This window comes from Balaenoptera ricei, chromosome 10, assembly GCF_028023285.1.
Source record: "Balaenoptera ricei isolate mBalRic1 chromosome 10, mBalRic1.hap2, whole genome shotgun sequence".
Classification (NCBI taxonomy): Eukaryota; Metazoa; Chordata; class Mammalia; order Artiodactyla; family Balaenopteridae; genus Balaenoptera; species Balaenoptera ricei.
The window spans coordinates 22,094,938-23,233,781 of record NC_082648.1 but is presented as its reverse complement, the minus strand read 5'-3'; the positions used below and the strand labels follow the sequence as shown (position 1 = coordinate 23,233,781).

General features: G+C 38.6%; 9 protein-coding genes, 1 non-coding gene and 1 pseudogene across 24 annotated transcripts; 5 read left to right on the top strand and 6 right to left on the bottom strand.

Moving 5' to 3' along the window:
* Positions 1 to 23,368: 23,368 nt before the first annotated feature.
* On the bottom strand, positions 23,369 to 49,685 carry SMCO2 (single-pass membrane protein with coiled-coil domains 2). The gene is given in 9 exon segments (XM_059934953.1): positions 23,369 to 23,535; positions 23,538 to 23,566; positions 28,167 to 28,342; positions 29,371 to 29,423; positions 34,996 to 35,090; positions 40,152 to 40,301; positions 40,964 to 41,100; positions 47,598 to 47,712; positions 49,558 to 49,685. Coding segments are annotated over 9 exon segments (1,050 nt in total).
* LOC132373907 (U6 spliceosomal RNA) lies at positions 44,952 to 45,055 on the top strand. Its single transcript, XR_009505563.1, has one exon. It is a non-coding gene; the product is annotated as a U6 spliceosomal RNA (small nuclear RNA).
* Positions 49,686 to 61,755: 12,070 nt separating the features above from the next.
* Positions 61,756 to 191,402, bottom strand: BMAL2 (basic helix-loop-helix ARNT like 2). 4 transcript variants are annotated; one of them, XM_059935515.1, is made up of 16 exons: positions 191,266 to 191,402; positions 150,171 to 150,321; positions 136,873 to 137,030; positions 131,854 to 131,933; positions 130,696 to 130,788; positions 127,576 to 127,693; positions 126,601 to 126,744; positions 107,789 to 108,029; positions 107,203 to 107,309; positions 106,896 to 107,046; positions 105,408 to 105,466; positions 104,087 to 104,195; positions 101,207 to 101,285; positions 99,649 to 99,757; positions 76,714 to 76,778; positions 61,756 to 62,253 (listed from the first exon to the last, which is right to left on the bottom strand). In XM_059935515.1, the coding sequence occupies exons 1-15, from the start codon at positions 191,294 to 191,296 to the stop codon at positions 76,726 to 76,728; spliced, it is 1,683 nt and encodes a 560-aa protein (XP_059791498.1). In that variant the 5' UTR covers positions 191,297 to 191,402; the 3' UTR covers positions 61,756 to 62,253; positions 76,714 to 76,725. The 4 variants fall into 4 exon arrangements, with proteins under 4 accessions (XP_059791498.1, XP_059791496.1, XP_059791499.1 ...); XM_059935513.1 differs by lacking the exons at positions 61,756 to 62,253; positions 76,714 to 76,778 and adding an exon at positions 97,192 to 97,659; XM_059935517.1 differs by lacking the exons at positions 61,756 to 62,253; positions 76,714 to 76,778 and adding an exon at positions 99,519 to 99,577.
* An 8,773-nt stretch (positions 191,403 to 200,175) lies between these two features.
* Positions 200,176 to 277,439, bottom strand: STK38L (serine/threonine kinase 38 like). Of its 2 annotated transcripts, XM_059935512.1 has the most exons (15): positions 277,363 to 277,439; positions 247,901 to 247,983; positions 224,149 to 224,293; positions 220,403 to 220,454; positions 215,250 to 215,372; positions 214,906 to 214,989; positions 208,806 to 208,929; positions 207,114 to 207,268; positions 206,638 to 206,740; positions 206,395 to 206,456; positions 204,377 to 204,494; positions 203,821 to 203,944; positions 202,741 to 202,836; positions 200,679 to 200,770; positions 200,176 to 200,572 (listed from the first exon to the last, which is right to left on the bottom strand). In XM_059935512.1, exons 3-15 carry the CDS (start codon positions 224,280 to 224,282, stop codon positions 200,445 to 200,447), a joined length of 1,395 nt encoding a protein of 464 aa, XP_059791495.1. In that variant the 5' UTR covers positions 224,283 to 224,293; positions 247,901 to 247,983; positions 277,363 to 277,439; the 3' UTR covers positions 200,176 to 200,444. The 2 variants fall into 2 exon arrangements, with proteins under 2 accessions (XP_059791495.1, XP_059791494.1); XM_059935511.1 differs by lacking the exon at positions 247,901 to 247,983 and having other exon boundaries at positions 277,363 to 277,432.
* A 36,838-nt stretch (positions 277,440 to 314,277) lies between these two features.
* LOC132372783 (glutamyl-tRNA(Gln) amidotransferase subunit C, mitochondrial-like) lies at positions 314,278 to 335,681 on the top strand. Its single transcript, XM_059934918.1, has 4 exons — positions 314,278 to 314,366; positions 329,626 to 329,698; positions 335,211 to 335,313; positions 335,377 to 335,681. Exons 1-4 carry the CDS (start codon positions 314,278 to 314,280, stop codon positions 335,679 to 335,681), a joined length of 570 nt encoding a protein of 189 aa, XP_059790901.1.
* A 57,163-nt stretch (positions 335,682 to 392,844) lies between these two features.
* Positions 392,845 to 400,843, bottom strand: MED21 (mediator complex subunit 21). 5 transcript variants are annotated; one of them, XR_009505335.1, is made up of 6 exons: positions 400,768 to 400,843; positions 396,637 to 396,751; positions 395,996 to 396,096; positions 395,180 to 395,436; positions 393,322 to 393,365; positions 392,845 to 393,231 (listed from the first exon to the last, which is right to left on the bottom strand). XR_009505335.1 is itself a non-coding variant. In XM_059935510.1 (4 exons), exons 1-4 carry the CDS (start codon positions 400,807 to 400,809, stop codon positions 395,260 to 395,262), a joined length of 435 nt encoding a protein of 144 aa, XP_059791493.1. In that variant the 5' UTR covers positions 400,810 to 400,843; the 3' UTR covers positions 394,945 to 395,259. The 5 variants fall into 5 exon arrangements, 1 of the variants encoding a protein (XP_059791493.1); XR_009505334.1 differs by having other exon boundaries at positions 392,845 to 393,210; XR_009505333.1 differs by having other exon boundaries at positions 392,845 to 393,163.
* A 6,225-nt stretch (positions 400,844 to 407,068) lies between these two features.
* On the top strand, positions 407,069 to 443,959 carry TM7SF3 (transmembrane 7 superfamily member 3). Its single transcript, XM_059935509.1, has 12 exons — positions 407,069 to 407,313; positions 417,283 to 417,437; positions 421,278 to 421,428; positions 424,249 to 424,369; positions 425,131 to 425,302; positions 430,019 to 430,196; positions 434,372 to 434,458; positions 435,775 to 435,855; positions 436,494 to 436,646; positions 439,767 to 439,864; positions 440,425 to 440,587; positions 441,843 to 443,959. The coding sequence occupies exons 1-12, from the start codon at positions 407,223 to 407,225 to the stop codon at positions 442,103 to 442,105; spliced, it is 1,713 nt and encodes a 570-aa protein (XP_059791492.1). The 5' UTR covers positions 407,069 to 407,222; the 3' UTR covers positions 442,106 to 443,959.
* A 7,232-nt stretch (positions 443,960 to 451,191) lies between these two features.
* FGFR1OP2 (FGFR1 oncogene partner 2) lies at positions 451,192 to 484,444 on the bottom strand. 2 transcript variants are annotated; one of them, XM_059935507.1, is made up of 7 exons: positions 484,179 to 484,444; positions 470,266 to 470,402; positions 467,974 to 468,091; positions 459,976 to 460,118; positions 457,500 to 457,613; positions 454,917 to 455,030; positions 451,192 to 453,226 (listed from the first exon to the last, which is right to left on the bottom strand). In XM_059935507.1, the coding sequence occupies exons 2-7, from the start codon at positions 470,398 to 470,400 to the stop codon at positions 453,089 to 453,091; spliced, it is 762 nt and encodes a 253-aa protein (XP_059791490.1). In that variant the 5' UTR covers positions 470,401 to 470,402; positions 484,179 to 484,444; the 3' UTR covers positions 451,192 to 453,088. The 2 variants fall into 2 exon arrangements, with proteins under 2 accessions (XP_059791490.1, XP_059791491.1); XM_059935508.1 differs by lacking the exon at positions 457,500 to 457,613 and having other exon boundaries at positions 484,179 to 484,443.
* A 155-nt stretch (positions 484,445 to 484,599) lies between these two features.
* Positions 484,600 to 518,299, top strand: INTS13 (integrator complex subunit 13). Of its 3 annotated transcripts, none has more exons than XM_059934536.1 (17): positions 484,600 to 485,097; positions 486,077 to 486,312; positions 488,719 to 488,793; positions 495,163 to 495,365; positions 495,756 to 495,836; positions 497,289 to 497,379; positions 498,760 to 498,888; positions 500,401 to 500,485; positions 504,079 to 504,168; positions 504,376 to 504,465; positions 505,589 to 505,767; positions 506,882 to 507,052; positions 507,313 to 507,467; positions 507,773 to 508,003; positions 511,336 to 511,475; positions 516,986 to 517,121; positions 517,948 to 518,299. In XM_059934536.1, exons 2-17 carry the CDS (start codon positions 486,088 to 486,090, stop codon positions 517,985 to 517,987), a joined length of 2,121 nt encoding a protein of 706 aa, XP_059790519.1. In that variant the 5' UTR covers positions 484,600 to 485,097; positions 486,077 to 486,087; the 3' UTR covers positions 517,988 to 518,299. The 3 variants fall into 3 exon arrangements, with proteins under 3 accessions (XP_059790519.1, XP_059790518.1, XP_059790520.1); XM_059934535.1 differs by having other exon boundaries at positions 504,358 to 504,465; XM_059934537.1 differs by lacking the exon at positions 516,986 to 517,121 and having other exon boundaries at positions 504,358 to 504,465.
* A 46,497-nt stretch (positions 518,300 to 564,796) lies between these two features.
* On the bottom strand, positions 564,797 to 565,993 carry LOC132372462 (heterogeneous nuclear ribonucleoprotein A1-like; annotated as a pseudogene).
* Positions 565,994 to 613,332: 47,339 nt separating this feature from the next.
* Positions 613,333 to 1,137,405, top strand: ITPR2 (inositol 1,4,5-trisphosphate receptor type 2). Of its 4 annotated transcripts, XM_059935504.1 has the most exons (57): positions 613,333 to 613,877; positions 653,400 to 653,470; positions 714,514 to 714,629; positions 715,418 to 715,504; positions 717,476 to 717,634; positions 723,660 to 723,758; positions 724,030 to 724,113; positions 724,409 to 724,555; positions 728,781 to 728,876; positions 741,760 to 741,804; positions 753,626 to 753,777; positions 758,752 to 758,851; positions 759,387 to 759,547; positions 773,766 to 773,907; positions 775,992 to 776,153; positions 780,288 to 780,460; positions 781,369 to 781,488; positions 781,605 to 781,790; positions 782,935 to 783,186; positions 789,294 to 789,438; positions 791,009 to 791,159; positions 818,166 to 818,359; positions 821,848 to 821,977; positions 827,074 to 827,131; positions 828,568 to 828,733; positions 830,161 to 830,334; positions 863,289 to 863,378; positions 863,499 to 863,624; positions 868,468 to 868,590; positions 869,238 to 869,438; positions 871,772 to 872,023; positions 874,678 to 874,803; positions 894,093 to 894,221; positions 895,450 to 895,570; positions 909,553 to 909,743; positions 915,094 to 915,236; positions 920,023 to 920,131; positions 971,331 to 971,439; positions 972,193 to 972,380; positions 976,887 to 977,070; positions 977,774 to 978,030; positions 987,156 to 987,356; positions 989,280 to 989,390; positions 993,393 to 993,488; positions 994,965 to 995,087; positions 1,027,455 to 1,027,562; positions 1,031,845 to 1,032,037; positions 1,034,826 to 1,034,951; positions 1,042,088 to 1,042,263; positions 1,054,474 to 1,054,638; positions 1,057,843 to 1,058,038; positions 1,062,294 to 1,062,386; positions 1,072,209 to 1,072,339; positions 1,073,439 to 1,073,604; positions 1,084,482 to 1,084,642; positions 1,136,355 to 1,136,516; positions 1,137,247 to 1,137,405. In XM_059935504.1, the coding sequence occupies exons 1-57, from the start codon at positions 613,786 to 613,788 to the stop codon at positions 1,137,331 to 1,137,333; spliced, it is 8,106 nt and encodes a 2,701-aa protein (XP_059791487.1). In that variant the 5' UTR covers positions 613,333 to 613,785; the 3' UTR covers positions 1,137,334 to 1,137,405. The 4 variants fall into 4 exon arrangements, 3 of the variants coding, with proteins under 3 accessions (XP_059791487.1, XP_059791488.1, XP_059791489.1); XR_009505331.1 differs by lacking the exons at positions 1,084,482 to 1,084,642; positions 1,136,355 to 1,136,516; positions 1,137,247 to 1,137,405 and adding an exon at positions 1,070,721 to 1,070,926 and having other exon boundaries at positions 1,073,439 to 1,073,528; XM_059935505.1 differs by lacking the exons at positions 1,072,209 to 1,072,339; positions 1,073,439 to 1,073,604; positions 1,084,482 to 1,084,642; positions 1,136,355 to 1,136,516; positions 1,137,247 to 1,137,405 and adding exons at positions 1,070,721 to 1,070,926; positions 1,071,015 to 1,071,209.
* The last annotated feature ends 1,439 nt before the right edge of the window (positions 1,137,406 to 1,138,844 follow it).

Here is a 1,138,844-nt window from a genome sequence, read left to right as displayed (position 1 = left end):
AACTTCTCTTGGCGCATTTACCACCTCCCGGGTCAGAAACGAAACTAACCCACCCAAGACCCCTTTTGAAGGAAAAACAATCGCCTCTGTGTCACGGGCAAGTCCGAGTCCGGCGGCGCGTGGAGCAGAAAATGGCTAGCTTGAAGTCAGGCAAATAAAAGAAACCGCCAGCTCGCTCTGCTACCCTTTTATCTTGGGACTGCTGGGCGTTCCCTTAGAAGGGAAATTTAGAACTTCAAAAGCACCTCGGGAAGATATGGAGGAGAATCCTCTGGATCGTTAACCAGGGGAGTTATCGACCGTGTGGTTGCTTTTGCTTTTAGCGACGAAAATCACAGCACGCGAGCTTCCAGGCAAATAAAATTGAACCTCCGAAGTAAGAAAAATAACTGTTTACCTTTCTAAAGACCCTAAGTCTGCTGTTTTCATGCACAACTGAAAAGGGGGGAAAAAAATCTCACAACTGAGTTCAACAAGCCACATGAGAATAATTACTGTTGAATGAAACCAATTGCAGTGGCTGAGCTATCGATTAAGAATTAACTAACGTTTAACCCTGGCGTGTATCAGGCAGTGTAATACCCCTGGCTAACAGAACAGAAAGATTCTCCAGAAATGGGTCTTTCAATTTGCCTAATAACTACTCCAAGGCAGAGCTGAATGGTGAAACGTGGCCCTCTTTATATGAGATATAGATATATTATCCGTCATCTTCTGGATTTACAATGAACTAATCATTGACTTTCTGTTGGTTTTTATTGTTTGTTTTTTGATGGATGACAACATGTCATACACTTCACCATTCTGCCAAAGACTGTAGAAGGGATGTACAGAGTCCACCACTGTGTCTCATTTAATCCCCATAACCATCCTGTAAGGTGAGCGTCATTAGCCCCATTTTAACATAAAGGAATCAAAGGCTCCGCCAGGTTACATAAGTAAATTGCTCCAGAACGCCCAGAACTGCAGTTGAAACCAAAGTTCATTTGATTCCGAAGCTATTTCTTCTCTTTAGAGTAGGGATTGCCCGCAGTCTACACACACTCAAACACTGAAATGCTAAAAATAATCCACAGACCCAGGCCAGTGCTCTCACAGACCAACTTCTATACTATTACCATCGTGCTGTTTGTCAAACCTACACTATTCCAAGCTCCTAACATATTTCTGAATCCATTTTTCCCCCGCACTAAGTCTTTCTGTGCACCACTTCCAAATGAATTTGCTAAAACAGTTTGGTTTTGCTATCAACATCTTCCTCTAAATCAGGCCCCCCTTTCCCTGCAATTCTTAGCTGGCCATTTAAAACTCTCCCTGATCTGGCCTCTATGTACCTTTCCCACCTTATCTCCCACTTCACTCCTGGGAAACATTCCACTACAAACTGGTCTACTTTCATCTCACCTTCTGGCCTACCTGGAATCCCCACTCTCTTCTGTGTGTGAGAGCTCTGTGGGGTTTTTTGTTTTGTTTTGTTTTTGAGAACTTTTAAGATCTACTCTCTTAGCAACTTTCAAAGACGTAATACAGTATTATTAACTATAGTCACCATGTTGTACATTACATCCCTGTGACTTACTTATTTTATAACTGGAAGTTTGTTCCTTTTGACCCCCTTCTTCTGTGTGTTAAGTCCCGCCCTTCTCTCAAAGCCTAACGTCCTTGTCCTTGCTGTGCCCTACAGAGGACAGAAAAAGTGGTCCATTGTCCAGTTCGGAAATTTACTTGCTGTGTAACTTTGACCAAGTCATTAAAACATCCATCAGAAACCTAATCACCTCCTTCATAAAATGGGGCTGATAAGACTCAGATCAAAGGTTATTGTAAGCCTTATTGATATTGTACAGATGTGTAAACATATGGTTATATATGTCTAGTTATAGATATTTCCTATCTTCTCAAACTCTGAAGAGGATGCTGCATGCCTAATACCTCTTTGTATTCCTTACACTCAATTCAAGGAAAACACTCAATAAAAATATAGGACGGAAAATAGATCAGCAGATCATCTCTAACCACCCTCCATTCCTTAAATGCACCCAAACCCCAAACGATCTCATAGCCAGAAACCATAACTGCTTAGCTATCTCCTCTCTCTCTCTCTCTCCCTCTCTCTCTCTCAATGCTTTGCCCACAGTCCTTCTGTCTTCCTGCCCTCCCACCATTCATGCAACAACCCTTAACCCCCTCAGGTATTTTCTGCACCAACCACTTAACCTGCCTCTTAGCCACTCATCCCTCCTTCTCTGTCAGTCAGGGACCCACTTGTCTGTCGTGCCTGTTGCCTGCCTTGCTCTCCCAAATGCCTTCCAACAGTGGCCGGGTGGCTACCGTCATTCTTCCAGCCCCAGTCATAGGAAGCCTGCCAGGGTTCACATTCTACAACCAGCAGCAGGAGATGGGGGAGGGAATGTCCCACCCCCAAAAGGATGGCAGGATAGAATAACAGGAAGTTGCCTCCCATCCCCTCTGCAGCTGGAGTGATGACAGCTGCCATCCAAGTCCAGAAAACAAAAGACTCAAGAGGAAAACTGAAAACAGGCCAAAGCTGGGGCAGTAGTGTTCAGACCAGGGGTTCCAGAGTAGGTGAGGAAGGAACCAATGGGTCAGATTTCAGCCTCCTTCTCCCCTCTCTTCTTTCCCTTCCCCTTAATCAGAGTTACAGCTCTTATATGTTCTACGTTTAGGCTTCACCGTAATGCTTCATTTTACAAACAGACCTAACACTTCAATGAGTAGATTGAAACCGGTGGCCTCTGGGTATCTTGGGGAAGCCCCAAAGAATCAGGACATTGCAGGAAGCAAATTAGGATGCCTAAGGAGCAGGTACCCAGAGTCCACCCACTAACCTGGATCTTAGCTGATTTAATGGAAAAGTCCATTTACAACTCCTGTGGTTTCAACACTGAGTAACTCTGAAGGTCTAGATACCTATTTTCTGCCTAGTTATTCCTATGATCAGCCTGACCTGTAGTACCTATGAGTTTTGCCAGATAATATCACTATGGGGTAGAGGTAGGGAAGAGGACAGCGTGAAAGCAGGAAAAAACCTGCAGAGAATAACAACAGTAGAACTTGAAATGGACCCTAAAGGTCATCTGATGTAACGACCTACAGTGGTCCTGACAAGTACCCGTCTAGCCCCTGCCTGAATTTATCTGGCAACAAGGGGCACACGAGCTGGGAGAACATCCCACCACTGAAATTCTTTCTCCTGGGAACCCATATCCTGCTTTTCTGACTAGTCCCCCAAAGACCTCTGTCTCGTGTCTCATTTAATCCCCACAACCATCCTGTAAGGTAAGTGTCATTAGCCCCATTTTAACATAAGGAATTAAAGGCTCAGCATGGTTACGTAAGTAAATTGCTACAGAACACCCAGAACTGGGATGGAAACCAAGGTCTCTTTGACTGCAAGCCATCTTTTCTTTATCTATCCAAAGCACTGACTGTTCACAATCTACTCTCTTTCAGCTCCGTGCTCTGGAGTAACAGAGAGCTGGCTTTTTTTTGTTCCTCCCACCCCGAAGCCTGTGCAGGCGCAAGGATACATCCTTTACTTTGTTTGGTTAGATGCAGATACCAGGAGAGGCTCACCCCTCTCATCAAGGTTATATCCTTTGCTGACTGGTCTTTATAGACCTCCAGCTGCAGCTCTCCAAAGCACAGTCATAATCACTCTTGACTACGTTCAAAACACTTGACCGTCTCCCCTTTACCGAGGAACAAAGCCCAAACTCCCCTCTGGCGTCCAAAGATCCTTATATCCCAGCCCTCAACCTACCTTTCTGAACTTCACGTCCACTCTGCTTCATACTTGCACACTCCACAAATGAATGACTTTGCACCCATATTCTCTAATAATGTTTCCTCAGTTAAGGAAGATTTTTGCCCACTTCTACTAAAATCTACCTCCCAGGGTTGTTTCGATGATCTGATGTCATATGCAAGGTAACAGAGCACATTGCCTGACACATAATGAGTCATCAGTAAACATATTTTCCTTTTTCTTATGACAGAAAACAATTGTACTATTATTTTTAATATATGGCTTATGGCTCTCACTGACTGTAAGTTCCTTATGGTCCTTGAGGACAGGATGCCAATTTGTTTCATCTTTACATTCTTTATGGAATTTAGAACCATGCATTGCCCTATGGACATTCGATAAAAATTCACTGAATGAATGAATGAATGAATGCTGCCTTTTGCTTAAGACTTCTAACCTGCTGTAGGCTGTGCCTTTAGAAATTCAGGAAGAACTCCACCAGCATGATCTTAAAGGATCTGGGTGCCTCAGATTGTTCTTATCCCAGTCACATCAACAAACACAGGGCAGGTTGAACACATGGTATAAATCCTGAACCCAAATTCAAATGAAACAAGCTTAGCTTTAGAATTCCTTCTAGAGGAAATTGCTGCTTATTCTGTCTGATTCTAAGCATGGCATGGGTGATAACCCAGATACCATTTTAATATCCTTCAGCTGAATACTGAGCCACTACTCAGCTATCACCACTGACATCATTTATGAACCCAGCACTCCTCCCCATTCCCTGCCTGCGCATGGAAACAGGTTAGAAATAGGCCCAATATCTCGTTCCAAGCAGAGTCTTATTTTAATCACTCTTTCCTTGCAACCCAGGTTGTGCTGGTTATTCTCTGGTTACCTGCCAGAGAAATCCAAACAACTAGTTACATTCGACATCCCCATTTTATTATTCTATTTATAAAAGGAAATTTTACAGCTAAAAATAGAAACTATCTCTTTTCATGGTGTTTGATTAATGTTCAATTAATGACTCAAACAAATTAAATTCCTTTAAACAATTCATTCCCTTTACAAATGCAGTTAATTCAATTTCTTAAAAGTGTGTCTGATTCCTATTCTCTGAGAGAGGTCAAGAGGATAGAGAGCCCTTTCAACACATAGCAGCAGTTCTTATTTTCCATTCCATGCAGATGGTCTGCATAGCATTCTTCCCAAGCAGGCGGAGCATTTCTGCAGGCTGTCAGGCCTCTCCTGAGGTGACAGGTCACTGCCATTTCTTCCTACCAACACGCACTGTGCACAGACCTCTTTAGAGGTCGTGCGAACATGCTCAATCAACAGCAGAGCATTACTCATAACCAGTAATTCCCACCTTGATTTTCACCTGCCACAATATTAAGTAAGGCTCACTTTTCAAATAATATATCATGGCTCACTACCATCAAAATGTATCCAGGTTGACATGGTGGTGCACCCCATTCTCTGGACCCGTGCCACCTACAACTCCCAGGCCTTCAACTGATCCATTAATTCCTACTCACTCACCTTTTCACCTGGACAATCATTAATTTACTGTTGCTTTATTCAGTCTCTCCTAATCCTTAACTAGAATTCTTCTACTTAACTAGAATTTACATTTTAAAATGGCACGTCAGACTTCACTCCAGAAACCTCTGTCTATAAGGACTAAGAGGGATAACTTTTAGCTGAAACAGATGTAAGACGAAGATGGGACAACTGGTTTAAATAAATGTTTTCATTAAAGGAACTTTCTTGCAAGTTGAAACAAGTTACTGATAAACTAATCTTCAGGCTAGAGCATCTTATCACCCAAATTCTATAAAAAATGTGTTTCTCTGCTGCTTTCCCTTGTTCTTCCAGATTCTATCTCCAGATGAGCCTTTCCACTGATGAATGCTGATTGTGTAAGATCTGAATTGCCAGATAATTGGTACTGTGGTTTGTTAAACTAGCCAAGGTTTTCTTTTTTTTTAAATTTATTTTAATTTATTTATTTATGGCTGTGTTGGGTCTTCGTTTCTGTGCGAGGGCTTTCTCTAGTTGCGGCAAGCGGGGGCCACTCTTCATCGCGGTGCGCGGGCCTCTCACTATTGTGGCCTCTCTTGTTGTGGAGCACAGGCTCCAGACGTGCAGGCTCAGTAGTTGTGGCTCACGGGCCTAGTTGCTCCGCGGCATGTGGGATCCTCCCAGACCAGGGCTCGAACCTGTGTCCCCTGCTTTAGCAGGCAGATTCTCAACCACTGCGCCACCAGGGAAGGCCCCTAGCCAAGGTATTAAGGAAGCAAAGAGAAAGTGTCACAACTATCACTTTTGTATGTCTGTCTTTTAAATGCTTTAAATCTCTTCCCTCTTGTTTTACCTTAGATAATTCCCATTTGACCCTACATTGTTTGAATTCTGAATTAGATATAATGTAATAGCCATAGAAAAACTACCTTTTACATTGCAAGATGCCATTTCTGAAAAAGATCATCACCCATTCTTGAATAAAAGGAAGTATAAGAAATAGCACCTCTTCCTTGGTAAAATTAAATAAAGCACTTCATGTATTCTGAGTTATAAGACCTAGGATCACTTTACATTTTTGAGTTTTCATCTATAAATGGGATGGCAATAATGCTAAAGAAAGAGTGCATTGGCGTGGAGCCATGAACCCTGGATGTTGCTACCCTCCTTCCGGCAGAGTCTAATATGGTTCCCTACACACAGGATGCTCAGTTAATATCCTGAGACCCCTGCCACCTTGAACAGTACAGATCGGACCATGGATGCCCTCCTGAATCTAAACAGTCCAGTATAAACTTGGCAGCTGCCTGGGGCAAACAAGCATAAGGACACTTCAGCAGAGCTCCATACTGAATTTTCCCTAAGTGGCCCTATCAAAACCTCTCTCAAGACATTGAATGTGAGACACATAGAAAACAGACGATAGAGCAGAGCAGAAAAACGAAAAGGGGCATACAGAATGAAGGCAAGAAACACGGGTTTCTTGAAGCATGAGTAAGTAGAAGCATGAGGTATAGAAAATGTGATCAGAAGAAAGTCAGTCAAGTAAAACATAAAGCAGAAAGGGATGGATGCTGAGAGTCACATGTAAAAAAGCTGGTGAGAGAGTCACACATAGAAAAGGTAGTAATCAGAACTATGAAGCAGTAGACACCATGAGGGTAGTGGACAGTAGCTGCAGAAGTAATTAAAAATATAACAACAGTAATAAAAATGATAGTGATAATAGGACATACCAACTTCTGCATGCCTCGTTCTATTTTAAATGCTTTACATATATTAACTTCAACCCTGTGAGGCCTGTTTCCATTTCACAGATGTGGAAACTAAGCCACAGAGAGTTTAAGTAACTTACCCAAGGTCACATGGTAGAAAGTAGCATGACTCAACCCACTTTGGCCTCAGAGTCTGTGCTGAGAGAAAAGCTGAGTTACAAGAATGATAGACACGTAGAGTTCCGGTTAAATCCTCAACCACGTGCAGACTTGGTGGTCCAGTGATTCCCTGCATTTCCTTCATTCCCCGGGTACTCACCCTAAATCTCCATCACCTGAAGTAACCTGAACACTCTTTTAACTCCTTACCACTTGAAAGAGCCTAACTAATACCGTGATTTCAAGTGAGGTAATAAATGAGAGAGCATTTTACCTGCCCTGAAATAAATGGGACAAAGTGAAGTGTTTTTATTCTGAAAGAGGTAAAAGTTCTGAAGACGTGGTCTGCTGGTCAAGGTTGTCTCTAAATCAAGTTCCTTTCATACATCACTTTGGGCCAGCCTCTGTTTGTCTTGGTGGTATATTTTGCCACACACTGTGGGAATTTCAGAACGTATTTGTTTTCAACGTGTAATTATCATTACATATCCATTAAATATAATTATATTAATTACATGACCCTGTTCTACCTCATTCCTTCTCTAAGCAACTAGAATGAAGAGCCTATGATTATGGGGACAATGAATAAAAGCCAAAGGGAAAGGAGCTTGAATATTGTTTTATGTTTCTACCACCTCTCACAGCAGCAGCCAGATCTTTTAGGGTCTTAAAGGAGTTTAGATTTATTCTAATTATAATGAGAATAAAGTCAGGACATATCTTACTACCATATTCTTGTTTCACTAAAAACAAAACCTTCTCTCAGTCAACCCCAATTTGCTTTTATTGAATACATTTGTGAGAGTGACCACTGGTCCAAGGACAGGTGCTGCTTTCTTGTAGGATTCATTTACAAGAGTCTAAACTTTGCTATCAAAAGGGCAATCAGGGAGGGAGGGAGATGCAAGAGGGAAGAGATATGGGAACATATGTATATGTATAACTGATTCACTTTGTTGTAAAGCAGAAACTAACACACCATTGTAAAGCAATTATACTCCAATAAAGATGTTAAAAAAAAAAGAGGAAAAAAAAAGGGCAATCAGTGGGTATTAATGAATCAGTGATTCCAGCATAATGTTAAGAAGAAAAGTGTTGGAGCCTAGATTCAACCCTGCCTTAGGAAAGGTTGTATTACCAAAAATTAAAATCTGTTGAAATATTTCAGAAGATTAAGAACTTTATGTCTTGTACCAAAGATTATTTCCATATGATATTATTGTTTGAAAAATTATTAGTGTTGGGCATTTTACTTTAATCCATTCAAACCACTGGCTTTCAGAAGGTAATAAATATGTCAAAGAAAATATTTCCCCCTTCCCAGATGCCACTCAAAATCCCCTGACTTTCTTTACCTCCTAATGAGGATTAAATTTATAAGGGTCACCATTATTTGTCTTGTCCTATTTTAGACATCAGGGTTGTGTTCAGTTGCCTTCTAAAGCTTTATTTATTTATAGAATAAAAGAGTCACATGTGTGGAAATAATAACACTTTTGTCAGAAAGTCAGGCAGCAACACGGAAGCTCCGGGGGTCCATATGCCACTCTCGGGGGAGCATACTTCCTCAGGTGCAGGGAAGAGAGAGGGAGGGGGAGAAAGAAATTTCATGCCCTGCATCAGAGACCCTAAGCCCATAAGTAAGCAAATTATTAAATAAGCCGCACTGTTCACCCCAGCAGCGTTTCTCAGCTCTGAGATGTCCCTGTCCCCTCCCCGCCCCACTGTCCCTCCCCAACACACACACACACACTCTCCTCTCCCCCTAACTAATGACTCATTGGCCATAAATAGAAAACAAACCATTCTTGTGATCCTGGGACTCAACCCAGGCAAGACATTTAATGTGAAACTTTGAACACCTTTCTTGGTCACCCCTTCATGTTCTCTGAGAGCTTAGTCCTAGAATCTGATTTAATCTTCTCAGCAAACCTAGAAGTAAGTGCAATTATGATCACTGCTTTCCAGACAGGGCAACTGAAGTCTAGAATCAGAACCGGCTTCGTGGGTGGGAAATTATGTTCCATGGCACTTAGAGGGATGCTGCACTTGGTTTAATGCTCCATTGTTGCCGTCTTGAAATACTTAATAATTTTTTAACGACGGGCCCTACATTTTCATTTTGCACTGGGCGCCACAAATTACGTAGTTTATCCGGCCTAGAAAGGTTATGTAACTTTCCTAAGGCCCCTGTATTAGTTTGCTAGGGCTGCCATAACAAAGTTTCTGGGTGCCTTGGGCAGCAGAAATTTATTTTCTCACAATTTTGGAGGCTAGAAGTCTGAGATCAAGGTATTGGCAGGATTGGTTTCTTCTGAAGCCTCTCTTTTTGCCTTGTAGATGGCTGTCTTCTGTGTCTTCACATAGTCTTTGGGATTAGGGCCCACCCTAACGATCTCATTTTAACTTAATTACCTCTTTAAAGATCCTATCTCCAAATTCCCTCACATTCTGAGGTATGGTTAGGACTTTGGCACATGAACTGGGGAGGGAGCACGCAATTCAGCCCATAACAGTCCCATAACAATGAGTAAGTAGAAGAACCACTAAGATTTGTTTCATTCACTCTGCTCTATTTGTCTTCACAAATACCTGTATAAATATTTATACTTGTATAAATCTGTTAAGAGTGGCTTTTCTCACCACCAATAGGAAAAGCGGAGGCACAGAAAGATCAGTGCTTGCTATGGTGAAACAACATGGCAGTACAGGAACTATATTAGTATAATGATAGCACTGGGTGCAAACCTCAGCCCTCCTGGCACTGAATCTACTGCTGGGCCCGTACTGCCTTTTACAACCTGCACACACAGACACCACTGCCAGAAAAGACTGTCCCTCTCTACAATTATAGGTTCTTGGACAGTCTGCCTTTGGTAGATTTCAAAATAGCCCAGTTGACTTCGATTCTAGCCAGGGGAAAAAAAATCATTACTCTTCGGCTCACAAGTTATACAAAGGCACCTCTGTGGAGTGCATCCAGCATGCCGGGGTGTAGCCTCTTTATCTCATTCTTTTGCTGGCTCCAAGCTGTAAGCAACGAGCAGTGAGAGGTGAGTTTGTTGAGATAACCAGGGAGTAAGGTAACCCATTTAAATGATAAAACAGGTTAGCCATTTCCAGTTTGGACATGGATAGTGTTTTAACGTGAACAGATCTGGAGTCTGGACGGGAGACCTGGGAGAATTATAATACAGAGTGGCAAGGAGGGGAGACAGCAGATTTCTTCTTTCGAAGAAAAGGGTTCTTTGGTGACGGATGGGCAGGGAAAGCCTTTGTTGTGCTTTGCTTCGCAGGTACAATGGGGGGTGGGGGCGCGGGGGCGGGTGGTGGTGGCAGATCAGAGACAGAGTATACTCTGGCCTTAGATACTAACATTGGACAAGTTACTTTACCTCTTCAGACTTCAGTTTCTTCCCTGCAACGTGATGCTTTAAAGTTCCATTCTATGCCTCAAATTCAGTAACTCTTGTTGGGGGTGTAATGACTGTTCTTTGTACAAATGAGAGCGTGACATATAATTTTTTATTAAATTCAGTTTCCAGTTATTAAAATATGAAAAAATTCATGCATCAGTGGGGAAATCAGACAACATCTTAACCAACTGATGAACTTTATATGCCTCCAGATATGATGCTCTGAGAAGGACGCAACACCACTTAGGTAACATTCTGGCCTGAAATGCATAATCTGAATCTAACCATGAGGAAACATCAAACAAACACAAACTGAGGACATGATGTAAAATAATTGGCCTTCTCTTAAAAAATGTCAGTGGCATGAAAACAAAGAAAATTGAGAAAGCTGTCCAGATGAACAAATAAGACAAGTAATATCTGATCCTGGACTAGATCCTTCCTGGAAAAGAATTTGTATAAAGGACAGTTGACAAGATAAGAATATGGGTAGTAGATTAAAGTAATGTGTCAATGTTAAGTTTCCTAAATTTTTTAACCATACTGTTATAAAAAAACAGTTCTGAAAGAGAACATTTTTGTTCTTAGGGTATATACTTTCAAATATTATAGAGTAAAAAAAATGATACATGCAGACTATCAAATGGTTCAGAAAATATGTAGAGAAAAAGAAATTAAGAAAGCAAATGGTGGCAAAATGTTAAATATTGGTGATTCTGGGTAAAGGATATATGGGCATTACGCATTCTAGCAAATTTTCTATAAGTTTGAAATTATTTTAAAATGAAACCTTTTTAAAAAAGGTAATACATTCTCATTGCATAAAATTTTCTGAAGAAGAAAAATCACTTACAATCCCTCTACCCAGAGGTAACTGTTAACCTTTTGTGTATACTGGATTTCTATTGAAGAAATTCACTGGTGACAGCTGGGCAGGGTAAGTGTTTGTAGTGCTCACAAGAACAAGGGAGGGGGGAGGGTGGCAGATCAGGACAAGTAATTGGTTTGCTGGGGCCTGTGATCTGGTCCGGCCAAGAGTTTCCCAAGACGAAGTCCGCTGGGAGTTTCTCAGCAAGATTTTTTCCTCTGTTGTTTTCTTCTGTTGCACATTGTGTCATGGGAAGATGTTTGAAGTAGCCATCTTGGGATCGTAAGGCGAAAGCCAAGAAAATATAAGGTAAGGTGACTCAAAACACATCAATGAGCTTAACTAACCACCCTAGCTGCAGATATTTCATCACATGAGGTAATAAATGTCCTTATTCTTTAAGCCAATATTATTTAGGTATACTATTGAAGACAAAAACCTCCCAACTGTTAAACCTCTACTATTAAATAAGACTATGCAACCATTTGCTTTGCTCCTTTTTCAATCACCTGTAGCAAAAGCTCTTCCAAATGAAAAGAAGTCATGGGACCAAATCTGAATTTTGGGTGTGTGGCAAGTTCACCAGCCAGAAGCTAAAGGGAACACAGGCAGATTGAGACAGGCAGTGTGGGCTTCATGCCCAGAAAGAAAGAAAAAGGGAGGTCCAGCCCTACTCTCTGGTGCAGAGTGGCCCTGAGTATTAGAAAAAATTACTGGACTTTAGACTTGCTTTGGCTTCCTGAAGGGATTCAATGTGGGGAGTAGACAGTGGAGGAAGCAGAAAAGTTTGTAGTCCCTGGAGTAGCTCAGTAACTGTGCCTCACAGACAGGCTGGGTGAAGAGTGGGCCATTGGCCATTCCAAGACTATGTCAGTGACCTTTGCATCAGCGTGGCTCCTGGAAGTAGTGATCAGTGGTGGAGATGATGCCAGAGAGCGGCAACATGGCAGGTGGTATGTGAAAGCTTCAGCACTGGTGGAAGCTGTACTTGACACAACAAATGTTAATTCCTTGATTCATTACTAAACATTTATTGAGCACTTGCTGTCTTGTAAGTAATCTACTAGATGCTAAATGCACAGGGCTTAACATGGCATTGTTCCTGCTCTTACAGAGCTTACAATTCAGTTTTGAGGGGCTGTGTGTCACATGAAAAGGATGCAGGTATTGTAGCCAGACAGGTCTAGATTCAAATCCTGACTCTACCATTTACAATGGGACCGTAAACAAGCTACTTATCCTCTCTGTGCCTCAATTACTCCCTGTATAAAAATGAGGGTAACAACAATACCTGACTTGTGAAGTAATTGTGAGGATTAAATAATAAAATGTATATGAAGTGCTTAATATAGTACACGGAGCATAGGAACCATTCAGTAAACAACATAACTGCTATTATTACTGCTATTTTTATATTATTATATGTGTTGTTATATTATTAGTTATAATAATTGTTACTGTTGTTATTCTTCTTATTATTATTAATATTTGTGCTCTTGTACTAAAGAGGATGGAATTTTGCTGAAGTTAATCTGCCCTAAAACGGAATGCAGCCTTTTCTGCCAAATCTCTGAAGGAGATTTGGGTTGGGTTCATGCTCTCATAAAGCTGTAGTCAAAGGGCACTCACTACTCTCTTTTCCTCAACACCTTTCACAGAAGCACATGAAAGCTTGAGTATCAGAGGCCATGAAGGTATCAGGAGCCACATGACTATTGTCCCCTCCAATCAGCCATAATCTCTCCTGGAGAGATTACCTCAATCTGAGAGGTAAGAATGCACCTTTCCAAATGTGAAGAAAACATCACTCACTTTTGGAAGGGATTTGTATCATTAAAAGTCCCCAAAAGCCAAAGGACTTTCAGAAAAGACTTTTCTCTTTCCCCCTAGTGCCTCACAGACCATATCTCAAGGAAGAAATTATGAAAATGAGAAAAAAATCATTTCTGTATCCACACATAAGAACAGAACTGTGCAGTTCGGTCAGAATATCACATTTGTTATTGTTTTGAAAAGACCTGGATCTCATCAAGTACAATCAGTAGGACATTTAGCCTTGGATGGGACTGCTTATTAGTCAAATGCTCTTCATTCATAAACTCACATGTCACAGTAGACACTACTTCTTGTTCTTATTCTGGAAAGCAAAACAACTGCACGAACAACACAGGCATTTGGTAAAGCAGTAGTTCAATCACTAAAAGAACTCCCCTAACTCATGCACACCTAGCTTCATCCTCTACCTAGGCCCAACTTCCACTCAAGTACACTTAATTATGTACTTGATAACAGACCCATTAAAACTTTGATTTGCTGCCATTTAACTTCAAGATAGCAGCTACCCACAAATTAAACTTAAGATTTCTCTGGATTCACTTACTAAAGAGAACAAAAATCACTCAACTTATTTTCTAAATCATATACATAACACGGTTAAAAAAAATCAAATTGAACTTTGAAAAGTAATGATCTCATCCACCCCTGCCCCCGCCTCCTCAGTTCCCCTCCTCAGATCTGAATCTAAGAGGCTTGAACAATAAGAATATACATAGGACTGTAGACTGGGTTACTTCAGATGTTACTGAGCAACCAGACTGTTTCTCTCTCTCTCTCTCTCTCTCTCTGTGGTATCTACTGGCCTTGACCTAATGGTTGCAAGCCCAAACTCGATTGTACATTTCCCTTGTGGTTGTAAGATGACCTAAAGAATTTCAAGCATCAGACCCGCACACAGTAAAGAAAAAAAAGAAAAGAAAAGAAAAAAAAGATCTTTTCTTCCTACTGTCTCTTTTTAAGATGAAACTTTTGCCCAGAAACATTCCTTCCCCTCCCCCACCCCCCAGTCGATAAACCTTTAAATCTCATTGGTCAAAATTGAATCACATGTTTACATCTAAACCAATCACTGGCGAGCCCATCAGGGGCCACTATGATTGCCTTAGGCCAATTAGGATGTGATCCAGAGTCACACAGGGCAAGAGTGGATACCTGAACAGTAAGAAGAGGACGTGGGGAATGGTGACTGGATAGGCTCTGCTAGATTATTCTGCACCTTGCCCTATTAAGCAACATCACTTGCAGATTCGTCAATATTAATAAAATCAGTCAGTTACAAATTAAGAGAAATAAAGAAAAAAAACCATCCTCCTAAGCAGTCAAATTGAAACAAAAACCATGTGTCACTTGGTTAGTAACTATTCTGTGACATTGAATATTGAGTCTCCTAAAAACCATGTAGAAGAAGAAATTCAAAAGCTGAAATTAAAAAAATAAACCTAAATATTAAAACTTAAATGGTTTCACACTTCATGAAGTTATGCCAAAATTGAAGCTAATCATCTAGGTAACTAACAGGCCTCCCTCACACACACCATCCCCTATTGCAAACTAATTGTCCTGTGGACAATTTCTACCTTTCCCCAGTTCTGCTTGGCCATAAACCTAGGGACCCTTAATTTGAAGATACTGTCTCATTCAGTCTCAAACCAAGGTGAGCAGTATAACCTTAGGCTAAATTTCACCAGCAAATGAATTTCATTTTGCTTCCTTGGGACCTAGTAAATACTGGACATCTTACTACATTTGTTCAGTCTGCTCTCTCCTCTCTAGCCTAGCATAGTTACAGGGTCTATATGAATGACTTTAGTCAGCATAACTGGGAAACCCACTTGCCATACATGGAACATGTTTTCCTCTTTTCCTTTTAATCCTTTATTTGGTACAAGCCTCCCAGAGATCCAGCCCTTTTCCTCCCTCATGATTTCCTACCCCTTTTAAACTTTGACTCTCTCACCCACGATATAGCTTATTCCTCTTCAGCCTTTCAACATTCAGAGCAAAGTAATCATTCTCAGGAAATTTTTCTTAGTGCTAGTATCCCCACGTTCAAATGGACGTATTTTCTGATATTACACATATAGATAATGTGGTGTCTATGAAGTTCCAGTTTAGCCTCTGCTCTTGTGGAAGTTACATTTCAATGAGAAGAGACAGATAAACAATAAACCTAATAAATGGATAAATTCTATATTATGTTAGAAGTCATGGCAAAAGATAGAACAGAGAAGAGCAACTAGGAGGGATGGAGTGGGGATGGGAGGACTGCAATTTTAAACAAGACTGTCATAGGTCTCATAGGTCATAGGTCTCACTAAGAGGATGACATTTAAAAAAATTGAGGTATAATTCATATAGCATAAAATTCACCATTTTAAAGTGTACAATTCAGTGGTTTTTGGTGTATTCACAAGGTTATGCAACCATCACCACTATCAAATTCCAAAATATTTCTTCACTGTAGAAAAGTCGTGTACTCATTAGTAGTCATTCCCCACCCCCAGCCATTCATCTACCTTGTCTCTATGGATTTGCCTATTCTGGACATTTCATATAAATGGAATCGTACAGTAGGTGACATTTTGCTTCTGGCTTCTCCCACTTAGCATAATTTTTTAAGGGTCATCCATGTGGTAACATGTATCAGTTCTTCCTTTGTTTTTGTGGTTGAATAATACTCCATTGTATGGATATACCACATTTTGTTTACCTGTTCATCAGTTGATGGATATTTGAGTTGTTTCCACTTTTTAGCTGTTCTCAGATGCTGCTATGAACATTCATATACAGGTTTTTGTGTGGACGTATGTTTTCAATTCTTTTGGATATAACCTAGAAGTGAAATTACTAGGTCATATGGTTAACTCTATGTTAACTTTTGGGGGAACCATTTTCCTAAGTGGCTGTATCATTTTACATTACCATCAGTGATACGTCAGGGTTCCAATTTCTCCACATCCTCACCAAAAACTTATTATGTGTCTTTTTGATTATAGCCAAGAAGATGACATTTGAGCTAAGATTTGAAGGCACTGTAGGAGTTAGCCATTCGGATATTCAGGGGAAGAGACTGCCGGGCAGAGAGGCCAGCCAGGGCAAAACCCTGGAGGTGAGTGTGCCTGATGTGCTCCAGGAATAGCGAGATGGACAGTGAAACTGGAGTGGTGTGATCAAGTGGGCAAGGAGAACAGGGTGAGGTGAGGGAGCTAATGGAAGGCCAAACACAGGTCATTGAAGGCCATCATAAGGACTTGGGCTTTTACTCTGAAAGAAATGGGAAGCCATTGAAGGGTTTTGGAGCAGAGGGGTGATGTGATTTGACCTACATTATAACCATATCACTCTGACTGCTGAATTACATGTGGGCAAGGGTAGAATCTGGGAGACTCAAGGAGACAATTGGTGGATGTTTGCAATAATGGTGGCTTGCAGGGTAGTTGGTATCAGGGAGGTGGTGAGAAGTGGTTGAATTCTGTATATGTTTTAAGGTAGAGTCAACAAGATTTTCTGCCAGAGTGTGAGCAAAACATGAAAAAGAAAGGAGTGAAAATTTGTGTTTTTTTCATTTTTACTTCAGGATATAGTATATCAGGAAGTATATTCAAATTCATTTCTTCCCTATTAGATCAGACTCCAAATTCTTAATTAGGTAATCTCACGTGTTTAAAAATATTGTCTATGATAATAATAATTAATAATAATAATAATTACACCCTACAACCTAATAAACATCAGGGGCTTCCCTGGTGGCTCAATGGCTAAGAATCTGCCTGCCAACGCAGGGGACACAGGTTCGAGCCCTGATCCGGGAAGATCCCACATGCCACGGAACAACTAAGCCCATGTGCCACAACTGCTGAGCCTGCGTTCTAGAGTCCACAAGCCACAACTACTGAGCCCACGTGCCACAACTACTGAAGCCCGTGCGCCTAGAGCCCATGCTCCGCAACAAGAGAAGCCACCGCCATGAGAAGCCCGCGCACTGCAACAGAGTAGCCCCCGCTCGCTGCAACTAGAGAAAGCCTGCGTGCGGCAACAAAGACCCAACGCAGACAAAAAAAAAAAAAAATCAGTCCTTTAATCCAACTATCTCATGGGGCAGATATTATTTTCCTCAACTTACACATGTGTAAACAAAGATGTGGTTAATAACTGACACCTTCCCTAATTTTTGGCCCCCTTTTTAACTTAGGACCAACCTGAGAAAGTCAAACATGCACCCCTAACCATTATAGGACGCCCCGCTTCTGGTCAGCCCTCCTGCATCTTCCTCAGGCCAACAGCCTTCAGTTAGGGCGGGGGTCCCCAACCCCCGGGCCACGGACCGGTACCAGTCCATGGCCTGTTAGGAACCGGGCCGCACAGCAAGAGGTGAGTGGCGGCCGAGCTAGCGAAGCTTCATCTGTATTCACAGCTGCTCCTCATCGCTCCGCCTCCTGTCAGGTCAGCTGCGGCATTAGATTCTCAAGGGGGAAGAACCCTGCTGTGAACTGCGCATGCGAGGGATCTAGGTTGCGTGCTCCTTGTGAGAATCTAAAGCCTGATGATCTGAGGGGGAGCTGAGGCGGTGATGCTAGCGCTGGGGAGCGGCTGCAAATACAGATTATCATTAGCAGAGAGGTCTGACCGCACAGAGACCATAATAAATCAATTGTACGCAAACTCGTATCAAAACCCTATCAGTGAGTGGCAAGTGAAAACAAGCTCAGGGCTCCCACTGATTCTGCATTACGGTGAGTTGTATAATTATTTCATTATATATTACAATGTAATAATAATAGAAATAAAGTGCATGATAAATGTAACGTGCTTGAGTCATCCCGAAACCATCCCCCACCTGCCGGTCCATGGAAAAATTGTCTTCCATGAAACCGGTCCCTGGTGCCAAAAAGGTTGGGGACCGCTGAGTTACGGCACACCTGAAGCCTTCCTCTTTTTCCAATATAAAGCTTTCCCACTCCTCTGCCTTCCTGAGTCTCTGTTGAAACACACGTGCTGGTGGTTGACTCCCTTGCTTTCTTTAGGAAGCTCTGAGTAAATAGCCTTTGTTTGCCCTCATTTGGTTAGTCTTCATTTCCACAGGTATCTTCAGTCAAGTTTCCCTGAAGTGGACCTTGAAATGAAGACCTGAGTTTAGGTTTATTGGAGAATACTCTCAAGATCATCACATTTCAAGGGGATGGTGGGAACAGGACTGGAGAGAGGGAGAAATCGAACTGATGTACGGTTACACTAGAGACCTTAACCGATCCTATGGGGAGCTCTGATGGCCCTTCGGAAATGTACCCTGGCCTGGATCAGTCACTGGATGCAAGAAAGGAGAGGAACCTTAGGTGAAGCAGGTCTCTTTGACCAAAGGTAATTGCAAGGGAAGATCCTAGCTGTGAGCTCTCAGCAGCCAGCGCTCTGGGCAGCTGGGGAACAGTGCTTGGATCCCGTTTTGGGTGCGGCTGTGAGGGTGTGGGAAAGGTGGAGATTGGCATACAGTTGACAGCAGGTCATGACTGTAACTCAACCTTGAATCCAAGTTTAAAGCTTTTTTCACTACAGCATAGCTGTCTTCACTCAAAAAAACATGACAAGTGGAGATTCTGTGACCACTCATTTTCTTTCCTCCTAGCCCCAAATCAAGACCGTGTTGTAAAGTGATTCCAACATTTTTTTGTAAGTGATCTTGAGCATAGCAGTTGGCTCAGTTGAATATAGCATTTTAAAGATCTGAAATAAAACACCAATCAAAGCAGTGAACTGAATTACCACACGTAGACATTTATATCATCTTAATATCATGGTACTTTACAAAGTGTTTCCCTCTCTCAGTAGAGAACATTGTGACATCCTGCTTTCCAGCTTGAGATGCTGACAAATTGAAAATAAATTGATGTGAAATAGCACCATTTCCACTTTAAGGATATTCATCCCCTGGGGAAAATGATTCCCTCTTAGTGAAAATCCTAATAAAGTGTACCTTGGAAGTTAGTAAAATATTAATTTATTCTTCAAAATAATCTAGTTCCCCTACCTTACTTCATCACTTGTGTCATATGATTCTTGCAAGACTTTTAGCTTTATTTGAGCTACTTAAACTCAATGCTTCTATTTTTGGTTTTACAAATAAATCAGCTGATACTGTATCCAGCAATGATAATTTACCTAAAGGTTATAAAAAACATACGCCAAGTTCTGTCTACAAATTGGCCTGAATAGTCTTTTTATCTGTAAACAAGTCTGTGACTTTTTTTAATCTGTCAGCATATTCTCTCACTATCACAAGACCTTTTAAATACATTACGCATTGTTCCCAGAGCTTTTGGCTTTTTTCCTTTCCAGTGTGTCCTGGAAATTCCCTCCCCCATCCCCCGATTCCCCCTGCCTGCCCCCAAAAGTTACTAGCCTCTTGTTTAACCTTGTATGGGATCTCAGCCAAACTGTAATTCCAGGTAACTTTTGTCCATGGCATACCATGGTAGTTCTTAAACTTTGAGCCCCACGAAATGCTAGGGGAAATGATTAAAATAGAAAATATTAGAGATTCACCCTAGGTCTAAAGATTCAGAATTTCTGAAGGTGATGCTCAGACAAATGTAGAATTAAAAGTCTCTTTGTGGAATCCTGGTAAATATCACAGCTTTAGAGTCACGCACAAGCAAATTTCACATTTCTGGCTACCGATGTAGCTTGCTGGCTGTAGACTATCAGGATAAAAGTGGCATTTGGAGTCTATTCTTTTCTAAGCTTGGTGAATAATAGCAGTTTATGGTAGTGGAAACAATAGGCTGGCTTTTCCCAGCAATAATCCATTTGTATGATAAGACCTATCAGAATGGAAAACATTATAAATGCAGAGAACAGGGGCTGATCTGAGAAAATTTTCTGTAGAAGAATTGGAAGGGCCTGGTGATTCCTGGAATGTTAAAACAAAAACATAGTAAAGGACCTGACGGTTACGTTACTTCAAGGGTGTGAGAGGATGTGGGGACACTGGGAAAATGGCTATGATGAAAATTTTTGAACAAATATTGAATGTAACACTAAATGAGGTGCTAGGGAGGCCACAAAGATAAGAGCACCTAATTTAATTTACTTCAACAGGTATTTACTGAGTAACTACTGTATGCACAGCATTGTCATAAGGTGTACCATGGCATGGTTCCCAAATTTGGCATCTGTATTAGATTCAGCTGGAGAGATTTTTAAAAATAAAGTTCCGGGCCCCGTATTAGCGCTGCTGAATCTAAATATCTGGGGGCAGGGTTGGAAATCTCTATTGTACAAAGCTCTCCAAGTGATTCTGATGCATCCAGTCGATGGACCAGAATGACCGTGAAATGAACAAGGTCGAGTGTTTGTTTTAAAGGAATGTACAAACTATACTGTTGGTGGGAATGTAAATTGGTGCTGCCACTGTGGAAAACAGTGTGGCGGTTTCTCAAAAAACTAAAAACAGAACTACCGTATGACCCAGAAATTCCACTCCTGGGTATATACGCCCCAAAAAACACTAATTCAAAGAGATACATGCACCCCAATGTTCATAGCAGCATTATTTACAATTGCCAAGATACAGAAGCAACCTAAGTGTCCATCAATAGATGAATGGATAAAGAAGATGCAGTATATGTATACAATGGAATGCTACTCAGCCATAAAAAATGAAATTTTGCCATTTGCAGCAACATGGATGGATTTGGAGGGCATTATGCTAAGTGAATAAGTCAGACAGAGAAAGACAAATCAGTATTTGTATGATATTGCTTATATGTAGAATATTAAAAATACAACAGGGGGCTTCCCTGGTGGCACAGTGGTTGAGAATCTGCCTGCCAATGCAGGGGACACGGGTTCGAGCCCTGGTCTGGGAAGATCCCACATGCCGCGGAGCAACTAGGCCCGTGAGCCCCAACTACTGAGCCTGCGCGTCTGGAGCCTGTGCTCCCAACAAGAGAGGCTGCAATAGTGAGAGGCCTGCGCACTGCGATGAAGAGTGGCCCCCGCTTGCCGCAACTAGAGAAAAACCTCGCACAGAAACGAAGACCCAACACAGCCAAAAAAAAAAGTAAAAAAAAATACAACAAACTTGTAAATATAGCAAAAAAGAAGCAGACTCAGATATAGAAAACAAAGTAGTGGTTACGAGTGTGTGGGGGAGGGCACTATGGGGGTGGGAAAGTGGGAGGCACAAACTACTGGGTGTAAGATAGGCTCAGGGATGTATTATACAACACAGGGAATATAGCCAATGTTTTGTAGTAACTGTAAATGGAAAGTAACCTTTAAAAATTGTATAAATTTTTTTTTTGGCCACGCCACGCAGGTTGTGGGATCTTTGTTCCTCGACCAGGGATCAAACCCCTGCTCCCTGCAGTGGAAGAGCGGAGCCCTAATCACTGGACTGCCAGGGAATTCCCAAATATTTTTTTAATTAAAGAAAAAAAGGAACATACAAACTGGTTTGTTGAGCAATTTGCTCAACCAAGTTTCTTGATTCTGCCTCTGTCCATGGCTCAAATTTTACTCATGCTGTTATTTTCTCTGAAATGCCTTTTCCTCAATCTCTTCCATGAAAATAGTATCTATCCTTCCAGACCTATTCAATGTGAGGAGAACTGAACTGCATTCCACACCTCCATTTGTCAGCATCCTTCCAACCCCACATCCATCACGCAAGCAAATATCATAAAATCCACCCTTACAATATCTACCTCTCCCATCATCTCCTTTTTATCCCCATTCCCACCTCTTTAGCTCACCTGAACCAATGAATGGCCGTTTAACTGATCTCTCACAAACTATCTGCCCACCTACTCCAGTTCATTCTTCATGGTTCTACTAATCTTGCACAGTTCAATTATAACTATTTTTTCATATTGCAAATAATGTTCACTATTTCCCCATTACCTACAAAGCTAGGGATAAAAATGCTCCAGTCTGGCTTTCAAAACTACTGTATCAATTAGACTTCCTTTTTAAATATGCAACAGAACCAACTCTGGCTACCTTAAGCAGAAAAAGACATGGGCTAGTTCACAAAATTGAAGTTCCCATCATTTTCCTTTTTTGTATGATTGTTCTCAAAATTTTTATTCTTAGAGAATGTCTGATTCAGCATATCCCCAACTCTTGCTAATAGGAAGACAGGGAACATTTCTTCTTCTTGTTAATAGGAAGACAGGAACAGAGAACAATAGGAAGACTGAAAAGCCACCTGTAACTATGCCCACTGAGAAAAGAAAGTTCTTTCAAAGCAAAATCAGGGTGCTGTTACCAAAAGGAGAAATGAATGGTAGGGAGCAAGACCAAAGAATGTCCACTACATTCAAAATATGGACCCAATTTGGGCTTCCTTGGTGGCGCAGTGGTTGGGAATCCGCCTGCCAATGCAGGGGACACGGGTTCGAGCCCTGGTCCGGGAAGATTCCACATGCTGCAGAGCAACTGGGCCCGTGTGCCACAACTGCTGAGCCTGCGCTCTAGAGCCCGCGAGCCACAACTGCTGAGCCCACGTGCCACAACTACTGAAGCCCGCGTGCCTAGAGCCCGTGCTCCACAACAAGAGAAGCCACCGCAAGAGAAGCCCGTGCACCGCAACGGAGAGTAGCCCCCGCTCGCCGCAACTAGAGAAAGCCTGCGCCCAGCAACGAAGACCCAACGCAGCCAAAAAATAAATAAATAAACTTATAAAAAAAAAAAAATATGGACCCAATTTGACTGAAGTAAAAATGGGGAGGAATTCTGTGCTTTCTTTTCTGAGACATCAGAGGTCAAAATGGGGGAAATAACCACCCATGAAAGCTAATGCCTGATAGTCGCAGTGTCCTTGGGGGTGGGGGAGAAGAGAGGCTAGTGGTTTGAAGGAGATGTTTTTAAAAATGCATGCAAAGATTCAAGATGTCATTGTGAGTCATGAGGATAAAGATAAATTGTTTTCATTTTTTCTGTTATCAACCAATTTCCACATAACTACAATGTCCTTTGCAAAACACCCTATGGTGTTTTTTAAAAATTAAGTTTACCACTGTAATATAAGAACAGCCAGAATTTTATTAGGAAGAAAGTCAGTAGGGTAACAGTATCTTTAGGAGGGTAACAAGTCTTCCACTTCCAAATTCAAGAAAGGGGCAATAATCTCCCGCAGTTCCCACATTCTGCGGCACCCAAGCATTGCAGGGAGCACCTTTCCAAAGATAAACGTAGCATCAAAACATAGTATGTAACATGAAAGTCCAGTGAAGGTGAGGACATAAACATGATGAAAATCCTCAGTGCACATTTCCTAGAAGGAAAGAAAAACATCTGTGTTAAGAACATTCTGAAGGATATAGAGAACAAACTAGTGGTTACCAGTGGGGAGAGGGAAAGGGGAAAGGGCAAGATAGGGATAGAGATTAAGAGACACAAACTATTATGTATAAAATGAATAAGCAACAAGGATATATTGTATAGTACAGGGAAATATAGCCATTATTTTGTAATAAATTTTAATGCAGTATAATCTATAAAAGTATTGAATCACTATATTGTACACCTGAAACTAATATAATATTATATATCAGCTATACATCAATTGATAGATAAGTAAACAAACAAATAAATAAAAGAACGTTCCAAAGAAAACCACACTGATGTGACTCTTGGTTCCTCCACCCATGTAGCTCTATAAATTCAAGTAAGTAACTGATTTCTCTTAAACTCTGTTGACATCTGCAAAAGAAGGAACTTGGAGTAGATGGACCTAAGTCCATCCTAGGGCTAGCACTGGAATTCTAAGATTCTAAAGCCATGCAACAATGAATCCCTGGGTTACTGTGGGGCTCTTTCCTTTGAAATGCTCTTCTCACACTCTAGTAGTTATTGCCATCTCTACCTCACTTGTGAGGTATAGGATGCCTTTTGGGGGGGAAATAAAGGCACAGGCAGTTAGATTTTCCTCAGGGTACAAAATACCATGTGACAAGTGGAATTCAGCTCTCTCTATCAGGGTACAAAATACCATGTGACAAGTGGAATTCAGCTCTCTCTATCAACAGTTTTATCCCAGCACCAGACATGCCCTTTTTGTATTTTATTTATTTGCTTTGAAGTCCTTGCATTATTATTTTCTAATTATAAATGCAATACATGATTGGGGTAGAAGATCTGGAAAATCCAGAACACAAAGAACAAAAGAAATGTCACAGATAATCCAGTTGCTTGGATATAATTACCTTCTATAATAGATTTCAGAAGAGCAAGTCTAGAGCACAGTTAAAGCTAGCTATGGATCTATTTTGTGACCCAACTCAGTGGATTCCATGAACCTGAGCCAAGTTTCTTGGCATTATTGCCACTGGCTATCTCTTGGCAGTTACACAAATCATTGCTTCTACTTCACACATTTATTAAAGAGCCAATGTTCTTAAAATACTCTATTATGAAGAGGCTTTGATGGCTGCTAAGGTGAAGCAGAGATGTCCTGTCCTCAGGGAGCACTAAATCCAGATTTGTTCTTTCTTATGAAAAGAAAAATGACTCACTACCAAAACATATCTAGTAAATAAATACTATATTCCTAAATTCCAAAATTAATCATCTTCAGAAATACTAAGCTGGAACATTCTCAAAGAAACACATTTTAACATTAATTTTTTAAAAAAATTTTTTGTTTGGCTGTACCAGGTCTTAGTTGTGGCATGTGGGATCTAGTTCCCTGACCAGGGATCAAACCCAGGCCCCCTGCATTGGGAGTACAGAGTCTTAGCCACTGGACCACCAGGGAAGTCCTAACATTAATTTTTTAAAGAGAAAAATAGCTTTTTTCTAAATTACATATAACTTGGAAAACAGAGAAATGAAAAAACTATAATCCCATCACTTTAATATAATCAGCTAAGTTTTCTTTTTTCTTTCTTACCTTTCCTCCTTTCATTTATTCATTCTTTCTATTTTATTTTAATTTTTTGTTTTTTCTTTTATTTTGTTTTCCTTTGGTTTGTTTTTCTTTTGGTTTAGAATGTATCCTTCTAGTTTTCCCTTTCCTTCAATGAACACTCCAGGTATGGATGGATTCAGATCTATTTCTTGATACTACTGAATCACTTGATTTTTATTTACAAGTCTATATAACTTAAAGTTAAAATTTTGTTTTCTATTATTCAGCAAATAAAAGAACATGTATAATATTTATTTTAAAAGGCTCAGACATTTTTCTTTGGAAAACATCATAGCTACTAAATCAAAATAAGTTTTTTCATGATATCACCTGTATAAAAACCAAAGGTTAGTGTCATTAATAGTATTATTCATTTTGAATTTATCTTCTGTAAAGAATAAAAACATTCTTTTGACTTTTGAATACTATTTATTTATTTATTTTTCAAAACTTGCCATGCATAACAACATTGTAAATCAACTATACTTCAATTAAAAAAAAAAAAAACTTGCCATGCATAAAACCTTTAATCTTTTTTCCAAATGTTCACATTATTTGTGGTCAATACATAGGGGAAGACTATAAGGGAGCTGAGGGATTGGGGATAATACCAGAAAGAGGCCACTCTCTGAAGCTAAAAACAGCAAAATTGATACAGAATGATTGACTTAGTCTGTAAGATAAACCTCCTCAAAAAAGATAATGTATAAATATGCTTAAATGGAACCAGTGTGTTACCAGTTCTCTGACAAGAGACTGGACAAGGTCTCAGGCAATCTTAACTAGGATGTAATGATGTGATGAAAGATGGCCAACTCAACTGGATTAACTGCCCATATAACACAATTAAGTGATCATCAAAACGCATTCACTTATTTACTTATTTGTCTGTTTGTTTTTGAGATATAATTCACATGCCATAATATTTACCCTTTAAAGTGTACAATTCAGTGGCTTTTAGTTTAGTCACAAGGTTGTACAACCATCACCACTATCTAATTCCAGGAAATTTTCATCAAAATTCCCCAAAAGAACAGTTACTCCCAATTTCCCACAATCCGTAGGCCTGGCAACCACTAATCTATTTTCTATCTACCTGGATTTTCCTATTTTGAATACTTCATATGAATAGAATCATATAACATGTGGCTTTTTGGGTGTGACTTATTTCACTTAGTGTAATGTTTTCAAGGGTCATTCATGTTGCAGCATGTATAGGTAACTTTATTCTTTTTTGTGGCTGAATAATACTCCATTGTGTGGATATACCACATTTTGTTCACCTATTTAATCAGTTTAACCTATTACAATCCCACTAGTAATGTCTGAGGATTCTGATTTCTCCACATCCTCTCCAATGCTTGTCATTGTCTGTCTTTTTAATTACAGTTATCTTAGTGGTGTAAAGTGGTATCTTACGATTTCTGATTTCTTTTTTTTTTTTTTTTTTGGCCATGCCGTGCTGCTTGCAGGATCTTAGTTCCTTGACCAGGGATCTAACCCAGGCCCTGGCAGTGAAAGCACCAAGTCCTAACCACTGGACCACCAGGGAATTCCCAATAGCTCATGATTTTGATTTGCATTTCCCCAATGACCAATAATGTTTTCATTGTGCTCTTTCACTGAAAATCTTTTCATGTGCTTTTTGGTCATTTGTGTATCTTCTGTAAAGAAATGTCTACTCAAGTTTTTTGCTCATATTAAAAATTAGGCTGTTTGTCCTTTTGTTGTTGAGTTCTAGGAGTTCTTTATAGAGTCTGGATACTAAATCCTTAATTTCCAGAATTCTGAAAAAGTTGATTCTGACAATTTTTTCCAGCTCTCTCATTGATTTTATGGAGGAGGAAATTTTCTGGGGTCTTTACTCCACCACTGACATTACTCTTCACTTATTAATTTAATTAATAAATTAATTAATTTAATATTTGTTGAGCATGATGAACATATTTTATATTTCATATCCCCAGTGATCCAGATCTTGCCTTCAAGTAGCCCATGGAGTACTAAGAGAAGACTACAATGGAAATAATTTAATTGCAATAATATGCCGTGGGTACTTTGTCAGGATTATGTGTCAGGTACAGTGTGTACACTCAAAAGAGAGAGCCGAAGACTCTGCTTGGGTTGGTGGTTGGGGATTAAATAATCAAAAAAGCTTTTTTAAGAGATAAAATGGTTTTTATACCATTTTCATTACATTTTTATAAAATTGATTTAACTCAGTATCTGTGCACGTATATGTTTGCGTGTGAAAACATAGCCAGATTCTACTTAACTTTCACATCTTCTCTAATGAGAGAATAAAGCAAAATAAAAAGCTAAAAAAAAAAAGCTTTCTTAGAGGAGAGTACTACTCAGGGCATATATGATAGTGTGACATCTCCAGAAAGAGATCCAAAGAGTCCGAATTTGACAGTCTGTACGTCTTCAATATCATACAAGGAAGAGGCATCCTGTCTAGTAAACAAAGGTTTTTCAAATCAGCTTAGCAGGTACGTTCTTTCAGTGGAGGTGGCTGCATCATAACTTGCAGACACCATCCTTTAAGATTTATGTACATATAGTTATCTAAAACAATAAGAAAGAAATATCTATTATCTATATATCTAATGCAATAGGTATATGTCTTGGGAATTCCCCGGAAGTCCAGTGGTTAGGACTTGGTGCTTTCACTGCCAGGTCCCGGGTTCGATCCCTGGTTGGGGAACTAAGATCCCACAAGCCATGCAATGCGGTCAATAAATAAATAAATAAATAAGTAAAAGAAAATACTGATTGAGAATTTAAAAAATAAGAAGAAAAATACTATGGCTTAATAAACAAATAGACTTTTAAAGAACAATAATAAATATTTATTTAAAAAAAAGATAAATTCTTAGTCAACCCTTGAGGAAATTCAATCTTGCTATAGTCCATTCATTTTGGGGACTCTGTCAGCCCCCAGAGGTCCCTATCTCTAACTTACCACATTGTAATGCAGGGAGGAGAGTTCTGCCCTAAGGGGGGTGGTGAAGCCTGAGGAAGCAGGGGCTCCCTTTCTTCCATTCCCATTTCTTCAGGACTCTGAGAGTCTGTTTTCCCTTCTTGCATTTGGTACATCCCCAACTTTGTATTCAGCAGAGTTATGTCCTTGCAAAAGTTCTGGGAAAAAAAGAGCAATTATTAAAGAAAAATGATTCTAGATGTCTGCCCTTCTCATTGGAGATGATGCAGAGTGCCTTTCCTCTGGAACACTTCAGGGACCCACATTGCAGTCACATATGAATCATGTGAGGAGGTCACTGGCAGGTGCGTACTCACCTAAGAAACTTACACATTCACAGAGTGAGGTAGCACCATGGTAAAAATTAAATGAAACCCACCTGCTAATTCTTAACTACTGGATTATTCAGATAGAAAGATAATTATCCTTTTATTGAATTCATCTATTCAATTTGTTCATCTATGCAAAACATATTTATTGACTGATTCCTACCAGGCACTATTTTAGGATACAGCAGGTAACAAAATAGACAAAGAATGGGCATTCTATTGCGCATGCGTTTTTTAACAAAATTACATGTGCGTTTACAGGGGTTGGGTGACAAGCAATAAACAACTAAACACATATATACATTAGATATTATAGACTACATGCTAAAGAGAAAGTAAATAATGTGATGACACAGTAGCTGAGGTTTGGTGGTGGGAACATCTAGTCTATCTAGATAGGTGGGATGATTAGGCACCTCTCAACAAGTGACAGGTTGATTCCTTCATTCACTGTTTCATTCAGCCATTCACATTTACCTCCATATATAAAATCTTGTGGGAGGAGTTCCGAGATGGAGTCATTTTTCTGGCTAGGGGAGATTAGGGGAGGTCTGGGAGATGAGAGGACATTTGAGCTGAGCCTTGAAGAGTGGATAATATGTAGACATGGAGGATAAGCTCCAGGTGGAGGAACTGTAGAAGCAGCCCAGGGGTATGAGAGCCTGGAAGTACACCACACCTGTGAGATCTTCTGTCCGCCCAAAGCAGAACGTCAGGAGGGGAGAAGAGGTGAAAAGGCTACAAAGAGACCTGTATGTGGCACACTCTCAACTTCTAGGGTAAGAATTACCTCTCTATGTAGATTTAAATCATTTTATTTTATCATTATTTGAACTTGTGTAACTGTGAAATCTTACCTCTATTCTTGCAACGAGTTTTTCCTTTAATTCATGAGCTTCATTACAAGTATCTTCCTGAAAAGACACCCACAATTTTGGATAAAATGGAAGTTATATTTTTTGGTTTATACAATAAAACCTTACTCATTCTGATACCTCTTAGTTGTAAACAGGCTTCATGGAAACTTACTTTTATTCAGTAAAATCCTTCCTCTTAGAACAAATTCATGGTGCAATCATGATAAATTTCAGGAGGTATCACCAAAAGATTAATAAATTATTTTCAATACTTTAAAATATAAATTTACACAATAGCAGCTTATTATAAATCATCTTTTTCTCTATCCATTACTCTCTCCTTGCTCCTTAAACTTCTACCAGGACACTAGTTGGAGAAACATAGTATGTTTCTGAGAAAAAAAGAAAACTATATTTCTTCTAAATATTTTTAATTTATAATATATAAATGTAAGTCTTCATTATGTTAGTTTGAATACCTGGGCCTTATGGTTTAGCAAAAGATCTGTCCGCAAAAAGTGTCCGGTTCCTCCTTTCTTCCCATGTTTCCTTTAAGTTGTCAGTTAGAGAGAACAGGTGGTTTAGGTTGGTTTCTATCAGTAAGATCAAGACATGGGCTGAAAGCAAACCACCCTCTTCTAAGATGTGAATGCCAACTGTACATATGTCCAGAGTAAATAATGCTTTGAAAGGTTTTTAATTAATCATTCCATAATTGACTTGCAGGATATGTTGAAAAGCAAAGCCAGAGCAGAAAAAAAGAGTGTTCTGGGATTCAGGAAAGATGGGTTCTGGAGGTGCCACTTCTAGAAATTGATTCTTAAATAAGTACTTGCAAAAGCAAGAAAAGATATGGATTTCTGAGGCATAGTTTGTGATGGTAAACATTGATTATAAAGCCCCAAATAGCTAACAAAATAAATTTAATAAACCCCCAAATCAAATCCTACATCACATAAACAGTGAAAAAGTAAAATGACACCTAGTGGCCTAGCAAGTTGTTGAAGAAAAAAATGCTAAGTGAAAAAAAGCAAGTTGCAAAACAATGTATATAATATAATCCCATTAAAATAATAATAATATGATAATATATGTATAGAAAAATTTAGAAGAATATAAATATACTAAAATGTTCACTTTATTTTTGAGGGAGTGGGATTATTTTTCTTTTTTATATGAACTAGTTCTATAATGTTTTAATTATTAAAATAAGCATGCATTACTTTTGCTAGAAGAAAAGCTATTTTTTAATGGGGGAGCAAGGATAAGACTGGTTCTTTTCATGTGGAAATATGAACAAGTCACTTCATGTTTTTGAGTTACGCTTTTCTCTTCTGAAAATAAGGGCGTAGACTAAATAATAGTAAGTTCCCGTCTAGGTCTAAAATTCTGAGTCTCTTCCATTGAATTTTGGATTCCATTCACTAAAATTTGAGATTTCTTTGAAGAACTGTTTTTCTTCCTTAGTTATAAAGACATTTTATCATTACCTGGACAAATTTGTTTTCCGTTTCTCCTAATTGCTTTTTAATTTCCATGATCTTCTCCTTTAAAACTAAAGGATATAGAACAAAAGTTGTAATGAATGATGTGTGGAATTGAAACAGAACAAATGACGATTTTTAGAAGAATGCTCATTCATGATCAAATAGTTTGAGATTTAACAGAAGCTACTTTTTTTGCATACTGTTCTGGGTGCTGATCTCCAAAATCAACATTAAATCAAATCAACAAGACATCATTGGCCACGTCCTATGTAAGTGGCCACTGAGCTAGGCATTGTGCTTGTTGTGAATGTTTACCCTCAAACTGCTTATAGAGGATGTATAATCGACACCCTTTTTTTTTTTTTAACAAGTTCATTCATCACCAGCCCCAGAGTTGTGTGATTTAATTATTTAGAAAGGAGCTGTGAGATACTAATCACGTTTTACATGGTGCCCTAGCTTATTTACATAGTAAATATCTTGACACAATACTTATCAAAGATAATTGTACCAAAGATAACTGAGATAGGAGTCAGTCTCAGGATGAAAATTATATTCAAATGGAGATTTCAGAAAGCTTCTTGGACTTGGTGGCTCAATATCAGGCAACAACCAAAGGCCACTTCAAGGTCCTTTCCTCAGCTTGAAAATCTCTTAAATTTGTTTCTGGGGTGTGTGTGTGTTTGTGCGCGTTTAAATACTTTCACCAATCTTCCCCTCCTCTCTCTTTCATGCCTTTCTGAGTCATTCCATTTACTCATGAAAAATAAATGAGCCGGGCTTCCCTGGTGGCGCGGTGGTTGAGAATCTGCCTGCCAATGCAGGGAACACGGGTTCGAGCCCTGGTCTGGGAGGATCCCACATGCCGCGGAGCAGCTGGGCCCGTGAGCCACAATTACTAAGCCTGCGCGTCTGGAGCCTGTGCTCCGCAACAAGAGAGGCCGCGATAGTGAGAGGCCTGCGCACCGCGATGAAGAGTGGCCCCCGCTTGCCGCAATTAGAGGAAGCCCTCGCACAGAAACGAAGACCCAACACAGCCAAAAAATAAATAAATAAATAAATAAATAATTTTTAAAAAAAAAGACTTTAAAAAATAAATAAATAAATAAAATAAATGAGCCAATACATGTGATATTACTTTATTATTATTATTAACTTACTTCTCCTTTAATTTTCCCACTCTGTTTGCCGTTCCTATATTTATTTCTAACAATCTTCACTTTTCCCTCCACCAGAGTAAACCTAGAGCCATTTCTACTGACTTTGCTTCTGTAACAATTATATTTAAAATTTCTTACTTATTATATTACTGTATTTGTTTTTACACAGCCTTTCCCATCAGCCTTTAGTCTTAAACCGAACTTGTGTCAGTTTTTTAAAGTCGGGACTTCCCTGGTGGTCCAGTGTTTAAGAATCCGCCTTCCAATGCAGGGCATGCGGGTTTGATCCCTGGTCAGGGAACTAAGATCCTATATGCCGCAGAGCAACTAAGCCTGCATGCCACAACTAGAGAGCCTGCGTGCAGCAACTAAGACCCGACGCAGCCAAAAATAAATAAATAAATAAATATTTTTTAAAAAATGAAAACAGTTAAAAAAAATTTTTTTAAGTCACAGTTATTGAGGTATAATTTACATAGAGTAAAACTCACTTTTTAAAAGTGCACAGTGCTATGAATTTTGACATATGCATACTGTCACTGGCATGTAATCACCACTACAACAAGATGTGGAATATTTCCATCACACTCCAAATTTCCTTGTGTCCCTCTGTCAATCTCCTCCTCCCTTTCCCCACTGGACTCCAGTGACCACTAATCTATTTTTCATTCTTATGGTTTTGCCTCTTTCAGAATGGTACAGAAGTGGAATCATGAGTCTAATCTTCCAAGTCTGGCTTCTTTCACTTAGCATAATGCATTTGAGATTCATTTATGTTGTTGGATGATTAAGAAATCCGTTCCTTTTTATCGCTGAGTAGCATTCCATCTTGTAGCATATACCACAGTTTATCCACTTACCAGTTGATGAATATTTGGGCTGGTTCTAGTTTTCAAGTCCGTGCCCGTTTTTTTAGAGTGTATACAAAGCTGTATATTTCCAGGACAGAGAATCTCCATACGTATTTGTGATGCCTTCCCTTTTCATATATATATATATTTTAATGCTATTCTTGTCTGCTTACATTCTTTTTATGTATGTATGTATGTATGTATGTATGGCTGTGTTGGGTCTTCGTTTCTGTGCGAGGGCCTTCTCTAGTTGTGGCAAGCGGAGGCCACTCTTCATCGCGGTGCGCGGGCCTCTCACTATCACGGCCTCTCGTTGCCGAGCACAGGCTCCAAACGCGCAGGCTCAGCAATTGTGGCTCACGGGCCAAGTTGCTCCGCGGTATGTGGGATCTTCCCAGACCAGGGCTCGAACCCGCGTCCCCTGCGCTGGCAGGCAGACTCTCAACCACTGCGCCACCAGGGAAGCCCTCATATTTTTTTGCATTTGCAAAATATGTCTGTTTTTATTTATTTATTTATATTTTTTAATTTAATTTTTTATTTTATACTGGAGTATAATTGGTTTACAATGTTGTGTTAGTTTCAGGTGTACAGCAAAGTGATTCAGTTATACATATACATATATCCATTCTTTTTCAGGTTCTTTTCCCTTTTCATATTATCCAAGCCTTGTTGGTTTGTTTTTTAACCTCACCTTCATTTGCCTTACTCTCTTCATTCTTTTTTAAATTATTTATTTATTTATTTATTTATTTATTTATTTATTTATGGCTGTGTTGGGTCTTCATTTCTGTGCGAGGGCTTCCTCTAGTTGCGGCGAGTGGGGACCACTCTTCATCGTGGTGCGCGGGCCTCTCACTGTCATGGCCTCTCTTGTTGCGGAGCACAGGCTCCAGACGCGCAGGCTCAGTAGTTGTGGCTCACGGGCTTAGTTGCTCCACGGCATGTGGGATCTTCCCAGACCAGGGCTCGAACCCGCGTCCCCTGCACTGGCAGGCAGATTCTCAACCACTGCGCCACCAGGGAAGCCCTCTTCATTCTTTTGATATCCATCCCTCCCTATCCCTTCCTCCTGCTGAAATCTACATTCCTGTAATACTGCTGACTTTTGGAGGACATTTTTTAAAGCAGAATATTTCTTGGCCCTTGTCCTCTTCCCTTTCTTCATAGTTTGCAATTTCCAAAGCCCTAGATAGTGGGAAAACTCTTGACTTTTCAACTAGCACAAAATGAGGTTGCTATGTCAAAATGTTGCACTAAATCTCAGTTAAAAGTAGTTTTTTTTCCTCAGTGAAAAATCTGTGCTTATCTGTAGATGGCTTTTCATATGGGAGGGGTCTAAATAAATATTACCTTCCAACAATAAAAGAGGCATTTTTCTCCTTTACTTCTTTCGAAATCCACTTAATTTAAATTTGGCTTGAACTAAAGCAGAGGCTGGCAATTTCAATAAAAAGAGGTAGTCAGACACAGACTTTTTCCATTTTTATAGGCTTTTCTTCAAATGCCTGAAGTTTATTAGAGAAGAAAAACTACGAGCCAGGGCTCTGAAGTCCAATTCTTATCCAAAGTTGATCACTACTTTTCTAACATTCTATGACTCTTTTAAAAAGGGAAAATTAAACCTTTCTCAGAAAAGAGTCTCTAAGAAATGCAAGGACACAAAACAATAGGAAAACTTTGGAGACTGTGAAAACTAACACAAGAACTCTTCATGAAGGCATCAAAGACAAACACAAATATATCTCTTACATTCTAAGGATGCAGTTCTTCACAAATATGTATTTCCTGCATGTTTTCTCTGTACTGTTATGTCCTGGGATACAAATATTAAGAGAAGTTTTCCCTTAAGGAACTCAGCATTATCTTAAATGGCATCGAGATATAAACCTGCCAAATTTGACTGAGTTTCTAGGTAGAACAGAAAAATCTAGACTTTTAGTGTTGTTAGAGAATAGAAGTGGTGGTTCCCAGATGAAATGTGCTCAGAACTGACCACCAGAGAGCTCTCCTCCTTGTGACAGAAGATGGGTTTTAATTCTTGTTATGACCTGTTAAACAATAAATGGGGTGGGAAGAGGTGGTAGAGTCCCCACAACCTCCCAAATTTTCTTCCAGGCCTCCAGCTTACCTCGATGTTTGCCCCCTGATCAGAGTCAAGGTCCTGGTGTGACTTCAGCTTTTCAATTTGGTCCTCCAGGGACATCAGCTCACTTAATAAGCTGCAAACAGACCAAGAGATGGACTAAGTCCTGTGGCTTAAGAAAAATCCCCAATGGATCATCTTTTTTGATCTTGAAAGATCATTTTTGACCTTTCAAAAATGAAATCCTACACCTATATAAGAGGACTCTTGGGTAGTAATTGTGTTGGAATGGGAAGTCATAAATGCAATTCAAGAAAGTAAAAAACATTCTAAGTAACCTAGATAATAGTAAAGAAGTGTAGTCCTAGCTGGATATAGGAGCAGAAATGTAAAATGACTAAAATGGAAGCTTAGTTAAATTTCTAGGAAAAAAAAACCCACAGAAAATCTTTGGGACCTAGGACTAGGCAGAGTTCTTAGTCTTGACACCAAGGGTGCTACCCATAAGAGGGAACATTGATAAACTGGACCTCATCAAAATTTAAAACTTTTGCTTGGCCAAAGACTCTCTTTAATGGATTTACGTGTCACATATCCAGCAAAGGTCTTATATCTAGAATATATGAAGAGCTCTCAAAACTCAACATTAAAAAAAAACCTTGCAATTAGAAAATGAACAAAAGACATCACAGACTTTTCACCAAGAAGATATGTAGATGGCAAATAAACACATGAAATGATGTTCAACACTATTAGTTATTAGAGAAATACAAATTTAAACTACAAGATGTCACTGTAAACTTACCAGAATGGCTAAGGTGAAAAATAGTGATAACACTAAATGTTAGTAAGGATGTGGAGAAATTGGATCACTCATACATTGGTGGGAACATAAAATGGTATAGCCACTCTGAAAAATAATTTGGCAGTTTCTGTCAAAACTAAAAACAAACTTACCATATGACCCAGCAATTTCACTCTTGGGCAATTATCCCAGAGAAATTAAGACCTGTTTTCACACAGGAAGCTGTACACGAATGTTCAAAATAGCTACATTCATAATAGCCAAAAACTAGACAGAATATATATATGAACCATGCCATGGAATACTACTCAGTGATGGAAAGGAAGGGACTGTTGATACATGTGACAATCTGGATGAACCTCAAGGAAATTATGCTGACTGTAAAAAACAGTCTCAAAAAGCTACATAACTGCATGATTGGATTTATGTAACATTCATGAAATAACATAATTATAAACACATGGAACAGATTTGTCTTGCCAGGGGTTAGGGATGGGTGGGAGAGAATGAGTGTGACTATAAAGGGGTAACACAAAGGAGTCTTGTGCAATGACACAGGTTAGAATCTTGATTGTGCCTCCTTGTGACAGAAGAGGCTACACTTGTGATAAAATTGCATAGAACTATGCACACACACACACACAAATGAGTGCACTTGTAACTAGTGAAGTCTGAATAAGCTCGGTCGATAATACCAATATCAATTTCTTGGTTTTGATGGCATATTAGAGTTAGGCAAGATGTTACCATTTGGAAGGCTGAGAAAAGGGTGCATGGGACTATCCTGTATATTTCTTTGAAAACTCCTGTGAATCTATAATTATTTCAAAATAAAAATTATAACAAGAGAATATTATTAATATTTTTAGGCCAATACATTTGACAATTTAGATGAAATGTGCAAATTCCTTGAAAGATACAATCTACCACTAAAATATACTCAAGAGCTAGATAGCCTGAGTAGCACTATAACCCTATATATCAGTAAAGAAATTAAATTTGTAGTTAAAAATCTTACCACAATAAGATCTCCAGGCAATATGGCTTCACTGGTGAATCCAACCAAACATTTAAGAAAGAAATTATGCCAGTTTTACACAAACTCATCCAGAAAATAGAAAGTGTGTGAAAACATCCCAATTTTTTCTATGAGGCAAGCATTACTCTGATACTAACACTAGGACATTACAAGAAAGAAAGACACAGGTCAATATCTCTCATTAACATACATGTAAAAGTTCCATTTTGGTAAGCTGAATCCAACAACATATAAAAAGGATAATATATTATGACCAAGGAGGATTTATTCTGGGAATTCAAGGCTGGTTCAGCATTCAAAAATCAATCACTATAATTCACCATATAAAGAGACTTATAAACAAACAAAAAACATGATCATTCATAGATGCGGCAAAAGCTATTGAAAAAATTCAGTATCATTTCTGATTTTAAAAACAACTCAGTAAACTAAGAATAGAAGAAACTTTCTCAATCTGAGAAAGGGCATCTTTAAAAACAGACAAAAACCCAGATAATATCACACTTAATACTTTTCCTGTAAGATTGAGAACAAAGTAAGTAGGTCTGCTATCTGCTGTCACCCCTCCTATTCAACATCGTATTAGAAGTTCTAGCCAATATAATAAGGCAAAAAAAAGAAGTAAAAAGAATACAGATTGGAAAGGAAGATAGAAAGCTCTCTCTATTTGCAGATGACATAATTATCTATGTGGAAAATCCCAAATAACCTATAAAAACTACTGGAACTAATAAATGAGTTTAGCAAGGTCACAACACAAAGTCAGTATACAAAAGTCAACTGTATTTCTATATATTAGCTATTAACAATAAGAAATTGAAAAATTTTAAGTACCATTTATAATAAAACCAAAAACATGAAATACTTAGGTGTAAATCTAACAAAATGTGAAATATCTGTACACCGAACACTATACAACTCTGATGGAAGGAATCAAAGAAGACCTAAATAGACAGAAATACTGTGTTCATGAATCAGAAGAGTTGATATTGCTAAACTGTTAATTCTTCCCAAATTTATCTATAGATTAATGGTAGTTCCAACCAAAATCACAGCAAAATTGACAGGCTGATTGTAAAATCTACATGGAAAAGCAGAAAAAAAAGTTAGAATAGCCAAAACAATTTTGAAAAATTAGAACAAAAATCAAGGACCTACTATATAGCACAGGGAACTCTGCTCAATATTCTGTAATAACTTAAATGGGAAAAGAATTTGAAAAAGAATAGATACATGTGTATGTATAACTGAATCACTTTGCTGTACACCTAAAACTGACACAACATTATTAATCAACTATACTCGAATATAAAATAAATTTTTTTTAATTTTTAAAAAAAGAAAAGAAAAAGAAAAAAATTATCAGATAATAAAAATTAGTATTTGACTTAGAAAAAAAACAGAACAAAATTGGATAACGCTCACTACCTAATTTCAAGGCTTAATATAAAGCTACAGTAATCAAGGTAGTGTGGTATTACTGAAAGTATAAACAGATAGATTATTGGAACAGAATATAGAATACAGAAATAGATTCACACATATATGACCCACTGGTTTTCAACAATGATGTAAGGTTATTCCATAGGAAAAGTAAAACTCTTTTCAATAAATGTTGCTGTAACAACTGGATATGCATATGCCAAAAAAAAAAAAAAAAAGAAAAAAGAAAGGGATCTTGGGATATACACATGCAAAAAAAAAAAAAAAAAAAGGAACTTTGATCTCTACCTGGTATGGACTGCATGTTTGTGCCTCCTCAAAATTTATATTTTGAAACCCCAGTGGCCCAATGGGATGGTATTGGGAGGTGGAATCTTAAGGAGGGAGGTAGGTTTAGATTTAGCCATGAGGGTGGAGCCCCCATAATGGGATTAATATCCTTATAAGAAGAGGAAGACCAGAACTCTCTCTCCCCACTGCAGGAGAAAACAGCAAGATAGTAGACATCATGCAAAATATCATAGTCATTTTCAAACAGTTTGTCAGTTTTTTACAAGTATAAACATACACCTATTGGGACTTCCCTGGTGATCCAGTGGGTAAGACTCTGCACTCCCAATGCAGGGGGCCTGGGTTTGATCCCTAGTTGGGGAACTAGATCCCACATGCATGCCGCAACTAAGAGTTCACATGCCGCAGCTTAGAAGGCTGCACACCGCAACCAAAATATCCCGAGTGTGCAACTGAGAGCCGGCGCAGCCAAAACAAACAAACAAAAACAAAAAACAACAAAAAAAGTACACTTGTTATAGGACCCAGCATTCCAACTTCTGATTATTTACCCAAGGAAAATAAAAATGTATGTTCACACAAAAAACTACATGTGAATGTTTACAGTGTCTCTATTCATGCTTGCTAAAAAAATCTAAATGTGCCTCAATTAGTGAATGGATAAACTGTGGTATATTTATATAATGGAATAAAAGATATAATTTTACTGTATGTGACTTTTACACTAGTTTCAAAAATGGAAAGAAATTTTAATGTGCAGAATTTGAATTAATAAAAACACAGAATCTTTTAAAATCCAAATATTATTCATGCTCTGGAAGAAAACAAAAGGCCATTTTGAATAGGATAGTCAGGATAAGGCTGATGTAAAGAGATGTTTAGCTGTAAGGTATGGTGATGTTTAACTGAATGTAAAGAAGATATTTAACTGAAAGGTAAAGAAACATCTAGAAGAGTAGCCCTGCATTAGGAAAGAGTTTCGAATGTGGCAGGAAGGTTCAGAAGGCCAGAGGAATTTATTTCTAAAAATAGCTTCCATTTATTAATTGTTTATTATGTACCAGACTCTCTATTAAATGCTTTACATACGGTATTTTATTTAATACCCACAGTAAACCAATGAGGTGGCTGTCATTACTCCCTTTTTATAGAATAGGAAAGTCAAGGCTTAAAAAAGGTTGATTACCCTATCCAAGAAATGTCAATGTCAGGATTCAAACCTGGGTCCCTCTGAGTCCAAAGCCCACTCTCTTTATACCAGTGGCGGGACAAATAACTTCGTTTCTGTTTCATCTTGAAACTTTCCACTTAAATTCAGATATGCATTAACAAATAAACTTTAATAGTTTTTTCATGCCATACTGGTTGGATCCCTTTGGACAATACTGGATAAAACTCAAGGATCATTGGGAACTTCAACACGTCCTTTTGATAACTATTAATGTGGCTTCAAGGAGAGAGCCTCTGAGGGAAGTCCTTCCCTTGGGAGAAGAGAGAGCAAAGATGCAGATAACTTATTATCCTAAAGACTTTACCACTTTAAACCCAGAATTTCTTAAGTTTCTGAAGCTATGAAACTTTTCATTATTTTCTGACCAACCCTGACACCCTACAATTACCTCTTCACTGTGTTTTCTGTTAGGTTTATTTTTTGTATAATACTTTTAATTTTTTCCATCCAGCCTATGTGATCAGCTCCAAGTTCTTTCACTTGTGGACCCATCTGTGTATTCCAGTGGTTTAGCTGGAAGAACATGTTCTCCTGACTCCTACAGAAATAGTATTACAATCAGTTTTAAGGTAGAAAATGGGAAAGCCTGAAACCCTCTTTCTCTGGATGGCAAATTGGTCTGCTTATTCATTTTCTGTCACCAAAATGGGCCAGGTAGGTACTTAGGCTTCAAGAAAGGAGTTTGGACATTTATTTAATATCCATTTTAACAGATCTTCATAAGGCTGGAGAAAATAAAGCATGTTTTACATTCAGTAAAAAATATAGATATATTTTTAATTTCCCTGCATGGAATGAATGTTAAATATTTCAGGATGGTGGTTGCATCTTGGTGAAGGAGAAGAAGTTATACAATAGGGAAAGGGTCCATAAGGATTTAACGGTACATTTTTAATAGTAATTATAATAATTTTCATCTCTAGAAAATTATCTGAGAGTGATGAGACATGTGTTAATCCCAGGCTCCGAAGAAAAGTGTGTAATGAGAACTCCACGGCTTTTCCTACATCCCTAGAAATGTCCTTCTTCTGCATTCTTGCTGGAACATGTAGGTAGTTACTTGTGCACATGAGTGCTTTATGGTTCAAGACATGTATGGATTTTAAATCTTCTAGGCTGTCCCTAAGTTCTCTGCTAAATTTCATTTTCCCCTCCACAAAACGTTATTAAATGTTCCCTCTTGCACGCTCCAGGGCTTACCGTTCAGGGATGTTCTCCTTTGAAAACTGCAAAGTTGCGGACGCCTGGGGATCTTCTTGTTGAACGTGATCTCTTCCTTGCTCATCCTGTTCACTCTGCAGGTCCTGGTCATGCCCAGCCTCCAGCTCCAACATATCCTGATAAAGATCATGAAGAAAGCAAAGCAGAACAAAAGGGTTATCACAAGAGGTGGTGGCCCCTCTGTGGTACCCATGCCCCCTTCTCTGGGGGCAAGCACATAGCCCCTCTCTGAGGCTGGAGTCTTCTGATGCATCTGTGAGATAGGCTGACATGCCCTCCTGCTCTGTGACAGAGGAAGGCTGGGGCAGGGACGTGGAGAGTAGAGAGAACAGATCAGTTTCTTATTGAAATATCTGTGTAAATCACTGACCAAGTCAACAGGAATAACATTCACATAGATCTACAAATAGCCTTCATGTACATCATTTCTTTTAATTCTCATGATAGCCCTGAGGTGGATAAAGGTAGGTACTGAAATCCCCTAGGCCATTCCTATTTAGTGATTTGGTCAAGGTCATATGGTGTAGTGAGTTAAGTGATGACCCCAAAAAGATATGTCCATGTCCTCATACGAGGGGCCTGACAATGTGACATTATTTGGAAAAAAAAAGAAAAAGGGAGCGGTTTTTGCTGAGGTAATTAAGTCAATAATCTTGAGATGAGATTATCTTGGATTACCTGGGTGGGTCCTAAATCCAATGACAAGTGTCCTAATGAGAAACAGAAGAGGAAAAGACACAGAGAAACTCGTGAAGACGGAGGCAGACTGGAGTTTATGCAGCTACAAACTAAGGAATGTCTGGAGCCAGCAAAACCTGGAAGAGGCAAGGAAAGATTCTCCCCAAGAGCCTTCAGAGGGAGTGTGGGCTCGCTGACCCCTTGATTTTGGAATTCTGGCCTCCAGAACTAAGAGAGAATACATTTGTGTGTGTGTGTGGTTTTAAACCACCAAGTCTAATTTGCTATAGCTGCCACAGGAAACCAGTCGACATGGCTGGTAAGTATATGGACCAGAACTTGAACTAGGTTTTCTGATTCCAAAACCATGGAATTGTATTTAGGACTTGGGTTCAGATTAAAGAATACCTAGTCCCTACCACTGGCACTCTCACAACCCAGTGTCACCTCACCAGTGATGTAGGTTTATTATCACATTTACAGATGAAGAAACCAAGGCTAGATTTTCCAAGTATTATGTGACTCCACTGTCTCTTATCTACCTCTTCATAAATAAAAAGCATCCACAATTTCAATTTCTTTCCACCAAGTCTTTGACCAGGATATTCCAAAGCAGCAGAAACACTGTGATATAGAGAAAGATACCACATTGGGAACCAGAGGACCAGAGGTCTAAGTCTTGTTCTACTGCTGTGGATGTTGAACAAGTCACTTAACCACTGTAAAGCTCAGCTTCCTGACCTGTAGTAAGAAAATGGGGCCAGATCATCTCTAGAGATCTATGTCCAATAATCGATGGTGATATTTCTTATCTTTATCAGTCATTTCACGGTAATGGTTAATATACTGCAAAAGAGTCAAAAGGGAGAAGTAGAAACAAAAAGAGTTTTTAAAATCTGCAGGACTGAACACATAAAGAAATGTGTGTGTTTTTTAAATAACAGACTAAACATGTATTTGCACGAAATACACAGTCTAAGGGCATTATTTTCCATTTACAGGCAGCTCTTTGAAGAGCTCACATGTCTCCTTTTGGATGTTTCCTAGGCACCACAAACTCAGAAAGTAAAAAAATGGAACTCATCATATTTCCCCTCTACCTTGTTCGGGTTCCCCACCCTTGCAAATGGTCTCCCTATCCATCCAGATGCCTCTGCCAGAAACCTGAAAGAAGTTCTTGAATTGCCACGGGAGACATTCTTTTCCCTCTTCATTACCTATGTTACATCCACTTTGTGCATACCCACTAATACCTGTCATTTAAATCGGTGTACTTTTTTCCCATCCCCCCAGCATCACTGCTCATGGCAGCCCAGACAGGGCCCTACTTTGAGTCCTCATCAGTTCTTGACTCCTGTTGATGTCCTGGCTTCCCGTCTGCATCCTGCTCTATCCCTACCTCAGTGTCCTGCCTGCCTGCTTGCCTGTCATGCCTTTTCCTGCACCCTTCTTCTCTCACAACACAGTTTCTCTTTGGCTTCATTATCTTTGCATGTGTTGCTCCTTCTTTCTGAAACGCTTTTCTTCCCTCCAACTCATCCTTCAAACCTCAGTTGTCATATCGCCAGTCTTCTCCCTGTACAGCCCTCCCTCCCTTGTACCTCATGGCTCATCTGCTACTTCTAGGATGGATCTTACACAGCCACGTTCCTGTCTGAGTCCCTCCTAGCGTGTGAGCTCACTGAGAGGAAAGGATTTTATATATATATGTACCTTAGCACATAGGGGATCCTCAGTAAGTGCTTTTAGAATAAATAGGCTTCAGAAACAGTCAAATACATTCTGCTTGTGAGAGATGCAAACAAAAGCAGGAAATAGGAAAGTCTGTTCACTGACCTGGCATCCGAAATCGATACTGTATGTAGCAGTGCCAGGGATTAGCAATGTGAAACCAGAGCAAAATATTCATTTCTAAGTATTTTAGGGGGTTTTGATGGTTAGACATGGCAGCTTTGGCAGTCTGGCTAAAGAGCCTATTTTGTTAATTAAACCAACAATTTTTTCTTTACTCCTCTTAATTCTTTGTCCATTTTCTGAACCTGTCCTTTAAATCTTTCTCTTATAAAAGACGAAGATAAGATTATGCAAAGTAGAGACCTCCTGGTTTGTTTTCAGAGAATAAGAGAATAAGGTTTCTTCCTCAGGAAGTCATATATTTGTCCTTTTGTTAGCAGATAGCCACATTTTTTAATAATTATTTGTTAATTATGTGATTGCCTATGATTTATTTTTATGTAATTATAGAATTTTCCATATAAACAGACATAAAGAAATACAATCATAAATTTAAAAAAATATTTTGTTAAACCGTTATGCCCTGATTTGAAGTTTGTAAGAAATAGTCTATAACAATGCCTTATACTCTGAGAGTGTGTACTATCTGATAAACTCTTACAGAGTGAATAATTTTATTATCTAATTAGACTTATTCTGTCCTAGGCCAACAAGTGATGATATCACCATTCACTGACTAAGAGGATTCAGCAGGGTTCACTGAACCACAAGTACAGGGAAGTTGTCCTGGAAAAGTAGTTCTAATGGTAGCAGCTCTTACCTGGAGTCCAGGGACAAGGCCCCTGCAAAGAATCAGATGATGCTATTTATAGAGTTATACCTTCAATTCATGTGTTCCCTAAGATCATCCCTACGATCACCTCAATTTCCCTATTTTCTGTTCCCATCCTAAGACTACTCTTCTAATTCAGTTCCTATTATTCTTTTTTTTTATAACAAGTATCTGTCTGTCTGTTTCTTTCCACTTTTTGTCTGTCTTATTATTATCTATACTCCACACGTCTAATTCCGTTCCTTCACACCTTCTATCCCCTTCTATTTCTTTTGTTTCTTTTTTTCCTTACTGCAGAGTCCTTGAAGGTTAAGTCCAGTTTGGGATATTCTTTGAGGACCTTTCCTTCTATGGATTGTAGAGTTAGCCATCCTCAAATCCAAAATGTATTCAAAAGAGAAGTAGACAAAGAGATGAATCCTGAACTTCCATAGGGGGCTGGATAAGCCTAGGAGTAGGAAATACCCACTCTATCATTTCTGTATGTTTTTCTGACTGGTTGAAACCACCTTCTTCTATAGCCAATAGCCTGGGGAATCTATAGAGAGATCTGCTCATCAATAATAAAAGGGGTCTTGGCCATGCATTTGTTTTCAACTAAAGGAAAGCATAAACCCTCTCCAGGACAATCTGAGGCATTTTGTCCAAATTTCTCCATTCCATGTCAGCTGGGTGACTGAATTTCCGACTGAGAGAGGTTCAGACTGAATTAAGAGTAAATGGGTGCTCACTTCAGCAGCACATATACTAAAATTGGAACAATATAGGGATTAGCATGGCCCCTGCACAAGGGTGACATTCAAATTCGTGAAATGTTCCATATTTTTTGTGAAAGTAAAAAAAATCCCATTTTAAACTGCATCAAAAAGAATAAAACACCTAGGAATAAACTTAACTAAGAAAGTGAAAGACCTATGCTCTGAAAACTATAAAAAAATTAATGAAAGAAATTGAAGATGATAGAAGGAAATGGAAAGATATCACATGCTCTTGGATTGAAAGAATTAATATTATTAAAATGGCCATACTACTCAAAGCAATCTACAGATCTAATGCAATCTCTATTATTTAAAATATCCAGGACATTTTCCACATAACTAAAACAAATAATCCTCAAATTTATATGGAACCACAAAAGCACCTGAATTGCCAGAGCAATCCTGAGAAAAAAAGAACAAAGCTGGAGGTATCACCCTCCCAGATTTCAGACCTTACTACAAAGCTACAGTAATCAAAACAGCATGGTACTGGCACAAAAACAGACACACAGATCAATGGAACAGAATAGAGAGCCCAGAAATAAACCCACACATCTATGGTCAATTAATCCATGACAAAGGAGGCAAGAATATACAATGGAGAAAGAACAGTCTCTTCAGTAAGTGGTGCTGGGAAAATTGGACAGCTACATGTAAAGCAATGAGATTAGAACATTCCCTCACACCATATACAAAAATAAATTCAAAATAGTTTAAAGACCTAAATGTAAGAATGGAAACCATAAAATTTCTAGAAGAGAACATAGGCAGAACACTCTTTGACATAAATTGTAACAATATTTTTTTTGGATCTGTCTCCTAAGGCAGAAGAAATAAAGGCAAAAATAAACAAATGGGACCTAATTAAACTTAAAAGTTTTTGCACAGCAAAGGAAATCATCAACAAAACGAAAAGACAACCTACTGAATGGAAGAAAACATTTGCAAATGATGTGATCGATAAAGGATTAATATCCAAAATATATAAGCAACTCAATATCGAAACAAACAACCCAATCCAAAAACAGGCATAAGACCTGAATAGACATTTTTCCAAAGAAGACATACAGATGGCCAACAGGAACATGAAAAGATACTCAACGTTGCTAAATTATTAGAGAAATGCAAATCAAAACAATGAGATATCACCTCACAACTGTCAGAATGGCTATTATCAAAAAGTCTACAGGGCTTCCCTGGTGGCGCAGCGGTTGAGAATCTGCCTGCCAATGCAGGGGACACGGGTTCGAGCCCTGGTCTGGGAAGATCCCACATGCCGCGGAGCAACTGGGCCCGTGAGCGACAATTACTGAGCCTGCGCGTCTGGAGACTGTGCTCCGCAACAAGAGAGGCCGCGATAGTGAGAGGCCCGCGCACCGCAATGAAGAGTGGCCCCCGCTTGCCACAACTGGAGAAAGCCCTCGCACAGAAACGAAGACCCAACACAGCCATAAATAAATTTAAAAAAAAAAAAAAAGTCTACAAATAACAAATGTTGGTGAGGATATGGAGAAAAGGGAACCCTTGTACATAGTTGGTGAGAATGTAAATTAGTGCAGCCACTATGAAGAACAGCATGGAGGTTCCTCAAAAAACTAAAAATAGAACTACCATACAATCCAGCAATTCCACTCCTGGGTATATATCCAGAAAAAATGAAAACACTAATTCAAAAACATACATGCACCTCAATATTCATAGCAACACTATTTATAATAGTTAAGATATGGAAGCAACCTAAATGTCCATCAGCATGAATGGATAAAGAAGATGTTGTGTGTGTATATATATATATATGTATATATATATACACACACACACACACACACACACACACACAATGGAGTACTACTCAGCCATAAAAAGAATGAAATTCTGCCATCTAAAGCAACATGAATGGGTCTACAGAATATTATGTTTAGTGAAATAAGTCAGAGAGAGAAAGGCAAATACTGTATGATATCACATGTGGAATTTAATAAACAATACAAACAAATGTGTATAGCAAAACAAAAACAGACTCACAGATGTAGAAAACAAACTAGTGATTAACTAAAGGGGGGAGCTACAAAATAAGGGATTAAGAGATACAAACTACTATGTATAAAATAGATAAGCAACAAGGATATATTGTATAGCACAGGGAATTATAGCCAATATCCTATAATAACTTTTAATGCAGTATAATCTGTAAAAATACTAAATCACTATACTGTACATCTGAAACTAATATAATATTCTGAATCAGCCATACTTCAATTAAAAATGAGTAAATGGATCTCTCTAATGCATCTATTGGAAGACAATCTGCAATCCAGGGGGCAATTCTACATACAGTAATTTGCTCTGAGGTAAAAAAATGTCACAGTTATTTCACAAATCCCAAGGACAAAAATAAGGTAATGTGCAATTCTTTGTATGGGAATACTAGTAAGTCCCTTGTGTAATAACAGCAGCCTTCAGAGGAGAGAATGCCTCCATCTTGATTTTTAAGCCCTGAACATCTCACACCTATTATGAGGAAACCTTGAGATAATATCCTTGCTGCTTTGAGATATGAAATATGAAGTTCCTCTCTTCACCCACTGTGACATTTAAGTCTGTCCCTTACCCATTTTTTAGTCTCCAAATCATGAAGGAAGTCAGTTTGAGAGTTTTCAGAGAAAATGTCCTCATCATCTGATCTGTCCAAGATGTGGTCCATTTTGGTAAATTCCCTTAGTAAACTGTAAGTCACACAACTGAAAAAGATACTGTTATTATGTCTTCGGTCTATAGTTTAGGCCTGCCCTAAACTTCTCTAGAGGGAGAACACTGGATCTTTCCGGCCCCAAAGAGCACCTGCTATTCTTGTACTGATTTCATTCTGTGTGAATAATGTCTAGTGTAGTGCATTACATGAGATAGGAATAGAGAGGCTGGATAAATATTTGTTGACTGAATCAATAAATGATTCAAAGTGAGATTCTGAATTCTGAAGCCATTGCAGCTCTTTGTGTGTATATGCAAATGTGTGTGTAAAATAAACAAATAATAAATAAATATCCTTCTTTAAAAAGTAGAGTTAAAAATGTATCATATGGTTCAAAGGAAAGGAGTAAGTCTGTGCTACCATCATGATTTCTAGACCCAAGACGTCCTCCTCCCAACATTTACTAGTTTCTTCTTTATTCTTCCACAGAGATTCTATGCCTAAATAAGCAGCTATGTTTATGTAAATATATACATGTCTTTTTTAATACAAATGAGAGGATATTATCTTGGAGTCCATTTCATATTAGTACCTATAGAGCTGCCTCTTTTTAAAAATTGTTATATGATATTCCATCATGAGGCTATATCATAATTTGCTAATCAGTTCTTTATTAATGTTTATGGACACTGTTTCTAATCAATTGCTACTGCAAACAATGCTGCAGTGAATATCCCTACATACCTATGTGTATACGTACAAGAGTATCCATTGGATAACCCTAAAAATAGAATTGCTGGGTCAATAGATACATATATTTTAAATTTTTGATAGATTTTACCAAATTATGCTTTGAAGAGGTTAAATCCATTTACACTTTCAGCAAAAATGATGAGAGTGCCTGTTTTCCCACTCCTTTTCTAAAACCATGTGTTAGAAAAGTTTTTGATCTTCGCCAATCTGGTATGTTTAAACTGGTATCTCACTGTAGTTTTAATCTCTTTTTATGAGTAAGGTTGAGCATCTTTGCCTGTACATATAAAACTCATTTGTACTTCCTTTGCTATGATAATCCCGTGTCCATCCCCTACTGGACTATTGTTATTTTGCTGGGCTGCATATATGTGTATAGATGTGCACACACACACTCACACACTCAAGTATACTTTTGAATGAATTGCAATATACTTGTGATGGAGGCCTAAGGCAGTGGTTTCCTATCTGTGGGTCTTGAACCCTGAGTTGGGGGGCATTCTATACCTACCCTGATAGAAAGTGGTCCTGGAATGTATATACATTTCTATAGATTCAATAAATACTGCTGAATGTTTCCAAATGTATATGCTACTGTTATTAATAAATTATAAATGGATTTTAAAACATCCTTGATATCATAGTAGCATTTTTGACATGTGAGGGGTTCTGGAAAATCTTTTCCTTTAGAAAAGTTCTGCCAATTTAAAAAGGTTATTAACCATTGGTTTATATTAGTATACATTTTTATCATGTATAAATATTTAACAAATATTTATATGAATGTGTGCTTCCTCTACTCTAGAAACCATATTAAATGGTTTATATCTTTAGCAGGTTAAGATGATGAAGGCACCAAACGATCAACGTTTTTTCACAAATTGAGACTAGAATCTTGACCATTTCTATTCAACTGATGTCTGCCTAGTTTATGACCACAGGTCCCTTTACTATCTCACAGGACCTACCACAGTAGATATTCGTGAGATCAAAATTAGAAGAATTATAGAGAAGAATGTCAGCCCCAACCCTGAACTTGGAAATCTCGTCATTCGGTCCTACCAGGCTGAGGAAGTCTCCAGACAGGACCCCAGAAACTGCCCCTGGGAGCTCAGCCCTGACTTACTTCTGCATTGCGCCTTCAGCCACATGGATGTTTTGGAGAAAGCCATTGTTTTTCTCTGTCAACTCTTGCTCCTTCCCAACTGGCTTCATCTGCAGAAGCATCTTGACACTTAGCTTCGTGAGAGCCATTTCTTCAGCACTGCAGGGGCAATGGTATATTTCTTTCTATTTGTAAATTGATGTTTGTTTTACTCTTTTCCTATCGTTGACAATTATTTCTAATTTTTCACTGCTGTAAACAATATAGTAATGAATATATTTGTTTAGGAATTTTCAGTGCATTTCAGTGCATTCAGTGTATTACTCACTTAGAATACTTCCCTAGAAGTGTAACTCCTGGTAATATGATATACTGATTTTTAAGGATTTAGAAAAATATTCCCAAATTACTTTCCTAAAGTTTCAACCAATATATATTACTGGCAGCTGTGTGTGAGAAGAGGAACCCTCATTTCAGCCTGATAGGCAAGTGTTAGCTGGAGAGCAGAGAATTGAATTGTTAAGAGTATTTAAGTACTGTAGTGAGAAAAATAATAGTAAAAGGAAATAGGAAAGAAGGTAGAAAAGGGTGAGACAGGTTCTAGGAAGCTCATATGAAAAGTCATAATAAAGGGTCCATGCGAAACATAAATTGTAGTAACTAGCAGAGATCAGAGGGTGGTACCCAGCCATAAACAGAAAAAAACCTTTTCCTTTGTGCACTCAACTGAGTAACTATAGTAAATTGTCACTGGAGGGTGGTCTGGTCCCCAGGACCCTGTGGGACAGAATCCCTGAGGGACAGAGGGGATGGTAGACTGACAGGAATGGAAGTGATTACCAGGGATGGTCCTAGAAGAGTGATTATGGCTGCAATTAGAAACAGAGGGAAGGAGAGGTACTGGGAACCACAGATATACTGGAATAGTCTGGGCAACCAAGGGTCTGGCCTATCACTCTGTAGCAAAATTGAGCTTTATCTCTGACCTCTGTGGGGATCCACAGTGGATGCTGTTCAAAGGGGACCCCTGTAAAGTTGAAGCAGCAGGAAAACGCCAGAACCTTGAGTGCAACAAAGAAGAATAAACCTTTGATCTCTTTCAGGAGGGACACTGTGACCTGCCTGATCTCATCACAGCTCCCAACCAGACAGTCTGTCTGTATCCTGAAGGTGGCAAGCATTACTAACACAATTCCAAGCTCTGAAGGACAATGACCACTGAGATCTACCTAGTTTCTTTCCTGTCCGAAAATTAGAATCCTGTACAAATAATAAGGTTTCCTTATTTTGGTCACTCTTTGACATCCTAATGGCTTCCACTGGGTGATTTAAAAGGAAAATCTGTTCTTCTCAATTCAGGTAGCTACACAAATTCTGCCTCCATACATTTCCTCATATTTCAAATAACAGAGTCCTAATGATGGCTTAAGTTTGTGTGGCTCCTAATAAATTACATAGTGTTTCTCATGTATGTCCTTATTCAGTTCCCACGACAACACAGTGGGGAAGGTATTAGCCCCATTTTCTGCGCACGTTGACCAAGGCTCTGGGAATTCGCATGATGTACTTAGAGTCATAGAGCAAAGCCAGGACCCAGAACTTCCATATCCTCACAGCTACTCATAAGGGATTTCTCCCCCATCCTAAAGATGATCTAGATGAAGGCTCTCCAATAAAACTTTCTGTGATGATAGAGATGTTTTCTACACTGTTCATTTCAGTAGCACCAGCCACCTGTGTCTACTGAGCACTTGAGATGTGGCTAATGCAACCGAGGAATTGAATTTTTAATTTAATTGAAATACATTTAAATTTAAATAACCATCTGTGGCAAGTTGTTACCATATTCGACAACTCAGAATTTTCTAGACCAGGGATCGGCAAACTATAATCCACAGGCCAAATTCATCCTGCCATCTGTTTCCGTAAACCACAATTTATTGGAACACAGCCATACCCATTCCTATGTATTGTCTGTTACTGCTTTGGTGCTGCAATGACAGAATGGAATGGTTGCAAGACAGACCTAAATTTGGCATGCAGAGCTTAAAATATTTACTATCTTGCCCTTTACAGAAAAAAAAATAAAAGTTGCCAACCCCTGTTCTAGATCATCACTTTTTTCTATGATGCTTTTTCTATGGGTGTTTGCTACAATGAGTCAACTGAATACATTGAATAAGAGCTTGGATTTTGGAGAGTCAGGCTGAGTTCATATCACAGCATCAACATTCAGCAGCTGGGCCTAATCTTAAGGTTCTAGGTCTTTCATTCCTCATCTGTAGAATGGGGTTTAACACAGTGCAAAAGCTGGGCAATGGTATCTATCTATTTATAACAGTAGAAATGGGAACTATTGTAAGGTTTCTTTGGCTTCAAATATTACAAATAATAATAATATGCTTACACACGTGCAGCACCTTCAGTTTATAAAGCACTTTCACTAAGTTGTTTCTTTGATCCTCACATCCACCCCGTATAGTCAGTCAACCAAGGCAGATCTTATTACCTCGATTTTTTTAGATGCAGAAACTGACACTCAGAGATGATCCATGATCTGCCCGAAGTTTTATTGCTAGAAAATGGTAGAAACAGGATTTCAACCCGCAAACCTCTGGTTACAAGTTTTGCACTCATCCTACTATTAAACATAAATTTGATGCCCAATATGTTTTAATGGATTGGTTAGCAGCCTTCTTGCCTCAAAATAAGCCATCCTTTGAAGCTAACTTTTGACTAGTTATGTAGTATGGTTGCTTGCTATTCAAAGTACGGTCTGTAGATCATCAGTATAAACTGGGAGCTTTTGCTAAACATACAGAATCTCAGGTTCCACCCTAGACTCACTGAATCCGCCTCTGCATTTTCGCAAGATCCCAGGTGATTCCTAGTCATATTAAAGTTTGGAAGTGCCTGCACTCTAGGCCTCGTCAGCTAGAATCTGTCTTCCCCTTCCTACATCCCATCTCTTCATTCCTATATGTTTACACTATAGGCCTCTAGGACTGTTTGGTACAACTGAATGGATCCCTCCTCCTTCCACCCGCACCTCATCAAAACCTTTAAAATTACAAATTTGGAGAAGCATTAGTCAAAAGGAACAGATCAACTGTTTTAAAAAACAACCGATGAAATCTCTAACTTACATTTTGTGAGCCTTTCCTCTAGGCCAGACCACCCAGATAACCTTCTTCAGTACCTGTTAGCTGGACAATTCAGATATCAGAAATTTTAAAGCATGGTTCCAAGAATCAGGGATTTGGTGTCACCCTGGCCCTGGCAAGCTTATAATGAGCAGGTATGGCTGTGAAATTGTTTATACCTGGTGATATCCTTGCTCTTCCCAATTTGGTGATCACAAATACCTCTAAGTTCAGTGGGGTAGACTAGAAACAGTCAAGTTTCCCTGGAAAATTCTGGTGATGCCAGGTCCTCCTTTCCCCAGCGCCAAAGGCAGAGAGGAGGCCATTGACGAGGGTGCACACTTAGGCAGGTGAGTTTGCAGTTGGACTTGCCCCCTCTGACATTCTACTTGGAATGTGGCACACGTGACCCTTCAACCCCCTCTCACAAGGTTCCAGGTACGCAGTGCTCTCCTGCTTTTCTTTTACCTGCATCTCCAGCCTGTCTCCCAGCTTCCTTGCTTCTCTTGCCAACTTTCTGGAAACAAAATCCTTCCCCCACCCCCAACCCTCTGTCCATCATCTACTGGCTTCTGACAGGAGGCTCTGGGAGGCTCTTCCAACCTTGGCTTCTCCCATGCCTGCCCTTTCATCCCCTTGCCTGAACAAAGCATCTGAGACCTACGAGGGAGGACAGGACTTCACCTACTCCTTCCCCCCTCAGCAGGAATGAGGAAGCAGTTGATCATCTTGCAAACCAGGGCTGCTCCTACTTTACGGCTCCGTCACCTATTCGCCTTCGCCTACCACCTCCACAGCCCACTTTCACTTCTTCCAGGACTTCAGTGCTAAGTTCACATTTCCCTCCGTACCTCATCTTCTCCCCTCATTCTCCAGGAACTTAGCACCTATGCGAGGGGGCCTAACATTCTGACTTTACAGATTCTCAGTCCCTCAACTCTTAAGGCTTTCCCCTTCACCTACCAAAATTATTCAGCAGCACGGAGATGAAATACAGAACGTTTTTTCATACGTATAAACATGAGAATTAGATCAGTGTTGGAAACCTGGTTTTGCCATTTATCAGTCATTTGATTTGCAGCAAAATTTAAGTTTTTGTCTGAAAAATGGGTTTGATAATACCTGCCTAATTGGTTTGTCGAGAAGATGAAGGTAATCGTGTGAGGAAGGAGTTTAGGGCCGAGCTGGACGATTGCTAGTGCTCCCGCTAGAATGTGGGCTCCATGAAGACAGGGGTGTTTGTGTGTTGTGTGGACTGCTGTACCCCCAGCACTAGAAGAGTGGCTGGCACAAAATAGGTGCTCAGCAAAATTTTGTCAAAGGAATGGGATGAATGCACATACGGTGGCCATGATTTTTATGGCAACAAATTAGGTCTTGTCATCACCCTGAGCGTTTCCTCAGATAGAAGCTCAATCTGAGATGTCACACCTCCCTCCTGGGCTTCCCTATGCTCTCTTCCTAGCTGGGAACCCAGACTCCCTCGCGTTGCCCGCCCCCCGCCTCGCGTTGCCCCCCACCATCGCGTTCCCCCCCACCCCAGTGCCTGCCGGGCTAAGCTTCAGCCTTGGGTACCTGTCCCATATCAGGACTAGGCTCCTAGCTTTTGTTGTCCCAGGTGACCTCATGTTTCTTTAGGAAAGATCACAAGATTCTTATGAGTGGTTCCACCACAATTTAATAATGACAACAACAATATCTAACACTTATGAATGTTTACTAATGTACCAGGCACTCTTCTAAGTGTTACATATATGACCTGATTTAATTCTTACCACCTTCCAAACGGGGGGGTGGGGGCGGGGGGCGTTCTGGGATTCAAACCCAAACCTGCTCAATCTGGCTCCAGGGACCATGTCCTTAAGTGCCCCTGTACACGACTATTCTTCTCAGTGTTACTCAGCAAAACTTTATGCATCTCTTGTTGCTTCCCAAACACATGGGCCCCAGCAGCTGTTTCCTGTCTCGCTCCGTTCCTTTCCCACTGCCAGGCTCGCTCCCAAATGCTGCCAGCTCCCCCCGCCAGCAGTGACCCGGCTTCCGCATTACTGCGCTGATGGAGGCCACCTGATGTGAATCTTCTCTCCACCACCAGACAGCTCCTCGGTGTAGCGCTTCCCCATTCAGAACACACCATGTTTCCCTCATCCTCTCCCACGGCCCTTCTAAGCTCCGAGAAAGTTCTTTTCACTCTCCTTCCTCAGGCTCCCTTGAAGACCCTTGTTTGTCTGAGGGGGGAGGGCGGGATTCTATTCCATTAGGATCAATTCCCTTGCAATTTCAAAAACTCTTTTCGAGCTCCACTTCAGGCATCCCACGAAGGAGCTCACAATTTCTTTGAGGAAACAGACATCTTCTTACATCTTCTCACATCTTCAAGTTCTGCCTCTATCCTATCACTTTGCCTCCGTGTGCAAACCAGGTCCTATTTCCCCTCTTGTAGGAAAATATCCTTCATCCTGTATATTTGAGCTACCATCTTTTAGGTCTCTTTCCTTTTAACAAAAATTTCTCAACATTTCAGAGACTGTATGTTGCTCATTACGTATTCTTATGCTAAATGCTTTCAGTATGGCTTCTTGTTTGCAAGGTTTTTGTTAGTTTGTCTGTTTGTTCCTTACTTTTCTATTTTTAGAGGCTTTAATAACCTAATTTTTTTGGTGGGGTGAAAATAGTACACTTTGTTTCTCACACTCGTTTGACTCCACCAGAGCTGCTTCTGAGCTCAAAGCACTGTGTCACATGGACCACACTTTGGGAAACCCTTTTTAAAGACCATAGCTACTGTAAGTAAAGTTCCAGGCACACAGGAAGCTCTCCTAAACAGCAGCAACCACAGTCATAGGGCATCCCCACTGTTGAATCTTGGAATTCTTGACCTTGGCAGATTTCTCGAACGACTTCTTCTCGTCCACTGTCATAATCTCTAGGTGCTCAGAAATGGGCTTTCTCCCAGGCCTCAGCGAGGTCTAACCCCAGCATCTGTCCCACCCAGCGAGTTTTGGTCCCAGCTTGTCCTCCCTGCCTGTCACCAGGCCACCCCCAGCCCAGCGAGTCCTGAGAGGTGGCCTTAGTATCAAGAAGGATGTTGGATTCCTGTGAAAACCCTAAGCCCTGGATATGTTGGCAAAAGGCCTCACTGAGGGCCCAGAGATTTCAGGACTGAAAGCCAGAGAGGAGTGAATATGTGTTTATGCATGTTCCCAAAGGAATAGGAACTTTTAATGAGCACCTTTCCTTGGAGGGTTCTGCAATATTTTCATTTACTAACATTGTTGTGAAGCCAGTAGTTAGTTCATCGAATCTGCTTTGAATGTGCCTCTTTTAAAACTTTGCCAGGACAGAGAGATCCCTGCAAGCTACTTCATGTCTCTGAGCTTCCCTTTTTTCATCAACAAAATGGAGGAACATCGACCTTGAAGGTTTATTGTGAGTAGGAAGTGAAATGCTATGTAGAAGGCACCTGGTACAGTCCCTGGAGCACAGTGGGCACTAAAAAAGAGAAGTGACGGCCTGAAGGAATAGAATACATAAAACCTCATGTGAAGGTCTTGATCACACAAGGAGAACATTACTCATTCTGCATCTGGGAAGCCCCTGGCTTCCAGCCCGTTAATAAAATGATAAAGTCACTGTTTTTTGTTTTTTTTAAAAATTTATTTATTTATTTATTTATTTTTGGCTGTGTTGGGTCTTCGTTTCTGTGCGAAGACTTTCTCCAGTTGCGGCAAGCAGGGGCCACTCTTCATGGCGGTGCGCGGGCCTCTCACTATCGCGGCCTCTCTTGTTGCGGAGCACAGGCTCCAGACGTGCAGGCTCAGTAGTTGTGGCCCACGGGCCCAGTTGCTCCGTGGCATGTGGGATCTTCCCAGACCAGGGCTCGAACCCGTGTCCCCCGCACCGGCAGGCAGACTCTCAACCGCTGCGCCACCAGGGAAGCCCAAAGTCACTGTTTTTAAGGATATTGAGTTGAAAGAGAGAAAGGGCATAAGAAGGAGAGGGAGGAAAACTGTATTTTGCCCTATGATGTTAAGGAAAGATCTTGGAAGCCCAAACTCTCCATTAGACCCTAAACAAGAGTGATGTCAGAGTTGGAACTATATAGAAATTGCTAGGGAGCTCATAGAGAGAGAAAGATTAGGGAAAGTGGTGCCTGCACCTCCACAGATATTTAGGAATCAATATCTGCGTGACGTTCCCTTACGTGGTGGTAACAGCATCTTCACCCCTCTTATCGAATATTCATCAGCTGCTTATTGAATCTAGGACAATGTGCTAAAGAAGGCAGGGGATAAAAGGATGTGCAAGACAGTCTACCTCAGTTTAGAAGAAGGTAAATAACAACAACAGTCAGTATATGTTGAATGGCAAATGTTGAGTGGCAAATATAGGATTGCTACAGGATCGTGGAGATAAGGGATTATTGGATGGATGCCTACATGGGGGTAGGACAGCTGTTCTAATATTTTTAAAGAATTTCACACAGTGAGTATGACTTGAATATTATTCAGATAAATGAAGAATAGGGAAGAAAATCTTCCAGGGAATGGGAACTGTCTTAAATGCCAACATAAAAGTTCGAACTTAAATAGGACTTGATGTGGAGATAGTTTTTCTGACACATTTCATTGTATTTTATTCAATTATAATTTAATTGGTGTTTTAACCTATTAAACAGAAAAGAAGGCAATGGCAAAAGGCATTTATGTCAATATGTATTTATAGCCATATCTATATTTTTACTTTACGTAGATAATTTGCAGGATGTTCACCCAAAGGTTAAAAGAGGCTATTTTGGAGTGGTGGACATTTTGGTGATTTTTCTGTACGGTACAGATTGCAGAAAAGAGAAAAGAAAGGAAGAAAGGCAGGAAGGCAGACGAGGCCACTGGCAATGGGGAATTAGTATTCCCATGAAAGGGCATGACATGAAACAGTCATGCTGTAGGAACACAACCGTTTCAGGCAAGGTTTTAGAAAGGAATGTTTGGCTTCTAAGCAAGCTGGTAGAAGAGGAAACTGGTTTGGGGGCACTGGGGTGGGTTTTCCAAGACAAGCCTTGTGAAACTCATTTCACTTCCTTTTGCAGGACAGAGATGCAATTAGTCTCTCCTGCACACGAAAATCTTCTCTCAAACATTTTTAACAATGCAATTGATGTAAAATGAGAAAAAGGGGATCATTGTGGAATCCCATATCAGTAAACCATGAAAAGAAAATTTAATTTTTCTGCTAATGCAAAAAAGAAAAAAAAAAGAAGGTAGAACACAGGTTTTCTCATATTCTTCCTCTGCCTGAAACATCAGCCACCCTACCTCCTCCAAGGTGAGATAACAAGAAAATATTACATTTCTGATGTCATATGCAGGTTTTGGCTTAACCTGTCCTCTGAGGGAATTTCTACAGAAATCAGGAAGACATTTGAAAAGAAATGCTATGCAATGAAAATGCTGCAGACATACTTGGCATTGACACACTTTTGACTGCAAAGACTTGAGCCCATGTATTGCCAGAAATCATCAGTCATTTAAAGCTGTGATTTCAGGACCTGGGTGCTGACGGCTGCTCAGAACTCTGGCTGAGGAGGCTGATTTCCAAGGCTCCATCCCCCTCAACCCCCAATCCCCCAAACCCCCTACCATTGGTTGGCCAGTGGGTGGTGCTGATACTTTGAAAGCACGAAGAAGACTCTTGGAACTCAGAGAGTGTCTAATCTACTGTCATGACCGCCTACATAATTTATGGGGCCCAGTGAAAGTGAAAACATGGGGCCCCTTATTAAAAATTATTAAGACTGTCAAGACAGCAGCAGAAGAACACTAAATCAAGGGTGGGGCTCAGGTAACTGCGCAGATCTCAAACCTTTGAAGCTGGTTTGTAATTAAGCCCGTGCTGATTTTAGGTTTCACATATGTTGGAATTTTACTTAAAAGTTAAGAGGGGAAAGGTTTCTTCTGCTAGAAAAAACAACAGTGACAACAAAAGACAGAAAGAAAACAACTGACTTCAATCCTTTTATTTCATACTTTAAAGAATATTGTCAAAAATCACAAAATGAAAACAGTTTAATGTTATAAGAATTAAAACACTATAAAAATATGCAGACTAAAAATTTTGCCGTATAATCCCATTTCTCTCCTCAGAGGTACGTATCAATATTTTGATCTGTATTCTCCCAGATACTTATCTATTCATATCTACATTACATATTCAAATACTTTTTAATATAACATTACTGTGCTGATACTGCATATTCTGTCCTATAACTTGCTTTTTTTCCTCAATATCTTAGAACTTTCCACGTCAGTCTTATACATCTTCCTCATTCTTTTTAATTGTTGTATAATATTTCATACTATGGATTACTATAAAGTATGTAAACCATCCATTTCCCCCTATTCCTGAATATTATTTTATTTTCAATTTGGGGATGGTTGTTTTTATAATAAACAACTCTACAATGAATGTCTGTGTCCATGCCTCTTTTTGTACATACAAGAGTATTTTTCTTGGATACATAACCTATAAGTGGATTTGCTGGGTTGAGAGGAATTGAGATGCAAAAAAACCTACCCCATGGCACACAGGTTTTTTTTTTTTAATAAATTTATTTATTTTATTATTATTTTTTTAAATTTTTGGCTGCATTGGGTCTTCGTTGCTGCACGTGGGCTTTCTCTAGTTGCGGCAAGTAGGGGGTGCTACTCTTCGTTGCAGTGCGTGGGCTTCTCATTGCGGCAGCTTCTCTTGTTGCAGAGCACGGGCTCTAGGCACGCGAGCTCAGTAGTTGTGGTGCACGGGCTTAGTTGCTCTGCGGCATGTGGGATCTTCCCAGACCAGGGATCAAACCCGTGTCCCCTGCATTGGCAAGTGGATTCTTAACCACTGCGCCACCAGGGAAGCCCCGGCACATAGGTTTTAATGGTAAAGTTGGTGAGATAATAAGCTTGGCAAAAGTATAAACTGTGTTAACTTTGGAAAAACAGTGTGGAACTATATACTAAAAGCTGTAGGGCTGTATCATATCTTTTGACTCAACAAAGGTGCATCTGGGAATAATCAGAGATCTGTGCAAAGATATCTCTATAAAGATGTTCATAGCTGTACTAGTTGTAATATTGATAAATATTCTGATATTCAGAAAATTTACACCAATATAACCATATGGGTAGTTAAAATATTGAAAATCTTTTGTGTGATTGATAAAGAGATGCTGCTTGCAGCCCTTCGCTCAAGTCCCCGTATACTGCCTGCCTCCTAGATCCTCCCCCAGATCCCTGCCATTCAAACACTAAACTAAGGTTCATGCCTGGCAGTCTAAAGCCTCCAGAACCCAGCTCTGGTCTGACTGGCTGGTCATTCTGATTGGTTGGCCCATGCCTGGGGCTGTTAAATGCTTTCTACGTATTTTGCATATAATCCCTGGAAATAATGGGGAAGTTCAACAATAGGAATTGGTTAAGAGAATTATAATACTGGAAGACCATGCAGCTATTAAAAACGGTGGTTTGAGGGATGCTGAAAATGGGGAAACTATGCATGTGCGGGGGCAAAGGGTATATGGGAAATCTCTTCACCTTCCACTCGATTTTTCTCTGAACCTAAAAACTGCTCTAAAAACTAAAGTCTATTTTAAAAATTTATAATCTGAAGATAAATGATGTCATTGCAAAATATTTAGAATATACTACCAAGTGGGGAAAAAGGCAGAATACAAAACAGTATACCCAATATAATCCCACTGGAAACATGTTTATTCGTACTGATTCACAGAGAAAGGCTAAAAGGAAACCAAAATGTCAACAATGATTATATGCGGAAGACGGGGTTATACTTGATTTTTGTGATTTGCTTTGCTGCTTATCTGCATTTTTCAACACTTTTTGCAATGAGCCTGACAACTTTCAGAATTAGAAAAAAAAGTATCATTTTAAAAGCAAACTGAAACTAAAGTTTCTTAACTAGGAAAAGGCAATCTTTCTTCTTGATTCACACATTTGCCATACTTGCTCGAATACAGCTCCCTGGGGAGTGAGCCAAAGAGTAAGCCAAGAAGGCTGACAGGAGTTCAGTGAAAACATCTGGGAGGAGTGAGGCTGGTGGAGGAGGGGCCGGAAGGCTGAGAAAGCAGCCAGTATCCAGGCTCCTTTCACTCTTCCCACCTCCTTTTGTTCAGACAGTTCGTTTTGATGAGACCACAGGCATTTTTGAAATTCTGCGAGGTGGGGAGCTGCCGTGGGCAGCCTTGCTGTACTTTCATGTCTGAGCATTTGTGACTGTTTTTCAGGGAATACATACAAGCAAATGTTCCATTCTCTAGCTGGGCTTTAATCCAAGGAATAGATTTACAGAACTGTGCACACAGCCACTGAAATAACACTCCTATTCCCCAGCATGGGATGGGGCAGCAGCTTTTATCTCAGTAGGCTCTAGTTAGAATCATCTTTTCATAATGATAAACCTTTAAACAATAGATGGCAGACCCAAACCACCCTAAAGAATCTGGACCACGTTTGAAAGGCTGTCATGGTACATGCTTTCCCAGCCAGCCAGCCACTGGAGGAGGTACTCCAAGGCCAGCGATCTCCTATGGTATGAGGGATGCTCAACTCCAAAATCCCACCTGCTTAGAAACTTGGGGCCAATCGACAGGTACATCTCTCCTTGGACACTGAGATGAAAGTTTGAAATACAGAGACCCCAGGAAGAGTGGTCTGGGGGCTCTCATGCTCTGAGATTGCTGGCATCAAACAGAACTCCAGGACCATAGACTTCACAGAACATATTTTACAACCATGGGCCTAGGAAGAAAGTTTCAGTTCCCAGAGTAGGTGGTCCCTTACATGATATGATATCAGAAATGTGCCTTCTTTATCCTCATTTCCTGTAGAATCCACCCTCCCACTCTGCAGTCCTTTTATTAAAGTTTCATTAAATATAATGAAGGAACACATTTTACAACATCATAAACATCTCTGGAACAGGCATCATATCAACTATGACCTGTTAAATTCTATTGAATTTATTGCAACCAATTCCTGAGAGCTCACATATGTTCCCTGCAGAGAGTGTTAGATATTAGCCAACTTTAACAGTGGGGAGGGAAGGGATTCGATTAAGGACTTTGCGTCAGGAAAGCAGGCCCAGGAGGGTTCTAGAAGAGAAGGCCAAGAATGAATGAAGGTACTTGAGGGAGAGGTGACTGAGGAACCAAGAATATATACAGTCAGTCCTCGTTATTCACAGATTCCATATTTGCAAACTGACCTACTCACAAAAATTTATTTATAAACTTCAAAATCAAAACTCTTGGCACTTTTGCAGTCATCTGTGGACTCGCGCAGAGCAGAGGAAATTTTGAGTCTCCTGACCACACGTTCCCAGCTGAGGCTGGGCAAGGTGATGCACTGCCTTCCTGATTCAGCTCTGATACCGTAAACGAGCATCCTTTGGGGAACCATGGTTTTCACATTTTGGTGGTTTTTTGGGTTGATTTCACTGTTTAAAACAGCCCCCAAGCAGAATGCTACAGTGCTGTCTGGTGTTCCTTTGTACAAGAAGGCTGTGATGTGCCCTACAGAAAAAAAAAAGTGCATTAGGTAAGCTTCACCCAGGCATGTGTTGCAGTGCTGTTGGCCGGTAGTTCAATATTAAGGAGTCTTGATATACATTAAATATGGTGTCTTTAAACAGAAACACACATAAAAGGTGGTTATGTATTGATCGGTTGATGACAAACTTGTGACCAGAGGCTCACAGAAGTCTAGCCCTGCATTTGCCCTCAGAGCAGCTGTTCACTATTTGCTAATTCACAGTGTTCGCGGCGACTTCATAGAACATAACTACCATAAATAACGAGAACTGACTGGAATCTGAAATTTTGGAAGGAAAAGAAATGGCAGATGGTAAATAACTATCTGTAGTGATAAAATAAATGACATGTGTTTGTATCTTCCTATTATTTTCATGAGAAAAGAGGAATGAGAGCCTCAGCTCGGCAGTTTCTAAAGTTTATCAAAGTCTAGAATTGCTTGGACTATATCAATGTCTCATAAAGAGGTCCCTGTGGAGTTACTGTTAAAGCACTTTGTGCTCTTGGAACATGTGGGTCTGAACAAGTTTTAGCTGTAACAAACTAAGCTTAGATAGCTTGTGTTGCAAGTTATCAGTTTTGCGATTGTGGCTTCCGTTTCATTTTTTAGTACCCTAAACTAAGGTAGTGGTATGAGTAATTGAAATTGAAATAGGGCTGCCAGATAAAATATAGGATGCTCAGTTAAATTTGAATTTCAGATAAACAGCAAATAATTTTTTACTATAAGTATGTCCCAAACAGTGCACGGGTTATACTAAAAAATTATTCATTGTTTGTCTGAAATTAAAATTTAACTGATGTCCTATATTTTTGTTTGCTAAAGTGGAACTCTAACCTATAAGGAATTAATGCAGATAGATGAATATTTATCAAATGAATGATGTGGTTGATCAGGTGTATCAAGTGAGAGGCGTGATGAGTGGATGATGCCTTACAGGTGTCTGGCTTGAAAACTGGGTAAATCTTTGTGGCTACAGAAAAACAAGGGGCAGTGGAGGAAAAGCTGATTGAGGAGGAAGGGCAAAGGGATGAATTACATTTTGGACATGTTGAGATTTAAGGTCTTTCTGGAACAAATAGGTAGATGTAACCAGTAGGCAGTTGGAGACACAGTTCTGGAGCTCAGGAGAAAGATTAGGATAGAATCATAGATTTGAGAATCAGAAGCAGTTGGGTGGTAGGCAATCTCTAGCTGTGGATGAGATCACAGAATACAGGCCACATAGAAAGAAAAAGCCTAGGGCTAAGCCTGAAGGAATTCCAACGTTTGAATGGCCAGAGAGCTGAGAAGGAAACCAGGAGTGAGATATCAGAGAAGCTGAGGAAAGCAGATTCAAGGAGGGGAGGAAGGGGTCTGCAGTAATGAATATTACAAAGAAAGAAATGCTAGAGACAACAAGGAGGTTGCTGGTGACCTTGATGAGAAATTCAGTGAGGCGTGTGAGAGAAGAAGTGCCTTGGAGGGGAGAAACTGAAAGCAGGCAGCATGGACTCTGGGCAAGCTGTGAAGAGGAGCCGGGGAATACACGGAACTGAGGACGATTGCTTTGTTAACAAGCGTCAATAGCGTAGGTTTAAATGTCGAAGGCGAAGAGATAGAAAAGAGGGAGATGTTGAAAACAAAAGAGGAGACGGACTGAGGTGACTCAGGTATTGGGAGACCAGATGCAGAGTCCAGGAGAAGGGATCTTTGGACAAGCAGAGGAGCCCTCTTCTGTTCAGATGGGGAAGAGGAGGGAGGGATGGCCCTGTGCCCGGTGAACAGGTGGGCTGGGGGAAGGATGTGGAGCGTGGCAGGAGCCCTGAGCACAGACTCTCTGCCGAAGGAACTGTTCCCCTTGTGACCTGTTCATCCAGTTGTACTCGTTGCCTTGGATAATGTAAAGTGTTGTTTTTATGAAAGGTAAGCTTTGGGGAAAAAATCTTAAAACGGTGAGTTGCCCTTTTTTGTTTTCCTTTTTTTGTTTTTGTTAAAGTAGGTGTGGGTAAGGCAACTTTAAATGTTTGGAGTTAAAAAAAAAAAAAAAACCCAAACAAAAAATCTAGTAGGATTTTCCACTCACATTGCTTCACCTAAAGAAATTCAAATTGGGCAACACAAATGATAAATCATTGGCATGGTTTCTGTAGAACTCCAGGTAATGGACCCCCCCAAAAATGCCTTGGTCCTAACTCAGAATTATTAACAAATGGAGGCACACTTTTTAGGTTAAAACAAAATGTTTGTTATACATGTAGTATTTTTTTTTCTTTTTTCTTTATTTTTGGCTGTGTTGGGTCTTCGTTTCTATGAGAGGGCTTTCTCTAGTTGTGGCAAGTAGGGGCCACTCTTCATCGCGGGGCACGGGCCTCTCACTATCGCGGCCTCTCTTGTTGCAGAGCACAGGCTCCAGATGCGCAGGCTCAGTAGTTGTGGCTCACGGGCCCAGCCGCTCTGCGGCATGTGGGATCTTCCCAGACCAGGGCTCGAACCCGTGACCTCTGCATCGGAAGGCAGACTCTTAACCACTGCGCCACCAGGGAAGCCCACGTGTAGCATTTTTAAAGTGACTTTCTATTTCTTCTTAGTGTGTTTACAATAATTCTTTCTAGTTTTATTGATGTATGATTGGCAAAAATTGTATATATTTAAGGTGTACAATGTGATGTTTTGATTTATGTATGCATTGTGAAATGATTACCATAAACAAGCTAATTAACATCCATCATCACATAGCTACCATTTTTTTTGTGCGTTTTGAGAACACTTGAAATCTACTCTCTTAGCAGATCTCAAGTATACAGTATGTTATTAACTATAGTCACCATGATGTACATTAGGTCTCTAGAATTTATTCATCTTCTAACTGAAGTTTGTACCCTTTGACCAACATCTCCCCTTTTCTCCCACTTCTCTGCCCCTGGTCGTAACTATTCCACTCTCTGTTACTCTGATTTCCACTTTGTAGATTCTCTGTATAAGTGAGATCATGCAGCATTTGCCTTTTTCTGTCTGACTTATTTTACTTAGCAGAATATCCTCCAAGTTCATCCGTTGTCACAGGAGTTTCTTCTTTTTTATGGCCCAGTATTACGTATCTCACATTTTCTCCATTTGTTCATTTTGTTGGACACTTAGATTTTTAATTTTTTTTTTTTTTTTTTTTTGGCCACACCGCACGGCATGCAGGATCTTATTTCCCCAACCAGGGATCCAACCCACGCCCCTTGCAGTGGAAGCAGGGAGTCTTACCCACTGGACCGCCCAGTAAGTCCCGATGGACACTTAGATTGTTTCCATATCTTGGCTACTGTGAATAACACTGCAGTAAATGTGAGGGTGCAGATATCATTTTGAGATACTAATTTCATTTCCTTTGGATATATATACTTGGAAGTAGGATTGCTAGATCACGTGGTAGTTCTATTTTTAATTTTTAAAGGAACCTCCATACTGTTTTTCATAATGGCTATACCAATTCACGTTCCCACCAGCAGTGTACAACAGCTCCCTTTTCTTTAAATTCTCACCAACATTTGTTGTCTCTTGTCTTTTTGATGATAGCCGTTCTGACAGATACGAACGGATATGTCATCGTGGTTTTGATTTGCATGTCCCTGATGATTAGTCGTGTTGAGCACCTTTTCATGTATTTGTTGCCCATCTGTATGTCTTCTTTGCAAAAATGTCTATTCAGGTCCTTTGTCCATTTTTAAAATTGGGTTGCTTTCTTTGCTAATAAGTTTTATGAGTTCCTTGTATATTTTAGATATTAACCCCTTACCAGATATATGATTTGCAAACATTTTCCTTCATTCTATAGGTTGTCTTTTCATTGTGTTGATGGTTTCCTTTGCTGTACAGAAGTGTTTTTAGTTTGATGTAGTCCCATTTGTTTATTTTGCTTTAGTTGCCTTTATTTTTGGTGTCAAATCCAAAAAAGCATTGCAAAGACTGATGTCAAGGAGCATACCCTCTGTTTTCTTCTAAGAGTTTTATGGTTTCAGGTCTTACATTCAAGTCTTTAATCCAGTTTCAGTTGACTATTGTGTGTGGTATAAGGTAGGGGTTCAGTTTCTTGCTTTTGCATGTGGCTGTTCAGTTTTCCCAACACGATTTACTGAAGAGACGCTCCTTTTCCCTTGTATATTCTTCTTTGGAATATAATATATATTACAAATACATGATATTTGTAATATAATTTGAAAAAGAAGCCTACAGCTTTTTTTTTTCTCTCTCAAGATTACTTTGCTGCTCAGGTTCTTTTGTGGCTCCATACATCTTTTCTATGTCTGTGAAAAGTGCCACTAGAATCTTGATACAGAATACATTAAAACTGAAGATTGTTTTGGGTAGTATGGCCATTTAAACAATATTACTTCTTCTAATCCATGAGCACAGGATATCTTTCCATTTATTTGTGTCTTCTTCAATTTCTTTCATTGATGTCTTATAGTTTTCAGTGTACAGGTTTTTTGTTACATTGATTAAATTTATTCCTAATTATTTTACTGGGTTTTTTTCTATTACAAATGAGACTACTTTCTTTTTTTTTTTTGATGGTTTGTTAGTGTATAGAAATGCCACTGATTTTTTTAATGTTTATTTTGTATCCTGAAAATTACTGAATTCATTTGTTTTAATAGTTTTTTGGTGGATTCTTTAGCACTTTCTATATATAAGATCATGTCATCTGCAAAGAGACAATTTTACTTCTGCCTTTCACGTTTGAATGTCTTTTATTTCCTTTTCTTGTCTACTTGCTGTGGCTAGGACTTCCAGTACTATGTTGAATAAAAGTGGCACAAATGGGCATCCTTATCTTCTTCCTGATCTTAGAGGATATGCTTTCTGCTCATCACTTAATATGATGTTAGTGGTGTGCTGGTCATATGTACCCTTTATTATGTTGATGTACAATCCCTCTATACCACCTTTGTTGACAGCTTTTTATTATGAAAGGATACTGAATTTTGTCAAAGGTTTTTCTGCATTTATTGAGATGATCATATGATTTTTATCTCCCACTTTGTTCACATTAGTGTAGTGTATCACATTGATTTTGTGTGTGTGTGTATGTTGAACCATCCTTGAATTTCTGGATTAAATTCCACTTAATTGTGGTGTATGATCCTTCTAATGTGCTGTTGAATACAGTCTGATAATATTTTGTTGAGGATTTTTGTATCTATGTTCATCAGAGATATTAGCCTGTAATTTTCTTTTCTTGTGTCCTCATCTAGCTTGGTATCAGGGTAATATTGGCCTCTTAAATGACTTTGGAAGCATTCCCTCTTCAATTTTTTTTTGAAGAGTTTGAGAAGGATTAGTATGTATTCTTTAAATGTTTGGTAGAATTCAACAGTTAAGCCATCTACTTCTGGACTTTGAATCAGTAATCAAAACCTCCCAATCTCCTTACTAGTAATTGGTCTGATCAGATTTTTTATTTTTTCATGATTCAGTCTTGGTAGGTTATATGTTCTTAGAAATTTATCCATTTCTTCTAGGTTGTCCACTTTGTTGGCATACAACTGTTCATAGTAGCCTTATGATCCTTTGTATTTCTATGGTACCAGTTGTAATGTTCCCTTTTTTGTTTACAATTTTGCATCATCTTTCTTGTTAAGTCTAGCTAAAGGTTTGTCTATTGTTTATTTTTTTAAAAAAAGCTTAGTTTTGGGATTGACATGTACATACTGCTATGTTTAAAATAGATAACCAACAAGGACCTACTGAATAGCACGGGGAACCCTGCTCAGTGCTCTGTAATAACATAAATGGGAAAATAATTTGGAAAAGACTAGATACATGTATATGTATAACTGAATCACTTTGCTGTACACCTGAAACTAACATAACACTGTTAATCAACTATACTCCAATACAAAATAAAAAATTTTTGAAATTTTTTAAAAGCTTAGTTTCATTGATCTTTTCTATTAGCTTTTTAGTCTTTATTTCATTTATTTTTGCTCTGATCTTTATTTCCTCTTTTCTGCTAACTTTGGGCTTAGTTTGTTGTTCTTCTTCTAGTTCCTTGAGGTGTTAAGTTAGGTCGTTTTGAGATTTTTTTTTTTAATGTGGACATTTATCACTATAAAGTTCCCTCTGAGAAATTCTTTTGCTGCACCCCATACATTTTAGTACACTGTTTCTATTTTCATTTGTCTCAGGGTGTTATTTGATTTCTCTTTCAATTTCTTCTTTGACCCATTGGTTGTTCAGGAGCATGTTGTTTAATCTCTATGTTTGTGAATTTTCCAATTTTCTTCTTGTGATTGATTTCTAGTTTTATACATTTATAGTCAGAAAAAATGCTTAATATAGTCAGAAAACATGCTTAATATGATTTCAATATTTTTAAAGTTAAGACTTCTTTTGTGGACTAATATATGATCTATCCTGGAGAACATTTCCTGTGTACTTGAGAGGAATGTGTATTCTGCTGCTGTTGGATAGAATATTCTGCAAATATCTCTTAGCTTCATCTGATCTAGTGTGTAGTATATATTCAATATTTCCTTATTTTCTGTCTAGATGATCTGTCTGGATTCTTGAAAGTGGTGTATTAAAGTCCTCTACTATTGTTGTATTGCTGCCTATTTCTCCCTTCAGATCTGTTAATATTTACTTTATATATTTAGGTTCTCCTATATTGGGTATAGAAATATTTACTAATATATCCTCTTGATGAATTGACCCCTTTATCATTATATGACCATCTTTGTCTCTTATAACAGACTTTGGCTTAAAGTCTACTTAGTCTGGTATAAGTTTAGCCACCCCTGCTTTCTTTTAGTTTCTATTTGCATGGAATATATTTTTCTGTCCCTTCACTTTTAGTGTATGTGTATCCTTAAAGGCAAAGTGAGTCTCTTGTAGCAACATATAGTTGAGTCCTTTTTAATCCATTCAGCCACTCTGTCTTTTAGAATTTAGACCATTTACATTTAAACAAATTATTGATAGATATGAACTTACTATTGCTCTTTTGTTCATTGATTTCTGGTTGTTTTTAGTTCGTTGTTCCTTTCTTCCTCTCTTGTTCTCTTCCTTTGTGATTTGATGATTTTCTGTAGTGGTGTGCTTCGATTCCTTTCTCTTCATCTCTTGTGCATCTATTATACTCTTATGCTCTGTGGTTACCATGAGACTTACATAAACATTTATAAGTTTGTTTTAAGCTGAAAGCAATTTAGCTTTGAACACATACAAAAGCTCTACATTTTTACACTGCCCCCCACATATTTTGTTTTTGATATCATAATTTACATCGTTTTACCTTGTGTATCCATTAATAAATTGTAGTTATTTTTAATACTTTTATCTTTTAGTCTTCGAGTATGGGTGAGGCACATTACAACACTAGTGTGTTTTGAATTTAACTATATGTTTACTTTTACCAGTGAGTTTTATACTTTCATACATTTTCCTGTTACTAATTAGTGTCTTTTTGTTTCATCATGAACTCCCATAAACAACTATCTTGTAAGGCCAGTGATGATGAACTTCCTCAGCTTTTCTTTGTCTGGAACACTCTTCATATTTCCTTCAATTCTGAAAGACAACTTTGCTCAGAAGAGTATTCTTGGTTGGCACTTTCTTCTATCAGCACTTTGAGTATTTCATCCCACTCCCTCCTGGCCTGCAACATTTCTGCTGAAATAACTGCTGATACTCTTATGGTTTGCTGGCACATGTGGAAGGACTACAGCTCTTGGCTCTGGGGTGGTTGTGGTGTCAGTGTCCAGGTCATAGGAATCCCTGCTGCAACATTGGTAATGTTGTGTGAGGCGCAGGTGTTTGTGGAGCAGCTATGGAGTTGGGGTTTGGAGCATGGTCTGAGCAGAGTGGCCACAGCTCTGGGGTATAGGGTATGCACAGTATTAGGAGAGGGTGGCCCTGCTCCCAGGACTGGGTAACAGCAGATCCTTCTTTAAGGGTGACAGTAGCAATGTCCCCCTCTATGGGGATCTGTGGTGGCAATGGCTGTTGGTTTCCTTGATGGCTATTGGTTACCTTGAAGCTGCCAGTGTCTTCTACATAGCAGGCTGCTGTGGTCCAATGCTGATGAACACTGTGGAGTCCTTTGCTGTGGAAGCTATGGGGAGTCCACAGCTGCTAGATGCTGCAGGAGTTGAGGTCCTTGGTGGCAAAGGCTCTCAGGATCCTCTGTAGAGCAGGCTGCTTTGGACTGGTGGCAACTACCATGTGGCTGATACTGTTAAACCCCAGCCTTTGTCTTTGTTCTTAGCCATCTCCAGGTGTCTCAGCTATGCCGATCTTCTTAGCGTCCTTTCTGTGTGGTTAGTTCTAGTTTTTGCTCCCCTGTGTTGCTGCAGGTTCTTAATTGGATTCTTAAGCCCTCACTGGACTATTATCATTCATGGATAGGTGTCCCATTGTTTTATTTTCCCTCCATGGGAGGATGAAATCTAGTGTCTCCTACTCTGCCATCCTGCTGATATCACTCTGCATAATTCTCTATTTTAATCAACCTTTTCAGTTAATCAAATAATGAGAAGTCCTGACCACATCAAATACGAAGGTTTCTGCATTGTTTTTATGGTGAACATGGTGAAGTGATATGCAAAGTTATCTTTCATAAATACAGACAAAGCAGTAACATAAAAGGTTTGAAGAAAGTGGGGAAGGTCTGAAATAGCTGTTAATGGAAATGGGCAAGACAACTGGCTTTAGAAATATATGTGTAGCCTTACTGTCATGCCCTGCAGTGCCTGAAAGGGCATGTGGATACAGTCCATTACCAGGAGAGCACAATATTACAACCTTACCCTTAGCTAGCTCACTAGGACCATATGTGGGGGTCAATAGATGGAGTAAAACTTTACTTTATGGCCCATCTGGTCACAAATTTATACAGAATCAGCCTGAAGTAGGCATCCAGTAGCACATTCTCTCCCTGGCTTTTTTTTTCTACCCCCACCTCATTTTTTTTCCTACTCCTCTCCTATTAGATCCCTCCTGAATGTGCCCTTCAGGGTCAGGGCTGGGAAATGACTGTTCCTGGCTCATTGTGGTGGGTAAGTGTGGGTCCATTCAGTGGGTCACTCCTACGGTCCCACTCTACCACCTCCAACATTTTCCATTCTTCAATCTGCAGTATTAATAAGACAAAACCAAACCAAACCCAAACAACTTTTTGTTGTTGTTAATATTGAACACCGTTCCAATGTGTGTATGAGCTCCCCACTCAAGGTGAGGATGGAAGAGATGGAGGTGGGTGAAGAGAAATAAGAACTTCAGGCTGCCTCACTGAGGCTCATGAGTGGGAGACCACGAATTTATGAAGACCTACGATTTTCTCAAGTGATATTATTCAGTAGTCCTAGTGTAGGTGTGGGGTCGTCAGAGAGCTGAACTGATCCAGAACTGGGATATTCTGGAGTTCCGTAAGGCTGAAGGACAATGGGGCGAGGGCGTTGAACATTGATTAAGAGTAAGCCAAACGATAGCCTTTGAGGACCAGTCCAGTTGTGGAAGGAAGTAAAGATTCTATGTGTTTTGGGGAAGAAGGGAGGATGCGTGAGGGGAGGGGATAAATAAGGAAAAATGAGAGTGATCAAAGGAGTGGTGGTTTTAATGAAGATTAAAAAAAAGGAAGGGTGATTTTTTTCCTACCCACTTTAACAAAAAGGGGAAACGATCTCTCTAGAGCAGTGGTTCTCAACTTGGGAGAGAGGGGAGAGATTTCGCACCCCTTCCTCCAGAAGACAATGGCAATGTCTGGAGATGTTTTCGGTTGTCACCATGGTGGTTGCTACTGGCATCTAGTGGGTATTGGCCAGAGGTGCTGCTGAGCATCCTACAGTGTACAAAATAGCCATCCACAGCAAAGAATCACCCAGCCTAAAATGTCAATAGTGACAAGGTACAGAAACTCTGCCCTAGAGAGAGTGTCATTATAATCTGAAAATTATGAAGTGTCTCCCCAAATGGATATATTACCCAGGATTTTTTTCAAATGCCTGGTTAGGGAACCCAATTTTTCAGCAAAATTCACACTGCTATGAAGGTGAATGTGAAGGTCTACAGAGGGCAGGTAGATTTCAGGAACCCCTCAGAAGGTGGTGGCTGTGACTAAAGCCTTCAAGCCACCCACCATGGCCCAGTACCAGATGCCACCTCTATATAGCAGACAGCCTCCTACAGAGGCTCAGCCACTGGATCTGCCCTGTGGGGTGGGATGTCCCTTCAATCCCAAGAGCAAAGATACTCTCTTATTTGGCTTGGGGGCAGCCTTCACTATTTAAAATGTCCTCTTTCTGTTTATATGAGTTTGGATTGTTTTCATAGGTGGGGAAGAGCTGCACTATTTTCTTCTTAAGCTGCCACAGATATTAGTCAATTTCATAGCTATACTATACTCTTATCCTGTAATTTTTTCCCTTTTATTTGTTAGTTGTAGAGCAATCATCTAAACTTAGTGACAACAGAATGGATATTTTCTAGCTGGCCTGTTTTCCTGAAAATGCTAGCAAATCTTTTTATGTTCTAAAAATACAGAGACAATTTTTGTACTCTATTTTGCTACAGAGGGAGGGTCATTTCTGATTGCTCATTAGATGTTATATTTGGAAAACAGCCTCTGTATTCTGCTCCTCAAGTGTGGGGAAATTCCATTATTATCAAGATCACACAGAATGAGAAACTTCAAAGAGTCTAGGTAAGATAGATCAAACTAATAGCAGATGTGAACTAGAGTAATTCTCAAACCTTAGCATATATCAGAATCACCAGGAAAACTTGGTAGAACACAGATTACTGGGCCTCAATTCCGGAGTTTCTCAATCAGTAGGCCTGGGGTGGGGCACAAGAATTTGCATTCTGACAAGCTCCCAGGTGATACTGATGTTACTTATCCCAGGACCAGATATTTAGAACCATTGTGGAGTTGTACATTTTTTTTGGTGAATTCTATTTCCATGTTAATTTATGTTTAAGAAATCAGGTCTTGGGGCTTCCCTGGTGGTGCAGTGGTTGAGAGTCTGCCTGCAAATGCAGGGGACACGAGTTCGAGCCCTGGTCTGGGAAGATCCCACATGCCGCAGAGCAACTAGGGCCGTGAGCCACAACTACTGAGCCTGCGCGTCTGGAGCCTGTGCTCCGCAACAAGAGAGGCTGCGATAGTGAGAGGCCCGCGTACCGCGATGAAGAGTGGCCCCCGCTTGCCACAACTAGAGAAAGCCCTCGCACAGAAACGAAGACCCAACACAGCCATAAATAAATAAATAAATTAAAAAAAAAAAAAGACACCAAAGATAATATTTAAAAAAAAAAAAAAAAGAAATCAGGTCTTTATAAGGTTTTGCACCATACAGTATGTTCTTCTGTTATAGAAAGGCTAGATTTAGTTTTTTAACAGGTATTCCTGTGAACACACATATCTGAGAGTGAAAAACATTAAGCCTTAAGATGTTTTGCAAACTTGCGTATTCACAGCAACTGTTGCTATGATTTTTAAAGACTTGATTTATTTTCTATAATCTCTTGAAAAGGACCAATTTAATAAATGCTCACCAAAATTGTACCTATGTAAACACAAAAATCTAGAGTTAAGTGAGAGCCAGACTCTCGGTAGTGGGCCTGAGTGGCCATGTTTCTCATTTGTATAAAATACCAGGTAGATAGCATATTAATAATTACATCATCCCTTTTGTTTAGTTATTCAATTTTTTTAATCATTTTGGTTTATAATAGTCCCTAAAAGTAGGACAGTGTTTTAGAACTTTCTTTCTCTTCCCACTTTTGAAATTTTCATTCCTAGTTTGAAGATATGATATTCTTTAAAAAAAAAAATCTTGCTTTTTAGTCATTAAAAATTAAATAGAATTAGTTCAAGATTGCAGAGTAGGAAGACCCAGAGCTCACCTCCCCCAACAAACACTTCAAAAATACATCTACATGTGGAGCAGTTGTCACTGAAAACAAATGAGAAATTGGCAGAAAGACTTTTCTACAACCAAGGCTATAAGAAAGATCCATGCAGAGTTGGATAGGAAGAGAAGAGAAGTGATCATGTTGGGGACCTGTGCCCCTAGGAGGGGACACAGAAGAGAAGGATTACAAAGTCAGAGGTCCTCCCTGGGGAGTGAGCAGTTCAAACCACTTACTGGGCACTCAGCCCTGGGATCCAACACTGAGAGGATGAATCCTCTTAGCTGGTTTGAAAACCAGTAGAACTAACAGTGGGGCTGTAAGAAACCTAGACTCCATTCGTGAAGAGCACACACATACTTGTTTACTTCCAAAACAAGGCAGAGGAAGCAGACTGGAAGTGACCACCCCAGCCCAAGCTGAGCACGCATTCTGGCCCCCTCTCGCTCTACAGCATATCTCAGCACTAGGGTGAAGGCAGTCAGGGCTTAGCAGAATGAAGCTGCCTCAGACCCAGCATCTGAAATGGGGTGAGGGCAACTATTCCTGGCGCATGTGGAGGCAACAGATTAGGAGCAATCTGGAACTCTGATTGGTGTGCCAGAACCACCCCAGTGTGGGCCCACACTGGGTGCCCTCTCCAGCCCCTCTTGCTCCAGCACTGCTCCCCTCTGGGGCAAAGGTGCCAAGGCTGGGAGGGGGAAGAACACACACGCTTAGAGGGAACAAAACCAGCCTGGACTCGACCTTCAGGACCTCTTCTCCAGCAACTTAGGACACACCCAACCCTTAATAAGGTGGCATTGGTCACTAAGCAGAGGAGAAGCCGTGGCTCACACCTGGCTCTGGCTCTGGCTCTGGCTCTGGCTCTAGCCCCTTTGTCTCCAGCCCCACCTCCTACCAAGGTAATAGCTACCAGCAAACCCTGGGGGAAGATGTGACTCATGCTCACTTCAGATACAGCTCTTCACCATAGTCACTGGGCACACACAGACTGTATAGAGACACTCCCACACAAAGACACCCCTTCCAGACCAGGATAGGTAACTGTTTCACCTAACTTCATAGAGTAAGAGAAAGTTAAGCAAAGTAAGGAGACAGAGGAATTGGTTTAAGATGACAGAACAAGGGAAAAAACCTGAAAAAACAATTAACTGAACAGAGATAAATAATTTATCAAAGAGTTCAAAGCATTAGTACTAAGAATGCTAAATGAACTAGGGAAAAGAGATGACCAAAGTGAGAATTTTAACAAGGAACTAGAAAATATAAAAAAGAACCATTCAGACATGAAGAATAAAATAACTGAAATGTAAAACCCATTAGAAGGAAATAAAAGGAAACTAGGTGATACAGAAGAACACATAAGTGATCTGGAAGATAGAATAATGGAAATTGCCCAATCAGAACAGCTAAAAGAAAAACAAATTTTAAAAAATGAGAACAGTTTAAGGGACCTTTGTGACAACATCAAGCATACCAACATCCACATTATAAGGGTCCCAGGGGGAGAAGAGTGAGAGAAATGGGGTCAAAGAAAAGGGGTCAAAATGTATTTGATAAAATTATGGCTGAAAACTTCCTGAATCTGAGGAGGGAAACAGATATACAGGTACAGGAAACACAGAGAGTCCCAAACAATATGAAACCAAGCAGACCCACACTAAGACATATCATAACTAAAGTGGCAAAAGTTAAAGGGATAATTCTAAAGGCAGCAAGAGAAAAACAAAGAGTCACATGCAAGGGAACCCCCATAAGATAGCAGCTGATTTTTATGCAGAAACTTTGCAGGACAGAAGGGAGTGGCATGATATATGAAAGTTCTGAAAGGGAGAAACCTACAACATAGGATATGCTACCAATCAAAATTGTCACTCAGAATTGAAGAAGAGATAAAGAACTCAGACAAGCAAAAACTGAAAGAGTTTTATCAACTTACCCTAAAAGAAGTGTTAAAGGGACTTCTCTAAGTGGAAAAGAAGTAAGACTCTATAGGAAAGGGAAAATTGCAGTAGTAAAGGCACGTATATAGTAAATTCTGTGGATCTACCACTTAAAAAAGCTAGTAAAAATATTAAAAGACAAAAAAATTAAGACAAAATTGTAAAATCAACTATAACTACAATAAACAGTGAACGAATAACCATGAAGATGTAAAATATGACATCTAAAACACAAAACGGGGGGGAGGGGAGTAAAAAAATTTAGATCTTTTGAATGTATTTGAACTTAAGTGATTACCAGTTTAAAACAAGTAGATATAGCTATAGGTCAACATCTATGAACCCCATGGTAACCACAAATCAAAAACCACAAAAACTAGAAAGAAAGGAACACAAGCATACCACTAAAGAAAATCATTAAACCACAAAGGGAGAAACAAAAAGAAAAAGAACAGAAAACTACAAAACAACCAGGAAACAAGTAACAAACGGCAATAAGAACATACCTATCAATAATTACTTTAATTGTCAGTGGACTAGATGCTCCAATCAAAAGATATAAAGTGGCTGATTGGATTAAAAAAAAGCAAAACCCATCTATATGCTACTTACAAGAGAACCACTTCAGGACTGAAGACACACATGGACTGAAAGTGAGGGGATGGAAAAAATATTTCCTGCAAGTGGAAACAAGAAAACAGGGTTAGCAATACTCATACCAGACAAAATAGACAGTAAAACAAAGTCTATATAACAAAAGACAAAGAAGGGCATTATATAATGATAAAGGGAACAATACAAGAAAAGTATACTATACTTGTTAACATATATGCACCTTATACAGGAGCACCTAAATACATAAAGCAAATATTAACAGACATAAAGAGTGAAATTGATAATAATACAATAATAGTAGAGGACTTTAACACCCCACTTACATCAATGAACAGATGATCCAGACAGAAAATCAATAAGGAAACAGTGGTCTTAAATGGCACAGTAGACCAGTTGGACTTAAGAGATATCTATCAGACATTTCATCCAAAAAGAGCAGATTACACATTATTGTCAAGTGCACATGGAATGTTCTCCAGTATAGATCACATGCTAGGCCACAAAACAAGACTCAACAAATTTAAGAGGATAGAAACTATATCAAGCATTTTTTCTAACCACAATAGTATAAAACCAAAAATAAATTACAGGTAGAAAAATAGGAAAAACACAAACACGTGGAGACTAAACAACATGCTAATAAAAACCCAATGGGTCAGTGAAGAAATCCAAGAAGAAATCAGAAAATACCTCAAGACAAATGACAATAAAAATGCAAGTTTCCAAAATCTATGGGACACAGCAAAAGCAGTTCTGAAAGGGAAGTTTATAGTAATAAAGGCCTACCTCAAGAAACAAGAAAAATCTCAAATAAACAACCTAACCTACCACCTTAAAGGAATTAGAAAGAGAAGAACAAACAAAGCTCCCCCAAAAGAAATAAAGATCAGAGAGGAAATAAAGACCAAAAGAAAAAAGAAAAAAATCAATGAAACCAAAAACTGGTTTTTTGAAAAGATAAAAAAATTGATAAGTCTTTAGCCAGACTCATCAAGAAAAAACAAGAGGACCCAAATAAACCCAAATAAAGATAAAAAATAAAAGAGGAGAAATTACAACTGACATCACAGAGATACCAAAAAACTATAAGAGAATACTACAAATAGTTCTGGCCAACAAATAGGAGAATCAAGAAGAAAAGGATAAATTTCTAGAAGCATACAATCTTCCAAGACTGAATCAGGAGGAACAGACTAATCACTAGTAGTGAAATTGAATTAGTAATCAAAAAAACTCTCAGCGAACAAAAGTCCAGGACCAGACAGCTTCACAGGGGAATTCTACCAAACAGATAAAGAAAAGCTAATACCTATACTTCTCAAACTCTTTCAAAAAATTGAAGAGGAGGGAACACTTCCAAATTCATTCTAAAAGACCACCATGACCCTGATAACAAAACCAGAAAAAGACATTATAAAAAAAGAAAAGTACAGGCCTATATCTCTGGTGAATATAGATGTAAAAATCCTCAACAAAATATTAGCAAACTGAATTCAACAATATATAAAAAGGATCATACACCATGATCAAGTGGGCTTATTTGAGGGATGCAAGGATGGTTCAATATCCGCAAATCAATCAATATGATATACTACGTTAACAAAAGGAGGGATAAAAATCACATGATCATCTCAATAGACCCAGAAAAAGCATTTTACAAAATTCAACATTCATTCATGATAAAAACTCTCATCAAAGTTGGTATAGAAGAAACATATCTCAACATAGTAAAGGCCGTTTATGACAAACCCACAGGTAACATCATACTCAATGGTGAAAAGCTCAAAGCTTTTCCTCTAAAATCAGTAACAAGACAAGGATGCCCACTCTCACCACTTCTATTCAACTTAGTATTGGAAGTCCTAGCCACAGCAATCAGACAAGAAAAAAAAAAAAAAGGCATCCAAATTGGAAGGGAAGAAGTAAAACTTTCAATATTTTCAGATGACATGATGTTCCATAAAGAAAACCCTAAATTCTCCACCAAAATATTATTAGAATTAATAAATGAATTCAGTAAACTTGTAGGATACAGGATTAATTTACAGAAATCTGTTGCATTTCTATACACTAATAATGAACTATCAGAAAGAGAGAGCAAGAACACAATCCCATTTAAAATTGCATCAAAAAGAATAAAATACTTAGGAATAAACTTAACCAAGGAGGTGAAAGACCTATACTCTAAAAACTATAAAACATTGATGAAGGAAATTGAAGAAGATGCAATGAAATGGAAAGATATCCTATTTTCATGGATTGGAAGAATTAATATTGTTAAATGTCTGTATACCCAAAGCAATCTACAGATTTAATACAATCCCTATCAAAATACCCATGACATTTTTCACAGTACTAGAACAAATAATCCTAATAAAATCACAGAAGACCCTGAATAGCCAAAGCAATCTTGAGAAAAAAGAACAAAGTTGGAGGTATCATCCTCCCAGACTTCATATTATACTACAAAGCTGCAGTAATCAAAACAGCATGGTACTGGCACAAAACAGACACATAGATCAATGGAACAGAATAGAGAGCTCAGAAATAAACCCATGCACCTATGGTCAATTAATCTATGACAAAGGAGGCAAGAATATACAATGGAGGAAAGACAGAATCTTCAATAAATGATATTAGGAAAACAGGACAACTACATGCAAAAGAATGAAATTAGAATATTTTCTCACACCATATAAAAAATAAATTCAAAATGGATTAAAGACCTAAATCTAAAACCTGATACCATGAAAGTTTTAGAAGAAAATATAGGCAGAACACTCTTTGACATAAATTGTAGCAATATTTTTTTGGATCTGTCTCCTAAGACAAATGAAACAAAAGCAAAAATAAACAAATGAGCCCTAATTAAACTTAAAAGCTTTAACCCAGCAAAGGAAACCATCAAGAAAATGAAAGGACAACCTACTGAATGGGAGAAAATATTTTCTAACAGTATGACCAATAAGGGGTTAATATCCAAAATATATAAGCAGCTCATACAACTCAATACCAAAAAAATACAAACAACCCAATTGAAAAATGGGCAGAAGACCTGAATAGACATTTTTCCAAAGAAAACATACAGATTGCTGATAGGAATGTGAAAAGATGTTCAACTTCACTAATCATAAGGGAAATGTAAATCAAAACCACAATGAGATGTCGTTTCACATTTGTCAGAATGCCTATTATCAAAAAGAACACAAATAGCAAATGTTGGTGAGGAGGTGGCAAAAAGGGAACCCTAGTACACTATTGGTAGGAGTGTAAATTGGTGCAACCACTATGGAAAACAGTATGGTGGTTCCTCAAAGAACTAAAAATAGAACTACCATATGACCCAGCAATTCCACTCCTGGGTATGTATCCAAAGGAATTGAAAACAGTATTTCAAAAAGATACATGCACTCCAATGTTCATTGAAGTATTATTTACAATAGCCAAGGTATGGAAGCAACCTAAGTGTCCATCAACAGACGAATGCATAAAGATGATGTGATATATATATATATATATATATACACACACACACACAATGGAATACTACTCAGCCATAAAAAAGAATGAAACTTTGCCATTTGCAACAACATGGATGGACCTGGAGGCTATTATGCTTAGTGAAATAAGACAGAGAAAGACAAATATTGTATGTTATCTCTTAAATGTGGAATCTAAAAAATAAAGCAAATGAATAACAAAATAGAAACAGACTCATGGAGACAGAGAGCAAACTTGTGGTTACCAGTGGAGAGAAGGAAGTGGGGAGGGGCAATACAGGGGTAGGGGGTTAAGAGGTACAAAGTACCATGTATAAAAAAAACAAGTTACGAGGATATATTGTACAACACAGGGAATATAGCCAATTTTTAATAACTTTAAATGGAGTATAATCTATAAAATATTGTATCACTATGTTGTACACCTGAAACATATAATATTCTAAATCAACTATACTTCAATTAAAACAACTTAAACAGTTTGTGCAGACCAGATTCCACAAGATGTAAAATAAAGTTGACTAACATTTTTCAGAGTATTGATAGCAATATAAAATGATCTTTCAATGGGAAATATCAGAGAACTATTTCAATATCTCAAATATTACCTATTTTTTTTTCAAATATTACCTATTTCATAAAAATCTAATTTCATAGTATTTTAATAAGGAACAATGTGACAAAAAGGGTTCTATGGTAATACCAAATTAGGAAACAATGGATTAATCAGTTCAGTAATTTCTTTCTGGGGGAACTTCTTAGTGCGTTTAATATGCTTGTAATCATTATGAAGCTGCAATCATGACTCTTTTTCACTGTGGCATGTTTGAGGAATTCTCCTTCACCTAATGTTGTTTTGGAAGTGCTTGAGGACAGGATGATAAATAGATTTTATCTATATGTTGCCTCAGTTGATTATGAGTGGTTGCCTGGAGCAGTGTGTTGAGAAGGATTCTGAAGCCCAGTTGGAGCCAACAAGAAAAATTATGTTATTTCTTTAGCCATGTCTGCCATGCATGTGAAGAGGATGGTGGCATAAAAACCATGTCCTGCTATACCTCCTCTAGATATCTTAGAAGAATAGTTCTTCTTTGTCCCATTTCTTCTTATATAACTGTGTAAATTAGATTCTCATATTTACTATACTGAACTAAGTAATGATTTGTAAGTATAATTTCCTTCTACCTATTTGAAATTTCCTAAGGTTTTCAAAATTCATTTCACTATGGTCTTTAAAAGTTTGTAATGTATTTCTTTCCCAAATAGATAGGTTATATACTTCAGCAACTGAGATGGAAATATACACCAAAAGTATAGGCAACAAAAGCCAAAATAGACAAATGGAACTGCATCAAACTTAAAACCTTCTGTGCATCGAAGGAAACAACAGTGAAATGGCAACATACAGAATGAGAGAAATAATTACAAATCATGTATCTGATAAGGGGTTAATATCCAAAATATAAAGAATTTCTACAACTCTCAATAGGAAAAATATCCTGATTGAAAAATGGGCAATGGACTTGACATTTCTTCAAAGCAGATATGCAAATAGCCAACAAGCATATGAAAAGATGCACAACATCACAAATAATTAAAGAAATGCAAATCAAAACCACAATGTTAAATCAACTATACTCTAATAAAAAACCACAATGAGATATCACCTCACACCCATTAGGATGACCACTATAAAAAAACAAAACAAAATAACGAGCGTTATTTGGATGTGGAGAAATCAGAACTCTTGTGTATTGTTGGTAGGGATGTAAAATGGTGCAGCCACTATGGAAAACAGCATAGCAGTTCTTCAAAAAATTAAACAGAACTACCGTATATGACCCAGCAATCCCACTTCTGGGTATGTATTCAAAATAATTAAAAGCAGGATCTTGCAGAGATATCTGTACACCCATGTTCATAAAAGCATTATTCACAATAGCCAAAAGGTAGAAGCAAATGTCTATTGATGGATGAACGAATAAAGATGTGGTATATACATATAATGGAATATTATTCAGCCTTAAAAGGAAGAAATTCTGGCATATGCTACAACATAGATGAACCTTGGAGACATTATGCTGAGTGAAATAAGCCAGTCACAAAAAGACAAATACTGTATGACTCCACTTATATGAGATCTGGAGCAGTTGAACTTATAGAAACCGAGAGTAGAATTGTGGTTATCAGGGGCTGGGAGGAGGGGGAAGTAGGGAGTTGTTCAATGGGTATAGAGTCTCAGTTTTGCAAGATGAAAAAGTTCTAGAGATCTGTTGGACAACAACGTGAATATAGTTAATCCTACAGAACTGTACACTTAAAAATGGTTAAGATAATAAATTGTGTGTTTTACAATTTTAAAAATATTAAAAAAAAAAGAAAAGAAAAGAAAAATAGTGGTGCATTGCGTTAAGGACAGGGTTAGGGGAAGGTAGAAAGACCCTGAGAGTCCCACAGCAAATCAAGAGGTTTACCAAAATGCAGGTTAAGAGCACCAGTCTGGGCCGCTCAGGTCTGGATCCAACTCCACAGCTTACGAGCTGGGAAACATTGTTGAGTTATTTAACTCTGAGCCTCAGTTTCCTCATGTGTAAAATGGGGCAATACTAGCATTTATCTTCAGGGTTCTTAGGTGGCTTAAATGAATACATGTAAAAGATTTAGGAACTGTGCCTGCCATTTTAAGAATTTAATAAAAGTTAGATTTTTTTCTTATTCCCTCAGAATGTCAGCAACTTAAGGGAATGCAGCCTGTAGCATTAGACAGATGGTTGTTCCAAGAATAAATGTCTTCTATATATAACAAAAGCATAGAAGAATGCTAAACATATCAACACCATTCCTCAAAGACGCAGTTGTAACATAAGTGTCATTAACTGACTTAAGTGATCTATTTGTAGTCTGATAAATTTAAAAGTTTATTAAAGAAGAAATGTTGAGATCAGAAAAGGCTACTATTCTCACTACTTTATGAATTTATAAATTCATAGAAATACATATTTTTATTTTTAAAACTTTTCAGTGAAAAGGAATGAAAAAGTGTGGCGCAGGAGAAACTTCCTTCCACTCTCTTAGGTTTTGCTACTGGCCTAAGAAGTAAACTGACAAAGACAGGTTAAGAGAAGAAAAGCATTCAGATTTCTTTAATTTGTTGTGTGTGCATGAGATCTCTTCAGAAGGAAAATGAAGACCTGAAGAAGCTGTTTGGCCCAAAAGCTTATATCCATTTTTACATGAGGAAGGATAAATTGTGGGGATGTGATAAGACAAAGGAGCTTGGGCTAGGGGCAGTAAATTGTGGCACGGTGACTAGGAACTAAATGGGGGAAACTAATGGAAGATTGGTGTTATTTTACGAGGTGTGTTTGTACAGGTCCATTTCAACATCGATTTCCAGTCTCTGGTGATAAGAATATTCTTCTCTTCCTGGTACAGGGAAGGCACCTTTCTTTGGGGAAATTTCATGTCCTGCTTTTACGTAGAAACGGGGAGTCACAGAGCCCTTCCTGTACCTGCTGTTCTCAAGTGCCTTCAGTTTAAAATAATCTGCCAAAGCAGCATGTTTTGGAAAGTCATGTTCTGAACCCTTCAGAAGAAAAGGTGATATACAACTATTACATTTAATTAATTTAAGTGGTTTGGTACTGGTGAAAGAATAGACAGATTAACTCAGTAACATGGAAGTCTCTCCCCTCCCTACCTACCACCACCTGCATCTCCACCACCACCTCTTTTCCAAATAGGTTCCAGAATAGTATATAACAACTTAATTGATGGTAAAGGTAATATTTCAAAATGGTGGGAAAAGGAAGGACTAGTCACTGAATGGTTGTGGGGAAAGTGGTTAATATTTTGGCAAGAATAAGTAGACTTCTGTATGGTTATCAATTAAAATAAACTTCAGCTAGATCGAAGCCTTTAGGGTGACACTATAAAAGCACATGACACCTAGGAGGAAATAGAGGTGTGTGTTTATTCGATCTTGGGGTGGAAAAGTTTTTCTTTCTGAGCATAAAAGCAAACAAGATAAAAAAAAAAAGGAAATATTGACATATTTAACCAGGTAAAAATTAACTCTGGAAGGAACACTGTATACAAACTTTATGGGAATTGGGCAGTGTTGATCTGTAATTACACTTCAATAAAGTCATTCTAAACAAAATAGTAAACATTTGTGTAGAAGGATGTTAACTGACATATTATCCATAATAGTAAAACTTTCCAAACATCCTAAATGTTCCATAGGAGGGGAATATTTTAAATAAATTGTTGGCTCCCTGTTCTATACCCATTCTGGATAAATCAAGAAGTGGCAATAGAACCACATTTAGAAATATAACTACAAATACCATAATCAGTGAAAAAAAAGTTTCAGTGGTTGATCTGGAGAATGAGAATTAACAATAAGTTGCTCCTTCGTTTTATTTGGTAATTTTATGCCTTTCAATACTGACTTTTAACTGATATACATCTGTTACTTTCCTACAAAAAATATAAGAATAATACAATTTTATAAATAACAGGATTCTAACTTCAAAAAAATCATCAGAATATAAAGGCCTAGGAAAAAGAAATACTCAAGTATCAGTTGTGGTTTTTCACTAAGTAGTAAAATTATAGTTGATTTTTATTTTCTTAGCACTGTTCTATATTTCTTTTTTTTCATTTTCACCATTGCACATTTTTAATTGAAGTATAGTTGATTTACAGTGTTGTGTTAGTTTCTGCTGTACAGCAAAATGATTCAGTTATACATATATATATATACATTCTTTTTTATATTCTTTTCCATTATGGTTTATCACAGGATATTGAATATAGTTCCCTGAGCTATACAGTTGGACCTTGTTGTTTATCCATCCTATATATAATAGTTTGCGTCTGCTAACCCCAAACTCCCAGTCCATCCCTCCTCCACCCACCCTCCCCCTTGGCAACCACAAGTCTGTTCTCTATGTTTGTGAGCCTGTTTCTGTTTTGTACATAGGTTCATTTGTGTCATATTTTAGATTGCACATATAAGTGATATCATATGGTATTTGTCTTTTTCTGACTTACTTCACTTAGTATGGTAATCTCTAGGTCCATCCATGTTGCTACAAATGGCATTATTTCATTCTTTTCATGGCTGAGTAATATTCCATTGTGTATATGTACCACATCTTCTTTATCCATTCATCTGTTGATGGACATTTTTGTTGTTTCCATGTCTTGGCTATTGTGAATAGTGCTGCTATGAACATAAGGATGCATGTAACTTTTTGAATTATAGTTTTGTCTGGATATATGCCCAAGAGTGGGATTGCTGGATCATATGGCAACTCTATTTTTAGTTTTTTTGAGATACCTCCATACTGTTTTCCACAGTGGCTGCATCAACTTCCCAATTCCCACCAACAGTGTAGGAGGGTTCCCCTAACAACCAGCAATTGTTATTTGTAGACTTTTTAATGATGGCCATTCTGACCATGTGAGGTGGTACCTCATTGTAGTTTTGATTTGCACTTCTCTAATAATTAGTGATGTTGAGCATGTTTTCATGTGCCTGTGGTCCATCTGTATGTATTCTTTGGAGAAATGTCTATTTAGGTCTTCTGCCCATTTTCCATTGGGTTGTTTTTTTTGTTGCTGAGTTATATGAGCTGTTTGTATATTTTGGAAATTAAGCCCTTGTCAGTCATATCATTTGCAAATATTTTCTCGCAGTCCATAGGTTGTCTTTTCATTTTGTTTATTGTTTCCTTTGCTGTGCAAGAGCTTGTAAGTTTGATTACGGTCCCATTTGTTTATTTTTGCTTTTATTTCTATTGCCTTGGGAGACTGACCTAAGAAAACATTGCTACAATTTATGTCAGAGAATGTTTTGCCTATGTTCTCTTCTAGGAGTTTTATGTTGTCATGTCTTATATTTAAGTCTTTAAGTCATTTTGAGCTTATTTTTGTGTATGGTGTGAGGGTGTATTCTAACTTCATTGATTTACATGCAGCTGTACAACTTTCCCCACACCACTTGCTGAAAAGACCTTTTCTCCATTGTATATTCTTGCCTCCTTTGTCAAAGATTAATTGGCCATAGGTGTGTGGGTTTATTTCTTTGCTCTCTATTCTGTTCCATTGATCCATATGTCTGTTTTTGTGCCAATACCACACTGTTTTGATTACTGTAGCTTTGTATTATTATCTGAAGTCTGGTAGGGTTATGCCTCCTGCTTTGTTCTTTTTCCTTAGGATTGCTTTGGTAATTCTGGGTCTTTTATGGTTCCATATAAATTTTAGGATTATTTCTTCTAGTTCTGTGAAAAATGTCATGGGTAATTTGATAGAGATTACATTAAATTTGTAGATTGCTTTGGGTAGTATGGCCATTTTAACAATGTTAATTCTTCCAATCCAAGAGCATGGGATATCTTTCCATTTCTTTGAATTATCTTTAATTTCCTTTATTAATGTTTTATAGGTCTCAACATATAAGTCTTTTACCTCCTTGGTCAGGTTTATTCCTAAGTATTTTATTCTTCTGGATGTGATTTTAAAAGGAATTATTTTTTTTACATTCCCTTTCTGATATTTCATTGTTAGTGTGAAGAAATGTAACCAATTTCTGTATGTTAATTTTGTACCCATTACTTTGCTGAATTTGTTTATTGGTTCTAGAATTTTTTGTGGGAAGATTTTAGGGTTTTCTATATATAGTCATATAATGTCATCTGCATATAATGACAATTTTACCTCTTCCCTTCCAACCTGGATAATTTTATTTCTTTTTCTTGTCTGATTGCTGTGGCTAGGACTTCCAATACTATGTTGAAGAGAAGTGGTGAGAGTGGGCATCTTTGTCTTGTTCCAGATTTTAGCAGGAAGGCTTTCAGCTTTTCATCATTGAGTACTATATTGGCTGTTAGTTTGTCATAAATAGTTTTTATTATGTTGATATATGTTCCCTCTATACCCACTTTGGGTAAGAGGTTTTTATCATGAATGGATGTTGAATTTTATCAAATGCTTTTTCTGCATCTCTTGAGATGATTATGTGGTTTTTGTCTTTTCTTTTGTTGATGTGGTGTATCACATTGATTGATTTGCATATGTTGAACCATCCTTGTGATCCTGGGATGAATCCAACTTGGTCGTGATGTATGATCTCTTTTATGTGTTGTTGGATTTGGTTTGCTAATATTTTGTTGAGAATTTTTGCATGTGTATTCATCAGATGTTGGCCTGTAATTTTCTTTTTTGATAGTGTGTTTTTGTCTTGTTTTGGTATCAGGGTGATGGTGACTTCATAGAATGTCTTTGGGAGTGTTCCCTCTTCTTCACTCTTTTGGAAGAGTTTGAGACAGATAGGTATAAATTCTTCTTTGTATGTTTGGTAGAATTCACCTGTGAAGCTATCTGGTCCTGGACTTTTGTTTGTAGGGAGTTTTTTTTAAATTATAGATTCTATTTCACGTCTAGTGATCAGTCTGTTCAAATTATCAGTTTCTTCTTGCTTCAGTTTTGGTGGGCTGTGTGTTTCCAGGAACTTGTCCATTTCTTCTAGGTTGTCAAATTTGTTAACATATAATTCTTCTTTTTTTTTTTTTTTTGTATTTCTGTGGTATCAGTTGTTATTTCTCCTTTTTCATTTCTTATCTTGTTTATTAGGGTTTTCTCTCTTTTCTTCTTGGTGAGCCTGGGGAGAGGTTTGTCAATTTTGTTTACCCTTTCAAAGAACCAACTCTTGGTTTTATTGATTTTTTTCTATTTTTAAAAATCTCTATTCTATTTATTTCCTCTCTGATCTTTATTATTTCCTTCCTTCTGCTGATTTTAGGTTTCATTTGTTGTTCTTTTCTAATTCTTTCAGGTAGTAGGTCAGGTTATTTATTTGTGATTTTGTTTTTTGAGGAAGGCCTGTATCGCTATGAACTTCCCTTTCAGAACTGCTTTTGCTGCATCCCATAGATTTTGTATGGTTGTGTTTTCATTGTCGTTTGTTTTAAGGTGTTTTTTAATTTCCTCTTTGATTTCATTGTTGACCCACTGGTTTTTTAGTAACATGTTGTTTAGTCTCCATGTAATCATTTTTTTCTCATTTCTTTTTCTGTGGTTGATTTCTAGTTTTATGCAATTGTGGTCTGAAAAGATACTTGAAATAATGTCTATACTCTTAAATTTGTTGAGGCTTGTTTTGTGCCCTGGTATGTGGTCAGTCCTAGAGAATGTTCTATGTGCACTCGAACAGAATGTGTATTCTGTGGTTTTTTGTATGTAATGTCCTGAAAATATCAATTAAGTCTAACTGTTCTATTGTATCATTTAGAATCTCTGTTGCCTTATTGATTTTCTGTCTAAAAGATCATTGGTGTGAGTGAGGTGTTAATGTTCCCTACTATTATCATCACATTCCCGTCAAGTTCTCCCTTTATGTCTGTTAGTATTTGATTTATGTATTTGGGTGCTCCTCTATTGGGTGCTTATATGTTGATGAGTGTAATATCCTCTTCTTATATTTATCCTTCTATCATTATATAGTGTCCTTATTTATCTTTCTTTATGGCCTTTGTTTTCATGTCTATTTTGTCTGATATGAGTATCGCAACCCCTGCTTTCTTGTCATTTCTGTTTATGTGAAATAGCTTTTTCCATCCCCTCACTTTCTATCTATGTGTGTCCTTTGCCCTAAAGTGGGACTATTGTAGGCAGCATATTGTAGGCTCTTGTTTTTTTATCCAATCTGCCACTTTGTCTTCGGATTGGAGCATTTATTCCATTGACATTTAAGGTAATTATTGATAGATATGTATTCACTGACATTTTAAACCTTGTTTTCCAGTTGATTCTGTATTTCTTCTTTATTCCTTTCTTTTCCTTTTTGTTTTTCCTTTTGTGGTTTGATGAGTTCCTTTTATATTATGCTCGTGTTCTCTTCTTTTTGGCTATTGTGTATCTATTGTATGTTTTTGATTTGTGGTTATCCTGTTTTTCAAGTATGTTAACCCCTTCCTATATCTACTTGCTTTAGACTGATATTCATACAGGCTCAAACACATTCTAGAAGAAAAAAACCCTACATTTTCTTACTCTCCTCCTCCATATTTTATTATTTTGATGTCCTCTTTTACATCTTCATGTTTATCCTTTTGCTGTTCATTGTGGTTATTATTACCTCACAAAATTTTTTTTGATGTTTTAAATCTGTATACTGGCTTATTTAAGTGATTTACTTTCCAATTGTGATTTTCTCTTTCCTATAACTTCTTGCTTCTTTTCTGTTTAGAGAAGACCTTTCAATATTTCTTTTAGGATAGGTTTAGTATTGCTGTATCCTTTTAGTTTTTGCTTATCTGAGAAATTCTTTATCTCTACTTCTATTCTAAATGATAATCTTGCTGGGTAGAGTATACTAGGTTGCAAATTTTTCCCTTTCAGGACTTTGAATATATCTTGCCACCCCCTTCTGGCCTGCAACGTTTCTGTAGAGAAATCAGCTGATAGCCTTATGGGGGTTCCCTTGTAATTCTTTGTTTTTCTCTTGCTGCCTCTAGAATCCTATCTTTAACTTTTGCCGTTTTTATTATAATATGTCTTGGTGTAAGTCTGTTTGGGTTCATCTTGTTTGGGATCTTCTGTGCTTCCTGTACCTGGATATCTGTTTTCTTTTTTAGGTTTGGGAAGTTTTCAGCCATAATTTCTTCAAATACATTTTTGGTCCCCTTTTCTCTTTCCTCTCCTTCTGGAATTCCTATTATGCATAGATTGGCACACTTTATATTATCCCATAGGTCTCTTACATTGCTTTCATTTTTCTTTTCATTTGGCTTTCTGTCTGCTGTTCTGGTTGGGTGATTTCTATTATTCTATCTTCCAGATCACTTATTTGTTCTGCATTGTTCAATCTGCTATTCATTGCCTTTAGCTCAGCTTTTATCATAGCAAATTAGTTTTCTAATTTTTCTTGGCTCCTCTTATAGTTTCTAGTTCCTTTTTATAGTAATCTGCATTTCTATCAGTAGCCTTTCTTAGTTCCTTCAGTATTTTCATTCTCTCATTTTTGAACTTGGTAACTATCTGTCAGACTGAAGAGGTCTGTTTCATTGTTTGTTCTTTCAGGGGAGTTCTTTTGATCTTTTAACTGGGAGTGGTTCCTTTGCTTCCTCATTTTACTTATATTTCTCTTACTCTGTGAGTTTAGGAGAAACGATTATCTACTGTGGTCTTGGAGGGCTATTTTTATGTGGTAGTGTCCCTGTGTAGCCTGCATGGGTTTAACATTTTCAGTGAGAGGGTTGTTTTTAGTATGAATGCCTGCCACCTCTTTCCTCAGTGTGTCCTAGCCATTATCCCCTTGATAGGGGGTGTGACTGGTGTTGTGGTGACCAGAGCCTGCCCTGGATGTTGAGCGGGTCCTCCTCTTTGCTCTGTGGTTGTCACAGCACTGTCAGGGGCAGGATCTGCTCCCTAGTGGTTGGAGTAGAAGCTGCCAGATCCGTTTTTGAGCTGCGTTTCTGAGCTGCGGAGTGAGGTAGGTGGGATCGTATTCCTCCGTCAGAGCTGTCCACCAGTGAGTGCGCTCTGTTGTGTCACTTTTCACCTGTTGCGTGGGCTCACAAAGTACACTGTTGTTGGCATCGCCCTTGGCCCTGCCTCAACCGTGGGAATGCTGGCAATCGACCCTAGTGCCCCTCAGGCATTTTTTTCACAAGGCCACCAGCACAGATCCATTATGTCAGGTCCCGGACTGCAGTAATCGTGTATCTGGACCCGCCGTGGGAGCTAATGAGGCAGCTCAGACCCTCGCCTCACCCAGCCCCCACCTGTATGTGCCCACAAAGCTCATGGTTGATAAGGCCAGACCCATCCCAGTCACAGGAGCCCCTGTTGTCTGCTCAGATGTCCTGCAGGTACTGAGTTTACAAAGCTGGTGGCAGAGGTTTAAATTCATGGTTCACACCGCCATGGGGAGATATTTCAGCCCTGCTTCTTAACTCACACGGCCCCTGGGGCTCAGCTATGATTTCATTCCTGCCTCTGCATGTGGGCAACCTGCTGGTACCTGCTCCTGGAGCCCACTGAGGCAGTGGCTGGGGGGCAGAGAAAGAGGCTGCTAAGGCGGGCGGGGGCGGGCCCACCCCTCCCTTTGTGCGCCACTTAGCCTGGGCTTCTTCCGTGTACACCCCTGTTTGCAGCCGCACCACGCTCCAGCCCCACTCAGGCTGTCTCCATGCAGCCAACCCCAGTCTTCTCCCTGGGTCTGTCCCCTAAACCCCGAGTTTCAGCACCCAGCCCCAGCCTGTACCAGCAGACGTGCGTCTTGGGCTGTGGCACGCAGAGCTGTGGCACGGACTATCTGTGCAGGTCTCTGCTCTGCCTGCCACAAACCGGTTGTTGCGCTCTCCATGGAGCCTCTAAAGCTCCCTTTCTGTCCTGGCTGATGTCCCTGGGACTTCCCAGGGTGTGGGAACCTTTCCTCCCTCCCAGGGGCACAGGTCCTCTTCTGCTTCCCTTTTTTTTTTTTCCCTTTCATCCTACCCAGTTATGTGCAGATCTTTCTTGTCCTTTCAGGTGTCTGAGATCTTTTGCTAGCGTTCAGTAAGTATTCTGGAGAATTGTTCCATATGTAGTTGTATTTCTGATATATTTGTGGGAGGAGGTGAGTTCCACGTTGTTCTACTCCCCATCTTGATTGGATCCCACTTTTCTGTATTTCTGAATTTTCGATAATGAATATAAAGTTCCTTTATAATCAGAAAACTAAAAACAAAATATGCTGCTACCATTATTACAAAGAAATAGAATAGTATCCTTTCTATTGTAAATATTACGAATTTGATTATCTTACATATAATCTGATATGTATCCATCCCCCCCCCCAAAATATTTCAGGCCCTATGTCTTTCTTGATCTTTGTTAAATGAAATAGAATACTATGGATTCCCACAAATAACTGAACAATCAGGTAATTGTTTGCTATTGGTCTAGATGTTGGTTCTGATAGATGGGAAGCCTTTTGGGTTACTGCACACTCAACCAAGTATTAAATGAGATTTCCAAGAGTTCACTTAAGTTACAAGTTTACATTATCTAGGCTTCTAATTTTAGTGTTTTTTAACAAATATTTTATTGCAAAAATTATTTTGATGTCTTTACCCCCAAGGTAACATGCAACAGATTTCTTCCTGGATAGGAGTAAATGTGGGAAATACTGCCTAACAGTCAGCCTAGTGCTAGGACTGCCTAAGAAAGTGTAAATTCAATGCCGGAAACACATAGGGAGACAAGGATTTAACAACCCTTTATTGTCTCTCTCAACACACACCTTAGGCAATGGACAGAGCCCTCCAAAGTGACTAGTGGCTGGGTATCAAACAAAAGAGGTAGCCAAGGCTTAAAAACATGTGATGTAACTTGCTATTCCTTACCATGACCCGCCCTCCAAAAAAAAAAAACCAAAAAACAACTACCAAAAACAAACTATGAAAGACTTGAGGCTCACATAACCTAAACACACAATTCTAGGAAATCATCAGCTCTCAAGAATTACAAGCTTTCCATTGTCTCTTCTGCCTACATCCCCATTCCTTCCTCTGGCCCTAGGCTGTCTGGCAGTTGGCTATTTTTGACCTGATTTCCCTTTCAAGGATGCCTTTAAACCCAGATTTAGTCATGGAACCAAAGCCTGGCCATCTGTATATTTCAGCCTGTTGACCACAGAAAAAAGTCCATGTGAACCAAGTTGAACCAGAGGCTTAATCAATGGACATTTTTGTGTGAATTACTAGGAAACAGAGAAGCTCTGTTTCCATTGTAATTGTCAGGTATAAGGATAATTTGTGCTTGGAGCTTCTGAGCATCAGTATGGAGAAGAAGGTCCACTGGAGGATAACACCCGCTTACAGGAAAGCAAAGCTGAGAGTTGGAAAGAGGGAGAGGCAGGGAAGGAGGAGGAGTCAAGTCAGGGAGACAGACAGTGCTAATGACATCGGATGTGACATGAGCAGCAGGAAACCTTTAATGGATTAAGCCACTGACGCTTCAGAGTTGTGACAGCAGTTAGCACACCCTGATGAACACACCCCAAAATGTATAAAGTAATATATACCTCCCTTCCCAGTGGTCTTAGAACACTGGATCTTCTACCCATTCTGTGTTTCCACTTTAGATGATAGTTAAGGACACACTTTTTGGAGGAAGTTTAAAATGTTAAATAAAAACTCCAAACTAGTAATTATTATAAAATATAGTTTAATTTCACTCTTCATTATTTACCACAAAATTTTAAAAATACCAACATACAGACAAGAGCAAGTGAAACGGAAAAGAGCTTAAAAATTGTATAAAAGACAAACCTAAACTCAAGACTATGAGCAGTGACACACACACTAAACACTCCCAAATGAGTTCAGAAAGCATATTCTAGGTTGGATGGGTTTCCTTTCTAAAGTCAGCTTTTACTGGAGCCACACCTGGAGAGGTCTCTAAACCAAAATTCTTATTTTATGTGGAAGGGATCTTCCCAGACTTCTCTTAAAAAGCATTTCTTACAAAACAGGGTCAGACTTATTCTAGGCACAAAAGTCATAAATGCCTGTCCTAGGGCCCATGGAACTTGGAAAAATTAATCTAATGAAAGCAAAGCCCCATAGGAATGGGAAAGTGACACCTAGTGGCCACGCAGCAGGTTTTCTTTATGGCTTCTGATCATTGTAGACGTCAGGGCTGCTGTGCCCACAATACTATGCTTGGCAAATCTGAATCTCTAATTCCAGAGCCCAACAATGACCTACTTGAGTGGTGGATTCCTCTTTACAGCAGGATCTGAAACTGGACCCACTAAACATGGTCTGATACCTAGAGAGTTGCTATTTTATATACCTGTGTCCTAGACTCTATGGAGATTTGTCAAAGATTATGACGACCAATGAATATAGCCTTTTCCCATTATGACACTGTAATTAGATACTTTCCTTTAATTCCATTTATTTACCAAAAGTCTATTCTGTATCTTCTTGTTTGTCTTTGTGCTTATCAATGGATTTCCAAATTTAGTGACTACCATAGGGTGTCAACATATACCTCAAGTTTTGTTTGATTTCAGGCTAATAAAATGTCTAGCATTTTCAAGTTTACTCATTTCAAAAAAGTTTTAAATTTGATACATCGATAGAGGTTCACAGTTATTTGCACTGAATCGAGGATCAATAAATGTCCTTTAAACCATAGCATTTAGAGGTAAATATCATACTTATAACCTTTGGTCTGCTTAAATAATATCCACTTAATAAAATGTTCTAGAGCAGGGCCATAGAATGGAAATATAATGTGTGCCACATGTGTAATTTTAAACGTTCTAGTAGCCACATTAGGACGGTAAGAAAATAAAATTAACTTTAATGTTTAATTTGGTATATCCAAAATATTATTTGAACTGTAATCAATATAAAACTGTTAATGTGATATTTTATATTCCCTTTTTTCATACTAAGCCTTTGAAATCTGGTATGCACTTTACATTCATAGCACATCTCAATATGTATTAGCCATGTTTCAAGTACTCAGTAGCCACATGTGGCCGTGGCTATCATACTAGACAGCATATGTCTAGCATCAGGCTAATGCTCGAGTCCTGTGGGTCAGAATCACAGAATTAGAACTGGAAGTAAATGGAGAGATCAAACCTCTTTTTACAAATAAGGAAACTGAGGTACAGAGAGTTTAAATGACTTGCTTGAGGTCACACAGATAAACTGTTGAGCGGGCTCTCCTGATTCCAGCATGCCTCCCACTCCACTACATCATTGTAGGTAATTCTTAGAATTAAAAAAAAATAGAGTATTCTTTTTAGGATGTTTTCATTAAACTTGTAGATATTTTTCACCAAAACATAAGAAATTAATTGGTAGGAGAAAAAAGTAATATAGTATAAAGCATAAAAATATGTCACTCCCAGTAGCAATCAAATATAAATAGAATGCATTTTGAAGAAAGCACTGAACTTTGAGCTACAGTACCATACAATGCATGGACTGGATCCTGGGTCCAGGGCAAAAGATAAATATCAGAGTGGGCTACTAAAGGATCAAAGCCTTCAATTGGCCTTTCCATCCATAAGTCTATGGGATAACCTCTCCTCTTGCAAAGAGAGAGAATTGTTACTGTGCAAGCAGCAATGGCCAGCCTCTAGAAAGTCTGCCTCTCAGATCCCTGCATCACGAAGTTCTGCCCCACCTGCCTTGGAGGTCGTGCAGCCACAGTGACCTATCCTGCTACCACTAGCTTAGGCTGACTCTGCAGGTCTAGCCCGACCTGCAATGGTCCAGATCCCTAAAGTGTCACATTTATAGGCAGGCCTCTCTGACTTAGAGAACAGATGTGATCCTTCACGCTTCTTCAGACTTAACTGTCATGCTTAGGCCACTACAAACCAATATATCCCCCATCTTGTGAGGGTTTTTTTGGCTTATTCTAAACCTAGATGTCTCCCAAGTCCTCAAATGCCAGAACCAGGAATGGTGCTGACCCTCTGGCATTGCTGGAACATTGCATCGGCTCAAGACAATAGGCCAATACATCCTTGCCCACACAGCCACTGCAAATGTCAAACGTGAAGGAACATTTGATTTTGGTTGTTGCCTGTTGCTATGTTTGCCATTAACGTGTCTGAAAGTTCTAATCTAATACTTACAGCTTACGGAAATATGCGAGGTCAAAAGAATGCTTTGTTTTTGTGGGGCTCTGAGGGAAATCTGCTGGAGATGTACAGCACCACATAGAAAAGGAAAACTGGATTTGGTCCCTACATCTGAGCCTCAAGAGTCTCCCCATTAGTTTCCCAGACTATCATTACTTTCCCTTGTGGGAGACAAAAGAGAATATATGGGAACACACGGAGTAAACTAGAAAGAGCTATTAAAACCATAGGTATTATGGAAGTATGATCTTCAAAAAGATAGCTATACATACAGTATTGTATTTTTGGGTTTTTTTTTTTTTTTTGGCCGCGCTGCACTGCTTGCGGGATCTTAGCTCCCCGACCAGGGATCAAACCCATGTCCCCTGCAGTGGAAGTGTGGAGTCCTAACCACTGGACTGCCAGGGAAGTCCCTACATACAGTATTTTAAATATCCTTAATTCTTGCCCTCAATTTGAGCTACCTCTGAATTAATTACTGGTTTAAAAAATGCTCTCGATTTTTAATTATAGCTAGAAAATTGGTTTTTAAATTCTTTCTCGTTGCCTCATGGTTTGAAAAACACACTTATAATTATCTTTGGTTACAGGCAATAGTAACTGTAATTGCCTAATAATTTAAAAAGCCAACAACTGTTCCTAGGTCAGTTAACTAATCATTTAACCAGTGAGACTACTGCTTTCTCAAATGTGCATAAAGAAACTGGTTTATACACATTAAACATTAAAAGACATATGAACTTTTGTGACATTACACAAGGTGTTGGCTCTGCCTGGGCCTGTTTCTTCCTCTAAGACTAATGCTAAGGGTTGCTAAAAACCTTTTCAGCATCAAAACCCTGTTCTATCATCTGTAATAAGAATCTTGAGTGGTTATATTAAGACTAATCTTATAGGCAAAGGTTAACCACCACCAAGTTGTAGGGCCCAAGATCTTTCCTTTTCTGTAAGGAAAGCTGAAACTCTCTCAGCTTTTTTTTTTTTTCTTTTCTGAGTTTTAAATAAGAAATCATCGCACTTAAAATCCATCTCAAAGTGCTCAGCTGAGCATAACTATCGTGGCTCTGTGCTTGCCCAAGTCTACAAAGACTGAATACAGTATTCATTGTGATTACCACTACAAATTGCACTGTCCCTTTAAATGTTCAAGTACTCATCATTTTCTTAAAGTGGATAAGCCCTATCCTCAATTAAGGAAATACACAAGGAATGGAAATGTTCCAGATTACACAAATCTTCTATTATAAATCAGTTATAAATCAAGCTCAGATACAAGGAAGATGTCAACACATTGAGTTCCCCAAACTCAAAACAACTGCATCAAAAAATAAAAACAAAACCAAAACAAGATACATGTGGTATCCTTGGTTAGAAAGACTTTAGCAAAAATATAGCAACTAGTGGGTTTTAAGCTATGTCAATGACTAAAGCGGTCTATAGAAAATTTTGAGAATTTGAAGGGAAACATCACATTTCCCTATACCCCTGTGAAAGTCAGGAGCAAATCTATAAAAACTGGTCAACCACGAATAGGAATAAAAGATAAAAACAGTATCAGTACAGTACAGAAGAATATATAGTCTTTTGTAAGCGGAATGCTTCAAAACGTTTCTCATGTTGAGTTAAAAATCAAATGCTAGAGTGTCCAGTGGATGTCACTGAAGTCCCCAGGGTCTCCCAGTCCCCCCTCTGCTTCTAAGTAATTCATGAAGGCAGCCATGGCTGTGTCGTCATTGTCACAGAGGGCATCAAAATCCAGCTGGGCACCTTCTCCTATTGAATTAAAATACAGGCTTATGTAAGTACATTTGGAGGTTAAAAAATGAGTTATCATCAAAAATGGCAAAGGAAGGCTAGGATACCATACAATGTATTACTGAAGGCAAAGTATACGTCTTAAATTGCAGAAGCCTGATACATTTTAAATGGGTCGCCTATTTTTATAACAATCCGCTGTCAGATAAATTGAGCTTCACTCATTTGATGCACATCAGTGAGTTAGTCTACGAGCTTTCTAATAGAAAATAAAAGCTAAGAGGTACAGACTCCCAGACGGTTGGAAGCTAGGGGTTGGGGTTTATTCATGTGTGTATATAGAGCCTTGAAGAAGAAATTTAACTTTAATCTGCCTTGTGAAAATACTCTGCTTGTTTAACCCCCAAATGAGAAGGCTGAGACAAAAGCATCTTCCCCATTTGAAAGACTCTTATAAAAGTGGGGGGGTCCCCAGATTTTTGACTGAGAAAGGAAATAAGGAGGAACCATGGAAATGAGATTTAAATCAGAGATAAGGAAGAGGTTCTAGAAATTCAGGGTTAAAACACAGCTGCAGATTAATCGAAGTTTTCTAGGTATCTTTCAAAGTACAATAGAACTTGAGATGATTAACATGTGGCTCTGTGTGAAGCTGATGTCCAGGTTCCTTCAAGTCCTTTGATTCTCTTTAACATACATTTTCAGGAGATCAGAGTCAGTTATGGGGGGGTATAAAATTGTGTCATTTCAGTTTTCTTCATTTGGACTTTGCATAAACATAGTTAAAATGAATAATTACATCTTAAACATTTTATGATTGGTATCTTTAAAAATTCTTTTTCTTGAGAATGGACATTTTCCCCTAAATACAAGAGCTTTTGTTTTATTGAAATTGTGTGTTTTAATAATACCCATAACTGATTCAGTGGATAATCAAATTTTCAATGACAGGTCCATTAAGTAGCATACACTTAAAAACTAACAGCATGATTACTGTATTTATGATTTTGAATGAAAAACTCTTAGTTATTTTTATTGAAGTATAAAAAATATGTTACAGTGTGTTAGTTTCTGGTATACAGCAAAGTGATTCAGTTTTATACATATATATTTTATATGTATAAAACTGAATCATTATATATAAAATATATATGTATTCTTTTTCAGATTCTTTTCCATTATAGTTTATTACAATATATTGAATATAGTTCCCTGTGCTATACAGTAGGACCTTGTTGTTCATCTATTATATATATAGTAGTTTGTATCTGCTAATCCCAAACGCCTAATTTATCCCTCCCCGCCTTTTCCCCTTTGGTAACCATACGTTTGTTTTCCATGTCTGTGAGTCTATCTATCTCTGTTTTGTAAATAAGTTCATTTGTATCATTTTTTTAGATTCCACATATAAGTCATATGATATTTGCCTTTCTCTGTCTGACTTACTTTAGTCAGTATGATAATCTCTAGGTCCATCCATGTTGCTGCAAATGGCATTATTTCATTCTTTTTTATGGCTGAGTAATATTCCATTGTGTACATAAACCACATCTTCTTTATCCATTCATCTGTCAGTGGGCATTTAGGTTGCTTCCATGTCTTGGCTGTTGTAAATAGAGCTGCTATGCACATTGGGGTGCAAGTATCTTTCTGAATTAGTCTTCTCCAAATATATGTCCAGGAGTGGGATTGCTGGATCATATGGTAGCTCTATTTTTAGTGTGTTAAGGAACCTCCGTACTGTTTGCCATAGTGGCTGCACCAACTTACATTCCCACCAACAGTGTAGGAGGGTTCCCTTTTCTCCCCACCCTCTCCTGCGTTTATTATTTGTAGACTTTTTGATGATGACCATTCTGACCGGGGTGAGGTGATACCTCATTGTAGTTTTGGGAAAAATCTTAAAGTTGTTTGCATCTCTAGCAATTTCCTAAGCCTGAAAATAGAGTGATTAAGAAAGAGTTTTTGGAAAACCAAAATGGCAGGCAGTTGCCAAAGAAAACTTACCAAGGAGTGGTTCGTGACTCTGGGGAGTAGCAGCGCTTTGGTTTTGCTTTGTAGCCTGTGGCTCCCCTATTTCAGAAGGACTTAGTGTAGTCAGTTCCTTATCTGACATCTGTAAAGAGAGAATAATAAATAGAAAGTTTCCTATTTGAATGAAATAAAGACCTCTTAGCAGTTTTCAGATGCGGGCATTCTGGCCATGCCACCACTGCCATCAACAACGTGGCAGCTCACACTTCGTATTCTGTGCTAAGTACTCCACAAGCATCATCACGTTTCAGGTTACACATGTCACGAGGTCAGGCATCTGAGGCCTAAAGAGTCTAATATCTTGCCCAAAGTGTGGGAGCCATGATTCTAACCCAAGTCTACCTGACTTCAAAGCCCCCGCATTATTCATAACCGTAACTGAATTACATACATAAGGAAAAGTTTTCGATTAAAAATGAAAAGCTATTTCAGTTTTTTAAAAATGATGATAAAACAGTATCTCATATGAAACTACAACGGGAAATACTGCTTTGGAGTAGGGAATGGATTAAACCAGAGACTTTTACCAAAATGTTATCATACTGTTAAGTAGTCACAGGCCAAACAATCTAATGTTCATGTAGCTCATCAAAAGAAGAAATCATTTACCTATATTGTCTTACTTAGTTGATGAACTTTGCCATAGAATGCCTACATAACGTACACTACTTGGAGATTCTTGTGTGTTACAAGGACTTAAATCCCTGTTTCTGGCATATTGTCTGGCACAAAATGGGTACCCAATAAACATTTGCTAAATGTATGAGTAAAACTGGCAAATACTAGATCAAAAGCCTATATTAATATAAAAAGATATTTTCAAGTTCCCTTTTGTCCCTGGTCAGATTTAATTTCTCTTTTCTCCTATATTCTTATACCACTTAGTTTATATACCTACTTTAGAGCCTTTTGTTGTCTGGGATACATCAGAATTGTATATGGGTCTTCCACATTTTCAGCACTATGTTCAGTCATTTTTGTATATGCAGCAATGCACTTCAAATAGCTAGTATTTGTTCAATTGAATTAAATAGTAGGTAGTACTTAATTTGTAGCTTATATTATTTAAACATCTTTCCAGACCCTAAGGAGTATATTTAATCTGCGGAATCGAATCTATTAAAATAACAATAATAGCTACAATTTATTGAGCACACGTTGTGTCCCAGGCACTGTGAAGTTTTTGTTTCTTTGTGTATTAAATCATTTAATTCACACACCACTCCAAGAGACTGGTGCTATTATTAATCCCTTTTTTACAAATGAGGAAGTTGAGGTGCAGAGTTTAAATAACATGCAGGAGGTTACCCAGTAGTAAGTGTCTGAATCACAACTTGGACCCAGATAGTATGGTCCCAAGCGACTTCAATCTTAATAACCACTATTCTACATTGCCTCTTAAAAACTCTGAGCTAAGTAGAAAGGGTTCATTCTTTACAGGATGGCCTCTTTTCTCAAAAGAAATAATCAACAAGGAGCAATGTTATTGTTCATTTATTTCACGAATATTATCACTTACAATGGTACTTACATTCCTGCAGTTTATAGTGTGAGTATCTTTCAATAAATCTGTTGGACTTGAATCATCAAGGGATGAAGAAGACTGTAACCTTCAAAAAGTGACACATAAAACATTTTATGTGTCTGTTTATATATATTTTAGAAAATTTTCTCCTCTGAATACATAATCTATTGATAAAAATACAGGGAGGAACATAAGACTGACTATCACGACAGTTTTCATAATCAGACTGACTTGTTCAGTGCCAGACTTATTTTTGACTATGGAGTGCTGAAAACACTATAGTAAATAGAAACAAACTCTGAGGTGAAAGCTCTTAAGTAAATCATGTTACCTGTCTTAATACAGCACGTGGCAAAGTAATGGAATAACAACATGGTTCAAAATAGGCATTCAGTTCCTTATCAGGATACTGAAAAGCAGAACTAAGAATAAAGAAAGATTTCCTAATATCCTGCAACCTTTTTTTTAAAGTGGAAAATGCATCATATTTTTAATATAATAGGTCATCCCCAGGTCCAAAATCAATGAAACACATGAAGACAAAAACATAATCATATGCTTTGATCATAAACCTCTTCAAGACTTAATACGTAAAACTGACAGTGTCATATAATACATTATTACTAAATGCTCAATTATGTGAAACATAATGGCATAAACATAACTTTATGTCCTTTTTTATTCCCAAGAAGGCAACTGACAAGAAAGTATAGAGGGAGAAATTAAAACAGAAGAATGAAATGAATTAGGTAGGAAACACAGATGAAAAGATCAGTGACATGTCTTAGAGATTTTTCACAATGTAATGTATATAGCTTGGCTGGCTTCCCATCTGTGGTTCATGGTTTAAAATCACCATCTGCTCAATTAGCCTTTGTTTAAAGATGAAAACTATCTGCCTCCACATGCACATCACTACCAGATTAATCTTCTGAAATACGGCTTTCTTCGTATTAGTCACTGGGCAGAAACTTGCTATTTAAGTCCCTCCACTACTTGACTTCACCTTAGTTAAAAGTCCCTTTAACCAAGTTAAAACTCAGTTGCTCAGCAACCTGACTCTTCTCTCAGTGAACCTCCTTGATGTTTGCTGAAACCACCATGCTTTCTCCCGCTCACCTCCATACATTGGCTGAGGTGCCTCCATATATAAATGCTCTCCCCACTGCGTCCTGCAGCTGCACCCAGCTAGCAACTTTGGCTCAATTTCCACTTTCCTTACGAAGCCCTTCCAGCATATACAGTCAAATGATTTTCAACAAGGGTGCCAACACCATTCAGTTGGCGAAGGGACAGTCTTTTCAGTAAATGCTGTGAGAAAACTGAATATCCACATGCAAAGGAAGTTGGATTCTAACCCTACTCAGGGTAGTGTTTTGGTCGAACTTTGTCCTACTTAGTACAAGTATTTACAATTCACTCCAGAAATACAGTTTAAGCTTTTATTATGGAAAACTTAGATATAAAAATAGACAATATAATGAAATCTCATATACCCACCAAACAGCTTCAATAATTATTCTTTCCTAATCTTGTTAAATGTACTTAACCTGAACTCATACTTCCCCTCTCCTCCCAGACATTTCACCATTTAATCTGTAAATACTTCTCACTGCAGAAATACTGATTTAATTGATTATGGGGTGCTGTCCATGATATAACTGTTCTCTGTGGGTATTACACATATCTCTTAAAAAAAATTGAATTCCAAAACATTGCCTTTCTAAAATCCAGAAAAATTCTGAGTTCAAAACCTATCTGGTCTAAAGGGTTTTAGATGAGCAATTATGGGCCTGTATATACACATATTCACATACATCCACACATATCTTTCTTTTTTCTTATACAAGTGAGTTATTATACATGCTATTCTTTTGTTCTATTCCTGTGCTTTTTTCTATTAACAGATAAAGCTCTTGCCATATTAGCATAAACAGAGCTACCTAATATTTAACTGTTGCAGAGTATGCCATTGTATGGATATACCATAATAAGTTATGGTTATGGTAAAGATTTAAATATTTAAATCACTACTTAAACAGTGCAGCAAGAAACAGTCTTGTTCATGGGTCTCTGTGCAGTTGTGTAAGAATATTTGTTCCTGGGGTAGAGTTGCTGAGTCTAAGATCATATACACTTATATTTTTGATGGGTGTAGTCAAATTGTGCTTCAAAGAGCTTGCACTAGTTTATATTCCCATGGACAGTTTAAGAGGGATTGTTTCCTCAGACTCTCGCTAGTACTACCAAACTTTCAAATCTCTGACAATCTCCTAAATGAAAAAAGGTATGTCATTATTGTTTAATTTTGTATATATATAATTTTAACTGTGAGTGGGGTTGAGCAATTTTTAAAGTTTCTTGGCCATTTGCACTTTTATTTTCTATTTATGTCCACTCTCTAAATTTTTTGTTATTGAGTTATTTAAATAACTCCTTTAATAACTTTATTCTTTATTCTACACAAAAAGTTTAATATATATAAAATTATACAAAGTTTAATATAAAATTCAATAACTTTATACTTTATACTACAAATCTCTTCATGTATTAAGATAATCAGTACATTTTATCATATGAAGTACATTTTCTGTGTATAATTTGTCTTTTAACCTTGCTAATTATAATGGTTATAGTTATGTTTAAGTTTTGAGTTTTTATACAGTTAAATTTATCCATTTTTTTCTTAATAAATTCTGGATTTTGTGTGATGTTTAGAAAAGACTTTCCAAACTATGTTGCTACTGTAAAGGTGATATTCTCTTCCATTATATTATTGACCTGGTTATTGTTTGCATATAGGAAACCTATTGATTTTTTAATATTGGTTTTGTAAATATGATGATAATTTTACTTGTGAAAGTATTTGCAGCAATAAAACATTACCTTTGTAAGTCCAGAAGTTCACTTGCAATATCTGTTCCGATACTACCAGCACCAAGTACCGTTCCCGTAGACATTCCAGGCACACTAATGCAAGACTGTCTAGAGGATCCTAAATAATAACAGAAGGAAAGATTCAATAGAGGGCTTTAAAAAATATATAACTTTGGTCAATATCTTTCTTTCAATTCAAATATATTTCCTATTTCCCTCTTTAAAAGTAATAAACCAGCTGCATCCTAAAATGTTAGAAATATTCATGCTTACATTACAAACATAACTCATGATGGTTTAAGATGCTTATGCAGAGTGATGTGAGTCAAATATGTGGAAAGTCATTGAGGGTTCAATCATGACCTGTAACCTTTGAGTACATACAGTTCCTTCCCACTTTAACCTCCACACTAAAGCCACAGCAATACCACTTTTTTTCTTTTATTGAAGTATAGTTGATTTATGATATTGTTAGTTTCATGTGTACAGCAAAATGATTCAGTTATATATATGTATGTATAGATATTCTTTTTCAGATTCTCTTCCATTATAGGTTATTACAAGATATTGAATATAGTTCCCTGTGCTATATGGGAAATCCTTGTTGTTTATTTTATACATAGTAGTGTATATCTGTTAATCCCATATTCCTAATTTATCCCTCTCTCCCCTGTTTCCCCTTTGGTAACCATAAGTTTGTTTTCTACGTCTGTGAGTCTGTTTCTGTTTTGTAAATAAGTTCATTTGTATTACTTTTTCAGATTCCACATGTAAGCGATATCACACAATATTTGCCTTTCTCTGAAGTGACTTACTTCACTTAGTATAATCATCTCTATGTCTATCCATGTTTCTGCAAATTGCAATATTTCTTCTTTTTTATGGCTGAATACTACTTTATTTTAAATATTTCCTAATATTTTAATTTTTCTTTACACAAATAATATATTAAAATATTCCTGTGGTAAAGAACTAAGATAACTCCCCCTTAGTGCTTTTCATTAATTTGACCAACAGATATTTGAGTGCCTTAATGTATAAGGAACTATGCCAGCTGCTGGGGATGATAATGAGTAAAACACCATTCCTACTCTTGAAGAACTCACAGGCTAGCGGTGAGCCAGTTGAGTGAACGAATAATTGCAATACAATGTAAGATTATAACAGAAGTGTGACCAAAGTACTGTGGGAATTCTGAGGAGGATAACTCAACCCACTGAAATCTTTCTGATTTCATCCTGAAATTTTTCCCTCTCCAAGACAGAAAAAGGTGGTAACTTAATAATAACAGTCTTAGTAATAAGTCTCCATCACCTAAAACTAAGCTTACCTTCTGATGATTGAGAGCTGCAAGGAAGCAATGATGTTTCTCCAGTATCACTATGTCCCCTAGAATTAAGAAACACCATAGGTGATTTTTTTTTTAAGGTGAAGGAAAATGTTAAAGCAACTACATTAAGCTCTGTGTATTTGAATTATCAGTTCTTGACCTATTTGTGTTTTATATACATATTGTTAATGTCACCACCAGAGACGGAGGTATTGATGTGCTAAGTACCAGGGCTTTTGCCAGATGTCACATTACCCTGTAATGTACATGTTTCCAAAGATACAAACTCTCAGCTCATATTCTAATGATAAGGAGACAAGAATTATTGGGATGAATAATAGAATTATTGGGATGGGTAATTAGTACCTGCTGGAGGTACTAAGAATTGGGGGGCTCTTTTTTTAAACTAAATATTGTACATAAGGAAATAGAATTGGTTTGGTAAAACCTTATAGCAATTTTAAAGAGAAACATAGAAAAATAATACTTAGAACAAGGCCATGCTAGCATATTGAGCAAATCAGGAAAAGCTGGCTCTTCCTTCAGGCTGACACAGCCATAGACCAGGGCTTGGAAGGCAGTGAACGGGCTGGATTTCTGCTTATCCCTCAGCCAAGTACTCCTACACAAGCATATGCGCTCCCAAGGCTCAGAAGATGGACATGCAAAAATGATGTGGAGGGCAAAACAGTTTCTTACCATTTTAAACAGTTTAAAGCCACATCCACATAGTTTTTTGGAAGGACAAAGCAAGGCCATGAAGGGTACGAAACAATTGCCTGAATAAATGCATTTACTGTCACATTTTATACTAAGCCAAAAGGAATTTTTTATAAAAGAGCAAACTTTTAGCTTAATTCTGATAACTAATGCCAATGAACAGTGAATGAATTACTCAAAATATATACTCAAGTTCCAAAGCCAGAGGATCACAAAGGGTTTTTTTTAAAATTGAAGTATAGTTGATTTACAATGGTTCAGGGGTACAGCAAAGTGATTAATATACATATACATATATATATATACACACATATTCTTTTTCAGTTTCTTTTCCACTATAGGTTATTACAAGATATTGAATATAGTTCTCTGTGCTATATAGTAGGTCCTTGTTGCTTATCTATTTTATATATAATACTGCATATCTGTTAAGCCCCAATTCTCGATTTATACCCCCCTTCCTCTTTGGCAACCATAAGTTTGTTTTCTATGTGAGCCTATTTCTGTTGTGTAAATAAATTCACTTGTATCATTCTTTAGATTCTACATATAAGTGATATCATATGATATTTGTCTTTCTCTGTCTGACTTACTCCACTTAGTAGGATAATCTCTAGGTCCATCTATGTTGCTGCAAATGGCATTATACTCAAGTTATAAAGCCAGAGGATCAAACAGTTTTAATGATTTAGCAAGATGAAAAGAGGGAAGCAAAGATACTCATTTGAAATCAATATAAAGGTCTTAACAACATAAAAAATTACTTACAAAACTAAAGTGTTGACAGACACAATATATTCCAGTTCTTTGGTCCAAGGATTTGTGAAACTAAACCACTGGCTTTTTAAAGTTACGAAAGAGCCATCTTTTGCTCTGAATTTGTATGAATCTGTAAATATTTTCTCTTTACTCTGCAGAACTTAACAAGAAAAGATAATAATCAGCATAACAGTCTACCACTATATAAATCAATCCCTTAAGGATTAATTCAAGGTTCAGATTTCACAGGAATGAAAAATTAAGAGTTGAAGTTGTAATTAAAAAGTACCAAAAGACGATCCCACTCAATGCATACCTGCTTTGTGCTTGTCAGTCAAATTACTATGGTCATCTTGATGAAAATATTCATAACAAGAAGTTCCCAAAAGTTCCTGAGGCAGATATCCTAAAATTGCTGTTGCCCTGGTTTTAAAATTAAAAATAAAGTTCAGAATTGGTGAATGTATCCCCTTGAGAATACTGTTGGTCCATACATGGTCAGGATAGTAGAGAAGTAGACTGGGGGGATGAGTAACCCATTTGCTTCACTGGGCTCCTTTGGCTGCCCTAGACCCAGATTAGAGCTGCAAAGCAGAATGGACACCCAGGCACCAGGCTACTCCAGAGGCCACCTACCCAATCCAGGGTATGCTATTCCTACCATTCACCAATAAAATTGTGGCCATAGACCATGCCCAGTTTCTGCACCATTGGCTAAGAAATATTTCAAGTTTACAATTTGGCTTGAACAAATTTACTGATATATCCATATCCTTATTTCATTTAAACTTTATTTCCTGTTCTAAAGCCTTAAAAAAATTCCAGCCATGCTACTAAGCCACATCTTTAGTAGCCTTAAATATCTCATTGAACTCTAATCATTATGGCACATAAATGTTTACCTTTGATCAACAAAGACGAATTGTCCATTCACTGCAAAACGGGTAATAAATTCAGTTGGTTTCACTTTAATCTCTCCACTGTTCTGTGGGACAATATATGGATGTAATCTTCCAATGGCAACAAGGCAGGTAAAATTACTACTGTCTTTCTTATTGTCCGTTTCTTCTTCCATTCCAACTATATTTGGAGGCCAGCTTCTCAAGTAACCAGTGCAGTGGATAGTACAGAATTTTCTATGATCTAATTCACAGGTTTAAAAAAAAAAAAGCATTTGTCAACTATATCACAATAAAACTAAAAAAACAAGATAAAAATTTAAAAAGCTTTTGAACCATTATGAATTCTTAAATTTGTTACACTGACATTTATAATAGTTATAATTGTGCTATGAAATAGTCTTTAAATATGCTAAATATGAAAAGGGAATAGGATTGCATTAAAAAGAAATCATCAGTCATGTTTACTTAACAACTTCATTCCTAATGGGTTATTTTTCTCAAGAACTAAACTATACGTACTACATCAAAATGATTGCTTTAATTTTGGTTTAAATAGGTCTATAGTTATTTTGTTATTTCCAAGTTAATTTTTTAAATTACAGTCTTTATGTGTTAGAAAAAGTTAAACTTCATGCTCCCTTGCTCTCAGCTACAGAAGTATTGTTTTCAGCTTATTTAAATTTTGGTATATTATAATTTATATTCATAAATTTAAAGGATACATGGATATATTCATAAATTTCTTATGTAAGCACTTATAATGGCTAATAGATACATATGATTATAATAGATTATAGAGACATTTCAGAGAACATTTAGAGAAATTTATAATAAAATGTATAAAACTAAAATTTGACTCAAATTTTACTTTTCAAAAAAATCTTAAGCAATTAACTCATAAGAAAAAGCTCATCAAACAGATCCAACCAGAAAAATAAAAAATTGAAAATAATCCATATATTCAAATAACAGGAAATGCTTAAGAAAACAATGACAGTATAAAAGATAGGCAGTATACAGATTATGGCAATCTACAAAAAAGTAACTTAAAGGTTAAAAAGGGGGTGGGAAAGATGATAAAAATTACTTCAAACAGTTGTTTGTGATAAGATTTAGAAAAGACCAGAACAGTCATTGTTTTAAGTCGGCACCTTCTGCTAAGACTGTTATTACAAATCTTTAAAAAAAAAAAATTTTTTTTTAATGGATGATATGGGCTGTCTTATAAGATAGCAACTAATAGTAATAGCAAAGGTGTAAAGAACACTTTATGTGCCATGCTCTGTTTTAAGTTCTCTAAATGAATAATTCATTTATTCTTCTTAGTAGTCCTATGAGAGGTTCTAATATCATCCCCATTATCTCAGGAAACTGAGAGTTACTGCCAGGGTCACAGCAGGGAAGGGTGGAGCTGAGGGTTTACATCCAGACAGGCTGGCTCCAGAACTCCCTCTGTGAACTGCTACTGTGGTGCTATTTGATGGTAGTGAGTGCCTGTCATAGAACGTGTTCAAACAGGAGTTGCCTGAGTGATGGAGGGGGAGGACTACAAAAAGGTGTTCCAGTCAGAGGGAACAGCCAGTGCAAACACAGTCAAGAGCGAGCAGTCAGAAGCGGCTGAAGCATAGTACGTGATGGGGAAGTGGCAGAATAAAGCAGGGAACATAGTTTAGCTCTTGTAAGCCCCGCATAGAACCTTGCATTCAACACCCAACAGACATCATCCCCTCCACGGCCCACAGACGGCTTAAATTACATGTTGTTATCTCTTCCAACCCCAAACCAAACCTTTATCACTTATTCCATATCCTGCTTAATGACACCACAATCAACCCAGGTAGTTAAATGAGAAACCTGGGCTCTTGCTTTCACCTCACCCAACATCCAAGATATCTTAAAGGAATTAAAAATTGGGATAAGTGTAATACAAGGTTTTCATTCATATTAACAAAATTAGATGGCAGTCAAAAATAAAAAGGCGTACATCTGTGACAACATGGGTGGACCCTGAGTATATTATGCTGAGTGACATACATCAGATGGAGAAAGACAAATACTGTGTGATTTCACTTATATTTAGAATATAAAAAACAAACAAACAAAAAACAAAATAAATGAACAAACCAAACCAAACAAAAACAAACACACAGATACAGAGAACAGAGTGGTTGTCACCAGAGGGGTACGGGAGAAGGAGAGTGGGGGTAGAGAGGAGGGCAAAATGAGTAAAGGGGAATCAACCATATGGTGGTGGATGGAAACTAAACTTTTGGTGGTGAGCATACTACAGGGTATACAGAAGTAGAAATATAATGTTGTACACATGAAAGTTATATAATGTTATAAACAAAAGTTACTTCAATAAAAAAATAAATTAACTTTAAAAAAGGCTTATAAACTGAGTTTGGCATTTCTGATGATGCTTGCAAATTTACAAATGATACTGACTAAAAATATTCTACTCAACGGAAAATATAGACTGAAAAATGTTTTACATTTATATATGTAATCTCATCACACAGAACTTAGCCTCTTTAATTCTTCTCTAACAACAGGGTTACTAACAATTTCCAACTCAATCTGTCCCTCAATTCTCACCTTGAACATTTACTCAGTTGGCAAATTTCTAGCTGGGATTGTGTAATTCCATCCACTGATGGAATTTGACCCATTTAATCAATTACTTAAAGTTTAAAAAAATCCTATTAAAAAATCCTCCTGGGGATTGCTTCAAGATGGCGGAGTAGAAGGACGTGCTCTCACTCCCTCTTGTGAGAACACCAGAATCACAACTAACTGCTGAACGATCATCGACAGGAAGACACTGGAACTGAACAAAAAAGATACCCCACATCCAAAGACAAAGGAGAAGCCACAGTGAGATGGTAGGAGGGGAGCAATCACAATAAAATCAAATCCCATAACTGCTGGGTGGGTGACTCACAAGCAGGAGAACACTTATACCACAGAAGTCCACCCACTGGAGTGAAGGTTCTGAGCCCCACATCAGGCTCCCCAACCTGGGGGTCCGGCAACAGGAGGAGGAATTCCTAGAGAATCAGACTTTGAAGGCTAGCGGGATTTGATGGCAGGACTTCGACAGGACTGGGGGAAACAGAGACTCCACTCTTGGAGGGCACACACAAAGTAGTGTGCGTGTCGGGACCCAGGGGAAGGAGCAGTGACCCGAGAGGAGGCTGAACCAGACCTACCTGCTAGTGTTGGAGGGTCTCCTGCAGAGGCAGGGGGTGGCTCTGTCTCAACGTGAGGACAAGGAGACTGGCGGCAGAAGTTCTGGGAAGTACTCCTTGGCATGAGCCCTCCTAGAGTCTGCCATTAGTCCCACCAAAGAGCCCGGGTAGGCTCCAGTATTCGGTTGCCTCAGGCCAGCCAAACAACCAGCAGGGAGGGAACCCAGCCCCACCCATCAGCAGTCAAGCGGATTAAAGTTTAACTGAGATCTGCCCACCAGAGCAACAGTCAGCTCTACCAACCACCAGTCCCTCCCATCAGGAAACTTGCACAAGCCTCTTAGATAGCCTCATCCACCAGAGGGCAGACGGCAGAAGCAAGAAGAACTACAGTCCTGCAGCCTGTGGAACAAAAACCATATTCACAGAAAGACAGACAAGATGAAAAGGCAGAGGGCTATGTACCACATGAAGGAACAAGATAAAACACCAGAAAAACAACTAAATGAAGTGGAGATAGGCAACCTTCCAGAAAAACAATTCAGAATAATGATAGTGAACATGATCCAGGACCTCGGAAAAAGAATGGAGGCAAAGATCAAGAAGATGCAAGAAATGTCTAGGGGCTTCCCTGGTGGTGCAGTGGTTAAGAATCCACCTGCCAAGGCAGGGGACACAGGTTCGAGCGCTGGTCTGGGAAGATCCCACATGCCGCGGAGCACCTAAGCCTGTGTGCCACAACTACTGAGCCTGCACCCTAGAGCCTGAAGCCACAACTACTGAGCCCACGTGCTGCAACTACTGAAGCCCGCGTGCCTAGAGCCCGTGCTCCACAACAAGAGAAGCCACCGCAATGAGAAGCCTGCACGCCGCAATTAAGAATAGCCCAGCTCGATGCAACTAGAGAAAGCCCATGCACAGCAATGAAGACCCAACGCAGCCAAAAATAAATATATAAAATAAATTTGTAATAATAATTAAAAAAAAAAGAAATGTTTAACAAAGACCTAGAAGAATTAAAGAACAAACAAGAGATGAACAATAAAATAACTGAAATGAAAAATACACTAGAAGGAGTCAATAGCAGAATAACTGAGGCAGAAGAATGGATAAGTGACCTGGAAGACAGAATGGTGGAATTCACTGCTGCCGAACAGAATAAAGAAAAAAGAATGAAAAGAAATGAAGACAGCCTAAGAGACCTCTGGGACAATATTAAACGCAACAACATTCGCATTATAGGGGTCCAAGAAGGAGAAGAGAGAGAGAAAGGACCCGAGGAAATATTTGAAGAGATTATAGTAGAGAACTTCCCTAACATGGGAAAGGAAATAGCCACCCAAGTCCAGGAAGCGCAGCGAGTCCCATACAGGATAAATGCAAGGAGAAACACGCCGAGACACAGAGTAATCAAATTGGCAAAAATTAAAGAAAAAGAAAAATTATTGAAAGCAGCAAGGGAAAAATGACAAATAACATACAAGGGAACTCCCATAAGGTTAACAGCTGATTTCTCAGCAGAAACTCTACAAGTCAGAAGGGAGTGGCATGATATACTTAAAGTGATGAAAGAAAGAACCTGCAACCAAGATGACTCTACCCAGCAAGGATCTCATTCAGATTCAATGGAGAAATCAAAAGCTTTACAGACAAGCAAAAACTAAGAGAATTCAGCACCACCAAACCAGCTCTAAAACAAATGCTAAAGGAACTTCCCTAAGTGGGAAACACAAGAGAAGAAAAGGACCTACAAAAACAAACCCAAAACAATTAAGAAAACGGTCATAGGAACATACATATTGATAATTACCTTAAACGTGAATGGATTAAATGCTCCAACCAAAAGACACAGGCTTGCTGAATGGATACAAAAACAAGACCCACATATATGCTGTCTACAAGAGACCCACTTAGACCTAGGGACACATTCAGACTGAAAGTGAGGGCATGGAAAAAGATATTCCATGAAAATGGAAATCAAAAGAGAGCTGGAGTAGCAATACTCATATCAGATAAAATAGACTTTAAAATAAAGAATGCTACAAGAGACAAGGAAGGACACTACATAATGATCAAGGGATCAATCCAAGAAGAAGATATAACAATTATAAGTATATATGCACCCAACATAGGAGCACCTCAATACATAAGGCAACTGCTAACAGCTATAAAAGAGGAAATCGACAGTAATACAATAATAGTGGGGGACTTTAACACCTCACTTACACCAATGGACAGATCATCCAAAATGAAAATAAATAAGGAAACAGAAGCTTTAAATGACACAATAGACCAGATAGATTTAATTGGTATTTATAGGACATTCCATCCAAAAACAGCAGATTACACTTTCTTCTCAAGTGCTGATGGAACATTCTCCAGGATATATCACATCTTGGGTCACTAATCAAGCCTCAGTAAATTTAAGAAAATTGAAATCATATCAAGCATCTTTTCTGACCACAATGTTATGAGATTAGAAATCAATTACAGGGAAAAAAACGTTAAAAACACAAACACATGGAGGCTAAACAATACGTTACTAAATAACCAAGAGATCACTGAAGAAATCAAAGAGGAAATCAAAAAATACCTAGAGACAAATGACAATGAAAACACAATGATCCAAAACCTATGGGATGCATCAAAAACAGTTCTAAGAGGGAAGTTTATAGCTATACAAGCCTACCTCAAGAAACCAGAAAAATCTGAAGTAAACAATCTAATCTTACACCTAAAGGAACTAGGGAAAGAAGAACAAACGAAACCCAAAGTTAGCAGAAGGAAAGAAATCATAAAGATCAGAGCAGAAATAAATGAAATAGAAGCAAAGATCAATAAAACTAAAAGCTGGTTCTTTGAGAAGATAAACAAAATTGATAAACCATTAGTCAGACTCGTCAAGAAAAAGAGGGAGAGGACTCAAATCAATAAAATTAGAAATGAAAAAGGAGAAGTTACAATAGACACCACAGAAATACAAAGCATCCTAAGAGACTACTACAAGCAACTCTAGGTCAACAAAATGGACAACCTGGAAGAAATGGACAAATTCTTAGAAAGGTATAACCTATCAAGACTGAACCAGGAAGAAAAGGCAAATATGAACAGACCAATCACAAGTAATGAAATTGAAAACGTGATTAAAAATCATCCAACAAACAAAAGTCCAGGACCAGATGGCTTCACAGGTGAATTCTATCAAACATTTAGAGAAGAGCTAACACACATCCTTCTCAAACTCTTCCAAAAAATTGCAGAGGAAGGAACATTCCCAAACTCATTCTATGAGGCCACCATCACCCTGATACCAAAACCAGACAAAGATACTACAAAAAAAGAAAATTACAGACCAATATCAGTGATGAATATAGATGCAAAAATCCTCAACAAAATACTAGGAAACAGAATCCAACAACACATTAAAAGGATCATACACCATGATCAAGTGGGATTTATCCCAGGGATGCAAGGATCCTTCAATATATGCAAATCAATCAATGTGATACACCATATTAACAAATTGAAGAATAAAAACCATATGATCATCTCAATAGATGCAGAAAAAGCTTTTGACAAAATTCAACACCCATTTATGATAAAAACCCTCCTGAAAGTGGGCATAGAGGGAACCTACCTCAACATAATAAAGGCCATACACGACAAACCCACAGCAAACATCATTCTCAATGGTGAAAAACTGAAAGCATTTCCTCTAAGATCAGGAACAAGTCAAGGATGTCCACTCTCACCACTATTATTCAAAATAGTTTTGGAAGTCCTAGCCACGGCAATCAGAGAAGAAAAAGAAATAAAAGGAATACAAATTGGAAAAGAAGAAGTAACACTGTCACTGTTTGCAGGTGACATGATACTATACACAGAGAATCCTAAAAATGCCACCAGAAAACTACTCTAGCTAATCAATGAATTTGGTAAAGTTGCAGGATACAAAATTAATGCACAGAAATCTCTTGCATTCCTATACACTAATGATGAAAAATCTGAAAGAGAAATTAAGGAAACACTCCCATTTACCATTGCAACAAAAAGAATAAAATACCTAGGAATAAACCTACCTAGGGGACAAAAGACCTGTATGCAGAAAGCCATAAGACACTGATGAAAGAAATTAAAGATGATACCAACAGATGGAGAGATATAACATGTTCTTGGATTGGAAGAATCAATATTGTGAAAATGACTATACTACCCAAAGCAATCTACAGATTCAATGCAATCCTTATCAAATTACCAATGGCATTTTTTACAGAACTAGAACAAATCATCTTAAAATTTGTATGGAGACACAAAAGACCCCGAATAGCCAAAGCAGTCTTGAGGGGAAAAAAAGGAGCTGGAGGAATCAGACTCCCTGACTTCAGACTATACTACAAAGCTACAGTAATCAAGACAATATGGTACTGGCACAAAAACAGAAACATAGATCAATAGAACAAGATAGAAAGCCCAGAGATAAACCCACGCACCTATGGTCAACTAATCTATGACGAAGGAGGCAAAGATATACAATGGAGAAAAGACAGTCTCTTCAATAAGTGGTGCTGGGAAAACTGTACAGCTACATGTAAAAGAATGAAATTAGAACACTCCCTAACACCATACAGAAAAGTAAACTCAAAATGGTTTAAAGACCTAAATGTAAGACTGGACACTATATAACTCTTTGAGGAAAACGTAGGAAGAACACTCTTTGACATAAATCACAGCAAGATCTTTTTTGATCCACCTCCTAGAGTAATGGAAATACAAACAAAAATAAACAAATGGGACCTAACGAAACTTCAAAGCTTTTGCACAGCAAAGGAAACCATAAACAAGATGAAAAGACAACCCTCAGAATGGGAGAAAATATTTGCCAACGAATCAATGGACAAAGGATTAATCTCCAAAATATATAAACAGCGCATGCAGCTCAATATTAAAAAGACAAACAACCCAATGCAAAAATGGGCAGAAGAGCTAAATAGACATTTCTCCAAAGAAGACATACAGATGGACCACAGGCACATGAAAAGCTGCTGAACATCACTAATTATTAGAGAAATGCAAATCAAAACTACAGTGAGGTATCACCTCACACCAGTTAGAATGGGCAGCATCAGAAAATATACAACCAACAAATGCTGGAGAGGGTGTGGAGAAAAGGGAACCCTCTTGCACTGTTGGTGGGAATGTAAACTGATACAGCCACTATGGAGAACAGTATGGAGGTTCTTTAAAAAAGTAAAGATAGAATTACCATATGACCCAGCAATTCCACTACTGGGCATATACCCAGAGAAAATCATAATTCAAAAAGACACATGCACCCCAATGTTCATTGCTGCACTATTTACAATAGCCAGGTCATGGAAGCAACCTAAATGCCCATTGACAGACAAATGGATAAAGAAGTTGTGGTACATATATACAATGGAATATTACTCAGCCATAAAAAGGAATGAAATTGGGTCATTTGTTGAGGCATGGATGGATCTAGAGACTGTCATACAGAGTGAAGTAAGTCAGAAAGAGAAATCAAACATCATATATTAACGCATATATGTGGAACCTAGAAAAATGGTACAGATGAACTGGTTTGCAGGGCAGAAATAGAGACACAGATGTAGAGAACAAACGTATGGACACCAAGGGGGGAAAGCGGCAGGGGGGTGGGGGTGGTGGTGTGAAGAATTGGGAGATTGGGATTGACATATATACACTGATGTGGATAAAATTGATGACTAATAAGAACCTGCTGTATAAAAAAATAAATAAAATAAAAATCAAAAATTCAAAAAAAGAAAATCCTCTCATCCCAAGAATTCTTTAGACGTTTACCTAAATACTGGGGTCATGGGCCTCAGTCCTCACAAACTAATTATTTACAATCAGCTCCACAGGGTAGATTCATGTGCAATTGACTCCATGATTTTAAAAAGAGAAAAACAAACAAAAACAACCCAAACACTGCCTTAATCCACAGGGTATCTTCAAAATCCTTTATGAGGGCTTCCCTGGTGGCGCAGTGGTTGAGAATCTGCCTGCTAATGCAGGGAACACGGGTTCGAGCCCTGGTCTGGGAAGATCCCACATGCCACGGAGCAGCTGGGCCCGTGAGCCACAACTACTGAGCTTGCACGTCTGGAGCCTGTGCCCTGCAACGGGAGGGGCCGCGATAGTGAAAGGCCCGCGCACTGCGATGAAGAGCGGTCCCCGCACCGTGATGAAGAGTGGCCCCCGCTTGCCACAACTAGAGAAAGCCCTCGCACGAACCGAACACCCAACACAGCCAAAAATAAATAAATAAATAAATAAATAAAGTAGCTATAAAATTAAAAAAAAAACCATCAGTAGATTCAAGTGACTATGAAATTCTATATATAGATTTTTAAAAAAAAAGGCATAATTTAAAAAAAAAAAAAATCCTTTATGAAACTTTTCTTCCGCAAGTTGCCGGCTGGGTCTCTCAACTTGGTATCTTGCTGGCTTAGTTTGAATTCTCACAGATGCTGATCCTGAGACAAGGATTTGAGTATAAGAAGTGTATTTGAGAGGTGCTCCCAGGGAACTCTGGCAGGCAAGTGAGACAGGGAAGACAGAGACGCTAATAATAGATACATTTTTCAACAAGCCCCCACTTTGGGAAACTAAAGCTTAACCTATTGGGGCATTCTGGGAAAAAAATGTAGAACAAGAACCGCAGTTATGCAGCTTGAACGGCCTCAAGGAGAAGAGAGCAAGAATATTTATCCATCAGCTCCCCTCAGTCAGTGGAGGAGGGACCCTCTGGGGAGCACTGACTCCCCAGCACTGGAGGTCCGCCCCTTGCTGGCACGGGCAGAACTGTCTCTAAGGACCAGAGAAAGAGGTCAAGCAGAGAGTCACGAGTATTGGACTCTGGAAGCCAAGGGGCATGACAGGATGCCACATCTTGTTGCACAAGAAGCCCATGGATTACTGATTATCTTACCAAGATAAATTTAAGAAATACCTGAGACACTTGGTAACAATCATCCATCCTTATCAGCGTTTGATTTCACAAGTGGAGATACATGAACAATCTTAACCCCATTTTAAAAGCTGTTTCAAAATTTGAATCCATGGCATTTATGTTGGAATCATGGTAGAAATCATGTTTTTAATGCCAATCATGTTTTTAAAAAACTTTTTATTGTGGAAAATCTCAAATATTCACAAAATCACAGAGAATAATATAATGAAGCCCCACTTGAGCAACTCATAGCCGATCTTGAGAAATGGCCTTTCCATAAATCTTAATTTTTATTTTTTTTGGTTGTGCTGGGTCTTAGCTGTGGCTGGCAGGCTCCTTAGTTGCGGCATGTGGGCTCCTTAGTTGTGGAAGGAGGGCTCCTTAGTTGCGGCTCGCCGGCTCTTTAGTTGCAGCATGTGAACTCTTAGTTGCGGCATGTGTGTGGGATCTAGTTCCTTGACCACAGATCGAACCTAGGCCCCCTGCATTGGGAGTGCAGAGCCTTAACCACTGCGTCACCAGGGAAGCCCCTTAAATTTATTTTCAATTAGCATTAAAAGGGCTGCTTTCTAGTCTCTCTTCTTTTAAATTTAAATATAACGAAGGCAAAAGTAGGAAACAAAAAATAAGTGATTGCCAGGGCTAGTTTGGGGGAGAGATGAATAGACAGAGCACAGAGGATTTTTAGGGCAGTGAAAATACTCTGTATGATATTATAACGATGGATGTATGTAATTATACATTTGTCCAAACCCACAGAATGTACACCACCAAGAGTGAACCCTAAGGTAAACTAATGGACTTTGGGTGATTGTGATGTGTCAATGTAGGTTTCATCCTTGTTTTAAAAAATATATATGGCATTCTGGGTGGGAGATATTGATAATAGGGGAAGCTATACATATGTGAGGGCAAGGGGTACATGGGAAATCTCTGTACCTCTCTCTCGATTCTGTTGTAAACCTAAAACTGCTCTAAAAAATCGTCTTAAGCAATAATTTAAAATTTTAAATGGAATTGGCATGTCCTGGTAAAAGGGAAGAAAAACACCTTTACTAACTACAGGCTTTCTTCATTAATAGGGAGTGGTCTTAAAACATAGTGAATTCCACTGGCTAATTAGTATTGGAAAAAACAATGTAGTAGCAACTCTATGCAAAAGATAATCATTTCACTTGACAGACACTGCCTTTGGTTAAAGTAAAATACAAAACTGTCTCATGAGTGGGAAGCCATCCATGTGGCCAATCAGGGTTACATTCTGCAGTTACCTCATCGGGGCCCAGGCATCTGTCTATACGTCTGTCTACGTACACTGCTCCCCAACTTCCAACTCTTCCACTGTGGGGACTGGCCCCGCTGACGGTTAACACAAGCCCTCATCACCTCTTAGGCCAAATCGACCTCATGCCTTTGGCACAGAGCTTTGGAGTATTAAGTGAATACCTGGTCAAGTACTTGAGCAGATTAAAAAGTCCTCTTTGAAAACATACTTGGCTCTAACTGCAGGCATCTGTGTGGCCCAGCTTGGCATGGGGATGAGCATCTGTGTGTGGGCGGGGGTACATTCCCACAACAGGAGCCTACCCCCTTGCTGTGTGTCTGCTGCAGAAATCATCTAGAATGGATCTCTCCCATTAATAACCTTTGGCATCTAGGAAGCTACTCTAATAGGCGGCATGGCATAGTGGAAAGAAGACAGATTTTAAAGCCAGATTCCTGATTCTGCCACTTTCTATGTGACTTCAGACAAGTTACAAAACCTTTTTCGGCTTCTGGTTTTTCTCATTTGCAAGACTGGGATGGTTTGCACAGGACTGTTATGAAAATTAAATTAGGTACTTATGCAAAGTGCTTGGCATACAGATTTTAAATACATACGGATTCTCTTTCTTGCTCTTTTATTTTCCCTCTCTTCTTTCTGAGCCACAAATAACAGCTTACACATAGTGAGCGCTTACTAGGAGCCAAGCACTGCCTTAGCTACATGTAATCCTAACCACACTCCCGTGAGGTGCTATTAGTCGAGCCATTGTATCAGTCTGCTCGGGCTGCTTACAAAATACCACAGACTGGTGGCTTAAACAATAGGAATTTATTTTCTCAAAGTTCTGGGGGCTAGAGGTCCATGATCAAGGTGTTGGAAGGCTTGGTTTCCCCTGAGGCCTCTCTCACTGCATCCTCAGGTGGCCTCCTCTGCGTGTATGCACCCCTGGTATCTTCTCCTGACAGATACCAGTCACACCGGATTAGGGCCCCACTCTTATGACCTCCCTTAGCCTTTATTACCTCTTTAAAGGCCCTGTCTCCAAATACAGTCACATTGGGAATAAGGCCTTCTACATGTGGATTTAGGGGAAACACAATTCAGTCCACTCACCCATTTTCCATATATTGAGAGGAACTTGCCTAACGTCGCACAGTTGTTAAGCAGCAGACCTGACATTAGAACTTTATTGAATTCAGAGCCCAGGCCCTGTCCACTCTGTCCTAAAGCCTGTCCACCAGCATGGCTATTGTGAAGCAGGGCCTAGTATAAGAACCTGGGACAATGGAGGGACTTACAGATATTTCAGTTTCTTTAATGCATCACAGAATTCAACTATAAATTAGCTCCAATTGACCATTTACCAGATATCCTTGAAATATCTGTATTTTCCCAGCAGGATTATCAATATGTATTTCAAAGGAAAGAAACTTTCCCTGCCTCTCTTATACATCTCTAAAACTTATAATTTAAAAAACAATCCTTTTAGAAACCACATGGAAGGACTAAAGTTTGATTATTACATTCTTCAAGAATGCTGCTTGGATTCTTTTTTTTTTTAACCTATGACTATACACATGTGTTTTTGCTTAAGATTCAGTATTTACAAGACTGCTTTGGAATGCTATCACAGTACCATGTAGTTTCACAGAAGATATCTCACTTTCCTTTTGGTATCTTTACAAAGGGTTAAAAGGCCAGACACAGAAAGCATTATACCTCTAAGATTATTATTAGTGACTGACTGTATATATTCAGTCATGTGCTGTCCTAGAATTTGACAAAAAACGAAATGAAAACTCTAAGGTAAAAGAAAGAATGAGCCCAGACAAGGTAGAGTCCTACCACCGATTTGTGACCCGTAGTTCCGTATTTCAAGACAAACTGTAAAATGCCAACTTAATAAACATACATTTATTTTCAGCAAGGCCAAGATTCCTTTGGTTTCCACTGCAGAGCCTTTTCAGATTTACTTATTGGAATTCTGGTAGAGAAAAATGATCCAAGCTGTTTCCCATCCTAGTCAGCTGGGGCCCGCATAACAAAGCACTACAGGCTGAGTGGCTTAAATGACAGAAGTTTATTTCCTCACAGTTCTGGAGGCTGGAGCTCCGAGATCAGGAGGGCAGCATAGCTGAGTTCTGGTGGGGACTCTCATCCTAGCTCGCAGACAGCTCCCATCTTGCTGTGTGCTCACAGACAGCAAACTCTCTGGGGTCTCCTCTTAGAAGGAAGGCCTCACCCTCATGACCTCACCTAAACGTAATTATCTCCCAAAGGTCCCATCTCCAAATCCTACCACACTGGACTTCAACATATGGATTTTAGGGGACATAATTCAGTCCATGGTATTTGCTCAAAATGTCTTGGGGGAAAAAAATCTCAAAATGTGTTTAAATTGCTTCTTTGGTGAAAGAAAAACACTATAATGTAGACTAATTCACTGGATTCTTAATTGTTCTTGTAGGCTGAAGAGCAATGATGTGGGCAGTGAATCAGGAACACAGGGCGAGAGGATGGTCACTTGTGCCTTCAGTAAATGTTTCAGTGCCTACTGTGTGCCAGGCATCATGGAAAGAGACATGAAGCTCTCAGTTCAGTGTGGGAGGCAAACAAAAAAATAATAATGATTTCGATACAGTGTGGAAAGGGCCGTGATATAAGAGATGCTCAGGACTATTAATGGATCAGCAAAAGCAGGTACTGGGGACTCAAGCCAACCAGCAAGGGGAGGGTGTCAGGGAAGATTTCCTGGAAGGAGGTGTTGCCTGTGCTTTAATGGTCCAGGATGTGCCAATGGGCTTGCATTCTCCATTCCTTCCAGCAGGATGCCCTGGTGCTGCTGTTGGCACCCTGTTTTGGAGATCTGAGTCTGGGAAGCCTCCAGGGCCACAGGCTTGACAGGCACCAATCTTTTCTTCCATACTGGGCACTTGTCAATTCAGGATTAAACCTTCATTATGGTGGAGAAGCACATCACCAAGCTGTCCTCTTAAATCTTTCATATCTCCACTGATCATCCTGTAGCCTTCCTTATTTGGGGACAGATCTTTTGAAATGTTTCTGTGAGGTTCTCCTAGCTGGTCTACATGTCTTGACCTTCCTGTGGTCTTAATATGAAGTCCTAAGGGGGGCAGACCCAGGGTGTCTGATTTAGTACTTCGTAAGTTACTGCGGTGATGGCAATGGTCACTTGGCTCCCACTGGACCTCATATAACATGAAAACAATCTTTCTCACTACCAGGTGAGGGGTCTACTAAAAGTACAGAGATGTTCCTAGGGGTATCCTGTGACTCATCTACTACTTCTCTAATCTCTAAAGCAATGGCCTTCAAACATTATTTTGCATGCTATAAAAAAACTGTAAGCACCCTTCATGTGCATATATTATATACATCTACTTTTGTACTAATATATTATGTGTATTATCAACACAAAACTAAAATTTTAAATACAAGAGAAAAAGAGGAAAAACAAGGTTTTAAGAACAAATTTTATTAGTGGTAAAACTTTTCTGTTCTTTAAAAATTATAATACATATTATTTAATGCATCAGTATAATTAATTATGCCTTATTATTGTTTAAAACCATGTTTTAACACATTGTGAAACAGTGATTTGAGATCTGGTTCTAAATCTAATGTCTTATTCTATTTTATCTTTTTTTTTTTTTTTTAAAGAGAGCAGCCTGTGCCAATGCCCAGACGACAAAGGGAAAACATGTTTTTTATTTTGTTTGCTTCTTTGACCATGAAGCTTTAAACTTATTTATTTATTTATTTTTGGCTGTGTTGGGTCTTCGTTTCTGTGCGAGGGCTTTCTCTAGTTGTGGTGAGCGGGGGCCACTCTTCATCGCGGTGCACGGGCCTCTCACTGTCGCGGCCTCTCTTGTTGCGGAGCACAGGCCCCAGACGTGCAGGCTCAGTAGTTGTGGCTCACGGGCCCAGCCGCTCCGCGGCATGTGGGATCCTCCCAGACCAGGGCTCGAACCCGTATCCCCTGCACTGGCAGGCAGATTCTCAACCACTGCGCCACCAGGGTAGCCCTAGTTTCTTTATCTTTATAGCACTAATCGCTCAGCTAGGTTTTTGTTTTGTTCACTGCTCTGGCCCTAGAGTATAGAACAGGGTTTGGCCCATAGTGTGTACTTAATAAACATTTATTGAAAAAAATTATTTTTGACCATGATACCGTATAATGGTGTGTTGTTGTACATCCCTTCCCTACTCCAATGACCCCATGTTGGTAGCTTGAAATTAGCCATACTGTGATGATTTACACCACAGAAATTGGCAAAGCTACAAATTGGGGCTTGATTTACTGGTTTTTTTCCTGCCTATGAGAGCAATGGACAAAATGTTAATAATGAAGATTTAACTTAAAGGTGCATTGTGTCTATAGTTGTTATATAGTGAATAGCACCAAAAAATTGAGTAAATAATCTTCCAGTATTAAAAAACTACTATTTCAGCAAAGTCACTCATATCATTAAAAAAATGAGTGAAGTTCTGAAAATATGTCTTCATGGTTTCACTTTTATCTTTTTTAATTGAAGTATAGCCAAATTTCACCAACTAATATTACTATTTAGAATTACTTCCTTTTAGAATTTTTTCTATAGTTATTATAGTAATTGAAATCATAGTGTATACTCTGCATTATTTGCGTATCATTGTGATAACTTTACAGTGTTATTACAAATTCCTTATAAATGATTCTAATGGTTGCATAATATACCATCATGTAGCTGTCAAAGCTACTTAACCACTCTTATGTTGTTGGAATCTATGTTTGTTTTTATTTTTTCACCATCATATATATGTATTGTGCTTTTATCTATGTGTATAAATCTTTATCTACTGGTTATTTCTTTTCATCTTCTAGTTATTTCTTTTTTTTTAATTGGAGTATAGTTGATTTACAATGTTGTGTTAGTTTCAGGTGTACAGCAAAGTGATATATATATATAGATATAGATATAGATATAGATATATTCTTTTTCAGATTCTTTTCCCTTATAGGTCATTACAAAATACTGAGTATAGTTCCCAGCTCTATACAGTAGGTCCTTGCTGTTTATCTGTTTTATATATCGTAGTGTGTATCTGTTAATCCCAAACTCCTAATTTATCCCCGCCCCACTTCCCCTTTGGTAACCATAAGTTTGTTTTCTATGCCTGTGGGTCTCTGTTTTGGACATAGATTCTTTTGTTATCATTTCTTTTCAGATTCCACATATAAGTGATATCATATGATATTGGTCTTTGTCTGGCTTACTTCACTTAGTATGATAATCTCTAGGTCCATCCATGTTACTACAAATGGCATTATTTCATTCCTTTTTATGGCTGAGTAATATTCCATTGTATATATGTACCACATCTTCTTTATCCATTCATCCGTCCATAGACATTTAGGTTGCTTCCATGTCTTGGCTATTGTAAACAGCGCTGTTATGAACACAGGGGTGCATGTATCTTTTTGAAATATCATTTTCTCCAGATATATGCCCAGGAGTGGGATCCCTGGATCATATGGTAACTCTATTTTTAGTTTTTTAAACTAAACTTTTATCTTACTTATTAATGTAAAGGAAAATATGAACCAACATCCATATCAGAACTCTACTCAGAGAGCTGGTTGTTAAACACTGCCCAGCACACCACTGTCCCAGCCCCTGTGGGTCCCCAGATCTGGCCCCAGCTTCCTCTCTTCCTAATGCCATCTTCCACATCTAGGATGCAGTCACACTGGTCTTTGTTGAGCCCCCAGATACCAGGTTCTTCCTACCTCCAGGTCTCTATACTTATCTTTCTGTCGGGAATTTCTTCCCATAGATTTTTGCACAGCTGACGCCTTCTCATCTTTCTGGTCTCAGCTCAAATGTCCCCTAAGAGAGGCCTTCTCTGAGTACTGTCAAGTAACTCCTTCTTCCTAGTCCCTATCCTCATTATCTCATTTTATTGACTTCATTGCACTTTCCTAAAATATTAATTTATATTTTTTTTTAAAAATTAATCCCTTAAATTCAACATCATTGATGGTTCCAACGTGTACTTTTTTTTTTTTTAATGTATTGTTTATTTATTTATTTATGGCTGTGTTGGGTCTTCGTTTCTGTGCGAGGGCTTTCTCTAGTTGTGGCAAGCGGGGGCCACTCTTCATCACGGTGCGCGGGCTTTCACCGTCGCGGCCTCTCTTGTTGCGGAGCACAGGCTCCAGACGCGCAGGCTCAGCAGTTGTGGCTCACGGGCCCAGCCGCTCCGCGGCACATGGGATCCTCCCAGACCAGGGCTCGAACCCGTGTCCCCTGCATTGGCAGGCAGACTCTCAACCACTGCGCCACCAGGGAAGCCCAATTTATATGTTAATTGACTGCTTCCTGTCCCAGTAATAGGAAGTTCACTAGAGCCATGATTTGTCTGCCTGTTTCCAGTGTGTATTTTGCATTTGATACAGTGCCCGGCACACAGTAGGCACTCAATGAATAACTGACTGACCAAAATCTATTTAATTAGACTATTATGTCAGGCAACGATCTCAGGCTTATTTCTATCACTGTTCCGTAAGCATAGCCAATATGTAGTAATCTTCTTGGAAACAAGATTGTGATAGAAGCTGTGGGAAAATGCAGGTGGGGGAGGACTCTACACCCATAGAACTTCAGCACCAGTCTCCGGCACTGCTGCCCAGGGCACCCCCTCTTCCTCTACTCTTTCTTGCCCTTTCCTCCTCTTGTGTTCCCAAAGAATCTCATACTTGACACAAGAGTTTAAAGCAGTGGTTCTCAAAAAGAATAGAGAGGTTGCAACCTATGCGGTTGCAAGGTTTAGAAACAAAGAGTAAGACGCTAGGCCAGGGGGCAGAGGGTGAGATCAGGTTTTACAGAAGTAAAATGGTTATCCTGGATACTAGCCATGCACCACAGCAAAGAGATGACTGAAGTATTAGTACCAAATAAGTCCATGTGGAAACTCTTTTCTTCACAGAAGGAGAGAGAAATTAATCTGGTAGTCTTTAAAACACATACAAAACTTGATAATGTTAGCCTCTACTCAATTTATAACTTGCATCAAACATCACAGAGATTTCAGCCATGTTAAGGTAGTTGTGTTGGCTGCCAAGGTTTTCTCTCATATGGACTGCTGGGTAGGTTAGGTGATTCACTTATGGTTGGATCTACTTAACACGGTCTTGGTTCACCAGAACCAGAACTATTTAGATAAATAAATGCTTTTGGCCTCAATTATTTGCCTTGACCATTCAGCTTATTTTTTTTTCTTGTATAGAAAATATTTAGGACGTTTAATTTTATATCCATGCCTCAAATCACTTGACATTTCAAAAGGACAATACCTTTCTTCTTTGAGTTGAGTAAGCATTCGTGCTCTTCTTTAACAGAGATTTTACAACTCTTGATTCGACAGAAAAAGGATCGTCTTGAGCCAGAATACACACAACTCCTTCTGGTGTGGAAATTACTGTGAGCTTGCAAACCAGCTTTCATAATGCAAAGAGGTAAGAGAATAGGTAGAAAATAATATTTTCAAATAATTTTGAAATCTATATCCTAACATTTTCTGGTCATCTATTACTTGAGAAATGGTTATTGACATCATTATACAGTAAACCCCAAAGTGAAACATACCAAAAAAATGTATTTGTCAAGCAATCACATTTTGATAACTTATAATCACTTGAAATTTATCTTTATATTTTTCCCCAGGGGGGCAGATAGTAAAGATAATTTAAATGAAATACAAATTAAATGAAAAAAACCTTAACTAAAACAGTAATCAGTAGCATAAAGCATTATTATTTTTATATTATAAATAATTATTAGGCAATAAGCATTTTCAGAGAAGAGAAGTATTTCTGGAGAAGATAAAGAATATGTATACTTCTCAAGCACAATTATACAAGGTCTTTCACATTGAGTAGACCTAACTAACACTTTTAAGAAAGAGAATAATTGTCCCTCAGCATACAACTAAATAATAAAAAAACTCCAGCAATTTTTTTATCCCAAATGATACTTTCCTATAAAGATTTTATTAGCATATGAAAAATAGAGAATATGAAGTAATCACATTTTCCCCAAAGCATCTTAAGATGAATGTATTTGTTTCTATATACATGTACAAATACATGAATTCTCTATGTAGTTATATTGTTTTTTTAAACTGAGGTTGATGATTATAAAGTTTACTAAATAATTCTCCTCTTGATAAAACCATAATTAGCTAATGTTTTCAAAACACTGTACAGCTGTACTCTGAAGTAATAATTACATTTACATAAAATGGTAAGAATGCTGAAATGAGTACTTACTTTCGGCATCTATTAGCTTCTCTCTTGGTGAAATGTCAGAGGAGGAAAGTTGTTCCTTTACTTCGGCAACATCTTTTGGATGTAAGAAGTCAAATAAGCTTTGTCCAGTCAAACTAGCCTATTTATAAGGTAGATGATCATTGAAAATCAGAATCATGTCATTTCTACCTTTCCTCATACAGACATAGGATACTCTTTCTTTGGTTTAAAGTGGCTTTTTCTTAAGCTCAGGTACATTTACTGTACTGGGTGACCTTAGCTTGGTCAGTGTTAAAAACAGTGATACGTGTAGACAGAAAAAAATACATGCACACAGACCCATAACTGGATACACACAAACCACATACACACACCTAATAACTAACATTCTATTTATTCTTGTTACTCTTGGTAACATCCCCAATTCACATGTTACTTCAAGGCCTATTATTATTTACTTTAAACTTTAACCATTAGTAAAAGAGATTATATTACAGTATAATATAGAAGTCAGAGAATACCTGTGATTTTTATGGTGTAACTCAAATTTACCATACTGTTTACAAATAATTACCATACTGTTGATAACGCAAATCCAACCTGGAATACGTCTCATTTGGCATTCCACTTCTCCCCACATGCACAGCATTCCTCAGCCCATGACTTCGCTTGCATGGTCTCATCACCTGGAATTCATTACCTCTTCTCTATGAACTCAGCTCCCTGGCTGATCCAGCCAACTGCCTTTTACTCCCTGAATTCCAAGATTCCTTCTCCCAACCTGAAATGTCTTCCTCCCTTTCTCTGCTCATCTTAAAGCCTAGGAGACATTCTACCTCACATGTGAAGCCCACAGTGATCACCCCTCTTCTGAACTTCTTTATTACCCAAGCAGACATTCCTATAGAAGGTAAAAAAATGGACCAGCTCGTCCAAGTGGCCTGGAGTGCTTGGCGGTTAGATATCGCTATCAAAAACAAAACTAAACAAAAGAAAAAAAACACTAGCAATCTGATTTATATATCAGTCTATTGTGTGATTGGCTAAGATAAGTCTATACCCAGAACTGCTTCAGAGCAGATCAGTTTTTTTTTTTAATTGAAGTACAGTTGATTTACAATGTTGTGCCAATCTCTGCTGTTATAGACAAATCAGATTTCTGAAGCTGAAAAGCTGAAGACCAGACCCTGTACCATGGGGATCCCAAAGTCCTCCTGAGCAGTCAGTGAGTCTCTTGAATGGTCTCTGAAATGCAAAGTCAGTGTCCAGTGGGACTGGCCTCCATGTTACTAATTTGGAACTTAAGAGCTACCTTGAATTGTCAAGTATCTTGGTGTGTATGTATGTGTGTGATGTTCTCTATTTCCAATTAGAAGATAGAAAAATCAAGTCTTGCCCTGCTTTTGTGTCCCCACCTATAACCAGCTGCATGATTCATTTGGTTTTCACTCCCTTTGTATGTAGGTTCATAATATCTTTTTCTGTTATTTAACTCATTATCTATGAATGCCTTCTATGTCTCCAAATTTTCAAGTTTGGGGGGAATATAGGCTGAGATTAATGGGAGTTATTTAAGATTAAAGCTGGGGGCTATCTTATTTCTATATTATTTATTATATCTTTATATATATTATTATTATTATTATTTTACAATGGTGTGTTAGTTTCTGCTTTATAACAAAGTGAATCAGCTATACATATACATATATCCCCATATCTCTTCCCTCTTGTGTCTCCCTCCCTATCCCACCCCTCTAGGTGGTCACAAAGCACCGAGCTGATCTCCCTGTGCTATGCGGCTGCTTCCCACTAGCTATCGGATTTACATTTGGTAGTCTATATATATCCATGCCACTCTCCCACTTTGTCCCAGCTTATCCTTCCCCCTCCCAGTGTCCTCAAGTCCATTCTGTAGTAGGTCTGCATCTTTATTCCCGTCCTGCCCCTAGGTTCTTCATGACCATTTTTTTTTTTTAAAGATTCCATATATATGTGTTAGCATACAGTATTTGTTTTCCTCTTTCTGACTTACTTCACTCTGTATGACAGACTCTAGGTCCATCCACCTCACTACAAATAACTCAATTTCGTTTCTTTTTATGGCCGAGTAATATTCCATTGTATATATGTGCCACATCTTCTTTATCCATTCATCTGTTGATGGACACTTAGGTTACTTCCATGTCCTGGCTACTGTAAATAGAGCTATATATATTATTTTTATTATGTATTATATTATTCTCTTTCTATTTTAAAGGAGACCACAGGGGCTAGTTTATTCACTCTGTTGGTTTCAGTGCTATAGTTTTTGAGTAACTAGTTTAAATTAAATGGTGTTCAGTAACAAGGAAGCAAATCAATCACACCACTAGTTAAATGAAAGATGTATTTCAGAGTTTGTTAACAGAGCCTAGATCAAAAACTGTTTTGCAGTGTGTATAACTTAATAAATAATAATGCTGTCTCTTGGAGGAAACAGAGAAGGGTGACTAATATTTTTCAGACACTCAAATATATCGTATTTAGTGCTTACATCCTGACAGACAGGTATAATCATAATTTCCACTTTTTACATAGGAGGAAGCTGAGGTTCAGGAAAATGAAATAACTTGCTGAAGGAAGTGAACACTCCTGTCAATAACAAAAATTCATACTTTTCCCACACATCTTCCCATCTCTCTTAGTTCTAACTTAGCAGAAGCCAATCCCACAGCCCAATGGGAAGAAAGAGTTCAGAAAAAGAGCTTCAAGATATGTTTTTTTTACAAAATAAACGTAGTGGGACTTCCCTGGTGGTCCAGTGGTAAAGAATCGCCTTCCAATGCAGGGGACACGGGTTCGATCCCTGGCTGGGGAACTAAGATTCCACATGCCATGGGGCAACTAAGCCCGCATGCCGCAACTACTGAGTTCGTGCGCCTCAACTAGAGAGTCTGCGTGCCTCAAACTAGAGCCCATGCACCGCAACTAGAGAGAAGCCCGTATGCCGCAACAAAGAGCCCACGCGCCACAACAAAGAGCCCACACCACAACGAAAGATCCTGCTGCCTCAACTAAGACCCGACGCAGCCACCCCCCAAAAAAAAGTTAAAAAAAAAAAATTAATAAACGTAGTAAGAAAATATCCTCAGTTTTGGATACCTGATCATAATTAAGTATTTTGGAGACTGATTTAGAAATGAAGAGAATTTTTCCTCTTTCACATCCAACCACAAATAGGAAGCCTTCTGCAGTCTAGGATTTAAAAATACAAAGTGAATATTTTAAAAGATATCTTCTGTCTCTCTCATACACATACATTCAGATTTTAAGGAAATTATTGTAGCAATAAAACTAGTAGAGTGGTTGTAAGAGCTAGTAAAATTAATTTTAAGAAATTTTCTCAGTACATAAAAAGACTGATAAAATCAAATTGAACCCCAGTCTAAAGTAATGTTTTTGACTTGGAAAGTCCAGGCATGGAATATCTAGTTGAGATATTTCAAAATATAAAAATTACCTATGTCGAATTCTATACTCATACAGAAACTCTGTAAAGATATCAAAACATCAATAACGGTTGCCTGTGGATGCACTGAGACGGAAGGACTGTGCAGGTTGGGATGAAGGAAGCATCAGGAATACTATATTTGAATTCAGCTGTTCAAATAAAAAAGGGGCTCTTTAAAAAAATTAAAAGAAAAACGGACAAATGTATATCAAAAATCTTTCTATTTAATCATACTAAGGCATAAAGCCTAGTAGTAATAGCACAAGATCAAGACATGTATTACCTCCTGGGAGCAGGATAAGCCAATGACATGGTCATATTTTCCACGTCAAATAAACCTGTAGACCAGTGAATTTGAAACCCAGGCATGCACATGAAATGATGAGGACAGAAACGGCAAAGCATCGACTAATAACTCATTCAGTAAGCAGTGGCTGGCTCATCTGCAGAGAACAGGATCCTGAAGGAATTGAGTACAAGGTAGATGGCCTTGAAGGAGGTGCCAATAGTGGGGAATAGAGCCTACAGTGTGGGAAGTGAGTGCATTAGGCAGTGTAAGGAGCTTAGCATTAAAGACAAGCTATGCTGTCTCCTTTGGAAAGTGCCTATCCTCTGCCTCTACATTCATTAGCCCAAGCTAATAAGACATATTTACTTGCATAACTTAAATTTTTATCTTAAAGGAAATTCGGTATAATACAGAGTCCTGTATGTTTAGAACAGGAGTTTTTAGAACTAAAAATCTTCCTCCCATTCAAACAAAAATGAAAGGACAAATACAACTTAGACAAACATATCCCTTAACTTACCTTAAGAATTAAGTGTCTGAGCTCATTATCCTGAATGAATGAAGGTCTGTAATTATTTCCTGCATAAGAACTTGTCATACCTGAAAATAAAGAAGTCAAATAGTTATTAAAAATAGAGATGGAGGGACTTCCCTGGTGGTGCAGTGGTTAAGAATCCACCTGCCAATGCAGGGGACATGGGTTCGAGCCCTGGTCCAGGAAAATCCCACATGCCGCAGAGCAACTAAGCCCGTGCACCACAACTACTGAGCCTGCGCTCTAGAGCCCGCGAGCCACAACTACTGAAGCCCGCGCGCCTAGAGCCCGTGCTCCGCAACAAGAGAAGCCACCACAATGAGCAGCTCGCGCACCACAACAAAGAGTAGCCCCCGCTCACCGCAACTAGAGAAAGCCCGCACGCAGCAACGAAGACCCAACGGAGCCAAAAATATAAATAAATAAATAAATAAATAAATAAATAAATAAATAAATAAATAAATAAAATAGAGTATTTCTTTAAAAAAAATAGAGATGGAAATGTAGTAAATGCTCAGTGAACATTAGCAATGCTGCTGTTGCTATTGGTGACAACGATGATGATGGTATTTTCTCTTTTAGCACACTCTAGGACCTCTTCTGTAATCATTCTCTTTCTTCGTTATTACTAGATTGAAATGTCTTGCTTTCAGGCTGTAAATTCTTAGAACTACTTATTCCATTATACTCAAATGTGCAGACAGTAAGAGCTGTATACTGAAAAGTAATAAAGTGCAATATATTCTCCATAACATTATAATAACATGCAACAATATTCATGACTCTGGTTATTTTTATAATTTCTTAGCTTATTAAAACTGATCATATGAATTACCCTGAATAGAGAGATTCTGGAATTCTAAGCAAATTTTACGGATTCATAAGATTTCCCATATGACCCTTTAAAGATCATATGGAGATTTCTGATAATACAAAAAATGTATAAAATATAAATGAAATAATTCACTTTAAGCCCTTAGCACAGAGATTACTGTATTAAAAGGAAAGTCTCTAAAGAAACCAGAAGAGCTGGGAAAATGATAAGTAATGATCATGTCAAAGCTAGGTAAAATTTGACCTGAGAGAAGTAAGGGAAGAACTAAAAGTACGTTTGTCTGGAGGGCATCCACCAACCTTGACAGGGAAAGCCCTTCATGGCCACAAGGGGGCGCAGGGGACAGTTCATCAAGCCAAGGTGTGCTGTCCCCAGATAACCTCCAAGCAAGGGTGATTCAAAAGTAAATCACATTTCCCTCTCTTACACTTCCCAACCTCCCTAACCCTAAACCCCTCCTTCTAGGCACTGCAAGGAAAGATGCTTTTGCAAAAGAAAGGTAGGGTAACACCCTGAGACATGTTAACCATTAATTGGTCCTTGGATGAATTTATAGCTGAAACTCACCAACTACCTAAGTGGTGGGGAAAAAACAAAACCAGAAAATCACACACACTCATGGAGTGATTTGGTAAAGTCTTCTCAGACTGGCAGCACCCCTAAAAGGCCTGGCATAAGCAAACGAAATCTCTTTTGGAATCTACCTTCTAGGTAGCCCTCAAAGAATTCCCCCAAATGACTTCTTGTTATTATTATTAGTAGCCTGGTAGGAGGGAGCTGAGAAAGGGCTGAAAGACACAGACTCTGCATGCCAGGCCAGGCACAGGAATAAATCAATGTGAGCCAGGCGGTGACACTTCCAGGCTGGCCTGAAGCAAGGTTGGCGGAATCGTGCTGAGGAAACCCAGTCAGTGTCAGCCAGCCAGAATGGGCGAGCCCTGACTAAATAGGAGAGTGAGGGCGTGAGGACGTGCCAGCGAGAAAAAAGAGGGCAGTCAGCAAAGAGCTGAAGCTAGGGTGAGGTGAGCTAACAAAATGCAAGCCGTGCGATTCCGTACGCCTGCCAAAGGGCAGTGACAAAGTTGATTCTCAGATTCTGGTGGCAAAAATAAATGAGGAAACATGATCACTGACTTCTGTTATAAAGTTTATCACCGTCATTAAGAAATGACAGTATGACAATGATCATTATAATGATAAGGATAATATGATCAATATGACAATAACAATTCTTCCTCCTGCCCTCTGACCACCACCTCCAGCATCAAGAAACCCTGTGCTCTTTCTCTGATATCCGTCTTAGGACAAACATCATATGATAGCACTTGTATGTGGAATCTAAAAAAATGATACAAATAACAGAAACAGTATTTACAAAACAGAAACAGACTCACAGACATAGACTCAAACTTGTGGTTACCAAAGGGGAAAGGTGTTGGAGGAGGGATAAATTAGGAGTTTGGGATTAATGGATACAAAATAAACAACAAGGACCTACTGTATATGTATAGCTCAATATATACTTTGCTGTACACCTGAAACTAACACAACATTGTAAATCAACTAAACTGCAGTAAAAGAAAGCACAATAATGAAAAAAAGAGACACACTGTGCTCACCCTTTACACTCGTCCTTTACTCTTAACAACCCTGTGAGGCAATGCATTAGCCCTGTTTCACAGCTGTGGGAGTTGAGGATTAGAATGTGAAATAACTTAAGTCCCATGGCAATTAAGGCAGGGAGCCAGGATTCGAACCCAGGTTTGCCTCCAGGACCCACGCGTGCATTATTGGCTCCCAGGTATTCAGACCCACGCGGGTTCTCGGGAAGTGCCTGCTGCTGCAGAAGAAGGCTTACTCCAAATGTGGTCTGCAAACCACTGTCGTCATCACACCGTGGTGAGATGAGCTCAGAAATTAAGAATACACATTTAGACACTTTTATGGAAACGTAACGCTGTTGTGGCATCCCAGCCCATGAGCGTTTTTCCACTAATTAATTGTACCGTATTTTACAATGGATGGGGGTGGGGAACACTTGCTCTTCCCCCAGATAGTCTGCAAAGCACTGTTGCAGAGTGTAGAGAAAGAAATCATTTCACCATCCTCTGTCTTCAAAGTAATTACGTGTGGACCATCCACGTGCAGCCTTCTCATGATCTGGCATCTGGGCATTTGTGGATCAAGTTGGGGCACACTCTGGCTAGGGCACTGGAATGCAGCCCCAGCTGCTTTAAGTCACTTCATCCGTGGGTAGCACTGACTAAGGATCTGGTCAGGATGTGTGATGCGTACATGACCACCTCGCTTCAGCTTAGAAGGGCCAATGGTGAAATCTACGCTCTGTTCCAAAGAATCCCTTCTGGATTTAGGCGGCGTCTCCTCCCTACTGAGCTGCCCTTGCCCCTCGTCCCACGCACACTTCCACGTAACATTTATCACAGTGGGTGTTAATGATCTCCTCCGGGGTCTGTCTCCCTCGTCCACCATGAACCCCTCCAGCACAGAGATCTTGCCTCCTTCATTTTCCTAACCCCAGCACAGGACAGGAACTGAGCTGATGCTCATTTCATGTCTGCTGAATTAGTTGACTGATTCATGGCTTTTCCCTTAGGTCCTCCTCTGCCAGGATGTTGTGAATGTGAAAACTGTTGGGTAATTTTAGGGTTGCAAGCAAATGACCTCGGTTGAGCCTGCTAAAAGATTTAAGGGAAGTGTTGCATACAACTTATGCAAGACCCAGTTGTGGGTAAAAGAGAATCTTCTTTCACAACAGACTCTTATGAACCAAAGACCTCCTATCACACTCCCAAAAGGAAGCCTGCCAGGCAGTGCCCCAACAGCTGGGCTGCTCTCTGCATGGCACTGAAGGGATCAAGGGCTGAACTTGCTCTTCCCCACCGCCTGCACTCCAGATCTGCACGCGCTCAACTGATCAGAGTGTGTAAGTCATTTTTCTACCATCTGTGGAGATCTAAGGGGGGTGATTTAAAGTACAACTTGCACAACTTACTACTGAATAGCTGTCTCTAGTTTTACTTCCTAATTTGCCGATGCCCCCTCCTCCTCCAATCCGAACAGCTTTGCCAGGATTTTTTGGCTCGTTATGAAGTAAGATCCTCTTTGTCTGGGCTCCAGTTTGCACCTGGAGTCCAGGGGACACTGGTCTCCTCTAAGCCACTTTAACTTGACTTGGCAAAGTCTCTATGTTCAGACCACAGAACTTCCTTTTCCCTGAAACAGATTCCTTTTCCTGGCATGCGGTGTAGGACAGAGATCTAAAGAAGACCCTTGGTCTTCCTTTGCTTATTCCTTTCTTATACTTTTATTTTTTTCTCATATTTTTTGAGCCAGGTTTCACTCTAATCTTTTAGATCTTTACAAATCTGAACTTTCAGAGTCTTCTCAGTGGTCTGCAGCGAACTCCTCTGCCGGGTCTTCCGACCATCTCAATGTGAATTTATGTCATTAACATTCCTGTACCTAAAACTCAATTCTATTTCCATCATTCTGCCCCCCAAGTCAGACCAGGGTTATTCCCAAACCACATGTGATTTCGACTACACATATACACAGAATACTTATTGCACTTTGATTTACAATTCAAGCTCAAATAGGGGAACTTCAAAAGTCAGAAACGATCACACATGCCCCAAGATGCATCAGCTAAGGACCTCCTTCACCCAATGTCTCGTAAATGTGAGAATATCTTAGAATAGTAAGGTGTGATGCATTTTCAGGTACTACTTACAAGTCTGAATAAAGTTTTAAGAGAAATTGCTGAATTTAAGGAGGTTTTCTTTTCTAATAGTGGAAATCTGTCAATAACTTAAAATTATAATAATTAACATTTAAAAACTTCTAAAATATTGAGAGGTATTATCATCTTCATATTATGTATGAGAAAACTAGTAGAAATATAAAGGCTTTTCAAGTTCACATAGTAAACTTAAGATGAAGCTTTTAGTGAAACCAAGTTTTCTGACATCCCAATTAGTATTTTCTCCATGTACAGAATACAGACAAGCATCAAAATGAATACCTATAAAGTTGAAAGACACATCTGTATAAAATCTCAGTAGCCAATAACAACAAAACAAACCCATCAGGGACTTCAGTTACAGGGAAGACTTCACAAACCCAAGTGTGGAGGCCATTTTCAAACTCACCTTTTAAAGATCTCAAGTGTTCGACAGCCATTCTTAAAACTGTCAGTTTGTCCAGTTTCCGTGCCATGGGATTGCACTGAGGGATCATCGCGGACAGTTTTTCAATCAGGTTGTTCATTTTATCTCTCCTCCGCTTTTCGGTTTGGCTATGAGCTTCTCTAAGAAGGAGAAAGAGCCTCCGTTATATTTAACATTTAACAGACCCCCAGTGACCCCAGAGGCGCTAGTGGGAGCACAGGTGAGGCCAGTAAGCCCCCGCTGTTCCTCCTCCTGTCTTTGGCCCTGCAGGTGGCATTCAGGGAAGAGGCAGGAGTGGCTGGGAGCAGGAGTGGCACTCATTCTCACTGCTTTTACCTCCCCCCCCACCAATACCCTTGCTCCTTCCTTCCTGACCTTATTCCCTGAAACCTTCAAGAACTCAGACCTCTGTGTGAGAGCTGCGGCAGGTGGTTTTTTAGCTTCCCCCCAGTCGTAGAGGAAGAATGGGTGGCCTTCTATTCAAAGCTAACCCCTTTCTGGTCTTTGCTTGAACAGTTATCAGCATTTTAAGCTCATTCTCTTTCAACAGCTCCTTCTATGCGTCGATAAATGGGCTCAAGTCTCTTCCCTTTGAGGAAGATACCCCTTTCCAGAATTCTAGGGATTTTTTTTCCTTGCTACTGTCTTCCCTCCTTGGCCAGCCTCCTGAGAGTACGGTCTCCACTTAACCTTTCATCTCCCAGGTGCCTCTCCTATTAAAACCAACCTCCCAGGACTTCCCTGGTGGTGCAGTGGTTAAGAATCCGCCTGCCAATGCAGGGGACACGGGTTCGATCCTTGGTCCAGGAAGATCCCACATGCCATGGAGCAACTAAGCCCGTGAGCCACAACGACTGAGGCTGCGCTCTAGAGCTCACGAGCCACAACTACTGAGCCTGTGTGCTGCAACTACTGAAGCCCATGTACCTAGAGCCCATGCTCCGCAACAAGAGAAGCCACTGCAGCGGGAAGCCCACTCACTGCAACGAAGAGTAGCCCCTGCTCGCCGCAACTAGAGAAAGCCCGTGTGCAGCAACGAAGACCCAGTGCAGCCAAAAAAAAAAATTAAAATAAAATAAAATAAAATAAAATCATCCTCCCAGCCCCCATTCCACTAAAACTACTCTAGCAGAGGTCATCCTCATCTTATGCAACCCCAGGGGATCCCTGCCTTGAATGTGACACTGTTGTCGTTGCTCATTCTTCGCTGGCTTCTGCGACCTCTCCTGCTCCTCCATCCTCTCCGCTCAGCTCTGCCCCCTTAAGCCTCCCTACTCAGCTCTTCCTCTGTCCTTCAGTACTGGTCCCCCAGAGACCCCTCACTTGACACCACTCTTTCCTCACCTATAGCTTCACCCTAAGAGATCGCATGCCTTCATAAGGCTTTACAACTGCTCATAAGCTACTTACCATTCAATCCCTATCTCATTCATGCTTTATCCAATTCCCAACCTTCAGAACTAGAATTATGCACCTCAGTGATTCATAAGCACCCTAAACTCAAGAAATCCCAAAATGAACGCATTCTCTGCAGCTGACCCCATTTTAATCCTTCCTCTGCCAGCCCTGATTGCTCTTCCTTCTATAGGGTTTATCTTGATTGGTGATGCCACTAGACTCGCTCTAGACCCTTCCTTCCTTCTTCACCCTGAAGAGCCAAATAATCAGACTCCTATAAATTCTAGTTCTTAAAATATTTCTTAAATATTTGAGATGGCTTGAGCCATGTGGTCAAACTGAAGTTGCAGAGTCACTTTCCCTGGAGTACACGCCCTGAGGAGCCTAAACACGGGAGGGCACTTGGGGCACCAGGACGCGCAGTTAACTTTGAATTTCAGATAAACAGTGAATACTTTTTTTAGTATAAGTATATCCTTGTGCAATATTTGGGACATACTTGTACTAAAAAGTCTACATTACGTATCTGAAATTCACAGTTGGCCAGGTGTCCTGTATTTTATCTGGCAGCCTAGTCTGGGGGGGCCTCATTCACACTCCCCAGCAGCCAGTTCAGCAGATGAGGGGCAATCTTGGCCTCCGGATGACACCACAACGGTGTGATGTCACTTAATCCCCTCTCATCTCTGTGCCCCTTTTCTAACTCAGAGGTTACGTGACTTGTCTATCAGCATGAGGCTGAAACTTGAACCACACACGGCCCCGGTCTCCCAAGCCTCCTGCTATTATCACAGTGCTCAGCAAGGTGGTCACCACAGCCCAAGAGAGAACTGGTTCTTTCCAGGGTAAAATGGTCATTCAGCTGCATTGACATAAGACAATTATTGGCAACATGTGAAATGTTCAACAAGTAACGCAACCTAAGCACTCTCTCTTAAGATTTGTTAAGAATCTTGTGGTTATAGACGATCTTATTTGCAAAGCAGAAATAAAGACACAGACATAGAGAACAAATGTATGGATACCAGGGGGAAGCGGGGGTATGAATTGTGAGATTGGGACTGACATATATACAGTACTATGTATAAAATAGATAACTAATGAGAACCTACTGTATAGCACAGAGAACTCTACTTGGTGCTCTGTGGTGACCTAAATGGGAAGGAAATCCAAAAGAGAGGGCATATATGTATACATATGGCTGATTCACTTTGCTGTGCAGCAGAAACTGACACAGCAGTGTAAAGCAACTATACTCCAATAAAAAAATTAAAAAATAAATAAAATAAAATAAACATATCTAGGTTCTGAGTGGGGAAAAAAAAGAATCTTGTGGTTACAAGTGACAGAAACCTTCACTTAAACTGACTTAAAAAGTATAAAGAGACTAAAAAGACTTAGACTAAAAAGAAATTGATGGCTTATGTCACTGAAAAGCCCAGGTTACCACAATGATGGAAGCCAACTGAAAGACACCCCCCCCCACCGCAGTGCTCAAAGCTGGAATAGTCTGAGCAACAAAATAAATAAAGTAGCATTGGATTATATCCCAAAGTATAGCATGAATATGCAGTAGTCCATACTTATGTAAATAAATGATTGAATACATAAATGGGGGAGAAATCTCCCATACAGAAGAATTCCAAATAATTTATGTAGATACTCCATCCTCAAAAAGAAGCAACATAAATCCCCACTCCTTAAGCACGGGCTGCACATACTGTCTTCCTTCGATAAAATAATTTGACAGTGTCCAGCCATTGTAAAGTGAGGCATCCTTAAGATTTTTTGAAAGAGTATTTAAAGAATAAATATAATCATTCCTTAAATAAATAAATAGCTTGACAGTGGAGAAAGCTGACAGACCCCACCTCAGCCAGGTGATCCAGGTCAACATCAGCAGTGATGTCATGTTGACCATAGGCACCCTCGACATGATGTGACGAGAATGACACTTTGCTTCTGTGGTCTTCCTCCAAGCACATACAACCCCAGCCTAATCATGAGAAAAACATCAGGCAAATCCCAATCAAGGGGCATTTTACCAAATATCTGACCAGTATTCATCAAAAGTGTCAAAGTCACCAAAAACAAGGAAAGTCTGAGAAACTGTCACAGCCAAGAGGAGTCTACATGGAATGCGGTATCCAGGATACGCCCCTGAAACAGAAAAGGGCATTAGGGGAAGACCAAGAAGACGTAAATAAAAGACGGACTTTATGGGCTTCCCTGGTGGCACCGTGGTTGAGAGTCTGCCTGCCAATGCAGGGGACACGGGTTCGAGCCCTGGTCTGGGAAGATCCCACATGCCCCGGAGCAACTAGGCCCGTGAGCCACAACTACTGAGCCTGCGCGTCTGGAGCCTGTGCTCCGCAACAAGAGAGGCCGCGATAGTGAGAGGCCCGCGCACCGCGATGAAGAGTGGCGCCTGCTCGCCGCAACTAGAGAAAGCCCTCGCACAGAAATGAAGACCCAACACAGCCAAAAATAAATAAATAAAATTATTTTAAAAAAAGACGAACTTTATTCAATAATAATGTACCAATATCAGTTCATTAATTGAGATAAATGTGCCACACAAATGTAAGATGTTAATAATAGGAGAAACTGGGTATGGCATCTATGGGAGTTCTCTGTACTGTTTTCACAATGTTTCTGTAAATCTAAAACTATTTTAAAATAGAAAAAAGGTTATATTAAAACAAAAAAAAAAAAAAAAGAAGAAGAATTTGGGGAAGGCAATCTAATGGGAAAGAGGAAAAATAGGAGACTCGTCCCGATCTGTTTTTAGAGACTTTAAACTAGATGGAAGAGTGGGGCTAAGGGGGCAAACACTGACAGAGCACCACCCGCCCAACCACTCACGCTTGGCCAGTGACACTCCTGGAACAAAATAAGTACTTTGGGGCGAACTGGATGGAATTCAAGTTACCTGTGTATTTACATAAAATGCAGTTATCTGCTCGTACTTTGGTCTATTCATGAGAAGTTTTTATTTATTTTTATTTTTGGCCACACCACACGGCTTGCAGGATCTCAGTTCCCCGATCAGACTGAACCCAGGCCACAGCAGTGAAAGCGCCGAGTCCTAACCACTGGACCAGGGAATTCCCCCATGAGAACTTCTTAGATTAAAGATTTATGATTTTAAAAATGTTATGATTATCCACTTGCTAGAATGTTCACCTCTTCTTTCTAACAATATTACCCATTAGCATGGACAGTAGCAGTGGACAGAGGTGCCTGATTCCAGGAATGTACAGCAGAAGAGAAAGTGACTTCTCTTAGAGCCAGGGTTTTGAGGGAGATGAGAACAGGTAGGAACAAGGTCACTTGGGAATAACGAATGATGATGCTGGGAGCTAGGAAAGACAGAGGAAGGTGAAAATAGCCAGTTTTTGAATAAGGTACTTTACTTGAAGGAGGTGCACCTGAAAAGATTTCTTGAAGAATTTTATTAAAGAAGGGCATATTTACCCAGATGCAAGTTCTCTGCTTAATAATTTATCAGGGCTCTGGCTCTTAATTCTGTGAACTGTTACTGTCACTTTGAACCGTGTCAGTGTTCTGCAGAGTCATATTAAAAAAAAAAACAAACCAGAATAAATGGAGAAAAAGCAAAACTGAGATCTGGCCATGTTGCCAGATGTAGGAAAAAAAAACTTGTTGACATTGAAAGAATATGATGAAACAACTGACAGACTTTATGGTGATGGATTCCTAATAATCAGACACTCCTTGTAAGTAATTCTGATTTGCTTATTGGATGAATTAGGTTTTCTCTAGTGCTTCAAGAAGATAATAGTTGTTTTCAATAAATAGCTATTCTGAGAAAAATTTAAATACACATAAGCCAAAATGTTATTCAAGTAGATAGAGAAAAAAGGTATAAGGTATCTGATGATGGTATCAGATGGTTTTGTTTTGTTTTGTTTTGTTTTTAGAACTGTATTTATTTCCAGTCACTCCTACTTCTTCACCCTGAGTGGCTGCATTACTTCAAGGAAGGGGCCTCTGGCTCCACGGAGAAGGAAATGAGTTCCCATTTCAGACTTGCTATGCTGAAAGGTGGTCCAGCAGGGCTGAGGGAGCTTGGGAAAGCTCTGGACTCAGGGCAGGAAGGCATACAGCGGGGACCCTGCCCTGTGGGATCCGCCTGGCTTCTCTGACAGAGAAGCAGAACTGCTGGCATCACCCACCTGACTCTCTGCATGCATTCCAGAGCTGGAAATGAGCTCATCAGAGCGAAAGGAGCTTATTAAGATGAGCGCCACAGTTTGGGCCTGAGGTATCTGCATCTTCTCAGAGCAGAACATATGAGAAAAAGCTAATATTCATGAATCCATTCTATCTTGACATCACCATTTGCTTTGGCTAACGGTCTGCATGTGCGACCTTTCCCACCCACTGTGTACTCTCTCAACAGTTCAGTATACCTGAAGGACTTCATTTTTACTTGTTGTTCACCATCTTCCATTCTACAAAAAAGCAGGATAAAATATCAAACTACATGAAACAGATTTTCGGTAATTCTTGAGAAATAAATGTGGGATTAAGTCCAATCATCCTAATTCCTATTAAGTCTTTAGTTATACATGCTACCCTGAGCTCCTAATTGAAACAATTATTACTGTCTGCATGGGCTGCTCTCCTACTAAAGCTGACAGGTGCCTCATCCCCATCAGGTAACAAAACTATGTGAACTGACAATGAATAATAATTACTGCTCTGTTTAGAAATAATCCCATGCCAATCTTGAAAAGGAATATAATGTTCATAGAAATAACATTAAATAAAATAGCTATTTTTAAAACAATTGATGGATTAGCCAAAAATTTTATAATAGCTCTATTAAAATAGCCTGAAAATACATTAAGAATCTCAGATCTTTAATCAAAAGGAATTCATTTGACCTGAAAATTCATCTAGATGGTAAGAAATATTTTTAAAAACTGAAAACCGATCACTTGCCAATAATATTAATTTTCACATTAGTATATGCCTTAGCAGAATATACTAAATGTATATATATGTGTGTGTATAAATATTTATATATACATATACATACATACATGTGCTATATGGGTGTGTGTTTATTCATTCAGAAATGTAGTCGCCAGACCACTACCAAAGTGAAATATACTGATGGTGATAGAATACTTTCCACATTAAAAAACTATACAGAATGAATAGGTTTTTTTAAATATGTATTTTTAAAAATATATTCCCAAATGTATCATTTTTTGAAAGGGCATTTAAAAAATTCAGGGCAAAGCACCCATAATCTTATCTGGAAATAATCACAGTCAATATTTCAATGGGTCTCCCTCCAATCTCTTTCCTAGACATGTATATAGATACATACAAAAAATAGCTTTGACTATTTTACTTAGCTATGGGGTTGGTGGTGGGGCATGGGAGGATATTTATGTAGATGTGTATTATATATATGTATATATATATATAAAATAAACAAAATTCAGATCATAGTGTAAAATTTTTCATGTCTTATTCACTTAACGCTATAACATAAATATAGCTTCAAATATTCTTGGAGAATATGATTTGCAATGATTAAATAGTGGCCCATTGGTTAGCTACACTATAATTTATTTACTAATTTTCTATTATTAGATATCTCAATATTCTAATTTTTCAATATTATAAATAGTATGACTAATACTATTGTGGTGCATGCATCTTTGATTATTCTCCTAGGATAAACCCTTAGATATACAATTTATGGATAACTATTTTAAGGCTTCTGACTCATCTTGCCAAATTTCCCTTTTAGAAGACTCAACAATGATCATTTTCCAGGCTTTGAAAAAAGTCTGACCTACCTTTGATCTATTTTATTCATGTGATGTATTTTACTTGAGGTTTCAAGAATATTTTTCTGCTTAAAAAAGATAAATACATGCTGTTTATAGAAAAGTTAATAAAATTTATGAACAGATGCACATAAATATCCCAAATAAAAAAGGACCACTAAGATAACACCTTAATCAAAGGATGCTTTTCCTTATCCCTGTCTAAATAAATAGCTTTGATGATAGTTTATCAAAAATATTTTCACATGTGTTATTTCATTCTCACAGCATTTAAGAATCATGTAGTTATTACTACCCCCGATTTTACAGATGAAGGAATTGAGGCCCAGTAAGGTTAATGACTGCTCAAGGTCACAGACCTAACAGGAGGCCAGTGAAACTTATTCTGTGCTGGCTGGTGTAGCTTCCTCTATGCCTTGATCATTGCCAGCCTGCTCTGTGGTATAAAATTAAACAGCTTCTTTGAAGCAAAAGAGAGGGTTAGATTAAGTCAGCTTCTTTTTTTTTTTCTCTTTTCTGTCTGACTTCATATTTATGGACTAAAACAGAAAATAATTATACAGATGAATGATTTCCTTCCTGATGGTCTGGAATTATATATACATATACATTACTTCAATCTCAAAAGGTAAAGTTTGGCTGTTTTAAATCATGCTTTTGCTTTGATTATACGTGTTTTAGCAAATTAACTCACTGACTGAACTTGCCTCCTTGGTGAAATCCAAACCTATTGTACTTAGGAAATCCAAATACACTTTTATTTAATGGTCCCTTGCAGAATAGAATAAAGGCACGACGTTGTTAGTCAAATAATTCATTTCTTTGTTTGCAGCATGCACCTAGATAATTAGTAAATTTGCTCTCTGTATTTTTCTCCATGCTGGCATTTGGTCTATAGGCATAATATTTTATTTATGAATTTTAATAAGCTCTCTGATATTAATAACATTCACATTACTTAGATGCATTTTCTTAGTGTAGCATCTTATATTACAGTAACATAATTTTTCCAAAACACAGTGCAAGCTTTCCTTGAAAACTACTTTCACTGCATTTTGAATCCCTAAATCAACCAAACACAAACAAAATTGGAAGCAAATATGGTCAAAACAGCCTCCAGATTTGCTGCTTTCTATGCCTTTCTCTTTTTAAAGTTTTCTTCCTTCGGTTACTTAGATGTCGCTCCCACTTCAGAGCCTCGTCTCCTCACCTTCTGGGTGGGCGTCCCCTCCTCCCTGAGCCCCCCGTCTTCCCACTCCATACATGCATACATGCCAGTCCACTTGCTCTCTGAAATCTTAGAGGTTCTATCTTCTAAATGTGCCATAACGTGTCCCTCCCTTTCCATGCCCTTCCTGCCTAGGGCCACTCTCTTGGACCAATGCTCAGAAAAACCTATTCCCTAGCAACCATCTCTCAGCTGTTTTCTCTGCCTGCTGGATTTTCCTCCTTCAGCCCATCCTCCATGCTGTTTCCAGAGTGATCCTTTGAAAATATAAATCTGTACCACTTCACACTTACTAGGGTAACTTTTTTTTTAATGGAAAATAACAAGTGCCAGCAATAAAATGGAGAAATTGAATCCCTCACACATTTCTGGTGGGAATGTAAAATGGTGCAGGCACCGTGGAAACCAGTTTGGTGGTTCCTCACAAACTAAACATAGAATTACCATCTGAGGGGCTTCCCTGGTGGCGCAGTGGTTAAGAACTCGCCTGCCAATGCAGGGGGCATGAGTTCGAGCCCTGGTCCGGGAAGATCCCACATGCTGCGGAGCACCTAAGCCCGTGCTCTACAACTACTGAGCCTGCGCTCTAGAGCCTGCAAGCCACAACTACTGAGCCCCTGAGCCACAACTACTGAGCCCGTGTGCCACAACTACTGAAACCCGTGCTCCTAGAGCCCATGCTCCGCAACAAGAGAAGCCACTGCAGTGAGAAGCCTGCGCACCGCAACGAAGAGTAGCCCCCGCTCGCCGCAACTAGAGAAAGCCCGCACACAAGCAACAAAGACCCAATGCAACCAAAAATAAATAAGTAATTAATTAATTTTAAAAACTGATGAATCTCCAAAAAAAAAAAAAAGAATTACCATCTGACCCAGGAATTTTACTCATAGGTGTATACCCAAAAGAATCGAAAGCAGGGACTCAGATACTTGTATACCAATGTTCATAGCAGCATTATTCACAATAGCCAAAGGGTGGGCACAACCCAAATAGCCACCAAAAAATGAATGGTTAAGCAAAATGTGGTATATACATACAATGGAATATTATTTAGCTGTAAAAAAGAATGAAATCCTAATACATGCTACAACGTAGGTGAAATTTGAAAACATTACACTAAGTGAAATAAGCCAGAGACAAAAGGACAAATATTGTATGATTCCAATTATGTGAAACGTCTAGAACAGGCAAATTCTTAGAGCTAGAAAGTAGTCTAGAGGTTACCAGAGGCTGGGGGAGAGTGGGGTATGGAGAACTACTATTTAGTGGGTATCGTGTTTCTGACTGGGGTGATGAAAAAGTTTCAGAAACAGTGGTGATGGTTGTACACACCATGAATGCAATTAACGCCACTGAACTGTACACTTAAAAGTGGTTGAAACAGCAAATTTTATGTTGCATATATTTTACTACAATAAAAAGTTTTTTTAAAAAGTGCAAAGGCAAGCAAAGTATTTAAAATGTAATCTGATCAAGCTCTTCTCATGCTTAAAATCCTTCCATTTTCCTTATTGCATTCAAGACACTTTTCAGATTCTTTAGCAAAGACACTTTTCAGATGCTTTAGTTCAGCAGATGTTCATGACCTAGTCCACGTTTATCCCCCAAGCCTCACAGCTCACCCGCCTCACCTCCTGGGGTGCCCTCTGCTCTACTGTGACAACCACTTGTCTCCTGATCAGCAGTGCGCTGCCTCATACTCTGTGCTTCTGCACAGCTGTTTCTTCTGCCTAAAGGACCTTCTCTACTCCTGCTCTGAATGGCTCATTTCCATTCTTCATTCAAAACTTAGCTTAAGTCAACATCTCCAGGAAGCTGTCCTTCACTCTGATCCCAATATTATTTAAATACCCAACTTTCCTTGTTGCCATAATACCTAGGGTCCCCCTTACGGAAGCTATCATGATGTGCAATAACTATTTGTACCTTTCCCATTTGTACAAGTTTCTTGTATCTTATCTGTATGTCTCCCTCCTGGTCTACTGGGTATCATATAGCAGGTACTCAGTAAATGTTAACGACTACATTCCAGGGAATCTTCATCAATGACCCTTTTAAGGAACCAGCTCTCCACGCAAACCCAACAGTGCTGCAGAAAGGGTGAACCTTCTCATATATCCTTCTTTGTTTAAATATATCCAACACGTGGAGGCTCCACCAATGAAATCAACTTCATGCCCCGAGTCTCTGGGAAGGATGCAATACAGTCAGTACTTTGTAAAATCCATAAAGTACTTTGACATCCCTCATTTCATTAGAGAGAATGGAAAATGGTGGGATGAAAGAAGGATTGGGGCAGAATGGAGAAGCTCTGGGATAGATAATGAGCAAATCAGTGGGGTGTACGCTCTCTTTCTGCTGCTACTATATGCCATCTTCAAGTAGGAATTATGTCAAATGATAGTCCAGGACTTACCTGCTGCCACTGGATGCTGATATTTCTACCCTTGTTGAAAGGAGATAGGCAAAGGGATTCTGAGAAAGTTTTTCCACCACTTTTTCTTTCATGATTCCTGACCTGGGAGGAAGGAGGCCTTGGGTCACCCCTACCAGACATGCTGGAAAATGGACAGTATGGTTGTTCTCATGTGCTAGAAGCACCCTCCCCTCCAGTTGCGGAGAAACAGAAACCAGGGTGTAATGAGGAAACTACCACACTGACAATCAAGCATTCCAGCTAGCTGGATAATGTTGGGCAAAGCACTTGATATTTCTGAGTTCCAGCTGCTTCATTTTCTAAAATGCGGGTAATTGACTAAATAATCTCTAGCGTTGCCTTCTGCCAAAAAAATCATTATCTGTCATTACTTTGCATGTTTCTAGTATTTCCCGTGTCACTGCCCTCATTTTCCCATTCACTCTCAAAACCACTATAAGGTCTCAACCATGCCCCTACGTGGCTTAAAATCATGTGACTCTAGTTCTCACTTGAAAGCCACATTCTTATTTAGATATTAAGAAAGAACAACGGTGCTTATGATTCTAAAGAAAATAAAAAAGGACTAACAGTCACTTCTAGCTCGAGGTGAATGGGGACTAACCAACTGATAACTTAGGATGTAGCACAGCAAACAGTTCTAGATAGACTGTCACTTGATCAACTGTAGTTATTTACAATCATCCACATTATTGGAAGAGACTAAGAGAATACAGACAACCAAAAACAGTAGATAATCTTCAAGTCATTTATATGTGGCTTGGGAAGTGTGTTGGTACTTACATTTGAATAACACTGAATCTGCAGTCTTGGAAACTGAAGCTAAAGTATATAAAGTGTCCTAGGAAGAACTGAGTTATAAAGAGCTATGATGGGGGCTTCCCTGGTGGCGCAGTGGTTGAGAATCTGCCTGCCAATGCAGGGGACACGGGTTCGAGCCCTGGTCTGGGAGGATCCCACATGCCGTGGAGCAACTAAGCCCACGAGCCACAACTACTGAACCTGTGCGTCTGGAGCCTGTGCTCCGCAACGAGAGGCCGCGACAGTGAAAGGCCCGCGCACCGCCATGAAGAGTAGCCCCTGCTCGCCGCAACTAGAGAAAGCCCTCGCACAGAAACGAAGACCCAACACAGCCAAAAATAAATAAATAAATAAATTTATAAAGAGCTATGATGTTTCATTACGTCCTCATCCTGTCCCCCACTCAGGATTTTTCCCTTCATTCATGATTTACATAAAGTAGCAGCCTAAAATGAGTTGCTCTAGATTGCTATATTTACTGTGCCCTATTACTTCCACCAGATCAACCCCAGCCTTGGGGAGGTCTTTAAAGAATATTTGGGACTGCAAGCTGCATTAGGCAATAAAAATGAACCAGGAGATAGTAAGTATTCTCAACATTGATTGTATAATCTACTTGGCTTACTAAACAGGGAAAACAAGAGTTTTATTTGATTAAAGTCGCCACAGATAACCAAGGGTTGGTTGTTACACGAATGATGAGTAAGGAAAGAAGCAAGTGGTGATTATTATTGTAAGCCAAACATGCAAGAAGATGTTCTCCTCAAAGTCAAGTATTTCAATTAGGAAGGCAAATATCTTCCTGTGACCATAAATGTTAAGCAAATTAACCTCCAGTTGACCTTCCTGGATACCTAATAACCTTCAGAGTTGGATCAGTCAATGACAGAGGTGGCAGCTGGGTGGATAAATAATTGACCCTATCCAAATTTTTAATTACCATGTAATTAAAAATAATGATTTAAAAAGTAGTCTTTTTCTAAAGAAGATGTGGTATATATATACAACAGAATATTACTCAGCTGTAAAAAACAATGAAATGATGCCTTGTGCAGCTACATGGATGGACCTACAGATTATAATACTAAGTGAAGTAAGTCAGGAAGAGAAAGATACCATATGATATCACTTACATGTGGAATCTAAAATATGACACAAATGAACTTATCTACGAAACAGAAATAGACTGACAGCCATTGAGAACAGACTTGTGGTTGCCAAGGAGGGGGAGGGGGAGGGTTGGATTGGGAGTTCGGGACTAGCAGATGCAAACTATTACATATAGAATGGATAAACAACAAGGTCCTATGGTAGAGCACAGGGAACTATATTCAATACCCTGTAATAAACCATAATAGAAAAGAATATGAAAAAGAATATGTATGTATATATATAACTGAATCACTTTGCTGTGCACCAGAAACTAACAACATTGTAAATCAACTAAACTTCAATTAAAAAACTAAATAAATAAAAAGAAACTAAAGGTTTTAATTTGTTTTTAAAAGAAAAATAAAGTAATATTTTTCTTTTTTCCCTGGAGTCGAAGATTTCTTGGCGTTAGAGGAACAAATTCACTTACTGGGATGGGTCTGAATCACTCCCTTTTCGTTTTCTTGGAAACTCTGTCACATGTGGGCTGAAGGATCCAATAGTTGCTGGTTTTGTCCATGGGCTCAGATGACTGGAAACCATGGAAGCAATGCACTGGTTCCCTTCGCTCAACACTTTACCTATGAGACATAAAGCACAATAAGGCATCTGTTTGAAACACTGATTTTACTTTATACATATCCATATCCCACATTTTAAATGGCTTTTTACTTTGATATTTTAAAATGTCAACTAAACAGCAACATAACATACAATGAAAGACTAATCATGTACACCCAAATATTAGTTAGAAATGTATTGTTAGTCTATATTTTTAAGTTTATTTTCCCTAATTGGAAAAAAATATATGGATATTGTAGGAAATATGGAAAACACAAAAAAGTAGAAAGGAAGGGGGAAAACCAAATCTCAACAACTAATATTACTACTTAGAATTACTTCCTTGTAGAATTTTTCTACAGTTGTTATTATAGTAATTGAAGTCATAGTGTATACTCTGCATTATTTGCATATCATTGTGATAATAACTTTACAGTGTTATTACAAATTCTTTATAAATGATTCTAATGGCTGCATAATATACCATCGTGTAGCTGTGTCATAGCTACTTAACCACTCTTCTATTGTTGGAATGTATATTTGGTTTTTTTTCACTATCATAAATATGTATGGTGCTTTTATCTATGTGTATAAAACTTTTTATCTACCGGTTATTTCTTTTCATCTCCTAGTTATTTTTTTTTTGGGGGGGGATAGCATCCCAGAAATGAGTTAACAAGATTAAGGGACATGAATATTTTTAACCCTGAATTGCTAAATATGAGAGTAAAATTCTTTTGGTCTAAACTGTAGTTTACTAAATGTTTTATAAAATGTAAAACTCAGAATCACTGAACTAAAAATAACTTATAGTCTAAATATAGGCCTCTCTGAATATATTTCTCATATTAAAATTGACCTAACAAGTTTAAACTCATTTGCACCTTATAGACTGAAATATATAAGCAATATTTACAAGGAGAATGCAATACATCTTAGAGTAAGAGCGGGAGCTTTTTAACACATCTCTAGCAGTAACTGATAGAGTGAGCATTCAAAAATAATGACATAAGAAATCTGATCCACACAACAGACAAGCTTGATATGATAAGACATATATAGACCACTATACCTAGCAGCTTCAAAATCCAGTGTTGTTTGTTTTGAGGTACCAGTGGGGCATTTATACTGGACCAAAAAGATTGATATTATACATGAAACATTTTCTGACTACAATGTAATTATGCTAGACACCATAAAAAGACTGAAATTTAATGAGCTAATAATTTATTTTATGAAATTAGGAAAAGATGACTAAAATAAATCTAAAGAATTAGGAGAAAGGAAATCATTAAAATAATACCAGAAATAATGAAATAGAATACAAATTAGTACAGATCAAAAAAGCTAAACATAAGTTCTTCCAAAACATTGGAAACTCTAATAACCTTATGGCAAGATTTTTCCAAAAAAAGGAAAGAGGAAATAAATGAATAAAGATAGGAATGAAGATGGGATCATAATTTTAGATGCTCTAGAGATATAAAAGATAAATTCTCATGAATTTAGAAAAACATTATTCTAAAAATTTGAAAATATAGATGAAATGGAAAAATTCGTAGGGAATTTTTTTTTATTGAGGTATAGTCGATTCACAATATCGTGTTAGTTTCAGATGTACAGCAAAGCGATTCGATTGTACATATATATATGTACTTTTTCAGGTTCTTCTCCATTAGAGGTTATTACAAGATATTGAATATAGTTCCCTCTGCTATACAGTAAATCCTTGTTGTTTATCTATTTTATATATAGAAGTGAGTATCTGTTAATCCCATACTCCTAATTTATCCCTCCTCTCACTTTGTCTTTGGTAACTATAAGTTTGTTTTCTGTCTGTGAGTCTGTTTTGTAAATAAATTTATTTGTATTACTTTTAAGATTCTACATATAAATGATATCATGTATTTGTCCCTAGAGAATTTTAACTGACAGAAAATAAAGCAAAGAGAAATAAAAACCTGCATATTCCTATATTCTTTCTTACACATACTATCCCAATATATAGTAAATTCAACTTTTTATGAGGCTTACAGAAATTTGATATTAAAATTCAACAATGCCAATACAAGAAAGGATAACTATAGGCCCATCTCATTCATGAACAAAGATACAAAAATCTTAACAAAATATTAGCAAACAAAATTCAGAAATGTATAAAGAGAATAACCCATCATGACCAAGATAGCTTTATCCCAGGAACACGACTGGTTTAATATTAGTAAATTAATGAATATAATTTACCACAATAGCAGCTTAGTGGAAAAATATGATTATCCTAATAGATTCAGGAATATTAACGAAGAAACACTGAAAGAATTCTTTTTACAATCAGAAACAAGAAGATCTTTTATCGGTACCCCTTTCAACACTGTATTAGAAGACCTGCTAGTAGAATAGGCAAGAAAACAATACATGAAGTATAAGAATTGGAAAGGAAGAAAAAAAAATTGTCATCATTGGGAAATGACATGATTGAGAATACAAAAAAACACAAAATAATCAACGTATAAATTATTAAAACTAGGGAGTGTATCAAGGTTGGCTGTTTGTAAAGTCAATATAAAAATCAACTGCTTTTCTAATCACCAGTAACAAACTATAAGAAAATATTTTATTTATTTTTTAACATCTTTATTGCAGTATAATTGCTTTACAATGGTGTGTTAGTTTCTGCTTTATAACAAAGTGAATCAGTTATACATACACATATGTTCCCATAGCTCTTCCCTCTTGCATCTCCCTCCCTCCCACCCTCCCTATCCCACCCCTCTAGGTGGTCACAAAGCACCGAGCTGATCTCCCTGTGCTATGCGGTTGCTTCCCAGTAGCTATGTATTTTACGTTTGGTAGTGTATATATGTCCATGCCACTCTCTCACTTTGTCACAGCTTACCCTTCCCCCTCCCCATATCCTCAAGTCCATTCTCTAGTAGGTCTGTGTCTTTATTCCCGTCTTACCACTAGGTTCTTCATGACCTTTTTTTTTTCCCCTTAGATTCCATATATATGTGGTAGCATACTGTATTTGTTTTTCTTTTTCTGACTTACTTCACTCTGTATGACAGACTCTAACTCCATCCACCTCACTACAAATAACTCAATTTCGTTTCTTTTTATGGCTGAGTAATATTCCATTGTATATATGTGCCACATCTTCTTTATCCATTCATCTGATGATGGACACTTAGGTTGCTTCCATGTCCTGGCTATTGTAAATAGAGCTGCAATGAACATTTTGGTACATGACTCTTTTTGAATTATGGTTTTCTCAGGGTATATGCCCAGTAGTGGGATTGCTGGGTCGTATGGTAGTTCTATTTTTAGTTTTTTAAGGAACCTCCATACCGTTCTCCATAGTGGCTGTATCAATTTACATTCCCACCAACAGTGCAAGAGGGTTCCCTTTTCTCCACACCCTCTCCAGCATTTATTGCTTCTAGATTTTTTGATGATGGCCATTCTGACTGGTGTGAGATGATATCTCATTGTAGTTTTGATTTGCATTTCTCTAATGATTAATGATGTTGAGCATCCTTTCATGTGTTTGTTGGCAATCTGTATATCTTCTTTGGAGAAATGTCTATTTAGGTCTTCCGCCCATTTTTGGATTGGGTTGTTTGTTTTTTTGTTATTGAGCTGCATGAGCTGCTTGTAAATTTTGGAGATTAATCCTTTGTCAGTTGCTTCATTTGCAAATATTTTCTCCCATTCTGAGAGTTGTCTTTTGGTCTTGTTTATGGTTTCCTTTGCTGTGCAAAAGCTTTGAAGTTTCATTAGGTCCCATTTGTTTATTTTTGTTTTTATTTCCATTTCTCTAGGAGGTGGGTCAAAAAGGATCTTGCTGTGATTTATGTCAGAGTGTTCTGCCTATGTTTTCCTCTAAGAGTTCGACAGTGTCTGGCCTTACATTTAGGTCTTTAATCCATTTTGAGTTTATTTTTGTGTATGGTGTTAGGGAGTGTTCTAATTTCATACTTTTACATGTACCTGTCCAGTTTTCCCAGTACCACTTATTGAAGAGGCTGTCTTTTCTCCACTGTATATGCTTCCCTCCTTTATCAAAGATAAGGTATAGATCAATGGAACAGGATAGAAAGCCCAGAGAAAATGATATTTTAAAAAACATAATTTATAATAACTTCAAAAAATATAGAGTACCTAAAGAATAAATGTATTTAGAATAAATGTATAACCTAATTAAAGTATACAAGGTCTTTCTGGAGAAAATTATAAAAATTTATTTAAAATATTGAAAAAGATTCAAATAAATGGAAACATGCACCATGCTTATGGACTGGAGGTCTCAATATCAAAGATGTCAATTCTCCTAAAATAGATGTGTAATTCCTCTCAAAATATTCTCTTTTTTTTGGTGGGACTTCACAAGCTGAATATAAAATGCATATGAAAGTGCCATGAGTTATGAACAGCCAAGGGAAATGTGGGAGAACTGGACCTCTCATATATCAAGACATTATAAAGCAATGGCAATTAAGACAGTGTGGTATTGGTGCAGAGATAGACCAAAGGAAAAGAACGGAGAGCCCAGACATGTAAATATGGATATCTGCTAAATGTCAGAGATGGAATTTTCAGATCAATGTGAGGAGACCAGCTTTTTAATAAACAGTCCTGGGCCAACTGATTTTCTCTATGGAAAAGAATAAAACCAGATCCCCTACTACCATATGCCAAATATAAAAACCAAACCAAATATAAACATTCAATTCAACTGGATTGAAGACCTAAATGTAAAAGGCCAAAATTAACAGAGAATACTCTGAAGGAGAAAGAATATCTTTGTTATTGGCGTAGAAAGAATTCCCAAAACAAAAACTAAAAACAATAAAGGAAAAGACTGATCAATTCAATCTTCTGAAAATTAAGTTAACGTTGATCAAAAGACACTGTAAAGAGAATAAAACCGCAAGTCACAGACTGGGAGAAGATGTTTGTTACACACATAAACAATAAAGTGTTACCATGTAGACTGTATAAAGAATGCCTTTGCATCATTAAGAAAACGACCAACACAAAAACCCAGCAGAAAACTGGATAAAAGACTTTAATGGGCAATTCATACAAGAAATTCCAATTGTCAAAACAAAAATGAAAAGATACTCAATCTCATTAGTAATCAGGAAAATCCAAAGTAAACTATAGTGATAGACTATATACCTATCTAATGGCTACAAATGAAAAGTTTTATGATACCAAGTGTAAGTGAAAAAACAGAGCAATGGAAAGAGAAACAGAACACTCATGCTCTGTTGGTGGGAAAGTACATTGCTACAACACTTTGGAAACCTTTTTTGCATTACTTAATAAAGTAGAACACATGCAAATAATATGGTTTAGCATTTCACTTCTAAGTATATGGAGAAACTCTTAATATATCTTAAGAGATATATACAAGAAATACATTCACAGCATTGCTTGCCGTTGAACAACAAAAAATAATGAGAACTGGAAACTATAATTTCCATCAACAGATGGATAAATTGTTTATTCATTGAATGGAATATCAAGAATAGTAAAAATGAATAAAGTACTGATATACTCAGCATGGATGAATCTCAAAATAATAATGCCAGGTAAAAAAAAAAGTCACAGCCAAAACAGTAGCATGTTTTTTTTTTGTTTGTTTTTTTAACTATATTTTATTTATTTATTTTTTTAACATCTTTATTGGAGTATAATTGCTTTACAATGGTGTGTTAGTTTCTGCTTTATAACAAGTAGCATGTTTTTTAAAAAAAGCAGGTAAAACTAACTAATATGTTTTTACTGATATCTACATAGGTTACCTCACTATATAGAAAAGAAAGGGAACAGCTAACACAAAAGTTAGAATTCTCTTTGGGAGAAGAAAGGGGGGTGCAATCAGTGAGGGATATACAGGTATTTCCTTTTTTTTTTTTTTTTTGCCTTTATTATGTTGAGGTAGGTTCCCTCTATGCCCACTTTCTGGAGAGTTTTTATCATAAATGGGTGTTGAATTTTGTCAAAAGCTTTCTCTGCATCTATTGAGATGATCATATGGTTTTTATTCTTCAACTTGTTAATATGGTGTATCACATTGATTGATTTGCGTATATTGAAGAATCGTTGCATCCCTTGGATAAATCCCACTTGATCATGGTGTATGATCCTTTTAATGTGTTGTTGGATTCTGTTTGCTAGTATTTTGTTGAGGATTTTTGCATGTATATTCATCAATGATATTGGTCTGTAATTTTCTTTTTTTTTGTAGTGTCTTTGTCTGGTTTTGGTATCAGGGTGATGGTGGCCCCATAGAATGAGCTCGGGAGTGTTCCTTCCTCTGCAATTTTTTGGAAGAGTTTGAGAAGGATGGGTGTTAGCTCTTCTCTAAATGTTTGATAGAATTCACCTGTGAAGCCATCTGGTCCTGGACTTTTGTTTGTTGGAAGATTTTTCATCACAGTTTCAATTTCATTACTTGTGATTGGTCTGTTCATATTTTCTATTTCTTCCTGGTTCAGCCTTGGAAGGTTATACCTTTCTAAGAATTTATCCATTTCTTCCAGGTTGTCCATTTTATTGGCATAGAGTTGCTTGTAGTAGTCTCTTAGGATGCTTTGTATTTCTGCGGTGTCTGTTGTAACTTCTCCTCTTACATCTCTAATTTTATTGATTTGAGTCCCCTCCCTGTTTTTCTTGACGAGTCTGGCTAATGGTTTATCAATTTTGTTTATCTTCTCAAAGAACCAGCTTTTAGTTTTATTGATCTTTGCTTCTGTTTCATTTATTTCTGCTCTGATCTTTATGATTTCTTTCCTTCTGCTAACTTTGGGTTTCGTTTGTTCTTCTTTCTCTAGTTCCTTTAGGTGTAAGACTAGATTGTTTATTTCAGATTTTTCTTGTTTCTTGAGGTAGGCTTGTATAGCTATAAACTTCCCTCTTAGAACTGTTTTTGATGCATCCGATAGGTTTTGGATCATTGTGTTTTCATTGTCATTTGTCTCTAGGTATTTTTTGATTTCCTCTTTGATTTCTTCAGTGATCTCTTGGTTATTTAGTGACGTATTGTTTAGCCTCCATGTGTTTGGGTTTTTTACGTTATTTTCCCTGTAATTCATTTCCAATCTCATAGCGTTGTGGTCAGAGAAGATGCTTGATATGATTTCAATTTTCTTAAATTTACTGAGGCTTGATTTGTGACCCAAGATGTGATCTATCCTGGAGAATGTTCTGTGCACACTTGAGAAGGAAGTGTAATCTGCTGTTTTTGGATGGAATGTCCTATAAATATCAATTAAATCTATCTGGTCTATTGTGTCATTTAAAGCTTCTGTTTCCTTATTTATTTTCATTTTGGATGATCTGTCCATTGGTGTAAGTGAGGTGTTAAAGTCCCCCACTATTATTGTGTTATTGTCGATTTCCTCTTTTATAGCTGTTAGCAGTTGCCTTATGTATTGAGGTGCTCCTATGTTGGGTGCATATATATTTATAATTGGTATATCTTCTTCTTGGATTAACCTCTTGATCATTATGTAGTGTCCTTCCTTGTCTCTTGTAACATTCTTTATTTTAAAGTCTATTTTATCTGATATGAGTATTGCTACTCCAGCTTTCTTTTGATTTCCATTTGCATGGAATATCTTTTTCCATCCCCTCACTTTCAGTCTGTATGTGTCCCTAGATCTGAAGTGGGTCTCTTGTAGACAGCATATATATGGGTCTTGTTTTTGTATCCATTCAGCAAGCCTTTGTCTTTTGATTGGAGCATTTAATCCATTCACATTTAAGGTAATTATTGATATGTATGTTCCTATGACCATTTTCTTAATTGCTTTGGGTTTGTTTTTGTAGGTCCTTTTCTTCTCTTGTGTTTCCCACTTAGAGAAGTTCCTTTAGCATTTGTTGTAGAGCTGGTTTGGTGGTGCTGAATTCTCTTAGCTTTTGCTTGTCTGTAAAGCTTTTGATTTCTCTATCGAATCTGAATGAGATTCTTGCAGGTAGAGTAATCCTGGTTGTAGGTTCTTCCCTTTCATCACTTTAAGTATATCATGCCACTCCCTTCTGGCCTGTAGAGTTTCTGTTGAGAAATCAGCTGTTAACCTTATGGGAGTTCCCTTGTATGTTATTTGTCGTTTTTCCCTTGCTGCTTTCAATAATTTTTCTTTGTCTTTAATTTTTGCCAATTTGATTACTATGTGTCTCGGCATGTTTCTCCTTGGGTTTATCCTGTATGGCACTCGCTGCACTTCCTGGACTTGGGTGGCTATTTCCTTTTCCATGTTAGGGAAGTTTTTGACTATAATCTCTTCAAATACTTTCTCGGGTCCTTTCTCTCTCTCGTCTCCTTCTGGGACCCCTATAATGCGAATGTTGTTGTGTTTAATGTTGTCCCAGAGGTCTCAGGCTGTCTTCATTTCTTTTCATTCTTTTTTCTTTATTCTGTTCTGCAGCAGTGAATTCCACCATTCTGTCTTCCAGGTCACTTGTCTGTTCTTCTGCCTCAGTTATTCTGCTATTGATTCCTTCCAGTGTAATTTTCATTTTAATTATTGTATTGTTCATCTCTGTTTGTTTGTACTTTAATTCTTCTAGGTCTTTGTTAAACATTTCTTGCATCTTCTCGATCTTTGCCTCCATTCTTTTTCCGAGGTCCTGGATCATCTTCGCTATCATTATTCTGAATTCTTTTTCTGGAAGGTTGCCTATCTCCACTTCATTTAGTTGTTTTTCTGGGGTTTTATCTTGTTCCTTCATCTGGTACATAGCCCTCTGCCTTTTCATCTTGTCTATCTTTCTGTGAATGTGGTTTTTGTTCCACAGGCTGCAGGATTGTAGTCCCTCTTGCTTCTGCTGTCTGCCCTCCAAACAGGTACTTCTAAGGAATTCATGTTCCACTTCTTAACCTAGGTGTGGGTTGACAGAGAATTGTTTTGTTTTCATCCTTTAAACGACATACGTAATTTTTACAGTCCTCTGTAGGTATAATGGATCTCACCATAAAGAAGTGAGTAGAATAATTTTACCACTGATCGTTGGGAATGAAGTTTCTAATTTACTATATCCCAAGACTTTTAGGACTGGACTCTCTTCATGGGACCAATTTGGGACCATCAGATACCACATGAGATTAATTACGGTTTCAGCCCCTAGACTTCGGTCTAATGGATTTTGAATGGCAGAACACCATCTGTCTCCAGAGAAAAATGTGGGGAAATTCATTAGATTAAATAGCAAATCAATAGGAAAAATTCACTATGTAATATTAGATCCCTCCCATTTCCCTCCCACCCCCCAACACAGACTCAAGCAGGCACACTCTTTCCCTCACATAAGTTCAAAACAGAAATAAAATGAAGATCCCTTTTTGCTTCTCATTCTAGAAGGCACAACCTCCACATTTCAATCCTACTTTCTTATTAACCTTGAAAATAAGAAATGGACTATCTTTAGGCAGGCAGAATAATATACTTCTTTGCACGAAATCAAAATCTGAGTCACCTAAGGGGCTTATTTTTATATTCCTTAATGGGTGGGGGAGTATTGCCCCATAATTAGCTATGTTCCATCATGAGGCTATGTTAGTAGAAGTGTATTCAAAACAGGGCTTTCTGTAAACAAAAGGAAAAGATGGGTTAATGGGATTACGTAGTTCTGGAAGAAAGGATCTGTTCCTTGGAAACAATTCATGTAGTAGATTTTTACTTGTTAGGTGACTCACAATTTAAAGAGTAAAGCTTTCTTTTTAACCTTCCAGTTTACTTTACTTTCAGCCTCCACATATACCTATGTAGAAGATGAGATCATGTGTTGAGAACTGAAATTTAACTCTGCTTTTATATAACTCATTTTGGAGGTATGATTTAACACTTTGGTATTGTCTTTCCTCGCCAAATTGGGTCACTTCTCAATGGCGAAAGTAATTTGTGTTATTTAACACTCGGTAAAATAACACAGAATTTAGATTGAAAAAAGATATTGTGATTATCTTTTACAAAGGAAGTTTGTGGTTTTATTTAAAATGAGATCCACAGTAAATCTCGCTCCACTCTACGTGCATCTCCCTGGTGATGGTAATCAATCTAACAATATTTTAAAGTATTTAGTATCAACTCCTCAAGCATGGAAATAAATTGTGGGAAATGAGCTGCTGCTTAGGAGCCATAAGCAGGGGAGACCAAGTAGCCACGTGGCTTAGGCCCATAGTTACAAAACGGTTCAACTTTAAAATTTGACATTATGCTTGAGAGAATATATTTACACACATACATATACATGTGCACACACATTTGATTCACAGAGGTGCAACGGCAGGATGGAAAAAATATACTTCTTTAAAAACAAAAAATTTTGTCCCATTACCTAATTTCCTTGCCAGTGTGCTGCATGTTAAAATTTATATAAAATTTAAATTATTCCATGAATAATTTTTGTTGTTAAAAACCATTTGTTCAATGTAAACATTTAAATTACTTCCTTAAAAATGGAAGTGGCCTTTGCTTCTTAACTTCTGAGAGTCTATGCCCATAAAATCTTTTTAATCTGGTCTACACACTGTAAGCTGAGGCACCTGGTGGTCTAGTGGCTAGGATTTGATGCTTTCACACTATAAACTAGTGTTTTTTTTTTCCTTTGGACAAGTCATTTAACATATCTGAGCCTGTTTCTTTAACACAGAAGTAATTACCTGTAAACCTCATGGTTTCTTTTGGGAATCAAATAATGTATTTGAAATCTGTTTGAAAGCCAAAAGTTTAATGATGCTAAGTAACTAGTCCAGCGAAATTTGAGTCCAGTGTTTTTGTTTTGTTTTACTTTTTGTTTTCCAAAGGCAAATTTTTTAAAATTGAAGTATAGCTGATAGAGGGACTTCCCTGGTGGTGCAGTGGTTAAGAATCCGCCTGCCAATGCAGAGGACACAGGTTCAATCCCTGGTCCGGGAAGATCCCACGTGCCGCGGAACAACTGAGCCCGGGCGCCACAACTACTGAGCCTGCACTCTAGAGCCCATGCGCCACAACTACTGAAGCCCGCAGGCCCTAGAGCCCAAGCGCTGCAACTACTGAGCCTGCATGCTGCAACTACTGAAGCCCACGCACCTAAAGCCTGTGCTCCGCAACAAGAGAAGCCACCACAATGAGAAGCCTGCACACTACAACGAAGAGTAGCCCCTGCTCACTGCAACTAGAGAAAAGCCCGTGTGCAGGAATGAAGACCCAACGCAGCCAAAAATAAATTTTTTTAAAAAAGTATAGTTGATGTACAGTATTACATAAGTTACAGGTGTACAATATAGTGATTCACAATTTTTAAAGGTTATATTCCATTTCTAGTTATTATAAAATATTGGCTATATTCCCTGTGTTGTACAATATACCATTGTAGCTTATTTTATACATAATACTTTGTATCTCTAAATCCTCTACTCCTATAGTGCCCCTCCCCCCGCTCCCCTCTCCGTACTGGTAACCACTAGTTTGTTCTCTGTATCTGTGAGTCTGCATTTTTTTTTTTTTGGGTTATATTCACTAGTTTGTTCTATTTTTTTGGTTCCACATAAGTGATATCATATGATATTTGTCTTTCTCTGTCTGACTTATTTCACTTAGCATAATACCCTCCAAGTCCATCCATGTTGCTGCAAATGGCAAAATTCCATTCTTTTTTATGGCTGAGTAGTAGTCCATTGTGTGTGTGTGTGTGTGTGTGTGTGTGTGTATCATATCTCCTTTATCCATTCATCTCTTGATGGAGTTTTAGGTTGCTTCCGTATCTTGATAATTGTAAAGAATGCTTCTATGAACATTGGGGTGCATGTATCTTTTTGAATTAGTGTTTTTTGTTTTTTTCCAGATAAATACCCAGGAGTGGGGAATTCCCTGGCAGTCCAGTGGTTAGGAATCCATGCTCTTCACTGCCAAGGGCCCAGGTTCAATCCCTGGTTGGGGAACTAAAATCCCATAAACTGCGTGGCACGGCCAAAAAAACAAAAAAAACAAAAAAAAAAAACCCAGGAGTGGAATTGCTGGTTCATATGATAGTTCGATTTTTAGCTTTTTGCAAAACCTCCATACTATATTCCACAGTGGCTGCACCAATTTACATTCCCACCAATAGTGTACAAGGGTTCCCTTTTCTCCACATCCTTGGCAACACTTGTTACTTGTGGTAGTTTTAATGATAGCCATTCTGACAGGTGTAAGGTGATATCTCATTGTGGTTTTGATTTGCATTTCTCAGATGATTAGCAATGTTGAGCATCTTTTCATGTGCCTGTTGGCCATCTGCATGCCCTCTTTGGAAAAAAAGTCTATTCAGTTCTTCTGCCCATTTTTAAATCAGGTTGTCTGTTTTTTTAATGTTGAGTTGTATGAGCTATTTATATATGTTGAATATTAACCCCTTATCAGTCATATCATTTGCAAATATCTTCTCCCATTCAGTAGGTTGTCTTTTTGCTTTGTTGATGGTTTCCTTTGCTGGGCTAAAGCTTTAAGTTTAACTAGGTCTCACTTGTTTATTTTTGCTTTTATTTTCTTTGCTTTCGGAGCCAGATCCAAAAAAACTGCTACAGTTTATGTCAAAGAGTATTCTGCCTATATTCTCGTATAGGAATTTTATGATTTCCAGTCTTACACTTAGGTCTTTAATCCATTTTGAGTTTATTTCTGTATATGGTGTTAGAGAATGTTCTAATTTCATTCTTTTACAAGTAGCTGTCCAGTTTTCCCAGTACCACTTATTGAAGAGACTGTCTTTTCTCCATTGTATATTCTTGCCTCCTTTGTCATAGATTTACAGTAAGTGTGTGGGTTTATTTCTGGGCTCTCTTTTCTGTTCCAATGATCTATGTGTCTGTTTTTGTACCAGTGCCATACTATTTTGAATAGTGTAGCTTTGTAGTATAGTCTGAAGACAGGGAGTGTGATTTCTCCACCTCTGTTCTCTTTTCTAAAGACTGTTTTGGCTATTTGAAGTCTTTTGTGTCTCCATACAAACTTTAAAATTATTTGTTCTAGTTCTGTGAAAAATGCCATTGATATTTTGATAGGGATTACACTGAATCTGCAGCCTGCCTTGGGTAGTATGGTCATTTTAATAATATTAATTATTCCAATCCAAGAACATGGTATAGCTTTCTGTTTGTGTCACCTTCAATTTCTTTCATCAGTGTCTTATAGTTTTCTGAGTACAGATCTTTTACCTCTTAGGTAGGTTTATTCCTAGGTATTTTATTCTTTTTGATGCAATGATAAATGGGATTGTTTCCTTAATTTCTCCAATAGTTTATTGTTAGTGTATAGAAATGCAACATTTCTGTACATTAATTTTGTATCCTGCAACTTTACCAAATTCATTGATGAGCTCTAGTAGTTTTCTGATGGCATCTTTAGGATTTTCTATGTGCAGTAGGATGTCATCTGCAAAGAGTGACAGTTTTACTTCTTCTTTTCCAATCTGGATGACTTTTCTTTCTTTTTCTTCTCTGATTTTGTAGCTAGGACTTCCAGTACAATATTGAATAAAAGTGGTGAGAGTGGGCATCCTTGTCTTGTTCCTGATCTTACAGGAACTGCTTTCAGCTTTTCACCACTGAGGATGATGTTAGCTATGGGTTTGTCATATATGGCCTTTATTATGTTGAGGTATGTTTTCTCTATGCCCACTTTCCTGAGAGGTTTTTTTTTTATCATAAATGGATGTTGAATTTTGTCAAAAGCTTTTTCTATATCTATTGAGATGTTCATACAGTTTTTAATTCTTCAATTTGTTAATGTGGTATATCACATTGATTGATTTGTGAATATTAAAAAATTCTTGCATCCCTGGGATAAATCCCACTTGATCATTGTGTATGATTCTTTTAATCTATTGTTGGATTCGGTTTGCTAGTATTTTGTTGAGGATTTTTGTATCTATGTTCATCAGTTGATATGGGCCTGCAATTTTCTTTTTTTGTGATATCTTTGTCCGCTTTTGGTATCAGGGTGATGCTGGCCTCACAGAATAAGTTCAAGAGTGTTCCTTCCTCTACAACTTTTTGGAATAGTTTGAGAAGGACAGATGTTAACTCTTCTCTGAATGTTTGGTAGAATCCACCTGTGAAGCAACCTGGTCCTGGACTTTTGTTTGTTGGGAGTTTTAAAATTACTGATTCAATTTCTGTACTGGTAATTGGTCTGTTCTTATTTTCTATTTCCTTTTGGTTCAGTCTTGGGAGATTTGTATCTTTCTAAGAATTTGTCCATTTCTTCTAGGTTGTCCATTTTATTGACATATAGTTGTTCTTAGCAGTCTCTTATGATCCTTGGTATTTCTGTGGTGTCGGTTGTAACTTCTCCTTTTTCATTTCTGATTTTGTTGATTTGGGCCCTCCCTCTTTTTTTCTAGATGAATCTGGTTAAAGGTTTATCAATTTTGTTATCTTTTCAAAGAAACAGCTTTTAGTTCCATTGATCTTTTCTGTATTTGTCCCTATTTCATGTATTTCTGCTCTGATCTTTATGATTTCTTTCCTTCTATTAATTTTGGGGTTTGTTTGTTCTTCTTTCTCTAGTTGCTTTAGGTGTAAGGTTAGGTTGTTTATTTAACATTTTTCTCCTTTCCTGAGGTAGGCTTGTATCACTATAAACTTCCCTCTTAGAACTACTTTTGCTGCATCCCCTAGGTTTTAGATTGTCATGTGTTTGTTTTCATTTGTCTCCTCTTTGATTTCTTCAGTGATCCCTTGGTTGTTTAGTAGCATATTGTTTAGCTTCCAAATGTTTGTGTTTTTGTAATTTTTTTCTTGTAGTTGATTTCTAGTCTCATAGCATTGTGGTCAGAAAAGATGCTTGATGTGATTTCAATTTTCTTAAATTTACTGAGGCTTGTTTTGTGGCCTAGCATGTGATCTATCCTGGTGAATGTTCCATGTGCACTTGAAAAGAATGTGTATTCTGCTGCTTTCAGATGCAATGCTCTCCCTATATATAACAATTAAGTCCATCTGGTCTGATGTGTCGTTTAAGGCCAGGGTTTCCTTATTGATTTTCCATCTGGATGATCTGTCCATTGATGTAAGTGGTGTGTTAAAGCCCCCTACTATTATTGTGTTACTGCCAATTTCTCCTTTTAGGTCCATTAATATTTGCCTTATATATTTAGGTGCTCCTATGTTAGGCGCATATATATTTACAATTGTTATATCTTATTCTTGATTGATCACTTGATAATCATGTAGTGCCCTTCTTTGTCTCTTTTAGCAGTCTTTGTTTTAAAGTTTATTTTGTCTGATATAAGTATTGCTACTCCACCTTTCTTTTGATTTCCATTTGCACAGAATACCTTTCTCCATTCCCTCACCTTCAGTCTGTGTGTGTCTTTAGAATCAAATTGAGTCTCTTGTAGGCAGCATATATACAGGTCTTTTTTGGTATTCATTTAGCCACTCTATGTCTTTTGATTGGAGCATATAATCCATTTACATTTAAGATAATTATTGATATGTATCTTCTTACTGTTATTTGGTTAATTGTTTTGGGGTTGTTTTGTAGGTCTTTTTTTCCCTTCTTTTGTTCTCTTCTCTTGTGATGATGACTATCTTTAGTATTATGTTTGGATTCATTTTTCTTTTTTTGTGTGTATATCTATTATAGATTTTTGATTTGTGGTTACCATGTGGTTTTTATATAGCTATTGATCTATCTATCTATCTATCCATCTATCTACCTATGGTTGTTTTAAGTTGCTGGTCTCTTAATTAAAATGCATTTTAACAACCCTGCATTTGTACTCTCCTCCCCTCATAATTAATGTTTTTGATATCACATTTTACATCTAATTGCTTTGTGTATCCCTTAACTGCTTATTGTGGATATAGATGATTTTACTACTTTTGTCTTTTAACCTTCCTACTAGCTTTGTGTGTGGATGATTTCTTACCTTTACTGTGTGTTTGCTGTTACTGGTGAGCTTTTTCATTTCGTAATTTTCATGTTTCTAGTTGTGGCCTTTTCTTTTTCACTTAGAGAAGTTCCTTCAACATTTTTTGTAAAGCTGGCTTGGTGGTGCTGAACTCTCTTAGCTTTTGTCTGTAAATCTTTCGATCTCTCCATCCAATCTGAATGAGAGACTTGCTGGGTAGAATATTCTTGGTTTTAGGTTTTTCCCTTTCATCACTGTAGATATATCATGCCACTCCTTTATGGTCTGCAGAGTTTCTATTGAAAAGTCAGCTGAAAGCCGTATGGGAGTTCCCTTGTATGCTGTTGCTCTTCCCTTGCTGTTTGTAATATTCTCTCTTTATCTTTAATTTTTCTCATTTTAATTACAATATGTCTTGGTTTGTTCCTCTTTGGGTTAATCCTGTATGGGACTCTCTGTACTTCCTGGACTTGGGTGACTGTTCCCTTTCCCAGGTTAGGGAAGTTTTCAGCTATTATTTCTTCAAATATGTTCTCAGCCACTTTCTCTCTCTTCTCCTAATGGGACCCTTATAATGTGAATATTAGTGTGCTTGATGTTGTCCCAGAGGCCTCTTAAACTGTCATTTCTTTTCATTCAAAAAGAGTCCATTGCTGATGAACCACTGCAGATGCTTAAGGTGTCAGTCAAGAAAAGGAACTGAGTTAAATGTCTTTGAATCTTTTTTTAATTAAAAAAAGTTAAACTTTTAATTTTGAAATAATTTCAGACATGTAAAAATAATACAAAGAATTCCCATAGACCCTTCAATCAGATTCCCCAAATGGTAATGTCTTACTTAACTCCAGTCTAATTATCAAGACCAGGATATTAACACTGATGTAGTATTATTATGTAATTTATACACCTTATTCAAATTTTGCCAATTTTCCCCCTAATGTCCAGAATCCAATCCAGGATCACATGATACATTTAAGTGTCTATTATTTGTCCGCAGTTTTCTTTAAACATCCGGTTTTATTTCATCTTTCTCGAGATTTTTAAAGGGTACTGGGCAGGTATTGTATAGACTGTCTTCCAGTTTAACTTTTTCTGTTTTTCCCTCATGACTTAATTCAGGTTATGCACTTTTTTCAAGAATACCACAGAATTGGTTTCTGTGTCCTTCTCAGTACTAAATGTTTTCACTTTAAATTTAATTGCTTCTGGTGCTTTTTGTTGCCTCATTAAGATCCTATTCTTCAGGATGCCAAAAGGTGTTCAGCTCATAGAATCCACAGAAAAAGAGGCAGGGGAAAGATTTATGAGATCCTCTATTTAGGCTGTAAGTTCCATCACTGTAAAGCTTTCAGAACCACGTCATTTTTTAGCTCCAAAACTTAGCAGAGGGCCTGACATATGGTGTTTAGGGTTTGCTGAAGGAATGAATCACATTTCATTTCATTACCCCCAGACATTCAAAAGAGAATATGAAAGAGGTGTAAAATCAGGATTTCCAGATTCATGTATTTGGGCTGCTGGGATGATGAAATTACCAGAATAAGGAATATGCAAATCCCCACTGTACCTACTTCACAAACAAGGAGGCCTACTCCCTACCATTACCTCATTTTTACCATTTTTCTTCCACAAAAGGAAAAACATACCTGATTGTCCACTGGAAAAAAACAAAGGCACTGTGTGGCATGAGATTTGGCAATCGGAAGTAGCTTTCTGGAATAACAAGCAGTAGTTGTTTCACAGGTTTGTGCTAATGCATTACAATGGAAACCAAATACTGTTTCTTACCACTGACAAATTACTGTAAGATGCTTAGTCAATAATAAAAATGCAGTACTAGTTGGCACTATTCAAGAAAAATACCAACTCGCTATATATATACAAATTATGAAAAAGCTTTTTGCTCAGCAGAGATTTAAAACACAGTATTATGCCACAATATTTATTAAGAGTTTAACCCAGGTGGACAATATGTCTAAAAGGGTTAAGATTTAGTACCTGCCCTTAAGAAGCTTACGATCCTGTATATGTTTGTGCATATGCAGGTGCACAGACATAGAAATCAAATGCTGAATGCAATTAGACCTAGATGGAGGCACAGGTTTATGAGTTTATGCTGCCAGAACACAGAGGAAAGGGCACTTAATTCTGTTTTGGGAAAGGAGTAACATTTGAAAGCATTTTTTGGATGGGTATTTCAGACTAAGAGAACACCATGAACAGGAGGTGAAACAAATGCATTTAGTATAATCCTATGCTATCATTAAAAATGACGTTTAGGTAATGAATCCAGAAAACATATCAAAGTCAGGTGTTAGAAAATGCATCTGCTGGTATGACTCTGATCAGTAAAATTGGACTTTTTCAAAACAAATTTTACCTTCTCACACGTGAAACTAAATGCACACTAAATTGACAGAACACCTATCAGACCAGAAACCAGATACCTAATCATCATGCACCATCCAGAAATGCAGCTTCCCTAGAAAATTCAAAATAGGGATGAGGTTTAGATTCACTGATATTTTGGACTTCCCTGGTGGCGCAGTGGTTAAGAATCCGCCTGCCAATGCAGGAGACACGGGTTCGATCCCTGGTCCAAGATCCCACATTCCGCGGAGCAACGAAGCCCGTGCACCACAACTACTGAGCCTGTGCTCTAGAGCCCACGAGCCACAACTACTGATCCTGCGTGCCACAGCTACTGAAGCCGACACGCCTAGAACCCGAGCTCTGCAACAAGAGAAGCCACCGCAATGAGAAACCGCACACCACAACGAAGAGTAGCCCCTGCTCGCCGCAACTAGAGAAAGCCCGTGCACAGCAACGAAGACCCATTGCAGCCAAAAATAAATAAAATAAATTTATTTCAAAAATGTATATAAAAAAAGGATTCATTGATATTTCATGCAAGTCCATCGAGATTTATTTATCCATGAATCCTTACTACACTTGGAAAAGGCAGGCAAGTGCGTCCCCCATGACCGCCTTTCCTGAGTTTCAATCCAAACAGCCAAACACACCCTGAAGAAAAGCAGATATTTAGCCAGACTGGTCTTAACTGAAGCCAGCAGAATATCTTGCTCAAAATGGGGGTTCACAGTGGGTGTTGAGATATAAGAGCCTAATTAGGTAATTTTCCAAATTTCCATCCATTCTCTTCAACAGGACTTGTCAACAGAATCTTCACACTTCAAACACCCCTACTCTTTTTGAAGGGTACTCAATTTCAGACTCCAGTGCATGCCTTCCTATTCTGGAAGAATTGCACCTGTGATAACCTGGTTCTTCCACCATCTCAGCCTCAGTCACCGTGGAAGAGGAGAAGAATCTGAACTTTGATTCAAAAGCAGGATTTCTACGTGGGTCTACCTACAGGGAGAAAATGAAGGAAACCACGTGGACACACAGACAAAGTCTTATGATGGAGACACTTTGCATTCACTAATAAATTAGCATCCTGTTTTTACATGTCAAAAAAATGACATTTAACATCTCTCCCTATGATAGTAGCCTGCGTCACTGGTACCTCCCTCTTCTGTTTGTTGAAAAGTGCAACACCTTTGGCGAGTGGCTGTGGCTTGGAGGAAGAAGTTTCAGGGGCTGATAGAAGTTATATTCTAGGAAGTGCTTATTTTCTTGTAGCACCATCCAGTTGCTGCATTTGAAGAACGCTCTACTTGGTATTTGCCCTGTTATTTAATCTAAAGTCAGAGGGTCTGGAATTTTATTTTATTTTAATTTTGGTCTTATTTATATATGTTTAATTCACATGCACTATTTTCCCTTTTTTTTGAAATATAAAAACTTCTAATGACGTATAGTTGATTTACAATGCTGTGGCAATCTCTGCTGTACAGCAAAGTGACTCAGTTGTACACATAGAGACATTCTTTTTTAATATTCTTGTCCATTATGGTTTATCACAGGTATTGTATATAGTTCCCTGTGCTACACATTAGGACCTTGTTTTTTATCCATTCTAAATGTAATAGTTTGCATCCACCAACCCCAAACTCCCAGTCCATCCCTCTCCATCCCCTCCTCTTCCCTGGCAACCACAAGTCTGTTCTCTATGTATATGAGTCTGTTTCTGTTTTGTAGATGTGTTCATTTGTGCCATATTTTAGATTCCACATATAAGTGATATCATATATTTGCCTTTCTCTTTCTGACTTACTTAATTTTGTATGATAATCTCTAGTTGCACCCATGTTGCTGCAAATGGCATTATTTTGTTCTTTTTTATGGCTGAGTAGTATTCCATTGCATATATGTACCACATCTCCTTTATCCATTCACCTGTCAATGGACATTTAGGTTGCCTTCATGTTTTGGCTATCGTGAACAGTGCTGCTACGAACAGAGGGGTGCATGTATCTTTTTGAATTATAGTTTTGTCTGGGTATATTCCCAGGAGTGGGATTGCTGTATCATATGGTAATTCTGTTTTTAGTTTTCTGAGGAACCTCCATACTGTTCTCCATAATGGTTGCACCAACTTACATTCCCACCGACAGTGTAGGAGGGTTCCGTTTTCTCCACACAGAGGGTCTGGAATTTTAACCTGACCTGTGGACCAGAGAGGTTGAAAGTGCTTTACTCTTGGTTGATACCCACGCTGCCCTTCTACCTGGGAGTCTGTCTGGCCCCTTTCCATAACATTTTTTTTCCAATCCTTACAGCTCTTCAGTGGAAACTTGTTACATGTATCATCATTTGTGAAGTTGGAGAGTCACAGCTTCAGCTATTTGACAGGCTTCCCAAAGTGAAGGCTTTGATCGCCATCACTCAGAGAATCTCAGCAGCAAGCTGCTCTCCCGTCTCTCCTTTCCTGCTGCACCACCTCACACAGGGCCCTGAGGAGCCTGCCCCTTCTCAGGTGATGGGCACTCCCTACTTGGTTTGTTAATAGGCAATGTGAGGCAGAAATAAGAGGACATAATTTTAATTATTTCTTAGCACCCATTTGGATGCTGTTATGAGTGAATGTGTCCCACAAAATTCATATAAAATCTAATCCCCAATGTGATTATGTTTGGAGGTGGGGCCTTTGGGAGGTAATTAGATCCTGAGAGTGGAGTCCTCAAGCATGGGATTAGTGCCCTTATTAGAAGAGGCCAGAGAGCTGGCTGTCTTTCTGCCACACGAGACTACACCAAGAAGCTGGCCAGCTGTACCATCAGAGCACTCTCTCCAGAACCCAACCACACTGAAACCCTGATCTCAGACTTCCAGCCTGCAGAACCATGAGAAATACATTTCTGTTGTTGACAAAAAATAAAATAATGTTTATGGGTTTTATAAATATGGAAAATGTTTATGTAACGTTTTGTTTAAAAAGCAGAATGAAAGACACAGAGACTACATAATATCAAGAAACTAAGATAATGTATTTTCAGGGGGAAAAAAAATCTAGAAAGAAACACAGTGAAATGTTTCCAAGTGTTTTGTCTGAGTGGCCAATTAAAGTTTTTTTGCCTTTTTACTTTTCTGTACTGTTCTAAAATTTTACAAGTGTCATGTCTTACTTTTGTAAGACATACCTACAGTTCAGAAAGAAAAAAGAATATATATGAACTATTAGGGAATAGCAAGTAGATCCGTATGGCTGCATACAGTGTGAAACATTAGGAAATCAAGCTGGAAACATAGACTGAGCTAGTTGGTGGAGGGCCCTGGATGTCCTACTGAGGAGTCTGAGCTTGATTTCCAGGTAGTAGGGAGCTGTGAAGTTACCTAGCACTGCATTTCAGCCCCCTTTGTTTCTTGGCCAATCAGCACTAAGGCAGAGGGCACACTTGTTCTCTCTTCTAGGAACTAGTCTTCCCATCATAAGTTACTTTTATCCTAATGCATTCCACCTTTGTCCAACCTGAATGGCTCACTTCTTACCTGGGTTCCTATTTATTTCTGTAATGAAGATTGTACTCAGAAGCTGTTCACTGAACCCTTTCCGGCATGGCTGGGAAAATAAGACTTTGCTGCCAAGCATGAGCAGGGAAAGCCAAAGACCCTTCCACATGGGGATCAGGGTCCCACCTAAGGATCAACCACCACATATCTCAGATACAGTATCAAAGCATCACAGAAGGATCCACCTCTCCTGAGTAGGCTGGAACGAGGAAATTTTATACTCTTGGCCTTGACTTCAAACGTAGCAAAATGTCTAAAAGCTGGAGAACCAAAGCAGAGAAAATAGGTGGCTTTACTTGCCCAAGGCCAGTCACTAGCCAGGGAAGTATGCAGAAAGTCAAAAGAACAAATGAATAAGTGATGCCTACAACATCCTACAATTGACTGTTGAACAATACACGTTTGAACTGCACAGGTCCACTTATACAAGGATTTCTTTCACTAAATACGTACTAGGGTACTACACAGTCGGCAGTTGGTTGAATCTGTGGATGTGGAACCATGGATACAGAGAGCTGACTGTAAAGCTATACAAGGATTTTTTACTGCGTGGAGGGTAGGGCACCACAATCCCCGCTGTTGTTCAAGGGACAACTGTAGTAAAATAGTGCATCACAGAGTACAGGCTGGTAGGAAAGCAGGAGACACCAAAAAGGAGCTGAAAGAACAGGCAGGTGGCTGGAATGTTTGTATAAGTGGGAGAGTCATAAAAATACAAGACCATGGTCAGCAGGGAGAAGTTCAGACTTGGGGATTCAGAGGTCATCTGCAGCTGATTCAAGGGCCAAGTAAGAGGTGCCCAAGGGGACACTGCAGCGCAGTGACGATGGGGTATGCTGGGGAAGAGAAGAAAGACCGAAGTCATCCAGGATGACATCAGGGGATGGGCAGGAGAGGAAAATGTCTAAGAACACAAGGGGCAGCATCCTGGAGGTGGGTAGAAGATTAAAATAAGGATAGAAGAGGGGTGAATAAACAGAAAACCTAAATGAAGGTACAGGCACACCTCGTTTTACTGCACTTTGCAGATACTGTGTTTTTTACAAATTGAAGGTTTGTGACAACCCTGCATAGTGCAAGTCTACTGACACCATTTTCCCAACAGCTCACTTCATGTCCCTGCATCACATTGTGGTAATTCTCGCCATATTTCAAACTTTTTCATTATTATTGTACTTGTTACAGTGCTCTGTGACCAGTGATCTTTGATGTTGCTACTGCAAAAAGATTATGACTCACTGAAGGCTCAGATGATGGTTAGCATCTTTTTAGCAATAAAGTATTTCAAAATTGAGGTGTGTACATTTTTTAGACATACTGCTATTGCACAGATTATAGTATAGTATAGACATAACTTTTATATGCACTGGGAAACCAAAAAATTCCCGTGACGCACTTTAATGCAATATTAGCTTTATGGCAGTGGTCTGGAACCAAACCAGCAGTATCTCCAAGGCATGCCTGTCATTAAGTGACAGAGGGCAATAACGTCTGCAAAAGGCAGTGAAGCTCAAGTAAATGCCAACCTCACTTCCTAGTTCTGAAATACAGGAGAGAGTGATAAGCTTCCACAACCCCACTATGGTCATTCCTTCAAATTTAGGTTGACCACATATCACCTGAGAATTACTGAAGTGAGAAAAGAGAAACTTCTTTCCCCCTATCAAACTGACTTATCCTAATAAATTATTGTACCCACAAAGGAGTCTTGAAGAAGGGGAAGAATTGAGAAGAGAGACACTCTCACAGTTTCATATACTTCTGGTGGGAATGACAAGTGGCATAACATTTCTAAAATGCAATTTGGAAAACTGTATCAAGGGACACAAAGATACTTACATCCTTTGACCCGGAAATTCTATTTCTTTGAGTTTATCCTAAAAATATTAAAGATGTACATAAAGGCCTTTTGTACACAGAAATGAATTAAAATGTTTCAACAGTGTAAACCTGAAAACAACCTAAAGGTATCAACAAACAAGGGAACAACTAAAAAACTAGGCTGCAACCATGTGATGGACCACTCTGCAGCTTTTAAATACAATGTTTTCCAATTATTAATGAAACAGTAAATGCTATATGAAACATTAAATTTTGTATGTTTTTTGTTTCTTTATTGTTTAAAAATACAGTATATTAATAGAAGATTTAAGGTACACTAAGGCCAACAGATCAGGAGACAACTGCCAACAAAAAGGCAGACTGCTACTCACACTTCCCAGGAGGAGGGGGCATGCCAGGGCCACATGGGAAAGCACCAGGGCCAGTCGGGAGGCAGAGGGAGAGGGGCATCTGTGGGTAAGAGTCTCTACTGTGGTTTCTGTGGGAAGGAATGGGCAAGACAGGCTGAGCAGGTTTAGTTTTGGCTAGTTTGAATGATTTCAGCAGCCTGCGGGGCGTCGGGGCTGTCCCTAGTTGTCTGGTACCTGGCCCAGGGGCAATTAGGACAGGTAGACAGTAGCCCAGAGTGTGAGATCCCAATAAAGGAGGTGGCTGGGGTGTGGGCTCTGGATTGGTTGGTGTGGTATTTGACAAGCGCACTCCCAGGGCAAGTTGTTTACTATCAGTGGGCTGATCCTGGGAGGGGCAGTCCCTCCCGAATGAGCAAGGTCCCACATGTCAAAGCATCAGAATACAGAAAATAAAGAACATGGTGAATGCATTTATTTTCCTTAATTTAAAATTATTTGAAAGTAAAAATTTTCAAATTTTCTACAATTAACACGTACTATTTTTTTAATTTAGAAAAAATAAATATTCCCCCAAAAGTTTTGTGTTATGTACAGCCTTGGGCATTTCTTTGAAAGGATAAATTTATACCACTATCTTAAGAGTCATGTATGCGGCCCTTCTTATATTGTTTTTTAAACCCAAAGAGCAAATACAGACTGCTGACACCATGAACTTGTTGTTGCTGAAGATATGAGAACATACTGAGCCACTTTCATGGCACATCTTAATGTTTTCCTAAAGAGAAGCGACAGGGAGTTTCTAATCAAATGCACAAGAGTCCAGACTGACCCTTGTCCTAAACTGTGCGTGAAAGAGAGGTCTGTTGGCGAAGTATTTAAGGAAGAGTCAAGAAGAAATTTTCCACAAGCGTTACCTGCCTATAGAGGATTCCCTCTGTTGAGGAGGCAGGGAGAGCAGGTTAAGTGTTCTGATTTCTGAAAGTGGCAGCCACGCTGGATAACCGATTGAAAGCACCCGTCAGGTTCCATGTTTAATGCTTTGGAAAGAACTGTGACACCACAGAGTCCACAAAGGGCTGTTGTCTGTGGCAGGGAATAGCCACAGTCTGCCAAAAGCACTGCCTCTTCATGGGGAGTGACTAAGTAACCTGACAACCTGTACTGATTTCTGAGGACTCTCCTAAGGGAAGAACCTCCTGACTGTATGGACTTCCTGGAGCCTAGCTCAAGTTCAGCCCCCACTGCAGTAACACTGGTTCCCACACGTGAGCAGCCCACCACCTCACCGACCGTGGGACTGAACGGCCATGGGGCGAACCAGACTCAGCCAAGAGTACTTCTGTCCAAGCTTCCCCACCTCACTGTGTGGCTCTAGGTGAGTGGTTTACCCTCTCTGTGGAGTCCTCATCTGTAAAGTAGAGGTTATGATACAGACTAGAGTTCCCTGGCAGAGCTTTGATAAGAAAAAAAACGAGATAAATGTTGAAGCCTCTTGGAATCTATGAAGTTTTGATGGACAGATAGTAGGTAGGACATTAATTACTTATCTGAATTGGATATAATGGGCTTATGGCCACGCAAAAGATCTAAACGGATACCGATGTGCACCTCTCTCTACCCTCACACAAACGGTCAGATTGAATGTAACTGCTAAAGATGACTGAGGTCCGAGTAAAATTAAGGGGCAGCTACAGAGCTAGATTAAACCAGAAGTATAGTATCAGATAATTCAGATCTCCGCATGAAAATCCTCATATAATTAGTAAACAAGAAATTTCTCCCGCCGCTTCTGAAGAAGGTAATGTGAGACATTCATCAATAACCAAACACATAACTCAAAACTGTGATCATTGCTGTGAAAAAAGCAGTACGCTACTCAATATGCAGACCACCAGCAGTATGATCATTGCACAAGAGCTTTGACTATTGCATTTCACTGCCCAAAATTCAACTGTGGCTCCCCACTGAATTTTTTTTTCATTGAAGTATAGTTGACTTACCATGTTATGTTAGTTTCAGGTGTACAGCTCCCCGCTGAATTTAAGATGACATGAAATACAAAGTCTTTCAGCCTCCCTACAAGCCTCACCGCATGCCGCTCTCTTACTCGTGACCCAGGCAACAGGCACAAAGCACTAAGTGACAGTCCCCAGTCATGTCACGTTCCTCCCTGGCTCTGCTTCTCTAGGCATGCTTATGCCTGGAATGCCCTGTTCCCAAATCAGGTTAACATAAACTTACTTGTCAAGACATGTTATCTCCTACAAGAAGCCCTCTCTGACCACTGCCCCCCAAACCTGCCACCTAACAGGGGCCCCTTCTATGTAATCCAGTAGCACCTTGTAATTGATACCATCATTGAGCTGATCCCACTTCACTGTAATTATCTTGTCACTAGTCAGTCTCTCTCGCCAGACACAGCTCCTTGAGGGCACGGACCATGTTTGTATTCCCAGCTTAAAACAATCCCTGACACACCACCCACACTCAATAATTGAGGAAATGATGGATTATTCAATAACTAGTATTAGGTTAATTCCTTACCTATTTGGAAAATATTAGATCTCTATTTCCTGCTATTTACCAAAATAAATTTGTGCTGGATGAATGAGTTAAATGTAGGAAAATAAAATCATAAAAGTATAAAGAAAAAAATATGTGACTATTTACATAACCTTAAAGTGAGGACTTTCAAAGTATGAGGCCAAAGGTAAAAACCTCAAAAGAAATGATTACATTTAAAGTTAAAATTTCTACATATCAAAAACCACCGGGGCTTCCCTGGTGGCGTAGTGGTTGGGAGTCTGCCTGCTAATGCGGGGGACACGGGTTCGGGCCCTGGTCTGGGAGGATCCCGCATGCCGCAGAGCGGCTGGGCCTGTGGGCCACAGCTGCTGAGCCTGCGCGTCTGGAGCCTGTGCTCCGCAACAAGAGAGGCCGCGATGGTGAGAGGCCCGCGCACCGCGATGAGGAGTGGCCCCCGCTTGCCATGGCTGGAGGAAGCCCTCGCGCGGAGGCGAGGACCCAACACAGCCAAAAAAATAAATAAATAATAATTAAAGGTGCTAATAATTAAAAAAAAAAAAACCCACCATAAAATTAAGACATGAAAAAAACCAGGAAAAGGTTTCCCCAAGTCCTTCCCTCCACCCCAATCCCAGGCAAACAGTGACATGCTTTTAGTTTTTTAACCATTTGTTTGCATTTTCTAGATTTTATATAAATAGAATCATATGACATACCCTTTTGAGTCTGGCCTCTTTCCCTCATAATGATTTTGAGATTCATCCACATTGCTGTGCGGTTTTATTGCCAATTTGTTTCCCCTTGGGTGGGTATCATATTTTGTGTATCCACGGAATTCATTTGTTGATGACCATTTGGCTTATTTCCAAATTTTGGCTATTGTAAATAAGGCTGCTTCAAATATTCATGTACCAGTCTCTGCTTAGACAAATGTTTTCATTTATCTTGGGTAAATACTTAGACATAGAACATGGGTTGCAAGGTAGGTACATGTTTACATTTTGGGGAAACTGCCAAACTGTGTCCCTAAGCGGTTATGCCATTTCACATTTCCACTAGCAGTGTCTGAGAGCTCCAGCTGCTCCATTCTCACCAACAATTGGCACTGTCAGCCTTTTTCACTTTATCCATTCTAATGAATGGGTTGTGCGATGGATTACATAGTAATCCATGTAATTTTAAGACGTTTTTATTATTTGAAAAGTTAACTTCTTGGAAAGCCAAAAAGTCTCTCTGGAATTTCTATCCAACATCCTTATGTCTGATAAGTCTAATAAGTTTCAATTTAGTTGCAAGTACTTGCATACTTACTATTGTGCAAGGCACTGCATTAGAAGCTAGAGAGGATGCAGGGATAAGTATGACATGGCATTCACCCTCAAAGAGTTCAGTCAGATAAGTATAGAAATAACCCAACTACAAGGTGGAATGGAAGGTATCTTTGGAGAACTCTGGGTCACAGCACTCCATGAAGGCTTCAGGAAGGAGGTGGCATCTCAGATAGTTTGTGTATAGTATAGAACCCCTCAAACTTTGGTGGACAACCATAATATCCCACACTATTGTCTTAAATTCTTCTCTCCCCTAAGCCAAACCATGTGATTCTTTCAAACATTACCCATAGGTTGCCTTGCCACTAGCCTGGTTGCTCTCTTCTGAACATACTTTGGCTAAAAATACTTTGATGTGTGGTGTGATCGGAACTCAACATCCAAGAATTGTCACCTCCACAGAGAGGAGAGTAGAACTTTGAATGATAATGTTCTGATTATACTTTCATTATGTATAAGACTGCATTAGCTTTTATTTTATACATTGGGCCTTTACTTTAAACTGTCGATTTGGGCTTCCCTGGTGGCGCAGTGGTTGAGAATCTGCCTGCCAATGCAGGGGACACGGGTTCGAGCCCTGGTCTGGGAAGATCCCACATGCCGCGGAGCAACTGGGCCCGTGAGCCACAACTACTGAGCCTGCGCGTCTGGAGCCCGTGCTCCGCAACAAGAGAGGCCGCGATAGTGAGAGGCCCATGCACCGCGATGAAGAGTGGCCCCCGCTCACCGCCACTAGAGAAAGCCCTCGCACAGAAACGAAGACCCAACACAGCCAAAAATAAATAAATAAAATTTAAACTGTTGATTCATTCATGTAATTTTAGAACTGTAACTGACATTAGAGATGGTCTAGTATAGCTCCTTCTTCTTCCAAGAAAGAAACAGGGTTCCATAGTTGATTAAGTTCCTTGCCCTTTATCATATAGCCAGACATTGATGGAGGAGGGATTGCTATGTAAGTCTCCTGATTCCCAGGTAGGGATTTTCTGGAGTAAACTCAAATCTGTCTTTTCTACGGGCTGCTGTTAAGTCACATCTTTACCATTTCATACATCTGCGTTTTGTTTTACACTGAGGTGCTGGCCCTTTTTTTGTTGTTAAGTTTAATCTTCTTTGGTATCACCCTATCAACATCTTTTTGGATTCAGAATCTGTCTACCAGATTGACTAAGCCTCCTTAAAATATGCCATCTGCAAAAGTGACCAGCATGACATTTACATTTTCAAACCAAATGTCTGGCTGGCGTGTTGAACAACAAAAAAAAAGCCAAAGAGGGAAGAGCAGGGAATTATTCACTGTGACCAAATACAGCAAAGACAAAGTGAGAGCTCAAGTCAGAGTCACAGAGGTAAGCAAAAGGTTGACACTAGGGAAGAGATATGAATGGTCAGAGTGGACTCAGCCAATCACTCAGCAGATAGGAGAAAGGGTCCACTTTGGGGTGGGGAAAGCAGTCTGGGCGTACGACAGTGAACAACGCAAGGGTGTCAGAGAGCCTCAGGGATTAAGTTGTGTTCGCTGCATGGACTATGTTGGGCCTCCTGGCTTAAAATGGGCCAGAGGGGAATCCGGTTTCCTATATGACACATCCCTGCTACTAGTAAGGAGGGGCCAGGGATCTCCCAGGCTTGCTCTGTGCAAAGGCATTTATATTCCAGAGCACGTGTGAGGTAACATGTGGATTTGCTTACATCGTTCCCATCTGACTAGGTACTAAAAATGGCTTTAAAATAAGCAGGTGCCCTGGATCTCCTGCATGGCATATGCTAAGGCTCTCCATATCTGGGCATGAGGGCGCAGTGTTCAGGGTGGAACACAAACCAATTGCATGGGTGTGAATGGGAGGAGCAGGATACAGGAGGATAGGAAATTTATGGCTTCTAAACCTTAGAATGAGCTAAAAAAACAGTCCCCCAGTTTGCAGCACAACAGGTACAACACAACAGGTAGAAAGGCCATGGGAGGAAAAGAGCTAGCCAAGTCCCCTATTGGCCTAGTCGCCTGGTGAGTGGAACCTGTCAGCTGTGGTCCTTGGACATCCTGCATATCGTGCCATCAGTACATATTCATCAAGCTCCTATGAAGCAGACACCGTGCTGTAGGGGCTGAGAATACGATGGCGACCAGAGACCGCTCCTTCATGGAACTGGAAATCTGATCGATCCTCCTGTAATACCTGGGATTCTACCAGGTATTAACCAAAGGCTTGAGTGCTGCTGGTGGTGCGGTGAAATGGAAAAAAAAGACAAATTATTGGGAAAAGGCATCATTTACGCATTTCAATGAATAAAATCTGGAACGTGATCTTAAATGTTAAGGTTCACAGCCCACTCACTTGCTGTACGACATTCAATGCCAAAGATATTATTCCTATAGACTTTTAACAGTTCCTAAGTTTGTTCATTTGTTAACGAGTTGTTTCTCATCTGATAGAGTGGGGAAGTGGAAGATTCTCTTGGCTAATTCTTTATTTACTATTTGATTCAATTATTTACTATTTGATTCAACTACTGTTTGATTGACCTATATTCAAAAGTACTGCCTTTTAAGTATCTGTTTTGATCTGGAAAAAAACAAACAACTTTTGCTCAAAAAGATAAAAATTACTATAAAATATAAAACCCTAAAAATATACACCTGATTTTCTTAATTTGCAATAAAAGGTTAAGAGGAGGGAAAGGGAACAAAAGACATTATCCTGTCCAATTCACTCACCTTACAGTTGAGGAAACTGAGGCTCAGAGTGTGAAACAAGATGCCCAGCTGTGTTACACTACAGTTTCAATAAAAGAAACAGAACTTAAATACAGTAGCCTCTTTTGGAGAAACAGTTCTCATGCATGTCCCACTCTCAATCACTACAGAAATTCAAAAACATAAACAAAAACAAAAGCACTCAATGCCACTGGGGAAGGCAGTCCTCCCTCCCACGACCTTTTAGCAAGCAAGTGGTGGGTAGCGCTTTCGGGGGAGGGAGTTACACTACTGCAGTAATATACTGAGGAAAGCTATAAACACAGTGGGTCTGGTTTGCAGTAAGATTTTTTTTTCAAAGATGGAGAGTAGTGAGCTACTTTAATTCTCCAATATAGTCTTGAGAAAAAAACGGATGAGAAGAGATTTTCGGCAGGAACATCAGTTAGGCAGCACTCACTGCAGTAAACCAGACTGGTCAGGAGAGCGATAGAAAAGGGGATTAAGTCACTACGCTGGGCGAGATCACAGCTGCTGCTGCTGTCAGCAACCCCACTTCCACCACCACCACCAATTAAATAATCTTGCGCTGAATCTTTACATGCCAGGACCGTGACCTTTACATACCTTATTTCGTACAATCCTCACAACAGCCCTATGGCGATGGTTTAGCGTACGAGGAAACAGGCTCAGAGGAATGAAGTAACTTGCTGAGACAGTCTTTTTGCCGTGTCAGCTTGGCTGGCTACAGTCCTCAATTCACTCAGATACGAATCTAAGTGTTGCTGTTGAAGGTATTTTGTAGATGTGATTAAACTCCATAATCAGTTGACATTAATAGGGGTGACTGTCCTAGATTAGGGTCAGGGTTAGAGTAGGGCTAGGGTTATCTAGGGTTATCCTAGATGATATGGGTGGGCCTGATTTAATCAGTTGAAAGGCCTTAGAAACAGAGCTGAGGCTTCCCTGAAGAAGAAACTCTGCCTATGGACAGCTGCTTCAGTCTGTGCTTGAGAGCTCCAGCCTGCCTTTTCTGATGGCCCACCCTACGAATTCCAGGCTTGCCTGGCTTGCTCCCACATTTGCATAAGCCAATTCCTTGTAATAAATGTCTTAATATACATATCTCCTACCGGTTCAGCTCCTCTGGTTGAACCCTGACTGGTACACATGCCAAAGATCACACAATTATTAGGTGAAAGAGCTCACATTCTTCCAAAGCCAAAAGTAGGCCAGTATTCCACACTCTCTCCCAACAGAAGTTCAGTTTTAGACATCAGAACATCACAGAAATGGCACCTCATCCAGAGGTCTAGCAGGCTTTGAAGAAAAGGATAAAAGTTCTGGAGGCCAGTCTGCCTGGGTTCAAATCCTGGTTCTGCTGCTTACTATGCAAACTTTACCTTGGGCAATGTACTTAAAATCTCTGTGTCTCAATTTCTTCATCAGAACATGGAACAATAATAGTACCAACTTTACAGATTTGCTGAAGATTCGTGCATCATACCATGTCAAGCATTTAGACCACTAGCACATAGTAAATCCTCAATAAAGGTTAAGAATTATTCACTCTTTAGAAGAGCCAAAAAGTGAGAATGATCCATGCTAAGCTTTTGAAATGGGGCAAAGGGGGAAGAGAAACACCCATGATGACTACAGGGAAATCGGAGTCATGGGAAACCACGCCGTTATGATGCAGAATATAATCAGAGTGATATAAGCACCTAAGAATGCTTCCCTGATGACGACTGTTGCAGAAAAGGCCAATCTTTCAGAGGCATTATAACCTAATCCAGGGATGGCAAAAGCAAGAAAAAGCAGTTCATTCAGAATTTGTTCCACACTGAAACAGAAAATTCCCCTAACCTGGTCCAGGCCTGATTGATCCTCATGCATAAGAATGCAGGGTTCAGCGTTTTCAATATCAGCAGGTTTCTCCAAAAGTCACAGAAACATATTTAGATTTTGATGGGCTACCCCACATCATTGTTACACAGGAAAATACAATGCTTGCAGGTTATGAGTACACAGAAAACATGATGTAGGCTATTATCATGATTAATATTAGTCAGGTATGATTTGATATGCAAAATTTGATACAGAACCTACAAAAGATATCATGGTTCCTCACATCTAAAGTATCAACAAAGTAAGACACCTTCAGTTAACTTTGGGGGAAAAAAATTTGTCAGTGTTCACAAAAATATCTGTGTATCTCTTCACCCAATGGTGATTATTCTAGAAAGAAGAAGACCCTTTAAAAGGGGGTGGGGGGGAGAAGCACAGCCACTGCAACAGGAAAATGCTAAAGTCCTAGAACTGAAACACAATATGAGTTTTAAAAGTAATAAAACCCAACATGACATTTATGACTTTAATATTATCTACGGATAACATACCATAGTTATAATGATGATCAGAATCTAAAGCTGCCTTCGGGCTCTTCCTAAACAAATAGCTAAAAAAAAATTATTTTAAAACCTCTTGATAAAGAATTCATCCTAGATGTCTTCTAAAATTTGAGGTGTGAATTCGAATGTCCTTCTAAGATCAGGCTGCTTGATTTGCGACCACATGTCCCAGAGGTGGCAATGGTTACTGCTGCTGAAAGGAACTGACAAGTCAAAGGCTCTAGTTGAACTCAAGTTGAATAGTAAAGAAAAGAGAATTGTCCTAAAGAAACCACTAGCCCCAGGATGCCTGGAAAATTGAGTCTGGTCTCTCTTTTCTAGGTCAGTGTTGCTGCCTGGATAACTCATTCCAGAAGAGATGGCCTCCCTACAATGCAATATGGTTTGTCTCCCTGGTAGTGTAAGCACTGCCTACCTTTGGGTACCACGTAACTCAGAGAGGAAATCCAATACTCCAACCAGGAAGGTGGGAAGAAAGACAAATGCAGAGCCGGAGATTGCGTTCAACTTTTTCAGTAAAAACTATTCTCTAGATTTTGACAAAACAATTACTAATCTTCACTATCTTCTATGCCTTTAAACATATATTGATCTCTGCCGTGAAAAGCGTTCAATTTCAGTTCTGCCCATGGTATGCTGATCTCTCTTTTACAATCTGTATTTCTATAAAATACATATGGCTTTGGTACCGTCTAGGCTCAACAACAATCTCTTCTCCCTATATTCTCCTCTCCTAAGAAAAAAAGATGCAGAGGTATTTTGATATACATACAAGCTTCTGCTTTCAAGTAACTTCTAAGCCAGAAATCTTCTGCACAGTGTCTGAATCAAAATAAGATCATCTTCTGATGTTATCACACACAGGTGTTTCCAGGAGTGCTCTTTTCACATTAGGAACATGTTCTGACCTGCAAGGCAATGGATTCCTTTTGGTTTATAAACCTTCACTGTTTGTTTTGGAAGTTGCCGCAGACCGGCTGCAGAAAGCTAGAAGTTCCTGGCGGTGAGGGGTAAGGAACTGAAAAGCACCAGTATGGGGTCAGAAGGGCCAAGACAACTGATGGTTGCAAGGCAAGTTTATTCAAAGAGCATGAATGTACATATAGGTTTAGTACGGAATGAATATTAGACAATAAATCAGTAAACCCTGTATTTCCACATAATTCTGTCGCCACTATCTATGCGCCACTATCTATGCGTCAGCATGCCTTATGGGCCATTCTTTGGAGATACAGACTTCCCCCTCAGGGCAGCACGTCCTTCTTCTGGGGAACAACCAGGGGCTCTTAGATCCAGAGCAGGCACCTGGAACGAAACTGGCCGCAAGCCATTTTCCTTTTTTACGCTCAATACCGCAGCGTCAGGAGTGCATACCAAGAAAGAGACAAGCAGTTCTCCGGAAAGCAGAAAGCTGAATAAGCTTACAGCTTGGGGGCCACCACAGGAAGTCAAGGTTGAGAGCCTGGTGCAGCCCTGTCCCGTACAGCTGCATGGGAAGGGTCTGAGAGCAGCCCAGGAGCACATGTCCATAGGAGGGGCACATCAGTGACGGGGACAGTGGAACAACATAGGTCATTACATTGAACAGATGATGCTTCTCAACTGGCTGCAATGGGAATAAATGAAATAGCACTAGTGATGCTTTTCAGAAGAAAGAATGTGAAGTGGATTTAAAGATATAAGCAGCTACTTTTTTTCAGGGAAAAGAGGATGAGAGAAAGTAGTGTCCCAGGTGCACTTGGAGTGAAGGCTAAGACCGTACAACTAATCATCTGCCAAGAACCAGGACCTCTGATTTTTTTCTTTCTGATCAGAAATATGCCACAAGTAGCCTTTCAGGGTGATACAAAAGCTCTCTTGCTGGCCAGGGACCAAAAAGAAGATGCATGGATCTTTCCTTTTGGAGAGAAGGCAAAGCATCAGCCTGTAACTCGGGCTTTCTGTGTTAACTGCCCTGCCGCATCATAGGCGTGGGAGGGGAAGCCCTCGGTGGCACTAACAAGACAATGACAGGTGAGTTCTTCCTTTTCCACTTTTCCTGGCCAGACCCAAAGGATCTTAGCATCAGTTTTTCCAAGCACATCACTGACAATTTTCCGTATCCACGCCTAGTCTCTGTCCTGGATGACCCTCTTCTGGGCTGCCTCCACAAGAGTTATCTAGTCATCAATACTAAACTTGACCCCTTCTCTGAGTCCCTCCCCCACAAGCGAGATATAATTTTTCCCAACTTTGGGTGAGGAGGCTCACTCCTAGCAGTTAAACTATAGATTTTGCTAGGGTCGATCTTATACGACACATCAGGCTTTTCACCTCACCTAATACACCTTATAAGCTCTTTAACCCTTTTGCTTGCTTTATCCATTTCTTTACCTCTGTTTGCCTAGAACAGTAGTAAGTATGTACTGAATGGATACTTTATGAAAGAACCAGCCCTGCCTTTACCTCAAACCAACATTCACTTAAAATCGATAAAACTTGATTAGGTACTTAATAGGTACAAGGAGTCGAAGGTTGTAAAGATGATCAAGAACCAACCCTGCTCTCCTAGGAATGTGCCACCCAAGGATGGAGCTAAGATGCGTACATAAGCCGTGGCAAGCAGGCACAAATGTTCTCATAGGCACACCAAAATCTACAGTGTGGAAATAGAAGGGGAGAATCATTTCCATCTAGGGATGGGGGAAGTTCTGGGAAGGGTTCATGAGGAGAAGAAGAAAAATCATTTGTTGAACAACAGATTTCACTAAATAGTTTGGAATCATCTCATTTAATTCACCGTAACTCTCCAAGTTAGGTAATTTTTTAACCCCCATTTTATAGATGAGGAAATTGGGGCTCAGAGAAGTTAAATAATTTGGCCGAGGTCACATAGCTAGTATATAACCTCGCACTCACATTCCCAATGGCCTGGCTCCAAAGCTTGTGCTGATTTTCCTACATCAGATCTTCAGCTCCACAGGCAGATGAAACATAGTGATTCCCGAGCTCGGCCTTCAAGACTCCTACAGGCCCATCTGGAGGTGATTCCCGAGCTCGGCCTTCAAGATTCCTACAGGCCCATCTGGAGGGAGGGCAAGACAGTCCAGGAGCAGCGAACAGCCTAAGCAGAGGCCTGGACGTGGGACCGTTTCAACCATATGGGGAAAAGCACATAACTAAGTCTAGTATGTGTAAGGGAGACACAGTGGAGATGTTTTGGAAGAGAAAGTCGATGGATGCTTCTCTACTTTCCCTGTAATAGGCTCAGAATGCACAGTAAAGTATACTTCTTACCTAAGTAAAAATATTAATAAAATATTGTAAGTAAAACATTTGGAATGTATTGGAAATTGCTGTTTTATGGCAATCATCTTGACCCTCAATTGTAAGTATCCTATCATGCAAACCATGTTGAGAGGAAGAATGAGTCTCTCTCTATGTCCTTTTCCTTCAGTCTTCTTTGGTTTTCTCTCTCTGTAAAGATACTATCTAGAGATTTAAATCATAAGATTAGAGACTAGAGAAACGAAATACCAGTAATTTACTTAGATAAATGACAAATTTCTTATCATGCCAACCAACATTTAAGTATTTTCAAATGAGAATTTTAACATTATATAACTGGACTGATTTAAATATTTTAATTAGTTTTAAAATATTTTAAGGTTAAAAATTGGAGGCTGGGTAAACGAGATATTATAGCCTAAAGGGATATAACACTACGTGTCAGAGACCAGTAAATGTGACTTCACCCGAGTAAGAGAAGAAAACGGGGGGGCGGGGGGTAGCATGCACAGCCAAGTGCTTCATAAATTAGCAGTAACTATCCAGAAACACTACACACTACTGCAGAGAACATCTTTCACCTGGGGTCCCAGCTCCACCAAGAGCTTAAATTGTAGGTTCTTCTAAGTTCTCAGAGCCTCCTGCCACCCGGAAGGAGGGAGGCATTGGGTGAAGCAGGGGGTACAGAAGGGCTGAGATTTGGGGGGAGCCACTCCATATAGCAGACTTGCAAAAACCAGAGCAAGAAATCACCGTCTCAAAGCAAAGGCAGATGGCTCGGGTACACCTGTCTCCTGCGGGGCACCTGGCTCCCTGAGCCCCTGGTGATGCGGATGCTGACCCAGATCCCAGGCACCTGGTGATGCGGATGCTGACCCAGATCCCAGGCACCTGGTGATGCGGATGCTGACCCAGATCCCAGGCACCTGGTGATGCGGATGCTGACCCAGATCCCAGGCACCTGGTGATGCGGATGCTGACCCAGATCCCAGGCACCTGCGTTACTCAGCTGTCGTGGTGGAAAACTGGAGGTCTTCAGCTCAATGGGGCAACTGAAATCAGGGCTATAGAATGAACTGTTATTACCTTGTTTATGATGTCCTGAACATTATGTAAAGGGAGAGGTTTCGAAAGGATGCTCTAATCAACGTTCACTGCACAGAAAAAGATCATGCTTTTTAGAACCAGGAAGTCTTTCCACAAGGAAAAAAGTACACCGAAATCACTGTATTTACGAATATTTTGGCTTTCCCATATATTTTTTTATTTATTTTTTATTTTTTTTTAAATTAATTAATTAATTTACTTATTTCTGGCTGTGTTGGGTCTTCGTTTCTGTGCGTGGGCTTTCTCTAGTTGCGGCAAGCGGGGGCCACTCTTCATCGCGGTGCGCGGGCCTCTCACTATCGCGGCCTCTCTTGTTGTGGGGCACAGGCTCCAGACACGCAGGCTCAGTAGTTGTGGCTCACGGGCCTAGTTGCTTCGCAGCATGTGGGATCTTCCCAGACCAGGGCTCGAACCCGTGTCCCCTGCATTGGCAGGCAGATTCCCAACCACTGTGCCACCAGGGAAGCCCCTCCCATATATTTTAAACATTAAATTTCTTTTTTTTCCCTGGAGTCAAACTTTGATGGGTGGCAGTCCCTACCCTCCCTTCCTTCTCTCCCCCATCTCTCCTCACCTCCATCCCTCCTCAGCCCTCCCCCCCGCCCAGTGCTCCGTTTCTTTACTTCACCCTCCCCTCCTCCGCCTCCTTCTCCCTCATCTCTTCCCCCTCTGTCCTCTCCTTTACACCCTTTCTCCCCAGCTACTTCCCTCTCTCTCTCCTCCCCAACTCTCTCTCCTCCTCTCTCTTTACTCCACCCCTCCTCTCCTCACTCCTCCTCCTCCTCCTCTCTTTTCCTCTCTCTTTCCTTACCCTAAAACATGTGAAAAGTAATTTCAGTCCATCCTGGTTTATCTTGAGTAATGCACATCAGGCTGAAACTCTGCCTAAGGATCTAGGCCAGGAAAAGTAGTTTATGCAAAGTTGATTAGGACATGACTTTTGATGTCACGAATGACAAAAATGAACTTAAGCCACTATAACTGCAGAAGTGCACAAAAATGAACTTAAGCCACTATAACTACACCTCAAAAGAGCTGGGTCTGATAACATCACAGGTGAGAACACGGGACAGTACAAGATGGGGGTGGAGGGAAGGGAAGGTGAGAAAGCCGCCCCTCAGATGCCTAGACCGAAGAGCAAGTCCGGCAGTCAGTCGTGAGAAATGTGCTGCTCCCCCAAGATTGCCCGCTTCCTAACTCCAAGGATTCTGGAATCAGTTACCAGGAGGACGCCCAGGCACTTGACAGCTTGCTTAATCTTGGTGTTTACCATAAGCCTGTCAAAAACAAGTGAGCAGGCAATTACGTACCAGCTGATTTTTGGTGGCCATCTTCAAAACCAGGCCCCCAGTTTTTTTAGCAGTGGAACCAAACCATGGGGAGGTTTCTCCATACACCAGTCTTAGATTTTTTTTTTTTTTTTTTTGGTCCCGCTGCACAGCATGCAGGATCTTAGTTCCCTAACCAGGGATTGAACCCGTGGCCCCTGCAGGGGAAGGGCAGAGCCCTAACCACCAGACCTCCAGGGAATTCCCAGATTTTTATTTTACCGTGAGGGCCTTCGTGTCAAATTGCCTAGGAAAAAGGAATCTGCAGGGATTTTGTGCCAGGGAAAAAAAAACCATGGCCCTGGATTCTGACATTGAGAATTCTGTTTTGTTTTAGTTTTTTCCTCCAGGAATGGGAGAACTTGTAACAATATTTTTTTCTCCCTTTTTAGATAAAGAGGGAGTCTGGGAGTGAGCACACTGCTCATTAACCATCCAGCCACATAAGGGGAGCAGCCCAGGCAGGAGGCACAGATTTTAACTTCAGGCTTGTCAATTTCTGGCTACAGCCTCAGTTTTCTCACCTCATCTGTGAAAGGGAGATAATATCTCCTACATCACAGGGCTGCTGTGAGGCCAGGGAAGGTCTCCCTCATGAAATGCCTGGTACATAATAGGACCTCAATAAATGCTGGCTCTCCCGGCCCCCATGGAAACTTTGCTCCTCTTACCTAAGAAAGATTAGTGTTGATCACTCCCAAGTTAACATCTGGTATTCACCTAAATATCAGTAAACTTTGTCCAAATACTTGTCATAAGACTTACCTGGTGAAAGCCCTGTTTTGAATTGGTAGGTATATTTTCACATCTCTTTTTTTCAGAAAAGCCCAAATATTCTTTCAATTTGGCCAATTTTAGCTTGTGTGCAACAACACTTTCTTAATAGACTAAACGAGATTCATTACTTTCACAAAGCAAATTGAAGCTGTAAATTAATAACTATATTAAGCTAATATTTACGGCATACTTACTATTTCCCAAGAACTGAGCTAAGCACTTTACAGGTATTTAAATATATTCATATCTCATTTAATCGTCACAATCCTATAAGACAGATACTATAATTATCCCCATTTTACAGATGAAGAAACTAAGGCTAAATAGCAATAACTTAACCCAGGTGACAGAGTAAAGGGCAGAGTTCAGTCACAGCCAGAGCAGAGAGGATGTCTGAGCTTAAAACGATGCATACTGCCTTCTCTTTTCAAACCAGTGCTTACTCACATCTTCATATCGTCCAGAAAGACTTAAATATTCACATGACAGAATTTTAGAAATCTCCCCATGATCCAAATCCCCACAACTGTATTAGATTTGTCTAAAGCACCTCTTCTCATGATGCTGTATTTCAGAGAAGAATCTAAACTCATCACAATATTCCAAAAGGAAAGCGGAGATTTAATAAACTGCTTCCCTGAACTTCTCTCTGCCAGTCTTCCTTTAGTTATTTCTATGTTTTTTTTCCCTGCCTCCTGTTCGTCTTAAGTAACAAATATTTTATGATCAGCCCATAATTACGAGTAGTCATACGCAAGAGACCGCCAGTGAATACCAGAGAGAGAAAAAAGACGTAGCAACGCTTCCAGCTCAAGTCACAAAAACTCCAAAGAAATATAAAACGAAACACACCAATTCCACTGATGGCTTTCCTAAAGCTGTAGTGGCACAAGAGCCGCCTCTCGCTGACAGAGAGCTGTTGCGGTGCAATCTGTGGTTTTCGAGAGTAAGAAGTGCGGAGAGCCCTGCCTCCCCGCGCTCGCCTGCCGCTGGGCAGTTTTTGAAGAAGGGAACAGAAGTGAGTATTTCCAGTTCAGAGGGGATGGGCTCGCAGAGCCCGAGCTCCTTTAATGGCTGCTGGCAACTGGTTTATACACTGGAAATCTAAGAAGTCCGCACACCAGTCCCTGCAGACGGCGAAGTGAACGCCCAGTGGTGGGCGGGGGCAGGCTGCTCGCCATCACAGGGTGGATGGTCCCCTCGCCAGCTCACCTTCGCCGATACGTCCGGCCCGGGGCCAAGAAACTGGGCTGCTGGCAGTCCGAAAGCCGGCGGCGATCGCGGGCGTCACTCCCCGCCTCCCGCTCTCGGGGAGGATGCGCGGGGCGCCGCCCCGCACCTGTACCTCAAGGGACGACCTTGGCCCCGGAGCAGGTGATGCCGGGCCGGAGGACAGCCCCCCCCCAGCAAAGTGCGCCCACCTGGCGTCGCCGTGCCGGGCGCTCGCCCCCCAGCCCGGCCCGGGCGCCCCTAGCGCATCGGGCGCCGCTCCCGCAGCTGGAGCCACGCGCCCGCAGCCTCACCTCTCGCCGCCTCCTCCTCTTCCGTCGCCATCGCAGGAGCCACCCGGCCGGCTCCGCAGCCCCGGGGCCGGCAGCATGGAGAGCCCCGGGCTCGCCCTGCGCCGGCCCAGGCGGCGGTCCCGGGGTGAGCGCGCGGGCACACGCGGGGCTCTGCCCGGTGCGGCGACGGCCGCCACTGCAGCCCCTGGGCGCGCGGCCAGCGGAGGCCGCGGAACGTGCAGCGGGAATTCGCCCGCCCGCGAGGTCTGGCCGCCGCCGGACCGGGGGCGGGAGAAAGGGACGGCGCGCAGGGCGGAGCCACGGCGGCCCCGCCCCGCCCCGCCGACCCCTGCGGCCGGAGGCAAAGTGCGTAGAGGCCCGCGACAAAGCCCCTTGAGGCTTTCTGGAAACCTGCCTGTTTAAAACAGGTTTCCCCGATCACTTTCAGATCAGTTGTCTGCCTGTTCCGGAGGTTGGAGTTGTTTCGCTTGGGGGGAAAAGGTAAAGGATGGATGCAGATCATTGCATGGCGGGGGTTACGGGGCCGGGGGCGTAGGGGTGCGTGGGAGGGGGTTCCGGTGGGAGCTGAAAGGGGGACTTCTCCGGCCCCTTCTCTTTTCTGTCGTGGAAGGGCTTAGCTGGCAGAGACTAGGGTACGATGAGAGAGGGGTCACCGAGGAAGCCCTTTGGGATCCTGCAACGGTTGTTGGGTGAATCCAGAAGCAAGATCCTTTGCGGATCACTTGACAGCCCCTCATCATATGCCGAATACTCTGGTTCGCTCCCCGCCCAAGGGACCCTAGGGTTACTTGGTCACAGTTTGTCTAGTAGAGGTAGTGGAGAAAAGGAACGGCAGAGAAAACACCAAAGCTTTGCATCAACCAGGCTAAATCTATTAATCTTCCTACCAGGACTCTTCATTACAGCGTAGAAACTAGCTGCTTTTTGTGTCCTGAGGGCTACTTAGGACCGAACCTGGCGGGGGCGTTGGACGCGTGTTCCCGACGGAAATAGGCAAGACCCGGAGAAACTGTTGCGCTTAAGGTGGGCACGGGGACTTTATCCTGCTGGAGGTGAAAGGAGAAGCTGCTCTCAGTAACACACACAGAGACACATCCCTAATCAAAACCATTCTTGAAACATCCCAGCCCTAGCCTTGATTTGGAACTCTATCCGAAATCCACCGACACCAACGTATGTTGTAAGCTCAGAAAGAAAAATTCCACACAGAGCCTGGCAGATACTCTTGAAATCTGGCCTAGGTTTCCCCGAACGTGTTCAAACCCTGGCTTTCCAGACAAGTGTACACTGTTTTGAGGTGGTTTACCAAGATTGGGAGGCTAAGGGGACATTCTTAGATCCACACATGTTCAATGCCACCTTAATGGTGAAGTGGAATTGCTAGGATCCTGGTTAAAATGTACAGTACAGACTATGTATACACTTGCTTACAAAGCATTTTTCCCTTTATCATCTCATGTGAGCCTCACAACAACCTTTGTGAGGTGGTTGAACACCAATAATTCTTGTCTTCTCAGTAGGCAAACAGAGGTTCAGAAATGAGTATTTTGGCCAGGATCACTCAGTAGATGGTAGAAGCCAGATGGTAAAAGTCAGATCTCCTTAGGAGTTCATAGTGGCATTATAAGCTTGCCAGTGAATCAGTGCAGTCCTCATTTCTTATAAATGATGATTCACTTCCACCAAAAGCCTGAGAGCAAGAGAAAAGAATCCAGAACCTAAACATGATAGCAGGAAGTATAACACACAAGGGGAACAGACCCACCGGATTCCTTGGGCCAAATCATTCTCATAGTTTAACGTGTGTTCCCCCAACTGTTCAAGTTTAAATTCTACTTTCTAGTTTTTCCTTATGCTCTGGAGCTCTACATTCTAAGGCATGATTTTTTTTTTTTTTTCAGGAGTGGTTATATTATACCTCCTAGGATAAGGCAGAAATAGTCACACAATATCTTGACAGATGGATAGGAAATTCATCTCTCATTTCCAACTATTGGTCTTCTTATATTTTCTCCTCGGGCAAAATGTAAGAAAAGTGATTTGGAACATAACTTGTAGAGTGCATGGTATAGTTTCTTCTGGTCAATGTGGTTTCCTTGCCAAAAGCCCAGGAATAGGTTTGCTCTTTAGGAATTATTGCTAATCCTAGGAGGAACTTAAGTTTGTTCAGTAATTTACTTAACTGCCAAGCAGTCAGGCAAGAACAGGACTGGCATTAGGAACCACTGTCTCACACACTGTGAATTCCTATTCTGGTCAGCCTCCTGCTGGGATTGTAACAATGTAATTTAGTTTGGGGGACCCTTTAAGTTCACTTAGATATTTCAGTTGGTCCAGGACAAAAAACAAATCCACCTGCTTCAGAGTGTAGTTAAATTGAAGACACCATTTCCAGTGATACATAAAAGTAAATAACTACCCATTAATGAGCTCCCAAGTGACTGAGGAAATAAATTAATAATATTTAAAACTACCCTTTCTTCCCCATCACTCCCCCACCCCCAGAATTCTATGGAGGGTGAATACTGGGGAAGATTCTTGGATTTGCTGAGCAGGTTGATGAGAGGGAGTGCAGTTAGGAGAAACAGGGGTGCCAAATGTGCTTAGAGGGATAGATGGGCCTCTAATGGGCTTCTGGAGTGGGAAAGATTGGCTTGGGCTTGGCCTGTGGAGGGGAGAAGCAGAGAAGGTAATTGCAGGAGGGTATGCTCATGAGAGAGAGGAAAAGAGGTGGTGGCAGCTGCCACAGGGAGGGAAATCTGAGAAAGATTTTTTTTTAAAGGGTATTTAGGGAGCTTCACTGTGTAATGCAAACTTTCTTACATTATTTCCCTGGAAAACAACAACTTTAGCAAGAGATAACATTCCTTTTCAATGCTTTTGGAGTTAATTTATGTTTTTATTATAAGTGAAAACATTTTGAGATTGGCCTTAAGAGGGAAAGAAGGGCCGCCCACAAAATGCAGTTATTTATTAATTCATTTGTTCACAAATGCTTATAGAGCACCTACACTGTGCCAGGCATGACTGTAAGGGCTGACTGCTGTACGTCACCTACTGGGCATCTGTTACTTCATATAGATGTTCTCATAACCATCGATGAGGCAGGTATTATTTCATTTTAGAAAAGTCCAACCAGTGCCCTTTTTCCTTTAGCTCAGTAGTTCCCCAAGTTGGATTGAGACAGTGCAGAAGTTCAGACCCACCCCAGAAACTCTGATTCAGTAGGTCTGGGGTGAGACACACTAAATCCTTATTTCGAATACGCACCCTAGTTGATTTTGAAATAGTTGCTCTGAGCACTTTACTTCAGGAAATATTGCTTCAACTTGTCAAAAATGAATTTTCTTAAGGCTAGGTTGTCGCAAGGGATAAGCTGTGTGTGTGTATTTCTACAAAAGCCAGAGGACAGAAGTAGTAATAAACTAAACTTTCTAGAAAAATACAGGGAGAACAAAACTTAGGACAAGAGGGAATAGTTGTGCGGACATCTCTTTATATGTGGATTTTTCCCTTAGAGATTATGTATTTGTGTATGTATGTGTCAAAAGCTGAACTAATTTTTACTTCTGCAGGTTTTGGACACTCTTACAGTAAGTATGGTGCCCCAGGTCCACCTCAGTCCTCCCCATATTGTACAGAACTGTCTTACCCAAGAGGACAGGAAAGGCAAAGGACAATTTCCCTTTCCTGTTACGGATTTCTCCCTTTGACAGACTTAAAAGTCAGCCTGCGTTTAAGGGTTTGATAAGGAATGTAAGTTCAGAGATAACTTTGTAATGGTTAGCACAGTCTCCTGAGAAATGTCTTGATTTCTATTCATCAAAGCCCATCTTCTCAAGTTAGACAAAGCAGTTGAACCAACAGTGATAAGGCCCACCCTTGGCTGGATCTTGAAGGGAAGTAAGTTGGTGAGGATCCCTAATACTGATACAACAGCTTTGAGGGAGATGGACCAATGAAGAGATGAATAGCAGCTGGCAGGGATGGCAATAGCACTAAAAAGACCAAGCCCTGATCACTGGGCCAAACATCCATTGTTTGAATGATGTCCAGAGACCCACCCGTACTCCTGGTTCTCTGAAGGACAAGAAACCTGGGGTCCCAGTAGCTGAGCCATGGTCTAGCACAGTGGTATTCAGTATTCCTATTTTAGATGGGTCAAGAAAGACGTTAATGGACCAGCCTTCGGTTTATACGTAGGCAGTGGCAGAACCAGCAACAAAATCCAGATGCAGTGACTTCAGGTAAGAACCATTGCTATAAACCTGTGTGGCACCCTTTTGAGTATCTTGGAGGTGAACTCCAGTTTGGGTCTGGTATCCCGTAGCCCTGTGCTTTAGGGGAGCCTCACTCTGGCACCAGGGATGTGAATCCTGATTAGTTTTAAGTCAGTCACCAGGCCAGGTACTGTTGTAGGAGTGGATGGATGACATAATTATGGCCAACAAAATGTGTGTGTGTGTGTGTGTGGGGGTACTTTGCTTAGAATGCTTCTGGAAAAGATTTTCCTTGCTCTTAAAAAGAGGATGAACAATCAGTAGTTTCTCTTTTTCAAGACTTGTTGTGTGAGGATTTGATGCTTAGGCTCCCTGTGGCCATCTAGCCCCTCTAAGAAGACAAGACCAAGGACATCCAACACAATGAGGACGACGAAGTAGAAAAATGAAAAGAACTTATATTCTTGGTGATGTTTTTGAGATGCTAAATTTACTCTGGAAGGTCCCTATATTGTGTCTTAGTTTTACACGATCCTCATTTTCCTTACTGTTGAAACCATTTTTACTTTCATCTTCTGACACTTGCAGTCAAAAGCACCCAAAGTGACAACTCTGTCACTTGCTTCCCATGTGTTTTTCTGAGGTCTAGAAGCATACGAGGTAATTTGCAGTGAAGCGTGCTCTGTGATTTGGGAGCAGACTGGCCTTGATCCAAGAGCAATTTATTACCTGTTTGGGTAAGTCACGCTCAGCTTCATGTTCATCATCTGTAAAATGATAGTAATTATTTTATTTCACAGATTAATAGTAAAAACCAAAATAAATAAGGTGAGAGCATTTTGTACACCAATGTAAGTTCTTTTAATCACAAGATGCTTTTGAAAGAAGGTAAATGTAGAGAGGAGTCCAGGTTTGCTCCAGCGTCCAAATTTTGCTACTCAGTGTTTTCACCGTTTTGTCTTAGCAACAGCATTACCGAAAAGAGTGTCAGTCAGGGAACAGCTGGGAGCACAACTAGGATGAACAGGATTCTGATTGGCTCCCTCTGGGCTCAGCAGAAAGAGTATCATGATCGATGAGCAGTGTCTCCCACGGGACAGATGTGGTGGTACCTGGGTACCTGGGGCACTTATATCACTCGTTTCCATACTATTTTGAGGCATTTTCAATTTAATTTTGAGGCATTTTAGATTTCACTTCTGCCTGCCAATTGGTTTTGGCCTAGTGGGTGGGGTAGCTGTAATATAAACCTGTACAACTATCTTAACTGTTTAAACACAATTGAAACTTAAAATATTTATTTTGTTCTTGATGTAATCTTTAAGTATAAAAGTTAGATACATTTACAAAATAGTCTTTCTTGAGTTTCGGATAACACCTATCTCAAAACTTGAAAATATAACCAAAAAAACCTCACCAGCAGAAATATTATAAACATAGTTTTTATTCTTTTCTTACCTTCAAGGAAAAAGGCCTCATGCCACCAAAACATTTCTTTGAAACTCAGTAACTGAAGACAGAACTCGATAGCCTGGTGATTATTTTTCCAGACAACTGAATAATTTATATTGCTTTAAAAAAAAATAACTAAGATCTATTTTTATTATTTCAGAACTTTTTAAAGCAGCAATATCTCCCTCATTTTTTTTCATAAAAATCTAAAATATCTCTAGTAGTCCTAAGTGTCTTGTACTTATATTTGTTCCAAGTGTTTGTTTCATTAAAAGTTTCCAGAAATAAGTGCACTTCTATAGAGAAAATAAAATTTAAATAAAGACAAGAGGAAATAATCATGGTTGTAGCAAAACGGTTATTTTGAATGTTCTCAGTCTTAGCAATTCAAAGAGAGAGTGTGTTTGGTAGGCAGGGACCTCTCTACTGATTAAAATCTCAATTCGTTTATTTGTAGATCATTGATAGATGGATAGCTGTTTCTCCTACCAGTAGATACGGATGGGTTGACAGTCTAAAGGTTTTCTACAATAAAGCACCAAAAATAAATGTACTTAAAAATATTTTGAGATTTACAGATTTACACAAAGATAACAGGTGTTTAAAAAAACAGAAAAAGTATGTTATTATAGAAATAAATGAAATCCTATCTTGAGCCTTAGCAACCAAAGAAAGTTTTGAATATTCTACACTTATTTTCCATTCAACTAATAGCTTATTAAATCATATATATATATTCCATTCAGAAGAGGCTGACTTATAAGAAATTCCCTATTCTCAGATTGCACTATGCTTCAATAAATTTAAAGATTTAAAGCTATGTTAATAAGAAAAGCATAAAAGAAAAATAACATAACTTGCTTTAATACAAAGGTTTTTTTAATAAAAAAGTCAAAGTCTACATTAAATCAGGAAATCAATAAATCTGAATTATACAAGCTTTCTATGTACTTAGAAAAACCAAGAACACACAGTTTATAACAAAACTCTTTAATTCAAAATAGAGTCTAATTTAAAGAAAATGTCATTATGCTCAGTTGATTAGATAGGGTTTTATCATTTAAATTAAATGGTTCACCTGAAATATGGGAAGTATATAATAGAGAAAATTCAATCTCAAGGGTACTTCGCAAATCATCTAGCTAATTTGCATCATGAATCAAATTCTTAGCTTCCAAAGGGCAGACACAGTCTTTAATTGCTTTTAGATAGGCACTTAAGAAATGCTTTTGATGAGGAGGAAACCCCAAAGATTATGAATCACTCTATTAACTCCAGGGAAAAATGAGACTCTAAACAAAGTAAATTTTCCCTAACTGCCCTTCCACTGCCAAGAAACCATAACTATTCCCAAGTTCTTCCTATTAATAAGAATGAAGGAGATGGAAACTAAAATGCTCTATTCTTATTCAATTAAAAGGTAAACTCAGCTCCTTTATATCAATCTCTCTCTCTAACTTGAATTAATGAATTTTTTTATACTAGAAGAGTTACCATATTAGAGCCAGAGAATGTTGCAATTTCCTCATATCTTACCCATTCACTATCACACTAGCAAAACATCCTTTTTTAAAATGGGGGGGGGGGTGTTGAGAAAAATCTCATAAAACTAAACATAAGTTAAAGATTTTTTTAAAATTAGAGGCAGTTATAATTAGAAAAACCAGAGTTAGTCAAATTGAGATAACCCCAGGATTTTAATAGTTCTCTCTCCTAGATGAGAGATGATCCAAATAAGAAAAATGGAGATGAACTATTAGATGAACACATAATAAGTATCAAACAAATACTAGGGAAGAGTGGGGTGAAGGAAAGGGAAGGAAGGGAAGGAATGGGGAGGAAGGGAAGGGGAGAACAGGGCAGGAAAAAAACCTAGAATGACCTTTAATGGAGCTCCCCAGCAAGCAGCAATATTTATAAAATCTTCTGTAGATTTGCATAATGATCCTATGCAATTCTTCCCCACTAAGAAGAACATCCGTACAAATAAATTATCATTTTAGATTCTGATCACAGATCATTTGTAATAGTGATAACTGTTGTATCTAAAAAAATTCCACCAGTTAACAGTTAAGACAAACATTAGGCCATTCTTTGATAAAGTATTACTTCTCCACTACTACTGATGAAACCAAAACCTCAGAGAGTCATTTTAAAATTAAAATGTTGAGCTAGAAAAGACTATTCCATTCTTAGGGAAATACCCAGAGAATTTGCTGCTGACATCATCACCCCTATTCTCTAATCACAACCCCCCGGCCTTCATTTACTTCCTTAATTCCATTTACATTAGCCACAGTGATGTAGCTAAACATGAACAATATTGCCCTTGAATGAGCTGGCCTCTATCAAAGATCTGAAGACAGCATTCCCACAGGACAGTAAAATCCTCCTCAGTTGTGAACATCCACTCTGTTCAGGATCTTTGGTACATTTGGAGTATAAGAAGATAATGGCACAATAATACAAGTACTATCAAAGGAAAAATTTTCATCAAAAGAAATAAACGTTAACCAGCCATGATATGTAACAACTTTCTAGAAAACCAAAGTAAATAGCTCTTTGTTCTCTACAAGTCCATTTACATGATCAGAAGTCTGACGTTTAAAAAAATAGTTTAATAAAAATACACTAGTTCTCTACAAGCAGCCCTCATGGTCATTTCTTAAATTCAACTCACCATAATCAAATTAAAATAATGCCATGTCCTCTTGTTAAAAAAGAAGTCCTCTTGTCACAAGAAAAGCAACTTTACATTTTATATAATACAGTACATCTCCCTATGAGTATACAGACTACGTATATAAAGGTCATCAGTATTTCTGAATGCAAAGTAAATATATTAGTGGAGTGCTTGAGTGAAGGTGTTAAAAATTCCTCCTTATTATAAACTTGTCACTCCCTACTGTGGAGTTTGTGCAATAACGTGATGATAAATTCTATTTTTTAAATAACCAGTGTATTTCCTTTTTAAAATGCCTTAAAACCATTACAGAAATTGTCTTCATATATATTCTATACATGTCCAAACCAATGGGGCAAGTGTTCTAATGGCTTTTATTGATTATCTAGACCCATAAGGTTTGCAGTAAAACAGCAATACTGCAGTGTTACCTACAGGTTAGCCTATGTTGCTATAAATGACATATGTTGCTCCTGAATTGATTAGAGGTGTTACAGTACAAAGCCACAGCACACACAGGCAGAATGGACCTTAATACGCATGTAGGCAGTGCAGTTAGAAAGGGATGTACATTTCTTTTATTCCAGTACCTTCATATAATAAAGTTAACAAAAATAATAAAATATTAAAAAAAAAAAAAGCCAGCTGGCACTGCCAACCAATTCCTGTAGTAGTCTTAGAAATCCTAATCCTGTAGAATTTCCTCTTGTAGTCAGAAGCACCACCATCTTCGGGAGTATTTCAGTGTACTGTTGTCTACGCCAAGCAAGCCTGGTGATGCAGCTACCTGAGTTCTCTTGGTTGTGAGCGAATGGGATCTTCATTCATAATTTCCCAGCTTTCATGTAGGTGGGGATAGAGCCACGCTGAGTCAACCCTTCAAACCGCTTATAGGTATAATTGAGGAAAACCCAGTCTTTGGATTTGTAGTCCGGTTCTGTGGTGTTTGGCACTAGAAAGACAGAAGAATTAACGAAGAGCAAAGGAATTTCATTAATGAAAATGTCATCATCTTCAGAGACTTTTAATAGTGTTAATTGTGTTGTAGATTGTCCTACCTGGTTGTAAAATATCAGATTCAGGAAAGTCATCAAAATTTGATGTATCATCAATGCTTTTGATTTCTATAGGGATTGCTGCTGGCCTTTCCCTATAAAAAGGTATTGAGTAACCATGGTAAGTTTTCTTGAATTCAGTTTTCCAAAACATAATCCTGCCTGCAAATTCTGCATGCTGTTCTACAGATATTAGAAGGGCCAAGGAAATTTATTATGGATTTGAAAATACCTGTAGTTAAGTGGATTTCATAGATGAGTATAATTTTTTTATTAAAATATTATCATTTACTTGGAATTTTTATTTCTTTGTACCAAGACTTTCTCATGCTGTCTTTTTAAAGAGGAAAAATAAGAGTTAATGAAAGGGCAAGCAGAAAAGATTTTATTTAAAGAACTTTATCATTATATAAAGTACCCTAGATATTGTGGGGACTGGATCCTACCTAATTAATTCAGGAATAGAATTCTTCTAGTAGAGGATCCGTAAATCAAGTCATTTAGGAAAATAAGGGGCTCGAAGAGTGAAGGGACTACACATTTGTGATGAAATCTGAATCCAAAAACTTCTCAGTCATATAAATGTTAAGGGAATCAGGGACATTAGGTTAAAAAAATACTAAGTCATGAAAATGCCTTCTTATCATGCTAAAAATAGTTAAAAGAATTTATCAATTTTTATTGCTTCTATTTTTTTAACAAGTACTTATTGGATCTATTAGGTGATAAGTTTACAAAATTATGCAAGAGCATGTATATATTTTCCCCAGAATTATTCTAACCTATTTATACTTAATGTACTAACTTAATAAATGTACATTAGTTGAGTGTAAAGAAGCATAGACCCTGGTGCCCTGAGATCTAATCCCTTGTCATTACTTAGCAGGATGACCGTAGGTACTGCGACTGTTCCCTAACATAAAACCAGGAGACTGGACTGGTAGTCTCTAAGCATCCTTCCAACTGTAACCGGCAGAAGCACAGTTCTGCTCAATGAGATGATGTATAGACAGCATAGTACAGTGTAGCAGGTCAGAGTCAGGACTCTAGAATCAAACTGCCTGGGTCTAGTTCTAGTTAGATCATTCACTAGCTGAGGCACTGCAGGCAGATTACTTCTCTGTGACAGGTTTATTATGAGGATAAGATAAGAAATGCACATAAAGCACTTAGAACAGTGCTGGACATACAATAAATGATCCCCCCAAATTGGCTATAATCAGGTAGAGTGCCTAGCATATCGTAGAAGCTCCAGTGAAGATCTCCAGTGAAGGGACACATAGGCTGTCTTGAAAGTGAAAAGGGTCTGGCTAGGCAGGGCAAGGGCAGGGGCAGGGAGGTGAAGGGCATTTTCGCCAGAATGACGACCAAATGACAAAACCCTGGGGTGGGAGAAGTGGGAAAGACCATAGCAAGATGCAGCTTGTACAGATGAGGCAATAGCCACATCCTACGATCCTGAAAAGCAGTTAAGGATCCTTAGTTTTATTCTAAGTGCAAAGAGAAGGAAGAAAACAGCACGATCAGACTTGTTTCTAAACTGTTGCTGTCTGAGGAATAGACCAGAGCCACTGAAGGTGGTTTGGCCACAGACTGAATAAAGGCCAATGCTCACAACGAACAGCTGTAAGCAAATTCTTAAAAGTTACTTGCATTATTTAACTTTCCCCACAATGTTTAAAAGAGGGACTGTATATTCTTACAAATTAATGAAGGAGACACAGTATGGTATATTAATTAGAGGACAAAAATGAGGCGTTATAGAGTCAAATGTAATTATATCTTTGTTGTGCAAACAGTCTTCGTCATGTAACTCTGAATATCAAAATCTAAACAGGGGCACAATATGTGCTTTTTCCTTGAAGTGGACATTAGATAAAATGAGTCATTTAGCTGTAGCCACTATAGTCTCACTCATTTATATAATCCAGAGAAGACTGATTTATCACATTATCACAATGCTACTTCTTGTATTTAATCTAGCAGAATCAAAGAAAAATTAATCACCAAATCTAGTAAAAAAGTTTTTACTCAGGCCTCTCCTACTCAAAGCCTATAAACATACCTGATGTGCCCCCAATCTACACCTTCAAAAAAAGGATGACTTTTTATTTCTTCTACTCCACTATTCCCAATTCTATTTTCAGAATCAATACAAAACCTGGGAAATGGAAACAGAGAAATTATCAAATGCAGATTACAACTAAAGTAGTCTATTTGCATGATTTCAAACATTTCATCTTTTTTTCCTGTTTACTGAAGTTAACTCTATTGTGGGAGATGTGGGAAAAAAATAGAAAACATCTATAACTGCACTACTCAGACATAACTACTATAAACACTGAAGCCATTTCCTTCTAGTCTTTTAATATAATTTTTACAATATTGTGTTGATAAGTAGTTACCATTTTAGGACTATTTTTTTCACTTAGAACATTTCTCAAAGTCATTAAATATTTTTCTGTAACTTCATTTTCTGAAATTTACACATGGAAACACTACAATTTATTTAGCCAGTTCACTATTGTTGAACATTTAGAAGGTTTTCAATTTTTCATTACTAAAAACAATATCAAGATAACATACTGTACCTAAAGCTTTACACACATCTGATTATCTGCATATGCGAAATTCCTAGAAGTAGAATTGCTGGGTCAAAGGTCATAGACAGTTGAAGATTTTGTATAATATGCTGCCAACTGGCTGTTCCCATGGGTTGCCCAATTTATATTCCTTCCAGCCATTTACAACAGAGCCTAAACACTTCATCTTAGTTGAGAAACAGAATGGAATCTTGTGCTTAGAAAAGGTTTCATATAGAGACTTTTGTGATATGAACTGCTACTAAGAATTTATTTTCCCTTTCTCTTGAGGAGATAGGGATAAGGTCATTGTATTTTAACAGGAGTGACCTCTGAAATAATACAAGGCCTCTTCCCTCTTCTTAACTCTGACTTTTTTTCCTGCATAATTCCTTTTAAGAGTCTGCATTTTTAAAAAACACCTTTTCTTTACTGATGCCTTTGACTGTATAGATCAGTGATAGTCTTTTTCCTCCCACAAAGCTGAAATAGGCAATTTAGTCTTTTAGGTCCCTGTGAAGTTTTAAGATACCACAAACTCTTCTAGGGATTTAACTACTAACCTAAGAATTAAGTCCTTGGCTTTTTCAGATATAGGCACCTCTGGAGGAAATACCAGAGTTTCTTTCCAGTTCATCACTTTCCTATATGTTTCTTGAGGTGTTTCAGAGCAGAAAGGTGGATATCCTACGTATCAGAGAAAACAAGTTTCATGAGCTTTTATGATCAAATATGCTACACCTATTATATGTGTGTCACAAGAAACAAAATAGCCCTGGGTGCTCCGCTTAACAATAAAAAATACCACCATTCAGCCATTTATAATAAAATTGCTAATAAAGTCAATAAAATAAAGAATTTAAAGCATTGCCCCTCTTCTACCTAAAAGGCCATGCAGACACAATTTTGATACATGGGAGTTCCAGTTAAATGCCCCCTTCCTGACAGAGGATCCCTGGAGAGCTCACTGATATTTATCAATGTGTATTTAACATTGGCGGATGTCAGAAATCAGTTTAAAGAGTTCAGCTATTTCAGCCCATAATATCTACAATATGTTCATCAGTGGCACTCAAGGAAATTTATATGGTATGTACATAAATGAATGATAAAACATACCTATTAGCATTTCATACATAATTACTCCCAAAGACCACCAGTCACACAATTTGTTGTACCCAGTCTGCATGAACACTTCTGGAGCAATGTAATCTGGTGTCCCCACTGTGGAATATGCCTGCAAAGGAACAGCTTGTCAAATCAATGTTCTCAGTGTTTTTTTTTTTAAAGATCCAAGTATGGCTCACTACTGGAAAAACCAATATATACAGAAGTTAGTTTTTCATTTAATACTTGTTTTGCATGTTTATCATGTATAAGGCTTGGTGATAGGCACTGAGTCAGATAATATGTTATTTAAGACATGATTTCTGTCCCCCAAAGAGCTCAACAACGTTATTTATGTATTTAGCCCTAAATCCATTCCAAAAAGAATAAAAAGCTTGTGCCCAGTAGGCCTGGCTTCCCCACTCACTAGTAATGGGCTCTCAGGCAAGTTATTCAACCTTTCTGAGCCTCAGCTTCTGCTTACATAAAATTGGAGTAATAATACCTGCCCTAACAGAGTGGATACGAGGATGAAACAAGCAAAGGAATGTGTTTGTAAACTACAGCCTACTATATAAACGTCAGGTATTTTCATTATAAACTCATTTCCAGGGCACTTCTTATCCATTAGAAAGCAATGCAGTTTTTCATTCTTAATTCATATAAAATCTTACAAAAACTTTCTTTAAGGCAATGATTTTCAACTACAGGTAGTACTCTAAGGGCCACCTGAAAATGTGGAAAATGTGTGACAGCAGATTTTGACATTTCAATGACCTGGGGGAAGACATGATTAGCATATAGTGGGCAGGGGATACAGGTTCTAAAGGAATTTCCTGCCCCAAATAGCAAGAGTCCCCTCTGTTTCTTCACTGGGAAACACTGATGTAAGTCATGATGATGGTCACGAGAATAATAAAACCTGCACATTAGTAATCAGTGTGAATATTCTGTAATCAGGGGGTACAGAATTCCCACCATAGCTTTAGGCAGTATTCATTTTTTCCCTTTAAAAGTAGGAAATACTACAATTCTTTTCTCAATTGTAAAATCTGATCTAGAAGTGACACATTTAAAAGTAGAAGGAAGATTCTGTCATTAATGCATAGCTCAAAACATTTAAAAAAACTTGTAAAAACACCGAAATGTTTTACAAGCACAAAAAGTTTACTTGGGCTAATGAGAGAATGAGCTCAATAATGCAAAGGTCATTTTATTTGCTTTGAGAGGGTATCAGACTCTTGCCTTTCAGTCTATTTACCTTCCTGAGGGACTGCTGAATGAGTTTCTCTTCATTACTTGGTTGAATTTAACAAATATTTACAGAGTGTCCATATGTACCAGGCGTTGTACAAGAAGTTAGGAAATTAAAGTCAAAAGGCACATTCCTAACCTTGACAATGTTCATGGACCTAGTTAAGAGGATAAAGGGAAAGAGGAAAAGGGGCAAATGATTCTAATATTTGCTGAGTAATGGAGGAGAAATAGTGTGGGGTTCAAAACAGACAGTGTTGTTCCACGTTAAAGCAGTCATTAAGTTTATTTGCAGTAAAGTCTGCTTTCCAATTTTATTTTATCTATTTTATTGTAACACTGTTAACATGCCAAACTTTCTGTTTACTTTGTCTACGAAGTTCTTAGAAGCACACAATAACCTTACTTATGCTGACTGACATTTGTTGCATCAGGACAGGTAGGGAAAATGGAAACATGAAAATCACACGGCATTTACTACAATTTACACTCATCTCGGTGAGTTTTATAGAAAATGCCAGTACTCGTAAACAGACAGATTAACTAATTATAGATATGCTTGATAAAATATTCTGAAGTGAAATCATAAAGTAAAAATCAGCATTTTCCTTTACAGGCAGGGAAATGTTACAGAGAAACTAAGAAAACTCTATGATCCCGGAACAAGCTCTATCATTGCTATGAAGTAAGAACTAATCATTGTGAAGCTCCAAATTACCAAGCAAATACCAAATGAGATTTTAGGACCAGGGCACAAAATTCTTTCTTCAACTCACCAGTTGTCTCCTGTTCTTCTTCCATGTTTCTGCTTTCCTCTTTGAGTTCATGTTCTGGAATGCTAATTTCAACAAGACAGAATTGTAATTACGAGGGAAAAACTCTTACCAGAAAACAAATTCACACATATCCATTGAAAATACATTGGTTTAAGAGGTGAGGAGAAGGAGAGAAGCTTCAGTTCTCAACAGTCCTGGATTAGACCAGCTGTACTACTTTAACCCCCAAAAAATCAAACTTACAGAAGTCACTTGGTGGGTTGTGTGTAAGATTTCTGTAGAATTCAGTCCTATGAGCCTTCTTTAATCCCGTGCACAAACCAAAATCAGATAATTTTACATGACCCTAAGGAAAAAAAGAAGAAAGACAAAACCTAGCAAAATCAATAGATTTTATTAACTTAGAGACAAAAGCCTCATTAAAAACTCTTCTAAATGCAATCATAAAAATTCTTAGCTTAGAATTCATACAGGTGAAATGTAAAATTATCAATATTTGATGATGATTATTTTAAGGAGTAGAAAATGGAAGATGATAAAAAGACAGCCAGTTTTCCCTTGATGTCATTTCACTTCACAGCTCTCTCCTACCGTATCAGTCTATGAAATAATGTAGGTTAGCAATAATATAAATTGCAGTTGCCCACTTCCAATCACAAAATCACTTCTATTACTTCATAAAATAATCAGCAACCTAATAATTCACTTTATTCACATGCCTTGGCATCCAATAAAAGGTTGTCTGGTTTAATATCCCGATGGATGAAACCCAACTGGTGGATCGCATCTATTGCCAGAACAGTCTCTGAAATGTAGAACTGTGTTTCCTCTTCTGTCAAAGTATCTTTCTTCATTAGCAATGTCATCATGTCACCTAATTAAATGAGAATAAGTACCATGTGTTAGAAATGCCTCAAAAAGGGGAATGCCTTATAAAAGATTTCTTTGTAATATACAACATATGCCTGATTTTTGCATTTTATGATCTACCCAGTGTACCTCCAACCATCTCTAGGGCCCAATAAAAAAAGTGTCACTGCACAAGGAAAAGTTTCATGACATTTAATGGTTTTAAGGTAGAAAGTATGTGAAATCAAATCAGAGCAGAGGTGATAAAGAAGTAATATCTACCACTCAACATCCAGAATAAGTGCCTGAGGAAAATATGTCAAAATGTGAGAATGAATCAGTGTAAGCACACCTGGAAATGGGATATATTCCTTCAAATTCAGGTTTCAAAAACACTCAGTACTCTCTGGGCCAACAAAAATAGGTCATCATCCCACCAAAAGGGTCACTTCTAGACATTCTTTTGTTTTCAAGAAATTTTGCTCTTTTACAAGGGGCGAAGAATAAACACTGGTGAATTTACAACTCAGAATTGACAATTGTTGATATTTTTTCATGATGCTTCAAGTCTTAAAAAAAAAAAAAAAAAAAAAAACCATGCAGATTCTTTGTCCTCCATTCCCATTCTATTCCCCTTTCCCTTTTTGCTGAGTAGCCATTATCACGGATTTGGTTTGGTGTGCATTCTTCCAGCTTATTTTTGAAGTATGTTTTCAAATACATATATATTAATCTATGAATTTACCATCTTTTGTATGTTTTTAACAATTACATAAGTAATATCAACTGTACATAATTCCACCGCTTGCTTTATTATTCTACTTTGTTTCTGAGATCCTACTGTTGAAATAGATAGAGCTCCTGACTTTTCACTACTGTAAAACATTTCATCACACAATTATGCCACATTTTATTTATCCATTCTTCTACTGATGGACATTCATCTTGTGTCTAGTTTTTCACTATTATGACACTGCTGCAATGAGCATCCTTTTACAGGCCTCTGGTGCACGTGCATTTTCAACTTTACTGGTATCTCTGAACTGCTCTCTGTAAGGGTTAGAGATTCCTTCGCACAGATGAGAGGCCCGTTTCCCCCAGCCCCATCAGACTTTCAATGTTTTTACTAATCAGATGAGTGTGAAATGGAATCTCATTCTTGTTTTAATTTGCATTTCCCTGAATATGGGTGAAGTTGAACATTTTCCTATATATTTGTAGACTAACCAGAGTTTTCTTCTGTACACTGCCTACCATTTGCCCACTGGGTTGTTTGTCTTCTTCTTTAGTGACTTGTTCTTAACTCCAGACTTGTAAAGATCTAAATAATTATATACAGTAAACACAGAATGATATAATATTTAAAATGTGCCAACTTTATCATTTCTTCAAAATAATCTGATTTGTGGTCCAAATTAGCATTATTATGGGAGGAACTATTAGAAAATCATGACTGTAAAACCTCAGAGCTAGGGATATAAAAGTAAACCTAATCAATAAAATTATAATTACATATAACAATGTGCTTGTGTCAGTCTGTCATTGCTATTGTTTGCTTTTACCTCCAGGGAGAAATTCCATGATTAGATAAAGGTTCCTCTTATCTTGAAAACTGTAAAACATCTTCACCACCCAGGCACCATCTGCTTCTACTAAAATATCTCTTTCTGCTCGGATATGGGCCACCTGGAAGAATGTATTTTGAAAAAATAATTGTAACACATTACACATTTTCCAAGCTTACTTCTTAACAATTATCATATTCTCATTAAATTTGGAGAAGCTCAGGAAATAGTTTATTTTAGCTGACATCTTTAGGCCTGAAAAGGTGGGATCACAAGGGGAAGCTGAGGCCTTTGAAGTAGAAAAATGATTAGTCTAAAATTTTTCTAACCAGAATCTCCACCTAGGCAAGGATCTTGGCTTTGTCATATAAATTTAGGGTCTGACTTTTAAAAGGTAAAAGTAGTAAGCAATGCCCTATAGATTGGTATGACAAAGTCTGGGTCCTTAGCAAACTATTTTTAACTCTTACTAGTCCAAAAAAGGGACTGACTTGGTCTTTAACCATTAGGTTGTTTTTTTAAGAAGGAGAAACATTTATAATAATTTTATATCATTTTGTTATAATGAACTTTTATAATATTTATAAACATCTACAGCAAATTATTATATAACTTTTTGGAATTTTGCTACTTACTTTTGTCAGACACATAATTACTAGAGCTACTATTACATGAACAGACTGAAAAATTTTATAAACTGAGTGATTTGTGGGGTTGGTATAATCAACTTTCAGATGCTTTTACACTGATATAGTTACACATTCTTTCTTCAAAGTTTAATTAACGACAGGATTTGATTTTATGCGTTTGCTATTTTCATTGTGCATCATTATGAACTCTGACCTAAAGCACACAAGAACACAGATTTTGTAAACCTTTTCATGACAACAAAATATGATCTGCTTAAATTATCTGGGATTATTGTATTATGATCTGATACAGTAAATGCTCTGAGATCAAAATCAAAGCACAAGAATAAACGTTAAAAACTTGATTTCTGGCATCAAAAACCTTAAAATCTCTCTGGACCTGTTTCATAAAGTGAAAAATGATACCAAAATTCTTACCTATTGCCTTTTACAAAGCATTTTAAGATGGTAAAGGAAAAACTTTTGGTGTTGCCTCTGTGGTTGTCAGGATAAACTTGGCTTGATTATTTTTAAGTATCTTAAAGCCAGACTACAGGATATGTTTTCAAAAATGAGCCTATGTTTCTAAAGTATAGGAAGTATCATGCACAGTAATCCAGTACCACAATAGTGGGGAGAAAAGCTGCTACTTAATTTTGCAGAGTGGTTAGCATTCAAGTAAATGTGATAAAAACTTAAAATAATGACATATTAGAATTGAGTGGGGAAAAGGTTTTCTAAAATGAAATTCAATGGTGACAAAAGCAGATTAATTTATATAGGGGAAAAAACAACCCCAAAGTGCAAAACAGACTTGATGTTGGACTCCAGCGAGATTCTCCTGCAAAATATTCTAGACCAGGGCTGTCCAATGGAAATAAATGTAAGCCACGTACATCATTTTAAGTTTTCTAGTAGCCACACAAAAAGTAAAAAGAAATGGGTGAAATTATTTTTAACAATATAGTTTCTGTAACACCCATATATCCAAAATGTTGTAATTTCAGTATATAATCAATATAAAAATTATTGAGATATTTTACACTTTTTTTTTTTTTTGCACCAAATCTTCAAAATTTGCTGAGCATTTTCCATTCACAGCACATCTCAATTCAGACTAGCTACACTGAAGTGCCCAGTAGCCACACGTGGCCAGTAACTATAAAGACTACAGCTGGAACTAACTGCTGCCTTTTGTTCTTCCTCTAAAACCCGACCCAGGACTAATCCCATATGGCTTAGTTAGAAGATTCCTGTTTATCTCCTCATCTCTGAGGATCAACATCTTGACACAGACATTTATTCCCATCATTGTCTGCAATTCTCTAACACAGCTCAGTATCTCGACCTTCCTTGTCTTCCGAACCGCTTCCCCCTGGAATCAGCCTGTGTTCAACAGAACCCCTGTCACCTCATCTCTGGATGGTTCCTGTCACCTTCTCATCCTAATTGAAATCAGGCTGTCCACGGAGCGTCCCGTCTTCCTGCAGAGTGAGTTGTCAGGAATGACCTGCTTTCTCCCTCGTGTTTCTTGGCTTCCTGCTCGTCCTAAGCTGCTTCTGAACCACTGTGACACTTTCCTCATCCCCAGCTCCTCTGCGGGCGTGCTGTCAGGTGCCGTCAGCTGTCGTCCTTCCTCCTGGTCAACCCCCTCAGTCATTCATGACTTCAGCTCATGGCTCACCAGCTTCCTTTCCATCCTTTCTGGTCATGGGTGCGTTTCAAGATCCATAAGGACGAACCACCGAATACCCCCTGCACAGCTCCTGCATTCTTCCTCACCTCCAGTGATCTTTTCCTCCACTGAACCTCAGCCACGCGTGCTAATCTTCTTGTCCTTTTCATAACCAGTAACTGCCCTCCCTCTAAAACCTCCATTTTAAGGAACTCTGTTTCTGATCCCCACCTTTTATCCTCCCAGGTGTCTTATTCTTGTACTTCAATCTCCATTCCATGGACCCTACACCACTTTTTCTCTGTTACTCTCTTCAGAACCTCATTTCTTTCTCTACCCGGCCTTGGTTCCATCTTTATAATCACTCTTTTGCAAACAGCTTCAACTCCCTTGTCCCCCTCTCCCTCTGTTGTATTTCCCTGGCAAAATACCAACCCTAGTTAGACCCAAATTTCTGCCTATTCTGTACCTGCCCCAGAGCAACTAAGTATTACCAGAGAAAAATCACCCAATGATACCAAGTGGTTTCACTTTACATTCATGATTGAAAAATCTCAAGGGACATTCAACTGCAAGTCTGCTTTCCCACACTTCAAATCAATAGTTGTGACTGTTTCACAACTTCTCTCTGCTTACACCTCCAACAAGCTACCTACCCCTCCTTTCCTCCTGCTGATGACCTCCTCTATTTGCACTCAGGAGGAACCTGGCACTTTACACGCCAGATCAACCACCCTGCAACCACCCTGCGTTTGTTCCTACTTTCTCTGCTTTTCCTCCCTGTCCTAATGAATAGGTCCCAGCTCCTATCAAAGATCAACTCCTCTGTCATCCTGTGTACTCCTGTAATTATCTGCCTTCTCTCTCCTGCATCTTCAGCTTTTCTCTCTCTAACGGATTCTTCCAATCAGCAGTGCCTTAACAACAACAACAACAAAAAAAACCAACATTCTTTACCAAACTGTTCTTTGTTCTGCTTTACGTGCAAGACTTAATCTATACTCACGTTCTCCACTTCTTGCTTCCCGTTTTCGTTCCCACTATTCCACTCAGGCACTCCACTCCACTGGAGCTGTCCTTCCCAAGGTGTTCAGCATCTCCAGCCGTGACACCCAGTGGCCTGTCTTCCTCTTGCCCCCTCTCTTCGCAGCATTCAACATACTTGACCATTCACCTTCTCCCTTGAACGCGTTCTTCTGCTGGCTCCCATAACACCGTGTTCTCCTAGCCGTCTCCCTTAACTGAGCAGATGTTCCCTCTTGGTCTCCTTTCCTGGTTTCTCCTCTGCCTAGTGTTCCCTAAGGGCTTGGATCCAGGCCCTCTTCGCCACATATTTGTTCCCTAGGCAATTTCATCTGTCCCATTACTTTAAATACTATCAATCTATTGATTACTTCTAAATTATATTTTTTAAAAAATAAATAAATAAATTTATTTATTTATTTATTTATTTTTGGCTGCGTTGGGTCTTCGTTGCTGCACACGGGCTTTCTCTGGTTGTGGCGAGCAGGGGCTACTCTTCGTTGCGGTGCGCAGGCTTCTCATTGCACTGGCTTCTCTTGTTGCGGAGCACGGACTCTAGGCGAACGGGCTTCAGTAGTTGTGGCTCGTGGGCTCTAGAGCGCAGGCTCAGTAGTTGTGGCGCTCGGGCTTAGTTGCTCCGCGGCATGTGGGATCTTCCCGGACCAGGGCTCGAACCCATGTCCCCTGCATTGGCAGGCAGATTCTTAACCACTGCACCACCAGGGAAGTCCCTAAATTATATTTCTAGTCAAACTTCTCCCCATATTCTAGCCAACTGTCAACGTAATTATCTCTACTTGGATATCCAACAGGGAGCTCAAGCTTAATATGCCACAAAGAGAACACTTGATTCCCAGTGTCACCAAACCTGTTCCTTCCTCAGTCTTTTCTACATTAGAAACTAACACCATCATGCATCCCATTCCCAAGTAAAACTCTAGGTATTATCCTTGATTCTTCCCTCCCTTTTCACTACCCTCACCTCTCCTCTCACCCCCCCAACATAGAGTATGTCACAGAAAATACTGCTGGCTCTTCCATGGAAACATATACTTAATCTGTTTGACTTTTTTCCTCTTTGCTGTTGTATAAGCCACAATCACATCCTGGCTGGAATCGCTACACAGTCTCTCAAGTGTTCTCCCTGCTTCAACACTTGTTTGTCCTTCCAGCAAGCAAAGGGATTGATTCATCCTTGTAAAACATCCATCAGACATGACGCTTCTCTGTTTAAGCAAAACATGTCTTCCCACTGCATTCAGAGTAAGACCCCCACGCCATTTCTTGGCCTGCAAAACTCTGTGTGACCTTGCCCCTGCCTCCCTCTCCCCCTTCATCTCCAACCACTCTTCCCCTCGCTGAATTCAGCCACAGTGGCTTCTTGCCGTCTCTGAGCAGGCCACGATTATTCTTGCCTCAGGGCCTCTGCATTTGCTCCCTGGATCTTTGTTCTACCAGATCGTTAAATCTCATACTTTCTAATTATTCAGTCTCTCATCAATATTCCCTTCTCAGAGAACCTTCCCTCATCTCATTCTCCCTCCTAAAGCCAGGTCATCTGCATCACTTTATCCTTTTGTGAAATCTGTCTTCATAGTACTCATCAGAAATGACTATTTCAAATAGCTGTCTGCCCATGTTCCCCAAGACTGTCAGCAAACAAGAATCAGGTTTCTCCTGTTAATCACTGTACTCCCAGAACGTAGAATAGTATTTGACACATCATAGGCACGTAATAAATACTTGTTGAATAAATGGAATAGAAATAAAGTGAAACAGTGCAGTGAAAATTAAAGTGGGCCATATTTAAATAAAAATCAACATCATACTGCTATAATAACAAAGTAAGCTTTAGGTGGGACTAAAGACTGAAATCAAGCATTAGGTACAGAGAGGTGCCATCTCCCTCTTACCCTTGTTGAGTCCTTCACTAGCATATATATTCACTTAGGGTTCTACCCAGACTGGAGATACAGGTGAATGCATAAAATAATACTATTGATGTTTTCAGATTTATGGCCGCCCCATAAACTGCATCAAGTCACAGGAAACATGGAGAGAGCCCAGGAGTACAAAATTGGAGTGGTTACAGATTTTGGAAATATGTAAAATCAGCAAATTCTGAAGAGACTGGTTTGCTTATTTGATAGGTGACAGGGACTGAGAGAGCTGAGAACTGTCCTTTATTTTCACTGAATTCAGAGAAGAAGGTATTCTGTTACGGAGTGAATGTTTTTGTCCCTCCTGGAAATTCCTACGGTGATGTGCTAACTCCCAGTGTGACTGGGTTTGGAGACGGGCCTCTAAGAAGGGAATGAAGGTTAGTGAGGTCGTAAGGCGGAGGGCTAGTGTCCTTGTATGAAGAGACCCCAGAGAGTCACACTCTCCCCTCTCTGTGCACACACCAAGGAGAGGCTATGTGGGGACTTGGTGAGAAGGCGGCCATCTGCAAGCCAGGAATAGCGCTCTCACCAGCAACCAAACCCTGCTTGCTCTTGGACTTCCAGCCTCCAGAACTGTGAGAAAAGAAACTTCTGTTGTTTAAGCCATCCGGTCTGTGGTATTTTGTTAGACATGTAAATCAGATTATGAATTTGGAAGAAATCTGAACTATAAGAATTGAGAAACAACAAAGCAGGCTACCAGAAGTCTACAGATTATATAAGATGTAAGATGTGTAGGTTTCTTTTTAAAAGTCCCAGTTTTAGCACTTGCTCTAACACCTAGTCAGTGGACACCCCTTTGGCTACGGGTGTTAAAGAGCTCATACCTGCTCTTTTTCAAGCATATCAGATTTTCTCAATATCTTCATTGCATAGATATGGCCTGTATCTTTCTTCTGGACCAGCCGCACCTAGAATGTAAAAATTCATATCACAAATGTCAAACAATCACTACTATTTGTTTAGGAGTGAAAGGTAGGCTCCTTTAAAGAAAGCAGTGTTGTAGTTTGCTGTTGCTGGTATTTTAGAAATTCTATTAAAATTAAGCTATTTTAATACACATTTTAATATATTACACTACTTTAATATATATTAAGCTATTTTAATACATATTCTGAAGTATCTTAAGATACATGTGTTCAACAGCAGTGCCTTTAAAAAAGAAGCACACCTCTCCAAATGCTCCTCTTCCTATAACTTTCAGAGACTCAAAGTCATCCAAGCCAAGTCTGGTCCGCTTGAGCCGTAAGAACTCTGTTTCCTTGCGAGCATGTTGTGATCGGCGTAACTTTTTCTATTAAAAAAGGACAGTTTAAAAGGATGATTTTAAAATCAGATTATTTCAAAGGAAGCCTATAGTATTAAAAGATGAGATATATTATAATGAGGGTAAGGTATCTAAATATTATATACTGGTGCTATAACTTATTTACCAAAGTTGAATATTTATTAAGCATGGAAAAAATAAAATAATCCAAAAAAACCATTTTTAAATTTTTAACAGTTAATAAATCTTTATTCTTGAGGCAGACTCCATTAAATATTTCATCTTAACTAGTTCACATATTCTTTCATTTTTATGCTAAATTAATTCAAAAACAAAAATTAAACTTTAGGAAATGCTAATAATATTCTGATATTGATTTTTTACTGTCAAGAAATCTACTTTGCTTCAATTCCCTGATTTCCAAGGTTGCTCTGTCACAACTACTGAGACTTGTGACACCGAAGTAACACAACAGCAATATTTCCATACAGATTTATTTATGGTAGAATTTATTCTTGGGCAGATTTTTAATAAAGTGCTTGAGACTTGTCACACAACTTCTTGAAAATATGAAATTGCAACAAAAAAAATTATACAAAGCATCCTTTAAAATATCCAAGTCAAGAATTTCATAATTCATTCTCCAAAGATTACAAAAAATACTATTAATAAGAAACATTATGAAATACCTGAAGGTTACACTTGGAATGGGCGTTTATTTAAACAAAATTGAAGTTCTAAACCTCATTTTTCCCCTCACCAAACAAAATTCTCTTTTTTTGACATAGAATTATGTCAAATTACCTCTCCTAGAAGAGGTCACTTAGAATAGGTAATGAACAAAATCAGGGAAAAAATTAAACCCCGGTTCATCTTCAACTGAACCCTATCAAGCTTTCAGTGGTTCAGGTCTGAGGAGAAAATAAGTCAAAATGACTGAAACTGTTCAGAAACATTGCTCCTAAATGAAGTGCAAGATATAACCACTGAGTAGTCCCTTCCTACCCCTGTGTACATGTTTCCAAAAGGGTAAGGTGAACTATTAATTAGAAATATGCAAGTATGGGCTTCCCTGGTGGCGCAGTGGTTAAGAATCCGCCTGCCAATGCAGGGGACACAGGTTCAAGCCCTGGTCCGGGAAGATCCCACATGCCGCGGAGCAGCTAAGCCCGTGCGCCACAACTACTGAGCCTAAGCTCTAGAGCCCGCGAGCCACAACTACTGAGCCCACATGCCACAACTACTGAAGCCCGCGCGCCCAGAGCCTGTGCTCCGCAACAAGAGAAGCCACTGCAATGAGAAGCCTGCGCACCGCAACGAGAAGCCTGCGCACCGCAACGAAGAGTAGCCCCCGCTCACCGCAACTAGAGAAAGCCCGCGTGCAGCAACGAAGACCCAACGCAGCCAAAAATAAATAAATTAATTTATTAAAAAAAAAAAGAAAGAAATATGCAAGTATGTATCATTAATTCAATGGAATTCTGATACTTCTAACAAAGTGAATCTAAGAGGATAAAATTAGGAAATATGTCTTCAATCTAAGCATCTTTAAACAGCTAAGTGAAGTCACATCAATGGTGGAAACAGTGAAGACCTTCTTTGTTTAAAAATGCCTTTTGAATAATAATGTTGAAAAATGAATTATTAGTAAAACAAAAAAGGAGAGCTCAAAAGTAGCTTTTCAACTATGTATCTAATAAAAAAAGGCCACGTGGTGGCACTATACCACCATCTTTCAAAACAGCAAAGACCTTTTTAAAATTACATAAATGAACAAATATAAGAATTTTGAAAGGCATTCTGGATTTATGACTTTATGGATTATAAAACAGTGTGCAGTTGGATGTAGTTCAGAAACTTGTCTAATCTGAATGGAAAAGATGACCTCATCACACAGTTTCATAAATTATGCTCAAAATCGACAGACAAGAGAGACAGCCAAAGAAAATAATGCTTATTAGTATTTGATAGGTTGTGTAGTGCAGTAAGTAAATGATGTTTGTGTAGTTTTGGGGACAGCTATTAAATGGCAAAAAGGGAGATCACAGTGTATGGAACATATAATCCTACAAAAAAGGGAAATCACCTACAACATTGTTATAGTACTTAAAAAAAAAAAATCTATCCATGATATTAGAGTCAGTGTTGTAGTCCAGAGAGAGCTGAAACAAGTTCACATTAAACTACAAAAAAAAAAAAAAAAATCGATGGAAAAGCATTGCTACATCTGCTCACAACCTGTGTAGATTAAGTCACCTTGAAAAACAAATAACATTTTTGTGGTAATCACATTCTTTCCTCTCCAAAGACAACAATAAAAATCTGTGGACAGGCTTAACATCTCATGGCTCTCTTGCAGCTTAAACTTGCCCAGTTTGGTTTTCCATTAGAGTAAATAATATTCCATGTTCAATGGGATTTTAAGTGAGATGAAACTAGAAATACGCCATTTTCTTTTTTTTCTCCATTCCTTTTCAAATTGGCGTTCTTCAAACTCTCAATCTGTAGGGTGCTCAGTTTTTGCAGAAGACAGTGTACACAGAAGTTTTAAGATAAGAAAGGGGTCAGCTAACAACTTCATCTCAGTATAAATGCTTTTTAAGGCCACGTTATATATGGTTGAGTTTTCACAAACAACTTTCACAAATTATTTCACAAATAACTTTCTATTACAGAATGAATTAAGGATGAATTTATTTTTATAAAACAATTTTACTTTGAAAAGACCCACCCCACATAAAGATAGTTCCAAAATACTGTACATTAGATTGAGAGACCATGTCTATTTTATAGAATGTGACAGCCTGGGACCTAGTATGGGGCCTAACAAGAAGCATTTGTGGAATTCAAATACCTTTACCCCAAATTTTAGATGTTTCATAAATGGTTATAATGGGCCAATGAGCATTTTTAGGGGTAAAATCACCTCATATTTTCTGCAAGTTATTTAAGGAGAAACAAAGAAAACAGCTCTAGATGTACTTAGTACTTCCTGATGTGAACCAGAGATTACAAGCCAGAAGCTATAAGCTGTACTCAACTCACAGATGCATTTGATTTGGGCCCCCAAGTTGTTTTTAAATCACTCTAATGATTTGCCAATATTTTAAAAAGCGAGTGTTTTCATAAGAGTCCAGGTTTCCGGCTTCTTTTGAAAAATAGGAACTGGGCCTCACTGGGCCAACGGTGCAGCCCCCTTGGGTGGGCAGCAAGCAGCTCTGGAACCGGTCAGTCCCTATCAAGGCGCCAGTCACCGGGTGACAGGTATAATCGGGCTGGTGCTCTTGTTTTCTTTCAGTGAAGTGAAAAGTGGTATGTCTTTATCAAAAGATAAACTGTGAGGAGCGAATCTTTTAGAACAAGGCAAAAAAAGAATCTATTTCTTTGTGGAAATGAAAAAAAAATAAGAGTTGAATATGCAAAGTTTGTTAGATCAAAAGAATATAACCTAAGACGCCACTATGAAACAAGCGTGGCCAGCTTTTCTCATTTATGTTACCTGCTTGGCCCTTGGACATCTGCTTTCATACAGTTCATTATTAAAGTTCAATAGTCTTCATATATTCATTATTTTGGACATACCTCTTAACGATCATGTAAATTCTACCTATTTCTTTAAGATTCAAATCAATTGTTACTTCTTCCATGAAACCTTTTCTGATCCCCTGAATGAGGGGAAAAAAAATCTCCGTATTTTCTAAGTTTGCCACATTCTATCACGTGTACATATTTTTACACACACACGCAATCTTTCCTTCCAATCTGTAAACTCTTTAGGGAGAGATCCACTGTCCATTTGTTCATTTATTCACCAAATATTTATTCTCGCCCTCTGACAGCCCTGGAGATGTAAGGAGTTTCTACTCTGGGAAGATGGTATTTTAAGGCTGCCACAGGGACAGGAACAGAGTTCTGTCCCAGTGGACATGATGCCTAAAGTGAGATGGAAAGAGTCTTGAAGAATAATGCGACTCAGGCAGGAGGAAGGAAGAGTTCCAAGCAGCAAAAGAAAGCACGGGAAAAGGTCCACAGGCAAGAGCGTGGAAATGAAAGTAATTTGACATTGTTGGTCAGCCTGGCGGTAGGGTGACAAGAGATGAGGCTAGAGAGAGGGAAGCAGAGGCCAAATCATAACGGGCCTTGTACACCCATGTTAAAGAGTTAGCCTTATCCCAAGAGTACTTGGGAGCCAGTGAAGGGTATTAAGCAAAAGAGTGACATGGTCAACTCTGGTTTTTGACAGATAACCCTGGTTGAAGTGTGTAGAAAAACTGGGAGTGGGAATGGGGCTGAGAATGGAGGAAGAGAGACCAGTTGGGGGCAGTAATTCTTCAGGTGAAATACACGGTAGTTTAAACCACTGGGTTCATGGCACCAGACTAGTGAACTGGTGGTTTTAAGAAATATTTAGGAAAAATTTAAGGAAATTTGGCAACTGATCAATTATTCTTGAAGCCCTCTTTTCTTATTCCGCACACTAGATACTATTCACTGAATATATATATGTTCTTGGAATTAAAAAAAAAAAAAAAAAGCTGCCCCCTTTCAAAAATTTCCATCACAGCAACAAAGAAGCCCACGTTCAAATATGAAACCCACATTATCTAAGTTATAAAATCATCTGATATCATTACAAGAAAAAGTCACTGGGGTTGCTTTCGTACAGTAGTTTTTCCCCCTTTTATTGAGATATAATTGACATGTAACATTGTGTAAGTTTAAGGTATACAATGTGATGATTTTGTTTTTTTCTTTTTTGGCCATGCCACTCGGCTTGCGGGATCTTAGTTCCCCTGACCAGGGATTGAACCTGGACCCCCTGCAGTGGAAGCGTGGTGTCCTAACCACTGGACCACCAGGGAAGTCCCTACAATGTGATGATTTGATACAGGTATATACTGTACATTGTGAAATGATGACCACAATAAAGTTAGTTAACACATCCATTACCTCACATAACTTTTTTTTTTTTGTAGTGAGAGCATTTAAGATTTAGCAACTTTCAATTATATAAGAGTATTGTTAACTAGAGTCATAGTAATTACAGCTTACGTTACCTCTTCATCTGCTAATCCTTCTTCTTCCATAGCCACTTCTAATTTCTTCTGCCTTTTCAAAAAAAATTATTTAAATTTTAATATGTACCTAAGTATTCCCATTTAAGAAATGTACATTTTTTTTTCAAGTTTACACTCAGTTTGACATGCTAAAAAAATCTTTCAAGTTGAATCAAAATAATCACTAAGAATAGTGACTAATATATATAAATATATATGCACATATAAATATTTCTTTCTCAAAATATAAACACAGTCCAGAATTAGCTGCCACATACTAGCCAAATGAATAATTTACTTCTAAAGCTGCCTAAATGAATCGTTAGCAAAGGTGACTCACGTTCTAATACAGAAAACTGTTATCTAATGTTCAAACCTCCAAAATCATTAACATTTATCAGAGTTTATACTAGATGTATAAAAAGGTAACTACAGTGACTAAAAGTAAAATTTTTTAAGGTGGATATCCCTGTGCTTGAACCTTGTTTTTAACGCTTATTAGCTAAAGGAGCTTGTCTAAGTGCTTCACTTAAACACTAAACTTGATTTTCCTAATTAATCACAGAAAGATGTTCAGTGCAATTAAGTATATTTTATACTAATTCTTGGAAAATTGGAAAGTCATATACGTACATTAAAAAATAACCCATTAACTACCAGAACATTTGCTTTTCTAGGTATAGCCAAGTTCAGTTCTTCAATATTTTAAAATGCACCCTTAAAGTTACTTAAGCTACAGGTGAGGAGGGTGATGGATGAAATAACTAGTAACCAGAGAGACGGCTGTGGTACACATTTTGCAACTCATTTCCAAGTGACTATTAGTATTTTATTTCTATGGTATTGCTCTTTTTCCTAAAGATAAACCTGGGAGAGCTCTTCCTAATTAGTTTTGGAGCATCCCAGATAAAGACTAACTTTCAAGGATTTATCCAAATGGGTATAAGGGCTGAGGATTGAAACCATCATACAAATCTTTTGGCATTTGTTGTTTATGACAATATGTCCAAAGATAAGCTCTTTCCTAAACCACTGTTAAGATCCTTTTTATTTCTTATGGAAAATTCATAACAAAAATACCTAAAGCCTGTTCGTAAATCAGCACCTAAAAGTATACCCTCCACTGACTTTCTCAATTCTAGTAATAAGCACCTACCCTGATGCTAATCACACTGATTTTTATCTTTTTTTACACATTATTCACCCAAGCCCAACCCTTCCAATGGACTAAAGTTCCTAATGCTGGATTCTGTGCCTGCCATCAGGCACCTCCAGGCGCCACAGAGCTGCTTGTTGAATGATTTGAGTTTTCTTCTCCGCAGGAAGACTCCAAAGCGTAAGAGGACCATTAACCCAAGAGGACTATCAATACACGAACAACTTTATTCTTCTGGCAAATCCCTACTGTCCCCTTTCCTCAATCCTTGCTAAAGCTAATATTTCAGTAAAGTATCCCTCCTTCTGGGGAGAGATGCAATAACTTTTATCCACTTCCATACCTAAATGAGAAGACCCATGGACTTCTCTTGTACCTTTCTAAAAAATAGCTTTCCTTCTAAAATGATCTTATGCTTTGTTCTGATTGGTACTTTATTTGTCTTATGCATTTATCCAGTTAATTAAGCCTTAAAAATTCATCACATGTTTCTTAAAGTATAAGCTTTTAGAAAATAGCTGACTATTTAATTTGACTTCCATGGCACCACCATGCTTTTTTTTTTTTTTTTTTTTTAATAACAGTAGATACTTTTATTCCTATTTTCCTTTGTTTGGGAACAGAGGGCAAAACTGAATTATTTTAAGGTTTCAGCAATAAAAGACAATGAACCTTTAAAATTTTGATGAATAACTTGAGTGACTGTCGAAAAAATATAGGTCGTTCCTTCCTTGGTTCTCTTTTACTTTATTCAGTCTCCCTTGATGATCTGCTCACTTCCAGAGACTTTCATTACATTTACAATTAGCATAATTTTTTACATGTTTGGATTTATTTCTAATTTATGGTGTGGTTTCTACTTGTGCCTGCCTTTTGGTATTTCAGTTTTTCTTTTTCCCTTGGCTTCTTCTGAACTTATTTTCCCCCCATCCATTTTCTTTCCTTCTGTTAGTTTGAAAGTTACAAACTCTATTTTTATTCTTTTAGTGGCTACCCTAGAAATTACATGTACACTTAATTTGTCAAAGCCTGAAATTAACCAATCTTTACCCCTTTCTGTGTTGTATCCCTATCCTTAGAGACGCATTGATCTCTAAGGACAATTTAATTCCACTTACTTCCCTCTTGACTGACAGTCTACTGCAGGAAAATATATTTTTTAAAATACATATGACATTATCATTATTGTTGATTTTCCTTATACAGTCAATTTTGGCTGAGATTTATCCACAAATTTACACTTAGATCTTCTGAATGCGATCACTTTCCTTCTGCCTAAGTTGAATCTTTTGGAATTTCTGCTGATGGCAAACTCTTAGTTCTCTTTCCTCTCTTCCTTTAGGAAATTTGATCAAAGATCCATTTGCTCTCCTCACTGTTCTCCATGTTTCTTAGCTCTCTTTCATATTTCCTTACTCTAAGTTGACTTCTGAATAGTTACTTAAGTTTCATTTTCTAGTTCTAATTCTCTCCCCAGCCACGTCTAATCTGTAGTTGGACCTGCCCAAAATTATGTTCAAAACCAGATTCTTCCCCTCGAGTTCTGTTTCGCTAAGTTGTACCACTTTCTGGTTGCCCAGGTGTGAAATTTCAGAGCCAGCATGGACTAATTTCTCTCACATTCCATACTTGGGTGGTTGCCGTGTTTTTTCTGTCTTTCTCACTCAGTTCTTCCCTATTGTTGTTGTCTTAATCCTAAAGCAAGCCTCCCTTCCACTGGCCCGGACTACAGCACTAGCCTCTCCTGCTTCTAATCCCTCCTCCCACAATCCACTCTGTACATCACAACTAAAGTAATCTTCCAGAGAAACACCTGTGATCATTTAAATCTTCTGTTCAAAAGTTTTCAAGGCTCTTTACTACCATGAAAATAGCTCCATACAAAGCATCCAAGGCTCTCAGGAAACGGTACAAATCCAGCTTGAGTTAAACTGGACAGTGCCTGACCTGGCAGAAAAGGTGCTTTCTTCTGTCTCTGATATCCTTCCTCCTGCTCTCTAACCTCTTTCTTCTCCCTTTTATGTATATATAAATAGTATAAATACTCTTCCTTAGGAGCTCTGTTTAAATGCCACCACCATTTATGAAGCCTTCCCAGTTGCTTAGTCAAAAACAATCTCCCCCTTCTTTGCCCTTCTCAAAGGGCGTACTTTTCACCCTTTCATGTAATATTCATGTGCATTATCTCCCTTACTATAAGTTTCGTGAAGGCAAAATAACGTCACTCATTCTTTTTATAATTCTCCCATTTCCACTGATATACACACAACACTACAAATGTTTCTGGATTAAAGGCAGTCGTTAAGTAGCCCTCTAAAAGAAAGTATAAAAAAAAAAGAAAGTATAAAGATATACCATAATGTCATGGTTAGAAACGTTTTGTTTAAAACATCAATTGACATGTGATATAAGTATATGGGTGCCCAGGACAAGACACTATTCTGTGAAAATGAAACAAGGAACCAGGTATACTGTCAGCATACAGGGACCCACCAGATTTATATTATTCATGGACAACATGCTTACACCCCACTTGCAGTGTAACAGCTTATTTAACTACACAGAAAATTCTGACCAGCCTTTACTATACCTGGTTTCTCTCTCTTCATGCTGTAAAATTAGGTTGCTGTAGAAATTCTCCAGCGTGAGCTTGGCCACAGTCACTCTTTCCCGGGTATGGTTGCTCATAGGAAAGGTGGCTGTAGTCCCTGCCGTCATTGCCATAGTAACAGAAACTAGAACAACACAGAGGCACAAATTACTCAACAGAAAGAAAACTTTCTATCCCTTTTAACAAACTCTAGAAATGGTTTAATTTCTACTAGGCAACAACATTGTACCCTAACAGGTAAGACATTCAAATGAAACTCAAATGCCTGTAGGAACCAGGCAGGAAACAAAAATGTATGAATCAAGCCAGGTGACAACATGGAAGTTTTATGGCCCTTCCTGGACAATGTTCGTCTACTTAAAGCCAACTTTTAAAAACCACTGAGCCAGCCAAACAAAGTGCTGGTTTAAAGAAGATAATGTGGGGACTTCCCAGGTGGTCCAGTGGTTAAGACTCCGCACTTCCACTGTGGGGAGCACGGGTTCGATCCCTGGTCGGGGAACTAAGATCCCACGTGCCACGCGGTGTGGACAAAAAGAGAAAGAAAGCAGATAATGTGGGCAATTAGACAAGATAAGGAATGTAAGACTGAACTCTGGTGGCTGCTAGAGGTGGGCACTGACCCTAAGAGACTTGCCTACCATAGTCCACATCTAGACCAAAAAAAAACAAAACAAACCCCACAAAAAACAAACAAACAAAAAACCTAGAATGGTTCCATACATTAAAGAGGTTTTTGCTTATCTGGATGGGAATCATAACAGACTATCCTAGAGGAGATCCAGATTGCCAGGGTGACCATCCAATGTTGCATTCTTAGCTGAAAAATATTCTTCCAAATCTGCCACCTGCTCCCCAACACCTACCTCTCCTTAACTACATAAAGACACAGAGCCCTGGATATCGACCTGAACTGGGCTATACTCCAGGGATAATGGAATGAACCAAAGACCTTTCTCGTTCTTCATGTGAAACAAGTCAAATACAGGTTGAAAGTAAACAATTTAACGATGGCAAACTCCCAGTTCCACTGTTGTCTTAGTGGGTTTATACCTCAATCTACTGCTTGAGCCTCATTATGTCTAAAATTGCATCTATTATTTTAACATCATAAACTTGTTCCTCTGCTGACTACTATAAATCTTTTTATAACAAGAAGCTGATCACATTACTTGTTTAAATTGTTCATGGCATGTACGGCAAGTCAAATTAGCTTAGCAAGATAAACAAAGACAACTCACAAACGTGGAATGCTTCTATCTAACAGAAACTTGATGAGAGTTTATTCATTAATTTCCCCCTTTTCTTGCCTGAGGATTAAAGGCAGTGGCACTCCTAGGCATGACTGCATTTCTTCCTCACAGCAGCCTGGTAAAGAAAGGAAGTGAAGCCTGGACAAGTCACACAGCTGGTGAGCTGCAGAGTCCAACCCCACCCAAGTGCTATCTCCAAGTCGCCTTTCTGGCCTTATCTGCTGCCCTTCCTCACCACTCTTCTCCCAGCGTACTTGGCCCTTTCATGCCTCCAAGCCCTCACATGACCTATTCCTGAACCAGTTATGTCCTACACGCTATTTGCACACATCCTGCTGACCCTTTACAGCCCAGTTTGTCTGAAGCCTTCCTGCGGTGACTTCTCTAAGGTTCCCTGCCAGAAGAGACATCGATGGACCAGAAGGGGCCAAATGGCATTCTTTCAAGTGTGCTCTCTGCCATTTGTAACAAACACTCCCAGGACTGGTGCCGATCACTTCACCTGCCTATCCCACTAAACTAGGAACACCTCTGGGCAAGAACTTTTTCTGAATCATTTTTGGGCGTTCACCTTGATAGCACTGTATTGGACACACAGTAGGCATTAATGAGTGAAGGAGTCCACCTATCAAATGGGGGGGGGGGTGGGAGGAGAGTTGAAAAAATTAGCAAAAATTGCCTATAAAGGTTGGCAACTGTGGAAAAAGAAACTTACTGAACCTTGGAGTCAGATATTTAGAGATCTAATCCAGGTCCTGCTACTAACTGATCACATGGTCTTATTGAAATCACCAGAACGCTCTGAACTCAGGTCACTTTCCGTCCCAGACAGGAATTACGGGACTTGCTCTGCCTCATTCACAGGCCTAGTCTAAGGCCATCTGAGATAATATAACACAGGAATCATACAAATGTAAGACATTATTTTAGGCATCTAGTTTAATTTTTTAATGTGCTTTAATAATAGTGAGCATTATTTTTTAAACAATAATAAAAATAAGCTCAAGAATTATCCTGGCCAAGTGATTTTCAAGCACTAAGCTTGGAATGCTACCTAAGGCAGTGCTGCCATACCATCTTCGGAAATCTCAACCGCGTTCATGTTTTATGTTTCAGGATCAGATGCAGAAAAGTCAAAGAAAGGAAAAGAGGGAATGGGATTGTATATAGCAAACATCCCAAATCATGTCTGCTAATTGGGATTTGGGGATTTGGTGAGGAGGGGGGAGCTGGGAGGATGGACGTGAAGTGGAGGAATTCAAATAAATTTAGGAAATCCAGATTATACAAAGTTTCTTACTGCAAGACTTCCTGGCATCGTTAATATGTTAATATGTATCCTGAATCCTCAAAAGAGGGTTAGGTATACATTTGCAGTAGTATTCTAGGGAGCCTCTTTAGGCATATAAAATTTAAATTTATAGATAGTTATCTTTAAACACTGGTAAAAAAGTGCCTGCTACTCTTTTTCAATATCTGGGGGAGGGAGACTTAGAAACTCCAACAAAGAGTAATTAATACCTAGAAATTTTAGAGTGCTTTCTGATTAGTCCAGAATATCTGTAGCTGATAGAGAATTTTCAGATTGGTTTGCCAATTTGCAGGAGGAAAAAAGGTCAAGACCCAACTATAGTTGTCTATAGTTTCCTTTCAAAGAGTGAATGGTGAAAAGACTAACAAACAAAACCATGCCCCTTGAAAAAAAGCACAAAGAAATAACACATCAGTAATATTTGTAGAAGTTGGAAAGAAAGATGTATGATGAACTCAGGGTGTGGCCTTGGAAGGCAGCTGACATGCTGCTCTGCTCTGTCTGGCAAGAAGCAAGGTCTGGCCTTCAGCTGCCACGGTCCCAGGGCAAGGGAATTCTGGAAGCTCCTTTATCCTCGCAAAGTTCACAAGAGACTGATACACAAGACATAATGGCAATTTGCTGATTCACACAGTAAGAAACTGAGGAACACGAAACAGATACTTGTGTCTCTGGGCAAATGTGCTCCGTCCTTGTAGACAAGCTGGATGTTCAGACTGAAGAAGACTGCTTGGTAAGCGTGGCATCAACACAGAGAACTGTTATGCAATTTAACTGTTTAATGGCATAAGGATAAGGTGGAATCTTAAAAAAAAATAAGGTCGATGGCTATCCTGCCCAGGACACCTCTGCCCACTTCGAAGTGGCTAGAGGAGATGGCCAGTATTAAGCCCTGCTACTGACCGGGCTTTCCCAGATGATGCAAAATTGGCGGGGCTAGCAGTGGGCAGAAATATTACTGAGAAAAACTTTGGGGGAAATTTTCGTGAAACATAAAAAAGTTAGGGAATTGAAAACAATTCCAAACTACAGAAATTGTGTGCGTTAACAGTACAGAAATAAATATGAAATTGTTTTAGATAAAGATTTATGAACCTGAGGTCTTTATAAAAGAGAGGTAAAGAGAAGATCAGGTTTCTCCCAAATAAAGATGTAATGAGTTTATAACTCCAAGATTCAGAAGTGGATATCGAGTAATGAAAAACAACTTCCAAACACTATATAATTTAACCATCATCACTATGGTCTTTCCATTCTAGTTATACATACATGCAAGTGTGCAGGCCTTGTTTAAAAACCAAATCAGAGCAAAACCTATGTCTATTCATCTTTGTAACAAAAGTATTACAGCACCTGGCCAAGTGCTGAGCACACAGTCGGCATTCTGTAAATGACGGTGAGTAACTGAACTCAAATTTAATGGATTTTAAATTATATATGTCCCATATATAATAATTTCCTTTGGATTAAAAACTTCAGAATCACTTACTTATGTTAACCTTCAGAGAGACAAATCCTACTTGAGAGATACAACTACAGAAAAAGCCAAAAATCCCACCCTTAGTCTTGACTGAATAACATCTTTTAGAGATTAGCTTAAAAAAACAAGAAAAAATTATTACTCTCTAACCAGACACAAATAGGCTTTATAAAATTCAAATTAAACATAACTAAGAACAGAAGTGACCAATTTATTAAAAAGAATGATCTGGATGACTGGCACTTATTATACTGCAGATTTATTCCTCTAATGGATTTCACACTGTTCTTTGTCTTTTACTAAAGCCCTTTCTTTAGCCAGAAAAAGAACAGGATACAATTTGCAAGTCTAGAATTCCTGGACTGATAAAAACAACACTAGGTGCACTTGGATTTCCTGTTCACGTGTTTTCTCCAGACTCCCCTATTCATTAATGGAGACTCTACCAATCGTTGAGTCCAGCATTCTTTCGTTTATCAAGCCTGGGGAAAGGAGATAACAAATCTGGCACTCAGGCCATCTATAAATACATGTAGTGTCTCCAAGCATTTGCCATCACACTTCTAAAATAGGAAAACAGAGCTGCTTTACCTGACTGGTAAAACACTATTTAACCGATGATTTCACCTTAGTTTCCTCATACTATACTTCAGAGGACAGAGTATCATTAATGCCTTAGAGTATAAAAATTTTCCTAGATTCATCATTAGTTGCCACCATAGTGTCCTAGGCTGCAACAGGTCCTCAGGTTGGACACTGTGTCCACTGGGTCCCTAATGATAACAGAGCAGCCACAGCTTCTTTCCTCTATGAGGTACAATCCGAAGAGCAAGAAATTCACAGTCAGGTGGGAGTTCAAGTCCCAGCACTAACTTTTGCTAGTCGTATTATTTCCAACCAACGTTTACTGCAGATATACACTACCTTCCAGCACTGCACAAAGTACTAAGACTGATAAAATACAGTCCCTGCCCTTAGGGAGTTCACAATCCTACGGGGACACAAGGGAAACTCAAGGAAAAGTGTAGTCAGAGGTTTAAGAAAGGAGGAGATGCCTGAATTGAATCTTGTTGGGGGGTTGGGAAGGATAAGAGTTCACAAGTCAGATGGCCAGGGCAGAAGAGGAAGAGGTGAAAGGGCATGAAATCAACTGGCACACTTGAGTGTAGAGAAGGGCTTGAGTACATGTGGTGAAACAGCCGAAGATGAAGGTGGAAAGTCAGTTAGGAATCATGATAAAATACCTTTCATGCCATGGTAAAAAATTACCCTGAGTATAAATGGGAGTCATTTAAGGCTTTTAATTAAGTGAAGAACTAACAGCCAATAAAGAACATTTATTGAGTGCGTACCCCAGTACCAAGAACTTTTCTAAAAATGTTACATGTTTTAATACTTTTAATCCGCCTAACCACCCCTAAAATTCTGATTGGCCCTTCAGATAGATTATGCTAGCACAGGGAAGATGGCAAGAAGGCTGGGAGTAGACTAGACTGGAGGAGTGTAAATTAGGTTAGGGGACTCAGTAATAAACACTCAGGGGTTACAAACTGGTGGCCTGCAGCCGTATTTTGTGGGACTTGCACTATGATTCAGAAATTAGAAGACTTCACGTAAAAATCCAGATTTCTTGTTCCTCTCCAAAAATCAAGTCTGTCAAATTTGAGCCCATATTCCTGCCTGCAAATAGGCAGCAAGGACAGAAGAAGCAGGCCCCTTGCAAGCCCGCATCCCGCCAGAGTCCGCCAACTTTCTTCCCTCAGGCCCAGCCTCCTTCACTCCTTGCATTACCTGCCTGCTTCTGTAAGCATTTGAGATTCCAATCCTGGTTTAGTGCAGAATAATAAGGGCCCAATTTCACATAGTAGCAGAAGAGATTAAAAGAAGGGCTCAGATACTCAACTGAAAACATTGAAATCTATAATTCAATTTCAGATTTGGATGACTGGGTAAATGTTGGTATCATTAGCAAGAATAGGAAGTATAAGAAGAGCTAACGGTGGGGAAAGAAAATAAGTTCAAGGCTGATCCTGAGTTATTTCACCAGACACAGGATCCACGTCTCTAAAATGGACAGAAACCATGCCAGCCTCACAGAGTTGATGTGATGTTCCAATGACGGCAGAGCACAGTGATGAAGGCCCAGATTGCTAGGTCTGAATTTTGGCTCAGACACTCACTGGCTGTGTGAGTTTAGGCAAATTACTTAAACTTTCTGTGCTTCAGTTTCCTGTTGACTAAAATAAATATAATGATGGCCAACTTGTGTACATGCTTATTATGTTAATGCAAGACTTACAAGAATTATGGAAGTTAATATTTAGAAAGGACTTAGAACGGTGCCTGGCACAGAGAAATGTCATGTGTTTGATAAATCAATATATAAATGAGAAAATATTTTAAACACATCTGGCTCATAGTAAACGCACAAAAATGATGAATTTTCTTCCCTTCCTTACCCAGTCCTCCTGCTCATTCTTCCTTCCTTGAGCTGCTATCCTAGTAAGTTAGTTTGTAAATTTATTCTCTAGTGGATATTCTCTATCTCTTCTAGTCTTAAAACCTACTTGGTTTGAAAATTTAGAGTGCTTTTAGTGGAGAAAGAAATGTATCAAAAAGTACTTATTCAGTTTTCTAAATAGAAAGACTTAAAGTACAAGAAAAACAAAAAACAACAACAAAAGCTTTTGGTAGAAGTCTTACTAGAAGTTAGTAGTGATTTGGGGCTATGACTAGGACAGGAGAAGGTGTTCCAGAGAAAAACTAATCACTCCTCTTACAAGATGGGGTAATTCTCCTGAGACAACAGACATCCACTCTACTTATAATCTATTTACTGTGTTTAGTGCCAAGAGCTTTTGTTTTTGTTTTTCATTAGTTAATGTGACTCTCTCCATTTGGTGTGTGTCCTGTTCACTAGTCCAGAGGAGCGAATTCATACAGACAGTTGTCCTTGCTTCCTATGTGTCATAAGCCTGGTGGTGATGGCACAGTGGTGGTGAAATCAACATTATCATTTTTATTTTCAAACCTGTTTTACAAAGAGGCATTTTTCCCTGCTGACCAAAATATAGTTCAAAGGTTGACCTCCCAAAAGCTTATTTAGCTATGTAATACTGTTAATAGCAGACTATTTAAGTATGTTGATCCGAATAATTACTAAAAATCCCTCTGCACATTGTTTTTTTAACTTGAGAAGGGAAAGTGTTTATGAAGTAAATGTAAACAATTAAGCTAAATTAAACTGAATTAAATTTGCCAAACAAAGTAGTAGTAATTTTATCTAAAAACTGGCCTGTTTACAGATCTTAATGTTTAGGTAAGGTAGTACCCCATTTTTCTCAAAAATATTCAGAAAGAAGCCATCTATTCTTAAATATATTTACAAAATTAAATTTTCTATCGCTATAGCTGTCTAGTAATGCATTAGATCTTGCCTGCAGAAGATGCTCAGCTCAATCTACCAAGTCATAGTGAACTTAAAAAAATAAACTGGGACTTCCCTGGTGGCGCAGTGGTTGAGAATCCGCCTGCCAATGCAGGGGACATGGGTTCGAGCCCTGGTCCAGGAAGATCCACATGCCACGGAGCAACTAAGCCCGTGTGCCACAACTACTGAGCCTGCGCTCTAGAGCCCAGGAGCCACAACTACTGAAGCCCACGCGCCTAGAGCCCGTGCTCCGCAACAAGAGAAGCCACCGCAATGAGAAGCCCGCGCACTGCAACGAAGAGTAGCCCCCGCTCACCGCAACTAGAGAAAGCCCGCACGCAGCAACGAAGACCCAACACAGCCAAAAATAAATAAATTTATTTAAAAAAAATTTTTTAAATAAATAAATAAAAACTAAACTACCTCAGCTGAAACGCCGAACAACTTAGATACTGATAATTTAGCACCAGAATGGTAAAACAAACAAACAAAACTTTTAGATAGTAGAGGCATCCCTAAAAGAATTTTAGATCAAGTTCTATTAATTGGTACCCTCATAAACACACACAGGAACATACTCGCCTTTATTAGACTAAAAGAGGAAAAAAAAAATCACAATTTGCAAGGCAAGAAGTGGGGGGCATGGGGGGAAGGGGGGAGGGGGAGAGTAAGGGAGGACCAGAGTGAGGACTTCAAAGCTATTTGTAATGGAGAATTATGCAGAAGCCAAACAACAAAAATAGCATGGGAAAAAAACAAGGATTAATAGATTATAACTATAAAAATATATCCTTATTTATTAATATTTTATTTACATATAGAATTCATATATGTAGAAATTATAGAATTTACAAACATGAAGTTAGTAGCCTAGAGAAGTTCTTGGAGAGCAAGAGAGCGTGAGAGGGAGTGAGGGGTTACGAGTGATCTGGAGCCTTCTGGGCTCCCAGACTTAAGCTGTGGCTCTGAATTGGGAGGTGGAGGAGTAAGATGAACAAAGACATTGAATGCGCCAAGAGAACTACCCCTCCCTGTGCCTTGTCACATGGTCATGCTCCCATCTACTTCCAATACCCAACAACATGAGTTTTCTGTTTTTCGCCTCTGTTATAAAGAATATGGGTCACTGAAAGTAAGACAATGACTTTCTAAATAAAGTGTTCAATTTGAAGGTTAAAATTTATGCTTTAAAAGGTTAATTTTAAAGATAGACATTTAGAAATGGAAAAATAATCCTGTTCACAAAAGTAGCAAGGAGGAGGAGACAGAGAACAACATTCATAAAATCCCTGGAATAACCTTGATCCAAAACAAAACAAAAAAACAAAAAATACTGTTGGCCTTTTAATGAAGAAATCTCATCATAGATCGTGGAAGGAAGGGAAGAATTGTTTAATTAATGTGTTGGGACAACTGGTTATCTATTTGGAAAAAAAAGCAAGTCAGATGTTCATGTCACTCCAAAGATCAAAATAAATTTCAAGTGGTTCAAAAGGGTGAACATAAAAACTAAAGGAAAAAACAGAAAGGAAGGAAAAAGAAAGGGAAGGGAAAGAAAAGGATGGAAAAGAACGGCAAATAAAAGTAAAAGGAAAAATTAAACTTCAAGAAAATAAGATGAATAACTGATCTTTAAAGGAAAAGGACTGTCTTAAAAGGAAATCATCACAATGAAAATAGTGCTAGGAATCATTACAGAAAAATTTGGAATATACATATATGTATGCCAAACAAGATTAAAGGATAGTATTTTAAGTGAAATTGCAAAGTAACAGTATATATTAAACGCTTATGTTAAAAATACCTTATACTCATGTTAAAATAACAAATTATATTTCTTAAAACATATATAAAGTTTGTAACAGCTTTTATAACATTAAAGTTGTAAAGAGACAATAAAAACCTTACTAGTAAGTGGCTAATACTGATTGACAAATATATATAAGTAAAAGTAGCTAATAAACATATGAAAAATATTCAATTTTACCAATAAATCACAGACATGGAAACTTTAAAATAATGCAATATATTCCCTACCTGAAAGTAGCCACAATTTTGGGGAAAACCTTCTTGGTGGGGTCCAGTCTATCATCAGACATCTTTCTACACATCATCTGTGTTCATGTGTATGTTTTTCCAGCTTTATTGAGATATAATTTATATATAAGATTGTGTAACTTTGAGATGTACAATGTAATGATTTCATATATGTATATATTCAGAAGCAATTATCATAATAAGGTTAGTTAACACATCCATCACCTCATATAGTTACAATTTTTTTGTGTGTCTAGTGAGAACTTTTAAAATCCACTCTCCTAGCAACTTTCAAATATACAATACTTACAAATACTTTCAACTTTCAAGTAACAGTATAATATTGTTAACTATAGCCACCATGTTGTACATTATATCCCCAGAACTTATTCATCTTAAAACTGGAAGTTTGTAAGTGAAGTCAGACAGAGAAAGACAAATATCATATGATATCGCTTATATGCAGAATCTTAATGTGGAATCTTAAAAAAAAAATGAAACAAATTAACTTACAAAACAGAAGACTCACAGACTTAGAGGAGTACTTATGGTTACCGGGGGGGAAGGGATAGATTGGGAGTTTGGGATTGACATGTACACACTGCTATAATTAAAATAAAATGCCTTTCCATGAAAAGAAAACAAAACAAAACTGGAAATTTGTACACTTTGACCACCTTCACCTACTCCCCCTCTCCACCCCATCCTCACCTCTGGCACACTGCAACCACCAAGCTGCTCTCTGTTTCTATGAGTTTCAGTTTTTTTATATTCCACATCTAAGTGAGATCATACAGTATTTGTCTTTCTCTGTTTGACTTATTTCACTTAGCATAATGCCCCCAAGGTCCATGCGTGTTGTCACAAATGGCAAGATTTCCTTTTTCATGGTTGAATAATATTTCAGTGAGGTGTGTGTGTGTGTGTGTGTGTGTGTGTGTGTGTGTACCATTTTCTTTATCCATTCATCCATTAATGGGCAGTTAGATTGTTTCCATGTCTTGGCTATTATAACATGAGGGTGCAGCAGTGTCTCTGAAAGTAACTTTATTTCCTTTGGATAGGTACCAGAAGCAGAATTGCCAGACCATATGGTAGTTGTATTTTTAATTTTTTGAGGAACCTCCATACTGTTTTCCATAGTGGCTATACCAATTTACATTCCCACCAGTAGTGTACAAGGGTTCCCATTTGTCCACATCCTCAATAACACTTATCTCTTGTCTTTTTGATAATACCCTTTATAACCAGTATAGAGTGATATCTCGTTTTGATTTGCATTTCTCTGATGATTTGTGATGTTGAGCACCTTTTCATGTAACTGTTGGCCATCTGAATATCTTCTTTGGAAAAATGTTTTTCCAGATCCTTTGCCCATTTTTTTATTGGATTGTTAATTTGCTACTGAGTTGTATAAGTCCCTTGTGTATACTGGATATTAATTTGGGAGATTTTTGATTACTGATTCAATCTCCTTGCTCATTACTGGTTTGTTCAGATTTTCTGTTTCTTCAGGATTCATTCTTGGTAGGTTGTATGTTTCTAGGAATTGATTTCTTCTAGGTTGCCTAATTTGTTGGCATATAATTGTTCATAGTAGTCTCTTATGATCCTTTGTACTTCTGTGGTATCAGGGTAATAGCTCCTCTTTCATTTATAATTTTTTTATTTGGGTCCTCTTTTTTTCTTGGTTAGTCTAGCTAAAGGTTTCTCAATTTTGTTTTTTCAAAGAATCAACTCTTAGTTTTGTTCATCTTTTCTATTGTTTTCCTATTCTCTATTTCACTCATTTCTGCTTTGATCTTTATTATTTGCTTCCTTCTACTAACTTTGGGCTTAGCTTGTTCTTTTTCTAGTTCCTTGAGGTGTAAAGTTACGTTGCTTATTTGAGAGCTTTCCTTTTTCTTAATGTATGCTTTACATTTATCACTATAAACTTCCCTCTTAGAAGCTTTTGCTACATCCTGTAAGTTTTGGTTTGCTGTGTTTTCATTTTCAATTGTTTCACATTTTTCAAATTTCTCTTTTGATTTCTTCTTTGATCCATTAGTTGTTCACGACTGTGTTATTTAATTTCATGTATTTGTAAATTTTCCAGCTTTCCTCCTGTTTTTATTTCTAGTTTCATACTGTTGTGGTCAGAAAAGATACTTGATGTAATCCTTATCTTCTTGAATTTGTTGAGACTTGTCTTGTAGCCTAACACATGATCTCTCCTAGAAAATGTTCCATGTTCACTTAAGAAAAATATACGCATTCTGCTGCAATAGGATGGAATGTTCCGATTTTGCCTGTTAGATCTATTTGGTCTAATTCAAATCTGCTGTTTCCTTATTGATTCTCTATCTGAATAATCTATCCATTATTGAGGGGGGTATTAAAGTCCTCAGTTATTATTGTATGGCTGTTTATTTCCCCTTTTCATTGTTAGTACTTGCTTTATATATTTTGGTGCTCTGATGTTGGATGCACAATTATTTACAATTGTTCTATCTTCTTGATGAATTGACCCCTTTATCATTATATAATGACCTTCTTGACTCTCTTGACTATTTCAAGCTTAAAGTCTATTTTGTCTGATATAACTATAGCTCCCCCCAGCTTTCTTTTCGTTACCATTTGCTTGAAATAACTTTTTCCATCCCTTCACTCTCAGTCTATGTGTGTTCTTAAAGTGAGTGTCTTGTAGGCAGCACATTATTGGATCTTTTTTTATCCATTCAGCCTTTCTATGCCTTCTGATTAAGAATTTAATCCAATTATGCTTAAAGTAATTATTGATAGGTTAAGACTTACTATTGCTTTTTTATTGTTTTCTGACCGTTTTGTAGATCCTTTGTTCTTTGCTTCCTCTCTTGCTACATTGTTTTGTGAATGATGACTTTTTGTGGCAGTATGCTTCAACTCCTTTACTCTAGTCTTTTGTGAACCTACCACAGTAAGTTTTTCCTTTGTGGTTACCATACATTAAGGCTTACATAAAACATCCTATTTTAAGCTGATAACAACTTAACTTCAACAGCATATAGAAACTTTATACATTTAATCCTCTGCCCCTCACATTTTAGGTTATTGCTATTACAATTTACATCTTTTCAATATTGTGTATCCAATAACAAATTATTGTAGTTATGGCTATATTTAATACGTTTGTTTTTTAACTTTTAAACTAAGTTTTTAACTTTTAAAGTAGGGCCACAATTTCAAAGAATCAGATTTTGACCATATATTTACCATTACCAGTAAGTTTTACGCATTCAGATGTTTATTAGCATCCTTTAATTTCTGCTTGAAAAACACCCTTTAGCATTTCTTGTAAGTTAGGTCTAGGGGTGATGAAATCCCTCAGCTTTTGTTTGTTCAGGAAATCTTTTTCTTTCCTTCATTTGTGAAAAACAGCTTTAGTGGGTATAGTATTCTTGGTTGACAGCTTTTTTCTTTCAATATTTTGAAAATCATCCTCCCACTCTCTCCTGAACTGCAAAGTTTCTATTAAGAAATCGACTTACAGTCGTATGAGGGCTCCCTTGTGTGCAGGCTTACACAGATGCTAGCTGAGGCCACTGCCCATATTCTGCGGTACGTGGCGGTGCTGCTGGCTGGGCTCTCTGGTTGGGAGAGACTGCTGGCTGGACTCTACATCCAAGCAGAGCTGCTGGGAGGGCCCCTCACCGGGAGGGGCTGCTGGCTGTGCCCGGGTCAGATGGGGCCCCCAGCTGGATTCCGCAACCACCTCTGGCAGGGTGAGGCGGCAGGCTGTGCTCCCTGGCAACATGGTGCCGCAGGGTGGACTCCACGAATGGGAAGGGCTGCGGCCTGGGCCCTGCGGTTGCTCCTGGTTGGGTGGGGTCTCAGGTTGTGCCTCCTCACCAGATGGTGCTCCTGGCTGGACTCCACGTTAAGGGGGGGGCCCAGGCTGGGCTTCGCAATTGGGCAGGTTATTGGCTGTGCCCTACTGTTGGACAAGGTCACCGGCCAGGTTCACTGGTTGGGAGAGGCTGTATCCTGCAGCTGGATGAGCTACAGACTGTGCTTTTCAGATGGCCAGGGTCACTATCCAGGCTCCCTCAACGGGTGGGGCTGCAGGCTACGCTCTGCAACTGGGCAGGGTCAGTGGCTGGGCTCCCTGCCTGGGCAAGGCCACAGGTTGTGTCAACAGCTGGGCAGGGCCCTAGGCTGGGCTCTGCTGCTGACCAGAGCAGGAGGGTGGCTCCACAGCTGTCAGCATGGTTTTCCGGTCAGACAGGACTAGAGGCTGCGCTCAGCAGTTAGGCAGGACTGTGAACGCGCTTCTCCGCCCGCGTAGGCCTGTAGAATAGGCTCCACGCCCAGTCTGCTCATTGGCTGGAGACCTAAATCCGGCCGAGTTGCTAATGGAGCTCCCTGGCCACACAGGGCCACCAGCCTGCCTCTGCAGACGGACAGAGCCACTGACTGGGATCTCTGCTCAGGCACCACTCTAAGCAGGAATGTGGTCCACCAAGATCCGAGCACTGGTTGCTGTGAACCCCACCCACCTTCTCTGTCTCTAGTGTCTCCCAGTGGTTGAGTCCTACAGATTTCCCCAGTGATTCCCGTGAGGTGAAACCCAAGCGGGCTTCCCAGGAAGTGTCCCGCATCACTGGGGGAGACGGATGTCCAACTTGGGCTCTTTTTCCCACTGGAAAAACCACAGACTCAGGGGGACCCTCTTGGTGTGGCACTGTGCTGGCCCGGGGGAGCAGCAATGTGTTCAGAGGGTGGTTGCTCCTTTCCCCCTTTTAACGTGGTCCTTCTCAGTCTCTGCAGTCCCGAGCGGTGCGTCAACCTCACCCCTGGCTTCTGGGGTTTTTCCAACGGTGTCTGGTCCATAGATAATCAATAATTGGTCCTCTTGTGAGGGGGACTGAAGTTGGCAATGACTTACGTCACCACCTTGATGATAACATTCCCTGTGCTTACGTCAACTGGTAGGGATTAATCCTTTCTTGCAGGGAATATGGCAATTTATACCAAGAACCTTAAAGTTGTTTTTTTATCTTTTGACATAAATAATTTCACCTTCAGGAATCTATGCTAAGAAAAGAATCAAAATTGCAGCAAAGATTCGAAGTTTTTTTTTGTTTTTTAAATCAAAGCATTATTTAAAACAGCAAATAAAACAAATGTTTAAAAGTGAAATGACTGATGGAATGGTGATAGCATGAAATATCATAGAAATAATACTGAAGAAAATTTTCCCCCCAAAATTTAACAACATGAAAAATAATGTTAAGTAAACAGGATACAATGTTTTATCTTCAGGTAAAATATGAAGTCAACTATATGGGGGGAAAGGGGGGTAAATTAGGGTGAAATATGATGTGAAATTATGGATGATTTAAATTTTGTCCTTTATCTTTTTTGAATTTTCTAATTTTTCCATAATGGAAAAACAACCATTTTTATAAGAAAAAAAATATTTAAGAGTGTGTGACGGTGCAGGTAGGAACAGTAAAAGGGAATCAACTTGCACTTTTCAGCCCACAGAGGTGGTTTTCCAGGTACCACTGTACTTGAATTTTTTCTCTATGAACCAAATTCTTAGTTTTGGTTTAGTGGAGGATTGTGAAGAATAGCAAAAAGAGTCTGAGGTCACAGAATAAAACTAAAGGCAAACCAGAAGACATGGGAATTCTGCAAAGTTTTTCAGTCATATCTTACACTTCTTTTTAGGGAAACATTTTTTTAGTGGCTTATACCTGTGCGTATTTACAAGGGCTCAAACTGTCACTCTCTTCTCAGATAGCTTTTCTACTGGTGACTCAAAAGGCCCATACCAAAATCAAATAGCAAGGCAGCACAAATCTCAGCTAAATTAACTTCAAGTCTTACTTAAGGTAAGGGAACTACTTCTCCAAAATCATAAGAGACAAAATGAATGCTCTAGCTTTAAAGAAGATCCCCACTCCCCTTTACTCCTTCTTTGCCTGTTTTAAAGGAGATAATAATGCCTGATTCAAAGCACCAGTACAACCAAAATTGCCTATTTTGTGCTAAAAGGTGAAGGTTTGGTGTGACAGAGAACAACCAATGAATGGGCAAGGCAGGAAGATGGTGAGTTGTGAGAGGTGGTGTGACTTGCTGGTAAAGGAACGGGGAGGAGCTTTGGGAAGTAGCCTGAACACACAAATCCTTCAGCAGCCCAGTTATAAAAAGTTTGGTCATCTCTGCACTATTGCCTTTCACTTTCCTAAAAGTAAGCTTCTAAGAGGAGAGACAGAGAGAGACAGAGAGAGACAGAGAGGGAGAAACAGACCAACATTCACACACACAATAAAACTTGAAAACAAACCTGAGTTTAAGTGAGGCTGTAAAATATAAATTTCATAAAATGACTTTAATTAAAAATATAAACTCCTATTTTAATTTCCCCATTCATTCAAAGTATTCAAAGCTTCTACATCACTAAATAGCATCAGGAGAGACTTATGTAGATTCCTCCATTATATCAATTTCTTTTATATTTCTTAATTTTAAAATTACTGGGTTGCTTTTTGTTTGTTGTTTCTTTTTAAGTGAAAACCACTCACTGAAAGAGATCAGACTAATTTAACAACATAAGAGCCAGAAGCAGAAGTCCTTTCTGAGGGCAAAGATTGGATTGGAGTAAAATTAAAACATGATATCACCACGCTTACAATTTTAAGATATAAGTAGCTATTAGTTACTTTTAGTTATTTTGAGTGATTTAAACTCTCCCAAGAGACTTTGGACCATTACAACTGACCAACGAAAACTGCTCCCAGCTAAAAGCAGACATACCATATGACTCATCAGACTCAGATATTGTGTTTAACACACAGATTACTTGACTTCTGCAATCGTGAGAAAATCCAGGAGGTATCCACCTCAGTAAGACACCAGAGAACAGGAAACTTTAAGGCAGAAAAAAATATTTTTAGTGCTAATGACCTTTATAATTAATACTCGAACAGCTTATTATCTAAGTATCAAACAGGGCCATACCACTTTATTGAACACAATTCTGGTGTATTTGGAAAACAAATATAGGAGAAAAAATGCCTAAAATGGAATAAAAAGTAACTAATACAGTTTTTTGTCATCAGGGATAGCCTGCAATTCAAATAAACGTTCTGGCAAACCCTTCCATAAATCACCTTATGAGCTCAATTCTGTTCAGCATTTTTCTAGACTCCACTAAAGGTCTCGGGTCACAAATTTAGTTCGCCACCCGGCAAGACTGTTAGAATCACAGAACTCGAAAACAGAAACTCTATGATCTAGTCCATCTCCCTCATTTTACAGACGTGAGGCCCACAGTCACTTGGCTATCTGGGGCAAAAGCCTGGGCTAGAACAGGCCACTCAACCTTTAGGGGGAGCCCCCAGTCCAGCTGGAGAGTCCACAGTGCAGTGGCAGCTCTAGGACACTGTGTGGCCCCTGCAGAGAAGCTGCCCTTCAGAACAGTGACAGCTAGGTCAGTCCTGGACCACAGTGGCGCCTACCAGCTCTGTCATTGATGTCCATGTCTGACACTGACACTGCTTCCTATCTTAGGATTACGGGTCTGTGGATCAAATAACTGGTTTCTGCCTGCTTTTCAGATGACCGAAGAATGACATTTTTACCCCAAACTTCCTGGAAACCAAAGTATTGTGACTAAAGTCTTCTTAAAGGCTATTAGTACCGTGATTACAGAAGTTAGTCACCATTAAGCAATCTAGATTTAGCTTGGGACTCTACCTCTATCTATAATTATTTCCTTATAAAATTATGCCCCAAAGTGAGGTTCTCAAAATCATATATACTGTAACAGGGTCCTGTGTACTCCTTGTCTAAGACACATGGGCATGAGGGCAAACCTAAATGTACAAATATTCAGGTCTCTGGAATTTGCCATAGGTATTCTATAACAGATAAAATAAGGTTTCTAAAATATAAAAATACATTTTTTTCCAAACTGGAAATATCTTCTTTTCTATTTATGAAAGTAAAATATCTGTCATGTAAAAATGTGAAAATATCCAGAAGTATATAAACTGCCAAGTGAAAGTGACTTCACCATCCTACCACCCATAATATCCAGTTTTAACTGTTGGGTGACAGACTGGAGTTAGACTGCCTGGATGAAATTCTGGCTCTGCCACTTATGAACTGTAAGACCTCTCAGGGCGTCAGTGTCCTTATCTACAAAACAGAGATAATGACAGCATGTGAGAATTATCAACTAGTGTTGATTAAGTACTTTACAAAGTGTAGGTATTGTTCTAAGCACTTAAAACATATTAACCAATTTTAATAAGGTAGTTGATTGATCCACTACTTTAAATGGTTAAAGCACTTAGAATAGTGCCTGAGATTTAGTCGAGGGCTCATTAAGTGCTAACTGTTGTTATATCCTTCCAAAACTTTAATGCCCATATAAACACACACATATATAGTTTTAACATAAATGGGTTTATATAAACTGTTCTGTATCTTGCTTTTTCCCTTACCATCTTGCAGACATCCTGCAATGTTAATACCAACAGATCCACTTTATCCTCTGTAAGCAACACACAGTAATAATATTTTCTAACATATAATGAATTGTTTTGTGCTAGACCCTGTACTTTGTGTATCATCTCACTTAATCCTCACAAGACCCCTAAAATGCGCGTGCCATTATTATCCCTATTAGAGAAGAGGGAGGTGAGATTTAGCTGGATTAAGTAATTTGCCCAAGATCATACAGCTAAACATGGTGGAACCAAGATTTGAACCTGGGTTCCTCTGCAACTGAGGTACCGTGCACACTGCATTTTCTACAGTGCTGTACTTTGTAACTAATGTCCCCTAACAGATGTTTGGATGGTTTCCATTGTGCGGGGGTGGGGGTGGTGGTGGTGAGATTTTTAGCAATGTTGCCGTGAACATATTAGATCACAGGTTGTGCATTCTTTCTCCTATTTCCTTACTATATTCTTCCAGATGTGCAATTGCTGAGTCAAAAAAGATTCACATTTAAAATTCTGATACCCACTGCAAGACTGCTTTCCAGAGATACAGAACCAATTGATCCATCACCGTTACATGAGAGAGCCAACACCGGTCACTGCCCATCTTTTTAACCTCTGCCAGCCCGATAGGTTAAACAGGACCTCTTAGTTTTGTTTATGCATTTCTTTTACTGTAATGAGTTAAGCATATTTTCATATATTTTAAATAATTATTTCTTCCTTTATAAGCTGCCTGATTTAAGTTCTTTGCCCAGCTTAAGTCATACCATAACGTCAATATTTGAATAATTTCAATTTATACAACTTAAGAGAAAAATCAGAGCATGCTTTAGTTCATGCAGGAACTATAGTTATTACATTAGCAGCAGGGCACTTTCCTGTAAATCAATAGGATCAAATCAAAACTACTGTCACAAAATGCAAAGGTTGAGAATATATGTAGACTATGACTTTCCAAACTAAGTACAATTTTCTGTGATACAGATGTGACATTAAGCCCCTGTTGCTTAGACCCTATTCATTTGGACTAGCATATATAAATTTTTTTAATAATGCCAATTTATTCTTTAGCAGGAAACTTCCCAGCTTAGACCACAAATCTCTGGAAAGCAACTGATCAATGTCCTTATCGTTATCATGATCATCACTGCCATCGCCACAGCCACCGAGATGGGCCAGAGAGTACTGGGTGCCTCATCTCACCTAATCTGCCCAATGGCCATGTGAGGTACTATTTCCGCATTTTCCAAATGAGAAACTGAGGCTCAGAGAGGTTAAGCCACTTGCCAGAGGCCTCTTAACTAGAAAGTAGCAGAGCTGGGATTTCAACCCTGTATGACTCCAGACCCTGTTCTATTGTTCCAGTAAGGTGCCTACCCTTTATGACCAGACTCAAGCAGTTAAAGCTAAAGCCAAAAATAAATCCATAACTTCCAAAAAGCAACTCCAGAGAATGACTGGTCTTTTCTTACATGATCACCTTACTTATTCTTGACAAATCTTAAGTTGCTGTATAATTCCTAGTTTTAAAGAAGCTTAAAAGGATGGACTTGCCCATCCTACCAGAAAAAAGGCTGTGCTAACCTTCTTCCCACTCAACCTGCCTTCTCACCCAAACAGCTCTATAAGCTGTTTAACAGAGATTTATAATCTTTGTCGTCCTCATTTACTTGTCTAAATAGGGGAAAAGTATCAGAATGCTTTGCTGTATGAAAGGGAGGATTAACCAACATTGAGAGGCAGCCAGAATCTTGGCAAAGATACCATCATTCGGGTTGAAGTCCAGGTTTAAGCTGTATCTAGATGGGTTTGCAGGAGCCCTGAAATAACCTCAGGGGACAGAAAGGTCTTCTGTGGTGACAAAGGAGTCCTTCTTATCTGCTTGGCAGCCTTACAGTCAGAGAGCTCTTACATCTAACCTAAATCTCTCCCACTGAAATTCAAACCTATTTCTTTTTCTCATATTCTCCATAAAAAGAAAGAACTTCACTGCAGCAATTAACTTGCTCACATTCTCACAGCAAATTTTAAAAAAAGGTAGCTGGAATCGGCACTGATTTTCTTTGATTCTCTTCATTGCATAATCAAAAGTTCTTAACTTTCAGTCCTTTTTGCTAAGGGAAGAATTGCTTGTCTCTCTCAAGAAAACTGTGAAATTGGTTTGAAAATAAGGTTGCTTTATTTATAAATCTTTATGACTAGTACCTAACCGAGAATTTCAAAAACAAAAGCCCTTCACAGCGCTTTTACAATCTTTACTAACAAAAATCAAACCACAGGTAACTTTTATCAAAGGCTTCTGTGTCAAGTACAGTGCTAAACGTTTAACATGTATGATGTTCTTTCATCTTCACAATAATTCCATGAAGTAGAAGTTTCCCACGTTTAAAAATAAGGAAACTGAGGCTTAGTTAAGTCGCCATCCCAAAGACATACAACTAGTGAATGGAACCGGGTCTGCCTCATACCAGAGGCTAAGCTTATAACCCATTCGGCTGCATCGTCTCTCATCTGACCTTTATTTTTAAATGGGTAAAAGCCTCTGTTTATAGAGCACTTTGTTCCTAAAAGCACCAAGTTCTTTATAAGTACTTTTATTTTCCTCATCTCTTTCCAATACAAAATTTGTGCAATATAACAACCCCAAGGTTTGACAAAACTAAAGAGAGTCATACTTAAGAATGCAGCAAATATCTTAAAAAACTAAGAAAAAAAATACGTGTGCCAAGCTTTAGGAGCCTGAGTTTCAGCAAGCATAGAACTTTTGCACCAGATAACCATCCGGTAACAGTCCACTTTGAAATTCTACTCTGTTCCATCCATCTACTTATTTATTCATTCTCATACTTAAACTATGCTATTTCCAGAGCTGTAAAATACATTTTGACAGCTGGTTGGGTAAGCCTCTCCCCTTTTTGCTTTGTTTTCCCCCACCCCCAGATTTTTACACACTCTTTCATCTGAATGTTAGACTCTGCTTGTAAAGTTCAATTAAAAATATTGATCGGGTATCAGTTTTTTAAAAGAGGGAAAAAAGCATGGTTCAAGCAAATCCAGCCTCAGCCCTAGGATTAAAATTACCAATTTGACTTTGGTTCCTTTGCCAAGGTATTTCTGCCACCTGGGAGACAAATATCCAAACTGAAGGTTAAGGTTTTAAAATCCCTTTTAAAAAGCTGCATCCAAATTTACAGTGTCTGTTACTGATTAGAGAAAAAAATTAAATATTCAATAAACCTATCAGGTGGTGTTTGCAAGGCAGGCCTTCAGGATGCCTAAAGATAGAGAAATAGAAGCAAGCAGCTGATCAAGTAATTGGCATCAAAAGCACCCATTATACAACAGACACTTTGCTAGCAGGAAGAGACCCAAATAGTAAGAGAGATGACACGAGCACTTAAAATCCCGTAATCTGTCGAAAGAAGCAAGACTAACCCACAAAAACAATCAATGCATATGACAAATATGCCTGTGTGGGCCCTTCTGATATAAGCATGGCTTCAGAACAGGGAAAGATCAGTGTGGGCTGCAGTGCCCAATAAAGACTAGTAATTTGGGTACGCTCAGCTCTGGCTTACCCGAATGCGGTAACCAAAATTTAATGACAGCTATTTAGAAGCCCATGTGAAGAAAAACAGTGATGAGCTCAACTTGGTTTATAAATCATGACTGAGCCAAACTTCCAGCACCCTGATAAAAGGGCAGAGAGCCTATAAGCAAGCATCTCTCATTGTTCTTGCAGCAGCTACTCCAGATGACATGCAGAAACTGTGGCCGGAAAGGGATTAACACAATGGGAAATCCCCAAATACTTCGTGGCCTGAGGGCTATTCAATACCAGAACCTGATCCTACTCCCCTATACTCAACCTAAAAAGTCCCCGTTCCAGAGGACTTGCATCCACAAAAACTCCACCCAGTTTCCTGACATCATGGAAATTCACTAGTTCATTCAGAAGACCTAGTATGTGGGCTCATCTATTCGTGGAAAGAGGTAGCTCTTTCCAAAAGTACTGAGTCAGAAATTTTTACCAGCACTAGATTTGTTCAAAAAAAAAAAAAGGGAAAAAGAATTTTTTGAGTTGAATAAACAGGATGAGCACTATATCTCCTTCCAAGGAGCAAAAAAATAGTGCTAAACATAGCTGGGAAAACTGGTTGGGAGGAATTGGGGTGGAACTTCTCAAAACCTGAAATCATATGCAAACTCTACAGTTATTAATTTTAAAACATTAATAGATAATGCAAAGCAAGACGTCTCAGTGACTTCTTTACCAACCTGACATGTCAGTAAGCATTACTTAGGGAGGGTATTTGCTTTGAAAATGAGTAGAAAACTTACCTGTGAGTTAGTTTTAAGACAGTTTCACTAAAATGAGGAAGCTAAGACTATTTAATCTTCTGAGGTTCCTTCCCAATCCCATGACACTGTTTATACTTTTTAAAGGTAATTATTAGTACTTTAAGCAGAGAACCTATCAGGCTGTGAAGAGCTTTCACACACAAGCCTCAGAACTCAATTTATAATGAGGTACACTGTAAATCATAAAACATCACCTCATATCCTATAGCTTTTATTAAGTGAAACTGGGTTAATTTGGTGGGTTGTACATTTTTAGAACTGAAATGAACACTCTATATAGTTCCATACATACTTCAGGAGTTGTGAAAATCAAGTGGGAGAGGTAAAATTGTAAAACTGCTTTCTAAAGGGCAAAACACTACTCAACGTACGGTTATACACGCACTAGACAATAAAACTTCTACATCCAGGATAATGGTTATTTTCAGGGAGAGAAGGAAGGGAAGGACTGCAAAGGCATCTCAAACTCTATCTGTAATGTTTTGCTACTTCAGTAAAATCCGAGACAAACAGAGCAAAAAGTTAAGATTTGTGCAGCTGGTACACGAATGTTCCTTACATTTTTCTCTATAACTTTATAATAATTCATAATAAAAAGTCAACTCTAAGTTTCTAATGTAATTTGAGAAAATAAAAATGACAAACATTCCAAGGACTTTTAAAAGGTTTCTTGCGGATAAACCTTTTTAAAGCTATTTAACCTTATACTGTATATAAATAGAGTAGCTTGTTTCCTACTAACAACTATCTATTTTCCTTATTAATATCGTCACCATTTCTTTTCTTCCTTACACCTCCACCTAACAGAGTCTACATAAAAAAAGCACAACTCTCTCTAGGGCATGTGGACAAAGGAAGCTCAGGGAGATGGGCTCAGTGGAGGTGATAGTCCTGGAACAGCTGGGGAGGGGAGAGCACAGGGACAAAGACCACCACCCAGTGGGAGAGGCCGCACATTTCTGGAGCCGTGTCTTCAGTGAGGCTGCATTATTTTGTCTGAAGTATCATGACTTCCCAGAACACCAGAGAGATCTATATTTAAAAGATTAAAAACGTATCCCATACATACTAAAATATTCCCAGATGAAATAATGTAACATCATCAAGAATCTGCTGCAAAATAATATGGAAGGAATGGGTGTGGGTAGAGATGAAATAAGACTTATCATGATTTGGTAACTGTGGAAGCTGGTGATGGTACATGGGAATATATTACACTCTCCTGTGTACTTCAGTGTATATTAAAATCTTCCCGCAATAAAGTTTTCAAAAAATATCCCCAAACTAAAATGAACTGTTTAACTATTATCACATTAAAAGCCTTGCCCCATTCCCATTTATTAGACCTATTCACGACAAGGATATCAGCAGTCAGACCAGAGTTAATTCTGACGCTATCACTCCTCAGCTGTGTGCTCTGGCCTTAGATACTCAGTCTCTTTGGTTTTGAGTTGATCCATCTGAAAAAATGAAAAGGGCTGGATGAGATGATGTCTTAAGTTCCCTTTTAGCTATAACACAATTACTGGATTTATAAAACTGACTTAGTTACTGCATAATACAGTTAAGAACTGCACGTTATTAATAATATACTATGGTCACATAGGAGCATCTTTAATCCCTCACTTATTTATTTATTTGACAAACACTTAGGGAAGGTGCACTATGTGCCTGGCAGTATCACATGTGGGTAGAATACAAAGTTAAATGATGCAGAATCTCTGCCTTCAAGAGCCAGCCTAATGGTGGAAGACAGATGTATAAACAATACGATATAAGTATATGATAATAGCGGTGATGGAGGTGAAAATACTAGAAGGCCTTCCTAGCGTGAGAAAGCAAGGAACTGTAAATAATTTCATATGCAGAGGGAAAGAGAAAGTAAGTGGCAGAAGATGAGACTGGACAAGAAAGCAGGGACCAGATTGAGAAGAGCCCTGTACGTTATGCCAAAGAATTTGGACAGTATGTTGAAAAGCGATAAAGAAGGTATTTTAAAGATTTCTAAGCCAGAAATGATGTGGTCCAATTTACATTTTAGATGAATTGCTGGAACAGGAGTATAGATTTGGTGGTGATTGGTGGTGTTTGAGGAACAGAGGAGAGTAAAAAGGAAGGAAGTTAAACCTAGTATTTAAGAGATAACTAAAATGGTCCAGCAGGATATGATGAGGCCTTGAATTGAGGTAGTATTACTGGAGATTACTGAGATACTGTTCTAGCAGCATCTTGAGGCTTGGAGTAGGGAATAGAAAACATACTAAATTATATAAGGAGTTGTTAATGCACAGTAAAGGTAATCAGTTCCTTCTCCAAAGTAAAGGTAAGCAAAGATCTTAGAAATGCACATTTTAGGTACTCTGCTATATTTCTACCCCCGTCTTTCAAGATACCATAGTAACTACAGCATGAGAAAACAGTATCTCTTCACCATCGGTGGGGGACCAGCTTCAAGCACAGTGCCACACATAGTAGGCGCATAATAAATATGGGTTAGGTGTTGAATGTGATGAGTTTTAATAAGCTAATGAAACAGTGCCACGTGGTACAGGTGGTTAACTCCCTGCTCACCGGCCATATTAGCAATGATTTGATCAAGAGCACAAGTAAGGAAAGATAAAAATTCTTTTTCAGGTGATTTTTACGCCCCTCTGAAACCCTTCCCATAACCCCTCATCCCCTTCAGATTTTTAGACCATATCAGCAATAATCCTCACACAATGGAGTGGACAGCTACGTTCTTGTTATTTGAGTTAGACTACACCCCACATGTAGACTATTATAGAAGACATTTTTTTCCTTATAAACTACATTGTACCTTTTACCTGAGCCCCCAAAGGGGCACTTCTGAGAGAAGAATCAGAAGTGCCTAGTCAGTCCTAGGTGTTGCAAACCACATGGACTTCTGTTTCAACTTTTATAAAACAAAAGCAATATTTTTTCCCTCAAAAGCCATTATCTTTATTTGAATAAAGATAAAAAGTAAAGCACAGGAAGATAGGTCATCTAGACAATGTCTTGCTGTTAATGGCTATTAGTCTGAAATTAGAAAATTCTGCCCATCTGTTAAGTATTACTTTCTTATACTTTAAGATTTTATCAGCAGTACGCCTGTGGTACCAAACAATGAAACTTAGAAATCTGATCACTCTATTCCAAACTCATAACTTTATAAAATGTTAATATCACCCCAAATGTTATTGACAACAATAACAATATATAATTAATAATAATTAACTGAACATTAATTATGTGCCAGGTAATAAAGCTTAACACTTTATATACACTGTCTCATTCGATTTTGATCCTCACATTAACCCTAAGAAGTAGTATATACAGTTACTGCCATTTTGCCGTAGGAAAAAATGGGGCCCGGAGATGTGTATTATATCTGATTTTAAAGAACCAAAATAAGCCTGTCAGACTCAGTAGCCCAGAACTCTTCACCACTCTGCAGTACTGTCTCTGCCAAACCATGTCAGGTAGGGGGGCAGGTAATATCCCTATTTAAGGATAAAAAACCTGAGGCTCAGGAAGTTGGCAAGACTTGTCGAAGGTCACACATTTAGAAATAGAGCCAGCATTAGGCTCCTGGTTCAGGGCCTCTACCACTCTACCTCTAATACTGGATCTGTTCCATGAAAAAATCATAACCACCCCAGAGGAATCAGCAAAGTACAAAATCCCCACCCTGTTTAAAAAAAAGAAAATCAAACACAAATGGCTTTGTCAACATAGCATAAAGGTCATGAGGTTCTTAAAAAAAAAAACAGAAAGTAAGATTTCTTTTTGATGCATCAAGGTCACTTTTAAGTCAGATCATAAAAGGAGCTAATTTAGAAAATAATGCTTTTCAGATTTCTAACTGTGCATTTATTTTTGCTTTCCCAATATTTATTTATGTGTTTCTTTTACAGTCCACATTCAATTGTCAAAGTTTTCAGTACTTATCAAGGACTTGGGAAAAGGTTAAAGAGCAATTTTCTGTCCCCAACCCACAGAGAAAACAACGCATACAATTAATGCTCATAGAGCCTACGAGCAGGTGCAATATTTCTCCAATGCACTGGGCGTGGCGTGGGGCAGGGGGAGCACAAGGACAGGGGGGTGAGAGAGGGCAGAGAGAAACACTGAAAACAAACCACACTTGGTGAGGTTCATTTCTTTTAAGTGACTTACATCTCATAAGGCATTTGGTTGTTGACAAGATGATCCCGCCCTTGAATACAAGGAAGTTGCACCCAGTCTCACAAAGCACAGATTCAATCACCCCAAACAGAAGTCTGGACTTCCCTCCAAGACAAATATGGAATTCAATCTGTGTGATGCTTTGAACACAGCTAATTAATTTGCAATCCTTCATTATGACCATACAAGGGAGGGAAAAGAGCTACCTTCCTAGTCCTTCCTTGAGGGGGAAGCAATAGAGGAAAAAGCATAATATTTAAATCCCACAGCAAAGTTTTAAAAGTTTTCCATTAAGATACACACCCTAGCTGAGTCATCAGCATAATACCCTACAGTGGCTCACCTCAGTACTAACTACCTTTCCTATACATGGTCCTTCCAACTCTGCTAATTGACTCAAAACAGAATGGGTAAGAAGCTATAACTTGTTTCATTCTTTTCACTTAGTCATTTAACCCTATAATTTTTAGAGTAAATGCACTGACCTTAATCCACTTAAGTACTTAATCTATAGCTAAATGAATAAAGAAACCATAACTCAGTGAAAATTATATCTGAAAATAGCCAATAGCCAAAGCAGTAATAGCAACACAAAAAAATTGCCTCATGAACCAATGAGAATGTTTTAAATCCAAAACAAAGACTATGAGGGGGGGGGGGAATTCTCTTAACCTAAGGTTAATGAGCGGACCCTTTTCAAATATGTTTACTCCCAAATAGTTGTATAAGATTCCCCTACTAAATCTTTTAGGAGGGTTCCAACCAAGCTCTAAAATCAGTGGGAGACCTCTGTGGTATTTCTAAAGCCATTTTCCCACTTTTCCCTTTCCATATAGTTGAAAATGGCATATGGGGGATTAAATTAAAGGTTATGGATTTCCTGACATCTTTCACAGGCCATCGTCCACTCACATAGATCCAAAGTGTTCATAATGGAAGCCTGACACATCAGGCAACTCCAGCTCCAAGCTTTGCTCCTACCTTAAAAGTACTCGGTCCCATCTACCACGCTGAAAATGTGTTTCCCACTCTTTCACCATCACGTTAAAAAAACAATACAGAGTTTTAGGTAAATTCTTCTTTTAAAACTAAATGAAGTGATACTTCTTCAGATACCAAGTTGATAACTATCTTAGGAATCTACTTCTAAGACTGCAACTAGACTCCCTGGATTTGAATCCCTGATTCCACTCTTGCTAGCTTTGTGATTTTAGAGAAGTTAATTCACCTGTCTGAGCCTTGGTTTTCTCACTGATCAAAGAAATTCTTGCCAGTTACTACATGTAATGCCTTTAGGACAGTACCTAGCACATGGTAAGTAGTCTGTCTGAAGAAACTATCATTACCATTATCATTGCTATCTATCATCACTGTTGTTAACTTGACAATCTGTTAACATGTCCCTTTTACCATCCTTCCAGTATATGGAAGAATCTATCAAGAGATAATTAGACCTCTGAACTACTACTAAGCTAAAGAAAATAATACATTAACAGCTTGGTCAGCAAGTTACATATTCCAAAGAACTTAAGTCTGTGATTTAACACCATAAGGACTCAACGACTCAACTATAATAATAGTTTAGGATTCATTTGAATCTCTTATGGGCAACTGTTACAGACTTCAGGCAGGCCCTAAGTTATGAGTATTCAACTTCTGAAATCATGAAGCCAGAAATGTTTTGTCTTCAGAACAATCACAATACATTTGGAGAGATGGATGTACCTATAAGTAGGCTACAATATAGAGAATTAAACTACAGTAATTTGGACAGGAAATTAAATAGGTTAAATTTTCCTGGAGTTAGGAAAAAAACAGCAGCAGCAACAAAAAAATGGTACTGCAGATTGAAAAGTTATAGGTTATGAACTATAACATTTGCACCATGAGTTTGCCATGGTGATAAATATGTAATTCAAGATTTTATATAAAACTTAATTTATACATATGAAAATACTATGGTAGAAAAAACACATTAGCATCACAGAATGAAAAATAAGCCACAAACTAGCATAAGATATTTGCAACACATAAAAGCAAAGAACTAAATACAATGGTAATACAGTATTAATAGCTATTCTTATATAGCTCTTACTATGTATCAAGTACTGTTCTAAACAATATACGTGTATCTCAAATACATGAAGAATTCCTATGAATCAATAAGAAAAACACAAACAACAAAATTTTTAAATGAGCAAAAATCCCAAATAGGAATTTCACAGAAGAGAAAACACAAATGGCCCATACACATAATGAAAGATGCTCAACTACAATTCTAATCAGGGAAATGAAAATTAAAGCCCTGATGAGGTATCAGTTCATACCCTAGATTTGCAAACACTGAAAAGGCTGTCAGCATCTAGTCCTATTGAGGAAGTAGAACAATGAGAACTCTTATCCACTGCTGGTAAAGGTCTAAATTGGTATAACCGCTATGAAGAAGAGTTGGATGTTACTCAGTAAAAATGAACAGCCAATGACCAAGCAATCCCATTCCTAGGTATATACAGTAAAGATACTCCTGCACATGGGCAGTACCTAACAACATTCACTGGACATTGTTACCACAGACAAAAAAAAGTACGAAACAAATGACCATCAACAGAAGTGGAATAAAAAAAAACAGTCTGGTATATTCATCTAACTGAAAACTACACAGCAGTGAAAATGAACCAAGGACCACTACATGGATAAATCTCAGACACATGTAGTTCAAAAAAAGGAAGTGAGTAATAGAAGAATATGCACTGTATGTCTCCATTTATATAAAGTTCAAAAAGAAGCAAACCTAAAAAATAATATTGACTCACTGGGATGTATTCCTAGGTGATGAAACTATAAGTAAAAGCAAGGAAGTGCTTACCATAAAATTAAAGACAGCAGTTACTACTAGGAGGAGGAAGGGCATATGGGGAGCTTCTGGGATACTGGTAAAGTTCTATTTCTTAAGCTCCCTGGAAGATACTTTGTTGTCTGTTTCATTATTTTTTCTTACTCTGTACAGATACATTTTATATTCTAATATGTGACACACTTCAAAAATCTTAAAAAACATTTAACATGTATTCATTCCTTTGTAGGCAAGTCTACATAATGAATCCATCATTGAAACAATGTATACACTGCAGAGTAGAAAAGTAACTATTTTAAAATAAAGAAAACCTTAAAATCTGCAACAGAAACAAAATCCTGAAACTTTAAAATTGAACCAAACTAATTCACAAGCAGAAAAACAACACAGTAATGACCCAAAGCATCATTTGTCCAAGCGTGTTCTACAAAACATTTTTTTCTTAGATGTCTGAGGGAAAATGGGTACCAGGAGTGAAATAAATTTGAGGACTAATGGGTTAAACAAGTAAATCTCCTAAGGAGGAAACAGAATTTCCCAAACTCCTTAACTCTGGAATCTTTTAACATGGTGAATTACATAGTGATTCTTTTAGGATTCATGTTTCCTATAACACAAATTGGGGAACATTTTATGACACAGAGGCCATACTAGAAAGAGAGCAGGAGATACTCGGGTAAAAGGTACTCAGATATCTAAGTCTTCACTAGCTGATCAGTCCAAGCCAAACCCTGGCAGTTGGGATCAAAACCCATAACCAAATACAATACTTTAGTAACTAAGGGAACAGTCATTAGAGGTGTTGCATGAACATGGACACAGCTTTATGTGACTCCCTTGGGGGCAAAAGATGATATAAGCATAAGGTGCAACAGAAAAGATCTGGATGGTATATAAAGAAACATTACTACAGCTTTTAGGGTCATGGTAGACTAACAGACAGAGGGTCTTATTTGGCTTAGGCAGAGTTCAATAGAAGCCTCCAGCACAAAAATCTGTTTCAAATCATATCTCTCAGTTAAAAGGTTTTTCCACTAGGCTTCTCCTAATACAATTAGAAATTCTCTAGTTTTCTACTAAAGTTTTCCCTAGGTACAACGAATCTGTGAACTGGATCTGCCAATTCTTCCTAATGTGCTTTTATTACCATAGGAAAATAAGATGATAATGCTTTTCAAAAGAAAATATAAACTCTGCACATTTATTTTTAAAACTTCTTTTTGATTAGACCACTAACATATACTTTTGCAAACACTTATTTCCCCTAGAAACTAACTTCTGTATTTTTAAGGAAAAAGTTGTCAGACACAATGTCTTTGTATCTCAAATATGTTAAAATATTATTTGAAGAGAATCAAGCATCTGTCTTTTCAGGGTAGCACAGGGATTCAAACTGGAAAATGCGGTCCTGCCACAGGTTTCTGTAAAGATGGCAGACAGGCTTCTTCAGAGGGCTCTTGACAGATGGCATCGTTACCTGACGATTTACTGCAACCCAGGCCCAATCTACAGACTCACGAATTCAGAAATTTGTTTTTACCAGCATCAACAAGGTATCTCCTTCTCTTAGGAGCAAACAAAAATTAATCAAGCTTCAACAGGATTCAGAATACAAACCAATTAACACAGAATGACAAATATGACTGTGACAGAAGTAAGAATGCCTCTTTGTGGCCATACATGGCCAATTATTTCATTACAGCCAGATTGATACTGCCAGCCAAATCACAATCAGAGGGTTCCTAATTACGCATGGAATCAGAATTAAGGAAATAAGAGGAATTGAGTATTTAATAGTCTTCTGTCATCCTGGGAATAATTGTTGTTGTTTTTTTTATTGTTGAGGTTGTTCTGTTTTGTTTTTAATTAAGCAATTTCTATGTCCAGGCATTCTTCCAGGTCCTAGGGATACAGAGGTCTCTGCTTTCAGAGAGCTCACATTTAAGTAACAGCTGAAGAGTATATACTTCACCGAAGTTTACTGTAATATTATTAATAAGAGCAAAAAAAAAATGGAAGCAATCTAAATGTTCAACAAATAAAGTTGTAATTAAATAATGATAAATCTAAATGATGAAAAAATGCAATTTTTAAAGAATAGTACTTTTAAGCAGTAATTCATGACATGGAAAAATGATCATGGTGCAACATTACATGAAAAAAGCAAGCTATGAAAGTATATGTACAGGAAACCTGCACAAGCCTCTTAGATAGCCTCATCCACCAGAGGACAGACAGCAGAAGCAAGAAGAACTACAATCCTGCAGCCTGTGGAACAAAAACCACATTCACAGAAAGACAGACAAGATGAAAAGGCAGAGGGCTATGTACCAGATGAAGGAACAAGACAAAACCCCAGAAAAACAATTAAATGAAGTAGAGATAGGCAACCTTCCAGAAAAAGAATTCAGAATAGTGATAGTGAAGATGATCCAGGACCTCGGAAAAACAATGGAGGCAAAGATCGAGAAGATGCAAGAAATGTTTAACAAAGACCTATAAGAATTAAACAACAAACAAACAGAGAAAAACAATACAATAACTGAAATGAAAAATACATTAGAAGGAATCAATAGCAGAATAACTGAGGCAGAAGAACGGATAAGTGACCTGGAAGACAGAATGGTGGAATTCACTGCCACAGAACACAATAAAGAAAAAAGAATGAAAAGAAATGAAGACAGCCTGAGAGACCTCTTGGACAACATTAAAGGCAACAACATTCGCATTATAGGGGTCACAGAAGGAGAAGAGATAGAGAAAGGACCTGAGAAAATATTTGAAGAGATTAGAGTCGAAAACTTCCCTAACATGGGAAAGGAAATAGCCACCCAATTCCAGGAAGTGCAGAGAATCCCAGGAAAGATAAATCCAAGGAGAAACACACAGAGACACACAATAATCAAATTGGAAAAATTAAAGACAAAGAAAAATTATTGAAAGCAACAAGGGAAAACAACAAATAACATACAAGGGAACTCCCATAAGGTTAACAGCTGATTTCTCAGCAGAAACTCTACAGGCCAGAAGGAAGTGGCATGATATACTTAAAGTGATGAAAGGGAAGAACCTACAACCAAGATTACTCTACCCGGCAAGGATCTCATTCAGAATCCATGGAGAAACCAAAAGCTTTACAGACAAGCAAAAGCTAAGAGAATTCAGCACCACCAAACCAGCTCTACAACAAATGCTAAAGGAACTTCTCTAAGTGGGAAACACAAGAGAAGAAAAGGACCTACAAAAACAAACCCAAAACAATTAAGAAAACAGTCATAGTAACATACATATCGATAATTACCTTAAACGTGAATGGATTAAATGCTCCAACCAAAAGACACAGGCTTGCTGAATGGATACAAAAACAAGACCCATATATATGCTGCCTACAAGAGACCCACTTCAGACCTATGGACACATACAGACTGAAAGTGAGGGGATGGAAAAAGATATTCCATGCAAATGGAAATCAAAAGAAAGCTGGAGTAGCTATACTCATATCAGATAAAATAGACTTTAAAATAAAGAATGTTACAAGAGACAAGGAAGGACACTACATAATGATCAAGAGGTTAATCCAAGAAGAAGATATACCAATTATAAATATATATGCACCCAACATAGGAGCACCTCAATACATAAGGCAACTGCTAACAGCTATAAAAGAGGAAATCAACAGTAACACAATAATAGTGGGGGACTTTAACACCTCACTTACACCAATGGACAGATCATCCAAAATGAAAATAAATAAGGAAACAGAAGCTTTAAATGACACAATAGACCAGATAGATTTAATTGATATTTATAGGACATGCCATCCAAAAACAGCATATTACACTTTCTTCTCAAGTGGGCACGGAACACTCTCCAGGACAGATTGCATCTTGGGTCACAAATCAGGTCTCAGTAAATTTAAGAAAACTGAAATCATATCAAGCATCTTTTCTGACCACAACGCTATGAGATTAGAAATGAATTACAGGGGAAACAACGTAAAAAACACAAACACATGGAGGTTAAACACTACGTTACTAAATAACCAAGAGATCACTGAAGAAATCAAAGAGGAAATCAAAAAATACCTAGAGACAAATGACAATGAAAACACGACAATCCAAAACCTATGGGATGCATCAAAAGCAGTTCTAAGAGGGAAGTTTATAGCTATACAAGCCTACCTCAAGAAACAAGAAAAATCTCAAATAAATAATCTAACCTTACACCTAAAGGAACTAGAGAAAGAAGAACAAACAAAACCCAAAGTTAGCAGAAGGAAAGAAATCATAAAGATCAGAGCAGAAATAAATGAAATAGAAACAAAGAAAACAATAGCAAAGATCAATAAAACTAAAAGCTGGTTCTTTGAGAAGATAAACAAAATTGATAAACCATTAGCCAGACTCGTCTGGAAAAAGAGGGAGAGGACTCAAATCAATAAAATTAGAAATGAAAAAGGAGAAGTTACAACAGACACCGCAGAAATACAAAGCATCCTAAGAGACTACTACAGGCAACTCTATGCCAATAAAATGGACAACCTGGAAGAAATGGATAAATTCTTAGAAAGGTATAACCTTCCAAGACTGAACCAGGAAGAAATAGAAAATATGAACAGACCAATCACAAGTAAAGAAATTGAAACTGTGATTAAAAATCTTCCAACAAACAAAAGTCCAGGACCAGATGGCTTCACAGGTGAATTCTATCAAACATTTAGAGAAGAGCTAACACCCATCCTTCTCAAACTCTTCCAAAAAATTGCAGAGGAAGGAACACTCCCAAACTCATTCTATGAGGCCACCACCACCCTGATACCAAAACCAGACAAAGATCCTACAAAAAAAGAAAATTAAAGACCAATATCACTGATGAATACAGCTGCAAAAATCCTCAACAAAATACTAGCAAACAGAATCCAACAACACGTTAAAATGATCATACACCATGATCAAGTGGGATTTATCCCAGGGATGCAAGGATTCTTCAATATACGCAAATCAATCAATGTGATACACCATATTAACAAATTGAAGAATAAAAACCATATGATCATCTCAATATGAGATGCAGAAAAAGCTTTTGACAAACTGCAACACCCATTTATGATAAAAATTCTCCAGAAAGTGGGCATAGAGGGAACCTACTGCAACATAATAAAGGCCATATACGACAAACCCACAGCAAACATCATTCTCAATGGTGAAAAACTGAAAGCATTTCCTCTAAGATCAGGAACAAGACAAGGATGTCCACTCTCACCACTATTATTCAACATAGTTTTGAAAGTCGTAGCCTCGGCAATCACAGAAGAAAAAGAAATAAAAGGAATACAAATTGGAAAAGAAGTAAAACTGTCACTGTTTGCAGATGACATGATACTATACATAGAGAATCCTAAAGATGCCACCAGAAAACTACTAGAGCTAATCAAGGAATTTGATAAAGTTGCAGAATACAAAATTAATGCACAGAAATCTCTTGCATTCCTATACACTAATGATGAAATATCTGAAAGAGAAATTAAGAAAACACTCCCATTTACCATTGCAACAAAAAGAATAAAATATCTAGGAATAAACCTACCTAGGGAGACAAAAGACCTGTATTCAGAAAACTATAAGACACTGATGAAAGAAATTAAAGAAGATACCAACCGATGGAGAGATATACCATGTTCTTGGATTGGAAGAATCAATATTGTGAAAATGACTACAATCTACAGATTCAATGCAATCCCTATCAAATTACCAATGGCATTTTTTACGGAACTAGAACAAAAAATCTTAAAATTTGTATGGAGACACAAAAGACCCCAAATAGCCAAAGCAGTCTTGAGGGAAAAAAACGGAGCTAGAGGAATCAGACTCCCTGACTTCAGACTATACTACAAAGCTACAGTAATCGAGACAATATGGTACTGGCACAAAAACAGAAACATAGATCAATGAAACAAGGTAGAAAGCCCACAGATAAACCCACGCACCTATGGTCAACTAATCTATGACAAAGGAGGCAAGGATATACAATGGAGAAAAGACAGTCTCTTCAATAAGTGGTGCTGGGAAAACTGGACAGCTCCGTGTAAAAGAATGGAATTAGAACACTCCATAACACCATACACAAAAATAAACTCAAAATGGATTAGAGAGCTAAATGTAAGACCGGACACTATAAAACTCTTAGAGGAAAACGTAGGAAGAACACTCTTCGACATAAATCACAGCAAGATCTTTTTTGATCCACCTCCTAGAGTAATGGAAATAAAAACAAAAATAAACAAATGGGACCTAATGAAACTTCAAAGCTTTTGCACAGCAAAGGAAACCATAAACAAGACGAGAAGACAACCCTCAGAATGGGAGAAAATATTTGCAAACGAATCAGTGGACAAAGGATTAATCTCCAAAATATATAAACAGCTCATGCAGCTCAATATTAAAAAAACAAACAACCCAGTCCAAAAGTGGGCAGAAGACCTAAATAGATATTTCTCCAAAGAAGACATACAGATGACCAAGAAGCACATGAAAAGCTGCTCAACATCACTAATTATTAGAGAAATGCAAATCAGAACTACAATGAGGTTATCACCTCACACCAGTCAGAATGGGCTTCATCAGAAAATCTACGAAAAACAAATGCTGGAGAGGGTGTGGAGAAAAGGGAACCCTCTTGCACTGTTGGTGGGAATGTAAACTGATACAGCCACTATGGAGAACAGTATGGAGGTTCCTTAAAAAACTAAAAATAGAATTACCATATGATCCAGCAATCCCACTACTGGGCATATACCCAGAGAAAACCACAGTTCAAAAAGACACATGCACCCCAATGTTCACTGCAGCACTATTTACAATAGCCAGGTCATGGAAGCAACCTAAATGCCCATCGACAGACGAATGGATAAAGAAGATGTGGTACATATATACAATGGGATATTACTCAGCCATAAAAAGGAACGAAACTGGGTCATTTGTTGAGACGTGGATGGATCTAGAGACTGTCATACAGAGTGAAGTAAGTCAGAAAGAGAAAAACAAATATCGTATATTGACGCATATATGGGGAACCTAGAAAAATGGTACAGATGAACCAGTTTTCAGGGCAGAAATTGAGACACGGATGTAGAGAACAAACGTATGGACACCAAGGGGGGAAAGCCGTGGGGGGGGAGGGTGGTGGTGGCGTGATGAATTGGGAGATTGGGGTTGACAGGTATACACTGATGTGTATAAAACTGATGACTAATAAGAACCTGCTGTATAAAAAAAAAAAAAAAACCTGAGCCTAGGGGGTTAGGGGAGGGATGGAGTGGGAGGTTGGGGTTAGCAGATGTAGCTTTTATATATGGAATGGATAAACCACAAGGTCCTACTGTATAGCACAGGGAACTATATTCAGTATCCTATGATAAGCCATAATGGTAAAGAATATTAAAAAAAGAATGTATAAAAAAATTTTAAAAAGAAAGTATATGTAGTGTATGATCATATGTACATATATGTATCACATGTATACATACATAGATGTATATATTTCCTATTCCTTTATATGCATAAGAAAAAGACCAGAAAGAAAGTCACCAAAGTACTGTTAATAATTATCTTTTTTTCCTTGATACCTTTTCAAATTTTCTAATTTCCTGAAATATCACTACATGCCTTTTATCACCAAGGGAAAAAAAATTACTTTTAAAGTAATTTCAATCAATACAAATACTAGAATCTCTTCAGATTTATCTGTAAGAAGCTATCCATGAATGCCAGTCCTTGACTTTGTCTTTGAACTCTCAGGGAGAGGAGTCACCCTTCCCTATGCCTTTAAGCCATACTCTACAAGGATGAGCAATACACCTGAGTAACACACCCTCTTATCTCTTCATCCTACTGGCAGTCTCATATTTCTTGCTGTCATTTCAACTTAAGCACCTTACAGATAACTCATATTTAATTATGTCTGAAAGTAAATACATAACTCTTCCCCCACAGCCCATCTTCTAACAACCCCATTTCTAGCCATGGCACTAACCTTTCTCCCAATCAGATAGCTTAGAAAGCAGCCTTAGTTCATCTCTCCCTTTCCCATTTCAGGTTCATTAATAAAACCTGTCGAAATCTCGCTCCCGTCCCACCTTACTCGTCATTCTTACTTCCATCACCATGCAGTCCAGGCCCTGACTGCACTCACTGTCAGTAACATGACTGTACCAGTATTCAAGTGGGTCTTCCTGATGCCATTCTCTCCCTTTGCTAAATCACAGCTCCTTATACAGAATTTGGATGATGTCATTCCTAGGCTCAAAAACTCTTAAAGCCACCCCCTTTTTTCCATTCCAATCTAAACTTCTTTGCCTGGCTTTTATTAAACCCCCTAATTTGGCTCCACCCTTACTACTTAACTTTATTTCTCATTATTTGCCAGTCTCATCCCTCATCAACCAACAGGCATGCCATAATCAATCTTACCACCAAGCCCTGGAATATTTAAACATAAAAATGGCCCTTCCTTTCCCCTCTACTTATATTTAAACAACCTAATGAATATTCCCTCTTCTACAAAGCTTTTCTTGATTTCTCCAACCTCATTTATGTTTCACTTTTCAGAACTTGTCTAGTATGTGGTATGTGTGTGTGTGTGTGTGTGTGTGTGTGTATAAGTTCTTCACCTATTCATCCACTGATGGACACTTAGGTCATATCCGTATCTTGGCTAGTGTATATAATGCTGCTTGAACATGGAGGTGCATATATCTTTTCCAGTTAGTTTTTGTTTCCTTTGAATATATTCCCAGAAGTTACTATATAATTTTGACTCACTGATCAAGTGGACTTTAAACTTAAAACGGAAGCAGCGGTAGAAAAAGTCCAGATATTACCGTAACTATGAAAGAAGATGGTCATGCTCTTAAAAAAAAAAAAATGACAATAATGAGTAGGGTCTAACAAATTATTTACTGCAGAAAAAGAAATGGGAAGGGTGTGAGCAACAATGTGGTCTTAGGTCCCTGCAAACCCATGTCCAGAAAACGGTATTAAATAGAGAAAGAAAACTGACATTTTAATTAATTTATTTATTTATTTATTTTTGGCTGTGTTGGGTCTTCGTTTCTGTGCGAGGGCTTTCTCCAGTTGCGGCGAGCGGGGACCACTCTTCATCGCGGTGCGCGGGCCTCTCACTGTCGTGGCCTCTCCCGTTGCGGAGCACAGGCTCCAGACGCGCAGGCTCAGTAGTTGTGGCTCACGGGCTTAGTTGCTCCGTGGCATGTGGGATCTTCCCAGACCAGGGCTCGAACCCGTGTCCCCTGCATTGGCAGGCAGAGTCTCAACCACTGCGCCACCAGGGAAGCCCCTGACATTTTAAAAACAAGTTAATATAATACCACTAAGCATCGCTGAGATTTGATGGTATGGGACTCTGAACTGGAATAGAGCGACGGTGGAAAAGCAGAAGCATAAAGAACTGCTGGTTTGCTCTTGCACTGTTGGTGGGAATGTAAACTGATACAGCCACTATGGAGAACAGTATGGAGGTTCCTTAAAAAACTAAAAATAGAACTACCATACGACCCAGCAATCCCACTACTGGGCATATACCCTGAGAAAACCATAATTCAAAAAGAGTCATGTACCACAATGTTCATTGCAGCTCTATTTACAATAGCCAGGACATGGAAGTAACCTAAGTGTCCATCGACAGATGAATGGATAAAGAAGATGTGGCACATATATACAATGGAATATTACTCAGCCATAAAAAGAAATGAAATTGAGTTATTTGTAGTGAGGTGGATGGACCTAGAGTCTGTCATACCGAGTGAAGTAAGTCAGAAAGAGAAAAACAAATACCATATGCTAACACATATATATGAAATCTTTAAAAAAAAAAATGGTTATGAAGAACCTAGGGGCAGGACGGGAATAAAGATGCAGACCTACTACAGAATGGACGTGAGGACACGGGGAGAGGGGCAGGACGGGAATAAAGATGCAGACCTACTACAGAATGGACGTGAGGACACGGGGAGGGGGAAGGGTAAGCTGGGACAAAGAGAGAGAGTGGCATGGACATATACACGGTACCAAATGTAAAATAGATAGCTAGTGGGAAGCAGCCACATAGCACAGGGAGATCAGCTCGGTGCTTTGTGACCACCTAGAGGGGTGGGATAGGGAGGGTGGGAGGGAGGGAGACGCAAGAAGGAAGAGATATGGGGATATATGTATATGTATAGCTGATTCACTTTGTTATAAAGCAGAAACTAACACACCATTGTAAAGCAATTATACTCCAATAAAGATGTTAAAAGAAAAAAAAAGAACTGCTGGTTTGGAATATGTTAGAGACTGAAGCTGACATAGAGATAAACTGAGCTGTAATGGGGACTTCAACGTTTGGGATATCTGCTAGAATTCTCCCACAGCTAAAAATCAAGGCATCTGATAAATGCCTCGCTTAGCCTTCCATCTCTCACATAGGGAAAGAAACAGGGTGGATATGAATGCAACCACTGGGAAGGAATTAGCCGATTAAATGGCAATGATTAATTGGGAAACCTCAGAGTAATTCTGAAGTTGGTTGCAATGGCTGGGGATGGGAATGCGGGACATAACCAGGGAACAAAAATTACAAAAAGTTCAGAGAAAAGTAAATCCTGCTTGAGACTATAAAAGGTAAGATGTGTCATATGTTTCAGCAAGTTCTCAAGAACAGAATTCTAGTTAAACTAGCCTTGATCAATTTTTTTAACATATTTATTGGAGTATAATTGCTTTACAATGTTGTGTTAGTTTCTGCTGTATAACAAAGTGAATCAGCTATATGTATACATATATCCCCATATCCCCTCCCTCTGGAGCCTCCCTCCCACTCGCCCTATCCCACTCCTCTAGGTGGTCACACAGCACAGACAAAGGTGTGTGATCACTAAAAATCAGCACGGATTCAGGAGGAACAAGTCTTGCCCAGTAACTTTATTTCTTTTCTTGGCAAATCTACAAGGCAAACAATTTATGTGACTCTCTGAAAGGTACTTAACAAGCTCCACTCTCCAATTCTTTTTAAGGGGGTAAGGGAGAAAGATGAAGAAAAATGGGCTGAGTAATAGATGTGTTGATAACTGATTAAGCAACAAAACCCAGAATGCTCATAAGAAGGTTCTGCAAGACTCACTGGGCTTAGACAGTTATATTACCAGTGAACCAGATAAAGCATTTGACGACATCCTTATCAAAACATGAGGATGAATAGATCCTAAAGAATAATCAAAAGTGGGACAGCAGAGTCAGAATCCAAACTAATTTTTACAGAAGGTTAACTTTAACAAATGAAATTTAATAGAGAGAAGGTAAAAATTATATTTGGATTCAAAAGCAATCAAATGCTAAGTATAAATTGTGATAAACTGTTATATACATAAAGAACAACTAAAGTTTTTGTTGAATAAAGCTTGCCACAAATTAAAAGTGTGGAATGGCTGCCCCCAAAAGTTACATGATCTTAATCTTAGGCTGAGTTGATAAACCTAGGTTAGGAAGAAGCAAGGTGAATGCCATACTCTTTGCTGTATTGTTGGGCTCATACCTGGAGAAGCTTTCAATAGTCGGCAATGCCCTATAGACAGTATGAAGGGACAAAGTAAAATGTTCTCATAATTTGAAAATTAAGTCACCCTCTGGGACTAATAACAGCATGAAACAAATGAATTAGATAGTAATTCCAAGAAAATGTGTAATTGAAAATATTTGAGAACATCCCAATGCAATCAAAAGTGAGCAGGGTGTACTTTCTGGGAGGCAGGATTAGAATGTGAATTAAGAAAGCTGAAACCTTGTCAATTGCTTTTCTTCTGGCTAAAGGAAAGACTGTGTTAATAGAAGAGTTACATTAATTAAGAGTTACATTAAGAGTTACATTAATCTAGCGGGGGGGGGGGGGGGGAGCAGGAGTTTAACAAGCAAGGTTTTGCCTGCATTCCCCTAACACTGTCTGAGGTGGAGATGGCTGACCATATCCGGAGCAGTGCTGGGCAGGTGCATCCTTATAAAAAAGAGGCTCCACCAGCTATTCTGGCTTAGTGACACTCCTCATGAGGATGACCCATTTTGATTAGAATGACCACTTCCTATGTAGATTGTTCTACTGAGGTGACAGTGCGCTTACCAAATGATGCAAGTTTCCGTTCTACTCACAGTGATATTAACAAATTCATTAGTTGACATTTTTGTTTCTATGTCAGTCTCCTGGTCACTTGCTAAATGTAAGTAAATTCCACAATCCTGAGTATTTCTGGACACACACACGCACACGCACACACAAATTCACATCTATGTACCTGGAAAAGTGAGATCTATATCTTAAATATGACAATATATATCCAGATACTACACACCTGTGAAGTTCTGCTTCTCTTTATGACAACTGTAATTTATCTAAAACTGAACCATACATTTTAAGAGAGAAAGCTAATGAAATATAACACATATGGAGGAGAGTGGCCAGGAAGGTAAAAAGTCTGGAATCCATGATATTTGAACAAATTAAATGAGCATGCTTAGCCTGAAACACAGAAGACATAAGACAGCTGTCCTCAAACATCACTCTTACAGTGATACAAAATTATCTATAATTCTGTGATGACAACCAGTTGAAAGCTGCATAAGGAAGAACTTTCCAATTTACACTGTTCCGTGCCTGGCACACAGAAAAAGCTCAGTAAGTTTTGGCACACGGTAAATGTTCACAATGTTAGCTATGATTGGGTTTTAAGATATAAAAAGTGTCATGAGAGAGATATGCCCAAGATGCTGTGGGAAAGCAAAGGAGGAGCACCTAACCCTGAACAAGAGGTGAGAGGTCAAGGCAGGCATGCCTGAAAGTGGAGATGCCTAAGCAGAGTACTAAAGAAAGCACAGGAGTTACGCAGAAGAGTATGGGAGAGGGCATTCCAGAAAGTAGCATGTAAGACCCAAGGTCAGAGAAAGCTAGAGGTTCAGTACAGCTGCAGAGGTGAGTAGAGGGAGTAATGAAAGATAAGGCTAGAAGAGCAAAAGGGCACCACTTCTTAAAGGGACTCGGGCTCGCATGCCAAGTTAAGGAATCTGGAGGAGGTGATGGGGAATCATTGGAAATTTTAACTGTAGGAGTTATATAAGCAGATTTACATTTTAGGAGATCCCATTTGGCAGCCACATAGAAAACGGAAGACAGCAAGACGGGTAGCAGAGAGATGGCTATGTTAGTAATCTGGAGTCCATGTGAAGATACTGACACTGAAAAAGGGCCGAGATGGATAGAATTCAAGAGGTAGTAAGGAGGACTTAATAAATAACTGGATGTGAGGGATAAACAAGAAGAGGAGTCAAGGATGATTTCCAGGTTTATGGCTGGAGCAACCAAAGAGAGAATAACATCATGCATTGGAGGAGGTAAGAAGCATGAGAAAGATTCTGGGAAAGGAGAAGATAACATTGACTCTTGCGGAAAACACCCAGGTGGTGGGATCTAGGAAAGAGATGGACCATGGAGTCTCAAGCTCAGAAAAGGGTCTGATTTGGAAGTCATCATCACAGAGTTGTCACTGAGGAAGATATCGGAGCATATGAGATCATCCAGACCCCAGAGTGTGTGGAGTGAGAAGAGGATTGGAGACAGAAGGCTGGAGAACACCAACCACTGAAGAGAATGAAAGTCAGCGATCTTGTGATCTGTTAAGTTTCTTATCTTTAGGTGAGGAACTGAAATCTTTAGGCAAAGACTAAACACCCACTTACCAGGGATTAGAGGGAATTCACAGTAGAGAATTGGACTATTTGACCTCTACAGCATCTTTCAACTCTGAAAATGAGTCAAAGACTTTAATTCAATCCAGTATTTCTTACAATCTGAGAAAACTTTTTATCACTGTTACAGAAAAACTAAAATCATACCTATTTTTATTCTTTGGCTTTGTTTGTCCAATGATGAAAAAACATTTTGAAGAACAAGTTTCTTATTTGATAGTGTTTTCATAAAGGGAAGGAGGACCTGGTTGACCTAGAAAGGAGAACACAGGCTCTAGAGCTAATTTCTTATCCTACTTTCCCCTCTATGCGTCCAGTTATATGGCTGGTATCAGGATGCAGTTTTACCCAAACACATGTGCCTACTTATTCTTCCTTTCCCTTTCTGCCACCTTGTACCTGACTGGGACTATACATAATCTATGGTTTTAAGTCTTAACATTTCAGACAGGTAGCTATAACTTTCACTAATATTTAAAGTGTGTTGGTTTCTGTTTCCATTTCTGCTCAATTCTAAAAACAGAGAGACACAGGTACATAAACAAGTTTTTAAACTTAAATCCAGAAATGTTTGATGAAAACAAACTGTCATTTTTGGCACAATACACCCAGGGTATTTTTAGACAGGACTACTTGCGGCTCAACTTAACCTTAAAATATGGCACTGGCCCCACCAAGTGGCACCTGGAACAGGTGTTAGAGGTGCTTGACCTCTTTCAACCATGTGCACCTTTTCTCCTGCCCCCGGCCGATGCCTCTCCCGCCCCTTGGCAAGCCTTCGTTTTCTTCCCCTGTCCTGCTTTTCGCTTTCCTCCTGGTAGTGGCCATAGATTTTATTACCACTAATGGCACTAAAGCTAACACAGCTGTCAACACCGCCGGCCCCCGCCAGAAACGCAACTGATATACACCTAACTGGGGTCTACAATGAACTTTTCGGTTGTCCTCAGAAAACAATTTAACTATATTCTGTGTCAGTGGTCCAACTCACAGGACAGAAAAAACAAATGGCTGCAGAAAGTAAACCTTTGTGAAAAGAAACCTTGAGTGCTTTTTAGCTCTGGCAGTCTAACGTCGAGGCTCAGAATCATGACTTGCAGATGCAGGTTTCTAAATGACCAAAAAAGGTGGAAGCAGGGCAAACTAGAGACAATGGCTGATACCATTTGAAGTTTAGAGTCATACTAAGTAATTACAGTATAATAAGCACTAGCATAGAGAAGATGAAAAAAAAAAAAAAAGGGCTATATCCAGAATAAAAGGACTTTAGCACTAGATATTACAATTCTGGGAAACTTTTAGGGTGCCATAAAACTTGACAGGAAAGGTAAATAATTATGTTCCTACCACAATCCCCTCCCTCAAGTCAAGTGCTCCCGAAGCCATGCTCTGATGCTGCATTCTCCTTATACGTCAACCCTACTTGCTCCGGGCACTCATCAAAGAAAAAGGTTTTAGTGGATTTCTTCTCCTCTATCTCTCTGGCTAATGGTGTCATTACCTTTTCTATTTAATTTCACAAAATGGATGCAAGAGACATTTATCCCTGGCAGCAGACTTGCAGGCTGAGTGCGAAACACAGCAGAGGTGCTTCCACGAGGCTGTAAGAAGCAACAGAAACACTTCCTTACAAAAGCTCAGAGTGCTAAAGCTGAATAAGATAAATATGGAAAAACACGGCAAAAATAAAGTTATTTTATTAGGACAAGTTCATTTATCTTATCCAGCCTCTTGCCCCAACACTAAAATAATCCCTCAACAGCCTCTTACATTCTATGCTATACTGTTTTCCTGCTGCTTTTTGGCCTGAAAAACTCCTACTCACCCTTCAAGTCTAAGCTCAAACACTACCACCTCCCTGGAAACCTTCTTTGATTCTCCCAAATAGGTGCTCCCTTTCCTTAGGTGCTCCCCTGAGTGCTCCTTCATTACAGCAGCTACATGACATTGCAATTATTTCTAAACCTCTAAGCAGCCCTGCAGGTGCCTGCCTGCTTTCTGAGTGCGCACCATGTCTTTTCATCACTGCATTTCCTGGTACTCGACACGTACCTCATAGGTAATTCAGAGTCAAAGAACTCCCTAGGTCTCAACATGAAGGGGCATCACTCATCCATCCAAGTCTCTCCTTTCCAATCCCACATGGTTTAGAACTTCATTATCTATCTCCTAGATTATTTAAATTAGTCTCTTCAATGGTCTTCCCATTTCCGGTCCCTCTTCCCTTGAATCCATTCTGTATACTCTTGCCTCTGTAACATTACTAAAGTATTGATAATACTTTAATTAAATATACCAGGTTGAGCAGTTGATGCTGCAGAGAATGAAAAGCTGAAAAACACCTGTTCCCTAAACTGAATGGGCTCAAGTCCAATAGGGCAGAGAAGTAAATAATTAACATATCATTTATCAGGTGTTATAGAGATGTTATCAACTCATGCTAATCCCTCTGCCTAGCATGTCCTTCACTCATAAATGGTCAATTCCTATTTCGCTTTATATAAGAAGCCTTCCTAATCTCTCCAGCCAGAAGCAATCTCTCCTTCCTCTGCTCCCACAGTGCCCTGTTACTTGCTTATCACTTTCTGCTTGAATTACAGTTATTTGTACCCATACATTTTGTCTCTTACTGGATTGAACCTTTCTAAATAGAAGGGCAATACATTTTACTTGTCTCTATTTTGCCATGGTACCTAACACAGTGCCCAGAAAATAGCTGATAAATGTTGAACTGTGATGATTAACCTCACTAAATTATTATGAGTCTGTGATTCCTTTAGGATTTGCCAGTATTAAGACTATCAGTGGGTCAAATACATACAATTCAAAACTGAAATTTTTCCACTCTAGCCACAAAAATAGAAAGTCTATTCTGTTTGGCGAGGTAATAGTGGACATATGGAGAATATTCTCAACCAGATTTGAAAGATGTGTCCAAATGAAATGGATCTCTATTGTAAAAAGACAACAAAAGGCAACTCCCTAGTCTTAAAAACCAGACAACTAGCCCCTGCTGACAAACAGAAAAATTAAGAAGGACAAACATGGTGTAGTATTTCCATAATGGGGGCAAGTCAATGGACAAACGCTCAGCTAAGTAAAACTGTCCACAGCTCAATAAAAACTAAATTTAATAAAACAAGATACTGGCACAAGATAATATTTCAAAAATGGTTCATTAAATAAGCTCTCTGATCTCTCAAATAACACAACTTTCCAGAGGTGAATACTTGCAGCTTATCCATTCTTTAAAATTTATAACCAATTTCCTACAACAGTGCTACTGTAAGATACCTCATCAAGCCCTTGTAAGGATCCCCAATTCTTCAATTTTACTTTTTTTTTTAAGCTAACATTTTATTGTATTGTATTGTATTGTATTTTTTGGCTGCCTTGGGTTTCGTTGCTGCACATGGGCTTTCTCTAGTTGTGGTGAGCGGGGTCTACTCTTCATTGCGGTGCGCGGGCCTCATTGCGGTGGCTTCTCTTTGCAGTGGCTTCTCTTTTCAGTGGCTTCTCTTGTTGCGGAGCACAGGCTCTAGGCACACGGGCCTCAGTAGCTGCAGCCTGCGGGCTCCAGTAGCTGTGGCTTGCGGGCTCTAGAGCGCAGGCTCAGTAGTTGTGGCGCACGGGCTTAGTTGCTCCGCAGCATGTGGGATCTTCCCGGACCAGGGCTTGAACCCCTGTGCCCTGCATTGGCAGGCGGATTCTTAACCACTGCGCTACCAGGGAAGTCCTAATTTCACTTCTGAAAAAATATCTGTCCTCCCTCCACCCCTTTCCTTCATCATAATTATTCTAGCTAAATCCAACAGTTGTGTGCAGGATGAGGTAGACAGCAATTTAACTATCATTCACCTGAATCACAAGAATTGAGAACTTAAAACATTTTATGATTTAAAATGCAGAACTAAAGCTCCAACTTCTCAATTTTGACCAAAAAAAGAAGTTCAAAGCTCAAAACTATAAGACCTTTTAAGAAAACGCTGAGCTACAATGATATATATCTGCTCCCATTTGGCTTGAATGAAGTCAGAACACTTGATCATATCATTTATTTCAACATTAAAACTGCTTAGGGCAAGAACTGTCTCACCAACTAACTTTATAGAAGCCTTAGCAAACTACCTGTAGCAGCTTTTAATCTAAAGACCCGAATTTAAGTTTGTTTTGAGGATTAAGCGAGAAAATGTGTAAAAATGCTTTATAAAACTCTAAAGAACAATACAAATGTAAGGTGTTACTAGTATTATACTTACAATAAGCTCTCTCCAAGAACAAATCCCCCTCTATAGGAAATCAGAATAGAGCTGAAATATTTCTGCATACTTTTCGCAAGAGAATTTATGCTCTACATCAAAAATGTAAATAACTCCTAAAAAAGGAGGGAGGACAGGGAAGAAAGAAAATTCAGGTGGGACTAGAAGGAGGTAAATTAAATAGCAAAGGAGAAGTTTTTGTAATAAAAAAAAGCAATATAAGAGAAAGCAAACCTGGATCTTAAGAATCAGTTTCTAACTCTACCACTTAACTATCTACTCATCTACTCATGAGGCCCTGGTCCCTTCATCCCACTAGGCTCCAGTTTCCTTGTTTGTAAATAGAGATAATAACTCAGAGGGTTGCTGTGGGGATTAAATGGGATAATATTTTTTTTGATAATATTTATATAGAGTATTTAGCACTATATCTGGTGCATAGTAAGTGTTAAGTAAATGATTACTGTTGTTGATAAAATTATTACTAGACCTGCACCCTAACTGGTGACATTCAGAAAGAAAAAGGAGCCAAGAACATGTCAGTGGGGAAGATGATATACAGAGAGCTAAGTCTACATACCACTGTTAGGAGACAGTGTTTGAGAAATACAGATTACACAGAGCATTTTTCAAATTAAATGCACAAATTACTTCCTGTGCCTCCAGGACGGCAGAAGAATCTAGAGAAGCGTAGCCAAAATCTCCGAGTCATAAAAGCTGAAGAGCGATGACTGTACAGAAGAACAAGACCAAGAAAAAACAAAGGTGCTTATTGATGTGTACAGAGGCGTCTCCGATTCCGAACTTTAGATTTTCTAAATATTCATAGACAGAATGAAAGCGAAGCTCCGTAGCAAAGACACAGCAACTCTGCTTGCCCAAAATAGATGGTATTAACATCGTGCAGAGTCATTTAAGTTTCTGCCACCTTGTTCTTCATTCTGGGGAAGTGGTTGTATCTGTGGCTGATTTTGAGGTGTTAACCATTATTAACTCCATCATATTCGGTAATTGCAAAAGCAGTAAAAGTGCCCCAAAATTAGGAAGAAGAGGAATAGAATCCCCTCCTGAGGCAGATGTAGAGATAGCAAATAACTGTAAAAGGTGAAAGAGCAATGGATGCTGCCTTTGCACATGGGCTCAGTGACTTACACACCCGTGGAATCAATAAGAATCAGCAAAAGACAAGGAAAACAGGAAACCTTCCATATGCGTGCCCAGAGAATCAGCACCAGTTTGGGTTGTCAGCTGGTCTGATGTTAATTCAGGGGAAGACAAGGAGCTTGTTTAAGAATTTAAAAGTTGAGCACAGTACAAGTACTACTATCATAAGCCACAGACAAATTGCCAAAGTTCGAGGCCTTTCTGAATTTACACAACATCAACCTGAATGGTCGGCTCACTATCTGACCTGTAACTGCTAAGGTCTTAGGGAGGCTACCTGTCTCAGTGGACTTTCAATGGAGACAAAATTAGCTTATGGGAAAAGATACCCCCAAAATTTCTATCAGCAAGGAGGTGAGAGTATGTCTGGTTTCTCTTTGAGTTTGCCCAACTCACACTCCTTTTTACTGAGAATAACCTTTCAAAACAAAACCCGTACTTAAAGGAACATGGAACTTTTTACAACAAAGCATAGTGGACTTAAAAGCATCTCCCTGAAATTATGGGCTGAAGATCCTGAAAATTTTATCAATCAGGGGGTGGTAAATGGAAATAATATGCCAGCACTGCTAATTCAAGCTGTGTGGAAAAAATTTCTTAAATTTGTTTTGCCATTTTTGTCTTATTGTAATAATATAAATACATGGGCTTTAAATCCTGGCTATTGTTCTGCCACTTTTCCCGTTAGGTTTTACGGTCATCAGGGTGTTCTACAATCTACCACACTCACACAAGGAGAGAACACTTATATTCATTCACAGAGACTGTGCCTCTGGAGCTCTACTTAAAACTATGAGTATGGTCGATCAGTGCACTGACAAAGGTCTCCATCTTGCTAGACAGGTAAGGACAGGTAAGGTACCCCTACCACTGCCTAGACATACTTTTTTTCCCTAACCTTTAAATCCAATTGAGTTTATTGTGATTTCAATACCTAGATAACCAATAACAAATGCGAACCATTCCTAAAACTTCATAATTAAAATCAGTTGGACCATTCATTCAACAAAGAAGCATTTACTGTGTAGGCCTATACTGGGCCCAGTGCAATTCTATAACACCTTTTATTTCACAATCCCAGAGAGCTTTCAAAGTTGCCCTAACATAAAGTATCAGTGATTGAACTTCTCTCATTTTAAGCATGTACAACACTCTATTCAAAACACTGCTTCAGGCATTATAAATTTAGCTGTTTGTGGAAATAAAAACTGAAAGGGCTGAGAATGACAGTCAATCATTAACTAAATTCCAAATTCACAATTCAATCCAAAAAATACCCAGTGCCAAGCAGTTTAAAAAAATTACAAGCCAAATATACAATGATTCAAACATTCCACTAGGCAAAGGAGCTAATATAGTTATAACTTCTCACTTCTAAATCCTTATGGGTATTGCTTCTAGGTAATAAGTCAAATTTATCAAAAGTCCCACTCAATGATTACATTTAATCTGCACCAAGAGCAACTTCCAAAAAGAGATTAAATATCTAACATGCCAAAAATAAGTCATTTACCTGGGTTTTTGCTATCTTGGAGCTCTTTCTAGAAAATAGATCCCTAAATTTAGGTGCCAGAGGAATGTATTTTTCCAAATCAAGTCTTTGAAACTACAGACCTGAGAAAGGCTATCAAAAGCGGGAGATAAAATAAGGAGAGTGGTTAAGCACAGGGATGCAAGTATAAGCCAGAATGCCTGGGTTGGAATCCTTGTTTTACCATTTTCTAGGTACCTCAGTTACCCTGTCTGCAAAATGGGAATAAAAACACCTACTCCATACAGTTGCTGTAAGGATTAAACCCAGGTAGATCAGTACTGTAAGGGTTTAGCAGCAAGCAGCATTATATAAAGTGTTTGCTTATGATGACTATCATATGACTAGCTCATCCAAATCATCTACACAAATGCCTTTCCCTGCTGAAAGCCTTCCTTAATTGGTCTAGTAGAATTTAACCCCTCCCTCCTTGGCTTCTCCACAAAATGCACTGTGTACTGTAGTTATATGGGTATATTTCCCTCCCATGAGGTTGGAGACAGAGACCACAGTTCATCTGAGTGTACAGGACAGCAAATACTGTTCATTGTTGCCCTTCAGTTTCCTCTCTCTAAAGGTTCTGAACAACAATACCCTGTCAATTAGCAAACCTTTACCTGGAGAAAGGAGCTTTATGTAATCAGCACACTTAAGTACTGGGCATACCTTGCTAAATGTTCTCTTAAGACTTAAACAAACATTTGAGGGGTTGGAGTGGGGGGAAAGAAGGATTCACTTAATATTTTTTTAACTAATGACCAAGGTTATCTTTTTAAATTAATTTTTAAAAATTTCTTATGCTTTAAAAGCTTATTCTCATTTTTTCATTCAAAAAGTCTATGGTGCTTTTAATATAAAAATACAGTAGCATAATTTCTGCATATGTCAAGTCTACTTAATCATAACTTGACCATCTGCTGATTTTAACACTACTTTGAGATGCCAATCTTTCTGGCTTTGATTTGTGCCCTTTGATTTGTGCCCTCTTTTCTCTCTCAAAAAAGTGCCACACACATGGAAAAAAGCTTCCAACTTATCCCAGATCACTGGGAAAACACTTTCTAAAGTGTTATCCTACTTCACTAACATAATGATGTTGCCCTTACTTTGAGAGGACAGAACTTTTCTGAAAACAAATGGCTGAATTGAGTCCATTGCTCTGTTACCGCTTTCTACAAAGTACAATTCTTCCTCTGTTTTTATAGAGTCTTACCTGTTGAAATTAATTTTTTTCTGGCATAAAAACTGCTGAGGACACCTTCCTAGTTGCACAAGTATTCCTGGCCTCTACTCTTTGATTTATTTTAAAACAAACTCAAAAACAAAAGGCTAAAGAAGAATTGCACTCACTTAATGTGGTTTTTCTAAGTCTAATTTTTTCATTCCCCAGTGGCACAGCCTTTCAAAGGATTACACAAACTACACCCAATTTGTTTCTCATTCTAAACATAACCCAACCAATGGGGAATGTTATCAGCCATCTTAACAAGGAGAACACCACAAAGCTAAAACCAAACCAAAGATCAAACCAAAAAAAAAAATCTTTATCCATTGTACCTCCTTTGAGATCAGGACTTCTTTACATAAAGGTACTTTGACATACCTATGCAATGAACAAATGTCATCATAATTTAACATCCTATTTTGGACTAATTTCTCTCCCCTCAAATAGTCACAAGAATGGCCAATTCACATACAATACCTCTCAGCTACTGGCTACAGAGTATAATAAACTTAATTGTTTTATATATCCTGAGGCATACAAAGAAAGGCCAAACAAACACAAAGAGGTTTCCAGTATCTTATATACATTTATGATTGAGACAAAGAACTTTCAAAAACCTGCCCTCAGTAAGCAAAGCTGGGCTTAAACCACAATAAACCCTGCCTTTAAGTAGGGAGACCTGACAAGTTTAAGCCCCCAACCCACTCACATCCCCCAAAAGACTAAGTCTCACTCCCTTCTTACAGCTAGGAGGCATAATTAAAACACTTAAAGTTGTTTCCTCAGAATTTAGTAGTAATAAAGCTAATACTCAGGCCACCTTCTCCGAGCAATCGGCCTCTATCAAAACTTATCACAAGTTGCATGAAATAGACAGGAGCGTTGGTTTTGCATTTTATCAAGTGAAGAACAACAGCATCACACTTTTTGGAGAAGCCACTACTCCCAGCACCACCAGCTCTCCCCGCCCCCCTCCCCATTTTTTTTTTTTTTTTTTTTATGTCTTTCCTCCAAATTTACAATCTGAAAAGCGGTCCCACGAAACAAAAGTAGTATCAGTAAACGGGAGTCCACTGGTTTTGAAAATAAAGTTTGTTCTTTTGCTATCAACCTGACAACTTTTTAAAGGTGAAATGTCTCCTCCTCAATCGGGCACAACCTTCCCTATTCCCATACCAAACAACCACTCATTTGCCCCCGATAGTAAATGTGGAAAAATGGGAGTGGGAGAAAATGATGTTGAAAAGAAGGGTCTAGGGTTCCAGTGGTAGGGACGGATTTTGAGACCGGTTTTGAACACTCCGTGCCTTCTGGGAGCTGGGCAGCTTTACTGTGTCTATCTGAGAAATGTTTAGCAATCTGACGCATCAGTTTTTAGGAATGGTACACAAACAGCCCCCACAATCTAAGAGCCATGTCCAGAATACTTCCCCTCGGTGGCATCGGCTGAGGGCAAGGGACGGGAGAGCGGGGGATACAGGAGAGGATCCGCGACATTTGTTATTGTTTATGAAGCCCAGGCAGGGACCGGGAGCGTGGTGCTCGGGGGCCGAGGAGTGGAAGGCGAAAGGAGCCGGGAAGGACAAAGATGCCTCCCGGGGCTGCAGGCCACCTCTCCGGGCACCCGGTGCCAGTACCACCCCGGGAAACAAGAGGGCCAAGGCCGTCGCCGGAGCTTCACCGGAGACATTTCCAGTCCCGAAATTAGCCCGGCTTTCCCTGGACACCCAAAGACACCTAAGATCGTCTCCCGCTCCCGCTCGCAGAGTTGGGGCCGGCGCGGCGAGCCGAGCGCACCAGCCCCCTCCGCCGCGGAGCGCCGCATCCGCGCACTCACCTGCCTCCGGTCGCTCCCGCGGCCGGCTCAGCCTCCGCACGGGCCGCAACCGACCCGGCGCCAGTCCGCTCCCTTCTGCCCGCTCCGCCCTCGCCCCGCCCCCGGGAGGTGGGACCCGCCGCCGCGCCGGAATCTCGGGGCGGCCTCCCTGAACTCTCGCGAGGCCTCCCTGCTCCGCTTCTAGGTGGCTGGGCTGGTCTGACTCGGCCCTGACGTCATACGCACCACAGCCGGAAGTAGCCTTCTGTCGTCAACGCAGCCAGCCCACCTACCGCCCCACCCACCTGCACCTAGTGAATTCGTGACTGACCCTGGAGGGGTTGTTTGAAGAGTCACCGTTTCCCTCCCTCATCAGCCTCACCTCACTTCCCTCTTCTCTGCTCAAAGCTAGTTCATGCCACTCTTGAGAGTGGCCCAGTGTGCTGCCACATTAGTCACATGTCCTAAATGTCGCCAGAGTTTTTCTTGATGCTTCACAATGCAATGTGAATGTTAGAGGAGGAAAGGGGCTTAGAGATCATTTCAATTATTTTTTTGGAACATAACTGTAGAGCAGAGTAGGAAAATGTGATCAACAAAAATGGATTGACTGACCTAGTTGCCTAGGTAGTAGCTGTGGAGTCTAGAAGCCACCCAGCTTCCTTGATCCTTTTCTTTTCATCATGACTCAACTGTAGAGACTTGAGAGGGATTCACATTTGGAAAAGCTACCAAAAAAACTCTGCGGCATTCATGAAAAACTTGCTTGGGTTATCTTGGAAAATCTAAAATAACTGACAATACTGGGCTGCTTATTTAGGATCAGAGAACTATGAGGAAAATCACCTGCCTGTAGCATGACTCAGAAAGGATGGCTTTGGGAAAATGATGCGTTTGAGTTTTTATTGGGCAAGCCAAACAAAAGAATCGTTCCCAATTATTGTTGACAAATTATCTTCTATCTGAATAGTGGAGATTTTATAAAATACCATTTACTTTTAGTCTGTTAAGACAGTATACAAAGCTAGTACTGTGCTTGCAGAAAATATAATTCAGAGATGCCAATCATTATCTTTAAGTTTCACTAGGAGCAGGTGACACGTACGAAAGACTTAGGGAAGAATCTTAACATCACTTCTATTTTTTTTCTACACTCTGTGCTTTTTCATGCATAGCTTGATAGCAGAAAAAGCACTATGTAGTCTGGTAATTAGTGTATTCTTGGGGAAATCAGTTCATTCTATATCATATGGTCGTTTTGAGGCTCAAATGACAATTGCCATATGCGAGCATAAGAGGTTTAATTGTGATCAAACATGCTTGACAGAGGCCTGTACACCTCTCTCCCTCCACCACGCACATACTACTTCAAGTGGGTAGGATTAAGAACAATTTATGGAGTATTCTCTAGCAAATTTATGTTTTCAAATGTGCCGTGCTATTTTCATGGAGTTAGAGTAATAGGGACTTGTCTAGGTTGTCAGACTAGGATAACATGAGGCAGGCTAAAGCTTCGACTTTTAGTTTCTTAATTCAGGCCATTCCAAATAAATTCCCCCTGGTTGTTGAAGGTACCTGACCTGAATCAAATTAGAGCCAACTGCTCTTTTGGAAATCTATGGACCCCTTTTCAGAACAGTGTTTTTAAATGCCTAAAATAAACTACCTAGGGCTATAAAGGAACTTGATTATACTAATATACAATTTTTAAAATAGTAAAAAATGAGGTTTTGATATAATTCTGTAGTAGGCAGCTTCTAAGATGATTCCCAATAATCCTCACCTTCTGGTATTTCTGTCTTGCACAATCCCCTCCTCTTGAGTGTGGGCTGAACCTAGTGACTTGGTTTGGGTTTTTTTGTTTGTTTGTTTTTAAGTTTTTTTGATGTGGACCATTTTTAAAGTCTTTATTGAATTTGTTACAATATTGCTTCTGTTTTATGTTTTGGTTTTATGGCTGCGAGGCATGTGGGATCTTAGCTCCCCGACCAGGGATCAAACCTGCATCCCCTGCATTGGAAGGCGAAGTGTTCACCACTGGACCGCCAGGGAAGTCCCTGTGACTTGGTTTTGAAAAAGAGGATCTGGCAAAAATGATGGGGTGTTACTTCCACGATTAGATTACAAAAGACTCTGGCTTCCATCTTGTTCATCTTCTCTTGCTCCACTTCTTACTCACTCTGATGAAAGCCAGCTGTCAGGCTGTGCCCTGTCTTATGGAGAGGCCCATGTGGTACAGAACAGAGCAAGGTCTCCAGTCAACCGCCACTGAGGAATTGAGGCACCCAGTCCAACAACCCATGAGGAACTGAATCCTGGCCACAGCCACAAGTGAGCCTGGAAGCAGACTCTGTCCCAGTGGAACCTCGAGATGACTGCAGCCCCAGCTGACACCTTGACTGAGCCTGGTGAAGGACCCTGAGCCAACAGACCCAGCTAAGCCTTGCCAGATTCCTGGCCCCCAGACACTGTGAAATAATACGTATTTATTTTTTAAGCCACGAATTTGGGGGGACAGTTAATTTATTACACAGCCATAGATAACTAATAGTTATATATTTGCTTCTTTATTAATGCATTAAATTACAAGATCAATACCTACAGTAATTTTGCAGTAATGATGCACATAAACAATATTTTGAGATATCTGCACCAATTTTAATGTGGTAGAAAATATGTGTGAGTTCTATTGGGGGCAAAGTCACAGGTTGCTAATATTAACTGTGGTTTGCTGACTACCTTCATAATGGAAGAAATGCTAATTTTCAATTAGGTAGGGCTTAGTGAAAAATACATTTATGCATATATATTATTATTTATGCCTAAGTTATATATATATATCTGTATAATGTGTATATTTATTTTTTCCTCAAAGTTCACAGACCCAGATTAAGAACGCTTAGTCTAAATAATAGATATTTTGGTAGGGCTTTCCCAAACTCTTATTATCAACTCTCTTATTATCAATTAGAATTAAATAAACCCAGGTAACCATGGCCATTGCAAACTGTATTAACCTACAGTTGAATATGAATTTTTATCCCCTTTCCCTTGTTCCCTCTTCTCCAAATCTATGCTAAGTGTAGGTAGACAAGCTAAAATTGTAGGCCAGAGAGAGAGAAAAATCATGATGAAAATCTTTTCAGCACCCAGAATTCATCTGATTTTTGTTTTCAGTGTGTGCAATTTAGTATTACTTTTACTCCCCTAGGCCTACCACATAGTAAATAACCAAAGAATGCCAAATGATGGTAGTAAATGATAACAGAAGGAAACTATCAATAAAACTCTTCCATATAGAAAACACAGAAACATAGAAAAGTTGCTTTCCTATATATGCAGCTTTGCAACTGTGGGATATGGTCAAAGCAGCATTTAGAGAACAACTTACTACTTTAAATGCATTTAACAGAAAACACAAAAATGTAAAAACAAATGACTCAAGCTCTCAATTCAGGAAACCTGAAAAAGAAAACAAAATAAATCCAAAGAAAATAGAAGGATGTAAAGATTAGAGCAGAATCCCTTCCAGATGTCCTGGCCCTTATGTGTACCAAGTATTATAGATCAAATACATAATCACTCCCGTATATAACTCTATTTTTCAAATGGACATAAATTCTGTTATGATTAACAAGTTCAAATACAGTTCTGAAATATAAAGGCAGACATTAATGTAACAGGGAATTAAAAACAAGTCTGAAATTGACAAATAAGATGATTCTTTGAAAAGTCAAGGAAATAGGAAAAACTTTGGCAAGACTAATTGGGGGTGAGCGATGGTGGGGGGAAGGGGGCAGGGGGAGACACAACTAGCAAGAATGATAATAGAGATGTAACTGCAGATATGGAGTTTTTCTAAGCATTACAAAATTATGATTAAAAAAGAGAGAGGCTATCAAGACAAGCTGGCTGAACACTCGCCTCTGTGTGAGTAGGAGCAATGTTCATTCCTGATTAGCTCCATGGATAGACCAAGAAGAGTAGCTAATATTTACTGAGTTCTCTCTGTGTGCCAAGCATTGTGCTCTTTGCATGTACTGTCTCATTTAATCTTTACAATAAGCCAGTGAGTTAGGTATTATGGTCTCCAGTTTATAGATGATGAAACTGAGGCTCAAAGAGCTGTAGTGACTTACCTAAGATCACCCAATGGCAAGTGGCAAAGCCGGAGACCCAGATTCCTATCTACATAAAAGAAGTACTACTGAGCAAAAGTAAAAAACGGAATTTGGAGACAGGGAAACTAGTTTGAAGTACTTACCTGTTTACAATATGCTCGATGAATGTTAGCCTCGAGTACTATTATTATGATAATCCCCATCTTTTAAATGGGATTAAGAAGACTACAACTGCAAACATGCAGAGATATGGATAGAAAGTCACATTCAAAGATGTTTATCTCAGCATTATTTGTCCATAACTGTAAAAAGTTGGAACTAATATAAATATCTAAAGATAGGGATTGGTATAATAAATTACGGTGGACCCATAGAGTGTAATAGCGTATGTGTGTTAAAAATCATATGTAGATAAATGGTTAATGACATAGAAAGATGTTCAGAATATACTGTTAGGTTTGGGAGTTCTTCTAAAGCACGTTACCAACAGTGTAATAGCTTTGGTATAAAAATTATTTGAAAAATAATATATCTATGTATTCATAATATACACATTCCATATCTATATTTAAAGACTAAAAAGAAAAACAGTAAAATAAAAACGTTCAATGTTGTGATTATGGAAGAAAAGTTAATGATCTATAATGTTATGCCAATTAATTTTTTTTTGAGGAGAGAGAGAATAGGTGCTTTTCAGTTCTCTTGGAAGACTGTCCGATGGAAAACCATTAATTTTTTTATTGTGGACAAATAAAAAGTTGATGGGATAAAAAGAAAGTTGAATGGACCTTTCCAGTTTGACATAAAGAGTGCTTGACCCCTGGCTCCTTTTCTCACAGCCAAGACTTTCAAAGGGGCTCTTGCCCGGATAGGCTAAATGCAATTGAGTTTGTTTGTTTGAAAATAAAGGCTCTTTTCTACAAGCTTCAAGGGACTTTCATTGGACCATTTAATCAAACACATGACAGTCCATTCAGAACTCTCACCAGACTGCCTTCTGCAGAACTTTATAAACCTGGTAACAATGACTTCTAATTGATTCATGTTTTAATTTTTAACTGGCTTGACTAAAGTGCAAACTATTTATCACCTAGGGTGTAAAGCATTCCAGGTTTAGGCTATTTATCCTCCAAACTTAAAAGCACCTATATAAACCAGAAACCTGAAGAAAAGCATTAAGGAAAGGTGAAAATATATTATGTATAACTATCTCTTTGCATTATATTTATTGCTCTGCAAAGTGTAACAAAGAACCACACGGGATTTGTAATCCAAAGACCTGGTTCTTTTACTACTGTATGACCTTGCACAGATCAAAAAAGTTCTGTGAAGTCTTATTTCCTCATTTGTAAGATGGGAGAATACCAACATGATAGTTGCTGCAAAGATGAAATATTTTTTGATGAAAGCACTTTGTGAACCATACACCACTGCCATAATGGAAAGAACACTGAAGATAGAAAGATCTCAGTTTGAAAAATAGCTACCTCTTAGGATTAAATGAAATTAAATGAGATAATATAAATAAACACCTAGTATAGGACTCAGGATATATTCACACTCAATTCAAGGTAGCTATTATTATTATTATCATCACTAATACTAATAATTAGTGATATAACAAAAACGCATGTTTCAGAATGAAACCCTTTTACTTCTGTCAGCTGCAAATTAAATGGATTCTCTGCATCTGCAGAAGATTTTTGGTGCTGTTTATGTCCATGAAGAGAGAGAAAGTCCCTGTCAGACCTTTCTTGCTTTGATTCTTGTCTACTCTATTAATTTTTACAGATTCCTGATACTAACAGAGATACAGTGGATTTTCTATCTGTGAAATAGGAAATACAGTGCATAAGTAAGATGAGGATAAGTGATGCTGTGGTAACAATCACAGAATTTTAGTGGCCTAAAATGTTGAGGATTTATTTATTGCTAGTGTTTTATGTCCTTTGCAGGTCAGCAATAATGCTTGCTCATCAGGGTCACTCAGGGTTCCAGACCAATGGAGCAGCTATCATCTTGCACATTGCTGATCTTCATGCCAGAAGGCAAAGACAAGATTGGAGGGTCTCAAGTAGAGACTTTTGCTCACAACCCATTGATTGGCCAGAAGTAGTTGGATGGCCCCATACAAATAAAAGAAAACCAGGAGGTACAATCTTTTAATATTCCAGGAAGGAGCAAAAACCAGGAATATTTGGCAATAGTACTAATGACCATCACAGATTGTATATGTGAAAAGCACTGTCCAAATGCTAGATGTTACATTATTCCCTTTCTCCACCTCTTAAAGAAAAACTGATAGTTAAGCTCTTTACAAAAGAAAAATGCAAGACACTATATAATATTTTGTGATAATATATGCTATATTTGAATGGTTTAAAATTTTAGAATATCAAATTAAAACAGAAAAAAATAAATTTCTGCTTAGTGTCTTTAGTCTCCTAAAAGTGATGTTCATTGACATTAGAAATTCACTAACATTGCATAATATTAAGTTTTAAAAAAACTTTCTTTTTAAAACTAAAAGATGGGGTTTTTTTTCCTTAAATCTCACTGACTTTCTCATTCCTAATTTTAGGATTGAGTCCTAAAAATTTTATTTTCTCAAGTAAGAAAAAAATACCCCGCCCCAAAGACTGTTTTTCATCACAATAGTAGAATTCAACTTATAAAAAAACCCATTCATGTTTAATGTAGGCAGCCGAAGAAAGCTAAAGTAATTTGAATACATTCTAGGAAATTATTATAGTCATTTTGTTGTAGAGTGTCTATTCATATTCTGTGATTCTAGTACTTAAAATTATTATACCTTTAAAAAGCAACCACTCCCCAGTTTTTTATTCATTTATTTTAAATATTATTATTTATTTATTTTAATTATCATTAAAATATTTATTATAAATAAATAAATAAACTATTTGGTTTTTGGATCTGCCTCAGAGTTCCTATACTTTATTTGGTTCTTCTTCTATAACTTATTAGCCCATTTATATAGAATATATTTTTTTAAGTTGATCTCTTTATAAGTGATTATGACTCTGCTTCAAAATCTATTTAAGTTGTTACAATGAACTCTTTAGAGATGATGTCAGGTCTCAGAAAATCTATAAACTAAGAGGGTTTAGAGGGGGTTTCTTTTTTACAACTCCTATCTGCTGGGGTGGGGACTCTTCCCTTTTCTTACGGCCACGTTATTCAGTGACTCTAAGTGCAGGTACTACTCCTCAACTACTACATTCTACTTTCAATCTACTTTCTTTATTTTTATTTTCTAGATGTTGAAATTCCTGGGAATGGAGGAGCAGGCGAGATGGAGAATGTCTATAACTCATACCCCCGTAGTTGCCCAAGTGCTAGTAGATGTTTCTATAGTTCTATAGTCTGAGCCTGGAGGGACCCTCGGACGTAGGGGCAACAATCAGATCTATTTTCCACGGTTTGAAGTAAACGGCCTGTGCTCAGAGATGGAGGACAGGACTGATCAAACAGTCAAGCAGGACAGAGGGTCCCAACTGTGTCACACTGTGCAATGGAGGGAGGACCACATCTGAGGACCACATCTGAGGTCCACATTTGGACTAAGGGCTGAGTCCTTAGCCTTGTAGTCTTGGGCACTTAACTAACTCTCTAAACCTCAATTTACTCATCCATAATATGGAAAACGTAGGATGTTCTCATTACCAGAGGATTATTGTTACCAGCAAAAAAAAAAAAAAAAAGTAAATATCAGAGGGAGGGCCAGTATTTTTTTTTTTTTTTTTTTTTTTTTTTGGTTGCACTGGGTCTTCATTGCTGCGTGCAGGCTTTCTCTAGTTGCGTCGAGTGGGGAGCTACTCTTCGTTGCAGTGCGTGGGCTTCTCATTGCGGTGGCTTTTCTTGTTGTGGACCATGGGCTCTAGGTACACGGGCTTCTGTAGTTGTGGCACGCGGACTCAGCAGAAGTGGTTGGCGGGCTCTAGAGCGCAGGCTCAGTAGTTGTGACACTCAGGCTTAGTTGCTCCATGGCATGTGGGATCTTCCCGGACCAGGGATCGAACTGGTGTCCCCTGCATTGGCAGGCGGATTCTCAACCACTGTGCCACCAGGGAAGTCCGAGGGCCAATATTTTATAGTAACTATGGAAGAAAATTTATGTTATATGTATTCTACCAAAATAAAAATAATTGGAAAGAAATTTCAGGTTGCAGTTGTAGCCATGCAGTACTTAGACTGAACAAAGGCTGAATCACGTTAGGGATTTTTTTTAACATATTTTTTCTGACATTGGATGATATTATTGATTGACATCCCTCAGTTTGCATCTGACATAACATCACAATCACATAGAGGACTGCTCTTAAAAAAAATGTTTTCTGAGATCTTTTGATGTTCACATTTTTCTATTTTAAACCATTGTTTGTAACAGTTTCCAATTTGTGAAAACAGTTAAAACAATTGAACTTCCTTCTCAGTTATCTCTTCCTACTAGAGAGTGTCGACTTTAGGGTGAATTCCTAGAAGTGGTCAAAGAGAATGCACATTTTATTTTTCCCACACCGATTGCCAAACTACCATCCAGAGGGTGCACTAATTTCCACTGTTACCGGCAAGCAATACAAGAAGCTTTCCGTTTCCCCACGTGCTGTTCACAGTAGGCTTTGTCCAGACTTTTAATCTTAACAGAGAAAGAGAGACTTGCAGTCATAGAAAACAAACTTATGGTTACCAAAGGGGATAGCGGGGGGGAGGGGAGAGGTAAATTAGGAGCTTAGGATTAGCACATACACACTACTATACATAAAATAGATAAACAACAAGGACCTACTGTATAGCACAGGGAACTATATTCAATATCTTGTAATAACCTATTAAGGAAAATAATCTGAAAAAGAATATATACATATATATGAATATATACATATATGTTATATATATATATATATCTCTGAATCACTTCACTGTACACCTGAAACTAACACAACATGTAAATTAACTATACTTCAATTTTTTTAAATGGTTAAAAAGAAAAGAGAGAGACTAAGACCTTGGCATGATATTAGAGATAAACCCTAGTATTAAGCAGAAGGGAAATTTGTATGGAGACTCATTTTGTAATCGGTCAGTTGGTTAGTAATTATTTTCATGTTTTGATGATTCCCTCAAACAATTTTATAACAGTGGAGACTCAGAGAATGAACAAGGAGGACCCCCTCCCTCCATCTAATAGAGCTGTGAAAACTAAATTAGATAAGGTACATAAACTGACCACCACCTCATAGGAACTCCATCAGAGTACCTCTTCTTCCTTTCAGCTCTGGAGCTAAGGTTGGGAACAAGACAGTGTAAGGAAGTAAGTGACAAAACCTGTGGCTTGTTTAAACAAAGAGGATTCAAGTACAGTCTGGGGTAGTGTTGGTTGTTGCTGTGTTGATAATTTCTCTTTGCCGGATAATTTTACAAATCTGGAGACAGGGATCGTAGGGGAGAAGTTACTGGACCTGCCTCTCATTCTGCTACGCTTTCCAACCCGTCTGTGAGTCAGGTTGTTTTCAGAGGGTTGGCCTCATGCCTTTTATGCTGATTTGGTTTCCTGGAGGAAGTAACCCAAATAGGGCTTTCAAAAAATTGATCTCTTTTCTGATTAGGCCACACGGGGCCTTGTGGACAAGGTAAAGGAGATTTATCTTCACTTAATAGCAACTGGATCAATTTACATTGATTACAATTTACATTAAATTGATACAGCCACTATGGAGAACAGTATGGAGGTTCCTTAAAAAACTAAAAATAGATTTACCAAAAAAAAAAAATAGCAACTGGAAGCTATTAAAGGGTTTTAGGCAGAGGGGTGATGTGTCAAATAGGCATTTGAAAAGTACTCTGATGCTCCTATAGAGAACTGGTCTCATAAGTATCAATATTAAATTGTATATTGTAAACAGTTTGGGGCAAGAATGCCATGGTAAGCAGAAATAAATGTCTGGTCTACTTGTAGGTGTGTCCCACCAGGGCTGAAGAGTACAAATATGATCAGATATGATAAATCAGATAAATGAACATCAGATAAATCATCTTAGTCATCATGTAAATTTCTGACTTGGCTTCTCATTTAGATTTTCTTATAAATTAAGGGTGTGCCAATTAGCCAATAGAAATTTTTGGTTTGCTAGGCAATTACATTTCTCATTATAAATTGCTACATGTTCTTTTCTGAGTTGATTACCATTACTCTGTATGAGTTTCTCTGAGTTTTATCACCTCTGACAAAGTTAAATTTCTGGCCATGCAAAGCTAAGGATCAAGCTCTATCCTGAGCAACAGAGACAGTCTCTTGTTGACTTCTTAGCATGCATGTTCTCTGACTACAACAGTCTATGGTAGACTATCACTGGAGTAAAATTCTTGTAAGAGGATTAATATGCAGACTATTTTAATGGTTTTAATATGTTTAAAATGAGCCTGTTTTAATGTTTGAAATGATTATGAAAAGACTCACTCACGTATGTAAAATGGCCCAGTCGTAGGTCAGGTTTCCTGGGGAAAAGACCCTAAAACTCTCAGATTAACATGCAAGAGATTTACTGGGGAGTGATCTCTGGAACAAGTCAGGTGAGTGAGAGAAGACAGCAGGATGAGGCAGAGGAAGAAGTTGAACTCAGATGCAGGTGAAAAGGAGGCCTCAGCCTATCCTGCAGGGAGCTCTGGAGTGGTGATGACTTTTCCGAGTTGTCCCAGTTGAGACAAGTAGCCAGGCCTTTGTACCCCAACTGCAACCAGCTGCTGAATGTGGGAGAGGCAGCCTCTTGGCTGAGGGAATAACTGAAGAGGCACATGTCTCTAGGATGTCAGAAGCCAGGGTTCCCAGCAGCTGTGGGTTTGATGGTACCCCCACAGCACCCACTACCAGCCCCCTGAAGTCCTGGCCTTCATCCTTGGTCCTAGGCCTGTTTATTGCATGTACCAGTAAAATACTGCTCTTTAAAAATGTTCTACTTTCCCTCCTGATATGATTTACTGAGGTCACATCACTTCTGTCTTACCCTGCTTACCCTCAGATTAATTATGAAGAACATCAGACAAACAAAAAGTCAGATATTATACAAAATAAATGGCCTATGCTCTTCAAAATATAAATGTCATTAAAAAAAGGCAGACTGAGAAATTGTTCCAGATTTTTAAAAACTAAAGAAATAAGACAGCTAAATGCAACATTTAATCCCCAATTAGATCCTTGACCAGAATTGCATTATTTGCTATAAAGGACATTATTGGGACAGCTGAAGAAAATATGATTAGGATCAGTAAATTAGATAAAGTCAATGTAAATTTCTGATTTTGATAATCATTCTGTGGTTTTATAAGAGAATATCTTGCTCCTAAGAAATACACACAGGAATATTTAAGCATAAAATGGTAAAATGTTCCATTTGAACAGTACCATTTATTTTTATCTCAAATAGTCCCAGTTTTGCCCTGGGAAAAACTACTGTATCTGTCAATGGAGAACATGACATTTTCAGTAACTAGGATTAATTACATCTCACAGAAATACATTTACCTAGAATGCATATAAGAAGAATAGATCCTATTTTCTAAAAGGTCCCTTTCTTATATTTTTTTTACAAAAGCCAAGTGGCTTTATTTATTTTAGATTTGTTCAACTACCTCCTTCCTGCCTATGTTCCTTAGGTCCAAAGGCCCTGTATCATTTACCTTCCTGTTTTTTTTTTTTTAATTTATTTATTTATTTTTGGCTGTGTTGGGTCTTAGTTTCTGTGCGAGGGCTTTCTCTACTTGCGGTGAGCGGGGGCCACTCTTCACGGCAGTGCGCGGTCCTCTCATTGTCGCGGCCTCTCTTTGTTGTGGAGCACAGGCTCCAGACGCTCAGGCTCAGTAGTTGTGGCTCACGGGCCTAGTTGCTCCGTGGCACGTGGGATCTTCCCAGACCAGGGCTCGAATCCGTGTCCCCTGCATTAGCAGGCAGATTCTCAACCACTGTGCCACCAGGGAAGCCCTACCTTCCTTCTTTGATATTTTTCAAAAGAACAATTTGTTGTGAACTAGTTCCATATTATGTAAATATTGTTAGTGAACCTCCATGGGAATTATAGTATCTAAATAATGGTAAAAGAATCCCTCTAAGCTCAATCAGTAAGGTGCTTTGAATCCTGCTGAGTCCCTCTGAATAAAATAAGAATAATATTGTTACAAAGCTTTACAGTTACTTAGTGCTTTCATCAAAGGATCCCAAAGCAATTTACAGGTATTACTTAAGCAATCAAACACTCCTGTGAGCACACCGCTTATTATTCTCCTCACTTCAAAGCTGATTCAACTAAAGAAAAATTAAAAGGCGATAGATAGGTGCATATATACATACATATACATATAAATGTATATATATATTTAAGTGCCTATATGGGATATAAAATTAATGGAAAACAATGTTTATCACATAGACCTAATGCCCTTTATTTACTTATTTTTGTACCTCTAATGTATATCCATATAAATATGATAACCAACTCATCCCAGTTTGCCAGGGACTTTCTTGGTTCCAGCACTGAAAATCTTGTGTCCAAGGAACTCCCTCGATATTAGGCAAAGCAGAACCATTGGTCACTCTAAGTAGAACTTTTGCTTTTTTTCAAGGTAAATGAATGAAAATTGACTATAAAAGTCAGAGACCCCACTAGTTAATAAATTATGGACTGGCCTTGTGGTCCCATAAATTTAAACTCTCATTTTGTTCTATTAAAGAAGTGAGACCTGGGTCAACTTACATGGGCTTTTGCATTCTCCACCAAATATTTTATATTGACATTTTTTTGAGGAACTATATAAATAGTGGTATAAAACAGAATTGCATATTGCTTCTGGCCTCTTGTGAGCCCAATCTTAAAATTCATAGCACTGAGAAACAGAAGTTATTAAAGTTTTAAGGGGCTTGAAGCTTCGTAATAGGAAGGTTGACTAGGAAAAACATAAAATCAAAAAACGCATCAACAGAATTCTCAGAGATGTTGTGAGGAATAACAGACTTTGGCAAAATAGAACCAAGAAGTATGTTAATGAATGGCTTCCTACAGTAACATTGGATCTTGACCCTAGCTGGCATCACCATCATCATCATCAATACCACCATCATCATCACTGTCATCATCACCATCATCATCATCATCATCAATACCATCATCATCATCACTGTCATCATCACCATCATCATCACCGTGATCATCATCAACATCATCCCACTATAAATTGGTACTGTGTAGACTTTCAAATTGTTCATATTTTATATATAAGGAAAGATGAGGTTAAAAGGTGACTAAAATGAATAAAACAGCTATTGTGTATAGCCGTGTGTATGGCTACTGTGTATAGCAATTAAATTACCTGTGATTAATTCGTGTAACTATCCCTTAAAAATGAAAAATAAATGGAACAAAAAGAAAGCATACTAAGAAGAAACCATTCCCTCATTTACACTGTTTGTATCCGGTGCACATTTTACCGTAGCATTTGCAACGTTCCAAGCATCTACAGTGATTATTGATATATAATGAATATTCAATAAATATTTCTTGAAGAAAAGACTTGGAGAAAGAAAAGCATTCAGGCAAGGGTAAAATAGTCTACTGAAAATTAGTTCTTCTAAACACACAGGTGCTAACTAGACAATGGGTAAGACATTGTTCTTAATTGGGAGGAGGGGTATGAGGACAAAGACATGCAGGATTAGCCTTCTGTCATTAAGAAGATTGACCTTATATTAGGGAGCTATGATTAAAAGTTTAAAAATGCCCTGTGTTCAGTACAATAGTACAAAGCTCCACATAAGTAAAAGTCAAATGAATGATAAGGACAGTAAACTCGAAGGAGACTGAAAGATCACTGTGACCTAGACTAGAGTAGGTGAGGTCTTAGCTTAGATTCACCTTCTCCAGGAACCCTGGCCTGATGACCTAAGATTGGGTTATATGTTCCTCTTATGGTATCACTCTCATAGTATGGAGGTTTTGAAATTGCCTTTTCTTCTCTTTTTCTGCCACTAGGCAACAATGTCCTTAAAGGTAGAAACTCTATTTCATTCACCATCACATCTCCACTAGCTGCCATGATGTTTGGTAAATAAAAGGCCAAAAAGAAATGGTTTTTGAAAGGCTGACTGAGTACATCAGTGAATAAAAAAATCTTCTGGCTGAATCTTAAAGGATTTGGAGAAAGTAAAGGATTTGACATTCAGAGACAGGGAAAACAATGTGGACAAAGGTGCGGAAGCAGGAACAATGTGTTTACAGAATAGGGACTGGACTAGAATTTCCAGGAAGGAGAATTTAGAATATAAAGCTAGAAAAGTAAGTTTCAAGGGGCTTGAACATCAGAGTAAGGATTTTTAACTTGGTGTTCTAGGCAAAAGGAAGGCAATAAAGGTTTGAATTGGGAGATGATAAAAATCAAAGAAATTCTTCTGGGAGATTAGTCTAGTGGCAAGGAATGGATGCATTAGTTGAATGAGGGAAGGGAAGACACAGAGATTAGTTAAAAGGCCAGGGCACTGGTCCAAGTCAAAAAGGCAAGAACATGAGGGTGGCCTTGAAAAAAGAAAAGCAAGGACAGACAAGAGAGATATTTTACTTGTTTGTGATCCTACCATAAAACAGATATATTCAGGAGAGATTTTGAAGAAAAGATCTTTAGAGTAGATTGGCTATGGGCAAGGTCAGGGAAAGAAGTAAAGAATTATGTTCTTGGGCCTGGATGAATTAGTGAATGACAGTTTTAGCTATGTATATTAAAAAAACAAACAAACAGAACAGGGGGATGAATTTGGTTTTGGAATGTTGCTGTGGTAGCTGGTCTGAAGATGCTTCCAAACAATTGCACCATTCCCTATATACTCAAGCTGCTTCTCCCATCAAGAGGTAGAGCTTCTGACCTCTCCCCATGAATCTGGCTGGGCCTAGACTGCTTTCATCAATAGAATGCAGAAGAAGTGATGTTCAGGGACTTCTGAACTCAGGCATTAGGAAGGCTCAGCAGCTTCTGCTTCCTCCCTCTTGGAGCTCTGAGCCCTCAGGTAAGAGGTCTAGGATACCCTGCTGAAGAGAGTAGGCCATGGGGATCAGATGACACATGGAAAATCATCAAGCCACCAGACATCCAGCGCCAGCTGCAGCCCTAGATGCAATCCGACTGCAACTGCATAAGAGAATTCAAGTGAAAAACATGCAAATACCCAGCTAAGCCATCCAGGTCAAACTATTTTTTGTTTTTGTTAAATCTGGCAATCTTACCATTAGCCACAGAATGGAGGATTCTTTCCTAAAAGAAAACCACGTGCAGCCAGTGTGGGCATTATGCTTCCCCAGTGTCTCCCTTTGCATTCAGGAATTTGAGGGATCCGTGTAAAGTCTGGCTCCTGAGGTGAAGTCAGCCCGCCAGCAAATCCCACCCAGATGCACAGTTCAACTTTCTGTTGTCTCATTCTTACATCTGAAGAGATAACTAAGCATTTGATGAAAGCCTACAACATTAAAGGGAAAGATCAAGACAAGTAAATAGAAAGAGTGGCCCTGGACAAAACAGCTAATGCAGGGAGTAGGATAGAACTTTAAAAAAATGCAGATAAAATCCTCAGAGAAATAGAAGTGACGTATTCCTAAAATATGAAGAAGATGCCATAGAAAAGGAAAAGTAAGAGAACAAACCTCATTCTTGGGATTTGAAAATACAACTGCCAAAAACATTTAAAAACTTGGAAGATAAGGAGATTTGGAAAATACATTTAGAATATAGAATAAAAAAGACATTAAGGTAAAAAATACGAGAGAAAGTTAAGAAATGAGAGATCATTCCAGAAAGTCTCAACTGACTACAAAGCGTTTAAGAAGGAAAGAACAACATAATAGAAAAGCTAAATGGAGAAACAAAATGTCTTCACATTGCAAAAGCCCAGTGATTGCAGAGCAGGATGAGTAGGAAAAAAACAAAAAGAAAAAGTAAAAACCCAGATACATCACTGGGAATGTATAAAGATAAAATCTTAAAAGCTTCTAGAAAGAAATTTCACATACACACACATACACACACACGCACACACACCTGTCATCAAAGGCATGCCTCAGACTTCTCAACAGAGGTAGTGCTGTCAAAATTCTAAGAGAAAATGAGTTTCCACCTAGAATTCTATGTCCAGCCTAACTATCAGTTAGGTTGAAGACCAAATACAGACCTTACAAATATGTAAGAGTTTGGAAATTTTACTCCCAATGCATCCTTTCTTAGAAAGTATTTGAATACTGCCTCCAGCAAAATGGAAACAGAGATCCAGAGGACCAATCAAGGAAAGTAATGAAGGCAAGTACCAGCATGGCATCTATTTAGCAGGTTTAAGAGAGAAACTCCTTCATTTACCCAGCCAATACTGACTATGCACCTACTATCTCCTAGGCACTCTTCTAGGTGCTGGGAATTCATCAGTGATCAACAAAGTCATCATAATGCTTCCATTCGGACATGGGAGACAAAAGAGGTAAACAAATATGTATATAAGCTAATTGTAGGAAGTGATCAATGCTATGACGAAAAAGAAAGCAGGGAAAGAAGAGGTGTTGCTCATTCAGGCAAGGTGGACAAGGAAAGCCCCTCTGAGGGGTGGCACTTAAGGGGAGGCTTGAAAGAAATGAAGAACTGGGTCATGGGAAAAGCTGGGGGAAAATTACTTCAGGAAGAAGAAACAGGAAGTGCAAGGCCCCAGAGGTAGAAATGAGCTTTGTGTGTTTGAAGAGTGGTAAGAAGGTAACTGTAGTCAGAATGGTGGGAGTGACACAAGGTGTGGTAGATGATGTGAGAGAGATAAGCAGGGGCCAGATCACAAGGGCCTTCTCTGCCCTGTTAACTGTGCCCATAAGTCATTGAAGGGTTTAGAGCAAGAGAATGAACTGAGCAGGACAACGGAGGAATATAGGAAAAGGAGGATTTCATGGGCTTGATGGTGTGATTGAAATAATGGAAAATATTAAGGATCAAGCCAAAGAATGAGAGAAAAAAAATGGACGGTAATTTGAAACTATAGGGGGAAATGGTGGTAGAAGAAAATAAAGGTAATCATAGCACATTATGTGCCTTTCCACTGAAAGATATTTAACTCAACACAGAAATAGAAATAATTTTCATTGACTTTCAGATTTTAGTATGGATTGGGGGAAGCGTGAAACAGAGGAAGCAGAATAGCACAGTAGTTATAAGCATGGCTTCTAGAAGCAGACTGCCTGAATTTGAATCCCAGCTTTGGCATTTATCAACTGTGTGACCTTTGGGAAATTATATTACCTCTGTTCTTCAGTTTCCTTACCTAGAAAATGGGGATAATAAAAGTACCTACCTCATATGGCTGTAAGGAGTAAATGAGTTGACATTTGTAATGTAGATAGAACAGTATCTGCACATAGTTGACATTAAATTAGTGTTTCCTTAAATTATAAACAGAGTATGATTAGAGGGCAATAGAAAAGTGCTCCACCCCAATTTCTCCCTCCTACAGGTATGAAATTCCATTATCAGAAATTTTGTCCAAGGCTTTACAATCTTTTAGAGTCCCCGGTTCAGTAAAATTTCTCTTGAGAGGAATGACATCATAAATTCTCATTTGCTGCAAACGTGTTTGAATCAATCGAATCCTTTCCAACCTTGGCTGCTGTCTGAGCACAGAGGCAGAATGGTGGGCTGCTAAGATGGCCAGAGGGCTCCACCTGCCAGGAGAGTAAACAGCTTCTGAAAGGGAGGTGAGGGGATAGTTTAAAAGGCAACTAACATGGAGAACTCCAAGACAAACATGTGGCCAAGAGCCAGACCTCAACCAACAGAGTCCTGGCTCCTGTTTCCCCATGGCCAGTCCTGGCTGTGTCACATTGACATGTTAGAACCAAGATAGACCTGGGCATGAGTTCCAGGTTTGGCAAGAGTTCCAGGTTTGGCACAGGTACAGGTTATTTATCAACAGACTGAAAAACCACATTATTTCTGGGTCTGCCACGGAGTCAAACCCAGGGACCACTTTCTTCACACTTAATTTTGTCCAAGGCTCACTGGCCCCTATAGTGGACTTGATCCCAGATGGTAGTCCCTGAACCAGCTCAGCCTCAAGGGCTTGGGAGAGGCTGTTTGTTCAGGCAGGAAACGGTTCCCAGAAACTCAACCTGCCTTTGGGAGTGGTTACCTCGGGAGACCTTTCAATCCCCGTGGACTGGGGCCTCTGGCTGGCCAAATTTCCCTACTATTTCCACAAAAACAGTGTCTGCATTTGAGTGGAAAGAACATGTGGACAAGTTAGGACTTGCCCCTTTTCAAGATGAGAATTTCTGATCCATAGACAATTTACTTTGGGAGTTGATGAATTCTGAAATGTGGCCATTTACAGGAAACTTTTTCAGGCTTTTAGGTTTCACTTGGAGAGAAATATGATACAGGAGAAAACCGTGCTGGCTTAAACCGTCACCATCTGTATTTGTATTTAAAGTACAGAAATCATAAAATTTTAAAGCTGGAAGAGACTTGACATCATCTAGTCCCCCTCTTTTCTTTTTATATATGAGGAAGCTAAGATATGAAGTAACTGAGAGTGACTGAGATTAAACTCAGGTGTGTTGACTTCCAGGCTAGGAATTCAACCCATCAGACACCATCCGTAACCTGGAGGGGATTGGAAATATACTCTATGAGGCTTGGTGAAAACACTATATTTTCTTTGTCTGATACCATTATCTACAAACATGCAAAAATAATTTCAAATGCTGTAAAATTTTTAATACTTAAATGGTTTAAAATTTTTAAAGACTATAAAAATTTTAAACCATCAACATCTCACAGACACCTGTAACCTGTGGCATGTCCACTGAGAAACTCTACAGATCAGCTCAACTTAGGAGTCGGTAAAGCCCTCTGGAGTGCAAGTAATTAGTGGGGAAAAAAAAAAAAAGTATTAGATATCTCCCTTGCAGCCCCACTCCTACCCAAATGGCCAAGCTTAGATGTCTGGGTGTTTGTGAGGGCAAAAGAAACTCGGAAGCTGGGGGCTAGCAATGGCCAGGCCAGGCCAGTCTAGACCAGCATGTCTGCTGTACTGTGGGCCCAAGGGTTCTGGATCCAGAGCACCAGGGAGCTAGAGACAGAAGCAAGGATGGGAGGGAACAGGAAAGTTTGGGGACAAACAGGTAGGAATCAGACACATAGGATTGTGCTCAGCTAAGGATGAGCCCATCATTCTGAGACTTAGCACAGTCTATCTATGGCCTAGGCTGTAAAGTGTATCCACCCTGAAATATAGAAATACTAATATTCGATCAGACTGATAAAATGGGCACATGGAGGAAAGACAAAGTGACTGAATCCTTAAAAGGGTGAAGGTAGGGATGGAGTGGGGAATAGAGGATGTCAGGGAAGAAAGCAAACTTTCCTCAGCAGTGTCAGAGAAAACTAGCCTCTGCTACTCAACACTTTTATCCCTCTCTCACTGACTCATCACTTATACTCTTTCAAAAATGAACTTTATTTTTTAGAGCAGTTTTAGGGTCACAGCAAAACTGAGTGGCGGTACAAAGAGTTCCCCTCACAAACACAACCCCCATCACTTTCAACATCCAGCACCAGAGTGGTACATTTGTTACTACTGATGAACTTAATTGACACATCATTATTACCCAGGTCTCTAGTTTACACTAGAGTTCACTCTTGGTGTTGCATATTCTTTGGGTTTTAAAACAATAAATGATGAACGTAATCCACCATTACAGTACCATACAAAATAGTTTCACTGCCCTAAAATTCGTCTATGCTCTGCCTATTCATCTATCCCTACCCTGTAACCCCTGGAAACCACTGATCTTTTTATATGTCCAGAATGTCATATTGTAGGAATCATAGTTTGTAGCCTTTTCAGATTGGCTTCTTAGTAATATGCATTTGAGGTTTCCCCACATCTTTTTTGGCTTAATAGATCATTTCTTTTTAGCAACAAATAACATTCATTGTCTGGATGTACCACAGTTTATTTATCCATTCACTTACTGAAGAACATCTTGGTTGCTTCCTTTCTTTTTATTTATTTATTTATTTATTTATTTTGGCTGCCTTGGGTCTTTGTGTGCACGGGCTATTCTTCGTTGCGGTTCGTGGGCTTCTCATTGTGGTGGTTTCTCTTGTTGCAGAGCACGGGCTCTAGGCGCGCGGGCTTCAGTAGTTGTGGCACTCGGGCTCAGTAGTTGTGGCTCGTGGGCTCTAGAGCGCAGGCTCAGTAGTTGTGGTGCACAGGCTTAGTTGCTCCACGGCATGTGGGATCTTCCCGGACCAGGGCTCGAACCCGTGTCCCCTGCACTGGAAGGTGGATTCTTAACCACTGCACCACCAGCGAAGTCCCTTCCTTTCTTAATGACATATGATGTTGAGCATTCTTTCATATGCTTATTTGCCATCTGTATATCTTCTTTGGTAAAGTGTCTGTTCAAGTCTTTCACTGATTTTTTAATTCAGATTGTTTATTTTTTACTGTAGAGTTTTTCTTATTGTTGAGTTCTTTGTATATTTTGTACAAGTCCTTTCTCAGATATGTCTTTTGCAAATATTTTCTCCCATCTTATGTCTTCTCATTATCTTTAAAAAAAATTTTTTTAACACCATGCATTTCCTTTTTTAAAAATTTTATTTTATTTAATTTATTTTTGGCTGCGTTGGGTCTTCACTGCAGTGCACGGGCTTCTCATTGTGGTGGCTTCTCTTGTTGCAGAGCGCAGGCTCTAGGTGCGTGGGCTTCAGTAGTTGTGGTGCGCAGGCTCAGTAGTTGTGGTGCACGGACTTAGTTGCTCCACGGCATGTGGGATCTTCCCAGACCAGGGCTCGAACCCATGTCCCCTGCATTGGCAGGGGGATTCTTAACCACTGTGCCACCAGGGAAGCCCTGTCTTCTCATTATCTTGACAGTGTCTTTCACAGAGCAGAGGTTTTTAATTTTAATGAAGTCTAGCTTATCAATTATGTCTTTCATGGATAATGCCTTTGGTATTGTATTTAAAAAGTCATTTCCACACCCAAGGTCATCTCAGTTTCCTCCTATGTTATCTTCTAGGAGTTTTATAGTTTTGCATTTTACAATTATCTATGAACCACTTTGAGTTAATTTTTGTGAAGGATGTAAGGTCTGTGTCTAGATTCATTGTTTGCACCTGAATGTCCAGTTGTTCCAGTACTATCTCTTGAAAAAGCTATCTTTCCTCTGTCATATTGCCTTTGCTTCTTTGTCAAAGTAACTTGCTGGGATTTTTATTGAGATTGCTTTGAATCTATAGATCAAGTTGGGAAGAACTGACATCTTGACCAGGTTTGGTCTTCCTATCCATGAACATAGAATACCTCCCCGTTTATTTATTTCTTCTTTGATTTATTTCATCAGAGTTTTGTAGTTTTCCTCAAATAGATATTGTATATATGTTGTTAGATTTATACCCAAGTATTTCTTTAGTATTTCTTTTGGGGAGTACTAATGGAAATAGTATTGTGTATTTTATTTCAATTTTTACTTGTTCATTCCTGGGATAGGAAATTGACTGACTTTTGTATATTAACCTTATATCCAACAACCTTGCTATAATAGCTTACTAGTTCCAGAAGATTTTTTTCTCTGTTATTTCAGACTTTCTACATAGACCACTTATGCTCTTTCAAGTTTTGTTACGCCTGTGTTTTGTTTCAGTTACTTCCAGTGGAGCAGAAGAGTTGGGGGAAAGGGTTTGTGGGCAGACACAGTTTTCCCTGATTCCCCAGACTGGACTGAGCAGAGCTGCAATTCAGATGAAGCTTGTGTTTAGGTCAAGTCACTCGGAAGGATAGTGAAGGGATGAGATAGTGGGTGAATAAGATACTTACTTCACCAAGTTTTCAGATATTTTGTCTGATTTTTGGCTATTGTTTCCCCTAAGTGCTTTCTTTGCTCAAACAGCCATGGATGGCTGGAGATACCGTCTTGTTCTCAGGACCTTGTACAATGCTTCTAAAGTTTCTAATGTGGAACTGTCTGGTCCTCAGGTTTGCTCTTTTGCAACCCTGGCTACCCAGCTAGTTTCCAGAGAGACAGCTCCTTAGTGGAGCAACCTCAGAACTTAAAATATATATATATACCTTTGCTGTTTTATCTTACTCCTCTCTCCCAACCTCCTGGAAGTCCTGGGCCAAGTCAAGTGGCTCCTACAAGCAAATATTTACAAACGTTTGTTCAACATTGATTTGGTCAGGATATGGATAAACTTTTTTTAATCAGTAAAAAAAATGTATTCAGAAACATATTTACTACTAATTCACTTCCACTAGCTGAAGAACAGGAAATGTTCTAAAAAATTTTTTAACAGTCACTTCCCATTTTTCTGAAGCTCTCTTCTCTCTTGAGTTTTGTTTGTTTGTAATTTTATGAACCAGAAAACATTTTGAGAGGCATATGAAAGGGTTAGTAAAACAAACTACTCACTCTCAAGAAATAGCCCTAGGTCGTACATTAACTGATTCAGGAATTTCAGCTGACCACTAGTGCACACATGCATCTCAAAAATATCCAAATTAGATGGACTGCTACTAATAAAGAGTGCTGTTTTCATCTCCTTTTGAGGGGAGTGTCTACCTCAGTGAGACTGGAACCAATTTTCATTTTCTTAGCTATATAAGGAGTTGATAGATGAACCAGTGTTAAAGGACACTGCTTTCCACTTCATTCCAGTGAAATGTTGGAGTTGATTTGTTTTTGCCAATGTTATTTTAACATCCTTTTAAAATCACCCCTCCCACCCACCTCCTTCCACAGCTGCCCACTGGCCTGCCTCTTTAATCTGGCTCTGAAACTCTGTGACCTAGTCCAGTCACACAGTTGCTCCTTAAAATACTCTTCCTTGACTTGCTGACTTGAAGTTGAGCTCCTGAATAATTTAACTCCTTTCTTGGAATGGCCACCTTTTAAGACCTCTCTTCACTTTCACTTCTGAGGGTGGAAAGAAAGTCAAAGTATTAGAGACTCACTATGTACTTGGCTAAGGAGTACTTGGACCTGACAGTAAGAATTTTTACTCAGTCTGATGTATGGGCATCATATAACGCTAGCTTGATCTGTATTCACCACAGTCCCCACCTTTACTCATACAAGTGTGATGGTTTGACTGGGATGCTCTCCTTTAGTCAGGAGGGGGTGGGGGTATGAAAAGAAGAGACAAGACTGTTTCATACTATAATTCTACCCTGACCCACTGTAGCAATATCAACTATAATTCAATTCAAAATTCCACATATTCCACAAGTATATTTGGCAATACCGTTCTGGGAGGTATTTTGGAAACATGCACCGAAACCTTAGACTATCTATATTAGGCAAAAGTCTTGGTTGCCTAAAGACAGAAAGTCAGCTCAAACTATTTTAAGAAAAAAGGGGAAGTTATTAGGTCAAGTAATTGGAAAAGTCTCGGGCAGCATCTTGCTTCTGGCATGGCCGGAACCAGGAACTCAAATGATATCATCAGGAATCTCCCTTCTCTCTCTACCTCTCAGCTCTGCTTTCTTCTGTGCTGGCATCATTGTGGCAAAGTTGACTTTTGTCAGTTCCAATCTTAAACAGTCCTTGGTGCCCATAATTTCAGAAGAAAAGAGATGTTTTTATCCAAGTATCATTAGCAGACTTAGAAAAATTCCCCCTTATTGACCCTGATTAGATCTTTTATACCACTCCTGGAACAGTCACTGTGTCTGGAGTGGTCAGAAACAGGACACTCTGATTAATCCCAGCCACGTGACAGAAAGTTCCACCAGGTCGGGGAGAAGCAGTTCCTGAAAGGCAGTTCATAAGTAGAGTGTGAGATCAGTTCTATCATCTGAAAAAGGGAAAGAATTCTGGACAGGCAGAAATAAGGGACATCTATACCCAAAGTTCTTATTCTTCTATGTATTTACCCTTAGGAAATAATCAGGGGTGTGAGAGAGTTACAAGGTTATTCATGACAGAATTATTTATAATAATGCAAAACCGGAAAGAATGGAAATATTCAATAATAAGGGATTAGTTGAATAAATTATGGTACATGTATCCAAAGGAACACTATGCAGCCTTTGAAAAGTGTGTTGTTGAAGAAAATGACATGACAAAGTGTTCATGGTGTGTTGTTAAGCATAACAACAGTGCACAGTGTCCCAATTTATACACATTCTTACACATGTACACATTTTATCTATAAAAACATATTGTGTAAATGTTTTGAAAGATTGAAAGAATAGATGATGTTGATTACTTCTAGCTGGTGATATTAGGAGTAATTTTAATCATTCCCATACTTTTCTCTATTTTCTACAGTCAGTATGTATTTTTTAAATTAAAAGCATTATTGAAAAACTTTTAATTCCTCACTACCAATTTAAAACTGATCCTGCTATTTCTCTCTGGGAAAGAAGGAGATGAAATGGAGATCCTAATTACTGGTAAATAGCAAACTCTATGGAAAGGAAACTAATTAGGAGAATAAATTCTTCACCAGTTCTCTAAGATTAGCTAAGACGCAAATGTATTCTCCATTATGTCACATTTCCATATTTTGAGGCTTTATTTGTATGCACACCACTAAGTCTTTCAGAATTAATCAACCAGCCAGCTCCATACTCAAAGCACAGGCCCAGATATCTACACAGAGAGAGACTCAGGTTTCCTTTCTAAACTTTACATTTACTCCTGAATGTATCTGAAGAAAGTGAAATGTATTTCCTACTGCTAGAGACCAGGACTTTTTCTTGATCGTATTAGAAATATTCAGATTAGAGGAAACTACTTCAGTAAAATAAACATCCTAAATGAACAAACCTTAGCTCCGGAGGCTCACTTACTCACTTGTTTCAGTTTCTCCTGGAGAATTCCCTTTATGAATGAGACTTGGCATCATCCGAAGAGCCTCTACGTTATCCAACCCCTGGAGAGAGGATCGAATAATTGGTCTCCCCCCAGTTTACTAACGAAATATCAGTGAGCCAAATCTTTATAAGCCTAAAGGGAAAATTGTAATTATGCCAGTGACTTTTAGAAAAGCACAAAATTAGGAGGAAGGGCAAAAAGCAACACTCATGTTCACTGATTTCTACCATTACCCGTGTCCATCATTTCACCTGGAAGTTAACCCCATTTCCTTTTGAATTACCAAACCAGAGGCAGCTTGGTGCCATTGGAAGATGGCCTACAGGGTGTTCCCTATTAAGATGACATTTCTGTTTCTTGGTACCTTCCACCATGGGATACACTTACTTGTAGAAGTTTGTTCAACGTAGAGTCCGCTTTATCTGGCAAAGTTGTTCTTGTCAGTCGAGAAGGAAACTTAACAAAGTATATCTGATACAACAATGGCCTATACAATATCCTTTCTTCTTTCTTATTAGCAGAACTCCAAATTTCTTTGGGAGGGCAACATGTCCAGCTGAAAACCTCCATTTTCCAGAGTGGCATACGTGGGGATGTACCATTCAAATCCCCTTGCTTCTGGAAAGGATTTGCTACCCATGTCAAAGAGTGTGGTTAGCTGACTGTCTCCAGTCATTAGCTCCTGTCAACTTTCAAGCTGAGATCCTGCTCTCCTCAAGGCAGCCCCCAGCCAATGACTAAGCAAGATGGTAATACAAAGACCTAGCCATTTCCACCCAACACAGGATTCCCCTAGTGGGCAATCCTTACTCTCACTGGGCTGGCAGAGACTGTCAGGGTTGCATCGGTGAATGCTGGCTCCCCCTGCCCAATTTGGCTTCTTGCTTCTTTCACAGCGTCACTCCCCATTAAACCTTTCCCTCTCCTCACTATCTCAGCATCTATTGATATTTCCTGAAGAACATAACTGGTGACAGCCAGCTTCCTTTGTGGCTTTGGGCAGACACATGACACAGTTCTGACCAGTGAGATGTAAGTGGAAGTGGCTAGGTGGGAGTCTAGAAAAGTACTGTCATCAGAAGCAGTTTCAACTGACACACACCTTTTGCTCTTTGCTTTTTCTCTTCTTTTTGCCTGGGTTACAGATGCGTTTTAAAGGGTGGAGCAGCTATCTTGTGACAATGAGGTAACAAGCCCAAGGTCCAAAACTACATACTAAGGATGGCAGAGTAGAAACCTGGAAAGAGCCTGGGTTTTAGAAGGCATTGTGAAGGGATCATACCAGCCTTGGACTGTGTATCTCTAGGTTTCTTATTTTGTGTAACAAATAACCCCCTTACTTGTTTAAGACTTGATATGCAGGCTTTACAGTGGAATGCAAATCTAGCTAATTCATAGGACATAGGAAATGGTCTTGATATTAAGCATGTCGTTAAGCAACACCACTAGGTTACAGAGCATGTACGGAGCGTGGTCCTCATTATCTGTGTGTGTGTGTACATACATGCAAATGTGCAGATATCTTTTATATACACATTTTACACATATTACACACATTTTATCTACATAAATCTAAAATATGTGCCTAAGAAGAGGAGGGGCATGGTGATACCCACCTATCCAGCCAAATGAGCTAAATCAGCCTCCTTCAGTGAGGGGATCAGGAGTGACATGGGTTTACCCTCACCTTCTCCTGTAATAGTTTAAGTCATGAGGAAGAAAACAATCAGCATATGAAATATTTTGTGTGCAAGACAGAAAGCAAATGTTTATCAATTGTGTAATACCCGTATTGATTTACCCAGGAAACTGCCAAGCCAAATACTGCACATAATTTAAGCCAAGCAACTCTTTTCCTAGTGGAGTAGGAGAATTCCAAAGTCCTACCTTGTCATCATCTGGCAGTTCCCAATGACAAGGCAAGATACGCAACCTTTAAATTTCTGAATAAGGAAGACCAGGCAGCCACCTGTGCTTTGGTAGTAGAAAACCTGAATTGCAGACCTTGTGTACTGAATAACTTCATTGGCAAAGGTGGTAATATGGCTTGTCTTAACCTTTTTCACAGGGTGTTGTGAAAATCACATGAGATAATGACTGTAATATGATACAAAACATAAATTAATAGTAATAATAATAACAACAACTAACGCTGTCTGTATGTCAGGCACTGTTTACAAACTTTATACATTTTAACTCATTCAATCCTTGTACCAACTCAATGGTATTATGCGATGTGACTATGGGACCCAGAAACCTGGGACCCAGAACACGCTGAGGGCCATTCACACATTTTGTGGGTGTGGCCACATTTATGTATTTATTATGAAGGAAACATGCCTCACTGGTATTTTCACATTTCAGGAAATGTGTTTAATTATGATCGAATTGAACACTGAGACACTTGTAGGTCTTTGTGCTTCTAATTATTTCTAAGAATAGAGGACACACAGGTAAGGAAAACTGTCGAAGAGGGAGGGACCTCCTTTCACCTCATGCGTTTGCCTTATCCCAGAGGAGAAGGAAACTCACTACACTTCTGTCCTCTCTCGCTTCACTCCTTTCTTTGTTTCTTCTCATGGGAGTGACTGAGATGATTGGTCAGAGTTGGGAACATTCGTTGGGCTAGTTTCACTGGTGGGGGACCTGTTTTCAAGGCTAAAGGTCAGTGCTCATGACTGTCCTGTCCTTTCATTTGCTTCTGAGCCCAGATCTGACTTGACTTCCTGTCGGAGTGGCAAGCACACGTGGGCAGGGCCTGGAGCCTACCTCTTAAAAAGGAACTTGTGGTCCTTGCTGTTTGTCTGCCATTTGGGCAAGTGACCCAGGGGCTGTTCTGAAGGCCCTGCCTGTGTTTCCCAGCCACGTGCCTGAATACTCAGGTAGCAAGTCTGCTAATCAGTGTGCAAAGGAGGAAACCCCAGTACAGCTTCAGCCAGACTCAAAATTCAGTCTCTGACACTGCAGTTTATCACAGCCTTGCATCTGGGGGCATGTGTGGCTACTGCCTGGATTAAGAGAGTGGTCTATCCTTTTCATTTGCCTAGTGATCTTTTCACTTGTGTTCCTAGAAGAGAAGAGGGTTAGTGGCACCCTAATCCCCTAAAAGAAATCCAAACCCAAAAGAATATATATATATACATATATGTATCTGAATCACTTTGCTGTATACCAGAAACTAATGCAACATTGTAAATCAACTATATTTCAATAAAAAAAGAAATAAAGAAATCCAAACTACAACTTAAGAAACTTCATCTCTTCTGCTAGATGGAACCAGATACCCTTCTTCTATGTCTCCAGGTTGTAGCCTAAGATTGGACCTATGATAGTGGCTTTAAAAATGCTTCCTGGATGAATTAATAAATTATGTCTTTTTTAAAGTAGAGTTTGAAAAAAAAATTGAATAGAACAGGTTTCCAGAAAGATGAGAAAGTAAACTTAGCTTCGACAGAGCAAAGAAGGATATAGTCTTTCACAGAACCAAGGCAAAGTACTCAGAACTGAAGAAATACTGGACTTTGGAGCTAATAGAAGTATCTAAACTGAAGGGCTAGAGTCTGAACACAAGGGCAAACATCCTCAGGCAGTTGCAGAAATTAAAATTAGCTATCGACGGGTGGGCTGCTCTACTGCAGAGCCCTCCACAGGTAGGTCTTGAAATATTTACTATCTGACTCCCCACAGTTAAAACATCTTTAGATGTTCAATCAAGGTATCTGTCAATATCATGTATTTTACATGTCAAAGGGGAGCAAACCAGTATAGGATAGTTGAAACTTCTCAAAACGTAAATAAAAGATGTAGAAGAAACAGTATGGGCAGTCCTCTAAAAAAAATCTGTTTAATGAATTAATTAAATCTTATCAAAACAACACAGGTGCAGTTAAAACAAATAGTGAAAAAAAGACTTACAATGAAAACAGCAGTTCCTGCTTCACCATTCACTAATCCCCAGTACCTGTCATAACAGGCCACTCTTCACTTTTTATCTATTTCTTTTGGTGTGTTTCTAAATAATATGCTTATATTATAATATTATTATTATATTTCTTGACTAATTTCAGAAATCTACTAACTTCTTTTGATGGAGGATAAAACTTTAACTCTACTTTCCCTACTCTCATTCACTCTATAGAGTTAGGTCACAATTTCAGGATAACTCAATAGTATTATTATAACTATGTAATTGTTGACTATTGAAATAAGCAATGTACTTTTGGGGGGGTTCTATCTTTTTATTTTTCCTACATTTAACCACTGCCTCATTTGTTCATATGCTTAATTTCCAATATTTATAATCCTTAATTTTTTCTATCAATTTGTTGTACTTGTAGCAATGATAATTTTCCAAATGCCAGACACATCAGTTCATTCAATCAAATCCATTTTCCCTAAAGCCCTCCCCTAATCTCAGCTCCAATTCTGACTGGTTTTTGGACACAGGATGACATCCATGAACTTTATTTTGTTATTTTCTTATGTTAGATCTCTATTTCCTGGATCTCATTTCTCAATTGTATTAAGTTGATGGCTTTATACTTTTTACAAGTTATCAGCACTAATTTTTCTGCTTTCTACTCATTTTTATCCAATGTTAAGGACAAGATGCCATTAAACTATCCTAAAAATTACACGCACTACTGTTTAACAGAAATAGCAATGCCATCAAACTCAGTACCACCAAGAAAATCTTTCATTCCTCAGACATATTTAGTGCACAACTGTTACAGAGGAATGTACAAGAAGTACGGCCTGGGTTGTATTAAGGTTTCTATGGGCTCAAGAGAAGCTTCTCATTTGGTATCTCTTCAAACCAATCTCTTAAAAATATTTCCTTAAATTCTGTGTGTGTGTGATTAAAAGGATAAGCTGATTTTCGGCAAATTGAAATTGTATGCTTTTCCTTCATGTCTCTAACCCTTATGCCAACAGTATACTCATCCTTTTCTTTGTTTCCCCTAAACAAGACTCCATTTAACAATAATGTTGGTGACTCAATTTTTTCTGAAAATTCCACTGCGGAATAGTGCACAACTTTTCACAAAAAGAAAAAAAAAAAGGAAGGAAAGAAGGAAGAAAGGGAGGGAGGGAGGGAGAGAGTCCACTAGCTATATCTCTTCTTCCAAATCTCTGTATTTGGCTTGAAACCACTTTCTCCCTCTAGCATTAAGCTGGAGCTATCCCTGGGGTCTTGGATCTTCCCCCACCCCCAAACTCTCTCTTTCGCCAAACACTTAAGCTCTGCCCCAGCCTCTTGTTCCAAACTTGCACAACAACCATTTGTTACTACTACTCCCGCCTTCTAGTATGTCAAAAGCTCTTAGATTGATCCTCTAGTTAATGCGGATACATTTTCATTAGGAGTCAGTGAAGGATTATTAATAATAAATTTTCCTCTTACATGTTCAAAATCAAACTAATGGATTATTTTATGCATTAAAATAAGAGTTGGACTGGGGCTTCCCTAGTGGTCCAGTGGCTAAGACTCTACACTCCCAATGCAGGGGACCCAGGTTCAATCCCTGGTCAGGGAACTAGATCCCACATGCCGCAACTAAGAGTTCCCATGTCACAAATAAAGATCCCGCATGCCGCAGCTAAAAGGATTCCTCATGCCGCAATGAAGATCCCACATGCCACAACTAAGACCCAGCGCAGCCAAATAAATAAATTTTAAAAAAAAAGAAAAAAGAGTTGGACTAACTTCAATTTCTCCACTTATATAGGGAGATGCATGTAAAAATCTAGGTTTACCAGCACCAAATTTCCAGCTGGGGTAGGGGGTGATTCATGTTTTGTTCCATTTACAGATTCTTACCTGGGTAGCTGGCTGACTAACACTGAGAGTGGGTTAGTTGAAAGTGGAATAACTGAAATCAAGGACAACCATGGAGTTTTCCAGAGAAAGGCAAGTCAAAAAGAGCACTGGGGGTGGGATTTGGGGGTATAAGGCAGCATAGTATCCAGTGTTTGGTTCTCTGAACTGTGATGGAACACTGTTGGACTTTCAGTTATAAATGAATTCTTACAATTAAAGTGCTTTCTTCATAGTAGTGTTATGACAACTATGTAATCTAAGACACAAAAGACATTTAGAACACTGCCTGTCATATCATAAGCCCTCATTAGCTAATAGAAACATTGGCTGCAACTTTGTTCACTGACCTGTGCAGCTGAGACCAATTTACCTGTTTTTCTGCCCCCAGAAGCCAGACCTGGTCTCTGGTAGGGACGATAGAAGTCAGCATGCCACTCAAGGTAGGCTTGAGTCAAAATTGATCTGACTTCATGATCACGTCCCTCTAGGAGGAAGACTTTGCCTTCCACCTCATTTTCCACAAGAGTTAAATTTCCTTGCTCTGAATTCCAGCCATTTTGACCAGGTCTTTGGTGCCTGTTTCTAGACCTCTCTGATGCCAGTCACTTGTCCATATGGGTCTTTGTTAATTATCTGCAACTCTGTCCTCTGCTCATCCCTTCTTCTACACTGCTTGGGTAGAGATGGTTGCTTTGACAATGGTTCTGACCTTTTGCTAATAGAACATGACCATAAAATGTTTGGGTTAGTATTAGGTTCATTTATGTAAAATAGAAAACTAAAATAATTAGCTTACACAAGTAAGAAATGGTTTTTTTCCCATGTAAAATAAATCCAGGCTGTAGACTTGCTCTGTGACGTCGTCAGTGTTCACCAATCTCCATTCCCATTCTTTAATCCTGTCCATAGTGGTGGATTCCACACTCAAGCTTGCCTCCTGATTACCAGATGGTAGCTGTAAAAAAAAAAAAAAAAAAAAATTAACATTCCAGGCAGAAAGAAAGAGGGAGAGAAATGGAGAAGTGTGTGCCTGTAGGTAAGTCAGTCCACTTTTAAGAACTTCTGTAGATGCTTCACCCAAGGGCTTCTGACATCTCATTGACCACCCCTATCTACAAGGGAGGTTGGTAAGTATGCTTCTCAAGATTGCCATATAAAATACTGCATGGGACATTCTTATACTGAGAAATTATTCATTGTTTATCTGAAATACAAAATTAACTGAGAGCCCTATGTTTTTAATTTGTTAGGCTGGCAAACTTAATGGTTTTATTCGACAGGACACATTGTCATGCCCAACAACATGGGCATCTAATCGGAAGCAGAGCAGTCTATTAGCAGTCGCTGCCATGTTGAGCCTTCTCTTTTCTTCTGTTGCTTAATCCTCCAGTTTTTAACCCATGTTTCCTCTCCCTGTTCCCTAGAGTAATTAGCCAGTTTTAGTTTCCCTAGGGTTCCTCATCTACTACAATTCTAATATTAAAATGATTTTATTTTTAGCAGTACAATAAATTCCATTGTGTATTTGAAGTTTCCCTTGAGAGGTGAATAGAAAGAGAGGCATTTAGCTCAAACTGGATGTTAAAGATAACTGAATGCTAATATAATTTGTCACATTAATTGTATAGCCTAAATCTTCGGGTCCACCTCCCTATGTAAAATGTCTTCTACCTCACTGCTTTTATAGTACTTAACTCTGGGTTTTAATAATTAATTTTAAGGTAACAAGTATAGGAACAAAAATGGTGATGTAATTACATTAAAAGGAAAGCAGAGGGGAAATAGAGAAAGGTATGGGGAAGTGAGCTGTTTCATCATCCATTGTAATAGGATGACAACATACCATGTTTAACATTGATAAATTATAAATAGTTAAATATATGTGTATATTATTTTAAAAGGTTCCTTTTGGGTTTTGGTGGAGTGGGGCAGGGAGCTATTGCCTTTCAATATAAACCATTATTATTTGATTTTTTTTAATCCTGTGATTGAATTATTTCACTGAAAACTGAAATGTGAAGAGGAGATTGCTCACTGATTGCACATGGGATTTTATCTTCTTGGAATAAACAGATGGCTTAGCAAGAGAGCCGTAACAATTCATCAGCAATAGTGACCAACAGAGTGGGCCCTAGTAATCAATGAACTAGGCAAAGGTTATGTTTGGTGCCCACCAACTGCCACCTTTTTCTTTTTACAGACTTCCTTCCTTTCTGTCCACCTGAAAGCTAATATTTTCATTCTTTAGAAACGTCTCACCTGCAAGGATCAGAAATCCATCTACTCCACTATAAACTACCAAGAAGCTTAAAGAGTTACCTTCTTCGTGGCTATTTTGATTAAAAAGATAGGAAGCTTTTAAGGTCAAGGAACAAAACTGGATAGAACTCTGGGTCTCAGTTGTTAGAGAAAAACTCTCTGGAGCAACAGGTTTCCCTAGAACTCCTGAAATCAGGTGAAGGAAGCGATTAGATAAGGTTTGCTTTTTGGTGAGGCTGTCACACTAGAAATCATTTATTTGCTTTAGAATTTTGAGTGATATGATTATTCTAAGGAATTAAATCATTTCTCCAACTTTGCAGTTAAAAAACTAAAAACTAAAACAGTCTCAAGCAGAGTAAATAAGCCTCTAATTCAGAGCCATATTTTAAATCAAGCCGTTGTAACACAAATATAATTTTAATAAGGGCTGCTTTGAAATAGATCACTTTATAATAACTACAAGGTATATTATTGCCACTACTTCCAATAGAGTTGCTCCAACTTAAACATGCTACTACAGTATACGCAGGATGTAATGTGATTTTTTTTTAATGTATTTTATTGAAGTATGGTTGATTTACTATGTTGTGTTAATTTCTACTGTACATCAAAGTGAATCAGTTATACATATATAGACATTCTTTTCCATGATGGTTTAAGGATGTAATGTGATTTTTAAACCTTTTTATGTTGGTCGAATAGAAGTAATATTTTATTCCTTTTTAGTTTTACAGATTTAAAAATTGAAGTAATTTGACAGTGTTTTTGCTCATTCCAAAATAATACACATTCACTGTAAAAATTAAAACAATACAAAAGTATACATGATATGCTGTGGCAGATTGTATTTTCCAAAGGAGGTTGCACCAATACATAGTGCCTCCCACACACTCTTCTCATAATGAGATGCTGATGCTTTTCTATCAAGAGGTGGAGTCTAGAACTCAGAGAAGCAGAGAACAGGTTGGAGGGTTTTGCTGGGGGCTGGCGGTGGGGGAAACGGGTGAAGGTGGTCAAAAGGCACAAACTTCCGGTTGTTAAGATGAATAAGTTCTTGGGATGTAATGTACAACATGTTGACTAGAGTTAATAATACTGTGTTGTATATTTGAAAGTTGCTAAGAGAGGTTTTAAAAGCTCTTGCCACACACACATAATTGTAACTATGTGAGGTGATGGATGTGTTAGTCTTATGTGTTAGTTAATCATTTTGCAATCTATACACATACAAAATTACTACATCATATACCTTAAACTAATATGATGCTGTATGTCAATTATATCTCATTAAAGCTGGGGAAAAAGAAGAGGTGGGGGTCTAGGTTCCTCACCTTGGACCTGGGCAGACCTTTGTAACTGCCTTTGACTAGGAGAATGTGGCAGAAGCAACTTCCAAGGCTAGGATCATAAAAGGCAGTATGGTTTCTGTCTGCTTCTTGCTCTCTTCTGACATGTATCTTTGGAGCCCTGAAAAGCCATGTAAGAATTCCACCTACCTTAAAGCTGCCACTCTGGAGAAACTACATGGAAAAACCACAAAGGGAAAGAGAGAGACTGCTAGAAGTCCCAGCTGTGCAAACCTTCCCAGCCCAGGCACCAGAAGAATGAATGAACAAGCCTTCAAAATGACCCCAAGCCCAGCTGCGGTCTGACTATAATCTGATTATAATAGAACCACCCAGCTGAGCAGCTTCCAAATTCCAGATCCACATAAACCAGGAGAGTTAATAAATAAATATTGTTGCTTTAGGCCAGGGGTCCCCAACACCCAGGCCAAGGACCGGTAGCGGTCCGTGGCCTGTTAGGAACTGGGCCGCACAGCAGGAGGTGAGCGGCGGGTGAGCAAGCGAAGCTTCATCTGTATTTACAGCCGCTCCCCATCGCTCACATTACCGCCTGAGCTCCACCTCCTGTCAGATCAGTGGCGGCATTAGATTCTCATAGGAGCGCAAACCCTACTGTGAACCGTGCATGCATGCAAGGGATCTAGGTTGTGCGCTCCTTATGAGAATATAACGCCTGACGCTCTGAGGGGGAGCTGAGGCGGTGATGCTAGCGCTGGGGAGCGGCTGCAAATAAGATTATCGTTAGCAGAGAGGTTTCACCCCACAGGGACCATAATAAATCAACTGCTTGCAGACTCATATCAAAACCCTATCAGAGGCTTCCCTGGTGGTACAGTGGTTAAGAACCCACCTGCCAATGCAGGGGACACGGGTTTGAGCCCTGGTCCGGGATGATCCCACATGCCGTGGAGCAACTAAGCCCGTGCGCCACAACTACTGAGCCCATGTGTCACAACTACTGAAGCCCACGCACCTAGAGCCCGTGCTCCGCAACAAGAGAAGCCACCGCAATGAGAAGCCCACGCACCGCAACAAAGAGTAGCCCCCATTCGCAACTAGAGAAAGCCTGCACACAGCAACGAAGACGCAAAACAGCCAAATAATAATAATAATAATAAAATAAAATAAAATAAAATATTTTTAAAAGTGTTCTTAGAAAAAAAACCCTATCAGTGAGTGGCAACTAAAAACAAGCTCAGGGCTCCCACTGATTCTGCATTATGGTGAGTTGTATAATTATTTCATTATATATTACAACATAATAATAATAGAAATAAAGTGCACAATAAATATAATGCACTTGAATCATCCTGAAACCATCCCCCCACCCCACATCCCCTCCGGGTCAGTGGAAAAATTTTCTTCCATGAAACCAGTCCTTGGTGCCAAAAAGGTTGGGGACCGCTGCCCTGGACCATCCTATGGACTATGGCCTCGCTCAGTGATGACTGGGTTTTTCACATTGTCCCCCTTTGCTTTAGCATTTTTGAGATTTCAAGGTACTCACCTAAGCAAGGATACTTATGAGATGTAGGTAACATTGGGAGAATATCAATGCAGAGTCTTTTCATGCTGGTTATGCTAGGCTACAAAAGGCATTTAGGCCCACCTGGAATAAAAGTGCTAAGAGGGGAAGATTAATCTTGTTATTAGAATTGATCTTCCTAGACTATATTTCAAGATGATCTCAACCGATAATCCCAGGGACCTTCTGCAGGCTCTCAGGAGGTAAATGCTCTGATGGTCCTGGTTGAGGTGCTCGTGATTCACACAGAGGTCCTGAGACCACACAGCGGTGCTACCAGTGCTCCTGGAGGCCCTGCTGCAGCATCTCGCCCCTCTCCCAACATACACAACTCAGGGTACCACCCTCTTGGTCTGGATCAGGGATGGAAATATGTGGCATGCGTGCCATTATTCTCCCCATCCTTCCTCCCAGCCCATGGCAGACATTGCTAATCCATCATGGTGGCCTTTTCTGAAAAGTCTGAATGTGGTCTCTAAACGCTCCAAAACACAGTACTCCAAATATCCGCCATCTGTCAAATATCTAGCAGAGCAGGTAGATGATGGGTATTTGGAGTTGGCAAGAGCACGACAGTGGATAGGATCCAAGTGAACAGAGATGGGTATTTTCCTCTTCGTCTAGGAACATCTCTCAGGTATCCATACCTGTCACCATCCTTCCACGAGATCTGGTGACAAAGGTCTTAAAGCAGAGGCTGACAACCCTATAGTTTCTCGCCAGGTAGTTCTTCGATGGGGAGCGGATCTCAGGTAGGTAAACTGGATTTATTGCTGATTAATCATGTTACTTCTTCTCATCAAGGCCAAATGCATCCCCACAATCCTTCTGAAAACAGCTCCAGAGGGCCTCTACCAATAACTGTAGTTAAAACCTGCTTGCATCCCATCAATGGAGGCTGTTTAACTGGGCAAATGGGAATCTTGACTGAGGACTGGCAACAAGGGAATCGAAGGATGGCTCGGACGCTGCCCTTGTCTCAGCACGGCCCATTTCAAGCTGAGGCTTGTGACAGTGCACTAGCTCAGGTGGGCTCAGGCACAGGGTAAGGGAAGTCCCTGCAACAGAAGGCCCACAAGAAAACAGAATAAGCCACAACGGATGAAGACTGGCTTCTTTGGCCTGGACAGAGGCCAGGGAAAGACTTGGCTAAAGAAAAGAGCAGTTAGGTGGTCCGAAGTTCAATATTCAGTGGGCAAACCCAGCTTGGATATGAGGACCTCAATGAGCAGAGGTTGGGCTAGTATAACTGGGAAGTCAGATGGGACACTGGTCAATTATCTGGATATCTGCCCTGATACAGCAGACTTAACAGCTGTGAGCAGAGTTTGGGGAGCGAGATCCAGCTCCTGGAAGGAAAGGCTGGGAGGTACTTGTCTGTGTACCAAGGTCCTAGTCCTAAAGAGGCACTTGGGTACCAGTCAGGGAGACTCAGGAGGAGGAACTAGACGAAACTGAAAGTCTATTAAAGAAAAAGAAATCACAAGGCATGGAAAATGCTGTGGTGAAGGAATCTCAGAGGGCACGACTGCAGGAGACCAGGGCTGATACCACCAGACGCTGGGTCCCAGGAGCATGACTTTATTCCAAGCCACCTTGGTGAGGCCACAGTTGCTAAGCTATGTCCTGAGGGAGACTAATCCTAGAGTAGGCACCCAGCTGTGCAGCTCTGAGAAAGGCAAAGACAGAAAACAAGGTGAGGCCCACAACTACGTATCAGACTTTACTTCTCAGTGTCCCCTGTTCCCTCCCAGGGCTCTCTGTACCTGTTCATTTTCTCACATGGCTCCTCCTGCCTACAATCCCTTTCCCTCTTTCCAGGTGAGCTGATCCTATACCTTCCAGTCTTTCTAAGCCAGAAATATTTGGTCCTCACTTAGGACACCTCATTTCACATCGTGTTCTGTTTATCTGCTTACAGATTCCCTCCACCGCACTGAACTTGAGACTGTACATTTTGCATTTTCATATTTCTCCACAATGCACAACACAGTGTTAGTAGATTCTTTTTATTAAATGCTCATAACCTTTCCTCTTTCTTTTAGTTCAAATGTCAGCAAACTACAGCCTGTGAGCTAAATTCAGCCCTCTACCTGTTTTTGTAAATAAAGTTTTATTGAGACACAGTCATGTTCATCATTTATGTACTGTCTGTGGCTGCTTTCACTCTAAAACAACAGTGTTAGGTAGTTGTGACAGAAACATAAAGCCTGCAAAGCCAAAAATATTTATTATCTGGCCCTTTACTAAAAAGTCTTGCTAATCCTTGGCCATTTTTAGTAAGAAAAGAGATGTGCCCTTTGGACTTAATCCATTAAATCGCTCACTGCTTTCCCTCTCACCTTATAAAACCTGCAAGCATCAGAATTGTGAGGAGGAATATTCATCATAATATAGAATCTCAGTTCGGGAAGTGTCAGGTGTCAGCTAAGGGCCCTGTAGGAAATTCATCAACAGCCAAAATGTCTAGAAAGTGTCTAATTATCACTGAAAAATAATGACCTGACATTTTAGATTCGTAGATAATTTTCCCTGAACTTGGATAATAGGAACCTGCCATTTGTGTCCACCCCAGCTGGAGTTAGTCTCTCCTCCCCCAAAGCCTCCAGAATACTTCATTCTCTCTGTTACAACATCTATTTCAATTGCCCTTGCATTAATTTCTTTTCATGAGTGTACTTCCAGACTCGGGTTATCAACACCCTGGGGTAAGGAACATTTTGTCCAACCCTGCAGCCTCCATGGAGTTTTCCCAAATCAGGTATTGATAAATGGCAATTGAATGAATGTCACTAAGACAAACATGAAAAATAGGTTTACAATACATTGATCTTATGAAACCAGGGGCAAACCCTCAGCAGAGATTCTTCATACTATGCTTCACGCATACACGTTTTCAATCCTGTTTTTTCTGCTTATATCTCTGTTTCATTTGTTCATATATGTGTACAAAAAGGAAGTCATCTCAAGAATGCTTACTATACAATAGTGCTCTGTTGTTTAAAAAAAACACAAGACAAAACAATTCTCTTGAAAAAGTAAATGGCTTGTCTGGGGTCAAGCAATTTTCTCAGGAAATTAATATTATTGTAAACTGAAACACCCTTCTGGACTTCATTTCCTTAACTCTTTACTGTTAAACTTCAGCAGATAATGAATCCCATTTAGCAATCCAAGTGACTGGTGATCCAATAGGCCTCTGGTTTTCATCTGTGTGAAGTAATATTTATAGTTCAGACCCAGTGGAAACTAATTTGAAAAACAAAGCATCTCTAGGTACTTTATCTGCCTTTGTGTACATAAAGGTATTGGTTGCAAGACGATAGAAACACAGCTTGAATTTGCCTAGGAGAAGGGGATGGGCAGCAGGGGTTGCTGGTTCACAGAATCCAAGGAGGTAAATAACCAAATGATGGGGAAAATTGGGATGCAGCAGAGCTTCTGGAACAATGGGAACCAGGGACTGGAAAGCTACCAGAACTCTCTCCTTCTCCATTTGGAATCTCTGCTTCTCTCCACATGCTACCCTCCATCTCGATAGATCAATCTACTCTACCAGGAGGAAACCTAACCTTACACATCTCCTTTTTTCCCTCTCTTTCAAATCTTACAGATCTATTCCTAAAGAGGGACAGTGTCTCAATTTTAATTAGAAAAATCCCAGGGAAATCCTTTGGGCCCAGGTTGGATCAAACCTAACAGGAGATGTGTCACATAAGAAAATGATACTCTTGACCTAGCCATGAGGGTAAAGAGGGAGAGAGGATGGAGGAGAGACAGATCCTAGGAGAAGGGGGCTGGAAGGTTATTGGGTTAACAACTCCATCAATGTTCTTTGCTTTTTTTTGAGGGCATGGGCTGTCCTATTTACAACCAAATCCCTAAGATTCTGGAAAGACAAAAAAGGGCTAGTGAAGATACTTACCCTGGATACTCGACCTCAGAGAAGAGACTTTCATCATAGTAGCCTCTGCTAAAGGCAGGGAGAGGTGAAATGTTTAACTATAGTCAGTGACAGTAGGCTTCCCATCAAAGGGCTTTGAGAGAAACTGACAAGAAGCACCTAACACGTGTAGCACCTGAAATGGGGCATACTGGGAGGGGTCTGGTCTGTTTTCCTAATATGAAAGACTCTAACTATGGACTGCCTTAAGGTTTCTCCAATCACTGCCCAGGACTGCGGCCAGCCCATGCAGTGTCTTTGTCTAAATCAGAAAGGCACACCTTCGTCGAGGCAGACCCAGCGCCCACCCACTTCCCTAGCACCGTGCCAGGACTCCTGTGTTGAGTGTTGAATTTCAGCTTCCACGTACCCCTCTGCCAGGCACCCTGGGGCAGGGTCCCACCTGCACAAGCATCTCTGGCAGCCCTGGCCCACCCAGAAGGAGGTGCGGTAGGCAGGCTATCCCTTCTCCAAAAGCGAGACTTCCAGCATCAGTAAAAGTGAAGGCTCAGTGGCGGCTTGGGCTTGGTGATGGGAGACAGTAGCAGGAATGGCAACAATGGCTGAATTCAAAGGGCTCTAGGGATGGACGGCCCACTTCCGGCAGCGGAGCCATAGGGACATGGCTGGGAGTGGAGCGGCGGGCAGCAAACGCCGTGGGCTGAGCCACAGCAGAAGCAGAACTAGCTTCCGAGGCTCCTGGAGCGATTCAAGGAGCAGCAATGATGAGGGTCTGTGCACGCTTGTCTCTCCCACTTACAGAGAGCGTTGTTCTTTACATCAAGAATTAATTCATCAAGAATTTACATAGCAGAATGCCTTGACAGAGATGAAACTTCTTTATCTCCTTCAAATACCATATGATATCACTTATATGTGGAATCTAAAATGTGACACAAATGCACTTATCTACAAAACAGAAACAGACTCACAGACATAGAGAACAGACCTGTGGTTGCCAAGGGGGAGGGGGGAGGGGAGGGAGGGACTGGGAGTTTGGGGTTAGCAGATGCAAACTATTATATACAGAATGGATAGAAAACAAGGTCCTACTGTACAGAACAGGGACCTATATTCAATATCCTATGATAAACCATAATGGAAAAGAATATGAAAAAGAAAGTTATTCATGAATAACTGAATCACTTTGCTATACAGCAGAAATGAACACCACATTGTAAATCAACTATACTTCAATAAAGTAAATGTTAAAAAACATTTTTTGGCTCCTTTATTTTTACCTTTGAAACATTAAAAATAACTCCCCTTTGAAGGGGGTGCTTGTGTAAGGATTTAAGGAAGCTGTACTTAGAGGAGGTAATATGAGTGTTTAGGAATGCCATTTTTAATTGGGTTGGCCCAAAAGTTCGTTCGGCTTTTCCTGTACCAGCTTAAAGAACCCGAACGAACTTTTTGGCCAACCCAATATAATGTTGTATTCAAAGTTGTAGGGCAGCCCCTCTTCAAAGAGAAGTCACACTCCCATTGTCCCCAAAGAGGGAACAGTCAGTCCATTTAAGGTGGGTGTGCAAAAGAAAGGCACTGGCACCCTGAAGCAGAAAGAGAGGGAGGGACAATGATCAAGGTCAGGGTCTGGGTGCGGGGGACACCAGAATCTGGGTGTGCCTTCTGATACCAGCTGGAGATCGGCATTCACCCTGGAGGTCCTGAGCACCATGAACCTGGGCAATCACGGTGCAGTTCTGCTGCAAATGGGCATCGGGCCAGTGCCTGAAGCAATGGCCAGAATAGAGGAGCCATCATCCCAGCACTGCAGCCCAGAGAATAAGTGCCCAGGCAGTCTGCCACTGTGCTGTTAGAGCCCCATTTATTTTTGTCTTTCAAAGGAGCCGCCCATCAATTTTCCAGTCACTGCATGAGTCAGAGTCTTGTTCCCCAAGAGTTGCTGTAACGCCGCCTCCATTCCACCCTCTTCCCCCACTTCCTGGACTCCATCTGAGACGCCCGTCACCAAGGCTGTGTATGAATTACGGGCTGGGCTGGGTCTCATACTCTGACGCTAGCACAGAGCCACAGGAGGCAGGGAGATGGGAAAGAACTGGGCCCTAGTTATGTGAGTATGTGACAAAAAGTGATATTCAAACCATTGAAGAAAATAATGGATCATTTTATTTTTTGGCCACGCTGCGAGGCATGTGGGATCCTAGTTCCCTGACCAGGGATGGAACCTGCGTCCCCTGCACTGGAAGCGCAGAGTCTTAACCACTGGACTGCCAGGGAAGTCCCAAGAACGGATCATTTTAAAATGTTGGGTAAACTGACTTGTAATTAGGGGAAAAAATATTAGCTCATTACTTCACTGCATCTAAATAAATACAGACAGGCCAAAGATTTAATGTAAACATTTTAAACATAAAAGTAATTTTAAAATAGGAAAAACAATAAGTAAATAATGTTGAGTACAAACAATTGCAAACTTCTGTGTGGCAAAAATTTTTAAATCACATATAAGTTTGAAACATAAGTGACAAACAGGAAAGTAATAAGGGTAATGCGAGGCAAAGGCTTTCTATTCATAATATTAAAAGAGCTCATACAAAGCACAAAAAATTAAAACTTCAATAGAAAAAAATGGGCAAAAGTCACAAAGAGGTAATTAAAATGCAAATGGCCAATAAATATATGAAAAAATGTTCAACCTCACTAATATTCAAAAGGCAAGTTGAAACAATAACAAGAGAATTTTCACTGTCAGATTGACAAATTTTTAATTGCTGAAACTCACAAATTGACGAGGTTGGAAGAAATGTGTACTTCGCGCTTTTTTTTGTGGGCATGTGAAATAGTACAACTTTCCCAGAGGGCAATCTGACAAGAAGTATCAAAGCATAAGATGTATATACTCTTTGGTGCAACAATTCTTCGTGTGGGACTTTAATCCAAAGAGATTATTACACACATTTGAAAAGATGTATTCAGACTTTACCATTTTGAAAAATGAGAAACAACCTTAATGTTCCTCCGTAGGGGCTATTTAAGTAGTTGTGGTACATGCATCCCTGGACTACTCTACAGCTCTTAAAAAGAATGATGTAAATCTGGGACTTCCCTGGTGATGCAGTGGTTAAGAATCTGCCTGCCAATGCAGGGGACACTGGTTCAAGCCCTGGCCCGGGAAGATCCCACATGCCGTGCAGCAACTAAGCCCGTGCGCCACAGCTACTGAGCCTGCGCTCTAAAGCCCGTGAGCCACAACTACTGAAGCCCACACGCCTAGAGCCCGTGCTCTGCAACAAGAGAAACAACCGCAATGAGAAGCCCACGCACTGCAACGAAGAGTAGCCCCCGTTTGCCGCAACTAGAGAAAGCCCACACGCAGCAACAAAGACCCAACACAGCCAAAAATAAATTTATAAAAAATATAAAGAATGATGTAAATCTATATTGACACAGAAAGATGACTTCAATTATTGATTCTTTGAGGATCATGCCATTCAGTCATATCAACCACTATCCTTCCTCATCAGCAGTTTCTAATAAATCTCCCCTTATTAATCATAGACTTTGGCACTTAGTTCAGTCTTCCAATTGACTATCATCCAAGGTGACTTAAATATCTGTATGGACAACCCATACCCTTTCCAATCTCAGGAATTCTTGAATTCCTCATTTACAATACAATACAGTTGATGTTACTCTGTTGTCACCTACTTTCTTGGCCATGGTCTGCACAAATTGCCCCATCTCTAAAATTACTAAATCAGGCGTCCGTCTCTCTGACCACATCCTCTTTTCCTCTCAACTAGCCTGCTCGATTCTCATGGTACATTTGTTTTTCTTTTGCTTCAGATCTTCTATCCACCCCTCTAGTCATTGTAGACTTAATGATTGACCATTTCAAACATTCTCTTGCCCGTATTTTAAACTCCTTTACCTCATTATTCTCCCCATACCTGCTGCAAAATCTCCTGCCCTTTGTGGTTTGGATTATCTGTTCTTGTTGTTTTTTTCATGCCCTGGCTACCAAGCAACCCTAGAGTATCACACCCTGGAAGGCAGGTATCACTACTCATTGATTCACTAATTTCAGCTGGGCCCTTGTCATGAGTTCAGTTCCCACAAAGGCAGAGCCTGAATCAAAGATTTGGATGCAAATGGTTTATTTGGAGATAATCCCAAGTAGAGGAATGAAGTGGGGAGCGAGAAGAGAAGAGAAAGAGGGAGAGAGGGATAGAAATAGAGAGAGAGAGAAGTGGGGCTGGGGGAGAGGGACCAACACAGGGCATGTTAATGAGCAGATTACCACCATGGGCAACTGAAGCTCAGTTCCACCGGGACCTCCAAGAGACTGTGTAGAGCCACTCCTTCCTCTCTGCCACTGGTTGAGGACTGCTCTCAGAGGCATTAAGTCCCTCTCATTCCAGGCGGCCTCGTGAACAGGTCACACAAGCTCCTAGCCAGAGAACACCCTCGGGCAGAGTTGTAGGTGTTTGTGGTAGAAAGTTATCAGCACGTGTGCACCAGAACTGTGAGTGTCAGGGGATGTTGGTGGGTCACCAACCGCATATGCTGCAGCCTCAATGTGGCCCTGCCCCTCTCACTGCCCAGCTGTGTGTGTTTGTGGACCCACCACTGCAATCAAGACACAGAACTATTCCATCACCACAAAGAGCTCCTTATTTGCAACTCTTTTTACATGTTTCTTTCTTTTTTTAAAATTCTCATCAGATCCTTGAGCGAAGGGACATCTATGTTATTTGGTTTTGTGTTTTCAGAGTCTCATGTGGGGCCTTGCTCTTAGAAGGCACTGCTAAATGTTTGTGAAAGCAAGGATGGAAGAATGAAGAGGGATTCTATCTATGGAGGCCAGGGACAGTTGCCTGGGATCCAGAACAGGTTATGACAATGCTTAGCTCCAAACCAGTGGCCAGGGACCTGAGGATAGAGGCCTCCTCCTTGGATTTATCTCCTGTTTGAAGAATATGTTGGCAGATACAAGAAGAGTAAGAACGGTGAGGCTCTCCCCACATTAATTCCAATAATCACAGCTCTGCCTGTAGTAGAGAAGGACTTTCTCAATCCAGTACCTTTTGTGGGAATCTCTCACATCACACCACGTGGCCACTTACCCACTCCACCCATCTGATGCCTGCCCTGCTCTGCCTCACATCACTGGCACATCCTCTGCTTGCTGGAAGAATCAGGAAGACCATCCTGACCTCATCTGGTTTGCTACCTGGCCAGCATGTGGGGCAACACTTGTCTCAAGGCTCAAGGAAAGTGTTCAGTCCTACGGCATGATTTTAAAATTTTTTCTTAGTAGTAATTGCTCTTGATAGATAAGTAATATTTTTGTTTGCTCAGTAATTATTATAGTCAATAGGAAAACTCTGAAGCTGGGAAGAGAGAAAAGCATAGAAGAAAACAGCTAAAGAAACTGCCTAGACAATTACACATACATTCACAGCTATACACACCCTATATAGAACGTGTGTGTGTGTGTGTGTGTATCATCAAGTTACTATTCCTATTAGAAGGAGAAATAAGGGAATATTTATCAAACATGATCCATGTTATTATAATAGATTTTAATCAGAGCAAAAGTCAATTTGTGTTCCCTTAAATAGCATGGTTAAAGCCTCCAAAATGAGAAATATTAGCTTGGAATCTCTTTGTCAGCAATGAGCAATTTGTGTTGTCTAGTCTGCAAGTCTCAAAGGGCAATTATTTGATTTCCAAGTCTTAACCTCGTTTATCAGTGGTAGTTTATAAACTTGGTGTAACGATTTGTGAGCTGATGTCATGCTTACAGCAGGGTGTTTTGGAAATGGTCCAAATGGGAATTCATTTTCTTTTTCCTTCTTTCTTTTTTTTTTTTTTTGGCCACGCTGCATGGCATGCAGCATCTTAGCTCCCCAGCCTGGGATCAAACCCATGCCCCCTGAAGTGGAAGTGCAAAGTCTTAGCCACTGGACCACCAGGGAAGTCCCGGGAATTCATTTTCGATGGAGGAAGGGAGAGGCATGGAATTAAGGCAATACTTGGCTCCATCATCTGGGAAAATTGGGGGGGTTTGGAAGTACAGTGTGTCTTGTCATTAAGTGGAAGACCCACTGATCTCATGTCAGAGTGTGTTTGATTTTAAAGATCGATGTTCGCAGAGAGCACATACGGGATGGACATGGTTAGAAGGACAGGAATCTTGTTTAATTCACTGGCGTTTCCTCAGTGCTCAGAATAGTTCTTGGTGGATGGTGGACTCTCAGAAAATTTTTGTTGAATGAATAGTCAATACTTACACCGCATACAAGGGAGAAAGGACAAATCAATAGGTGTTCAACTATCAAGCAACCCAGGGCACTCTGGGTAATAATGTCACAGCTCAGACTTAGCCACAGAGCCTGTTGGGTCACAGCAAAATGAAAGAGGATTGAGAGAGAAACAAGGAGTCAGAAGAATAAGGACAGAGGGGACAACCAAACCAGCTCGAGAAACCATCTGTGGTTCAGGGCCAGCTTGGGTTGGGTTTGGGCAAGTTGGTCCAGTCTGGAGGGGAGGGAATGACAGCGTGAGTCCCAGTGACAGGCTAGAATCAAAGTCAGGTGGATGGAGAACACTCCAGTCCTAGCAGAACCTAGTCAGTGGCTGAAGATATGAGAGAAAGGATTTCGTCTTATAGGAGAGGGATCTGGAAAGAGCTAAGAAGGGTGAAAGGATCCAAACACCAGCAAAGTACTAGACTGCAGGACAGTGGAATGGAGATCCACCCAAACTTACTGGGCTGACCTGGCAGATGACTGGGGAAGGCTGATATCTGGTGGGTCCACATGGATGTCCAAGGCGCCTGGTTTTCTAGGTCATTTTCTAATCCTGAAGTTTCACCAACTGATGGGCAAGGGCTCATATTGTAGGCAGGGCTGAACCTACAGGTAAAGGGAAGCAGATCAGCCCCTCACTGTGTGCTTCCATGGTATCCTCAATATGCTTTGGGGTAACGCTCATCACACTTGCAATTCCTTCAATGACTTGTGTTTCTTCCTGGTGCAAGGGGCTGTTTTACTTTTATTATCACTGTATGCACAGCACCAATACTTGGCACATAGTAGGCACAAAATATGAGTAAAAGAAAGAGCCAGGGCCTCTCTACAGAAGAGGCTTGGGAAAGCAGAGACAGACTCTGAGACTTGGCAGACTTACATCCCGGCAGTATTTCTCACCCCCTCCACCTCTGACGTCCTTGCAATGGTCAGACTGGCATCGAGAAGAAGGAAGGAGACTAGTCATGGCCAGCCTTGCAGAGTAAAGCTCAACAAGGCAGCCCAGAATGTATATATATCTATGTTTTGGGTTAGCCAAAAAGTTCGTTCGGGTTTTTCCGGAAGATGTAAGATGTTACAGAAAAACCCAAACGAACTTTTTGGCCAACCCAACATAACTGAGTCATATTGCTGTACTGTAGAGACTGGCACAGCACTGTAAATCAACTATACTTCAATAAACAAATAAAACAAAACAAAACAAAACAAACAAACGAGGCACCCTGGCCACACTGCCCCTTTTTTCCTGAGCAGCCCCAGATTTTCTGTTGCAGTTATATACTTTGCTCTTTAAAGAATGTATTTTCATGCCAGTATTTTCTTCTACTTTACAGCAGAGAGCTAGTAAGACAGTACGAGTTTCAAGGAGAGGAAAGGTGAGGAGCAGAGAGAGGAAAGAGAGAAAGAAAAGGGAGAAATTGCTAAGGAGAAGCAAATTGGAAATCTCTGAGCTATTTTCCATATTTCAAGAAACAAATAAAATCACAAAATCTCCAACTTAAAGACTGCTGAGACTAAAATATCAAATTGCTTAGCGTTTGATTTAAATTATATCAACTAAGTTAATCTCTCTGGGTATATCATGCCAATTAGAAGTATCATTTGAGAATTCTATATGAAAGTGATTTGTAATAATGGAAAACAGAAACATTGTTACTTAATAAATACAATTTTGTAGACAAAGTTTTTTCAACTATAGGATGAACGGAGGAAGATGTAATTAAATACATGGGGTCCTAGAATACTCTTATATGGTTTTGGGAAACAAGACATTCATCGATGTGCCTGACTGAAAGATATTGCTCAAGAGCCACATATTGAATTAATAAACAAACAGATATCTAGGTTGTAGGCTTAAAAAAAAAAAAGAAGAAGAAAAGAAAAGGAAGAAATTAGGATACCCTAGTACCACTTGCGCCAGGACAGGATAGGGATTGCTGATGGCCCACCTCCCAGTTACTGCCCCCATCCTACCTACTCCTGACTTCCACTCTCCCAAAACACTGCAGCTGCAGCAAACTGCAACCTCGGGAGAGCCATCCCAGAGACAGCGGGAGCCCTGCCCACCGCATCCCAGCACAGCACCCACCTTTGTTCTGAGGCCTGACTTCCGTACCATATACACTGCAGTTCTGCTCTCCTGTGGTTACTTGACCTTTCAGGGCTTTTTTTCTTTGTAGCATAAGCATCTCAATCAGTGAGACAGAGCTGGAAGGTCATACACTCTACAATGCCTCTGAAACCAAAGCTAATAAATAGCTGAAAAATGGGTGAATGCTGGGAAAGAAAGACTCTGTGTGTGTCTATGTGAGATTTTAAACTAACGGGAAAATCATTGTAAATAGAATTCCAACAGGACAAAATCCTATCCAACAGGAAATTGTAAATAGTCCTAAGAAATAGCAAAGAACATAAACTGTTTGCAGAAAAGACTGAGGGATGACATCATCACCTCTAAAAGGACTCGGTGTCCAAAAAAAAAATAAACTGACCCATGAAGCAAAGAGATAACAGGACCATATCTGGAATGTGGGATTCTTTGAGCCATATTTTCATAGCAAGTTAAAAAAAAAAAAAAGGATTTCAAGCATGATTCTAAGAGGGAGGAGGGAAAAAACAAACAAACCAAGTGAACATGAAGCTTCTATTCTAGTGGAGTGACAAGTAATAAACCAATAAACAACACAGTATATAATACAGTGGCATGTAATAATAAGCACTCTAAAAAAATGAAGTGATGGAATGCTTTTTTACATAGGATAGTAAGGAAAGGCCTTTATGAGGAGATGGTATTTGACAAAGATCTGAATGGAGTGAGGACACAAATAGTGTGGCTATCTAAGGAGAAGAGTATTCTAGGCAAAGGAAATAGCATATGCAAATGTCCTGAGTCAGGCACATGCTTGGGGAGCTCCCAAGAGAGCAGGAAGGCAAGTGTGACTCAAGAGGTATAAGGAAAAATGTAGGAAATGAGATCAGAGAAGTAGGCAGGGGCTGGACCATACAGAGTCTTGTAGGTGTGATGAAGACTTTGGATTTTGTTTAAGATTAGCCGTAAGCCCCTGGAGAGGGTTGAACAGTGACGTGACATTATCTGACTTATGTGCAGAAGGATTGCGAGGGTGAGAATGAGAGCACAGAGAGTTGTTGGGTGACAATCATCCAGATAAGAGATGATGGTGCCTTAGCCTGGGTAGTAAGAAGACACTGTATTTGAAGGGAGACATTATAATAGCCTTGTTGTCAGGTTGGTCACAAGGTGTGAGAGAAAAAGGAAGCATGGAAGTATTTGTTCTGAGCAACTTGGGAGAATGGTGTCACCATTCACTGAGGTGAGCATCATTCAGGAAAGAGCCATTGGGGGAGGGGAGGTGTTGAAAAGTTTGGTCTTGACTGGTTAAGAAGATGTGAGATATATATATGTAATGGAATATTACTCAGTCATAAAAAAGAATGAAATAATGCTATGTGCAACAACATGGATGGACCTAGAGATTGTCATACTAAGTGAAGTAAGTCAGACAGAGAAAGACAAATATCACATGATATCACTTATATGTGGAATCTAAAAAATAATACAAATGAATCTATACACAAAACAGAAACAGACTCACAGACATAGATAACAAACAAAGGTGGGGGGAGGGATAAATTAGGGGTATGGGATTAACAGATACAATTACTATACATAAAATAGATAAGCAACAAGGATTTACTGTATAGCACAAGGAGCTACATTCAACATCTTACAATGGAAAATAATCTGAAAAAAACATATATAACTGAATCACTTTGCCATACACCTGAAACTAACACAATATTGTAAATCAACTATACTTCAATAAAAAATTTTGGTCTTGGACATGTCAATTTTGAAACACAAATTCAGCAGGCAGTAGCAATGAGATTTTATAGTGGAACATTAATAAAAGTAGTGACTACAGCAAGTATTTCCGCGACAGGTTCGAGGGCCTGTGTGGGGACAGCAGGAGGATAAAATAGGAGCCACCTCGCAGGCAAGGAGAACCGAAGGTGAAATGGTGGCCAGCAGTTCAGAGGACCTCGTGCACTGGTGTCGGGCACGGCGTTAGCCAGGCGACAGTGGCGGCATTTGGGCAGGTAAGTGAAGGGGATTTCTCAATTGGGTACAAATAACTCCAGTGTCACATTTGTTTTCACCCTGTCTATAGATTCTGAGACCGAGGGTGTGAGGCAAAAATAAATCACTTAATATTATTAATATTATTAATAATCTTATTTTTATCTGTAAAGTAAGGAAGATAGACTAATAATACTAGTAAGAAAGAATAATTATTGAATATTTTTCTACATGCCGGACCCTGTACTAATTATTTTACAAGGACTGTCTCCTTTAAATTTCACAATAACCCAGAAGACAGATGTCATTTTACAGACAAGGAAACTGAGATTTAAAGAAGTCAAGGAACTCTCCCAGGGTCACATAGCTTGTAAGCAGTTAACGGACAGAGACCAGGATTGAAATCCAGATAGTCTGACTCTAGAGCCTGCTGAACAGTTTGACATTCAGCTCTCATGCCCTCTTAACATAGGATAAAAATGCCACCTCACATAGGTGTTACATATGACAAAGCACCCCTGAGAAGCACCGGCATGTTTAATTCAGGGTGCCTAAGGTAGTAGTAGCTGGCCAGCCTCAACTGGTGTGGTGGGCTGAATGGTGCCCTTCTGTCCCCACTGCCTCCTCCCCATGACCATTAGGATGTCCATGTCCTAATCTCTGGAACCTATGGCTGCTACATTATATGGCTAAAGGAATTTTGCAGATGTGATTAGATTGGGGATCTTGAGATGGGGAGATTGTCCTGGATTATCCAAGTGGGCCTGAAGGCAATGTGAAGATGGAAGTAGAGGAAGATTGAGATTTAAAGATGCTATGCTGGGACTTCCCTGGCGAACCAATGGTTAAGACTTTGCCTTCCAATGCAGTGGGTGCATGTTCGATCCCTGCTTGGGGAGCTAAGATCCCACATGCCTTGTGGCCAAAAAACCAAAACATAAAACAGAAGCAATATTGTAATAAATTCAATAAAGACTTTAAAAATGATCTACATCAAAAAAAACTCTTTTTTTAAAAAATAAAGATGCTATGCTGCTGGCTTTGAAGATGAAGGAAAGGTCCATGAGCCAAGAAATGCAAAAAGGGACTTCCCTGATGGTCCAGTGGTAAAGAATCCACCTTCCGAATGCAGGGGACGCACGTTTGATCCCTGGTCGAGAAACTAAGATCCCACATGCCGCGGGGCAACTAAGCCTGTGTGCCACAACTACTGAGCTCGTGCGCTTCAACGAGGGAGCCCGCGTGCCGCAAACTACAGGGCCCACGCGCCCTGGAGCCCACGCACCACAATTAGAGAAGAGAAAACCCCGTGCACCACAACTAGAGAGAAGCCCAAGTGCCGCAACAAAGAGACCACGCCACAAGGAAAGATCTCACATGCTTCAACAAAGATCCCATGTGCTGCAACTAAGACGCAATGCAGGGGCTTCCCTGGTGGCACAGTGGTTAAGAACCTGCCTGCCAATGCAGGGGACACGGGTTCGAGCCCTGGTCTGGGAAGATCCCACATGCCACGGAGCAACTAAGCCCGTGTGCCACAACTACTTAGTCCACGTGCTACAACTACTGAAGCCCATGCACCCTAGAGCCCGTGCTCCGCAACAAGAGAAGCCACCGCAGTGAGAAGCCCGAGCACAGCAATGAAGAGAAGATCCCACTCGCTGCAACTAGAGAAAGCCCGCGCACAGCAACGAAGACCCAATGCAGCCAAAAATAAAAATAAATAAAAATTAAATAAATTTTTAAAAAGCAATCAATTAAAAAAAAAGACCCAAATGCAGCCAAAAAAAAAAAAGGAATACAGCTCTAGGAGCTGGAAAAGGCAAGGAAACAGATTCTCCCCAAGAGCCTCCAGAAATGAACAGCCCTGCTGACACCTTGGCTTAGCTCACTGAAACCAATTTTGGACCTCTGGCCTCCAGAACTATGAGAGAATAAATCTGCGCTGTTTTTAAGCTGTCAAGTTGGTGGTAATTTGTTACAGCAGCCAGAGGAAACTGGTACAACAGGGCAGTGTGGCAGGCATGGCAGCTACTGGCGAGGGTGATGTAGAATTGGTGAGGTGGTGAAAGTCCCTGGATGTCTTCAAGGGTAGGACGGTCTGTGAGAAAATGCTAAGAAGTAGCCTCAAGCTTGGGATGGATGTAATTTCTAACCAGCTCATAGAAGGCTGTGCTTCCAGAAAGGTCAGGAACTGGTTTCCCGCCATGAAAAGGTATGTTGAATCAAAGCAAGTTGTGCGCTGCCCAGACTTTCTTTAAGGTTAAGGACTGACACACCTGCACCAGGTGAGATTGGATCCCAGGCTTTGTGGGTGAGGAATGGCACCTTGGCTTAGCACCCAGGACCGTGCCTTGTACATAAAGGGGCTCCAGTAAAATTGTCCTTTGTTTTCTCCTGGACAGTGTGGCTCAAAAACAAGAAACACATAGACATACAGATACGTTCTCTTTCTAGATTTCTAAATAAAGCCCTGGGGAAAAAATGACACATAGGGAGTGGTTCTGATTCTAAGGAAATTCATGCCATTTTTCATGCATAGCCAGACTCATGAGCATTCTGCCCATAGAAGGAAAAAAATGTCAGCATTAGCAAGAACAAGTTACCACTGTACCTGATTTATCGCTGGCTCTGGGGTAACTGCAAACATATTCCATAATAATTCCATTTTAATCAACCATTGTGTGACTAATTTAAACACCAATACACTACCTTTATTTTTTGGAATTAAATTAAATTAATTAATTAAGTTATTTATTATTTTTGGCTACGTTGGGTCTTCGCTGCTGCGTGCGGGCTTTCTCTAGTTGCGGCGAGCAGGGGCTACTCTTCGTTGCAGTGCGTGGGCTTCTCATTGCGGTGGCTTCCCTTGTTGCGGAGCACGGGCTCTAGGCACGTGGGCTCTAGAGTGCAGGCTCAGTAATTGTGGCACGCGGGCTTAGTTACTCCGCGGCATGTGGGATCTTCCCAGACCGGGGATCAAATCCATGTACCCTGCATTGGCAGGCGGATTCTTAACCACTGCACCACCAGGGAAGTCCCTACACTACCATTTTTAACAGGACTATCTAAATTTCCTAAAGTTGTTCCCTGTAAAGTCTGCTTGCCAAACACTGGGAGTATTGCTGATTTGCTCCCAAGGAAAGCATCATTCACAGAATGGCATTGTATCATTTCAGAACTCCAAGGTTTTTAGAAAGCGTCAAGTACACTTGGTTTGAGTGACATTGAACTTAATGGGTTTTGGTACACAGTTATTAGAATTCACAGATTCAACCCCAGATACCTCATTTTTATTATTAATTTTTTCCTGATTATTAAAAACAGTGCATGTCGTTGTAGAAAATTTAGGAATGCAGAAAAGTGTACAATAGGAAAATACAAATCAGCCATAACAGAACCACCTGGATACAGAACTATTAGCATCTTACTGAATTTTTTAATATATTTTATTTCAAGACAATTTTTAAATGTTTATATACTAATGTGTGTGTGTTTTCTTTTTACAACATTCCGGACATACTGAAAAACTACAACCTGAATTTTTATTGTATCACAAACATTCTCCCAGGTCATTAAATATTCTTGAAGAAAATCTGAGTTTACTGGTTGTATCACATGGATTTACCATACTTATTAATGATTTTACATTATTGGATTTTAGATTGTTTTTCCAAGATTCAATTATGAGTCTTATACTTAAATATTTGTGACAACTTCTAATCATTTCACTAGCTAAATTCTTAGAATTACTGGGTTAGAGGATAGTAATTTTTAAAGGTCCTGATACAGAAAGGTAATAACAGTTTATATTTCCACCAAACTTATACCCATTCTGAGTATTATCTTATTTACATTAAAAACTAAGACTCAAGAACAAACAGAAAGACTCCAACAGTCATAAACATGCACATGTCAGATCGTAAGTAAATCTACCTTTCCTGAACAGACAACTGAAATTTCCGCCTGAACAGACAACTGGAATTTCTAGCAGAATTTCACATTTACAGGCAGTTTTTAAAAAGCAATGTTTTCCTTCTTACTTCTTTTCTGGTGTGTGTGTGTGTGTGTGTGTGTGTGTGTGTTTCCAATGAGTGTCTATAACTTTTATAATCAGGAAAACAAGTCCTAAGTTAAAAACCTGAGGATACTCAATAGTTGTACAAAGACTTGCTGAATTAGTACACCTATTTATATACATCTTTCAGTAATAGAACACAATCAGAATATTTGCTTTCCTTACATGTCAAATGGGATCCAGTGAAAGAAAGACTATTTTGTGTTTGTTATTTTTGTTTGTTTAGTTTACCAAAAAGATTTTTAACAGAAAGAAAACAATGCAACTGGAACAGTTAAAAGAGGCACTGCCTTAGATAGTGTTGTTTGAGTTTCTTTGCTCAGAATGGAAGGGAAAATGATCTTTTTCTATTAAAAATCCTAAAAGATTCCTTTGCCCCTCCACCTGCCCTTACCTCTTCTACCATCTCTTTTCTCCTCTACCCATCAGACTTTTGAAAGTTATCTACATTTACCGGAAGGCTTCGCTTCCTCTGTCCCAATGGTTGGCTCTGTCCCAACCATTCCGCTAAAACATGATTTTCAAGAGTAATCAGTGACGTTCTATTGAGAAATCCATTGATTACATTTTGTCCTTATTTTAGTGGATCTTTCTGCTGAATGTATTGCTGGAGACTACTTCTTCCTTAAAATTCTCAACCCTTGGCTTTGGTGACACCATATTTTCCTGAGGCTTCTTAAGCCCTTCTAATACTTTTTTCTTGGCCACCTTCCTAAGCTCCTCTTCCACTGCCCACTCCATAGGTCTTGATATTCTCTCATTTTCCCACTAGCTCTCTTCTCTTTTTGCTCTACGTGTCCTCCCTGGCAGACCTCACACACTCTTATAGTTGTAACAGATACCTGAATGCCAAGTCTCCCAAACCGATACCTCCCTAAAGCCTCAGACACACAAATCTGTCTGTTCAACTTATCCATTGAAATCTACCACCACAGACACTGCCAGTGAATTGCCTGAAATTGGTCTTTGACTGTGACTTTTCCTCCTTTGTTAATCGTATTGCTTTCTTTCACTTAACTTCATATTTCGATTTTCCCTTGCTCAATTTTTGATAATATGCCTGGGTGATTAGTTAGGATGATTTCTCAACATTATAAAATGCTGTGGAAAAATACACATATTTGGTGTATGTGGTTTCCCAGTTTTCAGCGATACAATAATCATTTTTCATTAGGAAGATATACTTTTTCAAAGACTTGTCCAAAACCGTATCAGGTTGCCTTTTGGTGCAATAAGCAGGAATTTATTAAAGTGAAATATAAAGGCATGCTTGTGCTCATGTGCCTCTGACCAACATATCTTATTCAGGTTGGGTGGAGATTGGCTGTGTTTTCTAACTCAAGGAATGGACTTCTTATGAAAGGTCATCTGTCTAATGCATCCAGCCTTGTCAACTAAAAGTGCTAGCCATCTTATTTCTGTCTGTTTGAAGCACTCCAGCATACATAGCTCTAAGAGCTGATAAGATATTCCATGCTGTAAGACTCCAGTAGGATAAAAACTTCCCTCTATTCAGAACTGCTTTAAAAATTCTGACCTGTGAGAAAAAGAAGAAAAAATCCTGGACAACAGTAAATTCAACATCATGTAAGGTCTGAATGTTAATAATTCACTTTAATTATTTGCATATATTTAACACATCATTTGATGACTTTCACATGCCTGCTACAGAACGCAGCATCCTTTTGCCTTATAGCCAAGATACATTTGGATGTCTGTAGGCCTACTCTTCACTTCTAGGAGGAAGAAGATTCTTTAGAATCCGCTCTATTCATGTGTGTGTAATAAACCATCTTTCCTAGTCTTCCTTTTATAGCCTATTAACATAAATGACCCCCACCCTTTATTACTATCCCCCTTCTAGGAGACATGTAGAGTTTCTCTCTTGAGTGAAGATCTCTACTCTAAGTTGGGAATTGACATTATTATGCATTTGGCAATGTTATTCATTCAGTCAGTCAATAAATTTTTTTGAACACTTGCTATGTTTCAGGCATTGTTCTGAGAACTTCAGATTTGGCCTTGAAACAAAGAGACAAGGTCTGGGGGCTTCCCTGGTGGCACAGTGGTTGAGAATCTGCCTGCCAATGCAGGGGACACGGGTTCGAGTCCTGGTCTGGGAGGATCCCACATGCCGCGGAGCAACTGGGCCCGTGAGCCACAACTACTGAGCCTGCGCGTCTGGAGCCTGTGCTCCGCAACAAGAGAGGCCGCGACAGTGAGAGGCCCACGCACCGCGATGAAGAGTGGCCCCCACTTGCCGCAACTAGAGAAAGGCCTTGCACAGAAACGAAGACCCAACACAGCCAAAAATAAATGAATGAATAAATAAATAATAAAAATAAAGGAATTCCTTTAAAAAAAAAAAAAAAAAGAGACAAGGTCTGTTCTCATAGACCTTAAATTTCTGGTGGGGGGGGGTATGATTTCAGTCAATTAAAAAATTGAGTGAACAAGATAATTTCAGGTATTGCTATGAAGAATATATAGCCCAGTAATGTGCTAGAGAGTGCGGTGGCAGGGGGGGCTACTTCAGATTTGATGCCAAGGGAAGGCTCTCTGAGCAGGGGGCCTACAAAGGTAAGCCACCCCTCCCACTCCCAGCCTAGTCTGACAAGGAGGGATTGAGAAAAACTAGCTGAACTTCCCTATGAAATACACTAAAAGCTTTCTCAGTGATAGTGGGGATGGGAAGTAATCTTAGGGAGATTCTTTGATGTGAACTGATATTTTTTCTTCTTTTCCCACTTCTCCTGACTGGAGCCAGGACAGATGTCAGAGTCCTGGATTTCAGGAAGCAGGCACAGTGTATCTGTTTCCTAAGGCTGCCATCATAAATTACGACAAGCTGGAACAACGGAAATTTATTCTCTCACAGTTCTGAAGGCTAGAAGTCCAAAATCACGTTGTTAGCAGGGCCATGTTCCCTCCAAAGACTGTAGGGAAGGATTCTTCTTTGCTTCTTCATAGCTTTTGGTGGTTGCCAGCAATCCTTGGTGTTCCCCTTGGCTTGCGACAGCATGACTTTAATCTCTGCCTCAGTTTTCACATAGCCTTCTCCCCTGTATCTCCTCTGTGTCTGTTTTTATTAAAAACTAAATATTTTTAATAAAAATTCCCCCTTTTTATAGATACCAGTCATTGGATTTAGGAGGACCTACCCTAACCCAATAGGACCTCATCTTAAATTGATCACATCTGCAAAACCCTACTCCAAATAATGTCATATTCAAAGGTTCTGGGTAGACATGAATTGCGGAGGAGGGGAAAGTATTCAACCCACAGCAGAGAGTCAGCTGGAACTGTCATCAGTGGGAGGAAACATACCCCAGTAACTTGATGTCATCCAGGGACTAAAGAAGAAGGAAAACTGCGGGGACCGCCTGAGAGGCATGGTCTGTGGAGTCTTGGAACAATGTTATTTGGTATATAATTTTAACTTTGCTTCCAGTGTCATCAATCCCTTCTGTCATCCTCAAGAATTGAGTTAGGTATGGCTGGGCCTTTGGGCCTCGGTGGGAGGGCGCCGGGGCTTCACCTCCAAGGCGGGTCCCCGGGTAGAGGCCGGAGCATCTAGGCGGGTGCTGAAGGGCGGCAGGAGGTAGAGCGGGCACCACACATGACCCACACCCTCCGCCTTATCCCCCCCCAGGGAAGTGGGCCAGATCCTGGAGCCGCTAGCGCTTGCGGACTTCGGCAGCGGAGAGGCCGTGGCACGGCCGGAGAAAGCCATCGCGTTCGCCTACAGGCTCTGCGCCGTGGCCACGGACCGGGTGGGGCCCATGCACTCAGTCCTGGAAGATGGATGTCTGTGCTTAAGATCCGACAATGTGGTAGAAGGCAACTGTGCCGAAGAACTGCTACAAAACTCCAGTCGAGATGTGGAGGAGTATTTTGTGGCCCCCCCAGGTCGTATCTCTTGGCCAAAGCTAGATGAAAAAGAGCCCCTCTCACACTGCTGAGTACCTATTCTGCGAAGGGGTGCCCTATGAACACGTGCAAGTGCAACGACTATTTTGTTATTATGAACACGAATGTTCATTCCCGCCAGTCACCTGAAAAAAGTGATGGTTAGGGGTCTTTTAGTAACTAACTCTTCTGAAGACAGAATTGGGAAAGATCTAGCCAAAACAAAGCAAAGAGTCCCTGATGCCAATGGAAGTAGAAGGTATTGCCAGTTTCCAAGAAAATGGATCAAGTGTTTACTCACAGGCTGTTCAGTATGGAAGGCTTTATCCCCTCCCCCAAAAGACCGTCTACCAAACGGCACTTAAGTGAATTTTTCTACTTCTGTAACTGTTAGACATTGCATCTGATCACTATGTGACAGCCTGAGTTGTCCCTTTCAGTTGCTGTTTCCATCGACTTGAGCAGCCTTTTATCTTTACCGAACACACTAAATTTGTTCCTGGGTACCCACTGTATTCCAAGCAGAGGGCTGACTTTCTGCTGAAGTTAAAGGAGTGAGGAGGCAGCTTTGGGAGGTGATGTATATGCTTACGGCCTTCATGGTTGTGATTTCATGTGTGCGTACTTAACCCCAAACTCACTGACTTGTATACATTAAATAAGTACAGCTATTTACAGGTCAACTATATTTCAATAAAACGGTTTAAAAAAAAAAAAGAATTGAGTTAAATTTGTTAAACCGCCAAAGCCTCTTAGGAGTTGCTTCAGGAGATGGCTCAGAGTAGTTGAGTCCATGATTAAGCAAAGTGGGTGAGGAGATCACAGCAGCCCAGAGAGGCAATTGCCACACAGAGGGTTGATCAGCAGTCTCGACCTGAGATGACAGCAAAAACCAGGACTACCTGAGTGTCCTCAGAGATGTTTGGGGACAAAATCTTTAATGATGCAGGCTTCATTCACCCACCCAACAACATTCCTCAAATATCTGCCATATGCCAAGTACCTTGTTGGTGTTGGGAAAAATGCTCAGCAACAAGAAGCTGGTCCCTGCTCTTGACAATTTCACTGTCATCAAGGAGGGTGAGAATTTGAAAGATGGTGTTATTTGGATACAAAGGAAAATGTGACCCCAGGAAGCTGAATTGAGGACATGACTTACACTGATTATAAAGTGAGGGATAGCACAACAAATGTTTGTTGATTGCCTCCCACGTGCCAGGCACTGTGCTGGGTACCAGCATCCAGAAGCAGCATCCTCCCTGCTCCTCCTCCTTTAGCTTTTCCTTCACTGCTCCATGGAATCTTCAGACACAACAAATCTATAAGACATTGATGTCCCTATGACCTTCCCAAAATAATTCCTTTTTGTGTGCTTCATTTGGAAATAGCCCTGTAACAGTATCAAATACCAAACACTTGATCACTCAGCATTCCAGCCTGAAAGACCCAAATCAATGTCCCTCTCCTTAATTTCTATTTAAACCCCATGGCACAGTGGGGTTTAAAGACACATGGCACAATGTCCAGAGCAAAGTAGACATTCATTCACATTTACAACTACTCTGCACCAGGCACTGATCAAATGTTAGTTCCCTTTTCCTTCCTAAATAAATATCACAGGTTTGCTTGTTGGTCACAGCAATGAGTTTAGTATAAAACAAATAAAATTCTGATGAGTGATCTCACTATAATTTAGCCAAAGAAAGAATCGCTGTAGTTCAGAATTTCAGAAAAGTTATACCTTCTCAAGATCTTAAAAGAACCCATCTCTAGCTTTTCTTTAATGTTGAATTTCCCTCCAGGCATAGTTCCTGTTACGTAATCCTCTTGTCTTCTCTCCCTTCTTGCCTTCTCCTCTGATCCCCCATCCAAGATAGAGAGTCACTCACTATTAATTTTGGTCAACTACAGGCAACTTGTAATACTTTTGTCTAAATAAAAGTTAGATGGGCAGTTTACATCTATCTTATAAGAGCTTCTAGAAATCAATGTCTAAGCCATCATTTGTGAACATACCTGATCTGACGTGGCTCACTTTTCTTTTACAATTATGGACACCATGACATTTTGGAGTGTGATGGAAGACCAGGGTTTCGGGGTCAGGTCTAGTTTTGAGTCCTTATTCTTCCATTTGCTGCCTGAGTGAACATAGGCAAGTTTCCTTAATTTTTTTCAGCTGGAAATCATAGCTATATTTTTGGACTCTAGTGAGAACTAGAAACAATCTATGAAAACTGTCTGGCAAATAATAGTCACTGAATTCGTGGAAGCTATTCCTATTATTCTAGTCATGTCCAGTAATCTACATAATCTCTTGGATCTATTTATGGTGGCTTCTGACATTTCTACTTTTGCTTTTTTTACATTGGTTATGAATGTACTTGTAAAAAATAAACCTGGTGTCTTCCAAATGCAAGGGGGGAAAACCCAATGAAGATTACATTACATAAAATTGAGTGTCCTGGAATTCAAGCTGTGAGATACTAAACAGATTACCTACCATGGACTGGTGGTGAGGTCATAGCTGAAAATAATTTGGCAGAGTTAAACGAGACTAGCACAGACTTCTGAATTGGCACATAGCACAAAAGGTAGCTCTCCTATGCCCAAATAGAGAGGTTGACTCATGCCGTCTGGGTGAAACATCTGAGGAACAAAGTGATATCATCCAAGGAGGGAGGCTGACTTCATTCTGCAAATGTTTCTCGTCTGTCTGGTTTTGGGCTTGGGACTTCTGGGGCTCCTATGTCTCATGATTTCCATCGGTTGCTCTTAAACTCACCCCTCCTTGAGGGAGGCAACATCAGCTCCTGCCTATCTTTAAATTTCCTGTATGTTATAAATATTTTTCCATGTTTGGCACAGTATCTGGTTTCCACTCTGCTCATTCTGTTGAAACTGGTCTCAAAAGGGTTGCTAAAAATAGTCTAGTTGCCCCATCCAATGGATTCTTTTAAGTTTCCTTCCCACTGGAACTGTGCGCTGTGGTTGACATGTAGATCAACTCTTCTTCACTTCCTTATACTTGCCTCATGATTCTCTTGATTCTGAAGATCACTTCTTCCAAGGCTTCTTCACTTGTTTCTCTTCTACAGCTCACCCTTAGATGTTCTCCAGAGCTATCATTCCAGCCTCTTCTCTGACCACAGGCCCCCTTGGCAAGCTCATCTCCCCTCTTCCCTGATCTCAATCACTGCTTCTGCAACAACCTTCTCCAGACCAAACCTGGACAGGTCACTGCCGCAACTGAGAACCTTCCATTTTCGCTGTTGCTTTCGGGATAGAGTCCACACACTCTAGGAAGACTGTTGCCTTCTTTATTACCTGGATTAGCAAAGCTTCTGACCTTCATCTCCCACCACGGAGCTTCTCTGCCTCGGGTCATGCTGCTTCTCTGTTTCTCCACCCGCTGCCTCCAAAAATCTTATAGATCCTCTAAGATCCCATTCAAGTGCCACTTCTACAAAGTCTTCCTTTGCAGCTTCCTCCCTGCCACCCCAGTGGAATTAGTGGCTTCCTTACCACATAACAGTTTTTGCATACTACTAGTGGAGCTCTTACCACATTTTGTTACTACCTGTTCCACACTCATTTGTCTGTTCCTGTAGACGGTGATTCCTTGAGAGCAGCGACATTACCTTCTTTGTTTTATTATTGTTCACACCACCCAGCACAGTGCCTTGCAGATAATTACATTCTCAAGAAATACTTCTCCTTTTGAACTGAATATATTTTTCAAAAATCAGTCTTATAATCAGGTCCGTTGCTTTGCTACTTGCAACAGATGAGAGAGAGAAACACAAACTGCCACGCACTCAATGTATGTTAGGCCATATTGGACTTTCTTGGCAAAACTCTTTTCCACACTCTCCGTATATATATAACTGTGGCCAAAAGAAAGGTGTGTTCCATGCTTTTTTATGCACAACCAACTCCCAGTTCAGCTAAATTCCAATGCAGAATCATCAGGAAGAACGAACATGTCTAATCTACTCTGTGTGAATAAAGGGCATCCTCCATTAAGTTGAGTAAGCCCTTCTAGAACACCAGGGTATCATTTGGTAAATTTCTTCTCCTAGGAGATTAAATAGGGCCTGGATATATGTTACAATAAATGCACATAAGCTCTAATTTTGTTCAGCAAAATAAATGGTTACTTAAGATTAAGACTGGATCAACTCAAATGTATCATGTAGCCAATCCAGACAGAAATAAAGCTCATGATAATGGTTGTGAAGAGCACAGTTTTTCTACTTTCACCTGCTCCATTCAGTCAAGATCTACTTCAACAATGATCTCTGTATAGGAATATCTAATTTAAGTTCTTTAGCTCAGGATTTCATAAAGGCAACAGAAAAAATCTGTGAATGACTGAATTTCTACTGCTTAATAAGGGTGCATACAATGTATATGTTTCTATAAAATAATGGATAACATGTATTAAGCAATAGCATGCATATGTAAAGCCCTGGCTGTATATCTTATATGGATTATCTCATTTCCTCACAGTAACCATATGAGGGGAACTGTTATTATCTCCATTTTAAAGATGAGGAAACTGAAGGTCAAAAGGTCAAGTAACTTCCAAGTGTTACAGAGCTACTGCACAGTCAGCTGGGAGTCAAAGACTGAATCTGACTCCAGCGAATTTAGGGGATAGAAAGAGATTTTTAATGTCATTTACTAGCACCTGTTTATGAAGGGAAGGATGATGCCCCATAAGCCATGTGAACACGGAAACATGGTCAGTCAGGTCTCAATCTTTATGCACTTTCTTCCAGCCCAGGCTTCATCAGTTACAGGTTCAGAGGACTTTATTTCTTTTTGAAGTGGAAAAGGGAGTAGGAAAGGGAGAGAAGCCGAGGAAGTTAAAGTATATGAATGCACATTTTCCTGCTCAAACCTAGCTTATAACTATGTGTGGATAAGTGGAGGCTGTGCTCAAAATCCCTTAGGACCTTGACAGTGGGTCTGACTGCACCTTAGCAGAAACAATTCCGCCTTTGCCTGGCTCTCTCCTCCACTGCCCCAGGGGAGCTCTGCAGCTTGGAGCCCAGGGGACTGTGGTACAGGATGGTCAAGCACTGCCATGCAATCATTTCATTTATATGGACATTTCTTTTGTAAAGTGACATTTCTCTCTCACTTTTTCCTGTGTCTACTAGAAAAATACTCCCATATCCCTTTTGAAGTGGAAGAGCCAAAATATTGAATTGTATCTCTAAGAATAAATGTTACCAGCTCTCGGGCTTCCCTGGTGGTGCAGTGGTTGAGAATCTGCCTGCCAATGCAGGAGACATGGGTTCGAGCCCTGGTCTGGGAAGATCCTACATGCCGCGGAGCGACTAGGCCCGTGAGCCACAGTTGCTGAGCCTGCACGTCTGGAGCCTGTGCTCCGCAACAAGAGAGGCCGCGATAGTGAGAGGCCCGCGCACCGCAATGAAGTGTGGCCCCCGCTCGCCGCAACTAGAGAAAGCCCTCGCACAGAAACGAAGACCAACACAGCCATAAATAAATAAATAAATAACATTAAAAAAAAAAATGTTACCAGCTCTCAAACAAATCCTTCAAGGCTATCATTTAAAATAGAATTGCAATTATTATTAAATGCAATAATTAATGCATGGTATTAGCTAAAAAATGCATTTTAAAAAATCTTAGATGGATTATTAATGATCAATAATAATAATGGTACAGAAAAGTACAAAGCATTTGACAGCACACTGTATTGCTGAGGGTGTGGGAAAACAGACATTCTTGTATATTACTGGTAGGCGTAGCAATTGATGATGATTTTCATAGACAGCAATTTTGAAATAATTATTGAAATTACAAAGGCATTTACAGATGATTCATAGGTGATTCACTGTAGCTTTGTTTTGTAACAGTGAAAGACTGCAGCCTAAATATCCAGCAACAAGGTATATACAATGTAAACCTAAAAAGACCGAGGAAGCTCTGTCAGTGATATGGAATGATAGTTGGGGTGTGTGTGTGTGTGTGTATATACCATGGTGTGCTGGTAAATGTTCAACTACCAGCTCCCCAAGTGTAGTTCCATGAATGATGGTTGACAAGTAAAGTGAAAGGGAAACAATGAAGGTGTATTCTGGAGCTTCACTGGTTCCTCAGTGCTGTGAGTGACTTCTTTGCCAGACTGGATAATAATTTCAAATATTGGAAGAATATTTCTTTAATTTTTTATTATATTCCCAATGACAAACATTTAGGCTTAATTTGTATTATTAACATATTTACCATCATTTTCTTAAGTCTAGACAATCAGTGAAACAAAAAATTAAGTCCTGATTGTATCATATTCTGATTTCTGTGGTGGAAATACTCCCACTATGGCCAATTTCAAGCTACAAATGCGACATCACTGAATACAGAGTTGCGAAGAGATGCACGTACCTACATGAACATCATTATACAGCATTTACACCTTTCAGATACAGTAGATGCAAATAATCTCACAACACACATGTAATAGAGAAATGTAGAAAATAATTAGGAAGTGATGAATTTTTAGTATTTATTATCTGTTATAATTTATTTAATTGTAAGTTTCTTTTATTTATTTTAAAATAGTGGCTGTGTTTGATAACCAGCACACAAAACTCCTGAAAATTTAACAATCAGCTCTGATGAGTTGGTATGAGCTGGCACCAGCATACCACCAGGTATACAATTAGATAGTTCCCACGGGGAAAGAGAAAACACACTTAGATGAAAATCTGAAGAAAATTTGGGACTTTCCTGGTGGTCCAGTAGTAAAGAACCCGTCTTCCAATGCAGGGGACACAGTTTCGATCCCTGGTCGGGGAACTAAGATCCCACATGCCGCAGGGCAACTAAGCCCGCGCACCGCAACTACTGAGCTCACACGCCTCAACGAGACATCCCATGTGCCACAAGCTACAGAGCCCATGCACTCTGGAGCATGCATGCCACAGAAGCCCGAGCACTGGAACGAAAGATCCTGCATGCCTCAATGACCTGACACAGCCCAAAAAAAAATAGAGAAGAAAATCTGAAGAAAATTTATTGAAGGGTGTGATCAAGGTTAAGGAAACACAAAGAGAGGCTGACAAATCTGTGAATATCCAAAAAAAGAATTTTACACTTTAAGTGAGTGAATTGTATCGTATGTGAATTACACCTCAACAAAGCTGTTTTTAAAAAAGAGAGCGATGCTGAGGCCCCCAGGGACCAGCAGTGGCAGGAAGCCACCATCATCCCTAAGTCTCATGGGGCAAGAAGATGGAAGGGTGTTATCAGAGCCTATGTGAGATAAAGACCCAGAGGAGGCGCTCCCTGCAAGAGCTGCAACTGTAGAGGGATTCAACCACTGCCCCAACAGTAGCTCAGAAGCAGAAAATGTCAGTGGTGGTGGTCGTGGGGAATAACCCAACCTTTTTCCTCTCCTGCCCTTCAATCTACTGATGCCTCACATTGACCAACCTCAGCTCTAAGTCAGAGGATAAGGCAACCTGGGTGCTATTTGCCTACAAGTCAACTCCCTGACCACAGAGCAGATCCATAAAAGGTAGATAATGAATCTGAGGGCAAACAGAGAATACACACACACACACATAAGTATTTGCTAATAAGGTATATATATAGGCTATTTCTGGAAGAAACACAAGAAAATTGTTAACACTGGTTGGCTCCCAGGGAAAGAGAAAGATCGAAGGATATAGACTTTTTCACTCTATAACATTTTATAGCTTTTGAATTTTAAACCATGTGAATGTATCACCTATTTCTAAAAATAAATAACATTTACATTTAAAAAATGAAAATAAATTTAAAAACAAGGAAGTCTGTGGTAGTCATTAAGTTGTTCATGAATAGCCTGATACTTTTCTCCTGAGTGCAGAGTAGAACTGTAATTCTCTATGCCTGTTGAAGTTAGGTGTGACTACATGACTTATTTGAAGAATAAAATATGAGCAGAACTAATGTGCATCACATCAGGCAGAAGATTTAAGAGCCAGGGTGTGTATTGCCACTTTCTCTTTTTCCCACCTTATAGATCATGGAAGCATCATGGAACCCCTGTGAGCCAGAGTCCATGACATACAAGGAGTAGACACCCTCCCTCCTACCACACTACACTAACGTTGGACTTGTAGCATGAGTGAGAAGTAATCTGTGTTGTTTTAAATTACTGAGATTATGGGATTGCTTGTTACCACAGCATAAACTGCCCTATCCTTGCTGATAAAAAATGGAACCAGATGACTCCTGGCATTATTTTCACGTAAAAAATATTTTAAAGAATATTTAAATTTAGCCTCTTGTATTAAAAACAATACACATATTTGCACCCATGGAAATACCATTGATTTTTGTTTTCGGGGGGGCCATGCGGCTCGTGGGATCTTAGTTCCCCAAACAGGGATTGAACCCAGGCCCTCAGCAATGAGAGCGCGGAGTCCTAACCACTGTTCTGCCAGGGAATTCCCAAAATATCATTGATGTTAATGACAGTATGAATGTTGAACTATGAATATTAATTTTAAGCTTAAATTTGGCAATTTATAACAAAACCTCAAAAATGCATACCTTTTGAACAAACAATTCTACTCCTAGGAATTAATACCAATGAAATAATCAATAATAATGGCTAAATTTTATTGAACAATTATTATGCACCAGGCACTCTTCTAAGTGCTTTGCACAAATTAATTTAGAATGCTTATAGCAATCTTATTATGTATGACATTATTATTATTACCTACTATTATTATTACACTTTTACACAAGGAGACTGAGGCTTAGAGAAGTTGAGCAACTTGTTAAAAATTATATAATGGAGGACCTTCAAGATGGCGGAGGAGTAAGACGTAGAGATCACCTTCCTCCCCACAAATACATCAGAAATACATCTACGTGTGGAACAACTCCTACAGAACACCTACTGAATGCAGGCAGAAGACCTCAGACCTCCCAAAAGGCAAGAAATTCCCCACGTACCTGGGTAGGGCAAAAGAAAAAAGAAAAAACAGAGACAAAGAATAGGGACAGGATCTGCACCAGTGGGAGGGAGCTGTGAAAGAGGAAAGGTTTCCACACACTAGGAAGCCCCTTCGTGGGCGGAGACCACGGGTGGTGGAGGGGGGAAGCTTCAGAGCCACGGAGGAGAGCACAGCCACAGGGGTGCGGAGGGCAAAGCGGAGAGATTCCCGCACAGAGGCTCGGCGCCGAGCAGCACTCACCAGCCCAAGAGGCTTGTCTGCTCACCCGCCAGGGCGGGCGGGGGCTGGGAGCTGAGGCTCGGGCTTCGGTCGGATCGCAGGGAGAGGACTGGGGTTGGCAGCGTGAACACAGCCTGAAGGGGCTAGTGCGCCACAGCTAGCCGGGAGGGAGTCCGGGAAAAGGTCTGGACCTGCAGAAGAGGCAAGAGACCATTGCTTTGGGGTGCGCGAGGAGAGGGGATTCAGAGCGCTGCCTAAACGAGCTCCAGAGACGGGCGCGAGCCACGGTTATCAGCGCGGACCCCAGAGACGGGCATGAGACGCTAAGGCTGCTGATGCCGCCACCAAGAAGCCTGTGTGCAAGCACAGGTCACTCTCCACACCGCCCCTCCCGGGAGTCTGTGATGCCCTCCACTGCCAGGGTCCCGTGACCCAGGGACAACTTCCCCGGGAGAACACATGGCGCCTCAGGCTGTTGCAACGTCACGCCAGCCTCTGCCGCGACAGGCTCGCCCTGCATTCCGTACCCCTCCCTTCCCCCAGCCTGAGTGAGCCAGAGCCCCCGAAGCAGCTGCTACTTTAACACAGTCCTGTCTGGGCAGGAACAGACACCTTCAGGCGACCTACAGACAGAGGCGGGTCCAAATCCAAAGCTGAACCCCAGGAGCTGTGCGAACAAAGAAGAGAAAGGGAAATCTCTCGCAGCAGCCTCAGGAGCAGTGGATTAAATCTACACAATCAACTTGATGTACCCTGCAACTCTGGAATACCTGAATAGACAAGGAATTATCCCAAAATCAAGGAGGTGGACTTTGACAGCAACTGTAGACTTGGGGTTTGCTGTATGCGACAGACTAGCTTCTGATTTTTATGTTTATCTTAGTATAGTTTTTAGCTCTTGTTATCATGGGTGGATTTGTTTATTGGTTTGGTTGCTCTCTTTTTTAAAATATTTTTTTAATAATATTTTTAAATTTTTTTATTTTAATAACTTTATTTTACTTTATTTATTGTTTTTTCTTTCTTTTTTTTTCTCCCTTTTCTTCTGAGCTGTGTGGCTGACAGGGTCTTGGTGCTCCAGCCAGGTGTGAGGCCGGAGCCTCTGAGGTGGGAGAGCCAAGTTCAGGACATTGGACCCCATGTAATATCAATTGGCGAGAGCTCTCCCAGAGATCTCCATCTCAACGCTAAGACCCAGACCCACTCACGACCGGATAGCTCCAGTGATAGACACCCCATGCCAAACAACTAGCAAGACAGGAACACAAACCCACCCGCTAGCAGAGAGGCTGCCTAAAATCACAATAAATTCACGGACACCCCAAAGCACACCACAGGGCACAGTCCTGCCCACCAGAAAGACAAGATCCAGCCTCATCCACCAGAACAGAGGCACAAGTCCCCTCCACCAGGAAGCCTACACAATGCACTTAACCAACCTCACCCACTGGGGGCAGACACCAAAACTATGGGAACTACAAGCCTGCAGCCTGTGAAAAGGAGACCCCAAACACAGTAAGTTAAGCAAAATGAGAAGACAGAGAAATATGCAGCAGATGAAGGAGCAAAGTAAAAACCAACCAGACCACACAAATGAAGAGGAAATAGGCAGTCTACCTGAAAAGAATTCAGAGTAATGATAGTAAAGATGATCCAAAACCTTGGAAATAGAATGGAGAAAATACAAGAAATGTTTAGCAAGGACCTAGAAGAACTAAAGAGCAAACAAACAATGATGAACAACACAATAAATGAAATTTAAAATTCTCTAGAAGGAATCAATAGCAGAATACCTGAGGCAGAAGAACGGATAAATGACCTGGAAGACAGAATGGTGGAATTCACTGCTGCAGAATAGAATAAAGAAAAAAGAATGAAAAGAATTGAGGACAGTCTCAGAGACATCTGGACAACATTAAATGCACAAACATTCCAATTATAGGGGTTCCGGAAGAAGAGGAGAAAAAGAAAGTGTCTGAGAAAATATTTGAAGAGATTATAGTTCAAAACTTCCCTAATATGGGAAAGGAAATAGTCAGTCAAGTCCAGGAAGCACAGAGAGCCCCATACAGGATAAATCCAAGGGGAAACATGCCAAGACACATATAAATCAAGCTATCAAAAATTAAATACAAAGAAAAAATATTAAAAGCAGCAAGGGAAAAACAACAAATAACATACAAGGGAATCCCTTGTATAAGGTTAACAGCTGATCTTTCAGCAGAAACTCTGCAAGCCAGAAGGGAGTGGCAGGACATATTTAAAGTGATGAAAGAGAAAAACCTACAACCAAGATTACTCTACCCAGTAAGGATCTCATTCAGATTCGATGGAGAAATTAAAACCTTCACAGACAAGCAAAAGCTAAGAGAATTCAGCACCACCAAACCAGCTTTACAACAAATGCTAAAGGAACTTCTCTAGGCAGGAAACACAAGAGAAGGAAAAGACCTCCAATAACAAACCCAAAACAATTAAGAAAATGGTAATAGGAACATACATATCAGTAATTACCTTAAGTGTAAATGGATTAAATGCTGCAACCAAAGACATACACTGGCAGAATGGATAAAAAAACAAGACTGGTATATATGCTGTCTACAAGAGACCCACTTCAGACCTGGGGACACATACAGACTGAAAGTGAGGGGATGGAAAAAGATATTCCATGCAAATGGAAATCAAAAGAAAGCTGGAGTAGCAATTCTCATATGAGACAAAACAGACTTTAAAATAAAGACTATTACAAGAGACAAAGAAGGACACTACACAATGATCAAGTGATCAATCCAAGAAGAAGATATAACAACTGCAAATATTTATGCGCCCAACATAGGAGCACCTCAATATATAAGGCAAATGCTAACAGCCATAAAAGGGGAAATCGAAAGTAACACAATCATAGTAGGGGACTTTAACACCCCACTTTCACCAATGGACAGATCATCCAAAATGAAAATAAATAAAGAAACACAAGCTTTAAATGACACATTAAACAAGATGGTCTTAATTAATATTTATAGGACGCTCCATCCAAAAACAACAGAATACACTTTCTTCTCAAGTGCTCATGGAACATTCTCCAGGATAGATCATATCTTGGGTCACAAATCAAGCCTTGATAAATTTAAGAAAATTGAAATCGTACCAGATATCTTTTCCAACCATGATGCTATGAGACTAGATATCAATTACAGGAAAAAAACTGTAAAAAATACAAACACATGGAGGCTAAACAATACACTACTAAATAACCAAGAGATCACTGAAGAAATCAAAAAGGAAATCAAAAAATACCTAGAGACAAATGACAATGAAAACACAATGACCCAAAACCTATGGGATGCAGCAAAAGCGTTCTAAGATGGAAGTTTATAGCAATATAATCCTACCTCAAGAAACAAGAAAAATCTCAAACAATCTAACCTTACACCTAAAGCAATTAGAGAAAGAAGAACAAAAAAACCCCCAAGTTAGCAGAAGGAAAGAAATCATAAAGATCAGATCAGAAATAAATGAAAAAGAAATGAAGGAAACAATAGCAAAAATCAATAAAACTAAAAGCTGGTTCTTTGAGAAGATAAAAAAAATTGATAAACCATTAGCCAGACTCATCATGAAAAAAAGGGAGAAGACTCAAATCAATAGAATTAGAAATGAAAAAGGATAAGTAACAAATGACACTGCAGAAATACAAAGGATCATGAGAGATTACCACAAGCAACTCTATGCCAATAAAATGGACAACCTGGAAGAAATGGACAAATTCTTGGAAAGCACAACCTTCTGAGACTAAACGAGGAAGAAACAGAAAATATGAACAGACAAATCACAAGCACTGAAATTGAAACTGTGATTAAAAATCTTACAACACACAGAAGTCCAGGACCAGATGGCTTCACAGGAGAATTCTATCAATTCTATCCAATATTTAGAGAAGAACAAACACCTATCCTTCTCAAACTCTTCCAAAATATAGCAGAGGGAAGAACACTCCCCAACTCATTCTACAAGGCCACCATCAGCCTGATACCAAACCCAGACAAATATGTCACAAAAAAAGAAAACTACAGGCCAATATCACTGATGAACATGATTTAAAAATCCTCAACAAAATACTAGCAAACAGAATCCAACAGCACATTAAAAGGATCATACACCATGATCAAGTGGGGTTTATCCCAGGAATGCAAGGATTCTTCAAAATACGCAAATCAATCAATGTGATAAACCATATTAACAAATTGAAGGAGAAAAACCATATGATCATCTCAATAGACATAGAAAAAGCTTTTGACAAAATTCAACACCGATTTATGATAAAAATCCTCCAGAAAGTAGGCATAGAGGGAACTTACCTCAACATAATAAAGGCCACATATGACAAACCCACAGCCAACATCGTTCTCAATGGTGAAAAACTGAAACCATTTCCAGTAAGATCAGGAATAAGACAAGGTTGCCCACTCTCACCACTATTATTCAACATAGTTTTGAAAATTTCAGTGACAGCAATCAGTGAAGAAAAAAGAAATAAAAGGAATCCAAATCAGAAAAGAAGAAGTAAAACTGTCACTGTTTGCAGATGACATGATACTATACGTAGAGAATCCGAAAGATGCTACCAGAAAACTACTAGAGCTAATCAATGAATTTGGTACAGTAGCAGGATACAAAATTAATGCACAGAAATCTTTGGCATTCCTATACACTAATGATGCAAAATCTGGAAGAGAAATTAAGGAAACACTCCCATTTACCATTGCAACAAAAAGAATAAAATACCTAGGAATAAACCTACTTAAGGAGACAAAAGACCTGTATGCAGAAAACTAAAGGACACTGATGAAAGAAATTAAAGATGCTACAAACAGATGGAGAGATATACCATGTTCTTGGATTGGAAGAATCAATACTGTGAAAATGACTATACTACCCAAAGCAATCTACAGATTCAGTGTTATCCCTATCAAACTACCAATGACATTTTTCACAGAACTAGAACAAAAATTTTCAGAATGTGTATGGAAACACAAAAGACCCCGAATAGCCAAAGCAATCTTGAGAAAGAAAAACGGAGCTGGAGGAATCAGCCTCCCTGACTTCAGACTATACTACAAAGCTATAGTAATCAAGACAGTATGGTACTGGCACAAAAGCAGAAATATAGATCAATGGAACAGGATAAACCCATGCACATATGGTCACCTTATCTTTGATAAAGGAGGCAAGAGTATACAATGGAGAAAAGGCATTCTCTTCAATAAGTGGTGCTGGGGCAACTGGACAGCTACATGTAAAAGAATGAAATTAGAACACTCCCTAACACTGTATACAGAAATAAACTCAAAATGGATTAAAGACCTAAGTGTAAGGCCAGACACTATAAAACTCTTAGAGGAAAACATAGGCAGAACACTCTATGACATAAATCGCAGCAAGATCTTTTTAGACCCACCTCCTAGAGAAATGGAAATAAAAACAAAAATAAACAAATGGGACCTAATGAACCTTACAAGCTTTTGCACAGCAAAGGAAACCATAAAGAAAATGAAAAGACAACCCTCAGAATGGGAGAAAACATCTGCAAACGAATCAACTGACAAAGGATTAATCTCCAAAATGTACAAGCAGCTCATGCAGCTCAATATCAAAAAAACGAACAACCAAAACCAAAACTGGGCAGAAGACCTAAACAGACATTTCCCCAAAGAAGACATACAGATGCCCAACAAACACATGAAAGGATGCTCACCATCACTAATCATTAGAGAAATGCAAATTAAAACTACAAGGAGGTATCACCTCACACCAGTCAGAATGGTCATCATCAAAAAATCTACAAACAATAAATGCTGGAGAGGGTGTGGAGAAAAGGGAACCCTCTTGCACTATTTGTGGGAAGGTAAATTGATACAGCCACTATGGAGAACAGTATGGATGTTCCTCCAGCAATCCCACTACTGGGCATATACCCTGAGAAAACCATAATTTAAAAAGACACATGCACCCCAATGTTCATTGCAGCACTATTTACAATAGCCAGGTCATGGAAGCAACCTAAATGTCCATCAACAGACGAATGGATAAAGAAGATGTGGTATATATTTACAATGGAATATTACTCAGCCATAAAAAGGAATGAAATTCGGTCATTTGTTGATACATGGATGGATGTAGAGACTGTCATACAGAGTGAAGTAAGTCAGAAAGAGAAAAACAAATACCGTATTTTAACACATATATATGGAATCTAAAAACAAAAAAAAAGGTTCTGATGAACCTAGGGGCAGGACAGGAATAAAGACTCAGATGTAGAGAATGGACTTGAGGACACAGGGATGGGGAAGGGTAAGCTGGGACGAAGTGAGAGAGTGGCATTGACATATATACACTACCAAATGTAAAATAGATAGCTAGTGGGAAGCAGCCACATAGCACAGGGAGATCAGCTCTGGGCTTTGTGACCACCTAGAGGGGTGGGATAGGGATGGTGGGAGGGAGATGCAAGAGGGAAGGGATATGGGGATATGTGTATACATATAGCTAATTCACTTTTTTATACAGCAGAAACTAACACAACATTGTAAAGCAATGTTATTATACTTTATTATACTCCAATAAAGATGTTAAAAAAAAAAAAAACCTTCCCTGAAAGCCATCAGGGAGTTTGGGTCTTTAGAACATGAGCTTCCCATTCTCCTTGCTTGGCCCTGCAATAAACACTGTACTTTCCTTCACCACAATCTGTTGCAGTAGATTGGCTTTGCTGCTCTTCAGGTGAGCAGACCCAAGTTTGGTTTGGTAACAGTCTGAGGATCTAATGTATAACATAGTGACTAAAGTTGATAACACTGTATTATATAATTGAGATTTGCTAAGAGAGTAGAACTTAACTGTTCTCACCAAAAAAAAAAAAAGTAAATTTAAAAAAATTTCCACATCCTGCAATATGGATGAATTTTACATTGAACAAAAGAAGTCAGCACAACAGAATTCATATTGGATTATTCTATTTATATGAAATTCCCAAACAGGCAGGAGAATACTACAATGTGTGAAAATTCATGCATGGGTGGCAAACTCTAAAGAAAAGCATGGATGTAGTGACAATAAAAGTCATGATAGTTTTTAACTTTGGAACAGAGAGGAGTAGTAAGGAAGAGGGAGCACAGGGGGAGATTACAGAGTTTGGCAATTTTGTATTTCTTGATTTAAGTGGTGGTACTTAATGTTGGTTTGAGATTAAATCCCCCTCTACTTCAAGGTTTGTTCATTTTTATTTATCTATGTTACGTTTTACAAGAAAAATTTAATTTTTTTAATTGAAGCATAGTTGACTTACAATATAATACTAGTTTCAGGTGTATTACATAGTGATTCAATATTTTTCTAGATTACACATCACACGAAATTATTATATTATTGACTATATCCCCTGTGTTGTACATTATATCTCTGTGATTTATTTTCTAGTACAAGTAGTTTGCACAAAAAAAGTTTAGAGAAAGCTATATGTCTAGGAAAATAAATGAAAGTTTCTCCTTACCTAAAGAAGTGAAAGTTCCTCTTTACATAACAGCCTTGCCAGGTCCAACTCCCGGGAACATCTGTTGGGTACCTCTTTCCTTATGCATATACCGTATGCATATCTCTGTGTATATCACACCTTTTTAATTTTTAAAATAAATTTTACTATTCATATTTTTTTAAAAAATATATAACTAATAGAGTACCCAGGATTTAAATCAATCAGCTTGAGTCCTGAGCTTGTACAAAATTTCAACCACTATGATATACTGCTACTTCTTTTTTTTTTTCCTCTATTTCTTCTTTGACCTATAGACCTCTTAATTTCCAAAGGTATGGTCTCTTTCTAGTGATCTTGCTTTTCCAAACATTACTGAGGAATAATTGACAAATATAGTCATGTATATTTAAAGTGTATGATGTGATGATTTTATATATATAAATTATTTTATTTTATAAATATAATGAAATAATTACCAAGATCAAGATAATTAACACATACATCACCTCACATAGTTAACTCTGTGTGTGTGGTGAGGATGCTTAAGATCTATTCTCAGCAACTTTAAGTATACAATACCTTATTATTAGCTGTAGTCGCCATGCTGTACATTAGATACTCAGAACTTGTTCTTCTATAATTGAAAGTTTGTGCCCTTTGACCTATATCTCCCCATTTCCCCCTCCCCTCAACCCTTGGCAACCACCATTCTATTTTCTGTTTCTATGAAATTGGCTCTTTGTTTTTTTAAGATTCCACATATAAGTGATACCATACCTACTGCTGCTTCTTAAATAGCTTCAAGGATGTAAATCATAGCACTGCTTTAGAATCACAGAGCTGGGAAACAAATTTGAAGTCCAAATGTGAGACAATGTTGAATTAGTTGCAGTCACACTGTGTGATAGAATACCATGCATGAGCAGGCACACGAAAAATGACTGCAATATATAGAATGAGAATAAGTTAAAAAAATCTTGTCCCATTTTTCAAAAAAGTATATGCATAAACAACAATCTAGAAAGCTTACGCTTGGGTAGTAGGTCTTGCATGAGCTTTTCTTCTAAGTGTCTACATGTATGTTTTGACTTTCTATAATAACATGAATAAATCATTTTTTATAGAACTTTACTGATATACAATTGGTATGCAATAAACTGCACATATTTAAAATGTACAATTTGACAAGTTTTGTCATATGTGTACAACTGGAAACCATCACCATCATCAAGATAATGAACATATTCATCACAGTTTAACCATTCATTTGTTGGTAGATATTTAGGTTGTTTCAAATTTGAGGTTATTAAAAATAAACCTTCCATGAACATTCATGTACAAGTCTTTTCATGAACATATGCTTTCTTTTCTCTTGGATAAATACCTAGGAATGGAATGACTGGGTCATATGGCAGCTGTTCCTTCAACTTTTTGAGAAACTGCCAAACTATTTTCAAAGTTGTTGTATCATTGTACATTCCCAGCAGCCCATATGAGTTTCATTTCCTCCACACCTTCCCCCAACACATAATATGGTCAGTCTTTTAAATTTTAGCCATTCTAACAGGTATAATGTGGTATCCCACTGTGGTTTTTTGGGTTTTTTAAAATTTTTTTAATTTAATTTAATTTATTTCTTTATACAGCAGGTTCTTATTAGTTATCCATTTTATACATATTACTGTATATATGTCAACTCCAATCTCCAAATTCATTCCACCACCACCACCCCACCCCGCTTTCCCACCTTTGTGTCCATACTTTTGTTCTCTACATCTGTGTCTCAATTTCTGCTCTGGAAACTGGTTAATCTGTACCATTTTTCTAGGTTCCACATATATGAGTTAATACATGATATTTGTTTTTCTCTTTCTGACTTACTTCACTCTGTATGACAGTCTCTAGATTCATCCACGTCTCTACAAATGACCCAATTTCGTTCCTTTTCATGGCTGAGTAATATTCCATTGTATATATGTACCACTTCTTCTTTATCCATTTGTCTGTCGATGGGCATTTAGGTTGATTCCATGACCTGGCTATTGTAAATAGTGTTGCAATGAACATTGGGGTGCATATGTCTTTTTGAATTATGGTTTTCTCAGGGTATATGCCCAGTAGTGGGATTGCTGGGTCATATGGCAAATCTATTTTTAGCTTTTTAAGAAACCTCCATACTGTTCTCCATAGTGGCTGTATCAATTTACATTCCCACCAACAGTGCAAGAGGGTTCCCTTTTCTCCACACCCTCTCCAGCATTTGCTGTTTGTAGATTTTCTGATGATGCTCATTCTAACTGGTGTGAGGTGATACCTCATTGTAGTTTTGATTTGCATTTCTCTAATAATTAGTGATGCTGAGCAGCTTTTCATGTGCTTCTTGGCCATCTGTATGTCTTCTTTGGAGAAATGTCTATTTAGGTCTTCTGCCCATTTTTGGATTGGGTTGTTTATTTTTTTAATATTAAGCTGCATGAGCTGTTTATATATTTTGGAGATTGATCCTTTGCCTGTTGATTCGTTTGAAAATATTTTCTCCCATTCTGAGGGTTGTCTTTTCATCTTGTTTGTAGTTTCCTTTGCTTTGCAAAAGCTCTTAAGTTTCATTAGGTCCCATTTGTTTATTTTTGGTTTTATTTCCATTACTCTAGGAAGTGGATCAAAAAAGATCTTGCTGTGATTTATGTCAAAGATTGTTCTTCCTATGTTTTCCTTTAAGAATTTTATAGTGTCCAGTCTTACATTTAGGTCTCTAATACATTTTGAGTTTATTTTTGTGTATGGTGTTAGGGAGTGTTCTAATTTCATTCTTTTACATGTAGCTGTCCAGTTTTCCCAGCACCACTTATTGAAGAGACTGTCTTTTCTCCATTGTATATCCTTGCCTCCTTTGTCATAGATTAGTTGACCATAGATGCGTGGGTTTATCTGTGGGTTTTCTATCTTGTTCCATTGATCTATATTTCTGTTTTTGTGCCAGTACCATATTGTCTCGATTACTGTAGCTTCATAGTATAGTCTGAAGTCAGGGAGTCTGATTCCTCCAGCTCTGTTTTTTTCCCTCAAGACTGCTTTGGCTATTTGGGGTCTTTTGTGTCTCCATACAAATTTTAAGATTTTTTGTTCTAGTTCTGTAAAAAAATGCCATTGGTAGCTTCATAGGGATTGCATTGAATCTGTAGATTGCTTTGGGTAGTATAGTCATTTTCACAATATTGATTCTTCCAATCCAAGAACATGGTATATCTCTCCATCTGTTTGTAGCATCCTTAATTTCTTTCATCAGTGTCCTTTAGTTTTCTGCATACAGGTCTTTTGTCTCCCTAGGTAGGTTTATTCCTAGGTATTTTATTCTTTTTGTTGTAATGGTAAATGGGAGTTTTCTGGTGGCATCTTTAGGATTCTCTATGTATAGTACCATGTCATCTGCAAACAGTGACAGTTTCACTTCTTTTCCAATTTGTATTCCTTTTATTTCTTTTTCTTCTCTGATTGCCATGGCTAGGACTTCCAAAACTATGTTGAATAATAGTGGTGAGAGTGTGCAACCTTGTCTTGTTCCTGATCTTAGAGGAAATGCTTTCAGTTTTTCACCATTGAGAATGATGTTTCCTGTTGGTTTGCCATATATGACCTTCATTATGTTGAGGTACGTTCCCTCTATGCCCACTTTCTGGAGAGTTTTTATGATAAATGGGTGTTGAATTTTGTGAAAAGCTTTTTCTGCATCTATTGAGATGATCATATGGTTTTTATTTTTCAGTTTGTTAATATGGTGTATCACATTGATTGATTTTCATATATTGAAGAATCCTTGCATCCCTGGGATAAATCCCACTTCATCATGGTGTATGATCCTTTTAATGTGCAGTTGGATTCTGTTTGCTAGTATTTTGTTGAGGATTTTTGCATCTATATTCATCAGTGATATTGGTCTGTAATTTTCTTTTTTTTGTACTATCTTTGTCTGGTTTTGTTATCAGGGTGATGGTGGCCTCATAGAATGAGTTTGGGAGTGTTCCTTCCTCTGCAATTTTTTGGAAGAGTTTGAGAAGGATGGGTGTTAGGTCTTCTCTAAATGTTTGACAGAATTCACCTGTGAAGCCATCTGGTCCTGGACTTCTGTTTGTTGGAAGATTTTTAATCACAGTTTCAATTTCATTACTTGTGATTGGTCTGTTCATATTTTCTACTTCTTCCTGGTTCAGTCCTGGAAGGTTATACCTTTCTAAGAATTTGTCCATTTCTTCCAGGTTGTCCATTTTATTGGCATAGAGTTGCTTGTAGTAGTCTCTTAGGATGCTTTGTATTTCTGTGGTGTCTGTTGTAACCTCTCCTTTTTCATTTCTAATTTTATTGATTTGAGTCCTCTCCCTCTTTTTCTTGATGAGTCTGGTTAATGGTTTATGAATTTTGTTTATCTTCTCAAAGAACCAGCTTTTAGTTTTATTGATCTTTGCTATTGTTTTCTTTGTTTCTATTTCATTTATTTCTGCTCTGATCTTTATGATTTCTTTCCTTCTGCTAACTTTGGGTTTTGTTTGTTTTTCTTTCTCTAGTTCTTTTAGGTGTAAGGTTAGATTGTTTATTTGAGGTTTTTCTTGTTTCTTGAGGTAGGCTTTTATTGCTATAAACTTCCCTCTTAGAACTGCTTTTGCCACATCCCATCAGTTTTGGATCGTCGTGTTTTCATTGTCATTTGTCTCTAGGTATTTTTTGATTTCCTCTTTGATTTCTTCAGTGATTTCTTGGTTATTTAGTAACGTATTGTTTAGCCTCCATGTGTTTGTGTTTTTCACGTTTTTTTCCCTGTAATTGATTTCTAATCTCATAGCATTGTGGTCAGAAAAGATGCTTGTATGACTTCAATTTTCTTAAATTTACTGAGGCTTGATTTGTGACCCAAGATGTGATCTATCCTGGAGAATGTTCTGTGTGCACTTGAGAAGAAAGTGTAATCTGCTGTTTTTGGATGTGTCCTGTAAATATCAATTAACTCTATCTGGTCAATTGCATCATTTAAAGCTTGTGTTTCCTTATTAATTTTCTGTTTGGATGATCTGTCCATTGGTGTAAGTGAGGTGTTAAAATACCCCACTATTATTGTGTTACTGTCAATTTCCTCTTTTATAGCTGTTAGCAGTTGCCTTATGTGTTGAAGTGTTCCTATGCTGGGTGCATATATATTTATAATTGTTATATCTTCTTCTTGGATTGATCCCCTGATCATTATGTAGTGTCCTTCTTTGTCTCTTGTAATAGTTTTTATTTTAAAATCTATTTTTTTCTGATATGAAAATTGCTACTCTAGCTTTCTTTTGATTTCCATTTGCATGGAATATTTTTTTCCATCCCCTCACTTTCTGTCTGTATGTGTCCCTAGGTCTGAAGTGGGTCTCTTGTAGACAGCATATATATGGGTCTTGTTTTTGTATCCATTCTGTGAGCCTGTGTCTTTTGGTTGGAGAATTTAATCCATTCACATTTAAGGTAATTATCAATATGTATATTCCTATGACCATTTTCTTAATTGCTTTGTGTTTGTTTTTGTAGGTCCTTTTCTTCTCTTGTGTTTCCCACTTAGAGAAGTTCCTTTAGCATTTGTTGTAGAGCTGGTTTGGTGGTGCTGAATTCTCTTTGCTTTTGCTTCTCTGTAAAGCTTTTGATTCCTCCATCAAATCTGAATGAGATCCTTGCCGGGTAGAGTAATCTTGATTGTAGATTCTTCCCTTTCATCACTTTAAATATGTCATGCCACTCCCTTCTGGCCTGTAGAGTTTCTGCTGAGAAATCAGCTGTTAACCTTATGGGAGTTCCCTTGTATGTTATTTGTCATTTTTCCCTTGCTGCTTTCAATAATTTTTCTTTGTCTTTAATTTTTGCCAATTTGATTACTATGTGTCTCAGCATGTTTCTCCTTGGGTTTAACCTGCCTGGGACTCTCTGCACTTCCTGGACTTGGGTGGCTATTTCCTTTTCCATGTTAGGGAAATTTTCAACTATAATCTCTTCAAATATTTTCTCAGGTCCTTTCTCTCTCTCTTCTCCTCTGGGACTGCTATAATACGAATGTTGTTGTGTTTAATGTTGTTCCAGAGGTCTCTTAGGCTGTCTTCATTTCTTTTCATTCTTTTTCCTTTATTCTGTTCCACAGCAGTGAATTCCACCATTCTGTCTTCTAGGTCACTTATCCATTCTTCTGCCTCAGTTATTCTGCTATTGATTCCTTCTAGTGTAGTTTTCATTTCAGTTATTGTATTGTTCATCTCTGTTTGTTTGTTGTTTAATTCTTCTAGGTCTTTGTTAAACATTTGTTGCATCTTCTCGATCTTTGCCTCCATTCTTTTTCCAAGGTCCTGGATCATTGTCACTATCGTTATTCTGAATTCTTTTTCTGGAAGGTTGCCTATCTCCACTTCATTTAGCTGTTTTTCTGGGGTTTTATCTTGTTCCTTCATCTGATACATAGCTCTCTGCCTTTTCATCTTGTCTATCCTTCTGTGAATGTGGTATTTGTTTCACAGGCTGCAGGATTGTAGTTCTTCCTGCTTCTGCTGTCTGCCCTCTGGTGGATGAGACTATCTAAGAGGCTTGTGCAAGTTTCCTGATGGGAGGGACTGGTGGTGTGTAGAGCTGGCGGTTGCTCTGGTGGGCAGATCTCAGTAAAACCTTAATCCGCTTGTCTGCTGATAGGTTGGGCTGAGTTCCTTCCCTGTTGGTTGTTTGGCCTGAGGCGACCCAACACTGGAGCCTACCCGGGCTCTTTGGTGGGGCTAATGGTGGACTCTGGGAGGGCTCACGCCAAGGAGTACTTCCCAGAACTTCTGCTGCCAGTGTCCTTGTCCTCACCATGAGACACAGCTACCCCTTGCCTCTGCAGGAGACCCTTCAACACTAACAGGTAGGTCTGGTTCAGTCTTCTGTGGGGTCACTGCTACTTCCCCTGGGTCCCGATGTGCACACTGCTTTGTGTGTGCCCTCCAAGGGTGGAGTCTCTGTGTCGCCCAGTCCTGTTGAAGTCCTGCAATCAAATCCCGCTAGCCTTCAAAGTCGTATTCTCTAGGAATTCCTCCTCCCATTGCCGGACCCCCACGTTGGGAAGCCTGATGTGGGGCTCAGGACCTTCACTCCAGTGGGTGGATTTCTGTGGTATAAGTGCTCTCCAGTCTGTGAGTCACCCACCCAGCAGTTATGGGATTTGATTTTATTGTGATTGCGCCCTTCCTACCATCTCATTATGGCTTCTCCTTTGTCTTTGGATGTGGGGTATCTTTTTTGGTGAGTTCCAGTTTCCTCCTGTCGATGATTGTTCAGCAGTTAGTTGTGATTCCAGTGCTCTCGCAAGAGGGAGTGAGAGCACCTCCTTCTAGTTCGCCATCTTGAACCAATCTCGACATGAATAAATCTTATGTTTAATAGTGCCACACTGAGCTCACATAGTAGATCCTGAAACAAGAGCTTGCACACAGTGATGCTGTTTTGGTCAGCGATCCTAGGGAGCAGGAGTGGGAATGTGCCAGAGTGAAACTGGATGGAAGGAAAGTGAAATCAAGCGTGTGATGTGTTATAAGGATCCATACTATTTGGACATTTCACAAAAATTACATTTGTCCATCATTTTGAGGAAATATGTTAATGAGCAAAATGTGCCATGTACCCTTGATGCCTTGATGAGACATATAGAATTCCAGAGGGTGAGAAGTCAACCCTAGAAAGATCCAGAGGCCTGCCAGATTAGCATAGGTCATGCAGGGCTATCCCCTCCCAAGTACAACGTAGGTTACTGCATCTTTCACTTCCAATCTATAAAAAAGAAGGACACCACTTGTCAGGCCTCTTTTTTTTTTTTAGGTTATTTTTTTATTATGGCTGCTCCGGGTCTTAGTTGTGGCACGCGGGATATTTTAGTTACAGCATGCATGTGGGATCTAGTTCCCCAACCCGGGCCCCTGCATTGGGAGCACAGAGTCTCATCCACTGGACCACCAGGGAAGTCCCTTGTCAGGTCTGTTTATCATTTGCTTGCAGGCTATTCCACACTGAGATACACTCCTTCAATCCATTTATAGGAAGGTTGCTAGCTTTGAAGTGGAGCCCAGAGCAAGAGAAGGCTTTGTAGCAGGTCCAGTAATAAAAGCAACCTTGCGGCTTGGGTCATACACCCCGCAGATCCCATGGTAGCAGGAGTACCAGTGGAAGAAAAGATGCCATGTGAGTTCTTTGGCAAGTCCCAGTAGGAGGATCGCAACACAGACCTCTAAGGTTGTCAAATGATGCCATGCCATTTGCTGCAGAGAACTATGCATCATTCAAAATGCAGCTCCTGGCAGGCTACCGGGCCCTGATATAGTCTGAGTACCTCACCATGGGACATCATGTGACCCTGTGTCCAGAATTGCTCATCATGAGCTGGATGCTCTCAGATCCCCAAGTTCTAAGTTAGGCGGACCCAGCAGCAATGTGCTGCTGAAAGAGATAAGTGGTACCCTGGAGACAGTGCTTGAATAGGCACAGAGGCCCAAATAAACTGCATGGAGAATGACCCCAACCCCTGGGATCACCCTGCCATTGCCCTGACTGACATCTCTTCCTCAGTTCACGCCTATGGCCTCATGGTGGTTTCCCAACGACCAGCCAGCAGAGGAAGAAAAACCCAAGCTTGGTTCACAGACGGATGGGCTGGGTGAAGTTAGTTTGGGTTGATAACGGACTGATAATTCCCATTCAGGGGTGGCCTTGAAAGACAGAGGTGCAGGTAAATCCTCTCAAAGGTCAGGCCACTTAAAAAAAATCATTAAATTGTCTTTGTATACATTCACATGTTAACTTTTAAATGTATATTACCTCTACCCACAAGCTTTATATAGTGCCTAAAAATAATATTTGTATTAAGTGTTTGCTTAAATGTCCTGGATTTAAATTGCACCATCAATAATGAAAATTATTTCGTTATTACCATTAACATTGTTAGTAAGAAAGAATCAAAGGGAAAGACTTCCAAGACCATATGGAGAACATGCATGGGAAGTAATAGGCTCTTGAGAATTCTGTTATGTTGCCTCCGCAGTGGGAGATTTGGTAAGCCTTAGCAAAACAGCAAGAAGGAAAATCGAAGTAGCAGAAAGCCAACAGGCTTTCAGAACCAGATAAATGTGGCTCTGAGTCAAGGCTCTGCCACTTACTAACTGTATGACTTTGGGAAAGCTATTTAATTTCTCGTAACCTCAGTGTCCTTCTCTGTGAAACAAGGTTGATGATACTTTAACTAGCTTCTTGAGAGGCCTGCCAAGTACAGTTGTGCAGCCTGTGAACTGCACAAACGTACCTAGTGGAGGAGGTGAGAAGGGGCTGACATCCCACTTGGGCTCAGATCCCTGGGCAGCATCTACCATGCAGCGGTACCTGTTTCTAATTTGCACAAGGCCCCCTATAGGCTACTTCAGGCCTGCCTGTTGTCAGGATTTAAATGAGATCACATATGGAAGGCACCTAGTAGGTAGTAATAAATGGTAGCTGCTACTGTATTCTGTTGACTCCAAGTCCAGTTATTGAAACCCTAAGTTAAAAATAGAAGTCAGAACCCAAGCCCTGCATAATAAAAATGGTCACACAGGAAGGGCATGTCTCTGATGGAACTGGGCTTCCCCCAGTGGACTCAAGACCACAAGGCTGGGACCTGCCTCACTCACCTCTGGATGCTCCTGGCACCTAGTACCACTTAATAAATATTTGCTGAATGATTGGTTGAATGAATGAATGGATGGAAGGATAATTTTACTTTTTCTGAAACAAAGTAACAGCATCTTTGAAAATATTTGCTTGGAGCTGTTCTTGAGTATCTTCCCATACCTTGATTTCAGTTTGCCAGTTCCCAAAGTTTCCTGTAGTTTTGAGGCCACTTATAGAATAAATCTAGGTCAATGTTCAGAATAGGTTGCTTCAACTGTCTTAAATTTAGTGAGAGAATCCTCGAATAGTGCAACCAAGCAATACCAATCCCACAGTTTCTCCAAGCTTGGATCTTTGTCATGTTTACCATGTAATCAAACTATGTCTTTTGGCCCCTTTAGGCTACACTGATCAAGCTTGAGTCTGATTTATTTAGAGTTATTTTTGTGGTCACTTTTAGACTACGTAGAAAGAGTCTGATTCCTTACATTAAGCTTCCTGAACCATGTGGCTGGTGGGGTGACTACTACAAGAGGGAGAAATTGTCTTTGGAGACAAGTTTCTGTGGTAGAACTTTCTCTGGTTCTACCACAGACTCCTCCCCTTCTCAGCTGTGCAGTGGAGAATCGGACCTCCCTGGGACCTCTCCACAGTTAGCAGCATGGTGAAGTTCCAGAACAATCCTCTTGGGTGATGAAGAAGGGTTGCTGTGAGATATTATGGAAACCAAGTCTTTCCAAAGGAATAAAACTTGCACTGGAATCCAGCGAAATAATGTTTTCAGTTCAGTAAATTTAGTTTTCCTGTAGTTACCTCTGATGTAGTGTTAAGTGGTCTGAACTAGCTCTAAAATATGATACAACGTGATGATGAAATGCGATAAGCCTTACTCCCGTGGGTCACCTGTTCCGTCTGCACTCCCTCCCTTTTGTCCCATTGCCTGGTTACATTCCTCTCTTCCTCCTACCTCACCACCGGCTGGGCTTATTAACTTGTCAGAATTAAATTTCACACGTTGCACCAACAGTTTTAAACATTATTGAGAACTCCAGGCCCTGTAACTGTAACAGTGAAAAGCAGCTGCACAAACCTCCCCAAAAGAAGGACAGCCTCAGTGAGGACCACAAGGGCTTTTGTTCATCTTCAGAACAACTAATCTCTCTTGCTAAATTTGCCTTCCATGCAATTCCAGAGACTTCTGAATAGTTCTGTTCTTGGAGCATTTCCTTACTTGCTCCTAATATGTCTCATTGTCACAGTAAGCTAGGTCTTTTGCTGGTTTTAGCTGCCTGTTTAGAGGTTGCTTTTAGGATAGTCTGCTTTTAAGTTAATCTTTATGTTCACTAAGTTTGATGGTAAACTAGCAGTATTATGTTGTCATTTCTCTATGAGAACAGGATTTCCCAAATTTAATTATATTAAAGCCAAGATAACAAGTTTTGGGGCATTTAAGAGAGCCTATATCTGTAAATGCAGTTTAAAAATCTTTTCTCATTAAGTAAATTATATTAATTCAATTTACTTCACAGCAAAATGATGAAAGGAAGAGGAAAAAATTACGTTCTGCATAATAATTATGTTTTGGAAAGCCGCATTATAAAATCACAAAAGATTTGAAGAGAGGGTGATACAGATTTCTTCAGATAAGGTTTTCCATTTTTGGTCTTAACAAAATAATTGATGCCTGGCCTTCTGTTCCTGATCTAAGAAGTTCTAGGTTCCCTTAATTTCAAAATGATTATGCAAGACCCTCTCCGTTCCCAGAACCTTCTCATGCTCACCAAATTGTCTTTCTGGGATACTCCCGTGCTGTCCCATTAACATCTCAAATCCCATTTCTCAGATACCCCAGAAAAACATCAACAGAGAGAAGCCTTGTAAGGGAATGGCTAAGAGCATGGACCCTCATGCTAGACTAGCTCTACCACTTACTACCTGTATAACATTGGGTAAGTTGGCTAAGCTCTTTGTGCTTCATTTTCCCATCTGTAAAATGGGGATAGTAACAGTATGTACCTCATAGAGTTATTAGGAGGATTAAGTGATTTAATATTTCTAAAGTACTTAGAATAGTAGGAGTAAGCATTATTTGGGTGTTGTTAAATAAAATTTTATCTAATAAAGTTTAACCCTGACTTTTACTTTTTCTCTCCAAAATCAGAAGTACTTTTATCCCATAAATCCAGTAGAAGAAATTGTTAGTAATTTTTAATGCCTTTTATATAAATAACGCATCTAATAAATATCTTTATCACAGATTATAAACAAACTAGATGTCCAACAATATACAAATTGCTAAAACGTCAGGTATTTAAGTGACATAATTTATTTTCAACATGTTTAAGTGAAAAAAAGTAGGTTACATAAAAATAATATGTATTATGATTCCATTTTTTAATTGAAACAATATGTATCATATACGAAGGCCAAAAAGAGTCTGAACAGATAGACAACAAAATGTTCGTAATGGTTATTTTTTGGTGATGAAATGATGGATGGTTTTTCATTTTCTTCTTTTTCAAAATCTGGATCTTCTACATTATCTCCAAGAATATTAATTACTTATTAATAAAGGGAAACTAAAAATTAATAATAAAAATATAATTTATGATTGTGGACATTTATTTTCTCTCCATGGGAATCTCTAAGGAAAATGGAGAAATACATTAAATTCCTCTAATTTAATTCAATCACAACTTCCATAAACCGGAAATTTATTTATTTATTTATTTATTTATTTTATTTTATTTTATTTTTTGGCCACACAACACGGCTTGCAGGATCTTAGTTCCCTGACCAGGGGTCAAACCCTGGCCCCAGCAGTGAAAGCGCTGAGTCCTAACCACTGACCCGCCAGGGAATTCCCATAAACCTCAAATTTAGTAAGATTTTTTTTTTATCCCATTGTTTTTAGGTATGCTAAGACACTAAGAGGTATTTTAAACAATCTTGCATTTATTAGTGTGGATATTTTAATCATTTGTTTGCATTTTTATCTTTAGTTGTGGATAATTAATGTTTAATGTTGGTTCATTTTGTGTAAGCAAACTTTTAAATCAACTTATTACACTAAATTTGAGAACTGAAGTAGATATTCTGTGAATAAAATAATTTTAATTGTTTCTTGAGTTTATCAAATAACAGAAATAAAAAGTTTCTAGCATTAATTATGAGGCAAGATAGATGACTACTTAACTGGATACATTCTCCAAGAATCAGAGAGAAAAATTAAATATACTATCTTATGGAACAGAATAGAGAGCCCAGAAATAAACCCACATACCTACAGTCAATTAATCTTTGACAAAGGAGGAAAGAATATACAAAGGGGAAAAGACAGTCTCTTCAACAAGTGGTGCTGGGAAAGTTGGACAGCCACATGTAAATCAATGATGTTAGAACACACCCTCACACCATACACAAAAATAAAAATGGCTTAAAGACTTAAACATAAGACATGACACCATAAAACTCTTAGAAGAGATCATAGGCAAAACATTCTCTGATATAAATTGTACCAATGTTTTCTTAGGTCAGTATTCCAAGGCAATAGAAATAAAAACAAAAATAAACAATTGGGATCTAATCAAACTTACAAGCTTTTGCACAGCAAAGAAAACCATAAACAAAATGAAAAGACAACTTACAGAATGGGAGAAAATATTTGCAAATGATGAGACTGATAAGGGCTTAATTCCCAAAATATACAAACAGCTCATACAACTCAACAACAATAAAAAAACAAACAACCCAATCAAAAAATGAGCAGAAGATCTAAATAGACATTTCTCCAAAGAAGAAATACAGATGGCCGATAGACACATGAAAAGATGTTCAAACATTGCTCATTATTAGAGAAATGCAAATCAAAACTACAATGAGGTAGTACCTCACACTGGTCAGAATGGCCATCATTAAAAAGTCTACAAATAACAAATGCTGGAGAGGGTGTGGAGAAAAGGGAACCCTCTTACACTGTTGGTAGGAATGTAAGTTGGTGCAGCCACTATGGAAAACAGTAAGGAGGTAACTCAGAAAACTAAAAATAGAATTACTATATGATCCAGCAATCCCACTTCTGGGCACATATCCAGATGAAACTATAATTCAAAAAGATACATGCACCCCTATGTTCATAGCAGCACTATTCACAATATCCAAGACATAGAAACAACCTATATGTCCATCAACAGATGAATGGATAAAGAGGATGTGGTACATATATACAATGGAATACTACTCAGCCATAAAAAAGAATGAAATAATGCCATTTGCAGCAACATGGATGCAACTAAAGATTATCATACTAAGTGAAGTAAGTCAGAAAGAGAAGGACAAATACCATATGATATCACTTATACGTGGAATCTAAAATATGACACAAATGAACCTATCTAAGAAACAGAAACAGAATCACAGACATAGGGACCTCCCTGGAGGTCCAGTGGTTAAGATTCCACCCTTCCACTCCAGGGGGCACGGGATCAATCCCTTGTTGGGGAAGTTCTGCATGCCACACAGCGTGGCAAAAAAAACAAAAAACAAAAAAAACTTTAAAAAGAATCACATACATAGAGAACAGACTGGTGGTTGCCAAGGGAGAGGGGGTTGGGGGGAGGACTGGAGTGGGAGGTTGAGGTTAACAGATGTAAGCTATTGTATATAGAATGGATAAACAACAAGGTCCTACTGTATAGCACAGGGATCTATATTCAATATCTTATGATAAACCATAATGGAAAAGAATATTTAAAAAAGAATGTACACATATATATGTATAACTGAATCACTTTGCTGTAGAACAGAAATTAACACAACATTGTAAGTCAACTATACTTCAATTTTTAAAATGTGTAAATGTACCATCTTAGCATTAGGGAGATTGTACTGCAACACTTCTGATTTTGCCCTTCTTGAAGGGTGACTTTGCTTCTCCTCAAGCTCAGGTGTAATTTTTTTCCACTCACCTGTGACCCTTGTATTTCTTCCTTTAATCAACTTTTAAAGTGTTCAACAGATTCTTAAGTAAAATCCTTGCAAAAATGCCAACCACGGCTCTTTTTCCTTCTTTAAAAAATAAAAATAAAAAACTACAAAGGGAATTATCTTTCTCTCTCATACTAAGAACCATAAACCTAAAAGCCCCAGTGAATCAGTATGTTGGAGAACTGATAAATCATTACATTTAAATTTGAGGGAAGTCAGTTGATCTTTGTTCTCCCACAAAACTGAGAAACCGATTTGTCTCTCATTAAATCAACTGTTAACCCACTAATTCACATACTTTTTTTATCCACTAGAAATATTTATATCAATCTTGCTAATTCCATGCAACCATCCTCTCTAGGTATTTTACTTCTTTTGTCCCTAAGAGGAATTCCCCACTGGATTGTTGAAAACTTTCCACCTTTGTTTCCCTTGAATATGTTCTCAGATTTAGGGGAAAAAAGTTCTGAAAAGAAGATGACCCTGATTTTTTAGAGTGAATAAAAATTTTCTTCACCCACAGTGGAAATCTTATAGTATTTTTCCCCAGAGCTATAAGATGGTGGGAAAGGAGTATTTTTTTTTTCTTATTTAGAAGTATTGAATAAAAGCTATAAAAGGTGTCAAAAATCTTACTTAGAAAATCTACCAACCAAGATTCAGTAGAAAAAGCCCAGAAAACTACAAAGAGGTTTAAAAAAAAAAATTAAGGCAAAGCCTCTTTTCTTGTAATCTAATTTCTCTATTTACTTAAAGTTTGAATGAGTCTTTCTATTCCAGATCTTACAGTATAAAGACAGTTTATTAACCAGTGACACTAGGTTGGGAAAATATTTTACTCAAGAAAACAGATAGCCTTTATATGCCATATAAAAAGAGAACACTATTTTAGAAAAACACTCAAATATAGCTCAGAACAGAAAGTATTAAACTATATGTATATAGTTTAATACTCTATATATAGGACTATATATATAAAGTATTAAAATCTATATAAGGAATTTATCAGATTTTCTGGAAAGCTGAGAGTTTTTCACATTTTTTTCTGATGTGCTGTTTCCCTTAAATGTATTGACTCTTTATCTCCTGCTGTTACATCTACGAGAAGTATCTTAAAGATATTCTTTTACAGTGCCTAAACACTTAACTCTAAAATTTTCTACTGCCGCCTCCTCCCCGCTACTCCCAGGAATACATTCTAATTACTTACATTTAATGTTTTTCCTGCATCCATTTATGTATTTATTCAACAAGTATTAATTGAGCACTTACTATGTGTCAGTCCCTGGGTTAGGCTCTGGGAACATCACGGTGAGCACAGATAGACACAGTCCCTGCTCTTATAGAGCTGAACATCTAATGGGCATTCAGATATTAATCAAGTAATCACACTAATGGAGGTATAATTATGAAATAAGGTTCACTTTCTGAAAAAAAAAAGAACACAAGCTTAGAACCCAAACAGCAGGAACCCCACCAAGACTAGAGGGACAGCCAGGCTTCTCAGAGGAAACAAACCAAAACAACATCAAGACCAAACTTGACTGGATCTACAACACAAGATTTAATTTCTTTTCATAATGGCATTGCTGTAAGCCAAACAAACAGCCTATTTATTAATTCTAAAGGTAAGTAGAACAAAATTTAATCTTGACCCTTTCCCCACCAAAAGTATTCCTTCTCATCTGAGAGGAAATATTTACCATCACTCATCTAAGCGGTACATTTTACACGGTGCCCCCCGCACTGGCTATTCCCATAAATTATCTAAGTGAGAAAAAAAGAGTTTTAACACATCTCCAGCAATTTTTCATCATTTTGCTTCTCTGTCAAATGAATTATCCTCTTGAAATATTTTCTGTATATTAAAAAAAGATGCTTCATGGGTTCTTATTCGCAAACCTATTCCATAGATATTGCTTTAGTAGATTCAAAATGTATCCTTTTTTGCCCCCTTTGGAAATCTGTGACTCTCGATCAAAATACTCCTCACTTAGGTTTCATTGAATGGAGTACATTAGATAATTTTTATTTCCAATCATTGCTTTATTATGCATTTTGAATCATTGTAAAGAAGATATTTCTTACATCAAAATTTTCCTAAAACTCCAAATTTGGTTACTTTTCATTTGGTTTCTCTTTTCTTTCTTTTTTTTTTTTTAAGTAAAGGTTTGTCTTCATTTCTGTTATCTTACTCTAATTATCCCTTATCCTTATTTTAAATTCTGCTGGGTTTTTCCTTTATCTCATAGATTTAACTTCTTGCTATCAACACAGCATTTCAGTCTACAGAAATCACTAGGAATCCTAATTTTATAGTCTGTCATTTTAGCTAAACCTCCTACTTTTGTGTCATCAACACATTTGAAAATAATTTCTTCTAAGCCTTCATTTAAAGCATTTATTTAAAATGTCAAACCATTTATAGGATATGGTAAAGCTGGCTAAAAGAGAAAGGACAAGAACAAAGTAGCTCACTGCACAACTCCAGTGAAAAGACAAATAAGCAAGAGAGAAAAATAAGAAAGAGCCCTATGGATGCAGTAATGACTTGTTCTGGGTGCACAGCTGGAACTCCAGCTTAAAAGAAGGGAGGGGAAAATGTAAAATAGATAGCTATTGGGAAGCAGCTGCATAGCATGGGGAGATCAGCTCAGTGTTTTGTGACCACCTTGAGGGGTGGGATAGGGAGGGTGGGAGGGAGGCGCAAGAGGGAGGGGATATGAGGTTATATGTATAAATATAGCTGATTCACTTTGTTATACAGCAGAAACTAACACAACATTATAAACCAATTATACTCCAATAAAGAAGTTAAAAAAAAAAAAACTTATACTGAACTTATACTGTCAACCAAAAGCAGTACCCACGGTGAAAAAAGATGTGAGAACGGGGAACTGAATTCAAACAAATCTGCACAAATCTTTGATATTATCCCAGGGAGGGCTATATATCCGTATGACTGCAAAAAGTTGCATGTTGATGCCGTTTAAGTATGCCTGGAACATTACAATAAAAATACATGCTTTTCTGTTTCTGTTTCATAGATTCATTTGTGTCATATTTTAGATTCCACATATAAGTGATATCATATGATATTTGTCTTTCTCTTTCTGACTTACTTCACTAAGGATGATAATCTCTAGTTGCATCCATGTTGCTGCAAATGGCATTATTTTGTTCTTTTTTGTGGCTGAGTAGTATTCCATTGTATGTATGTACCACAAAGAATCACGCACATAGAGAACAGACTGGTGCCAAGAGGAAGGGGATTGGGGGAGGGATGGAGTGGGGCGCTGGGGTTAGTAGACGTAAGCTTTCATATACAGAATGGATAAACAACAAGGTGCTACTGTCAAGCACAGAGAACTATATTCAATATCCTAGGATAAACCATAGTGGAAAAGAAGATTTTAAAAAAGAATGTATACATATGTATAACTGAATCACTTTGCTGTACAGCAGAAATTAACACAACATTGTAAATCAACTATACTTCAATTAAAAAATTAGTTTGGCCAAAACAAAACAAAACAAACAAACCAAAAATACTTGCTTTTCACAGCCAATTAGAAGATGGAAGGAAGATTTGACTGCTGTTGCTTGAATCAGCAATGTGTGTACTAGGCGCCATGGCACCTGTATGCACATTAGAAAAAGATGACTCTTCCCCAGGCTGACATAGCTTCACACAAGCGCTCGTCAAGAACAGCACAGGTTGGACTTCTGCCCTCACTCACCCCCTCGGCCAGGGGTCCCGTGCGCTGACCACACATCTCGGCTTCGCTAGAGGGCTCCTTGTTAGGCTCTGGCAATAGGGGGCACTAGAGGGAGCCCGAAGGGCTGGAGGAGGAACAAGGGACTTGCTCCTGCCTGTGACCCTCCTGGTGGCCGTGTTCTTGCCAGTGGCACTCCATTAACACTTCTTCCCCATCGCAGCAGTTAGATCCCGTGTGCAGTTCTGCCAGCACTTGCAGGACTAGATGTCTCGTGCCCCCTCAAGGATGCTCGGCACCAGACCCTTCCTCAGAGGTGGGTCCCAGCTCAGTGAGGCACCTCCTCCAAACCCAGAGACACCAGCGCCCCCTGAGCAGCACCCCCTTCCTCAGAAGGCTGAGTTTCAGCTCCACAGGGCCCCTCCTCTAAGTTTCTACATTTTAATAATAATTCTTACCTCTTGACATTGTTTCCTCAATCCTGAAGGTAATTAACAGTTTCCTGTAGTTGCTACCTCCACAATACATTCGATTTCTCTTTATACCTTTATGGTGACCAAGTTGACAGTCGTATACCTAATTGACAGTTCATTATATTAAATTCTCTTTGTCAAATAACTGTGTAGTTTCTGTCTCTTGACTAGACCCTGACGGGTACAAAAAGGAAGATGAAGTAGAACAATAAAGGGTACAATCTACATACATGGTATTTTTCAGACATTACTTGAACTGCCCTAACAGCCAGACTACGCAAAAAGGGGAAACTTTCCATCAGCCTCTTGAGCTGGGGATTATTGCCGGAATCAAAAAACTAGCTGGCTTAGTTGGCAAGCTCTCCTTAAGGAATCCTGGTTGGAGAGTGATAAACCCAACCTACATCTTTCCAGAGGGGTTGTATTCATCACAAACAGGTTATTCTACAATAACAAGCAACTCTCCAGTTAGCAATGACTTAGAACATTTACCTATCTTAGAGGTTTCCTGGCAGCCGAGGATCTGCTGCAGCTCTGTTCCATGGCTCTGCTCCAAATATCTTCTTCATTTGGAGGCCTGGGCCAAAGGTGGGATGCCCCTCTCCTTGTCTCCTGGCAGAGGGAAGAGGGTAAGAGTGGAAGCAGACAGTGGCTGCCGGGAGGAGGCATAAATCACCTCCACTTGTGTCTAAAAGCAAAGTCAAGTGGTCAAACCCATTATCAATGGGGCAGTTTGGATAAAGGGTGAACAAAATCTTTTCCCTCCTGTGTAAGAATTCAACCTTTAAACTCACTAACTCTGTTCCCCTGGAACCAGATGAGAGTAATATGTTAACAGTGTTCTTCAACAGCTTTGCTTATAATAAAAATGATCTCGGATTGGAAGTTGCATCTGTACTGGGAGGAACTATAAATGCACGATAGACCCCTGGTGGAGGCTGTGTAGCTTTTAGCTTCCCTGAGTGTGGTGACTGTTTTCACTGGGCGTGTCCTTGTGGGGATGCTAGAAGTTATGGCTCTGAAGCTGTTAAAGGACATATTGGCTCCTGTGGGGTAGGAGTGGGTCCTGCACCTGCCCCAGGTGGATCTCTTCTTCTTGCACTTGAGCTGTCCCTGGGCAGTTGTGTGACTTGATGTCCCAACAGAAGAGGAACACCTGGCAGTGCCCTGCTGGCAAATTGTGGTTCCTCTCCTGTGTTCTTCTGAGTGACTCCGATGCCAAAGTGGTCGATGGTAGTTTTGTGCGTCTGAATGCTGAGTTGAACCTAAGAACACCTCATGGTGGGCATTGTAGGCGCAAATGTATACTCTTCCACAGCGAAGCACTACAAAGGTGTAGGCCCTTCTTACAGGGAGAGGAGCAAGTAATTAGGTGCAGTAATAAACTCTACATGGGAGATTCTCCTACAGGACCCTGGTACCTTTCAGCAAATAATAGATTGAGAACTACTGATCAATAGAGGCAAATGGAAAGAGAAATAGGTTTGTGACTCAGAGAGATCTCAGAAGCCTGGATCTCTTGCTTATTGCTTGTAACTTGACTGATTGAGCATCAGAATCATCACCTATGAATTTATTATCATTCTGGCCTTTTTACTAAAAAGGAAAAAAAAACAACTGAAACTCAGTTAAGCAAAAAAAGAGGAATTATGTGTTCATGTGACTGAAAAGGGCAGGGGTGGAGTTGTAATCTAATGGACTTGAGTCTCCAGGACTCTCTCTTTGTCCCTATCTCCAATTTATTTGGCTTCTTGGCTTCATCCTATCCTACTTCAGGAAGGATATTTTTTACATGACAGAGCTGCTGGCAGTTCCGGCGCACATTCTTACAATGAGCATATATAAGTCTTTTAAAATTAATGGTTTCATTTTAAAATGTGACTGGGTTCTCTCATTATCTCACCTGTCTTAATTAGATGAACGTCTTTATTTAGGCTAATTGTCCTGACGTTTGTAAATTGAAGGCAATCCTTCTTGCTAGAGAAGCTGAAGCAAAGGTAGAAATTGAGTAAACTGATTATCATAAAGTTCTGTGTATGGTCGGGACCATGGAGATCACCTAGTCCATGAGTTCTGCCTTCATCTAACCTTATAGCATCCTTCCCAGGATGCTGGCTTACCCTTCTCTTGTTCTTGTTCAGATCATGCCTTGAAAGTCTTTCCATTTTTATTAAGAATAGTCACAAACTTACACTTATTCTGGACTTTAATCTTTGCAACCATCCTAGTGTCTTCATATGTTTCTCCTATTTTTTCTCCTTTGGAATTTTTCACATTTATGCAGTCAGATATTTTTCTTCTTCTTCGTGTTTTTTTTTTTTTTTTGGCTGTGTCGGGTCTTAGTTGCGGCACAGGGGATCTTTGTTGAGGCATGCGAGATCTTTCTCGTTACAGCGCATGGTCTGCTCAGGTTTCTCTCTAGTTGTGGCGTGGGCTCCAGGGCGCGTGGGCTCTGTAGTTTGCTGCACACAGACTCTCTCGTCGAGGCGCACAAGCTCAGTAGTTGTGGTCCACTGGCTTAGTTGCCCCGCAGCATGTGGGATCTTAGTTCGCCAACCATGGATCGAACCTGCGCCCCCAGCATTGGAAGACGGATTCTTTACCACTGGACCACCAGGGAAGTCCAAGTCAGATATTATTTTAGAATGTTCTCCTTTTTTCCTATTACATATGGTTTTTCTCTGAATTTTTGTAAACCCGCTTTTCTAAACCTACCCATTCTGTTAGGATGTAATTATTTCATAGCAATTTTTTTCCCATATAACCAGTCTTTTTTCTTTCTTATTGGTAGGGAAAAATTAGAATATTGGGTTTCCCTTTGACTTTCTCTACTTTCTAAGAATGTTTCAGTTAGAGGTCTTGGTTGCAAACAAAGAAAATAAATCTAGTTTGGTTAAGGAGAAAAATGATTTTTGGAGGGGCTGAAAGTTGCATAATAGGCAAGAAGGCTGGATAAACAGACTTGGGCAGGAACATAGATGGACAAAGCACAGCCAAGATCCTGCCAAAAGAGCCACCTGTGTAGGATGCCCTATTGGCACTGGCCCTGCTTGAGTCACAGCTGTGCTGCTGGCATCTGCTCCCTCTGCACATTTACCCTCATGCCTCCAAACTCACGGTGTCTCTATATATACAGTGACTGGACTGACATTACCAGAATCAACTATTAACTAACCAGAAAGACTATCATTCCCTTTCAGTTTCCATGATGTCAGTCAGAGCACTTTGTTTCTTGTTTCTCCCCTTGTGATTCTCCCAAACAAAGAAGATGTCCATGTACTGGGCTACCAAAACAAAAACTGACCATTACAAAAATGTCCAAGAAATGTAAGGATTTGTCAGTGTCATTCCTTTAACATAATTAGTTTTCAGGATGTTGGTATATTTGAATTCTTACATTACCACTCTAACCTGTCCCTCTGCAGTTTTTATAATTTATATGAGGAAAGCATCTTTTATGTAATCTACCATCCTATGTCCTCATTATAATCTAACAGCAATAGCATTTTTGTTTGTCCCTGTTTTTATCCTAGTCTGAGGTCCTATGAGATGTTAAAACTGTGTTCTATGGGAGGAAAATTACCATATAAAATTGAGAAGCACTACAAACTATAACTCCCTTTTGAAAGTTTTCAAAGCACAGTAGCATATTAAAGGTTTTGGGAAATGTTGAAGTAAAGAAATGGGTTTAATTTTAACTCAGCTTTGACCATTCTTACTAGAGTATTGTTCTAGTTATTTGACTATTGGCCTTCAACTCTTTTTTGCATCTCAGGGTCCGGAAGCCTGAAAACTACATCTCCCAGACTCTCTCATCTGCTGGGTCTGATTAGGTTCTGGCACGGGAGGTCCTGGCAAGAGGTTTCAAAGCAGGAAGCGCAGAAGAGCCCTTACGTTCCTTCCTCTGCTCTGGCTGGGGCAGCAGAGGTGGCAGGCCATCACAGGCCACACAGATTGCTGTAACAGTGGCACAGTCATAGCAACAGCGCCAGAGGACAATTAGCAGCTCCAGCAATGGCAACGTCTATCAGCAAAAACGGGACTGTGGCTTCCAGGATCCTGAACCATCACAGGGACCTCTGGCTTCCTGTGAAGCAGCAGCTGCTGTGGTTCCAACAGTGGCAGTGCCGCAGTGGTGCTCTCAAAGCCCCAGCAGCACAGCACTCAGGGGATCTGGGCGGCACCCTTTCCCTTTTCCTCCTCCCGCCTTAGAGTTTGGCAGCTTCCTGGACTTACTGATATCTGAGTAGCATCCTTTCACCTTTTTGCCCCTTCAGCCCTTCGAACACTTTTGCCAACAATTCTCTATATCAAAGGCTAAAGGTTAGAAATACCCAAGTTGTGGGACTTCTCTGGTGGCACAGTGGGTAAGAATCCTCCTGCCAATGCAGGGGACACGGGTTCGAGCCCTGGTCTGGGAAGATCCCACGTGCCGCAGAGCGACTAAGCCTGTGCGCCACAACTACTGAGCCCGTGAGCCACAGCTACTGAAGCCCGTGCGCCTAGAGCCCGTGCTCAGCAGCAAGAGAAGCCACCGCAGTGAGAAACCCGAGCACCACGACAAAGAGTAGCCCCTGCTCACTGAAACTAGAGAAAGCCCACGCACAGCAGCAACAGAGACCCAACACAGCCAAAAATAAATAAATAAATAAATTTATTTTTAAAAAATACCCAAGTTGTTTCTATCATTCTGACTAGACACTGAAAGATACAAACACAGTAATTTCCCCCCAGCAAACATAACATCTTTTATGACTACAGTATTCTGCATGACATAGTTTAGGAAAGGCAAACAGCCCAAATCCTCTCTACCTTTCTTCTGTTTTCTAGTTGTTGTTTTTGTATAAATAAGTACTTTGACTATTTACAATGAGTGAGAGAAAAAAATGGGAAGAAATTAAAAGTGGAGATAGAGTAAGGTCTTATATTTTCTTGAGCATGAACAATCATGTGTGCTTAAAGATCAGATTTATAAATAGGGATACAGAATTCCATGTTCTTGGTGAAGTTTACTAAGAGAAACTAACACCTCACAGATGAACCAATGCTCCTAAGTCTAAGTTTTGGTTCTCAAATATCTGCTGAAGAAAAACCATACACATTTCAGAACTGTAATGAGTCAACAAGCTGAAACCAGTTTTGCCCTTCAAAGTACTTCAAAGGAAAGGTGTACCTCAGCCACTCCTATATTCTTTTTTCTAGAAGGTAAACGAAGGTGACTAAAGCAATTGGTGATCTGAAGCCTGTATTTTTCTTATATGGACCAAAAAGACCTCATAAGGATTTTGAGTTTCATTATTCATAATGAGTCCTTTCTATCCCTATAACAGGCCAAGCTTGTTCCGCGCCTGAGCCCTGGCTCTTTGCTCAGCTGGTTCTCTTTAATGATCAAAGTCTGAGCTCAAATTGCTGCCCCCCACAGATAGGTCTTCCCAGACAACTTTATCTGAGACCTCCCCTCCCTCCTCACCATCTCTCCCCATCAGCCTGTATCCCATTACCCTGTTTTACTGTCTTCTTAGCTCCTATGTACGCTATCTGAAATTACCATTTTGATGTATTTATTTGTTGATTGTTCATCTCCTCCATCCATTATGTGATCTCTTTAAAGATATCCCTGGGATGAACTTTTTTTTTTTTTGGCTGCATTGGGTCTTCGTTGCTGCACGCGGGCTTTCTCTAGTTGCGGCGAGCAGGGGCTATTCTGTTGCTGTGCGTGGGCTTCTCATTGCGGTGGCTTCTCCTGTTGTGGAGCACGGGCTCTAGGCGCGTGGGCTTCAGTAGTTGTGGCACACGGCCTCAGTAGATGTGGCTCGCAGGCTCTAGAGCGCAGGCTCAGTAGTAGTGGCACAAGGGCTTAGTTGTTCCACGGCATGTGGGATCTTCCCAGATCCCGCAGGGATCAAACCCATGTTTCCTGCATTGGCAGGAGGATTCTTAACCACTGCACCACCAGGGAAGCCCTGTGATCTCTTTAAGAATAAAGACCTGATTAAAAAAAAAAAAAAATGAGTAAAGACCTGGTCTGGCTTATTCATTGCTATATCCCAGGGCAGTCCCTGCACACAGTGCGGGTGCAATAACAATTTGCATCATGGATGAATAAGTAACTGACCTCCCTTACTATATTCAATTGTTCAAGACACTGTGCTGGACCCTGTACAATGTTAAGATGGTCCCTGCTCTTTTTGAAAAACTACCATGTTAAGTGGGAGCCAATGTTCCTAAAATTTGGGTCCATAAATATCTACTGAAGAAAGATAGATCTTAGTTTCATGCGAAAGTAATAAAACAATATATAGTCAACAGAAAATTAAATAAATCCAATAATGAATGTATGCTTTGTTCACAAATGTTCAAAGTTCAAGTTTATATACTTATCTGAATTCTATAAATCCTCCGAATTTATTAAATGAGGTCTAAGATTATGTAAGAGATCAAGCTTTTATGATTCTGATTCCTGTACTTACAAGATTTAGGATGGAGTATTGGGAAGCGCCCTGGAGTACTGGAATCAGAGGGCCTGCCACAGGCAGGCTCTGGGTCAATTGGCAATTAACTGCTGATCCTCAGTTTACCCTTGGAAATAGTGATATCTGCCCCACAATAACCACAGAGATGTGTGAGGTTCAAGAAATAAAAGAAAACCAATTATAAATAACATTTATTGGTCACTTCATATCAGACTAAATACTTGACATTTATTGTTCATATCAACCACATAATCCGATGAGGTAGGTCATTATACTTTTTATTTTATAGATTTGGTATCTGAGACACACAGTGGTGATGTGACTTAATCAAGGTCACATGACTTGTAAGTGGGATGACCAGGGTTCAAACCCAAAGCCTATGTACTAAACCGTTATGTCTTATGCCTTCTAAATAGTAAAAAGTTGTTCAAAGGTGATGTATCAATTCAATCAAGAAGTTCTTGCAACAATAATCAGGAGACTGCACAGTTCTTTCAGCAGTAATCAAGAGACTGCATAGTAAGATCCTATTTTTCATAAGCTCAACTTACATCTACTGAACCCGAAGCCAATGCTTCTGGTATTCTCAGTAGCTGCATCTAATTTCCAACAAAATCATGGGAGTAAAATTCAATGCTGAGTCACCATATAAGTCCTGGATTCTGCATAGCATGCTTTATTGGCAACTATTCCTTTGTTGTGATTTAGCCAAACCAGAAAAAAAAAAAAGGCTGACATTGAACTTGCATCTCAAATCTGAAAAAGCCTCTCTGAATTCCTATGTATAAACCATTGTTAGAAAGAATAAGTACAAATCAAGGGAATTAAGTTTAATCCCCCTAATAAATAAAGAGAGCCTTAGCCAGGGTTAGGGAGAAATCTCTTCCAGCAGCGCTCTTAGGAAGGATAGGGATTTACTGTACTATTTTGCGTTATTTGCTGAAGCATTTAGAATAAGCTGCTGTCTGAGAGAGCAGTCTACGTCAGGAAGGAGCTTAACTCTTCTAAAATTAAAGTGTACGTTCAATCTCCTATTGGATTTTTTTTTTGAAAAGCACTTGTTTCTAATAAACAATTTCTTCACTGTGGGTTGAGAACAATAATTTCAAGATCACAGATATGACCCTGGTGTCTAAGGATTTTCTTAAATTTTTAGCTCTGGCAGAAGAAAAGTATAATTTCAGGGGAATCTTCCAACTTTAGCCAATCCTGGGTCTGAGAAATAAATAAGATCAATGTAAACAGTCTGGATAACTGACAAGGAAATGCTTCACTGTCACCCTCAGCACGGTTATGTGACTTATGAGCGTCCTCCATAATGTCAGAATTCTTCTTGCCAAAACAAAACAATTAAGATAAAATACCAAGCTATAACAGACCTCAACCAAAGAGGAAAGAGTAAGAAGAAAAAAATATAACCACTAATTGTTACATCTGCTGCCTCACTATTTGATGTAAGCATCTTCTCCTCTCACCTAGACCCTTAAACAATCTTAGCAAAGAAAAGGTACCATGCTGTCTTATTTTATTTTGAGGTAGCAGTTCTCAAACTTTTTAGTCTCAAGACCCCTTTATACTCTTAAAAATTATCAAGAACTCCAAAGAATTTTGGGTTGGATGATATCTAATAAATGGGAAATTGTTAAAGTTCAGGCATACCTCAGAGATATTGTGGCTTCTGTTCTATCACTGTAAAGCGAATCTTGCAATAAAGCAAGTCACATGAATTTTTTGGTTTCTCACTGCATATAAAAGTTATGCTGGGGCTTCCCTGGTGGCGCAGTGGTTGAGAATCTGCCTGCCAATGCAGGGGACACGGGTTCGAGCCCTGATCTGGGAAGATCCCACATGCCGCGGAGCAACTGGGCCCGTGAGCCACAATTACTGAGCCTGCGCGTCTGGAGCCTGGGCTCCGCAACAAGAGAGGCCGCGATAGTGAGAGGCCCGCGCACCGCGATGAAGAGTGGCCCCCGCTTGCCGCAGCTAGAGAAAGCCCTCACACAGAAACGAAGACCCAACACAGTCATAAATAAATAAATAAATAAATAAAATTAAAAAAAAAAAAAAAGGTGCGTGAGCTTTAAAAAAAAAAAGTTATGCTTACACTACACTGTAGTTGCATTGTCTAAAAAAAAGTACACACCTTAATTTAAAAATACGTTATTGCTAAGAAATGCTAACCATCATCTGAGCCTTCAGTGAGTCATAATCTTTTTGCTGGTGGAGATTCTTGCCTCAGTGTTGATGGCTGCAGACTGATCAGGACGGCGGTTGCTGAAGGTTAGGTTGGCTGTGGCAGTTTCATAAAATAAGACAATGAAGTTTCCTTTCACAAACATTTCTCTGTAGCATGCAATGCTGTTTGACAGCATTTTACCCATAGAACTATTTTCAAAATTGGAGTCAATCCTCTGAAACCCTGCTGCTGCTTTATATAATAGTCCTTTGTTATCATTTCAATAATTTTCACAACATCTTCAACAGGAGTAGATTTCATCTCAAGTAACTACTTTCTTGGATCATCCGTAAGAAGCAACCCCTCATCCATTCAAGTTTTATCATGAAGTTGCAGCAATTCAGTCACCTCTTTGGGCTCCACTTATAATTCTAGTTCTCTTGCTATTTCTACCACATCTGCAGTTATTTCCTCCACTGAAGTCTTGAACTCCTCAACGTTATCCATGAGGTTGGAATCAACTTCTTCCAAACTCTTGCGAATGTCGACATTTTGACCTCTTCCCATGAATCTCAAGTGTTCTTATTGGCATCTAGGATGGTGAGTTATTTCCAGATTTCAATTTACTTTGCCCAAATCCATCAGAGAAATCATTATCTATGGCAGCTATTGCTTTACGAAATTTATTTCTTAAAGAATAACACTTGAAATTCAAAATTACTCCTTGATCCATGGGCTGCAGAATAGATGTTGTATTAGCATGCATGAAAACAACATTAATCTCTTTGTACACCTGCATCAGACGTCTTGGGTGACCAGGTGCACTGTCAATGAGCAGTAATACTTTGAAAGGAATCTTTTTTTTCTGAGCAGTATGTCTCAACAGTGGGCTGAAATTCCTCAGTAAACCATGCTGTAAACAGATGTGCTGTGTTTCATCCAGGCTGTGTTGTTCTATTTATAAAGCACAGGCAGAGTTGATTTAGCATAATTTTGAAGGGCCTTAGGATTTTCAGGATGGTAAATAACATTAGCTTCCACTTAAACTCGCCAGCTGCATTTGCCCCTAACAAGAGAGTCAGCCTGTCCTTTGAGGCATTGAAACCAGGCATTGACTTCTCCTCTTTAGCTATGAAAGTCCTAGATGGCATCTTCTTCCAATAGAAGGCTGTTTCATCTACAAATTGTTTGACAATCTGTTGTTTAGTGTAGCCACCTTCATGAATTATCTGAGCTAGATCTTATGGATAACTTGCTGCAGCTTCTACATCAGCACTTGCTGCTTCTCCTTGCACTTTGATGTTATGGAGATGTCTTCTTTCCTTAAACTTCATGAACCAACCTCTGCTAGCTTCAAACTTTTCTTCTGAAGCTTCCTCACCTCTCTCAGCCTTCTCAGAATTAAAAAGAGTTAGGGCCTTGCTGTGGATGAGGCTTTGGCTTACGGGAATGTTGTGGCTGGTTTGATCTTCTATCCAGACCGCTACAACTTTCACCATATCAGCAATAAGGCTGCTTCTCTCTCTTATGTGTTCACTGGAGTAGCACTTTTAATTTTCTTCAAGAACTTTTCCTTTGTGTTCAAAACTTGGCTAACTGTTTGGCTCAAGAGCCTAGTTTTCAGCCTATCTTGTCTTTCAACATGCCTTCCTCACTATGCTTAATTATTTCTAGCTTTTGATTTAAAGTGAGAGACATGCAACTCTTCCTTTCATGTGAACACTCAGAAGCCATTGTAAGGTTACTAACTGGCCTGATTTCAATACTATTATTGTGACTCAGGGAATAGGGAGGCCCAAGGAGAGGGGGAGAGACAGGGAATGGCTGCTCAGTGGAGCAGTCAGAACATACACAACTTTTATAGATTAACTTTGCTGTCTTGGGTGTGCACAGTTTGTGATGCCCCAAAACAATCAACAGTAGTAGCACCAAAGATCACTGATCATAGATCACCTTAATAAATATATTACTAACAAAATTTTTTTTGAAATATTGCGAGAGTTACCAAAATGTGACACAGAAAGGAAGTGAGCAAATCCTATTGGGAAAAAGATGCTGATAGACTTACTAGATGCAGGGTTGCCACAAACCTTCAATTTGTTAAAAAAAAAACCACAGTGGGCTTCCCTGGTGGCGCAGTGGTTGAGAATCTGCCTGCCAATGCAGGGCACACGGGTTCGAGCCTTGGTTCTGGGAAGATCCCACATGCCGCGGAGCAACTAGGCCCGTGAGCCACAATTACTGAGGCTGCGCGTCTGGAGCCTGTGCTCCGCAACAAGAGAGGCCACGATAGTGAGAGGCCCGCGCACCGTGATGAAGAGTGGCCCCCGCTTGCCGCAACTGGAGAAAGCCCTCGCACAGAAACAAAGACCCAACACAGCCATAAATAAATAAATAAATAATTTTTAAAAAAAGTGTCTGAAGTGCAATAAAGCGAAGCGCAATAAAATGAGGTATGCCTGTATTAATATATTCTACAATGAGCCCAATATACGTAAATGTAAATAATGTAGATTTTTATGGAGTTTAATTATATTTTCCAAAACAAAATACTAGTGAGAACAGAAGGATTTTGCAAATAATGGATTGTCATATCTGCTTCTGTGTTCAATCTATTATGATATTGTTTTGATTGAAGTATGTGAAAAAAGTCTGGATGTGCAATTTGAACAGGGAAGCGTATTTTAAGTCTTTTCAGATAATTGTGGATATTCTTCTTTGATCCAGCCCTGAGAATCAAGTCACAGTTTACTAAAAGTCAGTTGCAACGTGGAATCCAAAAATCATTATCAGTGAGCTTTCTTATTGCGTTACAGTAAAATCCATTGCATTTAAATGGATATTTTACTGGTGAATTATTTTATAACATCAAGTAATGGCCATTTGGGGGAAAATGGTTTGCTGAGCTATTTAGATCTTCCCTATATTGACACATATTATTAAACAATACTTTAAAAATCACAATTGGTAATCTCATCACTGATTTCATCAGAAAGATCTCAGAAAAATCTTTAAGTATTGGGAAGCTGTTGAACTCATGAGGAGGATACAAGTTTTCCAAAATTCTAATTTTTGCTTGAAAACTCATATTTTATCCTTGGCAACAAATACTGTCAGTTGTGCTCCTTGAAGTGACAAGATTACTTGATTTATAATATTTTTGAGACAGTTATCTCCCAAGTTACCTGAGTCTGAATAGTTTGTCTCTCAGTCATTAGTAAATGATGTTCTCTGAAAACAAGCAGCTAGTGTAGCTCACAAGTCAAAAAACTGTCTAAGTTCTTTCTCCTTCACACAACCGTTATACATGGATATGCCGCAGAAGTGCTATATGTATTTGTCATAGTTTGTCACACAGAATAATAAAAAGATGTACACTCAAGGGTCAGGATTTAATAAAATTAATTTTTACTGTTTCATCAGGGGCATTCTTAAATGAATAGGCTTTTTCCCCCATGTGAGTCTATGACAGTAAAGAATGACAGTTTATGACGAGTTTGTTTCCAGTGCCTTGACTCATGGCAAGGCTCCAGAAGTTTTACCCACCGTGGCTTTTGTCCCATCAGTACAATGCCAACACAGCAGAAAAGGCAAGTAATATCTCAGCATTATTATGAAAATACTTTTGACTTCACAGACCTGGGTATCCATGAGCCATACTTTAAGAACTGTTTTCTGTAGTATAGCACATCAATACCTGGATTTAAATGTGGATTTAAATGTGGATATTCTAAAACCACTTTCTAGGGTTTTCTTCTTGAAAGACTGCCCTAGAAAAATATTCTGACTAAATGTTGCTGTTGAGATGACCTGATATTTAATTGAGTATATGGGTTGCTTTGTCATCATAGAGGTCTATGATCCCCAAATTTTTTATTGCACACCCCATCCCAAGAAATGTTGAGTTGACATCCCTAATATATGTGTATTTATTTCTTTACAAACTATACATAGTGCTGTATTATATATTTCAGTTATTATAAGTCATCCTTCCAAAGACAGAAATTTTGAAAAGATGAGATAAAAATTTAAAACTATTCTTCAGTGTAGTATTTTATTTTATGTTTTATAAAACATTTCTTTGCCTTCGCCAAAGAAATTTTAGTGAGAGAAATGTAATTGAAGAGTTTTGTTGCTATAAAATTTGGCTTGGTACTATGGGATAAAGTGATATGAAGTTCTGGTTACAAGTTTAGTTTATTCCAATATTTGGTGTTAATGGCTCTCACAGCTAAAAGAGATCCTGCAAAGAACTATGGATTCAAATTGAAAGGTTAGCTGCATTTACTAAATCAGTTCATCCACCTGTCATAAAAAGTTTTTTTTTTAACAGTTAAGTAGTAAATTTCCATCTTCCCAGATGTCAATAAATTGTTCTTGCAAACTGTGGAAGTTTTTGTGTTTCCATATTTTAAACAAATTGGTTCAAAACTAACTTTTTGGAAATTTTTAAAATAGATCAGATAGTTTTGTTTTAGAGATATTTTAAGTGTTTAGATAGGAGAGCTTCATAGAGGATGAATATCATTTTTGGCCAAAAAAAATCCTATAATAATGGGAGTATTTCCAAACATCTGTTGTCAAAATGTCTTTTACATTAGAAGAGTTTCTTTCAAACTGAAGATACATATTCTCACTCAGTGTTAAATATTCCCTTTCTCTTGAAATGACAGATTAAATGTGTTTTTTCTGTGTGTGCTTTATTTTGTTTCTCATTCTTATTTCCATACAACCACTTCGAAAACAGTTTTGCAGATTCTTAAAAAATGTTAACTATACACCTATCATATGATCCAATCATTCTACTCCTAGGTATTTACCTAAGAGAAATAAAAGCATATGTCCATATAAACACTTATACCTAAATGTTTATAAGCAACTTTATTTGCATTGGACAAAAATTGGAAACAATCTAAATGGCCATCAACAGGTGTATTGGTAAACTGTGGTACATCCACACAATGGAGTAAGATCCAGCAGTAAAAAGGAATGAACTATTCATACATACTGCAACATGGATGAATCTCAAAATCATTATGCTGAGCGAAAGAAACCACACAAAGTACATACTGTATGATTCCATTTATATAAAATTCTAGAAAATACAAACTAATCTACAGTGACAAAAAGCAGGTTAGTGGTTGCCTGGGGTCAGAAAGCAGGAGCAGGGAGGGATGGAGGAAGAAATTTCAAAGGGACATGAGGAAAACTTTGGGGAGTTACCCCTACATACCTCCTGGAGTGGCTAAAGTTAACAGACTGTTATAAGTGTTGGTGAAGATGTGGAACAACTGGAACTCTCATCCACTGCCAATGAGAAAGTAAAATGGTAGACTTTGGAGAAGAGTTCAGCAGTTTCTTAAAAAGCTAAATATATAACTAATAAATACCCCAGATGTTCCATGCCTAGATATTTATTAAAGAAAAATTAAAACAAGTTCACAAAAAGACTTGTATAGAATAGCTGTATTCATAATATCCCAAACCTGGAAACAGCCCAACTATCCATCAACAGGTGAAAGGACAAACATATTTGGTACATCCATTAAATGGAATACTCTTCAACAATAAAAAGGAATAAATTACTGATAAACTCAATAACATGTGTAAATCTCAAAATCATTATCCTTAGTGAAAGAAGCCAGACAAAAAAAGAGTACACACTGTATGATTGCATTTATATAAAATTCTAGAAAATACAAACTAATCTATAGTGACAAAAAGCAGATCAGAACTTCCCTGAGGATGGGGGTGGACAGAGGGATAAATTAAGAAGGGGCAGGAGGAAACCTTAGGGGTTCTTGAAAATGTTTGTTATCTTGGCCGTGATAATGGTTTCATGAGTGTATGTGTACATCAAACTTATCAAATTGTACACTACACCCCCAACACACATGCAGTTTATTGTTATCAATTGTACCAGAAGAAATTTGTAAAAACAAAGGACTGGAATATGATGGTTGTTGTTAGGTGCTACAATCAATGCATTGGGGCGGGGTGGGGGGGAATGAGAGGCTAGAGGTATTAATCACCAATTTAAGGCAAAGTGTGAAAGCCAGAAGGTGTCCTTGACAGCAGACACTCAGCTCTTATAGCCTGAAGGCAGAAAAAGCTGAAGATCACATTCAGTCTTTAATTATAAGAGAAGTGAGCCTCCAGAAATATTTGATTCTCAACCCAGGCAAGTCAGCTTCACCAAAGTCAGGGCATTGATTGGGAAGGAGCGTGAGGCTCCGACTTAGAATGGGGCCTTCTTGGTGACAGCACTCAAACATCTTGAATCCCCAGATTCATCTGGGACTGAACAAGGCTACCTCCTCCCCATTAAAGGCTAGCTCTACTCACTTCCTTGAACATGATGCAGAACCCTCTGCTTTGCAAGACAAATGCCATCCCCACACACCTCTGGCCGGGATATACCGCCACCTCATAGCCTGGCTACCAGATAAGAAACTAGGGTCAGTCACAGTCTAACACAGCTGAGGAGGTTCTGGGCCTGCTGAGAAGGATAAGGTGTGCAGGACCTAGCTAAGGTGTATGGGAGGAGCTGAGAAAATATATGCAAGACCAGAACATGACACGTGTACAGAACCAAGGGGACAAAAAATAAAGTTGGACAAGTGAGAGTTTACTGACATCAGACTACTCTTGTCATATAACATTTAACATCTTGTGTTTAACAACTAGCTCATAAAATTCCTAAAAATGTCACAACTGGGTCTTGTAAGAACTGATAAGAGCCATCCTGCCCTAGCACACTACTGGCTAAGGCCGATGGCAGAAGATGCTGGCACTAAATTGGGCTACCTGATAGCAGTAGAAATGATAGGATCCCAAATAGGGGTCAGGTGGTAATGCTTATCAGAGGCACAAGATGGGCTCAATCATAGTAATAAATAGCAAAGTCAGAGTGGCTAGCAATGGGGACCCTGACTTCAGAGAACTATGGAGTGTGTTAAGAGAACACGAGTTCCCAAGGGCAGGAGAGATGGGCAGTACTGCTCAATCAATACAATCCAATGAAACCAAGGATGGATGATTAAACACCAGAGAGCTGCTGCTCCAATTAAAAGTCACAATCTCTTCCCTATTTCCAATCCTGAGCCCCTCGTCAGATTCAGAACCCATTGTTCTCATGAGGATCCCCACAAGAAAGACTCTACAATACCATAGCAAGTGTTTATGATAATTCTCCCAGGCTTACTCCCAAGGGACCCACGGCCATTTACCCAGGTAACTGTATACAAGGAAAAGAGAAATATCAAGGCATTTTGAGGAGTGTTAGCTAAAGGGTCTGATTTGACATTAACACATGAGAATCCAAAGCATTATCATGGTCCCTTTGTTGGGGAAGGTAATAATAAACAATAAATGGTGCCCTGGCCAAGATCCCACGCATAATAGGTCCACTGGTTCCATGACTTATCCAGTGACCATTTCCCCAGCCCCTAAACTTCACAGTTAGCAACCACTCCACTTGAGTTACTTAACCCCTGGCATAAGAGCTATGGAAGTGGACAAAGCCAAGTGGAAGCTCTGAAACTGTCCCTGCCACTCTGCCTTGGTCAAAATAGTAAATAAAGAACAATATTGCATCGGCAATACTGGAAATAAAAGACAAATATTGCAAATATTTGTAAATGCTGTAAAAATTCAAAACAAATTTATAAAATTTTATTATAAATACTGTAAAGAAAAAACAATATTGCCTGGAACTATGGCAGAGATTGAAGCCACCCTTAAAGACCCGAAAGATTCAGGCACCGTGATCACCATCACATCCCTACTTAATTCAATAGTCTAGCCCCTACAAAAACACACGTCCAGCATATGAACCTATCTATGAAACAGAAACAGAATCACAGACATAGAGAACAGACTGGTGGTTGCCAAGGGGGAGGGGGTTGGGGGGAGGGCTGGAGTGGGAGGTTGGGGTTAGCAGATGTAAGCTTTTATATATAGAATGGATAAACAACAAGGTCCTACTGTCTAGCACAGAGAACTATATTCAATATCCTATGATAAACCATAATGGAAAAGAATATTTTGTAAAAAGGAATGTATATATATATATATGTATAACTGACTCACTTTGCTGTACCACAGTAATGAACACAACATTGTAAATCAACTACAGTTCAATAAAAAACAAAACAAAACACATGTCTAGGAGCATGATGCTAGACTACTGCACACGTATACTCATTTACCCTTCATAACAACCCCATGAGGAAATCAGTAATATTTCCGCTATTTTTCAGTAGTGTTGAGACATAGGTAACCCGCCCAAGGTCATACAGCTAATTAGTGGCAGTGTAAGCAGGATGGCACATGCGCCTATCCTATTAATCACTTTTTTCATTGCCTCTCCACGTAGGGCAGGTTTCTGATGTGCGGCCTGGCCAACACACACCCACATGCGGGAAGGTGGACGTAAAAGATAATTCACCATCCGGAGAAAGTGCTCATTGAGCTTCCTCTGTGGCCCATGCCAGGACTCAACAACCTCTGTATGAAGAGCCATGAAGGTGTGTCCCTGCCCTTTTATTTTCAGATGAGAGTGGACATTTGTTCTCAGATTCAAGTTACTGGCTCCAGGAGGACACTAGTTCAAATCAGAATCATAACACTAGCTTTGAGTGGATTCCAGGGGACTCGTAACCTGGCACGACAGCTAGTCCCCACGTACCCCTCTCGGTCACAGAACAGCCACTTCCTGAATGGAACCAAAGTTCAGGGGCAAACGGCCCTCTCGTGGTGAAAGATGGATACTTGTTTGGTCTCAGAAGCCCCAACCTGCAGCATCAGTGCCTTAATGGAGCTTTCCCTCCATCTGAGGCCTTTCTCAGGCAACTGGAAGAAAAACAAAATGCAACCCTCAATAGGCAGGGACAAGGATACAGAGCAGGGACACGGCGGCAGGCAGTTCACCTTCCTAAATTCTACTCGCTGTTGAACTTCTGAGGAGTTCGGGAGACAGCGGGAGTCAGTCCTGTGGAGGAAGATCGAAAGGCCTCTTCCATCAACATCTATAACTGGCTAACAGCAAACCAGTTCTGCCGAAATCAAACACAAGTGAAGCAAGATATTATGCTGCTTAACAATGTGTTGCCTCACTATTTACAATAGCCAAGACATGGAAGCAACCTAAATGCCCATTGACAGATAAACATAAAGCAGTTGTGGTATATATTTAAGATGTTATGGAAAAACCCAAACGGACTTTTTGGTCAACCCTATATATATATAAATATATATATATAAAATGGAATGTTAGCCATAAAAAGAATGAAATAATGCCATTTGTGGATGGACCTAGAGATTATCATACTAAGTGAAGTAAGTCAGAGAGAGGCAAATATTGTGTGACATCACTTATATGTGGAATTTTTATAAAAATGATACAGAGACTTCCCTGGTGGCGCAGTGGTTAAGAATCCGCCTGCCAACGCAGGGGACATGGGTTCGAACCCTGGTCCGGGAAGATCCCACATGTCGCAGAGCAACTAAGCCCGTGTGCCACAGCTACTGAGCCTGCGCTCTAGAGCCCACGAGCCACAACTACTGAGCAGCCCACGTGCATAGACACACATACATAGAAAACAAGCTTACAGTTACCAGGGGGGAGAGGGGAGAGGGATAAACTGGGAGATTGGGATTGACATATACACACTACTATATATAAAATAGATAACCAGCAAGGACCTACCGTATAGCACAGGGAACTCTACTCAATACTCTGTAATGAACTATATGGGAAAAGAATCTAAAAAAGAGTGGATATATGTATAACTGATTCACTTTGCTGCACACCTGAAACTAACGCATTGTAAATCAACTATACTCCAACAAAAAAATTTTTTAAGTGTGCTGCCTTAAACCTTATCATTGAAAACATGACCCTTAAATATAGTTTACATGAAATATTGAGTTTTATTAAATACGTTCCTTCCTGTTCAAGAAAAAGAATATTATTACACTTACCTTAAAAGACCCTCTTCCCAATAGCATCCCCTTCTTTCCACCAGAGAGGTAATCAGTGCCCTGAATTTTGTCTTTGGAATCTCCTTGTTTTTCTTTAAGTTATATAAACATACATGTATAGGCCTGCCCTGAACATATGCAGCCCTGGCCAAGAATACTTGGAAGCCTAGGGACCATATATCCAAATTATAAAATTTATAAATCAAGCTAGCAAAGTGTTAATTAAAAAAATAATAAGTAAGTTTGGTCCTCCTGCCTGGAAAAGTGAACCTTCTTGAAAACCTAGAAAGCCAGGTTCAAATTCTCAGATTACCAATGAGGCTGAGCATTTTTGCACCTTTATTGGCCATTCCTCTGCTGTGAAATGATTATTTTGTGATTTTCCTAATGGGTTGTTTTTTTCTTACTGATTTTTTTTTTGATTCATAGAAGGGTTTTACATATTCTAGATACTAACCCTTTGTCCAGTTCCAAGTATTGTAAATACTTGCTGCAAGGCTGAGCTTGCATTTTTACTCTTTTTGGAGTACTTTCATGAACAGAAGATCTAAATTTTAATGCATTTAAATTTATTAACCTTTTCTAAATTAGGTAATATATGTAAAAGTTTGAAGCAGTGTCTGACACATATTGTTTATTGTAATTTTTGTATTCTTTTCCTTTATGATGTGAAATTTTTATATCTAGTTTAAAAAAGCCTTTCCTATCCTGAAGTTATGCATATTTTCCTAAGAATGTCTTCTAAAAATTTTAGATATTTGCCCTTCACCTGGCATGAATTTTTCTTTTTCCTTTTTTATAACAGCTTTATTGGGAAATAATTAGCATACCAAAAGTCACCCTTTTAAAGTATATATTTCAGTGTTTTTCAGTAAACTCAGTTGTGCAACAACGTCCACTAATTCCAGAACATTTTCATCACCCCAAAAAGAAACCCCATAGGCACTGACTTTAATATATAGCATATATATAACCAATATCCAGCGCAATTTCTATTCTTTCCCCAGTGATTCACAACATCATCTCCGTCACAAATCAAGTTTTCCTATCTGCGTGGATTTGTTAGGTCTCTCTATTCTCTTCCGTTGGCCTATTTATCTATCCCTGCACCAATACATGCTGTCTTATTAAAGCAAGCTGTCATTCTATATTTTCTCAGGGGAATATTGATTTCTATTGACACTTTGTACTTCTATATAAATTTTAGAAATAACTTGTCAATTTCCACAGAAATCCCAGTTGGAAACTTAGTTAAAATTCTGTTACATCGTGAGGAAAATTGATGTATTTACAATATTGACTCTTCTGTCTCATAAAGATATTACTCTCCATTTTATTCCACTTTTAAAGAATATTTTAAAAGTTTTATAATTCTTTCCTCAATTTTTGTTCTGTTTCTCCCTAAATGTTTTACATTTTTATTGTAAACTTGAAAGGGTTTTTTTTGCTATTGAAAATGTTTTTTTTGAAAACATTTTTTTCTACAATAAGAATTTTGTTTCCATTTATAATTATTTCTTTTTAATGCTTAAGTGTATTGGTTACTACTGTTGGCACAAAATGAATAGATGTGGTTATAGCAGGCATCTTTGTCTTGTTCCTAAACTTAAAAGAGAATGCATTTGATCTTTCAATATGTTTGCAGTATTTTGTAAGCTACTCATCACCTTTAAAATTTGTTGTTTCTCCTTTGCCAAGAGTTTTTCATAAATGATGTTGAATTTTATCAAATGCTTTTCCTGCATCAAGTTAGATGATCCTGATTTTGATTTTAATCTGCTAATGTGACAAATTACTATTTTTTTTTTTACTTTTTTTACTCATTACTATTTTTAATCAAAGATCCCATCAATTCTAAAACATACCATGATTTTATGCTCCATTAAGGAAAGAAAAAACAGCTGCCCACTGAATATTCCAATTTAAGATACAGTTAAGTAAAAATACAGGTATTTTAGAATCGATAAAAATACAAAGTAACTTATAAAGAAAAACTGCCATGCATTCTTGGGGTTAAACACAGATTTATTGTGATGTATTCAATTTTGTATTACCCTCTGGCTTTAATTTGCTATTATTTTTTTTTTGGATGTTCATGAGTGATAATGGTTGTAATTTTTATTTTTGTACTGTCCCTGTTAGATTTTGGGAATGAGATTTATCTTTTTTGTATAATACTAGAATTTTTTTCTCTGCATGTTTAGTAAAACTCACTAATAAAACTCTCTAGGCTTGGAGATTTGTGGGATAGAGTTTTGACTACGATTGAATTTCTTTATAATGGTTAAAGGATCATGATTTATACATCTTCTTGAGCCTATTTGCTAACTTGTCTTTTTTTGTAGGAATATATCCTTTTCATCAAAATTTTCAAATTTATTGGCATGAAGACACTCAGATTTTCTCAAATATTTAAAAATCAATGCATATGACTTTTTAATTCTTCATATTGTTTATTTATGCCATCTCTCTTCTTTCCTTGATCAAACTTGCCTAACTTGTCCATTTTATTACTCTTTTTGAATCCCAGCTTTTCTTTTTCTCTCATGGTATGGTTGCTTTCTTAGTTTCTTCTGTTATGATTTATTATGTCCTTCTTTCTTTCAGTTTGAAGCTTAACTCATTAATTTTCTGTTCCCCTTTTTCTAATATAAGCAAGGAACGTAATATTGCATCTCCTAAATGCTGTCTTAGTGGAATGCCACAAGTTTCTATACGTAGTTTGTTTTTATTAAGTTCTGAATTATGTCCTAATCTCCATTATCATTTCCTCTTTGATCGCCAAGTTGTCTCTTAGTGTTAGGTTTTTAACATTCATCTCTATTAATTTTATCCTGAATGTGCACACAAGATGTTCTGAATCAGAGATAGATTTCTTATTACTTTAAGGTAAGTAAGTGCCTCCGCCCCCTTTACCCCAGACTTAGCCCTGGGGCTGTGCAGTAAGAGTCATGGGATTTTTTTCCCCACACAGTGAGTGGCGTCAAGTAAGAACAAACCCAGACTTCAGTACGACAAGACTTTATTGGAAATACGAGAGGAACTATAGGGAGGCTACAGCAATAGAGAGGGTGCTCTGACTGTAAGAGCTGCAAGCAGCTCAAAGACAGATCAGATGCTTTTACAGGAATGAGTAAACAAGGCTAGAAAGCTCTGGGTATGAGGGAGTGCGGGGAGCAGATGACAGAATGGGACAGCTGATCAGGGAATGTCTTTTTTTGTGGTCAGTTTTCAGGAGGTGTTGTTGAGGAAAGACTATTCCACATTCCAGTGCTGGCTCAGGCTGAGGGTGGATTCAAGTTCAGGAGCCTGTCGCAGAGCAGCCTGAAGTTTGATCACGTCAAGTTAGAGGGCATTTTGCCCAGACTGGTCTTTGGGAACAACCAGTTCAACTAATTATTTATGAGATAAAAAACAGGAATCTGGAGGGTCTAGGTCTGGCTTTGTCATAGGTAGTCAAAGGAGTCATCTACACATCTTACCTTAGTCATCTTGGGAAAGGAGATTCTTTGCAGTAAGCCATTTCCTGGAATACAACAGAGTAAAGGGATTTCTTAACTGTTCTGTCCATACATCTATTTCAGCTCTGAGGATCTCCTAATCCAATAGCCACGTCCACAAAATGATGCCTCAGAGAAGTTGCTGCAAACAATCTTTATGAATTATGTTATACAATCTTCATGCATATTTCAGAATATGTATTTCCCTTTTTCTATAATACCTTAAACTGGAAACAAAAAGGCAATTTCAAATATAAGAAGTTTCTTTCAGGTAAGAGTAATATTTTAACGGTAGTCTACCAGCTTAAGGCTGAAATTCTTATTTCTCTCTTGGGGCTAATTGTATTGACTAGGGTTCAGTATTTTGAAGGTTACCTTCTTTTGTGAGCTCCTTATCTTCTACTTGATTCCAGTGTTTAAAAATAAAATGAATTTTAAGTGATGTCAGAGAAAATAAGCCTAACATTTAAATTATCTATTAGTGTGGATAACATTTAACAATTTTAAAAGTTAACGATTCTATGGACTTCCCTGGTGGCGCAGTGGTTAAGAATCCGCCTGCCAATGCAGGGAACACGGGTTCGAGCCCTGGTCCAGGAAGATCCCACATGCCGTGGAGCAACTAAGCCCATGTGCCACAACTACTGAGCCTGCGCTTTAGAGCCCGCGAGCTACAACTACTGAGCCCGTGTGCCTACAGCCCGTGCTCCGCAACAAAGAGAAGCCACCGCAATGAGAAGCCCGCACACCGCAACAAAGAGTAGCCCCCGCTTGCCACAACTAGAGGAAGCTCGCACACAGCAACGAAGACCCAAGGCAGCCAAAAAATTAATTAATTAATTAAAAGTTAATGATTCTATAAGTCATCTTATTGTAGTTAAAATGTACCCCTAAGCAGTATTTTTCAAGAACTGTAGAAGAGCTTAATATTCAAGGAGATCCAAGAGTTGAATGCATAAGCATACTTGATAAAGCTAACACAAATGTCAACAACAACAAAGTAAGCAATGGCAATGGAGACAATGATGCTGAAGTAACCGATGTAGCAGAAGCATGTTCTGGTCAATTAGAACGCAGCAATAAAGGCTGAGAGGTTTACAAGATCAGAAGACAGAACCTTCGGATAAATAAAAAGAATGAGAAGGAATCAATGACTCAGGAAACATACTTCACTGTGCAAATTCAGGAGAAAAATGGAAAGAAGCAGGTGAAGAGATATGGAGAAAAAGTTGAGAATGAAGAAAATTTTTCTCACAATAGCATGGGAATTCCACAGAGGATTTCTTAATAGAAACAAATGTGGAGATGAACTAGAATGGATATGAGGTTCTAGAAAAAGAGGAAAAAACTTCCATAAAAGTGACCTAATATCTCATCCAGCCACACTAACTCTCTGTTTCTTAAAAAGCAACATGGTTTCAGAATCGTTCCTTGCTCAAGCTCCAAATTTATACCATGTCACCATTAAAGAGGCAGAAGGATATCAACCTAAATTCAAAAGTCCACTATCTCTGCATTTACCACCTCTCCTCTGGCTTGAGGGATGTTTTGATTTGTAAAGACTGGAGAAATATGACAAAAATAAAGACAGAAATTACATCACAATAGAATTTTATAGTACATCTGTTTAATTATATTATGACCATTAATGCAATATCTGCCTCAATAATTTAACCCAGATAATAAAAAAAAAAAAAGGCATAATGACAGTTTAAAGCTGGTTCAATCACGATTGTACAAGCTTATTATTAAGAGTGAAAACAGAAGACTATTTAAAGTAGCTAAAAAGATAACATGTGTCATAGTGCTTAATGTTTCTGTAACTGTTGGTAAGGCTTACATCTAAATCTGACGCAGAATTCTTAATGGCATTGAAGCAGCTCTTTTCTCAGCCTCACGCACGGTATATGTACACTGGTGCTATGAGTCCGGAAGAGACTGGCTATGGGTACCACTTCTTGTCTTCAGCTGGGACTGTGCAATATCAGCAAGTGCGCTCTGTATCTTTTCCAGAAGCATGTCCCCTCGATAAACAACATCCTCCAGACATGTGGCAGCTTCGTGATTTTCTTCTTCCAGCTTATACAAGCTTGCAGCCTTTATAAGACACAAATTTAAGAACGTTCTGAGAAATGAAAAACTTGGAGATTAATGAAAGTTGAGATGGAAAGAACCCGCAGTAAAAGTATTTACTTTTAAATCTGATGACTACGCAACCATTGTGACAGATTTTTCAGCTGCAGAAATCCTAAGATCAGATAACTTTCAGTGGCATAAATCCTAAGATCAGAGTTTTCCCTCTATGAATTATTTAAAAGATGACTTTTCGACTGGAGATCTCTGCATGGCTACATGAGACTCCCTTCCACACTGCTTTCGGACACTACTATTCTACTCCACACCCAGAATGTGCCCCTCCTCTCACTCTTCGCAAGGAAAAGAAGCAAACTGAGGAAAATGACAAGTTTTCTTTAAGCTCAAAATTGGACAATTATATACATTCAGCTCAGTCTTTAACAGACTACAGTAGTTCACAGTAAAATTCCCACTTTAAAATTTAGAGTAACTCTGAAAATTGTAACAAAAGGAACTAAATCTATCTCTTTAATTGAAAATTCTCTACTCACAAAATTCTCAAAGGAAAAGAGATTTTTACCTGTAAAGCAGCTGTAGATTCTTCACTGGGTAAGGAATCTATCAAAACATCAATGTCTTTTGCTGTTCGTGCAATCAACGCTGCAAAAAGCTGGGCATATTCTAGAGAAAGACAGTACTCATTTAGGATATTAGAGAATCTCAAGTTTTCAGAAAGAGAACTTTATGAAAACAGAAAACTTCATAACTTTTTCTGTAGCAGGCTTCTAATGATTAAAGTTTAATTTTAACACATCAATTCTATTATGTTTGAGAATTAGCTTTAATATTAACTCAAATTGGAATGTAAGCATAATGTATATCATTTCATTTATTAGGACAATACAGTGGTCACTTGAATAAAGGAATCTATAAACGGGATGCCTTTCTTATTAAGGTCCCTCAAGTAAAATTCAGCTAAATTCATACAATTCTCCTCTAAACAAGTAAAACATCTGTTATTTGACAAGAAAAGAATTATGAGGTGTTACGTAAATTGACTATAACAAATTCATTTCTTTTATGACAAACTTGTAGTAATATTCTCAAACAATAACATTTTTAGAAAGCCATAAATAAGTTGAATTTTTCAATAAATCTCATTTTAAGGGATTACAGGTAATGTGAGAGTCAAACTAAGAGAAGCCAAGAAAATCTATTTACCTTCTGTAGGATTAGCTGGCTGATCTTTGTTAATGGCTGTCTGAATATTACTAAAAGAGGCAGGAGGACCACACTGCTGCAACACTCCAATGGCATTACAAAACTGATCTGCAAGCTTGAGGCCAAAGGAAACGTGGCAAAGTTAGAAAGGATTTATCTGTTTTACCAATTTTATTGGTAACGGCAGCAACAATGTTTCTATTATAAGGATCTCTGAGCAAGAAAATAAAACAGAAAGGAGTAATTCTGGATAACATAAACCAGTTATTAACAATGATTAAATGTTTTAATCATGCAAAGAAACTACGTTTGGTATCAAATGTTTTAATCATGCAAAGAAACTACATTTGGTTTTAATCATGCAAAGAAACTACGTTTGGTATCAATCAAAGAAATACAAAATAATCTTTCTTTTCTTCCCAGGGTAACAGAATGACAAGAGAAATATATGCCAATACTTACTGCAAGCACAAGTAAAGATTTCTGGGGAAGTAGTGGTGGAAAAGAGCAAATGTGATAGGCAAATATCTAAGAATGGCCCCAGGGTAAATTTTAAAGTGTGACTCGTGTACAAACTATACGACCCCTTTTCTGAACCTAGAGTAGTTACAAGTATAAAAGTGGGGAAAAGACTGCACCTTAAGTATTCTGAAATGTTTTTCTCCAGGACTCAAGCTGTAAGCTCCCAGGGCTCTAAAAGTATTCCTTAAGCAGTTTTGAAGATTGAGAATACCAAGTCCTTACTGAAACCATGTCCCATGGGGTTAATGGAAGCTGTCACGCTAACAGAAATACTGGAGTATGTCTTACAGAACAGCAGATAAGGGAACAGCTTGTTAGAAACCCCTCTGCTTGTAACCTGCCTTTAATGATTAAGACTGCTTTAGTTTTTTTTTTCTTTCCCTAATTGCACACCCTCCAAGCTTCACGTAGCCCATGTAATACAGCACCAGACTTCTTACCACCCCTACAGATAACGCTGCTGATGTGTGCATCACTGTAGTAACAGGGGCTTAAGTTGTTTTCCAGAAATTTGGAAGATTTGGAGTGGGCTCCTGCCCAGTTCAGACCAGTTAAGAATAGTTGGGACCACCAACCCTAAAACTGGTCCCATGCACAACACCAATTACCTCACCTTTTCCCTACCTCCACCCACCTTTCCCCAGGCCTGAGAACACCCTGCTTCTTTACCCCATAAAATCTCAAGCCTCTTGCCTTCTGGGAAGCAATCTGAGATTTGTTCTCCTGTCTCCTCACTCGACTGCCTCCTGAATAAACCCCTTCTCTGCTGCGAAACTCGGTGTCTCAGTGTTTGGCCTGCTCCAAGTCCAGCAAACAAACCTGGCTCCGTAACATTACCATCTCCAAACCTAAGATTCCTAGTCTCCCCAGCAACTTCTCTCAATAGCCCCGACCTCTCAAACCTCAATTCCTTATCTCCAATCACTGAATCAGCATTTCCACTAAGTTTCGCTGCCACTATTTGAATGACAGAACTCAAAGTCAACTGTTTCCTTTGTTTAATATCTAATTTGTATTGAGAATCTCCTAGTCAACCAGTCTAACTTCAGACTCAACTTTCCTTTCACCTTCCAATCCTGCCAATACTACTACAAACTTTCCCTTTTCCTTCTACCGTCACTGCTGCTGTTAGTACAACTTCACACAAGAATTGTTTACAACAGACTCCTTATTAATTTCTAGTTCTTATTTTCTTTTTTTAAATTAATTATTTATTTATTTTTGGCTGCTCTGGGTCTTCGTAGCTGCAAGCCGGCTTTCTCTAGTTGTGGCGAGCAGGGGCTACTCTTTGTTGCAGTGCACAGGCTTCTCACTGCGGTGGCTTCTCTTGTTGAGGAGCACAGGCTCTAGGCATGGGGGCTTCAGTAGTCGTGGCTCACAGGCTCAGTAGTTGTGGCTCGCCGGCTCTAGAGCACAGGCTCAGTGGTTGTGACGCACAGGCTTAGTTGCTCCGCAGCATGTGGGATCTTCCCAGACCAGGGATCGAACCCGTGTCCCCTGCATTGGCAGGCAAATTCTTAACCACTGTGCCACCAGGGAAGCCCCTAGTTCTTATTATTTTCTATGTTATTTTACTCTGCTCAAAAATTTTGAGTTTGCCCCAGCATGGTCTTCAAGATAAATCTCCAAGTCTTCAGGCTATTTCAAAGCTTTCAATAATCTAAGTCAACCCTACTTGTTCATTATCTACTCCTCCTTCACATATGCCTGACTGGTGATAAATTCATTCCTGACTACACTGCTTTTGCTCACATTTTGCAAAGGCAATAGAGTGGCAGTTAGTGCTCTGAAGCTGTACAAACATGGATTCTAATTCTGGTTCTGGTAACTCGAGTTTTTTTTAATTTTTAAATTGGGAACATTCTCACATTATAGCATTGTTATGAAGAATACAGAAAACACACACAAATATTCAACGCACTGGCTATTTGCTCTGTCCTTATGAAGCTCTCAAAATCCATTTATTCAACAAATATTTATCAAAAATCAACTCTATGACAAGCACTGTATATAACTGTATAAACACAGCGATACAGTGAACAAGACAGTTTCTGCTCTCATGGAGTTCTCAGTGGGTAAAATAAATTTTATTTTAATAATTTCACAAATAATTACAATTCAGATAAATGCTAATAAGATTCTCTCTATTTTAATTAGTATCACTCAACAGTTCACTTTACTTCAGCACTTACAGCTGAAAACACTCAATTCATTACAACTCCTAACCACATACTGCTTTTGCATTATTTAAATGTCTCTTGAGTATATGACATCTTTCTAATCAGGCTGTAAACTCCTCAAGGAGTATTTCTCTGTAACCATGATGGTGCACCCATCATGGATACCAGGCACCCACACCAGTTAACCTAGAGGTTTTTCTCCAAAATCCCATGATCAGCCTGCCTACCATGGAGTTAAGGGCCATATTCACTTTTCCTTACTATCCTTCTGGCTATGAGACATGTATGAATACACAACATTTCCCCTAAAATAACATTTGTATCCAGCAGCATCATTACAATTTGATTTTGTAAAGCCTCAAAGGAGTATCTCCCTGAGGGAGATTGGTTGGCAGCCCAGGCAAGTCACCAAAGGTAGAATTTACCTTGGTGAATTCATCAACATTTAGGGGCTGGCCCTCACACACAAAGTAGATCAGTTGCTCGTGAGCAGGTTCACACTCTTCAAGTGCACAAAAACTAATAACGAGAATACCAACTTATTAGCTTCCAGTGAGAAAAAACTGGCAAGAGACCAGGTACTTGGATTTTCCAGTCAACATCTCACCTGGGACATCAAATTATAAATAGAATGACAGAAATGTAAACAATTTACCTCAATGGTAATAAGTATATGAATTCTTTGGTTTGCATATACTTTCTACGTAGACATACAGGAAAAATAATCAGAAGGATCAAAGTAAGGGGGGCTACTCACAACACCTGACTTTCATAGGGAGCAGACCTATTGGCAGGCATTTTTAAAACCTTAAATAAAGATATACGAAGGTCAGAAGATTCACTATCATAACGACGTCGGTTTTCCCTAAACTGACATGCTGGGGGCGTGGCCAAGAAATGGAACCCTTGGTCTATAGAAACCAACTAAGATGAAATAAAACTTTTCATTTTACTATCACTCCCGCCACAACCTGAAAATTTTGGCGAAGGAATATTCTGGGCTAACATCTAATGAGAAAGATCCAATCATTAAGAACACGGATTGCCCTCCGTGGGTTAAAACTGATAAGGGGAAAAAAGCTTCCGCTTCCTCTCCCCTCCAGGCCAAAGAGGAGCAATCCCATAAGCACCACTGACAAGAAAATAAAACCTTTCCGAGAGAACATGATAAGGCCGTGAAGCGTGACAGTCCACGCAGTGAGATCCTCCACTTCGCAGGCTTAAGAGGCCGCTGGCTCCCGCACCGCCCCGCAGCCGGCCTCAGACCTTCCAGACCGCGGCGCCGCCTCCCTCCAACCCCAGCGCTTGATGCTGAAGCCCGGCCTCAGTCCACTCCCCCCTTCCGAGTTTTGTCCCTCGGACCTCTTTTTCTGCCTTGCTTTCCCTCGGGAAAGAAGACGACGGAGATTAATCGCGCGCAATTGCTCACCGAGTTCACGGCGTCCTGCAGCTGCGTAAGCCGATCCGCCATGTTCCTCTCGCAAACAAAGAGACGCGAAAGCAGCTGCTCGTACGCAATTGGGCAGCTCTAGGATGCGTCATGGCCAATCACAGGGCTGCGTTCTTGGAGGGGGTGGAGTCAAGCCTTACTCCTCGCCCGGCGCGGAGGGGGTGGGACTTTCCGGAGGCCTACTTTATATAGATTACCTCCACCTGAGGTGACTCAGCTGGGCCCACGTTCAGTAACGCGGAGACTGTACAGGGCCCACTCTGTTTGGGGACCAACATACTTTCTCGTGGCTTTTAGGTGTTAAACACTTTACAGAGATTGTTGGATTATGCGGTTTTTGAAAGTAACTTTCCCTACCCTCCCTTGTATCCATTTATAAACATCGCCTTGAATACTTGCATGGACCACAAAACATACACAGCAAGCAACTAAAGAATACTTGGGAGTCACGGTACCGACTTGAGTGTCAAGAAATCCAAATTAAAATTCAGCAAGCAATCAGGACGGGCCGTGTTCGGGTGCCCCTCCGTTGCTTTTGGGTGCGGAGCGCCTGGATTCTTGTTTAAATGTGGGTGTGCTGGGGGAGCTGACATGTGAGATGGAAAGCGTCCAAAACTAGTACTACACTGAGCTGTTAATGGCCGTGTTGGAAGAGTATGGAAAACAGAGATCATGTGGGCAAAAGTGAGAGGAGGAAGACGGTAAGGTAAGAGGTAAGGTGTAATCAGCATCTCTTGTTTGTGTGACTGCGAGAAACTCGGTAAGGAACAGAGCAGGGTTGGTGGAGAAGAGAGTGGAAGTTTCACAGTGTGTAGTGGGAAGAGAGGTTCCTGGAAAATAAGCCAGGTGCGTAGGTGCGGCAAGTTCAGTTTTAAAAAAGATAAGCTGTGCAATTTAGGCTTAGACTTGGGACCTATTGAGGGTTTCAGTGTGAAGAGTGATAGTCGAAACTTGGTATTTAAGGAAAGTTAGAGCCTGGGGATAGTCTGGAAAGAAATGAGGCTGGAATCAGCTAATGACTGCTTTGTGGACTTCAGACAAACTCACAGACCCTCCTCCTCAGGCTGATTATCCCTGATTAACCTCCTGGGGTTGGGGGAGGGTGGAGAAAACTCTCCGCTGGGAACTTGGCTTGCGGGATCTACTCCAGCTCTAGCTGGGAAGCTCCACTTCTGCTTCACCACCACCCGACCCCACCTCCAAACAATCGACAAAACTGCTGGGACCTAATTGGGAACCTCTACAGGTGAGGCACCTCCCCCCTTAATGGGATTATTGAGAGAATTCTAATTTGTTTTAACTGTAATATGGGGTAAGCTTGTGACCATCTCTTCTCATCCCCAGCTGAGAGTGTTCCTTACTGAATGTCTGCCACATGCCAGAAAGTTATGTGGGTGCTGGGTTTGCAAAGATGAATAAGCCAGGGGCTCACAAGGAGGAGGGGTTTGCAGTTATTCAAGAATGAGGTGAGTTGGGCCTAGACTAGGGTGTTGAGCCTGAGAAGAGAAGACAAGGCTAGCTTTGAAGGAAAAATTCGCACGGATTGGTGCCTGGTTGGATACAGAGGGATGAATGAGAGCACCCATGAAGGGAGAATACTAAGTTTTGTAGCCTGATTGAAGAGAATTTGGGTGCTTGGGGTAGAACCACTCTGAAGCAACTCCTATTACAACCCAACTTCCATCCTGTCATCCTGTCCTTACCTTCCTTACAGTTTTCAGTAGCTCCACAGAGACCTCAGGTTGATGTTCAGCCATTTCTGCTTGGGTTTCAAGGTTAACCATAATCTGGCTCTAGGAAACAGATCCCATCTCCTCGTGCAATAGTTTTCTGAGTGAAATAATCACTTCAGATTATTCAGCCACAGCCCCTGAAAACTTTTGTTTTTCCTGGGCTTCTTAAGCCTCTTCTGGCCATGAACCCCTAAAGAATCAGATGAAAACTGTGGACCTTTTCCCAGACCAGGCTCTCAAAATTTTGCATACGTTTTCAGGGGTTTACGAACCTCTTGAAGCTGTGGACTTCGGGTAATAATCCACCTGCCAAATACAGTCTTATATGTGTAGCTCAGGATGCCTCAACAGTGGCTCTATTGACATTTGAGGCTGATTATTCTGTTCTGAGGTGCTGTCCTGTGCATTGTAGGATGTTTTCCAGCATCCCTGTCCTCTGCTCATGAGATGAGAGTAGCAACGCCCCCCCCCCACCCAGTCGTGACAACACGAAATATCTCCAGATATTCCCAGATGTCTCCTAGCAAGTGTGGGGCAAAGTTGTCTCCAACTGATAACCACTCAATTCTTTACCTTTATCAAAACAATTTCTTTGCTGCTATTTAATTCACACTCGATCTTTTAAAGTTTTACTTTTTACTTTTAATGTAAATTTTATGAATTACTAGATTCCACGTGGACCCCTTCTCTCTCCTTTCATGATTTTGACATTTTTTTCATATGCTTTTTCATTTGCTTTTCTTGAATCCCCTGCTGGATTATATGGTTTTAAGAGGAGGAACTCAGTATTATGTATCTCTTATCTTTGAAACACAATTTTGGTAAGTATGTCCTTTTAAACTTTATATTATTAAAAGTTTCAAACATACACAAAAGTAGAGAGAATAGTATGGTGAACGCTCATGTACCCTTCACCCAGCTTTGATTTTTTATCAACTCATAGCCAATCTTGTAGTAAGTATTTTGATTTTTTTAATCTGTAGTGACTCCCTATTTTTTCAGGAAAAAAAAATCTTTAACCGTTCTTTAACTTGACATTCTAGACCCTTAACTACCTTTATTACCTACTCAGTCACAATTTATTAAACATCTAAACTGTTCCAAGCACTGTGCTGAAATACTGTAAATAAGCATTTGCTACATTAGATTCTTTGCAATTCCCTACAGATGCTCTGCTGTTTCGTACTCCTATGCACATCATATAAGATGCATTAATTCTCTCTTCCTTGTATGAAAAGCCCACGCTTCCATCCCTACCTCGATTTTGTTCCCCTGTTGATCATCCACTCAGCTTTAAACCTCATTTTAAATGTTTCTTTCTTGATAAAACCTTTCCTGAAACCCTAGAGTAAGTTAGTTGCTCCCAATCTTCAGAATTGTTCCTTGTACTTGTTATTACACTCAACACCTTGAGGTTTAATTATCCATACATGACTCTAATTCACTCACCACCATGAGCTACTTGTGGGCAGGAAACATATTTTAATTGTTTCCATATTTCCAATGCCTAGCACCTAGCATTTAGCCTGACACTTAGAAGACTCTGAATGCATATTTATGGACTAAATGAATGGATGTCCTAGCATAATGATTTCCATATAAGTTACTAAATAAACATTTATTGAATTTAATTTAACGAACACAGTCCAAAGAATGTAACCCACAGGAAGAACAAGTGTTAAAAAATACAGAGCAATAAAATGGATGACTAATAAGAAACTGCTGTATAAAAAAATAAATAAAATTCTAAAATTCAAAAAAAAAATACAGAACAAAGGTGAGGTTAGAATGAGATAGAGTAAATGGGCAAGCTTCACAGAGGACCTTTCCTGCCTTTCCCCTGGAGCTTTATTCCCATCTCCATCCAAGGTGTCTTGGGCTTTGTCAAAAATCTAGGATAGGTTGCCTGCCTTCCTTCTTTTTCTAGACTTTAAGCAGTCCTTAAGGCTCTAGTTATCTATATCTTGGATTTGGGAATCTTGTCAGTTTTTGTGTTTCCTTTCTAAGGAATAAAAACTCATCTGCAAAGCTGCTGGGCCCATTTGCTTCACAGGTTGCCAGTGGAACTCTGACATGAGCAAGGAACCCCAGCCAATATTCTTCCCAAGCTGTTACGGTATTTTGGAGCCAAGGTAATGAGGCCCTCTTCTGCTTACTGACACATCTGTCATCAGCTGTCCACTGCAGGCACAGGGAACTGCAATGCTAAAGTGTGGAAGAGAGGGAATGGGGTTAGTTCAGGGAAGTGAAATTCATTCAGCATGGCCAGCATAGAGGAGTTGAGTTGCAGCAAGACCTGGAGAGCTGGGCAGGCGCTACTTCATGAAAAGCATTATGTGTCATACTCAGGAAGATGGACTGTTATCCTGAATGCTTTTACCAGAAAACCTTTAGAAGTATATCTTTAAAAATTTTTTATTTTCTTATTCAAAAGCCATACACATTCAATGTAGAAATTTTACAAAGAGCAGAAATGTGCAGACAAAATCATTCTTAATCCAATCACCTGGAGATAAACTATTTTAAACATTTTGATAATGTTCTTTCAACCTTTCTATGCATATAAACATGAATGCATATTAAAAAGAAAACAAAATAAAGCTTATACTATATATATATATATATATATGTATTGCTTTTTAACTTGCCTTTTCATAAACACTTCCTGATCAATCAGTTGCCTTTTAAAAAATGATTTTTGAAGGGCTACCAGGTATTCTATTATATGGCTGCATTACAGGTTATTTAATTAACTTCTTATCGTTGGGCATTTAGGTTGTTTTAGTTTTTTTGCTATTGTAAATAACACCTTGAACAGTTTTGTGCACTAATATATATATATAATTTTTATACATATTTACATACTTAAATCCAAAAGTGCTATTATCACACCGATGCTGAGTATTTTTAAGATTTCTGATGCAGCTCATGGCATAAAAAGTTGTATGAAATTACACTCTCACTAGTTCCATATTAGAATGTCTTCTCAGCTCTTTCATCCACACTCGAAGTTCTTGTTCTTTTAAAATATTTACAGCTTAGTTTCTTAATTTGATTTTGTGTGTTACTAGTGAATTTGAACTTTTTTTCATGTGTTTACTGGCCATTTGTGTTTCTTCTATTTTTTTTTTCTTTTTAATTCCCTATTCATGTCGTTGGCTAACTTTTACTTTTGGTCATCAACTTGACTTTTCCTATGGTTTATTGTTTATGGTGTTTTTTGGCTTTAATAAAATTAAAATTTTTAAGTAGCCAAATCTACCAATCTTTTCCTTTATGGTTTCCTCCTTCGCTTTTTTGCTTAGAAAGTTCCTCCACTGAATAGTTCTGATCACTTCTGGTTTGGCGCTGCCAGATTCCAATAGATTTTTGCTCAAATAAACTCTTAAAAGAAAAAAAAAAAAAAAAAAAAGACAGTACCTCCCATCATTCTGCGATCAACTTTTTTTTTTTAAAGGTGTATTTCTTCTAGCTCTTTTAAGATTTTAATTTTATTTATTACTTTGGGATTTCATTGTGACGATGTGAGATAGAGTTGTAATCCTCTCTCCCCAGTAGAGTGCAGCTAATCAGTTATCAGACACAATTTACTGAATAATCCATCCACGGGTCCAAATGCTACCCTTATAATCGCTGCTATCATCGTCCCGGGGTTTCATCTATTGAGAGTTACTGGAAAGAGGGCATGTGGGACAGTGAATAAACATCATAGGAATAAATAGTACTACCGCAGGTGTGAACATTTGGACCAGGCATTGGAAGGACAGGAAACGAGTTGTGCCTGTTAATATTATGGTGATTGCTATAGGTTTTTAGTTTAGTAGTGGATTAACCAAATATGGAATTTTCAACATAGTTGCTTATTAAAATAGATAACTGAAAAAGTTAAAGGGCAGGAAAAATAAAGCAGGGCAATCTTCCCCAAATAAATTTGAGTCTATCAACCTAATTCCACAATCGTCTCACGAGCCATCTGTCACATGGACTACTGTCCTTTAAACAGCCCTCACGTATAAAATTTGAGAGAGGAAGTTCAGATGAAGGTCTTGAGTCTTCGAGGATATTTCGCTTAGAGAAAACGAAACTATTTTTAATTGTGGCGCTCATCACCAGCGCAATGACCACTACAGAAACAGCACTGCCCCCGTATTTTCATACCAACATCTCCCTGAGGAGCTAAGGCAATTGCGACAGGGAGAAACGATCAACTCTAGCGTTTTGAGCACCAGATTCCTCTTTTTTTCCGTTTGCAAAGGAAACGCGGGAAACGGGAGCCTGGAGACGTTAGGCCGCAACAGATAGGGTTATTTTTCACTCAAACGGTAGTTTTCGTAAGTGCGAAAGATACCAAAAGTGAGAAGTACAGGTTACACCCCACAACTTCCTGGGGTCGCCGCAGCCCCCGGCGCAAAGGGCGCCCGCAGAGCCGCCGGCCGGGAGGAGGCGAGAGCCGCCCGGACACGCCCCTCCGCTCCCGTCCCCGCCCCGGGGGCGCCGTCGCCGTGACGTGAGGGGCGGGAGGAGGCGTGGGGCCGCGCCGCGGGGCTGATTGCCGGAACTGGAGCCCTCTGCGGGGGCGGAGGGCGCGCGGGCTCCGCGGGGCTGGCAGGTGTGCTGCGCGTGCACCTGGCGAGCGATGGCGCCGGGCGCGGGCGCCCCGGGGTAGCGCGGGCTAGGTGGCGGCGCCCGGCCGGGGCAGCAATGGAGCTTCTTCGGCTGCTGCTTCTGGCTGTGTTGGCGTCGGAACCGGCGGCGGCCGGCGGAGCCGAGACCGTCGGGAACTCCAGCGAGGGTAAGGTCGGGGGCGCCTGACTGCTGCAACCCAAACTTGGTCTTGCATCTCTTGCAAGGTCAGAGTCCACCCCGGGGTCTGTCCGCGCAGCAGGGGAGGCGGTGAGTCCAGAACCGGCAGGAATGGATCGAGGTCCTTTCCTGCAGAAGGCAAGTCCCATTGCTAAGGAGGCCTTACTGTCAACCTCCTAATTTAGGTTAGGGGAATGGGAAGAGATAAGAAACTCTCTTGTTCAGACACGTTATTCTCTCCCTTAGGGTGCAGCCATGTTTGTAGGTTTAATTTAACACATTAAAACACCTCTTTGCTCCCAAGTGGCTGGTCTGAGCCTCTGGACTGCGAGGCTTGATGCAGCCCAGCTGCAGTGGGTTTTTGTACTCCAAAATCTAGATCTAGATGCTTTTCAAACTGATTATACTCTACGGAGTTTCAGAGGAAAAGTGAACCCAGAATGGGACTTTAGACCATAGGTCATGTGCTTGGTGAATGGATTTTAGCAATAGTTGGTGGTTTGTTAATACAAACTGTAAGAAGCGTTAATTGTACGAAGCTGATAATCATGTGCTTTTCCATGGGGTCAAGAACATTCTTGGTTTTGTTTTGAGCTTAAGAGACTAGTTGTAGTTCTGAAACATAGTATTTTCTGAATATGTGATTCTGTTTCTGAATGCTTATCTTTGAAAAGCACTTGTGCAAACTGAATCCTAGAATTTTTGCCTAGAATTTAAGGCCAAAGCTGAAAAGGGCGGTTATAGTTTTGCAGAAAAAATAGCCTTGTTTATAGCAGAGCGCTAACATTCACTGCGTGCAGTAAGTGCCAGGTGCTTTTCATGGCAGTGTTATTTAATCCTTACAACCCTGTTAGATAATTATTGTCCTCACTGGTGGAGGAGGAACCTGAGGCCCAAGACGATGCTCACTACACAAGTAAACAGCTACGAAGGGCACAGACAGCAGATGAACCCAAGTGTGTCTTGCTGTAAATTTCATGGTCTTCCACTTCTACAAAGCTGCCCTCCAGTGAGAATGTTTTACTTAGTGTGGTGCTTTACACTTAATTCTTCTCTGAATTCTCATTCCTCAAAATAGAGTCTCTTCTCCCTCCCTCATATGGCTATTTCCATTCTTCCAAGGTGAAGAATCTGAGAGATTGAGTTCGCAGATGATCAGATGAGAGAAGTAATCTGAGAAATTAATGTTTTTCAGACACTGTTTCTCACCTCTTTTCTGTGATTACAGCACTGTTATTTCCTCAGCCACATTATTCTTCTGGCCTTGCATCAGTATTGCTGTTCTGTGCAGGAGAGGGACAGCAGGTGGGAACTTGACTGCTGAGGGTTAATGAAGGCTGATATTCTCCACATCTGTCAGATAAAGATCAGAGTGGAAATGAAGGAAGACTTAGTTCCAGACTTGCATGATCCTCCTGGAAAATGTCTGGATTTCTATTTGAGGATTCTGATGACTATACAAACTCGAAATTGAGTAGCTGCTGTAAGTTAGGAGGATTTACCCATCTTTAGCAGGAAGAGCTAAACGCCTTGAGTAGTGGCTTAGAAGCTAAGTGAATCTTTTTTTTTTTTTAAGGAATTAATCCTTTACTTTTTTTTTTTTTTAAAGGATATTATCTATTTATTTATTTATTTTTATTTTTGGCTGTGTTGGGTCTTCGTTTCTGTGCGAGGTCTTTCTCTAGTTGCAGCAAGCGGGGGCCACTCTTCATCGCGGTGCGCGGGCCTCTCACTATCGTGGCCTCTTTTGTTGCGGAGCACAGGCTCCAGACGCGCAGGCTCAGTAGTTGTGGCTCACGGGCCTAGTTGCTCCGCGGCATGTGGGATCTTCCCAGACCAAGGTTCGAACCCGTGTCCCCTGCCTTAGCAGGCAGACTCTCAACCACTGCGCCACCAGGGAAGCCCTAAGTGAATCTTTAAAGGTGGCAGATGGAGTTCTAGAATGTCTGAGGACGGTGCTTTCTGTGACCAGCAGGAGATGAACCATACATCGAAACAGTTTTCCCTTCTCTTGGAGTCCCGGTTCCCTGCTCCCCTTAACACCTTTCATTATTGATTCAGGTTCATATCTGGTAACTCACAGGAACTTACCTAGTGATTGGAGTAGAGCAGAGTGGTATTTGAACCTTCTCAAGTTTGTGCTATCCATAATGCTTAAGGAAGGTAGCAGGCCACTTGTGTTAGTTAGTTGCAAGTGTTCTCTTTCTCTCAAAAGTGTGTGCATTTTTGTGTTTCCTTTCACCTTTTAGGGCTAATGAAAATTCATAAGAAAGTATCAATGAGAAATTGGGAGGGGCAGTTGAATGCTGGCCAGCTCAAGTAGCTGAACGGTTTTTGTTTTTAATATTCCATCTGAAGAGAATTATGAAGACTAAGCGTTGACAAATCTGTCCTAGAATTTTTCTGTTGGTTAAAGCAGAAACAATGGAGGTACATTTCAGTAAATAGTAAAAAGGAAGAGGTGGAAAATTTTAAGGTTGCAACTTTAGGATCTGATTGAGAAAGAAAAGGAACATATTGGGATTAGGCAGCTCTTTTTAGAATGGAATTATTGGAAGGAAAGAGTGACTCTGGGTAGGAATGGAGGAAGGGTATGAAAAATAGAAAAGGGTCCCCTGCTGTACGTTAGATGGCAAAAAACATTTTTGCCAGAAAAAGCAGAGCCACTGCTTTTTAGAGGAGAGCTACAGCGTAAGTGCTCAGTCTCGTGTTAGCCATTTGCCCTGTAATATCCTTCTTTTTTTAAAAAATTTATTTATTTTTGGCTGCATTGGGTCTTCGTTGCTGCACGTGGGCTTTCTCTAGTTGCGGTGAGCGGCGGCTACTCTTCGTTGCGGTGCGTGGGCTTCTCATTGTGGTGTCTTCTCTTGTTGCGGAGCATGGGCTCTAGGCGTGCGGGCTTCAGTAGTTGTGGCACGTGGACTCAGTAGTTGTGGCTCGCGGGCTCTAGAGTGCAAGCTCAGTAGTTGTGGCACACGGGCTTACTTGCTCCGCGGCATGTGGGATCTTCCCGGACCAGGGCGCAAACCCTTGTACCCTGCATTGGCAGGCGGATTCTTAACCACTGCGCCACCAGGGAAGCCCTGCCCTGTAATATCCTTGATGTGCTTTCTTTCCTGTCCACTCCTCAAGTCATAAGATCTAATTATCCCTCAAAAAATGTTTCTGATGCATCCTTTTCCAGATGACTTAGAAGTGCAGTTAAGTTCCTGTTAACCTCTTCAGGATATATTTTTGTATTTGTGTCTTCCTTTGCCATGTCTGTTTTTATGAGTAGAAATGAAATGCAGTTTCTGCCAGGCTGAACTGTTAAAGTTGTCTTGACTTTCAGTATATTTCCTTGTCCCTCTGTGGAAGTCACTTTCTCAACTCACTGTTCATGATGGATGTGCTGAGCGTTTTATACCTGTTAGACCTCTTCTTCCCACTAGTTTATTTGTAGGAGGACCATACTGACTGCCTGCATTTTTTTTTTTTTTTTTTTTGATAAGGACATGAGCCTCTGAAATATTGGAAAGCTAATAGAAACTAATAATGATATTTTATTGTGTAGTATTGGACAGTTTACAAATTTTTTCCCATTTGATACTTTCAGCAGCCACGTGATGTATGCAGCACAGTTACCTACATTTTATCATGAGGGAACTGAGGCCCATAGGAAATAATTACTTGTCTGAGGTCACAAAATTCAACTCTCATTTACCAAACATTTACTGTGTGCCAACCAGGTGCCTGGCACTGTGTGAGGCTCCGGAACATCAAATATGACAGGGCCCTGCAAGTCAGGACTCAGACCATAACTGGTGTGTTTAATATACAGTATTCTATAAAAATTGTGAAATGGCTCTTGGATTGCCAGAGGATTTTCATGCAAAAGTTAGATAAAGATAACTAAGAATAGGAAAAAGTATAGCTTTCCTTCCCTAATACATCAAACGTTGTGTTAGGAGTTCTCACACCTGGCTGGACATTAGAATCACCTGGAGAGCCTTGAAAAAAAGGCATGTTGGTGAAGAGACAACTAGAAATTGAAATAGAAAATAAAAAGTAAATTTATAATACCATCAAGAAATATTAAATATTTAGGGATAATTATAAGGGATATGTTACAATCTCTATAGAGAAAACTATCCAACATTCTTGAGATAAATTAAGGAAATAAATAAATAGAGGGATATCTCAAATTCGTAGATTAGAAAAATTCTGTGTTATAAAGGTATCATTTCTCCCTAAATTAATATATTCAGTGCCATCTCAGTCAAATCCCAGCAGAGTTTTTTTGTGGAAATTGACAAGCTGCTTTGTAAAATTTATATGGAAATGAAAAAGGGCCAAAAATACTCAAGACAGTCTTGAAGAGGAAGAACAAATTTGGGGCAGAAATTAAGACAGTGTAATATTGGTGTTAGGATAGGCAAATAGACCAATGGTACACAGTTAAGAGTCCAGAAATAAACCCTCACATATGTCACTTGACTTAGGTGAAAGGTGGAATTGCGGAGCAGTAGGGAAACTACTTTCAATAAAGGTTGCTATGTGAACAGGATATTCATATGGGAAAATGAACCTTGACCGTCCTGCCTCACACCATACATAAAAATCAGTTTCAGGTTGATTTTAGACCTAAATGTGAAAGGTAGAACAAAGTTCTAGAAGTTAACATGGGGAATGTATCTTCCTGATCTTGGAATATGTTGGCAAAGAATTCTTTAAAATCATAAAGGAAAAACTTGAGAAATTGGACTACGTTAAAATTAAAACTTCTGTTAATCTAAAGGTAATGAGAGTGAAAAGACAAGCTATAAGAGTGGAAGAAGATATTTGTAACACGTATCTGACAGAATACTCATATCAGTGATGCCTAAAGAGTTCCTAAAATTCAATAAGGACAGATAATCCAGTTTTTAAAGTGGGCAAAAGGCTTAACAGACCCTTTCACAAAGAGGATATTTAAATAACCAATAGGTAAAACAAAATGTTCTTACCACGTGTTGGTGAGAGTACTGTGTAACTGGAAACTTTCTTACAAGCTGATAGAGGTCTAAATTGGCAAAACCATGTTGGATAACTGTTCAGGAGTATCTACTAAAATTGAACGTAAGTATACTCTGTTACCTGATAATTCTACTCATAGGTTCTACCCAATAGAAATGTGTACATGTGCACCAAATGACACATACAAAAAATTGTCTGAATGGAGTTATTTATAATTACTCCAAACTAGATATAGTCCAAATGTTCATTAACAGTAGAATAGATAAATAAATTGTGGTATATTTATTTCATGAAGCATACGGCAGTGAAAGTGAATGAATAACAGTTACGATAGCAGCTGGGATGGATCTCACAAATAAAATGTTGCTTTTTAAAAAGCTAGACACAAAAGAATTCATGCTGTATGATTCCATTTAATTAAACTTCAAAAAAAAAAGCCCATCTGTGGTGTTAAAAGTTAGGATCATGGTTACGTCTGGGGAGGAGGGAAGAGGTAGTGATTGGAAGAAGCCACCAGGAGACCTCTAAGAGGCTAGAGTGCTGTTTCTTGATCTGGCAGTGTAAACTTTGTGCACTTCTCTGTAGGCGTGTTTTGTTTTTTTTTTAAATTTAATTAATTTATTTATTTAGGCTGCGACTGGTCTTAGCTGCAGCATGCAGGATCTTCTTTGCGGCATGCGGGATTTTTTTTTTTTTTTTTAATTGCGGTATGCAAACTCTTAGTTGCGGCATGCATGTGGGATCTAGTTCCCTGACCAGGGATCGAACCTGGGCCCCCTGCTCTAGGAGCACAGAGTCTTACCCACTGGACCACCAGGGAAGTCCCTGCATGTTATTTTAATAAATATTTGTTTTGTAATTGATACTTGAACCCTAACCCCAGGAATTTTGATTTAACTGGTTGGGGAGGGGCCCAGGCAACAATATCTTTTAAAAAGCACCTTCAGGTAGTTGTAACGTACAACCAAAGTGGATGACCACTGTATTAGAATTCCTTTCTAAGAAGGACACCTCATGAGCACTACAGAAAATACGAAAAATAGGAAATGTGTAAAGAAAAGAAAACATTTAAAATACACCCCATAGGTACCTGTTTTTAATAGCCCTACTTACTTTGTCAAGTGACCAGTTTTTTAAAACTGTGTCTCTCCCCTCTGTTATCTGGCTTCTTTCTGGTTCTTGTCACAGGCATTTGACTGGGGAAAGAGGGTTAGTAGGCATCATCTTCCTTTCGGAAGCTTTTGGAAATCTGTTTCTGAAATGGCAGTTGTTCTTCTCGAAAAAGTCAGAAGCAGAGACTGTCACTTACTGTTTTGTTCCTGATCATTTTATATTCTCACAGAAGCTGTTTGTTTTCATTTCTGATTTTATTAATGAGAACAAGACTCCTTAGTTATTTTAACCATTTAAAATCAAAGGTGATCTACACTGTCACAGCAACAACCTTCTCAAAAAGGTTTATTGCCTGGCATATATATGTACACACACACACATATGTATACTTTTTTTCTAGAGTATTCTTTCACAAAATAGAACTATTTTATTTCTTATTTCTTATTCATGCTGGAATGGTAACAGCCTATATGTTCATTAGTAAGGGATTGGTTGAATAATCATTTTACCTAGAATGGAATATTACATAGCTTTTAAAATGATAAAGCTAGAATTATCTGTTGATGTGGAAAGATATCTAAGATCTATGAAATGGCTATACCAAACATATTTGTGTCTTTCTTTTTCCATCTACATAGAGATGCTCCTGCTGATATCTGCCTAAATCCTGAAAGATGTATACCAAACTGTTAATAGTGATTATTTCTGTACAGTGTACTTGCTGGAGGAATTAACTTTCTCTACAGTTCTTGCCTTTTAAAATATGGCTTATGTATGATCTGGAGCAATATTACCATTTTAAGGGAAAAACAAAACAGGTGACACCTGTTGAGTGTTGAGAGTGTCACCATGTTCTCTAGATTGTGTCCCTGTTTTATAAATTTCACGTGAATAGTTGAGGTAAAACCTGTGTTTTGAGTGCCATCAAGGAAGAAGGTTTTTTTCAAATTGTGCATTTCCTTTCTGGTAAGAACGCCTCATGATCGCTATAGAAATCTGATAAACAATGAAATGTGTAAAGAAAAGGCACTTAGGGCTTCCCTGGTGGCACAGTGGATAAGAATCCGCCTGCCAATGCAGGGGACATGGGTTCGAGCCCTGGTCCGGAAAGGTCCCACATGCCGTGGAGCAACTAAGCCCGTGCGCCACAACTACTGAGCTTGCACTCTAGAGCCCGCGAGCCACAACTACTGAGCCCGTGTGCCACAACTACTGAAGTCCACGCGCCTAGAGCCCGTGCTCTGCAACAAGAGAAGCCACCGCGGTGAGAAGCCCACACACCACAATGAAGAGTAACCCCCGCCCTCTGCAACTAGAGAGAAACCCGCGCGCAGCAATGAAGACCCAATGCAGCCAAAAGTAAATAAAATAAAAATAAATTAAAAAAAAAAGAAAAGGCACTTAACATACATTCCCAGGAATACCTACTTTTATTACCCCTACTTATTTTGTTAAGTTACCAGTTGTTTAGTAGTATATTTTAATTTCTATGGTCCTGTCTTTCCTTACTGTCTTTTAAATCACTGAAAGTTTTGGTTCTCCAAGTATTTCTGAGTTGCAATTTATCTTTACCCTTGTGTGATAGATTAAGGAAACGTTAAGAAAACCAACACTTCACTAACTGATAGCTTCAGTCTCTTCCAGGGCTTATAAATGTTCTGGGTAGTATTTTGATTCAAGGCCCATGTAATGGGAGACAGACGTAAAGATCATCAAAAGTTTCTAAGATAGGCTTAAGGGCAAATTTAAGTGTTAGTTAAGTGATTATAACCTTTACGAATTTACTTACATCAGTTCTGGTCACAGTATTCTATAGGCAGAGTGACTAGTCCATAAGTATTAAAATAAGTATTTGTCAAATAGAGAAAATGGGATGGGGAAGGACTGAAAAAACAGAAAAACTGAAAATGTAACTCGAAAAGGCAGGCCGGTAAATGAGCTGAGTGCTTTGGACAGTTAAAGGATGGAAATCCAATTAATTCCTAGGAAAACAAACTGAGACTGCTCTTAGACTGGAATTTGTGGATAGTTTTAAGACTTGGAAGGCGGAGAATGGATGGGACCAAAGTTAAAGTGCAATACATGAAAAGTTTTTAGGGCCATTTACCGAGGTCCACTTAATTTTATGTATAATTTGGTTTCCTAATAAAGTAATCCTGATGCTGGGAAGACCTGGAATATTAAAATGTTCCTTGTGCCCCTTTAAAAAAAAAAAAAAAAACCCAGAAAACTCTCCACGTTTTCCAGACTTCCGTAGATTCTGTTAGCTACTTCCTAATATTTTTACCTCTATTCAGGCTGGAGTTTTGTTCCACATAAAAGGTGAAATGTCTTTCCAGTTACATAAATAGAAAATACACCACCTTCATTTGTCATTGTTACAACTATTAAAATTTTCTCTGGATTTTTAGAAATTAAATGAGAACCACAAGTAACCTTTTTTTCTATAATCAATTAAAGAATTAAATTATGAAGATAATATAATAACATCATGGAGTTTGGGGAAATTTTATAGAGAGTAACCTTTATTCTAGTTCTAGCAATGTTTGTATGTTCTGTTTGGCTTTCTTGGTTAGCCTTTCTTGATAGTCTTTTTTTTTTAATCATCCAAATGGGAGTACTTGTGTTAACTACAAGAACAACAAAAAGTGCTGAAAAAATTAGCCTTCTTAGGAAATGGTACATAAGAATGAGTTAGTGTCTGGGGTATTTTCTTTTAGCTCCCACTGACTCAAATTTCCTTCTAAAATAAAACGTGATCCTCCCACTGTGGGACTCTGGTGAATATAATCTTTACCTCATCAACTACTTTTCATCTCTATTAAATTGAAATCTTTTTTTCTATTTTTAGGTTCCAGCCCCCAAGACTGCTTATGTAATGCTTGCAGGCTCCTCTGCTGTTTATGCAAAGACACACTGACTCTAGGGCAGGGGGTGAGATGGGAACCCAGAACCACACAGAAGTCAAAGCAGCCTATTTAGTGGATTCCTTGAGAATTAGGTTGGAAAAGGAAAGAAGTGGTGAGCAGCTGGGAGATAAGACACAGTGAGTGAGTGAAACACAAGCAGACAGTGGAGGCAAGTGGACAAATGGGAAAGCCTAGGTGAGGTGTTGGAGAACTTGTTATAGCCTGTCTTTTATGTGGGCTCTGAACTTGATCCTTAAACAAACAAGCAAATGAAAAGCTCCTTCTTCTGGAAGCCCTATGATTCATGAAGTTCCTGGTGTGGACACTCAATAGACATTTTTGCCTGTGATGATGACACCTTCCTTTGCAAGCTGAGTACTTCAGTACCATTTGACAGATGAAGAAACTGAGGTTTAAGGGAATTAAGTAACTTGCCTGAGATCACACAGCTAGTAAATGGTGGGGTAAAAATTGAAGCCAGATGTGTCTCTCTAGCTGGGCTGACTTCAGAATTCACTAGATCGTAATAATCTTTAGTACCAGTGCATTTACGATTGTTAGTAACTCATCAGGGTTGTTAATCCTTAAATTCAGGGACTCTGTTCTGAATAGAGTTGTTATTGCTGCTACCAGAAGGGGGATGTTCCTGGGCTCTGGGAGCCGGGCACCTTGAACAGCCTGTTTTTCACATCTTTTGAAATACCTTTCTTCCCCTCAGGTTCTCAGTTCCACCCTTTCTAGCTGAGTCACCCTGGGCGGGCAGCTTCACCCCTTTGAGCTTCATTGTCTTCATCAGTGAAATAGGAGCAGTAATAATAATATTTATCTCAACGGGTTTTTCTGAGGATTAAATTAGCCATGCATTTGTGTTTAAGTATGCAGTTTGTACAAATCGCTGTTAGAGATATAAGTGTTACAATGAAACGTGTCTGTCATTGTAGGTCTTCTTGAATTTTCTGTGGGGAAATTTAGATACTTGGAGCTCCAGAAGCCCTTTCCAGAGGAAGCTATTTTGCGTCATATTTCCAGCAATGTCACTTTTCTTATTTTCCAAATACATTCACAGTATCAGAATACAACAGTTTCTTTTTCTGAGGTAAGTACAAAGCGTTACTTCCGTAAAAGCCATTTCCACATTTTGGGGTCTTGTATTTAGCGTGAGCGTTAGAATTTTTTTTTTTTTTTAAAGACACATTTTTTTTTTTTGTGGCTGCATTGGGTCTTCGTTGCTGTGCGCGGGCCTCTCATTGCAGTGGCTTCTCTTATTGTGGAGCATGGGCTCTAGGCGCACGGGCTTCAGTAGCTGCAGCGTGCGGGTCAGTAGTTGTGGCTCGCGGGCTCTAGAGCGCAGGCTCAGTAGTTGTGGCACACGGGCTTAGTTGCTCCGTGGCATGTGGGATCTTCCCGGACCAGGGATCGAACCCATGTCCCCTGCATTGGCAGGCAGATTCTTAACCACTGAGCTACCAGGGAAGTCCCGAGCATTAGAATTTGATGCCACTTTATGACTTAAATTTTTTTTTTTTTTAAACAGGAGGGGAAAAAAAGAGTTTATTTACACGTACAATGTGTGTATACGTGGGAGAATGCAGTAATGAGTAATTCAAAGAGGTGGTTAGAATTTGGGGCCCCTATACCATCTTAACAAAGGGTGATAAATTTGTGGAGAAGTGTATGTCTTAAATTTAAAAAAAAAAAAAAAATCAAGATTGGGTCCTGTCAAGTGAGTGGTTTAGACTGGCTGAGAGGTGAATATCACAGGCCTTTCTTGAGTGGTGACCTCTGACCTAAAAAGAGGGGTGATGCTCCTGAGTTTGGGGGAGGGTGGCTTGTACCAAATGTCCCCTGTCTGCAGTTATGCTTTCCTCATACTTCCCACTTCTTCTTTTCCTTACCCTACTGTGTCCTCAGTGATTTTTACCTGAGAATACATTTTAATGGGTTTGCTTTGTTGTTCAGCCATTTAGTGTTGAAGTTTATTAAGACTCCTGTAGGATCAGCTTTATTCTTTGGAGTCTCATGGAAACAAAAGAATCCTAACACTCAGTTTTAACCAGTGCAGTGCTTTGCTTCCAGCAGCATTTAGGACCCTCTTACAGAGATCATCACTACACCCCTGAACCTCAGCCTCAGCTCTGGGAAGTTTTTCAAATGTCCTGGGTCAGCTTAAGCTATTAAGGCTCTGCCATTTATGTTAACCTTTTACAAATCTATTTATATTTAGTCTATATGACCCCCTAGACAAATAAATGAATTTCACTCTGTATAAAGTTGTGCTGCATTTTTATTTGTCCTAAGCCTACCTTCTAATATTCTGGAATTTGCTAAACAGAGCTGTCTTAGTCCAATTCCTATATATCTTATGAGCATTGGTCACAGCACCTTTCAAACTAAGTATTTGGTATTTTTTTGTTCCTGCTTTCCTGTCTCTGCCACGAAGGTTTTGAAGTTGTGTGTGGTGATTTAATAGACTAGAAATGGAGGGGTTTGATCAAGGAAAAGAGGAAAGAGTAAATTATGTTAATTGAAGAGATAACAGTGTCTATGACCCATATATATATATATTTTTTTATGACTCATATATTGATTTTGCCTGAGTTCTTTGCAGCCAGAGCAGAAATCAAAGCATGTTAAATTTCATAACTTTCTTAGAAGGAAGAAACATGCCAGTTCTTGAGGGGAAGCCAAGTTTTTTTCTGGCACTAAATTCAAATGGAAGCTTTCTATTCAGGCCCTTACATAGGATACATAGTAAAATGGCACAGAGGTAATTTCCTTCTTAATAATATCATAGCAAAGACAACATTTGAAGGAAGAGAAAGGATGGAGAAAAAAGGCATTTATATTTATTGCATGCCCACTGTGTGCTAGGCCAGTGATCCTTAAGCTCCTGGGGCCATAGACTTGGAATTTGCTGAAATCTCAGGACTCTCTACCTGGCAAAATGTATGACTACATCTGTATAGTTTCATGGGGACCTCTGGAAACTCACTGGGCCTCTGGGGCTCCTAGTTAGGAACCCTTGCATTTGGTTTTCCACGTAGTTAATTTAATTCTTGTAACAGTTCAACCAAGTAGTTCTAATGCCTATATTTACATTTGAGGAAACTGAGGTTAGATAAAGGGAGGCCAGCATTACTAATGGGACGAAAATGGCCTGCATGAACAGCATCTTGGGCCTCGGTTTTCATGCAGAAAGGATCTTAGTTATCCTGAATTATAATCGTGTTCCTTTCTTGGACTGCCTTTAGTTCTCACTGTATTTATACTGCTGAGAAGATGATAAGCAGAACTGCACATAGCTCTAGAAGTGAGTCTGTGAACAGAACTTTCTTTTTTTTTCTTTTTTTTCTAATTTATTTATTTATTTAATATTTATTTTTGGCTGTGTTGGGTCTTTGTTGCTGCGCGTGGGCTTTTCTCTAGTTGCGGCGAGCGGGGGCTACTCTTCCTTGCGGTGCACGGGCTTCTCATTGTGGTGGCTTCTCTTGTTGCGGAGCACTGGCTCTAGGCGTGTGGGCTTCAGTAGTTGTAGCACATGGGCTCAGTAGTTGTGGCTCACGGGCTCTAGAGCGCAGGCTCAGTAGTTGTGGTGCATGGGCTTAGTTGCTCCGCGGCATGTGGGATCTTCCCGGACCAGGGCTCGAACCCGTGTCCCCTGCATTGGCAGGTGGATTCTTAACCACTGCGCCACCAGGGAAGTCCCGAGAACTTTCTCTTGTAACTTCCTGATGAAGTGTGGCACTTTGGAGTTTTTGGGTCATCTTGGCAGTTCTTTGAAACTGCTGACCCTATAGTTCCTCACTTAGTATTTGGGTCATTCTCTTTTACGCTTGTCACATTGAAACCCATCTGGCACTTTTTTCTTTCTATTTCCTTAGCTTTAAGAAAACACTCTGAATCTGCTACCTCTTAACTTAGTACTTTGTTATTCAAAAAGCTTTCCCAGCAGATGGGGGCAGGGGATGGGCGAGGAGTGGCCGGGGTGTGAGGAAGGGTTAGAACAGGGCACAAAGAAGGTGATCGGTATGTTCACTGTCTTGGTTGTGGGGATGGTGTCACAGGTGCCTACATTTATCAAAACCTACCGTTAAAAAAAAAAAAAAAAAAAAAAACCTACCGTTAGTATACTTTATGTGTAATTTATAATATGTTAATTACAACTCAGTTTTTTAAAAAAGCTTTCCAAGAACTGAACTCTTTGGGGGCAGAGCTTATATTTTTGTCTTGGTAGTGGTCAAGTTAATTTGTATATCGGGACCACAAATAGAGGCTGCCCCAGTGGCTTGGTCCACGTCACAAATCTAAACCTAAGTCAGCCTGCACTTACAGGGAACCCCTGTCAAGGAAACCTAACTTACACTGGCCACAGTCTTCCAGCTCAGCTTAGCCAGCTCACCTTACCCTAGAAAACAGGACCCGCTCGACTTCTAAGGAAATCCCGACCTAGCCAAGCATGCCCTTCTAATGCTGTAAGAAACTAGTTCATGCCCCACATCCCTTGGGAACAGGACTCCACAGCTAGTGAGGCACTGTCCTGCCCTAATCCGTGGGTTGTTCTCCCTTGAATAAAGGCCGTCAGACTCATTACTAAATTGTTTTAGTTTTGTCATTCACACAGTAGTCCTTAACCCAGTAGTCTTAGTACTTGACATAGTAGATCCTAACTGAGGGGATTGAAAAGCTTGGGGATATTTCTGTGTATCTGCTATTCCTGATCAAAGACGTATATTTTAAATAGTGAACGCTCCATGTGTTTGTGTGAGCACGTGCACATAGAGGTGCAAAGAATTCTTTAATCATCTGAGGAAGGTCTGTTTTTATTCCTTTTTGTTTTGAGAAGCTTTGGAGTAGGGCATGCACACTAGATCCACTCCAGAATTTAAGCACTCTGCTCAACTCCCGATTCATGATGACTGTTCTTTCCTTATTGCAGACTCTCCTTCCCAATGCCTCGGGAACAGGCACCGACAAAGGACTGGTTTTCATTCTTAGACCGGAGCAGAGTATATGCACTTGGCACTTGGAGACTTCAGACCCTGAGCCTGTCCAAAATGTGGCCATTCCACTCTCCTACTCAGAAAGCGGTAACCTTTCTATTGTCGACTCCCTGTTACTCTCCGGAATGCGGGACTTGTGTGTGAAAATTTAGGGAAAACGATAATCCTATTAAAAGTGTTTATCATAAGTACAATACCTTGAGTCAGAAAGGTATTAACAGCAGGGGAGTCAGAGAATTAGCATGATGACTGAAAGCCCAGGTAGGGACCAGGAGAACACATTTATTCATTTGGAAAACATTTAAGGAGCCCTTGGAGAAGCTGTAACAGAAAGACAAGACATGGTCCTTCACACATTAGTTGGTTATCGGAGGCCGAGGAAGACGTGGAAGGAGAATGGGGTGTTTGGAGGGTGGTGAACAGTGGGTGTGGCTGGGGCCAGGGTGTGAAGGGCCTGGTGTACAATGTGAGGTTTGCACTCTATGCTGAGGAACATAGCGAGTTTTTAAGCAGAGGAGTGATCTGATGCATTTCATCTCTTAGAAAGTTAACTCTAGAAGCGGTGTGAGGAGTGGGTTGGAGAGGGCGTAGCAGAGTCAGTACAGCACAGCTTTCAGGACTCATAGTGAGAAATGAAGATGCGAGCAGAGGCCCCTAGAGGGGGATGGAGAGGAGGAGCTGGGTTTGAGATATTCAGAAGGTAGAATTAACAAGACACAATGACCAGTGGTTATGGATTGTAAAAGTGGGGAGCGTGGGCTTCCCATTTGGGCGGCTGGGAGGTGGTGATGCAAAATAGGCATGGAGATAGGATTTTTGTGGTGCTGGATGTTTTAGGGGGTTGGGATGAGGTAGATGGTCACTTCAGTTTGGGACACATTGAATCTGAGACCCTTATAGGACATCTGGATGGAAATGTATAGTAGGCAGTTTAAAATAAGGGCCTGGAGTGGAGGAGTGAGGTTAGATATCCAGCTGAATAGTTGTTAGTAAAAGCCATGGAAGTGAGTGAGATTGTCCAGGCCTGAACTTAGAGATTTAGGGGGGAAAAATAATAGCAGATAACTTCCTAGTGCCTACCACGTGCCAGACTGTTTCTGGGGGATGTTAACTGCTGAAGAATAATTGTAAGACTAAGGAGTAGACCGGAAGGTAAGAGGACAGCCTGGACATCCTGCATTAAGTAAGGAGTGGTAAATAGTACTTTGCAGAGAGATCAAGAGAGTGACTCAAAGTGTCCATATGATAGCACAATCCAGAGTCAGTGGTGGCCTTTAATGAGAGTATTTTAGTGGCACAGTGAGGGTGAAAACTAGATTATAGTGATTGAGGAGTGAAGGTGAGGTGAGGAAATTTACATTCTTTTAAAGTTTGGTAGTAAAGGGAAGGAGAGGTTGCAATAACTAGTAAAGGAGGTAGAAGCCAAAAAGTGACTGGAGTTGAAGAAAGACAGTGTTATGTAGCAAAAGGGTAATTACCTGATTGAAAAATGATAGATTTCAAGCTTCCCTCAGGGTCAGTGCACAAGAAAATTTATGAACAGTGGAGTGTCAATTACAATACACATGCTTTTCTCAGGTGTGGTAAATATTTGTAAATGCAGGAAAAGGAGAGTGTGAAAGAAGAGCATAGAATTCTGAGAAAGATTCCGCAGAATATTGAAACAGTGCACACTGGGTATCTCCATTCCAAATCTGCAGAGTTCCAGCAGTTTATGGAAACTAAGAACCAGCTGTGGGAATGATTGGATGAGTGTATGAAGTTGAGATCTTAAAAACCTTTAAATTGGTTTACCTTGTTCTTAGCTTCTCCACTTGAGTCCGCTGTATACAGTTCTTTGCATGGAATTGAACTAATGTCAAGTGACTTCTTTAAGTGTTGTCTTGCTTAAAGGTTATGAATAGGATTCCTAATAAGAAAAGAAGAGCTGTTTTAACCACATTATTAATGTAAATTAAATACCCCAAATTTATTTTCTGTTTATTATACATATGCTATTCTAATACGTGGTCTTGGGGTTCTTGAGATTTTTAAATTTTTACTCTTTTATATATACACAAAAACTTCCAGCAATGAGGGTGACACTGTCTTTCTCCCTGTTGAAAGAGTCATGTGAAAAGTGGACACTCTTCTTCTATATACTAAAATTTAATAAAAACTTCTCTATGTAGGAGAGGCACACATTCAACATTTGGCATACAATTGCAGCGTGTTCATGGAGCCCCTGAAACCCACTCTTGGACCCCAGCTTAAGAATCTCTGCCTCTTCTGACCTTTTTAACTCTAGCACAGAGGTCGGCAAACTCCAGAGCGCAAGACAAATCCAGCTCATTGCCTGTTTTGTACATAAAGTCTTATTAGAACATAGCCCAGGGACTTCCCTGGTGGTCCGGTGGTTAAGACTCTGTGCTCCCAATGCAGGGGGCCCAGGTTCTATCCCTGGTCAGGGAACAAGATCCCGCACGCTGCAACTAATATCCCGTGTGCTGCAACTAAGACCTGGCACAGCGAAATAAATAAATAAATATTAAAAAAAAAAGAAAAGTAACTAAAAATCCGGTACTTAAAAAAACCCAAAAGAACACAGCCCATTCGCTTACGTATCATCTATGGCTGCTTTCCTGCCACAAGAGCAGGGTTCAGTAGTTGCCACAGAGACCATCAAGTGTGAAAAGCCTCTAAAATATTTACTATCTGGCCCTTTACAGAAAAGGTCTTCTAATCCCTGTTCCACAGCCCGTAACCTCAGTTAACTTTACCCTCAGTCCATGAGGTAGTACGAAACTAGAAGCTGTCTATTTAACTTCTGTATTGGGAGTTCTTATAAGGGGTGGGGTTCTGTTTTTCCGAGTGTGGTTTGAATATATAAGAATTCTATGTGAAGTAACTTCCTTGTTTTCCATCCAGATCCTATCCCTGGTGGTTGTAATTTGGAGTTTGATTTAGATATCGATTCCAACATTTACCTGGAGTATAATTTCTTTGAAACAACTATCAAATTTGCTCCAGCAAACCTAGGTCATGCGAGGTATGTCTGTCTCCCGACTCCTAAAACTCCTTTTAGGACGTGCATGGCTCGCTGTTGTGTAGATTGAGTAAATTGTCTCAAAATCCATAGTTTCTCTTTAGCAGAATTGAATTGCATACTTTTTTTTTTTTTGGAATGGAAGTAATTTAAGCTTTGTTACTAATACTCGAGCTGTCATTTACAGTTAATGTTGTTTCCCTTCATTCTTAGGAAGAGCCAGATGTTGAGCCTTTATTATGAGCTTAGAAGTACATCTTAGTTTTTGTAAAGAGTTTTAAATATAGAAAACATTCTGGAGGCATGAAACACTCATATTTTTTGTAAGGATTTTATTATTTTAACATTCTGCCCTAGTTTCTACTTTAATGGTAATGATAGCTAACATTTGAGTAACATTTGAAATGCTCCCTGTGTATCATCCATGGTGCTGCGAAGTGCTGTGTGTTGTCATTTAATCCTAACACTTTTATGAAGAAGGGGCTGCTGTTCTTATTTTACAGAAAGGCCCCCTAAGGGTTGTTGAGATTAAGTGACTTGCCCACATACACGCAGCCAACAAGTAGTAGCAAAGCGGGCAATTGACTCAACCTGACTGATACTCACATCTGGTTATGTAACCATACATACTGCCTCTCCTCTCTTGGTGGTGCCAAACTTGGAATCGTTGTTGCAGAAGTTTGAAGTTCCAGCTTTTGGTTCCTTTTTATAGATGAGACTTGCAGCACAAGAGATTGATGTTCAGTTTTGTTGGTTGACTTTAGAGGCACAGATGCTCCGCCGTGTGACGTCAAGACGGGCCAGGACTCCAGGTGGAGGTTACAGTATGACGTCTATCAGTACTTTTTGCCGGAGAACGACCTCACTGAAGAGGCGTTGCTAAGGCACCTGCAGAGGATGGCCGAGGTGCCTCAGGTGCAGGCCAATGCTGTCAAGGTAAATCTGACTCTCATAATTTGTGTGGCCAGACTGTGACGCCATTGTAAGAGTTGAGAAGGGGAGAAGCTACCAGGAGCTTTTTTTTTTTTTTTTTCTTTTAAACTGTTTTCTTGGTCTTTCTGGGATTCTCACTTTTTCTCTTTTATTTCATTGTCACCTTGGGAGTCATTGCTAGTGATATCCCTAAGTAACGTTGGCTTTTGAGGAGATGCATGTAAATTTTGTTATGTTTTAGTTGCAGCCACATCTGTGACTGGTAATCTTGAGCTATGGATGGAAGTGGGTGGTAATTTTCTATGTACTCCCATAACTATTAGATTAAAGAAATTTGGCAAGTCTAAAGGTTATAGTGTTTTGAGAAAAAGTAATGTGAAACTGTTTAAGGATATACACGTTATCTTTAATATTTAAACCCAAATGCAAAGTTTCTAACTTGCAGCAAAAATTTTCTTCGAGCTTTTGAAACCCCTGAAAACTCTTGCGACTCCAAGGGTGGGGACAGGCCAGCAGCCTTGGCATCATCTGGGAGTTTGTTAGAGTTGCAGACTCTTAGGCTCCACCCCAGAGCTATGGAATCAGCATCTGTATTTATGATCCCCAGGTGATGCCTATGCAAATTAAAATTTGAGACTCATGCTCTAGATCATCTTTGTGGAGGGCAGGATTTTATCTTTATATCTTAAAGGGTGCCTGATATCGGTCTAATAAACAAGGTCATCTGTCAATCTAGTGGTTGGTGGGTAAAGTTTTTCTAGACTGCTAAGATCTTCCTAGAAGGTTGTAGATTATCAGATTACATAGAAAGAAGCGATTGAAACTGGGTGTCTGTGATTAGCCTAGGGGCTCAGCCTGTTGCAGAGTAAGATGTGATTTTGTTGCTGTGTCACCTAGCATGTCATTGCCCCATGCTAAGAGGGAGGCTTGTACAAGAAAACTCATTGTGCTTATTCACAAATTAGGAAGCTCTATTGGCAAAGTTTGCCTTTTTACATAGGAAATTTTTTTTTTTTTTTTTTTGTACATAGGAAATTTTGAAGACCATTTTTATTCTCATGAAGAATGTAAGAATTCTTAGTCTTTTTAGTTTACTTCTTAACTTTTGGTTAAGAGCTAGAATATCGCGTGCCAGAATTCAAGGAAACCCTCAACGACTAATGAGGGCGTGTCAAGAAGACTCTGGAGCCTGCTTTTTCTGGTTGTTTTTTGTTTTCTTTAGATTTTTTTTTGATGTGGACCATTTCTAAAGTCCTTATTGAATTTGTTACAGTATTGCTTCTGTTTTATGTTTTGGTTTTTTTTTGCCACGAGGCATGTGGGATCTTAGCTCCCTGACCAGGGATTGAACCCGCATCCCCTGCATTGGAAGGCGAAGTCTTAGCCACTAGACCACCACGGAAGTCCCTGGAGCCTGTTTGAAGAGGCTCACACTGGCCATCTCTGGGACAATTCAGTCATCAAAGAGAACGTGATTGATTATGCTTGAATAAACAAAAACACGTCCATACTGATACTAAAAAAAGAAAAAGGAAAAATGCTCAGTTGCTACCGTTGGAGCAACGTACACAAAATTATACTCTGAAAATTAATAAAGGGAAGGAATTTACCCTGCCTTTTTAAAAGGAGGATCTGTAATTCACTCCCGGTTGATAAGAGAAAGCTCTGCTTTACAGAAGAATGCCAGCTAGTAAATGTAGAAGGAATAATAGAATTAGAAAATCTCCATTTTCTGACCCTCAGTGAAATAATTCAGGCAAGGATCACCAGGTGAAAGAGTGTTGGGGGAAGGATATTCCCAGGATACCTAAATAGCACCCTCAGATTAATTCTTTGCAAAGGGAAAACTACTTTCAGAGTGGAGTGATCCGATGGTCTCTACCTTATCCATGTGGTCAGAGTTAGCTTTGCTGATAGTAGGTGAATCTGCATTATGTGCTCATGTGAATGTAGGCTGACTTTATCGCCATAACCTATGGAATATTCTAGCAAAACAGGTTTAACTTGAGTTCCTGTTTATAGGAGTTCCTGTTTACAAGAAATGCATAGGATCAAAGTACAAGTTAGACATCTTGAGCACAATCTGATAAATTCAGATTGTGGAGTAATCTGTAAAATAACTTCCTTAATCTTTCATAGGTGATTCTAGATTGCAGAAATTGGAGATAAACATCATACATGAAACTTGGTTGGATCTTGGTTAAGGGGGAGAAAAGCTATAAAAGGCATTTGGGAAAATTTGAATATGGACTGTGTATTAGATACTAAGAAATTATTAATTTTCTTAGGTGAGCTAAGGTATTGTGAGCACATAGGAGAATATCCTTGTACTTAGTACCTTGCTATTCAAAGTGTGGTAGATGAATGCATAGCGTTGCATCACCTGAGAGATTCTTAGAAAAGCAGAATCTCAGGTACCTCCTCTGACCAGCAGAATCAGAATCTGAATTTTAACAAGCTCCTCAGTGATTCATAGGCTATTAAGTTTGAGAAACACTGTGTTAGGACATGCATGCTGAAGTATGTAGAAGTGAAATGTCATGATTCCTGTAACTTACTTTAAAATGGTTCAGCCAAAAAATATATATATATGTGGGGTGGGGAGGAGCAGGAGGGAGGGACAGAAAAGCAAATACGGTAAAATAATAACAACTGTTGAATCTAAGTGGGGTATATAACTTTTTCATTGTATTATTCTTTGAACATTTCTCTAAGGTTGAGTGTCTCATAATAAAAACTTGGGAGAGTAGGAGGTAATGTTAACATTCTGTTGGACTTGACCAATCCTTTGCCCAGAAAACATATTTTTGAAGGCTAAGCACTATATTTAAATAGTAGAAGTTTTCTAAGAGGCTCCGAATTATTTACTCCTGCAACCGTAACATTTCGTTTTCTCGCTTCTGTTAGTAGGAACATATCTGTGTATTAGGGCTACGTGGGGCTTTTGTTTCTCCTATTATATTTATCCCCTATTTAAAAAACAACCTTTAAAAGGGAATTTTTGAAGTGAAGGACTACAGGATAACACAGCTGTATGTAATTTTTCCTATTTCAGAGCCTGTTAGACAAAAGTAAGTGGGTGCTCTCTGTGAGATGTTAATCCGCACGGCCTGCGTCAGCTCTGTAGCTCAGTGATCGCTCCTGTTTGTTGGACACTTACTCTGTGCTAATTACTGAGGGGAGACTGGTGAGCAGGATAAATAAGGTTCCTGCCCTTCTGTCATTTACAGTCTAGCAGACGAGACAAAAATTTTTTTCTTTGTCCTAACTAGCACATTTTACTTAAATCATTTATTTATATCACATTTTACTTAAATTATTAACATATACAAAATCTTTAGATGCATTTTGTGTAAGAGCTTGTTCATATCAGCACGTACAGACTGTGTAGGACAATCTCCTGACAAAGTCAAATGGGTTGGCAAACTATTATATGTAGGATGGATAGCACAGGGAACTATATTGAATATCCTGTGATAAACCATAGTGGAAAAGAATATGAAAAAGAATATATATATATGCATGTTTAACTGAATCACTTTGCTGTACAGCAGAAATTAACACAACTTTGTAAATCAACTATACTTTAATAAATTGTTTTAAAAAAGCCAAATGGGCTAGTGTATATTTTAAACAAGAATTGTACTTTCATATTCGAATTTAATAGCACATGTAGGTGGGGTTATAATAGAAAACCTTGTGGGGTTTTTTTAAAATTAATTTTTATTGGAGTATAGTTGCTTTACAATGTTGTGTTGGTTTCTACTTTACAGCAAAGTGAATCAGCTATACGTATACATATATCCCCTCTTTTTTGGATTTCCTTCTCATTTAGGTCACCACAGAGCATAGCGTTCCCTGTGCTATACAGTAGGTTCTCATTAGTTATCTATTTTATACACAGTATCAATAGTGTATATATGTCAATCCCAATCTCCCAATTCATAGTTATCTATTTTATACACAGTATCAATAGTGTATATATGTCAATCCCAATCTCCCAATTCATCCCTCCCCCCCTTTCCCCTTGGTATCCATACATTTGTTTTCTACGTCTGTGTCTCTATTTCTGCTTTACAAATAAGATCATCTATATCATTTTTCTAGATTCCACATATATGCATTAATATGAGATATTTGTTTTTCTCTTTCTGACTTCACTCTGTATGACAGACTCTAGGTCCATCCACATCTCTACAAATGACCCAATTTCGTTCCTTTTTATGGCTGAGTAATATTCCATTGTATATATATGTACCACATCTTCTTTATCCATTCATCTGTTGATAGACATTTAGGTTGCCTCCACGTCCTGGCTATTGTAAATAGTGCTGCAATGAACATTGGGGTGCATGAGTCTTTTGAATTATGGTTTTCTCAGCGTATATGTCCAATAGTAGGATTGCTGGGTCGTATGGTAGTTCTGTTTTTAGTTTTTTAAGGAACCTCCATACTGTTCTCCATAGTAGCTGTATCGATTTACTTTCCCACCAACAGTGCAAGAAGACATGCTGATGGCCAAGAGGCACATGAAAAGATGCTCAACATCACTAATTATTAGAGAAATGCAGATCAAAGCTGCAGTGAGATACCACCTCACACTGGTCAGAATGGCCACCATCAAAAAATCTACAAACAATAAATGCCGGAGAGGGTGTGGAGAAATGGGGTTTGCTTTTTTTAATCTAAACACTAATCGTGCATTATTTTTGGCTTCAGGTGGTTACCCTAACAGCTGATGATAAGACAAGTGTTTCTTTCTCCTCCCTCCGGGGACAAGGTGTCATTTACAACGTCATCGTTCGGGATCCATTTCTAAATACGTCTGCAGCTTACATCCCTGCTCACACGTACGCTTGCAGCTTTGAGGCAGGGAAGGATAATTGTTCTTCCCTTGGTGAGTATGTGGATTTCAACTGTGAAAATTCTTCATTGGCTTTGCCGATCTTTATCAACTAGTACAGAACTTAAGGATATTTAAAAGTGCTTTTGTCTCATTCATTCATGCATTCAGCACATGCCTCCTTAGCCCCTCCGTTACTCCACTCTCTGTTCTAGGCACTGGGATAGAGCAGTGGACAAAACAGACAAAATACTAGCCCTCCTGGAGCCTGCATCTTAGTGGGGGAGACGAGACAGACAAGATACATTTGTGAAATATATCGTATGTGAGATACATGACAGGGGTTAAGAAGCAAGAATTTAGTAGGAAAGGGAGATAACCAGTGAGGGCGAGAGAATTTGAGAAAGCATGGCTCGGGAAGTCCTTGCTGAACAGGTAGCATTAGGGTAAAGACCCAGGGCAAGGCAGGGAGCCATGGACGTGTCACTGGGGGGGCAGTGGCGGGGGGTGCCAGGCCGAGGGGACAGCCAGCGCAGAGGTCCTCAGCTGCTAGCCTGCCTGATGTGGCTGCTGGAGTGGGCGGCCTCACAGGTCCCAGTTTGGACTATAGCTTTTATTCTGAGAGCAATGAAAAGGCATTGGAGAGCTTGAGCAGATAGTGCTGATTCGTGTTTCAATGGGATCACTCTGGCTGCTTTGTTTTGTTTGAGAAAAATCAGGGGCAAGAGCAAAAATAGGGAGATTGATCAGCAGACCATCATAGTGTCCAGGAGAGAGAGGGCGCTGGCAGGGGGGCTGTGGTAAGATCTTTCTGTTTATGTGTATCTAGCATCTTATTTTGAAACAGTTTCACAGAAAAGATGCAGAAATGGTTCAGAGAATTCTGCAGTCTTCACCAACGGTCCTCAGATGTTAGCTACCACGTTATGCTGTTTGCTTTTTATTCTTTATCTCTGTGTACACATGTATGCACATTTTTTTTCCTGAAGCATTTGAGAGTAAGTTGCAGACAGAGAGACCCTTTTGCCCTTAAATATTTCTGTTTATCTCCTTATATAACTAGTAAAACTATCAAATCACAAAATTAACATTGATACAGTACTGTTATTTAACCTACAGATGTTGTCAAATTTCACTAGTTATTCCACCAATGCCCCTTATAACCAGAAGAAAAATTTTTTTTCTGGTCTAGGGTCCACTTCATGATCACATGTTGCATTAAACTGTCTCTTTTATCTTCCTGCATCTGGCACAATTTCTTAGTCTGTTTTTGTCTTTCAAAACCTTTACCATTTTGAGGAGTACGGGTTATTTATTTTTGTAGAACGTCCTCAATTTGGGTTTATCTGATGTTTCCGTGTGACTAAGTTCAGATGATGAATTTTTGGTAGGAATACAAAAGAAGTGACCAAGTGTCCTTCTCTAGAGGCACCTGATATCTGTTTTTTCCGTTACTGGTGGTAGTAACCCTGATTACTTGGTTAGGGGTGTCGGCCAGGTTTCTCCACTGTGTAGTAACTATTTTCCCCTTTAAGTATCTTTTGGGGAGATACTTTGAGTACAGGTAAATAGTCGTTTCTCAAACTCTTCACTTGCTGGCTTTAGCATCTGGTGAGCTTTGCCTGAAACATTTATTACCAGCCGGTTGCCAAATGGCATTTTTCCATGTTTATCATTCCTTTTATGTTTATAGCTGTGGGAAAGGGAGGGGGTCTAAGGACTGAGCCCTGGGTGCTCCAATGATTAGAGGTCAGGAAATTGAAGAAGATCCCACCAAGGAGACCAAGAAGGAGCAACCAGATTGGTAAAAAGGAGCAACCAGATTGTAGCTAAGAGAAGAAAGTGTTTAGAGGAAGAGAGAGTGATCACCTGGGTCAGATGCTGCTGACAGGGCAGCTGAGAAAGAGACTGGAAAGTGACCATTGGATTTAGCAACGTGGAGGCCACAGGTGCCAGTGAGAGCATTTCAGGGTAGCCTGACTCGAGTATGTTCAAGAACAAATAGGAGGAAAGAAACTGGAAAGAGTTCAAAGAACTCTTTCAAGGAGTTTTGCTCTAAAGAATGAAGTCTGTCGGTTGGGTTCAAGCCAGGGTTTAATGTTTGCTCTCCTCTGTATCCTACCCAGTCTTCCACTGCCACGTGCAAGATCCTTGAGAGATACAATGCAAGAGACCAGGCAGATATAAGTTCTGCGTTTTTGACTGATGGGCTGTATCTTGTCTGGGTTCCTCCGTTTCCTTTCCCTCAGACTCTTTGCACCAGGGCCCCTCCTAATGAGAGTGAGCTCTGGGACCTGTCTTTCCACGTTAGGCGGAGGGGAGAGAAAGGTCCGGTCCTACTGTTCCTCCAGCTCGGAGTTGGGTTCTGTGGCTTTTGTCTTCAAGCTCAATGCACACTAGGATGCCTTTCCTGAGCTGGGAGTAGGGAGGATGGACCCACATTGCCTTTTAATTAAAACCTTGGCCTGTGTCATAGCTATAGTGATTCCGTCATGATTAAAAACACTAAACATTGGCTCCCCTGTGTCTTCCCCTCCCACTCACCTCTTTGTCTTCATTTTCCCCAGAATTTGTACCTTGTGTTGTCTCTAGATTCTACTTATGAAATCTCTCCTCTCTGGCTTTACTTGTATGTTTAACTTTTTCTCTCCTTCCTTCCTGGTACTGTGATCAGAGATTCTACTTAGTTCCTCTCTGCTGTCTAATGTTCTGGAGGAACATATCTAACTGTGTGTGCCAGTTTTTCTTGGGTTGCTGTCTTTGGTGACTGTACCACTTGCTGGAAACTTCCACTAGATTTTCACTTGAAAAAAATTATCCCACTGAACTGCATGTTTTTGCTATAAGGATTGAATTGTAGAACTGCTGTCAACCGCAGGCTGAAATAAGCAGGTTGTTGCAGTAACTCTCATTTCATCTTTCTTTTGAGCTCTTCATTCTCAGAGAAACTGATATGTAGGTATATTTTATGCCCTGCAAATTCTGGTCTTCTGTCTTGTGTTCCTTATCTAAATGTAGGTCTTCATGGTATACATCTGAACACTCAAGTATTTTATGTGTTTTGATTTGTGGTCAGTTTGTAACACTTCACATGAGTTTGCGTAGGTGCTTTGTTTTTGTTTTTAGTTTGGGGATGATTTTCTTGTGTTTATCTCAGAGGTGTCATGATGGTGGTGAATTTAGTGGATCTATTTTTCCCTTCAATAGGGCTTATCTTTCGAATCCTGTTTTTTCTGTTTAAGTTTGTGCCGATTGAGGATCACAGGATTTGGATTCTTCAGCATCAGGGAGCATATTGTGCTTCATCATTAGTTATTACACTACATTTTTTTCCAAAGCAACATGTATAATTGAGAAGATTGGTAGTAATTTGTTCATGTGTTACTTGTAGAATAATACATCTTCTTTAATTTAATGTGAGTTTTGGTTAAAATCTTTTGTTATGGAAAACTTCAGTGAACTTCCATATATCATTATCCCGCCTTAGCAATTTTGATTCATGGCCATTATCTTGTTGCAGTTATACACCCACCTGTGTCTCTCCGCCTCCCCCTTATCACTGGATTCTTTTAGAGTGGGTCCCTAATGGTCATTTTGCTTACGAAATTTTAGTACAATATGTATATCTTAAAGATAAGTGCTATTTTTAAAAATATATATAGCCACAGTATCATTAACACAAGTCTCAATGAAAAATATTGAAGATAATTCCTTAATAGTGTCAGATTAACAGCCAGTGTTTACATTTTCCCAGGCTTCTTAATTGTTTGTCACAGTTTTGTTTGTTTGAATCAGGTTTCAGATGAGGTCTGCACATTGTTTTTAGTTGATGTGTGTCTTAAATCCACTTTAAGCCATAGTTCTCCCTCCCCCGACCCTCCTTTTTTTCTTGTAGTTTATTGGTGAAGAAACAGAGTTATTTGTTTTAGGCACACTCTCTCTCCTCCTCCTTTCCCTCTTCTCCCCCATCCCCTCCTCCAAATGTGTCGTGAGTAGTATAGCAGTGTTGTCTGATTTCTCTTTTTGTGACACCAGCCACCATTGGTATTCACCGCCCACATAGAGTAAGTCATTAGGGGTGGCAAGGATGTTTTTAAAATAAGTTATACACGTATGGAATAAATTATTGTCAGTTCACTTTGCTTTTTTTCATGAAGCTTTGTTCTATATTAATTAAATTCAAAGTATCAAATTCGATGTATTATGCACTCAGTTTTCATTATTTTTAGGAAGAGTATCTACCAAAGTGTTCTTCACTCTTTTTGCCCTGCTTGGTCTCTTCATCTGTTTCTTTGGACACAGATTCTGGAAAACAGGTATTTTGTCTAATATAGTTGCTATTTACATGCCTTGTGGTCTTTTTTCTGAAATGCTGCTGGGGAATTTATGACCTGTAAGGAGAGTAAGCAACTGGCTACCTCCACTATCTTTATAGATTTGTAGCTGGGGTCTTTTAGTAAAGATTCTACTGAATTACAATGCATTTTGATTTTTTCTCTTTTCAACAATGGAATGCAACCTTCTCTTATTAAGAGGGGAATAAAATTTGATTTGTGCATCAAAACTTCAATTGCTAGATTGACTAGTTGACCAAAGATTACTAATTAGAAATCAGGACGTCTATGTAAAAATATATGTGGATTTTGGTGACGGTGATTGACATGGTTTCGTATAAATCAGGCTGCAGTGTACAGGGAGGTCGAAATGTCTGCACAGTCCTGGGAGGTTCAGACAGCAAATGGGAACTCCACGATCTGCTCAGTGAAACCCAATGGGGGAAGTAGAATATGAATTACGCTCATTGAATTGATTTGAATTCTTTGGGCTGACTTTTATGTAACTAATGTTTGCAGTTACTAAAAAAAAAAAAACCTTATATAATTCATTAACAGGCAGTATAATGAGCATCAAGGGGAGAGTAAACATAATCTTGATCTTATAAAACTCTTCGAACTTGCTTTAATAAATTGCTTGAAGCAGCAACTCCTTTCCCTCCATTACTATACTTTTTTTCTTGATTGAGAAGAGAATATTGTGAAGAATATTTAATTTCTCAAAGTGTAGAATGATTCTATAATACAGAATTTAATTGTTAAGCTGTATGCAAGGTCCCAAAGATATTACTAGGTTTTTTATAGATAAAGACAATGGTTGATGTTCATCCTAAACAGGAAAGGATCACTTAAAAGAAGACATAAAAGTCACATTTTGCTTTGGAATTTTTTTTTTTTAACCTTTCAAATTGTATTCTTGCTCATGTAATGAATTGAAATCTAGTCTGCAATTTCAGATCAGACACAATGACAAAAGTACTATTTTTGTTTTAAGTAGGAAGTATAAATATATTAAAATGAGCTATGAACTTAACAATTAACTGACCAATTGAAATTGACCTATATACAAGAAAATGTATCCAATAGTTAATACTTTAATTTGTACCCATTTAACGATAATATTTACTCCCAGTGACTTCTGAATTTTTCCTGCCTTTTAGATAATTATTTCTCTTCTCTGAATGCCCTCATGTGTAAATTCTGGGAACTGAAGCATGTATTTGTAGATTAGACATTTAAATTGCATTTACTAACTGTAGCTTTTGTTTTTTTTCCCTTCCTTGGTCGTTTGCTACTAGAACTATTCTTTATAGGCTTTATCTTCATGGGATTCTTCTTTTATATACTGATTACAAGACTGACACCTATTAAGTATGATGGTAAGTGAAAATAATATAGTTTGATTGAGTGTTCAAAAAGGAAGGCACCATTTACATGCACCTTTCCTTCTACAGTTTGACCAGTATTGTGTGTGATATCCTCTTATGTGTGTAAAATAACTGGCCACCTGTGCTCTACACATCTTTTCTAAACTACTCCTTCAGACCTTCTCTCCCGGGTTTTTAATCTACATGGTGAATTCCTTGGTACTGAGGGAAATGAAGGGCCATATTGATTATAAACCTGTGTTCCAGCTGTGTGGTATATTGACCACATGACATTTATAGCAATCAGAGTGTTAGGATTTTCTTTACCTTAAAACAAACACAACCCCTCCTTCCTTGTCACATTGAACAGAATGCTTGTCACCCCTTCTTCCTCTGCCCCAATTATAGGTTGTACCAAGCCATGCCTGTCACTAGTCCTTGGAGGTTTAGCTCCCCGGCTGGTTTCCAGCCTCAGACCGGGCCCTCTCTAGAGAGGGCCTCCCCATGCTGGTTTCACTGCACCACTGATGCGCCTTCGGTGCCTGACCCAGAGAAAGGCTAGGCTGGCTCTGGTAATGGTATAGCGTGTCTAAGCGTGCGGTGGGAAAAGCTTCCTCTGATCTAACTGTTCATCCTCTCTCCTTGTGCAGTCCGCCTGGTTCTGACAGCCGTTGCCGGAAGTGTTGGTGGGATTTTCCTGGTAGCTGCTTGGTGGCGATTTGGAATCCTTGTCCTCTGCATGCTGTGTATTGGGCTAGTGCTGGGGTTCCTCGTCTCATCAGTGACTTTCTTCACTCCACTGGGTAGGAGATGTGTAACTCATGTTATGTGTGTTCAGTTCATTGTTTCACGAGTTCATTTCAGCTCTCTAGTACACATATCCCCTCGTCAGGGATTTGGGGCCTCTCCTTAGAGTTCTGGAAATTTGCACTGATAATGTGGCCCTTTGGGGAGGGTCAGTACCAGTAAGAATCCCTCTTTCCTCAAAGGCACTCTGTACAGATGAATTCTAGAATGTCTTTGGAGGTAGCTTTGTATCTATTTGTCATGATAAGGGGTGTGTGTGTGTGTTTCTCTTAGTTGAAATTAAGGGAGGTAAAGGGGATTCTTTATATATGGCAGAATAGTGGTTTTCATTTTTTATTTGTTAAACCCTGGAACTCTTTCTTCAAGTGAATTTTAAGCAGAAGCCTGATACACCCCACAGATAAATTTGGTGCTGCCCTGATGGCAGCTGAGCTGAGGAACCTGGTGCTTTGTCCCCCGTCTTCTCTTTACCCCTAACCTCTGCTCCCACCCTTTGCCAAACCCCGAGTATTCCCAAAGTACCTACTTGTAGTCATCCTAGGGCAGTAGCAAAGGGATGGTTCTGGGGATTTTTTTAAGTTATTCAATTTCTATCAATTTTTAAAGTCTAGTTAGCTTGTAAGTTAACTTCCTTTTGTAGGGGAGGAAAAATTTTCCTTCTACCCTTCTAGGTTCTTTGGCTGCTCTAATAATTAAATTGACGTAAGACAGATCAATAGGAGAAAAACAGATTTAATTTCGTGCCACTGGAGTCCCATAAAAATATAAGACTCAAAGGCAGTTACGCAGTTGAGGCTTATCTGCCATCCCGAGCTAAGAAATGGAATGGAGTCTGGGGCTTCAAAGGGGAGGAGGGCAGTTTACAGGAACATAAGAAGAGCAGATGTTTGCCATGAAGGTAAGTCTTTCAGATAAAAAGTTATCTCTGGTAATTGCTTTGGTTCTGGGCCAGGCCCCTGATCTAAATTCTTTTAGGCAGTTAAGGGAAAGAAAAGTTTTTCTGAATCTGCTGGGTCTTGATTGCCTTCAGCTCATGCCAAAGGGGCACATTTTGGGGTGCCCTATTCTGCTTCCCTTCACTTTGCAGTTGTACAATAACTTAACATTTCTTGTTTGTTGTCAAAAATGCAAAAAAAGGAGTATCTACACACTACTATATTTAAAATAGATAAACAACAAGGCCCTACTATATACCATGGGAACTATATTCAATATCTTGTAATAACCTATAATGGAAAAGAATCCAAAAAAGAATATATATATGTGTATGTGTGTGTGTATAACTGAATCACTTTTGCTATACACCTGAAACTAACACAACATTGTAAATCAACTATATTTCAATTAAGAAAAAAAAGGGAGTATCTACATTCAAAAGTATTAGGCTATTTCCTTCTTGTGACAATGTTTAGTTCTTATATAATAATGTCAGATTAAAGGTGATGAAAATGTTAGATATAAGAATAGCTGTCTCAAAAAAAAAAAAGAGTGCCTGTCTCTTGAGGTTGTCAGTTTTTGAGAACACAGGATATAGAGTACAGTTGGCTCTCTAAAGATTTTTTTTTTAAGATCAGAGAGAATTGGTGACCTGTGTGTTTACTGACCATTCCAAGGCCCTTTGTTCTGATTTTAGCAAACCTATAGCCGAGTTCATTTCCACAGGCCCCCCTGCAGGTAGCTTTTTATCTACCTGCAAAGTAGCATTGTTTAGATTTGACTAAATGACAGGTTCCCAGGGATGTCTGTTGAAAATGCAGATTCAGAGCTCTACTCTAGAAGTGCTAAATCAAATACTACTTAATGAGCTTCCTCCCTTTTTGTTAATGCTTAGAGGATGGAGGGATGATGGGTTAGAAGTTTTTGTAGTTAACATATTGAACTATCTTATTTTTGGTAGTTAATGTATGAACTATCTCATTGCTTAAGGACATTTAGGGTGAGTGTCTCCCTAATAAGAGTGGGTGCAAACTCATATTTTTAAGCATTAAAATTTGAAAAAGATTTGGCTGACCTCTCAGATCTAATTAAATTACTGTTTTCACCTTATTATGTGTCTACCCAAGAGCTTGTACTCTGAAAGGGTCAGTGTTCACATGCCTGGCATCATAACTACTATTTTTTTCAAATTTATTTTATTCAAGTAGAATTGATGTACAAGGTTGTGTTACGTAACTCCTCTTTTTAATCCTGCATTCCTTCTTTTAAAACCACATGTGCATTTTGTGAAGGTTAGTGTAGTTGACCTCGAGATCTGATCCATCCATTCACCTCACTGCAGCATGTTGCTGTTTGCTTCCTGAGAATGTGGGGTCTCCAGGTCAGAGTCCCTCACTATGGAACTCCCCCTCTTTCAGGATACATGGGTCTCAAGATATGGGGCCACCTCCAGCTGGACTGAGTGACAGTGCCAGTGTCAATATGAAATAATTGTCAGATTTATATTCTTGCTATTTAAACGTAATTTATAATAGGAGTTCTTATATATCTGTCCTGGGTCACCCCAAGGTGTGCTGGACTTTGGAGAAGGGTTTAGTAGGGCAGATAAGTGGTTGGCTCCCATCTTTCCTGATGCCTGAGGAAATCATCTCTTCCAGTGTGCAGTGGCTGGGCAGGAAATGCATTGACGGTAAAAACCTATTAAATCGATTTTGCTGCTTTTATGGGAGTTCATATGGTTGACTCTGAATGCCACTTTTTTACTTTGCAGTACAAAATCATGGAATCATAGAAATTTGTAGCTAGAAGGGACGATTTGAAGCTTGGGGATGAAGTGGTTCAACCTTCTCATTTTACGGGTTAGGAAATTGAGGCCCAGCATCACAGCTGGTAAATGGAAGAGCTTGGACTAGCCCAGCCTCTTCTAAATTATCCTGGTAATAAATGCAGAGCATTTACCTGCTTGATTTTCCTCCCACCCCTCTACCTTCTTAGGACACTCCCTTCAAAGGGGATTGTACTGACAGTTAAGTGAAAAAAGTCAGTTCATATCTAATTGCCGACATATTCCCTGGTTGTTAAATTAAATCTTCGATGTACGTCTATGTTCACACGTTGAGAAAACAAAATTTAACTTGGTGAACCTGTTGTTTACTCTTGATTTCTTTTTGCTTTTCCAGGAAACCTAAAGATTTTCCGTGATGATGCAGTGTTCTGGGTGACCTTCTCTTGTATAGCTATACTCATTCCAGTGGTTTTCATGGGCTGCCTAAGAATAGTAAGTGTCATCGGGTCAATTTATTCATCCTGTTGTCCTGGACCTTCAGTTGTTTTGCATTTTTATTCACCAGAGAGAGCTGTCTGATTATCTGTATCAGATGATTGATTTTTAAATAGCCTTGTTACTATGAAAGCAAGAGAAGTTCTAGTTACGATTACCTAGTTATGATGTTTTTTCCATCAAGTGGTGCAGGTCATCCCTCTTTTAACAGCGGAAGCAGAGAAGGTAGGGCTTACAGTAATGCAACAATCTGCTGGATTGTTCATTTCAGCTGTCTCTCCAGAAGAATGGTTCTTAATCTAACTAGAATTTATTGTTGAAGTTCTTTCACAGGGAAGATATTTTCTATGATAAGGGAAACTGTTTTACCAACTGTAGGTGTTGAAGATTGTTTTCAGTTTATATTTTCAGGTAACCTTTATTCAGCTGTAAGACTTTGTCTCTCTTCACATGCTCCGAGGGAGAAGTGATTCTCTGGGATTGAGGCCAATGATTAAAGTTAAAAACTATTATTGTTCTACCAGAGGTGCCGCCTAAACGCTTCTGCTCTTCCACAGCTGAACATACTGAGTTGTGGATTCATTGGCTCCTATTCGGTGGTCTTGGCCGTTGACAGTTACTTGTACACAAGCCTTTCCTACATCACTTTGAACGTACTGAAGAGGGTGCTCCACACGGATTTCCGCAGAGCTTTCATAAATGTGCCTTTTCAAACGAATGGTAAGACTCTAAATCCAAGAACCAAGTGATAGTCAGATAGGAATATTGGCCCACCTGTGCTAACAAGAACTCTTGGTAACCAGATTGAAAGATTGAAAGAAGGTTAACTGGACAAAAGGAGGAAATTCACACCATCCAAATGCTGTAAGAGCCCTGTGTTAATAACTTGTGATCAGGAATGAAGAATTTAAATTTGTAAGGTGGCTGAAAGTCATACTTCTAAAAATCTAGTACATGAACTTTATTAAGAAATTTCTAAGCCAGGATTACTAAGGTTTATCTGGTCAATTCCCAGCTGTAAGAAAAATGCTGAGAAGAAAGCTGTTGGGCACCTTATGAGTTGGGGTGGGGTGAGGGGTGAGAACGACAACTTGATTTTTTTAAGCTATTCCCTTGTTTCCTCCTATAAAGAAGCACGCAATTTGCTAATCAAAGTGAAAGTGGTTTTCAATCAGTAGTTGTATTTTTCCTCAATTGTAAGAGTCTACCCATTAAAGATTTTCCATTAACTTTCTGAAAAAAATGACTACTAAATTAAATGTTCACAAAGATTATAAGATATGTTGGTTTCAGAAATGTTAAAATAGCGAGGATGGAAAAGCAGGTCTTAGAATTGAAGATATATAAGCACCATTGTGATTGTTATGAATATTTAAGGGCAAATCTTTCCCTCTGCTATCCTGAGCCTGCCCTCATTCTTTAAGAGGTTGATGGTAGAGACCTTGAGATCCACACGTCTTGGAAGTTTGACGGTATTTTGCCAAGCCTTCTGCTAGAAGCTCAGTACAATTTGTTGACTCTTTTCATGCATTTCTGTATCCACTCTATATGAGTGGGGTGGCGTCCCATATAGGGTGGGATGGCAAAAAAGAGCATCATGACGTTCCAATGATGTACATTTGTGAGATCACTGCCTTTCCCCCCACCTCTGGAGAAACACAGCAATCAACAAACAGCTGTGTCTGTGGGCACTAGTCATAAAATATTGGAATGCCAAGGATTCCTTTACAACCTGTCTGGACTTTCAAATGCCTGTAATTGGAAACTCCTATTTTAAAATGTAAGACCATAGCTTCCTCACTTATTCCTTGGCTGGTTAAGTGAGGAAATACACGTATGTTTGGACAAACTTACCAGAAAATCTAATATTAACTGAGAAAAGATGATACAGATTGAGGCTATGAAATGTTGTCTTCGATCTGTGTTAGGTTTTAAAATACAAGAGTTCAAACTGTGCTTCTCTACCGTTCTTTAGACTTTATTATCCTGGCAGTATGGGGGATGCTGGCTGTAAGTGGAATTACGTTACAGATTCGAAGAGAAAGAGGGCAACCGTTTTTCCCTCCCCACCCGTACAAGTTGTGGAAGCGAGAGCGTGAGCGCAGAGTGACGAACATCCTGGACCCCAGCTACCACGTCCCTCCACTGAGAGAGAGGCTCTACGGCCGATTAGCCCAGATCAAAGAGCTCTTTCAGAAGGAACAGCCAGCCGGAGAAAGAACACCGCTGCTTCTGTAGATGCGGAGGGCTTGGTCAGTGCAGTCTTGAAGTACAACCCAGGTACCGCCTCAGATTGGGTGTTGCTGCCTTGCTGCTTCAGCAGTCTCTGGGGCAAGTCTGCTAAGAAACCAGCTTCTGTGTCCATGCTTTGTACAGTATTGTGGTCTCCTTATTGATACAGGGTAAGGGTATACCAGGGACATGACAGTAATTCTAAGTGAGAGGGAGAAAGATGGCCAAAAAGTTGGTGGTAGGGAGGTTCTTCCTTATTACGAAATACTTAAGAAATTACCTTTTGGTTTATAAATATATGTCAACTTATTCCATTAAACAGATACACTTAAAAAAAAAAAAAGGAACTTGAAAACAATGGTTCTCCTGTAAAGCCCTGGTGGTTTTTTTTTTTTTATAACACCTTGAACAATTCTGTCACCTGAGTCTGTCCAAACTCGGGGGCCAGGGCACGGAGGGTGGTTTAATTTAAGGGTTGGACTGAACTTTTATTTGTCACTGTGTTTGGAGCTTTGGGAATTTGAAACTGGGCCTTTGAACTTCAGAGTACAAAACAGGGAAAACTAACTTATTTTCTTTCTAATAGCAGTCTGATTACTTAGTTGTATCTTTCTTAGTATCATATATTATCAAAAAGTACCCTTCTTTTGTTTATGGTAAAATACATATTTACCGTATCGATCATTTTTTAAGTATATAGTTCAGTAGGTACCCCTCGTCTTTGCCTTTTATTGCTTAAAATGGTAATTTAAATAGCTAAATTATTCCAATTATTTGAAAGTAGGTCCATTTATATAGAGCTTTTATATGGATGATTTATTTATATTTCAGATTAAAAAATGGACTTTTTTTTCTTTCAAGACCTTTTAAAATAGTGTTGATAGCTGATCTCTAATTGAAACTGCATTCGATGACATATGAATTGTTTTATTTTTAGGAGACAAATTGGCTCTTAGCTTCATCCATAATCCCATTAATACGGAAACCTTTAAAAAATTTGCATTTTGTAGTTCTTTCTGCTAAATTAGTTGTTAGAGCATTGGCACAGTTTCCGAAAATATGTGCATGAAGGCTTTGTTTGTCCTGTCTGTGTTGTAAAGCGCTGAGGAGGGCGTCAGAAAGGGTTCAGGTGTTTTAATAGAGCTGCTTTCAATGACTTGGACTCTGTAAGGAGAGTCCCTTCAGCTTTGACTTTGTTCCACCACAAGAAAGCACCCGATGCCCTGGGCTGCATCCCTGCTCCTCATGGCCTTTTAACCGTCAGAGCCTCTGCCGAGGAGGTTCTGCCTTGCATTTGGAGCTGGTGACGCTGATGTGCCTGAGTGGCTGTGAGGTCAGTTGTGGTTGTTGCATTCCCATCTGTAAGTTAACCGCTGTTTAAATGATGCTGCTTTTCAGAGGTTTTCAATGGACAGTAGGTTTCTGAAGTTTCGGGTAACTGGAAAATTTTCAACTTTCGCTCTTAAAAGTGTTCTGGTAAGGTTGAAACAAAATGAAAAAATGTATGACTAATCATTTCTTGCATTGAAAAATTATACACAGGTGTTTGTTTACTATTTATTTTGTAATCTTCACTGTTTATATAACTTCAAAAACACTTAAACTTGAAGAAAATGTGTTTTTTTAATAATTCGCTGTAGGGATTCTGGATTCTGCTGTATTGTTGTAAATTCTAACAAAGTTATATGGAATATGTGTGAGTTTTTTCCTATACCATCAAAATGCACTGCCAGTAAAGGGTATAAAGACAAAACACTTTCTTGGAGGGGGGAGACAAATTGTTAAAATTTTTCATGATAATTTGTGAGTAATAAGTCAGTTCGTATAATTTTTTAATAATAAATACCTATTTTGAAAAAATGCTAAGAAGTCTCATTATTATAAAATTCCTATAAAATTTTTTACCAACTGTATTTTTGTACCAAAGTAACAAGACATGAGAGGACCGTTTCATAGCTATAGCTATAAAGAACAAATAATATTTAATCTGGACAAACAATTCTTTATTAAAAAAACCAGTTTAAGTATAAATGGAATGATAGGAAATGAACAAAATATGGGATAGGATATGAACAAAATATGGGATAGGAAATGAACAAAATATGGGATAATGTGTTAAAAGTTATTTCCTTTGTTAAAAGGAAAGCTGATGTCTTTAATGCATTAGTTTGTGTTGGTGTCTTTAGTACTTCAGTTGTGTCAAACAAGAAAAATAGTGTTGCTGGAAACTTGGTTCTACTATTTAAACGTTTTGGTTCTGATTAACCTATTGTAGATTAGCTACTAGGTTGCCAAACCACAGCAGCTAACCGGTGCTATAGACCAGTTGAGTTCTATATAAATTGGGATAGAAAACTGATTCTAACAAAGAAATTGCTAGAATATTAGACCAGGAGTGAACTTCAGAGATAACGTTAACTGATCTTAACATGTTATCATGTTATTTTATACCTGAGGAAATTCTTAAACAAGGAGTAAATTATATGAAGTCACAGTTATCAAATAATAGTGCCCAGAAACAAAATTTGAGAACTCCCTATCCGAATGTGCTTTATACTCTATCATAATGAAAATGTAATTCATTATTTTCAGTTTTCTTCTGCTGGTGAATTGGTAGGAAGCTCCTATGCTCCTAATATTGCCATGATCTCTACTTTTGGGGAGTTATTAATATTACACAGTGAAAACATGTTTTTCCAAGTTAATTCTCTGTGGTCATGGACCATTTCCTATTCATTACAAAGTACATGATAGATCCTTAAAATTTCCAATATCCATAAGTATTTCTCCACAGCAGCATTTGTAAAGAATTTTTTGGTATAAAGTTCACTCCTTGATGATGTACTTGATACCTGTTATTAACCTTCATTAAAACCCCAGAATTCTTGGCTGATCTCCTGAGAACTGGGTGGAGGCTTTCCCATTGTGCTACAGCCCTTCTTGGAAGGGAGGCTACCTGTGTTTTCCTTTTTGATATGGGCTGAGTTGTGTTCCCCCCTCCCAATTCATATGTTGAAGCCCTCACCTCCCAGTACTTCAATATGTGACTGTATTTGGAGAGAGGGCTTTATTAAAGAGGTAATTAAGTTAAAATGAGGCCATTAGGGTGAGCCCTTATCTAGTCTCACTAGTGTCTTTACAAAAAGATAAGAACATACAGAGACCCTGGGGCAAAGTACATGTGAGGACACAGTGAGAAGATGGCCATCTGCCAGCAGAGGAGAGAGGCCTCAGAAGAAAGCAGCCTTGATCTTGGACTTCCAGCCTCCAGAACTGTGAGAAAGTTTCTGTTGTTAAGCCACCCAGTCTGTGGTATTTTGTTATGGTGGCCCTAGCGGACTAGTACACTTTACAAGTCCTTTTATCCTGATGGTTGATTGAAAGACATCTGGGCACTTTGGCCACTACGTTTGCAAGGACCACTCTTTATGAAATTGAGGTAGAGAGGGGCTCAAGTTTAGCGGAAACTTGGGCTTACCAGGGACTACCACATAATCATTACGCGGGGGAGGCTGGCAGTTCTGGATGAAGCTACATCAGCACCAGGGGCAAAATTTTAATAACTGTAATACAATGAATGATAACAGTCTGATTTGGATCTCACCTTCACTCATTCACTCAATATTTTGTTGAGTTCCTAAATGGCCAGGCATTGCCTTGGGCCCTAGAAGAAGATGACAAACAATACAGGCCTGGTCCCTGCTTCAGGGGTTAGAGTGTGAGGAGTGAGACAGATACTAAAATAGTTACAGAAGAAGTAACAATATGCAATGAAAATCTACAGTGGAATTGGGGGTGGAATCTGAGATGCCAGGGAAGACTTCCTTGAGGAAGTGACATTTAAGTGGAGATTTGGAGGATGAGCAGGGCCACAAGGAGGCTCAGTGCGTTCCATGTAGTGGAGGGAAAGCACCAACCAAAGCCTGGAGGCCTTCCCTTCTCATTTTGGAGATGCCCCAGTGGAGCCTCACCTGTATGCCCACCAGTCACTATCGCCCCTCCTTCTGGTGCCTGGTGGGAATCAGCTCTCCTATTCTCAGCTTTTGACATTTTGAGCAGTTGGTCCAGACCAGGACGTTGTCAGGTTTTGTTTTGTTTTCTTTTAAATCGAGTAATAATTGACATATCAACATTGTATAAGTTGAAGGTGTACAATGTGTTGATTTAATACATTTATGTATTACAATATGATTATCATCACAGCATTAACATCTCTTATCATGTCACATAATTCTTTTTTTGTGGTGAGAACAGGTAAGATTTAGTTTATTAGCAACTTTGAAGTTTATAATACAATACTGTTGACTATAATCACTATGCTGTATATTAGAACTCCAGAATGTATTTATCTTCTAGTTGTAAGTTCATACCTTTAAACATCTCCCCAGTTCCCCTAGCCCCAGCCCCTGGTAACTACCATTCTACCCTCTGTTAGTAGGAGTCTGGCGTTATTAGATTACACAGATGAGTGATATCATAGTGTTTGTCTTTCTCTGCTGACTTATCTCACTAAGCATAACGCTCTCAAGGTCCATTCATGTTGTCACAAATGGCGGAATTTCCTTCTTTCCCATGGCTGAATAATATTCAATTGTATACAAATGCAACATCTTTATCCATTCATCCGTTGAAGGACACTTAGATTGTTTCCCTATCTTGGCTATTGTGAATAATGCTGCAGCTGAAGTAAACTTGGGAGTACAGATAATTTTTCAATATCCTGTTTTTGGTTTTTTTTGGATATACAGAAGTGGGATTGCTGGATTATATGGTAGTTCCGTTTTTATTGTCAGTCTTCTCTTCCTCATTAAATTTTAACTGCACTACAAAACTGCACAGAGTACACCTTACCTCTTTATTTACCTTTCTTTTTCCATTCCTTCCAAGACCCTAGAATTTAACAATCATTCCCTTGCAGGTAGGTCAGAACTTGAGTGACCCACAAGCTGTGGCCCTCGGAATCATTCTTTCTATTTCACAGTCTATACATACAAGTATAATAATATACCTGACTCTACTGCCCCTAAGGGTGAATTCCTTCCCCTGGAAGGAGGTTAAAGAATGGCCACAATTTTTTTTCTTTTTGAAGTCTTTTCCCTTTGAAGTCCTTAAGGGTGAAAAGGCCTATTCTGTCTCACATGCGGTTCTCATGGCTCCTCCTGTAACGGATTCTCTCTCCCAGACTAGCTTGAATGTGCTTGGCCTGCCTGCACTCATGGTGCAGGACGGATGATCTGGGAGCTTTGAGGAAAGGGGTAGAGGATAAGAAGACGAATGCAGCTGCAAGAAGCAAGCGAGACACATTACTAAGCATGCCTTGGCTCCCCCATTCTCCATGGGCTGTGTTGTCAGGAACTGAACCAGTTCTCAACTTTTTAAAGTAAACTAGCTGTCTCATTTGGAGGCCATCTGTGTATCAAAATTCCTTAAAATGACTAAAATATATGTATCATTAGGGCCGGGCCTAAGGTTCTAGGATAGGGGTACCCAACCCCTGGGCCACAGACTGGTACCAGCCCGTGGCCTGTTAGGAACCAGGCCGCACAGCAGGAGGTGAGTAGCGGGTGAGCGAGCGCAGCTTCATCTGTATTTACAGCCGCTCCCCATTGCTCACGTTACCGCCTGAGCTCCGCCTCCTGTCAGATCAGCTGCGGCATTAGATTCTCACAGGAGCTCGAACCCTACTGTGAACTGCGCATGCGAGGGATCTAGGTTGTGCGCTCCTTATGAGAATCTAACGCCTGATGATCTGAGGTGGAGCTGAGGCGGTGATGCTAGCGCTGGGGAGCAGCTGCAAATACAGATCATCATTAGCAGAGAGGTCTGCCCGCACAGAGACCATAATAAATCAACTGCTTGCAGACTCATATCAAAGCACTATCAGTGAGTGGCAAGTGACAATTAAGCTGCATATGGTGGCAGGATTTATAGTGGCAAGTGTTGATGTACTTCAATTGTACAGCTGCATCTGGTGGCAGGCTTTAAGTCAGAATCCAACACATATTTTAGTCCGTGCGTGGCCCACCCATTATTTTATTTACTACTTCCATCCGCGCCTCTTTCCCACACTGCGCACTTCTCTCAGTCACAGTTTTGGTAAACCCAAAAGCTAACCCTAGCCAAAATGGGTAAAAACCAAACGTCGCTGGAGAGCTTCTTTGAAAAGGGGGAAAGAAACAATGATGAGACAGCAGAAGACTCTAAGACTGCCAACAAAAAGAAAGCTGCATTTAAAAGAAAATACCAAGAGTCCTACTTAAATCATGGGTTCATTGCAACAGGTGATTCACGTTCTCCAAGCCCGCTTTGTGTAATATGTGGCAACCGGCTATCCAACGAAGCCATGGAACCTTCAAAACAGCTTCACCACATGGAGACCAAGCACCCTGCATTAAAAGACAAGCCTTTGGAGTTTTTCAAAAGAAGAAAACGTGAACACAAAGAACAGAAGCAATTATTGAAGGCCACCACCCCATCAAATGTGTCTGCACTGAGAGCATCATTCTTAGTGGCTAACCGCATTGCCAAAGCTGAGAAGCCCTTAGTATTGGTGAAGAGTTGATCCTGCCTGCTGCTAAGGACATTTGTCATGAACTTTTAGGAGAGGCTGCAGTTCAAAAGGTGGCACATGTTCCTCTTTCGGCTAGCACTATAAGTAGACGAATTGATGAAACAGCAGACGATATTAACGCACAGTTGTTAGGATTAATGAGTCACCGTGGTACTCCAGGTTGATGAGTCTACCGATGTTGACAACAAGGCAACAATACTCGCTTTTGTGCGATGTATTTTTCAGGAGGACGTGCGTGAGGATATGTTATGTGCACTTTTGTTGCCAACCAACACCACAGCAGCAGAACTATTCAAGTCTTTGAATGATTACATAACAGGAAAACTGAATTGGTCACTTTGTGTCAGTATGTGCACGGACAGAGCGGCTGCCATGACTGGACGGCTTTCTGGTTTCACTACTCAGGTCAAAGAGGTCGCTTCTGAATGTGAGTCTATGCACTGTGTCATCCATAGAGAAATGCTGGCTAGCTGAAAAATGTCACCTGAACTTAACAGTGTTTTGCAGGATGTGATTAAAATTATCAACCACATTAAAGTATGGGTCCTTAACTCATGTCTGTTCGTGCAGCTCTGTGAGGAGATGGACGCAGAGCACACACGTCTTCTCTGATACACACAAGTGAGATGGCTTTCTAGAGGTAGATCACTGGCCAGAGTTTTTTACAAGAGCTGCTCCAGAGATTTCTTTTAGAAAAACAGTCACCACTGGCAGCACATTTCAGTGACACAGAAGGGGTCACAAAACTTGCTTACTTGTGTGACATATTCAACCTGCTCAACGAACGCAATGTCTCTTCAGGGGAGAACGACAACTGTGTTCAAGTCAGCAGATAAAGTGGCTGCATTCAAAGCCAGACTGGAATTATGGGGGTGACGAGTGAACACTGGGATTTTTGACATGTTTCAAACATTAGCAGAGATTTTGAAAGAGACTGAGCCAGGGCCTTCTTTCTCCCAGCTGGGGCATGATCACCTGTCTCAGCTTTCAAAAGAGTTTGAGCATTACTTCGTAACCACAAAAGCTCGAACTGGGAAGGAATGTATCCGCAACCCATTTGTGAATAAGCCAGGTGAATCGACTTTGTCCGTGCTAGAAGAGGATCAACTGCTTGAGATTGTAAAAGACGGTGTCCTTAAAAGTATGTTTGAGACAACTTCAAATCTCCATACGTTCTGGATTAAAGTCAAGGGGGAATATCCTGAGATTGCCACAGAAGCACTGAAAAGCCTGCTTCCATTTCCAACATCCTATCTTTGTGAAGCAGGGTTTTCTGCAGTGACAGCAACCAAAGCGAGATTACGGAGTAGACTGAACATAAGCAACACACTTGGGTGTCACTGTCTCCCATCACCCCCAGATGGGACCATCTAGTTGCAGGAAAACAAGCTCAGGGCTCCCACTGATTCTGCATTATGGTGAGTTGTATAATTATTTCATTATATATTACAATGTAACAAGACTAGAAATAAAGTGTGCAATAAATGTAATGCGCTTGAATCATCCCGAAACCATCCCCCCACCCCGGTCCGTGGAAAAATTGTCTTTCACAAAACCGGTCCCTGGTGCCAAAAAGGTTGGGGACCGCTGTTTTAGGGGACTAATTTCAGGGATGGGATGGAAGGCCTTTCTCTGAAAAAGAAAACAAAAAAGCACTCTCTCATTTTGCTTATTAATGTCGGAAGGTTTTTCCAACAGAGGACGACAACTTCCCATTCCACAAGTAGAGCTACTCAACCTTTCTTCCAAACCAGCTCTCCCTCCTGAATCCCTTCAATGATTGATAGATACCAGTGATTTTCTTTCTACTGAATAGAGATGGTTTTCACCTCTTGTATTCTATATATGTCTAGAGTCTGCACGAGCTAGGAACAAAAACCTTATAATCACTGAGGTAGGTCTTAAAATGAACATATTCTAGGGGAAGTTAGTTAGTTAGTATTTGAGAAATTCATTCACTTGCTCTCACATCAGCCTTTGGTTTGACAGGCCAGAAGTCTGAAATCAAGCAGGGTTGGTCCCTTCTGGAGGCTCTGAGGGAGCCAAGGTCATTCCATGCATCTCTCCTAGCTTCTGATGGCACCTCATAAACCTTAGAGTTCCTTGATTTGCATAACCCTCTGCCTCTGTCTTCACATGAATTTCTCCTTGTGTTTCAAATCTCCCCCTTTCCTAATAAGGACGACAGTCGTTGGATTTGGGGCCCATACTAAATCCAGGATGATCTTATCCTGAGATCCTTAAATCTGCAAAGACTCTATCTGCAAATATGCTCTCACCCACACGTACAACAGGTTAGGACCTGGGCATACTTCTGGGGGACACTATTAAACCCACCACAGATGATCAAAAGGTCTGCCGAGTTAGCAATAAGTTGCTGGCCAATTCCTAAGAAATACAGATAGAAGTTGTTGCTAAGTACTAAGTTTGTGGTAAGAAAAAAATAAATAAAAAGCCCTAAAAATAAACTATATGGAAGAATAAATGTAAGCATTGTTTTCAAATTAACTTGGAGACCATACCAATTTTAATCGCTCATCTTTATTGATAAAATAGGTTCCTAGTAGTACATATTCTCAGACGTAAATTTAAGGTTCTGCTTAAAAAAAAAAAAGTATGGGATAGAACACAGTTGCTATATAATAACATAAATGTCTTTAAACACCAAGTTCTTAAAATAATATCCAAGTAAGAAGACGAAGAATAAATTAACTCAACTTATTTGTTTACAAAAATAATTATTTATCAAGTAATGTTTTATAATAGAGCTGCCCCAATGAATTGCCTCAGACTTACTCTCAATTGTGTAGCTTATTTCAATTCTGACTTGGGATAAAAACTCTATGAATGAATGTGCCATCAAATTAAAGGATATTTTCCCCAAAACCAATAGAAAAGTTTAAAAATAAAAACTGTCACTTGTTTATCAAATAACAATTAAGGCCTCTGAATGAGAAAAGAAATCTATTTAATGTTTGGGCCATTAGCCCTTTTCTATTTCAGTCAGTCCCATCAACCCCACTTACCCCAAACTTAAGATAAAAATTTCCAAAGTGAAAAGTAGTTTTGAATTTTACCAATAAATGAAATTATACATAAAAGTTACCATGTAAATATTACTTTAACAAATTATATACTCCAAAGTAGAATTTTCTATTGTGCTATTTTTGATATATGTTTAATATAAATGAGTATGGTATATTTAATAATCATATTTGACACTCTTACCTTTTCTTCTATAATCACGACAGAATATGAAATATTTAGATTTCAACTGATGTTAAAGCACATTTCTATTTCTAGCAGCTTTTAAAAATTTATATACTGGATATATATTCTGTAAAAAATAAAACAAATACTTATAAATCCAGATTTCCCCCTCACCACCCCCCAGCCCTTTGACTGAAAGGTTACAAGAAACATCTTATAGGTTATGAGAACCAGATGGAACTTAAGAATAGATCTAGAAAAAAATTTTTTTTAAATTTTAACTTACTGTTTCTATATGTCTTAAGCGTAATTACTTAAGGAAAAAAAAAGGTTTTGAGGCAGAGGAATTCCCAATTTACTTTGAAATTACCATACTTATCTTGCTATATCAAACATTTCAACTGTTAGCTAAATGAGCTACATAATATCCTTAAAGATCAACCAGAGAAGAGAAAACTCTCATCTTCATTACTGATTAGAACCAAAACTTATTCTTTCAAAGAAGTAGTTTAACCTACTAAATATGTCTCTTATAAGCTCTTCTTTCTTAGAAAGTAGTATTCCTTCTCTTTCATCCCTGAAATATTTCATATACTTAAGCAAATCATGGACAATTGTTAGCTCAGTATTAATTAGGATAAATTAGCTAAAATTAAATTACCTCTTTTAGTTATGGTGCATATAAAACATTCCTAAGTCTTTCAAACTGAACTTTCTTTGACAAAAATTTAAATTAATGAGAAGGTAGATAGGCAATCATTAAAGCTGAAGTCTCATGGTACATAAGCTATTTGTTAGCTTTCACCATATAGGGAGGATATAATTTAGTATGACGATTTTCCATTCACAATACTGTGGCAAAATTTGTATTTTAAAATTGGGATGTTTCTATTAATTCCCAGACATTTGTTGGGGATATTCATGTTTATCCAAGTGTCAACCAGAAAGCCAACAGCACTGCTGAAAGCTCTTGATACATTCAGCAGTCACTGTGAAAATCTTTAACTTGTTCACCAGTTAACAAAGGCTTAGCTTCTATTTTTCAATTATAGTTTGGAATAACGTCTATGACCATTAACTATGCATTTTCTTGTTGCTATTTTTTAAAAATGTCATTGCCAGTGCACTGTACGTATTATAAAAAAATAAAACAAAGGGCAGCTTGAGATGGATTTTTCTGTTAATTCATTCACAGACTTAAAAGCTCTTCAGCTCTTCCTCAGACTCAGGTCACTATTGGTCACTAATGCTGACAAAGATGTACTTTCCGACACATCATCTTTTCTAAGATTCAAAAATGATTCTCGAGTTATTTGAAGGATCTCTCTCAAGCCTTTGTTTTCTTGCTATAAGAAAGCACAAAAACAAAGAAGCAGTCACCAAGCTGGCTACGAGAGTACAAACATCTTAAGAAAAGCCAAACATATGAAGGTATGATAAATAAAAAGCAAGTACTGTAATTGGCAGAAATGTATTAAATGATATATGCAGCTGAAGTTGACAACTTGAATCCAGAGAACACTTTTTTAAAGAGGTAGGAATCATGTATTCAATGTCTTCCACCACTGAAAAGCCTTTTTATTTATCCAGCTGTAACTGTAGACAGAACCTCAGAAACAGCCTTATTTTATAATCACAGTATAGAAAATCACAGTAAGAAAATAACACCTAGATTTATATTTGTGTAAACTCAGAAAGTCTGAATAATACCCTGGGGCTAAAAGGTCTCAGTACTTTAGTAATTTTATTATTTCCCATGATAGCATGGAATGCTATCCCTCACTGGAATTTAACAGCAGTAGGGCTGGCTGAATAGATTGTGATATTTTTTAAGTAGGAAAGTTAAGTGACCAAATCTAGCACTGGTAAACAACTTTGCCTTCTTCTTCTAGATTAGTTACTGCAAGAAATTTTTAGACATTTAAAAATAACTCTCATAATTTATTCTCTACTGCTTTGTCTTTGGTCTTACTTTCTAAGTTTCAATGGTATAAAGCAGAGATCAGCAAACTATGGCCTGGCTTGAGGCCTGTTATTGTAAATTAAACTTAACTGGAACACATTTGAGTCCAATCTTATTTTTTGTGTGTATAGCTGCTTTTTCATTACAATGCCAGAGGTGAGTAGCTACAACAGAGATCGCCTGTTTGCAAAGCTTAAAAGATTTACTATCTGGCCTTTTACTGAAAAAGTTTGCTTACCTTTGTTATAAAGAATGAGAGAACTTTGTATACTTAGAGAAATCATTTTTGGCCCTCTATAACCAATTTCTCCACCATGATTTCAAAATAAAGGTTTTAAAAGTATAAAGGTCTACTCTACTGATTTCAGTTATTCAACAATGACTTGTGCTTTTGCTACCACAAAATAAAGGACAGATGAGATAAAAGCTTTTATACTCCCCAGAAAAATACAAGTGGCCAAATAATATGATTTGTGGACTGAAAACATTTCTCCCTGCATCACTGGGATCTCTAATAAAATAAAGATATTAAAAAAATTACTAAGCTGAAGAACTATATTCACCTAATAACAGAAGAGACACAGGATCAAAAAAAAAAATCCATTTTCTCAATTACTGGTATAAGTTTACAATTGATCCTAGACTCTTGCATTACTATATAAATAGTCTTGCATTATACACCCATATAACCAGTATCCAGATTAGGAAAAAGAACATTACTAGTATCCCAGAAAGTGTGTGAGTATATATATACATATATATATATATATATATATATATATATGTATTTTTTTTTTTAAGATTTTTTTGGGACCATTTTTAAAGTCTTTATTGAATTTGCTACAATCTTGCTTCTGTTTTTTTAATGTTTTGGTTCTTTTGGCCACAAGGCATGTGGGATCTTAGCTAACTGACCAGGGATCAAACCCGCACCCCCTGCATGGAAGGTGAAGTCTGAACCACTAGACTGCCAGGGAAGTCCCCAGAAGGTACATATCTTAAAGTGGGATATATTTTCTGGCATAAATCTTTGTATGGACAGTTTTCACCGACATGTGCAATTTAAAACTTACCTCAAGTTGAAATATTCGTTCCTGTTCTCTGCAACCCTGTTGCTCGTCAATTTCAATGGCTTTCCTCATTACTGCTGCCATTTCAGTTATCTGGTCAACATGTGCTTGTAATTCCTGAAAAAAAAAGAGATGGAAGTTGTGAATCAGTGATAATACTTTTTAAAAATTTTTGGATCCTCCCCTTTTTATAAAATCTGCATTGCCACTTAATATGAATGTAATTATCTTTACATTGCCATGTAACATAAATGTAATATAGCAGACAGATATTTACAAGAAAGTTGACTGACCATGAATGTGCTTTTGAAGTCAGATTTCTGTTAGGACTAGGATTAAGGATAAGCAGCACAATATATCTAAACCCACAAACAGGAAAAATACTCATTTCACTGTCCTCTCACCACAAATGATCAGCAACTTTTTTCTGCACCTACATACCCCATTGACCAAAGTAATGGGAAAGATAAGCATTCAATCTCTTTTCCTCCCTGAAGTCTTCATGATTTAAAAATATTTTCTGTATTTTCCATGCCTAAAAATTCATCTCAATTCAATCCAGAAGCTTTTCTAGATTATATTCCTCATTGAGAGCAGGAACTGTATATTGCTTATATCTGCCTATTATTTAACATTAGGTACATAATAGATAATACGTATTGAGTAAAATGAACAGAGTTCTGCTTTTAAGTATTGAATATTAAATGGCCTTCTGTGCAAACTGTTCAAAATATAATTTTAGTATAAAATAGACATCCACATTTGTTTGGCACAGCAAGTAGCATAAATTTCTTCCAATCTCACTCTCTTATTCTTTTTTGCACACCTATGATGAGCCAGGCACTGTGCTAGGTGACAGGAATATGAAGCCTGTTAAGAAATGTTCCCTGATTTCAAGGAGCTTACAGTCAATGAAACAGACAGACAAAAGGTTTATAATCAACAGAAACATGAGAATAATACTTTTTTAAATGAACAACTTCTATAGACCATTGTTCACTAGCAATTGAGGGTCATTTTGTTATACTAAGGACAAAACTTAAATATAAAAGTTAATAGCTTCCCAAATAAACATTAAGTTTCTTAAATAGTTGTATATACTCTGTTTGTAAAAAGGATTTGAACGAGACCCCCCAAAACCTACAAAACTAGTAAACTATGGAAGGAATGTAATAGAGAACAAATAGGAATATCTTTAGCAAACCACACATTTAATATCTTCTTAACCAACAAATATACAGATCCTTACATTATTTTAACACAATCTATACAAAGCTAGTACGCAGGAAGAAGGCAAAATAAAAGATTACGCTGTCCAGTATGGCACTATTTAAATTTAAGTTACCTGAAGTCAAATACAATTTGAAGAAATTAACAATTCAGCCCCTCAGTTGCACTAGTCACACATCAAGTACTTAATAGCCACATGTGGCTGGTGGCTTCCATATTGAAGAGCATAGATAAAGAACATTTCCATCATTGCAGAAAGTTCTATTGGACAGCTCTGGATTAAATTATGATAGCAAGAATGATATCAAGACAAACATCTGTCATATTCTGTAGTAGTTTAAAAAAAATGATTACAATCCCTCCCACTGTAAAGGGAGCCTAATGTTTAAAAGCAAGTTAAGTATAGATAACTGCAGCAGCAAACTGAATAAGGGTAATGAGTAAAAATTTTGAATACCAACAGCTTTCTCAGTTTATGATTTGGTGTCTTATGGCACTGACCTAGGTTAAACAACTACAAGGAAGCAGATAATTACTTGCCTTTAAAACAAAAGAAAACAAGAAACTACTAATTTTTTCAGGACAGTCTGTTTTAATAAAATCATCGTAAGAAAAAAACCCCAATACTTCAAACAGAAGTGTATTTTTATAGGTCTGGTTCCTGGATGGTTCACTTATTACAATAAAATCTTCAGGGAAGTGTCATAGATCTCTTAATAGGCACAAGAAGGCAAGACCTGTGCTTTCAAAACTGTCTTAAAGGCAAGAAGTGCTAGCAACGTAAACCCTGCACTGTCTTGAAATGCCTTTCAAGAAAAAAAGGCAGTTAAAACACAATAGACACAATGGAGAGGGTACTACTATACTTAATAACACCTAAACAAAAGCAATTTTATTTTATTGTGAACTCAAACTAAAGGACTAAAACTATCGAAAATCTGAATTAAAACAGTTCATTTAACAGTTTAATTGAACAAAATTTTTAGAAAATCAGATTAAAATTATTACCAAGAAAACATCTTTGATGTCCAGCAAGAGGATGACCGTTTGAAGCTTACTAAAATTTTGCATCTATAGCTAACAAGAACAATAACATGAAAGTCTGGCCCAAAGAACCTTTAAAGCCTGCAATTATCTAACAGGCTATGTATAATACAATACACAGAGAACTGATGACAGACTTAAAGTTTCTATACTGAGTATTTTTGCAAGGCTATGAAAAGCACAGCGTTTTTAAAAGCAATTTCATTTATTTGCTGATTTAATTTGGGAGGAGAATTCAATGTAAAAGAACTTTTTAAATGGACCCCCCCCTTCCATCCACACCCCAAAAGCTGACTGTTTTATTTAGTGTACATTCTGATTTGCTTCCAAGTGCCTCCTCTGCAGTCCATGTTGAGGTGCTTCAAGGATGTGTCGAGATGCATCAAGGAAGAATCCTTCGGAGTTGTTACGATGCACCATGTCAATCTGTAGTACAGAGTCATTATAATGTTAATACGGATAATATCCGTAATTTAAAAACTGAATGAGTGTTAGTTCATGCGTGTTAGCCAACTGTTTGAAATGTTTGTTTTTTTAAGATTTCCAAAAAGGTAGCAGTTCAAAAATAATGTAAAAATGAGTATTTGAATGAAAATGAGTTCTCCTCAAACTTTTTATTGGTTTTTAAATAAATGTGTGCTCAAAAACTTCTAGGTGAGGACAAAATTCTATGTTACAGTAGTCTCAAAAGGGTCTCTTACTCCAAAATGCTGTTACGTGTAACTTTGTTTATTACCCCTAAATGTGTTATAAAATTATTTTTGTGTTTAGGCATATCAGAGCACTAGTACCTAAACATATCTTGGAAGCTCATACTTATCATACAAGTTTCTCTGCTCACCCACTTCTGCTTGTTGACCCCAATAATTAATTCAAGGCTAGATTTAGATGGATTTGCTACCTTTCCTTGCCACTTTCCCAGATTCTCCTCATGAGAACCAATCTTGCTTCCTCTAGTATTCCAGTAATAATTCAGATCTCTATTTTAGGATTCATCACATCCTACCTTATATTAGGTAATCATGTTTGTGTCTGTATCTCCCAATACACTGAAAGCTTCTATGGTAGAGTAATAAACTTATTCATTCATCTTATTATTAATAATAACTAAGCCAGTGCAAGTGTTAATAAATATCTGTTTGAATCAAAGTGTCTCCTTTTTGGGAAAAATCAAAATCACAAACATTAATATGTATTAGTTAGAATTAATAACAAGTAACTGAACTGTCATTTCATGGAAGGCAAGAATCAGCACTTAGATGAAGAATTCAATTGACATAATTGAAAAAGGATGATTTACAGCTATCTTAAGAAATGTTTAACTTTGCTAATTAATAAAACAGCTGTGATGAGTGGTAAACTCTAATGTGTTTTAGAAAACATTTGCTTCTGACATAGCTGCTACCACAAGAGACTAGCTAGCTTCAGTATCTTATTCTCAAGCACTAGTTTGCCAGAGCATTCCCTTTAGACCTTAAAAAATTTGTTAAGTTGTTAAACATAAGGGCCTTTTGGAATGTCTCAAGATTATACTTATCTTACCAATAATTTTAAGTCAGTTCATATTTGTACCTTAAAAAGACCTCTTAAATTATATATTTAAAATTAAATTTTTTATAATGATCTCATTAACAATAGATACAGTTTATAGTTAAAAGACTGCCATTTAACTATCCAAGGTTTCCTTTTGGATAGGAGATGAATAGCATAATTAGATAATATTAAAGCCACATTTATTTTTATTATTTTACTATTTGACACAAGAGCTGTCTATTACTAACTTCCTTAATATGTAGAGTTGAATTTACATATTAAAGCAATTCACTAGGTATTTAATTTTAATAGAATTCATAATTTTAAAATACCTACAAGCACCAAGATGGAAGAAATATAACATTTTAAGGAATCTAAAAAGTGTTTCAATAATCGAGAAAGATAAAAATGTTATATGAATATTTCTTAAATAATATTAGTTATGACTAATAGTTAGTTCACCATTATCCAATACAGATAATGGCCTAGTAGTCACAATCTATTCTAATATTTTTATTTCACACCAGCAGTTAAAAATCAGTTTAAAATAAAACATAAACAGAAAAGGACTATTCTACCTGTTTTCAAAACAGGTGCTAGCAAACACAGGGATCAGAATGAGTATGACGAACAGCAGGAAAAACACTAATTTCTAACCAGTTCAGCTCTGTCTCTAGAAATGATATTAAGTGATATGTGATGGAGGAGGGGGTGGGGAGGCAATATATTTGATATATATATAAATATATACATATTTGATATATATATTTCCTCTCCCCCCCACCATGGCACTTCCATTAATAATCAGGAGTATCTATAGTCTGGATGAATTAACCTCATTCAGAAAATAGTCTTAAGAAAAACAAATCTACCTTTAGCTGTTTTCAGATTTTTCAAAAAGTTTTAAGCATTTAATTTTCATTTTTGCAAGAGATATCAGTACACAAATTAAAAGAAGTATTTCTTACAAGCAGATAACCTTATAAAAATAATTTTGAATTGAACAGACTTACCTTTATTTCCCAAATAAAGTTTATTTTTTAATATATATTAAAGCTACTAGGGAAGAATGGGAGTTAGAAGAGTAAATCAAACAGAAAATGACACATAACATGACAAAAATAAGGAGAAGAAAATGTCAAAAAGAGAAGTATTCAATATCATGTAAGATTCCATTCTTTTTTTAAAAATCTGAACACAAGTTAACCAACTGTCCTTCTTTTCTATTTCAAATTATATTTACAGAAAGGATTACCTTGGTATGCTGCTCTTTTAACTTCATTATTATCCCTGGATCATCTTTTTTGCTAGCCATTAGCAATCTAAACATTTGCTCTCGATACTTGCTCATTATAAGTTCCAAGGCAGACTGATGTTCTTCCAGGGATGTACGTAATTCTATCAAAAACAACAGTATATTTTATTCAAACTTGAGTTCAGGATGTACAAAGTATTCTCTTCCACATTACATTTATAAAAAAAGCAATTTATAACAGGGGTATTTTAAAAAGAAAACATGAGGTACAAAAATCTAGCCACATGGAAATAAAGGATACCAAATGGAGTCCTTTATTAGTTCTCAAAATGACCATTTTAAACTCATTTTTTGAGAAATCATTTTAACAAATATTTACTGAACAGGAATTAAGTATCAGATCATGCTCTATATTAGGAATACCAAAAGGCCATAAAGCTCAGAGTCTAGTGGAGAAAACAAAACATAAATAATTATAATACAATGTGATAAGTGTAGAGTGGAGCTCTATCCAAATACATATAGAAAGTCTGTAAGGAAAAATTGGTGAAAGCTTCACAGAAGTATAGTACTGAGATCAACTTGCATTCCTTGAAATGAAAAATAAATGACAGGGCATTCTAAGCAGGGAGGCATGAAACTGGATGGTGTGTTCGGGAAATCATTCAGGGTGACAAGAGCAAAGGTTTCATGGAGAAGAGAAGTATGGGAAGAATACAAAAAAAGCTTGGAGTCGACTTTGAAGGCCTCTGGATAAAGAAATAGTACACAATGAAGGTTCTTAAGCAGAAGAATAACATGATCAGATATATTTTTGAAAAATCAATCTGATGCCTGTGTTGAAGATGGATTGGAGGGAAAAGACACTGAAATCAGGGAGACCAAAGAGGACAGTTCAGGCAAGAGACTATGAACACCTAAGCTGTGGGCCAAAGTGGTGGGACTGCAGAGAATGACACTGAGTTATTTCATAGGTAATGACAATGGTGCAAACTGGATATTGAGGGTGAGAGTCTAAGATCCAAGTAAGGTAGACATTCATATGTAGGACAGGATAAAGAGCAATAAATATCCTCTCCGGCTTCCCTGGTAGTGCAGTGGTTGAGAATCTGCCTGCTAATGCAGGGGACACGGGTTCGAGCCCTGGTCTGGGAAGATCCCACATGCCGTGGAGCAACTGGGCCCGTGAGCCACAACTACTGAGCCTGCGCCCCGCAACGGGAGGGGCCGCGATAGTGAAAGGCCCGCGCACCGCAATGAAGAGCAGCCCCCGCACCGCGATTAAGAGTGGCCCTCACTTGCCGCAACTAGAGAAAGCCCTTGCACGAAACGAAGACCCAACACAGCCAAAAATAAATAAATAAATAAAGTAGCTATTAAAAAAAATAAAATAAAAATAAATAAATAAATAAATAAATATCCTCTCTATCTGGGGAGCTACCTTGATCACACGCCTCTTAATCACCACATCAGAGCCTTTTGCCCTCAGCTGTCTATGGTTCTGGTTCTGCGTGGGCTCCAACTGACTTCACATGGGAGCAATCTGACTTCAGGCTTCTGCCTGGCTTCCGGCTAGCACCGTGCACCTCTGCCTTCACCCTTGAGTTACATAGCACAAATGAAACTGCCTTTCACAGCTAAGCTAAAAAAGTTTTATTACTCAGTACTGAGAGTACTGGCTGACACAAGGGAGGAGATGTAGAGTGTCAGTTCCATTAAAAATATGCTATCTTAATCCTCATCCAAATCTGAGAAGAGGATATTATCCATTCCATCATCTGGATGGAGAAACTGAGACTCTGCAAAGGATAAAATATTTCTCCAATTTAATAAAATTCAACTGTAAAAAGAGTGACAAGTGACCCAGCAAAAACAAAAAATAGATGTGTGATAGCAGCAAGAATGGAGAAGAACTGAAGACGGAGTGAGTCAGGAAATGTGTAGGTATGGCTGCTAGTCCTTGGGTGCCTCAACATTCCTTGTTGTTTCCTTCCACACTCCTGAAATAGTGCCTTCACTGCCTTTTCCTCAAAGTCTCAGCTAAGCATGCTGTTTCCTAGTGGAACCCTAAATAATACAGCAGCCGTGTGGTTGACAGGGTCTTGGTGCTCAGGCCTGGTGTCAAGTGGGAGAGCTGAGTTCAGCTGGGAGAGCTGAGTTCAGGACACTGGACCACCAGAGATCTCCCAGCCCCACGTAATATCAATCAGCAAGAGCTCTCCCAGAGATCTCCATCTCAACGCTAAGACCCAGCTCCACCCAACAGCCAGCAAGCTCCAGTGCTGGACACCCCACGCCAAACAACTAGCAAGACAGGAACACAAACCCACCATTAGCAGAGAGGCTGCCTAAAATCATACTAAGTTCACAGACATCCCAAAACACACCACCGGACATGGCCCTGCCCACCAGAAAGATAAGATCCAGCCCCACCCTCCAGAACACCGGCACCAGTCCCCTCCACCAGGAAGCCTACACAACCCACTGAACCAACCTCACCCACTGGGGGCAGACACCAGAAACAACAGGAATTATGAACCTCAGCCTACGAAAAGGAGACCCCAAACACAGTAAGTTAAACAAAATGAGAAGACAGAGAAATATGCAGCAGAAGAAGAAGCAAGGTAAGAATCCACCAGACCAAACAAATGAAGAGGAAATAGGCACTCTACCTGAAAGAGAATTCAGAGTAATGATAGTGAAGATGATCCAAAATCTTGGAAATAGAATGGAGAAAATACAAGAAATGTTTAACAAGGACCTGGAAGAACTAAAGAGCAAACAAACAATGATAAGCAACACAATAAATGAAATTAAAAATTCTCTGGAAGGAATCAATAGCAGAATAACTGAGACAGGAGAACGGATAAGTGACCCGGAAAATAAAATAGTGGAAATAACTACCGCAGAGCAGAATAAAGAAGAAAGAATGAAAAGAATTGAGGACAATCTCAGAGACCTCTGGGACAACATTAAACACAACAACATTCAAATTATAGGGGTCCCAGAAGAAGAAGAGAAAAAGAAAGGGTCTGAGAAAAGATTTGAAGAGATTACAGCTGAAAACATTCCTAACATGGGAAAGGAAATAGTCAATCAAGACCAGGAAGTGCAGAGAGTCCCATACAGGATAAATCCAAGAAGAAACATGCCAAGACACATATTAATCAAGCCATCAAAAATTAAATACAAAGAAAAAATATTAAAAGCAGCAAGGGAAAAGCAACAAATAACATACAAGGGAATCCCCATAAGGTTAACAGCTGATCCTTCGGCAGAAACCCTGCAAGCCAGAAGGGAGTGGCAGGACATATTTAAACTGATGAAAGGGAAAAACCTACAACCAAGATTACTCTACCCAGCAAGGATCTCATTCAGATTCGACAGAGAACTTAAAGCCTTTACAGACAAGCAAAAGCTAAGAGAATTCAGCATCACCAAACCAGCTTTACAACAAATGCTAAAGGAACTTCTCTAGGCAGGAAACACAAGAGAAGGAAAAGACCTCCAATAACAAACCCAAAATAATTAAGAAAATGGTAATAGGAACATACATATCGATAATTACCTTAAGTGTAAATGGATTAAATGCTGCAGCCAAAAGACATACACTGGCAGAATGGATACAAAAACAAGACCCGTATATATGCTGTCTACAAGAGACCCACTTCAGACCTAGGGACACATACAGACTGATGTGTACTGAGGGGATGGAAAAAGATATTGCATGCAAATGGAAATCAAAAGAAAGCTGGAGTAGCAATTCTCATATCAGACAAAATAGACTTTAAAATAAAGACTATTACAAGAGACAAAGAAGGACACCACATAATGATCAAGGGATCAATCCAAGAAGAAGATGTAACAACTGTAAATATTTATGCACCCAATATAGGAGCACCTCAATACATAAGGCAAATGCTAACAGCCATAAAAGGGGAAATCGACAGTAACACAATAATAGTACGGGACTTTAACACCCCACTTTCACCAATGGACAGATCATCCAAAAGGAAAAGAAATAAGGAAAAACATGCTTTAAATGACACATTAAACAAGATGGACTTAATTGATATTTATAGGACATTCCATCCAAAAACAACAGAATACACGTTCTTCTCAAGTGTTCATGGAACATTCTCCAGGACAGACCGTATCTAGGGTCACAAATCAAGCCTTGGTAAAATTAAGAAAACTGAAGTCATATCAAGTATCTTTTCTGACCATAACACTATTAGACTAGATATTGATTACAGGAAAAAAACTGTAAAAAATACAAACACATGGCGGCAAAATGATATGCTATAAATAACCAAGAGATCCCTAAAGAAATCAAAGAGGAAATTAAAAATTACCTAGAAACAAATGACAATGAAAATATGATGACCAAAAACCTATGGGATGCAGCAAAACCAGTTCTAAGAGGGAAGTTTACAGCAATACAATCCTACCTCAAGAAACAAGAAAAATCTCAAATAAACAACCTAACCTTACAACGAAAGCAATTAGAGAAAGAAGAACAAAAACCCCCCCAAAGTTAGCAGAAGGAAAGAAATCATAAAAATCAGATCAGAAATAAATGAAAAAGAAATGAAGGAAACAATAGCAAAGATCAATACAACTAAAAGCTGGTTCTTAAAGAAGGTAAACAAAATTGATAAACCATTAGCCAGACTCATCAAGAAAAAAAGGGAGAAGACTCAAATCAACAAAATTAGAAATGAAAACAGAGCAGTAACAACTGACACTGCAGAAATACAAAGGATCATGAGAGATTACTACCAGCAAATCTATGCCAATAAAATGGACAGCCTGGAAGAAATGGACAAATTTTTAGAAAAGCACAACCTTCCGAGACTGAACCAGGAAGAAATAGAAAATATAAACAGATCGATCACAAGCACTGAAATTGAAACTCTGATCAAAAATCTTCCAACAAACAAAAGCCCAGGATCAGATGGCTTCACAGGCGAATTCTATCCAACATTTAGAGAAGAGCTAACACCTATCCTTCTCAAACTCTTCCAAAATATAACAGAGGGGGGAACACTCCCAAACTCATTCTACGAGGCCACCATCACCCTAATACCAAAGCCAGACAAAGATGTCACAAAAAAAAAACTACAGGCCAATATCACTGATGAACACATATGCAAAAATCCTCAACAAAATACTAGCAAACAGAATCCAACAGCACATTAAAAGGATAATACACCATGATCAAGTGGGGTTTATCCCAGGAATGTAAGGATTCTTCAATATATGCAAATCAATGTGATATACCATATTAACAAATTGAAGGAGAAAAACCATATGATCATCTCAATAGATGCAGAAAAAGCTTTCGACAAAATTCAACACCTATTTATGATAAAAACTCTCCAGAAAGTAGGCACAGAGGGAACCTACCTCAACATAATAAAGGCCATATATGACAAACCCACAGCCAATATCATTCTCAGTGGTGAAAACTGAAACCATTTCCACTAAGATCAGGAACAAGACAATGTTGCCCACTCTCACCACTATTATTCAACATAGTTTTGCAAGTTTTAGCTACAGCAATCAGACAAGAAAAAGGAATCCAAATCGGAAAAGAAGTAAAACTGTCACTGTTTGCAGATGACATGATACTATACATAGAGAATCCTAAAGATGCTACCAGAAAACTACTAGAGCTAATCAATGAATGTGGTAAAGTAGCAGGATACAAAATTAATGCACAGAAATCTCTTACATTCCTATACACTAATGATGAAAAATCTGAAACAGAAATTAAGGAAACACTCCCATTCACCATTGCAACAAAAAAATAAAATACCTAGGACTAAACCCACCTAAGGAGACAAAAGACCTGTATGCAGAAAACTATAAGACACTGAGGAAAGAAATTAAATATGATACAAACAGATGGAAAGATATACCATGTTCCTGGATTGGAAGAATCAACATTGTGAAAATGACCATACTACCCAAAGCTATCTACAGATTCAAAGCAATCCCTACCAAACTACCAAAGGCATTTTTCACAGAACTAGAACAAAAACTTTCATTATTTCTATGGAAACACAAAAGACCCCAAATAGCCAAAGCAATCTTGAGACAGAAAAACGGAGCTGGAGGAATCAGGTGCCTGGACTTCAGACTATACTACAAAGCTACAGTAATGAAGACAGTATGGTACTGGCACAAAAACAGAAATATAGATCAATGGAACAGGATAGAAAGCCAAGAGGTAAACCCACGCACATATGGTCACCTTATCTTTGATAAAGGAGGCAAGAATATACAACGGAGAAAAGACAGTCTCTTCAATAAATGGTGCTGGGGCAACTGGACAGCTACATGTAAAAGAATGAAATTAGAATACTCCCTAACAGCATACACAAAAATAAACTCAAAATGGATTAAAGACCTAAATGTAAGGCCAGACACTATAAAACTCTTAGAGGAAAACATAGGCTGAACACTCTGACATAAATCACAGCAAGATCCTTTTTGACCCACCTCCTAGAGTAATGGAAATAAAAACAAAAATAAACAAATGGGACCTAATGAACCTTAAAAGCTTTTGCACAGCAAAGGAAACCATAAACAAGATGAAAAGACAACCCTCAGAATGGAGAAAATATTTGTAAATGAAGCAACTGACAAAGGATTAATCTCCAAAATTTACAAGCAGCTCATGCAGCTCAATATGAAAAAAACAAACAACCCAATCCAAAAATGGGTGGAAGACCTAAACAGACATTTCTCCAAAGAAGACATACAGATTGCCAACAAACACATGAAAGGATGCTCAACATCACTAATCATTAGAGAAATGCAAATCAAAACTACAATGACGTGTCACCTCACACCAGTCACAATGGCCATCATCAAAAAATCTACAAACAATAAATGCTGGAGAGGGTGTGGAGAAAAGGGAACCCTCTTGCACTGTTGGTGGGAATGTAAATTGATACAGCCACTATGGAGAACAGTATGGAGTTTCCTTAAAAAACTAAAAACAGAACTACCATACGACCCAGCAATCCCACTACTGGGCATATACCCTGAGAAAACCATAATTCAAAAAGAGTCATAAACCACAATGTTCATTGCAGAACTATTTACAACAGCCAGGACATGGAAGCAACCTCAGTGTCCAATGACAGATGAATAGATAAAGAAGATGTGGCACGTATATACAATGGAATATCACTCAGCCATAAGAAGAAACGAAAATGAGTTATTTGTAGTGAGGTGGATGGACCTAGAGTCTGTCACACAGAGTGAAGTAAGTCAGAAAGAGAAAAACAAATACCGTATGCTAACACAGATGTATGGAATCTAAAAAAAAAAAGTGGTTCTGACGAACCTAGGGGCAGTACAGGAATAAAGACGCAGACATAGAGGATGGACTTGAGGACATGGAGAAGGGGAAGGGGAAGCTGGGATGAAGTGAGAGAGCAGCATTGACATATATACACTACCAAATGTAAAACAGATAGCTAGTGGGAAGCAGCTGCGTAGTACAGGGAGATCAGCTCGGTGCTTTGTGACCACCTAGAGGGATGGGAGGGAGATGCAAAAGGGAGGGGCTATGGGGATATATGTATACGTATAGCTGATTCACTGTTATACAGCAGAAACTAACACAACATTGTAAAGCAATTATACTCCAATGAAGATGTTTTAAAAAAAAGAGCAATAAGTACGATTTAGGCATAATGGACTAGAAATGTCAAAAAGTAACTTTAACTGGCTATTTTCCCATTTTATTTTATTTATTTATTGTTTTTTTGACCACGCCGCACAGGTTGCAGAATCTTAGTTCCTCAACCAGGTACTGATCCCGGGGCCATGGCAGTGAAAGTGTGGAATCATAACTGCTGGACCACCAGGGAATTCCCTATTTTGCCATTTTAAAAAATATTAATTGGTCCCAAGTTGATAGTACAATTGCAGATTAAAGCTCTCTTTTGATTTGCTATACACAGTGATAATATAGCTTGCCTTTGTTCTCTTGTTGCAATTCTCTGATTTGTCTGTTTTCTTGCTGGATTCCCATAACTAATGTGGACCGTGGCCGATGTCTTGCAACTTCATTAAGTTCTTGAATTTCTTCTTGATACTAATGAAAAGATTTTTATTAAAATGTAAGAGAAAATATTTGAAAATATGTATCTGATATATATATATATACACACACACACACACACACATATATGTATATTTGATAAAGAACCCTTACAACTCAACAATAAAAGGAAAAATAAGTCAATTTAAAAATGGGCAAACAAGTAAGTTCTGAGGATGTAATGTACATCATGGTGTCTAGAGATAACAATACTGTATGATATACTTGGAAGTTGCCAAGAGAATACATCTTAAATGTATACACACACATACACACACACACACATCGGTAATTATGTGAGGTGATGGAGGTATTAACTAACCTCATTGTGGTAGGTAATCTTTTCACAATATATACATATATCAATATATATTGTACACCTTAAACTTACACAATGTTGTATGTCAAGTATATCTCAGTAAAGCTGGAAAAAAATGGGTAAAGGATTTGAAGAGACATTTCTCTAAAGAAAATACACAAATGGCCAATAAACACATGAAAGATGCTTAACATCATTAGTCATTCAGGAAATACAATTCAGTGTAACAAGGAGATACCACTTCACAACCACTAGGATGAGCTTAATCAAAAAGCAAGTAATAACAAGTGTTGGAGAGGATATGGAGAAATCGCTCTCATATACGGTTCATGGGAATGTAAAATGATGTGCCTGCTTTGGAAAACAGTCAGGCCGATGCTCTAAAAGTTAAACGTAGAGTTATAAGACCCATCCATTCTAACTGAACTAGGTATATACCCAAGAAAATTGAAAACATATGTCCACATAGAAACTTACACACAAGTATTCATAGCAGTATTATACATAATAGCCAAAAAATAGAAACCATCCAAATGTCCATCAACCAATGAACAGATAAACACAATGTGCTGTATCCTTACAATGAATAATATTTAGCAATAAAAAGGAATGAAGTACTGATACATGCTACAACATGGATGAAACCTGAAAACATTACGTTAAAAAAACAGTCACAAAAAGCCACATATTGTATGACTCCATTCATATGAAATGTCTAAAATAGGCAAATCCGTAGAGATGGACAGATTTGTGGTTTCCAGGGGCCAGGGAAAGGGAGACCTAGGGAGTAGCAGCTAATGGATATGGGCTTTTGGGGTGATGAAGTGTTCTCAAACTAGACAGTAATTATGGTTGCACAGCATGTGAATATACTAAAGTCCAATGAACTGCACTCTTCAAAAGGGTAAACTTTATGGTACGGTTCTTAACTCTGGTTGTCAAACCCCCTTTTTTACAACTCAATACCAGATATATATGCTCACTGGAATGCATGAATCAAGGTAGACAGGGATGTATGTAATGTGTTTAGGGCAACAAAGCTGCAAAACAAAATAAGTAAACTTCCTACACTATTTTCAGCAGCTTTGTTAAAAGCAGTAACCCTGGGTTGCTTCCTTTTACAAAAGGGATGCATTTCTAGAGAGTAAGCTATGAATATATATTTTCCTCCAGTGATTTCCATCATAATATCAGAGATTTTATAATTCTTAGAGTTGAAACTCTTTATCAAAAGAGGGCTTAAAATAGTAGCTCACTGGAAAGTTCTTACATACAACAGTAAGGATAACAAGAAGTGAAGCCCTTTTTCTTTCTTCTTTAACTGGCAGCATTAAATGAAAAATAAGGTAGCAAGTACAAATGCAGTAACTGCAAAAGCTGGAAACCAGATATTGCTTTGCATCATTTTCAAAAACTATTTTATTGTTAAATAGTGTCACCTAAATACTCTTATAAAGAAAAATATTTCTACATTATAAAAATAGGAGACAGAGCAAAATATGTGTCAATTATATAGTAAAAGATATTATCTGGTCTTTGTCAAATGTATCTAGACCTAAAAAATTCATATATTTTCCAAACTCAAATGTGCATCACTGTCATAAAAGTTCTCAAGTCTATATGTTTTAGAATATATATTGAATATATACACATATACATGCCAGCTGAACTTGACAAAATTACATTTCAGTCTAAAGTAAACTGAAACACACAAGTCAAGCTACTTTTAAATTTTAGAGAACATTAAAAATAATAAAATACTAATTAAGCAGAAGTTTACAATTCAAGCAACACATAAATATCAATGACTGCTTTTTTAAAATGGAATCAGCAAGGAAAAACATCAAACCTGCTTCATAGCTTCTACTCGCTTGTTGAGAGCTGTGGTTTGCTCAATCAGAGATTCTGCTGCATCGTCGTGATCTCTCAGTCTTTCAACAAGGGCTTTAGCATCAGCAAGTGCCTTCTCAATTGTGCAACTCATTTCTAAAGGAATATGTATAATTAAAAATGAAAATCCAGATTCAAAACAAAGCTGGCACAGCACCTTATTTTAGTTTCACATTAACACAGATATTCTTAAGCTACATTTGTTACTGGATCGCTCACTGTCTCAGAAGAAAAAAAATCTAAGAACACCTGTGGCTTTGATTCTGTTAAGGTAGAACAAACTCAAAAGTGAATTTATAATATTCAAAAATTACAATGTGTATAAATATATATAATTACATAATTACATATATATATATACACATATATATGTGTGTGTGTGTGATCATACATATATGATTTGCAGACATAATCAGAATGTATTTAAAACACCCTGAATTTATAGCGGGGAAAAAAAGTACACATCCAATGAATACATTTTACGTTATAAAGAAATAGTGCTCTTCATAAGGGCAATCCCAATCTTGTCATTTGTAAAAAATGTCACTTTATTAGTCTTTATTCTGCAGTCAATGACTGTCAGGTCTCTGACCACAGACCCTTCCTAGCCTCTGCTTGGTCAGGTGACCTGAGACACTATTCACAAATGCACACTACTGACCAGCCAAAGTGGCCTCTATGTGTCATGCTATGCTCAAGTGTCAACCTCCTTCTGGAGGAACTTTGGCTTCTTATATAAAATTGCATTATAATCCTAACTCTTGCACTTTCCTTAGTGAATGGCAAAGAAAGTTTTAACTTAGAACAACACTGGCCATTATGGGAAACTTGAGGTGTTAAAATCAATAATTAATATGCATAAAAGGAGCTCAAAAAATTAGGAGGCAAAACATGAAGCAGCCAATAGTTATTGTAGTTTCTTCAACTGGTATGATGAGACCTCAAAACAAAATTTTAATCTTAAAATAATGTCTCTCAAAAACTTTAACCTTCTGAAACTTATCATTCTTGATTTTTTCTCTTTGTACTAAGTGTCACCTTACTTTCTATATAAGCTACCCTTTCTTCAACATTTTCTCAAAAAATAAAATTACACTGTAAAATTACTAGGCCAGAAGCCAGGTCTATAGATATTAAATTAAAACTCAGGTATAGAACCAAGTTAAGGGCTATAATGAAGGATTTTCATCAAGTTTAGGAAGACAGAAATTTGCTACAGAATGTAGGACTTAGTTAGATCCTACTGCACTGGACTACAGTTCAGTTAATTATTTGCCCCTCAGATACAGAAAAATGCAGCAAGTACAAAAGAGATTTAAATAACCCAACTGTGTAACATTTTAAAAGAAGGAGAGAAAACACATCAGGCCATTTTAGCAGGCTTTCATTTAAGGTTATATAGCAAAGATTCAAAATTGTAAACTAAATAAAGATGAAAAAACCTTCAAACGGTATTCTTGGTTGTACCCAACAGCTGAAGCAAAGGGTATACTGTCCTGTTATTATAAACAGGTTTAAATCTGAATAAAAAGATTTAATCAAAATAAATTAAAATGTAAAACTGCCAATCTAGAAAATATTCATGACTAGACATTTCCAGAGAGCTTTAAGAATTAAGCTGGAAACTAATACGATTTCTGTCTCTCTAGATAAAACAACCAAAAGATTTGTCCTCTAATATCTAGGAGATTTAGATAAGCGTACTTCAAAATACAACAAGCAAAAGGGCAATTAAAGGAACCAATGCCTCGTACTGGCTAAAACACAAAAGGACAGCCATTCAAAATCTATCTAAGATGCTGCTCCAAGGGAGACATTAGCCTCCAATAATGCCTTGCCCTTCCTCTAAACTTCCAAGGGGAATAATCTAAAATTATAGATAGGTAATAGTACGGCTTTCCTATTTATGTGGGAGTTACTATATGTCCATATCTCCCATCAATCCCACTACTATAGAACACCAGATTCTTCAGAGTAAAATTTTAAAGTTATATGTGGAAAAAAAAATTAAAGAGAAAAAATATTTGTCTTACAGTAAAAATAACTGGTTGTAACAGATGGTGAAAGAAAATAAAAAAAACAAAGTCTAGAGAAAGTTATAAAAGATCTGAGAGAAGTAAAGTTTATCTTGATTTAATAGAACAAGTCAAGTATGAGGAACCTCTGACAGTCCTAGGTTCCAACCTAGGATATTGTTAAATGATACTGTTGGGACTACCATGAGAAGAATACCTCTTTGTGCTTTGTAACAACATGACATCTACAAACAATAGATAGGATGCGTTTCCAAATAAAATGCACTAAAGTTCCTATATATGATCAGATGATAGGTGATCTAGACATGAGAATATGTATACTGTGTGTAATTCAATAAGTTGTCCTCTCCCCAGAAGCCATGCTCCCAGAATTCTCTGGGCAAAGGAATCTACAGAGCCCTGAATCTAGATGGAATCTTTCCAGATAATCATAAATCTTTCTTTTTGAAATACGAAAAAGTTGGGACTTCCCTGGTGGTCCAGCTGTTAAGACTCCGTGCTCCCAATGCAGGGGGCCCAGGTTCAATCCCTGGTCAGGGAACTAGATCCCGCAATGCCACAACTAAAGATCCCGCATGCTGCAACAAAGACCCCGTGTGCCACAACAAACACCCGGCACAGCCAAATAAATAAGTAAATAAATAAATAAATATTAAAAAAAAAAAGGAATATGAAAAAGTTAAGCTGTGTTCTGTGAGTATCAACTTGACAACATGGCACCAAAGACCCACTGCCTATTAAATCCTATGTTTTGATTCAGTAGCTAAGGCTCACCCTCCTTGCCTCAGAGCAATCACAGGCCTCAACTAAATTAGTCAAAGCATCTTCACAGTTTATACTAGGTCTTTATACCTAATGTTCCCATATGCAGTAAATCCCAACTGCTAAATGAAAGCACCCTAAATCATCTACTAGTGGAATAATTATGAAATGTTGTTACTTTCTCCACTTCATATTACCATCTTCTGGTACAAAACTCTTACTCCAACAATCATACCTACTGGAAGAAAATCTTGTGACTGTGTTCCCATGATTCAAGGAGTGTCCAAGCCCAAAGCAAAGCTTTTGAACTCTCTAGTACCAAATCCCGACTTTACTGTTTGTTAATGGGTTTTATATCAAACATGAAAAGTGACGTGCATCAGGATTGATACATAACAGGCACTTCAGTCATGCTGATAAAATTCAACTTCTTACCAGAAGCCAAACTGATCAAATGACTTAACTGTGGCCTTCTAAGATAGAGCAACTCGCTAAAATGAAAGAGTAAATACATACACTAATAGCTGAATTGTTTTTGGAATAACTCACTTCTTTAAATGCTCCAAGGAAGTTTCTCAGATATCCTTTAAAAAACAACAAATACATTAACTACTTGATGGCTTGATGCTACCTAAAATAATAAGGTAGAGATGCACAGTAAAGAAAAAAAGATTCTAAAGCTAGTATCATATATTACAGATACTATGGAACTACTTTAAAGTACATAGTTATAAAAACATTACTTTTACTAAAAGTCCTATGCAAGGGTTTCACGTAAAACAATAAAATCATAAGAAATCCATGGAGAAGTCAAAGATTCCATCGCAGACACACAAAATCTGGCCTGCCAAATTCCAGAAAGAAACATGGGATGATCAGGTTATAAAATCCATGAGTATAAGAGCTGACAGAATCAGGAGGGCTACCTGATAGCACCAGACAAAACCTCGAATGAACACTAACTCATTCCAGTAGAAAAAGATTAGCCACAATAGTAAACACTGATGGGAAAATTGCTTGGATGGCAGAGGATATGGCCCAGTACACACCTTATTTGTAAATAAATGTATCTGGAAAAATTGTAAAGGTGAAGCGAGGACTAAAACCGTTCCTAAAGGACGTTTTGAACACCTCCAAGTGGATTTTATAGGGTTGCCTCTCTCTATGGTTTAGGACTACATAACATTCCTAAATATACGAGCAATGTATTAATAATAGTATATTTATTTATGTTATGGATGGATTTTAAAAGTCCCCTACTGAAAAGCCATAATACTCACAATGGTTAATATACTATTATATTTTGTGTCCTTCCAAGAATATTCTAACTTGTCAATCAGGTAAAATAGAGACATTTAACTGGATCAGTTATTCATGAATTTAAATTATGCAACACTTTGCCTCTTTCTCAGAAATCTTTCTGCTTGTATCATTCCCAGTCCTCAGCAAACCCCAAACAGGATAAATCCAAGAAGGTCCAAGCTCAGACACATCATAATCAAATTTCTGAAAATGAAAGACAAAGAAAAAATCCTGAAAGCAGCCAGAGAAAAATAACATATTATTTACAGAGAACCAGCATTTTGAATGACTATAGATTTTTCATCAGAAATCAAGAAGGCCAGTAAAAAAGTGCTAAAGAATGGAACTCTCAACCCATAATTCTATATCCAGTGAAAATATCCTTCATATATGAAGGTAAAATAAAAATCATTCTCAGATGAAGAAAAAGAGAACCCATTTCTAGTAGATTTGTTCTAAAGGAAATTCTTCAGAGGGAAGCAAAATGATAGCAGAAGGAAACTTAGAGTATCAGGAATAAAGGAAGAGCAAGAGAAATCATAAATATCTTGATAAAAATAATAGACTATTCTCTTTTTGAGTGCTTTAAAATGTCTGATATTTGAAAACAAAAGCTATAACTTTTGTGATGGAATTTTCAATTTATGTAGATGTAATATATAACTACAACATAAAGGGGGAGGGTAAATGGACCTATACTATAATGTTTCAACATCTCACTTGAAATGACAAAATGTCAATTGTAAACAAACATATATATTGTAATACTAGAGAAATTCCTAAAAAAAGCAGTATGGAGATAAGAGTCAAAATCATAACAGATGAATTAAAATGAATTAAAAGTTTTAATAACTCAAAAGAAGGAGAAAAGGGGAAAGGAAGGAACAAAACACTGAGGGTACAAACAGAAAACAAATAAGATGGTGGATCTAATACAAACATATTAATAACTACACTAAATACAAATGTTCTAAACACATTAGAACATACAGTCTGATAATCTAACTCTTTAATTAGGATTTAAAACGGACCCAATTATATGTTGTCTATACGAAACTCACTTCAAATATGATATAGGTAGGTTAAAAGTAAAAGGATGGAAAGAGACACACTATATAAACACCAATCAAAAGAAAGCCAGTGTACTAATAAAAAGTACACAAAAAGGTGCTCAACATGATTAGCCATCAGGGAACTGCAAATCAAAACAAGATTCTACTTCATATCTACTAGGCTGGCTATAATAAAAAAGATAGTAAGTGTTGGCTAGGATGCAGAGAATTTGAAGCTTTCATGGACTGCTGGTTGGAATGTAAAATGGTGCAGCCACTTTGGAAACCAGTCTGACAGTTCCTCAAAAGGTTAAACACATGATCTAGCAAGTCTACTCCTAGGTACACACCAAGAAAATGAAAACATGTCCTTGCAAAAAATTGTACATGAATGTTCATAGCAACACTATTCATAATAGCTTCAAAGTAGAAATAGCCCAAATGTCCATCAACTGAAAAATGAATAAATAAAATGTGATACAGTGAATATTTTTTGACCCAAAACAAAGAGGAATGATGTACTGACATAAGCTACAAAATGGATGAAACTTGAAAAATTATGCTAAGTGAAAGAAGCCGGTCACAAAGGAGCACATATTTTGATTCCATTTACATGAAATGTCCACAAGATGCACATTCATATAGGCAGAAAGTAGATTAATGATTTGTCTAGGGTCAAAGGGAGATGGGGAAGATAGGGGGAATGGGTAGTGACTTAATGGGCATAGCTTTTTGGAGTGAAGAAAATATTCTAAAATTGATTGTGGTGATGGTTGCACAAATCTGTGAATATACAAAAAACCCATCAAACTGTACACATTAAACGATGGAATATTATGGTATGTGAAATTGTATCTCAATAAAGGTATTATATTTAAAAAAAAGAGCTGGTGGCTATATTAATACTAGATGAGGGACTTCCCTGGTGGCGCAATGGTTAAGAATCCACCTGCCAATGCAGGGGACACGGGTTCAAGCCCTGGTCCGGGAAGACCCCACATGCTGCGGAGCAACTAAGCCCATATGCCACCACTACTGAGCCTGTGCTCTAGAGCCCGCGAGCCACAACTACTGAGCCTGCATGCCACAACTACTGAAGCCCACACACCTAGAGCCCGTGCTACACAACAAGAGAAGCCCACACACCGCAATGAAAAGTAGCCCCCACTCGCTGCAACTAGAGAAAACCCGCGCACAGCAACAAAGACCCAACGCAGCCAAAAATAAATAAATAAATAAATAAATTTATTTTTAAAAAATATACTAGATGAATTAGACTTCAGAGAAAAGAAAATTACCAGGGATAAAAGAGGGGCAATACATAGTTGACAAACGGTCCAACTCACCAAGAACACATAAGAATCCTAAATGTATATGTACCTAACTAGAGAGCTTCAAAATCAAACAAAAACTGAAAAAAATAAATAGACATGTCCTCACTTACTGCTGAAATCTTCAACACTTCTTTCTCAGTAACTGATGGAACTAGTACACAGAAAATCAGCAACGATATAGAAGAAATGAACAAACTCCATCAACTAAGTAGACTGAATTGATATTTATAAAACACTATACCCAACAACAGCAGAATACACATTATTTTTAAGTACACATGGGACATTCACTGGGATAGAGTATATCCTGGATCAAAAAACAAACCTTAACAAATTTAAAAGAACTGCAGTCATACAAATTATGTTCTCTGAACATAATGGAATTAAACTGAAATAAATAACAAAGAGACAACAAGAAAATCTCTAAATATTTGGAAATTAAACAACACACATAAATAACCCATGAGACAAAAAGAAAGTCTTTTTGGAAATTAGAAAATATTTTGATCTAAATACAAGATATCAAAATTTTGGCATGCATGTAAAGCAGGAAATTTATACACTAAATGCTTATATAAGAAAATGAGAAAGATATCAAATCAATTATCTAAGCCTCAACCTTATGAAATAAGGAAAAGAAAAGCAAAATAAACACAAAGTAAGCAGAAAGAAGGAAATAATAAAAGAGCAGAAATTAATGAAATTGAAAACAGGAAAACAACAGAAAAAAAACCAATGAAACCAAAAACTAGTTCTTTGAAAAAGCAAAAAAAAGTTGATAAACCTCCAGCATAACTGATCAAGAAAAAAAAGAGAGAAGACATAAATTACCAATGTCAGGAATGAAAAAAGGGATATCACTGCAGACTCCTAATTCATTAATAGGATAAGTGAATACAATAATAAATTTCATACACATGAATTGGATGAAATGGACTAATTCTTTAAAAACCACAAGCTACATACAAGATGCATCATCAAGATGCAACTATTAGTAATAATTATTATAGCTATAACTATTAAATACCTATAACTATTCTATAGTCCTATAACTATTAAAAACATTGTATTCGTAGTTAAAAATCTTCTGCCAAAAATCTCCAGACTCAAATGGTTTCAATGGCAAATTCAACCAAATAGCCAAAATAATTTTGAAAACAAAATTGGAGAAATCACACTTCTAAATTTTAAGACTTACTATAAAGCTATAGAAGTCAAGATGGCATGGTATTGGCAGAGCCAGTCAGATAAAACAGAACAGGTCCAGAAATAAGCCCACAGAAACACGACCAATTGATTTTTGAAGAAGGTGTAAAGGCAAGTCAAAGGAGAAAGGATAGCCTTTTCAGCAAATGGTGCTGGGAGATTGGACATCTGCATGCCAACAAGTTAACCCTGAAGTAATTCTTACAATTTTCACAAAAATTAACTCCAAATGGACCATAGATCTAAATGTAAAATGAAAAATGGTAACACTTCTAGAAGAAAAAACAGGAGAAAATCTTTGTGACCTGGGGTTAAGCAAACACTTTTTAGACATGATACCAAAAGCTTGATTCAAAAAAGGAAAATTCAATAAACTGGACGTCATCAAAATTAGAAAGTTTTGCTCTGGGAAACACTGTTAAGACAGTCTGAAAAGACAAGCTATAGACTAGAAGAAGATACAAATCACATATCTGACACAGGACTTGTATTCAGAATACATAAAAACCTCTCAAAACTAACAATAAGGTAATAATCTAATTTTTAAAAATGAGCAAAAGACTTTAACACTTAACCAAAAAAATATATGGATGGCAAAAAAAGCACATGAAAAGATATTCAACATCATTAGCCATTAAAGAAAAGCAATTAAATCCATGATGAGCTCCACTACACCCCTATTAAAATGGATAAAATAGAAAGCATTGACATACCAAGTGCTGACATGGAACTCTCACACAATGCTGGTGAGAATGCAAAATAACATAGTTATTTTGGAAAATGGTTTAGCAGTTTCTGAAAAGTTAAATGTATTCTACCATATGACCCAGGAATACCAATTCTGGGTATTTACTGTAGAGAAATGAGTGGATAAACAAACTGCAGTACACACCGTCCATACAATGAAATACTACTCAGCAATAATAGGAATGAAGCACTGATACAGGCAACAACGTAGATGAATCTCAAAAATATTATGCTGACTGAGTGAAAGAAGACAATCTCAAAAGGTTACATACTGCTTCCACTTACCTGGCACTGCCCAAAGGACAAAACCACAGCGGTAGATAAGAGGGTACATAAGAGATCAGTGGTTGTCAGGAGCTGGGAGTGGGAGTGGGAGTGGGCATGGGGGTGGGGGAGAAGGGTGTGGCACAAGAGAGTATTCTGAAATAATGGAGAGTTCTGTATCCTGATTGTGGTGGAATCTGTATACATGTTAAAATGAATCGAACTATATTGCAAAAAAGGGCATAATATGTTAATTTTAAAACTTAAAAAAAAAATCATTATCTGTCCCCAAGGTTTTGCCTTTGTCTTTAATTCATCTGCTGTTTATCTGCATGCGTGGTATAAGGAAGATATCTAATTATATTTTCCTTTTCTCATGGGGACAACTAGTTGCCCCAGTTCCCATTTATTGGATCGTATGTTCTTCCCCCACTGAATTGTAATGCCACACCTGCTGTATGTTTTTTCAATAAATGTATGGGTATGTTTCTGAGCTCTCTATTCTACCTCCGGATCTATCATCTATCTTTACATCAATATGCTGCCTCAACTGTTACAGTTGTAAACTAACTCTTGCTATCTGATATGGCAAGTCATCTTTTCCTTCTTCAAAAGTGTGTTAGCCTTTTCTCCAACCTAATTCAATCTAAATGGACCTCTAGAGCACTCCAGAGTAAAATCAAACTGCTAGGTAATAATTTTAATTAATTCCAACTGTTGGTAGCTTTCTGAGCCTGAGTAGTACAACCTTATACTGAATCTTGCTCATTGGGATAACTGTTATTTCCATTTTATCAATGAGGAAATAGACTCAGGATTTCAAAGGTAAGGAGCTGACTGACAGCACCATGTAGCAAGGAAGGAGCCAAGCTAGTACCAGAAATAGAACTTCTGACCCCCAGTCTAGTGGATATTCATGAGCCAAGATGGCTCTCCAGGGCCCTGGTAAATTTGCTTTTACCTATATAAAGACTATCCTGGTCTCCTGGGTGGAAAAACAAAGCAAATTCCTTGACCCTACTCCACCAATGAGACTTCCAAAATATTATATAAATTGCATTTCAAACAAGCAATAGAAAATAAATGGAAGTGTAAATGAAGATGAAAAAATAACAAATTTTTAATACTTTTCTGCATAACCAATAAAAGCCTAGTACCTATTTTAACCAGCCATCACAGTTAATATGACTGTTAAAAACAAGAAAACAGGCCCCCAAATGCCATGTCACTTATGCTAAGCCCCATATCACCAAACCAAGACTTAACTTACAGTTTTGGCCTCTTCCAGAAATGGAACCTTAAATCCGTCGAACAGGAATCACTGTGAGGTAATTTGTCTGACAGACCCCTGCCATCCCCTAAAGGAAAGTGACCTTGTCCCAACCAATCTGCTTTTTGTTAGTATAACTTCCTTGTCCCTTCTCCTATAAAAGTCTTTCATTTTGTACAGCTCCTTGGAACTCCTTTCTGCTAGATGGGATGCAGCCTGATTCATGAGTCGTTGAACAAAGCCAATAAGATTTTTAAAGTTTACTCAGTTGAATTTTGTTTTTTAAGGAGACCAATTAGGCTTTCTGAAACTAGAATTAACATCCACTTTGAAAAACATTCTCTAGGTTGCATAATGAAATACTACTATCAAAATGAACTACATTTGAAATTCGTTTTGTAACTATAAAAACATACCTGTTCAGGGAAAGGAATTATAAATAGCAGGTAATTGAAAGCATACCTTTATTAGCATTTCAGAAAAACAATGACACAAAGTTTCTATGAATCTGCATGTTCATTTCCTGTATGTAAAACCACAGAAAAGTTTAAAATATTTTATAATAAGCATTTACTTTGCCACCTTTTTTGAAAAACATTGTGCTTTTCCCTCACTGTTTGGCTGGTAACTGGAGTGGGAGGAAGATTGTTTTCCACATTCTCTAACAAGTTTTAAATTTTAAAAGTCTCCAGTTTAAAAAAAAAAAAGATATTCTCAATTGATCTATTTTTAGAGAGCATGTCTTAACTAGTCACACTTAACTAGTGTACTTACTTACATTATCTTCTATAGGTAGGTTCATATTACAGGTAAAATTATTTAAAGCAGCTCCCCGCCCTCCACATGAGCCACATTCTCACCCACTTTACCACCCAAAGACATTCGCAGTGAGACTCCTGGCAGAGGGTTCAGAACATTGTGCTGCTGATAAAAGAGAAACCACCACCCACCCGAGACAGAAACTGCCAGCTGTTCGTTTTAGATTTTGGTTAAGAAAAATTTAAAGAAATTCAAACCACTCTTCTTTCTCCTTTATCCACAAATCCATTACCCTATAGCTGGAACTACACAGAAATACTGTGACCGCTGACATACCACAGATGTGTCTATCAATGTCAACAATCTAGTTTAAAAATTTTTATTGTTCAGGCAGGTGCCTCTAAAGTTAATTAGTAGATAATATTAACTGACACATATGGAAATATAAAAATAAAAAGTCCTGGTTATGGCTTTCTTAGAAACTTATAAAGAGATCAAGAAAGAAAACATGTAAATTATAAATTACATATTTTTAAAAAGCATCTTATACAGACATAGCACTGTATGTGAAAGCACAAAAAATTTTCACTGTCCTTGAAAATGATGGAATGAACACATGTTTGGAGTTTTATGAAGCTGCTTTATGAAGAAAATGAATTTTTTTTTTTTTTTTTTTTTTTTATTTTTTTTTTAGGAAGAGCGCAAGGGCCGCGAGCGGCCGTGAACCCCGGCCCACCCCCCGCGCCGAGGGTGGCCGAGGACGCGGACGCCGCCCCTCCGGCCCCGCACGGCCCCGCCGGGGAAGGGGCCTACGGGGCCGGCCCTGCGACGTCCCCCCGCCTCTCGGTCCGCACCCGCACCCCCTCCCCTTACCCCGTCCCAGCCCGTGGGCGAGGCCCACGGCGGGGTGGGGAGGAGGCGCAGCGCGCCGAGGCCGGCCAGGGTGGCGCCGCGAGGGGCGCCCCCTTCCCTCTCGCCCCCCTCTTCCTCCGGCGGGACGGGCGCCGCCTCCCCCGACCGACCGGCGCGGGCCGGTCCGGGGGACGTGCGCACCGAGACCCGCCGCCCGCCCGCGGGGTGCGGGGTGGGGTGGGAGTCCGGAGAGCGAGGGAGGGAAGGGAGGAAGAAACGGACGCCGAGCCGCCCCCCGGGCCCCGCCGCCGCCACCGCGGCGGCGGCGTGAGCGACAAACCCTTGTGTCGAGGGCTGACTTTCAATAGATCGCAGCGAGGGAGCTGCTCTGCTACGTACGAAACCCCGACCCAGAAGCAGGTCGTCTACGAATGGTTTAGCACCAGGTTCCCCACGAACGTGCGGTGCGTGACGGGCGAGGGGGCGGCCGCCTTTCCGGCCGCACCCCGTGTCCCAGGACGAAGGGCTCTCCGCACCGGACCCCGGTCCCGACGCGCGGCGGGGCGCGCCGCGCCGCGCCCCGGGGGACGCGGGAAGAAAATGAATTTTTAAAGTTAGAAGAAACAGTTTGAAAGTAAGGACACAGGAGAATTTTTTTTTTTTAATTATACGTTACCTTGGAATTGTGGCTAAATATAAGTTGCATACACCAGTATGTTCAAACAGGATGACAATTCAAGAAGGACCTAACTTAATCTAAACCAGTTATTTCTAACCTATGGGCAAGGAATCATTGGAAGGGTTGCACGGATGTACATATACCAAGCATGGTCTGTAGTCTAAATATTTCTCTCACATATATAGCCCACTATTTTTAATAGAGACTAGTAATAATAAAATACAAACGCATTTAAAAGCATAATAGTCTTTTTGCCACTATGCACAATCTCAACTAACAGATACTAAACGTACAATTACTTGTGTGTTGGTGGTACAGGGTGCCTCATATTCAAAACAGGTCAAGGTTCTTTAAGCTAATATACAAGGTTCCTCTGGCTCTAAAATTCTACACTTTTAAGGATGCTAAGGACTCCTACTCCTATGGTGAATCTTCAGAACTATAACGCCTGCTATGTGCCAAGCACTGGTCTAACTTTTGTTACAAAGATGAATAAGACGTGATCCCAGGCTCAAGCTCAAATTAGCACAAGAGACAGATACTTGAACAACTAATGTTATACAACCTAAAAAATACTGCAGAAGTACCATTTCAAGTGCTTTGGGAACACAACGGTACTATCAATGTCATCTGTGGGAGCCTGAGAAGACAATGGTCTATGAATTGGATCTTGAAAGTTGGTTTAAAAAAAAAAAGGAAGAGTAAGCATTCAAGACAGATGGTACAGCACATACAAAGGCACAAAGTTGTGAAAGTGCTTGCATGTTTGGAGAAACATCCAGCAGTCTGGCATGACTGGGTATTGAAGTATTAGGAGGAGAGGCAAAATAAGACGAAAGAGGTAGAATGGATTGGAACAGACAGTATAAGGTTCTAAGTGATATGCTTAACAATTAGGACTTACAGCAATACGGTTATTCAAAAAGCTTAAAGAAAGTATCGATATGAACAGATTTGTATTTCAGAATGGTAACTCTAGGGAAGGATGATGGTGGGGAAATCATCTGGTGAAAGAAAAAGCAAAAGCATCGTGCAGTGCAAGTGGAAATACACAGTCAAGTATGAGCCTTAGGTTCCTAGTTTGGACAGCAGGATGGACACCGGTACCATTATCTGAGATGGGATACATAAAAAAGGCAGGAAGAAAACCAAGAAGAGAGTAGGATTCTTCAGAGGGCAGTTTCCAGACAGTACGGTTATCCATGAAGAGTACTAGGAAAAGAGTAATATTTCTTGGAGGGCAGTTTCAAGAAAGAGGGAATGGTTCTCCATGTCATATGCAAAGAGGTAAACTGAAAACTGAAAAGGACCCCTTTTGCATCCCTGCCGACCACCTCCCAACCCCGCCCCGCAAACGGTGAGCTCCCAGGTGGGTTAGGCAGGAAGAAAACAGAGAGGGAAGGTGTGTCCACAGGGTTAGGGCCAAGGCTTTTCATCGAACTTTCCGCACCTCAGTTCCGGAAAGAGGTGCTCAGAGCTGAACAAGGAGAGGAAGTACCGCGCCCAGGAACTGGCAGCCGGTAGTTCAAGAGGTGGTGCAAAGCACCATCGGGGAAGGAAGCTTCCGACTCCCTATGCCCGCTCTGGTCCCTGGATTGATTCCACTTACTCTGGTCTCAATCCCTCGCAGCCGTCAGCTGTGGCGGTTAGGACTCAAAGCCTCGGCCAACGGGGACCTATGCACCCAGGGGAAGAGACTCCTCTTGCCTGTTCAGCTTCTTCAGCGAGGCAGTACAGGGGCGTCCTGGGGGAATCAGAGGGGCTCAGCCCCATCACTGGCCAAGCGAAAACCTCCGTTCACCGCCTCCGACCAGCGCTCTCAGAACACTTTAACCTCGCGAGATTTCCTTCCTCGCGTAACCGTGGGGGCAGAGCCCAGCGATTTTTTTTGAGGCCTCTAGCTGACATGCGCGAGAGGTAGGGGCGGGCCTCCCCACTAATCCACACTCAAGCTTTCTCTCGGCCTCTCGCAAAGTCTCGCGAATTTTGCTAGGGGAAACGGGCGTGGGTGGAGAGACGGAGAAGGGGAGATCTGGTGGGCGGGTCTTGCGCTTGGGGGACCGTAGCACCGTTAGCCGGTGCTGTGGTTGGTACTTCGCTGTTGGGGAGGCTCTTAGGTCGCCCGGATCAATTTTCCCAATGGGTGACTGGGAAAATTAGGGGGTAGAAAATCTTGAGGGTCGGAGGCATTTTTTTCTTGGCTCCGCCCTCTTCCTGTTAGAGACCTGGGCGTCTGGCCCGCAGAGGGGGAAGGGCAGCGTGGCGGGGCTGCCGAAGAGTGCTTTGCGCACGCGCCAGTCCGAGTGTGTGAGTGTTTGTGTTCACGCGCAGGCGCGCGCGCTCCTGCATTTAGGAAGCCTGGGAAGGACCGGTGTGTTAGGAGATGAGCGGGGAAAGCATAGTCCCCTGTCTTTGGTACCAGACACTCCTGACTGTGCGCTGACCCTCCCCACCCAGCCAGCAGCCTTTTCCAGAGAGGCTGTGGTGCATAGCCTCTGTTCGTTTTCACTGCAGGACCAGGCACGAAAGTAAGCGAACCTCGATCCTGAGGTCTTCCTTATCCACTCACCTTGTACTTTCCACCCCCCACTTTCCAGCAGAGTGTGTCTAGGTTTCTCAAAGAAGAGTTTTGCGTGAAGGGGAAATGCATTTGAAAGCAGGAGAAGAAAATAGCTGGATTGTAAAAAGTCGGTTCGTTTTAATGAACACTTCTGCTGTGTTTACCCTGTGCTTTTCGAATGTGGATTGTCTATTCAGTATAAGATTTTATTAGCGAAGCAAGGGAGTTCTTATAAGAAAAAGTTTCAAAAGTTCCTCCTTCCCACCGTGTGATGGTAGCACCTAAGTTTTTCTGTTCTACATGATGAATTGCCGTGGTGTTTCAGAAGCTAAGGTGGAGAGAGTGAATTTGAGGTCCTTATCCTAATGCGAAGACCAGATATGCAGTTATCTTAGGAGATGTTTGTTATGTTTTGAGCTTCCCTTTTGTTGTCACTCTTTCCAGTTCATTCTTTCTCCCCAATCCCCACCCTTTTTCAGAAGTCTTAGAGATTTTTTTGGAGGGAAGCCCCCAAATGCTGCCTTATATTACTTTAGGGGTTTATATTTGATTGATGTCAATTAGCAAGGATCATCAAAAGTGTGTTTGAAGAGTGTTTATCGTTTACTTTGTTTGGTATTATGTAAGGGAAACAAGTACGATTATTTGTAAAAATGTTTTCTTCTGGCAAATTTAAGTTCATTCCAAAAGCAAAAAATATCTGCATGTATTGTAATCTGCCTGTGTCTGGTAGAATGACAGGTGTATATGGTGTAGCTCGTCCCTTGAATTGTTACTTTCTGGTCATGACCTCATTAAGTCTTGTCCTTTGTTCGATAAATTTCTTTGACTACTGATTATTCATGTTCCCTATCAAATCTTGAGGAAAAGACGCATTCGTTAGAAATAATTTAAGATATTAAATGTTATGTATAAGATGTTTGGCTAATATATTTTATCTCTGACAGGTTAAAACAAAATGAAGATTTTTTCTGAATCTCATAAAACAGTATTTGTTGTGGATCACTGCCCTTACATGGCAGAATCATGCAGACAGCATGTCGAGTTTGATATGCTGGTGAAGAATAGGACCCAAGGAATCATCCCTTTGGCCCCTATATCTAAATCATTGTGGACTTGCTCAGTAGAATCTTCCATGGAATATTGTAGAATAATGTATGATATATTTCCTTTCAAAAAGCTGGTGAGTGTGAAGTACAAGTAAAATCATGATTTGGGGGATGTACTTGACTGCTTTTTACACTTGATATGTATGACTTTGCTTTAGATTTGACTTACAACTGTTTATTTACTACTTTAAAAGTGTAGTATATAGAACTCCCCTTTGGGGTTAATATGTGTATTTAATTGGGGCCGCTAACAATTATGGAGCACTTACATGTGCTTCATATTAACTCCTTTAACTCTTACAGCAGTCCTATGAGGTAGCTACTGTAATTACTGGGACAGTATTCAAAGTGTATAAAAACCAGAATGGAACAGACACTGACCACTGAGAACTGTTGCCAGCCTAAGCAGAAGGGATGTTGGCTGAAAGCACTTTGTCAGAATGTGTTGGTATGTTCCATCTGAATATCAGCCTTGTTTATTACTGCCTTGTTGGAAACGCAGAAACTGAGGTAAAGAGAAGCAATTTGCCCTGAGTCATGTAGCTAGTTAGAGGAAGAACCAGAATTTGAACCTGGCTGCTTACAGTTTTAGTGAAAGTGTCCTAAATTGCTGCAGGATTTGGCCATATTGTAAAGAATGCTCTTAAGAACGCTAAGGGGAAATTGTTTTTATCAGTAAGAAGAGAAGTTGAAGACTGATAGAAATTACAAGTGTGAAAATTATCTTCAGTTTTCAGAATCTCAACTGTTTTATTTTGGGAAAGTCATTTGGTTAAGCCACAAGTGGATGCTTTGCTTTCTGTCTCATTTGGAGCAGCGTAGGCTGGGACCTAGCCTGTTCATAGACTGGCACAGGCACACCAGTAACCGTAAGGCTGAACACAGAGAGGCTAATATATATTATACATTCAGATATGTTCCAAATTAAAATATAAATTGTTTTAGTCGCTCTGTAAATTGTGTATCATGTAAGGTAAAAAAGTATATATGAGAGGAAGCATAATGTAGTGATTTAGCGCACAGGTTTTGGTTCAGGTCTTGGCATCATTAAGCTACCAGCAGTGTGACCTTGATCATTTTGCTTCATCTCTCCAAGCCTCAGTTTCCTCCCATGTAAGCATAACACCTCCTTCCTATGATTGTTGTAAGATTTCAATGAGGTAATGTGAGTAAAGTGGCCAGTAAAATATGTTCATGTCAGGTAAGTCTTAGGAGAAAAAGCTGCTTATCAAACTTACTGGGGAAGCAAAATGAGTATTACATAGATAATAGGAAAAAAGATCATGAATTAGATCATATAGTCCAGGGGAAAGAAGTAATCTCACCCTCCTCCCAAAAGGGAATATAGCCATCATTTGATATATTTTCTAATGTATCCTTACTGTTATCATCTTAACCTGATACTATATTTTGTTTGCATTTTACTTAAAAAAATTTTTTTTAAGAAATTTGACAGATACAGTGGAAGAATTAGGATGCTATTTATTTATTTATTTATTTATTTATTTATTTATTTATGGCTGCGTTGGGTCTTTGCTGCGCACGGGCTTTCTCTAGTTGTGGCGAGCAGGGGCTACTCTTTGTTGCCGTGCACGAGCTTCTCATTGCGGTGGCTTCTCTTGTTGCGAAGCATGGGCTCTAGGCACTCGAGCTTCAGTAGTTGTGGCACAAAGGCTCAGTAGTTGTGGCGCACGGGCTCAGTTGCTCAGCAGCATGTGGGGTCTTCCCGTACCAGGGATCGAACCCTTGTCGCCTGCACTGGCAGGCGGATTCTTAACCACTGCGCCACCAGGGAAGTCCCTTTACTTTAAAATTTAGAATAAAGTGCAAATCCATTCTTTTAGCTTTCAATGCTCTAGGTTATATGGTCACTGCTTGTTTTTCTGACCTTATCTCCTACATCTCTGTCCACTCTGACCTTCACCCTTCTGAGGGTGTGCACCTAGAGATCTTTGCATTTGTTCTTTGCTCTACCTGGAATTTTCTACCTCCAGCTCTTTCCCTGGCTAGTTTCTTTTGGTCATTTTGGATTTCCCTCAATTGCCACTTCTGTAGAGAGCCCTTCTCTGATCACCCAACCTAAAGAAGCTAAACAACTTCTTTTTCATAGCATTTATCACTCTCTCAAATTATGTTGTTCATTTATTTCTGTTTGTATTCTCCCTGCACTACCCTCTGTCTTACCACACCCCGGAACCCCGGCTTTCCCCACATTGTGAGCAACAGAACTGTTGTATTCATCACTGTATTCCCATATCCCCAGTGCTGAGAGTAGCACCTGGCCTGTGCTAGGCATTCGGTAACCATAAAATGAATGAATGAATCAATCAGCAAACCAGAGCTAGAGACTGTACTCTCTATTTATGTTTATGTTATATATAATATATTAAAAGGTATTTATAATAAAATAAATGTTTTAAATAGGATGTGATTGAGAAGACTTGGAGTTGAATACTAATTATTTCTTTGAACTCTATTAGGTGAATTTCATTGTGAGTGACTCTGGAGCACATGTTTTAAATTCTTGGACTCAAGAAGACCAAAATTTGCAGGAGGTATGCTTAGATTTTGAGCGTGGCCATTTTTGAAAATTATCTGGATGTGGTAATACTTTCTTAAAATATAATTAATTTTTAAAATAGGTATAGTATTTGCACATAGTTTTAAAACACCAACTAATACTAAAAGAAAAACAGCTGTCTGTCTTCCAGTCTTTCCCCACTTTCTAGAAGCAAGCTTTCAACTCTTTAGCTCATCTAGTATTTACTTCCTATTTCTAAATAACATGTTTTTACTGCTATTTACAGAGTTCTCAATTTAAACCTTATTTATCATTATTGTCGATGAGGATTTACCTTTTATACTTCCTCTCACCCATGCCACTCTCACTGCCTTCTTCCCTTCCCTGATTTTCTCAGTATTATATCAGAAGTTTTGGTTAATTCAAAATTTCGTGTTTACATTATAATGTCTACATAAAGTGTTATCCACTGCTAAGCCAAGTAGTATATGCGATTATTTCCTTTGTTTTGTGTTTTATTAAGGTTTTATTGAGATATAGTTGACATACAGCACTGTATAAGTTTAAGGTCTACAGCACAATGATTTGACTTCTGTGTTATTTCCTTTGTTGTACAACTTTTTGGTGTTCCTGGAAATTATCATTTCCTTTTTTTCCCCTTTAATATGCTTAGTTTTCTGAGAATCTATTGCTGCTTTTCCTCATGTCTCTGAAACTTCTCAATATACTTATCATTAATGTATTAGAATTTTAGTAGTTTGATTTTTTTTTTTTTTCCCTTGAAAAACTTCTTGGAACGCAGTCTTGGGCTGCACTTTGAATTGGTTGCTTTCTAGGCCTGGTGCACTGCTCTCATCCTCCTTGCTTTTGTGTGTGTGTGTGTGTGTGTGTGTGTGTGTGTGTGTAATCTCTTATTTTGGTAAAATATAACCTCCAGAATTCTTGTAACTTACCTTACAGTTTATTGATACTTGAGGTATAAAAATTTCAGAATGCAAATAATTTTCTCCTCAAAATTTTGAAGGCCTTACCCCCCTGTTTTATAACTCCCAGTGTTATTGTGAAGTCCAGTATCATTTTTCTTCATAATTTCTCTCTGAAACCTTTTAGAATCTTTTCTTTCCCCCTTTATGTTCTGAAATTTCTCAATGATTGGCCTTGGTGTTGGTCTTTTCTCATTCATTGTGCTAGGCTTTATATTCTTCAGGAAAATTTCCCCTATTGTTTCTTTGATAATGTTCTTGTCTTTGTGTTCTGTGTTTTTCTGGAATCCCTATGAATGGGATGTTGGACCTCCTGGATTAAATTCCTTATTCTTTTTGTCACTGATCCTCCCATTGTTGTTCTTTCTGGGCCTTTTACCTATTTCCTTTTAATCCTTATATGGAACTTTTTATTTGATCTTATTTTTAATTTCCAAGAACTTTTACTTAACGCTCTAATTATGTCCATTTTTGTCATATCCTTTTCTTGTTTTATGGGTGTAATTTTTTAATCCAAAGGTATTAGTTTATTTGAAGTTTTCTTTTGATCTCCTTGTGTTTTCAGTGTTCTTTTCATGTTGAGGCTTTTCTTAAATGCCTACTGATATTTAGCTATGCAACCTTATTTAAAAGCAGGGCACTAAACAGCAGGTTAGAAGATCTGCATGTTGTGGAGTAGGTATTGCTGACTGGCCTTCATCGTGATTTAATCTAGTTGTTTTCCCTGGGAGGCCTCCAGATGTCAGAATAGACAGATTGTCTCTCTGGGACTTCTCAGGGTCTCCAGAGAAGATCTTCCACTCTTCCACCTGTATGCTATAAACTTGGTTGTCAGCCTTCTGGGAGCCAGGGGAGAGGGTAGGTTCTACCATCCAGTAGGTGAACTTTCACTCAGTTTTGGTCTAGTACTGTGCTGTCCAATATAGTAGCTACTAGCCATATGTAGCTACTATTAGCTATCAAATAGCTACTATTTAAATTTCAATTAATTAAAATTAAATGCAATTAAAAAATCCAGTTTCTCTGTAGCACTAGCCACGTTCCAAATGCTCAGTAGGCCACATGTGGATAGTGGCTACTGTACAGCGCAGTTATAGAACTTTTCCATCATCAGAGAAAGTTCCTTTGGGCAGCACTGGTCTAGTGTCTTTCCCTGACACTCTGCTGTGCTTTGTGGTATCCATGCTTGGTACCTCTCTGGTTCATTTCCTCCAACGACTGTGATTCTGTATCTGGGGGGGATCAGGAAGAGGGAGTCACTTGCATGGGTAGGGTGTGTAGATTGATTGAAGAATGTTTGGGCTGGAAGGATTGTAGACATCTTTTGCTTAGACTCCTTCTTTGTGCAGGTGAAGGAACTGAAGCCCACAGGTGCCAGAGGTAGTTTGACTTGCATACCTGGGTCCAGGGCTCTTTCTGTTACAGCACGTGACTCTATCCTCTACATTGTAGATCTTATTACAAAAAATTTATCAGATTTCAGGAGTTTTGGTCTTGTTTTTGTTGGCTAAATTAAATAAAGTTTGAAAGTAGGATTGGGAGTCAAGCTGTTCCTTATACTGGCTTCAAGTCATTCAGTTTTCAGTGTCTTGCCTCATCCTTGCTTTATGTGCTACTTGATGCCTCCAGTTCCTGAACTTCTCTTGGATTCTGAAAGGCATATCATCTTGCCTTTTTCCCCTGTAGGCGCTTAGATTTCAGTTTATTCAGTCTTGCTAAGTCCATTACCATTCCTCCATCCATTTTCATACATTCTTGCTGACATCTCTTGATTGTTCTCTTGTCTCCTCCTCCATTCTCTTCATCTTTGTGGGTTTATGGGTTTTTTTTTCCCCCCCTTTGGTGTTTGCTTTTTTAAATTAAATTCCTTTACTACAGTTTTAGGGAGCAGAAATAAACCCATGCTCAATTCATCAAGTTTATGCTTTTTAAACATGTCTAAGGATATTGAATTTGTTGTAGATTACGTTCTTTTCTGTTGTTTTAAGTGGATAGAAGACTTCAGTCTATTAGGTCCTTCACTGATGAATATGAACATGAGAGACAGGCATTAGTGAAATATTTGAATACATTATTTGAACTATTTCATGTTAAAATTTTTCTGTTAATGGATGCCCTTTAGTGGAAATAATCCCATCCAAATGTGTTTTAATGAAAATGTGTTTCTTACAATGTTTGGTCTTAAAATGTTGTGATTAATATTATAATATGTAAACATAACTAACCTTTTTTTCTTTTGAAGTAACTCACTGAAGGGGGGCTTTTATTGGCTTGGCTTTGCATTTATATCACTCCAGAATGTTCTTTATTCTTTCATTGCTTGAAAAAATATTTAGGATTCCATACATTCCCCCTGTACTATCTTTTTGAAATAGCATGTATTCTGCTTTGTTCTTTCAAGAGGTACTGTGAAAGAAGCCTGAAGCTTCTCTAGTTGTGTATAAATAAAAATAAGTACAAATTTGAATAGATTTTCGTTACTGCACCTCTGCAGTGCAGTAAGAGGTATGCATTTAATAATGGGAGCTATACTGATGATGCAAGAATTACTGCTTCCTTCTGCTTTCTGAAGGTGAAGGCATATTGTATCACACGCATTGCTTTTAGATTATGAACAGAAGGGGAAACTCCAGGTGTGAAGGCAACTATATAGCAAATCCCTAGTGTTTAAGATGACATAAAATAATTGACATTTTGTCTAAATTATGTATAATCTTTTTTTTTTTTAATTTTATTTATTTATTTATTTATGGCTGTGTTGGGTCTTCGTTTCTGTGCGAGGGCTTTCTCTAGTTGCGGCAAGTGGGGGCCACTCTTCATCGCGGTGCGCGGGCCTCTCACTATCGCGGCCTCTCTTGTTGCGGAGCGCAGGCTCAGTAATTGTGGCTCACGGGCCTAGTTGCTCCGCAGCACGTGGGATCTTCCCAGACCAGGGCTCGAACCCGTGTCCCCTGCATTGGCAGGCAGATTCTCAACCACTGCGCCACCAGGGAAGCCCATAAATTATGTATAATCTTGTCTGTGTAAACACATTTAATGTTTAGCTTTGGTTGTCTGTGTCACACCTTTCTCTAGTTATTGTGACTGATCATGAGAAGCAATTGAAGTAGATTGATTGAAGAATGTTTGGGCTGGAAGGATTGTAGACATCTTTTGCTTTGACTCCTTCTTTGTGCAGGTGAAGGAACTGAAGCCCACAGGTGCCAGAGGTAGTTTGACTTGCATACCTGGGTCCAGGGCTCTTTCTGTTACAGCACGTGACTCTATCCTCTACATTGTAGATCTTATTACAAAAAATTTATCAGATTTCAGGAGTTTTGGTCTTGTTTTTGTTGGCTAAATTAAATAAAGTTTGAAAGTATCATACTAATGTGGCACAGGTTCTATTATTAGTTTCACTTTCAGATTAGGAAAAAAGCTAGGAGAGATAAACCAGGGTCACACAATATTAAAAGTCAGAGCCAGAATTTCAGTCCATAGTTATCTGACTCCAGAAGTTAAGCTTTCTGCTGCTTTCCCAGGACCACAACACCCCTGTCCTAAAAAGCAGCTTTTTATTTTTTCTCCTATGTACCAGGGACTTTTTATAGTCCTATATATACAGTATTTTTTCTTTCATTTTTGATCACTTTTTATGAATAGGTAATACCTATGTAGTTTAAAAATAAATTTTACATATATACTTGCATGTATACATATATGTGTGTGTGTGTGTGTGTAAGTAAAAGCTAAGCCTTGAAAAATTTCCCACTCATCCTCTGTTCCAGTTAGTGGTGTGCTAGAGCCTGGTTATACCAACTTGGGAGAGCTGAGTGTGTGCATCTCCTATCAACTTTACATTCAGTGAAAGCTTGAAAGTAGCGATCATGGGAGTACTTAACCATAGATATTGGCAAACACTACAAATTAGGGGTTTTTTTTTCCCTTTGGAGAGCTGGTTTACCAGCACATCACTATTTATCCCCACCACTATTAGTTTTTTTTTTTTTTTTTTAATTAATTTTATTTATTTATTTTTGGCTGTGTTGGGTCTTTGTTTCTGTGCGAGGGCTTTCTCTAGTTGCGGCAAGCGGGGGCCACTCTTCATCGCGGTGCGCGGGCCTCTCACTGTCGCGGCCTCTCTTGTCGCGGAGCACAGGCTCCAGACGCGCAGGCTCAGTAGTTGTGGCTCATGGGCCTAGTTGCTCCACGGCATGTGGGATCTTCCCAGACCAGGGCTCGAACCCGTGTCCCCTGCATTGGCAGGCAGATTCTCAACCACTGCACCACCAGGGAAGCCCACCACTATTAGTTTTTAATGGGTCCTTCCAGCCTATCTTTATGCATATATAAAGCAAAGTCCTCACACTTTGTTCTTTTTTAAGAGTGTTTTAGCTATTCTGTATCCCTTGTAATTCCATATGAATTTTAGAATCAGCTTATCAATTTCTGTCAATACAAAGAAGTCAGCTGGGATTCTGACAGGGATTATGTTTAATCTGTAGTTCAGTTTGGGTAATGTCATCTTAACAATAATAAGTATTCCAGTCCATGAACATAGGATGTTTTCTATTCATTTAGATCTTCAGTTTCTTTCAACAGTATTTCATAATTCTCAGTATAAAATATGCATTTCCTTTGTTAAATTTATTCCTAAGCATTTTATTCTTTTTGGTGCTATTATAAATGGAATTGTTTTCTTAATTTCATTTTTGGATTGTTCTTTGCAAGTGTACAGCAATACAGTTGGTTTTTGTCTGTTGATCATGTATCCTGCAACCTTGCTGAACTTGCTTATTATTTCTAAAAAATTTCTAATGAATTCCTTAGGATTTTCTACATACAAGATCATGTCATCTGCAACATAGAGATAGTTTTACTTCTTCCTTTCCAATCTGAATCCCTTTTATTTCTTTTTCTTTCCTAATGCTTGGGCTAGAAGCTCTAGTATAGTATTGAATTGAAGTGGTGAGAGTGGATATCCTTCTGTTTCTGATCTTAGAGGGAACACATCTAATTTTCACTATTAAGCATGATATTATGTATAGGTTTTTCATAGATGCCTTTTATCTGCTTGAGGAAGTTCCCTTCTATTTCTAGTTTGTTGAGTGTTTTTTATCATGAAAGGGTTTTAGATTTTTGTCAAATGCTTTTTCTGTATTTATGGGGATGATCATGTGATTTTTAAAAATTCCATTGATATCGTTTGCATTAATTAGTTTTTAGACATTAAACCAACTTTGTGTTCCTGGGATAAGTTCAACTCGGTCATGGTATATAATTCTTTTTATATGTTGCTGGATTCAGTTTGCTAGTATTTTGTTGAGGATATTTGTATCCATATTTATAAGATACATTGGTCTGTAGTTTCATTTTCTTGTGATGCCTTTGTCTGACTTGTGCTTATTCTTGTCAACATGATTGTTTTCCCTTTTACTTAGCTGATGGCAGCATTAGCAGCTGTTGGGCCTCCTAATCCCCGGGCAGATCCAGAATGCTGCAGTATTCTGCATGGTCTTGTTGCAGCAGTGGAAACCCTCTGTAAAATTACCGAATACCAACATGAGGCTCGTACTCTACTAATGGAGAATGCAGAACGTGTTGGAAATAGAGGACGAATAATTTGCATTACTAATGCAAAAAGGTGAGACATTAATCACAGTAATTCTTTCACTGAGGGAATTTTAATATCCTATTGTAGTTTTTATTTTAAAAAAAGCAGGGGCAACATGTTAGCATTTAAGGATATCACATGTGGCCTTTCTAATATCGAAACTGTGTTTATCCAGTTCTAAAATATCCAGTTCATCTCAGTGAAAACCGTTTAGATTGTTATCACGTAGGTCGATTTGACTTTTTTTTCCTCACTAGTTTTTCATTCAATTGGTTGTTTGGTATTGTGAATAAGCACACTACAGACAGTCCTTACTGAAGTAGTTTTAAGTGCCTGTAACAAGATACTACAGCTGAATAGTGTGTTTAGTTTTTTCTCTGACTATTTATTTAAGTTGGTTTTATCTTTTTTATGCCATAGTGATAGTCACGTGCGAATGCTTGAGGACTGTGTCCAGGAAACAATTCATGAACATAACAAGCTTGCTGCAAATTCAGATCAGTGAGTATAATCCATAAATGGAATAAATATTCCATTTTATAGTCATATTTTTTTCATTATAATTATTCCAATAATTTTAATGGTAATTGGTACCATTCCCTTGAGTTCTCTACTGGCTTTACAAATTAGTCAAAAACGTATGTTCGATCAGAAACTTCTTGTCCCATTTTCCCTTTAAGTTTAAAATTTTACTTTTTGCTCACAGGAAAGGTGAGCAGAAGGATAAAATAATACATAAATTTATAATGCATATTTTTTTTGATGGCTTGTTCTCATACTCTGTATTACAAATCTATAAAATGAGCAAATCATTGGTGGCATTATTCAGTATGTACCAAATCAAAACATAACTAATTATATTGCCTGAACTTTTTAAAAAGATAAAAGCCACTAAAGATATGTTTGGGACAGTTGCTGTGAGGAGTCTTTATTAGATCGAGCTACTATTTTCTAGGTGGAGTACTGGTATTATTGTCAACGAGTAGGATTATTCTCGCTAGGAGAAGGAAGCATGCTGAGGTATTTAGGAATGAAATATCATTTCCTCTGCAACTTACTCTCAAATGACTTAGTAAAAAAAAAAAGAATGTACATCTATTTAGGCATTTATAGTGAAAACAAATGTAGCTAACAGCTAATTAGCTAATCTATGTTAAGGATTTATGGATGTTCATTGAATAGTACTTTTCTTTCAATTTTTCTGTAGGTTTGGAAATTTTAAAATAAAAAGTTGGCTCACAGATATAGAGAACAAACTAGTAGTTACCAGTGAGAGAGGGAAGGGGAGAGGGGCAAGATAGGGGTAGGGATTAAGAGTTACAAACTACTATGTATAAAATAAATAAGCTATAAGGATATATTGTACAACATGGGGAATATAGCCAGTATTTTATAGTAACTATAAATGGAGTATAACCTTTAAAAATTGTGAATCACTGTCGTATATCTGAAACTTTTATTATTGTACATCAGCTGTACCTCAATTTAAAAAAAGAAATAAAATGGAGGGGGCAAAAAATAAATAAAAAGTTGGGGGTAACTTTTTAGTATTACAAATTCTGTATTCTTGGAAATAACCAATTATAGGTAATATAATTTGTTCTTGAAAAACACTAGTAAAAGGGAAATTAATACACAATATATTCATTTTCTCTGTGGCAGTTATCTATTGAAAATTATACCAGAGTATAAGAATTTTCCCTTTATTTTATCCTTCGAATACACAAAATGATCATTTTTGCATTTGAATTAAACTCATATAAATTATTCATTAAATGTTCATACAAGTACAGCAGTTATACAGTCTTTCTCAATATTTAACTTTTATGTTAACCGTAGTATCTGATTATAGAGACACACTGTTTTAGTATATAAAACTTTTTATAGTTTACCTGCCTGAATTCTTTATGTAGTATATAGTCTTATGTTCTAAGTGAAAAGTTTCTCTTTAAGTCTCATGCAGATTCAGAAGTGTGAGCTAGTCTTGATCCATACCTACCCAGTTGGTGAAGACAGCCTTGTATCTGATCGTCCTAAAAAAGAGGTAAGTGCAGAAGTAATGGAAGAAGAGATCATTGTTAATTATTAATAATAAATGCTGAGAAGGTTTAGCATAAGAATGATCAGGTTGCCAACATTTTCTGATACAAAAATATTTAGAGTTTTGAAAGCAACCTGTATGGCAAAGTACCTAGATTGGTTCTTTATGTTATAATTGTAGATTTTGAAAGTGTTTTGTTTGGTTTGCCTGTTGATGTTTATTTTAAATAACTGTGTTCTCAAACCATACACAATTTGTATTGTTCCTCAAATTTCAATTACTGTAATGGATTTCAGTTGCTTTAATGACTTCTTGCTCTGTAGAACTGTTTTTCTTCTCATTAGGAAAACAATACACTCTTTAATCAAAATACACTCCTATAACAAAGAAATTAACTTTACCTATCCAGAGGGGTAAAAGACTAATTTCCAACTTTGGTTTTACTTTTCAAATAAATCTGAACAACTTTAAAGGAAGAGATGAGTCTGTTGATTGTTAAATGAATTCACATCACATGATATTCTCCATTGGTGGTCTGTGTTTAGAAATACAGACATGTGTGTTTGTATAACTATATTAAATGTGTATGTTCTTATTTTTGTTTTTTTATTTAGCATTACTTAATATAAACATGTGAAGTATTAACTTAAATAATGATTTTTTTATAGCTGATTTTTTTTTTAGGTCATTATCTCTATCATTGTGTTTTATGTGGTTTCCAGCATGAGCCCATTTTTTGTTAACTTTTTTCTGACTCTTGGTAACATGACATTATATTGGCTTTACTTTGAGATAAGTAAATAATTTACTTACAATAAATACTATTACCCTGGAATGAGTAAAATTTTGGTACCTTGTTATAAGTAACTTTTGGCTGCCTTATACATTTCTTGGTGACAAAATATGATGATTGTAGTGATTTTCATTCTTTGTAGTAAGTAGTAGTATCTGCAGAGGTTTGTCCTCTCCACAAAAATTAATTATTTTCTCTACAGTATTTCTGTGGGGCACTTCAAATCAATTTTGCATATAGATAAATAGAAGTAAAAATTATAAATTAAAATATATATTTAAATCAAAGACTATTCTACACTAAGTTTCAAGAGGACAGGGATTTTGCCTGTTCACTGCTGTATCCTCCAGTAGCTCACACAGTTTCTGGCAATTTATACAGTAAGTTCTCTTTAATACCTATCTGTTGAATGAATGAATGTATAAAAATGTATTACTAAAATAATGATTATGGTTAATTTATGGACCTTTTTCCCCCTAAATTCTCACAAGTAAAAGTACTTAATTTTCATGGGTTGAAGTAAAATATTTAGCACTAAGTTAAAACGTATTAAAGTTTTGTGGGGTTTTTTTTTTCATACCTTTCTATAGTTGTCCCCCGTTTTAACCAGCGAAGTTCATAGTGTTCGTGCAGGACGGCATCTTGCTACCAAATTAAATATTTTAGTACAGCAGCATTTCGACTTGGCTTCAACTACTATTACAAATATTCCAATGAAGGTAGGCAGTTCTTTTTCTTGCTGTTTTGAAAGCTCTGCTTTGCTTTTTAAATATTTGATATGTATTATTTATTTTAATGAACCTTAACTTTTTCTTCCCATATCATATTTTCTGTTTTGCTAGCACACATTCAGTGTCTTTGACCAGGTTAGTAAATAATGAAAAGCAACAAGAAAGGATCACAGAACAAAGTGCTGTATTTTTTTTTTCTAATAAGAACATTCTGTATCAGCTTTTTTGTTTTTAATTTTGTTCTCATTACTTTCATCAAAATATAATTTCTATCTGAAATGATTACTTTTTCTGTGATTCTTTTCCTGACAGTTGTTATTAGATTTTACTCACTTTGTGTGTTCTAGTAGATCTTTTCTTTCTTATATTTTTGTTCTTGCCTACCCAGTATAAAGGTGTTTGTAACTAATAGGTCTAACTAGGGAAAAATAGTTTATAGTTTTAAACAAGTTTATGATTCTAGCTGAAAAACATATGAGTCTTATGATTTTACTAATGGATTTTCTTAGGAATCTATTACTACCTTGTCATTTTCATTATGTTATTTAGTTGTCTAAAACCAGCACAATGCCTGGCCCATAGAAAGCGTCAAATAAATTTTTACTGAGGGGAGTTACATTTAATTGTATTGATTATATTTACAAATATAAAGTAGCCAGTATATCTAAAAATTTAAATTAGCTTTCTCATAAGTCCAGTTTCATTTTTTTTGCCACCATATGATGAAAACTAAATTGCATGAGAAATGTAATCTTTTCATTATTAATTTCCTCCTTATACCACTGGCTGGCTCTTTAATAGAAATTATAGCCTTAACCAATAGAACAGTTTAGGTGAGGCAGCAGTGAACAACTAAAATAGCATAATAGATGTACTTTAATATAATTTCATGAGTTATAAGAAAAATACCCTGCGGGTGACAGATACCTTGCTTTTTAAATTTGACTATATTTGTGTGCTACTGGTGTGACTCCTCGATCTTTGTCTTTTTCTTGTAAATAGATAATATTGAAGTTTCTATTTACTATTTAGTGAGGACAAGTTACTAAACTTGTTAATTAGTCTGTATTTGCTATTTTATATAATTGGTGTTTGCTAATTTACTATAGGTATTTAAAGATGCTATTTCCTCCTTTAATCAACTATTTTACATTGAGTAAACTATTTCAGTTACATCATATTTGTGTATAAAAAGTATTGGCAGGACAATGCATTCAGAGTAAAAAAATTTCTAAAATTTCTAGATGAACCATCTATGTTAATTCTGACATACATAAGAAAAATCACTACTTTATTACTGATATGTAGCCAATAGTTTTTTAATATAGTTTATATTGCTGTGGAAAATTATTGCATCTTTAAATAGATTAATTACTGAGCAAACTATCCCCTTATTATAGCTAATTATTGTTGGGTATATTTGATCTCACTTTAAGCAAAATGAATAATTACTTCATTGTTTTAAAAACAAAACCAAGTTATTTTAAATTTTGCTTTAAGGAAGAACAACATGCTAACACATCTGCCAATTACGATGTGGAGCTACTTCATCACAAAGATGCACATGTAGATTTTCTGAAAAGTGGTAAGTAAGAGACGTTGGAAAATACTATTTTGTAAGATCTAACATATGAAAGCATACTAACAACTTTGAGAAGTTCTTGAGTAAATAAACCTGATTGACTTTAGTCCATTCCGTTCCAAACTTACCTGACAATATCACCCATTAATGGCCATGGAACTAGTGTTCTATTGAATTTACTTTGGGAAGGACTAGGCTAATGGAACAAATACAGACATACCTCATTTTATCATGCTTTGCTTTATTGTGCTTCACGGATGTTGCGTTTTTTTACAAATTGAATGTTTGTGGCAACCTGGGTTGAGCAAACCTTTGGCGACGTTTTTTCAATAGCACTTGCTCACTTCATGTCTCTGTGTCACATTTTGGTAATTCTCGCAGTATGTCAAACTTTTTCATCATTATTTTTGTTATGGTGATCTGTGATCAATGATCTTTGATGTTGCTCTTGTAAATTGTTTTGGGATGCCACAAACTGTACCCATATAAGACAGAGAACTTATTCCATAAATGTTGTGTGTGTTCTCACTGCTCCACTGACTGGCTATTCCCCATCTCTCTTCCTCTCCTTGGGCCTCCCTATTCCCTGAGACACAACAATATTGAAATTAGTCCAGTTAATAACCCTACAGTGGCCTCTAAGAAAGGAAGAGTTGCACATCTCTCACTTTATTTTTTTTCATGGAAAGGCATTTTATTTTAAATATAGCAGTGTGTACATGTCAATCCCAAACTCCCAATCTATCCCTCCCCCTCTCCCTTCCCCCCTGGTAACCATAAGTTCATTCTCAAAGTCTGTGAGTCTGTTTCTGTTTTGTAAATAAGTTCATTTGTATCATTTTTTTAGATTCCACATATAAGTGATATCATATGATACTTGTTTTTCTCTGTCTCACTTCACTTAGTCTGATAATGTCCAGGTCCATCCATGTTGCTGCAAATGGCATTATTTCATTCTTTTTAATGGCTGAGTAATATTCCATGGTATATATGTACCACATCTTCTTTATCCATTCGTCTGTCGCTGGACATTTAGGTTGCTTCCATGTCATGGCTATTGTAAACAGCGCTGCAGTGAACATTGGGGTGCGTTTATCCTTTTGAACCATGGTTTTCTCTGGATATATGCCCAAGAGTGGAATTGCTGGATCATATGGTAGCTCTATTTTTAGTTCTTTAAGGAACCTCCATACTGTTCTCCATAGTGGCTGTATCAATTTACATTTCTACCAACAGTGCAAGAGGGTTTCCTTTTCTCCACACCCTCTCCAGCATTTATTGTTTGCAGATTTTTTGATGATGGCCATTCTGACCAGTGTGAGGTGATATCTCATTGCAGTTTTGATTTGCATTTCTCTAGTAATTAGTGATGTTGAGCATCTTTTCATATGCCTGTTGGCCAGCTGAAGCTATGTCTTTGGAGAAATGTCTCTAGGTCTTCTGCCCATTTTTTGATTGGGTTGTTTTTTTTTGATATTGAGCTGCATGAGCTGTTTGTAAATTTTGGAGACTAATCCCTTGTTGGGTCGCATTACTTGCAAATATTTTCTCCCATTCTGTTGGTTGTCTTTTCGTTTTGTTTATGGTTTCCTTTGCTGTGAAATGTCTCTCACTTTAAATCAAAAGTTAGAAATGATTAAGCTTAGTGAGGATGGCATGTCGAAAAGCCAGGATAGACTGAAAGCGAGGCCTCTTGCACCAAACAGTTAGCCGAAAAATTCTTGAAGGAAATTAAAAGTGCTACTTCAGTGAACACACAAATGATAAGAAAGTGAAACAGCCTTATTGCTGATATGGAGAAAGTTATAGTGGTCTGGGTAGAAGATCAAACCAGCCACAACATTCCCTCAAGCCAAAGCCTCATCCACAACAAGGCCCTAACTCTCTTCAATTCTGTGAAGGCTGAAAGAGGTGAGGAAGGTACAGAAGAAAAGTTTGAAGCCAGCAGAGGATGGTTCATGATGTTTAAGGAAAGAAACTGTCTCCATAACATACAAGTGCAAGGTGAAGCAGCAAGTGCTGATATAGAAGCTGCAGCAAGTTATCCAGAAGATCTAGGTCAGATAATTCATGAAGGTGGCTGCACTAAATAGATTTTCAGTGTAGATGAAACAGCCTTCTATTGGAAGAAGATGCCATCTAGGACTTTGATGGCTAGAGAGGAGAAGTCAGTGCCTGACTTCAAAGCTTCAAAGGACAGGGTGACACTCTTATTAGGGGCTAATGCAGCTGGTAACTTTAAGTTGAAGCCAGAGCTTATTTACCCTTCTGAAAATCCTAGGGCCCTTAAGAATTACACTAAATCTACTCCACCTGTGCTCTATCAGTACAACAACAAAGCCTGGATAACAGCACATCTGTTGACAACATGGGTTACTGATTATTTTTAAGCCTACGATTTAGCCTACTGCTCAGAAAAAAAGGTTTCTTTCAAAATATTACTGCTCATTGACAGTACACCTGGTCACTCAAGAGCTCTGATGAAGACATACAATGAGATTAATGTTGTTTTCTTGCCTGCTAACACAGCATACTTTCCACAGCACATGGATCAAGGAGTAATTTTGACTTTCAGGTCTTACTATTTAAGAAATATATTTCATAAAGATATAACTGCCATAGGTAGTGATTCCTCTGATGGATCTTGGCAAAGAAAGTTGAAAACCTTCTGGAAAGGATTCACTGTTCTGGATAAGAACATTTGTTTTTTATGGGAAGAGGTCAAAATATCAACGTTAACATAAGTTTGGAAGAAGTTGATTCCAACCCTCTTGGATGACCTTGAGGGGTTTAAGACTTCAGTGTTCATTATTATTTTAACATCTGTTTACTCTGAACTCCATTAAGGCAAAAAGTGCTCACTGTTACATCTTCTTATATATTTACCTTATAGATTCCTCATTTTATGTTTCTTCTAATAAATTTATTGGGATTCAGTACAATGAGTTGTGCATTTTAGATTCCTGAAGCTTTCTACATAACCATGTTATTTTATCGTTTAATGGTGTCGGAGGGTAGCAGTTGTAGATTCTTAAAATTAAAAAAAATTTGCTGTTGATTTTTAGTGTAGTGACTGAAATGATTTAATTAATGAGAAATTTGGAGGAAAACAAAGTACTTATTTTTAAATTAATTTATTTATTTTTAGCTGTGTTGGGTCTTCGTTTCTGTGCGAGGGCTTTCTCTAGTTGCGGCGAGCGGGGGCCCCTCTTCATCACGGTGCGCGGGCCTCTCCCTATCGCGGCCTCTCTTGCTGCGGAGCACAGGCTCCAGACGCGCAGGCTCAGTAGTTGTGGCTCACGGGCCCAGTTGCTCCGCGGCATGTGGGATCTTCCCAGACCAGGGCTTGAACCCGTGTCTCCTGCATTGGCAGGCAGATTCTCAACCACTGCGCCACCAGGGAAGCCCAAAGTACTTATTTTAATAATAACTGATATCCAAACTCAATTTGGTATTTTTCTAGGAGACTTTCTAAAAAAAGATGTTCTCCCAGAGGTATTTTCTCTTATAGACCTTAAACTCTTGGAAATCTTGTCAAACATTTGAAGTTTGTGATTATTTAGTAATGTTATTATTTCTCTAACTTATTTTTAAAGGTGATAACCACTTAAGTGGAAGCAGTAGAGAAGGCTCATTTAAAGAAACAATAACGTTAAAGTGGTGCACACCAAGGACAAATAACATTGGTAGGTATTTAAAAATAATTGAAAGAGAAAAGAATAATCAAAAGATTCTTTAAGTATTGTGTAGGGATTATTTGTTTCTTTTTGAATTTTTGTTTTTCATTGTTTTAGAGGATCAAGGAACAAGCTTTTGTTTTTGCTTGTTTTTCTGTTTTAATTGTGGAAATATTTCTTTATATTCTTTCAAATCAGTGTTTTCTTCTATTTCAGAATTACACTATTGCACTGGCGCTTATCGAATTTCACCCGTAGATGTAAATAGTAGACCTTCCTCCTGCCTTACTAATTTTCTTCTAAATGGTAACTTTCATCATTTAATTGTTTTGACTGAGATTATGACAAGTGAAATCATTAGTTAGAATATGTGAAAATGTGAATTCTCAAAAAGCTGTTTTCTTCAATATAGTCTAACCATTTTATTTCCCAAAGCTGTTTTAAATTTATGTAATGGTAAATACCCTTTAACAGTTTTACTGATGTTTAAAAATAAGTTGACACTTTGTCTTTCAGACTATTGTATCTAAGTAAATTTACTTAATATATTTTTTAGAATTTTCATTTTAAAAATTTGACATTTAGAGTCTAAGTTGATTTTTTTTGGAAGATAGAATAATATAGACTTGTTTATCTTGGCCTATTGAATTTTAAATTACAAAATATATATGGAATTATTTCTCTTTAAACACTATATCTTTATTATAGATAAACATCTTATTTTTAATAATATACCATATGATTCTTACAAATATGACTTTAAATCCTAGGTTTCCTTGTGTAAAAAAGTTTTTAAAAAATTATTGAATTCCATTTGCTAAATCTAAATTCTGATGGCTCCTCTGATGATTCTTATAATAATGAGGTTTTGGAACCACTGTTGTAAAGAGTTACTCTGCCTTTATCATAAGGTTAATTTCATTGTTATATTAAGCACAGTTTGATTATCAGATTATGTAATGTTCAGATTAAATAACATTTGGTCATGTAAAGTAGCAAGTAGTTAAAGTAACAGTGCCAATACGGAGGTATTGTAGAAGTGAAGTGAGACTTGCTTTCTCCCCCAAATGGTTTGTAGCTTTGATAACCTAAGGGTTATGTAAGAGTTGTCCCACTTTTCTTCTTGATGTCCAGGAGAAAAATTTTGTATGAACTTGTAATTGAATGAATAATATAACCAAACATTATACCAGAGACCACTGTACTTACTTTGGAAAACTGTGTAACTATGTAAGCTTGGAGAAGCAAAGAGAAAGCTAAGGCTAGAATTCAGATTTTTAGGACTTGATATGCAGATACACTCAATTAGCAATGCTGGTTAAAATATGAAGGGCAATAAATAAAATGAAAAATATAGACATAAATCTTAAGGGAAGAACTAAGAGCCCTTGGGATTTCATTACTGATAGAGTAATCTTGTTTTTGACAGGTCGTTCTGTTTTATTGGAACAACCACGAAAGTCAGGTTCCAAAGTCATTAGTCATATGCTTAGTAGCCATGGAGGAGAGATTTTTTTGCACGTCCTTAGCAGTTCTCGATCCATTCTAGAAGATCCGCCTTCAATTAGTGAAGGATGTGGAGGAAGAGTTACAGACTACCGGATTACAGTAAGACTCTAATATCTATAAATTTTGAGTCTGTCATTCAGCAAGTACATAGAGTACCTATTATATGCTAAGATCTGTGGCAAAAAGAAGTTTAGAGAAGTTGGTTTTTTATTATTGTTTTAATTAGGTGAATTTCCTGCAGTACTTGCTCAAAAGAGCTGTTTATCACTATGTTGTCTTCCTTACATACTCACTGTATGCTGAGAAGTATCTGAATAGCATTGACACACGCTGGAATTATAGGAGAGAATGGAAGTTGATTCAAACTAATATTTTAGGTGGAATTTTATTTCTAGTAACTTAAGTGCCAAGCATAAACATTTGAAAGTTTGGATTCTGCTACTTTGAAAATAAATTTTTATAAATTTTTATAGTATTGAGAGGTGCATACAAGGAAATTTTATCTATTTTTGGTAGAAATTGTATTGTTCTGATTTGAATTTTTCACTCTTCCACCCCTCTTTGATATTTCATGGCTGTCTACTTTTTAAGGTGGTTATAAAAATTAAATGTGAATGATGTGTATGAATATACTTTGTAAACCACAAAGTGTTTTCTACTGTAATTGTTTTTGATTAGGCTTTTCATTTTTATTTTTACATAATTTTTTAAATAAGGAGAAAGCTAGTAAGTATTCATTGTAGAAAATTTAGAAAATGTAGATTCTTTTTATAAAAAAAGCAAAAACAAAGACTATTAATTACCTGTAATTCCATCATTCAAAGATAACCACTGTTAACATTTTGATGTTGTATTAAGGTAATTTTTAAGTAAGCAAAATGGTATTCTAATGTGATGAACTTATTCTTTTATCTGCATATAATAGAAAAGAGTTAAATTATAGGAGTGAAGAAAAATGAGTGTTTTTAAAAAGTGGAAAGAACCATGAATGTATTAATGTGTGAAGCTTTCTTCATCTCCATTGAATAAAGGCTGATAGGTTTCATGTTCAAAAAGAAGGGAAGAAATTAGTGTGTGGAGGGCGGGCTGTTAGAGAAAATGCTTTGTTGCATATCACAGGACAGAAGACCTCAGGGGAACAGACTGTTACATGTAATCCATGCTGAAACATTAGAAAATAGTTTCTAATTTTATCTTATTTGGTTATCATTAGGATTTTGGTGAATTTATGAGGGAAAACAGATTAACTCCTTTTCTAGACCCCAGATATAAAATTGATGGAAGTCTTGAGATCCCTTTGGAACGAGCAAAAGATCAGTTAGAAAAACACACCCGTTACTGGCCTATGATTATTTCACAGACCACCATCTTTAACATGCAAGCGGTAAGTGTTAAATAGTTTCAGTTTTTCTTCTAGATTAGTTATATATTCTTTACAAATAACATTTATCAAGCAAAGAATGAAATATAAGAGTTTGCTACAGTTAAAGAATTAGTAATAGAAAATGGAAGTGATGGTTATAGATTAGTTCTCCATGGTGATGTTTAAAATCAATTCAAGTACTGTCTGGATGCTTCGATACTTATTTTTCATGACAGATTTTCTTTTTCTTTCTTTCTTTTTTTTTTTTTTAAATCTAACAGGTAGTTCCATTAGCCAGTGTTATTGTGAAAGAATCTTTGACAGAAGAAGATGTGTTAAACTGTCAAAAAACAGTATACAACTTAGTTGATATGGAAAGAAAAAATGATCCTCTACCTATTTCCACAGTTGGTACAAGAGGAAAAGGCCCTAAAAGGTAGGGTTTTTTTCTTTCTTTCTCGTATATCACATTTTCTAGATACTTACCGTTTTTTTGAGCTAACTTATTCCATATGTAAATTATATGTTTGGGGGTGTGTATATACACATACATATGACTAAGATGAAATGATATAGAATATAAAATAGCAGAATTAGATACATTATCACTTAGAATTGCACCGTTGGAAGAGAAAGGAAACCCATGTTTAATATTTCTTTTAACTTTATCAGTAACAAGTGACACTTGGATATTATTTAAAGAGTATTTTGTGAGAACATTATTTTGAATCTTTACTTTAGAGATGAACAGTACCGTATCATGTGGAATGAATTAGAAACGCTTGTCAGAGCCCATATCAACAATTCGGAGAAACATCAAAGAGTCTTGGAATGTCTAATGGCATGTAGGAGCAAACCCCCAGAAGAAGAAGAACGAAAGAAACGAGGAAGAAAAAGGGAGGACAAAGAGGACAAGTCAGAGAAAGCAGTGAAAGATTATGAACAGGAGAAATCTTGGCAAGATTCAGAGAGGTGATTTGTTAATTAAATTAACATAGCACTGTGGTGCCTTTTGGCATATCCCATTCTACATGTAGCACATTTGAACATTCAGACCTTATTTATTAGTACTTCATTTAATATGTGTTTATTGTATTTTATAACTATTATTTTATCATTCTTCAAGTCTGGAAGGTCTTTCTTGGGCTTAAAGAGGTATGGTATTTTTTACTATTGGGGCAAAGATAGTGTTTAATTTTTTTCCTAATTAACTTCTGAAAGTCATAATACATGATTTTTGATATCAGTAGTTGCTTTTATGTGTTATGAACATCAAAGGCATAGTTTTATTTCTTTTATTCAGTGAATACTTATTAAATGCCCATGATGTGCCAGGCATTTGGCATACAATCCCTGCCCTGGAAGAATGGACAGTGTTGTGTAGAGGTAGGCAAGTAAATGAGCAATTTACAGCAAAGTGTGGAAGATGCTATTATAAAAATAGGCATAGGAAACCCTTGAAAGCATGAAAGATCATAGTCCTATTCTGAAAACCTTCCTCAATAGTACACTCTTTTCCTCAGTTCGTGATTTATATAGTGATGTCAGGGTTAAATTTGGAAAAAACCGTAAAATGTAATAAAGGTCTATAAATAAAAATATCATGACATAGTATCAGTAGTTGGCTTTATCTTCTACCTCCTTGCCAGAAATCAGGCAGAGAACCAGGTAACTATTACAATGGCAATGTAGTCAGTCCTTAAAAACAGAACTTACTGTGGAAAATTTGAAACTTAATACAAGAGTAGAATAAAGAGTTACCTATTATCTACTTTTAAAAGTTAATCAATTCATGGCAGATCTCATTTCATATATATTCACATCCATTCCCCTCACCACTACCACCCTCCACCTCCCCCACCTGAATACTTTGAAGCTAATTCTGGAAAGTGTATTATTTCATTCATAAATAAGTAGGACACTTTTATGAAGAGGTTCACTTCTTCCTTAGTGCTGCTGAATTTCTGAAACAGAATTGTCTTGCTTAAAGAAGAGGGGGGAAAGACTATTCTCATTCAAATCCCACTGATCTTCAAGTATATGAAATTCAAAATAAGCTTGGAGTTAAGTTCCTAACTTAAGGAACATAAGTACATTTCCACAGTACATAAACTAGGGAACAAATGCTAGTAGATTTCTTAATCTTATTTGTAATTTGAAATAGTATTTTGTCTATATCTTTAGAAATTAAAATTGTGAAGTATCTTCCAAAGATCACATTATTTGGTTTTTTTTTGAATTTTATTTTATTTATTTTTTATACAGCAGGTTCTTATTAGTTACCTATTTTATACATATTAGTGTATATATGTCAATTCCAATCTCCCAATTCATCACACCACCAACACCCCCTACCACTTTCCCCACTTGGTGTCCATACATTTGTTCTCTGCATCTGTGTCTCAAATTCTGCCCTGCAAACCGGTTCATCGGTACCATTTTTCTAGGTTCCACATATATGCATTAATATACAATATTTGTTTTTCTCTTTCTGACTTACTTCACTCTGTATGACAGTCTCTAGATCATCCATGTCTCTACAAATGACCCAATTTCGTTCCTTTTTATGGCTGAGTAATATTCCATTGTATATATGTACCACATCTTTATCCATTCCTCTGTCATTGGGCATTTAGGTTGCTTCCATGACCTGGCTATTGTAAATAGTGCTGTAATGAACATTGGGGTGCATGTGTCTTTTTGAATTATGGTTTTCTCTGGATATATGCCCAGTAGTGGGATTGCTGGGTCGTATGGTAGTTCTATTTTCAGTTTTTTAAGGAACCTCCATACTGTTCTCCATAGTGGCTGTATCAATTTACATTCCCACCAACAGTGCAAGAGGGTTCCCTTTTCTCCACATCCTCTCCAGCATTTGTTGTTTGTAGATTTTCTGATGATGCCCATTCTAACTGGTGTAAGGTGATACCTCATGTGGTTTTGATTTGCATTTCTCTAATAATTAGTGATGTTGAGCAGCTTTTCATGTGCTTCTTGGCCATCTGTATGTCTTCTTTGGAGAAATGTCTATTTAGGTCTTCTGCCCATTTTTGGATTGGGTTGTTTGTTTTTTTAATATTGAGCTGCATGAGCTGTTTATATATTTTGGAGATTAATCCTTTGTCCATTGATTCATTTGCAAATATTTTCTCCATTCTGAGGGTTGTCTTTTCATCTTGTTTGTAGTTTCCTTTGCTGTGCAAAAGCTTTTAAGTTTCATTAGGTCCCATTTGTTTATTTTTGTTTTTATTTCCATTACTCTAGGAGGTGGATCAAAAAAGATCTTGCTGTGATTTATGTCAAAGAGTGTTCTTCCTATGTTTTCCCTTAAGAGTTTTATAGTGTCTGGTCTTACATTTAAGTCTCTAATCCATTTTGAGTTTATTTTTGTGTATGGTGTTAAGGACTGTTCTAATTTCATTCTTTTACATGTAGCTGTCCAGTTTCCCCAGCACCACTTACTGAAGAGACTGTCTTTTCTCCATTGTATATCCTTGCCTCCTTTGTCATAGATTAGTTGACCATAGGTGCGTGGGTTTATCTCTGGGCTTTCTATCCTGTTCCATTGATCTATATTTCTGTTTTTGTGCCAGTACCATATTGTCTTGGTTACTGTAGCTTTGTAGTATAGTCTGAAGTCAGAGAGTCTGATTCCTCCAGCTCCATTTTTTTCCCTCAAGACTGCTTTGACTATCCGGGGTCTTTTGTGTTTCCATACAAATTTTAAGATTTTTTGTTCTAGTTCTGTGAAAAATGCCATTGGTAATTTGATAAGGATTGCATTGAATCTGTAGATTGCTTTGGGTAGTATAGTCATTTTCACAATATTGATTCTTCCAATCCAAGAACATAGTATATCTCTCCATCTGTTTGTGTCATCTTTAATTTCTTTCATCAGTGTCTTACAGTTTTCTGCATACAGGTCTTTTGTCTCCCTAGGTAGGTTTATTCCTAGGTATTTTATTCTTTTTGTTGCAACAGAGATCACATTATTTCTGACCTTTAAAATTTTACCTTTATAAATTCTTCTTCATTTTCTTTTATAATTTTAGCTCCATTTTACAGCTGATTACATTACTGAATTACTGCATTATAGGGAGGAATAGGGAAACTTGTGTTTAAATTTGTTAAGTTCTCTTACCTGATTTTAAATTGAGGTATAGCTTCTGATTTGTTCCTAAGCTTATGTTGTGAGAGCCAGGTATCTTTTATTGATTGGTATGTAAAGTCTAGTTTAATTATTGAACCATTCAGATTTCTAAGAATTTAAACTTTTAAGTTTTTATTATTTGTCCCTCTGAAAGATTAAAAGGAATCTTAGAACGTGGAAAAGAAGAGTTGGCTGAAGCTGAGATTATCAAAGATTCACCTGATTCCCCAGAACCTCCAAATAAAAAGCCTCTTGTTGAGATGGATGAAACTCCACCAGTAGAAAAATCAAAAGGTAAGGTAGAACTGCGGTAACTATGTTTGTAAAAAGTTTTCCAGTTTAGTTCTCTTGTACAGTGTCCTTTTATGTTGTGTGTGAGGAAGAGCTACTCACTGCTCCTGATGTTGTTTAGGAGACCCTTTGTTCACAGCCTTGGAAAATATAGGCAGTAAATACATTTGTCAGCTTTTTTTTTTTTTTTTTTTTAATTTATTTTTGGCTGCGTTGGGTCTTCGTTGCTGTGCATGGGCTTTCTCTAGTTGCGGTGAGCGGGGGCCACTCTTCGTTGCAGTGCGTAGGCTTCTCATTGCGGTGGCTTCTTTTGTTGTGGAGCATGGGCTCTAGGTGCGTGGGCCTCAGCAGCTGTGGCACGCAGGCTCAGCAGTTGTGGCTCCCGGTCTCTAGAGCGCAGCCTCCGTACTTGTGGTGCACGGGCTTAGTTGCTCCACGGCATGTGGGATCTTCCTGGACCAGGGCTCGAACCCGTGTCCCCTGCATTGGCAGGTGGATTCTTAACCACTGTGCCACCAGGGAAGTCCCATTTGTCAGCTTTAAAGGAAACATAGTGTCATAGCTTTATTAATGAAGCCTTTGGAAGATAAACACTTCTACTATAAAGTTTGTGGTTTAAGAAATTTTAATTACATAAACTTGAATCTGTGTGTGTTTCTAACACTATACTAAGTGCTAGGTTATGGAGGACAGACTCTTTTCTCTAAGCTGTTACTGAACTTAGGGAAGGATCTAATATCCCCATTTATTGATAAATTTAAATGTCTTGTGAATGGGTTTCAGTAAAGGTATTACAAACAATATTTTTATTGTAATGCCTTTTATGTCTTAGTTATAGGCTGAAAAGCTGAATTTCCTCTTGAGGAATTCTAGCAGTCAAAGGTAGGATTTGGGTTTGGGAGTGCCTGAAATCACTGTAGGCCTTAGTTATCTTGAAGGTAAACTAAATTCAGTTCTTTCAGGGTAAATGGGAAATGGTATGACAAAGGACTGAGTTCTTACCACTGCCTTTACGTAAAACCTCAGAGCTGGTTACAATTATTGGCGGCTCATCCTAGGGAGAAGGTGGGATTGTTTGTTTTTTTATATACTACTGTTGTAGTATATATTGTAATACATGTTAATATTGTCCAGTTCACTGATTTCTTTGAAATTAGAGGTAAGGGCGATCTTATCATATTTGTCTTTCAGGCATTTGCCAGGGTACCTGGAAAATAATGGGATTTAAATAAATGTCTATTGGTAAATTATTCTATTACTCACATGCCACTGCTGATTACGATGAGGTTAATTTAGGTTTAATCTAAGCAATGCTTCAACACTGTTTGGAAAATAGAACTCTAAAAATTATTATTTATGGTAGCAAAAAGTTGCAAGCAACTGAAACATGAATTAGCAAGAGAATGACTTAAATGATGGTGTGTCCGTAGGGTGGAATTTATAAAGCCTCAGAATAAGTATTTTCACAAATACCCACTCTTTCCTCTCGCTAATGTATATCATTCAGATTTTAACTTAAATAAATACTTTTTCAGGAAAGACTTCCCTGAGGACCTCCTTTCACAATTAAGTCAGGTACTTCTTTGTGTTTCCATTGCATCCCATGATTAATACTATGGTAGCACTTAGAGTACTTCATTGACATTGCTGATTGATATGTTGCCTCTGCTCTTCGGCTGAAACATTTCGAAGGCAGGGGCTTTTAAAAATTTACTGTTGTAAATTTTCACTACCACCCACTACAGTCCCTGGTTCATAGTAGAAGTTCAGTTATTATTTGTTAAATGAAAAAGTTAATGAATTAATTTATAATAAGTTAAATTTAAAATGCAGGTTACACAACCATATATACCATGATGTCCACTTTGTTTTAAAAGAAGTTTTTATACACATATGCACTAGAGCATGTCACTTAGATGAAATATCAGCTATAATTCAATTAAATAGATCCCTGAAGCTTTTCACCCTGGAAACACTATATAGAGTGGCCCATATGAGAAGCAACTTGATTGCAAATCACTGCCTGCCCTTGTAACTTTCCAGTCAAGACTGGTACTTGCAACTTGTTTGTTTCTTCTTTCATTCTATTTTACAACCTAAGTCATATGTCTCTTCTGATCAGCAATTTGATATGGGTCTTTTATTGTACCTCAGTTTCATCTGCTTTGGAAAATAACTTCCTAGGACTCTCCAAAGTGAATTTTGTGCTTGCTGTGTAGTCTGCATGGAAGGTTGGGCTATTCCAAACATGCCCTATAGATTTGGTGAAAATCTGTTCACCTCTCTTTGTGTAATGCAATAATAGAAAAACCGAAATGTAATTTTATTGCTATAGATGGGCATTAAAAAAAATATGTATAGTTGTTAGAGCAGTAGTATTATGGTTGATTTCCCCTCTTTATATGTCTTGCTGTTTTCTACATTTTATCTAATGAATATGTATTAGGTTTATAATAAGAAAAAATGTTTCTAATTTTGTTAAGTTATTATGGAAAATTTATATGCAGTAATATAAACTCTCTCTGGTGCACAGTCTGTGAGTTTAGACCATGTATACAGTTGTGTAACAGCCACTACCACAGTCGGATATAGAACAGTTCTGCTCGTCCTACACTGCCCTACCCCCAATCCCTCATAACCATTGATGTGTCTTTTTCCCCCTATGATTGTGCCTTTCTCAGACTGTCATATAAATAAAATCATAGAGTGTGCTGCCTTTTGAGGTTGGCTTATTTCATAGAACATAATGCATTTGTGATTCATCTGCGTTGTGTGTTTATCATTAGGTTTTTTTTTTTATTATTCCATTGTATATGACTGACTTTATTAGAAAGTTCCAACTCATTTTTCCAAGTGGCTGTACATGTGCATTCCCACCAGGAGTTAGTGAGAGTTCTGGTTGTTCTGCACCCTTGACAGCACTTGGTATTGTCACGATTTTTTTTCTCTTCTAATAAGTATGTAGTAGTATTTCCTTGCGGTTTTAATTTATATTTTCTCTCACGACTTTGATGGCGAGCATCATTTCATTTGGTTATTTGCCAGCTGTATGTCTTCTTTGATGAAGGTCCATTCAGATATTTTGCTCATTTTTAAATTGGTTGTTTGGGGGGTTTTTATTGTTGAATTTTGAGAATTTTTAATTTATTCTGGGTACCAATCTTATGTTGGATATGTGATTTGCAAATGTTTTCTCCAAGTCTGTGGATTGTCCCTCTCCTGAGAGCGACTTTTGCAGAGCAGAAGTTTCTAATTTTGATGAAGTTCAATATATAAATTTTTTTCTTTTATGGTATGCTTTTGGTGTTATATGTGAGAAATCTTTGCTAACCCAAAGTCACAAAGATTTATTTCTATGTTTTCTTTTAGGAGTGCTATAATTTTATTTATCTATCTATCTATTTATTTATTTATTTTTGAAGTATAGTTTATTTATATTTATTTATAGTTTATTTATATTTATTTATAGTTTATTTATATTTATTTATATTGAAGTATAGTTGATGTACTATTATATGTTACAGATGTGCAGTTCACAATTTTTAAATGTTATGCTCCATTTATAGTTATTATAAAATATTAGCTGTATTCCCAGTGTTGTACAGTATATCCTTGTAGCTAATTTTATGCATAATAGTTTATACCTCTTAACCCCCTCCCCACTTCCCTCCTCCCACTGGTAACCCTCCCCCCTTTCTTCTCCCCACTGGTAATTACTAGTTTGTTTTCTATATCTGTGAGTCTGCTTCTTTTTTGTTATATTCACTGGTTTGTTGTATTTTTGAGATTCCACATATAAGTGATATACAGTATTTGTCTTTCTGTCTGACTTCTTTCACTTAGCATAATACCCTCCAAGTCCACCTATGTTGTTGCAAATGGCAAAATTTCATTCCTTTTTGTGGCTGGGTAGTCTCCCATTGTATGTATGTCTATATATGTATACATACATATACGCACACACAGACACAGGCACACACACACACACCACATCTTCTTTATTCATCTGTTGATGGACACTTAGGTTGCTTCCATATTTTGACAATTGTAAATAATGTTGCTATGAACATTGGGGTACATGTATCTTTTTTAATTAGTGTTTTTGTTTTTTTTTTTTTGGATATATACCCAGGAGTGGAATTGCTGGGTCATATGGTAGTTCTATTTTTAGTTTTTTGAGAAACCTCCGTACTGTTTTCCACAGTGGATGCACCAATTTACATTCCCACCAACAGTGCACAAGGGTTCCCTTTTCTCCATATCCTTGCTAGCGTTTGTTATCTGTGTTCTTTTTGACAGTAGCCATTCTCACAGGTGTGAGGTGATATCTCACTGTGGTTTTGATTTTCATTTCCCTGATTATTACTGATTTGAGTATCTTTTCATGTGCCTGTTGGCCATCTGCATTTCCTCTTTGGAAAAATGCCTATTCGGGTCTTTTGCCAATTTTTAAATTAAGTTGTTTGTTTGTTTGCTTGTTTTGATGTTGAGTTGTAAGAGCTGTATATATATTTTGGATGTTAACCCCTTATCAGTCATATCATTTGCAAATATTTTATCCCATTTAGTAGGTTGTGATTTTGTTTTGTTGATGGTTTCCTTTGCTGTGCAAAAGCTTCTAAGTTTAATTAGGTTCCATTTGTTTATTTTTGCTTTAGGAAACAGATCAGAAAAAAATAATTGCTATGATTTATGTCAAAGAGTATTCTGTCTATGTTTTCCTCTAGGAGTTTTATGGTTAATGGTCTTACATTTAGGTCTTTAATCCATTTTGTGTTTATTTTTGTATATGGTGTTAGAGAATGTTTTCTGCCGTTTCTATTGTGTAGAAAAGAGTTAACTATAGCAGGCCTTGAGACTATTATCATTAGAAAAGCCTGCTTTCAAGTTTGACCCTTGGCTGACATCTGGGAATATGGCTTTTGAAACATTCCCCAAATGATGAAGTTATTTTGCCTTATATCTGAACTGAACACCTGCTTTCCTTCTGGGAGTCTGGAATTTTGGTAGTTGTAGTTAGGCAGGGAATGCCTACGTGACCAGCCCCCAGAAAAACCTGGAACTCCAGTCTGGAGTCTTAAATGTTCTTTTCTGGCAGAAATATTGCACATACATCGCTGCATTTTTGCTGCTGGAGGGAGTATGCACTCTTGTGTGAACCCTCATGGGAGGGAGAGAGCATGGAAAGCCTGCAAATTGATTTCTCTAGTCTTTGACTACTGTGTCTTTTCCCCACACTGGTTTGGCTATGTGTCCTTACTGTGCTGTTGTAATGATTCCTAGCTGTGACTGTAACTTTATGTTTAGTCATTTGAGTCCTTCCAGCAAATCACTGAACCTCTAGTAGGTGGTCTTGGGGACCCCTAAACACATACAAACTTTGGAATAAAGGGAAGATGGTATTGCTTAAATTATATGAAGTGAACAATAGACTAAGGGGTAAATTTGTTAAGTTTGTAAATTTTGAAGTAATGAATTATTCTACCTTTGTTCTCTTTCAAATATTACACCAGGGCCAGTGTCCTTATTATCCTTATGGAGTAATAGAATCAATACTGCCAATTCTAGAAAACATCAGGAGTTTGCTGGACGTTTGAACTCTGTTAATAACAGAGCTGAGTTATATCAACATCTTAAAGAGGAAAATGGGTTTGTATTCATTACTGTAGAAATTAGTTTTATTAATTGCCTTATAGTAAGTTTAAAAAAATAAACACTGCTTGTTTGTTGTGTTCAGCAATTTTTTTATTACTTATAATAACTTTTACTACTTATAATATTATGGACTCATACGTGTTACTTATGAAGAGAAAAAAAATTACCTTCTTTGATTCTTGGTACTTGTAAAAGACCTGATATTATTGATTGTAACCGTGAATGTTCATTAAACATCATAGAGGGAAAAATTGTAGAGAAAACGTAGTATGCAACATTGACTCTTGTATAAAATAACAGGGAGAAAATATTTTCCTAGTAAGTAATATGGTATTAGGAATATTGATTTTAATTGAATAAATCTAAAATCTAAAAATAATTGAAGATTTATTAGAATAAATCTAAAATAATTTAAATGGTTATTTTAACCTTTTTTGGAAGAAATTCTCTTAAAAGTGTATTGATAAAGGAATTTCTTTAGTGGAAAAGGAAATAAATCCTTATCAAAATGGAAGAGATTTTTTTCCTTAGTTTGCTTGGAGCAGTATAGTGAAAAACACCAGTGGCCTTTGAAATAAAACCTTGGGGAAGTCATGTAGTCTCTCTGGGCCTGCCTCAATTTTCACTCATTTGCAAAATGAGGAAGTTAAACTAACCAGGGGGAACCCTAACTTTAGTCATTTTCTAAAGTGCTTACATGCTTCTGTTCTATGAATATATTAAATTTTAATTTCATTTAAAAGTTAGATAAGGAGAAAAAATATTGGTAGTTAATGAATGTTTTATTTTACCAACTCATTTTTTTCCTCCTATTTTTCAGAATGGAGACAACAGAAAATGGAAAAGCCAGCCGGCAGTGAAGAGTGACTTGAGCAACTGAATTTAGTATATTGCATAAATATTTTGGATGGAATTTGATATAAGAACTTTTACAGCAAGATTGTATAGTTATGTTGCCTGGACTGGTTTTTACATTTTTAAAATATTTCAACTAACTTTATCTTTTTTGTATTAATTGTAAAATTGGCACATATGTCAGAAATATACATTTGTCCTCCCAAATTAAACAAATTTATTTTATGGTAAAGGGTGTTCCCTCTGGAAATGTTTTTAAAAAAATTCTTAGGCTTCTCTTTGCCAAATAAAACTCTTAAAATATCTGAAATGCAAAATATCAGAGTATTCCTTTAGGAAAAAGATAATATCCATATAATGGCTGACAATTTTGAGAAATTTTTAAGAAATTTTAACAGAATTTGGGTGAGATTTACGTTTAATATAAAATATTGCCTATGAACCTGCAGCATATGCAGTGCTTTCCCAAAAAATAATGTTTTTTGTTTGTTTATTTTGTATTTTAATTTAAGTTGTTTTGTGTGTGTGTTGCCTACTTAAAAGCAGAGTTTTCAGGTAGTTGGGGTAAATTTATGTTTACCCATATTGGATGATGTTATATATACTTTTTATGCTAAAAACTTATTGTTCATTAACTTTTCATGTTGAAAGAGAAGCATGAAGGAGATTGCTTTGCAGACTTGGAAGAAAGAAAAGTTACTGTGTTACTTGTTTTAATCCCAGAAAAGAATCTTGGTCTCCTCATCGCTCAGAAATGTCATGGTTATATGGTGTATATTTGGTGAGTCTTCTTCCTGTGCTGCTTCTGGAAGCTCATAACATGTTGCAAGAAACATGTTATTTCAATGTTAAATGCTAATTCTAGGTTTGTCATTTTTCCTTGAGTATCTATTAGAGAAGGGGAAAAGCTCTTTGTTTAAATATAGAGATTCAGTATTTTTTATTTAAAAAAAAATAACCGGTGGTTAAATAAGGGTTCAGCAGGCTTGTCAATCCAGTGAAATATACACTGTTCTCCTTTATCAACTCCTGTATCATTCTTAGCCCTTGCATCTGCCCTCTCCCCTAAGCTAGAGCCATTTTTATTCCTTACCACTGTGTTTAGATATACACCACTCAAAAGCATGACCAGGCCTAATTAGCGCCTAGACTTGCAAGATTTCAGGAGCTGTAACCCAGTACTGAATTACTGGATCATATTTACTTGTGGTTGAGTTCTGACCTTTTGTGTCTTATCCTTGATACCCATTCAGCTTGTACCAAGTTGGAGTCCCTGGTTTAGTTCTTGATTCAAAAATCTTTTCTTTATAACCCATTTCAAAGAGACCCTGTTTTTACTCTCAATTTGTGCTTCCTCCTTTCCCGTGTGCTAAGGACGTGCTACTTGTTGACAGTCTTATCTACATTTCAGTCTCCATTTTTAAGTATTATTTTTGCATATATACTGCTGTTACTGTGTTCTACCAACTGGTAGAATGTTTCTGTGACTGCATTTTGAACTACTGTACGAATAGCTTTCTATATTATTCCATATATTGTTGGTGGTTAAGATTGTCCAACAGACTCATTCTACCTGCTTAACTAGATGCCTTTTGAGCACTTAAAATTGAGCTCCTCCTCCACCTCCCACAGAGCATCAAGCTATATATTCTTGGTCTTATCTTGAGATACATATTACAGCCTTTTGGTGGAAGTGACTGTTTTAGGACAGAAATAGAAGAATGACTGGTAGTTGTTGGCTCTTCTAAAACAGGATCCATATTGAGGATTTACTAGTCAAGAGAAGTGGACAAAATTTAAATTAAAAAAAAATTATTACCCTTCCAGACTTAATGATTGTGGGAATGAAAGTTACCCTAGAGAGAACAAGTGCATTTTCAGTTATAAAATTCTGATATCAGTATCATGGTAGCAAAAGATGTCCCTCATTTTTGTCCCCTTGCTCCCCAACAACAACAAAAACTTGACATCCATCCATGGACAAAAGTGCCTTTGAGGGAGGTGTGGCATCCAACACCCAATGCCAAGTGACCTGGGGAGGGTGTCACCCACCTGTGTGTTTGATAAATAGGCAGACAAACCTTGGTCTCAGCTGTGGACCCTGCAGTGGCCCATGAAGAGACTCCATACCCTCTCAGCCACAGTCTGGGAAGCCCTGGAAAACAATCTTAGGCACTCATCCATGGACATGAGAGCCTTGTGGAACTCCAGGTTTCTAGGTGAGAGGTTTCAGCACACCATTGGAGTAAAAAAAAATATGCATCTGGAAGCACTGGAGTAGATAAGAGAAATAGCTTGACTTTACCCACATTACCCTTCCTCCAAGGTGATGACACAGCTTAGGGCCAAAAGAGATCTCAGCCCATGATTTCTCCTGTGGGGGAAAGTGAGAGTGTGTGAGTGAGCACCCAACCTCCCCAGCTGTGTGGAACGTTGCCAAGGGGGCTCATTTCTTTGTTGCCCCATCCAGAGTACTGAATTATGAGCTACAAGACAAGGGGGTTGGTGGGAGGGGGTGGGAAGATGCTGGGAGAGTGGCAGATAGGACTCTCAGAGGGCATTAAAGGGAAGCGGATCTTACTAACTGTGTTGTAGACTCTATCAAGAAGCCCATCCACCAGCTGCTGGGACCACCTCACCTTGGATCTGCCCAGCTAGCCCATGGACAACCCTCAGTGCTCTGCCTCACCCAGACACCCCTACCACGCTGTGGCCAGCTCCCTTTGTGCACTGCTAATGGCAGCAGTGAGAGTGAGCTTTGACAGACAGCTAGTGAGCACATGCAGAAAGCTGGATTGAAATCTGCAGGCAAGGGCGAAACTACAAACTTGAGCTTTAGCCACCTTTGGGAAAACAAAGACGCTGTCAGCACTTGGCCTGCTGTATTGTAGAATCCAGAGAAGGCAGATAAGCTTAAGAATTTTGCCACAAGAGGGAGAAAGGAGCGTGGAGCAGGTGTATTCACAGAAGGTCTGAGATAGCCTCAAAACACCTAGCAGGGCTGACAGAAGGTATCTCTCTCCTACAGGCAGTTAGTAAAGACTAGAGGAGGTGACTGCTACTTCAAAAGCAAAAACAATACAAAACTTCAAGAAACATGAAAAATCAAGGTAACATGATACCACCAAAGGATCACAATCTTCCAGTGGCAACCCCAAAACATGAAGATCTGCAGTTCACTCAATAAAGAATTTAAAATAGCTGTTGACCAGGAAACACAATGAGCTACAAGAAAACAAAGACAATTCAACAAAATCGGGCAAAAATACATGAACAAAATGAGAAGTTTAATAAAAGGAAGTCATAAACCATACAAATTCCTGAGATAAAGAATACAATGAATGAAATGAAATAGAAAATGTACTAGAGAGCAGCAAAAACAGAATGGATCAATCAGAAGAAAGAATCTGTGAGACAGAAGACATAACTTTGAAATTATCCAGTCAGAGGAGTACAAAGAAAAAAGAACGAAAAGGAGTGAAACAAGCCTATGTGTTCTATGGGCTGCCCTCAAAAGAGCCAAGTTGTGAATTACTGGAGTTCCAGAAGAAGAAGAGAGCAGGAAGGGAGCAGAAAACTTATTTAAAGAAATAATGACAGAACTTCCCAAACCTGGGGGGAGATTCGGATATCCAAGTACATGTAGTTCATATGTCATCAAACAAAATTAACTTAAAAAGCTCCTTTCCAAAATACACTGTAATACAAGTGTCAAAAATCAAAGACAGAGACTCTTAAAAGCAGCAAGAGGGGGAAAAAAGCTAATAACTTACAAGGGAATCCCCAAAAGACTATCAGTGGATTTCTTAGCAGAGACCTTATAGGCCAAGAGAGAGTAGGATGATACATCCAAATTGCTGAAAGGAAAAAGCTGCCAAACAAGAATATTTTATATGGCAAAGCTGTTCTTCAGAAATGAAGGAGAGAGAAAGAACTTTCCCAGACAAACAAAAGCTGAGGGAATTATCACTGCTAGACCTGCCTTATGAGAAATGCTGAAAGAATTCTTCGAGTTGAAAGGACAGTAATTAGTAACATAGAAACATGAAAATGTAGTGGTAAAGGTAAGTGTATAGTCAAATTCAGAATAATACTATAATATTGTGGAGTATTAACCACTTAACTCTAGTATAAAGGTTAAAGGACAAGAGTATTAAAAATAACTATAGCTACAATAATTTGTTAATGAATATACAATATAAAAGAGGTAAACTGTGACATCAAAAGCTTGAAGGGGGGAGTAAAAGTGTAGAGTTTTTGTATGTGATTGAAGTTAGGTTATTATCAGTGTAAAATAGACTGATATATGTATAAGATAGTTTATGTAAGCCTTATGGTAACCACAAAGCAAAAATCTACAGTAGATTCACAAAATATAAGGAGCAGGGAGTCAAAGCATACCACTTCAGAAAATCATCAGTTCACAAAGGAAGGTAGCAAGAGAAGAAAGGAATGCAAGAAATACAAAACAGCCAGGAAAAAAGATGACATTACTAAGTCCTTACCTATCAATAAGTACTCTAAATGTAAATAGATTGAATTCTCCAATTAAAAGACATAGTGGCTGGATGGATTAAAAAAAACAAAACAAAAAACAAGATACAACTATATGCTGCCTACAGGAGACTCACTTCAGCTTTAAGGACACACATTGGCTCAACATGAAGAGAGGAAAAACATTCCATGCAAGTGGAAACCGAAAGAAAGCAAGGTAGCTATACTTATATCAGACAACATAGACTTAAAGCCAAAAATGATAACAAGAGGCAGAGAAGGTCGTTATATAATGGTAAAGGGGTCAATTCATCAGGAAGATATAAGAATCATATATATGCATCCATAATTGAGCACCTTAATATATTAAGAAAATGCTAACTGATCTGAAAGGATAAATATTATTGTAACAATACAATAATAGGGGACTTCAGTACCCTAATTTCAACAATGGATAAATAATCCAGATATAAAACAAACAAAAAAATTGGACTGTAACCAATATTACTTAGACCAAATGAACCTAGCAGACATACAAAACATTCCATCCAACAGCAACAGAATACTCAATTCTTAAGCACACACAGAGTGTTCTCCAGGATAGTTCATATAGGTCACAAAACAAGTCTTAGCAAATTTAAGAAGGTTGAAATCATACCAAGTATCTTTTGTGCCCACAATGGTATGAAACTAGAAGTCAATAACAAGAGGAAAACTTTAAAATTCACAAAGTTGTGGAAATTAACACTCTCTTGAACAATCAATGGGTAAAAGAAGAAATCAAAAGAGAAATTTTAAAATATCTTGAAACAGAAATGGAAATACAGCATATCAAAACATATGGTATGCTGCAAAAGAGGGAAGTTTGTAGCAATAAACACCTACATTAGGGGAAAAAATAAAGATCTGAAGTAAACAACCTAACTTAACACCTCATGAAACTAGAAAAAGAAGAAACAAACTAAGCCCAAAGTTAGCAGAAGGAATGAAACAACAAAGATCAGAGCATAGGTAAACGAAATAGAGGCTGGAAAAACAATAGAAGAGATCAATAAAACTAAGAGCTGGATTTATTGAAAAGATAAAATTGATAAATCTTTAGCTATAATAAGGAAAAAAGACAAATAAAATTATAAATGAAAGAGGAGACATTATAATTGAGAATACAGAAATACAAAAGATGATGAGACTACTATGAACAATTATATGCCAACAAATTGTATAACCCAGAAAAAAATGAGTAAATTCCTAGAAATATACAACCTACCCAGACTGAATCATGAAGAAATAGAAGATTTGAGCAGACCAATCATGAGTAAGAAGATTGAATCAGTAATAAAAAAATTTCCCAAAAGGAAAAGCCCAGGACCACATGGTTTCACTGGTGAATTCTACCAAACTTTTAAAGAAGTAATGCCAACACTTCTCAAACTCTTCCAAAAAACCGAAGAGGAAACACTTTCAAACGCATTCTATGAGGCCAGCATTACCCTGATACCAAATCCAGATAAGAATACTGCAAGAAAATAAAACTAGATCTTATGGATAAAGATGCAAAATTTTCAACAAAATGTTAGTAAACCAAATTCAACAGCAAATTAAAAAGTGTACAGTGATTAAGGGGGACTTATCCCTGTGATGCAAGGATGGTTCAACATATGAAAATCAGTAAATGTGATGTGCCACATTAGTCGAATAGAAGATAAAAACCATATAATCATCTCAATAGATGCAACAAAAGCATTTGATAAAATACAACATTCTTTTGTGATAAAAACACTCAACTAATTGGGTATAGAGGTAACATCTCAACATAATAAAGACCGTATATAAAATGCTCACAGTTCACAACATACTCATTGATGACAGGTTGAAAACTTTTCCTCTAAGATCAGGAACAAGACAAGGGTGCCCACTCTTACCACTCTTACTCAGCACAGTACTAGAAGTCCTAGTCAGAGTAATCAGGCAAGAAAAAGAAATAAAAGGCATGCAAATTGGAGCAAGAGGTATAACTGACTTTGTTTGCAGATTACATAATCTTACATATAGAAAAATCCTAAAGATGCCACAAGAAAAACTGACAGAACTAATCAAAAATTCAGTAAAGTTGTAGGATACAACATCAACATATAGAATTCAGTTGCATTTCTGTACACTAACAATGAAGTATCTGAAAAAGAAATAATGAAAATTCCATTTACCATAGCATCGAAAAAAGTAAAATATCAGTACTTAAGAGTAAATTTGACCAAGGAGGTGAAAGATCTACACACTAAAAACTATGACACTGATGAAAGAAATTGAAGAAGACACAAACAAATGGAAAGATACCCCATGTTCATGGATCAGAAGAATTGATATTGTTAAGATAGCCATACTACCAACAGCCATCTATAGATTCAATGTAATCCCTATCAAAATTCCAACGGCATTTTCACAGAAAAAAAAAAAAAAGTCCTAAAATTTGTATGGAACCACAAAGCAATCCTGAGAAAGAAGAACAAAGGTGGAGTCATCACACTCCCTGATTTTAAACTAAATACAAAGCTACAGTAACCAAAACAGTATGGTGCTGGTATAAAAATAGACACATAGACAAATGGAACAGAATTGAGAGCCCAGAAATAGACCCTTGCATATATGGTCAACTGATATTTTAAAAGGGACCCAAGAATACTCAATGGGGAATGGATAGTCTCTTCAATAAATGGTATTGGGAAAACTGGATAACCACATGTGAAACTGGATCCCTATCTCATAAAAATTAACTTGAAATGGATTTAAAACTTAAACACAAGACCTGAAACCATAAAACTCCTAGAAGAAGATATAGGGGGAGAAGTTCCTAACAATGATTTTTTGGATATGACACCAAAAGCAAAAATTAATAAGTGAGACTACATCAAGCTAAAAAGCCTCTGCACAGCAAAAGAAACAATCAACAAAATGAAAAGGCAACCTTACCTTTGGAATGGGAGAAAATTTTGCAAATTATATAGCTGATAAGGGGTTAATATCCAAAATATATAAAGAACTCATACAGCTCAATAGCAGAAGAGGGACTGAATAGACATTTTTTCCAAAGAAGATATACAAATGGCCAACAGGTTCATGAAAAGGTGCTCAACATCACTAACCATCAGGGAAATACAAATCAAAACCACAATGAGACATCAGTTCATATCTGTTAGGATGGCTATCATCAAAAAGATAACAAATGCTGATGAGGATGTGGAGAAAAGGGAACCCTTGTGCTCTGCTAGTGGGAATGTAAATTGGTACAGCCACTATGGAAAACATTATTGAGGTTCCTCAAAACATTAAAAATAGAACAACCTTATAATTCAGCAATCCCACTGCTGGGTATATATTCAAAGGAAAGGAAACAGGATATTGAAAATGTACCCAAACTCCCATGTTTATTGCAGTTTTATGCATAATTGCCAAGAAACAACCCAAGTTTCTTTCAACAAATGAATGGATAAAGAAATTGTATTTTATATATATATTATATGTATATATAATATATATACATATAATAGAATATTATTCAGCCATAAGAAAGAAGGAAATCCGCCATTTGCAATAACATGAATGGACCTTGAGGGTATTATGCTAAGTGAAATAAGTCAGACAGAGAAAGACAATTACTGTATGATATCACTTATATATGTAATCTACAAAATCAAACTCAGCAAGAGTGGAATGGTGGTTACCAGGAGCTTGGGGGTGGGGGAAACAGGGAGATATTGGTCATAGGATACAGAATCCAGTTATAAGACAAATGAGTTCTGGGGATCTAAGCACAGCATTGTGATTCTAGTTAATATTACTGTATTATATATTAGAAAGTTTCTAAGAGAGTAGATCTTAAATGTTCCCACCACAAAAAAGAAATGGCAATTACATGACGTGATGGAGGTGACAGCTAACCCTATGGTGGTAATCATTTTGCAATATATAAGTGCAGTATATCAAGTATACACCTTAAACTTACACTATGTTATATGTCAATTATATCTTAATAAAGCTGGGGGGAAAAGATTCTACTGACTAAAAGCTCTTTTATTTTTGTAATCATAGTATAAGGCAAAATTTTCACAATCCTCTGATAATTGCATGGCTTGTTTGACAAACTATTACAGTCATAAATACTGTAATGTTTTACTCCAAAAATTCCAGTTTATATGGAGATTGTTCAAAATCACTGTGTGGACGTGTGCAAACCTCATTAATACATAGACTTATTAATATATGGATTGACACTGGTATATCATGTAAGTATTAAGAATAAGACTGAAAAATACACAGCTTAGTTTTAGAGGAAGGTCACCAAGTGTTTGAATTCTTGAATACTGCACTTGTTTTCCTGACTTTACAGTACTAAGGTGCCCTTAGTTGAGGGCAAAACAATCTACAGTACTTTGGCCAACTTGTCTTATGAGGCACTGTGTTATTTCTGGAATATTTCAATTAAAGTCACCAGTACAATTGCACAACGTGTAGAGAAAAAAAGTGTCCAGATGCTAACTTTGTTATTGAGGTGCTGCTAATATGAGCAAATCTAGAAATTTCCATATTATTGTAAAGATTTGAAGCACTAGACTTAATTTTGAGATCTCCAGGATCTGAATTTTCACTTATTAGGTTTAATTTCATTGAGATCTATTTCCAAGGTTAAAATGAGCATATTAGATTGAACCATACAAAATTGCCATTTTTATATTCAAAACGAAATTGAATATTGGCCATTTCATATGGTTCAATTTATAGATTTGTTTTTATATCCTGTCTAAATATTCAATAGAAACTAAATTTAGCAGGTTGTGTATATTGAAACAAGTTCCTCCTAGTGAAATGTGTAAACTTAATGTCTGATTAGGATTGTCTTATTTGTAACATTTTAAATTAATTCCATCACTGCTCTGAATCAACTGAAAATGAAAAGCTTCAAAGGAGAAAACATTTTGAATTAAAATGCCCCTGTAATTTCTTTTTTAGTAAGGAATGGGGTAATAATCAACTATTGAATTAGAATATTAAAAGAAGAGAGAAAATATTGTCCTATTTAAAAGTAGACATCACATTAAATTTATGTACATACCAAGTTCAAGGACAGTCCTTGGGAATATGTTTTAAGGGGTAGAAGAGAAGGAAAAGTAAAGGTCAGAGAGGTCAAAATAAAGAAGTGCCACAAAAGTTGCAGAGATGTTCAGAAGACTGAACACTTAAACAAGGCCAACCAAAAGATATGCCAACCAAGATGCTGGCAATTACTTCCAAAAAGCCATTTCCATGGAGCAGTGGGAGTAGAAACTAAATTGTAGTGATTAAAATGTTACTTGAATGAAGTTAGAAGTAGAGGATATGAGTCAGCTCTTTCAGAAGTGTAGTGACCAAAGCACCCTTGCCTGTTATGGTAGCTCAATAAAAGAATAGAATCAAGGGAAGGTTTGTTGTTATTTTTTGTCAGTCTTTTAAAAGATCAGTATGAGGTGCTTGTTTGTGAGTCAAAGGTAAGAATACAATGGAGAAGTCATTTTAACAATATTAATTCTTCCAATCCATGAGCACGGTATGTCTATTTGTGTCATCTTCAATTTCTTTCATCAGTGTCTTATAGTTTTCCGAGTACAGGTTTTTTACCTCCTTAGTTAGATTTATTGACAGGCTTTTTTTTTTTTTTTTAGGCCGCACCTCCTTGCGGCTTAAGGGGTCTCAGTTCCCCCACCAGGGATTGAAGCTGGGCCACAGCAGTGAAATCACTGAATCCTAACCACCAGGGAACTCCCAATTCTCAGGTATTTTATTCTTTTGGTTGTTATTGTAAATGGGATTGTATTCTTAATTTCTCTTTCTGATAGTTTGTTGTTAGTGTACAGAAACACATCAGATTTCTTTATATTAATTTTGTATCCTGCATTCATTGATGAGTTCTAGTAGTTTTTTTGCTAGAGTCTTTAAAATTTTCTATGTATAGTATCATGTCAATGGCACAGAGTGACAGTTTTATGTCTTCCTTATATTTCTTTTAGTTGTCTGATTGCTATGGCTAGGACTTCTCTGTGAGAGTGGGCATCCTTGTCTTGTTCCTGCTCTTAGAGGAAATGCTTTCAGCTTTCCACTATTGAGTGTGATGTTAACTGTGGGCTTGTCATCTACGGCCTTTATTATGTTGAGGTAGGTTCCCTCTATGCCCACTTCCTGGAGAGTTTTTAATCATAAATGGATGTTTAATTTTGTCAAAAGCTTTTTCTGCATCTATTGAGATGCTCGTATGATTTTTATTCTTCAGTTTGTTAATGTGGTGTATCACATTGATTGATTTGTGGATATTGAACCAGCCCTGCATCCCTGGGATAAATCCCAGTTGATCATGGAGTATGATCCTTTTAATATATTGCTGAATTCAGTTTGCTAATATTTTGTTGAAGATTTTTGCATCTATGTTTAACAGTGATAATGACCTATAATTTTCTTTTAGTGTGTGTGATATCTTTGTCTGGTTTTGGTATCAGGGTGATGCTGGCCTTGTAGACTGAGTTTGGAAGCATTCCTTTTTCTGCAATTTTCGGGAATAGTTTGAGAAGGATAGGTGTTAACTCTTCTCTAAATGTGTAGTAGAATTTGTGAAGCCATCTGGTCCAGGACTTTTGTTTGTTAGGAGTTTTTTGTTTTATTTTTTGTTTTTATTTATTTTTGTCTGTGTTGGGTCTTCATTTTCGTGAGAGGGCTTTCTCTAGTTGTGGCAAGCGGGGGCCACTCCTCATTGCGGTGCGCGGGCCTCTCACTGCCGCAGCCTCTCTTGTTGCGGAGCACAGGCTCCAGACGCGCAGGCTCAGTAGTTGTGGCTCATGGGCCCAGCCGCTCTGCAGCATGTGGGATCCTCCCAGACCAGGGCTCGAACCCGCATCCCCCGCATCGGCAGGTAGACTCTCAACCACTGTGCCACCAGGGAAGCCCCTGTTAGGAGTTTTAAAATTACTGATTCAACCTCATTCCTGATAAGTGGTTCATTCATATTTTCTATTTCTTCCTGATTCAGTATTGGGGGAAGAATTAGCATTGTAAAAATAACCATCCAACCAGGACAGTCTACAGATTCAATGCAATCCCTATCAAAATACCAATGGCATTCACAAAACTAGAACAAATAATTCTAAAATTAGTATGGAAACACAACAGATCCTGAATAGCCAAAACAATCTTAGGAAAAAAAAGAACGAAACAGATGTATCACATCCCTGACTTAAAACTATACTACAAAGCTACAGTCATCAAACAGCATGGTACTGGCACAAAAACAGACACATAGATCAATGGAACAGAATAAAGAGCCGAGAAATGAACTCACACTTATATGGGCAATTGATCTATGACAAAGGGGGCAAGAGTATACAATGGTGAAAAGACAGCCACTTCCATAAATGGTTTTGGGAAAACTGGAAAGCTACATGCAAAAGAATCAAACTGGACTACTTTCTCACACCATATACAAAAATCAACTTAAAATGGATTAAAGACTCAAATGTAAGACCTGAAACCATAAAACTTTTAGAAGAAAATATTGGCAGTATTCTCTCTGACATCAGTCTTAGCAATATTTTTTGGATATGTCTCCTCAGGCTGGACAACAAAAGCAAAAATAAATAAATTAAACTACATCAAACTAAAAAGCTTTTGCACAGCAAAAGAAACTAACAACAAAATGAAAGGCCACCTACCGAATGAGAGAAGATATTTCTAAATGATATATCTGACAAGGGTTTAATATCCAAAATATACAAACAACTTATACAACTCAACATCCAAAAACCAAACAACCCAATTTTAAAAATGGGCAGATGACCTGAATAAACATTTCTGCAAAGCAGACATACAGATGGCTAACAGGCACATGAAAAGATGTTCAACATCACTAATCATCAGGGAAATGAAAACCAAAACCACAATGAGATATCATCTCAGACCTATCAGAATGGGTATTATCAAAAAATCAACAAATAACAAGTATTGGCAAGGATGTGGAGAAAAGGGAACCCTTATGCATTGTGGTGAGATTGTAAATTGGTGCAGACACTGTGGAAAGCAGTATGGAGATTCCTCAAAAAACTAAATATAGAACTACCATATGATCCAGCACTTCCACTCCTGGGCATTTATCCAAAGAAAATGAAAACACTAATTAGAAAAGATATATGCACCCTATGTTCATTGCAGCATTATTTTCAATAGCCAAGATATAAAAGCCACCTAGAGACCCGTAGTAGATGAATGGATAAAGAATATGTGGCATATATATATATATATATATATATATATATATATATATATATATATACACACACACACACACACACACACATATGCACACACACACACAATAGAATATTATTCACATAAGAAAGAATGAAATCTTGCCATTTGTGACAACAAGAATGGACCTCTAGGGTATTATGCTAGGTGAAATTAAGTCAGAGAAAGACAAATACTGTACAATCTCACTTATATGTGGAATCTAAAAACAAAACAAATGAGCAAACAAAATCAAATAGAAACAGAGTTATAGATTCAGAGAACAAACACGTGGTTGCCAGAAGGGAGGTGGGTAGGGGGAGGAGAGAAATAGGTAAGGGAGATTAAGAGGTACAAACTTTGAGTTACAAAATAAATGAGTGAAGGGTATGAAATGTACAGTGTGAGGAATATAGTCAATAACTACGTAATATCTTTGTATGGTGACAGATGACAAGTAGACTTCTCATAATCATTTTGAAATTTATAGAAATATTGAATCATTATGTTGTGCACCAGGAACTAACATAGAGTTGTAGGTCAATTATACTTCAAAAACAAACTGATAAACAAACTCATAGAAAAAGAGATTAGATTTGTGGCTACCAGAGGGGGGATAGATGAAGGCAGTCAAGAGGTACAAACTTCCAGTTGTAACATATAGAACTACTAGGGATGTAACGTACAACATGATAAAGATAATGAACATTGCTGTGTGTTATATTTGGAAGTTGCTAGGAGAGTAAACCCTAAGAGTTCTCATCACAACGACACATATTTGTTTCTATTTATTTAATGTATCTATATGAGATGATGGATGTTCTCTAAATCGTGGTAATCATTTAATGATGTATGTAAGTGAAATCATTGCTTATACAGCTTATAATCATTGCTTATAATCATTGCTTATATAGCTGTATGTCAACTATATCACAATAAAACTGGACAAAAATTTTAAAAATACAATGGAGAGGTAAACATTTAATCATTCTTTCCTATACACAGTCAAACCTTAACCTATTGCAGAATTTATTATTTATAGTTATATTATTTATGCCTTCATACTGAAGGTTGTAATGAGTATCTTGGGCTGGCAGTTTACAGCATTTTTTACATTTGGAAATGCTGTTGCCAGTGATGTAATTTCTTTCCATAATGGATGATTGATTACGTGATTTGTTTATGGTAGTGGTGGTCTGGGTGACATAAATTTATAATTGACCATCAGGCTTCTAAGGAGAAATAAGTGATTAGAATTAATTGGTAGTATGTTAATACAGTTAACATGGAGGATGAATTATTTATTGCTTATCTTTTTACAATTTGTCTCAGCAATTGTTTATTTTACCTGCTTTCTAGATCAGTTATCCCTGTTTCTCATACAGTTGTTGATACATTTGGATTTCTGATAGTATTACTCACTTCTCCTCTGGCTAGTGAGATCCATTTCATTATGGAATGGGAGTTGACGTTTTGAAGGCTGGAAGATTGACTACTCTTGTGTCTGTGGCAGAGGTCATGTTTTCTCTGTAAGGTTGATGTTGAGAAGACAATGGTGTCCCTCTCCATAATCCAGGTGAGGGTGGAACTTCACACTCCAGGATAGGGGGCTTTCTCGGCCTTAGCACATACATTTCTTGGTCTGAATTACTTATTAAGGTTCTCCCTTGAAACACCAGGGACTGAGGAATAAGAAAAGTCTTATAGTTCCTATAGAAATGGTAAGCTACACTTGCTGCTATTGCCACAATCAGTATACACATACTTACCAACAAAGCCAAAATAAGATTTCTAATCCAGTGGGTATTTTCTATGTTAGATGAGGCAAGAATGCTGTTTTCAATTAACGACCCATTATCTGGCTCCAGAATAAGGCAGATTCCACCATATGTGATGGTCTCAATTGTGCCAATTTTGTATTCCGGTGACATAGCATATGCAAAATTTGGATGGACATTCCCATCAGGCCTTCTTAGTTTAAACATCACTTCCTGAATTTTTCTGTTAGGACACCTTTTCAGAGAACTGCCGTTGACTTCACATAAGGTTCTGTTGTACCAGGATATAATAGTAGACCCTGGTCTCAGGGTGGTTAATACAATTTGTTCAGGGCTACTGGAGTTTAGATAGTCAGTGAGTTTAGCAAAAAACAAACTAATTTTCTCTCTCTTCTTGATAAATGAGTAGAAACTGTTTTTAGTGCGCAGAGTGTAAGTGTGGCAGGGTGTACTTCTGGGCAGCTTCAGTTCAATGGTGAAAAAAGCATCTGAGCAGCCAGGCCTCCAGAATCTGTGGCACGAAGAATAAATTCCTGAGGGGAATACTGAAAATCCAGTTCTAGGGGATATCCATATAGTATTTGATGAGTCAAATTAAATTGCAGCCAGCTTTCTGAGCCTGAAGGATATTCATTTACTGATTTTATTGCAAGTGTCAAATGAGTTGAGCTGCCATCTTCCTGATCATAAAATGTGTCAGGATGGCTTGGGAAATGGAGTCTGTGCCCGACAGTTGCTGTTATCAGTTGAATTGGATTAACAACTGTTGGAGATGTGTTGGGTTGACGTAGAAGGAGCAAACAAACAAATTTCAACAAAAACCATTCCTATTTAGATGTTTAAGGTTGTCTTGGTGGTTGACTTATTTCCCCCCCATATTCATTTTTGGACCTGATTTGCATAGGAACGTGGGAAATCACAGACATCCTGTATTTGGGTACCACATAAGTAGCTCCAGGAAGGAGTGAAAGAGACTGACTTCTTTCATCTCTGTTTTTAGCCTTTGATTTGGGGACACTTCTTCCATCTACTCAAGGGTCAGGTTCATCCATCTTAAGCTCTGTCTGCACTTTCTCTTTTGGTTTTCTTTCTCTCACTTCCCTCTCCCTCTCCTCTGACCTTCTTTATCTTGTGTCTTATCATCAACTGGTAGAGTCTGCATTATAGCTTTGATGCTACTTCTACATATTCACAGAGTTTGTTAGTTTCCAAATTTCCTAATCCTCTCAGCCTTAAATTATAGTATGGAAAAAGATCTTGAGATTAGCTCATTAGTAGTATCAAGTAACTAAGTCTGGGTTAGAGGGCTTCAGAAAAACAATATTTTGGCAGTGGGCTCAAATTTCTAAACTGCTTCTGTGTGTGTGTTTGTGCGTGTGTGTGTGTGTGTGTGTGTGTCTGTATGTCTATGTTTAAAAGCTCAACAGGGACATTTTTTTAAGTTCAGGACATAACAGTTGTATAATTGAACAGAAACATAGTAATGAACTAGTGCTCTAATTTCAAAGAACACATTTAAATCCCAAAGCACCTAGAAAACAATTCAAGCTCTGCACAGAAAAGGTTTGGTGTTGTCTGAGAGAGACGATGAGGTAGGTGACTATTGCAAAAATGGGAATATGCTGAAATATAACAAAGGCAGGTGGCTTTAGATATTGTGAGTCGCACTAAGTTGGAAAGAAGAGTGTCATACTAGGAAAAATCAATGAATCTAGAAGACAGAATGGGGCAATTACTTGATGAAGGAAAGACTACTTTGAAGTGAGATCTGAGCACTGTTGCATATTTCATGGGATTGACTAACGGTGTATGTTCTAACTACCAGGGAGATAAGTTTCAAACAGGCTCAAGTTCCATCAGCTTTCCCTCCTTGGTGATAGAATTGCTTACCTGGGGGTGACATGTCCTCGGGTTTCTGAGATTCAGGATGGAGAGCACATGTCTTCAGAATCTTTGTTGCGTGAAGCAGTTCATACTTAGTGAGAGACAAACTGGCTGTACCTTGTCTAAATGATGTCTCTGGAAACTCTGTAGTGAATCCATATAAAATGGTGAGCCTCGATTTAAATTAGATGTTTAATTGAAACATAGGAAATCCCCCAGAATTAAAAATCATCCATGAAATTTTCCATGGAAGTTACCATACAAGTATGCTTCAATATGAAACAAGTTCTAAGAGAATCACTCTGATATGAGTTACCTAGCTCAGAAAAGAGAATATGGGCAGACATGATAACAGGTTGCACTTAAAGAACATTTACCCGATGCCAGGCACTGCACTAAGTACATATTTCATTTTACCTTCATGACAAACATATTGGGATAATATTATCCTCAATTTATAAATGATGAAAATAAAATAATAAAATTAAGTAGCTACTCAAGGTCACACAAATAGTATGTTATAGAGCTAGATTTTGAACGCTTGTCTGACTATAGATACTGAATTCTTAATCACAGTACTGCCTGTGTTTAGAGTATATGGTGAGAGAGAAGATGGTCTTAATTTTACCAATAGAGATTGAATTTGTTAGCAAGCCTTTTGCTAATTATGATGAACCATAAGGTTGCAACAGATTATCAGTGTCTTTCTGAGATAATTAAGGAATAATAGTAACTAGACAGAGTATGGTCTAAGTGATGGCTTGAAGTTCCTTCCACATTTGTGAATCTTTGATAAATCTGAATTGTATTTAATGTGTAGAGGGCATTAAATGGGTACTGCATTTTGTTGTTGACTTTTCTTACATAATATTTTCTTAATATTTTTTCCTCCTGAAAATCACTATGCTCCTTGTAGGAATATTGGAAAATACAGAAAATATAGACAGAAGAAAATCAAGCACTCATAACGTCATCACAGTAAACATTAGGCACTGTATTTTAATCTTAACACTATTTTAATCTGAATATTTTAACCAACATTATTTGGTCACTACTTGTTAGTATAAAGATTCACTGAAAAATATAGCAAATAGAAAACTAAGCAACTACCACAATCTTACCTTGCATGTTGTTAACGTCAGAAATAGTCCCATATCTTGTCAATAAGTTTTGGGAGGTATGTGGGTGACTTACCACCATCCCAGTAGGATCCAGGTTAAACATTGTGTCGCCTGGTGAAGTTGGACTAGTTCTTGAGAATTTGCTAAAAGCGAAATGTTCTATGCCTGAATACCAGTCACTAAGAAAATGCATTATAGTCTTTGAGCCCATGCTTTCAGGTAACTCAAATGCATTTGCAAATTTGGGCAGCTCAGAAAGGGATGAATCTGATAAATCAGGTAAATGAGTAAATGATGAGGTCTCCTTAGAATAAGATTGAGTTTTGAAAATCACATCTGATGATGAGTCTTCCTCTGATTGGTTGCTGGAGAAATGAGCAGTTTCCCACAGCAAAAGAGTTGAGTCAAATGTACTATCCCATGCAAATTTTGTATTTACGCTCATGCCAAGAGGCGAAACTGTCTCTGTAGGAGTGGGGAATGAATGAATCTGCTGAGAAACTTCAGGAGTCTCAGACACATGACCATGCTTATGAAGATGCTTCTGCCTCAGCCAGCTTGACAGGGGCAACTGGCTGAACTCAAGGGGAAAATGCGAGACTGCCAATATCTCCCTTGCTGAGGCTGCAGGTATCAGGAGACTGTTAGGTGACTGTACAAACTTTGCCAGGTAGGCTGGGTGAGAGCCACTCCATCTGCAGAGGAATGTTGTCATTGAAGATAGTCCCTCGGGAGGTGTGGCCACATCCTGTATCACCTCCTCAGAGACTGAGGACCCAGGAAAATGAGAGTACTTGGATGAGGCAAGAAAGACTCGTGAATACCACGGTTGACTAACTGACTCTGAGACAAGGTCAGATAAAACAGGACGCTTTTGTATTTTTGTTCCGTGGATTGCGGTGTGCCCCCTTATCTCCCACTCTGTCAAGTCTAGTTTTTCTAATAACATTGATACTGTAGAAGTTCTACGCTGAAGGAAGTCAGAATCTGTGAATGAAGTAGCTGTTAATACCATAGAAGGAAGGACCTCAGGAAAAGCAAAAGAATATTCAAGGTTTGTTGTCAAGGACATTTCCTTTAATGAATTCTGTGATGCTACTGTATGCAGTGGCCTTGTCATCTTTGTATACCTTGGAGTACCTGGAATAAAGTCAGGATGGAGGATAGGAGTGATCTGTCTTAAGGCAGCAAATAAGCCAGAAATTGAAGAGGCCTCATCTTTAGGAATCCAAGGAGTCACTAAGGTGGGTAATGAAACAGAGAAAGGCTTGTTTGGTTTTCTTGTCATTTCATTTGGCCCTACTGTTGGGACTGGGATAGCCCTTAACTGCCTGGGTCTTCTTTGAGATTTTTGAAGTAATCTCCAACCTTCAATATTATATCCTAAAATCTGGGCAAGAAACTTAGAGGAAGCATGCTGTTGAAAAACTTGCATTAGCTCTTGCAGTGCTGTAGAAACCTCATGTTCCATAGACCAGTGGAATTGTACAGAGTGACCTTGTAAAGGAATGACTTGCCTAGGATCTTCAGCCAACACTGGAAGGTTCCAGAGGTGCTTGTTTACCTTGCTTCTGTATGTGCTCATAGTCACTAAAGAAGGATCCAAGTGGAAATAGTCTGCCAGTGTGTGTACCAGAAAGAGACGGTCTTGAACACCAAGAGTTTCGGCAGCTGCTTTAAGAGTAATTTCAGCTATGATGGTGGAAAACTCCTTTGAGCCTCCGTGGGCCCTAATACTGAAGATTTAAAAGAACAATACAGCATGGATTATTGCTTTACTAGCAATCCCTTATTTTTATATAGGCCTTCAGGGTATATATAGTATTCTCTCATACATCGTTTATTGTTACCTCCAATAACTAGGATAGGGAGGACAATTATTATAATCCCTAACTTATAGTTGAAGAAGCTGAGATTCAAAGTACTAAGTAAAATGTCCAAAGGCACAGAGTAAGTACCTGGTCCTAATTCAGGTGTTCTGACTTCAATCAGAAGGTAAGAATTTCAGTGGGAAAGTTGTTTTGGAGTTAGAAGGTTTTGAGTTATTTAACTGATTTGAGCTTCCGTTTCTTCGAATAGAGAATGGGTATAACAATTTCCCTTGCAGAGCTATTTTGAATATTAATTGATATATGCACTTCGCAAGTTATTACCCGGCACACAATAAGACTTTCACTCTTACTGCGCCTGTCCTGTTCCTTTGTGTCACTTCTCTTCTTTTCCCTGTGACCTTTCCTATCCTTCCCATCCTTGTGTTCTTCCTTCTGTCCTTCCTTTCATCCTACCTTGTGTCCTTTCCTTCCTTCATTCTTTGTTTTCTTTCATCCTTCTGTATCCCTCTTTTCCTTGCATCCTTCCTTTTGCTTTGCTCTCTTGTACTTCTTTATCTCACATCTTTTGCATCTAGACCAACAGTGGATCTCCTCTTAAATGGAAGTACTGGTTAGTAGTCCCTGCAATTACTAAATGCACTCTTTTAAGTAATAGCCCATGATTTGACTTTAGTCCATAGTTGGGGTTGTGAGGCCAGTGTCTCTAGAAGCTCGTGGCTTTGCTGAATGGAAACCCAAGTAATAACTCTCACAGATCCAGAAAGGATGTGAGCATAGGATAGCCCTAGTTTACTGTTGAAATGAGCAGGTATGCTAAACCAAAAAGTATACAAAAAAAAAAAAAGAAATTTAGTTCTTTTAAGAAAAGGAAAACAGGATTAATTTTTAGGGTGAAATGATTAGATTCTGTTTTGAATGCATTTTTAAGGCTTCCATTTCTTCCCTTCATCTCCAAGACTTTCAAATGTGCCACGGAGCCCATAAGGCTTTTCGAGACCCAGGCTCTGCTAACTTCTCCAGCTTCATTCCCCGCCGTTACCCAACTCACCCTGTGTTTCAGCAATGCCAAATTTTGTGTGGTGTCCCAAACATAACATTCTGTTTAATGTTTTTGTAACCATTCAACAGGTCCTTCTTTGAGCCTATAGTGCCTTTCCTCTTGTTTTGGCTAGCTGACTTCAACTTTAAATATCCATCATGGACATTACCTCATCCAAAAAGTTTTGCCAACATCCTCCTCCAAGGTGAGTTGATCTACTAATTTAGCCTCTGTATCTTACATGTATAAGATATATGTAGTGCATTCTTTGCACCATATTACAATTTTTTTTATTACATTTCCACATACCCAACTGGAGCAAGTTCCTCAGCAGCGATTTATTCATATTATCTCCTACTCCCAGCTCAGGGATCTGGCAAATAGTAGGCACTCACTAAATTCTTAATGAATGAATGCGTAAGTAAATGAAAAAAAAAAAAAGAAAAAAGATGCAATGATACATGGGCAAACACCTTATAAATTGTGAGTTGCTGTGTAAGAGTTGGTTATTCTTGGCCTGAACTATAAGGTTCATAGTTTTGCATAAAAATTATTCTAGAAGTTAAAAAGCAACTTTCTAGAGAAAAACTTCAAAATTTTAGATTAAGAGGGATAGTAAACAACGTGGTTATTTCCATATTGGAAAATAACTTAAGGAAAATAAAAAATACTCAAAATGTGAATTGTTAAACTATACAGAATTGCCTTTTAATCGATTTTAAAACAGATAATACCTGAACACAAGGTAAGATTCACAAGGCACAAAAATGAAAATCACGTAAAATACACAGTGTTCCTTTTTTACCCCCTCTTCCTTGTTGCTCAGTCTCCCAGTTTTCCTCCCTCACTGTTACCGTAATGTTCCAAAGTATTCTGTGCTTACAAGGCATATGTGTATTCAGAATGCCGCTTTTTGAAAGAGAAAAAGAGAAAAGGACTGTTCTCAGTTAGTGCGTGGTCCATGAGTGTAAAATAAAATGGTATGAGAAATAAAAACTTAGTTCCCAAGAGTTCATTTATTTGGGGAGGTTGTTTTCCAGTTCAAGGAATTACCATAATAAGCTTTGCTCTAAGAGCCTGTTTATTAGCAACACTGTGAAATGTGTCTACTTCTCCCTTTTGGGATGGTCTTCTGTTCCTTATTCTTTCTCTAGTGCAAAGGTTTGCTTCTTCATGTCCTGCCCTTGCTCTTTTGATTGAACTCATAGGCTGAGAACCACACCCAGGTGTCCTGGTACTTTTTTAATGCGGACACTTACCCACTTGGAGAAGGAATCAAGCTTGCTTCCTTTCCTTCATCCCTATCCAGCACATGAAGGGTAAAGGTGACGGAGGCTGTCCGCGTTTGCTGGAAACAGAAGTCCCCAGACACTAGCACCATGATCTGGTAATCTCCTCCTTCATCTTCTAAGGGCAGTCCTTGCAAGCTCTTGATAGAAGGATTATATTCCAGCCATCTTGGCAGTCTGACGTTATGAACCTGTGTAACCTGTTCAATTACACATGAAATAAAGTCTGGACTTGCCTTTAGGAAGAGGTTTTACATTTGTTTGCTCTGTCCCTGTGGCAGAGCACTGATAACAAGAGTTAAAGACCTCTGTTGAGGTATACATTTCAAGTTTAATCATAAACCAGTTTTTTTTTAAACCCTAAGAATATACTTCTTTCTTCTCAGGTTCATAAAGTTCTTTTTTATTTATTTATTTATTTATTTATTTATTTATTTATTTATTTATTAATTATTTATTTTTGGCTGTGTTGGGTCTTCATTTCTGTGTGAGGGCTTTCTCTAGCTGCGGCAAGCGGGGGCCACTCTTCATCGCGGTGCGTGGGCCTCTCACTGTCGCGGCCTCTCTTGTTGTGGAGCACAGGCTCCAGACGCACAGGCTCAGCAATTGTGGCTCACGGGCCTAGTTGCTCCACTGGCATGTGGGATCTTCCCAGACCAGGGCTCGAACCCGTGTCCCCTGCATTGGCAGGCGGATTCCCAACCACTGCGCCACCAGGGAAGCCCATAAAGTTCTTTTGAAAAACATAAACTTTGAGTAGAAATCACAGAATAATCACTAAACTCATTAAAATACTGGGTCAAGTATTTCATTCAAAGACGTTTACAAAACCTAAGAACTATTTAATATGATTGACAATTAAGGCTTGTGTCTAAAAATGCTAAATTCTATTAAATTCATATATTGAATTGCTTTTCCTCTCAGACTAGGTTCCTTACAGTAGCTTGTTATTTGTGAGCCTTTAAAAGTACTTTCATTTTCTTGGATAGTGTCCTGAGACACCTACATATAAACTATTACAGGGTTACGGGGACTACTTGGAAAGCTTGAACCCTGTTTATTTTTAATATCTACAAAACACGATGCTGAACAGATTGGTTAGAGATACTTAGATGCTTACCTGAAACTGACTTATTTTCCCTTGGAAGGCATATGGAGAAACTGGATAATAGAATAATTTTCCAATGATAGCAGCTGTGTCTGGCACGCCGTGAAGAACTCGGGTCTCTGCACACGAATAGTGAGTTGTCACAGCCGGCCCATGCATGGAGACAGAGGTCAGCACCAGCACAAGATGTGGTATTGCTGAAACTCTTCGGATCCAGTCCAGGGACTGACGGGTGCCGGCGAGGTCCGCTCCCGTGCGTTTCTTACTGGTATCCATGGCTTCCGTATAGTTAGCTCCACTTGGGTAACTGGATATCACCTTACTGAACCGCAAACTGCTCAACCGATTAGTATTTCTTATCTATCTTCAGAGCAATGTTTAGGGTTTAGAATCCTTTTTGTTTTCACCTATCATTTGCATCAACAGAGAATTAAAGATTCCCACTATCTCAAAACATCACTGGGCTTCCCTGGTGGCGCAGTGGTTGAGAATCTGCCTGCTAATGCAGGGGACACGGGTTCGAGCCCTGGTCTGGGAAGGTCCCACATGCCGCAGAGCAGCTGGGCCTGTGAGCCACAACTACTGAGCCTGCGCGTCTGGAGCCTGTGCACCACGACAAGAGAGGCCGCGATAGTGAGAGGCCCGCGCACTGTGATGAAGAGTGGCCCCCGCTCACTGCAACTGGAGAAAGCCCTCGCACAGAAACGAAGACCCAACGCAGCCAAAAATAAATTAAAAAAAAAAAAAAAAAAAAGTGGGACTCCTGATATTCATCCCACTTAAAAAAAAAAAAGTTAAATGCCATAGAGCAGTAAAGCAGGATGAGGATTTAAAAAAGAAAAAACAAACAAACAAAATCACTGCTCTGTGGTGAAAGTACAAGTGAGAGAGGGAGACAACTGATGCATTTTGACATAGAGTCTGCCTTGCATGGCTTCCTTTAGTGATCTCCATCCAGCTGTACCTAGAGATTAATACAGGGCTCATAAAAGGATGAGTTAATGTAATAAGACAGTTAAAACAAATAAAAAACAGCAACAAAAAGCCTTCTGCAGAGATAGCCTTATTCCCATTTTCATCTGTGCCCCCATAATAGACATCAGAGGTTTCTCAGCACCCCTGTCCCTCTTTTGGTCATAACAACCTCCCTTTGGGAGAATTTCCCTCGCCTACCTCATGACCAAATGATGGAGCTCCCAATCGTAGTCACCCATCTCTCTGGCCAGAGAGGTGAGCAAATAACTCGGGGCTGGTAGGTCAAAATCCTCAGTGCCTCTTGCTGTGGGGAAAGCCCAGGTTTGGGGAGGAGACCCAGTCTCGGCTTTTACTGTTTTCTGGGGTTTTACATGGACGTGCTGGGACATCAAATCTCTCTTTCCTCTCGGGTTGCGTGTTAACCTGCCACTTCATCAGTACTCCTTCCCCTCCCCACCCCACCTCAGTCCTCTCCCAGCACCCCGCGTCCAGCCTCCTCTCGTTTCTGGAACTTGTTATAGAACAGCCCAGTCATGTACAAGCACTCCGGAAAATATGGAATAACCCACGGCCCTAGTTGCAATGTATTCCTTTTCAGCTCCCAATGGACTAGTGTCTGTAGCGTTTCTTCTTTATGCTGAACACGATGTTAAGCTTGGCCAGTAGAGGGCACTGGAGAGACACTGCAGATAGAAGGAGGCGTCTGGTTTCCGGGCGCTGTTTTGCTTTCGGTAGCTCCTGCTGCAGGGCTCAGCAAGGTTGTGTGTGGAAGCGGACATCCAGTGCGCTCTGCGCCAGCCTCACACTGTCCCGTGGTGACCTCGCAGTCCAGCCCAGGCCCAGTTGGCCACTAACCATGACCCTCCTGCCTGGACGCTGGTGTGTTCCAGACCTCGTGTCAGCAGTGGCACCCAGACCCTGTCTGTGCATCCTCCCACCAGCCTCGGCGCATCTGTACCCCGGGAGGTTGTCTCCTGCTGCCTGGTGACCGTGGACCAGCTCTGCATCAGACAAGCCAGTGAACTTCCCTGCCATCCCGTGGGTAGCAACCATCCTTTTCTCTAAAGAGATCTAAGCCCTACTATTGGAGAGTGGGCCTTCCCCCAAGTTTTCTCTTCCTTAGGCACTCTCCAGCAGCCCTAGGTACCCTTAGAGTCTTCTTTACACCTTTTTTTAGCTACTCTCCTACTTTAAGTTAATAATTCTTTACATAAAACCTTCCCTGTTCAAACTACTGTGTTTCCAGTTTCCTGATTGTCCAGACTGATTCACCCCTTATTCTTAACATTACTTTTAGTTTCTGTGATAGGCTTGGTTCTTTTCTTATCTTTAGGTTGGTAATGTTTTATTATTACTATTCCACCACTGAAGTCTATGTAAAATGGGAGAAGCTTTGCCTGTCTCACCTGTTAGCATGCATATGGAAGAGTTTGTAAATTATAAAGAGACATTTTATGTTCGTTGTTTTTATTATCTAACAGCCCTTCTCTCTTATTTTCTTTAGTCTTATCGTCTCTCTGCATGTTTCCTGGTTGTTGGTTCTTGACTTTTGCCTTCTCTCTATACCTTAGCTTCTCATACCTATAGCTTCGTCTTGATCTCTTGCTGGGGCTCTAGGCTTATGTCTCTATGACTCTCTTCAGTTATTCTCCACTGTCTAGATGCTGGAAGATAATGTCCTAAATTTTTAATTTGACAGTCAAGACTTCATTAATTCAACATTCACGAGGGCCTGTTTAATGTGCAAGGTACTATTGTGGGTGCCGGGCACAGAGAAGTGAACTGGATAGGCAAAGCCCCTACGTTTATGGAGTTTATATTCCACAGTTTAACCCTAATCTATCCTTCCAGACTTATCTCCCTGCATTAACCTGTGATCCAGGGGAAAGTAAACAACTCCTGGTCCTTCTCCTGTCTCTCTACCAATTATCAAACCTGAAATGATCTTTGTCCTCTTTGTCTATCCAAACCCTATGCTTTAAGACCCAGTTTAAAACCATCCATGAATCTTCAGTAGACAACTCCCAAAGCACTTACAACAGTGATCCACAGCTTTTCCCAAAGCAACTTATCTGAGAGTTAAAATATGCCCTTTTGTAACAGTGCCTCAATATGCATTATTCTCAATGGGAAAAGGGAGGGTTTTTGCCAGAATTTCAGCACGTAGGTATGGGGGACGTGTATAATTTGAGAGTCTCCCCAGTGATTCTGATATGTCTCCACAGAAGGATATGGCTCCTTCCCTGTTGAGAATCACTGGTCTATGCCTTATGTTTCTCAGTGAAATGTGTGCTGCTTTAAAAACATTTTCTATTATTTAAATTCTCATGTCTCATCTCTTTAAATAAAAGGAAACACATTAGGAAAAAGTCAGTGGGTCTACTACTTCTTGAGATTCTTCCCTGCCCACAATTCCTGCTTGTGTGTATTACACACAGAATGTTGAGAAATATTGAAATGATTATTGGTTTTACTTGTAAATTGCAAAAAACAAAATAAAATACTACTCACTTTAATAACTGTTGCGCATGCTTTCCTTTTTTTTTTTTTTTTTTTGGCCAAAGTATTCCTAAGCCCATTCCCTGGCTTGTGCCTTGCACTTAATTTTAGTTTGAAAGATCAAGGTTATATCTAAATATAAGAGTTAAACTTATAAAACTTCTAGAAGAAAACTTGGGGAAAAGCTTTATGACCTTGGATTAGACAAAGAATTCTTAGGATATAAAAAGCACATAATTACCAAAATGATTAATTTTTTTTAAGTTGACAGTATCAAATGCTGGCAATGATGTGGGAAAACTGGAACTCTCATACATTGCTAATAGAGTTACAAAATGCCACAGACCCTTTGTAAAACACATTGATAGAGTTAATCATATAAATATAGAATTTATCAAATATACAGTTTGTTATTATTTCTAGTGGCAATATAACATTTCAGAACCCCGAATTTGAAGTTACCTTAAAGATTAGCACTTTGCTTTTTAATGAGGCAATTCCTCCTTAACATATTTTTCTGCACTTAAGTCACCACTTAGCTGTCTCTTCTTAGGTAAACATCCCCAGCTCACTCAACTCCTGCGAAGAAACCACTTCCTGTCCTTTAGGCTTTTTAGTTACTTATCTTAGACCCTCTTTAATATCTCCAGCATTCTTTCACATGAAGAGAGTAAAAGTAAACATCAAGGAAGGGTTTCATCTTGTCTAAATATAAAAAGACAATTTCACTAAAAAATGACTGGGGGGAAATGTGGCAAAGCACTAGCAACATTTGAAGCTGCCTTTGGGAAATTAGCTGATTGTATGAGCATGACTGCCACCCAGCATGTTTCCCACATCTGCTGGGGTCCACCCTTTGAACTCCCTGTGAATAGGATGGTGGTGCCAGGAGGGAATGCATGTATGTCTCAGAAAGGGAATGTGGACCTGGACAAACTGCCAGCTGTTTCCCTGTAGCATCTTGGAATCAGTGACCCAAGAAAGTTAGAATCCATCATTCTGATGAGTCCTGAGAACAGAAAGCTCCTTCCAGTGAACAGTTTGTACTCTGCTTATTAGGCATTTCAGGCTTTATCAACAGAAATGATAAATGGAAAGTGGGGGAGTGAATGGAAAGCTCTTTGAATTGGAGGGAGTCAAAGGGTTCTTGTCCCTTTCACAATTAATCAGCTAGTACACTTTGGGAGAATCACTTCCTTTCTCATGGTCTCAGATTTTGCAGTTGTTCCATTAGAGAGGGTCAGACCAGAAGTTTCCTATGGTCTCTTTTGATTCTTACATTTTATGATTTTGTAGTAATAGGCCTCAAGAACTTACTAAAGTGAATCCTTCTCCCTGTGGCAATCATAAGAGAATTAACAGAAGTAACTACCCTTGCTGACTTGGCTGTCTTAGTTGGAAGCACTTCAGTGACTCCAGAGGGTCGAAGAGACTGAGCACTTCAAATTCCATTTCATGACGCACACTGTTAAAGAAACCCTGAACAGATTTACTGGATAGCTTGAGAATATGTGATTGAGTCCGTCAGAAAGCTACTGTTCATTCATTCATTCATTCATTCATTCATTTATTTATTTATGGCTGTGTTTGGTCTTCGTTGCTGCGCGCGGGCTTTCTCTAGTTGCGGCGAACAGGGGCTTCTCTTCATTGTGGTGTGTGGGCTTCTCATTGCGGTGGCTTCTCTTGTTGCGGAGCATGGGCTCTAGGCGCACGGGCTTCAGTAGTTGTGGCACGCGGGCTTAGTTTCTCCGCGGCATGTGGGATCTTCCCGAACCGGGGCTCGAACCTGTGTCCCCTGCATTGGCAGGTGGATTCTTAACCACTGTGCCACCAGGGAAGTCCTGTTCATTTAAATAGGTAGGAACTTAATGGACTCTATTCTCTGCAACAAATGATAACAATTAGAATATAAATAATAGAATAACTTTGCCAGAGTTTTAGATTCTGTGTTCCTTTTGTTGGTGAACAGGGTGATCGAAGAAATAAACAATAGAGAATGATCTCATTCTTAAAATCTTGATTTTAACGTACTTTTCCAAAAGAAAAGTATATTTCATGTGCAAGATCTAAAAATCATACAAGTCAAAAAACTATGGCTAGAAAATTCATTAAGTCTTGATCTTAAAAAGATTCGAGGTTGCTTCTTTTTCTTCTCTCAGAACTTCAGCAGCACATAGTTAGATATGCTGTGTGCAGCGGTTGCCTAGTAACTGCTTATTTACAGTGACTTTGGGGGCCACTTCACTGTAGCCTGATTCTAAAACTAGAAAATTCAGGGAAAACACAAACACTAAATGATTTATTTCATTGATTATCAGTTTGATTTTCAAACGTTCTGTAAGTACCAGCTTTACACAGTGGGTTTTAAAAAAATCCAGACTGACGTTTGCTTTTTTATTTAGTGGGAAAATTTAATACATTTTCCTTTATTGTGGTTATTAAAATATTAGGATTGTAGAAATAAGTCTTATTATGTCCTTTCTCTTTGTGCTGCCTTTCCTGCCTCCCCTCTTTATTATTGCTGTCTTTCAAATTCATTGAGTTTTCCCTTCCTCCTCTTATTTGAGTCTTTCACATATACTAACTTGGAAATAATAAGCTCTGTGTCTTTTATTTTGGTGGTTATTCAGATTATTTTATTTTATTTTATTAATTTATTTTATTTTTGGCTGTGTTGGGTCTCCGTTGCTGCGCGCGGGCTTCTCATTGCGGTGGCTTCTCTTTGTTGCAGAGCACAGGCTCTAGGCACAAGGCCTTCAGTAGTTGTGGCACGCGGGCTCAGTAGTTGTGACTCACGGGCTCTACAGTGCGGGCTCGGTAGTTGTGGCTCGCAGGCTCTAGAGCGCAGCCTCAGTAGTTGTGGCACACGGGCTTAGTTGCTCCGCAGCATGAGGGATCTTCCCGGACCAGGGATCAAACCCGTGTTCCCTGCATTAGCAGGCAGATTCTTAACCACTGCACCACCAGGAAGTCCCTCAGATTATTTTAATGTGAATGCTTGTCAGAGTTTATAGTTGTTCAATATTTTTGCCTTCCAAAACTTGCAAAGACCTTAGAGTGTTTTAATTCTGATCACCCCCTCACTATTTATGAGCTACTATAATGGTCTTTTAGGTCAATTATTCCCATTGATTTTTATTACGTGACAATCAATGTAGCCAATTATTATAAACCATCGATGTTGCTGTATTTTACCCATATATTACCAATGTCTTTGATCACCATTTCTTTAGCAACAGAGTCCTTCCTTTAATATTCCTTCAGTGAGCTCTTTGGTGGTAAAGTTTCTCAGTTTTTATTTGTCTAAAAATTATTTTCTTAAAGGTAATAGATTGTCAATTGTTTTATCTCAGTCTATTGAAGATATTCTACTACCTCTGGCTTGTCTCACTACTGTTGAGAAGTCCGTGGTCAGCCTCATTGTTATTCCATTGTGGGCGCTGCGTCTTCTCCCTGTGGGCTGTTGAAGTCTTTTTGTCTTTTGATGTTTTGCGGTTGTGATTAGGTATGGAATGTTTTTCCATCCTGCTTTTTGTTTTTGTTTTCATTTGGTTTGGTTTTCCTGGATCTGTGTCTTTTAACCATTCTGGGAAATTCCCAGCCATTATCCTGACAAATATTATTTCTAACCTATTCTATTACGTCACTTTGGAATGATAGTTAGACGTCACTCTACACTCCATGTCTTTTAACTTCTGTTTCATATTGTTCATTTCTGTCTGGGATATTTCCTGAACTTCTTTGTGTCTTTCTTCCAGTTCTCAAATTCTCTCCTCAGGTGTAGCTAACCGATTATTCCTGTCCATTGATATTTTATTAATTCAATTGTTGACCTCTAGAAATTCTGTTTGGTTTTATTTATTTATTTATGTTTTGCTCATGCATTTTATTTTATTTAAAACATTTTTATTTTATAACGGAGTATAGTTGATTAACAAGGCTGTGTCAGTTTCGGGTGTACAGCAAAGTGATACAGTTATACATATACATGTATCTCTTCTTTTTCAAATTCTTTTCCCATTTAGGTTATTACAGAGTATTGAGCAGAGTTCTCTGTGCTATACACTAGGTCCTTGTTGGTTATCTATTTTAAATATAGCAGTGTGTACATGTCAGTTGTTTGGTTCTCTTTAAAATCTGTTTGTTCATCTTTTGAGTCTGTTGTTTTTTTTTTTTTTTGTAAACATCTTTATTGGAGTCTAATTGCTTTACATTGGTGTGTTAGTTTCTGCTTTATAACAAAGTGAATCAACTATACATATACATATATCCCCATGTCTCCTCCCTCCCACCCTCCCTCTCCCACCCGTCTAGGTGGTCACAAAGCACTGAGCTGATCTCCCTGTGCTATGCGGCTGCTTCCCACTAGCTATCGGTTTTACATTTGGTAGTGTATATATGTCCAAGCCACTCTCTCACTTCGTCCCAACTTACCCTTCCCCCTCCCCATGTCCTCAAGTACATTCTCTACGTCTGTGTCTTTATTCCTGTCCTGCTCCTAGATTCTTCAGAACGTTTTTTTTTCTCTTTAGCTTCCATATATATGTGTTAGCAAACGGTATTTGTTTTCCTCTTTCTGACTTACTTCACTCTGTTTGACACTCTCTATGTCCACCCACCTCACTGCAAATAACTCAATTTCGTTTCTTTTCATGGCTGAGTAATATTCCATTGTATATATGTGCCACATCTTCTTTATCCATTCATCTGTCTATGGACACTTAGGTTGCTTCCATGTCCTGGCTATTGTAAATAGAGCTGCAATGAACATTGTGGTTTATGACTCTTTTTGAATTATGGTTTTCTCAGGGTATATGCCCAGTAGTGGGATTGCTGGGTCGTATGGTAGTTCTACTTTTAGTTTTTTAAGGAACCTCCATGCTATTCTCCATAGTGGCTGTATCAATTTACATTCCCACCAACAGTGCAAGAGGGTTCCCTTTTCTCCACACCCTCAACAGCATTTATTGTTTGTAGATTTTTTGATGATGGCCATTGTGACTGGTGTGAGGTGATACCTCATTGTAGTTTTGATTTGCATTTCTCTAATGATTAGTGATCTTGAGCATCCTTTCATGTGTTTGTTGGCAATCTGTATATCCTCTTTGGAGAAATGTCTATTTAGGTCTTCTGCCCGTTTTTGGATTGGGTTGTTTGTTTTTTTGACATTGAGCTGCGTGAGCTGCTTGTACATTTTGGAGATTAATCCTTTGTCAGTGGCTTCATTTGCAAATATTTTCTCCCATTCTGAGGGTTGTCTTTTCATCTTGTTTATGGTTTCCTTTGCTGTGCAAAAGTTTTTAAGTTTCATTAGGTCCCATTTGTTTATTTTTGTTTTTATTTCCATTTCTCTAGGAGGTGGGTCAAAAAGGATCTTGCTGTGATTTATGTCATAGAGTGTTCTGCCTATGTTTTCCTCTAAGAGTTTGATAGTGTCTGGCCTTACATTTAGGTCTTTAATCCATTTTGAGTTTATTTTTGTGTATGCTGTTAGGGAGTGTTCTAATTTCATTGTTTTACATGTAGCTGTCCAGTTTTCCCAGCACCACTTATTGAAGAGACTGTCTTTTCTCCATTATATATTCTTGCCTCCTTTATCAAAGATAAGCTGACCATATGTGTGTGGGTTTGTCTCTGGGCTTTCTATCCTGTTCCATTGATCTATATTTCTCTTTTTGTGCCAGTACCATACTGTCTTGATTACTGTAGCTCTGTAGTATAGTCTGAAGTCCAGGAGCCTGATTCCTCCAGCTCCATTTTTCTTTCACAAGATTGCTTTGGCTATTCGGGTCTTTTCTGTTTCCATACAAATTGTGAAATTTTTTGTTCTAGTTCTGTGGAAAATGCCAGTGGTAGTTTGATAGGGATTGCACTGAATCTGTAGACTGCTTTGTGTAGTATAGTCATTTTCACAGTGTTGATTCTTCCAATCCAAGAACATGGTATATCTCTCCATCTGTTTGTATTATCTTTAATTTCTTTCATCAGTGTCTTATAATTTTCTGCGTACAGGTCTTTTTTCTCCTTAGGTAGGTTTATTCCTAGGTATTTTATTCTTTCTGTTGCAATGGTAAATGGAAGTGTTTCCTTAATTTCTCTTTCAGATTTTTCATCATTAGTGTATAGGAATGCAAGAGATTTCTGTGCATTAATTTAGTGTCCTGCTACTTTACCAAATTCATTGATTAGCTCTAGTAATTTTCTTATAGCACCTTTAGGAGTCTATGTATAGTATCATGTCATCTGAAAACAGTGACAGCTTTACTTCTTCTTTTCCAATTTGGATTCCTTTTATTTCTTTTTCTTCTCTGATTGCTGTGGCTAAAACTTCCAAAACTATGTTGAATAATAGTAGTGAGAGTGGACAACCTTGTCTTGTTCCCGATCTTAGAGGAAATGGTTTCAGTGTTTCACCATTGAGACTAATGTTGGCTTTGGGTTTGTCATATATGGCCTTTATTATGTTGAGATAAGTTCCCTCTATGCCTAATTTCTGGAGGGTTTTTATCATAAATGGGTGTTGAATTTTGTCAAAAGATTTTCGTGCATCTACTGAGATGATCATATGGTTTTTCTCCTTCAATTTGTTAATATGGTTTATCACATTGATTGATTTGCGTATATTGAAGAATCCTTGCATTCCTGGGATAAACCCCACTTGATCATGGTGTATGATCCTTTTAATGTGCTGTTGGATTCTGTTTGTTAGTTTTGTTGAGGATTTTTGCATCTATGTTCATCAGTGATATTGGCCTGTAATTTTCTTTCTTTGTGACATCTTTGTCTGGTTTTCGTATCAGAGTGATGGTGGCCTCATAGAATGAGTTTGGGAGCGTTCCTCCCTCTGCTTTATTTTGGAAGAGTTTGAGAAGGATAGATATTAGCTCTTCTCTTACTGTCTGATAGAATTCGCCTGTGAAGCCATTTGTTCCCGGGCTTTTGTTTGTTGGAAAATTTTTAATCACAGTCTCAATGTTAGTGCTTGTGACTGGTCTGTTTATATTTTCTATTTCTTCCTGGTTCAGTCTTGGAAGGTTGTGCTTTTCTAAGAATTTGTCCATTTCTTCCAGGTTGTCCATTTTATTGACATAGAGTTGCTTGTAGTAATGTCTCATGATCCTTTGTATTTCTGCAGTGTCAGTTGTTACTTCTCCTTTTTCATTTCTAATTCTGTTGATTTGAGTCTTCTCCCTTTTTTTCTTGATGAGTCTGGCTAATGATTTATCAATTTTGTTTATCTTCTCAAAGAACCAGCTTTTAGTTTTATTGATCTTTGCTATTGTGTCCTTTATTTCTTTTTCATTTATTTCTGATCTGATTTTTATGATTTCTTTCCTTCTGATAACTTCGGGTTTTTTTTTTTTTGTTTTTCTTTCTCTAATTGCTTTAGGTGTAAGGTTAGGTTGTTAATTTGAGATGTTTCTTGTTTCTTGAGGTAGGATTGTATTGCTGTAGACTTCCCTCTTAGAACTGCTTTTGCTGCATCCCATAGGTCTTGGGTCATCGTGTTTTCACTGTCATTTGTTTCTAGGTATTTTTTGATTTCCTCTTTGATTTCTGCAGTGATCTCTTGGTTATTAAGTAGTGTATTGTTTAGCCTCCAAGTGTTTGTATTTTTTATGGATTTTTTTCCTGTAACTGATAGCATTGTGTCTCATAGCATTGTGGTCGGAAAAGATAATTGGTACGATTTCAATTTTCTTAAATTTACCGAGGCTTGATTTGTGACCCAAGATATGATCTATCATGGAGAATGTTCCATGAGCACTTGAGAAGAAAGTGTATTCTGTTGTTTTTGGATGGAATGTCCTATAAATATGAATTAAGTCCATCTTGTTTAATATATCATTTAAAGCTTGAGTTTCCTTATTTATTTTCATTTTGGATGATCTGTCCTTTGGTGAAAGTGGGGTGTTAAAATCCCCTACTGTTATTTTGTTACTGTTGATTTCCTCTTTCATGGCTGTTAGCATTTGCCTTATGTCTTGTGGTGCTCCTATGCTGGGTGCATAAATATTTACAATTGTTATATCTTCTTCTTGGATTGATCCCTTGATCATTATGTAGTGTCCTTCTTTGTCTCTTGTAATAGTCTTTATTTTAAAATCTATTTTTTCTGATATGAAAATTGCTTCTCCAGCTTTCTTTTGATTTCCATTTGCATGGCATAACTTTTTCCATCCCTTCACTTTCAGTCTGTATGTGTCCCTTGGTCTGAAGTGGGTCTCTTGTAGACAGCATATATATGGGTCTTGTTTTTGTATCCATTCTGCCAGTCTATGCCTTTTGGTGGGGTATTTAATGCATTTACATATAAGGTAATTATTGATATGTATGTTCCTATTACCATTTTCTTAATTGTTTTGGGTTTGTTATTTTATATCTTTTCGTTCTCTTGTGTTTCCTGCCTAGAGAAGTTCCTTTGCCATTCGTTGTAATGCTGGTTTGGTGGTGCTGAATTCTCCTAGCTTTTGCTTGTCTGCAAAGGTTTTAATTTCTCCATCGAATCTGAATGAGATCCTTGCTGTGTAGAGTAATCTTGGTTGTAGGTTCTTCCCTTTCATCACTTTATATATGTCTTGCCACTCCCTTCTGGCTTGCAGAGTTTCTGCTGAAAGATCAGCTGTTAACCTTATGGGGATTTCCTTGTATGTTATTTGTTGTTTTTCCCTTGCTGCTTTTAATATTTTTTCTTTGCATTTAATTTTTGATAGTTTGATTAATATGTGTCTTGGTGTGTTTCTCCTTGGATTTATCCTGTATGGGACTCTCTGCACTTTCTGGGCTTGATTAACTATTTCCTTTCCCATATTAGGGAAGTTTTCAACTATAATATCTTCAAATAGTTTCTCAGTCCCTGTCTTTTTCTCTTCTTCTTCTGGGACCCCTATAATTCGAATGTTGGTGTGTTTAATGTTGTCCCAGAGGTCTCTGAGACTGTCCTCAATTCTTTTCATTCTTTTTTCTTTATTCTTCTCTGTGGTAGTTATTTCCACTATTTTATCTTCCAGGTCACTTATCCATTCTTCTGCCTCGGTTATTCTGCTATTGATTCCTTCTAGAGAATTTTTAATTTCACTTATTGTGTTGTTCATCATTGTTTGTTTGCTGTTTAGTTCTTCTACTCCTTGGTAAACGTTTCTTGTATTTTCTCCATTCTATTTACAAGATTTTGGATCATCTTTACTAACATTACTCTGAATTCTTTTTCAGGTAGACTGCCTATTTCTTCTTCATTTGTTTGGTCTGGTGTGTTTTGACCCTGCTCCTTCATCTGCTGTGTGTTTTTCTGTCGTCTCATTTTGCTTATCTTACTGTGTTTGGGGTCTCCTTTTCACAGGCTGCAGGTTCGTAGTTCCCATTGTTTTTGGTGTCTGCCCCCAGTGGCTAAGGTTCGTTCAGTGGGTTGTGTAGGCTTCCTGGTGGAGGAAGTGCCTGTGTTCTGGTGGATCAGGCTGGATCTTATCTTTCTGGTGGGCAGGTCCACGTCCAGTAGTGTGTTTTGGGATGTCTGTGACCTTATTATGATTTTAGGCAGCCTTTCTGCTAATGGGTGGGGTTGTGTTCCTGTCTCACTAGTTGTTTGGCATAGGGTGTCCAGCACTGTAGCTTGCTGGTTGTTGAGTGGACCTGGGTCTTGGTGTTGAGATGGATATCTCTGGGAGATTTTCGCCATTTGATATTATGTGGAACTGGGACATCTCTGGTGGACCAATGTACTGAAGTCGGCTCTCCCACCCCAGAGGCACAGGCCTGACACTCAGCTGGAGCACCAAGACCCAGTCAGCCACATGGCTCAGAAGAAAAGGGAGAAAAAAAGAAAGAAAGAAAGAAAAAAGAAAATAAAAAGAAGGAAAGTTATTACAATAAAAAATGAAAAGATTATTAAAAATAAAAAAATTAAAAAGTAATAAAAAAAAAAGAATGAAAGAAGAGAGCAACCAAACCAAAAAACAAATCCACCACTTATAACAAGTGCTAAAAACTATGTAAAAAAAACCCCAAAATACGGACAGACAGAACCCTAGGACAAATGGTAAAAGCAAAGCTTTACAGACAAAATCACACAAAGACGCATACACATACACACTCACAAAAAGAGAAAAAGGAAAAAAATATATATATCTATATATCTATATAAAAAAGAAGAGAGCAACCAAATCAATAAGCTAGTCTACCAGTGATCATAAACTCTAAATACTAAACTAAGATAAACACAAAACCAGAAACCATTCAGTCACGTACAGCAAACCTCAAGTCTACAGTTGCTCCCAAAGTTCACTGCCTCTATTTTGGGATGATTCGTTGTCTATTCAGGTATTCCAGAGATGCAGGTACATAAAGTTGATTTTGGAGCTTTAATCCACTGCTCCTGAGGCTGCTGGGAGAGATTTCCCTTTCTCTTCTTTGTTCGCACAGCTCCCGGGGTTCAGCTTTGGATTTGGACCCTCCTCTGCATGTAGGTTGCCTGAGGGCATCTGTTCTTCGCTCAGACAGGACGGGGTTAAAGGAGCAGTTGCTTTGGGGGCTCTGGCTCACTCAGGCTGGGGGGAGGGAGGGGTACGGATGCGGGGCGAGCCTGTGGCAGCAGAGGCCAGCGTGACGTTGCAGCGGCCTGAGGTGCGCCGTGCGTTCTCCTGGGGAAGTTGTCCCTGGATCACGGGACCCTGGCAGTGGCGGGCTGCACAGGCTCCCGGGAGGGGCGGTGTGGATAGTGACCTGTGCTTGCACACAGGCTTCTTGGTGGTGGCGGCAGCAGCGGCCTTAGCGTCTCATGCCCGTCTCTGGGGCCCGCGCTGATAGCCGTGGCTCGCGCCCGTCTCTGGAGCTTGTTTAGGTGGCGCTCTTATTCCCCTCCCCTTGTGCACCAGGAAACAAAGAGGCAAGAAAAAGTCTCTTGCCTCTTCGGCAGGTCCAGACCTTTTCCCAGACTCCCTCCCGGCTAGCTGTGATGCACTAGCCCCCTTCAGGCTGTGTTCACGCCGCCAACCCCAGTCCTCTCCCTGCGATCTGAGCTCCGTAGCCCGAGCCTCAGCTCGCAGCCCCCGCCCACCCCGGCGGGTGAGCAGACAAGCCTCTCGGGCTGGTGAGTGCTGCTCGGCGCCGATCCTCTCTGTGGGAATCTCTCCGCTTTGCCCTCTGCACCCCTGTGGCCGTGCTCTCCTCCGTGGCTCCGAAGCTTCCCCCCTCCGCCACCCCCAGTCTCCGCCTGCGAAGGGGCTTCCTAGTGTGTGGACACCTTTCCTCCTTCACAGCTCCCTCCCACTGGTGCAGGTCCCGTCCCTATTCTTTTGTCTCTGTTGTTTCTTTTTTCTTTTGCCTTACCCAGGTACGTGGGGAGTTTCTTGCCTTTTGGGAGGTCTGAGGTCTTCTGCCAGCGTTCAGTAGGTGTTCTGTAGGAGTTGTTCCACATGTAGATGTATTTCTGATGTATTTGTGGGGAGGAAGGTGATCTCCACGTCTTACTCCTCTGCCATCTTGAACTCTCCCGAGTCTGTTGTTCTTTACTCATATTTTGGATATTCATTTTTATTTATTTAAACATTAAATATAGTTATTTTATATTCTGTGTCTAATCATTCCAACATCAGAAGCCTTTGGGGATCTTTTTCCCCTGTTGTTTCTGCTATCTCTTTTTCTTGGTGCCTTGCTTCCTCATGCTTTGTGATATTCAGCTGAGTTACTCCTCTTCCTTGGATCTTTATGTATGGGAATTTTTGAGTCCTGGATTTTACTCTCTTCTGGCAACCATTTAGGAGACAATATCACCACTTGGAATAAAATTGTCATCTTAAGTTTTGTTTTGTTTTGTTTTTATCACAGTGACAAATTGTAAATCACAATTCAGGTTATAAGTCCCTGTGAAAGTCAGGCTGTTAATTTCTGTCAGAGAGGGCTTTTACTTGGTTAGAAGATCTGAATATTTCTTACTTTCTTCCTATTTTTATCCATCACTTTGTTTCTATTGCGAGAGTCATTTAGGGCGTCTAATCTGCCATACTGCTGGAAATGGAATAATCTTATAAAATTCCAAGTTGAATGCAATTTATTTTTGGCACCAGAATTTCTTTCTTGACACAAAATGCCAGTGACTAAAAAGCCACACAATTTGGATCAAGCTTAGCAGAAAGAGCAAATGAGAATTATTACAATGTAAATGGGACAGTAGTTCTATTTTTTGTAACATCCATGGCACATAGTACCTGACACTTGCCAACTTTCAGAATTTACTGTACTCAAAATCTGTATTATTGACTTTAAAAAGTGAAAGGTACATTTTAAAAGAGACTTGGATGGAATCCCTCCTAGTAATTTAATATTAATAAACAAATTATACTATTTTAAGTGCAAGATCCACTCTGGGAGTGGTTCATACCTGATACTGGAAAGTGTAAATTCCCACTGATGGATATAGCCAGGTGTGTTGTGATGACACCCAGGAAAACATTCCTCCTTGCCTTCTCTTTTTTCTTTTGACTTGCTCAGTTGCCCTGAGGTCAGAAACAGGTATTGCTTTCTGAGAACAATTCTGAAAAATAGTTCACTTTGGAAATTCACGTGAACAGACTACTCTTAATGCCAATAGCAAGTTGGTAAACACCATGTTCCTAGAAAAAGGCAAATGGCTGTATCCCTATTTCTACCTCTACAGGACACAGTGAAACCTGCTGTTGTCTTAATAGTTCCTCAACCAAATAACAAAAAGAAGGAAACTCCATACTCAGCTACTGCTTCTTGTAGCCCACATAGACCCAAGATTTCTTCCAGCTTAAAAATACTATGGTTTCTTTGATTTACTGCAGACTATTCGTAGAAACTTCTGCTATCTTTCGGAAAGCAGTTAGCTGAATGTGGCTCTCGCTGTAGGGAGAGTGAGTGGCCAGTGATGAGACCAGCCCTGTTCCTGCAAGTCCTGTTCAAGTAGGCAATCTAGAGAGCTGGTCTAAAAGAGACAGGTAAGCAGTTAGGAATCCCTGAGTCAAAGATCTCACAAAACAGCAGCTTATTCCATAATTTTAAAAAATATTTATTGTAGTAGGAGGCGGTGCGGCGCAAACAGTGGGCCGCCGCCTCCGCCGCTGCTTCGGGGGCCAGTCACGCAGAGCCCGGGGCGGGCCGCCCCGAGGAGCCTGGCGCCCGTGGACAGGTAGAGGAGTTACTGATGGCCATGGAGAAGGTAAAACAGGAGCTGGAGTCCATGAAGGCGAAGCTGTCCTGCACTCAGCAGTCACTGGCAGAGAAGGAAACTCATTTGACCAACCTTCAGGCCGAGAGAAGAAAACACTTAGAGGAAGTTCTGGAGATGAACTCGAGAGAGGGTATATTCATCTGTGTTAATCACTGCTGTGTTTCCTGAACATGCCTACAAATCGTACTGAAGAACGGTGCCTGAAATTTGGTAAGAGATCAATAAATTTTCTTGGCTGAATGAAAAAAAAAAAATTTATTGTGTGTCCACTGTGGTCTCTGGCATTGTTATAAGTGCTAGCGATACAATAGTGAGCAAAACAACCCCATTCCTACAGCGCACAGTCCTTGAATGGAGGGCAGATGAGACAAGGGACGATTCCATTACCAAAGTTTAATGAGGGCCAGGATACGGGTGGTAGAAGCTGCTACCTAACCCCCTCTGTGTTCACTCTTATGGTTCCACATGGACCTTTTCAGTCAAAACTGTACTACATCACAACACAGCATATAAAATGATACCTAGAAACTATGTCCCTAGAATAAAAGAGACATGGAGGGTGGGGTGGGAAAGGGAGCAAGGAATAAAATAAAAAGAAAATATTATAACTATTTGACCTTTTTTTAACCTTTCAGAGAAGGTTAAACTTTCAAATATATTATATCAAGAAAGTCTGTTTAATAAACAAAACACTGGAACATTTGCCTGGCATGTGTAATTCTTAGACAAGAGTGGGAAAAGGAAGTGAAGAAAAATTTTAGTTTGGAACTAAAAAATCAAATTTCAGTATTTTTCTACGTGTACAAAAATAGCTTTATTTTAAAAATTAAATCCCTATGTAAAGCAATTTTTTAGGGCAGTGAAAATACTCTGTATGATATTATAATAATGGATGCATGTCATTATACATTTGTCCAAACCCATAGAATATACAACACCAAGAGTGACCCGTAACGTAAACCAGGGACTTTGGGTGATTATGATGTGTCAATGTTGGTTCATCAATGTAACAAATGTACCCCTTTTGTTCATAACAGGGGAGGCCATGAATCTGTGCCAGCAGGGAGTATATGGGAAATCTCTGTACCTTCCACTCAATTTTGCTGTGAACCTAAAACTGCTCTTAAAAAAAAGTTTTGTTTGAAAAAAAATATTTTACATCTTGGTTGGGAGCTCTGAACACACCCCTTTATAACGCAGCCACATAAGTGAATCAGATATTACAGAACAAAAAGCCCATTAACACACAGGCTCTTAAATGAACAGGAATGGCTCTAGCACTAGTATGTGTTAGGGTTTTCTCAGGAATAATAGATAAAGCTTAGCACTCCCATTGGAGCATTAAGACCATTTTCTCTCCTTTTTCAGATGTCAAACCTGAGAGCTGGCGTACTCACCAGCGCCCCCATCCGTATGTGCCTTCTAATTTGGTTGTTGCTACTTGTCAGCACCTGGTGTCTCCCTGTTCTCTCTGCTTGAGCTCTGGGCACAAAAGTGAAGTTGATAGTTAAGTTTTTGGTTTTTTTTAACATCTTTATTGGAGTATAATTGCTTTACAATAGTGTGTTAGTTTCTGCTGCATAACAAAGTGAATCAGCTATATGTAAAGATACATCCCCATATCCCCTCCCTCTGGCGTCTCCCTCCCACCCTCCCTATCCCACCCCATAGGTGGTCACAAAGCACCGAGCTGATCTCCCTGTCTCCATGGTGACTGTTGCAAGATATAATTGACCCTTCCTGTATCGTTTGCAGTGAAAACCTGGCTCCAGGTCTGCGAGCTGTCCTCCGCATCTTGCCTGGAGAAGCCAAAACAGCCGTATTTTCCCTTGGGCCCTGGCCATCCGGCCCACTCGCCATGCACTGTTTTCTCTAGATCAGGAGATTGGGACAATCACCATTCGCCCTGAGGGGGAGCAAGTGAAGGGAGTGTTGGAGTGGAAAAGCCTAGTTTTAAATAGGGAATATCGTGGGCACCATGCTTACCAGGATAGCCTGGCATGATGAGAAATCTTTATTTTTTTCATATCTTCAACAATATTCTTCTGATCGGTATGCCTTTCTCATCACTAGTCCTATCTGAAATTTTTACACTATTCTCTCTTCATGAGAAAAAAAATCTGTATTTAGTTTAAAAACACTACATTATTGAGAAGGCAAATTTAAAGTACTTGACCCTTTGCTGCACATTGTCACAAAGAGTTGTCTTAACAAATGAGACATAAAAGGATGTTTTCAAGAGTCCCAGGAGAGGGTGGGAGGGAGGCTCAAGAGGGAGGGAATATGGGGATATATGTATATATATAGCTGATTCACTTTGTTGTACAGCAGAAACTAACACAATATTGTAAGGCAATTGTACTCCAGTAAAGATATATATATATATATATATATATACACACATATATATGTGTATATATATATATATGTGTGTATGTGTGTGTGTGTGTATATATATATATATATATATATATATATATATATATATATAAAGAGTCCCAGGAAAATGCAATGTTATTTCTTAGGATATAGACTTTAGATGGGGTGCTGCGTGGGAGCCCTGGATGCTGGTGATAGTCTTGGTGGAAGTGAGTTAGGCATCAAGAGAAAGGAGGGACATAACATAAAAAAGATAAGTTGGCTTACCTCACATTTGCTCAGGGCAAAATTAGCACAGACCACTGAGCATACATTTACCCAGAGGTACTTTTTCTATTTACCACCAGGGGGCCTAGATGACTATAATCAGGCGACTGCATTTTTTTTTTTTAAACATCTTTATTGGAGTATAATTGCTTTACAATGGTGTGTTAGTTTCTGCTTTATAACAAAGTGAATCAGCTGTACATATACATATATCCCCATATCTCCTCCCTCTTGCGCCTCCCTCCCAACCTCCCTATCCCACCCCTCTAGGTGGTCTCAAAGAGAGGTGAGTGCATTTTGAACTCTCTTTATGGAGCAGGAAAACCAGCTGGCTTTCAGTACTAACTTGGGGACTTTGGTTTTGCATATATTGGGTTGGCCAAAAAGTTCATTCGGGTTTTTCGGAAGATGTTACGAAAAACCTGAGCAAACTTTTTTGGCCAACCCAATACCTTTTAAATCAGATGCAACTTCATGCTCTATGTGGATCTTTAATGGTAGTTTAAGTCACTTGATTAGTTGATTAGTTGGAGGTTTTTGTTGTTGTTGAGTGCATGAAAAGTTCACTTTTCACTAAGTTAAAAAAAAATTTCATTCAAGTTTCCTTTTTCTTTTTCCTCTTTGGCGTCTAGTTAGCGAGTTTCAGTTTTTAAACTCACCTTCAGGCACATTTTATCCATTCATGTGAAATTCCAGGTAAGTGTGGCCTGCATGGGCATCAGACCTGACCCTTTTCTTTACCTCATACCCTACATCCAAATCCTGTTGGTTCTACTTTCAAAATATAGTATATTCCTAAATCAAGTATGTCTCAACATTACATCTTAGTCCAAAACACCATTAACTATTTCCTGGACCGCTGAAATAGAGTTGTAATTGGTTTCTTTACTTCCACTACCTTCTACCACCTTCCCACCCACCCAGCTGTCAGGCGGGTTGGGCCACTGAGTCTCCAGAGGTTCAAATGGCAACATTTTTTCGAGGAAATTGGCTTGGTGGTCCCGTCCCTCACGCAGTTTGTTTTTGCCTTATCTGGATGGTCGTCCCTGGCTCATCCCTGACAGGTGACATATGGGAGACTAGATATTACTACATAAGTAAGAATAAGGAGTTGCTATGGAGTGTAGAGCACACAAAAAAGAATCATGAAAAGAATATTCTAGTTCATGTTGGACAGGAGTATTTTTTGCACCAATAAATGACTCCCATCTTAACAGCTTCTGCTTCAAAATAAACAAGTCCCAGGACAAAAGTTTAACATAATTAGAGACTCCGAGGGGAGTAAGCAGAAGGTCACGTAACTCATGAGGAATAAGGTCCAGGAATTTTCAAGCAAAGATAAACATGGGGCTATACACACAAAATAGGATGACCTCAATGAATATGATAACATTTATTTTTATTTTCTTAAAATTTTTGTCTGTGTTGGCTCTTTGTTGCTGCGTGGGGGCTTTCTCTAGTTGCGGCGAGCAGGGGCTACTCCTGGTTGTGGTGCACAGGCTTCTCATTGTGGTGGCTTCTCTTGTTTCGGAGCATGGGCTCTAGGCACACAGGCTTCAGTAGTTATGGCACAGGGGCTTAGTTGCTCTGCGGCATGTGGGCTCTTCCCCGACCAGGGATCGAACCCATGTCCCCTGAATTGGCAGGCGGATTCTTAACCACTGCGCCACCAGGGACGTCCTTTGAATATGGTAGCGTTAAATGAAGGGGCCAAGTTGAAAGGGACAATTTGTCTTTAATGAATTTTTTTTCCCCTAGATTTCTGTTTGTAAGTTTCAAGTACTGTTCCCTTCTTCACTCTATCTGAAGTATGACTATCTAATACAGATACAACTGCAGCAAAATGAATGCCAGTCAGCAAACTGAACCATGCAAGAAGTCTGTTTTTCTACAGGCCGCTGCTCTACCAGCTGAGCTATGGAAGGGAGTACAGAAGTCCTTTTTTCTTTCTTTCTTTCTTGGTCACATCCTGTGGCAAGTGGGATCTTAGTTCCTAGAACAGAGATCGAACCCGCACCTGCAGTGGAATCATGGAGTCTTAACCACTGGGCCACTGGGGAAGTGTGGAGTCTTAACCACTGGGCCACTGGGGAAGTGTGGAGTCTTAACCACTGGGCCACTGGGGAAGTGTGGAGTCTTAACCACTGGACCACTGGGGAAGTCCCCAGAAGTCTGTTTTTCTATAACCTAATTTCTGTTTTGAGCATTCTTCCAATGCAGCAGAAATTAATCTCTGTGAATTCAGAGTGTGAATTCTCCCACACTTCCCAGAGTTGCATTGAATATCTGGAGGATGTTCAAGTGACAAGAGGTTGCGGGTGGGAGTACAAGGTTGAGTCTGACCTCTGGTCACCATTTGTCCATTCTGGCATCACTGCGATGGCCAACACCAGGGATGTAAAAGACCTCCTGCCACTCCAGCTCCCACAGGGACCATACCCTCAGTATCTATCTGCTGGGCACACCTCACAGTCATTTTTCTGCTAGGTTATTCTTGCTCTTTCCCTTTGATCTGGGAATCCACAAACCTGTCTGGAGCTTTGGTAATGCCTCCTTCCCACCTGACACTTGAATGGGTGAGGGAGAAGAGGAGGGGGCAGGCCCATCCCAGGGCCATATTTTTTTTTTTTTATTTTAATTTTATTATTTATTTATTTATTTATGGCTGTGTTGGGTCTTCGTTTCTGTGCGAGGGCTTTCTCTAGTCGCGGCAAGTGGGGGCCACTCTTCATCGCGGTGCGCGGGCCTCTTCACTATCACGGCCTCTCTTGTTGCGGAGCACAGGCTCCAGACGCGCAGACTCAGTAATTGTGGCTCACGGGCCCAGTTGCTCCGCGGCATGTGGGATCTTCCCAGACCAGGGCTCGAATCCGTGCCCCCTGCATTGGCAGGCAGATTCTCAACCACTGCGCCACCAGGGAAGCCCCCAGGGCCATATTAGCATCTGTGTTATGACTTCTTCCTGCCCCGGGAAATCTTTGTGAGGCAGCCTTTCCTCTAAATTACCGAGTAGATTTCTACATCTTATTTATGCCCTGCACATTTGCCATTCCCCGTGGGACCTGTATTTTGGAGACTGAAAATCCAAAAGAAGCTCATTATTTTCTGCTTTCTGTTAACTTATTCTGCCTGAAGGTAATAGAATTCAAGTAACTTATCTGCTGTTTGGAAGATGGTAAGAATGAAGAAGTAGAGAAAATAATAGAGGAAAGCATTGGCTAGTACTTCAAAACTGTATCCTACCTCATAACTTTCTACTGATTAATTCCCTAACAGAGTTCTGAAACACAGACTGGAATGGCATCTGAAACAGAATAAACCTCTTGATGAACACTGAATGATGCATACATGATCTCATATAATACATAGGAGCTCTTAAGAAATATTATATGCAACAAACAGAAATTACTTAGAATACAATTAGATTTATGGAGTCCATCTCTGCTATGATCTGGCTGTAGAATGCTAGGCTTCATCAATCGCTTTACTTTCTAAGCATAGAGTTTTCCATTTGTAAAGTGGAGATAATAGCCTCTACTTCACAATCTTTCTGTGGTAATTAAATCATGTTAAATAATCAAGGTGATTCATGACAACCATTCAGTAAATTCTTATTTGTTCATTCATCCATCTATCCACTCATGTGGTCACCCTTTCTTTCATCAGGTATGCATGCCTTACTCCTCTATAGCAAGACTACAGACACTGTTAATGAACCTTTTGTGATAGGTACAAATAGATCATTGGATGGGTGTGACTGCCCTAGCCATTTATCTAGTCAGCTCTAGATGGAAGCCTTAAGTAAGATCAGTGAAGATAAGCCCTAGACTCACTATTCCCATGGATCTGATGAACGACGCTCACGACTAGGGCCTCCCCATTGCCCTTACCGGTTTCTAGTGAACAAGTTGTTTAGAGCAGAAATAGTGACTTATGGACAACAGTACCTCCTCACCTCTTCTCTAAATAAATGTTATCAATGATACTTTCCAGGCTTCACATAGAGAGTTGGATGAGATAAAATCTTAGATCCAGAGCAGAGTTCATAACTATTCTTTCTCTTTTAAGTGAAGTATAATTTTTATATGATAAAATGAACAGATCTTAAGTGTTCAATCCAGTGAGTTTTTGATAATGCTATACACCCAGTTAACTACCACCCAAAACAAGAATTTAACATTTTTATCACCTCCCTCCACAATACTCTCATACCCCTTTCCAGTCAATTCTCCTGCCAATATGGCAGAATTTTTATTGTGAAAGCCCCCAAATGTTCTTAGGGATGTCTTCTATTTTATTTAGCATTTGAATTCTGACAACTTTCATCTGTTGGAAGTAAACTAGTGAGAGCCAACGTTTGCTGCATCATCTCAATACCCATAACTATTCTATGAGGTAGGAACTATTACTCCTTTCATTTTACAGATGAGAAAACTGAAGCTTAATGAGATAAAGTGAGTTTCCCAAAGGCCAAAAAGCTCTTAAATGGCAGAGCTGGAATTTGAACTCAGATGGGCCTGATTCTAGAACTTAACTTTTATTTTCTTTTTAAAAAAGACACGTTTATTCAGCATCATGATCAGACTATTACATTTAGCAATCAACAGCATGGGTACAAGAACAAAACTAACCCAAAAAACTATATTAAAACCCTTCGTTGGAATGCTTTACACTTTCCACAGAACAGAAACTGAAATAACGTGTTATACAATTAGTCACAAATACAGTCCTCGAGTTTTTTTGCCCATACACATGAGTATTGTCTAAAACATATCTTCTCTGTAGCAGCTAGGCCCTGCCACCGCTGTCCTTGGCTGAGTTCACAAATCTGTTATAACCTGTAGCCTCCCTGTCACTTCTCTGGCTCTCTTCTCCTGCTAAGCTTTGTTTCCTGGAAGTAATTAAAACCTTCTGCCACTGCCATAGCTATTGCTGCTGCTGCTGGAACAGCCATAGCCACCTTGGTTTCGTGGTTTGGCAAAGTATTGGCCTCCGCCACCATAGGGACCAGATCTTCTGCCTCCAAAGCCTCCTCCATTCATGGGTCCAAAATTTGAAGATTGATCGTTATAATTGCCAAAATCATTGTAGCTTCTGCCACCTCCAAAATTGCTTCCATAATTACTGAATCCATTATAGCCATCCCTACTGCCACCATATCCACAACCACCATGGCTGCCACCAAAGCCACCTCAGCCACTGAAGTTTCCTCCATGGCCAAATGTGTCATTCCCTCCAAAACCACCTCCACAACCACCACCAAAGTTTCCAGAACCACTTCGACCTCTTTGGCTGGATGAAGCACTAGCCATCTCTTGCTTAGATAGGGCTTTCCTTACTTCACAGTTGAGGCCATTCACAGGGTGGTATTTCTGAATGACAGTCTTTTCTGCAGAGTCACGGTCATCAAAGGTTATGAAAGCAAAGCCTCTCTTTTCGCCACTGCCTCGGTCAGTCATGATTTCAATCATTTCAATTTTCCCCTGCTGTTCAAAACAATCTCTTAGGTGATGTTCTTCAGTGTCTTCTTTAATGCCACAAACAAAAATCTTTTTCACAGTTAAGTGGGCACGAGGTCTCTGAGAATCTTCTCTTGAGACGGCCCTCTTTGGCTCCATAACTCTTCCATCCGCCTTGTGTGGCCTTGCCTTCACGGCTGCATCCACTTCCTCCACAGTCGCGTACATGACGAACCTGAAGCCTCTGAAGCACTTGGTGTCTGGATCCCTCACTACCACACAGTCTGTGAGCGTTCCTCATTGCTCACAATGGCTCCTCAGACTCTCTTTCAAAGCTCAAACCTCCGATGAAGAGCTTCCACAGCTGTTCAGGCTCTTTGGGAGACTTTGACTTAGACATGACCTCGGTCGTGGCGGGGTGGGGGGATACTTTAACAATGCTTACTTGGCGGTGTCCACGGGCAGAAAGGCTAGAACTTGACTTTTATTTTATTTTTTTAAATTAAATTAAATTAAATTATTTATTTATTTATTTTTTGTCTGCCTTGGGTCTTCGTTGCTGCGTGGGCTTTCTCTAGTTGCAGTGAGCGGGGGCTACTCTTCGTTGCGGTGTGCAGGCTTCTCATTGTGGTGGCTTCTCTTGTTGCGGAGCACAGGTTCTAGGCGGGCAGGCTTCAGTAGTTGCAGCATGCGGGCTCAGTAATTGTGCCACGTGGGCTCTAGGGCTGGCAGGCTTCAGTAGTTGTGGTGCATGGGCTCAGTAGTTGTGGCTCGCGGGCTCTAGAGTGCAGGCTCAGTAGTTGCGGTGCACAGACGTAGTTGCTCTGTGGCATGTAGGATCTTCCCAGACCAGGGATCAAACCCATGTCCCCTGCACTGGCAGGCGGATTCTTAACCACTGCGTCACCAGGGAAGTCCCTAGAATTTGACTTTTAAACCACTATGCTAAAGAGCAGGTGCACCCTGAGGTTTGGCTAATGGTTGCAATTTTCCCATGTCTGGATTTTGTGCATCTGCTACTATGACAAAAGGAGAAAGAATAAGTTGGTTGACTTAATACCATCATACAGTGTAACTTCCATTTCCTTTATAATATCCTCACAAGCCTTGTTACCCTTTCATTAATTTGTGCCTGCAAGATTTTTACCAGTTGACTGTTAAGAACCGTGATGGAGATCATGATAATGATGAGAATTACGAAAGTGAACATCTCGGAGCACTTACTACGTCTCAGGCACTGTGTGAAGCGCTGCACCTGAGTTTCCTTATTTAGTTCTCATAAGCACTTTCAGGTAGAATCTGTCATTAACATTTTTACAGACTAAAATTTTGAGCCTTTGAGAGCCTGAGTGACTTGCCCAGTGCTGCCCAGTTAAAAAGTTGGTAGAGCTGATTTTCAACCACTGCCATATACAGCCTCTTAATCCTCTATTTACGTCCTCAGTCCTGTTAATAAAGAATGGTCTTCATTCCTGCCCCAACAAGATTTCACCAGTATAAATATGCGAACGTGAACTCTGCCAGCTGGCACTCTTTTAGATAAGATCTTATTCGTCCTAAACACTTAAGTCCACCTGGTCTTCAAAAACTCGGAAAATAGCCAGGCTGGGCCTTGGCCAAGTTGTGAAGCAGAGGAAGTTTGTCTTGGGCATTTTATACTCCTCTACACTCTGCCATACCCTCTAAGTATCCTGTCAACCAAAGACTCCTCTAATTTTCCATTCCTGGAGCCCAAATCTTGCCAGAAGGACTGAGTTCTCCAGCCTCTGCCCGTTTACTTGCTGAGACTCCCTGACGCTCCTCCCGCTCCCACCTGCCCCAGCTTGTTGATTTCCCATCTGTATCTGAGTCAGTTTCCCGCCAGCTTTGCCATCCAAGCCTATGCTAATGTCTTCATGGAGGGAGGCTGGCGGGAGGCCGTCCAGACACCCGAGGCTTTCTAGAGGTAGGACCCCTATCTATTTTGGCATCCAGAGTGCTGTGTCGTCCAGGACTGATAGGAAAGGAAGAGAGGGCAGCCTTAATGATAACAACAGCTAATCATATAGTATTTAATCTGTGCCCTGTACTGTTCTAAGTACTTTATACGTATTAATTTCTTTACTCCTTACAACAGTCCTATGAGGTATGTTAGTCAAGGCTCCAGCAAGAAATAGGAGGCACTCAGAGATGGAATTCTGAAGAGAATTCAAAGAAGGGACTATTTGCAGATGTGTAGGCAGATTTAAGGGAATCAATCAGGAATATTGAGGCTCACAGGAAACTAGCCGTAGTAGGAAGCCGTTCTTACTCCTAGGCCAAAATGGCAGTCGAGAAAATGGTGTAGTGAGGCCTGATGAGGAGCCATTCTAGAAAGAGCTGCTCTAAGGAGCCGATGGCAGCCATGGAGGGATGGGGCCAGAGCCCCAGTGGTCTGGGGTCGGGGGGAGCAGGGGAAGTGAACGTCTTGGGGGTTGGTGAGGCATTGGAGAAACTAGTGCTCTTCCTCCTTCTGATTTCCTATTGGCTGAAACAACTAGAAGCCTGAGGTCAGGGGCGTCTGGGTGATACAGGCTTGACGTACCGGTCACCATGGAGCTCAGTACAGGGCACAAGGACAGAGAAAAACAAGTCCATGAAGAAACTGAAGCACAGAGAGGTTGAACAATGTGCCCAAAGTCACAGAATTAGGAAGTGGCAGCACTAGGTTCTGAACTGAGGCTGCCATGTCTGCCGTAGCATTGAGGCGTTCTCCCACACTTGACATAGCATCTTGCGGGTTCCAAAAATGCTCTCGGGCCCCATTCATCTGTTTAAAATGTCCTTGTACACAGTAGACCCCGAGCAGAAATTACTTCATGACAGGTTTGGGTGACACTGGTAGGCCTTGGCCAATTCAGCGGGTTAATGTTAGCTAACATGGTCAAGTTTATGAAACAGAAAGATCATGAAATATTTAGTAAGTTTGCCGGAAAACTGCTGAGAAGTTGGGGAGAATCATTTTGCCTCGGCTGAGGAGAAACTGAGACTTGTGGTTTCTGGGTGAGAGAAGTCAGTATGTACTCAATGTGAACAACTTCTGCAAAAAAAAAAAGCTACCCACCTGGGTTGAACCTGCTGGCGGCAGAACAACTGGTAGAAAATATACGCATCGCGTGGAGACATTTCCTGTGAAAGGAGGTACAGAAAAGCACTCTTTTGTGAAAAAGAGAATTCAAGAGAAATGAAGTGATTAGAATAAGTCCTTTTTACATTAAAGCAGTGAAGCTCTAATGATAGCCTTTTAGTGTTTATTTGATTTCTAATTAAGTTTTTGTTTTCTCCTTGGTAAAATTCGGCAGCAAGCTGAAGTGCACTTTTAATGGAGCCAGACAATAGTTTCTATGAAGAAAAAGGGTGAAGCTGGGAAAGAGGGAAGAGGCCCAGGATGATGCATTTAGAGGCACAAAAGTGTAAGAAAAATACTGGCTTTTCTTATGTAATTTAGCAACAAAATTGTGTAGCGTGTAATGGGGTACTATGGCTTGGCATTATCGCTATAATTTGAGAAAGAAAAGCAGTCTTTACAGACCCAACAGTTCTATGATAGAACTCTGTGAAAAGTAAATCAAATGTACTCAGCTTATAACCAAACCAAATGTTATAGACCCAGAGAATACTTTTTCCTACTAGACATTTTTCTCTCCTACTAGTTGTTCAAAAATTGTTCTTGTAAAATTCTATTAAGCTATTTGAAATGTGGAAGTTGGGCCTTAGGTAAGCAATCTTTATTTATTATAAAGATGGAATATAATTGCCTTAATTGTTATTCTTTCTAGAATTTAGCTATTTCTAAAAGCTGATTCTTAATAATATTTATTATACAGCTGGTTTGTTTCAAGCCATAAATACTGGACACATATATAAATAGTCAAATAGACATGAAAAAGGCACTCCCCATCTTTCTTTCCTCTGGACTCTAGGTTTCTTAGGATGCTGTGGCAGGGGGCATGGGGCCATAGGGGTCATAAAAACTTGTCAGAGGGGACTCCATTTGAACAATGATTTCAGGAAAGGAGAGTCAAAAAGATAGTCTAATGTGTATGCATCCAACCCTTCAAAGGGCTGGGAACTTATACCCTCGCATCTGAAAGTAAAAACTAAAGCATCATCCAAATTATAAAATAGAAGATAGGGTTGAGTAATGTCCTTAAGAGTCCTAGAAATGGTTCACATTTAAAATACTGCTTAAACCCAAGGACATTTGTTTATAATTGTTACATAGAGCAAGTAGCCATGATTCTGGTTTGTAACCAGTGTGATCTACATTGTTTTCCAACCAGACTTATCTATGATTTGTCTAATGGACTGGAGAAATATATAAGGTATGCTGTGCAACTACTTGACTCTCATAGTTTAGGAGGTAGGGAAAGGAACACCTGTCTGTTGAGCTATGACAATATATCATCACTATCTACCTGTTAACTGTCCTCGACTTACGGCAGAACAGCGGAAAGGCAAAGTTATCCTTAATGGTGGTATAACAGCTAATCTACAGGCTGTAATTTACAATAGCGTTCCCCTGTAGGACTTGTGTACCTGCTGGTAAGGCGGGCATGCCTAAGGCATGTCCACCCTTTCCGTTCACCCAGGCACCCTTCACTGGGATTTGGGAATGATCCTTGGGAACGACATGTCCCCAGGCCCCAACCCATCCTTAACAGATAGCTGTCTTCCCAGCCCTGCAGTCCCCAATCCTTCCTGCATTCTCCTTGCTCTAACTGCCTGGGCCCTCCCTGCCATAAATAACCAGTGTCTCTAAGGAGAAGATGACACCCAGCATAGGGGATGGATGTTTCCAATTGTAAGAGACACACCTAAGGGAGCAATTTTAAAGTAGGGACGTTTCACATTAGATAAAAGACACTAATATTAGAAAATCAACATTTGCATTTCTCAGTTCAGTGCTAATTTTTCATTTATCTCTGCATGTCATGATTCCAACAAAGGCAAACTCAATGAAGTCAGTGTGATGAGAAACTGACATATTTAGCAGAGAATAAGATGTAAGTGGTTTCAGGACTGTCTTGATATTGAATCCTATCTATCTAATAAGAATATTGTAATTATATTGTGAAAGTCATTGTATTTTGCTTTATCTAGTCATTTTCTTATTGCTCCTTACTCTCCCTTTCATCTCTATAAACCTCTCAAAAAATAAGTTACTTTTGTTGAATCTTTACTATTTGCCAGAAACTGTGTAAGTTCTTTACATGTGTTAACATATTTCATGCTCACAACAACCCTGTGTTAATATCTCCCAGTTTACAGATGATAAAAACAAGAGTCAGAGAGGTTAATGTTCCCAAGGACACGCAACTAGTAAGAGAACAGGATTTTTTTTTTAATTTAATTTTTGTTTTATATTGGGGTATGGTTGATTTATGGTGTTGTGTTAGTTTCAGGTGTACAGCAAAGTGATTCAGTTATACATATACATATATCCATTCTTTTTTTTTTTTTAATGTTGAGTTTCTTTAGAAGTTTTTGTTTAAATTCCTCTACTTTTTTTTTTTTTTAAATTATTTATGGCTGTGTTGGGTCTTCGTTTCTGTGCGAGGGCTTTCTCTAGTTGCGGCAAGTGGGGGCCACTCTTCATCGCGGTGCACGGGCCTCTCACTATCGCGGCCTCTCTTGTTGCGGAGCACAGGCTCCAGACGCGCAGGCTCAGTAATTGTGGCTCACGGGCGTAGTTGCTCCGCGGCATATGGGATCTTCCCAGACCAGGGCTCGAACCCGTGTCCCCTGCATTGGCAGGCAGATTCTCAACCACTGCGCCACCAGGGAAACCCCATATATCCATTCTTTTTCATATTCTTTTCCCATGTAGGTTATTACAGAATATTGAGTAGAGCTCCCTGTGCTATATAGTAGGTCTTTGTTGATTATCTACTATAAAATATAGTAGTGTGTGTATGTTAATCCCAAGCTCCTAATTTATCCCTCCGCCCTGCAACTTTTCCCTTTGATAACCATAAGTTTGTTTTCTATGTCTGTGCGTCTGTTTCTGAGAACAGAATTTAGATCTCAGAGGGTCAGGTTCCAGAGTCTAAGCACTCAGCCACTAAGCCGAAGTGTCTCTGCATACTCTGGTGGTTTACACTAGAGAAATGGTTTGACTACTTCTCATCTTTCCTCTTTATGTATGGTGACTTACAAATGTAACTAATGGCCTGACAGTCCGTACATGTGTCCTCTTCACTTTCCTGCTTTGTGTCCTGACTCCTGTCTGTGTCCCTTATGTTCTTCCTGAGGTCACACCATCTGATTCCACAGTATTCTGAGCATACTATGAGGGGAAGCTCAGCAAGCTGGTGAGTGCACTGCTGATTACCCCACTCTCCAGATATTTGAACTTGTAGGAAATCTCATGTCAACCAGAGATACAGCGAAAAAGAAAGACCGGGTGTCCTGGATTCGAGCATTCTCTATAGATATTGGAAAAGAGGCTAGCCCTATAAGTTCCTAGCCCTCTTTAGATTGGCTGTAAAGTTGCGGCTTTCAAAGTTCTAGACCACAACTTACCATTAGAAATACATTTCTATTGCAACTCACAACACATATATTTACATACAAAGAACTGAAACAAAACATCATAAGACAACACTTACCTTTGCTATGTGATATGTGTTCTGAATGTTTCTATTCTATTCTATTTTTTTTTAAAGATGCTGGTTCAGATCCAGTAAATTGATTTCACAACCCATTAATGGGCCATGACTGGTAGATTAAAACACACCACAATAAAGAATTATTTCTAACTCAACATACAATGAATTTTCACTAATAATAGATTCAGACCAAAATATGGTTCATGCCTTGATTATCTGTGAAAAATTATGCAAATTATTTGTGTTTTCCTATGTTCCATATGCTTACCAGAGGTCAAAATGCCAGTAAGGGGGAGCATCATGTGAGAAAGATTTTAAGATTAGATGTATCTTTAAAATGCAAGGCAATCTTGAGAAAAAAGAACAAAGCTGGAGGTATCTCGTGCCCTGACTTCAAACTATACTACAAAGCTACAGTAATCAAAACAGTATGATACTGGCACAAAAACAGACACATAGATCAATGGAACAGAATAGAGAGCCCAGAAATAAACCCCTGCACCTATGATCAAAAGTAGGCAAGAATATACAATGGAGAAAAGACAGGCTCTTCTGTAAGTGGTGCTGGGAAAACCAGACAGCTACATGTAAAAGAATAAAATTAGAACAATTTTTTCACACCATATATAAAAACAAACTCAAAATGGATTAAAGACCTAAGTGGAAGGCCAGAAACCATAAAACTCCTAGAAGAAAACACAGGGCAGAATGTTCTTTGACGTAAATGATAGCAATATTATTTAGATCTGTCTCCTAAGGCAAAAGAAACAAAAGCAAAAATAAATGAGTGGGACATAATTAAACTTAAAAGCTTTTGCACAGCAAAGGAAACCACCAATAATATGAAAAGACAATCTATGAAATGGGAGAGAGTATTTGCAAAGGATATGACCAATAAGGGGTTAATATCCAAAATCTATAAACAGCACATACAACTCCATATCAAAAAACCAAACAACCTAATTAAAAAATGGGCAGAAGACCTGAATAGACAATTTTTCCAAAGAAGACATACAGATGGCCAACAGACACATGAAAAGATGCTCAACATTGTTAATGATCAGAGAAATGCAAATCAAAACCACAGTGAGGTATCACCTCACATCTGTCAGAATGGTTATCATCAAAAACTACAAAAATAACAAATGTTGGCTAGGATGTGAAGAAAAGCAAACCCTTGTACACTGTTGGTGGGAATGAAAATTGGTGCAGTCACTATGGAAATCAGTATAGAAGTTCCTCAAGTAACTCAAAATAGAATTATCATATGATCCATCAATTCCACTCCTGGGAATATATCCAAAGAAAATGAAGACACTAATTCAAAAGGTACATGCACATACATGTTCATAGCGCATTATTTACAGTTGCCAAGGTATAGAAGCAACCTAAGTGTCCATCAACAGACGAATGGATAAAGAAGATGTGGTATATATATATATATATATATATATGCAGTGGAGTATTACTCAGCCAAAAAAAGAATAAAATCCTGCCATTTGCAACAATGTGGATGGACCCAGAGTATATTATGCTTAGTGAAATAAGTCAGAGAGAGAAAGACAAATACTGTATGATGTCATTAATATGTGGAATCTAAAAATAAAACAAAAGAATGAGTATAACAGAACAGAAACAGACTCATAAAAATAGAGAACAAACTAGGGGTTAACAGAGGGGAAAGGGAAGGAGGGAGGGGCAATATAGGGGTGGGGTTTAAGAGATAAAAACTACTATGTATAAAATAAATAAGCAGCAAGGATATATTGTACAGCAGATGGAAATATAGCCACTGTTTTGTAATAACTTTAAATGGAGTTTAACCTATAAAAATATTGAATCACTATGTTGTTCACCTGAAACTAATATAATATTGTAAATCAACTATACTTCAATTTAAAAAAGATTGGCATATGGGGGTTGTAATTGTGTTTGATTGTACATGAAGGAGATTATGGCCCTTCCTGAATACATGCTAGCTAAGGTTAGCTCTACAGTGTTATTATAATCTTTTAAAATATTAAGATTTGGTCAGTTGCATAGTGGGGACAATTGGAAAAATTTGAATGTGGTTTAGGCCTTAGGGAACTATTGTTAATTTTATTAGGTGTGATGATGGTATTGCAGTTGTGTAGAAAAAATGTCCTTTATAGATGCTTATATTGAAGTGTTTATGGGTGATATGTCATGATGTCTATAATTTATCTTAAAATAAATGTTAACACCAACAAAAAAGACTGGGGACGGGCAGGTGGAAAAGTAGCCCCATACCTCAGCCAGCGGCAGCTGCAGCAGATGCTACCATTGTCCTGCTGCCACTTCTCCAATCTCCTCTGTAACTAAAACTCCAGTTGCTGGGGATGGGTAAGAAGGAGAAGGAGGGAACAAACTTCCATGGACCCACTGAGGGTTAGATGTTAAAAAAAATTGGTGTCATGCTTCTGGTTCCAGGATAGATGGATTAAGCGTGCTACTCCCTGTCTCTCCAACTGTGTGCAGCTATAAAACCTGAAAACCAGGCACGGAGCAGCTATCTGAGGACTCTGAAAAATAACTAGGACAGGCAGATTGGGGAATGAGAACAGAATTTGAAGTAACATGAAAATGGCAGTGAATTTACATATTTTAAAAATTCTAACATTGCCCAGCATGGATTCGAGACCATCTGAAACATGGAAGTGGACATGACTGTGGACAGAGAGAGCCCCAGAAACCTCTAGTTCAGGCACAAGGAACAGGAACGGAGACAAAGAGTTTCTAGATATAAAACCCAAAGGCACAATCTTTATTTATTTATTTTTATAAATTTATTTATATTTTATTTGTTTATTCTTGGCTGCGTTGGGTCTTCATTGCTGCACGCGGGCTTTCTCTAGTCGTGGCGAGCGGGGGCTACTCTTTGTTGCTGTGCGCGGGGTTCTCATTGTAGTGTCTTCTCTTGTTGCGGAGCACGGGCTCTAGGCGCGCGAACTTCAGTAGCTGTGGCAAGTGGGCTCAGTAGTTGTGGCGCACGGGCTTAGTTGCTCTGCAACATGCGGGATCTTCCCGGACCAGGGATCAAACCCGTGTCCCCTGCATTGGCAGGGGATACTTAATCACTGTGCCACCAGGGAAGTCCCCAAAGGCACAATCTTTAGAAGAAAAACTTTGCCAATTAGACTTCATTAAAATGTAAAACTTTTGCTCTGTGAAAGATATTAGGAAGAGAATGAAAAGGCAAAGTACAGACAGGGAAATTTTTGTAAATCACATATTTGATAAAGGACTTTTATCCAGAAAATGATAAAGAACTTTCAAAATTAATAATGAGAAAACAAATAGCCCCTCCACCCCAAAAGAATAAAAGACTTGAGTAGACACTTAACTTAAGAGGGTGTATGGAAGGCAAATAAGCACATGAGAAATGCTCAACATCTTTAGTCATTAGGGAAGTGAAAATTAAGGCTGCAATGAGAAACCACTAAACACGTATTAGAATGGCTAAAACAAAAGATGCTGACAGTAGCTAGTGCTATCAAAGATGTGGAGCAACTAGAACTCGAAATTGCTGGTGAGAATTTAACATAGTATCACCACGCTGGAAAACCGGTTGGCAGTTTCTTATAAAGTTAAACATGGTTACTATATGACACAGCAATACCTCTAATGGGCATATGCCCTAGAGAAATGAAAACTAACATTCACACAAAACCTGTACATGAATGTTTATATCATAATAATTAAATTAATCAATTAAATAAATAAAATTTAACAAAATATTAATTAATATTACTATATCATAGTAGAATATAATTTCGTAATTGCCAAAAACTGGAAACAACACAAATGTCCTTCAACAAGTAAATGGATAAACAGACTACTGCATTCATATACTGGAATACTAGTCATGCAACAACGTGGATAAATCTAAAAGAAATTGTGCTGTGTTACAAGATGCTAGCCTTAATAGGCTAATATTATATAATTGCATTTATATGACATTCTTTTTATTTATTTATTTATTTATTTATTTATTTATTTATTTATTTATTTATTTATTTTTGGCTGTGTTGGGTCTTTGTTTCTGTGTGAGGGCTTTCTCCAGTTGCGACGAGCGGGGGCCACTCTTCATCGTGGTGCGCGGGCCTCTCACTATCGTGGCCTCTCTTGTGGAGCACAGGCTCCAGACGCGCAGGCTCAGTAGTTGTGGCGCACGGGCTTAGTTGCTCCACGGCATGTGGGATCTTCCCAGGCCAGGGCTCAAACCCGTGTCCCCTGCATCGGCAGGTGGACTCTCAACCACTGCACCACCAGGGAAGCCCCTATATGACATTCTTGAAAAGACAAATTTGTAGTGATAGAGAACAAATTGGTGGTTGCCAGGAGTTACAGGCAGGGGGAGGATATGACTGCAAAGGGTTACCATGAGGGAATTTGGGGGAGGTAAATAAAGAATTCTATATCCTGACTGTGGTGGTGATTTTATGACTTGATACATGGGTTAGTTTTATGTTGGTTTAAAAATAAAAATTAAAAAAGCTGAAACGAAAGTGACAAAATTCTAACAACTGTTAATCTACGGAATGTCTCCTCTGTATGTTTGAAAATTTTCAAAGTAAAAAGTAAAAGGAAACAGATTTATTCAGTCAAAACACCATTTTACAATGCAGCAGGGCACATTGATTAAGAAATCAGTTTCTAATTTCAGATTTTTAGTTTTCAGGTCCTAGTTCTACAATCAACTAGTTATGTGACCTGAAGCAAGTTACTAAACTATCTGAAACCTCAGTTTCTTAATCTGTAAAAAGGGATAATAATAGTATCTATCTCTTAGAGTTTTTATAAGGACTGAGTCAATAATATCTGTATTTAGTAAACACCAGTAGTTGTTATCTATTACTGTTGTTACTTTACTATCCCAAACTCATGATGTAAACAGGATCTTTTGAATATTGAATTATGGACTGATTTAATAAAAGTCTATGTCTCTAAATCTTTTATTCTAAAACAAATCAAACAAAATACAGAACATTAAGATATTTTTCTACTATTCTATAAATTCTTTTCTTGGTTTCTTTTCATTCTCAGGGGGATAAAAATGTCATTAAGAAGTTCCTGGACACCATACTGATAATTGTTATTTTCTAGGTCATAATTGGTATCCTAATATTTTAGAAAATCTACAAGAAAGAGAGTTAAAGTTAGTCAATATAATTTTTAAAGGTAAGCCATGTACAGATATTCTGATAGTTCTTAAATATTGTAAAAGAATTTATTAAGCATTAATACTAATCAGACTGAAGCCTATGAATGCATCATTGCTCCAAAATTCTAGATTATATTAGTAAAGTAGGGATTTATGAGCACCTAGAAAAGAAAGCTGTGGTCACCAGAAACCAGCACAGATTCACAAGGAGCAAGTTCATTGGATTGACTTTATCTCCTTCTTTGATAACATTACTATCAAGGAAGTGTGGACCAGTTCAAGCCCTTTGTGAAAGTCTCATGATATTCTTTTGGATACAATTGAAAAATATAGGTTGAATGAAATACCAGGTCATTGTTAAACAATGGTTTCCAGAATCTGGAGGGAGGCACATCTTTCTTGGTTTTCCCCTTTGTCCTACGCTATTACACATTTTATCGGTGATTTGATTAATGATACAGAAAGAAATGCTCATAAAAACATCAGTAGATTCCATAAAACTTGGATATCAGAATTAGGTTTTAGTAATTTCTTGATAGTTGAAGGGATGAGATGAAGCAAGCAGAATAAAATTGATGTAGATGATTGTTAAGGTTCTGTTCATTCATCCAGAAAATCAACCATATAAATGTGATATGGAGATTTGTTACAATATATATAAGCAAAACCTATATTGCCTAAGCTAAATATCAGTACATTAGCTTCTCTATTGCTGCTATATAAAAATTATCACAGGGCTTCCCTGGTGGCGCAGTGGTTGAGAGCCTGCCTGCCAATGCAGGGGACATGGGTTCGAGCCCTGGTCTGGGAAGATCCCCCATGCCACGGAGCAACTGGGCCCGTGAGCCACAACTACTGAGCCTGCGCGTCTGGAGCCTGTGCTCCGCAGCAAGAGAGGCCGCGATAGGGAGAGGCCTGTGCACCGCGATGAAGAGTGGCCCCCGCTTGCTGCAACTAGAGAAAGCTCTCTCACAGAAACGAAGACCCAACACAGCCAAAATAAAATAAAATAAAATAAAATAAATCAAAAAAAATTATCACAAATTTAGTGGCTTAAGCTCTATTTACAATAGCCAGGACATGGAAGCAACCTATGTGTCCATCATCGGATGAATGGATAAAGAAGATGTGGCGCATATATACAATGGAATATTACTCAGCCATAACAAGAAAGGAAATTGAGTTATTTGTAGTGAGGTGGATGGAGTTAGAGTCTGTCATTCACAGTGAAGTAAGTCAGAAAGAGAAAAACAAATACAGTATGCTAACACATATATATGGAATCTAAGGAAAAAAAAAAAAAGTCATGAAGAACCTAGTGGCAAGAAGGGAATAAAGACACAGACCTACTAGAGAATGGACTTGAGGATATGGGGAGGGGGAAGGGTAAGATGTGACAAAGTGAGAGAGTGGCATAGACATATATACACTACCAAAAGTAAAATAGATAGCTAGTGGGAAGCAACTGCATAGTACAGGGAGATCAGCTCTGTGCTTTGTGACCACCTAGAGGGGTGGGATAGGGAGGGTGGGAGGGAGGGAGATGCAAGAGGGAAGAGATATGGGAACATATGTATATGTATAACTGATTCACTTTGTTATAAAGCAGAAACTAACACACCATTGTAAAGCAATTATACTCCAATAAAGATGTTAAAAAAAATTTAGTGGCTTAAAGGAACACAAATTTATTCTCTTACAGTTTTAGAGGTCAGAAGTCTAAAATGGTTTAGCAATGCTGCATTTCTTCTGGGGGCTCTAGGGAAGAATTTGTTTCATGCCTTTTCCGGCTTCTATAAGCTGCCCACGGTGCTTGGCCTGTGGCCGTGCATCACTCGGATCACTACTTCTGTTGTCACATCTCCTTCTCTGACTCTGGTCATCCTGCCTCCTTATTGTGATTACACTGGGCCCACCAAGGTAATCCAGGACAATTTCCCCTTTTCAAGATCCTTAACTTAATTGTATCTGCAAAGTCCTTTTTGCCATGTAAGGTAACACATTCACAGGCTCCGGGGTTTAGGATGTGGACATCCTTGGAGAACCATTATTCAGCCTTTTGCAATGATGTTATTGCCAAAAGGTATGAGATCATTGGAGGTGTTAATATTTTGAATAAAAGTTTATTTTGATCATATTTAATAAATACATTGATAATATAGAAAACTATAAAAATAATATAATACTTCAAATAAAAGAGGTTATAGTTTTAGTCTACTCTTCCTTACCAGAGAATATGTAGAAAATTAAGTTCAGCTCCTGATACCATACATTAAAATACAGTCAAACAGGGGCACAATCAAAGACATATTGTGAGAGGATATAAGAATGAGGAAATAGAATAAGAAATTAGAGATGTCTACTGGAGAAAGAGGGTTGGGGAGTATAGCATAGCTATCTTCCCTCTTTGAGACGATAGCATATGGAATAAGCATTAGAGTTGTTACGAAAATTTTTAATGGGACAAACTAAGGAAAGAGCTGGCCACATCAGGGAAACATTTCAGTTCAATGGAAGGAAGAGCCATTCGATCTGGAACGGGTTCCCTTGAGAGCTATTGAGTTTTCTTTCACTGGAGACTCTCATGTATGGACTCTCTATGATTTATAGAAAAGCAATGCAAACATATGGAGAGTACCGAGCCAGATAAATTTCAATGCCCCTCCCATATTTCAAGTTCCATGATTCCAATGACTAAATATCTGTCCCTTCTTGAGGAAAGGAGAGAGAAATATAGCCAGAGCACAAGAGCCAGTGAGCAAATAAAGCCTTTGTAATGGTTTGAATGGGCTGTTTTGATGACTGATAGATTTATGGTGGAATAATTTCCTCTGTTTGTCCTGTAATGAGTGTTTGTACCTTGAGTTTGCAACAACCTTCTTGCCCTGTGAACATTTCCAGATGGATTTCAAAGGAAGGAAATGGTTTTGCTTAAGTGACAATTAACAGAATTCCTGCTGATTAATTTTTTTTCTGTATTATTTTCATCACAGGCAAAAAGGTAGCTATTTGTTTCAGTTATAAACCTAAAATCTTATCATTTTAAGATAAAAGCTTACATTTACTTTATTTACACAGCATATGATTTCCTTAATGCTTAAACTTTTTATGGACCCTTTTCTTCTGAACACAGAAATACAAAATTTATTCCTAACACCCTTTCACAGCAAGTGTTATTTGTATTAATCTATTCATTTTCCATCTTACAAATAAGAATTTTTCTAATAAGTTCCCCTCTCTCTTTCTGATTATTTAACATGTTTTCCTCTCTATTTTAACCTTCTCACTTTCTCCCACTTCTTCTCTCTCCTCATCCCATTTCATTGAGAAAAAAAGGCATTGAGTCATGCTCTCTGATTATCCCATGAACGATACTATGAATATACCTATTTCTGCACCCATTTTCTTCCTCTTTCCTTCTGTTTCAATGAAAGAAATGTTCCTCCTTTTTTCAAAATTAAAAGCAATTTTTGATGAAGGTAAAAGAAAGGCTAAGTTCTATGTCTGTGAAGAGTCAGGGGATGTCATGATAGAGAAGAACTGACCACTTATGAGCAATAAATAGAACGAGGCTTATTTTTGTTTGTTTGTTTGTTTGTTTTTTTATACTGCAGGTTCTTATTAGGCATCAATTTTATACACATCAGTGTATACATGTCAATCCCAATCGCCCAATTCAGCACACCACCATCCCCACCCCACCGCAGTTTTCCCCCCTTGGTGTCCATATGTCCATTCTCTACATCTGTGTCTCAGCTTCTGCCCTGCAAACTGGCTCATCTGTACCATTTTTCTAGGTTCCACATACATGCATTAATATACGATATTTGTTTTTCTCTTTCTGACTTACTTCACTCTGTATGACAGTCTCTAGATCCATCCACGTCTCAACAAATGACTCAATTTCGTTCCTTTTTATGGCTGAGTAATATTCCATTGTATATATGTACCACATCTTCTTTATCCATTCGTCTGTTGATGGGCATTTAGGTTGCTTCCATGACCTGGCTATTGTAAATAGTGCCGCAATGAACATTCGGGTGCATGTGTCTTTTTCAATTACGGTTTTCTCTGGGTATATGCCCAGTAGTGGGATTGCTGGGTCATATGGTAATTCTATTTTTAGTTTTTTAAGGAACCTCCATATTGTTCTCCATAGTGGCTGTATCTATTTACATTCCCACCAACAGTGCAAGAGGGTTCCCTTTTCTCCACACCCTCTCCAGCATTTGTTGTTTGTAGATTTTCTGATGATGCCCATTCTAACAGGAGTGAGGTGATACCTCATTGTAGTTTTGATTTGCATTTCTCTAATAATTAGTGATGTTGAGCATCTTTTCATGTGCTTCGTGGCCATCTGTATGTCTTCTTTGGAGAAATGTCTATTTAGGTCTTCTGCCCATTTTTGGATTGTGGTGTTTGTTTCTTTAATATTGAGCTGAATGAGCTGTTTATATATTTTGGAGATTAATCCTTTGTCCGTTGATTCATTTGCAAATATTTTCTCCCATTCTGAGGGTTGTCTTTTCGTCTTGTTTATAGTTTCCTTTGCTGTGCAAAAGCTTTGAAGTTTCATTAGGTCCCACTTGTTTATTTTTGTTTTTATTTCCATTACTCTAGGAGGTGGATCAAAAAAGATCTTGCTGTGATTTATGTCAAAGAGTGTTCTTCCTATGTTTTCCACTAAGAGTTTTATAGTGTCCAGTCTTATATTTAGGTCTCTAATCCATTTTGAGTTTATTTTTGTGTATGGTGTTAGGGAGTATTCTAATTTCATTCTTTTACATGTAGCTGTCCAGTTTTCCCAGCACCACTTATTGAAGAAACTGTCTTTTCTCCATTGTATATCTTTGCCTCCTCTGTCATAGATTAGTTGACCATAGGTGCGTGGGTTAATCTCTGGGCTTTCTATCTTGTTCCATTGATCTATGTTTCTGTTTTTGTGCCAGTACCATATTGTCTTGATTACTGTAGCTTTGTAGTATAGTCTGAAGTCAGGGAGTCTGATTCCTCCAGCTCCATTTTTTTGCCTCAAGACTGCTTTGGCTATTCGGGGTCTTTTGTGTCTCCATACAAATTTTAAGATGATTTGTTCTAGCTCTGTAAAAAATGCCATTGGTAATTTGATAGGGATTGCATTGAATCTGTAGATTGCTTTGGGTAGTATACTCATTTTCACAATGTTGATTCTTCCAATCCAAGAACATGGTATATCTCTCCATCTGTTGGTATCATGTTTAATTTCTTTCATCAGTGTCTTATAGTTTTCTGCATACAGGTCTTTTGTCTCCCTAGGTAGGTTTATTCCTAGGTATTTTATTCTTTCTGTTGCAATGGTAAATGGGAGTGTTTCCATAATTTCTCTTTCAGATTTTTCATCATTAGTGTATAGGAATGCAAGAGATTTCTGTGCATTCATTTTGTATCCTGCAACTTTACCATATTCATTAATTAGCTCTAGCAGTTTTCTGGTGGCAGTTTTAGGATTCTCTATGTATAGTATCATGTCATCCGCAAACAGTGACAGTTTTACTTCTTCTTTTCCAATTTGTATTCCTTTTATTTCTTTTTCTTCTCTGATTGCCGTGGCTAGGACTTCCAGAACTATGTTGAATAATAGTGGTGAGAGTGGACATCCTTGTCTCGTTCCTGATCTTAGAGGAAATGCTTTCAGTTTTTCACCATTGAGAATGATGTTTGCTGTGGGTTTGTCATATATGGCCTTTATTATGTTGAGGTAGGTTCCCTCTATGCCCACTTTCTGGAGAGTTTTTATCAGAAATGGGTGTTGAATTTTGTCAAAAGCTTTTTCTGCATCTATTGAGATGATCATATGGTTTTTCTTCTTCAATTTGTTAATATGGTGTATCACATTGATTGATTTGAGTATATTGAAGAATCCTTGCATCCCTGGGATAAATCCCACTTGATCGTGGTGTATGATCCTTTTAATGTGTTGTTGTATTCTGTTTGCTAGTATTTTGTTGAGGATTTTTGCATCTATATTCATCAGTGATATTGGTCTGTAATTTTCTTTTTTTGTAGTGTCTTTGTCTGGTTTTGGTATCAGGGTGATGGTGGCCTCATAGAATGAGTTTGGGAGTGTTCCTTCCTCTGCAATCTTTTGGAAGAGTTTGAGAAGGATGGGTGTTAGCTCTTCTCCAAATGTTTGATAGAATTCACCTGTGAAGCCATCTGGTCCTGGACTTTTGTTTGTTGGAAGATTTTTAATCACAGTTTCAATTTCATTACTTGTGATTGGTCTGTTCATATTTTCTATTTCTTCCTGGTTCAGTCTTGGAAGGCTATACCTTTCTAAGAATTTGTCCATTTCTTCCAGGTTGTCCATTTTATTGGCATAAAGTTGCTTGTAGTAGTCTCTTAGGATGCTTTGTATTTCTGCGGTGTCTGTTGTAACTTCTCCTTTTTCATTTCTGATTTTATTGATTTGAGTCCTCTCCCTCTTTTTCTTGGTGAGCCTGGCTAATGGCTTATCAATTTTGTTTATCTTCTCAAAGAACCAACTTTTAGTTTTATTGATCTTTGCTATTGTTTTCTTTGTTTCTATTTCATTTATTTCTGCTCTGATCTTTATGATTTCTTTCCTTCTGCTAACTTTGGGTTTTGTTTGTTCTTCTTTCTCTAGTTTCTTTAGGTGTAAGGTTAGATTGTTTCCTTGAGATTTTTCTTGTTTCTTTAGGTAGGCTTGTATAGCTATAAACTTCCCTCTTAGAACTGCTTTTGCTGCATCCCATAGGTTTTGGGTCATCGTGTTTTCATTGTCATTTGTCTCTAGGTACATTTTTATTTCCTCTTTGATTTCTTCAGTGATCTCTTGGTTATTTAGTAACATATTGTTTAGCCTCCATGTGTTTGTCTTTTTTACGTTTTTTTCCCTGTAATTCATTTCTAATCTCATAGCGTTGTGGTCAGAAAAGATGCTTGATATGATTTCAATTTTCTTAAATTTACTGAGGCTTGATTTGTGACCCAAGATGTGATCTATCCTGGAGAATGTTCCGTGCGCACTTGAGAAGAACGTGTAATCTGCTGTTTTTGGATGGAATGTCCTATATATATCAATTAAATCTATTTGGTCTATTGTGTCATTTAAAGCTTCTGTTTCCGTATTTATTTTCATTTTGGATGATCTGTCCATTGGTGTAAGTGAGGTGTTAAAGTCCCCCACTATTATTTTGTTACTGTCGATTTCCTCTTTTATAGCTGTTAGCAGTTGCCTTATGTATTGAGGTGCTCCTATGTTGGGTGCATATATATTTATAATTGTTATATCTTCTTCTTGGATTGATCCCTGGATCATTATGTAGTGTCCTTCCTTGTCTCTTGTAACATTCTTTATTTTTTTTTTTATTTTTATTTTTTATAAATTTGGTAGTACACAGCAGTTTTGTTTTGTTTTTTTTTTTTTATAAATTTATTTATTTATTTATTTATTTTTAGCTGTGTTGGGTCTTCGTTTCTGTGCGAGGGCTTTCTCCAGTTGCGGCAAGCGGGTGCCATTCTTCATCGTGGTGCGCGGGCCTCTCACTATCGCGGCCTCTCTTGTTGCGGAGCACGGGCTCCAGACGCGCAGGCTCAGTAGTTGTGGCTCACGGGCCTAGTCGCTCCGTGGCATGTGGGATCTTCCCAGACCAGGGCTCGAACCCGTGTCCCCTGCATTGGCAGGCAGATTCTCAACCACTGTGCCACCAGGGAAGCCCACATTCTTTATTTTAAAGTCTATTTTATCTGATATGAGTATAGCTACTCCAGCTTTGTTTTGATTTCCATTTGCATGGAATATCTTTTTCCATCCCCTCACTTTCAGTCTGTATGTGTCCCTAGGTCTAAAGTGGGTCTCTTGTAGACAGCATATATATGGGTCTTGTTTTTGTATCCATTCAGCCAGTCTATGTCTTTTGGTTGGGGCATTTAATCCATTCACGTTTAAGGTAATTATCGATATGTATGTTCCTATGACCATTTTCTTAATTGTTTTGGGTTTGTTTTTGTAGGTCCTTTTCTTCTCTTGTGTTTCCCACTTAGAGAAGTTCCTTTAGCATTTGTTGTAGAGCTGGTTTGATGGTGCTGAATTCTCTTAGCTTTTGCTTGTCTATAAAGCTTTTGATTTCTCCATCAAATCTAAAAGAGATCCTTGCCGGGTAGAGTAATCTTGGTTGTAGGTTCTTCCCTTTCATCACTTTAAGTATATCATGCCACTCCCTTCTGGCTTGCAGAGTTTCTGCTGAGAAATCAGCTGTTAACCTTATGGGAGTTCCCTTGTATGTTATTTGTCATTTTTCCCTTGCTGCTTTCAATAATTTTTCTTTGTCTTTAATTTTTGCCACTTTGATTACTATGTGTCTCGCCGTGTTTCTCCTTGGGTTTATTCTGTATGGGACTCTCTGTGCTTCCTGGACTTGGGTGGCTATTTCCTTTCCCATGTTAGGGAAGTTTTCGACTATAATCTCTTCAAATATTTTCTCTGGTCCTTTCTCTCTCTCTTCTCCTTCTGGGACCCCTATAATGCGAATGTTGTTGCGTTTAATGTTGTCCCAGAGGTCTCTTAGGCTGTCTTCATTTCTTTTCATTCTTTTTTCTTTAGTCTGTTCTGCAGTAGTGAATTCCACCATTCTGTCTTCCAGGTCACTTATCCGTTCTTCTGCCTCAGTTATTCTGCTATTGATTCCTTCTAGTGTAGTTTTCATTTCAGTTATTGTATTGTTCATCTCTGTTTGTTTGTTCTTTAATTCTTCTAGGTCTTTGTTAATCATTTCTTGCATCTTCTCAATCTTTGCCTCCATTCTTATTCCGAGGTCCTGGATCATCTTCACTATCATTATTCTGAATTCTTTTTCTGGAAGGTTGCCTATCTCCACTTCATTTAGTTGTTTTTCTGGGTTTTTTTCTTGTTCCTTCATCTGGTACATAGCCCTCTGCCTTTTCATCTTCTCTATCTTTCTGTAACTGTGGTTTTTGGTCCACAGGCTGCAGGATTGTAGTTTTTCTTGCTTCTGCTGTCTGTCCTCTGGTGGTTGAGGCTATCTAAGATGCTCGATGGGAGGCCAGAACGAGGCTTATTTTTGTTTCCATAAAAAGAGAAAAATAAAATGATTTCAGAATTCCTGCTGAGCCACCTAAAATTTGGTTGCATTCAGCTGGTGACATTGAGACAATCAATCCACAAGCATTTACTGCCTTTTTCCTCGTCATACACAGTAAACTTCTAAGTTTGGAAGCAGATGTATTAAAAAATGGGCAGAGGACCTCAATAAACATTTTTCCAAAGAAGAGATACAGATGGCCAATGGGCACATGAAAAGATGCTCAACATCATTAATCATCAGGGAAATGCAAATCAAAACCACAATGAGATATCACCTCACAGCTGTCAGAATGGCTATCATCAAAAAGAATGTAGACTTCCCTGGTGGCGCAGTGGTTAAGAATCTGCCTGCCAATGCAGGGGACACTGGTTCGAGCCCTGGTCTGGGAAGATCCCACATGCCGTGGAGCAACTAAGCCCATGAGCCACAACTACTGAGCCTGCACGTCTGGAGCCTGTGCTCCGCAATGGGAGAGGCCGCGACAGTGAGAGGCCTGCACACCACGATGAAGAGTGGCCCCCGCTTGCCGCAACTGGAGAAAGCCCTAGCACAGAAATGAAGACCCAACACAGCCAAAAATAAATAAATAAATAAAAATTTTTAAAAAAAGAATGCAAATAAGAAGAGGTAGCAAGGGTGTGGAGAAAAGGAAACCTTCGTGCACTATTGGTGGGAATGTAAATTGGTGCAGCCACTATAGAAAAAACAGTATGGAAATTCCTCAAAAAACTCAAAATAGAATTACCATATCATCCAGCAATTCCACTTCATACAGTATATATCAGAAGAAAACAAAAACACTAATCAGAAAAGGTATATGGACGCTTATGTTCATTGCAGTATTATTTTCAATAGCCAAGATATGGAACCAACCTAAGGGGCCATTAAGAGATGAATGGATAAAGAAGTGGTATATATAGACAATGGAATATTACTCAGCCATAAAAAAGAATGTAATATTGCCATTTGCAGCAACATGGATGGACCTAGAGGGTATTAATGCTTAGTGAAATAAGTTAGATAAAGACAAATACTATATGATTTCACTTATATGTGGAACCTAAAAACAAAACAAATGAACAAACAACAAAACAGAAATGGAGCTATAGGTAGTTAGAACAAACAGGGTGGTTGCCAGAGGGGAAGGCAGTTGGGAGAGGAAAGAAATAGGTGAGTGAGATTAAGAGGTACAAAGTTACAGTTGGAAAATAAATGAGTCACAGGTATGAAATATACAGTGTGGGAATATAGTCAATAACTATGTAATATCTTTGTATAGTGACATACTGTAACTAGGCTTATCATGGTGATCATTTTGAAATGTATAGAAATATTGAATCGCTATGTTGTGTACCAGGAATTAACATAGTGTTGTTGGTCAATTATACTTCAAAAACAGACAAAAGCAAACAAACAAACAAAACAAATTCACAGAAAAAGAGATCAGATCTGTGGTTACCAGAGGCAGGTGTTGGGGGGAGGGCGAACTGGATGAAGGTGGTCAAAAGGTACAAACTTCCAGTTACAGGTTAAATAAGTACTAGTGATGTAATGTACAACATGACAAAGATAAGTAACACTTCTGTACTTCTGTAAATGAAAGTTGTTAAGAGTAAATCCTAAGAGTTCTTGTCACAAGGAAAAAATTTTTTTCTCTTTCTTTAATTTTGTATCTATATGAGATAACGGATGTTCACTAAAATTATCGTCATCATCATTGCATGATATATGTAAGTCAAATCACTATGCTGTACACCTTAAACTTATACAGTGCTGTATGTCAATTATAATATCCATAAAACTGGAAGAAAAAAAAACAAGAACAACAAAAAAAGAGATTGTTGAGAAATGACTGGTCTTAGAAAGATAATACCATTCTACTACCCTTATGACACAGCTTCCCACAGGACAATTTGGTTCATTTTTCTGACAGTTTGTGATGACTGTGAAGATGAGGAGATAGTGTCTTTTACAAAAATTTTTTGATTTCTCCCCACCTCCATCCAATCCATCATCACGTCTTTCGATTCAAACTTTCAGATAATTTTAAATAAGTCCACTTCTCTTCATCTCTACCACCCCCACTAGAGTTTGAATCAATATTATTTTTTACCTGGGCTACTACATTAAACTTTCTCACTAGTGTCCCTGCATCATTTCTTGCTCTCCTTGAATATTTTCACACAGCAGACAGAGCCGTCTTGTTTCAAATGCTGCTGACTGGTAGGACTGAAAGTTGTCTATTAGACAAACAAGTGTAAATGTCTAGGCAGTTAGATATAGACTTTGGAATTAAAGTTGGAGTGGTAAATTTGTGAGTGAAGGTAGACTCAGAAGAGAAGAGGTCCAATGTCTAAGCACTGGGGCACACCTTTGTTTAAATGCTGGGGATACACTGAGGCACCAGCAAAGAAGAGTGAGAAAGTAGTCAGTGAAGTACAAGGAAAACCAAGAGAGGGTGGTTGGTATCCTCGAAGCCAACTGAAGAAAATGTATCAAAGAGGAGGGAGTCAACCACTGTGTAAAATGCTGATGGTTGATAGGACAAGTAAGATGAAGACAGGGGACCATTGATTTAGGATCATGGAGGTCACAGGTGTTGTTGACAAGAGTAGTTTCAGTGGATTCATGGGGGCAAAGCCAAAGAGTTCAAAAGAGAATAGGAGGAGACAAATTGGAGACAGCAAGTATGCACAGGAGATTTTCTGTAAGGGGATTAGCTGGAGTCCGGGTGAGTTCATAACAACAGAGTAGAGGGCACAGGAAATGGCAGAGGTCCCTTGTCAGGTGCTTGTGGAAGTTCTGTTTCATTTGCTTCGATTTCCTCAGTGAACTAGGAAATACGCCATCAGCAGGATGAGAGTCAGAACTGGGGAGTAGCTGCGGCATTTGAGGAGGGAAGAGAAGGTGTGAGCAGTCATCTAGAGGAGTGGGAGAGGGAATGGATTAAGCAAATGTGTTATGACTGCCGCACTCCCTTGAGGTCCAGTAGAATGGGACCTCATTAGAATGGGACTGATGAGTGTAGGTTTATGTTTTTCTCTAGTAATATTAGTTAGCGGTGCAGGTGTGCAGCAAGCTGGATATCGGATTTAGCCAGAGTAGGAGTTGTCTAGGTGAATAATACAAAAAGAGAGAGGACAAAGAGGGTTGAAATAGTCGTGCGTGATGATGACGATGGCCTCTAATCCAGCTGAGTAAGGAAGGAAAATAGGGCCTGTGAGAAGCGGCTTCCCATGTAATAGTGGTGGGTCAGTGGGATTTCAGCAAGCTGAAAGATGTTGGAGTTACTGTAGTTAGAAAGACGGGAAGCAGATGGTAGTAAGAAAGTAAGCTGCTTGGGACTGATGTTATGGTTTGTAATTATTGGTAACCACAGGATCAATGACAAGCTCATAGAGTGAGCAGCTGAAGCAGAGAGGAAAAATTGGGGTTGATTAAGTTAGAGACCAGGATGCGAGAAAGATCATTTATATAGATACTGAAAGTATTATGAGCTATGATTGAAGTGTTGGCAACAGTAATAGTGAGCCAGGAGGTAAATCTGCAAGGAATTGAGAAAGATGACTCAAGGGTCTATAGATCAGTGGTCCCCAACCTTTTTGGCACCAGGGCCCCGTTTCGTGGAAGACAATTTTTCCACGGACCCTGGGGTGGGGGTGGTTTCGAGATGATTCAAGTGCATTACATTTATTGTGCACTTTACTTCTATTATTATTACATTGTAATATATAATGAAATAATTATACAACTCACCATAATGCAGAATCAGTGGGAGCCCTGAGCTTGTTTTCACTTGCCACCCACTGATAGGGTTCTGATACGAGTCTGCAAGCAGTTGATTTATTATGGTCGCTGTGCGGTCAGACCTCTCTGCTAATGATAATCTGTATTTGCAGCCGCTCCCCAGCGCTAGCATCACCGCCTCAGCTCCCCCTCAGATCATCAGGCATTAGATTCTTATAAGGAACGTACTACCTAGATCCCTTGCATGTGCAATTCACAGTAAGGTTCGTGCTCCTATGAGAATCTAATGCAGCTGCTGATCTGACAGGAGACAGAGCTCAGGTGGTAATGCGAGCGATGGGGAGTGGCTGTAAATACAGATGAAGCTTCGCTTGCTTGCCTGCCGCTCACCTCCTGCTGTGCGGCCCAGTTCCTAACAGGGGGTTGGGGACCCCTGCTATAGATGACTGCGACAAAGATGATTAATGTATATTAATGTCCAATGACATAGAATATTCAAACCTGGGCACCAAGAGCAGTAAAACTAAAACAGTAATGCCAGAATGTAATAGATCTCATAAAGGAAGCACAAAGTGTTATGACCATGGTTTTCAAATTTTATCAAGCATCTGAATACTTGTTAAATGATTTGTTAATATACAGATTGCTGGGCCCCACCCCCTCAGAGTTTCTCATATAGTAGGTCTGGGATGGGGCCCAGTGATTTGCATTTCTAAGAAATTCCCAGTGACACTGATGCTGATGGTCTAGCAGCCACATTTCAAGATTGAATGTGCTATGAAAATTTAGAATGAGGAGGGATTTCTTCTGGCTGGAGAGTTCAAGGAAGGTTCGTGGAGAATATTCTTTATTTCCCTGTATACTCTTAGAAACAGCAGAGTTTGACATCGTCAAATACCATATATTGAATAATAAGAAGTCATACTTTTTGGGTCACATACTTACTCTGCATGTCAGAGGAGGAGAGGAAACGTGGTTCCTTCATTTGTCTAAAACTTCACTGTATCAAATCAACACTTTGTACACCATAAACGTATGCAAAGTTATATGTCAATTATATCTCAATAAAACTAGAAAGAAAACTAAAACTGCATTGTCTAAAATGGATCTGATCCTCATGAAGGCCTCACCAGCTGGATGACCGGAAAAAAACTGACTTCGGTCCACTCTGAGTGTTGATCTAGTTACATAAATTTAAGCAATCTCTTTAGGTAAATATCTAATCTCTTTGGAGTGAAATGTTTGGTCTTTTGGATTTCACCTGGCGGGATGTGGTTTTGTGACCTTGTGCTCGTGGGGGGATGGTGTCCCTGCCCTGTGCTCTGGCTTCTCTCTTCTCTGTGGCAACGTCTCTGTCTGCCAGGCTGCTGTTCACTCTGCTGACATTCTTGGCTGAGTTCTAAGCTGGTGTCACTCACGGTCTGGTCACTGAGATTCATCTGAGCCCAGTAATTCTCTTTCACGGACTTGGCATTGCCTTGCTCGCTATGCTTCCCTCTGAGTTTCTGCCCTGTCCCCTCTCTGGCCACTGGCCCGGTTGATTATGGATTATTAGCCCTTCACCAGAGTGGGGAGGGATGTGCTACAGTGACCCTGTGGCAGCCCCACTGGGTCTCAGTTCACGTGACTTCACATTCTAACTCTCGGGTCAGCACTTTGGTTCCTGCCTCTACCACATGGGAGTAAAAGCAAACTTTGGGGATCTGCTATCAAACTTCCCTCTCTGCACAATTACACTGACTCACCAGTCTTTCTCTGATGTGGCCTTCTGCCTCCCTGGTTAGTGTGGGAATTGCCTGAGAGGCAACCTGCTTTTAGACCTCTAACTGGAAGCAGGGCAAGACCCCTTCTCTGCCCTCAGCACTGCCCTCAAACTAGCCTAGGAGCCTTCCTCCATCCTTCTGTCTCTAAAGCCCCAGAGTGAGATCAGAGCATATCGCCCCACCTCCCTTGCCTCCTTTCTTGTCTATTTTTTTTTTTTTACCATACTTCATGCATTCTAAGAAACGTTCTCCACCCCCTTCATAGTCATCTTTGAAACTGTGTCTTAGAACTCGTATTATGTCCTAGTTAAATTAGCAGAATATTTTCTTTCTTGGTGGTATAATGGTGCATCTTACAATCAATGTTGTCTTAGAGTCTATAAAATACTGCATCTCTCTGTTTCTCCTCCATCACATTCTCCTACCTTCCTCCTTATCCTCACGACTCAGTCCATTAATGGCACCAAAGACATCTTCCCTACTCTGTGGCAGGTGCTCTTTGTTGAAAGGGAGATAAAAAATTTAGTAAATTCCTTCTCCACCAGTCTGAATTTCTAGCTTATTGTCTTGATCAACAAACCCAAAACAGGCCATCCTAAGCCTAGTACCATAAAGCTCCAGGGCTTGGTCTCTGGGATGAAGGCTGCACTGAAACCTGATTTTAGGGGGGGAAATAAAACGTACCTGTTTAATAGTTGCAAAATGAAGGTGATACCTGTTACTCATTTAAAATATCAAAGCAAAAAATACTTTTATAAAGGTATTGCTGATAGTGAAGGTAACAATTTCATACATATAGTATTTTTCAAGACATTTTAATTGCTAATAATGATAACTAATTTTCTAAAATTGGAAAGTATTTGTATAGATTGTACCACCTTTAAAGTCATTTTTTTTTATTAGAGTATAATTTTTTTTTAATTAATTTTCATTGGAGTATAGTTGCTTTGCAATGCTGTGTCAGCTTCCACTGCACAGCAGAATGACTCAGCCATACATATACATATATCCCCTCCATTTAGGACACTACAGTGCATTAAGTAGAGTTCCCTGTGGTATACAATATGTTCCCATCAGTTGTCTATTTTATACATAGTATCAATAGTGTATATGTGTCAGTCCCACTCTCCCAATTCCTCCCACCCCACCCCTTTCCCGCTTGGTATCCATACTTCTGTTCTTTACGTCTGTGTCTTTATTTCTGCTTGGCAATTAAGGTCATCTATACCATTTTTCAGATTCCACATATACGTGTTAATATACAATATTTGTTTTTCTCTTTCTGACTTACTTCACTCTGTATGACAGTCTCCAGGTCCATCCACATCTCTACAAATGACCCAATTACATTCCTTTTCATGGCTGAGCAACATTCCATTGGATATATGTACCACATCTTCTTTATCCATTCCTCTGTTGATGGACATCTAGGCTGCTTCCATGTCCTGGCTATTGTAAATAGTGCTGCAATGAACATTGGGGTGCATGTGTCTTTTTGAATTATGGTTTTCTCTGGGTATATGCCTAGTAGTGGGATTGCTGGGTCATATGGTGGTTCTATTTTTAGTTTTTTAAGGAACCTCCATACTGTTCTCCATAGTGGCTGTATCAATTTACATTCCCACCAATAGTGCAAGAGGGTTCCCTTTTCTCCACACCCTCCCCAGCATTTATTGTTTGTAGATATTTTGATGATGGCCATTCTGACTGGTGTGAGGTGATAACTCATTGTAGTTTTGATTTGCATTTCTCTAATAATTAGTGATGTTGAGCATCTTTCCATGTGCATTTTGGCCATCTGTATATCTTCTTTGGAGAAATGTCTATTTAGGTCTTCTACCCATTTTTTGATTGGGTTGTTTGTTTTTTTGATGTTGAGCTGCATGAGCTGTTTGTATATTTTAGAGATTAATCCTTTGTCAGTTGCTTTGTTTGCAAATATTTTCTCCCATTCTGAGGGTCGTCTTTTCGTCTTGATTATGGTTTCCTTTGCTGTGCAAAAGCTTTTATGTTTCATTAGGTCCCATTTGTTTATTTTTGTTTTTATTTTCATTACTCTAGGAGGTGAGTCAAAAAAGATCTTGGTGCGATTTATGTCAGAGAGTGTTCTGTTTATGTTTTCCTCTAAGAGTTTTACAGTGTCTGGCCTTACATTTAGGTCTATAATCCATTTTGAGTTTATTTTTGTGTTCGGTGTTAGGGAGTGTTCTAATTTCATTCTTTTACATGTAGCTGTCCAGTTTTCCCAGCATCACTTATTGAAGAGGCTGTCTTTTCTCTATTGTATATTTTTGCCTCTTTTCTCAAAAATTAGGTGACCATAGGTGCGTGGGTTTATCTCTGGGCTTTCTATCCTGTTCCATTGGTCTGTATTTCTGTTTTTGTGCCACCACCATATTGTCTTGATTACTGTAGCTTTATAGTATAGTCTGAAGTCAGGGAGCCTGATTCCTCCAGCTCCGTTTTTCTTTCTCAAGATTGCTTTTGCTATTCAGGGTCTTTTGTGTTTCCATACAAATTGTAAAATTTTTTGTTCTAGTTCTGTGAAAAATGCCATTGGCAGTTTGATAGGGATTGCATTGAATCTGTAGATTGCTTTGGGTAGTATAGTCATTTTCACAATATTGATTCTTCCAATCCAAGAACATGGTATATCTCGCCATATGGTTTGTGTCATCTTTGATTTGTTTCATCAGTATCTTATAGTTTTCTGCATACAGCTCTTTTGCCTCCTTAGGTAGGTTTATTCCTAGGTATTTTATTCTTTTTGTTGCAGTGGTAAATGGGAGTGTTTCCTTAATTTCTCTTTCAGATTTTTCATCATTAGTGTATAGGAATGCAAGAGATTTCTGTGTATTAATTTTGTATCCTGCAACTTTACTAAATTCATTGATTAGCTCTAGTAGTTTTCTAGTGGCATCTTTAGGATTTTCTATGTACAGTATCATGTCTTCGGCAAACAGTGACAGTTTTACTTCTTCTTTTCTGATTTGGATTCCTTTTATTTCTTTTTCTCCTCTGATTGCTGTGGCTAGGACTTCCAAAACTATGTTGTATAATAGTGGCGAGAGTGGACACCCTTGTCTTGTTCCTGATCTTAGAGGAAATTCTTTCAGTTTTTCACCATTGAGAATAATGTTTGCTGTGGGTTTGTTATATATGGCCTTTATTATGTTGGAGTAGTTTCTCTCTATGCCCACTTTCTGGAGAGTTTTTATCATAAATGGGTGTTGAATTTTGTTGAGAGTATAATTGATTTAAAATGTTGTGTCAGTTTCTGGTGTATAGCAAAGTGATTCAGTTATACATATATATATATATTCTTTTTCATATTCTTTTCCATTATGGCTTACTACAGGATGTTGAATATAGTTCCCTGTGCTAAACAGTAGGGCCTTGTTATTTATCTATTTTATATATAGTGGTTTGTATATGCTAATCCCAAACTCCTAATTTATCCCTTTCCAACCCCCTTTCCCCTTTGGTAACCATAAGTTTGTTTTCTGTCTGTGAGTCTTTCTGTTTTGTAGATAAGTTCATTTGTGCCATATTTTAGATTCCACATATAAGTGACATCATATGGTATTTGTCTTTCTCTTTCTGACTTACTTCACTTAATATGATAATCTGTAGGTAAATTCAATTTTTTTTATAATTGAAATAAGCATTTGAGAAACAAGGCAAATAAAAATTTACTCCTAATGGAAGTATGATAATGACTTATTGTTTAGTGAGAAATGCTAGTTTCCAAATGGTTTGACTAGGACTATCTTTTTCTATTGTTAATCTTATTTTCTATTTTACTACTATAAGCATGATTTATTTGTATAGTATTTTAAAAATTAGGCATAGTTTCTGTTATTAGGATTAATAAAGAAAAAGATTCTAATATGATACTATAATGAGATGAAAATGAGAAGGTTATGACTTAATTCCTGATTTATGGACGAGTCACCTGATTTACTTAGTCCCTAGCTTTTGTCACTTGTAAAATGAGAAAAAGATGATATTCATCTAGGTGTGGAGATGTTATCAAGTCTGGGAGTGTTCTGTTTGCAAAATCAATAGGAAAACTGAGCTCAAAACAAAAAAACAAAACAGAGAGCAAAAACAGACACCTAAGCTTAAACTCAAGTATTTGGCTATCTCATTATAGTGTGAATTATCCAGAGAATTGCTTTAGGTCTCTGCCTCATTTTGCATTGTTAGTAAACATCATCAGAAACACCCACAAATGTTTTAACTCCTTCACCTATAAAATCTTAAGAAATTTAAAAATATTAACTGAAAGAGATACATGGAAATAATCACCTTATTACTGCTATCTTAGGGATATTAAGATTAATTAATATTGATGATTCAGTCATTTCTCATGATCAGATTGAATGATATAAAGTTCGCAGTCATTGATTCCTTTCACTTCTCTCAGGCATACCCTCTGTTCCTATGATCCATCTTGGAGTATGAATTATGTTGAAAAAACTGATGAATAAGGAATTTCCTATTCTTCTGGAATATGCAAGTGTTACAGTGAAATAAGAGGACTTTCATTTTAAGGTTAATGGTGACTTGTTAAATATATGCCAGGCATATAGATTGAATCCTTACACAATCTCCACAAATTTATATGGTAATTTTCTTCAGATTACATAAAATTTAATAATGCAGTCTTTGGGATTGTACCACATGGAGAATAGATGCATTTTCTGCTAATAAGTCCAATTTGAGAATTTCTCTAACTCAGAATAAAGATGAAAAATCTAAAAGTGGACAAACGAAGTATGTGCCTGGAAGCTATTTGGTACTTTTCATTACAAATTGAGGGACTGATAAAAAAAGAGAAAATGCAACTTATTTTCCCGAAAATGTTACCAAAGAAACAAGTTCTGGTAATCTATTAATATACATCACAGTTTTTTCACATTTACAAAAACCTTCCCTATTTTCAGACATAACTTTTAAAAATTTTCTCCTTTTATTCACTGTGTCTATTTGAGTATAGCTCAACTAGATACAGAAGTAATTCTGAAAATTGTTAAAACTGTTAAAATATATGTTAAGTGATAAAGTTGTTTTAAGCAGTCCTTGTACAAATGGTTAGGCCAAGAGAATATTGTTGTGAGAATTCATATTAAATATTAATGTTTAGACAGTTAAATCTATTTTATAAGCAGACCATGTTATTGAGGAGGGATTGTGATGTGGAGGATTTTCCTTCCTGACCTTCACAGAGATGCTGGTCCAGATTCATTGAAAATTGCCAGTGAATAATAGGTAGCTGATGGTATGTGATATTTGTTGATTTGTGATTACCACAATTTCCTGCCTTGCTTTGGCTTTGCAAACATGTCTTTATTTTCCACGTTAATACATACGAACTTAAGAAAGGCCTAAGAGCAGTCAGCTATGTGCCCTCAACTGCAATTTTTGCAAATGTGACATGAATCCAAAATATATTATAGTTTTGATCAAAATTAATATGCAAATTTTTTGTTAAAATTAGTTGTTTGGGAACAAGCTATATCCTAGAAGTAATAAAAAGCTTGAGAGCAAAATCAGAAATTCTCAGTATTGGTAAGTGTTTAGCTGTTTAATTATTACACATGGGAAGCAATTATTTTCAGTCAAAATGCATCTTTTTGTTCTTTGAAAAACATTCAGTGAAAACATCTGTGGCACTGACATTCTAAAATCCAAACAGAGAATAGATGCATCCTAATAAGTAAGCTGATCCTAGGAAGGCTGGTTCTTGCTGGCCCAGCCTGGCTACCTTGTTCTGCATCGCATTGCGGGGGTAGGGGGATATTTATCTTTATTGCTCCTTTGCTTCTCCACCCCTCCTCTGCCCTTCTACCCTCTCCATTCCTTTTCCTTCCATTCCTTTTGCTTTCCTTTCCTTCTCTTTCCATATGTTCTGTGTAACTTAAAAAAATTCCTAGTTTTGTCTTCTTTCAAATTGATAAAACACATTTGTAAGTGTCATTATGCTGTTAAAGATACACTACCAAAATAATACTTGATTATAAGAAATTCACACATACAGACAGAAAGCATTATGAATCTATTTCAATTTGGGATAAATTATAGAAACAAAAAATAAAATGTGTTTGATTTTTTAAGTAGAAAATACTATGGGACAGCTGCATGTAAAAGAATGAAGTTAGAACACTCTCTAACACCATACACAAAAATAAACTCAAAATGGATTAAAGACCTAAATGTAAGGCCAGACGCTATAAAACTCTTAGAGGAAAACATAGAACACTCTTTGACATAAATCACAGCAAGATCTTGTTTGATCCACCTCCTAGAGTAATGGAAATAAAAACAAAAATAAACAAATGGGACCTAATGAAACTTCAAAGCTTTTGCACAGCAAAGGAAACCATAAACAAGACAAAAAGACAACCCTCAGAATGGGAGAAAATATTTGTAAATGAAGCAACCAACAAGGGATTAATCTCCAAAATATACGAACAGCTCATGCAGCTCAACATCAAAAAAACAAACAACCCAATCAAAAAATGGGTGGAAGACCTAAATAGACATTTCTCCAAAGAAGACATACAGATGGCCAAAAAGCACATGAAAAGATGCTCAACATCACTAATTATTAGAGAAATACAAATCAAAACTACAATGAGGTATCACCTCACACCGATCAGAATGGCCATCATCAAAAAATCTACAAACAATAAATGCTGGAGAGGGTATGGAGAAAAGGAAACCCTCCTACACTGTTGGTGGGAATGTAAATTGGTACCGCACTATGGAGAACAGTATGGAGGTACCTTAAAAAACTAATAATAGAACTACCATATGACCCAGCAATCTCACTCCTAGGCATATATGCCGGGAAAACCATAATCCGAAAAGATACATGCACCCCAATGCTCATTGAAGCACTATTTACAATAGCTAGGATGTGGAAGCAACCCAACGGTCCATCAACAGAGGAATGGATAAAGAAGAAGTGGTACATATATACCATGGAATATTGCTCAGCCATAAAAAAGAACAAAATAATGCCATTTGCAGCAACATGGATGGACCTAGAGATAGTCATACTGAGTGAAGTAAGTCAGACACAGAAAGACAAATATCATATGATATCACTTATATGTGGAATCTAAAAAAATGGTACAAATGAACTTAATTACAAAACAGAAGTAGAGTCACAGATGTAGAAAACAAACTTATGGTTGCCAGGGGATGAGGGGGGGAGAGATAAATTGGGAGATTGGGATTGCCATATACCCACTACTATATATAAAATAGATAACCAACAAGGACCTACTGTATAGCACAGGGAACTCTACTCAATACTTTGTAATGGCCTATATGGGAAAAGAATCTTGTAATGGCCTATATGGGAAAAGAGTGGATATATGTATATGTGTAACTGATTTACTTTGCTGTACACCTGAAACTAACACAACATTGTAAATCAACTATACTCCAGTAAAAATTTTTAAAAATTAATGGAACAGAAAGAAAAAAAAGAAAATACTATGCACACAGAGGATGAACTTTATTGAGCTAATATTTTAATATATTTTTAATGTGAAAATATTTCACATCATTTATCACACAAACCACTCAAAACTGCCTTTTTTTATCCTTGAGAGTCTCTTTATAATAATTATCTTATGAATATAAAATTTTGGAATTTTTTTATATGTATTCTTTGAAGGACATGTGTCATTATATACTTATTGCTCATGGGTGACAGTATACGGTTTCATTTTTTTTTTTCCCCTCAGAGCACCAGTTTTCTAAATTCTCATTCCCCCACCAGATGTTTTCTTAATAATATACACAACAATATATCCCTATCAGAGGAAAGTGTCCGTCCAAAAATTTCAGGAGCTTAATCTTTTTTTCTTCCAGTTTTATTGAGATATAATTGGCACACAGTACTGTATACATTTCAGGTGTGCAGCATAATGATTTGATTTACCTTCACCATGAAGTGATTATCACAGTAACTTTAGTGAATATCCATCATCTCATATAGGCACAAAATTAAAGAAATAGAAAAAAAAATTGGTGGTGGTTGTGTTGAGAATGCTCAGAAATCACTCTCTCAGCAACTTTTATATATAACATACATCGGTGTTAGTTATATTTATCATGTTGTACTTTACATCCCTGGTACTTATTTATCCTATAACTGGAAGTTTGCCTTCACCCAGTCCCCCCACACCCCACTCCCACCTCTGGCAGCCACGACTCTGATCTCTATTTCTATGAATGTGTTCGTTTTTGAAATATAATTGACTTACAACTCTATGTTAGTTTCTGTTACACAACATGGTGATTCTATATTTCTATACACTTCAAACTGATCGCCATGATGAGTCTAGTTACCATATGTCACCATACAAAGATATTACATAGTTCTTGACGGTATTTCCCCATACTGTACACTTCATATTCAGGAGTTTAATCCTTATTGTGATGTTGAAATGTAGCCAAATTTAATTTAGACTTTAATATTTTGTTCAGAAAAAAAAGAGGAAAATAACAATTTTAGTGGTGGAGGAGATTTTGCTGCCTCTCGCTTTGTGTAGCTCCTGGGGATAGCAGGAGAGGGGAATTGTTCTCCTCTGTTTCAGCAGCATCGGACCTTGGGGAGTGTGAGCTCATGACAGTTCTTGAAGAGATTCAAATGCTTAAAGGGTAATTTTTTTTTCACTTTATTCAATTTTCAAATTAATTCTGATTTTAGAACTCAATCTTCAAGCAAGATGGAACTGGACTGTATAATTCATAAAATATTTAATATCAATTTTTTCTTTAAAGCCTATCCAATTTTACATGACTTACAAAAATAGGTTGGCATTTTCTAAAGGATATTTAGATCAGACTCCTTGAGGGCAGAAACAATTTCTTATCACTCTTGTATAACTACCACGTAGCATAGGTATTGGCACACAGTAGGTGCTCCATGAATATTTGCTGAATGAGTAAAATGACTGCCAGGATGTCCCATTAACTTTGAATAAACTGTTATATTTAAAGCATTTAAAACGTTTACGTCTATTTGCTTTATAAGAACATTGTCAGGTGAATGACACGCAATTAGTTTTATGTTTCCAAAGCCTGTGTGCAAATTGACCTGGCCATGGAGGAGAAGAAGACAGGGAGACTCAGTTTGGGAAAAAAAAGAAGGCTGAGACTTCCATCAAGTTAGTGGAAGAAGTGGATGGATATACAGAAGTGGAGCAACCTGAAAGCATCTAACCGGACACAAACTTTAACAGGACTCTTGGGAAAGGTCAAAAGCTGTATCAGGAATAAACATGAATAGTGCCTGATGTATGGCGCCGCGTGGCTTGGTGGGCTGTGCGGCAGCAGTGGTGAGAGCAGAGAGAATGAGTACTCTCCTCTCTTTCCATCTCCCTGTCTTTTGGTCCAAGAATATGCCGACAGTAAGAAAATCTGTGAAAAAAAGTTAGACAAACATTAAGCTGGAAGAAAATACTAATGACTAAAAACAAATGCTTTCTTTTCCCTTTTTAAACAAATTTATATTATTGGGGTATAGTTGATTTACAATGTTGTGTTAATTTCTGCTGTACAGCAAAGTGATTCAGTTATACACGTACATATAACCACTCTTTTTTAGATTCTTTTCCCATATAGGTCATTACAGAGTATTGAGTAGAGTTCCCTATGCTATACAGTAGGCCCTTATTAGTTATCTATTTTATATATAGTAGTGTGTGTATGTCAATCTCAATCTCCCAATTTATCCCTCCCCCCCGTCCCCCCCGGTAACAATAAGTTTGTTTTCTACATCTGTGACTCTATTTCTGTTTTGAAAACAAATGATTTTTAAACTCTAAGGATGCAAAGTAAAGTTAATGTAGATTTGTAATGTAGCTGCCAAAAAACCAATATCGTGCAACTTTATATGGTGTTGTGTATGCCCATCTTGGGGGAGATGGCATATATTAAGAAATCTTAATATCAGAGACATGGACCATTATGGAATGACTCTAGGGGAGAGTATTTCAAATGCTGTGGGAATGAAGAAATTGCATGTTCATCAGAAGCAAACAGAACAGATGCTGCTAGCAAGTTTTCTTAAAGCTTCTACCACGTTCCCTGCCCATCCTCTAGTTCCACCCACTGCCATTTACACCTTCTCTCAGAAATTCTACTATGAAAAGACAGACTACAAGGAAGTGAGCACGTATTCAAAACCTGGTGTTGTGCTTTCTTAGTCCCACACAAACATGGGTAGGAAATGACGTCTGAGGCAGGTGTCCATCCATTCAGGGAAATGAAAGTCTGTGTGAAGCAGCTGTGATGGCTGCAATATTTGAAGGAAATTTTTTTTCCGGTGTAAACCTACTTCAATAGGAAAAATACTGGATTCAATTTATACAAGAGCCTTTAGACATTCTTAAGAGTAGATGCAATCTGATTTGGGAGAGTTTTGGGGAGCTGAGTTTTGGCCCATATATTTGAATATCCATCAAAATCTCTTACTGAAAAGAGTTTAGAATTTTATCTCTCTATCAATATTTTTATGTCATTTATTGCAAGGCTTATTCAATATCAAGCCTGCCCCAGTTTGATAAGCAGAGATTGTAATGGTGAACATGGCCAAATCCTTGCTTAGCCCGAGGCCAAGAGCTAAGGCAAAAATGGTAACAGGTTTAGTTGCAACACTTTCCTGGAACATGGCACCCCGAAATAACCAGACCCCAAACACTGATAAGGTTGTCATGGAGAACTACATTCCAGTCTTAAATCTGTTTTTTGCCAAGAAGGGTGGATTCGAATTCTACAGGCTTCTGGAATTTTCACTTAGCATCTTTGTCTACTGAGATGTTCTGAAAGATGCCAGGAGACACTGGGCCAGCCAAAACTGAATTACTGAAATGCTGTGAAGCTGTATGTCCTCTGTTTGTAATTTCACTGTAAAGACTGTGATAAATACTTTCTTAAAAATATGCATTAATAAGAAAAGATTAATTAAAACACCAGAATCAAAAGGCAGTTTCCTAAGCATGTCTTCTGCACGACTGAATCTGTTGGTTCCAATGTCTCCTGCTCTGCTTTCACTCTACTGTGTCAACTGAGACTTTGAAAAAATCTTTCTCATAGTTTCTTCTTTAGAAATTTTTCCGTTTAAAACCAAATGTCACTTATTGCTGTGTTTTTTGTCATTTAAAACTAATATAAACTCTCTAAAACATTAGGAAAGTAGAGAAAATTAGCCATAGTTTTATCATACAAATCTTTTTTTTCTAGTATGTTGTTTTTCCCTGATATTTTAGTGACCAAACTCATTACAGAACTTTTATCCTACTTTTAAGTCATGATATAAATCTTTTTATATATTATCACATATTCTTAATAAGAATCATTGGTACATATCATGTTAGCTACTCCTTTCCACATCATTAATTTGCTATTGTTCAATATTTGCTTTGTTTCCAATGTTTTTTATTATTATTATTAATACTATGACAAACATAATTTTGAGTATTTTTCATATATAGGATTTTTCCTTAGGATATACTCCATAGATCCATATTCTTGTTTAAAATGGTTGTACAGATATGAGATTGGCTGTTTCACTCTCAGCATTGGTTATTATAATGAAAAAAATTTTTTTTGCTAGTCTGATATATGCGAAATGATATTTCACTATTATATTACTTTTATTTCTTGCTTACATCCAACCCTTTGCCTATAACATTTGTTGTACATAGTTTACCCATTTGGTTGTTTTCTTTTAAGTTCTGTTTATTAGAATTTTGACATAAAAATTTATGGCTATAGGAATCAAATCTACTTGATATTTTGCTTTATGTTTTTATATTAATGCATATGTATTTCTAAGCTAAGAAATCCCTTATTCATAGAATTTTAAATATTAATTCCATTGTTGAGTTTTTATATTGAATAACCACATATTCCCCTGAATTTATTTTCACCTTAAGATATCATGTGATATCCTAGAACTAAACTAAAATTTTCAGCCAACCATGGTCTGCCAACATGGTACAACTTTACATGGATGTGTGAATGCCTGGGCGTTGGTCGAATCTGCAGTTGCAAAGCCCATGGATAGGGAGGGCTGACTGTACCAACTATTTTATATGCTCGGGGGACTCTGGCATCCAAGGCGGCTCCAGGAACCAATCCCCCACAGATACTGAGAGACAACTGTACAACAATTCATACCATGTACACAAACGAGAGGAAACCAAGGCAAATTTGGGGAAGGGTCAAGAGGTCAGAAAAAAGACTTCAGGAAGTTCTCGTTGGGTTTATTCTCCCTGTTTTTGCCCTTTTCTGAGTTACGGTGCTATTTTTTCTTTTCTCCCCGTGTATCTTACTACTTGGGTGACCTTGGGTAGGTTCCTTAACCTCTCTAAGACTCAAGTTTCTTCAGCTGTTAAATGGGATTGATAATACCAATTACCTCCTGGAGGTTCTCAGATAATATCAATATATGAAAAGTGCTCAGCACAGAGACTCAGATATATGTTACTAGTATATATTACTTTCCTCCATCTCTTACCCCTCTACCAAACTTGTTCTCAGATCTTTCATTCTCATTGGCATTTACCAGTTGATGAGTTTGGCCTTAGTAGCCTGTTTCTATTCATTAAGACAAGGTTAAAATTCCTGAAGTAAGCCTTTAAGAGCAACCCAGAAATCCCCGGGGATCTGGGAAATGGAATTACAAGTTGAGAAATTGCTCTTGGTTTGCATTGTAGGACCTTAACTGCCCCAGCTACACTTTTTATGGTACCGGAAGTCTGTAGGAGGTGAGGGATAGTCAAAGTTCTGCATTACGTCTTCCCTGTTTATCATGCCAGAGACCGCAAGCATGACAGCTTTCTCTGGTGTTAGATGGCAGTTTTCTCCGTGGGTTTTATCTGCCCCCTTCTGTGACGAGATAAAAACTGTCAGCTTGTGGAAGGCAGAGTTCTCACGGGACACTTTGGGGTGGTTTTACAGCACCAGGTTGGGAATTTAGCCACTTCTGTTTCTTTTGTCTCAAAACTTGTTTTCTTTTCTTTATCATACCTGAAATTTCCCTGTTAAAAATTAGATTTCTTTCTTTTACAGAAATTTAAAAAATGCCAATATCCCTGAAAGAGGTTATCAGGCATTTACTACTGTTTACTGAAGGGACTGAAGTGTAAATGAAGGAGTTATTGAGTCAGACTCTCTGGAGACAGGTTTGGTGCTGGCTCAGTCACTAATGTGTCTTCTTGCACAGGTCGCAGCATCTCTGATGCTTGGTTTTCTTATGACCTTTAATATTGCTTTTCTCTCAAATAATGACAACCATAAAAATAGCTAACATGATTGAGCCCTTATTTTGTGCCAGGTACCGTGCCAAACCCTTCAAGTGTATTTTCTAATTTAAATCTCACAAGGCCCTTAGGAGGAAGGTACTATTGTCCTCATTTTACAGATAAGGAAAATGAGGCATCAGAGGTTGAATATTTGCATAAAGATTGGCAGAGGGTAAATTAGTGAGTTAGTAATTTAAACCAGGTCTATGTGATGCTTGTATTAAGTATTCTGGTATAGTTATGATTGATGAATACTGTCCTGATATCTAGCTGAGAAATTATGAAATTATATTTGGGGAAGAATCATTGCAAATTGAAGTAATCAGGAATTGAAATATTTGAGTAATTTAAGAGCAGGTAGTGTAAATAGCTCTAAGATTTGTGACTATCAGATAGATTCGAAGAATATTTTAATAGGATGTTAAATTGTGAGTTTCAGTGGAGGCATTGAATAGATGCAAATCATGAAGGGAAATATTTGAGTTGGGCTGTTGGAGATCAGAGATGGTTTTGAAGTGCTTTGGAGTGAGCTGCTGCTGTGTTGTGAGTCTTGCCACACCCCCAGTGCATGGGCAAGACCCGTGTATGTGTGTGTATGTGTGTGCGTGTGTGTGTGTGTTAGGGGAGAGGGTGTGGAAGGGATGATTGGCTCTCATATCTAGTTTAGTGGGAAGAACTTCAAAGGCACCACTGGGGGAGCTTGGTGTTTGTCCCCGGCAGGTAGGGAAACACGGTAGACTGACGTCAAACTCCAGCTTTGGAAACAGAGAGGTTAAAGGTCAGGAGATGGGTTGGACACCATTTTTGGCAGGAAAATCAGACTTGCTGCTGCTTTGAGATTGGCCTACATTTCCGGAGTTTTCTCAAGCTAAGAGAGTGTTTCTTGTGGAACAAACATTGAAAAGACAGCTGGTTTGGGATTATTGCTAAACTCTTCTCCACTAGACAACACTTTGACAGTGATCAAAACTAATGTCATAAACGAGAGGGCAGATGGACACTGTGTGCCTGAAGTCAAGGTTACCTGGGGAAGTACAGTTCATCACTTGTGTACTATTCTAGCTGGAAATGCTTAACCTAATATAATTATGAAGAAATGCAAGACAAACCCAAATTGAGGACTATCCTATAAGTAAATGGCTTGATTCTTCAAAAACATCAATGTCATTAAAGACAAAGGATGGCTGAGGAATTGGTATGGATCAAAAGAGACTGAAGAGATATGACAACTAAATGCCATATGTGATCTTGTCCTGGAGGAAAAAAATGCTATAAAGGATACTATTTGGACAATTGACAACATTGGAATATGGACAGTAGATTAAAGTTTTAGATCAATGTTAAATTTTCTGAGCTGGATAGCTGTACTATGGATATAGAAGAGAATATCTTTGTTCTTAGGAATACACGAAGTATTAGGTAAAGGGGCATGATTATGCAACCTATAGTCAGATGGTTCTAAAAATAAATTGTGTGTGTGTGTGTTTGTAGAGAAAGACAATGATGAAACAAACATAGCAAATTATAAAAATTGATGAATTTGGGTCAAAGTGATGTACTCTTTGTAAAAAGTTACTCTTTTGTAACTTTTTTGTAAGTTTGAGATTATTTCGAAAGAAAAATGAAAAACAAGTCATTTTCTCAGCAAAGCGTTCCCACTAACCAAGGTCTGTTTCACCCCCGACTCCCCCCACCCTTGCCCACACAAAACCACCCCCTTCAGAAATGCTAGTAAGCCCCACTCTAGACCTGCTAAGTCAAAAATCTCATGGGACGGGGCCCAGGGAGCTCTGTTTTAAGATGGTTCTTACACTAAAGTTTGAGAAGCACTGGTTTGGACTAGTGAGGACCCATGCTCGGAGTTGGGGGGTGGAGTTAACCCCATTCAGGCTGTTAGACATGGGGGAAAAGGTGGACGGCTCTCTGGGATCTACCTCACAACAGCAGTTGAGGATGACTATGAGATTGTCCTTCTACATTCTTCCCTATATCATCATCTACTCTTCTCCTTCCAGCATGAACCTAGAGGCAAGTCACAGCATTTTTTTTTAGTCCAAAATTTCACAGCAGGCCGTATATATGACTAAGGTATATTTGCTAGGGAACAAATCCACAGAACTCTCCATCATGAATATGGAGATGGGGATTCAGGAGGAAGCAGAACTTTGCCCTGGCAGTAACTGGGAAGCTTCACTGGGGAAATGGAGCTTGGGCATGTAGAAGCAGGAGAAGGAAAGGAGGAAGGGGAATTTCTGGCAGAGGGACCATCACACTCAAAACGTGGAGACTAAAATTGTCAGATTATATGTGGGAAGTCTGGCTTTCTGAGGATATTGGGAGTGGAAGAGTAGAAACTAAGGATATCAAAGGAGGAGACCAGGTCATGGTCAGTGTGGAATGCTAGGACATGGTGGTGGAAATCCATTTAGATGGACTGATGTTCACAATATCTAATATTCACACTAGCAGGTTAAAGACTTTCTTCTGCAGACAGGGGGGTGTCATTGTAAGTCTGAACAGTTTTGATCAGATCAACTTTGTAAGGAGACTGTTCTGGCTTGCTTTGAGGATGGTGAGAGGGGGAGACTGGAAGGGTGGAGACCAGTGAGTAGGCAACAGTATAGAACAGAGCAAGGATAGTGGAGAAGGTAAAGAGGAGACATTCTTGAGATAAAAGAAAGAAAGAAATAGGTAGAGGAAAGAATAAAGAGTGACTCCAAGACTTTGTGCCTGGATTCTTAAGAGGTTGCTGATGCCATATGATAACAAAGGTGATTTTCATTGGAAGATGGGACATTTTTGAGTTTGTGTAGTCTGACGATTAGTGAGGAATTAAGTAATGTGTTTTACCCCACCTACAGTTTCACTGAATTCTTTTTATTTTAAAAAATTTTTATTTATTTATTTTTTAAAGTCTTTTTTTTTTTTTTTTGGACCATTTTTAAAGTCTTTATTGAACTTGTTACAATATTGCTTCTGTTTTATGTTTTGGTTTTTTGGCCGAGAGGCATGTGGGATCTTAGTTCCCTGACCAGGGATTGAACCTGCATCCCCTGCATTGAAAGGTGAAGTCTTAACCACTGGGCCACCAGGGAAGTCCCTGAATTCTTTTTAGTTGTACCCTAGCACCCTTTCCCCCTTCTCAGCAGCTAGGTATGAGGTTACCCTTGCTCAAAGTAGATGTCAGGTGGAACCAAGAACACATAGGTCAAGTTAAAGGGAAATATATGCTGAACAGAGGTGCAAATTTGAAGAATACTTTCTCATCACCCCACAAAGAAACCCTGTGTCCTTTACTTACCCACTACAGGTCCTAGGTAACCACTAATTGACTTTTTATCTAAATGGATAAATTTGCCTATTCTGGACATTTTATATGAATGGAATCATATAATATGTGATCTTTTGTGACTGGTTTCTTTTACTTAGTATAATGTTTTCAAGGTTCATCTATGCTGTAGCATGAATCAATAGTTCATTCATTTTTATGAACAAGTAATATTCCACTGTTTATTTATCCATTCATCAGTTGATGGACATCGGCTACTATGAATAAAGCTACTATGAACATTTTTGTACAAGTTTTCCTGTATACATATGTTTTCATTTCTTTTGGATATATACAAGAGATGGAATTGCTGGGTCAAATGGCGAGTCTACATTCACCTTGTTCAGGGACTGCCAAACTCTTTTCGAAAGTGTTGTACAATTTTACATTTCTACCAGCAGTAGGGGGTTCCAGTTTTCCCATATCTTTGTCAGCACTTGTTATTATCTGTCATTTTTATTGTAGCCATCCCAGTGAATGTGAAATGAAATCTCATTGTTGTATTAATTTGTGTTTCCTTGATGATTGATGATATTGAGCATCTTTTTGCGTGCTTATTGGCCATTTGTACATCTTCTTTGGAGAAATGACTATCCACATCCTTTACTCATTTAAAAAGTTATTTGTCTTCTTATTGTTGAGTTGTAAGAGTTTTTTAAAAATATTCTAGATACAAGTTCCTTATCAGATACATGATTTGAAAATATTTTCTCCCATTCTGTATATTGTATTTTCACTTTTTTTAGTGTCCTTTGAAGCACAAAAATTTTTAACTTTGGTGAAGTCAAATTTATCTATCTTTTTTTTGTTGCTTATGGCTTTGGCGTCATATTTAAGAGACCATTGCTAAATTCAATATTATGAACACTTACCTCTATGTTTTCTTATAAAAGTTTTATATGTAGGCCTTTGGTCCATTTTGAGTTAATTTTTGTATACGGTGTGAGGCCAAACTGTTTTTTGATAATTTAATCTGTTTTAAGTGCCCATCTCTATCGATGGCAAACTTAACCTGGCTAGTTCTGGATAAATTCAGTAACTTCAGGTTTTCTCAGTCATTGCAGCTTTAGTCTCAGTAAATTCAGGACTCTCCCTTTTCCTTTATTCTCCTCTCATGTAGGATTTAGCTCAATCACAGTGGGTTAATGGTACTTATTGACATGTAGTGTAGAGTGAGTTAGAATTAGGTGTAAATGGGGAGGTCTCTGTCCCACAATTAGCTTCAAAGAGAAGATAATGATAGAACATGAAGAAAGTTTGGGGATCTGAGATTAGGGTGAACATGCATCCCAACTGATGTATGGTTACTCTTGGAGGGAGCAAATTTCACAGAGGTCCTGAGACTCCATAAAGATGTTGCACTAGGTGATTTTTTCCCCCCACTCACTCAACATATATTTATTAATAGGCACATGATAGTGCCAAGAACTCTTTTATAGAGTGGAATAAAGCAGTGATGAAAACACACAAATTCTCTGCCATCATGGAACCTATATTCTAGTGGGAGGAGACAGGACAAATAAATAAGCAAATAAATGTATAACATGCTATGATAAAAAAAATCTAAGAAAAATAAATAGAGGGACTTCCCTGGGGGCTCAGTGGTTAAGAATCCGCCTGCCAATGCAGGGGACACGGGTTCGAGCCCTGGTCCGGGAAGATCCCACATGACGCCGAGCAACTAAGCCCGCGTGCCACAACTACTGAGCCTGCGCTCTAGAGCCCGTGAGCCACAACTACTGAGCCTGTGTACCACAACTACCGAAGCCCACGTGCCTAGAGCCCGTGCTCCGCAACGAGAAGCCACCGCAATGAGAAGCCCGCACACCACAATGAAGAGTAGCCCCCGCTCGCTGCAACTAGAGAAAGCCGTGTGCAGCAACGAAGACCCAATGCAGCCAAAAATAAATAAATAAATAAATAAATTTATTTTTTAAAAAAGAAAAATAGGGTAGGGAGATAGCAAATGGGGCTGAGGACAGTATTTTATATAGAGTCGTCAGGGAAGGCCTCATGACAGGGTGACATCAGAGCAGAGCTCTGAAGCAAGAGAGGGACTGAGCCTTGCAGATACACATGGGAAGAACACGCCAGGCAGAGGGAACAGTAAGTTAACTGCCCTCCACAGGGAGCAGGCTTGGCATATATGAGGGCGAGAAAGGAGGCCAAGGTGGTTGGAATGAAGAAGCTCAAGTCAGTGGCAGGAGATGAAGTCAGAGGGGCAGTGGGGGGCTCTGAGAACAGTGGTGCAGGTGTGTACTGCTCACTGCTCACTACTGTGTAAGTGTCACTCACACATGCGTACCTGCACAGATGTACTACAATACGTCGGCTCAGGGGGCACATTAAATAGGGCCATATATGCCATGGAAGTGACTTCAGAATTCACTCTGAGATGGGAAGTCGTTGCAGTGTTATGAGCAGAGACTTGATCTAACTTCTATTTTAACAGCAAACGTCTGGCTTCTTGGTTGAGAATAGATCATAAAGGTGCAGAGGTGGAAGTGGGGAGATCAGTGAGGAGTCTTACGACCCAGGAGAGAGATGATGGAGGCATGGACCAGGGTTGTAGGATTTTCTTTATACTTTGAAGGCAGAGCTGACAAGATTTGCTGATGGACTGAATGTGGGGTGTGAGAGAGAGGAGTCAAAAACGATTCCAAGATTTCTGAGCTGAGCAAATAAAGGCAGAGTTGCCAGAATAGCTAAGGCTGGGAAGACCCTTTTAAGGAGGCTTGGCTGCCATGGAAGGAGAGCCTAAACCTTTGGTGGTTGGCTGACTATCTTTGCCATGTTAACGCAGCAGTGTGACCAGATCCAGGCCTCAGACTACATAGGACACCTCAGTGGGTGGTGGCTGGTGAGGACGGGGTGAGGAGGAGGAAACACATTGGTCTTGGGTATGTGGCTTGAAGTTTGTACCTGTTCATTAGCATAAACAATCACCCACTTGTTTTGTAATGTCTTGTTCACTGATAGTTTGTACCTAGAGGAAACAAAGAAAAACATTCATGACTTTGGCCAGTAATTGTGGAGCATCCATTTGGATGTATGGTACAGGACTGTGCAACATGGGAAACCACAGAATGTAATCCATAGATCTCTTGGATAAGCAGAAATCTCCATTTTCAGGGTCTTCATCTCACTCCATCTCAAGCTTTTAAATAGCTCGTCCAATGTCTTGGAGGCTCCCAACAGTAATATCATGTAACATGTAGACAGAAGAGGGCTTCTAGCACATAACAGGCATTTCTAAGTTGCTAAGTAACCATTTCCAAAGGAGAACCCAGAAGTAAAGAGAGATCTGTCGGCTGCAGGGTAGGACAATGACTGGGTCCAGTTTATCTCAGTACAGTCAGGCTTCGTGCTGGCATTTCCTGGATTCTGGGTCTAACACTTTATTCTCCTCTATCCTGCAGGCTTTCTAAACACAGATGTCTGAACATTAAGCTTATTCTTTCGTATTCCATTATGTGATTATAAGTCTCAACCCAAACCATCTTCAAACTGTAAGACAGCCTCGAACTGTAAATTTACATTTTGGTCCGTTGCACAATTTGGCACACACCTCTGTGCACGTCCTGGGTTCCTTCACCTTTCAGCAAACCTTGCTCTAGGGGGATTACTTAGGTCACAATTCTTTGGGTGGCTAGTGTCCTAACTGCTGTCCAAGTCTGCCTTCTCCAGGTCTTCCGGAAGGGTAGGACAAAAGTTTTGTAAAATGATGAGGGTTACAAAAGCAACAGAGAAGGTGTGGAAACGTGTCCCGCTGCCAGTTTCATTTATGACCGTTGGAGCTTTCAGAGTCAGAAGCTTTAAAAGTAAACAAACCAAGACGGTCAGTGAGACTGTGACAGCGGGCTTCCGGAAGCGGAAAGTTAAACCTGGGCTCCGGGTTAAGAGCAGGGGACGCGGGATTAAGAGTGCAGGAGGCTTAAGAGAAGGTTCACCGCCTATGGTTGGCTAAAAAAATGGCTGGCCCGGCCAAGTGACTTTTACCTCATGTCCACCTGGACATCTGCTGACGGGTCAAGTTTCACTAACGCCCTGTACTAGAGACAAAACCTAAACTACATAGTCCAAATAGAGACAGACCCTCCCCCTTCCCTCCCTTCCCCCTCCTTCTCCTTATTTTCTTTCTTTATTGTGTATTTAAAAAAATTTTCTACTTTTTCCTTTGCTTCAACACTTTCCTTCCTCTCCCTGTGTCAGCAAATTATCCACCCCACGCACCCACGCCGCTCCGGCTCCTTCTTTTCATCTCCAGGCGTATCGCCGGCTCACTCCGCTCCGGTCCTGCGCGCGCGCCCCATCGCCAATTCTCAATCCTCCCCGCCCCCTTTAAGACAAGGGACTGGGTCTCGGCCCCGCCATCCTTCGCTTTCCCAGGCGGGAACTGTCGCACCCCAAATCTAGCCTCTCCAGGGCGGCTCTCCGGCGACCGCTTCCCGGTTCGGGGACCCCGCCGCCCCTCCAGCGCCTCCCCGCGTTCGGTCAGCGCGCGCCACAGCTTCCCGGGCGGCGGGGCCCCGCCCCCTACCCCGGTCGCCCCGCCCCGGCCCGGCTCCGCCCCGGGCCGCCGCCGCCTGATTGGCCTCCGCCCTCTCGTCCCCCGGCTCCTCTCCTCCCCTTTGCCCAATGGGCACCACCACCTGGTCCAAAAATTCCCCCGAGGGAACCGAGGGGCTCTGCACGCACCAGCTCTGGCCGGGCTGCGGGGACCGCTGCGGCGGGGCGCGGAGCGGGGAGGGTAGGCGGAGGAGGGAGCGGAGGAGGGAGGAGGAGGAGCAAAAGGTGTTGGAGAGAAAACTTCTAAAAGGAACAGGAAACTTGCCGGGGAGGCGGCGGCGGCTGCGGCTCTCTGGGCGTCCGGGCGGCGCACGTCGCGGGGTGTCCGGAGCTGCAGCGCCGCTCCTGGCGGCTTCCCCGGCGCGGGGCAGGGCTGAGCCCGACACTCGATCCCTCGGGCCGTGCCCGCCGCCGCCGCTCTGGGCGCTGCAGGCGAGCGCTCCGTTCCGCCTCTACCGCGGCGGCTCCCCGGAGAGGGCGGCGAGGGCGCAGAGAAGAGGAGGGACGTCTTCTGCGGAGCATGAAGCAGCATGTCCGATAAAATGTCCAGCTTCCTCTACATAGGGGACATCGTGTCTCTGTACGCGGAGGGCTCGGTCAACGGCTTCATCAACACGCTGGGGTAAGTCGGGGCGCGGGCTGGGGAGCGCTGGCGCTCGGGCCCCTCGGAACCCATCCCAGTCCCTCCTGGCGCCGCCGCGTCCCCCGGCGCCGGCTCCCGCCTGGGGTGGCCGGGAGGCAGGGCAGACTCTGCGCCCGCGGACAGCGCCGTGCGCTCGGCTCTCTCGCTCGCAGGAAGCTGCCCATAGAGGCAAGACTTTCTCTGCAACTTCGTAATCTCAAGCTCAGAGACGCATCTGAAAAGGAGGAAGTGATTCAAAAGCCCGGAGACAGGCCCGGTGAAGAAGTCTTCGTTGGCTTCTCCGTGGGTTGTTTTGATAAAAAAAAAAATTTTTTTTTTCCCTTGGAGGTGAAACAAAATGCCTCCTCTTCCCCATCTTTGCTCGCTACCGCTCTCAAGCCCTTGTCCTTCAGGTTTGTAAGACCAGTCAATAAAAGTCCGTGGCCTCGGACATGAAACTCAGGCGATGTGGCGAGCGGGAGTGTGGCTTTGCCCTGCGGGAGGAGCTCACTGTCCCACTTCGCTGAAGTAATTTCCTTTTGGCCTAGCCAAACGGGGACTCGCCCCGCCTCGGGGGCAGCCTGGGGGCTCCGACGGCCTCCTGGGTTCTAGAACTCACACCTGCTTTCTCCCCTCCCCGGGCTTTGGCCCACTGAAATGCTCAACCTCTCCCGGTACTCGGCCAAGTGCAGGGCTCTTGAGATTGGAATTGATTTATGAATGGGGGAAATAGATATATAAACATAACCGTGTGCTAGATGGTTAAAGAGGACTTCCTTGATTACTAGTATTTTCTCTCTGTCCTGATTGTTAATACCAGCTCGCAGTTTAAACGCACACTGACTGCATTGTATTTTGATGCGTACATTTTTTTGTTGTTGTTACCGCCTGGTCTCAGTAGCTAGACTTCCCAGTCTTAGAGATTTCAGGCTGAGAAACTGGTGTTTCCACTTCGGACTGGTCACTTTTTTCTGCCGTTAGGTTTTAGGGCAGATGACTTAACATGCAGTGTCCCTGGACGGTGGCTTTGAGCCATGCCATTAATGGAGTGGTGTCTACCCCACAGGGGACGTGGACGTCACCAGAACTTCCCCAGTTTCTGTTATTTGTGCATCTCCCTTAATGGGTGAAAGAAGGGAGGTAGATTTAACTTAACCCCTTTAAGATCAATGTTAAGTGAAACTGAAGCATGGAAGAAAAAAATAGCCGTGACAGGTGCTTTTGTGCTGGGTTTGTAAATCATAAGCTGCCATTTGTTTCCCGGAGAGTTCTTAGTACAAGGTCAGTGTTTGGGCTTCCTGCAACATTTTGCAGATGGACTCTGCTGCACCTCACCCTTCCCCTCTGTAGACTCTCTAGGTGTGTTTAACCTGGTGGTTGATCAGGAAGGGCTTGGGGTCAAATCCCGGCTTCTCCGCTTGTGAACCTTATGACCCTGGGCAAGTTACATAATTGCATCTCAGTTTCCTCACTCATGGTTACTACCTCGTGGGATTGTGCTGAGGAAGAAGTGAGTTAACATAAGGTGCTTAGCACAGTACGTGGCACATGAGCACTTGTATTAAGTGTTAGCTATTGTAATTGTCACTACCTAGGTGACTGTGAGTGACAGTTACAGCCGTGGACAAAATAATAAAAAGGATTAGGAATAGAGTATAAAACCTAGTGAAATAAAAAGCCATGTTTTTGTAGTGTCTTATTCAGCAAAGGTATGTGTCTCGGTCACTACATACTTTAGCAGTTGCCGAGACTGTCCTGCTCATTTTGGAGATAGAGAAACCTAGGGGAAGAGAAATGAAGTGACTTACCTGTGAAGCAGAGGACATTAATGCCAAAAGCTGGAGCTATAACCCTGTCTCCAGACTCTCAGCCAAGTGTGTGTTTCTTTGGTTACACATTATCTTGAGAAAAAGAAGCTTTAATGTAGTGTATGTTTGTATAAAATATTTATTCGTATTCAACATTTCTTGCTGGTATTTTGGAAGGTGAGTTGCCTTAGAGTGTGTTTGTGCAGTATTATTTTTCTGTTGACAAACTGATTCTTGTTGAGGTTAATATGACAAGACCTCTGTTCTAAGGTGAGGACGGGTCGTTGGAAATGCTGCCGCTGGTGAAGCTTGGTGCTCTGATTAGATATTCTTTTTCTTTAACTCATGGCACTACGTTTGCCTGAGAATTTTAGTAGTTACAAAGCTGGCAGGAGCCTATGTTCATGCCACATGAAATGTTATCTAGGCAAAGTAGCATCACCTACTTTGTTAGCTTAGATGACAACTGGTAGATATTTTACTTTACAAGTTTGTTTTAGGACCATGAAATCAAAGCAGCATTATAGTTTTTCATTATACTTTTGTAGGCTCATTATTTATACACCTTTTCTATCAAAGACAGAGTACATACTTCAAGTTGAATTTCCTTGCTCTTCTATAGTTGGAGGTCAGTTGTCCAAGGTCTGTTGCTAATTATGACCTTGTTCATATCATTTATTCTCTTTTCCTGTCAGCATGTCTTTGTGGAGAGTAAGAGAAAGAGTATTTGATGCCCCTGCCCCTGGGGTATTATAAAAGTGAATGAAAGAGACAGAAAGGAAAGAGCCCATTTTTTTTAGAGAGTTGCTAGGAAAATCCACATTATGCTTATATTTTTGTGGGCCTTAGATTTCTTCAAAGGTGTGTGAATTGTTAAAGTGAATCAGAGAGCTCCAGTGGAGACACTGGCATTGTATCTATTTAGCCAGCATAGTTTGTTCCACTGTAATATTAAAAACTCAACGGAAGAGCTAAAAATGAGGCTGAAAGTTTCTGATTTCTATCTTTGCTCTTTATCTATTTGACGCTTTTGGTTGCATGATGGTTTTTCAAATTCACCTTAGGAGGTCGTTAGTGAGAATGGAGTTTACAGCATTACAGGTAATTCATACATATTTATTTGTCTGCAGATAAATTTTGTCTGATTTTAGTATCTCGTGTGTAAATTTGTTTGGGTGGATACGCATTGTTATTATTGGCTTTTGGGAATTTTTGTAATAAGGTCATGAATTTTTCACCTGAAAAAAATCACAGTTTCACTCTATTAGAGTTTAGTAAGCCCTTTTAGAGGCCCTTCCAACTGGAAATGTAGGAAGATTTTTGTAGGCTCTGTGACCTAGCTTTTAAGTTTGATATCTCAGTCTGAGGAATTAGACTGCTCCGGTTGCAAAGACTTGCATTTCCCTTTTTTCCCCAGTTATCCTTTAACCAGGATTTACCTGATGTTTCTGAACCCTGAGTTATTGCTAAATGAGGTAGAGTATTGTTCTCCCAGCTTGTATTGGTGCAAAAGGGGCCTGATTTATGTTTTCTAACTTAATTTTTCATCTAAAGATCAATTTAGGAAACACTTACCTTGACTTAAGGAAAACTACTTTAAATCCTGTTGGATGAAGATGGTGAATATATTTCAAATAAACAATTTTTTTTTGTACTGTACATTTTAGGGTTATGGTTTTTATTTTTCTTTTAAAAGAGAAGGGAGGACTTTTGGGATATGTTGTACAATTTCAGATGCGGTGTTGCTTTTGTTTTTGCTTTTTATATTTTTATTTTTAAATTGAAGTATAGTTGATTTACAATGTTACATTAATTTCTGCTATACAGTGAAGTGATTCAGTTATACATATATATACATTCTTTTTTTAATATTCTTTTCCATTGTGGTTTATCACAGGATATTGAATATAGTTCCCTGTGCTATACAGTAGGACCTTGTTGTTTATCCATTCTATGTATAAAAGCTTACATCTGATCACCCCAACCTCCCACTCCATCCCTCCCCCTTGGCAACCACAAATCTGTTCTCTATGTCTGTGAGTCTGTTTCTGTTCATTTCTGTCATATTTTAGACTCCACTTATAAGTGATATCATATGGTATTTGTCTTTCTCTTTCTCATTTACTTTACTTAGTATGATAATCTCTAGTTGCATCCATGTTGTTACAAATGGCATTATTTCATTCTTTTTTTATGGCTGAGTAGTATTCCATTGTATATATGTACCACATCTTCTTTATCCATTCATCTATCGATGGACATATAGGTTGTTTCCATGTCTTGGCTATTGTGAAGAATGCTGCTGTGAACATAGGGGTGCATGTATCTTTTTGAACTAGAGTTTTGTCTGGCTATATGCCCAGGAGTAGGATTGCTGGGTCATATGGTAATTCTATTTTTTAGTTTTCTGAGGAAGCTCCATACTGTTCTCCATAGCGGCTGCACCAACTTACATTCCCATCAACAGTGTAGGAGGGTTCCCTTTGCTCCACACCCTCTCCAGCATTTGTTATTTGTAGACTTTTTAATGATGGCCATTCTGACTGGTGTGAGGTGCTACCTCATTGTAGTTTTGATTTGTATCAAATGCAGTGTTAATTGTCCCTTCCCCATTCCTCCATTTCTTTATACTGAGATTTGCTTCCCTGGTCATTGACACTTCTGACACTTCATATTTTGGGTATATCAACTTGACCAATGGTCAGGTACCACACAGTGGGAGTGAGCATGGCAGAATTCCCAGGACGGGTGGGACAGTAGAATCAATAAAAAGTATACAGTTGTTTCATTGTCTGTTCTCCATGTGCTTGAGAGGTTAGTGAATGACAAGTGTGCACGTGTGTGTGTGTGTGTGTGTTTATGCACATGTGTATACATATGTTTAAGTGATTGTTGTCTTTGACTTGAGGTTTCTTTTTGGGACCTACTAAGAATCAGCACCCACTAATTAAGGTCTGAGAAAACACTCAGGTGACCACCCATTGGTGCAGTGACTGCCAAGTATCATGATAGTTTTTTACCAGAGTGGGAAAAGATCAGAGCCCTTATTTTTAATTACTGCTTGATTTTGGCCAATTCAATGAGCTTTTTAATTCCTTTGTTTCCATGTTCAACAATAGACATCAGGTAGGGGGATGGTGGGTCACACAGTTTATAATTCTGACTTAATTCCTTAGATGGATGAATAAGACTTATGTTTTATTTTTACCAATTATAGTCCTTTGAATTTCCCTTCCTGATCTTTTTTCTGCTTAAAGTTTTAATATTTAAATGGTTGCAGATTTGATTTATTATTATTTTTCTTATTTAATTTTTCTATTCTTACCATGGTTTGAAAAATCTTTCCCTTAATAGGACTGTTTGATCAGTAGAGAGTCATAGATGAAGCAAGGAACGGTTATAACCAGTTTTTATATTTGCATAATTTGTAATTTATCTTTAGCCTCTTCTAAACAGAACCCCTCCAAGTAACAGCATTATTTTCTGCTATAACTAGGTATATGAACTTAGCTTTGTTTTGGCTAGGGCATATGTTACTGTGATAAATGTGTCTAAAAATCCATTGGATACTTGCATGTGTGTTTAGTGGGGAGGAAGAAGACAGTATAATCTTGAATATTGAGTTGTTCTGGAAAGTCTAAGTGTTAGTAGTGTCATGTTATGGAACTTTAAATCAGCTGGAGTACAAAGACAGTTTCTGAAGTGGTGAACATAAAGTCTATTTTAAGCTGAAAGGTCCACCATTTCTTAAACTTAAGTCATTCCATAAACAACACTGCAGCTTTTAGACTCTCTCCGGTGGAGAGCTCAGTCAGGTAAACAACCATCCTTCCTTAAGTACCCCTGATCCTTGGCTTTGATAGAAAGAGAATTCAGAAGCAAATGCTTGGCCTCATTCTAGATTTAACAGAGCTTTTTTGCTTAAAAAACTTTTTTTTTGCGTAGGTAGCACTTTTCACAGTCATGTTTTCCCTTTGGAACTGTTCTTGTATAGATAGCGTGTATACAACTTACAGAATATAGACAGATTACTTTAAAACTTTAAAGTTAAATTCAAACTTTAAAACTTAAATTCAAGGCACAAGGTGTATCTTCATATATGAATACAAAGGAAGTAACAGTGGACTTCTATGACAAATTTCTAGCATAACAATAGATTGAATTTTACTCCTTTTTTTACATCAGAGCTTGGTAATAGATCACCAGATTATAATCAGAGAAGTGAAACTTTAATGGTCATTCATTCATTTATTTCATGAGTAAAATTGTGCCTTTCAAATGCATAGTGGTTATCTTTCTACTCTCATGCAGATTTAGATGGGTACGTTTTTAATATATGCTTTTAGAAAACCATAATTCTAATTTAATAATATAGAAAATAAGATTCATGGAGAATAATGAAAGAGAATACAGCAGCTTGTTTATTAACAGTGGTGACACTGCGTGGTGAATGGGTGCATGATTTTTATTTTCATGTCTCCTATATATATCCCAGATTCTATATATGTTTCTTTAGTTAGACATCTATTGCTATTATAGTCAGGAAAGTTAACTAAATGAAAGTGATGTTTTGAAGGATTCTTCAATTTCTTATTACTGTTCATCAACAAAGTTTATTTTAAAAAGCATGAATAAAGCATTTTCCTGGTCATGGTCAGTGGAAGAAAACCACAGACAAGGAGGCTGCATGTTGCTGAAATCGATGGTCATATGTTTACCATAAAAATTTTTTGTTCCTAGTTATTTATTGTTGGTATTTTAAAATGTATTATGGAAAAATGTTTGGCCAGTAATGCTGAGCCTTTATGAATGGTTGGTTTAACTTGTGCAGTAAATATATAGTTTATTTTATTTTAGAAGTCTGTTTACACATATAAGAAGTATGCCCTTCAGCATGGCTGACTTGTTCATTTTAATAATCTTAGTACCCATTATGGAACTTTTATTGTCTGTCAACTTCTATAGGCATTATTTTGTGAGGGATCTATGTGTGTGTGTGTGTGTGTGTGTGTGTGTGTGTGTGTGTGTGATTGAAATCATTCAATTAAGTGTTTCTATTGAATATCTTTGAAATGGATGGATTAGCCCTCTCAAAATTCAAATCAATGATTGGTTAATGATGCTATTTTATAGTTTATTCTGACACAAACCTATAGAACTCCAACCCTGAATTAAGAATAAATTATCAGTTTATTCAGAAAAAAATTTAATCATAAAATTGAAAATGTGTCCGCATCATGAATCCAGTCTATGGACCTTTCCTGGTGATGTGGTTTATGCTGGAGGGTGCTGCAGACTGAATCATTGGTTCACCTGATGCATATTTAACGAGCCCTGACTATGTGTTAGGGATACAGTATGAAGAGATGCCAGATATTGTGCTATTTTAAATTCTTATCTCAAAAACTCAAACTTCCTTTGAGAATTTGTGGTATGACACTTGACTAGGATCTATGGGAAACTAAAGACATTTGATAGTTTTGCTCTCACAGTTGTAAATGCCACAAGATCAGGAACTGACTCTGACTTTATAATCCTTGTATGCTCAGCACCTCACACAATTCCTGGTAAATGGTAGGCATTTAATAAATATTTGTGAAATCAATGTAGTCATTATTTAGTAATGGAGACAAGACTGGTATTGAATAACCACAACATAAAGCAATTCTTTTCCAATAAAGATGATTAAAAACAGTATTCATAGGGAAACAGAAGAGGATTCTTTCTCTGGCTGGTATGACCTGAGGAGGACTTCAAGGAGGAGGTGATATGTATCTGAACTTTGGAGGATCATTAAGATGGATATTTATCTCAAGTCTATATCCATAATTTGATCATATATTCTTGGTACTTTTTTCTTTTATTAAAAAAATTGGTGAAGTTTTATTGTTCGTTTTAGTAGCTCCAAAAAAGGAAGCAAATAATTTGATATTATTGAGATATGCAAAGATAGAAGAAATAATCAAAAAACATATTTTATGCTTATTTATCAAATGTGAGAGCTTTAAGTTTGATTCAGTCCCTCTGAGTTTATTTGGACTGCCTTCAGTCCTTGTCATGTGTGCTGAGTTTACTGAGACCAGAGATAAAGAGGGCAGGATATAAAGCCCAGAAACTTGGCAATTTTTTGGGGGAATTTTACAGTGTTTCCAGCTCCTTTGCATATTCTATTTTCACTCCTTTCCCCCTTATTTTTCCTTAGCCCCAGTGTTTCGTAGTTTTTCTTCATTAATCATGAACTTCAATAGTCTTCTAGATGCCTGGAAGCTTTGGCATTAAGGACAACTTTCCATCTGTAATAAAATAGTTCTAAATTTTTTTGTCTCATAGTGCCTGTGACTATTCAACACACACACACACACACACACTCTCTCTCTCTCTCTGTCTCTCCCCCACTTGGCATAGAATACCCTTCTGGTATGTGTGGAGTACACCATGCCCTCATTTCCTTTTGGTATTTAACAAGTGATAGAGGCCATAGATAGAGTCCCATGAATGCCGGGAAAGACTTAGGAAGTAAAACAAAGCATAATCTATATTCGTATCTAAATTCTTAGAATTCAAGCATGTGTTACTGAGGTTCTATCTGTTAAAGTGTTTGAGTCATTGTTAAAGTGTCATCATAAAAATCTCTGTGAAAATTACGAAATGCTGGACTTTTATATGTTGGTTATCCAAAAAAATTCCTCAGTGGAGTCTTAGAAAAAACTTTTAGGTTTTTAATTAATTCCTAGATATCTAGCTCTCCAAGACCTTGTGGTAATGACTGATTATGAAATAGATATCATCAGCCACTATGGAGAACAGTATGGAGGTTCCTTAAAAAACTAAAAATAGATTTACCATATGATCCAGCAATCCCACTACTGGGCGTATACCCAGAGAAAACCATAATTCAAAAAGACACATGCACCCCAATGTTCATTGCAGCACTATTTACAATAGCCAGGTCATGGAAGCAACCTAAATGTCCATCAAGAGATGAATGGATAAAGAAGTTGTGGTACATATATACAATGGAATATTACTCAGCCATAAAAAGGAACGAAATTGAGTCATTTGTTGAGATGTGGATGGATCTAGAGACTGTCATACAGAGTGAAGTAAGTCAGAAAGAGAAAAACAAATATCGTATATTAACACATGTATGTGGAACCTAGAAAAATGGTACAGATGAGCCAGTTTGCAGGGCAGAAGTTGAGACACAGATGTGGAGAACAGACATATGGACACCAAGGGGGGAAAACTGTGGTGGGGTGGGGATGGTGGTGTGCTGAATTGGGCGATTGGGATTGACATGTATACACTGATTTGTATAAAATTGATGACTAATAAGAACCTGCAGTATAAAAAAACAAACAAAACAACTAATACTAAACTTTCATTGGGTTATCTGTATGGAAGTATGTTAATATAAATGTTTCAGACATTACGTGAAATTTCTAAAAATCTTATATGTTCTGGTATAATGTTATAAGTCATAATTCTGGTTATTACTTTAAAATGTATATCTCAGAAAAAACTAAATTTCCTTGTCAATTGCACTATTATGAACTTTCATCAAATCTTTAAAAAAAAAAAAAAAAAGAAATAGATATCATAATATCCAGCTCTCCAAGACCTTGAGGTAATGACTGATTATGTAATAGCCACTAGGAGCAGACACTACTGCTGTCCGTATATCTCCTGTTTAGAGAGGATTCTGCAAATTGTGTAAGGAATTTATGGATCAGCAGGCTAAATATAAGAGCTCAAACAAACAAACAAAAACCCAGCAAAAAGAAACTGGGTTAAGAAATTCTTGATTAACTTTCTAGCGGCAAATAGAAGTAATATTTGTAAAAATTTCAGAGAATAAAGTGCTCTCCAACTCACATTTAGTTAAATTATTTGCAAGCCTCATATTGAATTGTCTTGGAACTCTTGAAAAACAATCTATAGGTATCCCTTGCTATCCCAGTTCTTACTGTGTTGTCACAAAAGCACCAGAGATTTGGAAAGCAAAGGACATTTGCATATCCCTTTGCCCATATGGATAAAGCTTAAGAGTTGAATATTAGAACTAAGGTTCCATTGTTTGTAAGGAACAGAAACCATCTTTGGCCAGCTTAATTAATAAATTTCCTTAAAGAAGGAAATTTATTAGTATAAAGATACTGGAGGAGCTCCAAGAAACTGAATGATGAGCTCAACAACTGAGCATTAAGAAAGGCAGAGAAACCCAGTGCTGCTGTGGGCATCTCAGTAGCAGAACCTTCTCTCTGGGTCCTGCCGTTTACATGACTAGGATACAGCAATTCCTATACTCTGTATCTCTCTTCTTTTTTTCTTTTTTCATTTTTTAAATTTATTTATTTATTTATTTATTTATTTATTTATTTATTTATTTATTTCTGGCTGCGTTGGGTCTTCGTTTCTGTGTGAGGGCTTTCTCCAGTTGCGGTGAGCGGGGACCACTCTTCATCACGGTGCGCGGGCCTCTCACTGTCGTGGCCTCTCGTTGCGGAGCACAAGCTCCAGACACGCAGGCTCAGTAGTTGTGGTTCACGGGCTCTAGAGCACAGGCTCAGTAGCTGTGGCTCATGGGCCTAGCTGCTCCACGGCATGTGGGATCTTCCCAGACCAGGGCTCGAACCCGTGTCCCCTGCCTTGGCAGGCAGATTCTCAACCACTGCGCCACCAGGGAAGCCCAGTATCTCTCTTCTTAACATTGAAAATATAGAGTGATAGAATTTGGCCCCTCTTGGATTATTCACTTATGTCCATAAAAGAAAGTCGCGAGGCCAGATCTGACTACCAGGGAGATCACTGTGAGCAGGGCTGCGAGTTTTGCCTGCTTGTGGGTCATGGTGGTAGGGCAGAAGGAAAGCACAGAGGACCTGGGCATGAGCTGAGGTGTTACCACTTAGTAGGTAATTTAATAGTAACTTCTTAGCACCTTTTAAAATAAATTATGGTGATATACATAACATAAACTGTACCATCTTATTCATTTTTAAGTGTAAAATTCAGTGACGTTAAGTGCACTCACAATATTGGGCAACCATCACCAATACCCATTTTCAAAACTTTTCCATCATCCCAAACCAGAAACTCTTTATCCTTTTGACAATAACTCCCCATCGTCTCCCCCACCATCTGCCGTAATCCCTAGTCTAGTTTCTGTCTATGAATTTACCTATTCTAGGGGCCTCGTATACGTGGAATCATACAATATTGATCCTTTTGTGTCTGGCTTATTTTACTAAGCATAATGTTTCCAAGGATCATCCACATTGTAACATGTGTCAGTACTCCATTCCTTTTTATTGCTGAATAATACCCCATTGTAAGGATACAGCACATTGTGTTTCATCACAATTCATCAGTTGATTATCATTTGTGTTGTTTCTATTTTTTGACTATTATGAATAATGCTGTGATGAATATTTGTGTGCAAGGTTCTATGTGGACATATGTTCTTAATTCCTTTGGGAATATACCTAAGCAGGGGAATTGCTGGGTCATATAGTAACGTATTTAACATTTTGCCTCAGCCTTTCCTGTGCTCCTTACTCTGCTTTACCTCTTTTTACATACCGTCTTATTACATACAGTATAATTTACCATTTATTGTGTTCATTGTTTATCATCTATCTACCCTGGTAGAACGTAAGCTCTTTGAAGGCAGAGGTCTTTTGTTTTGTCACTGAGCATCTCAAGTGCTTGACTCCATAAATATTTATTGAATGAATATTTGTTGAATTAAGATATGCATATTCCCAAATCTTTAAGTAGCTGTTAATATCAGTCCCTTTCTGGAAAAAAGTCAATGTAATTGTAAAGTCAGTGTAATTGTTCTTATTAAATATTTTGAGAATTCATATGGGTAATTCTTTGAAAATGGATGAAGGTCGTCACTGGATTTATAGTGCCATTAAATCTTGCTATAATAGGTACTTTTATAATCTCTTGGGTCATATCTCTGCACCTACCTAGTCCAACATGTGATAAAACTTACAGCCTGGAAAAAGTAATGTATATAGCCTTATTTAATGATTTGTATGTTATAGGCACATTAAAGTTAATATTTATGAAAGTTCAGTTTTGTTTTTAATGTGTGCAAAGAGTTGAATTTGTAAGCATTTTGTGAGACCATTTCTTAGTTTCGATCAGCCCTTTCTCTTAGTGGATAATATATAATACATCCAGGGAAATATTTTATACTTTAACAGCTATCAGCAGAAAAGTTTAGTTGGAAATAATTTGCTAATTTGAAATCAGAAAGTAGTTGGGGAATTTATAGAACTTTAGAAAAATAGAAGAGGGCATACAACAACTTGTAATTTTTTTTTTAAAGTTTTTAATCATTTATTTATTTATTTATTTTTGGCTGTATTGGGTCTTCGTTTCTGTGCGAGGGCTTTCTCTAGTTGCGGCGAGTGGGGGCCACTCTTCATCGCGGTGCGCGGGCCTCTCACTGTCGCGGCCTCTCTTGTTGCGGAGCACAGGCTCCAGACGCGCAGGGGCCTAGTTGCTCCGCGGCATGTGGGACCTTCCCGGGCCAGGGCTCGAACCCGTGTCCCCTGCACTGGCAGGCAGATTCTCAAGCACTGCGCCACCAGGGAAGCCCCAACAACTTGCAATTTTTATTTTTGAAATTTAGGAGTAAGTGTCTGGAAAGGGATAGGCATTTAAATACAGGTTGAGGAGAACAAATGAACGGTATTTTTGTTTTTCATTACTTTATATTCTTTCTATTGACTAAGTCTGTTTTAATGTGCTTTGCCTCAGTCTTATTCTAAAAGACATGTTTGGCCATTCTCTTTAAGAACTTGAAATTCTCTGGTGGTGTACTCTTATTCTTGGAATCCTCACTAGTAGCAATGTACAAATGAGAGCTTCTCTGAGAGCATATTTGCATATAGGACAAAGAAATAAAGTGAAAAATATAGATATGTAAAAATTACAAAATAATTTAAAAAAGCAAAACAAGGTCGTTCTATTCCCTCTAGTTCTAACATCCACTATGATAGATGTTTAAAAATATAATATCTTTAGAAAATAATTTTGAGATGAAAGATGCAAAATGTTATCAGAGTTTTGCTTCATTTCTATAACATCCAGATTAATCCTTTTGAAGTGTATCATACCAAGTAAAGACAGTGACTTAAAAAAATCTCACCCAAATCACCAAACACAGTTACGTTAGGAATCCAAAGTAAGTTAATGATTTAAGGACTAGTTACTTGTGTTTGGCTAAAGTGTTCAAGGTCATTGCTAGTATTAGGGACATAACTACTTAAAACATTTGCATTTCAAGTAGATTTTTGGTTTCAGCCATGTTTTCAAAGAGGGTAATTTCAGTCTTCGTTTGTTAAAATAGGCAGGGAAGGTAAAGGACGGAATTTTGTTGTATTGAGGACTCTACTTGTGGCTAGGAATGGTAAATACTATGACATTTTAAATCAAATCAAGACTCGTTGATGAAAGTGTTAGTTATCTAAAACTTTACTAAATTAATCCATTGCTAGGATTAATAACAAATGATAAAGGGACTTTATTTACCTTTCTTCCCTATTTACCTGGCAGGACATGATTTAGTAATTGAGTTCCAATTCTAAATCCATGTCAAGAATGAGCCTCCTTTCCTGGTAAGTACAAATGAAGTCATTGTATCTGTCAGGGTGAAACCAAGTACTCATTTCTGAAGTCTTGGCTGCTAAAGAATCTCTCAGAACTGGCTCTTAAAAATTATCAAATTGCAAGTAGAAAAACACTTTGTTAATTACTGGAGAATCTGAATAAAGAATTGTTTAAGTAAACTGACATGTACAAGTTTTGAGAGGCAGTAATTACTTTGGCAACAAGATATCCATAAATTTATACCGTTAACATTTTCTAAAGAGTAGATCAACATTTGTATTGCACATTTTTTTTCAAAATAGAAGTTATAATAAACTCAAAGAATTAATATCAACTGAATCATTTAGTTTGAACTGTATTTAATTTAGCAAAAAATACATATTAATTTTTATTTCTGTATCAGAGATTGCTAGTTATCCCCCCAAATTAATTTTTCCCTCTTCCATACTGATAGAAGTACTTGAGTTTGTGGATGCTGGGAATAAAGACCACGTTCCCTAGCCTCCCTTGTAGCCAGGTGTGGCCTCAGACTATAATTTGTGGTTAGGTTCTTAAAGGAGAGGTTTACTCTCCTCCTTCCTTTCCTCCCTAGCCAATCCCCATTCAGCTATTTGTAATGTGGCAGGGAAGAAGCCACCTTGAACCATGCGGATGAGGCCAGTACTTCAGGAATAATAGAATATCAAGAAATGAACCTGTTCTCTGGACAACCTCAAATCCTGGCTCTACTGTATTCGAACAGAAGGTGAAACTAGATGGGCACACAAGGACCAGATCATGTATTCCCTATTAGGCAGTGTGAGGCCATTGATGGATTGTTAAGTGGAAGAATGAAATAATCAGGTTTTGTTCTAGGAAGATCAGACGGTGGTAAAGAGAAATAGAAGAAGGCTGCAAATGGCAGGCATGGGAGGAATCAGGTGATACATGAAGGCAGCCTGAATCCAGCAGCTGGAGTTGGGAATGAAGAGTAGCTTGTCATCAGAATCACTGAAGGGGCAGTATCTTTGTTTAGTGTTTGCCTTTAGACCCCAAAAGATTTATGAATTAAAATATTCGTTGTTGCTTTATTACTTTAAAAAATGGAACATATAGACTTGAAAGAAGTTTCCCCTTCATTTGCTTACAGTTGGTTAGAATGTCATTAAGCCCAGTATGACTTCAGGCTTTCCATGGTTCTGGGAAGAGATACAAGCCTTGTCTTGTACCATATTTCCATCCTGTGGCTCTGTTTCAGGCATAAGGCCTTCCCCCCACCCCTTTTTAGTTGCACAAACATTCTGAGCTGCCTCTTACCATAGGGCCTTTTCACATGTTTGTTTCCTCTGTCGATTGGTTTCCCCTCTTAACCCCCTACGCCTTTCACCTAATTAATGCCTGTTTATCATTCAGATTTCAGCTCTGTGATGCTTCTTTTTTATTTTATTTTATTTTTTATTGAAGTAGAGTTGATTTACAATGTTGTGGCAATCTCTGCTGCACAGCAGAGTGACTCAGTTATCCACATACAGACATTCTTTTTTTTATATTCTTTTCCATTATGGTTTATCACAGGATATTGAATATAGCTCCCCGTGCTATACAGTAGGACCTTGTTGTTAATCCATTCTCTATATAATAGTTTACATCTGCTCATCCCAAACTCCCAGTCCTTCCCTCCCCCACCCCCCTCCCCTTGGCAACCACAGGTCTGTTCTCTATGTCTGAGTCTGTTTCTGTTTTGTAGATAGGTTCGTTTGTGCCATATTTTAGATTCCTCTGTGACACTTCTGCAGTGAGCTTTTCCTGATCTCCCAGACTGTGTGAGCTCCCTTTGCTACACATATGCTCATACAGCACCATATTCATTTCCTTCAGAAAATTTATCCCAGTTGTAGTTTCAATTGTACTTCTATTTATAAGATTATTGGATTATGTATGTTTCTCCCACTAGACTTTAAACTCTGTAAGGGGAGCAGCTGTGTTGTGTACAATTATGTCCCCAATATCTTGCACAGTGTCTGTCACATAATAGGTAGTCAATAAATATACTGAACAAATGAATAACATTTTAGCATAATGGTTAAGAGGATGAGTGTTTGATTCAGACAAACCTGGTTTCAAATTACGGCTTTACTCCTTTTAATGGTATGATCTTTGGAAATTACTTAATATTGAGAACCTCAATTTCCTTATCTGTAAGGTGGGATTATTGCCTGGTTTATAGTATTGCCATGATGACTAATGGCAGTTAAAATATGTAAAACACTTAGTAAGCATCAGGCCCTTAGAATTAGGCACCTAAGTGTTAAATAGGTGGAAACCATTATTATTATTATTACTACTATTATTATTATTATATCTGAAAAATCAGCAGGAGTCTCTTTGGAGGCTTGGCCAAGTTCATATTGCATTTATTTAAAAGTTCTGCTGTATTATGTTTATAAAAATTTGCAGTTAACCAGTTTTTCAGCTGGTATTTGTTTCGTAGGCTATTCAAAGGCACTCCGCCTTATCTATTGTTTATTTTGGTTTTGGACCTTTTTTTTCCCTTTCCTTACTTAGATAATGCATACTACTAAACTGCAGGCACTTATAATTATCTTTTCTTAGTGGTTTGATGCATGCTATCTTTTTGATGTAATGCAAACACCTAAAGTGTATCAGCATTAGTAATAACCTTAGAATTGCTTGGCATATATATATATACCATATCTTCCTTGACTAGAATTTTCAAGTCTTGTTAAATTTTAAAGCCAACATGTTATTTCAGTTGCTAACATTTCTTCCCTACTGGAACATATTGGTAAAAGGAAACATTTTTGTTTTATTTATTGAGACAAAACAAATGTTTGCTTTGGAGCCATTAGAATGGATGTTTTGCACAAGTTTCCTATTGGCCAAGAATTCCTACTAAACTTCTGTGACTGTTAGAGGGATTAGCAAAAACATTTATCTAACTTGGATAATGAATCAGTTGACAAACAAATTGGTCTAGGATAGTCTTGTCAAATTTTAAACAGTGACTGATCAAATGATAATGGTTATTTCTCTTTAGAATGCTAATGAATTTTAGACAAAATCATAGGGATATGAAAGGCATAGAGAGTGTATCTTACTCCTGCCTCTTAGACATTACCTAATGAACAAAAATTATCCAGGCTGTAGCCTTCTTTTGGTTATGCCATAAAAGGAGATTTTACTATTTACTACAATCTTAGTGTGTATATGCACACAAACTATTGAAGAACTCTTAAAATTAAAGCATTGAAAAACACTTAAAACTTTATCTGCAAACTCTTGTTAGAAAATTTCTCTATGAGAAGCTATTTCCTTTCAGTTAACATAAATTCCTTATGGCACAGTTTATGCCAGTTGTTATTTGTAGTCACATTGGACTAACTACTAATGCATGAGAGAAAAGTGCCACATTCCTTGTTATGACAGTGAATTAGTCAATCTGAAGACCATTTATTAACCAGGATTTTTTTGGTTGCAAGAAACAGAAAACCCAATTAGAACAATTGTCAGCAAAGAAGAGAACTTTCTGGTTGAGGTAGCTGAAAAGTCTATGCATAACATTGTTACAGACTCTCTTTATCCCTGATTCTGTTTTGTCATCAGTATTAGTCCCATCCTCAGGCAGGCCTTCCGCCTTTGGTGGCAACATGGCTGCTAGCAGCTTCAGCCTTAGAGTATCCCCTCCTCTTACATCCAGAGCTGAATAGAGAGTGCCTCATTTCCTCAGACTCTAAAAGTGCTGCAGTCATCACTGTGCAGTGACTAGGCTCACAGTCTCATCTTCAGCCAAACACTATGGCCAGAGGAGGGGATGCTCTGATGACAGACGTCATCATGCTCTGAGTGGAAAAAGAAGAGCCCTTCTGCATTCCTCTTTCAGGGCTCAGTTAGTTGCCAGAAGGAAGGCAGTGGATGCTGGAAAGACAAAGACAACACGTGTCCGTTGTAGCCAGATAGGATCACCCCGTGGCCTTGACAAGCCATGTTTCCTATGTCCTTATATCAGGTTTTAAAATATGAAGCCCTTAATTATTTTTGGTACTTATATAAGGCTATTCTCTTTCCAGTTTACTAGTTTTGGGCTTTATACTAACACTGTTTCAGGCGGAGCCTACTGCCTGATGAAAAGTAGAATTGTCTAAGTACTTTACATGCCGCAGTAAAGCCTCGTTAGTCTGGTCTGGTCTAAACTTTTCTTTAGCATCAGCTCCTGAAGAAAAGCATTCTGAGGATATCAGGGGTGAGGGTCGTGGTGAAGGGTCAGAAAGGGAAGGCAGCATTTTATTGTAATGTTGATGCAAAATAAAAAAGGGAGAGGAGCTTACGAAACAAACTTTTTCAAAATGTGTACACTATTCATAAGTATATGCATAAACCTGCTTTGATAAATGAATCTCATCCATGAAGGTATATGATTTGAACCTCTTCTCACAGTAAATTTGCTTGTGAACGTATTTGCTTTTAGTTTCAGTAGCTTTTGTTTAGACACAAGTAGCTTATCCACTTTATGGAATGATTGTGGCACCTTCTGTGTACACGGTGTACAAGAATTAATTATTATGATGGAGATGTGTACAAAGCAGGCTGTAATATAAGCAGGATTTAAAACACAAATTTTAAAATTGAAAAATTATTAATTCCAATATCAAAATTGGAAAATTTTGTAGCTAAAATGCTTTTAATTAAAAATTCCTTCTGTAAAACAAATATTTACTGTGCCAGAGTTAGATTTGAATTATAATTAATATGTAATATTTGAAATGTATGTAATATTTAGATCTTTATGTAATATTTAGAAAACACAGTAAATTTTTCTAACTCTTAAGAGTCAGTGTCTTCAACTTTTTTTTTTTTTTTTGGTCCTATCTTAAATATTTAAAACTTGGGTCCATCTTGAACTATTGAACAAACTGGTTGGTTATGAAATGACTGTCTAGAACTCACATTTATTTATTTATTTATTTATTTATTTATTTTTTTTCACACACACACACACACTGTATTTTATTTTTACAAGAGATAAATCGACTGACACCAAGCATTGTACATGGATGACCACAACAAAAGCAACAATGATTGCAATTACCAAACATGAAACACACTCATACTATGTCATAGTATTGACATTCAGTCCAGTAATCCTCCACTGTTAGAACTCACATTTAATTTCAAGGTTGAAGTCAAACCATTGAATAAAAAGATGTTTGATAATGAGTTTTTAAAGGCAATATGGATTTTGGAAAGAGCTGTTTACTTGCTTAGATTTGAATTCTAGTCTACCCTGAAGAGGTTGAGAACTTGGACAAACCATTTAATCTCTGAATTCAGTTCCCCATCTTTAAATTGCGAGTACTACTAATACTTGTCTTCTGATCCTCAGTGGTCCTTTGGGAGTAGGAAATGATGCTATACTTGTGTGAGTATTTGGAAAGCTCTACTGGTACATGCTAGATATTTAAAAAGTTAGTATTGGAGTTTAAAAATTTTAAAAATTCAGTTTATTGAAACTAAAAAAGTTCACACATTTCTCCCACCTCCTACCCCCCACCTCTTGCAACTACCAATCTGTTCTATCTGTGAGCTTTTTTTTTTTTTTTAAAGAATCCACATATAAGCGACATCATATGGCATTTGTCCTTTTCTGTCTGACTTATGTCACTTAGCATAAGGCCCTTAAGGTCCATTCATGTTGTCACAAAGGAAAGATTTCCTTTCTTTTTTATGGCTGAATAATATCCTATTGTATATATTCATTAATATTTTGTTTAGATAATATTCCATTTTATGTGGTATATTCCACAGTTTCTTTATCTGTTCATCTATCAATGGACACTTAGGTTGTTTCCATATCTTGGCTATGGTAAATAATGCTGCAATGAAATGGGGTTTATATATCTTTTCAAATTAGTGTTTTTGTTTTCTTCAGATATATACCCAGAAATGGAATTTTTGGATCATGTACAGTAGTTATATTTTTAATTTTTAAGGAATCTCCATAATGTTTTCCATAGTGGTTGCACCAATTTACATTCCCAACAGCAGTGCATGAGGGTTCCCTTTTCTCTACATCCTTGCCAACACTTGTTATTTCTTTGTCTTTTTGATAATAGCCATTCTAACAGGTGAGAGGTGATATCTTATTGTGGTTGTGATTTGTATTTCCCAGATAATTAGTGATATTGAGCATCTTTTCATGTACCTGTTGGCCATCTGAATGTCTTATTTAGAAAAATGTCTATTTGGGTCTATTGCCCATTTAAAAATTGGATTGTTTGTTTTTTTATTTTTTGCTATTGAGTTGTATGAGTTCTTTGTATACTTTGGATATTAACCCCTACATATATGATTTGCAAATATTTTCTCCTATTCAGTAGGTTGCCTTTCATTTGTTGATAGTTTCCTTTGCTGTGTAGAAGCTTTTTAGTTTGACGTAGTCCTGCTTGTTTATTTTTGCTTTTGTTGCTTTTACTTTTGGTGTCAGATTCAAAAAATCATTGTCAAGAGTGATTTCAAATAGGAGCTTACTGCCTTTGTTTTCTTCTAAGAGTTTTATGGTTCCAGGTCTTACGTTAAGTCTTTAATACATTTTGAATTAATTTGTGTGTATGGTTTAAGAAAGTGGCCCAGTTTCATCCTTTTGCATGTGGCTGTCCAGTTTTCACAACACCATTTATTGCAGAGACTATCCTTTCCCCATTGTATATTCTTGGCTCCTTTGTCATAAATTAATTGACCATATACGTGTGGGTTTATTTCTGGGCTCTGTATGCTGTTCTGTTGATCTATGTGTCTGTTTTTTTCCCCCCAGTACCATACCGTTTTAATTACTATAGCTTTGTAATAGAGTTTGAAATCAGGGAGTGTGATGCCTCCAGCTTTGTTCTTTCTCAAGGTTGCTTTGGTTATTCAGGGTTTTTTCTTGTTTTTGTAGTTCCATATAAATTTTCGGATTGTTTGTTCTACTTTTGTGAAAAATACCATTGGAATTTTGATAAGGATTGCACTGAATCTGTATATTGCTTTGGGTAGTATGGACATTTTAACAATATTAATTTTTCCAATCCATGAGCACAGAATATCTTTCCATTTATTTGTGTCTTCAGTTTCTTTCATTAATGTCTTGTAGTTTTCAATACTCAGCTCTTTCACCTCCTTGCTTAAATTTATTCTTAGGGTTTAAAAATTGATAAAGTCATAAAGAAGTCACCTAAACATATTTATTAGCAACAATTGAATCATATTACACATTTTAATATCAGTGGCTTATTTTTCCAGATTTGCTATAACTGTAAAAGCAGGAAAATATCTCCCCTGTAACAGTGATGCAAATAAAAATAAAATGTTGAATTAGTTACATAACTCAGTATTTTCTTGATTTATTTTGTGTTTATTGATAAAGAAACATATTTGGAAAAGAGAAATAATTTATACTAGTTATATACATTATTAAATACCTTGGATATTTTGGATAAACCACTGTTTTAGGCAGTGGTTTTAAAACTACACTCCAAATATCATCTAATTGCAATTCAACAGATCAATCATGATATTTGGAGTGACATTATGGTAGCCTACGTTATTACTTTTTTTTAACCTTGAAACATGAGAGAAGAGATGAGACATAGATTTAAGATTTGTTGATTTTTAAAAAGAAATCTAGTCAAGCTATTTCTTAAAATTGCAGTGTTCAGGGAAGTTTAAAGGGTGAAATACTAAGCATAGTTATGTGTCTACATCAAGATATTCATAAATGAAAGGAAATGTAACATTAAGTGAGGGAAAATAAAGCATTTCCTATCACATCCTTACTGTTCCTGTTTTTAAATTACAGGCTCTTTAGAGAAAACTTTAGCTACTTAGCAATTCTGTAGGCCATGGATGGAATACTTATGAGTCTGGCCTAGTAACAGCCCCTGTACTGCCAAGTTCTTGGAATTTAGATTTTCGGCAGTCAGGGAAGAGGCTTTTGATTTGTTTGTGAAAAGAAGGGAGGACTGAACATCCCTGTGGTGCTGTGCTGAAGAGAAGGGAAGAATTAGAAAGGGTGGGCGCCGGGGAAGCAGCAAGTTCCTACTGTATGGCTTCTTTACATTCAGAGAGAATTCAGTGGTTTAGGATATTGAATTCAGCAGGTAACTGAAGGGATGTCAATTCACTGATTTAACACTGAAATATAGGACTCCCCAGGGGAAAAACTAAGGCTTTTGGCGGACCCTTTACTGTAGGGACTATCCATAGAATTATTTTGAGAGAGGAAACTAAAAAAGGAATGGGGTGATTCTACTGGTAATACTAAATCTTGGTCCAGAGTGAATCATGTGCCTTTTTCATAGACTTTCTTCAGACAGGACAAAAGCAAGGGCCAAGTGCGATGGTGAAGGGTAATTTACGATTTAGGGTAATTTCTACTCCTCCCGGCAGCAGTTGTCAGCATCTACAGGGATGAGTCCTTCCAGTGACAAAGCCCTTAGTGTACAATCCAGAACCAACACACAGTTGCAGAATCATTTTGTCTCCTAATGGATGTATTTTTTCCATGTAATTTGTTGTTACGAACGGTCTGCGACTTAATGTGCAAAGCTAAAAACTTAAAAAAAAAAAGCTGAAAGTTGTATTGGTTTGTGGGAGAGATTTTGTTACTAAATCTGCGTTTGTTTCTTAGAGGATGTCCAATAAGATAGGGTAACCATGGAGGTTTGTCTTTTTCTTCTTGATCAGAAGTTTGGTTTGAAATCATCAGTTTGGCAATTGAGCCCTAAAGACAGTTGCTCTAAAAGACAGTTTAAAAAATACTTTGAATAAATTTTACTTAATATCTGTTTAAAGCTTGACATTATGAAAGGGAAAGAATGAGAGAGACAGATATAGATAGGGTACTAAGGGGAGCGTGGGTTACCTAAAGACTGTAGTTGGTTTTATTATGGAGCAAAGTGGTTGCTGGCGACATTGTTTTTCTCTTACCTCTCCAGGGGGGGGAAAGAGAGTCCTACCGTCTTGGAGGAAACTGGGAAATCTTACCAAAATGTCAATTGTTGCTTGTCCCTGGGAGACCTCTTTTGGAGAAGAGTGAAAGTAGTGGGTCCCTCGTGAATATGAATCAGTGAATTATTTGGGCAGGATAAAAAAATTCATTGTGTACATTTGATTTCTTGGTCTTCAGTTTCATTCCGTAGGATGGCAGGAGGTTGAGAAATGAGTTGTTTTGCCTTGAAAAAGAATCTGCTTTTGGTAGCTTAGATGTAGGAGCAGCCAAAGTGAAAGCCACCAGATCACATTCTTTTTTTTTTTTTTTTTTAATTTATTTTAGAATTTTATTTATTTTTTTATACAGCAGGTTCTTATTAGTTATCCATTTTATACATATTAGTGTATATATGTCAATCCCAATCTCCCAATTCTTAGGGACAGTTTTGGTGAGAAAATAATTGTAACGAATCAGCTGCTGTTTAAACATCTCTAAAGACCTTTTTTTGAATAAGGGAAAGCAGTGACCCTGGTTCCTGTTTCTTGTGTTTTTTTTTTTTGTCTTTTTATCAGATAGGAATCTGATCAGTATCAGTTAGAAGAAAACCATTTTGCAGATGAAAGGAGATACCTTTTCTTTTGGGTCCAGGAAATGCAAGTGTGAAACATAGACAGCCTGTCTATAAAAGGAGTTAGAAAGTAGGGCAGAATATTCCCATCCATTCAAATAAAGGGCAGAATGCAGAAGATGATACCTTCCTTGAGTTTGTCTTTGTAAAATTATTTTCCTCACACTTAAAATTCTAAAGATGAGGCATAGAACTTCAAGACAAGCTTCTATAATGGTAATTTCCCCTGTGACTTTTGCTTGTTGCAACTTGATTGCTCTTGAGTATGGTATTAATTTACCACATGGAAACTTCCAAATACAAATTATGTTGCTAAGGGAGAAGAAAAAAAACCTGGCTATTAATGATAGCAATATTTGTAAACAGGGCCCTTTAAAACAATGTGGGCAGAGGGGATGGAATCTTCCTTTTAAAAAGAGATGTGTAATTCCTTTGCTTCCCATCAGTTTTTTTTTTTAAATGTTTATTGCTTTATTTTCTAGTCTTCTTTTTAAATTATTTATTTATTTATTTATTTTTGGCTGTGTTGGGTCTTCGTTTCTGTGCGAGGGCTCTCTTCGTTGTGGTGAGTGGGGGCCACTCTTCATCGCGGTGCGCGGGCCCCTCACTATCACTACCCCTCTTGTTGTGGAGCACAGGCTCCAGACGCGCAGGCTCAGTAGTTGTGGCCCACGGGCCTAGTCGCTCCGCGACATGTGGGATCCTCCCAGACCAGGGCTCGAACCCGTGTCCCCTGCATTGGCAGGCAGACTCTCAACTGCGCCACCAGGGAAGCCCCTTCCCATCGGTTTTAAAAAAAGTTATTGAGCTCTATGATGGCCATGAACAGCTTCCTAGGAATATGAGACTATGTTATCTTGAGGAGAGGATCTATTTTATCCTCTGTTCCATACAGCCCTTAATTGAGGTGCTAATATTTGAGATACTCTCCAGCTTATTAGGGGTTGGGGCAACCAGTTATTAGCTGTTAGTTGTGTTTCCACAGAAAAAGGAATTATGAAAGGAGTTAGCCTCATAATATATTTTCAAGGAGAGTGATATTTCTGTAAAATGCCTGGTGAATAGAGTGTGTTCTTCTTTCAACACAACTAGGCTAAGGTTAAGATATGAGAATTTCCATAAGAACTTTAAAACATCTTGATCCTAAGGTATGCTTATGTTCAGAGAGTTTTTCTTAATCTTTTGGGGGGTCATCTTCCCCTTTGAGACTAAGAGAAAATTTATGTTGCAACTTCCCATGAATATACAAACATAAGATTTTACATATATTGAGGGTGTTCAAAACTCCCTAAAATCCACTCCCACCCAAGCTTGGGAGCACTTGTACTAACATGTAATAATGGTCCTTACATTAAAGGTGTAAGCTCTGGGTTTGGTCTGTCTTGTACTCTGCTGTTTCCCCAGTGCCTAGGACCGTGCCTGGCTCACAATCAGCGCTCAATGGATATCTGTTGAATGAATGACTCAAGGACAAAATGAACATATTTTATTTTTGGTTATGTGGCTAGTCTGGATTTTCTGGTTGCTTATACTTTCTTTATCAGTTCTTTACCAGCTGTGTGACCTTCATGGCTACATTTACTTCTTTTGCAAGGAACAGAAACCCAATCTGTTTAAATGAAATAGAGGCTTTTTGGTTTGCATTACCGGGAAGTCCAAGTGGAGGTTCTAGCTTCAGGTACAGCTAGAATCAGGGCTTCAGTTGATGAGACCAGGATTTTGTCTTTTTCTTCACTTTTTTCCTCCTTCTAGGCTGTTTTCTCTGGCAGACTTTTTCCACCCATGGTGGGGAAAAATGATTCCTGGCAGTGTTAGGCATACAATTTCCCTCACAATGCTTGATCCTAGAAGGAGATTAAGACCGCTCCCTTTCCCATTCATTGTTCATATCTGCTTCTGTAAAGGCACTTTGGCCCTGCTGGGGTTGTGTACGCTCTCTGGACCAAGTACTGTGTCTGGGGGGATGGGAGAAAGAAGCGCCAGCCTAGGCCTCTTACCCTCCCTTGGGTGGCAAAGGGGTCCTTTTGGTTCTTAAGCTATCCTAAGAGTTTTAAGTGGGAAATGGAAGTTCCTAAAAGGGGTAGTGGCAGAATAAAAAGTAACATATGTCTGAAGCACCTATTATATATAATTAGTTCAATCTAAGGTTGATATTGTGGTCTTAGGATGTCAGTGGGTCCCTTACTGAGCAACTGGTTTTCTGGATGATATCACCAAACGCACTTATGTCCTCAGAGGAAAGACTCCTATCTTTCTTGCAGAATTTTTAAGAATGAAGAGAATAAATACCAACATTAACTAGGCGAGCATTAATAGGAACCTTGTGAAACCTGTTATAAATCAGAGAGAGCTTCTGTCTTCAGATTGCAGAAGCAGTGATTTGGATTTGCGGTACGTGACATCGTGTTCTAGCTTTGACTTCTTATTGGCCCTCTGGTGCCTCCAGGAGGGTATCAGCCTGTGCTGAACACACTGTGCTTGTCAGGGCTCACAAATGGAACCAGTGCGGGTTGGCTCTGGGTGGGGAAGGAAATTTAGAATATGTGGGTATTGTTTGAAATACTATTCTATATATTTATTTCAATTATAATTTCTTTTTTAAAATTAATTTTTATTGGAGTATAGTTGATTTACAATGTTGTGTTAGTTTCTGCTGTACAGCAAAGTGAATCAGTTATACATATACATATATCCATTCTTTTTTAGATTCTTTTCCCATATAGGGTATTGAGTAGCGTTTCCTGTGCTATATAGTAGGTCCTTATTAGTTATCTATTTTATGTCTAGTAGTGTGTATATGTCAATCCCAATCTCCCAATTTATCCCTCCCCACCTTTCCCCCTTGGTAACCATAAGTTTGTTTTCTACATCTGTGACTCTACTTCTGTTTTGTAAATAAGTTCATTTGTACCATTTTCTTTTAGACTCCACATAGAAGTGATATCATACAATGTTTGCTTTTCTCTGTCTGACTTACTTCACTCATTATGACAATCTCTAGGTCCATCCATGTCCTGCAGATGGCATTATTTCATTCTTTTTTATGGCTGACTAGTATTCCATTGTATATATGTACTACATCTTCTTTATCCATTCATCCGTCAATGGACATTTAAGTTGCTTCAATTATAATTTCAATTATTCTTTCTTTGACATATATTTTGTTCAACATTGACTTTCCAATAATGCATTTTTATTTTAGGGAGAAGAGGAATGTTTTCTTTCTATAATTATCATGCAAGTTTGAGAATAACTTGTTGAGGAAGATTCAAATGCATTTAAAATCTTAAGATATATTTTGATAAGTTAAGATGGTTTAATTTTGAAATGCATAATGTTCTTAATTTTCTGTTTGGTTCATTGTGAACCCATGCTGAGCAGGAGACTATTAAATCCTTGATGCAGTGCTAACTTTTGAAACTTAGATTTTTAATATGTTCGGATCCTCATCCTGAACTTCTTTTCATGTTTAGTAAGTAAATGCGAACTTATTTAGAATTTTTCCACACCTTTAGACTTTTTTTTTCCTTGAGGTCTTAGTTTAGAGACTCAGTTGGAATCTAGTGTGCCTGACACATAGTAGGTGGTCAGTTGTCTGTGTTTCATGAAAGGATGAGCAAATGTAAATTAATGTGTAACAGCGTGCAACAGTGTTTAACGGTGTGCTTCATGAACAGCAGGTCTAAATCAGATTTTTTCCTATTAAAAATCATGTTTGAAGAACATTTTCCACCAAGAAGTTGAATAAGTTAATTTACAGAATTAAGTAAGTGATTATTAAGTATTTACTCTGTGTCAGACATCGTCTGGTTTTTTGATTCTGAAGTACTTATTTATGGTAAATACTATATTGCTACAACACTAATTGCTGTAACACTATATGGTAAATATATATATTATACTAATATTAGTTATATATAATGTGTAAAATTCTACCTGAAAACCAATATAATGGTCCTTAAAGAGACAATAGCTATTCACATCTCTCCTGACGTTTCCTTCTCTTCTTCTTCGTTAGGATATTGATAGTTTGCACGAGACACATATGGACCCTCACTTTTCTCACCTGGGTTCCTGTGCTCATCTCCACAGTGAGCTCCCTACCTCTGTCTCCCTGACTATTCTCAGCTCAGCAACCAGAGGGAGCTTTTTACATAGAAGCCAGATCATGTTGACTTTTCTCTGCTCCAAGCCTTTCAGGGGCGCACACTATCTCATGCATACTAAAAGCCAGAGTCATTACTATACGTAGGAGGTCCTGTAGGATCTGGCCTTCCATTCCTTGGCTTTTCTGACCTCCTTTCCAAAAAATCGCTTATCTTCTTCTCACTCCTGTCAGCTGTACTGGCTTCCTTGCACGTGCTCAAGCACTGCAAACATGCTTCCACCGTAGGGTCTTTGCACTGGCTGTTCCTTCTGCCTGGAATGCAGTTCTCTTAGGTAGCTCCCTCACCTCCTTTATGTCTTTTGCTATGTTTTATGTTTCCTTTTTTTTAGATAGGACTTATCCCTTAGCACACTATGTAATTTATGGATTTATTATGTTTATTGTTTCTTGTCTCCTTCTTACTACTCCCTGCGGGAGTGTTGGTTTTGTTTGCTCTTAGAACAATGCCTGGCACATCACAGCTGTGCAGTCAGTGTTCGTCGAATGAATGAATTTCCTCATGAAGAGATTTCAATTCATTTTTTCTGAAATGATTACCTTACTGCTGAACTTCTTTCAACAATTAGGTGGTAATAATAGATAACAGTGATGAAAATGATGAACCCTAATAATTATTGAGAATGTACTTTGTGCTGGGCATTTATAATAAATAACATTGATGATGATGATGGCTAACCTTTATTGAATGTTAACTTTGTACTGGGCATTTTGCATTGTCAAATCAGTTGTTTTTCAAACCAGCTCTATGAAGTTAGTACTAGAGTTATCTCAATTTTATAGGTAGGCCGGAGAAATAACTTCCCAACATCACACATTTATATGGAGTAGATACAGTTGTGATATTAGAATCTTAAAAGGAAACGTGTATTGTTAAACTTATATTATCTCATTTTTGTCCTAATCTAGTAGGAGCCAATATGTCTCTTTGGGAATATTTATTTGTGGTTTGATGATCACTGTCTGAAGGATTAGGGATTTGAACTAGGAGTATCCTTGCATTTATATCAGTAGATAAATTCATTACCTAGGATTGATTACAAATTCTACTTTAATAGTAGTACTATTTCTACTTTTTCCAGGGGTTGGAAAAAAATTTTGCCCAATCTGGAAGCAAGAGAAATAATTTAATTTAGCATATATATGTGCGGCTCTTTTCAGTTATCAGACTTTTCTGCTTGTTTTTGTTTACCTTTGATTTTACCCTCAGTTGGCTCTGCTTTTAGAGATCATGTGTGTTGCTTCATTGTTTTCGGGTAAGGATTCATTCACTTCATCCCAGAAAGAGAAGGCTCTGCCCCTTAATTAAAACACTGCAGAAGAGGATATATATGTCATTTCAGCTACAATTAGACCCTGCCAATAACACAGGAGGTCTGGGATTATTCTCTTTGTGCACAGAAATGACTTAAAAGAGGGTTTTATGCCCATTGACTCCATCCATACCAATTATAGGTGTGACTTTAGAATGACATCTGTGTTTTAAAAACCCATACTTATACACATTTAGCCACTGTTAATTAAATGTTGGAGGCTATGTCTCTGAGGCAATTATGTGAGAGTGTGAAGTTTTTTTGTTTTGTTTTGTTTTTTAACAAGAGTTTTTAGCTCTCCCCTTTTCTGGTAGATCTTAGAAATGTCCCAGTTCTTATTGACTCAGAAAGAGTCATCTGCTTGTAGCTTTAATGAGGTAACTTTTATACCTTCCAACTTCCTGGAAAAAAAAGTCTAGTTTCTCATGCTAATAATTGTGGAAATTGGTCTATAGTTGCCAGAAGTTTTTCTGGCTGGGGAACTTCTCTTGCCAACTGTTTCCTCCTAGGTATGTTTCTCTTTTGTGTCTGATTAGCCAGGAAGTGGTATTTGGTTCTCATATTCATCTCTTTTTGAAGAAGGTAGCATACTTAAAAGAACAGGGAAAAGGCAGGTCCTTACAGCTATAAAACTAATCGCCGATTGCATTGTACTCTGGCGATTTCAAAGGAAAGAAGTGTTTCTGGCTAAATTATGTTCTGTTCTGCCTAGGAGCTCCTCCTGACTGGATTATTTTTTGAGGTCTCTTTTAGCCATTCTCACTTCTAGAATATATAGTTAAATGTTACTTTATGGCTTGCTGAGGGCATGAGCCAGGGAGGAACAGTCTTATCATTATTACCTACTTAATTCATCTTTTCTTCCTATGTTCTCCCTGCTGCATCTTCATCAGCCTCATTTTGTCTTTTGCAATTTGTTTTCTTTACCTTTGTGGTCCATTGAAGTATGTAAGTTCATTCGTTCAACAATTATTTTTATGTACTGACTACATGCCAGTCACTGGGCTAGGTATTGAGAATATGAAGATTCAAAATATACTGCTGCAGTCCCCAAGGGGCTCACTGTTTATTAGAGACATGGAGCTAAAGGGATCATACAGTAGATAACAGCTTGAAAGGGTGTATATCAAATATGATGGGATCATAGAAGGAGACCCTAAGCCTCTAGAGGAGGGATGAGTATGGGGTTGTAAGCTAAACATAAATGCACTGTGAGCCAAGAGAATTTCTTAAAACCTTGTGAATTTAGGCTATATTTTAGAAATATAGTAGGGATAAGGAAACCATATAATCTGAAAAGAATTGCGGGAACTGGTGTATTAATGTTCTGTATATGCTCAAAAAGAAAATATTTTCTCCAGTTGTTGAGTTTGATACATTTCCATGAGAAGTTATATGTTTCATATATGTCCGTTAGATCAGCCTTGTTAATTATGGGTTTCAAAGCATGTATCCTTACTACCTTTTGTCTGTTTGCCCTATCAGTGATTGAGAAGTGTGTTGAAATCTCCTACTCTGATAATATCTTTGTTAATTTCTCCTTGTAGTTCTATAAATTTTGTTTTGTATAATTTGAGGCTGTTACATTTAAATTTAGAATTGTTATATATTCTTAGAGAACTGAAACACTTATATTTAATGGCCTTATTTGTCCTGAATAATGTTTTTTTTTTTTGCCTTAAAGTCTATTTTTCTGATATTATCACTGCTACCATAACTTTCTTTTGATCAGTATTTTTTTGTTGTGCTTTTTTCTGTCCATATGTTATAGGTATGGCTCTAGTAAATAGCATATGGTTGGATTTTTTCATCCAGTCTGGAAATCTCTCTTTTTTAAAAAAAAAAATCTGGCTTTGAAGTGATAAGTTAAAAATTAAATATATTATGATTCATATTGACTTATTCCTACCCTCTTACTTTGTGCCTTTATATTAATCATGATTTTTCCCTGATTTTTCTTCTCTCTTAATTCTTTTTGGATCGACTGAAGTTCTTCTTATTTTTCTTCTTGTTCCATTCATCTTTCTCTATTGGCTTTGTATTTATATACTATTTCTGTTGTTTCAGTATTTTCTTTTAAAATTATACTATGTACACTCAACAAAATATAAAGTTAATTGATATTTTAACTCATTCCTGTACAATTCAGAGCCATGGAACTATTTAACTCTGATCACTCCCTTTCTACTTATATGCAGATGTCTGGTATGTAGTGCTGTATGTTTAAAGACTCACGTTAGTCATTATTATTCTTTTATACCAACAACATTTATTTAAATTTATTCACGTTTAACAGTTTTTTCCTTCCCATTTCTTTTTTTTTTAAAATTAATTAATTAATTTAATTTTGGCTGCATTGGGTCTTCGTTGCTGCACACGGGCTTTCTCTAGTTGCGGCGAGCGGGGGCTACTCTTCGTTGCGGTGCGCGGGCTTCTCATTGCGGTGGCTTCTCTTGTTGCGGAGCACGGGCTCTAGGCGAACGGGCTTCAGTAGTTGTAGCTTGCGGGCTCTAGAGATTATTAATTAGTTGTGTCAAATTTACTGTCTTAAACCCACCTACTTAAACAATTATTTTTCATTTCTAGAAATTCTTTATCAAATCTGTCTGCCCATTTTTGATGGGCTCTTACTCTTTGCTCTTTTAAGAAAATTATCTTTAATGTCTTTAAACATTCATAATAGTTATATTTTTAGTTGGTAATTAACAATATGTTTATTTTTGTTTTTGCTGATGCATGCGTAGCAGTTTGTTGTGTTGTCTTATTAGTAATTTTTAAAATATTTGAACTCATATTTCTTGAATTTAATCTTCAGTATAACTACTATAAATTCTGGACACAATATAAAAAACAATTATGTGGAAATGCGAGGAAGTGACCAAAGCCAGGCAGAAACCTGGGGCCAGGGGGGTGTCCATTCTTGGAATAAGAGAGTGTACCTAGGTGAGTTCCCCATTTTATAGCCTTTTTTCCTGAGAAAGTTGGTGCCAACCATGTGGCAAAAACTCAGATAGGAATGACAGTCTGGTGGTGGTAGTAGTAGTAGTAGCAAAGTTCTGGACTTGAACTTTGCCTAGTGTGTCACTTTTAATTACCAGTGCCATCGATTTTGTAGCTCTCTGCAGATAATTGAGAACTGGTAGTAGTTAGGTCACCTTAGCCATCACTAAATAATTGATCTCAACTGGTATAGATGCCCATTCATATCCTGAGAAAGACATTTTACAAATGCTTTGACTTTCACGAGAACAGTAATGGACCAGCTAGAACAAATGCTGCACATACTGACTTGTAATAGTATTGGGTTCAAAGAGGTTGAGCAAGCAGGGTAGAGAGGATCAAGGAAAGGAAGTTATTAGATGGAGAAGGAAAATCCGAGAAGAAAAAATCAGATTGCTTTCTTTGGCTGGATTAGGACTTTAAGCTTTCAAAATATACAGGCAAATCCTTTCTGAAGTTATGGTCAGATATACATGCTTCTCTTTGAAAGGCAATGTGTAGCTCTTAGTCTTTTTTCCCCCAAGTTTCACTAGCATCCATACTCTGAATATAATACAGATGCAAATGTATCGAAAAAATGTGTGGACACCAAGGGGGGAAAGGGGTGGTGGTGGTGATGGTAGTGATGGTCGGATGAATTGGGAGATTGGGATTGACATATATACACTAATATGTATAAAATAGATAACTAATAAGAACCTGCTGTATAAATAAATAAATAAATAAAATAAAATAATTGTTTCACAAAATGATGGCTTCTTGCAGTGATTTCTAAAAAAGTTAACACGTGAGTGACAGCATTCTGTTTGTAGTCCTCATAATATCCATTTTGTTTAAAGGTCTTTGAGTCATTTGGTCTAGACGATAGCACTGATCAAAAATTTTAAGCGTAAGGATTCATTCATTATTTTTAGGGGTTTCCATGTAGTAGTACTTGAAAATTTAGTGTTTATTCTGTAATTTATATGTGGTTTAGATTAATTTTATCTTATCTTTCATGGAAGAACAACTGGAAGCATTTTTTTTTTAAAACTTTGGGTTTATTTATTTATTTGTTTATTTATGGCTGTGTTGGGTCTTCGTTTCTGTGCGAGGGCTTTCTCTAGTTGCGGCAGGTGGGGGCCACTCTTCATCGCGGTGCGCGGGCCTCTCATTATCGCGGCCTCTCTTGTTGCGGAGCACAGGCTCCAGACGCGCAGGCTCAGTAATTGTGGCTCACGGGCCTAGTTGCTCCGCGGCATGTGGGATCTTACCAGACCAGGGCTCGAACCCGTGTCCCCTGCATTGGCAGGCAGATTCTCAACCACTGCGCCACCAGGGAAGCCCTGGAAGCATTTTAAATACCTAAGAGCAAGCACAATTTCAGCTTTGGAAGGAACCAATTTTAGAAATATTAGCAGCAACAAACCTGTGCATGGTTGAAAAACTTACACATGGAATTAAATACACTTTTAATATTTAAACTTAAAATATTTGTTCTAATAAAGATATATTATTGAAATAAGAAATCTAAAAAGAGAAGATAATGTTAAACTTTATTGGTTTAACTTTTAAAAATCTCACATTTCCAATGGCAAAAGGGAATTTAACTCTACTTGTCATCATAGGCAAAATATGAGTACAGCTATGAGTGAATTTTCTGTGTTGCATCTGTTTTGCATTTACAAGTTAGAACACTTTTTGGCAGAAAGTTTTACAATGAAATTACTTCCCTCTTTGTGTGATTAGAATTGTGTATGACCTTGTGCAGGGGTCTGTCCACAGGACCTATCAGACCTAAGGTATGGAACTGGACGTTTGTAGAACCTAGCATTTCCTGTTAAGTTGCTCTGAATTATGAGACAGATTAATTGGCTTACAAGCAAGAATCTACAGGCCTGGAGGTTGGCTCCTTACTTAGGCAGCTTGAGTATTGGTCAGTAAAAACAAGGTCCCTATTACTAAATGGCAAGACCTTAAGATGCTAAAATACTGTGTTCTAAGACTATGGTCACTATGGTGGATGAATGGAACAAAAAGCACATACCAGCACTTTGCTTGGCATGATAAAATAAGGAATAAACTTAAAAAAATTGATTCTAAACAGTTAAACTTTCAAACTACAATGTATAAAATATTATAAAGTCAGAATTTGCTGTCGGAAGATGATACCCAAGCCAAACTTGATTATAATACAGGATCAGAGAAATGAAAAAGCACAGAAATAGAAGGAATTTGTGAGATCACAGCTGCCCCATTTAGAAAATGAGGCCCAGAGAGGTTAAGTGGCTAACATAAACACAGCTGGTTATGGAGTGGCGAACCAAGGATGAGAGAGCTCAATTTTTTTGTTTGTTTGTTTGTTTTCTTCTACTCTAGTACTACTTCTAGATGAAGGTGAAGGAGAGGCTTGACTGATGTGCCAGGGTAGTGGTGATGGTGGGTGGTAGGGTTGTGTACGGTGGAGGGACAGTTTTGCTAAGAAGTCAGAAGATTGCAGCTAAGGGAGAAATTCATATGGCCAGCAGGGTAAAAATCCCAGAGTTAGGGATAAAGTGATTTGTGACAGAGTTGTGAAAGTGCTGTAAAGGCAATTCCACCCTACTTATGAACCTAGCCACAATATTAGCCCCTTTTCTTACCAGTAGTGTTTAATAATACCCACTGTGGATTCCCCACCTTCTCTCTCCCCTCAAATTCGTTTTATTTAAATATGCTTCAGTGTCATTGTATCAATATTAGAAATGAATTATATCACTTAATTGTACAAGTATCAGATATATGTGGTAGGCATATATCAGGAAGATAACACACTTATTTTAAAAAGTATTCAAGGTAGAAATACCATTTATGGCTTCATGAGGAAAAATATATGACTAACATATTTTACCTATTTCGTGACATTTTCTTTGCAGTTGGTGGAATAACGCGAGACTGGAGACCAAAGAATAATTTGCTTTCTTTTGGAAATCTACGTAAAAAATCTGAAAGCCATGCATTTTTATACAATAATTTATTTACACTCCATGTGTGTTCCTAAAATATATGCTGTTTAGTTTTGCCTACTTATGCTGTCTATATAAATGGAATTATATAACATTTGGGACTTCCTTTTTTTTTAGCTCAACTTTATGTCTGTGAGATTTTCAGTGCTGTTGCATGCAGCTGCAATTTATTCACTTTAAAAAATAGTTATCTTTCTTTTTAACATCTTTATTGGATGTTAAAGGATTGTCTGTCCTCTTGTCCCTCAGCTAGAAGCTGTAAAGGTTACTAGATTTTCCAATAAGTGGAAATTTGGAATCAAAAGGAATATAATCAATTTCCATTCATTGTAGTGCCTGATTAAATCTAATCTGATTTATTTAAAACACATGCTCGTTTTCTAGTTTGCATATAATTTTCATGTATCCATATAAGGATTGATTTACTGCTTTTCTGCCCAACTTACCATTTCTAGCTCTGAAAATTATTTTAAAACTGTGTGTCATCTGCCTTATGTGCCCATATACCCCCATTTATTTGTTTGGTTTGAACAGTGATTCTGGAATGAGTATTATCTAGTAAATGTGCTGTTGTGTACAAAGCATGATAACCATATTTTTAGAGAAGTAAATTTTTAAAATTAAAAAAAAAATTGGAGTATAATTGGAGTATAATTGCTTTACAATGTTGTGTTAGTTTCTGCTGTACAGCAAAGTGAATCAGCTATACCTATACATATATCCCCATATCCCCACCCTCTTGCGTCTCCCTCCCACCCTTCTAGGGGGACACAAAGCACTGAGCTGATCTCCCTGTGCTCTGCGGCTACTTCCCACTAGCTATCTATTAAAAAATAGTTATCTTTTGTATGAAATTATTCATTTGTCATAATTTATTTATCCATGCTACTATTACTGATGGACATTTGGGTTTTTCCAGTGTTTGGTATCACTCTTGTACATGTCTCCATATGCACATTTGCAAGATTTCTCTAGGGGGCATATCTGTCCAGTTAAAATTTGATTCACATATATTTTTGATTTATATTTATGTATGAAATCTTCAAAGAAGCTAATGAAATCTCCTTATAGATACCTTGGAAGGTCTAATTGTTGAATGATTTTTTTCTTGTCAGTTGCAGTGACCAAATAATTTACAGCTATGACCTTATGAAGAAAAGATAGATATGAAGGAAAACAGATTTTATGTTAGTTGAGTTTCAGTGACAGATTGAGAATTTTAAGCTATCGCTAGAATTGCCTGTTTGGCTTAGTTGCTGATTCAGACAGGGGAAAATAAATGCAGCCCATTAGCTGCATTTAATTTAGCCCATTAAAGTGCACTGATAGATCGGGTTGAAAGGTGCTATATAAGATATTATTATTTAGGCAGGCTATCTTGGCCCTTCTCAGGATTTGACATTTTTGATAACTTTCTGAGACACGTCTGGATGGGGAATATTTCCTACCCTTTCTTCCATCTACTATTAGGTAACCATTTGTTAGTTCCAGTTTTTTTTTAATGTTTTTGTGATCTACCAAAAATAACATGATTGATTTACTCACTTATTCAAAAAGTGACTCAGTCATTCACTCAATTAATAATTATTTAGTGTCTTCCATGTTTGAGGCCTAATACTTAGATTTGGGCATATTATGGTGAGCAGAACAGAAATGCACTGACTCTCTTGGAACTTATAATTTTTGGTGCTAGTGAAATATGCTTATATAAGAAATCTTGACGGAGTGTGATAAGTTGTCTTATAGAGGAGAGCCTCGGGTGCTCTGGGAGAGCAGGTACTCCTAATCCATTCAAGAAAGTTTGGAGAGCCTTTAAAAAATACAGATTCTTAGACCTTATCTCCAGAAATTTTGGTTTGTTAGATCTGGACCAAAGAAACTTATTATTATTACCTCCTATATATATATGATTCAGCCAATGAGCTTAATTTGGGAAACACTGTTCATCAGTGAGAAAAATGGGCAGTAATCATGAGAGGGTATTTAAATGACTTAGGGATGGAATAGGTGGTTTTCAGAGGATTTCTGTTCTTAGGCCAAAGGTTGATCTTTATATTTGTCCCTATTCAATCGTAAATTCTTATTCCTAAGTTGTAAAAGTTAACTGCCCCAGTGGTGGATGGGAAAGCCTGGCTTATCAGCAGTACACACGAAAAAACCCTGGAATTGTTTAGCTATAAGCCCAATGAATGTCAGAGGTGGGCTTGACTTCCACAGAAGCTACTGCAATCTTAGGTTGCATAACTGTAAGCTTAGTGTCAGAAAGAAGGAGGTAACGGTCCCCTGAACCCTGCACTTGTTGGGGGCACATCTGAACTCATGTGAATAGCTTCCAGGATCACATTTAAGGGGGATGTTGACACTTGGGTGTATGAAAGGATGTTGAGCTCCTTGGTAAATATCCATATGAGGAAGAACTGGAGAGAAATAGTCTTGTTCATTCCAGAAAAAGAAAACTTAGTCTATGTAGTTCCAGAAGAAAGAACTGAGATCAAAAAGGGAAAGATATTTGGGAAAGCAAGTCTCATTTTTTCATTGATTTATTTAACAAATGTTTATTACGTGGCTACTATAACTCATTCTAGTAGATGCCAAGGATATAATGGTAAACAAGTTGGATTTAGTTTCTGACTTCATGGAGTTGCAATTTATTGGAAAATCAGGCAATTAAGCAAGCAGTCATAAGAAAATGTAAGTACTGGGATGGGATAAAGACCTATACAACAGATTTCTAATATTAGTACTGGCAGAAAGAGGGTAAGTGGTGAATACTCTGGCCCTGGAGGTATTCAAGAAGATGCTCTTGTAGATATTGTAGAAGTTGTGCAGTAAAATCCTGTTTAACATTTAGCATCAGTGATCATGTATGTCTTTATAACAGATTCACACTCCTTATTTCTTTTCTCACCCATTTAATCCTAACCTTCCCTTTCTTCCATTCTCTCTAAACTCAGCTCCAGTTCTTTAAGTCTGCATGATGAGACGACTTTCTTTGTAATTTTCGCAGACCTTTGTTTATAAGGGATAGGACAAATTCTTAGAACTGAAGTCACTCTTAATGACTGTGTTTTTATCTGGGCTATCAGATATCTGAGGATAGGCATAAATGTTTACATAAATGCAGTGTGACCTGATTGATGGCTTTAGTTTTTCCCATTCCTCTTGGTGGCTAGCCGATGCAGGTGAGGACTCTTCGGGGCATTCTAGGGGAGCCTGCATTTCTGTGGGATTGGCAGGCACTAAGAATAAGTAAAATACCCATGCTGCTTTTGATATAATTTTTATGTGCTCTAAATGAGACTATGTGTTTTTTTTTTGATTATTATGTTTTGAATTCTTAACTTGTCCTAATTAGAAAAGCTGACCTTTCCCTCACAGCATTTTTAAAAATTTAAATATTACGTTGTGACATTCTCAAGACTCTGAGCCTTTCACCTTCAGTGTTACAGCCTGAAGTCAGATATTGTAGAGGTTTGGGTTTGCTTTCTCTTGACCCAATGTGACTTCCTGTTTCTAAGAAAACAATTTTAGAGACTCTTAAAAGGAATTTCTTGCATGCTTGGCAGCTCTTGTAAAACCACATTTTAGTAAACCAGTGTGAATGAAGTATATTAAAAAAATCAAAGAAAGAACCATATTGCTTGATCAAATTAGCATTTTTGTTTTGTGGAAATTGAATCTCAGAAAAATCCAGTGATTTAGGAAGTGTCTGCTTTTGTAACCAGATAAACCAAGAACCAAAAGTTTCACCCTGATTTGTTTAATCATCCTAGTTCAAGGGGACAGTTGGTCACGAATCGGGGTTTACTTTGTGCTGGAGTTAATGCATACTAGTGAGTCTGATTAATATGTTTTTTTAAAAAAAACAAAGTCACAACTGGGCCATCTCTCTTCAGATGAGCTCACAAATTTGGAACTAATTCACATGCATTGTCACAATATTCTGGAGAAAACCCCAGTTACTTCCATCACTTAGTCAATGGAAAAAATGAACATTAGCGAGTCTTTTGCTAGTTAGATATTACTCTGAGCAGGAGATTCACGCCTCCTGGCTCTCAGGTCAGAGATTGAGCTTCCCTCGGAATTGTCCTAGAAATTGGCTTCTCATGAATATTTTAATAGGGGCATGTTTTTGTAACTAGAAGGGTACTTTATTCATTTGAGTAATGTTTGCTGAGTACTCACTATGTGGTAGGCACCTTTCTAGAGGCAGACAGTATGGTGAGGAATAAGGCAGGGAAGGTCCCTGATTTTATTTATCTATTAAGCACTTGTATAAGGGCTTACTCTATGCCAGAAACTGTACTAGGTACTTTACAGATATTAAATCACTTAATCCTCCTAACAATGCTGTGGGGTGGGTACTCTTATCCTTGTTTGGCAGCTCTAAAGAAGGAGGCCCCAAGTCACCTGGCTGGGAAGTGACCGAGCCAGAGTTGAACACAGGATGAGTGCCTTTTACCCCCACTGTGTGGTCATTCTGTAAGCCTGATCTCATTAGCTTACACATTCCTTATAAAAACAAAACAAAACAAAACAAAACACACACGCACACACACAAGAACATAAAAACTACGGGCAGTCTGACCACTGTTAATGTTTTGGTGTCTCTGTTCCAGTCCTCATCATGTGTGTCTGTGTAGAGGGGTGTGTGTGTGTGTGTGTGTGTGTGTGTTTAAATGTATACAATATCTTACTGATTGGTTCCCACTTATTTTCACAATATATTATACATGTTTTGTAGGCCAGTGCATTTAAAAAATAGAATGGTAACTAGCTCTATGGTGTTTGTCTATATCATGATTTCTCTAACCAGTTTCCTACCACTTAACAATGCTTCTTAATTTTGTATTTCATAAACCCTGCTTTAATTCATGTCCTTGTAACCAAATCTTTTTACAAATCCATGACTCTTCAAACATTTCTGAGTGAAGAATGGTATTAACACTCTGTAAATATTTATGCGGTATCCACGTGCAGTCAGCGCTTTGTGAATATGACGATGTCAACATGTGAACATGCTTTTCCTTCCAGGCTAGTGGATGACAGATGTGTGGTGCACCCAGAGGCGGGGGACCTCGCCAACCCTCCCAAGAAGTTCCGAGGTAAGAAAGAGATGCTTACTTTATATTATGTGATCTAACTGGGGGTACTTTTGTGTCTTAAAATAAGGAATGTTAGCACTTTATTCAGCGTGAAACTTTCAAATAGAAATATGTCCACTGAAAATTCTTTCAAAAATATCCCCATCATTTTTCTTCTTTTATACGTTGAAGGGTTGATACTGAGAGAATAGTTTCAAGTTTTGTTTTGCTGGACAATAGTCTGTGTGTTGAAAGGAAATCTTGGTAATTAACTGTGAGAGGCCACTTTTCAAACCAGTAAATACAGCCGAATGATATGTATTTATATATTTCCGTGACAGTTGTACTATAAATGTTAGTGTTTCATTATCAGCTCTTTAATTTATCTTTGTAAAATCTCCAGGATGGTGACGCTGATGTGTTAGCTTAGCTTTTAAAATGTCACTTTGGCTGGTATATAATAACTAACAATTGTCTTAGAACTCCCTTGTCGGTATAATTTTAGAGACAGCATCATACTGTCAACTGAGAAATTGTTCATAGTAGGAGACTGATTATGACTGTTACAAGAGAAGGATTAATGGAACTTGCAGAGAATCATAGACAACTAAAACCAGTAATTAAGAGCTTGTGCAAATCAATTTCATAGTTTATGTATACTTATAATAATAATAATTTAAAAACAGCATTCATTTTGAACATACAGTGTAAGCATTCCTCCTCACGATGATGAAAAGCAGGTTTAATAAGGGATACAGATCTGGAGAGAGAGTCAAAGGGTTTTGCTAGAGCCCCAGACCCAACTCAGGATGTGCTCTCCCTGCACTGGGGAAGGGAGATGCCTGACGTTTGGTACATGTTTCCCATGTTTCACTTTCTGTGATAGGCACTTTCTACACAGTTCTTATTATAAGAATATGCAAGAATATTGCATTTTCATCTTGTAGAGAGAGTGACGAGGACAGTAAATGTCCTTTGAGTGAAATTGGTCACTTTTTAAAAAAAAATTAATTAATTTACTTATTTTTGGCTGTGTTGGGTCTTTGTTGCCGCACGTGGGCTTTCTCTAGTTGCGGCGAGTGGGGGCTACTCTTCGTTGCGGTGAGCGGGCTTTTCATTGTGGTGGCTTCTCTTGTTGCAGAGCACGGGCTCTAGGTGCACGGGCTTCAGTAGTTGTGGCATGCGGGCTCAATAGTTGTGGTGTGAGGGCTCAGTAGTTGTGGCTCATGGGCTCTAGAGCGCAGGCTCAGTAGTTATGGCGCATGGGCTTAGTTGCTCCGTGGCATGTGGGATCTTCCCGGACCAGGGCTCAAACCCGTGTCCCCTGCATTGGCAGGTGGATTCTTAACCACTGCACCACCAGGGAAGTCCCGAAATTGGTCACTTTGAATAAGTGATCCAGATGTCTCCCCAGGTGGAGAGATTAGCAGAAAGAAGGCTGTGGGAGATACACCACCCATTAGAAGCACCCGTAAGAGTGCTCAGTGGGGACACTCCCCCAGTTCTGGGCACGTGAGGTGTTCTCAACCATACACAGTCCCCGCCGAGGATGGACTCCCAATAGAACTACATGAAGGAGGGTCAGCAGTTGTGACAAACAACACGCGAAGTGCTCCGGGACATCTTGCCAGACACTGTGCAGTAAGTGTGTGGAAATGATTTCAGAGACAGAAGAGGCTACAGAAGCCTAATGGAAGAATGGACAATATGAAAAGGAACATATAGGTTCTAAACAGCATGAACTAGCTATTATATAAAGACGAGGAGACAGTGTTATGGAAAAGAGAGCTGAGGAAATTACCCAGAATGCAGTGCAGAGGAAAATCTGAACAAGTCATGAAAAGCGTGGAGGAGGGACTGAGAAGATCCAGCAGCCTCTAATCGAATTCTAGAAGGAGAGGCTGGAGCGCATGAGAATGAGGCAACATGTAAAGAGATACGGGCGAGAACCTTCCTAAATTGTAGAAAACCACTGTTCCTCAGGTGGAAGAGACACATTGAGTTCAGAGTAAGGGTGATAAACAAATCCAGATCCACAGACACTCCTTTGTGAACTGTAGGATGATAAAGATACAAAGTTTTAAAAGCGAACTGGGACAACAGATCAGCATTTGTAACAGAAAAAAGCTTGGGGTTCGGGTTTTAACTGCGCTTTTCTCTGGCTGTGTCAGCTTAAGTAGGTCACCCAACCACTTAGCGTTTCAGAGGACATCTGTCATTGGCTGGTGAGACCAGGGCTGGATAAAAACAAGAATAATCTTACCACACAAGGCTTTGTGAGGCTTGGAATCTTTCCAGAGAATAAATGTAAAAGTGTTTTAAGTCATTACACAAATGGTAGCTAACTTATAATAGAAAGGCATAATATATTTCCTTTAAACATAGTTGACTCTGTTCTTGCATTATAACCTCTTCAAGGGCAGGATTTTATTTATTTATTTTTTTGTGTGTTTCCCAGGCACAGAGGTTTGCCCATAGTAGACATCCAAAAAAAAAAAAAAAAAAAAATAGCCATTAGATGCTTGTGGGTGGGAGACCCAAACTTTCCCTGGGATCATGTGAAACAACTTGGTTCCCAGGGGTGCTTCACGCTTCACAGCCACGAGCTTGGGTAACCTTATTCCTCTGTCAGTCAGGGGAGGTTAATCTGTCAAAGATAAACCTTCAGGTTTTGTGGCTGCCTTTTTTCTTTTAGATATTTTACTGTATCTGAGGGAACTCTGCGGTAACAGCTCTGTACCCAGTAGGTAATTATACACAGATACTTGGTGTCATATGATTCAGCGGGCACTGGTTCAAAGTATGAATCACTCAGGTGCTCCGTCCGCCCCTGGAAGGCTGGCTTTTCCTGTAATCTAATACTTTAGGTCATTGTCCTTGCTAGTTTGCTCTCATTTTCTACCTCTAGTTTAAGCCATTTGTCTCACTCCACTCATCATTGGAGAAGGAGGGTATTTTCTTGTTGGAGATTCAAGGTTCCCTTTTATCTTAAAGCTCCGACTCTTCTCTGATTCTTGGAAGCCCACCCTGACGGAGCCCCGGAGGAGGATTCCCTGAGATGGGCTTGTCTCTGCCCTGACCTTCACACTGCTCGGCAGCCATAAGCAAACCTTGTTTTCCCAAATGCTGTATCCTTTCTCATCCCTTGTGTTTTTGCAGCTTCACTCTTCTCTTCCTGAGTGTATTTCTCCTGTTCCCTTTGGCTGTAAAAGCCATCACTTTTTCATAGATTTGCCTTCCAAGATCACCACTCCTGCATTTCCAGACTCCTCTGGAGTCCAGAAACTAGATCCCACATGCATGCCACAACTAAGAAGCCCGCATGCCGCAACTAAGACCCAGCACAGCCACAGTAAATAAATAAAACAAATAAATATTTATAAATTATATTTATAAATATTATTATTATATTTATAAATTTCCAGAGCACCCTCTTTTCTTGTTACTTTTCAGATAATGTGAAGAAACTATAGTGTATCAGAAACTATAGTTCAGCTGTACCTCAGTTCCTCTTGCCTCAGCCAAACGATGTTCTGAAATTAATTTGAAAAGATTTTTATCTTTCATACTCACTTTATGATTTGTTCAAGTGAATCATAAAATTTTAGAGCTTCTAGGCAATTAAAAGTAAATCTAGTACAGTTCCCCACTTTTTTGAATAAAGAGCCAAAGTTCGAAAGAGGTTAACATGTATCCTCAATACACAAAATTGTACGAGAAGTGCTCCTTTGACTGTGTCCTGTGTCACACTGCCTCTCATATGAACAGAGGAAATGAAGTTTTAACAAATAAACAACTTCCCAAGGGTTATTTAAAACCTGGCAGATGGACAGCTATTTTCAGTAGAAACCACACAATCGGAATAGTATTAACCGAAGCACATTGGCTTTCTCTTAAGTGAGTGCAAAATTCTTTTCATGATCAAATATTCTCTCATTTTTAAAGATGAACTTTAAACTTTGGAATACATTTTTATTTATTTACTTATAAATATTTATTTATTTAATTTATTTATTGTGGCTGTGCTGGGTCTTAGTTGCGGCAGGCGGGCTTCTTAGTTGTGGCATGCATGTGGGATCTAGTTTCCCGACCAGGGATCGAACCTAGGCCCCCTGCATTGGGAGTGTGCAGTCTTACCCACTAGACCACCAGGGAAGTCCCTGGAATACAGTTAGATGTAAGACGAGTCGTAAAGGTAGTATAGAGACTTCCCTTCCATCCAGTTTCCCCTATGTTAGCGTCTTACATAATCATGGTACATTTGTCAATACCAAGAAATTACCATTTGTACATTACTACTGACTTATTTCCAGGCTTCCTTCGCATGTCACCAGTTTTCCATTGTCCTTTCCCCATCCTCATCCCATCCAGGATCCCACGTGCCGTTAGTCATCATGGCTCCTTAGTCTCCTCTGGCCTGTGACACTTTCTTAGTCTTTCCTTGTTTTTTTTATGACCTTGATACTTTTAAGGGTACTGGCCAGGTATTTTGTAGAATGTCCCTTGGTTTGGGTCTGGCTGATGTTTTTGTTATGATTAGAGCGGGGCTTAGGTTTTGAGAAGGAATAGCACTGAGGTTAACTGCCCTTCTCCTTGCCTTGTACAGGGGCACATATTATCAACACGATTTATCACTGGTCCTGTTTTTTGATATGCAATTTAACCCTCCTCCCGCACACTAAATTATAGCAGTTGTTTTTGTTGACTTTATATTCTTTTCATTTTTCTTTTTTTTCTACTAGTTCTTTTATGCACGTACGTCTCCCCCTGTTCACTAGAAAACCCTGGTGTAGATTTTTCCAAAAGTTTGTGCGTATTAATATGTGTGCATTTTCTATTAGGAGGAGAAACTGATCTAAATCAAAACAAGGGAGGTTTGTGTGTATTCCTTTTATTACCATCAGGGTGATAAAACACAGAAGTAACGCAGGACCCAGGGGGCCACTCCCCAGGAGGGCTGAGGGAAGCGGAGACAGCTCCTTTTCTTGGTTGATTAGATAGTTCACAGCCTTGGCCCATTTGGTCTTGAAATTTCCAACTCTGAGACTCTATGGTCATTTGACACGTGACTGTTTCCTAATCTGCTAACCCTACCAAGTGGCTGCTTCTGGAAAGCAAAAAGTCATTCTGAAGCAATAAGTTAGAATGCTTCAGGAGCTAAAACAGAGACTTTCTCTGCTGTGCGGTGCCACACGAAAGCAGGTAGTGAGTATCAGGGACTTGGGAGAACACTGACAAGACCATTTCTTTAACTCAGTTCCTTCTCTGCATATAATTCCAGGAAGTCGTCTTGAAGGCTGGCACTCTCACCTTTTGGCTCTACTCAAGGACGTTATACACTTAAAAGCATCTGCGAAAAAGCCATCCAGCTAGGTAGTAGCTTCGACTTTTTATGTAGTTGAACATGTCAGTCTTGTCTAGCACAGTAGTTCTCCGGTATGAGCCAATTATAAATACTTCCTCTACCAGCTTAACAATTGCTTTATTGTATTTCTTCAGATTTGATGATAGTGTAAATTTTTTGGGATGAAGACTGAAACTGTTTCAGATTTGAAATTACTGACATTTATCGAGCATTTAATACATGCTACACTGGGCTCAGGGCTTCCTGTGCATTAATGTTTAGTCATCACAATAACCCTATAAAGTAGAAATTGTTGCTATCCCAATTTTGCAGTTGGACAGTTCAGTATAAAGAAAGTATACAACCGTTTTAAGGTCGCTGAGCTTATTAGTGGTAGAGTTGGGAGTCAAAACAAGTTTGTCTGACTCCAGAGCTGTTTGTTTTTAACCACTATACCATACTGTCTATTGAATAATGCCCTCCTGTAAATTCTACTGGTTGGTCCAGTAAAGCCACATAGATTCCATCTAATCCCTCTTCCACACAATGGAGCTTTAAGTATTTATTTAGAACGATTATATTCCTGTAGATCTTTTCTTCTATGGTCTTAATTAAAAAAAATTCTTTCACCTGTTGCCAGCTACAGATTCTTCAGTGATTTCTCTAGTCTTCATCACACTGCTGTGTTTGGTTTCTGGTTAGGTTCCTGTTTGTCAAATTAATTCTTAGCGGTGTAGAAAGAACTGAACATAGTACATTTGGGTGCAGTCTGATGAGACTCTCCCTCTTTTTTGGATGCCACACTTGCAGCCCAAGAGTCGTGAGTAGGACTCCCTAACTCACCTGCAGCTGTTAGTCAACCCAAACTCCTGAGGCTTTTTCATTCGCATCTCTGGACCCTTGTTTCCCTCCTCATGTGCTGCATAATTGGTATTTTGGAACCAAGCGGAGAATTGGCTACTTTCATCTTTTTAGCATTGGTCATTGTTCTAGCCTGCCAAGCTTCCTCTTTCTCTCTCTCTTTTTCGATCTTAACTCTCATTCACGTTATTTATTCAAATGCCCAGCCTCATGACATCTTGAAATTTAAGTGGATAAAAGGGATATATGTGACACTCTCCTTTCATGTGTTATTCTAGTGTGATTGGATATATCTGAAGAGAAATAGATTAGGACTGTGTTAGTTGGAGCATCTACACATTTGACCCAGGAAGATGCGGATGGAGGGAATTAGTTTGGGAGGTGGTCCTGGGAAGCGTGAGTGAGGGAGTGAAGGAGAGTCAGCCTGATGGAATGAAAGTCAGTAAAGTGTGAATAAGGCCCGCCACTGTGGCAGCTGGAACTCAGTCCTGCAGGGTGCTCTGAGAAACCAGGAGGAACGTGCTTCAGAATCTCCTACCCAAGGGCGGAAAGGCTGGGGCCAGCTTCCATCCTCTGTGGGTTGAGTTGTCACCCCCTTCCACACAGACATCTGGATTGCTCCTGCTTGCAGCTGAGCAAGTTCTTCAAGTGTCAGGGAAGCCCTCGTGAGGACAAGAGGAGAGATGTGGGAGCTTGAGCTTGGAACCTGCCCACAGGCTGGGATCCACTGTGGTGTCAGTGAACTTGGGCCTGAGGACGCGGTCCCAGTACTGTGCGTGCTCAGAATTTGCACTCGTTTCTTTAGTTGAAAGACCTGCAGTTAGACTGCCAAGTGTTTGAGGGCAAGACTGTGTTCTGTTGAATTACCAAGATCAAGAACAGTGTTTTCAGTATCATTGGGGCTGACTTAATTTTTGTTGAATTAATAAATGAATGTTTTTCTAGAAAAAAATTATAATTCTTAAAGGCAGTATAATTTCAGTTCTGTTGTCACATGCTTTTTTTGGAGGTCTTAATACTACCCAGCATGTAACATAGTTGTTAGCTGATTACTTCATTTATGAGAAAGCAATGTATAGACCTGTTATAGTATTACAATTTTATATTCTAGGCCTCTAAATTTCAGCTCATTGGTGTTAAATGTGCATTCCAACATATAAATCTATAGTGTGAATGGCAGAAGATGAAAACTTCTACATGTGTTAAGTGAAGTTCTTTTAGGTTGTAGCATTTTGTGGTTTGCTGCTACTCAGAGAAGTTTAGAAAATTGCAGTGGATTTCCAAGCCAGAAATTACAAAATTTATTAACAAATGTCTTTAAAATTCTCCAGTTCAATGTTACTGCTGTGTTGATTCTGTGTATTTGTGGTAAGTCATCATATTAAGAACCTTCCACAGCTTATTATTAAACTCTTAAGTGGCAGTGGAAATTGGGTAATAAGTTTATTCTTTTCAGTGAGGTTTCAGAGAAGACCCAAATGATGAAATGAAAACTGATTGCTTTGCTTCTTTGCTTCTTCTGTTGAAGCTAGTCAGGATTGTAAAAGGGCTCGTACTTTAAAATACTTTAGTCTCTATTGGAGGGGAGTTGCTGTGGTTATGAATGGTCAAATAAGACTACTTCGGAAATCTCATCAACTGCTGTTTAGGGCTGCCCTCACACAATTAATTGAGTATCTAAAATATATATGTGCTGTATGAACTTTGATTGATTTGTGGCTTTGACTTGTGAAGTTTAATTTTCTCCTTGAAGAGTGAAAAGTAATGGGCAGAAAATTAACACTTGTGTTGTATGTGGTTTAGTGGTGTTAGAACAACTCCCTTGCTTACTGATCGTGTATCCATGGGCCGATTTTCCTGAGCTGGGGGCTTGTGTGTAAAAATCTCCCTTCTAATATTGTGTATGAAGTTAAATATGTGTCTAAATTTTTTGCAAGCACTGAATAAATGCCTTTTGTCTGTGAACACTTTAACTTAATAACCAAGATGGCTCTTTCTAAGAATAGAAAGTCCTAAATATTGGAATTCTTAACTTTGAGTGCTTTTGATGGCCTTTATCCATGTTACCTTACTTAATTCTTAATAGCCCCATTTTACAAATTTGGAAACCACACTGTAGAGAAGTAAAGTAACATGCTCAAGGTCACACAGCTGGTAGGTGGTGAGGCAGGCTTATTTGAAGCTGGTGTTTTCACACTGTAAGATCTTGATAAATTTAGTAGAGATTTATTGATTATCAACTCCGTGATAACTGCACTCGCAGTGCAGTGTGTGAACTAGTTACTAAGGTTCAAATGAATCAGAAACGAATGCTGCTCTCAAGGAATTTATAATCTACTGAGGGAGATAAGACATGTTTATAAATAATTGCAACCCAAGGTAGACAATGATAAGGGCTAAATAAAAAGTTGTGGTAAAGGTATGGTGGGAGGATGGAGATTTTAATTTCCTGTTTTGAGAGATGAGAAAAGCTTCTTAATTAAGATAGCAATTGACCTGTAACTTGAAAGATTTGTGCCTGCAGGGAAGGGACATCTAGGCTTTTCCGGCCTAGTATTCACCTTTTCATGAAAGTAGCTCCTAGGGTAATGATTGGTACGCAGAGTTAAATTGCATTTCCCTTTTAAACAGTAACAGAATGTTTGGTATTTTTTCAAGTACAATACTGAGATGAAAGTGCCAAGCCATTACCCCAATAAATTTGGTCTTCTGCAGGAGATAGACAAGTAAAGCAATGATAACTAAATGTGACCCGGGCTACTCGCTACCACTGAGGCTAATCACTGACATTTATTTAGTCCTTACTATATGTCAGGTGATGTCTGCAATGCTTTACATTCTATTAATCCATTTAATCCTTATGCAACCCTAAGTGGTATGTATTTTTATTAAGATATTATTATTAGCTGCATGTACTAGATAAGGTGCTGTAACAGAAATAAAACAACAACAACAAAAACCAATGGCTTATATAAGATAGAAGTTTATTTCTCTTTCACTTAATAGTTCCTAGATGAGTAATCCAGAACCGTCTTGCCACTCTACTCTCTTCAACATGTGGTTTCCAAAGTTGCTTCAATAGTTACTACTTCTCAGTCAGTAGAAAGGGAGCAAGAGGAATCCAGAGCAAGTGGATTCTTCTTTAAGGAGGACTTCTGGAATTGCATATATTACTCCTACTCGTATGTCATAGTCACGTAGTATACTGGGTTGAATGGATGTCTGCCAAAAGATAAGTCCATGTCCTAACACCTAGACACTGTGAATGTTACTTTCATAGGAAAAAGAGACTTTGCAAATGTAAGTTAAGTTAAGGATCTTGAAATGAGATCACGCTTGATTACCCAGGTGGGCCCCAAATCCAATGACAAATGACTTTATGAGAGACAAAAGAGGGGGGAGACACACACATAGAGGAGAGACCTTGTGAAGACAGAGACAGAGAATGGAGTTATGTGGCCACAAACCAAGGAACACCAGGAGCCACCAGAAGCTGGAAGAGGCAAGAGAGGTTTCTCTCCTAGAGCCTTCAGAGGGAACACGGCCCTGCCGACACCTTGACTTTGGACTTCGGTCTTTGAGAACTACAGGAGAATAAATGTCCGTTGTTTTAAGCCACCAAGTTTGCTGATTTGTTACGGCAGCCACAGGAAACTCATACACGTAGTTACATCTGCTGCAAGGAGGCTGAGGAGTGTGATGGTTGGTGGGCTGGCCATGTGCCTACCTAGAATTCAGGAGTTCTGTCACCTAAAGGAAGAAGAGAATGGATACTGGAGGGTGGAGGGAAGGGTAACATTCTCTGCCACATCCCATTCTATTGAGGAAATTGAGGTACAATGAAGTTAAGTCTTGACCAAGGTCATATAACTAGTTAGAAGCAAAGGATTGATTGAAATCCAGTCACTTAACCACTAATTATAATGTCTTAAGTCCCAAAGGGCTGTGGAAGTAAGAGAAGAGGATTATAATTGCCTTGGGAATTTAGAGGAAGCATGGAGGTGAGCTGGAGCTATGGAAGAATGGGCAGTTATTAATCCGGTGGAAAGGAGAGGGTTGGGGAGAAATAGGCACAGGGGTGTGGAGTAGCATGACCCATTTGTGGTTGTGGCTTTTAGGAATGTTAAAAGCTGAGGAGAATGTGGAAGAGTGGCAGAGATGAGCTTGGAGGAGAGTCCAGATGCCCAATGGTCTTGTATGCTGAGGCAGTTAATTTTTATGTCAAAGATAGTAGAACACAATTGAAGACTTTTAAGCTGGGCTATGACGTGATCAGAATTGAAATTTTGAAAGACTATTTTCTTATATGGAGAGATGGAACATGTAGGATGGGATGTCAACTAAGAGACTGTTAAAAAAGTTCAGAATATGATAAGGGACTAAGTAGCTAGAATATTTAACTATATTAGGAATTGATGACTACTTGTATGTGGGAGTGTGGTGGAAAGTAGGGGTGAGGGAGAGGATGCATCCTAGAATTCCCCCAGGTGTCAGATTTGGGCAACGTGGTAGGTATTAGTAGCACTTATTGAGATACGGAATATAAAACAAACTACTTGATAGGGGAGGGTAATTATATTAGTTCTGTATTATTATGTAACGAAACCCCCCAAACTGAGTGGCTTTCTGAGCATTCATTTACTTAACTCATGGATCTGTGGGTTTGCTTGTGGATTCTTTTCTTCTGAGCTGACTTGGCTGATCTCTGATGAACTTGCTCATGTATCTGGGGTCAGTTGGCAGCTGGATGGTCTGGGTTGGCTTCATTCATGTATCTGCCTGCGGATAGGTTGTTGATTGGGGTGGCCGGGCCATGTGTCTCTCACTATTTGGCAGGCTAGCTCACATTCTTCCCTAGGGAGAGCGTGAGAACAGCAAGAAAGGGCAACCCCCCAATGCTCAAGTGCTATTCAAACCTCTGTGTCACATTTGCTAATGTTATATGGCTAAGTTCAGAGGCAAAAAGTGGGGAAACTGACGTTGTCTTTTGATGGGAGTACCTGCAAATTCACCTGCAAAGGGACCTGCATACAGGGATGAGAAGAATTTATGGCTGTTTGCAGTTTACCACAGTAATGAACTTGGTTCTGGCATCCTTTCTGCCAGAGGAGAAGATCTAAGAGATTTCTGGATATGTTAATCTGGAGGCTCAGGAGAGAAATCCAGATGGAAAACACAGATTTGAATTTTAAATAGCATGTAGATAGAATTTAAAGCTGTGAGAGTGAGAAGAAAAAAGTACCCTAGATGGAATCCCTGGGAATACCAACATTTAAGGTGCCTCCCTGAAAACAACAATATCAAGAGCCACAATGAAGTACCTCTACAAAAATGGCTGAAATAAAAATGCTGACAATATCAAGCGTTGACAAGGATGCAGATCAACTAGGACTCTCATATATTGCCAGTGGTGTACCAAATGCTACAGCCATTTTGGAAAAGAGTTTGGCAGTTTCTTATAAAGTTAAACATACACATACCATATGAGCCCTAAATCTCACTCTTAAATATTTACCAAAAGCAATGAAAACTTAAGTTCACACAAAGATCTGTTCCTCAATGTTTACAGCAAAAACTGGAAACAGTTAAAAAATATCTTTCAATTGGTGAATGGATAAACGATACATGCAGCGGAATACCACTCTGCAGTAAAAAGGAATGAACCATGGATACACCCAACAACACCGATGAATCTCAAAAGCATGATACTAGGTGAAAGAAGCCAGTCTCAAAGGGCTGCACAACGTATGACTCCATTTATATAGCATTCTGGAAAAGGCTGAGGCAGGAGGGGTGAATTTAGCTAACTCAAGGTAGAATAGTCCGGAGAGGAAAAATAGCCCTGAGGTGGTTAGAAGTTCACTTGACCCAAAAATAATCTCTTGACTTCACTGAAAAATAATGAAGTCTCCGCACTCTACACTTCTGTGACTTTTTTTAACTTCTAAGTCTAGCTGTGTGGGAAGATGGAGAAAGACTTTATCCATTCAGGACTCTTTGCCTCTCTGGGCCCTCATACTGGGAGGATCCTTGGTGAGGTCTTCAGATATTTACATGATACAGTAGTAATTTTGGGGAAAAGAATGATCCTTATGAAAGTACAACTAAGCACATTTTAATCACTTTTACAGGATGTTCGTTCTTCTAAATATATGGAGGGTTAGAGTATTTCTACCTATGCTATATCCATTATTATCTTTGTATTCCCTAGGAAAGTATTCCCAGTTATATTATTCCAGTGGAATTTCCTATGAGAAATGCATTGCTTTTGTAATATAGTTTTCAGAAACACATTGTGGTAAGAAGCACGGACTGTCTGTAAAACTAAAACTATGGCTCACTCAAAAACTCTTCAATGTATTATATAGTAGCTATTTTTATTTTTTCTTTTTTTTTTAACATCTTTATTGGAGTATAATTGCTTTACAATGGTGTGTTTAGTTTCTGCTGCATAACAAAGTGAATCAGCTATATGTATACATATATCCCCATATCTCCTCCCTCTTGTGTCTCCCTCCCACCCTCCCTATCCCACCCCTCTAGGTGGACACAAAGCACCGAGCTGATCTTCCTGTGCTGTGGGGCTGCTTCCCACTAAATAGTAGCTATTTTAAAATAAACTATTTCCCTATCTTCTCGTATTTTGTCATGTATTAGGCATATTAAAAGACATATTAAGGGACTTCCCTGGTGGTCCAGTGGATAAGACTCCATGCTCCCAATGCAGGGGGCCTGGGTTCGATTCCTGGTTGGGGAACTAGATCCCGCATGCTGCAACTAAGGGTCCACATGCTGCAACTAAAGATCCTGCATGCCACAGCGAAGATCCCATGTGTTGCAACAAAGACCTGGCACAGCCAAAAATAAATAAATATTTTAAAAAAGACATATTAAAAAGTCAGTCACCCCAGTTTTCACATGCTGTATAGCATAAAGTATCTCCAGTGGGAGGGAGAGTGTCTTACACATATTTGTTATTTTAAGTGAAAGTATGTGTGAATTAAGATTATACTTCTATAGCTTACAGTAGGTGGGCCTTACTTGTTTTACTCTTTTGAGTATTAAATATATTAATACGTTTTGTTTATGAAAGTCTCCGTGCATCTCCATAAAGCTTACTAATCATTAACTTATTCAAGCTACCCCTAAGATAAAAGATTGATTTGTACATTGTGTGTTCAAGTCCAAGTCAACTGCCTTTTCTTCCCAGGTGTTGATTTAGTGAATGAGCAGTTTAAAGATCTTCTCTGATCAGGTGCCCTTGTTTACATTTTGTGGTTTTCAAGGTAAATACAGCAATTTCAGAATACAGGGAAGCGCTGGCGGGTGGCAATGTTTGTCTTACAAATGCTTGGAAGTAGTTTGTAAACTTGGCCTTCTGAAGAACAAGAGGTAAAAACTGAACAAAGCAGCCCTCCGAGTAGAGATCCACCCTCAGCTGGTCATGCACTACCCTCTCACCTTGTTCTTCTGAAGCCTCATTGTCCTTTGTTAGCTGGGGACCCCTGCAAAGAGAGATTTATGCCCTGAAAGTGAAAGTGATGTGTCCCCAGGAGTTCACGGAGTCTTGCTACTTCTCTAATGTTTTGCTATATGACTGTGATTGGTGGTGGTGGTGGTGGTGTGTGTGTGTGTGTGTGTGTGTGTGTGAATCTTCCTCTGGATAACTTAGAGCCGGTTAAAAATTAAACTTCCAGAGGCTCTCCAGGTCCATGAAGAACCGGAAGATACTAAGCGCATCTAGAGAGTGTCCTGTCTTGGAATCATAGGTATAGGTAGCCTAAAAATGCTTTTTAAGCTAGCACTTTCTAAACCACAGAAGTTTCAGCTCTGTTGAGAAATAGGGCTGCGGAATTTGTCCTTCTGGTTCCATTTAGATGTACTGCGTGAAGCGCAAGTCGAGCTATGATTGTTCTAGAAAGCTTCACAGTTATGCAACTTGTATTCTGATTGTATCTGCATAATTAAAACCTCCATGTGGATAAATACTGCAAGGAAAGGAGTTAAAACAAAGTTAATTATGTGGTTAGGTTGGGAGTTAGGTTTTGTAACGTTACAATACGAAAGAAAAAGGTCCAGTACCGGAAGCGTCACGTTAAAAAAACAGTGTGGCTGTTCAGTGGACAAACGTACAAACAAAGCAAAGAGCAACTGATTGAGTGTAACGGATATTTTGACTTAAAGCAATAACAGTGAGAGTTCTTTAATTCCTATTTCTTTCTCACCCTTGTTTTTTCAAAATATATATTTGGCCAGCATTGTTAATAAAACTAAAGGCAGGTACCTTCACTAGTTGGCTTCCATGTAGACGAGCCAGGAGCGCAAGCGAGTTCCCTATTTTCACCTAACACAAGAGATAGGTAGCATGGTCTAGTGGTTTCTTTGGATGCTCTGCCTGTCCCTTCCTTGCCCTCCTACATAAGATTTATTAAACAGCCTGGAATTCAAGGTTTCATCACTTAAATAGCCTAGAACATAAGTCTCCTAGAAACATTGACTTAGTTGAATAAAACCTTTAGGACTTGGAAACTGATCACTTTTTTGCAGAGGAAACAAGGCAATCAGGAGCATTTATTACTTGTGCCCTGTGAGCCACACTGGGATGGTTATATAACAACCAAGCAAGCCGAAGACAGTCCCACCATGGTGGTCATAGGCCATAAGAGATGGTCAATGCAAAGTGTGAATTAGTCGTAGGACGAAGACCTAGACGTACTTCTCTAGCTTGGGGGTCTTCAAGACCCTTTTGAGAGGGTCTACAAGATCAAATTATTTTCATAATGACAGTAACTTGTTATTTACCTTTCCCACTCTCATTCTTTCTTGATTGTACAGTGGAGTTTTCCAGAGGCTCTGTGAAGTGTGATGCTGTCATCTCTCTGTTGGCTAATGAAACGTGTGCTTATGTTTTATGGTGTTGCAGATTTCTCAGTTTTAATCTGTTATACAGTAAACATCCACAGAAACAGCCCACAAAAGAAAATCTCTTAGGGGTCCTCAATAATTTTTTAAGGGTGTAACGAGGTCTTGAGACCAAAAATTTGAGAACAGCTAACTAGAGAAACAGTCAAGTAGCAAGAGTTAGGAATCAGCTTAACTGAGCTATAGGAAAAGGCATGTGTTAAAAGCAGTGAACAGGCAGGGAATAGGTGAGCACTGTGGTCAGGAAAAGTAATTAGAAGTCAGGAAGCCAGCAGGTATACCAAGGAGGCAGGACAAAATGAGGGGACAGGAGAAATAGCTACTTTCCTTGAGCTTTTCTAGTTCAGCTTTGTATCCATAGCATTGTGCCTATAGCAGGATGGGCCTTTGATGACTATTTGTGAATGATTGAATTAAGTATAAAGATTGTAGAACAGCATAAAAATTTGAGAAATGTTTGAGATGCAGTGTTTATCATAGTATTTTTCATGACGAAGGAAACTTAAATATACAAAAGGAGGAAAAGGATGTATACACCATGATGAGTCCTAAGTGGGAATTTAATGTTTTCAAATAATGTTTAATAACTATAAAATATGAAATGTGTATATATATATATATATATATATATATATATATATGTACATATACCACATCTCTTTATCCGTTAATTTATTCTGTTGGTGGTCACTTAGGTTACTTCCATATCTTGGCTGTTGTAAATAATGCTACGATGAACAGAGGGGTGCATCTATCTTTACAAATTAGTGTTTTACATGTACAATGGGGTATTACTCAGCCATAATTAAAAATTAAATCTTGCCATTTATGACAACAGAGATGGACCTAGAGAGTCTTTTGCTAGGTGAAACAAGTCAGACAAAGACAAATACCGTACCATTTCACTTATATGTGGAATCTAAAAAACAAAACAAGTGAACAAACATAACAAAATAGAAACTGAGTCGTAGATACAGAGAACAAACAGGTGGTTGTCAGAGAGGGAGGGGTGTGGGGAGGAAAGAAAAAGAGGAGGGAGATTAAGCAGTACAGACTTCCATTTGCCAAATAATTGAGGCGTGGGTATGAAATGTACCAGTGTGGGGAATATAGTCAATAACGATGTAATTATCTTTGTATGAAATGTATAGAAATATCAAGTCACTGTGCTGTATAACAGGAACTAACATAGTGTTGTAGGTTAATTATACTTCAAAAACAAACATACAAACCAACTGATAGAAAAAGGTAACAGATTTGTGGTTTCAGAGGTGCGGGGGAGGCGGGGAGAGAGGGTAGATTGGAGGAAGGCAGTCAAAAGGCACAAACTTCCAGTTATAAGATAAGTAAGCCCTAGGGATGTAAAGTACAACATGATAAAGATAATGAACCCTGCGTGTGTTATATATGAAAGCTGTTAAGAGGGTAAATCCTAAGAGTTCTGAGCAGGAGGGAAAAAAATAGTTTTTTTCCTGTTCTTTAAAGTTGTATCTGTATGAGATGATGGATGCTCACTAAACCTGTGGTGGTCATCATTTCATGATGTATGTAAGTCACATCATTATGCCGTACACCTTAACCTTATACAGTGCTGTATGTCAGTTGTATCTCAATAAAACTGTAAAAAGAAAATGTGAAGTGGAAAAAGAGCTTTACATGAAACTGTACATATACTACATTTTCAGTTATCTAAAATATATATGCATGTATAAGTATATATTTTGGTAACTGTATCTGTCTGCCTTTCTCTCTAAGGATATACATCAAAATGATAAACATAGTTAACTTTGGGGCATGAAAAGAGGTGGGACTTTATTTTTTCTTTGTATTCTTTAGATTTTCCAAATTGTTTTTCTGTGATCATGTATCAGTTTTATATTCAGAAAGAAAAACCAAGGTTTTTTTTATATACACAGACATATAAACACATACTTTTTTAAAGCCACTAGAAAAAAATTTCTGAGTTGTTTCATATTGAGGTCGTTTTCTGTCTCAGGCTCAGGATTTCTTTATTTCTTGGCTGCCTGTGTGAAGCTGGCCTGAATGTCTGGAGGTGGCAGAGGCAGGTGGGAATTCCAGGCAGAGGCGGGGAGTACTGGCAGCCAGTACTGTCCTTATCCGAAGGAAGACTCAAATTCAAGAAGTCGTTTTAACTTGTCCTGAAATACTTACTGCCCCGTGTGAAGATCTTTAACAGACTCCAGGCTCAGAAGGAGGCCTGGCTGCTTCAGCGGTGTCAAAGAAAGGACAAGAAAGCTTGTAGCAGCAAGAAGAGGAAAGTGAAGAAAGAAATACTGGTTGATCTGCAGCTTTGCCTGCCCTTCGCCATCTGGAAGGGCTAAAAACTAGGCCTATAATAGGAGGAAAAATAATAATAATTAAAAATACATATTACACACACATATTCTACTTGCTAAAGTTTTTAGTGGTTTGAGTTTTCTAGCTATAATGCATAAGTTGTCCTTTGGTGCTTCACTTTTATCTTCTTTCCTGTTTTTATAGTAGCAGGAAATCTTTGGACTCTAAAAGTGAAAAGAACACACACAAAAATTAACTCAAAAAGGATTATAGACTTAAATGTAAGAGTTAAAACTGTAAGACTATTAGAGGCAAATATAGGAGTATATCTTCGTGATCTTGTGTTATGTAATGATGTCTTAGATAGGACACCAGAAGCGCAAGTAACAAAAGAAAAAAATGGATAGACTGGACTTAATCAAAATTATTGATAAAAACTTTTGTGTTTCAAAGGACAACTTCAAGGAAGTGTAAAGACAACCCATGGTCTGGGAAAAAAAATTTGCAAATCATATATCTGATAAAGGACTTGTATCTAGAATATAAAGAGCTCTTACAACTCAATAGTAAAAAGACAGGGACTTCCCTGGTGGCACAGTGTTTAAGAGTCTGTCTGCCATTGCAGGGGACTCGGGTTCGAGCCCTGGTCCGGGAAGATCCCACGTGCCGTGGAGCAACTAAGCCCGTGCACCACAACTACTGAGCTGTGCTCTAGAGCCCGTGAGCCACAACTACTGAAGCCCGCGTGCCTATAGCCTGAGCTCCACGACAAAGAGAAGCCACTGCAACGAGAACCCTGCGCACTGCAGTGAAGAGTAGCCCCTGCTTGCTGCAACTAGAGAAAGCCCACACGCAGCAACGAAGACCCAACGCAGCCAAAATAAATAAATAAATAAATAAATGTATTAAAAAAAATAATAAAAAGACAAATGACCTAATTGAAAAATGGGCAAAGGATCTGAATAGATATTTCTCAAAAAAAAGAAGATATAAAGCGGTCAATTAAGAGCATGGAAAGATGCTAAATATCAGTAGTCATTAGGGAAATGCAAATAAAATCCACAATGAATATCACTTCACACTTGCTAGGATTGCTGTGCTCAAAAAGATGGATAATAACAAGTGTTGGTGAAGATATTGGAACCTTCATACACTGCTGGTGGGAATGTAAAATGATGTGTGATTTTGGAAAACAATCCAGGAGTTCCTCAAAAAGATAAAGTTATTATTTGACCCAGCAAATCCCTCACTAGGTATATACTTAAAAGAGATGAAAACATATGTCCACACTAAAACTTGTATACAGTTGTTCATAGCAGGATTATAATTATAATAGCCCAAAGTGGAAAAATCCCCAATGTCCATCAACTGATGAATGGATAAACACAACATGATATATCCCTACAGTGGAACATTATTTAGCCATACAAAGTAATGAAGTACTAATACATGCTACAGCATGGATGAACCTTGAAACCATTATGCTAAGTGAAAAAAGCCAGTCACAAGAGACTCCATATTGTATGATTACATTTATATGAAATATCCAGAATAGACAAACATACAGAGACACAAATTAGATTAGTGATGCCTAGGGATGAAGGAAGAGGATATAGCGGGGGTGGGTTGTGAGTACAAAATTTCTTTTTGAGGTAATGGAAATGTTCTAAAATTAGTGTATGGTGATATTTGCACAACGCTCTGAATATTTTTAAAACCATTGAATTGTACACTTTAAAGGGGTGAACTTAATGCTATATAAATTATATATTAATAAAACTGCTATGAAAAAGCAAAATGTTATGTAGCCAACATGTGATAAATGTTAAAACTCATAGTTACAAGTTGAAACAACTTGATGTACCATTATGATTGTCCAGTCAGCCAAAATATGTGAAAATTGTAAGCTCTAGAGAGGCTATGTACTTCCCCCTCTTAAAAAAAGAGAGGCTGTGTGGAAATAGGTACTCTTACACTCCAGGAGAAACTATAAACTGGTAAAGACTTTCTGGAGAGCTGTCAGATGAACCAAGCCTATTTTACAAGGCTTTGGCTGATGGAGGAAAATATAAAATAATCAGCAAGCAAAGAATTCTGATCTTAAATGTTAAATAATAAAGTTCCTATCTCTATGTACTCATGAAGATACAAGTTCAACGATGAACGAACTCATAAAATCTATTACTAACTTATAAAGTGTATAATTAACATGGGCTGTTGAATCAAAATAGGATGGCTATAGTTCAACACAAATGAAGGTATCTTTAGTTGTTTTGTATGTCCCATAGAAAATACTATTTTTGGGGGTTTTCACACAAAATTCTAGGGTATTGCTTAAGTTCCACTTAGACAAAGAAATGTTCCAGGTTATGTCAGTTAGACTTTCCTTACTGTCCTATCTGCCAGCAGATCTAGATGGAAGAGCCTGGTAATCTTATCAAAGCCTTTGTTTCAGTTGAGTCTTAGTGTAGGCAAAAAAGTGCACAAAAAACTGGCAGAACTATTTTCTTTTTTTTTGAAGCTGTGTTCCTCAAAATACCTAGAAAAGGAAAACAATAAAAATATTCAACAATTTAGGAATGGCTAAGTAAACCATGAAATATCAATGCCATTAAAAAGAAATATGTGCACTTTTGCTACACGTTCATGAGTATACATTTCCGCTATGAAAGTAAAAGCTCTACAAAGGGACAGAGTATAACCATTAAAAAAAAAAAAAAATTATTTATTTATTTATTTTTGGCTGCGTTGGGTCTTTGTTGCTGCTCGCGGGCTTTCTCTAGTTGCGGCGAGCGGGGGCTACTCTTCATTGTGGTGTGCGGGCTCCTCACTGCGGTGGCTTCTCTTGTTGCAGAGCACGGGCTCTAGGTGTGCGGGCTCAGTAGTTATGCCTCACAGGTTCTAGTGCGCAGGCTTAGTAGTTGTGGCACACAGGCTTAGTTGCTCCACGGCATGTGGGATCTTCCCGGATGAGGGCTCTAACTTGTGTCCCCTGCATTGGCAGGCGGATTCTTAACCACTGCGCCACCAGGGAAGTCCCGAGTATAACCTTCTTGTTTATTTCTTTATCCACAGCAAATACCATAGTGTTTGGCACATACTAGGTACTCATTAAATGTCCAACAACTGAGTCTGGACAATTTTATTTTTTGTTAGGCTTTTCTGTATATTTGAAGTAGTTCATAACTAAGAAAGATTAAAAACAAAAGAAAATAATGTACCTACCTCTGTTGTTACTATATAACCTTTTATTTATTAATAAGATTTGAAGAGGATATGTTACTTTATGTTTTGAAATATTTTCCTTTAAAATTGTAAGTATTATTAAAAAAATAAGAGCAACACATACTTTTAGTCATCCTAGAACATTGGGAGTTGCTATTTGGTGCAGATTCTACTTTGTTCAAAGTGTCACCACAATCCACAAATTCAGAGTCCATTATCAGTCCTTCTGCTTTCTAGTGGAAGGGAAGATAAGGTGTCAGGATCATTTTACAGAGGAAACAAAAAGCCGGAGGAGAAATGTCTATTTAGGTCTTCTGCCCATTTTTGGATTGGGTTGTTTGTTTTTTTGTTATTGAGCTCCATGAGCTGCTTGTAAATTTTGGAGATTAATCCTTTGTCAGTTGCTTCATTTGCAAATATTTTCTCCCATTCTGAGGGTTGTCTTTTGGTCTTGTTTATGGTTTCCTTTGCTGTGCAAAAGCTTTTAAGTTTCATTAGGTCCCATTTGTTTATTTTTGTTTTTATTTCCATTTCATGAAGAACCTAGTGGCAAGACGGGAATAAAGACACAGACCTACTAGAGAATGGACTTGAGGATACGGGGAGGGTGAAGGGTAAGCTGTGACAAAGTGAGAGAGTGGCATGGACATATATACACTACCAAACGTAAAATAGATGGCTAGTGGGAAGCAGCCGCATAGCACAGGGAGATCAGCTCTGTGCTTTGTGACCACCTAGAGGTTGGGATAGGGAGGGTGGGAGGGAGGGAGATGCAAGAGGGAAGAGATATGGGAACATATGTATATATATAACTGATTCACTTTGTTATAAAGCAGAAACTAACACACCATTGTAAAGCAATTATACTCCAGTAAAGATGTTAAAAAAAAAAAACTAAAAAAAAAAAAAAAAGCTGAGGAGTAAGAAAGGGAGGGGGAAAAGGTCACTCTTCTCTTACTTGATAAATTACCACTTGATGGAGGAGGAAAAAGGGAAGAGGAAAGATGAAAACTGCCAATTTTAGGTTGGCTAATCTAGAATTAACTGGGCAGAGCCCCAAACTAGCCTTGCTCTTTTTTTATTAGACACTTATTTTTAAAAGCAGTTTTAGCATCACAGCAAAATTGATGGCAAAGTACAGAGAGTTTCCATATCAACATCCGCCACCAGACTAAGACATTTGTTACAATTGATGAACTTACGTAGACACATCATTTCATCCAAAGCCCACCGTTTACACTAAGGTTCACTCTTGGTTGTGTACATTCTGTGGCAGTTGACGAATGTATAATGATATATATCCACTGTTATAGTAACACATAGAGTAGTTTCACTGCATATGTGCGCTCCACCTATTCATTCCTCCTTCCCCCCCGACCCCTGTCAACCCCTGAGCCCTTTTTTCCAGTTTGTTGAGGTATAATTGACATACAATATTGCACTAGTTTAAGATGATTTGATATATGTATATATTGTGAAACAACCACTACAATAAGTTCAGTTAACATCTGTTACCACACATAGTTGCAATGTTTTTTTTCTTGTAATGAGAACTTTTAAGATCTACTCTCTTAGCAACTTTCAAATATACCATACAATGTTGTTAACTACCGTCACTATGCTGTACATTACATCGCCAGAACTTATTTATCTTTTAACTGGAAGTTTGTACCTTTTGACCACCTTCACAGCCCCCCCGCCCCTGCCTCATCAACCCCCACCTCTGGCAACCATTAATCTGTTGTGTTTCTTTGAGTTCATGTTTTTTTTTAGATTCCACGTAAGTGGAATCATACAGTATTTGTCTTTCTTTGCCTGACTTATTTCACTTAGCATAATGCCCTTAAGTTCTATCCATGCTGTCATAAATGGCAAGAGTTTTCCTTTTTTATGGCTGAATAATATTCCAATGTATATATTCCATTAATATTTCATTCCAATAATATTCCATTGTATGTGGTATATATTCCATTTTCTTTATCCATTCATCCATTGATGGATGCTTTGATTGTTTCCATGTGTTAGCTATTTTAAATAATAATGCAACAAACATGGAAGTGTAGATACCTCTTTGAGATAGTGATTTCATTTCCTTCAGATATATACCCAGAAGTGGGATTGCTGGATCATTTATGGTGGTTCTATTTTTAATTTTTTGAGGAATCTCCAAACTGTTTTCCATAGTGGCTGCACCACTTTACATTCCCACCAACAGTGCCCAAAGGTTCCCTTTTCTCTACATCCTCACCAGCACATCTTATCTGTTATCTTTTTGATGACAGCCATTCGGTTATCTCATTGTGGTTTATATTTGCATTTCCCTGATGATTAGTGACGTTGAACACCTTTTCATGTACCTGTTGGCCATCTGTATGTCTTCTTTGGAAAAATGTCTATTCAGATCTTCTGTCCATTTTGTAATCATATTGTTTGGGTTTTTGCCATTAAGTTGTATGAGTTATATATTTTGAATATTAGCCCCTTATCAGATATATGATTTGCAAATATTTTCTCCCATTTAGTAGGTTGCTTTTTCATTTTGTTGGTGGTTTCCTTTGCTATTCAGATGCTTTTTAGTTTGATGTAGTCCCACTTGTTTATTTTTGCTTTTGTTACCTTTGTTATTGGTGTCAAATCCTCTGTCCATTTTTAAATTGGATTGTTTATTATTTTACTGTTGAGTTGTCTGAATTCCTTATATATTTTGGATATTAATCCCTTATCAGTTCTATGTTTTACAAATATATTCTCCCATTCTAACTTCTGATCCTTTTACTCTCACCGTAGTTTTGCCTTTTCCAGAATGTCATATATTTGGAATCACACATTATGTAGACTTTTCAGACTGGCTTCTTTTACTTAGTCTATGCATTTACTGTTCCTCCTTATCTTTTCATGGCTTTGATAGCTCATTTCTTTTTAAAATATTTCTTTTTAGAATATTATTATATTCTGTCATCTGGATGTCCCACAGTGTATTTATCCATTCACCTACCGAAGGACATTTTGTTGCTTCTGAATTTTGGGTATTATGAATAAAGCTGCTGTAGACAGTGCAGGTTTTGTGTGGACGTAAGTTTTCAGCTCATTTGGGAACATACCAAGGAGCAGGATTGCTGGATCAGATGTTAAGATTATGTTTAGTTTTATAAGAAACCACCAAATAGTCTTTCAAAGTTGATGTACTATTTTGCATTCTCGCCAACAATGAATGAGAATTCCTGTTCCACATCCTTGCCAGTATTTGATGGTGTTAGCATTTTGAGTTTTGGGCATTCTCACAGGTGTATAATGGTATCTCATTGTTTTAATTTGCAATTTCTTAATGATGTGATGTTGAGCATCGTTTCAATTGTTTATATGCCATCTCTATATCTTCTTTGGCTAAGTATCTGTTTAGATCTTTTGCCTGGTTTTTAATTGGGTCACTTATTTTCTTATTGTTGAGTTTTAAGTGTTTCTTGTATATTCTGGATAATAATCCTTTATAGGATAAGTTTTTTGGCAAATATTTTCTCTCAGTCTGTAGCTTATTTTCTCATTCTCTTGACAGTGTCTTTTGCAGAGCAGAAGTATTTAATTTAATTTAATTTTTTTAAAAGATTTTTTTTTTGATGTGGACCATTTTTAAAGTCTTTATTGAATTTGTTACAATACTGCTTCTTTCTTTTATGTTTTGATTTTTTGGCCCCGAGGCATGTGGGATCTTAGCTCCCCAACCAGGGATTGAACCTGCACCCCCTGCATTGGAAGGCAGAGTCTTAACCACTGGACCATCAGAGAAGTCCCAGTTTTTAATTTTAAAGAAGTCCAGCTTATCAGTTATTTCTTTCATGGATTGAGCCTTTGGTGTTGTATCTAAAAAGTCATCGCCGTACCCAAGGTTATCTAGGTTTTCTTCTATGTTATTTGCTAGGAGTTTTATAGTTTTGCATTTTACGTCTAGGTCTATGATCCATTTTGAGTTCATTTTTGTGAAGAGTATAAGGCCTTCATTTTTTTTTTTTTGCATGTGGCTGTCCAGTTGTTCCAGCACCATTTGTTGAAAAGACCATCTTTTCTCCATTGTGTTGCTTTTGCTTCTTTGTCACAGATCTGTTGACTATAGTTATGGGAGTCTACTTCTGGGCTCTCTATTCTGTTCCATTGATCTGTTTTTCTATTTTCATCATTAGCACATTGTCTTGATTACTATAGTTTTGTAGTAAGTCTTGAAGTAGCCCTTCTCTTTTTCTTTAAGGACAAATTGAGGAGAGGTGGGGAAGTTGGATACTAAAATTTCACCTTGTATAAGATAAAAGCTAGGTTTGAAGATTTGGCTTTGGGCATTTTGGCCAAGTTGGGTGTGCTGATTGTGAATCTAGAATCAAGTAGAAGTCTTTACCCAGTAATAGGCAGCATTCAGGTAATCAGGTAAGCCCCTTCATTTCGCTGGCTGGGGGGAAGCAAAGGGGTGAGAAATGCCATAGTTTGACTATTCAAGTTCCCATCACCAGAAAGAAGCGATGGAAGTGGAAAAGAAACTCCCCAATAATAGTACTGTTAAAACAACAGCAACATGAATGCTGATCGGCCAGCTTAAAACTAGAACCTGCAAGTACTTTGGAAGCACCCTGTGTGCCCCTACTTCGTCTCCTGCCCTTTCTTCCCCTGCAGAGATAACTACTGTCCTGACTTTAGTGTTAACCTATCCCTTTCTTTAGTTTTATCATTTATGATGTATGCATGTATCCCTAAATTAAATATATACATGTCTCATTGTTTTCTGGGTCCACGAAGTTGGATGGAAAAAAATTACATCCATTTTTTCACTCGCCTTTTTTCATGAGTTTCACTGTTTTTTATTAGTTTATTGCCTTCAGTTATGAATGTGGGTAATAAAACATTTTTCTCAGAAGAGGTACGTGGGCTTCGCTGGATGACCAAAGGCCCATGGCACATTCCTGCTAGGGTTTTTCCCTAGGAGTGGCATTGCTGGGAAACAGCAGATGCTCCATTCTGGCCCTTCTTGCCAGGAATCCTCATTTACTACAGAGCATGGACAATAATTTGAGGGACTCTTCTCAGTTCTCCAAAGGATGGCACGTAACCAGTCCATTCTATTACATGGTAGGAGAGAAGTTGATTTGTTATCTATAGTGAATTCCTTAGGCATTAGGGCTTACTTCTCTCCTGGAACCACAGTGTTGGCATTCAATTCTTGGTTGGCTTACTGGGAGCTTCTTTTTTCCTGCACTGGGTATAATGGAGTCTGACTGATTGAGATTTATACGCTGCCTCTGCCACTTACTAGGAATGTGACTTTGAGGGGTTACTTAATCCCACTCTGTCTCAGTGTACGCACTGTAAAGTGATGGTGATATAGACATCTTGGGGTTCTTTGAAAATTAATTTGTGTAAAGTAACTAGCACAGTTACTGGCTCAAGGTAGGATCACTAAGGGTTGTTTTCTTCCTAACCCCCATTCTATTCCCTATAATATAAGGAATCAAAGATACAGATGGTAAGATACAGTTAAATTTCCCTTCTTTCCTTCACCTTTTCCTTGAAATGCTAAGAGTTGGATTTTATATTTATATATATATATATATATATATATATACACACACACACACATATATATACACGTATATATGTATATGTATATATGTATATATGTATATAAATGTATATATGTATATATATCTTAATTGAAAATTTAAAAAGTATATATTTTAATTGAAGTATAGTTGATTTACAATGTTGTGTTAATTTCTGCTGTACAGCAAAGTGATTCAGTTATACATATACATACATCCTTTTTTATATCCTTTTCCATTATGGTTTATCACAGGCTATTGAATATAGTTCCCTGGGCTAGGACCTTGTTGTTTATCCATTCTATATATATTAGTTTGCATATGCTACACCCAAACTCCCACTCCATCCCTCCTTCATACCCCTTCCTCCTTGGCAACCACAGGTCTTTTGAGAGTTGTTTTTAATTTCATCTTTATTATTCCAATGCAATCATGTTTGATTCTGGTGACCTCCATATTGCTATGACTTTCTTTAGTTCAGACTTTGCTTGGGCTTAGTGGAGGTGTCAACACGAGTCACTGCAGCTCTAGAAAAGATGATGTGGAGGTCACATACCTTGTTCCTGGCCTTGCCCAAATCTGCTCCTTCAGTGTTTTATCACTCTGTCGTTTAGTCCTGGTCCACCACCTCTAAGTACTCTTTAGTCTTTGAAGGAATCTTTCTCATTTTCATTAGGTGGTTTGTGTGTGCCAGCTCATAGTATTAGTAATTTTGTATTTAATTTGTCTAGATTTGCTTGGTGTTTGCAAAGCTTGTGTAATTTCCTTAGGGAAGATATGGTTTACAACAGAATGGTACCTTGCAATTTAAATAGCAGCTGTTGAGGGAAGGCAGACAGTTACAAACTACTCTTTCTGTTCTTTTGCAAAAGAGCTATGCAGTGATGAAATGAATAATATATTTTAGGGCATACCTGGATTTGCTACTGTGGTTTGATTTACATGGACTAAGAAAAAAACCCTAGTCATTTGAATTTGTTTCCAAATGCAACACAAGTTAGATTCCTATGAGAGAATTTTGAAAGAATAACTGTCTTGTTCCTAAGAGAAGGAAATTCTTATCTGTTAGCTCTTACAGTGGTTATGGCCCATCACCTAATTCTGGGGAGGGGTGTTTCTTTTGCAAGGTGAGAATTTATATGTGTATATCATTCATTTATTTCTAAAGTATTTAATGAAGACTCTTTATGTGTTAGATACTTTAAAAAGTTAAAAAAAATTTTTTTCCCAGCTTTATGGAGGTTAATTGACTAATAAAATTATGTAGATTTAAAGTGTACAAGGTGATGATTTGATACATGTATATATCAGGTACTTTGATAGACACTGGAGATCTTAAAGTAATTAATACAGATACTGTTTCTGCCCTCATGGTGCGAATGGCCATTGATGCCCAGAACATTTAAGTTTGACCTCTTGACTTTGGTCATAGGGGGTCGGATGTGGTCCACAGAGGATCAATAGCTTGTTTGAAAAGCCATATGTTTTGTAAATACTTCATTTTATATTTCCTTTGGGATTTAATAAGAAAAGTTAAAAGAAAATGTTGGCTCATTTCCTTTGCATTAAGGAGAATATAGACAAATCCCTCTTTCCATACTTGTGCCCAGTTCAAAAGGGGAAGCCATAGACCGTTGAGAGATGGGCCTGTGAGTTGTAGCAGGTGAAATACCTTGGTGGCAAATGAAACTCAGTAGGGTAGTCAGGCTACTGAATCAGGTGCCATGTCCTACCTGGAGCTTCTCTTTCTGTGTCTCATCTGTAGACATGGACATTCTCTTTCCTAATAAGAGCCTTCATATTCTGGACTTGTGTCTTTTAACAGAAACATTGCAAAGTTGGAATTTTTTAGAGCCATTTTGGCTGTGTTATGGGGAAAGGCTAATGTTAAGGTGGGGAATCCTTTTTTCTTCCTTAAGGGATATTAATCCTCACAAAATTAATCAAGTAAAGACCAATTGCAAGGCAAAAGCAAACAACAAAGAGGGCAGGGCTAACATTAATAATCATCTATTATGTACTAGGTAGTATTTGGTTATTTCTCAGTTTTCTTGTTCAACTAATCTTTTAACACTGAGAGAAGGAGACATCAGTGTATATTAAATGGATACTTAAAATATGCTTTTATATACTCTGTCTAGTTAATGAAGAGAGATGAGAAGGGGGAGATGGAGGGTGGGAGTGGTGGGAGGGAAGACAGGATGAGGAAGAGATGGTCCCAGCTGACAGAAGAGATGGAGATGAAAGAGCCAGCCATGTGGAGGGAAGAGGAGGCAGGAGGAGAGGTACTCACCCTGGACTCTTAATTTGGGTAGTTTTTTTAGAATCAAATATTATTGACTATTATTGTTCTTTGGAATTCTAACTAAGGCATAAGCAATTATTCTTAACGCTTCGAGAGCTATCTTTGACTTTCTACAAATTCTCAAGTAGGAGAGTCATAGCAGTCATCTCCTGTCCTTACTTCCCATCTTCTACATCCTGAAGAGGGTGTTTTTCTCAGGATTCTGGCTCAAGCATCCTCACAACATAGGGTACTTCCTGAGAGTCCAATAAAATCAAACAGAGATGAATGTGAATCAGATAGAGAAAGGAGAAGAGTTGAGTTAAATAAATGTTTTCATGTATTTGAAAAGTTATGCAAATATGAAAACTAACTGGTCATTATCTCAACCGAGCGTGTAATAGGAGAAACAGGCTTAAGCGTTCTGAGGAACTTCGCATAGACAAGAAGAGCTTTATTACTAACTAAGAGGCCTGTTGAAATTAAGATGGGTTTTTAGATGTCTCAAGTGAAAGTTTTTTTACAAAAGAGATTGTTCTCTCCTGAAGGCTTGTTATTAATCCTGCATATGCATTTGACCTCTCATGACTGTTTAAAAGATAAACTGAGGGACATTAACATTTTTGAAGAGTTTTGTGAGCAAACATCAATTCTAATCGGACAGTGCCAAATCGAAAGTGGTTAGGAGCACTCCAAAAACAGGAGCTAGGGCCAAGGTTTTTATAGAGAAGATGCAGAAGTAAAGCAAAGCAATTATTTGATTGGTTATAGCTTAATCAGTTGCCTTGGGAAAGCCTAGTTGGCTGTTTATGATGGGTTGTTCTTAAGTTTCACTTTCTCAGATTTGAGTCCATTGATTCTGGCTTAGGTTTTGGTTTGCTTACTTAGGCTACCAAGGCGTTAGACGCTCCCTCATCTGATGGCCTCCTGTTTAAATACTTTAACAAGACTATACACACACAGTTCTATAATTCTGTGGGTTTGGTCATGTGGTAAAAATAATTTTACAGGTGGGTTTAAACTTGTGTTGTTCAGTGGTGTTTGTTTAAGACCTTTAAAGCTTCTGGTACAAAATGATGCTTTTTGACAGTTCAAGCTCAGCTGATTTGGGTTGAGGGGAGGGTATTGTTGGAAGGTATAGAGAAGTGAAGCTATGTCACCACCACTCGTGCTTCATGGCTACAACACTGTCTCTAGTAGTGTGAGATGGGTCCTGATGATGCCACCGTGACTGTAGGACTATCCCCTTAGAAGTGGGCATCCGTTGCTTTGAACTCTAGGGCAGTGGTCTTTCAGCTTTTTTGATCATATGCCCCATCAGAAACAAAGTGGGAATAGGTATATATTTACTTATAAATTATATGTGTATTACTGTAATACTGAGTAGTATACATTATTGAACATACACAAAAATACATTTAGAAATAGGGAATACATATGAATACAAATTCAGTTTCTAGCATTTTCTTCCACGCCCTAGTAGACTGTTTAGAAACTCCCTGAGAATGTGCATACCTTTGGGGGAACCTACTGCACTGTTATTTTTGCCATTACGATGACTCAGCTGTTTTCATTGCCTGAGTGGCGTTAACTAGCTACCCGATCTTGGGCAGATATCCTCAATTAACTCTTGTGTAAATTTGGGGGTAATTGTAGCGATCTCATGGAATTGCACTAAGGCATCTCAGGTTGTTAGCAGTGTCTGAAATGTCAGCTACTTTTCCTGATGCCATTTCTCTCTGTCTCACCTCTTCTGTTCATTCATGATATGCACTTCCTTCTCTTCTGCCTTGGGATATTAGCTTCCTAGTTTCACTCTGTGTGTTTCTGCTGACTTTTCCCTGAGTCTCGTGTACAGAGAGAGAGGATCTGTTTAGGCTAATTTGTTATAATGATGTGTCCAAGTTTACGAGTCAATCCTGGTTGTTATCCATTGTCCCAGTGTCATTACAGTGGTTCTTTTAACTTCTAAAGGTGTCCTGGTTTAGAATAAAGGACATGGTCCCCCTATTAATCAGTCACCAGCAAGTATAGAGGACCTCTATGGGGGCAGACCTCTTGAATGAAGGTCACCTCCTTGGCACTGCACAGCCGAGAGATGGAGACTTTCTGATGAGTTGTTAGCCTCTAGTTTATCCCATCTGTTACCAGAAGAGAGGGGTCTCATGACTTACTACTCAGATTGCAGAATGAAAATCAAGAATTTATTGGGTATTGAACTTGGAAGTCTACATCTGCGACCTGAAGCTTGACATCATGGTAAACGTTTTCTAAACTGAGAAAAAGTTCTTTCAATTTGGAACGAAATGTGCTGCTATTATGTAAGGTTACACTCAAATTCATAATAAGACTTAGAAATAGGTCTTCTTGTTCTTCCTCAGGCTCTCAAGAAGGAGCAGAATAATTTCTTGTTCTCCTAATGGTTTACTCAAGACTTTTGGTCCTTGTCTTGTGGGTTTTTTTTTTTTTTCCAATTCTGGCTCCATGCTTCACCCCTGTTAGACACTCAGCAAATATTAATTACCAATTGTGAAGGTTATTCTAACAGTGCTAGGGGGAAAAAACCATACATGATTAGTAGTAAATCATGCATGTCCTTTTCACTTTCAAATAATCCTATAACTGTGTCCCTGAGACATAGTATTTAAGGTTACTAGATTATTTAGGGAATCATAGGTAGAGGACTTACGTCATAAGAGAGAAAAAGAGTTTTTTGGTATTTATTTTGACATTAGTGACATTTATGGGAATTGATCACATAAGAAACTAATGAACAAGTTAACTTCTGCATTACCCGAGATCTATAGTCTTGGTTTCCTAAAATGAACGTAATATTTGGTTGTGATCCTTAGAGTTGAAATGTTAACAACCCTGACACAAGACTTGAAAGCAAAAGTCTTTATTTCCTCTCATAGAATCAGGAGCATGTGGTGAATGTAGTGGAACATATCAGCATTTCGTTGTTTCTCCAGGAATAAAAAAAAAACAGGGATTGAAACTGTATGATGAGTACACTTAGAAATTCAGTTATGACTTAAATGTGGCTACAATTCAGATTTTTCCACAAATGCTTGACATTTTACATTGTAGACTAAGCAGTGACTTTCCCCTTAGAAATTTATATGAGTAACATGTCTGAATGATTGCTGCTTTGGGTAACAGTCTATTTTTAATTTTCTGACCTGGATGTTTACAAGTCAGTGCTAACCTTCGTGAGTTCCGTTTTGTCCTTTAGTTTCCATATTGGACTTACTGAAGAGTAGGAATGATAACCCGTAAGAACTTAGTAGGGAATCCAGATAATACTTTTGGAGAAAGGCTGCAGGTACTTGAGTACTGTTTGGTACCATACAGTCAAATCCCAGTAATGAATTTCACTTGTTTTAGTCATTCAACACATACCTAAAGGTATAGATTTCCTGAGGTTTTGCTCTTTTCCCTTCTCAATTCTTTTACTTCCATTTTAAAATTTCATTTATTCTTGTGGTATAAATTGCCATCTTTGTGCTGAAGGACTTGAAAATTTATATTTCATGTTCCTTATAATTTTCTTCTCTAGTGACTCATCACCCATGGGTTTCCTGAAGGAAGTGGTATTTTAGAATCCCATCTACTGTTTCACAATTTAAAAACAAATTTATTTAAATATCAAGAAATGATCATTGTAATTCCCATGAAGACTAAAATGCGCAGATGTAGAGAATGGACATGAGGACAAGGGGAGGGGGAAGGGTAAGCTGGGACAAAGTGAGAGAGTGGCATGGACATATATATGGTACCAAATGTAAAATAGATAGCTAGTGGGAAGCAGCCACATAGCACAGGGAGATCAGCTCTGTGCTTTGTGACCACCTAGAGGGGTGGGATAGGGAGGGTGGGAGGGAGGGAGACGCAAGAGGGAAGAGATATGAGAACATATGTATATGTATAGCTGATTCACTTTGTTATACAGCAGAAACTAACACACCATTGTAAAGCAATTATACTCCAATAAAGATGTTAAAAAAAAAATACTAAAAGGAAGGTCTAATCTCATGTGGAAAATGGGACACCCAGTGGACACGTTCTGCAGACAACTGGGAAATCATGGCACTGAACCTTTGTGAGAGGATGGGTTAGAGATACATGTTTGAAATTCAGGGAGGAGCAATTGTAAAAACAATGAGAAAGAATGAGTTTTTTTTTTTTTATTGGTAATATTATATTAGTTGAGTGTTAACAAAATTAGTTAGGGAAGCCTTCCTGGAGAAAGTGATTCTTCAGGGTTTTGAAGTTAGAAAGGACTTGACTTGGTGGGAAGTTGATAGGCCGAATTTTTTTTTTTTTTAATTTGGCCATGCCACATGGCATGTGGGATCTTAGTTCCCCGACCAGAGATCAAACCCGGACTCCCTGCAGTGGAAACATGGAGTCCTAACCACTGGGCCGCCAGAGAAGTCCCTAGGCTGAATTATTTAGATGATAAAACAACACACATAGGTCTCTTAGGAAGGAAAAACAAGCTATGGGTTTGGGGCAGGGAATTTTTTTTTTTTTGTCTGAAAAAGAGAATCTGTTGAACAATAATGAGAAAAGGTTAATGAAGTAATGATATGAGATAGGTGACTTGGTGGAGGACACTCGAGATGAGGTAAATAAATTTGCATTTGATGCGGAAGAATTCTTAAACAGGAAACTATGTTAAAAAGCAGTGTTGGAAGAAATTGACCCAATGGTCTCGAGACTGGATTGGAAGGGAAGATATTCGTGATGGAGACTCAAGCAAGGACATAGTTACAGTTGTCTTTTTTTTTTTTTTTTTTAAGTTTTAAATTATTTATTTATTTATTTATTTTTTGGCTGTGTTGGGTCTTCGTTTCTGTGCGAGGGCTTTCTCTAGTTGTGGCGAGTGGGGGCCACTCTTCATCGCGGTGCACAAGCCTCTCACTATCGCGGCCTCTCTTGTTGCGGAGCACAGGCTCCAGACGCGCAGGCTCAGTAGTTGTGGCTCACGGGCCCAGTTGCTCCGCGGCACGTGGGATCTTCCCAGACCAGGGCTGGAACCCATGTCCCCTGCATTGGCAGGCAGACTCCCAACCACTGCGCCACCAGGGAAGCCCATTACAGTTGTCTTGCTGAGAGGTGACGAGCTGTGAGCTTTGGTGAAGTTGTGCAAATAGAGAATGGTAGCTGTAAAAATAGAACAAGAGACATATCAGGAAAACCGTATGGAATTCGATTAGACAAGAATTTATATTTGAATGTGTAATATTAAGACAACAGGAGTTGAAGATGCTTTTAATCATACATTATGTTTGAACTGTACGAAATTACCAATATTTGAGTTTTTAAATCTACCAAAGTGGTAGTTTTATATGATTCCTTATTATACACACCGGGTTGACGATAACTACTCTCAAAAATGGATAATGGCATCAATAAGGAGCCAAGAATTGCAAGGGTCACAACGCTACCAGTTAAGTGAGGACAGTGATTTTAAGTGATGGTGGCTATTTTCAGAGCTCTGAGCTGGGAGCTGAGTAAATTGTAGAATTGAGAACAAAATAAATAAATAAAGGCAGATTTCATGAATAATTTTTCTTTGAAATTTTAAACATGTTCCTATTTAGGTACTAACTCTAAGTCCAGATAAAAGAATATGGCCTTTGAAACTGGACTAAGTAGTCCTTAACCAGTGTAGAGAAACTTTGGAAGACTGATTACCTCTTCAGACAGCTTTACCCTGACCTGGGCAGTTGCTCACTTTTGATTTATTTGGATATTTAGCAAGAAAAAGGATTTTTGTGAAGTGGAAAGGGAGTCTGGAAGCATGTTTGTCTCACTTCTACAGTCATTCTTATGTAGCTAGTAAGAGAATTAGGCTCAAGTTAATTAAGCAACTATACAAAATAACACTCTTACACACACACACACACAAATGATAAGAGAACACTTGAAATCTTTGGAGGAAAAGGCGTGTATACACAACAGTGCACTGTTTTGAAATACCCACTTTGACTGAATTACTTTGATAATCCTCTACTTTTCTTTATGCGGATCTTATTGGTGAGTATAAATTAGTCATAAGTGGCCCACATGTACTTCACTAATAAAGAAAACAGTGTGGCCAGATTAAATTTGTGATGCTCTCAGCAAACCAGGGGTGGTGTGAGCCTCTGGATGAAATGTCCCATCGACTCCTTTGAAAAAGACCTGAGTCATCAGACCTCACCTCCCAGGAGCCAGGCCATTCCAAGTAGGACCGAGCAGTAGCTGAGGAAAGAAGTGTTCACGGTTTAGAGTGGCAAGTTGTCAGGTTGTTTCTGCTCATTTCCTATTCAGACTCACGTCCAGCGCTTCCTGCACACCACAGAGAACACTATAGCCCTGTCTTCTCTAGCTCAGTAAATGTGGGACATGGGGCGAAATAGAATGGGCTCATTCTCTAGGTGGCCTCCATTTGCATGCAGATTTTACTGGGTCTTCAAAGAAGCAGCTCATGAAAAGCCATGCAAGAACGTGTATGCGTGTGTGTGTGTGTGTGTGTGTGTGTGTGTGTGTTGTGTTGTGTGGTTTGCAGGAATGTTACATTTCAAGCTGTTTGTGCTCCCTTGGGATAAATGGGGTGAGATGGTTTATATTTAATCCCACTCTGTGTCCCCCTGGTTAGGTGCTGTTGGGTTATTCAAAAGAAATTTAATGCTCAGTCTCTGAATTTGAGGGAGTTGGGAGGTCAGTTGGGGGAGATAAGCCTCTTTGTATAAAATAAAGAACAACAAAACCATTTATCATCATTGTTGGATAGTAAGTATTGGAGGGAGCTGAGAAGGGGATTTCTTATGAGTTGCTGTAGTCAGGACAGCTTCTTGGAAGAATGAAGTTTATGTTTTAGAATGAAATTTCAGTTAAATTGGTACTTATTGAACATCTGCTATGCCAGTCTCTGTTCTCAGTAAGGACTAAAATTTGAGTTATGAATAACCACTCTGGTGTAATTCTCTTTGTATACATTAGGTAGAGTCACTTTTTGAGAATTGTGTTACACAAAATAACATTATGACAACCACATTTCTCTCTCTCTCTTTTAAACCAAACGTTTCTTAATTTTTGTGTGGTGAAATTGTGATTCCCCTATAGACTTCTCTAAGTGAGGATTTTGTTAAGGCATTTCTTCTCCTTTCTTGAGGTGGTGGCTCTGGGAAGGAGTTCAAGGGCACTGCAGACAGTGTGAGTCAGCTTTCTCGGTAGCAGTCGTTCTAACAAGCTGATAGTTCAACGTTGCCGTTTGGACTATCGAGAAATAATCCTGTACCACTTACCGTATTGTTAGAGCATCCAGAATTTATGCCTCAAATAAACTTTTATGTCTGTGGCTCAGAGGGTTGCTGCTGTCCTTTGCCTGGATTCAGTCACACAGAATGGGAGCATCGCTACGTGTCATCATTAGAAGTGCAATCAAAACCGCGCCTCTGCTGGACCAGCTTGCACTTAGCGAAGTCACAGCTGCTTTATGTCTGTGTTTGTTCAAGGATAAAAGGCAAAAGCACCCGATCTCTTTTCTGTTACCATGTTTTCATCTGGCAGGCGAGGAGCACGGGAGGTCTGTTGTTCGCCGTTCCTGCATCACATCAAAGTCTGCCCGTTCCGGCAAAGCTACAACTAACTAATCTGTGGGCAGGATGGGCCTCTGTGACCTGTGAGAACATTTATGATACTGCTACCTGGGAAGGATCTCTCACTTTCACAAAAACATTTTAGCTCAAAAAAGTGGCACCTGCCATCATTTGCCTAACTTTTTAAACAGAGAACTTCTCTGGGCAATCTCTAAATGAATAATAACATTTTGCCTGCAAATTTATTTCCTCTATGCTCACATTTTCCTTTTAAAAGATCATAGCAGCCACTTTCAGGAAAAGACAGCACATTTCTTTGTGCTTTCTTGTTTTTGTTTTACTTTTTAGGCATATCATGGGTAGGATCCAGTTAAATTGCAGGCTCCTGTGGTTGTGCCTTATGTCTTTCGTTTATGGTCCAATTAATCTATACTTAGGATAAAAAATTCAGATTGTACCAAAGGTTGTGGGATTTTATTCAACATCCAGGGATTAATATCACTAATTTTTATTCATTTCTTTCACTCCTTTATTCATGGGTGTGTGTTCATTTATTCAGGAAACATTCATTGAGCACCTACTAACTGCCAGGCATTTATCAGGTGGTGACACGCTAGGTGGAAAAATAAAGCAGGGCAGCCAAGAATGCAGGCTGGAAAAGGGGTGCTATTTGTACAGTGCCAGGGGAGGCCTCACTGATATTTAAGCAGAGGCCTAAGGCAGGAGGCAGAGTTGACCATGCAGAAATTCTGGGGAAAAGGCAAAGGCAGAGGGAGCAGCAAGGTCAAAGGCGCTGAGGTGGAGGTGTCCTGGATAAGTGCCAGCAGTAGCAAGCAGGTAGGGTGGCTGATGGGGACCTCGGGAGTGGCCTGGGGGGTGGCAGGTGAAGTCAGGACAGTCCTTGGGGATGGTGGAGGCGAAAGACTGGAGCCACTGGGGGGTTTTGAGCAGAGGCTGTGGGACCTGACTTGTGTTTCAGTGGGTTCACTCCCCCTGCTTTGTGGAGACTCAACAGTCAGAGGGGCAGAAAGAGGGACGTTTGTTAGGAAGGTGTTGCTGTAGCCAGGAGAGAGATTGTGGTGATTTGGATCAGATTGTTGAGTTGGTAAGAAAGCAGATTCTAGATATATTTTAAAGGTAAAACCTATACTGTAGGTTTCTTTTTGTTTTGTTTATGGTTTCCTTTGCTGTGCAAAAACTTTTAAGTTTAATTAGGTCCCATTTGTCTGTCTTTGTTTTTATTTCCATTACTCTAGGAGACGGATCCAAATGGATATTGCTGCAGTTTATGTCAAAGAGTGTTCTGCCTGTGTTTCCCTCTGGGAGTTTTATAGTATCTGGTCTTACATTTAGGTCTTTAATCGACTTTGGGTTTATTTTTGTGTATGGTGTTAGAGAATGAAATAATGCCATTTGCAGCAACATGGATGGACCTAGAGATTATCAGGCTAAGCAAAGTAAGTCAGACAGAGAAAGACAAATATCATATGACATTGCTTATGAGTAGAATATAGAAGATGATACAAATGAATTTATATACAAAACAGAAATAGACCCACAGACATAGAAAACAAATTTATGGTTACTAACGGGAAAGGGGGGGAGGGATAAATTAGGAGTTTGGGATTAACACACACACACTACTATGTATAAAATAGATAACCAACAAGGACCTACTGTATAGCACAGGGAACTCTACTCAATATTTTGTAATAACCTATAAGGGAAAAGAGTGTGGAAAAGAATAGATGTATCAATATATATATATGTTAACTGAATCACTTTGCTGTACACCTGAAACTAACACAACGTCATAAATCAACTATACTTCAACAACAAAAATAAATTAAAAAATAAAATTGTATCTATTCCAGTGGGTTAGAAAAAGAGAACCTATAGGGGTTTTATTATTTTGTACATGAGGAACAAGAGATGGGAGTCAAAGATGGCTCTAGGGTTTTCACATTTTTATTATTATTTTTTTTTGTTTTTTTAATCCTTTGTTTTTTTTTCTTTTAAACATCTTTATTGGAGTATAATTGCTTTACAATGGTGTGTTAGTTTCTGCTTTATAACAAAGTGCATCAGTTATACATATACATATGTCCCCATATCTCTTCCCTCTTGCGTCTCCCTCCCTCTCACCCTCCCTATCCCACCCCTCTAGGTGGTCACAAAGCACCGAGCTGATCTCCCTGTGCTATGTGGTTGCTTCCCACTAGCTATCTATTTTATGTTTGGTAGTGTATGTATGTCCATGCCACTCTCTCACTTTGTCCCAGCTTACCCTTCCCGCTCCCCGTATCCTCAAGTCCATTCTCTAGTAGTTCTGTGTCTTTATTCCCGTCTTGCCACTAGGTTCTTCATGAAATGGAAATAAAAGCAGAGTTTGATAGTGTCTGGCCTTACATTTAGGTCTTTAATCCATTTTGAGTTTATTTTTGTGTATGGTGTTAGGGAGTGTTCTAATTTCATTCTTTTCCATGTAGCTGTCCAGTTTTCCCAGCACCACTTATTGAAGAGGCTGTCTTTTCTCCGCTGTATATTCTTGCTTCCTTTATCAAAGATAAGGTGACCATATGTGCATGGGTTTATCTCTCGGCTTTCTATCCTGTTCCATTGATCTATATATTTTTTTTGTGCCAGTACCAAACTGTCTTGATTACTGTAGCTTTGTAGTATAGTCTGAAGTCAGGGAGCCTGATTCCTCCAGCTCCGTTTTTCTTTCTCAAGACTGCTTTGGCTATTTGGGGTCTTTTGTGTTTCCATACAAATTGTGAAATTTTTTGTTCTGGTTCTGTGAAAAATGCCAGTGGTAGTTTGATAGGGATTGCATTGAATCTGTAGATTGCTTTGGGTAGTAGAGTCATTTTCACAATGTTGATTCTTCCAATCCAAGAACATGGTATATCTCTCCATCTATTTGTATCATCTTTAATTTCTTTCATCAGTGTCTTATAATTTTCTGCATACAGGTCTCTTGTCTCCTTAGGTAGGTCTATTCCTAGATATTTTATTCTTTTTTTTAAAAAATTAATTAATTAATTAATTAATTTATTTTTGGCTGTGTTGGGTCTTCGTTTCTGTGCGAGGGCTTTCTCCAGTTGCGGCAAGTGGGGGCCACTCTTCATCGCGGTGCGCAGGCCTCTCACTATCGCGGCCTCTCCTGTTGCGGAGCACAGGCTCCAGATGCGCAGGCTCAGTAATTGTGGCTCACGGGCCCAGTCGCTCCGCGGCATGTGGGATCTTCCCAGACCAGGGCTCGAGCCCGTGTCCCCTGCATTGGCAGGCAGGCTCTCAACCACTGCACCACCAGGGAAGCCCTATTTTATTCTTTTTGTAGCAATGGTAAATGGGAGTGTTTTCTTAATTTCACTTTCAGATTTTTCATCATTAGTGTATAGGAATGCAAGAGATTTCTGTGCATTAATTTTGTATCCTGCTACTTTACCAAATTCATTGATTAGCTCTAGTAGTTTTCTGGTACCATCTTTAGGATTCTCTATGTATAGTATCATGTCATCTGCAAACAGTGACAGCTTTACTTCTTCTTTTCTGATTTGGATTCCTTTTATTTCTTTTTCCTCTCTGATTGCTGTGACTAAAACTTCCAAAACTATGTTGAATAATAGTGGTGAGAGTGGGCAACCTTGTCTTGCTCCTGATCTTAGTGGAAATGGTTTCAGTTTTTCATCATTGAGGACGATGTTGGCTGTGGGTTTGTCATATATGGCCTTTATTATGTTGAGGTAAGTTCCCTCTATGACTACTTTCTGGAGGGTTTTTATCATAAATGGGTGTTGAATTTTGTCGAAAGCTTTCTCTGCATCTATTGAGATGATCATATGGTTTTTCTCCTTCAATTTGTTAATATGGTGTATCACGTTGATTGATTTGCATATATTGAAGAATCCTTGCATTCCTGGAATAAACCCCACTTGATCATGGTGTATGATCCTTTTAATGTGCTGTTGGATTCTGTTTGCTAGTATTTTGTTGAGGGTTTTTGCATCTATTATGTTCATTTCTAAGAATTTGTCCATTTCTTCCAGGTTGTCCATTTTATTGACATAGAGTTTCTTGTAGTAATCTCTCATGATCGTTTGTATTTCTGCAGTGTCAGTTGTTACTTCTCCTTCTTAATTTCTAATTCTAATGATTTGAGTCTTCTCCCTTTTTCTCTTGATGAGTCTGGCTAATGGTTTATCAATTCTGTTTATCTTCTCAAAGAACTAGCTTTTAGTTTTATTGATCTTTGCCATCGTTTCCTTCATTTCTTTCTCATTTATTTCTGATCTGATCTTTATGATTTCTTTCCTTCTGCTAACTCCGGGGTTTTTTTGTTCTTCTGTCTCTAATTGCTTTAGGTGTAAGGTTAGGTTGTTTATTTGAGATGCTTCTTGTTTCTTAAGGTAGGATTGTATTGCTATAAACTTCCCTCTTAGCACTGCTTTTGCTGCATCCCATAGGTTTTGGGTCGTCGTGTTTTCATTGGCATTTGTTTCTAGGTATTTTTTGATTTCCTCTTTGATTTCTTCAGTGATCTCTTGGTTATTAAGTCGTGTATTGTTTAGCCTCCATGTGTTTGTATCTTACTGATTTTTTCCCTGTAGTTGATATCTAGTCTCATAGCGTTGTCGTTGGAAAAGATACTTGATATGATTTCAATTTTCTTAAATTTACCAGGGCTTGATTTGTGACCCAAGATATGATCTATACTGGAGAATGTTCCATGAGCACTTGAGAACAATGTGTATTCTGTTGTTTTTGGATGGAATGCCCTATAAATATCACTTAAGTCCATCTTGTTTAATCTATCGTTTAAAGCTTGTGTTTCCTTATTTATTTTCATTTTGTATGATCTGTCCTTTGGTGAAAGTGGGGTGTTAAAAGTCCTCTACTATGATTGTTACTGTTGATTTCCCCTTTTATGACTGTTAGTTTTTGCCTCACGTATTGAGGTGCTCCTGTGTTGGGTGCATAAATGTTTACAATTGTTATATCTTCTTCTTCTTGGATTGATCCCTTGATCATTATGTAGTGTCCTTCTTTTTCTCTTGTAATAGTCTTTGTTTTAAAGTCTATTTTGTCTGATATGAGAATTGCTACTCCAGCTTTCTTTTGATTTCCATTTGCTTGGAATATCTTTTTCCATCCCCTCACTTTCAGTCTGTATGTGTCCCTAGGTGTGAGGTGGGTCTCTTGTAGACAGTGTATATACGGGTCTTGTTTTTGTATCCATTCAGCCAGTCTATGTCTTTTGGTTGGAGCATTTAATCCATTTACATTTAAGGTAGTTATTGATCTGTGTGTTCCTATGACCATTTTCTTAATTGTTTTGGGGTTTTTTATTGTAGGTCTTTTCCTTCTCTTGTGTTTCCTGCTCAGAGAAGTTCCTTTAGCATTTGTTTTAAAGCTGGTTTGGTGATGTTGAATTCTCTTAGCTTTTGCTTGTCTGTAAAGGTTTTTTCTGTCAAATCTGAATGAGATCCTTTCTGGGTAGAGTAATCTTGGTTGTAGGTTTTTCTCCTTCATCACTTTAAATATGTCCTACCACTCCCTTCTGGCTTGCAGAGTTTCTGCTGAAAGATTAGCTCTTAACCTTATGGGGATTCTCTTGTATGTTATTTGTTGTTTTTCCCTTGCTGCTTTTAATATTTGTTCTTTGTATTTAATTTTTGATAGTTTGATTAATATGCATCTTGGCGTGTTTCTCCTTGGATTTATCCTGTATGGGACTCTCTGCACTTCCTGGACTTGGTTAACTATTTCCTTTCCCACATTAGGGAAGTTTTCAACTATAATGTCTTCAAGTATTTTCTCAGTCCCTTTCTCTTTCTCTTCTTCTTCTGGGACCCCTATAATTGAAATGTTGGTGTGTTTAATGTTGTCCCAGAGATCTCTGAGACTGTCCTCAATTCTTTTCATTCTTTTGTCTTTATTCTGCTCTGCAGTAGTTATTTCCACTATTTTATCTTCCAGGTCACTTATCCATTCTTCTGCCTCAGTTATTCTTGTATTGATCCCTTCTAGAGAATTTTTTATTTCATTTACTGTGTTGTTCATCACTTTTTGTTTGCTCTTTAGTTCTTCTAGGTCCTTGTTAAATGTTTCTTGTATTTTCTCCATTCTATTTCCAAGATTTTGGATCATCTTTACTATCATTATTCTGAATTCTTTTTCAGGTGGACTGCCTATTTCCTGTTCATTTGTTTGGTCTGGTGGGTTTTTGCCTTGCTCCTTCATCTGCTGAGTGTTTCTCTGTCTTTCATTTTGCTTAACTTACTGTGTTTGGGGTCTCCTTTTCACAGGCTGCATGTTTGTAGTTCCCCTTGTTTTTGGTGCCTCTCCCCAGCGGCTAAGTTTGGTTCAGTGTGGGTTGTGTAGGCTTCCTGGTGGAGGGGACTAGTGCCTGTGTTCTGGTGGATGAGGCTGGATCTTGTCTTTCTGGTGGGCAGGGCCACGTCTGCTGGTGTGTTTTGGGGTGTCTGTAGCCTTATTATGATTTTAGGCAGCCTCTCTGCTAATGGATGGTGTTGTGTTCCTGTCTTGCTAGTTGTTTGGCATAGGGTGTCCAGCACTGTAGCTTGCTGGTCGTTGAGTGGAGCTGGGTCTTGGCGTTGAGATGGAGATCTCGCGGAGATTTTCACCGTTTGATATTACATGGAGCTGGGAGGTCTCTTGTGGACCAGTGTCCTGAAGTTGGCTCTCCCACCTCAGAGGCACAGCCCTGATGCCTGGCTGGAGCACCAAGAGCCTGTCATCCACACCGGTTAGAATAAAAGGGAGAAAAAAAAGGAGAGAAAGAGGAAGATAAAATAAAATAAAATAAAGTAAAGTAAAATAAAATAAAATAAAGTTATTAAAATAAAAAATAAAAAATAATTATTAAAAAAAGTTTTTTAAGTAATAAAGAAATAAAGAAATAAAAAAAAAAGAAAGAAAGAAAGAAGAGAGCAACCAAACCAAAAAGCAAATCCAGCAATGATAACAACTGCTAAAAACAATACTAAAAAAAGAACCCAAAAAACAGACAGAACCCTAGGACACATGCTAAAAGCAAAGCTATACAGACAAAATCACACACAGAAGCATACACATACACACTCCAAAAAGAGAAAAAGAAAAAAATATATTTATCATTGCTCCCAAAGTCCACCTCCTCAATTTGGGATGATTTGTTGTCTATTCAGGTATTCCACAGATGCAGGGTACATCAAGTTGATTGTGGAGCTTTAATCTGCTGCTCCTGAGGCTGCTGCGAGAAATTTCCCTTTCTCTTCTTTGTTCGCTCAGACAGGACGGGGTTAAAGGAGCAGCTGATTCAGGGGCTCCGGCTCACTCAGGCCGCGGGGAGGGAGGGGTACGGATGCGGGGCGAGCCTGTGGTGGCAGAGGCCGTCGTGACGTTGCACCAGCCTGAGGCGCGCCGTGCGTTGTCCCTGGGAATTTGTCCCTGGATCTTGGGACCCTGGCAGTGGAGGGCATCACAGGCTCCCGGTTGGAGAGGTGTGGATAGTGACCTGTGTTTGTACACAGGCTTCTTGGTGGCGGCAGCAGCAGCCTTGGCATTTCATGCCCGTCTCTGGGGTCTGTGCTGATAGCCGCGGCTCGCGCCCGTCTCTGGAGCTCCTTTAATCGGCGCTCTTAATCCCCTCTCCTTGCGCACCAGGAAACAAAGAGGCAAGAAAAAGTCTCTTGCCTCTTCGGCAGCTGCAGACTTTTTCCCGGACTCCCTCCCGGCTAGCTGTGGTGCACTAGCCCCCTTCAGGCTGTGTTCACGCCACCAACCCCAGTCCTCTCTCTGGGATCCGACTGAAGCCCGAGCCTCAGCTCCCAGCCCCTGCCCGCCCTGGCGGGTGAGCAGACAAGCCTCTTGGGCTGGTGAGTGCTGCTCGGCACCGATCCTCCATGCGGGAATCTCTCCGCTTTACCCTCTGCACTCTTGTTGCTGCACTCTCCTCCGTGGCTCCGAAGCTTCTCCCCTCTGCCACCCGCAGTCTCCGCCCGCGAAGGGGCTTCCTAGTGTGTGGAAACCTTTCCTCCTTCACAGCTCCCTCCCACTGGTGCAGGTCCCGTCCCTATTCTTTTGTCTCTGTTTTTTCTTTTTCCCTACCCAGGTACGTGGGGAATTTCTTGACTTTTGGGAGGTCTGAGGTCTTCTGCCAGCATTCAGTAGGTGTTCTGTAGGAGCAGATCCACATGTAGATGTACTTCTGATGTATTTGTGGGGATGAAGGTGATCTCTACGTCTTACTCTTCCGCCATCTTGAAGCTCTACTGGCCCTTTGGCTCTAGGGTTTTTAATCAAGGCAACTGAAAAGGTGAAATTGCTTCCCTGAGCACATACTATGTGCTGGATACTATTCTGTGGGATTTACAAGCCACAGTGTTATGGATTGCAAAAAGATCGTTTTTCTGCAAAAAGTTCTCTGCTGAAATACTTAACTTACATTCAGTAAAACACATAAATGTTCAGTGTAAGCCTAAGTGTATCAAGTTTAAGTCTGATAAATTTCTACATATATATTTGTTTATTCATGTAACTACCATCTAGATCAAAGAGTGTTATATAAACTACTTCAGCCTGGATAGGTTTCCTCATGCCCTTTCCTGCTCCTTATCAGTTCGTCTGTTTAAGGTAACCACTATTTTTACCCTCATCACCATAGAGTAGTTTTGTCTGTTTTTGAGCTTTATGTAAATGGAACCATGTCATACACACTATTTTTTAATTAAGTTTTCAAATTGAGATATAATGTATATACCATAAAAATTCACATTTTAAAGTGCACAATTCAGTGTTATTTAGTGTATTTAAAAATTTGTGCGACTATCACCACTCTCTAATTCCAGAACTTTTCATCATCCCCAAAAGACGTAGCCATTAGTAGTCACTCCCCCATCTCCCCCACTTCTACCCCTGGCAACCACGAATCTACTTCCTGTCCCTATGGACTTGTGTATTCTGGACATTTCATATAAATGGAAACATATAACATGTGGCCTTTTGTTACTGGCTTCTTTCACTTAGTATAATATTTTCAGGGTTTATACATGTTGTATCATGAATCAGCAAATCATTCCTTTTTACTCCTGAATAATATCCCATTGTGGGAATATACCATATTTTGTTTATCTGTCCTCAGTTGATGGAAATTTGGGTTGCTTCCAGTTTTAGGCTGTTATGAATAATGTTGCCGTAAACATTCATGTACAGTTTTTTGTGTGGGACACACATTTTCAATTCTCTTGAGTATAGACCTAGGAGTGAAAAGCACATCCTCGTGTGGCTGGTTTCTTCTGATCAACATTATGTCTGTGTAATTAATTCATTTGTGTTGTTGCATGTTGCAGCAGTTCATTCTTTTTCATTACTTTTTAGGATTCTATTCTATGAACATGCCACAATTTATCTATCTCCAATTGATGGACATTTGGGTTGTTTCCAGTTTGAGGCTATGGTGAATAATACTGTTGTGAACATTCTTTATATGTCTTTTGGTGGAAAAAGCACTCATTTCTCCTGGGTAAATACACAGAAGTGATGTTGCTAGGCCATCCTTCTTTATCTGTCTTTCCGCATCGTTCCAGCGTGCTTATTCATGTTGGTGCTGGGCATGCCCTTGGCTTCTTGCCGACCTGCTGCAGGAGTCCTTCCCTTCCTGGGCACACATTTAGGACTGACTTTTCTTCTGTCTAGTCTCTCTGAAAAGCATCTTGTAACAATCCTCTCCTTCCTTATATACTTTTTCTCCTGTTGATTAACGAAGCAGAGCTTAGCTCATGCCTGCCTATGGCTCATTATGTTTGTACAGTTACCACCAGCTTGAGAGCCGAAGATGATTTATAATGGTGCATTACCTTACAGTAGTGGTCACTACAGGTTTTGAGGGGCCTAGAGCCCTCTTAGAATCTGATAAAAGCTATAGGCCCTCCCATAGAAAATGTACACACGCACACACGCACAATTTATCTTACACCTTTGTGGGATTTGTGGACCTTTGTGAATCCCATCCAACTGTGTGTTCTTGGTTCCTAGGTTAAGGATCTTCTCAATTTTGGGGAATTCCCTGGCGGTCCAGTGGTTAAGACTTCCCCCTTCCACTGCCAGGGGCACAGGTTCAATCGCTGGCTGGGGAACTAAGATCCCACATGCCTCATGGCATGGCCAAAAAAATGAAATGAAATGAAATAAAATGAAATAAAATAAAGTATTAAAAAAAGAATCTTCTCAATTTTGTAATGCCTTAAAAATATCAGTCCTCTTCAGCCTTCCCCTTACTCTTTAAGATCTTCTATTCCAAGCTGTCATTGTCAACTGATGTACACATAGGAAGGACCATATAGTCACAGATATAAAACTGGCTAATACAGAGATCCTGATCTCGTTGGCAAAAGGGGTAAGAATTACTAGCACTTACAAAGTCACTGTTATTGTTGTGAAGTCCTCATTCTTTCAGTTCTGCTAGCATTTGAGAACTTTTCTAATTTTATCCTTCACCACTCCTGTTCAGCTCCTTAACTGGAGATTAAAAAGGATACATTGTAGTTGAACTGGACCCTCCCAGGCTGAGAAGGCGCTGCCCTGGCCGCAGGTGCAGCTGGCCTCCGCGTGGGGTGTGCACGCCTCCAGCTTCCTCCCACCCCAGGAGCCTTCCCCTCCTCAGCCTGGCAGACTTTCCTGTCTCACATTTTCTTCATGGATAAATAATTGGGTGCCGCTCAGTCACAGAGTTCCATGGAAAAGAACGTGTGTGGACTAAATGAAGTGGCCAATTAAGTAGTCCGTAATAAGTTAGATCTTTTTCTTGGAAAAATGAAAATTTTTTGTTTAAAAAAATTATTGGCTTGAAATTTTTATAAAAGTAATAAAAAGCACAAAATGCAAATCATTTTCCCTCCTCTGCAATGCCCATTTCCATTCCTCAAGGTTAATAATTTATCTTCCTGGAGTTTTTGTCAAGCATGGGGTAGATTTGTTTGATTTTACAACCCTGAGGTCACATTATGCAGTGTGGTGCAGCTTGCTTCTTCCACTTTGCAGCGTAGCACAGACATGCTTATGTGTATACGCTGCATATGTGCTGTTTTACTTTCCTCTTTTCTCGTCTTTCTTTTTTAATGCTTAGTCTCCTTTACTTCCTCGTATCTAGAGCAATGAGTTGGTACCCTGACCTCCAAAGAGTACTAATAAGTATTTTTCTTATAACTATGAACTCATGGACTTTAACATATTTGATGTGCTTTAATACAATTTAGTCATTAATCCTTATGCACAGGCGGCCTCGTTCTTGTTCAAGGATGAGGCTTGTGAAGTCCTCATTCTTTCAGTTCTGCTAGTATTTGAGAACTTCACAACAAGCCTCATCCCTCTTCAGGTCCTTTTGATGTGACTCAGTCTGTGTCACTCACTTTCAGGTGGGACAGGGTATTCCAGGGTGCTCTTTCCTCCAAATTAAAATTAAAAGTTTGGAATAAGCCTCAGTTTTATTGTGTGGCGTGTTTAGGAAAATGTGTCTCACTAGGTTTAACCAGATCTCCCAGGTGCACCCCTGGGTGTGCCTTATCAGTCAATCACCAAATACGTGTGAGAGCCTCCAGGTGCAGGGAAGGCAGCTAGAGCCTGTTATGTAACCGACAAGTCACCCCGTCTAACTCTTCCTCCCAGACCAAGCAAACCACAACCGAAACAACAAAAACAAATCCTTATTATGTCCTCAAAGTTTATCTCTTTTTAAAAAATTTTTTTAATTAATTAATTAACTTGTTTTTTTGGCTGCATTGGGTCTTCATTGCTACGTGCGGGCTTTCTCTAGTTGTGGCGAGCAGGGGCTACTCTTGGTTGCGGTGCACGGGCTTCTCATTGTGGTGGCTTCTCTTGTTGTGGAGCATGGACTCTGGGTGCACGGGTTTCAGTAGCTGCGGCACATGGGTTCAGTAGTTGTGGCACATGGACTCTAGAGCGTGTGGGCTTCAGTAGTTGTGGTACGCGGGCTCAGTAGTTGTGGCTCACAGGCTTAGTTGCTCCGCGGCATGTGGGATCTTCCCGGACCAGGGCTCGAACCCGCGTGCCCTGCATTGGCAGGTGGATACTTAACCACTGCGCCACCAGGGAAGCCCAAAGTTTATCTTTGATCTTAAGAATATTTATGGGATGCCACTGATCCATAGAAAAGTAAGCAGTTGAGGGCTGTCTACAAATCTACTGATGTTTTGTTGCACAATAACTTACATACAATCACATTCACCCATTTTAAGTGCTCAGTTCAATGAGTTTTGGTAACAGTTGTGCAGCCAACACTATAATCATACGTCTATCACCGCCCTGCCCTTCCCCCCCAAAAAATTCTTCTTGCCCCTTTGCAGTCAGTCCTTGTCCCCAGCCCAGTGCCAGGTGAACCACTGACTTTCTTGTGGATGCTCTAGGTTTGACTTTTCTAAAATTTTATATAAGTGTCATCACATGGTGTATAGTTTTTTGTGTCTGGCTTCTTTCCCTTAGTATATGTTTTTGAGATTTATTCATGCTCTTGTGTGTATCAGTAGTTCAGTCCGCTTTTTTGGCTCAGTAGTATTCCGTTGTATAGATATACTACCACACTTGGAGTTGGGTTGTTTCCCTTTTTCTGTGGCTATTATGAATAATGTTGATATGAACATTTGTGTACGAGGCTTTGTGTGGATGTGTGTTTTAATTCTCTTGAGTAAATACCTAGGAATGGGGACTGCTGAATCATATATTCAGCATATGTTTAACTTTTCAAGAAATTACCAAAATGTTTTCTCAAGTAGCTGAACCATTTGCTTCATACCATGAATGAGGGTATGTGTATATGTGTGTGTGTACCACGTACGAGGCTTCCGGTTGTTCCACATCCTCACCACCGGGATATTGTCATTCTTTTTTATTTTAGCCTTTCTAGGGGGTGTGTAGTGGTATGTAACTGTGGTTTTAATTTGCATTTCCTTAATGACCAGTGATGTTGAGCATCTTTTCCTGTGCTTACTGGCCTTCCATGTATCTTTTTTTGGTGAAGTGTCTGTTCATATCTGTTGGGTTGTATGTGTTCTTTTATTGCATTGTAAAAGTACTTTCTATATTCTGGATCCAAGTCCTTGTTAGATATATGTTTTGCTTTTGCAAGTTAATTTTAAGTTGAGTTTTGATAAGAAAATGTCCAATTCATCTATATTTTATTTGAAATACAGAAGATATAATCTTATCCAAGGAAAATAATAATACCTCTTAAGCACAACTTGGTAATCATGTAAGGGAGAGAAAGAAAGAGAAAAGTAAAGAGAAAGTTCAGAGAAGAGATAAAGGAAATATTGGGGAAAGAGTAAAATGAGAGTGAAAGGAAGAAAATGATCAGGAAAAAGGAAAGAACTAGACAAAACCGAAAAGAGAGATGGAATGAGAGAGAACCTAGGAAGTGAAGGAAGAGGACAACAGAAAAATTGACAGTTGTGGAGGGAAAAGGAAAAATGAAAGGAGAAGACAAAAAAATACAGGGAGAATAAAATGCCTCCTGATGCTTTGATTTCCCCTGCCCTGTCTTCTGCAGCAGCTGCTCTGTCACCCCGTCTTTCAGTTTCCTTCTTCTGAAAAGCAGGCTCACGTCCAGCCTACTTTCTGCCGCTTCCCAGTTCTTCAATATCTACTGCCCTTACTTCCAAACGTGCAAAATAGCTGGGTTATGTGTGTCCTTTCCACCTTCAGTGTATAAAAGCACAGACTCTCAAGTTAGTGGTGTGTGTTTGAATCCCGGCTCTGCCGCTTGTTTAACTCTGTGACCCTGGGCAGAACCTAACCTTCAGCCTCCAGTTTCACCATCTGTAAAACGGGAATGATAGTAGGACATGTCTCTTATTTTTCTGTGAAGATTAAAGAATCCACGTGGAGCTCTTTTCATAGTGCTTGGTACATAGTGCTTGATCATTCAGTATTAGCTGCTATTAGAGTGTGTGTGTGTGTGTGTGTGTGTGTGTGTGTGTGTGTTTTGTGGGGAGAGGGTATTTCTTGGTTATCATTCTTTAAACTTTAGTTTTCTGTTCATCTTCTTTTCATCTGGGAGTATCTTATGAAATTAAAAAACTTAAGTGACAAAATATCACAACAAACATCATGCTTTGGAAACTCTGAGATATAATAAACACAACTGTATTTGCGCATCTGGAATGTAAAGTTGGAAGTAATAATAATGGATATTTATGTAGTGCTTTAACTTTGAGTATTTTAACCTAGTACTGACAGATATTTAATAGTGGAAGACTTATAAGATCCAAGGCTGCAATTTTCTGGTCTCTGTAATAGTGAGATGCCAGACCAATCTACAATGTGATAAACTCAGCTGGGGCAGGTGAGCCGTCTGAGCTTTTTATCAGTAAATACTAGACATGAACTCTACCCTTTCATGCCAATCATCTCTGCCACAATTCCCGTCATAAAACAGAAAGTAGTAAGTAGTATTTGGAAGGGGCCGTCTTCCCAATGCAAGATCCCTTTTACAGCATTTCTCATCTGCCTCTGCCTGGACACTATTGTAAAAGTTCACCTGTCTGTGATTAATTTATGTTTTTTGGACATTTCCAATTGCTGGCAAGATTTTCCTTACATTGAACTAATTGATAGTGAATTAGTATAGAAAAAAATGTCTTCCCATTTTTACATGTAGACCTTCAGCTTTATAAAGTAAGATTATGCCTACTGTTTCTTTCCTCTGTTGGTCAGTGTTTTCCAGTTCCAACCATTGTTCTTCAAACAACATGATTTCTATATTATGCCTGCTTTCCCATTTGCCCAACTTTGGATACAGGCTATTTTGTCAGGATGCCACTTAAAATGTGGCAGCTATAATTGAGCCCAACATTCTAGACATCTATAATTTTTTTTTTTTTTTTTGGCTACATGACATGTGGGATCTTAGTTCCCCAACCAAGGATCAAACCTGCTCCCCCTGCATTGGAAGCACAGAGTCTTAACATCTGGACTGCCAGAGAAGTCCCAAGGTGTCTATAATTGAGCCTAATATTCTGGATGTGTCCCTGCTTCTCTGGTTGGGGCTCCATTCTTCCATGAGTAGGTCTAAAATGGTTCCATCAGTTTTCCGGCTGCCACATCACGGTATTCATTTATTATATTTGGGGTGAGCACATACTTTATCATCTAAACCAGGACACTTTTGAGAGTGAAAAAGGACACAATTAATAATTAGGCTCAGGTAACAGGCATAAACCAGAATTGTCCTGGGCACACAGGGCTGTATGGTCACTATAATTATGTGAAGTTGAATTCAAGTCTATCACATACTTAAGCAGTTGAATTTTTCTGAATTCAACATTTCTGAATGTATGTTTGTTTGAAGTTTAATTGTGTTGATATTTGTCCTGTAGAGATTATTTAAAATCTAGATTTTTGTCTGTCAAATTAGTTATTCCTCCCCAGTCTGCGCCATCGGAAAATTTGATGCACACCTTTCCTGCACGTCCTTCCCAGGCGCTGGTGATGTAAAAGGTGCCTTCCCCAGATCTGCAGCACCAACCCATCTCCAGTTTTAAACTGAGAACCAGGATCTTAGTGTGTTCCCTTCTCAGGTATTTGCAATTTAACAGGATACAAAAAAGACTAAAACCTTTCGGAGCAGAAAGAACAGAAATCTAATGATTGTTTCTCAGGCAACTTGGCAGGTGTTTCCTCTGCAGATCCTGAGCGTCTTCCATGTACCAGGTAATAGGTTGTGAACGTAGAGTTACATGCAAACATATTAACTAATGAAAGATACCATTGATGGATAGGTACTGTAGTAAAGGTAGAGGTCAACTAGAGTGGGGGTGAAAAGGAGGAAGATATATTTAAAAGGGCATCTTCCTGTTTCACTGTAATTGGCTATATAAAAATTTGATGGGGCAATTAATAAAAGGATAGTTTTTATTTCAAAGTAAAAGCTGGACTTCAAAAGTAATTATAGAGCAAAAAAAAGGTCCCTTGGTTGTCTCAGTTTTCTCTCCTCTTGACCACAGGATTCCTTCCTTCTTCCCTCCCTCCTTCCATTCCTTTCTTCCCTCCTTCCCTTCCTTGCTCCCTCTCCTCCCTCCCCCCTCCCCCTCCTCCTCTCCTCTTCTCTTCTCTTTATATTTATTTGTTTTTAAAAAATATTTCAGTTCCCTTAACCCTAACCTGTATACATGTATAGTCATCTAGAATAGTGACTTTCAAACACCTTTTTTTAAAAAAATAAATTTATTTATTTATGGCTGCATTGGGTCTTCGTTGCTCCCTGCGGGCTTTCTCTAGTTGCGGCGAGCGGGGGCTCCTCTTCGTTGCGGTGCGGGGAGCTTCTTATCGTGGGGGCTTCTCTTGTTGCAGAGCACGGGCTCTAGGTGTGGGGGCTTCAGTAGTTGTGGCATGCGGGCTCAGTAGTTGTGGCTCGTGGGCTCTAGAGCACAGGCTCAGTAGTTGTGGCGCATGGGCTTAGTTGCTCCGTGGCATGTGGGATCTTCCTGGACCAGGGCTCGAACCCCTGTCGTCTGCGTTAGCAGGCGGATTCCTAACCACTGTGCCACCAGGGAAGTCCTCAAACACTTTTTATTGCAACTCTCAGTATGGAATACTGTACATTTCACATTGTAATCCAGCATGTGTACACACACACACACACACACACACACACACACACACACCCACATACCCCAGAAACAAGTTTCTTTTTTTTTTTCAGAGTTTTAAAAAATTTTTTATTTTATATTGGAGCATAGTTGATTAACAATGTTGTGTTAGTTTCAGTGTACAGTGAAGTGATTCAGTTATACATATACATGTATCTATTCTTTTTCAAATTCTTTTCCCATTTAGGTTTTTACAGAATATTGAGCAGAATTTCCTGTGCTCTACAGTAGGCCCTCAGAAACAAGTTTCTTGAAAAGATTACTTGCTATCGCAGTGTCCTCTATTTCTCTTCCCTTCCCTTCCTGTTCCATTCAATTCTATTCCATTCCATTCCAATCCCTTCCATTCCATTCCATTCCATTCCAACATGGCTGATTGAACCAAATATAAATTGACTTGAAACCTGGTTTTCACAATTACAGTTTTTAAAACACTTCTCTAAAGTTATTGTCCATTGACGGCTAAATTATTTGTAGAGATAGATGCTTTATGGTTATAATAATCAACAAAAGGCTAGTCTCACTTGGGCATAAGTAATACAGTAATAATGATGATTAGGACTTTATGATCTTCTTTTGTTCTTATGGGTAAATATCTGCTCACAGAGGACCTAGCACACCAAACTGATTTTGTTTTGGTTCTTCCAGATGAGAATAGCAATTAACTTAGTAGCTAGACAATGAACAGTGAGCAATTCTTCAATCTAAATATTACGTAAGTCTCCATTACGTAACTGTAACATGGCATAAAATATCCTGTGTTTGACTTAAAAAAAAATTTAGGCCAGGAGTTATTATTGCAATGCTAAAACTGGTTTAAAAAGCCTGTCTCTATAAAGTTAATTTACCTGTCTTAAGAATTTAGTTGTTCAGCTATTCGAAAATTAGGACTTTCCAAGTGGAGGCCTTGAGGCCATAAAATTCCCTGCCCACTGTTTCTAGCTTGCTGCTTTGTTACTTTTATTAAGTCATAGTTACAGATACTCGGATAGTCTCTTTTTCATACGTTTTGGGGCCCTTACAGGAGAAATTCAGCATCTCTAGAAGTATGAAACCAGGGAAAGCTAGACTGTCATGTTGTGTGTTTTAATTTCAGTGAATGTACCTAAATGCACTTTTTTAGCATGTATCAGAATTTTATTCTTTTTATGGCTGAATAATATTCCATTGTAAATATATACCACGTTTTGTTTATCCATTCATCTCTTGATGGACATTTGTATTGCTTCTACTTTTTGTCTATTGTGAATAATGCTGTTATGAACATAAGAGACTCAACTTTCAATTCTGTTGTATACTCAGCAGTGGAATTGCTGGATCATATCGTAATCTTATGATCAAACCTTATTTTTTGAGCAGTTGTCATACTGTTTTTCATGGCAGCTGCATCATTTTATATCCCCACCAACAATGCACAAGTGTTCCAGTTTCTCCACATTCACGCCAACTCTTGTTATTTTCTGCCCTTTTAAAAATAATTAACTGTCCTAATGGAAGTGAAGTACATGTATTTTTTTATGTTTTAATTTCATAAATATGGAGTGTCTTCTATGAAATTACGAAGATGGGCTTTGGACCGAGATTGATCTGGATTAAGTCTTAAAACTAGTTTTGAGACTTCAGGATAGATCTTTAAAACGTTTAGAGTTTTTCTGTCTTCATTTATCAAGCTAATGGTTACTTCAGAGGGTTTTTAGAAGAATTAAATGAGGGAATGTGACCACCCCTGATACGTAGGAGACACTATAGCAGTGTATTATATACTTATAAATGAAAATACAAGTAAACATATATAAAACATATTATATATGTAAGTATTGTGTAGTGTGTGTCTATATGTATAGACACACACATTTATGTATGTATAAATTTACTTGCATTTCTTTTCTTTCAGACTTGATATTTGTGTAATGGGATTTGGAGACTTGTATTTTGATTTTGGAATCAGTCTGCTTATCACACTTTGTTTTGATTATCACTGTTAATATGATAATTTGAGGATGGGAAAATTAATTGAAAAATTATACATTATGATGTTCTGATAGCGAATTCTACTTATGTCTAATGTAATGGTATGCTTAATGCTAAAATTTAAAACTTGACAAGAATGAAAATTAGCATTGGTGCATTTGGATTTTATTTTCCTGCCTCACTCCAAAGGAAGCAAAATATAAAGTTTCATTTGTTTTTGAGTATTTAGCCATTAATCTAGGAATCAGATAATTAGTGTTTTTGAGACTAAGATTTTATAACATTCCTATTGATGTCTTACCATTAATTGTGCATGCACATGTGGCATATTTCCCATGAGAAAACATAGATGTTTCTTTTGAAGTATTACAACTCTTTTATATCTATCTATCTATCTAGGTATCAGATATTTATGTATCTATGGATGTAGATAGATAAAGATATATATCAGAGGATCTCAGTTCAAATTCCAGCTCAATTCCTTACCAACTATGTGGACTTAAGAAGAGTCTCAGTTTCCTTCTCTGGAATATGGAGAAAATAATCCTGGCTAAATCTCAAGGGTGTTGTGAGGATCCAATGATCTTTATTATCAATATGTAGTACTCTTCATAGTTCACAAAGTGCTCCACGGCAGTAATCTGTAATGAGCAAACCAAGTATGCTATTTAAAAATTTTTTTTTATTTGTACTTTAAAATTTTTTTTGGAGTACAGTTGATTTACAATCTTGTGTTAGCTTCAGGTGTACAGCAAGGTGAAGGAGTTATACATACACATATATCCACTCTTTTTAAGATTCTTTTCCCATATAAGCCAGTACAGAGCATTGAGTAGAGTTCCCTGTGCTATACAGTAGGTCCTTACAAAGTATGGTATTAACATCTCTGCCACCAGGGGGCCAGACAGTCACTTGTCAGGGCTTTCAAGCATCCTATGTGTGGTTGAACTTGTTCATATTTATAAATTATTTTAATCTAGGGAGTCTGTCATGAATGACTAAGGCAACTCACTCTGAGGTTTTGCTTCTTTATCTCAGAGAAGGGAAAGGTTGGATTTTATCTCGGGCCCCTTCGAGTTCTAACATCTTCGTAGTCTACAAGCCTGTAATTACAAAAGGCTGTTTCTCTCCCTCTTGAGTAGTAAAATAGCTGACTTTTGCCTAGAGGAAGTTATCCTGTAATAATCCATGGTCGTCCAGCCATATATTGTGATAAATTTTAATGTTTGCTAACAACTGCAATAAATTTTCTTCGACCTTTGTAACATTCTAGAGGACACTTTCCCTCTTAGATACCCTCTCTATACTTGCTTTTGACTATGATCAAAGGAGTAGATGTTTGGTTTGAAACTTCCATGCATAAACAAAACAGACTCCTTTTAAAAACACACTCTAAACATAAAGAGTTCTATACACACACTGTATTTCAGGATGCATTTCTTAGAGAAACTGAAAAACCAAAAGAGAGCTACAGTTATATTTTTGGCTAATGAATGTGTACCTCTCCCCTGACCAACTCTGAATTCTAATTGCTGGTGTCCAGTGGCCCCTTGTCTGCCTGTCCCTGACCTTAGGGAGAGTTTTGTTACCACTTTCCATTTCATCATTGGGAAGGCTCTGTTGTCTTCATGGAATTCTGCTCCATCCTGTTTATATGAAAAAGAGAAAAAGAAAAGCTCCTCCCTCCTCACCTTTCTCCATGTGGAGATAATAAAGCCCTTGGCAACCATGTTCCCTGTAATCAGTACGAGGTAGTTTTACAAGCTACCATGAAAGAGCCATTTGTTGAATGCCTGCTTTGTGACAGGCATTTGCTGATGGTTTAATATGTCTTGCCTCATTTAAATCTTACAACATCTGGGGAATTCCCTAGCGGTCCAGTAGTTAAGACTTTGCCTTCCAAAGCAGGGGTGCGGGTTCGATCCCTGGTCAGGGAGCTAAGATCCCACATGCCTTGGGTCCAAAAAACCAAAAACATAAAAACAGAAGCAATAGTGTAACAAATTAAATAAAGACTTTAAAAATATTCCACATCAAAAAATTAAAAAAAAAATCTTACAACATCTGGAGGGAGGAGGAATGAAACAAAGTTTTCTTTCCACCATTACCAAAGGAAATTGGTGGCAGCTACGTAACTTGAACAGTCGTATATAATAGCCCAGAATGGAGTCCTATAGACAATTTCTGGGGTGCAGAAGCTGCCTTAGATACAAATATTTTAGGAAGTACTTGTATACATACAAAGCAAAACATTTCAGAACTATTTAGTGAGGTATTGTGAGTGGAGGTATAGACGGGGTTCTTTCCAGACATACATGGAATCGTGTGAGAAGGTTAGTTCTTTGATTTACTGGGTTATATACCAGGGATTATGTGCTCCACACCATTTGAATGGCTTTCATATTTCTTCCCTCCACTAGCATTTATTCGCAGGTTAAAGATGCCAGCAGATCTTTTAGTTTAACATGAACACTTCTGGGAGGCTTGATTTCCTTCCACGGTTGTAAAAAAGCAGTTCTAATTCTGAGACATTGTTTTTAGCATATTGCTTGACTGAACATAGCCCATTTTGTCAAATTTCTAACATTTCCTAAACTTATGTGATTCTGTGAAATTGCTGGCCTTAGTTCTTAAGGTTAAGCTTTTAAAAAATTTAACTCAAATTACTTCCTTCTCTTTGTGCTTTTGGTGTTTGCTCTATGAAGCAAATCTTTCCTTTTTTATTATTCTTTGAGTCTTGAAATGCTGAAAAGATTGTTGTTACCTAGTTAATAAATGACACTGAGCAGGTTTCTAATTACAAAACCCCCCAAGACCTTTTTTCCTAGCAGAATATACATCTCTAACTTTAGAGAATGAGCAGACTAAGGGATTCTAGAGAGCTAGTTCTAGAAGCAGGGTGAGGAGGGTGAAATAGCTCTGGATTCCTGCATGCCAGAGAAACACAGGCTTTTTGTCAAAGGCTGCATCCATGCTGGTGCTAGTGATTGCTTCTGCATATTTTAAAAGATATTACAAGGTAATGGAGATTTCACCCTCTGTTCCCTGCCGTGCTGTTTCAGAGAATTCAAGAACTGTATAAAAAAACACATCGTGGTATCTTAAAACAAAGGGGCGAACACCTTGTCATGAATTGGGCACTTTTGGGTTATGTTTGGGTTTAATCCAAGAACTCTACTTATTGAAGCTCTTTGCTGAGAGCTCTGCAAGGGTTTAGTCACCTCTCAGTGAAGCTATCACTGAATGAATGAAGCAATATTGATAATAATACCTTACATTTAACATTTATTATAGGCCTTTCAAGGTCACAGAGTAGTTTCACAGATTCTCTTTTTTGCGCATCTCAGCAGCCCTATGAATTAGGCGTGGCAGGTATTATTAATGCATTTATTATGTAGTAAATTTAGAATCAGACAAAATACGTGACTAGTCCAAGACCAGTAGATTTTTTTTTTTAATTTTTATTTTACTTATTTATATATTTATGGCTGTGTTGGGTCTTCGTTTCTGTGCGAGGGCTTTCTCTAGTTGTGGCAAGCGGGGGCCACTCTTCATCGCGGTGCGCGGGCCTCTCACTATCGCGGCCTCTCTTGTTGCGGAGCACAGGCTCCAGACGCGCAAGCTCAGTAATTGTGGCTCATGGGCCCAGCCGCTCCGCGGCATGTGGGAACTTCCCAGACCAGGGCTCGAACCTGCATCCCCTGCATTGGCAGGCAGATTCTCAACCACTGCGCCACCAGGGAAGCCCCCTAAGACCAGTAGATTTTTAAAAAAGTTTTCCAAAGGAGGCAGAGAGAGAATTACACACACACACACGCATGCACACACACACACACACACCCATCACAATCACCAGCACCACAAGCATTTTTACAGACATCTGCATACCCTAGGTTCCCTCCCGTCAACCAAAATAGTCCTGTGATATTAGTTGCCACGCAGAAACAGATCGGTTATTTACAAATTGAGATGCCTCCTGGGGAATGTTGCTGAGGAGGACCATACAACTGAGGCCATGAAAATGGAAAGGGCTGTGGAAATCTAAGCCTTAGTGTCTCAGACGGAGTGGATGGAAGCCTGTTTGGCCATCCTCACTCTCTCTCTCCCTCACCCTTCCCCACCCCACACTAAGAGATAAGACCAAGCCTGTTGGTTCTGCTGCTTTCTTTTTAAATCTACAGCTACCCTAGAACTCCCATACGCCCAGATTCAGATCCTCCCTGTCTCTCATCATGCTGGCAGTTGGCTTTTGTGCTGGGTTTCTTGCCTCGTGTTCACATCATCCTTCACGTGCTGTAAGAGCTGAAAACTCTGTATAAGAGTTGGGCATTTTCCCTGGGATAAAGTGCATACTTCTAACCTAGAACATGGCACTCTGCAGAGGCTGATTTCGGCCAGCCTCACTGATTTCATTTCGCGGCTGGGGCTGTCGTTTTCCGGCACGGTTGGCAGGACCCTGGGCATTCTCCTTCGCTGCCCTTGTACCGGCCATGGGCTCTGGTTGGGACGCCCCTCCCCTCTGAGCATTTGAACCCTCTCCAAAAAAAAAAAAAAAAAAAAACCAAACTATTTCCTAATGAACTTAATTAGGAATTTGAAGTAATGGAGAAGAACACATTTTTTTTTTCTCTTTTCATAGATAAAGGAAGTCAGAAGTAGAGACCGCAGATTATATAGAGTTCAGTTCTACTTGAATATGGACTGTGTTTTTGCTGCACTAAACAATGTAGAGTTTGGCCACTTGCCTGATATAGGACAGTCAAAATAGCCTGCTGTATTAAATTGCGAGTACTCTTTTGGAGCTAACTGTAAACAACCTCTATATGTGAGCTTGAAAAAATTGTGTATTCTCTTTGTAGATACTAATATATAGGAAATATTTTCTAGGGCTAATTAAATATGTTGTCAAGAAAAACAGTTTTCAGGTCTAGTTATTTGGTTTTCACACCCTTGTGCTAAGTGATGATTCCTGTAACCTACTGTAATTCTAACAGTCTCTCAACCAACTTTCAGCAGTTAGAAGGTGTCTGTTTTCTGTTGGTTATAAAATCTTTACTCATCCACATAAGTAACTTTTAGACCAGAAGTTAATAATGTTTTCTATAGCTTTGTATGTGTAGGTGGGAGGTAATCAATAGAACTTGTGTTTATAATTACAAGCTGTAGAAAAAAAGTCATTATTTCTTCTGAATTTGAAAAATTCCTTAAAAAATTTATGGTCATATTTCTTGGTCATGTGTGCCATTAGAACCATAAAAAAGTGAGATATGAAAAGAGATCGTCTCATTTAATTTTATAATTAATTTTAAAGAGAATAATAGAATGAGTGCATACATAATATAGTCAAGAATGTGGCTAAAATGTATGTTTGAGCTGACTGAATTTTATTTTTGTGAAACATGCTTGAAAAATGAGAATGATTGTAAATATTAACACATCAATCAAAACAAGGTACATTTGTTACATAGAATTCTTACAATTTTTTGTGAGAAAAATGAAAATAATGTTTAGATCTTCTATGTCAATACTCCTTTATTATAGAATATTCGGAATTGACCTTTATTCTAGATTGTGTTATCCATTCCACAAATGTACAAAATCATTAGCATATGAAGGCCTTTGTTTAGTCAAACTTTCATTTTCCTCATTAAACAGAAAAAAAATTCGTTTTTTGACTTAGAGATATCACTAACTATATTATTCCACTATGGTTTCCTAACTTGATATTTAGTAGTAGAGTTAGGACTATAATCTTGGTTTAGTTTTTTGTTTTTTTTTGTTTTGCTTCGTTTTCTCCTTATAACATACTGCGTCTCAGATGTCCACACCATGTTCACCCCAGGTATGTGGAAACTTGGGGAATAGATTACTGAAATGCAACTGCTTGATTACTGTGATTGTTTCTACTTCTTCCATCACTTTGGGTGTCAAAGATACAGACCATGAATAAGTAATTAATTGTGCAAGGTCAGATAAGGCAGTGAAAGACACTAATCTCATTCTATTGACTTTCTAAGTCCAGGCACCTTATTATAATTAAGAAGTGCTTTATAATGATTACATTGGTTTGATTTCTTTATAAATCACACTAGCTATGATTTCCTATAAATTAATGAAGAAGGTGGTATTTTAACAGGCTAAATGATTATTTAAAAAGGATGTTATAGGGGTAATTTAACAGTTGACTGGAATATGGGCTAGATGATGTTTAAATGTTATTTATACTCAGGGATTCCGAGATTCCAATGCTAGGCTATAAGGGAAATCTAAGAAATGCTGGTCTCCTTAGTTACAGTGTTTTTGTTTGTTGGTTTGTCATAGACTGCCTCTTTAAGGTGTGCCCTATGAACCGATATTCTGCTCAGAAACAATATTGGAAAGCCAAGCAAGCTAAACAAGGGAACCACACAGAGGCAGCCTTGCTGAAGAAATTACAGGTAAGGGCCAGCCTTCCATCTGTCTGGTTTAGGCTAGAACAAGTACAGCAATAACAAAAGATCTATTCTGTAGCTTAGTGATTTCACTAAATACACTGAGATTCAGAATAGATGTGGCAACACGTTAAAAGTGGAAAGGACTTTTAAGTTACAGAATGTGACTACTGATTTCCTGGAGTGTAGGTAGTGCATTTCTGCTGTTTATTCGGGTGTGCCAGACTAATTCAGATATTCACATCACACTGAAAACCAATCCAGAATCTCTGCAGGAATACCAAATCTAGTTAGTTATATTTTACCTGACATAGTACCTAATTTTTTTGAAAGACTATTGGAAAAAAATTGAAAGTCTGTTGTTTCTGATTTGGGCTCTGTGTAAATTTAATAGAACTTATTTTGTGTTATTAAAATCCCTGTTACTTTCGAATTGAAACTGAATTTTGAGGCTTTTGAGATTTACCTACTATGTTTGGTTTCTCTAGCAATATTCCTTCTGAAAATAATTTTATAAGGCCAAAGTGCCTAGTACTTTTCTGAAATTTCCAACATAAAAGCATCTCAATATATTTTGGGCTACATTTCAGCATGAAACTGAGAGATTTTTATCACACATTATGATCATGTATTTAATTATTGCCCCTCTTCTCCCAAAGCACCAAGAGTAAAGCAAGCCACCTATTTTAGTCTTGGTTGTATTCTTTGTTCCTAAAATAAACCTTATTTCTTTGTCAATTATTGTGCTCTGTTTTCTATGCTTCCACACTAAATATTTGATAATCAATTTATAGCATGCTGCAGAACTGGAACAAAAACAAAATGAATCAGAGAATAAGAAGCTGTTGGGAGAAATTGTGAAATATAGTAATGTTATACAAGTAAGTATCTGTTTACTTTTGCTTAAAAGGGGTGAATATTTTATGGTTAATTTGCATTTGGTAGGAATGCCAACCTGCATTAAAATTGGGGGATACAGTGGTTTGTTCTTTGGTGGGAATTATACAGTGTGATATTTTCTGTTGATATTCAGCACACCATTCTGTATGAATAAATCTGGTGCATACACATAAAGAAGTGAGCTTATCCAGATGTATGCACAAATTATTAAATCAAAAGGAAGAAAATGGGGAAAGTCTGTAACAAAAGAGCCCTTTAGAATTAATGGGACTAACCTGTAACAAATGAAGCTTTATGTTTTCATTTTGTAGGGAGGAACGTTTTCAAATTGTGCATTTAGATGAGAACTGTCCTTGAGTTATTAGGTCTTCCATTTCAATTAGTACACACACTGATTTATCTCAGCATCATTTCTTTCTTGTGCTTCACTTAGATCTTTTAGCTTTTTACTTGGGTAGTTGTTAATATATGCCCCACCTTGTTCCAAAAAGAATGTAAGGCATTTTCAAAAATGCATTCCACATAAGATAAAATATTAATAGAAATAAATAAGGCAACTGGATCAAAGGGAAAATAATGATTGCATGCATAAAATGAAGTCAAGGGTGAGGCATGTTTATAAAATCCATGTTGTAAAGGCTGATAAACTTTGGCTTGAAGCCTTTTTGTCGCTTGAGTAGCTATAAGGGCAGTGTAAAATATTACAGCATTCACATAGAAGGTCCGTACAGAGAACTAAGTCAGAAGTTTGGAAGCACAAACATTCCCAGGAAGAAGACCAGAGACAGAGAACTGTTTCTCCAATGAGCTCTCATAAAGAGGACACTGTTTAGTATAGTAAACAATGGCCTTAACAACTTCCTTACTGTAAATACTACAATGAGGTGTTTCATAGAGCTGTTTCAAAAAATAACATCCCCTGATGTTTTGTTATTGGCCAATGGCAAAGTGCCAGAGCACAGGACTGGCAAAGCGGTTCTCTGATGGTACAACAGGAGAGCCCTGGGTCTGCGGCTCCCTGAACATATGTGTGATACCTGTGGCTGCATGTCCTTTGGGCAGTCCTCCATAACTAGAGTTTCTCTTAACCAAGTTTTGATCCATACTAAGTGCCAGCGAGCAGAGCTTATGTTTCTTGTCAAGAACCTGATGCGCAAATGTTTGCGTGGTGAGTTAGGGGCTGAGCCACGTTCTCTAACAGGGTAGATTCCAAAAAAAGTGGGGTTGGCCCATGAGGGTTTTCACTGGTTTCTGAGATAACTTCCTTCTTATATTGTGGATATTAAAATGACCATTCTTTTTTGAAATGATTGTAATAATAGGAAGGTTATTTGTTTTAGTTTTCTTACTCAGTAATGTCTTGGAAAGGTTTTGCTCATGGAATCCAAATAACCCGAACAGTGGTGCTTCTGCCCTCATCTGAGAAGGAGCGGGATTGCGTCCTCTTATGGAAGTGGCAGAGTTTATTTAGAATGGGCAGGCTGTCTCCTCATCCAGGGGGTGAGGGCTGTCTGCAGGCAGGGGTGTTTCATAATTCTAAGTGGGTTGGTGCATTATTACAGGTCCTCGGTTATTCTTTAATATGTTCTGTTTTTGTGGCCAGGCAGGAATTGAGAAAGAATGTAGTTTGGGGGGACCTCCTGGTCTCCTTTGGAAAGCTTGGGTTTATCCTATTATTTATCAGTAGATGAAAGTCATTCAGAAGTGTCCCCTGGTTTGTTTTCCTTATGTGCTCACTTCATTATGAAACAGAATTGGGGATGGAGGTGAGGAGGAACCCAAAGAAAGTCGGCTTGGAAAGATGGTGACTGTGGAGTCTGGAAAGAGCTTCTTTGTTTAAACTCTATCCCGAGCCGTGTTATGTGGGCACATGATATAAGTATAAACACATACATGCAATTAGCAGAGGAGATCAAAGAACAAAGGTGGTAATCCATATCTTTCTTCTACAGCTACTGCATATAAAAAGCAACAAGTATCTGACTGTCAACAAGAGATTACCGGCTTTACTGGAGAAGAATGCCATGCGCGTGTCCTTGGATGCTGCAGGAAATGAAGGGTCTTGGTTTTATATTCATCCCTTCTGGAAGCTGAGAAGCGAGGGTGACAATGTATGTAACTATAAGATTAAGAGAAAAGCAGCACATTCTTAAAGACAGTAGTTCTTAGTAGTAGAGAATCCAGAAAGTGCAAAGAAAACAAATATAGTTTTCAATCTTCAACATATTATTTTTATGTTAATTTCTTTAATAGGTGGAAAGCATTTATTTATAGTACAAATTGTGCTCAGGAATCATAAAAAGACAAAGATCAGATTAATTTAAAAACATCTTCCAGCCAGAATTTGTGTGAAAGAATTTAAGTAACGTTAATATTGGCTGAGACTTTTAAGGGAGAGAGAGGCAGAGTTTGCTTCTCGGCCTATTCAGGAGGGAGCATGGCTGTAAGGAAAAAGAGCTGTGTTGCAGAAGATGGAGTCTATTCCTTTGAATTAATAGAGCAACACAGCAAATCATGACAATATGTCATTTACTGCCTCTGTAGCCAGTTGTTTGCAGTCTGTACATCTTAATAGATGTGTAATGAATGAGGAGCTATTGATTGGCAGTAGCTCATTGACGACAATACTTAAATATGTTGTGGAACGCGAGCATGTTGTAGCATGTGAATTTTAGTCGTTGCTAAAATATTTTCTGCTACTTTATAGAGCAGAGAAAATAAAATTATGTGCAATGATTCAGTAGGATCAATAGTTAGATATTTTTGTGTGTAATAAATGAAGTAGCAGGTGACAGTCCCTGGCACATGGAAGATGCTTAATAAATTCTGGTTGACACCAAATACAGAATAACTTTCATAAATAGATGATTTTACAAATATTGGGTCAGGTGATCCAGAAAAATAGTTGAGATTAAAAAAATGAACATAAAAATTCAAAGCAATATAAAAGTGTAATTATTCTGACAGTTTTCTCAATCAATACTGTGATGACATTTTAAAATGTATTGGCTGTTTCTTGTCTTAGAAATGTCTTCTGTTGTAGTGAATCTATTTTTTCCAGTGAATTTTGAAGTCCAAATTCAATTCCACAGGATGCAAGCTTCATGGTTTAATTTGGTTAATAAGTTATCTGATGATATCTTCCTTAGGTAAGGTTTGGGAGAAGCATGGCATGCAGAAATGTAATACACTTTAAATCTTGTGTTGGATTTCTTAAAAATAAGTTCTCTTTTTTTTTTTTCCTTTTGGCATCAAGTGATGTGTGCTGTGAGCATGACATATATTTTAATTTCAGTAGGTAGTTAATTACAATCAACTCTCAATTATTCAGGGACTGGTTATGCAGTTTATGAACAACCTGTGTGTTTGGATGCCCTGTTTTGTAATGCTCGTTCCTTTCTCCAGCGCCGCCCCCCGCCTCGCTTCCACTGAGTATGGTCCCTGTTGGCAGGTGGTCAGTGACTTTCAAAACAAAACGTCAAAACAAATAAAACCTGAACTCAAGCTCTAAAGGAATGTGATGAAATGATTGGATAAATTGGGGCCTTGAGATTAGCTGTGGATTTTATTAATTCATTCTGTCTAGTTTTTCATTCTATCTGTTCCTTTCCCTGCTCCCAAATGCCTTTACAGGCTCAAAGAGAGTTGAATGTAATGAACTATTTCAAATAATTAGTTGTATTGGGTTGTGCGGTGGGGAACAACCTACCACCCAAACATTCCATCTTGGTTAAAATGGACAATGTAATTGTTAAGTGCGATATAGAGATCCTCCTTATATAGATGTGCTCTATAAAGCATGGCTCAAGCAACCTTACACACTGCTTTTTGCTGAAATAGCTCACTGATTTTGCTCGCCACTGTGTAGCTTTTATGTGTGATTAAGGTTGCTGTGAAAGCATAAGCATATCCACAGCCCTATATTTGCCATGTAAATAATTGTATCGTAATGGTCATTTTCTTTGCTAGGAATAGGTAGCATTTTTCTAAAATACAAGCCTCCTGTATTTTATTGAAGGCAATTGGAAACACTGTTATTTCATAACAAGTGATTTAATTACTGTTGATTTTCTTTCAAAACATATTAAACTTAGAGGAGGAAATTGTAAGGTTTAAAGGACTTTAAAATTTCTATTTTACTATTTAGCAATTAGTTAAGTTGCGATTTAGGTTATAAGTATCCACAAGATGTTCAGTGACCAAAATGAAATGTAAGAATGAGGCTGATGATAGTCTGGGGAGAAAAATGCTCATATCCTCAAAAATCAGTGGTTTCTACCGGTTAAGGACACCTTTGTCATTTATCTTATAGAATTTCGGGGTGGATAGTTTTGGGGGAAAATAGATTCATGGATCCCTCAGCTGTATAGAAGTCCTCACTTGCTGTTGCTCAGTTAGAAAGTCACTGGGGACAGCCTTGAGCAGAGTTCATAAATATTTCATTTTCATTTATCTTCCCATGATTGAGTAGTTAATTTTTCATTTAAAACTTTGATCTAAGAAGGCCTTAGTTCTTTACATTGGTGGTAGATTTTAAAGGGGAGAAAAGGCCAGATAATCTTTCAATCAAGAAAAAAAAAACCAACCCTTAGGGAAAGAGTCTCTTTAAATAGCAAGTAGATTTTGCTGTTTTGCAGAACTAGACCCCTTGGAATTCTAGTGAAGGTGGACTTGATCCCTGGTGTTTTGATTTCTATTGCAATGTTCTTTTCACCACATCAGGTGCCACTTCAAAAGAAGGGTAGCTGCCAGTGGCATTACATTGCTCTTCATTTTCGGTAAAATCCCAACGTGAATCTTACATGGCTGTTAACATAGAATCAACAGAAGTGCTTTTGGAATTGCAGTTTTTTTAAATGTTTGTGCACTAGGGTGAATGTGATATGGCAGAAAATTCGAGTTCTGTATTAACTATGTGACTTCTCAGAAGGCATCTGACCCTATCAGTGGATCAGGCTTCATGCCTGTACTCTTCTGAAAATATGACCAAGTTCCATGTTTACCAAGTGATCTAAGTAGATGTGAATTCCCTGAAAATAGAGACTATTCATTACATACTTTTGTTTTATTCCTGGCACTTCTTACTGTTCTTTTTATATCTTATGATTAGCATCTTGTCCATTTCATTTGTAAGTTTTATTCAACGTGGGTAGTCAAGGTAACCATTGTCAAGAACAAGACCTAGGACCTGGAAATCAGTGAATTAATGTTAGATTCTCCTTATGAATACCATTCTTACGGATCCTTGGAGTTGGTGACATTTTGGCTATATGGCTAGTCTCTTAAAATTATATAAGGCTTTACAGGTGGTGTTTCGAGGTAAAACTAACTTTGGGATTGGCCCAAAGCATACAGACAGCTATAATAAATAGTAAGACTTAGAGCAGTGAATATAGGTGCAATCAAAAGTATTCTTTTAATTGGAAGGAAATAGCTAAAATATGGCATTATATTTAGCAACTTACTGGCTAATATTTGTATGGTACAGATAAGAATGACAGTGAACCAAATCGAATTGTTCTTTAAGAAATTGGAAGACCAGATATAGCACTGGCAGAATGTGGTATCAAGTCCCAGTGTTTATAGTATGGAAGACTACTCAGGCTTCTACATGATTCTGAGACTTGGAGCTGCCTTGGTGTCATGGGCAATAACACATGTTTTTGTTTTTCGAGGGGATGTTGAAAATATGTCTATGTCATGTTGACTTTTATTTTTTGTTTATAATTTAATTGTTTAAAATAGGTACCAATTCATGGTTCAAAGATAGAAAACAATATAAAGATATATCGGGAAAGGTCTCTCTCTTACCTTTTTTTTTACGTCCTCAATTCCCAGTTCTCTCTTTTACAGTTAACCACTGGGAGAATTTCTTATGCATACACTCCTACGCTCTTTCCCTCTTTTATACAAATATAGGCCAGTTCTGCCCCCTCATCCTCTCACTCAACACAGTTTCTTTACGAAAAATCATAAAAATTATCTGGACATATAAAGAGTTTCTGTGATGGATATTTTGAGTCACAGCGTCTGCCTGATTATGGACTTGAAAGGCAGGATGGTGAATAGAGACCAGTCCTGTAAATAACAGAAGCTATTCCTGCAAATTAAAGGATAACCTTCTTTTGCTCCATTAATGAGCTTGAGGCTTCTCTATCACATTTGAATCTTCAGATATAGTTTGTGCCAACAGTACTATAGGTGAATGTAGACTCCTGTGTATAATTTATTAAAGGTTAATTTATATTGAAAGTGTGAAATTGTGTTCCTTAAAGTCTTGGTCTAGGTTCAGATCCAGGGAGAAGCAGTTCTGTCTGTTTTTACTGTCTGAGTCCTGATTTGTTTCTCAGTTGTCTACTAATCTATTCTAATATTTAGTTGATATGAAATATGCAGAGGGAAGGTGTTGGTTTTCATTTCTGAGATGGTGAGCAATTCTCTGAAGGAGAGTGTAGGTAACTACCATAATAAGTCTTCTAGCAGAACCTAACAACAAAAGTAACTTTAATAACTATAAAATAACTTCATTATTATCATTAAGAAAGCACAACTTCATTTCCCCACAATTTGAGATATGAATAAAAATACTTGAAGATGAAGCAGACATTGTTAATGATAGCATAAATAAAAAATCAACTTAGACTTACTTCTTTAGAGCACTTTTCCCATAACTGATTTTAATTTTTATCTAAAAATGAGCACGAACCTATTTGCAGGGCAGGAATAAAGATGCAGATGTAGAGAATGGACATGTGGACACAGTGGGGGACAGGGGAGGGTGGGGTGAATTGTGAGATCGGGTTTGACATAAATACACTACCATGTGTGAAATAGATAGCTAGTGGGAACCTGCTGTATAGCACAGGGAGCTCAGCTCAGTGCTCTGTGATGACCTAGATGGGTGGGATGCGGGGTGGAGGGAGGGAGGTCCAAGAAGGAGGGGATATAGGTATACATATAGTTGATTCACTTCATTATACAGCAGTAACTAACACAACATTGTAAAGCACCTATACTCCAATAAAAAAAGTGAGATTAAAAAAATGAGCACCAGGTTTAAGGAGCAATATTAGTGTTGGATGTTTAAGATAAAAGTGAACCATTTGCCCAAGGCCCAAACTATAAACGTATTCCTACAAGGTCATACTTGATTCTGCATTCTCTGAATCCAGATGACATTAAAATGTTTAATAAATTTCTGAGACTATGGGGAAGATCAAATATAATAGATTTGTTTTTAATTCTGGAAATAATACAAATATATAAGATTTCCTACTTGCACTTGAAGTGATTCTAATATTTAGGCAGATTGGTTTATTTGTGGTGGGTGCATTCACTCTTTGTATCTCCTGTATACATGGCATCAGACCTGGTGTGGAGGCATGCTGACCTATTTATTGACATTAAGAAAGCTCTAACTGAAATAGGAGACCAATAAGAAAAGGATCTAGGGACTTCCCTGGCAGTCCAGTGGTTAAGACTCCATGCTTCCACTGCAAGGGTGTGGGTTCAATCCCTGGTCGGGGAACTAAGATCCCGCATGCTGTGCGAAGTGGCCAAAAAAAAAAAAAAAAGTATCTACACCAGCTTTCTGAATCCAGACTGATAGGCACTGTGGGACATGATTATATGATTATATAATCATTTATCAGAAGATATTTTACCTTGAAGAGAAAAAGAATTGAATTAAAATTTATATGGAGGGGCTTCTCTGATGGCGCAGTGGTTGAGAATCTGCCTGCCAATGCAGGGGGCACGGGTTCAAGCCCTGGTCTGGGAAGATCCCACATGCCGCGGAGCAACTAGGCCCGTGAGCCACAACTACTGAGCCTGCGCGTCTGGAGCCTGTGCTCCGCAACAAGAGAGGCCGCGACAGTGAGAGGCCCGCGCACCACGATGAAGAGTGGCCCCCGCTTGCCGCAACTAGAGAAAGCCCTCGCACAGAAACGAAGACCCAACACAGCCAAAAATAAATAAATAAATAGCGTTCCCTTAAAAAAAAAAAAATTTATATGGAGGATAAATAGGTCAAATGTTAGGTCAATAACGAGGACTTCTGTGCAGTTATTTTTAGCTTCAGATATAGCACCACAGACCCATGCAGTGTCTCAATTGCAACTTATTTCTGATTCCCAGATTGTTGTCGGAGATAAGGTTGTTTTGATGCCCGTGAATGCAGGACAGCCACTACATGCCAGCAACATAGAGCTTCTTGATAATCCAGGGTGTAAAGAGGTAAGTTCAGGAGGAGGGGAAATGAATTTGTTGATTTTCTCATGAGAGGAAAAAAAAGTCCCATAGTTTCTTTCATTGTTTTCATAAGCATCAGCCCAGTTATGCTAGTTAATATTCCTGAGGTACATGTAGATTTCAGATGGTCCTTTGATGATGTTTTTTGACATACATACCAAAGTTGTTCTTTCTGCTCCTTCTACTAGTTGAAGTAATAATTTCTGGTATAAAATTGAATCTGCAGTCTTATAACTTAATGTTTCTTCATTCATAGGTGAATGCTGTTAATTGCAACACTAGCTGGAAAATCACTTTATTCATGAAATATAGTTCCTATCGAGAGGATGTACTAAAAGGGGTAAGTATGTGCTACCTAGACATTTACTGGAAGAATTGAAGTTAGTCTTACTGAGCTTCTAGATGCAAAACCTGTGTATTCACTGAGGTTTGAAGTTTAGAATGTGACTATAAACCTTAAAACTCACATTGAGTTTTCCCTCCTGTATTTGGAAATGTATATTTATACATACTCATTAAAAGCCAAGTGTTAGCAGAAGGCCCGGAGTATCAAAACTATAGAGAGACACCCACTTCTTATGTCTATTTGTTCAAACTTTTGTTGGAAATATAGTTTTCTTGACCTGTTTTTCTAGGGTGATGTTGTTCGATTGTTTCATGCGGAACAAGAGAAGTTTCTGACTTGTGATGAATATGAGAAAAAACAGCACATTTTCCTTCGTACAACTTTGCGTCAATCAGCCACTTCTGCCACCAGTTCTAAAGCACTCTGGGAAATAGAGGTATGTAAATATTTTCTGGCTTTTAATAAATACTTATATCAATAAGACAAGATCACTAGGCTGATCAGTTTACTGTTATAACCATCATTTGTGATAGACCCATAAAACAATAATTTTGGTGAACCCACTTGTACCTCTTTACTGCTGTGACCAGTTTGAAATGTTGCTACTTCCTTTATCTATCTTCTCAGGGGCATCTCTCCCTCTCTCTCATTTAATAAGGGCATATATATGATTTAGCTTTTTAAAATTCCATTGTGAAGTGTTGTCAAGACTGATCAGACTATAGGCCTTGTGCCTCGAATGGCACTGGAGTTGAAATGGAGAGGAGGACTCACTGTAAGTGAGGATCTGAAGTGCACAGTCACTGAAAAGAACATTTGTGTCTTCGGGGGATGCCGTTTCTATTGGAGTGAGGAGACCCATAGTTAAGAATTCATCATCCTTTAAGAGGTTATTTGCTTGGGCTTCCCTGGTGGCGCAGTGGTTGAGAATCTGCCTGCCAATGCAGGGGACGCGGGTTCGAGCCCTGGTCTGGGAAGATCCCACATGCCGCGGAGCAACTAGACCCGTGAGCCACAATTACTGAGCCTGCGCGTCTGGAGCCTGTGCTCCGCAGCAAGAGAGGCCGCGATAGTGAGAGGCCTGCGCACCGCGATGAAGAGTGGCCCCCACTTGCTGCAACTAGAGAAAGCCCTCGCACAGAAACGAAGACCCAACACAGCCATAAATAAATAAACAAACAAACAAAAAATTTAAAAGAGGTATTTGCTTATGTGTGCCAATATGATAGAGTAATTAAGAAAATGTAAGGTATGGATTTTTCTTTAAAGGACCTTTCTGTACCATGGAAGAGATAAGATATACGTAGTTAACTACAAACAACCTGATAAGTTCCATCTTGATTTAATGGACATCCAGACCCTACAGCAGTGGTTCTCAACCATTTCAAATTCATCACCCCTCTTTTACAGCATATATTTTGTTATACTTCCTCTATGTATGAAAATGAAATTCATATTTAATATTATTTTATAGTCTCATGATTAAAAGTTAATAAAATGCCCAAATTCTAATATAAAGGAGAAACAAAAGAAAAATAATTTGTATAAAACAATATGTATTTCAACATGTAAGTACCTACTTTAGAAGATAAAATATTTATATCTATCTTTGATGGACACATTTGGATTTGAGAGAAGTAGAAGAAGAGGATCAGAAGACATTCTATACAAGTACAGGAAAATGAAAGAGCAGAGGTAAATGTGTGCCCTCAAATAATATCTAGTATTAGGTGAAGTAATAACAGAATAGACTTATTTGTACATGATTTAAAAAAGAAATCACTATAATTGAAATAGGGATAATGAGGCAAATTCCAAACTATTGAAACAGAGAAAATGAGGAAGTATCATGTTTATGCAAATGAGCTGAGCCTTAATTATAAGTGAAGCGTCAAAATAATTCTCTAAGTTATGACATGGTTTAGAATAGAGATGAAATAGCACAAAAGCGTAGTTTTTTTTCTTGAAACCACACTCATGTTGAGGCATACTTTCAGTCTCTAGCATTCAGAAGAGACCATATCCTTCAATATATTTGGAGACCATATCCTTCAGTAAGTGAAGGGAATTGAGAAGGTCTGGGGAAAACAGCCACCACCAAAACTACATGATATTCTTCCCAGAAGCCTACCCCACAACTTCTCTTATCAGGGTAAGAGAAAGATTAACAGGCAACCAGAAGATAAATACATAATTAAAATACACATTTTCTTATCACTGTGCTTCCAAAATTTTCAAAATATAGGGATAGCAATAATGTGAAATATTATTTTAAAACTTTACTAGCAAAATACAGTGATGAAAAAGTCAGATAGCAACTTCCCTGCATTTCACGTGTCTCTGTCTATTTAATGTTTGGTTCTAAGTCTGTTAAAAGGAGTTTTGAATCTCTCCTCTTATATATTTACCATTATTTTTATAGCTTTTGCTGTAATTGTACCTCTGCACTGAAATCCTTTCCAACAAAATGCGTGGTTGGAAATGATGCGTCCCATTGAGCAGTCAGAATGGAGAGAGTGAATAGATTATTCAATAATTTTGAGGCAGTGTCTTGGATTCATTTAAACTTCCTTCTCCATAGTGAATTTCTCTAAAATTATTCGCCTTTTCATATAACTTGATGTAAAAGCTTTCTAGTATGATTACATGTTAAAGCATTACCAGTTTATATTTGTGGTAGGTTTATTTCTGCAATACTATGGGACGTTTCTGTATTGTGCGCTGCATCAGCCAGGCTTCAGTCAGGAAGACTGAGCATCAGGTGTTTCAGGCAGAGAGGTATTTAATACAGGAAATTAGGTTTCAACGTTGTTGGAAGGACTGGGTGGGAGAAAGTGGGGCGGGGAATGTGGTCTTGTCTGAAGATCTGGCAGTGCCAGAAGCCACTCCTCCCTGTGCGAGCCTGCACAAGGCAGCTGCCACCACCTTTACTGAAGCCCTAAGAGGAGCCTCTCTTTCGCTTTCCTCTGCTTCCCGCCCCTGTGCTACAGGGGAGCACTTTGAAGGGCGGGGATGCTCCTGAGTGTTGTACACAATATCTAGCCTATGCTGAACTCTCCTGTGAATTGCAGGATAATTAATGTCTTGGCGACTGCCCATTCATGCCACTAGCATCCCTCCAAAATCACTGTGATACATGAAAACACCCTCCCTTCCCTATCTGCAAATTGTCCCCTAGGGAGCTGTACTACTGTTGCTAGACCCACTCGTGTATAGGACAGGAGTTCTTAGTCTGTGATTCATGGTGAGCTTCAAGTTATTTGTTAACCTCTAGCAGTGGTATACAAAAGGTGTGTGTGCGTATGTGTGTATGTGAGACAGCCACTTGATTTGATCAGATTCTTAAAGATATCTATGCCTCTCGCAAAAGGAGTAAGAGTTCAAACACTGACAAGATCACAGTAGCTGGTGGGATTAGCAAAGGATGGGTGGTAGAAGGTCGATGTGAGAACTGAGCTTTGAAGGATGGGCAAGTGTTTGGCTACAGGGGGAGCATTTTTGTAAGACTTCACCCACTTTGAAGTATTTTCATCATTACCTCATTGAGCTTTTGGAGTAGTGGAAGACATAGAGGAGCTGGAGTCTAGCAAAAGGCATTAGAAAGTCCTGTACGTTAGCACCCAGAATTTGATGCTGGGGTTGGAGGCAAACAGTATGAACGAGAAGAAGGAGGCAAAGAGTATTAATCTGTTGGAGAATAGTGGGAACTTACCTGAGTACTCTAATATGCGTTATGATATTTAATCTTCACAACAATCCTATGAATTAAACCCACCTGGTACATGAAGAAGCAGGCTTGAAGATGTTACGTTACTTGCTGTGATCATACCGTAGTAACTGGTGGAGCTGGGACTCATAAACAGTCGTCTTTGGACTGGAAAGCCTGAGCTTTGCTACAGCACCGAGCCACCTGTCGTTAAGTGACAGTTGCAGACCCCACTTTCATTCCCAGTGAGCCTAGTGGCTCAGCATCTGGGGCAAGACAGGTTTCTAGGACAGGCATCAAAGGACATGGTGTTAGTAAACAGGCAACACATGGAAAGGGCCAGGAAGTAAGTTAATCCAGACCTCCAGGCCTTGGCGTTTATGGTTCTCTCTGCCTGGAATGATCTCTTCCAATCTCTCTGCATGACTGTCTCATTCTTATCCACCAGAGTGCCCATGCTGATTGCCGTATTGATCGAAAGTAGCCTACTCTAGGTACCCAGTCATGTGCTCTATTTAGTTCCTCCTGGCACTTGCCAAATCGTATTCATTGAAAGCTCTGGTCTTATTCATTACTGCGGTCCCTGCTGCCTAGAAGAGTACCTGACACGTGGTAGGCAACAGATTCATTCATAATCTGTTGAATGAATGAATAAGAAACGTGGGGAAACCCCACCGTATTTCCAGTTTTGGCCCGGGAAACATGTCTTTTGAAGTAAGGCATCTGTATTTGCAGCTGTGAGGTGGGAGAATCATGCAAGCCCAGTGAGTTAACTGTGCAATTACTCATTTATGGGGAATTTTGTTTTTCTGCCACATTGTCCTCCTGAAAACGTATATTAGATCTGACAAGTTTAGCATGAACAGGCGGGCACCCCATGTAAACTGTTGGCATTTGCTGGCCAGGAACATGCATGTCTTTTAGCCATTATTTTCGTTTCTCTTTTTGTCTGTAGGTAGTTCATCATGACCCATGCCGTGGAGGTGCAGGACAATGGAACAGCTTGTTCAGGTTTAAACATCTTGCAACCGGGAACTATTTAGCTGCAGAGGTAAGATGAATGGATATAGTGCTGTTAAATCTCTGATTCTGAAATAGTGGAACAGGCAATACAGAAGATGTTGTATTTGAAGAAACAGTTATTATGCACATTTCATCATTGCCTGTCGTGTTCTGGATTGGCATGTCAGTTGTTCTCAAAATGTAAATATTAGTTAAAACCTTAAAATAATTTTTGTCTTGAAAATGAAAACAGCAGCTACCACCACAACAGAACCGTGTGGTTAGTTTGCTGTACGGGCATCTGGAAGGCGGTATCTGATTTGCATCTGTGTGGGATCCATCCTGAGATTTGCTATTTAGCTTCACTCTTTCAGAATGTCTGCGTTGGAGCCATGATCAGCGCATAGTCGATATGGTGTAGCCTAGATAGTTTCTGGTTGATCTTCTGTGGGTGTTCTTTTACTGGTGGGTGGCTTTCATTGTTCAAACCATTGGAGAAGGAAGGGGTTTTTCCTTGAGATACTGCACTGTCCTAAAGCTGTCAATAAAAATGGTAAAAACTTAGAAAGGTCTTTTCTTTCTCCACTAAATGCATGTTGACAATCAGAATGAAGGGTAGGTAGATACAATAGTACAGATGTTTTAGCAATGATTTAATTAAAGTTTGGTTATCTGGTTTAAAACTAATTTTGAAAATATTTGATTTATTTTTTTAAGTTAGTTATTCTTAAATCTTTTTTGTAATTGAAGTGTAGTTGATTTACAATATTGTGTTAGTTTCACGTGTACAGCAAAATGATTGTTATACATACATATATATATGTATCTACTTATATTCTTTTTTCAATTCTTTTCCATTATAGGTTATTACAAGATATTGAATATAGTTCCCTGTGCTATACAGTAAATCCTTGTTGTTTATCTATTTTATATATGGTAGTGTATAGAAAATACGTTTTCAGATGTATGAAAATGTCCATTCATTCTACTCTCCTCAACTCTGTTTTTCAATTTAGAGTTTCTTCTGGGATTCTAAACCAAAATTTGGTGTTGGAATTTTTAGTATTACTAAAAATTTGTATAAACATGCTGACCCCAGTCTAAGCTGGAACTCAACCCTATTACTCTCTCCATCATGTTAATCTGTGATGATTTTCTTTATAGTACTTCCCACGAACTCACTTATCGTAAATTTTATTTTTTTGACTTTCTCTGTCATAATGGACACTCCCTGAAGGCAGGGATTTTTTTTTTGTAACATCACCACTGTGTACCCAGCACTTATGACAGTGCCTGGTACTTCAAAAGCATTTGGTGAATATTTTTTGAATGAATGAATATGAAGAAGCTATTCAGGCTTCTCTAAGCTTAGAGAATGGGAAGAAGAAAATTTCGGGATTTGTGTCTGAGAGGCATTTGGAGCCATATTTGGGCAAATTAATCTCTCTAAACTCCCATTTCCTCCCCTGGAAAATGGGGATAATCACAATATTTGTATAATAAGAATATTAAGAGAATGAAATGAGGTGAAGTGCTTGGCATCATGTGTGACCATGGTAAGCATCCAAGAAGGGATGCCGGCATGATTAATTTTATAATATGATAAGTAGAGATTGTTCTTGCTTTTATAAATATCTGACTCAATTTTAATGAGTCTGCTCGACTAAATGAAATAGAGCTTTGGAATTTATGGGCTGCTTGTACCATAAATGTTTCGAAGTAACTGTTCTGGAAAAGTAACCCTTTGAAAAATTAAGCAGTAAGGTAAGAGAATCTTGTCTAAAATAAGAATTAGAAAAGTCTACTGGATGTCCTATAAAAGATTAGAAATTAGTATTACAATTCTTTTGGTGATGGGGAGGCACTCAATAGCAACACACCTTTGGTAGAGGGGGCCAGGGAGGTACAAGGAAGGGCAGCTGCTTGATGGACGAGGAAGGCAGACGGGGAAGAGTGGGAAGCGTGTTCAGGCAATGAGGGCGAGGAGGTATGTGGCATTGTACATTTCCCATGGATAATTCATGTATCACACGTAAGATGTGTGTGAGTTTAGAAGTGGTGCTAGAAGGTGGGAAGGGAGTGCTGGGGCCAGAAATGGAGGGCAGCTGTTTTTTTTCTGGCCATGGATATTAAGCCAAGGAGAATGGGTTTTATATGTAACTTAAAGAGCAGTGTTCTAAATAATTTGTGTTCAGAGCAGACCCCTCCAGAGTGGCACTGTCCAATATGGTAGCCACCAGCCACACATTGGTTATTTAAATTAAAGTTAATATCCTTAAAATTAAGTAAAATTAGAAAGACCGGCAGCCTGAGAAGTCATAGAAGCAACTGGAAAATCAAATGGGCTGAGTCATAGATGCCAGGCAAGGGAAGATAAGAGTTTCAGCAAGGAGGGGAACGCTACCGAAAAGGTCAGGAACAAAATGTCTTTACAATATTTGGCAAGAATAGGGTCATCTGTGACTTCACTGAGAGCATTTTTAATGGAAACCGGAATGCAGGGGTTGGAGGAAGGGATGAGGAAGTCAGGAAGCAGAAAGAAGTGCTGACTGAGTTTTCATATAGTGACTGCGAAGGGGGAGAAATATTAATAAAAGGAGAGTAAGAGTCCAGTTAGACAGACTTTTATGAAGTTGCTTTAGAAAAAGTAAGGTGGATCAGCTCTTTTTGTATTAAAAGGGAAGGACCTATCACAGGGCAGGATTTGGCGCTGTATTACTCTTCTCCCCCAGCTTTTCCACTCTCAGCACACCGATTTATAATTTAAAATATTAATTTAATGTGCTTGAGGCACCCCTGGTAAATTGGATGATGTAATTTTTGAATTGCCTTTGAGTTTATGGTGTTTATATTGTCCAGTGTGGCAAAGAGGGCCTAGAGCAGTGGGAAGAAAAGTCCCAGGTAGACCACTCACAATCTCTCTGCCTTTAAGCAAATAGTTAACCTCTCTGAACTTCAGTTCCCTTGTGTGTAAACAAGGTGATAATATATATTACATGGGATTTTTTGGAATTAAGGAATATCTTGTGAATTTTCAGCACCTTGTACATAAAAGGTATTCAGTAAGTGTTAGGTCCCTTCACTTCCACTGGGAGGAAGGAGACAGAAAATATGTAGTAGTGTTTATTATTATTATTTTAAAATTTATTTTTATTTTCCAGAACTGACATTTCTTTGTCAATCAGATAACTTAATGGGGAAAAAAGTTGAGAGGCTCACCACTGGCTACCTTGTGCCTAGAACAGTGTCTGACATTTAATTTACATTCAGTAAATAATGGATAGTCTAATGAATGAATCATAGAGACAAGGAGGTGCACATCCAATCATTTCACTTTACAGAAAAGGAAACCCAGACTCAAAGAGGTGATTTATTTTGTCCAAAGTTAAAAAACAAGATTAATGATAGTATCCAGGCTGAATGCGACACTTGCCTTGCTTGGTTCATCCGTTATCAGTGGTTCTCAGCCGAGGGTGATCTTGTCCCCAGGGGATATTTGGCAATGTCTGGAGACATTTTTATTGTCTCTGTTGGGGAGAGGTGGCTCCTGGCATCTAGTGGGTAGAGGCTAGGGATGCAGCTAAACATCCTATAATGTGCAGGACAGACCCCACAACAAAGAATTATCTGGCCCCAAATGCCAGTAGTGCCAATGTTGAGAAAACCTGATCTCTGTTATACTGAAATTACTCAACCTTTTATTGACAGTCTACTAGGTGGAAGCACTACTTTGTTATTGTGAAAAAACCAAAGATGATTAACATTTTGTCCTTGTTCTTTAAGAATTTGCAATCTAGAGGAGAATTAGATTAACTCATCACTAGGGCATCTCTTTTGCAATTGTTTCCAGCACACATAAACATCTGAGATAACTGGTTTTGTGTAATGTTTACATTATTAACATCTATAGAAGACCATGATAAATCTCACAGTAAGTTTAAAGGGCTGCAACCTTAAGTGTAAGCATAGGTGAGAAAAAACACCTAAAATTTTTACTTACACTTCCTTGACATGATATTCTGTTTAACCAGTACTTACTGGGTGGCTAAGTTATTCAGAAAAATGTAATAAGCTTATTGTTTGTTTGTTTAGAAATGAAGGGGGAACTAACTAAAGAAAATCAGACCATTCGTATGATGAAGATTCTGTAGTCTAAATATAGAGACAAAACACATAAATTGCAAGCTATTCAAGAATAGCACCATATTTTGTGTGTGTATATGTGTGTGAATTGTGGAAGACATCTAGGAATTAGGACAGTGATATAACACTGTTTAGATTTCTCTCTGAGTTACTAAAGTGAACCAACATTTAGAAATGGACCCTTATTCAATTTGAATATCTCTAACAGTATTGTCTTAGGGAATTCAAGGTTTATTTTTGAGTAATATGCAGTGCTAGAAACTCATGGACAAAATGTGGAACAAAGTATTTAGTTATGAATTAGGTAATCAGGGCATTTGTGGCTGCATCAGATAATGCATTGCAGTACTGTATTATTAGGCTGTCTTCCTATAATGTCAGTTTCTGTGGACCATACAAGAAATTAGGTGACATGAGGGGAAAGTAAACAGTCATGTATTTTTGCTTTTAATATACAGGACAGTTTTGCTTTTAATGTCAGCACACTCTGTGCCATTTTGCTAAAGATCTTTTTCTTGTATCACCTTATTGGTTCAGGAGAGTTCACAACCATGTCTGTGGGGCAGAAAGTAAATTTATCATATTTTGAATAGGATAATATGGGAGCCTTAGTAAATAGTTCTTCTACAGCCATGGGGAGAATGATAAATCAAATATCATAATTTCTGATCTGCTGCATTTTCTTTCTTTGGATATTATTAAAGCAATAACCTTTGATGATCCTTTCCAAAACAAGATGGAGGGACTAGTGCAAAATAATTTTGTTAAAGATTTTATAGTTGCCCTTTTAAAGACTGCTAGCTTATTTGTTTGTAGATAGTCCGGACTTCCACCAGATGGCAGTAAACACTTATTTCCTAACTATACAGTAGTCTTTGGATTTAATTAATTAGGTAAAAACTTTGTACTCAAGAACCTGTACATTAGCATAGAATCTTATGCATATTAGGGCTGTAGCTTTAAGTAGCCCAATGTTTAGTTCTCTATCAAATGTACCAGCCATAATACATGAAAAGGGACTCTCTCTCTCACTCTCTCTTTCTCTCTCTCTCTCTATATATAAACACACACATATCACACACATATATATATACATAGACATACAATATTTATATATAATAGAGGAATATACATACCAGACCCTATACACATGTATAAATATATATCAAAATAGAAATGATGCCTGGCACATATAAGCATACAGTAAAGGTTATTTTTCCCTTCTGTTCTTTTCTAGACCTAACAATCAGCATAATAGGTTGGCTCTGAAATGCCTGGTCATTCGAAAGAGGAACATATTATTATTTACAAATCCACATGTGATGACTTTATAACTTCAATGATATATATAATAAAAACTGATCAAAAGACATTTCATTATAAAAAAGTAACATTTTTTTTTACGAAAATGAACAAAAATTATGGACTTACAACTTGTGGTCTGCTTCTTGCTATTGTTAGAGGGACAGTTGCAGCTGTCTTTAATTTGATAAGTGGTACAACCGTGACTTTCTCTCTCTAGGTGTTCATGGTATTACTCTCTCTCTCTCTCTGCTGCTTTTCTATTCTGACTTAGTCACACTCTCTACCGGACTTCATTCTGGTCGTCTTTGGCCTCTTAAGTGAGGACTCCCTTCAGAGCTTAGTGGTGGCTGTTTGCTCTTTCTCTTCTCTGTCACTCACTCCCGTGGCTGCAGTGGGTCGTGACTTTGATCTCGGGTATCCTACTGCCACTGAAACTCAATAATCATATCTAAGATGGAACTGTTTCCCCACAGAGAGTGAATTTTCTTAGCTCTGGGTTAAAAACTTGGGAGTCACGATAAACGTGTTTTTCTCTCTCAGTTTATGCATTCAGGTTCTCCTGACTCTGTCTCCGCAAAATCTTTTGCATCTGCTTTCTCCTTTCCATTTCAGCATTGATATCGTTGGGGCTCTGCCACCTCTTACGTGAACCCCACACTTGGTTACTTTGCTTCTTTCATCATCTGTCTCTGTCTCCTACTAATTATGGCCAAGTGAGGATTTTTAATGCACTGTTTCTGCAGACATTTTCCCAGTGATATTCAAAATCTTTCTGAAGATGCAAACCCTTTAGCCTGTGGCAAAAAGCCCCATTGGCCCGGCCTCTTCCTACCTTGGATCACACCAGTCCTCGTTATGGAGGTGGGAGGGAAGTTATATGCTATCAGGACTAAAAGATGTAGCTTTGGAGCCCTCAGACCTGTGCTTCTGAATAACCCTGCCGCTCGCCAGCAGTGTGACTGTGCATGGGGTACTTCACTTGACGCCTCCTCTGGAAAATGGGGCTAAGGGTCCCTTCTAATAGGATAATTATATGGGGAAATGAATGAGCTTTAAAAGCATATAAAAAGTATTCCGTAAATGACATTTATGGGTCTTCTCTCATCAAGGCTCATTTTCTCACCTATTTGGCATTGGCTCTGCCTGAACTGCCTGTCCTGTTTACCCCCTCTTCCTTCTTCTTCTTTTTTTTTTTTTTTGCAGTTTTAATTTTTATTTTCTTTTTTAACTTTTATTTTATATTGGAGTGTAGCTGATTTACAATGTTGTGTTAGTTTCAGGTGTACAGCAAAGTGATTTAGTTATACATATACATATATCTATTCTTTTTCAGATCATTTTCCCATATAGGTTATTACAGAATATTGAGCAGAGTTCCCTGTGCTATCCAGTAGGTCCTTGTTGAGAATCAATTTTATATAGATAATCTTTCCTTCTCTCCCAGTCATATTGAATAATTCTACCTATCCTTCAAGGCTTCGCTCATATGCTACCTTCTCCATGAATAATTCTTCAATAAATTTGCCCACCACAGATCCCTCCTTCTTCTGACCTATATTATTTATAAATTATGCATTCCTGTCTTATATCTCTTGTCACATTCTATTTTGTATTACTGCTAACTGTATTTATGTCTTCTCTTCCCTCCTAGATTGTAAGGTCTTGTGGTCAGGGACCATATTCTCTTTGTCTTTGCTAAAATACCATATGCCACCATGCTTTGTCCATTATAGATGTTCTATTAATATTTATTGAATAAATAATTGAGTAGCATATTAGATCTCTCTCTCTCCAATGCCAGATTTATAATTTATTTTTTAACATAAGGAAATATTTCCTTTAAACCCCTAAAAGATTCAGGAACCTCCACATCACTATGTCTTTTTTCCCCGTCTTTAGAAATGTATTTTTTGGATTCATCCTTAGTCTAATTACTTAATTACTGTGGTTATTATGGTTAGAGTAGGAAATCAGCAGTATAATTAAAACATATAGTAAAGCGTATATTTACTTGGCCTTTAGTTAATATTGGTGAATTTATGTAGCCATAAATTTGTTTGGTTGCTTCCTCCTCCTCTTTCTCTTTCCTTGTCTTCCGGGTCTTCTTCTCCTCCTTCTCATTATTATCACTTTAATGAATTTACTGAAGCAATAATTTTATTTATTTTTTAATATATTTTAAAAAATTTTATCTATTTGGCTGCATCAGGTCTTAGTTGCGGCACGCGGGATCTTTCACTGCGGTGCACAGGCTTCTCTCTAGTTGTGGTCCGCGGGCTTAGTTGCCCCGCAGCATGTGGGATCTTAGCTCCCCGACCAGGGATCGAACCCACGTCCCCTGCATTGGAAGGCAGATTCTTAACCACTGGACCACGAGGGAAGTCCCTGAAGCAATAATTTTATATAAAAAAGACCACATTGCAGCCTGTGAGACACAAGATGAGGCGAAATCTAACTGATCGGCACCGTCTTTAGTATTGTTGCCGAAGACATGAATATATAAAATTTAATGACATGTAATTAGTATGATTAGGCTTCAGTCATAGACTTTCCTCTTTTACAGATGAGGACCCTGAGTTCCATGGAGGTTAGGCGACCTTTCCTAAGGCCCATGGCATTTCATTCCAGACCAGAGTCTGGAATCCGGTTCCACACACATCCCTCAGGAACTGAACTGGGTGATCCTAAAAGGGTGAAATGTGTGAAGACAATTTTAGAAAGTAACATTGTCTTTAAGGTAGAATATGACCTCTGTCTTAAAGGGCATACATGACTCCTGTTTGACTTAGGTACGTTAATTCCTGTTTCTGTACACATTATAGTTATGGATATGTCATGGCTTCCAGCATGAAGTTAATATACTTTACAGTGTCTTTAACCAACTAGTCTAACTGCTTGCTGAATGAAAACTTTGACCATAAGGTATATCCTGGTTAAACATGTTACATATCTTTTGAATATAATTTAGCTATAATTTTAGTATGTATTTTTTAATTTAAAAAGAAAAGTCTGAATTCTTCAAACCGAAAACAAAAGAATATAACACAGTGATCCTTTTTTTTTTTTAAAGTCACTTTATTTTATTTTTATTTGGCTGCACCACATGGCATGTGGGAATCTTAGTTCCCCGACAAGGGATCGAACCTGGGCCCTGGCAGTGAAAGCACCAATTCCTAACCAGTGGACCTCCAGGGAATTCCCTAAAACAGTGATCCTTGACTAAAAGAGCTAAATAAACCCCTTCTGTGCACTATGCTGACCTTTCATTACTACAGAGTAAAAGCGTGTCTTTTTGAGTTTGGTTAACCAGTAGACAGGAGGCCAGTTAATTCACTGTCTTTTCACTTTCTACCTTTCACTGTTGGATTCCAAAAGCAGGAATAATACTGTTTTGGAACTGATTCGTTTATTCATAATTCAAGGGAATTTAAGGAGCCTGAGGTACGCATCTCTATAGAAAAATAAAGTTAAACCTCAGATCTCCCCAATTGCTGGCCTAGCACCAACAGGCAACTTGTAACTGGATTCCTGTTTTATCATCCCTCCCCTACCCCCATTGTCTGTCTGCTCTGAAAACTGAAAGACTGCTGTCCATTGGCTCTTGGACTTGGTTCTGCCTTCCAGCCACTCCTCTCCCTTATACCCCCAGTCACTTTCCGATTTGTTTAACCACAGTTTAGCTTTGTCTGTTCTTAGATTTCATATAAATGGAGTCATACCATGTCTGGCTTCTTTCACTTTAAAATCGAGATGTAATTGACATATAACATTGTATTAGTTTCAGGTGTACAACATAATGACTTGAGATATATATATAACATATATATATATATATAGACATGATTACCACAGTAAATCTTGATATCACCACACATAGTTATAAATTTTTTTTCTTGTGATGAGAACTTTCAAGATCTACTCTCTTAGCAACTTTCAAATATGCAATTCAGTATTATTAAATGTAGTCACCATGCGCCGTCACATTACCAGGACTTATTTTCTTATAATTGGAAGTTCGTGCCTTTTGACCCCCTTCACCGATCTCTCCCACTCCCACCCCTGCCTCTGGTAACCACAAATCTGATCTCTGTTTCTATAAGTTCGTTTTCTGTTTGTTTGTTTTAGATTCCACATATAAGTGAGATCATACAGTATTTGCCTATCTCTGACTGACTTATTTCACTTAACATGACGCCCTCAAGGTCGATCCATGTTGTTGCAAATGGCAGGATTTCCTTCTTTTTTATGGCTGAATAGTATTCCATGGTATATATTTTTGAGATCCACCCTTGTTGTGTACATCAGCAGCCCATCATTTTATCGCTGAGTAGTACTCCATTGTTTGAATATGCCATATTTTGTTCATCCATTCTCCTGTTACATGACATGCATTTTTGTCTAAGCCTAATTAATTTCTGGCCCTATTTTATGTCCCTACCATTGTTCCCCCCAGCTTTCCCATCATCCTCAAATGAATGTGCCTGTTTTAGTTGATTTTCCTGGAAAATGGTTACCTCTGCATACAGAGTTCTTTCTTTAGTTGAGGAGAGCTTTGTTTTCCATAATCTTTGATTATTGCTTGTATTCCACTGATTTTCTCTTCCTTCTAGTATCCTGGTTGCGCATTAGTTGATACCCCATTCTCTGGTCCTCCGTGACTATTTCCTTTTTCCTAATTTTCATTTCTTTACACCTTTCCTCTATGGTGAAAGATAGCTGTTCCATTTTTATCCTTTGCATCACTCATTTCCAGTAATGTCAACTATGCGTGTTCCTGCTGCCGACATGGACTTTAATTTTGTATTTATGTTCTCATTGTTATTGAGATCCTCCTTAATTTAACTTATTTTTATATTGTGATTATTTCTTATATTATTTTATTATTTATCTGATTATTTTTATATTATATTTTTGCTGTTCATCTTCTGCTGCCTTCATATGGAGGCAATGTTTACTTGCACTTTCTTGAATATGCCAAACCATTTCCTGAAAATTTATTTTGTATCATACCATAGATAATATTCAGAAAGACTCCGAGAAAGAATCCCCCCCCCCCCTCCCCGTTTTAACATACTTTTTAACCAGTCCCATGTTGTTTTTTCCTGCTTTCCTCCCTTATTGTCCTCAGACAAGTGAGCTCCATGCAGAAGCAGAACGGTTGAGTGGACGGTCTTTTTGTTCCACTTCTTTTTTTCTCAGTCCTCTTGCTAAATCTTCAGCTGCAGGGCAGTCTGCAGGGTCCTGATGTACTTCCCAGTTCCAGCAGGTGTCAACTCTGCATCCCTGGGCTCTCTTGAGGCTGCTCCTCTCCCCGGCCCCTCTGCTATTTTTCCTTTATCACACAGTGTCATTCCAGCCCACAGCAGCTACAGTTCTTTCTCTTCTTGCCCTTTCTTCAGACAGCGCTTCTTAGAAAGCCCTCTGCCATCATCTGCTCCCTCCGCTTTCTGCCCATTTGCTTTCTGAGCTTTGTTGTATCTCTCTGGCCATGAGAAGACAGAGAGAGGTAGTGGACAGTGGGTGGGAGGATGGGGGAAACAGTTTTCTGCTCCATCTCACAGCAGCTTCTCAGTGATGGAGAAGCACTTCAGTATAGGTCTTTGGTTGGTGAATACTCGGGGTCTCTGGGTTGGGGGCACATAGTGGAACCACAGCAAGTATCTTCTGAATTGTGTTCACCTGGCCACTAGCTTGAAGTCAGGTTGAGGTTTGCCATGAGATGACAACTGGGGAATTATTGCCTCTACCCCAGCACTATCGGCTTTAGAATTACTGTCAATTCATTGATGATTTGGGGTTTAGATGGTTTTCAACCTTAGTGTTCAATGATATTGAGAGTGTTTTCCTTTGTTTTTGATCATTTTCAGTACCGTCATTAATATTTAGTGATAAGTTGGGAGGGGCATTCCTCAGAGCTACTAGCCAAGTGTCATTCTGAGAAAGACTCCCAGCCTTACATCTTAAATGGTGACTTTAATTCCCTGGGGTTGCGTATTGTATACACCAACTGATTCACATTAATAGGATTACATTCAATTGGACAACTTGTTATTTTGAGAAAACACCTTCTAAACCAGATGCTTTACAAATGATCAGCGAGGACATCTTTTTGAAACTGTGTAGTCAGGTGGGAGTCAGGAGTTACGGATGCTAAGCAGCTGGAAATGTGTGGGCGAACAGGCAGCACGTCCAGAACTCATGCTTTCTCATTGGGATGACCCCTAAACTCCACAGTCCAACCCAGAGACATGTGTTCTTTTTTTTTTTTTAACATCTTTATTGGAGTATAATTGCTTTACATTGTTAGTTTCTCCTGTACAACGAAGTGAATCAGCTATACGTATACATATATCCCCATATCTCTTCCCTCTTGCATCTCCCTCCCACCCTCCCTATCCCACCCCTCTAGGTGGTCACAAAGCACTGAGCTGATCTCCCTGTGCTATGCGGCTGCTTCCCACTATCTATTTTACATTTGGTAGTGTATATATGTCCATGCCACTCTCTCGCTTCATCTCAGCTTACCCTTCCCCCTCCCCGTGTCCTCAAGTCCATTCTCTGTGTCTGCATCTTTATTCCTGTCCTGCCCCTAGGTTCTTCAGAACCTTTTTTATTTTTTAGATTCCATATATATATGTTAGCATACGATATTTGTTTTTCTCTTTCTGACTTACTTCACTCTGTATGACAGACTCTAACTCCATCCACCTCACTACAAATAACTCAATTTCGTTTCTTTTTATGGCTGAGTAATATTCCATTGTATATATGTGCCACATCTTCTTTATCCATTCAGCTGTCGATGGACACTTCGGTTGCTTCCATGTCCTAGCTATTGTAAATAGTGCTGCAGTGAACATTGTGGTACATGACCCTTTTTGAATTATGGTTTTCTCAGGGTATATGCCCAGTAGTGGGGTTGCTGGGTCGTATGGTAGTTCTATTTTTAGTTTTTTAAGGAACCTCCGTACTGTTCTCTATCTCTCCATCTGTTTGAGACATGTGTTCTCGTTTGTTAGTTTAAATAGTCCTCATGCATTAGCTGACATAGCTGATATATAGATCCTCTTTTGCTTGACTTTCTTTTCTTGTGTGTATAGCACATGGAGCATGATCTTGAATCATTGTTAAAACTTTCCTTTGGTCTATTTTTAGACATCGGTGTCTGCATTATTGGTCAATAGCAGATTTTGTGGTGGGCAAAATGAACTCTCTTGAATGCTTCTTAAGAGGTGGTGAGACTGTCAGCTCTCACTTGTTCAAAAATGTCAATGTTTGATACAAACAAAGGCCATAAATTTGGCATTTTAACTCTTGTCTCCTGCATCTAGGGTTTGAAGGTATTTACTAACCATTTCTTTCTTAGCCTCTTTTTATGTTAAACTTAGTTAAGTGTACAGTAGTGAACTGGAATTAAAGATCACTGGTCTTGTTAATGTGCTTTTAATAGCAATTCAAAAGTAGCTTTGTTTTTTGTTTTTTAGCTTAACCCTGATTATCGAGATGCCCAAAATGAAGGAAAAAATGTGGTGAGTAGAACTGTTTTTTTCGCCGTCAAATACAAGCATGTTATTTATATTTTATATGAACAAATTGAAAAGTTAGTAGAAAATTTGAAGACTAGGGCTCTGAAAGAGATTCTCCAAGTAGAGGCTGTGGATCGAAGATAAAAAGTAAATGATGATTTGGCTTAGATTATAAGAACATGACCAGAAATGGGTGTTTAGGGAGATTTCCAGCAACTTGGAGGCCACTTATGATAGATCGCTGAAGGCAACTGGATTTGGGAGGTATGGTGGATCTAGGTTTAGTTTTCAGAAGTTCATAGAAATTAGGAAGGAGGAATGGAATTGTGGCATCATATTAAAATAGGACAACAGAACAATCCTCTTCAATTCAAAATAATTTGGTTTCTATTTATGGGGAGAAATTGAAGTGTTCAGTAACTAGATAATTCTAATTTCTAATAATCTACAGTGTGCTACTCAAAAAAAAAATCACAATCTTATTTTAAAGCTAGTTTTCATTAAAAATACTTATTATTATTTATCCTGCTCATCTCATCATAATTTGGAAAGAATATGACTTAACAATGACAACATGATTTAATTCAATAAAAAATTCATAGGGGAAGGGAGTTACCAGTGGGGATGGGGGTGGGTTATGGGTGAAACTGTATGGTGATAGATGGCAACTAGACTTGTGGCGGTGATCACTTTGTAGTATATAAGATGTCGAATTGTTAATGCTGTACACCTGAAACTTATTAAAAAATTCAGAAATTCGGGATATTTTGATGTGATCCAAATAAAGCCTGGATTTTATTTATTTTTTTTGGTGTTTCCTATTATCATTTGGTGTTTCCTATTTTCTTTTTTTTTTGGTGTTTCCTATTATCAATCGTTTTTATTATTGTTGTTATATCAATATTTCTGATTACTCCTACAGCTACTGTCCGCTGCCCCATGGTGTCTACTGCCTTTTCTATGTGTGACTCTCAGCAGGGCTGGATTTCTTTAAAAGCAATTTAGCCAGATATTTTGATATAAAATAGACACAGTCTGTAATACAGTTTTGTTAGGAATTTTGCCATCCCTTTTGGAATGGGTAGGTATTATTACCGCATCACCCCACATTCTGCTCTTTGATAGAAACAGTTGGAATGTTTCATTAAAATGACTACTGTTTTACATTGGCGCACAGATTTACGTTTTAGGAGGATATGGGGGAGATGGGTCAAATAAGAATTTCTGGACCTGAGTCAATCCTGGTTGACTCCTCTCTCCATATGATTATCATGTTTACAATAGAAATAAGCTGAAGTATCAGGTCACTGACCCAGTGAAAACTTTAATTTGTGTCAAAATGTCTTTAAATATAGAAGTAGGTTTGTTAGATCCATTGGATCTTTCATTTATGATTCAATTTTATCCTCCTCTGTGGGCTTTTCTCCCCCTGGTTTTCAAATAGCGGCACCAGGATTGTTGGGTCCTTACCTTCCTATGATTTAGGAAAATGCTCTCAGTAGCCATGTTTAAAAAGCAAAGTGTGAATCATAGTTTCTTTGGTTCTTCCTAAAAGCTTGTCGATGGTCTCAATGGTTTCCAGCCAGAGACCACCAGGAAAATACCCATACAAGTGGTGTTTATAACTCACTGCACGCACACTATGGGGAACTGTGCTGCTTCTCAGTAAGAAGCTGTTAGAAAAAACGTCTTATAGGAACTGGGCTTGTGCGATTGATTTTGGGGAAGATTTAAAGAAGCGGGGCTTTGCTGTGGATGGGAGTGCTGTCAGGAAGAGGAGGTATCTTAATACATTTTATCTGTGGGTAGGGCAGGCTAGATCTATAATTGCTAAAGAAGCAGCAGTCGCTCATATTCGCTAGAGGAGAGGAGCAGGATTGTCATTTTTTTGTGGTTTGAACAACGTTCACAGTCTGTCGGTGTTCAGATATGGTTACGGAGTGGTGTTGTTTTGTCTTGATCCATTCCAGTCATGAAGTGACCTTGTGTGGTGTTGCTGTTTTGTGAAATTGTCCATATTCACCAGGAGAACACCATGGCCCAGCTTGAGTGTCAGGCCAGCTCCTAGCAACACCAAGGCCTGGCTCATACACCAGGCCAGCTGTCGGATGTCGGGGACTGCTTTTCTCTTTGTCAAGGTTTATTTCTGTGATATTCTATGTGACTTCTTGAGCATGCTGTAGAGACAGCGGAGCTCTACTGTAGCACCACCGTGAACTTGTGTAGCCTTGGACAAGTCAGATAGCTTTCCTGAGACTCAGTTTCTTCACCTGTCTGATAGGATAAGGATGTTTGCCCTGCATGCCATGGGGATAAAATGCCAGCCGACAAATGGAAAACTCTCTGAATAAAAGATGTTAGTAGGCTAAAAATGTAAGTTGTTTCTATTTAAAGGGCATCATATCAAAGCTTCAAACTGTGCAATTGAATTAAATCTCTGGCTCATCTCCTTTTGGCTACATACCATTAGGAGATGCTCCTGATGATTCTGGGCAGAGCTGAGGGGGAGAAAATAGTGAATGAAGGTTTATGGAGCAGCACAGAGCATACAAATAAGTAATAAATCCATGGTGAAATTTACTCTTTGTGTTAATCAAGCTTTTGATTAGACTTGCTAAATTTTTTTCCTTTGTATTCTGAAGTACAGTTTCTTTATCCTCCTTTAAAGGTGAGAAAGAGCGCTCTTCTGTTTAAGCAGTGTTACTACCAATACTTTAATTGCATACAACATAGGTGGGTTTGCTTCTGTTGTAGGATTTTATGACTGGATCTCCTCTGTCCTCTCAGAGACATATCCAACTGGAGACATCTGATTTCATTCTCTCTGAAACCCCTAGCTTGAAAGTAAATAAAACTGAGAATAGGGAATAGTACAGCTAACAATGTGGCTTCTCATTCTATACGCCATTTACCACCTAGCAATAATGATGTTTCTGTCTAAAAAAGAAAACAGAGGAGCATTTAGAGTGTAGCCTGTGAAAAATGAAATCAGTTTCCCAAAACAATGCTATCTCACCTCAGATCTGGGTTCCAGGAACACTGAGTTCCCTGTCACCATGCTAATTATTTTCTTTCCTCATTTTCCCTATGTTGTCTATTTAATATCCAGTTAATAGTTTTCCTGTAATTTAGAAACCTTTATCAAATGTTGCCTTCCATTTTTGAAGTTTCAGAGGTTAATGGATGGTGCCGCTGAAATGAGGCGGAGTGTGTCAGAGCTCCCATTAAGACCCAAATAGCTGTATTTATTCTACAAAGAAGCCTGTTATTTCCAATCTTACAAATGTACAGCATCCACAGGGACCCTGTAAATATTGGAACTGTATCAAGCCCAGCTGGGAACCTGAAAGTCGTTAGTTTTCTCTCCGTGAAAACCGGCATCTTTTCAAATGGCTCTTTGAAGGAGATTTTTCTGGAATAACACCACCCATTTTAACATTACCTTATTTATGTGGAATGTGATCTGATTTTTCCAGGGAACGTCTTTTGTCTGTGCTGGGGATCCTCAGCCTCAACAATACTGATATATTTGATACTCGGGCCAGATCATTCTTGGTTGTGGTCGGGCTGTTCTCTGCATTGTAGGATGTTTAGCGGCATCTCTGGGCTCTACTCACTAGACACCAGGAGTGGTCTCCCTGTTCTCCATCCCCCATCCCCCGCCCAACTTGTGGCAACTAAAAGTGTTTCTGGAAATTGCCAAACGTCTCTGGGGAGCCAAACTCTCTCCCTTTGAGAACCATCCGTCTTTGTGCAAAAACATACATTAAACAGAAATGTTCTAGGAAGCATGAAACTTTGCTGAAATAGACTTGAAAATCCTATTCTGTAGGATTTTTCTTTTGGGGGAGGGTACCAGATTCTGAAAGAAGACCCGCAGATTTCTTTGAGTTTTACTATGTATTCATCAGTGGTAAGATGATAAGGAAAAGCAAGAAAAAAGGGTCATATTGGGAATTAGTGTGAGAGCGCCCGATTGTCAAGGAACCGTGGCAAGAGAAGAAGTGTTTGCAGCTTTAAATGGCAGGGTTGTGTCTGTTCCAGAAAGTCTGCAGTGAGAGCCCCAGAGGGTCTGGACTAAAAACACAGATGCCTACACATCGTTATGCTGCCGTGGCCACAGGTCTGAATCAGCCCTGAAAACGCATGCATTGTTTCTTACCGAATGTCTCTGGCTGGCTCCTCACAGCAGAATTGCTACGTGATGTCTCTGCTGAAAATGCGATGACTCACAAATGAGGCAACGGAGAAGGTGTAGCGGGAGGCTCCCTGCCGTGCGCCGCGGGCAGGGCCCCCAGGAGCTAGAGAAGCTGGCGAGCCATTAGCATCCTCTGGCTTCTCATACGGGATTTTCAGTTTGTAGAATCTGCGAGGCTGTGTGCCTTTCCTTCCAAGTGAAAATGCTAGTTTTTCTAAAAGCCCAGCAGACTAGGTTAACATTCTGCAGCCCTGCATTCCCTAAATTGAGAGTGTTTTGGAGACTGAGATGCTGTTAAATTTAACACCTGTTTAAGCTCTGTTGTACCTTAATGTCTTTTCATGATGCAAAGAGGGAGGGCAGTGTGCTTCTGTAATTCTCTGCAGAGAACTAGTGTTTTGGGGTCTTTTTTCTTACTTAAAAAGAGATGTGGGTTCATAAACAAAAGCCACAAGCGCACAATTTTGAACAGAACTGCCTTCATATTGTAGAAATAGAATATTAATTTTCTTGATATTGAAGCTTGATCCATTTATTTAAAAACTGTATACTTATAACTCATTATTCATATTTCATTATTTAAAAAATTCCAAGGGGCTGGCTTGAAGTTTACTGTCAAACTGCTTATGACAGCTTGTTAAGCAAATTAACGGAGTACAAGAGATTAATAGCAGAATGCTTAAGACTACAGCCCTGTTTTAAAAAACTTCTAAATGTGTTAGAAGATCTTATTCACACATAAACAATTGTTATGCTATTTATAAATGGAACTTATCTATTCTTTAAAGCTTTTTTCCTCAAAGACCTAAGCAAATTATTTGGGGGTACATTTCACTTATCCTAGGTAATTAAAATTAAACCACAGGTCTTAAATAGTATGAGTAATTTAGAGTGACCTCTTTTAGTTAGTAAGTGACTAACTAACTAAAGTGACTAACTAACTAAGTGACTAACTCACTTAGCTAATAAGTGAGGTTCCTCTATGGAAAAGATTTTTATTGTTCACTGTAAGAGTATCAAAATAGAGAGGTCTTTGACTATTCTTATCGGGATCCCACAGGGAGATATTACCAAGGGAGATGGGGTAGGAGAGCAATCTCTTGGAACCTGAATCTGCTCGCCTTTTGTAAGTCTAAAATTCATTTTATTAGCTTTTCAAAAGGGGGAAAAGGACAGTACATACAGGAGGATTGATTCCACTAAATGAATTCACAAATGACTGATGTATAAACCACAGTGCCAACTGTCAGTTGCTAAGTAGATCTAAATCCTTGGGTCAGTTAGTGCATTTTCCCTGAAGGAAAATCTATATCAAAAGCTAACTTATGATTAGAAGATTGGTGTGGAGAGCTCAGGAAATTAGATGACACACATGCCTTTCAGGGATATGGAATTCCTCCAGGAAAACTGGAATACTAATTTGTTTCATCTACCCTAGCTTGCGGTGAGAGAAACTGTCAAATTCTTGTTCATTGACTCTCCGTTTGTTTAGGTTACATGCTTATCTCCTGTTAATAAAGCCTTTCTTCAAGTATGGTTCAATGTAATTGATTAGATTTTATTTTCCTTAGCTAAAATCATATTTTAATTGTACCTTTCTAATACTCCATTTAAACCACTTGTGCTCAAATCCCTGTGCCTACATATTCCCAAAAATCCTTTTAGTTTTTTTCTACAACTGACTGATCTCGTCCATTATTTTTGCATTCTTACATTCTGAGGCAATCTTCCCTCACATGTATTAATAACACTCATTATGTTGGTGGTTCTTTCTTTTGGCTGCAATAGCATTGCCAAATCCAGAAAAGAGCTCTTTCATAATATTTATTTGTGACTGTAACTCTCCTTGTCTATTTCTCCCCAAGTTTTCATGTTAAGATGTAATAAAAAACAAACTTCCTTTTCTTTCTTTTAGAATTAGCACTTCCTCTTCTTAAATCTCCCCCTTCCTCTTTCTCTGCCTTCTTCCTCATCATAGTGACTATTATCTTCAATTTCAGATGTCACCACCATTTTTACCATTGGGAAGGAGTTCATAGTTGCACATGGTATTCTACTGGGCCCTACGTAAGAAGATTGTGTAGATCTTCTTAAGACCTTCTTGACTCAGTTATTTGGGGTCAGGCAGAAGTGTGATTCCTGTGTCACCATTACATTTCAGAGCCTCCATGGAGAACTGCTCCTTTGCTATCCGTATCTTAGTATAACACCTGGATTTTCATGTTGAGCTGCATGGCAGAGATCAATGCAACAACACACTTTTTTTTCATTGTTTTAGTTAGTTTGTTCATTCATTTGTTCCTTCCCTCCCTCCCCCTCTATCTCCCTGTCTCTCCCATCTTTGCTCCCTCCCCCCTCTCTTTTCTTTCCTCCCTTCCTTCAGCAGCTTTATTGAGATATAATTCACATACCATAAGAATTCTCATGTTTAGAATTACAAATCAGTGGTTTTTAGTATATTCACAGAGTTGTAAAACCATAACCACTATCTAATTTTAGAACATTTTTTCCACCCCCAAAAGAAAGCCTGTATCCATTAGCAGCCCCTGGCAACCTGGATCTACTGTCTCTATGAATTTGCCTTTTCTGGACATTTCATAGGTGGAATCATGCAATATATGGCCTTTCTTTCATGGCTTCTTTCACTTAGCATAATGTTTTCAAGGTGCATGCAGGTTGTACCATGTATCTGTACTACATTCCTTTTCATGGCCAAATAATATTCCATTTGGTACATGTACCACATTTTGTTTATCCATCATTTGGATGATGGTTATTTCTACTTTCTGGCTTTTATAAGTAAAGCTGCTATGAACATTCAGTGCACGTTTCTGTGGGGTCATATACTTTCGTTTCTCCTGGGTAGATACCTAGAATTAGAATTGCTTGTTATATGTTTAACATTTTGAGGAACTGCCAAACTCTTCCTAAGTGGCTATACCATTTTGTGTTCCTCTAACAATATATGAGTGCTACAATTTCTCCACATCTTAACGCTTGTTATTGTCTGTGTCTTTGACTATAACCATCCTAGTACATTTTCCTAATTAGTAATGATATTGAGCACCTTTGCCTGCACTTCTTGGCCATTTGTATGTCTTCTATGGAGAAATGTTGTCACATCCTTTCCTCAATTTTTATTAATTAATTAATTAATTAATTAATTAATTTATGGCCACGTTGGGTCTTTGTTGCTGTGCGTGGGCTTTCTCTAGTTGCAGCGAGTGGGGGCTACTCTTCATTGTGGTGCACAGGCTTCTCATTGTGGTGGCTTCTCTTGTTGCAGAGCACGGGCTGTAGGTGCACGGGCTTCAGTAGTTGTGGCACGCGGGCTCTGTAGTTGTGGTTCTTGGGCTCTAGAGCGCAGGCTCAGTAGTTGTGGCACACAGGATTAGTTGCTCCGCGGCATGTGGGATCTTCCCGGACCAGGGATCGAACCCATGTCCCCTGCATTGGCAGGCAGATTCTTAAGCACTGCGCCACCAGTGAAGTCCCTCCTCAATTTTTAATTGGGTTATTTGTCTTTACAACTATTCAGTTGTAAGTGTTCTTTATATATTCTGGATACAAGTCCCTTATCAGATATATAATTTACAAATATTTTCTCTCAGGCTGTTTTTTTTTTAATAGACACTTTTTAAAGAGAGTTTTAGATCCATAGCAAAATCCAGTGGAAGGTACAGAGGGTTCCCACATACCCCTGCCAGCACACAAGTACAGCCTACTGTCAACATCCCTCACCAGAGGGGTACGTTTGTTACGCTGGTAAACCTGCCTTGACACATCATTATCACCCAAAGTTCATAGTTTACATTAGGGTTCTCTCTCAGTGTTGTACATTCTATCAGTTTGACAAAAGTATAATGATATGTATCCACCATTATAGGATCATACAGAATAGTTACACTGCCTTTAAAATCCTCTGTGTTTTTCCTATTCATCCCTCCCTCCCCCAATCCCTGGCAGTATATTCACAGTGTATTTTTATTGTGTCCATAATTTTGCTTTTTCCAAATATCATATTTGGAATCACACAGTATATAGCTTTTTCACATTGGCTTCTTTCAAGATGCATTTAAGGTTTCTTTGTGTCTTTTCATAACTTGATGGCTCATTTATTTTTAGTGCTGAATAGCATTCCATTGTTTGGATGTCCCACAGTTTATTTACCTACTCACCTACTGAAAGATTTCTTGGTTGCTTCTAAGTTTTGGTAGTTATGAATAAAGCTGCTGTGCAAGTTTTTGTGTGGACATAGCTTTTCAGTTCATCTGGGTAAGTAACAAGGAGCATGATTGCTGAATCATATGGTATGGAGTGTGTTTTGTTTTGTGTAAAACCACTGAACTGTCTTCCACAGTGGCTGGACCATTTTGCATTCCCACCAGCAATGAATGAGAGTTCATGTTGCTCCACATCCTCGTCAGCATTTGGTGTTGTCAGTGTTTTGGATTTTGGCCATTCAATAGGTGTATGTGGTATCTCATTGTTTTGAGTGATACCTCATTAGAGAATTTGCTATTCCCTAATGACATTTGATGTTGAGCATCTTTTCATGTATATATTTACCACCTGTATGTCATCTTTGGTGAGGTGTCTGTTCAGGTCTCTTGCCCATTTAAAAATTGGATTATTTGTTTTATTATTATTGAATTTTAAGAGTTCTTTGTATATTTTGGACACCAGTTCTTTATCAAATATGTCTCTTGCAACAGTTTTCTCCAAGTCTGTGGTTCATCTTCTCATTCTTTTGAGAGTGTCTTTCACAGAGCAGAAGAAACCCATTTTCATGAAAACCAGTTTATCAATTATTTCTTTCATGGAAATTGCCTTTGGTGTCATATTTTTCTTGTACACTACTATTTTTCTTCTAGTGTCCACACTCATTTCCCTTTCTTTCTCCTTCCCTCATTCCTACTTTCTCATTCCAGCTATTTCTCTTTCTTTAGACTCTTTCTCCCAACCCACTGTGAGAGTTGAAATATAGGAAATAAACAAAACTGTACAAAGGCTGTCTAAATTTCAGTAGGGAATAATTAAAGACTAATGTTTTCAAGACCCAAAGGAATAAATTCCAAGTTATAGTATTTCACTAGACTAGCTGCTGCCAGAGATTTATTTGGAAGAAGTCTTTTTAGCTCACAGAGATGATCTATAAAGATCCTTCCCGAGCTTGAGATTCCATGAGCCTAAGCTGTTATGTTACCCAGGCAGCCTTCTTTCCCGACTTATTTGTCTGGCCAGACTAATCTCATTGGGTTATTTAAAGACATTTAGGTTTTCCTCTCTCAGGATGTGATGGTGTTTTTGCCCTTCAAAGACTGTTGTCTTTAGTTCACAGATTTCCATGCCCTCAACGCAGATCACTGTGAAATGGGTCTCCTGACCCATGAGAATTTTTTCAGAAGACCTAAAGAAGGTTCTTTTTTTTAAAAATAAATTTATTTATTTTATTTATTTATTTTTGGCTGCATTGGGTCTTCGTTGCTGCGCGTGGGCTTTCTCCAGTTGTGGAGACCGGGCACTACTCTTCGTTGCGGTGGGCGGGCTTCTCATTGCGGTGGCTTCTCATGTTGTGGAGCACGGGCTCTAGGCGTGTGGGCTTCGGTAGTTGTGGCACGCGGGCTCAGTAATTGCGGCTCACGGGCTCTAGAGCACAGGCTCAGTAGTTGTGGCACACAGGATTAGTTGCTCCGCGGCATGTGGGATCTTCCTGGACCAGGGCTTGAACCCTTGTCCCCTGCATTGGCAGGCAGATTCTTAACTGCTGCGCCACCAGGGAAGGAGGTTCTTAACCATGAGTTCATGCCTGCCCTTCGAGAAGTGTCTCATTCAGTGCTTAAGGGCTGCAGACCAGGCTGCTGGCTTTGGTTAATTTGGACTGAGGCGTGGCTAGTTGAATTTGGGGTTGAGCATTCACTATAGCACCCACTGCTCCCCTTGCCTTCCTCTTCCCCCCTCCTTTTTCCCTTTTTATTCCCTCCTTTCCACCTCCTCTCCCTCCTTCCTCTCTCCCTCTTCTTCCCTCCCCCTTTTTCTACTCTGGTCCTCCCCCCTCTCCATCCTCTTCCCTTCTCTCCTTCCCTCATCCTTCATCTCCTGTAGGTAACTGCACTCATGTCTTTGTTTAGAGGAAATAATGCTCATCTTCCTCTCTCTTAAATTTTTGTGGTAAGATTAGTGAGAACAGTCAAGGGAATTGTTTTGGTATTGTGAGAACTTTTGTATAAATTCAGAAGTGGAGTTTGCTTACTGCTTTTTCATTTCCTTCTTTCCTATTTCCCTATACTCACTTCTAGTGTATAGTAAGTTAAGTATACCTTTTTCTGATGAATGAACATAGTTCATATTTGCTGGTAAGAAACAACTGTTATGGGGGTTAAACCACCTGGGGAGAGTTTTCCAGACCCCTGTCTTCATATAGGTCTGAACTTAGATCTCTGCAGAAAACATATAAATCAAAGATGACAAGAGCTACCAGATACTGCTAGCCTATGTGAGATTTAGCAGATAGCAATCCTGTTCCTTCTTAAGAACACTGGCAGTTCCTCTGCCCATTCACAGTTAACTGGTGCTACCAATTTGTGCACCATTTACAGAAGACACCAGCATGAAACTGCAAGGGTTTACTGATCCAAGGAAAATGATTTTCACAGTCTTGGGATGGAGCTTCAAGTGAATGTTTTGGAATGATCAGTGTAGTATTTCATTGTCATGGCAGCCTTTAAAGAAATGCTTGTCTTTGGATATGGATGGCTTTCATTTGCCTTTGAGCATCCCTTCCCACCTATTTTCTTTCAACTTCCTGTGATGGTACAATGACAATTTTTCCCTCTCATTTTAAAATTTAATTTGATTTAATAATTATATGTAAGTAATTATATTTATGTACTTTATTACCAAGCTTATATTACATTTGCTGTATCATGTTTTGGTTTTCTTATACATCAGATTCTTCCATGGGACACTGGAACTTGGGGAAGTTCGAGTGAAAATACATAATCATCAGTCTTGTGTTGTTTTCTGCTTAAAATGGTAGGAGTGTACTAGAAATACTGACTGCATTTCACATCATCCTGAAGGCTTCTATTCCATTTAATTTCACTTTATATGCCATTATAGTATGTTCTGGGATCTAATGGAATGAGCTGATGAACTGAATGGGAATGTTGCTGTTGATTCCCCTTCCCTCCAAGTTAATATCCCAGTGATTCTGGGGAGTTAGGCAGGAACTCTGAAACACTTCCATGCTTACTCTTTAATTTATGAACTCTAGATGATTCAACACACTGCTTCTTCTCTGTGTTTGTTTTAAATGTGGAGTGGTCAAAATTACTACTGTGATAATAGGTTTAATACCAGGGAAGGGATCAGAACTATTGTGACTGTTAGTGCCTTGATAACTTGCCCAGGTCAAATCACCCCTCTGGAGTGTGTGACTTATCACCGTTAATAATAATTACCTGAAAGGCTCTCAGGCCTGATCTGCTCTTTCTGGATGATGTGAACTGGACCTCACTGTAATCCAATGAAGAAATAAATGCAAATTTAAAACTTATCTTCCAATTAATTGGAGAGTTTAGTAAGAAACATATAAAAGTAAAAAACCTTGTACTTCCTCCACAGAGAGATGGAGATCTTCCAACTTCAAAGAAGAAACGCCAGGCAGGGGAGAAGATCATGTACACTTTGGTCTCAGTCCCACATGGAAATGACATTGCATCCCTTTTTGAACTGGATGCCACAACTCTTCAGAGAGCGGACTGCCTGGTCCCAAGGTAAAAAAAAAATATGGTTAAACAATAGTGTTTCTCTGAATAATTTTACTGGCAGGTAAGGAATTAAAATCATAATCTTAGTATAATTTTTGTGATATCAAGAGAGCAAGCATAAGTGAAGAACACGAGTTAAAAAAATCATTCCTCTTTTGTGAGTAGATTAACATTGTTTTATTCTTAAAAATTCAAATGTGCAGGACAAAAGAAATTCTGAAAAATTCATAAAAATTATTTATTCTTATTACTTATATGGCCTGTGGTTACTAAAGTAAAAAGTGATCTAGAAGCATTTCCATTAATAGTCATGGCATTTATTTTTATATGTCAAATTTCAAATTTCATTCACTCATCATCCACTTGTTCATTTATTTAGTCATTCGGTCAACAAATCTTTTTTAAAAAATTTATTTATTTTATTTATTTGGCTGCGTTGGTTCTTAGTTGCAGCACTCGATCTTTGTTGTGGCATGTGGGATCTTCTGTTGTGGTGCATGGGCTCCTCGTTGAGGCACACGGGCTTCTCTCTAGTTGTGGCAGGGGCTGCAGAGCGCGGGCTCAGTAGTTGCGGCAGGTGGGCTTAGTTGCCTCACCGCATGTGGGATCTTAGTTCCCCGACCAGGGATCAAACCCGCGTCCCCTGCATTGGAAGGCAGATTCTTAAGCACTGGACCACCAGGGAAGTCCTTCCGTCAACAAACCTTTATTGAACATCAATTCCATTCCAGGCATTGCCCTTGGCATTGGGAAGAAAACCATGAGCAAACTGGTTATGAACTTAAATTCAAATGGGAGTGGGAGGCAATAAACAAATAAACATAAAATATAAGGTGAGGTAATAAGAACGCTTTGAAGAAAAATTTAAGAGTATGGGGAGTTCTATTATGAGACCTCTTGATTTAGGACATTTGAGAAAAGATCTGAATGATTTGAAGGGTCAAATCCTCTCCATATGGGAGAAGTGTTTCAAGCAGCAGGAACACAAAGTGGAAGAATCTTGAGATTTACTAGGTGTGCTGAAGGACCAGCTAAGAGACCAGTTGGCCCTCAGTGAGGGAGGGGAAAGGATATTGTTAATGAGGTAGTCAGAACTTAATGTAAGAGAGTATTTTACATTCTTTCACTTGGATTTGATTATTTTAATTAAGATTTTTTTTGTTTTGCCTAGAGCTGTCTACTTTCCAACAATAGCACTCTGATACGATCTCTAGATGCATAGAGGAGTTTTGCCCATATATTCAGGTCTAGTGGAATGGTTCTAAATTGTCCTTGATCCAGCATGATTGTCTCGGCCTTGGGCAGATGGCAGTGGTTAGGCTGAAGGTGCCTGCTCAAAATGCAGACATTATTGTGTAGGTTACTTTCAGGGGAGGTAAAAAGTTGCTGTACTAACACTGCCAAGAAACACTGCTCCTTGGACTTCCTGGGCTGTTTCATGGCTGTTCTCATTCATGAGAAATGTAGCTGAGTCCACGGCCATACCACCCTGAATGTGCCCAATCTTGTCTGATCTTAGAAGCTAAGCACAGTAGGACCTGGTTTATACTTGGATGGGAGAAATGTAGCTGAATCTTGGCCTTATATGAGCCATCTCTCACTCTGTTGTACCAATAGAAGCCTGTAAAGAAATCCCCTCTGAAGGTTTGGGCTGATGCAGGTCTTTGACCTTCTCTTCTGAGTATTGCATCTTAATAAATCCTTACTCTGACTATTCATTTTAGATTTTAACTCAGCAAGAATAGAGTCCTTCTTGAATTCTAACCAAGAAAGTTTGCTTAGGGAAATGATAGAAAGATCTTACTCTAATGTGACTAGACCCAAGACAAGCCCCTGAGCCTCACTTTATATGGAAGGGTTCATCTATTACTGTTTCAGAACTGCTGAAGCCCTTCTCAGTATAGAACAGAATTTTGTATTAACATAGATTCATTTGTCACTAATTGTTTTAAAGCTAACACTAATTAACACTTAATAATGACTACTATTATAACTCTGGAGCGCTTGCTGTGTGCTAAGCACTATGTCAGCTTCTTTATAAATGTCTTATTTAATGCTGGCAGCAACTCTTACAGATCAGGAACTACGGACTTAGAGCAGTGCTTTTCAAGTTGGCTCTAAACTGGACTCACCTGGGCAGCATTGCGCCCTCTCCATACTCTGGCCACACCAAGACCAGTGAAATCAGAGTCTTGGGGGCAAGATGCAGGCTTTTTTAAAAATCAGTACCCAGGTGATTCCAATGCGGGGTCAAATACTTCTCAAACTTTACACTCTATAATCAATGCTTCTCACACTTTAATGTGTACTGAACCACCTGGGGATCGGATGACAGCTCAGATTGTGATCTGCTTGGTCTAGGGTGGGGTCTGAAGTCTGCATCTCTAACAGACCCTCAGGTAATGCTGATGCTCCTGGTTTGTGGACTAGACTTTTAAGTATCAAGGGCTTGGAGCAGTGGTTCCCAGTCTTTGGTGCACACTGGAATATCCGGGGATCTTTAAAAAGTACTGATGCCTCCTCTTACTCCCAGACATTCTGATTTAAATGGTGTGCGGTGCAACTTGGGCAATAGGGTTGTAAAAGCTTTCCAGGTGATTCTAATGTGTAGCCAAGATGGGGAACCACTGGCTTAGTGTGATTAGGTTGATTGATCCTTGTCAAGCTCAGGAAGTGGAATTTGATCCTGGACTGTGTGAACTCAAAATCTGTACTCTTAACCACTATGCTACTATGCCTTCATAGTTTAGACATTCAGATTATATCAAGATTTTAACAATGGATTTATGTGGTGTGGGTCCTAAAGAGTTAATTCATTTCCAAAATTCTTGGAAATTGCAGGTTATTATGCTCAAGTGTAGCCTCTTTAGTTTGGAACCCAGCCATCTAGGTTGACTCCATAAGCAGCTATAGAAGGTCCAGGAGTAAGAATAGGGGGAACGACACAGAGCTGAATAAGCTATGGCCCCACTTTCCAGATGCTTAAAATATCAATACAGTGGGGAAGATACCTGAGTCCAAATGACATCTCCTGTATAATTCCATGCAGAAGTGGTAATACAGAGATATTTCAGGATTGGACCTTTGCTGATTATTTGGACAAGGATTGGACCTTTGCTGTTTTAGATTTTTGAAACAATCTCTATTTCTTTTTTTGCACTTAATTTATTTGAAACTTTGTTCACGTCTTGCTAAAGCATTCTAATATTTCGTTCCAAGTGTGATAGGCGGTATAGCAGGGACCTCTGTGCAGGACAACAGAACATCTATTACAAACATACCGTGTTTCGAAGCGGTTTCCCCTGGAAGAGCAGACTCTATACTTTCTGGCGGCATTTTTTTTTAGTCCTGTGGGTATTATTTCCTCTAGAATATGTTCTTTTGTTTTACCTGATAGTCGACAAGGTGGATCTTTGAGGGGGGCTCTTTTAGAAATACCACGAGAGGGACCAGGTGTGGGACTACCACTGCATTCACCAGAATGGTCAGTTACCCATTCTCTAGCTACTGCTAACAAAAATTGCTTGTAAGACATTTTATTCAGTGCATTAACTCAATCTCTATTTTATCTACTTTTATGAATGAGAAGAATCAGGATGTTTGAGAATGAATCTCTTTCCCTGAAGTCCTTGGCGTTTTATTTGATTTTCTCTTATTGGCCTTAATGCTTTCTGCCTCATGTTATATGATTTATTTATCTTATCTTTCCTACTGAACTTTCAGCAACTTGAAGGCAGAGAACTTACCTCAGTGGTTTTCTTTTAATAGATACTTTATCCATTTTGTTAAAGAAATAATGATAATAGATTCACTAAAAATGATAATATTTGAGCTGGATGAAGCTCTAGCTGTCCTTTCGTATGCACTGTCTCTCAGTTCACATATAGTTGATTCTTATTATTTCTGGAACATGAATTAGCAAATACTGACCCATTGCTTCTAAGGGAAATGCAGAGTTAGGTTCCTGCAAGCCTCTGGGCACAATATTTTTGTCAATCAGTCAATACTCAACCTTGTCTTATATGTGTTTTTGTTTAAAGACACCTTATTTAATATATATTGTTTCATTAGCATTGAATTCATGGCCGTCACCACTATAACTCATGCCTGAATGAAGCATCTCTGAGTTATTTTCTCCGTCATGCGTATCACAACCTTGCTCTATAGGAACACAAGACAGCACTTCCGCACTATGCTTAGGACTGTTTTAAACAATGAATTCACTAACAATAGACGGTGAAAAACATGGCACCAAACAGACCACAAAAAGACACTTGTTGACAGTATGAGAAAACAAGAAACAAGAAGGAAGAACAAGAAACAAGAAGGAAGAGCATCACCTTGTTCAGCCTCACTGGGAATGTGAGTGGCAGGGAATCAAATTTTTTGCCACTCTGTGCATGTCTGAGAATGACTTCCAAAGTGGCCCAAGTATTGATTTTGGGGTCACGGATAAATTTTTGTGAGTAGGCAAATTCACAGGTATGGAATCTGCGACTAACGAGGATCGACTGCGCTGTGTACTTTTACGTGCAGATGATTAAACCACAAAAGGGACTACAATCAGACGGCAGTTTTAACACAGTTGGTTCCACAGTCAGTGCTTCTTACCTTAGTATGCATCACAACTGCCTGGAAAGGCTGGTAAAATCCTGTTGGATCTCACCCTCAGAGTTTCTGATTCAGTGGACTTGGGTGAAGCCTCGGAATTTGCATTTCTAACTAGTTCTCAGGTGATGCTGAGGTTGCTGGTCCAGGGACCAGATTTTGAGAACCACTGGTTGATGTAATAATGCTGCATGCTTTGAAATAGCCTGTAGTTCAGACATTCCCCTTAAACCAGACTGATCTACGCTTGAGTCAGTTACTAGTCTAAAAATATATTTATATTCATATCATGTATGAAACTGGTAAATACGTTGATATGTAAGTGTGCTAATTTTTTTATAATCTGTGTTTTTAATACTCTTTTGCTTTTAGGAATTCATACGTTCGGTTAAGACATTTATGTACAAACACGTGGGTAACCAGTACTAGCATCCCCATAGACACAGATGAAGAGAGGCCTGTTATGTTGAAGGTAAATGTCGCTGAGAATGGTTTACTTTTCAGCCAAATGTTGTGTGAATAGGATTAGGGGGTGACTGACATGTTCTTACAGTTGAGCTTCACCAGTATTAGAGATTATTGCAATTAATTTCATCAAGCACTCGTGCCTACCAGTTGCTTTAGGTAGCTGAACTTAGAGGCTTGACTGCAGCTGGGCTGTGATTCAGGAAGATGCAGCAGAGATACCAAAAGAGTGGGAGCAGCAAATAGAAAGGGAAGAAGATTCTAGGAGGGCATTTCCTCTCCTCTGTTGAAAACTGAAACAAAGAGCATGTGTGAAAGGGATACATTTCTAGTCGGGCTTTGAGAACAAGGCAGGAAATGGGCACGGAAAATCTGTGTCCCTACAGCCTTTCATAGTGGACGATGCATGTAGGAATTACTGTGTTTGGATTCTCTACTCCTGTTTTATATCTCTTAAACAGTACTAAGATGTGTTAGTAGTTGAAGAATATTGCATAGTTATTTAGTAAAACAACTAATCTTAGTGGAAAAATGCATTGCAGATCGGAACTTGCCAAACAAAAGAAGATAAAGAAGCTTTTGCCATTGTGTCTGTCCCGCTGTCTGAGGTCCGAGACTTAGACTTCGCCAATGACGCAAATAAAGTGCTGGCGACCACAGTTAAAAAGCTGGAAAACGGCACAATAACTCAGAATGAAAGGAGGTTAGTGACTTTTAAAATGACTTTTAAATCATAGAGTCAGTTGTCAACTCTTGCAGTAGACCTCAGGTGAATGAATGACTCTAAGGGAATACGTAGAATGGTGTCCATAGCAGCACGCCTGCTTCTGAATGAGCAGATCCCGGTGAGTGCATGAAAATGGTGACATTAAAATCTGGTGGAATATTTACTTTTTCCATTTTAGCTTGGCTTGAACACAGTTGTTTTTAGTTACTTTCTGGTCTTTCCTTTTAAGTGTATCATAAGAGGTGCCTTTTGCCGCACTTGATTTGATATTTGAGTTGGGAGTTCTAAAGGTCCTAAAAGAGGTTTTATGTTTTTCTGTTCTTATTTATTCAAGATACATTTCTCTGCTCAAGTACCACAAAACAAGCATGTTATATAATACCAGCAAACAATCTGCAAAGTGTACCTCTCTGCCCTTGTAACTCCCTCAGAGAAACTGGATCTTTGATTCTTCAACTCTGGTTTTGGAAATAAGTGAGACAGAGAATGATACTGATAGCTATCAATCATTTCATCCCTAATTTATGTTGGTACCATGTTAGGCACTGTAAATATATTTCTCTAGTCCTTCAAACAGCCCTGAGATGGACATTACTCCAATCTTACATAAAGGAAAATTGAAAGGTTAAGCAAATTAGGTAGGGTCACACAGTAAGTGGGGGATTTAATCATGTGTGGTTTTAAAGTCCATAGGTTTCCAACACACCAGAGCACAAGCATTCTCTGTATTTCTCCACTTCATGGTCTGCTATATACCTTTCAATTTGAACAAGAAAAAGCTATTTACCAATTTCCCAGGCATTCATACGTTGGAACTCTCATACACAGCTGGTGAGATAATAATTGGTATAAGCACTTTGGGACATAGTTTGACAGTAATGAGCAAAGTTAAAGAAGCAATCTCTCCTCATGTAAGTGGAATCATGTAGTGTTTGCCCTTCTGTGACTGGCTCATTTCACTAAGCATAATGTCCTCCAGTTTTATCCACATTGTCACATGTGACAGGATTTCCTTATTTTTTAAAGTTGAATAATATTCTTAGGACAGTTTTCTTGTGCAAACTGTCAAGATGATGAATGAAATAGGTGTGTACAGATGGGGAGGGAGGGTGCAGATTGCTGACATTAAAGTATTGACCTCCACATTTTGGTTCTCCTAATATCACAGCTGTGGGGAGTCAGAACCGAGAGAACGGCCAACTGCATGATTTGGTTCATTTTCTTAACTGCATATGTAATCTTCGGATGATAATAAAATAGATTATAGAAAAACTGAAAAAAAGTTGAATAATATTCTATCATAGGTGTATATTGCATTTTCTTTATGCATTCATCCATTGATGGACATTTTGTTTCCCTATTTGGCTGTTGTTAATAACGTTGCAAAATAGTCTAACTCATAGAAACAGAGACTAGACTGGTGGTTGCCAGGGGTTGGGGGGAGGGAGAAATGAGGAGTTCCTGTTTAATGGGTATGAAGTTTCATTTATACAAGATGAAGATCGGCTGTACAACATTGTGCCCGTAGTTAACAATATTGTATTACGCACATAAAAATTTAAAACGGTAGATCTCATGTGTTCCTAACACACATGCATGCGTGCGCACACACACACACACACACACACACACACACACACACACACACACAAGCAAATAGTCCATGACTTACCAATTCTGCTCCTAGGCTGAACATTCTTGAACATCTGTCCAAAAGAAGTTCCTATATGTGTGCACCAGGACACATTTAAGAATGTTCAGCCTTAGTCTAACCCCAAACTGAAAACTGTTAAATGCCCATCACCAATTGAATAGGTGAATACAGTTTTGGTATCGTCATATGGCGGAATACATATATAACAATGAAAATACATGACCTACATCTATGTATAACTACATGGATAAATCTAATAAACTTTAGATTGAGTGAGAACAAGACACAAATGTATTCACCGTAAGATTATTTGTAAAGTTCAAAATCAAGCAAAATTAAACTCTTTGGGGTTTAAGAAATTGGCAGAACTATAAAGAAACGCAAGGAAAGAATTGTCACAAAAATCAGGATGGTGTTCTCGGGGGGAGAGATTTGAGGAGACTTTTTCAGTGTTCCACTTCCTACTCTGCGTGGTGGCTTGATAGGGTTCACATGGTAAGCATTCCATAATGAAACACATATGTTTTATGAACTTTTAGATCTCTGTCTTACAATACAAAGGAACAGAAAAATCCAAGTTGCTTCCTTCCAACCCTGTCAATAGAAAAAGTCATAAATATGCAAACAAATGGAATAGTTATTTCTCAGCTTCCTCTGTTCTTACCTCTGTTTTCCCCCTAACAAACCTGCATTTGAAAACCACTCTTGTGTATGCAGTTGACCTCCAACCCCGTCGGGGGAAATGAATAAAGGCCACAAGCTGAAGCAACTGCTCCCCTGTTCTGGACGACAGATAATTAAATATCAGAACTAAATTGTGACAAGCAATGGAATCCCATGTGTAGATACCAATTTTTTTATGTCTGTTATTTAGCTATTAACTCTGCTTTTGATGAATCTGTCTCTTTGTCTCTGTCATTGTCACATACGCGCAGAAATTTCCTCAGCCTCGCTAAAAAGTCTCCCTTGCTAAGTATTAAGGTGTTCCTTGAAGAAAAGGACAAATAAAGATTGATTATGAGCACTCCGCCATTGCCCACTGTAACTCTTCTTCAGTTACTGCCGGAGAGAATCTTAACCTCTCGAGATGATTCTCAGGAAGGTGGTGGACCAGGACTGACCAGGGATCCTGCATTTTTATTCCCCCACTATTTTAGAGTGAAAAACATCGTAGCAAAAAGAAGGTCTTGCCTGAGAAATAGGAAGTTGCAATGACTGATCTTCATTTAGTAATTTCCGAAAAGCCACCTCCCATCAAAACTCATTCAAAGCTGCCTGTCTGTACAGGGGAGCTTATGGGCTTAGTTGAATGTGTTTATATTATTTTCTCAGTTTTAGAATTTGATATAAAATTCTTTCTGAAAATTCCACACAACTCTGACTCCCCCCACCCCTCCCCAGAGAATGAAGTTATTATTAGAGATTCTTTTACTCAAAACCATGAAGAATGATACAAGGTCAAAGGGAACATGTTAGAATATAGGAGATCTGTCTGAAAATGCCTGTATTGTTCCAACCCTCCCTCCCCCACCTCCGCTCCCCTTTCATTCACCCCAGGAGTGGGCTCCGGAGGCACAGCTCCTGTGTTCTACTCCAAGATCCTCAACCTCAGATATTTTTTTCGTGGAATTTTCTTCTGCATAGCTGCACCAACAAAATAGACAGTATTGGGAACACATTGGGGTGGGAGAGGAGAGAGGATGGAGGGGGGGTAACTCCATTCAGAGCTGGAGGAGGTGACGCATGCACCACGTTTTACCTCTGAGGGTACAGAAAAAGAGGTGGGGTTCCTCTGCTGCCTTTACAGTTCAGTGTCCATTTGTTTTCAGTGTTACTGAACTCCTGGTCCATGCCAGGCACTGGGCGCTGCAGCGTGTGTACACACAGTGCCAATGCAGTGGTGAATAGCCCAGACCCCAGCCAAGTCTTTCTGCAATTTGGGGGCTTGAGCACTGGTTCGAATTCCTCGTGGTAGGAGCTCAGGATCTGGAGCAGGGGTCATCCAACATGTGATCACCAGATCAGATGTCCTTCTGATTCAAAGTTAATATTTTCCTATAGCAGCATCACCTCCCCTTGAATTTTTATTTGCCTGATACTACTATCTTGACAACAGCTAACTTTTGTTTAGTGTTTGACTAGATGTCTTTTTTTCAATATCCATTTGTTTCAGATTTCCCGGTCATTTTGTTTTGTTAATGTCTCTTGTGAGCGGCTGAGAGCTGGATTTTTAAAATCTAATCTGATAGTCTATTTGAATTTGCTAAAGTTTAATTACTTTGCATTTATTAAATCATGTGTTTGGACTTAATACCTATGGGTATCTTATTTTGTTATTTTCTTTCTTTGGTGTAGCTTTTTTTTCTTTTCCTCCACTTCTTTCTTGCTTTCTGTTAGATTGATGAAGTTTTTATTTTCTCCCTATTTTTCCTTTCCTTCTACTGGTTTAAAAGCTATAGATCATATTTCTGTTCTTTTGCAAGTGCCCTTATGTTCTTGTCATACATTTCAACTATATATTCTTTCTTACAAAACTTGAAGATATTATATATTTCCTTCTCTCATGGGAGAAAAATGCCTCAGAATGCTTTAATTATACACTGACATTCTACCTCCCATCTTTTTTTGGAATAGTTGTCTAGAACCATAGTTCTGTGTTTATTCTTTAAATTACTTGTGTCACATAAATTATGATGTATCACTTTTTATTACTGAAAATCCAGTTCCTAAAAATTTCTTTTAGTTATTAATTATATTTCTTAAGGTATTTTACCTCTTGTTCTGCTTGCTTTTATTTCTTGCATCTCACTCCTCTCTGGGTTCACTTTTCTTCTTGCTGAAATTTGTTCTTTAGTCTATTCAATGAGGTTATAAATCTTATTAATCTTTATGTATGTGAGAATATCTTTATTTTTCCTCCTCTCTTAAGTGATACTTTATGTATGGAATGCTAGCTTGACAATTCTTTTTTTTAGTATTTTAAAGTTATAATTTAATTATTTTTTATTATCTCTTGTTGCCATTAAGAATTGTTATTCTTTATTGGCATTTTTCTTTACTTTCTGATAATTTTGTAGATTTTTTCCTTTGTCTTTGATGTCCTAAAGTTTCACTACAATGTGTTTACAAGTAACTTTTATATTTGTTTTTCCCACCTGACATTTAGGGTATGCTTTTGATCAGAATACTTAAGTCTTCTTTCAATTCTGGAAAATTTTCAGCCATTTTCCTTCAGGTATTACTTCTTTGTCTTTTCCTCTTATCTCTCTTCTGGAACTCCTATTAGGTGTTTGTTGGATCCTCTTAATTCATCTTCTTTATCTCTTAACTTTCCTTTTATAATTTGCCTTTTAGAATCTGTGCTCCTTTCTGGATCGATTTTTTTAATACTGTCTATATTGTAAGTCACTACTTTTTCTTAGAATGTGTGTATAATAGTTTACCTTCATGAATTATATTTTTATTTAAATGATTATAATTTTATTTCTCAGATTTCTATTGATTCTTTTGCATAGCCACCTTTTCTTCATTTGTATCTGCCCTCTTTTATATATGTTGTCTTTTTTGGTATATAGTTATTTTCTTTATCTCTTTGAGGGTTGGAAACACTTATTTAAAAGTTATTTTGAAATTGATCTGTTACTTGCATTTTGTTGGTAACGAATTGGCCTCCTGAATTTTTAGTATGATGGTTGGCCTTCTTAATGTCAGTTTTTCTCATGTGCTTTGGAATTTAAATATGCAAGCTCTTCTTGGATGGGTGATTTTTGCTTATCCTCTCTCTACATTCACTCATCTTTTTTATTAGTTTTATGGTTGCCTCCACCTGGCTTGCCTCAACAAGTCTGGAGCCAGATCTAATATTGAGGGCTGAGAGTTCATGTCTTATGGTAATTTGAGGCTTTAGCCATTGAGATCACAGGTGGGTATGTCCAGTCCTGTCTGTGTGCTTCCTCTCTTTCCTCCTACCACTCACTGTACAGCTAGGGCCCAAACAGGGATCACCACATTTTTAAGGTTCCTTTAAGAGATGGAGAAGCCCTGCTTTAGTCTCTGCTTTCTTGTCTTTAGTTTAATTCCTTATCACATGCTTTCAGTCCCTATTATCTTGCCAGTACTGAATATTATCCTTGCTCATCACTGTCTTTCTTATTTTATTCCTGATCCATAAAGCTTTTTATTATGGTTTTAGGTATGTCTTTTTAAAAAATATATTTTGTCTCTCATTGCTGCATATGATAAAAAAAGTCACAAAAATTTTTTAGTAAAAGCAGATTAATAAGATTGAATGAGTTAGTAGGACCTAACCATCTCCCAGTATAGAATTGTAATTTGATCTAAACTGAAAAAACCCAGTTTTGTCTGCCACAGGTGGGATGCTTGAGGTGAAAAGACAAAAGAATAAGGTTTCAACAGTTTCGGAGGTCAAAAGAGAAGACTAGTTTTCTTGGCTATCATTGCCTCAACATCAAGGGAGGTGGGCTCTGCAAATAAGGTTAATGTACAGTGATCCTCAGTCAAGACTTAATTTTCTTCATCATCACTCCATTAACTATGACCAATTTTTAGGCCATTTGGAGGAGTTTGAAGCAGAGTCATTTGTAGTTGCTCCCAAAGTTGCCCTTTCTTAGAGTCTAAATATCTGAATACAATATCCTCAAAACAGCAAGAGAAAAAGAACACTAATACTTTTAAAAAGAAAATGCAGATATATTTCTGCTCGGACTGGACTTGTAGATTGAGCCACTAAGGTTCAACTCAATTTCAGTTTGTTGAAGAAATCTGAGCTCAAAATAAACGTTTTATTATTTCTTTTAAGAATAACAGAATGATATAGAAGACATTGAGTCACAATTTCAAAAGAAATTCACACCACATTTTGATGAGTAGGAATCATGTTTTACATTTCTGTGGTTGCCCAAAGAAGTTGTGTGAGTGAATCCTATTCGTTAGATGTGTTGTTGAAAAGAAATAGATTGGGTTAAAATTTTAAATAGGCACACAAGAAAACATAATATCTCTGGAATTTGGGGGTGGAGTTTATGATCCTTGGAAGTGTGCTGAAATTTGGATGTTGTGGCTAAATTCTGGATTATGGGTGTGTCCACTTAACTCCATTCCATTGCAGGAGGTAAATCTGGAGATAAGATCAAGATGCTTCCTAACTGAATACATTCCACACTTTTCTAGAGTCGCTGAATCTCTTAAATTGTAGTTTTCTCATTGATGTTATCATGATTGCTCATGCTAATAATGGTGAATAATTATGCTAACGTATATGGATAAAGCTTATTTATTTATTGAAGTATAGTAGATTTACAATGTTGTGTTAGTTTCTAGTGTACAGCAAAGTGATTCAGTTATACATAAATATACATATTCTTCTTCATATTCTTTTCCATTCCAGTTTATTACAGGATACTGAATATCGTTCCCTGCGCTATACAATAAGACCTTGTTGTTTATCTATTTTATATATAGTAGTTTGTGTCTGCTAATCCCAAACTCCTAATTTATCCATCCTCCACCCCCTTTCCCCTTTGGTAACCGTAAGTCTGTTTTCTATGTCTCTGAGTCTGTTTCTATAAATAAGTTGTAAATAAGTTCATTTGTGTCATATTTTAGATTCCACGTGTTAAATGATATCATATGGTATTTGTCTTTCTCTATCTGACTTACTTCACTTAATATGATAATCTACAGGTCCATCCATGTTGCTGCAAATGGCATTATTTCATTATTTTTTATGGCTGAGTAATATTCTATTGTATATATATACCACATCTTCTTGGATAAAACATATTTAAATATTTGTTGGATAGGTTTTGTTGTATCAAAAAATTCACATATGGCACAGCTCCCTGGTGGTCTAGTGCCTGGGATCATAAAAAATTCATATAGAAAATGAAAAATTGCAGGAAGGAGGAAGAAGGCTAAGGGAGGAACTGTTCTCCAGGCATTTTAGGTACTAGATGCCACTGAAGTTCAAGTAATTGTTAAAATAATAACTGAAATGTAGCATTTAAAGGTGAACATTAGTGTATGATTTTAGAATATTATGATTTTTATAGATCAGTTAATACTTTCAGAACAATTTAGAGCATCTGATTGCTTACTCTAGTCTCTCTCTGAAGTTCAAATAAGTTTTTCCTCTTCTGTACAGGGAGAAATTGAAATGTAGTGAAGATTAAGAGATGTAGTTTGATAAAAATAGAACTACTATATGACCCAGCAATCCCACTACGGGGCATATACCCTGAGAAAACCATAATTCAAAAAGAGTCATGTACCACAATGTTCACTACAGCTCTATTTACAACAGCCAGGACATGGAAGCAACCTATGTGTCCATCAACAGATGAATGGTTAAAGAAGATGTGGCACATAAATACAATGGAATATTACTCAGCCATAAAAAGAAACGAAATTGAGTTATTTGTAGTGAGGTGGATGGACCTAGAGTCTGTCATACGGAGTGAAGTAAGTCAGAAAGAGAAAAACAAATACCGAATGCTAACACATATATATGGAATCTAAAAAAAAAAAAAATGGTTCTGAAGAACCTAGGGGCAGGACAGGACTAAAGAGGCAGACGTAGAAAATGGATTGAGGACACGGGAAGGGGGAAGGGTAAGCTAGGGTGAAGTGAGAGAGTGGCATGGACATATATACAGTACCAAATGAAAAATAGATAGCTAGTGGGGAGCAGCCACATAGCACAGGGAGATCAGCTTGGTGCTTTGTGACCACCTAGAGGGGTGGGATAGGGAGGGTGGGAGGGGATGCAAGAGGGAGGAGATATGGGGATATATGTTTATGTATAGCTGATTCACATTGTTATACAGCAGAAACTAACACACCATTGTAAAGCAATTATACTCCAATAAAGATGTTAAAAAAAAAAGAAATGTAGTTTGAGTTAATAGTGAAAAAGAAAAGAATCTGAATTAAGAATTTAGTTCAGATCTCAGAGCATGTGTCCCACGCAGAGTCTCCGCAGGCAGCCCACTGCCGCCATCATGAAGTACCGGTGCTGCCTTTTCACAATCTGAAGCGCCGCATGTGAGGCCTCTGCACGCGGCCCCCTGTGAGCACGTGAAACTAGACGAAGCACAAAGGAAAAGAAATAAAAAGGAAGAACTACAATCCTGCAGCCTGTGGAACAAAAAACACATTCACAGAAAGATAAACAAGATGAAAAGGCAGAGGGCTGTGTACCAGGTGAAGGAACAAGATGAAACCCCAGAAAAACAAATAAATGAAATGGAGATAGACAATCTTCCAGAAAAAGAATTCAGAATAATGATAGTGAAGATGATCCAGGACCTCGGAAAAAGAATGGAGGCAAAGATCCAGAAGATGCAAGAAATATTTAACAAACATCTAGAAGAATTAAAGAACAAACAAACAGAGATGAACAATACAATAACTGAAATGAAAACTACACTGGAAGGAATCAATAGCAGAATAACTGAGGCAGAAGAACGGATAACTGACCTGGAAGACAGAATGGTGGAATTCACTGCTATGGAACAGAATAAAGAAAAAAGAATGAAAAGAAATGAAGACAGCCTAAGAGACCTCTGGGACAACATTAAATGCAACAAAATTCGCATTATAGGGGTCCCAGAAGGAGAAGAGAGAGAGAAAGGACCAGAGAAAATATCTGAAGAGATTATAGTTGAAAACTACCCTAACATGGGAAAGAAAATAGCCACCCAAGTCCAGGAAGCGCTGCAAGTCCCATACAGGATAAAACCAAGGAGAAACATGCCGAGACACATAGTAATCAAATTGGCAAAAGTTAAAGACAAAAATTATTGAAAACAGCAAGGGAAAAACGACAAATAACATACAAGGGAACTCCCATAAGGTTAACAGCTGATTTCTCAGCAGAAACTCTACAAGCCAGAAGGCAGTGGCATGATATACTTAAAGTGATGAAAGGGAAGAACCTACAACCAAGATTACTCTACCCAGCAAGGATCTCATTCAGATTCAATGGAGAAATCAAAAGTTTTACAGCAAAAGCTAAGAGAATTCAGCACCACCAAACCAGCTCTACAACAAATGCTAAAGGAACTTCTCTAAGTGAGAAACAAGAGAAGAAAAGGACCTACAAAAACAAACCCAAAACAATTAAGAAAATGGTAATAGGAGCATACATATCGATAATTACCTTAAATGTGAATGGATTAAATGCTCCAACCAAAAGACACAGGCTTGCTGAATGGATACAAAAACAAGACCCATATATATGCTGTCTACAAGAGACCCACTTCAGACCTATGACACATACAGACTGAAAGCGAGGGGATGGAAAAAGATATTCCATGCAAAAGGAAATCAAAAAAAGCTGGAGTAACAATACTCATATCAGATAAAATAGACTTTAAAATAAAGAATGTTACAAGAGACAAGGAAGGACACTACATAATGATCAAGGGATCAATCCAAGAAGAAGATATAACAATTATAAATATATATGCACCCAACATACGAGCACCTCAATACATAGGGCAACTGCTAATAGCTATAAAACAGGAAATCAACACAATAATAACACAATAATAGTGGGGGACTTTAACACCTCACTTACACCAATGGACAGACCATCAAAAATGAAAATAAATAAGGAAACAGAAGCTTTAAATGACGCAATAGACCAGATAGATTTAACTGATATTTATAGGACATTTCATCCAAAAACTGCAGATTACACTTTCTTCTCAAGTGCACACGGAACATTCTCCAGGATAGATCACATTTGGGTCACAAATCAAGTAAATTTAAGAAAATGGAAATCATATCCAGCATGTTTTCTGACCACAACGCTATGAGATTAGAAATCAATTACAGGGAAAAAATCTGTAAAAAACACAAACACATGGAGGCTAAACAATACATTACTGAACAACCAAGAGATAACTGAAGAAATCAAAGAGGAAATCAAGAAATACCTAGAGACAAATGACAATGAAAACACGATGATCCAAAACCTATGGGATGCAGCAAAAGCAGTTCTAAGAGGGAAGTTTATAGCTATACCAGCCTACCTCAAGAAACAAGAAAAATCTCAAATAAACAATCTAACCTTATACCTAAAGGAACTAGAGAAAGAAGAACAAACAAAACCCAAAGTCAGCAGAAGGAAAGAAATCATAAAGATCAGAGCAGAAATAAATGAAATAGAAACAAAGAAAACAATAGCAAAGATCAATAAAACTAAAAGCTGGTTCTTTGAGAAGATAAACAAAATTGATAAACCATTAGCCAAACTCATCAAGAAAAAGAGGGAGAGGACTCAAATCAATAAAATTAGAACTGAAAGAGGAGAAGTTACAACAGACACTGCAGAAATACAAAGCATCCTAAGAGACTATTACCAGCAACTCTAGGCCAATAAAATGGACAACCTGGAAGAAATGGACAAATTCTTAGAAAGGTATAACCTTCCAAGACTGAACCAGGAAGAAATAGAAGATATGAAAAGACCAATCACAAGTAATGAAATTGAAACTGTGATTAAAAATCTTCCAACAAACAAAAGTCCAGGACCAGATGGCTTCACAGGTGAAGTCTGTCAAACATTTAGAGGAGAGCTAACACCCATCCTTCTCAAACTCTTCCAAAAAACTACAGAGGAAGGAACACTCCCAAACTCATTCTATGAGGCCACCATCACCCTGATACCAAAACCAGACAAAGATACTACAAAAAAAAGAAAATTACAGACCAATATCACTGATGAATATAGATGCAAAAATCCTCAACAAAATACTAGCAAACAGAATCCAACAACACATTAAAAGGATCATGCACCATGGTCAAGTGGGATTTTTCCCAAGGATGCAGGGATTCTTCAATATATGCAAATCAATCAATGTGATACACCATATTAACAAATTGAAGAATAAAAACCATATGATCATCTCAATAGATGCAGAAAAAGCTTTTGAAAAAATTCAACACCCATTTTTGATAAAAACTTTCCAGAAAGTGGGCATAGAGGAAACGTACATCAACATAATAAAGGCCATATACGACAAACCCACAGCAAGCATCATTCTCCATGGTGAAAAACTGAAAGCATTTCCTCTAAGATCAGGAACGAGACAAGGATGTCCACTCTCACCACTATTATTCAACATAGTTTTGGAAGTCCTAGCCATGGCAATCAGAGAAGAAAAAGAAATAAAAGGAATACCAATTGGAAAAGAAGAAGTAAAACTGTCACTGTTTGCAGATGACATGACACTATACATAGAGAATCCTAAAGATGCCACCAGAAAACTACTAGAGCTAATCAATGAATTTGGTCAAGTTGCAGGATACAAAATTAATGCACAGAAATCTCTTGCATTCCTATACACTAATGATGAAAAATCTGAAAGAGAAATTAAGGAAACACTCCCATCTACCACTGCAACAAAAAGAATAAAATACCTAGGAATAAACCTACCTAGGGAGACAAAAGACCTGTATGCAGAAAACTATAAGACACTGATGAAAGAAATTAAAGATGATACCAACAGATGGAGAGTTATACCATGTTCTTGGATTGGAAGAATCAATATCATGAAAATGACTATACTACCCAAAGCAATCTACAGATTCAATGCAATCCCTATCAAATTACCATTGGCATTTTTTACAGACCTAGAACAAAAAAATCTTAAAATTTGTATGGAGACACAAAAGACCCCCAGTAGCCAAAGCAGTCTTGAGGGAAAAAAACGGAGCTGGAAGAATCAGACTCCCTGACTTCAGACTATACTACAAAGCTACAGTAATCAAGACAATATGGTACTGGCACAAAAACAGAAACATAGATCAATGGAACAAGATAGAAAGCCCAGAGATAAACCCACGTACCTATGGTTAACTAATCTATGACAAAGGAGGCAAGGATATACAAGGGATTGAAGACAGTCTGTTCAATAAGTGGTGCTGGGAAAACTGGACAGCTACATGTAAAAGAAGGAAATTAGAACACTCCCTAACACCATACACAAAAATAAACTCAAAATTGATTAGAGACCTAAATGTAAGACCGGGCACTATAAAACTCTTAGAGGAAAACATAGGAAGAGCACTCTTTGCCATAAATCACAGCAAGATCTTTTTTGATCCACCTCCTAGAGTAATGGAAATAAAAACAAAAATTAAAAAATGGGACCTAATGAAACTTCAAAGCTTTTGCATGGCAAAGGAAACCATAAACGAGACGAAAAGACAACCCTCGGAATGGGAGAAAATATTTGCAAATGAATCATCGGACAGAAGATTAATCTCCAAAAAATATAAACAGCTCATGCAGCTCAATATTAAAAAAAACCAACTCTATCCAAAAATGGGCAGAAGACCTAAATAGACATTTCTCCAAAGAAGACATACAGATGGCCAAGAAGCACATGAAAAGCTGCTCAACGTCACTAATTATCAGGGAAATGCAAATCAAAACTAAAATGAGGTATCACCTCACACCAGTTAGAATGGGTATCATCAGAAAATCTACAAACAAGAACTGCTGGAGAGAGTGTGGGGAAAAGGGAACCCTCTTGCACTGTTGGTGGGAATGTAAACTGATGCAGCCACTATGGAGAACAGTTTGGATGTTCCTTAAAGAACTAAAAATAGAATTACCATATGACCCAGCCTTCCCACTACTGGGCATACACCCAGAGAAAACCATAGTTCAAAAAGACACATGCACCCCAAAATGTTCATTGCAGCACTAATTACAATAGCCAGGTCATGGAAGCAATGTAAATGCCCATCAGTAGACGAATGGATAAAGAAGATGTTGTACATATATACAATGGAATATTACTCAGCTATAAAAAGGAACGAAATTAGGTCATTTGTAGAGACGTGGATGGATCTAGAGACTGTCATACAGAGTGAAGTAAGTCAGAAGGCGAAAAATAAACATCATATATTAATGCCTATATGTGGAACCTATAAAATGGTACAGAAGAACGGGTTTGCAAGGCAGAAATAGAGACACAGAAGTAGGGAAAATACGTATGGACACCAAGGGGGGAAAGCGGCGGGGGTGGTGGTGGTGTTGGTGGGATGAATTGGGTGACTGGGATTGACATGTATGCACTGATTTGTATAAAATTGATGACTAATAAGAAAAATAAATAAATAAATAAAAAATTAAAAAAAAAGAATTTAGTTTAGCTGTTCTCCCTTAAAGCAGAAATACTCTTTTCTGCTAATCAGTCATGGAAAAGCATCTGTGGATAGGTGAAATGCTCTCAATATATCTGTTTTTGGGACTCACAGGGTTTTATTTCATAGCTGTGTTTGCAGATACTTGATTAGAGCTGGAGATGGTGTGGGTTTGGAAGAACTGAAGAAGGGATGCTCTTCATAAAGATTTAAGTAAATATTAGCTGCACTAGGTATTTTGTTAATTAAATAATTTTTATTATAAAATACTTGCACTTTCATAGTGTTTTCTTTCTTAGTGTTTATTTAAATATATTTACAAAATTAAGCACACCATGTTTCCTTTTCGTTTTATGATAGGTTTGTGACCAAATTATTGGAAGACCTTATCTTCTTTGTTGCTGATGTACCTAACAATGGACAAGACGTTCTGGATGTGGTAATCACCAAGCCAAACCGAGAACGTCAGAAATTAATGAGGGAACAAAACATATTGGCACAGGTGAATGTTTCTATGTACTAATTTTGCATATTTTATCTTTTTGAATTATGGTATCAGGAAAGTGCTTGTATTGGTTATCTATTGATGAGTAACAAGTTACCCCAAAACTTAGTGTCTCAAACCAGCAGATACTTACAGTTTCTGCGGATTAGGAATCTGGGGGTAGTTTAGGTGGACAGTTCTTGCTCAGGGCGTTTCACAGGCTGCAATCAAGGTGTTGGCTGGGCTGCGTCAGCTCGAGGCTCAAATGGGAGAGGATTCACTTCCCAGCTCACTGGCATGGGCCTCTGCACAGCGCTGCCTCAAGAGCTGGCAGCTTGCTTTCCTTGGAAGTGAGAGATCCAGGACAGAGCAAGAGAGGGCCTTCAGATGGAGGCCATAGTTTTCTTGTAACCTAAGCTTAAAAGTAACATCTCATCATTTCTACCTTGTTTCTTAGTTAGAAGTGAGTCAACAAATCCAGCCCACAGTCAAGAAGACAGTATTCCATAAGAGTATAATTCCAGGAGGCAGGGATCATTGGGGGCCATCTTGGAGACAGCCTATCACAGACCTTTAAAAACCTACGTGGTCAGACTGTCTCCAGAAAATATGCTGTAATGCTTTTTTAAGTAGAATTTCCAGGGGAACTTGGAAGCTGCCATCCCCATTTGCTTCCTACTTTTTCCCTTTCTTCCTTCGAAAAGTAGGGCAGTCTATTCATCAGCTCACAAGTGCTCTATACAATATTCTAGTTTTTTCCCTGAAAGTCTAGAGCTGCTTCTATGCTATGTCTTCCTGAAATTGTTCATAACATGCCAGTAAATTAATTTACTCCGTAATAATATGCACATTTGGACATGCCTACCTTCATGCATTCTTTGTATTCTGATAATTGTTATATAAAGTAATGGGCTTCTGCATTAATTGTGGACTGAAGGAAGGTACTTAAATAAAATTTATGTTATTAATATACTTGTTCTTGTGGAGTTGGGAAAGGAAGACAGTAGATGTATTGTCAATTAATATTCTATAGCTGATTGTCTGAGTATATAAAATCAACATTTTTCTCAAAGAAAGTAAAGGTTGCAAATCTAATGAGACAAAGCCTTTTCTGACATCAGCACTTTTTTTGTATAAAACATTTGACTTCAAGGACTTTTAGGACCTTGAATGATTTATTAATATTATTTCAACCAACGTATGTCAAACATTTTACTTTAGTATTATAAATAATAAAATTCAAGGTTTAGTGAATATAGAATTACTGAAGAAACTTTAATTCATGTTATATTTCATGAACTACAAAGGATAATCCCATTCCATTTCGCTTTCTTGTATGACTCCTCATATCTTTGCCTAGGTGCTCTTTCATAAACAATTTGCTCATTCTACTAGTTCATCTCCGGGTGATCCTACCTGCTGTCTTGCTGCCTAAAAGAATTTTGTTCCTTAGTGATTTTTAAATACTTCCCAACTGCTAATCTTCTTACAAGAAGAATCTGAGTCACTGGGTATCACCAGCTGTCCATATGGCTCCCTATTTGTTTTGAATGTTTATGCATTTATTGATTTGGCCACATCTTTATGTACAGAAACAATAAATTAATTCTTTTATGAAGAGGATTAAAAGCAATATTTGGAGGCAGTTTTTTGATGTCAGTTTCAGATGAAAAGTAAATATTTTCCTTATATTATTTTGATTTTAGAAAGTTATAGAAAACAATAGAAAGAATTATAAAGCCTATCGAAATCAAACTATATTTTAGTTCATCTGAATATGTTCATGTAACTTGGTACAACCTAACATCTTTATATTTTTATTTTAATAAAATAGAATTTCTAAACAAAATTAAGCATTTTATTTAAATATTGTTTTTGTCATTCAACTTAGGGAATCCTTTTAGCAGTATTTTTCTGTCCCTTAATATGTTGGTCTTGTATCCTAAAAAAATCTTTTTTTTTTTTTTACTTTTTGTCAATTCTATTCAAATATTACAGAAGTGTTTTCGAGTCAGTGTGTTTATTTATAAAAAAAAGTCAAAATGTTGCAAAACATGCACCTCCATTCATCAGAATAAGCGGTTGGTTTTTTTTCCTGATAGGTATTTGGGATTCTGAAAGCACCCTTTAAGGAGAAAGCAGGAGAAGGCTCAATGCTGAGACTTGAAGATCTGGGGGATCAAAGATACGCCCCCTACAAGTACATGCTGAGGCTGTGCTACCGTGTGCTGAGACATTCACAGCAGGACTACCGGAAAAATCAGGTGGAGGGTGGCTCTCTTTTTTACCTGTTTAACATCTAAAGTATGGGCAAAGTTCTTTGGTTACTGTTCTAAGACATTTAAATAGGAACGGGAAATTCTACTTTGCAATGCAATGTTTTATATTGGCAACACACAAAAATGACCTAAAAATGTATTTGAGCTGACATATGTATTTATTCTTCCACGTAAAATTAGAATTGTCGAGGGAGGATGTCTAAGTTTTTGTATGTGCATGGTATTAGCTCCTGCTGGGCAGGAGGCATGCTGGATATGTTATGTAAAGAGGAATGAGACATTTTTTGGCATTTCTAGGAGCATGTGTGGTACCAAATCTCTGTGTGTAGGCCAAAGAGTTCATTGTCTGGTGGAAAAGATATGACATGTACATCTGAAACATAAGGTAGAGGCACAGAGGGGACAGGAGAGATAGGAGAGCATTGTGAGAATTCAGGAGAGAGAAGAGCTCAGCTGGGGGAACCCAGGAAGAGCACTTGGAGAAGAAGCATTTGGGTTGGATGAAAATCATTTTCAGAAATTGTATGGGAACAAGCATTTTAGTGAAGAGATATTTCTGAAAAGAGAATGGTGGATCCTAGAAAGGGCACTTTCATCCCAAGATATTCCTAACTGTGGAGGACAGGGAACCCAGGTGTGTCCAGGGATATAGCTAAAAGTTCCCAACTGCAAGTGAAATTTCTTTTAAGTCTCATTTTTGTCTTAAAATATATATAATATTTTGCAATGTGCTCAATAATACACATTTGCTTAATATAAAATTGCTTTCAGTTAATTATCGTTTGGTACATTAGTGTCCCATGTTTCTCTTAGCCAGTTGGAGAGATGAGTACATAGTTTGTAAACTTCACTGATGAGTTTGGTCCATGAGGAAGGATTCTGTAAGAGAAAGCTGGGAAGGCAGGTAGGGCTGAGCCATGGAGGGGCTAGGATGTCAGGCCTGGAGGCTGCAGGTTATTTGGGAATAGTTAGTAGTATTTACTGAGTGCTTACATTTTACCAGGCTCAGTTCTAAGCACTTTTCACAACAAAACTTGGTTAATACTGAGTTAAGATGAAGAACTGAGGCACAGAGAGGTTAAATAAATTGCCAAAGAATACACAGTTTTGACTGGAGCCAGTATTCAAACCCAGGCTCTTAATAATCATAGTACTGCCTCTAAAGTAGTCTAAAAGTTATTTGGCAAGAAAAAAAAATTGCTTTAAAAAAAATGTGAAAATACATTTTTTTTTGAAATTCAGTTTAAAGATTAAGAAAAAGTCTAAAAAGAATATGTAAAACAGATTAACCAGAAGATAAATAATTTGACAAGGACAAGAGTGAGGAAGCAGACAATATAAACAGATTCTTAAATGCTTTTTAATATAATCCTAGGTATAAACATTTTTCCTCCCAATTGAAAATGCTTGTCATTGGAATTATTTTTCCCAACTTCATTGCATTCCTTTAAGATGGCAAGGTAATGTAGGTAGAGTTATGTTGTTTTATTGCAAGGAAAACTAAGTTCCAGAATGTCAAATGACAGACCTTAAGCACTCAGAGAGTCAGCTTCCGAGAAGCCCCAGATACCAGGGCCACGTTATTCAGCGGAGGTCAGGGATGGGGGTGGGACTGGCGGTCACTCTGTGGCCTCATTTCTCTTCTCGGGTCTAGAAAGATCTACTTTGCTAGACAGGCCTCCACTCCACACTACATGCAATAGTCTATGAGAGAGATTGAATTAACTGAAAAAATCAATAGGTCTGCAGGGTTTACCTGGTACCCTCAGAACCACGGGACCCCCTAATGTGCGTGTCCTCCATTGCACTCAGTCTTTGGGAGGGTCCTGTGGACCCGCTTTCCACAGCACTGCCCTGTGCTTCAGCACCGGATATCCTTGGTTTGGCTGTTCTGCTAGTACCTAGTAGATTGTCCAGGCAGCACGTCTCAGTTGGTGTCTTTTCCCAGTCTCTCGAGGTCTGGCACAAAGTTCTTTCTCAGTCCTCCCTGTCTAAGCTGGGGACTCGCGTGCCTGGTGTCCTGAGGAGGGACTTCCCTGGTGGCGCAGTGGTTAAGAATCCAATGCAGGGGACACGGGTTTGAGCCCTGGTCCAGGAAGATCCCACATGCTGTGGAGCAACTAAGCCCGTGTGCCACAACTACTGAGCCTGCGCTCTAGAGCCCGCTAGCCACAACTACTGAGCCCATGTGCCGCAACTACTAAAGCCAGCGTGCCTAGAGCCCATGCTCCGCAACAAGAGAAGCCACTGCAATGAGAAGCCCATGCACTGCAACGAAGAGGAGCCCCAGCTCACTGCAACTAGAGAAAGCCCGCGCGCAGCAATGAAGACCCAACGGAGCCAAAAAGAAATAACAATAAAAAGAAAAATAAAGCATAAACAGAAAGACTTTCTACTTTTTGCATAATTCCTTGTTCTCCTTTTTCCTCACCTATATTTTATAGAGTCCTAATAGGGAATTCTTTTGTGATTTAGTACTAACCCAAGTCTTTCATGTTGAGTTTCTGTTTATTGTTATTTATAGACTTTGGAAACATGTCTAATTTCGTTTGATTATTTATGGACGTCTTGATCTATTTATCAAACATCTTGGAGGTTTGCCTTATAGCAGGGTCTGATTACAGTAGTCATACAAGTGTATAAATTAATACATATTTTAAAAATGATACACTAATAGAAGACATTTACTTTACTTCACTGGTACCCAATATACAAAACCATCATTTTGAAAAAGGCCACAGAATTGCTGCCTAGAATATAATGAGATTTGTGCAACCAGTATCATTTTCAAGGAATAGGTAGGTTCCAGTAAATCTTAAGGCAAAAACACTTTCTAATCAATAAATTTTCCCATCATAGAAAAAATCCCCAAGGAGAATCCACAAGAAATTGAAGTGAAAACTTTGGATTGTGGACAGGGATAAGCTTACCAGTGCTGTGGTTGGCTGAGATGTGGCTTGGAAGAGAGGCCAGGTGGTGGGAAGGGGAAGAAGCAGATGGAATCATGCATGAGGGAAGCTCGCCAATGGCTTTCTCTTGCTCTAAGAATGAATGTTTCTGTGTTCACTGTGGCTCGCAAGGGCCTCACCTCCCACATCAGCTCTTGCTTTCTGCTCACTCACTATACTCCAACCACAATGGCCACCTTGTGTTTACAGAACTCCGAAGACTGGGTTCCACCATTACAGAGCCTTCCACTTGGTACCCCCACTGCTCGATGGCTTCTCTCCCCATGGCTGCCTCCTTTTTCTCATTTCCATCATTTCTTTCATAGGTCAAATGTCCCCTCTTCGAGTCTACCCCATCTCAAGTTGTCACCTTTTCCCATCCCTCTGTTTCATTTCACTTATCAACATGTAAAATGATTCTATTTACTAGCTCATTGACTGCCCCTTCTCACTAGGATGTAAGCTCTATGGGAGCTTATCTGTCTTACTGCCGCATCCCTAGTCTCGCAAACAGTACCTGGAATGGCTTTCCAGAAATATCTCTTGGATGAATGGATCTGATCAATAAAGTGATCAATCACATTATCTTGTTGGATAGCTTTTTAAAGACAAAAAGTGCTGTGAAGTTTTATCATTATTTTAAAGAGATTTAATAGGTCATTGTGGTATATGTACAAAAAAGAAATCAGCTAAGTTCACCTGGGATCGTCATATAATGGTATAGAGCTCATGCTTCATGAACCAAATGTCAAAGAGTCATTTTTGTTTCTATATTTATGCCAGAATCCTAGGTTATAGCTCTTAGTGAGTGTTCAAAGAAGGGCGTCTGTTAAACTGGTGAAATCATTACTTACCATGTCATAAAAAACTGTCATTTTTAACTCAGTTTATTTTTGTTTTTCTCACTTGTAAGAGTGTAAGCACCCATATGAAAAATTATTACTAGGCACGTAATTTTCTGTTATAATTTGAATGAGGTATATGCTAATATATTTCCATTTCCTTCCACAAATATCCTATTTACTAAATAATTATTTATTTGCTCTTCTTTAACAATAATTTTTAGCAAGTTTTCTGTTATGAATAAATTAATCAATGTTGCTGACCGTAATAGAACCTGTTATTTCTAAGCTCTTTGGCAGTGCATTCTGACAGTCTTTCTCCTTTGTAGGAATATATTGCTAAGAATTTCTGTGTCATGCAGTCCCAGATTGGCTATGATATTTTGGCAGAAGATACCATCACAGCTTTGTTGCACAACAACAGAAAACTACTAGAGAAACACATCACAGCAAAAGAAATAGAAACATTTGTTAGTTTACTCAGGAGAAATCGGGAGCCAAGGTTTGAAGTGGTTCATGCAGTATTCTTTTCTTGTGGGGACTGTGGCTTTTTGCTTTATTTTTAGAACTTTTTTAAAGTTCGAATTCTTTCATGGACAAAACAGTGTTGGGCTTATTGCTATAATATGTACCATAAAGAGTTATTATCTCATAGGAGATCAAAACCCTTTATAGACGTATTTAAATGTAATTGATTTTCACTCTGATAACTTATGTTTTTATAGTACCCCATAGTTTTTCAAAATATATTCATATTTCATTCAATTCAATACATTGCCTCATTTAAACCCTTGCACATTCTCATGAAGTACACCGGTCGTATAATATTATCCACATTTTAGAGATGAGAAAATAGAAGCCTAGAGACCAACTAGGAACAGAATTTAGAGTTTTTGACTCTGCGTCAAGTACCCTGTCTCTTATACCATGCTGCCTTATCTGGGAGAAATGAATGCAGAAAAGTCAAGCAGATTGATAAAATTTTCTTAATTAGCAAGCAAATAAGTGTTAGAAGGTAGGATTGGGCCTCGGACTTGACCAGGCCATATTCACGTTGATTAAGTATGTGCTGTATGTCTGTTTTACTCAGTACAACATCAGCTTTGATCTGGCTTTGTTTTGATATTGTAAATATAACAAGTCACAGTGCTGTGGGATAAATATCACCAAGTAAATAAAAGCAAACATATCATTTTTGGAAACAAGATTTGTCCTAAATACAAATAATTGGATATTTAATTTGTTTCTAATGGTACAGTAGATAAGCAACACATTAGAAAAATGTTGCATGGAAATAATATTAAAAATATATCTAGAAAGTCAGTTTCATTATATCTCAAAGTATCTTTGGGGGGATGATTTTATAAGATGCTTTTTGTTAATGATAAATTTAATTTTTTCTCTTGTCAGGTTTTTGGATTATTTATCAGATCTCTGTGTGTCTAACACCACCGCTATACCTGTAACTCAAGAACTCATCTGCAAATTTATGTTGAGCCCAGGCAATGCAGATATTCTCATTCAAACTAAGTAAGTCCAGATGATGGAGACATCCTTTTCTGTTCATTATTTGTAAGCAGTACAGTTCCTTATCATGTTTCTGAATGAGCTTGTTCATAGATTTTGTGTGTGTTATTTATTTCAAGGCTGGTCTCAATGCAAGGAGACAACCCCATGGAGAGCGCCATCCTTTCAGATGACATTGATGAGGAAGAAGTTTGGCTCTACTGGATTGACAGCAACAAGGAACCTCATGGCAAAGCTATCAGGCACCTTGCTCAGGAAGCAAAAGAAGGCACCAAGGCTGATTTAGAAGTTCTTACCTACTACAGGTTAAGTATTGTAGAGAATCGTAATTCTCAGTCTCACATATTCATTGAGAGATGATTCTCTGACATCTCTAAAAGTTAGGTATCTATGAAGAAGAAGTTTAAGAAGTTGTGTCAGAACTAGGGTAGCTGAAATATTTAGTATTATTTAAAATATTCACAATAAATGTAAACATCTGTGTTTTCCACATATACCACTTGCAATTTTCTAATTTTCCACTAGTTTGGAACTGTTGTGCAGCAAAGGATTTTTTCCTCTTGTTGACTGGTGTGGGTGCAGATGAGAGACATTTTGGGACCTAGGTAATCGAGTTGAGAGGGAGGTGAAATTGGGGTTGGGGAAGCTGATCCGGTTGTAGGGGTGGCCTCAGAGAAAGTTAGCCAGTAGTTATGTATATATCACTTGTGATTATGTGGAGACCTAGGGCTTCAGAGAAACTGGTGTCTTTAGCTGTGAAAGTTCAGCGGTGGCATATGGCAGTCGAAATTTCAATGGTAGTTGCTGGTGGTCAGTATATTGGGAGCAAGAAACTAGCTGGCTTTTTTGAGTCTAAGGCTTGGAAACCCAAGGCAGAAGCCCCTGGGCCACTTTGGGCCCAAATGACAGGAATCTGAGAAAGGCAGAGAATTCATTGTGTTCCCTGGTTTCTGTAGCTACAGCTACAAAGCCAAAGGCTACTTTCTGGATCTCGGAGGCTGATGAATCCAAGTGTACTGATGCCTTTGGATTGATCACATTTGGATTGGGAACTGAGTGGGTCTACCCTTGGAGTGTAGATACCAGAGCCTGGAGCTGAGTGAGCCTGGGCAAGGCAGAGAGAGATGGTTTCATGTGAGCTGTTGTCCATAGCCTACAGGCTTAGTGTATTTGCAGACCTAGGAAATTGAGAACTGAGAGCCTAATGACACTTTCCACCAGATACATGTTGCTGGAACAAGTAAGAGAAGTTGCAACTGAATGGGCATAGAGGTGATTTTATCTGTGTGTTGTCATTTGATCACTTAACCTACTACCAGAAGAGTTTGACTCCAGTTATCACCTACTCTGTGGAATATTGGAATCATAAAAGTAGATGCTGATTGATACTAATATTTATGAACTTTATCCAGATAAGAAAAATAATGTAAAATATTTAATATTTTTAAGGTACCAGCTAAATCTCTTTGCAAGGATGTGTTTGGATCGCCAGTATCTGGCCATAAACCAAATTTCTACGCAGCTCTCTGTTGATTTGATCCTGCGGTGTATGTCGGATGAGAGCCTGCCCTTTGACCTCCGAGCATCTTTTTGTCGCCTTATGCTGCACATGCATGTTGACCGGGATCCCCAGGAGTCTGTGGTGCCTGTTCGCTATGCCAGGCTCTGGACAGAAATCCCCACGAAGATCACGATTCATGAGTATGTTTGGAAAAATTTCTTTTTTTTTAATTTAATTTAATTTATTTTTTTATACAGCAAGTTCTTATTAGTCATCAATTTTATACACATCAGTGTATACATGTCAATCCCAATCGCCCAATTTATCACACCACCATCCCCACCCCCCCGCTGCTTTCCCCCCTTGGTGTCCATACGTTTGTTCTCTACATGTGTGTCTCAACTTCTGCCCTGCAAACCGGTTCACCTGTACCATTTTTCTAGGTTCCACATACATGTGTTAATATACGATATTTGTTTTTCTCTTTCTGACTTACTTTACTCTGTATGACAGTCTCTAGATCCATCCATGTCTCAACAAGTGACCCAATTTCATTCTTTTTTATGGCTGAGTAATATTCCATTGTATATATGTAACACAACTTCTTCATCCATTCGTCTGTCAATGGGCATTTAGGTTGCTTCCATGACCTGGCTATTGTAAATAGTGCTGCAATGAACATTGGAGTGCATGTGTCTTTTTGAATTATGGTTTTCTCTGGGTATATGCCCAATAGTGGGATTGCAGGATCGTATGGTCATTCTATTTTTAGTTTCTTAAGGAACCTCCATACTGTTCTCCATAGTGGCTGTATCAATTTACATTCCCACCAACAGTGAAAGAGGGTTCCCTTTTCTCCACACCCTCTCCAGCATTTGTTGTTTGTAGATTTTCTGATGATGCCTATTCTAACTGCTGTGAGGTGATACCTCATTGTAGTTTTGATTTGCATTTCTCTAATAATTAGTGATGTTGAGCAGCTTTTCACGTGCTTCTTGGCCATCTGTATGTCTCTTTGGAGAAATGTCTATTTAGGTCTTCTGCCCATTTTTGGATTGGGTTGTTTGTTTTTTTAATATTGAGCTGCATGAGCTGTTTATATATTTTGGAGATTAATCCTTTGTCCGTTGATTCGTTTGCAAATATTTTCTCCCATTCTGAGGGTTGTCTTTTCATCTTGTTTATGGTTTCCTTTGCTGTGCAAAAGCTTTGAAGTTTCATTAGGTCCCATTTTTTAACTTTTGTTTTTATTTCCATTACTGTAGGAGGTGGATCAAAAAAGATCTTGCTGTGATTTATGTCAAAGAGTGCTCTTCCTATGTTTTCCTCTAAGACTTTTATAGTGCCCAGTCTTACATTTAGGTTTCTAATCCATTTTGAGTTTATTTTTGTGTATGGTGTTAGGGAGTGTTCTAATTTCATTCTTTTACATGTAGCTGTCCAGTTTTCCCAGCACCACTTATTGAAGAGACTGTCTTTTCTCCATTGTATATCCTTGCCTCCTTTGTCATAGATTAGTTGACCATAGGTGCGTGGGTTTATCTCTGGACTTTCTATCTTGTTCCATTGATCTATGTTTCTGTTTTTGTGCCAGTACCATATTGTCTTGATTACTGTAGCTTTGTAGTATAGTCTAAAGTCAGGGAGTCTGATTCCTCCAGCTCCGTTTTTTTCCCTCAAGACTGCTTTGGCTACTGGGGGTCTTTTTTGTCTCCATACAAATTTTAAGATTTTTTGTTCTAGTTCCGTAAAAAATGCCATTGGTAATTTGATAGGGATTGCATTGAATCTGTAGATTGCTTTGGGTAGTATAGTCATTTTCACAATATTGATTCCTCCAATCCAAGAACATGGTATATCTCTCTCCATCTGTTGGTATCATCTTTAATTTCTTTCATCAGTGTCTTATAGTTTATTGCATAAATTTATTTTGTCTCCCTAGGTAGGTTTATTCCTAGGTATTTTATTCTTTTTGTTGCAATGGTAAATGGGAGTGTTTCCTTAATTTCTCTTTCAGATTTTTCATCATTAGTGTATAGGAATGCAAGAGATTTCTGTGCATGAATTTTGTATCCTGCAACTTGACCAAATTCATTGATTAGCTCTAGTAGTTTTCTGGTGGCATCTTTAGGATTCTCTATGTATAGTATCATGTCATCTGCAAACAGTGACAGTTTTACTTCTTCTTTTCCAATTTGTATTCCTGTTATTTCTTTTCCTTCTCTGATTGCCATGGCTAGGACTTCCAAAACTATGTTGAATATTAGTGGTGAGAGTGCACATCCTTGACTTGTTCCTGATCTTAGAGGAAATTCTTTAAGTTTTTCACCATTGAGAATGATGTTTGCTGTGAGATTGTCATATATGGCCTTTATTATGTTGAGGTAGGTTCCCTCTATGCCCACTTTCTGGAGAGTTTTTATCATAAACGGGTGTTGAATTTTTTCAAAAGCTTTTTCGGCATCTATTGAGATGATCATATGGTTTTTATTCTTCAATTTGTTAATATGGTGTATCACATTGATTGATTTGCGTATACTGAAGAATACCTGCATCCCTGGGATAAATCCCACCTGATCATGGTGTATGATCCTTTTAATGTGTTGTTGGATTCTGTTTGCTAGTATTTTGTTGAGGATTTTTGCATCTATATTCATGAGTGATATTGGTCTGTAATGTTGTTTTTTTGTAGTATCTTTGTCTGGTTTTGGTATCAGGGTGATGGTCGCCTCATAGAATGAATTTGGGAGTGTTCCTTCCTCCGCAATTTTTTGGAAGAGTTTGAGAAGGATGGGTGTTAGCTCTCCTCTAAATGTTTGGCAGACTTCACCTGTGAAGGCATCTGGTCCTGGACGTCTGTTTGTTGGAAGATTTTTTTTTTTTTAATTTTTATTTATTATTTATTTATTATGTTTATTTTTGGCTGTGTTGGGTCTTCGTTTCGGTGTGAGGGCTTTCTCCAGTTGCGGCGAGTGGGGGCCACTCTTCATCGTGGTGTGCGGGCCTCTCACTATCGCGGCCTCTCTTGTTGCAGAGCAGAGGCTCCAGACGCTCAGGCTCAGTAGTTGTCGCTCACGGGCCCAGTTGCTCCGCGGCATGTGGGATCTTCCCAGACCAGGGCTCGAACCTGTGTCCCCTGCATTGGCAGGCAGATTCTCAACCACTGCGCCACCAGGGAAGCCCTGTTGGAAGATTTTTAATCACAGTTTCAATTTCATTACTTGTGATTGGTCTGTTCATATTTTCTGTTTCTTCCTGGTTCAGTCTTGGAAGGTTATACCTTTCTATGAATTTGTCCATTTCTTCCAGGTTGTCCATTTTATTGGCATAGAGTTGCTTGTAGTAGTCTCTTAGGATGCTTTGTATTTCTGCTGTGTCTGTTTTAACTTCTCCTTTTTCATTTCTAATTCTGTTGATCTGAGTCTTCTCCCTTTTTTTCTTGATGAGTCTGGCTAATGGTTTATCAATTTTGTTTATCTTCTCAAAGAACCAGGTTTTAGTGTTATTGATCATTGTTATTTTCTTTGTTTCTATTTCATTTATTTCTGCTCTGATCTTTATGATTTCTTTCCTTCTGCTCACTTTGGGTTTTGTTTGTTCTTCTTTCTCTAGTTCCTTTAGGTGTAAGGTTAGATTGTTTACTTGAGATTTTCTTGTTTCTTGAGGTAGGCTTGTATGGCTATAAACTTCCCTCTTAGAACTGCTTTTGCTGCATCCCATAGGTTTTGGATTGTCATGTTTTCATTGTCATTTGTCTCTAGGTATTTTTTGATTTCCTCTTTGATTTCTTCAGTGATCTCTTGGTTATTTAGTAACGTATTGTTTAGCATCCATGTGTTTGTGTTTTTTTCGTTTTTTTCCCTGTAATTGATTTCTACTCTCATAGGGTTGTGATCAGAAAAGGTGCTTGATATGATTTCAATTTTCTTAAATTTACTGAGGCTTGATTTGTGGCCCAAGATGTGATCTATCCTGGAGAATGTTCTGTGTGCACTTGAGAAAGTGTAATCTCCTGTTTTCGGATGGAATATCCTATAAATATCAATTAAATCTATCTGGTCTTTTGTGTCATTTAAAGCTTCTGTTTCCTTATTTATTTACATTTTTGATGGTCTGTCCATTGGTGTAAGTGAGGTGTTAAAGTCCCCTACTATTATTGTGTTACTGTCGATTTCCTCTTTTATAGCTGTTAGCAGTTGCCTTATGTATTGAGGTGCTCCTATGTTGGGTGCGTATATATTTGTAATTGTTATATCTTCTTCTTGGATTGATCCCTTGATCATTATGTAGTGTCCTTCCTTGTCTCTTGTAACATTCTTTATTTTAAAGTCTATTTTATCTGATATGAGTATTGCTACTCCAGCTTTTGATTTCCATTTGCATGGAATATCTTTTTCCATCCCCTCACTTTCAGTCTGTATGTGTCCCTAGGTCTGAAGTGGGTCTCTTGTAGACAGCATATATATGGGTCTTGTTTTTGTATCCATTCAGCAAGCGTGTGTCTTTTGGTTGGAGCATTTAATCCATTCACGTTTAAGGTAATTATCAATATGTATGTTCCTATGACCATTTTCCTAATTGTTTTTGGTTTGTTTTTGTAGGTCCTTTTCTTTTCTTGTGTTTCCCACTTACAGAAGTTCCTCTAGCATTTGTTGTAGAGCTGGTTTGGTGGTGCTGAATTCTCTTAGCTTTTGCTTGTCTGTAAAGCTTTTGATTTCTCCCTCAAATCTGAATGAGATCCTTGCCGGGTAGAGTAATCTTGGTTGTAGGTTCTTCCCTTTCATCACTTTAAGTATATCATGCCACTCCCTTCTGGCTTGTATAGTTTCTGCTGAGAAATCAGCTGTTAACCTTATGGGAGTTCCCTTGTATGTTATTCGTTGTTTTTCCCTTGCTGCTTTCAATAATTTTTCTTTGTCTTTAATTTTTGCCACTTTGATTACTATGTGTCTCGGCGTGTTTCTCCTTGGGTTTATCCTGTATGGCACTCACTGCACTTCCTGTACTTGGGTGGCTATTTCCTTTCCCATGTTAGGGACGTTTTCGACTATAATCTCTTCAAATATTTTCTGTGGTCCTTTCTCTCTCTCTTCTCCTTCTGGGACCCCTATAATGCGAATGTTGTTGCCTGTAATGTTGTCCCAGAGGTCTCTTAGGCTGTCTTCATTTCTTTTCATTCTTTTTTCTTTAGTCTGTTCCACAACAATGAATTCTACCATTCTTTCTTCCAGGTCGCTTATCCTTTCTTCTTCTTCAGTTATTCTGCTATTGATTCCTTCTAGTGTTGTTTTCATTTCAGTTATTGTATTGTTCATCTCTGTGTGTTTGTTCTTTAATTCTTCTAGGTCTTTATTACGCATTTCTTGCATCTTCTGGATCTTTGCCTCCATTCTTTTTCCGAGGTCCTGGATCATCTTCACCATCATTATTCTGAATTCTTTTTCTAGAAGGTTGCCTATCTCCACTTCATTTAGTTGTTTTTCTGGGGGGTTTATCTTGTTCATTCATCTGATACATAGCCCTCTGCCTTTTCATCTTGTCTATCTTTCTGTGAATGTGTTTTTTGTTCCACAGGCTGCAGGATTGTAGTTTTTCTTGCTTCTGCTCTGGAAAAATTTCTTGAAGACGTTAAATTCAGCAGTTGAACTCAATGATTTTGATCATGTCTTCAATTTTTTAAAAAATTTATTTTATTGAAGTATATTGGATTTACAGTGTTGTGTTAATATCTACTATACAGCAAAGTGGTTATGCATACGTATACATTCTTTTTCGTATCCTTTTCCATTACGATTTATACAGAATATTGGGTGTAGTTCCTTTTTCTATACAGTAGGACCTAGTTGTTTATCCATTCTATATATAATAGTTTGCATCTACTAATCCCAAACTCCCAATCCATCCCTCCCCCAAATGTCTTCAATTTTGAAATGAAATATTAGGAAAGGCATTTCTTTATTCAGACTTGGATTGTTAATATTCCAAATGCAAACAAGATACTCTTTTTGGAAAGTAAAATGACAACTCTTGATAATAGAAAAGTTATTCTAGAAACCAATAAACAGAAATCAAGTTAATAAAAGGAGTAACAATTAATAAAAGGAGTAACAATGGTAGACTCTGATTTAAATGCTTTACATGTATTATTTCATTTCAAAATAGCCCCATTTTACAGATGAGGGTACAAAATCTAGAAAGGTTAATTAATTTACCCAAGTTTAGAAGTTAAGAGGTCAAAATATATATATTTTCCTATTTTAAATGATTACAATCAATTTAACTTCCTTTAAATTCTTTGTCTTCCCAGATATGATTCTATAACAGACTCTTCCAGAAATGATATGAAGAGGAAATTTGCACTGACAATGGAATTTGTTGAAGAATACTTGAAAGAGGTTGTAAATCAGCCTTTTCCTTTTGGAGATAAAGAAAAAAACAAACTGACATTTGAGGTAATTTTTTAAAACAATTAATCCATGAGGTTTTTCAATTTACCCTGTCTAAAATTAGGTACATTGAACATCAAAGATTTTTTTCCCTCTAATATTTAGGATGTTTTATTAATTAGGTAGTTAAATTCATGAACATATGATTCACTCTGCCACTGATTAAAAGATAGATTTGATGCTTTAATTATACCTGATATAGGATACTAAATATTTTATTTATAGTTATCTGTTAGATACTCTGATTTTTTTGGTTTCATTTATTGTGTAAGCTTTATTGCATTTAGTGAACAAAGACAGCTTTGCATGTTTATAAAATGTTTGGATACATTTTTTTCATCCATGAAGGTAATGTTTTTAGCCTCATTAAACTGAATTGAAATACCTCCAGTTATAATATCACTTTGGGGATATAGTGACAAAACTAGAGAGAAGATGCCATTACATGATATCTGGGGTATTAGGTACCTACTGGTGTGTAACAGATTACCCCCAAACTTAGCAGCGCAAAGCAACAAGCATGTTATTATCTCACAGTTTCTGTGGGTCAGGAATCTGGGAGGGCTTATTAGTTGGGTGGTTCTAGGTCAGGGTCTCTCATGAGGTCAGGATCTCACAAGCTGTTGATTGGGGTTGCAGTTTCTGTGGATCAGGAATCTGAGAGGGCTTATTAGTTGGATGGTTCTAGGTCAGGGTCTCATATGAGGTCAGGGTCTCACAACCTGTTGATTGGGGTTGCAGTCATCTGGGGTTAGATGATCTGCTTCTCAGCTCACTTGTGTGGTTGCTGGCGGCTATACTTCCTTGCTAGCTATTGTCTAGACACCTCATCTTCTTGCCGTGTGGGCCTTTCCATAGGCTGCCTCAGTGTCCATACAGTATGGCATCTGGCTTCCCCCAGAGCAACCATTAGAGAGAGAGAAAGAGAGAGCCCAAGATGGAAGTTGCAGTCTCCTATAACCTAATCTTAGAACTGTCATGTCATCACTTCTGCTGTATGCTATTGGAGACACTGAGTAACCCTGGGGCAGTGTGGAAGGAGACCCTACATTGGGCACCATCTTGGAAGCTGGCTCTCACACCTAGTATGTCCTATAGTATCCAGGAGACCACACAGTGGCATAAGGAACATATATTTCTAGACAAATTTCATGGATAATATTCATTTATTAAAGTAATTCATTAATGTAACTATTTATTAAGTGGTATCCTACTGACGTAAGTTAATGTTTAAATAAGAGGTAAATCATTCTAATGTAAACCTCTTTTAACCACCCTGATACAACTAAAATCTTGTCTTGTCCCTTCCTTGCTGGCTGTTGACAAGATACCTCATCTTCTTGTCACATGGGCCTTTGATGGGGTTGATGAACTGGTCTTATTTGGATTTAGTTCTAAACTTGATTAAATTGGAGTTCAGTGGTTGCTTTCGCAGGTATTTCAATTCCTAGGTATTAAAGAATTAGAAAGGTTAGAAATACCTGCGCTAACTTAGATAATAAAAAGTCAATGCTAATTTCCGTTCCTAATGTTTCTCTTTTCTTTTTCACCTTCTCCCTGCCTTTTTAAAATTAAGGTGGTCCACTTGGCTCGGAATCTTATATACTTTGGATTTTATAGTTTCAGTGAATTACTAAGGCTAACAAGAACACTTCTGGCTATCCTCGATATTGTTCAGGCCCCCATGTCATCATATTTTGAAAGATTAAGCAAATTTCAAGATGGAGGTAAGAATTTTGGAGAAAAGTTATAACCTTTTTGGTATTCCTTTGAGGTGAGATAGAAAACAAATCTATAGAGAAGTGGTTGTTAACATGTACCTGCTAATATATGTGTGCAAATGGAATGTCATCCTGTGATAGGACTGAGTGACCAGAGGCTGGATTTACAAACATTCTTCTCTGTTTTTAATGAAAAGCTTTAAAAGACAGCTTCATAAGATCAATGAATTCCACCTTCAGCAGCTCATGTTACGGTCAATCCACTAGTGAAGTATTATGTGTTAAAAAATAAAAACATCTTAATATTTGTGGTCATCCTGGTGTGTGTCATGTGCTGGCTACACTTCACAGCATGGCATAAAAAATGCAGAGAATGGGCACACTCAGGGTCACACCAGAGAAGCAGAGAGTGCAAGGCTAGCACAAGAGGCAGTACCGTAAAGTGGGCAAGAGAGCATGTGCTTTTGAGTCAGAATGCCTATGTTCAAATCCTGCCTTGACCACTTATTAACTTAGGCAAGGTACTTATCTTCTCCAAGAGTTTCTTTTCTTATCTGAGATATGATGATGAAAATACCAGTATCTTCCTCACAGTCTCCATGTGAGAATTACGTGAATGTGTACAATATATTCAAAGCACTTATAACAGTGCCCATCTCATAACTCAATAAAATTTTTTTCAGATGGTGATTGTCTTTAAGTTGGATGCTCTGAAAATACCCTGTGGTATAGAATTGTTTGCAGAATGGGTATTGAAGAGTGCATTTAAGATATACACCTGTAAGGAAGTGGGGAAGGTAGGATTGGGCAGACAGAGAAGCTGAGCCACAGTGAGGTTACGATTGAGGTCTTTGCTGATCCTACAGGGAGCTCTGGAGCTGAGTTGGCCCTTCAAAGTGGTCACAAATTAAGGCAAAGGGCCTGAGCTTTATATCCTCGCATTAGCCCGCCTTGACTGCTGGCTTCATCACAGAGGGGGTGTGTAGCCTTGGGTAAGGCAGTTCCCCCTGGACAAGGGTCACTCTTAGTGAGAAGCACGGCTTCGAGAAGACAGCGGTCATCATGCCCAGCAACTGAGGAAATAGATGCCTCAGCTCTAACAGGTGATGCGGGTGGAGCACAATGTATCCACTACAGTATCCACTACAGGATCAAACAGTAAAGCCAGAAATCTAACTTCGGACATAGGGAAGAAATATCTGACTAGCAATGATAAACGAACAAGTAGCTGAAGTAATTAATTGTGATGCCTAAATCTCAATCCCTTCTACATCTGCCAAAAATCTGTACAGACCAATAAAAAGCAAAGTAAACCCCATAAATCCCTCACCTTCAGCAGAACTAGAAGACAGAGGACAGTCCGAACTTCAGTTATTATAAGTGGAAAAGCAACGTCAGTTTTTAGTGGCACTGTCTCACTGTTCCTACTGAGAGCCTCTGTGGACAGTTAGGGAGTTCTGGAAAAACCATGTGGTAGAGACAGGAAGGGATTGTGCGAAAATCACCCTTAGAATTCCTGGGCGGTCCAGTGGTTAGGACTCCTTGCTTCCGCTTCCAGGGGCCTAGGTTCAATCCCTGGTCAGGGAACTAAGATCCAGCAAGATGCATGGTGTGCCCAAAAAAAAAAAGTAAAGAAAAAAGAAAATCACACTTAGAAAAAGAAAGTCTGTCTATCCTAAGGGTGAAAATATTGAAAGAGATTCCAGGTAGATAAGAGCACTGAGTAAGGAGGAAGGAACTTGAAAGTACACAGGTAGCAGTTGTGGAAAAGCTATGCTTGTAGGGATGAACAAGGTTAAAAGTAAGGAAGAGGCACCCTTTGGAGTCTTGGTGGTGAAGGCAAAAAGAAGCAAGGTGGGGAAATCTAGAATACCAGATAAAAGAAACTAACACAGTATTGTGAAGCAATTATACTCCAATAAAGATCTATTAAAAAAAAATTGAAGAAAATATAACTCTTCCTCCACTGCCCCCCAACAAAAGCCAGACTTTAAAGAAACGCACTTCATGACTCAGACAGAAGAGGGTGCTCCTGAACTGAAGATCTTGTAAACCAGCTCATGTTGTCACCTTGCCCATGAAATGCAGAAATGTAATCAATCTTCATCTCTAGGAAAGGACTGTAAGATCAAAACAGAATGCAGAATCAAAACATTTCAGTTGATGGAAATTTCTCTCTGAACATCAATCATGAAAGAGAAGAAAATTGTAACATGATACTCTAAACTGAATTAAATGTCTTCAAACATGAAACATGAATGTGTGAAATACACCTTGAATCATAAATCCAAGAACTAAGGTTAGAAATGGACCAACACAAACCAGTCAGAAATGAAAAGAAAGTTGATTGGACTCAGAAAAGAAAAAGACTTTATTATTATTATTTTTAGAAATAACAGACCAAATTACAAGATATCAAAGGAAGAATACATTTGAATGAAAGTATAGTAAGCACCATTGAAGAAAGGCAGGAGAACAGTGATGAGAATGTTAAGGATTTAAAGAAACAAGTAAAAATGGTCAATGAGAAAGTGGTTGAAATGGAAGAAAGGCAAAGAAGAGCCATCATATCAATAATTGGAGTCCCTGAAAAAGAAAAACAAAACAATGGAACAGACCTGAGATTTAAAATTCCAATCCAAGAAAACATTCTGTAACTAAAAGATAACCTGAATTCTACATGGTGAGGTTATGTAGGATGGTAATCTCCAAGACTTAAGACACAGAAAAATGAAACTATTATATACAGTATATATTCAGACACAGTGGTGAGGGGGACAGGGAAGCACTATGAAAGCAAATGGAGAAAAAAGGAAAGGAAAGATGCTTCCTGGTATGATGCTTTTTACAATACCCAGTTTACTTTACACCAGACCATTCTTTAAAAACTTAGAAATTGATTTTGACTTTTGTTCTCAGTGCTTATAGTCTGCTTTCAGAGTTATACCCTACAGAGTATTTTATTGCTCTGAAAATTTGCTGATATCCTGTACGTACTCTCCACTGTCCTGTGCGTGTCTGCCCTCTAAGACATGTTTTTTTACTCTTTTCAATATTTTGTAATTCTCATGTTTTCTTATGAACTCCATTCACCTCTGGATACCTTAATCATTCTTTCAGCTATCTGAGAACAATTAATTTTTCAATAAGAATTTATTGAGCAACTATTGCATCCAGACATTATTCTAGACACTGGAAAAAAAAATGATGAACAAGATAGAGTCCTTAGCCCTAGGGGGGACAGACAATTAATAAATAGGCATCATCCCTCACCTCTCCCTATTGGGGGAGACAGATAATAAACAAAGGAATATACACTGTTACATTGGATAATACTATGGGCAAAAATCAAGTAAGACAATATGGAGCATGATGGAGAAGGGAGGGGCAGTTATTTTTAGCTAGAGTGAATTTTTTTTCAATTGAAGTATAGTTGATTTACGGTGTTGTGTTAGTTTCAGGTGTACAGCAAAGTGATTCCATTATACGTACAAATATATCTATTTTTTTTTCAGATTCTTTTCCCTTATAGGTTATTGTGAAATATTGAGTATAGTTCCTTGTGGTGTATAGTAGGACCTTGTTGGTTATCTGTTTTATATATAGTAATGTGTATATGTCAATCCTAATCTTCCAATTTATCCCTTCCCCCCTTACTCCCTGGTAACCATAAGTTTATTTTCTACATCTGTAACTATTTCTGTTTGTATATAAGTTCATTTGTATCATTTTTTAAGATTCCACATATAAGTGATATCATATGATATTTGCCTTTGCCTGACTTACTTCACTTAGTATGATAATTTTTAGGTCCATCCATATTGCTGCAAATGGCAATATTACGTTCTTCTTTATGTCTGAGTAATATTCCATTGTATATATGTACCATATCTTCTTTATCCAGTCATCTGTTGATGGACATTTAGGTTGCTTCCATGTCTTGGCTATTGTAAATAGTGCTGCTATGAACATTGGGGTGCATGTATCTTTTCGAATTATGGTTTTCTCTGGGTATATGCCCAGGAGTGGGATTGCTGGGTCATATGATAATTCTATTTTTAGTTTTTTAAGGAACCTCCATACTGTTCTCCCTAGTGGCTGTATCAATTTACATTCCCACCAACAGTGTAGGAGCGTTCCCTTTTCTCCACAGCCTCTCCAGCATTTATTATATGTAGACTTTATGATGATGGTCATTCTGACTGGTGTGAGGTGATACCTCATTGTAGTTTTGGTTTGCATTTCTAGCTAGTTTTTGTTTGCATTGAACAACCTCTCTGATGTCTGAGCAGAGGCCTACATGCATCAGGGAAGACTGCCCTGAGGCAGAGTCAGCTTGTTATGTGTGAGGAGCAGCAGGAAGGCCATTTTGGCTGAGGTAAAGTGAGGGAAGGGAGAATACAGGAGAAAAGGCTGGAGAAGCTCAGACTGTAGAGACTTGTAGACCCTTGAATTTGAATTGTGCTCTAAGTTTGATGGGCACCTTCAGAGGGTTTTGAGAAGGGATCAATATGATTTGATAACTTTGGCTGCTGTGTGGACAGTAGTGAACATGTATGTGGACATAAATGTTAGAAAGACCATAGAAAGGAGGCCATGGCAGGATTGGAAGATGGTGTTGACTAGAATAGAAGTGGTAGAAGTGGATGAATTTGGAATGGTACTGTCCTGACTCATAGGACTTGGATGTGAAATGGGAAAGAAAGAAGAGAGTCAAAGGTTATTCCTGGGTTTTGAAAGCAGTTGGATGAATGTGGTACTATTTATTGAGGTGAGAAAGACGAGCGGATAAGTGGGGTTGTAGGGACAATCAGGATTTCTATTTGGGCACATCAGGTGTGAAATGACTGTTAGGCATCCAGTTGGGGATGTTATGGTGACAGTTGGATATGTGGATGAACTTAGGGTATTGTCAGGGTAGAAATATGAACGTGAGAATTGGTGCATAGGAGACATGAATATGATCACTTAAGGAGTGATTGTTGATTGGGAAGAAATGACGTCTAAAGACTGAATCCTGGATGCACCAACATTGAACAACAACAATCCTGGATGCACCAACATTGAACAACAAGATTGAACTGCAAAAGAGACTAGGACAGAGAACCAGTGAGTAAAGAGGAAAACCAGGAGAATACGTTGTCTTGGAGGCCAAATGAAAAGTAATTGTAATTGTTTGTTGGCTTATATGATATATTTCCTAGATAGCTGCTGTTCATTGAGTACTGTATGTGCTGAGTGGTTTTCCATGGACTACTTTCCATGTAGAGTGACTTGTGCTTAGCCATGACACACAGTGTTACTCCATTAAATAAATATGAAACACCATAGTTCTATTCCAGTATAAAAGGTGATTCATGATAGTTTTTATCAGCCCGTTATAATTCTCTAAGAAACTTCTTGCTGTGTTGTAAGAAATACCTGTATGTGTCCTGCATGAACCGAGGCTCAGAGGTCTCTTCCTTTTGAGACTCGACTCGTGTGGTGTGTAGAATGGTGTCTCTTTATTTGGGGAATTGCATTTTCCTAATCTGTGGAAAGGGTTTGTGGATTTTGCCTAGATTTTTGGAATTTGAAAGAATGTTTAGTAGTAAATACCCTAGAAATCTGTTATTCTGGTTCTTGGTGCATTGAAATTAATTTGAATTTAAGGACTATAGTTTAAGATCCCTTCTCTTGATATTTGCAAATCAGAGGGTAAATTATTTCTTTTATACATTCCTATTATTGCATACATAATGTAAACTGTGAGAAAATATAGTTTGTTGTTAAGCACAATTTGATAACAGTGATGATTATACTACACAAGATACCTCTGAGAGAATTTGTTATAGTGAGCTTTCTTCATTTCTCTCAACTCTAAAAGTCCTTCTCAAGGAATCATTTTTGCTTTTACTAGCACTAAATGTTTATTTAATATCATTATCTTGCATACATATGGGAGGACAATACTTTTATAGTAAATCACTCTTTAGATTTCTTTGGAGCATAACTATACTTGCAAGACAAAAAAAAAAAAGTACTATACTTTTTGTCAATGTTGCCTTGAGGTACAGTTGAAAAAGTGAATATGTGGCTTTATTTACATTATATAAAATAGAAAAGAAAGAATGTACCTCACAGGGATACATTGTTTGCTCATAAATATTGCCAGTATGTGAATGTAATGGAATTGTGCCTGGATTCCACACTGTTTTGTAAAAAAGTACCAATATAGAAAACCATAATCAGGGAGATTAATTAATTTGCCTAAGATTCATTAGTAAGTTAGTAGCATTGCTAAGAATTGAAGTGCAAGGAATTAGTCTTCCTATCTTTTGCACCACTCAATTATTTATTAGTCTGATGAACTAATATTTTAGAAAAATTGTTACTGAGGTTAGAATTTTGGTCCGTAAATTTGTTTTAAGTTAACACTTCTGTAGGGGCTCAGTCTTATAGGTATTCTTTAAGCTAAGTACACAAAATACAGAGTTGAAAATAAATTTTTAAAATAAAAAATAATAAAATTGGGTCAAAGCAACATCATGTACCTCTAGATGTGACGTACTGAGAAGGACACAACATTGCCTATTTAGTATTCCTGACAAAAATTCATAATCTCCATCTAATCATGAAGAAATATCAGACAGGTACAAATTGCGGGGGTATTTTATAGAACAACTGGCTTGAACAGTTCGAAAATGTCAGTGTTATGAAAGATAAAGTTTGAGAAACTGTTACAGAATAAAGGAGATTAAAGAGACATGACAACTAAGTATAATATGTGGTTTTGGATCAGGAAAATTATTATCTACAGAAGACATTATTGGCACAATTGGTAAAATTTGAATATGGATTGTACATTAGGTTGTAGTGTTGTATCAGATTTCCTGAATTTTATAATTGTACTGTACTGTAGTTATGTAAGAGAATGTACTTGTTTTTAGCAAATACGTGCTGAAGAATTGAGAGTTAAAAAGGTCATGATGTCTGGAACTAACTCTCAAAGAGTGCGGGAAAGGTGTGTGTGTGTGTGTGTGTGTGTGTGTATGTGTGTGTGTGTGTGTGTGTACAGAGAGAGAGAGGATGTAAATGTGGCAGAATTTGTGAATCTGGGCAGAGGGTGTTATGGGGTGTTATGGGTGTTCTTTGTACTATTCTTGTAACTCCATAAATTCGAAAGTATTTCAAAACAAAAATTAATGACTTAAGTAATTAGCCAAATAGGAAAATGATTTATTATATGTAAGATGACATTTCAAACTTAGAGCATTATCTTGCAACTCTTCTAGGAGATGTGTTATTATAGCTGAGTTCTATTAAGCTATAAATTCCTAAAGAAGGCCTATTAGACTCTATAAATTCTTAGCAAAATAAGCAAGAGAGGACACATTTCTGGAATTTCCAAATGTGGAGACAGGATTGTCAGGCCTGGGAAAAATTCCTGTGGTACAGGGTGAGACTGAGGCTGATGCCAGAGAGGAAATCCCAGATTACGGGAAGTACCTGGAGAAAAAAGAATTGTTATTCTAAAGGACAAGTCAGGGAGCCGTAGCAATATTGCCACAGTATAATACCCGGTGTAGCACCAACTTGGCTCTTTTATATTATAAGTGTTTTATTATATTTTCTTATTTTTAGTGAAACTTTATTTTTATTGGCAGTCATTTGCAAAACACAATTTTTTAAAAATAGGAGGTAATTTTATAAGCACTGTTGCCAGACTGGCCAGCTCTTTCAAGTAAATGATAACAGCTTTCTTTTCTCATACTGTGTCTGGAAAATCCTGTGCAATAGAACTATGTCTTTTTTTATCCTTTTGATCGACTTACCACTTAAGAATTCTGCTCCAGCACAGTTGGGGTTGGACATTGAGAGAAGTGTGTCTGGTCATTGTTTGGCAGGTCAGACCCAGGGGAGTGGAAGAAGAGGGAGGTGTGTGGAGAAGATGAAGGCTTACGGTTCCCGGAGTTCAATTCCACGCCGGCCTCAGTGGCGCCTGTCTTAAATAGGGTGTGCACACAGCATTCGTGTGTTTTTCTGGGAAATCCTGTAGGCTTAGATGCCAGTGATTCGTGTTTGAGGCAATGGGGATGGCTGCCTTGGAAAGTGGCAATTACAGAAGTTTTCCTCTTCTGGGTCCTTGGTCGCAGTGCAGCCCTTCGCCTCACTGGGAGTCGTCCTCATCCTAGAGCTGGTTGGGAGTCTGGGTCTAGCTCCCAGGCTGTGTCTGCTCACCGTCACGGTGGCTTTTTAGTTGGCATGCTCAGCAGAAATTGATAGGTTCAGAAGCAGCTTCTCATTTTCGTGCCCTAGAGGTGGTCCATTCAGAAAATTATCCAGGCACACTCACACGGAGACAAAAGGAGCTGGCAGTGCCCTGGCCTTTACTGTAGTGAGGCAGAAGATTCTCGTCTTCAGAACTATCAACAACTTTTCATTCACTATGTACTCACTTAAGAAAAGAAATATTGTTTTCAAATAAATGTATTCACTCCCAGCAGGCTATGTTGTTCAGTCAGTGTGCTTTGCCTAATACCTATCATTTACTCTCAGTGATTTAGAATTCACAGGCACCATTCAGTGTAATTGATCTTTTGGGTCAAAGGATTATGTCACGCAGTGCTCTTCTTTGTTATGTTTAGAAGTTAAAAGCAAATGCCGTATAAACTGGATATTTTCAGTATATTTGTGAAAGTACATTTCGTTTAAAAAATTATGCGTCTCTCTTTATGCTTGCTGAAGATACACAATCCAAGGATTGATACTACTACAGGCATACCTCCTTTTATTGCACTTAGCTTTATTGCGTTTCACACATATTGCGTTTTTTACAAATGGAAGGTTTGTGTCACCCCTGAGTCCAGCAAGTCTGCTGGAGCCATTTTCCCAACAGCATTTGTTCACTTTGTGTCTCTGTGTCACATTTTGGTAATTCTCACAATATTTCAAACTTTTTCATTATTAATATGTTTGTCATGATGATCTGTGATCTTTGATGTTGCTCTTGTAATTGTTTTTGGCCACCACTAGCCACGTCCACATAAGCCGGCCAACTTAATCAATAAATGTTGTGTGTGTTCTGACTGCTCCACCAACCTGCCATTCCCCATCTCTCCTTCTCTCCTTGGGCCTCCCTATTCCCTGAGACACAGCAATATTGAAATTAGGCCAGTTAATAACCATACAGTGGCCTCTATGTGTTCAAGTGAAAGGAAGAGTTGCACGTCTCTCACTTTACATCAAAAGCTAGAAATGATTAAGCTTAGTGAGGAAAGCATGTTGAAAGCCAAGATACACTAAAAGCTAGGCCTCTTGCACCAGTTAGCCAAGCAGTGAAAGCAAAAGGAAGGTTCTTGAAGGAAGTTAAAAGTGCTACTCCAGTGAACATATGAAGGGTAAGAAAGGGAAACAGCCTTATTGCTGATATGGAGAAAGTTGTAGTGATCTGGATAGAAGATCAAAGCAGCCACAACATTTCTTTAAGCCAAAGCCTAATCCAGAGCAAAACCCTAACTGTCTTCAGTTCTCTGAAGGCTGAGAGAGGTGAGGAAACCGCAGGAGACAAGTTTGAAGCTAGCAGAGGTTGGTTCATGGGGTTTAAGGGAAGAAACCATCTCCATAACATAAAAGTGCAAGGTTAAGCACCAAGTGCTAAGGTAGAAGCTGCAGCAAATTATCCAGAAGACCTAGCTCAGATAATTCATGAAGGTGGCTACACTAAACAACAGATTTTCAGTGTAGACAAAACAGCCTTCTATTTGAAGAAGATGTCATCTAGGACTTTCATAGCTAGAGAGGAGAAGTCAATGCCTGTCTTCAAAGCTGCAAAGGACAGGCTAACTCTTGTTGGGGGCTAAAGCAGCTGGTGACTTTGAGTTGAAGCCAGTGCTCATTTACCCTTCTGAAAATCCTAGGGCCCTTCAGAATTATGCTAACTCTACTTTGCCTGTGCTCTATAAATGCAACAACAAATCCTGGATGTCAGCACATCTGCTTACAACATGGTTTACTGAATATTTTAAGCCCACTGTTGAGACCTACTGCTCAGACAAAAAGATTTCTTCCAGAATATTACTGCTCATTGACAGTGCACCTGGTCACGCAAGAGCTCTGATGGAGACATACAGCCAGATTAATGTTGTTTCCCTGCCTGCTAACACAGCATCCATTCTGCAGCCCATGGATCAGGGAATAATTTTGACTTTCAAGTCTTATTATTTAAGAAATACATTTTATAAGACTCTAGCTGGCTTAGGTAGTGATTCTTCTGATGGACCTGGGCAGAGTAAATAGAAAACCTTCTGGAAAGACTTCTCATTCTAGATGTCATTAAGAACATTTGTGATTCATGAGAAGAGGTCAAAATATCAACATTAACAGGAGTTTGGAAGAAGTTGATTCCAGCCCTCAGGGATGACTTTGAGGGGTTCAAAACTTCAGTGGAGGAAGTAACTGCAGATGTGGTATTAAGTAGCAAGAGAACTAGAATTAGAAGTGGAGCCTGAAGATGTCACTGAATTGCTATAATCTCAAGTTAAAACTTGAACAACTGAGGAGTTGTTTCTTATGAGCGAAGAAAGTGGTTTCTTGAGATGCAATCTGCTCCTGGTGAAGATGCTGTGAAGATTGTTGGGATGACAACAAAGGGTTTAGAATATTATGTAAACTGAGTTGGTAAAGCAGTGGCAGGGTTTGAGGGGATTGGCTCCACATTTGAAAGAAGTTCTACTGTGGTTAAAATACTGTCAAACAGCTACAGAGAAATTGTTCATGAAAAGAAGATCGATGCAGCAGACTTCATTGTTGTCCTATTTTGAGAAACTGCCACGGCCACCTGAACTGCCACCAAACCCCACCCTGATCAGTCAGCAGCCATCAACACTGAGGCAAGAGCCTCCACCAGCCTACAGATTATAATTCAGTGAGGGCTCAGATGATGGTTAGCATTTTTTTTTATGATTAAGGTAATTTCATTTATTCATTTATTCTTACATTTATGAATTTATCAAATGACATGTTATTGTGAATACACTCTGTGAAAAGACTCAACTATTATTAGGACAGACATGTCATGCAGTGTTTGAACATGGGTAGACACTGACCTTCTTTGACGTTAAAAGAAAATAAACTATCCAGATGGTTAGCAATTTTTAGCATTAAAATATTTTTTAAGTTAAGGTGTGTACATTGTTGTTTTTTTTTTTTTTAACACATAATGCTGTTGTACACTTAATAGACTAAACCATGGTGTAAACATAACTTTTATATGCGCTGGGAAACCAAAAAAACTTCCTGCGACTCATTTTTATTGCGATATATGATTTGCTGTGTTGGTCTGGAAATGAACCTGCAGTATCTCTGAGGTATGCCCATACTAATGTGATTAATTAAGATCACTTATTACAGGTGCGTGGGTGTATTTTGTTCTACTAGAGAGTCATTTAAATGGTTGGGACAAATGTGAATCCTACTTATACATTCTCCTAAGAGCAACATAACGTGTTAACTCGGAAAGGTGAGAGTATCATCTCCTTTTGAGCAGAGTATAGAACTTGACACAGTCTGGAAATGGTTTAAGTCTAATTTGTTATTTAGTTATCCTGTCAATATCCTTTCATTTATCTGTTTGTTGTTTGAATGGAACTGGGGTTCAAATTTAAACCTCCAAAATGGAGCAATACAGTCTAACCATTGAGTAAGACTTGGGCTCATTCGGGTGTCTAGGTCACTATGTCATTTCTTCTCACAATTGCCCCCCAACCCTTGAACTCACCGGTTTGAAAAGACAATAGATCAGAAAACTGCCAAAATGTCAAATAGAGCCGAATAGTTTCCTTTCATCTTCTACCATTTTGCTTTTTCACAGCTCCAAGTTCTTGGGAGTTTCTGTAGTCAAGCCCTGAAAGGTTGGCCTGTTCCCAGTCGGTAACCAAATAATCTTTTTTTTTTGGCATATATGTTATAATATTGAAAAAAGGAAATCACCAAAAAAAAAAATCGATGGAAATTCCATTTACTTTTAGGATTTCCTTTCCTTTGAGGTTTCAGGGTGGGAGCTGAAGTGCCTTTGGTCTTAGAGAATAAAATACAGGTAACCACAGCAGCCTGAAATTATCCTCCTGCCCTAAAAGGATTCCAGCTGCACTGGTGACTCACGTAGCCCTATGGGCCCAACCCAGGGTAAGGAAGAGATAAGGAGGGAGGGTAGTAGAGGCACCTTGGATACACAAATGTCCAGTAGTACCCCTTGCCCCAGAAGATCGGGGGAGGAGAGTGAAGGCGTGCTACCTCCCCATCTAGTGGCAAAGAACCAGCTGCTTCTTCAATTTAACTTTTTTTTTTTTTTTTTGCCTTGGCTGGGACTTCACATGATCCACCTTGAAATGCTTTTCCTGGCAGCATAGTTGCTTTTTAAAAGGAGAAGGGAAATTGAGATGGGAGGTGGAGCAGAGACATTTTTTAATAGTGTTATATGGGTGGGAAAGGAAGAAAATATTTGCAGCAAAAAGTCTGCCAGAAAATAGTTTCTTCCTTTATAAAATCAGGAGGTTAATCTAAATGTGATCTTTGCAGTCTCTTTCAGTTCAAAACTGGGATCCTTCGAAGATTAGTATGTAATTCTCATTCGCTCACTCAATGGTGTTCTTTTTAATGTGTGTTGCAAAACACTCCTTTTAGCAAATATCCATGAAGCATGACTCCTGGTTAAGAGCTGTGATTGCTGTTTGTAAAGACACCAGCTACAATGCCTTGAAACCAGGAGCCTTAGTTCACTTAAAATATCGAGTATCCAAAAAAGCAAGCAAGTAAGCAAGCAAGAAAGGCTTACCTGTGTGCAAGTTGGGACTCCGAGGACGTGTATATGTGGAGATGGAGGATGAGAAAGAACAGAAATGAGGCTTAGTACAGTGACCATCACCGAACAGCAGGTAGCAAAGGTCCAGGCAGCTTCATTTTAAGGACTCTCTCTAATGTCCCTTCAGCCCCTGTCAATGTTTCATCAGACTGAGCTCCTTCCAGGTCGGTATAAAGGGCATAAGTTCACAGAACAGCTCACAGTGCTCAGAACTGTCAGGCAGGTTGGCTTGCCGGAGGAAGATGCCACAGTGACCAGTCATCATTTGAACATCTCTTTCCTGGACTTCGGGACTTAATTTTTCTCACCACCATTCTGCCCCTCGCGATGCTTCTTTTAGATGGTCCTGCCTCATCTCTGCTTCCAGCCTGTCCCTTGCCTTCAGGCAGATCTGTCTCATCCGCTCTGGGTCTCATTCTTCACACCTGCTTGCTCCCGTCTGCTTCTTCTCCCTTCTGCCCACACCTTCTCCCCATCCACATCATATGCTCCTAGTAAAGGGAGCTGGAGCCTCAAAGAGGCGGCAGGGACACGTGCGCAATCCTATCCACAGTGATGGGTTTCTCTTGTCCTCTGTGTGTGTGCCCTGTGTCCAATGAGTGTTTTGTCCTCATCACGCCTGGAGAGTCTTCTCCTGACAACAACTGCCCAGGAGCTCTGGAGGTCCTTAGTGCAGGTTGTGTTCCCCAGGAAGCAGACTCTGAACAGAGATTAGCACGCAGGAGGCTTATTAGGGAGAGCTCTTAGCATCAACCCTGGTGGAATGGAAGGGAAAGAAGCGGGCCTGGGCCAAGTGAGAAATTGGGTTGTGTTGCGGTCTTGGTGGGGAGCCTCTGGGTGGTCTGAGATTGGGATGTCCTTTCAGAGTTCCCTCTCATTGGAGTGAGGGGGCTGAGTTTTCATGCCGCCCTGGAATGGGGTGTGGTCTTGCTTGAGGCAGCTGTTTTCAGACCAGCCGATCCCCAGAGGGCTGACTTTTGAGGGCTGTCCCCCAAGTGGCACTCCCAGCAGCTGAGGCAATAGTCCTTCATTCCTGAAAGGGAATCTGGGCAGGACCGTCACAGCATCCACCACAGATATTTTCCAGAAAAGTACCGTGATTGGAAAAACGGTAGGTCAAGATTAAGATCTCATAGGAAATACAGATTAGGAAGAAAAATACAAATGATTCAGATCTTACAGAAGGTAGAGGTTAGGGAGACAAATAAAAACAACATTAAGACATTTAAATGCACAACAAAGTTCTAGATATGAAAAAAATTTCTAGAGGCTACCTACTTCCAAATGCCCCAGAATCACTGGCATCAGAAATCTACTCCGGGCAGCAAGTGTTTTATGGAATCCTTTTCTTCGGATGTGAAGGAAGATTTCTGTGATATTCTGATCTTCTGAGTCTGGTTCTCCTACCAGCTTTGTGCTGTGCTGACTGTACCTCTAAGTCCTTTCTGGCTTAATGTATAGTGTCTTTTACACTTTTATTATATAGTTTTTTCCTCCTTAAGCTTTTAGAAGTTTTAGAAAAAGTGCCTATAACTGTCAGGTTTTCTCTTAGTTATCAAAGGTGCCTGGGAGGACTTGTTTTCCCCCTCTTGGCTTAGTCTTCTCTCTCTATATCAAGAGGTTCTCAAACACATGATCTACGCTAGATCACGTCCCTTTAAAAAATCAAATGAAGGTATAAAAATAGGCAGAGAATAACTATGTAATATGTCTATTATATAGTTAACAGTGAGTGTCCACCATTTGCCAGGCCACACATTTGACAGAGGATTACTTCACAAGGGAATCTAGTATTTATATTTAATGCCTATCACACATCAAAATCTTGCATATTTTTATCTGTAATCCTTCTCACAATCCAGCAAGTTGGTATTATGGTCACATTTTGCCCAGGAAATGTGCTCTTACAGAGGGTAAATACTTGCCCTGAGACCATACAGCCTGTAGCTTGCTGAGCCAAATTTTGAATTCAGCTTTCTTTTTCTTTTTCTCTAGTTCTTCACAAAAACCAAAAGCCCTGCCACGGATGTGCTTTCTGCTGTTACACTACTTTCTGTACAGATGACTTCTTCGTCTGCAGGGACTCTGCTTTCTACTTTTTCCAAGTTTCCCAAGAAACTTTAACACGAAACAGTGGGTGTTTATTAAAGAGTTTTGATTTAACTTGAGGTGATTTCACAAGTCAGATCCAAAAAAAAAAAAAAAATTAAGCCAAGAATCTCGCCTTCATGAACCGTTGCTGGGATTGTCTCAGCAACAAAGTTTGAAACACAAGTCTTAAAACTGTTACCACTTAAATATCTTGAAGTTGGATGTTCCTTTTCACTCCCTGCTGGTCTCCCTGACTCTGTTTTTGGCTTTTTCTCCACATTCCCACGTAAGGATCCTTCTGAATCACATACTCTACCTCTTACTAGTGGTCATCATCTCTTAGAGAGTAACAACCCAGTTCCCTAAGTTGGTGCCCACAGGTCTTCATAATCTGCATCAGACGTCTCTAGTTCTGTCTCTTGCTGTTTCCCCAGTAATACGAAACAATTTTATCCTCTAGGACACCTTGCTATGAGCTACTTCTGTATTTCATATATACTTTCATAACTCGCTTATCACTAGGATGAATTTATGTGCCATGCCTTATATAAATATGCATGCATTTGAAGGACAAAAATATTTAGAGACCCTAATATTCCAAATATATGTTGGTGACTTTTTCTTGTTGGTGTTGAAATTTTTTATGTCTGTTTTTCCTAGTAGACTTACGAAAGGCTCCATGACTCTTAGAATTACTACCTAGAAAGTTCAATAATAAAGATTCAAATTTATTGACTGAGAGAGCCAGAAGTGGGGAGAAAAGCTATGAAAATACATTCTGTTTCTGGTTCCGTAGCTGACTTGTACCATGCCTAACATAACATGCATACTTGGCTTTCAAAAATATTTACTGAGTGGCATACATTTGATGAATGTATGTAACCTACGTGTTTTATATAAATATGTATTTGAATGATAAAAATATTTTCTAGATCATGACATCTCAGATTTATAATTGTTTTTCTTTTATTGCTTATGAACTTTTAATTTGGCTTTCGAAACTTCCAATGAATGGGAGATAACATGACAAATGCCAGTTCATGTTAAAATACTTCCTGGTATTTTGTTTCTACAATTTTAGTGATTAATGTTATACCTTTTCGTGATCTCTGCACCATCTCTTTTTTATAATTGATGTATAGTTGATTTACAGTGTTTTGTTAGGTTCTGGTGTACAGCAAAGTGATTCAGTTATAAATGTGTGTATATATATATATATATATATATATATATATATACACACACACACACACACACACACCCCACATATATGTAATATATTCTTTTTTATATTCTTTTCCATTATGGTTTATTACAGGTAGATATTGAATATAATTAGTTCCCTGTTCTACACAGTAGGAACTTGTTGTTTATCTGATTTATATATAATAGTTTGCATCTACTAATCCCAAACTCCTAATTTATTCCTCCTTACCCGACCCTGGCTTTCCCCTTTGGTAACCATAAGTTTGTTTTCTATGTCTGTGAGTCTGTTTCAGTTTTGTAAATAAATTCATTTGTATCATATTTTAGATTCCACATATAAGTGATATTATATGGTATTTGTCTTTCTCCTTCTGACTTACTTCACTTAGTACGATAATCTCTAGGTCCATCCACACTGATGCAAATGGCATTATTTCATTCTTTTTTTATGGCTGAGTAGTATTCCATTGCATATATATATACCACATCTTTTTTATCCATTCGTCTGTGAGCATTTAGATTTGGTGCACCATCTTAACAGAATAATATGGTTCAAATATTCCCTTGCTAACTGTGTAGGTTGATAAATTTCAGGAGGATTTAATGGGTATAATGCATGCATAATTTCCATATTACACTAAGTCAGGAAGCAACTCTATATAACTTCCTTCTAGTTCTCTCAGTCAGGGGTTGCTCACATAAATTTATGATACATAAAAATATTTTTGTTATACTTTGTAATTAATTTAACTCAGTAGAGGCAGAAGACTCTGTAGGTTCATCTGTATTTCTCTGGGATGTATTGGAAACAAAGGCATTGTCTGTAGTACTTTGGGTTTTGGTTTCCCAAAGGTATCAGCCACACAATGGATGAAGCACCTTCCACAGTTTAGTGTGGAGTTTATTCTTATTCTCTAAGCTATAAAGTGACTCCAAAACCTCTGGAATTCTGTAGGAGTGGTGTAAATGATTCCTGGCAGCCAGGAAGAGCTACTGACATTGCCAAATTGAGTTAATAGGAGAATCAATACCTAGATGACCTCACAAATAATGAGAATGACTAAAGAGGACCAGGTTGTCCTCACCTTCTTTCTACTCAGTTATTTCCTCCAATTGTAAATACTGTTTGACCCTCAGAATCTAATGCCTCAAGGTGTTAATACACTGGGGTAGGTTCCTCAGTTCCCTCAATTTCTGGTCAAGAGCATCCACCAGTGAACTACAGTAAGGCACCTTATTGGAACCTAATCATAGATTTGTAGAACATTAGCACGTAAAGGGACTGTAGAAATCGTTTATATGAACTTCAGAACTTCATAGTACCTGTAGCAAATGGTCATCTAGGATCTCTTGGAACACCTGAGTGACCAAGATTTTACTGCTGCAAAAGGTAGGTCTTTCTTATTTACAACAGCTCCAAATATTGTCTCTTTTGTTAGGTTATCCTAAATATACCTCCCTCTCACTTCCAACAAGCAGCCCTACTTTTGTTCCCTGGAGCCATGTGGAAATCTAGCCTCACTTTCACATATCAGTTCTTTCTATGTTTGCAGATGGCTGGCATGTCACCTGAATATCTCCTCCTCTCTGTGTCATCACCAGCAGTTTCTTTAACAGTTCCTCTTATGATTCTAATATTTTTGATCACTGGTTTGGCAAGAACAGTTATTTTCTCATTCATAATGAACACTTTACTTTTGTAATACAGTCTAGATGAAAATGAGTGTTTTTGGTAATGATGACATAGTATTGATTTCTACTGAGCTTGAATGAAACTAAAGTTCTAGTTTGTGCTCTGTTAACATCACATTTTCCCATCACATACTTGAGTTGGTTTTATTTGGACCTAAATGGCAGGGCATTTTATATTTTGATTTTACTTTGTTGGACTTAACCCATTAGTTTTCTTTTGTTAATGCATTGATTGATTTGCACATATTGAGCCATCCTTGTGAACTTGGGATGAATCCCACTTGGTCGTGGCCTATGATCTTTTTTATGTATTGTTGGATTCGGTTTGCTAATATTTTGTTGAGAATTTTTGCATCTATATTCATCAAACATATTGGCCTTTAATTTTCTTTTTTGGTGGTGTCTTTGGTTTTGGTATCAGGGTGATGGTGGCTTCATAGAATGTCTTTGGGAGTCTTCCCTCCTCTTCAATCTTTTGGAAGAATTTGAGAAGGCTCAGTATAAGTTCTTCTTTGTATGTTTGGTAGAATTCGCCTGTGAAGCCATCTGGTCCTAGACTTTTGTTTGTAGGGAGTTTTTTTTTTTTTAATTACAGATTCTATTTCACTTCTAGTGATCGGTCTGTTCAAATCATCTATTTCTTCTTGATTCAATTTTGATGGGCTGTATGTTTCTAGAAAGTTGTCCGTTTCTTCTAGGTTGTCAAATTTGTTGGCATATAATTAATTGTTCATAGTATTCTCTTATGGTTTTCTGTATTTCTGCAGTTTCAACTGAGATTTCTCCTTTTTCATTTCTTATTTTGTTTATTTGGGTCCTCTCTCTTTTCTTCTTGGTGAGCCTGGCCAGAGGTTGATCAATTTTGTTTACCCTTTCAAAGAACCAGCTCTTGGTTTTATTGATTTTAATCCATTAGTTTTCAACCTGTCCATGTAGTTTTGGGATTTGATGGAGTCATTTACTATATTAGTTATCCTTCATTGTTTCATGTTGTCTTTGCATTTGCAAAACATGCTCTTTCTGACTTCACCTGTCACTGACAAAAATACTTATGTGGGCGAGGCAACAACAGAGCAGCAAGGAACTAGAGGCCCTTCTGTACTTTAACAGTGATTGATTTAATAGTACTCTTTGACTATAATCAGTTAACTAAAATCATACCTATGAAACTGTACACTATTCAGTGTAAATCTCTATGGTATGATAAATCAGAGGAGTGGTTGTTTTTGGTGGTGGTGGTGAGGGGGAATGTAGAGCTCAATAACTGGGAAAGGGCACAAAAGAGCTTTCTGGGGTAACGGAAATGTCTGAATATCTGGATACCATGTGGTTTATATGGGTCCTTCCTTGTCCAAACTACTAAAGCCTTTCATTTAAGATCTGCGTATTGTACTGTATTTAATTTACATCTCAATTATAAAAATAGTATGTAAATCCACTTATTGCTTGCATTACTGGCTGTTAAAAATTAAAGATCAGTTTGGCAAATTAAAATGAAATCTTGAGGTTTGGAATACTGAAATGACTTTGTCAGTATTTGACAGTGATGAAATCCAAAATAAGATGTAGAACTCAACCAGTGTTTTGTTTGAATTGCTTTTTCAATTCATCCTTTGAATAACACTTCTTTAGGGTGTGGGATGGGAAATAATTTTCCTCTAAGCAGTCTACTTGATATTCAGAAAAAGATGGCTAATAACATTACTATACTTTAGTAACATGTTTCTAGTAGGTTTTGCTTTGTTCTGTTTCTTTCTTTTTATAAATGTATTTATTTTTATTTATTTTTGGCTGCGTTGGGTCTTTGCTGCTGTGCGCAGGCTTTCCCTAGTTGCGGTGAGTGGGGGCTACTCTTCGTTGCGGTGCGCGGGCTTCTCATCGCAGTGGCTTCTCTTTGTTGTGGAGCACGGGCTCTAGGCGCACGGGCTTCAGTAGTTGTGGCTTGTGGGCTCTAGAGTGCAGAGTCAGTAGTTGTGGTGCATGGGCTTAATTGCTCCGTGGCATGTGAGATCTTCCCAGACCAGGGCTCGAACCCGAGTCCCTTGCATTGGCAGGCGGATTCTTAACCACTGCGCCACCAGGGAAGCCCTGTTCTGTCTCTAAGCTCTTGGAAAGTTGGAATCTGTAAATGGCTTATCAACATACTGTGCTCAACGAGTGTTTATTCAGAATGAAGAAAATTAGGTGTCATATCATCTACTCTGGCCATTGAGTATTCTTTATAAACCATTCCTCTGCAAGACTTATCCTTTTAGAGGTGATATTTTGTGTCAACCATGTCATAGTGTAAGAGGTAATGGGCTATGATTATGTGATGCACCACAGGCTCATTACTAAGGTGGTGACCACTATAGTAGAACATAATGAAACAGAGACGAGCTGTCTTTCATGGGTGTAGTGAAAGCACGCATGTGTCCTCCATTTTTCATTTTGAGGTAATACCTTACAATTATATGGTATTTTTCATTCTTCATGATTTTTTTGCACACATTATATAATTTTATTCTCACAAGGAATTGGGACCTATTTTATTAGGATTAAGATTCTGAGCATCAGATGGCAAAGTGATTTGAGAAAGATCACAGTAATCTAAATCCTTCACACCATTCAAAGCCTAGCTCAAAATTGTATCTCTTCAGTGAAGCTGCCTTTCACTCTCCTCACCCTAAGATAATTTTCCCAATTAAAATAAATATCCTAAACAATTTTGTATACCGTCTGTGCTATACTATTACTATCTTATTTGCTTTGTATTTGATCTTCAGTTGGGGAGAGGGGAGACATGTTTTCTGTTTTCTTAGCTCTATTATAAACTCTCTACTTCTCTTATGTCCTCCCATCCTCGATATCCCTAATATAAGAGCCAGATGAACACTGGTTACCTAATAAGTAGTTTCTGAACAGGGGCTGCCCTTAAAATTAAATTGTGTCATATAAACATAATGTCACAAGTAGTGTTGGTTCATTATATAATAATAACTGGTTGGATAAGATCACTTGAGAATAATGTGAGCAGATTCATGGTATGATTAATAGTAATTCTATGTTTTCAGTACACAGTTTTAACTAGGATATTTTCTTTCTGCATTTGGTAGGTTTCTGAGTTCTAGTATAAAATCTTTGGAAACTTGGAAGGTGATAGCCTTTAGTGAAGCAACATGGTGTGGGGAAAAGATGCACCTTGACATTAGTTGACCTGAATCTGAGGCTCTGCCACTTTCTGGCTGTGTAAAATGAGATGGGTTCCCCACCTCCCTACCTGCTGTGAACAGTGTATGTGGCCTAGCAAAGTACATGGGATGTGATATGCCCTTGATAAAGTCAGATTCCATGATTTTCCTTATCTCATTGTTATCTATTGTATTAAACATGTTTTTCTTTTTAACAAATACATTTTTAAGTAACATGAAATTATATATGCTTTTAGAAAAAAATTAGAAAATTCAGAAAGTATAAAAGAAAGCAAGCAAAAACTCACCTTGATGAAACTTACCCTTAGTGTAATAATATCTAATTTTTTATGTAAGCCTTATAAAAATTATTATTATTTTTTTGGCTGCATTGGGTCTTTGTTGCTGCACGCAAGCTTTTCTCTAGTTGCGGTGAGTGGGGGCTACTCTTCGTTGCAGTGCATGGGCTTCTCATTGAGGTGGCTTCCCTTGTTGTGGAGCACGGGCTGTAGGCACGTGGGCTTCAGTAGTTGTGATGCATGGGCTCAGTAGTTGTGGCTCCCGGGCTCTAGCGCTCAGGCTCAGTAGTTGTGGCACATGGGCTTAGTTGCCCCACGGCATGTGGGATCTTCCTGGACCAGGGATCGAACCCGTGTTCCCTGCATTGGCAGGAGGATTCTTTTTTTGTTTTTTTTTAAATTAATTAATTAATTTATTTTTGGCTGCATTGGGTCATCGTTGCTGCGCACGGGCTTTCTCTAGTTGCAGCAAGCGGGGACTATGCTTTGTTGCATTGTGCAGGCTTCTCACTGTGGTGGCTTCTCTTGTTGTGGAGCATGGGCTCTAGGCATGCAGGCTTCAGTAGTTGTGGCGCACAGGCTCAGTAGTGGTGGCACGTGGGCTTAGTTGCTCCAGGCATGTGGGATCTTCCTGGAACAGGGATCGAACCTGGGTCCCCTGCATTGGCAGGTGGATTCTTAACCACTGCGCCACCAGGGAAGTCCCTTGGTAGGTGGATTCTTAACCACTGCACCACCAGAGAAGTCCCAAAATTATCATTTTTAATAACTCATTTGTTCATCCAACTTTTTTTTTTATTTGTGCAATAATCTAACAAGCATGTATGGAATGGCTGCTATGTGTCAGGCACTATTCCTGGTGTTGGAGATAAAGCAAAAACTAGGCAGAATCCATGTCTTCATGGAGTTTATGTTCTGTTTTGAGGGAGGATACAATAACCACATAAACAAATATAAAATATGCTGTGAGATAGTGATAATGCCATGACTGAAATGTAAAGCAGCATCCAGAGTGATGGCAATCCTTCTTTTTTTTTTAGAAATTCACGTTCTTTTATTTATTTATTTATGACTGTGTTGAGTCTTCGTTTCTGTGCGAGGGCTTTCTCTAGTTGCGGCAAGTGGGGACCACTCTTCATCGCGGTGCGCGGGCCTCTCACCATCACGGCCTCTCTTGTTGCGGAGCACAGGCTCCAGACGCGCAGGCTCAGTAATTGTGGCTCACGGGCCCAGTTGCTCCGTGGCATGTGGGATCTTCCCAGACCAGGGCTCGAACCCGTGTCCCCTGCATTGGCAGGCAGATTCTCAACCACTGCGCCACCAGGGAAGCCCCGGCAATCCTTCTTTAGAGAGGGTGGCCGGAAGAGATCTGAGGAGGGGACATTGAACCAGAAATCAGAAGGGATTTTGAGGGGGTGAGCCAAGTGACCATCTGGGTAAGAGACCTCCAGGCAGAGGAATACCAAATTCCCTCCAGGTCCAGTTCATGGATTAAAAACTCTGTTTGCATGAATGGATAAAGAAGATGTGGTACATATATGCAATGGAATACTACTCACCCATAAAAAAATGAAATAATGCCCTTTGCATCAACATGGATGGACCTAGAGATTATCATACTAAGCGAAGTAAGTCAGAAAGAGAAAGACAAATACCATATGATATCACTTATTTGTAGAATCTAAAATATGACACAAATGAACTTATCTACGAAACAGAAACAGACTCACAGACAGAGAACAGATTTGTGGTTACCAAGGGGAAGGGAGGGTAGGGGAGGGATGGGATTAGTAGATGCAAACTATTATATATACAATGGATAAACAACAAGGTCCTACTGTATAGCACTGGGAACTATATTCAGTATCCTGTAATAAACCATAATGGGAAAGAATATGAAAAAGAATATGTATATTTATGTATAACAGAGTCACTTTGCTGTACACCAGAAACTAACACAACATTGTAAATCAACTATACTTCAATAAAATAAATTAAAAAAATAAAATATCATTGGGAAAAAAAAAAAAAAAGAAGTACATCGACTGGATATGTAGTTCTCCAAAATACTGTGATCTGACTTTGAACTGGGAGTGCTGGTTATTTATTGTCTTCTAGGGTGTTAAATCTTGATCTTTCTTTTAGTCCAGGTTGATACCATGTTCCCTATTACTCTGCTTATATCACTAGCTTAACTAAGGTTTTGATCTTGTGTTAATGTTTTTGGGTTTTTTGCATCAGAAAAGTCCTTTTATAACCCAGACCCTAACCACTGGGAGGAAGCACTGCTCCAGAGAATGTTCAAAATAGAAAGAACTGCTCTAGTTCTAGAGAGTGTACGCATTTTCCAGCAAGTGAAAGTTTATAAGGAGCTGCTGAGCAGGGAGGGGAAATAGGAAGACGTCCTGAAACATGTCTTTATGGTTTAACATCATTCTGTTTCAAATGAATTATAATAACAGCAGATACATTTTTCCAAGTCCAACTATAAAAATATGTTTCAGGGAAATAAGAATGGTTTTGGGGTTATCCATTTTTTGGCTTCTATTACTATAAAGCATTGAGAACTGCCTTTGGTAGTCACTAAACAAGAAAATTGCTGTGAACAATTATTCACAGAACTCTTATCAAATATGTCTATTATCTCTTATAAACGTTTAGAAGATTTCAGAAGTGTCTATCTGAAATCTAAACAACTGGAAAATTCAAATTATCATTTTTATTCTTATGTGTTCATAGGAGAAAAGTATTTCTAATAGAAAGAGGTAACAGATAAAGATGACTTTAAATAAAACACTAAGGGAAGTAAGGTAAATTTCAATCAAGTAATATTCTGTTAAATCTCTTATACTGTCTATAAATCCACATAACTCTTAATGATTGTTGAAGCCTATAGTGTGATTACCAGCAGTAAAATGACTTTGGAATAAGGAAAAATTAAATCATGGTCAGCACAGCTTTAGTGTTATGTAAATTCCTTATTGCTTTTCACGTCTCTGGAATTGGTAATGGAAACTTGGCTCACTGGAACCATAATAGAAATAAAGCAGTGAACTCTCAACCCATTCCCAGTCACCATTTCTAGTATGCATTTACTGTACTTGTCTTACTTTTGGGTTTTTCTCTTGAGGGAATTAGGATTAGTAAAGATATCTATACAATCATATGATGAAAGAACCTGGACAGTCTATCTGCTTTTATTTCTAAGCAATTCCTTCCTCTGTACTTTTACCTAACAAAGATGACTCCATTTTTCACACCATTTCAGTATACTTTATACATAAATCCAAATTCTAGTTGCTGAGTTAATATAAAAGACATAGAAAACATGAATTTATCCAGAGGATTTATATTATGATACAGTAGCCCTTTCACTGAAAACTTTTCAGTAGTATTAACTAATTACGGTTGAGAAGGGAAATAGATTTCTTCTTTTGCATTGCTGAAGACCGATCACCTTTGACTTATCTCAGCAGTCTAGAATTAGAAATTTTTCTGTGGAAAAATGGATACCAGGAGCCTTGCACGTCTGTGATTTATGTGGTGTTTGACTTATGTTTTCCAAGCTGTAGTAGTTCATAATTGAAGCACTTCTCATCACCACCAAGCAACTCTAGAAAATGTAGCATCTTTTAATTTGCAAACTCAGAGTTGGCCATATATGGAGATGTTAGGCGAGTTTTGTGGCAACCACGTGCCACAGGCATCTAAGGATGTGGTATCACTGGAATGAACCCTCCCATTTCATTGACAACATGTGTTATATATTATTATGGTTCTGGCCTCTAGATTTTAATTTCTTGGTGACAAGATCTATATTTGGGGGAAAGAATTGTCTGAGTGAACGTTTTGTATGTAACAATCATTTAGATTAAATGATTATTTTCCATGCAAATCTAAATAAGATGCAGACACTGGGTGCCAAGGATTTTTGTGTGAATCAAGGGTAAGAATAACAGAGAAGCCTGTTCTCTGTTGGTGGTGAGAAAGCATCTCTTGGAGGCTAACACATACACATACTAGAATCCAGGCTCGGATAAATGTACTGGTTGAACACTGATGGCCCAAAACTATTGCCAACAGCCAGATTGTATCCCTGCAATCTGTGGGGGGATTTGGAAATACTCAACTGTTATGATTGTATGAGAACCATAGACAGTGAAGCATTCTGCCGCATTACAGGTTTTTCTGTTAGAAAATGGGGCTGTCTCAAATCCTTTGTCTCAACCCTGTCCAAACTTGGAAATTATCTTTCATGTATTTTTTTCTTCTCCCTTTATTTTGGCTTATGCAAGCAGCAGTGTAATAAAAGTTCCTAGATTCTCAGAATGAAAACCCAAATTAATTTCTGCCTGGAAGGTGCCACTCTAGAAAAAATGTTCCTTCATTGCCTACTCAAAAATGTACTATTTCAGTACCACCCTCTTGTACGTATACTAATTTCATCTATGGATAAGATAATGAATTTTAAAAGGCATTTCACCTTTCACAATGTACAAATAATATTCGTTACCACTGGCTCCATGGTAACTGTGGTCTGCGCATAGGACCGTGAAGATTCTCGTGAGTCATCCTTTACATATTTTCCTTTTCTTTATTTGTTTGCCTTTCAATCCTGTAGGTATTCCCACAGTTTATGCTCTTTGCTTAGAGCTGAGAGTTTTATCTCATCCCATCTTATTTCCATTTCCCTTTCTCTTGGTTTACACCCTGAGACACTGGGAGAAAGGAAAATTCTTTGCCAGATTCTTAGGCCTTTTCTTGAGGCAAAGCTCCACGAACACCCACGAAGCAAAGACCACTGTTCTGAAAGGAAAGTAGACAGTTGTTCTTTCAAACCCTTGTTGCTTATTGTAGGGATTTAGAAGTGAGAAACAATAGTTAAGCTGGAGAGGGTAAATCGTAAGAGTGGCAGGAGGATCCTTTGGTACAACTGCTTGTGGTCAGTGTGAGGAATGAGTGCATGGGCAGTTTTATTGGAGGACAAATTAAATGAGAAGCCAAACTCAAGAGAAGACACAGGAAAGGAGTAACACCTCGTTGAAAATGATCATTTGTCAATAATTTGTTTCCCTAATTATCTCAAACCTAGCTGCTTTTTGTGGATTTTGAATTACAATTTTCTATTCAAATTGATGAAGGAATGGATAAAATGGTGCTTCCTCTCTAGATAAGAGTTTTTCTTAAAATGAAGCTGTAAAAATCCTCCTCCCAAGCTCTTTTCACAAGCATTACGAAAAAGCAAAGCTAAAAAGTCCTTGGTTTGAGGGTAGGGTTAGGACACTAATTTATATGTTTTCATGTGTCTTTGTATCCTCACTTGCAACGCCCTTTATCGTAGAGATTGATAACCTTTCTTCCTCATTATTGTGAGAGTTAGTGCCTATTGGTGCGGTAGTTGGTAGGACTTACTGTGCTCCAGAAGGACCTGACTTGGATATTGTTAGAGCTACCAACAACTCACCTGCAGTGTGTCCTTTGAAAGCACTTTCTGAGAAAAGTAAACTTTCAATTCTAAAATCTGTCATTTTGAAATGTGTCTGCACTATTTTAACTTTATCTGCAAGGAAATAGCTGGAGCGAGGCTGATGCTATTCATTCCCATCCTTAGTACTCTTCCTGCCACATTTTCAGTCTGGTTGTGGCCAACTGGATATAACAGCTGTCTCCCGAGGTGGCGTGTGTGTTGACTTGAGGACTTTTCTCGTGCCAGGAAACAATGTCATGAGAACCATCCATGGGGTGGGAGAACTGATGACCCAGATGGTGCTCAGCAGAGGTTCCGTCTTCCCCATGAGTGTGCCTGACATCCAGCCCAGCCTGCATCCCAGCAAGCAGGGGGGCCCCGCCGAGCACGAGGATGTCACTGTCATGGACACCAAGCTGAAGATTATTGAGATTTTACAGGTACAGGGCCTAATGGAAGGGAAGTGACAGACACCTAACTGGGCCTATTATTGGTTAAACTTCTTACACGTTTTGTTCCAGATCATTGTGTACATATTCTGAAATGGTATTGATCTAATTTTATTTCTTTTACGTTAATGATAAGCCTGGTAAGAAATCTCACACTGACACTATTTAACATATTAAGTACATGTGTGAATTCTCACTAAATATAATGTATTAATGATGATACCTAACAAATGTGGAGTGCTTTGAGGTTGACAATAACTTCTTTCATATGTATTTTCTCATTTAGCATTGACCCTGATTAAATTTTACCTTTATTTAAGAAGGATTTCAGAGTAGGCAAAGTTAAGATTGAATTCCAACTGTTTTTCTATTTTTAATTGAATTGGACATATGATTCTACGTATACAGATTTATCGTAGTAAGAAACTCAAAATTTTATTTTTATTTACAAAAATGTTAATTGTTTTTAATATTTTATGTAAGTGACTATCTCTCTTGATGATTTTGTTTTCAAGAGGCTAGGAATGATATATATATTTTAAAATTAACCTAGTCTAATATCTATCTCTGTGAATTTAAAGGGGGCAAATTACTATTTCATGACCAGTGGTTTAGTGGATAAATTCCCCATTACTGTAGCTATGAATTCTTAGCATTTTTTTTTTAAGTTTGGAAAGTAGTTTTATGATCCCTTAATTATAGCATTTATTCCAGATTCGAAGAATGGAGGCTGGAGTTTTTGAGGATCTATTAAAATTCTGGAAACAGTTTACTAAGTCTTTCATCATAATTTAATGTAGACTGAGCTACCAGAAGTGGGTTAGTAGTCCTGGAAGGGTCTGTACACTTTTATTTAAAGCAATTAGATTTATAATCATAAAAGATTTCACAGTTCCTCCAGGAATTCCAAAGACTGAATCCCGAGAAATATTGGCAGCCCTCCCAACCCTGCATTCATGACCCTGAGAAATCACTCAGTTGTCCTGTTCTTAACCTGCGGAAGGTGTTGAGCACCTGACCTGTGGGTAATGGGCCTCCGGCTTAGCGCCCTCCTCACGGGAGAGCCTCTGAAATACATGTCCTCATTTTAGCCCAGTGACGGTTCAGAAAAGCAGCATTTACAAAACAGTCCCTAACAGCTAAAAAACGATGAGATGGAGATACTATGGCAGGGCAGGCTAGGGCTGACTCGCTTTTGCTGCCTCTTTTGGGTTCTTTATGTATTTCTTGTTGAACCTCTGTTCTCGCTCTGATTTTTGTGCCTCCGTGTCTGAGTCTGATGCGCTGTGTCTGTTCCCATGTGCTGCTCTTGAATGTTTCTTTCTTAGAACTTCCCTTCAAGAATTTCTTTGTAGCCACGTTCCTTAAGCAAGTCTCCTGCTTTCTGCCACCTCGTCCTCCTTCCAGGCTCTTCCTTTCTTTCCCCCATCATTTCTTGTATTTTTTTTAGTCTTTTTATTTCTCTCTTATTTTCTCCCTCTATCTGTTTCAGCTCTCTCTCACTCTCTTTCTCTGCCTTTCTTTTTATTCTTCCCTCCCCCCTTCCCTTCTACCTTCCATTCTTTTTCATAATTAAATATAGTAGAGGATGAAAGTTTGAATTTTGGCTCTATTTATAAAATATAATTCATTGAACACTAATCTTCAACTAAAAGCTAATAAATGTTTCATTAATTCATGTTTTAATAATTTGTTCTTTACGTAAGTTTGTTTAAAAAACACCCTTCTTTTTATGCACCCACAGTCTAGCTTCTGCTCCCACCCTCTGCTCAGCGCTGCCAAATCCACTGGCTCTTTCTCAGCCCTCTTCTCCCACAATCTGTCTCCTGCTTTGAAAATCCCCATATTAACTGGAATCAGTTCAGCCAATATGTGTTACAGCGCTCACTGCATGTTAATAAAAGAGTCTGTCTGGTGTTTACTTTTCCTTCTGGATTATATGCTCTTCAAAGGCAGGTTTTATATATCCTTGGTACCTTTTCTGTACCCTTGGCAGCTTCCTCAGTACCTGGCTCAACAAGTTTATTGAACTTGATGGAACATAGCTAACATAGAGCATGGTTGCTGCCCAAGGTCTAGCAGAGGAGGAGAAGGGGGAAAGGGAGAGGGAGAGAGAGAGCGAGAGAGAGGGAGGTTGATTCAACTTTGGACCCGTAGGTGTAAATAATGTGTTGGCTGAGCAACGAGGAGAAAAATTGATTCGGACTGGGGAACTAGGGAAAGCTTCATTTCAAAAGGGATTTAAACAGGACCTTGGAGGATATCTCAAAAGCTGGTTATTATGGGGTGGAGGAGAAGAATATTCAAGGTAAAGTGAACAATGGAAATGAATGTGAGGAGGCAAGAGAGAAACTGCAGGCATTCCAGCCTGTGCTGTCAGGACTGAGAAGAGTGGAAGAGAGAGTGAGAGAAAGGGGGCAGCAGGAGGGGAGCGCGGGGGGGTGGTTCTGATACGACAGTGGCGTAGATAGTGAGAGCTAGGGTGAGATGGTACCACCAAATACCAAGTTTTCTCGAAACTTGCCTGACCATTACTGTTTGCTGGAACAATGAGAGTCTCTTAAGAGAGTGTAAGGGACACAGATAATAATTATACTGGGAGCGAAGGCCTACCCAGGCCTCTCCCAGGCAAACTGGGATGGAAGGTCACCCTGTGTAAGTACAGCTCTCTGTTGTTTCCCGTCTCCACTCATGTCGGTGGCACATACTTTTTCCTTCTCTGATCTCCACTGCATTCTATACCACGTGAGGTAGCCCTCCTTAATTTCCTAATTATTTGAACAATGCTGTATCTTGTTTTCCCAACTCAATCACTGGCATCTTGAGGACCCTGGGCTTCAGGCATGTGCATTCTTCTCAGTGCCGAGCACAGACAGGAACCTTGTTGACACTTAGTTTGTCAGTACATCCATTAAGGACAACAAGGACAAAAACACAGACCCAAGGAAACACAGGCACTAAGGAGGCACATCCCTGGTATATTAGATGCTATTACTTAAGCTGTCCTTTTGTAGCCTAGATCCAGGATTCATTGTGGTGTAGCCAGAATCCACACTATTGCAGCTGAAATCTCGCCTTTCTGTGCCTGAATGAGGGTCACAGCTCCAGTACTTTCCTTGCAGAGCCGGTTAAAAGCTCTGCAAAGTGCTTGGGAAATTATGTCATCATTACCTCTTCATCCAGACCCAGGAGATACCTCTACTTGGAATATTCTGAGAGTAATCATGGAGAGTCAGGTTTTCTTCTTTCCAAAAACTGTTCAGGGATTTTACTGACACTGGCTAATGGAAATGCATCACTTTTCTTAGTGTTATGACTGATTATCATGTAGGCAACAGAAGTGATAAGAGTTTACCAATGAAGTTTCTAACCAGTTCATGTGACATGTTGATAGTAATGTGGCTCTTGGTGTCCTGTAATGAATTTTTAAACACCATGCTGATGAAAGAAGCTTATGTTGTTTTTAATGTTTCTTGTAGTTTATCCTGAGTGTCAGACTGGATTATAGGATCTCATATATGCTGTCAATATATAAGAAGGAATTTGGGGAGAACAATGGAAATGCGGAAACGTCCACCAATGGCTCTCCCGATACATTGCTGCCATCAGGTATCTCCTCTGTGACAATATTTCCTCTTTGGATGGTGTTTTCCTGAGAACTTGGAAGTTCCTTTTATGTTTTAAAACAAGAAGTATTCCTATGAGACAAAAATGTCAAAATACTCTCCACCAATAAAATGAAGGCACTGAGACAGAAATGAAATAACTTGCCTAGAATGGCAGCGAGGATGTTTGCTGCTACTGGTGCTCAGTCCTTTGAGTGCAGTATTTCTGGTAAACTTCACAACTCTGTGAGGTCGAGGTACTGTGATTTTTTTGTTTTGTTGTTTTAACATCTTTGTTGGAGTATATTTGCTTTACAATGGTGTGTTAGTTTCTGCTTTATAACAAAGTGAATCAGCTATACACATACATATATCCCCATATCTCTTCCCTCTTGCGCCTCCCTCCCTCCCTCCCTATCCTACCCCTCTAGGTGGTCACAAAGCACTGAGCTGTTCTCCCTTTGCTATGTAGCTGCTTCCCACTAGCTATCGGTTTTACATTTGGTAGTGTATATATGTCCATGCGACTCTCTCACTTTGTCCCAGCTTACCCTTCCCCTGCCCCGTGTCCTCAAGTCCATTCTCTAGTAGGTCTGCGTCTTTATTCCCATCCTGCCCCTAGGTTCTTCATGACCATTTTTTTTTTTTAGATTCCATATATATGTGTTAGCATACAGTATTTGTTTTTCTCTTTCTGACTTAACTTCACTCTGTATGACAGACTCTAGGTCCATCCACCTCCCTACAAATAGCTCAATTTCATTTCTTTTTATGGCTGAGTAATATTATTCCATTTGTATATATGTGCCACATCTTCTTTATCCATTCATCTGTCAATGGACACTTGGGTTGCTTCCATGTCCTGGCTATTATAAATAGAGCTGTAATGAACACTGTGGTACATGATGCTTTTTGAATTATGCTTTTCTCAGGGTATATGCCCAGTAGTGGGATTGCTGGGTCGTATGGTAGTTCTATTTTTAGTTTTTAAGGAACCTCCATACTGTTCTCCATAGTGGCTGTATCAATTTACATTCCCACCAACAGTGCAAGAGGGTTCCCTTTTCTCCACACCCTCTCCAGCATTTATTGTTTGTAGATTTTTTGATGATGGCCATTCTGACTGGTGTGAGATGATATCTCATTGTAGTTTTGATTTGCATTTCTCTAATGATTAATGATGTTGAGCATTCTTTCCTGTGTTTGTTGGCAACCTGTATATCTTCGTTGGAGAAATGTCTATTTAGGTCTTCTGCCCATTTTTGGATTGGGTTGTTTGTTTTTTTGATATTGAGCTGCATGGGCTGCTTGTACATTTTGGAGATTAATCCTTTGTCAGTGGCTTCATTTGCAAATATTTTCTCCCATTCTGAGGGTTGTCTTTTGGTCTTGTTTATGGTTTCCTTTGCTGTGCAAAAGCTTTTAAGTTTCATTAGGTCCCATTTTTTAATTTTTGTTTGTATTTCCATTTCTCTAGGAGGTTGGTCAAAAAGGATCTTGCTGTGATTATGTCATAGAGTGTTCTGCCTATGTTTTCCTCTAAGAGTTCGATAGTGTCTGGCCTTACATTTAGGTCTGTAATCCATTTTGAGTTTATTTTTGTGTATGGTGTTAGGGAGTGTTCTAATTTCCTTCTTTTACATGTAGCTGTCCAGTTTTCCCAGCACCACTTATTGAAGAGACTGTCTTTTCTCCATTGTATATTTTTGCCTCCTTTATCAAAGATAAGCTGACCATATGTGCGTGGGTTTATCTCTGGGCTTTCTATACTGTTCCATTGATCTATATTTCTGTTTTTGTGCCAGTACCATACTGTCTTGATTACTGTAGCTTTGTAGTATAGTCTGAAGTCAGGGAGCCTGATTCCTCCAGCTCCGTTTTTCTTTCTCAAGATTGCTTTGGCTGTTCAGAGTCTTTTGTGTTTCCATACAAATTGTGAAATTTTTTGTTCTCGTTCTGTGAAAAATGCCAGTTTGATAGGGATTGCATTGAATCTGTAGATTGCTTTGGGTAGTATAGTCGTTTTCACAATGTTGATTCTTCCAATCCAAGAATGTGGTATATCTCTCCATCTGTTGGTGTCATCTTTAATTTCTTTCATCAGTGTCTTAAAGTTTTCTGCATACAGATCTTTTGTCTCCTTAGGTAGGTTTATTCCTAGGTTTTTCTTCTTTTTGTTGCAATGGTAGATGGGAGTGTTTCCTGAATTTCTCTTTCAGATTTTTCATCATTAGTGTATAGGAATGCAAGAGATTTCTGTGCATTAATTTTGTATCCTACTACTTTACCAAATTCATTGATTAGCTCTAGTAGTTTTCTGGTAGCATCTTTAGGATTCTCTATGTGTAGTATCATGTCATCTGCGAACAGTGACAGCTTTTCTTCTTCTTTTCCGATTTGGATTCCTTTTATTTCTTTTTCTTCTCTGATTGCTGTGGCTAGGACTTCCAAAGCTATGTTGAATAACAGTGGTGAGAGTGGGCAACCGTGTCTTGTTCCTGATCTTAGTGGAAATGGTTTCAGTTTTTCACCATTGAGAACGATGTTGGCTGTGGGTTTGTCATATATGGCCTTTATTTTGTTGAGGTAAGTTCCCTCTATGCCTACTTTCTGGAGGGTTTTTATCGTAAATGTGTGTTGAATATTGTCGAAAGCTTTTTCTGCATCTATTGAGATGATCATATGGTTTTTCTCCTTCAATTTGTTAATATGGTTTATCACATTGATTGATTTGCATATACTGAAGAATCCTTGCATCCCTGTGATAAACCCCACTTGATCATGGTGCATGAACCTTTTAATGGGCTGTTGGATTCTGTTTGCTAGTATTTTGTTGAGGATTTTTGCATCTATGTTCATCAGTGATATTGGCCTGTAGTTTTCTTTCTTTGTGATAGCTTTGTCTGGTTTTGGTATCAGGGTGATGGTGGCCTCGTAGAATGAGTTTGGGAGTGTTCCTTCCTCTGCTATATTTTGGAAGAGTTTGAGAAGGATAGGTGTTAGCTCTTCTCTAAATGTTTGATAGAATTCACCTGTGAAGCCATTTGGTCCTGGGCTTTTGTTTGTTGGAAGATTTTTAATTACAGTCTCAATTTCAGTGCTTTTGATTGGTCTGTTTATGTTTTCTGTTTCTTCCTGGTTCAGTCTTGGAAGGTTGTGCTTTTCTAAGAATTTGTCCATTTTTCCAGGTTGTCCATTTTATTGGCATATAGTTGCTTGTAGTAATCTCTCATGATCCTTTGTATTTCTGCAGTGTCAGTTGTTACATCTCCTTTTTCATTTCTAATTCTATTGATTTGAGTCTTCTCCCTTTTTTTCTTGATGAGTCTGGCTAATGGTTTATCAATTTTGTTTATCGTCTCAAAGAACCAGCTTTTAGTTTCAGAGTCTGAATCTTTTACGCATTATGCTCTTTTGGTGAAAATCCAAGGTTTTTTTTTTTTTTTTTTTTGACTTGGATCAGGGAGCAGTGTGAAATGCAGCTATCATATCAGGAGGAAAGGTATTTTGTAGGAATCACCCCACTCAAGAACAAAGACATGGCATTTCCCACAATGGTCTGGATGTGGGTGTTGGTTTTATTGTGTGTGTGTATGCATGCGTTCGTTCTTTATTACCTTGCATGGTCATAAATTGGTACTATATTTCAGTTTTTCATATTTAAAATATGTAAGAATGAAGCCACTCTATTTATGAGTGTGGGAGCATAATGACATAAGAGCACAAAATTTATTGTAAAAATTTTGTGACTCTAGAAAGTACCTTGTGAAACCTAAGATATATTAAATTACCATTTTTCTGGATAGATCAGGCCAGTCATGGCAAGTTGGAAACTATGTTGTATTGAAGAATTAGCCAGTTAACAGAATTCTTTTGCTGGGGCAGGATTTGTACACAGATATGAAACTTTCTTTTAAACCACAACCACTGTGACAACATCAGGAAGCCTCCTCTTCTTTGTGCATCAATCGATTTGATAGGAATGAGTCAATGATTATAAGTGTGTAGTTAATGTAGATGCTCAACCAAATGTCCTGCTGTCCGACTCATCGGTACCATCCAAAGGCAGCATGCCTCTACGGAAGGGGTTAAGCTGTCCTCAGCTAGAAGTCTCCCTGGAACATTTGCAACAGTGTTGGTTTTATGCTTCCCAGAATTGTAGAACTCCAAAGGGCTATTTCCAGGAATGTTAGGGCAGAACCAGAAAGTCTTGCTGGCAGTTGCATTGACACTAGCATAAGAATTATTGGCTCTCAGAAGCCAGACTTCTGGAAACAGGAGCTCTAAATGTCATTAAAAGTGTGGGAGGGAAAATCTAGGGGCATCCCCAGAAAACCAGTTCTCTCTGATTTACCTGATCTCTTAAATTGGTTGTATTCATTAGAGGTAACTTTCTGGGAAGAATTCTTTTTCCCTTTTTATGTCTTGCTCTGTTTTCTTTTCATACTTTTGGAGATGAGAACTAAATTGTGTACTTATCATAGATATTTTCAAAATGTTATTGTTGGGGATGAGTGAGGAATCATGATTGGTTCACATAAAAAAAAAAAAAAAATCAAATACCCTGTCCCAGAAGAAGAAGGGACGGATTTATAGAAGTAAGCTTAGGTTAAAAGATCATGTTGTTTGGAAGTACCATGTAGTAACAAGGTTCCTTATAGGTATACTGTGATTCTTTAAAAAAATATTATCTTTCCATGTCATTACCCATTTAAATTAAATGTGTGTATATAGGTGTGTGTGTAGTTGATGTATATATATATATATACACATATATATATATATATATATATATATATATATATATACACACACACACACATACATACTTATATAGATGAGGAAACTTTGTAAATGGTTCTTTCTGATCTTTTAAATGTATCTTTGACTATAACAATATGTATTTTAAAATGTAAACTTCAATTTAAAATATTGACCGATAAGAGGAACTGTATTGTGACTTTTTAAAGTGTTAATTGACATTTGGTGGCATAAAGAAATTAAGACAAAAATATTTTTAGGTAAGCTAATATTATTATAAATATTGGGACTCCTAATTATAAAAAGATAAAGAATGGATTTTACCATTTGTCTTTGCAGCTATTGTTCCTGACATAGATGAAATTGCAGCTCAGGCAGAAACTATGTTTGCTGGAAGGTACAGTAACATTTATGTATCTTTATCTTGTGAATAAGATTTTACTTAGAATTTTATTGACACTTTATTGTTCACTTCCCTATATCTATTTAATTTTAGATCCTTTATCGTTGCCAACATAATTTCTGCCAGAAATGAAACTGCTAATTTACTGTAGAAGAGAAAGCATAGCTTTTCTTTAGGTCAGGTAAAAAAAAGACAGGAGAGATGAGTTCAGTGTATTGAACTTTCCCCTGAATTCTTTGCTTTTCTTTCCTCAAATAATGACAGCACACGAACGCCCTTTAAGTCCCCTGGTATAAATATTGCTGCCTCTTGCAAAACGTTGCTTCCCCAAATCTGAGAAATTTGAGGCAAGAAAGTAACTTCTTTCAACGTTATCATTAACTTTATAAGTGAGAAATAACGCTATTTTCTGCCAATTGGAAATATCCATGATTAAAGAAAATGAAACATCTCTGCCATGACTACTCTCCTTTGCTATCAGGTGCCCTGCTACTCACTGTTTTTAGGTTGTTTCTTTTTTTCCCATAAATGAAAGTAATAGTCAAAAAGAAAAGTAAAAACCGTAAAATGTCTGAGCTACAAATTATTGAGTTCTTGGCATTCATTTTTATTATAGATTTGCCATGAGTACCTAAACAAATTTCTGTACTAAGGCATTGCATTTTCTTTGGTTGGAAAGAAAGACAAGAATGAGGAATCAGGGGAACCAAAAAGGATTTTTATCTCTAGTGAACATTTGGTTTAGGTTTGTTTTTATCTTGTTTTGCCAGTTTTTGCTGTTGTTATTGTTGCTGTGTTTTCCTATTCAAGTATTTCATTATTCCCGAGAAGAGAGAATAAACCAGTGTATAATTTTCACCCTAAGATAAATGGCCGTTTTATCAGGGGAATCGTGCTCAGAGTCCGGATGCACCGAACTCGCAGAGTTGCTCTGGTGACGCCTGTGTGCCTGTGTGCATGAGCACTGCCTTCCCCGTGCCTCACCACCTGTCGTGGAGAGGTTTTTGGACTCGGGGGAAGTTCAGTCCTTGATGTACATCCAGCCAAGTATGTCTTCTCAATAGACGCTTCAGGATTGATTCAGATTCTATCTTTTGTCTTTGCCTAGATGACCAAATCATCCCGGTTTGCCTGCTACTTTCCCAGTGCAATCACTGAAAGTCACCTATCTTGGGAACCCCCTCAGTCTTGGACAAACTGGGACTTAGGTCACCCCTACTTTCATGGACAAACAAGTTTTCTCTATGTTTTGTTTCCTCATTAGTTACCTGAGGCCAAAAAAGAGTAAAAATTTCTTCCTTTGTACTTTCCAATTTGTTTTTTTTTGGGGGGTGGTGGGTGATAACTGGGGATGTGCACACAATTTTAACCACTTCTGACTAAATTTTCTGTAAATATAAGTTATTTTAGAATAATTTTTCGTTTTATAGAAAGGAAAAAAATCCAGTTCAACTTGATGATGAAGGAGGCAGGACATTTTTACGGGTCCTCATCCATCTAATCATGCATGACTACCCTCCTCTGCTATCAGGAGCCCTGCAGCTGCTGTTCAAGCACTTCAGCCAGAGAGCGGAAGTTTTACAGGCATTTAAACAGGTGAGATTCAGTAGCCCTCAGTGGTTCCATAGCAGAGGCTCTGAAAATATTGTTTATAACATCCAACCTGACTTCATGGTTGCAGAGTTAATGAGACTGCAGCTTTTCCTGGGGACACTTTCTATTTTTAAAGATAGATATGGCCTTGTCTTAGGCCAAGACACGGTCTATTTTAGAAAGAGATCCCCACAAGTGATTTTTCAGTTAATATCTTTAATGTAAATGACAGGCACTAAGATTTAGGAAGGCACTGGGAGATAATACCATATTAGGAATTTTGTTGCCAGTGCTGTTAATTTGACCCCAGATTTTACTGATAAATTTGGGTAATGCACTGAAATAAATGTCGTGATTGAAAAAATGTAGAAATCCAGGGCTTCCCTGGTGGCGCAGTGGTTGGGAGTCTGCCTGCCAGTGCAGGGGACGCGGGTTCGAGCCCTGGTCTGGGGGGGTCCCACGTGCCGCGGAGCGGCTGGGCCCGTGAGCCACAGCTGCTGAGCCTGCGCGTCTGGAGCCTGTGCTCCGCAACAAGAGAGGCCGCGATAGGGAGAGGCCCACTCACGGCGATGAAGAGTGGCCCCCGCTTGCCGCAACGGGAGAGGGCCCTCGCGCAGAAACGGAGACCCAGCACAGCCAAAAATAAATAAATAAATAAATAAATAAATAAATAAATAAATAAATAAATTTAAAAAAAAAAGAAAGATGTCTCTGGTAAAAAAAAAAAAAAAAATGTAGAAATCCAAAAGAAAGGAATTGTGATGGATCTAATCTTTTTCTTTGTCGTCTTTGAATGATATCAATCTTGAGACCATTAATGAGAACTATCTCAGGGCTTACATGTATTTCACTAACATTTATTTAATAGAGCATTGATCTTCATTAGGAAGTTTTACAAGGATACGTTAAAATATGAAATAATTAAAAGAGTAATTATATAAATACAGATAATTATTCATATATTTGTAAATGTCACACAATACATATAAATTTAGGTTTAGACTGTATCACTGTTTTCTTCCACTTATTTTTATGCTTCTACCTCTTTTCAAATAGAGAGAGTCTCAGAAAAATTAACTTTAGCAGTAAAATTAGAGTTAGGGTATCTCTTATTTTAAATTAGTCTTTAACACTTTAAAAAGCTTTGCTAGGGCTCACTTTTTTATATGTATAATTCTTCATAACATGTGAATATATTGAGTAGAGTTCACAGATACTTTCAGGGGAATTTTCATGATCAATATACATCTAAAATATGTAAAATATATGTAAATATATGTAAAATACCCATAGATATTCTAGAAATACTAAACTTCAACTGACGGGCAAATATGTTAAAAAGACTTGGGATTTTTGACATAAATGAAAGAGGAATAAAGGAAATTCCATAAGTAAATTAAGTAAACTAAGGTTTGCAATTCTGTTTCCAGGTGCAGTTACTGGTGTCCAATCAGGACGTAGATAACTACAAACAAATCAAGGCAGACCTAGACCAGCTTCGACTAACTGTAGAAAAATCCGAGTTATGGGTTGAGAAGAGCAGCAGCTATGAGAATGGAGAAATGGGTGAAAATCAAGTAAAAGGTGGTGAAGAGCCAATTGAGGTCTGTTTTCAAGATCTATTTTGAAATAATCCAAACAATATCTTTTAAGTCAGCATAAAATTTCCATTTGCCAAATCAAATATCTGCATAAACTTGTACTTTGGTTAATTCTTGTCAATTGCTCTCACTTGTTACCTCATCTGACTACTTTTTCACTCTTTCTCCTTCCCACTGTAAATCCTATAAGCCAGGAATCAGGACAATAGGAGGGAGTGAGGTGGAGAAAAAGAGGAATAGGTCTTAAGCTGAGACCTGTACAGAGAGGGGAATTTTTGTTTCTACCATTCATGGTGGCTTTTTATTGGCAACCTATAAAACATTCCTTTTATTATTGAATAACCTTATAAATATGTAAAAATATCCAATGGAAGGTCAATATGCTTTATTACCAGCATGAAAATCCCCCAAATCTGTTTTCATCTACAGAATGGTAAGACGCTGATCATAAATCCTCTGTTATATTGGTTTTAATTTTCAGTAGGTTAATTAGTTGCTGCTTTCAGATTTTGCTAAATACTAAATGAACCATAAAAAATTTTAAGCAGTGTTTTAGTAGACTAGTGCCAACACTATAATTGATAATGTATTGAGTTTCTTAAATACCTCTCTAGTGTTTTATTTAGTTGTTATTTTATTATATTTTATTTAACATCTTTATTGGAGTATAATTGTTTTACATTGTTGTCTTAGTTGCTGCTGTATAACAAAGTGAATCAGCTATATGTATACATAATCCCCATATCCCCACCCTCTTGCCTCTCCCTCCCACCATCCCTATCCCACCCATCTAGGTGGACACAAAGCACCACGCTGATCACCCGTTGCTATGTGGCTGCTTCCCACTAGCTATCTATTTTACATTTGGTAGTGTATATATGTCCATGACACTCTCTCACTTTGTCCCAGCTACCCTTCCCCCTCCCCATGTCCTCAAGTCCATTCTCTGCATCTGCGTCTTTATTCCTGTCCTGCCCCTAGGTTCTTCAGAACCATTTTTTTTTTTTTTTTAGATTCCATATATAGGTGTTAGCATAAAGTATTTGTTTTTCTCTTTCTGACTTACTTCACTCTGTGTGACAGACTCTAGGTCCAACCAGAGGCTGAGTAATATTCCAATGTATATATATGCCACATCTTCTTTATCCATTCATCTGTCGATGGGCACTTAGGTTGCTTCCACATCCTGGCTATTGTAAATAGTGCTGCAGTGAACATTGTGGTACATGACTCTTTGAGGTATGGTTTTCTCAGGGTATATGCCCGATATTGGGACTGCAGGGACGTATGGTAGTTCTATTTTTAGTTTTTTAAGAAACCTCCATACTGTTCTCCATAGTGGCTGTATCAATTTACATTCCCACCAACAGTGCAAGAGGGTTCCCTTTTCTCCACACCCTCTCCAGCATTTATCGTTTGTAGATTTTTTGATGATGGCCATTCTGACTGGTGTGAGATGATATCTCATTGTAGTTTTGATTTGCATTTCTCTAATGATTAATGATGTTGAGCATTCTTTCATGTGCTTGTTGGCAATCTGTATATCTTCTTTGGAGAAATGTCTATTTAGGTCCTCTGCCCATTTTTGGATTGGGTTGTTTGTTTTTTTGTTATTGAGCTGCATGGGCTGCTTGTACATTTTGGAGATTAATCCTTTGTCAGTGGCTTCATTTGCAAATATTTTCTCCCATTCTGAGGGTTGTCTTTTGGTCTTGTTTATGGTTTCCTTTGCTGTGCAAAAGCTTTGAAGTTTCATTAGGTCCCATTTGTTTATTTTTGTTTTTATTTCCATTAGTCTAGGAGGTGGGTCAAAAAGGATCTTGCTGTGATTTATGTCATAGAGTGTTCTGCCTATGTTTTCCTCTAAGAGTTTGATAGTGTCTGGCCTTACATTTAGGTCTGTAATCCATTTTGAGTTTATTTTTGTGTATGGTGTTAGGGAGTGTTCTAATTTCCTTCTTTTACATGTAACTGTCCAGTTTTCCCAGCACCACTTATTGAAGAGGCTGTCTTTACTCCATTGTAAATTCTTGCCTCCTTTATTAAAGATAAGGTGACCATATGTGTGCAGATTTATCTCTGGGTTTTTTATCCTGTTCCATTGATCTATACTTCTGTTTTTGTGCCAGTACCATACTGTCCTGGTTACTGTAGCTTTGTAGTATAGTCTGAGGTCCCGGAGCCTGATTCCTCCAGCTCCGTTTTTCTTTCTCAAGATTGCTTTGGCTATTCAGGGTCTTTTGTGTTTCCATACAAATTGTGAAATTTTCTGTTATACTTCTGTGAAAAATGCCAGTGGTAGTTTTATAAGGATTGCATTGCATCTGTCGATAGCTTTGTGTAGTATAGTCATTTTCACATTGATTCTTCCAATCCAAGAACGTGGTATATCTCTCCATCTGTTGTAATCATCTTTAATTTCTTTCATCAGTGTATTATAGTTTTCTGCATACAGGTCTTTTGTCTCCCTAGGTAGGTTTATTCCTAGGTATTTTATTCTTTTGGTTGCAGTGGTAAATGGGAGTGTTTCCTTAATTTCTTTTTCAGATTTTTCATCATTAGTGTATAGGAATGCAAGAGATTTCTGTGCATTAATTTTGTATCCTGCAACTTGACCAAATTCATTGATTAGCTCTAGTAGTTTTCTGGTGGCATTTTTAGGATTCTCTATGTATAGTATCATGTCATCTGCAAACAGTGACAGTTTTACTTCTTCTTTTCCAAATTGTATTCCTTTTATTTCTTTTTCTTCTCTGATTGCCGTGGCTAGGACTTCCAAAACTATGTTGAATAATAGTGGTGAGAGTGGACATCTTTGTCTTGTTCCTGATCTCAGAGGAAATGCTTTCAGGTTTTCACCATTGAGAATGATGTTTGCTGTGGGTTTGTCATATATGGCCTTTATTATGTTGAGGTAGGTTCCCTCTATGCCCACTTTCTGGAGAGTTTTTATCATAAATGGGTGTTGAATTTTGTCAAAAGCTTTTTCTGCATCTATTGAGGTGATCATATGGTTTTTATTCTTCAATTTGTTAATATGGTGTATCACATTGATTGATTTGCGTATATTGAAGGATTCTTGCATTCCTGGGATAAATCCCACTTGATCATGGGGTATGATCCTTTTCATGTGTTGTTGGATTCTGTTTGCTAGTATTTTGTTGAGGATTTTTGCATCTATATTCATCAGTGATATTGGTCTGTAGTTTTCTTTTTTTGTAGTATTTTTGTCTGGTTTTGGTATCAGGGTGATGGTGGCCTCATAGAATGAGTTTGGGAGTGTTCCTTCCTCTGCAATTTTTTGGAAGAGTTTGAGAAGGATGGGTGTTAGGTCTTCTCTAAGTGTTTGATAGAATTCACCTGTGAAGCCATCTGGTCCTGGACTTTTGTTTGTTGGAAGATTTTTAATCACAGTTTCAATTTCATTACTTGTGATTGGTCTGTTCATATTTTCTATTTCTTCCTGGTTCAGTCTTGGAAGGTTATACCTTTCTAAGAATTTGTCCATTTCTTCCAGGTTGTCCATTTATTGGACATAGAGTTGCTTGTAGTAGTCTCTTAGGATGCTTTGTATTTCTGCACTATCTTTTGTAACTTCTCCTTTTTCATTTCTAATTTTATTGATTTGAGTCCTCTCCCTCTTTTTCTTGATGCGTCTGGCTAATGGTTTATCCATTTTGTTTATCTTCTCAAAGACCAGGTTTTAGTTTTATTGATCTTTGCTATTGTTTTCTTTGTTTCTCTTTCATTTATTTCTGCTCTGATCTTTATGATTTCTTTCCTTCTGCTAATTTTGGGTTTTGTTTGTTCTTCTTTCTCTAGTTCCTTTAGGTGTAAGGTTAGATTGTTTATTTGAGATTTTTCTTGTTTCTTGAGGTAGGTTTGTACAGCTATAAACTTCCCTCTTAGAACTGCTTTTGCTGCATCCCATAGGTTTTGGATCGTTGTGTTTCCATTGTCATTTGTCTCTAGGTATTTTTTGACTTCCTCTTTGATTTCTTCAGTGATCTCTTGGTTATTTAGTAACGTATTGTTTAGCCTTCATGTGTTTGTGTTTTTTACATTTTTTTCCCTGTAATTGATTTCTAATCTCATAGTGTTGTGGTCAGAAAAGATGCTTGATATGATTTCAATTTTCTTAAATTTACTGAGGCTTGATTTGTGACCTAAGATGTGATCTATCCTGGAGAATGTTCTGTGCGCACTTTAGAAGAAAGTGTAATCTGCTGTTTTTGGATGGAATGTCCTATAAATATCAGTTAAATCTCTCTTGTCTATTGTGTCATTTAAAGCTTCTGTTTCGTTATTAATTTTCATTTTGGATGATCTGTCCATTGGTGTAAGTGAGGTGTTAAAAGTCCCCCACTATTACTGTGTTACTGTCGATTTCCTCTTTTACAGCTGTTAGCAGTTGCCTTATGTGTTGAGGTGCTCCTATGTTGGGTGCATGTATATTTATAATTGTTACATCTTCTTCTTGGATTGATCCCTTGATCATTATGTAGTGTCCTTTCTTGTCTCTTGTAACATTCTTTATTTTAAAGTCTATTTTATCTGATATGAGTGTAGCTACTCCAGCTTTCTTTTGATTTCCATTTGCATGGAATATCTTTTTCCATCCCCTCACTTTCAGTCTCTATGTGTCCCTAGGTCTGATGTGGGTTTCTTGTAGACAGCATATATATGGGTCTTTTTTTTGAATCCATTCAGTAAGCCTGCGTCTTTTGGTTGGAGCATTTAATCCATTCACGTTTAAGGTAATTATCGATATGTAGGTTCCTATGACCATTTTCTTAATTGTTTTGGGTTTGTTTTGTAGGTCCTTTTCTTCTCTTGTGTTTCTCACTTAGAGAAGTTCCTTTAGCATTTGTAGTAGAGCTGGTTTGGTGGTGCTGAATTCTCTTAGCTTTTGCTTGTCTGTAAAGCTTTTGATTTCTCCATCGAATCTGAGTGAGATCCTTGCTGGGTAGAGTAATCTTAGTTGTAGGTTCTTCCCTTTCATCACTTTAAGTATATCATGCCACTCTCTTCTGGCTTGTAGAGTTTCTGCTGAGAAATCAGCTGTTAACCTTATGGGGATTCCCTTGTAATTTACTTGTTGTTTTTCCATTGCTGCTTTTAATATTTTTTCTTTGTATTTAAGTTTTGATAGTTTGATCAATATGTGTCTTGCCGTGTTTCTCATTGCATTTATCCTGTATGGGACTCTCTGCAGTTCCTGGACTTGACTGACTACTTCCTTTCCCATATTAGGAAAGTTTTCAACTATAATCTCTTCAAATATTTTCTCAGTCCCGTTTTTTTCCTCTTTTTCTTCTGGGACCCCTATAATTCAAATGTCCGTGTGTTTAATGTTGTCCCAGAGGTCTCTGAGACTGTCCTCAATTATTTTCATTCTTTTTTCTTTATTCTGGTCTGTGGTAGTTATTTCCACTATTTTATCTTCCAGGTCACTTTTCCATTCTTCTGCGTCAGTTATTCTGCTATTGATTCCTTCTGGAGAAATTTTAATTTCATTTATTGTGTTGTTCATCATTGTTTGTTTGCTCTTTAGTTCTGCTACGTCCTTGTTGAGTGTTTGTTGTATTTTCTCCATTCTATTTCCATGATTTTGGAACATCTTTACTATCATTATTCTGAATTCTTTTTCAGGTAGACTGCCTATTCCCTCTTCATTCGTTTGGTCTTGTGGGTTTTACCTTGCTTCTTCATCTGCATATTTCTCTGTCTTCTCATTTTGCTCAGCTCACTGTGTTTGGGGTCTCCCTTTCACAGGCTGCAGGTTCGTAGTTGCCGTTGTTTTTGATGTCTGTCCCCAGTGGGTAAGGTAGGTTCCATGGGTTCCTGGTGGAGGGGCCTGGTGGCTGTGTTTTCATGGATGAGGCTGGATCCTGTCTTTCTGGTGGGCCAAGACCATGTCCAGTGGTGTGTTTTGGGGTGTCTGTGAACCTAGTATGATGTTAGGTAGCCTCTGTGGTAATGGGTAGGGTTGTGTTCCTGTCTTGCTACTTGTTTGGCATGGGGTGTCCAGCACTGTAGCTTGCTGGTTGTTGAGTGGAGCTGGGTCTTAGCATTGAGATGGAGATCTCTGGAAGAGTTCTCACCGACTGATATTACATGGATCCAGGAGGTCTCTGGTGGTCCAATGTCCTGAGCTCGGCTCTCCCACCTCAGAGGCTCAGTCCTGACACCCAAGCAGAGCACCAAGACCCTGTCACCCACACAGCTCAGAAGAAAAGGGAGAAAAAAAAGAAATAAAGAAAAATAAAATAAAATAAAGTTATTAAAATAAAAAAACATATTATTAAAATAAAAAATAAAAGAAGTACTTTAAACAAAAAAAGAATAGAGCAGTTGAACCAATAACAAATCCACCAATGATCACAAGCACTAAAAACTAAACTAAGATAAGCATGTAAATCAGAAAATAGTCAGTCTCATACAGCAAACCCCAAGTCTACAGTTGCTCCCAAAGTCTACTGCCTCAGCTTTGGGATGATTCGTTGTCTATTCAGGTATTCCACAGATGCAGGTACATCAAGTTGATTGTGGAGATTTAATCCACTGCTCCTGAGGCTGCTGGGAGAGATTTCCCTTTCTCTTCTTTGTTCGCACAGCTCCTGGGGTTCAGCTTTGGAATTGGCCCCGCCTCTGTGTGTACGTCTCCACCCAGACAGGATGGGATTAAAGGAGTGGCTGATTAGGGGGCTCTGGCTCACTCAGGCTCACTGAGGAGAGAGGGGTACAGAATGTGGGGCGAGCCTGTGGTGGAAGAGGCCAGCGTGATGTTGCACCAGCCTGAGGCATGCTGTGTGTTCTCCCGGGGAAGTTGTCCCTGGGTCACGGAACCCTGGCAGTGGCAGGCTGCACAGGCTCCCGGGACGGGATGTGTGTATAGTGACCTGTGCTTGCACACAGGCTTCTTGGTGCCTGCAGCAGCAGTGTTAGCATTCCATGCCCATCTCTGGGGTCTGAGCTGATAGCAACGGCTTGCGCCCGTCTCTGGAGATGTTTAGGTGGTGCTCTGAATCCCCTCTCCTTGCGCACCACGAAACAGTGGTCTCTTGCCTCTTAGGCAGTTCTAGACTTTTTTCCCGACTCCCGGCTAGCTGTGGCACCCTAGCCCCCTTCAGTCTGTGTTCACGCAGCCAACCCCATTCCTCTCCCTGCGATCTGAGCTCCGTAGCCCGAGCCTCAGCTCCCAGGCCCCACCCGCCCCGGCGGTGAGCAGACATCTTAGGCCGGTGCGTGCTGGTCGGCAGCGATCCTCTGTGTGGGAATCTTTCTGCTTTGCCCTCTGCACCCCTGTTGCTGTGCTGTCCTCTGTAGCTCCGAAGCTTCCCCTCCACCCACCCCCTGTCTCCACCAGTGAAGGGGCTTCCTAGTGTGTGGAAGCTTTTCTTCCTTCACATCTCCCTTCCAGAGGTGCAGGTTCTGTCTGTATTCTTTTGTCTCTGTTTTTTCTTTTTTCTTTTGCCCTACCCATGTACGTGGGGAGTTTCTTGCCTTTTGGGAAGTCTGAGGTCTTCTGCCAGCATTCAGTAGGTGTTCTGTAGGAGTTGTTCCACGTGTAGATGTATTTCTGATGTATTTGTGGAGAGGAAGGTGATCTCCATGTCTTACTCCTCCGCCATCTTGAAGGTCCTCCTTAGCTCTTATTTTAATCTGCAGGATTATAAACTATTACTATTTAGAGAGGTTTACCTACCCCGAGTCTTCTGTTTCTTGGAATACCTAAAATATTTTGTAGTGCAAGGTGATGAGCAGGAGGTAATTAGTGGGAGGGGGAGGTAATTAGAGTCATCAAAATGCTAAAATGTTCCAAAGGGAAATTCAGCGGTGGGTAACTACTTTCTACTTGTCTCAGGACTAATTATCACTGATCTGCACAACAGTTTTGACTTAATCCTTTAGGAACTTTTTCTGTGATTTTATGTTGTAAGTTAGTAGAATGTAGAATTTCTAAAGCTTTTTTTTTTTGGTTAAAGTAGAGTTCTTCCATAGTATATTTAAGAAATAAGAGAAATTTCAACATTTATTTTGTATTTGCTGTACACAGACTCTTATAGCAGACACTGTCATGCATGGTATATCTTTTAAAATGTTACAATAAACTTTGGAGATAGTTATAAAGATCACGTTTCTGAGCATGAATCAACTGAAATTCAGAAAACCCAAGGGTTTTCTCATTGTCAAGCAGCTCTATGTGATTTTAACTCAGGTCTTTTTGATGATAAGTTCCAGGCCCTTTAATGTAAAATTGCACTTTCTGATATAATACTTTGTTATTTAGAGATGTATCATGCTTGAGCAAAGTTAGAATACCTCTTTCTTTTACAAATACATATTTTGTAAATATTCTAGAGGATAAATGTAATGTTGCTTCCCCTTTCAGAACATTTTATTCTTTTATTTTAATAGAGAATAGGTCTAAACCTCAGGAAAATGCAGTATGCGTTTGTAAAAGTTTGCCCCCCAAAATCACTGAAGAGTAGAGGTGAGATGTTCCATGAAGGATGTTAGTCACCGGTGTGCAGTTTAAGTTCCCAGTCATGAGGGAAGTGGAGAAAGAACCTCTTTTATAATGTATATCAATGGCATCCTCATAGCAGTTTAATAGACAGTTTGTATTGATGGGAGAAAGAAGATGAATAAGTCATCTGAGGATAGTCATCTTATTAAAGATAAAACTACATTACATGTGGGCTATAAAACTATTTTTCTAGGGACTTCAGAGGAATACAAGTCAGTGAAGCTGAAATGTATTTATTTATTTGTTGACTTCAGGATTTATCAGTTCAGCAAATGGTAATAATTTTCGGTACTTAAAGCAGGAAGTGATTTAATACAAGGAATTAAATTTTTGAACAGTCTGGAGGAATACAGTTTAGAGGCTGCCACTGGACTATTGATTTCAGCATCAAACAATCATAGCTATGATTCAGAGGTGAAGAAGCTGCTTCGGCTACTGCCAACACTGCTGCTGCCACCGCCACTGACTCATACCTTAGAAGCCTGTGGCCAGATAATGGGACCCTCAGATCTATTGGGATTTTCTTTTCAGCCCTCATAGCCACAGGAAGATGGCCTTGAATGGATAGTGTATTAAGAGTATAGGTTTTAGAGTCTGAAGCTGTATACAGTCACTAACTGTATGTGTGACTTTGGGCAACTTATTTTATTTCTTTCAGTTTTATTTTCATTGTCTTTTCAATGGACTTAATAATGGTACTTAGGAGGAGGGGGCAAGATGGCGGAAGAGTAAGACGCGGAGATCACCTTCCTTCCCACAGATACAGCAGAAATACATCTACACGTGGAACTGCTCCTACAGAACACCCACTGAACGCTGGCAGAAGACGTCAGACCTCCCAAAAGGCAAGAAAATCCCCACGTACTTGGGTAGGGTAAAAGAAAAAAGAAATAACAGAGACAAAAGAATAGGGACGGGACCTGCGCCAGTGGGAGGGAGCCGTGAAGGAGGAAAGGTTTCCAGGCACTAGGAAGCCCCTTTGCGGGCAGAGACTGCAGGTGGCAGAGGGGGGAAGCTTCGGAGGAGAGCGCAGCCACAGGGGTGCGGAGGGCAAAGCGGAGAGACTCCCGCACAGAGGCTCGGCGCCAACCAGCACTCACCAGCCCGAGAGGCTTGTCTGCTCACCCGCCGGGGCGGGCGGGGGCTGGGAGCTGAGGCTCTGGCTTTGGTGCTAGCCGGGAGGGAGTCCGGGAAAAAGTCTGCAGCTGCCGAAGAGGCAAGAGACTTTTTCTTGCCTCTTTGTTTCGCGGCGCGCAAGGAGAGGGGATTCAGAGCGCTGCCTAAACGAAATCCAGAGACGGGTGCGAGCCGCGCGGCTATCAGCGCGGATCCCACAGCAACAGGGGCGCAGAGGGAAAAACGGAGAGATTCCCGCACAGAGGCTCAGCGCCGAGCAGCGCTCACCAGCCCGAGAGGCTTGTCTGCTCACCCGCTGGGGCAGGCGGGGCTGGGAGCTGAGGTGCGGGCTTCGGTCGGATCGCAGGGAGAGGACTGGGGTTGGCGGCGTGAACACAGCCTGAAGGGGTTGGCGTGCCGCGGCGAGCCGGGAGGGAGCCGGAGAGGAGGTCTGCAGCCGCCGAAGAGGCAAGAGACTTTTTCTTGCCTCTTTGTTTCGCGGCGCGCAAGGAGAGGGGATTCAGAGCGCCGCCTAGACGAACTCCAGAGGCAGGCGCGAGCCGCGGCTAACAGCGCGGACCCCAGAGACTGGTAGGAAACGCTAAGGCTGCTGCTGCCGCCACCAAGAAGCCTGTGTGCGAGCCCAGGTCACTCTCCACACCGCCCCTCCCGGGAGCCGGTGCAGCTCGCCACTGCCAGGCTCCCGTGATCCAGGGACAACTTCCCCGGGAGAACACACGGCGCGCCTCAGGCTGCTGCAACGTCACGACGCCTCTGACGCCGCAGGCTCGCCCCGCCTCCTCCCTACCGCTCCCTCCCCCGGCCTGAGTGAGCCAGAGCCCCCGAAGCAGCTGCTCCTTTAACCCCGGTCTGTCTGGGCGGGGAACGGACGCCCTCAGGCAACGTACATGCAGAGGCGGGTCTAAATCCAAAGCTGACCGCTGGGAGCTGTACGAACAAAGAAGAGAAAGGGAAATCTCCCCCAGCAGCCTCAGAAGCAGCGGATTAAAGCTCCACAAACAACTTGATGTGCCTGCATCTGTTGACTACCTGAATAGACAACGAATCATCCCAAATTCAAAAGGTGGACTTTAGGAGCAGGATATATTAATTTCCCCTTTTCCTTTTTTTGTGAGTGTATATGTGTATGCTTCTGGGTGAGATTTTGTCTGTATAGCTTTGCTTTCACCATCAGTCCTAGGGTTAGGTCCGTCCATTTTTTTTTTTTTTTTTTTTTTTTACTTAAAAAAAATTTTTTTTCCTAATATATGCTTTCTTAATAATTTTTTCCGTATTTTCTATTTTTAGAAATTAAAAAAGTTTTTTAATAAGTTTTTTCATATTTTTTATTTTAAAAAATTAAAATTTTTTTTTAATAAATTTTTTTTAAAAATCTTTTTCTTATTTTTTACTATCAAAAAATTAATAAATCTATTTTTAAAAATTAAAAAAAAATTTTTTCTGAATACATTTACTCTTAATAATTTTTTTTCTTATTTTTTATTATAATAGCTTTATTTTATTTTATTTTATCCTCTTTTTATCTTTCTATTTTTTTCTCCCTTATATTCTGAGCTGTGTGGATGAAAGGCTCTTGGTGCTCCAGCCAGGCATCAGGGCTGTGCCTCTGAGGTGGGAGAGCCAACCTCAGGACACTGGTCCACATGAGACCTACCAGCTCCACGTAACACCAAACGGCAAAAATCTCTCAGAGGTCTCCATCTCAACATCAAGACACAGCTTCACTCAACGACCAGCAAGCTACAGGGCTGGACACCCTATGCCAAACAACTAGCAAGACAGGAACACAGCCCCATCCATTAGCAGGGAGGCTGCCTAAAATCATAAGGCCACAGACACCCCAAAACACACCACCAGACGTGGACGAGCCCACCAGAAAGACAAGATTCAACCTCATCCACCAGAACACAGGCAATAGTCCCCTCCACCAGGAAGCCTACACAACCCACTGAACCAACCTTACCCACTGGGGACAGATACCAAAAACAACGGGAACTACGAACCTGCAGCCTGTGAAAAGGAGACCCCAAACACAGTAAGATAAGCAAAATGAGACGACAGAAAAACACACAGCAGATGAAGGAGCAGGGTCAAAACACACCAGACCTAACAAATGAAGAGGAAATAGGTAGTCTACCTGAAAAAGAATTCAGAATAATGATAGTAAGGATGATCCAAAATCTTGGAAATAGAATAGACAAAATGCAAGAAACATTTAACAAGGACGTAGAAGAACTAAAGAGGAACCAAGCAACGATGAAAAACACAATAAATGAAATTAAAAATACTCTAGATGGGATCAATAGCAGAATAACTGAGGCAGAAGAAAGGATAAGTGACCTGGAAGATAAAATGGTGGAAATAACTACTGCAGAGCAGGATAAAGAAAAAAGAATGAAAAGAACTGAGGACAGTCTCAGAGACCTCTGGGACAACATTAAACGCACCAACATTCGAATTATAGGGGTCCCAGCAGAAGAAGAGAAAAAGAAAGGGACTGAGAAAATATTTGAAGAGATTATAGTTGAAAACTTCCCTAATATGGGAAAGGAAATAGTTAATCAAGTCCAGGAAGCACAGAGAGTCCCATACAGGATAAACCCAAGGAGAAACACGCCAAGACACATATTAATCAAACTGTCAAAAATTAAATATAAAGAAAACATATTAAAAGCAGCAAGGGAAAAACAACAAATAACACACAAGGGAATCCCCATAAGGTTAACATCTGATCTTTCAGCAGAAACTCTGCAAGCCAGAAGGGAGTGGCAGGATATACTTAAAGTGATGAAGGAGAAAAACCTACAACCAAGGTTACTCTACCCAGCAAGGATCTCATTCAGATTTGATGGAGAAATTAAAACCTTTACAGACAAGCAAAAGCTGAGAGAGTTCAGCACCACCAAACCAGCTTTACAACAAATGCTAAAGGAACTTCTCTAGGCAAGAAACACAAGAGAAGGAAAACACCTACAATAACAAACCCAAAACATTTAAGAAAATGGGAATGGGAACATACATATCGATAATTACCTTGAATGTAAATGGATTAAATGCTCCCACCAAAAGACACAGACTGGTTGAATGGATACAAAAACAAGACCCATATATATGCTGTCTACAAGAGACCCACTTCAGACCTAGAGACACATACAGACTGAAAGTGAGGGGATGGAAAAAGATATTCCATGCAAATGGAAATCAAAAGAAAGCTGGAGTAGCAATTCTCATATCAGACAAAATAGACTTTAAAATAAAGAATATTATAAGAGACAAAGAAGGACACTATATAATGATCAAGGGATCAATCCAAGAGGAAGGTATAACAATTGTAAATATTTATGCACCCAACATAGGAGCACCTCAATACATAAGGCAAATACTAACAGCCCTAAAAGGGGAAATTGACAGCAACACAATCATAGTAGGGGACTTTAACACCCCACTTTCATCAATGGACAGATCATCCAAAATGAAAATAAATAAGGAAACACAAGCTTTAAATGATACATTAAACAAGATGGACTTAATTGATATTTATAGGACATTCCACCCAAAAACAACAGAATACACATTTTTCTCAAGTGTGCATGGAACATTCTCCAGGATAGATCATATCTTGGGTCACAAATCAAGCCTTGGTAAATTTAAGAAAATTGAAATCGTATCAAGTATCTTTTCCGACCACAACGCTATGAGACTAGATATCAATTACAGGAAAAGATCTGTAAAAAATACAAACACATGGAGGCTACACAATACACTACTTAATAATGAAGTGATCACTGAAGAAATCAAAGGGGAAATCAAAAAATACCTAGAAACAAATGACAATGGAGATACGACGACCCAAAACCTATGGGACGCAGCAAAAGCAGTGCTAAGAGGGAAGTTTATAGCAATACAAGCCTACCTCAAGAAACAGGAAACATCTCGAATAAACAACCTAACCTTGCACCTAAAGCAATTAGAGAAAGAAGAACAAAAAAAATCCCAAAGCTAGCAGAAGGAAAGAAATCATAAAGATCAGGTCAGAAATAAATGAAAAAGAAATGAAGGAAACAATAGCAAATATCAATAAAACTAAAAGCTGGTTCTTTGAGAAGATAAACAAAATTGATAAACCATTAGCCAGACTCATCAAGAGAAAAAGGGAGAAGACTCAAATCAATAGAATTAGAAATGAAAAAGGAGAAGTAACCACTGACACTGCAGAAATACAAAAGATCATGAGAGATTACTACAAGCAACTCTACGCCAATAAAATGGACAACCTGGAAGAAATGGACAGATTCTTAGAAATGCACAACCTGCCGAGACTGAACCAGGAAGAAATAGAAAATATGAACAGACCAATCACAAGCACTGAAATTGAAACTGTGATTAAAAACCTTCCAACAAACAAAAGCCCAGGACCAGATGGCTTCACAGGTGAATTCTATCAAACATTTAGAGAAGAGCTAACACCTATCCTTCTCAAACTCTTCCAAAATATTGCAGAGGGAGGAACACTCCCAAACTCATTCTACGAGGCCACCATCACCCTGATACCAAAACCAGACAAAGATGTCACAAAGAAAGAAAACTACAGGCCAATATCACTGATGAACATAGATGCAAAAATCCTCAACAAAATACTCGCAAACAGAATCCAACAGCACATTAAAAGGATCATACACCATGATTAAGTGGGGTTTATCCCAGGAATGCAAGGATTCTTCAATATACGTAAATCAATCAATGTGATACACCATATTAACAAATTGAAGGAGAAAAACCATATGATCATCTCAATAGATGCAGAGAAAGCTTTCGACAAAATTCAACACCCATTTATGATAAAAGTCCTGCAGAAAGTAGGCATAGAGGGAACTTTCCTCAACATAATAAAGGCCATATATGACAAACCCACAGCCAACATTGTCCTCAATGGTGAAAAACTGAAACCATTTCCACTAAGATCAGGAACAAGACAAGGTTGCCCACTCTCACCACTATTATTCAACATAGTTTTGGAAGTGTTAGCCACAGCAATCAGAGAAGACAAAGAAATAAAAGGAATCCAAATCGGAAAAGAAGAAGTAAAGCTGTCACTGTTTGCAGATGACATGATACTATACATAGAGAATCCTAAAGATGCTACCAGAAAACTACTAGAGCTAATCAATGAATTTGGTACAGTAGCAGGATACAAAATTAATGCACAGAAATCTCTTGCATTTCTATACACTAATGACGAAAAATCTGAAAGTGAAATTAAGAAAACACTCCCGTTTACCATTGCAACAAAAAGAATAAAATATCTAGGAATAAACCTACCTAAGGAGACAAAAGACCTGTATGCAGAAAATTATAAGACACTGATGAAAGAAATTAAAGATGATACAAATAGATGGAAAGATATACCATGTTCCTGGATTGGAAGAATCAACATTGTGAAAATGACTCTACTACCCAAAGCAATCTACAGATTCAATGCAATCCCTATCAAACTACCACTGGCATTTTTCACAGAACTAGAACAAAAAATTTCACAATTTGTATGGAAACACAAAAGACCCCGAATAGCCAAAGCAATCTTGAGAACGAAAAATGGAGCTGGGGGAATCAGGCTCCCTGACTTCAGACTATATTACAAAGGTACAGTAATCAAGACAGTTTGGTACTGGCACAAAAACAGAAATATTGATCAATGGAACAGGATAGAAAGCCCAGAGATAAACCCACGCACATATGGTCACCTTATCTTTGATAAAGGAGGCAAGCATATACGGTGGAGAAAAGACAGCCTCTTCAATAAGTGGTGCTGGGAAAATTGGACAGATACATGTAAAAGTATGAAATTAGAACACTCCCTGACGCCATGCACAAAAATAAACTCAAAATGGATTAAAGACCTAAGTGTAAGACCAGACACTATCAAACTCTTAGAGGAAAACATAGGCAGAACATTCTATGACATACATCACAGCAAGATTCTTTTTGACCCAACTCCCAGAGAAATGGAAATAAGAACACAAATAAACAAATGGGACCTAATGAAACTTAAAAGCTTTTGCACAGCAAAGGAAACCATAAACAAGACCAAAAGACAACCATCAGAATGGGAGAAAATATTTGCAAATGAAGCAACTGACAAAGGATTAATCTCCAAGATTTACAAGCAGCTCATGCAGCTCAATAACAAAAAAACGAACAACCCAATCCAAAAATGGGCAGAAGACCTAAATAGACATTTCTCCAAAGAAGATATACAGATGGCCAACAGACACATGAAAGAATGCTCAACATCATTAATCATTAGAGAAATGCAAATCAAAACTACAATGAGATATCATCTCACACCGGTCAGAATGGCCATCATCAAAAAATCTAGAAACAATAAATGCTGGAGAGGGTGTGGAGGAAAGGGAACTCTCTTGCACTGTTGGTGGGAATGTAAATTGATACAGCCACTATGGAGAACAGTATGGAGGTTCTTTAAAAAACTACAAATAGAACTACCATACGATCCAGCAATCCCACTACTGGGCATATACCCTGAGAAAACCATAGGTCAAAAAGACTCTTGTACCAAAATGTTCATTGCAGCTCTATTTACAATAGCCAGGACATGGAAGCAACCTAAATGTCCATCGACAGATGAATGGATAAAGAAGATGTGGCACATATATACAATGGAATATTACTCAGCCATAAAAAGAAATGAAATGGAGGTATTTGTAATGAGGTGGATGGAGTTAGAGTCTGTCATACAGAGTGAAGTAAGTCAGAAAGAGAAAAACAAATACAGTATGCTAACACATATATACGGAATCTAAGGGAAAAAAAAGCCATGAAGAACCTCGTGGCAAGACGGGAATAAAGACACAGACCTACTAGAGAATGGACTTGAGGATATGGGGAGGGGGTGGGGTGAGATGTGACAGGGTGAGAGAGTGTCATGGACATATATACACTACCAAATGTAAAATAGGTAGCTAGTGGGAAGCAGCCGCATAGCACAGGGAGATCAGCTCGGTGCTTTGTGACCACCTAGAGGGGTGGGATGGGGAGGGTGGGAGGGAGGGAGATGCAAGAGGGAAGAGATATGGGAACATATTGTATATGTATAACTGATTCACTTTGTTATAAAGCAGAAGCTAACACACCATTGTAAGGCAATTATACTTCAATAAAGATGTTTAAAAAAAAAAAAAATAATGGTACTTAGCTCATATGATTACTCTGAAGATTAAATGAGCAAACTCTGTGCATGTGGTGTGTCAGTTAATATGGCTTCAGTGGGAAAATATAAACAACAAGGTGACATGTTATCTACCAACAAGTCAAGAAGTGAGGCTCCAGTTTTAATTAGTTTATTGTCTCAATGCAGTCATCATGGACCAGTGGCCTTACTTCTGAGACTGATCTTTCTCATGGTTGCATCACGACAGCAGCATCCTAGACATCACAACACTGTTACAGAAGAATATCTGTGCTTTTCTAAGTCTCCTGTTTAGGAGCAAGTAAACCTTTCCCAGGCGCCCCCCTTAGTAGATTCTATCTCATGTCTCCTTGGCCAAAGCAGGACCACATGTTTACCTCTAAACCAATGGACTATAAGATTAGCTTAGACTAAATAAAAGATGCTCTGCAGGCTAGGATACTCTCCCCCGAGTTACGTGGGGGAAGGATAAACGAAATCAAAATCTGCTGGCAAGAAGGAAGAAAGGACGTCGGTGTCTGCCAAAAGTCCACAGTCAGTGAATGCTTGTTATAATTATTATTGGTTTTTATGTGCAACACAGTGTGCTGTTTACTATGATGCATATAGAATTATGAAATCTTAAAAGATACTTGTTAAATTAAAATATACTTGTAGGGTTATCAAGTCTATTTCCTATGTAGTATTTGTTCTCTCTCTAAATAGCTCACCTAAGTGAGATATTTCTTAAAATAAAACAAACTTCTGTGATGGGAAATTCAGTACCTCCTGAGGTAGAACATTCTGTTGAAATTAATGTATAGCTAGCTTAAGAAATAGAATAGTACCAATAAGAAGTCTCTGTGGTCCATCCCTATATCCCAGAGGAAACCATTATCATGAGTTTATGTTAATAATTTCCTTGCTTTTCTTAATTGTTTTACCATGTACATCTATATTTTTAAAACATTTAACAAAGTGAAAAGTATTTCACTTAGTCTGTTTTAGATATGTTTTGTCCTCCATCTTTGTTGTTGTATAGCAGTGACTTATTCATTTTCTCTAATATACATTATTACATTTTATGCACATGTTTATCTAGTAAACTGTTGATGGACATTTTTTGTTCTTTACAGTTCTAATGTTTTAAAAGAAAATTTGCTACCAAAAGGAACTTAAAAAACTTTTTAATGTCACCTGATGCACATGTTTAAGCATCCCTTCAGGATATATATTTAGGTGTTAATATCTGGTATGTTTACCTTTACCAAATAATGCCAGTTGTTTTCCAAAGACCAAATGATACTCCCTCCAGGGTATATAAGAGTTTCTGTGGTTCCCCATCCTGATGACTACTAGTTTTCTCACTTTTCCATTTTTGATAATTGGGTGTGTTTGGTGTATTATCCCTATTGTGATTTTCATTTTGCTGGATTATTATGAGGTTGAGCATGTTTTTGTATGTTTATTGGACATTTCACTTCCTCTTCCAGTTTAGATAAGCTAAATTCTGTGTGGGCAGGTAGTTAGGTCCTACCAATTCATGTATAGCTACCTAAGGTTAAAAATATTTTTGACATAAAGTCATGGTGATGCTATAATTCAAACTTGAACACTATCTTTTCATCTATTATTTCTTTTTTTCTTGCTTTACTGTGTTGGTAAGATTTTCCAGTACAGTGGTGAATAGATGTGGTGATAATGGGTATACTTGTTTTGCTTCTGATTTTAAAGGGAATAATTTTAATATTTCACTATTGAATATAGTTTTATGGTACTTTTGTTTTTTTGTAGATACCTTTTACCAATTGAGGAAATTCCCTTCTGTTTTTCGTTTGCTAATTTTTACTATGGTTGTTGACTTCTATTAAATGCAGTTTATGCATCTATCAAGATTGTTATTTTTCTTTATAATCTGCTAATTTTAATAACATGAATCATAAATAGAGCTGCTACCATAGTAACCTTGCATTTTAGAATAAGTGTATCTTGGTGATATTTTTCACAGTACTACATCTAGTTTGCTAGTATTTTGTTCAGGATTTTACATCTTTGTTGTCAGTGAGGTTGGCCTCTAATTTTCCTTTCTTGTACTGTTCCTGTCAATTGTTGGTATCAAGGTTAAACTAATTCTGTAACAAAGTGAGTTACACAGTCTTTCCCTTTCTTTGTCTCTTCTGTGAATGTTTGGTAGAACTTTTCTAAATCTGCCTGGGCCTTGGATTTAGTTTGTGGGAAGACTTTAACTAGTAATTAATTTTTAAAGGTTATAAATTCATTAAAATTTTCTATTTGGAGTCAACTTGTATATTTTTCTGGCTATATACTTTAGTTTTCAAATTTATTCATCTTATTTCATTATCTTTTTTTTTTTTAAACATCTAATTTTTGTTTGTTTGTTTGTTTGTTTTTAATTTTTGGCTGTGTTGGGTCTTCGTTTCTGTGCGAGGGCTTTCTCCAGTTGCGGCGAGTGGGGGCCACTCTTCATCGCAGTGCGCGGGCCTCTCACTGTCGCGGCCTCTCCCGTTGCGGAGCACAGGCTCCAGATGCGCAGGCTCAGTAGTTGTGGCTCACGGGCCTAGTTGCTCCGCGGCATGTGGGATCTTCCCAGACCAGGGCTCGAACCCGTGTCCCCTGCATTGGCGGGCAGATTCTTAACCACTGCGCCACCAGGGAAGCCCCCATTATCTTTTTTTAAAAATAAATTTATTTATTTATTTTTGGCTGCATTGTGTCTTCTTTGCTGCGTGCAGGCTTTCTCTAGTTGCAGTGAGCTGGGGCTACTCTTGGTTATGGAGTGCGGGCTTCTCATTGCGGTGGCTTCTCGTTGCAGAGCACAGGCTCAAGGCATGCAGGCTTCAGTAGTTGTGGCGCACGGGCTTAGTTGCTCCACGGCATGTGGGATCTTCCCGGAGCAGGGATCAAACCCGTGTCTCCTACATTGACAGGCGGACTCCTGACCACTGCGCCACCAGGGAAGTCCCTCATTATCTTTTAAAATATCTGCTATATCTGTAGCTCATACCCCTTTTTCATTCTCTTCTTCTTTTTCCCTTTAGATTTCACACTTTGTGTTGTACAAGTCTATGGATTTTGACAAATGCATAATGTCAGATACAATCTCACCAGAGCTGGATATACTTTATTCATCCGTTTAACAAATCTATTTTTGGCTTTGTTGAGCTCCTGGGTTTGTTTGCTATTTCATTATATTTATCCTACTGTACTATAGCCTTTTATGTTGACATACTTTTCAGACTTTTAAAAAATTTAATGATATAATTTCCTTCTAAGGAGCTGCATCCCACGGATTTTGACAAATGGTATTTTTATTGTTGTTCAATATTAGATATTTAAATAATTTCATTATGATTTCTTCTTTGGCCCAGTATAGTTTCTTGGAAATGAGTTTTTAAATTTCCAAATGCATTCTCAAAATTTGCCCTTTTTTTGGTTATTGAATTCTTAATTAACTTGTAGCAAGAGAATGTGGTTTTGATGATATCAGTTATCCAAAATTTATTGAGACTTAATTTTTGTTCTATTATATCTTCAGGTTTTAGAAATATTTAATGTGGGCTCAAGAAGAATGTGAATGCGTGTAGGGTTCCTTATATGTGATTAGTAAATCTAGTTTATTGTATTTAAATCATCTATCTAATCACAAATATTTTTGTTTTCTTGATGTATCAAAAATTGAGAGAGATTTGTTGACATTTCCCACTATAATGGTAGGTTTATCAGTTTCCCCTATAGTTCTATTAATCTCTATATGTTTTAAGGCTATTTTATTAGCTGCCTATAAATTTAAAATTATTTTTAACTGGAAACAAAAACCTTTTATCAGTTGAGAGTTATTTTCTCCCACTTCTGATGATATTTTTCCATGTTTCTGGCTGCCGTTGCTACTGTTGAGAAGTTTGCTGTGTGTTGAATAGTGGTGCTTTAATTCTGATTTTAAAACTGACTAAATGTTTGTTAAACCTTATTATTGCCTCCATATCTATTAGTTTCCTTTTTATATTTTCCATACCTGTGACTTTATGCTGAATTTGAATAATTTCTTAGAGTCGTCTGAGTCGCTCTTCAGGCATGTCTTATTTGCAGTTCACTTTACCTCTTGACTTTTAATGTCAGCCATTATACTTTTTCACACCTGCAATTTGACTAAATAAATCTTCTTGGTCATTTTTGATCATCTTTTGTTGCTTGCTAATTTTTGTGATTCCATATGGCTATTTTATAGCCTGTATGTAATACTAATTCCATATTTCATTATATATTTGGTCATCTTTGATTATGAGCTCATATCTTTTATTAATAGACTTTGTTTTTAGAGCAGTTTTAGGTTTAGAGAAAAATTGCACAGAAAGTACAATGCCCTTATATCCTCTCCTCCCCTTCCTTCAGTTTTCTATTATTAACATCTTACATTAATTAATGTGGTACATTTGTTGCAATTGATGAGCCAGTATTGATACATTATTATTAACTGAAGTTCATAATTTACTTTAGGTTTTGCTGTTTGTGTTGTATGATTCTGTGGGTTTTGACAAATGTGTAATGCTATGTACAGTATCATATAGAATAGTTTCATTGCCCTAAAATTCCTCTCTGCTCCACCTATTTGTGCCTCTCTTGTGAATCCCTGAGCCCCTGGGAACCCCTGAGGAACCCTTGATCTTTTTACTGTCTCATGTATAGTTTTGCCTTCTCCAGAATATAGGTAGAATCGTACCGTATACAGCTTTCTCAGACTGGCTTCTTTCATTTAGCAATATGCATTTGAGGTTTTTCTATGTCCTTTTGTAAATCGCTAGCACATTTCTTTTTATCGCTAAATAATACTCCATTGTCTGGATGTACTACAGTTTGTTTCTCCTAATTCACCTATTGAAAGACCTCTTGATTGTTTCCAGTTTGGGGCCATTATGAGTAAAGCTGCTGTAAACATTCGGGTGTAGGTTTTTTTTTTTTTTTGAGCTCATATCTTTAGGATTTAGGCTTTGGGGGTTGAAAGACGGTATGTTTTCCTCCTTAGAGTATTTGTGATTACCTTGGCCTATGGCCAGGGGGCGCTGTGAGCCTGAGACCACATTGCTCCCTTCCCACACACGGGTGTAAAGGCAGGAGTCTCGGCTTTAGCTCCCCAGACTTGACACTTGCTTAGAGCTGGCTTGTCTTTCTGGGTTGCAGACCTAGTACTACTGGCATTTGCCTTCAGGGAAACTTACCATGTTGCCCTGAAGCTTGGAACTCTCTGATCTGGTTTCAGGTTACTTGTTTTCCATTGTAGATGGTGGGTGGGGTCTTTCAGAGTTGTCCTTCATTTCCAGTGAGCCCAGAAATGTACTTAAAATAGGTTCTGTATCTAGGATCTAGTGGTTTTCTAATAGGAAGGCCTTTTGCAGTTTTAAGTGTGCTATTCTTGCAGAAGTCCTTGGGAATGTGTTTACTTAGATAGTTACTAATTAAAAAAATGTATTATGGACTTAAATTCTCTGGAATATGTGAATTCCTCTGAAGTTTGTGTTTAATCCAGAGAAGATTTCATTTGCCTCATAGAGACACTTTGAGATACGACATTTTGTAAACATGTTAGACAAAGTTTTTGGCTTGGAACTTCTGGAGCCCTTTTATTAGTGGGAATTCTATCCCCAAATCTTGAGTGAAAGTGGGCTTGTCTTTGTATATAGGAGCTCAAGAGAGTTTTCTCCCTTTCTTGGCTTTGACCAAGCCAAGCCAAGACAGGTACCCCTTTGTTCTTCTATGGGCCACGTTTTTCCCTGGCTCGTCACTGTGGGTGTCTCCTTTAGGTATTCCTGGTCCTGAGGCAGGTTTCTGGTCAGACCTTCCATCTTCCTTGGGATTCAGGCTTTGCTTCTTTTCTGTTGTGTGTGTGTGAGACAAGTTAAAACTCAGTTGTTGGTTATCCGCTTGGGCTGATGCCCTCAGGGCCAACAAATGAGTCCATGCTTGATTACTGCTTGGACATTTCATGTATTTTTCTGGTTTCTGGCCTCCATTTGCTTCCTTCTTTTTACTAAAAAGAGATAGTTTAAATATTTTATCTATCACTTCTGAATGTTGTGTAGTCAGAGGGATTCCTCTGCACTTCTACTTCAACATTTTCTATTTTTGACAGTTCTTAAAAGTAGAAAACTCTATTTTGAGCTCATATATTTATCCTTGTAATGTCTGTTTACTGTTGTTAGTATTGAGGCAATGTGGACCATATCTGAACCTACTCTACTTGAGTTGCTGTCATTTTTCTCCAGAGAACAACCCTTCTTTTGAATATTCTGCTTAAAGTACAATTTCATCCCTTCATCATCATGCTTCCTTACCTTTGTACACACCTGAATTTCTCATTTCCCTTCTGAAAGTTTGATATCTAGAATCAAATCTAATATTTGAGCTATGGCTCTTGTCCTCAAAGAACGAACACATAGATTAACACACATAAACCAGCATGACAAATGTATGAGTGAATATTGAACTGTTGTAGCACAGAAAAGGGAGAGGTCAGTGCGGGCCTGACTACTTGGAGAAGGCTTCAGTGTTTTGAAAGATTGGGAGGATTTCGTTAGTTAGTGATTCAAGAATAGTCACGAGAGAAGCAGAAATTCAACAGGTGTAAGTGATTGGTATTTGAAGTGGCTGGGAAATCGGGAGCCTTTGAAGATTTGATGGTTCAGCACAAGAGACTTAAAGGAGGGGCCCAATTAAGAGCCTCTTGCCCAAATTCAGGTGTGAGGTTAGGTAAGCATGAACTAGGGAAGCAGCAGTAGAAACATATACAAGTAGGTGCATTGAGAAGCCAGGAAAACGGTACATGTATAATAGATTAATATAAGGAGAAAAAGTGAGAAACTACAAAGTTACTAACTTGTACACAGCCAAATAATCTACATGATACAATGAACCAACTGCCAGAGATAGTGACAGTTTATTGTAAACAGGATGAAATATCCACTATCAATGGAAACAGCCAGTAGCAGGCAGCATGTACTCTGGCAGGCCAATCAGATAAATCTTTACAAAGGCTCTAAACACAGGATGATTGGCATTGTTTTAAAACAGCTCATAATGGTCTTTGTGCCTGCTTAGATATCAGAAGAGCAGATAGCATTAAAGTAAGTCTTCATTTTAGTAATCAGACATGTTTCCGATAACATAAAAGTGGTTTTTTCCCTCAGTGGTAAACTCTGTGTACTTGGGGCAATAAATGTGAATTGATAATCCATTTACTAACACTAACAAATCTCAGCAGAAGCCAAAATTATCCCATTATGGAAGTTGATCTCGTATAAGCAGGGGGAGGTTGGGGTGGATTTGGTCTTCTAGTAAGCCCATTGCGTCCCTAGTACCTATGAACTTTATTACCTAGTATATCTTACAGGGTTTCCCTTTATTAACTTGCCTTCCACGACATTAAAAGATTATACCATGGCTGCTGAAAGCTTGATGGCTGGGGTGTAACAAGTTGACTGTCTCAGTAGTGTTACTAGCGCCTCACATTCAAATATGTTGTGTTGACTTCTAAATATAGGAAGGGGAGGGATTAACTCAGGAAACCATATGCGAGTGGGTTAAGTCAGGATTGCCCTGTGTGCTCATTCACCTCTTAAGAGTTGAGAAGCAGGCCACGTGGGCATCACAGGACACAGAGTTCCCACTCGTGTTAAATATTTTGGTGGTTGTTAATTTTTCTTCACACTGATTGTGCTTCTGTGTCTGTATATCTATATTTATTTGTCTCTGCATCTAGCTACCTACCTATATGTGGTTGCCTGCTCCTTTTAAAAAAACTTATAGGGCTTCCCTGGTGGCGCAGTGGTTGAGAATCTGCCTGCCAATGCAGGGGACACGGGTTCGAGCCCTGGTCTGGGAGGATCCCACATAGCCGCGGAGCAACTGGGCCCGTGAGCCACAACTACTGAGCCTGCGCATCTGGAGCCTGTGCTCCGCAACAAGAGAGGCCGCGATAGTGAGAGGCCCGCGCACCGCGATGAAGAGTGGCCCCCGCTCGCCGCAACTGGAGAAAGCCCTTGCACCGAAACGAAGACCCAACACAGCCAAAAATATAAATAAATAAATAAATAAATAAATAAATTAATTAATTAAAATACTTTAAAAAAAAAACTTATAGTCTTCACTGACGTCTGATGTTTAAACCATCTATCTAGTTTTTATTTCAAGGACTGTTTTTTCCTTTTCGGGGTTTCTGATTGATTCTTTTTCATATCTATGCATTCTAGATTCATATCTGCCTGTTTTCACTTCATAACTTTTTATTCTTTTAACGGGTGTGTGATGTATGGGGCAGAATTAACTGGGAAGTGCCCCTGGGGGCTCACTCTGGGTTGCCTGGGCAACAAACCGGCTGTCTGTTTGCAGGGTGGGGTGGGGGTGATGTGAGGGGCAGGGCAGCGTCTTCTCTCCTAAGAGGCTGTGCACTAATTTGGCTTCTCATGGGACCTAAGGCTTCTGCCCCTCAGCAGGAGCATTCTCATTTCTGTGGGCCTCATAGCTCGTGTACCTGGTCAATCCCTACCAACAGGCACCTGAATCCAGACTGCCTGGAGCCTAAGACGTTTTGTGTACGTCCATTGACCCGTTACTCTCAAACTTGCCCTGCGAGAAGTTGCTACGAGGTAGGGACAGGGGTGGTTACTCAGAAGTGTAGACCCAGACTGGTGTCCAGCAGAGCAGCCGTACCTCTCTGGGGGGTGATGGAAGGCTGGGGCGCACACGCCTTCTCTTCTCTGCTGGCCCTTGGCTTGTAGTTCCCCCTTTCCCAGGAGAGCTCTCCCTTATCCCTGCCGAGTGACGCTATGGGGTCATCCCGGAGCCGCGGTAACCACAGAGGGGTCCACCTGGGGTGAGAGACGTTATTCCTCACTTTATCTCTATGATTATTTTAAACGTACTTATGTTTCAAAGTCCTTTCAGATTATTTGATTGCATTTCACTGGGAATGATATAATCTCATTATTGATTTTGTTGTTGTTGTCTTTCTTAGCATTAACTTTCCTCACAGGTATTTGAATTTTAGATTGCTGATTTATCTTACTGAGAGAATGAATTCCTTCCTTCCTTCCCTCCCTCCCCCTTTCCTTCCCTCTTTTGCTTTTTCTCTGCTTCTCTCTCAGCACCCCTTCCCTGTCTGATGGTTTTTCTCTTAGCTCCACATCTCATTACTCTTTAAAAGCAAAACTCGGTTTCCATTCTTTGCCAACCACTTCTGATCTTTTTTCTTTGATGAAGCAAACAGGCAAGGAGGCTGATCCCTCTAGAAAGATATCTTGAAAGAAAATGGTGCTTTCCCAAGTGTTAGTACTTTGATTCTGCACAGCAGGGAAATAGTTCTATATAGACTTGGTTTCTTCAGCACAACTTGTGATTGACTAACTGACTCTTGGCAGAAGTAACTGATAGAATGTCTAACCTTCACTGCTTGGTTCAGAAAGACTACATGAGTTTCAGACAGAATATTCCTACAGGATCTGACCAATGAGGGACCCTGTGATAACTGCATGGAGAACTTTTATCCATTCATTTGGGAGAGTGCTTTCCTGAATTTTCCTTTTATGGACTTTGTTTTCTTGTCTCCACTTTCTGTTTTTGCCCTCAACCTCCTTGTATATTTATTTTACTTGTTTATATCACATTACATATCTCTGTCCTTTATGTCTGAGCTGATGTTACTGAAGGTGATTGCTACACATGAGTGTCACTTAAAGTCCTTTCACAAGACATGCATCTGAAAACTAATTTTTGGCTTTGAGCCAAATGCTACTTATACACATTCTCATTCTATTTGGTTGTAATGCAAATTCTTAAATGTAATGCTTATATCTCCTGAGTTTGTTTCTTCCAATTACTTCCAGGATAAGAATCTTTTTCCCTCTTGTCTTCTGGCCTACATTTAAAATTAATGCCGTTTTAGCATAAACTTATTATTTCCTTTCATGTTATAGAGGACAGTTACTATTTTATTCATTTTTTCACTTTGCCATTTGTTCTCAAGTTCATATAAGTTGGTAGCGTGGATTCTAACTTCCTATATGTTTTTTTCCTCAATGAGTGGCTTGCAAGGAAATTATAGAAGTTGATTCATTCAAATCAGAACCACCTCTGTCATTGGGCCAGGGAGCAGCGTTTCCTTAATGATTGCTTGCTGAAGAGGGAGTTGAAGAGAAGGTGCTGATTTCTTCCCCTCACCTTCTGTACATACAGCCCCCTCTCATAGTCACATTGTTCTGTGCTCTGAGGTGACTGTGACTAAGAATGCTTTCTTCACATAACATCAGGTACCAGACATAGTCTGTAAGGGCTCTATTTATATCACTGTTTTCATTTCCTGCACAGTGCTTTGTTAGTCTTTGTCACCCTGCTGACTAAAGGGTTGCCTATCCTTTCTAATTTCATATAATACTGGTGAGGAGCATATTAAAAAGTATTATATAATATAAATAAAGTATTATAGAAAGTATTATAGAAAAAGTACTGTACATTGCTGTGCTATAGTGGGTTTCTGTTGTGCTCCTATGAAAGCAGCTATTAGTTTACATCAAACATGCCTATCATCAGTACATTCCCTTTTTTCTGGAATATGTCTTTAAGCAAAGAGAATGCACTCCAGTGGTACATCCTTTTTTGGTTACTTATTTATCAGAGATATAGATAGTCAAAGAGATTTGGAGTATTTTCTAGGATGTCTGATTAAACATCATCAAATACTCATCAAACGAATCTGAAAATGCCATGTTTGTATTTGTCTTAGGACAAAGGGAAGGAAAGGACAAAGGTTTGGAGTAAGACTAAGAATATGCATTTACCCTCTAGAAGGGCAGGGATTTGTGCCTAGGTTGAGGGAAATCTGGAGGGACGTTATCGGCCATTGTTGGTGGACACAGCCTCTTCCCTGCACTGTGGATCTTGGGCCAAGTCTTCAAGCAGCCTTAGGTGCCAGCCAGGGAAGCAGAAATGACCATGACCCCATGATGGTCTGAATTAGCTTTACAGGCAAGGTCAGATAAGTAGATCTAGGCTGATGTTAGGGTTCCTGCATCCCCCTGGATATCATCCCGAATGGGTGGTATATGATGTTAGTCTTAGGTGGGAGGGAGAGAAAATACTTCATTCTCCCACAGTGAGGCTATCATTCAGTTGTCTGAAGGAGGTGCTATTTACTAGGAAGAGCTTCAACTAAATTATCATATGGTTGGTCAGTCAGGTATAAAAGACTGAGTATTAGATTTTTTGTGTGTGTTTCGGAGGGAGGTGGGAAGGGAAAAGGATGGCATTTGACATCTGAAGTTGGGAGGAGGGTGATTGGTAAATGATGCCACTGATTCAGTTAAATAGTGGATACAGGAAGAGAAGGCTAGGAATCCAGACGGTGAGCAGAACGCTTTGCAGTCTTGCTGACTTGATGACATTGCTGAGGAAGGACACCTGTCACTTCACTGGGATGGGGACAAAGAGAAGACATGCACTGAGCTATTTATTTTTAATAGATCTTTACTGGAGTATAATTGCTTCACAATACTGTGTTAGTTTCAGTTGCACAACAAAGCGAATCACCCATATGCATATACATGTCCCCATATCCCCTCCCTCTTGAGCCTCCCTCCCATCCTCCCTGTCCCACCCCTCTAGGTCATCGCAAAGCACCAAGCTGCTGCTTCCCACCAGCCAACTATTTTACATTCGGTAGTGTATATATGTCCATGCTACTCTCACTTTGCTCCAGCTTCGCCCTCCCACCCCATGTCCTCAAGACCATTTTCTCTGTCTGCCTTTTTATTCCTGCCCTGCAACTAGGTTCATCAGTACCACTTTTTTTTGGTTTTTTTTAGATTCCATATGTATGCGTTAGCATACGGTATTTGTTTTTCTCTTTGACTTACTTCACTCTGTATGACAGACTCTAGGTCCATCCACCTCACTACAGATAACTCAATTTCGTTTCTTTTTATGGCTGAGTAATATTCCATTGTATGTTGTATATATGTGCCACATCTTCTTTATCCATTCTTCTGTCGATGGACGTTTAGGTTGGTTCCATGTCCTGGCTATTGTAAATATGCACTGAGCTATTTTAATCACAGCTGTAGTAGATGCAGGAAGTCCTACATTGTAGGATTTGGAAAGTTCTTTTTTTTAAAAAAAGTGATTGCCCTTGTTTAAGTTAAGGAGCCAGATCCTCATTAATTTGTGCCCATGTTTAGTTCACCATATGGTTCATACAATATTATTTTCTTATATCATTTTTGCTATTGATTTGAAAGGAGTTTCCATGCCTGATGCAAAATAAATTTGAGAGCAACGCTGTGTTCAGAACCACTATTTGTTTAGGTATTCACTCTGAGTCTGTCTAGAGCCATGCTGACTATCTAATTTCTAGACTCTTCCCTAAATTTCTAGACCCTTCTAGACTGTCCTTGCTATGTTGTTTCTGAATGTATTGCTTTATGTTACAGTATATACTCTGCAATTAAAAATCTAGCCACCTCAATAAAATCACTTAACTAAGTGGTTCCCATATTCCACTAGAGGAAATAAATTCAAGTTCTTCCAGATGATAGGAAACAATTACAGTAAAGTGCAAGTATTTTTGGAGTTCCATATTTTTTCTTCATCACTGCTGTCAAAAGGATAATATGGATATTTACTATAAGAATGGCATTGTTCTCAGTGTTAACACATTTTTTTTTTTTCCTGAGCCTACTCAGCTCTGGGACTCTGCATAAATTATAATTCTACATTTTACACATAACTAATATTTTGTCGTTAGGATAAAGCCAGGGCTTTGTAGATTTGGACACTGATGTAGGGCCAAATTTGCATAGGATATAAAAAATATAATTAATTTCTTCCCTTTCTGGAGGAGAACTCTCAGAACACCTTTACTTAGAGAATTCTGGCATCAACATAAGAAAACAAAACCTCACTGTAGTTATATAGTTTACATATTTCTTAAATTCCCCCAGTCGCTGTTTTGGGATCTTCCAGATGTTCTGTGTGTTAATATTTTTGTTTGGTTTAATTACATTGAATTATTTTCTGAAATTAAAGGGGGCCATTTATTGAATTCTCCAGCATTGCCTCCTTTTGCTGACTGCTGGCGATTTTAAATTAAAATAATTTTTCTTCATCATTCCCATACTTAGAAAGTTTAGCATTGTCTATATCCTCCCTTGGGCAGAACTAGAGAAGATAACTCTTTGTAATGTAGTACATCTTCCCTGAGATTACTTTTCTTAAAACAAGACAGTTGCTTTTTTTGCAGGCCATTGTTTGAAAAATAGACTTAAATATATCTGCCAAAGCTTTGCCTGTATTTCTGACTGATTTTTTTTAAGTTGACATATGTCAGAAAGATCTCCTTTCCACCTTAGGAGGTTTGTCAGTCTTTAGACTCGGTAACATCTTAATCCTGGCTTGGAATACAAACTTGGTTTTCTTTAATATTTCTTCTCTTCCAGAAAAAAAATGAATATGGCCTTTTTAAATTCAGCCTTCACCTTTGTGATCAGCAACAGGAAATTTAATTATACTTCTAGCTTTGCAATTTCTATTTCTCATCAATAAATTATTTTTGCTATCAAATAGAAATGCTGTTTGTCTCATGCTCTGACCTCCAGCCTCTTCCATCTAAACAGTTTATATTTACATGAGCCACTTGGGCCCCTTCCCTCTTCTACACTGGCTTCACTTACATATATAGTTTTACATTTTCTTCTACAACTTTTTCAGATTCACTTAGTGTTTATTGTCTTGTAGACAATATCTCCCATTCTTTTTTCTCTTTTATTTACCTGGGGTGGAGATTGGATTGCTTTCATTTCTTTCCTAGGATTTATTAGCATAGATGACACAACCCTGGAAGGAAACAGTAACAGTTTGAATACTTGCAGTGTTTTTATTCTTTACTTTTTGCAGTTCCAGTTCCATTGAGTGAAAGAGATAAGGTGGTTAGAAAATCTTGGAGAGTATCCTGTCATAGTAAAACAAAGTGAGATTTAAAGGAAATGGTAGTGAGCCATAGAATCAGATGCTAAAGACAGTTTTAGTAATTGAGTCATTGACACATAAAAGAATTTTAATACAGTAGATTATTCTTTTGAGGAATTTAGTGGGGGTAGTAATCTGAGATGCAAGACTACTTCCCAGAATGGGCGGTATCACAGAAAGTGCTTGGTTGGCCTCAACGTGGCCATATTTTCAGAGAGTTCAGAAAGAATCAGTAGAGGGTAGAAACTGTTCGTGCACAAGAAATGGAGATGAAGCAGAGAGAAGAGGCAGGGGGAGATGGAATTTAAAAATCCATGCTTCAAAAGTTCTTTTTCTCTGAGATATAGCAGGGAAGGTAGACGGTTTTGTAGATGATACTGGACATTTTCAGATGGAGAAGAGGCAATGTCATGTAAGGGAATTTCCTTATGCTCAGTAAAATGGGAGGAGAGTTACTTGCTAAATGGAGTTCAGATTGGGAGCCTCTGTCTTGGACAATATTTGCCTGGAGAGAAGTCAAAGAGGAACACGGAGCTTACTGAGCAGTGATGATGGCACCGCATGGACCAAGTCACTCGCCTGCTTGAAGCCTTCCATCAGAATTCTTTGACTAGCAAGGAAAATATATATATTTTTCTTTCTTGGTTTGCATTAATTTTGTGATCTTTCATGGCACACAGTAGGAAGAACAGGGACAAATAAAATTTATCAATTTGCTTCATATATTTTTTACTTTTTCCTGAGCTTAGATTGGAGTCCCCTTTAACTGTGAGTCCAACACCTTCAATGTAGTCAGGACTTTAGGTTGTTTTTTAACCCACGTTGAACTTGACATTCGTCCCAAGTGCAATCTTGTACCTGTTGTAAATCAGGGAGGTGGTCAGGCCCCACTCCATCTAATTGTCCACTTTTGCAACATGCTTTGTCAGTTCTTGTCATTTTCTACACACTGTTGTGCTTTTCTTTCTACAGTGCCTTTGGCTAAGGTGACTTCTTTGCCTAACAAGTGTCCCCCTGCCCTTCCACACCTCTCTCATACTTAACTAAGTAGTTTTCATCTTTCAAGACCTTAGCTTAAATTTCCCCTCCTTCATAAAGCTGTCTAAAGCTATAACTAGCCTCTGTCTCTCTCTTTGAATAGTGAATTCTGTTCAGTTCAAATCTTTATTTTCATATTTCTCCCTGTTTTCTTAGGTAAACTGTAATTTTCTTGTGGGAAGGACCATATCTTCTATTTCTTTTATATCTATTCACCATTGCCTAGTACCAGGAATGTATTAAGTCTTAATAAATGTTCAGGTATTAAATTGTAAGTGATGTCTTATTTTCATATGGTGACTCCAATAGTTGATATTTAAAATATGTAACTCCCTGTATTTGTTTTTTTATTGTACTGCTACAGATAATGGTTGTTATAATGAAATGCTTTTGGTGTTTCAAGTCCTCTTAATAAGCTTTATTAATTTAGTAATCTAAAATATTATTTTTAAATAAAGAAATTTTTTTTTTTCATTTTCATGATTCTGTACATGGTTGGTTGGCCCCCAGTCATGACTCTTAAGGATGTCATGGTAACCTGTCAGAGAATTCTTGGGTTAAGGTGTTTTTTTCTCCCATCTCTGAAGTGTTTTAACATATCATGTTATGATATGCTCCTTCAGTCTTTTTTTTTTCCCTGAAGTTCATCCCTGATAATTAAATTATGCCTCCTATGCCCTTTATTTTTACTATTCCTTTTCCTATAGGCAATATAAAGTCATGATATGTCTGATACATTTAGCATAAGGAAATAGACTGATAATGTTACCTGTAATACCCTTTCCTTTTAAACTTAACTCATTAATTATTAGTAATGCCATAGATCTTATAATTGGTTGTTGTTGGGATGTGGTCATTTGCATGACTCATTTAAGCCAAGGAGCTTTTTATGGGATAAAAAATACCAAGGAAACATTTAAGTTGAATAATAAATTCATCACAAAATAATTACAAGAAGTATTTCTTATTTATTACAAAAGAAATAAATTTATTACGAAGATATATAGGGCATAACATACATCTTTGTGTTTATTTTAGGACTCAAACATTTTAAGTCCAGTGCAAGATGGAACAAAGAAACCTCAGATTGACAGCAATAAGAGCAACAACTACCGGATTGTAAAGGAGGTCAGCAGATGTGAAATATTTCTATATGAGTTTATACTGGCATGGCAAAGAAGTTTTGTTCATTTATTATATTTAATATTGTATATGTTATATTTAATGCTTTTCTTCTTCTTTGGAAAGATTTTGATTAGGCTAAGTAAACTCTGTGTACAGAATAAAAAGTGTCGGAATCAACATCAACGATTACTGAAAAATATGGGAGCCCATTCAGTGGTGTTAGACCTGCTGCAGATACCCTATGAAAAGGTAAGTTCTTAGGTACTGTTTTCCTTCTTAAATTTTGATACAATTTCAATATAGCAAAGTTACAAAGAATTTTTTTCCTTGAACTATTTGCAGGTAAGTTGCCAACCTGATGCCCTACCACCCCTGAGCCCTTTAGTGTATATTCCCTACAAGTATAACCAAGTAACAACCTTCCAGATCAGGAAAGAGCATCCCACTCTACTGCTACCTAATCCTCACATGCCATTCACATTTCTCCCATCATCTCAATCATGTCCTGTTTGATAAAAAGATACACTTCAGAAACAGGAGCTGTTTGGTGTCATGTGCATTTAAATGTCCTCATGCTGGAACTCTTTGACATTGACACTTTTGAAGACAGACCAGCTATTTTGAAGACTGTTCCTTAATTTGGGTCACTTGATGTTTCCTCGTGATTCGATTCAGTTATGCATCTTTGGCAGGAACGTAACAGAAGTAACACTAAGTTTTTTCCACCACTTCCTATCAGGCAGCATGAGATTTTGATTTGCCCCATGACCGGTGATGTTTACTTGGGTCACTTGATTAAGGTGGTGTCTGCCAGGATTATCAGTGAAGTACTCAGTTTCCCTTTGTAACAAATATTTTGTGGCGTGGTTCTTTGAAACTAAGTAAACATTCCATTTTTTTATCAAACTTTCAATTTATTCATTTATTTATTTTTATCAGTATGGACTTACAGATGCTCTTATTCAATAGGTTATATTAGGTTTCTAGCACTGTTTATTTTGATTGTCCCAGATTTGGCCAATGGAGCCCCTTCAGGCCAGCTGCCCTGTCCTCTAACATGGTCCCATCTTTCTTCGAGTAGTTCCTTGCTTTTTTGCACATTAAAATATTCCAGGCTTCCTTGCATTTTTCTTGTTCCACCTCTGGAATTAGCCATTTATTCAAGAAACCCCAGTTCCATTTGGGGGAGAATGGTATTTGGGAGAAAAATTCTGAGAATTAAATGTACTTATTGCTGTGGAGGTTTGCCTCTCCAGGCCCTTTAAGTAGACAAATCTAGAGAATATATGTGTGTGTGAATATAGTTATTCTCTTACTCCATCTCATCTTCCATCACCACTGCTGCCCATTCCTCCTTATGAATGCCCTCTGCATCTCACGCAGGCTCTGACCCCTCCACAAGGGTGGATGCCCTCTTCATCTCTCTTGGGCACCAATGTGCTATGCCAGGCCCCTCTCTGTGGACACCCTCCCCACTTGGACTTTTCACTTCTCATACTGGATTGCCCCCTGTCTGACTTAGTTACATTTTAATATGTAAATTTATAAGGTGGTATAATTCAAACTAGGTTAGATAATGCAATAAAAGAATTATTGAAAAGCAGGAAAAGGTATTAAACCTTAAAAAAGGTATTTATTTTCCAAATTATTATATCTTTGATATTGTAACATGGGCATTGGACATGTGATCAAGTCCCTTTTTCTACTATTTAGTATAAATGTAGTGTTGAGTATTTTACTACTACTTTGTGTTTTTGGGTTTGCTGTTTTATTATTAATCACATTTTTATTGAAGTATAATTCACTTACAATATTATATTAGTTTCCGGTGTACAACAGAGTGATTTGATATGTCTATACATCACAAAATGATGTGACCATACAAAGTTATTACAATACTATTGACTATATTCCCTATGCTGTATATTACATCCCTATGACTTGTTTATTTTATAACTGAAAGTTTGTGCCTCTTAATCTCCCCCACCTAGTTCACTCATTCCCCCCGATGCCAGCAACCACTAGTTTGTTCTCTGTATCTATGAGTCTGTTTCTGTTTTATTATGTTTGTCATTTGTTTTCTCTTTTAGATTCCACATGTAAGTGAAATCATACAGTATTTGTCTCTGTCTGATTTATTTCACTTAGCATAATACCCTCTAGGTCCATCCATGTTGTCACAAATGGAAAGATTCCATTCCTTTATGGCTGAGTATTATTCCATTGTATATGTATATCACTTCTTCTTATTCCATTCATCTGTCAGTGGACACTTAGTTTGCTTCTGTATCTTGACTATTGTAAATAATGCTGTAGTGAACATATGGGTGCATATATCTTTTTGAATTAGTGTTTTTGTTTTCTTCAGAAAAGTACTCGAAGTGGAATTGCTGGATCATATGATAGTTCTATTTTTAATTTTTGAGGAAACGTTATATACTGTCTTCTGTAGTGGCTACACCAATTTACATTTCCACCAACAGTGCATACAGGTTCCCCTTTCTCCACATTCTCACCAACACTTGTTATTTGTTTTTGATAATAACCTTTCTGACAGGTGTGAGGTGATATCTCACTGTGGTTTTGATTTGCACTTCCTTGATGATTAGTGATGTTGAGCATCTTTTCATGTGTCTGTTGGCCATCTGTATGTCTTCTTTGAAAAAATGTCTATTCAGTTCCTATGCCCATTTTTTAAATCAGGTTGTTTGTTTTTTTGATGTTGAGTTGTATGAGTTTTTTGGTATATTTTGTATATTAATCCCTTATTGGATATGTCATTTGCAAATGTCTTCTCCATTCAGTAGGTTGCCTTTTCATTTTGTTGATAGTTTCCTTTGCTGTGCAAGAACTTTTTAGTTTGATTAGGTCCCATTTGTTTATTTTTGCTTTTGTTTCCCTTGCCTGAGGAGACATATCCAAAAAGTATTGCTGAGACCGATGTCAAAAAGTGTACTTCTCATATTTTCTTTTAAGAGTTTTATGGTTTCAGGTCTTAGATTTAAGTCCTTAATCCACTTTAAGTCTATTTTTGTATACGGTATGAGAAAGTAGTCCAGTTTGATTCTTTTGCATGGAGCTGTCCAGTTTTCCCAACACTGTTTATTGAGGAAGCTGCCTTTTCCCCATTGTGTATTCTTGCCTCCTTTGTCATTCCTTCCTGATGCATTTCCACCACTCTTCACCAGCCCAGAATGTCTAAATCAAGTGATTTTTACTTGCATCACCTAAAGCTTGAATAAAAGGTTGAAGAAGTTTTCTACACATCACTGAAAATCACATACAATGTGGCATCCTCTCTCTCAGAGCTCATTCCTTGGTTAATTGACCGTAGCTCTTGGGTTTATCTCTGGGCTCTCTGTTCTGTTCTGTTGATATATGTGTCTGTTTTTGTGCCGGTATCATACTGTTTTGATCACTGTAGCTTTGTAGTATAGTTTGATATCAGGGAGCATATCTCCAGCTTTGCTCTTCTTTCTCAAGATTATTTTGGCTATTCAGGGTCTTTTGTGGTTCCATATAAATGTTAGAATTATTTCTGGGAAAAATGCCTTTGGGGTTTGCTCAGTTTTGATAACTAGATTGTTCAGAAACAAACAAACAAACAAAAGCATAAGATGACAGTTTCAAAGAAACACCAATTCCAGTAGAACTGGCCCTGATGTCCTTCTGTGTGGCTGGCTTTTCTGTGGGAATTGGGTGTTCCTGCAGCTAAAGTTCCTTTGATGTCTTTTCACTATCCCTGGATTACACACATAAAGGAAAATGTTAGTAGATTTTGAAATAAAAACTTCCTATTTTCAAGATAGGAATGGAGTTTTCTGGACATATTTATTAGTCTGGTTAGTTCATCCCTATTTTCAATGTGAGGAAGTGAGTCTATTAATGATCCGAGGCAGTTTATTTAGTTAATAGATGGCATAAAATATAGACTCTCAGGTTAGGAAAAAAGAAAACATTAAATTCATTGAATATAAACTATTACTCAAAACATGAGTCCATTTTGTATATCTGACACTGACCACATGACCTACCCAGAAAAATTTTAGGTTGTTTCAGTGATATTGTTAAAAGACCACTTTTAAAAAGAGAACTTTGCATTCTTTGTGAGTTTTGAGACTTAAGTTTCTTATTGAGATTCTTATTAGCAATGAAGTACCTTATTGTAGGACTTTGGAAAATGACAGTGAATAAGGAAACAACTTAAGAGTGTGTGTGTTAAGAAAGAGGGGGACAAAGAGAGAGGGGAAAAGAGGAGGTCAGAAAGCGAAGAGAAAAAGGAAAAGAATGAGATGGAAAAAACAGACAAAGTAAGTCACCAAAGGAGGGTGCACAAAGAGGGGAGAGGAGAGACTAGAGGTAAAGTCAGAACTATATATACAGAGAGAAAGTTACAGAGTGGGGAAAAGAGGGCAAGTGAGTAGAGAGAAGAAAGAGTGGGGACAAAGCAGGAGGACAAGGGAGTGAGAGCAGGAGAGAAGGAGCAGAAGGGGCCAGAGGAGGAGGGATAGATGCCTCCTGGAAAAGTAGAAAGGGAGGAGTTGGAGAAAGAGGGGGATAGAGATGGTGGGGAAGGAGGAGAAACAGAAAACAAAAGGAACAGGAAGATCCAGGTACATGGAAACACTGGGAAAGATGGGAAATCCAAGAGAGGGGAGGAAAGAGAGGGATTGGAGGGTGCAAACCAGAAGGGAGCAGAACCCAGGAGAATGAGGGGGCCAGAGAGAGAGGGAGGGGGGACGGCGGGGGTGTGGGGACAGAGGCAGGGGAGAAGAGGCAGCTTTGTATGGAGATGGGAAATTGTAGTGGACAAACAGGAAAGTTGGGGAGAATGAGAGATGGGCCGTGAAACAAAAAGGAGGAGGAAAGAGTGGAGCAGAACAGATAGGAGGAGAATTAAGAGAAGGGGAGAGACATCTACAAAATGGGGAGGGTGGATGGGGCGGGGTAACCGGGAGAGGTGTAGACGCAGAAAGGGGAGCATAAAATAGTGGCATGGAAGAAAAAATGCATGTGCGAAAAAATATATTCTTTGATAATATTTTTGCTCTGGTGTGTTTCTCTGTATCACGTGCTACTCTTTAACTTCCAGAATGATGAAAAGATGAATGAAGTAATGAATCTGGCCCATACATTCCTGCAGAATTTCTGTCGGGGAAATCCACAGAATCAAGTTCTCCTACATAAACATCTGAATTTGTTCTTAACCCCTGGTGTAAGTATTTGAGTGGCTTCTAGTATTTATAGTAAAGTGTCCATCTCATTCGTTTTAGCAACATTGATGGATGGAATTTTATTCATCTTCATCACCACATTTTTTTCCTTGTAGGGGGTTCTCCTCCTAAAAGTGAATATCTTTTATTTCCATTAAGGAAACATTTAAAGAAACGTGAAAAATTACACAGATCTTACCTGCAGATGACAACTTCATTTATATGTACCTCGTTTAATGTTAGGAAAAAGATGTGGTAGGACAAAGACTAACTCTGTGATGCCATGAGTAAGTTAAATCTGGAAAACTCAAAGGTGGAGTTAACTCTGCTCTGTAAAACATGTATTGGCGAATACTAAGGAACAGCTACTTTTGAATAATACATAATTAAATTAATCTCAAGAATACTGTTGCCAACTTGTTGACCTTTATAATGAGCTCTGTTTTCCAACTAAATTCCTTTGTGAGCTCAGTTTTTTTTTTTAAATGCTGAATAATCTCAATGCACTTTGTAGAAGACTTGCACAGAAAACTCACTACAGTTTTGCGTAAAATAGGAAACTGATCACAAGCTGTGCAATTGGTCTAAGTACTGTAGAATAGAAAATTGATCTTGTCAGAGTTACAAGGGCACATTCCTCTGTGTGTAGCTCCTTGAAGCAGAAACCATGCGGCACATCTTCATGAACAATTACCATCTGTGCAATGAAATTAGCGAGAGGGTTATCCAACACTTCGTGCACTGCATTGAGACGCACGGCCGCCACGTGGAGTACCTGAGGTTTCTGCAGACGATTGTCAAAGCAGATGGTAAATATGTGAAGAAATGCCAGGATATGGTGATGACCGAGGTATGTTCTCAGTTTGCATTTTATCGGCTTCACATAAACAATATGCTCAAATATGGGTTTTCTGTTATTTTAGAGTGAAAAACAATCCCCCAGCAACATAGGTTTGGAAAATAAATTAAGTACAACTACTTAAGCACAAATGTATTTTGCTTAGACCTAGGGAAGTAACGTATCATAAGTTGATGTTATCATTTTCTAGGAGTTTATTTTTCTTTTTGATTCTTAATGAATTTGTGTATTTTAAATAATGGGTAAAATCCTATGAAACGTTATAGGTTATTTAGAATGAAAGTGATTAAATTTTATATTTTTAAGTTTCAATCTGTAACAAAAATGGATTAAACTCTGCTTTTCGAGTGCCCTTATTACTCGGTTCCTGAAACATAGAATGGGTGTTCTTTGCTACTATTTACAGGGGGCTTTGAAGGGAATGAAACTAATGAATAGAAATTATCCATCAGTGATTCGTTATATATGGAAACTTAGCTATTTAGAGTAAGTTAAAAATTTAAGAAAAGCAAATGGATGAAGTACTTCATTTATTTTGCCCTTTTCAATATGATGTTTGTCATTGAGTAAGATTTATACAATGAATGAGTTACTCACTAGGAACCAAGTGATACTTTGGAGAATACTTAGAGCCTGTTTGGGTAAATCATTGCTCTGTGACCTAATGGTTCTCTAAAGGCCTGTATGGATTAGGCAGCTTTCAAACATGGCTACAAACAAGTTATATAATAGATTATATTGATTTGGGGGGATTTTCATAATTATGTACCTTAAATTTGAGAGTGGGAGTAGTTTCTGTATTGGTACAATGAGTCCCTCTTGCCCCATAGAAATCTTAAAGTTAATTCAGCTTGAAGCCTTGAATTTTAAACATAAATTATTGTTATTAACATTTAAGGAGCATTTTAAACTTGTAAAATTTACCTCTTATCTGTATTTACATTAACATTAGCCCTTCATTGCCTAGAAATGTGAGAATTAACTTTATTTTGGAAAATCATCATGGAAAGACTTAAAATGGGAAAGCAGCAAATAGTTAAGCCAGTCCTATGGCATTTATTAGGTGAAGCATTTCTATGTGTAAAGAAGGGTTTATAATATTATGTTAATATATAAATTTTTGACCCATATACATTCACTTTCAACAAAACTTTCTGTGTAAGCCAATTAATTGTCATCAATTTAAATATTTTATCAATTCAAATAAAATAGAGGAAAAAATTATATAATCTGTGTTCTCCACCAAAATATTTCACATTGGGATTAGAAAACTGGTACTGTAATAGACAATAAGAATTGAGGCCTGCGCAGGTCCTGACCTGTCTGTGGTTTGGGGTTGCTATCTGCCTCATAAAGCAAAGTAGAGGGTTTGTCTTCTGGGAAGACAAAAGTCTTCTCTGTCAAAACCTCTTACATAGTTGGCCTTGGCATCTTCCAGGAATTGGAGGGCAGGGATTGAGACCTCTTGAGTCTGGGTTTTCAGTTGAAAACTGAAAGAGAGAGAAGATAGTGGTTATGAAGTCTGGAGTGGGGTGTAGTTCCTCCAGAACTTATCACTGTTAACTCAGCCTGGGCTTCACGACAGTCAAAGTGGATTCCTCAATAAAATAATAATACAGTTTCCCCCCCAAAATAGACAAGACATTACAGTGATTGAGCAATAAAATTACCACCTGCTGGAATTCTCCACTGAAGTTATATAAACGAAACAGGGAGGAAAATTTATGTCCTAAAAGCCCCTACATATTCATTCTTTGTCTCTCTCTCTTTTAAAAGTTGTCTTTTTCTCTTTATTTCTCCCACCTCTGCTTTTACCTCCATTCTCTACCGATATCCATGACACGTGGAATCTCCAAATTCTCGTAGAGTTGCATTTGGTTCAGTGTACTTGCTTACTTATTCTGTCACTATTGAAGGAGATGGGGATATTTTATTCTATAGTAAAATTATACTTACGAGATTTCTCATGCTTGGCAATGGAGTCTACCATTTGAAGTAGAAGAAAGTAACTTCATTGGAATATTTTGCAGGTTTAATTTCAGTGGGTGACTCACTGAACAATTTACTGTCATCTGTGTCATTAATTCTTGCCCCTATCCACCTCTCCCATGTCTCTCCGACTGGTTTTGATAACATTCATAACTAATCACTTGACACATGCCTAGAATCTTTTTACCATCCTGCCTTGGTGTAGTTCTGCATTTGCAGTGTTATCTATGTTTTTACAAAGAGATGCACATATTTCCAGATAGACCAAGCCTTTGGAAATAACTGCAAGGATGAACATTTGGACTGCTATGTCGACTCTCTTATTATCATTTCAGTTGATAAATGGGGGTGAAGATGTGCTGATATTTTACAATGATAGAGCATCATTTCCCATCCTTCTCCATATGATGTGTTCAGAGAGAGACCGAGGGGATGAGAGTGGCCCCTTAGCCTACCACATCACCCTTGTGGAGTTGCTGGCAGCATGCACAGAGGGGAAAAATGTCTACACTGAAATCAAGTGCAATTCCCTTCTGCCCCTGGACGACATAGTGAGGGTGGTGACCCATGACGACTGCATCCCTGAGGTAAGCCTGGCAAAAGCTTAGCAGCTATAGAATTGCTATTAATTTTTAATAAGTACCAGAAGTCCTCCTACTATTATTTATAATGAGATAATATATTTAGTGAAGGAACTGTAGTTAGCTATACAATTAGGAAAATTTAAAAGAGCATAAAAAGTTTACTCTTTTGTTCTACAAGAAACTATGAAAGATGATAAACCTTTTTAAAGTATAGCCGCTATTAGTTTACTAGAAGCTACTATAGGAATTTCTAGGTATGGCATTGTGATCAAACTGAAAAATTGACTTGTAACCTCTAGTATGTTCCTGAGCATAAAACAGATGCTTCATAAATAATTCACAGTCATCAGTAGGAGAGGCTAGGATGGTACTGCAGGATCACTATCAGATTCTCTATGTTTACCTTTGCTTTATGGAATAGATGCATTCTTGGAAATATGGACACACATTTTGCTTTATTCACACATCATCGTTTACCCTCCTTCCTTGTTTGGCATGATGGCAGGGAAAAAACTCATTAGAAACTGGTTGTCTGCCAACAAGATTAACGAGGCTTCCAGGAATGTACATTGCAATAATTTTTTTCTTTTCTACCGTTGTGGTGTATTGTTGCAAAGTTTATAAACATGTGATACACTAAATCCAAACATTTTAAATCACAGTAACTTAAAAAGGCATCAGGTTAGGTTAACTTCCCTACTTCCAAATAGTCCTACATAGTGATGGACTTGAAAGTATATTTTTATGAAATTTTGTAGAATTGTTGATACCTCAAACCAAGGGTACTTCATGACTTGATTGGTTTGAAATAAGATGGCAAAGAAAGGAAGCATAGTGTAGTGATTAAATCTGTGGGTTCTGCCTTTATTTGAGGTCCTGATTCTGGCCATGCAGTTCTCTCTGACATACTGCTCTAACCTCTTATATTCACCTGCTTCACCCCTCTTCATCCTTCAGATCTTGATTCAAGCATTACTTCTTCAAGGAAGACCCTCCTGGCTTCCCATAGTAGAGTCTCTAAGAGTCTATAATTTGAAATTTGGTATTTGAATTTTATTAGTTAAAAATATCTGTAGCCTTCATATTCTTTACCAAGATTATAAGCTAAATGAGAGTAACACCTGGGTCTGTTTGTAGTCACCATTATATTGTCTGAACCTGAACCTACATTTAATAAGTATGTTCTGAATGAATGAACAAATGGATTAAAGAATGAGTCAGAATCTTGGATCCATTACTTTCTAGCTGTGTGACTGATTCCAACAGGTTACTTAACCTTCTAATCTTCAATTTACACAATTTTGAAGTGAAATAATTATAGTATGTACTTGATAGGATTGGTGGAGGATTAAATTAAGATATTACATACAGACTGCTGAAGGTGTTTGGCATGTAGCAAGCACTGAATGCATATTAACTGCTGTCGAGATGATTATGATAATGCACCAAATGGCTCTGATGTCTCCGTGACACAGGTACCTTGCCGTTGAAGATTTGCTTCAGGCCTCAGTCAGGTAGAGAGAAGTACTGAGGGCATGAAAGCTGGCCCTGTATTCCTTATGGTTCTAACTTGGATTCTATGAACCCTCTGAAATTGTTTACATGATTTTTTTATGTGTGTGCATTTTTCTGGGGAAATTTATAGCATTCATCACATTCTTATACAGAGAGAGAGAGAGGAAAGAAGAGAAGAGGTGAGAAAAGAGAAGAGGAAAGAAAAGGAAAAACAAAAACTATTGCCCTATGCACTTTAGAAATGGTATATGTTGGTGAGGCTCATGCCAGTCTTTTATGAGGAACTTTGCTAAATCTGGAAAGGAACTTTACTACATCTTAAAATAATTCAATTTTTTTTTTTTTTTGGTAAACTGTAAGCCTGCTTCTTCTCAGAAATAGTAATTTAAATGCTTTTGAATGGCAATAAAGTATTATTTAGTCAACATATTGAAGCATTGTATTAGATCTCTCTTGGTTGCAAGTGACAGAAACCTAATTTAAACTAGTTTAAATTTTAAAAGGGAATTTTATTGGCTCTTGTATTTGTGAATTTGAAGAATAGTTGTTCACGTGATTCAAGAGGTTCAAACAATGTCAGAATTCCTTCTATCTCTTGTTCCCTTTTCCTTTGTGGTTTTTGCCTCATTCTCTTTATTTGAGCATAATTTTCCTCCATACACCTGGGGAAGATGGGTCTTGGAGTCCAGGTTGACCTTGTTCCATTTTGACAATGAGAGAGGGGGAAAGAGAGAGAGAGAGAATATGAATGAATGAATGAATGAATGACAGAGACAGAGAAGGGGAGGGGAGGTGGGGAGGGGAGGGGGAGAGGAGGGAAGAGAGGGAGGGAGAGAGGGAAAGGGAGCACTTTTGACTCCTAGTGTCGGAAATATGTTAGACTTGGTTTACATGAAGTTCACATTCTCACACCAATCACTGGGCCCAGGGGAATGGAATACTAGGTCATGTGTTTACCCTGGATCAGAGGGTGGAGTGTTTTAGTAGAAGAAAGGAGATGGGAATGCTCTCTGGGTAGACCCAAAGTATACTATAATTTACTATAGGAAATAACACAGTTTCAAATAACCATTCATAATAGATATTTGAAGATGAAGAATAAAGAAAAAACTCACTTTCTTTTCTATTTGAAATTTGCACAGGTTAAAATTGCTTATGTGAATTTTGTTAATCACTGTTATGTTGACACTGAAGTGGAAATGAAAGAAATCTACACAAGTAACTACATTTGGAAATTATTTGAGAACTTCTTGGTGGATATGGCAAGGGTAAGTTACACGTTGATCATTAAATACTACTTCATGTTTAGTAAGGTTTTTGATATACATTTTGACTAAACAGTATCAAGCATCTGGATGAAAACTTAGAATTAAACCCACTATGTTTAGATGTCATCTGTTACATTCAAAAAGTTGTGACTGAGTTTCATAAGACTGTGAGATTTAATGAGTTAATGTACTCAAAATGCCAGTACAGTGTATATGGCAGCAGGGTGTTCATTTTCACTTTTACAACTGACCATGTTGGCCTGTTAGTAAATGGAATTTTAGTAGCCTTTTTACATTGTTTAGAGATGATATTTGGCAGAGGTCAATTTGTATTCGACCTTGTATCATGAATGCAATTATAAACCATAGATGGAAGAGATCTCACGAGGTCTTGGATACTGCTTTCGGGCAGGTAGGTACTTGCAGACTATTTAGGACCCAGCACTGCCCACTGTTGCCTATTCCACGTCTTCTTTGGGAGTGTGCTCCAGTAATTGAATCATCTGCTGCTTTCACTCATGTCAGTCAAAATACAGTCTGCTTTTTACTTTCAGTCCATTTTCTCATGTTTGGCTTTTTGGGGGGGTTGGGGAGGACACATGGAGCTGGCTGGCATTTTCTAGATACTGTCTAGCATGTTTTTGCTCTGTTAATATTGAGTAAATGAATGAACAAAGAAAGGAAGGAAGGAATCTTTGATAGATAGCACTTAATTTTAGTTAGTATCTTAGCCCCTTTTTTGCCTGCTGAATGATAATGTCCAGGGTGTATTATTTTAGTTTTTCTGTGGGGGGAGGATCTTCTCCAGTTTTCCCATTAAAATTATGGGACATAATGTTCAAATAAGAGTTTCACTAATAGAAGATAGTGTATAGCTAACTCCTTAGACTTATTATGACTTATGGTGGCCTGTCCCAGTTCTTTGGCTTCCTACATTCCTGAGTGCTGGTAGTTTACATGGGCTTCACTTAGATGTACTGGAGGAGAGGGGTTAGTGAAGTCGTGAAGTCCACACGGATGGATGCTGATTGCTATCCATTAGCTCACTGCCTTCCTACAATTCTTTCTGGAAGGAAGGAAGGCTAAAGGGATATAATAAAACATTAGCTGCAGATCCAGACATCCAAGAGCAATCTTAGATAATAGAATAAATCACATATTCCAGTCCAGGAACTCTTTTATTTACTCAAGGCGCGCAGGTGGAATGTACTTATTTCGCCTTTGGTATGGGGTAGTATGAGTGAGCTCTGCTGTGTTCACGCACGTGTGAAGTAAGGCAATCCTGTTTTACTTCATTTCTGTAGACCTTAAAAGCCACTCGTTACCTTCCTCAGGTAGACCTGCACCTGTGGAGGAGTCATCCTGTTTTACACAGGACTTACATACCACTCACATTTACCCCCATGACCTTGTGAAAGCCCTTGTAAGTGACTGGCCACAAGTATCTCCAGAGACCTTGGAGTAAACGATGGTTTATATGCTGATGGCTGAGCTTTAAAACTGCACGTGCAGGAAGACATTAAAGAGATTACAGAAGACTGATTTGCAGAGTTGCACAGTGCTATGGACTAAAGATAAGCTTGAAAAGACCAAGGTCACATTCTAGGCAGCATGATCTGCCAAGCTGAAAGGATTTTTATTTTTAAACCAAAGAAGGCTTGATGATAACTGCCATGGATTATGCTACCTTGGAAACAGTCTTTCCATTGATGTGTTTATTCATAAGGCTAAAGGATGTATATTCTTTTTTTTTTTTTAAAGTATGCATGTAGGGAGGATTTTTATTTTAGCTATTCAATATTTAAGTAGACATAATGTTATTAGTATATAAAGGCTTTAAGGGAATTTCAAGTTTTCTTGGTCTATTCAATCATTATGTCTGACCACAACAGCTTAACTGTATACTGCAGAAGCATTTTTTTTCTTTCCTTCTTGTCTCCCTCTGATTTATATTTTAAAGCAGCAACTCTCTTATCCCCTCACCGAGAATGACAAGGACTCACCCTTCCTACTTCAGGGAAGGGACAGGAAACCTGACTTTTCCATATTTGGGATTTGTCTTTCTCCCCGTGAAGACAGATTCAGGAGTCACCACACACTTTCAAATTCAAATACAAAAAAAATATGGTTAAATAAGTAGAATGTGGCCTTTGAGGCGAATTTTCAGTTCAGTAGAACAGTAGCTCTCAAACTTCAGTGCGCAGCAGAATTATCTGGAGGATTTGCTAGAACACATGTCGCTGGGCCCCACGCCCATAGTTCCTGATTCAGTAGATGTGAGACTTGGCATTTTTAACAAGTTTTCAGGTGATGCTGAAGCTGCTGGTCCAGCGACCACACTTCGAGAATCACTGCTGTAGAGCAAGGTAGTTAGCGATAGGCATTTTAGAGTCATCAGCCAGACCAGAGTTCAAGTTTAGATTCTGTCTCTTACTAGCTCAGTTATCCTGGGCAAGGTGCTTACCCCTCTGACCCTGAGTTTCCTTATTTGTCAAATACATGCAATAATAACACATTCCTTATGGCGTTACTGGGAGGATTGAATGAGATAATATGTATATAGCTCTTAGCACGTGCTCGGCACTTAGTAGGAGAGTTGGTGCCATCATCCATTTTATCCCTATTATGGTTAACATCACTGGTATTATTACAAGGTTATATGTAGCCTTTAAAGCAATTTCAAGTAGCTTCCCCAAGACCCAGTAATAATGTTGAGGATAACATAAAGGAGGACCGTCTTACACAGGCAAGAGCCAGAAACCATGTTCGTGAAGCTGTACACACACAATAGTGACTTGATGTAGAGATGGACTAAATTCAGATATTACAACAAAGTTATGAAATCCTGGAACAACTGATTTACATCAGTGAGACATGGTGAAGGCAATCTGGAGGAAAGGTATTTGGTACATTGGACCTAAAGAATCGTAGGATCTTAGGGTTGAAAGAGACTGGCGGTCCTGCAGTTCACAGTTTTTAGCACCTGCCTGTATATTTCCATTTACAATGATCTCACTACTTTTTTGTGAGACAACTGATTTCATTACTGCGCAACTTTGTTAGAAGCCAAAATTGAGCCAGATTTTTTTTTTTTTATACAGCAGGTTCTTATTAGTTATCCATTTTATACACATCAGTGTATACACTGATGTCAATCCCAATCGCCCAGTTCATCACACCACCACCCCCCACCCCCGCTTTCCCCGCTTGGTGTCCATACGTTTGTTCTCTACATCTGTGTCGCAATTTCTGCCCTGCGAACCGGCTCATCTGTACCATTTTTCTAGGTTCCACATATATGCGTTAATGTATGATATTTGTTTTGCTCTTTCTGACTTATTTCCGTCTGTATGACAGTCTCTTGATCCATTCACGTCTCAACAAATGACCCAATTTCATTCCTTTTCGTGGCTGACTAATATTCCATTGTATATATGTACCACATCTTCTATATCCATTCGTCTGTCGATGGGCATTTAGGTTGCTTCCATGACCTGACTATTGTAAATAGTGCTGCAATGAACATTGGGGTGCATGTGTCTTTTTGAATTATGGTTTTCTCAGAGTATATGCCCAGTAGTAGGATTGCTGGATCATATGGTAATTCTATTTATAGTTTTTTAAGGAACCTCCATACTGTTCTCCATAGTGGCTGTAACAATTTACATTCCCACCAACAGTGCAAGAGGGTTTCCTTTCCTCTACACCCTCTCCAGCATTTGTTGTTTGTAGATTGTCTGATGATGCCCATTCTAACTGGTGTGAAGTGATACCTCATGGTAGTTTTGATTTTCAGTTCTCTAATAATTAGTGATGTTGAGCATCTTTTCATGTGCTTCTTGGCCATCTGTATGTCTTCTTTGGAGAAATGTCTATTTAGGTCTTCTGAATATTTTTGGATTGGGTTGTTTTGTTTTTTTAATATTGAGCTGCATGAGCTGTTTATATATTTTGGAGATTAATCCTTTGTCTGTTGATTTGTTTGCAAATATTTTCTCCCATTCTGAGGGTTGTCTTTTGGTTTTGTTTATGGTTTCCTTTGCTGTGCAAAAGCTTTTAAGTTTCATTAGGTCCAATTTGTTTATTTTTATTTCCATTACTATAGGAGTTGGATCAAAAAAGATCTTGCTGTGATTTATGGCAAAGAGTGTTCTTCCTATGTTTTCCTCTAAGAGTTTTATAGTGTCCAGTCTTACATTTAAGTCTCGAATCAATTTTGAGTTTATTTTTGTGTATGGTGTTAGGGAGCGTTCTAGTTTCATTCTTTTACATGTAGCTGTCCAGTTTTCCCAGCACCACTTATTGAAGAGACTGTCTTTTCTCCATTGTATATCCTTGCCTCCTTTGTCATAGATTAGTTGACCATAGGTGCGTGGGTTTACCTCTGGGCTTTCTATCTTGTTCCATTGATCTATGTTTCTGTTTTTGTGCCAGTACCATATTGTCTTGATTACTGTAGCTTTGTAGTATAGTCTGAAGTCAGAGCATCCGATTCCTCCAGCTCCATTTTTTTACCTCAAGACTGCTTTGCCTATTCGGGGTCTTTTGTGTCTCCATACAAATTTTAAGATTTTTTGTTCTAGTTCCATAAAAAATGCCATTGGTAATTTGATAGGGATTGCATTGAATCTGTAAATTGCTTTGGGTAATATAGTCATTTTCACAATATTGATTCTTCCAATCCAAGAACATGGTATAGCTCTCCATCTGTTTGTATCATCTTTAATTTCTTTCATCAGTGTTTTATAGTTTTCTGCATAAAGTTCTTTTGTCTCCCTAGGTAGGTTTATTACTAGGTATTTTATTCTTTTTGTTGCAATGGTAAATGGGAGTGTTTCCTTAATTTCTCTTTCAGATTTTTCATCATTAGTGTATAGGAATGCAAGAGATTTCTGTGCATTAAATTTGTATCCTGCAACTTGACCAAATTCATTGATTAGCTCTAGTAGTTTTCTGGTGGCATCTTTAGGATTCTCTATGTATAGTATCATGTCATCTGCAAACAGTGACAGTTTTACTTCTTTTACAATTTGGATTCCTTTTATTTTTCTTTCTTCTCGGATTGCTGTGGCTAGGACTTCCAAAACTAATGTTGAATAAGAGTGGCAAGAGTGGACATCCTTGTCTTGTTCCTGGTCTTAGTGGAAATGCTTTCAGTTTTTCACCATTGAGAATGATGTTTGCTGTGGGATTGTCATATATGGCCTTTATTATGTTGAGGTAGGAGGTCCCTCTATCTCACTTTCTGGAGAGTTTTTATCATAAGTGGGTGTTGAATTTTGCCAAAAGCTTTTTCTGCATCTATTGAGATGATCATATGGTTTTTATTCTTAAATTTGTTAATATGGTGTATCACACTGATTGATTTCTGTATATTGAAGAATCTTTGCATCCCTGGATAAATCCCACTTGATCATGGGGTATGATCCTTTTAATGTGTTGTTGGATTCTGTTTGCTAGTATTTTGTTGAGGATTTTTGCATCTACATTCATCAGTGATATTGGTCCGTAATTTTCTTTTTTTGTAGTATCTTTGTCTGGTTTGGGTATCAGGGTGATGGTGCCTCGTAGAAAGAGTTTGGGAGTGTTCCTTCCTCTGAAAATTTTTGGAAGAGTTTGAGAAGGATGGGTGTGAGCTCTTCTGTAAATGTTTGATAGAATTCACCTGTGAAGCCATCTGGTCCTGGACTTTTGTTTGTTGGAAGATTTTTAATCACAGTTTCAATTTCATTACTTGTGATTGGTCTGTTCATATTTTCTACTTCTTCCTGGTTCAGTCTTGGAAGGTTATACCTTTCTAAGAATTTGTCCATTTCTTCCAGGTTGTCCATTTTATTGGCATAGTGTTGCTTGTAGTAGTCTCTTAGGATGCTTTGTATTTCTGCAGTGTCTGTTGTAACTTCTCCTTTTTCATTTCTAATTTTATTGATTTGAGTCCTCTCCCTCTTTTTCTTGATGAGTCTGGCTAATGGTTTATCAATTTTGTTTATCTTCTCAAAGAACCAGCTTTTAGTTTTATTGATCTTTGCTATTGTTTTCTTTGTTTCTATTTCATTTATTTCTGCTCTGATCTTTATGATTTCTTTCCTTCTGCTAACTTTGGGTTTTGTTTGTTCTTCTTTTTCTAGTTCCTTTAGGTGTAAGGTTAGATTGTTTATTTGAGATTTTTCTTGTTTCTTGGGGTAGACTTGTATAGCTATAAACTTCCCTCTTAGAACTGCTTTTGCTGCATCCCATAGGTTTTGGATCGTCGTGTTTTCATTGTCATTTGTCTCTAGGTCGTTTTTGATTTCTTCAGTGATCTCTTGGTTATTTAGTAACGTATTGATTAGCCTCCACGTGTTTGTGTTTTTTACATTTTTTTCCTTGTAATTGATTTCTAATCTCATAGTGTTGTGGTCAGAAAAGATGCTTGATATGATTTCCAGTTTCTTAAATTTACTGAAGCTTGATTTGCGACCCAAGATGTGATCTATCCTGGAGAATGTTCCTTGCACACTTGAGAAGAAAGTGTAGTCTGCTGTTTTTGGATGGAATATCCTATAAGTATCAGTTACATCTATCTGGTCTATTATGTCATTTAAAGCTTCTGTTTCCTTATTAATTTTCATTTTGGATGATCTGTCCACTGGTGTAAGTGAGGTGTTAAAAGTTCCCCACTATTACTGTGTTACTGTCGATTTCCTCTTTTACAGCTGTTAGCAGTTGCCTTATGTATTGAGGTGCTCCTATGTTGGGTGCATATGTATTTATAATTGTTATATCTTCTTGGATTGATCCCTTGATCATTATGTAGTGTTCTTCCTTGTCTCTTGTAACATTCTTTATTTTAAAGTCTATTTTATCTGATATGAGTATTGCTACTCCAGCTTTCTTTTGATTTCCATTTGCATGGAATAGCTTTTTCCATCTCCTCACTTTCAGTCTGTATGTGTCCCTAGGTCAGAAGTGGGTCTGTTGTAGACAGCATATATATGGGTCTTGTTTTTGTATCCATTCAGCGAGCCTGTGTCTTTTGGTTGGAGCCTTTAATCCATTCTTGTTTAAGGTAATTATCAATATGTATGTTCCTATGACCATTTTCTTAATTGTTTTGGGTTTGTTTTTGTAGGTCCTTTCTTCTCTTGTGTTTCCCACATAGAGAAGTTCCTGTAGCATTTGTTGTAGAGCTGGTTTGGTGGTGCTGAATTCTCTTAGCTTTTGCTTGTCTGTAAAGCTTTTGATTTCTCCATCGAATCTGAGTGAGATCCTTGTTGTGTAGAGTAATCTTGGTTGTAGGTTCTTCCCTTTCATCACTTTAAGTATATCATGTCACTCTCTTCTGGCCTGTAGAGTTTCTGCTGAGAAATCAGCTGTTAACCTTATGGGAGTTCCCTTGTATGTTATTTGTCGTTTTTCCCTTGCTGCTTTCAATAATTTTTCTTTGTCTTTAATTTTTGCCAGTTTGATTACTATGTGTCTCGGCATGTTTCTCCTTGGGTTTATCCTGTATGGGACTCACTGCGCTTCCTGGACTTGGTGGCTATTTAGTTTCCCATGTTAGGGAAGTTTTTGACTCTAATCTCTTCAAATATTTTCTGTGGTCCTTTCTCTCTCTCTTCTCCTTCTGGGACCCCTATAATGCGAATGTTGTTGCATTTAATGTTGTCCCAGAGGTCTCTTAGGCTGTCTTCATTTCTTTTCATTCTTTTTTCTTTATTCTGTTCCACAGCAGTGAATTCCACCATTCTGTCTTCCAGGTCACTTATCCGTTCTTCTGCCTCAGTTATTCTGCTATTGATTCCTTCTAGTGTAGTTTTCATTTCAGTTATTGTATTGTTGATCTCTGTTTGTTTGTTCTTTAATTCTTCTGGGTCTTTGTTAGACATTTCTTGCATCTTCTCGATATTTGCCTCCATTCTTTTTCCAAGGTCCTGGATCATCTTCAGTATCATTATTCTGAATTCTTTTTCTGGAAGGTTGCCTATCTCCACTTCATTTAGTTGTTTTTCTGGGGTTTTATCTTGTTCCTTCATCTGGTACATAGCCCTCTGCCTTTTCATCTTGTCTATCTTTCTGTGAATGTGGTTTTTGTTCCACTGGCTGCAGGATTGTAGTTCTTATTGCTTCTGCCGTCTGCCCTCTGGTGGATGAGGCTATCTAAGAGGCTTGTGCAAGTTTCCTGATGGGAGGGACTGGTGGTGGGTTGAGCTGACTGTTACTCTGGTGGGCAGAGCTCAGTAAAACTTTATTCTGCTTGACTGCTGATGGGTGGGGCTGGGTTCCCTCCCTGTTGGTTGTTTGGCCTGAGGCAACCCAACACTGGAGCCTACATGGTCTCTTTGGTGGGGCTAATGGCAGACTCTGGGAGGGCTCATGCCAAGGAGTACTTCCCAGAACTTCTGCTGCCAGTGTTCTTGTCCCCACAGTGAGCCACAGCCACCCCCTGCCTCTGCAGGAGACCCTCCAACACTAGCAGGTAGGTCTTGTTCAGTCTCCCCTGGGGCCACTGCTTCATCCCCTGGGTCCTGATGCGCACACTACTTTGTGTGTGCCCTCCAAGAGTGGAGTCTCTGTTTCCCCCAGTCCTGTCGAAGTCCTGCACTCAAATCCCACTAGCCCTCAAAGTCTGATCCTCTAGGAATTCCTCCTCATGTTGCCGGACCCCTAGGTTGGGAAGCCTGACGTGGGGCTCAGAACCTTCACTCCAGTGGGTGGACTTCTGTGGTATAAGTGTTCTCCAGTCTGTGAGTCACCCACCCAGCAGTTATGGGATTTGATTTTACTGTGATTGCACCCCTCCTACCGTCTCATTGTGGCTTCTCCTTTGTCTTTGGATGTGGGGTATCTTTTTTGGTGAATTCCAGTGTCTTCCTGTCGATGATTGTCCAGCAGCTAGTTGTGATTCTGGTGTTCTTGCAAGAGGGGGTGAGAGCACGTCCTTCTACTCCGCCATCTTGGTTCAGGGCCCCAGATTTTTATCTATTATAATTTTTACTTATTCTTTCCTTCTATAGCAGCATCGAATGATTCCGTTCAGGAAGAATGGGGGTGTTTACTATTCTCCTCACTGGTGATCTAGTTTGAAATGATAAAATTATTCAACTTAAAGGAACTTAAGATCATCTAGGCTGACCTCATAATTTTGCTCCCGAGTTCCAGAGAGATGAATTAGCTAGCATGGAGTGACTCGCCTGGCTAGTAACAGAGCTGGGAGGTCTGTGGCAGCCTAATGCAGGGTCCTTTCCACGATAGCTTCTCAAATGTGTCACGACAGCCATCATGTCTCCCATTATTTTCTCCATGACTTTCAGTGATTCCTCTTCTGTCTTCTGGGCTCCTTGTTTTCAGTACACTTTTGAGTTCTCTCTAATTTGTCAGTGTTTTAAACGTATGGCATTTGGGATGGAAACCAGTGCTTCAGGCAGGGTCCAGCCAGCACAAGGCAGATGATTATTTTAGTAAAAATTTGGAAAGCAATCCTATTTAGAAGGCAAATGAACTATTAATATGTAGTGGCCCTCATACCACCTTCCACCTTTCTCCTCATGTTTCTCAGGAGTCAGCACCACCAAGTTCTTTTTGTTTGCTCTTGGCAAAGCTCTCTAAAGAGTCCCCTTAATTAGTATCTTTCATTTTCCTGTTTGTACCCCCTTGTCTTTTATCTTGTTAAGACCCATATAAGAAAAGCTTTCTGAAAGACTGTTTTTAATAAACTAAATTTGTTTATTTTTAATTTTTATTAATTTTATTTATTTTATTTGTTTATTTGCTCTAGATTGTTTCACGTACTTACTCTATTCTGATTTTCTGACAGACACTGCATCCATGTCCTGTAAATATACCAGATTTAGATAGGCAGCAAAGCTGTTAGATACATGAATAGTTGTTCTACTGTCCTTTAGAGCATTTAACGACAGCCCACTTTGATCTCTGTGCCAGTGCAGCTGAAATTGGTGTTTGTAGGGCAGAAATGCTTTTCTTTGCCTTCGTAACTGATTGTTGTTGCAAAGTCAGGGGATTTGAGTCATAATTAGAAAGCATTCGGACAGGGGTGGGCTGTGGTCAGTGTTAGCCTCAGACTCCCTTTTTTTTTGAAGATGTTCTCAATTTTGCTATCAATTTCAGGATTCCGTAATGGCCAGCAATACCCTAAGTGATATACTGGCAGATGAAATTAGACCGGGGGATAACTTAGAGACACACCTAACACAGTGTCATGTCATTGCCCCATCAGTCATTGCTAAACAAGACAAATCAGAGTATTTCATTTCCAAATAGATCACTTGAGCATTCTCTCCCTTTGTTTAGCTTACCAAATAGGTAGGAGATGGGAGTAAAGATAAATTTATATGTACTTTGAAACACACTTTCTAGGTTCTCTAATTTGATAGGATTGTATAGGTTTTCTTTCCTTGATGAGTAGATTCCATTATTTTCTTCACTTTCTGAAGTTGAACGAGCCATTGAAAAGTCTCATTCTAAAGCCTTCTTTGAATATACCCTTATTAGCTAGCATTGCAGGCAAGTGAAGAGTGTAAATATTCTGTAAATATTATTTTGTGTGTAGCACCTTTCCCTCAGTTGTAATTCTGTTTTTCTCCTCAGTTTTCATGCTGAATTATACTGATGGTGCCCAGGTGGAATGAGCACTTGTTTGGCTCTTCTTGATTGGTGATTGGTTGGCCCCTGTCCTGCTCTTCAAGTCAACTTCAGCATTTATCATAGTTGATCGGTTCCTTCTTTTTTTTTTTTTTTAAGAATTTAACTTTTTATTTATTTATTTATTTATTTATTTTTGGCTGTGTTGGGTCTTCGTTTCTGTGCGAGGGCTTTCTCTAGTTGCGGCAAGCGGGGGCCACTCTTCATCACGGTGCGTGAGCCTCTCACTATCGCGGCCTCTCTTGTTGCGTAGCACACGCTCCAGATGTGCAGGCTCAGTAGTTGTGGCACACGGGCTTAGTTGCTCCGCAGCATGTGGGATCTTCCCAAACCAGGGCTCGAACCTGTGTCCCCTGCATTGGCAGGCAGATTCTCAACCACTGCGCCACCAGGGAAGCCCCGATCGGTTCCTTCTTGAAACCTGTCCTCACTTGGCCCCCAGGATATCAGCCCTGCTCTCTGTTTGCTCCCACCTCACTGGCCACTCCCTCTCAATCTCCTTTGCTGCTTCCTCCAAATCTTCCCAGCTTCTAAATATTGAAATGTGCCAGGCTTAAACCTTAGACTTGCTCCCTTCTCTGTCTACAGTCACTTGCTTGCTGATCTCGTCCACTCTCCTAACTTTAATCCCAGGCTGGTTGAAGCTTGGGTCCTTCCCCTGATAGTCTCACATATCTCACTGCCCACGTGACATCTCCAGTTGGCTATCGAAGCTCAAACTCTTCATTCACTTTCATGGCCCACTAAAATTAATTCCTTCTCAAGTCATTTGTATCTCAGTAAACGGCAATTCCATCATTCAGTCTAGGCATTCAGGCATAAAAATCTTGGTGTCATCTGTAAATCTTATTTTCTTGCTCTTCAATTTAATCCTTTAGCAAATTCTGCAAGATTTAACCTTAAAATATTCAAAATCTGACTACCTCTGAATACTTTTGATCACTGCCACCCTGCAACAAGGTACCATTAACTCTCATCCGGATAACTTCAGTAGCCTCATAACCTGTTTTCCCTGCTTCTACTCTTGCCCCCTCCCTTCATCATCTTATTCTCTATACAGCAGCTATAATGATTAAAAAAGAGGAAGAACTCTGGTTCAGGTCACTCCTCTGCTCAGATTCCTCACAGAGTAAAACCACTACATGATTGGGCTCTCCCCTGTCCAACAAACACCCCCATCCCTGCCCTCACTTCCCAGTGTCCTCTTGTTCTCCCCCTACCTAGCTCTCTGCTTCATCTGGTGGCCTCTTGCTGCTCCTCAGATATGGCAAACACACTCTTATCTCAGCATCTTTGCACCTGCCTGGGATGCACTCATCCCCCAGGTACCCTCCATCCTCGTGACTTCTTTCAGGTCCTTGCCTAAAGTCTTCAGAGAGGCCTTGGCTGACTACCTGATGTAAAGTAACAATGTCTTCCTTCCGTCCCTCTTTCATTTGCTTCATTTTATCCCCATCTGATGTTTTTATATGTATTTGTGTTTGTTTCTACTGAAACAAAAGAAGGGCAGAGATTTTGTCTGTTTGGTTCACTGCTGCATAGCTGACCTAGAACAGCGTCTCACACATAGTAGATACTCAGTATTTGTGTTATTATTTATGTATTTATTTAGGCTGCACCATGTGGCCCGCGGGATCCCAGTTTCCCGACCAGGAACTGAACCCGGGCCATGGCAGTGAAAGCGCTGAGTCCCAACCGGGGAATTCCCAGTATTTGTGGAATAAATAAATAAATATCATCTGAAGTTAAAAATATTTAAACAGTGAATTTGAAAACAAATTGTGTGGTTTTAGCATAGAATTAAGTGGGTGTGTCAATGGAATGGAATAAATAGCCAGAAAAAGATTTTTACTTATGTAAAATATTAATATATAATAAAGAAATTATCACCTATTAGTAGGGAAGTGATGGGTTATACCCAGTGATCAGCAGACATTTTCTGTGAAGATCGTGATAGTTTTTCAGGCTACTATCACAGCTCTTATAACAATTACTAAAGGGAAAGGAGTCACCGACAATATATAAATAAATAGATATGGCTAGATTTGACCCATGATAGTTTGCCTACCCCTGGATTATTAAATTAATAATAATAAACTCCATTAGGGTTGCGATTTTTATATATTTTGTTGTTCACTGATAGATCCCAGGTACACAGAATGTCCTTGGCATGGAATATGGGCATTCAATAAAAATTGTTGATTTGAACTAAATCAAAATAACATTTGAAGACCCTGGCTATTTGGGGTGAAATGAACTCAGTTCATGTCCTCACATCATACATTAGTGTAAATTGCAATAGATTTTAGAGATAAATGTGAAATGATAAAAATGGTTGGAAGTGTAGGTGGATATTTGTCTGTCTTTGGATGAGAGAGTTACTTTTAAGCATAAGAGCAATAGATGAAATTAGCTAAGGAAAAAATGTTTCACTGTTTGAAAATTTAAAACTTAAGTATATAAAAACATCATAAAAATAAAAGAACATCAAAATAGAAACAGTTACTCTACATTAAAAAAAGGCTAATAACCTTTATACAAAGAACGTATAAATAGATAGATAGATAGATAAGAAAAGCACTATAACAATCTAATGATAAAATGAGCCAAATGCAGGCATTCATGATTTATAGAGGAGGACATACAAGTAAATCCCTGAGAAAATAGTCAACTGTTAATAATTTTAAGAAAATACAAAGGAAAATAAGATCTAATTTCTGTCAAAGTTTAAGAGTAAAAAGATAAAAGTAAAACGATAATATTAAATGTTGGTTCACATACCTTGCTGATGAGAGTAAATTTATGCTGTCTTTTTGAAAAGCATTTTGGTAGTACATTAAAAAAAGCCTTCATACCTTTTTAATGTGTCAAGTAATTTACCTTCCAAGAATCTGTCCTTAGGAAATAATTAGAAATGATATCAAGGATTTATGGGCAAGGAAGTTCAACATACTTTTATAATAAAATACAGTAGGAAATAGTTTACATATTTAATAATAGAGAAATGGTTCAACAGATTATGATATATCTATAAGATTGAAGTTATAGTATCACTGATTATGTTTTGAAGATTTTTAATGATATGAGAAGTGCTAATGATTGAGTGATGAGTATTAAAAGGGGAATCAAAAACCGGTTATCCAGAATTATTTCCATTATGTAAAATATATAGGAGCAAAAAGATTAGAAGAAAAGATTCCAAGATGTTAACCATGGTTTTGTTTGGATTTTAAGATTATGGATAATTTTTGTTTTCCATTTTGTATTTTTCTATTTTTTACAGGGTTCCTACAGTTAATATTTTTCTTAACATCAATATATATTACCTTTTAAAAAAATAAATTTAAAATTCTAAGAAAGTGTAGGCACAGATGACTCACATAAAAAGGAGATATTAAAAGCGAATGTTTGGAAAAGTTTTGGCCTCATAAATAAAGGAATGCAAATTAAAATAAATATGAGGTATCACCTCAGATATTTATAAGAACATTTTTACTGCCTATGAGGAATAAAAAAATGATTTTTAAGATTTGTATTCCGTGGTCTGTATGATCAAAACTATATTACTGGCGAGAGCTGCCCTATCCGGTAGGGTAGCAACTGGCCACATTTAAATTTAAATTTTAATTAGATAAAATAAAATTTAAAAAACCATTTCAAGTGTTCAATAAGCACATGTCTAGTGGTTACTATCTTGGACATCCCAGATATAGAAGATTTCCATCATTGCCGAAAGTCCTCTTGGACAGGGCTGCTCCAGTGTATATATGATAACTTATTTAACCCAATCTGTCATCTTTGGAAGAGTAACAGTCACTTTTAGGGCAGAAGAGAGAAGGGACATCATATATACAAGGGGAGAAATCTCAGAAATAATTATATCTAGAAATTACGCTTAATGTTTATTTGTTCAACCAATAATTTTAAATACCTACTATGTGCTAAGGTACTGCATGTGCAGTGGGGAGCAAGACAGAGCAGCTCTTGGTGTCTAGGGACTTATATTCTAATGGTGGAGACAGATTTTTACTTGCTCTTCCCCCAGAAACCTCCATGGCTATTTCCTCACTTCCTTCGGTTCTTTGTTAAAATGTTACCTTATACAGAGAAGTTCTCCAAGCAATTTAGATAAAATAGTAATCCTTCCCCATACCTACTCCTCCTGCTGTATTGCCTGCACTACTTGCTCTTTATTTTTCTGAAAGTCTATTTATTTGCTCTATTTTTACCACTTATATGTTTGTTAATTTGTATATTGTGTGTCTCTCTCGAATTAGAATCAGAGTTCCAGTAGAGTAGGGACTTTGGTTTGGTTCACTGTTCTAACTCCTAGTCTAATAGTTAGTTTTAATTTAACAATTTATGTCCCTAAGTGATAGTCCATGAAATTTTACAGATACGTAGTAAAATTCGTCTGGAAGCAGAAAAGGGAAGATATTTCAGAAGGTGATTTTTTTTTTTTTTCTTGGAAAGGACAATGAAGGTAGACTTGTTTTTCCAGTGTAAAACACATTACAAATTGAAAATCATTTCATTCTTATAGAATTGAATTAAAATACTTAAAAAATAATGATACATGGAGTATACCAGAGATAGGAGGAGAGATTTAAACAGTGATTAGTGATACACTATAAGATAAAATTCAAGTAACCTGAGAGTGAGGCAAGAAATTACTATTAAATCAATGTTTGGAGGACAGTTGGATATCAGTATGGAAAAAAATTAATCAGAATGCATAAATCAGGTCACCTACAGCAGCAAATTCAGGTAGCTTAAAAAGTTAAGTAGGAGTCAAGATGTGGATGGAGATGGGAGAAGGACTCCCAAAAAAAAGCTAGAACAAAAATGTACAGAATATTCTTTTCTTTTGTGGAAGGGATTTTTCCTTCTTTATATTAAACAAATGGACATGACCCAAATAAAAAAAAATAGTGCCTGAATGCTAAAAATTATTTTACACCATGAAATGTAATGAAAGGCATATTCTAAAGAGTCAGAATGTGAAAATACATGTGAAATGACTGCTGAAAAGTTTATTATGTAAAATATGTTTACTGATATGTAATATAGAGTGATTATCCATGTTTCATTTTAACGTGGTTTAGAGGGTTTGAATCATCTCTATGTGACAAAATATAGACATGAAATTATTATGTGAAAAATGCCCTGCCTTGTTAGCAATGTCAGAAATGCCAGATAAAATAACTTTTAGGTATCATTAAACTGGCAAAAATAATTATAATTTACAGAGATAACAGTTCTAGCAGCAAACAGATGGCACACTCCAAGAGGTGTGGGAAGGGTTAAAGGAACCAGCAGTGACAGGGAAGCATCCAGGAATTGGTAACAATGCAAAGCTATTTCCACCCCAGGCCTGAAGGGGCAAGGGTGGCACCAGTGCTACCAGAGCCCAGAGAGAACTTGGAGACATTGCAGAAGGGCTCCAGCAGAAGCTATACCCAGAGACACAGACACTGCTGAAGCCTCAACGAGGAGAATGGAGATGGGGATGCAGGTAGAGGCAGAGGCAGAGTAGGTACCTGACTTCTTTCTCTTCCACTCTGTGATCTCCCGTCAGTGCCTCGCATCAGCTGAACCTAACCAGAGCCCGAAAGCTAGAGCTAGTTGATGGTAATGAAGGAACATCCTGTGTATGCACAGATACGTTGTTGATATCATTGTAAATTTATTATTTTAGAGGATGAGCCCAGCAAGTAGTACAGGACTGTCTATATACCCTCATCTGGTGATTCCTCTTTTGGTGAAAATATACCCCCAAAATCTGAAAGTAAAAATAATAATTTTGCATAATCCTGTATAATAGCAATAATCGGGGGGGGGGGGGGGGCGGCGGAAATCACATAAAAGACTCACAAGAAAGAAATAGCTAAGAAAATAAGAAAATGATTTGTATTTTTTAGCTACGTATACCTAAACTCATTCCAAAAATGGATTAAAGCATGATGGTGCATTAGAGTGATGGAATAAGTATAGCGTTTTGAAATAAGTGTTTAAATAATGATGGCACGTGGGAATGTTTGATAGGAAATAATGGTATGTGAATAAAATCTGCAAACAGATAGAAACTTTAAAAATACATGTATTACACATAAAAATTAATTTAATATGATGTAATTTTATTTGAGCCATTTCTAATCTTTATTGGAAAGAAACAGTAAAAATAAATAAAAGACAAGATAAAGAAATATTGCTAATAATTAGGTTCTGTATTTCCTGAAAAGTTTTTAAGGACTTTAATTTAAAAAGTGGCTTCCTTATCTCTTGCCTGTCCATAATATTACAGTGTAAGATACAGGCTCTAGAGGTGAAAAAGTTGTCATTCATCTGGGTCATAAAAAGTATCTTGAACATTATTTGAATTTCTTATACAAATGAATTGAGGAATAGATTCCACAGAGTTGTGTAAACCCAGAATTTCCATGACCAGGATTTTGAGGAAAGCCTTCATCTAGAAGTATTATAGATAACTTTTATTAATTAATCCACTGACTAAAGCAAATCTGTGGGGTTCTTTAGCAAATGATCAGTTGCAGGTAATGTAGTGTGATTCTACAGTAGCTCCAGAAAGCCCCGTTCAATTGTGTGAAATGTCACTGGTTGAGGAAGAAGCTTCTCTGGGCTGGTTATGGTAGAATTGTTCAACTACTTACTCAACTTTAATATATTTTTATCCTATGTATCAGAAAAATTCACCATAAAAGCCAGTGCTGAAAGATACTAAATGAAATAAATCCTACTTAATATCCATCATGGGAAAATCAATTTTATATCAGATCTGGGACCACATTAAATTTTAATCTGAGGTTTGATATTCCACAAATAGAGTCTAACCCTTAGTTAAACTAAGATAAAATGAGTCCTTTCTTATTCTCTCTTATTCTTTCATTTAAAAACAATTAATTGGTTCATTCTTTTCACAAACATTTATTGAACATTTTGTATTTACCATGCATTATGTTATGTGCTGAAACAATAACTAAAAGATGACATAACTTGACATAATTTATTTTATTTAATTGCATCGTTCTCTACAGTAACTATGGGATTAGACACACTAAAAACCTTTTAGTTCTGATAACACCCCTGTCAGGTAGGTGTCATTTAATAGATGGGGAAAAAGTGAGCTGCCCCCCGACAGGAAGCGACTTAGAAGCAAAACAGACCCTGTGCTCTTTCTTCTCTCTCCATTCAGCAAACACTGTTATTTTCCAAACTGAAACATTGGGACACATGGTTTGAGGAGGGAGTTTTTGGTGATTTTATTTGCGTGCAGGGTTTTAAAGCAATGACAGATTAAATTACGTTTCCTTACTCTTGATTAATCACCTATTGAAAAGAATAAAAAACTTACATAAAAATTCGAATTGTCTAAGAACATCTGGAACATCTGGCCACCATACTGACCCACTGTAATCTTGTGGATATTTAAACATTCTTACTCTGCCCAGTTCTTGAGTCTTTCACCCTATGTTCTCCCTCACTCACTTCTTTTTTTATCTCCATGTTCTTTTTTTTTTCACCACCCAACTTTTTTTCATTCGGTTTTAATCGTGTATCTTAGCTTTTGCAATTTGTCAACCCTGACATGTTTGGAAATTTACAGTTTGTTTAGCAGAATGACCAATTACAGCCTCATTTAATCCCACATAAAGGTCAGAGCCCATGTTCTTTGCTGATGTTCCCTTTGCTCTAGTGTCCTGTCTTCTTGCTTAGCCAACTCTGAGAAGAAGGCACGAACACACCCTCCATGCTTCCCAGATAATCTGGGGACGAACAAGTCAAAATCGTTGGCAAAGGTTTGACCTCTTCTTACCTTTCTGTTTTCCTCTCCAAATATTTTCTGTTTGCATCCTCCAATCTGAGCCAGGTATTAGAGGTGAAAATGTATAGAGATATGAGCCACCATTAATCACCTTCACCACTTTCTGGTACTTATAATGACTGCTTCCTCTTTGATTTCCTCACATCAAGTGGAAAAGTATTTTCCAGCAAAGCTAGGCTTGAGGATGGAGGGAGAAGGTTGTGTGCAGGAGGAGGGAGAAGCAGATCTGGAAGAAGGGGCTGGGGTCTGTGAAAGAATTCTGGCCCAAGGATGAAATGGCAAGCAAACTTAAAGGTGAAACTACTACAGAATGATAAACTTTGAATGGATTTCAGGCAGAAAATTTTTTTTAAGTATATTTATTTAGTTATTTAGTTATTTATTGGCTGCATCGGGTCTTAGTTGTGGCATGCGGGATCTTTCATTGCGGTGCGGGGCTCTTCATTTTGGTGCGCAGGCTTCTCTCTAGTTGTGGCATGCAGGTTTTCTCTTCTCTAGTTGTGGCGTGTGGGCTCCAGAGCACGTGGGCTCAGTAGCTGCAGCACGTGGGCTTAGTTGCCCCACGGCGTGTGAGATCTTAGTTCCCCGACCAGGGATCGAACCCGTCTCCCCTGCATTGGAAGGCGGATTCTTTACCACTGGACCACCAGGGAAGTCCCAGAAATGTTTTTATTCAAAGCAACTTTCAAAAGCAGAAGAAATATTATAAACAACCATTTCAGGACAATTTTTAGAAGGTTCCAGTATTGATTTATAATTCAAAGATGTGATAGAACACATTGAGTTGTTGTGTTTTTCTCTCCAGGTTTGCAACACAACTACAGACAGGAAACACGCAGACACCTTTTTGGAGAAGTGTGTTACTGAGTCAATAATGAACATTGTGAGCGGCTTTTTTAATTCTCCCTTTTCAGACAACAGTACCAGCCTGCAGGTAATATAAACAAACAAGTACAAAAGAAGTCTGTCACACAGAATTTCTGTACCTTATTTGAGTGTAGAAAACTTTAATAGGCCAGGAAGTCCTTTCCTACACTTCTCAAGATCACTTTTCTTTCCTATTATTTACTATTATGCCCCTCTCTGAGTTTCCCAAACTTTATTTTAAATAAAGAGGCTCCGTCTTCAAACTGAATTATTTTTGCTCTCCCTTTAAGCAAAATAGGAGCTTTCATATCTGTAGATCGACTGCCAAGTGTCAAAATAACTGATAATGATTCTTTAAATGGATAGACATTTTGACTCAATGATTCCAGTTTAGTAAATCCTGAAAGAGTTAGCAGGGATTTATATACTAAGATTTTCACTGAAGTGTTTATAATACTTAAAAATTGATATCAACCTTAAATGTCCACAAACAGAGGAATAGCTAAATAAATTATGGTATATCTGTAGATGGCTTATTATATAACAATTAAAAATCATGTTTTAAAAGAAAAATTGATGCCTAAGGAAAATGATCATGAAGCAATATGAAGTGAAACAGGCCACAAAATTGCATCATAATATCATCCAGGTTTGTGCGTGTAAAGAATATATGTGTATATATACATAAGAAAACTCAGGAAGTAATTATCTTAAAAATGTTGATACTATTATCTCTCCATGTTAGGATTATTGGTGATTTTCATTTGTATGGTTGCCAAATATTCTACAGTGATTGTGTATTGCTCTTATAAAAGTATTATTTCAGTTATACTTTTTTTAGGGAAAACTTTTGAATGAACTACTAGAATCATGTAAAATTGTTTTTGTAGGTCAAAATTGTTGTCTCCTCTACTTGCTGATCATATGAAACCAAAACATACAATCAGTGAAACAAACAAACAAACCCAAAATGCCTGCTCTATTTATACTCGGAAATAAACCAGAGATTGTAAAAATATACTTAAATGCATGTCATTGGTTTCAAGAAATGCCATATTTTCCTGATTAAGAATATAGTTAAAATAATCAATTTTCTATAGTGTCTGGTGTGGTGCCTGTCATGAGATGGGTACAAAATAAATATTTGTTGAATGAGATATTCATTAAGTAGCACTGAAACTTAAAAGGCAAGACTGTATTTTATTTTGGTGGGCCTTTTTTGATAATGCATAGATACTGCATCAGGAGTGTTAATGGTTTAGTGACCTGTTTGCCTCTTTTCTTTCTGTTCTCAGACACATCAGCCAGTTTTTATTCAGCTGCTCCAGTCTGCCTTCAGAATTTACAATTGCACCTGGCCAAATCCAGCACAGAAAGCCTCGGTGGAGTCCTGTATCAGAACTTTGGCTGAAGTGGGTAAGTCAGAGTGTCGGATTTTACTTATTTTCACATTTTGTGAAAGAAATCAGGCTTTTGGCTAATAGGCAATACAAGTAGCTTTCCAGTTTTCAACTTAAAAAGAGAGCAGGTGTGGTTTCTGTAAAGCTGAAGATCAGTGATCAGCAAATGACTCTGAAATTGCATCCTTTTTGGGAGGGGAATATAATTGTTATATTTCTTCTTTTTAAATATTTTAAAATATATTTATTTATTTTTAAATTATTATATTTCTAACCTTAAATTTAATATTGCATATAGTGCTTTAATATAGCTCAGTAAGATATTACACAAATGAGTTTAGTTTAATCGTTATCTCAGATTTCATTATGGAATTGTCTTGTCTGTTAAGTAGCCTGATTTATTAACATCTTCACGTGGCAGGAGGACTTTTTGAGGGGTTTTTGGTTTTCTAATTTTGTGTGAAATTCATCAGTATTCATTGAGGCTCTGTTATGCATACAAGGCTTCAGAAATTCCATATAAAATGGAATGCAAGGGGATAACAGCTAAGGGAAGGTTAGTACATTGTAGGAAGAATTCCTCATAGAGTCCTCTTTTTTTTTTAATAAAGTTAATTAGGGCTGTCAGAAAGGAGGAGGGAAAAGAAATATAGACTGGGCTGGACTTCAAAAAACAAACAGAGGAGTTGGATCATTCTCTCAACTAGAGGTGGTTCTGCAGGCATCGGGAAGGGCAGCTTATAGTGTGTTTCATTATCGTGGTCATCATCACTGCTGACAGTTGTCAGTGCACACCATTTGCAATGCTAAGCAATTCACACGTATTATCTCATTTAATCCTTAGGTAGGCTCGTTGATTATTTACATTTTACAGTTGAGGAAACAGAATTATCTAGATTAGGTAACTTGGCCAGGGTTATGGTATGTGCTCAGTAAATATTTGATAAATGAATAAATGGTTTAACTAATTAATGACCACGTAAAATATTTTTAGTCTTTTCTCCCCATCTGCAGTTTGGTTTAAGTAATTGAATATTAACAAACTTTAATGATGGTGCAGTTTTAATTTGAGTACATTCAAAAGCAGTTATAACCCAAGAGGATCAATTGAAAATTATTAGAACTAAGAGATTAATACAGTTCATCTAGGTGATTAATTATAAATAAGTATTAAACTTGGTAGACTTTCTATATATCCAAAAGGGAGAAAAAATGTGAAAAAGATATGTCACAACAGCAATAGAAATAGTAATTACTTAAGAGAAAACTTAAGAAACACAAGAGAATAAAATTATATTGCTCTTTTGAAGGATATGAAAGATTTTAATAAATGGAGAGTTATACTATTTCTGGATTTAAAAATTCAACTTGTAAGGATGCCAGTTCTCCTCAAAATTATAATTTTAATGCTTTACATCCGAGACCCCTCCTTTGCACATACCCTCCCCTCGTCACGGCCCCGTCGGGCTTAGGCACCCCATGTAGGACCACACCCCACAAAGATGCATCCTCTGGCAGCCTGGCCTTTGCCACCTTCCTGCAGTTCCCGCTGGTTGCCACAGGCCATGTCACCCTGCTGCTCTGAGGGGCGGCCTCTCTTCCTGGGTGGCCTCTGAGTCTGTGCTGGGTCACTCGTTTGCATGAATACCCTTGTCACCTTTGACATGGCGCCAGGCTGTCCCCTGCCATGGACGCCCTCCTCACCCGACTCAAGTCTGATTCTCCACTCCCGGCAGCCGCCTGTGCACATGCCTTCCACTCCTTTCTGGGCTCGAATGCTCTGGACCACCTCGGCCCCTAACGCTCCTTGTCCAGCGCTGGCACCTGACTTTGCTCTGCTCCTCCTCCAGGTTTTAGGACAGAATAGTTCAGGAAGGGAAAGGAAGAGATAAAGGAAGAGGCCACCATATGCATTGCCAAAAATAAAGAAGGACACAGAAGAGAACCTAAATTTAATTTTAAAAAGTTGCACATAGCAAAATGTCCGGCAGGATATCAATAAAGAAATAACACTGGTATCTCTGGCTGGTGGAATTATAAGTCAAGTCTGGTTCTGTTGTTCTTGCTTTCACGTAACTTCTGAGTTCTTAATAATATACTTTTCAAGTTATGATAAAGCAGTACTAAAAGCATCTTCATTTGGACCAGATCAGCAGGGAAATATACTAACCATCAAAAAATAAAATCTGAAGGAAAAGCAAAGAAATATGATGATGCTATTTATTTTGCATAGGAATACATTGTGTTTGCTGCCAAGTGTATTTCTATATTTTACATTTTTAAGGCAGTCCCCGCTCTTCCTCATCTTCTTCCTGCTTTCTCTCCCCTGCTCCTCTTCCTCCTCCCCTTTTTTCCTCCTGCTCTTCCTCCCTCAGTACTTAGCAAATGCAATGAGGGAAAACACCAGTCGGCCCCACCCGGGGCACGGAGGGCATGCTGTTCACACCACTTACAAATTGAGAGACGAAGAGCTTTGAGCCACAAGTGAGATTCCATGCCGTGCTTTCCCTCCGAGTTGCAAGTTGCTACTTTAGTGGTGTTCCCTGTGTACTCACATCAGCTCTTGCAGAGCAGGATGGCAGAGCTTTGGGGGTTTAAAACAGTCACTGAAACTGGATCAGTCTAAAGATTCTTTCATTCCATTCTCTACCATTTCCTCGACTGTTTATGATTTAACATAATTTAGTCTCTAAATTTTAGTCTCTTTATATGCTAAAAGACATATGTGATAGGAAGTCTGAAAAATAATTATATCTAAGTCTACAATCAGGGTAGGTTTGGAAGAGTGATGTATTGGTATAAAATCTGTTTTATGTTTGTGAGAATTTTTTTTTAATTGAAATATAGTTGATTTACAATGTTTCAGGTATATAGCAAAGTGATTCAGTTATACATAAATATACATATTCTTTTTCATATTCTTTTCCATTCTGGTTTATTATAGGATACTGAATATAGTTCCCTGTGCTATATGGTAGGATCTTGTTGGTTATCTATTTTATATATAGTACTGTGTATCTGTTAATCCCAAACTCCTAATTTATCCCTCTGTTACCCCTTTCCCCTCTGGTAAACATACGTTTGTTTTCTCTGTCTGTGAGTCTGTTTCTGTTTTGTAAATAAGTTCATTTGTATCATATTTTAGATTCCATGTAGAAGTGATATCAAATGATATTTGTCTTTCCCTGTCTGACTTACTTCACTTAGTCTGATAATCTCTAGGTCCGTCCATGTTGCTGCAAATGGCAAGCATGTTTTCTTCCGCTTCCTTGTTTGTTGTTTCCACCTGAACAGTTAGGAAGCCATGGAGATCCCATTCCCGCTATCCCCCGCATTTGTACTTCCCCCTCCTTCTCCTCCATAATGGCCTAGTTTGGCCCCTCTTTGCTTCCTTTTTGGACCACTGTAGACATTCAATGTTCTTTCCTTCTGTCTTTCTTCACTTAAATAAATCTGCTACCAGAATAATCTTCTTGAAGTGAAATTCTCTCTGTTGGTTTAAAAACATCAACAACAAAGCCCTCAGCCTTCAGCAGCATACCTTTGTCTAACAAACTAAGGATGGATTCCTCGTCGCAATGTTTGTGGCCTCCACAGCCCTACCTCCTCTTTTGACCTTGCTCACTGCTTCTCACCCCCGCCCAGCAAACTGAGCTATTATGCCCCAGGCATTGCTCACACTATAACTTTCTTTCTCCAGTTTCCAGCATTGCCATCTCTCAGCAACTTTTCCATTACTCAAAAAAATTCTTTGTTCAAATTCCTCCATAAAAGCCATTTCTGACTCCCAGGTCCAGATCTGAACTCACCCCCATTTGACCATTTATACTTTTCTTATGGTCTTTACTGTATCCTAGCTTGCATCATCATAGGTATTAATCTACTAGATTTTGAGGGACAATGATTATGAAGTATCTGTCAAAAAGACATTAATAAAAGCTATTGTCTAGGATAAAAAAGGTGAAAAGCAAATTCTGCTTTGCGATGGGTAGACCACATCTTTTTTTATCTGTTGATGGATGCCCTTTATGGAAAAACACATAACCAAAATGAAAGGCATTCAGAAGTGAGCATCCATAGTAGTAAAGGGATCTAAACCCATCTTACTTGTGTAGTGATTGAAAACATTTGAAATATTTAGACAAAGAAAAGAAATCCGAGGGGGAACATAATTATTTTCCAACATTTCAAGGTGCGAATGGACTTCTTTTACAGGTTCCCAGGAATAGGATTATAATTAACATATGGTAGCTGCAAGAGGCAGATTTTTGTCCCATTGTAAAGAATAACTATTTTACAGTTAGTAATCTTAAAACCTTGGGAGTCACATATGATTCTTCCCGTTTGTTCACTTGCATTAAATACAATAGCAAGTTCTATTGGTTCCACTTCTAAAATACATCTTTTTGTGTTCTCTTGTGGGGCACCCTTGTCCAAATACACCATAATCTGACATGGATTACAGAAGAGTCTCCTTACTGAACTCCCCACCTCGACCCCAGTCTCACTACAATCCATTCCCTACACAATAATTAGAGTGATCTTAAAATGTAAATCAAACCATACCTTTCACCTATATAAAACTCTCCATTGTGCTGAAGATTCCTGTTCCTTATCATGACTTAGAAAGCCCTTCATCGTCTGAGCTTCATCTACAACTACTTTCCCCCATTTCCCTACCCTCAGCTCTGCTTCACCCACACTGGCCTTCATTTCTGTGTCTCATCTACAAGCCTTTTTCTCATCGTAGGGCATTTGCGTGTGCTATTCCCACTATTTGGATCCTTATCTCCCAGCTGGTCACATGTTCAAAAGGTCAGTGCTCAGTGAAGTGTTCCAGCTCCCCCCATCCTATCTTACTGTCTTAGCACTTATCACTGTTTGAAAGCACCTTGTTTGTTTGTTTGTTTGCTTCTTTGTTGTCAGCTTCTCCCATTAGAGTATAATCTATGAAAGCAGGGACTTTGCTTTATTCACTGATCACTACTGCCTAAAAGTGTCTGGTTCTGATGAAGTCGGTTTATGAATGTTCTTGACTGACAATAATTCATGAGCTAGATATTTCGCAGATAGTGAAATTTAGGCATAGAAAGGTTAAATAACTTGCCCGATTAACAAGTAGTTGACTTAGATTTGAAATCCAGGTTCCTCTGAGTGTGAAGTTATGCTCTACCAGGTTGCCCCAGAAGTCGTATCTTAGGAAGCCCTGACATATAAACTAGAACTATGGCAATTTGGCTTGCTGGTAGGGAGCTGTCTGAAGTTTTATAACTCAGGTGCAAGGTCATTTTCGTGTTTCAACAACTCTTTAAGAATACAAAGGGGCATTATTATAATTCAAATATGTAAGAATTTATAGTTATAAAACAAAGAATATACATATTAAAAATATTACAAGTCAGGAGAGTACTTAGTTTTTATAACGCAAATTTTCAGTGCATTTACAAATTGGTAAACATATTTGGGGCTTCCCTGGTGGTGCAGTGGTTGAGAGTCCGCCTGCTAATGCAGGGGACACGGGTTCGAGCCCTGGTCTGGGAGGATCCCACATGCCGCGGAGCAACTAAGCCCGTGAGCCACAGCTACTGAGCCTGCGCGTCTGGAGCCCGTGCTCCGCAGCGGGAGAGACCGCGATAATGAGAGGCCCGCGCACCGCGATGAAGAGTGGCCCCCGCTTGCCACAACTAGAGAAAGCCCTCGCACAGAAACGAAGACCCAACACAGCCAAAAATTAAATAAATAAATAAATAAATAAATAAATAAATAAATAAAATAAACATATTCCTATACATGCAAATAGCTATTATATTATCTATTATAGTTACATGTATATAACAGTTTGCAATTGGTAAAGTGCTCTCAAGTACATTGGTTCAACTCATCTATCATCAAAAGTATTTCATTCTCTCCCGTATTTGTACACTGGACACAAAAGGTAGTAAAAACAGCAAAAGTATTTACTAAATTAGCACTTACCTGGCTGGGAGTAGAGAGCGTTTATTAGTGATAGACATTGTGGTAAACCCTGTGATGTGGACATAATTCTTAGCCCCATTTTACAGATGCAGACATGAGGTTAGCAAGGTTAGACAGCTTGCTTCGTCACACAGGCAGGTGTGAACCCCTTCTAGACTGACATGCTAGCAGGCATTTGTGATGCTCTACTATCACAAATTGGTTTAAATAAACATTGTTTTATACCTTTAAGGTACAAAATATTGATCAAGATGTTAATGCCCTTGGTCAGTTACTGTTCCTCAGTTTATTCATTTATATAAAATACAATAGCACTTGTTAGAAGTACTTTGAGAAAAAGCATCCAAGGATTACTCCCATGTTACTTCACTTAAAAAAGAATTTTGTTCCATGTGTTTCATAATCTTCAAATGATTTAGGGGGATTAATATTGGGTACTTTGTTGGAAACATAATCATTTTTTCCACATGGAAATTCTGTAAAATATCTGTTACAAATGATTTGAATAATGAACATCAATCTTCAAGCCAATTGTTTCCCCCCCAAATTCGAACGTGTATAAATCATTAATTATTTGAGAAGAGAAATTCAGTCTCTATTAAAACAAACATGTCTATTTTCATCTATCTAGATGTTATGGCTGATTGTATAAGGAGCTTGACATAATACATCCCTGTAATTATGGTTTTAAAGTAATAATGGAAATATAAAAACTCCATTATTAATTAACTAATTAATTAATTTATGGCTGTGCTGCGCAGCATGTGGGATCTTAGTTCCCTGACCAGGGATCGAACCCATGCCCCCTGCAGTGGAAGAGCACAATCTTAACCACTGGACCACCAGGGAAGTCCCTCCATTATTACTTTAAAAAAATTAAATATGAATGATCAGAAGATAAGGCAAAATCTTATAAAGGTTTTCACTTATTTATTAATTCAACTATTTATAATGAACCATCATTATCTGAAAGGCATTATTCTAGTTGTTAGGGAAATGCAGTCTGTCAAACCATATTTCCTGCCCTCAATGAATTTCTAGTACATTGGGGGTAGATGTAACATGTATGGAAATCACAAAGCAGAATAAAACTAAGTACCTTATCTGTTACAAATTTCTAGAGCCTGACACTGTGCCTAGATCATGGTAGGTACACAATGAATATTTATTGTATGAACAAAATACCTGGGTGAATACAAAGAAATGAGTGAATATCCTATTCTTGTCATTGGCTGCATAATATCCTATTGTGTGCCTATATTCTAATTTATTTAACCCCATTGTTGGTTATTTATGTTGTTTCCAGTCATTTTGCTCATGAGGAAGAATAAGGTAAACACCTAAAGGTAGGATTTCTGGGTATTCTAATTTTGACAGATACTGCCCTCTGTAGAGGTTGTTCAATTTATATGCCACAAGCAATGTAGGAGAGTATCTTTCTCCTTGATAATGTGCTGTGTTATCAAATTCTTACATATTTGCAAATCTTATGAATAAAAGTATTGTTATAGCTTTAACGTGTGTTTCTCTTCTTATGAGTTAGGGAAAACAAAACCTTTCCATATGATTGATTCATTGGTGTTTTCTGTGAACTGTCACTTTTTGTGTTTTGCTCACTTTTCCTGAAGGCTTTGTTTTTCTCGATAGTTTGGATAGCCCTTTATTTCTTAAGAAAATGAGCTCTTTGCCTATAAGTAGCCAATATTTTTTCTCAGTTTTTCATTTGTCATTTCAATTTTTTTTGGCATGCAGGAATTTATTTTCCTTTTTTTTAAATAAACATTTATTTTATTCATTTATTTTTGGCTGCATTGGGTCTTCGTTGCTGCATGCGGGCTTCCTCTAGTTGCGGCAAGCAGGGGCTACTCTTTGTTGTGGTGCGTGGGCTTCTCATTGCAGTGGCTTCTCTTGTTGTGGAGCATGGGCTCTAGGGCGCATGGGCTTCAGTAGTTGTAGCACGGGGGCTCAGTAGTTGTGGCTCGCGGGCTGTAGAGCAGAGGCTCAGTAGTTGTGGCGCACGGGCTTAGTTGCTCTGCGACATGTGGGATCTTCCCGAACCAGGGCTCAAACCCATGTCCCCTGCATTGACAGGTGGATTCTTAACCACTGCACCACCAGGAAAGCCCAGAAATTTATTTTCTTTTAGGCATTTTAGGTTTTCTTTCATCTTCAGAATGGCCTTGATCAGTATAAGATGCTGTGTCTTAATTCCCATTGAGAATTTTCATGTTTTTAGTTTCTCTGTCTGTTTGTGTTTTTGGTGTGACTGTTTACAATTTTGAGTTACCTGGAATACATTTAGTTGTAAGGTATAAGATATGGAATTAACTTAATATTTTCCAGATGACTAGTCACGTGTGCCATTGTGAACACAACACATGTGGTTGTGTTCTCGCACAACCATAAAATTATATATTCTTTTTTTATTGAGGTAAAATTGATATAGAACAATATATTAGTTTCAAGTGTACAACATAATAATTTGATATTTGTATACACTACAAAGTGATCATCACAATAAGTATAGTTTCTATCCGTCACCATGCAGTCGACCCCCTTCACTCTTTTCACCCACCTCCTAACCTCCTTCTCCTCTGATAACCACTGATCTGTTCTCTATCCATGAGTTTTGTTTTGATCTGTTTGTTCATTTGTTTCGATTTTTAGATTCCACGTATAAGTGAAATCATGCAGTATTTGTCTTTCTCTGTCTGATTTATTTCATTTAGCATAATAACCTCAAGATCCATCCATGTTGTTCCAAATGGCAAGATTTCCTCCTTTTTATGGCTGAGTAGTATTCCATTGTATGTGTGTATATATGTTTTATATATATATAAAACATATCTTCTTTATCCATTCATCAATTGATGAACACTTAGGTTGTTTCCATATCTTGGCTATTGTAAATAATGCTGCACTGAACATAGGGGTGTGTATATCTTTTGGGGTTAGTGCCTTCATTTTCTTTGGATAAATACCCAGAAGTAGAATAAGTGGATTATATGGTAGTTCTATTTTTAATTTTTAAGAAACCTCCATACTGTTTTTCATAGTGGCTGCACCGATTTATATACCCACCAACAGTGCAAAAGGATTCCCTTTTCTCCATGTCCTGTTTAACACTTGTAATACAATTATTTTTTTAATTCAATTTAGAGGTTAATTAAGTATAGTTTGAGTACCAAACAAGAAAGATACATTTTGTGTTTTTAGTGGTCTTTGTATTTAAGAACACTAGTGTTTCAGTACAGATTTATCCTGGATATTTTGACATGATTCAGAAAAGGTACTACTCTCTGCCCACCCCATTATACCTTCCTTGTGCACCAGCTGTCCTTTCTCTTGTGTACCTGTACAGGAGTGCTTGACAATAAATGAAGTGTTATAATTACTGCTCACACTTTCTGCTGCCTTTTCCCCCTACCTGTCAGTTTATCTATCTAAGCATTTTTTTCCATGGCACTTACCACTGCAGTATGTGTGTTCTCAGAGATTTTTGGTCTGGCAGTTACCACCAGTAATTTTGTCTAATTTAAAAATTTCACACAATATGCAAGACTTAATGAATAATAATTAGAAATAGATTTCAATTACATCTTAAAATCACTGCAAAGTCTTGTCATATCTAGAGAATTTTCAGGATTTGTAAGCCTAATTAGTTGGTTAGCCCAGTAATCACAATACCTGTGAATAAAGATAGCGCATTTTAGAGAACTATCGCTGTGCAGAACTCTATAAAAGGTGAATGCATTAATAACAACCCATCCCCTCTCTTATTAGTTTTTAAAGAACTCCATATGCTTATTCTCTGGCAAAATACCCTTAACAAGATAGTATCTTAGCTGCAGTCCAACTTAGGAGCGAAACAGGAACATTTATTTTTTAAACATCTTAAACTTTAATGTGACCACTAAAACACAGAAGTTGGAGTTAATGCTACGTGCCCGAAGAATAACTGACTGTTGGTAAATTCATTAGTTTTTCCTTATTGGGGGCGGGGAGGTGGGATAACCATTAACCCCAAGAATACATCCTAGTTCACACTGCAATATACTATTTATATCAGAATTTTTTCTAGCTAAATAAAAGGAAGCTAAGTTTGAATCATATTTTTGGTTGCATTTGAAAAATATTATTCTAGTTATTAATGGTCTTGTAAGTGAGATCATGAATTAATTCCTTTCTTTTCCTAGTCACAATCTTCTGCTTTAATTCTTAAACAATATATAGAAAGCTAAATTAGCACTGTCAACTTTGCTTCCAAATTAATCTTTATAATATTTTGACAGTGCAGAGAATCTATTTCAGGCCATGTCTTTAATGGTATTAATATTTTTACAATTGCTTGAAAAAGTTTCATCATTATCTACACAGCTGACTTATTTTAACTCAAATCCGTTCCCCAGTTGCATAGTTAATTTTCTTTTATTGCCTAGAAATTGTGATTTAGCCTTTGGGTAGAGTTTACCTTTGGACATGAGAAAGTAGGGTTTATTTTAGCCAGTTAATTTATATCGTGCAATCTGTGCTAAGACAAGAGACTAGAAAATACCACCTAGAGTGGTACAGTTTGGGAGACCAAGAAAACCCTTTCAATAAAGTTTGGGATGGTGGAGTCTTCTCATTCTGGTTTGTCCCTGCTGCTGGCCGTAGTGGAATAGTGGCAGCAGCTCATAGATGCATGAGGTAGGGGTGCGGGGGTGAGACTTCCCTGACCACACTGATAGGAGGGCTGCACTGCTAGGAATAACAGAGGTGCTACCATTGGATTCCATTTCCACTGATATTATTAGAAGAATACTCCTTGAGCACGTCTTTGTGTAAGTGATGTTCATAGCAACAAATGCTCACTTGATGGTTAGTTGTATCTAACGTACCTTGTTCCTAAAGGGGAGGTAAGTCCACCCCCCCAACTTTGTTTAAACATGAGCTGAAACTTTGTTGTAATATGTTTTAAGCAACTTTCAGTTTTACAATTTTTGTTATTTTCTTTTGCTTAAAAAATAACATATAAGAAGTATTGTCTTCTGTTTGACTTTTGAATGTTTAGAGCAAACCCAGTTTATATGTGAAACAGCTATAAAAGGATGAAAGTCTTGCCGAGATTTGATCATGCTGCAGGATTAAGTATTTACAAAAATATGTGCATCCTGGCCTTTTCAAGGCTGTCGGTCCTTCAGATGGGACAGGAGTGCAGTTGCTTTGCTGTGTGTGGTGGACAGAAACAGAGACATTGTATGCTTTGGAAAGGGAAATTTATAATGAATATTAGGAAAACATTCACTATGGAAATTTGGGCGGTGATGCAATTGATCGTTAGGGTTGCCTTAGAGCTGTTATTATTTCCTTAACACTTCAGCTTGAGCTCTTGTTTAAATTGGGAACTTTCTGTGTTAGTAGGTAAAATTATCTATTTTTAGAGAAGTTTTTAAGTATCTCTGGGCTTCAGAGAATTTTCACCGGCAGAAATAGTACTGCCCACTGTTGTTGTTTTCCTTGGGATTAGGACTTCAACATATATTTTTGGGAGGCACAATTCAATCCATAATAACATTATAGATGTTTACTAGAATATGGCCAATATGCTTATTTAATCCTATTTAACACACACAGTAGACCTTCTCAGTTTAAGGACTTCACATCTTTCTTCAGCTCAAGGTGATTAATTGTCCTCTATATTTTCTTAATCATTTCTTCCTTTTCATTGTCTCTGGTATTTCTTTCTAGAGCTTACATTTATTAGTTATTTGACTTCCTGGATGACCCTCCCTGTTTCATATTCTCTGTTTTATTTTCCCTTTGACTCTTTTAAATTAATTAATTAATTAATTAATTTTTGGGCTGCATTGGGTCCTCGTTGCTGCACGCGGGCTTTCTCTAGTTGCAGCAAGTGGGATCTTCTCTTCATTGCTGTGCGCGGGCTTCTCATTGTGGTGGCTTCTCTTTGTTGAGGAGCATGGGCTCTGGGAACGCGGGCTTCAGTAGTTGTGGCACGCAGGCTCAGTAGTTGTGGCTCGCCGGCTCTAGAGCGCAGGCCCAGCAGCTGTGGCGCGCGGACTTAGTTGCTCCGCGGCATGTGGGATCTTCCCAGATCAGGGCTGGAACCCCAGTCCCCTGCATTGGCAGGCGGACCCTTAACCACTGCACCACCAGGGAAGTCCCCCCTTTGACTCTTTTATGCTCTACAAGATTCCTTAACTTTCCCAGATTATCAACTTGGTCCTTATTCCTATGGTTTTTTTTCAGCCGATTTTGAAATGTTTATTTGCACAATCATATTTTAATTTCCAAGATTTCTTTCTTTTTCTTTTTTCCTAACGTTTTGGAGGCACTATATGCTCACATTTTCTGAGGACAATAATTAGAATTATTTAAATATTTTTTGTTCTTCCCTAAATCATTTGTTTTCACTGGGGCTAGTTATTCTTAATGTTCTTGGTTTTCCCTGTGATTCTTGGTGGTGTGTCATAAAGATCTATAATGACTGGCGCGGGCTTCCACTGCAGTTTTGAGGCTCTGTTTCTCTATTAGTTTTCTCATGTAAATGACAAGGCTTACCCTGAGTTCTGGGTGAGGGGCTGAATAAATGATACACAGGCCTTCTTGGAGTGTGTGTGTGTGTGTCTGTGTGAAGCAGAAGGCAAGCTGGGAATACTAACAAGTGTTAAAATGAGGAGGGCTTTCGTCAGGGCTTGGGATCTTTTGTATATTTTCTCTTCTTCTTTGAGCTGCTTCTCTCTCCCCCCTATGCTACTGCTTATTTGATGAGGACTTTGCAGTTTCTTCAAGCTCTGTTCTGCTTCTCTGTCAATTCTTAACCCCTTCATTTGGCATTCTCTCCAGGTAGGTATTCATGTTTGTTGAGAGAACATTTCTGCATTTCTCTAACTTTATCCTCTGGGTAAAAACCTCTGCTGCCAGCTGCTCTGTTTATGCTAGTCAGAGGGACGAAGGCCTTCACTTCCCAGATACTCAGATGCTATTCCTTCTTGAGTTGCCAGATGACTTTCCCATCCCCCGTGACCACTTTGTGTTTGTCTGGGAACCTAGGAAGGCCTTTTCTAACTCTAATCTCTTGTAGAGCAATTTCTTGTTTCTTCTTTCTCTGATGGACAAATCCCATCTTCATTCTGCTTGCAAAAATACCTCAACATTTCTGTTTTCCTTACAGCAAGCATTCTTATTTTTCAGTATTGTGATATAAGTGTATTAAAATATAAATTTCAGTGGATCTTGGGAAGAAAGAAGGACATGTACTGTGTACTGTCTTCCAATGCAGATTTTTTTATACTTGTCAATTTTTTATTTCTTCTCTCAGATGTTTTACCACATGCAGTTTTGTGCATTTGTGCATGTTTGTGCACAGACACATACACGAGAATTATATTAATAAAATGGACTGGCAGGATTTTATCATGTGTTTTCTGTCTGTTTTTTAATTTTCCTTTGCATCTTGGAAGGTACAAATTTACATGGTTGATATACAGTGTTTTGCCATATTGGTGCTGTGTAAAGTGCGTTTCAAACATTAACCATCAAGAAATCACATAAATTCTTGAATGTTTAATGAGCCCACTTTAATAATTGGTCTTAAGAATTGAGATACTTTCAAGTTAAAAACTTTTGCAGTTATATAAAATATTTTGACAGAATTTGAAGGTTTGACATTTTTCTTTTTTCCCCCAGTTTTATTGAGATATAATTGACATATAATATTGTCATTGATATATGTATATATTGTGAAATGATTACTACAATAAAGTTAGTTAACAATCATCATCTCACATAGTTACAATTTTTTTCTTGTGATGAGAACATTTAAGATCTATTCTCTTAGTAACTTTCAAATATATAATACACTATGGCTAACTATAGTCACCATGCTTTACATTACATCCCAGAATTTATTTATCTTATTTTTTCTTTTTTATTTGTTCTATCTTTATAAAATTATTTTGACAGCATGCAAGTAGCTTTAGTCAAATAAAGAGGAAAATATTTTAAATCTTTCTTTTTCAGCAAAGAATCGTGGAATTGCCATTCCAGTGGATTTGGACGGCCAAGTTAATACTCTTTTTATGAAGAGTCATTCCAATATGGTGCAGAGAGCGGCCATGGGTTGGAGACTATCAGCTCGCTCTGGACCACGCTTTAAGGAAGCTCTTGGAGGGCCTTCTTGGGATTATAGAAATATTATTGAAAAGTTACAGGTACAATAAGAGCATGAAATGGCATTAATATTTTCTAAATTATAATTTTTAATATATGTAGTCACATAAATAAAATATGGTTAAAAATATCAAATTCTAGTTGGGGACCAGGCTTTACTTTACAATGTCCTACGAACACCACCCTTTTAAAAAGCATAGCTTCTAGGTAGAAGTTGTTGTGAGTTGTTTTTGGTGAGTATGTATTATTTAATGTGCTCTGATAGTAGAGTAATGGGTCTTAATAACTTCAATACATTAGGTAAAATAATTTACTGTAAAGACTCATGTAATAAATATTCACAACCTTGCTTCAATTCATCTCTAAGTATCCTTTTATACTCCTTTGGTGAGAATGGTGTGACCACCTTTACTCCCAAATTATTTGCATAGTATCCCACTCCTGTTTTGGCCTGGACATTCTGGGACACTGAGTAAAGAGAGACATTGTATTAGTCTGCTTGGACTGCCATCACAAAATACCACAGACTGGGTGGTTTAACCAACAAAAATTTATTTTCTCACAGTTCTGGAGCTAGAAATTCAAGATCAAGGTGTTAGCAGGTTGTTTTCTTCTGAGGCCTCTCTCCTTGGCTTGCAGATGGCCTACTTGTCACTGTGTCCTCATATGGTCTTTCCTCTGTGCACACACACATCTGTGCCCTAATCTCTTCTTATAAGGACACCAGTCATTTTGGACTAGAGGCCATACATATGAATTCATTTTAACTGAATTACCCCTTTAAAGGCCCTAACTCCAAATATAGTCACATTGAAGTACCGGGGTTAGGGCTTTATCATATGAGTTTTGAGAGGGACACAATTCAGCCCATAACAGATATCTTCCCTCTCACATAATTAGTGGAAGATTTCATGGGATGAACTGGGGTATGGCTTGAGGAAAGTTATTGGCGTGGAGAATGGTCAAGACATGAACTGGAATAAATATTGTAAGAGGTAATGAGTAGATTAAATGGTGAAGGTTCAGAGTTTTGATAGATGAGCGTTATACGTGACTATAAAGACAAGTTAGGGACTTCCCTGGTGGTCCAGTGGTTAAGATTCCGTGCTTCCACTGCAGGTGCCACAGGGGCACAGGTTTGATTCCTGGTCGGGGAACTAAGATCCTGCATGCCACGTGGCAAAGCCGAAAAAAAAAAAAAAAAGACAGGTGAGACTCAGTCTGAAAACTTGAAGATTATAAGTCATTAAATGTTTTGAGGAAAATGTCATTATAAATGAGTAAACAGTTATTGGTTTGCAGGATGGAAATATCAGGAAGAGACTAGAGGAAGGCAGATTAATAAGAAATTACTAAAAATATCAGCCAGGTGGTGGTATCAATGAAATGAAAAAATAAGTGTTATATACAATAATGAAGGCAGGGTCAACAGACCTGATGGTTTTTGGATGGAGATAGAGAGGGGACATGAGGGGTGTTTAAGAGGCACTGATGATTGGAGGCTAGGTGATGTTATAGACTCTTCATTGTAAGAGGGAAGGAGAGAATCCAGTAAAAGGATGTTGGCTATGATCATTGAACATACAGTGAATTAGATTTATAGGCTACTGAATGTATTGGAAGGTAAGTCTCTATTTGGAGATAATAGTTGGAGTGAGGTTAGTGGTTGGTATTGCTGAAAGAGAGAGTATAGTGATAGGAAAAACAAAGAACATTTTGTGAGCGGCCAGAAGTGGCAGAATGGCCAAATAAATGAGAAAAAAAAGACACGGTCAGAAAGGAGGGAAGTCAGGTTCATGAGAGCCAGAGGGGTAGACATTTCAGGGGAGAAATAAAGAGGGCGTGTTCTTTTAGCACAGTCATTGGCATTCACTGGATAAATATATATTTGATGAAAACTCCGTTCCAGCTGCTGTGTTAAGTACTGGAGATAGAACCGTGAAGTCTGTGCCCTCATAGAAAATGCATCCTGACGCATTAAGTAATTGATATGATGTTAGAGCATTAAAACTGCTATGAATAAAATAAATCAGTACAACAATATGATGGAGAATCACTGGGAGAGTGATCCTGCAGTGAGGGAGCTCCTCTCTATTAAGGAGACATTGAGTTGAGACCCAAATAATGAAGAAGAATAATCTATTCAAAGATAGGAGGATAGAGAGCTTTATGGGGAGGGAAGAGTAAATGCAAAGATGTTAAGGCAGGAACGAGGATGTGGGTTTGAAGAACCAAGAGAAGCCCATTGGGGCAGGAGTGAGCAAAGGAAGAGAGTATTATGAAATAAGGAGCCAAATCATGTAGAGATTTCCATGGTAAAGCATTTGGATTTATTCTAAATGTGATGGAAAATCATTGGAGATTTTTAGCAGAGTATAGGCATGACTTGGTTTACCTTTTAAAAAACACTGTGGATTTTGAATGGTGAATGGATTATAGGGTCCAGACATGGAAGCAGTGAGTCTAGTTAGGTAGTTATTGTATTAATTCAGGCAAAAGGTGATGGTGGCTTGGCTTAAGGGGATAGCAGTAGCAATGAAGATAAGTAGATGAACTTTGGATTGGCTTGGCTTAAGGGGATAGCAGTAGCAATGAAGATAAGTAGATGAACTTTGGATATAGTTGGTCCTAGGGCCAATGGGACTTGGTGGATGGATGGATGAGATGTGGGATGTTGGAAAGAGAAATCAAGGATGAGCCTGGGTATGATATGATTGGATCATTTGCTAAGATAGGGAAGAATGGGAGAGTTGGAATCAGGCGTTCTGTATGGAGAATTTTAAGTGTTGGATGTCTATGTCAGCACCTCTGTGAGTGTGTCAAATAGGCTGCTGGATATATGAGTCTGAAGTGGTTTGGAAAGATGTCCATACAGGAAATATAAATGTGAGGATTTTGAGCATACGTATGATATTAAAACCATGGACTTGCATGAGATTCCTCACAAGAAACTGTAGATATAGAAGAAAAAGGACCAGGAGTTGGTAAGGGAGTGGTCAGGACATAGGTGGAAAATAAGGTGAGTGTGATGTTACAGAAGCCAAGCGCAGAAAGTGTTTGACAAGGTAGGGACAAGTGTGTAAAATGCTTAGCAATGGTTGGGTGACATGAGGTCAGAAAAGTAACCACTAGGTCTGGCAACAGGGTGATGATTGCAGCTAACTGGTACTCAATAATTACTAACATTTATTCAGGAATACTAAGTGGTCAATACGTGTTAGAGCCTGGGTTTTTTTTAACCATTTAAAAAAATTGAAGTATAGTTAATTTACGATGATTACGATGATTCTTTTTAGAATCATCTTAAATTAAATGATTTAGAATCATTTCTTAAATTACGATGATTCTTTTTCAGATTCTTTTCCATTATAGGTTATTACAAGACATCGTAGAGGCTGTTTTATGTATTTACTTTTAATCCCATGTAATTGCTAGTATCATTATCCTGGGTTTTCACGTGGAGAAATAATGAATCAGAGATCACATAGTTGGCCCATGATCAAAATAGGAGATAAAGACAGAATTCACATCATAGAAGCCTGGCACAATTTGTTTAGTAAATGAAAGGAAGAAGAGAGGTAATCTGAAAGATAGGTATGTTTTAGTGATGTTTTATTAAATATGGTCACATTGGATAAGCATATTCTTTTCCCACCTTTGTATGATATCTAGTTTCCCGTTTATGTGATTTCCTCTCTAGTAGTCTCTCTTAGCTGTCATGAGGAATTTCTCAGAAAGCTTATTTAGAGTAATTGAAGTAGAAATGATCACTTTTGCTACAAAGAGAGGAAAGAGTTAAACAAGAGTTAACCCCTGAGATCTAGCCATAAGAAATCAAGAGACTACCAGGAAGAAAATAACATAAAAGCACATGTTGTGAGACTTCCCTGGTTGCACAGTGGTTAAGACTCTGTGCTCCCAATGCCGGGGGCCTGGGGTCAATACCTGGTCAGGGAACTAGATCCCACATGCATGCCGAAACTAAGAGTTCACATGCCACAACTAAGGAGCCTGCCTGCCACAACTAAGGAGCCTGCCTGCCGCAACTAAGACCTGGTGCAACCAAACAAATTAAAAAAAAAAAAAGCATGTTGCTATAGCTGAGAGTAACAATAAGCAATTGGCAGTCAGTCTTCTGCTTAACAAAATATGCCACAGGTATGGGTGAATAAAGTATTGCTTTATGTGAGTTTTTTTGGTTTATTTTCTAACTTAGTTATCTTAAAAACAAAGAGGGATGCTTTAATCATTAAAGAATGTTCAGTAAATTATCATTGCTTACAGTCTGTTTTAGAAACATGTCAGGTGCTTTCAGCTATAATTAACACACTATTCAGCTAAAAGTGGCTTAAACAATAAAAAATATATCTTTCGCATAGCAAGGAATCTGGATTTGGGGCTCTTCCTGAGGTGTTTAGTTCAGTTGCTTGATAGGTCCAGGCCTTAACACCGTTGGTCTGTTGCCTTTCAGCTTAAGGCTGGTCTCCAAAGGTCATATGAGGGCTGCCTCTTATTTTGGATTTTCACACTCTCGAGCTATCTTGAGATAGCTACTATCTCAAGTATACTATAGTATCAAGTATACTGTAGATACTACTATCATAGGTAGTTCCTAAAGGATCTGCCCCATCCTCCCCGTATACACAGCAGACTTCACCGGATGTCTTATTGGCCAGGACTATGTCACATAATCATTCCTAATCAATTACTGGCAGGGGAAATGGAATGACCATGACTGGCTTAAACTAATCAACCTTGTCTTTAGGCTGAGGGAGCTCATCTCCCTGAGAATGTTGTTACCTGACTGAGAAATAACATGGAGATTCTGTTAGCAAGGAAGAGGATGAGGAAAGGCTATTGGCAGGTGACCAAGAGTGTCTATCAAAAAATATAATTTGAAATACTATTAAGTGCCATTGAACCCTTGTATAGTACTACTACTGCTTCAGATAATATGTCAAGGAATTTTCCCATTGGAAGAAATGGTTAGTTCCAGATGACCGATGACATATATGAAGTCTTCTTTAGCTGTTTGCTGAGCATACCCCAATTTGATGATAACCTGCGTTCTCTCTATTGCAATCTTAGACACTGCAGTGCTTGTAACAGTGGCTTTACTGACTTTTCATCTTGTCTGTATATCCTTAGAAATCATATAGCTACCCACCCCTCCCTTATAGTATAAATGAAAAAGGAGACTCAAACAGTTTTTCATACAGAAAACCAGCCTATACTTAGAGCACAGACATTTGGTACCATGAGAAGTAGGGTGCCTCTTCTCTGAAATTCCCACATCTCATTCCTGGTTAGTATTCTTAAGGTTGTCCTATCTTCAAAGGATGAAATCTGAGTTAGGTCTTTACATGGTTTCTCTTGTGCTTTATTCCTTAGGATGTAGTGGCGTCCTTGGAGCAACAGTTCAGCCCGATGATGCAGGCTGAATTCTCCGTGTTGGTTGATGTGCTGTACAGTCCAGAGCTACTGTTTCCTGAGGGGAGCGATGCAAGAATAAGATGCGGTGCTTTCATGTCCAAGTAAGTGCGTACAGCCTGAGATGCTGCAGGTGCTGCTACACTGAGATGGCCTCCGACCTCCCTGCTTTTTACTCTGCTGATGCCTAATGACAGTTCGCAGAGCATGTAAAAGGTCTAAAATCCGTGTTAAAATATACCTCCAAAAAATTAGTCTGATTCAACAGAAATTCTGTTTTGGTGACGTTCAACTTATATTTATTAATATTTGCTGAAAATGAAATGTCATTATTGGGCACAAAATATCACATAAAAGAGTATCTTGGTTCTGATTCCTTTCTATAACTGTATGGTATGAACTTTTAAAAGATTCCTGTTTAAAGTCACTGATTTTCATTAACAGAGAGAGGAAGGAAAGGGTAGTAGCATTTATTGAGGTCTTCCTATGTGCATTGTTATCCTGAGTGTGCTTACCTGTGGTATCTAATCTGCACAAATGCTCTGCGAGGTTGAGCCTCATTTTAGAGATGAGAAAGCTGAGGCCCAGGCATGCTTTGGGGAAAAGCTGTTAAATCTCCACCCAGCACCTCCCATGCTGCCTTGATGATCCTCATCTGTAGCTTTCTCATTTATGTATTTCTCTCAGCATTTTTGTGGTACTGTCGGGTCTATTAGAGTAGATGTGTTAATCGTAGCCTATTTTCATTTTAATGGTAAAGGAACAATTCTTAAGGAAATAAAAGCAGTTGTGAGAAAAAGTGTAAGTAGCTCCAGAAAGAAAAAACAGATCTTAATGTTGAGGACCCTTCGCTGAGTGATTTGCACAAGTAATCCCATGTAGACTCAAGATGGCCAGTCAGAGGTGCTTGGTCTCCTTGGGGAGAGTAGCTGGATAGAGAGTCAGAAGAGGCTTCCAACCCTCTTGATCATTATCCATCACAGCCTATTCCTGTGCGGTTGAGGATACAACTGAAATGGTCTCAAAACCTCCGCTATAGACACACTGAGGCCGAAATTGAAGGTTGTGGAGACACAAGAAGTATGTTCTTTCTTTTACCAGTTAAAGCTGGGATTCGGGGAGAGAAAACAAGGTATGGGGTGCAAAGAACTGAATGCAGGGGTCATGTTGAAGAATAGGTGGGTTTCTATATTATGGCCAGAATCATGGATTCTTGGCTTTTGATCGCTATATCTTAAGGGCCCTGGGAGGAATGGGTTTGTCTGGACATTGGCCAGTCTTCTAATAAGAATTTTTAAATGAAGAGGTCCAGAGTGTCTGCAAAACTGATGATGGTGGAAGCCATTGGGAAAAAAAATTAAGTAGTATTGCCTAGTATAAAAATAGGGTCTTTGACAAATATACTTAACCTCCCATGAATAGGTATCAATGTACAGAATATAGGTTAAAAAGTGGGTAATAAGCCTGAGAATTTTAACTCCAGGATATTCATATGATACTATAGCTATATCCCAGAGACTTGATAGTTTAGACAAGTGATTGGCAAACTCTGGCTCACAGGTCATTGATCATTTTTGCAAATAAAGTTTTGTTGAAACACAGCCATACACATTTATTTACATATTGTCATCTATGGCTGCTTTCATACTACTGTAGAAGAACCCACTAGTTGCCTAGTCTGCATGGCCTACAGAGCCTAAACTATTAATATTTACTGTTTGGCCCTTTAGAACAAGAGTTTGCTGATTGAGTGTCAAGAATTAGAGTGTCAATACAGTAGCTACTAACTATCCATGGCTACTTAAATGAAAGCTTAAATTAATTACAATAAAAATAAAATATTTAGTTCCTCAGTTACATTTGCCACATTTTAAGTGCTCAGTAGCCATAGGTAGCTAGTGGCCAACAACTAAGGCAGCACACATACAGGATATTTTAATTATCACAGAAAAAGTTCTGTTGGACAGCACTCGTCTAGAACTTAAAGATATAGGTCTACAAGAAGGTAATATAAAGTAACTCAGAATATCAAGAAAATATTGACCTGTGCTGAAGATGAAGCAAACCTGTTGCAATATTAGGTAAATTCAAAGGACACAAGCAGAGTGATATGATAATGGGAATATATCACAGGTCCTACACTCAGGTGGAGGAAGAGGACATCACACATAGTGTAGGGGTTAGAGAAAAGATTTTTATGCTGTTGTATGTGTGTGATTGTAGTATGGCCAGAGGCTCAGGGACATCTGTTTACTTACTCCTTCCTTAATTCTGGGAAGAACCAAGAGTTTTATTTGCAAAGATATCTATTAAAATTAGAGTCCAACTTCATTAATTGCTGTAGACCTTAAGTGGGCCTCCTGACTTCCTCAAATGAATTTAATTCCTGGAACTTGTTGAGTCAGGTGGGTCTGCAGGAGAATGTGAGGGCTAAACCCCAGGAAAGGACCAGATTTCATATTAGTCACATAGAGTAAGAGAGAAGAGAAGAGGTCATGGTGGGTGTTGGCTTTTATGGTGGCTGCTTGTGGTTCATTCATATCAGCACTCACTCCTCTCTTATGAAGGAAGAAGCTCAGTGTTTCCCAAACTGTGGTATGTGGCTTGTGGAGAAGAGGCAACTGATAATTTTAAAAAATAAATTAGGAAAGAATACAAAATATCAGAGTGCATCTCATAGCGTAAAGGTAACTTTTGCATTAGTTTTACAAATACACTCACATACATGTATTTGCATGGTGGGTTCATAGAAAAAAGTATTTGAAAGTCACCTGATCTAACTCAACCAAACATTATGTGATAGACAAATACCTGTATAAATCCCGAGCAAGTGTTCATTCATTCCCACTGATATTTTCAGATGGTTAGTGAATTAAATATTTTATCCAAAGAAAAGTTAAAGAAAATGGAAATAGCCTAAGAGAGAAAAAAAATCAAAAGAAATTTACAGTGTCCACCAAATGATTTTCATATCTTTAAAGACTATATCATGTGGGAAAAAAAGACTAAATAGCTGAAGTTTTAGAGAGGCAGGATTTTTTTGTCTTGTCAGGAGAACTTTAGAACAATTATTGTGCCTGACCACATGGACATGTAGCACCCTGCCCAGATGTAACATGTCTAAAAGGAAATCACTCTTCCTTCACAGTGTGAAATAGGTGTCATTTAAAAGTATCATTGTCCATCTACTGACCCAACTCACCCATTTCAGGCATCTGTGGTCTCCCTTCCCTCTCTTCTTCCACTTTCTGTATGTCAGCGTTTGCCAGGTCTTGGCTATTTTGTTTCAATACAGCTTCTGGTATCCTTACCCCATCACATGCCCTGTTCATCTCTTGCTTGTTCTCACTCTTCTCTGCCCTTGTTCCCACCTCCATCTGACGTATCTTTGTCACAGGGAGGCAGGGTCATACAGGTCCTTTAACACAGTGGTTCCCTATTTTCTACAGAGTAAATTCCAGACTCTTTAGCATGATATTCTCAGTTCCTTCTTTTCAGACTGCACCTCTTACACTCTCCTCTTCCATGTCTTTAAGTGTCAGCTGGCAGTTGGAGTACTTATTTCCTGGACGTGCCATCAGCTTTCTGCATCTGCCCTTTGTTCATTTCCTTTGCAAGGATGCCTCTTCTCTCCACTCTTCCCTGCCAGGTGAAATCTGTATAGTTAAGTGTTACCTTGTCACCGAAATCTTCTCTGATCAGCCCCAAGCAGCTCCCCCAACAGAATGTAATTGTTTCTTTGTCCAGTTTATGGCATTTGCCACTGCCTCTGCTATAGCACTTACCATGTCACATAAGGGGCAGCTGTGTACAACCTAGTGTGTGTCAGGACTCTTCATCAGTGAACTGGCCTATCTCCACAAAGTGGTGCTTCAGAATTTTGGCTCTGAAGTCAGATGGTCCTGGGGTCTATTTCCAGATCCCACCACTGAACAATTGTGTAACCAGAGGCAAGTTACTTTATCTCTTTGGGCCTCTGTTTTCTCATTAGCAAAATTAGCCTGATAATAGAACCTATTACATTGGCTTGCTGTGAGGATGAACCGAGAAAATCCAGGGGAAGTCCTCATACTTCGCCCTGAGAGCTGATAAGCACTATTGGCCTTTATCTAGTGAAAGCTCACTTTTCCTCGGGGCTCTGTCCCTCAGGACTCCTGTTATGTCACTGAGATCAGATCATGCCATTATATTCTACATCGTTTTGTTTTTCTAGGAGGACACATCTCACAGGGTCGTTTTGAGAACCAGCTTTTTAACAACATGAGCTATATGTGCTAAGCTGTAAATTTGGATACTGAACGTCTTGCTTGATTCTGAGTTTTTGGAGATGTTATAGAACTGCGATCTGCAAACTTTTCTCTTGACAGAGCACCAGTGCAGAAGTCACCACTGTAAAATTAATTGAGTCTTTGCCCAAATTATAGCAAAAATAGTAAATGGGTAGACTGTCTTGATGTTCCTTTTTTTTTTTTTTTTTATTCTAATCACAAAAACTGCCTGTTTCTACCAAGCCCTAGCAGTGAAAAATAGCAATTCTTATTAATGGAAACTGGAAAGCAGCCCATTAATGCTAAGGTTCCAAAGTTGTGTACTGCTACTGTACTATACAGTTACTGTGATATAGTACATAGAAAATAATATAGTATGACATAATATAATAAAATGTAATATACTGCAAATATTCGTGTGCACTGGGATAAACTATAAAACAAAGGTTTTATAATACAAAGTTTATAAGCTGAAGTATAATTTTAAAACTTCAACAACATGTATCTGGTTTGCTTTATACTCTCAAATAATAGTGTGATTTTTTTCCCTCTAGTATATGATGTTAGTATATAGCTTGAAGAGAAACCACTGTCCTATTAAAGTTTAATGTTTTCTTTTAAGGTTGATTAATCATACAAAGAAACTGATGGAGAAAGAAGAAAAATTGTGCATTAAAATTCTTCAAACTTTACGAGAAATGCTAGAGAAGAAAGACAGCTTTGTGGAAGAGGTATTTAAAATTTTTTCTTAGTATTTGAAAATAAAATAGAATTTCTAGAATATTATAATGAATGAATTACAATAGGCTATTATATAATTCCTTGCATTACGTATTAATGGCGTTGTATACTTAGATGAATTAGATAATTTGAGTTTTTATGCTGTTCAACTCTCATGTCTGCTTTGATTTGAGAAGGAACTAAGATTAGAATGACCCAAGTATTTGGTTTATTTTTTATTATATTTTATCTTGATTATGTATATTTTTCTCATATAACATCAACAGACCAAGTAAAGTTTTTTAACAATGAGCAACTGAGATGCGTTATTAAGATTCTGTATGAAGTTCTGCTGCGTATTGAAATGGTCTGTGCATTTTGGAATATGTTGATTTTTCATTGTAAATATATGTTCATGTCATTTTCTATAATATTATGCCAAGTATTATAAAATAATACTTTTTTAAATAAATGCAACTGTAAGTTTCTATTCTTAACTGTACTAATGTAAGTATTGCACAGATGACTTTTCAGGGAATATCAATTTATAGATAATAATTGTCAGTCTGTTATTAAAAATGACAGCTCAGTTGCTCATTAAGAGATAGCTAGCAGCATGTTTAATACCCAAGGTGATACACTTTAATATAAAATATATATCTAGTGTAGGTTTTTTTAGCTAGCTACCTTTACCCTTTACTTTTATGCTAGGTATCAAACATAATTTGTACCATGCTCCTTAATAATTTTTTGGTCTGTTTCTGTAAATACTAATCATCTGCTGTGTTTAAAATTGGAAGGATTTTATTTTTATTTATTCACTTATGTATATGCTATCTAATTCCAAAAAGATTGTAGTGGTAGGGTTTTTTTTAAAGTATTCTTGTAGAAAAGAAATACAGTGGAATCTTGGATGTTAATAGAAGGGGCATAGCTTCAAAATACAGCATCTGAATCAGATGTTTCTTCAGTAATCAAAATGACTTCAGCTTTGTGTTAGTTCATTTAATCTATATTTGAGAAACATCAAAATACAGGTGAGGTGGTCAGTGCAGTTTTAGCAAATGTTTCTGTGACATAGGACTCAAGAAATATGCTTATAAGTTTGAGAATATGGTATCCTTTAAAAAAATGGTACATAGAGTTCCTTCGGACTTTTTGTTGTTTTTCTTAGGTTCCTCAAAACATTGCTGTAGATTGTTTGATTTTGGCTGACATACTAGATCCTAAAGGTAGAAAAATGGGATCATATGAATTTTTGACAGAAGAGTGAGGTTTATGATAACAGTAACTTGTGCTTAACAGGAGATACATAATAAGCCTTCCAATTTTATATAATAGATTATTATTGAATTTCTCTAAAGGAAAATAGGGAAGAAATGAAGTAAAATTTTACTCTGACTAGTCAAGAGTATTTCAGCAAATCTCCCAAACCACCCTAAAATAAATCACGCTGGCAACTCTTTCTCCTTTCCATTCCCAGGGGTGTCACTAGTTCAGGCTTTCATTTCCTCTTGTCTAGAAAACTCCAATAGCCCAGCTCCCTGAGACCTCCTGAAGGGAAGCAAGGCTGCTGTTTTCATAACTCCAAGGACACCATTCCCATCACGCATAATATGCGTGGCACCCTTAGGACACGGTCCTAAGGGAAAGGGTCAGATGAGAAAGGCTATTTGGGCTCATTCACTCAGTCAGCTCACACACACTGTGAGCAACTATTAAGTGCCGCTTCTTGTGCCTGGGCAGTGGGGAGAAGGTGACGAATGGCACAGCTTGCTAAGGGCCACCACGGGGTACATTTCACATGCTAGCGGACTCCTGTCGCAATCTGCAGAGATCACGAGAGCCTTTCAGGAACCTTCAGGGGCTCTGCACTGCCTTGGTGTTCCAGGCTCTCCATGGTGCCCCCTATGCTTCCCCCCAGCCTTCCTCATCCATTAGCCTCTAGAAATCTGTGCCACTCAGTGTGCCTGCAGTGTCCCTCAGGCTCTCCCTGCACTGAGCCTTGCTACATCCGGAATCAGGATTGTTAAAATCCAAACAAGCCTCAATATCCCTAGTGTTATCTTTGTGAAGGAGCAAATGAGGAGTACTTATCAATTGTTTTTGCCAAAGGTGACTACTTTCTCAATAGAATTAGCAAAATACTTTGTACCTCTCTTTTAAGACACTGTACCTGGGTGTTTTAGTTCAAGTTCCTTGTTTTATAGATGATGTCAGTGAGACCAGAGAGGTTATGTGATTTGCACAAGGTCACACGGCAGTGTCAGAACCAGGGCTTAAATTGGAACTCCTTCCTCTCTGCCTAATCTTATTTATTAGATCACAGCCAACTTTTACGAATGGTGTATATCACTATTAAGAAAGGTTAATATATTTTGTCCAGCATGTTTTGGGGTCCAGATTTTGAGTCATAGTCAGGCAGAACATAGCAGAATATAATATCCAAAATAGATAAAGGTTTAGAAAACCTCTAAGAAAATATTAAAGAATATGGAAGTGTAGTCATTAACTTAGAAAGAAAAACCTGAAAGAGACTTATAAGTATCATATCTTAATTTCCATGTTTACTAAAGACAGAGTAAGAAAAAAATTTTTAGCTGAAAGAATTCTACATCTTAGACAACTTTTTCATTCTAAATGTTTTAGAATGAGAAGCATTCCTACTAGTGGAAGGAGAAGACTTTTTTCCCCCCAAGAAATTTTTTAAAAAAGCATATTAGATCCAGAATGATTCAAATACCTATGCTGGGAAAGAGACAGGCCTGGACGATCTCTACATGTTGTCAGTTGGCCCGTCTTACACAGCTGGTGTTCCATTATCCGTGCCAGTGGAGGGGACCTAAAGGACTCGCCAGTCTGGGGGAAATGGGCTTGGGGAACAGATTCAGAAACTGGTCAAAGCTATTATTGTACAACTTATCGTGTATTCTCAGAAAAAAATTGTGAATATCAGTCCTGGGATAACAGGTGGTTGTGTTTTCATGATCATATTAGTTTCCTATTTATCAAAAAGTTAGTGGTTTACAACCCGCATGTTTATTATCTTACGGTTTTAGAGGTTGAAGTTTAAAATCAAGGTGTCGATTGCGTTCTCTCTGGAGACTCTAGGAGAAATTCGTTTCTTTGCCTTTTTTAGCTTCTAGAGGCCTCCTGTGCTCCTTGGCTCATGGCTTCTCCCTCCATCTTTAAAGCCAGCAGCAGTAGTATCTTCAACCCCCCCCTCCCCCCGCCCTCTCTCTCTCTCTCTCTCCCTCTCTCTCTCTCTCTCTCTCTCACACACACACACACACACACACACACACACACAGACTCCATTGTCACATCCCCTTCTCTGACTCTGACCCTCCTGCCTCCCTCGTATGAGGACACTGGTGATTACAATGGAACCACCTAGATAATTCAATATAATCTCCCCATCGAAAGGTCCTTAACTGAATCACATCTGCAAAATTCACTTGCTATATGTAAGGTAACATTCTCAGGTTCTGGTTGGTTAGGGCATAGACATCTTTGGGGAGGGCTATTATCCAGTCTATCACAATGATCCTTTTACTGACACTGAGAAATGGCATGTAGAATGTAGATGGAGAGCTTACCTGTGGCTGATTAAAATGTAGGGCAGTTTACATGTGAATGAATATGACAAAAAATGCTTTGAATGTATAGCACTTTGCTGTTTTCAAAGTATTTTAAAATATTTTGCTACCTTTCAACAGTTCTAGGAAGTATATAGAGCAGGCAGTGTTATCTCCAGGTTTGTAATGTGGAGGGACTCAGAGAATTGAATTGCATTGTCACATACATTACCTAATACCTGGTTGTCTAACGCTTAATCAACTGGATTTCTTCTGTCTGTGTATCGAAGCATTCCCAAGAGATCTCTCAGAATTAAAACAGAAAACTCACACCAGGGTTTTTCACACAAACTATCCAAATACTACATTTGAGACTTCACTTATTTAAATTTAAAATCTTACCTTAAAAGAAAATCTCCATTTTCATTTTTATTTATTTGGTCTCTGATACTGGAAGGTGTGTGTGTGTGTGTGTGTGTGTGTGTGTGTGTGTGTGTATAGCTGGTGAAAATTTAAAATTAGAGCAATGAAGCAAATTTGCTTCATGGTTGAAACAGATGTCCTTAAAGCAATCTGCGACTTTGAGACCTAGTTTTCTGATTTTGTTAGCCTTCTATGTATGATATATTAAGGAAAATCATCATGTAACTATGTTTTATCTGGCATTTAGTCTACCTTAAAAACATTTACAATTTGTAATCCCTTTGATTACAGTTCCTAAATTAATTTTACTTAATATTCTTCCTTGCTTTCGTGTTCCTTTGCACCAAAAGGATGAGAGAGAAGATGTGGGTGGCAATATCTTGAAGATTCCAAAGAATAGTATAAGTAAATGAAAATTGAATTTTCTGTTAGGCATGCCTGTGTGAAATCCAGTGATCACCTCTGTACCGTTTGTTATAAGTTACAGTACTTATTTTTATTGAAGGTTAAAACATGAAAATTGTATATTGAAAGTCCCGAAGGGGGAAAGTTAACTAAGTTTTATAAAAATTTTATAAAGTTTTGTTTGTTGAGGCGATTCCGGTAGAAAAGCAAGAAGTTACAAAGGATATATATAACTCTACCTTGGACGCTCAGTGTTCCTTTGGGATGGGTTCTGTTTGACAGGCTCCTTTAAGGTAACAACAGCAGGCATGTTTATTTGCACTTAAAAAAAATATGTATGTTGGAAAATGTGGGCAGGGAAAGAGAAGAGAAGGAATGTTTCTTAAAATGGCTTCAAGGCAGTATGATTTCTCATGTTCTCCATCCTCAGCGCCATGCTGTTCTACACTTATTTCTGTGACTCTCGGCCACAAAATAGAAAGACCTGGTAGGATGTGTGTGCTGCTCAACAGTGTGGCTTAATTATAGCATCACACCTTAGGTTTGTGTACTTCGAGGTATTTTAGGTCCAGGTGTGAGTGTGTGTTCCCCTGAGGTGGTCAGGAGATAGAAGGAGCTGGGTGGATTGGATAGAGGTGGGCTGATGGGAGGTGGAGCAGGAAATAGGAAGGACTGTGTTCAATGGATTGGTTTGGTTTTAAGGATTTTTTTTGGCCGATTTTCTTCACCTTATACTCTTCAGTATATAATTCTATTAAGATTTATAAAGCATTACAAACTATTCCCTCTCCTAAAAAGGGAGAAACACATAAATCATAAATAGTAAAGATGTCTATAAGATCTGGTCCTGAATATATAAAATTCATAGTTTCTGTACTGTAGAATTGGAAAAGGTAATGAGTACTGAAAATATTCCCTGGTAGCCTGTGGAACTGGTGATTTACGGTCTCTTTCCTTACATTGCAGTCAAAGAAGTTGACCTATTTAGAATGCCAATCTTAATTTCCCCTGTGAATATATTCCTGTCTACTCGTAAGTTACACTGACAATACATGTAATCTACAGGACGACAAAGATGTTTAGTCAAGTTCAGTATTCTTAAAATGTTCAGGTTTGAAGTGCCATATATCCTTGGAATATTATTGCAAAGGGATCTAGAAATCACCTCTACTCTCGTGTAGTTTTATGCTCTGGTTTTTATAAAGTAATGATAGCTAGCATTTATTGGGAGCTTCCTGAAAATCAGATACTCTTCCTGATCCTTTATATTATTTAATCTTTAACTCTTTGTCATAGGTAGTATTATATCTCTCTTTTACTGATGAAGAAACTGAGGTATAGAGTTTAAGGTCACACATCTAGTAGGTGAAGAGAGCTGGTATCCCACCCAAACATTTTGGCTCCTGAGGTCTTAACTAGCACGTTAGAGCCAAACAGATGATACGACTTATAATCACAACTCTTCTGTTTTCTCAGATATTCAATTAAATAAAATGAAAAGTTCTTTAGTTTTGTTCTTGATAAAATTTGTCTGCATGAGTACTGGAAAACATAAGCCATTTATTCAGTGAGCTGCTAAGGAAAGGCCTGAAGATTTTAGACTGAGCTGTTAGGGAACAACATGATGCAAGAGCTGTGCAGATTTTTAAGATTTATTTTTACAGACCTACAGATCAATATCTGAGCTCCCCAAGACCCATCCTGTGATCATGGTCTGAGTTGCTAGTAGCCTGAATATTGTATATAAAAGTTCTAAACAATGCTTTATAAGAGGACATGGTAGATAGCCCCTTGTGGAAATGTGGCATTCAGCAAACAGCATAGCATCTGATTGAGAGCTGTGATCTTTATGAATGCCCAGGTGGGATAGGTGATATTTACACATTGAATAATGCTGGCAGACAGAGGCTTCTTGATTTGAAAGTTGGTATGTGGATTGATATGGAATAAAGATCTTTAAGAAATGATGCCTTGAGTTATTTTTAAGATATCTTCCATCTTTTAACTCAAAAATTTACTGTCAGCTGAGTTAACTAGATTTTATTTTTTTCCTCAGCAGGAAAGAAATCACTGTAGTTACTCTTTTATTTCTGATTTTGAGGAGCAGCAAAAAGAATGTCAGATATGTACCAAGGAACTTAACTCCTTCATCAAATATGCAGACTTCTCAGTCCGGACAGTAATCACATTGTTGCAAATTTGTAAATTGTATCAAGCTCCTCTTATTGTAAGAGTCTGTGCAGAATCATTCACCTTCTATGCATATACTCATTTCACTTTTTAGGAGGCAGATAAACAGATTTAAATAGAATTGTTGTACAGAGTGCACTGTAGCTTAAGAATTTGATAATAACTGTTTTGCTAAGGGAAAATAAATTTCAGTTTTAGCATCAGCTGCATTTTGTAGAATTTTTAAAAAAATACATTTTAGAGGTGAGTACAGTTTTTCCCCTATGTTCTAATGTTTTTTTTTTAAAACTAGATACAATAACTGCTGTACTTTTGTGCTACCATTGCTGTATTGTGAATGTGTGAGTGTGTGCGGGTATGTGTGTATTGTGTTTTAACTAGGTAACAAAATGGTTGGAAATATGAAATTATGTTGATGTCTCCTTACAGTAAGAGATCTGTTTTAGAAATATAATTGGTATACTCTTCCACTTTGGAATTTTTATTTTATATTTTTATCTGGGCAAAAAGACTTTGATCATTCAGGTGGGCACAAAGGAAATAATTACGTTTAGAAATTTACTCTTTAGTTGCTGAGCTGGCTTGGTCGCTTGTTAGGCCATCAAAGGGATACGTTTATCAGATTTATTAAAGTCATTGTAACCTCATTATTACAAAAATTATAAAGTTCTTAATTACATCTTGCCTTTACTCTCCCACTTAAAAATCTGGCATAATAACATCACTGCCCCAATGATTTTTTGAGATATGCTTTGATTCTGTAGAGATCAGTGACTAAAAGATCATGTTGAAAATATTATGAATACTCAAAAATTAGCCAACTATTTATTGCCTCCAGTAAGACATTTGGTAGTTAATGATTGTAGGTGAAAAATGGTATTGTGATTAAAAATTAAACATGGATAATATAAAAAGTAAAAAAAAGTGTAAGAAAAGAAAAAAAAATAAAAGAAAAAACACTAAAATTAATATATTACTAAACTATCGTGTTAATTATTTCTACCTAAATCTAACCTAAACTCTTTTTCAGGATGCGTTCATGATTAGTTTCTTTTAACTCCATATTATTCTAGTTTGTAATCATTTCAGCACTTATAAACTCATCTCTGTCTTGTTAGTACACTAACAAGACCTTTTATTATCCTGCCTTCTGAAGGATTTCTTTGGTGTGTGTTGTTATTTTAAATAAATTAGAAACTCCTTGAGGATGGGTCTGATACATACGATGAAGAAATGCACAGAAGGCCTTTCAGAGCTGAGATTCTGTAAAGGTCTGGTTCTGTATTTCCCTCCAGTCCCACTCCACACGCCATAAGTGTTGTACTACTGAGGGCAGAGACGGGCAATCTTATTCGCTGCAGTGTTCCCCATGGCTGGCACTGTGCCCTGCACACAATCATTGCTCAATAAGTGTTTGTGGACTGACTTATTTACACATAGTAGCAATAAATGTTAGCGACTGTCTGCTAGTTCAGCACATGGCCCTTCACTAGTCGTATCCAAGAAGTGGGTTCTAGAAGTATCACTTCAGTTCTACTTTGCATCTCTTTGTAACCCAGGACATGGTAGGTTTCTTGGTGCTTGGCACACCTGCAGAGTTGGGCCAGCTGCAGGGAGAGCTACATACAGCTTTGAGCACTGGTGAAGGGGATTATCTTGCAGCAAATGCTTTGTCTGATGGGCTGTGTAGTCTTTGCTTGCTCTCTGGCTTGGAAGGGAAAGAAGTGGGGAATCCCCAGACATAGTAACGTGGGTGCTCAGCTCAGGGAAGCTGCGGCAAAGGCAGGATGACTGGATCTGGAGGCAAGCAAATGGGAGGAAGGTTCCGGCCACTGGGCTTCTCTCCCAGGAAGGGCCCCGCTCCCCGAGAAGGGACTGGGAAGAACAAGCAAGGAACTTAGGCCACACAAGAAGGGGGAAGAGCCCACTGTGAAGCCAGGAGAACCTGAGAGCAACTGGGGCTCTGGAGAGCCCCTGCTGAACTGGTCACTGAGTTTGTCAGGTTAGCTAGTGTAAGTAGCTGTAGAGGCCACTAACTGTTGATCTCAAGCAGCACTAGGCTGTCCTGCCACGGGACAAAATTGGTGTTTGGAACTGTTCTGCTGTTACCGCCGTAACGAGGAAGAGGGATGTAAAGGCTTGAAGCAGATCGGGCCGGAGACATTTTACTTTTTCTGTCTGATACCTTCATCTCTGGACTACTATTTGAACAGGTCCTCACAGAGGAGACACCCGACCTAGTACATGAGGCACTAAAACCACATTATTGTCCTTGCTGTTATTTAACTATTGTTGATTGTGCATCTCTAAAGAAGCCATTTGCAAAGTAACAATGTGTCTGTGGGCATCTGGAGCCTCACAATAACTCTCTGAGGTAGGAAAATATTTTTTAATCTCCATTTTATAGATAAGAAAACTGAGGCCCAGAGTGTGGAATGATCTGGTAACAATCATATGATTCATAAGTGGCAGAGCTAGGGATGAATCAAGGTGTTCTGATTCTACTCTGTATATGATCTACTCTGTAAATGATCATTTAAATTTGATTTCACCTTGTGAAACCACCTCTTTTAGACTTTCAGTTCTTTTACTACCTCTAGAAACCTGAAGGTTCAAACAATCTTGAAAAAAAAATTTAAAAAGCAAATGTATTCTTATTCTTTTTTAGGTACATACTCTAAATAATAGCAATAGCTACAACTTCTGTGGTGTTTACTATATAGTAAAAGCCAGGTGCTTGTGTAAATGCTTTACAGTGTTAATTCATTTAACCTCCGTAACAACACACTGAGGAAACTGCAGCACAGAAAGGTTACGGAACTTGTCCGAGGTCACACAGCAAAAAAATGGTGGAGCTGGGGTGAAAACTCAGGCCTTCTGGCTCCAGAGCCCATGTTTGCAATCACTGCGGGAGGCTGCCTTGCATTCTAGTCTGGTATCAACTTACAAAGCCACAAGAAGGTCACTCACAGCTGTCAGAGGAAAACTATTTTCTTGTTTCAAGTAACACAAACAACCTTAAGATATTTCTTCTTGTGTTTAATGATTTTGAACAGCTACCATTTGCTGATTTCTTCAGGGTAGGCTCGGTTTTTGCACATTCCATCTGGTACTTGAAACTCTCAAGCATTTTTGGATAAATCTTGGTTACTTACACCAGAACAGCATACAACATTTTGAATATTTGCAGATTGCTCAGTGCGATGTTAGGTTTATCTTTTCTCAGTTGTTCTTAGCCTTTGGCTGAGTTTTTAATTAAAACTCAAATTACAGACTAGACTAGTTCTGCAGCCACGGAGTAGGGAAAACAGACATGATGTGTTAATGAACACATCCTGGCAGCTTGGTTTAATGAGCTGGTGGCACAAAAAAATCTAAGTGAGGGCATGTGACAGTTAAAATCTAATCGAATGCTTGTAATTAATATCAGATAGATGGGATAATATTGATGATTCTAACTCAGAGACATGTACTTGTAAATTTCCATCCCAGGTATTGAGTCAATTTCCCTTTCTCTCAAAATGCCAGAGTATGTTCATATGGTAACCAGAGATGTGCTTGCCAGAAGGTATGTGGTAACCAGCAGTAATCTCACACTTGGGCGTACCTTTGAGAAGGATGCTTTCTTTAGGCTTCTCATCATCTTCCACCATGGTGCATGCAGTCATTTATTCATTCAACAAATGGGCTGCACCATATGTAGAGTCGGCTGAGATTCCCTGTCCCCTTGGCAGAGTTAGGTAAGACCTCGGGCTGTTGGCCAATTGCCCACTCTCTGGAAAGAGACCTGTCAATTCCGTACGCTTTTGCCATTCAGGGCACAAAGTGTAAACACTAAGCCCTTCCTCCGGTCCTGGTCCCGCTGCTGTCTCCATGGCATTGCCCATCTTCTTGCCCTGACCTTGCTATTTCTCTCCTCCTCGGTCTCCCGGGCTCTTCCTCTCCACTCTGGCCCTCTCAGAAGGTGCTCCTATGTCATTATCTTCTCCTCTATGTGTTCCCTCCACCTTCTTTTTTTAAATTTATTTATTTATTTATTTATTGACGTATAGTTGATTTACAATGTGTTAATTTCTGCTGTTCAGCAAAGTGACTCTGTTATATATATATATATACATACATTCTATTTTATATTCTTTTCCATTATGATTTATCCCAGGATATTGAATACGGTTCCCTGTGCTATACAGTAGGACCTTGTTGTTTATCCATTCTTTATATAATAGTTTGCATCTGCTAACCCCAAACTCCCAGTCCGTCCCCCACTTTCTTACTTTAAATGAAGAGTCACTCTCCCTGAGGCCGCCCCTCTTTGTCAGCAGCTCTGTGGATTAGAGCTTTTCTCTCACACCCACTGTGTGAAGAGGCTTTGTCTTCTTGCTCTTTCTCCTGGTTGCTTCTAGACCACTTCCTCTGCTGTCTTTTACAATCTGAGGCCCTCTGACTCGATCACCCTGGCTCTGCCAGCATTCCAGTCCCTCCCTCTCAGCTCTCTGAGACTTTGGAACCTGGCTCCCCTTCTGTGTCCCCACCCCCAGACCTGCCATCACTGGGGCAGCTTCAGTCCACATGGGCCATGCATCCAACACTCTGGCCTCTCAGGCCCTTGACCCCTGCATTTGCCCTGACCTTCTCCCCTCCACACCCATCACTGACTTTTTTGGCAACATTTTGGAAGTTTTTATCACCAGGAACTGCTTCTTCCCCACAATAATGAATTCAGACATCCTGTTGGCTGCCCTTTCCTCTTTCCCATTCAGCTTGCTTATTTAACTACACCCATTATGACTGTCCTTTGACCTAATCAGAACCACTGACCCCTCTAATTTCCCAATTGTCCAGCTTGCTCCCTTCCTCTGCCTGTTAACCCAAGATTTCATAGTCACAAGCCCAACTGTTGAGCAGCTGTTTAAGGCGGGCCACTAACAAGCAGTCCTCACAAAACAGCATGGAAGACTGGAGAGTGGTTCCCCATGAGAGAATTGGAGTACTGTTGCCAAAAGGTAGGGGAAGGGTGCCAGGAAGGCCAAAACAACCGATGACCACTCCAGTTTCTTCTGCAATCTCTGCTTCTTGACAGATTGAGTAATTTCAATTATTTAAGTTGTTTGGCTGATTTTCTATTCATGCTCCACCTAACTGTATATGCCACGTCTTTCCAAATGAAACCAGAATTCTTGGCTCAAAGTTCCCTGACAGAAAAGCTTCTACTTCACTATATACACAGGCACTCTGTGTTCTCCAGAATTGAAATGGCTGAGGATATCTTTTCTCAGGCTGAGAAAACATATGGGCAAGAGTTTGCTACTTCTTGTAGTCTGTAGCCTTTTGACAAGACATCTGCTGTAACATTTTTTGCTCTTGGATCATAGACTGTTGTTTGCCAATTGTTTTCATAAATATTAATCTTTGAAATCTTGACTGACATCTAAGTTGTTCTTTTTGGATTCTTTTCTTCTTTATATGCACCATCTTTAAATAATTGTGTCACTATATAACAACAAAAAAAAAGGTTTTTCTTATGAAAAATTCCTACTTTAAAATCAAGGGCTAAAAGTTCTAATTCAGTAACTTATATGCTTTTTTATTTTTACATTTGAATTCTCCCTCCTTTTCCTTGACTTAACTAAATATATTGCCATTGGAATAACGCTTCCGCATTAGTTTTGCGAAAAGTAGCCTTTCACTTCAGCCCTTGAAAGCCCCTCAGGAAGACATTGAAACTCAAATCCCCCATGCATTTGACTGAGTCCCAAGGTTGGTAACTACACCTTCTTTGTCTGAAACTATGAACTTGAGAACCAGATCATGCTTTTGAACTGGGCTACAAATAGCCTATTCAAGATGTTCACTAATGGTCTTAATTTCTAATCATACCTTTGCATGAGAAGATAATTGACAAGGCTGTGATGGAAGATACAGTGAGCACAACTGCCACCCTAGGGCCTTATCTAATGACTGTTGATAAAGTTTTCCAGGACCTGGGTGGCCTCTACCATGCTCTAGGTAACAAGTGGAAAGCAGTGTGCATGCTTCATGCAGCTTTTAGGCTCATTTTTATTATGCATGATAGTTCCTGATGTATTGTACTGTTAACTCTGGGGATCAGTAATTCAGTCCACTTTAAGTTGTTTCATTTATTCCTCAATTAATAAAACATTTTTAAAAATTTTATTGGAGTATAGTTGATTTACAATGTTGTATTAATTTCTGCTGTACAGCAAAGTGATTCAGTTTTATATATATATATATATATATATATATATATTCTTTTTCATATTCTTTTCCATTATGGTTTATCACAGGATATTGAATATAGTTCCCTGTGTTATACAGTAGGACCTTGTTGTTTATCCATTCTCTATATAATAGTTTGCATCTGCTAATCCCAAACTCCCACTCCATCCCTCCCCTACCTACCTCCCCTCCCCCTTGGCAACCACAAGTCTGTCCTCAAGTATGTCTGTGAGTTTGTTTCTGTTTCGTAGATAAGTTCATTTGTGTCATATTTTAGATTCCATATATAAGTGATATCATATGACATTTGTCTTTCTCTTTCTGACTTACTTCACTTAGTATGATAATCTCTGGGTCCATCCATGTTGCTGCAAATGGCATCATTTCATTCTTTTTTATGGCTGAGTAGAATTCCATTGTATTGGCTTGGCCAAAAAGTTCATTCGGGTTTTTCGTAAGCTGTTACGGAAAAACTCGAGCGAACTTCTTGGCCAACCCAATATATATGTACCACATCTTCTTTATCCATTCATCTGTCAAGGGACATTTAGGTTGTTTTCATGTCTTAGCTATTGTGAACAGTGTTGCTATGAGCATTGGGGTGCATGTATCTTTTCGAATTATAGTTTTCTCCAGATATATGCCCAGGAGTGGGATTGCTGGATCATATGGCAACTCTATTTTTAGTTTTTTGAGGAGCCTCCATACTGAATAGAACATTTTTTAATCATAAGAATGAAAAGCCTCCATACAGATACCTGATCTTAAGGCTTATTAGCAAAGAGTTATCTGTGTGTTAAGCCAGTATGCCAAACACAGCAAGAGACTTATTTTAAGGGGAACCTATTTGTTCACAGTGCCGTGGGATCTTCTCTTCCTTAGTAAACTACCTGTTCAACATTGAATTTAATCTGTTTTTTAAAATAGCTTGCAAGATCTCATTACAAGATCTTGAGAAGGATACTGCATTCTCAGGTTTTCATAAGAGTATTTCTTTTTCTCATTTTTTAAGCCAGAATACTCTATTATTAAAGCAGAGTTAATAAATTGGAAAATATAGTAACTCACTGATGTGCGATGAAATTATTTCTTCAGCTCTATCTAGAATCATGTAAAAATTAGAGCAGAAGAGATTTTTACATTTTGCAGTCCTAAGGGGTGTGTCAGGGTCTGGGAATGTATCTCACAGTTGAGATCAAGCACAGTTCCCTCTGAGGTCTGTTGGCAAGAGTCAGCTCTCCTCGACCTCTGAAGTTTCCTGAAAGTAAAACGAGATTCACACGGTTGCATGCCATCCTGCTGATTCTTGCCAGGGATACTTTCTGGAAAGAGCATACTGAGTATGTCTGCTGTGTCTGTACTTTAGGGAGAAAAGAAAATCTCACACAACTTGGGACCTATTCCAGGCCCGGGCAGGAAGTTGAGGAGTAGATGAAGGGCCTGCCCCAGGGAGGCCTCTGCCGCGGCAGCCAGTGGTTCCACGCAGCTGAGGGATGGGTGTTGAGCGGTGTTCCTCTGTGTCAGGGATTAGGCACCAGAGAGGGGATTATTTAGAGAAAAGCCTGGCCTCACTTGTACCGTTTTAGTCAGATAACCACACCTCCTGAGAACGTGCCACCAGCTGCATTATACTCTGTGGTAAAATACTAAGGATTGACACGATACCACCTGCGTTAGTTTTCTTGGGCTGTCATAACAAAGTACCACAGACTGGTAAACAACAGAAATTAATTTTTTCAGAGTTCTGGATGCGAGATGTCCAGAGATCGCGGTGTTGGGGAAGTTCTTTCTTTCTGAGGACTGTGAGGGAAAGGTCTCTTCCAGACCTCTCTCTTTGCTTGTAGATGACCGTCTTCTCCCTCACGTCTTTACATGGCCTTCCGTCTGTACACGTGTCATGTTCCAAATCTCCTCTTCATATAAAAGATACCAGTCATATTGGATTAGGGCCCACCCTAGCGACCTTGTTTTAATTCACTCACCTTTTTAAAGCCCGAACCTCCAAGTATGGTCCTATTCTAAGGTAATGGGAGTTAGGACTCCAACTATGAACTTCTGGGTGACGTGATCAGCCTGTATTACCACCTCGGACTTTACTCATAGATAAGATGTGTATAAACGTTTTCTGTGTACACTTCTCTTTTGCTCATTTGGTCGAGGGCAGCCAGAATGGACTGAGCAGATTGCTGGCATCTACAAGCAGAGATTTAGGAAGTTATTTTTAAACATTATTTAAATCAGTCGAAACCAACAAAGAAACATAGAAAAAGGATTTTGCTTTCCTCTTGTTTCATATCTTGGATTAATGTTGAAAGAAAACCGTTGATTGGCATAAAAATGCCAGTGATGCTGGGAAGTACGTGGATAGATGTTTGAGCATAAAATTGAATCACTATATAGATCTGACTGGTTCTGAAAACACAAAATGGGAAAATTTAAAAACTTGATAGAATTTAATGTTTGTGATAGTCTTTAGCCTTGGCCTGACTTTCAAAAGCACAGTTCAGTTTTTTTCTTGGGCACTTTTGACAGTGTTTCAGTACAATCACAAAGAATTGGAAGTTTCAGATATGATCTTTGGAGTTTCTTTATTTGCTCCAAATTAAATTAAAGAATTATTCTGGAATATCATTTTAGCAATTTATCATTCTGGTCCTCTCATAAAAAATACACACTTAAAATCCTTCGTTGAAAAATATACATTTTCTAGAGGACGGGTTTCCTACTATTTGTAAACCACACATGCACAATTTTATTTATTTTGATAAGTGATCAGTTTTTTAAGTTGTTATTTCTAATACTCACATAAAGATAAAGCAAGGTTTTTTAAATAAATTTGTTTATTTTATTTTATTTATTTTTGGCTGCACTGGGTCTTCATTGCTGCTTGTGGGTTTTCTCTAGTTGCGGTGAGCGGGGGCTACTCTTCATTGCGGTGCGCAGGCTTCTCATTGTGGTGGCTTCTCTTGTTGCAGAGCACGGGCTTCAGGCATGCGGGCTTCAGTAGTTGTGGCACACAGGCTCAGTAGTTGTGGCTCGCAGGCTATAGAGCGCAGGCTCAGTAGTCGTGGCTCGCAGACTCCGTAGTTGTAGCACACGGGCTCTAGGGCTGGTGGGCTTCAGTAGTTGTGGTGCGTGGGCTCAGTAGTTGTGGCTCACGGGCTCTAGAGTGCAGGCTCAGTAGTTGTGGCGCACAGGCTTAGTTGATCTGAGGCATGTGGGATCTTCCCGGACCGGGGCTCAAACCCATGTCCCCTGCACTGGCAGGTGGATTCTCAACCACTGCGCCACCAGGGAAACCCAGATAAAGTAAATTTTAAAAAACATAACACAACCAGGAGCACTACTTTTAGCCTAGCCTCAATGCATTATTCCTTGTGCTTGTATGTGGGAGGAAGTGATAAGTTCTCCTTATTTTAAGAAAGAAGGGCTTCCCTCATGGCGCAGTGGTTGAGAATCTGCCTGCTAATGCAGGGGACACGGGTTCGAGCCCTGGTCTGGGAGGATCCCACATGCCGCGGAGCAACTGGGCCCGTGAGCCACAACTACTGAGCCTGCGCGTCTGGAGCCTGTGCTCCGCAACAAGAGAGGCCACGATAGTGAGAGGCCCGCGTACCGCGATGAAGAGTGGCCCCCACTTGCCGCAACTAAAGAAAGCCCTCGCACAGAAACGAAGAACCAACACAGCCATAAAATAATAAATAAAATAAATAAATAAATAAATAAAAAGAAAGAGAATGACTCAAGTCATAGTATTACTTTTGTAAATCTCCTGGTTTATAGAACATTTTTCTGATAGTTTAAAGCAGCGCTACTTTATTTTCTTAGGTGTAAAGTTTTTCTTTTTGTATATTTAAAATCAGGTCTCTCATTCTAACAAATGTAAGGTAAGTAGTATCAGAAAAATACTTCAAGACACATTCACACAATAATTCCTTCTGTTCGTAAACAAGTGACTGTATAGCTAAATTAAGATTTTTGATCATTTTTGTTTTGATTTTTGTTGTAATCTCTCCCATGGGATTCTAAATGGTTACTTCACTAACTGCACAAGAGAAGGGAATTTTCTTGGATCATTCAGGTAAACGTTTATACATGTGTGTAAAGCAGTAAACATGAGGCATAGAACATGGTAGTAGAAAATCAAAGGTGTATGTGAGAAAATATTACCTATAATTAAAAACTAGACTAAGGTACATTATTCTGGAAGTGGAGAGCCAGTCTGAGCTATATAAGAACAACCATCATCAGAGCATTTTTATGGATGTATCACAAAGCTAAAAGGACTAAAAAAACCCAAGAGCATTTTTTTAAAACACTATTTATACCTGTCCACTGCTGAATTTCTCTAAGTTTGGTTTTTCACTCCAGTTTAATATACACGACCACTGTGTAGTAAATGAATGTTTATAAGTAGGTTACAGACTTTAATGTGAAAATCTTTTTTCTGGTCTCATTGCTCACTGCTGTTATTTTCAGTACGTTTATTGAAATGTCTTACGTAATGCTGTGGTGTATTACACTTGTTTGTACTTCACATTTGCCTTAGATATTTCAGCGGGCAGAATACAATGAGGTACATTAGGAAAGTCCGATGACTATTGATGGCATCACTAGGGAACGACATACAGAAGTGAACTTGCTCAGCTCCCAGACATTTATCTTTTCTCTTACTCTTAAGGATATTTAAGATAAAAACAATTTGCTGTAATTGATTTATTTTACCAAATATACTAGACATACTAGATAGATTTCAGTGACCTGTGAAGAAATGTTATTCCAGTCAGCTTCCCCCTTCAGGTTTTCATAAGGATGGGTATTGTTATAACAAGTGACTAAGGAAGAATATGGGAGAGGATAATTAGATAGATGCTGTTTTCCTGGGATTAGATGCAGTGTTCCTAGATGATCTAAGGGTATTGGATTTTATGTTTAGCTCTGTAGCCTCAAATGAAAATTCAGCACGCTGTGTGGTTCTAATTCAAACTATCTGTTAGTGTTAGTGTTGGAGAAGGGCCCTTAAATAGCATCATTCTCCCAAGATTTGTAACTATTGAGAGACGTCGGAGTCACTCAGATTGAGATCAGAGTGTCAGCTTACTAGCTGGAATATCCAACTGGAAAACATGCTTTCAATCTGTGGATATGTTTGCTAATATTTTGCCCCAACCTAATAACAACCCCAGATTTCCCCAAAAAGGCAAGCCTCTTAGAGTATGGCAGAGAGCAGCCCAGAATTCACCTGCTCTTGTGGTCAGGAAGAACTCAGGAGAAGCTTTGCTAAGCATCTTCCTATTCCTTCTTTCCAACTCACCAATCAGATAAGATACTTCCCCTTTTTAGGGGGGAAGTGAGTGAGTCGGCAGAGAGAGGTCAAAAGTGTCACTATTAGGAGTTCCTCCGCCCAGGACACATGAGGTGAGGAAAAAGGAAGTTCCCCACTGACTTTTCTCCTTTGGGAGTTTTATTTAATTACATAATAAATTTTAATTGCCTTCATCCATGCTAAGTTCACAATTCTATAAGAAATACTGTATATGTATACTCCTTGCTTTAGACAGTGGGAGTACTAGGTCTTAACTTTTTTTCACAGAAACATATTGATTAATCACTTGCCATCAATATTGGTACCTCAGTCTATGCTACTGCTAAGCTGTGCATAATTGCCAGTTTCACTGATGCTAAATCTTTTCTTTTCTCTGTGAGCTTGAGAACCCCTAACATAGGTATGTTTTAGTCTAGACTGACTAAAGGAAATGTCTCTAAAATGAATATTTGGAACTGATTTTCTCAGTACGTTTACCGGTAAACCTGAATTGAAAGGTATTCATTTGATTTCCATTGCTCCAAATGCTGAGCCTTCAGCTCTATCAGAACCATTCTGATTGGTTGGACACTGTTTACTAGAATTCTCAGGATGTGGTGCTACTGTTAGCCGTTATACTCTTCATCATCAACAACAGACACTTCCAAAAGCCTGCTTCCTACAAAGTACAGTACTACCAAGTTCTGGGGCATCAGAAAGTATCAATTATCTGCCCACAAGAAGTTTGTGCTCTAATGTAGAATGCATGCCAGGCAAGTACATGTGAAAAGTAAATAACATGCGTTTAAGCCTGTGCTTCCTGCTAAGTGAATTATATAGGTGTTAGAGGCAGAATGTTAAACCATGCACCAAAGACATTTTTGACAGGTTTGGGATGGCTACAAGCCATTTCCTAGGAATTATTCATAAAGTTTGAGACACTAAAAAATGAGTGTTACTGTTAACTTTGCAGGAGTAGATTATTATGAGATTTTTGGTCCTAGGGAATTTCAGGAAGGAGGTAGAATTTTAGCTGGTCGTCTGATATCCCAAGGACCGAGTCATTGGTACCCTTCTCACCCTGCATACCACTAACATCACCATCTACCAAGCTGCTCAATCAAAACCTTCGGTGTCATTCTTGATCCCCCTTTCCTCTCATCCACACAGCAAATGCATCAGCAAGTGCCACTGATTCTACCTGTAATGTTTCTTGAACACACTCAGATGTCTGTCTGCCCTGCACCTCCCTGGTCTGGACCCATTATCCTGACCTAAGACATCATCATCTCCTGCCTGGACTACCCCGTGATGTCCTGATTCATCTCCCTGCTTCCATTGTTTGTAACCTCCAGTCCATTCTTTCCATAGAATAATAGTTGTAAGTCATAAGTAAGATGATGCCATTCTCCTGCTAAAATCCTTTGATGTTTTTCTATTGTTCTTTAAAAGTCACATTTCTTACCAGAATAAATAAGGCCTTACATGATCTAGCTTGTGCCATCTTTTTAATCTCTTTCCCTTACGTTACTATAATGTAACCACATAATATCCTGTCTGTTCCTCAAACAAAATAATCTCTTTCCATTTAGAGGCTTTGCATTTACTATTCCTTCTGCCTGGAATGCTGTTCCTTTGGCTGTTTGTGTACCTGTTTCCTTTTATCCTTTAGGTCTCAGCTCACATGTCACATTCTTAGCTCAAATGCCTTTTTTGATGACCCAATCTAAAATAACTTCCCTCAGTTGTCTTCTATTATATTATCCTATTCGTTTTTTTCATAGCACATTTTAGAAAATGCGAATGTCTAGTTCCATTCTTTTATTGTTTATTTATTATCTGTCTCCCTCTATAACCCTATAACTCCATGAGGATAAGAATCTTGTCTTTTGTGTTTATTACTATATCCACAGTGCATATCACAGTGTCTTGGATTACTCAGTAAACATTTGTAAAATTATTAAGAATACAGCCGCATAGCACAGGGAGATCAGTTCGGTCCTTTGTGACCACTTAGAGGGGTGGGATAGGGAGGATGGGAGGGAGGGGAGACGCAAGAGGGAGGAGATATGGGGATACATGTATATGTATAGCTGATTCACTTTGTTGTAAAGCAGAAACTAACACACCATTGTAAAGCAACTATACTCCAATAAAGATGTTAAAAAAAAAAAAAGAATGCAGCTCATATAAGCAGAGAAGAAAGAGAGGGGCATTCCAGCTTGAGTGAGAGTGTGAGGAAAGTGCAAACTAGTTCAGGATGTGTTTTGTGAACAAATTGTGCAGAGCACTGTTCTTTTTGGGAGTAATACTGTTTATATGGTGCAAAGTTTTATTTTAATTGTACTTGGATATAAATTGGAAAATAAAACTAACTTATAGAAGGTCTTAAAGCTAAAGCTGTGGGAATAGAATTCACTTTGCAGTCAGTCAACTTGAAGCTACTGAAAGAATATTTTTGATCAGGGAGTGACTCTATTAAAGTTAACCCTGCAGTGATATCATTGGTGAGAAATGCTGTAGGCAGAGAAGTCATGTAGGAGAGGATTGTAGTTGTCTATCTGAGAGCTTATGAAATGTATTTCTATGACTCTTTCAGCTAGAAAAGGATGGAATTTATATGTCTGTCATAACCCAAATAAAAACTCTTCAAAGGGAGTTATCATGCAATGAAGGGCTTGAAGACTTGGACTTTGGAAGCTTTAGGATTAGAAAGGACTGGAAAGGTTGGTAGGAGCATGAGTGTTTCTTCTTTGCCGTTCCTTCTCTTCCGTGTACATACTCTCCTCATGGTAGTGATACTCGTATTTTGCACGGAAATCTTGTAATTTCCTCTTTCTCTCTCTTCGCCAAGATGATAAATGAACCAAGAACCTATAAAGCTGGGCTGCAATGTCACAACTCATCAGTAGGTGTCAGCATCTCACAAATGATTTATCCCACTTTGAGAATTTGTCAAATGTAGAGCTTTAAATTATATAAAATAAATTACTGTTTTAGTTTATCCCATATATCTTTTGAGTTCTCACTTCATAGTTTAAATATTTATTCAGGTCACATGAAATCAACACATTTTTTCTAAATCTAGTTACAGTAACACAGTCATATTTTATTCACAGTTCTGTTGTTTTGTGACACTTTTTAACAATTGATTAATTAATTTTAGCTACTGTGGTATTACATTACTTATTTCAATAATATTTTAATATTTGGTAGAGCTATAGACACACCTTGGAAGCAGAAAAAATATGGTTTGTGTACTTTGTTTTCATTTTCCTGTTTCCTTTATTTTCATTTTTTTTTCCTCTCCATCTAACATTTCCACCATCACAGAAAGTTCTATTAGATAGCCCTGCTATAGACTAAACTGATCTCTTTTGTTAAAAAAAAAAATCTGCAGACATCACCATGTGCCTGGGTTCAGGATCTTGTACATAGATATGTTTTAAAATTTTTTAAACTAAATATGGGTAGTTGTTCTTTGTTTGGGGGGTTTTCTTTGTTTGTTTAGTATGTATTATATTTCACTCGCAGTTTTAGAATTCTTTTAACATTAGGGCACAACATTGTCAGTAAAATGGAAAGAAGGCAAGGGTTAAATGTCTAGGTTTATATGCTAGCTCAGTATTTTCAAATCAAATAACATTACTTGAAAACTAGATATACTTAATATTTTAAAATTGTGCATATTCTAATCAATCCTTGGAAATAAACTTAGGCATACATGAGGCTGGGAATTTATAGGAGCCCCTGTAGCTCATTTTCAGGAATAACCAGCTCATGTTTGATAATTGGTTATACTCTGTGCAGCTAGTTGTAAATATAATGTAAATGCTATGTAAATAGTTGCCAGCCTGTGGCAAATTTAAGTTTTGCCTTTTGGAACTTTCTGGAATCTTTTTTCCCCAGATATTTTCAATCTTCAGTTGGTTGAATTCACAGATGCAGATAAGGGCTGACTATATTTTCCTTTACTCTCTTACTTCATTTCTGGCCACCAAATATATAAGTCCTTCCCTCCCTCCCTCCCCCCATTGACTAATTTTCCACCACCAGCTAGGTGTCTTACAATTTAACTCAATTCTGACTACCAGAGACGAGACTACTGTTTACCTAGAGGCAGCATCAGATTCCACAGATTAAGGACTCAGTCCCACAAGACTGCTTTCCTTCTTCAGACGCCAAAGCAAAGTCCAGGTTTTTACCTGTGCTTCTGACTGACCGGCTATAAATCCGAGATTCCCATGACCCCCTCCTCAGGTTTGATGATTTGCTAGAGTGGCTCACAGAACTCAGGAAAAACAGTTTACTTACTGAATTACAAATTTATTATAAAAAGATACAACTCAGAAACAGCCAGATGGAAGAGATGTGTAGGACAAATATGTGGGAAGGGGTGTGGTGCTTCCCTGCCCTCTCCCAGCACCTCCACGAGTTCACCAACCCAGAAGCTCCCTCAACACCGTACTTTTAGGGATTTTTATGGAAGCTTCATCATGTAGGCATGATCGATTGTTAACTCCATTTCCAGCCCCTCTCCCCTCTCTGGAGAATGGGGGTCAGGGCTGAAAGTTCCAGACTTCTGATCGCAACTTGGTCTTTCTGGTGACCAGCCCCCAACCAGGAGCCCACCAAGAGTTACCTCGTTAGAACAAAGGATGCTCCTGTCACCCAGGCAGTTCCAAGGGGTTTAGGAGCTCTGTGTCAGACACTCCTATTACTCAGGAAATTACTAGGATTTTAGGAGCTTCTTGTCGGGAACCAGGGTCAAAGACCAAATATTAGCAGAAACCGTGGGCAGAGACTATTATTATTTCACACTTATTATTATTCACACTTAATTATATGAAAAGTGGAATATTTGATATTTTCTCTCGCTTGCTTAGAAGCGGCAGTGTTGTATGTGTCTTCTCTCCTGGTATAATCTTATGTGCTGTGTGACTGGTTTTAATGAACTGTTTCTACCAGTAGGGAAATGGTCCCTGTTTTATTAACTGCTATGAAAGTCTCAAAACATGTGACTGTCCATGTGAACAGCCTGTGCAGATTAAAGCTGCAGGGCATGATTGGAGGAGACGCGGACTGCCAAGCCACGAGGCGGCTAGGAAGGCATCCTCTGCCAGCGACAGCATGGGATTATGTAACGCCTGCAGTGTCTGGCACTGCGCTCCACTGGAGACACATCACGTGTTGTGCAATGCTCTTGGCCCTGAAATTCAATTAGATTGCTTTGAATGATCCGTGAGTCTGCATGAGATAAGCTTTTACTGCTCTCCACTAGAAAGCAAATGGGTTGATTAACCCCACATAAATTGAGAAACTGCCATTATAATTCCAGCAAGGATAGTTGCATTATATATATATATATATATATCATTGTGCCACAGAAGAGCAGAATTTAAGCATTATGTAACCTGGATAAATAACGGGGGGGAAAAAAACCCAACCCTCACGACTAGAAAAAAAATATTTTCTTACAGACACTTAGCCATAGATTTTCTTTTTTAAAAATAGATTTTGCCATTGTTTTGAGGAATCTGCCTAAAAGCTGCCTATGTGGTGTTTTTTTTTTTTTTTTAAATGACATGATCTGTGAATAAGAATAAAGAAATTGATAGAATGATAATTTGGTTGGGGGAAGGAACTTTCATTGGAAAACATTTTTAATTGTGAGTTCAATGACCTTTTTATACTGAGCAAGTTTACTTTCTTTGTGAAATTGTAGCTGACCAATTTAAGAAGTTGGGAGCCATCTGAAATTAACTCTGTATTGTTTGGCTGAAACTTCTTGATATCTTTTAAGGAAAGAAGATCTGGGATGGAGGAGGGAAGATAATAGTAGATGTTAAGAAATTGAAAACTTGGAATGAAGTTGAGGATTATTATCATACTAAGGACTTAAAGGGCCACTGGGAAACCACAAAAATCAGTGATGTGAGCCTGACTTTCCCAGGTTCTTATACCCCCATTTTCCTCCAAATGGGATTTAAGGTGTCAACCAAAAGCCCTGGTGAGAAGTTAAAGTTCATTAGAATTGTTTGGGGCACTGAATTGAAACCTAGGGTGCCGAAACCCTATGCAGAGAGCTTCTGTTTTGTTATATCAACAGGAATTAAGAGTACACTTCCTTTGTGGTTTAAGATAAGGTCGTCTTGAACTGCAGCAAAACCACCACTGTCGTAGTTTTTTCCCTATTGAAAAAGGCTTGTATTTCTCTCCTATCCTTTGAAATCCTTAGGACACGAATTTGCTCAGTGTAACCTTATATCCTGCCTTTAGTGTAAGTGGATATTCACGAGTAGGTTGTTTTCTAACATGTAGTAAAACCCAGATTTTAACAATTTTTCTTTTTTGATAGATTATCTAAATTTTGTGAGATTTAACATGCATAGGTTTTTCTCACTGGTTTAATTTTTCTAGCTATCTGCAGTAGGTATTATTACTATTGCTTTTATTAACTAAAGGGAAAATCGATGCATACAGAGGTACAATGAGCTGCCCCGGGTGACACCGCAAGGAGTGACTGGATAGGGTTTCCAAAACAGCTCGTAAGCATTCTCATCCCACTATGTATTAATGGTCCCCAAATGCTGTTCCATGGACTGGTGCCAGGCTGGCCCATATTTCAAGGAAATTCTATTTTATTATGCCTAGAGTGAAGGTCTGGGATTCTGTCATTTTAAAATAGCTTCCCAGGTGATTCTGATGCAAGATAAGAGTTGGTAGCTACTTCACGTTTAATATTCTGAGCTATAGAGATAGCAGTAGAACATCTCTATTTATGCTCTACTTCAAAAATACATTTTTCTGTTCATCCTTCTGATATGTGTATCTATATATGTATGTATATATATGTATATATATATATATATATTCAGACCAAATTGTAAAAACATAGTTCATTCTTTTTTTGTTTCTTGGTAAAATTTTAATAGAGAATATATCTTTCCAAAATGGACCTAAATTATTTTGTGGCTAACGTAGTAGTATTTTATAATATTCAAAACAATACTGTGAGAAATGTAATTCAATAAATGGCATCTGCTATTAAAAGGCCAGCTAGTCTCCAGGTCTTAAATTGATGCTAGCTGGTGTAACTTTGTTAAGAAGGGAATTCAGAGTTGGTTTAATGAGTTGGTGTTGGAGGGACGGCTCGTTATCATCAGTGGATGTAACTTGCTGCTGCATCTTTGCAAAATAATAAAAAGGGACTAGCGCATCCCTTACCCTACCATGATTCTTTTTGTTCCCTTTCCTGTTTCCATCTTTAAAAGAGGATGTGTGATCCATCACTCATGGGGCTGGGACTCCGTGAGCATCTTTCCTTTCTTCATCTCATTCCCCACCTTAAGCCCACCCCGCAGCCGCACCCTATCTTTTTGCAAAGATCATCTTGTTTTGTACCACAAATGTTTGTTTTAAAGGGAGATGTTTGCAAAGGCCAAATTAAGCCTGTGAACCTACATGCTTCATGACCAAGCATCATGGCTTGGGCTTTGGATAGACTTGGAAGGGGGCTCTGAATGCCTGCAACGAACCTGAAAAATTTTGACAATTCTAAGTTAATAGGCAGGGTACAGACAACCTTGCAGAACATATACTTTCTAGAAACACATTCTTAGTAGTTCAACTGTCATAACGCATTTGCCAAGTACATGATCGGCAGCTATTTAGGCATTGTTTTACTTAAATTTTAGTATTTACGTAATACTAGCATTACATTATAAATAGAAATAATTTTTCATGTGTTGTACTTATGAAAGTAAATAATAAAGTGTGATATGGTTTTCTGAACTTCAGTCATGAGCAAATAAACTTTTCTTTACAAGTGAACCATATATTTTCAGTTTTTCATAACTGTTGAAAATGCACTGTCTCGCAAAAATGTCTTCAGGTAATAAAATAAATGAAATCAGCCTTATGCAGGCTGGTTAGGTGGAGTCTCTTTTTGAGGATTTATACCATAGAAAGGAAGCTACTTAAGGGCAGAATCTGGGTCTCTAGTGTACTTTCTTTCGCAATGACTCGTATTGTTGTATTAATGTGATGATGCTTGGTCCAGGAAATAATTTATTCAGGTACTCTAAAAAGAAATTATATTTCTTTCATAAATGACTTCTCCCCAGTTCCTGACTTGTTCTGTATAGTTTTTCAAAGTTATATCAGCCTATAGAAGATCCATTTCCACAAATATATAATCAAATTCATAGGTAGTATGTGCTTAAAAATTTTTTTTAAAAGATTTGCTTGGTGTATTAATCAGGTTTGAGTCAGGAAAAAGCAAAAGACACAAGTTATTTTAACAGATTGTTTAAAATAAAGAATTGCTAATTAGGAATTGAAGAAATGAAAGGCTAAAAGAGAAACACTAAAGTGTGATATAGAAAGGAACTTCAAGAAGCAGCTATCACCCCTAGGGCTGGAGCAAAGGGAAGAGATTGGAATCACTAAGACTTAAAAACTTAGCAGAGGGGACCGGTATGGCTGGATCAGACTTGTGAGGCGTGTGGCAAAGGCCAGGAGCAGGTGTGTTTTGGGGAAAGGCATGATGGAAAAACTACACGCTGGGTTAGGTGTAGCTATGGACAGAAATCACCCCTGCCAGAATAATGTGTGGCTTGAAAGCCACTCCCAGGAACAAGAAGAACCAGGAAGTCCACCGGAAGCCCGCAGGAAGCCGACAGGAAAGAACAAGCCTCTTCCTTCAGCCCTGCACTCTCTCCCTCTCCTGCCTCCTACTGGCAGATCCTCATTTGGATCCAGCCAGCAAAGCAGAAAAGAGATTTATAAAATCCTAGCCCCTGCACCTCCAGGGCCGGTTTGGAGCTGAGAAGCAATAGCTTAAAAACCGGCACGCTCGACTTTAAGTAACTTAAGAAAACTCTCTCAATTAAAAATTATTTGAAATTTAATTTTTGAACAGGTAATATACCACGTGGTACAAAAATATAGAGAGAATGATTTCCCTCTCACCTTCACACCCCTTGTATCCTGTTGCTGCCCTCCCATCTACCTCCAACTAGATAATCACTGTTGTTCGTTTCTTACGTACCCTTTCAGAGTTTCTTTATGTGTTCATAAGCAAATACAAAATTCTTTAATTTTTACTGAAGTATAGTTGATTTACAATGTTGTGTTAGTTACTGCTGTACAGCAATGATTCAGTTTATATATATATATATATGTATGTGTATATACACATATATATATATACATATATATATATATATACATTCCTTTTTTTAAGAATATTCTATTCTGTTATGGTTTATCATAGGATGTTGAAGATAGTTCCCTGTGCTATACAGTAGGACCTTGTTCTTTATCCATTCTCTATATAATAGTTTACATCTGCTAACCCCAAACTCCCACTCCATTCCTCCCCCAAGCCCCTCCCCCTTGGCAACTACCAGTCTGTTCTCCATGTCCGTGATTCTGTTTCTGTTTCATACATAGGTTCATTTGTGTCATATTTTAGATTCCACATATAAGTGATAGCATGTGGTATACAAGTACATATTCTTTTTTTTTTTAAACATCTTTATTGGAGTATAATTGCTTTACAATGGTGTGTTAGTTTCTGCTTTATAACAAAGTGAATCAGTTATACATCTACATATGTCCCCATATCTCTTCCCTCTTGCGTCTCCCTCCCTCCCACCCTCCCTATCCCACCCCTCTAGGTGGTCACAAAGCACCGAGATGATCTCCCTGTGCTATGCGGCTGCTTCCCACTAGCTACCTATTTTACATTTGGTAGTGTATATATGTCCATGCCACTCTCTCACTTTGTCCCAGCTTACCCTTCCCCCTCCCTGTATCCTCCAGTCCATTCTCTAGTAGCTCTGTGTCTTTATTCCCGTCTTGCCCCTAGGTTCTTCATGACCATTTTTTTTTTTTAGATTCCATATATATGTGTTAGCATATGGTATTTGTTTTTCTCTTTCTGACTTACTTCACTCTGTATGACAGACTCTAACTCCATCCACCTCACTACAAATAACTCAATTTCGTTTCTTTTTATGGCTGAGTAATATTCCATTGTATATATGTGCCACATCTTCTTTATCCATTCAGCTGTTGATGGACACTTCGGTTGCTTCCATGTCCTAGCTATTGTAAATAGAGCTGCAATGCACATTTTGGTACATGACTCTTTTTGAATTATGGTTTTCATAATTCAAAAAGTCATGAATTCAAAAAGAGTCATATACTGGGTATATGCCCAGTAGTGGGATTGCTGGGTCCTATGGTAGTTCTATTTTTAGTTTTTTAAGGAACCTCCATACTGTTCTCCATAGTGGCTGTATCAATTTACATTCCCACCAACAATGCAAGAGGGTTCCCTTTTCTCCACACCCTCTCCAGCATTTATTGTTTGTAGATTTTTTGATGATGGCCATTCTGACTGGTGTGAGATGATATCTCATTGTAGTTTTGATTTGCATTTCTCTAATGATTAATGATGTTGAGAATTCTTTCCTGTGTTTGTTGGCAACCTGTATATCTTCTTTGGAGAAATGTCTATTTAGGTCTTCTGCCCATTTTTGGATTGGGTTGTTTGTTTTTTTGATATTGAGCTGCATGAGCTGCTTGTAAATTTTGGAGGTTAATCCTTTGTCACAAGTACATATTCTTACCTTTGTTATCATATTACTTCTCATACCACTTTTTGGCATCTTGGTCTTTTTACTTAACAGTATATCTTGTTGATTTTGCTGTATTCATACATAAAGGGCTTCATCATGTTTTAATATCTCATTACCTTAATGAATTCTCTCTTTTCAGTAGTTTCAAATTTTATTCTCTTTGGTGTTCTCAGGATCAAATGACATCATCTGCAAATACTGATAGTTTCCAAATTTTCTTTCTGTCTCTAAAATCATTTCTCTCTGCTAATTGTTTTGGCTTGTACATTCAGCACAATGTTAAATATTGATAGTAATAATGAACATCTTTGTCTCTTTCCGGCTTTATTGGGAATGCTTCTAATATTTCCCATTAAGCATGATGTTGGATTTGGGAATATGATAAATATATTACTTTGTTAAAGGAATTATCCATTTATTGAGCTTATTTTTTAAAATCAGAAATGATGTTGAATTTTGTGAAATGGCTTTTCAGCATGTATAGGGCATGACCAACCCTGTGACTTTTCTTTTTATACTTACTATATTAGATATATTTCCTTTAACTTCCTATGTTGTTAATAGATTTCTTAATATTTCTAATATTGAGCCATCTTTGTATTCCTGGAACAGAGTCCACTGGGTCATAGAACTGTTAACAGACACACACACACACAGTGATACTTATAAAAAGATTATAGGTATTTGTTATTATCCATCACTATTCCTTGTGTTTTTATATCAGTTTTACTGTTTCATAAGAAGAATTTGGAAGTCGTTCTTGTTTTCCTCTCCTGAAACAGATAGCATTAGAATGATCTCTTTAATGTTTGGTAGAGTTTCCCTGTGAAACTATCTGGGGTTGGTGCTTTTTGGGTGTTTAGCTCTTTGACGGTTTTCTCTATTTCTTCGTTGGAAATGGACCTTTAGTTTTTTTTGTTTCATTTTGGTTCAACTTTGTTGAATTATATTTTACTAGAAAGTTATTTATTTTATTCAGATTTTGAAGAAAACTTTTATATGGAGATGAAAAATTATATTGATCATAGAAAATCTTATGGTCATTTAATTTTTTTCTGTTTGGTTATTTCTCCTTTGCAGTGTATTACTTAGTGTTTTAGCATTTTTTCCTTTCTTCACTGTGTCAGATGGTTAATCTTTCTCATTTTTTCCCAAAGGGAAAGTTTTAAAAAATTTATTTATTAGTGCTATTTATTTTTCTAACTCATTACATTGTACTTCTTTATTTAAAATTTTATCTGGCTTAAATTTGTGCTCTTTTATATTTTTGAGTATGACATTTAATTTACTTTTATTGCTGCAAATGTTTAAGGCTATGGATTTTTCTCTTAGCACTGCTTTACCTATATCCTATAGCATCTGTCTCTATATAGGAATTTATTCATTGTTGTTGTCTAGAAATTCTGCAATTTAGTTGGAATTTTCTCTCTGGCCCAAAAGTTTAAGGAGAGTTTATTATTTACCAGCTGCAGAGGATCTTGTTTTCAGATTTTTAAAACTAATCCCTAGTTTTCTTGTTTGTTATCAATGTTATACTCTTAAATTTTTCTTTGCATTTAGGAAAATTCTATTATGTTATATCTTTTTATGTATTTGCTCTCTTCCAATTCTTTGGTTTTCTTCCTCATACCTCCAATTATGTGTACGTTGTTTTCATTCCCTACCTTCTTTTTTTTTCTCACTTTCTCTTTTAACTTTTGAAGAAATTACTTAATGTCCATTTTATTTGTTTTTCTTATATCTGTCTTCTGTGTCTCTCTGTTTTCTGTAGTATCCCTTCCAATTATTTATTCATTTCTGAAGAAATATTTTCTTAGTTTCATCTCCTACTATGTTTTCCACAATCTCTTTTCTGAATTCTTATCTTTTTGCTCTGCTATGTTCTTTTATAGAGGTGATTTCATCATAACTTTAAAAAAATGCATATTGAAATATTTTGGTAACAGTTTTAATTTGCATGTATAATTCATAAGAGTGACATTTATTGATAAGTTTTGCTGCTGCATTTCACCTTTTTTATCCTTTCATGTCCCTTTTTTTTTTTTTTTTTTTTTTATTACTAGCCATTTAAAGGGAGCCTGTATCCAAATGCTACTAATATCTTTAATGCAGAGGTTTTAGGAGAAGCAAGTATAACTTTTTTTTTTTTTTTTTTTTTTTTAAGACATAGAAGCTACTAATGCAAATTTTGTTCTTGGTTCCCTTCACTCTTTTTTTTTTTTTTAATTTTATAGCTACTTTATTTATTTATTCATTTATTTTTGGCTGTGTTGGGTCTTTGGTTCGTGCGAGGGCTTTCTCTAGTTATGGCAAGTGGGGGCCACTCTTCATCGCGGTGTGGGGACCGCTCTTCATCGCGGTGCGCGGGCCTTTCACTATCGCGGCCCCTCCCGTTGCGGGGCACAGGCTCCAGACGCGCAGGCTCAGCAGTTGTGGCCCACGGGCCCAGCCGCTCCATGGCATGTGGGATCCCCCCAGACCAGGACTCGAACCCGTGTCCCCTGCACTAGCAGGCAGACTCTCAACCACTGCGCCACCAGGGAAGCCCCTCATGTCCCTTTTTATATATTCTTTCTGTTGATACAACCAAGTACTTTACAGGAGGTGTTAAAGGTCCAAAAGCACTTTCCTTTTCTGCCACCGCAAAGACAGAATGATCCTATAATTATGGCGACTCTAGTTACTCTGTACCTCTCACATTGCTTTTCCTCACTCTCATCCTGACATCTAGTGATGCAATGTGGAATGTAGCTTTTGTATTTGGGGTGGGGGGCAGGGAGGGTTGGTTCATAACTTCAGGGGGTATATTTTTGCCTTTCCTTTCTGGCTCTGCTGCAGGGCCATCTTACCACTCTTAATGCTTCTTCCTGTCACTTTATCATGCGTGGCTTCCGCCAGACAGCAGCTGATATGGACAGCCTATCTATGTCCTTTGTAGTCTTTGGATTATATCTATCTCTTCCTTTTGCTGAAAATGGAGTTTTCAGGGTTTCATTTTATTCATTGTTGTTTTTGTTGATTTCCACAGAAGTATAATGATGTTAAATTAATTAGTACAACAGATACTGGAAGTCTATGTGCTTTTAAAGAATAGCATTTTAATATTGGACTTTGATGGTTTACACAGGTAATATAGTACTTAAAACAGGTGCTGTTCAAAATAATGTTCAGACTGCCCCCAGAAAGTCACTGTAGAAAATGAGAGAGATGCTGCTTTTCTTATTCTTGACTTTCATTTCCTTAAAAAGATCTTTTAGTGTTGGAACTTGGTGCTAGTATTTTGATAGTCCAGGAAAATTATTTTCATTAATAAATGATATGAAGCTTCTGGGTTTTTTGTGTGGTTCTTTTCCCCTAGAGTTTCCCTTTTTCTAATTTGTAGGCTCTTTTTCTTCTTCTCTTTGCCGCTACCGGACCAAATTGGCCCAATTTGAGTAAGATTTTATGGACCCTGTTTTTCACTGTTTTTTAGATGTCTTGTTTCTTTTGATAGTGCAAAATATGTTAGTGAGTACTGAGGTAGAAATTACTTTGTGTATTTGTTAAACTGTCCAGAGTTTAGGAGAATAATTTTCTACTGTATAACTTTTAGTTGATGAGAAAATAACCCGGATTCTGTTCTGTTTGAAGGATAATTTTTTTAGTCTGTTGTTATAAATACGAACAGCAGTGGATAATTACGTTTTGTCTGAAGAATAGTCATAGTTTAAATGCAAGTTTTAATTGATAAATTAAAATAAGAAAAGTTAAGTTCAGCTGTTCATTAAATCTTTTCCCGTTTTGATTGTTGTTAGTTACCAAACTTAAATGGCTTGAATTAAGATTAAAGGTGAAGCTTTAGAATTAATTTCCCTTGTAAAATACAGTTCTCCGCAACAGAAAATAAATGAACTGAAATCAGTGTTCCAACAGTGTAACTATGCATGCAGTAGCAAGTTACTGGAGCTGACAATTCTCAAGTGATAGTAGCTGGTTATATAAGTCACCCAAGGTGGCTTGATGTACTATTATTTACAGACAGAATTGGAAATAATACCACGTGCCAAGGTAACAGGCAGTTAGACAAAAACATAACAATTTACTTTTCAATAATTATCATCACTTCTAGCCAGGCTGGAACTTGATTGATCCCGTATAGAAGAATATCTTTTTGTATGGATTTATTTCAAACCCAGAAACATCATGACTGTAGTAAATATTCCTGTAAATCATTTTTTTGGACTTCATTAGAAGAAATAGCAGTAATCACTTTATTCTTTGTGTATCAAACTAACTGATACAAATTCCAGCTGGTACGATTCATCAATTCATTTGTCCCTATTTCCGTTCCCTCACTCTTGCTTTTTTCCTATCTCTCTTTTTAAAAAATGAAGTTAACTGGAAGTTTTTACATGAGAACTGATTATGCTAAGAAATTTAGCTCATACTTCTTCCATAGTTGGTAAAATAATAAAAAATAAAAATAAATCTTGCTTCATATTGTTTGGAAGTATCATATTGTTCTTGGAATGCATATTTAACAGGGATTTCTAATACCTTCAGAGGCTTATTGAGCCTTAAGTTATCACTGTGGAAGGGATATGTTTTCAGAGGTTCAAAGACAGGACAAATGAAAACAGACAAATGACAAAGTTGGTGGAAACACAGCTGAATGGTAGAGAGTTTGAAACAGTTGGTGATAGGTGAGCGGCTTGAAGTCAGTTGATTTTCCTTCTGTATTTCCCTGTATTCAGGGTAGCCACATGGGAAAGAGAGAGAGAGAAAGAAAGAGAGATAGAGTGTGTGTATGAATCGTAGTAATGGGGAATTGGAGACAATGGAAAAATTGGATAAGAGAGAGAAGGCAAAGATGCTGGAAAGAGGGAATACTGTGGTAAGCTAAGGAAAACCTGTAAACACTCTCGTGTGGATGAAATTTTATTCCCAGATGCCTTTTCATGGCAGCTTCATGACTAGCTTGCGCTCAGAGTCAGAGTTTCTCCAGGAAGAGGTGGGTCTGGACAAAATACCATAGGAAGAGTCACAGCTGGAGCTGCCAGGAACAAGACCAGCAGTTCTCCATTCAGGCTAACACACACTGGCCTATGTTGTTGAAGGTAGCACTACCTAATGAACAGATAAACCCGAAAACCTCCGTAGCTTAGTGTAATAAAAGTTTGCTTCTGTTTTCGCATAATGAAAGTTAGAATCCTAAGGTGAGTGTTCTGGCCAGGCAGCTTCCCAGCAATCCAGAGCCCTAGGTTCCTTCCTTCTCCGGGCTCTGCATCTTCCTAGGCGGCTGTGCCTTTTCGCCTCAGGCTACAATAGAGGAGAGGATGCAAGATGCCCACATGGGCCGGTTCCCTGTCCCTTCTGCTCCCCTTCAGTTGGCTCAGACTCTGTCACATGACCCCACCAGACTGAGAGGAAGGCTGGGCAACGTAATCGAGTTGTGTGCCCGGAGGAAAAGGGAGAGGATTGGTGAAGAGAGGGCCAGCCTCTTCCTCTCCTAGCAGTAGACCAAAGAGTTTGTCTTTTCCTCTCTTGTGTTGGTAATGTCAGACTTACAGGGCAGGGATAGCTGCTGGTATGTTTAACACTGGATGTTTATAAAACGTTCTATGTTTTCCAAAAGGAGCAACTAAACTAATATTCTTTTTTCAAAGGGCTGAAATGTTAGCATCATGGCAATACTAACAAAAAAACATAGAGCGGTATATATATATATACAGTATATACTTACAAAAAAATTACTGAATGTCTGCTAATCCCTGAAGATACGTTGATGAACAATCTCTGTTACGTCCTCAGAGTTTAGAGTTTAGTGAGAAAGTCAGGTACCAACGAAATAGTTAGGCAGGGATTAATTAAGTTTTTTTCTTTACTTAATGACTCTGAGGAAAAAGTCCCAAGTGCTGTAAGAGTGTGTAACTGGAGGATACAAGTTTGGCGAGGGGAGGGGTATCCAGAAAATGGTGTTTCCAAGAAAGTGACATTTAAGCTGAGACCAGAAGGATGGCAAGGTGTTGATGAAGGCAGTAGGAGCAGTGGAATAGCACAGGGCAGAGGGAACAACAGATTCAAAGGCTACTGCACCTTGGATGGGACGATTCTGGTACAGATCTCACCTCCCTTTAAAAAAATTAGACATCCAGAAGCAAAAGGGACTGCGAGGGAGGAACTGGTTACAGCTCAGGTGAAAGGAAACTGAGAAAACAGGAAGAATTGGGGGGAATCAAGATGACAGAGAACAAGAAATAGGGGAAGAGAGTTGGCAACAGTCAAGAAAACTTGACTCGAGCCGAGTTCTATTTAATATGAGTGTTTTTCTGGGTAGAGTTCTTTTTGTGTTCTTTTACTATCAACTTCTGCCCCCAACATTTTTAGTGAATGTTTTCTAATTTTTCAAAATGTCTCTATTTTAACATAAAATTAAAACAAATGCATACTTTCCAAAAATATTTGGGACAAGCATATGCAATGAGTTGACTCTTGCTGCTAAGTGAGGTGTTATGTCAGTTTGCTGTCAGCATCGAATGAGATATTTGTGAAATTGTCCTGATATACATCAAATATTGGTTTAATTTGATTAAAATGTACTGATTCGTTTGTCTCCTTTATTAAAACAGTTTGTGTTCTTTCCCCTCACTCATGCTGGATCTCATGTAATGACAGGACTAAGTGGTCCAAGGAAAACAACCATATTTTCATGCACGCTGGTTCTCTCTTGAGTTCTGGGAATGAATCCTGACTTGGTTGCCTAATAGGGAAAGTGATCTGGGGACATGGAAAAAGCTGATGCTATGACTTTCTCATTCTTCTTCTCTAAACTTTAAAGGTGTGAACAAACAGGTGTATGGTCAGGTCTTCTCAGCCAAGTGGAGTGGGGAACATCTCCTTCTCTTATGAAAGCTACATGTGTTCTTCTCATGCTTTGTTTTGTTTAATTCTACAATGGTTGTTGAATAACGTTGTGGCTTTCATGCTACATCTGGAAAGTGTGTAGTCATATTCCATGGGAAGGAACAGAAGGATGGTGGGTGGGGTAATAAGCTGGTTGCAATCACAGTGTACATTTATTTGGAAAGATCAGCATATTAGTACGCAGTGGGCAGATTAACTAAACTCAGCTGGAATAATTCGATATATTTGGTTTCTGTAAAAGCTAAATATCTTTAAAACTCTAGAGGTTTGCTGTAAACCTTTTGATGATAGATGCCTTTTGAATATGTCTCTCCCACTACTATGAATACTAATGCAACTTAAAAACTATCCTTTTAAAAACCTTGACCGCCCCCCCAAAACCTTATCCACTTATCAACAAAACAAATTCTAGCATCTTTCTTCAGGAAAATTAGTATTTTTTTAAACTAATAGATCTTGTGAAGCATAATTTTCTGGAGGTTGTTTATAAATTTTAGTTTCTCCACCTCAAGTAGTGTGAGGTATCCATGGAAACTGTCCAGCCTGTATTCAGTGCACTGGACTGCCTTCCCACACAGGTCAAGACACAAACAGCCTTAGATACTAGTTCAATTTATTGTGCCTTAAACATTAGACAGTTTTGAAAAGAAATTGGCTCCTAATTGACACATACGGTTTTATATTTAATTAGCAGTTTGAGCCGCTCTACATTTTACTAACAGATGTAACATTCAAAACATGCGCCATTATAATGCATCTGTCGTACAGATGCACTTAAATGGAAGAACTTTGTGGCAAATAGCAGTAATGGCTCAGCTGCTTAGCAAAAAGTTGGACAGAACTGACATTATTTTCTTTAAGATGTGGATTTTAAAATCATTTAAGGAGTGAATTTCTTTAATCTAATGAATATATTTTATATTTTTTAACAGCTTTATTGAAATAGTCACACATCCTAAAGTTCACCCTGCTGAAGTATACAGTTCAGTGGTTTTTAACATATTCACAGATTTGCAAACAACACCCACTGTCTAATCTTAGAACATTTTCATTACCCGCAAAAGAAACCTCATGCCCATTAGCAGTCACTCTTCATTCCCTCCCCCACCTCCTGTCAACCACTAATCTACTTTCTGTCTCAATGGATTTACCTCTTCTAGATATTTCATACAAATGCAATCATAAAATATGTGGTCTTATATAACTGCCTTCTTTCACTTAGCATAATGTTTTCAAGGCTCATCCATGTTGTAACTTGTATCAGTACTTCATTCCCTTTTTATTGCCAAATAATATTCCATTGTATGGATAGATCACATTTTGTCTATCCATTTATCATTGATGGACATTTGGGTTGTTCCTACTTTTTAGCTATTATGAATAATGCTGCTATTAACATTCATGTACAAGTGTTTGTGTGGACGTATGTTTTTATTTTTCTTTTGCATATCCCTGTGCAAAAGGGGTCATATGCAAACTCTATGTTTAATTTTTAGGAACTGCAAAACAGCTTTCCAGAATGATAGCACCATTTTATTATGGTCAGCAATGTATAAGAGTCCCAATTTTTCCACATTAACAGCGTTTTTATTGTCTGTCTTTTTTTATTTTAGCCATCCTAGTGGGGGTAAAGTGGTATCTAGGGGTGAATATTTTAAAGGACAGCAATTTCATATTGTCTATGCTTCATAAATTAGTTAAATGTATCTCTCTTATTTATTTACTTTTCCATGGCTCTTCATTTGTAAGTAAAATATACCTCTTGTCTCTGTCAATATTGTCATTTTGTTTACTGATTTTAATGTAAGCCCAGTTCAGAGCATGTGACATCAAAACGTAAGATAGTGGTGAACTGAAGTATTATATACAACATTAGCATTAAAAAAGGGAAAACACTAAAGACAAATAGTTTGATTATTTAAATCTCTGGTATAATTTCATCTTGCTTTATGTGAAAAATGGGTGTGATAGTAGTACCAGATACTGTGAAGCTTTGTTGAGTTCCAACGCCAGATTAAAAGATATTCTTATTTTTTCATTCAATGTGATGCATCTCATCAGTTCTAATATGCCATCAGTTGTATCACTGGGAAAAAAAGAAAAGAATGTTGCCAGTTGAGCTATGATAAACCATTAATTTTAGAGTGACCTGTGATTCAGGAATGTTAAAATTTGGGAAAAATTTTAGAATTTTGTTAGAATCATTGAAATGTCGTAGGAGATGTGCTAGTGCACTTTTTTGGGAGGAGGGGACCCAATCATCTATGCTACCAATACCCACAGGAGAAAGCAAGACTTTTAATACGTCAAAGATTTGGTAAATACCTTTTTACACATATTAATATCCAGGAGTATAAAAATGATATATTACACACACTCACGCACACACACACACACAGATAAAGAAGAGAGGGAGAGTCATCAACTTGTTATTACCCAGTTTGGGAGTATGAAATTAGCAACCTATAGTTCACTGAAATTCTTCTTTTCCCTGTAGTCTTTAATTTACTAATTGAAAGTAGCTTGTTTCCCTCAAATCAAATTTTTTCAAGATTGTGTTTTCTTTTCAGTCTGAGAATGTTGTTTTGTTCCTTTCCAAAGCTAACTAGACAGGCGATTCACAAGCCAGTGAAAATGTTTATAATGCAGATACCTTTCACCCCAGCACTACCAAGCAGCTCTGCTTCCATAACAGCAAACGTGCTTTGCATATTATTAGACATAAAGTGTTACTTTCTTAGTGCCCTGGATTCCAGTTACAGTTGAGGATGTATAAAGGAGTGAAATATCTGCCATGGTGTATGCCAGAGGGAATCAAAATGACTTTCAAAATAGTGTTCATGAGACTGTAATAAGCCTAGTCAAAGACTTTCTGAAAAAGCCTCTTCCTGGGCTTCCCTGGTGGCGCAGTTGTTGAGAATCTGCCTGCCAATGCAGGGGACACGGGTTCGAGCCCTGGTCTGGGAAGATGCCACATGCCACGGAGCAACTAGGCCCGTGAGCCACAACTACTGAGCCTGCGCGTCTGGAGCCTGTGCTCCGCAACAAGAGAGGCCGTGATAGTGAGAGGCCCGCGCACCGCGATGAAGAGTGGCCCCCGCTCGCCGCAACTTGAGAAAGCCCTCGCGCAGAAACAAAGACCCAACACAGCCAAAAACAAATAAATAAATAAATAAATTAAAAAAAAAAAAAAAAGCCTCTTCCTAAGGTAGGCATTTGACACTTTGTCTTTTAATCAACTCAGGCATCTTTAGGTTGGTTTGGATTGAGATCTTGTTTTCTTTTGGTAATAATTGTATTGGTGCTTTGAAATGTTGTTGGACATTTATGGAATTCCTAGTTTCTACTAGTTCTAAATCATTGTCGCACAGTTTTTCATTGTGGAATTCTTTGAAAATTATGGTTAACATATAGAACACAGTTGGGAGGTATAAGAAGATACTTGCTTGTATTACAGTAGGCAAAATATATCATCTCATGACAATTTGATGCAAGAAATCATCAACATTAGACCTACATAATTTTTTATTGTCACTAAAGAAAACACTAAAGAAAAACATGATTTTCATTTGATGAGGGGAAAATGAGATAAAATAGAATTATTTTTAATTTGATCTTTTGTTATAAATTATGGTACACCCAAACGTAATATTTTTAAAAGAAAATAGTAACTTTGTATCTTTTAAAGTGATACATTTACATAATATGAAGAATTATGTTGCTCAGTCAGATCCTTGCAGTGATGTACAGCATCAAGGTTGTTTCTGTGTCTTTCAGTAAAATATGAAAATCCTATTTCATTAGACATATGGTGACAGGGAAGAACTTAGGCTAGACTTGTGGCGTATTAGTGTATCCTCTTGCATTAGGCCATATCACAATCATTGATTAATATTTTACCTTCCAATTTTTCAGACTGAATGTTAGAATTGTTTACTATTTCTTTTTGGTATTCTAACATTTTGCTTGTTGGATTCCAACATAACTTCCTTCTTTCAGCCATAAAACTATAGTTAATGAGTTTGTACACTAAAAACATTTAATATGCAAGTAACATTAAGTATATCTCAAATATCTGCCCAAGTTGTAAGACATGATAGATATCATATATTGCAGTCCTTAAACAGGTGGCACTCAGTACAAATCTTTTTTGGTAGATAGTGATCTCTCATTCAGAATCATTGGTTTAGACATTCATTCAGAAGTATTTATTGAGTACGTAATGTGCCAGGTTTTGCACTAGGTGTTGGAGTTGTTTGTTGCGCAGCCAAAAAGGGGAAGAAAAGCACAGCCCCTGTCCTGGTGGTGCTTATAATCTAGTAGAAGGAGATAGAAATCATTCAAAAACTGATATAAATAGCTATAAAACTAAAATACTTGGTGAATGAAGTGCAGGATATTATGAGAGGACTGAATGAGAACTAGCTTAGTAAGGTTAGAGAGAATGACTCTGATACGGTTGAGCTCAGACCTAAAGGTAGAGTAGGAGTTAACTAAGCAAAGCTGGGAGTACTTGGGGATGGGGGTGCACAGAAAGCATGGCTGGCGAAAGGAAACCTCGTCTGCTAATGCCTTGAGCAAGAGGAGACATGATGAGACACTGAAAGGCCTGTGTGGCAGGAGGAAGATATAGATTGATTCAGAGAACAGGGATGACAATGGTTCAAGATTGTACGTGTTGGATCATGAGTCCTTACCTAAGCCATGCTATGGGTTTGGGTCAGTATTCAAAAGCCACAGAACATGATATGCAGGAAGCAACCATCATGATGCTTAAATATAATATTGAATTTATGTGAAATAATATATACAGCATCATTTAAAATTATGAAGCATAACAATGTAATGAAGACCCATGAATCCCCCAGCCAACTGAAGAATAGCTTGTATCTACCTATGTGTTTTGGCCTCCCCTTCCAGAGGCAGAGGCAACTAGTACCTCTCAGTTTTAATACCACGCTACATGTCTTCTAGGACTTTTTTTTTTTCTCTCAAAATCATGTTTCTGAGATTCATCAAGGTTGTTGTGTGTTGCTGAGGCTCAAGTTTTTTTTATATTTACCAAAGATATTATTACCCTCTGGGAATATACTACAATTTACTGATCTGTTTTTCCTGTCAGTGGATATTTGGATTGATTCCAGTGTTTTGGTTTATTTTTTGCCTGTTTGTTTTGCTGTCAATGCTAATATAAATGTCTAGGATGTGGTACTATGTGTCTCCTGGAGCACATGTTTCCTTGGGAATGTAATTGCTGGGTGAGGACATGTTTTCTAAAGTGGTTGTACCAATTTTCATTCCTACAACTGGTCCACATCCTCTCCAGCATGTCATTTTGTCAGACTTCTGAATTTTTGCCAATCTAGTGGGTGTAAGATGGTGGCTTATGGTAGTCTTTTTTTTTTTTATTTAAAGTATAGTTGATTTAAAATGTTGTGTTAGTTTCAGGTGTGTAACACAGTGATTCAGTCACATATATATCCTTTTTCAGCATAATCTTAATTAATATTCCCTAATTACTAATAAAGGCAAGCATGTTTTCATGTTTATTGGCCATATGTGTTTCTTATAAGAAATGCCAGTTCAGTTCTCTTGTCTAATTTCCACCAGATTTTTTTTCTCATTGATTTGTAAGCATTTTATGAATTCATATATATTCAGTTTTAGTCCTCTGTTGTTTCACAACCCTCTGAATGACAGAGAATGAATTGGGGGGGGGCACCAAGTGCATATGGGGAGACTAGTTTGGAAGCACAATATTTCCTAATGGACATTGTGTGATAATTTTATAAATTTTAAAATATTTTTTCTTACATTTCTTATGTTAAAAACAAATATTAGGAAGAAATATCGCTCTTTTCTAAGAGAACATTGGACCCTTGGTCTTCCCACTTAACACTACTCTAAGAAAAGTTGATCTAAATTGGCTTCTGAAGAGTTCTGCTTTGTACATGCACTAGGGATGCTTGAAACTTATGCATGTGTATGTGTTATTTTTATGAAACCATAGCATACTGATCAAGTTGGCTTCAAAGTGATCTTCTACGAAATGAATGCCGTTTTTCATTTGCCTTCTCTTAAAAATTTATAGAAAGTTGGAACTGGATATTTATGTCAGAACTTAAAGCTGTGGGTGTCTTCACGGCACTGGGCATTGTCATATCCTATATATGCCAGTTGCACAAGTCTTTCTCAAATGAAGCTTATTTTTTAAAGCATTAAACAAAATATTACAATAGCTGTTTATTTAGTACTTATTATGGGCTAAGAACATAAAGCTTTCCATATACAATTTCTTTTTCTTAAAGTAGTCCTGCAATGTGGATATTATTACACAAAGATGGGGAAACTGAGTCTGGGGGCAGCTAAATAAAATTCTTGAGATCACAAAGCCAGTGGTAGAACTCAGATCAAACCAAATTTTTTTTTAAATGGTGTCACCAGTTTACACTCATCAACAGTGTATGAAAATTTCCATTGCTCCATAATCCTTGCCAACATTTTGCATTGTGAATCCTTTTTTTTTTTAAAGGAACAAACCGCTTTTTCAAAAAAAAATTATTTATTTTATTTTTGGCTGCGTTGGGTCTTCGTTGCTGTGCGTGGTCTCTAAAACATTATCATTTGCACTAAGTGCACAGCTTTCCAATGCTGAGCCCTTTCATAAATTGCATGATTATGTGTTAAACTGTGTGCAGATAGATATCATCTCATTTAATTCTCAAGAGCTTCCCTTGAAGTTGTGCTATGCAGAGCTCCTCTTCATTCCATTGACTCCGTAGATACTTCTATCTGAGGAAATTCTAAATATATTCTGAACTTATTAAAATTTGCCTTCATACTTCCTTTGTCAAAATATTTGCATTGATTGATAAGTAATGCAAGCGCTAGTTTTCTCCTTCCCTTTCAAGGACAATTTCTTTCTAGTATTTTTGGGAAAAGGGATTAGGTTTCTCTCTCTCTCTTTCTGTAAGGGGGTGGGTATTCTACCATGCTGTTTTCTTGATAACTCTTCCAAGTCCTGTGCTCCTCTCACTGCCCCGTGGGCCAAGACCCTCTTGGTTGTAGGTGGTAGATTCCCATCTTGGAGCTCATGAACTACACTGAAACAGGAAGGTGAATATAGAAACAGGAAGGTGAATATAGGGCTGGAGTGTGCTGGTCTTACCTCTCTGTCTTTTTTTCTTTTTGTTTTGTTTTGTTTTTGTCTTGGTTTTTTTTGTTTGTTTGTTTGTACATCTTTAGCTTTACTGAGAACGTCAAATTGTTTTTCAAAGTAGCTGTACCAATTTGCCCAACTATCAGTGTTCTGTTTGCTCACATCTTTGTAAAAGCTTGATGTTGAAAGAATTTAAATTTTTTTCCAGTTGTGTAGGTGAGAAATCTCTTACTGCAGTTTTAGTTTTCATTTCTCTAATTACTTGTGAGGTTGATTATCTATTTTCTTATGTTTATTGGCTACTTGGCTTTTCTCTTCCATGACGTGCCTGTTTGAGTCTTTTGCTCATTTTCTTTTGGATGATTTATGCTTTTTTTCTGGTGTGCAGGAATTCCTTAAACACGATGTATATATACACACACACACATATATATAATATCTTTTCCAGTTTGTGGTTTTAATGATGTGTTTTAATTAATGGAAGCTCTCAATTTTACTGTAGTCTTTTATAGTTTGCAGTTTTAGTTTATTGTTTAAAAAATCCTCCCCTACCCCTGTATCATAAATATACTCTCCTCCATAGACCTCTGAAAGTGTTACAGTTTTGTCCTTCACATTTAAATCTCGAACCTACCTGGAATTGATTTTTGTGGATTGTGTGAGATACAGGTTGAATTTCAATACTTTATATATTGTTCCTTACCACTGTTACTCCATCTTGCAAAGTTGTATCTATGTATCAATCTTTACCAAATGATTGTGGAAATACAAGAGGAATCACAGCACTTGAGGATCTAAAACAGATATCACTCTTCCCATTGTCCAGGAGGGAAACTCTTCAATTGTACTTCACATTATTATTCAGATCAAGGTCAATTCTCTCATTTATTTCCATCTCCTCCCCTTCTTGCTTTGTCCTCTTATGTTCTCTGAGACCTCCCATAAGCTGAATCTTTTTTGATCTATACCTCTCCATATCATCCTTCAGGTACACAAAGCCTTGCAGAAGCTTTGAAATTAACCATTTGAAATTCCATTTTTCCTGGCCTTTGGTGTGAGTGTGCATGCTTGCAGTGGCAGCATATTGATTCCATTTTTCTCAGTAACAAGTAGTTTCTATACTGTGAACCAGTGGATTATGGGCTTAACTTTAGTGGTTGTGTGCACTGCCATTTGAGTGTAATTTTATGAGGTAGTGATTTATGATGTGTGAGTCAAGGCGTTTTGCTTCAGTAGGGAAATGGTGTCTAAGGCTCATCTGCTTATTGTCTTATTAGTTACTCTTCTCTCGACTTTATGTTCTGGAGATGAGATGAAGACTGCTTACTCAGAAAGGTAAACAATTACAAGCAGAAAGATCCATTCTCCAGTACTGTGGGTGAAGGGTTGCATAAGTTCTCAACCTCTGAATTTAAGCAGACCCTGTATTAAAATGGGTGAGGTGTATGATTTTGTTGAGTTTCATGTCAGTCCATATGCTTCCTGGGAACCAAATACTGAGAGGCTTTTATTAAACCCCAGAGAAGATAAATAGTTTCCTTTACTTCTTACTAGTTAGAGGGCACAAACTCATCCTCTAAGAAAAGCCTTCTCAGCAACCTTGTTTGTCTAGAGGCTGGGATATTTGATACACCCAGAATGATGACTGTAGGTCACTCTTATCTCCAGTATCATCATCAAATGTTTTAAATATCATCATTTATTGTATAAATGTTTAAATTTCACAAATGGAATCAAATGGTCTAGTGAGGATTATTTATGTTGAAAAACAGTGCCATATGTCCTCTACATATTTGAAAATTCTTTTAGCATATGCTGCAGAATTGCTTTTTGCACCCCCTTTCCTAGTTCCTGACACATGGTAGAAATATAATGTCTTTACAGTGAATTAGAAAAAGGGAAGAAAGGAGATGGCAGTAGATTGCCATTGTGGCGTATGAATAATTGGTTTAAAATTTTTCCACGTTCTTTTTTTTTGTAACCTCCTTTACAAAAAAAGAATTTCATAATTCTTTTCAGAATTATTGAAACATCTGTATGTTTTTCAAAATTATCATGATTGTGTCATTGGATTGATGAAGAGCATCTTGTGAATGTATATAATAACTACTCCTATTGAAGTTTATGTTTCTTATCTTAAGAAAGTGGGGAAAATCATCAGGGGAAAGAATTGGCTTACATTCCTCGGAGTCAGTGACCAAGAAATTCAAACCATTAGCCAGTTGGATTATAGGAGATTGGCCACATTTCCTCAAAGGAGTTCCTTGAAGATGTAGTTGATTATAATGACGGATCTAATGTAATTCCACTAGGATACAGCTGTTGGAATAATTTATTTGAAATTAGATATATACCTTTTTAACCCCTGGGAATTCAAATGAGGAAAAATATCTAATCAGACAGGCTATCATTTTTTTTTTAATAGGAATTTTTTTTTTTAAATTTATTTGTTTTTGGCTGTATTGGGTCTTCGTTTCTGTGCGAGGGCTTTCTCTAGTTGCGGCAAGCGGGGACCACTCTTCATCGCGGTGCACGGACCTCTCACTATCGCGGCCTCTCTTGTGGTGGAGCACAGGCTCCAGACGCGCAGGCTCAGTAGTTGTGGCTCACAGGCCCAGTTGCTCTGCAGCATGTGGGATCTTCCCAGACCAGGGCTCGAACCCATGTCCCCTGCATTGGCAGGCAGATTCTCAACCACTGCGCCACCAGGGAAGCCCCAGACAGGCTATCATTAATGAAGAGGTTAGGGGAACACCAGTTAGACTAATATCAAGTTTAATGTTAAAATAAGACTGTGTGGAGACTACAGATACATACAGTCACCTCCTTACAGATCTTATCCAAGCTGATTAGCAGCTAATTGTTAGTCTTGGAGCATCTTCAGTTTGCAATTTTCAGTACCTTTTGAATTTCTAGTTGAGGGCTTAGTTTTCTAGGATTCTGGTTGTGGTGACATATTTTCATGATGTCTTGATGATATTGCACACTGTGGAAAAAATATTACTTTAGTGTATGATATTTCCAAGGGAACAGGAACAGAGGTGGAATCAGTACCTCAAACATCACGTCCTTGAACCCTTCACTCCTAATGCTATTAACTCCCATTAAGGCAAACAGGGCTGTGCTTCTTTGAAAATCAAAGAAAATCTTTAGTCCTTTCTAAGACTAATACATTTTTGTTATCCCTTCTATCCATGAAAGACAATCATTTCTGACTTCTTAATTTTTTTTAAATTAATTAATTTATTTATTTTGGGCTGCATTGGGTCTTCGTTGCTGTGTGTGGACTTTCTCCAGTTGTGGCAAGCAGTAGCTTTTCTTGTTGCAGAACACAGGCTCCAGGCGCGCGGGCTTCAGTAGTTGTGGCACGTGGGCTTAGTAGTTGTGGCTTGCGGGCTCTAGAGAGCAGGCTCACTAGTTGTGGCACATGGGCTTAGTTGCTCCATGGCATGTGGGATATTCCCAGACCGGGGATCAAACCCGTGTCCCCTGCATTGGCAGGCAGATTCTTAACCACTGCACCACCAGGGAAGTCCTGAGCTTCTTAATTTTTTTTTTTTTTAATTGAACACTGCAATGGTAGCCTGCTTTTTTTTTTTAAATTAATTACTTAATTAATTTTTGGCTGTGTTGGGTCTTTGTTTCTGTGCGAGGGCTTTCTCTAGTTGCGGCAAGCGGGGGCCACTCTTCATCGCGATGTGCTGGCCTCTCACTGTTGCGGCCTCTCTTGTTGCAGAGCACAGGCTCCAGACGCGCAGGCTCAGTAGTTGTGGCTCACGGGCCCAGTTGCTCCGCGGCATGTGGGATCTTCCCAGACCAGGGCTCGAACCCATGTCCCCTGCATTGGCAGGCAGATTCTCAACCGCTGCGTGGTTAATTTTTGATCCATTGGAGTTGATGCAACAGGAAATGGCCAGGAAAAACCCATCCTTTCAGATTTTCACAAACTGTCAGTGTGACTTCTCTTTTTATGGAGATGTTTTGTTGTAATTTCAGAAGGTGGTTGTTAGTTATGTTGGCTACATTACATTTAGTACATCTGGGATGTGTTCACATGAAGACATTGGCTAAAAGCTGTGTCTTGTGGCCTGGAATTGACTCTGATATTGAAAAGACTGGGAAGGACATTCCTTGCTACTTGGCCTAATCTAACAAAGACACCTTCTTGGGAAGCCCAGTCAGGAATTCATTTGGGAATTGAAGAACGAGTACAGAAGTTGAACTTCTCAATTGTTGTAGAATTCTTTTCCAAATATGTTTTTAGTTCTTTCCCAAATTTCTGCCATGGCAATTATAGCTCTGAGACTATTATTTATAACCCTGGCACCAGAATTTCTGACCATGGCTCCACAATTACTTTTATTTGAGTTAAAGGAATTTGTGTAAATGACTTGCCTCTGAGCTGTCACCCCTGTAAGGCCAAGACAGGTTGGGACGTAATACTTGCCTCCCATGCCTCAAGTCAGAACTCAGTATTTGACAACAGGAATCAGTTCTGCTAAACTTGTGATGTGGCAATATCTAAAGTTTTCCAATCTTAAATGAGGACGATTAAGACAAACAGAACAGAATCCTGTTCCACCTCTGCCCATTCTTCATTCATGTTTAGCACCAAAGTTTGCCTTTTTTGAAAACTATGGAGTTTGAACCAATGTAGAATTTTTTCTACCTAGTTGAAGTTGGAAGGTCCATTGTGAGCCCCGGGTCCATTAGCTCACAAGTATATAATTCCAAGGACTAATTAAAATAGTGGACAAATGAGGATTTTCAAGTAGTTTATCATTTATTATTTTTGCCATTTTCTTAGTATGTGGAATGGTTTGGTATAAAGTGAGAAAGTATGTACAAAATCACCTTGTCAACTGTAAACTGTTCTGTGATCTGAATAATATTAATACTAGCAACAACAGCATCAATTATACACAACTTATATGGCACTTACTATGTGCTGGGAACTGTTCTAAGTACTTTACATATTTTCCCCGATTTAATCATCACTGAAGCCCTCTGAGAGTAAGTGTTACGATCATTCCGTTTGACAATTATGGGACTGGACACAGGGTAGTGAAGTACCTTAAGATATTCCAGTTGGTATGTGGCATGGAGGGGATTGAAATGCTGGCAGTGTGGCTCCAGAGTTGAGAACAGAGCTATAGGGAGCCCCCATCTCCTTTCGGTGGCATTCTGAATGTCACATAGTTAGAAAATATATGCTTCTGACCAGGCCGGAAGTAGCTAAGAAGAGTGTTGCTCATTTGATTTAGATGTTTATGAATCTGATAAGCACCTGTGATTTCATCTGCCTGAAAAGAATTTGGAAATGATGGCAAGTATGGTGCTTATTTTAATTTGATATGAAACACCTCCACTGTCTGATTGGTTTTGAGCAGCTTTATTCTTCTAGCGATATAAAGAGCATTTTTTAAAACAGAGGGTAAAGTGTAGCTTTCTGTAATATTTATCCTTTAAACTATTGCTTTTCTATCTCTTGGTTGAGTTCTTGGATTAATGTGGTTAAAAGGCTCTTACAGAGAATAAAAAGGGAGCTCATTCACATGGACCTGGGGTTCCACTCACAACAGGTTCTCTTCCAGACAGTGACACTGACTTGTGCCATTTCAAGAAAAACAGTCCTGTGTTTTCACGTTTGTCAGTTTTACTTATTACAGCTAGGCCAACTGTATGTTACCGTGTTAGAGTGAGAAGCAATCCATTCGTGTGTAGAGGTGAGAACCATGATTAGTGCAGCAAACTGAGGTGCCCTTTAAAGAAATTAAGTACTTCAGTCAATGGGTTCTCATGTCTTTCTCCCCAACATACAACCTCAGCCTTATAATTGATGGGTCTAAAAAGGTCTCTCGTAGCATCTCCTTCTGCTGTAATTAGATACACAGTAAAAGCCCATTTGATTCCAAAGAAATGTCTTATTTTGTTTTTCCTCCCCTGTTGGAAGGATGCTTCTTTGGCCAGATGAAATTAATTCACTCAAAAGGCTTTCTTTTAAAAGAAAAAAAGAAATTTTCATTTCTTATGTCTTCCCTAAGTGCCCCACTTTGGTTGACAGGGGCGAGTTGAGTTCTCTTCACCGGTAGAATAAGCTCTTAACACCTCACTATCTCTCTCTTCCAAGACTGATCATCACCTTTACTCACAGCACCCTTATGTGAAAAAGTCTTAGAGGAAGAAAACATGAAATAGGAGGCAATAATAAGTGCCTGTGTTCTAAAACATTTAAGTGTCAATAAATGAAAGTTGCTATAAGGCTCTGGGTGCCTGTTGAAATTCTTGGCACTGTGACATTTAGAACATACATATTTGTTCCACACTGTGCATGAGGCAGCTTTGCTGGGATGATCGTCTGGATTAGCAGGGGAGGTTTGCCATGTAGAGCTTCTTCCAGATCAGCTGTTTCCCCTTAAGCACTTCCATGGGGCTTAGTATACATCTCTATCATGGAACCAATGGTATAGCAAATTCTTTGAGGAGAGGGTTATATCTTATTCACTTAAGATAGTGCCTAAAACACACTTGGTACCTAACGAATATTTGTAGAATGGAGGGAAGATAGGACATGTCCGTAAACAAGCAGAAGAAGAGCTTTTCAGACAGAGAATATGATGTGAACAAAGAGAAAGACTTAGAAAACTGTGGTCGAGGAATTATCACATAGTTCAGTTTGGTTATAACATAATGTGTGAAGATGCTTTTGGAAGCAACCGTTGAAAAAGTAGAATAGGTGGGATTTCACAAATCATTGTCAAGTTGAGGGGTGGTGGTTAATAGATGATCCCTTAAGTTTGGAGCCTAAAAGACCAGAACGATGTGATCTCCTTGAAATAAATTGAATTTCTTCAGTTTGAGAGGGAAACAGGTTTAAGAGAGAAGGAATATTCCCTTCTGAGAAGTTGAGTTTGAGGTGCCTGTAGACTCTCCAGATGTAGATAAGGAAATGTAAGTGGAAACAGGAAGAGAGGCTCAGGAAAACAAGGTCAAGGCTGGAGGAAACACACTTGGCAGTGAGACCTGCACAGGTGATTGTGCAAGCAAGGGTCAGATGAAGTTGCTGACGGGGAGAAGGAAGCTGAGGGGAGAAGAGCTGAGGACAAAAGGTGAAGGGCTGGAGAAACAAGGACAACCAAAGCAAGAGAGAGAGAAGGAGTAATGAGAGCCACCTGTCTCAGCATAAAAGGGAGGCATGCTGGGAGGGGGCGTACAATGCAGCACGGGGAAGTGGCTGGGTTTTGCCATCAAGAGTTGAGCTCAGGGCTTCCCTGGTGGTGCAGTGGTTGAGAGTCCGCCTGCCAGTGCAGGGGACACGGGTTCGAGCCCTGGTCTGGGAGGATCCCACATGCTGCGGAGCACCTGGGCCCGTGAGCCACAGCTACTGAGCCTGCGCGTCTGGAGCCTGTGCTCCGCAACAAGAGAGGCCGCGATGGTGAGAGGCCCGTACACGGCGATGAAGAGTGGCCCCCACTTGCCGCAACTGGAGAAAGCCCTCGCACAGAAACGAAGACCCAACACAGCCAGAAATAAATAAATTTATTAAAAAAAAGAGTTGAGTTCAGGTCTTACTCCGTCACCTGTTAGCCGCACGATCTGCAGCCAATTACATAAGCTCTTGGACCACAATTTCCTTACCTTGGCAGTTGTGGTGTTAATTTAAATAGTTTAAACATACAGTCTTTAAATAATACTTTAAAAATTACTCTCGTCTCTTCAAATAATAACCAGCAAACTGGAAGATTTGGAGTTATCTATATTTCTTATGTACATGCAAGCAACTATATTGCAAAATATACTATTGAAAAAATGTCTTGTAATCCGTACAAAATTGAAGATTTAGGAATTTTTGAATTACATGTTTGATACACTGTCTTTTGTCCACTGTCTTCGGAATAAGGTGCTTGGAGTTTAAATATAGTTCTCTTTGTCTGATCAAGCTTAATTTTTTGAGCACCTGCTGTATACCCACCACTTTTCTAGCTCTTTTTACTGAGCCCCTCTAACTAAGGCTTTTTCTTTCCAATTCTTAAGGTATTTATTAATCTGTGTTTTCTTTAGCCACCATAAATATTCTTACCAACACTTTTGAAACAATTTAAAATGTATAGTGTTTGTGATTTTCCTAGTACAGTCCATTGAAAATACTATATTTTATTCTTTATTTCTGGGAGAAGCGAAACTATTGTTATTTTCTTGGGAAATATTTGCCTCAGAAAATATTATGCAGTATAAAGTTACTTTTTCCATGTCTCAAATCATTGATAAAATGCATTTTAAGTGGCACTTTAATGTATTGATATTTTTTCTTTTGCTAGAAAAAGAAACAATAACTAACACTTTTCTTATCCTTTTTATTAGGGTACTACATTAAGAAAAATACTCCTGAATCGGTACTTTAGAGGCGATTATGGTGTCTGTATGAACGGACACCTCTCTGGAGCCTACTGCAAATCTGCACAAGGAGGAGGCAAGACTTATCATTTTTTCCTCATTTTCGGATTTTTAGAGCGTGTCTGCATGCGGTGCTACTCTAGTATTTTACTTAACGTAGCACAAATATAAAAATCATTTAAAGAGCACTATTATCAGCCATAGCAAAAATAAGAAGATCCTGCCATTTGCGCCAACTAGGATGGACCTCAAGGGCGTTATGCTAAAGTGAACTAAGTCAGACAAAGACGGGCACCACATGCTATCGCTTACATATGTAATCTAAAAACACCAAACTCCTAGACACAGGCATCAGATTTGTGCTTGCCAGAGGCAGGGAGTGGAGAGTAGGGGAATCAAGGGAAAGGGGTCAACAGGAACAAACTTCCAGCTATAAAATAAATAAATCCAGGAGATGTAATATACAACACGATGACTATAGTTAACAATACTGTACTGCATATTTGAAAGTTGCTAAGAGAATAGATCCTAAAAGTTCTCATCACAAGGAAAATAAATTAACTATATGAGCTGATGAATTTAATTTTATTGTCGTGATCATTTTGCAGTATATCATATATCAAAGCATTATGTCGTACACCTTAAACGTACACAATGTTATATATCATTGATATACAATGTTATATCTCAATAAAACTGGAAAAATAAATTTAAAAAGCACTATTAAAAACCTTTGCACAATTTTGGGTTCATAAAATAATGGATTTGAACATTAGAATTAATCTTGCCTTCTGACAAAGGTTTATTTATTTGTTTTTCCTAATCACAGGAAGCTTTTCTGGACAAGATTCAGATAAGATGGGGATATCCATGTCAGATATTCAGTGTCTACTGGATAAAGAAGGTGCATCTGAACTTGTCATCGATGTTATAGTGAACACCAAAAATGACAGAATTTTTTCGGAAGGCATTTTACTTGGCATTGCCTTGCTTGAAGGAGGAAATACACAAACTCAGGTACCTGCTTACCGTCATGACCATTTGTTACATTTTGTTATTTTGTATTTCTTATTTACTTGTTATAGAAACCCAGGGAAAGTAATGTTTTTTCGTTAAGCTTCTCATGACTATCCCCCCACCCAAAAACAACCACACTTTCCTTTTATATTTATTTGATTTGCTGCAGTAACTACAGAGCTTCACAAATTATTCGGTGAAGCAGAACATTTCTTAGCAGCATCCTTTCTAACATGATACCAGAAATTCTGGTTTGCTTAGGGAAATTTTAGGCTTACTTTCAGCAAATTAGGACAACATTTTGACTCATCACAGAATTAAATGTAGAAGAAAAAGAATTAAGTGCATTAATTAAATGAGGTAATATATATAAACTCCTCGCACAGTATTTGACATTAAAACAAGTTCCCATAACATGGTTCACCACCCATCTCAGATGCTTTTTCAGAAGCTCAGAACTCTCCCTTTCGCTTTTGCCCCAAATCTCCCAGTGCTCGTTACCCTGCTGCTTCTCCCAGCTTTCACTGGTGTGGGGAGAGAAGAACCTTCTTCATTCTGTTTGCTCGTTCACCTCAGGAGGGGTGGCTTGAGAGTCGTCGTTCATCTATTTGGGGCTCTGCTCCAGTGAGCGGTGTGCTCACTTGCATGCAGAATCAGACCACTGCTTCCAGAAGGCACGCGTTTCACTGTGAAATTCCTGCCAAACTGTGCCTGGACTCCCCCCACACCTAAACTAATTGGAAAATCCAGAATCCATTTTCCCCTCTTCATGGCAAGTAGAAGCCACATCTAATTAAACACTAAAAAAAAAAAAATCATGTTACCTCTAAAGATATCTCTCCAAAACACACGTTATTCTCCTGCTTAAAATCAGTCACTTTCCCTATAAAGGCAAACTCTACCATAGTCCGTAAGATCCTTCGTGATCTAATCTCTTCAAGTTTTCCATCTTTCCTTTCTTATTCCGTCTCTCCCCTCCCCCATTCTCCCTCTTGTGCACCAGCTATACTAAGCCCTTGTAGTTCCTTAGATGTGTTGTGCCGTTTCTCATGTCATTTTCTCCTCTTCGAGGACTCAACTCATGAACTTCTTTTGGAAGCCTTTTCTGATCCTGTGTCCCACTGGGCAGAATTGTCCACTAGGTGCTGTACGCTTCTGCTCTATCCTGCAGACATCTTCAGTAGCATTTCTACCACTTTATTGTGCCTCTTCATGAGTTCATCAGGCTCTGTCTAGTAAACTATGATTCCTTAGAGGTTGAGGTTGACCACGTGTTTTCCGTCTTTGCATCCCTTGTGTCTGGCACCATGGCTGGCCCAGCCTAGGGATTCAATAAATGTTCAGGAGTGAATGGCTCTATGAATGAATGGTCCAAATCAAATTCTACCTCATTCACAAAGTCTTCCCTGTCTGGTTGGGGCTTTTGGGACCAGTCCTTCATCTGAGCTCCCATAGCATTTGTTTCTTTGATGCTCACTTGGCACTTTGCCTGTGCAGCTTTGGTTATTATTTATATGACATCCTGTCTCTCCAGTTAAATGTCATCTTCTTTAAAGTAGGGGATCATGTCTTGTTCTTTATATCTATGGTGCTTTCTAGCCGTTCAACAAATATTTGTTGATGTGGATAGCATTCAATCATTTTTGTATAAGAAAACCTTCTTTTAAGATGGATTATGACAGTCTCATTTACCAGCCTTACACTATTCGGGTTTCTCACTTACCTACATCATTGTGTAACCCAGATGTCAACTGTGTGCTCCTGGCCCTAAGAGGTCTAGTTGAGGTCAACTTGAATCCTTGCCCTCCCCAAGACTTCTGCCAAAATCCAGGAGGGGTTACATTCTCATAGTCTCGCTGGCCACTAATGTCTTGCTTTCTTATTAGTTCATGGGCTGTCTTGGCACGCAGCTTCTGTAGTACTGAGGTAGGAATCTGATCCCCTTCCTTAATTTCTATCCTCCTAGCTACATAAATCAATTTATATGTTTAATATACTTTACTAGAGAATGGTTGAGGGGGAGGATAGAGGAGGTGGTTAGATTACAATTTCAAATTGCATGCTAATAATAGCAACAATGAAAATAATACCTCCACCAAGTGCTATTCTTGGTGCTTTCTGTGTAATAACTTGGTTAATCCTCACAAACAAGCTGTGCAGGAACTTGTGTCCTATCTCATCTCATCTTAGCAAAGAAGAATCCGAGATATACCTGAACTCACATAGCTAGTTAGAGATCAAGCTAGGATTGGAACCCGTGCAGACTGGCTCCAGAGTCTGTGCTCTTAACCACTACAAACATCTCCTTTCTAAAATATCCTTCTACCGCCTCACTCCTAAGAAGTTTCATTGGCTGATCACCCTGCATCACACCCTGGTCTTACTTCATCTCTCTGGTTCCTCACTTCATTTCTCTTCTCTGTCCTCTCATTTCTAGTCTCCCCACCCCCTTCTTGGGGGGAAAGTCCTTCCTCTGTCACATAGATCTGTTTATCTATCACCCGTGGCTCCCCCCAAAACCTTAGAGTTTCCTCTTATACTCTGAAACTCATGGAGGTGCTTCCCCAGTCAAAGCCCACATCTTTTGTGAGGTAAATCGTTATGCTACCTGTTGAGATTATATACACATATAAAAAACATACTGTTTATCTTTATTAAAATCATACTGTTCAGCTTTATAGAGCCCTGGTTTTTAAAAGTCTATGTAAATCATCTGTTATTTTGAGCTTAAGGGGTTATTTTATAAATTTAGTGATTTAGAGTCAGAGAATCTGGATTTAAATCCTAGCTCTACCAACTTACTACTTATATAATATTGGGCAAGTCGTTTACATTCACCAAACCATATTTTATTGATCTACAGAATGGAAATAAGAATACCGTGTTCATCACACAGTTGTACTGAAAGAATCAATGAGATAATATATGTCAAGGAACAACATAAATTATAAAACTTTGTTTTAATAGAACCACAAAGTTCTATAACTTCCTCATTAATATATAGGAATCCCTTTCTACCTTCTAACCCCATTATATTGAAAATATTAGGGTTCAAGCATCAGCTTAATTTATGGGACCGTAGAGGTCTCTGAATGCTGAATTTATCCTTTGGATTAACAGAACCAGCTTGACTGTTTCACTGTGGTTGCTATGGTTACTGTGGCTTTTGGGCCTGCTTTCTTGAGTTGTTGCTAGCCCTATGCTTAGAGCTTCCCCCTTGTAGGTATGAAGCCAACTTGTAAGACTTCATGAAACACTTTGAGAATATGCACCGCCCACATCACAAGTTGCAGGACAGGCATCCATTGCAAGGCCTGATGTCTTTAGAGTCTCACCTATATGTTCCAGGACCTATGAGTCATGGTTTCAGGCATTCTCTCAGGAAAGCATATCTGCAGGAGCCAAACTCCCCAAAATTGACTGTTTAGATATATTGGATTATGGTCAATTCTGGTTGATCTGGAAGTCATTATTTCTTCAGATGTTTTCTTCCCATTGTCTCTCATCAAGGTTATATAACTCATTTTTATCAGTACAGTTCCTGGAATTATTATCTTTATTAATTTTTTTTATTACTTTCTCTTGTTTGTGTTGCATCTATTCCAAGGTTTTAGTCTTAATAACTTACAATTTCCCCACCCAGTGTGAATCCTGACTTCTCTGGAGTGTATCACCTTTCCCATCTCCTACCTCTTTGGTTACTTCCTGAAGTCATTAAGCACAGCATGATTAGGGCAGATATTCTCAAGTTTCAGTATTTCCACCTCTCAGTGAGATACGTTGTATCATACTTTGGGTGTTGAATCCTTTCTACATCATTATTTACTCTAAAGCAGAATTCACTTTATACATTTTATGGTGGGCTTGCCCTAGACCCCATGCAAAGCAATGTATCTAATAAAGTACCAAAAGAATTTAGTGCCTACTTATCAGTGGGTTCCTGTGAGTGAGGCTGCCATGGTAACACATTCTAAATTAAATGTACTATAATTTAGACAAAGAGAAAAATAACTCTTTTTAGACTCACATTTACCATCAGATTAGTGGTTGTTTTCCGTGCTAGATTACAAAGTCACAAGGGCAGAGACTGTAGTTGTTTTCCCTGTTAGTTCTATCCTTTCATAGCATGGGACCCGGCACATAGTAGGCCCTCAATAAATATGTGTTGAATCAAAACATGACTTCATAATAATATAAAAATCAAAGAGCTCTTTGCATACCACTTCTTACAGTACCTTTGTAAAATTTTAAAACAAATAATCAGTAAAGATGAATTCAATAACATGAAATTATGTTGAATTTTAGTGGAAAGTGCTAAGCAAATACAAGCTATTATTAGGACACAGTAAATAGTACGGGAGACTAACAAAGCTGTCAGTTTATGAAATAATCATGGACAGCACATTAAATATAGACTTTTATCCATAATGCTTATGTTTATTTCAAACATAAAAACATTATTTTCTCCCCTTGGGTATAGATGTCTTAAAATATGTTTTCTTGCAGTACTCCTTCTACCAGCAGTTGCATGAACAAAAAAAGTCAGAAAAATTCTTCAAAGTTCTCTATGACCGAATGAAGGCTGCTCAGAAAGAGATAAGATCAACAGTGACAGTTAATACCATAGACTTAGGTAACAAAAAAAGGGATGATGACAATGAATTGATGACATCTGGACCACGAATGAGAGGTAAAGAAATAGTTGAGTATTTGGGAGAATAGAGTGAGAGAAAAAAGGGGTAACACAGTTTTTAGGTCTCTCTTATGTTTGTCATCTCACTTGTCTTAGTCTAATTATTCCAGCTGTGACTCTGTTTATGGAACTCCATCCTTGAATTATTGTGGTCATGGGGTTGACCTTGAAACAGCTCTGTAGGGCCAAGCTCAAGCAAGGAGTTATCAGTGCAAAGCAACAAGTGACATGAAAATGTTTGATTTCATCGTGAAATTCATGGTAAAGAACAACTGCCCAAACCTTCTGAATGTTCATGAAATTTAAACTGTAAGAACAGGAATTAAAGCACTAAACCCTATGAAAGATTTTTGGTATTTGGAATAACAAAGTCATCAGTGTAGTGAATACAAATCATCTAAATATTAACATTTTTGAAATTTGCCCTATGTTCCCACCTTCTCGTATTCAAGAACTCTGACATTTTATATTTATCAGAAAGACAGGAGCCCTTCTAAAATTGGCTATGCGTTAAGATCTTTTTTTTAATATCCCAGTGCAAAGTTAATTTTTTAGTTGCTACCTCAGATTCTTTTTGGGAAATTCTTACACCTCTTGTCAGGTGATTTTAAATTCAATTGTTAGAGAATTTGGGTAACTTTTTTTTTAATTAGCAAAAGGAAGTTAATTCATAAATATAAGACTACTGCTTTATTTTCAGTAAGAGATTCATCATTACATTTAAAAGACGGAATGAAAGGGCAATTAACAGAAGCTTCTTCGGCAACATCCAAAGCGTACTGTGCATACAGAAGAGAAATGGATCCAGAAATAGACATCATGTGCACAGGATCAGAAGCGGGAAACGCTGAGGAAAAGTCTGCGGAGGAAGTAACAGTGAGCCCTGCCATTGCCATCATGCAGCCGATTCTGAGATTTCTTCAGTTACTCTGTGAGAATCACAACCGGGAACTGCAGGTATTTGTTCTGTTTTGTGTGAAAGCTGAGCACACAGCCTGTGATTATAGGTAATTAAATTCAAATAAAACTAACAAGTAGTTTTGGAGAGAGTTTGGGAGAAATAATAAAAACAATAGTGCTCTTCTGAAATGGAAGAAACTTTGGTATCTAAGTGAAGAAAAATGTGAGGAAAATTCCTTTATGCATGAAAAAAAATCAGGCTCCTACGGTATCATTCTTTGCATTTTCAACTCACATCTCTTTAGCCTCAGTGGGTATCGTCTAACCTTAGGACTCTGGGATTTGTTAAGTAAGGTCACATTTGCCTCATCTGTATCTTTCATGGTTTTATAAGACTGTGGAGGCTTTCATCATTCCCAACTCAGTTCATATTTCTTGAGTTAGGATACAGAGTATCTTTGTATGTCTTCATTAGAAACAGAGTTAATATGGAAGAGGATTTTTTTTTTCTTTGCTTTTGAAGTGTAGTTGATTTACAATACTGTGTTAGTTTCAGGAGTACAGCAAAATGATTCATATATATATATTTCCTTTTTTAAAATCTTTTCCATCATAGCTTATCATGAGATATTGAATAGTTCCCTATGCTGTACAGTAAATCCCTATTATTTATCTATTTTATACATGGTAGTGTGAATCTGTTAATCCCATACTCCTAATTTTTCCCTCCTCCTCCCCCCTTCCCCTTTGGTAACCATACATTTGTTTTCTGTCTGTGAGTCTGTTTCTGTTTTGTAAATAAGTTCATTTGTACTATTTTTTTAGATTCCACATATAAGTGGTATCTCTCTACATCCAACCATGTTGCTGCAAATGACATTGTTTCAATCTTTTTTATGGCTGAGTAATATTCCAGTGTGTGTGTGTGTGTGTGTGTGTGTGTGTGTGTGTGTGTGTTACATCTTCTTTATTCATGTGTCTGTTGATGGACACTTAGGTCGCTTCCATGTCTTGGCTATTGTAAATAGTGCTGCTGTGAATATAGGGGTAAGTGTATCTTTTTGAATTAGAGTTTTTGTCTTTTCTGAGTATATGCCGAGGAGTGGGATTGCTGGATCATATGGTAACTCTATGTTTATTTTTTAAGGACCATCCACACTGTTTTCTATAGTGGCTGCACCAATTTACATTCCCACCAATAGTGTAGGAGGGTTCCCTTTTCTTCACACCCTCTCCAGCATTTATTATTTGTAGACTTTTTGATGATAGCCATTCTGACTGGTGTGAGGTAGTTTGGATTTGAATTTCTCTGATAATTAGCAATGTTGAGCATCTTTTCATATGCCTGTTGGCCATCTGTATGTCTTCTTTGGAGAAATGTCTCTTTAGGTCTTCTGCCCATTTTTCAATTGAGTTGTTTGCTTTTTTGATAGTGAGTTGTACGAGCTGTTTATATATTTTGGAGATTAATCTCTTGTCGGTTGCATCATTTGCAAATATTTTCTCCCAGTCTGTAGGTTGTCTTTTCGTTTTGTTGATGGTTTCCTTTGCTGTGCAAAAGTTTATAAGTTTGATTAGATCACATTTGTTTATTTTTGCTTTTATTTCTTTTACCTAGGAAGACTGACCTAAGAAAATATTGCTACAATTTATGTCAGAGAATGTTTTGCCTATGTTCTCTTCTAGGAGTTTTATGGTGTTATGTCTTATATTTAAGTCTTTAAGCCATTTTGAATTGATTTTTGTGTATGGTGTGAGGGAGTGTTCTAACTTCATTGATTTACTTGGGGAAGAGGATTTTTTACAACAGTGAAGGTTGATACCTTTGTAAGTGAATATAATCCTGGCCTTACATCTTCTTGGGTACATTTTTTGTTGTCAAATAGATGAACTTAGGGGTGCCTAGGAAATTTGTCCCATTTGTTTTGGGCATCATTTGCACATGCTGCTTATGTCACCATAGAAGAACCACATGAATGGTGACATCATTTCTAAGAGCACAAATCCAGTATTAGAGTGGCAGCAGAGTTTGAAGCTGTGTTTTCTAGTAAGCATCTAAAGTGCAGGTGTTCTGAATTGGTAAGAGAGGGTACATTCATATTAACTGGATTGAATATCCTCCAAGGAGATGAGACCCTCAGGAATTAATGAATGGCGGAAGCCATGACTCTTGTGGACCACCCCACCACAGCTTGGAGAGGGCTGCTGCAGAGCTGTCAGCAGGCAAAGACCAGAAGCTTTATTTGCAGAGGGAAGATATTGAATATGTGCCTGTGCACTTATCCTGACCCATGTGGTCTGTCCATGTGGGAAGTGGATGTGTAGTATCTGGTCAAACATTTTACTGATAGGAATGTGGGATCAAACAATTTGGAAAATGCTACTTATAAAAGAGTTTTGTTTTAATATGAATAAGTGTTAAAATTATTCACAATAGTTAATATGTAGAAGCAGCCCCAGTGTCCATTAACAGATGAATGGATACACAAAATGGGTGTATACAAAAAATATAATATTATTCAGCCTTAACAAGGAAGGAAATTCTGACATGTGCTTCAACATGTATGAACCTGGGGACATTATGCTGAGTGAAATAAGACACACAAAAAGACAAATACTGTGTGATTCCACTTGTATGAGATAGAGTAGTCAAAATAATGAAGACAGAAAGTAGAAGGACGGTTGTCAGGGGCTAGGGAGAGGGAGAATGGGGAGTTGTTAATAGGTATAGAGTTTTAGTTTTACAAACGTGAAAGGAGTTCTAGAAATGTATGATGGAGATGGTAGTTAAACATTATAAATATGTTTAATACCACTGGACTGTGTACACTTAAAAATGGTTAAGAGTAAATTTTATGTATATTTTGCCACAATACAAAAAACTGGGAAAAAATCACAAATGCAAACTAAAAGGAAAAAGAATAAATGGTAGAAATGAATTCAAATGAATTAAGTAGTAAATTAAATTAGTGAAAATAAGTAATAAATCAAAATAAAATAAAAGTTTCCATCTTTGCTTACCCTTTCACCAGGTTTATTCCCCCATGAAATCACTCTTTTTTTGTTTGTTTGTTTATACAGCAGGTTCTTATTAGTCATCAATTTTATACACATCAGTGTATACATGTCAACCCCAATCGCCCAATTCATCAAAACCCCAACCCCACGCCCCCGCCGCTTTCCCCGCTTGGTGTCCATACGTTTGTTCTCTACATTGTGTCTCAATCTCTGCCCTGCAAACCGGTTCATCTGTACCATTTTTCGAGATTCCACATATATGCGTTAATATACAATATTTGTTTTTCTCTTTCTGACTTACTTCACTCTGTATGACAGCCTCTAGATCCATCCACGTCTCAACAAATGACCCAATTTCATTCCTTTTTATGGCTGAGTAATATTCCATTGTATATATGTACCACATCTTCTTTATCCATTCGTCGGTCGATGGGCATTTAGGTTGCTTCCATGACCTGGCTATTGTAAATAGTGCTGCAATGAACATTGGGGTGCATGTGTCTTTTTGGATGACGGTTTTCTCTGGGTATATGCCCAGTAGTGGGACTGCTGGGTCATATGCTAATTCTGTTTTTAGTTTTTTAAGGAACCTCCATACTGTTCTCCATAGTGGCTGTATCAATTTACATTCCCACCCACAGTGCAAGAGGGTTCCCTTTTCTCCACACCCTCTCCAGCATTTGTTGTTTGTAGATTTTCTGATGATGCCCACTGTAACTGGTGTGAGGTGATACCTCATTGTAGTTTTGATTTGCATTTCTCTAATGATTAGTGATGTTGAGCAGCTTTTCATGTGCCTGTGGTCCATCTGTATGTCTTCTTTGGAAAAATGTCTATTTAGGTCTTCTGCCCATTTTTGGATTGGGTTGTTTGTTTTTTTAATATTGAGCTGCATGAGCTGTTTATATATTTTGGAGATTAATCCTTTGTCCGTTGATTCATTTGCAAATATTTTCTCCCATTCTGAGGGTTGTCTTTTCTTCTTGTTTAAGGTTTCCTTTGCTGTGCGAAAGCTTTGAAGTCTCATTAGGTCCCATTTGTTTATTTTTGTTTTTATTTCCATTACTCTAGGAGGTGGATCAAAAAAGATCTTGCTGTGATTTATGTCAAAGTGTGTTCTCCTATGTCTTCCTCTAAGAGTTTTATAGTGCCCGGTCTTACATTTAGGTCTGTAATCCATTTTGAGTTTATTTTTGTGTATGGTGTTAGGGAGTGTTCTAATTTCATTCTTTTACATGTAGCTGTCCAGTTTTCCCAGCAACACTTATTGAAGAGACTGTCTTTTCTCCATTGTATATCCTTGCCTCCTGTGTCATAGATTAGTTGACCATAGGTGCGCGGGTTTATCTCTGGGCTTTCTATCTTGTTCCATTGATCTATGTTTCTGTTTTTGTGCCAGTACCATATTGTCTCGATTACTGTAGCTTTATACTATAGTCTGAAGTCAGGGAGTCTGATTCCTCCAGCTCCGTTTTTTCCCTCAAGACTGCTTTGGCTATTCGGGGACTTTTGTGTCTCCATACAAATTTTAAGATTTTTTGTTCTAGTTCCGTAAAAAATGCCATTGGTAATTTGTTAGGGATTGCATTGAATCTGTAGATTGCTTTCGGTAGTATAGTCATTTTCACAATATTGATACTTCCAATCCAAGAACATGGTATATCTCTCCATCTGTTGGTATCATGTTTAATTTCTTTCATCAGTGTCTTATAGTTTTCTGCATACAGGTCTTTTGTCTCCCTAGGTAGGTTTATTCCTAGGTATTTTATTCTTTTTGTTGCAATGGTAAATGGGAGTGTTTCCATAATTTCTCTTTCAGATTTTTCATCATTAGTTTATAGGAATGCAAGAGATTTCTGTGCATGAAGTTTGTATCCTGCAACTTTACCAAATTCATTGATTAGCTCTAGTAGTTTTCTGGTGGCATCTTTAGGATTCTCTATGTATAGTATCATGTCATCTGCAAACAGTGACAGTTTTACTTCTTCTTTTCCGATTTGGATTCCTTTTATTTCTTTTTCTTCTTTGATTGATGTGGCTAGGACTTCCAAAACTATGTTGAATAATAGTAGTGAGAGTGGACATCCTTGTCTTGTTCCTGATCTTAGAGGAAACGCTTTCAGTTTTTCACCATTGAGAATGAGATTGTAGTATATGGCCTTTATTATGTTGAGGTAGGTTCCCTCTATGCCCACTTTCTGGAGAGTTTTTATCATAAATGGGTGTTGAATTTTGTCAAAAGCTTTTTCTGCATCTATTGAGATGATCATATGGTTTTTATTCTTCAATTTGTTAATATGGTGTATCACATTAATTGATTTGCGTATGTTGAAGAATCCTTGCATCCTTGGGATAAATCCCACTTGGTCATGGGGTATGATCCTTTTCATGTGTTGTTGGATTCTGTTTGCTAGTATTTTGTTGAGGATTTTTGCATCTATATTCATCAGTGATATTGGTCTGTAATTTTCCTTTTTTGTAGTATCTTTGTCTGGTTTTGGTATCAGGGTGATGGTGGCCTCATAGAATGAGTTTGGGAGTGTTCCTTCCAATGCAATTTTTTGGAAGAGTTTGAGAAGGATGGGTGTTAGCTCTTCTCTAAATGTTTGATAGAATTCACCTGTGAAGCCATCTGGTCCTGGACTTTTGTTTGTTGGAAGATTTTAATCACAGTTTCAATTTCATTACTTGTGATTGCTCTGTTCATATTTTCTATTTCTTTGTGGTTCAGTCTTGGAAGGTTATACCTTTCTAAGAATTTGTCCATTTCTTCCAGTTTATCCATTTTATTGGCATAGAGCTCCTTGTAGTGGTCTCTTAGGATGCTTTATATTTCTGCGGTGTCTGTTGTAACGTCTCCTTTTTCATTTCTAATTTTATTGATTTGAGTCCTCTCCCTCTTTTTCTTGATGAGTCTGGCTAATGGTTTATCAACTTTGTTTATCTTCTCAAAGAACCAGCTTTTAGTTTTATTGATCTTTGCTATTGTTTTCTTTGTTTCTATTTCATTTATTTCTGCTCTGATCTTTATGATTTCTTTCCTTCTGCTAACTTTGGGTTTTGTTTGTTCTTCTTTTTCTAGTTCTTTTAGGTGTAAGGTTAGATTGTTTATTTGAGATTTTTCTTGTTTCTTGAGGTAGGCTTGTATAGCTATAAACTTCCCTCTTAGAACTGCTTTTGCTGCATCCCATAGGTTTTGGATCGTCATGTTTTCATTGTCATTTGTCTCTAGGTATTTTTTGATTTCCTCTTTGATTTCTTCAGTGATCTCTTGGTTATTTAGTAAGGTATTGTTTAGCCTCCATGTGTTTGTGTGTTTTACTTTTTTTTCCCTGTAATTGATTTCTAATCTCATAGCGTTGTGGTCAGAAAAGATGCTTGATATGATTTCAATTTTCTTAAATTTACTGAGGCTTGATGTGTGACCCAAGATGTGATCTATCCTGGAGAAAGTTCCGTGCGCACTTGAGAAGCAAGTGTAATTTGCTGTTTTTGGATGGAATGTCCTATAAATATAAATTAAATGTATCTGGCCTATTGTATCATTTAAAGCTTCTGTTCCTTATTTATTTTCATTTTGGATGATCTGTCCATTGGTGTAAGTGAGGTGTTATAGTCCCCCACTATTATTTTGTTACTGTCGATTTCCTCTTTTATAGCTGTTAGCAGTTGCCTTATGTATTGAGGTGCTCCTGTGTTGGCTGCAGATATATTTATAATTGCTATATCTTCCTCTCGGATTGAACCCCTGATCATTATGTAGTGTCCTTCCTTGTCTCTTGTAACATTCTTTATTTTAAAGTCAGTTTTATCTGATGTGAGTATTGCTACTCCGGCTTTCTTTTGATTTCCATTTTCATGGAATATTTTTTTCCATCCCCTCACTTTCAGTCTGAATGTTTCCCTAGGTCTAAAGTGGGTCTCTTGTAGACAGCATATATATGGGTCTTGTTTTTGTATCCATTCAGCAAGCCTGTGTCTTTTGGTTGGAGTATTTAATCCCTTCACATTTAGGGTTATTATCGATATGTATGTTCCTATTACCATTTTCTTAATTGTTTTGTGTTTGTTTTTGTAGGTCCTTTTCTTCTCTGTGTTTCCCACTTAGAGAAGTTCCTTTAGCATTTGTTGTAGAGCTGGTTTGGTGGTGCTGAATTCTCTTAGCTTTTGCTTGTCTGTAAAGCTTTTGATTTATCCATGGAATCTGAATGAGATCCTTGCCGGGTAGAATAGTCTTGGTTGTAGGTTCTTCCCTTTCATCACTTTAAGTATATCATGCCACTCCCTTCTGGCTTGTAGAGTTTCTGCTGAGAAATCAGCTGTTAACCTTATGGGAGTTCCCTTGTATGTTATTTGTCATTTTTCCCTTGTTGCTTTCAATAATTTTTCTTTGTCTTTAATTTTTGCCACTTTGATTACTATGTGTCTCGGTGTGTTTCTCCTTGGGTTTATGCTGCCTGGGACTCTCTGCGCTTCCCGGACTTGGGTGGCTATTTCATTTCCGATATTAGGGAAGTTTTCGACTATGATCTCTTCAAATATTTTCTCTGGTCCTTTCTCTCTCTCTTCTCCTCCTGGACCCCTATAATGCGAATGTTGTTGCGCTTAATATTGTCCCAGAGGTCTCTTAGGCTGTCTTCATTTCTTTTCATTCTTTTTTCTTTATTCTGTTCTGCAGCAGTGAATTCCACCATTCTGTCTTCCAGGTCACTTATCCGTTCTTCTGCCTCAGTTATTCTGCTATTGATTCCTTCTAGTGTAGTTGTCATTTCACTTATTGTATTGTTCATCTCTGTTTGTTTGTTCTTTAATTCTTCTGGGTCTTTGTTAAACATTTCTTGCATCTTCTCTATCTTTGCCTCTATTCTTTCTCTGACGTCCTGGATCATCTTCACTATCATTATTCTGAATTCTTTTTCTGGAAGGTTGCCTATCTCCACTTCATTTAGTTGTTTTTCTGGGGTTTTATCTTGTTCCTTCATCTGGTACATAGCCCTCTGATTTTTCATCTTGTCTCCGTTTCTGTGAATGTGGTTTTTGTTCCACTGGCTGCAGGATTGTAGTTCTTGCTTCTGCTGTCTGCCCTCTGCAGAAGTTAGTTCTTTAAAGAAGATCGATAAGATTCTTATTCCCTCATCAATACGTATGGAAACTCCTCTCTGCTGTCATATAGTTTGCTGTAACCTCTCACCTCTAGCAGGAACACTGAGACCGTAGGGATGCTTATCCATGGCATTGACTCGACAGAATGCATAATCTCTCTATAGACTTGGTTCTAGTGAGGGTCCACTGCCTGCTGCCGATTCAGTTCCTGTGGGGCCCCGGCTGCTCCAGCTACTGGACCGCGTCTGTCAGCAAGCGGGCAAGGTCTAAGAATCACTCTTAACAGGTTGTGTTTCCTTCCAGAAATTTTTATGCACATATAAGCATACTGATCTGTACATGTAAACCTTTTAAAAAATACACAATATAATGCTCTTCCACTTACTTTTATCATTTAGTAATATATCTTATTACTAAATTACTTATTACTAGTTTATGTTTATATCAGTACATATTAAAGTACCTCATTCTTATAGCTTCAAAATATTCCAGTGTTTGGATGTACATTTATTTATTAAATCAGTCACATTGTGATGGGTATGGTGTGGTTTCCAGTTTGGGCTGTTATAAGCAGTATGCCATGAACCTCTTTGCAGTTGTATGTTACCTGAAAATATTGATAGGTGCTTCCAAGTTGCCCTCCATAATAGTTGTATCATTTGCTGTTTGAAGCTATGCTGTTTATAAGGGATCATTTAGTTGAATATTTGATTTCTTCTTTCCCTAATGAATTTCTTTCCAGTTTCTTTTTCCTTCTCCTTTTCCTACTACCTATTGTTTTTGCCCTTTGTATACAGTTTTAACACAATGACATTGAGAAATATTTGTTATGAACCATACTGATAAATATAGATGCTTGGGAAAAAAAAATGCATCTTTTATTTCTTAAACCCAGGAGAAATTTAATAAATGCAAATGCTTCCATATAAAGAGCAATTCCATCGCACATTGCCACGGGGATCCTCTCGAGTTAGAAAAACACTCATAGGGAGAGAACTGAAAACAATTAGCATAGTGATTTTTTTTTTTAATGCTTCAGGTATGCTTTCTTTTGCCTTTAGAATTTCTTGAGGAATCAAAACAACAAAACAAATTACAACCTTGTCTGTGAGACCCTTCAGTTTTTGGACTGCATTTGTGGAAGTACGACGGGTGGCCTGGGCCTCTTGGGTCTCTACATCAATGAGAAGAATGTAGTGCTGGTCAACCAGACTCTGGAGAGCTTGACTGAGTATTGCCAGGGCCCATGCCATGAAAATCAGGTAACTCTGAAAGCAGTCCTTCACACACAAGTATTCTGACCAGTCAACAAAAGGATCAGATTGGTGAAGGAGCCAAGCTTTGTGTGCATGTAAAAGATCTTTCTTCTTGCTTTGCCAGACATTTTTACTTTCCTAACAAAACATACAAAGACTGAATTATGGACTAACAAATACTATGCCATATTTTAATTTAATTTCACCGTAAAAGGAAATTCCCATGAAAATATTCCAGATAAAAATCAGAGTTATCAAAAAGAGTAAAATACGTTTTTTCATCATTGATCAGTTTTCATCTTTAGTCAATCTTTTCAGGATTTGTGGCATCAACTCCCATTGGTTTCTTCGGCTCCACTGCAGTGCTTAATATAGAAAAGTGAAAAAAGTAATTTGCTTTTCTATTGCAAATTATATGATGTATATGTACAAAAATGCACACACACACATACATGTAAATACATAGGTATGTAGAACAAAAACACAATTATTGACATAAATAATTTGTTAGGGGCATACTTCTTCCCCCCCGTAATATGCATGTGACATGGTGAAAGAGTTTGTGGATTTTGCTCTGTATTATATTTCCCTCTCCTAGGGCAATGATACAAGAAAACCTAACTGTTGATTTAAAGTTAAGGAAATATATGCAAATTCAAAGATTTGGTTTTGTTGTTGGTTAAAATCATGTATATCTATAACAGAAAACAGGTATTCTCCACTCTTGGTTTTTTACTAAATCAGGTAAGCTCTAAAAGTAGAAATTAATAATAAAATAGCATGAATCCCGTATACTCTAGAAATATACTTACTATGAACCCCGTGCTCTGGAAGTGTGTGGAAAGAAAGAAAGTGGCTAGCAAATTCTGGAAACGATCTGCAAATTGATTCCCTCTAAGTTTAGCAAACATTTTAACAATCAGAAGAACCTCAGGAGATGTAGAAGATGGATGGAAAACACCTCTCTTGGGTGTCAGGGGAGTAAAAATTTCCTTGTATAAAGGGAGAAATGAAGCCCATTCTGAAAAATAACAGTCCTTTCAGAGTCACCTTGATTTTACTCTTTCTCATTTATCTTACATGGGTTTCAATTTTTCAGACACCTTGACAGTGGGTGCTGTGTGGTAAGATGTTCCACAAACTCCAACCCACAAGTTCCTGATTTTCAAGTCCTATAAAATGAATTAAATTCGGAGTCCTAGCACAGTGGACCCTAACCTTCAAAATACTGACATTTATCTCTCAGGATATTTTATAAGCTTTTCTCAAGTCAGATTCCTCTGTGAATCACTTAAGTTTAAGGAATCTGCTGACCTTTTCCCTCAACCACCATAATTGACAAGATGTCTCCAAAACATCAGGAGGTGCCTGTATTCCCTGTCTGCTGCCACCCAGAATGATCAACAGCATCACTTGTTACTCATTTAGCATTAAGTAGCAGATAAATGAAGTTGCTACATCATTTTCAATAAAGTTTACTTACAAACCTTGGGCATAAGGGGTGCATTCCTTTTATAAATAGGAATATTCTCTTAGCCTGGATAGATCAGATCTTAAAATTCTAAATTTAAGGAATTCCTCTAATGAAGGGCATATTAAAATATATTGACTGAGTGTTTTACTTAACCATTGTTTTTTGAAATTCTATTAAAATGGTTCATTGAAAAGACACCTGTTTCATACAATGTCTATCTCTGTGTTCTTCATACAAAGCCATTTAACTAATACTAATCAACTAATAGTCAGACTCTATGCAAAAGAATAAGTTAAAGCTAAACCTTTGACTTATCTTAGACTTAATCTCAAAGTTAAATTTTAATTATATTTTAAAAGTCGAAAAGCTAAGGTGATTCTGTAATTTTATGTCATGGCTTCTAGTGCTCTTATGTCGTAAATAGAGTGTTATTTTATAAACATTTTGTTTCCTAGACATGTATTGCTACTCATGAATCTAATGGGATTGATATCATCATTGCTTTGATTCTAAATGACATAAACCCTCTTGGTAAATATCGAATGGACCTGGTGCTCCAACTAAAGGTAGAGTAAATCCACTCTTCGGCGGGGGGGAAGTGACATTCTCTATATAAAACTCCCTTTCAGAGTTCGCTCTAAATCTTCAAGTAGGTCTTGTAAAAAGCAAGGTATTATCGTATTTTCAACTAATGAATTGGCAGAAAGGGACAGTAAAAGCACAATGAGTAAATTCCTGATAAAGTGTCAAATAAGATTTGAGGTAATGTTAGTTGGAGGGTACTTTACTGGAAGATTTTTTAGGCAGCCACTTTGTTTTGTTTTTCTTCTGCTTTTATTTTCTATTTTTCATTATATAGAGGAGCAAAAGGTTCTGAACATTCACTATCCCATATATTTTTAATTCATCTTGACTACAGAATTCTATCTAGCAAGTCACGATTAATGAGACTATGTCAGAGGAGGGCTGCATTTTAGTTTTATGTCTCTCTACTTTCTAAAAGTTGTTTTTTTTTATTATATATTAGAATCTTATTTTTTTCCCCAAATAATCTAAGCCATTTTCACACTCCCTTTGAGGAGGTGCTTCAGCTTAAACCATGCGCATACTTCCCAGCAGTTCCATTTATCAGAGGTCAGGGGCACAATGGCAGTTTGAAAAAAATTTCTTCAACTTTTAGTTCAAGTAGAAACAGATAAATGAATATACACAAGAAACTATATAATCCCAAATATAAAGGCATGCTATTCAATTGAGATGAATTATTAAAGACCACATATGTTTAGTGTTAAACAGTTTTAAAAATCATTGGTTAAATAAAATTTTTCTGTAAAGACAGGTCGATCCAATATCATAGAGAGAATAAAGTTTAACTTTTTAATGGGTAAATTTATGGCCAAGAAGAATAGAAATGATATTTCTATAATTATGTTTCTAAATATAGATTTAGATATATAATGGAATATATATTATATATATATATCCTACTTACGTGGAGATTGTGCTAATGGCTCTTAATAAGCAAACAAAGAGATAAGTTCACTATTTTCATTTGCAATATATATGATCTTTGGGTATTTATCTTCATAGATAAGAAAGAAGGTGATCCTTATGTAGATTGAACGTGTGTCCTTTTCCTAATTAGCTTCATGCTTCACTTAGTAAAAACAGCCTAAGCCTGTATAACAGACAGCTTAATTTGAATTACTAGAAAAAAATTATTATATCTTAAATTCATTTTTAACCATAATTCATAAAGAAACAGGCTTTTTAAATCCTTTATTTACCTAGAGACTATACCTTTAAATCTATCTTTTTTTTTTTTTTTGACCATGCCACGAGGCGTGTGGGATCTTAGTTCCCCAACTACTAGGATTGAACCTGGGCCCTCGGCAGTGAAAGTGCAGAGTCTAACCACTGGTCCTCCAGGGAAGTCCCTAAGTCTCACTCTTAATTGACATAACTTAATGGGGGAAAATCCTGAAGGATTTGTCAAACAAAGTATAGGCATACAGATTATTTACAAATCCAGACCTATGTAAAAAAACCTAAATTAAATGATGGGGTATGACTTAACAGTACAAAGATACTCTTGGCTATTCAAATGGAAATCCTTTTTGGAAAAGGGTCATTTAAAATTTAATTTATGTTTTTAGGCATAATTTATATATACCTTTTCACAATATGACAGTTGGATAGATCAAGGTATGTATAAAATACAAAATGAATGAATTTGACTTGAAATATTCATAGTTTTCTACTTAAAGAAAGAGGTGAGTGTACATTTCTAAACAATCCATGAGGCTTTGTACATAATGGCCAATATGAGAACGTTTGTAAGACAGAATGATATAGTATATTGGCAAATTTTAGAAGGTATAGGTAGTATCCTTTTAATTATAAATTCTCCAGAACATTATAGAGATTCCATATTAAAAATGTTAAGGTTTTATTTTATACCATTCACCCTTAAATTTAATTACTTAACCAGTTATAATTTTAAGTATATTTAACTTTACTAATTTACTATACCATTTTATGAATTTTCTCATACATATATCTTGTCCCTTTTAATTTATATTTCATAACTGATCTGGGACTATGAAGTGCTGAATTTATAAATAGGTAGGTTTTTTTGTTACTATTGTTGGTTTTTTGTTTGTTTTTTTTCTTCTAAGGACTCCAGCTTCCTTTGGAAGAAAATCCTCTATTAACACACATGAATTTGATTTCTTAGCATATATAGGCTCTTGTACTTTCAAACTGATTCAAATTTTAGTAAGTCATTTACAAGATTTCTATTCCTGCAACATAGTATGAAAAAGATTGGTCAGAAAAAATACCGTATTGCCAATAGCATTCTGAAATTGGATGTGTTTTTAAGCTATTATGTATTGGGCCTGCTGAGTGAGGTTCATTAGAGAGTACTGTTAGCGTTGCCAGGATTTTAGTTTTCAATTCTATGGGGTCAATTAATATTGCTCTAAGGATCTAAGCTCTCCACTAACACTGGAGCCTTATTTTTTTAGGTATGTTGTTTATATGGGATGCTAGGTTATAAAAAAGGAATTTTAGGATTAGTGCAAATCTGTAAAAATTGAAAATGGAACAGAAAAAATAATGCTACCTTTCCCACAAAATCCTAACATCTTTTTAGGATGGGTTAGTGACGTTGGTATCATCATCACCATCACATTATCATCATCGTTACTAATATTAGCCATTTAATCAATAGGCTGTATTTCTGAAAGAAAAATAGTTGGGTAGAATTTGGTATTAAAAATATCCAGTGTAATTAATTTGCACAACTTTAACAAAATTTGTATTGTGAATGCCTACATCACCAAACAACTGATTCAATTTAAGTTTTCATCCCATAAGATGTTAATTTTGAGTCACTAAGAAGCATCTTAGAGCCATTTGGCTCTGCGTGTGTGGAGGTTGAGATTTTTATCTAAGTGAATATTACAAAAACTCTATAGAAATATCTCCCAGGTCGTTTTTATCATCTTGCAGTTTGCCACAATTCTAGGGCAGTGCTATTGAAAACACAGTATAAAGAAACATCATTCCAGGGACTTCCCTGGCGGTCCGGTGGTTAAGACTTCACCTTCCAGTGTACAGGGTGCGGGTTTGATCCCTGGTTGGGGAGCTCAGATCCCACATGCCTTGCAGCCAAAAAACCAAAACTTAAAACAGAAGCAATATTGTAACAAATTCAATAAAGACTTAAAAAAAAAGAAACATCATTCCAAATGTTGAGGATATTGTACTTTGTGTTGCAAGACGGTGTGTAACTATGTTGTACCCATTTTGGATAATAAATTGGCTGTATCAGAAAGATTTTTGATTTCTATAGGTAAGCATGTTTGAGACAATATATTTATAAACCAAATTAGAAAACACCAAAGATAACATAAGCTGTTTTTATTCTCTATTAAACAGAAATAGAAAATATTATTCTTTTACAACCCAGATGGTAAAAATGTTGCATATATACTACCATGTAGGGAGACTAATAAACTGTTATCAATAAATATTTTGTTTCAAACTCATGAATTTAGAATTTTATAGATTAATTTTCACTAATTATTGCTCAAATTTATTTAAAATTTTGATTTGCTAGTATGTGTTAATGTTTCATGTTAAAACAATTATGCCAAATTCTTTGTAAATTATATGCCATTTTTGTGAAATATGTTGCTGATACTGGTGTCTTGTTAAAGTTTCATCATAGAAATGCCTATTTAGGAAATAGTCAAGGAAGATATGATTAGATTTTAATGCATTATATATAAACTCAATTTTGTGTTTAAAATTCCTTTTCACCAATATTTAAAATATCCTTTGTAACATATCTCTCATATTCATTATTTTTATTTTGTGTTAACAATAAAGTAAAATACTCTATTTTAAAATGTTAATAAGCCAAACAAAATTAGCAGTTTAAAATTCTGCTTGATTTGAAAAAGAAAATAGTCCTGATAATCTCAATTAAAACAAATTGAGGGGACCATTAATCCATGAAATAGACCTTTCATGTGTATCAACTCAATCTGTGTCTCTAGAACAATGCCTCCAAGCTTTTGCTGGCCATCATGGAAAGTAGACATGACAGTGAGAATGCAGAAAGAATTCTATTTAACATGAGACCCAGAGAACTGGTAAGAAAACTTTTGAAAGCTGTGTTAATAATGTGTAACCTAAAAGGGACAATTTATAGTATGCATGTCAGGGGAAAAGTCTAGTGGCTTTCACTGCTCTACCAAGGCACGATGGCACATCAAGACCTGCTATTACAAATACCTCAGAAGCTCCATGATAGCGAAGGCCTGTGTGATTTGGGTCCTTATTTCTTCATTGGCTTTATCCACTTTAAGTGCTTTTCTGAACTAGATTTTCACACTTGCCTAAACTATCTGCAAATTATTTTTTGCCAGAAAAAAATTTTGCTTTAGTTTGTTTATTGGAATATAGGTGAAGAAGGTATATAAAAATATTTGTACTCCTCAAAAATTTTATTTATACCTCTTTCTGAAAATAAAAACAAAATAAATATCTTTGGTAATTGTTCTTATTAGTAAAATGTTACACAGTACTCAGCCTAGAGGAAATTGTGTGGAGACCTGCTGGGAATTCCACAGAGATCATTAGTGTGTCTTCCTATTGTAGAAGTTACATTTTCCTCCTCACTTGTGACATGGAAATTATGAAGAAATATCGTCATGCTTTAAAATCATTGGGTTTCAAAAGCATTGTGAACATTCTCGAACCATATAAGCCAGTGCCCCAATGACTAAGTCCCAGTCTTAAAAACACCACTGTTGGTGCTATGGGGAAACCTATGAAGGCACTCTTTTGCTCTCTTTAATAGTAAGGGATGGATTCAAAGAAGGCAGATAAAGAGAAAGATAAGATGCAGTTTGATTTAACATACATTTAATGAGCGCATAGGACCTGCAAAAAACAAAAACAAAAAACTCCATCCATGGAAGGCAGTGGGCTAAGAGGAGCAACGCATTCCTTATCCTTATGGTTAAATGGGGCGGTGAGTTAAATATTCATTTGACAATATCTCTGCACAATAGCCCTTTGAAAATACCATTTCCTTTGCCTACAACATTTTTATCCCATCATCTACTTCCTCCTTGTGACCTACCCTCAACTTCTTGCCTGAGTTAGTGCCCTTGCCCTGTGCTTGCTGAGTGCCTCACAGTTGCGTTGGCCTCTTGATTTGCTGACAGTAAGTTCCCTGAGGGCAGATACTCTGTTGTATCCACTGTTGGGTCCTCAGGGCAGAGAACGGTGTCCAGCACCATGTGTTCTTGTTATTAGTGGGCCCTTAATAAATAATGGATGCTTATCAGGGTTCCAACATCTCCCAGTTGATGGGAACTTTGGCACAGTCAACATTAAAAAACCAAAGCCAACTTTTGCAAAGAAAACAGGGAATATTGTAGGAAAATGCTTCCATATTCATTTAAATACAGATGGTTTCCAAGGCTGTTTTCATTTAGAATTCTTTTATACTTTTCAAGTCTTAGGAAGCATTCCAAGTTTTAATTACACCTCATAGATGATGGAAATGCATGTTGTTTGTGGCATTTCAAGCCTTCTTGTTCCCCTTTGTTTTTTGATAGGTGGATGTGGTGAAGAACGCCTATAACCAAGGATTGGAATGCGATCACGGGGATGATGAGGGCGGAGATGATGGTGTTTCCCCAAAAGATGTTGGACACAATATCTATATTCTGGCCCATCAGGTGTCACATTTTATATCTTTATATTGTTTTGCTAATCTTATCAATCATGTCTTGTGTCAACGCTTGCTATCATATTTTCAAGTTCTGGTCCCTCCATTTTTTCAGCACTTGCCTTCCTTGCTCTGGGTCAAGGAGAAGAAAAAGCTCCCAGAATGCCTGATGGCACCTCCAGGGCTGTGCTAGGGGCTGGTCCACAAGAAAACAATACTTGGTACCAAAAACTGGGCTAGCAGGGAGGAGACAATCCCATGTCAGAGCCTGAGGAATAAGTAAACCACGGCAACAGATGGAAGTCTTGAAGGAGAGAGGAAAGAGGCTACTGAGAAGATAGACAGTATGAAGTAAGGGATTGCATTCAGGTCAAAACAGCCTTCTGGCCTCTTTGAATTGTAGGTTGGCGTGTTTCCTGCAGAAGCTATAAAGTGGCAGCCTCTAACTGGATTTTATTGGACTTCTAATAAATATAAGGCTAAATTTATAGTCTTTTGAAGGAAAACCATTTCTATTTTATAGTAACTTGTGAAAACAGGTGCTTGATAAATTTTATTTGATAAATTTAATTTCATTAACCTGAAGATCAACTTTAAATTTGCATCTTCTAATGCAGAGTTTTTAGAAGTTAAAAAATTGAAATGACATATGCCCATTTGATTTTATCTATATAGCTCTCATTTTCTTACAGGATGAAGTCCAAACTTCTAGACTTTCCCTATCTCTCTTTCTAGTCATTTTCTCCCACTGACAATCTCTTCCTTTTCCTGCTTTCCTGTACATCTTACCAGATAATTGAACAAACATTGGTAGCTATAAGTAAGACTCTGAGTAGATTAATTTTCTTAGTTTTTAAATTTTTCCAGTTTTATTGAGATGTAATAGACATACAGCACTCTGTGAGTTTAAGGTATTAAAAGTTTCCTCTTTAGATAGTTATTGCCCTTCTCTATCCTTTGTATAACTGCCTAATGTATGTAACCTTGAATATAATTTTTACAAAAAATTCAGGGAAGGAGTCAAATTCTAAAAGATACTAATACAAGAACCTGGTATCATTTTGTAATATAGTTGCACCATTGAGAAGATTTTTAGGTCTCTCACAGTATAGTGAAATGCACATATAGAACAGAAAAAGGTGAGGGCAAATGGGTTACAGCTAGGAAGACAAGAGAATTTTAGGTATTGAGGAACTGAAAGTTAAGATGAAGGGCACACTGAAGGAAGTAGAACACAGAGATTTAGGATGTGGAAAAGAAAGAGAGAGAGAGGAAGAGAGAGAGAGAGGGAGGGAGGGCGAGAGAGAGAGGGAGAAAGAAAGAAAAGAAAGAGAAAGAAAGAAAGAAAAGAGAGAAAGAAAAGAAAGAGAGGGAGGGAGAGAGAGAAAGAAAGAAAAAGAAAAAGAAAGAAAGAAAAGAAAGAGAGGGAGGGAGAGAGAGAAAGAGAGAAAGAAAGACAGAAAAGAGAGGGTGAGAGAGAGGGAGGGAGAGAGGGAGAGAGAGAGGGAGGGAGAGAGGGAGAGAGAGAAAGAAAGAAAGAAAGAGAAAGAAAGAGAAAGAGAAAGAAAGAGAGAAAGAAAAATAAAGAAAAGAAGAAAGAAGGAAGAGAGGGAGGGAGAGAGAGAAAGAAAGAGAAGGAAGGAAAGAAAGGAAGGAAGGAAAGAAAAGAAAGAGAAAGAAAGGAAGGGAGGAAGGAAGGAAGGGAGAAAGAAATTGGGTGACAGGAATTGAATCAAGCTAGAGAAGGACTGTCCAGAGTCTGAATGAGAGTAGAGAGAAAAAAAAAGCACGAACTGAGAATTAAAATCATGTTGGCTTCTAGAATGAATATAGAAATACAGTGACACAGCATGGGTACATGATCAAGGAGTTATTTCAGAAGCTGTAGCATTGTGGAAGGAAAACAGCAAAAAGAGAAGGGCAGAATGAGCAGCAATAAATTTTAGAAGAAGGAAGTCAGGGAATACAGCCACCCATGTTCTTTTGACTGACAGCTAGTCTTGCTCTGTCTGGAAAGGTTATCCCAGCTACACGAGCACGACCTGACCCTGTGTCTTTTAAGTGGGAAATGAACAACCAGACCAGCCAAGTCAGAACCTAGAACAAATAGAGGAGTAGATGTTGGAGCCAAATCACCTCATACCCATGAAGAAAACGTTTAAAAATGCAGTTTCATGTTACTAGTTATAATATGAGTAACAATAAAAATATCAATGTCAAGAAAAGACCTATGTTAGGTCAGTCCAGTTTTAAGCGGATTAAGTATAAGAGTAGAGAATACAGATTTTTAAAAACAGGTTAAGGTGAATGTTGAGAAGAGTGGAGAATAAGGATGAAGAATGCAAGTGCTAGTCATGGATTGAAAGATAATGATTTAAAATATGAAAGAAGTTAAAAATGAAGACAGCATAAGGTCAATGATTTTGATGGATTTGAGTTTATGAAGCTGCTAGGAGAGAACAGATTAAATTCAACGATGATGGTGGAATTGTCCAAGGAGTGGGAATTCAGAAGCAGATAAAAAAAAAAAAAGTAACAAGGGGTTAAAAACAACTTACTGAAATGAAGAGATGAAATAGTGGATGTGAAAATGGTCTGAATGGTTATCTAGAGGTTTCTGAATTTCTGAAAACCAAAATGTTAGGAAAGTGGTAGTTTACAGAGCTGGGATGGTACAATATAGAGGTACATAAATAAAGCCAGTCTTCAGGAAGAGGGAGAATGTCAGACTGAGTGAGGGGAAGAAGGAGATTCGGAATTGCTGAATACTTAAGGGCTTCTGGTTAAACTGTAAGAGTGTAAACATGAAACGAGAGTCCATAGGAGTCCCTTCTAGGAACTCAAGGAAAGGACAGGAATGGCAAAATATGTGGAACAGTATATGTAACCAGCAGTGTAGTTAAGCAAAGGTCTGCTCACTTTCTTACAGTGACACAGAAAGTTGTTGCCTTGCCACTTTATAAATGTGTTCTCTGTGAGGTGACTCCTCCCACCAGTTTTAATGAAAAATTCAGTTTTCATCCAGAAGAGAGCCTGCTGTGCTCTTTTGATCTTTCCACAAATGACTCCTTTGGCTTTCTCTAAGCCAGGATATCGTGCTGGTTTCTTAGGAGGCCAAAGATGGTTGCTGAGTTCCTTATGACCCTGCTGTCCAAATAGCCCCCATACTGAGACACAAATGCCAAAGACAGTGGTTGTAAACACTGCTTCAGAAGTGGCCATGTAGCTGTGCTCCACGAGTTTTCTTGCATCCAGGTTTGGCTGTTTTCATTGCGAATGCAGAATCATTTGGCTCCGGCATGCTAATGACCGTGCAGATTGATTTCTGCCTTTGCACAGTTCAGTAATTCCAAAACTGAGGTTCAACTTCCTCCTTGTTTTACTATAATCATCTTTTGTACAGACAGTTTATTTTGGTGCCCTCAGACTTTCAATTTTTGTTGTTATTCTTTTCATGGTAGTGAGGTAGTTCTGCTTTTTCCACCATGACATCCTTTTGGCCCTTCCTGTGGTTGGTGTTACAAGAAAAAAATAATGCTTCTTGTAAGTGTCTTGTCTGATCTACATAGAACTATAAATACACCAAAAAGGGAATTTCTTAAGTTCTAATACCATAGTGTCGTGCAGAGAATTTCCTTAAAATTCAGCTGTGTGTCCATTTTAGACTTTCTGTCCTCCACATGCTCTCCTCATGCGTCTCTGTCTCCTCTCTCTGCTCTAGTTTTGGTCTTTTATATTCTGCTTTCTTCCTGTTGTTTCTCTTTATTCCTGTCTTTCTATAGAACAATCACTGCCTGCAATCTAGAACATTGCTCAGTACTTTAGATTAAGTTTAACATATAAGTCATATTGTTTCTTTGATTCCATGTAGCGATTTCTGTTTTTCTGAGACTTTATTTTAGTTTCCTTTCGTTTCTTCCTCAGTTGTGCTGAGATATAATTGACATATAATATTGTATCAGTTTAAGGTGTTATAACATGTTGATTTGATACATTTATATGTTGCAAAATGATTACCACCATAGCATTAGTTAACACCCAATTCAGTAACATAAATATCATTTTTCTTTTGTGGTGAGAACATTTAAGATCTACTCTCTTGGCAACATTCAAGTTTATGATACACTATCATTAGCTATAATCACTGGGCTGTACATTAGATCCTCAGAATTTGTTAATCTTATAACTGGTAGTTTGTACCCTTTGACCCCCATATCTCCCTCTTTCCCCCCACTTCCCAAACCCTGGTGACCACCACTCTACGCTGTTTCTCTGAGTTTGTCATTTTTAGATAGCACATCTAAGTGATATTATACAGGATTTGTCTTTCTCTGTCTGACTTATTTCACTAAGCGTAAAGCCCTCAAGTTTCATCCAGGTTTTTGCAAACAGAAGGATCTCCTTCTTTCTCATGGCTGAATAAGATTCCATTGTATATCTATACCACATCTTCTTTATCCATTTATCCACTGACAGACAGCTATGTTGTTTCCATATCTTGGCTATTGTGAATAATGCTGCAATGAACACGTGATGCCCTTTATTTCAATACCTACTAGAATTAAGTATAGGGAGAAGTGTTATGTGCTTTTCAGGATGGGGAGAAATATTATATAGCAAGCCTGTGGAAAGCAAGAATAACTCCTGGCTCTTAAGGCGAGAAAGAATGGATCCCTTTCATTGGATATATGAAATTATTTTTTAAATATAGGCTTTAAATTTTTTCATCAGCATTTCCCCATGTCATTAAATAGTCTTTGAAAATGTAATTTTAATGTCTGCATAATTGTTCATCATTTGAATGTACCATAATTTATTTAATCACTCTTTATTGTTAGACATTTAGGGTTCTAATGTTTTTGATATTATAAATTACGCTATGATTAACATCCTCATACATTAATCCTTGTCTGCTACACTGACTATTTGCCTAGGATAAATTCCAAGAAGTTTAATTACTAGGTTGCAGGGTAGTAACTAACTATTTTATGGTTCTTGATGCACATTATAAAATTGTTTTTCACAGTGTGATGGTAGTCATCTTACTGAATCTTAAAATTATTACCATTTATAAAAAGCTTCACCAAGTTGATAGTGTCAGAAACATAGTGACCACTCAGCACATGTTTGTTGAATGAATTAATGAGATAGATGAAAAGGGATCTCATTTTAATTCACATCTTTTGGATTACTAATAAAATGGACTGTCTTTTAATATGTTATTTGGTCATTTCTATTTATTCTCTGAATTACTTGAAAATGTGTTTACCCATTCTTCAGTTGGGGTTCATTTTTGCCTTAGTGAACTTTAATTAAGGTTAATAAATCTTAGTCATAGTAGTTAGATCTACTCCATCCTGGTTCATTTGCTTTTTAATGTTTTAATGATAGTTTTCTTCCACCACCTTGAGATCTGTTAAACACTTACCTAGATTTTCTTCTAGTGTATAATGAATTCAGTTTTTGCTTTTAATTATGTAATTTTTCCATGTCATAATGCAGGAATAATAAAAAGGTAAGTTCTTGTGTTAATTTATCTCTAAAGACATAGTCCAAGGTTTAGTAGTAACAGCGGTCCATGGGGGAAGGGTTTGTAGTAGTTATGTGAGTGTGATGTAGGGCATGTGCGACCTTTACTGGAAGAGATCAGGGTCAAAATCCAAACCACCTTCAGGGCCAAAGAAAAATGAGTGATATGGGGGCAGGTGAGGCTGGGACAATGGGGTGATACGGTAAAGCTGTTGCTTAACTCTTCCGACTTTCCAACTGGGCTTGCAGGCTCTGAATTTCCTCTTCTTTCACTATTTCAAAAAGTCTGAATTTTGAAATTTTACAAAATGTGAAAGCTCCTAATTTTTAAAAATTGACAACTCATTCAAAAATTTGAAAAACACTGAACAGTCGAAGCAAAACTCACCAGCAGGCAAAATGCAGCTCATGAGCCGTAGTTTGCCACTTGGAGAGTAAAGGATCTAAAGTTCTCATTCCTTTTTTATTCAATTGCATGGACTTTTGAGTGCTTTACCAGATGTCAGGCACTGTACTAGATACTAGGAATTCAGTAGTGAAGGAGACCAACAAGAGATCAGCTCTCAGGGCATTTACATTCTGACTGGGAGCAGTGACAAATAGACGAACCAGAGATAGCAGATAGTGACACAGGCTATGCAGTGAATGAGAAGTGGGTGTGACGAAAGACACTCAGGAGGTGCTGTTGTAGATTGGCTGATCAAGAGGGTTTTCTCTGGGGAGGTGAAACTGAAGTTAGATCTAAGTGAAAAAGCAAAAGTCAGCAGTATATAATGGGACAGAGTTGGGGAACATCCCACAGATGGCTGGAAAGTGGCAGTGAGCTTGGCATGTTTACAGGAATAAAAGACCTGTGTAGCTGGACCTTCAACCAGCCACCAGCACTTGAACACTATAATAATCACAAACACTGCACCCGAGGCTCATTTATTATAAGCTGGTCATTAAAGAACATTTATTGAGCACCTCTTATGTCAGGCATTGCTTCAGTTGCTAAGATAGAAAATGAATAAAGATGCCACCAAAAAGCTCACAACTGAGTGTGTGTTGGAGGGGGGAGAGGGAGACAGATAAATCATTGTAACTGAATGTACTTAGGTTAAAATGGAGGTGTGGGCAAGACACGCTTCCCTGAGGAGTCAGGAGAGAATTCATGGAAGAGGTGACACTTGAACTAAATCTTGAAGAATAGGGGGAAGGGGGACAACATTCCAGGCAGAGGCAATGACTTATGCACCATAGATATTTTAGAGAAAGGAACTTCTTTGGGGAATATTGCTAAGGATTTTGTGTGGTATCTACTTATGTGTTTATATGAAATGAATTACAATCATTTGAATTGAGTCATCGTCTTTGATAACTGTAATGACGCTTATTGTAGGCATTTAACAAATATTGCATGAATGAGTGAATGAATGAGTAGGACATGATATACTTTAAAAATTTAGTATTTTATAATTTAAGTATTATAATAAAAAACTGAATAAAGATATTTTACTGTTATCATCATTATCATCAAATATCATAATCAAAATTAATGATATTTTTCCCCACTCGAGTATAAATCCTTGTGCACAGACAGTTATTTTTTTCTGTTCCTGTGTCAAGTACATACCTAGCTATGGTAGATACTCAAGAAGAGTTTGGGGGAATAATTTCTTGTAAAAATTCATGCATGCTGAGAATATTTTTATATAATGCAGGTACTCTGGAAGATTTATAGAATCTACAAAATTGATATTAGCATTCTGGCAGTCAAGGATCTTATTCAACTGCTATGGACTTTCTTTTTAATTTTGTAGTTTATTCTTTGCCAATCATGTCAGCAAACCCTACGTAGATAGGACCCTATGATAGCTTCCCTCATCAGGAACCTTTCTTATTTTCATTCATGATGCCATCTTTCTCTGCTGAACTAATATCTCCTCCTGTTCTTAAAATTCATTTAGTATTACCTTAGTTCCTCTAAAATTCAAATTGAAGCCTACTTACCCCATTTCCAATCAACAATGATCTTTCTTTATTTTGAGTTCTTATATCTATTATGTTCACCCCAAACTGCATACATTCTTTCACACTAGCTTATGCTGTGTGTAATTCTAGAGTTGTTCTTTATTTCATGTATATCGGTCTAGGCTACATAATTAGTAGTAGATTCACAAAATCTGGGTACCTGTAAGGCCTCATTAAAAAACAAAACAAAACAAAAAAACTTCCCACAAAGAAAAATATCACAGGGAAAAATGCTTAGGTATTTAAATCCTCAGATAGGCACCTACATGTCTTTCAACAAGCAACAGAGAATCTTGGGATTACAGCCATTTATATGACCTCTCAGATTCATGGTGAGTGGGAGCGATAAAAAAATATAGTCCAGGAAATGGATCGAAATTGGACTTCTAATTGTTAGTCTGCTGTGAGGATCTTGAAGCCAAGTTCAGTGGAAGCAAATACTTTTCTGCTTAACATTTCATGTTTGGTAGATTTATATTTCTTTCTTTAGTGACAAAATTATTAGAGCGTCAGTCTGAATTCTAGCAACATAAGAGGCCTTCACGCTTTCTTCAGCTCCTCCTTAGGTCTGCTCTAATTTCAACTATATTCATTGAATTCAAAATCTATTAGGAGAGCTAGAGATACCAGGCAGGGCTGCATCTATATATATATATATATTTTTTTTTTCCATGCAGGGAGATACATACATCTCCTAGCATATTTTAGACCTTTGATTTGTTACCCTGTCCCCAGCCAAAGCCAATATCTCTTTCTTTCCTTTCAGGGGAGAGAGGATGGTAGGAACTGCCATCCTGTTTCAAGGGCTGGGATGCTTTCTGTCATGCTGACAGAATTTGCTAGATATCCTGATAGTCCTCATTAATCTGGGTTATTTTTTTTAGAATTTTGGTCTCAGAGCTGCTGTTGCTTGAGCTATATTCATTTTAAGGGATATGCATATACATTACTCTAGCTAAATTTTAATTTATACTGAAGCCATATGAAATATATGTATTGCTCAGACTACCTAAAATGTTTTCCTTAGAGATTTAGGCTGCTTCACCTCTTTGCCGCTTCTATTTTCTTATGCTAATATGTAGTCATCAGCATCGCTTCATTTACTTTATTTGTAGAAGTAGAAGGATGGGCTTGTAATTGGATACATAACTTCCATCTTTAATATCTTTGAAGGGTTTTAACTAACAATTTCGTCATCTTTATTATTGCTTGTAGTGCAGAGAGTAGAAAACACAGCTGGGTTTTCAGCTCACAGAGGCACTTGTAGCTCAGTAATTTGCTGGCTAGAATATAGTACAAACAGCTTAACTCTTATTCACCCCGAACCCTGTATTTTCTCCATTAGCTGATTACATCACTCAACTTCTCTGACTTCAGCTTTCTCTAAAAAAATATGATGAGTATCCATGAGCTATGTTTGCAGAGCAAACTTTCAGAGACCTATTGGACACTAACTAGAGGGTAGTTGGACCCTGATGGCTCTTTTACTGGAATCGATTATGTTTTAAATAATATAACAAAGTAACTAACCAGCTACTGGATATTTATGTATTTATTTATACCTTACCTACTTATAAAAGGAATTTGAGATTGAATAAGAAATGCACTTGTAAAATTAGACTGTTAGAATACAAGATCAAAGCCTTGAGAAGGAAAAGAATCTAAGTATGTTTAGGGTCTTGGCCAGTATCCTCACTGTTTATCAGTGGTAGTAGCTCTGAGCTTCTTGGTAACCAAGAGTAAAAAATAATGGGCAATACAAGTCATACCTATACTATTCATTTATGACCAACTTATTACTGGTATTTAATTCTCAGAGAAATGTATACAAGGGCAGGGGATGGCATGGTAAACAATGTTTTCTAAACTGTTCTGCAGAACGTACCAGAAAAAAAATGAACATAGCTGTTTTTAGTCCTTAGGGATAAATAATGATCTACACTTCTGAATTATAATTGAGTTGAATATAAATAAACCTGAAGTGTGTACGATACAACAGCCATTCTGAAAATAGATATGTAAGGTGACTTCATAGAGAGGCTTTCATAATGTAGAAACTTTACAATATGTGAATTTAGTTGAAAAAAAACTTTTTTAAATATCAAGAGATTATTTTATTAAATTGCAGAAAATAGGCTTATCCTAATTGCCCAGCTACGTGAAAAACCTGCTGTTAGTCTTGGCAAATAGATATGTAGAAATGTAAGCAACTGAAGGAACTTTGCCTGAAAACTTAACATAACTGCAAGTTTTCTTTTTTGAAAGAAATAGAAAAATCAGGATCAGCTATTTTCCCCCTACAAGAAAGATAATTTTCTGTGTTGCTATCAAAAGGCAGTTTGATGTAATACTGCATCAAACTATTAATAAAATAGGTTATTACCAACTAATGTTACTTTGAGCATTAATTATTCTGTGTTTCTTGGCAACCAAGGCAAAAAAGAAATATTTAAGTTACATGATACATATATAATGCAAAAAAACCCCACCCAAAACCCAATCCCTCCCCCAAAAAAACAAACCCATACAGATTATTAATGAAGCACAACACTTCTTTGTACCTAATGCTAATAGGAATTTACTGAGGGAACCCTCACTAGTAGTATTAATTACTGGTGATGTGATAGAGGTTTAGATTAATACAATTTAGTAATTTAAAAATATCTGTCAGATACTAGATTAAAAAAAAAACAACAAAGCTTAGCTGTATCCTGTTGCCGTGCATACTCTGTAATAATAAAAGGCAATTGAATTTTCAATAAAAATTTTAACATGATGCTATATAGATAATTGTCTCCACAAATATTCCTACATACACAATCCAGCACCTGGACAGAGCCTGGTGCATCAGAAGTGCTCTATCAGTGTTAAGGCTAATCAGATTTATTTTCATGACTTTCCTCAGCTAAATTCATTCTCCATTCATTCTTAATTCAGTGTAAATTTATTGATCACATACTATAACCTGGCTGTGTTCTCAGCAAACAGATCTAAATCCCTTGCTCAATGAGCCTGTATTCTTGTGGGGATGTCATCCTCCTTGAGATCACATTGCCTGTTCCTTTTGGGGCAGGTATGTTACAGACATCAATTGTGCCACAGATGGGGAATCCTGAGGGTGTGAAAATTAGATATAGTCTCTACCGTCATGGAATTTACCTTTTATTACCGGGAGACATAAAGACAATCACAGCTCTGCAGCCCTGTGGAAGATGTGTTCCTGGGATGCTCTGGGATCTCAGGTTAGAGGTGTGCATGGGAAAATGAATGTGTGGCTGAGAGAGAGAGGGAGAGAGAGGGAGTTAGAGGAACAGAGGTATAACTTTGCCCTGTACTCGAGCATTTGCTCAGCATTCAAGCAGGCAAATCAGCTTCTCTAAAAAACCCCTAGGCCATTGACCCATAGCTCTGCTCCCTTTTTTAGTAAAACGATCAAAAGTTGTATACAATCGCTACCTCCATTTCCTCTTTCTGTTCTCTCTTAAATTCATCCCTGGCAGCCTTTCATCCTGACCATGCCACCAGAACAGCTCGTAACGAGGTCACCAGTGACCGCCACCTGGATAAATCGAACAGCTTGTCCTCAGACTCCATCATTATTTGTCCTGTCACTAATATTTCACACAGTCGGCTGCTCTCTTCTTGAAAGACTTAGCTTTCATGCAGCACGATTGATTTTCTGCTTCCTCCCCAGCCCCTTCTTCTCAGTTTCTGTCACTGGCTGCCATTCTTCTCCTGCTTCTATCAGAAGTGTTCTAATCAGAGTGTTCTAGGACCCATTCCACGGCTCTCTCGTCTTCTCAATCGACACTCCCTCCCTAGAGGGTCTCACTCAGTCACGTGACTTTAAACACCAGCTGTACCATAATAAATTCCCAATTTGTATCGTCAGCATGAGCCTCTCCTCTGAACACCAGACTGGTATATCCAGCTGCTTGTTTGAGATCTGCATTTGAATGCCTTTTTAGGCCTCTCACACTTTACATATTTGTAATGAAACTCTTGATTCTCCCACAGTCTTTTAAACTTAGATACAGACCCAGACCCTGTGACTCCAGAACCTTAGTTTCTTCTCATTACTCTAACCCAAGGCTGGGTTGATGCCTGTGCTGTGTGCTCCCATCACACACTGTGCTTACTCTGATCACAGAACATATATCACTGAATTACTGTGGCCTGTTGACTTGTTTGTTGCCACTAGACTCCAAGTTCAGCAAAGACAGGAGTTGTGTTTTATTCATTAATGTGTTGCCTAGTGCATAGGACTGTGTTTGATACAGTAAATACTTTTGATTGATTGAGTAAATGAATGACTATTACAGTTAACAGGCGCCATAGATCACTAGAAAGGAAATAGGTTAATATTGGTGTTACTGTAGAGGGCTTTGTGGAGGGGCTAACATTTTAGATGAACCTTATGTATTGATAAGATTTAGATAAGCAGAGAAAAGAGAGGAAGGCATTTCCATCACAGGGAAGGAAAGAGCAGAGGAAGAGGTAATAGTCATCATGATATGTGTATGGAGGTGAGGAACTCTGGGACGCCACATCAAGGGATATGGAAAGCAGCATGGTGCAGATGTGGAGGGAGAATGGAGGGACACATCTTACCAAATTCTGGAGGGTTTTAAGTGCCAAAAAACAATTCAGTCAAAATATTTATTGAAATATAGCATAAGTTTCTGCTAAGCTGTTCCTTAGGGTGCTTAGTTCTTATTTATGTTGCTATAAAGTTAATGAGACGTTAAGGATTTGGTAGAATACTAAACACACTAACACAAAGGCAAATGGCACAGAAGTCTGCTTTAAAGATATCCACCAACTCAAAAGCATTATTACAAGTCTTCAAAAGATCTTTTAATGATTATACTTTTATTCATGCACTAATTTACAACCTGACATTACTAAGCAAGTGTTTAAAGATAGGTCAATTAAAAAGGAACCCAAGAGAAAATAGAACTACCATATGACTCAGCAATCCCACTACTGGGCATATACCTTGAGAAAACCATACTTCAAAAAGAGTCATGTACCACAATGTTCACTGCAGCACTATTTACAATAGCCAGGACATGGAAGCAACCTAAGTGTCCATAGACAGATGAATGGATAAAGAAGATATGGCACATATATACAATGGAATATTACTCAGCCATAAAAAGAAACAAAATTGTGTTATTTGTAGTGAGGTGGATGGACCTAGAGTCTGTCATACAGAGTGAAGTAAGTCAGAAAGAGAAAAACAAATACCGTATGCTAACAGATATATATGGAATCTAAAAAAAAAAAAAGTTCTGAAGAACCTAGGGGCAGGACAGGAATAGAGACGCAGATGTAGAGAATGGACTTGAGGACACGGGGAGAGGGAAGGGTAAGCTGGGATGAAGAGAGAGAGTAGCATACACTACCAGATGTAAAATAGATAGCTAGTGGGAAGCAGCTGTATCGCACAGGGAGATCAGCTCAGTGCTTTGTGACCACCTAGAGGGGTGGGATAGGGAGGGTAGGAGGGAGACGCAAGAGGGAGGGGATATGGGGATATATGTATACATATAGCTGATTCACTTTGTTATACAGCAGAAACTAACACAACATTGTAAAGCAATTATACTCCAATAAAGATGTTAAAAAAATTTTTTTTAACTTTAGAAAGAGAAAATATAATTAGTAAACATGTAAGCCAATATGAAAACACTTATGTCAAAGCACAAGTAGTATTCTGGATGTATGTGTTTGTGTGTGTGCTTGCATGTATCTGCCTGTGTTTATTGGTTAACTTGTTTTTCCAGCTCAAACATAAATGAAGAAAGGTTAACTATATAGCTGACACTTTATTCCGATGATACGTTGTAGAAGTATGAGATGGGATGGGATGGCAGGACATAGGGATCCACTTTACTCTTTTGGTCAATAGATCCAGTGGTAGAATATTAAGGTTGTGTATGAAAATACTAAAATAAAAATATTTCTGATTTAATAGCCAAGAGACTTCTGTCGGTATGTGCGTCTTACTAGTAACGTGATGTGCTTTGTGCCTGTTGGTGCATTTGGAGTTTCAGAATTACTTACAGAGGCACAGAAAAGTGAGACACCATAGTGACAAAATAATGCTTGAAGATAAACTTTTGAACTAAAAAGTCAGGTTTCAGAAACTGAAATAGTTATCCTCAGCCAGACCAAAAAAGTCCCCCTTCTACATCACAACCAAGCAGTTATTTGAAATTATAAGTAGGGGAAAGTTCTGGAAAGTCCCTTGTTGGGATTCGTGTTATCAATGAAATAATATCACTTCTAGAGATATAAAATTGTTTGGTTCAAAATATATCTTTTTTCCTATCTATCTATCTATATCTAACATTTTGTCAGCTGTATGAGACCTGCAAAATATTTGCAAGTGTGTTTTACTTTTCACTTTTATAGGTTACTTTTTGCAAAGGGCCGCATAGTAAATATTTCAGGCTTTTCCAGTTATACAGTCTCTGCTGCAAACACTTAACTTGCCATTCTAGTGCCAAACCAGCTATAGACAATACGTAAAGAAATGAGCATGGCCGTGTTAAAATGAAACTTCATTTAAGAAAACAGGTGGTAGGCCAGATTTGACCCACAAGCCATCGTTTGCTAACCCTTGCTTTAGATGATTTTTAGAATCTTCACAATCAGAAGTTTCTCACATTTGAAAAACCTATATGAGTCAGAATTGATAAGTCATTTATTTGCAAGTATCTTTCGTGTTTATATTTATAACATTCAATTCACTTTGTATATGAGTGTAACACACATGCGTACACACACAACAGAGAGACGTACACTTAGAGTGTCTGCCTGGATAAAAATGAACTCACTGGAGGTTCTTTCTTTCCATTGCTATGATTCTGTGATTTCAGTCTTCTGTGAACAGTGGAAGCCTGATCCTAAATGACAGTTGACTAACTATTTGACCAGGCAGCGTAGGTTGAATCGTCAGATTGAGAGTATGAATTAATCAAGTATGAAACAGGAGTGTGAATGAATCAAGTAGAACAGAAGCAGAAGAGCGGAACATGAAGGCACAAGTACTTGAAATCACACAGATCTAGGGGTGGAGGTTAGAGGTCAGAATAAAGAAACTTCGCTGGGGAAAAGGTAACATTCTGCTTCCATCTGGTACGTAACTAGGGAAACGCTGTGTATTAAAGTTGAGGTCAAAGCAGTGGTTCTGACATTGTAGTGGGCATCAAACTCCTGGACCCCATCCCCAGATACTTGGATTGAATAGGTCTGGGGTGGAACCCCAAATTGCTTCTTACCGTACATCCTGGGTATTTTTATTCAAGTTGTCCGCAGGTCACAGTTTCAAAGAAGCTGCTGCAGAGGTTTGCCCTCATCAGCTTCCTTCCCTAACTGTCCCCGAGGCTGGTCACCTGACCCAGATCCAGCCTCTTTTGAACTTTCTACCTTCCTGCTATCAAACTAATCTGATTATCACCTAATTTTCTTTTATGTGAAATTAAAGGAATTAATCTGGGCTATTTATCAACAGAAAGAGTCTTTTTAAAAAATAACTCGCATCAAAACAAGCGAAAACCATAACTCTGTCCTGCCTGGGCATGTATTCTTTGCCCCCCTACAGCAGTGTGAGAATCCTGAGCCTCTCACTGATTTATATGTAAAATTCCTAAGGACCAAACCAAAAGAGAAGGCCAGAATGGCTGGGGCACAAAGTGGGAGAGGGCCAGAGGTGAGGCTGAGGAGGTGGGCAGGGTCAGGTCAGAGGGCATGTAGAGCCTCCTAAGGGGTTTGGCCTTTATCCCTGGAGAAATGAGAAGCCATCACCGTCATATAAATGCAAACTCCGCTTCATTTCTGGGAATGGCATGAGGAGAGCCAGAATGTGGGAGAGTCTTGGATAACTGCCAGGTGTAGAGTCAGTGGCTGGTTAGATGATGGTGCATTTCACAAGACTGGAGATAGAGAAGGCTGGGAGGTGGGGGGAGAAGAAGCTTGGTTCTAGACCTCTGGTGTTTGAGGAATTTGTGGGATATTGGGTCAGAGGTGTTTCACCTGCTGTTGATTATAGGTACCTGATTCTCAGGAAAGAGAGCTGGGCTTGGAACATGGATGGGCAGAGACATTAGTATATTGATGCTATTGGAAGTGCTGGGTGTATATGAGATTTCTCAGGAAAAGCAATTGGAATGAGAGGAGGAAAAAGATCGAGAATGGAACACTTTAAAGGAAAGGAGGAGAAAGAGAAACGTATAGGCTGAGAATGAGAGACCTGAGTGAATGGGACATGAAAGCAAGATAGGAGAGAGACTCACAAAGGAGCCGGGGACCAGGGACTCCAAGGAACTCCATACACAAGGTGCAGCCCTAAACGCAACCCCAGGACTTGGCACTTAGCAGGTTACCAACAGTCTCACTAAGAGCAATCCATACTGAGCAGTGGGGGCCCTAAACAGACAGCAGTGAAGCAGAGGAGGCTGTGGGATTAATACCTAAAAAGCAGATTCACTCCCGGTGCATGTTAGGGTCAGAGAAGCAGTGAATCAAAACAGCTTAGCCAATATATCCTCTTCTGATCCCTATCCTAAGCAGCATGAAAGTGAAATATCAGTTCTAAATCTTAGAGGGGAGGGAGGATGAGATAAACACTGCTGGCGTTACAACTCAGATTGTGTCGCTGTCACTGAGCAACTTCATTTACACCCTCAATACACTGTAGTTGTTCTTCAGAAGAAGTGGGTGTCTGCGTGTGTGTATTTTGTTTAAAATGTCCATCCAAGATTTCCGCAGCCTCCTCAGGTATGTTTGTCTCTGCTCTTAGCACATTCCCCAAAAGCACTACCAATAAAGGGCTAATAGGAAATATAGGTTCCCGATTGCACAAGCAGATCTTTAGCTGCCAGACAAGGGATTTGTTTCAGCCGGTACCCAGCCCGCGTGGTGCTCCACGGTTCCCATCTGGTAACGCACGCTATGGGATCACAGCAATGGTGCTAATTAAATGTCAGTGGGCTCAGGAGGTGCAGCAAGGCCTTCACGGTCAGATTCCTGAGACAGAAGCATGAAGGAGAAGCACGTCAGCCTTCCTGAAGCTCATTAGGGTTGGGGAGGGCTCGAATTCAGACAGCTGCCGTGTTCAGATCCTAAGTGGATGCTGCAAGAGGGCCCACGAATGAGCTCCGAAAGGAATAAACAAACATTTGTCTGTACAGTATTAACAGGAAACACTTTCTTTGGGCAAGTTTTCCTTGACATCCTCCATCACCCCCTATTTTATTGACTGCATCCCTGATTCTAGAAGTGCGTATTTAACTCGTTTTTAAAGTTGATCACTCCCACACATTCAACACTGACACAAATGAAGGGAGACGTTTTCCAAAGTAATCAGTTAAACACACATATCAAGAAAAGATCAGTGCTGAGGCTGCAGGCGGTGACAGACAGCCAGAGCCTCCTGGCTTCTCCTGAGGCCTTGACCTTCTCCTTTCTCGTGTGTTGCCGTCTGCGTTTACTGTGGCGCAGGGAAACAGTCTGAAAATCATCACCAGCCTCTCCCCAGAACTACGCTGAGGTCCTTCTCTCAGTGAGTGGCACGGTTCTCTAAGCAGTTACCCAGCTAGAAAGCCGGCATTCATCTTGACCCTTCCTCCACCCCACGCGGACAGCAGGGCCCACCAGTTCTGCCCTCTGGGCATCCCTCAGACCTGCCCGGTCTTCTTCCTCTTCCTGCCCGTTTCCTCCTTCTGCCTGGATGGCTGCTGCAGCAGCTTCCTGTCTCTTTGCCTCCAGTCAAGTCCCTTTTTAATCCACTTTCCACAGGGAGGTCAAAGGGATTGTTTTCAAATGCCAACTGCTTGTGTCTGTCTCCTGACCAAACTTTTCAACTGCCTTCAGTAGAACAGGGCACGCACTCAGGAGCAGGGCTTGGGAGACCTTTGATGATCATGTGCCTGATTACTTTAAAAAAAAAAAATTGTCTCATAGTTATCAAGTACTAAGGCTATGTCTCATGTAATCATCACCATAACTCTCTGAGATAAATATGAATGAAGTACAGTTATTGGACAGGGTTTGAAGCCAGGTCTGTTCTGAGCCCCTGATGCTAAGCACCGTGCAGTCCCACTCTCTAGCCGTCTCTGTCAGCATCCTTCCTCTTGCACTTTATATTCCAGAATCTGCCGACATCCTTCACTACCACTTAGTCCAAATCACCACCATCTCTCACCTGGGTTATTTTAATAAGCGTCTAACTGTCCTCCCCGCTCCATTCACCCCTGCATTCCTCAATGTCTTCTCTAACAGCAGCTGCCCTGAACCCTTAAAAATGCAATGCAGATTATGTCACCTCTCTGCTTACAACCTTCTGATACTTCTAGTTTCTAAACAAAAGTCAAATCTTGGCATTGGCTTCATAAGCTTCTCAGTATGACCTGACCCCTGTGCCCCCTCTACCTATATCTCTGGCCACCCTCCTCCTCCCCAGCTTAAGCCACATGGGTCTCATGGCTGTGCTTTGAAGCCAGCAAACATAATCCTGCTTTATGTCATTGAATTTACTCTTTCTTCTGCCTTTTAAACTTCTGTTACAGTGTTCTGACCATTTCACTTGAAATGGCAACCTCCATCCCCCCTAGAGCTCATTCCTCCCATCCTCTGCTTTATTTTCTTCTTAGCACTTTCCCCTTTTGGTAGACCATGTATTTGTTTGTGTATGTCTCCCCCATGACCAGAAAGTCCACTCCGTAAGGGCAGGAGTTTTGTCTATTTTGTTCACTGTTGTAATCCCTATGCTTAGAGAATTACTGGGCACACACTACAGTTTCCTGAGGTATTTTAGAATGAACACACAAGGCATATACCAATCATAATATTTAGCTCATGATTGCTTACCTTATGAAGAGAATTTTGTTGTTGTTGTTTTGGATTGGGATAAGTGGGTCTTTATGTTATGTTAAAATTGCATATAACGTGCTTTATGGATCTAACAATATTTATGGATCATTCATGACCTCATCATGTAATACCAAAGAAGCTTAAAATGCAGGCAGTAGCTTTGTCCATAGTATCTATATGTTTGTGTTCAATGCGTGTTTCCTTAGATGTTTACCAATTAGCTGTGTATTTTGTAAGAAAGGAGAACAAATCTTTCTAAATGAGTTTGTCTCTAAATTTTCTTTCCTCCTTTTCTCTCTTTTCTTTGCATGCTCTCTCTTTGTCTTCTCATGTGCAACCTGGGTAATTTAACTTCTCAGTGACTAGATAACATTGAAAAGGTGTTGGGTGTCACAGAATGAACAAGTAACAGAAGACATCTGTTTTCAATTCTTTGTCTCTTTTCAGTTTGATTCAACTGATCTGAATCCTGACTTAGAGCTGAAATTCACCTTGCCACCTCATTTCCTCCTTCATTAGGTTTGCCTTTGAAATGCAGAAGTTCACTTAAGCAATAATTCTCTCACTTTTGAGAACCGCTCTATCTAACAAAAACTGACCTGTTTTTTAAGCAGCTGTTGATTAGACAGTTAAACATAGAGACTGCACTAGCATGGTATTTCTCAGTCTGATGTAACTCAGAAATAGAAAGCTGCAGAAACCGGAGGTTGAAACGCTTTCAAGCAACTGAGCTTGAGGTTCCTGAAAATTATCTCGCAGTGCTTCCTCTCAGCTCCCCACACTCCACCCCTGATTTTACATCTGGCTCATCTGTGCACTTCAGATTGGATTCCTGAGCACACTGGCAGGGTGAGAACTGTTGTGAAAATCATCATTAGGATTCCAAGCCTTTAATTAGGCCACTTTCAAATGGCTTTGTCAAGACTACGAGCAAGAGGAAAGCAATTGACTCATTCTTAGAAGAGGTTTATCATAAAGGAGAGTAGAATAGTAATACTGAGCTCTTCACTAAGTCTGGTTGGTTGAGGAATGTCAGGGGCATTAGAAGCACAGACCCTCCAGTAATTCTCTTTGATATGGTATTGTATGTATTACTGTTATTTCACAGCCCGGTAAATTAGACATAAAAAGGTCAAGGGATGTGTACGTGTTCCCATGAAAGGTCAGGGACAGAACCAGAGATAGTCCCTTAGTGTGAAGAATAATCCCACTTATTCCAACAATTACTTTGAGAGCAAGAATTCTCTAAGTTTTCCCAGCCAACCATAAGACCTACTTTAATATGGTCAAAGCCCTCAAAGCGATGGCTTTCTTCACCTCTTGGTGCTTTCCTTGGGGGGAAAAAAAAAGATCACTAGAAACAATGAAAGAATCAGAATACTTTTGAAGAGATAAGCAACGCTATAATTACTAATTTCTTTATGTTATAAGTAAACGACTGCTTTATTCCAGAAAGGAATTAGAACATCTTTTATATACACAAATTGTAATTCAATATTTTCTAAAAATCAATCTCTTTTGGAAAATTAAACACATTTACCATTAAAAATTGAACAAAAACTCTCTGTGCCTGCCATCCACCCATCCATCCAGCTATCCATCCATCCAATAAATATTTATTAAGGAGCTGTTCCATGCTAAGCAGTGTTCTAGTTACATGGGACACAACCGTGAACAAAACAAAATTCCTGTCCTCCCAGGACTTATATTCTAGGTGAGGGAGATACACTAACATCAAATAAATAAAAATTCACACTCAAATTTCATTATTTTAATTGTCATGGAGAAGGATCCTTCTGTTCTGCTAGTGTTTCCCAAGCCACATTTGAAAAATCACTGAGGAGGGGACATGATGGTAAATATCCAGCAAATTTATTTCTAGATGCTTTATTTCTATTATTATTTCTAGATAATAATACTAAAGTATCATTATCCTCTTATCTCTGGGTCTGAAGAAATGCATTACTTCCTCTATGGGAATAGTAAGACCCACAAATTTCAAAGACGTGTCTTTATTTACATCAAATAGAAATAGAGTCTGAAGAAATGTCTGTCATCAGTTCTACAAAACAAAAGCAAAAAACTCCGAATGTACATCATTTTGGGGTTTCCTAGACATCAGCTGCTGCCTTCTTTGTCTTATATTAATGTTTATCTGTATTTCGGGTAAGCTCACTAAACAGGTAGAACTGTTTTTTTTTCTTGCTTTTCACCATGAAATATTTTATTTATTTTGACTAGGACACTGCCAACAATGATTAATATAGAATATTTTTGTATAATACAGATTTCAGAGAAGACGACCTACTTAACATACAGTTTATTTTCATGTAGTTTTTAGTCATTCAGAAAATACTGATGTACATTCTTACATTGACATCAAAAGCAGTTCAGATTTATACTTTGCTAAAGTTTGCATGAAACAATGTAAAATGGCAGGTATTTCCCCTTAAAATGATAAATTCTTAATAAAATACTAATACATATAGCTTCTAAGTATTAAGGTAGGAGAAAGTGTGACCTGTTTTAGTTGAAGAAATGAAACTAAAGAATAAATATGACAAATAATTGTAGGGAAAAGCTTGCTTTAGAAGGTAATTTTGTTCATCTACTCATGAAGATACACTTATAAACTAATTTTATAAACGAATATATTTATTATATAGTATAATTACGTAAACCTTCTAATAAACTTTTTTTTATTTGAATGGGATTTTAGTATAGAACTCTTTTTATTTATTTTTTTAAATTTTTATTGGAGTATAGTTGATCTACAGTGTGTGTTACTTTCTGCTGTACGGCAAAGTGAATCAGTTCTATGTGTACATATATTCACTCTTTTTTAGATTCTTTTCCCATATGTCATTACAGAGTATTGAGTAGAGTTCCCTGTTGCTATACAGTAGGCCCTTATTAGTTATCTACTTTATATACAGTAGTGTGTATATGTCAATCCCAATCTCCCAATTTATCCCTCCTCCCTCATTCCTCTCTGGTAACCATAAGATTGTTTTCTACATCTGTAACTCTATTTCTGTTTTGTAAATAAGTTCATTTGTACCATTTTTTTTAGATTCCACATGTAAGTGATATCACACGATATTAGTCCTTCTCTGTCTGACTTACTTCACTCAGTATCACAATCTTTTTAGGTCCATCCTTGTTGCTACAAATGGCATTATTTCTTTCTTAATGGCTGAGTAATATTCCATTGTATATCTGTACCACATCTTCTTTATCCATTCCTTTGTCGATAGACATTTAGGTTGCTTCCATGTCCTGGCTATTGTAAATAGTGAGTACAGAAATCTTTTTAAAAGAGCAAAGTGAGCTCAGAAATTGGAAGCCATGAGTGATAAGTGACCAGTTTTCTTTTAATTAAATGGAATACTTTTGATATGTCTGATCCCAATTTCAATTTTTTTTGAAAAATGGATTCAGTAAACTACTGTTATTAAGAGTATTTAATAAATGTTTACATTTTTCTTATAGGTTTTTAAAGGAAAAAACTTCTTTTAAAAAAGTTGCTTCTTTTATGTTTAATTTTATATTACAAAAAAGGGGATTTCCTGTCAAGAATATAAGTTGGTCATGGTGATAAAACATATTAAGCATCAGGATTCTGTTAGCAGGATTGGAATCTCCTAGAGGGCTGGTTAAACCAGGTTGCTGGGCCTCACCCGCAGAGTTCACCCCCTGAAGGTGAGGTGGGACCTAAGAAACTACATTTCTCATGAGTTCTCAGGTGATGCTGATATCGCTGGCCTGGACCACATTCTGAGAACCTTTGTATTAGCATGAATATTAGCCATCAGGAGGAAAGCTAGATTCTTCATCACAACAATTTGTAATGCTTCCTGTCACAACCTTAGTACCTAGAAAACTTACTGCTTTCAATCATTTAAAAATGCATTGTTTCTTGCCTTTTTTCCCCCCTCTCCTTCTTTGCCCTGCTTCAGGGGTTGAGCTATCATATTTATTATAATCATTAAAGGCCTTTTATTGATTTTACTATAATTTCAGACAGACCCTCAAGAATAGGAGTCTAGATCATCTGGAAATTAGGAGTTTTAAAAATTTTTGCAAATTTCTTGTCATTTTGCATGTATCTTTATCTTAGTTTGGCCACCATTGTAAAATGGAAATAATAAACTGATCTCTAAGAACCATAAAGAATTTACTTTAGATATTAGTTAAGGAAAAGCTATGTTTTTTAAACTCCTTGGATAACGATGCTCTAACGTAGGGTAATGCTGGCCTTCCAGGATCCCTCTTTCAGTCCTGCAGGGGGAGGGAAGGGACCAGTTCCTTACTTCCCTGTGGTTGCGTGTATGCGGCAGGGATGAGAGAAAACAGTCTTGAGGTCTCATGCTTTCCTTCGGGTCTGGGGTCCTTTGGGCTGGTGGTTTATGAATCCTCCACAGCTGCCTGGCAAGGTGCTCAGGAGTTTGCCCCATCTCTTTCCCAGGGTGCCAAAAGGTATTTCTCAGAATGAACACCCCCTCTGTTCTCTCTTCTGTCCATTGCCAGCTTCCCGGTTGGTCACGCTTTCTTTGGGGCTTTCTCTTTGGATTCTCAAGAACCTATTTGGAAATCCAGAAAAATGAATATTGCCTTTTTTCTCTCTCATTCTGATTAAAGTCCAAATTCTGCTCAAGATAATATGGCTAACTGTGTTTGACTAAGGAACAGGGAAGCCTGAGAAAGAGAAAAAGGGATTTTTTAACTGACTTTTTAAGAAAGACTGAGATTCGTTACTTTTCCCAGCTAACCCATTCCATTACTCTGGTTGGTGGTGAATCAGCACTTTCCTCTGCTTCCCATAGCCCATCTATAATACCCTTCCCACTTCCTCTCATCCTCATCTGACCCCTCCTCCAACTTTCTAATATTATCACCTCCCTTCTTTGGGAAAGGCCACCATTTCCTCCTTGGGAAAGGAGCCCTTCACTACTTAACTTCAGACATGAGGTGAATATTAATGGGGGTTTCCTGCAGCCTGAACTCTGCTGCCTGAAGTGGGAAGGGGGTGCTCCTGTCTACTGGGGGGCCTGAAGCTGATTCTCTTCTAAAGTATCTTAGTGCAAACACCGCCTGCCACGGTGACTGTCTTCTTGTCAAGACCACAGGGCTGAACTGCCTCATGTGAGTAAACCTTTTCTTCTTAACATGGCTTTGACCCTACTCCTAACAGAATAATAATTCTGGCAACCACATGCTAGAAGAAGAGTTATTTCTTCTTTGATCTATTTTCTTTATAAAGGACCTCACAGTCCTGAGAGTAGCTCTGGACAGATGGCACCTTTCCCAAATGGATTCTCTCTAATCCTCCAATTCCTTTTCCAACAGAAGCAAAAAGAATAGGTAAGGATCTCAGTTTATCTTGCCACAGTTAAGAGAAAAATTCCTTTATGGTTTGTATTAGCTTTTGCTATAGATTGAATGTTTATGTCTCACCAAAATTCATATGTTGAATCCTAATGCCTAATGTGATGGTATTAGGAGGTATTAGGAGGTGGGGCCTTTGGGAGGTGATTAGGTCATGATGGTGGAGCCCTTCTGAATGGGATTAGTGCCCTATGAAAGAGGCCTGAGAGAGATCCCTTGCCTTTTCCACCAATGAGGTTATAATGAGAAGACATCTGACTGTGAGGAAGTGAGCTCTCCTTAAACATCGAATCTGCTGGTGCTTTGATCTTGGACTTCCCAACATCCAGAAATGTGAGAAATAAGTTTCTGTTTATAAGCCACCCAGTCTATGATATTTTTGTTATCACAGCCCGAACAGACTAAGACAGCTTCCTCGGGCTGCTGTAACAAATTACCGCAAACTTCATAGCTTAAAACAGCAGGTTTTTGTTCTCTCACAGTTTTGGGGGCTAGAAGTTCTAAATCAAAGTGTTGGCAGGGCCAAGCTCTCTCTGAACGCTCTAGGGTAGGATCCTTCCCTGCTTCGTCCTAGTTTCTGGTGGTTGCTGGCAATCCTTGGTATTCCTTGGCTTGTATCACTCCCATCTCTCCTGTCATCAGTTGGCATTCTCCGTGTGTGTGTGTGTGTGTGTGTGTGTGTGTGTGTGTGTGTGTATCCAAATTTCCTTCTTCTTATAAGGACACTAGTCATTGGATTAGGGCCCACCAACATCCAGTACGACCTCATCTTGATTTCATTATACCTGCAAAGACCTTATTTCCAAATAAGGTCAGTTTCACAGGTCCTGGGGGTTAGAACTTGAACGTATCTTTTTGGTGGACACAGTTCAACCCACAGAAGTATTCTCTATTCAAACTCCTCACATGGGCATTTAGTGTGACTCCAAATTCTAGTCCCGTCTCCTGCTATCCACCCTCTATGACTTGGTTCATGCAGATCCCTCTCTACATTAGAATGGCTTCTTCATGCCATCCTCCTTCCCCTTCATCATTTTCTCTATTCTTTAAAGCCTTTATTGGATGCATTTCTTACATGATTCCTTTCCTAGCACCACCAACCAAATGTGATTCCTTGTATTTCTGCCCTTGTTTTCCCTCTTTTAATTACATTTCTGTAATTGTTTTAATTCCTCCAACTAGAAAGTAGGTTGCTTAAAAGAAGTGTCTACTTACCTTTATAATCCCACAATATTTCTATGCTTTGCACATAACAGAATCACAAAATCAGAGAAAAATAGATGTCTTGAAAGTACAAGACTTGTGTATTTTAAGCCTTTTAGAATAGGTGAAAACCTTAGTTTATATCCTCTTTTGCTGATTTCTCTCTGCTTCAAACAAGAAAAGTGTTTGGTATAAAAGCAGTGTACCAAACCTAAGCAGATAAGGCAATTATTCTGACTTCAGGCTGTGGCTCACTTTGTGACCTTTGGAAAGCTGGTAGCCGTGTCAGTTTTACCAATTAATAAAAGTGGAGCTTACATGAAAAAGTTCACAGATGAGAGGTGCCAAAGAATAATTATTGTTGAATAATGTTCAAGTGCAATTGCTTGGTTTTTTCACTCCAACCTTACTTGGACCCAAACTGAAATGAACACTAAAATCCTAATGATAAGAAGACAAATGTGTAATGGTTTAATAAGGGATGCTGCTAAAAATGAAAAACCCAAGTCTGTCATCTTTATTCCCCAGTCTTGGATTTTAAAAACTGCACAATGTTAGTCAAAGACCCTGCTGTAGGTTATATGTGTTTATGTATAAGGTTTGTACTTACAAGTACGTGTATATACATATACATATGTTAATTTCTATTCAGTGTTGTATATGTATTTAACTAAATTACAAATATGTCATAATTAATAATGAGGTACATGATTTTCACTTTTCTTTTCAACATACAGTGAAAGAATCGCTAGCCCTTCTTGGTAGTCCTTTGCTTCATAGGGATGTCTTGATTCTTTTATAAGGCTGACTATCCACCAAAGCTTTTGATCCCTTCCTCACTTATATATATGCTTATATCTGCCCATGATTACATTGCATTTTGTTTTAAAATTTTTCTGTTATGATAGACAACAAATTATCTCAGGGCTAGTTTTTCTGTTTGTAATAATGAGCTAATGGGAGTTCTTTATTGGTAAAATCATTTTGGCATCCCTTACTAAGCAGGTATGACAAATGTAAACCCACATCATATATAAAACAATTGCTACTATTTTGCCTTACAAAGATTGTTGTGGATTACAAGTTTTTCTAGAACCCAGAGATTTCCCACCTATGACATTATCCCTTTTCGCATTCAGTATTGTTGCCCATGTTCAGATTCTCATTATTACTAATATTGATTGCTGGTTGGTTTTCCAGACTATGGTGTGTTGTGACATCAGCTGATTTTGAGTACTGTGGTGAGGGTCTCTGTCAAGTACAGTTGGATATTGTAATATGGCTATCCTTGATTATTTTAATTAGCTGTTTTCCAGTTTTTCATTAGGATTTTAAATTAGATTTCTTACTGTGATGGCTCTCGACAGATGTGCTATACTTGTCCAGAAACTTATCAAGTGTTTTCACCTTTGGTTTCCAAAGAATGTAATACTAAATGATGCCATTGCATCTTTGGGTGCTGGGGTTGTTTTTCTTTTTTTATGTCATATAAAAAGGTACATGGCAGGTATAGCGGACAAAATGTGGCCGGAGTGAAGACCCCATCTCTAAGGAAAAACTGATATCTCTGGTTGGCAGTGTGGCCATTTTACATGATATTTTTTATAGAATTGCATAAATAGGGGACTAAATCTTTCTTTAAAAAACAATTGGGCATATGTTAATTGGTCTCTGAGAATTTGTACTGTGCTTTTTAGTAAACTATAAATTTGGACCAAGAGAGCTCTATACTGATACCAGTCATTTTCACACATTTCAGAATCAGTGAGATACTCTACTTTTTTTGTATTTTGTCTGTATAATAGGAATGCTATCCTTGCTTCATAAAGCATTCAATTCAATTCAGCATTTTTTGAGTATCTAGTCCCTTCCTCTCCAAATAGTTTACAATCTAGCAGAAGGGATATAAGTACATGAATAACTATGAGACAAGAAAAAATATTAAAGTATTTTATTTCTGAAAACACTGGGAATTCTATCATCATCTGATATCTAATCAGATTTATTTGGCCTTTCTCTTTTATCAAGGAGAAAACAGAGATAATTTACTGAGATTTATGGGTCCTTGCTCACTTAAGTGCATAATGAATGTCATTCATTAACCCATTTCTTTACTGATTCGACAAATATTTATTTTTGTCTATTTGATGTACCAAGTTCTGTTTTTGACTCTGAGAATGTAGAGGTGAGTAAGACCAGGCGCTCTTCCTCAAGCATGTCACAGCCTGTTGGAGAGAAATAATAGTTACTAAGATACAGTATGAGAAATTATGCTATCTAGATATGTACAGGGCACTATCTGAACACAGAACAAGGAAAAAGAAACTAGGTGACTTCAGTCAGGAAAGGCCATCAGTTACAAAGAATATAAAAGACATCCAGGTAGAAAAAAATGGTACAATTACTTCTTTTCTTTTATTTTAAAAAATTATATATTTCAAATTTTCCAAGATTTGTATAGATTACTTATATAATCCTGAATGAAAATATTATTTTAAATGTTTGAATATGTGAAGGGAGGCCTAGGCATTTTTTAAAGTGCCTTTTAGAGTGCCCCTTATCTGCAATCAACCAAGACAAATGTAGGATCACTTCATTAAGACTGAAGGAAAGAGAGAGGGCCTATCATGTTTCTGTTGAGCAGGATGAAATAAAAATTATTTGTATAGATTTGTACTATTAATTATATCACATAAAATAGCATTAGTGGTTTCTTAAAATAGTTATAGCAATTTTGACACTATAAAGTGACTATAAAGAGGTAAAAGCTTTTTTTTTACAAATGAACTTATTTACAAAACAAAGATAGACTCACAGCAAACTTATGGTTACCAAAGGGGATGGTGGGGGGGGTGGCGGCGGGTGGAGATAAATGAGGAGATTGGGATTAACAGATACAACTACTATATATAAAACAGATAAACAACAGGGACCTACTGCATAGCACAGGGAGCTCTACTCAATATCTTGTAATAACTTACAATGGAAAAGAATCTGAAAAAGAATATATATATATATATATATATATATATATACACACATATATAATATATACACACACATATTAACAGTCTATTATACACTTGAAACTAACACAACATTGTAAATTAACTATACATCAGTTGAAAAAGAAAAAAGAGAAGAAAAAAGAAAAGTGTTTTAATAAATAAATTTAAAAGAAATTATTCAAATTAATGTCTCACCTTGGGAAGCTCTCCATAATTTAAGATTTAAAGACTTACATTCAGTCAATTAAACAAATATGTATTGAGCATCTAATATGTACCAGACACTGTTCTAAGCCTTGGAACAGTGAACAGCAGTGAACAAACCAGATGAAAACCCATGTCCTCTAAGAGCATACGCTTACTTTCTTCAGGGGGAGATAACTAATAGATCAATGATAAAATATGGTATGTTGTAGTGTGTGCCATGGAGAAAAATAAAGCAGGAAATGGAGTTAGATGTTTGGGGGGAGGTGAGGGAGTTGGTCTCTGAAAGCATGGTTATTGCTAAGACAATATTTGGAAGGAGTCCTGAAGTAGGGCTAGGGAACAAGCCATGCGGGGATCCAGAGGAAGAGAATCCAGGCCAAGGGAACCGCAACTGCGAAATCCCTGAGATGGGAACGTGCTTCTCGGGTTGAAGGAACAGGCAGGAGCCCAGTGGGGCTGGGACTGTGGGGAGGGTAGCAGGAGAGGAGTCCAGAAAGGGAGCGGGGCCAGATTCTGTCATCCTTCTTGGCCACGGTGAGGATGGGGCTCAGGCTCTAAATGAGGTGACAGCCGCCCGAGGGTTTGGGGCAGAAAAGAGGCATCATCTGATCAAAAAGATGACACCAGCTCCTGGGTTAAGGTGACTCCGAAAGACAAGGGTGGAGCCAGGAGACCAGGTACGAGGCTATTGCAGAATTCCAGGCGAGAGGAGATGGTGACTGGGACCAGGGTGGTGTGGAGGTGTGAGAAGCAATGAGATGATAGACACTCCTGAAACCTGGTCCTTGCTGATCACTGCTCCCTGCACTCTGTCGGTAAGCTCCATTCCGAGTAGCTCACTCTGACTAGCCCTCCCTAACCGGCCCTTCCTTCTCCCACCTAACTCCCAACACATTTTAAAACCACGTTAGAAGCTACAATTAATTGATCCTGTCACCTTTTCATGTCCCTCCTGACTTCATTTCCTTCCTTATTCAGCTTGGATTCCATAGTCCCATATACATTCCTCGCATAGACTCTTAAATTCCACCTCTCTCTTTTTTGTACGTTGTTGACCTCACCCAGCAAAACCACAACCTCATTAATTACAACTCTGCTTACTCCATGTCTGGACCCTGACAGATGAACATCAAGGGACAAAAACACAAAGATGCTTATTGCCCTCACTTTGACCATAGCAAAAGGGGGACCCTTGGGGTTTCCTGACAATCCCATTTTCCAAGTCCATTCACTTTCCCTAGCAGACTGTTCCATACCTTCTCTTCCTCAAATTCCCAAACCTCTCTCATCCTCCTTGTCAGCTTTTTACTCCACTGAGAAAATAAAAGTAACCAGAAAAGAACTACTCTGTGTATCCACCACAACTGCCCACCCGTATTCTCTGCTGACACTGTGGCTGAACTTGTTTCTATCTGAGGCAAGTTCTTCCACTTATATACTAGATCATTCCATTCTCACCTAGTCAAGACATTGCTTTAGCAAATGTTCCATCTCTCTCAGACAAACATGACGTTATAATTGCCATCTTAAAAAAAATCCTCCCTTTTACCCTGTCCCTTTCTCTAGCTACCACCTTATTTCTTGGCTCCCCCCTTAGAGCAACACTCTTCAAGATCTGCCTACATTCATCGTTTGTACTTCTCCTCCTCTCATTCTTACTTAAACTCACTACAGCTAGGCGTTGGTGCCCACCACTGCCTGACCTGCTGTTGTCAAGGTTACCATGACTTGCAAGTTGGTAAACAAGTGACCACTTCCCACTCCTCATCTGATTTGATGCAGATGATCGCTGCCTCCATTTTTTAAAGTTCTTTCTTCACTTGGCTGCCAGGACACCTGATTTCACTGGTTTTGCTCCTACTTCACTGGCCCAGCTTTCTCAGTCTGCTTTGCTGATGCCTCTCATCTTTCTAGCCTCTGTCAGAGTTCCTTAGATCTCCTTTCTCTATCTAAGCTTACTTTAGGTGATCTCACTAAGGTTCATGGTTTCAAATACCAGTCATATACTGATGACCCCTGACATTTAGCTCCAGCCCCAGCCTCTGCCCAGAACTCCTGACAAATGTCAACAGCCTGCTCGCCTTCTCCCTTTGGATGATGTCTAAAGCTTCATGTGTCTAAAACCAAAGTCCAGATACTCACTGCCTGAATATGCTCCTCCTGCATTTTTCCTTAGTAAGCAACATTTCTAAACTTTCAGTCGCTCAGGTCAATAATTTTGGAGTCACCCTGAACTCCTCTCTTTCTCTCATGCCCCAGATCCAATCTGTACGCAAATCATGCCAGTCCATGCTTTGAAGAACTGGCCATTTCTTAAAACATATGCTCATGTGCCTAAATGATTACCATAGTTTTATCCTTTGAAACTCATTTAGATTTTTAGAAACACCTACAAGTCACAACAAGTTTTATGACTGTGGTTTGTAATAAAATCTGTATAATTCACATTTCAGTCAAAAATAAAATGTAAATATAAAACAGGAAATGGCTTTCTTTTTATTTATTTATTTATTTATTTATTTATTTATTTATTTATTTATTTATTTATTTATTTTTGGCTGTGTTGGGTCTTCGTTTCTGTGCGAGGGCTTTCTCCAGTTGCGGCAAGCGGGGGCCACTCTTCATCGCAGTGCGCGGGCCTCTCACTATCGCGGCCTCTCTTGCTGCGGAGCACAGGCTCCAGACGCGCAGGCTCAGTAGTTGTGGCTCACGGGCCTAGTTGCTCCGCGGGATGTGGGATCTTCCCAGACCAGGGCTCGAACCCGTGTCCCCTGCATTGGCAGGCAGATTCCCAACCACTGCGCCACCAGGGAAGCCCCGGAAATGGCTTTCTTGAGTGATTTATAAATATCCCTGAAAGCCAATTCTAAAATAATAGTTTCAAAAATGAGCAACATCAATGGAATGAATAACTTATCAAATTATCACTAACAAGGATGCTGTTTATTTAGTTTTAGTTTTATAGGCTCTGGATTATTGTTTAAAATTTATCTCCATTCTTTATACTTACAATTAACAGTAACATTTCATGAGTAATACAAAGACTTATTTATTGCTCTTTAATGTTGATAAAGAGTATTGACTCTGGAACCACACTGCTTGCATTCAGTACTGGCTCTATTATTAGATGGAAAACTACATTCTCACAGACAATTTCCTTAAATGGTCTGTGCCTCAGTTTTTCTATCTGTAGAATGAGGATAAGAGTGCTTACCCGAGGATTTCTTCCTAGGATCAAATGCGTTCATGTACTTAAATGTTTAGGATAGTACCTGGCACAGAGTAAGAGACAGGAATGGTACTAGGAATAAAAGAATTATATGGCAGATTCTTTGTTACTAGAAGCCCTCAGGGAACTTGAGGCTTAATAGAAAATCTGAAAGGTTAAAGACATTATGAGGTTTTAGAGATTGTTCAAGACAACCATAAAAGAGATATCTGAAGACAATAGGTATTAGTTATCTACAAAGTGAGAGAACTGACCAACAAATGCCATAGACATTCAAACGAGAAAGATTACTTCTATCAACAGCAGGTTAAGATAATTTATGGTGAAATTTTTGTGTTTTAAATGTTCGGTTTCAATTACAATAAAACTGAGATCTGTACTCATAAAGCACCAATATTGACATATGAACATGTAGAAGCATAGGATTTTAGTACAAACTGCTAACTGTAGAGCTTTGATTAGGTGCTGTAGGAAACATAGATACCTATTTATGTGTATATAAGAAGCTGCCGTTTATATTGGTACCACTACCCACTGAACTATCACCGTGTTCATCAAGTTATTTATTATAAGGAGTATCAATTATATATCACTGTGGGCTTTTCTTCTTCCTGGCACAATTATACATTATTGAAGATGTGTATTTAGTCAACAAATAGTAATTGAGTACCTACTCTGGGCAAGACACAGTCTTCTCATGCTAAGAAGCTATATTGCCAAATAAAAATGTAAGATTGCTCTAGTGATGTTGTTATTTATGCCTTTCAAATAGACATGCTTTCCTGAAATGGAATTAATTGCCACTAACCCCAGAACTGTGAAGCTATGTATACAAGTGGACAAAGTATTTTCAAAGTTTGTCCCCAGGACAGGGGAAAAAAAAAGTCCTAAAACATTTCTTCCCTCTTTTCCCCTCTAGTTGTCACGCCACAACAAACTCTTGCAGCAGATGCTCAAACCAGGATCCGATCCAGATGACGGTGATGAAGCCTTAAAGTATTATGCCAACCACACTGCACAGATCGAGGTAACCATCTATTACTTCTTGAATGGGACCAACTGTGAAAAGATATGTGTACTTTCTCTTTCAGACCATTTTCATTATTGTTTCCTAGAACAACGAAGTAGAATTGAGTGATGTAAACTGTAAAAGTATATATACCAAAAGAAGAGATGTGAGCAGTGACGTATAAGAAATTCATGTGCACATCTTTCAAAGTTGTCTTTATTTTTTGACCAGAAATATATGTAAATTCTCTTTTATAATTAATAAGGTTGTTTTTTTTTGTTTGTTTTGTTTTGGTCCTGGAAGAGATCATTGCAGAGCAGTGATATTTTAGAGACAGGATTATTATAGTGGATATTATCATTCAAGAAATGGTTTCTTTTTAAAAACTATGGAAAGCTTATTAAAGTAGAGATCTCTGTGTAAGAAAGTATTCAGAAGGATGGGAAAAACGGAAGGCACTAGCAAAGTTTTCATGTTGATAGCATGAGCTTGAAATGGTTTAACAATGTCCATTTCACTTTGCAGCAATTCAGTCCCACCCCCGTAAATGAGACCTTATTGAAGGGCTGGTGGCAGTTCAGGAGGTGTGGGTCAACATGGCCTTAATCATTTTGTGTTGTGAGACCCATCTGGCTGTCATTCACTAGCTATGGTATCATTTTGAAACTGGTTGGCAGAGCTAATCAGGCAGAAGTGAGCAGAGTAGTTGACGCCTGTCACTCGTAATTTACATTCACACATTCATTCACTTTGGCAGATATTTTTAGTTTTCAGCAGAGTGCATGATGGCATCACTGCTATTAACTCTCAAGGTACATAATCACTGTACCTTCTTGTTTACTGTTGCCAAACCTTTGCAATCATGAGAATTATTACTTTGTGTCTCAAAATGAATCCCTTGCTCACGTTTATAAACATTAATAGCTTTGGTGGTAGACTTGACTTAGTGCAGTGCATGAGCCGGACCAGCAGCAAAAACATTGCTCACTACATCAGGTGCTTAGGAACTGGGAAGCTGGCAAAGTCAGGAAGCCGGAGAAATTGATACGAATAAATCATCCAACCACCAAGGTTCTGCAGAAGGTCCCAGAGGCCAAAGTACAAAGCCAGTGATTAGAAGAGAATATCAGGAATGGTAGACAGAATGGGCAGGTAGAATAGCAGGTGGGCCAGAGGTAGAGGTTGGGTTAATACTTGTGTGTGAGAGACAGAGGCTGTTATTGAAGCTGGACTTTTATTGGTTCCCAGCAGTGAGGAGAGATTTAGCTGTAAATACATATATTCGGTAAATGTTTACTGAGCCTTTACTCTTTACCAATTACATACACATAGAGAAGGTCATTCTGTGTAGTAATTGTATAAACAAAGACCAGCGAAATTTAGAGAAAATAGTGATTAACTGTGCCTGGGGAATTTCAGGATGGATTTCACAGAGAAGGTTGTCATAAAGTATATATTAAAAGAATAAGTAGAGGTTCCTCTGTACTAAAGTTTGGGCATGGGATTTCAGGTAGAATTAAATGAAGGGAAGGTGAAAGAACATAGGAAGGGGAATGACTCTCTTCAAAAGATTACTGAAGTTGCTGTTTGGAAAAGGGATTGGAAAAGGGAATGAGGCAAAGAATGCAGGTAGATGAAATAGGAAGATAGAAAAGGGAGAAATGGTGGTACTGAAGATGACTTGATTAGAGAAAATAGACACACATATATTATAACACACACACACATATACATATGTAAAGGGCTTGATGCTTGATATTGGATTGCACATGTAAGGTGAGGGAAATACTGGGGAAAATGATGCCCCTGGGGCTTCTGGTTTGAATAAATGAACAGAAATTGGTGTTATGCATGGGGATCCTAGCTTTGGCAGATAAAATGAACAGGAAGATCATTTGTTGATTCTTGGATAAATTGAATTTGAGGTGACTTTGAGGAATGCATTAAGTTGGATATAGAAGTTAAGGGTTCAAAGGAGTAGTCTGAGTTGATGATCTAAATTCTTCGCTTTGACCAATCCTCATGTTCGTTCAAAGACCAGCTCATATGACCTATTCAGAGAGGACTCCCCTCCTTCCTTCAGGCATTCATTAATTTCATCCCACTATGCTCCCACAGCAGTTTGATCATTCTGTTAATGTGTCATGTGGGAATACTGTTAGCTTCTTCTGGGTAACTTGTCCCCTGTTTGAGGCAGAAGCTAGTCTTGATCATCCTTTTATTTCCAAAACTGAACACTGTTCTTGGAGCCTAAGCATAATAATGAGTACTGTTGAAAATAATAGTTTGTCTATATGTTATAGACTCAAAGACCCTGGGAAATAGGAAGGACCTTGTGGGTTACCTAGTCTGTTCACCTATCCAAGGAGGAATTGCTTTATAAGGATCCTGTTTCTGCTTTAAATTCTTCCTGTGATAGTGATCTCACCACTTCAGGAGGAAACATCCAATTTGGAATAACTCCAATAATTAGAAAGTTATTTTTTGATAAAACATGCACTCTAGTCCACTTTTATGTTTGCCTACTGTTCCGAATATTTGCTACCCTGTCAACACGACAGCTTGCCTCTAACATTTGAAGAACCATTGTGATTAATAAGCAATACAAGCTTTTATAGATAGGGATTCATGTTGTTTTTTCACTTTGAATTTCCCAGGACTCCTCACCTAAGGACTGAATAAGCATTTGTTGAATAAGTATATTTTAAAAAGTATACATTTTTGGCTTTTTACGGTTAACACATTCCCATCTCTTTCAGTAATCCCTCCAGTCTGTCAATGCTCCTTGTAAAATGTAACAACCAAGATCAAACATAACGTGTCCTAAAGGGGCTGAAAAGCTTGGCTTACAGTGATCAGAACATTATTTCTTAAATGCACCCTGAGTTTTTTTTTAAATGTTTGACACTGTTGGATCAAGTAAACCTTTTTTTCCCACACATAGTTGCTTACCATACCAAATAGGTCCAATTCTTCCTTTGTACAATTGATTTTTTTAGCCTATGTTCAAGAATTTTATTTACCACTACAAATTTCTTCTTTGTTTTATGATAGTATTCTAGTATGTGGTCTGTGTATATAACATATCATTTAAGGTAGCTTCAGTTACAAGTAAAAGAATACCAGACTGACAATTTTTTAAACGATAAAAATGTTTGATTATCCCACATAATGGGAAGTCTGGAGGTACCAGTAGTTCTATAATTGATTAAATGACTCAGTGATGTCTTCAAACACTCAGACCTTTTTCATCTCTTCTGCTAAGTCTTCCTTATTATGCTGGTGATATGTCACTTCATGGTTGCAAAATGGCTGCCAAAGTTTTAAGTATCATCACCACCTTTTGTTCTAAGCAGGAAGAAAGATGGTACAGGCAAAAAAGAGCTTTTGTGTTGTGTATTTGATCTTTTGTTGTTATTTTATTTGTCTCGTGTGGCTTTCTGTCTTTTCAGGAAGCAAAATCTTTCCTGGGAGCACCTCGTAACCCCAGGATATTTCTCCTTATGCCTCATTTCCCAGAGCTAGGCTATTTGCTCATCACCATACCAGTCAAAGGGAAATAGAATGACTCTTTTGCCTTAAACCAATCCTGTGATTCATTCTTGAGAGCTCGGTAGAGTACATAAATATGAAGCTTGAGACTTAGTCTACACAAACCCATGTGACATAGGAAAGCTGTATGAAAACATTTACCCTGGGTTTTGTTGTTGTTGTTGTTGTTTAAAGTTAAATTCTTACAAATACCAAATAAGAGAAGTACAAAATAATGACTATTCACATCTGGGTATATGCTTGAATGGATGTTATACCTACAAAAATATGTTTTGCCACATTTTAATGACATAAAGCATTTTTCTCTGTAGAACTCAGGGCACATCATGTTGTATATGTCATTTGTTCCCCAACAGCCCTTTTTAGGAAGAACAGGCTAACAGCAGGATAAAAATATACCAAGTGCTGTGCCTAAGATTACATAGCCAGTCACTTGCCAGTTAAGACCCTCTTAGTTCTCTGATGTACTTCATGAAAATAAAAATGCGTGGCAAGAGTTTAATGCTAATCCAGAAAGAATAAAGATTTTCTTTTGTTATTTATAACAAAATATAATACTTGTAATACATTAGTCCAGTTAATTTCTCTCATTTAAAGAGAAAAATGTAAAGGACTATTTCAAATACTTCAAATTGGTCTATTTTTTCATAACTGAAGTCATAAAGTATCATTAATAAAGTCATGATAAAAACAGAAAATAGTTTAAGACCATCCGAAGCCTGAAAGAAATGCAAATTAATGTTTTCAGATTGTTCGGCATGATAGGACAATGGAGCAAATAGTGTTTCCCGTCCCCAATATATGTGAATACCTCACGCGAGAATCCAAGTGCCGCGTGTTCAATACCACGGAAAGGGATGAACAAGGAAGTAAAGTGAATGACTTTTTCCAGCAAACGGAAGATCTCTACAATGAGATGAAGTGGCAGAAGAAAATCAGGAGTAAGTACAGTAAACTGAAATGGTTCATTTTGAGCATAATGATAGATACCTTGGTACTTTGGGATACCTGACAGTATTCATTTCAATTGGTTCTTAATTTCTTGCCATCTGATGTTACTGAGATCGTTTATAGGCTTAAGATTGTAAGCTCAGTCTACAACTGAAGCCAAGACACCTGTGGCTTAAGGAAAACAGAAGACTCTGAATAATTAGATCACCTTTTAGTGCTGATCCTATAGTTTTATAAATATTATGACATCCAAGATTGCAGCTGTATGTTTCAGCCTTGGAACAGCTGCAGGTTTGAAGTGCATCAACAGGCCCTGACCGGCCTTAACAGTCAGTGAATGGGGTGGAGAGATGTCGGCACCAGCACTTTTGTCCTCTTGTGTTTCTGATCTTATAATTGAGTAGATTGTTTAATGTTTTCTTCTGAGAGTCATTCTATCTTTCAACATATCTGTACCTCACCAAATCAAAGTAAAAATTGTGTGACACTTGCATTCAAATAAGGCAGGGTTATAATGTCACAGTTAAAAGTTACCATAATCCAGTTCCCATCACTTATTTCTCAGGTCTCCAGTCTATTTGGAAATATTATGTAACAACCTAAATGGGGAAAGAATTTGGAAAAGAATGGATACATGTATATGGATAACTGAATCACTTTGCTGAACACCTGAAACTAACACAACATTGTTAATCAACTATACTCCAATATAAAATAAAAAGTTAAAAAATAAAATAAAATAAAAAGTCTTTTAAAAAGTTTACAAAAAAATTGAAAAATTTTCAAGTTTAAAATAAACTTTATTTTCCCAGATGAGAAATATCATGAGTTTTTAACAAAAATTGATAGGGGAAAACTTTTGATTAGGTCTTTTCTGACTTTTGGGAAGGTTTTCCAGACAGGCAGGCATATGTTCTCAGTACCTCTACTCAACAGTGCTTCATCATTTTAGTTCCCTAGGAACTTCAGTGATTGTGCTTTATGAACTTGGTTGAGCTTGAGACATAGCATCTTTGGATAAAGATTGTAGCATGCATTGTCACACTTTCTTAGCAGAATATTTGAAAAAAATATAGAAATTACTCTCCCTTAGCATTTTACCGTGTAGAACCTTATGGAATTCAGAGAAAATTTTGGGTGTCCAGAATACATATGAAAACTCAATCTGATAAACATACTTTTTGTTCTTGACAAAAAGTAAATTGAATAATGAGCCAGTGCTTGTAGGATCTGTGCTTTTTTAGATAAATGTTTTGTCATTTATCAAAAAACAAATCTTGGGACTTCCCTGGTGGTCCAGTGGTTAAGACTCTGCCCTCCCAATGCAGGGGGCCCAGGTTCAATCCCTGGTCAGGGAACTAGATCCCGCGTGCTGCAACTAAGAGCCCTCATGCCGCAACTAAAGGAGCCCACATGCCACAACTGAAAGATCCTGCCATGCCGCAACTGAGACCCGGTGCAGCCAAATAAATAAATAAATATTTTTTAAAAAACCAAATCTTAAAATAATTTCCAACGTACAGTTTACTTTTAAAATTTGGAAGCAGCTTATGATCAGGTTATAGACAGATCTAATTCATTTGATGGATTTGTTATTACAAATGTATGCATCAACATCTTCTGATTTTGTCTTAATATTCTGCTTTTTAAAATGAGGACTCCTAATTCAGGAATGATGGAGATGCAGATGTTTACAATTTATGACACATTAGTCAACTAAATCCCACGGCTAATCATAGCCTATTCCAGTGCTGGAATGCTCCATTCCAAGAGAAGGAAAACAAGAAGTACTGAAGGGAAGTGTAGTTTATAAGTAAGCAACAGACTTGAGATTGGAATTCACAGAACATAATTTGAAAAGCTTAAAATTTCTATTTGAAAATTGAGATGTCTTTCCCCCTCAACTGACTCCAATATTTTAAATCTGATGTTAAACTATTAAGAGTTAGAGAATGGACAAGACTTGAATAAGTCACGTGTCAAACTTATATGCATGACTTATCTGTTCAGTTCTTTAGGAGAGGTGAAAAGAACTGAGTTTTGGTTTATGTAAATGCCAGTTGTATTCAGTAGATGCATCTGCTAATTCATTTCTGATGACAGATACAGAATCCCGTTTCTGAAAATATTCAGCAAAGCCTCTCCCACTTATTGGTAGTTCTTGTTGTATATTTCATTTACTTCTGCTGTTGCAAACCCAACAAGTTCTCGGGAAGCCTAAAGGTTTAAAACTTAGTGTTATAAATCACTAGTTCCCTGTAAGCAATGCTATGCCATGCTGTTAAGTTTCAGAGTTTCAGGTAGCTGTGACTGTGATTTGGAATTTTCACCAGAGATAAATCTGTGCAAGGGGTGGGGGGTTTTATTTTACTTTAAGACATGGGAGTGAGACCAATTTATCAATATTACTAAATTACACAGCAATGTATACCATTCCATTAATAGGGGCCCCAGGCGGCTGCTAAACTCTCTTCCCCCCTAATCTGTTCTAGGGATAAATTAAAGAGAATTCATATAGAATCATCTTTTCTGACCACCTTTAGCAATTGCAGAATTACTCATCCTTCTACAATGGCTTAGATGTAAACTGGCTAAAGGAGAAAGAAGGAATCAAATAGAAAACTCCTTTTTGGTATCGATTATAAATGTTCTAAAATAAGTCGTAGTTTTATAGTAGTTTACAAAAATGCATTTAGTAAAATGTTATTTCAGGAGGGGTCCTGTGATGAAATCAAAATTCATTTTCTGTTCTGTTCCACTGCGCTTCTTTCCCGCTAGGTAACCCTGCCCTGTTCTGGTTCTCAAGGCACATTTCTCTCTGGGGGAGCATCTCCTTCAACCTGGCTGTGTTTATCAACTTAGCTGTGGCTCTCTTCTACCCATTTGGGGATGATGGAGATGAAGGCAAGTGCTTGTCTATCTTTAAATGATAAGTATTTTTGAGTCTAAAAACAATACTCTTGATGCATGCCCTAACTATCTAAACCTTCCCAATTACAACAATTACATTCTTGTTGAACAGATTTTCTTTATTCATTGGAAATAGAGAATGATGGTAAGGAGAGTAGGCAAAAAACGATGGTCAATATAAATGTTTTTCAAAAAGCTCATATACAGAAGAGCTAGTAGAGCTATATTATATATTGACAAATAAGGCAATGAAAAAATTATTTGTATGTAATTTTTGTGACTGAAAGCATTTTTATACTGTATTGTTTCAATTGCATAAATATATGGGAAAAATGAGAGGGATGTATGCCAAAATGTTGACTGAGATAAATAAGTAGAATCTCTATTTTACTCTCTTCTCTTTGCTTTCCGTGTTGTCTGAGGTTTCTACAAGGAGCAGGCAAGTAATCTGAAAAGCAGTTTTTAAATGTACAGGGTAAGACAATATGATAATAGAGCATAAAGGATATTGACTATGAAGTTGATATTATTAAACGAACAATACATGAGGTTTTGCAAAAGCAAAGACAAGAGAAATTATCCCATGTTAAGTGAAATGGGAAATAATAGGAGAGGTATGCTAAAGGGTGGGACTGTGGGAATTAAGTTTTGTTTAAATCTGGCAAAAGTGCATATGGGAAAATATGTCACAGGCTTGGGATACAATCCAGTCAATAACTTTGGAATGGGCGTTGAGAGAATGGCTTGGAGGACAAGATGGGAGATGCCAGCAAACAATCACCACAAGGTGCTTTTGTATCTCATCTGTTCATAGGATTATGTGAGAATCTAATGAGATGCTATAGGTACAGCAGTTAGAATAGCGGCTGGTGAGCGCGCCGTAAAGCTTAGCTGTCGATGTTGTTTGTTGTTACAAGATAAATAATAGTACTACAAAGGGAAGCTCAGTGAAAAGGATGGTATGACACGAGCAACAGGTGTTTAGGCCTATTTCAGATGAACTGGAGGTGAGCAGAAAGGGAAATGGGAGTGTGGTGGTAATTTATTATTTCAAAGGTCCGTTACAGACAGCAGATATCAAAGTTCTAGCCTTTGGGTATAATCGGAGTGGTCATAAAAAGTTTGATTCTTTTAGAAGGTACGCCAGTGCTAATAAAAGAAGAATATTTGGCAGTGGAGTAGATGTGTGAGTTAAATAGCAATGGAAACATAGCAAATATTTGGCCGCCCTATGTAGGGAAGTTGCAAATACAGCAGGAAGTAGAAGCAGCTTTCTCTTCATTGTGTTTAGTCTCATTTAGTGATGATAGCCCTCTTGGCATAGAAGAATGTAACTCTTGTTAAGGGGAGAAGTCCAGCCGGAAATGATAAATTAGTATCATCTGCACACGGAATGCTGAGAGTAGATTGTAGTGTCCTGGTTAATAGAAGCATAACATCTTAGATATGGAAGCAGTTCTGGAATCATCTAATATCAAATCATCATTTGACACATAAAGAGATGGAATCCCAGAGAAGCTGAAGAATGGCAGATCTCAGAGTAGAAAGTTAACGCTTTTGTTTACAATCTAGGACTTTTCTCCATGGATGATTAGGTTGGGAGTGTGTAGGTAACCGGTGTCCCTTTATACAGGACATCATCTTCCCTGAGTTCCATTCCATGATACCTTTACGAGACCACCAGAGCCAAAGTATACAGCCTCTGCTACCACCAACTGTACATGAAATATCATGGAGATGGGCACTGCCACCCCTCTGGACATCTATTTACTCAGCAGGAGAAAGTAGAACACCCGCTACATTTTTTCATATTTGCCTGACTATAACAATTATGATAGTAAAACTGATGAGGATAACAGCAGCTGTTATTGTTTACCGTTTAGATAGGATCAGGCAAAATGCTAAGCACGTCATATGCATAACTTCATTTAATCTTCCTGACAATCCATAAAGTAAGTACTTCATCCTCACAGATAAAGACTTAGAGGCTTAGGAAGATTTGCCCAATAATTCGGGAGTAGAATCTGGAACTGTGTATTTTCTTAACAAGTTCCCAAGGTGTTGCTAATACAACTGGTCCTTGAACAAGAACTTGAAACCACATACATAGTAGAATTTGGAATGAGGCTCCAGCCTCAGAAAGAAATAGGACTAACACAAACAAGGCAGGAAAACATGCTGTGTCATCATCAGATGCAGACTTTACTCTTCAAAAGGGACTGAATAGACGTTAACAGTAGTAGCCAAGATGGAGGCGCACTCTTAGGTATCTGGGTGTGGGTGTGGCGCTAAGAGGGGAGGGAAGGCATGAGCTGCCATTTTGGCAATGTGGAATCCGCAGATTGTTTGGGTAATCTGATTACAGTTCTAGATGGGTTATTTAATTATAGCTCCATGAATAAGGTTACAATTTTGGTCAGGATTAACTGAGCCGCCAACCTTCAGTTACACGCTATGCATAGCTAGGAAGGCTGAGGAAGCAAAGTTAAGACTGACTAGCACACTTGGCCATCAGAACTGGCTGGAGAAGGTAAATTCTGTGCTGGACGTGCAAGTCTCTAACCCTGGATTTTGTCAAGCATAGGCCAGATGACTCCATGGCTGGAGCACTTTGAGGCAATTTAAAGATGAATTAGTTAATCATAAGATTCCTTCCAAAAAGTGCTAAAAAAAGTGATGGGGCCATGTCAGAGAACACAGGATTCAACTTGAAAGGTCTCCCAGTGGCCACATCAGTGGAAATTTTGAGAAAAAATACTGACAGTAATACGTAATAACCCATAGAATAAAATAAGAATCCAGCAGTCCAGCAGTCTATATTGATAGAAGAGAAAGTATTCCAATTAATCAGTGTAGAAGGAATAATGGAAACAGAATGTCACCATTTGGCGAACATCATACGGTAGTAAGAATCATCAGTGGATGCTAAAATTAATAGGTGAGTGTTAGATGAAAAAGTATAGTGAGAAACAGGATACTGACATAGTCAAAGTGTATTTCTCCATAATATACTTATTATAAAAGAAAGAAGAGTGACTTTAAAGTGGAGAAATCAGTTTAATTATGTGATCAATGTTAATGTCACCAGTAATGAGACACAGCAACATCGAGTGCCTCTTGACATGATGTGCTGACAAGGACATGGCATCATTTGCCAAAAATGCATAAACTGAGGAAATTTCAGGCAAATCCAGAATGAGGAACATTCTACAAAATAATTGGCCCATACTCTTGAAGCTTATGTAAGTCAAAGAAATATTGAGGAATTAAGAGACTAAAGAGACATGACAGCTAAAAAGAATGTGTGATCCTGGTTCAGAAAAAAGACATTATTTGGGCAATCCATGAACTTTGAATAAGGTGTATAGATTAAAGTGGTATATCATATTAATTTCCAGATATTGATCATGGTAATGTGATTAGGTAAGGTATTTGGGGAATCTAGGTAAAGGGTATATGGGAATTTTGTATTATATTTGCAATGGTAACATTGTCAGAAAGTTTTGAAATAAAAAGTTAAAAAAGAAAAAAAGAAGTAAATATGAAGACTCCATCCAACTCTGAGGTTCCTGGTTTCTGGGTATAGAAGTTGATCACAAAAATCACCTAGTGAATCCTGGGCCAAAAAAAGACCTGTGGTCAAAATGGGCCACCTTTCCCAACCCCAGATCCTAATGCAAACTGCTCCGGAGTCACTGTGGCTGATGTGGCAGGGCGAATGGGCTGAGTATGCTTTCTCCAAGGGTATTTTCCAGCCTGACCACACATGAGCTACTGGGAATCAGTTGTGCCCAGATCTCTGGTTCACACTTGGGTTGTAATATTAAGTGAGAGAATAGTGTCACCCTTCAACCAGGGTAGTAGTGTACAGTAATTAAAGGGAGATACTTAGTGGGGAAGGTGATTCTCAGAGGATCAGCTTAGAAGGCACCCACCCTCCCAACCCCTACTGCGGATAATCTCCTTTCATTGCCAGGCTTTGCAGAGCTCTGAATTTCTTCAGGAATCCAGGGCTTATCGTGTGGCTGTAGGTTTTGGTCTGGGTTTCCGTGTTTGGTTGATTGGTTTATATGTTTAACATGTGCTTCTCTAAAAAAGAAACTTGTGCCAACCAGTTGCTATGCTGGTTGTGGCTGAAGCCACAGCTGTTGACGCTAGGGAAACTCTGAGATGTCCACTCAGAAGTTGAGCGTTGCCATGCCAACCATCCCTGCCCAGTTTGGCAAAGGCAGACCGGTTAGCAGAGAAAAGTGCTGCCATGGGAATTTCTTATATCCAGATAGCATATGATTTTTTTAAAATATTGTTTTCGAATTTGGGGTGTAATTCTTTTTTCCCTCAAGTGCTTTGTGTTAAAGGAAATAAGTTCTTCAAGGTGGTTTTAATGCATTCATCTTAATAACAACCATTGATGAAGTGTGGCTGGGTGCCAGGCACTGTGCTAGGCCCTAGAGATACAAAGGTTGGGAAGGTTGTCCTTGTCCTCAAGGAACTTACAGTCTAGTTAAGGGATGAAGAAAGGAGTGAGGCACAATAGTAAAGAACACCCATAGATTTATCTGGTCTACTTTAGCTGGACTGATGTGGGGGAAACAGGAAATTCTTCTGAGGCTCTGCAAGAGGCAGAGCAATGAAGAGGGGAGTAATAAGCAGCAAGCTCTCTAAGTAAACGTATAAACAAGTCAGTTGAGGTAGATAGGAGAGGCGAATTGCCTTGAGGTCTCCAATTTTTCTATTTGAATTTTTTTTATTAAGGACAAAGTTTATACTTTCTAACAATAATATATAGAGGGAATTCTAAAAATGTTTTCTGTTACAAAAGTAATACATGCTCATTATAGAAAATTAATATAAAGTATTAAGAAGACAGTCCCCCCTTTCGACCCTTAATGGATAAAAAATGGCTTTGACAGTCTGTACTGTCTTCTCTAAAGTTTGTCAGAGAGTTTCAGTTTATTCTTTTAGCATCAAATCTTCAGCTAGAAAACAGTATGATCATTCTTATAGAATATGATTACAAATTATTGTCAATTGTCAAATGACAAAACTGTAAATTAATAGCCATTTTAAGTAATTTGTAAATGTATTTACTATTCACAAATACATATTTAACACTAAACTTTGTGCAGGGTACTAGGCTAGACACCATTTGAGTTCTCTCTACAAAGGGATCAAATACCCAGTTGTAAGTTCATGGTTATAATTTCATATTTAATCGAGGGGAAATCTCAGCAAGCCAGATACTGTCTGGGAAAGAGTGGTCAAGATGTGGTTAGATGATCAGGCCTTAGTGACAGTGCACAGTGTGACTATCAGTGCCAAAGCTGAGACCTTTAAAATAAGAATGTCACACCAAGTCATTGCTTATGAATTATACTGAAGAGTCCAGTGAGTGGCTGAGAGTTGTTAAGTGTGCAAAGATGTTGGCAGTTTTAGTAAACTTAAGAGTGAAGCTCCACAACTTGGGGAATTGGTAACTGGAGACTTAGTTACTTACTCAAAACGAGCTCACAGGTTATGTTTCTGTTTATTCATTTAGTCAGCAAATATTTGTTTGTTACTGCATGCCAGGCACTGGGACAGGCCCAGAGGTGGTCCTCACGCTGACAGAGCTCACGTTCTGATGGCACCCCAGTAAGCGTGAGAGAAGGTTGAAGGCGTCATTCTCTCCATGGCTCTTTCAGATCTGTGAAGCCCGGGCAGTTGGTGGTCAGGCTATGTTTTGGTAGACATAGAGGGCTCACAAGCCAGCGTCTTAATAAACATGAGTTGGGTACCCATTTTGTTCGTGTTGCCAGAGGACAGGAATTGAAGGTAATTTCCAGAGCAAGCAACTTACCCCTTTTTTTCCACCATCTTCAAAGTACTCTTATCAGATCATGAATCTGGTAAGGGGGCAGATCAGATCTCTCCTCCCAATCTTCTTCCATCACTGCTTGCTTGAATAGATAACATAAGAACAACATTGCAAAAGTAAACCTGTCTAAACAAGCGCTGCTCATTATCTGACTTTTGTTTGTTTTTTAATGACTGACAGGATATTCCTGCCTACTTTCGACCCATTAGCACTCACCATGAACTAAAGGCTTGAACAGAATTCATTGACGGAATCCAGATAATTCTGTGGTTTCCATGATAATACAGAAACTCTGCACATCAGAGCACTCGTGGTGTTTGCATTCAGAAGTGAATTTTATAAATAATAAAAAGAGGTGTGGCCCAGAGAAATCACTAGTGGAAAATCTCTATTTTATTGTTTCCCCTCTGACTTCATCAGCCTAAAGACACATGTTTGAGGTCTAATCAGCCCAAGAGTGTTGCCCTTTAATCTACTTCTGCAAATATAGCACCACATGACCTTCAGAGGGGGATTCTTTGAATCCCCATGTCAGAGCAAACGTCAATGAATTGTCCTTTTTTAAAAAGGAAATGTATTTTTGAACCCCTTTTAGAGCAATTTCTAAAGAAATTTTTGTTGTAATGGAGTTTAGTTTTGAAACATTTGGAACTTCTGTTTTCTGATGATGTAAATAGCTGAACATGTTTTTTTAGATGTTGATTTGGCTTTTAAATACACACATATACATATGTATTCATACACATAAATACACTTGTGTGTTTTAACAGTTAAAGCTTAGGTCTATTTCATTAAAGACTGGATATTCTACATTCTGAATTCTTTAGAGGAATCTATAATATAAAAACTTGATAATAATAAAACAGGACAAGGTATGAGTTCACTGCCTGATTCCATTTGATTTAGCTGAACATTTAGTGGTCATTAATCATAAATTTTGAATTAAGACTCCCAAGTGAGATATCTCTCTCCAAAGTATTTAGCATGTAACTCCCATAGGAGAGAAAGATGAACAAGTCTCAGACTTAATGAAAGGAGCGTTGACTAGTGAGTATTTAAGCTGCCTGGGATTCATCACAAACTTTCTGGAAATGTAATAATGAGTAATGTGTACAAAGACATTTCCTCTAAGTATACAGTGTATAGAGTGTATTATTTTGAAATTCACTGTCTTAGGGCTTATCTTGCTGTATTATATAAAGTAGAGTGACAAATATTTTAACATGTTCTAGTTTTGTTCTTAGTAAAAATAAACTCCTTCCACATTTTACAGGTACACTTTCACCGTTGTTCTCAGTTCTGCTTTGGATAGCAGTTGCAATCTGCACATCTATGCTGTTTTTCCTCTCCAAGCCTGTGGGTATTCGGCCATTTCTTGTGTCAGTAATGCTCAGATCAATATATACAATAGGTCTTGGGCCTACGTTAATACTTCTTGGTGCAGCTAATGTAAGTACTTTACTTAGCTTTCTACTGTTCTGGATTAATTAAAAGTGTGCTAAATATAAAAATGTAATGCTATGCTTTAACTCTGTATATACAGTAAATTCTAATTCATTGTGAATCCGAATTAATCAGAGTTTAACTTGTACCTTTTTTATTGACTTTTGAGAGAAAGGAAAATGGCAAGTGAAAATTTGATATATTTAAGTTGGTGGCATTTGGGGCATGACCCAGTTCTGCAGTCAATTTAATCCAATCCAGTTTAATGCCTTTGGCATACTATATGGGCAGCTATTGACAAAATTGATTCTGAGCCACTGTTAACATCCTAAAGTAACTTCTAAATCATCCAAGAAAGATTAAATTATATTCAGCAGAATTTTAGAAGTGAGTAACACCTTTTATAAAATGACCAAAGGAAAAGGGTTGCTATAAGAGAGAATATGAAGTTGGACTCTTTTTATGAGAACAAAACCTATTAACTTGTGAAAGGCATAGATGAGATTTTTTTTTCCACTAAATTTTTTTTTTTTTAATTTTGAAATATTAGAACAAGGGAGTACATTTCACAACTTGAGCTAGGTAAGTTTAGAATAAGTAAGCCAGACTACTGTTGCAAATAGCAGTAATCTTGCCCAAGAGATAAAATTTTAAAGGGGCTAGACAACTTTTTGTATGGCACAGCTAAAAAGGGATATTAAGAAATGGTAAATCACCAGGTTGATGAAAGAACATGTTGCAGGTAAATAAACTTGCTAATATGTCTGCTGAATAGCTAAGCACGTTCTATATTTTTTACTGGGTTTCTAACATAATATCCTATATTCTGGTATGTGTATATCTGTATCTGGTATCTCCCCTACTACACTATACAGTTCTTAAGACTAATGATTGATCATTCAATGGCTGGAACATCATTGGTACTCAACAAATATTTCTTAAGTAAATTAACTAATGAATGAGTGAAAGATTATCTTTGTATTCTTATACATTTACAGTGCCTTGCACATAAAAAAAGGTGGCAAATATATATTGAAAATGAATAAATGAAATAATCAACCAAACTTTTGAGAATTATAAAGCCAAGCTAGTATGGCCAAATCTATGTTTCTGACCCCTATTATAATATTATATATAATATTATACATTATAATATTATAATTCTTCAAAAACTGGACATGATATATATGACAGATATATACATATATATGTGACAGATACATATATATATATATATATATATATATACGTATGTATGTGACAGATATATTTATATGTTTATATATATAAAATGATTACATTCAGGTCACCAAATTACCAATTATTCCTCAATCATTGTGAATAAAGGGAAGTGTACTATACATACAAAGGGTTCTATCTGTAAAGAATTCTGTAAAGTACCAAATATATTATTCTGTAAGTTTCTTGATGGCAAGGGTTGTCACATTCATAGATATAATCCTGTCTACCTCACTCCCTAGCCCATTTTTCTCCACCTTAATGCCTAGCACTTAAACATTCAAAAATTGTTTACATGAACTGAACTAGTACTTTCAGTGCTTTGGAAATAAGCTAATTTTGCAAAATTTCCAACAGAGTGAATTAAGGAATCTTCATGGATTTATCTGATTTTTTCTAAGCCTATTACTTCATCCAGCTTATTATTTTTTCTTTAAAAAATACATTGACTATTGAACCCAATTATTTGAAGAAACAAATAATATTTCTAAACTGATAAATGATCCTCAATAAGACATTAATCCAAGTGAGAAAATCCAAATTTGATAAATGAAATAATAGTTAGACAGAATTAGACCAAAATAACAGCATTTATTGGGTCTCTGTTATCTAATAGACACTGATAATAATAGAGGATTTGTGGTTCTTGCCATCCAGAAGCTTTAAGGATATATAAAGAGGTACAGAATAACATTTTAAAGTCTATTGGGAAAACCAAAAACATTGGGAGAATTTTTCTTTTGCCCCTCATGGGACAGGATAAAAAGATAACTTCTGCCTGGTTTGGTGACAACAGTTCCACTATAAGTAATGACTATTCATCACCAGAGGGCAGACAGCAGAAGTAAGAAGAGCTACAATCCTGCAGCCTGTGGAATGAAAACTACATTCACAGAAAGATAGACAAAGTGAAAAGGCAGAGGAATATATACCAGATGAAGGAAAAGATAAAACACCAGAAAACCAATTAAATGAAGTGGAGATAGGCAACCTTCCCGAAAAAGAATTCAGAATAATGATAGTGAAGATGATCCAGGACCTAAGAAAAAGAATGGAGGCAAAGATTGAGAAGATGCAAGAAATGTTTAACAAAGACCTAGAAGAATTAAAGAACAAACACCTAGAAGAATTAAAGAACAAACAAACAGAGATGAACAATACAATAACTGAAATGAAAAATGCACTAGAAGGGAATCAATAGCAGAATAACTGAGGCAGAAGAATGGATAAATGACCTGGAAGACAGTATGGTGGAAATCACTGCCATGGAACAGAATAAAGAAAAAAGAATGAAAAGAAATGAAAACAGCCTAAGAGACCTCTGGGACAACATTAAGTGCACCAACATTCGCATTATAGGGGTTCCAGAAGGAGAAGAGAGAGAGAAAGAACCTAAAAAACATTTGAAGAGATCATAGTCGAAAACTACCCTAATATCGGAAACGAAATAGCCACCCAAGTCCGGGAAGCGCAGAGAGTCCCAGGCAGCATAAACCCAAGGAGAAACACACCGAGACACATGGTAATCAAATTGGCAAAAATTAAAGACAAAGAAAAATTATTAAAAGCAACAAGAGAAAAATGACAAATAACATACAAGGAACTCCCATAAGGTTAACAGCTGATTTCTCAGCAGAAACTCTACAAGCCAGAAGGGAGTGGCATGATATACTTAAAGTGATGAAAGGGAAGAACCTACAACCAAGATTACTCTACCCGGCAAGGATCTCATTTAGATTGGATGGAGAAATCAAAAGCTTTACAGACAAGCAAAAGCTAAGAGAATTCAGCACCACCAAACCAGCTCTACAACAAATGCTAAAGGAACTTCTCTAAGTGGGAAACACAAGAGAAGAAAAGGACGTACAAAAACAAACCCAAAACAATTAAGAAAATGGTCATAGGAACATACATATCGATAATTACCTTAAATGTGAATGGATTAAATGCTCCAACCGAAAGACACAGGCTCGCTGAATGGATGCAAAAACAAGACCCATATATATGCTGTCTACAAGAGACCCACTTCAGACCTAGGGACACATACAGACTGAAACTGAGGGGATAGAAAAAGATTTTCCATGCAAATGGATAGCAAAAGAAAGCTGGAGTAGCTATACTCATATCAGATAAAATAGACTTTAAAATAAAGAATGTTACAAGAGACAAGGAAGGACACTACATAATGATCAAGGGATCAATCCAAGAAGCAGATATAAGAATTACAAATATATACGCACCCAACATAGGAGCACCTCAATACATAAGGCAAATGCTAACACCTATAAAAGAGAAAATCAACAGTAACACAATAACAGTGGGGGACTTTAACACCTCACTTACACCAATGGACAGATCATCCAGACAGAATATTAATAAGGAAACACAAGCTTTAAATGACACAATAGACCATATAGATTTAATTGATATTTATAGGACATTCCATCTGAAAACAGCAGATTACACTTTCTTCTCAGGTGCACACGGAACATGCTCCAGGATAGATCACATCTTGGGTCACAAAGCAAGCCTCAGTAAATTTAAGAAAATTGAAATCATATCAAGCATCTTTTCTGACCACAACACTATGAGATTAGAAATCAATTACAAGGAAAAAAAGTAAAAAAAAACACAAACACATGAAGGCTAAACAATATGTTACTAAATAACCAAGAGATCACTGAAGAAATCAAAGAGGAAATCAAAAAATACCTAGAGACAAATGACAATGAAAACACGACAATCCAAAACCTGTGGGATGGAGGAAAAGCAGTTCTAAGAGGGAAGTTTATACCAACACAATCCTACCTCAAGAAACAAGAAAAATCTCAAATAAACAACCTAACCCTACACCTAAAGGAACTAGAGAAGGAAGAACAAACAAAACCCAAAGTTAGTAGAAGGAAAGAAATCATAAAGATCAGAACAGAAATAAATGAAATAGAAACAAAGAAAACAATAGCAAAGATCAATAAAACTAAAAGCTCGTTCTTTGAGAAGATAAATAAAATTGATAAACCTTTAGCCAGACTCGTCAAGAGAAAGAGGGAGAGGACTCAAATCAATAAAATTAGAAATGAAAAAGGAGAAGTTACAACGGACACCGCAGAAATACAAAGCATCCTAAGAGACTACTACAAGCAACACTATGCCAATAAAATGGACAACTTGGAAGAAATGGACAAATTCTTAGAAAGGTATAACCTTCCAAGACTGAACCAGGAAGAAGTAGAAAATATGAACAGACCAATCACAAGTAATGAAATTGAAACTGTGATTAAAAATCTTCCAACAAACAAAAGTCCAGTACCAGATGGCTTCACAGGTGAATTCTATCAAACATTTACAGAAGAGCTCACACCCATCCTTCTCAAACTCTTCCAAAAATTTGCAGAGGAAGGAACACTCCCAAACTCTTTCTACGAGGCACCATCACCCTGATACCCAAACCAGACAAAGATACTACAAAAAAAGAAAATTACGGACCAATATCACTGATGAATGTAGATGCAAAAATCCTCAACAAAATACTAGCAAACAGAATCCAACAACACATTAAAAGGATCATACCCCATGATCAAGTGGGATTTATCCCAGGGATGCAAAGATTCTTCAATATACGGAAATCAATCAGTGTGATACACCATATTAACAAATTTAAAATAAAAACCATATGATCATCTCAATAGATGCAGAAAAAGCTTTTGGCAAAATTCAACACCCACTTATGATAAAAACTCTCCAGAAAGTGAGATAGAGGGACCTCCTACCTCAACATAATAAAGGCCATATATGACAATCCCACAGCAAACATCATTCTCAATGGTGAAAAACTGAAAGCATTTCCACTAAGACCAGGAACAAGACAAGGATGTCCACTCTTGCCACTCTTATTCAACATTAGTTTTGGAAGTCCTAGCCACAGCAATCCGAGAAGAAAGAAAAATAAAAGGAATCCAAATTGTAAAAGAAGTAAAACTGTCACTGTTTGCAGATGACATGATACTATACATAGAGAATCCTAAAGATGCCACCAGAAAACTACTAGAGCTAATCAATGAATTTGGTCAAGTTGCAGGATACAAAATTAATGCACAGAAATCTCTTGCATTCCTATACTCTAACAACAAAAGATCAGAAAGAGAAATTAAGGAAACAATCCCATTCACCACTGCAACAAAAAGAATTAAATACCTAGGAATAAACCTACCTAAGAGGTAAAAGACCTACACTCAGAAAATTATAAGACACTGATGAAAGAAATCAAAAATGACACAAACAGTTGGAGAGATATACCATTTCGTGGATTGGAAGAAACAATATTGTGAAAATGACTATACTACCCAAAGCAATCTACAGATTCAATGCAATCGCTATCAAATAACCAATGGCATTTTTTTTTTTTTTTTTTTAACCAATGGCATTTTTTACAGAACTAGAACAAAAAATCTTAAAATTTGTATGGAGACACAAAAGGCCCCGAACAGCCAAAGCAATCTTGAGGGAAAAAAATGGAGCTGGAGGAATCAGACTCCCTGACTTCAGACTATACTATAAAGCTACAGTAATCAAGACAATATGGTACTGGCACAAAAACAGAAATATAGATCAATGGAACAAGATAGAAAGCCCAGAGATAAACCCATGCACCTATGGTCAACTAATCTATGACAAAGGAGACAAGAATATACAATGGAGAAAAGACAGTCTCTTCAATAAGTGGTGCTGGGAAAACTGGACAGCTACATGTAAAAGAAAGAAATTAGAACACTCCCTAACACCATACACAAAAATGAACTCAAAATGGATTAGAGACCTAAATGTAAGACCGGACACTATAAAACTCTTAGAGGAAACCATAGGAAGAACACTCTTTGACATAAATCACAGCAAGATCTTTATTGACCCACCTCCTAGAGTAATGGAAATAAAAACAAAAATAAACAAATGGGACCTAATGAAACTTAAAAGCTTTTACACGGCAAAGGAAACCATAAACAAGACGAAAAGACAACCCTCAGAATGGGAGAAAATATTTGCAAACAAAAGAATGGACAAAGGATTAATCTCCAAAAAATATAAACAGCTCATGCAGCTCAATATTAAAAAAACAAACAACCCAATCAAAAAATGACCAAAGACCTAAATAGACATTTCTCCAAAGAAGACATACAGATGGCCAAGAGGCACATGAAAAGCTGTTCAACATCACTGATTATTAGAGAAATGGAAATCAAAACTACAATGAGGTATCACCTCACACCAGTTACAATGGGCATCATCAGAAAATCTACAAACAACAAATGCTGGAGAGGGTGTGGAGAAAAGGGAACCCTCTTGTGCTATTGGTGGGAATGTAAACTGATACAGCCACTATGGAGAGCAGTATGGAGGTTCCTTAAAAAGCTAAAAATAGAACTACCATACGACCCAGCAATCCCACTACTGGGCATATACCCTGAGAAAACCATAATTCAAAAAGACACATGCACCCCAGTATTCATTGCAGCACTATTTACAATAGCCAGGTCATGGAAGCAACCTAAATACCCATCGACAGATGAATGGATAAAGAAAATATGGTACATATATACAATGGAATATTTCTCAGCCATAAAAAGGAACGAAACTGGGTTATTTTTAGAGACATGGATGGACCTAGAGACTGTCATACAGAGTGAAGTTAAGTCAGAAAGAGAAAAACAAATATCATCTATTAACACATATATGTGGAATCTAGAAAAATGGTACAGCTGAACCGGTTTGCAAGGCAAAAATAGAGACACAGATGTAGAGAACAAATGTATGGACACCAAGAGGGCAAAGCGGGGCAGGGGGTGATGGTGGGATGAATTGGGAGATTGGGATTGACATGTATACACTAATATGTATAAAATGGATAACTAATAAGAACCTGCTATATAAAATAAATAAATAAATAAAATTAAATTTTTAAAAAATTACTTCATAAGAGCAGCAAGTGTTATACTTTAATTTCTTCCTGAGAAGAAATCTGCATGGAGATATAATTTTCTTATTAACTATGTGAATCTGTGGGTAGTCTAATAGCCTTCACAGCATAAAACGCTCGTTTGCACAGCCCCCAAATGATACATTATGATCTGCCTGTCCAGGGCATTTTGACCAAAGAAAATATTAGCTTTGATTTGGGACAGATTGAATGGAATAATTGTAATTTTGATATGATAGATATTGATAGAAGAGTTTTTATCTATAGTTTTGATACTGTACAGATTTATAAAAATGTTTTAGCAAATATCATTTACCTTAACATTTAACATAACAGGCTCATTACAGAACTGTCTATGGTTTACCATTTCCTAGTAGGTAGAAAAAAAAAGAAAACATAAATCAATCATGTTTGTCCCTTAGATTTTAACATATTTATTAACTTAATTTACACTTAAAACTTTGCATTGTGTAACAGGTGGAACTATAATTGCTAAAGTTATAGGTATCAGAAACAGGAAAAAATTGTCTACCTGACAGTTAAGCCTTAATGAGCATCAGAATTCCAGACCTTAGGTAAATAGCAAGCCTCTGAATTTCGTTCTTCTCATCAGTGAAATGAAGATATTAAAGCCTAGTCTGTCTTCATCGGGTTGTTGAGAAGGTCAGTTCAGAAGATTAGTGTGAAGATTTAGAAAAGAACAATAGCATAATAATGATATAATAGCAATAAAGGCTACCGTTTACCGGGTACCTTATAAGTGAAGTAGGATTTAATTGTAAAACATTGCTGTCATGATCGTAAAAGTGTTTGTATTTTGGTTCACAGGGACTTGTTTGTTTCTGACTCAGTGTCTTTCACAGTGTTAAGCAAATACAGAAAGTCCTTTTTTTGGTAAAGGAATCAAGTGGGATGAAAAACCTCAATCTATATTCTGAGCACTTAGTATTATCAGTTTCTGCTTATTATGATGCGTCATCTTTATCATCTTTGCTGGTTTCTAAAAATTTTTTATTTAGCTTACAGCTTGCTTCTCTGTCTTGTCACAGGGGTTATCTCAATATTTGAGATGTTTTTAAAAATTCAAATGTTCTTCTCTGTTATAAAAGCATATCTTATAACCCAGTACAGTTTTCTTCCCACCTCTACATTACATTTTTAGTTATTGCTAATGAAAATTAACATATTTTGGCAAATATAAACACATTTTATCAGTTTGGGATCACTTAATATATTTTCATACCATTAAACTTATTTGTAAATCTCATTTTAATAATGATAGTATTAACCAGTTGTATGGATGTTATATAATTTATTTAACCATTTCATTAATTCTTATTGTTTAGATTTTTAGATTTTTATAATAAATAATACAATAAACACCTGTGAAATATATATTCTGAGTCAAAACATTCATATTCTCTTCCTTTCTTTCTCACACACACACACATACACACACACACACACACACACTCCCTGTTTTTCATATAATACAGTCACTGATGCTCCCACTTCTGATATTCAGTTGCAGAAACAGAAAACTGCCCCAGTGCTGGGAGAATACTAGCACGTGTTGAATTTAGTAAGAGACACTACAGTTTACACCACCCTTGTTTACTGTACTGTTTTGCTGGCAATTTAAAAGATATCTTGGGTGATTCTGACTACATGACAATTTTGCCTCACGCTTTGACTGTAGAACCTTGTCCTGCCCAAGATGTAACATCACTGAAATGGAGAGTTTTGAATCAGATAATCTGATTTTTTAGTAAGAAGGTTGATGGTTGATGAATATATCGTAATATAGTTAAACTGCAGTTCAAGACAATAAATTCAATTTTACCTTTTAATAAATAGTAGACAATCTTTTTTTGCTATAATTATTGTTGGAAAATAAATAGGAACAATGTAAGATTATTGATCAGGGACATAGAACCAAATAAGACAAAAAGGATTATATAAGGGCAGCTATAAATTTCTGTGATCACATAAAATAGCAAACTTTAAGGGACACCACATAGAATTCTAGAGCTGCGAGGCACCTTAAGGCTTATTCCCTTCTAGTCATTTCATTTTAGAAACGAGTGTATACATCCTATAGAGACCAGGAGGATTTACCTAAGTAATTAGTGGCAGAGCCAAGACTGGAACCCAGATGGCCCAACTTCTAAGCCAGTGTCTTTCCACTACGCTGCACTGTTTTAAAAAAAGTCCTGCAAAGACATATCAATGAAATATAAAGTATCTATGAAAATATTACTATACTGTATAATTAATTTACCTAGTTAAAATTAATGAATTTGTTTTAGTATACATGGATTAACAAACGAACATTCATTTTTCTGTTTTAGAAGACCATCATTTGGATGATGTGTCACTTTTAAAAGGCTGTACAGAGAGTTTACATTGCTGCCGTTTCCCTCCCCCACCTGCCACTTTTCCCCCCAACCTTCACACAATTTATCCCATTCTCAATGAAAAATATATCAAGGGCAGCTTTGAAGAATAGATGGAGAAAGAAAAAAATATAAGGGACGGTTGTGATCATTTATATTGGTATTTGTGTGCTGACTCGAGGATCCTTCCAACACCAGTTCAGAAGATGGCCTTTTAACCACCTTGCTCAGTTCCCACACCCCCGGTTTATTGTTGCCCACATGAACGCTTACCACAGAAGCAATGATTGCCTACGTAATGGTATTGACAAGCGAAGGACTGGTTAGACAATGTCAAGTAAGTCATGACATGAAATGGGAGAATGTTTTTGTAACTTCTTCATTTCCATAAATATTCCCAGCTTTCATGGAAAATGCTCAATAAAACTAATTTGCAAATTTCAAGGTCATGCGGCAGGAAAAAGCAGCGTTCAAGTTCTTTCCTACCCAAATCATTTATTTATACTTACACTTATTTCTTCATGGTATGAATACTTCAAAATTAAAAGACAGCAGTTTCCTTGTTTCTGATCTGTGCAGAAATAGGTGGCCGCCACTACCAGCATTGGCTCCATCAAGAGAAAAGGAGCATATTCATCAATATGAAGCTTTAGGTCAAGGTTCAAAAAAATTACCTGAAACAAATAAGGCGAATCTTTCTTTTTCATGCAAGAATGGCAGAGGCCCTTTTAGGCAGAAGTGTGTCCTTGCTTTTGCATTATTTGAGAACTGAACTATATTGCTCTTGAGAACCTGAATTCAATGTATCCCTTTTCCTATAAGTATATAGGACTTATAGTTTTCCTGCATAATTTTTTTATGACTCAATTTAAAGACACAACATTTAAACAATTTGTCTTCAACATATAATTCATCCTTCTGAAAAGTCATAATTTTAATTTTTAATTTTATTTTTTATAGAACTTCTTATTTCTATTTCATATTGATGATATGGGTGAATGAATTAAACTTGCCCTTGGATAGTAAACATAAAGACATCCATTAATACTGTAGCTATATTTAATAGTAATGTAAAGGTATGATGATGTAGCACTAAATAGTGAAGTAAGACTTTCTATTTAACATTATTCAAGTTGACAAGATGATGAAATTGATAATATCTGTTATTGAGAGGCTATTTAATTAACATGGGGCAAACTTAGGAAAGGTTTGAAGTTTTTAATTGCTATGTTGTTGATTTGGTTTGGTTATCTTCACAACGTGCAATGATAAACCATTTCTCATTTTATCTGTATTGATTTGGACTTCAGAAAGTGGAAGGAAAATGTTTTTCCAACCTCTCAAATTTTACTTCTGCCCAAAGTGTTGTGCTCCTTCTTATGTTATTTAAAATCATTCCATAAGGCAGTTTCTTTCATATACATGGAAAAAAATCTATGATGTTGCAAAGAGCAAGCTGTCTTCCCAAAGTCAGGCTTGGACATATAAAAACAAACATGGTACCGTTGCCAAAGAACCTCAGTATAAATTTCTGTATTCTGTATTTAAATTTCCGTATTTAAATTTCCGTATTCAAATTTAAACTTAAATTTCTGTATTTAAATGTATTTTTAATTTGAATACTCTACATCAGCGGTCCCCAACCTTTTTGGCACCAGGGACCGGTTTTGTGGAAGACGATTTTTCTACCGACCAGGGTTGGGAGGGATGGTTCAGGCGGTAATGGGAGTGATGGGGACCAGCAGATGAAGCTTCGCTCACTCGCCTGCCGCTCACCTCCTGCTCTGCGGCCCGGTTCCTAACAGGCCGCGGACCAGTACCGGTCCACAGCCTGGGGGTTGGGGACCCCTGCTCTGCATGGTACCAAGCAAAATAAACACTCCAAAATGTTTACTGAATAATTACCATACATAGAACTTAGAAGATACATGCAAGTATTATATTTATTTTAATCTAGGTAGAGAAGTATATTTATATTCTTTATGAATGTAGAGTAAATTAAATACAAAAATAATTTTTAATGGCCTACTTGTTTAAAATAATATTCAGTAGAGAAAGTCCAGGATAAATAAATCGAGGACAAATCTCTGGATGTTTTCTGAAAATATATTTTTCTGTTTCATTTATAGTATAATAATAAAAACATTGCATTATTACTTTTAATATGGAAAATATAATGAGTAATATTTCAAGAGTCATTGTACTAAGGGCTTCATATGCATTATGAATTATTTAATTCCTTGAAGAGTTCTATGAGGTGGGAATTCCTTTATTCCAGTTTTTGAGAAGAAACAACCAAGACCTACAGTTGCGTGGCCCAGGTCAGATAATAGTAGTGGGAAAACTAGAATTTAAATTCACGTCTGTCTTGATTGCAGAGCTGGGGCTCTTGATCACTTTTCCTCTCTTTTCCTGGAACTGCAAAGAATACAGGGTTTGTCTGTATGGTGTTTACATGCAGATTTGTAAGCAGTGCTGAAAAATTACAAAATGAGAAATCATAAAAGAAAACCACAGACTTTGTGAATAATAGGTTTTGTCAATGACCTGCTGTTTTTGTGAGTTTCAGAACAAATAAGACAGTAAAATTGAATCTTTTCCTCCCTTTAGCTTTGTAATAAAATAGTATTTCTGGTGAGTTTTGTCGGAAACCGTGGCACGTTCACCCGAGGGTACCGAGCGGTCATCCTGGATATGGCCTTTCTCTACCACGTAGCATATGTCCTGGTTTGCATGCTGGGCCTCTTTGTCCACGAATTCTTCTATAGCTTCCTGGTGAGTACATCTCTCTGCTGAAAAAAATACATAGTGCTGCTGCTTCTTATGCTTCTTCCTTTGATTTTTTAAGCAGGGTCTGGCATTTAGGACAAATTATGTTATTTTTAGACTTGCCTAGGAAAATCATGCATTATTATTATTTTTAGTCTTTTTCTCTGAGCAACGACATAGGTGGTGCAATTCTTTATTTTCTCTCTGAGACCCACCTCTTGACCCAGGCTTTGCATAGCAGGCTGCTTTGGGTTTCAGCCAAGTCACATTTCCCTTAGAGATTCTTCAACAAGAAAAGGGATATACTTTCTTGGTACTGAATTCATTGTATTTATTTATAGCAGCAAATATTTTGTGTATCTTTAGAATGGCATTTAAATAAAATGAGGGGGAAAGCCAACTTAGCAAAAAGATGATGAGTTGTTTTAAGGGCAGTCTTATAGTTTTAGATTTAATATGTCGTTGTTGTTAAGCTTATTTACATATATCTATTCATTAAGTGGATTTTCAGATTTCTTGTAAAGTTGCATTTTGGTTTTGGTTTTGTTTTTTTGCTGGTTATCAGTTTTCCTTCCTACATATATGTTCTCTAGCCATAAACCAGAAGAGGAGTCAATACAAGTATATGGTAATGTTTTGAAACTTAGAGCATTACCAGGTTAGCATCATGATGCCAGAGGAGCAATTTATTTATATCTTCAGCTCACAGTTGGTATGCAGAGGAGAACACTACCCAATAAAATAATCCCTGAAAACAAGCTGAAGATCTAAAAACATTATGCTGACCTGGTTTGCTTGGGTCATGAGGGGCAAATTCATTGCCTCCTTCTTGCCTGTGACCTAGCTCACCCATGTAGGAAGATTAAGTAAGAAGCTAATTTTCTGTTTACCCTAAAACACTTGAAAGAGCCACAGTGAAGAGCGGATTTGTCCCTTATCAACAAAAGGATACAAAATTATCTTCCAGCCAGTTAAGTTAGATTAGTATTCAGCCATCAGAAGTAGACTTTTTTTTCTGATCAAGGATCCTAATGAATTCCTTCTTTGCTCTAATTCACCACAAAAATTGCATTTTTAAAAATCTGCCTATGATATATAAAGGTCTATTATACCCAGCACTTTTCCCTGACTGTAATATGTAATATTTATTATGTTTTTGTGCTTCAACCTCCTTGTCTATAAAATGGATAGGGGTAATATGAGAGACTAGTAATATCAAGACCCATTAAAGAAATAATATGAAAAACATGTGAAATGATATATGTAAATCTTTGTTATTTAAGGAAAGGTTTTTGACAAAATAAAGGTGTATTTGCATTATTGTATGAGTTATTAATAGTAATGTTACTTTTAATTTATGTTAACCTTGATTTCCAGTTGCATTTTTCTCTCATCTTTTTCAAATCATACAACACTTATGCTAATTTGTTTTCCTTGGGTTGGTTATAAAAAGGATGTATTCCATTTTCATGTTCAGAGGACTAGAAGAAAATTTTAATGGACATAATGTCAAAATGGTATTTAAATGTATTTTTTAAATATTTTTATGTTTTAAAAAATATATGAATTTGCATTCCCAGTTGTGTCCACAAATGCCAATCCTTTAACCAGTAATAGAAACCACACTCTAGATTTTCCTTTGAGAAATAAACGGAAGGAACCATTCACCTGTCCAACATCAATACCTTTGCATTCTCAAGATTCTGATTCCATGGGTATGGAATAGGGCCCAGGAATATGCATTTTCAGCAAGTATCGTATGGGCTTCTGAAAACTATAAACTTTCGTAAACTATCCAGAAATGATCTGGAACCATTTCCAGACCTTTTGTTTAAGCCACTGTTCAGCTGAGGGAAAATCTCCTTTCTGTCAACTAAATGCTTAAATAAGTTAAATAAGCCAGGTCAGTAATTTGGAAGCTGAACTTGCATTACTTAATTTGTCTTTAGGAAAGAATAAGGACTTTGTTTCTAAAGGTTGTATCTCCCTCCAGGAGATAAACAGATAGCAAAATAGTTAAACATATGTTTTTGTGTTTGACCATCAAAAAATATCAGTGTCCTAAGGTGAGCAAACAAGTTAATATATTTACAGCAATTATTTGCAAGACTATAGTTAAATTGGAAAGTAACTGTATAAGCCTCAAAACTCTGAAAAACAGAGTACAAGGCCCTGGGGTTTCTGAAGGGATGAGGGACACTGGTATTAATCATTTCAACCAGCTCAGAAATTTTAATCACTCCCCATAGATAGCAGAAAACAAACCCCAGTTATTCCAATATCAAAAATACTATTCATTTCCAAACTGATACTTATGCCTTCGTTAAAGTAAATGTTAATATTGCTTTTAACCAACTTTTAATAATGAAACATGTAGTTGCGAATGTATAATTTCAACTTTAAATATAGCAATAAATAAAATTGTTCTTAAAGTTGACTGCAGATAGCAAACACATACCTAGGTTCTTGACTAGTGCATATGGATTTTCTACTACTAAACACAAAATGGATAATAACCCATTATCCATAGAGGAAGTGAATTAACACTTGTGAATTATATTTCTGTTTATACTTCTGTTTCCAAAAGTATATACTAAAGTAATAGGTTTTGCCCCCAATCTACCTGTTTAGTAAGAAAGATGTTTGCATTTCTCAAATATTTTTAAATTTCATACCTTTTCTATTTTAGTGGGCTCATAAAATTTAATTCATGTCGTTTCACCTCTAATCCCTTGATTAAACAATCCGTTGAATGAATCCTTCAATTATTCATCACTTAGTTCCCTAATTCAGCATGCTCGTGTTAGCCATTTTACATATTCTAGAAGCAACTGCAGAATATCAGAAAGACTAAAAATAAGGAATAAGTAGCTAAGTTGGTTATATATCGTATTACAATTTTTCTAAATTCAAATTTGAAGCTATGCTATTACCATGTCTTAAAAAATTGATATTACGTTGGGTATGAAACCAACAGATGCACATTATATATTGTGTTAGAGTTATCTTTATTGAAAAACAGTTTATTAACACATTCAAACTGGAGAAGAAATACATATTTTGGTTCATTTTTAAGGTGTTATTTTTACTGTTATTCTTTCACAGATAAATTAAAATGGCCTGCATTTGTATTTGTGATTACCTTTGTATTTATTCACCCTTTGCTTCATTGCATTTTTTTCCTTGTTTTCGTTCTCTTTGTTTTTGTAGCTTTTTGATTTAGTATATAGAGAAGAGACTCTGCTCAATGTCATAAAAAGTGTCACACGGAATGGCCGCTCCATTATTCTAACTGCAGTCCTCGCCCTCATCCTTGTCTACCTGTTTTCCATTATTGGATTCCTTTTTCTGAAGGATGACTTCACTATGGAGGTGGATAGGCTGAAAAACAGAACTCCCCTCACAGGTATTGCTGTTACCACTAAATGAGCTTGCTCTGATGGCGGCTCCGACTGGTACATCTCTTGCTAAGAGGATCACAGATGAACGATGATGGAGGCAATGTTTTCTTTCATTCCTTTGAAAACATTTTCTTGTTCACTAAGAGCTCACGAGTGTGAAATACCCCTACGCTGTATGTTAGCTGACAGTGTGCATAGGAAAATCTTCATACAAGAAACGTCACCTGAGCTCAGTCTCAGTACAGAAGTTTCAATAGTGTTGACTGTACTCCCGGGGACAGTTGACAATTTCAGTGCAGGGTAATAGCTTTGGGATTCTTTCTCTTGGGGGATGTCTCCCCCAAGAACTTCCAGCATCATTCACAACCATTATTTCATACATGTTTGCTCACAGTACATTATATTATACTTGAATAGTTGAAAAGTATAAATGCTTTGATTTGGAAACCATCAGATAGTCAGAAAATTTGCTATAGAAAAAATGCTCAAAATATTGTCATGAAGGGGCTCTGTCCGTGAATATGTGGCTGTCAGAATTTCTGTGTGATATTTATTTTTATTGTCTGACTGGTTAGACATCACCCATTTATACCCACTGTGATTCTTGTGGTATGAGGGGTGATTCTTTCCATCTTACTTTGGATTTTTTATTTATTATGCTCCCTAATGGTTTCTTCTTTCCCCCTTTCCTACATTTTGTTGTTTTGATTAAATTTTGTTCTTACTCTCTTTCCTCCTCTCCTGTTTTGCTGGATGGACATTGCAGTTCTGCATTTTGCTGATAGTTTCTCTGGGTGATTCCACTGCCTATGGGTTGCAGAGAAGGGAAACCACAAAATGACTCTCTCTTTCTTCAAACCATCAAATTTAAAAGTAGGATTTAGTTAGTGGTGCTTTTAGAATATGGGATAATTAAGTGGCATTCAGATCTATTATTTAGCCTAAGTGATCAAGGCACAGAATAGAAATAACATATACATAGATTGAAAGTTATTAAACTTGAGACTGAATTTCAGACCTAGGTAGTAGTCTTTATTCACAGACACATGGTATATTTTCTGTTATGGCCTTTCTTTTTCTCCCTTAAATGTTACTTTGTCTAGAGTTTTATAGGTGTAAATATTTGGAGGGAAAGCTCATGTATATAAATACCCCCAAAACCCCACATGTACTAAACTATCTGTGAATCATAAACTATCTGTTCTCAAAATTCTTTGTCTTAATTATTTACTAGGCATGATCACATTGAGTTATTCAGTACAGAGTGAGTCTGACACTGAAGCATCAGAATTTCTGAATTCAAATGTGTACAGTCGTTATTGTTTTATGAATCTTGTAGTAAATAATTTTAATTGTGTTATTTAAAAAGTAAGTTAGTGTCCAGAGGAATGGATAAAGAAGATGTGGTACATATATACAATAGAATATTACTCAGCCATAAAAAGGAACGAAATTGGGTCATTTGTAGAGATATAGATGGACCTAGAGACTGTCATACAGTGAAGTAGGTCAGAAAGAGAAAAACAAATATTGTATATTAACGCATATATGTGGAATCTGAAAAAATTGGTTCAGGTAATCTTATTTACAAAGCAGAAATAGAGACACAGATGTCTAGAACAAACATGGATACCAAGGGGGACAGGGGTGGGGCATGAATTGGGAGATTGGGATTGACATATATATACTATTGATACTATGTATAAAATAGATAACTAATGAGAACCTACTGTATAGCACAGGGAACTCTACCCCATACTCTGCGGTGACCTAAATGAGAAGGAAATCCAAAAAAGAGGGGATATATGTGTACGTATAGCTGATTCACTTTGCTGTACAGTATAAACTAACACAATATTGTAAAGCAACTATACTCCAATAAAAAAAAGTAAGCGTCATTATATTATGAATATATTTTCTTTAGAAATATAAAAAAAGTCTTCTTTCCTGTGTTTTACAAAATAGGAAGCACGAAAACTAAAATGTCAAGATCTTCACTAAAACTATTATACATATTTATATAAAAAGTTGTTAAACAAGAGAAAGCATTTGTGAATACTATAAAAATCTGGCATACAAGAACAGCTAACAAAGTTAAACTCTTGATTCTTCATAGACTGAGAGTTTTTGTTTCATAGAGAGTGTATGTGGTACCATGCCCTGGAAGAAGCGCTCATATTTTCATAACATTTTAAATTTAATTTCTAATACTATATATTCTGTCCGTGGATATGTAGCATAAAGTTTATTCTTTCAATTATTGAAAACTATTTTCTCCCAAAGTTGAGTGAAATTATCAAAGATAACACATCTAGGGAGCAAGTGAAACTGGGAATGTAGAAGTACACAGTTCTTCAGTGAATGTGAAGAAATCAGTGAACAAAGAGAGAAGGTTGAGGTTCCAGAGCTGAATGGCAGGAGCGTCACAGGTGGATATGAGAGCAGAGGACCAATGATTTGCAAATGGCCTTGGGAGTTTAGGACAATGCATATCCCACCTCTGGCACCAGTGGAACCTGACTCTGTAGATGCAGAAGACTGCACTTGACGGTGTTCAGGGGAATCCATGTCTTAGACAAGCCCAAGGAGTTGGCGGGAAGGTAGTGTTGACAAGCGGAGGTTCCAGTGTCTCTCCAGCTGCCCCCTCTTCCCCATCCTCGGTGCTGCCCTCCTGTTTCTACCCTCATTTCCTCTCCCCAGAAAATGGCAGAAACTTCCCAGGTGGCTTCCCCCCGCTCAGCCTCTCTTCTGTTTGTGCAAGTCATTCATTCCTACCACAGTTCTGATTCTGTGTCTTACGGATTTGAAAACTTTGCTGGGCCCTGGGCTGGCTGTGGGATGCTCGGTTTAAAATCATTAGCCTAGAAGCTCTGCCTTGTCTGTGCCTTTGCTGGCCTCTGTACCTTTTGTCATAGGATTGTACCTGGAATTGCCCCCTTTACCCTCTACCTCATCTTCCTGTGTGTAAATCCTGTCTCCTCTAGATGGATCCTTCTCCAAAAACCTTTGTTTTTTCCTTTCTAGAATTCACCTCTCCCTTTCTGAACGCACTACCTCACTTTACGTGTACCCCACTCCCTCCATTCAACTATAATTATGTCTGTACCTGTCTGTATTCCCTAATTGATTGTGGGTTCTCCAAGGCCCTGACTCTGACTCCTCAGAGCCTAGCATGAAGTCAGTAAATATTAATGAAAGGAATGGCTCCTGGGGAACACTCAGGAACCCTGCCTCTCTGACCACTTGACGCTCACTCCACACCCGTGACATACCCGTCCTTTCTGCCATGCTGCCCCAGTCAAGGTGCGGGGAGGTAAAGTCTGCGGCTTCCCTTCCTCGTGGACCCGAGCTCTCAGCTCCAGGGCTTGTGTTGGTGGCAACTCCAGGCCTGGTCCCTCTCCTCATCACACGTCCTAACTCCAGCCACCCTTCTCCACTTCTGCCTTCACCTCTTCAAACAATCAGGCTAACCTTGGTGGGTGCTGCCCTGAAATGCACTTGAATATTTCTTCAGTATATAAAAATGAACTTAATCTTCTCCCCCCACCTTCTGGACTTTCCTTGGTGGCTCCGTGTGAAAAACAGGTTTGAGAGGAACGAACCTCTTCATGTTGTATTTGTTACTAACAACAAAATTTGTTATATGAAACTTGTTTTACACAGATAAGAAGGTTACTATTTTCTTTTCTATCGGGACCAGGGAGATAGGGGGTAAAGATGGATCCTTGGGGACTAAGGAAGAAAAGGTTCTGAACAGGGATCTGGCAGAAGATTCTTGCTTCCCTGAGATGTTTGATGTCCTGTTCCCGGGAACCCACATTTACCATTAAGAGATGCCACCTCCTGCTCGCTCTACCTCAGCCATGGGCACCAGTGGCTGAGAGCTCAGGGGTACCAGCTACACTGGGGGAACATGTTTCTGGCATTTCCAAGCCAGAGCCCTGAATGCATTTGGCCATGGGAACATTGTTACACATGGTGGTTAGGGCCTGCAGTATTACTAGTAGTTTATCTCAGCCACTTTAGAAAGATAGAAAAGGCTTTTAGTGGGTTGGCCCATGAACCTATTCTCTATTTATAAAATTGATTCAGTAGGCAAAACTGTGTTCGGAGTTCCACACTAACTTAACTAAAAACTTTAGGAACACAGCTAATTTGGAGTAATAGCACCTTTTATTTATGTGCCTTTGTAATTTGTCTGCTCATTTCTTGTCACTTGCATATTTGTCTCTATACTATGTCTCCATTGTGTGTTCTCAGGTAGCAATGCAGTTTCTGCTATGACTTTCGCTTCAATCCTGGGAACATGTGAAAAGGAAAACTGCTCACCCACAATACCAGCTTCAAATACAGGTCTGTAAAAAGGGCTCCAGGACAGCATGAACTCGATACTTCTGAAGTTATGTTTATTTGATTAAAGTTATTATAGGTTAGAGAGTTGCTCTAAAAATTTCATGGTGAGTTGAAATAGAAGAATGGAGGGTAAAAGAACCTAAAAGTTTCAAGCTAGAGAAAGGATTCTCATATCCGTCATTTTGTATCCTCACCCTGTTCCTTACGTTATTTCTAATCATGAGAATTTATCAAATTTACCCTGTGGTACGTGCTGCTAAAAATTCTGTTACCATATTGCAAAACCATACCACACTAAGCAAGACCCTTTCCACTGTATAGCCTTTAACTAAGAATATATTGCCTTTAACAGAAGAATCCATCCTTTAACAAAGAATGGAAAAGCATGGGTTTAGAACTCAAAAGGCTTGGTTATAATCCCTGACCTGCCACTTTCTAGGTCTATGTCTTGCATATGTTATGCAAATTTCCTGGACTTTGTTCAGATGGCTTGTCCTGAAAGAGAGGAAGGAAGGAAGGAAGGGAGGGAGGGAGGGAGAGAAGGAGATCTATCTAGGTACATAGGTAAGTAGGTAGATAGATAGATAGATAGATAGATAGATAGATAGATAGATAGAGCATATGATACTTTCCCTGCCTCCAAAGGAACAAATGGAATCATGCATATAAAAAGAATTTTTTAAACTCTAAACTGTTCTCGAAGGATGTGGCAGGAATTTGGAAACTATGGCATGTGTGAAATGTAATGAACTGTAGAAGGAATTAGTGATCTGTTTCCAGAAGCAGCAAAGATTTAGGGAGCATTTAGATATTTCAAGAGTTCTATATATAAAAAAGGAATAGATTTAGTCTCTGTTATGTCTACAAAGGGCAAAATCAGACTCAGAGAAAGTGAGAGAAGAAAGAGTTAAGCACAGCGTAAGGATGGATTTCACCACTTCCATCTGGAAGCACATTGTTTGGTCATAATGATAGAGCCTTTTTTCCCCAAGTTGCCTTTTGCCTTAAGATGTTGGACTGTTGCTTGAAGTCCAACAAAAATGGACAGTCTCTTCTACTGACTAAATGTTTCATGCTCTATGACCTAAAGGGAGAATTAAACACATGCATATGTTCCATTTCCACGTCCCAGCAGCTCAGGCACTGTAAACAACTGCCACTCAGACTTCTTTCCCCCCTGACCTCCTGGGTACCCAGTTCAGGCCTATAAACCACAAACCAGCTCCCTCTCTACTTGTGTAGCTTAACTGTGCTCTGAAGTTTCTAAAATCCCGTTACATGCATCCTCTGGCTTATATACCTCCAATTTCTTCAGCTTCCTCACATATTACAGCGATGACTCTTCATGTAACACTCCAAGGCAAGAAGTTGAGCGGTGTGATCATGTTTAGGATCGTGCAATTTGCAGTCGCACCACACTCTTGACCCACATTTGACTGACTCTTGGCTAAAACGCCATTCTTCACTGGTTCAGCTGTCAAGCCATAAATGCCTATTCTGTGCTCACATTAATTGGGAGTTTGGGATTTCAAGTATAAAACCATGCATTTATGTCTATATATTTCTGCCAACCCATAATCCCAGGCTGTCCCAGTTTGTCCTGTGAATAGAGGAGGGGCTTCTTGACCAGATGATCTCTAGGTTTCCGGTCCCTTCCAGTGCTCACGTGCCATGAGGCTCATGGTATCTTTATGGGTCCTGATCCTATTAAGCAGAATATTCATTCTCTCTCATGTCATCCTCAAGTTTGATAAGCTCTAGAACACGGGTTGGCAAACTTGGGCCGTGGGGAAATAGGAACTGTCACCTGTTTCTGTACTCCCCTCGGGCTAAGAATGGTTGCAGCTTTTTTTTAAGTTTTTTTTTTCTTTAATGAAAAAGATGCAATGGAGACTGTATGTGACCCACAAAGCCTAAAATATTTACCATCTGGCTCTTAACAGAAAAAAAATTTTGCCAACCTCAAAAGATTTTCATTAAAGGTGCTAGAAATGCTGCATGGGGACAGTGCTAAGGGCAGAGTCCTTTGGCGTGTGGCCACCAGAAACATGCTTTCAGATTAACATAGTCATGTTTTGTGCATTATTCACCCACAAAGAAATCTGCCTTAAATAAACTACCATTTATCCCATGTTCCTCCTTCTTTTAAAAAACATCTCATGAGGCTCCTTCTCAAAGCCTCCTTGCCAAAGCCCAGATACATAATGTCTGCCAATATTCCCAATGTGAGGTTCGTCTGAACCCATACTGGCTTCTCTTGATCCTGACTCCTTCCCACACTATCCCTTTAATGACGTATCTTATCTGGGGGAGCAGATCAATCTCGTTTGTCAGCGGTTTGCAGAATTTGTCATAACCTCAAATTCAGATCTGCAGATGTTTCACTCTTCTTCCCATTTTCCACGATGCAAAAAAATCACAGAGAGCTATTTCAAAAACTCAGACATAGTTTAAGTAGCTGGCTAGAGTTAAATAGCTCTTAGGATCTGTCGGCCACCTTGAACATCAACTTATTGTTTTAAGTACTTATCGCTTTTTTAATTCAACATTCTTTCTCCGTGACAGAGTATGAAAAAGAGTATGTTAAAAAATTTACTTTCTTGTTAGCATGAGCATTTTATAACAACATGGTCCCAAGTAGAGTAACCCTATTTCTGCCTTGCTCTTCTAAAAATTATTTCCTTTTTTTAAAAACCAAATACACTGTTAACAGTGGTTTGATTTTAAGAGCAAAATATTGGTTTGCCAGTGAACCAAGAACAAAGCTAGTGTTCCTCCCGCCAGAGTCTCTAAAGGCGGCTGAGCCAGGGGCCCAGCACGGCAGCTGAGCCAGCAGCGCTCAGCCAGCCCTTGGCATCCAGAAGCCCGAAGGGACAGTGAGGGAGCAGCTGAAGCCCCCTCTCCGAGAATGAGCTCCTCTAGGTCATACATGTACGGACACATCCCAGGAGGTTGCCGCCCAACTCTGTGCAAGTCTGCAAAGCTTAGGCTTTATGCAATTTCCCAGGCATTGTTGTAGATGCTGAACCAGGTATTCTAGTGTAATTGTTTCATACAGTCTTACTCATTGTGACATTTTGATCTTAGCATTTAACAGAATGAAGTGAGTGTTTTTGTGAAATAGGAATTTAGTTAAGTCAGATCAGTACAAATCCTCAGTGATGATGATGATGACGATGATGATATTAATAATTATAAAAACTCTGTGTATTCATTCATTCATTCATTCATACAGCAATATTTGTTGAGCCTCTACTATGGGCCAGCTACCATATTCAAGACAGTGTTGAATAAAAAAATAATCCTGGACATTGTGAAACTATAAAATAGTGAGGGAAGCATAAAAAGTTACGAAATACAGTACTGCAAATGGTGCTGTGATAGGTAATCACAAGAGAGCCTAGCTGTAGATAAACAGAGAGGCCCTTCTGGGGAAGATTATTTAAACTGAGACTTGGAGGCTGAAAGGCCAAGAGAAAGAAGGGGCCGTTCTGGGCACAGGGAACAGCATGAGTGAAGGCCTTGAAGCATGTCCAAGGATAGATAGATGCTACTAAGTATCCTCATATTATAGGTAAAAACACTGAAGGACAGAGACATTAAGTTCACAGCTAGTAAATCAATCTAGATCTCTGATTCCAAGGCCTGTGCTCCAACCTTCTAAATTTTATTGCCTCCTAATTAAAGGATTAATCTCTATAAATTATTTCTTTCCTAACCAAAATTTAGAGATGGTTAAAATTCTGCCTAATATTGCCTTCCCCATAGAATGCTTGGATAGATGTTCTTTATGCATATTGTCTTCTGAAGGCAATTTCTTAAAAAAAAGTAAATCTTCTCTATTATGTATTTATCAACTGGAGTTGATTCTCTCCCCTCTTCCCCTGCCCTGAGGACATTTGGCAATGTCTGGAGACATTTTTGGTTGTCATAATTCTGGGAGGAGTTTTACTAGCATCTAAACATCTCACAATGCAGAGGACAACGCCCCCCCAACCAAGAATTATCCAGCCCCAAATGTCTACAGTGTTGAGGCTGAGAAAGTCTGTTCTGTCACAAAGTCTGTTTGGGTATTGGGTTATACCTCCGAATGCAAACGCATTAAAGACTTCCCCTAATACTGCTATCACCCGTCATTTTCACCTAATACATTACACAAAGAACAGAACTTCCCTTTTCCCTGTGGACAAAAGGGGACAGTTCTTCCAGGTGTATTGCCCCAGGGGCAAAGTCTGCAATTTTTTTTTAGGCTCGACCTGAACTGGGAGCTGTGGGTATGATTTTGCAGGGAAAGCTCCCAGAGTAAGGAGGAAAGAATCCTGGAGGGACTTCAGCACTGGGGGTGTGACAGAGACTATGGTGGGATCCAGAGGTGGTGGCAGTAGCTTTTCACGGTTAGGCATCATTTGTAAATCAGTATTAAAAACTACAGGCAAGCCTGTATTAATCTGCTCTTTCTTCTGTGACCTTCTTACATTTGACATGGTAAGTGATAAAATCCATTTGACTGAAAACTCTGCAGATCTGACCTTGTAGCCCCTGCCACCTTTAAATCTTGGCCACGTGTGCCTGACTGCAAAAGTAGAACGAAAGCCACAACCTGGTGTTTGTGGGGCAGCGTGTGTCACTTAGATGTAAAAATAACTTTGCTGTGTCTAAGACCAGGATGAAATTTGAATTTGCAAGCCCTAGCGTGCATTTGTGAAGGCCTTGGTTTGTTACCTAGTGGACAGCAGGTCCACATTACAAAAGGCCCAGACACGCGCAGTAGCGTGATAACAAGCCTCGGGGAGTGGGAGGCTGAGCGGCCAGCTCCTAAGGAGGCGCCATAGGTGCGGGTAGAGCCATCCTCCCAGAGGCAGCGGATTCTCCTGGCAACTGGCAACTGACTGCCGGTGAACAAAAAAACAGAAATCTTTTATTTCATTTGCTGCAGACCTCCCTGACTTCCTAGACAAAAATGTTCTCCTAAAAAAAAACCCCAAAACTGATTTTCTAGAAAAGTAAGGCTTTTTTGAGGCAAAAAAATTATTTGCAATTATTTTCTAAGTAAAAATCATTTGAATGTACAGGAAAAAAGAGGTTTACAGATGTCCGACTTTTATGAGTTACTCAAATTGAATATAGTTTGCTATTTTACTTTAATAAAAAAGATTGATGTATAGAAGAACCGGTCAATCTTTATGTCACTCTACCTTTGGCTTCCTACTGGGTGCCCCGTGTTTTAAATTTTTTTTTCCTGAAGTTTTTTAAAATCAGCAATTCCATATTGAGGTGATTGTGATTAAAGGTTAAGGCCAAGAAACAAGAGGTTCTCAGTTGTACTCAGAGTTTCAAATATGTCTCAATGACAATCTATTGCTTTTAAGAAACCATTAAAAAAAGGAATAACTTAATTGTTAAAGCAGAAAAAAATGGCATTAATAAATACTTTTATTCATGCATGTCCAGAAAAATGTATAGACTAACATCTCAAATCAGGGGGAAGTATTTTAGAGTCAATAGAATATATTTTTATTCCTTTCCTCATATGAAACATCCCTATTGTGAATTAAGAAAAAAATCCTTTCTAATACTCCTAAACTGAAAATGAGGATAATTTAACCTCATATTGTTTAAGTGTAGAATTTGTTGGTTATATTAAAACTATAACTTTGCATGATATTTGACAGCCATCTCTCAATAATAATGCTAATTATGATACTTGGAATTTATTACACCCTAAATATATGCCAAGCAATGTTCTAAGTTCTTTACATGAATATACTTAGTTCTTTTAAAATGTCTCCGCATTAAAGTCTATTTCCACTAATTCTTCCTTTATGCATGTAAACAACAAGGACGTGTCCTCTCACCTCTTTTATAACCACCTCTGTTTTCATCATTACCCCTTTGCCACCATTAGCTAGATCATTGTTCTTGCACCTGAAATCTTTTCCTTGCTACCATCTGTTCTCTTTCTTCTTATATACACTCTTGGGTCCTAATTGAACCTTCTTCTGCATTCTCTTATCCCCCCAAACTAATATCCTATTAATCTCCTTCCTTTCAGTACTAAATTTTTCTATAAAGCAATTGACCTACACTCTCTCCTTCAATTTCTGAATCAACCATCTTCTCTTAAACTATTTGCCATCTTCCTATGCTTTTCCTGATGACCTAACTGTTAAATCCAGTGACCTTTTCTTGTTTCTCATTGCCTTTGACCCTTCTGTAATTTTGATGTTTTTTTGATACTCTCTTCATCTTTAAATTATCATCTTCCTTAATTTTGGATCACAGTTCTCTCCCAGCTCTCGTCCTCTCTAGCCTTTTAAAAGTCTTCTTGTCCGATAAACGTAAAAATCATCTGAGATTCTTTCCTTGTCTTCATCAAAGCCCCGGCATCCAGTTCTTCCTTCCAAATGGTCTGTTTCTGTGGTTTAGTGAGACCATCCTTTCCCAGGTCACCGCTGGCTGGAAGCTTCAGTGTGATACTTCACATTGCCGTCTCCTTCATACCAAGTCCCGCCAGGTCCCCATCTTTCATCCTTTCCATTCTCACAGCCATTACTCTGTTTGAGGCGCATAGCACATCATGCCTGAATTATTGCAACTGCCTCCTAAGTGGTCTTTCTACCTCCAGTTATTCTCTCCTCCTCAATTTACCCACTATATCACCACTAGGCTACTTGTCAGAAATCACTGCTTTGAATATGTCCTTCCCTACCCCCAACTCAAGATGTCCACAATGCTCCATTACCTCCCAACTAAAATCCAAACTCCCTAGAGCTTTTCAGAGAGCTGCCAGTTTATCTCCAGCCATATCTTACACCCCTCTGCGTACTGGTATTATTGGCTCTTCATCATATAAGCAATTTTTTAAACTCTGGGGCTCTCTGCCCGTGCCATGTGAAATGCCTATCTACTGCTGTCTTAGTCCATTGAATATTCAAGGCAGACTCAGAGTCTGCCTTAATTAGAGGGACTCCCCACTCATTATCATTAGTATTAAACGTTCTCTCTCTATTCTGATCTCTTTGCACCGCTCTTGTGGCTTTTATCGTGTGTTAATTTGTCTTGTTATTTAAGTTCATGTTTTATCTCATACTGCTTTGCCAGCTAGATGCTAAATCCCCTTTCTTCTGTTTAAAATTCTCCAGTGACTCCCCATAGCTTTCAGGATAAAGTTTAATCTCTTCAGCTTGGTGTATGATTCTCTCCATAATCTGGCCCCTACCTACTTCTCTTCTTACAGCTCCCGCACTCATCTGCCTACCCCAGAGGCCCTGGCACCCCAATCCACCTGCCATTCCCCAGACACTCCAGATGTTTTTTCACGCCTGTTTGCCTTCGCTCATCCCACTTTATGTGCCTGGAATGTCTTCGCTGATCTTACTGGCCAACCATGCCCTCCTTCAGTATTCAACCCAGGTACCCCCTCCTTTAGGATGCTGCCCCCGACACCCCAGCCCATGAGATGCTCATCCATCCTGCCTCCTCAGTACCCATGGTACTGCACTGCCTTTGTTCATCTGCTACCCACATTTCCTAGGGGACCATAAGTTTCCTGGCGGCTGCAGCACTTTCATCTTCCCACTTGTATTTCTAGCACCTAACGCAAGGGCTCTTGATATATTGAAATGAAGCAGGTTTGGAATGGGGAAAGCTGGTTATGTAGGTAGGTCTCCACAAGATGGCACTTATTTAGGTGAATTCATCGTGACTCAGGGCCTGGCTCTCAGCCTGAAGGCCTGGGAACTTGGCTTAACATATTATGAGTAGATCCGTCTCACAAAGGTAAAAACGTTATTAACCAAGCTCCTAGAGGCTACTGTGTAAAACTGGCATGCCCAAGCACTAGTTATGGAGTGAGTGGACTTGACTATGGCTGGCATTGACCCTGACCTGGGCACTCTCCCCCTGTTTACATGTCACACAGAAAGCCAATTCGTTTTATGTATTTGCAGCCAATCTATTTTATTGCACAATGGCTAATCATGTGAATTGTGTGTGGATTTTACTAGCTCACCTCTTATGAAAGAGCAAACAACCTCACTTCTGAATTATTGGGGAGAGATGGGAGCACTTTCCTGTAGCTTCCATAAGCTGATTAATCTGGCACTTAATAAGTCTTTAGTAAACATTGGTGTCACAGGACCAGGTAGTTGCTGATTAAATAAATGAATGCAGATCCTGCCACTAGATAGAAAAGATTGATCGAAAGTCTGACCATGGCAAAGTAGTGTATAGACATACTGCACGTGACTGCATTGTTGGAAAACCATATTTCTCTTCAAAAATTCCTTTAACTCTCTTAAACATTTCTAACGATTTTCTTCACATTCTTCCTAGCCATCACCACCACCGGGTGTCGGGGACCTAACCAAGCACTTTGCAGACTGAGCTTTCTCACTGTCTTCTCTGCCTTTCTTGCCTCTTCTGCTGTTCTGACTGCTGGCACCGCAAGCTTTACTTCTTCCTCGTTTCTCCTGTCTCCAAAAGTGGCTTTATTTCTTCTACTTTCTAAGTCAGAATGTGCCTTGGTGCTCACCTCTACGGTAAGTGGTCCAGCACAGACTCTGCTGATATCTTTGATGCTGCATTTGATGCTTGCCCATCTCTGACTTCCGCCCTCCTCTTGAGAAGCATGTTTTAGAAAGAAGCAGCTCTGAATAAAGGGAAAATGCCAGATCCCTCGTCCATGTGATGTTAAAGTCAGCTTACAAGAAGAAAATCAACCTTTCCATGACAAAGTACCGGACAGGCTATTTGTAGTGGATCAGGTACACAAAATTATCAATAGAAGGATTCTTTTTCTTTTTCCTTTGGTGGTGGTTGTTTTTACATTCACACCATGACATGCAGACTGGCTACACCGTTCCAAAATTCAGTGCCACTATGGTTCTTTAATCTTGTAACAAGAAAAGTACATTTCTGCTTACTTAATTTAGGAAATCCTGATTCTAGTATCCAATTTCATGTGAATTTTTTATTATTTTAAATGACTGAGAGATTACTACCATATTTGGTAACTTTATCTTTAAACAAAATAAGACTAGGAATTTTTCTGTCACATTATATTTTTTTATCTCTCTCCGTTTGTCCCTAAATATTTTCACATAAACACATTCACATAAAATAAATTATTTACATGAAATAAATTGTTTACATAAATGCATTGTGCTTCTTATCTGTAGCTCCATGCTGGTCATTCAGAAAGCTTAGACACTTACTAAAGAAATGAAATAGTATTTGCCCCAATTTGTGAGCCCTTAACTTACTGTGGGTATGCCAATCTCTGTACAAAGTGTTTTACATACCTTAAATATAATCCTTAAATAACCCTCTGAAGGGTTTAATCCTTAAACAGACCTCCCCATTTTACAGATGAGGACGTTGAGATTAAGTAACTTGCCCAAGTCACAGTTCTGCAACAGAGTAGAATTTAAAGCTGGCTTCACCTAGCTTCCTTGTACAAGCTCTTTCCCCCCATGATACTTTTGCTTCCTGGGTGAGTTGACTGTCTTTTCAGAAGGTCTTACTGAAATCTCCCCACATCACGACAACACGCAATGAATATTAGCTTTCTTATATTCTGTCCTTTTCATTCTGTCATTTTCCACCGATGGAAGAAAAAATGATTTGGGGATATTATATGCGTGCTTTATGAGTCTGTGTCAGTCATGGGCTTCACGGGCTGCTGCATAGAAAATACGTGTTATATCCCTTCAAAAAACTGTGTCCTGACACAGTTATAAAGAAATAGATCTTTGACAGTACATAAGAGTGTGCTTTAAAAGCACGAGGTTGCTGTACTTTTTGACTTGTTTGTTTTTGTAGCTGCTGAGGAGTATGAAGATGGAATTGAAAGGACGTGTGACACCCTCCTTATGTGCATTGTGACTGTCCTGAACCAGGGCCTCAGGAACGGTGGCGGCGTGGGAGATGTGCTGAGAAGACCCTCAAAAGATGTAAAAGCTGGAGAAAAATGGTTTTTCAAGAAGCACATGATCTTGTTTTAACCTTTCTTAGCAGCATTTACAATATGGTTTTTGTTTTCAGGGTACTGTATGTTATGTTGTTTGCTTTAACAGTATCACGATGGCCATTGAAACCAATTCGTTGTATACTGGGATTACATAGAAACAGCTGATGTCCTAGATATCTATGTATGTCAGTAGGGTCACGAACTCTGCCCACCTTTGAACTGTATATTGCGACTATAGTCTTTATGGAGGAGTTGATTGTTACATAAATCACAGAAACCAGGCTGCCTTTTGTCTCTCAGGTTTCTCAGGCATGAAGATTTACTCTTTGCCTCTGAATAGGAACAGCCTCTATTATTTATCCACGAGGAATATCAAATCTGAACAAATTCTAACAGGATTTCGTATATTCCAATGGCAAGGCTGAAAAATTTCTCATTGGCTACAACGTCTCAAGTGCCACCCTGGGAGCTTGAATAATCTCAGTCCTCCAACAGGCCAGCCAGATCACATTGTCCGTTCATCTCATGTTTCCTCATCTATGAAACGTCTAGGCTATCTGATCTCTAATGTGTATTTTAATACCGTTTGTCAAGTAGAAATAAGCCTGAGTTGAATGTACTTAACTCTATAAGGCCAAGAACAAAATTGACTCCAGAAATGGACGGATCATTAGATCATCCTCAAATCTCTAATCTCTGACCTTTGGGACTGGTATTTGTCTACCTTTTGTGCAGCTTCTGGGATAGGGGCCCACTGCACCAAAATGCATTTAGCACAATGACACGTAAAGTGGTTTTTAATACACAGTAAATCCCTCCCTTGGAGAGGAAAAGTGCAAGTCCTAGGGAATGGAAGGGTCTGGGAACAGACTGGAAAGTTTTCCTCACAACACTTAAAGAAAACAAAGATAGAAAGTGGGTCTTATTTTTCCAACTTGGAATACTATTCATATTTAGCAAACAATGATTGAATATATACTTTCTGCTAGACAATATGCTAAATCAACATGCCTCGAAAATGTGTACATATGTATATATACACAATGGGGTTTTTTTTAATGTTTTAAAATTTTTTATTTCAGGAGCCCTTGTTTGCTGCCCGAGTGGTGTATGACCTTCTTTTTTATTTCATTGTCATCATTATCGTTCTTAACTTGATTTTTGGGGTTATCATTGATACTTTTGCGGATCTCAGAAGTGAAAAACAGAAAAAAGAAGAAATTCTAAAGACAACCTGCTTCATCTGTGGTAAGTGTTCTCAAGATACTAAAATAATAGAGAAAGAAACTGCCCAGTAGAAAGGAGAGACTAGAATGATTTTTGTTTGCCATGCTTTGGGAAAAACTATTTCAAAATGAAAGCTGGACAAAATTCAGATTATATAACAGCGTTGGACTGGGATACTCTGCTTCCAGAAAAAGCAGAAGAATTACATCCCAAAGCTAACTTGTCATTATTTCTGCAATTTGTATGATTCTCTGACTATAGTATGTGTTACAAAATACCAAAAGGTTCCACCAACTGGCAAACAGATTTTTAATCACAGTAACATATTGATTAAACAATAGAATGATTTTTACTTTATTTTGCTAGGTTATGAATCCACAGATGATTTTCCCAGCAGCTTGAACTTCTACTCACTGGCAGCACTTTGTTTTTGATTCTGAATTGTGCTTTCTCTCAGTTTCTGTCACTCTCTCCCTCCCTCCCTCTCTCTCTCACACCCTGTCCTCCTATTCTTCTATCGTTAGCTCTCTCAGACCCACCCAACCTTCTCTTTGTCTTCATTATTTCCTTTGGCTCTACCCTCTGCTTCATAGACCTTAGCCCTTTCTGGCTTTAGTAGTCTCTGTAGCTGGCTTAGTCGCCCTAGGATCCTTCCCCCTCCTTGAATAATCATCAACTCCTGGTGATACTCACCATCTATTTTTCCATGTCAAGCTGAAGAATCTTTTTGATAAAAGTCACGAAACAAACATAAGGGCCTCACTACGATGTTTATTCTATATAACTTAAACTGGACCTGCAATAAATCCCCTTCCTTCCTTGGTTCACCTTTTATCAACTGTCTCATTTCCCTGAATGGTTCTTCCAAGCCTTTCCAACATCCCTCCAACAGGTGGGAGTATGCCAGATATTAACCTGTGATCATGATCTGTATTCCGAGGAAACAAACACAAATTAGACATGCCCTTTGGGGTGTCCACAATCTGTTGTGGAATACAGACACAATAAATATCAGTGCTATCTAATGCATTAAGGGAAATGATGGAGAAGTTTACGGGTTGTTAACATCTCGTTGGGTTGTGGTAGGGGGCAGCCGAGGAAGAGTCAAGAAAGGTTTCTTAGAAGAAATGGTGATGGAGCTGATGGTAAAAGATGGAAGGGAGGGACTTTCCTGGTAGTCCAGTGGTTAAGACTCCACGCTGCCAATGCAAGGGGCACGGGTTCGATCCCTGGTCGGGGAACTAATATCCTGCATGCCACATGGCGCGGCCAAAAAAAAAAAAAAAAGATGGAAGGGAGAGAGCCATATCCAAGTGGACAGAAGCAGAGTGGCCAGCAGAAGGAAAGACGTGGAGGGGTGAACAGCATGAGTAGAATCTTCATTTCCTGTAAACAGTTCAGTGTTTCTGGAGTATAAGTTTCAGAGCAGGGCACTGCCAGCAAAAGAGATTGGCCAGATCATATGTGGCCTTTTATATTAGAAAGCTTGGACTTCATCCTATGGACTTACAGAGGATGGCGAACAATTAAAGAATTTTAAGTAGAGGATGCAGGGTCTAATTTTTATTTTTGAACACTGTGGCAGCTATGGGAAGTTGTTCATCAGGGGACAATATTGGAGGCAGAGTAACTAGGTAGAAGGTTATTGCCAGAGTCCATAAGAGGTAACAAAACCTTGATCCGGGAGAGGTAGTGGTGGCAGTATTCAGGATTAGAGGACAAAGTTAAGAAATATTGGGGAGATAGAGTTTTTAAATCTCAATGGTTTGGTTTGGAACGGATATGAGAGAGCGTGGGTACCTGGGTGGATGGCAGTACCAACAGTTGAGTTTGAGAATAGAAGAAGAAAAACAATTTTACATAGGCATATACTGAATTTGGCTTTGGAAGTACTGAAATTGAGGTATGTACTGAACAGCCCAGTGGGATACACTCAGCACAGAGGTCAACATGTGGGTCTGAGCCTCAGAGAAGGAGACAGTACTGGGGAATCCTCAGCCCGTATGACATAGAAACAGCTGGAGTGTGGAGGAAGGCTTCCAAGTGAGAGGAGGAGATGATGGGAGTTCACATGGGAAACATCAGCACTGAAAAGTTGAAAGAGAAAGGCGATCACACACTCACAAAACCTTTCCAGTCCGAATGGCGTGAGGACAACCGGGCACGTGTGGCACGTGGAAGCGAAGGGAGAAAATACCCTTGGGAACAAAAGAATTGATTGTCAACTGTGTCAAAGCAGTAACATGAACTGAAGCAGAGCCTTTGAATTCCTCGTTTAGGAGGTTTTGGAGTTTTTAGAGAGGAGTTTCCAGGAAGGTAAGGGCAGATACCAGATTGCACAGTGCTGGGGAGGGACTTGCTGGAAGGAAATGACACAAAAAGAAGAGTCTTCTCTTTATACGTCTAGATTAGATAGAGGAACACAAGATTGACATGGCGCCAGAAAGATGTTGTGCAATAATTGGGGGATTTGCGGAAGAGAGTTATTATATAGAAGGGTGAGTCCCACAGAGGAAGAAAGATAGTACCTTTGAAGATCTTCCTGTGTCTCATGGTCTTGCCTTTACACTGCTTCCTCGAAGCCTTTTTCTTCACAATCGTAATAACTATTATGTCAGCACACTACCTCTGAAACATGGGTTCTTTGGAAAAATCTGTCGGTAGACTGAGCCTCATTCTAAGACATGATCCTGTCCCCCCTATTATAACAACAAAAGACATGAACAGCAAAAGAAGCGCATCACTTCACCCCTATTTCTGCTCTTCTGAGCTTTCCCTTCAATGTCAAATTCTCTCTGGCTTTTCACAGTTATCAAAAAGCCTGTAACCTGTAAATTCCTTAAAATATCACAATAACCTTCATCACCAAGTTGAAATGTTTGTCTCAAATCTCATCATGAACTTCCTGCTGACCTTTTCTTCTAGCTCAGATTGCACGTTCTCTGGGTCTATCACAAGGCCCTAGTCCTTCTCCCAACCCCTGGATCAGAGGTTCTGATTTTATCATAGACTCCTTGTCTCTTCCCTCTGCCCTTCTCTTTAACACCACTTTATGTAGATTATTGCCAAATATGCAGCCAGGGCTCCAACCTCTCTCCAGGCTTTTGTTCTTTATTTTCCATGATTGATTGACATTTAAAAAGATATGACTTCCTGGCAGCCAATTTTACCATGTCTACAAACCAGTGCATCATGCCTTTCCATCTCCTTCCTCTAACCCAGCAACTTATCTTGTCTTCTGTATTGCAATTAATGATACCCCACTGGGCTGGGAACTTCACCATCATTTTAAGCATCTCCTTTTTCCTCTTCCAGGTGCACTAGTTACCACGTAGTAATGAATCTGCTTTCACAGTCTCACTTCCTTCCACATATTCCCACAGCCACACCTTGGTTTTTGAGGCTCACCCTGGCTCATAACCCCCAAATGGACTGTTCAGCGCTGCCAGACAGAATTTTCCACTTTGAACTCATTTCCTTACTCAAAAGCCTATCAATAACATTGTACAGTCTATAATTCTAAAATTCTGATTTTCCTGGCATATAAGGTGCCTCACAATTGGGCCCCTTCTTTTTTGCCTGTCTTTTCATCCACTGTTCTCCCATTTATAGCTCAGGTTCTGGTTCAACTGCATTACTCATCTTTAACTCTCTCTCATGTGTTCTCAGTTATGGTGTTTCTGTTTGGAATGCCCAAACTCCTAAGCTGTTGAACTACTGCCCTGACTCTGAGACCCAGATCTAAAGCCATTGTTCCATGAATTCAGCTTTCTCTGATCTCACTAACCAGAAGCAAACACATCTGCTCCTAAATTTGTCGATCACAATTAACTATATAGTACTGTACACATTTTTCATTGTCTCATCTCCTCTGTTGTATACTATGCCTTGCCATATTATAGAAAGTATATGAACTTTACCATCAAGTAGACATGGGTTTACACAGGTTCCACATCCTGGCTATGTGGTCTTGGTCAACTTTCCTTTCACCTTGAAAGTGAGGAATATAATGCCATGTTTTGGGGTTGTGGTGGGTATAAATGAAATCCTGTATATAAAATTTCTTAGCTCAATGCTTAACTGAGAGTAAGCTCTCAATACATGATAACTTCTCGTCTTTAGGAGATCCACATCTACATCTTATCCATTTTTATGCTTCCATAGTGTATATTAGGGATCATTCATAACTATTTGCTTAATAAATGACTATCTAATTAGTCACCTCCAAATTAACATTGTCTCTATACTTATGTGACATATAACCTATAAAAGGGAGATAAAGCAAGTAAGTCCTAAATTGCTATATACTGCAGACAAAAAACTTAGATGCACTAATTCCAAGTTATCCCAAGTTTTGTCACATGTATGGTATTGTTTCTGTGGCATACACATGTCCACAGGGATATAGGGTGATATATCAGAAGGTATTAGATCAACATGGCCTATTTTTCAGAAGCTTCACATTTATTAACAAATTTGAGAGACCATTTAGGTGAGTTAACCTGAGAGCAAATTCAAATAGTATTTTTATATTAGAGCAAATACTTTGTAAAGTAGAACAAATTTAGTATGAACATTTAAAATAGAAACTTACTTAAATATTGAAAAGTGTTTTCAAGCTCTTTTAGCTGCTAATCCCTGGGACCTCAGTAACATAAGGGTTCTTTATTCTCTGCCCTCAAAGGGCAGAAACATGTGGGAAGTGTTGTGATAAAGTATATCTAGATATGCATTCATTCCTGGAATCACTTACCACATATAAGATCTAATATATACCATATATATTAGAAGAACTTAATTACAAGAATAATTTAAACATTTGGGATATTTGGGGGTTGTATTAGTAGGCTATCAAATAGTTGTGATTAATCTAGAAATGGTTCTTGGAGGAGTTCGGTGTTAAATTGTGATCCAAAGGGGGATATAGTATCAAATAACAGAGGAGAGATTCTCCGCAGTAGGAGTTGGCCCCAGGGATATTCCGAGGATGCCCATAGTAGCAACAGAAGAGGTGGGTACTGTGACAGGCAGTGAGAGCAAATGGGACTTTCTTAGCCTGGAAGACAGTGAACCAGATGTTTCAGAGTTGGGATTCAGAAAACAGTTGCTAGTGGTCCAGAAGGCAGTCATGATGAGGTGATGATGAGCACATGACAGGGCTGAAGCAGTAAGCATGGAAACAAATTGACTCTGTTGTCCACATTAACTATTAATTTTGAATTACTAGAGGTGCAAAATCCAGTGAAAAGGAGATGTCGACAGACCAGGTGTGACAAAATAACAAAATGGAGAAAGGATTTGATGATAGGTCAGAACTCCTATCATAGGAGGGTCAGGTTCCTAGAATTAAAGATCTTTCTAGATGATTTAATAGGAAATAAAGGCTAAATTGTGAGGGGGGGCATCTATGTTCTTCTCTTGGTAATTAGTCCCTTCTCTATACTTTGCGCATTATTTTATTATCTTTATTGTCTATACTTATGCGTGAAAGTCATTCATTCACCTGTTTGTTCAACCGTTACTTACTGAGCATCTACTAAGTGCTAGGGTATTGCAGTGAATAAAAACAGACAAAAAAACACTTCCATCATGGAACTTATTTTCCAGCATACATAGAATGTCAAATGATGACTATGGGGAAAAATAAAGCAGAGAAGAGGAATGTGGATGCCTGGCTAGTGGGTGGGTATGTTCTCTTACCTTAGTCATACTGGGTGGGAAACACAACATAAGTGTAGTCTTAACATGTTTCCTGAAAAGTTTGTATTGCGCACACAGAGCTCCTCTTACCCTTCCTTTCTTTCTCCCTTGGTTGTCTCATCTGATGCTCTGGCTTTCGTTGTTCATTTTATGTCATTTATCCTTGGACTAGTAGAGTTATGCCTTGAATGCTCTGTTTGGAATTTCCAGCTTCCTACCTAACATCCCAACATTGGTTGTTCTGTAGGCATCTTAAACTCAACACATCCAAAATCAAATACATCCTCCCTTTAAAATCTCTTCCTTCTGTTTTTTTTCCTCTTGATTTAGTGATATTACCTTAAACTTGGTCATTCAAGTCAGAATATCGAGTCATCCTTGATTCTTCCTAAATTGGTACCTCTAATCAGACATCAAGCACTCTTCAGTTTCTACTTCAGAGTCCTCTTCAATCTTTATTATTCATACATTCAATTATTCTGTGAACTTTAGTTGAATGCCTACTGTTTTCCAGCTACTATGCCAGGTGCCGGTAAAACAAGAGTAAATCAGACAAAGTAGTAGAGCCTAAGATAGAAACAGACAAATTTTCATAGCAAAGACACAGAGAGGATCAACCAAGGGAGTCAGAGCTGTGGCAGTGGTTGAGTTGGCTCTTGGAGAAGGAATTCCTGTAAAGTGGGAAAGAGGCTAGATGGGGGCGTAGAGTTTTCAGAGGAGTTGGTGTGTTTGGAGAATGGTGAGAAAGTCAGAGTGACTACAAGACATGTGCACAGAGTAGATAGTCAGTGCATGAGTCTGAGGGCAACTTCAAGTTCACTGGTGGACAGGGACTTCATTAACAGAGGGGAAGAAGAAGGACTAAAGAAACAAATCTTTGATGAGTTGAGTTTGAGATGCCCATAAGTTATCCAGGAGGCAGCAGGAAATAGAATCTAAAGTTGAGAAGAAGGGTCAGTACTGGGGATAAAGATCGAGAACTCATCAGCGTGATGATGCTTGAAACCATGGGAATGGGTGATCAAGCTTAGAGAGCAAGACCCAGTGAAGATGAAAGACAACCAGTTTCCCTCCCTTATATCCCTCCTCCCCTGTCCTAGCCCCCCGGACTCCTACCCTTAGCCTCTTCTCCCACAGTCTTCCTCTAAATCCTGGCACAGGGAGTTACTTAAAGCACAGCTCCCAGTATGCTAGGCTCACTAAAAAATCTTCAGCATAAAGCACAGACTCCTTAGCTTTGTGTTTAATACTTTTCATGGTTTGTGCCAAATGTACCATTTCATCTTCATTTCCGAGTGTTCCCTCCTGGCCACACCAGAGGAATTGACAGTCCCCCAAACAGGGCATTTGCTCTCATCTCTAGTTTTGCTGTGCTATTTCCTCAGCCCAGAGGCAAAAGAACATGGCTTTGGAGTCAGGAATATTTTTATTTAAATACTGGCTGACTTTTCCGCTAAATAGAGGTGTTAACTTGAGCAATTAATTGAATCCCTCTGAATCTCTTTCCTCACATGCTAAAAGGTCAGATCGTATTATTGTAATTATTATAGCATATTTGGACATCTTTATAGTTGTCAGCATAAATAGGTGCTCAATAAAAATTAAGTACCTTTTCTTACCGTTCATCTCTTCTCCACTTGCCATGATCATGTTTCATAGGCCAGACATTTAAAGTTTTATGCCTCTTTGAAACCTTTTAAAATGTACCTGCTCAGAACTCATTTTGTCCTCCTTTATGTTTCCTTGGCAGATTATATCACTTCAGAATATAAAACAAGTTGTCTGTTTCCTCTCCCATATTATAGGTTAATTGATGGTAGACATTATCTTTATAGTCCTATGTACCTTGCAACAGGCAGGGAATTGTTTGAATTGAATTCTAGGAGAAAGCTACTTTAAAATGTTCTCCTTTTTTTTGGTAATAACTCTGTTGAGGTACACCTCACATACTGTATGATTCACCCACTTAAAGTGTATAATTCAATGGGTTTAGTATATTCAGAGTTGTCCATCCATCATCACAATCAATTTTAGAACATTTTCATTGCCCTCAAAAGAAACCTCATACCCTTTAGCCATCACCGCTCCCTTCCTTCCCACCAAACCTTCCATTCCTCCTCAGCCCTAGGCAACCATTGATCTACTTTCTGTTGCTATAGATTTGCCTATCCTGGACATTTCATATAAATGGAATCATATAATATGTGGTCTTCTGTGACTTGCTTCTTTCACTTGGTATGTTTTCAAGGTTCATGTTATAGCATGTATCAATACTTCCTTTCTTTTTATTGCAGAAAAATATCCACTGTATGGATATACCATATTTTGTTTATCTTTTTATCAGTTGATGAACATTTGGGTTGTTTCTACTTTTTGGCTATTATGAATAATGCTGGATATTCATGTACATGCTTTTGTGTGGACATATGTTTTTCTTTTGTGTATATACCTAGGAGTGGAATTGCTGGTACACATGGTAACTCTATGTTCAACCTTTTGCGGAACTGCCAAGCTATTTTGTAAAGTTGCACTATCTTACATTTCCATCAGTAGTGTAGGAGGGTTCCAAGTTATCCATGTCGTCATCAACATTGCTATTATCTGTTTTTGATTATAGCCATCCTAGTGGAACAATATTTTATGAGTGACATATTCCTTTTTTTCTTAAAGCAATGAGAATTTATTGAAACAATACATGAGCAATTTAAGATAAGAGGTGCAGTAAGCAAAGAGCCATCATGGAGGGCCAGATGCTATTCATGAAACTAAAGCAAGACCCTCAGCCCCACCATACACTATTACCCAACAACTTTTTTCTCAGCTTCCCCTTTCTCTCTGTCTAGAATGGCTTCCCTATTCTAATTGCCTCTCTCTACTTGCTGCTCTACCTCCTGCTTTCTGCCAGTTCACAGCTTCTACTGCCTCATTGCTTTCTGCTTATATCCTACTCTTTCTGCACCTCTTCAATTCTGTTATATTCTTAGTGACATATTCTTAATTCATTCAATTAATATTTTATTCAGTGCAGACTATGTAGCAGGCAATATTCTAAGCTATTGGGACCGTTGGTGAAGAAAAGAGACACATATATCTGCCCATGGACATGCAATAAATAATCAACATAATAAGCTCATATCTAAGTTCCTGGATAAAATGATATTCCTTTTTTCTGTGCCAATTAGCAGGCTGGATTTTTCTTGCACAATCATTTTTACCTCTGTAATTGAGACTTGTGGTCCAGTTTAGTAAAACGCCTTTGATATGGCTATATTCAGTCTGTTAAGAGGTGATAAGCACTCTAGGAAAAGGAAGGGGACAAGGAAAGAGTGATCAAAAGTATCGGCAAAACGGAAGAGACAGGCTATAGGATTAAATAAAGTGATCAAGTTAAGCCACATTAAGAAGGTGAGATTTGAGAAAAACTGGAAGGTAAGTGAGTTAGTCAAAGAGATACCAGAGAGAAGAGGGTTGTGGGCAGAGGAAACAGCCAGTTCAAAGGCCCTGAGGCAGGGGTCTGGGTGCGAGGAACAGCAGGGAAGCCATTGTGGCTGGATGAGAGTTAGCAAGGGAGAAGAGAGCGGGAGACAAAGTTAGAGAGGCTGGAGGGCCACATCACTTAGGGCTTAGCAAAAAGATATTGCATGGGATGTAGTTAAACTCAACAATTATTCGATGTTTTTCCAAACTTTGAACTTAACTGGGCATCCTGTATTTTCCCCGGCAACCCTACTTGTAGGGCATTGTAAGAACGTTGACCTTTATTCTGAGGAGGTGAGGAGCCACTGCAGGGTTTGGCACAGAGGAGGGACACCATCCTACTCGGGTTTTTAAAGGATCACTCTGGCTGCTGTGTTGAGAATAGGCCACAGAGAATAAAGGTGGAAACAAGGGGTCTGGAGATTATTTGGGTAATCCAGATGAGACATGATAATGGCTCAGACCAGAGTGGTAACCATGGAGGTGCTGAGAAGCAATCAGATTCTGGGTATATGTTGAAGGTAGAGCCAAAAGAATTTCAACATGAATTGGATGTGGCATGTGTGAGAGAGAGTGAGAGGATTCGAGGGTGACTCCTAGACTTTTGGCTTGAAAACTGGAAGAACGGAGTTGTCATGGAATGAAAAGAGAACATGGGTGGAGCAGCTTTGGGGGAGAGGATTGGATTTTATTTGAAGCATGCTGAGCTGTTGATAGGTCAAGTAAGATGAGGCATAGCCATCAGCCAGCCAAATTTTATGGTATTTCCCGTAAAAAATATCCAATAATATAATTTAAAGGGCCACGCTTTCATTGGGGACAGGTTTTTTTACTTATTGTACTTTGCATCTTATTGTTTAAAGGGTCTTCTTCATGCCTAAATGGCCAAATAACCTTTTTTTTTTTAAAAAAAAATATGTTTAGGAAAAGAGTAGCCAGGTTTGGAATTCAATTTCCAGATTTCTCCTCCAGTATCTGAACTGCAAAACCAGACTGAATCCCGACATCCCATTTTACTTGGCAGTATAATTCCTTTTTCCATAGATGTTTTTCTTCATCTCCATTCATTTCCTTTCATCTACCCTTCAACCTTTGAGAGAAAAGAATCTTACTACCCAGTAAGATTACTCCTCAGTGTCCTTCCAGAGGCTAAAAATATGCCCTGGAAATTGAGCAGACCTTCCCCTCCCCAAAATGCCTGGAACACAGTAGTCTAAGGGGTGGAATGAGCCTGTGAGTCCTTATTGCTCTCGGAGCCCAGATCTCTGTGGACATTCGTTTGCCCTTCACTGATTACAAGTGGTTTTGAAGAGATGACTGTTAACTGCCTTTTCTCTTTTTACCCAAGTTTCTGGTTGAAATGACATTTTCTTTCTGCCCTGATTAGCAAGCGTGCTTTTTCTTGCACAATCATTTTGACTTCTTTTTCTTAGACTTGCGGTCCAGTTTAATTTGACAAGTTTGATACAGCTATATTTAAAATTGTCTGCAAATTTTACATCTATAATAGGACTGTGCATTTCTAAGGATCCACAGGAAAGAAATTAAAAACTGACTTTTTTTCTGGAGGTCTTATATACTGCGTTGTTTTTAATCATAACATTTTAAATTGTCATGCTCTTTCAGAAAGCATTTTTTCACAATAATTATTATGTTTTGTTTTTATGCCACGAAGTGAGTGCTGATTAAATTACACACATTGTGTCTCCTGTGATTTGCAGGACTCGAGAGGGACAAGTTTGATAATAAAACGGTTTCTTTTGAGGAGCACATCAAGTCAGAACACAACATGTGGCATTATTTGTACTTCCTAGTCCTGGTGAAGGTGAAAGACCCAACTGAATACACTGGACCTGAAAGTTACGTGGCTCAAATGATTGTGGTGAGTGAGAAGAGGGTTTGCATCTGTGACTATGTTGCATTTTGTCTGCTTTCACCTTCCCTACCCTACCTTTCTCCCAGAACGTAAAGTTTCTAGCAATCATTTTGTTAACTTTTCAATAGGACTGGCAGTCATTGAAGAACCCCTATCCTGGCTAAATCATTGGTTCCTAGTGGACTTCTTGGTTATACAAACCAAATCTAAGCCTCAGGTGTGCAGATGGTATTTCCTGGAGAATTCTCTGTGCAGTGAATTCAGTCCTGTCTGTCATCCTCTGACCTCATGCCTCCTGTCATCACTAATGTCTCAATTCCCCAAACCTGGAACTTTGCCATTGGCAAAAGGAGATTCATACTTTAAGAAATTCCTTGAATTTCAGAAATTAAGGATTTAAGCAATTAAATTGTGTTTGGGGAGAGGATAATGTTCAATCCCAATGGGAGAGCATTGGCTTTTTGTCAGCACACATTTTGGATAGATTGACTGGTGTTGGTGATGGATTTGCACTGATCCTGCTCCAGTTGCTTGTAACTCCTCCTTAAGATCAGTAGCATTGCACAGAGGGCGTGGTTGTCCATGATTTGAACTTTCTTCTGCTTCATAGAAGATTAAAACTAACAGGCTGAAAGAGAAGTCAAAGTTACAACTTTCTTGTACCCATGATACACAATTAGGGAGTGAGTATCATTGAATCTGATATAAATTCTTGTGTATAAACATAGCCATATATTGGATATTTTCTCAAAAATCATCCTCCAAAATTGTGTTAATAACTATTTGAGAATGAGACCATAGAAGAGTGGTGACCCTCTTTGATGCTCAGTCCCAAGGATAACATTTAGTAAACACCAGAGTGTCAGAAGAGCCAGCTAACAGTGGGTCTTACGTCTTCCCCTCTGCGAACTTATCACCCACTTAGGAAGACATAAACTACAATATAGGGAAAAACCAAAGAACATTTTCAGAGGCTAACATCTCACTAAGTACAGGTTAATATTGCAGTAGTTTACCTTACCTGACAATATTTATGTGTCACAGGAGAGGTACATGTAAATTGAATTTTTATAATTCAGCATTTTCCATCCTATCTTATTGACATGCATTCTACCGTAAGTTATTTTCTCTCCATTCTTCATATGACAGTGGGCAGAACCTAACATTATTTCTTTTTCTCCACAAATCCTTTTCTGCCCTCTCTCCCTTCTACATTAGGAAAAAAGGTAATCATCTTGAGGCTATGCACTCACAGTCATCATTTATACAGTCTTGATCTCAAGATGCTCAGAGACTGTGTGAAACATTTTGTTTCTTCTTGCTAGGGGAGAATCATGTACAACATTGCATTTAAAATGTGACCTCACACTGCTAGATTTTACCAAAGTTTGACTAAATTGAATTAATATGTATTTGGCAGGCATCCATTATGTCCCTTGGAATAAAAGATTGCAGGGAATACGCTGAAGAGTCTGAAATGTCCCTTCTGTGCCAAGGGATTTAGAGCTTACTAAGAAGAGGAGGGGGGCGATAAACCCAAAGTAGAACAAGCTAAGTTCCCCAGGAGTGGAACAGATGGAAGTCTGGGAAGGCTTAAAGATGTAAAGTGACATCCAACTGGAAGTTGGTGGAAGGGAATTGGGGTGTGCGTGTGTGTGTGTGTGTGTGTCTGCGTGTGCATTACATGAGACAGGGTAGAGTTTGTGCAGATGGGGAGTGTCTGCTGGATTAAGAGTGAGTTCCTGTAAGAAGGAGCAGCCTGAACAAAAGCATAGAAATGGGACATTCAGACACTCAGGGGATAGTTAGTTGCCCAGTTTCACTGGTACACAGTTTACTTGTCAGGAAGTTCTGAGAGATATGACCCAAAAAGTAGATTGGACTTTTGAGCAAGAAGTGTAGGTATTTGGACATTATTTTCTCTCAGCAGTGGGAAGCCACCGAAGATTGTACCTAAGGGAAGAATGTGGCCTGGGGAACAGTGCTCAGGAAGTGGTGTGTCGGCTGGTTCGGAGAAGGGAAAGATGAAGTCAGAGGTGGTACTTGGCAGTTGGTGAGGTTAGGAGGTGGGTGTGGAGGAGCAGGGGAAGGGAAGGACTGCGAGATGAGACAGAGGCTCCCGACACCGTGAGCCGGGTCATTGGGAGAAAGGTGGTGAACGGTTTCAGAAAGTCTCTGTTAGGAGAAGAAACCAGTCAGAGAAGAAGACTTGTGGATTTTGAAATGAGACCAGAGTCCGAATCATGGGAGGGCCGGTGTAGTGACAACAGCATGGGCCTTACAGCCAGAAAGATCTGAACTCCAACACTGGCTCTAGCACGTATCTGCTGTGTGGTCTTGATGTCTTGGGTGAGTCTTCAAACCTCCCTGAGATTCTGCATCCTCACCTAAAAGGCAGAAAGTTGGTGTGAGATCAGTGAGATGACATGTAAAAAGTGTCCAGCTCGGGACTTCCCTGGTGGTCCAGGGGTAAAGAATCCACCTTCCAATGCAGGGGACGAGGGTTCGATCCCTGGTCGGGGAGCTAAGATCCCACATGCCATGGGACATCTAAGCCCGCGCACCACAACTACTGAGCTCATGCGCCTCAACGAGAGAGCCTGCGTGCCGCAACGAAAGATCCCGCATGCCTCAACAAAGATCCCGTGTGCCTCAGCTAAGATCCCGTATGCTGCAACTAAGACCCGACGCAGCCAAAAAAATAAAGAAAATAAAATAAGTAAATATTTTTTTTATAAAAGTGTCCAGCTCATGATAGATACTCAGTAATTGACAGTTTTCAGTGGGATCATCCACATGGAATGACAGTTGAAGCTGTCAGGTTAGCAAGAGGTGGGAGAAGGGAGAAATGCAGAGAGAGGAGAAGAGAAAGCCAGAGACAGAACCTGGGTGAATCTCCCATTTAGGAAAAAAGAGAAAGACAAGTAAAATAAGTAGAAAAGAAGACACTGAAAAGTGTAGAAGAAGAACCAGGCAATGGAGTGTGTTAGAAGCCAAGAGATGAGAATTTCCGTGTCAGAGTTCACAGCATCAATTGCTGCACAGAGGAGACAGGCCCAAGCATCAATTGCTGCACAGAGGAGACAGGCCCAAGCCTTTGGATTTTGTGATAAGGAAATCACCAGGTGACTTTCACTGTGAGAGAAGACTGCTGCGAAAATGTTGACCCATCTTTAGCTTTCACATTAAGACCCGCATTTTGCCGGGCTCTTGTGCTTGAATTTTTAAGACATACTGATCCGTGTGTCTATCCATCCTCTCCTGTCAGAACTCTCTCCAGAACCAGGACAGGAGGGAGGAGAGCCCACAAGCTTATTCCAACATGAACTGTCTCATTCTCATCCAAGCAGTGCACACCCAAGAGAACAGGCACTGGTCCTGGATTTTAATGGGCAGGAGAAGGAGGAGTGATATTAAGCTTTGGAAGGATGGAAACAAAAAGTCACTTGCCGGTAAGAGTGTTCATTTACTGAAATAGCCTTTTTGGAAAACTTCTAAAAATCTGTAGTTGATGAACCCAATTTGGAAAATCTGTTACTCCAAGCTCCTTGGAGATTATGGCCTCCTAATCTTGATCCTCCTAGAGAGAGAAGATTTTAGAGCACATGGCAAGTTGAAGCATGTCTGCAGCTCAATTCAGAGACTACATTTTCTCTCCCTCCAGGTCAAAGGTAACTACTCTTAACAGTTTGGTAGGAAAACTTCCATTTTCCTACCACTTTAATTTTTGGTCCTTAAAAATAGGTGCATTTACCAAGTTGATTTAAGTGCTTGTTTATCAATAGAGCTTTAGAAGAAGTTTTTAATTCTTCATAATTGATGTAGCTTTTACCCTCAAGGATTTATGCAAAATAAAATAAGGAAGTTCCTCATATTTGTTCACAAAACAACTCGTCTGAATTCTACACACTTTAAGCCTGGTTTGTACCTAGAGGCCCTTAGAAAATGTTTCCTGTCTTCTGGTGAAATGAGAAAAACAAGAATATAACAAGTTTGTGGATGTTTCTCCCTCTGTATATTTTTTCGCCTCCAATACTTCAACTTTATTCTTTACTACCAGGTCCCATAAGGAATATTTATACTAATGTGCATTAAAACATACATTATAAATAAATTAATATATTGCTTCTAGGGGTTAGAATCTCAGGAAATACATTTGTGCCTCTACATCCCTCTAGTGACAGGATCAAGACTCTGAAATATTAACAGAAGCTTAAAACTTCCTCACCCCTGCCTTCAAACCCTACACCAAGCTGTTGGACTATCCACTGTCTGAGTCTTTGAATTAACACAAAACCTCTTCTGGGATATTGTTAGGGGAGATGTGAATAGATCAAGGTATTTTGGGAATGTATTTTCTTCTGGCAAACAAACTCTCATTTTTGATGAGAGAATTGATATTTTGAGCTAGTGTTTATTGGGGACAGAAAGTAAGAGACAGAAAAGAAAGGATCATGCAGAAAAGTAAAAGTAATGAAAGAGAATCCAATAAACTAGGAGGAAAGGGCCTAAGAGGATAAGTCCTGCAGCCTGTGCTAGTAATGGCCTGTGAGCATCACTAAGCCTTTTGCCTCTCCCATTACTCATAGGATGATATTGAAGAGGAACAAACAAAATAGAGATCATTAGAAAAAATACCCAAGGCTTTTAGAGGTTTCGCTAACATTTTGGAGACATTTTCAGTTGTTCGTTTGCTGATGTATGTTAAGGACCTTTGGGAATATTTAGTACTTAATTTGACAAACAGTGGGATCAAAACCAGAGGTACCTGGAAGGACAGGTACCATGCGTGTTCAGAGAACTGCCCACGTGTTCTGGTGTGCTGGGCTGCGACCCAGACCCTGGCTGACCATGCCCCATGACCATGGCTTTGTGGGGACCAGTTTCTCATTTTAGCACATGGCACTTTTAAGCTCTTCTACTTATTTGACTCTTGACTAAAAATTCTTTGTGGACGTCATAGTGATGTCAGCTGGGACAATTTAACTCATGTTTTTTGTTTTTTGGGGTTTTTTTTTGTTTTTAAAATTTTTATTAGAGCATAGTTGATTTACAATGTTGTGTTAGTTTCTGCTGTACAGCAACGTGAATCAGTTATACATATACATATATTCACTCTTTTTTAGATTCTTTTCCCTTATAGGCCATTATAGAGTATTGAGTAGAGTTCCCTGTGCTATACAGTAGGTCCTTATTAGTTATCTGTTTTATATATAGTAGTGTGTTTGTGTCAATCCCAATCTCCCAATTTATCCCTCCCCTCCCCTTCCGCCCTGGTAAGCATAAGTTTGTTTTCTAAGTCTGTGAGTCTGTTTCTGTTTTGTAAGTTCATTTGTATCATTTTTTTAGATTCCACATATAAGTGACATCATATGATATTTGTCTTTGTCTGACTTACTTCACTTAGTATGATAATCTCTAGGTCCATCCATGTTGCTGCAAATGGCATTATTTCATTCTTTTTATGACTGAATAATATTCCATTGTGTGTGTGTGTACATACACACACACACACACACACATACCACATCTTTATCCATTCATCTGTCGGTGGGCATTTAGGTTGCTTCCGTGTCCTGGCTATTGTAAATAGTGCTGCTATGAACATGGGGGTGCAGGTATCTTTTCAAATTATAGTTTTCTCTGGATATATGCCCAGGAGTGGGATTGCTAGATCATATGGTAGTTCTATTTTTTAGTTTTTTAAGGAACCTCCATACTGTTCTCCATAATGTTGTACCAATTAACTCATGTTTTTGTTAACATAATAATTGTCGTGACACAAAAAATAATTGTAAGTTTCTTGAAGGCCACAACCAGGAATAGAGTAGCTTTTGTTCTGTGTAAGACCAGGGCAGATGATAGCTATAATATATATTAAAAGCAATTCAATAGACACTGAGTGCCTCTTATATGCTAGCAGCTGTGCTGTGGGTTTGATACGTAAGGATAAATAAGAAGTAATCTCTTCCCTCAGGAAGCTCAAAACCTTTATTGAATGAGTAAATAAAATAATGAGTGAATTAACAAATGAACGGTTTATTCTTAGCCCTCTGGTAGTTGGACATAATTTACGGAAAGATACACCAAAATAGCTGCAGGAGTTGAGAACATGAACTTCTCATTAGGCAAATGTCATCTTTCCCCTCTTTTAAAATCAGAAGATAAAGACGCAGCAGGAACGTTATGCCACCTGAACCAAGTATAATGAATGCAATATTAAAAATTGGATGGCTGATTTGAGAGACAGGCAATTTAATCCCTCTGTCATCTCTCTCAGTATTTCTGAAGCCCGACCCATCCCATACATGCACAAATCCTCAGGAGTGCCCCTGAAGCTGCTGTCCTAGCAGAGGGGCAGGCATGCACATTGGTGGGTTGTTCAGCCTAATTCACCCTTCAGAATGAATTCTTCCTTGCATAATCTATTAAGGCCTCAGAAAGAGGGGGATTGTCCTTTTAATGAGATAGAAAAGAAATGTAGTCACCCAGAAGGAAGGAAAAGAGCTAAGAATTTTCCAGATGTTGTTTTCTGTGTCTGGAACTCAAAATCAATCTTGTTTAGTTAAACCGTATTTTTGAGGCGTAACTGTTGGAGGGGGGATATATTTGGGCTCATGAAAGACATCTAAGATTTATATGTACCCCTCCTGCATTAGCACCGTTTGCCAATTTAATTTCTGTATTATTGTCATGTGTCATAATTATGAAATTATATGTTCTGATCCTATTATTTCCAATTTATGCTAATTGTGTAATTAGATCAATTGCTAATTGATCTAATTAAGCCAATTATGTAACTGCTCAATCTTTAAAACCTATTTTAAAGACGTTAGAACAGGGGCTTCCCTGGTGGCGCAGTGGTTGAGAATCTGCCTGCCAATGCAGGGGACACAGGTTCGAGCCCTGGTCTGGGAAGATCCCACATGCTGCGGAGCAACTAGGCCCGTGAACCACAATTACTGAGCCTGCATGTCTGGAGCCTGTGCTCCGCAACAAGAGAGGCCGCGATAGTGAGAGGCCCGCGCACCGCGATGAAGAGTGGCCCCCGCTTGCCGCAACTAGAGAAAGACCCAACACAGCCATAAATAAATAAATAAATAAAATTAAAAATTAAAAAAGACGTTAGAACATAATAAGACACTTTTAAAATGCTTACATTTCAAGGCAAGCTGGGGGCGGGAGGTTGTAGCTTCAGAATGCACAATTAAGAAGGAAATGTCTACATTCAAGGAGACGCCACCTCTACTGTCCACATTTTAAATCCAGACATGTGTCTTCAATTTAAGAGGGATCTTTTTCAGTTCCCATCTCTGGATTTCATTTTTGTTGTGGGACCTATCCTCTACATTATCCTAATTTCCTATTTAGTATTCGTACTATAATCCATGAGTTACCACATATTTGTGCACGTTAACGTCTTTCTAATTCCCTTCTTATTTTGAAAATAGAGATAGAAATGGTGAATATTTAACAGTGTGGCTGTACACAGAGTCTTCATCTCAAAGACTGTCCTCAGCGCCGGAAGTGAGGGTGGAAGGATTTGGGCCAAATTGTTTTAAATGAGATTCGGATGGAAGTGGGATGGGGAATAAGGTCGAGGGCAGGCACTTGAGGCGTGGACTCTCAGAGGTCATTGACTGCTTCCTGAATTGATCAGAAACCAAATCTGCTGGTGTGCAGGTAATAGTCCTCAAAGTTCAAGAAGCTAAAGTGGCTCTTGTTAGTTTTTCTAATCAGTGTCTAAGGAGAAGCTCAGTGTCAAGGAAGGAACCTGGGCATCAGATTCTGAAGTTTGACTTGCTAGGTAGGATTCCCATTTACAAGATCAATGACTTATTCCCTCTGTACTTCACGTTACCCATCAATGAAGAAAGTGTAATCAGCCAGTCAGCACTCAGAATAGAATAAGATGAATTGTCTGGAACCTGGAGGTCTCCTGCTGTGCCAGACCCTGTCCCTTTAGCTGCCAGATCATGGGGAGAAGGGGGAGGTAGGGATCCCAGGGAAAGAACCTGGGCAGAGAAGGCTGCAGGGTCATGGGGGCGGGGAGTGGGATTTGGAGGTCTTGGGACAGCAGGTAATTTGGCAACTGGGAAATACTGCAACAGTTTTAGCAACTAGTATAGCCATATCTATGCAAACCAGCTGAATATTGACCCTGTATATAACAAGACTTTCCTTGCCGAGTTGCTACCAGGATTAAATCAAATCATACATACTAACAGTACTATGACTGATGGGACTTCCCTGGCGGTCCAGTGGTTAAGACTTCGCCTTCCAATGCAGGGGATGCAGGTTTGATCCCTGGTCGGGGAGCTAAGATCCCACATGGCCTCTAGGCCAAAAAAACAAAACATAAAACAGAAACAATATTGTAACAAATTCAATAAAGACTTTTAAAAAATGGTCCACATCAAAAAAATCTTTAAAAAAAAAAACAACAGTACTACGACTAATATAAATTGACATTCGATGAGTGCTGTTTGCTGGATGCTATGCAGTTTGACATGCACGATCTCTTTAAAGGCCTTGTATCAACCCCGGGAGGCAGTCTGATGTGATTATCCCCATTCTACACATGAGGAAACTGAGGCTTAGGGAGGACACAGCCAGCAGAAGGGGACGCTGTGTCGGTGACGTGCGGGACACGTGCAAGTGGCCGGCGCGCGTGCTGTTGTTCTACGATGATGCTGTTAGTCGTGTAAAGCTAGCAGCAGTGCTTCCTGTGAGGGCGGGTGCCCAGCACAAACCTCGTGCTCTACAGAAGAGGGACCACAAACGCGCCCTGCAGGCCGGGGCTGGGAGTAACCTGGCTGGGAGACAGGAAGTCAGCGGAGAAGCCTACAATGGCAGGAAGGCCTGAGAGGAATACAAATATGAAAACTGTCCTCGTTCAGATCTAGCTGGCAACTGCAAGCTTCCTGCAAAGATTAGAAGGGTTACAATGACAATTAGTACAGTTGCAGGCAAGAAAGAAGCAACAGGACGTTTCCATTTAATTTGACAAGCATTTACTGGGAGGACTATGCATGAGGCACTGATGGAAACAAGAAAAGAACATCATCACTGCCCTTACGGAACCACAGTGGGATAGAAAAGACAGCTATATTCACCAGAAACTATAGTGCCAATCAGAACTCCCATGAGAGAGATAATAGACGTTCAGACACACAGTAGCTGGAGAAATCTTAAAACAAATTATACCAGTACACCCCTGATTTATTAAAACCCTTCAGTGGTACTTGGAATAAAATTCAGACTCTTCCCCGTGGCCCCCTTATGCCATCTGGCCGCAGCCTACTTCACCAATTCCATTCCATCCCACCTTCCTTAGCCCACGACAGTTCAACCACATTGGCCCTTTTCTTGTTCTCGAAAATTCCACACTTTTCCCTGGTCAGTACCTTGGCGTGTGGATGCCTTCCATTTGCAGTGGTTGTCCCCCAGCTCCTTCCGTGCCTGGCCCCCTCCCTGACACCCCCATTCTGGTTACTTCCTTTCCTATTACCCATTAGAGCACTTATATTCATCTGACCTAATATTATTTTTATACTTATTGACATGTTTATTCCTCTCCACTACGACTCAGGCATTTACACGCCTATTTTGTTCACTGCTGATTCCCAGCCCCTAAATTAATGCCCAACACAGAGTAGACACTCAGCATAGATCTGTTGAACAAAGTAAATAAGACACTGAGGCACTGGAACCCAGGTGACAGGACAGCCCTTTCTGCCTGAAGGCTCCAGGGATAACTACACAGAGAAGATTAGGAGGAGAGTTGGACCTTAAAAAATGAGTATTTTGTCAGAAAGGATGGAGAGGAATACATTCCAGGTGAAGTGTGTATCTTTAAGGGAAAGTGTAAGCAGAGAAAAAGAAAGAAAACTAATTCAGTGTATACTATGTGCTAGCAGCTTTGCATGTTATCCTATTTAATTATACCCATTTTATGTTAATTGAGGCTCAGAGAAGCTTCTTACTTATCCAAGGTTCTCAGTAAATAGGGCTTGAACCAGGATCCAAACACACATTTTTCTGGCACCTTTGTATATGATTTTACCTTTAGCTATTCCATCTCCTAGTGAAGAATCAAGTAGAACGACTAAGGTCAAATATATGTAAGTTCAGTGTTGGAGAAAAGGTAGGAAAAAAAACCCCAAACCCCAACCAAAAAACATCCTTTGGAAGGAGGAAATCTCTTTCTGCTTCTCCAACACGTATTTTAAGGAATTAGAATCCTTAGTTGTTTGTTTTTTGTTTGTTTGTTTTGTTTTTAATATATTTATTTATTTATTTTTGCTGTGTTGGGTCCTCATTTCTGTGTGAGGGCTTTCTCCAGTTGTGGCGAGCGGGGGCCACCCCTCATCGCGGTGCGCGGGCCCCTCACTATCGCGGCCTCTCTTGTTGCAGAGCACAGGCTCCAGACGCGCAGGCTCAGTAGTTGCGGCCCACGGGCCCAGCCGCTCCGCGGCATGTGGGATCTTCCCAGACCAGGGCTCGAACCCTCACCCCCTGCATCGGCAGGCGGACTCTCAACCGCTGCACCACCAGGGAAGCCCCCAGAACCCTTAGTTTTTAAGCTGCAATAGTTGAGGTATGATCCAGAATGCCTTAAAACTGCAAACCAATAAATCTTTTTCCATCAGTTAGATTTGTTCATCGAATAAACGCAGGCTCACAGCCTGAGTGCTTACCGTGCTCCAGGCACCGGACTGCCTAGGGATTCAAGGTTGAGGCAAATACCGTAACTTCCTTCAGGAAACATTGGTGAAATACAGCAGAGAAATCAAATAAAGGGTGGTGATGGCCCAGTGCAGCTGTGGGGCCTGCTGCAGAGCAGACAGCCTGGGCAGGGAGGCTTCACGGGGTCAGGCCTGGATGCTTGGGTGAGTCAGTAAATGAGGATGGAGCAGGTGGAGGGAGCAGGTCAGCCTGTCTAGGGAGAGAGTGAGCCTGTCCAGGAGGAAATGTAACTAGGAGCCTGATCACAAGGTCCTTGTGTGCTCGGAAGTCTTTACCCCGAAAGCTAAGGGAAGCCCTTCAGAGATATTAAACCAAAGAGACAAGGTCAGATGTGCATTTTAGAAAGTATGTTCCATAACAGTGTAGGAAACGTATTCAAGGGGGCCTTCCTGGAGCAAGGAAAAAAAGAAGAAAACGGGTAGAAAGATTTCATTTCCTAGCAACAGTGATGAGAGCTGGTATGAAATGCCACTGCGTATTGAGGTGAAGTGATGGGTATGAAAAGATTCAGGCAGAAGACTCACCGAAGGCAAGAGGAAAGAGGTTTCAGTCTCCGGCCTTGGAGAGTTGGGGGTGCTGGGTTGAGCAGTGGGGCCCAACCCAACTCCTAGGGGTTCCTCAAGGGCCAGCTGAGGAGATGTGTCGATATCAGCGTCCAAGTGCACAGGAACAATTTGCGCGTCTAAGTGCATATGTCCAATAAGAAACTGAATAGATGGGTCTCCAGTTCCCACAAGGAGTTAGAAAAGATCAACTACCACAGGGGGAAGATTTCCAGAGCATAGAGCAGTGCCTGGTATATAGCAGATACTGAATACAAATTTGTTAAATGATCATAAAATTTATACAGCACTGGAGTATACTTGATAGGCGAAATCACAGATTTGGATGAAGCTCTCCAAGGGAAACTATACAGAGTGAGTAAATCAGAGAAACATGCTCTTAGAGAGACGGACACGAAACTGTAACTGTTATTTAATACTGATAATAACAACTAATGATAATAATAATGTGTAGGTCCTACCACCCAGATTTTACTCATCAAAAAGTAGAACCAGCAAGGAGAAAAACAATTTTCATAGGAGGGCTCCAAAAGACGATTTTAACTTTTCATCAGCCAGCGAACCTAGAAGTGTTTTGGTCAATATGTGGATATCCTGTAACCCAACACTGATTAGTAAGCTTTAGTGTGGAATTATGCCGCAAACCCAAATGTTTAGAGCAGAGTGATTTGGGCTTTGTTCAGTCTATAGAAGCCTCTCTGAAATGGTGACCCATCTTAAGGCATTTATTTGAAGCTTATAAAGGGATGCTCACATCTCTGATTCTCATAACCTTGATAAAAAGATTTCTTCCCACTGTGCCAATGAAAATCCTTGTTTCAAAGTTCTAGTCATTACCGTCAGATCTTGTTCAATTCTCAGTTGGCTCTCTGGAATAATAATGTTCACATTGTTAGGACTGATACGTTTTACTCAGAAATTCTGGCTTTCTTCCAGAGAGTAGCAGATGCCATCAAAATGTAAGTTGTGGGAATGAGAACTATATACTGTAAAGCCACACAGCTTCTGTCTAATGGTTTGTTTTGTTTTTTGTGTTTTTTTTAGCAAAGGTTCTTCTTTTTTTTTTTTTAATTAATTAATTAATTTTTGGGTGTGTTGGGTCTTCGTTTCTGTGCGAGGGCTTTCTCTAGTTGTGGCAAGCGGGGGCCACTCTTCATCGCGGTGCGCGGGCCTCTCATTATCGCGGCCTCTCTTGTTGCGGAGCACAGGCTCCAGACGCGCAGGCTCAGTAGTTGTGGCTCACGGGCTTAGTTGCTCTGTGGCATGTGGGATCTTCCCAGACCAGGGCTCGAACCTGTGTCCCCTGCATTGGCAGGCAGATTATCAACCACTGCGCCACCAGGGAAGACCCCTGTCTAATGGTTTTTAATAGGCCAGCATAGCCTGTGCCACATCATGAGTAATTAGTCAAGATGGCAATTAAGCGGAAACACTACTCTTGTGTTAGGTAAGGTTATCAGGCAAGCTAGTTTCCATAGGATTTTGGACTAGTTTTATCTAAGGGAATTACTGAAAAATAATTGCTGAATTTTACAAAAATGATTTAGCACTTGTATTTCAAAGATGAGTCACGTAATGTCATGTTTGTGGAATCAGTTACTTTTAAGGGAGTTTCAAGATCAAGGTGTTTTGAAATAATAGCAACTAAGGTAAGTCACCCCAGCTCTGAGTCTTGTTTCCTCACCTGTAAATGGGGATCCTACCCCTCTTTGCCAGGATTCCTGTATGTATTCAACAAAACCACCTCCATCCTTGGGCCTAACGTGGTGTCTGGTTCCTGGTCATTGCTCAAGAAATGTTTGATCATTCCACTTCTACTTAAAATATTGGCCTCAAAATAATATGGCTACATTTAAATACTGTTTTGCAGATTCAGAGCATTCTTAAGCCTTTTAATGTTCAAACCCTTTTCTGATTCAGCATCATGTTTCTCTTAGAGGTCAGGCAATGGTCAACTTCATTTGTTCGATAAATACTACCTACCGTGTCGTAGGCACTGCGTTAGCCCCTGGAAAGGTGGGCAGAGGAGAGCAGGACAGGCGTGGCCTGTCACGGAGTTTCCTGTTTAGAGCAGAAAGCAGATCCTAAACAAGTCACCACGGTTTTTACATAGTGAATGTTGCCACCAGGACAGGCCCGGCAGAGGGACCTTCCTATCTTGTGGCCTGACTCAAACTCAAGTCCATTTGCATTTGTTCCTTTGTTAAACTGAAAGTCAGGAGCTCACTTAAACATTTGAATGGCTTGAACCATTGAAACCATTTGAGTTCGACAAGTGATTTTAGGACAGATCTTGCCACAAAGAGGTATGGTGTGATGCCAGCAGGAGAGTGGACACGGGGACATCCCCAGAGAGGACACGGGGCAGGGCTGTTGTGGAAGGAGCGCAGGAGCTGCCACTGAGTCAGAACAAAAGTGCTGGGAGAACAGATTTTGTCTAGCTTACTTCAGGTTCCCCCTGGGGTCGGGGGGTGGCGCAAGCTTTGCCCTTATCTTGTGCCTGTGGAGGGAGCCACAAATGAAGTCTGTTTCATTTCCAAAGGCTACATTTTAGGCTTCTTCATGTGAAGAACTTAACAGCATTTTTCAGTCATGTAATCACCTTTTTAATTTTTTCCCAACATTTGAAAAAGTTCCAATACAAAGCACACATTTCACTTTAGAAAGCATATCCTTCTGCACTGGTGTCCTGCTGTCATTATTAACTCTTAAGAAAGCATTCAAATTGTTTATGTCATTCTGTGAGATTATTGATTAGCATTTCAAACGCAGCTGACATTAAAAAAAAAAAAAAAAAACACCAGTTCACCAGGATCTGAAATTCAAAAATAGCCAAATTCAGGGGTGGTTTATTTGCAGAGGTACTTATAACTTGACAAAGAGATAATTACCCAGGAATTTTCTCTAGCCGGCTGGGTACCATGCTGTGATAGAAAGGCCCTTGGCCCTGGTTCTACCTGTGACTTTGAGAAGAGACTTGACTGACAAGCACATCATTTCATTCACAGTGAGAATCTAAGTGGCTTCCAAAGTCTCTTCATCCTGGTTCTAAAATTCTGACAACTCTAATATTTAAAATATTTCTTTATACTAAATTTTGAGTATGTTAATGTTTGTTTTCTATTACAAGCCGGAAGCAGTTGTGGTAGGAATTTTGGAGTGGTCCGAATTTGACTGTTCCCATTTTATTCACCGGGAGGACTGTGTGTGGACTGACCCCTCCCCCAACCCTTGCTGGAGTCTGGCTGTTAAATGGTAGATGGTCTACTGTCCACGTGATACCACATCCATGCTGCTGGGATTCCCCAGAGGACAGCACTGGTTAGGACCAGACCATGAATTTTCCTCTAAGACTTGGAGCCTCACCTCTGGGAGAAAACTGAACTGTGGTTCCGGTGGGGGGTTGGGAAATTTCCACTGTCTCAGCTGCACCTGTGCTGCAGGGCCTCGGAGAATACCTGTTTCCCGAATGAGCGCCTAGTACCATTTGGAAGCACTAAACCCAGTTTGAAATATCATTTTAGCAGACAAAGACATAGTGCCAACAGATATATAGCAAGATAACTCATTTTACTGGAGGATGATAAGATGTATTGTTACTTAAGAAGATCATGCCTCCCTCACTTTGTTCTCTAGTGTCTAACTCATTTGTGCCCAAGTACCCAAGGATGAAATAAGAGTGTGGAGTGTTCAAAGGGAGTTACTGGAAGGAGGCTGTGTGTGAGAGAGACACAGCATGGCATGGTGTTTAGACACGGACTTGGGGGCTTATGCAGGTACTTTAACCTTCTTAGGTCTCAGTTTCTTCATCTGAAAAATGGGTAATCATCCCTACCGCTAGGATTTTTATAAGATTAAACAAGTTAATAGTTATGCAGTATCTGACACAGAGTAAATGTTACATGAAAATTTAAAATATATATGAGTGTCTGGGGATCAGAATAGCATTTCAAGGCTCAAGAAATTATTATTTATTTAACAATTTTTATATTTAGTGCCTACCATATTTGTAGCAATGGGTTAGATCATCTAGGAGAGCACAAATAAAGGACAGGTGAATTCCCAGCCATCAGGAAGCTTGGGCCTAATTTGGAGAGCATAATGTGTGGTCCTGAAGGTTGGTTGATAACACCAGGTAGCAATGTTTGATGAGGTGCAGATGAGGAGCTCTCCTGCAAGTTAGGGAGAGAATGTTGTGTGTAAAGGAAAGAAGCAGATTTGAGTAATGATATCAAAGCCAAGGTGGACCCATCCCCGGATTAGGTTGGGCTAAATGGTAGTGGTAATTCATTGTTCAGGGTAAGGAGTTTCCGCATGATCTTGCAAACAAATGAGAGACGTTGGCAATTTTTAAGTAGAGAAATTATATGACTTTTTTAAATGGGTTTTTTTTTAATGGAGTATCGTATAGTTCATAGTAGGATGTAATGAAAGGGCAAAGGCTGGAGGAAGGGAAACCAGTGAGCATCGCTCTGATGGAAAATGTGATGGAAGGAACCTGGAATAAAAAGGAAGGGTGTGGTGGGACAAAGACTGGACCAAGAGTGAGGACGGGCTGTTGTCCTGTTCCGCCATCCAGCAACCGGCCGGTCTTGCCCCCCACACCTGCCTCTCTCCCTGTGCCCATCCTCCCTGACTTTTCCCCTGAGCTTTCCAATTCTGCCAACCTTGTCTCCTGCTGTTCCCTTCACCTGGAATGCTTATCTTCAGGAACTAAGATCCTCATTCCTGGCCAAGCCCACTAAGACCCCAGGCCCTTGATAAGAGCACCCGGTTATATATATATATATATTTTTTTTTTTTTTTTTAATTTTATTTATTTATTTATTTATTTATGGCTGTGTTGGGTCTTCGTTTCTGTGCGAGGGCTTTCTCTAGTTGCGGCAAGTGGGGGCCACTCTTCATCGCGGTGCGCGGGCCTCGCACTGTCGCGGCCTCTCTTGTTGCGGAGCACAGGCTCCAGACGTGCAGGCTCAGCAATTGTGGCTCACGGGCCTAGTCGCTCCGCGGCATGTGGGATCTTCCCAGACCAGGGCTCGAACCCGTGTCCCCTGCATTGGCAGGCAGTTTCTCAACCACTGCGCCACCAGGGAATCCCCGCACCCGGTTATATTTTTACAAAGTCTTCACCACTATCTGAAATGATTTGCCTTGTGAATGTGCTAACTTTTTCTGGTCTTTGTCTCTCTGGGAACTGGACTCTTGACTGCCCTGCTCACTGTTTTCCCAGTACCTAGAACAGCTTCTGGAATAAAAAGGCTCTCAACAAATATCTATTGAATAAGTGAATAAATCACTGATCTCTGAGGCCCTTCCAGACCTGATTTTTCACTCTCTGATTCTACCTGACAGATAAAAGAAGAAAACTATAGCTGACAATGGATTTAAGAGAAAGGAAAAGAAGACTAAGGTTTCAGGTTTGGGTGACTAGAAGAGTACTTCCCCCCCCCCCCCAAATCATGCAGGGAAGCGGTAATTTTGGTGACCACCTCATTCCATGTATGATTACAATGGGCCGTCCATCCAGAGGACAATGATTCCGTGGTTCCTGATGATAATAAAGCTGGGGTCCAGGAGAGTAGACCGACCAAAACTGAAGATGGGTTACGGAACTCATATGTGAAATTCATGTTTGCTAACTGGTGGTAATAACAAAGATTGATTTATTTAAAACTATTAGTGTAGCTATTGATATTTGAATGAAAATCCTACCTTTTCATTCAAATAACCTAAAGGAACATGTTAAGAGCTTTTAGCCTGGTAAATCAGCGTTAACATGTAATAGTTACATGAATTTGCTCACTGTTTAGTACAGAGTGGTGGTGAGACTAAAGGCCTCCCTTTTCGTTAGGACCTGACTGTGGATAAATCATTCTCCTCAGGTCCGTTCTGTCTTGTACAGCCATGGTGACCTGGGATGCTATTCTGATACCAGTCGTTATAGCAATGCAGTTCTGGTGGTAACCACCCAGAGTTAGCTCAGACCCCCCAAGTTATGGGCCATTGTCCCTAATAAGACTGCCCTGACTTCAGATGCAAGCTGCACTTTGGGTGTTCCCAGGCCACCTCCACTCTGGCCATAAATTCAGAGTTTCCCATGAGCCCTTCATGTTTGATAGTTCACTAGAGTGACACACAAAACTCAGAGACGCACTATACTTACAATTACAGTTTTATTATAAAGGATTTAGTTGGAAACAGCCAAATGAGATCTGGGTGGGTTTCTAACACAGCGCTTCTGTGCCCTCCCTCTGGAACAGGGTACATCCTCCTCCTGGCACAGAGATGTGTTCACCAACCAGGAAGCTTCACTGAGCTGTGGTGTCCAGAGTTTTTGTTGGGGTTTCAGTAGGTAGGCACGGTTGACTTTTTGTGACATTTGTCACATGATTGAACTCAATCTCCAGCCCCCTTCCCCTCCCTGGAGGCTGGGCTGACTCAAAGCCCCGACCCTTTAAATCACATGGCTGGTGTTTCTGGTAACCAAGCCCCATCGTGAGTCATCTCATCACTCAACAGACACTGAGGTGTGACCCAAGGGGCTCATGAATGACAAATACACTTCTATCAGATTAGAACCGCCCTCTCTGGGAGAAGAGATAAAGATCAGCCACAGTCTTTATTATACAGCAGATGTATTCCCCATTTTCTGCACATGTGTTTGTTGCTTTTTTTTTTTTTTTTTTTAAGCAGTTAATTGGAAAGGAGTTTTAAACCTTAACTGGAAGTTAGGACTCCTCATTCCTCTATCTCTCTTATACACAGCATACACTCCACCAAAGTACTTCATCTACACTATCCAATGAAACAGATACGAATCTACTATTCCCAAAACTTCTACCACTCTAGTCCAAATAACCTTCCACTCTCACTTAGACTGCTGCAGGTGCCACTGAACGAGTCTTTCTGCTTCCATACTTGGCCCTTTACTGATTATTCCTCAGAGAACAAGGTGATGATTTTTAAAATGTGATTCGGAATATGTCACTCCTCTGCTCAGAGCCCTCCGCTGGCTTTCTAAAGTACATAGAATAAAATTCAAACTTCTCGTCCAGGCCTATACACTCTGACACCTGCCATCCCCTGCCCCTCCCTCATTCACTGGCTTCAGCCACGCCGACCTTGCTCTTCCCACAATATGCCAAGCCTGTTTCTACCTGAGGGCCTTTGCATTTGTTTTTCTCTTGGCCCGCAGCACTCTACTTATTCTTTCACATCCTGCATGTTTCTGCTTAAACATCGCCATCTCAGAGAGTCTTTCTCTGGTCACCTTTTCAAAAGGAGTCCCTTCTGTCTGTATCATTCTTAATCCTCTTACCCTTCTTATTGACTCCCCCAAACACTTATTGCAATCTGACGTTATATAGCATATTTACTTTTTAATTGTATGTCTTCCTCATACATACATAACATAATCTGCATTAGGGCAACAACTTTTTTTTTTTTTTTTTTTTTTTTGGCTGTGTTGGATGTTCGTTTTTGTGCGAGGGCTTTCTCTAGTTGCGGCAAGTGGGGGCCACTCTTCATCACGGTGTGCGGGCCTCCCATTATCGCGGCCTCTCTTGTTGCGGAGCAGAGGCTCCAGACCCACAGACTCAGTAATTGTGGCTCACGGGCCCGGCCGCTCTGCAGCATGTGGGATCCTCCCAGACCAGGGCTCGAACCCGTGTCCCCTGCATTGGCAGGCAGACTCTCAACCACTGCGCCACCAGGAAGCCCAACAACTTTTTTTTATTCATTACTATATCATCAGGACTCAGAGCAGTGGCTGGCACGTAGTAGGTGCTCAGTAAATACTTGCTGAATGAATGGATGACTGAGTGAACAAATAAATGAATAAGAAATAAGTAATGATATATCTCTAGGAGCTTAGCTTAGGTTCCTAATAATGCATATGATAGCTAGTGAGCAAAATGGGATAGTAAGAAGACCACAGGGATTAGACTATCTGAGCTCACATCCCAGCTTGGCTGCTTCCTAGCTGTGTGACTTTTGGCAATTTGCTTAACCTCTCTGCCTCAATGTACTCGTCCGTTAAAAAAGAAAAGAAAAAACTATTATCTACCTTAACACTTAAAACTGTGTTTGAAGACCTCTAACAGTGAGGAAACTACTCCCTCCCAATACTTATAACTCTCCAGTATGCACACATTCAAGTGGAGCCTTGGACCAGAGGATCCAACAAGTCTAAAATAAACCTTGTGGACATAGAAAACTGAATTAGAGACTAGGAGACGTGAGAGAGCTTGGCCATGTTTCCTCACCTCCTCTTGCTCCCTTGTATGAAAAACAAGGGAGTTGAGTTAAACTATCAAAAGACCCTTTAAGCCCTGATATTCTGTGGTTTTATAATCAAAGCCATGAATCTGAACAGACGTGGGAGCCAGAGGTGGATCAGAGAATCATACACCAACCTTGAAGAAAAGCAATGGCACTCTCTTTCTTATAAGGTTCTGCTAATTCAAATGGTCACCAAGTAGTCCTACAGTGTCAATTAAATTCTCTTTGTGAGACATAAACAGTCACTGAAAAGCATGGTTCCATTGGTTATGATTAGGTTGCCAGTTCTGGTCTGTGCAGAGAAATGGCAACAAAAATGGAGCTGAAGGTGGAGTCAGATTTAGGTCAGTGCCCATGTCAGCATCTCTTTCCTCTCTTACTCTTTCTCGGATAAAGTACTACCTAAGAAGGAAGAGAAATTAGTTTATACCATTAGTGAAAGGGCACTGTCTAGATAGAAACAGTGATAGAAACATGGGCTAACACATGTGAATGCAATTTCTCCATCTGGCAATACACAAATTATTTGATCTGTTCAAATCACAGTAACATTGTCTTCTCAGAATACATAAATGGTTCCCTACTGCTCATTCTCAATTTTTTCCAGGTATGTGTCTTAGTTTGGTTCATTTGCCAGATTTCTTCTTTTCGTGTAATATCATTGTTTCATTAATCTTCATCTGCATTATGAGTTTTTGTCAGATTTCTATATTTGGTTGCAAACCTACTTTGTGAAATCCTATCCTTTCCTATCTTCATCTTTGCATATCTCTCTTATTTTCAGTAGTTTTGTGGATACGAATGTGATAGAAGCTAAGATTACATCATCTTTAATAAAGGAGAAAATATATAATATGTAGAAGTCAGGTGAGCTACACAGAAAGAAATCAATCCGGTTGGCAAATTGCATCTATGTGACAAAGTGCAAAATGCTTTTTTCATGCAGTATTTATTGAAGAAGTTTGTGGAGAAGATGGTTAAAATGTATATGGAAAAGTAAAGAACCATTTTGTTCAATTTAATTGACATTGATGTAGTTTTTACATTATGAAATCTTTCAATATTTCCAACAATCCTTGATATAGAATTTTACACAATTGCCTCTGAGGGCCTTCAGATATAAAAGTCTATATCTAAGGTTGTAAATTGGGCACATCCAGTCTATGTATAATAGACATCTCTACAGTTACTCCACAGAGTTCAGTAGATCAAGAACTGCATTATAGCTTGGGAATTTGGGGGAAGTTGTGGTTTCAAATAATCCTTAAAGCCCACAGTTAGCTATTAATGTTTTTAATCAGTCCTAGTTTAAAATGTCATATGGTTTTCTGTAGGATGAAGTGTCATTTTATGCCCTTTTCTGTTCACTGTGAAAAAGAAATCATAGTGTTGATTTTATAGAACCAGAAAATGTATTCTTCCAAAATTAACAAAATGTCAAAATGACTTTTCTTTCCTTACGGTTATGGCAACTATTAATATGGGCATCCTTTTTAGAAGTGCCTCCTCAATAGATTGTTTTTATTGTTTTTTCTCAAAAGGAAACATTTAAGCAAAGTACATCCCCCCCAGATAAGTGGGTGCTTCCCTCCTGCCATGAATGTAAATAGGGGTGTACAAGAGGAGGAAGAATAGTCTCATAGAAACTTGCATTCTCTTTAGTGTTCTTAGCCTAAAAGATATTCTAAAACAATACTGGAGAAGAGCATGGTAGATTGTATTTGAGTTACTCCAACAACAGAAGAATGCATTTTATTTTGAAGATAGAGCAGAGATAGGACTGTAGTTGAGTGGATCCTGATAAAGACATCCCTGCTAATGAAAAACGTAAGCATAACCCAGCATAAGCGTAATCCAACATAAGCATAAGCCACTTTCCGTAAAACAGATACCTAATAAACATTGAAATATCAAACTAAAATTAGCAAAAAGAATTGTCGACAAAGGCTTTATTTAAAAACAGGGTGTGAAACAGTTGCAACAGGGTGTGAAATTGTAGTTACAGCTCACATAGCCATTCATGACTTAATTTGCAATCTAGTTGGATTTTCCTATTTCCCCATTGTTCCTGTAATTAGCCATTAAACCAGCAGAAACTATATTTTCTGCCTCACATGGGCAATGTCTTTAAAGTTTGCAAAGAGAACAAGGAAAGCAGACTAAACTGTTTCATGAAGAGTCCAACTAATGTAGGAAAATAAGAATATTTGTTGCATAAATACTGAAACCTTGTCAGCAAGCAGAAAGAGGATATTTAACTGTTAATTAATTTAAAATAGATGTCTCTTCTGGTATCTTTTTAAAGAAATCCTCTGTATTATTTTTATTTTCTAGTTTAATATAATTTATAGTTTTCATGGTAAACTGGACAATGTGCAAGAGTAATACTCTATTACCTAAAAATACTCAACTCAGAAATGGTTTCTGTGCAGGCAGCAGCTATGGGGCCAGAGTCTGTGGAAGGTTTCCTCTTGCACACTCACTCTTGTGCCTACACCCCTTAGCTGCCTTCATCACGTGACATCATCTTAATTAGATGGAATTGTTTTCTAAGAAGTATCCGATTTAAATTCTTTAGGTGACAGATTTGCCTTTTAATTAAAACATTTTATTCCTTTAAGTAGAAGACATATATTTTTCACAACTTATTTTCCATAGAGAACATCTTCTTTTCTGCTTCTCACCTTCTAGAATAAATGCACAGATGAGCAAATTTATTTTGGGATTTAAAACTGTAAACTCATATATATAATGGTAAACAAGCATGAACAATCTTACGTTTCAGGGATGTCATGTGTGCTTAATGAAAATTCTGATCTCTTACCTCTGAATTCCCATGTCTTAAGTCCGGGGATACAATATGTCAAGAAAAATATAACAGTTTCATAAAAAAATGATTCATGTAATTAAAGTTGCGGGAGCCATTTCTTGATTTCCTGCGTGTTTGGGGAATGCACAATGCCTTATTCTTATATTAAAAATATTGTTAGTTACTCAGGCTACAGGAATTACTGAGCTTTAAATTTAATTTACATTCTATATAGTGACATGGTTCATTTTCCTTTCCTCAAGCCCTCTGTGTTCCAGCATGAAAGTTCTCTGACTTCCTTAGAGTTTGCAGTTTAACCTTGCTAGGAAACCCCGCAATAAAGTTGTGGCTTGCTTTTGTACTCTTAGTGTGATGCCAGTAAGCGTCCTTTCACGATTACTGCTCCTCGCTGTCATTCCCAAATTATATCAGGTAACTGTAGTTAGAATACTGCTTTACTGAAAATGCTTTATCCCTTATCCCGGATCAAATGGGAATGCAGTGATATGGGGCCACCACCTGGGGAGGCTGACCTACAGCAGGTCACCAGATGGTGTCTCAGGGACAGAGCTCCAGACAGACCCTTTCCCAGGTGACAAAGTTCTAGATCCTGTGCTAAACTTCGCAGGCTCAGATCCTAGATACCATCAGGACACACAGAATGAATTGGGGTGGGAATACACTAATCAGAGTCAAAAGACAGAGCTGTGGAGAAATCAGACTGCCTATGCCTTGATTTAACAAGATAAATTATAATTTCCAAGCAGAACAGACCCGCGTGCTGGCCGGTCGGTGTATTTTTTTCCCCGGGAAGTCAGATTATAATCAGAAGGTTGCTTAATGAGCAGAGGTTCGGCGCAAAGGGAGTTAGTTGGATGCATGATTTGAATGTTTAGTGGGTCAGATAAGCTGATACAGCCTCGTCCCTGCATGCAGGTGTAGCCTAGAGTGTAAAAGAGAACTTGAATCCCATGGGTAAGTCCTGGCTTTACCACCTACACGCTCTGTGACCTTGGGAAACGATCACTCTGTGTAACAGTTTGCTTCGCTGTAAACTGAGATAAGACTAGTTGCCTACCTTAGGGTTACTGTGAAAGCTCGTTCATTTATTCATTCATTACCAAGTATTTATAAAGTACTTATAATGAACTGGGCATTATTTTAGGCACTGGGGAAGCAGCAGTAAACAAAACAGACAAAAATCCCTACCTTCATGAAGTTTACGTTCTGATAGCAGGCAATCAACAACATAAATAAATAACATAATATGCTAGATGGTGATGGACGCTACAGAGAAAAATAAAGCAGGGAAGGGAAAATAACCAGGGCAGTGGAGTTCCTTTTAAATGCAATGAAATAATGAATGTAAATATGACAGCACTTGGACCATTATATTTTTCATTCTAAGTTATTATTATTACTGCTCTTCTCATTTTCTCTTCCATGAGGAACACACAGAGCCTAGGCAAATATCCCCAGGAGAGTGCTAGGCACACAAGCCAGTTCTGCTGACTTCTGCCCCCTTTGTCCCAAGCTAACTACCTTCCTCCCCACTGACAGAGTTGCCTTTAGATGTGTTAATTCCATTGATGAATTAAGAGTGGGTCTTTCTTTGTTCTGGAAGACATTTTATCCTTAAGTTGTGAGAATACAAATTTCTTTTATCATGAGTTCGTTTTTTAAGTCTAACTTCAAGCATTTTAGAGGCATCTACATACTTAGAGCGATTTGTAGGCTCTCTTCTAAGATAAGATCATGAAAAGGATTCTAATACTTCATGATCTCCAGAGAAAGGGTTTTGGGACCTGGGAATCAAAAGCCTGTATCCTAGTTCTGACTTTCTCATCATCTGTGTGACACTGCTTAAGCAATGACAGCTGTGAACCTTGGTTTTCTCTCCTGTGTCTTGGGGTGCCCTCCACAGAGTTCATGTGAACTATTTAAAGCAACTATTTAGAGCAATGAACTATTTAAAGTATTATGTGATTGAAGTAATACCAATTTTAATAATGTTTTTAGTGGTGTCTCCTTCACTTTTCCTTTCATATCAGTACCAGTATTTTGCCCACAATCCTAAGTACGAGTTAAGATGATAAAGCATAGGCTTCAAGAATCTTAGGGCTGCAATAACTAGTCCAACCTTCCAGGCCAACTCAGGAATCCCTCTCCCAAGAGGGGATCAGAGAACAAAAGTACTCATCCAAGATCAGTTGCCAGTAGGTTCCCTATCTTTGTCCCCCAGTTAAGCATTCTTTCAACTACATTACAAAGAGGCGATGAGGGAGAGTGAAGGTGCTGACCAGGATACAAGGGAAGATACCCGTACATGAGGCTGGGTAGCTGCCTAGTAGTTAGGCTTTAATGTTATAGCAAGAGACCAAAAAGTTTCAATGTGATAGGTTAGAAAATGATTGTGTTTAAGCAGATGAGGAACTTATTACGATGGTTTAAAGGAGTCCTGACAGCACTGTAGTAGAGAAAAAGGGTCTGAGGACAGACAAAATAAAAATATAATTATAAGTAATCAGCGACTAAGTAAAAATAGCAGGTGGAGGGCATGATGATAGTAAAAAAAATCTATCCACATTCTTGCATGTGTGCATCCAGCCCCAAATATCTGAGTGCTTGCTGGGCTTGTATGCCAGGCACTAGGCAGAGAAAAATCTAAGTGGTTGTTAGGTGCATATGACGTCAGGAAAGCATGGAAAGACATGTTTTCTAAAATGTCACGTTGACATAACATAGGCTCCAGAAGCACTGTGTTAAATTGTTGTATTTTTAATAAAGAACACATCCTTGTGAGCTCTGGGTTTGATCTTCAGCTCAGGCTGGAGATAAATTGCCAGTGACCAGCTGTGAGGGAGAGCCTGTACAGTGCTGTCGATGAACCTGGACCAGGTGGCAGGCACCCTGCTCTGTGCACCATCCCAGGCAGCTGCATGTGACGCCAGCCTGTTAATGGAACTTCGGCGCTTTGACTGAAGCCGGAAACCAGGGAATGCAGTGCCCTTCGGCTGCAGGATCCCAAGCCACTTGGAAGCGGGGCATATCAGAAACACCTCATTGCCTTGCTCCAGTTGTCACAAGTGTATTTATTACAATGGGATTCTGTGCAATAAGGTGGTGATGCTGTGACTCAGGGAATAGCACAGGAGACTCTGTATTAAAAGTGGGATTTGGCTGGTAGAAAGCTTGTACTGCGCATTGCATCGACTGCTTTCATCCTATAAAATTTGACTTTGCAATAACATGGCTGTCAATATAAATAAGAATTTGCTAAATTACCTGCTTAACCTGATGGTACACATCAAAAAATCTTTCCCTCACTTTTTACCCTAGACGCTTCATTGGAAGGTTATACACATAAATGTATTTTGTGTTGAAAATTGAAACATACTTGCAATGTACCTGGGGAAGTTGATACTTAAAGACATCCTGTGATTATTCCTTTAGGAAAGAAGCCTTATGAAATGAATAGTAAATAATCTATTTGGTTTGGTTTTGTAAATCTGTTTTTTGTATGTCACAGTAACTTAAAAGACACCTGTGTCTTAGGTTAGAATAGATTATTTTTTTCCAGTAGTAGGTCATTGTGCACAATCTAAACCAATACAATCTGTATTATATAGTTGTATTGCCAAATCATTCCCCACATTTTTCAGCAGATTAAAAAAGAGTCATGAAGCAATGGGGCTAGGAGTACAAGGATTACTCTGAGGAAGAGAAATGCAGGGAAATTATGCTAAATCTTATATGATACATAAACCATGGCCAAGGATATAAATCATAACCAAATACCGTAAGTAACGTTGAATAGATGTTGCTGTAATTCCAATAGATAATGTAATTTCCAACCCAACACAACACAATTAAATGTGAGACTGAGAAAAGACAGCCTCTTCAATAAGTGGTGCTGGGAAAACTGGGCAGCTACATGTAAAAGAATGAAATTCGAACACTCCCTAACACCATGCACAAAAATAAACTCAAAATGGATTAAAGAGCTAAATGTAAGGCCAGACACTATAAAACTCTTAGAGGAAAACATAGGCAGAACACTCTATGACATAAATCACAACAAGATCCTTTTTGACCCACCTCCTAGAGAAATGGAAATAAAAACAAAAATAAACAAATGAGACCTAATGAAACTTAAAAGCTTTTGCACAGCAAAGGAAACCATAAACAAGACGAAAAGACAACCCTCAGAATAGGAGAAAATATTTGCAAAGGAAGAAACTGACAAAGGATTAATTTCCAAAATTTACAAGCAGCTCATTCAGCTCAATATGAAAAAACAAACAACCCCATCCAAAAATGGGCAGAAGACCTAAACAGACATTTCTCCAAAGAAGATATACAGATTGCCAACAAAGGATGCTCAACATCACTAATCATTCCCACTGTTGGTGGGCATGTAAATTGATACAGTCACTATGGAGAACGTTATGTACGTTCCTTAAAAAACTAAAAATAGAACTACCATACGACCCAGCAATCCCACTACTGGGCATATACCCTGAGAAAACCATACTTCAAAAAGAGTCATTTACCATAATGTTCATTGCAGCTCTATTTACAATAGCCAGGACATGGAAGCAACCTAAGTGTCCATCAACAGATGAATGGATAAAGAAGATGTGGCACATATACACAATGGAATATTACTCAGCCATAAAAAGAAACGAAATTGAGTTTTTTGTAGTGAGGTGGATGGACCTAGAGTCTGTCGTACAGAGTGAAGTTAAGTCAGAAAGAGAAAAACAAATACCGTATGCTAACACATGTATATGGAATCTAAAAAAATAAAATGGTCATGAAGAACCTAGGGGCAGGACGGGAATAAAGACACAGACCTACTAGAGAATGGACTTGAGGACACGGGGAAGGGGAAGGGTAAGCTGGCACAAAGAGAGAGTGGCATGGACATATATACACGACCAAATGTAAAACCAATAGCTAGTGGGAAGCAGCCGCATAGCACAGGGAGATCAGCTCGGTGCTTTGTGACCACCTAGAGGGGTGGGATAGGGAGGGTGAGAGGGAGGGAGACACAAGAGGGAAGAGATATGGGGAATATATGTATATGTATAGCTGATTCACTTGGTTATAAAGCAGAAACTAACACACCATTGTAAAGCAATTATATTCCAATAAAGATGTTAAAAAAAAAATTGGAGGCTATTTGGTAACATTCTTTTATATGCAAAATAAGTACCCCAAAGTTTAATTTATTAAACTTTGGGCAACTACAATGTCATGTAAAAGTACTTATAACTGTTACATGAAGACGTAATCAAATTACATTAAAATCATCATAGAAAGAAAAATATGTATTCATATCTGCCTGGTGAAATGTATAAGATGTAACAGAACATCTACTGAGGAACTAAGGATAAATTTGAGTTCAGCAGGACCTTGGAAGTCTTGGCCACTAACACTGGCAAAACCATCAATTTTCCATTCCTGGTGATAAATTTTAAATCCAACTAAATCCTGTTAGGGCACTAAAAAGCCTTGTCAGCTCAGAAGTTAAGTAGGCACGCATTCACTGGCAGCATATTGACACCACAGACCGGGCCAAAGTGCAGACATCTCCTGTAATCTAATTTTCAAGCAGAAAGTTAAGGCAAAGCCAAATATGGCTCCAAGGGCAAGGCTTCTTTAACACAATTCATAGCATCACCCTGGGCTTTGGGACCAGGCAAAGCCAAAGGTCAACATTCACTTCTTTCTCTAAAACAGTGAGCCTTGAAGAGAGGTGACAAGGAGGTCAGAGTGAGAGAGGGAAGAGATAAACTTGATGTGTGGAAGGGGTTCTCTGTGCCCCCTTGGGTTAGACAAAGAAGGAGGAAGTGGAAGAGAATTAACAGTGTGTTTTGTAAAATGTGGAAGGGCTAAAATACCCTGGAAAAAAGCCTCCTCACTTTCTTTCAAAGTAACAGTCCAGATACACCAATGTTGTGGTCTCTGTGTGGCACCATCCCTGAGAAGCCTGACCACAGGCTTGCAAAGAAACGGAAACAAAAATAGAATTCTTCCACTCTGAGGTGGCCTCCCTCTTCTCTGTGTGTCAGTGATTTTCAAACAGAAGATTTTGAAATCCATGGTGACTTGAGGAATTTACATTTTAAAAAGTGGGCAGCTATAAGCAAAAGTTGCATGTGGGGATCTGGAACAAATGAATAGGCTCCTCATTCCCACAGGGTTACTAACAGTGGGGTGGGACCGAGTGGAGGGAAAACCCGCTGAAACTCCCAAATAGCGTTTGACATGGGAAAACGTTAAAACTCAATGTCAGGGTGACTCCTTGTTCTTGTCCCTGAAAATGTGTTGATTTCAGTGATGTCATAATCTCATGAGGCCAGTTACAGACCAGTCCTCCCACTCTCTCCCATCCGCTTTGCCCCAGCCTTATGCTCCCACATCCTGCACCTACCCTGCCCTGCCTGGCTCCCATTCCACTCTCCTCCCACCAGAAACTTGTTATAAATATTATCTCTCGTTCCCCACAAGACAAAATCATTGCACCAGTTCGTCTACGTCATTTCTTAATCCTGACACAAATCCTAAGAGACAGGTATTATTTTCCCCATTTTCAGAGGACGAAACTTAAGCAGTAATCTTCCCTGATCACACACCTAATGGGAGGCAAAGCTGGGATTCAGGCAGAGAATGAACTGTCTCCAGAACCCCTGCCTTTTCCATCACATCCTGCTGTACTGGCTCCCTGCTCATCGAAGCATTCTCTCATTTGGGGACTGTCTTGAGTGCTTTCACCTTGGTTAGTGCTAACACAAAGTCTGCACCTTCCCAGCACAGAACAAGTCACTTCACCTTTTCCCTGAATATTCCTCACCTCTGGTGCTTGAAAAAGTCAGAGCAGTGGCAGAAGACTTTTCTTCCTCTGCATCCTTCATTGTAGCATCTACATTTATTCAGCTAGCATCTAGTGAAAGCCTACTGTGTGCCAAACACTATTCTAGGCTCTAAGAATAAGCGAAACAATGCCCACCCTCCTAGAACTTGCACTCTATTACTGGAAACAGACAAATAACTATATAAGGGTGGCCATGTCAGGGAATGATGAAAAACACATGATCATCTCAATAGACACAAAAAAAGCACTTGACAAAATTTAACATCCGTTCATGATAAAAACTCTCATCAAAGTAGAGGGAACATCTCTCAGCATGATAAAGCCCATTCACAACAGACCCACAGCCAGCATAATGCTCAATGGTGGAAAGCTGAAAGCCTTCCTGCTAAATTCAGGAACAAGACAAGAATGTCCACTCTCACTGCTTCTATTTAATATAGTATTGAAAGTCCTAGCCACAGCAGTCAAACAAGAAAAAGAAATAAAAGCTATCCAAATTGGAAGGGAAAGGGTAAAACTGTCACTATTTGCAGATGACATGATACTCTATATAAACAAGCCTAAAGTCTCCATCCCCAAACTATCAGAACTAATAAATGAATTCAGCAAGGTTGCAGGACACAAGATTAATATACAGAAATATGTTGTATTTCTTTTTTTTTTTTTTTAAGATTTTTAGAAATTTCATGTAATGTCTGAAACATTCATATTAACATATTTCCATACAAATAACCCAATGAAAGTTTAGTATTAGTTGTTTTGTTTGTTTGTTTGTTTTATACTGCAGGTTCTTATTAGTCATCAATTTTATACACATCAGTATATACATGTCAATCCCAATTGCCCAATTCAGCTCACCACCATCCCCACCCCACCGCAGTTTTTCCCCCTTGGTGTCCATATGTCTGTTCTCTACATCTGTGTCTCAACTTCTGCCCTACAAACCGGCTCATCTGTACCATTTTTCTAGGTTCCACATACGTGCGTTAATATACGGTATTTGTTTTTCTCTTTCTGACTTACTTCACTCTGTATGACAGTCTCTAGATCCATCCACGTCTCAGCAAATGACTCAATTTCATTCCTTTTTATGGCTGAGTAATATTCCATTGTATATATGTACCACAACTTCTTTAACCATTCATCTGTCGATGGGCATTTAGGTTGCTTCCATGACCTGGCTATTGTAAATAGTGCTGCAATGAACATTGGGGTGCATGTGTCTTTTTGAATTATGGTTTTCTCTGGGTACACGCCCAGTAGTGGGATTGCTGGATCATATGGTAAATCTATTTTTAGTTTTTTAAGGAACCTCCATACTGTTCTCCATAGTGGCTGTATCTATACACTAATAATGAAATATCAGAAAGAGAAAGTTTAAAAAAAAACAAAAACCCTGTTTAAAAATGCATCCAGGGCTTCCCTGGTGGTGCAGTGGTTGAGAATCTGCCTGCCAATGCAGGGGACACGGGTTCGAGCCCTGGTCTGGGAAGATCCCACATGCTGCGGAGCAACTAGGCCCGTGAGCCACAACTACTGAGCCTGCGCATCTGGAGCCTGTGCTCCACAACAAGAGAGGCCGAGACAGTGAGAGGCCTGCACACCGTGATGAAGAGTGGCCCCCGCTCGCCACAACTAGAGAAAGCCCTCGCACAGAAACGAAGACCCAACACAGCCAAAAATAAATAAATATTAATTAATAAAAAAAAATAATGCATCCAAAGAAAATACAATACCTAGGAATAAACTTAATCAAAGAGGTGAAAGACCTACACTATGAAAACTATAAAACATTGATGAAGGAAATTGAAGATGATTCCAAAAAATGGAAAGATATCCCACACTCTTGGATTGGAAGAGTTAATATTATTAAAATGGCCATACAACCTAAAGCAATCTACAGATTTAATCCAATTCCTATCAAAATACCCAGGACATTTTTCACAGAACTAGAACAAACAATCCTAAAATTTATATGGAACCACAAAACCCCAAATTGCCAAAGCAGTCCTGAGAAAAAAGAACAAAGCTGGAGATGTGACCTTCCCAGACCTCCGACTATACTACAGAGCTACAGTAACCAAAATAGCATGGTATTAGTATAAAACAGACACATAGACCAATGGAACAGATTAGAGCACCCAGAAATAAACCCATGCACCTATGGGCAATTAATCTACAACAAAGAAGGTAAGAATATATAATGGAGAAAAGACAATCTCTTCAACAAGTGGTGCTGGGAAAACTGGACAGCTACATGTAAAACAATGAGATTAGAACATCCCCTCGCACCATATACAAAAATAAGCTCAAAATGGTTTACCTAAATGTAAGACCTGAAATCATAAAACTCCTAGAGAAGAATATAGGCAGAACACCCTTTGACATTAATTGTAGCAATATTTTCTTGGATCAGTCTCCTAAGGCAAAAGAAATAAAAGTAAAAATAAACAAATGGGACTTAATTAAACTGGTGAGGAAAAACAAAGTAAGCTAAAGGAGTAGAAAGGGATGGAGGTATATTCTATTGGAGTGAGTGAGCAAGCCATGGAAAGTTCCAGGGATCAGCAAGAGCTAGTCCCTGACAGCAATGGGCTGGGCATGAGGGAGGACCAGCAGGGCAGCCCACGTGACCAGAGCTAGTGAGGAAGGCAGATGGCAGCCAAGGATGTGGGAGGGGAGAGGGACAGAGACTAGATCATGCAGGGCCCCTGGGCTGGGAAAGGATTTTACATTTTATGCTAGGAAAATTCATTCTAAAAACTTATCAGTGCTTTCACTTTTTGGTTCAACATTATCAATTATTTCTCATACACAAAATTCGCTCCTGACAAGGAAATGGGTAGAACATACTAGGGTAAATAGTTCAACTCACAGAACATTCACAGGCTGGTAGATTTCAAATTGCTCCTAACCCCTCAGGCAGAAGGTAAGGGGTAAAGAGAGAACTTAAGATGGCAATCCAACAGCATCCTTTTCACTTTACTCTTTTCCCATAAACACACCCTGGATAAATCTTTCTGCCTTGCATGGTCATATCCTAAGTATGTATATAACTGTACATTTCTGGGTGTATTCTGTGCTTCTGCAGCTCCCTTTAAAACAGTCCAATCGAATATTTCTATTTATATATATATATATATAATGTCTCAGACCAGCAACAATTTAGCAAAAACTGATGCCTAGCTAGCCCAGTTTACCTGGACTGCTTGTCCTACAGCTTCTTCACCATTGCTTCTAGGGCACCCTGCCCCTCTGGCCACCTGCAGCAGCTGATGGCCATACGGCCCACAACCAGAGGCAGTGAACAGGGTTGGTGCCTATTCTAACACCAGCTATCCCATCTAGGGGCACTGCAATCCAGTTCTGGCATTAACCACCCAAAACTATCACCAACCCCATAAGTTAGAGAGCATGATCCCCAACAAGACTGCCTAGATTTCAGATGCCAACTGCACTTCGGGTGTCCCCAGGCCACCCACACTTCCGACAGCCTACATATCAGTTCAGGGGTTCCCATGACCCCCCTCAGGCTCAATAACTCACTAGAACAACTCACAGAACTCAGGAAAACACTGTACTTACGATTACAGTTTTAATATAAAGGATTTATTACAAATCAGGAGGGCCAGCAAAATAAAGAGACATATGGACAAAGTCTGGGAGGGAACACAGAGCTTCCGTGCCCTCTCCCCACGGAATAGGGTGTGTTACATTCCCCGCACATCAGTGTGTTTACCAACCAGGAAGTTCCACAAGCCTCAATGCCCAGAGTTTTTATTAGGCTTTCATTACATGGGCGTGATTGATTGAATCATGGACACATACTTGAACTTGATCTGCAGCCTCTCTCCCCTTTCCGGAGGTCAGGCTGGCTCAAAGTCCCAACCCTCTATTCAGGAGTGCTTGGTCTTTCTGGTGCCTCGCCCCTGTCTTGAAGCTTTATAGGGGCCCACCGGGAGTCACCTCATTAGCATAAACTCAGGTGTGATCCAGGGGGTTTGTGAATAACAAAGACATTTCAATCATTGGGGAAATTCCAAGGATGCACAGTCTCCCCCTAGGAGCCAGGCAAAGACTAGTCTTATTTTTTATTGTACAACAGTGCCCCAGCCAAGGAGAGTGACAGGCCTGGGAGTGGTCAGTTGGCGATGGGAAGGAAGGTAACGGGGGTAGAAGCAAGTCAGAGGAGAAATGTGAGATCAGAAATTGCCTATACTGCTCGGGGGGCCACATACGTATAGATTTATCCATGGTTTCAACTCTTAAGATGTGTACCACCTAAATGAGGAGGCAATTAAAAGTCAGCCAGAAGAAAAAAAAAAAAAAGTCAGCCAGTATTCGTTATAAAACGCCTCAGGACAGCTTCTGAGTTCTCATCAACACAGAGCACCTGTGTGCAGCAGCCAATCCTCACCAGGCATCACAGTGTTACATCGACTGGCTCCATCATGTGTCAGAAATGAGTTTTACACATACACATTGCTTCAGCATCTGTTTCAGGTTTTTTAAGGTTTGTGTCAGATTGACATTCCATAAGAACAAATCATCAGGGAAATGTTTCAAAAATGGAAAAATGGATAAAACGCATAAAACCCGAACAGCCTCAGTTGGAAAAATGGGGAGTTTATTTGTGAAGCTGCACAGAAATTAGAAAGGCAACACCTACTGCATGTTCAACGACTGTTTCCACATTGCCTTTGTGTCCAACTGCTCTATGACCTGTGGTTGCAATTCCTGTTCACCAAGACCCTGTGCCTTCTGTGACTTGGCATCTTATTATTATAATCAGCCAGGAGTCGTTATTCAAGAAGAGCCGCCGTGCTCTGGAGTTCCGGTGCACCCTACTCTTCTCCCAGCCTCACTTGTGTCCTGGGCAACCCATACCTCTGCTTTGTCTTTCGAAGTCTCCCTTGTTCATCCCACTTGAGATTACCTCATTTCTTCTCACATTTAACAGCTGCTGCTTGGCAGAGTTATGTGTCATCATCTACGGCTTCTGGGCTCCTTGTGTTCAGGACTACGTCGTCTTTGGACCCAGCTGGCCAGCTGTTGATGCACTGGCAGCCTTGGTAAAATTCTTTTCAATCTGTGCACCATCCTACAGTTGTTCTAAGTCCCAGACAGTGGTCACTACTATACTCTGCAAAGCTATCATCCAACTTAGAGTTCAGTCCCATGTTGACATCACACCCTGCTTGCCCCTATGCCAGAAGAACATATTGGTTTGGACTCAATTCAGAGTTTTTTATTCAGCATCCGTCAATCCACATGATGTCCTATGCAGAAAAATTTAGTGAAGAAATGTTAGCTTGTTGACGCTAATGAAAAAGTTTGACCTGAGTGTAAGATTTCTTTGGTACAATGTGGCACATCATCTTGGTCCAATTCTGAATTTATTTTTAGGTCTCTGTATTGTGCTAACCCCAAAGAGCCACTCCAGATCATTTTTATTCTTTATTTTTTAAATTGAAGTATAGGTGATTTACAATGTTGTGCTAATTTCTGCTGTACAGCAAAGTGACTTAGTTATACGCATATATACATCCTTTTTTTAATATTCTTTTCCATTATGGTTTATCCCAGAAGATTGGATATAGTTCCCTGTGCTATACAGTAGGACCTTGTTGTTTATCCATTCTAAATGTAATAGTTTGCCTCTATTAGCCCCAAACTCCCACTCCCATCCCTCTCTCTCCTCCCATCCCCCTTGGCAACCACAGGTCTGTTCTCTATGTCTGTGAGTCTGCTTCTGTTTTGTACATAGGTTCATTTGTGCCGTATTTTAGATTCCACATATAAGTGATATTGTCTGGTATTTGTCTTTCTCTTTCTGACTTACTTCACTTAGTATGATAATCTCTAGTTGCATCCATGTTGCTGAAAATGGCATTATTTCGTTCTTTTTATGACTGAGTAGTATTCCGTTGTATATATGTACAACATCTTTATCCATTCATCTGTCGATGGACATTTAGGTTGTTTCCATGTCTTGGCTATAGTGAATAGTGCTGCTGTGAATATAGGGATGCATGTATCTTTTTGAATTATAGTTTTGTCTGGATATATGCCCAAGAATGGGATTGCTGGATCATATGGTAATCCTATTTTTAGTTTTCTGATGGACCTCCATACTGTTTTCCATAGCGGCTGCACCAACTTACATTCCCACCAACAGTGTAGGAGGGTTCCCTTTTCTCCACACCCTCTCCAGCATTTGTTATTTGTAGACTTTTTAATGATGGCCATTCTGACCAGTGTGAGGTGCTACCTCATTGTAGTTTTGATTTGCATTTCTCTAACAATGAGTGATGTTGAGCATCTTTTCATGTGCCTACTGGCCGTCTGTATGTCGTCTTTGGAGAAATGTATATTAAGGTCTTCTACCCATATTTCAGTTGGGTTGTCTGTTTTTTTGTTGTCGAGCTGTATGAGCTGTTTGTATATTTTGGAGAGTAAGCCCTTGTCGGTTGCATCATTTGCAAATATTTTCTCCCATTCCGTAGGTTGTCTTTTCATTTTGTTTATGGTTTCCTTTGTTGTGCAAAAGCTTGTAAGTTTGATTAGTTCCCATTTGTTTATTTTTGTTTTTATTTCTGTTGCCTTGGGAGAGTGACCTAAGAAAAGCCACTCCAGATCTTGATCGTGACCATGCCCCAGCTCCTCATGATAGATTTTTGAAACAATTCAGGGACTGATAGAGAGGCCAGTGACGATAAAAACTAAAGGAAAAAATTTGGATTTTTTTCAGGAGAAGGTCGTTGGGATCAAGGACAAATTTCAGGGAAGTATTAATATCCATCCAATTTATAAGAGAAAAAGAGAGAATAGGAAATAATGAAATAAGAGTAGCAGGTATAGACTACTCCCATGAAAAATATGTCAAAACCCATTTTTATAGGCAATTTACAAGTGACCAAAATACATATGACTTCATAGTAGATAGTACCTCAGAAACATCCTTTCAGCAATTTATGTACATAAATGCAATTTTCTAATCTATAGGCTGCCCAGATATGGAACTCTTTCATTCTCCTAATTGGTCCAGATACTATAAATGATAGTCCAGGTTTTAATGGAAACCAGAGGGACCATAGTTGTGATGGGAACAATCCTGGTTATGCCATTGTCTCTGCAAAAATTTGTTTTTGGAAAGCAGAATGTTTTTATTTGCATATGATAAGACTGTGCTGATAGAGCATCCTAAGGAATCCGTAAAGAGTTACTAGAACTAATATGCAAATTTAAAGAGGTTCAAAATTATAACGTATACACAAAATAATCATATTTCTATATATTAATCAAAACCTGTTGAAAATTAAAATTTTAAATGCCAAAAACATGGAATAATTACAAGTAGATTTAACCAACAACTGCAACTCTGTTAAAAAAAAAAAACTACAAAATATTGCTAGGAGAAAGAAAAAAATTTTTTTATTGGAATATAGTTGTTCCACAACGTTGTGTTAGTTTCTGCCACATGGCAAAGCAAATCAGCCATACTCTGCAAAATTTTTAATAACACTGCTTTCATGCTCACATGTGTCCCTATTTAGCCTACAAATTAGATGATTTGTAACAGGAGTATAGTTAATAACAGGAGTACAGTTAAGGATTTCCTTTAAGGTTCAGCCAAAGGTTAGTGATGTTAAGATATCACTGGTTAGGTCTCGAATTATTTAGAGTGGTTGTTCTCAGACTTTAGTATACATCAGAATCACCTAGAGGGCTTGTTAAAACACGGATTACTGGGCCCCAACCTTACAGCTCCTGATTCTGCAGGTCTGGGGTGTGGCCTAAGAATTGGCATTTCTGTTTCCCATTTGATGTTAATGCTGCTATAAGGACCACCAACTCTTTTCCTCTGCTTGGGTAGTATTTTGAAGACAAGGGAAGAGACTTTAGGATAAACCAAACAAGTTAGAAGAACTATTTGATAAAATGTCTTAATGTCAGGGGCTAGTATAAGAACATCAGCTGGTGAGCTGGCTAACTGCAAATTCAGTCTAATCAGATTATTACAGGTAAAGCCCCGCAATGATAACCACGTGCTGGATCCTTCATTGATTTTTGTGTGTGATTTTGAGATTTGGTGACCATTCATTAAAGAGTTTGCTCTCAAGGGGGGTGGGGGTGGGGGAAAGCATTCTTTTTGTTGTTATTGTTCCAGAGAAGGAATTTAAGTAGTCTTTTAGAAGATTTACTCATTTTTTGTTCGAGACAAACCTGTATGTGCTGTGTATATACATACATATACATCTATGTGAGGTATAAAAGGCAGTGAAGTTCAAACAGTAACAGATGGAGTTACTAAAACAGATTTTAATTCCACTTGCTATTGTGTTACATTTGACTCTGGTGTTAAAAAAGTTCTGGAATGTTTTTTCTCTAGATCTGTGTTTTCTGTATAGACATTTTATATGTGTGTGTATGTAAATTTTTCCTTGAGCTCTCTATATAAATTTACTATGATTTTTTAAATAGATGTATTATTCGTAATTCTCCTCTTAATAAGTCACCTACAGTGGAAATGAACATGATGATGATATTTGAGAGAAATTTCAAGAGAGTCCTGTCAAAATATCAGAAAAAGATGTTTTGATTTACATTTTACTGCTGGTGTCACCACTTGCTATTCAGCACTTTTTCAGTAGTATTGAAATATAAATTGCCCTTTTTTGTTTTCATTATTGACTTTTTTTGATTTTAAAGAACAGGATGATCTTGATCTAAACATGCTTGTCATTTTCATAATTGAGGAAAGTTATAGCCAAAGTACATATGTAAATACCGAATAACTGAAAGATTCAAAACAAATATTAACCCGTGAACCCCGTATAGTAAAAATTCAGTTGGTGACACCTTCTAGGCTCAAGAGACTTTTAAGGTCAGGGGTGTCTTTGATGTATCAGGAGTCCTCCATTGTCATCCTGGTTCTGCCATGATCTTCTGATTTGTGACTCAGGGGTTAGTGGTTTAATTTAAACGATCTTTAAGGCTTCCTCCATCTCTATTAGTAAGGGACATTCTCCAGTGGTGTGCTAATGTTTAACGACCAGTTCTGGCGGTAACGAGAAAGCCCTGATGGTCGCATTGCCTATTTCCACGGTGTAAATATTCCCACCGTGGCTGATTTCAGGCTGCCAACGTGGTGTCACTGAACTCAGAAGTGGGACACAGTGGCAGAAACCAGCTCTCTTCTGTGGGAGAACAGCTGTGGAGTTCTGACCCAATAATCCATTTAGGGCCTCAATTATCCAGTCTATCTGTTCACATTAATCATGCCAACCAAATATTTTGAGCTCTGTGAATGCAATCTTATCCTCCAGGAGAAGGTGTGGTCTGTCAAGTATGCATTTCCAAACATTCATTTGCTGACTTCAAAGCCCCCCGGGGCTGACATTATTGTGATAGCACACCCTGTGTCCCACTCCTGCCACCCTTGCCGAAGTCCCCATGAATGCCCACCTGGAGATGGTGGTCTCCAGATGCGAGTCTACCATGTCTGTTCTTCATGCCGCAGCCAAAGTGTTCTGTTTCATTTTACTTTTATGTGTACATGTGTGTATGTATTTGCTGTAAACCAGGAATAGCCATTCCTCTGCTGGGGGCCAGAATCCTCCTTGGCCCCCACCACTTCCAGTTCTCTCCATAACTGGGTCTGCTTCTGGTACCTTATCTCCTACCACTCTCTGTCTCTCACTTAGTACCACACTCCAGTTCCACCTTCTTTCTGTTCTTCAAATATGCCAACCTCACTTGGAGCCTTGGGGCCTTTGCCTGACTGTTTCCTCTGCCTGAAGCTCTGTCCCATCACTTCAGTGCAGAGCTATTTCCTTCTCATCGGCCAGGCATCAACTCCTCAGAGTAACCTTTATGGCCTCTTCAATCTACAGTAGCCCCCTCTCCTCCAAAGACAATGTTTCGAACCACCGTTTCCTTCATAGATAGTATGTACCCTTATCTGAAATTATTTCATTTGTTTTCATTTGTTATCGTCTCCCTGCTCTTCATTCACCTTCCATTAGACTGTAAGCTCTATAAGAGCAAGGACCCTTTCCATTGCTTTAGCCAGAGCTTGGAACAGTATCGACTACATAGTAGGTGTTCATTACATATACTTGAAGAAAGAAAGGAAGGAGGTCTTTTTGCTTTGGATTAGTAAAGAACAAAAAGAAAGGGGAATTGTTCATAGTAATGATATGTCTTATTGAAAAACTCAGGTTACCATGTTTACCGTATATAACATTTGTACCGTATATAACAACTCGTAATCATCCATCCATTTTACCAATGATATGTATCAAGTGCCAACGACATAGAAATGGAAGATGCAAGAAGAAATCAGAAAGAAATACTGCCCTCTAAAGGGCTTATAAACTAAACAGTTCACAAATTTCTCCTCTGTGTAATTGATGACCCCATAATTAATTAATAATATTAATTATGTATGACATTTACGTTATGATATGATTGTGATATTTGATTTATGGTATGGTCATAATTATCCCATAATTATTATAGTATTAAATATGATTATTATATAATAATTAGTTAGCTGTATGACTTAGATAAGGACCTTAGTCATTCTAGTTTAAAGTTTTATCACCTTTATGCTGGACAAAATAGGCCAGTGTTAAATTAGCACCTGGCCCCTTTAGTCCCTTGACACTTGCACCAGTCGGGGGTCTTTAAACAATGGCAACTAACCTGGCTATCTTAGGGGGAAAAGGAATTTGTGGAAGGGATGCGCAGAATTAAGAGGAAAGTGACCACCAGGCCCAGCTGGGCAGAATCCAAGCAAAGTGAGCTGGCCAGAAAGTCCCACCTGGGGCCAAGGCTGGCTGGACGGAAGGTGCCACTGCCTCTGCTGCTGTGTCCTGGAAGCCGGCCCTGGCACCAGTGGCATCCCCACAACCAGAGGTCACTGCTTCAATCATTGTGAACAAAAAGAATTCTGCTTCTTGGTAGCCCTTGTTCCATGTCAAAATCTCAAGCAGGGGCAACCGGTGGGCCACTCTTAGGTCATGTGACTGTGCTCTGACTACCGCAGGGAGGACAGACTTTTCAGCTTCCACAGCAGGACGGTGGACCCAGCCTTCCACACGACCCCCAGTGGCAGTTTCCTCAAGCACAGGAGGGCATCAGGGGTTAGGCAGCCAGAAGTTGGACAGATACCCACTTGAGTATTCAATACTCTGTTCAAAATATTTTGCCCCAATCTCACCATGAAGAAATCTCCAGTTTTTTCCTATCCCAACTGGACTTGCAAATGCTCATACTTGAGATAATTTGCAGAAGAAAATAAATATTTCTGTTCTTTGATAAAGAGGCCAAGAGAGAAACTTAGGAGAGTAAATATGGAAATTAACAAATAATAAGATTAAGAAGGGGTTAAAGCCCCAAGAATAGAACTATAGATTAAGTAGAGTTACGAGCTGACAGGAAAAGAAAGCATAAACAGGAAGGGAGATGACCGGCTCTAAGGAGGCCCGCAAGTACGACCCTGGAGCTGCCTCGCGTTCCCGTCAGTCTCCCCTGTTACACAAGCTTCACTTATTTCCTTTTCCTTTGTGGTCAGAGTGCTTCCCACTGAACACTTCTCCAGGAGAAACGGCAATAGGGATCTGGGAGAATGTCAGGCAGGCCCCTTGGTTCCTTGATCGCTCACAGCCAGGTGGCAGACAAGCCTCCCATCACCGCATCATCAGACCTTTGACTGGGTTTCGGTCCCTGCCTCTGGGGCCGCTGTGTATCTTTGAATCAGCTGGCCGGTGGCTCAAAGCATCTTTGGCTGCGGGGCTCCACTCCCTTCCTCTCTGAGTGATTCCCCACCCTGGCCGGTGCTCAAGGTGGGGTCCATAGCCTCCATCAACCCCATATCACAGCTGCCGCCACAGCCAGAGACCTTCTGCCCCTTAGTGTTCCTGGTTACCAGCCTAGCAATCCTGCTAGTTATTGACAAGAGGACTGTAGCTTCCAGCAGCTTCTAAGCTGCTCTTGAGTCCGGATCCTCTTAGATCTCCCCAGCCATGGACCCCTCTCTCTCCTCGGTGCAGCTCCCTCCCTGGGTGCCCTGTGGGCTGGGAGCAGATCAACCCCTCCACTTGCTGATGTAGCTGATGCTTTGTGTAGACACCCAGGGGACACGGTTAGCTGCGTCAGGGGTGAAAAGGCTGAGACCAAAAGAGAACCTATAAGCAGTTTCACTCCCACGTGCAGCCATTGCCCTCCCATCGTGGACATACAGGACGTTGCTAAGAGGGAGCATTGGGAAGGCGGGAAGGGCTAGGGAGCAAGGTGGGTGCTCCGGGGCTGTGGTCTCTACCCACAGTCCAACCTGCTGTCTGTGATGAGAGCCGCCGCTCGCCCCCAGGGGGGCATCACCTATTCCAGGTCACTGCTGAGAGCCCTACTTTTCAAAATCGTTGCATTTTCAGGTTGCTGGAATAGGTAGGACTTGAAGATCACAGTTCTCTCAACCCCCAAATAGCCGGGGTCCCCCATCCGGCACGCAGACCACACTCAGGCAATGACTTTTCCATGGGCCTAGTGCATGAAGTGCCTCTTGCCCATTGCAGGAGGCCAAGGTCCACATTAATGCCTGTCTTTACCAGCACCTAGCTCCCCCGCTAGTCTGGAAATGTTTAAGGACAGAAATCTCGACCCATGAGTCTGAAACTCCAGAGCCCAACACTTTTTTTTTTTTTTAACATCTTTATCGGAGTATAATTCCTTTACAATGTCGTGTTAGTTTCTGCTGTATAACAAAGTGAATCAGCTATACGTATACATATATCCCCATATCCCCTCCCTCTTTCGTCTCCCTCCCACCCTCCCTATCCCACCCCTCTAGGTGGTCACAGAGCACCGAGCTGATCTCCCTGTGCTATGCGGCTGCTTCCCACTAGCTATCGGTTTTACATTTGGTAGTGTATGTATGTCCATGTCACTCTCTCACTTCGTCCCAGCTTACCCTTCTCCCTCCCCGTGTCCTCAAGTCCAGTCTCTACGTCTGTGTCTTTATTCCTGTCCTGCCCCTAGGTTCATCAGGGGCATCACCATTTTTTTTTTTTTTTAGATTCCATACATATGTGTTAGCATACGGTATTTGTTTTTCTGACTTACTTCGCTCTGTATGACAGACTCTAGGTCCATCCACGTCTCAACAAATGACTCAATTTCGTTTCTTTTTATGGCTGAGTAATATTCCATTGTATATATGTGCCACATCTTCTTTACCCATTCATCTGTCGATGGACACTTAGGTTGCTTCCATGTCCTGGCTACTGTAAATAGAGCTGCAGTGAACATTGTGGTACATGACTCTTTTTGAATTATGGTTTTCTCAGGGTATATGCCCAGTAGTGGGATTACTGGGTCATATGGTAGTTCTATTTTTAGTTTTTTAAGGAACCTCCATACTGTTCTCCATAGTGGCTGTATCAATTTACATTCCCACCAACAGTGCAAGAGGGTTCCCTTCTCTCCACACCCTCTCCAGCATTGTGACACTCTTGTTTAAGTGTTTGTTGAACGGTTTTGATCCTCTCTTCAGCCGAGGGGGGTCCACACTCACCTGTTTCACGCTGGCTCCTAAGGTGAGGAATCCACAGAAGGCGGGGCCTTCCGGCTTTCAGCTCTGCAGAAGCTGAGCCTGCCAGACTGTGATGCCCTCCTGCACGCCCCGTGCTGGGAACGGGTCAGCCGCTTCCCCCACGGCTGTGCTGTGTGTAAAACTGGACCAGCGTCCAGTCCCTCCCAGCTGTAACTTTGTGACTGGCAGCCTGAGGTCCTGCTGAGATCAGTACCCCGTCGTCCTCATCCCAGCACTTCCTCCTTCATCGTCACTTTTGCTGGACCTATTTTTCTCTCTGCCCTTGGGAGCAGTGACTGGATTAAATAGGCCTTGTCCCTGGAGGGCTCCCCAGCCAGCAGCCCCCCTCCCAGCAACGATGCCCTGGAGGTGGGGCTGTGGAAAGGGGCCGGGCAGGAGCACCGCAGTGATGCCAGGGGCTGTTGCTTTCTGAGCATCTGTTAGGTGCGTCTCCAGCCTCTGTGCCATCAGCTCAGCCATCCAGGGATCCTTGAAGTTTGTACAGTGCTTTGTAGGGTTCAAACTACTTTCACGTGCATAATGCAAACTTGACGTCCAAGCATTTAGATCGGTAAAATATTTCAAGGTTTGACAACGACATTTTAAAGGGATTTGTTACTTTACGAAAGCATTCAATACAGATTTGCCTTGGATAACTAACACATTTTAAATTTCTCAGTCCACACAAATATGGTACTCTACTATATTTGCAGGAACTCAGTTGCAGAAGGAAGATACAGATACAGAATAAACAGGGAGAGACTGAAGGAAGATACAGTTAATAAGGGCTGAGGGACTTCCCTTGGTGGTCCAGGGGTTAAGAATCTGTCTTGCAATGCGGGGGACTCTGGTTGGATCCCTGGTCAGGGAATTAAAATCCCGCATGCCCCGGGGCAACTAAGCCCACCTGCTGCAAGGAAAGATCCCACGCACTGCAACTAAGACCTGATGCAGCCAATAAATAAATAAATAAACATTAAAAAAAAAAAAAGTGAGGGCTGGTAAATGAATCTTCCAGTCCTGGAACGTGTTATTTTTCTAATGCAGCAGAATTTGCTCTTCTTCCCTCCCTTTTCTTTAGAATGAGTTGCCATGGTTTTCATTTATTTGTCAATCCAGGAATAACGTTTTAATTTCAGAGGACACAGCTGGATCCTTTCTGTCACCTCCAGTCCCCAGTGTTTGTCAGACAAGAGTGTGTTTTCCAGCTCATCCTTCATTCCTCAAAACCCAGGGCCTGCATCTGAACCCCTGTGAGAATCGGCCTTTTTGTTGTCCGTATTGAGCAATACTTGTCACATGCAGGTCAGGTGTTCACCAGGAACAAAGCTAGAAGCCCAGATGCCAGTGTTGTGGGTGTCCCTTAAGTTTCTTTTTTTTTTTTTTTTTTTGGCTGCATCGGGTCTTAGTTGCGGCATGCGGGATCTTTTTTTTTTCAACTGCAGCACACGGGCTCTTCATTGCGACGTGCGGGCTCAGTAGTTGTGGCGCGCAGGCTTAGTTGCCCCGCGGCATGTGGGATCTTAGCTCCCCGACCAGGGATTGAACTCACGTCCCCTGCATTGGAAGGCAGATTCTTAACCACTGGACCGCCAGGGAAGTCCCTCCCTTAAGTTCTTGAGATAATGTCTCACCTGCCAGCAAGGCGGCCATGTTGGTCTGAGGGTGGGAAGCCCGCCATGCCCCTCCTTCATTGAGCAGAGGCTGGGATGGGGTACATGAAGCACTTCGCCTTAACCAACACGATTACTTTGACTTCACAAAGAATCCCTGTTCCAGATATTGTCCTTGTTCTGAAGTTCCAGGAAAGCAGGAATTCTGTCTTTCCCTCAGGGACCTTCCAGTAAGTAGGTAGTATTAGCATTGCTGGTGTTCCTTTTGAGAGCCATTTCTGCTGACATCTTCAAACCAAAAGTGCAAAGAGAGGAATGCAGTGGGTCACAATGAGGCTTTGGGGAAATGGTTATAACTCGTCGGCCTAGGAGACTTTGCGTATGATTTTAGAATGGAGAATGAAATATAAACTTAAGGCTTAGAAGAGGGTGGTAACCAAGAAAAACCTTTGCCAATGGTCTTGTAACAGCATATTTTAAGCATAGAGAGTCTAGAAGCAGAAATGAGGATACATACTAAATGGTTCATTGATATTCCAGTACAACACAATACAGTGCATGGTATGTTCAATGTGATACCCCTCATTAGCAGTCTTTTAGAGCACTCTGCAAAATTGCAGTGAGTGTCAAGCGTTGATCAATGTATTTCCACAGTATCTGCATCTGCATTTCTGATACAATACCTAAAGCGTTTATTTCTGATTTTCAATAAATAAACCTTTAGCATACCCCAGAAGAAGTAATCAAGGGGGTTCAAGTTATAAAATATATTCTCACTGTAGTCTCTGTTTTCTCTGGCAAGTTCAGAAGCTAAACATTGGCATCTCCATTGGACGTGGAGAAATAGTCCAGTGCAGTGAAGGGAGCACAAGATTTCCTGCTGCACAGAGTGGAAGCCAAAGCCTGGCCCAGCCCAGCCCTATAACCCCTATGTGGCCTTGGCAAGTAACTAATCCTCTTCCTGCCTCAGTGTTGTCATCTGTAAAATGGGGATGGTAACAGTCTCAACCTTATAGAATCATTCTGGCTATTGGCCATAGCATGACTAAAGTGCCTGACACTTGCCAGGCAGCCAAAAAAGGGGGTTATTACTGTGTTATAGAACTACAGTGCTTGCTTTCTCTTTAGCTCACATGCTGGTGACTTATTTTTAATCTTTTTTTAAACCTTCTTTTATTGAAGTATAGTTGATTTACATTTTAGGTGTACAGCAAAGTGATTCAGTTATATATATATATATGTATACATATATTCTTTTTCAGATTCTTTTCCATTATAGGTTATTACAAGATACTGAATATAGTTCCCTGTGCTATACAGTAGGTCCTTGCTGTTTATCTATTTTATATATAGTAGTGTATATCTGTTAATCCCAAACTCCTAAATTATCCCAGGTGACTTTTAATGTGTACCTAGTAGAGCTAACAACACATAAGACAGTTTCTCCAATGTTTGGCTCACTGAAATCAATCTCCTCCTACTTTTCAATCTCGTTCTGATGCGGAGAGAAATCCTTACAATCTTTACATTTTCTCAAGCCTGTCACCAATTAAGCATCAGCAGGGCTAGATTATATAAGAGTTTTTCCACTACGTAATATGGAAGAACTTGTCCAGAAGTGGAAATCAAGTGCAGGGAAACAGTTATAAGACCTCAAGGAAACCTAAACTTTCTAGGTTTCAGACTGGGCGTTTGTAATATGCTGAGCTTGGGTTATGTGGTTTCAAGGTTGCTTGTAGCCTAAATGCTATGTTTCTGTTTGCTCACTTGGCGAGCTTGGGGCTTGTCTCAGCAATTTGGTTTGTAAAGTTTTGAATTCATAGCTCACAGAATGATGAGCTGGAAGAGACATAGAGGCCACCCAGGGTAACATTCTGGTTTTACAGATGAGGAAACTGGGACTCAGAGAATAAGTCTTCCCCACCATCCTTATATCACATAGCTAGTTTTTGGCTGAACTAAAACCAGAACCCAGGTGTTCTGACTCCTAGATCAATGCTCTTTCCTTTATATCGCGTGGCCTCTTTCCTGCAAATGGTGTATCACATTTAAGAACCAAATATGAAAACAGCACAGCCAAGCTCTGACTGACTCTGACAACCTAATTGTTTACGGAATAACTACAAAATTACATAAGTCAAATTGATCTGACTGTTGAAAGGACTATTTGAAAGGTTTTCACACTTAAGTCTGTCTATCTTCTAGTCATCGAGAAAGACACATTATTGTTAGAATTTAGGGATAGCAAGAGGGTTATGTCTGGCATGCTCTCGGTCCCTTCATCTCGGGGCTTTGCATTTTAGAAGGCTTGGGAAGCTCTGGATTTCCCATCACCAAGTAGCTAGGATCGTATACTGTAACCTCAGAATCTAACACTTAATCTGCAGCTTCCCTGACTTTATATTACCCTGTGGTTAAACATGTTCATTCCTGATGAAATAAGGAAATGGTGTCATATTGACTAACCAAAGTCGCCATGGAACTCTGCTAATCATGAGCATGATCACGAGATGTATGTAGCATATGTGAGTAACCGAGAAATAACAAATCAAATCCAACTGCTTTGTTAGATGGCGGACGCATTACAAGTCGACGCGGTGAGGGAGTGGCGTCCTGTTAACCAGTCACCGTTCTGAGTGTCTGTCCTGCGGTTCTGGCTCAGACTAAAGTCCGGGGCTCTCCTTTCTCACCGGGCTCAGGCTGAGCCTTCCATGGAAGCCACTCTTTCTGACACTGGAGCAGAGAGAGGAGACTTGGGGTATTTCATCGGAAACAACTTTCAGTGAACAAGCCTGTGCAGCATTTATTCTAAGAATTCTGCTTGATTTGAGTTAATTTTGGTGAAAAGAATATACTTTCTGCACGAATTTGGAGGAACATCAGTTGTGAAAATTTATTTTTAAAAGAGTGGCTTTTTTTGTAAAAAGAGGACAAAAGACCATACATTTAGGTTGCTTATTTTTTGCCATTTTAGTGAGATACAAAACATTCAAGTCAGGTTCCTAAAAATTAAGAAAAGGAACCAGAAAGCATTCAATACTGAAAAAAAAATCTTAATGACACGTTATATTTTAGCTTCAGATTATGGTCCGTTGATATACAGAGGAAGAGAGGAATGAAACAAAAAGCACAAAACTAGGAGAGAAAAGGCTGAGAACCAGGCAAACAAACAAAAACAGAGAAAGATAGACAGTGAAAGGAAGAAAGATGAGAAAAACCAAAAGAGGATTAGAAGAGAGAATGATTTTTAGGGACTAGGGAGAAAGGACAATGGAGCTGGGTGGCTTTCCTAGCCAGCCCTTAAGCCCGGCTTGTCGCTGTTTTCATCATCTTTGACTGAAGTCTTAGTCTCCACCTAGACTATCAATTCCACCAGCACAAGAACTGCACTGGGTTTGGCTCTCTATTGTTTTCCCAGTGCCTAGCACAGACATAGTCAACACTGTAAGAATTAGTCAATGAATGGATGAACAAAGGAACAAGTGAAGAAAGAATGTGTAAGGAAAGAGTCCTGTGGCCCAACCAGCTGGGGCAGTGGTCCCCTGAGAACTGCCATTGTTTCCTCAAAAGCAAGAGACAGTGGGCTGGGCTGACCTGGCCCCCGCAACACCTACAAGAGCATTTCTTCAGAGGCAATTTCACCGTCTCACCCATGTTCTCTTTGCTAAGCATTAGAACACTGTTTTGTCTCTCTTTCTCTTGGAAACTTTCTGAAAGCTGATGTTTTCGCCAGCCCCACCTTGGGTATCACCATGTCTCCTGGTACCTTCTCACCCCAGGCCCAGCTGTCTGAGGTTCTCAAACCCTTCTGTTCCATCAGCCTCCCTGGAATCCCTGTCCTGATACAGACCAACTCTCCTCTCCTACAACGCTGCCTTCTTGGCTCTCCTGAGAGGAATCCCCTGTCTTTTAGCCCACTGGTGGCAGCGGCCGATCTTCCTACCCCCTCAGTATGAAGGGCCCCAGAAGAGGGTCAGCTGACTCAACTCCCCATCGCCAAGAAATCATCACATCTTCACCCTCATGTGAAAACCCATTCTTCAATCCTTTCCATCACTGTCTTCTAATACCCCCGGGTCACTCCTGTGTGTTCATCACAGATTTTAGCCCTCGGCTGCCTGCACCCTCCTTATCCACCCTGTCTACTGACCTCCTTCAGGATGAATTCACGGATTTCGTGCATGATTCATCCAAAAGATTCTCCTCTGCAAATTGTGATTTTTAAAATCTGTAGTAAAATATACATAACATAAAATTTTACCATTTTAACCACTGTACGTGTAGAGTTTTATGGCATTCAGTACATTCACGTTGTTATGCAGCCATCACCACCGTCCATCTCCAGAGATTTTTCATCTTCCCCAACTAAAACGCTGTACCCATGAGATACTAACTCCCCAAATTCCCTGATATTTTATCAGATTTCAGGCCCTCTCACTCTAGAATTTTTATTTCCTGAAGTTGTGCTGCCTTCAGAATTTCAAATATTATTCCACTTTCTGTCCAGTCTCTCCCTTCTTGCCAGGAGACCTGGATGCAGACAGGTCTGGGTTTCCCAGCTAAACTATCTGCCAGCCTCAGTTTCTTCATTTGTAAAATTCAGATATAGATAATACGGTAGATAATATAAATACTAAATAGATAAAGAGAACTGGAGTCCATTGGGTCGTCGAAAGGATTAAGTGCTTACAGCGGATTTAGCACAGGTCTGTGCTTCTCCATTCCTCCTACCGGTCAACACTAGTGTTCCTCACTCCAGCCACTGCTCTGCTGACGTTCCTAGCGTCCTGATACCTTTGTCTTTCTGAGGCCGGTTCCAGGGGACACACCATCTTGTATCAGTCCAACTCTCTGCCTCAACTCCACACCCACTTGGGCTGTTGGTGAACAGTGGTCTTTGCTGGAGTCATTACAAGGCACGGTCTCCCACTCTGCCCCTGCAAGCATTTAATGGGCCCCTATTTGGCTTCCTCTTCCCATTCCTCATGCCAGCCATTTCAGATCTTTCCTCTTCACTCCATCTCCCTACCCTGCCACTACTCCAGCAGTTATCGTTTATCTTCTATGTCTCCATAGATCAGAGTTCTTAAACTTTCGTGCACATAGGAATCATGCAGGTCCCCTAAGAGGTTCTAATTTCGTAAGAGGCAGTGGGGTTGAAATCTGCTATTTTAACAAGCAACCCCAGGGGATTTTGATATGCAGAGTGTCCAGTTCACTTTTTGTGGAGGGCTCTCCTAAGCCGCAAGCTCCTTGAGAGCAGACATTTTGTCTTACCTGATTTTCATCTCTAAATACCTGGGGATAGATATTGAAGGATTGATTGAATGAATGAATCTGGCTGTCACTCTGCACTTCAGCATAAGTTACCATTCTCCTTTGAAATGCTAATTGGCTACAGCTATTTAAATGCAGCTTAAATCTCTTTAATACGTTTTATCCTATCCTTTATCAGCCCTTTTCACTGCCATTGGGGGTAAGGGACTATAAAGAACGTGTTATTCTCTAACAACTACCAAAAAAAACCAAAAACCAATCCAAGGGCCAGATGAGGTTTAGGCAGAAGTGCAGAGATACATAGGTTGGGTCTTTCCCCTTTCCTCTTAGGGGAGGAACGTACTCTGCTGACTCATGTTCCAGGGATCAGCTAGGCAGACGTCTTTGTAGTCACTTCAGTGGACTTTTCTGGAGTGGAAAGAATCTTTTTTTTTTTTTTTTTTTTTTTTTACTATGTCATAATTTTTTTTTTTTCCACACACACACACTGTATTTTATTTTTACAAGAGATAAATCGACTGACACCAAGCATTGTACATGGATGACCACAACAAAAGCAACAATGATTGCAATTACCAAACATGAAACACACTCATACTATGTCATAGTATTGACATTCAGTCCAGTAATCCTCCACTGTAACAGCTCCTTTACTTTGCAGTGAAAATTGATTTGTATATTCTTTGCCTCTGAGTCCTTGTGGAATTTTTTTTTTTTTTTTTTTAATTCAGACAGAAAGTCACAAAAATTATACTCATCCTCATCAGTTCACTCAGTCCCATGTAATTAATTTTTTTTTTTCATCTTGATCTTTTGTTAGCACTTTTATGAGTTCATCAGTTTTTCATTAGAGTTCTGAAAATGCTTATTCATTCAGTTCAGCAGTACAGTCCGTTACCAGAAACCTGTACTTGTCAGAGTCTTTTCCATGTATTTCTTGAAGATGAAACCCTTTTATAGGAACATATTTGCAAAATATGTTGGAGTGGAAAGAATCTTAAGCAGGAAGGTCACTGCTAGGGATATTGGGAGAAGGTGACTTAGAGAAATGGGTAGAGATACAGACTGACATATCCAATCAGTGGTGGAAAGGCTCAGCTGCCTTCAAATCCTAACTCTGCCATTTTCTAGCTTGTGATGAGGGTAATTAAATGGTTGGGGCCGCTTGATTCCTCATCTGTAAAATGGGGACAGTGATTTACCTTGCAGGCTCTTTTGAGGATTGAAAGATGGGGTATAAGTAATTCACAGTGATTCTATGATGGTAGGCAATTAGGCAGAGTTTTCAAGAGAGGTGGGTATCTCTTTCACCATCTGTCTTTACCACAATGGAGGGGACACACACACACACACACACACACGTATGCACTCACACCCCTACACTCAGCCTGGAAAAACAGAAGTGGCACCAGCTATTGCCCTCTGGGGAAGTCTAACTCTAAAACCTCCCTCCTACTGTAATAAAATGTTTCCAAAGAGAGCAGACAGGGTAACCTAGGGCCATGCCCTTCCACTTCCCTCTTCCCTGAGCGGAGCTGGGAGCCTGTCTTGGGGAAGTGGGAGGTAAACCAGAATGGGTGGCTGGAGCTGAAACATTTCTTTTAGCATCTCCAGACCTTACCTCATCATTCATCAAGATTCACTGATCGCCCACAGCGTTCAGGGCGCCACTCTAAATGCTTTATCCGGGACCTCCCTGGGAGCCCCTACGAAGTTTGTTGCAATATTTAAGATCTTCCCCCAGCTCACGAAGACCAGCGTTGAACCTCCACTTCATTCCCACCCTCAACCTCTCCCCACCCCTGGCCAGAAAGAATACCTTTTGCTTTGGGTGCTAAGAAACTTTGATTTAAATGTTAATAATAATGAACACTTGTAAACGTTCTTTACAGAACTTCAGGCCCTCTTCCATATTTATTCCCTTGTTCCTGCACATGTATTTGCTTTTAGGAGAAGAATTTGGACTGGTTTCCTCGGATGCGAGCTATGTCCCTCGTTAGCAATGAAGGTGACAGTGAACAAAATGAGATTCGGAACCTGCAGGAGAAGTTGGAATCGACCATGAGTCTGGTCAAACAGCTGTCCGGTCAGCTGGCGGAGCTGAAGGAGCAGGTGAGTGCACTCGGGAGATGGAGCTGGGGGGATTGGGGCAGGAGGATGTGAAATCATTCACCACTGGGAGAGAGGGGTGGCTGGAGACTCCTGGGAGCAAGATTGTTATCCACGATGGATTGTAAATTCCAATAAAAAAAAAAAACCCACGTTGTGTTGTAAGAACCAAATCTCTGCAAGCAGAGGCTACTTCTACTTATCACACCTCCCCATCTTGTGCGACACGTCTACGGAACGGGGAAGGAAGGAGCAGATGCTGAAAGACAAGGACCTCTTTGGACTTTTTGATAGAAAATCGTATTATCTGCCATCATAGCCATTACTAAATTCATCAGAAAGGCAGATCGTCCTTAGTACCTGTCATTTCAATGCTACAATCAACCCCTTCATCGTGTAAAATTGTGAGCATTAGTAAAAATAATATCAAAAGTAACTGTGGTAGGTTTTAAAATGACTAAGGTGATGGCGATGATTATATGTGTGTGACAAGCAAGAGCTGCTTTAAAAGAACCACGGTTCCTCTTTCTTAACCACAGAGAGGGGTTTGCTCTGTATTCTCTGACTAGGGAAATTCACTTTAAAAAATATTTTCCCTTTTTTGATAAATATATTTTCTACGATGCTGGACAGACTATAGGTGCTTGGGAAATATTCACCCAACATTGTGTGTCCCACCAGCACTGAGAAAGAGTGAGAAAATCAGCTCAACGCCTTCTCTCTTTTCCCCCAGATGACAGAACAAAGGAAGAATAAGCAGAGACTGGGCTTTCTCGGATCAAACACACCCCATGTGAATCATCACATGCCACCACACTGATACCATGGGGGCAGCCGTGACTAGCCTTTCATCAGTGTACTGCCTGATCACTGAATAAAGAACTGAGATGGAGGGGAGTGAACAGTGCCTATTGTTGAAAAGTTAAAAACAACCAAGTGCCAAGATGTTGAGTGGTTTAGCTCCGAGAACAATTTCTAACTGTGTTTTCATGGTTGAGAAGACCAAACTTAAAATGCAGCCACTAAAAAGCACACATCACGCATTCTTAATGCAAAGAGAGGTCCCTTGCTCAAATGGACGGAGAAGGTAGGGGGAGGCGGGGTGGAAGGAGATGCAGGGCGGAGAGAACTACCTTTGGCTGAATCTATAAGAGTCCATTTTGTCTTAAATGCTGACTGCAACCTTTGTCATGATTGGTTGGAATTTCTTTCTTTTAATTATGGCATATAGGTCAGTGATACAGGAAGTCATATTTTGGTGGCTAAGTTTTACTAAGGGAAATAACTGAAAAGATTAAAAATGAGGGTTGCAAAGAAAAATGTTAATGCTTCCAAACCGTAGCTGTCACAGGCCAATTTCCTTATTTATAACCTGCAACACAATGGATTTACAGCTCTAGGAACTAGAGCTTTGGAGCTTATGCCCCTCGGGCTGACAACGCGACTGGAATGTGATTTCCCTCTCCCAGATTCAGAGGGGCTCTGTCAATATGGAGCACAAAAAGAGGTTTTCATAAAATGTGTTTAAAAACATGCTTAAAGTCATGTAGAGGCTAAGACTTTTAAAAGATTTGGGGACAAAAAAGCTGACAGTAAGCCCCAAAGACGTATGTATGCTATTAAAATACATTGAGATTAATAAATGAACATGCTTAAAGGTGATAGGAAATATTGAGAAACTTATGATGGTGGCATTGCTTTTTATAAATATGGAGTAAAAACTATTTGATTCATGTTTGCTGTGCTTACGAACTGAGTGGTTTCATTTATCCTATTCTTGCAGTTAGGAAAAAAATCCAAGAAACATATTGAATACTCAAGAAAATGCAGCATTTCAATTGCATATTTTAAACTGTATCAGTAAGAGCTCTTCAAAATGTAAAGAGATAATAACCTCTTCCTCAAATTGTTTGTGTGTTAAATTATGCAACCAGAATTTGTGGAGGGAGAAATTAACCTGCCATGCTTGTATTATTCTTAGCGATTATGCTTTTAGAATGTTAAGACAAAATTCAGATCATGAAAGTGTTAGGAGAACTGCCACGTGGCAAGAGAGCAGGCACGTGACACCAGACTCTTGGAGGTGCTCTGCAAGCTGACCTTTCCTGGTCGCTGCCCCCAAAAGAACAAAAAATTGCATTGTTAAACTCTCACGTTATTACCACCAAGGTTTAAGTTCAGGACAGCGTTTGCTATGACCATTTTTAAAGCTTTGGATTATTTTAATATACTTTAAGCTATTGGCTCCTAAAATTCTCAAATCATGGTCTGGGTAGATGATAAAGGATGCCTGAACCAATCCTTTTTCCACACACCCCGTTAAAATATAGA

Bases quoted from the DNA above. Each gene is read 5' to 3' on its own strand.
- ITPR2 (XM_059935504.1), top strand. From the start codon at position 613,786: ATGTCCGATAAAATGTCCAGCTTCCTCTACATAGGGGACATCGTGTCT. The intron at 653,471-714,513 runs GTAAGAAAGAGA...GGTTTGTCATAG, and splicing joins CCCTCCCAAGAAGTTCCGAG to ACTGCCTCTTTAAGGTGTGC. The intron at 1,084,643-1,136,354 runs GTGAGTGAGAAG...ATTTGCTTTTAG, and splicing joins ACGTGGCTCAAATGATTGTG to GAGAAGAATTTGGACTGGTT.
- STK38L (XM_059935512.1), bottom strand. From the start codon at position 224,282: ATGGCAATGACGGCAGGGACTACAGCCACCTTTCCTATGAGCAACCAT. The intron at 204,495-206,394 runs GTGAGTTGAAGA...GTTCCTTTGCAG, and splicing joins AGAAGAACAGGAGACAACTG to GCATATTCCACAGTGGGGAC. The intron at 200,573-200,678 runs GTAGGACAATCT...CTGTCTTTCTAG, and splicing joins ATCTGATATTTTACAACCAG to TGCCAAACACCACAGAACCG.
- INTS13 (XM_059934535.1), top strand. From the start codon at position 486,088: ATGAAGATTTTTTCTGAATCTCATAAAACAGTATTTGTTGTGGATCAC. The intron at 495,366-495,755 runs GTGAGACATTAA...TTTATGCCATAG, and splicing joins TGCATTACTAATGCAAAAAG to TGATAGTCACGTGCGAATGC. The intron at 497,380-498,759 runs GTAAGTGCAGAA...ACCTTTCTATAG, and splicing joins CTGATCGTCCTAAAAAAGAG to TTGTCCCCCGTTTTAACCAG.
- FGFR1OP2 (XM_059935507.1), bottom strand. From the start codon at position 470,400: ATGAGTTGCACAATTGAGAAGGCACTTGCTGATGCTAAAGCCCTTGTT. The intron at 457,614-459,975 runs GTAATCCTTTCT...TCTGTACTACAG, and splicing joins TAAAAGAGCAGCATACCAAG to ATTGACATGGTGCATCGTAA. The intron at 455,031-457,499 runs GTACACTAAATA...TTTTTTTTTCAG, and splicing joins ACTTGGAAGCAAATCAGAAT to GAATTACAAGCACATGTTGA.
- MED21 (XM_059935510.1), bottom strand. From the start codon at position 400,809: ATGGCGGATCGGCTTACGCAGCTGCAGGACGCCGTGAACTCG. The intron at 396,752-400,767 runs GTGAGCAATTGC...TTTGGCCTCAAG, and splicing joins TGCAGGACGCCGTGAACTCG to CTTGCAGATCAGTTTTGTAA. The intron at 395,437-395,995 runs GTAAAAATCTCT...TGTCTTATAAAG, and splicing joins AATCTACAGCTGCTTTACAG to GCTGCAAGCTTGTATAAGCT.
- TM7SF3 (XM_059935509.1), top strand. From the start codon at position 407,223: ATGGAGCTTCTTCGGCTGCTGCTTCTGGCTGTGTTGGCGTCGGAACCG. The intron at 430,197-434,371 runs GTGAGTATGTGG...CATTATTTTTAG, and splicing joins GGATAATTGTTCTTCCCTTG to GAAGAGTATCTACCAAAGTG. The intron at 436,647-439,766 runs GTAGGAGATGTG...TTGCTTTTCCAG, and splicing joins GACTTTCTTCACTCCACTGG to GAAACCTAAAGATTTTCCGT.
- BMAL2 (XM_059935513.1), bottom strand. From the start codon at position 191,296: ATGGCGACGGAAGAGGAGGAGGCGGCGAGAG. The intron at 126,745-127,575 runs GTAAGTACTCAT...GCATTATGAAAG, and splicing joins GAAGCTAATAGATGCCGAAA to CTGGTTTGCAAGCTCACAGT. The intron at 107,047-107,202 runs GTATGCATTGAG...TTTCTTGTTAAG, and splicing joins GACTGACAAGCACAAAGCAG to TTCTGCAGAGTAAAGAGAAA.
- LOC132372783 (XM_059934918.1), top strand. From the start codon at position 314,278: ATGGCTCGGACGCTGCCCTTGTCTCAGCACGGCCCATTTCAAGCTGAG. The intron at 314,367-329,625 runs GTAAGGGAAGTC...AATTTGTTACAG, and splicing joins CAGGTGGGCTCAGGCACAGG to CAGCCAGAGGAAACTGGTAC. The intron at 335,314-335,376 runs GCAGGAGGTAGA...CCCCCAGGGAAG, and splicing joins TAGGCGGGTGCTGAAGGGCG to TGGGCCAGATCCTGGAGCCG.